The sequence below is a fragment of the Nycticebus coucang genome, chromosome 7, assembly GCF_027406575.1.
Source record: "Nycticebus coucang isolate mNycCou1 chromosome 7, mNycCou1.pri, whole genome shotgun sequence".
NCBI lineage: Eukaryota > Metazoa > Chordata > Mammalia > Primates > Lorisidae > Nycticebus > Nycticebus coucang.
The window spans coordinates 21,774,600-22,928,032 of NC_069786.1; the positions used below are offsets into that span (position 1 = coordinate 21,774,600).

Sequence of the window (1,153,433 nt, forward strand, 5' to 3'; positions counted from 1 at the left end):
CTTTGAGGGTTTGGGAGCGTTCAAAAGCTTTGTCTTCAACGTCAGAAATCCTTTCTTCTGCTTGCTCCATTCTGTTACTGAGGGATTCTACTGTGTTTCTCATATCTTTGAGGGATGCAACTTCTTGTCTCAATGTGTCGAACTCTTTGGTCATTTGGTCTTTGAATCCGTTGAATTCTTGAGATAGCTTTTGGAATTCTAATTCGATCTTATTTGCTATCCAGATCCTGAATTCAATTTCTGACATCTCAGCTATTTGTGCATGGGGCCTTGTGCTGTCTCTGCCCCATTGATCCTTGGAGGAGTAGATCTACTCTGATTATTCATATTGCCAGAGTTTTTCTGTTGATTTTGCCTCATGATTGTTTTTCACCGTTGCCTCTGGCTGTCCTCAGAGTTTGGGAGGTGTCTCTCCAAGATTAGACCCCAGCGGGATCACTCTATTGTTGCTGGATCTTTGTATGGAGTGACCCTGTGTAGTTCCTCTGGGGCTGCTCTAGCTAGGGAGTTCTGGTTGTGCAAGCAGCTCCAGTTTGTGATACACCTGGATCCAGCAACAGGGCTGGGGTGTTGCGCACGGTTCTGGGAGTGCCAGGCGCCCAGTGACTTTGGTACAGAGAGCCCAAGGCTCCAGCAGTCTCTGGCCAGGAGAAGAGCTCTGCGCAGAGGCAGGGAGGGCTCCAAAGGGCACCCAGCTACCAGAGTCCCTGTCCAGATTAACGGGCTAGTGTGGAACCTGGGAGGACACAGAAGGGAGGCTGCAGGGTTGAGTGGCTCCCGCAGTTCCTGGTCAGGGAATGAGGAGGCCCGGTGGGTGGGGTCACCGGTCGGGGGTCGCTGCACAGCTTTTATGGAGGTCTGGGCAGTGCCAAGCCCAGGAGTTTGAGGTTGCTATGAGCTGTGATGTCACCGCACTCTACCCAGGGCAGCAGCCAAGGCTCCACTGTGCCAAAACCGTCTCACTCCGCCCCTAAGGATTAAGGCTGTAAGGCAGCTCAGTCCCCGCGTTTAGGCTTCTCAGTCAGTAGGTTACTTTGACCCACCCAATACTTGCTCTGAGACCCTGAGGGCGGAGCTTGCCGGGGCAGCTCTTTCACAATGGTTTCCTGTGCCCAGCTCAGTGGCTCAGTCTGGGGCCCCAGACAATGCCTAAAGTTCTTCACACTCCTGGTCAAGCTCTCCCCAAGGCAGTTCAACTGAGTGCTATGTCCAAGAACACCGAAATAGTTCACAGGTAAGGCCTTTCGGTTTGCAGTCTCACTGCTGCTTGTACTTATGTTTGCCGACGTGATTAGGTCGACCAAACACACGCAACCACTTGCCAGTTTTCCACAATTTTTGTCCTTCTCTTGGGGTCCAGAAGTCCCTTGCTGGCTCCCTGTATCCTCAAAGAGATGATTATAGGCAGATCCCACCAGCCAGAGATGCCTGGTGTCTTGTCTCCCCAGACTTGCTGTTCCCAGTTGCAGGGAAGCTGTTACTTGGCCGCCATCTTTAATCTCTCTCTTAAGTCCTCTATTTTCTTTTTTTTTTGTAGAGACAGAGTCTCACTGTACCGCCCTCGGGTAGAGTGCCGTGGCGTCACACAGCTCACAGCAACCTCTTAACTCTTGGGCTTACGCGATTCTCTTGCCTCAGCCTCCCGAGCAGCTGGGACTACAGGCGCCCGCCACAACGCCCGGCTATTTTTTGGTTGCAGTTTGGCCGGGGCTGGGTTTGAACCCGCCACCCTCGGCATATGGGGCTGGCGCCCTACTCACTGAGCCACAGGCGCCGCCCTTAAGTCCTCTATTTTCATACTGATTGTCCTAATGCACTACTGAAAGTGGTGCATAGTGGCTCCAACTATTATTGTAAAACTATTGCTCTCTTTCATCCTGTCAGTGTTTTTTACATATTTTGAGACTCTGTTATTTGCTGCATGTATGTTTATAAGTGAGATATACAAGTGTCCATTAAGTTTGTGTGCAATTTAAAATAGACAACTATATATATTTATTTATTTATTTATTTATATTTTTTAAAGACCAGGACTCACTCTATTATTTGATGGCAGGAGCTCAAAACCAACCTAAACAAGAGAAAGGCAATGTTTCTCTCCAAAATCAAAAAATTAGCCAGGTTCAGTGGTACACACCTGTAGTGCCAGCTACTTAGGAGGCTGAGGTAGGAGGATTGCTTGAAGCCAGGACTTGGAGATTTCAGGGAGCTATAATGATCCTATATCTTCCTTAATAATTAACTTTTGAATTGAATATACAGTCTATAATAGCTTTCTTTATCTTTCATAATAGTTTCTAACATACAGTGTGTTTTGGCTGATACTACTATAAACAATCCACCTCTCCTTTTTTACTATTTGCATAAAATATATACTTTCATCCTTTCACTTTTAATCTATTTATATCTTTAAATCTTTTGCTTAGTTAGAAGTGCCAACTCCATATACAGTAAAAAAATCACATATAATTTTTGACTCCACAAACTCTTAACTAGTAATAGCTTGCCATTAACCAGACCCTTACTGAAAACATGATTAACGCATATTTTGTATCTTATACATATATATGCTACGCTTTAATCTTTTTTCTTTGTTTGTTTGTTTGTTTGAGACACAGCCTCAAACTGTCACACTTGGTAGAATGATGTGGCATCACAGTTCACAGCAACCTTAAACTCCTGGGCTTAAGCAATTCTCCTGCCTCCACCTCCCTAGCAGCTGGGACTACAGGTGCCTGCCACAAAGCCCTGCTATTTTTTTTTTCTTTCTTTCTTTCTTTTTTATTTTTTATTAAATCATAGCTGTGTACATTAATACGATCATGGGGCACCATACACTGGTTTTATAGACCATTTGACACATTTTCATCACACTGGTTAACATAGCCTTCCTGGCATTTTCTTAGTTATTGTGTTAAGACATTTAAATTCTACATTTACTAAGTTTCACATATACCCTTGTAACATGCACTGCAGGTGTAATCCCACCAATTACCTTTCCTCCTCCCACCTCCCCCCTCCCTTTCCCCCTATTCTTGGGTTATAACTGGGTTATAGCTTTCATGTGAAATCCATAGATTAGTTTCATAGTAGGAATGAGTACACTGAACACTTTTTCTTCCATTCTTGAGATACTTTACTAAGAAGAATATGTTGCAGCTCCATCCATTTAAACATGAGGAGGTAAAGTCTCCATCTTTCTTTAAGGCTGCATAATATCCCATGGTGTACACATACCACAATTTATTAATCCATTTGTTAATCAATGGGCACTTGGGCTTTTTCCATGACTTAGCAATTATGAATTGGGCTGCATAAACATTCTGGTATAAATATCTTTGTTATGATGTGATTTTTGGTCTTTTGGGTATATGCCTAGTAGAGGAATTATAGGATTGAATGGCAGGTCTATTTTTAGATCTCTAAGTGTTCTCCAAACATCTTTCCAAAAGGAATATATTAACTTGCATTCCCACCAGCAGTGTAGAAGTGTTCCCTTTTCTCCACATCCACACCAACATCTCTGGTCTTGGGACTTTGTGATAGTCTAATCTTACTGGAGTTAGATGATATCTCAAAGTAGTTTTGATTTCCATTTCTCTGATGATTAAAAATAATGAGCATTTTTTCATATATCTGTAGGCCACACTCCTGTCTTCTTCAGAAAAGATTCTCTTCAAGTCCCTTGCCCAACCTGCGATGGGATCACTTGTTCTTTTCTTGCTTATATGTTTGAGTTCTCTGTGGATTCTGGTTATTAAACCTTTGTTGGAGACATAACCTGAAAATGTCTTCTCCCATTCTGAGGGCTATTTGCTTGTTTTACTTACTGTGTTCTTGGCTGTGCAGAAGCTTTTTAGTTTGATCAGGTCCCAATAGTGTATTTTTGAAGCTGCTTCAATTGCTTAGGGGGTCCTCCTCATAAAATACTCGCCCAGAATGATTTCTTCAAGGGTTTTTCCTGCAGTTTCTTCTAGTATTTTTATAGTTTCATATCTTAAGTTTAAATCTTTAAGCCAGTGAGAGTCTACCTTAGTTAATGTTAAAAGGTGTGGGTCCAGTTTCAGTCTTCTACAGGTTGCCAGCCACTTCACCCAGCACCATTTGTTAAATAGGGAATCTTTTCCCCTCTGAATGTTTTTAATTGGCTTGTCAAAGATCAAATAATGGTAAGTAGCTGGATTCATCTCTTGGTTCTCTATTCTGTTCCAGACATCTACTTCTCTGTTTTTGTGCCAATACCATGCTGTTTTGATCACTATTGATTTGTAGTATAATCTGAGGTCTGGTAGTGTGATTCCTCCTGCTTTGTTTTTATTTCTGAGTAATGTCTTGGGTATTCGAGGTTTTTTCTGATTCCATATAAAATGAAGTATTGTTTTTTTCAAGATCTTTAAAGTATGACAGTGGAGCTTTAATAGGGATTGCATTAAAATTATATATTGCTTTGGGTAATATGGACATTTTAAAAATGTTGATTCTTCCCAGCCATGAGCATGGTATGTTTTTCCATTTGTTAATATTTTCAGCTATTTCTTTTCTTATAGTTTCATAGCTCTCTTTATAGACATCTTTCATGTCCTTTGTTAGATAAACTCCCAAATATTTCATCTTCTTTGGCACTACTATGAATAGAATAGAGTCCTTAACTGTTTTTTCGGTCTGACTATTGTTGGTATATGTAAAGGCTACCGATTTATGAATGTTGATTTTGTAACCTGAGATGCTGCTGTATTCCTTGATCAATTCTAAGAGTTTTGTAGTAGAATCCCTGGTGTTTTCCGGATATACAATCATATCATCTGCAAAGAGTGAAAGTTTGATCTCTTCAGACCCTATATGGATACCCTTGATTGCCTTTTTTTCCCTAATTGCAGTGGCTAACACGCCCATTACAATGTTAAAGAGCAGTGGAGACAATGGGCAGCCTTGTCTGGTTCCTGATCTGAGTGGAAATGATTTTAATTTAACTCCATTCAGTACGATATTGGCTGTGGATTAGCTGTAGATGGCCTCTATCAGTTTAAGAAATGTCCTTTTTATACCAATTTTCTTAAGTGTTCTGATCATGAAGCGATGCTTTATATTATAAAAAGCTTTTTCTGCATTAATTGAGACAATCAATGGTCTTTGTTTTTTAATTTGTTTATGTGCTGAATTCTACTTATAGATTTATGGATATTGAACCAGCCTTGAGACCCTGAGATAAAACCGACTTGGTCAGGATGTATAAGTTGTTTGATGTGTTGCTGGATTCTGTTTGTTAGAATCTTGTTGAATATTTTTGCAACTATATTCATTAGTGATATTGGTCTATAATTTTCTTTTCTTGTTGGTACTTTTCCTGGTTTGGGGATCAGGGTGATGTTTGCTTCATAGAATATGTTGGGTAGTCTTCCCTCTTTTTCTACATTTTGGAACAGGTTGAGTAATATAGGTACTAATTCCTCTTCAAAGGTTTGGTAGAATTCTGATGTGAAGCAATCTGGTCCCAGGCTTTTCTTTTTAGGGAGGTTTTGTACGGTTGATTCTATTTCAGAACTTGAAATGGGACTGTTCAACATTTCCACTTGTTTCTGGCTAAGTCTTGGAAGGTGACGTGCTTCCAAGTATCGGTCAATTTCCTTCAGATTTTCATATTTCTGAGAATAAAGTTTCCTATAATATTCATTAGGGATTTTTTGAATTTCTGAGGAGTCTGTTTTTATTTTGTCTTTGTTGTTTCTGATTGATGAGATTAGAAATTTTACTCTTTTTTTCCTGATTAGGTTGGCCAAATGTTTTTCTATTTTATTGACCTTTTCAAAAAACAACTTTTTGATTTAATGATCTGTTGTATAATTCTTTTGTTTCAATTTCATTTAATTCTGCTCTAGTTTTGGTTATTTCTTTTCTTCTACTGGGTTTGGGGTTGGAATGTTGTTTTCCAGTTGCTTGAGATGTCCCATTAATTTGTTAACTTCCTCTCTTTCCTTTCTTTTGAGGAAGGCTTGCAGGGCTATAAATTTCCCTCTTTGGACTGCCTTTGCGGTATCCCAGAGGTTCTGATAATTCATGTCTTCATTGTCATTTTGTTCCAAAAATTTGGCAATTTCCTTCTTAATCTCATCTCTGACCCAGCTATCATTCAGCATAAGGTTATTTAACTTCCATGTTTTTGTACGAGTATGCAGATTCTTGTTGTTACTGAGTTCAACTTTTTTTCCATGGTGGTCTGAGAAGATGCAAGGAATAATTTCTATTCCTTTAAATTTACTGTGATTAGACTTGTGACCTAAGATGTGATCGAATTTGGAGTATGTTCTGTGGGCTGATGAGAAGTATGTGTATTCAGTTTTGTTGGGATGAAATGTTCTGTAGATGTCTGCTAAATCCAAATGTTGGATGGTTAGGTTTAAATCTAAAATTTCTTTGCTCAGCTTCTTATTGGAGGATCTATCCAACACTGCCAAAGGAGTGTTGAAATCTCCGACTATTATGGATGTGGAGGAAATCAAGTTGCTCATGTCTGTTAGAGTTTCTCTTATAAATTGAGGTGCATTCTGGTTTGGTGCATAAGTATTAATATTTGAAATCTCATCATATTGAGTATTATCCTTAACAAATATGAAGTGACCATTCTTATCCTTTACTTTTGTTAGTTTAAAGCCTACTATATCTGCAAATAAAATTGCAACACCTGCTTTTTTCTGATTACCATTTGCCTGAAATATGGATGACCATCCTTTCACCCTGAGTCTATATTTGTCTTTCAAGGTAAGATGCAACTCTTGTATGCAATAAATATCTGGCCTGAGTTTTTTTATCCAGTCAGCTAATCTGTGCCTCTTTAGAGGACAGTTTAAGCTGTTCACATTAATGGAAAATATTGATAAGTCTGGTAAAATTTGGGGTATCAAGTTTTTCAAAAGCCCTGCTATTTTTTGGTTGCAGCCATCATTTTTGTTTGACAGGCCCAGGATTTGAACCTGCCAGCTCAGGTGTATGTGGCTGGAGCTTTAGCCACTTGAGCTGCAGGCACCCAGCCGACACTGTAGTCTTATAATGAAGTAAGGTAGAAAAAGAAAATGCTTTGTAGGAAAATTATAAAGAAGAGAAAATAAATGTACTATTTATTAAATGGAAGTGGATAGTCCTAAAGTCTTCATCTTCTCCATCTTTGTGTTGAGTGAGCTGAGGAAGAGGAGGAGGTAGAGGGACTATTATTACCATCTCAGGAATAACAGAGGTGGAAGACATGGGGGAGGTAAATGGGGAAAGAGCTTCAGTCAACACTTGGTGAACATTCTAGCAACATCCAGAGCACACAAATGGCTGCTTTCTCATTTTCACCACATTTCAAACACCTCACACCTTACTTTTGTGATGAATTCTGGAGTGGAATTATACAGAAAGGGGAATTTCAGGGAATATACTTTCTGCTCATCTAGGTTAAATGTGTATGAAGCCATAACGCTTAGCACCCCCATTCATATGCAGAAATAACTATGCATCTAAAATACCAAATGAAGACTGAAATGAACAGTGCGGGTACTAATACTTACAGGTACTAAAGAATGGAAATTTTCTTTGGATTATGGGAATATAATACAGTGAAAGAAAAATATTTTAAGTTGAAGATTGAAGTTTGGCACAATTTTGATAGGGAGATAGGAGTCTGGTGGTGAGGGAAACTTCAGATAAGGACGTGAGAAATAGGAATGTGGGTAATGGGCCACAAATAGACTACTTTGACTAAAGTTGAGACAAGAAATAGTGGAGAAAGATAACATAAACCTGTACAGGAAATATTAGAGAGCAGTTTGAGAATTGACTGGAATTGCCATAGAGAAATTTAGATAATTTTCACTACTTAGTACTGAATTTCAAGCATGTGTAAAAGCAGTATTTTAGGAAAATTACTCTAAACAGTGATTTTCAATAAGTTTTTATGGAGACAAGTACAGAGTAAAGGCTATTTGCACTATTTCTGAAATAAGGATATTTTGTGCCAAAAAAATTGTGCTATTTTCTTATTTCAGAGTAAATAAAAATATTGAGAATGGCCCAATAGAGCATTTCATTCAAAGGAGAGAAAATAGAACTTCCAACTGAATATTAACAGGTGAGAGATGAGGAGAAATCAAAGGTAAACTGGAGTACATTTCATACTAAGAGCTGAAAGTCAGTAACTTTGGAAGAAAGACATTCAACTTAATTTACATGATATGTAATGTAAAGTAGATAAAGTCAATTTGACTATTCAGTTCCATGTCACTTCCACTAGAACATAGATAGAATAAATCTGTGTTTCTAAAATTTTTGGTCTTCCAAAATATTAAAAATGTAGTTAAGTTTGTTGGGATCAAATACCTCAAGATGTATTCTCTAAAGATATCATGATACCATTCTTTTTAAAAGCTCAGTATTCTGCAATATAGTCCAATTAGAAATGAATCTCAAATAAATTTTTTTCAGTATTTCTTGTCATTATAAAATTTATTGCCTAATATTCAAATAATTTTAGTCTTCCTGAACAAGAAACATTAAGTCATTTCTTTTTTCTTTACCCCAAAAGCTCTTAGATGGAGTCTTTCCTTGGAAATTTTCATGAGCCCTGAATTTGACCCCATGATTAAAGCTGATAAACATAATTTGAACATTCTTGCTTAAATAAATTTATTTCAGATTGTATTGTTTATATCACTACAATCACTTGAAAGAAGTTCAGAAATTAGATGCATTTGATTTCTAAAAGAAAATAAGTGAAAAAAACGGAAGGGGATAAAAAGGGAGGTTAAGAAGGAAGGGATGGAGGGAGGGAGCAAGAGAGAGAAAGGAAAAAAAGAAAGAAAGTAGGCAGGCAAAAAAGTAGAATTTTTAAACCTCTTGTGACATAGGGTCACTACTTTTTTATGCCATTGATGGTTTTAAAGAGTACTGATCAGATACTATGTTGATTATTTGTCAGTTGTGATATACATGGTGTTTCTCTTATTTATGCTGGAGTTGTAGCTTTTGAGAGAAAGATGGCAGAAATAAAGTGCCATTATCATGAAATCATATCAAAGGGTGCATGCTATCAACAAGACTTATCACTGTTGATGTTAATTTGATCACCTGGTAAAAACAGTGTTTCTCTACTGTAAAATTATTAGTCCCTTTACCTATTTCCCTATTATAATTTTATGTACATTCCACACTTAACGAGTGTGGAGCTACAATCCACTTCCTTGAAGGTAGAGTAATTACATAAATTAATGGCTTTTTAACTGAAGGAAGGGAAGGAGAAAGGAAGAGGAAAGCAAAAGTTTTTCTTAAAACAACTATTAGCACTATACCAAGTGTGTTAACTAAGAAAAAACTAACATCAGTAATCTGTTAGAGTAATGTATATTGATCCCATGTCATGTGTAGGGATCACGGGGAAACCTGCCTTTTTCCCTTTGGTTGGTTTGCTGAAAGATGAATGCATAATTGTGGTAGATTAATAAGAGAAAGATTTATTTAAATGCCATGTGCATGGAGGAAATCACAAGAATGATTACCCAAAGTTTCAGTGATGGTCAGAGACTTTTAAAGATGCCTTTTAGAAGGAAGGTGGGACAGTGTGGAAAGTATACATGCAGCAAGTGTTTGCTAAGGGAAGATGTGTGTATATGGGTGAGAAACAGATTGATTTGTAGATTAACCTGAGAGACAGGTGCTTCAAATGACCTTAGGGCCAGGTCTGTGTGATAAGGAGTCCAGCAGCCCCTTTTATGATTCTAAATCAGGTTACTCAGGCTTTTAGAAGAGAGGCCAGTGCCTTCTGATCAAAAAATGGCCTTTTTACTTAAAATACTCTTTATGCCAAGGAATCATATTTGGGGGCAAAATTTTCTTAGCTCCTTCAATAGCTTGAACTATAAAATAAATAAAATATTCATCCTCTCAAACTGATATAAACAGGAAATTGAATAGATAGAGTGATACAAATGTCCTGTGAAGAGATTTGAAATAATTTACATAAATATTTTGCCTTTAAGGAAGTGGAATATAAATTTCCACTCAGAAAGTGTGTGCTATGCAGATGTAGGGGGATCACAGCAAAACCTGTCCTTTTTCCTTGGTTGGTTCACTAAAAGATCAACTCATAATTATGGTAGGTTAATAAGTGAAAGGTTTATTTCCAAATACCATGTGCACGGGGGAACCACAAGAATAATTACCCAAAGTCTCGGTGATGGTCAGAAAACTTTATAAATGGCTTTCAGAAGGGAGGAGGGAGAATGTGGAAAGTATAGGTGCAGCAAGTGGTTGCTAGGGGGATATGTAATAGAAGGGAACAGATTGACTTGTAGATTAAACTGAGAGACAGGTATTGTGCTTTAAATTATTTTGGGCCAGGTCTGTTAGCATGTAGGAAAGGAATTCAGCAGCCCCTTTTGATTCCCAATCGGGTTACTCAGGTTTTATGTAGATAAAGGAAAGTCCTGTTCCAATGCTTCCTCATCATGAATGGCTTTTTTTTTTTTTTTTTGCAGTTTTTGGCCGGGGCTGTGTTTGAACCTGGCACCCTACTCCTTTGAGCTACAGGCACCATTCCATAAATGGCTTTTAATTTAAAATATTATTTATACCAAGGAGTCATATTTTGGGGTGAAATTTTCTTAGCACCTTCATTCACTAACTTCCTTACAAACAATACAGTATAGTATATAAAGGGAAGAAAAGTAACTTTACAAGGGAAGAAGCTCACAAACACTACCTCAGCCAGATGATCTAGGTTAACATTAAGTCATGTTGATGGTATGTACTCTTGATGTAGTAAGTGTTAAGGTGGTCTTCATGCCGTCTGTATATGATACTGAAATGTTAAAAGAGCAAGTTTGACTCCATTTTACTGTTTACTCCTTTTCTGTTACATTCCATTACCTTCAAAACTGGTTCCTCTTATTTGCCCTCCCATTGTGTAACTGTGAATGCATTCAACTAGAATTGTTAGTGATGTAAGTTACTGACTGTACTTGTGATATGATCCTGATTATTGTTTTTCATGATTCATGCCCTTTACGACAGTTACCTGTACATTTCCCTTAGGACATTGTGGTTTGTACCTGATTTGTAAGGGGAAAAAAAAATGCTAATCGCTCTCGTGATTATAGCATTGTGTAAACTGACTAACCACCCTACTCTTGTGATTTCCCCTACCCTTTTAACTGCTGTTTTTTTCACTTCTGTAACAATGTTTGCTTGCTCCCCGGAAAAATTTTGCCTTATAAAAACCAGAGCCTCAGATAACTTGGGGCTACTCAAGTTGTTGAGTGTGAGGCAGTCGCCAGCCAAAGGAACTCTGCTGTGAATTCATCTTGCTTGGCAGTGTGGTTTTTGTGGAACTCCTGGGCTCAACAATAAGAATTATGTATCTTCGTCTCCAAGTTTATAAACCCAGTCTCATTATGAGAAAGATCATCAGACAAACTCAAATTGAAGAATATTTTACAAAATAGCCCACTAGTTCTTCTAAAAATTGTCTAGATCATCACAAACAATAAAATTTTAAGAAATTATTACAGTGAAGAGGGTCCTATGGGGAATGTGATATACAGAAAAAGAACATTAGTTAAAAACTAAGATAATCTAAACGAAGTATAGACTTTAGTTAATCACATATAAATATTGGTTCATTAATTTTTACAAGTGTACCATATTAGTACCATAAGATAGTAATAATAAGGGAAATTGGAATGGGCTCTATCAATACTCTCTCTACTATCATTAAAATTTTTTGTCAGTCTAAAACTACTCTTCAATCTTCTTTCTTTCTTTGTTTCTTTTTTTTTTTGAGATAGAGTATTTACTTTGTCGCCTTTGATAGAGTGCTGTAGCATCACAGCTCACAGCAACCTCCAGCTCTTGGGCTTAGGTGATTCTCTTGCCTCAGCCTCCTGAGTAGCTGGGATTACAGGTGCCTGCCACAACACCCAGCTATTTTTTTGTTGCAGTTTGGTCAGAGCCAGATTTGAACCCGCCACCCTCAGTAGATGGGGCCGGCACCCTACTTACTGAGCCACAGGCACCACCCTATTATTAAATTTTTTTTAAATGTAGTACAGAAAAATAGAAGTTGATGACATTGAGGTCAAGACAAGTTAGTCAATTTCATTCTTTCAGGAAACTGAGAATCACAGGAGTGTAAGTTCAGAATTGGCTTGAAGTTCAAAGTTTACAAGACACAGAGAGAGAATAAAATGAAAGGCAAAGGGGCATCAATGTCCTAGCAATGGAGTAACTGGACACTAAAAATATCTCACAAAGACTGTGCAGATTCCTGCATCGTGCACTTAAATAATGACAAATAATAGTAGGGAACAAAGAAAGTAAGAGTAGAGCTAGAGAAGCAGTGACCTAGCTATGCCAGTGAGCATAAGATCTATTATTCTTAATGGAGAAAAACTGCTGCTCACACCTTACACCTTCTATTTCTAGTAATTAGGAGTTTCTACTTAATATGAAAAAGCTTTAGTTTTGGAGAAGTATTGTCCCTGGCCTGGAAGATCATCTAGAATTAGAACTCTATTATTTGAATTGTTGCATCTAGCATCTATTATTATGTGCATGTTTATTACATGAATGAATGAGCTCTTAAATATTTATTAATCTGCTGTCCCCTGTCGCTGTAACAATATGTTACATTATTTGGATCATTGTTCAAATATCCCTGGAGTGGTCTTCTCTGATCGCTGTATAAAATAGATTGCCTACCACTTACTAAGGTATCTGTATGTCTTCAACTTTCTGGATTTTTTGACATGCATCGTATCTGAAATTATTCACTTAAATTTTTCTGTTTTTTGACAAGTAAGATGCAAGTTTCTTGAAGACAGGATTTTATATCTCATTCAATAATAAATCCTTAGTATCTATAATAGCATTGAGCCCACACAAAATATTCATAAAATGTGTAGGATAAATTAATTAGTCCATGGCATTTTAATAATATTTTCAATTATTTTCTAGGATAGTGTGTGTAACATTAAATTTGACTTCAGGTAGATTTCATTAACAAATGAGCATTGGACTAAAGTCTTGTATGAAAAGGCTTTGGAGATTGCCTTTCTGCCTTCATCTCTACATATATTAGTAAGAGGACATAGGGCTACATTATTATTCTCCTGAATAGAAGCATTTACAGTGCTATTATTAAAAAATTTTATACACCTCTAATAATAAAAAAGTCATTTTTTTTAAAACTTACTAAAATTAAGTCTTGACTAATTTAGGCTTTCTCTTCTAATTAATTGTAATTATATAAAACAATTTCCAACCAGCTCTGTCCACTCCTTCATTTTTGGAGTATCTCTCCTATTACATCTGACCCTATTCATTTAACAGTGATGTTAATGTGCCTATTATGAACAACCATCATATTGATGGATTTCTAATAATGCAACAAAGCATATGTTTTTTGCTTGAAAGTGGATTTATCTGTTTTGGTTTGTTTTGAAAACTGAAATCCTTGTGACTTACTACAAAATGATATTCAGAAATCTCAACAATAGACTTAATAATCTAGAATGGTAAAGGCTAAAACAGTAAAACACTAACATACTTCAGAAAGTTCATAAAATCAGTAAACTTGAACATGTAAAAATCTTCCACATCCTAAAAGACATACGTCAACTTAAACCCTAAAGTGAAAACACTTATTTTGTTAATTAAGGAAGTAAATGTCCAGCATTATTCTACAAGTTCATTTGGATGCAACATAAATAGAATCAAAAAGTACCAAAATAATATAATTGACAAGAGCTTCCGAAAAATAGCTGTATCTAATAAGAATTTCCAATTCCTCTTACCTATCAACACACTCTTCTTTTTGGTACCATCTTTGTCATGGCTTTGAATATTTTCTCTACACTGACAACTTCAAAATGTTTATGTCACATCCCCTAAACTCCAGATTAAAATATTGAACTACCCACCTGACATCTCCACATAGATTCATGTTCGGTGTTTTACACTTAACATGGCCAAGATACCCTTCTTAATCCCCCTTCCCTCCAACATATGTGTAGCCTCCCAACTACCCCATCTCATTTAATTGCAAGTCCACTTTATATTTGTTCAGACTAAAAATCTTGGAGTTACCCTTAAGACCTTGATCTGCTCTCTCTCTCACCTCTGCTACACTCTATATCCAACATGTCAGCACACATTAGTGGCTCAATTTTATAAATGTATGCAGAATCCAAGGACATCTCAATCTCTACATCACAATGCTGCTGAGTCAAGTCACCATCACCTTTTTCCTAGGAGGTAATCTCCTAACTGGTCTATTCCCTTGGCTTGTTTCAGGTTATTTTTCTCAATGCAGCAGCCAAAGCAGTCTTGTTAAAATATAAGTGAGACCATGTCATAGCTTTGCTCAACATGCATTAGTGACTTCCATCTCTTCTAGGGCAAGGGGCAAATCATTCAATTAACCAGGACCCCAATGATTACCTTTCACATCTCATCTCCTACTTCTCCTTTTATTTCCCAGCCCCAGCCCCCCACAACCTGCCTCTGTCACTTTCCTCCAGGCATGTTTACATTGCTTCCTCTTATTACAGTCTTCACATTTGCTGTTTCCCCTGCCTGGAATAATCTTACCCTCACCTGTGTAGATGATAGCCTCAGACTTCCTCCAAACTTTCTATTCAAATGTCACCTTCAGTTAAATTAAAATTTCCCCCACTAAAATCTTCTTTTAACATGATAGTATGTGTCACTACATGGTCTATTAGATAATTAGCATATTTGTAATATTTGTTGCCTGCCTTCTTTTATCAAGCTTCATGAGGACATGGGTTTGTGTCGATTATGTTGATTGATGGCCCCTCAGCACCTAGAACTGTGACATATGATAAATGCTCAAAATTTGTTTTACAAACTTAATACCTATTATTAAAATAAGGAAAGGCTTATTAAAAAAACATAGTTTGTTTTAAACAAAAGCTTTCAAAAGTGAAACAGTGAGTGAATAAAAGAGTATTAATAAATATCAGGGCCATTTTTTTCATGTAATTGTCTCAATTTTCTATGTTAACATCTATGAGGTTTATTAAAATACTAACATTTATATTTTTATAATGTTATTCATTTATCTTTCTTGATCTTTAAGCCATTATACTACTGCAAAGTGTCAATGCAAAAAGAAATAAAGCACTAATTCTTGTAGAGGAATGGACACTATGCTTTCAAGGACAGTTACTGATTCTTATCACATTAAAAGGAAATGCTGAGAACAGGACAGTCCCCTGGCAAGCCTAGAGATGTTTTGTGCCTTAGGGGCAATCCCCCAAGTAACTCAGTGTTCCAGAATGAGATAAGATCGGTCACTCATTAGCAAGCAGGTGTTAAACATTGATGCTTGGTGCTCCTTCATGGGAGTTGTGGAGAAAGAACATGTGAGGAAAGCGCACATGGCAATTCTTATGCACGCAGTCCTCATATGTCTTTACTTCAACTCTCTGCACCTGTTGTGTATGTAATCACCTTAATGCTCCACACCTGTTTTGTATAACCTTAATAAATAGCCATTGCAGAGGGGGCTCAGGGCTCTCCTGCACCTCTGGTTAGCTCACCTCTTGCAAGCTAGTACTTCAATCCATGTCCAGCCTGGTTCTTTCATGAGGCACTGGGAGGTGTAGTGTCCCCGTGGGCAGCAGCAGTGACAAATTCTAGTGTGGAACATTTAGTTGATAGGTTCTTAAGACAAAAAAAAAAAAATAATAGCAGGCATAGTATACACATGTACTCATACTCATATCAATACACTTTTATATGTACTGTATAAGTCTTCTCAAGCTGACATATTAAATACCATCAACTGGGTGACTTAAACAACAGAAAGTTATGTTCTCAGAGTTCTGGAGGCTGTTAGTCCAAGCTTGGGGTATTATCAGGGTCTGTTTCTGGTGAAGGTGCTCTTTGTTGGTGGGTAGATAACCAACTTCTCACTGTGTCCTCACATGGCCTTTCATCTATGCACGGATACAGAGAAAGTGAGAGAGAGAATGAGAAAGAGAGAGAGAGAAAACTGGTGACTCTTCCTATAAGGACACGAGTCCTTATCAGATTAGGACCTCACCCATGTGACTTTATTTGACCTTAATTACTTTCTCCCCAAATACAGTCACAAGGCGGTCAACATTTGAATTTTAAAGGGAGACAGTTTAGTCTATATTAAGCACATACTCAACTCTTTGTGTGAGTTGGAATCTTTCAAATTGCATGAAATAAAGACAGCTTACCTGAATAGAGATTTATTATAACATAGTATCTCAGGACACAAGGCTCCTCTAGTGACTGTGGCTTTTAACGTTCTGAACTATTTTTTTCTGTTTGTTTGTTTGTTTGTTTTTCTTCTGTGTTTTCTAGTGATGAATTCTCTCTGGGACTTCTAGTACAAAGTTGGGATCAAGAATAACATTGGTCTCACTTGTCACAATACAGATGTGTCCGGCTATAGATGGTTCTGTTGTATAGAGCTATTTTACAAGACTTTTCTTCAGATGAGTGATTCACCCAGAAATGTCTGCCTTTCTGCCTTGGACTGTTTTCTTGATAGTTTATTTTATGGGGGTCATGTGCTAAAACATTATAGCAAATAGGAGGAGTTATTTTTCTGATTATCATTCAAGGCAATCCCTGAAGCAAGCCAATTCTAGTTGGTACGTGCTTTCTAGATGATCTTTGAATACAGTCTACTCTACTTATTTTTAGTTCTTGAAAGTATTTAAAGTCTCCTAGCCACATGATGGTTACCACATGCCTTTTGACACTTATAGGCACCACTAAGTCAACTGTGGGAGAAACTGTAATGCTTAGTCCATGTTCTATTTTTACCCGTTCATTTTCCACCTTCCTGCAGTGCTATGAGATTTGGCCATTGTTCTGTGTTGGGAAGAAAAATGTAAGGTTGAGTGCATAAAAATAACCCTACAGGCAAACATGCATAGTTCTCTAGTCTCTCTTTCCATTTTATAATGGCCAAAAAAGCCTTTTTTTTTAAATAGTGGAGGTACAAGATGATAGAACATAGGTAAGCAAAGAATTTCTCTCACTGGCCATAAATGTCATATAGCACTTGGTTTATAACAATGCTGATATTTTGGTGTTGTTTATAATTATAGTGTTGCATTTCCTATCCTGGTTAATGACAAGAAGAAGAGGAAAATGAGAAGGAGGAACAAAGGAAGAAGAAGAGGAGGAAGAAGAAAACTCTGCAAAAACAAACACGCACCTAGATGCATGGCTTTAGCTCAATTGTTAAGCTTAGTAGTCAGGAGTGATGGTGAGAAACCGATATAAGTGGCTTATATGGTGATGAGCTAGGTAATAAAATGGCAAAATATCAGGGAATACTGTCACCTGTGGAAAATTGGAAGGCAAGTCATAAATTAATGAACTTTTAGTATTGAACAATAACTTAGCAAAGAACGTTAGTGGAGATCCTTACTTGTTTTCAGTTTCATCAGGAAGACACTGCAGGAAACTGCTGAGTTCAGCAAGGAATTATTCCTTCTTTGATCAGAAATGGAAAAGTCTAGAGAAATCTCAGAACTTTGTAAAACCATAATGTTAGAAAAGGTAGCTTTTAACTGCCAACAGTCAAATAGTAGATTGAGCAAGAATTTCAGTAACAGATATCTAGCAAAATCTTCCAATTGATTAAATTGCCTGAGAGCAATGATCATATTAAGGTTTGACACCCAGTAACATCTTTCAGTTTAAAAAACCATTAGAGGGAAAGTTTATAGTAATGATATGGCTTTTCAACTGCTCTGTTCACATAAACTCAAAGTACCTACCATTAGGTCCATTAAGTGACTAAGAAGGTTAAGAAGAAGAGAAAGAGAAAGAAAGAGGAAGAAAATAACAGAATCAAGTATTATTTTCATCAAATGAAACGTATCTGTGATAAAATTGGGGGTGTGGTTACTGGCACATCATGCATGTAAAATAGAATATGTGAGTAGAAGAAGGAAGAGCACCAGAGAGAAGAAAATGAGGGACAGCGAAGCAATCCCAGGGCAAGAAGTCTGGACCTAATCAAGAGTCTGCCTTTGCAGGGTGGGGCTCACACTTGCCCCATGAGCTTTCAGTGTATGTATGTTCTTTTCTTCTTTCTAGATAGGAATATTTATTATAGCTACATCAACATACTCTCTATTACATGTTAGATTTTGTGGGATAACTTGCTTTGTGTTTTAAGTTAATCGGTCTTGAGAGCAAGAAGAAACACCACAATGCCAGTATCCAAACCCCCTTACGTCACCTATGCGTTGTAAACTTATAGCTGGTAATCAAAAAACATATGACTGCCTCCCTTGGGGAAGAGTTGAGTGCTTTCTATGGAAAAGACAGCTAGGGAAAAGCTGGTGACCAGATGGCTGACTTAACATAACCGTAATCTTCATCTTGTATTTCATTTAACACTTTTTTGCCCACCTTGCAATTTGGCAGAGCCACGTGACAGTTCTACCCAAAAGGCTGGAAGGAAAAATAATCTGAGCCACCTACTGGTTGAGGAAATAAATGTCCTTACATCTTTTACAGCCTTATTTTCCTAATATAGCCTGAGTGAGAAATGAATCTTTGCTTATGTTAGGACTTTGTGATTTTGTGGTTTATTTGTTATGGTTGCATGAAATAGTCAATCCCTTCTAGGCTACTATTCCTGGTGTAGTCAGTAGTGCTATTTCAGTTTTCCTCCTTCATTCACATTTTTTGGCTCAGATAGGGATATCAGAAAAGGGCTACTTTAACTTCTGACAGCTTAAAATTCTTTTGCACTCTGGCTGGGATATCAGGAGGAATGCAGGAATGAGCCAGCCAGATGCATGTGATAGGTGCAATTCCACTCTCTTTCCTCTCATAGCTGGTTGTCTTTCATTGCTTCAGTGTTGAGCTGCACGGGCCACCACTGGGTCTAATTTGACCCATTCAATCCAAGGCTGTAGAGTGCTGCTCATATTAACACACTGAAGAGTATGTCATTTCTTTACGTATCTTTATAAAACTTTTTTTTATTAGAAGCCCTTAAAATTTATATGTACGTAATTTTTTCCCAAATTCTTTGGGAAGATTCAACAAAATCTCAGTTAATTTGTTGTTTCCCCTTTTTATCTAATTTTTTGACATTGTTCTGAGATTCACAGGGATTCTGATTTTCTCTAGTTCTAGTGGCAGGTTAGAGCTGATAGGATTCTCCAGCTCCTCAGACACTTTCAACTTTTCCCAAGTAATCTCATTCAACTTCCAGGGTGCCTGCCTTGGCTATTAAAGTTTTTGACTATGATTTTGACTATAAATTTCATCATATTTAGACTTTAGGCCTTTAAAATTGTGCTCTGCATATTTCAAGAACTAAATTTAAGCTATCAGAGCATCAGAGAAAAAGAGAAACCAAAAATTTTATATAACACTTTTTTTCCTCTTTTGTATTTTTCCTAATGTATTCAGAGGTATAAGGAGCAAACTTTTATTTGTACTGTGTCTACATTACATAATGAATTGAAAGTCTTCCAAAGCTGCAGTCCAAAGCTTTGCTTTGCAGGGACAATTTTATGTAAGAGATTATCAACTTCACAGACAGACCAAAATTTCACTTCCACAGTTGTACCCTTGGCAATTCTGAGCATGCCTCTCTCATTACTTGACAATCATCCAAAATCACTGTTTTAGATGATTTTATTTTAGTTTTTTCAAGCTACAAGGAACACATAGACTTGTTTGAGTTGCCCGGTTAAAGGTGATTTAAGAAACAGAAAAGAAATGCCAAACAATCTCAAGAACTGGATAAAGTTCTTAAGTTAGAAACTCCTTCAGTTCACAATACCATTCTGTAGTCTTCTTTCTAGGGATGTAATGTATAAACTTTTCTTTCTGTCTTTCGATGATCATATACACAGATATAATACATACACGCACACTTCATTATAGCTTCTCATTTCATCTTTTTCCTACAGAGTTGCATGGATTCTGTTGCCAGCATTGCTGATTCTTTCACAGTGAAACTCACTGAGAAGTGCTGATGGTGTTGGTCTCGTAGGTCATGATCAAATGTAAAGTGTTTTTATTGAGCAGAACCTTTGCCTAAGGCACTTCTTAATTCCTGGTCCAACTCTCAAAATACCTGATTTGATGGTAGTATCATGTGCTGCAAAATCTACCATCAGTGCAGAGTGAACCTCCTGAGTCTGCTTTCCTTAGATGTGGCCCGACAAGAGGGTCAAAGTGAAAGAAAGAGGCCTTCCTAAAGTGGTCTGAGTGAAGATTATGGAAAGTGATTATGCTATAGATATATTTTGAGATGTTGCTGATGAGTAAGGGATATAAAGTGAAGAGGAAAATAAAAGATGAATGACAGATTTTTAACCTGAACAACTGGCATTTTGTGATTCAATGTACTGCAAGGGAGATGACAGGAGTTAAAAGAGATGGCAGTAACAGCATCAAATCTTGCTCTGGTCATGTTGAGCATGAAAGGCCCATCAGATAGCTCAGCAGGTCTGTGAAATCAGCAGTTGTCTATTTGCATTTATCTAGGAATAGTTTGAGACAGATGATATAAATTTAGGGGGTGTCAGAATCCATTTAGAACCTATGGAGTGGAATTTATGACTATTAAGATATATATAGAATTATACAGCAAAATTGGAGATGATAAAATAATAATAGGAGTAATAAAGTGCTACCTTGTATTTATAAAATACTTAATCACTATTTTTTTTTTTTGATTGAGATAGTCTCACTATGTTGCCCTTTGTAGAGTGCTGTGCTGTCACAGCTCACAGCAACCTCAAACTCTTGGGCATAAGCAATTCTCTTGCTTCAGCCTCCCAAGTAGCTGGGACTATAGGTGCCTGCCAAAATGCCCGCCTTTTTTTTTTTCTTTTTTGTAGTTGTCTTTGTTGTTCAGGAGGCCCATGTCGGGTTCAATCTGCCAGCCCTGGTATATGTGCCTGGCACCCTAAGCACTGAGCTATAGGCACTGAGCCAAAATACTTAACAGGTTATTGTAGCAATATTTTATCCTTATAAGAATCATGTGATAGTAGGGGAGTTATCATCTTTTAACATAGAGAAACAAAATATCAACTGTTAGTCTGGGTGTCCTTAGCTCAGTGCTTAGGATGTCAGCCACATGCTCTGTAGCTAGTGGGTTCGAACCCGGCCCAGGCCTGCTAAACAAACAAACAAACAAAAAAAAAAAAAAAAAGTGGCCATTGTGGCAGATGCCTGTATTCCCAGCTACTAGGGAGGCTGAGGTAAAAGAATCATTTGAGCGTAAGAGTTTGAGGTGCTGTGAGTATGATGCCATGGCACTCTACCAAGGGTGACAAAGTGAGACTCTGTCTCAATTAAAAAAAAAAAAATTAACCAGTAGAGTTACTTAGACCAGATATACGTGTAGACCATAGCATATCTAAAACTAGTGCTTTGATTGTCTTTACCAGCCCACACTTCCTTCCTCTACATCTTATAGAAAAAATAGAATGTTAAGGGTATAGAAAGGTAAATCTGAAAATCTAACCAAGACTCAATATTTTATAAATTCATAAACAGATGTTGCTTCCATGTGGGAACTCTCTTCCAGATTAAGAGGTTTGAGAGAATTCTCTATGTTCTATTGCCTACAGTTAAAAAAAAATTTAGTTAAGTCAAATTTTTGAGTGTGTACAATAATTGATGCATGGATGGCCATCTAACTCAAAAGGCCATTTATACTCATTTTCAGGTCTTTGCAGGAACAACTGGGAAAGAGATTTTTTATCCTCATCAGGGTTGCTAAACAGATGGGATAGAAGCCTTGCTATGGTTTCTATAATTTTGAGACATGGTAGTAGAGAATGAAGCCAAGCTAGAAGATAGAAAATACAACACATGAAGAGACAGACAATATACTGGTGACTTTACTTGAGTCTCTGTTATTATGATTCACAGCCTTTATTTCCCTCTGAAGCCTGCATAAGTAGTTTTTACGTTACTTGCAAATGAAATATTCTTATCTAACAAACTGATGCACAACTATAGTTAGTTATTATTATAGTATGGTCTACTAGCTGTGCCAATACTAATATTGGTCAATAAATCAGAAATATCTGGTAGCAAATCAAAAGTTTAGTTTTTATATCTCAAACAAAAAGCAGGAAAATTAATCAAAGTATGCACCTGAACTGTCAATGCAATGTTATCATCTTAAGAGTAGCTTGTTGTTTTTAAATTTGTATTACTTTTAATTGTTGTATTGTTATTTTTTGTTGTTGTTCAAAAAGTATATTTTTACTAAACAATGGTTGAGTCTGTGGATGTAGAATGAGTGGATAGGGAGAAATTTGCTGGGGTCCTGGAAACAATACCCAGTGGATACCAGAAGTGACTGTACATACAATCTTATATCTGATTTTTTTCATTCAGCATAATTTCTGGGGATTCACCCATGTTGTTGTTTGTGTTGGAAATTTGTTAATTACTGAATAAAAATTTATTATATAAAAAGGAGTAGCTTATGTATGCCAGCAGCAAAGAAGCCTGGCAGATGAGTGGTGATGAATTGCAAAAGACTTTTTTCATGACTTATTGAGAATTAATATTTTTCCTTATAAAACATGGTCCAGAGCCTGGAAGAAGTGGTAGTCAGTTGGTACAAGGTCTGTGGATATGGTGGATGACAGTTTCCAAGTCCAGCTTCGGTAGTTTGAGCTGTATTATTTGTATCACAGCATAGTTTTGCAAGAGAATTGGCCTTTCTCTGCTGACCAATCTCAGCTGCTTAACCACATGGGTCCTTATCATGTTTTCCACCTGGGTTCAGTAGACATCCAGTGTAACTGACCATTTTTCATGAAGTTGTAGTGCATAATACCCGTGCTGGACCACCAAACAGACATCATTACAATATTCACTTTTGGACTGTGTTTTACAACCTCATCTTTATCCAACCATTATTTTGAATGCTTACATTTGTCAAAAAAGAATTCATTTTTCATCACACATTAACAGTATAGCATAGAAATGATTCACTTTTATGTTGTGGTAGCAAACACAGGCAAGCTTTGGGTGATTTCTCTTCTGATGCTCATTTAATTCATGTGGAACTCATCTATTCAGCTTCTTTATCTTACTGATATATTTCAAATGGTCCAGTATTGTTGGAATAGAGACAAACCTTGATGCTAATTCACAGGTTAGTTGAGATGGATTCACTTCCACTATAGCTTTCAGGTCATTGTTATCCACCCTGGTCTGTCCATAAGACTCATTTTCAAATTTAAAATCACCAGAATGGAAGTTCTCAGACCATCAATGTACTGTGCCACAGGATTTTTAGCCACATCCTTTCCAAACACTTCATTGATATTTCAAGCTGTCATTGCTGCCTTAGTTCTGCAATGGAAGCGATACTCAAAAGTAACATGAATTTTTGACTTCTCCATGATTTCACAAAAATTTCTTTTAAGAAAGTTTTTGTAAGATAATCACAACCCAGAATGTGTGTTTGAAGGAATGAGGATGCACCTTCACAATAAAGCAACAAGTCAACAAAGAAATGTCAAAGTGAAATGCCAGAGATACCAACTGTCAAACTTAGTACTTAAGGAAATTGGACATTTCATAGTTAATAACCTATTATTCAAATTTGGCTTATTATAAAATAATGAAATTTTTGAAAGTCATTGCAGTGAAGACTTTCACTTTAGAGAAAAGAATAAAAAAGTTGGTAGAAAATTTGGTTCAGGAAGAAGCCCGTCAATAAAATGGCTTAGTTTCTTACCAGGTCTCTTGGAATGGCTTCAAGCTTTTATAAATGTAGGGATTAGAGATAAGGTAATGAACTATTCCCATTCATAAAGCCACGGCATGCAGTGTGTGTGTGTGTGTGTGTGTACGCGCGCACGTGTATGTAAAACAAGAGTAAGCATTGTGGAGTAAATGACATTATGTAGCTGGATACATCACACTTGTTGTAGAACTGTTTTGGCAACTTTTGAGTAACATTGGTCGTAGGTTGTCCTTTGGAAAGCACTAATGAGTGAGAACAGTGAGACTTCCTTTAGTGATTTTCTGAATCAAGAATTGAATTATCTTAATTTATTTTCTGAATTAAGAAGTGGGATTCCAAAACTAAAAGAACTGGAAGAAACTGGAAGGAACCGCTTGGTTTGTGTAACTGATGGGTATTTATTCAGATAACTCTGAGATGTTTAAGAAATAGTCAGCTGGGACATTACAAAGTTTAAATTCTGTACCATTAGTTTGCAGAATGATCATAAAATTTGAAATTTTAGTGCTAATTTGAGTTTATAGCAGCCAGAAGTTTGGTTTTTGTATATCATAAGGAATTTATTTGAATTCCCTTTTCTTCAAACAGTTCAATCCTTCTTTTCTCTTAGCAAATTATTTCTCTTTGCTGTATTAATCATCAAAAATCCTCTATTTCCTAGAAAGCCAGAATCGAAGGGGTGGAAAGCATTTCAAAAATACCCCTATAGTTCTATTTATTGTATCCTTATTTTGAAAAGTTAATTAATAGGATTATTTTATAGATTTTACATGCAGAGAAATTACTTTGATAATTTTAACTTCTGCTTTACTTGAAATTATTGAGTCATGAATATCTTGAATATCTTTTGTGGCTTTAACCTCTTCAGACATTACCTTTATAATATTTACAAGATTTTATTTAGAATGGTTGAATAATAAATTGTGGTTAGGGGCAGTACCTGTGGGTCAGTGAGTAGGGCGCCGGTCCCATATACCGAGGATGTCAAAAGTGCAACAACAAAAAAATAGTTAGGCGTTGTACCAGGCACCTGTCATTCCAGCTACTTGGGAGGCTGAGGTAAGAGGATCGCCTATGCCCAAGAGCTGGAGGTTGCTGTGAGCTGTAACTCCAAGGCACTCTACCTAGGGTGATGGAGTGAGAGTCTGTCTATAAAAATAAAATGAGATAAATAAATAAATAAAGGCTAAATAAATGTTAACAAATTATTACTAAATATTTGTATCATTCAAATATAATAATTTATTTACTTACATATTCCAAGAACCTTCTATCTGCCTACCTTTAAAGAAGAGATACTAAAAATAAACATCCCTGTAGGAACTCCCAGAACCTCTCAGGGTCAAAGATCTTCTATTTACATTTCCCCACTTTTGACTTCTTTTTTGGGGGGCTTCTTCCTTCCAAACTTGAACCAACAATGAGGTTACTTATTTGTTTCATTCAAGACCAGTCTGCAGCCCACAAAGCCTTCCTTACTAAATTAGATACCAAACGTAAAAGTCAAGTTTAATAAAACTTGCGTTAGCACTAATACTTTATACATATAGTTTAGACTTCAAAATACTATGGAAATAACTTTTGTAGTGAATATTATGTTTTTAATCTTCTTTTTATCTTTTTACTGTATTTCTATTTTTCACCATTTAAATGTGACTAGATCTTATTAATTTCATATGTTTACATTATTTTCCCAGGAATTCTTCATAATGACAAAGACAATATTTAATATATGACATTAATAAGAAATATGAGCTATTAAAATACATTAAGATCCTATAGAAATGGATAACTTGCTCAGAAAACAAATATAAAAGTCTATCATATTTATGAATATGCTTACTCAATCTACATATAATTACTGACTTTTTATATTTGCTACGCAGGCAGAATGGGGACTGAAGACCCCATTCATGGCAAGTGAAAACACCCCCAGAAAAAGGGAACAATTAAAAAATAAGCTGAGTGAGTCAGAACAAAGAAAAGTCAGCTAGTTTACCTTTAAACCAGCCACTACTAAATTTCTTGTCTGAGCAAGTTGCCTGCTTTTCCTAGAGCTCTGGCTTATTGGGGATACAGCTTACCAATGCCCCTGCTGGGTCTGTGAACACTCTGAAGATATAATAGCCACAGGAGATGCTGTGGCAAGGCCTGGAAAGATCCATTAACTAGGCCATTTCTTGCCCAGTAAACAGACAAAGGTGTCTGTGAAGATTTGTATTTGGCTGGGACAGAGATCAAGGGAACAGCTTGAACCCTGAAATATGGTTAGGAGGGCTTATATCCCTTATCATGGAGGAAGACCCTCTGTGGTGGTGATGAGATGAAATTACTCTTTCCCTTATTCAGAGGTGATTGATGCCAGTGGCATTTTGCTCCACAGTAAACTAGAGGAGTTTAGCACCTCTAGGAATCTGTGTGTGTATGACCTCAGACAGAAGGCTGCCTCCAAAAAAGGCTCAGGTTCTGAATTTCTCAAAACTACTCACTTAAAGTTAATGATTATAAAAACAATAGGAGCTGAAATGCTCACTCAGAGAAACTGTTGGTGTCTTTGTTCCCTTCAGCAGCTTACCCTTTGGGCTAATGAACAAATAGCCTTCAATGAAAGCTAAGTGGAACTGACACAGGGCCACCGTCAGAACCCCACACATGGGTGTGGTTCCCTGGGTTCCCACCTTTGAAAATTCTATTCTGTGTGTCTTGTGTCTTTCTTTCTCATTGTTTCTAACTTTATATTTTATCAGTTGGTGGCAGCCACATTCACAGGTCTTAACAGACCCTGCCCTTGGGGCATGACCCCAGAATTGCTAGGTTCTGTGTTAAGCCTCAGAGATATTGAAGAGGTGCAACAAAATCCATGATAATTAAAATAGGGAGCTTTGGTTAGAGAAATCAAAAAAATTAAGAAAATTATTTCTATTCTTCATAATAAATGACTTGCTGGATCACTTATATAAAAGTAAACAGCAATGCTCCAAGCACTATATGAAGTCCTCTACATTTTGTAACTTGTCTCTTTTAGTATTGCTAAAATCCATATCACCAGATCACTAAAGTGTTACACTGGACTGTTCATCACTGAACACATTGCTTCAGCTCATTTACTCAACAAGTATGTATTGAGTATAACATGTATAAAAGCCATTTTTTAGCGTCAAAAGCCTACTATAAGATAATGGACAGAAAGGAGCCCTTGTAAGCCGTAGGAAAATTGTTATGACAAAAGAGTTGGCTTTTATGTAGCCAAAACATTTACAAAGTAGCCTTAAATATTAAGTATAGAACAGGAGTGAATAAAAGAGTCCAGTGATATCCTAAACTTGTCAGAGAGGAATCTTCAAAGTTGAAATGAAAACATTTGAAAGACATGTAAAGGACAGAAGAATCACTAAGGAAGCTCTTAGCAATGAATGACATGATGGCATTCCTAGTTTGCCAGAGCACCTGGATGCACATTGATAATCCCCATCCTCCTGTAAATAATCGTGGATTTTTCTTATCCCTAGTTTTTAAAACACTTTTTTTCTTGCTGTCATGAAGTTATCATTCCATCTGTCTGGGCCTTTTCATCCCAGCTAGACAAGGAAAAGTGTAGACATGCAAGTCAAAAGACTATCAGGAAATTCTAGTAGAATTCTAGCAGAATTCCTGATAGTCTCTTGACCTACATGTCTATTCTTTTTCCTCTTTATATCAATGCTTTCATATTAATGTAAATGTATTCTCTTTTATAATGTTGTTTTGCGTTTCTATGGAGACCTTTTACAGACAATGACTTAATCTGAATGAACAGTTCCAGTGGTGAAGATTTTAAGCATTGTTCCACAGGAACAGACAGACATTTTTAATCAGAAGGACATATGACACTTTTCAAACTACATGGAACCATCATTTATTTATTCTTTTCAGTTGAGTATTGACACAGCATTTGGACTATGCCTATAATAATTCTATGTAGTGTTTTTAACACTTAAGCCAATCAAACTTTTTATCTACTCTTACAAGAAGAAGAAACATGTTAAAATTAGTTAACATAGCCAGGCAAGACCATGGAATTAGTTGGAAGAGGAGCGCAACTTTCATAACACTAAACATAGTTTCCCAGATATCATCAAAAGGTTTCTGCAAACTCATAATCCTCTGCCATCCTGGTCCATAAATTTGAATTGCTCTATGGTAATAGTTTGTCTTTGTATTACTCTGACAGGGAGACAGGGAAACTCATCATTGGTTTATCTCTCCAAAAGGACTATACAAAATATGTTTAAATAAGATCACAGTGAAATTTCTAACTATATTAAAAAAGAAAAAAAATTCACCCAAAATATCACAACCACTTATTTGTTTGAAGTAAATTTATAATCTCTTCTCTAAAGCTTTTCTCCTAAGATATGTATTTGGAAATAACTTGCAAATGTAGTTAAGAATAGTGACTACTAATACTTGAAAGTGATGCATTTGAATTTGTTTTAAAAAATATATATGTGAGTGGTGCCTGTAGTTCAGTGGGTAGTGCATCAGCGGGTTCAAGTCCGGCACGGGCCAGCTAAAGCAACAATGACAACTGCAACAGAAAAAGACCCGGGTGTTGTAGCAGGTGACTGTATTCCCAGCTACTTGGGAGGCTGAGGCAAGAGAATTGCTTAAGCCCAAGAGTTTGAGGTTGCTGTGAGCTGTAATGCCATAGCACACTACCCAGGGCAACAGCTTGACACTCTGCACTCTGTCTCAAAAAAAAAAAAAAAAGAAAAGAAAAAAAAAATATATAGATATATATATATATAGTCAAAATGGTTCTGTGCCAAGGAGTGAAAACAAAAGAAGAAAACTTTGTTTCCATGTAACCCTTTACAGAAATATAGTAAAAGCAGATGAAAGTAAAACATCAACTTACGTGTTTTGGCCTTTATTTTTTCTTTATTCAACAGTTTTTGGAGTAGGGGATTGCCAATCCCTGAGATCTCTTTTATGACAATCTCACTTATAGTTTCTTTTTGCTGAGTTTCCATCAACCTCCAACTTTTCCTTTCCTTATTAGCTCATCACCCCCCTCCCACATGATATCTATCACTTTTGCTCTCACTTCATTTGACTGAAATAGTTTCTTCACAAACATGTTCTTTCTCTCTCTCTCTCTCTCTTTTCTTTCTTTTTTCTTTTTGTTCTTTACCTTCCTTTCTTCTTTCTTCCTTCCCTCCCTTCCACTCTCTCTCCCTTCCCCCTTCCTTTTTTCCTTCCCTTCCTTCTTTTCTCTGGCTCTCTTTTAATTTGCTTTCTTCTGCTTACATTTTGCATTTTTGTCTATTCCTTACTTTTTTCATTTTTCACTTGTTAAAAAATGTAGGCATCTGGATTTACATATGAAATATAAATTATATGGGATGTATCATCAGATATGAGTTATTAGTGGGATACTCATCTTGTTTTCTTCTTTGGCATTTTAAATGCAGGATCTTTGCTTTATAAAAGATTACACTTAAAGGATTGCTTTGACATTTTATTTCTATATGTAAATCCTGTGCTTTTCTAATCTATTTCTCAAAAAAATATTGTTCAAATAATAAATTATATTTTCTAGACTAAATTATCAATCTAGAAACTGTAAAGTGGGGAGCCTACCATTTTTATACAGAAGTTAATTGGGCGGCGCCTGTGGCTCAGCGGGTAGGGCGCCGGTCCCATATGCTGGAGGTGGCGGGTTCAAACCCAGCCCCGGCCAAAAAAAAAAAAAAAGAAGTTAATCAATGAGCTCAATTATATTGCACATTACTCTTCTAAGAGGTGGTATAATGCTTTCCTACTGTGAATCATAATTTTTACTCCACTTCTAAATGTTCAAATGAAATTATGAAGCATATTTTCTATACATCTGTTTAAATGTAGCTTTCACTAATTTAAGTAGGTCTCTCATTTTAGTAAATCAAAACACCTTTATAGAATATCCTCTGAATGTCAATCACTACTAAATCTCATCTCGACAAAAATGTATAGAGACAATGTCTTTACTCAAGAATCTCACAGATTATATTTGCATATTTATGTTTTGCTTTGAACTCTGAGGTAAAAAGTATGCTCTCAGAATTTAAGATTTTGCTGCAAATTGAGTAATTCTTTCAACATATCTAGATATTTATACAAAGAAAAGGAAATCAGTATATCAAAGAGGTACATGTACATGTTTGATTATTGCAGCACTATTCATCGTAGCCATGAATAGTGGAATCAACCTCAAGGGATGAATGGATAACAAATATCTGGTATATACATAAAAGTGAATACCATTCATCCATAAAAAGAATGAAATCCTGTCATCTTTCTCAACAAGGATGAACCTGGATGTTATTATGTTAAGTGAAATAATCCAGGCACGGAAAGACAAACATCACAGGCTGTCACTCACCTGTGAGAGCTAAAAAAAGTTGAATTCATGAAGGTAGAAAGTAGAACGTTGGTTACCAGAAGCTGGGAAAGTCTGGGTGGCAGAAATGTTGCTTAATTTTACAACATATAGCCACATAGATGGTGTTTGATATCATGTAGGTAACCATAGTTAATAATTCATTGTATATTTAAAAATAGAAGAATGGGAAAAGATATTTGCAGGGTATCAATGTGACAAAAAAGTTTATAACTAGAGTCTACAGAGAACTCAAATTAATCAACAGAAAAAGAGTAAACAATCCCATCTACCTCTGGGAAATAATGAACAGAACCTTCTCTGATTAAGATAGATGAATGGCTAACAAACATTTGAAAAAATGCTCATCATCTCTGATCATAAAAGAAATATAAATCAAAACCACTCTGACATATCACCTAACCCCAGTAAGAATAGCCCACATCACAAAGTCTCAGAGCTGCAGATTTTGGTGTGGATGTGGAGAGAAGGGAACACATTTTACACTGCTGGTGGGACTGCAAACTAATATAACCTTTTTAGAAGGAAGAATGCAGAATCCTCAGGGAACTAAAATTAGACCTCCCATTTGATCCTTTAATCCCATTACTACACATCTACACAGAAGAAAACAAAAATCCTTTTATTATTAGGACATTTGCATTAGACTGTTTATTGCAGCTCAATTTACAATCGCCAAATTGTGGAAACAACCTAAATACTCACCAACCCAGAAATGGGTTAACAAGCTGTGGAACATGTATACCATGGAATACTATTCAGCCATTAAAAGAGATGGAGACTTTACATCTTTTGTGTTAACCTGGATGGAGGTGGAACACATTCTTCTTAGTAAAGCATCATAAGAATGGAGATGCAAGAATCCAATGTACTCTATTCTAACATGAAGGCAGTAAATGATCTAATACAAGGAAGGGAAGGGAAATGAGGGATTGGGGAGAAGGAAGGAGAGGGGATTTGGGGAGATCTCAGTTTACGGTACATCTCTTGGAGGCAGGACACAATTACAAGAGGGACTTTACCTAATAACTGCAATCAGTGTAACCTAATTCTTTGTATCCTTAATGAATCCCAAACGACAACAATTAAAAAAAATAGCTAGAAGACAGCATATGCATACTGTGATGTATTACCTAGCCATAAAATAAAATGGAGATCTAATATCTTTTGTGACAGTGTGGTTGGTACTGGAGACCATTGTTTTAAGTGAAATTTCATAGGCATAAGTCCTCAATACCAGGTAGGAACCAATTGAGCAACACTTAAGTGCACATACGGAAGTAAATCTCAATGAAAATCAAACTGGGAAGGAGGGAGGACTGGGAGGGGGGAAGAAGGTGTCAGTAAGTTCACAACTATTAGGTATAGTGCACACTGGGTGAGGGGATGCTTATAAACATGACTCAATTTGTGTAAAAAGCAAAGTATGTAAACAAAACACATGTACCCCCTAATATTCTGAAATAAATAAAAATAGCTAGAAGGGAAATTTTAAAATATTCACCACCTGAAGAAATCTTAAATGTTTGAGGTATTGAACATTCTAAATACTCTGATTTGATTATTATACATCATACACACTCATCAAAATATCACATGTACCTCATAAATATGTACAATTATTATGTATTAATGAAAAACAAAGGTGCAAAACAAAAAATAATATAAAACAAATAATATTAGGCATTTCTCTAAAGATTCAGAAATGCAGGACAGCTGGGCTGGGTGGCTTACACCCGTAATCCTAAGGCCAACGCCAGGGGATCTCCTGAGCTCACCAGTTCAAGACCAGCCTGAGAAAGAGGGAGACTCTGTCTCTACTAAAAATAGAAAAACTAGCTGGGCACTGTGGCAAGTGCCTGTAGTCCCAGCTGTTCAGGAGGCTAAGAAAGGAGGACTGCTTGAGGCCGGAAGTTTGAGGTTGCTGTGAGTTATGATGCCATGGCACTCTAGCCTGGGGGAACAGAGTGAGACTCTGTCTCAAAAAAAAAAAAAAAAAAGATATGCAACTACCCAGTAAACACAAAAAGATGCTCAATATGTTTCATCACTAGGAAAATGCAAATCAAAGCTTCAATGTGATGCTTCACACCAAATAAGATGCCTATTATAAATAAACATTAAATAATTACAAAGTATGCAATAATGAAATAATAATTAAAAAAACAAGTATGAGCTGGATGTGCAGAAGTTGTAGCCTCATACATTTCTGATGGCAAAGAAAAACAGTGCAGTGACTTTGGAAAATAATTTGGAGTTCCTAAAAAATTAAAAATAGAGTTACTATGTAAGCAAGTAACTCCTCTCTTGGTACATAGTCAGGACATTTGCAATTATGTCCACACAAAAACATACACATAAATGTTTATTGCAGAACTCTTTATAGTAGCTAGTAAGTGGTAAAATTTCAATGTCCACCATCTTATAAATGGATAAAGAAAATCTTATATATGATGGAATATCATTTAGCTATAAAAAAGAATGAAGTAATGATACATGCTAAAATATTGATCAGTCTTGAAAGCATTATGCTAAATGAAAGAAGCTGAATGCTAAAGGGTTTACATGATTCACTTTGTATTAAACATCCAGAATAGGCAAATTTTTAGAAAAAGATCAATAGTTGTTGGGGGCTAGGAAAAGGAAACATGGAATGTGACTGCAAAAGGTTATAGAATTTATTTTAGGGGAGGTGAAAACAATGATAATTTTTGAATAACTTTGTGAATATGAAACAAAACATTGAATTGTATAGTTTAAATGGGTGAATTGTATGATGTATGAATTATATCTCAAGAGAATATAAATTTAAGAGGCTGGGCACAGTAGTTCATGCCCATAATCCTAGCAGTTTTGGAGGCCAATCCAGGAGGATTGCTTGAGCTCAGGAGTTTGAGACCAGCCTGAGTAAAAGTGAGACTCCTTCTCTACTACAAATAGAAAAATGAGCTGAGCAATGTGGTGCGTTCTTGTAGTCCCGGCTACTTGGGAGGCTGAGGCAGAAGGATGGATTGAGCCTGGAAGTTTGAGGTTGCTGTGAGCTTATCTGGCACGAAGGCCCCCTAGCCAGAGCAACAAGTGAGATTCCAACCTTTCTGGAAGGAAGTATGGAGAAACCTCAAAGCACTCAAGCTAGACCTCCCATTTGATCCTGCAATCCCATTGCTGGGCATCTACCCAGAAGGAAAAAAATCCTTTTATCATAAGGACACTTGTACTAGACTGTTTATTGCAGCTCAATTTACAATCGCCAAAATGTGGAAACAGCCTAAATGCCCACCAACCCAGGAATGGACTAACAAGCTGTGGTATATGTATACCATGGAATACTATTCAGCCATTAAAAAAAATGGAGATTTTACATCCTTCGTATTAACCTGGATGGACGTGGAAGACGTTATTCTTAGTAAAGCATCACAAGAATGGAGAAGCATGAATCCTATGTACTCAATTTTGATATGAGGACAATTAATGACAATTAAGGTTATGGGGGGAAAGCAGAAAGAGGGAAGGAGGGAGGGGGGTGGGGCCTTGGTGTGTGTCACACTTTATGGGGGCAAGACATGATTGCAAGAGGGACTTTACCTAATGATTGCAATCAGTGTAACCTGGCTTATTGTACCCTCAATGAATCCCCAACAATAAAAAAAAAGGAAGGAAGGAAGGGAGGGAGGGAGGAAAGAAGAGAAAGAGAAGAGGAGAGAAGAGAAGAGAAGAGAAGAGAAGAGAAGAGAAGAGAAGAGAAGAGAAGAGAAGAGAAGAGAAAAGAAGAGAAGAGAAGAACCTTAAGACAAAGTCATAGAGAAAATCTCAATCTCTGGGTATTTTGAAAGTTCAGAATGTCACATTGGTTAGAAACAGAAAATGAAGCAATTAAATAAATTTCAGACCACAAAGTTTTAGTAAAATCATTCCTTTGCATAGGGGTTCCAGGTAATGATTAGACTGAGGTTGTGATCTTTCATTTTATGATACATATAATCTTGAATATGTTGAGGAAAGAAGCTCTCATACTCTATCCATCAAAAGATAGCACAGACTTAAATAATGCATGCTATGGCTTGAAAGTTTGAAGTCTCCAAAACTCAATCCCCAGGGTAACCTAATGATTGTGCCAGTGGTGCACTCCAGCCCGGGTGACAGAGTGAGGCCCTATTGGGAGGAAAAAAAAAAAAAAAAAAGAGGTGAGGCCTTTAAGAGGTGGTTGGGTCATGAGAGCTCTTCCTTTACAAATGATGTAATCCATTTGTGGAATTAATGGGTTACGACAGGAATGGGGCTGTTGTAACAGGCAGCTTGGTTCTCAGCGTGCCCCTCTGACCCTCTGATATCTTCTGCTGTGTTATGACACAGTATGGGGTCCTCACCACAAGCCAACCAGATTCTCACCCCTTGAGATTGGATTTCCCAGCCTCCAGGACTATAAGAAGCTATAAGAAAGGCAATTCTTTTCTTTGTAAAATAAATTTATTTTTATTAATTGATCAGCCTCAAGTATTCAGTTTTAACAACAGAAAACCAACAAAGATGATACATTAAAAAGAAATTTAGAAGTTAAATAAATAGGAGATTTACTTATTTTTCAACATGAAATATATGTGAGCCTATATGAAATGGCATTTGTTTAAGGTTTTAGAAGATTCTTGGGCTCCCATCTGTCTATGGGCACGAGGTGACTTAGAACAGTTGTACTTTCCCCTACGGCAGACTTGCCCATTCTTCCCCTTTCCAAATGGTGCTGTTTATTGTGATTATCTCATCCTTGTTCCACTGTTGTATATTAGGCGCCTGGAGGACAGAAAATCGATCATTTTAAAGTTCAAAATGCTTTAGCCCAAAAGGTATCTTATACAGACTCCCTGTGAAGACTCCTTCACAACCCTAAGAAATCCTGGGTTTGAGCTGGAAGGGATCAGGGTTATGCTTTCTTACACAGAGTTGATTTTGCTTTATGCATAAGGGAATTGCAGGAGCAAGTAAGATATCTGATGTCCAGATGGTGGACGGTGACAGTGACAGCTCGTGCTCACTAAATTCTCCATTTGTTCCCCCTGTATTTTCCAACCCTTTTGCATTAGGTTGGGACTCTGAGAACAGTCCTGCATAATAGACTACAAGCAGATGTGATGTGTATCACTTCAGAGAGATGGCAATTGACAGCTGGCATTGTGTCTCCTTCGCTCTTCTCTGCCCTTGAGGTTACTATACGGAGGCCACATTCTCCAGATGGCTCATGCAAAATAGTTCTCACCTGCCCATATGTGACTTCATAGGAGTGAGAAATAAAGCTTTATTTTCTTAACATACTGAAATTTGTTTCTTTTTTTCTTTTGTTGCACTAACAAGTGTGTCTCACTGTGACTAATCCAGTGACCACTGATAACTCACTTAAATGTGTTAACCTTATAGTTTTCTCACGTAGAAATGGGGATAGTGATCGTACTTAGCGAGTAGCTGTTTTAAAGGGTAAATGAGTCTATTAATAAGCACAACCTGGTACAAATTATGTAACTAGTTAATGTTAGCTTATATTATTCTTATAGCCTTACTTCCCTAGCAAATTACAAACTGAGTGGGGCATAACATAATTTATACACACTAAAAGTGCAGATGTATCAGGCATTATGTTCAATGAAATAGAATCATGAGGTGGGGGGAGGGGAACTGGAGAAGAACTGAAAATCATTGAGACAGATGGACTAGAATTTGATAGAAAAGTAAGTAACGAGGAATTAAAGAAAGAAATTTAGTATTATATATAGTCCAGTGAAGTTAAAAACATGATTTTAAATATCAAACATTGTAATTTTCTTCATTAATATCTATCAATGGAAAAAAGAAAAGCATGAGTATTATATGGTTTCCTAGAAGGAGGAAGAAGAAAGCATACTGAAAAGTCAGTAAACTACAAAGAAAACAGGTGGCTCTGGCTCCAAGCCGAGTGGAGACCCACAGAGACCCATAGGCAGGTGCAGGACCAGAGGCTGCAGGACATTTATTTATTTATTTATTTATTTTTATTAATCTCTCACTGTCTGGAAATGTTTATTTTCCTGTGAGATGTGAAGTTATTTCTTCTGCCCTTGACATGTTCAGTTAGAATAAAACTAACACATCACAAAATAGCAAAGTTAAACTATTATTATTATATTATTATTATTATTATTTTGATACAGAGTCTCAAGCTGTCACCCTGGGTAGAGTGCTGGGGTTTCATAGCTCATAGCAACCTCCAACTTTGGCTCAAGTTATCCTCTTGACTCAGTTTTTCTATTTTTAGTAGAGATGAGGTCTCACTTTTACTGAGGCTGTTTTTTTTTTGTTGTATTTTGTTTTGTTTTTGCCAATCTTTTTTTTTTTATTAAATCATAGCTGTGAACAATAATGCAATCATGAGGTACAATGTGCTGGTTCCATATACAGTCTGAAATATCTGAACTCTTGAGCTCAAGTTATCCACCCACCTCAGCCTCCCAGAGTGGTAGGGTTAAAGGCGTGAATCACCATGGCCAGCCTTAAACTATTATTTTTTAATCAATGTTCCTCTGCCATAGGTGATTTAAACTAAGAAATAATTGTCAGAAAATGGCAGGACTTTACTGCAAATTTCCCTGGAATTGAGAATGGCATGAGAAGCTGCATAGAGAGCACCTGCTTTCAATGCAGAAGGGAGCTGTGGAGTCCTTTTGACTTGATTAAAATTGTTAGATTTATTCTGAGGTACCTAGTCAAAGGATGTAGGTCCAAGGGAATAGCATATCCAATTAGGCAAGCATTACAAATAATTTAATAAAAAACAAAAATAATTGACTATGCTGATACTTTTTAGTAAAGGAGGGCTACTTTAGCTATAACATTTGGACTCAAACACCTGTTTATGCATTAAATGTGTTTATTGGGTTAAATGTTTGAAAAGGATCCTGATACCATGTCATCATCTGTGGCACCAAGCAGGCACAGAATATCTTTGTGTTATTGCGTGATTTGAAGCCAACCTTGAAGTTAAAATTTTCCATTTATCTGAGCAAGGGAGTTTGTAATTTCTTCTCCCCAAGGGCTTAAAATCCAATTACTCCATACAGATCATTAAAAGTCACACATGATATCCTAAAGAACAAAGAGTTGGGTTGTAATGAGAATTACATCCATTAAAAGTGCATATGAACGGGACGGCTGTGCTACCCGTGTTTCCTTGTCAGGTCTTGTCTTTTTCCGTTGGTATATGCCTTCCACAAGGAGAATTAATAGCGTGCCTAGCAATTCAGGCCATACGGAGATAATCAAGTCATCATAAATCGTGTTAGAGCAAATAAAACCTACAAGATGGGACTGCTAGCAGAGCAATCAAATCTCAAAACTGCCTTCCTGCATTTGAGAATGTGTCAACGATGAAGAGCAGAGGTGAAAATGGAAAATGTTGGCTCAGGAAGGGTGTATACTAACTCTCAGGAACAGAGGGTAGAACGAATAAATGTTCAGGGTCTTCTGGGAGGGAAAATGGGTCTGTATCAAACAGCCAGCCTTCACTGTTCCATACTGTGAGGCGTGCCTCTAGATGACATGCAGCCACCAGGGTCCTGTTGCCGAGGGTAGGGTGTACATGCTTCTTCTGGGCTATGTGTACATCTGTCTTACATTCATCCTCCTACCCTTTTCCTTGCTTAATCATCACTACAGAGATTGTAACTTCAGATGTGTAACTTTACAGCCTCCTTTGTATCTAGGAGGAGGCTTGCAATCAAAACCCATACAGTACAAAGGGGTCTAGGGGAAATATTCTTTAAGACTTCTAGAGAAAATGATCTTTCCTGATAAAAGATAAACATGAGGGTAGTCACCCTTTGACTCTCCATCCTTAGACATTGCTCTGTATTGCCTGGGGCAACTGTATTTATCTTCAGACATTGCAGGGGACAAACAACAGATAAAAGCAGAAGTGGAAAGCAAGGAAAAACTTGGGATTTGAGTCCATCATTGATCTGTTAAACTGCTCCTGGACACACCCAACTTTCCCTGTCTTGGAATGTGAGTCAATATAAATTCTTATTAAATAGCATCTAAGCTAGTATTTATCATATTTTAATATTTCTATCATTTACATGGGGATCTTGTCAGCATTCACATTCAGATCCAGGAGGACCAGTGAAGTACCCGAACGTTTCCATATCTAACAATCACTCAGGTAACGTCCACGTTTCACACATACTGAGCCTCATGATTGCATTATTGTACACAGCTATGATTTAATTTAAAAAAAGATATATCTAAAACCTTTCCAATAACTGAAAATAATATATATAAGATATAATTAATACAATTACTTTTACAAGAATCCTACGTACTCAATTCTGATATGAGGATAATTAAGGTCCTAGTACACAGTGGGGGCTGGGGGATGGGGAGAGCTGAGAAAAGGAAAGAGGGAGGCGATTGGGACAAGGAGTTTGCTACACCTTTTGGGGGTGGGACCCAATTATAAGAGGGTCCTTATCTAACAAAAGCAATCAATGTAACTTGGTTCTTTGCACACTCAATGAACACCCAGTAGAAAAAATTATATATAAGATATAATAAATATACTTTTATAAAAAAAAATTAAGCCATTTTAAATTTTGTATTCAGCTTCTTTCAGCCAGAAACATGCAAAATGACAATTCCAAACAGTGAAGGACTTGAAAGTTGAATGTAAATTCAAGAAATACAAGATGAATTTTAGCAATTCACCAGCTAGTAAATGCATAAATACGATTATTATTTTGTGAGGGCTTTGAAGTCTTCTCAATCTGATTTTAAATCCTGTTTACACACTGTGTGGCTTTGTTGGAAAATTATTTAATCTCTCTGAATCTTGATTTCTTCTTTAGAAAACAATATATTTCATATCACATAGTTGGTTTGAAGATTAGTTGAGGTTATGTCAAAAAAAGCCTAAGACAACTGCGAATTTTTTTTTTCTATGATTCTGCTGGCAAGATGGAATTTTGTATTCTCAACCATCATTTGTGTCAAAGATAACTTAGTTAAAATCATGGTAGGCAGGATAGAAACAGACCAGGTATAGGAATCAGTTCAGAGACATTCTTAGTAACCCAACTGCTGCATCAGAAGTTTGTCGTCCTTGGATATGACAATCATAAACTTTAAGTCCAAAAGAAAAACAGTCAGAATTGGCCTCTGATGTGATATTTTCCTTTTTATTGCCTGTCTGCCTTTTCTGTTATGATAGAGGGTTTTCTGATTCCACAGACTTTCTCTTCAACAACCGCTAGAATATTGTCAAATGAAATAAACATGCGCTCACCAGATCTGATCAGTGGTAAACCAAATCTATTTCCGGAATAGTAGAAAACCAGGAGATAATGCAACTTTCCTAAGTCAGATTTCAAATAGAATTGTAGATGTCTACTATGACTAAATGTTGCAGTGTACTTTCTGGATTTTGTAATGTTTGACAGCTGGATGAGAGTTTCAGGTTTGCAAACCTGAGTGTTTTGATCAACATGTTACACATGTCTTTTGGAATAATTTTGGAATGTCCTTGGCATAAAAGGGAATTTTCAGATGACTTCCAACCATAGAGTCGTGGTCTTCTGAGCAAGAATTTTTAAGCATTGAATGATTCTTCAATTTCTCCAACAGAAAAAGAAAACATGTTTTAATATTAAATATGTCATCTTGACATTAGGGAATTCTTGTAATTTCAAACATGCCACAGTAACGTGGGTCGGCCTTTTATCTTTCAGTATTTTTTCTATTAAATGAACCTTCAAAAATATCTGGAACTATATTTTTAAATGTTTAGAATCCTAAATGGTGTGAACATAGATTAAATCTCTCCTTATTTCAGGAGTAGCCTAGAGCAGCATGACTAAGAATGTGAAGTTGGCTGGAATTGGGGTCTAGCCTATTTACTTATTATTAGTTACATAACTTTGATCATGTCACAAACCTCCCTGAGACTCCATTTCCTTATTTTTAAAGTGGGAGTCATAACGCCTATTTCAGGGCTTGATGAGAAGATTCAACTTGGTCATGCATGCAGAGCATTTAGCACCTGTTTGGCACTTAGTAAGAATACTAAATTTTAGACAGGCACAGCTTATTTAAATCTAAGAAAAAAAAAACACTTCTTCTCATTTTATTTCTTCTAATAATATTCACAGTGATAAGCTCTGGTGGGAAAAAAGCGTTTCCCCACAAAGTAGAGCATCAGTTAATAGCTGTATGTATGTAGTTTATTTTGTAGCAGTAGTAGGCATGTGTGTAGTTTATTTTGTAAAGTGATCCTAGGGAGTAAGAGTGGGGGATTGAAAAGAGAAATGGGAGAGAGATATACACAGACATTCAGCTGTAAGTGTCTGGGGCCCCTGAAGCCTTCCAAGAATCATGTAAAAATGTCTGAGGGAGGGACACAGTCACCTGTTATCGTGTTCCATTATTTGGGTTTCAATGGGGTATTAGTGCCTTCACCATAGATTTGTCGTGTGTAAGGGATTGACTGTTGGTTGTTGGTTCCAGCAGGTCGTGGAGAAGTGCGTTGGAACACAATGCTAACTGCTGCAGGAGGCGAGCATGGTCAGAGAACAGGAGGAGAGAAAGGCATGTTCCCCACACGATTCTTTGCAGAAGTCCTGAGCTCTCAATGACCCTAGAGACCTGGAAGCAATTCAGTCCCAGGTATTTCTGCTCCCAAGTCCACCATTTGAAGGACAACACCTTGAACAATTCTCTACAGGGTAAAACCCAATGTTTACGTCCTTCTAGTATTTCTATAACCGACACCTGTGAGATCTCTGTTAAAAAACAAGTTTTTTAAAAAGCATATTTTCAGGGTGAGCTGAGATTCATGTTTGAAGTGCTTCATTTTTTCAGTTCTGCCAGGAAACTCAAACAGAGTAGAACGTCTATAAGTTGGCCACCTAAGGGACTATAAAAAACTGGTTAACACACAGAGGTGGTCAATATAAGGAACGAGGCCTGCTGTACTGATACGTACATGTGCTCCTTGGCTAGTCTTTGAAAATGAGGTTAACTTAAGGAGGTGATCAACTAAGGAGATTCTACAATAGATCCACATAGTCTTCTTACCTCTAACTGATGAGTTTGAGACCTTTTAAAGAGGCAAGGGAAATGAAAAAAAAATAATAATAACTTTTCTCTTTCAAAATAGGTTCAAAAAATTACATGTTAATCTCTGTGGATGGTTTAATATTGCTTACCTGTTTTATTATAGAATTTTAAGGTAATCTTTGTTTTTAAAATTAAGGGAAAAATTACACTTGGAAAGTTCTCTGGTGAAGTCTTAGGTAATTGCAGAAATGCATAAATATGTGTGAAATGGTGGGATTATGACCAAGCGTAAATGTATAAAAGGAAAAATCTAGTTACATGATTCCTTTAATAACTGGTGATAATGTGTTGGTCAGCATTTTCTTTATCAAAAAATGGCCCACAGAGGTAAAAATTACCCACCTTCCTACTAAACAGCATGCTTTCTTTTGAAGTCTATTTAGCCTTTACGGTGAAAGTGGGTTCCAGGCAAAAGTCTTTCACATTAGAAATTGTATTAAATTAATTGAAAAATAGATAAACATTGATAATAATAAAACAGGAGAAAGGAAGAACAGTAAAAGGTAAATACTTTTTAAATGTTACTCAAATAGACATTCAATAAAACCACATCTTTCAGACAACATAATCATTTGCATCATAAAAAACTCTAGTGGTTCAAATTCAAAATATTGATTAAAAAGCTTCAGTTGGACTTCAAATCAGCCTAAAATGAAAATTTCCATCTTAATAAAATAGGAAAAACTTTCCTTTTAAAGTTACAACTTATTTTGTTAAAAAACGCATTTACTACTCTTGAAAAAAGACCTACAATGGGTCCTTCAGAAGAGAAAGCCTTTCCCTTTTAAAATTGAATCCAATGAAATAATGAAGACACAATTCCAAAGTATCCTGAAGAAAACTGGAATCACAATCAATAATTCACAAGCTTCCAAATACCCAGAATTCTGGGCTGATCCTTCAAAAAAACAGAAGAGTGACTGAGCAATTCCTTGGCATTTGTAAATTTCCTCCTTTTATCCTGGTGCTATGGTAACCCAGTTTGTCCTATGGACTTTTTTAAAGCCATAAAAACACAGTAAGTGTACTGCCTCCACATAGACTTTTAGATATCTTCTGGAAGATTCCTTAAATTAAGTGAGAAGATACTCTTTGCCTTTCATCACCAATGTCAATATTCTCGTGACGTACGCTGACTTCACACAGCCACATTTATTTTGTAGTCTCAGTTTCTTACTACTTTCTGCAAGTCAGCACAGCACAGGAACTGATGAATTTTGTGCCTTCAATTCAAATTAAATAGCAAACACTGCTGTTTGTGAACTTTCTGGCCAATGAATAAAAAATGTTTCATTTCTAATTCTTACCAGAAGGATTTAAATTAAACAGTAACAGATGCATTGGGCAGGCATGGAATACTAAATAGAAAGTGGCAAATGAAATAATCCTGCTCTTAGCTTTTACAATGAAAACGAGAATTGATTCTGTCCTAAGAGAGAGAAGTAAAAGGACCAAGAGTTTTTTTAAAAAGCCTTCTCCACCAAAAGAGCAAAATAGCACTCAGTGGCATAGCGTTGTTAACAAAATTTCTTTATCAGAAACTATAATTTAATATTTAAGTATCTAATTTACATGTGACAAGGTATCATATTCAAAAAGCAAATTGCAACTAGAAAACTATTAACCACTAAAAACAATACCAAACACAACCCAAACATTTATAGGAAAGCAATAGCTAGAATTCAAATTGGAAAAAATGTTTCATCATATTTGGCTCATTAAACAAAGCATCCATTATAGTCTGGAAAAGAGCATCTCTTCTAATTCATCAAAAGTTTACCCTTTGTAGCATGAATAACATGTAAAGATAGTTTCATTGACTGTATATGCACACGTGTGTTTGTGTGTATATATATAGTGAGACATACACTCGTGTGTTCATTTAAAGATATTGTATCTACTGATAACTGGCTGAACTTTGGAAGGTGCTGAAATCCGTATTTCTATATGTCCTTTGACCCATTTAATAATGCCTTTTTAAAAACGGAAGTTACATAAAATACTCTGCTTTTTATTAACTGAATATTTTCTTAAGCATAATAATAGACAATGAAAGAATTGCACTTATTGTAAAGGTACAGTAAAGTGTTAGATTGCAGTTCAGCCATAAAAGATCAGGGACTGTAGGACTGATGATAAGTTGTGCATTATATGCAAAGGTGGTGGTGACCAGTGAAATTAAAATGAGAGCAACTAGTTACGTAACAAACAGGGAGAGAACAGAAGAAAACATGCACTACTACTTTAATGCAAAACTAATTTCTCCCAGGAAACCAATCCTATAACCTTCCTTATACAAAGAAACAGGTTCTGCACCCTTGGCAACACAGTAGACTTGGACTTCTGTAGTCAAATGCCAGTTCAGTATCTCTCTGAGTGTGCTGTTCCAATGTCATCCCCATAAGCTGCCTTTGAAATTCTGGAGCATCTACAATATTACAGTCTCTGGGTTAGGTTTCATTCAGCCTCAATATTTCCATCTGTTCTGTATAAATAGGGTTCATTATTCATCTTCCTCTGGTTCCTGTGGTAAGACGTATATTTCTTCCTTTAAACAATCACTGAAGAATCTAAGGATTGTGCTGTAAAGATGATACTTGCTCTTCTCAGATACATTATGACCTTCATCTGGGTAGACCTAAGATAGTGAGGAGAAAGAAGGTATCAAGTTACCAGCACAGCTGTTGTCCTTCAATTGTTGTCCTTGGGCTAATTATGTTAGCCCAAATGGCATGAGAACTTTGAAAAATCTTATCTAATTCAACTGAGTTCTTCATGCTAAGCTTTTAACAAATTATAATTGTGTCAATCAATATTTGAGGAAAATACGTTTTGTGTGTTTAAAGTTTATTGGCCAAATAAAGTAGATGTTTCCACATTCATGTTCAGTATGATGACCTTAACATTGCCCTCAGTTCAGCTGAACTTTAGAGAGTTTCTTACTGACTGTGTTAAGTCCCTCATCTTCATTTCCGTAGAGCATTTACTTAAGAGACTTGTAACTGCGTATCAACTTTCTGTCCCTTTGAAATGTGTGTGAATCTTCCAGCCTCTTGCCAGTTTCACAAACCAGAATATGTATTTCTCAAGGAGATGGAAACAGTCTGTTGGAAGTGCAAACACTGAGAGAGGAAGCTCTCTCATCTTTCGGTCTCTCTGGGAGAGGGAGAGCAGTGGTCCCAAGTTCTAAAATCAACTGCTGTCTTGGAAAGACAATTTTAAAGATCTTTTGAGCTCTTCGTTTTGACAGAGTTGAGTTCTGTCTCTCTCTCTTATTGCAAAAGCCTGGACTAAAGGCTTCCTTGCCTGATAACATTGGTGAAATTTTTATTTTTATGATGTTCTTTCCCATATAAATGACATTATTGATTTTTCTCAAATGCAAATATTATGCCATCAATTTCTGGGTGAGAAGTTTGTAAATGATGCCTCGTTGTCCTTGAGTAAAACCCTGTGCTCCTCAACATTGCTTATGGCATAAATATACCTCTATCATCTTTCATTCCCTGGTTATTTTGTGTTTGATATAGGTTGAAAAACTTTCAGTTATTTTGAATGCTAAGATGTCAAGAGATTAAAATTACTGGTTTTCTTTATTTTTTTGTTGAGACAGAGTCTTGCTACTCTGTCGCCTTAGGTAGATACCAACTTTAATTTCTTGGGCTCTTGCCTCAGTTTCCTGAGTAAGTGGGACTAAAGGTTCCCTCCACAATACCCACTTGTTTTTCTGTTTTTGGTAGAGATGGGGCCTCGCTTTTGCTCAGGCTGATCTCAGCTCCTGAGCTCAAGCAAACGCCCTGCCTTGGCGTTCTAGCCTGCTAGGATTATAGGGGGTGAGCCACTGAGCCTGGCCTATTACTTCCTTTTTCATTCTATGATTCCTCCACCAGCCTGAAAGTTACCTGATAGTCCAAAGTACGCCATGCTACCCAGTTAGCACAGTGACCACTGTAAGTTCTTGGTCAATGTTTTTAAAGTGTGTGAAAGTGCAGACAGAGATGGTAATGTAAATGGTATTTTATCCTCTCCTTTCTTCTTGTAATATTTCCCCAAACCCTTTTTTCCTCTCGCTATTTATAATAACAGTAATGGAAAGTGAAGAAAAGGCAAAAGGGGCAAGAAGGAAAATGGAGAATTCTTCTTTTAAAAGAATTCAATGTTAGTGATAGGAATATAAGTCTGGCACAAACAGAACATTTTGAAAAGGTTTATGCAATTCACTTGTAAAGCTTGAGCTGATCCACATTCTCATTGTAATTAAGAACAAAGAATATAATCTTTAGTTCCTAAAAAATATAGTAAAAATAATACCAGAGGGATGGAGAAATATGTAAGATATGTTCTGTAGCCAGCAAGCCATGGAAGGAAAAGACATTCTTTTGAAAAAATGGCTTACCTGCATAGTATAATTCACTCCAGCTTTTATTAGGTGCTTGATTAATTCTGCTGAATGCTGAAAATGAACTTTTGCTGCAAGAAATTAATGATAATATTTAAAGGAAATAGATTTTTAGTAGCATATTATTTTTTCAAAGAGATTTAGCATTTACTTAACATACATAGCACATTTAAAAGACTGATATCTGGTGTTAACTAGAAAGCTTGTAATTATAATGGTAAAATTTCGAGCTTCACTCTGTTAAAAAATAAACAAAAATAGGAGCGATTATTAAAGCTTACTTACTTACTGCATAGGATGGCATTTAGATTTACTTTATGGAAAATCATTTATTATTCCTAATTTTTTATATATTTTACACCTTATAAAATTTTAACATGGTAAATGTTTTATCTAGATAGTAATACGCAAGCTAGCTTTCTATTACTTCTGGGGGATTGCAAAGACCCAGTTATCGGTTAGACTCTGACATTCTGCTTTATTATTTTAAATTAGAAAAGAATATCCCAAGCTGAGGAAATATTATAGGCTGCAAATCTCATTTTACATGGGCTATTTAATGTAGATGGTACTGGTTATTTCTCTTGCCTTTTATCTTCTTTCCACTTAAAGTCAAAAAGTCTGAAATATGCAGCACAGGAGCCCTGGATGTGGTCCCTGCGAGGACCCCGACCCTCCATTCAATCTCTCTGTGCAGCAGTTTGCTTATACGCTGCCTGTGCTATTCATTTCTGCACTGTGTATATCTTCAAATTTCACTACACAATTTTTTATCTAATAGTTTGTAATTGTCTTTGCAAAACTCAGGCAGCTTTATCAATAGTGTAAGCTTCTCTTGTGCTCTAATTCTATGGTGGTGAATAATCACACTATACAACAGAGGAAAAAAAAAATCCAAACAATCATTTAAATCTTTTAAAAAAGATACTCAAGATCTTATTCAACATCTTTTTATGATACTTAACAGGAAAATTACCATGTCATCTCTCAAAACATACAAATTGCTCTATTGATGTAGGCTACTAGAAATGGTAATTAAATAAGGCTGGCAGCAGAGGTAACATGATCCTTTATTTCTCTGTGTGGATTTGGCTGAAGAGATAATGTACAAATAGATTTTCCAACTAGATTTTTTTTTTTCTGCTTACTTTCTAGAGCAAAGCCTGTTGACATTTGCCATTTGTCTCTTTTTATAACTGAATGAGGACATTAAAGGTCTGACTGGCTGAGTGAACTGATTCACTGTTAACTTTTGAAGATAATAATGGCAGTATTACAGTGTCATTGACTGAGCACTTAGAATCCACCAGGCCCATATGTGTTGCATGGTGTAGCAAATGTGTGTGTTTGTACATACGGGCGTATTTCCTCTGAAGTGACCAGGAGAGTAACACTGCTTGCATTTTATCAGGTGGGTAAAGCCCTAAGGCCACGACTGAGCGATTTAGATAGGGACTACATGATTTACTCTTATTTAGAGCTACAACATATTGACAGAAAAACCTGAAATAGCACTAACATATTATTCCAAAGTGATGGCTAGACATAAAATAATTTAACCTTGAATATAATTTATTCACGTGACTGAGGCTTCAGTGCTCAATAAATAAGAACCTTAATACCTGCATCGAGAGCCCTTTTACTAATCAATCGTGTGTATGCTTTTAGGCAAGTTATATCATTGCCTAATTGTTTCCCAATCTGTTAAGCAAGAAAACTAATCATACCGATTGCACAATATCTTTGTGAAGAACAAGAAAGATAATACGAAATGTTGTTAGTGTTAGCACATTTTGACAAGTAATCAGCACTTAATAGTTGCTATTTATTATTGTTATTATTGATACACACATGTATGTGCACATATATATGTAAGGCCTTAATACTTCAGAACAAAATTCCAATGTCCTTCAAATTTTTTATGCTTTTTACACATATCTTATCATTCATATCTTTTTTTAAATAGAGTTTTAATTTTATAACACTTTTAGATTTTCAGAACGTTGCAAAGGTATATAAAGAATTCTGTATTTCCCTTCTCCAGGTTCCCTTGTTGTTAGCATCTTACATTTTTATAAGTAACCAACATTGTATACAACTATTAACTAAGCCCCCTTTATTTGGGAACTACTAGTTTTTTGTTTGTTTTGTTTTTCGCTTTCTCATGTTCTCTTCCTGTTTTGGGTTCCATTCAGGATACCACATTAAACTTAGGAGTCCTACCAACTTCAGCTCCTCTGGTCTGTGGAAGTTTGACATTCAGACTTTCTTATTTTTGTTACCTTAACAGTTTTAATGAATACTAGTCAAGTATTTGATAGAATCTTCCTCATTTGGGTTTGACTGATGTTTTTCTCATGGTGAGACTGGGGCTATGAAATTGGAGGATTTAACATGGAGGGAAAGAGCCGTTCTCACTCCATCGCAAGGGAACCGCTCCCTGCTCTCCAGAAGGTTTACAATACCCCTCACAAGATCATCCAGCTGAGGAGATGTTTCCCAAATGTGTTCATATAAGCTCCTTTCTTTCCCTTTCCGTACAGTACTCTCGAAGCCAATCGTTAAGTGAAACCTGTTCTAAAGAAGGACAGTCTGCCTCCTTGAGGGGGAGTCTCTACATAAACTATTGGGAATTCTTCCTGAGGGAAACTTGTCTCTTCTTCAACATTTATATGTTAGCCTGGATTTGAGCTCTGATTTAACCACAGAGTGATTTGCTTGAAAGTTAAGTGGAAGAGATGATATGCTCTTGGCTATTAAACCCTTTTAGTGGTTTCCTTTGTAAACTGGGCTAAAAATAATGAGGCAGGGCAGAACAACAAATACAAGTTCAAGATTCAGAAAATATTGATTTAAGACTTTGGCGCTCTTGGCTCACTTGTCAGGTAAGCTTGTGTAAATCTGTTTCTTTCTTGAAATTGACTTTTCTCAGTCAGGAAGAAAGCTATAAATACTCAGGCTTGTAAAGCATCAAAGATAATAAAAATATAAATTCTTTGTTCCCCAAAAGCTTCATGTAGATAAAAGGCAACATTATTTACTATGACTAATTTCCATCACATCTATCTCCAGTGTTTAAAACAATGAAAAATGGGACACAATATGAAAGTACCTTTTAAAAAAGTTTTTATTTTAATTTCACTTAAGAGTGTCTCCCCTCTGGAATTTCAGTCAATGTTGGCATCATTTGCTTCTATTTTCCAAGTTGGTTTCTCTTGGAGGTATGATGAATACATAGAAGCTATAGCTACTAACCACACGGGGTTATTTAGATTAAAACCAATTAAAATTAAATTTTAAAAAATTCAGTAGTCGCACTAAACACACTATGGCTGTGAATGGCCGGTGGCCGCCATGCTCACTAACTCATCAAAGTTTTATGGGGCAGTACTGCATTTGAGCCCCACGGCCTCCTCTCCTCTTAGTTCTGACTTTCCTTCTCCCACCTCCTATCGGGTATCTGATTCTTTCTGCCACCGCCTGCTCTCCAGAAGGTTTACAAGACCCGTCACAAGAAAGTCGTCACATGTATCCCTTTGCCAAAGGTCAGATCCCACCAAACAGTAACAGCAAGTATAATACTTACTGTCAGCAGTTCCATGAATTATTAATATATTTTCTTCTTTTAAGCCATGAATATTATGTAGCACACTGGCTGCCTATAAAGGAAAACAGAAATATCTGGATCTACAGATCTATCTACATAAGTAATTTGACTGAATTTTTAGAGCAGAACTACTCTTACTTTTAAATTAGTTACCTGGTAAGTGTTTTCTTCCCTAGACGGCATACCGAGGTATCTTTCAGAGAAAGCTGAGGCTGTGACCCAAGAAAACAAAAATTTGAGAATAAACGAAAAACCATTTGACTTACACAAGTCATTATTTAATTTCAGTTCACATTTAATTGTCATGCTCCTGTAAAATTGATTGAATCAGGGAGGTGATAAACAGCTCAGAACAGGCTCTGATAATACATGATAAACGAGCTCCGCTCAGCTCTTCTGCGTTGGGATTTTGTTTTCTACAAATCAATACATTACATTAGGTCAGTCTGGAGGAAACACTCACCGTACAACTTCAAGTCTGTGATAGGTGCAACCACTGATCCACATTTAAAAAGCTTTTCATCAGACTTTAAGATCATTGATGCAATATAGCCACCATACCCCTGGCCAAGGCAGGTAAAAAAAAAAAAAAAAAAAAGATTATAATAACTATTTTTGAAGGTATTTGTAATTTCTGATCACTGGTAATGTACATCATATCATAATGTTCCATAATGGGTCAATTTGAGAAAAGAATAGAATAAATCACTTGGAGCAGAGAAAAGCTTTGAACAGTTATGTAAATTTTTACCTAACAGGCTGCTTTAATTACCTTATGTAAAATATAAAATTAATTATATGCAACCAAATGTCAAATATTTGCTCCATGATTTCAGATCATACAGCTGAGAACTGTCCAAAATAATTTTCAGTTAGGGAAATAAAACACTTATTAAATCATATGCCATTATAAGCTAATTTGATATATATATATTTTTAATAAAGTATTTATATAATATCAATAGCTATTTATGAAGAATTAATACAACAATAACATATTTAAATATATATTGTCACAAATATAGATTCTCCTTTTCATTTCTGGCAGGGCTCTGAAACCTGCCAAATATGACTTCAGGAAGGAAGAATATGCCACTCTATTTCTGGCCCCCTACAGTGCATAAGATTATTTTGAGTTGGTTACTCTGAGAAATTACAGATATATGAAGGTTCTAAATGCAAGGCTTCAGGCTGCCTTTTCATAAGAGAAATTTACATCCATAAAGGAAATCTTCATTTGTAAAGGTCTCTCCTCCCCCACCCCCAACCAGAAAGAGAAGGATGACTAAATCTGAGACTCATGATCATGGAGAAGAACAGAAGTTAAATCTGCATTACAAATGTTCCCTTGGTTTTGCTTTTCCTGGCCATCTCTTTTAACACCCTTCTCCCTTTGTTTCTGAGAGTTATGATATTTATATCAGATATCTAAGATACTTCTTTGAGATCTAAGAATTTAATCACTTCTTTGAGTTACCTCCGATGTATAGAGGAGGTATACATGTTATGAAACTTCAGCTTTTCTCTTGTTAATCTGTCTTTATTACAAACAGTCCTAGCTAAGACCTCATGAAGGTTAAAGGAGGAAATTAAGTTTTCTGTCTTACATTTCATACAACTTAATATTGGAAAGAAATTGCATATAATGAATAATGTTGCTAGTTATGAAACCACCCATACAAATTGATGAAAGGGTGCAAGGTGAGGGTTAGAGTAAGGGCCTCAAACCTCTGCGAACTTAGCTAAAATAATGATAATCACCAGCCACTGTCCCTGTGGGAAAGGAAGTCTCATAACCCTGACAGGAGGGCAGCCATTTTAGAAAATCAGGTCAGAAACTAGCAATCCCCTCCCCAAGCCCCACCCACAATTCCTGGAGCGCCTCAAAGCCAGGGTTCCTGGAAACATCTTACCCAAATCCTGCTCCCAAATCCTTACAAATACTAGGGAAAGCCCTAGGTAGTCCAGGAGCCCACAACAAGGGACTAATGGTTCCACACTGAAACTACCTGATTGCCTAATCCTTCCCCCGCCAAACTGTCTTTAAAAGCCCTATCTCCTCACTTCTCCAAGAAGCAGATTTGAGACATTCATCCCATCTCCTCCTTCAGCACTATGCAGAATGGACTCACTCTCTGCTGTCTCTGGATATTGCCTTTCTCTCCAGCAGCCAGCAGATGAATGTGGGCAAATGGTAATAGATAAGTTGGATTGCCCTTTAAGTTTAATTTTCTACTCTCCTGAATATAAATTCTAAAACAAACAAACAAACAAAAACCTAGATACCTAGTTGTTGTTTTTTGTAGCCCATGACCTGACTAAAAATGTTATAGAGTAGACCTTAATAATTATAAGGATACTGAAGTAAGGAAGTAACCTACTGAGTTATATGTTTTAGAAATTAACTTTTAGCTATACTCTGAGCGGTGCTCTTTATGCTACCAGACATCGGAATGTCTTGGAAAGTGTTAAAAAGTATTAACACTTAGGTCTTAATTTCAGAAATTCTGATGCAATTGGTTCATTATGAGGTTTATTTTGAAAAGTTTTTCAGATGACTCACATGTGATCCAATATATAGTTTTCCTGTCATTGTCTCTAAACACTTGAAGTGAGACACAAGGAATTTAATTTATGTTTATGTCAACCATCATCTAAAACTTGGCATATGACTGTTAATAATGAAATCATACCTTATTGAAATGACTGAGATAACATATTCCATTCTGGCACCAGAATATTCAGTTAGTACTAAGAAGCTTGAACAAAGCTTCTTCAACAAGTAGGGACTAAAAGAAAGGCCATTATCCTTTATAACTCAGAGTTATATCCTTACACCTTTATATCCTTTACAACTCAGAGTGCTTTTGCTCATTCTTATTGAGAGAGAGAGACAGACCCTTAAGGTCAGCTCAGCACAATTTGGAAGTGAGAGTTGTAAATGTATTCACATATGTAAAGAAAGAATCATCAAAATGTGGGATGAGTCATTTAAAGCAAGAAAATAAATAGCTGTAAGTTTAACAGCCCTTATCCAAAATGGGTTGTGACCAGATTTTGGATTTTGGATTTCTTTTTTAATTCTTTTTTTAAATTTTGCCTATTCAATGAGCTATCTTGGGGATGGAACCAAGTTTAAATACAAAACTCATTTATGTTTCATAAGCACCTTAAACACAGACTTATGGTATTTTTAGACACCATTTCTAATCATTTTGTATATGAAACAAAGTTTTAACTGTGTTTAGACTATGACATGAGGTCAGGGGTGAAATTTTCCACTTATGGAATCATGATGAAGCTCAAATGGTTTGGATTTTGGAGCATTTAGGATTTTAAATTTGGGGGTTATTAGAAAGCAAAAGTAGGGACAGTCCTTGAAATTTCAGTTGCTACAGAAAGCATTTTCGGTATATTTAGTTTCTGTCATGGAGATAAGAGCAGAGGGCTGCAACTAATACACTTCAAGTATTTCCCACAGGCACGACTATCCCCATGGTACAGATGTGTTACACATCTTACCTGAAACACGTAACTTTTCTGGTTCTAGTTCCATGATGGCCAAGCAAACTTTGAATGGATTACGACTTGGTTGTTTACATAACTTCACTACCTGACAGAGTAGCCGAATATTAGAACTGTGAATATTTCAATCTATAGAACTGTATATCATATCTAAATAATCTAAATTAATACATCTCTCAGAGCTTGATTATCTCCAGGAACTAAGAAGAATAATGCCTTCCAAAGAAAGGGAACATACTAGAACAATGCTCCTTTACTTGAGAGTTCATTCAAATACTTTGCTTATATTAAAAAGCAGATTCTCATTCAGCAGATCTGGGATGGGAACAAAGATTTTGCACTTTTAACAAACGCTTAGGGCACCCATTCATTTAAGTGACATTCTGTATAACAAGTTCTGACAATATAATCATATAATAAAGTGCCTACCAGAAACACCTTCCTAGTTCCAGCCAGCATCCCTTAGACCAGTGAAACTTTGCCAAAAGGTACCAGTGCCTTAGGAAACAATTCAAATGTAAGGATTGGACAACTAAGGTGGCTCCCACATTGATGCCGGGTTGTAGATCATGGCTGCTGCACAGGAGTTGTGTTTTACTATTTTTTAATATGTAAAGTTAGGATTTAATGAAGCTAAATACTTTCTAAGACTTAATGATAATGAAAGCTGTTGAATAAAATTCTCTTGAAGGCACTTAAAAATCAAATCCAAAATGTTGCTCTAATTTGGTTTATTTTAGAGAATTAACTTCTATTTTTTTAAAAAAAAATTAATACTGGCGGGAATTAGAATACATTAAATTTTAATTGCTCACCTTCCTCTCAACCATTTTATATCAATTCACTGAATGCAAGAGTAGATCATGAAAGAGTTCTTCGAAAATACGTTCCAGAAAAAGGCAATAATCCGATACATAGAGTAAACCCTGGCTAGATGCAATGATGGTGATTTTGATTTTTAAAACATCTTATAACATCAGGTAGATTCAAAAATTGAGGCTTATTATAGGGCTCCGTAGTTACTTAGAGGTTGTTTTTATTTGATAAAGATCAAAAACAGTCAATAGTCAGTGTAGACAGCTGTTTTGATTGTATATTTTATTGATTTCCCAGAAATCATATTTTTTCCTTCATTACCAAGGTTTTATCATTTCCATTTACGAAGTATTTTAGTGTAACTCTTTAAATTTTTAATATATATAATAATATATTTTGTACAGACAGAGTCTCATTTTATTGCCCTTGGTAGGGTACCGTGGCATCACACAGCTCACAGCAACCTCCAGCTCCTGGGCTTAGGCAATTCTCTTGCCTTAGCCTCCCTAGTAGCTAGGACTACAGGCACCCACCACAATGCCTTGCTATTTTTTTGTTGCAGTTTGGCCAGGGCAGGGTTTGAACCTGCCACCCTCAGTATATGGGGCCGGCACCCTACCCACTGAGCCACAGGCCCAACTCTTTAAATTTTTTAAAATGTATGCTATATTTTAAAATTTAATTCAATGAACTTAAGTTATAGGGAAGTTTCCTAAGAAATTTTCCTTCTTAAAAAATAGAAATACTTGTGTTATAGAAAAACAGTAGAATAGCATTGAGGGCCTAGTGGGGGGGAATGGTCTGCAACACCATATACTCAGGACTTATGTTTCCAGTGGCCACTATTTTTGAGATAATCATTAAATGACATCATGGATGTAAAAAAGATACAATAACAACTGAAAAAGAAAAGGAGGCTTTTAACATAACCTTAGACTTGTGTGATTTTTTTTTGTGAACCACATCACTTTTAGTACACAATGAATTAATTTGGAATAAAAATTTATAAATATGCGGTGAATAACACAATTTTATTTTATTTTATTATTTTGTATTAAAATAATGAATTTGACATAATTAGTTGCATTTTATCACAATTCTTTTTTTTTCTTTTTTTCTTGTTAAATTATAGCTGTGTACATTAATGTGATCATGGATTATCACAATTCTTACAACCTTGCTTGAAAAAGATTCTGTCTGAAGAAGAATCTTAAGTTTTCATATCATGTATACTAATAGCTTCAAACCATAGAAGTAATTCAAGCTGATCTCAAGCTCTGAAATTTCCGCCTTCAATTGACAAAATACAAAAGTCTAAATCATGATAAATTACCTCCATAAGTAAAGTTTTTAGAAGCTTCCATATTCACTTCCATTTTTAAAGTTGTTTTACATTCCCCAGATATCCATGTTTCTTGTCACCTCTCCTGGTGACACCTTTTCTGACCTCTGATTTAAATTTGCCACTTTATCTCTAATGTTGGCATGCCTATTTGACTCTTTATTGTTCTGACTTAAACTATCACCATCGGACATTTTATGTATTTTACTTAGTATTTATAATGTCAATGAAGAAGGAATTTCTTTTTTTCTGTTTTGTGACTGCTATATATTTAGGACCTGCAAAAGTGCTGGGCACTCAGGATACACTCAGAAAATGTTTGTTGAATATATTAATTTTATTTTCCATTCATGCTGGACTGGTAATCATAGTAAATGCCAGTTTAGGAATAATGTATATGGTATTTTTTTTACATTTATGTCACTAATTTATAAAAGATAGATCAGAAAATTTTTCCAAGAGCTTTTTTACTTTTATCACTTACATATAATTGCTTAAAGAATAATAATTAAAACCTAATTAAATATTAAATGAGGATAGGTTAGGTTCTAGGGATAATTATTCAAATTAAAATAGTTCAAAGTCTTCAACAAGTCATATAATAATTACCAAGTAATTAACACATGGCCATAGAAAAAACTAAATATGCTGTTATTACAAGCTTTCCATTATTCCAATGAATCACTAAGAAAACAGTATTGAGAAAAAGATTCTATTCACAATAAAAATTAAAACACATAAATAACAAGAAGTATCTCGCATTAAAAACAGCAGGAAGGAGATTTGACCTATATAAAGAAAACTATAAAATTCTGCTGGGATATATAAAAGAAGAATTAAATAGAACAGGCATATTGTGCATATTGTGTGACTCAAATAAAAGCTACATCTTGTGAATATTTTAATTTTCTCAGATTATTATAAACATTGTTTAATAAAATTTTAATTAAAAAATTCTCACTGAATATTTTGGGAGAATTTGAAAAAATAGAGATAGTGGAGCTGAGCCATGACTATTTCAAAAGGTAGAGACAAGTAACAAGGAGAAAATTGCTTTTTAAAGTATTAAAAGGCGGGAGGGAGACAAGATGGCGGACTGAAGCCAGCTTTCAACAAAGGCTCCCGTCCAGAAGGAGAGTTAAGGGACAGGAATTTAGTAGGTGTCCTGGTGGACTTGAGCCTCACCAAGAGAGAAGGCTGAAGAACGCACATCAACACCGCTGAGGCAAGTTGTGATCACAAGGACGCAAACAAAAGGTACAAAATCCACCACCAAGCGGATGGGAGTCCCCCTCCCCCATGAGACCGGCTCTGGAGCCCCACAATTTAACAAGCGGGCAGAAATTAAAGGCCCTCCCACTACACTCCACGGGAAAGACCTTCTAAAAACTGGACCTACCTCCCCTACTGGGGTGCCGTGGCGTTCTCCTGCCGGACATAGGGCTGAATAAAACTTTGGGAATCCTTTGCCGGCAACCCTGAATCCCCGGCGCTCCCCTCCCGCCCACTGAGGTCTGGAGGCCTGTCCCCCAGGACTTCGGATCCTTGGGTGATTTCTCAAGGGGAGTGGACAGTCCCCGAGTTGCGACTGGTAGCATTGACTCTGAGGCCCGCGAGTAAGGAGAGGGCACCGGGCTGAGGGGGAGTCACGCCTCGCGGCACTTCCCTGCGGTGCAGTGCACCAACTCTCCCCGGGCATACGAGGCCCAAGACTGAATAAGACTCTGGCCTCCCCGCTGAGAGCTGAGAACCCCTACTCTCACTCGGGGTCTGAGGGCCTATCCCCCAGGAGTTCGGCTCCTTGGGTGATTTCTCGAGGGGAGTGCACAGTGCCTGAGCTGCGTCAGGTCAGCGCTGACTCTGGGATACGTGAGCGAGGAGAGGGCACTCCGCTGAGGGGAAATCAAGCCTTGGCGGCACTTCCCTGCGGTGCAGTGCAGGAGCCCTCCCCGGGCACAAGACTGAATAAGACTCTGGCCTCCCCGCTGAGAGCTGAGAGCCCCTACTCTCACTCGGGGTCTGAGGGCCTATCCCTCCGGAGTTCGGCTCCTTGGGTGATTTCTCGAGGGGAGTGCACAGTGCCTGAGCTGCGTCAGGTCAGCGCTGACTCTGGGACACGTGAGCAAGGAGAGGGCACTCCGCTGAGGGGAAATCAAGCCTTGGCGGCACTTCCCTGCGGTGCAGTGCAGGAGCCCTCCCCGGACCGTAGTATTGCGTGAAACTGAATGAAACTCTAGCTTCCCCCCGCCCCACTCCCAATCCGGGTCTGGGGGCCCATCCCCCAAGAGTTCTGATTCTTGGGGGATCTCTTAAGGGGTGTGGACCCAGCACAAACTGCAGCCGCTCAGTGCTGACTCTGGTGCGCGGGACAGAGGAGAAAAGGGTCGCCTGAGTGCCCACACCAGAGCAGCAGTTCCCTGGAGGTAGATCAACAGCCGTTTTTTCTTTAACGGCAGAACGCTCACTTCTGGATATTCTGAGGCCACACCCCCTGTCTCCCTGGGCAACCAGAGGAGGCCACCGGTGTCACGGCTCACAAACCCAGAAGCCTCCAGGGCGGGGCCGACCCAGAGAGGTGTTCAGACGCAATTCTCCAGCAGCAAAGACGTTTGAACTCAAAAGAGCCCGTCTCCTGTAGGCGATGACAGGAACAGAGACAGAACCTCACAAAGTTGTCTGTTCTGTTCTGTTCTGTTAGCAGCATCCATCAGGGACGGGGCTAAGCCTGAGTGAACACCTCCTTCCCAACACCTGCATCAAACACTCAAAGATGTCAGGCCCCATCTCCTCCTGCTAGATAGCGGCAGTCTGCGGGGGCCTGGCAGACTTCCTCGCGATTCAGGCAGGTGCAAACCCCTGGAGTGTCTGTTCACTGCAGGCAACTGGGTTAGCCATCTGCAGAGATACCAGTGACTGGGTCCGACGGAGGGGCAAAGTGGGGAAGGAGACGTCAACCTTCCCAGACTGCTCTGTTTGCGGGGTGGCTCCTCCTGACTCCACGCTGCACTGGGGTGAGCTGTCTCAGAGGAGTCACCAGGCCCCTGTGATCCAGTTCCCAGAGACCTCTTGAACCCTTCCACCCGAGACAAGTGCCGATTGAGACAGTTGATTCGGACCTTTTGAACTGGGCTAATAGACTGAGGACTTTTCAGGTGGTGCCCTGGGTGTGCGATTGTAGGAAGGTTTGATTCTCCTTTTCCAACTGGGGCCAGAGGTGGGCAGGCGGGGTGACTTAATTGCTGATTTTTTCACACAGCTGAGACTTCAAGCCAGAGTAGAAGTTGCAATAGGATCGAACAGAAACCAGCTGAAAACAAGACAGAACCACTTTGCTCCACCACACCAGACAGGGCCCCAGTTTCTCAGGCCACAACACTGTACGGGCCCTCGATAAAACCCCAGGGGAAAAACCAAAGGGAGTAAACCATGGGGCGGAATCAGCGGAAAAACTCTGGTAACATGAATAACCAGAATAGATCAACCCCCCCAAGAAAAGATACGGCAGATGTGATTGAAGATCCCATTCATAAACAACTGGCTGAGATGTCAGAAGTCGAATTCAGAATTTGGTTTGCAGACAAGATTAATAAAATGGAATTAGGAATTCGAGGAGAAATTCAAAAGTTGTCTCAAGAATTTAACGAATTTAAAGACAAAACCACCAAAGACTTAGACACACTGAAACAAGAACTTACAGCCCTCAAAGATATGAAAAATACAGTAGAATCCCTCAGTAACAGAATGGAGCAAGCAGAAGAAAGGATTTCTGACATTGAAGATAAAGTCTTCGAACGCTCCCAATCTCTCAAAGAGGAAGAGAAATGGAGAGCAAAAACGGATCACTCACTCAGAGAGCTCTCAGATAATTCGAAAAAACATAACATAAGGGTTATAGGAATTTCGGAGGCTGATGATGTGGCAGCCAAGGGCACAGAGGCCCTTCTACATGAAATTATGAAAGAAAATTTTCCAGACATGCCTAGAGAATCTGAAATTCAGATAGCAGACAGCTTCAGAACCCCAGCACGATTCAACCCCAAAAAGCCATCTCCCAGACATATCATAATTAGCTTCACTAAAGTTAACATGAAAGAGAAGATTCTCAAAGCAGCCCGGCGAAAGAAAACTATAACGTACAAAGGTAAGAATATTAGAATAACTGCAGATCTCTCTGCTGAAACTTTTCAAGCAAGAAGAGGCTGGTCATCAACTTTTAATCTCCTAAAGCAAAAAAACTTTCAACCCAGGATCTTGTATCCAGCTAAACTGAGTTTCATCTATGATGGAGAAATTAAATACTTCAATGACATTCATATGTTGAAAAAATTTGCCATAAGTAAACCAGCTCTTCAGGATGTTCTCAGACCTATCCTCCACAATGACCAACCCAATCCTATACCACAAAAGTAAACTCACTCAGAAACTTCGGATCAAACTCCAACTTCCACACTGGCGAAAGGATTAAAAATGTCCACTGGACCTTTGAAAAACTCGATACCCAAAATTCCACCAGACTTATCCTTACTCTCCATCAATGTGAATGGCTTAAACTGTCCTCTAAAGAGGCATAGGTTAGCTGACTGGATACAAAAACTTAAGCCAGATATTTGTTGCATACAAGAGTCACATCTCAACTTAAAAGACAAATACAGACTCAGGGTGAAAGGATGGTCATCCATATTTCAGGCAAATGGTAATCAGAAAAAAGCAGGTGTTGCAATTTTATTTGCAGATACAGTAGGCTTTAAACCATCAAAAGTAAGGAAGGACAAGAATGGTCACTTCATATTTGTTAAGGGTAATACTCAATATGACGAGATCTCAATTATTAATATCTATGCACCCAACCAGAATGCACCTCAATTTATAAGAGAAACTCTAACAGACATGAGTAACTTGATTTCCTCCAGCTCCATAATCGTTGGAGATTTCAACACTCCCTTGGCAGTGTTGGATCGATCCTCCAGAAAGAAGCTGAGCAAAGAAATCTTAGATTTAAACCTAACCATCCAGTATTTAGATTTAGCAGACATCTACAGAACATTTCATCCCAACAAAACTGAATACACATACTTCTCATCAGCCCACGGAACTTACTCCAAAATTGATCACATTTTAGGTCACAAGTCTAACCTCAGTAAATTTAAAGGAATAGAAATTATTCCATGCATCTTCTCGGACCATCATGGAATAAAACTTGAATTGAGTAACAACAGGAATCTGCATACCCATACAAAAACATGGAAGTTAAATAACCTTATGCTGAATGATAGCTGGGTCAGAGATGAGATTAAGAAAGAAATCACCAATTTTTTGGAACAAAATGACAATGAAGACACAAGCTATCAGAACCTCTGGGACACTGCAAAGGCAGTTCTAAGAGGGAAATTTATAGCACTGCAAGCCTTCCTCAAGAGAACGGAAAGAGAGGAAGTTAACAACTTAATGGGACATCTCACGCAACTGGAAAAGGAAGAACATTCCAACCCCAAACCCAGTAGAAGAAAAGAAATAACCAAAATTAGAGCAGAATTAAATGAAATTGAAAACAAAAGAATAATACAACAGATCAATAAATCAAAAAGCTGGTTTTTTGAAAAGGTCAATAAAATAGATAAACCTCTGGCCAACCTAATCAGGAAAAAAAGAGTAAAATCTCTAATATCATCAATCAGAAACAACAAAGACAAAATAACCACAGACTCATCAGAAATCCAAAAAATCCTTAATGAATATTACAAGAAACTTTATTCTCAGAAATATGAAAATCTGAAGGAAATAGACCGATACTTGGAAGCACGCCACCTTCCAAGACTTAACCAGAATCAAGTGGAAATGTTGAACAGACCCATAACAAGTTCAGAAATAGCATCAACTATACAAAACCTCCCTAAAAAGAAAAGCCCGGGACCAGATGGTTTCACGTCAGAATTCTACCAAACCTTTAAAGAGGAATTAGTACCTATATTACTCAACCTGTTCCAAAATGTAGAAAAAGAAGGAAGACTACCCAACACGTTCTATGAAGCAAATATCACCCTGATCCCCAAACCAGGAAAAGACCCAACAAGAAAAGAAAATTATAGACCAATATCACTAATGAATATAGATGCAAAAATATTCAACAAGATCCTAACAAACAGAATCCAGCAACACATCAAACAAATTATACATCATGACCAAGTTGGTTTTATCCCAGGGTCTCAAGGCTGGTTCAATATACGTAAATCTATAAATGTAATTCAGCACATAAACAAATTAAAAAACAAAGACCATATGATTCTCTCAATTGATGCAGAAAAAGCTTTTGATAATATCCAGCATCCCTTCATGATCAGAACACTCAAGAAAATTGGTCTAGAAGGGACTTTTCTTAAACTGATAGAGGCTATCTACAGCAAACCCACAGCCAATATCATATTGAATGGAGTTAAATTGGAATCATTTCCACTCAGATCAGGAACCAGACAAGGCTGCCCATTGTCTCCATTGCTTTTCAACATTGTAATGGAAGTTTTAGCCACCGCAATTAGGGAAGAAAAGGCGATCAAGGGTATCCATATAGGGTCAGAAGAGATCAAACTCTCGCTCTTCGCAGATGATATGATTGTGTATCTGGAAAACACTAGGGACTCTACTACAAAACTCCTAGAAGTGATCAAGGAATACAGCAGCGTCTCAGGTTACAAAATCAACATTCATAAATCGGTAGCCTTTATATACACCAACAACAGTCAAATTGAAAAAGCAGTTAAGGACTCTATCCCATTCACAGTAGTGCCAAAGAAGATGAAATATTTGGGAATTTACCTAACAAAAGACGTGAAAGATCTCTATAAAGAGAACTATGAAACTCTAAGAAAAGAAATAGCTGAAAATGTTAACAAATGGAAAAACATACCATGCTCATGGCTAGGAAGAATCAACATTATCAAAATGTCCATACTACTCAAAGCAATATATACTTTCAATGCACTCCCTATTAAAGCTCCACTGTCATATTTTAAAGATCTTGAAAAAACATTACTTCGTTTTATATGGAATCAGAAAAAACCTCGAATAGCCAAGACATTACTCAGAAATAAAAACAAAACAGGAGGAATCACACTACCAGACCTCAGACTTTACTACAAATCGATAGTGATCAAAACAGCATGGTATTGGCACAAAAACAGAGAAGTAGATATCTGGAATAGAATAGAGAACCAAGAGATGAATCCAGCTACTTACCGCTATTTGATTTTTGACAAGCCAATTAAAAACATTCAGTGGGGAAAAGATTCCCTATTTAACAAATGGTGCTGGGTGAACTGGCTGGCAACCTGCAGAAGACTGAAATTGGACCCACACCTTTCACCATTAACTAAGATAGACTCTCATTGGATTAAAGATTTAAACTTAAGACATGAAACTATAAAAATACTAGAGGAGAATGCAGGGAAAACCCTTGAAGAAATTGGTCTGGGTGAGTATTTCATGAGGAGAACCCCCCGGGCAATTGAAGCAGCTTCAAAAATACACTACTGGGACTTGATCAAACTAAAAAGCTTCTGCACAGCTAAGAACACAGTAAGCAGAGCAAGCAGACAGCCCTCAGAATGGGAGAAAATATTTGCAGGGTATAACTCTGACAAAGGTTTAATAACCAGAATCCACAGAGAACTCAAACGCATCAGCAAGAAAAAAACAAGGGATCCCATCGCAGGCTGGGCAAGGGATTTGAAGAGAAACTTCTCTGAAGAAGACAGGCGCACGGCCTTCAGACATATGAAAAAATGCTCATCATCTTTAATCATCAGAGAAATGCAAATCAAAACTACTTTGAGATATCATCTAACTCCAATGAGACTAGCCTATATCACAAAATCTCAAGACCAGAGATGTTGGCGTGGATGCGGAGAAAAGGGAACACTTCTGCACTGCTGGTGGGAATGCAAATTAATACATTCCTTTTGGAAAGATATATGGAGAACACTCAGAGATCTAAAAATAGATCTGCCATTCAATCCTGTAATTCCTCTGCTGGGCATATACCCAGAAGACCAAAAATCACAACATAACAAAGATATTTGTACCAGAATGTTTATTGCAGCCCAATTCATAATTGCTAAGTCATGGAAAAAGCCGAAGTGCCCATCGATCCACGAATGGATTAATAAATTGTGGTATATGTATACCATGGAATACTATGCAGCCTTAAAGAAAGATGGAGACTTTACCTCTTTCATGTTTACATGGATGGAGCTGGAACATATTCTTCTTAGTAAAGTATCCCAAGAATGGAAGAAAAAATATCCAATGTACACAGCCCTACTATGAAAGTAATTTGGGACTCTCACATGAAAGCTATAACCCAACTACAACTTAACAATAGGGGGAAGTGGGAAAGGGGGGGTGGGTAGAGGGAGGGGAATCGGTGGGATCACACCTGTGGTGCATATTACAGGGGTATTTGCGAAACTTGGTAAATGTAGAATATAAATGTTTTGGCACAGTAACTGAGACAACGCCGGAAAGGCTATGTTAACCACTGGGATAAAAATGTGTCAAATGGTTTATGAAGTGAGTGTATGATGCCCCATAATCATATCATTGTATACACTTATGATTTAATAAAAAAATTAAAAAAAAAAAAAAAAATAAAGTATTAAAAGGCATTATTATGAAATATCTTGTAATTAAAAGGCTATAACATTAGCATAAAAATAGACAGGCAGATTACACTAGAAATAAACCCAGGTTATTTGAGAATTTAACATTTAGTTAGCACCACTGTTTAGGATGTTAAAAAAAAATTATTAAATCAATGGAGCTAGCTACACACATGAGTACTGTGTACTCCTCTCTTCTTCATCTAGTCAAGATAAAACAATACATACTCATTTAGCCTTTTGATAATAATGAGACACTTTAAAGAATTTTTTTTTAAGGCAGAGTCTTACTTTGTTGCCCTTGGTAGAATACTGTAGCATCATAGCTCACAGTAACCTCAAACTCTTAGGCTCAAGAGATTCTCTCGCCTCAGCCTCCAGAGTATTTGGGGCTACAGGCACCCTCCACAATGCCCAACTATTTTTAGAGACAAGGACCTGCTCTTGCTCAGGCTGGTCTTGAACCTGTGAGCTCAGGCAATCCTCCCACCTAGCCTCCCAGAGTGCTAGGATTACAGGCTTGAGCTACTGCACCCGACTGACATGTAAAGAATTTAATCACTGAAAGAAATCACCAAAGAAAGGGTTTAAAAATTTTTGCCAAGTTTTAAAACTTTCCTTTTTGGGTTCACTATTCAAAAACGTAAAGATAATTAATGAGTTGAGGAAATATTTTAAACAAATGTAAAACTGTTATCTTCAACGTAACTAAATTTCAGTATATCAATATGAAAATAAATGCAAGGGTACAGCTCAGGACTCACGCAGAGCATTTGGAGAGGCCAATGCAGGAGAATCCCTTGAAGCAAAAAATTCAGCACCAGCCTAGATTGCAGCTTAAAAAGTTAAGTCTTTAGCTGGGCTGGTGGCACATGCCTGCAGGGCCAGCTACACAGGAGAATAGGATGGGCCCAGGAGTTCTTGTGGCTACAATGAGCCCTGGTGATGTCACTGCATTGTAACCCAGGCAACAGAGTAAGACCCTGTCTTCTGAAAAATTTCTTCACTCACACTGTCAAATAGTGAAACTGAAACATAGGAGAACAAATTATCTAAAACGAAACATACAAAGAAAAGTAGTTTTTATCTATCTTTAATTTAACAACATTTTAGTGAGTTTAGGAACATCTTTAAGTTGCCTGGTATATGTACATTTGCAATCTGTGAAGAAAGGGAGGGATGAAATCTTTGAGGAAATATTAACTCGTAAATTTCCAAATTTGAGGAAAGTACTAAACTCAGATAGCCAAGAAACTCAATATAGCCATGCAAAAAAACATGAAGAGAACTACTCCAAGGCATATCATAACAAAACTGCTTAAATCAGTCATAAAAAGAAATTATTAATAACATCTGAAGAGAAAGGAAACTTCAGGCACTGAAGAAAAAAGTTAAGAATGATGTTGGATTTATTTCAAAAATAATACAAACCAGAAGATAGTGGATAAATGTCTTTGAGGTACTAATAGGAAAAAAGTGTCAGCTGAAAATTTTGGACCCAGAAAAACAAATCTCTAGGAGATTAAAGTAAAATAAAGACACATTAGACCTGAAATAACTTATTACTTGAAGGCCTGTAGTAGAAGATAATTTAAATCATGCCCTTAGAGCAGAAGAGGTGAGACTGGATCTACACAAAGAAATGAAGAACTCAGGAATGGGTAATTACATGGTTAAATATGTAAACATTTAAACAATTTCTTTAAATATCCTTTAAAATAACTAACTTTCAAATGCAAAAAATAATCTTTTGGGAGATTTATAACATACAAATATATAGCATAAAATACAAGACAATTATGGCATAAAGGTCAAGAATAAAGAAACAGAAATATGCCACTTTAAAGTTCTTATACCATACATATATGAAGTGGGGTAGTATCACAGAAAGGTAATTGTGACTGTTTAAAAGTATAGATTATAATATGTGAAATAATCACAAAAATAATGCAAAAAAGAGTTATAAGTAACAAGCAAATAATGAAGCCAATTAAATCATTAAAAATTTTTCTTTTACTATAAAAGACAGTAGAAAAAAAATTAAAGGAACAAATTTAAAATGGAACAAATAGAAAGTGAATAGCAAGATGATAGATTTAAATACAAGATCAATGATCATATTGAAGGTAAAATATCTAAAAAAAATTATTTATAAGCAAAGGCAGACTGCATATTTTGAATATAAATACTTAAAAAGTAAAAGAATGAAATAAGTATAATACATTAGTACTGGTCAAAAGAAAGCTGGAGTGGTTGTATTAAATCCAACAAAATAGCTTTCAAAGGAAGTAATATAACCAGACACAAAAAAGGCCATTTCTCAATGATAAAGGGGCCAATTAAGCAAAAAGATGGAGCAATCCTAAAGATTTAAATATTTAAATAATCAAAGAGCTTGGTATTACATGAAGCAAAAACTGACAGAACTGAAAGTAGGAAAAGGCAAATAGGCAATTTTGGCTGTTAAACACAAAATATCAAGGGCCATTGCACTGGACCACAACAGACAAGACTAAAATCCAAAATAAAGTCACTCGTGTGGAGATTCCATGTCACCAAAACAAAACTGAGTTATTATCTGACGTTTCTTGAAGAAACATAAATCTTACATGATATATTTAATCGACTTGGCCAAACTGACATTCATAGAATATTGTATGGGGCAGGAGACAATTAAGTAAAATCCTTAAGGACACGCTTGAGTGAAGTTTGAAGAAAGGATAATATGTAGCTATCTGGAGCAAAAGGAAATTCCAAATCAGAGAAACATGAGACAATTTCAGTTCAAATACAACAACAAATTAATAAAGCATAAGCACCTGGATAAATTTCATAGTCTGACTTGGTTATGAAATAAGAAAAAGTGAATATAATTCATTACAAAATGGTACAATAAGTATAAGAAATTAGTAAACAGTGTTCTATGAGTGCACAGGAAGGAATTATTTTCTAGTGGAAGAAATGTGCTGAATGCCTCATGAAGGAAGAAACATCTGCCTGGGGCTTAATAAGAAATGGAATTAATTATAAAATAATGCATGGGCTTGAGGCTATTAGAAATGGGCTACCCACTTGGATTTACCCCTCTGTTGCACCAGGGGTCTTATCTTCCTTCTTATCTATCAATAAAATGTATCTTGTCACCTACTGGCAAGGGTCTATGAATTCATCATCCACTCTCTGAGAGGGAGGACCTGGCAGAGAGATAGTCTGGCTACAATGAGTTAATTTTATCAATGTTTATGGTGCTAAGAGATTTACATTTCAATGTGTAGAAGACAGCAGTATTGCCTACAAATAAAAATTATTTGACCCATAAAACATTCTTAGAAATACTGCCATTTTATTCTTTTACTGTTTATTCTTTATTTAGTTTACATGATTAAAAAGTATCAATTAGAATTGCTTTCCAAATTCTGAAAGATTAAACTAATCATATACAAAACAAAATTGAGAAATCCTTTTGGAGTTCACAATTTAAGCCTTTCAGATATGAACAGTGAGATGGACCTCTGACTATGTCTAAATAAACTTAGTATCTGCTGGTGAAGTCAATCATTATGGAAAAAATTATTTAGTTAGCTACCTAGATATGCATTCAGATATATGTCCCTATAAAAACAAGACGAATCTTAGACCAAAAGAACAGGTGCATAGAGAATTAGGAGACTCCATGAAGTATTCAAATATATGAATAATAGGGATCCCTGAAGGGAAAGAAGATTCTTCCAAAGGAATGGAAGCCCTACTGGAGACTATCATAAATGAAAACTTCCCATATTTTACTAATGACTCTGACATACTCCTTTCACATGGATTTGAACCCCAGATCATCTCATCTTAAACAGAGCCTCTCTGAGACACTTTGTAATGAACCTGTTCAAACTCAAGGTGAAAGAAAAAATTCTGCAAGCAGCAAGGAATAAGCACCAACTGACCTACAGAGGCAGAGCCATTTGATAACAGCAGACTTTTCAACTGAAACTTTCAAGCCAGAAAAACATGGACATACACCGTCAACATTATTAAACAAAACAATCTTCAGCCCAGAAGTCTGTATCCTGCTAAACTAAGCTTCAAAATTGATGGAGCAATCAAATCTTTTGTGGATATATAAGCACTGAGGAAATATACCACAAGAAGACCAGATCTATGGGAAATACTTAGGCCTATTCTCTACATTGACCATCACAATGGACTACTAGCAAAACAAACATCCAGAAGGCTGAAGGTCAAAACTTAGCTTTCACAATGGCACAAAGGAAAAAACTACACATTGGACTTTCACAATATAAGATCACCAGAACTCCACCATACTTAATCACTTCTCTCAATAAATGTCAATGGACTGAATTCACCACTGAAGAGACACAGGCTGGCTGATTGGATAAAAAAGCACAAGCTGTCCATATGTTATCTCCAGGAGACACACTTAGCCTTGAAGGACAGATGAAGACTTGGGGTTAAGGGATGGAAAACAGTATTTCAAGCAAATAGAAATCAGAAGAAAGGGAGGGTTGCAATCTTATGTTCACATACAAGTGGATTTAAAGCAACTAAAGTTGAGAAAGATGAAGATAGACACTTTACGCTGGTCAAAGGAACAGTGCAACAAGAGGACATTTCAATTTTAGATATTTATGCACCCAACTTAAATGATCCCAGATTTACGAAATAGGCCGTGAGTAGTCTCGGCAATATGATATCCCATAACACCAGGACAGTTGGGGAATTTTAACACCCCTCTGACAGAACTGGACGGAAACTAAACAAAGATGCAAAGGACTTAAATGTGACCCTAGAACAAATGGGATTAATAAACATATACCAAATATACTATCCCAAAGCTAAAGAATATTCATTTTCTTATTAGCCCATGGTACATACTCCAAAATAGATGACTTTCTAGGATACAAGTGAAGCATCAACAAAAATAAAAGAATAGAAATTATATGTTGTAATTTCTCATACTACAAGGCAATAAAGGTGGAACTCAACTCCAACAAAAATGTTCATCCCCACACAGAGACCTGGAAATTAAAAGACTTTATGCTGAATAATAGTTGGGTTTATAAAGGGATAAAAGAGGAAATTATATTTATTTATTTAGTTAGTTAGTTAGTTAGTTTTGTAGAGGCAGAGTCTCACTTCATTGCCCTCGGTAAAGTGCCATGGCATTACAGCTCATAGCAACATCCAACTCCTGGGCTCAGGGGATTCTCTTGCCTCAGCTTCCTGAGTAGCTGGGACTATAGGCACCCGTGAGAACACTGGCTATTTTTTGTTGCAGTTTGGCTGGGGCAGGGTTTGAACACACCCCCCTCAGTATATGGGGCTGGTGCCCCACCCACTGAGCCACAAGCACCACCCTAAAGAGGAAATTATTAAATTCCTCAAACAAAACAGCAATGAAGACACAAGTTACCAAAACCTGTGGGATACAGCAAAAGCAGTCTCAAGAGGGAAATTTATTGCAGTACACAACTATATTTAGAAAATGTACCAACAAACTCATTAACCATCTCATGTAACTGGAAAAAGAAGAACAATCTAATCCCAAACACAGCAGAAATATAAATAAATATAAATAACCAAAATTAAATCAGAGGTTAATGAAACTGAAAACAAAAGAATCATTCTGAAAATTAACAAAACGAAAAGTTTGTCTTTTGAAAAAACAAATAAAATTAATAAAACTTTGGCCAGATAAACTGGAAACAGAAAAGTAAAATCTCTAATAACCTCAATCAGAAACAATATTCTGAGGGAAATAACAAGAGATGTCACAGATACAAGAGGTCTTCTCTGAATTCTACAAGAAACTATAATTAGAATTTCATAAAATGGAGGATCAATACTTGGAATCATACCCTCTCTCTAGACTTAATCAAGAAGAAATAAACCTCTTGAACAGACCAATTTGAAGAACTGAGATTAAAGAAACAATAACCCCCCCAAAAAAAAACCCCCCAAAAAACAGACAAACAAATGAAAAAACAAAAGCCCTGGTCCAGAGGGCTTCATACCATGAATCTATCAAACCATCAAAGGAAAGCATATACACATACTGCAGAAATTACTACAAAAAGTAGGGAAAGAAGGAAGAAATCTTCCCCAACACGTTCTATGAAGCAGACATCATCCTGATACCAAAACCAGGAAAATACAGACCCAACTAAAAAAGATAATTTCAGACCAATTTCAAGTAGGTTTCATCCTAGGGATGCAAGGCTGGTTTAACATAAGCAAGTCTATAATTGTAATCTACCATATCAAAGAAGCAAAAACAAAGACCATATGATGCTTTCAATAGATGCAGAAAATGCATTGGATAAAATTCAGCATCCTTTTAAAAATAGAACACTTAAGAAAATAGGCATTGGTGGTACATTTCTTAATATAATCAAAGCTATCTATGACAAACCCACAGCTAATGTTATACTGAATGGAGTAAAACTGAAAGCTTTTGCACTTAGAACTGGAACCAGATAAGGTTGTCCTCTATCACCACTACTATTCAACATAGTGCTGAAAGTTCTAGCCAATACAATCAAGCAACAGAAGGGGAAAAAAGGGCATCCAAATATGTGGAGAGGAGATCAAACTCTCCGTCTTTGCTGACGATATGATCTTATGCTTAGAGAACGCCAAAGACTCAACCACAAGATTCCTGGAAGTGATTTAAGAAATACAGCAATATCTCAGAATATAAAATCAATGTCGACAATCGGTAGCCTTTATATAAGCCAATAACAGCTGACTTGAAAAGCTAATCACAGACAAAATTCCCTTCACGGTAGCTTCAAAAAATGAAATACCTATGAATATACATAACAAAAGAAGCGAAGAGCTTCTACAAATAAAATTATGAAACTCTAAGAAAAAAATAGCAGAAACTATTAACAAATGCAAGAACATACCATGTTCATGGCTGGAAAGAATCAAAATTGTAAAAATGTCTATACTTCCCAAAGCAATCTATAGATTCAGTGCAATTCCCATTAAAATACCATCATCACACTTTTAAGATTTGGAAAAAATAATTCTTCATTTTGCATAGAACCAGAATAAACAGCATTTAGCAAAAGGCAATTTTTAGTAAGAAAAACAAAGCCGGGGTTATCACCCTACCAGACTTTCGGCTATACTACAAGGCCATGGTGATCAAAACAGCATGGTATTTGCACAAAAATAGAGACACTGACTCTTGGAACAGAACAGAAAAACATGAGATGAAACTAACATCTTACAGCTACATGATCTTTGATAAACCAAACATGAACATACACCGATGAAAAGAATCTCTATTCAATGTATGGTGTTGGGAGAACTGGATAACCACATGTAAAAGACTGAACCTGGACCTGCACCTCTCACCACTTACAAAAATTGATTCAGGATAGATAAAAGATCTAAACTGAAGGCATAAAACAATAAAAATCCTTGAAGAAACTGTGGGGAAAACACTTGAAGATATCAGCCTTAGGTAAAATATTATGAGGAAGACATCTGTGGCAAGGGCATAAAAAAATGAGACTTAATTATACTGAATAGCTTCTGTATAGCTAAGGAGACAAGAACCAAAGTAAACAAACAACTTCAGAATGGGAAAAGATATTTGCATATTATAAATCAGACCAAAGCTTGATAACTAGGGTCTATGGAGAACTCAAATTAATCAACCAAGAAAGACCCAACAATCACATATATCACTGGGCAAGAGACATGAATAGAACCTTCTCTAAAGAAGACAGACAATGGGCTAACAAACATCTGAAAAAATTCTCACTGTCCCTAAGCATCAGAGAAGTGAATATCAAAACTACCCTGAGATATCACCCAACCCCAGTGAAAATGACCCACATCACAAAGTGTCAAAGCTGCAGATGCTGGTGTGTATGTGAAGAGAAGGGCACTCTTTTACGCTGCTGGTGGGACTGTAAACTAATATAACCTTTTTGGAAGGAAGTATAGGGAATCCTCAGAGAACTCAAACTAGACCTCCCATTTGATCCTGCAATCCCATTACCAAGTGTTTACCACCCCCCCAAAAAATCCTTTTATCATAAAGACATTTACACTAGACTTTTTATCACAGCTCAATTTACAATTTGTCAAAATGTGGGAACAGCATAAATGCCCACCAACCCTGCAATGGGTTAAGAAGCTGTGGTATATGTACACCATGGAATACTCTTCAGCCACTAAAAAAGGATGGAGACTTTAGATTTTTTGTATTAACCTAGATGAAGGTGGGTCATTTTCTTCTTAGTAAAGCATCATAAGAATGGAAAAGCAAGAACCAAAGTACTCAATTATAATATGAAGTTAGTAGATTGGGTAATACAATGGGGGAGGGGGAAGTAGCCTAATGAGGGCACAGAGAGAAGAGAAGAGAGTTGGGGATGGGGGTTCATGGTGCATGGCACACCTCTTAGGGGAGGAAAACAATTGTGTTAGATAAGAGGGACTTTATCTAATAAATGCAATCGATGTAACCTGATTCTTTGTACCCTCAATGAATCCCAAACAATAAAAAAAAATAATAATTAAAAAGAAAAAGAGAATTAATGACAATTTTCCAAAATTCTGAAAGGTCTGAAAACACAGATCAGAGAACTCAACATAATTTAAATATGATTAATGACATTTAGTCATAATTGTGTCCATATTGGAGAAACTATGGAACACCAAAGAAAAATATTGTTTAAAAAATTAAAAAATTCAATGTTGCTTACATGTTAGTTCTCCTTAGGAAATTTATAGATTCAATACAATTCACATAAAAAAAAATTCTACTGTCTATTTTTTAGAAATTACAAAAGGTAATGCTAAAATTTATAAAGAAATATGATGCACCCAGATGAGAGAAAACAAATTTGAAAAAGAAGAAAATAATAGAACTTCTACTAACTGATTTTAAGATTTAAGGATCAATTTTAGCGTATGTCAATTATATCTCAATTTTTTTAAATAACAAATAAAGGAGATGTAGGGATAGGTTTGTGGTAATAATATGCATCCTCTAATTTTGTAAATCTTAATATGGTAATGTACATTACACATGTCAACAGTCAATAAATTTGTTTTAACAAAATACAAATGTCAATAAACACCTGAAAAGATGCACAGTATTATTAGTTACATAATTATTACTAAACTGCAAATGAAAATAAAATGAATACCTCTATTCACCGATTAGAATAGTTTAAATTAAAAAGACTAATAATAGTAAGCATTGGTGATAAGGTAGGATGCCTGGAACTCCCCAATATTGCTTTTGACAAAATAAAATAGCATAAGTACTTTGGAAAAGAGTTTGGAAATTCCTCATAAAACTAAATAGAGACTTACATTTAAGCCTACAATTCTACTCTTAGAAATTTACCAAAGAAATATGAAAATATGTCTACACAAAAATATGTATACAAATGTTTATGCCAAGGTTATTTATAATACACAAAACTACAAATAACACAAATGTTCAGATAAATGAACAAATTGTTTTATCATCACGTGACATTCAGAAATGTGAATGAATAAACAAAAATATATTCATTAAAAGAAGTAAAAGAAAAAATAACACAATCCAAATAACTGGAAAAAAAGAGGACAAAAAAGGAAAAAAAAATAAGACAGTAAGCATGTATAGTGAAACTAGTAATGTCTAAATGTGTTGGCAATCACATTCAATGTAAATGGATATAATCTTCAATTAAAATAGAGAAATTCAACTACGTGTAGTGGCTCATGCCTGTACTCCCTCCCACACTTTAAGTGTCGAAGGCAGGAGTATCACTTGAGGCCAGAAATTTGAGATTAGCCTAGACAACAAAGCAAGACCCCCATCTCTACAAATAATTTTTAAAAATTAGCCAGGCACCTGTGGCTCAGTGAATAGGGCGCCGGCCCCATATGCTGAGGGTGGTGGGTTCAAACCCAGCCCCGGACAAACTGCAACAACAGAAAAATAGCCGGGCATTGTGGTGGGTGCCTGTAGTCCCAGCTGCTTGGGAGGCTGAGGCAAGAGAATCACATAAGCCCAAGAGCTGGAGGTTGCTGTGAGCCGTGTGACGCCACGGCACTCTACCGAGGGCAGTAAAGTGAGACTCTGTCTCTACAAAAAAAAAAAAAAAAAAAAAAATTAGCCAGGCACCATGGTGCAAGCCTGTAGTCCTAGCTACTGAGGAGGCTGAGGCAGGAATGTCAGTTGAGCCTAGGAATTCAAGGCTACAGTGACCTATGACTGTGTCAGTACACTTCAGCCTAGAATACAGAGTGAGACACTCTCTCTTAAAAAAAAAGAAAGAAAGAAAAAAAGAAAAAAGAAGAAGGAACAAATAAAATATAGAAATGGGTAGAAAAATATAAATTATAAAGGCAAAGTTAAAAAAAATAAAAGGCTTATAATAAGCATATCTTAATCAAAAGCATGCTGTTATAATTTTAATATAAAAACCTTAATGCCCAAAACTCTTTATTTATAGATACTGAATAATAAAAGCCTTAAAATTTAGTTGGTAAAAACATAGTAAGTAGAAATTGACTAGCTCATGATTACAATGGGTTATTTTAACACACCTTTCTCAGAAATGGAGTCAAAATAAATTATTAACCAAATTTATGACTTAGATATCATAATGGACAGGTTTGATTAAATGAACATGCATATAGCACCAAAACTTTTAGGCACACATGAAAATTAAAAAAATTATTCCTTTCTTAACTCAAAAATCAAGATACATTTTAAAAGATTTCTGTTATACAGATTTCTGAACACAATTCGATGATTGTTAACTTTAATTACAGAAAAGTACCTAAAATTATTTTAATTTGGAATAAAAATAATAAAGCTGGTTCAGAGACTTATCCTGAAAACAAAGAAATGCTTATTGCTAAATGTTTATAAAGTACTACCTAGCCATTCCAGTCATGAATACCTGAGGTAGTATCTGAATGGGACTTTAATAATTCAAATGCTTGTATTTTTAAGGAAAGATGTAAAAAATTAATAAGCTAAACATTCAACTTAGTAATTGCAGGAAAAAGTGGATTTAAAAAGTAAGAGAAACAATAATAACAGCAAGAATAGGATTTAGTGAAATAGAAAACAGAGATAAATAAGGACAACCAAGCCAGATAAAAAGCAGGAGGGATTAAGGGGTGGAGGAGGGGAGAGAAGGAAGGGTAAAAACAAGAGCATTAGCAAGAAAGAAAGACTGTCCATGGAACCAAGGGCAAGAGCGTGTGTTAGGAGAGGCAGGAAGGGACTCGTGAACTATAATGGGAAACAAAGGGGGCATGCTGTCCAAAGTGAGACGATTAAACATATAAGAAGATGATATCATATACTGATCTTTTCAAATATTCTTGATAAGTTATGCAAAATGGAAAAAAATATTTTACATAGTACTGAAAGTGACTCTAGAAGAATTGAAAAGTCTTGTTAGTCCTTTATTAGTTAGATATATTTAAACATTAATTACGTTTTTTCTAACTCTGAAAGCAATATTCCCAAATGAATTCATAGTATATTTAGAATTTTAAATATGTTTTTTCAGGCAACGTAAAAAGTAAGGGCATTACTCCTTGACCCATTTTATGAGTTTAGCATGATCTAATTTGATGCTGAACTAAAATCAGTATAGTCTAAGAAAAAAATTACAAGGTCTACTAAATCTTAAGGGTAAAAGCATTCTTTCATATCTTCAGAAAGCCAATTTTTAGTTTATAATTTAGCCACAGATATGCATACTGGTTTAATTGAAATAGAAACTTTTCCCATTTGTATTTATATTTCTTTATATCCTAAGTCATCTCTTCTTTCTTAGATTTCCAGAGTCATTGCCCTGAGGCTCATCACCTCCCAATATCATGATAGGGTGACATGATGTGAGATTCTGAACTTCTAAATCTGAGGCCTAGAGTCTTATTCTCCCATGATTTATAGGCTAAACTCCAAATTTCTTAGTTGCTATAGAATATCCTCTCATGTCTGTGCCCAGCCTTCCTCTCATTATCACCCATGGCCTTCCTCATCTCTCCTCGTGAGAGTCTTAGTTATGGTCAATTACTTTGTTTCGTATTCTCCAAACATACTCTCCTTACTGACACTGTACATTTGCACAAGACTCTTTTCTTCCCCTGTACCTACTTAATGATTCTTATGATCCAGTTCATGTCCCATTTTATCCGTGAGGCATTTTACAACTTTTTGGGTCTTCTCTAAATTTTCATGACTGTATAATTCGTTGGGTCCTTTATGCACATTTACGAACATAGTAAGTAGAGCCCTGAAATATGGAAGCTCTACATAAATCAGGACCATTAGGGATAAAGTGGTCACTATATACACATTTTTGTGCATATGGAAATAACATATAACATAAAATTTACCATTTAACCATGTTTAAGTTCACTGTTCAGTTGTGTCAAGTATAATCACATTGTTGTAAAACAGATATCCTGTATACCCATGAAACAACTCCTTCTTTCCTCCCAAACCCCAGCAACCACCATTTTGCTCTCTGTCTCCATGAATGAGAGCATGCTAGATACCAAATATAAATGGAGTCAAACAGAATTCATTTCTCTGTGACTGGTTCACTTCACATAGAACAATGTTCTCAAGGTTCATCAATGCCAGTGCACGTGATAGGATTTCACTATACACTTTCTGATGCATCGAATGCATTTTTATTTCTTTAGGATGATCATTTTCTTAGTGATCTAATCTTTACCTTGGGTGTTTACAGTTACATTGCAGAAGCACTGGTCACAAAATATTTTTATTGATCTGTTGAAGATTACTGACAACAGGAACAGAATATTGCAAAGGTCTAGTGTATTGCAGATGTTTGAAGTGGTAGGAGAATGGTGAGGATTTGCACTTAATTATATTTTACTCATTTGAAAAGTGTCTTTTTATGCAACTGCCTGTCAGTGTGCACCATTAAAATGTACGTTCCAGTTAAAATTACCAGTTATTTCATGTCATAGATCTCTGAGTTCACTCATGAATAATGGAAAATATCATATGTTTAAATCCATGGACACTAAGAATTTGCTTCATTTCTAAACTAAAATAGTTCAAGGTCTCCTTCTTTCTTTCATTATCCTTATAATGAGCTGTCCGGTGATGTGTATAAACTAGATACTCCATGAATATCTATGTGAGATCCATTTTCCTGCTGTGAAAATGATGTTGAACCTGCTATAATGGTTATTGTAATGAAGAATAAATACATTGCAGAGAGCACAGAAGAAATAAAAATTATGCAGATTGGTCTTCTTTCAGTTTCTAGCCTGTGTTGGTCTTTCTTAAGGCTGTGGTACTTGCTGTTCCTTATGTGGAAAATACTCTGCCTCAAGGATTTGTTTGAATGGCTTCTTTCTGTCCTTTAGCTATCCACTTAAACATCAGCTCATCAGACACGCTTCACTTGACCCCTCAGTCTAAAAACAGGGGCTCCTATTGTGGTACCTTTAATCTATCAAATTTTTATTTCTTCTTAAGGCTTATTTACTATATGAAACTATGTTTTCTATCTGTTTGTTTACTATCTGTTTCCTGTCCTGAGAAGATAAACTCCATGAAAACAAAACCTTATGTTGTTACTGTTCTATTTCTAACACCATGCACCAACTAAATGTTCAATAGTAGCTGAATTAACAAATGACTAATATATATATATATAAATTATGTCACTGCCTTTTAAAGGATGATGAAAAGAAATATATATATATTTATGTATATATATATACACAAACACAAGCAATACATATATATTTGTGTCGATGGGTGCTCAGACAGTTTTAACATTTCTACTATTTACCTTTCCAAAAATGCTTAATCTTTTGGAGTCAATGTATGGCTGTTTTAGCAAAAACCTGCAATGAAAAAGAAAAAAATATAGTTATATCTTCTTGAGTCAAATGTATATGTAAATTTATACTTGACACATAAACACCCACAAAAGTCAGTGATGAGTAATGCTTTATTGACATACATGGCTGTATTCATGTGGAAGGGCTATATATTACAAAATCCTGCTACTCATCATGATGGGCTGGCTGAGCTTATTATAAATGCAGAATCTTGGGCCCTTTTTCTGGCCCACTGAATCAGTACCTATGGTTTTTTTTTTTTTTTTTTTTTGGTTTTTGGCCAGGGCTGGGTTTGAACTCGCCACCTCTGGCATATGGGACTGGTGCCCTACTCCTTGAGCCACAGGCGCCGCCCCCAGTACCTATTGTTTTACAATATTCTAGCAAATTTTCATGTACTGTTGTAGAAAGCTTAGTTAGGTCACATTTTCATGTCAGTGTGGTAATTTTATCTGTGAAATTTTAAGAATTATAATTAACTGGGCAATTAGTAGACATCGTGAACAAATAATATACTGGTATAATTAATGTATCTTCTACTTTCATGAATCAAAAGTGATATCTAATTCCAGAGGTAAAAATACGAGAATTTTGTTATTATAGCACTAAGGATGAGAGGTACTTTAAAAAATGCAATACATTCCATAATTAACTTAGAAAATTGCCCAATAGCTAAAATAGAAACCACTGAGTTAGGGTTAGTAGTATTACACGTCATATATCTAGATACTGTCATTATAAAAAAATAGAAAAATGTGTACCAACTTACTTCACAGCTGCTATTTGGTCCTTTACTTCTACTGAACCTAACTTTCGATGAATCTCCTGCAAAATTTTCAGACCCTGGAATCCACTTCCTCTGCCATCAAATCTTGCTACAATGACATTATCTGTGTCGACAAGTACGGAATCCCAGTCAATATGGAATTTATCATTAACTAACTGGCCTCCTGGTTCTTCATCCCTGCAAATACCAACATATTAAACCAAAACAAGAGCAATCGAAAAAATCCAGTAAAAATTCTACCTTTCACATTTACTAGTTAACAAAAGTTATGAAAACGGTCTATGTTGGCTATTAGAATTTTTGTTCATTCTTGATGTTAAACTTGAAGGTAAAAATATAATTTTCCTTTTTTAAAACTTTAAGTGAAAAGTTTTCTGAGTGAAATAAAAATATGGACTTAGAAATACACAGTAAAGTTTACCTTCACTCATTTTTCAGAGGGAAAAATAAAGAAAAAGGCATGATGCTTTCTGTAGGTAATTCTAAAAATTGATTGTCTAATTCAGTCAGGTCTATTTTTATTGGGTTTCTTCCAGAGGATATGGCTTAGAAGGGTCTTGTGGATGGCTTACAAGGGTTGGAGGGTATGATAGAGAGCAGAATCAATTACAGAAGTTTGATAATAATTTACCAGGAACTATACAACCCCAAAGAATGGTAGAGTCAAGAAATACTACATTAATGTTTTCTGAATTGATTTGTTAGTTTGTTTTGTGGTGGAATTCTCACCGAGGAGAATTGAAGAAAACAGTGAAAAAAATTATTTTCAACACTAAGTTGGCCTCAAAGAAAAGAAGCAGAGACATGTATTTGAACAATTTGAAAGCGAGAAGTAAAGATGAGCACACAAATTATGAATCATAAACGGTCTCTCCAGAAAGAAAAAGTGATATAATTTTAAAGTGGCAGTTTAAAATGGCATTCATCATTATATTTTCTAGAATAGAAAATAAACTGGAAAAGCAGAATGCCATAAAATCACACAGATTATAGTTCAAACAGCAGTTGTGCCTGTGATAGATTTGAGGATTATCCAAATATTCAGGTTTAAAACGATCGACATCGTTAGCTGCGCTGCACGCCAAAAATCCCCATGCTACTCACTTTCTTTAGGGTAAAGCTCCAATCTCTTCTGCCCTCAAGTCGGGGAAGCTCCAATACACACCTCAATCCTCATTAACAAGCTTTTAGGTTATCAGATTTACTGAAACAGATAATCTCTCTCAGCAGCAAACGGAATTGAGCAGGGGTTGTGTGGCATCAGCAAGTTAGGTAAATGAGGAAGAAAAGAACAGGGCAAAACACCAAGCAACTAAAATGATTTGAATGATGTTATGGGCTGAACTGTGTTCTTCCCAAATTCATATGTTGAATCTCTAACCCTTAGTTCCTTAGCTTGCAACTGGGGGGACCTAACGCGCCCCACATGAACACTCCTCTGTTGGAACAAAAAGAACACAAAGGGCTTAGCTATCTCTACCCCAAAAGTTTGCACCAAAAGACCCCAGTCTACTAAAATCCTCCAGCAGGCAGTGGAATTTTCCCATGTCCTACAGCCCGATACATGAAGGAGTCTCCAACTGCCCTCTGTGCGGAGTGTCTCTATCTCTTTCATTAAACCTGGCCTGAAGCTCTCCATTCACTGGTCTCATCTCTGGGTACAGTGCAGCTGACCTTTCAGTTACTATATTTAGAGACAGGACCTTTAAGGAGATAATTAAGTTAAAATGAGGCTCTTAGTGTGGGCCCTAATCCAATCTGACTGGTTTCTTTATAAGAAGAGAAAATTTGAACACACAAAAGACCCTAGTACAACAGAAGGATAGCTTATGAAGAGGCAGAAGAGGGTTTCCACCTGGAAGCCAAGGAAAGCGGTTTCAGATGAAACCAAAACTGCTGATACCCTGATCTTGGGATTTCCAAACTCAAGAATTATTAGAAAATAAATTCCTGTTGTTCCAGATACCCAGTCAGTGGTGTTTTGTTAGGGCGTCCCTAGCCAACTAATACAAATGCCTTCTGTAGTCCAAGTCCTTGAAATCCATTATCTCTTTTACTCTACACTCCCAAGATTTGATATTTTGGGGAGAAACATGACTGTTCCATGGCTTCTTACATGCATTATAAAATGAAGAAACACTGTACATAAAGAAACTGTGCCATGGAAGTTAGTTAATCAGCCCCCCCACCATCATTGTTTCCTAAATCACACATTTAACAGTGATCTTGTGACTCAAATCAAAACCTAAATCTGTGTTTTCCTTCTGTGGTGTTTGCAACTTAGCCTTTTTCTTTCTTTCTTTTATATTTTACTTTTAAATTTAGTTTCGTTTTGCAACTTTAATCTTGATCATACGATTGGAAATTTGTTACTATACATATCCAACTGTTCTAACCTAGAATTCTAATTGCTTCATTCAGAAGAATGTACGGAAGCATGTTTTTCAGTTTCCTGGGTGATAACTCATACAGCTTGCTTAGTATTTGAGTACTAACATGAATCATGTTCACATGACTTGCACAATTTCTAGTGCATGTAGGACACAGCCAACACTTACTGAACTAGACTTTTTTAGAAAAATAGACTGAATTTTAAAATTTTAAATGGTGAATTTAAAATGGAAACACCTTAGAAAGATTTTATTTTACATAAAATAAAATAATTACATAAAATGCTGTATTTAAAGTTTGGGGATTTATTACAAATATTATAGTTCCCAGAGCACAAGATACCAAAGATTAACTTTACCTTTTAATACTAAGCTGAGTATTGAATATTGAGTTTGAATCTCAAAATTATGTTAAACATAGGTAAGATACTAAAACTCTGAGACTCAATTTCTTTATTAATAATAATGATAAAATACTATCCTATCTCCCTCAAAGAGATTTTGTAACCACCTAATGTCATAACGCATTCAAAGTTACTTCATGAGATACAATGAGCAAAACTATGATTAGACTAACGGAACCATAATATTTATACTATTTTTTGTTTGTTTGTTTGTTTTGAGAAAGAGTCTCACTTTGCTGGCCTGGGTAGACGGCCATGGCATCATCATAGTTTACAGCAACATCAACTCTTGGACTCAGGTGATCCTCTTGCCTCAGTCTACCGGGTAACTGAGAGTATAGGCACCCTCTACAGTGCCTCACTAGTTTTTCTATTTTTTAGTAGAGATAGGGTCTTATTCTTCCTCAGGTTGGCCTCAAACACATGAACTCAAGAAATATCCCACCTCAGCCTCTCAGATAGCTAAGATTACAGGCATGGGCCACTGTGCCTGGCCCATTTTTATTGTCTTCTTCAAAGATACTTTGCTTCTGTTGAGTATTTTTTTCTTTTCTTTCTTTTTTCCTGCAGTTACAGTTCAAAATGGGGAAGTATATAAAGGATTTCAGCTATTCCTCAGAAATTATACTGGAAAAAAAATCCTTGGGTAAAATGCAATTGTCATGTGGCATAAACTATTATATCAGAGGTATTCTCATTTCCTAGATGGACCAATGATGTCTAAAGCCTTATAAGAATGTAAAAGAGTGCAAAGTAACAGGCCCTTGAGTGATTACCAGAGAGCTATTAGATTTTAAGGCAGGATTGTCTCGGTTAAAATTCTCAAAATGTAAAATGGTAAGTTTTTTGTTTTTTTTTTTTTTTTTACTGGAAAGTTACAGTTTATCAATTTACATATGACCCATTACATTGTTCACAACTATTTTAGGAGTTGACCACTAAGTTCAGTTTTGCTAATATGTAAATAAGTCAAGGCATTTTATGGGGGGCAAATAGAATGTAGTCTAAAATGAGGCGCATTTTCAAACTCATGATTAGTAAACTGCTACAGATTTTTCAAAACCAAACTTTCTATCCCTTACTCATGATTGCAATACCGGGCGGGGGTGGAGGGTGGTGGTGAAATGCAATTTCACTCCTTTGTTCTTCCCTCTAAATTGCCATTTTAAATTTTAACCTTGGCTTTCCAAGTTGTAATGTTAAAACCCACTGTGGTATTGATATATTATGAACCAATGATTCTGAAGATATTTCTGTGCCCAATTAGGTGTCTGATTTAGGCATATGTACTTCAAGATGAGTTTAAATGAACATGGATCATGATGGTAAGGATTGTCATTATAAAGAACAGGCCAGACATGTGCAGGAAAATGTGAGAAATTAATTGATCACAAGTATTGAGCAGAAAATATTATGCTTCTTTTGTAAACACAGCCCAGAAAAAAGGACTTATTCAGGTAGGTAGAGATAACCACAGGGCATGTACTGCAGACCAAATCACCCGCCACATACTAATAATAAGTGGAAATTATGTACATATGGGCTGGGCAGAATCAGTGAGCTTCAATTGATTTGGTTCCTTTTTTTTCTGAATTTCTTACTCATTTCCCCTCTTCCCTATTTTGCTTTTTTTATCTCAGTCTTGGAAATCTCTGAGGATCCATATAGGAAGGGTATTTCAAGGTTGAGTGTGGAGACATACAACTTTGTTGAAATTTGTGGTGAAAAGAGCAATTCCATCTGTTTTAAGCCGTGGAAAGGTCACAGTGAAAAGCAGTATGAAAGTTGCATATTTCTTAACACAGGCAGCAGAATCAAATTAAAACTGTAAACTTTGCTTAGAAGTTAAGATCTTCAAGGGGAGAATCCTCATATATTTGAATACTTTCAATACTGAAAGTGTCTGTATGGATGAGGAGTTCACAAAATGAGTACATAATAAAATATAGAAAGAAAAATAAAACAAACAATATCCTATAGATCTTTAAAATGACAGAGCTAGCCACATCTTTATGACATAACAAAATACTATTTATTCCGAAACTGAAGTAAAGTGAAGAGATTTGTTCAAACTACATGTGCAAGTAGGGTTAGTAAAGTGCCATTTAAATTCATGAAAATAGGGTTGAATTTATATTCAAAAGATGGAAGTTCTGGTCCTTGACTTTGCTACTCATCCAGTGAGTAACCTTGAGGAACTGTGAGCTTTTTCATTTTTATTCATTGTTTTCATTATTAAGTAATATTTGGTAAATGTTAAGATCACAAATTATTAGTACAGTTCATTTCTTAGAACATTTTTTTTTATTAGTAAAGCTTTGATAACAAAAATGTAAGGAAGAATGTTTTCTTAGAAGAGCACTTTCCATGATAGGTTTATTGCATGGTAGAATTTTAAAATTGCTTTACAGCTAAATATCTATGTTCTTTGGAGCAGTGAAAGGCAAGATATAGAGAAATTTCTCTATAGTCATCTCCATTCTTTGCCTTGTTTGTGTCTAAAACAAGTTGATTCAGTCGCATGACTCCCTGGCTGAGAAGTAAAATCATTGGGTGCCAGGTGTTGCAATTTTGTTATAGATATTATAAACTAAAAAAAATGTGTTCAAGGAAAGGTAAAGAACAGCGTGGAAATTCAGGTAAGGGAATGGAAACTGTGCAGAGAGTCATATCATGTTACATTCTTCAGGAAAATCAATTACCAATGCTTCTAATTTTGTTCTTCATAAAATGATTCATTTCTGATGGAACATGAGATTGACCTAAGATAGTAGGTTAAATAGTATTTGTCTCCCCTTAATTTGGAATTTACCTTATAGAGATTTACAATCAGTGATGTTTTAGTTACAAATATGCACATCTAAAGTGTAATAAATTTTGTCCACTTTTAAGCAATATATGTGTGCAAACAGATACATGTACCGACCACTTCTCTGCCTTTTGGCTAAGATCTAGTGCAAACACATGTACGTCTTGGACTAATTCCTATATACAAGCAGTTTGTAAGTTACAAACAAGGCAAATCCTGTACGTTTGTTCTTGAGTTTGCACGTAATTCGAAACAGGGAAATTTATCTATTACTTGTAATAGCCTCTGTTTGTAAGTATGAGTTGTATGTAAATCAGATGTTTGTAAATAGGGGAAGGCTTGTATTGCATCTACTTCATCATGTAAGGAATAACATTATTTTTTCCTGTAAGAGAAATGTTTCTTGTCCACATTCTATCTTCTTCCATGAGGGATGTTACTAAAATCACATTCAAATTTATGACCCATAGTTTATTTGCATTATAATTTTTTTCTTATGGGTTATAAGTGTTTGAATTTCTTTTCTTATGGGTTATACGTGTTTGACAAGATCAAAGATGTTCCTGCTGTTACCCTATCTCTCAGTTCCTAAGGTTTTGTTCCTGGTGGTGATTATAATGAGGCCTTCCTGATAATGCACACGAAATTGGGTTTATTAATTTAGTCCTTAAACTACATCAATTTCCTATCACTGTTCTCATCTATTTGCATACTAGACCTTGTCCATTGTCCAACATTCAGATAAGTTTCCCACGTTAATGATTTAAACCTTACGGGCAGGTAAGGGTATCACTGTGGAAAGAGTACAGGTGTTATGGTGATCAAACTGAACTGATCTGAGCCCATGTGAAGTGACATAAGAAAAGTGACTTTCATTTCCTGTCCCCAGATTTGCCTTTGTTTAGTAGGGGGCATGATAATAACATTCACCTTGTAAAGTTAGAGTCAGGATTAAATGAGATCTTATTTTGTTTTTTAGCTTGATGCACTATCAGGTCCAAGGATGATGTTCATTATTACTAACCTAGTTTTGGTCAATGCTTTGGCTCTTAACTTCTCACCTTCCATTCCCCTCATAGAGGCCAAGCTAAGCAAATCTGGTTATTCCTGATCAATTCTGTGTTGATAAATCCTGCATCTATTTAAGAACATGGCTTCTCATGGAAGGTGGATTTATAAGAACAGACATGTTCTTGACCACTGGTCTGTCCATTGTTAAATAATTCTTTTTTTTTTTTAGATAGAGTCTCACTTTGTTGCCCACAGCAGTGTGCTGTGGTATCAGCTCATAGCAACCTCACACTCTTGGGCTCAAGCAATTGTCTTGCCTCAGCCTCCTGAGTAGCTGGGACTACAGACACAACACCCAGCTATTTTTAGAGATGGGGTCTCACTCTTGCTCAGGCTGGTCTTTTTTTTTTTTTTTTTTTTTGCAGTTTTTGGTGGAGCCAGGTTTGAACCCACCACCTCTGGTATATGGGGCCGGCACTGTGCTCCTTGAGCCACAGGCGCTGCCCTGAGGCTGGTCTCAAACCGGTGAGCTTAGGCAATCTACCCTTCTGCACCTCCCAGAGTGCTAGGGATTACATGTGTGTAATCATCCTAAATAATTCTACCTGCAATAGTTTATATGCCACATATCGAACTCTATGTGACTTGAACTATAGTTATTTAGCAGTAACCTTATGTCCATACAACTGGAAAAATCACATTGTATCTTTTGCACGTGTCCACCATGCTCAGCCCACATCTGCTGAATGAGTGCCTGTCCCTTTTGCTATTCTGTTGCTCATAGGCTCCAGGTAGCAGTATAAGCTTCTTGAGAATTGAATTACTGACATCAATTTCTTTTTAAATTGCTAAGATACTGAGTGCCTCTGAACTCAATTGTAGTTGGATCTTAAAGAAAAATTTCTTAAGTATTTATACGTATGTGAGTCGATCAGTACATTTTAAAGACATTGTTATTGTCTTTGTCTTCAGATGTACCGAGAAAAAAAAGTATTTAACATTTTTCCTTGATGAGAATTTTTTAAAATAAATGCTTTTAAAAAGAACATGTATTAGATGTTTTAATTTTTTTCTTTGATCTTCACATTTGGGAAAGTATTTTACAGTAACAAAACTGAATCTTTTCCCATCCATTAGTCCTCCCCCTACTTCTCCCTTTTTTCCTTCTTCTGTTTTGAATAGAACAGCTTTCCTCATGTCATGATCAATTATTGTCTACCAAATGCACTCGTCTTTGTCTTGAAGGGAATTTGATCCTATTTTGCTCTTTGAAAGAAAGCCAGTGATTATCTCATTAGCCTGATGCAAAAATTGCATAACGACTGTTGTGAGAGTAAGGAAAGAGCAGAATCCAGTTCTTTAAATGCAGTTATTTATATTGTAGCAGGAGGCAAAAAAAAAAAAATGCAAAGCCTATCAGTACACAAGTTGAAACACTGAACAGCCTGGATATTAATGATCCAGCTCTAAAACTCAGAAATGGACTGTTAGCATTATCCACACAAAATTAACCTCAGGATAAACATCTTAGGCAGCACATGAAAATATTGAAATAGAACCAATAGAAAAGGACTTCAGGGACATTCCAGAGAGAAACGGTGCCATAAAATGGAAGGAAGTTCCAATCTCCTAATCATTTTTGCTTTAAAGTCTTACTACATTAATTCTTATACTTTGGCCAATTTCCATTTGAGATCATTTCTAATGGAGTGGCTGAGGGAGGAGAAGCAGAAAGGAAAAGAGGTTTGATGATCTTTTCTTCCTGTTGCTGGGAGTAACTACATCCACACAGAGCAAGGAGAGCATTCAATCTATTCCTTTACATTTAGAGATGGTCATACCTAAATCATTCATGGTTAAAAGAAAGCGTAGCACATTTTATAAACAGACCAAGGAAGGAGAATCGATCCGATTCTTAGTGTGTGCGTAAGTCCAATACGGCCCTCTTATGCAGCAGGTGGGTTTAGGCATGAACATGGAAAATATTCTGCATGCTAGCTTCAGGGATTGAGCCTATTTTATTTAAAAATAGAAGAAAGTATGTGTATTTTCAAAATTGAAACAAGAGGCCATCTCCACAACAAACTTAGATTTCTCCATCTTCTCAAAGAAAATTTTCAGCATGGGAATATTTTAAGTACAATATTAGGGCATCAATACACAGGATATGCATAAGAGGATTCATATCCATTGCAATGGATTAATAATATAGGAATAGAAACTAATTATATGCAAACTTTGAACTCGCATTTTCTGCTATGCAGGGCATCGTGACATTATGTATAATTAATATTAAAGGGTCATACCAGTGACCCTTTAATATCAGCCTCCCAAGTAGTTAGGACCACAGGTACATGCTACCATATCCAGCTAATTTTTATTGTATTTTATTTTTTGTAGTAATGGGGTCTTGCTATCTTTCTCTAGCTGGTCTTGAACTTTTGGCCTCAAGCAATCCTCTTGCCTCGGCCTCCCAAAGTGGTTGGATAGTCGGAATGAGCCACTGTGCCTTGTCTACTTTTTTTCCTAAGAGTAGGAAACTAGCTAGATTCTAGAAATCAATTTTTCAACTGGAAATTGTGGCTATATCACCACAGAAAAATTTTAATCTTAGCTTAGTGTTTTGGGATTAATTAAATAGAAAAAATAATAATTATAATGCTAAGTCTAGGCAGTATTATTAGAACCATTTTACAGTTTAATAAACAGACATAGTCAGGTAAGGATATAAACCACAGGTAAATAAATAATTCCAGCTCTTTGAGAGAAGGCAATTCTAAGCACCGACTACAATAAAGTATTAAGTCAACACCTTTGGCATAAAAGCAATTCTATTCTCAAAACAAAAGGAAATTAGAATTCTTAGCCAGATTAAGTTTATGAATTCAAGGTGTTGAAATCTCTTTTATTTATTTACCATGTTTTAATTCAGTGCCTTTCCCCAAATATACACCATGTCCTTCCAATGCCTTTATCCTTAGAATATTTTAGAGAAAATAATGAAGGGCTGCCATGTGAATTCCTGCTAAGTTTCCACCTCTTCTGTGTGGGATACATTGCCTATGACTTGTGGTTCTCATCTGTGCAATGAGGACCGTAACATCTGTTTTGTTGTCATCGTAACAATGTGATAAAAAGTTTAAGAATCCATGCAAATTAAGATATATGCATATATTTAAAATTAAAATATTCAGAATCCATATAAATTAAGATATGTATATATTCAAAAATTTAAAATGTGTGTGTGTATATATCACTTTTAACACTTTTAATTTCCAAAGAGGCAATATGATTTTTGCAACATGTGTTTCTTTAGTGTGACGTATTTCCTACGTGATGAAAAACAGGAGGACGATGTCAGCGTACATAGGTGTCCCTGGTGCACGCTCAGGTCTTCCCAAGAGCTTAGTATTTGGAGGTAATCAGGAACACATTTTCTCACAAGTAAAGGTAAAAAGTCTTAGCAATTTATTAGGACCTTAAAAAAGGCAAAACGATTAACAGAAGTACTTTTCTTTAGGGTGAGTTGTACCTAATCTGGCAGCTCCCAAAGTCACTCCATTCCCTGTGAGGCTCTTTAGTGACAGTCTAGAGCTCTGATCACAGAGACTGCAAAGACATAGACTCAAACAGTAGACTCATGAAGAAGGGTACACCTAGATCGGGTTTATAACTGTGATAAAAATGGCAAGATAAAAATGAAAAAAAGAAAAAGCTAGATGAGAGTGCCTTCAAACAGGAAGCACAAATGGCTAAGTTCAAGGTTCAAAAAGACTGACTGATTCCAGATACAAATGTTACAGTTTTACTAGTATGTTAGTAAGAATTGTATGGCTTTGGTTGTGGTTTTGTTTTGAAAGTAGAATGACTTTCTCATTTCTGCTAGAAGCCCTGTCATTTTCAGAGTGGTTTTGCAAGCACCTGTTGCTCAGAATGTCTGTGTGGGGTTTCAGTAGCAAAGCCTGTAGCTCTGGCCTCCCATCATCATCGACAGACTTTCACTCCTCTCAGTTTGCCTACATGATATGTAGCCTTGTGTGAACCATAATATCATGTTTTTATATATAAGGCGAAAGGTATAAATTTATAAAAGAAGCCTGAAATAATGTAATATCATAGATGTACTCTTCAAATGTAGAGCTGTATGGATATGTAATCCAGGAGAGAAAACTCTGTATCTTAATATTTTTAGTTTCAGTTTTTATGCTTAATCGATAAAATAGACAACTATTGGTCTGTGGACCCCCTGCACAGGGTCATGGCTGAGCTGGCTGCCTAAGGAAAGACAGGACCCACCAATGTCACCAGTCAGTGCCTTTTTGAACTGTCCATCCCTCAAAGAGGCCTTACAGTGAGCAGGGCAACTTGCTGATATGTGTGCGTGTGTGTTTTTTTTTTTTTTTTTTTTTTTTTACATTAGCCAAAAAGAGCCCTGCAGAAATTCAGGGCCCTTACAAAATTGTCTAAAATGTCTGTGCTTTGGAAATTAAACTCAATAAAAGCTTTGTGAAGTGTGTTAAAAAAAAAAAAAAACATTCTTTCTAACAGACTTTTTTTGGGGGGAAACAACTCATTAAAATAGGAAAAAAGCCTGATTTCATATAGATCACCCTTACAATATGACTCACATACAAACCTAAAACCTAGGTGGTTTAAGAAGTACATTATTTCTGATAAAAAAGGAAAGAGCGCTTAGTGGTATATCTTTAAGTATATGTTATATTTTAAGTTTTATTTAATAAAGGAACTTTAATGAACCTATACTATCCATGTGAAACTATATCATGCCATTCTTACAATTCATATGGATTCAGTTAACACAGATCTCATTTTCCGTGAATATGAGGAAAAAAGATTTAAAAGACTCACCCAAGAGAATATTGTAATTTAGTCATTATATACACGTTTATTGAAATTTGTACTTTTCTCCTACGGCACTTTCTTAGTAAATCAACTTTGAGTTTGTTCAACTCTCTTAAATTAATTTAAGAAATTAATACTGACATTTCAGATGCATTACCTACAGATTGTGAAAGAACAAGGTTAAATATGTTCAATAAAAACAGGAAAAGAAATGATCACCTTCTCCCCTTCCATTACCTAGATTAAATGGCACTGCCTTTTCTCCTTATAATCATTTTATGTGTATTACAGCGTGGGTACAATTTCCATCCATTTAAATGAGGAAGATTTTTAAAAAAGTGAGAAACTTAATATTTAAGCTTTGAAATTTATTACATGGCAAAACAGTAATAATAACTCTTTGAGATAAATATTTTGAGACGAATAGTGATATGCATGCCTTATCATTCTCATCTGTATCTGACACTATTCATATCACTTTTCCAGGAAACTGAGGGTAAAGTGGATGTGTATTTGGCATGAACAAATAGAGGTTCAAAATGTGTTAGCGGCTTGGGGAATATATGTCTTTACCCTTGGGAAATAAAACAAACTCACCTTTGACAATCTGATCTGCTCAAAAGTTTAGGCATCTGTGATATAAATAAAGCATAAAGACTTCCCATAAAGGGAACATTTTGATTAGAATTCAGAATTTTGTGAAATAATCTGGGATGAGAATTGGATCTCTCATATAGTCTATTCATGAACTCAGCCATGATTTCTGTAATTTATATTTTACAGTGCGGCATTAGCCCAGAGCACATGGAAAATGCTATATTTCAGAGGCCATTGCAAACTGTTAAGTGGGAAGAACTAAAAGTCCTAAGATTTTGGCCATAAAGAAGCCTCTTCTGATTCAGGTTAATGTTCTTTGATAATACAGCAGTAATTATTAAAATATAATAGACTACGTAAGCAGGCAGTAATGGGTAAAATGGTAGAGATTTTTTTTTTTTTTTTTTTTTGTAGAGACAGAGTCTCACTGTACCACCCTCGGGTAGAGTGCCGTGGCATCACACGGCTCACAGCAACCTCTAACTCTTGGGCTTACGCGATTCTCTTGCCTCAGCCTCCCCAGCAGCTGGGACTACAGGCACCCGCCACAATGCCTGGCTAAGTAGAGATTTTTAATATATATGTATGTACATATATGTATGTGTGTGTGTGTATATATATATATATATATGTGTGTGTATATATATATGTATATATAAAAAACTGGGATCCAAACTTCAGGTTTTCCCTGCTCAGAATCTTGGGTAAAATATACATTACACATTTTAGCCATAGTTTTATTGTGTTAAAATAAAAACAAAAATATTTATCTTGCATGGCTTCTATAAAGATTAAAGATCATATCAATAAATTCTTAGCATGATGCTCCTTGCACAATAAACAATCAATGGTAGATAAGAAAAATTCTTATCATCTTAAGAAAATAAGCTCAATAATCAAATTATTAAAAAGTGACAATGAAGAGATGCCATGAAAATCAATCAATGTTCAACAGTATCCAGGGGAGTACAAGAAATCAGAAACCCGCATCTCGTTCTGTTAATAGGAAACTGAGATACAAAGAAACTCACTCTGAAGGCTAAATTTATACATGTTACAAACTGTCAAATCATTTATTTCTTCCACTTTCCCCGCTTTGTCTTAACTCATTCCTGATGACGAACTCCAGGCTAATTGATTATTTTACTTATTCCTTCACGTATTCAGATATTCATTAATTCTATCAAATCATACTCCAGTTGTTGTGTTAAGGCTAAACAATCCAAAAGCAGTTTTTACCAACCAGGAGCTACAGTTTGATAAAAGAGACAGCAAAGAATATACGTACACAGACAAATATATTTATCTCCAGTGTAGTTACATGCTTATAATAGTGAGGTGCTTATCTAGACGTATGTCAGGAAGTATTAATAGAATTTTTCCAATTGGGCAAGGAAACTAAAGGAACTGGTACACCATGTAAAAACACACAGAAAGATGATCGAGGAGGTGACATTACCCGGAACAAAGTAGTTGCCTTTCCTCTGCATGGAGTTTACCTGTAGGGGCTGGCTGGTGTGAGAGGAAGATGGGGACGTAAGTAGAAAACATATGTTGTGAGGAAGAATATGAATTTTTAATCTATTGAATAATAAAAATCATGAGATGAGATGGTTTTGGATATGAGACCGACATTTTCAGATATGGATTTCATCAAGTTCAGCCTAGCAACAGAGTGGAAAGGCAACTGAGAGAAAGGATACAGCAATGAACTAAATTAAAAATAAGAGTAGCCAGAGAACAGAACGACAGGCTAGGGCCATGGTCATGCATTTTTATATAATATTAAACCATGTTATTTTCTTCACTTTATAAAGTAAGGAAAATTGAGCAGTATACTGGTAAATCGTACGGTTCCAACCTGAAGCCAGTCCTCCCGGACTCCAAACCCAGCATTTTTACTATCCTCCTTCTCAGAAAGACCCATAATAGAAATCTTTAAATTAGCTTCTTGCTCAGGTCCTTACATTTCTCCAATGAACTAAACATCAACCAGACCAAAATACAAGTCTGATGAGAAGATGAGCCAGCAGCTTCTCTGACTAAGAAAACAGACTCTAACTTCTGTTGCACTGCCCCGGTGTGTAACAGGGATGCAAATAAAAACAGTTGTCTACACATCTGCCTGCGTAAATGAGCTATGCATTAAGCACAGCCAGTTCTTTGGTCTTTCATTTTAAGTTCAGTACACACTAAGGATGCCTGGTAAGGTCCCTTTTTCTGAGAAACTACATTTTACATTCACTCAAAAGGACAATCCCTTTTCACAAAAGGGAGGCATGACTGAGAAAGAAGTTGAAATTGATATTTTCACTTTTTCCTTAATTTTAGTGCTCTAAATGTTTTCTTCAATAAATCATACCTATGGTTCAAATGGGAGTGTAAGAAAACTAGGTAAGGAGAAGAGACAAAAGAAGAAGGTAAAAGAGACCAAATAAGAACTTCCTTACGAAGTCTCCAAGAACATTGGGAACCTTTTGATTATTATGGACAAAGGAGGAAGGTCTGGAAATAAGAAATTATATGAGGTCGAGTCATGAGAATTGGAATGAACAGTGGAGGGGGAGAGAATATTAAGTATTGCATTACTTCTGTAGCAATTGGCTTGTTAAAATAAAGGGGGAAAACTGATTCTCTAATTATGATGTTTAAATAAAATTTCAATTAAATCAACGCAATCCATAAAAAAGAATAAATTCATTCCCCCAAATTATATAACTCATACATCTGGGCATTTTACAAGAGGCTTTATATGCTGTTTTTCATTTAATCTTCAAAGCAGTCTTAAAACACAGGTTATGTTGTAATGCTCACTTTATATTTAGTGAAACTTAGCTTTGCAAGAGGTTAAGTAATTTGTCCAAGGACATGCAGATAATAAATGGCAAAACTAGAATTTGAGCCCGGAAAATTTCATTGAATAGACTGAATACTTAGCCTCTACTTTCAGTAATCACAATAAATAGTATCATTTTCATATTTACTGTTCCTACTAAGACTCTAGAAATAATTCTAGATACTTTTAAGCACTGTCATGTCAATATGCTACCTAGGTAATACAATAATAAATCAATATTCAAGGTAGTTACCCAGTAGATGTTAGAGGCTCTCTGTGCCTAATACTGCACAGCCGCAATACCGTCTCACAGAAAGTATGAATGAATTCAATTTTTAAATCAATTTCAAGGCTGAAAATCTCAAGAGTCAGGTTTTCTAAGGATGGGAGCTACTTCCTACTGGCCATGAATCCAGAAGGGAAAACCGTTAGGAACAATATGAATATACCAATTGCTTCGGCAATTGAAAAATGTGTTTTCTTAATGTTTCATAAAGAGCATAGGGCTTGAATAATTGCTAAGCAGACATGCAAAAACTACACTCTCTGATGTCACTATACCTGCAGTAACATCAACCTCTGTAACATTTGGGATAAAAGAAGTACACAAAATTATATATCCGTACATATACGTACACAAAATTACATATCCGTACATATAATTAGAGAGGAGCTGCTTGAGAAACTCACATAACTGACAGCTGCCCTGCTTAACTACACACATAGGACTCTTTGCTTGTTTAATCAGAATGCTGTGATGAGGGGCATGAGAAAAATTATAAAATCTTTAGATTCCTTTATTTCAAAAACAAATAAAATACTTACATTATTAACAGAAGAGCATACTGGTTTCGGTCCATAAAATCTTTGGGAAAGGACAACTGTAAAGGAAGTTCTTTTAAAGAAAGAGCAAAATATTAAAGATGAGGAATCATTTACACGTAAAACTAAGAAGCAGAGAAAGTTGTTCTCGAATAACAGCATGCACAAAACTTTACCATAGTCGTCAACATGAAGGATTTTGATTTCTGACTTGGCTAGCTTCTTCTTCAAGATAGCTTCCTTCAGCATAGAATTGCTTTCCAATATAAAATATTCTGTAAACCAAAAATAATAGTGTAAATACAGAACTCCTGTGCCTGAATCCAAGATCGGTACAATATAACAAAAAATTATACAGTTATTATCTCTTGGTAGGCACTGTACTAAGTACTAAATAAACTTTCTCCTTTTTCTCCTGAATTACTACAGGAGTTTTCTGACTGAGTTTCCTTACTACCAGTGAAATTTTCTGTTTGCTTCTATATATTTCAAGTAGCATTTACATTTTCAAAGTGCAAATCTGATCATGTTGCTGCCCTGCTTAAAAATATTAAAAGAAATACAAAATTATCTAACACCAAATGAGAAAACAATTCACAATGTCTACATACCAATACAAAATTAATATGTATACAAAGCTTTAGAAGAGGGTAAAATTTACTCAATAGACCCAACCCAGAAGTGGCAAAGTTAAGGACATTAAAACAGAGTTTGCAACGGTAGTCTGAGTGTCCAAAAAGGTAAAAAAAGCATATGCATGTTATATATTTCTAAAAATAAAACTTTAGAATCTGAAATGCATGAAAATTACATGACATAAAATGAAAAATATACTGGGTGAGACTAACAGAATATTACATACTGCAGAAAAAAAAGAGTAATGAATTTGAAAATATAATTATAGAATATATAAAAACTAAAACAACAAAAAATTGAAAAAACATGAAGAGAGCATCAAAAAATTTATACATAGAATGGTGAGCCTTCCAATCCATAAGTTATATATGTGTTTCTATATCCATTTTAGTGTTTAATTCCTCCCAAAAGCTTTATATAGAATATGTAACGCAATAGATGTACATTCATATATATAATTTATTAGATTCATTCATAGACAATCTATAATATTTAATCTTTTTCTTTTTTCCACCCTTTGCTCAAGTTGGAATGTAATGGTGCAATCATAGCTCACTGCAACCTCAAACTCCTAGCCTCAAACAATCCTCCACTCTAAGCATGCTAAGTAGCAGAGACTCCTGGCATGTCACCACACCCAGCTAATTTTTTATAACTTTGTAGAGATGGCATCTTGCTATGTTACCCAGGCTGGTCTCAAATTCCTGAGCTCAAGTGATCCTCCTACTTCAGCCTCCCAAAAAGGCTAGGATCAGAGGTGAGAAACACAGCACCTGACCAGAGATTTTTTAAATGTTATTTTAAACTACTTTTAAAATTTGCATGGTAGTTCATCAAATAGTTGAATTTTGCATATTGTCCTACACCTTTAATCATAATAAATTCATGTATTTACCACACTTCATTTGGCGTGTATGTATTCTACAATTTTTTGTTTCCTTTTTTTTTCTTTTTGCTTTGCACACAAGTATGTCTTCTGCAAATAAAGACAGCTCTACTACTTATATTTCTTTATCTCACCAATTTTACTGTTAAGTACTCTATGACAAAGTGGCACAGGCAGGCTGAGAAGGCTGAGAGCAGACATTCTCGACTTTTCCAACCCTGGAAAACCACCTCAGTCTTTCACCACCAAGCATAAATTCAGCTGTAGCATTTTTGTAGATACCATTCATCAAGTTAAGAAAATTCCTTTCCATTTTTATCCTGCTGAGTAATTACTATTAATTTATTAATATTATTTGTCAATTTATCAAATGTGTTTTTTCTAAATCATTTCAGATGTCAGTGTAATATGGTGAGTTACAATGGTAGATTGTTGAAGGTTGCAACAGTCATGAATTCCCCTAGTAAACCCCGTGTGGTCATAATGAATTATCCTTTTTATAAATTGCTAGGTTTGACTTGCTAGCATTTAACTAAGAAGTTATGCATCTAAATTCATGAGAAAATTAGATCATTTCATCCTTGTCATCTTTTTGTCTGGATTTGGAATCTGATTAATGCTGGCTTATCTTTTCTAAAGGAATGTGTACACTTGGTAACAATGCATTCAGTGTTGCATAGAATGAACTAGAGAAGCTAAGCGTAAATGGAATTTTCTTTGTGAGAAGAATGTTAATTGTGAATTAAAAATTATAGTAGTTAACAAAACATTTATATATTGTATTTCTTCTCATAAATGTTTACCTATATATATATATATATATATATTTTAGGAATTTGCTTATTTCATCTAAGCCAGCGGTTCTCAACCTGTGGGTCGTGACTCCTTTGGGGGTCGAACAACCCTTTCGCAGGGGTCGTCTAATATCTGATGTTTACATTACGATTCATAACAGTAGCAAAAATTACAGTTATGAAGTAGCAACAAAAATAATTTATGGTTAGGGGTCAGCACAACATGAGGAACTGTATTAAAGGGTCGCAGAATTAGGAAGGTTGAGAACCACTGATCTAAGCTGTCAAATTTACTAGCATAAAATTACTTTAATATCCCATTTTTATCAGGATCTGTATTAACATCATCTATTTTATTAATGAAAATGATATTGATATTATATTTTGCTCCTTTTCTTCATGCTACTTTCTAAAATCTTATCAATGTTATTAATCTCATAAAGGAAGTATCACTTGGTTTTATACATTTTCTCTACTACTAGTCCATTTTCCATATTACCCATTTCCACCCTAATTTTTATTATTTCCTTTCTTCAACTTTGTTTTAATCTGTTCTTCTTTTTTTTATTGTTAAATCATAGCTGTGTACATTAGTGCAATTAAAAGGTACAATGTGCTAGTTTCATATACAATCTGAAATATTCTCATCAAACTGTTCAATGTAGCCTTCATGGCATTTTCTTAGTTATTGTATGTAGACATTTGTATTCTGCATTTAGTAGGTTTCACCTGTACCCATTCTAAGATGCACCATAGGTGTGGCCCCATCCATTGCCCTCCCTCCACCGTAACCTCCCCCCTCCCTTCCCTCCCTTGGCCCTTTTCCCATATTCTTGTGCTATAGTTGGGTTATAACCTTCATATGAAAGCTATAAATTAGCTTCATAGTAAGGCTGAGTACATTGGATACTTTTTCTTCCATTCTTGAGATACTTTGCTAAGAAGAGTATGTTCCAGCTCCATCCATGTAAACATGAAAGAGGTAAAGTCTTCATCTTTCTTTAAGGCTGCATAATATTCCATGGTATACACATACCACAATTTGCTAGTCCATTTGTGGGTCGATGGGCACTTGGGCTTCTGCCATGACTTAGCAATTATGAATTGGGCTGCAATAAACATTCGGGTACAGACGTCTTTGGTATATTATGATTTTTGGTCTTCTGGGTAAATACCTAGTAAAGAAATTATACGATCAAATAGCAGGTCTATTTTTAGATCTCTATGTATTCTCCAAACATCCTTCCAAAGGGAACCTATTAGCGTGCATTCCCACCAGCAGTGTAGAAGTGTGCCCTTTTCTCCACATCCACGCCAACATCTTTGGTTTTGGGATTTTGTTATGTGGGCTACTATTACTGGGGTTAGGTGATATCTCAAAGTAGTTTTGATTTGCATTTCTCTGATGATTAAGGATGATGAGCTTTTTTTCATGTGTTTGTAGATCATGTGTCTGTCTTCTTTAGAGAAGTTTCTCTTCAAGTCCTTTGCCCATCCTGAGATGGGATCACTTGTTCGTTTCTTGCTAATATGTTTGAGTTCTCTGTGGATTCTGGTTATTGTACCTTTATTGGAGGTATAACGTGTAAATATTTTCTCCCATTCTGAGGTCTGTCTGCTTGCTTTACCTACTGTGTTCTTGGCTGTGCAGAAGCTTTTTAGTTTGACCAGGTCCCAGTAATGTATTTTTGATACTGCTTTAATTGCCTGGGGAGTCCTCCTCATAAAATATTCACCCAGGCTGATTCCTTCAGGAGTTTTCCCTGCACTTTCTTCAAGTATTTTTATAGTTTCATGTCTTAAGTTTAAATTTTTTATCCAGTGAGAGTCTATCTTAGCTAATGGTGAAAGATGCGGGTCCAGTTTCAGCCTTTTACAGATAGCCAGCCAGTTCACTCAGCACCATTTGTTAAATAGGGAATCTTTTCCCCACTGAATGTTTTTAATTGGCTTGTCAAAGATCAAATAATGGTAAGTAGCTGGATTTATCTCTTGCTGCTCTATTCTGTTCCAGACATCTACTTCTTTGTTTTTGTGCCAGTACCATGCTGTTTTGATCATTATCGATTTATAGTACAGTCTCAGGTCTGGTAGCGTGATTCCTCCTGCTGTATTTTTATTGCTCAGTAATGTTTTGGCTATTCGAGTTTTTTTCTGATTCCATATAAAACAAAGTATTATTTTTTCAAGATCTTTAAAATATGACAATGGAGCTACGATAGGAATTGCATTAAAATTATATATTGCTTTGGATAGTATAGACATTTTTAACAATGTTGATTCTTGGCCATGAGCATGGTATGTTTTTCCATTTGTTAACATCTTCAGCCATTTCTTTTCTTAAAGTTTCACAGTTCTATTTGTAGAGATCTTTCACGTCCTTTTTTAGGTATACTCCCAAATATTTCATCTTCTTTGGCACTACTGTGAAAGGAATAGAATCCTTGACTGTTTTTTTCGGCTTGGCTATTGTTGGTATATATAAGGGCTACAAATTTATGGGTGTTAATTTTGTAGCCTGAGACATTGCTGTATTCCTTGATCACTTCTAAAAGTTTTGTAGTAGAATCCCTAGTGTTTTCCAGATATACAATCATGTCATCCGCGAAAAGTGAAAGTTTGCTCTCTTCTGACCCTATGTGATACACTTGATCGCCTTTTCTTCCCTAATTGCAATGGCTAAAACTTCCAATACAATGTTAAAGAGAAATGCAGACAAGGGGCAACCTTGCCTGGTTCCTGATCTAAGTGGAAATGATTTCAATTTAACTCCATTCAATACGATATTGGCTGTGGGTTTGCTGTAGATGTCCTCAATTAGTTTAAGAAATGTCCCTTCTGTACCAATTTTCTTAAGTGTTCTGATCATGAAGAGATGCTGGATATTATCAAAAGCTTTCTCTGCATCATTTGAGAGAATCTGCCGCACCCTCGGCATCAAGCCGCAGCGAGGTGGCGCTGTCCGCGTTGTAAGACGCATGGGTAGGTGGTCTGTGCTCCTCGGAGCGAAGCCCCCAGCACCCCTAGTATGCGACAGCAGCGCAGAAGTTGCCTAGCATACTTTTTGTTGAACGTAATGACTCACGAGGTGCGGCATAAAAGCCTGAGGAATGCCTGTGAATGAAACCTGTCTGTTCAGTTGAATGCCTGATTGTCCTGAGAGACTAAGAATAAACATAATGACTTACTGATCCATAATTAAACATAGCAAAGAATGCCTGTGAAGACTCAATGTCTCCAGGGGGAACGATGTAAGAGCACGTTCCTATCATAAATGTCAGTGAATTGAGACAATGCATTGAGACAATGCAGGAACAGCAAACAAGATGTTCCATCTAGATATGTGCTTACACCACCCACACCCACCCACGACTTAAAACTTTCCACATACCTTTACATTTCATATATTTCCTAATACTATAATCACTTACATAACCCACACATATATGAAATCTTTTAATCACATTAGAAGTAAATAATTTGTGAATTATTACTAATACTAGTAGTTATAAAGAAAGAATTTTCACATTTTAAAACTTTAATCTTTGAAGCATTTACTTAGATAAGGGGTAGTGAAAGACACAACTGATAACCAATAACCTTTATTCCCCCTTGCGGGCAGAACCCCTTGCGGGCAAAACCCCTTGCGGGCAGGACATTGTTCAAGTGGGATGGTTGAATACTCACATCTACAAGGTTAGATAATAACTTGTAAGGCTCAGCAAGTTGTAAAAATACCTTTTGTAATTTGTAATGCTTTGTCAAAAATGTATAAATACCAATACAAAAATTCAGTAAAGTACAGCTGCTTTCTTCATCACTCGTGGTGTGTGGCAGTCTGTCATTTTATCCTGCGTCGACCTTTCAACCAACCTGTGCCGTTCGCCCTGAGCACCCTCGGACTGAGGCCCATCGACCGGCGGTCCGCGGCAAGAATCATATGGTCTGTATTTTTTTGTTTATGTGCTGAATTACATTTATAGATTTACGTATTTTGAACCAGCCTTGAGAGGCTGGGATAAATCCCACTTGGTCATGGTGTATACTTTTTTTGATGTGTTGTTGGATTCTGTTTGTTAGGGTCTTATTGAGTACTTTTCCATCAATATTCATTAGTGATATTGGTCTATAATTTTCTTTTCTTGTTAGGTCTTTCCCTGGTTTAGGGATCAAGGTGATGTTTGCTTCGTAGAATGTGCTGGGTAGTATTCTTTCTTTTTCTATGTTTTGGAAGAGGTTTAGTAATATAGGTACTAGTTCTTCTTTAAAGGTTTGGTAGAATTCTCACGTAAAGCCATCTGGTCCTGGGCTTTTCTTTTTTGGGAGATTTTGTATAGTTGATTCTGTTTCAGAACTTGATTTAGGCCTGTTCAACATTTCCACTTCATTCTGGCTAAGTCTTGGTAGGTGGCGTACTTCCAAGTATTGGTTGATTTCTTTCAGATTTTCATATTTCTGAGAGTAAATTTTCTTGTAATATTTGTTAAGGATTTTTTGAATTTCTGAGGGGTCTGTTGTTATTTCATCTTTACCATTTCTGATTGATGATTAATTTGTTCTTCTTTTTGTTTCTTAAAGTGAAAGCTGAGATCACTGATACTAACCCTTTACTTGCTAGAAAAAGTAATCATTTAAAACCATCAATTTTTTTCCAATCATAAGTATAGATATCTTTGAATCTGTTGTGTTTTGGATCTGTTTGTTTTGTTTTGGATCTGTTGTGTTTTGTCTAGAATTTTTCTAAGTATTTGTCATATTTATTTCCTCATCTATGTATTATTTAGAAATGCAAGTCTAAATATTGACAAAACATTCTCAACTTCTTTTCCTCTTGAAACTTCATTTTGCCTTCAGTTTTAAAGAGTATTTTATAAGTTTGTTATTCTAAATTGAGAATTTTATTTTCAGATCAGTTTGATTTTCCATGAGCATTTAAAATAATTTGTTCTATTATCTTTAGGCTTGCTTTTTCTGATATCTGTAATCATTCTTTGTTAATAAATACTATGTATATAATATATGAATGTCATATGTCTTTTTATTATTGATGGATCCCTCCTTTTTCACTGGTTTTCTACAGTTTGCATGTGAGGTATACTAGTATAGTTTTACTGGGATTTCCCTTCTGTTGGATTAATTGAGAATTTTTTTTATTAGTTTTTGAGAATTACTTTTTTTTTTTTTTTTTTTTTGCAGTTTTTTGGCCGGGGGTGAGTTTGAACCCGCCACCTCCAGCATATGGGGCCAGTGCCCTACTCCGTTGAGCCACAGAAGCCACCCTGAAAATTACTTTTTATTATTGCAGCAAATATTTTTCTAAGCCCCCCCCTTTCTGATTATAATTACAAATACAATAGACGCAAATATTGGCCGCAGTTATCTTCAGTTCTCTTTCTTTCATTCTTTTCATCTGTATCTGGAAGGTTTTTACTGATACTGTTTCAAGTTCAATGATCTTTTCTTCTGCAGTTTCTAAATTCTAATATTTAGTATTTTTCAGTGAAGGCTTTATCTCAGATTTTTTATTCAAAGTTTACAATGTTGTTTTACAAAAATAATATCTTCGTTTTCTCACTATATTCATTTTTTTTGTTAATTTTAAATATTTATAACAGCTGATTTACTGTGTTTGTCAATGACTTCCATCACCTGTGTCATTTCTGGGTCTGTTTCTATTCACTGACCTCTACTCTAGTTACGAAGCATGTTTTCTGATTTTTTTTATGACGCCAGTAATTTATATTAGATATGGACCATTGTGATGTTTACATTTTAAAATTCTGAATTTCATTGTTTTCTTTTAAAAATTGTTGGACTTTATTCTGGCAGGTGTTTAAGTTACTTCTTGAACAGATTGATCCTGTGAAGACTTCTTTAAGATACCTTTTTTTAGCGTGGGTTTGAGTGTCCTTTGCTGTAGCTGTGGCTAGTTGAATACTAATAAGACTTTTCCAGGATTTCTCCTAAATGGTCAACTATTCTGCCTGATTGGAACTTGCACACATCCCAGCACTGAGAGAGTGCTGACTTTGCCTAAGCTCATGGAGTGTTTTCTTATTTATAATCAGCTAAGTGTTTTTAGCAACAGGCTCAAGGTGACCTCTCTCCAGCCCTATGCAGGTCTCCCCTCCTTGCAACATGTTCCCCTCCAGGGCTCCACCTTTCTACATTCAATAAACCTCAATCCTTCTGAGTACCCACTTCTGTCTCTGCAACTCAGGGATGCCATTAGTTGCAGTTACCTTCAGTTCTATTTCTTTCATTTTTTTTTTTTTTTAGATTATTCCTTATTGCACTGGAGTTCAGAACATTCTGCTAAAAAGTAAGCTGAGGCAATAATTTTATTTTCTTCTTTCAGGGATTAGGACCTATGCTAAGTATTGTCCAATGTCTGAAAATAGTTGTTTCATATATTTTATCCAGGTTTTTTTTTTTTGATCTATGTATTACTTAGAAATGTGTGTGTGGTGGGGGAGTAGGGTGGGGACTCGTGTGTAATTCCAGTTATTCCATGGCCAGAAGGAGAACATTATTGTTTTTAATGTCAATGGTTTATAATTGAACTTTTAGGGTTAAATACAAACTATTTAGAATAAAATAACACTTTTGTGACCTGGCTCCAGTCTACCTCTTGCAGTTTTTGGCTGGGGCTGGATTGGAACCCACCACCTTCAGCATATGGGGCTGGCGCCCTACTCCTTTGATCCACAGGCGCCGCCCTCCTGTCTACCTCTTTAAACTCATACATTGTTGCTTTTTTATCAAATGTTTTGTTTCAGCCATCATGAATGAATTTTATCTTTCAAATGTGAACATTTTTTGTGCCTTCATACATTTGCACCTACATATTTTCAAAGAAACACCCTCCCACTGACTCCTCCTTTCCTGAACTGTGTTCATTTCTACTAACAAAATGTCATAATCTGTTATAACTATTTAATTTTGTATTTCTCACATTGAATTAAGAATTCTATGTGTGATCACAGGCACGTCCAACTACCTCTTCTGTAAGTATCTTCTTCTATAGTGTATATAATGGAAACTAGACATTCTTAGTGGTTCCTTACATCCCTAAAATTATAAGAACTTCAGATTAGACAAACATTAGTATATTTTCAAGGAGGCTATCTTAAACATTTGATTACAAATGTTTAAAAAGGTGAATACTTAAGCTCTGTATCTTTTGTTAAGGATTCAGCTTAGATTTATACTCTAAGCTGTTATAAAAAGGTGCTTAATTCTTGTAGATAAAATAATTATTTTTACATTTAGAAGAAGCCAATGTTATTTGATATTTGATAACTGCAAAGTGGGCAATAAAGTCTCTTCATATTTTACCTTCTATTTATAGGTTATCCTATTAGATGAAGGCTTTTGTGAAAGAGCAATTAAAACAAATTGCTCTTTATTATATTATATTATATTAAAACAAATAATAAACTAAATGAATGAAGACATGTAGATATACAGCTAAAGACACCAATGTGAGTGTAACAGCCTAGTGATTTCTCCTTTTTTTTCTTTTTATTATCAAATACCAATGAAGCAAAAAACAATAATTACATGTATACTTTCATACAAATTACATGAATACAGGGGCAGTTGGTTTTAAATCTTGATTTTAATTAATTTATTAACTCTTAACTTTTAAATGAAAGGCCATTAGCTCTTGGGATAAATGTCAATTCATAGCCACAGAGAAATAAATCCTAGTTAACACAAATAATATAATGATGCTAAAACCATTTTCCAGATATTAAGGGCTAACAGCAGTTTTTTCTTAATAAATTCAGAAAATGCACACAATGTTTTTGTGAGTGTAAAGAAGAGATAGTTTAAGACATGATATTAAGCGTGGAGTGGAGGAAGAAAAGGGGAAAAATGAGACAGAAGATTGAAAAGAAGAAGAAGAATGAGGAAAATAAGAAAGAGAGTTATATAAAGAGAGATTTGGAGAAAGAGATGGAGAAGAAAAAAAGAAAAGTGGCGACAGAGGTCTACAAGAAAGAGTGAAAGACAGGAAACAAACACACATGTAAAATTAAGGGGAGAGAAAAGGAAAATCTAAAAGCAAAAAGGAAATAGTATTAAAAGTAGACGAAGGACTTTTAAAATATTAACTAAGTACAATTTTACATATTTCTACCACGTCATTGAGAATTTATAGGAGGGTGGCATTTTCATCATAAAAATATTATATGTTCGTTATAAAGGATTATGAAGATACTAAGGTAGAAAAGCTCAACAACAAATCACCTGAAAGACTGTTAGACTAATTAAGAAATTTTAACATTCCCAATTTTCGCCTTCTTACTTTTCTTTCTTTTTCTATTTATTTTGCCATAAGGTCTTCTCCGTCTGTTTCTCCAGGTTGCAGTGGGGTTGAATCATCACAGCTTATAGCAACTTCACACTCCTGGACTCAAGCAACCTTTCTGCCTTGTTGTCACAAGTGCTGAGACTATAGGCTCCAACCACCGTGTTCAGCTAATTTTTCCATTTTTTGTAGAAAGGGGTTCTTCCTCTTGCTCAGCTACATCTGAGATCCTGGCCTCAAGCAATCCTCCCACCTCAGCTTCTAAAGTGATAAGATTACAGGTGTGAGCCACTGTACATAGTCTCTCTTTGCATTTTTGTATGCATTTCCTTTTTTTATCATTTCTTTTCTTTCTTTCTTTCTTTCTTTCTTTCTTTTTTTTTTTTTTTTGAGATAGAGTCTTACTATGCTGCCCTTGGTAGAGTGCTGTGGCGTCATAGCTGACAGCAACCTCCAACTCCTGGGCTTAAGCGGTTCTCTTGCCTCAGCCTCCCAAGTAGCTGGGATTTCAGGTGCTTGCCACACCACCTGGCTATTTGTTGTTGCAGTTGTCATTGTTGTTTTAGCTGAGGCCCAGGCCGGGTTCGAACCCGCCATTCTTGGTGTATGTGGCTGGCACCGTAACCACTGTGCTACAGGTTCTGAACCTATATACACTTTCAAATAGTTTGGTTCAAATGGCATAAAACTTTGGCCACTTCTTTGAAATATAGTTTAAAGATTTTAATTGACCTTTGTAATGATAGTTTTTATTTGAATCCTAGTTGGAAACTGACTGCACTCCTCAATGAGAATAATTTGATGAGATTTTATTGAAGAGAATTAAAGGTGTGGACAATGGGTAGAAGAGAATCCTAAGGGATGGTGCAGTCACCCAAGGCTTATGGCAGTTTTAGGCCTGAAGGATAAAGAAAGAGGCCTCCTTTCAGCCAAGGGTCACAGCCAATGTGTAGTGGTTCCACAGGGACAGAGCCAGTGGAAAGGTGACCCAAATCACTTTCCTCCCTCAACCCAGTTGCCTACAGAATTCTCTTGGGTTGAATCCAGTCATCAGCCACAGAGGAGTGAGGCCTAAGTCATCAATGCAAACTACGTCTGGGACAAAGAACATGCAAGAGAAGAACTGAGGTGGTTCTAGGACAACAAATAGAAGATACAGAGAGCACTGAGTAATCTCCCATTGATATTTATTTACAAATCAAGTTTATACATTTGTTATTTATAATGTGCTTTACTGTTATAAACAGCTTTGATATTATAGTCTTTACTTAGAATTATTTCCTCAGTACTCATAAACTAAAAAAAGGTAAACGTAGATACAAAAGATTTATCCTATAACTTGAAAAAAGTTATTTTTTCCAAAATATTAACTATAATTTATACTCTACCAGCATGTTAGAAGAGCCTCATTATATCCTCACTAGTAATGTAAAATTTATTATGTTATTCATTTGTTAGGACAAATCACATGACTGTATTCTACTCTGCCTTTTTTTGAAAAGTAGTAGGTCTAAAGTTTTCTGTATTTGTTAAATTATTTTCATTTTCTTTTTCTCCATTTTCTCCTCAAGTCCCATTCTAATTCATATGGCCCTAAAATAAATGATGACTATATACTTGCTTTTATTAACTCAAAGGTTTACTTGCTATTGGATATAAATTTTATTACCCTAAGTAATTGTCATTTGAAAAGAAAACTAAGCACATCAGTGGGGTTAATGGACTTTGTTTTTCTTGATCCTGAGGCATTGTAAATTGGCTTTTGAATGGGAAGTTCAGGAAGATTTCTCTTAAATGCAAATATTTATCATTTTCAACAGAAGTTACTAGAAAAAATTTGTGCTGTAACAGTTGCATAAAATTAAATTAACATTAGATTTAAAAATTTAAATTATCCATTGTTGATGATAAAATTTGTAATGTACCACAAATAATTACATCTTATGTGTTTTATATGTCATGAATATACCTTATTCTCACTAAAAATCCATTCGTTTAATTGCCTACGAGGAAATTGATCCTATGAGAGATTAACTAACTTGTCTTAAATCTCACAAAAGTATGTGATGGACCCATTCTATATAGATTTTTCTGTGGCATTCAATTATCTTTACATTTCATCAGCCATAGTGTCTATTATCATTATTTTGCTATTAGGATTAATATTGAATAGATTTAATGTGTTTTATCCATGTACCCAAAATATTTATACCCCTTAAATATTTTGAACTAACAAAACAAAACAAAACAAAATACTACTCCTAGGAGGAAAAAGATTTATACTGAAGCCAGAATTAAAAACAAAAAGACACTAAAATATGTGCTACACTATCTTCCAGCCACACAAATATGCAATACAAATTAAGTAATTTGTCTTTGTTTAGAGAAGGCATTAAGTTTCCACACGGCAGTGCTTTAGGGTATAAATGTTCTTTGTTTTGTCAAAATGGCATATGCCATTCAATATTAACATTTTTTTTTTTTTTAAATTGAGACAGAGTCTCACTATGTCACCCTGGGTAGAGTGCTGTGGCATCACAGCTCACAGCAACCTCAAACTCTTGGGCTTAAGTGATTCTCTTGCCTCAGCCTCCCAAGTAACTGGGACTACAGGTGCCTGCCACCATGCTCAGCTATTTTTTTGTTGCAGTTGTCATTGTTGTTTAGCTGGCCCAGGCCAGATTCGAACCCGCCACCTTCGGTGTTGTGTGGCTGGCACCCTGCCAACCGACAATATTAACTTTTTAAACTACATCTCTTCTGAATCAGGACATATATATATATAAGACTCCAACTTAAATATAAATATGTGATGCAAGAAATAAAAACACAATAAAAATGTTGCCATCATATTTAGTTAATTAGAAACTCTCTTCAGGAGTCAGCCTGCCTCCTTTTATTTCTGGATTTACTATTTATTATTATGATTCTGCCAAGTTATTTAACCTCTCTGTGCCCCAATTTTCTCATCTGTAAAAGGGTATCATTTAAATTAATTAAATGAGTCAATAAATATGATTCTCATTATTACAGCAGGTATGTTAAACCATTTTAATATAAGATCATTAATTAAGCAAATATAAAATAATGAAAGAAGGAGGCAAACATGGAAGAAAGAAAAGATGAAGGAAGGCAGAAAGCAATCTGATGATTCATTTTTAAGATTAGCTCAACAATATATTTACTTATCCGCTCTACTGTAAGTTCTTAGACACAAAATTATCTTTACAATGTAGCCTTAGCCTCTGTCACACTGCCTGTTAAAATAAGTGCTCAATAAGCAAAGGAAAGTTGAAAAATACATGAACAGTTAAATATATAAATAAAAGATAAAAATAGAAGACCCTGGATATTTGGAATAAACAGTATGAAATAAAATGTTTTTCATAATTTTCCCAAATGACCACAAAATGCATTATTCTAGAGGAATAACTTATACAAGGCCCAGAGAAGATTGAATTAGAACACGTTCATTCAGCCAGTAGACTGAAACGTATCTGCTTAGCAATCACTCCTCATTTGCTTTAGGTACAACAGAAACCCATTTTAAGAGGTATAATATTTGACCCCAGTTGTAACATGGCTCATACCAAGAGCTTTATTTTTTCTCTTATATACATAAAGTCAAGTTGATATTGTCTGCATAGCTTTCCCCTTGTTGGGAACGCCTTTGAAGGTTCTATAAAGTGCGATGCTCAGAATAAACATTGTAATGCTTAAAATCAATTCCAGCCACACATGTTCTGAATTGTCTCCTTGTATACTCACTTGTTGGATTGTCTGTGCTGTGTAGGCTGACCACTGGGACTCTGGGACCTGGAGATTAAAAAAAGATATATATATATATATATATATATATATATATATATATACACACACACACACACACGCAAACATTTAAAAATATATCTAAGTAATAATTATTAGAAAGATTATAAAATAATGTTCTTTTTATTCAAATGGAAACATTACATGGTTAAAACATAAATCAGAAACCAGATTACTAGATTTCATTTTTATCTATTGGTATTTTACTAAGAAAAGTAAGGACTTGTGGAGAAAGAAACTATTTGCAGAGATGTTAAGATGCCGCCTCCCCGCAAATGCCCTGCACTTCTCCATTTCTATGTTTATGACCAATCCTATGAGCTTTACTGTGTATCTCTAGTCTTTTATTAGATTGTCAGCAATAGTCAGAAAGCTGATTTACAACCCTTTACCCCATCCACTGATCTAAGATTAAATTCTATTTAGCACTCAGCCAAGATTGGAAGAATGAATGCATAATTGGAATGCTTCATTGCAAAATAAATAAAACTTTGGGCTAATTATATTATCAATTAAAAAACACATTAACAAAAATCTCCAATTATGTAAAATTTACTAGTTAATTTGTTGCCAAAAGATGCTATCTTGAAACTTCACTCCTCTAAGGAACCCAACTGAAAGTCTAATGTTTTTCTTGCAGAGAGATAATCTCTGAATACTACCAGAAACTCTATGCCCAGAAATTTGACAATGTGAAGGAAATGGATAAATATTTGGAATCACACCCTCTCCCTAGACTCAGCCAGGAAGAAATAGAGCTCCTGAACAGACCAATTTCAAGCACTGAGATCAAAGAAACAATAAAAAATCTTCCAACCAAAAAATGCCCTGGTCCAGATGGCTTCACTCCAGAATTCTATCAAACCTTCAAGGAAGAGCTTATTTCTGTACTGAAGAAATTATTCCAAAAAATTGAGGAAGAAGGAATCTTCCCCAACACATTTTATAAAGCAAACATCACCCTGATACCAAAACCAGGAAAAGACCTAAACGAAAGGAGAATTTCAGACCAATCTCACTCATGAATATAGATGCAAAAATCCTCAACAAAATCCTAGCCAATAGATTACAGCTTATCATCAAAAAAGTCATTCATCATGATCAAGTAGGCTTAATCCCAGGGATGCAAGGCTGGTTTAACATACGCAAGTCTGTAAACGTTATCCACCATATTAACAGAGGCAAAAATAAAGATCACATGATCCTCTCAATAGATGCAGAAAAAGCATTTGATAAAATCCAGCATCCTTTTCTAACTAGAACACTGAAGAGTATAGGCATAGGTGGCACATTTCTAAAACTGATTGAAGCTATCTATGACAAACCCACAGCCAATATTTTACTGAATGGAGTAAAACTAAAAGCTTTTCCTCTTAGAACTGGAACCAGACAAGATTGTCCTCTGTCACTTTTACTATTCAACATAGTGCTGGAAGTTCTAGCCAATACAATTAGGCAAGACAAGGAAATAAAGGGAATCCGAATGGGAGCAGAGGAGGTCAAACTCTCCCTCTTTGCTGATGACATGATCTTATACTTAGAGAACCCCAAAGACTCAACCACAAGACTCCTAGAAGTCATCAAAAAATACAGTAATGTTTCAGGATATAAAACCAATGTCCACAAGTCAGTAGCCTTTGTATACACCAATAACAGTCAAGATGAGAAGCTAATTAAGGACACAACTCCCTTCACCATAGTTTCAAAGAAAATGAAATACCTAGGAATATACCTAACGAAGGAGGTGAAGGACCTCTATAAAGAAAACTATGAAATCCTCAGAAAGGAAATAGCAGAGCATATTAACAAATGGAAGAACATACCATGCTCATGGACAGGAAGAATCAACATTGTTAAAATTTCTATACTTCCCAAAGCAATCTACCTATTCAATGCCATTCCTATCAAAATACTAACATCGTACTTTCAAGATTTGGAAAAAATGATTCTGCGTTTTGTATGGAACCGGAAAAAACCCTGTATAGCTAAGGCAGTTCTTAGTAATAAAAATAAAGCTGGGGGCATCAGCATACCAGATTTTAGTCTGTACTACAAAGCCATAGTGCTCAAGACAGCATGGTACTGGCACAAAAACAGAGACATAGACATTTGGAATCGAATTGAAAACCAAGAAATGAAACTAACATCTTACAACCACCTAATCTTTGATAAACCAAACAAGAACACACCTTGGGGGAAAGACTCCCTATTCAATAACTGGTGTTGGGAGAACTGGATGTCTACATGTAAAAGACTGAAACTGGACCCACACCTTTCCCCACTCACAAAAATTGATTCAAGATGGATAAAGGACTTAAATTTAAGGCATGAAACAATAAAAATCCTTAAAGAAAGCATAGGAAAAACACTGGAAAATATTGGCCTGGGGAAAGACTTCATGAAGAAGACGGCCATGGTAATTGCAACAACAACAAAAATAAACAAATGGGACTTCATTAAACTGAAAAGCTTCTGTACAGCTAAGGAGACAATAACCAAAGCAAAGAGACAACCTACACAATGGGAAAGGATATTTGCATATTTTCAATCAGACAAAAGCTTGATAACTAGGATCTATAGAGAACTCAAATCAATCCACATGAAAAAAGCCAACAATCCCATATATCAATGGGCAAGAGACATGAATAGAACTTTCCCTAAAGATGACAGATGAATGGCTAACAAACATATGAAAAAATTTTCATCATCTCTATATATTGGAGAAATGCACATCAAAACAACCCTGAGATATCATCTAACCCCAGTGAGAATGGCCCACATCACAAAATCTCAAAACTGCATATGCTGGCGTGGATGTGGAGAGAAGGGAACACTTTTACACTGCTGGGGGGACTGCAAACTAGTACAACCTTTCTGGAAGGAAGTATGGAGAAACCTCAAAGCACTCAACCTAGACCTCCCATTTGATCCTGCAATCCCATTACTGGGCATCTACCCAGAAGGAAAGAAATCCTTTTATCATAAGGAAACTTGTACTAGACTGTTTATTGCAGCTCAATTTACAATTGCAAAAATGTGGAAACAGCCTAAATGCCCACCAACCCAGGAATGGATTAACAAGCTGTGGTATATGTATACCATGGAATACTATTCAGCCATAAAAAAAAAATGGAGACTTTACATCCTTTGTATTAACCTGGATGGAAGTGGAAGACATTATTCTTAGTAAAGCATCACAAGAATGGAGAAGCATGAATCCTATGTACTCAATTTTGATATGAGGACAGTTAATGACAATTAATGTTATGGGGGGGGAAGCAGAAAGAGGGACAGAGGTACGGGTATGGGGCCTTGGTGTGTGTCATACTTTATGGGGGCAAGACATGATTGCAAGAGGGACTTTACCTAACAATTGCAATCAGTGTAACCTGGCTTATTGTACCCTCAATGAATCCCCAACAATAAAAAAAAAAAAAAGAAAAGAAAGTCTAATGTTTTTCTTCTTAGGGTGATTAAACTAGTACTTCTTTTATTGATTACTTTATTTCATATATCAAGAGAAAATGTAACTTGAAGAATAGAGCGTTGCCATATTACTTCTTTTGTCTTAAAAAGGACAGGCTATGATACCAGTTGATGTAGTAGCACTTAATTCATCCCATTACATAAATTTCATTTCATTTCTGGGAAATACAGTATCATATTAAATGGAAAACAATTTCTATAACTATATCTAAGAGACACTGTACAACCCTGTAAGACTACAGCATATTGCTACAAGATAGAAAAAGTAATAGTGTTGAATGCAATTGCTCAGACTGACAAGGCTGGAGCCGGGAATTCAATTTCCATTGATCCCAAATCTCTTACCAACCAAGCTACTGTTTTAATAAGAAGACTACTGATTTTTCCTAAAGATTATATAAATTAGTTTATTTTTGTGGCATGGCTCAGGTAATAAAATATATTTATTCACCTTGAAATGCTTATGTTCAAATAAGGATCATGTGTACATGTTGACTTACTATCCATTTTTATTTCTAAATGCAATATAAAACTCATATCTTAGTAACTCCATAATGTCTAACTTTTAACAAAAATTTATAAATTAGGAATATCAAATAATACAGCTAGAGTAATAATTGCTCATAGTACTAATTAGATACTGATCTAATTGACTAAATATAATAGGTTCCATTAAAAGTCATATAGGATTATCTGGCAGTCTACCCAGATTCTAAAATAAAAAAAGAAGAAGAAGTTGTAAATTACTTATAAACTTACCTTCACAGATTAATAAGAAATGTTGATTCATGGGACTAAAACTGGCATCAAAATATGTACATTGTTCTTTCATAAAATTACATGAAATGCATTGGCGATTCAATAATCCTTCAGTAGAAGCACTGGGGAAAGAAAAAGAAAGTTAGATATGCCAAGATTCCAGGCACTTGAATGTGTGGCATCCATATTTAAATATGAGATAAACAGACGGGTTATGTCAGTGCTTGCTTAGAAGTTCCTTATAAATTAGGACTCACCATACACATGCAAAATCTATCTCCATCATTAAAACATACACATTTTTCTTCTCTATAATAAAATTAATGTTATGTATACTTGTATGCATATGTGATCATAATATGTACATATGTATGTATATGTAGCTTATAAATAAACTAATTTCCATGGGACTTAATATCGCTTGTTGTTTGCATTTTCTTTAAGGTATTTCTCTGTAAAGCCCTTAAAGGGATTTTCCCACAAAAATTGGGATTATGTAACCATCAATAAATATTAGTTAAAAGAGGAATAAATGTTTTCACCATTCAAATAAAAATCAAAATTATAATTTCCTAAATTAAACATTCTAAATATTAGAATTTGGCATCTGTATTAAAGTTTTCTACCACATAGTTGCATTCATTATTTTTTTTTTTTTTTTTTTTTGGCCGCTGGGTTTGAACCCACCACCTCCGGCATATGGGACTGGCACCCTACCCGCTGAGCCACAGGCGCCACCCGCATTCATTATTTTTAATTATGTAAAGTTAATTTTATCTTATAATACATACAATAATAATGAACACACATTGAAATATTGAGGTAAAGAGAAATGGGATCATCATTTTTTTTTGTTTTTTAGAGACAGAGTCTCACTTTGTCACCTAGGGTAGAGGGCTGTGGTGTCACAGCTCACAGCAACCTCCAAATCCTAGGCTAAACGATTCTCTTGCCTCAGCCTGCCGAGTAGCTGGTACTACAGATGCCTACCACAACACCCAGCTATTTTTTGTTGCAGTTTGGCCAGGGTGGGTTTGAACCTGCCACCCTCAATATATGGGGCCGGCGCCCTACTCACTGAGCCACAGGTGCTGCCTGGGATCATTATCTTTATTTTGCAATAATGAAGCCTAAAGTCAGAGGGGTTGAGATATTTGCCTAATTTCATATCAAATTATTTTATAAATAGATCCGCAGGCAAAATTACCTAGGCCAGTAAATAAAAACAGTGCTGAGGATGTATGAAAAAACTTTATTGGACAAAAGGTTTTCAATTTCATTTTGGAACAAAACATGATTTTGACAATAAATTTATAAATGAATAATTGTTATGTTGATTTCAACATGCCGGCATGGGGATGGGAACAGGGGTGTTTAGGCAGAAACCAGAAGCACCAGATGCAGCTGAGGTGAAACATTAAGCATAGCTCACAAAATCACAATTTCATGTTCAAAATACTGTGGGCTTGATTATAATCCCCTGTTTCCCTTTAATAGTCAAAGCAAGTAAAAAATACTAGACATTTAAATACATTAACTAGTTTACTCTTATAACTTTTAAAATAATCATACAATTTTTTCTCTCTTTAAAATTGTGGTAAAATGTATACAACCTAACATTTTCCATTTTAACCCTTTTTAAGGTTACAATTCAGTTTCATTAATTATATTACCATTATTGTACAGCCATCAATGCAGAGAGGCCTCGAAATCCTCCCAGTTGTGCACGGCTATTAACATTCTAAGATTTAAAATCTTTTGTTCTCTACTCTTCCATAAAGCATTCAGATCCAAGTTTCCTGGGTATTTAAGCTATTATTTTCTCATTATTTAGATTATAAGATTGTTGAAATAAAGAAAAGCAAATCTGAGACACAAAGGTAGTAGCACTGAGCACGGTAACTGTTCCGGTTCTGCAGGGGTCTAACGCCATACATTGTCAACCAGTGATCAATTTAATATCCTCGGCAAGACATTGCGTTTCCTGTGTCATATACTAACATTATCTTACCATCAGGCCGAGCGGCATTTGATGAGCTATATAAGGGGCAATTTATGGCTACTACGTTTTCTTTATGATCCAGGTGGCTACACTGGTATAGGTCAGAGATATTTTGACTGTTCTGCCTCAATCACGAGACAGATAAGATATTCACACAAATCTAAGGAGTCACTGTGATTCAAGTCACATTTTAGACCAGCGGTTCTCAACCTGTGGGTCACGACCCCTTTGGGGATCAAATGACCCTTTCACGGGGGTCACCAAAGACCATCAGAAAACACATATTTCCAATGGTCTTAGGAACCCAGACACTGCTCCTCTATCTGAAAATAATTTTATGGTTGGGGGTCATCACAACATGAGGAACTAAATTAAAGGGTCGTGACATTAGGAAGATTGAGAACCACTGTTTTAGACTAATAAGGGGAGGAAAAATTGAGGCAGGTGCATTTGCTGAACTTGATTAAGCCTAACATTCGGACACTGTCACTTTTCCTTAAGAGTTTTACAAAATGGGAGTTTGGTCAAGTATTTGTTTGTTTTTTGTTTTTGGCCAGGGCTAGGTTTGAACCCGCCACCTCCGGCATATGGGACCGGCGCCCTACTCCTTGAGCCATAGGCATCGCCCTTGGTCAAGTACTGATCAACTATTTCCACATCTCTAAAGTATTGTTAATGGCTAACAATTTCAATCGTTAATGTATGTTTCAAAAAAGATAAGCTTCAGGTCACTAAAAAGGCAAAGTGACCATTACTTCAATCAAGACCTTTAAACCAAAATTTGACTAAGTATCTCTAAATAAACAGCTTCCTTTTCCCTGGAAGTCATTAGAATTGAGAACATGGGTTTCAAAAGGTTCAAGAGCATAAAGTAAGAAAATAAAAATGATATCTTGAGAGGGGTGATAAAAGCAGAGGCTTGGTACAGGTGAAAGCAAATTGTACATAAATAAGTATGTGGGTGAATTAGAAGAAGTTAGAGTACTTTAAACATGCATTTTTCACTCTCAAAGGAAAGTCTAGAATTTGGTAAGAATCAGTGGTGACACTTCTTCAAACATGATGAATTCCCACTGAGAATATGCCATGGCAGTATTGGCACTTTAAGAATGGACCTGTGAAATGGAAATCAGAGCGTGTATATAAAGTCTAGGCTTAATAGGTTTCTTACTAGCCAAGAATAAAAGTCCTTCTTGTTAGGTCCTGGTGAAAACTCTTCGAGTGAGGAGAAATTTTAATACTAAATAGGTATGATCTTAATTAAGCCCTTTGAATGAATATAGCTTTGCATGTGGGATAATTGGGCAGAAGCAAGTATTCCCCATGCATTGATTTATTTTAGTGAGCAATGAACAAAGGATGCTACCTCCTAAACCACCTCATTGGATTTTATGAACTACATGACAAAAAAGGAAGCTTCCACTGATACACTTGACTAAGTGTTCACAACGTCATTATGCTGTCCGTGAATAAATTTCACATGTGCCACATTAAGGCACTGAAAATTCAGAAAGAGTCTTAGGATAATAAGAAGCCACAGGGAATCATATGTAAATGCCTCTGGCGTGGTGGGGCTGCAAGAAGCAAACCACAAAAGGAAGGAAATTTTGAAACTGCAATGGAAAGTGAAAAGAAGACTGAGGAGGGGAGAATGGTCTCCACCAAGCTCTGGTCCTCCCAAGGGACTGGACCAAGAGCGTGGGGCTTTTTCATATGGACTTGGCTCTCCCCTAGCTATGTTGAAGCATCACAAGAATGGAGAAGCATGACTCCTATGTACTCAATTTTGATATGAGGACAATTAATGACAATTAAGGTTATGGGGGGAGGAAAAGCAGGAGGAGGGATGGGGGGGCTTGGTGTGTGTCACACTTTATGGGGGCAAGACATGATTGCAAGAGGGACTTTACCTAACAATTGCAATCAGTGTAACCTGGCTTATTGTACCCTCAATGAATCCCCAACAATAAAAAAAAGAAAAGAAATGATGCATCCGATTTTTCCATCCCTTCACTATGTTGTGCAGATGGCCGTTGAGAAGCTGAGCTGGGTGGGCGATCCTGGCTCACCACTCACCTGTACAGCTGCCTTCCTCTGGGCGAGGACTCGGTGCTTAGAAAGTAACTGTCCAGGAAAGAAAACACCACAACCGTCAGACATGGATCTATTTTGCTACGCTGAGTTTTCACTTGAATTTTCAAAACTGTCAAGAAACAGGCAAGAGCTGCTTTGTTATTCAACTATAAAGCTAGGATCCATTTGGTAATTTTTTTTTTTTTTAACCTAAGATCACCCCTTTTCATAATCTCTCTCTCAATCTCTCTGAGTGTGTGTGTGGTACGTGCATCTGTGTTAAGATGTTTCCATGTGAAGTGTCAAGGTTTTCTTTAAAAAAAACTTACTCTTTTTATAGCTGGCTTGTTTTGACTAGGGCTATGGTAAGTGAAACATATTTCTAGTAGAAAAAATAGTATTTGACAACCCTGACTTTAAGCCTGACTAGAGAACCGAAGACACTCACATTTTCTGAGTAGTTTCATCGTATGCCAAGATCTTTATCACTTCCCAGTTTCCTGATGTCAGATGCCGCACGGTAATTTGCTCACTTTTACTCTGCAAAGAAATAGAAAATATTGATTTCCTTTTTATTTAAACAGCATCTCTCTGGTAAACACGGAAGTGCCAACTGCCTGTGCCACTTGTAATTCTTCAATTCTCAGCTACTGTTTGGTTTTCTGACTAAATCCAAACAAATTTTTCAAGATTAAAAGTATTTTCCCATATAAGCAAATCACCCAATGAAAATTATATTATAATCTAAATATATAGTTTAACTAAAGTTTATGTAACTTTCCCAAATAATTTAATTTCATATGTGTGTATAAATACAGGGTGCCCAACTATTTAAAATGGTTGACTGTTTATTTTAAATTCCAAAATAACTTTATGGACACCCTCTATATACATAATTTTATGTATTATGTGTTTTTAAGTAGAATAACTATCAAAGTTTGGCTATGCCTGGAGTTGTCATCTCTTTAGCCTCTTTTGAAGCAAAACTGTCATTCTATCTTTTTCGTTTTCTATAAAATTTACACTTTTTAAGACTCTTGATCCTTATACAGTGGTCTTATACAAAATATTGAGCATTTAGGGTTTATCTGCTTGTTTTCTTATTATTTAACTCAAGGAAAACATTTTTTTGGAAAAAATATTGTATGGGTGATAATTTTACCTTGTTATTAAAAGTGAGGTGTCTTTCTCCATGAACTTTTCACTCAGTAGTTTTAGAATCTCTCATGACCTTTCCCTGATTAAATTATCATTTCAAAGTGATTTTTAATCCATGGTAAAGTGAATTCTATAAAGAATTTATCCTAATTTTCTTCTTCCCACGTACGTGTTTTTGTTCCATCCCTCCTCCTCCTATTTCTATTGACTAGAGAACTATTAAATGTGACACGAGACTTCCATTACTGTTGTCGTTCTTCATGGTGCTAAAAGAACACCGAAATCTGGTTAGGTGTTCAAATCCACCTCTATTCTTTAGAAAAAAGAAACAACAATAATGCTGGTTTTGCACAATAAGATGATCTGGGATCATTTTACTTCCTCTGTCTCAGACCTGTGAGTGTACATACTCCAGTGAGCTCAGCTATTCCCACTGCACTGTGTTATTTAGATACCAGGACCTGGGGTTGGGTCTGCTCTCTGCTATTATGGTTTTAGTTCTAGACTTTTTTAGAAGAGACAGGTGCATTTATAGATAGATAATGTAGGTAGCTAGGTAGATAGATACTCAGATTTCCATATCTATCTCTGTGGATGTGTTTGTTTATGTGTGTGAATGTAGTAATATGTTCAATTAAATTTATACCAGTTTGATTTATATTTAGGTAGAGTTGCTTCCCTGGGTATTTCAATTAAGGCTTTGATATCCTCATTCTTTTCACTGAATTTCTTTTAGGACTGTGACTTGTCCATCTTTTCACCTGTCACTCTTCTTTGGGGGTCACTTGGTGGTACAGACAATAATTCTGTCTTCTCTGGAAATTCATATGTTGAACCCCACATAATGGTATTTGGAGGTGGGACCTTGGAAAGTAATTAGGTCATAAGAGTGGATCTCTCATCACAGAATTAGTTCCCTTAGCGTAAGAGAAAAGCGAGAGATGACAGAGCAAGAACTCCACCATCTCAAGTCACCAAGTGGGCTCTCGCTAGGAATCTAATTTGCTGCCACCTTGATCAGGGACTTTTCAGCCTCCAGAACGGTGAGAAACAAATGTTGGCTGTTTCAGCCACCTGGACTTTGATATTTGTCAGGGCAACCCACGCTTACTAAGACACCTGCACTGAAGACCACTGCTGTGCCCAAGATTAGACCTCTTTTCAAAGGCAGCCCCCACTTAAGGACAGTTTTGTCAACATCAAGATATAAAAATTTAGTGCTCTTGCCCTGATTTGGGACTACTCCACAGGGCCAGGCCAGGCCAAGCCTGAACTCTCTAACATCAGCAGAGGACTTTATTCAGAGGGCATTCCACCTCCAATACTTCTCCTTAATGTTGCTTCTCGCCCCTCCTTTCAAAAGTTGCCATCCTCTGAAACAATTGTCCTGCAGGCTCACCTTCAGTTCACAGCTTGCAAACTGTGGCCAACCCACTTTGGATGGCCATCATGGCTCAATTTCATTTTGCCTTTTCCTTAGAAATTAAAAATACATACCTTAAAATACTTTTATAACTGCAAACAGTTATTTAGTGATTTAATTCATCCTGGACAATTATTTTATAGTAATTGGCTTTGTAGTTACTTTTCCTGGAGAAGTATTTTCATCTACTGAGAAATTTGTATTCCTACTTTCAGTTTTCCTCATATAGGAACTTTGTGTTTCTATTGACAGTCCTATTTGGCTCTTTATAAATATCCTGGGTTTTCCAGAAGGTACGGACATAAGGGTGCTGACGGATTGGGGGGCTCACTAGCTTTCTCTTACTAGTACCCTGAAGGGTGCTTCTGAGGTGGCACTGTTTGGAGTAGATGAGTGTATTCTAATATCCCATAAACTTTTGTTTTTGCTGCAGGGCTGTTAATTGCTATCACTACTTTACATCTTTCCCTTACTTCCAATATTACCAGATGTCACCCTTCTCAAGTTTTTTCTCTCTCTTTGATGGTAATTTTAAAAACTGCCAACTCCAGTTTTGTGCATCTTCAGACTACCCCACTTTGGTTCCTCATCTCAGTGTTAATTTTAAAGGGAAGGCTACTAAGGTTCCATTTCGATTATGCTGTGTTAACAAAACTTTAGAGTTACCTTCATTAGCTTAAAGAAATTCCTTTTATTCCTAATTCCTAAGGTTTTTGAATATTTATTTTATAAACTTCAATGGAACCTGTGTCTGCATCTATTATGGTGATTATCATCGCTTTTCCCATAAAGATGTAAATGCAGTGAAATCTACAGATTTTTAAACTTCAGCAAGTTCAGCATTTCCCTGTGAAAAATAATAGTTGTCTTTTTAATGTATTAAAAATTCAATCTGCTAATGTTTGTTTGAGGATTTTTTAACTTTCTCTTACTGACTTAGTGTGCTTTGGATGCAAGATGATAATAACTATGTCATAAAATATGGTTAACAATATGACATCTTTTTCTATTCTCAGAATGTATTTCTGTAAAATTGGAACTAAATGTCCCTTGAATAGTTGTATAACCTACCCTTAAAATCCACTTGTGCCTGATATTAAATATATATGTATATATTTTTTTAAATGCTGACATAGTTTTCTTAATACAATGGGACAATTTATGATATTTCCTTCCCAAATCAGACTTGATTTTTTTCTAGAATTCACCAACAATTCCTAAATTTTCAAATTTGTTGACATAAAATTATTCATAATATTCTTTCACTATTTTAAAATCTATAGTTTTCTCATCTTTTCATATCTTGTGCTTTGTGACTTCCCCCATTTTAATTAACTTTGATAGGTATCTGTTTATCTTTGCTTTCCAGCTTGCTAATTTTTACTCTTTTGCTCATTTCCTTCCTTCTACATTTGAATTTCTTCTTTTCTTTTTCTAAATTCTCACATACACACACACACACATAAAACTAATACTATATAAGTTTAATTAAATTTTACTATAAATTTTCCCATTATTATCATTTATCTGTATCCCATATGTTGGAATATATAGTATTTTCATTTAGTTCTAAGTATTTGCTGATTTCATCTTGAATCCATGAATAATATAGAAATTTTATTTTATTTCCAGATATACAGCTTATTAAAAGTTGTGATTTTCTTTTTGCTGACTCATAATCTAATTACATAGTATTCAGAGAATGTAATCTATTAGCTAAGTAATACTTCCAATGCATTTTTGGTATAAATATAGCTAAAATATACTTCCATGTGGAAGTTTTATTTTAATATCTACTTTCTTTTTTTTTTTTTTTCTTTTGAGAGAGTGTCTTATTATGTCACCCTCAGTAGAGTGCTGTGGCTTCACAGTTCACAGCAACCTCAAACTGTTGGGCTTAAGCGATTCCCTTATCTCACCCTCCCAAGTAACTGGGACTATAGGCACCCTCCATAATACCCGGCTATTTTTTTATTGCAGTTGTCATTGTGGTTTAGCAGGCCCAGGCTGGGATCAAACCCACCAGCCTTAGTGTATGTGGCCGGCGCCCTAACCACTCTACTATGGGTGCTGAGCCTTAATATGTACTTTCCACACGACTGAAACCAGAAACTGAAGAAGATTTCTAGATTATGTAGAGGTGGTATTAGAATCTCCCTTCAAAAATTAGGTCTTATTGATATGCATCTGCATTTCAACATTTTCCTACATAGTCTATATCTTGTTGTTGAAGGGAGTTCTCTAGACTTCTAGCTGTTTAAGAACATGTCACTTTTTATAGCAATTTCTTTGAATAGCGTCTGATGCATTACTGTATTTACAAGTACTTTTTGACTAAATGTGTATGTGCAAAGATGAGGCCCAATGTGTGAGATGTGAGACCTGCACGACCCAAAGGCTGGCCTGAGTTCTAAAACCCGACCAAACATGTCTCCTCTGGACAGTCGCTAGCTCCCCTTACTCATCTCCAGGCCCTGCTTTGAATGAGCCAAGGAGGACAGGAAGCTAGACTTTCAAGGTTTTAGCACATCTTTGGCACCAATGTTGAGATGGGGAAAAAAATCTCAAAAAATAAAAAAAGTGGCTAGATTCAGTGGCTCATGTCTGTAGTCCTAACACTTTGGGAGTCTGATGCGGAGGATCACTTGGGGGCAGGAATTCAAGACCAGTCTGAACAACATAGCAAGACTTCATCTCTAGAAAAAAATAGGAAAAGTATCCCAGGCATGGTGGTGCATGCCTGTAGTCCTATCTATTCAGAAAGCTGAGGCAGGCAGCCTGAACCTCAAAGTTTGAGGCTGCAGTGAGCTGCGATGATGCCACTCTCCTCTTGCCCAGGCAACAGAGCCAGACCTTGTGAAAGAGAGAAAGAAAAGAGAGATAGAGAGAGAGAGTCTTTGCTAAATACTTATAAATAATTGGAGACACCTTTTGTTCACAGATTTCTCAGTTAAATTACTTTACCTATGTAAGGAATTTTGGGGTGTGTGTGTGTGTTTTAAGAACACAAGTGTTTCTGGAGTAAGGTGGTCATGAGGAAAATACAGTGTTTTGTGGGTTGTTTGAACACAGTGTACAAAAAGTGAAAGTCAAATTATATGCTGTATACTTCAACGATCTATTGGGTCCAAAATGTATTAGGCTTTTAAGAGTAAAACCAAAATACCTCATGTTGGAAGCCATAATAACAACCGCATAATCTTTGCATTTTATTTTAAATTTTTCTAATTGTTCACTTGCTTTTTCTCTCCTAGGGCAAATACAGGCTAGAGAATAAACCTCACTCACATATAATAGCTTGCACTGAGTTTCAGTAATATAGCATAGCAGCATATCAGAGCAGTGATAAGGTTAATTTTGATCTAGGCTCAAGGTAAACAATCCCAATTCCCATCAGAACATGGTAGAATACGGTCATATCTGGGTCAATAATAAATATTAAAGGGCTTAACTAGATTTCACAGTGGGTTGTCAGTATTTCAGTTAGATCAAATACCTTAAACAGAAATAAAAGTGCAGAAAAGTCATGTAACAAAGAGGTAAAGAATAGCAATTTTTTCTCCACAGTAAATTATTTTTTTTTTCTGTGCATTCTTATTTTTGTTACATCAACTTGGCAGAACAGAAACACTGAATATGAATATAACCATAGTAAATTTTTAATAAAGGAAATATGGCAATATAATTTAAATCATATTCATATTTTAATTTTAGAATAAAAAGCAATAAAATAAGTAATTTATTCATTCTTAAAAGAAGGCTGAAAATCTAGAATGGAATTTTATTTGGTCATTAAACATACGGCACCTCTCCTTGAATTGGTGGGGACCTTATCGTACTCAACGAAGTTAAATATTAATTTTATACTTCTATTTACAAATTGGAAACACATCAATATCAGTACAAGTTTAACAGAGCATGTGCCTTTTACCTGATTACATTCTGTTCATTCTAATTTCTTATATTAAATTTTGTTTAACTTTTACAGCTTCTCACTAAGAGGAATGTTATAAGTGCTTAAAAATAGCATGCTCTAATTTACTGTCTATTCATCACGCAAGATGATCTAATTGTTTTCAGACAATGTCCTCATCAGATACAGTGTGGAAATTTAATGAAATAAATTTTATTGGGTTGATTAGGTGATAGAATTGTGGATTGGGGGCATACTACTTTCTAAAATGTTTGTAATGAGTGATGGCACTTAAAATTGTTCCCAGAGAAATCATCAGCCTCATAGGCAAAACTTTGTGGTACTGAACTGAAAAAATGAATGAATTCACCAACATATAATTTTTCATTTAACACAATTTTTGAAGATGGCAGTCTTTCCATCCATGAATCTGAACCACTGAACATAAGGAAAACTCTGTTTACCGTGTTTCAGAGAAAAATGTAGCCATGACTTTGACAAAAACCTGCCTCTTAACTGCAGCCTGAATTGCAGGTTATAGGATATCTCAGTTCCAGATTCAGGAATTCAGAAATTAGAATTCTATGTAACAAATATTTTAGGGAGAGGGAATAGGAGAATATTGAGATAATAAAAATTGTAATGGCCTGAGGTAAAAAGTTCTGTATCAGTGCATGATTCAGGAAGAATGTAAACTGATAGTAATATGAATATGAGATACTCTAGAAGAAGAATTATTTTAGCTATATAGATTTTCATAAAAGCCATAGTTTTATTGTGTTTAGTGGGATATATTTAAGTAGGAAAAAAACACAAATTTGTCTTAAACCTATCTATACTGAAAGTAATAAGGAAATATGTATATACCAGATATACGTGGACTTAGAAATATTTTGATTTAGGAATGCTAGTTCAGTTAGTCAATACTAAAGAAATAATCCACAATACAAATAATCTTTATGTACAGCTACATCTGTAATTACAAATTGCCACTAAATAAAACATCAAACAACACATAATTGTTAGTTATATACATCCAGTAAACTCAGTCTTCTAAAAGATTGTTTTTCAAAATCATTTAAGATTATAGATAAAGTGTGTCTTTTAAAGTTAAATTTAAAATTTCAGAATGCAATATTGTAGTTTACATAAAATGACAATCATACTTAAAAGGGGAAGAATCAAGGAAAACAAATTAATTTGTTCTTTTTTTTTCTTTATCTTTGGGAATCATTAACAAGAATAACTTTTGTAAATAAGAAAAAAATCACTAAACTATAAGTAAGGGCAACCACTAATCTCCATATGAAAATAACTGGAAAGCAAGCGATAAGTTTGTAGTTTGGCCTCTAATTAATGATTGTTATTTAATTACTGATTGTGTGAGAAAGAAAAAATATTTGCAAAATGTACTAATTTTATTTAGTAAGGTACTTAAAACAAATGGATATATTATTAGTGAACTGGGAAGCTCTCAAACACAGCTACACACCAAGTACTGTAAAGGTTGTCTTGCTAACTGTGGGCTCCCCCGGCACAGGGCCTGCCATTTCTCACTTTCTGGGTCAATTTTAAGCGACTAATGTAAAATGGCTAGTGAAGGAAGAAAAGTTAAAACTCAACAATGTTGGCATTCATTGCTGTTTAACTACAATTAGTCCCTATAAGTTACTATTTATTCATTTTTAATCTTTCAAAATTTTGTAGTGTATAAGTGTCAACAAAGCAGTCATAAATGGTTCACAAATTTCCTAAAATAACACATATGTTTATATGTATGTGTGTTCGTAACCCCTGGTATAGATTTTATTTACCTAAGCGCTGACCTCTGACTTATTAACAAAGTGAACTAATTTTAGTCATTTACCAAAGTGCCCATAAATAATTATGCTGTCATGTTCATTTCTTTTTCCCCATTTCCTTTTTCTAAATTTGTATATATTCATAGAGCACCATTTTGTTACATGATTTATTGGATTGTGGTCAAGTCAGCCTCATGTTCATTTCTCAGTGAGGCAAACAACAAATTCCCCAAACAACCAAAATAGAGGAACTGTTTTCTACTTTAATGAAAGCTTGGCTATATTCTCCATGTAAAAGACCAACAAAAGACCACATCTATTCTTTGAAGTTGATAAAGAACCCATGTCAGGCAGATTTGGGTGGGAAACAAAAACATTTCTTTCCAAGACTTATAAAAAACTCTTCCTTAGGTGTGTAAAGGTTTTAATTCCTATGTGCTAATGTTATAAGCTCACTTAGGATGTATTATGCTTTTTAAAAAACACGATTTCTCTTCTTAACTTGTACAAGTTTTACAAAAGACAGTTTTCTTTCTGGAATGGTACAAACAAAAATGTATGATACATCTTTTCCTATCCTAAATTGTAAGTATCCACAATTTTTATGTAATATTTACCACGTAGGTTTTTACACAGCTTCTTGAATATTAAATATTGGGATTTAAAAATTCATTCCTTTAAAATGTCATAAAATCATGTGTAGAACACAAATGTCCTGATGCTATAATTGGGTAAATGAGGTGAAAGCTATGTTGATTAGTATGATGTAAGCACTCCAATTTGTACAAATAATCAACACATTGAAAGTGGCATAAATATATTTATGATCTATGTACAAAAGATTTAATAAAAAATGATTTAAAATAAATAAATGAATAAAATGTCATAATCAGTTATGCTATTTGGAAAGTGTGTGTGTGTGCTTAATCAAAGTAGTTCCCTAATATCATGATAACCAAGTTTATTCTTAGCAAAACTTTATCAAGCAAAACAATTTGTTAGTGAGACTCCCTCTACTTCACATAAAAAATTAGGTTCCCTTAATTCTACCTGCTTGATATAATTATTTTAATAGCTTGATATAAAAACACCTTAAATTTTATTCATATATAAATGTACACATTCATTTAGAACATTCATAGAATTACATTAAACATTAGTATATAGCCTGTTTTTCACCTTATTAATATACTATGGAAATCAATCTACAGCTCTTACTGTGGAAATTATATGTTCCAAATTATTTATTTCAGCCTTGATTAAAATTAAAGTTAAAACCATGACAATTATTTTGATAGCACAGACTTTGTACAAGTTTTAAATTTTAAACTGTTGACATAAAATTTTGAGACTCCAAAGCATTAAGCTGGCCAATTAAAATATATATCTAGAAAATGGTAACTATTCGAGAATATGCACAGTCGTGATGGCTCTAAAAATGTAAAAATAGTGAGGTTGGTTAAAGATGTTTTGCCACATTCATATTTACTCTACATTTTGCAAGTATGAATTGATTCTTGGCCAGTTTATAAAAATCTAATAAAGATTCCCATTCAGCTATAATGGCTTATCATTATAAATCCTCTTACCTGTGAGAACAGGATGTTTATTTATTTAATTTTGAAGGATACTTTTATTTTCCCATAAATTTTTTCCATTAGTAATTGAATTCAAATTCTCCCATTAACCTTGTTGTATTTAAACTACTGAATGTGGACTCACTTGTCTTTTATAATTAAATGAAACTGAGTAAATTGTTAATATCCTTTTGAAGCTTAGAGGAAAATCATAACCTTTTCCCCTCCTTTTATCAAAAAGTCCATAAAATATAACACTGACTCTGTTATATTTTGTATCATAAAAGGCATATATTATTTAACATAAAAATCTATTTTGTCCTATTTTTTAAAATCTGCATTATATTTGCTTGTGTGTGTAACACAATTTATTCAATACTAGATTCCAAAGCCCTCACTTCCTAGCACACGTGTGTAGCTCATTGCATTTTTTTGAATGTTGAGACTGTTCTGTAGGAAGATACAGCTTGAAGGCACAGCTGTGGATGGAGGTCTTCTTCCTAGACATCTTCAAGTTGGATATGTGGCTGGGCTTCCCAGGCACTGTGGATGTAGAAGGCCACAGAACTGGGCCTTCAGAGGCACGATGCCAGAGAAACCAAACTCTCACTTACCTGGATGAGGAACATGGCTATATGGTGAAATTCTCCGCGGCCCCCTTGCTTCACAGGAACTGTCATGAAGAATTTGCTGCCATCTCTAGAAAACACAGGCTCCTCATTCTAAAATATAAAAGAGCATACAACAATCTCAAAGTGGCATGTGCAATCTTTGTTGCTAACTTAATTCTTGTACTGATTGTACTTTTTATTGGTTTAAAATTAGGAAAATTGTTAAATTATTTTAAAATAAATATGATATTTAGTATTTTTTAGAAGTGAAGTTAATGATGCATTGTGTATGTGGTTGAGTGATGGGAAGGGTGGGGAAATTTCATTCATATTAGATAGTAATTGTTTACTGTTAGAAAAATACACTGTTTAAATCGGCTCAAAAAAAATAAATAAATCGGCTCAAATGAGAACTTTCATGTCTTCACATAAAATTATGTTTACCAGTACATCCTTTGAAGATAAGGACAATGCAAACATTGACACCAATTTATCAAAATAAGTTTTAGAAAGACTTTCTAACATTCTATAAGGTACATGTAGTATATTTTTTGAAGTCTTTTATTCAGCAACTCTAGTTATTTGAAGATTCATTTTGGATTATGTATACATACGTTTACTAAACATGCTAAGGCCAACAGGCCACAAAATTGAAGTGATTCTATAAAAAATTATTAAATTCAAATTTCCCATACCCACTGCTCATCTTTCCCACAAACACAAAAATGCAAATGCTCACAATTGTGAATCCCCATTTGATAATTTTTAATTAAACTCTGGTGAATGACACATTAAAAAAAGAATCATTTTAAGAATTAAATGATGAAATCCATACATATTAAGGATGCCAAAAAATTATACACATTTGAAGAATTGAAAAAAATCTGTATTAAAATCACAATACTCACTATATACTGATAACATTTGTTATCTTGTACATTGTATCTTGCATGTTTTGTAATTACAGAAGTCAAGTGTGACTTGAATATTGAAATTTACTACAGTTCATTTTTTTCTTAAAATTTGTAAACATTCTTTTGCATCCTCTGTACATTGCTCTCTCTTGCTTCAAGAGGAACATTTTAAGAAAATGGATTCATCTGACAAAACATTGAGTTCTTTCTTGTTGTATCAATGATAATGACTGTGTACGAGACATACAGACTTAGGCTTGTCTTAACAATGGCCTTGAAGCCCTTTCAGATGGCCTGGCCCTCTCCTCACTTTCTGATCTCATCCTCCATTCTCACTGGGCTTGCTCCCTAGCTCCTGCATGGTCCTACTCTAGGGTCTTCACACCTTGTATATCCTTCGTCTGCCTCTTCCTCTTTTCTTTTTTAGGGCCCTGATCCAATGTCACCTTGTCAGTAAGGAGCTCTCTGATTATCCTGGGTAAAGTGTGACCAGGGAAACCAGCCCGTCCAGCACTACCTGACAACCTTCATATCCTTTTGTCTTCTTTCTGGTTTTCCATAGCATCTAACACAATTCAACATACACTGCATGTGTGTTTGCATTTGTGTGCATGGAAGTATTTGTGTATGAATGCATGTACATATGCACATATGTGTATGTATGTAGTATTCCTCTATAACATAAGCACCATGGGACAGGAACTTTGTATACTTGACTACTACATTTCCAGCACCAAGGACAGCAACTCTCACGTAAACTGAGCTCCATAGAAATTTACTGAAAGAATAGGTCTGGAACAGAATAGAGAACCAAGAGATGAATCCAGCTACTTACCGCTATTTGATTTTTGACAAGCCAATTAAAAACATTCAGTGGGAAAAAGATTCCCTATTTAACAAATGGTGCTGGGTGAACTGGCTGGCAACCTGCAGAAGACTGAAATTGGACCCACACCTTTCACCATTAACGAAGATAGACTCTCATCGGATTAAAGATTTAAACTTAAGACATGAAACTATAAAAATACTAGAGGAGAATGCAGGGAAAACCCTTGAAGAAATTGGTCTGGGTGAGTATTTCATGAGGAGAACCCCCCGGGCAATTGAAGCAGCTTCAAAAATACACTACTGGGACTTGATCAAACTAAAAAGCTTCTGCACAGCTAAGAACACAGTAAGCAGAGCAAGCAGACAGCCCTCAGAATGGGAGAAGATATTTGCAGGGTATATCTCTGACAAAGGTTTAATAACCAGAATCCACAGAGAACTCAAACGCATCAGCAAGAAAAAAACAAGGGATCCCATCGCAGGCTGGGCAAGGGATTTGAAGAGAAACTTCTCTGAAGAAGACAGGCGCACGGCCTTCAGACATATGAAAAAATGCTCATCATCTTTAATCATCAGAGAAATGCAAATCAAAACTACTTTGAGATATCATCTAACTCCAATGAGACTAGCCTATATCACAAAATCTCAAGACCAGAGATGTTGGCGTGGATGCGGAGAAAAGGGAACACTTCTGCACTGCTGGTGGGAATGCAAATTAATACATTCCTTTTGGAAAGAGATATGGAGAACACTCAGAGATCTAAAAATAGATCTGCCATTCAATCCTGTAATTCCTCTGCTGGGCATATACCCAGAAGACCAAAAATCACAACATAACAAAGATATTTGTACCAGAATGTTTATTGCAGCCCAATTCATAATAGCTAAGTCATGGAAAAAGCCCAAGTGCCCATCGATCCACGAATGGATTAATAAATTGTGGTATATGTATACCATGGAATACTATGCAGCCTTAAAGAAAGATGGAGACTTTACCTCTTTCATGTTTACATGGATGGAGCTGGAACATATTCTTCTTAGTAAAGTATCCCAAGAATGGAAGAAAAAATACCCAATGTACACAGCCCTACTATGAAACTAATTTGGGACTCTCACATGAAAGCTATAACCCAGCTACAACTTAACAATAGGGAGAAATGGGAAAGGGGGGGGTGGGTAGAGGGAGGGGAATCGGTGGGATCACACCTGTGGTGCATATTACAGGGGTATTTGCGAAACTTGGTAAATGTAGAATGTAAATGTTTTGGCACAGTAACTGAGATAACGCCGGAAAGGCTATGTTAACCACTGTGATAAAAATGTGTCAAATGGTTTATGAAGTGAGTGTATGATGCCCCATAATCATATCATTGTATACAGTTATGATTTAATAAAAAAAAATAAATAAAAATAAAAAAAAATAAAAAAAAGACAGAATGAGAAAAAAAAAAGAATAGGTCGATTAATAACGACTTTAATACACTGGAGAGTCTGATTTTAGCTTCATTAGTAAGTGTTTCCCTTGATAGACATTTATATTTTCCTTGTCTATTTCAAGGACACTCATGAAAAGAATAGGTAATACATGCAAAAAATTTAAAACTGTGAAGTAATATACCATTCAAGTTTGGAAAAATTGCAAAACTGGGCATAGAATAGATACTGACTAAAGACTGAGTGAATCACATCTTTCAACTATACTAGAATCAATAATTCTATTTGTTCCATCCCTCCCCCTCTGGGATATTTCTTGGGGTTTCTTTCATCTGAAACAAACTTTTCTGTCTTCTTTTTAGTTAAAACTTTCTAAAGTTTCGCTTAATCTCATGAAATATAAACTACTTTTAAAATTTACTTAGGAAATCTTTTCCACATAGGGACTCTCTCTGCAGATGTTCTAAAAAGTATCCTGCATTCACCACTATCGTGGCTTTTAATGCACTCTCTTATATTGATCTATTAACTTGTTGGCTTCCTTTGCTAGGCAATTAATAATTAAACTAAACTGTCAATTATATCTATGTAGCTTCATTGCCTAAGATTAAGTGGGTTCCAGCTCGTGATTGTTGAGTGGATGGATGTGTGTATATAATGGAATAAGATGACCTATACCTGCAGATTCACTTTATCCACCACATTTACTCCATCACATTGGTCCCTTCCTCCCTCACAATTCTCTCCTTGTGCTCTGCTCAAAGATAAATAGCTTTTTTTCTGAAATGGGGATATCTAGAGCATTCTGTGCTCCCAATTCTGATGCCTTAGAAGTGTTTTTTGAAAAGAAACAGATTTGGAGTTACAATCTCAAATGCCTTACTGAACATAAACACCTTCCCCATTAGACCTTATCTGGCTATAAACATTCAGCTCCATTCAGGAGGAGCACTTCTTACTGCCCACTTGCATGACCTTAAGCAAGTCCGTGTTTATGACACATGTAGCCCTGAACTGGGGATTCTGAATCGTATCCCTTCACCACACATACATACATATACTGATCATCCCAGGCATGGGTCCCTTAAAGGCTAAGCCAGACATGCCCACTTCTCTTTGGACTTCCTACTGCACAGAAAGAGAACAAACATAGGATAACTCTATTAAATTTCTAATTATGTTACACATTTTCTTCTCCTCATATGCTCATCCTTTCAATTTCATCAAATTTTAGTATTTTATAAAATCCCCTCAGAGCTTCTGGAGAAAAAATCAGCTGTGATAAAACCAACTGCATTTTCTTACAAAGTAATTGATAATTGGATGCTTTGGTTTTTAAAAAATCTACCAGTTATAATGCTGAGATGTAAAATTTAAATAGCATAATCTCAAAAGAGCATATAATTATGTTAATACGTGTTAAACTATTATGAATGTCACTGTCAATAAAAGTGGCAGCAATAAAAATGGATACATCACTATCCATTGTGTCATTGATTTTCATTGTTTTTGTTTTGAATATCTGCTTTAATTTTTTGAGAGTAAAATACAGGTATTTTTTCCAATTTTATTTTACACATTGACTAAGACAATATTGTGTATGTTAGTCGATAACCATGTATGTAAATGTACTTACAAACACATCTCTCCTATCTCTGCCTCCACTATAGATAAGCAAAGGTTTGACCTAATTACAATTCTTTCTTTACTTTATTTCTTTCTTCATTCAATAAGTATTTATGGTGCTCTTCTTATATATTGAATTCCATATTAGGCATTTGGTTTATAAAAAAGAGAGAAAATAAACATCTTCCTTGCCTTTGTATCTTAGTAATAAAGCACAGACTTAATTGTGTAAGTATCAGAGATTGCAAGTGACTTTACATTAACTTTTATTAGGAAATGTTTGTGGGATGGCAGAGATTTGCTTCTTCTCCTTAGAAGGTAACTTCTCATGTAAGTCATTTAAGCCAAGGTTTGAAAAACGGATAGGCTTAAAACAAAAAGGTTTGAGAGGATTATGTCCAGAGGGAGGGGACATGTGAAGTCTCTGTGCACACGAGGGCCAATGTGGCTAGAATGGAGCAAATGGGTGTAAGCATGATATGACTAAGACCTGGAACAGCTTTACATTTTGTCCTTTATGGACCATTTATGAATGTTGACCTTTATCCAAAGGAGAGAAAGAAGAGAAACAAATGTTTGAGTTGTGAGAGTGAGAATATGAGGGGAATGTTGGTAGTGACAATCAAATGTATCATAAAGGTCACTCAGCCGGCCTGAAGCAAAACCAATGGGCAGGCACCTCTTTGTTGAGAGTTCACCAGTTTAAGGAGGAACTGCTGTAACTACAGTTTGGACCTGGACAATCTTTGGAAGTCGGAGAAAAGTAAATTGACTTGAGAGATCTATGAGTGTAAAATCAAACAAAAATCTGCATATAGTAATTACATAAGGTTTAAAGGTGACTATTAGTTTAATGGCATTAATTACTGTATGGATAATTATGTCATTGACTCAGAGGTAAAAAGAAATAAGTTTGATTAGAAGAGGGGTGAGTTTGGTTTAGACCTGGAGAGTGCACAGCCAGTTTTATAGATTTAGGAGTAGATACCAAGCATAATTTTGAATGTTACAGAACATTGAGAAGTGCCTGGGGCTAAAAATTTGGTGGTCTCAATGTATGGGTGGCAACTGAAACCGTAGATGTTTCTGAGGACTGATAAACAAGAAAACGAGTCAAAACCAACCAAACTTTGATGTTCAAACTAGCTTTATAAGCTAGACACATCTAAAGAAAAAAAATATTCATCTGAACAATCTCCACATGACCAATTTATGTTGGAGATCTGGTCAATTTTCTTGATAATCTGAACAATGCTGATGTTTTAGTAGGTCCTAACGTTTTTTCCTTCATCAACAAAATTTCACTTATATAAATGATCCTGAAAATAGATCTTTGTAGTTATTCTGCAATTTGTGTAGCATTAAAAAAAAGGATCTAATCTTTCACAAACGATGTTATGGAAAGCCCAAGTCATAAATGTTTTGATAGAAAAGAATCACTTTGTCGAACCTACCCAAACATCAAAGTTACATTGTATCACAAGTTGTCACATAACAAATGGGTGAACAGAATAGTCACATGGACCAAAATGTGACAGGGACCATTTATACTATACCTGTTTAGAGAGCCACGTATCAGATGTCATTTCATATTTCTGAAATAAAACAATTAATTCTATTAAGCAACTAAAGACCAATATGAGTATCTATTAATTTCACTTATTTTATTCTGTTATCTTTAGGCATTTTTCCCTTCTTTTTAACTGGTGAAATACCAGGAGAGGTCCCATTGTCACCATTGATTTAAACTGAATGAGTAAGTAGAGAATTGGGATTAAATGGTAATTTAATTATAAAGTCTTTTCTTTGGTGAACACTTTCAGAATTCCCAGAAGCGTCTCACCAGGGATAGAACATCACTTTCCAGCTCTGTTTGATTACCTCATTCGAACTGTTTTGAACCACTAGATACTGTCTCTTTTCACCTCAAGGCATCATAGGGAAAAAAAAAAATATTGAGTCCCTCAAAGGAACTGGGCAAACAGCCAGGAATAAATCTAAAAAGTGGACATTCTTTCCATATTCAATCTACTCTTAATAATAGCCATTTTTTTTCTTATTAGTAAAAAGTACCTCAGTCTTAGGGGATAAAAAAATTAAATATTTAAAATGTCAAAATCTTATGTTCTTTTGAAGGTCTTGCCAATGATCAGAACAAAAATCATACTGCAAAAAGCAAAATTAGACTAATTTATCCTCAAGTAACATGTGTGTAGATAAAATAGGTGTTAATAATACTGATGCATGTATTTTTTCAGAAAACTCAGTTTTCTGAAAATGATTCTACAGTAAAAGTATTCAAATTAAGAAAACACTATATTAGGAATTTTCTCATAAGCACTACCCATTTTAAATTGTTAATATTTTATTTACAGTTTTTTAATGCTACTTGCCCTTCCCAAATTCACATCATTATTATATTGTGATTGACCACTTTCACTTTTCAAGGCATTTTTTTCCAATACATTTTTGCTACATGCAAACATCAGGAAAATATGTAACTGAATCATTCCTTGATTCTTTATTAGTACCTTGGCAATAACCATTCTTGGTATTTGTAAAACACACGCATAAAAAGATAGCAATGCCACCAGTTGTCAGTACAACCTAGTTTTGTTAGATTCCATGAAAGCCCCAAACTCCATACACTATTATTTGTCTTATTCTTTCAATTAGCAGAAAGAAAAATCTTCTTAACTGCATGCATGGAATAGACATAGAACTTCAATGAGGTGTCAAATCAAGAATATGATAGGATTATTGTACCTATTTTATATTGAAGATTTTAATTTGTCTTTGTAGTAACCTGTATATAATGAAAAGTCTTTAGATTATTCTTATATAGAGGAGGTAACAGGCTAGGCTGTTTCACATTAGCTAGAATACACAGGTCAATTTTTAAATGACTTAGTAACCAGCTGAATAAGAAACCATCCAGAAAATTTTAACAAATAAATGGAGAAATTTTAGTCAGTATATCATCTCCTCAGATTAAAGAGGAATTCTGAGATACATGTTTTTCTAATACAAACTTAATGTGAAAAGCATCAGTCCAACCCGCTAAGTAAAGGGTTGATTTAACTACCTCATTTCCAAGTTTATGCTTGTCATTACATTAAAAGATATGTCTGCCCCTTTATTTCTCTTTTACTGACCACTAAAAAGGGTTTTTAAAATGTTCACCTGTAGTGAAATGCACACATCTTAAGTGTATAAAATGATGAATTTTAAAAAATTTATGCCAACAAGGTATCTATAGAACCTTCATATCTCCTCAGAGGATTCCACCATGCCCCTTCCCAGAGGTTCCAAAAAGGCAACTGCTCTTGCGATCTCTTTCCCTATAGATTGTATTTGCCCATGTTAGAAATTCAGATTACAAGAGGGACTTTACCTAACAAATGCAGTCAGTGTAACCTGGATTATTGTACCCTCAATGAATCCCCACCAATAAAAAGTTAAAAAAAAAAAAAAAGAAATTCAGGTTTCTGTAATTATGCATCTGTCATATTACGTGCTCTTTACCAGGTTTCCTTCACACCACCTTTCTGAGGTTCACTCACATTGTTGAGTATATCAGCACACTTTAAAAATGTCTTTTGAAATTACTGAGTAAAATTCTGTTGTATAGACATGCCTCATTTTTTTAACCCATTGCCAGTCAACAAGCACATACTCTCTAGTTTTTAGATATTATAAATAAGACTTCTCTAAAGACCTTTTTACAAGTCCTATGGTAGACATGTTTTTATTTCTTGTGTAAGCACCTAGAAGTACCATGTTTACAGTATGTTCAATTTTATTTGAAACAAAAAAATAATTTTTAAAGTAATTGTATTATTTTACCCATAGCGTATGTATGTCACAATTTTTTCTTTTACCCACTCATTAGTTGATGTGTACTTACTTTGATGCCATATCTTTGCAATTTTATCCTGTGATAAGTATATGTCTACCCTATACTTCTATTTGTTCTATTTTTTTATTCCCCATACAAATGAGTCATATAGTACTTATATTTCTGTGCCTTAATTATTATACTTAACAATAATGTCTCCCAGGTTTATACATACAGTTTCAAATGACAAAATTTCCTTCTTTGAGGCAAAATAGTAGTTCACTGTGTCTCTATACCACATTTTCATTATCCATTCATCTGTTGATGAACAGAGAAATTTGCAAGTTATACTATAAACACTGCTTTGCTGCATTCACATATTTTAAAATGTAGTTTATTATTCAGTTTACAGGAGTTTTTAGTTTCTGTTGTGATTTGTTCTTAACCCTCTAACTTGAGTGATGCTTTTTGTTAGATTTCTAACTAGTGATTTCCCAAATCAAATTTAATTCCTTTGTGATCAAAAAATCACAAAGGATTTTGTGTGGTATTCCACTTTATTTAGTTATGTGAAGCCTTATCATAATTATTTTGGCACCTTGAAGAGAATGTTTATTTTGTGGTCATTGGGTAAATTGTTTTCTTTCTTTTTTTTTTTTTGTGGTTTTTGGCCGGGGCTGGGTTTGAACCCGCCACCTCCGGCATATGGGACCAGCGCCCTACTCCTTGAGCCACAGGTACCACCCGGGTAAATTGTTTTCTAAATATCAATTTAGTTAAGTCATTGATGGTATTGTCCAAATATTCTGCATGCTCACTAATTTTTTGACTAATTGTTCCATCAAATACATAGAAAGAAACACTAAAATCTTTGAGTGTAGGTGTTTCTATTTCTTCTTTTGTTTTGTCCAATTTTGCTTAAGTTTTTTAAGTATTATTAGGTGCATAGGTATTCAGAATTGCTCTAGCTTCCTAATCAATCAACACTGTATGATTTTGAAATAGTTCTGTTAATCTCTTGCAATATCTCCACCATATGATATTTTAATTTGCTTAAGTACTTAGTCATGTTTTAGAGAAATTAAACACTAGGAAAAGTATTTTATAATTTCACATATATTTACCATTTATGGCGCCTTTCATTCCTTCATTGTGATCTGAGTTTTGTTTTGCTGTCATTTCCTTCAGCCTAATATAATTTCACTTCATGTCACTTGTACTTCATTTCTACTTGTGATGAATTATCTTAAGTCTTATTTAAGATAATTAAGAAAAACACCTTTCTTTGTCTTGTGTTGAAAGATATTTTCATCTTATAGTATTCTAGTTGGACGTTGATTTTTTGCATTTTTATTTTTGAACACTAAAATAAAAAATTGTCATTCCACTGCTTTCTGGATCATCGATATTTATATGCTCCTGTATGTAATGTATTATTCTCTCTCCAGTTGCTTTAATTTAATCTCTCTTAATCTCTGCTTTTCAATACATTGAGTGTAATACGTCCAGGTACTGTTTCATTCCCTTTATCTTATTTGAGTTTTGCTAACTTCTTGGATACATGGGTTACTGTTTTTTTATTGAATTTGGGAAATTTTAAGTCATTATTTCTTATTTTTTCCCTAAACGAATATTTTAAATGTCGCCTTCTGTGTACACAGTTTCATATATAAATTAATATTGTTATATAGATAATTTAAGCATTTCTTCCCTCAGGGCTTCAATTTCATTATTTCATATACTGCATTATTACCTAATCTGTTACCAAAGACATATAGTCAATTTTTAAAATACCCAGCATAGTATGTTTGGTTCCTGAAATTTTATTTTTCTGTTTTTAATATTTGTATTTACTAAAATTTCTCGCTTGTTTATTAGGGCTATTCTTTTCTTTGTGTTATTAAATATATTTATAATAGATTTTATACTGTATAAGTCCATTTATATGAAATTTATAAATATGAAAAATTAATATATTGTAACAGAAATTAAGCTTGTGCTTTAGGAGTTGAGATTGATTAGAAACCGGCACAAAGAAAATTTCTGGAATAATAGAAATATTCTATATCTTGATGAGGTGTGGACTGTGGGATACACGTATTTTTCAAAACTCCTTTAACTGCCCATTTAGGATTTCTTCACTTCATTGGACATAAATTACACCTTTAAAACATTTTATTGATACATAAAAATTGTACACATTTATTGGGTACATGTGATATTTTGATATATGTATACAGTGTGTAATAACCAAATCATGATATTTTGGCTACCCATAACCTGAAACATTTATCATTTCTAACAGTTTTTAAAAATTATCTGTATATTAATTCTAATATTTCTATCCTTTGGAGGTCTGCTTCTACTGAATATTTCTGAGGGAGGTGAGTAGGTTATATTTTCTACTTCTCTGTATACATAGTATATTTTGATTATATGATCAAATCTGCAAATGATGCCTTATTGAGAATCTTTTTTTTTAATTTTTTTTTTCTTTTCAAAAAGGCAAACTTTATTCTGATAGGCAATTAATTTACATGCAGATAAATTTGATCCCTTCAAAGTGAAATTTAAACACTTAGGAGAGGGGGTCCAGAATAGACCTACTTTTAACATACTTTCCTTTTGGACTCTGAGTTCAAGGCTCAGGGCGAAGTGAGATTTCTCCACTATTGCTGTGCAAAAGTCCAATGTCTTAAAACCCTGTGCAATTTGCAGACTCTTCATTTGCCTCAAAAATCTCTAGCAGTTGTTTTCTCCAAGGTAATGTGGAAGCATGTTGTTAGTGTGCACACCGAGCATTTAGGCACAGACTCAAGGTCCTCTCCATAGATTGCTCCAGTCCTTTTCTATATAGCTCCAACTTCTGTGGTATCTTTCCTGTAAATTACAGTCACTACAACAGACTCACATTCTAATTCTCGGTGCTTACTCAAACCACCTACATCACTGTGCTTTTCTTAGGTCCATTTCCTTGCCCGGTGATCTCAAAGTATTGCAAATAGAAAGTCATAGTAAGGTTGATCTTGTGCATTTATTTTACGCAGCATTTATGGTCCTGATCCAATTGTCCAATATCTGAAAACAATTGTCTTTTATATTTTATACAGTTTCATGGTTGTTTAAAGCAGAAAGACTGGTCTGGTGACTTTCACTCTATCTTCTCTGGGGCATAAGTTTGAAATATATACTATGTGCATAATATTCTATAACAATTTAAACCAATTACAACCACTTCCTCTACCAAGAACCTTAAAAATGGTATGTTGGATTTACCACCAAGTTTATAAAAACTGGTTTTAGAAATTAAAATATAACCTAATTTCAAAATGGAGTAGTTCAAGAACCAAATTTTTTTACTATTTTTATTGAATTTTAGGATAAAGTTAATCTAAATTACAGAAAAATGAAGTATGTTTGAAGATAATATGAAAGAAACTTCTTATATTCTCATGTTAATCAAAGACAAAACACAGATAGAAATCCCATATTGGAGAATGAAACTAATATGGCTTGAACTCGCCTTTATGCTGAATAAGAATTCATTTATTTTTTAAAGCTAAGTTTGCTATCTTCTTTATATCATAAATGCTGCTCACTTCAAAGTTTAGAAACTTTATGATTAAAGAATAGACTCTTAATAAGATGACTCTTTTCTTTTCCTACTATCTTTGTAAGCTGAAGGCTTTGTATAAAGGATTTCCTGATTTCCCTTGGTAGTGAAGATAAACCACTTCATTTTATGTGTAAAAGAAAAGTAAATGATACTCACTCTACTGCAAGCACCAGTAGTGGTCTCACAGACTGTGAGAATGGAGATGTTCTGAGGTCGGTTTAACCATCTCACCACCGTCTTCGTATTGCTTACCCATTTAACCATAGTGATATAGTATTCTCTAGTTTAGAAACAAAATTAAAATGTATGTTCAGAGCAAAAGAATGTGCATAGTACCAATAAAGCATATTTGCCGTTCTACATACATGTATAATGGAACCACCATAAAAATGATACATTATAATAATTTTTATATATGTGTATACAGACGAACACATCTTCTCTTTTAAACATTAAGGATATTGATAAAAATATTTGTGTATGCATACATTTATATGAACATATATATACAAATTTACAGAAAATTTGAAAATAAATTTGAGTGAATTATATCCCAAAAAGTAACCAGATGCTAGACATTTATAAAAATATTAATTGATGAGTACTAATACATGTACAAAACCCATATTCTTTTCTTTTTTTTTTTTGAGACAGAGTTTCACTATGTCACCCTCAGTAGAGTGCTGTGGTTTCGCAGCTCACAGCAACCTAAAACTCTTGGGCTTAAATGATTCTCCTGCCTCAGCATTCCAAGTAGCTGGGACTATCGGTGCCACCACAATGCCTAGCTATATTTTTGTTGTAGTTGTCATTGTTGTTTAGTAGGCCTGGGCCAGATTCGAACCCACCAGTTCTGGTATATGTGGCTGGTGCCCTAACCCCTGAGCTGAGGGTGCCGAGCCTGTATTTATTATTAAAGATATAGTATTTTTATTTTTTTAAAAGCACAACCAATGTCCAAAAAAATGGCAAAGATTTCTTGGCTTAATAATTATTCCTTATGCACATGCTCCATGTTATTTTACTTTATACATAGAGACTTTAGTTACAAAGATATAAATGACTTTTTTGGTTGTCAGCTGTGGACCTGCAGCAACCAGTCCCAACATTTATTTATACTTTTTAAACAATATTGTTAGTTATCTTATTTATTTGAAACAGTTTAAAACAAATAAAGAGTTAAACTGAAAAAGGTAAGAGGCTATTACATTTTTGATATGGTAAGGATGCTAATAAGTGGAGTCTCTGTTGTCCTCACGATGGACGGAGTAGGGAAAAGTTCATGTATCTTCCTATATGACACATTATAGGTTCCAAATTTACATAATATACCACAAAACTTCTAACTCTCATGCTGCAAAACACATTCATTAATAGTTATCTGTTTATGATAAAAAGAAAAAAAGTACAAGTTTTCTACAAACTTGCCCAGTTTCAGAATAGATGAGTTTGCTTTAGAAATAGCTTGACAAGTGCCATCCAGGACTATTGTATTAAAACTAATCAATTCAGTTTTCATGGTAATTAGAAAAAAATCTTGTACAGGAGACAAACCTTATGATACAAATCACTTGTCTTTCTTCAGAGATGTCTGAGTTAGACGCTCAGCCACATGCATCTCAACATTGCTAACACTGATGAGCATTCACGGCTTCCCACAGCAGCCTCTCAGCCCATCACGTGAACGCGTCAGTGGACGGGCAGGTGTCACTTGCTACACAGTGATGCCTGCCATCATTTTTTCAACAATCTTTTTAAGACATCTGGCAGCTTTCACAACCAGCTGAGCCCTGCTTGAAAACTGCCTATAAACTCAGTGAAATCATAACATAAATTGCCTTAAATGGAGTTAACAAGGCAACTTTGACTCAAATTGCAGTTGGTTTGGGCATAATCTTTGGCCACGTCAATGGGCCTTGTGATCCAGCAAAGAACACTGTTCAGTTCATTTTCACTGTATTTTGTTTAAGCTGATATAGTTTGTGTACAGTATCATATTTAGCAGTGTGAATATTAAAATGCAGAAAATACAGTGATTAACTGTTAATTATTTACCCCAGAAATTTAGCTTACAGAAAAAGAATAGTAGCTACTATAAATAATCAGGAAAAGAAGTACTGAATTCTGACAAAACATATTTATGAATAATTAGTGTAAAGATTGTTCAAAATCGAAGTGAAAATTAATTTGTCTATTATAAACAACTAACCAAAGACTACAAAATTAAGAAGGAACAATCTGGATAAAATTGGTACACAGTTGATGTTCAAACACAGTCAGAAATTTGTCTCAATTAGTTAATGTGTTTTTTTACAAAATGATATGACTAACATGAACAATTTTAAAAATAAATAACGATAAAACAAAATTTAAAGATTGAGTGCTTTCCCTTTCTTTTTTTCTTTTTTTTTTTTTTTTTGTAGAGACAGAGTCTCACTGTACTGCCCTCGGGTAGAGTGCCGTGGCGTCACACGGCTCACAGCAACCTCTTAACTCTTGGGCTTACGCGATTCTCTTGCCTCAGCCTCCCGAGCAGCTGGGACTACAGGCGCCCGCCACAACGCCCGGGTATTTTTTTGTTGCAGTTTGGCCGGGGCTGGGTTTGAATCCGCCACCCTCAGCATATGGGGTCGGCGCCCTACTCACTGAGTCACAGGTACCGCCCAAGTGCTTTCCCTTTCAAAGTAGTCCCTATGTGAAATGTTATAAGAACATTTCAATGTTCTTCACAGACACTGACAGATTATATTTATTGCCTATAATAGTAAGTCTTGACTTTTAAAAAGGATTTAATTCTTGAAAAAAGAATTGAAAGCCAAACAATATAAATATAAATAGCTTACTTTTAACTTATTTTTAACTAAGGGAACACTACCTTAGATTTAAAATTGTTAAGTTAAAAATCATTAATTCATAGCCATATGCTTATACTTCCCTTTTTTAAATTCTGCTTTCAATTTTCTCAGTTTGAAGTTTTTCTTAATTTTCTTTTTCTTTCTTTCTTTCTTTTCTTTCTTTCTTTCGACAGAGTCTCACTTTGTGGCCCTCAGTAGAGTGCTATGACCTCATAGCTCACAGGAACCTCCAACTCTTAGGCTGAAGCAATTCTCTTGCCTCAGCCTCCCAAGTACCTGGGACTACAGACTCCTGCCACAAAGCCTAGCTTTCTTTTTTTTTTTTTGTGAAGACAGGGTTTTACTCTGGCTCTGACTGGTCTTGAACCTCTGAGCTAAGGGCAATCCACCTGCCTCGGCCTCCCAGAGTGCTAGGATTATAGGCATGAGCCACCATGTCCAGCCTGTATTTCTCTTTGATTAAATAATTTGATTATTTTGTATGTCTTTATATAAAGTACATTATGGTCACAAGTGAAACATAATCTGATATGAGATATCATATTATACATCTTATTTATACACCAGGGTGATCTTAGAAATGATAATTGCTAAATAAGAAGAGAGGATTCTTCCCAAAATTGAATTATTTTTATGTTCTTACAAGGAATAATTTCAAAGCATTTAAATTTTTATATTAAAGTGTTTAAAATAAACAAAATGGGAGCTAAGGTAGAGCTTAACATAAGCAGAGGGGAAAGATACATCTAATAACTAAATTGCTTCCTACAGTTTTTCTTTCCCTGCTACAAAATCCTAGGAGTATATCTCCCTATGTTGCACACTGACTTACTCTGCTTGCTCATATGTATCTGGGCTTTCTCTGAATGAGGGAGTAGTGAAGTGCCCTTACCTGGAAATGTCACACTCCTTGGCCTGCCTGCTGCAGATGTGGCTGTGCTCCTGGAACTCCATCTCATGAACACATTAGACCTGGTGTCCCACCACCAATGGCCAGCAGAAGTGTCCCTTTTTTTTACAACTGGTTTTCCTGCTTGTTCCTAGTCTCCATGGCTCTGGATTTCCCAGGAAGTCCTCGAGGATCTGGTCCTCTTGAGCCACAGAGACAGAGACAAGCTGGTTAGAGGGATTGCACTCAAGTCAACAGAGACTTTCTATCAGCTGGGTGGTCTGGCACAGAAGATCTAATTGTCCACAGGGCATGGAGACCCCAGCACCACCTGCAGACAGGTATGTTAGCTGTCACACCCATGTTATAACTGGCTTTCTGTCCAAACATAGTCTGTGTGCACATACAGATACTCTGAGGTCATTCTCTTGTAGAGAATTTAGGATTTCTGGTCGTAAGTGTATTATGATGGCATTCATCACAAACTCACAGCCGGTTTCTCCCAAAGACCTCTGTTAATAACTATGCACTACTTGGAAGAAGGGTCATTCAGGACACTTCCATGAACACAGATGTGTTTATTGATTTGATTTTCTCAGAACACACAGATATTCGTTGGAAGAATAAGAAATGTTGGCTAGACATAGTTCAATGAAATAGAGGAGAAAGCATGACAGTGTCAAGCCCAGATGACAGGGCAATATGGTAGTACTACACCAACTGTGTAGGTTGAGAACAATGGGTCACAAAAGACTGGGAACTGGAGAAAGATTCCCAGTAAGTAAAGGGAAGGCAACGTAAGGCAAGTCCTTACTTTTACTCTTTAGACTCTGCAGAGTCTAAATACAAATGGCAATGCATTACTTTCTCCCAAACAATGTGATACTTAACAAATATGTAGAAAAATCTGCATGACTCATTATCATAAAAAATATTTCACTAGAACTTAACTGTATATTTAAAAATTCACATTTAAACTTGCTAATAAGTGTTCTAGTGCTTGCAATGCTTTAAATTCAGAGTGCAATGCTTTAAGCTCATAGTGCAACAGTTTGCAAAACATTTTTTTCTCAAGGTAAGATGATTCATCTAACTTTCACTGGTTCCACTGGGGACATTCATGAAGGGGTATTACTATGTATCTTAGTTCCTACCATGCTACATTCTTTTCAAAAGCAATATAGACCATAATTCAAATAAAGAAAAGCTGAGTGACGATGGATGTGAACTAATTACTATTGAAGAAGAGTTACATTCATATTCTACATTTGTTTGTTGATGTGTCTTTAGTTGAAGTAAACATAAATAAATATGTCAAACAAATAAAGAAGGTGTGAGGGTAAAAATTAGGAAAGGAAATCATGCCTTTTTCCAGGTTATTTTACCTTTTATTTTCTGTTTTGGGGCATATAAATGAATGTAAATGTATTTATTTTACAGTCTTTGACTAGAGTGTAAGTATCAAGTTGAAGGGAAAATCTACTAAATTATATTAGTTTGGGGGTCTATTTCTTTTATAATTATAAACAGTAGTTATTATAAATAAATAAACCAATCATCTAAATAAATGATCAAATAGATCAAACTAAAGACCTAAAATTTTCAATACCAACACATTTTGTTCCTTGGAGGGAAGTGATGGGAGTTGGGAATATAGTTTATAAGGTGGCTCAAGTCATAAAAGAACATCATTCTATATTTATCTTATTAATCTTCCTCTGTATATAGGCCTTTCCATATACATTCGATTATTATCATTGTCATTATGGTGATTTTACTAGAGAGAAGAAAGTCAAGATGATCATATTTAAGTTTCAGGTATGGTGGAAAAAAACACCAAAAAGAAAAAAAATCATTTGTAACTGTGCTGAGAAACAGTGTATGGTTCGCTGATTTATTGCCATTTTACAAATTATCTAAGGACTATAAAAATATAGAAGCTTAGATATCATACCAAAAAGAGTAAATATGTAAATTATCATAAAATGCAATTAATTATTTAAATATTCTGCTATTAAGAATAGAGATGGTATCTCGAATTATATAGGAGGTATGCTGTGAAAATAAAACAAACGCCAAAAGGAAAAAATGGAATTTGATGAACTTAATAGGACCTGGGGAAAATATGTCAGGAATAAATCAATTTTTTTTTTTTTTTGTAGTGACTGAGTCTTACTTTATTGCCCTCAGTAGAGTGTCATGGCATCACACAGCTCACAGCAACCTCCAACTCCAGGGCTTAGGTGATTCTCTTGCCTCAGCCTCCGGAGTAGTTGGAACTACAGACACCTGCCACCATGCCCAGCTTTTTTTTTTTTGTTGCAGTTTGGCCAGGGCCAGGTTTGAACCCGCCACCCTCAGTATATGGGGCTGGCGCCCTACCCAGTAAGCCACAGGCACCACCCAAATGAATCAATTTTTTTTATGTTTATATTTGTACAATAGGTAACACAGTCAAAGTCAGGAATCATTAGCTCTTAAGGAAATAAACGTACTTATTGTAAAACTATCTCCATTGCAAAGATTAAAAAAAAAATGGAGAAAACATTAGAAATTCTTATGTCAAGACTAGGGGATTTAAGCCCTAGTAGGGGACTAACTCTCATAGTTTAGTTCCCTTTCCTGTGGTTTCAGAACAGTTAACAAATCAGAGAAAATGCCTACAATTAAGGCCCAGTTAATATGTCAATAGCTTCCATAATTTCTTCATTTGTGACTAAATCATTCATGGCTGGTAGACCAATCTCAGAAATAGAAGTTTCTCTTTGATTTGGATAGTCTGCCTGCCTTAACATTTGTCAATTCAGACTGATCTTTAAGGCCTTCTGCCCAATACAAAGGAAATGCCCTGCAACTTGATGGAATCAGCCTTATGTTGATTTCTACCTTAGCTAACAACTAGTCCTGAGATTCTGTCTTAACCATTCTCTGGGCACCATCATTCCATCAGTAAAATAAACAGTTGATAGGAGGCAGTCAAGAAGGGCTTTCTGGTATAAGCGTTTCATAAATTTTTATTACTTTTTCAAACAAAAAAAAAATTCTACACACATCAGTCTGCACTGTGAGAATTCCCAACCAGGATGAATTTTTCCTAAAGATTCCAAATAAATTTTGCGTGAAATTTCTATTGGAATTCATCACCCTACATTGATTATAGAGATCATCAAACCAAATGTTGAGCTTAGCCCCATATTATTCAATATAATGTGAAACCACTTTTCTTTCTTTCTTTTTTTTTTTTTGTTTGTTTGTTTTTTGCAGTGTTTGTCTGGGGTTGGGCTCCAACCCACCTTATCTCATCTTCTGGACTATGGTAAATTCCTAAAGGGCTGCAGTGTTTAAAAGAATGACCTATGAATTTTGAGACTGCTCTGGATTACAGAAATTCACATGATTACTTGGTTATTTTTTCACTTTTGAAGATTTTGCTAATATTTATTTATTATTTATTTTTTATTTTTTGCAGTTTTTGGCTGGGGCTGGGTTGGAACCTACCACTTCCAGCATATGGAGCTGGTGCCCTACTCCTTGAGCCACAAGCGCTACCCTTTGCTAATATTTAAATTATGCTTTTGACATAAAATGCATTTCTTTTTTTCCCAGCTCCAACTTCTTAAATATGAAGTCTTCATCTGTTAGATATTCTGAAAAAGAATCTCATTTAATTTCTCTGCCTAGAGAAGAATGCTAGCGAATCCTTGGTAAGACATGGGGACACAATTGGAAAAACTATCAAATTCCAGGGAGATTATTAAAGAATACCTTTTTTAAAAAAATGGATCAACGATTTTTCGAAGACCACGCAATAGAAAATTATCTTTTGTCCCCGTGTCTCTGTCTCATTCCAGGCAAAATACCTAATTCTCAGCATCAGTGTCTTTTGTCATTTTGTGGTGGTGATAATCACCTTCAAAGGAAATACCTCTTGGAAACAGCCAGACACTGGGAATGACTTCATTCCTCACTAATGGAAGCAACCTCAGCTTTATTTTCAAGCGGATTTGTTGAGCTGATCACAGCTCTCTAAATTACCACGAAATGATAATTGGAATGAAAATATCTATTCCCCTATAAGAGTGAAATTGAAATTGCATACCTTGATTTAAAGCTGTCAGGTGGCATAAGTTCCAAAGTATGAGTTGGTCCATACAGGTTTACAACATACAATTTTATTGTTGGGTTCACTTGACCTGCCTTTAAGAAAAAGAAAGTTGTAAAGCAACCTACATAGTAAGTATTAGCATATATTGAGCAAAAAAGAAAAGGAATTTTTATTCATTTACTTTATTGTGTTGGGGGGGGAATGTTTCATTTACTTTATTGTGTTGGGGGGGAATGTTTAATTTCTCTGAACTTGAAACAGTTTTAAATTCAACTTGATTGCTTTCAATTGTTTTTTGCAGATTGCTTCTGCTCAGGCACTTTCCTCAGACATTTAAAGGTGATAGGAAATTGTGATGACTTTATTCATTAGGCAGCTACTCTGTTCTTTCCCTAGAATGGCGCCAGAGTGCCAGCCGCACACAACAACTAGTAGATAGAGCAACTGCTTGCATTATATGACATAAAATGCAGTGGCAAAAAGATTTGGCCAATTTAAAAAAAGAAGGAGAAAGGAAAAAAGAAAGGAGGGGAGGGAGGGAGAGAGGAAAAAGGAGAGGGGGGAAGAAAACCTACCTGATTCAGGTACTAAGAGCTTCAAATTCCACACACCCTAATGTGTTCCATCTCATTAATCTCCTTGGCTTAAAAAAATAAATTGATTACTAATGAGGTGACTCGTTTGCATAGTTGACCCTTGGGACGTGAGTCATGGGCAGACTGACCTCTTCAAGTACTCAGTGGTAAGAATATGCAATTTGAGTTCAGTGAACCAGAATTTTATTAAGTAAATAACAACTAGCATGTATAGCAGTTGGTATGTTTCTGCCACATAATCTAGGCTAAAGGCATTACATGAATTAACTCATTAAATATCATTACTACAGTTATAATTATACCCAATGAAAATGGAAAAGCTATGTGAACTATTTAAGGAGAAATATCTACTAACCAAAGGAGCTAGTGTGTAAAGCCAGGATGCTCTGAACCACAACACTGGAGGGTGCTTTCAGTTTAGCCCTGGAAAATGACTTTTAGTTTTCCTAAATGTTCTGTGAACAATTAAGGGATAGGAATGGCTACTTTCATCAACATATCTCAAGCAGTCTGAATGAGTGAATGTTCACATGAATAAATGATGTACTGAATTAGCTGATTATTTGTGGATCAATATGCTTCTAAATAATGCAACATTATCTTTATGATATGGCTAGGGTGGAAAGAGAAATCTATATGAGATATACAAAGAAGAAAATTCAAAGTGAGTTGAACTAAAAGACCTGACAAAATTCTAAAGAGAATTACCAAACTGTCTTAAAGACGACAAAGATTCCTGTTCAGACAATTGGCACTGGTAAAATCCATCAAGATTAGAAGTATCATAGCACATTCCAATAATCATTAAGAGCTCCCCATGAACTCTCTGTTAGGTTATCAAGAGACCAGCACATCTGCGGGAACATGTCATACACACAGCTCGGAAGTGGTGAACCAAAGAAAAGGGTCTGGGAAGGCTTTGACTACAGAACGAGGTGACTATTCAAGAGGGCTTATGGAAATGGTTTATACAGTAAACGTTTTCCTAAAGATAAGGGATGAGCTTGCTTCACTCTCAATGCTCAGCTCTAACAATTCGTAAATGTTTTCACTGCTCTCCCACTCTCTAGAGCCTAAGCACATTTGTTAGGCAGTTAGCTTTCTGTGGCTCTTAGGAGTTTCCATCATTCTTGTTTTAATACTAAGAATAAGAACATGAGAATAAAAACATAAGAATAAAAACATCATTCTTGTTTTAATTTTGTTGGCACGTTCCTCTCAGAAAATATTGGCTTTATCCATTTAATATTTAGTTTGATCATTTTCCCTGCTGGATCAGGTGTGTTAAAATTCGCAGCTGGATGTAGTCTGAGGAGTGCAATGCAAGGCAAAGTGTTGTCCTTGGACCAGTAGCTTTAATCAGCATCGCCTGGGACCTTAGAGAAGCAAATTCATGAGCCCTTCCTCAGACCTATAGTTAGACTCAGAATCTAATCTCTAAATTAGGGCCTACAAATCTGTGTCTTAACAAGATTCCTGATAATCAGTGTGAAAATTTTCATAAAACATCGGCCTGTTATCTATATATCCATATATCTGTCCATCCGTATGCCTAACTAGTATAGTTCAATGTTCGTCAAAGGTTGAGCTGCATCCAAATCAGTACCCAGAGTTCTTAAACCACAGACTGTTGAATGACACCCACCTCTACCCTGAGGCTAATATCCCTGGTGCTCCTAAAAGGACTGCTTTAGCTTTCTCTGTAAGTTAGAGAAATCAGATGTCAAATTTTGACTTTGTTATTTACTTGTTATAGACTATGGAAAGATGCTAAAAATCCTCAAGTATTAATTTATTTGATGATCAAAAATGAGACCAATATATCTCAGAGAGTTTTTTTTTCCTATTTCTTTCTTTTTTTTTTTGGCAAGTTTTTGGCCCGGGCTGGGTTTGAACCCGTCACCTCTGGCATATGGGGCCAGAGCCCTACTCCTTTGAGCAACAGGCACCACCTGCTCTGAGAGGTTTTGAGTCAAAGAAGGATTCCTGTCTGTGAAGATAAAAATATCTCATAGTTTTGCAATGTGGACTAACAAAAAAGATTTATAGAAAGTTTTAAAATGGTAAATGGTAGTAAATTAAAAAAATGTAATTATTGTTAGGACACTAAATCTTCTTTTGTAGTTAGTGACAGCTGTGTTTATACTTTTTATCATTCAATACATTGATTAAAACAAAAGAGTAATTAAATTTGATCATTTTGTGAACTCTTACTAATGATACATAGTTATATGGTATATTTTGTTAAAAATGTAACAGTCACTATGATATCTTTTAAGGCAGTTTTCCTTACATCTGTAGCTCTATAAGCTTATACATGTATGGATTCACAAACACCCCAATTAGCTTCTACATGAGCACAAATGAATGGCTGTAAACTCATGTGGCCAATTTTCAGACAAAAAGCAAACAACCAAATGTCAGGCTGTCTCCATCATTCAAATGTCCAGCATTCTATAATCTCAGTTATAGTTTTATCTTTCCATGGAGTTTTGAAATTAAGCACATATCAATAGTTGATCTGTACTTTCTAAGATTTGAATCATTTCAAGTGGTTGCAAATTAGAAGCATACGTATATTTGCTTTTTACAGTTACATTTGCAGCAAAGGCTGCAAATCCACAGAATTCCTTTCTCTATGATTCTGAAACGCAAGCCTCAATAATAATTAACCTTATTTTACTGGCAACTAAATTATCATTAAACAAGATAATGTTTTAATTAAAAAGATTAACCTGAGGTTACTGAAATAGAACTGTGTGTCTCTTTTGTGCTGAATTGCTAATGATAGGGTATTTTATGAGTTCTGAATCATGCTGAATTAAGGAAATTACAAATACATTTGTTTACTATACGTATTTCATTAGTAAATCTGACGATGTTGGGAATTTACCACACTCATTTTAAGCTAGTTGAATTTAAAGCTCAATTTAAGATGAACTCTGCGTGCTACTTCAATTTCTAAAGTAGCACTTTTTGAAAGTTTACTGCAAAAGTAAAAGCAAATTTAAACAATACATTTGTTACAGGAAAATCTATCAAACATTTTCTTAAACCACTAGGAACTTAAGTAATATGTTCTCAATGATAATAAAATTTATTTTCAGAGCATGGACTAAAACACAGACCTATTTTCTTTCAGTTCTAGTATGCTTAAGTACCGGAGCAGGTATTTCTTTCTTTTTTTTTTTTATATTTATTTATTTTTTTTATTAAATCACAGCTGTGTACATTGATATGATCATGGGGCATCATACACTAGCTTCATATTTCTGATAAAGACTTCTTGAGGGCTGGGTATGCTTTCTCTTGGCTTTGGCTGATAAAATATTTTTCACTTATCTTTAATACTCTTTAATAGTAGTCATTAACACGAACTTAAGACTTCATCATGTTGTACATGTAAATGTGTGGAGGAAAGAGCAAGGGCACAGGCAGGGGTGAGGCTAAGAATGCCACCCATCTATAGCTAAGTCATTAGGGGTAATGGAAAAAGCAGATGTCCACAAAGACACACTAACTTAACAAGGAGATGTTTTGACTCTGGATGCATAATCTAAAATACAAGTTGACACTGGTAGCTTTATAGCAGTGATTTTCTTTCTTTTTTTTTTTTTTTGAGATGTCATTCCCTTTATTTAGGTATTCTATAATTTCTTCCAGCAATGTTTCATAGTTTTCTGTGAATAAGTCTTTTTTTTTTTTAATTAAATCATAGCTGTGTACATCAATATGATCATGGGGCACCATACACTTGTGTCATGGAATATTTGACATATTTTCATCTCATTAGTTGACATAGCCCTCCTGGCATTTTCCTAGTTACTTTGCCAAGACATTCACATTCCACATTTGCCAAGGCTCACATGTGGGGATAGCAGTGATTTTCAACTGGTGTGCCATGGGGCACTGGTGTGCTGTGAGAGGCTGTTAGGTGTGCCATGAAAATTTTTAAAGAGGATTAATTAAATTATTTTCAAAAGAAGTTCAAAGCACAGTAAGTATATTCTGTTTTTTACTTTTATTTTTTTTTTGATCGACATAATTTAAGTGTGTTGCAGAAGTTTAACTATAGCTTCATGGTGCCATGAGATAAAAAAAGGTTGAAACCCCTGTTTTATAGTGAGGGATGAAATTAATAAATTTGAGTTGTTTCCCTGTTCCTAAAGTAACTATGAGTTTTATAATATCACTAACCCTTAAAAGGGGGGTTGCCCATTTTTTAAATGATACAATTATGATAAAAACTAAATGGGACAAAAAAGTGAAGTCTCCCTGAAAACGTAAAGTATATTATGAGGAGGCATGATTTCTAAACTAATAAAGAAACACTATAGCAATGTTATGTCTATCTTTATCAATAAGCAATATTAAATAATTAAGTAAATTATTAAATGATAACAAAGTATCTAGGTTTGGACCCAGTGTCTTCTGAATTATTGCAGACATGTTTTAATTTTCTTAGATATCTCTAGTTGTCTATTTGTTTTTCTCAGTCTTGACAGCATTGTGAGGCCTAGGAGAGCCCACACTTAAGCACCGTCAGTCCATAACTAAGAAGGCAAATTAAAAATGAGTTAATGGACTCAGTGCCTCTAGCTCGGCAGCTAGGGCACCAGCCACATAAACTGGAGCTGGTAGGTTTGAATCCAGCCCAGCCCCGCCAAATAACAATGACAACTACAACAAAAAATAGCCAGGTGTTCTGGCGGGTGCCTGTGGTCCCAGATACTTGGGAGGCTGAAGCAAGAGAATCGCTTAAGCCCAAGAGTTTGAGGTTGCTGTGAGCTGTGATGCAACAGCACTCTACTGAGGGTGAGACTCTGTCTCAAAAATAAATAAGTAAATAAATAAATAATATTTAAAAATGAGTTAATGTATATGGCTTTTTCATCCAAATCAGAAATTTCCTATTACTCTTGAGCAATAACTTGCAAAGAGTTGACCCTTCCAGGGGGCTGATTTTATTCCCTCTGTACAGTGCACTGAATATTGAGCAATGAGCTGGGCAGCTGGTGTGTCTTTCACAGTCTGTCACTGTATCTCCATTTTCTATTTAAATTGTCGGGTGAACTTTTATTATAACAAGTAAATCAAATAATGGAAGAATTTATATATTTGAAAAATATTTTCAAGTTCTCTCCTAAAATCAAGTGCTGGTATCCTGCATAGGCCCAAACTATCACTCACAAAAACACAGCTTAATCCAGAATTTGAAACATCCTAAGTTCTTTTCTTGGAGTACAATAAAAATGTCTTGATGAATATGATTAATTATTGTCAGGTTAAATTGTTATTTCTCTCCTAAAGAGCAATGAGTATGCTACATCTATGATTTCTGATGTGTGGCTCAGTCCTTGGTCTAGCTAATGTGGTGTGTAGATTCAAAGGTTGAAAACATATTGTGCTTGGAAAAAGCAAAGTGTAATTCGTAAAGTAAATGTCTTAAAAACGACTTCTGAACGAAATCATCATCCTCTCTTCATTAAGAGCTAAAATGAGAAGTGAAATTTTAAAGTTTCTTATGAGACATCTTTACATGATTAATGTACAGGGTGAGTCTTTATGTTATTGTTACATAAACATGAGGAAAATACACATGCAAAAAGAGACCTTGAATTGAAGATGACATATAGGGGAAAAACCAGTACACTACAGATGTTTTTGTAATGTTCCTCTTGAGGCTTCTTTGTTGAAAAAGAAAAATCCACCTCTTCTAGCTACCTATGGCTTTGATGCCACACCAGCACTTCCCACAGAAGGTTCTAGAGTATGCTCTGCCAAAATGATGCTAATATTAATGCTGATAAATTCTGTATGCTTAGTCTATCCTTTATTAGTGATTTTTTTTTATGCTTAGTCTATTCTTTGAGATTCTTTATGGTCAATCTATTTCTTTCTGGAGATTCTTTATGCTTAGTCTATTTTTTATAAGGAGATTTATAATACACATTAACATATAGTGCATTAAGCACACTAAAAAATCATCTGAAAGAAGCTAGACTTTTTTCTTAAAGAACTTCCAACTTACTTAACCATAGCACATTCCTCTTCCTTATAACACTAGTAATAACATGCAGGATAGACTTGAAGAAACCTTTCCCCTGCCTCAGTGCTGCTGTAATACTTATCTCTTTTCTCCCTCTTTTCATCTAGTAAGGTGAGAAAAAATAAGAATGAGCATCAGAAGGAAAGAACTGTCACAAAAGTCGAAAGTTCCCACAATGCTAAATAGTCTCTGCTTCTTTCTACCCAAGCACTGTATATAGACTACTGTGAACTTGAAGATGTCTGATAGCAGCTGAGGGACGCTTCTGTTTTCCTCCAAAGACAACTTGCTCACAAACCAAGAACACTATCCTTGAAGCCAGCAGAGAGAGAGAGTGAATACATATGTCTACACCACTTACCTTAGGATAAGGATACTGTTTTCCTTTGGGATACAGCGCTCCAGTGAACCGAGGGATGACCATGGTTGGCACCATGGAGTTATTAATCATCAGGAAGGCAAGCCTTTCTCCATCGGGCGACCACCAGTGGGCGATGTGAGAGTGCAGAATTTCTTCTAAAATGAATGAGTGTTATTTGAGACCAACTGTAGAGATGTGGGCTCAGTGACCCACAAACATCTGTCCTTGACATCTCCATTGCACCCACATGTTCTAATCTAGACCATACACTGGATTTTATCTATTTTCCTGAGAATTCCATATTTCTCAGTTACCCTTTTAATTCCAGGAAAAGTAGCTGCAGAAGAAGGAAAGAATGAAGCAGTGAAGTCAGGGGGTTCATGGATTGCCAGCAATGTGGACCAAGCAGATGAGAGCACAACTGGAGTAAAAGAATGAAAACAGTTACTCAAGCATGAGCTATGACCTAAAACCATATCCAAAGCATCATTCATTCACATTCACATGCAATCATATTTCCATTCTCACTATCAGACAGGGTGAGGACCAACTCGACTCACCAAACTATTTTATGTTCTCAGCAAGTGGAAGAAGAATTACACCGGATGGCTTTCATCTAATGTAAGATCCACTTTTATTCAGCCGCTTTCTGGTGCAGAATGTTACCCTGTAGGAACTACATCAAAAGGGCCCCAAGGCCCTCTGGAAACCAGAGGGCATGACCATTATAATTCTTTGGCAGGAGGTTAGAATGCTGAGAGTGAAGTCAGGTTATTTATTCTCTTGGCTCCATCCTGCAATGTCACCTCAGGCTGGCTGTGAACTTTACATGATGTCACTATTTCAGTCAATGCAGCCCTTGCTGCACAATTTTCTCCTTCTATGTCTGGTAACGGTTCATCTCTGGGGTCATAGGGGTGGTAATAGCTTGGCTGCTACTAGTTTAGATGACAGTAGTTTCCTCCGTGGTTTCCCTATACCTCTATCTTTGTAACTGTTCCCTTTGTAAATAAATCCTCTTCAAAGCATCTTATTGAATGTGCCGATTCTTGGATTCTTGAGACTGACAGATACAGTAATTAATATTATAGTAATAGACTCAGAAAAAAAACTTTCAAAATTAGAATTACATTGCAAGAGATGGATCATCAGAGATCAGATATCACTGTTAGTGACATCGAATAAAATGTAGACAGAGGGGAAAAGACATTGGGAGAACAAGTGCTTGTGGCACTTAGTTGCTTTAACAGTGGTGATTGCAAAGATTGTGAAATATAGTTCATGTGGTTCTCCTGACACTGAAGTGAGATTACACAGGAGAAAGGAGAAAGTGAAACCATGATTATAAAATGAAGAATGCACATACATAACCAAAGGTCATCATGACATCTTTGGAAGAGTCTCCCCTTCTGTAGTCTCAGGGGAGAAATTGCTGCAGTCCAGAAGAATACAGTAATGGTTGCAGAGGTGTAATACAAATTAGGGTCTCAATTCCCCCTGTGCTTTTAAGCAAAAAAAAAAATAAAGAAGGTATTGGTGAAGGATTGAGACCCTGACACATAGGATAAGCTATATTGGGGTAAAGGTATGCAGTATACAGAATTTCTGGGCCAGTCTCATGAATAACACATTTTGGGTTTGAATACTGCTGTATCTGGATAGTTTTATGGCTGAAGGGGTTGAAACCCCAAATTCCCACAAGTCTTCTTGTTGACAGAGGCGACATCCATCTGTGGGAAATAGAAGTCCCTCTGCACAAAGGCAGGGAATGGGAATCTCTGTAAAGGTTTAAGAGTCTGCAATACTGGGGACATTTCTATAGATGTAATAGTCTGGTGAAACCCTAGGATATCATACTGAGATATCATTTCTAAAATGAGAGAAAAACTGCTGGGATTATATTTATGCAAAAGTAAAAAGGAATTGGACTCTGGATTTAGAAGACAACCTAAACCACATTCTCGTGTTGCTCTGTTCCATCTCCTAGGCACCTGCAAAGCTGCCTGTTCTGAGTGGAACCTGAGCACCAGAGTTCCCTGAAACATAGTGAGGCTATGATACCACCTTTCCTGCCTCCTGTACCTTATGACCCAGCAGAGCCAATGGTTAAACGTTCATGGCAGACAGAGATGTCATGTGGAGCCTTTAGCCCCCCATATCATAAGCATAGCAGAAGCATTACCAGCTTTAGAGAAACACCGTCACCTATTGTGAGGAAAAAATATTATCTGCTTCAAAAGAAGCTCTCTCTTGCTCTATGATAGAAATAATTAGCCTGACCATGAATATACCAAGTGACTTTGCAACCAAAATGCTTATCATGAACTGATTGTTGCCTGATCCACTGACCATAAAACTGAGTACACACAGCTACATTCCACAATAAAATAAAAGTGGGATAAAACAAAACATACGTCACTGCCTACAGTATTTCATCCTTGGCTTCCTCCTCACTCCCCATCTCACATCTGTGCCACAAAGTGTGTTTTCAAACACGAGTTAGAAAATGCGGAATGAAAGCTGTCCTGGGTTATGGGCAAGTTGGCATCATGAGCGAGAACAAGCTGGAACTGGGTAGGCTCTGCAGTGCAGCCTAATTTATGAGTGACATCAAAATATGATAATAAACATAAACCCTCCAAGTGGGCAGAATTTTAAACAGAATATTTAGTTGTCCACTTTTTGGGAAGGAGAGTTGCCTTGAATCATGGATCCATCCCGACTCAGGCACAGTAACTAATACATGGCCACTTGACCTGGGATTTGGGGAGAGGGAAATTAGAAAATCTGTGACAAAGTAGTTCAAGAAAATATAAGTGAATGGACTTACAGAAAGGGCAAAAATATGAATATACTAGTGTCCAAGTTAATATCTACTAGTACAGATTATAGCAGAGGAGGCTGTCAATAACCAGATGGACTAGAAGACTGTCCAGAGCATGTTGGTCAGCCTCTGGCTCCCACCATGACCTGCCAGTAGTAGTGACCATCCATGGCTGACTACTTGATGGCAGGTGGATTACATGGTAACCTTCCCATTGAGAAGAGGTAGTCTTTTGTTCTGATAGAGATTGGTACATATGTTGGGTGTGAATTTTTTCTTGTCACTTACAGTCCTATTCAGCATGACTATTCACAGAATTACAGGAAAGCTCACCTATTCCCATAATAACCCACACTCTATTATCTCCAAACAGGAAATATTTTATGAAAAAAAAAAAAAAAGAAGGTTAATGGGTTTAGTGCATAGCATAGCCAGGAGGGATAAATCTAAGAACTAAAGGGTAAAAGTCATAGAATTCTTTCACTATCATACCAGTAACCCATTGGATATAATTTGCTTCTTGTTCTCATAATAACGAATTGGTAAATTTAGAGGTTCATTGCTTAACAGAGGAGAGTCTTGAACAGAAATATAGTCAAAATTCTGCTCCTCTGAATTGGAAGCTTAGATTTTCCCCTACCCCTGTGGGCTCATTATGAACAACAACAACAACAACAACAACAACAAAAAAAAAAACCTGGAAAAACATAGTCATTATGCTTGCTCTGGTGAATTATCCCACCTGCCAGGAATAAAATAAGTCTTTGGTATAAAAAACAGGGTAAAAGGAAACTTATTTGGAACTCAGATTATTCACAAAAACTTATTTTACCAATAGTATTATTTTTTTAGTACTGGCCAATGGAAAACTGAAATTATAGCAACCTAATTTGCTATAGAGTAAATTTGTTAGGAACAAAGTTTTAGTTGGATCCACTTATTAAACAACCCGCCTAGTTGACATCCTGACAGAGAGTAAAGGGAAAAGGAACGGGTAGTTGAAGAAGTAAGCTATGGTTGCAATTAAGACCATACGATAAGCTTATTTCTTTTTTTAATGGTGCAGTTTTCCTGCAACTTTCTATGAAAAATAAAAGTGGTGGCTATATTTACGAATTGCAAATGTAAAACTGGACTGGTCCTATTTTGCAAAAAAAAAAAAAAAAAAAAGTAGCAGATGGGATTGATGGGATTTAGTGTGTTTCTCTTTCTGGGACACAGACTTCAATCTGAATAATAAGAATATTCCTCATTTTCTTACTTTTTGTTAGGTGTGACCGATGGATGTGAAACCAACTCAAGTAAGATGAAAGATGAGAGAGAGTGCATAGAAGTGCATATTTTCCTGGTTCCTAGGCATTGAAATCATATGAATCTGTCTTTGTTCAACCAAAACCCACTGCTTCTATTACTTTGGAAAATCTACAGGAGTTTTTGTGATGACAGCTGCCTCCCCTCCCCTATTTGGGTGTTAACATCTAAACCATTCCTAGCTGCAGTTGCTGACATGTCTCTTGTTCTTGATAAGTGGTCCCTTCAAAGACTAAACCTTCTTAAACTACTCTTTTTTGAATGTGCTATTTTTTTTTCCCAGCAATGATCTGACCCCGAATTATACAAATAATTTAACAATTAAGTTGAGGAGCCATGAGTTATGCAAATGACATACTAAAGAAAAAATATATACATTAAGCGCCAATTTGAGTGTAAAGTCTAAGTCCTACAAGATGTGATGATATTAAAAATCCTATTGACTAAAGTCAACACTATTTCTGAGAAGCAGGTTCTGTGACAGGCGCTGAAAGATGTGAACCCAGCACTTCTCAAGAGTAAGCCTGGCCCAAATTTGAGGACACTGTTCAATAGAAATAAAATACCACCGACTTTCATTTATTTTAGAGTGATTTATGCCCAATGTTATCCCCCCAAATTGCTAACATATCAAAATAATATATACAAAAATTTATGGAGCTTTCTTCAGATGCAAAAATAAAGCTAATTGGAATGAGAAGGAAGTAAATAAAAGAATCTTGACTATGCATTTACTTAACAGTCATCCTGGATAAGGCACAAGCTCCTTTAATCGCAACTAGTGGGAACATTTACTCATGGATTCAAACTTCCTATGTTAATTATATTATATTATTTACAAAGAATTTATTTTTACAAATTGCATTCCATTATCATTTAGCATGAAGCTTGGCTCTTCATCAGTTTTTATTACTCTGATTTAGAAAATCTCATGGCAGAGCAGATGGAGGTTTCAACACATGTGGGTTTATGGCAGAGATACTTAAAAACACAGCCACAACATGAAGAGCTTCCAGAAAAATAAGACACAACCATTGTGTTCAGATGATCAGGAGCATGCTATTCTGAAAAAAAGTTAATTTTTTCTCTATTTTTAGCTTATTAATTTAGACAGATAGGATTTCCTAACAATGTATTGGAAACCCTGTAGACTAGTGGTTGATTTTTTTCTCCTTATTTTCTGCATTTCACTGGCAACGTTCTTGGAAAAATTGTACATATTCTTAACTTTCTCATTTCCTGATTATATATGAATGCACCACAGGCTTGCCTGGCCCCCTTCAATGGCTGATCTGACTCCTGTGCAAAGTCATCAAATGCAGAGGTAACTTTGGAATCTGTACCTTGTTTGACTCCCAGAGACCCAGCGCTGTTGTAACCCCCTCTTCCTCTGGCCTCCATGGCTGCAGCCTCATGGATGGCACTTAGTAAGTGCTCAATACATATTTGTGGAATCAATGGTAGAATGAATACTATTTTATGTGCCCCCAAAAGTCAAAAAATAATGTGAAAGTAGGGTATATTGCATTGTTCTCATTAATCAAAAAATGTGTAACAATTGCCAGCTGCTGATAAGGATATTAGGTATCTGGTGGATTTGTTGTCACTTCTTCATTTATATGCACCTTAAAGATCGATGCAAAGACCATTTCTTTTGTGAAGCGCCTGAGATTCCTCCATAACTCTATTTAGCATGCTGACACAAATTCATTTGTAATTCTATTTACCAGCTCCTGACTGGCACCTGATAGGATAGTGGCTTACTGTTCATCTCTCTATTGCCCTGGAAATGCCTCAGATGCAGAAACCCCGATTCCTTATTACATTGCTCTCAGGCAATGCCTGATAGATATTTGTTCCACAACTATTGAACTAAATGTGAAAGTATGATCCCTCAAAAATAAGAGGTTTCAAAATATATTTATAAATCATTTTGGCATACTCTATATGCTTGAATATTTAACAGTGATAGTCATTTTTTTCTACTTAATAGATTAAGTGTTTTAAGGAAATGTTCAAAGCTATGAACTTGGTAACTGTAAACTTTACTTACTTTTTAATAACATTTAAAAGTTTGATTTTAAACAAAAATTGCATCTCATGTCTGATTTACTTATGCTCCCATGTTCAATACAGCAAGTTACATGAACAGCAATGGATGTGATTTATGTGAATTATGTTTAAAATAATCTTCCATTCTGAATATTTTATTATTTTTCTGGACTTCATTAACTGTTTGAAACATATTGTATTTTATATGGTTTTACTTTCCTTAGAGACTGAATCTTACTAGAAGTAAAAAGAAAGATGCTTTAAAAAGATGCTTTTAAAGAGTTTTAAAGACTCAGCATTAGTGACTGAGGTTGGAAGCTGCAGTGCTTTCAAAGATTGGCCTGGCCCTGAAAACATTAAGATGTGCCCTTAAAACTTGCCATAAAAACATTTTATTGTCTTTTATGTGGCTCTTTTTCTCATCTTTTTTTTTTTTTCCAATGACATTTACAGACAGTAAGATTCAATTAAAAAAAAAAAAACTGGAAATACGACATATTACTTCCTCCGTCTCCCACAGACGCTGATTTAGATTGCACTTAACTCCTCTGAAATAACAAGAAGGAAAGCTCTACACCAGAGTATCCCACACATAGTGCTGAAGATCGGACCCAGTCCCTGGGTGCTACGTGTTTTTTTAGTGTATTAAAGGGAAAAGAAAAGGTCTGGCCCCTGGGAGCTGTTGGTAAAGTGGACAAGAAAAGTGATAGTGGGAGATTTAAGGATCATGTAGGACTCTTGAAACTTGGGGATGGCCGGCAAAATGTTGAGGGAGTATCAACGACATCTAAACTGCTTAAGTCTTTCTGTCAAATCTCAACCCTGATTTTGCTGGTAAAGATCCTTCTCCTGGAAACGTAGTGAGAATTGGAGTAAATCCTGGACGGAGGAAGCAGATCAGGGAAATTGGATCACGTATGTCCCTAAATGGGTCTTAGTCAATAATGACATGATTGCCACTGTAACAAGTAAGGTGGGCTAGTGACTAAGCACCAGCTCTGGGCACAAATGATAAACATTCCAATGCTGATTCTCTCCCTGGTTAGCGCGGAGGCCACACCCAACTCACTGATCCTCCCTGAGTTTTCCCTTCTTAGCAACTGATTAGATGCACTCATGCTGTGGGAATTAAATTCCATGCATGTGTGGGATTTCCCACCATGCTTGCAGCACACAGCCCAATACTCAGGTTCTGAGATTAATCTGAATGGCAAAAACTATAATTTTTTCCATTTCCCCTTTGGAATGTGTCAGACTCACAGTACCATCACCAAAGATTTATCATCCTTCTCCCTTCCCCAACCCCTGCAAACTGTTTACTCTCAAGCCCCGCCCCCAAATAAGTATGTATTTATATATATATTTTTTCAAAATATATACATTTCACATATATATTTATATATATGTATTTATATCTTTATTTTCTCCATTTAAGAAAGTTATCTTATTTGTCAGACGGTGGCTTATAATTTTTCTCCTTAAAATTTCCTTAAAAAAGTAATGCCATAATTTATATGAAGCCCTCCTAACAGGAAAGAGACGGAACTTTTCTTGATCAAGGATCAAGTCAGCACAGTGAGCAGAGTTTACACTGAGTGTACCTTCCAGTTCTTCCATGTTTAAGATCACATTTTGTCCTCTAATGATGTGTGCCAGCACACCGCCAAATGCCCACATTCTCCCTGAATTACTCCTTTCCTCCCCGGAATCTACTGTTCCTTGTTGATGGTTGTAGAGTGCGTCTGCCACCACTATTTACTAGTGGCCAAATCCCAAAGCCACAGTCATTCCTGACCTCTTCTCATACACCCCATCCGTGTGGCCACTCTGATCTATCAGTGCCTCATCACGTTTGGAATCTTGCCGCCTTTTCACTGCTTTCTTCCACTTTAGTTCTGTTGATTATCTCTTCTTAGAACAAAGAAGAAGCCTTATGGCTGCTCACTGGTTCTTTCTCCTGTTACATCCCAGCTTCCTACTGCAGCCAAAACAATGTATTTCTGTGGAAGATCTAATCTTATCCCTCCCTTATTTGAAAAACTCTTAACAGTTCCCCCATTTTTTGGTAGCAAAATCATTGAAATCTGAATTATTCCCACAGTGACTGAATAATCGTCAGTGAGGGAGCTCACTATACCTTGCTTCTTACTGCCTTCCTGCCTCAAATTCTATGCCTCAATCATACCACTCAGATTTCAGTTCTGCAGGCAACTGCTCCTCTATTTAAGCCTTCGGTGTTTTTGCAAGCTGGAACCTCTGCTTGGATTTTCCTTCCTAAATTTCTTTTCATGTGTAACACCTCTTAATTTTTCAGTCTTAACTCAGGAAAGTTCTTTCAAATCCCTAGAATGAGCTACTATTACTTCTTTCTTCTTCCATAGGATCCTATATTTACTGATAACTGACTACTTAGCACACTGCCCTAGCATGGTTTCTTCAGCTAGCAGGGGCTTCCACAGTGCTAACAGTCTGAAGATATTACATAACGGGCTTATCTCAGTCTCTACATTCCCCTAGGTAAGCAGGTAAGATCACGTTGCTTTTGCTATCCAGATTCTCAGAAATACTCAGGTTTCAAGTATGCCCTCTTTACCTGTTTCTTCAATTCTCTAGGCCACCCGAGGCCTCATTAACAACTTTTTTTTTTTTGAGCCACACTCTCTCTATGCCACCCTTGGCAGAGTGCCATGCTGTCACAGCTCACAGGACCCTCAAACTCTTGGGCTTAAGGGATTCTCTTGCTTCAGCTTCGCAAGTAGCTGTGAATACAGCACCTGCTACCATGTCCAACTATTTTTTGGTTGTAGTTGTCATTGTTGTTTGGCGGGCCCGGGCCAGGCTTGAACCCACCAGCTCCAGCGTATGCGGCCAGTGCCCTGGCTACTAAGCTATAGGTGCCAAGCCATAATAACTTATCATTTTGAAATAAAAAAGTCAGAGTTACCTTCTATCACTTTCAACCAAAGAGTTCTACTTAGCAGTGCATTTCTTTTTTAAATAATGTACTCGCATAGTTTAAGTATTGCTTGTATTTCATAGTTGCAGCCCCTAAAAATCTTTTATTTTTAGGTGAGTGAGTACCTGGATTACAGTAGGCATTCAATCACATCAGTGCGTGAGAGAATGATTAAATGAATAGATGCTCTAAATGACCCACTTCTCCTATAGAATTAAAAATACTGAATCTGAAGTACAGAAGTATATAGAGCTAACATTTGCAAATATTGCTCAAAATATAAAATTGATTATCTGTATGATTTTTCACTTGTAACCAAATAGACTAATTTTTTTTTCTTCTGCAGTTTTTGGCCAAGGCTGGGTTTGAACCCGCCACGTCCGGCACATGGGGCCAGCGCCCTACCCCTTTGAGCCACAGGAACCACCCAGACTAACTTACTTTATAACTTGACATATTTTGCCAAGATCAGTTGCAGAGTCTGAGACCTCAGTGTAAAACTCTCACTTGAGGTTTCTCCAGCCAGTATGGACCCAGAACTCAACTAATAATTGGTGCATGACAAAAACTGGTAGAGAGGTTTATCACCTGATTCACTTTTACATCCTCAGCTATTACTAGAAATTTATTCAATTTTCAATTGATTCAAAATCACTCTTTAGGTGGGTTTTGTTTTGTTCCCTACCTGATGGCTTATAAAATGTGACACAAAGGCCCTTACAGAAATGATTAAAATCAAGTGGCTTTCATCTATTTATGGGGTAGTAAATATTTTTTTTTCTTCTTTCAGAAAAGGAAGAAATATTCATCATGTAATTCCATAGTGGAATTCATCATGCCTTCATTAAGTGTCGTCAAAAATAAAATCTATCTAGCCTGTACATAGAAGTGTATCTCAAATGTGGAATCACATAGGTAGATGTAAATAACAGCCAAACTATAAGCATGTGAAAAGATATGAATGTGAGAAGGCAATTTTGAGAGCAAATGAGGAGAAGAAATAGTATTGTTCTGAAGTGAACACATTTTCCTGTAAATATTTTATAAAAATATGTTGTTTATATTCTTTTGAAACTAAATCTCTTTGACTCACCTTCATATAACCAGTCAGCAATCCCATTAAAAATCATTCCTTCTTTTCCGGAAGATGTCAGTCGCAATGAACTGCTCTTTATATCAGGTTGATAGTAGATATTATTTTCAAAAATATAAATCTGGATCAGGATATGTGTGAAACAAACATATAAAAAAACAGCTTATTAGGATGCCATTTAAAACATTAATATTACAGAAAGATTTCTGACTAATTAAGTTGGATTATATATGTTCCTTAAGTTGTTTTTATTTCATGCCTATATTTGCAATTCTGTCAATTATAATGGGTGCTTCACCTCTTCTTGTATCAATATCAAGTTCCATGGCACTGGTACTTTTCAATCCCTACTTTTAACAAGATTTTGTGTAACCTCTTTCCATACAACAAAATTGGTTTGTTATTGGGATAATATTTTGCATACTCAAAAGACAGATAGCTATAACTAGATGCTATTTTAGTAGCAGCCAAGTGGATGAAAACCTTTAATTTCGGGTCTTTACTTTTATAAAAATGCATTTGGTGATCAATGAAATAATCTTTAGAGAATCGGATTCTATCCAGCTCAACTCGCAAATTCACGGAGGACAGAAGCAGTAATAACATTTCTTTGAACTACTAAGTGGAACACAGCTTCCTATGCACCAGTCGTCCGGGCAACTGTTTCTTAAAAAGATAGCATAACAATAATAATAACATTGTGCCTGAATTCAAGGAAGAGTTTTCATTTGAACACATCACAGAGTCTTCCAAAACAGTGTTAAACAACAATAGCCCCGATAACGGAAACAACAGAACAAATTAAGCAATGTCTGTCCACATGAAAAGATGTGTCATTGGTACAGGTAATTCAGGATAAAATGATTTATAATTCACTTTGAAATATCTTTAACACCAAATGTTTGAAACTGCTGACCCTGATGAGTCTGTGGTTAGGGGAAGCAGAACACTGTCTAGGGCAGGCTAAACTGCTATTTCAGGCAAACATTCTACTGTGCAGGTAAAGGATGGCCTAGTGCCCATGTGTCCTATGAATCAACTCACAAAAGCAAAAAGAGCCAACACAAAAATTTCCAAAACAGTTGTCTGAATAATTATGAGGTCCTAGATTTAAAATCCTCGTGTACACAGTGACAAAAGCAATCTCAATATCCAGAAAATTTCATTGATATTTGATGTTGATTCTGGGAATTTAGCTTGCATTTATTGGTGGATATATTTCTTTTTTCTTCATTAATTTTTAATTAATTTTAAATCATAGTGTGTACATTAATGCAATCATGGGGCACCATACATTGGTTTGATAAACAGTTTGACACCTTTCACTGCTACAACAGAGTTCTTTTTATTGTAAATAAGAATAAGAATTTTATAAGGAAAAAAAAACAAAAAAGAAAAGCAAAGAAAGCACAGCAGGGTGAGTAAAGGTTTGAGTTTTATAGCAAAGCAAACTAAACTTAATTCCCTAGTGACTTTAATAATTTTCTTAATTTATCTAAATCTCAGCTTTCTACTTCAAAAACACTGGATAAGTCTCATACATACCTTACAGATTGTGGTGAAGACAAAATAAGATGATGAATGTAGAATATGTAACGAATGTTGCTACTACTAAAAGCAGGACTGATTGCATACAAGATAACGGTTCAAAATCCTAAGCTTTTTGGCAGTTACAAGTTCTAAATGGAGTGCTATGATGACACACATGAGCCACAGTACTCTGCAAAATATGGTATATACGAGGGGTGACCCCAAAATGGATACATAAGGGATATTAACTATGTTACTTTTTGAAGGTAAATTGACTGACAGTAGCATGTGGAGTATGACATTTACTCAAAAGATGACATTAATGAAATGAATGCCAGCCTCTCCATGCACTAGGCAGGACAGTCAATGATAATGTCAGACGCATGATTGTTCTGAGAGTGCGCGTCCCTTTTGAAGAGGTATTTACAATCAGAGAACATTGTGGAAATACAATGACAGTGGGGGTGGAGTCTGCCGGGGAACCTCCGACATGCCTAACAACTGCACATGTTCCTGAAGAGTCTGAGAAGCCTGGTGCTGTGTGTGAAGAGACTGAAATGGCATCCATGTGATACAAGTGGCCACTGTTCAATCAGTAGTTTGCTATAAGGAGAAGTGTCTGGACACTGATAGCAACCACTTTGAGCACCTCCTGTAATTACAGAAGTCAAAGGTGACTTGTCTTCATCTTTTATTATCAGTACATATTATTAAAATAATAATCTTTTTTCCTTTCTTAAGATGTATATACATTTCTTGCACCCTCTACATATATACCATGGAGTATTACTCAGCCATATAAATAAATTAGTTAATGTTTCTTGCAGCAATTTAGATGGAACTGGAGACCATTATCCTAAATGACATATCTCAAGAATGGAAAAGCAAACACCATATGTGTTGCCTAATAATTGGGAACTAACCGATGGACACTTACGGGCACAAAAAAAGTAAAATCATTGGAAATCACAAAGGGGTAAAAGAGGAGGGAGGGAGGGATAAGAACCCACCTAACAGGTACAATGAACACTATTTGAGTGATGGGGAGACTAACCGCCTTAACTTAAGCATTATTAAAGCTATTCATGTAATAAAAACATTTGTACCCCTTCAATATTTTGAAATGAAAAATATGGAAATGAAAAACCTCTACAACTTCAGCTGATGTGAAAACCATCGCAAACTATTGGCAAGTACTACCTATTGCGTTTGTTCACAGAGCATTAGGAGGAGCAGGGGAGCAGTAGTGGAGGTGCTGGGAGGGGGAGGTGGGTGAGGAGACGCAGGGGAGGTGGTACAAGTGATGTCTGTGGCCTTCACTCCAGTCAGAAAGGCCAGACTATGAAATAGGAAATAAGCTTATCTCCAAACCCATGTGAATGACACTGGAGCAAAACTTGGAAAACTGTTTCTCATGCATCCTAACACCAGAAAGAGTTGGGTATGATGACTTCTACAACCTTTGAGAACTGAGAAAAAAAAAATATTAACTCTGTTCTAGCCAACCAAAGTATAAGCTGCTCAGCGTTCACAGACTGCCTCCTCCTGCCTCTCACGCACTGTGTATGACACAGGTGCACAAGGCATTCCTTACTTGTGGGGAACCCTATTCTGCACCTCACCATTCTAACAGGACCTGGGAGTCATCACGGCACAGATTATCCACACTTAGGCTACTTAAGCACATGTAGTTATTCACAGGAGTCGAAGTGCCTTCACCAAAGTAATACGGTTCTAAATCCTCATCTTTCTGAAAGGAACAAAGTCTAAGTCAAAATAATTAATAAAACCTCCACGACTACAGCAGATGTATAAATTATCTACAACTATTGAACAGTAATTACATTTATATTTGAAGAACGGATTGGATGACATTCAGAATCCATATGAAACTGACATCTGCTTCCATGTAGAAGAACAAGCAATATGAAATCAGAATTTTAATGCCATTCCACCAAAAGCTGGAATACCAGGGAATGTTCATAAGATCTTTTCCCCCCAGTGGACAGAAAAACAGTGATTGCCTTCATGAAAATAGTCAGTTATAATCTCCTAACGTATTGTCAATTATCAAGGTTTTTCCTTGAATTTTATTTGTTCCAAATAATAATCACAAACTTTAAGCACTACCTGGACAATGTGAGAGGTACAAATATTCCCAGGTACTCTCTGGGCACTTGGATGAAATTAAATTGAATTTAATTTCAGGACTGAAAGTAAGTTTACATCACATGGAAAATATGACAAACACCAATGTCATTTATCCTCATGTTATTAATTACGCTTCACAATATTTTCATAACAGTCATCAATGCCTTCAATGAGCCACCGACAGAGCATAAAAAATAAAAATGGAGACCTAATTGACCACCTAATTCTTCAATTCACAGAGCAAGCTTACTACCCAGTTTTCTAGAATCAATTGTCTTAATGCACCTAGAAAATAATTGCAAATTGGTAAAGTCTTCATAATGGAAACAGAAGAACTATTGAAATACTATATACTCAAGTATTCTAAATTAAGAAACATGTAATAAATGTTGCAGGAAATTGTCTTCGCTGGGCAGGAGTCCTTAAAAGCCTAGTTTCAATTTGCTACCTTGCCCTTTCCCTGACACAACCACCAGCCCACGCTCCAGATGCTGGATACCCCGGTAGCCTGGATTGCTATGTGAGGAGATAGTAAGGAGACTTCCTCTTCACCCTCAACTAGGTTGTGATGAATAAATAGAAAGAAATGAACATTTGATATTAAAGGTCATTACGATTTCCAGGGTGGGCCTCCCACAGTGTAAACTGGCCTAATGTGACTGGCACAACCTGGGACAAACTTAGAGCAGCAATGTCAACCTTATCCAGCTTAATGGAAAAAAAAATGCAAAATAAAATTGAACATTGGACATATTTTAGCTGAAATATTACTGAAAATCTATTCCATTTTTACTTAGTTGAGTGATTTTCATGACAATTTTAAATTAGAAAACTATGAATTATTCAAAATCTCTATGTATGATAAAGGTGTCAGAGGATCTGTAAAGTGATAGTAAAGTTGGGATACTATTTGGGTTACCTTGTCCTGTGGCTTGTGAAGGAGCTCAGGAACTTTCACCCCAAAATATGACGAGTTGGTATAAGGCGTATTTTGAACTAAAGACACTTAGGGACCAACAGACCCTCAGAAGGGCTTTTGCTTCTATCTGCATAACCAGGCATATTCACCAAAAGAGCAGTGGACATTCCTTCCACTTCTGCTATCTCAAAATATTGCAGGAAAGATGATCAAGAATGAAAACAGACTTGGCCTATATTATCTTAAATACAGTACCTATCTCTTGGGTTGATTTAATTTGAAAGAGAATCATTTATTAATTGATCTGTGTCCCCATCAGTTTATTCACCCTAGCAACCACTTACTGCCCCTACACCAAATTACCTGTATTCCTCACCTCCCCCTACCCTCTAAAATGAGTGTATAAAAATATTTGAATCCCACTGGGCTACTGGGTGATCACTCTGTGAGTCTCCCCATGTGTGCAGTAAATAAAACTCTTCCTCTTATTAATGTGCCTCAATTGTGAGTTGATGCTTCAATGAACTTTCAGGGGAATGGGGAAGTTTCCCCCTCACACTTACACTTGTTTCCTGGTTAAAACATGTAATTAAGAAACTATCCCAGAGATAACACCTATTGCTGGCAGTGATGCAGTGAAAGATGTGTTTTTTCTAATTTTATTGTGAAAATATAAAATGTTGTGGTCATTTTGGAAGAATATGGCAATTAAAAGCAAAATATATTCCATCTCAACAGCATTTTGAAACCTGAGATGTTGCTGTGTAGCAAAGTAAAAGTAACAGCAACATAAACCACCAACATATAGACAGTGATGAGCAGAGGTGTTTACTTCAGCAGAGTTTACCATGGCCGGGGAAGAGGCACAGTGAAGATCTATCATGCTCAAATGCCCGTATGGTTTACTATTCACCTACACCATGTACTAACATCCAAGATTCGAAAAGGATAACTATGTGCTATCCTTCCAAGTTAACCTACCAGCTTCAGTGAGATATTCTCAAGTGACAAAAGCAAGACAAAAAACAAACAATATCATTCACATGAATCCGTTTTTGCACACCAGACACTAATACTAATACAAACTAGTATCAGCAAGAATCTCACTAACATAATACACATTAGATATTGTCTGTTGGCACTCAGCCCCACTCCTGCCTCTGTATAGTTTCTCATGACTGGGGCTCATTAGAAGACTTAAATCTACTTTTCCAAGGCTCCTTTGCAAACCCAGGTTTCTCAACTTTGCCAGATAGGTTCTAGTGACTTTCTGCAAAAAAGGAGAGGGGTACCAGTTAGGAATGGGAAGCATCTCTCAGTAGCTGCAGCCCGCCAGCTCCAGCAATGCTAGTAACTCAGAGGCAATGATGACCTCCAGCAATGCCAGTAACTCAGAGGCAATGATGACCTCCAGCAATGCTAGTAACTCAGAGGCAATGATGACCTCCAGCAATGCTAGTAACTCAGAGGCAATGATGACCGTTTCAGCAGTGGTGACAGGAGGGAGGGCTCCTGTGTCTTGCCTTGATAATGGCAAAGTGGATTCGCAGCTCCTCGCTATCACCACTTTTGCTCCTCCAGCCTTTCCACATTGCTTGTAACAATTATCTTCTATTAAATTCCTTCTACCTGAGACCCCTAGAGTAATTGTTGTTTTCCTGCCTGATTGGAAACTCCTACAGAAAAAGTGCAGAGATGTATAAGTGTAAGTGTTTGTACCGTATGACGTATAGGCATGGATGAGCATGGGGAGACCAGGGAAGGATCTACGCTTGACATTGAATATGTATGTATGTGATGAGGCGGGTATACAGTGGGAGAAGTGCAAAGCAAGTAGTCAAACAGAAAAGACTGGGAAACAGACAAGAACATTTTTGTGTTTAGTTTTGTGTTTTTGTGGTAAGGACATAACATGAGATCCACCTTCTTAACAAAAGCGTAAGTGTACCATACACCATTGCTGACTACAGGTGCAATGTACAGCATTACAGAGATGTCGCGTCTCGCTTGACTGAAGCTATATGCCTGTTCATCAGTAACGCCCCATTTTCCCCTCCCCACTTCTCCTGGAAACCACCATTGTAATCTTGCCTTCTGTGAATTTGCTCTCACAGATTCCAGATTCAAGCAGAATCTTGCGGTATTAGTCTTTCTGCGATGACTTATTTTGCTGAGCAGAACGTCTTAAAGGTCATGCCTGTTGCTGCATACTGCAGAATTTCCTTTCCTTTCAAGTCTTGAATTGAGAAGTAGTCTATTGTATGTGTATAGCACAGTTTCTTTAGCAGGTGATGTATGTGTATAGCAGCAGTTAGCAGGTGATGGACACTTGGCTGTTTCTTCATCTTGGTTATTACCAAGTTGTACTGTCTTGGACATAGGAGTGCTGATATTTCTTTGAGACCCTGACTTCAGTGTTCTTCAATAAATATCCAGAAGTAGAATTGTTAGATCCTAAGATAGTTTTGTTTCTATTTTTTGAGATGCCTTCATTTTCTTTTCCAAAGCCCCTGACCTCTTACATTCCCAGCAGTGTACAAGGCTTTTAATTTATCCACATCCTCCACAACACTTGTTTTTTACTTTTCTGTCCTTTTTTGATAATAGGCATCCTGACAGATATGAGGTGACATCTCAGTGTGATTTTAGCATTTGAATTTCCCTGATAATTAGTGACCACATTTATACTTGCATATAAATCACATCAGCTCGTATATTTGTCAATAAAGTACCAACATTAATTTCAGTGATAATTTTTAAAAATGATGTTGTGATAGAGAAATCAGTCTGGCATGTGGGCTACATGGTGTAGGGTTTTTTTTTTATCTTTAATTTGGAACTAATAGTTATAATGTTTTGTTTCATTATCTACAGTAGAGTTTCTCAAACTTATCCCTACTGACATGCAAAGCTGGAACATTCACTGTTGATGAGCACGGCCCTGTGCGTTGTAGGGAGCTCAGCAACAGCGCCGACTTCTACACACAAGAGACCACAGCACAACAGTGCCCCTTCCTCAGGAGTGACTTTTTCTTTCTTTTTTTTTTTTTTGAGACATAATCTCACTATGTCGCCCTCATTAGAGAGCTATCATGTCACAGCTCACAGCAACCTCCAACTCTTGGGCTTAAGTGATTCTCTTGCCTCAGCCTCCTAGGTAGCTGGGACCAAAGGCACCCACCACAATGCCTGGCTATTTTTTGTTGCAGTTGTCATTGCTGTTTAGCTGGCTGGAGCCAGGTTCAAACCCGCCACCCTGGGTGTATGAGGCTGGCACTGTAACCTCTGTAACCAGTCATGATATTTCTAAATGTCCTTTGACCATTCCTACTTAGGGATCACTGATTCAGATGTAAATAAATTCTGTTCATGAGCATGTTCCATATATAAAATAATTTAATTTAATTCCCCAAGCCCTTGAATTCCAATTTGAGATTTTTTGTTTGAAAGTGCTCTGCTCAGTGTCCCTGAGTTGTAAAGATTTTAATGTATAGTCCCCATCTTTAAAAAAATTAGAATCTTATGTGAAAGACAGGTAGGTAAACTTCTCAAACCCGATGAAGAAAAAGCATATATTATGGGATTTAGCCATGACTACGAGGGGTCAGAATTGGTTAATAAATACTTTTAAGAGATACTGAGTTTACTCCATGTCATAAAAGACAAGGAGTGATTCCCTAGGATTAGGAAGATAATGAGGAAGAATCTCCAGGGTGAGGGGAACAACAGAGCCAAAGTTAAAGCAGAACAACTATAGAAATACTTGACAATAGTTTTTTAGGGTATCAACACGTCCCTATATACTTACGGTTATGCAAATGGCTAAGTTGGTTCCAAAGCATAGAGCAACTTAAATACTAGATCAAACAGTTTATTTAAACTTGGTTTTTGCTGGCAATTGACAATTTTAAATTGTTTATGACCAGGTGATTAATCTGATCAGCTTAAGGAAAATATTTGAGTAAATAATTGGTGATAATTTCAGAATGGATGGTGGAAATTAGAGACTCCTATCAGACATATAATCCAAATATTCTGCCAAATAGAAATGATAACTGTCAAAATAGAGGCATAATTCCCAACTAATGTCTAAATACTTGTGAATTGTAATGTCAAGGCTTTAATATTTCTCCTTTGAATCCTCCACTCTTTATCCTCCATGTCAATCATTGTGTCATTGAGGCTTCATTTGTTTGTTTGTTTGTTTAGCCCTGGTTGTTTATCCTTCAAATGATACGCAGTTCTTACCTCTGACCTGCCCTGATAGACTGTCAACATTCAGGCTACCATGCCCTTGGCTCCTATGGCCCTCAGCCCTTTCATTTTTACAGTAACAGATTTTAATTTTCAGCAATTCCAGTTTTTCTACTTCTTTAAGAATCACATTACAATAAAATAAATATTTGGTATTTAAACGAGTTTAATGTAATACCACTTTGGAAATAAATGGGAGACATAAAGATTCTGCAGTGAATTAGAATCACTACGGGGGCAGATAGTACTTTTTTTTAATAAATTAGAAAATTTCATCAGTTGGACAATATTAAATCATCTATGTATATATTTAATATTTTATCAGAGAAAAAATTGTGAAACTAGAACACCTTGATGGCATCATGAACAGACGATGTTGCAAAACATTTAATTTATTTTTTTATTGTTGGGGATTCATTGAGGGTACAATAAGCCAGGTTACACTGATTGCAATTGTTAGCCAAAGTCACTCTTGCAATCATGTCTTGCCCCCATAAAGTGTGACGCATGCCAAGGCCCCCAAAACATTTAATTTTTTAATAAACAAAAAGTCTTTGAAATATTGAAGGCATTTTTTTTAATGCATCTGGTTCCATCCATCAAACATGGAATGAGCAATATGCCACATTTCAGTCTAGGAAACTTTCAGATAAATTACTCTAAAGCATTGAAGTATATAAACTGATGAATAAAAAGTCCTTATTTTGATTTCTATCACTTTTTTTAGTAATATGAGCTGATATTAAAACAAAATTTTCAATATTCCTATGAAAGAAGTGTGTCAGAATCATTGGTGATATTTGTGAAAATTTCATTTACAATACTCTCTAGTATGGCTTCAATTCCTCTGGGGCATTCTTCTAAAATCCAGCATCCTTTTCTAATTAGAACACTGAAAAGTATAGGCATAGGTGGCACATTTCAGAGACTGATTGAAGCTATCTATGACAAACCCACAGCTAATATTTTACTGAATGGAGTAAAACTGAAAGCTTTTCCTCTTAGAACTGGAACCAGACAAGGTTGCCCTCTGTCACCTTTACTATACCTTTACTATTCAACATAATGCTGGAAGTTCTAGCCAATACAATTAGGCAAGACAAAGAAATAAAGGGAATCCAAATGGGAGCAGAGGAGGTCAAACTCTCCCTCTTTGCTGATGATATGATCTTATACTTAGAGAATCCCAAAGACTCATCCACAAGAGTCCTGGAAGTCATCAAAAAATACAGTAATGTCTCAGGATATAAAATCAATGTCCACAAGTCAGCAGCCTTTGTATACACCAATAACAGTCAAGATGAGAAGCTAATTAAGGACACAACTCCCTTCACCATAGTTTCAAAGAAAATGAAATACCTAGGAATATACCTAACGAAGGAGGTGAAGGACCTCTATAAAGAAAATTATGAAATCCTCAGAAAGGAAATAGCATAGGATATTGACAAATGGAAAAACATACTATGCTCATGGCTGGGAAGAATTAACATTGTTAAAATGTCTATACTTCCCAAAGCAATCTTCCTATTCAATGCCATTCCTATTAAAATACCAACATCGTACTTTCAAGGTTTGGAAAAAATGATTCTGCATTTTGTATGGAACCAGAAAAAAATCCACATAGCTAAGGCAGTTCTTAGTAATAAAAATAAAGCTGGCGGCATCAGCATACCAGATTTTAGGCTGTACTACAAAGCCATAGTAGTCAAGACATCATGGTACTAGCACAAAAACAGAGACATAGACACTTGGAATCGAATAGAAAACCAGGAAATGAAACTAACATCTTACAATCACCTAATCTTTGATAAACTGAACAAGAACATACCTTGGAGGACAGACTCCCTATTCAGTAAATTGTGTTGGGAGAACTGGATATCTACATGCAAAAGACTGAAACTCGACCCACACCTTTCCCCACTCACAAAAATTGATTCAAGATGGATAAAGGACTTAAATTTAAAGCATGAAACAATAAAAATCCTCAAAGAAAGCATTGGAAAAACACTGGAAGATATTGGCCTGGGGAAAGACTTCAGGAAGAAGACTGCCATGGCAATTGCAACAACAACAACAAAAATAAACAAATGGGATTTCATTAAACTGAAAAGCTTCTGTACAGCTAAGGAGACAACAACCAAAGCAAATACACAACCTACACAATGGGAAAGGATATTTGCATATTTTGAATCAGACAAAAGCTTGATAACTAGGATTGTATAGAGAACTCAAATTAATCCACATGAAAAAAGCCAACAATCCCAAATATCAATGGGAAAGAGACACGAATAGAACCTTCCCTAAAGAAGACAGATGAATGGCTAACGAACATATGAAAAAATGTTCATCATCCCTATATTAGAGAAATGCAAATCAAAACCACCCTGAGATACCATCTAACCCCAGTGAGAATGGCCCATATCACAAAATCTCAAAACTGCAGATGCTGGCGTGGATGTGGAGAGAAGGGAACACTTTTACACTGTTGGTGGGACTGCAAACTAGTACAACCTTTCTGGAAGGAAGTATGGAGAAACCTCAAAGCACTCAAGCTATACCTCCCATTTGATCCTGCAATCCCATTACTGGGCATCTACCCAGAAGGAAAAAAATGCTTTTATCATAAGGATACTTGTACTAGATTGTTTATTATAGCTCAATTTACAATCACCAAAATGTGGAAACATCCTAAATGCCCACCAACCCAGGAATGGATTAACAAGCTGTGGTATATGTATACCATGGAATATTACTCAGCTATTAAAAAAATGGAGACTTTACATCCTTCGTATTAACCTGGATGGAAGTGGAAGACATTATTCTTAGTAAAGCATCACAAGAATGGAGAAGCATGAATCCTATGTACTCAATTTTGATATGAGGACAATTAATGATAATTAAGGTCACAGTGGGAGTGGGGGAAGGGGAGAGCAGAGAGAGAAAGAAGGAGGGAGGGGTGGGGAAAGGAAGAGCAGAGACAGGGAAGGAGGGAGAGGGGTGGGGCCTTGGTGTGTGCCACACCTTTTGGGGGCAAGATAGGATTGCAAGAGGGACTTTGCCAAACAGTGTAACCTGACTTATTGTACCCTCAATGAATCCCCAACAATAAAAAAAAAAAAAATTCAAAACCAAGAGTATCTTTGTATCACAATTAGGATAGCTAAAATGAAAAAGAGAGCCAATGATAACTGTTCTCAAGAACAAGCATCAATCAGAACTCTTATGCACTGCTAGTGGGCATCTAAATCTTTCTAACAAGTTTTACCAAAGCAGAGCATATATATAGCTGTTTGACTCAGGAACTCCACTCTAAGGTATGTAACTAACAGAAATGTAAAGGGGGTGGCATGTGGTGGGAAAAGAGAGACAGGGAGAGATTGGGATTGCTCTATATGTATATCAAAGATATTTGCAAGAATTATCATAGTGATACTATTTATGGGAGCCAATGATAATGTTGCAAGTCAAGATAATGATTACCCTTGGGAGGAAATGGTGACTGGTAGAGGACAGAATAGAGGTTATCTGTGCTGTGAACAGTGTTCTGGTTCTGCTCTGAGCCTATATTGGTGGTAGTATTTGTAAGGATCATATATGTAAACTTTGCTTCACACATGGTAAAATAAACTGAAAGCAAAAGGAAAAATGTTATACAGAAGTTGTTAGTACATATAATTCATTTAAAACATGTAAAAAATATTTTACCAATATTGTACTGAGCACCCCATGTAGAATCCATTTCTGTTTCCTTAATTTGCCAGTACGTAATAAATTCTGTGTGTCCATTAATATAATGCAAAGTAAAGCTATGAGCACAAGTTAAACAGTTTGATTACCTCTGACATTTTGGCCTTAAATAAATCTCTCTCTCGGTTCTAAGTACTGCTTTCATTTCTCCACAGGACCATCTCTGAGACATGGAACAACTCATTCCAATCATTCATGTCACCTTTGCGTCAGCACCTGACATTCTAGAAATAGAATCACTATCAGAAAACTCTTATCCCTTGACATTTGCAATTATTCATATCAGGCAGCCCTTTCAAAAAGTTCTTACTTCTGAACTTCACAGCACATTATGCGCATTACGCATTTTCAAAGAAGTGAGAAATTTCCCTTTATCTTAAACTCACAATTATGTAAGTCACTTCCCAGTCTCAAAGCCTGATCTTTTAATCCATGAGACAAATGGATACTAGTAAAAAGTTAGCAAAAAGACCAGGTCCAATCAGAGAAATGTACTAGCAGACTTGCTTTTGGATACGTCAGTCTTTAAAACTCATTTAGCATAAGAGAAGACCTCGGGATGAATATATCATTTTAATAATTAAAAATATTAATAAAATATTTATGGACCCCAAGAAATAAACTGGAAACCATAGAAGAGGGTCATCAACATTATTACTGCTAGAAAAAAGTGCTATATACTGATTAATATGGGTCAAAGTGCTAGGAGACTTTTTTATGTAGTCACTGCATGTTGATTTTCTCCTCTATCTCACTTTCATTTCTTTCATTTTTTATCTCCACCACCCATCTTTGTGCCTTATTTTCCTTCTTCCAGCACATCATCATAAATCATTTATGTATAACTTATGCATAAGATATCTCCTATATGATAGGATATGTAGAAGGCCTTGGGAATAAAATGACAAAAAAATACAAGTTCCGATGCTCTAATACAGTGGTTCTCAACCTTCCTAATGCCGTGGCCCTTAAACACAGTTCCTGTGGGTCGCGACCCACAGGTTGAAAACTGCTGCTCGAATATAACTTTCAGCGTAACCACACACCAATCAATATTGCTATGATGGATAAGGGAAAATCAAATCAATGGACAAGGCCATTAATTTAGGGGATTATGTTACTGCTTCATATGAGTTATTGCCATAGAACTCAAAATGAAAAATAAAAATAAAAGCAATATTTTGAATATTGAGGAAAATACACAGAAGAGAGAGATTTAAAAGATGTGGAGATATTCAATAGTGAACTGAATGACAAGTTTGTTATCTGCAAGATAACATTTTTCATGGTTCTGCAGAAAAATAAGACTTCTATCAGAAAGAAATGGGAATTAATTCCGGCAATGGCAGCTGCTCTTTGTAATATTTTGGCAGTGAATTTTCCTCATCGCTCTGAGCCTGTTTCCTTACTTGTAAAGGGACAATACTAACACTTCCCACGGTGGCCTGGAGGTTTGAATAAACTAAAATCAGGCTATGGATATTTGTCAGTGTACCTGTACACAGATGTTCATCATTTTAATTGTTTGAGGGTAGTAGTAAGTAATTTGCTACAAAAGATAAAATTTAACTTAGGAAGACGCAAACATTCTTAATCCACTTATCCTGAAAAGAAGCACAAACATTTGAAGATGGTAAGTTAACAACCATACTGCTTGTTTCTCTAGATTATAGGGACACAAGCTACATAGTGTGTGTTCCTTTTTCTTGTTTGGCCACTCCACATCTGACTTATCTTTGTAATTTGGAGGATATTCGTAAGGGAGTCATGGTGGGCAGTACAGCACAGACGTCCATCATAAAGACAAAAAGCCAGATAAATCATCCCTAGATCAGACCCTCACTCCTGATTCTGAAATTTGAGGAATAAAGTTGCAATTGGAGAAATTATTCACAAAAGCAACAGCAGACCCTCACGCACCCAGCAGGGTGGGGGTGAGTGTTCACTGATGGAGCTGCCAGTTACAGCATCCTAATTGCATTCCTATGTTCAAAAATGCCAGGCCCCTTATAGCGCCAGTTCTGGAATTCAAAGTTTCTCATTGATTTTTTTTTGTGTGTGTGTGTGAGACAGAGTCTCACTATGTCACCACCCTCCATACAGTGCCGTGGCATCACAACTCACAGCAACCTCAAACTCTTGCGCTTAAGCGATTCTCTTGCCTCAACCTCCCAGGTAACTGAGACTACAGGTGCCCTCCACAACACCCGGCTATTTTTTGGTTGCAATTGTCATTGTTGTTTAGCTGGCCCAGGCAAGGCTGGAACCTATCAGCTTCGGTGTATGTGGCTGGCACCCTATTCGCTGAACTATGGCTGGTGAGTCAAACTTTCTCATTGATTTTGAGAAGTTTCAGGTATATTTTTAATGAATTCATTTTCTGTTGAAGTAAGCCAGAGTTCATCTCTGTTGCTTACTTCCAGGAATCCTAATTATTTGGTGGCACGCAACAGTTTAACCTTCAAAGCCTCATGGGTAAGAAAGCCCTTCACTGTCATTTATGTTGAAGTAAGCTGCATTAGCTGCCATGCTTGCTCCTTAGCTGGTTGTACACCCACTCTTCCATCCAAAGACCAGGGGAAAAAAGGATGCCACAATTATTTTATTTTAACATCTGTTTAGCCTGTGATATTAAAATAAAATAATTTTTGTTTTACATTTGTATTGTACCTTTTATATTTCACATGCAGACTACAAAATTCTTATAAGGTATTCCATGAAGAAGAGTGAGGGAGACTGGAAGAAATTCTCATATGCTTATCAATGGGTTTGTGCTTAATACTTTTACAGTTTATGGACATGCTGATAAGAAAACAAATTGAAAAATGCAGAAGGTGGAACCAGCCTTGGTTATCTCCCATGCACATTTCCCCACAGCTCTAGACTCTATTCTATTTCTTGAAATGTCAAGGCGTCCTTGGACACAAATGAAGAAATTTTAGGTTGTATGTTGGGTGTGTGTTTTACAATACAGAAACATCCAAACATTTTCAACTATATTCTTCCAAAATAATAAATACCAGTAAAATAATCATCTAAAAGTGAACTTTAGTAACAGAATTACTATGTCCAGAATTAATTCCACTTAATTTTCTTAAGAGCTTAAATTTAACTGAGCCAATGATAAACCGAGGATGAGAACCATTTAAATTCAAGCACAACTTAGGACTCAGAATAAAGTCCAGTTAGAATATGTTCCTATCTGAGATTCTATAGACACAATTCCTTGTGCTTCAGTTAGTCTGTAGATATGACTAAAAATTGCCTATGATGTGTGTATAACTGCAACACAATATGCCCTAAGAACTTTTTATGGGGGAGGGAACATGTCAGAGGATATTTAAAGGGTCAATTCTGGTTCTGAGTAGTTCAAGTTTGATCACTTGAAATAGATTATTCCCTGATGTTCCCCCACTTAGTTCTCATTGGGATCATTTAACGCAAAAACAAAAAAGAAGCTCTCTGTCAGTGTTCTCACGGACATTGTCCAATTAACAACAGCAACAAAAACAAAATGACGTTACGCTGCCACGTATTCCACAGAAGGGAGAAACCAAACTCTTAGGCTGAAAATATCAACAAAGTATACTGTTTAGAACATATCTTTTAATCCACCTATCAAGTATTTTCTGCTTTACTAAATCTCATCCACTTGTCTTTGCATAAATATGGATTAATGTCTGTATTTGTTTTATTTGCTTCTTCCTTGGAGATGACATTGACACACAAAACAGAAAAAGCAACCTTGGACAGAACAATTAGGTAGACTACCTAGGGAAGTAGTATTTTTGTCAAATGTCAGTGCAAAATTACATTGTAAGTTTCACATAATATAAAGAAACGTGAATATGCCTACTACTTGAGGAAAATATTTTAAAATGTATTAATGAAGAAAGTTTAAAGCTGAATGAAGATAGGAATGTTGTGCATGAGTGCCGTGAGGGGTCTGCACAGACACCTGATGGCCACACAGCTCACTCCTGCAGCTGCAGTTTTACAATAGTCCTAATGTGGACCATGTGTATGTGTGCGAGAGAACACTGATTAGGTCATGGGCCCTTACTGCTGAGGAATTCACAGTTTAAAACTAGAAAGATAAGGAATAAATTAATAAATTCACAAAATGTGATCTTTCTGTAATGTAGTGAAGCACATGCAAAGTCTTATTGGAATCTGGGAGAAGGACATGGAATGGTTTGAATCTAGTAGCAGGATGGAAAGGACAGAAATGGCTGTAAATGAGACATAATATTTTCTCTGGTGAGTCTCTGGAGAGTCTCACATAGTAAAACTCTGTCCACAAGTTCCAGTAGATTTTGCTGAGCAGAGAAAGGATGGGAGATTATTCCAATTACAGAAAATAGTGTGAGACAAGGCAGAGCTAGATGATCATATGTTGAAAACAGTGCATAGGGAAGAGCAGAAAAGAAGAGATGAAATCACAAGGCAAAGAGATGTGTGTTAGAGAGGGAATGGAGCAAGGATGTGGATGTAAAATGATTACTGGAGAAGTAAAGAGAAGCAAGAGACGAGAGGAAAACTCTTTCTTCCATCTTTTTACATCCTCTGCGATTTCTTTCCTCAGTCTTTATCATACTCATGGATTGGCAGAATCAACATTGCTAAAATGGCTATAATTCCCAGAATCATTTATGGGTTCAATGCAATCCCCACTAAAATACCAATGTCATTTTTTTCAGATCTAGAAAAAAATAGTTTTACCCTTCATATGGAACCAGAAAAGATCCTAAATACCCAAGGCAAACTTCTATACTAAGAACAAAGCAGGAAGCATGGCATTACCAGACTTCAAGCTATATTAGAAAGCTACTGTAATCAAAACAGCATGGCACTGGCACAAAAAACAAAGACGTCAACTAGGGACCAGAACAGAGAACCTAGATATGAAACCATCCTCATATTCCCACCTGGTTCTGAGGAAAAAGATGAAAACATATACTGGGGGGAAAGAATCCCTGTTTAATAAATAGAAAACTAGATAACCACATGTAAAAAAAAACTTGAATAGGATCCATACCTCTCACCATTCACAAAAATTAATTCATAATGGATAAAACACTTAAACCTAGGACAGGAAACTATATGAATTTCATAAGAAAATGTTTGAAAAACTCTTGTAGGTATCAGCCTAGGTAAGGAATTCATGAAGAAGCCCCCCACAGCAATTGCAGCAACAACAAAAATAAATAAATGGAAATTGATCAAATTAAAATTGATCAAATTGATCAAATTAATCTAAATCCTCAAAACTCATTATTACCTATATTATTCACAACCTATTATAAATGTTTCATACCCACATAAGTAAAAGATTAGCACTTCAAACTGCATTTAAGTGATAGTTGTTTCTGTGGAATCCACCCTAGGCAATCACCCCCTATTTGAATAAATCCATTCTACATACACCTGCTAGAATAAGAATCCAAAGTGACTCTCATTTACAATGTTAGCAAATATAGAGACACGACATATCCCAGGTCAACCAAGACAAACCCATTCTTTATTAGTGTCCATCATTTTTCTCGTCTTTTAGATTTGAGAAGCCTATATATACACCAAGTCTTTTCTAAGTCATTGCAGATAACACTTTTTTTCTTTCATCAAGTCTCTCCTTCCTTTCTGAAAATGGATGCACATATAAGTTTAAAACCCACAAGCCATGAAACCATGATTGCAAGACAGCTAACACACTATCCCCTTCTTAAAAAAAAAAAAAAAATATGCACTCAGCAGCCTTATTTGCAAGATATTGTGCCGTGTCATTGCAATTTTGTCTTAAGTATTTCTTGACTTTCATCTTCTGTGGTTCTTTCATTTCATTCCATTTTAATTTTCCAGAATGACTAACACATTACAGATACTAAAAACAAACTTCTAATTCTTTAAAAACTCAAGTGCCTATTTTTTAAGAAAGGAAATATTTTCCACATTTTATTAACTTAATTCTTTAAAGCAGTAACAAAGGCTATCAGAAAAACTGAATTACTTAATGAATATTTTATTAACTGAATGATTAAAACTAGATTAGCTACCCAGAGAATACCTATTAGCTTTGAGAAATAAAAACAACAGCAGCAACAAAACCTCAAAACTCAAAAGTTCACAATGTTCTAGAGAACAGTTAAAACTTTTTTTTTTTTTTTTTGAGACAGAATCTTACTGTCACCCTGGGTAGAGGGCTATGAGGTATGGTGTAAAGGGCACATTTACAACTTGGACTTAATCCTTCCAAAAAAATCCAAGTATGTAAACATAATCTGTGTACCACTTAATATTCTGAAATTAATGTCAAAAAATAAAATTTATGTTTGTTTAAATTTTAAATTTAATTTATCATGGTCATTGACTACTACTCAGTACAATTTTCAGTTCTTCACATTATTGGAGATTTGTTTGGTGGCTCAGGGTTTGCATTTGAACATGCCATATATTCTATAATTGCCAGGCACAGTGTTCCATAAACATCAATCATTTCAAGTTTGTTGTGTTGATTAAATCTTTTATATTCTACCAATTTCCTATTATTTTTTTCCAACTTTTACTGTAAAAGAACTGTTGAAATAGCCAGTTAAAATCATCAAATTGTCTATTTCTCTCTGTTTCTCAAAAATATGTTAAAGTGAATATTTGCTATCAATCCTTACCTGGCTGGCTCTGGGAAATTTTTACTCCAGTTTCCTTAGAGATTAAAAATTAGTACAGATTAGGCTGTAGTTGGTTAACAGTGTGTAAAGGATGGAATTCTTTTCTTATTTTCCTTTTTCTCCTTACTCTGAGAAGGAGAGCAGGGGAGAGCTCCTCCCTCACATCATCTGACATGTCTGGAGGCCTTTCTTTCTGACAAGTAGAGTCTTGACCTTAATGCAAACCCCTGCTCCCCTCAAGGTGTTCTCTGGATGCAATTTAATAAAACACTGTAGGTCACTAAAATCCTGAACTCTCCTTAATTGGGATCTTTTTACCTCAGGAGCTGTGTATGGTGGTTCGCATCTTAAAATGGATACTTTTATCGTCGTATTATTTTTGTTAAGTTTTTGTTTAGACTGCCTCTCTAATATAACTTGACATCACCCTGTATGGGCGAATGTAAGAATAGATGTACAAAAACTTACTCGCAATGAAACGGAAAGAGTTTAGGAACTTTCACCAAGTATAATCTACATTATTATTTTATTCCAAAGGTCTGCTTAACAGAAACTCTAAAACATTGACTACAGTAGATTATATGTGATCTAAATTCATAGTTATAAAGTTTATAATTCTGGGATCTCAATGGTTCTTACTCTGGAATTTACTATTTCCTTTCATATTAGAAGCAGAATGAGACAAGGTGTTCTACAGACATTGTTATTTCTACTGGGAAACAAATGAGGAACCAAGATATGGTGGTTGCAGTTATCCCGTTATTTCTAAAAACTAAAAGATTATTTAAATATAAATTAAGGGAAGTATAGTGACCTTTTATCAGAACTAGAAAATGATGGCTATTCTTTCTGGTACAAATCTGCTGACATTTTTTATACATATGGTTAACTTGGCTTTTTTTTCTTCTCATCCTTGGAAGTTGTATCTATGTTTAGTTTTTTTTTCTTTTCTTTATTTTCTCTCTCTCTCTCTCTCTCTCTCTCTCTCTCTCTCTCTCTCTCTCTCTCTCTCTTTATTGCCCTCGGTAGAGTGCCTGGCATCACAGCTCACAGCAACATCCAGCTCTTGGGCTTAACTGATTCTTTTGCCTCAGCTTCCCGAGTAGCTGGGACTACAGGCATCCACCACAATGCCCGGCTGTTTTTGTTGTTGTTGCAGTTTGGCTGTGGCCAAGTTCGAACCCGCCACCCTCAATACATGGGGCTGGCACCCTCCTCACTGAACCACAGGCACCACCCTAGTTTTCGTAACAATATTAACAAAAGTATTAAAGTGTGTGATTCTGTATATGCCTATTCTATATTTTCTCATACTTGAGAATCTTCACATAGTCCAGAGAGATACAGATCTTGCCCTAATATCTAATTCCAAAATTCAGCTCTCGGGACATTTCTTCCAGGAAACTGCCCTCTCACCTCAAACTGGACTCCTCTCAAAAAGAGAGGATCACGACAGGATGTATGTGTTTCCAAAGCACCAAAATTTTACCTTGAACTCTATAATCTGTTAAGAAATGGAATGCAGAAATTGTGTCTTAAATCCCTATTGAGTAAACATGTGTTTGACATGTAATTAAAACCTCTGTAAAATGTTATAATGTACACTAGATAAACCATTTGAAACACTTTAAATTGTGATAAAGACTTTCTTCTCTTCCCCAAAAAGAGAGAGGTAAAGTTCAGGCATTCCATCATTATTATTGGTACTTTTTATGTATGATAAAGTACCAATTTCCTTTTGATTTTTCTAAAATGTTTAATAAAACATCACAGACACAGCATAGATAAAAGCTATTCTTAAACAGCACACAGTGAATTGATGTTTTTCTTTCTTCCTCTCTCCCTTCCTCACTTTCTTCTTTCCTTCCTTTTCTTATAATCCTGGCAACATTTCTACTCCATTCTCTGGGGTGGGTCTGACCTAAAAACCATCACATCTAGGTATCTTCCATTTCATGTGCCCAGCACAAGCTACAACTACATTCCCTGAGCAGCAGCTTTTTTATTATTTTCAGTAGAAAACCCATGCCTGCTACGTCCATAGCTCATGTTGGACTTCATATATGCTAAAGGTTTACAGAATTTGAACTCTTGCCTTCAGAAAGTTTAAAGGCTAAGGAAGTCAGCAAAATCAAGTCAATTTATACCTATGGGGTGACTTATGAGGCTTGTGCAAAACGCTTACAAGCAACACAGGTAGGGTCATCAGTGTTCAAATTGCTTAGTTTGCTCTTACATTGATATGTACAACACTTAACTGGAAAGAAATCGTCTGAAATATGTACTTCTTAAGGAGAGAATTTAATTTTATAACTCTTTTGAAAGTTTCTGACTTTAGGTGGAAAAATCATAGATATGGTATGGAACTAATGACATTAAAGTGTTCATAGGTGTTCTTAACTGATGTACAGGTGATTGTTACACAGCTTTGCAAATTAATTTATCTTTAAACATATATTGTTATTGCACATTTTTCCACATATACTCTCAACATTGTTATTGTATTTTACTTATGTGGGATTTTATCCTTTGGTCATATTTATATATATGTTAGATTAATATAAATATTTACTTGAATGCATTGCAAATTTGTAAGTTAAAATTTTTGAGATATTTTAGGGGTGGGTTCTTGTTTTCCTTGTTTTTTGTTGTTGCTGCTGTAATTTTCCCCATTAAACCCAGACTTATTCCTCTATGAACATTAATATTTCTGACCTAAATATTGAATAAGAACTTTTTTGATATTGATTTTCCTAATGTCATATTTGATGTAAGATTCATTAGAACTTACATATGACTGATACTAGGATGTGGTAAAACAAATTGTTTTTATGTCTTACAACTAAAAGCAAGCACATTATATTTTGTTCCAGATAAAATGAAAAGGTAAACCTGTTTTCAATTATCTTCACTAATGAACATGAATGAAGTAAACAAACAAAAAATTAGCCCAAATTTATTTATATTGGAAACACTCATCCTGTGTCAAACACTTGGGGGTGTTACTAGTGTAAATGTTCAGGTGTCACACCTTCCTGGCTTTCCTGAATCACTGTGCTAACTAGGAATGACAAAGCTGCAGTGACAAAAAAACCTAACTTGTGATGAGGGCTAACCTTACTGGCGGGTTTTGATTTGCATTTCTTTGATGATTAAGTATGATGAGCATTTTTTTCAGATGTTTGTTAACTATTCATCTGTCTTCTTCACAGAAGGTTCTGTTCACGTCTCTTGCCCAGTCATGGATGGGATTGTTACTCTTCTTTTGTTGATTATTTGGGTTCTCTTTCGATCCTAGTTACCAAGCCTCGGGCGGCACCTGTGGCTCAAAGGAGTAGGGCGCTGGCCCCATATACCGGAGGTGGCGGGTTCAAACCCAGCCCCAGCCAAAAACTGCAAAAAAAAAAAAAAAAATCTCTGTGCCTAGTTACCAAGCCTTTGTCAGGTATGTAATACGCAATATCTTTTCCCATTCCACAAGTTGTCTATTTGCTTTGATTGTTGTGTCCTTAGCTGTGCAGAAGCTTTTCAATTTAATTAAGTCTCATTTGCTTATAATTATTGTTGTTGCAATTCCCATGGAAGTCTTCTTCAGAAAATCTTTCCCCAGGCAGACATCCTCAAGAGTTTTTCCCACATTTTCTTCTAAGATTTTTATCATTTCATGCCTTAGACTTAAATTTTTTATCCATCTTCAATATAAGAGAAACTCTAGCTAACTAACTTAAATATTGTGACCTGGTTGTCTGTACCCTCACATTAACCTAAAATTAAAAAAAACACAACCTAACTTGAAGTAGAATGTGACACTTGCTGGCCTTTTCTTCTTCCTCTGCTCCCACTAAAGCTCTGATATAACAGGACTCTAAACCCAAGACTTTCATGGCAAATTGTACTTGGCATCAGCAGTACAGCATGCGTGCGCACGTGCGTGTGCTCACACATAAATATCTTATTTCTGTCTATGTTTCTCAGATATTTTCAAGTACAGTTTAATGAGAGTAAAAATATCTTTGTGTTGAAAATGCATGGATATTTAACAGAATGTGGGGCAAAGTAAGGAAACATGAGATTTCTAAGACATGTTTGAAAAGTGCTACCCTAAACCCTACCTGGGAAAGTCAATGAAATAGTTAAAATTTTTATTAAATAGAGTAAGCAATTATATAAGTGAATTTCAAGTCTTACAGAGACACTAAACCATTCTAATCATTTGAGGTTTTAATATAATTTTAAGGTCAATCTCTATTGACAGTAAAAGCATAAGTGATAAAGAGAAGTTGATGAACATAGATTTTGATAAATTAAAAATCTGATGGCTCCGGGTGGTACCTGTGGCTCAAAGGAGTAGGGCGCTGGCCTGATACCCTGGAGGTGGCAGGTTCAAACACAGCCCGGCCCAAAAACTGCAAAAAAAAAAAAAAAAAAAAGATAAAAACAAACAAACAAAAAAAAAATGATGGCTCAGTGCCCGTTGCTTAGTGGTTACAGCAATGGCCACATACACCAGGGCTGGTGGGTTCAAACCCAGTCTCAGCAGGCTAAACAACAATGACGATTACAAAAAAATAGCTGGGCATTATGGTGGGCAGCTACTCAGGAAGCTGAGGCAAGAGAATCTCGTAAGCCCAAGAGTTGGACGTTGCTGGGAGCTGTGACACCATAGCACTCTCCTGAGGGTGACATACTGAGACTCTGTCTCAAAATAAATAAATAAATAAGAATAAATCAATTCATTAAATTAAATTAAAAATTAAAAAAACTGAATATTCTCAAAGCTTTAAACAATAAGAATGATGGATTTGCAATTTTATTTTAGCCTGAATAGATCTCGGTATAAAAGCCTATTGTATTAATGTATTTTGCTCTTTGTCACTACAGCTCTAGCTAGTCCTCTTCACCCCGCTCCCTGCTTCTGAACTTGATTGCTTTCAGCCCACCATGAACTCCTCTATCAAGTCTCTGTTTTCACAATGACAATTTTTCATACTAGGCTATCCACAAAACCTATGGTTTCTGTTGTACATGGGAACAAGAACTAGCCTTTCATTAATTTAAAAATATAATGAGAAATCTGATAAACCTACATTTTGCCACGAGTAAGTTTTGTGGAGGAGGAATAGAAAGAGAAAGAAAAAGAGAAGAAATAAAGAGAGGGAAATGTGGTTAGTATATTTTGTATTCTCTCTGTTCTTCATAGGTCAATGGTGGGAGACAACAGTGTAAATAAATAATATTAGAATTTACATAATTGAGATAATAGAGGAGTGCCAGATTTCTGAAAAGCAAACAATTCACTTAGCGTGGAGTAAGAGGTGGGAAAAAATGATCAAAGAAGAGGAGAGAAGGTGTTTGATAAACAGTTCTGAAGGAAAGGAAAAAAAAGACTAGCTTGTGTACAAGCTAGTGTACAAAGGAGACAGAAATCATTCATTCAGAAACTAGAAAGACTGTGGTTCAGGTACAAAAGAACTGATGCGCCAGTAGTCACATCAGTTACAGCAATGACACCAAGTGTCACTTGAATGACATTTAATAACCTCAAGGCAACCTGCAAAGTTTATGCATTTTTAACACATATCTATGTGTATGGTAGATGACTATCTACCATTGCTAGTTATAGTAACTAGCAATGTGAGAAAGAATATTAGAAAGCAAACTACCAAAGTACATGAGTGAATGCTGAGTTTCTGAATCAAGTGAGTTATTCGTAGGAAAGAATAGGTGGGAACACAACAATTGTTATCACACTCTTTTAAACAACAAACATTTACAAAGGAATGCCTAAGATATTATTCTTATTTTCGTACCTACCATTTCATTTTTAACAAAAATGAAGGTAGCTGTAGCACATGTAAGTACCTCACGCTTGTCTATGGCCAAGTAACACGCCAGTGTATGAATAAACCACATGCTGTTTATCAGTTTGTGTATTCACGGACATTTGTCTCCCTCCCCACCTTCTGCCTGTTTTAACCTTTATTGGTCTGTAATTCCTATAGCACAGATGTCACCTGTTAAAAGGTAGAGTTTGATGGTTCTTACTAAATTAAAAGATAAGTGCTGGCACATCACAATTAATTTTACTGCTGTCACAAAGAAACCTCACATCCTTCAGCTATCACCCCCTTATTGCCCAATTCTTCTAGCTCTAAGTAATCACTAGTCTACTTTCTGTTCTACGAATTTTCCCATTCTGGATTTCAATATGAATAGAATCATTTCATAAATGGACTTTGAAAGAGGATTGTCTTCTTTCACTTAGCATGTTTTCAGGGTTCAGCCAAGCTGTAGCACATGTAAGTACCTCACGCTTGTCTATGGCCAAGTAACACGCCAGTGTATGAATAAACCACATGCTGTTTATCAGTTTGTGTATTCACGGACATTTGTCTCCCTCCCCACCTTCTGCCTGTTATAAATAATGCTGCTAGGAATATTCGTGTACACGTTTTTTGTGGGCATTTCTCTTGGGTATTTATGTAAGAAGGGAATTGCTGCATTATATGCTGACTTTATCCTTGTATATATAAGTATTTTCAGCCCCCTCGGCTTGCCTTTTCATTTTGCCTATGGTATTTTTTACGATCAAAAGTTTTACATTTTAATATAGATGGATGTAAACATTTTCTTGATCTGTGCATCCTTTTTGCAACTTGTTTAAGACATGTTTGCTCACCCTGAAGTCATAAGACAGGCTCTTATTTCTCTCCTAGAGATTTCAATGTTATGCTCATCACATACAGGTGTTTAACCAGCCTGGAATTTACCCTTTGCAAGTGATGTAATGTGAGCATATTATGGAATCCCAACTTCATGTCTTTCCCATACTGATAACCAATGATCTTAGCCCTATTTATTAGTTTCTTCTTCTCTGATCATCACACCCCTCTGTCACACATCAACTCTCCCTGTGTAAACTGATCCTCCTCTGATCCATTCAGCATTTTCTCTTCCCCTCACCTCACCGCCTCAGGCCAGCTCATAAATCTCTGCCCAGTCTGTGTGTTTGACCCACTTCCATGTGTCTCGGGGAAACACTACTGGACAGGGATTTTCCAGATTGTGCATCCCTGCTCTACTGTAAGTCCTCAAAGGAAGAAGTGTTGACCCCACTACCTATGGAGACCTTAGCCTCAAGCATGTGTGCAACAGAGAGGTGCAGCCACTCATGAACTTCTGGCTCGCACTGCTCACCCTATGTTAATGACTTAGAGGGAGCGCCTACAACAACTGGTCAACCAGGATCTATGAATAGGAGGCATTTGTTTTCAAGAGACCAGAAGATTGGCTCCTCTGTGAATGCTACACCCTTACCCCAATATGGTGACACTCCTTTGGTGGTGATGGGGTCTCCCAGATGCTTGTTCCTCAGCACCCCATTACACTCCTCTGCCAGTATTGTCCACACAGGCTTCCTCCGGCCAGAGTCCAGCTCCCAGACTTCTCTCATGTCCTGCACTCCCTTCAGTCTAGAGAGCACAAGGACTAGCTTGTTTATCTGAGCCAGTGGTGTGTAACCCCACAATGTTCTGGCTGACAGGAAGTTCATCTAATATACACCTCTTTCCTTTACAAGTATCAAGATTAAGAGATGTGGGCCCTCCATCCTGTGGAGTCCTTAGCCTGGGGTGTGTGCCTGTCAGAGAGAACTGGCTATTTGTGAACTTCATGGCTCAAACTGTTTTAATAGTTATAAAGAGTTGAGGAGGAGTCTTAGCTACTTACCAGCCCAAGCAGAAACTGCTTTCTCAGTTTCAGTGGCTGGGGGAGGGGGAGGGGGAGGGGAGGAAGCATCTGAGTGAATAAAAGCTGACACCTTGGCCTCCCCTGGCACTTCCCTGGAGGGAGCCCCTCACAGACTTCCCAAAGCCTGGGATATGTTAGCTCTCCCACACTATTCCTTATTTGCCACCATCTCTGGGCTTGTGGAAAGTAGAAAATCCTTCAGTAAACTTATTGTTCACCAAAACCACTTAGGAGGAAGAGAGAAATCCCCCTTGCCCTTTCACCAGGCTTCGAAACTCTCTAGGATTGATCCTCACCAGTATCTTCTGCTCCTTAACTTCTTCCTTCTCATCTTCGCAATGTTTTTCTCCATGGGTTTCCGAGTTCACTCTGTCATCTCTTGGCGACCAACACCTGAGCTATGACTCATCTTCCCTTTCCTCTATGTGATATTCTGCCTCCCCCTGGGACAGTACAACAAATGATGTCTCTAGTTGATTATCTTACTTCTTCTCCTTCATTTGGTTTTGATTAGCATTCCATTAATGTTCAGTGACGTGAGCATCTGTTGATAAATCTATTGGCCGTTATATATCTTCCCTGAAGATATGTCTATGTAAATTTGTTGCCCATTTTTGAATCAGGCTGATTGCTTTTTTGTTAAGTTTTAAGGTTCTTCTATATATTTTGAATATTAATCTCTTATCAAATATATAATTTGCAGATATTTTCTTCCATTCCACAGGTGGTGTTTTTACTCTGTTGATAGGTCCTTAATATATAAACGTTTTTAATTTTCATGACGTCTCATTAGTTTGTTTTATTGTCTGTGCCTTTGATAATCATATCCAAGAAATTATTGAATTTTAGAATAGATCTTTCTATTTATACAGAAAACAGTATTAGGCTTTTGATAGGGATTTCACTGAATCTGTAAACTTCTTTGGGTAGCACTGACATCTTTACAACATTAAATTTTCCAATTCATGAACATGGGGTGTCTTTTCATTTTTTTAATAGTTTCCATTTTATTTATTTATTTATTTATTGTTAAATCATAGCTGTGTACATTAGTGCATTCAAGGGATACAATGTGCTGGTTTCATATACAATCTGAAATATTCTCATCAAACTGTTCAACATAGCCTTCATGGCATTTTCTTTTTCTTTTTTTTTTTTTTATTGTTGGGGATTCTTTGAGGGTACAATAAGCCAGGTTACATTGATTGCATTTGTTAGGTAAAGTCCCTCTTGCAATCATGTCTTGCCCCCAGAAGGTGTGGCACACACCAAGTCCCTACCCCTCTCCTTCCTTCCCTCTCTCTGCTTTTCCTCCCCCCCATGACCTTAATTGTCATTAATTGTCCTCATATCAAAATTGAGTACATAGGATTCATGCTTCTCCATTCTTGTGATGCTTTACTAAGAACATTTTCTTAGTTATTGTATGTAGACATTTGTACTCTGCCTTAGTTAAGTTTTGCCTGTACCCATTCTAAGATGCACCATAGGTGTGGCCCCGCCCATTACCCTCCCTCCACCCTAACCTCCCCCGTCCTTTCCCCTTCCTTGGCCATTTCCCCATATTCTTGTGCTATAGTTGGGTTATAGACTTCATGTGAAAGCTATAAATTAGCTTCATAGTAGGGCTGAGTACATTAGATACTTTTTCTTCCATTCCTGAGATACTTTGCTAAGAAGAATTATGTTCCAGCTCCATCCATGTAAACATGAAAGAGGTAAAGTCTCCATCTTTCTTTAAGGCTGCATAATATTCCATGGTATACATTTTTTGTCTTCTATAATCTCTTTCAGAAATGTTTTGTAGGTTTCATTGCAGAAGTCTTCATCAATTTTGTTAATTCCTAAGTATCTACTCCATTTGATAATATTGTAAATGGAATTGTTTTCTAAATTTTCCTTTGGATTTTTCATTCAGTGCATAGAGTTACAACTGATTTTTGTGCATTGACTTTCAATCCTGTTATTTTGCTGAATGTGTTTATTAGTTCTAAAAGATTGAATGTGTGCATGTATGTCTGTGTACTCTTAGAAACATAAGGTTCTCACACACATAAGAACGTATCATCTATTGACAGCAATCATTTTACTTTTTCCTTTGCAATTTGAATGTTCCTTATTTTTTTCTTGCTTAATTGCTTTTGCTAGAACTTCCAGCACTACAGTAAATATAAGTGTCAAAGGTGGGCATGCTTTTCTTCTTCCTGATCTCAGAGGCAAAACTTTCAGTTTTTCATTATCAAGTATAATGATCACTGAGGGTTTTTCATATATGGTTTTTATTATGCTGAAGTATTTTCCTTCTATATACAGTGTTTTATTATAAAAGACTGTTAAATTTTGTCAAATTAAATTATCATGTGGTTTTAAAACATTTTATTAAAATAGAGTGTCACATTGATCAATCTGTATGTTGAACCATCCTTCATTTCCGGGGATAAATCCTACTTGGTCACGCTGTATCATTCTTTTAGGATACTGTTGAAATTTTTTTAACTAGAATTTTACATTAATGTTTGTTTATAAGGACATGGATCTGTAGTTTTCTTTTCTTGTAGTATGTTCATCTGCCTTTGAGATCAGAATAATACAGGCATCATTGAATGACTTTTAGAAAGAGTTCCCTCTTTGCAATATTTTGCAAAAGATTGAGAAGAACTGGTATTAGTTTTTCTTTAAATGTTTAGTAGAAGTCACCAAAGATGCCATCAGGTAAAGAACTTTTTGGTTAAAAGTTTACATTATTGATTCAATATCCAGATTTTTATAATTTCATTATGGTAGGATTTACATTTTTATAATTTTGTTAATTTCATCTAGTTTATTGATATAAAATTGCTCATAGTATTATGTTATAATCCTGTTCATTTCTGAAAAAATGGTCATAATGCTCCCACTTCACTTTCAGTTTTGATTTTAGTAATTTAAGACTTCTCTTTCTTTCTTAATCAACCTAGCTAAGGTTTTTTAATTTTTTTTGAAGAACCAACTTTTTGTGTGTGTGTGTGATTTTTGGCCGGGGCTGGGTTTGAACCCGCCACCTCCGGCATATGGGACCGGTGCCCTACTCCTTAAGCCACAGGCGCCACCCTGAAGAACCAACTTTTGATTTCAGTGATTTTCTGTTTTTCTTTCTCTCTTGTTTATATATAAACTTCATTATTTCCTTCTATCTTCTAGCTTTTTGTCTTGTTTTTGCTACTACCTTTTACTGTAAACTTAGGTTGTTAATTTGAAATCATTTTTTTTTTCCTGTGGAAGTATCTTAGTCTGATCAGTCTATATTAGTATAACTTTTTGGGTCACTGTTTACGTTAAAAATGTTTCTCCCCCTGGGCGGCGCCTGTGGCTCAGTGAGTAGGGCGCCAACCCCATATACCAAGGGTGGCGGGTTCAAACCCAGCCCCGGCCAAACTGCAACAACAACAACAAAAATAGCCAGGCACTGTGGTGGGGGCCTGTAGTCCCAACTGCTCGGGAGGCTGAGACAAGAGAATCACATAAGCCCAAGAACTGGAGGTTTCTGTGAGCTGTGTGACACCACGGCACTCTACCGAGGGCAGTAAAGTGAAACTCTGTTTCTACAAAAAAAAAAAATGTTTCTCACCCTTCTCTTTCAACCTATTTGTGTCTTTGTAAGGAAAGTAAATCTCTTACAGATAAGAGTATATAGTTGAATCATGGCTTATTATTATTATTTTTTTTTTGCCCACCTCTATATTTTGTTTGGAGAAATTAATCCACTTGCATCTATCCTTCTATTTGAAGTACTTACTGATAAAGAGTAATTTCCTTTCATTTAATTTTGTTATTATTTTATATAGTTTATAGGACCTTTATTTTCTTTTTTTTTGTTTTTAATTTTGACCATGGATGACATTTTTTATTAAGTGGTACAAGTGATTTCTTTTATTACACGGCCATCTTTTTTTTCTTTTTTTGTAGAGACAGAATCTCACTTTATGGCCCTGGGTAGAGTGCCGTGGCCTCACACAGCTCACAGCAACCTCCAACTCCTGGGCTTAAGCGATTCTCTTGCCTCAACCTCCCGAGCTGCTGGGACTACAGGCACCTGCCACAATGCCCGGCTATTTTTTTGGTTGCAGTTTGGCCAGGGCCGGGCTTGAACCTGCCACACTCCGTATATGGGGCCGGCGCCCTACCAACTGAGCCACAGGTGCCGCCCCTTACACGGCCATCTTAAGGCAGGTTTTTGGTATACCTATCACCAGAAAAGTGTTCATTATAACCAAAAGGTAAAGTTTTTTTTTTTCCCCCATATCCACTCTTCCACCCTCATCCCTCTTTGTTTTTTCATGTCCTGTGCATCGCTTTGTGCTCATGTGTACCCATCTATTAGTTCCAGCTTACTAGTGAGAACATGTGGTATTTGGTTTTCCATTCCTAAGATACTTCCACTTAAAGTAATGATCTCCATTTCCACCCACATTGCTGCGAAAGACATTGTTTCATTCTTTTCTATGGCTGAGTAGTACTCTGTGGTGTGTATGTGTGTGTGTTTATCCAGTCATGCATTTATGGGCACTAATGTTGGTTCTAGATCTTAGGAACTGTGAACTGTGCTTCAATAGACATTGGCGTGCAGATGTCTTTATGTTTAAGTGACTTCATTTCCTTAGCACAAATGCCTAGCAGTGCAGTTGTTAGATCAAATGATAGGTTTACATTTATTTCTTTGAGGGATCTGCATACTAATTTCCACATAGCTTATTCTAATTTAAAGTCCCACCTACAGTGTGTAACTTTTTTTTCTGCATTCAAGCCATCGTGTATTCTTTTTTTACTTTTTAGTAATAGCCATTATGATATCCATGAAGTAGAATCTCATTATTGTTTTAATTTGCATTTCCCTGATGATTAGTGATGTTGAGCATTTTTTATATGGTTGTCCATTTGTCGGTCTTCTTTTAAAAAACTTCTGTTCATGTCATTTCCCCACTTTTTGATTGTTTTTTTTTCCCCCTTGCTAATTTTTTTGAATTATTTGTAGTTTCTGGATATCAGTCCTTTGTTGGATGTACAGTTTGTGGATATTTTCTCCCATTCTGCAGTTCGTCTGTTCACTCTATTGATTCTTTTTCTGTGCAGAGTATTTTAATTTAATTAATTCCATTTATTTATCTTGTTATTGCTGTAATTGCCTTTAGTGTCTTAGTTATAAATTCTTTGCTTATGTCAATGTCTAGAAGAGTTTTTCCTTCATTTTCTTCAATAATTTTTATGGTTTAATGAATTACATGTAAGTCTTTAATCCATCTTGAGTCAATTTTTGTATATGGCAAGAGATAGAGATCTCATTTCATTCTTCTGCATGTGGCCATCCTCTTTTCCCAGAATCATTTATTGATTTTTTAACTCTAATCAATAAATGGTATACATTGTTGTCTACTCTGTTGAAGATCAGTTGGTTGTCACTAGGTGGTTTTATTTCTAGGTTCTCTATTCTATTCCAGTGCTCTGTCAACACTAAATCTCTCTCTCTCTCTTTTTTTTTTTTGGCAGTTTCTGGCTGGGGCTGGCACCCTACTCCTTGAGCCACAGGCGGCGCCCCTGTGTCTCTGTTTTTATAACAATACCATGCTGTTCTGGTTACTATAGCTGTGTAGTATAATTTGAAATCAGGTAATGTGATGTCTCTACATTCTTTATTTTCATTTAAGATTGCTTTGGCTATTCAGTCTCTCTTTGGTTCAACATAAAGTATAGGATTAATTTTTATAGATTTGAGAAAAATGACACTGGTGTTTTGATGAAGATTGCATTCAAACAGTACATCACTTAGAGCAATATCGATATTTTAATAATGTTGATTCTACCAATCTATGAGCAGGAGGTGGTGTTCCATTTTTCTATGATGTGACCTTCATTTTCTATATCACTGTCTCTTTTAAGTTTAATTAGTTTAATTTTTATTTTCCAGGGAAAGTGTTTCATTCCCTTCTCATTTCCTTTTGTGTATATTCTATTGCCATTTTCTTTGTTGTTATCATGGACATACATGTATATAATATTCTAAAATTATAACACTAATTTTCATTTCTGCAAACTTCAATAACATTCATGAATTCATCGCTTCATTCCCAATTCTTCAAGCAATAGACATCACAAAATTAAATATTTGTACATTGTGTGTGCAAAAAGTATGGTTATAAACCATTGTGACAATAACAGTAGGTTTTATAACTACTCATGTATTACTTTTATTAAGACCTTTATTTCTTTATACAGCTTCAAGTTACTGTCTATTGTACTTTCATTTCAATCTTCAGTAGTCACTACATTAATTCTTACAGTGAAAATCTAGTGGTAATTCCTTCAGTTTGGATTTATTGGGGATTATCTGAATGCCCACCTGACCTTTTATTTTTATTTTTTTATTTTTATTTTTATTTTTTTGAGACAGAGTCTCACTATTGCTGCCCTCGGTAGAGTGCTGTGTTGTCACAGCTTACAGCAACCTCAAACTCTTGGGCTCAAGCGATTCTCTTGCCTTAGCCTCCCAAGTAGCTGGGATCTCCGGCGCCCACCACAAAGCCCCGCCATTTTTGTTTGTTTGTTTTTGTTGTTGTTGTTGTTATCACTGGTGTTTAGCAGGCCTGGGCTGGGTTCAAACCTGCCAGCCTTGGTGTATGTTGCCGATACCCCAACTGCTGAGCAATGGGTGCTGAGCCTGCCTTCCTCACTTTTAAAGGACAGTTTGCCAGGTATAGAATTTTTGTTTTAATTTTTAGATTAAAAAGTTTTAACCTTTTAATTTTTTTTCTTTTGCTTGGAATACAATAGCTCATTGCCTTCTAGCCTCTGATACTTCAGATTAGAAATCTGATAATAATCTTACTAAGGATTCCTTACATGTGACAAGAGCCCTCTCTCAGATTGCTTTCAAAATTCATTTTGTTTTTGGTTTTCAACAGTTTGATTTTAACATGTCTTGGTGTAGATCTCTGAAATCATCCTGTTTGGAACTTTTTTGAGGGGCTTGGGTATTTATATTCATGACTTTCTTCAAATTTGGGAACTTAGAGCCATTATATTTTTCTAATATTCCCTCTTCACTTTTTTCTCTCTTTTCTACTTATGACACTTCCACAGTAGATATTTTGGCCAACTTGGTGTCCCTTAGACTCTGTTCATTTTTTTCTAATCTTCTACCTTTTATATTCCTGAGACTCAATAATTTAAATTATCTTAAATAATTTAATGGTTCCTTCTTCAGTATGCCCAAATATATCTTTTTTTATTTTATTAAATCTAACTGTGTACATTAATGCATCTATGGGGTACAATGTTTTGATTTTATATATGATTTGGAATGCTGACATCAAACTAGTTGACATAACCTTCACCTCACTTACTCATTTGTTGTTTTAAGACATTTATACTCTACTGTTAATAGTTTTGACATATACCCTTGCATTCTGCATACTAGGTGAGGTCCTACCAAAAACCTAATATCTCTAGCAAATTACCACATCAGCTACTATAATTTTCAGCTCTATAACTTTTTAGTACCTTTTTAGGTTTTCTATGTTTATATTTTTATTTTGTTCATACATAAATGAATTTTTGTTCATACATAAATGAATTTTTCTATGACTTTCTGCCTTATTTATTTGTTGTTTTGTACTCCTTGTAATTTTGTATTGTCATTGAAAACTAGACATTTGAATCTAACCATTTGATATCTCTGACAATCAGATTCTCTTCAATTCCCATAGTCTGCTGTGTTATGTTTTTACTTAAGTTTTTATTATTATTTCTATAGACTCCCTCCATGCTGAGGATTAATTAAAAGTATAAACCTAAAGGGCAGTACCTGCGGCTCAAAGGAGTAGGGTGCTGGCCCAATATACTGGAGGTGATGGGTTCAAACCCAGCCCCAGCCAAAAACCACACACACAAAAAAAGTATAAACCTAAAGTCTTCTTAGGTCTTTTGTAAGCCTTTTAATGTGCATGTATTCAGTTGCTTTTTAAGGTACTAGTTTTAATGATTTATAATCCAAAAGAGAAAAAGAGAAAAATTATAGGATGAGAAAAGCACTGGCCTTTTAACAACCTTGAAAATCACTTTAGCTGGAGGGAGAATTGTTTGTAATTAGGAAGCAAGGATGTAAAGCAATGGCTGCCTTCCTCTCTGTCTGCAACTCCATGATCAGAAGTGGCAATCTGCAATAAGATCTTTGCTGTTGGAATTTCAGTACCCTCATTATTCACTCTGGTTCTTGCAAGATGAATGAATGGTCCGAGAATATATATATATATATATATATATAGCCCACTGCCACAAGGTTTGGGGAGTCAGAGATAGGAAACTGCTGCTGAGCTAAAAGCTGAAATCAATTGACATTAATCACAAATTTCCATTATCATCTTCTCATAAATTTGCAAGCTTTCAATAGATTCTATAGTTCCCAACAGTTACATGTCTACTAGTAATTATCGTCTAGTGGAGAGATATTGATAGATTCCCAGTGCTTCTTATTCTAACATCTTTTCAGACTACTCTCCTAAAACCATTTCTGTTTTAGAAACATTTACTAGAGAAACAGTGGTCTACCCAGCGCCTTCTTTGAATAATGCACCTTTTATTGTTTTGAGGGTTTTTTTCCCACCAAGTTTGACAGTTCCAAATTGCCTTCCCCCATACTTACTGCTAATGAAAATTCTCCTTAATCTTTTGAATTCTAACATGGACCCTTGTCACCTGTAAATATGTAATCCTTTACTACTCTGGTCCATAGTCAAGAATTTCTTTTACAGAAAATAAGATTGGAAATTGAAAATTCATGATAAGAAATTAATTATCCTTAGTTAGTAAACACCAAAACAGTAATTTATTTAATGCAAAACTAATTAAAGTATTGTAATGACTCATCTCTAATGAAATCATATTGCTGAGTTTGCTGATGGCTTCAAACATTGACAAAGCATGCCATACTCGCATGAAATGGGCCATTAACCATTTGTAGAGATATGTCCTTTATTTTATTTCAATTCATATTTGCATGCACACAAAAGATGACCTTGAAAAATATAAAATTCCTTCCAAAATTTCTGCAAAAGACTTTAGAAATATTGCTACAAAGAATTTAAGCTTATTCTCCGCAAAACTAGTAACACTAAAATGCTGAAGATATTAGAATTCACATTAAAAAGGTATTTTTAATTTCCTTTTCAAGTTAGAATAAAAATGACCACTGACAAAATAATTGATATACTCCTGAAACTATTTAAATTATTTTATACACATATTAATGTTAATATATGAAGTATCTGAATAACATGATTGGTAAAGTACTATATTATCTCTATTGTAAAGATGAGAAGAGTAGGGCATTCCAGATTAGATGTTTTCAAGTTTAACAGCTAGCAACTAATGAAACGAGGATTCAGTTACCTGCAATATGGCTATTAGAGCACTTATTATTTTAAAATTTTTAAATGTTTTTATAATTTAAAAGATATATTAAAAATCAGGAATCATAAATAAATAAAAATCACAAAAGACTGCTACTTCTCTGAGTATATTTAGAGATACTGTTTTGACATAGATGTGGCATTCTCTCAAGATTAAAGAATTAGAGTCATTTAAAACCAACTGAAGTTTTAAAAATTTTCCAAAGGATTCTGGAGTAATACCAAGGTAAAGGTTCTTGGATTTCTGGATGTTGGAATTTTGTTTGTTCAAAATCTGATTCTGTCTCAGTGGACCAGCTACACTGTTTATAGCATTAGAGTGATGCAGGCTGGGGGAGAGCACCTGTTAATTTATTGGTGCTCATTCACCACTGCCCATGAATACTACATCGAGTGCCTACCTTTTCTATATCAGACCTGACACATTTATATCTAATATATTTTATGTAAATTTTGCTGAACTTTTCAGGAACATTGTAATGGAATAATTCTAGGAAGTTCTACAAAGGTAAATTAAGTGAAAAATAAAATAAATTAAGTAAATTAAGTTTTACAATTTCCCTAAATATGATGAAAGTAAAAAATACTATCCATTATGTGTAGTGTCTGGAACACTGCATATGTTTCTTATTTTAATTATATTTGTTTTCTTCATAATTATTTACTCAACTATTAAACATTTAGTGTGTAAATGACAGTGAATATGGATATTTTGTGGGATTCTTTTGTAAAACACAACCACAACATATGTTTAAGCAGCTTCAAGTCTAAGTCAAATGTGTGACAACTTCGTGCATGCATTTCTTGCAATTTTAAAGCAAATCTGTATTTTCTCAATGTCCCTTTTGTTTAAGTTGACATAATCATGTTATATATGTATAGGCCTGTAATCTTAGCATTCTGGGACCACGCTGAGCAAGAGTGAGACCCCATCTCTACTAAAAATAGAAAAACTAGCTGGGTGTTGTGGTGGATAGTTGTAGTCCCAGCTACTTCAGAGGCTGAAGCAAACGGATTATTGAGCCCTAGAACTGGAGGTTGCTGTGAGCTATGATGCCACAGCACTGTAGTCAGGGTGCCAGAGTGAGATGCTGTCTCAAAAGAGAAAAAAAGAAAACTCTTTTTCAGTCTTTGACATTCCCCTTCTTTATTTCAGTGATTCTGAAAATTAAACATTCCAAATAATTTTTAACAAAAATTAAAATAACATGTTTTATGTGATAGAGGCAAAAAAGCAGAGTCAAATGCCCTCATTTTATTAATACTATGTATGATACTCCAAAGTGACATGGTTAAGGTCACCTGACAAACTACTTGAAGAGACTGTATCTCAGACTAACTCAGGGTCCATTTTATCTTCCGATAAAAAGAAGATTCATTGAGTTAATAGTGTGTTATTCCACAGCCTTCTTGTGATATTAAATACCTAATATTACTTTTATATTTGATCAATCAACCAATAAAAGCATTTCTTAGATTTATAAAATGGAATAAAAATAATAGGTATGAGTACTATATTAAGGAAAATAGTTAAGTATTTCCAAAATAATCATCACAATAATACAATGGTGTGGAGATATTTCTGTTTCATAATTGAGAACTTCAAGGTTCATGGGAAATAAGAAACATACCTCAGCTGACTCAGCTTTTGTTGGAACAATCCTAATTAAAAAACAAAAAAAAAAAAATTATAGGATTCTCAGAGAATTCTAAACTCTGTTAAAAGATTCTATTAGAAGTAGAGTTGGCCAATCATGATTACTAAGATAAATAGGTTAAATATATTTTAGAATTTGAAATCACCAAGAGATTTATTTACCATTTTAAAACTCTCCCACCCTTAAAAAAATCATTCAAATTATATAATGAACAATGGCTCCCTGTGGCCCACAGCCAAACACTATTAGCTTCGTCTGGCTCAGTGGCTCAGTCTGGGGCCCTGGACAACACCCAAAGTTCTCTGCACTCCTGCTCAAGCTCTCCCCAATGCAGTTCAACTGAGTGCCAAGTCCCAAAACACCAAAACAGTTCACAGAAACCAGAAGCCTAACCCCTGCTGAGACTGAGGGGGGAAATTCTTGAGCAGTGTCACCCTCCCTGTCTGCCGGTCCAAACACCCCCCTAATAAGAGACTCCAGGGGCTGGGCTGGCCCCTCACCACCAGGATCTCTGCCTGTAGCCCCGCGGCCTCATACCCTGCATATCGTGTCCCGTGCCCACCTGGAACTCCGCACAACCAGCGCTGTGACCTGTGACATCCTCCCTCTTGTACCCTCCCTCCCTTCACACCAACACACTCACCTGGTCAGGGACTTTTGTAGCTGCGCACCCTCGGGAGCCCTCCCTCCTTCTGTTAGGAGCCCTTCTAGTGGCCAGAGACTGCTGGAGCCTTGGGCTCTCTGTGCCAAAGTTACCAGGCGCCAGGCAGTCCCAAAACTGTGTGCACCACCACCCCCCACCCACGCCCTGCTGCTGGATCTGGGTCTGCCACACTCTGGAGTTGCTCCAACAACCAGAACTCCCTGGCTGGGGCAGCCCCAGAGGAGCTACACAGGGTCACTCCCTACAAAGATCCAGCAACAATAGAGTGATCCCGCTGGGGTCTAATCTAGGACAGACACCTCCCCAACTCTGAGGATGCCCAGAGGCAATGGTGAAAAACAACCATGAGGCAAAATCAATGGAAAAACTCAGGCAATATAAATAATCAAAGTAGATCAAGAAACAATGGGGCAGACACAGCACAAGATCACCGCACAAACAATAGCTGAGATGTCAGAAATCGAATTCAGAATCTGGATAGCAAGTAAGATTGAATAAGAATTCTAAGCGGTAACCCAAACAATGTCTCAAGAATTCAATGAATTCAAAGACCAAATGGCCAAAGATTTTGACACATTGAGACAAGAAGTTGCAGCCCTCAAAGATCTCAGAAACACAGTAGAATCTCTCAGTAACAGAATGGAGCAAGCAGAAGAAAGGATTTCTGACATTGAAGACAAAGCTTTCGAATGCTCACAAACTCTACAAACTCCCAAAGAGGAAGAGAAATGGAGGGCAAAAACTGATAACTCTCTCAGAGAGCTTGGGGATAATAGAAAACCAATATTTGTCTTATAGGGATCCCCAAAAGCAATGAAATGGCTTCACAAGGCACAGAGTCTCTTCTGCATGAGATTATGAAAGAGAACTTTCCAGACATGCCAAGAGATTCTGAAATTCAGATAGCAGATAGTTTCAGGACTCCAGCATGACTCAACCTGAATAAGACATCCCCCAGACACATCATAATCAATTTCACTAAAGTTAATATGAAGGCGAAAATTTTGAAAGGAGCCAGATGAAAGAAAATCATCACCTACAAGAGGAAGAATATTAGAATAACTGCAGATCTCTCTGCTGAAACCTTTTAAGCTAGAAGAGGATGGTCATCGACTTTTAATCTCCTAAAACAAAATAACTTTCAACCCAGGATCCTGTACCCAGCTAAACTGAGTTTCATTTATGATAGAGAAATTAAATACTTTAATGACATTCACATGTTGAAGAAATTTTCCATAACTAAACCAGCGCCTGAGGATATTCTCAGACCTATCCTCCATAAAGACCAGTGTAATCCTCCACCACAAAAGTAAACCCACCCAGAAACTTTTGATCAAATTCCAACTTCCACAGTCACAAAAGGATTAAAAATATCTACCGGACTCTTGAAAGGCTTATCAATATTCTCAATTAATGTGAATGGTTTAAATTGTCCTCTAAAGAGGCACAGGTTGGCTGACTGGATACAAAAACTCAAGCCAGATATCTGCTGCATACAAGAATCTCATCTTATCTTAAAAGACAGATATAGACTCAAGGTGAAGGGATGGTCATCTATACTCCAGGCAAATGGAAAGCAGATAAAAGCAGGCATTGCAATCCTATTCACAGATACAATAGGCTTTAAACCAACTAAAATAAAGAAGGATAAGGATGTACACTTTATATTTGTTAAAGGTAATACTCAATATGATAAGATTTCAATTATTAATATTTGTGCACCCAACCACAACGCACCTCAATTTATAAGAGAAACAGACATGAGCAACTTTATTTCCTCCAGTTCCATAGTAGTTTGAGATCTTCACACCCCTTTAGCAGTGCTGGATAGATCCTCCAAAAAGAAGGTAAGCAAAGAAATTTTAGATTTAAACTTAACCATTCAACATCTGGAGTTAACAGACATCACAGAACATTTCAAACTAACAAAACTGAATACGCATTCTTCTCATCAGCCCACAGAACATACTCCAAATCAACCACATCCTAGGCCACAAATCTAACCTCAGCAAATTTTAAAAAATAGAAATTATTCCTTGCATCTTCTCAGACCATAATGGTATAAAAGTTGAACTCTATAACAACAGGAATCTGCATACCCATGCAAAAACATGGAAGCTAAGTAAACTTATGCTGAAGGATAGATGGGTTATAGATGAGATTAAGAAGGAAATCACCAAATTTTTGGAACAAAACAACAATCAAGATGTGAATTACCAGAACCTCTGGGATACTGCAAAGGCAGTCCTAAGAGGGACATTTATAGCACTGCAAGCCTTCCTTAAGAAAACGGAAAGAGAGGAAGTTAATAACTTAATGGGACATCTCAAGCAACTAAAGGAGGAAGAACATTCCAACCCCAAAACCCAACAGAAGAAAAGAAATAACCAAAATGAGAGCAAAATTAAATTAAATTGAAAACAAAAGAATTATACAACAGATCAATAAATCCAAAAATTAGTTTTATGAAAAGATCAATAAAATAGATAAACCTTCAGCCAACCTAACCAGGAAAAAAATAGTAAAATCTCTAATTTCATCAATCAGAAATGGTAAAGAAGAAATAACAACAGACCCCTCAGAAATTAAAAAAATCCTCAATGAATATAACAAGAAACTTACTCTCAGAAATATGAAAATCTGAAGGAAATCAAACAATATTTGGAAGTACACCACCTACCAAGACTTAGCCAGAATGAAGTGGAAATGTTGAACAGGCATATATCAAGTACTGAAATAGCATCAACTATACAAAAATCTCACTACAAAGAAAAGCCCAGGACCAGATGGCTTTACGTCAGAATTCTATCAAACCTTTAAAGAACTAGTACCCATATTACTAAACCTCTTCCAAAATATAGAAAAAGAAGGAACACTACCCAACACATTCTACGAGGCAAACATCACCTTGATCCTTAAGCCAGGGAAAGATCCAACAAGAAAAGAAAATTATAGACCAATATCACCAATGAATATTGATGCAAAAATACTTAATAAGATCCTAACAAACAGAATTTAACAACACATCAAAAAAATTATACACCATTACCAAGTCAGATTTATCCCAGAGTCTCAAGGCTGGTTCAATATATGTAGATCTATAAACCTAATTCAGCACATAAACAAACTAAAAAATAAAGACCATATGATTCTCTCAATTGATGCAGAAAAAGCTTTTGATAATATCTAGCATCCGTTCATGATCAGAACACTTAAGAAAATTAGTATAGACAGGACATTTCTTAAACTAATAGAGACCATCTATAGCATACCTACAGCCAATATCGTATTGAATGGAGTTAAATTGAAATCATTTCCACTTAGATCAGGAACCAGGCAAGATTGCCCATTGTCTCCATTGCTCTTTAACTTTGTAATGGAAGTTCTAGCCATTGCAATTAGGGAAGAAAAGGCAATCAAGAAAAGGCAATCAATCACATAGGGTCAGAAGAGATCAAACTTTCACTCTTCGCAGATAATATGATCATATATCTGGAAAACACTAGGGATTCTACTACAAAACTTTTATAAGTGGTCAAGGAATACAGTAATATCTCAGGCTACAAAATCAACACCCATAAATCTTTAGCCTTTATATATACCAACAATAACCAAGCCGGAAAAAAAAAAAAAAAAAAAACAGTCAAGGACTCTATTCCTTTCACAGTAGGGCCAAAGAAGATGAAATATTTGGGAGTATACCTAATAAAAAACGTGGAAGATCTCAACAAAGAGAACTAAGAAACTTTAAGAAAAGAAATAGCTGAAGATATTAACAAATGGAAAAACCTGCCATGCTCATGGCTGGGAAGAATCAACATTGTTAAAATGTCTATACTACCCAAAGCAATATATAATTTTAATGCTATTCCTATTAAAGCTCCACTGTCATATTTTAAAGATCTTGAAAAAATAATACTTCGTTTCATGTGGAATCAGAAAAAATCTTGAATAGCCAAAACATTACTCAGAAATAAAAACAAAGCAGGAGGAATCACGCTACCAGACCTGAGACTGTACTATAAATCCATAGTGATCAAAACAGCATGGTACTGGCACAAAAACAGAGAAGTAGATGTCTGGAACAGAATAGAGAACCAAGAGATGAATCCAGCTACTTACTGTTATTTGATATTTGACAAGCCAATTAAAAACATTCGGGGGGGGGAAAAGATTCCCTATTTAACAAATGGTGCTGGGTAAACTGGCTGCCAACCTGTAAAAGACTGAAACTGGACCCACACCTTTCACCATTAGTTAAGATAGACTCTCACTGGATAAAATATTTAAACGTAAGACATGAAACTTTAAAAATACTTGAAGAAAATGCAGGAAAAAACTCTTGAAGGAATCGGCCTGGGTAAATATTGTATGAGGAGGACTCCCCAGGTAATTGAAGCAGTATCAAAAATACATTACTGGGACCTGATCAAACTAAAAAGCTTCTGCACAGCCAAGAACATAGTAAGAAAAGCAAGCAGACAACCCTGAGAATGGGAGAAAATATTTACAGGTTATACCTCTGACAAAGGTTTAATAACCAGAATCCACAGAGAACTCAAATGCATAAGCAAGAAAAGAAGAAATAATCCCATCTCATGGTGGACAAAGGACTTGAAGAGAAACTTCTCTAAAGAAGACAGATGCACAATCTATAGATACATGAAAAAAAGCTCATTATCCTTAATCATCAGAGAAATGCAAATCAAAACTACTTTGAGAATATCACCTAACCCAGTAAGAGTAGCATAACAAATCATATCACATAACAAAATCCCAAAACCAGAGATGTTGGTGTGGATGTGGAAAAAAGGACACACTGCTGGTGGGAATGCACACTAATATGTTCCTTTTGGAAGGATGTTTGGAGAATACTTAGAGATTTAAAAGTAGACCTGCCATTAGATCCTATAATTCCTTTACTAGGAAGACCAAAAATCATAATATAATAAAGACATCTGTACCAGAATGTTTATTGCAGTCCAATTCATAATTGCTAAGTCATGGAAGAAGTCCAAGTACCCATCGACCCACGAATGGACTAGCAAATTGTGGTACATGTATACCATGGAATATTATGCAGCCTTAAAGAAAGATGAAGACTTTACCTCTTTCATGTTTACATGGATGGAGCTGGAACATATTCTTCTTAGCAAAAGTATCTCAAGAATGGAAGAAAAAGTATCCAATGTACTCAGCCCTACTATGAAGCTAATTTATAGCTTTCATATAAGGCTATAACCTAACTACAGCACAAGAATATGGGGAAAGGGCCAAGGGAGGTGAAGGGAGGGGGGAGGTTGGGGTAGAGGGAGGGTAATGGGGGGGCCCACATCTACCTGTGCATCTTAGAATGGGTATAGGCGAAACTTACTAAATGCAGAATACAAATGTCTACATACAATAACTAAGAAAATGCCATGAAGGCTATGTTGAACAGTTTGAGGAGAATATTTCAGATTGTATATGAAACCAGCACATTGTACCCCTTGATTGCACTAATGTACACAGCTATGATTTAACAATAAAAAAAATGCAACTCAAAAAATAAAAACCCAAAAAACAAAAAACAAATTATATAATAAAAAACTATCAGAATACTAAAGACAAAAATTACATATCCATTAAATTAGCAAGAAAATATGTCTTAGAAACATTTATTAACATCTACTTAATAGGCCCATATGGAACATGTACCTGTCATATAGAAATACATACAATTTTTCATCATATTAAAAAAAATTCTACTAAAGCATATAACAAGTCTCTTCAAATTCAGTTTCAAAGTCAATATTATGAGGCCTGTTCTGGACATTTACAAATAAGTTTTAAACCAATTTCACATTTTTCATGAATTTAAAAACTAATATCAACAAAATCCTCCTGTACTAAGATAACACAATGGAAATCAAAAAATGTTAAAATTAAATTCTATTAAAAAATATTACTACTGTACCACATCTGGGTAAGGATTAAGCAGAATTTAGAGAGAATACTATAGTCTTCAGTGTTTACACTAGAAAGGAAAAATAAAACACTAATATAATAATAGAATCGCATAAATTTAAATGTTAGCTTATTGAAAAATACATAATTAATAAATAGTAACCAACAATGTAGGAAAATGTAAAGTAGTTATAAATTATGTTAGGAATCAAGAAAAATATAAAAACAAATGCAAACATTAAAAATAATTAAAGAATATAATAAAATTTGCTTAAAAATGTGGAGACTTAAGTAGATTTTTAGACATATGTTATCAAAACTAACTTAAAATAATTGTTAAATTCAATCCTATAACCAATATACCATAAGTTATTTAAATAATTCTCACAAAAACAAAAACAAACACATAAAAACAGCCCAACTACCATAGATATTTTCATAGGTTTACTCAGTAGGACTCATTTAATGATAAAAATTGAAATGTAATAGCAAGATATCATTAACAAATAATTTGATAGCCTGACTAGAAACTTGTGGAAAATATAATTGTGTGTGGCAAGGTTGATATACACAAAATCAATAAGTAGTTTGTGTATATTTCCATTTATCAGTAATGAACAGTATTTTTAATATAATAAAAATAAACATTTAGAAAATCAACCAAAATTATAAGGTTTCAATATTTAATGAGAACATGATAAACCTTCATTGAGATATTTTAAAAGTCTCAAATAAGGCCTCTTTGCCTATGAGCTCTGGCAAGGTCCCTTCATTGTCAATGGCAAATGTATCCAGGTTTGTAAACTTTCTTCTCTGTAAACTTATCTTTGACTTTCTCAATAAACTTTGTTTCATGCTTGACTTAAAAATAAGTCCCAAATAACTAAATATATAACAAATGTTCATAGATATGAAGATTTAATATCATTAACATGTTAATTTCCCAAAAGTGGCGTGCAGATTCAGTTTGCCATTGTAAACTCCAAACATGGGATGCAACTAGAAATCCAATTCTGACATTCATATGAAAGGCTAAAAAGTCTAAGAGCCAAAATTTGTCTGAAAATGAAAAGCAAGGCATAGGAAACTGCTTTTCAGACCTTTAGGCTTATTTTAATTAAGATGCTGTTGTATTAGTACATGGGTAGGAAAACCAGATGAAAACAAAATTACAGCCAGAAAATGACTCATGGATATATGGAACATAAATGATAGATAAGTAGTTAAAGCCCAAGTATCAGGAAGAGGCATTATGACAATTGTCAGCCATATAGAACATACACAAAATGACTTGTAATTTAATAACACACCCCAAAAGCAATTTCACGTGGATCAAAATGGAAGGCCCACTTGAAAAATTCCAGAGGAATGTAAATGAAACAAAAGTGTATGATTTCATTTTAAGGTTTTCTTAAATAACAAAAAGTACATCCTGTATATCTGATAAATCAGACAACATCTATGAAAAAATTCTTTTTGCAGAAAGGGAACTAGAAAGAAAATAAAAGTAAAACCAAAAATGAGAAAGGGTAAAATATATTAATAGATATTTCACAAGTGAGGGAACAGAAATAGCCAATAAATATATGAAAGATAGCCCTGGCACCTTAGAATTCAAGGAAGTTGAAATATTAATAAAGCCACAATGAAATATCATTCCATACCAATCAATGTATAGGCAATGATTTAAAAATCTGGAAAAACGAGGTGTTGATATGGATATGATAAGATATGGAACAAAGGGAATTCTCTCATTGTTGCTGGTAGGTATATAAACACAGTATTATTTAGAAATCAATTTATGTTTAGTCCATTTGAATGTGTACATGCCACGTAAGGAAGCAGTAATACTCCCTGGACAAAGTCTTTGCATAGGCCCCATGAGATACTTACAAGAATATAATTTTGCTTAAACTGCTTTTATACATCAATAATTATCTTTTTGAATCTGTGATAATGTCAACATATAATTGGTAAAAAAAAGTTCCCACTGAAGAGACTAATATAAATAATTTTAAGATTGTTTTCCTTTGAACTATCCTTTAAGACTAAATCTGTTTTTGAGTTTATTGTGAAAATTAACAATACTATGTAATATAATGGCACAGAACTGTACTCTAGTAACCTTGATTCTCTTCTAGATTTAATTGTTAACTATCAGTGAAATCATATATTACTTCATAAGGTCTTTTTCTTTTTAATTAATTGATAAAATAATACTAGCATCATGTGATATGTTCTTAAGTTAGAATATTAGGTAGAAGATAAAATAAAAAATTAGAAAACATCAAGTGTAATAGGAAAACTTTTCCAAGGAAATGGTTCTGTAAACATTTTCCATAGGATCATAGTTGGCGCATAGTATTTGGTGCATACCAATGCCTGTGCTTACCAGCTGCTGCCCTTGGACACCCCAGGCTGCATACTGCAAGATGGAGTCCTCTACTTCTGGAGGATTTAACTCCCAAACTTCCCTTGAAAAAAATGTAAATAGGTTTGTATGAACAAACTGACATCTACAACAGACAATGGCTCATGAAAACAGAAAATCAAAGAACTTACCTAGTATGTATATTGTAAATCACATACGAAGCAGTATACGAATAATGAAAAATCTGAAATTAGAAAAAAAGGATTATCAACCATAGTTCTTTCTTAATGTGTGTATATGTGTGAGATAAAATTCAGGAAATTCAGGAATTGATATTAAGGAAATATTACAGTTTAGAAATTTATTACCTCCATCATGCCTTATTGCAATAGCCTCTTACCACTCCTTTCTACCATCAATACCATCGCTAATTTAATCCACTCTACCTTCCTTATTATAATTGTGATTATATCACCTTCTTGTCCAAAATTTTCAGTGACTTCTATTGTCTATAAAATAAAGCTCAATTTTTAAAGAAAATATAGAAAAACTCTTCTTGACATTGCCTAGGCAAACAACTTATGACTAAGACCCTAAAGACAATTACAGAAACAATAAAAATAAATAAATGGACTTGATTAAATTAAAAAGCTTCTGCACAGCTAGGGAAATAATCAAACAGAGTAACAGACAACTTACTGAACAGGAGAAAATAGTCACAACATATATATTCAATAAATGGCTAATATCCAGAATCTATAAAGAACTCACACAAATTATCAAGGTTAAAAAAAGAAAAAAAAACTAAAAAGTGGACAAAAGAGATGAATATAAGTTTTTTTAAAAGAAGACAGGCCAGTCACAGGAGCTCACACCTGCAATTCCAGCAGTTTGAGAGGCCGAGGTGTGTGTATTGCCTGAACTCAGGAGCTGAATACCAGCCTGAGCAAGAGTGAGACCTGTCTCTAAAAGAGAAATAAGATATAGCCTGGTATTGTCATGCAATAATCCCAGAACTGGGGAGGCTGAGGCAAGAGAATCACTTGAGCACAGGAGTTTGAGGTTTCTGTGAGGTATAATGCCATGACACTCTACCCACGGTGACAAGGAGATTCTGTCTCCAAAAAAAGGGGGGGGAAGAAAATGAGGACAATGTCCAGTAAATATATATATATATACATATATATATATATATATATATATGTGCTAGCTTCCTAATCATCAAGGAAGTACAAATTGAAAACACAATGAGATATCACTTTATACCTGTCAGAATGGCCTTTATTAAAAAGTGAAAAAAATAATAGATGCTAAACTTGGTAAACGGTCTGTGAAGCTAGTGAATGATGCCCCATGATCATATCAACAGCTATGATTTAATAAAAAAAAAATAATAGATGCTGGCATGACAGAGATTTATACACTTATACATTGCTGGTGGAATTGTGTATTAGTACAATGTCAATGAAAAACAGTATGGAGATTCTTCGAAGAAATAAATGTAGACATGCCACTAAACCCAGAAACCCCACTAGTAGGTACCTAAGGAAATAAAGTCATTTAATCAAAAAGACATCTGCACTCGCATGTTTATTGCAGCACAACTCACAATTACAAAGATGTTGAAACAACCTAAGTGCATATCAATTCATAAGCAGATTAACAAAATGTGGTGTGTATATATACACAAGGTGGTATACATACATACATATGACATATATATACATACACCATGGAGTACTACTCAGCTATAAAAATGAATGAAATAATGTCTGTTGCAGCAATTTGGTGGGACTGGATCCCATAATCCTAAGTGAAGTACGTCACATATAGAAAGTCACTAAGGAGTGAGAGCTAATCACACAAGGGAGATATGCAGGTCATTATAAATCAAGACATGGGGAGGAGGGTTGAGGTAAAAACCTAGCTATCAGGTACAACAAACACTATTCAGGGGACGGGCACACTAATAACCCTGACTTAAGCTTTAAAAAAGCTATCGATGTAACAAAAACATTTGTACCTCTTTAATATTTTGAAATAAAGTTACACGCATACAAAGTTTGGATTCTTTCCTCTGATGTTTAGGATTTCGGTGTTTGAGTTTCTGTGTGGTTTTTGCCACTCATCACCTATCTCGCTTTCCGTAGTGTACACTTTAAATTAGATGAATTTTTCCTGTCTATCAGAATTGTTGCTGGTTTTTATTTTCAATGACACTCTACCTTAAGTGAGGTAGAAATTTTCCCTTCTTCTAATACGGCTCCTTTAAGGAGCTCATATTGATCTTCCCAGTTGAAATCTCTCTCTCAAAGTGTACAGTGTGAATCATTGCATTTTTGACTCCGTAATTAAATTGTATAAACGTTTTATGTGCATCTGCTTTTCCCATCATGATGTTGTCAAGTTCGGGGTGTTACCCTGGCACCCCCCACGTTACCTGGAACAGTGTCTTGTTTACGCATCACACTCCATTGGCATTTGCTGATAATGATTTGAATGTGGAAAAACTCAGGCATGTTTAACTGTCGATGACCACAGAGTGGAATGACCTGCCCCAGCCCTTCATAGTAACAGCTGAAAACGATTTATCAAGTAGCTGTACGCAAACAGGTCATTTCAAGAGATTTTAGTACTATTCCTGAAGAATCCTGTTTCTTTTTAAGGATATCTTCCCAAAGATTACAGAACCCATGACAGAATGACATTATCTTTCAAAATAGGACCATAGTGCATAATATAAAAATATCTCTATATGTTTGCTCTCATAACTAGAGATGATGAAATACTGGAATACATGAGGAAATGTAATGAGGAATAAATGAGAAAAATTGCAATAGATGGGTTAGAGAAAGAGATGATGAGTATACTTTAATGAAAATTATTTTTCTCCAAGCTATTTGAATCTAGTGAAGAAAATTGTTTTTTAGCTAGCTATATTGTTATATTATTATTTCTGGTATCTACAGAACTTATATTGATACTTTCATTTTTTAGTATGCAATTGTAAAAGCTTCTTTTATTCTTGTAGGGGATGTGCTTTGCACAAATAGAATAACACTGCCAATTAAAACTCCCTAGAAGTCAAATTTTTATTTCTTCTCATTGCAATAATAGCTTCCATTAAACATGATTGGCCACACATATTTGGCAAAGAAGTACCCGTGTTCTCTCTTTGCACTGAAATTGCAAACCTTCTCACATTTGTTAAAGTACTGCATTTTACAATGAAGTTTTTGTCTCCCATTTCTTTTGGAATAACTATTAAATCTGAGATTTGCCTTTACTACAAGATTACAGAAGTCAGAGTAATTTTTCCTGGTGTCTGTTTTGACATTTATGTTGTGTTGTAGAAAACTCCATATTTGATTACAAATTTTAAATATTGAATTCACTACTGTAGCTTACAAAGAGAAGGGTGACCACTTCTGTCAATAATTTTCTGTCTCAGAAAATTCTGTTGCCAAAGCAAACTGCCAGGTATGCACTTTCATCTTTAAAGTAGACAAATGTGCCAATGATGTTAGGAATGAAAAAGACTATTCGTCCTATCCGTGAATCACCTATCAAGGCTGACATCCAATTTGAGAAAAAGTGTCGCTGGGCTGGGTATTACCATTTTAGGCAAAGCAGGCACCAAAAAATTGCCAAGGAATAACTGGGGATAAATATTGAATGTTGGGCTATTTCTATAATACTTGTAGAAATTGCTGGCTCTTTTCTACTTGCAAATCCAAAGGACTTAGGCATACTCCAAATGGTGTGAATTGGAGAAGAGGATATATAGATCCACTTCCTGCTCTGCACTTCTTAGCCTGATAACATTTGTTTCTCTCAGCAGGTGTGCTGAGTTGGAAGACTACAATAAAGAAGTTAACCCGGACTTGTCTGCAAAACCATAGCAGGTTGAAGTAACAAATTATAGCATTTTGGTCTTATCTACGTGTCCCACAGAGCCAGAATTTGCCATCTATAGATAATTAGAACCTAGCCCTTTACTCAAAGCTTACAGGTCTTTCTTTTAAATTTACTGCCTTTGTGATGTATGTGTGTGTATTCCAGATCTCAAATACTTCTTCTTTTGTAACATTCTGTAATTGAAATAACACATTATGCTCACAATAGACTATAAGAGTATAAAGTGCTGGAAGTTGGAAGGTGAGCAACCTCTAATTTCTTTTGAAAGAAATCAGATTTTTTCCGCGTTTCACTATTTCTTTTTCTTGATATTCCATTGAAGAGATGTTAAAGGGGGAATTTTCAGTAAGAACTGGGTTAACTTAGTAAACATATGTGTTAAAGCACTGTAGTCTACATCGCTGACTAATCTGCATCTCTCTCTCTCTCCTTCCTTGGATAGCATTTCTATTCCTTTTCACTATTCCTCATTTTCTTTTATCTTAGACTCCTTTTATATATTGGCTAGGTGGGTCTTATTCATGATGAAGGAGTATCATTGAAGTCACTTAAGGTTAGGAAAAGTATTCCTCTTTCCTGTGATGATCGGCTGCTGCATAATGAGAGCCAAACAGAGCATCTGATGAGATCCTTGGGGACAAATACATTTCACAGTAGAAAACTGCCTATTCATCCCGTCTCTGCAAATGATGTTCCACTGCTTGCTACAGAGTGTGAATAATTATGGGAGAGGCAGTAAGAGTGGGTAGAATTGAGATATGCCATACAAAAACTTGATCAAAGCTTATTTCTGGACACTGACCCTGTGACGTCCAATCATTCAATCCTGCGATACTATAGGTGTTGAGAATCCCAGAAAGCATCAAAAGGTCGTGAAATCCAATCTAGTACTCATCATCCTTACATTATATAGTAAATCCCAACAAGAGGTTGATTACTAAGAGTGGCATAGCCAATTCTCATTCTCTGCCATTATTTTTATCTACACTATCTCCATAATCACTGAATTACCAAATACTGAACAATTGCTCCTAGGAGAAAAACAACATTAAGATTCTGGAAGCCTCTAATAACAATATTTTCATCCACCATCAATGCATAACCTCATGTGCTTCTGCTGAAAAACACCTTATTTGATATATATTATTGATTCATTAACATTAAACTCATGGTCAACAACACTGTGATAACTGATGCTTGAATGAGCTGCTCTTGCATACGTCTTTTTTTCCCTACGACACATCACAGCCTTCTTGTACAAAGGAACACAGGACAGCTTCAGCACTATGCTTGAGGGTAGAGGTGACTGGTGGAGAGTGATTTTTAAATAAGAAATTGCAAACAAAATGTACAAAAATGTGAAATATATGTCTTTAAGTGGACCATGAAAAGGCCAGTTGTTTACCACTTAAGAGCTGAAATAAGGAGGCCAGTGTCACCTTGTTTAACCTAGTGGGGAAATGTACACCAAGCAACTCAGTTACTCTACTGCTCTATGCACATTCACAAGCGGCTATGAAAGGACCAGCAGTTGGTGTAAGGGTATGAGTAAATTTGCTAAGTAGTTGAATTTCCATATTTGGAATCCAAAAATCATAATCTCCTGTAACAACTACAGTATATAAACATAGCATGAGGCATTACTGGGAAAAGAGAAAAAACAGCTATTTTTAAAACCTGCCAGAACTTAAACACACACAAAAATAGAACTTATCCAAATGGTGTCCTTCATGTTCTGTAAATAAAAATTAGCTACATCCATGTATCTAACAAATGTCTGTTAAGCAACAGGTACTGTACTACTATTTTTTAAAGATCATATTAAAATTTATTTTAAAATAAGATAAAGTACACAAAAATATCAGTTCATAGTTTTCTTTTTACTTTTACATGTTGTTTTTCAATTTATAAATGACTATTGAATGGTAATTATGTGCAAACTCATAATTTAGGCACCTTGCCAAATGCAAAGACCATAACAAATGTGATGCCTGTCCCCAGGGCAGTTATGATCCAGTTGGGTGAGAAGGCTAAGAAAATTTACATTAGTATAGAGAAGTCTGTTTTAGGTCATGGTTGAATTAGGACTTGCATATTATAAGCATATATGCTTTCCAAGAAGTGATTAATCTTTTTGGTTTTAAGATCATATCATAGAGAATATAATAATCTACTTAGGCATTGAAGTGATTAATATAGTTGAGAAAAAAGCAGATAGTGTATAAACTTAAGGCAGTCATAATAACTCTTGAATGAGATAATCACTGCATGTTAAGTGCTTTACATATATTATTCAATTTAATATTTAAATCAATCTCAATAAGCAAATATTATCATTCATAATTCATATAATAAACTATAAAAAATTTACTCCTAAAACTTAAAGTTATGTAGGAAACAGAGCCACAATCTGATCTCAGTGCTGTCTGAGTACAATCTAGTTTGTGATTTAATCTCAAGTATACGAAGCATGACTCCAGCTTTGCAAAAAATGAATCTCCAAAACACCAATTAAGCAACTATTCAAAACCTTATTGACAGGAATATGCCTGAATTAATTGTGATTTCCAGAGTGAAGGGAAATTTAATTTGGGGGAGGTGATCTAATATGTCAGATTAAAAATGTTAATCTTCTTCTCCGTCAACAGTTTTTCATTTTTTTTCCCTTTGAATATCAGTTATTACCAAAGATATCTATGAGGATTCACGTCAAGGGGAGTTACACTTAATGAGGAAAAAGAACAGGGTACTCCAGTAATTTATGTTTGAACCAGAGGTTTAGCTCTCTGGATACCAAAGCTTTTTTGCACAGGAGTTAAACAGTCGAATTGATATAAATAGCATTCATTTTCACGGCCTGGAGAATATTTAAAATAGGATTATGGATTTGCCATCAATTCAAACAGTTAGGAACTGACCTGTGAGGAGGCAAGCCTCTGAGTAAATAGAATTTATAAAGGAATGCTAATGAGAAGAAAGGCAATATAGTCAAAAGGAATTCAGTAGAAGTAGGATGCCTGGTTTGTTCTAGGATAGTGAGACACCTTTTAAGATTAGTGAGTTGTGACTCTGTCATCTAAAATATTTTATCTTCATTATGCAGCTAAGAACTAGTGCTATGAGGCTGGAGATTCTAATGTTGTAAATACGATTTAAAAAATTACGAACTTCAGCTGTGCAAAATCTTTTTAAAACATTGCACTTGAGAAATGAAAGCTATGTGAACATTGAACAAGAATGCACACTGTCTGAGTGGTGGGCACACTGACAACTTTGACTCAAACTATACAAAAGCAATTCATGTAACCAAAACATTTGTACACCTAATATCCTGAAATAAAAATTAAAAAATTAAATTTATATCCAAAAAATTTAAAACAAAGGGAAAATAAATACAGGGGATGATTAAAGGTATAATTAACATTAATTATTATTTTAAACTGCTTTCAAAAGTGTTCTCACTTAATGATCTCTATTACCTTATGAAATATTGTACATGCAAGATCCACAACTACTATAATTGGGATTGGAACCAAAACCTGTTAATTCCAAAATCCATGTCCTTTCTACTACAAGAAAGAAGGAAACATGAAAGCATTGTTTTACTAGAATGTAACTAGAGGAACCAGGTAGCTTTCTTCAACTGCATCACCATTTTAGTAAGTAAAAAGCATAGTAAAATACTCAAGGTGGTGAGTCTAAAATTAATGCTGAAAAAGAAGATAACATTTAGTGTGTGTTGATAGCAAAAAGGAGTGGAAGTTACTGAGTGCTCATGGAACCCCTGCCCCAACACACACACAACCTCTCTCCTGTCAACATCCCTCATGGGGGTGGTACATTTATGACAATCAATTAACCTGTATCAGCACATCATTATCACCCAAGGTCCATAGTTTAGTGTAGGGTTCACCCTTGGAGTGGTATATTCTGTGGGTTTTGGTGAATATATAAATTTAGCATTCTAGTATCATGTGGAACTTTTTCACGGTGCTAAAAACATTCCATGCTCCACCCATTCATCCCTTTTTCCACCCTAACCCATGTAAACACTGATGCTTTTACTGTCTCCAAAGTTTCACCTTTTCCAGAAGACCATGGAGTTGGAATCATACAATAGATAGACATTTCAGATTGCCTTCTTTCACTTGGAAATACTCAAGTTTCTTCCATATCTTTTCATGGCTTACTAGCACATATATTTTTCACTGAGTAATATTCCATTTCTGTTGACTGCCTTATTTCCACCTAACACAATGTCCCAGGCTCATTATTATTTTTTTTTCCACTGTTAAAGTCTATATAACGGCTTATCCCACAAAGAGAGAACACTGGAATAGGTTAGACTTTCTTGCTATAGCAAGCTCAAATTGTGTCAGACGCTTTTGACCATCTGAAGGCTCATTATTTTGACACAAATAACAGAATGCCATTCCTTTTATGGCTCAGTAGTATTCTATTGTGTGTTATATTCTTCTTGGAATATAATCCAACTGGCCAACCTACATATTAATAGCAGTGAGTACCAGAAGACTATTCTTTACTATAAAAAAAGAGATCCTAGAGTGAGTAGAATAACTTGTTTCCTGTTAGATAAAGAATCTTATCATATTATTATCAAATCTTTTAAAATTTGCCTTAAAATCCAGTTAATGAGATGTTGTCTATCATGCAAAATGTCATTTCAAAGATCTCCATACTATCAATTTTTCATATTTAACATGTAACTTTCATCAAAAATATACTTCTGACTAAACCAACTTCATTGATGATGCCTCTCTTTGTAATAAAATATTTTAATGTACCAGACCTTCCTTCATTAATTAATGCTAGTGAGAAAAATTCACATCAATCGGCATTAAACAATTTCCTACCTAACCATCATATAAAAATATTTGGTTTGAAAACCAGACTAGTACTTTAAGATCAATTACTGACAATGGTACATTGAAATAAATTTACATCAAAAAATAAATGTAAACATTGTCTCCACTACCTATAAACTAGTTCTCTCTCTCTATCCTTTTTATGCAGAAATAAACGCTTTGCAATAGAACAGGGTAAGTGATAAACTGTTAATCTTATTTCTGTGTAGTGCTGGAACCAGAAAGGAAAAGATGAAAATTACTTTCAGCACACAGGTATTTTGCAGTCTCTCAATAACTGATCCAAGTATGACTTAGAGAAATGGTGATTTCATTCTGCAGCAGATCTGGTGAAAAAGTTCTTTTTTCATTCCAATGGGATCAGTCCTAGATTGTGCTTTGTTGAGAGGTTACTTAAAAATAACACACACACACACACAAAAAAAAAAAAAACACTCATGCTTTAATTTACTCACCAAGAAAATGGAGAAAGCAACACATATCCACTGCGTATTTTGTTAGGAGGATTAAAGGACAAAATTATATGGAAGTTGTTTAGTTACCCGAGGCTATGGGCCTTAGAGTGCAAACAGAAAAGCTCAAACCTACTCCAACGGAAAGCTTAATTTCTTCAATAAAATTCTTACTACCAGGCAGGAAAAACAAGAAAATATTTACAAGGATTTGTGTGAATTTTATGTTAGTAACTTTTTATAATACTACTCTTTCAGATATAACATATTACCTGTGTTTAAGGATTTTTAGGATACTAGACAAATTGTAATACATATAATTTTTAAAAATGTATAATAATTTATGTATTGGCCTATTAATAGCTATTTAGGTTGTTCGTATTTACCATATAGTATATAAAACTCTAAGATTATTTTCTTTGCATGTTTATGCAAAATCATAGGACATATTCTCAGAAGTAAAATTTATGAATTAGAAGGTATGCATATTTTACGTTTTGATTCATATTCTTAAGTCATCATTTCAAAATAATTAAGAACAGTTTATACTCTTACATGGCACCCAAGCATTTCTCTTTCTTTCGATGACAAAAAAAAAGTTATTATTGTGTCAATTTGAATTGTTGGAAAGGCAAAAATATTATTCTTAAAAAGTATATATATGATTCTTATTTAGACTTCTAGTTTGATGAAATTAAGCTCGCATGTCCTGTTACCAGCTTTGTGACCCTTTGCATGTCTTCACTTGTGATTTGTTTATTGGTGTCTTTTCTTGTTTATTCTCTGAATGTCTTTTTTTCTTCTTTGGGAATTATTCATCTTTCTATTGTCAATTTCTAAAAATCTCTGCTTCCATTACTGATTGTAACTTTATTTTTTCATGAATGAAATAAACATTTTACCCTGTTTAATACTTGCCTGTTCATCGTCTGTGTGTCTTTTCCATAGAAACATTTTCTGTCTTTATTCTAAACTTGGTTTCTAAACTAAGCAGCATGCCAACTTCAGCTTCACGAGCTGAACGTTATAAGCTCTCACAATTTATTCCTCTAGTACTTTTAAAACCTATGATATTTTCAATAAATCTTTCATTATTTATTTGATTTAAGATGTGAGGTTTCAATCCAATTTTGTCTCCAAATAACCAGGTCTTTATACAATTTGTTCAGTAATTTATTATTTTCAAAATTTTGGTATTATCCTTAAAGTCCATATATAATTTTGTTTTTCTTCACATTATTTTGTCATTATTTATTGGGTATTATCCTTAAAGTCCATATATAATTTTGTTTTTCTTTACATTATTTTGTCATTATTTATAAATTTTCCTTCCCTTGACTAGAATCAGGATGAAATTTTAAAACACATAGAGTTTTCATCTTTTTATTGGCATAAATACACACAAATTCTTTACTATTTGAACTCATGTATTAGTCTCCTTATAATAGTCTAGTTAAGCTGAGATTATTACATATTATAATTAAAATTTTTATTAATATTTTTATTTACAAACCTTCAAAGAACTTGAGTCATATTTAATTTTTTATTTATATGTAAGAATTGTACATATTTATGGATAACATGATGTTTTGACACATGTATATAATGTATAATGATCAAATTTGGGTAATGAGCATATACATCACCTCAAATATTCATCACTCCTTGCGTTGAGAACATTTAAATCTTGTCTTCTAGCTTTTAAAAAATATACATTAAATAATCGTTGCCTGTAGCCACCCTAGGGACTATTAGAACTTATTCTTTTTATCTATGTATAATTTTATATTTAGTAATCCTCCTCTTTCTATCCTCCGCTCACCAGCCCATTCCCAGCCTACATTAACCACAAATTCTACTCTACTTCTTTTTAACTCCCACATATGAATGAGAACATGAAGTATTTATTTTTTTGTGCCTGACCTGTTTAATTTAATAACATGTCCTACGGGTTCATTTGTGTTGCCACAAATGAAAGAATTTTGACCTTTTAATGGCTAAATAGTATCCATTACACAGGCACACACACACACATACACAAACATATATATGCATATATATACACACACACACGTCAATTTATTTATGCATTCATCTGTGGATGAATACTTAGGCTGATTCTATCTCTTGACTATTGGGAACAGTACTTCAATAAACATAAGGGTGCAGATACCAGGTATCTCTTCAATTTATTGATATCCTTTTCTAAGTAAAGGGATTGCTGGATAATATAGTAATGCTAGTTTTAGTATTTTTCAGAGACCTCCACACTGTTTTATTTAGTGGTCATGTGACTTTACATTTCCATCACCAGTATATGAGAGTTCCTATTTCTCCACATTCTCAGTAGCATTTGCCATCCTTTTTGTTTTTTGACATTAGCCCATCTAACCAAGGACGGATGATATCTTACTTTGATTTTGATCTGCATTTTCCTGATGATTAGTGACAAAGAATATTTTCACACTTTTTGGCCATTTATATATCTTTTTTCTTTTTTTTTTGAGAAATGTTATTTGGAATCTTAGCCCATTTTTAATTGCGAGTCCCTTACATATTCTGGATATAAATCTCCCGTCAAACGAATAATTTACAAATATTTTCTCCCATTCTGTAAGTTGTCTCTTCACTCTGCTGACTGCTTCCATTGCTGTGCAGAAAGTTTTTATTATGATAATTATGTTTTTACTGTTTCCTGTACTTTTAGACCAATGATCTGAAGAATTTCTGTCATATTTTATTTTACTACTTTTATACTTTCAGATCATCCATTTAAGTCTTTAATCTGTTCTGAGTTGAATTTTATATTTGGCAAGAGATAGGGGTCTGGGTAGGTGCTTCAGCTTCTGGGTATCCAGTTTTTAGGTGTGATATATGGAAGAGGCTATTCTTTATCCAATGTATGTTTTTGGCACCTTGATGAAAATCAGTTGCCTGTAAATATTCACATTTATTTCTGAGTTTTCTGTTCTGTTCCATTGGTCTGTGTAACTTTTTTCTGCACCATTATCATGTCGCTTTGTTTACTGTTGCTTCATGGTATATTTTGAAGTCAGATAAGGCAATTCCTCCAGCTTTGCCTTTTTTGTTCAGAGTTGCTTTGGCTATTGTATATCTTTTCTGAATGAATATGAGTTTGTGCATTATGTTTTCTACTTCTGTGAAGAACGTCATTGGCATTTTGACAGTAAGGTCATTTTCACAATACTGATTTGTCCAATCCTTGAACATGAGACGTATTTCCATGTGTTTGTGTGCTCTTTAATTTCTGTGATCATTGTTTTGTAATTTTCTTTCTTTTTTTTTTTTTTTTTTGTAGAGACAGAGTCTCACTGTACCGCCCTCGGGTGGGTAGAGTGCCGGGGCATCACATGGCTCACAGTAACTTCTAACTCTTGGGCTTACGTGATTCTCTTGCCTCAGCCTCCCAAGCAGCTACAGGCGCCCGCCACAACGCCCGGCTATTTTTTTGTTACAGTTTGGCAGGGGCTGGGTTTGAACCCACCACCCTCGGCATATGGGGCCAGCGCCCTACTCCTGAGCCACAGGCACCGCCCTGTAATTTTTATTGTAAAGGTCTTTTATCTGTTTGGTTAAATTTATTACAGGGTATTTTAATTTATTTTTTAGCTATTCTAAAAGGAATTTCTTTCTTGATTTCTTTTTTGGCTACTTCATTATTATATATAAATAGCAGTGATTTTTGTATTTTGTTTTGTATCCTGCAGGTTTACTGAATTCATTTATCAAGTCTAACTCTTTTTAATAGAGTCTAGGTTTATCTGTATATAAGATCACGTCATCTGCAAAAAGAAGAAATCTTACTTCGTCTTTTCCAATTTGCATGACTTTTTATTTTCTTTTTCCTAATTAATCTAGCTAGGATTTTCAGTACTATGTTGAATAACAATAATTAACATATGCATCCTTGCCTTGTTTCAGTTTCATATATCCATTTGATATGATCTTATCTATTATTGGTTTTTAACATATGGCTTTTATTGTGTTGAGGTTTCTTTCTCAATATCTTGTTTTCTGGGAGTTTCTATTATGAATTTTATCAAATGATTTTTCAAAATGTATAAGATCATATGACCTTTATCCTGTTGATGTGATGCATCACATTTATTGACTTTTGTATACTGAACCATCCTTGCATCCCTGGGATAAATCTCACTTGATAATGCTGTATAATCTTTTTGACGTGCTGTTAGATTGAATTTTTTTCTTTGCTCATTTTTTATTTTTTTATTAGATCATAACTATGTACATTAATCCATTGAATGCTTACATCAAACTGGTTAACATAACCATCACCTCACTTACTTATTTGTTATGGTAAGACATTTATACCCTACTCTTAATAGTTTTGGAATGTACCATTGCATTGTGCACATAATGTGAGGTTCCACCAAATGCCTACCCTCCCCGTTCCCTTCCCTTCTCCCTCCTATTCCCTCCTTCTTTCTGGACTATAGTTGTGTTCTATCATTCTACTTAGTGTGTAAGTAATTATATATTGGTTTCATAATAATATTGAGTACATTCAATAATTTTCCTTCCATTCTTGAAGTACTTTACTAAGAAGAATATGTTCCGGTTCAATCCAGGTAAACATAAAACATGTAATGTCTCCATCATTTTATGGCTGCCTAATATTCCATGGTATACATATACCACAATTTGTTAATCCATTCATGGGTCAATAAGCCCTTGTGCTGCTTCCATGACCTGACATAGATTAAATTTATTAGTGATTTTTGAAGACTTTGGCATCTCTATTTATCAGGGGTATTGGCATGCAGATTGTTGCTAATACTGGCTTCATATAATGGGGTTAAACAGAATTTCTTCTTTTTCAATTTTTGAAATGGTTTGAAAATAATTGGTGTTACTTATTCTTTAAGAGTTTGTTAGAATTCAACAGTGGAGACTTTCAATCCTGGGCTATTTTTTCTTGAAGACTTTTTATTACTGATTCACATACTGATTATATATATATATATATAAAATTATATATATATATTATACATAATGAGATTATATATATGTATATATACCTTTACCATTATATAATAACCTTTTTTAATGCTTTTTTTTATTTCTCAGAAACTTTATTTCAATGTTATTCACCTCACCATTAATAAGGGTTATGGTTAATGCTCTGTGCCAGTATTACCTGGCCTGCCCATTGCCAGCAATGGACTTAGAGAAAATTTCCTGGCTCCTAAAAGTTAAATTACTCTCTTCAAATCATACCAAACTCTCAATACTTGGAAAGTATTATATACACCATTTCCTGCCATTCTTTAAATCTGAACTTAGATTATTAATCTACATCAGTGGATGTTAAAATAAAGTCATTTTAACAAATTGTGACTATACGAATCAAACTATGCCTGTTAATATTAGACAAAAGTATCTTAAAAACACTACATTACATATTACCTTGCAATTGCAAACATTACATTTCATATTTGTGTATGTTTATTTCAGGTAACTGAAACTTCACAGAATTTAAGAGCAAATTAACTTTAAAAAATTTAGTTCTGTACATTAGTACCAACTATCTCTTTATTACAACCTATAAAGTTCATATCATAGTTCAGCACTGAAAAGATTTGCAGAAACTGTCTAACCAATTTTATTATTCATCCCATGTGACAAGCTTTTTTTTTTTTGTAAGTTTAAAGTCTGAGAAAATGCTTTATAAATATTACTTCAAGATTTGGAAGTGGAATACTCCCATTGGCTAGTCAGATTGTATAAGACTTGGGTTATATCTTCTCACTTTCATTTAACAGATATACCTTCCCACCCAAAAAAGGGGAAAAGATCTCTTTTATATTATGAATTCAGGTTGCCAGTCTATCGGTTGAGTTTATGACACTGAAGAAAAAGAAGTAAACTAATAAATGCATTCCTCCATCCATTCTTTTCATTTTAAATTTATAAAAAGGCAGTCACAAAAATGCTTCATTTGTCTTTTAAAATAAGGTGCAAAGATGAATTACAACAACAAACTCCCTCTTACACACCTTCACTAATATCTCAATGTTCTTCAGTACAATCTACCACGAATTGAGAGGCACAGCCAGAGCGACAGTCACAGCCCTCAAATGCACTGTGTTTTATATACCAGAAGCCTGCTCAATGGTAGTCTCTCTGTGTGTGTTCAGAGATCATTACAATAATTGTTGTCACTGCTGGCCTAGCCTTAAAGCAACATTCTAGATTCTCGAACCAATATCATTACCCCAACTCTTCCTCCTCCTCAAGAATTATTAACATTAGAAAAAGCTCATGTTTTCAAACAAGGCTGTGCATATCACATTCGAAGACATTGCCCAACTAGAAATGTTTTTAAAGAACCATGGGACTTTCAGTAATCTTGTAAGTATAAAATTCTTACACCTTTTAAAAAATTTACATTGGAGACTAATAATTCTGTTTTCTAACCATGAACCTCAGAGAGGACACCCATCATTTGGTCAACTATATTCCCCAAGGTTTAATAGATTCACTCTTTGAAGGAACATGGTACCTAGTTAGAGTGGATGAAAGCACAGAACAACCTATGCTCAGCACCCATCTCCAAATGATAACACTTTGGATGAAGGAGTAGCACTTGTGCATTCAAACACAGACATGTGTTTGAATTTACTGACATGTTTTCTGTTTGGTCTAGCTAATGCCATATGTTCTCGAATGATGATGCTAAGGTCTATGTAAACTTTCATACATTTCTGGCCATTTGTATGCATGAATTTTAGTTTTTAAATATGATATAATGAATTGCATGTTTTTTTGTTCTTTTTATGATTTTTTATTTGAAGTCTATTTCTAACTAGAACTATACTTGCTCACATTTGGTTTCCATTTGTATGAAATAGCGGTTCCCATCTCCTCACTTTCAGTCTGTGTGTTTCCTTTTAGCAGAAGTCTTTTATAAAAAAATCCATTCATCCATGCTATATCTTTTAATTAGGGGATTTAAACCATTTTCATTCCAGTCTGTTATTAATAGGCAAACGCTTCCTCTTGTCATTTGCTTCATTGTTTATGGTTGTTCTGAAAACTATTTGTTCCTTTCTTCCTCTTTAATTGCTTATGTTTTCAATTTGTTGGTTTTTTAAAGTGATTCTTTTCTTTCTAATTTGTCTACATACCATACCAGTGATTTTTACATTTTCATGCGTTTTTATAATGGAGCAGATTGTCCTTTCATATCCTGATGTAGAACTCTCTTACGAATATACCTGAAGGGGGAAAGGTCATTTTGTAAGTAGGACACCTGCACTTGAGTGTTTATGGCCATCAAGTCATAATCACAAAGACGTGAAACAAACTAAATGCCCTCCAAGTACATGAATGATTAATAAATGTGACATATGCATACCATCAAGCACTACTCAGCTAGTAATCTAGTAATTTTTTATAATAACCAGGATGGAACTGACAACTATTCTTCTAAGTGAAAGATCACTGTAATGAAGAAACAAACGCATGTACTCCATGCCAAATTGAAACTAATTTATCGACAATTAAGTGAACATATGAAAGTAAATCTCAATAAAAATCATTCTGGGGGGAGGGAGAATGACAGGATATCCCTGGGTACAGTGTATACTATTTGAGTGAAAGGCACACTTATACTTTGACTCAATTTGTATAAAAACGAAATATGTAAACAAAATATGTGTACCCTCTAATATTCTGTAAAATAATAATCCTGCTCTCTATCTAATGAACAGTGCTTTTTAAATTTTTTATTATTTTACATGGGAGATAAAACTCTTTATAGAGCTATATTCTTTCATAGGACACCTCATTTTAAACAAAGTTCTATTTTAAACATATTTTAAACAAATTTTAATGTTATTGTATTTTCAACAAAACAAAGCTACTTTGACTTTTTAGCATGTTATTTAACATCTTTGTGCTTCAGTTTTTCCTAAAATTCAATGGGAATAAAAATAATACCCCTACCTACTATGCAGATACCTGTTAAGGTAAATTGGAACAATAGAAATAGGTGTCAAAGTTCTCTGAAAAGGTAGTATTTAATTTTTCCATTATTTATAAAACTAGAAAAAAAACATAGTGATGTTTCCATTTTCTAATTTTAGATGAGAATACCAGCCTCTGACAGATGAAGTGACTTGCTTAATTTCAGATGACATGGATATTTCTAGCTCTCCTTTTGAAAAATAAAAATTTAGTTTTAATTTTTTTTATAAATAATTCCATGTGGTAACAATCTAGTGATGATAAATTTCTCTTCGCTTGTTTCTCTAGGAAAGACATTATTCTCCTTCATTTCTGAAAGATAGCTTTGCTTTACAGGGTATAGTATTCTTGGGTGATATGGAGTTTTATTGTTTGTTTTTTTTTATTTCTGCAATATATCTTCTCATGGCATATAAGGTTTCTCCTGCAAAATTTGCTATTTGTCTAATGGGCATTACCTTTTATGTGGCTTAATGCGTTTTTCTTCATGTTTTTAAATTTTTCTCTTTGTCTTAGCTTGACTATAATGTTGCTCATTATAGATCTTTATGGAATGAATCTACTGAGGAATCTATGTACCCACATCTTTCCTGACACCTGGGACATTTTCAGCTATCATTTCACTAAATAGATTTTCTATGTCTTTTCCCATCTTTTCTCATTTTCAAACTTCTATAACGCAAATATTTCTTTTCTAATGGTATCCCCTAACGATCCTTCCTTCCTTCCTTACCTTCCTTTCTCCCTTTTTCTTTTTTTTTTGTCTGACATAGACCAAAAATAGAGTGCAAGCTCACTTTTTACCTCAAAATACCTGTCTTTAATAATTTCAGAAATTCTTCAAGTTCAGAAATTCTTTATTCTGTTTAATCTATTTTTGAAAGTCTCAGTTGTATTAATGTTTTATTCATTAAATGCTTTAGTCCATGAATTCTATTTTGTTCTTCTTTATGACGTTCGTGAATTTCTCATTCAGTTGATGAATTATTTTTTTTAATTGTTGAATTGTCTATCTGTGTTCTCTTACAGTTCACTGAGTTTTCATCATTATTTTAAATTTCTTGGCAGACTTTCCACGGATTTCATTTTCTCTAGGGTCTATGACTATAAAACTATTTTGTCCCTTTAGACGTGTCATGTTTGATTTGACTTGGGCTCTGGGTTAGCATAGTAGTATAGTCTCCATATAATTTATTTAGTTGTAATCAATATCAGCATCATTTATGAGTGCTTTGGTGGCCAGGCTGCAGTCATTTGTGGAGCCCATATCATGACTTTGATGGGGTGGCAGGAACAGCAAGCAGGCTGGTCTTCAGACCTGGTGGTCATTCTCAGGTACTCAGAAACTCTGACAGTGGATGGGGTGTTGTCACCATGGGCGACAAGATGCCCACCAATGGCAGCTCTGAGAGTCAACATGTGGATTCCATATATTCTGTAGAAGCCTCCCTGCTGTGCTGGACCAAAGCTTACAGGCCCTTTATGGGCTTGGGTGACATAGTCAGAATTGCACTGCTGGGCTTTGCTCATGTTGCAATGCTACAGCCCTCTGGGTGGATGTAGAGAATATCAGCAGGGTCTCAAGGAGGTAGAGATGCAGGGACTCCTGGTCCCCAGGACAGGATATATTCTGGTGCTATCTCTTCTTTTAAAACCGTGTTGTGCTGCAGTATCCGGGGTCCCAGAGAGGAGCTGGTCCACTGTACATATCCTCTCTGGAGAAATACTGCCTCACAGACTCCGGGCAGTGGGCCTGTGAGGGTTGAGGTGCTCTGAAGCTAGGATTACAGAAATCTGAGGTGAGAATGTGGACTGCTATGAAACTTGCCTATCTCAGCAAAGGAAGTCCTTTTTGGCTCCAAGCAGAACATGAATGGACTCTTTTCTTCCCTTTCTGTGCTGCCATCTCAAGTTTGCACATCTCTTTACTCCTTGCTCAGTTTCAGTGTTCCCTTCAGATGCTCTATGTGACGTGAAGTTACCTGTTGGTCACTCTGGTCCTTCTCTGTGGATAAGATGAGTGTAAACCTCCTCTAGTCAGCCATCGGAGGATGTCTTTCTGAGTCATTTTTCAGAAACACACACATTTGTAGGTCATGGATATCATTTACTTGCTCAAGGTTTTAGTTGATATGGTCCATCATCTCATTAATCTACATCTTCAGCATAATGTAATAGTGAGGTTTAGGGGCTCGGGGTTACTATGGTTTGGATATTTTACCTTTACATCTCATGTTGAAATCTGACCCCATTGTTGGAGGTGGGGCTTTGGGGGAGGCATCTTCATCATGGAGGTGAATTCCTCATGAATGGCTTGGCGCCACTCTCTTGGTAAGAAGCGAGCTCGCACTTTATCAGTCCCCTTGAGATATGATTGTTTAAAAGAGACTGCACCTCCCTCCTCTCTCCCTTGCTTTCTCTCTGACCATGTGATTATGCACTTTATGGCTCCCCTTTATCTTTCCCTGTGAGTGGAGTAGCTAATTCCTGAGGCCCTCGCATGCAGCTTGTACAGCCTGTAGAACTGTGAGCCAAATTAATCTCTTTTCCTTAAAAATTACCCAGCGTCAGATATTCCTTTATAGCAACACAAATGGATTAAGATAGGGGTTAAAATATCTCTGCTCATTGCATGTTCTGGCACACCATTTACTATTAAAAGTCAGGCAAAAGACTTAACTTTGTTTGCCTAACTTTCCAGGTAATGATAATCATCTCTAAGAAAAAAAAATCAATGTTTTCTTTTTAAAGAATGGGTTGTTGTAGGAGTTAATAAAGAACTCTTGGCAAGGGAAAAGGTTGTGGGTTAAAAACATTTGACAATAACTAACCTTGAGATAAAAATATAGGCAGACATCTATAAAGATTAATGTGTTCTTTATATGCTGCTTATGAAAAATGACCTGAATGCTAAGGTGATGATAAAGATTTGTTGTTCAACAGGGAATGGAACTCTAGAGACAGAGCTTTACAGAGCAATTACTCTAATGGTGACATTAATATCTGAAGAAAGTTGTTTTCTCCCATAGCAAAGGTAACACTCTACTGATTTTCAACATAAAAGTTCTTCTGACCTCTATTTGTAAGGTCACTGATAGCATGAAACTCAGATATGTAAGGAATTGACATTCAATCTCAATTGCTTCATGCATATTCAACTGGACTGGCACACGACCCACACTAACCCAGTTATTACTAAAAGCAGAATGTTCTTCTTGAAGGAACAAAATATTTATCACTAAAGCCCAAACAAATCAATTGATCCTTGAAAATGCCATATATATCATCCAGAAAATGTAAGTCAGAACAGGCCCCAAAACATGAAGTTCAAAGCTAACCCTTCATTCTCTCTCACTAAAGCTATGTGCTACAACAATGTCACTACCTGGTGACATTCCCCAGGCCAATATCTTCCAGGGTTTTTCCTATGATTTCCTTGAGGATTTTTATTGTTTTATGCCTTAAATTTAAGTCCTTTATCCATTTTTATCAATTTTTGTGAGTTTCAATCTTTTACATGTGGATATCCAGTTTTCCCAACACCATTTATTGAATAGGAAGTCTTTCCCTCAAAGTATGTTCTTGTTTGGTTTATCAAAGATTAGGTGGCTGTAAGATGTTAGTTTCATTTCCTGGTGAAACTAGGATTCCAAGTGTCTATGTCTCTATTTTTGTGCCAGTACCATGCTGTCTTGACCACTATGGCTTTTTAGTATAGCCTAAAATCTAGTATGGTGATGCCCCCAGCTTTATTTTTATTACTAAGAACTGCCTTAGCTATACAGGGTTTTTTCTGGTTCCATACAAAATGTAGAATTATTTTTTCTCAATCTTGAAAGTACAATGTTCATATTTTACTAGGAATGGCATTGAATAGGTAGATTGATTTGGGAAGTATAGACATTTTAACAATGTTGATTCTTCCCATCCATTAGCACGATATGTTCTTCAATTTGTTAATATCCTCTTCTATTTCCACTCTGAGGATTTCATCATTTTCTTTATAGAGGTCATTCACCTCCTTTGCTAGGTATATTCCTGGGTATTTCATTTTCTTTGAAATTATGGTGAAGAGGGTTGTGTCCTTAATTAGATTCTCACCTTGACTGTTATTGGTATATACACAGGCTACTGACTTGTGGACATTGATTTTGTATCCTGAAACATTACCGTATTTCTTGATGACTTCTAGGAGTCTTATGGTTGAGTCTTTGGGGTTCTCTAAGTATAAGATAACGTCATCATCAAAGAGGGAGAGTTTGACCTCCTGTGCTCCCATTTGGATTCCCTTTATTTCCTAAAATCTCTAATAACCTCAACCAGAAATGATAAAGGGAAAATAACAACTGATCCCACAGAGATACAAGAGATCATCTCTGAATACTACCAAAATCTCTATGCCCAGAAATCTGACAATGTGAAGGAAATGGTTCAATATTTGGAATCACACCCTCTCCCTAGACTTAGCCAGGAAGAAATAGAGCTCCTGAACAGACCAATTTTAAGCACTGAGATTAAAAAAATAATAAAAAAGCTTCCAACCAAAAAAATGTCGTGGTCCAGATGGCTTCACACAAGAATTCTATCAAACCTTCAAGGAAGAGCTTATTCCTGTACTACAGAAATTATCCCAAAAAATTGAGGAGGAAGAAATCTTCCCCAACACGTTCTATGAAACAAACATCGTCCTGATACCAAAACCAGGAAAAGACCTAACCAAAAAGGAGAATTTCAGACCAATTTCACTCATGAACATAGATGCGAAAATTCTCAACAAAATCCTAGCCAATAGATTACAGCTTATCATCAAAAAAGTCATTCATCATGATCAAGTAGGTTTTATCCTAGGAATGCAAGGCTGGTTTAACATACCCAAGTCCATAAACGTTATCCACCATATTAACAGAGGCGAAAATAAAGATCACATGATCCTCTCAATAGATGCAGAAAAAGCATTTGATAAAATCCAGCATCCTTTTCTAATTAGAACACTGAAGAGTATAGGCATAGGTGGCACATTTCTAAAACTGATTGAAGCTATCTATGACAAACCCACAGCCAATATTTTACTGAATGGAGTAAAACTGAAAGCTTTTCTTTTTAGAACTGGAACCAGACAAGGTTGTCCTCTATCACCTTTACTATTCAACATAGTGCTGGAAGTTCTAGCTGATACAATTAGGCAAGACAAGGAAATAAAGTCCATCCTTATTATCAGAAAGATTTGGGAAATGCTTTTCTGCTCCATAAATATTTCCATTGTTTTTAACAAAAGTGATTGAACAGAAAAACTGGGGGCTGGAGAAGTCAGATTATAGCACCTAAGAAAACAGCTTCAGAGTCAATGTTCTTCCCCGATGTGAAATTCAACATCACTTTTCATTTTAGACCACAATAAGGTAGTTGTTCTCAGTAGACACACTTTTAAAAATCTCTTTCCAATACTGTATCATGATCAGAAATAAGAAATATGAGTGAAATACACACAGTTTAAAATATCATTCCTTAGTTCAATATTCTTGGGAGGGTGAGGCAGAAGGATTGTTGAGCCCAAAAGTTTGAGGTTGTTATGAGATATGATGACATGGCACTCTATCCAGGGTGACAAAGGGAGACTCTGTCTCAAAAATAACTAACTAAATGAATGAATGAATAAATAAATAAATTATGCTTGCTCTTTATAAAAATATAATATATCTAAATTCAGGATAATAATACTTGCAACAGATATTACACACTGAGCAGTACAGAAAAGAACATGGAAAATTAGGAAAGAATCAGGGGATATTTGCAATGAGTAGATAATATATGATGAGACAGGTTGAGCTGAGGGCAGAGGGATTAATACGGCAGTTCAGAATGTACTGTAAGCACCCCACCTTCTTTCCCACGTAGGGTGCCCACACCCTGGCACCAACACTGATACAAAGGTTAAAGATTAGCAAATTCTATCCTAGAAGTTCTGCCCAGTGGGTGAGGATGGCGATTTGTGGGGAGGGTGTCAGTGCAGGGAGCAGAAATGACAGTGACTACCTTAGCAGGGTGAGGGGAGTGTCTGCATGTGGGGTAGGGTGGGGGTACTGGCCTTGGCAGATGCAGGGTTTTGGGGCCTCGATGTGGTGTAGAATGTCAGGGCAGCTGGGCAGGGTCCCTGCAGTGTCAGACTGGTCCCTGTCTTAGCTAGGGCTGCCACATCAAAATGGCATAGGCTGGGTGACTCAAACAACAGATACCTATTTCTCACAGTTCTGAAAGAAGAAAAAAAAAAAGTTACCACTCCTATGAGATTAGGACCCCACCCATATGACCTCAGTTAATGTTATGGATCCCCCTAAAAGCCCTATTACCAAACACAATCAGGTTAGGGGTTAGGACTTTGACATATGAATTTGAGGGAGGGGACACAATTTCGTGTAAAAAAAAAAAAAAAAAAGAACCTACTAGGAATGTATGTTCAAATGTTTTTAAATCATTAAAATTGTTGTTCTATGTGTTTGTTTTCTAACACCAAGTAATTGCACAGAATTGTAAAAAATAGAAAAACCGATTGGACTATGGGAAAAAGATAGAGTACTTTGTACAATTGAATCTGCTAATAAAAAAGGTACCAAAAAAACACCAATTAATCAACCATTCTAACCAAGGAAGAACAACAAAAGATTTGCTTACTTCAAGAGGACCTCAAAGGCACACCAAGAATTATTAAGGAAGAACTTAAATATTTTCAAGTATAGGACATTATTTCTCAATCAGTATTACTTTTTCCAACTTTTAACTCATTATGCACAAGAAAATGCATATAATCCTAATACTGAAAACTGTACTTAGCATTCATTATTAGTATGTTAAGCTAGGCAGTCTCAGCTACCAATTATTCTGCCCTATAAGTTGTTTGGGAACATTATGAATACCCATTATTATGTGAACAGTATTCACATAACAAAATATGTTGTTTTACATATCAGTTGTCACACTCTTTCATTCAGTGATTTAACATTCTCTAGAAATGCTGGATAAAATTTCTGGAAAAGCTTCTGGTTATCTAAGAGAAAGAAAATGAGCATAAATAATGGTGTTTTATAAGCATAAATGTAGATCTCAAATCCATAAGACTTTCTAAATTTCTATATCTGCATGTTGATCTAAGCCAGTGCTGTCCAACATAATAAAATTGAAGCCATGAATATAATTTTAAATTTTCTAGTAGCCAAATTAAAAAATGACTACTAGAAATAATTAAAATGTAGTTTAATAACATATTGTACCTAATCCAACATATCTAAAATATGCATGTATTATTTGAACACATGGCATGTGCCATGCTCCAAGTTCTCAATTGTTATTAATAAGCAAGAACTGCCAAATTAGCTACCACAGAACTAGAACTTGAATAAGAAGTTTGAATGAATTTGATTTTTAGTTAATTTCTGGTTCAAACTCACTTATGTTTTAGCCTGAACTGTAAATCAATTTAATGGCTCAATGCAAACCAACATTTGGATATATTTATCTTTTTCAAATAAATAAATATAAATAAATAAATAAATAATCACTATCTTATAAAACCAGTTTACGTGAGTTTAAGACCAAAAACCAAATATTAACATATGTATTTTTATCACTCAAATAATCAAAAAAGACCAATATAAAATTTAATACTAAAGACTAGATGAAAAGAACATCAAAAGTTCAAATATTTTGAAAATTGTAATTTCACAAACAATGAAAAACTAGAATCAAAATTAACAATATTAGTCATGAACAAGGTTGTACTTCCAATGTTCTTTGAACTTATCTGGAATACCTCTAGTTTAAAATAATCAAATTAAATTTCTATACTATTGGAAACCAGGGATACCATTTCAATCACGATTTAAACAATTTTTTTTCCAGTTGTTTCTCTAAAATATGGAAACCCACTTGAATCTGTTTTTGGCTTTTTATGTATGTATCATATTATATTAGAATTAACGAGAATTGTAAAGTCAAACAGAGAGGAATTCTAAATGCATTTCTATTTGGCCTATCAGTGAGATCAGATGCACTGTTAGTCTCTATGAATTGATTCAAAGGATTACATAATACAATATATTTGAAGTGACAAGGAAGAAAGTACTTATTTATGAATGATAATGCCACTTTTGATTGAGCTATTGAAGTGGTAGGCATATATCTCAGGGTGACAGCAAAGTTAGTTGCAAGAGAAAGAAGATTCTAGGTACAATTAGATTTTGCTCCCCTTAGATGGGGCATAAGATTAAAAAAAAAACTGGCATGATTTGCAGTAACGTGGCATGGTGATCACATATTTTAGTGTCAGATCAAGGTATGTTTGACTTCCAAAAAACATGACAAATACCAGAGAAGAATGAGGAAATGAATTCAGAAAGACCACGTAAATGGTGTTATCTCTGAATGTAACAGCCATTGTTCTGTTTATGGCCACTGCTTTGGACTAAATGTTGTGCCTCCTCCCTAAATTCATGTTAAAGCTCTAATCACGTACATAATGTTATTTGTAGACAGGGCCTTCAGAAGGTAATCAAAACATAAAGGTAGAAACCTAATGATAGGATGAATACCCTTACATGAGACACAAGAAAAGGCATTCTTCCTCTCTTTGATCTCCACCATGTGAGGATTCAATGAGAAGACAGCCATCCGAAAATCAAGAAGACCTACAGCAGACACCAGATTTTCTAGAACATTGAACTTAGACTTCCTAGCCTGTACAACTGTGATAAATAAATGTCTGTGATAAATAAAACTTCCTCTATATATTAATTTGTTATAGTGGCCCTAATTGATTATAACAATCATATAGCATCAGTTAATCTTGCTTTTCATAAAAACCTCTAATATTTTCTTGGAAATAGAATCTTCTTTCACTCTCAGTAAATGTGGTTAGAAGAGACCCGGCTCCTCTCTGATGCCAGAGATACCATGAGACAGGCTCAATCCACAATAACGTTAAAGGCTATGATCACAATAACTTGTTTAATTTCTATGTAACTATTCAGAGCCAATGAATACCATATATTTGATAACAAAATTGGAACAGAAGAAAATATTCTTTATGAATGCATAGTATTGAACACAGGAGGATGCTACTGGAGCAATCCTGCTACCACTGAAAATATCTGTCTTAAATGTGACCAAAACAGTGAAAAAAGAAACCAAGAAAAAGATATAAAGATACTGAGTTAAGATAATACTGTTTCATCATTTTATAAAGCCACATTCAAAGCTAGAACTACCTGGGGACTTTTTGATTACATAATCCATTAAATTCTGTTGTCCTTAAGACATGTTGGAGCAGTATTTTAGTTATATGCAAGCAAAAAAGGTTTCTTTCTTTTTTTTTTGCAAGCAAAAAAGGTTTAATGAACAGAGAGAAATTAAGAATTGACTTTAATTTTTCCAATTTGTATTCTTGTCCTTTCTATTAACAATAGTAAGTTTTGATGCATCTCTGAACACCAAGCTATTGAACTTCAAACAGTTTAAAACAATTTTTTAAAATGCCTTTATTTTCTGCAGATTGGCTCTTAATAGCCAAAAAAAAAAAAAAAGTCTTCTCTTAATAGCATTCTTACCAGCTATAGCTTACATCTGTTACAATGCCCTACTCAGTAATCATAATACGTGTAATAACATGTTTCCCGAGTCTAAGAAACTGTCATGTAACTAAGCTTCCCCTATCAGTTTAGTTTTTTCAATCTTACAAACGTTAAATTGTAGAATCTAACATTATAAATTGTGGAATCAGGTAACCACAATTCTAAAAGTAAACAAATGCATCTTTTTATGTCTGTACATTTCCCTTGAAACTTTCCTATTATTAAAGGGCATTTTTGTTCTGTAATGAATCATGCGACAATTCATAAAGACAAGGTCATTGTATTTGAAGACAGAAGTGTTAACATATCCTAGCCCTTCCATTCATTAGATCTGTAATCAAAATATAAATCTTAATTTTCCTCTTTACAAAATTGAATATTTAATTTCAAATTATCAGTGACATTTGCAACACACGAAATGTTGAATTGAAGGAATTATGGACATACTATAGTGAAACACATATAAAGTGTCTTCATAATATGTTTAGTAATAAGAGAACAAATGTAAAAAAAAAAACTTTTTAAATTTCTTTCTGTCTCCATTACATTTTCTATAAGAGATCTGAAGTTTAAGAAAGGTAATTATACTAAGTGTTATCCTCATCTAGAGTATTATAAAATAACTATAAAAGAGAAGGGTTGAGATAGCTAGCTAGCCACACCGCTCCAAGTTTATGGTAGATTGCCATCTCCCAGTACTTCTTTTTATATGGAATTAAAAACAGGTAGACTATTGGCTTCTCTTTAGAATGTAGAAAGCTGCAATTAAAGGCACCCCTATTTTTACAAAACCAAAAGTTCAGATAATCTATAAAATTATAACAGTTCTTGAATCTATCTACCAAGGAGGTGCAGTCACCTAAATCCTAATAAAAGATCAAGTATGGATTGGAATGAAGATATAGAATCCCTGGGTGTTGTAGTCACTGAGAAAATTTGCACATATTTGCAGGTTCTTCTCCATAAATTACTGACCCTTCATGTGAGAGATTTGACAGGGGGTAAAAGACCAGAACCTCCTTATGGTACAGGTCTGGAAGAAGGCAACATCAGCCATTGGGAGAAAAACATAAAGCCCCACCCAGATTTTCTTCCTATATCTATAAAAGAACAAAAGCCTTATGTGATAAGGATAAAACAGCAGCAAATACTTTCACCCTCAGGAGAAAGAAAAAAAGGAAAAAATAATATCCTAGGAGAGGAACTAAAATACATTCTGTGTCCAGATCAACAAAGATTATGTAATGATGAAACAATTGTAGGACTGTCACTTTGGCACTATCTCCAGAACACATGACAGACTTTTTCTCTGAGTCTGATGATAAAAGAGAAACATGGAAAATGCCATGCTACCTTTCTGTTAGTCTTACACTAGAAAATATTGAGTAATAGGGCGGCACCTGTGGCTCAAGGAGTAAAGGAGTAGGGCGCCGGCCCCATATACCGGGAGTGGCGGGTTCAAGCCTGGCCCTGGCCAAAACTGCAAAAAAAAAAAAAAAAGGAAGAAAGAAAATATTGAGTAATACACAGTAGTCTTCTACAAGGGGAGTTTTAAGATTATAGAAAAAATACCCCTGAGGCATAGGTAACTAGGGCAGACCCAAATTTGAGGGTGGAACAGACATCAAGAGAACAGTCCACACTTTAACACAATTAAGTCAGAATAATTAGAAGCCTGTTGTGAACTACAAGTAACCACAGAAGCAGAAAAACACAAATTCATTGTCTTAGTCCAATTTTTTCTGCTCTGCTAGAATACCACTGACTGGGTGCTTTATAAAAAAGAGAAATAGAAGTTTTTGGTTGATGGTTATGGAGGCTGGGAAATTTAACAGCATGGGGTAAGGTTTATCCCATAGTGGAAGGCATCATATGAGTATGTGAGAGGGAGAGAGAAATGTTGTCAGACACAGGAGGAGTCTTGGGCCAATTTCTGCTGTCATAGTAGAATAGCACGGACTGGGTGGAAGGCATCATATGAGCATGAAACTCATTCTTTCATTGGGAACCCACTTTCTTAATAATAGGTAGATTTTTAATATCCTAATCACCTCTTAAAAGCTCCAGATCTCAACACTGTGACTATGGCAAGTAAATTTCAAAGCGAGTTTTGGTGGGGATATTTATACCATACCACTGAGCATCTGATTTTTATTGGCACGAGAGCCCCACAATCATGCTCTAGACAAAGGGATAAAAAAAAGGAAGCCAATTCCTCAGGTAAATATCTATGTTTCTAATACCTTAATCAAGATCTCTGACTTTTAATCAAAATTATAAGATATACAAACAAGTAAGAAACACACTGTTGAAGAGATTTTTAAAAATAAACATAATTATGCTTATGTATAATACAGATGTTGAAATTTTCAGATAGAAAATTTAATATATAGATGATTACTCTCATAAAAGAGCTAGAGAAAAAGATTGGACATACACATGATCAGATGAAAAAGTCAGCAGATAGATAGATATTATGAGGAAAAACCAAATAGAGATGCCAGGTTAAAAATAAATCAGTCATAGGAAAAGATATTGCCATTGATGGGCTCATTAGTAGACTTGATATCATCATAACAAAATCATTAAGGTTGAATATCTGTCATTAGAAATTAACAAAATTCAAATACAAAGAAAATAAAGTGTTAGAAAATAAATGTGGGTCAATATCAAATTTTAACATATGTGTAACTGACATTCCAGCAGCAAGAGGCAGAGAAGGGGAGAGACTAAAGCTTGAGACATAAGATGATTAACGGAATAGACGGACGTTTTAGAAAACCTCTCAGTCCAGTCAGACTACCAAGTATGATTCTCAGTATTTAAGTTGTCTTATTCTATGTTGTATGGAGATTTAGTTTTGAAAATCAATAAAGTTTTGGCTTTTTATGTACATCTTACTGTATTTCAATAATTCTAAGGTGTACATTTTTTCTTCACATTTTGACAGCTTTGAAATTGGGAAGACTCTGAAACAAATGGAATGTCATAATTCAGTTCCTCACTGATATACAAAATAATGGTGTACTTTTCAATTGATTTTATCTCAGATGGGATGAAACACAGTAATTATTCTACTTTGACAAATAAGTTGTGATAAAGGGAAATTCACCTTTGTCAAAAGGTTAAAGCTTAAAACTCTAAGACTCTTGTGCTCTGCAGCCTATCATCCTATAAGACACTACTGATTAGCCACTGGCAACTGTTAAATAGAAAGACACATTCAGAATGGAAATGACACCTTTACTACGTCACCCGAATATTTAAAGCAAGATTCCAGGGAACTGTAAGTTAAAAATGTAAATTAAATTCTAAGTAAGGCAGGGCAGATCAGAACTGCTAATAGAACTTCCTGTAATGATAGAAATTTTTAATTTGTGCTGCCCAATAGGGTAGCCACAGCCACGGGTGACTATACAATACTTGAATAGTGGTTAGTGCAACTGCAGAATTAAATACTCATTCTTATATGATGTAAACTTAAATGATTTAAATATAAATGATCACATGTGACTAGTGGCCATGTATTACATAGTGCAGGCTTAAGATTATGACAAATGGACCAAGCAGTTGGTGGCTCTGCTCTGAAGGTATCAAAGCTACTGTAGTATCCGTGTTGGGATAAGAGAGAAACAACAATTAAAAAGTGGTAAGTATAGGAGGTAGAGAACTCAGTAGTTAAAATAGAACCCTTTCTCCTTTCTCATGTGCCACTGAAAAGCGTCCATATTTTTCTGTAAAACAAACAAACAAAAACATTTCCTTGCTTGGCAGAGAAATTTCCAATATTTTCCCTAATTGTATTACTTTTTTCACAATATTAATAGTAGAAAAATAATAAAAGTGGGAACTACAGATTAAACATTATTATTAATTATGCTTTCTAAATTTTACAACTGGTAGTGAGAATAATACAGTTCAGGACTTTAACTCATATCTATACTGAGATTATCCAGAAGATAAAAACTTCTGCTGATGAACCAAAAATTTATCATCAGGAATTGATTATATTTCATATCACCAATGATTATCCTACTTTGTAATTCTCCATATACTTTTGTATCTTATGTATTATATACTTTAATACACAAAATTTTATAAATTAAAAATGTTTTTCAGGGGCGGCACCTGTGGCTTAATTGGTAAGGCGCCGGCCCCATATGCTTAGGGTGGCGGGTTCAAACCCAGCCCCAGCCAAACTGCAACAAAAAAATAGCCGGGCGTTGTGGCGGACGCCTGTAGTCCCAGCTACTCGGGAGGCTGAGGCAAGAGAATCACGTAAGCCCGAGAGCTGGAGGTTGCTGTGAGCTGTGTGACGCCACGGCATGCTACCGAGGGCAGTAAAGTGAGACTCTGTCTCTACAAAAAAAAAGAAAAAAATGTTTTTTAGTATAAAATAATTAGTGAATTCTGATTATTTCCAAAGCGTCTTAACATAATTATACTGTAACAAGGTGGTAATAGTTTAAATCCAATGAAAGCTATGACTTAACCAAAATTAACTTAAATGTCTTACTATAATTTCATCACTAGTATAACACATGCATGCACGTAAACATACAGACATGTATTTATTAGAGTAGCTATAACAGGCCTTCTCCATAAGGTTGTGTAGATTGTTCTCTCACAAAACACCCAGTCGAGGGGCAAGAGATGGCTAGAAGCAAATCTACATTCTGTCCATATTCTTACACAAGGCCGTATTCTACCAGAGAAAGCACATGCCCTGCCAAACACTTGTTAAGCAGTGTGCCCACGTAGACACATTTCCAGAGGAAAAGCTTTTCATAATTAGTCTCCCTGAAAGGAAGGTACCTCTTTAAGATCTTAGTGGTTTTGAGATATATTAATCTACCAATCCAGGCAGTAGGCCCATATATACTCTCACACTAACACACATCTACTCATCAAAACTAACATGTTTTCTTATAAATCCTGGGAAGTTAAGGAACCAATTCTGGTAGAGAACAAGACCTACAGATGTAACATAAATAATGAATATGAAGTTATAAGGCTAAAGCAAAGACTTAAAATAGAGGTCAAAAATAAAGACAAGTGTATGAATTGGACAGTGAGTTGGCTGGTTTACAGCAAATATTTTGACATTGCTAGTAAGAATTGCTTCTAGCCAGGGGTGTCCAACCTTTTTTTAATCTGCTGCACATTGGAAAAACAGGAATTGTCTTGGGCCACATGTCACATATACAAATGCTAATGAAAGGTAATTAGTCAAAATTAAATAAATAAAAGGCTGTGCATACTTTCTGTGATATCCACACCACAGATGAACCTAAATAGTTTTCATAGATCAGCAGGCGGCTCTCAAGCCACAAATTGGGCACCGTTGTGATCTGGACCATCAAATGCATCATTCAACCCAACAGTGCTAAACATTAAGGATGGGTGCTAAGCACTTTGAAAGTACAACAGAACTTAGCCTTGGTCCTCAACCTGGGAAAGGGAAATAGAAATTCAGGGCAAAAATGATTGATATATAAGTTTGTTATCTCCTCCGATCCCTCCATCCTCCCTCCCAAAATTCATTAGATAAGGATGTGCTATAATTTGCTTAGTGTCCCATGTGGCCCTCTCTTGGCATTGGCCCTATTGTTAGTCAACTATTTAGAATCAGAAGAGAAGCCAGTGAAGCAGGCACAGAGCTCGCACCAACCTGGTACAGCATCAGACTGAATTTGTCTTTTTTGCATGAAACTCCTCATCACCTGAGTGAAACAATGTAGTTTTTTTCTGCATATTAATAAGTAGCCAATTTATTCTCCCAGTATATATTCTTATCATTTATCATTCTTAATATCTTACATCATAGCCTGTAAAATTGCTACTTCTAGACTTCTCTAGCTTTTAAAAATAGTCTGCATTGGAGACAATTGGATTTTAGTTTAATTCCAATTTTTAAGGCAACGAATGAAATCACATTTTTCTTTAAAATTACTTTGTATAATGTATGGAAGTCACAATGTCTTTCTTGACAGAGTGATAAATCAAGATCAAGGCAAGGCCTGTGTCCCATCAAACAATGAAATGCACATGCATTGGGCAAATAGCAACACTAACAACATTTCATTATTGGTTTTTGCTAAATCTTCCTATGCATCGTTATGGAATATAGACATCTAGGAATGATAAGTAACCTTTTTTCATTATAAAGTAATAAATATGAAATAAATGTCCTCATCTCAAGGATTTGAAAAATCCATATAAGGACAAAGGAATTCTAAAAGTTGTTGCATTTTTTCCCAAAACTTAAATTATTTTTTCCTGAGATAATTTTACATATCAGGAAACTGAAGTGGAAATTTTTAATTGGTTTATTCAAAGCTAATTAGGATGCATTATACTATAGCCAGGACCTTAGCTAGAGTTTCTTGACTCTTAGACATAATCAATGTGTATATTGTGCTTTGCTCATGTATCCTTAGGTGTCTCCTAATTGAGTAAAGTTTTGAGGAAGGCTAATTATAAGTAACAGAATTGGATTTTAGCTAATTAAACCTAAAATGGTTATATTTAATATTAAAATGGTATTAGGTGTATCAATTTACCTTCCTACCAACAGTGTAAAGGTTTCCATTGCCTTCCCATCCTTGCCAACACTTACTTTTGCATTTTTATATTAATAGCCACTCTAACAGGTATGAGGCGGCATATTATGGTTTATATATGCATTTCCCTAATGATAAGTGAATATGAAGCATCTTTCCATATACCAGTTGCCATTTACATGTCTTCTTTCAAGAAATGAAAATTGGTACAGACATTATAGGAAGTCATTATGGATAATCCTCAAAAACTTAATAATAGAACTACCCTAAGTCCAGTTACATTATCAAAGGAAATAAATCAGGATCTCAAAGAGATATATGTCCTACAATGTTCATTTTAGCATTAGTCACAATAGCCAACAAATGGAAACAACCTAAAGGTCTCCTAATATAAGAATGGATAAAGAAAATTCCACATGTGTATAGAAATATATATGTCTCTGTATACATACATATATGTGTATATGGATATAAGTATGCATATACATGTGTGTACCTATCCTTGTGCACACACATACATTTGCATACATATATGCACACATATATCTATATAATGAAATATTTAGTCTTAAATAAACGATAAGGATATCATTCATTTGCAACAACATGAATAAACTTGAAGGCCATATGCTAAGTGAAATAAACCAGATACAGAAAGATAAATACTGTAGGGTCTCATTTATACATGGAATCTAAAATAGTCAGACTCATAGAAATGAACAATGGAATGGCAATTTGGCACAGAGTTGAAAGCAGGGTAAAATGAAAAGTTACTGTCCAAAAGTTGTAATTATGTAAGATGAATAAGTCCAGGAGAGCAAATGTATGGCACTGTGACTGTAGTTAATACTGCACCATATATCTGAGATTTGCTAAGAGAATAGATCTTAACGTTCTCAACACAAACAAAAAGAAAAAGATGATGGCAAATATAGGTGGTGATAGAAGCTTGATTATTTTGCAATGTATATAAAATCACTAGGTTGTATATCTTAAATATATACAATTTTAATTCTCATGTATGCCTCATAAAGTGGGAGAGAAATTAAAAAGGCATTAGGGATCTTACAAATTTATTGGGAAAATTAAAAAACAAAGTTAGTGCTAAGCTTCTAGGAATATTGGCTGAAATCATACCATTGAACTGGCTGGTGAATAAAACACTACTGCTTCCCAGAGACTTCACAGAAAAGGTCCACTTGCTTCAGCTCCACAAAAGCCACTTCTGTGCTAGAATCTTAACTTGCAACAACTACAGCAATGAAAGCCAAGTACTTCTATGACCACCCACCTAGTAAAACTTAGAAGCACCACAGAGAGCCTGCTTCCTCTGGCTGATCAATTTAAACAAAAGTGGTTTAAACAATTAATCAATTTAAACAAAAGTGGTGGTCTAGGTTACACGCCTATGTCCCAATTCTAGCTGCCTTCATGCTGAGGATGTAAAAATATGGAAACTCTAGAAAGGTTAATCAAAAGATGACAGAAGAACAATTTAATGAGGTAGAAAACCTGTATACATACATACATATATATATATCATAGGAATAATAAAATAGAGAACTTATGAAAAGGAATCATTAGTCAGTTGTTTACTTATTTCTGATGATGATTATTCTTGACTTTCATATGATGACACAGAAAATTCCTGCTCTTTATGAATTATCCCAGAACTCATGTTGGCTCATAATTAGTCAAGAAATTCATCCATAAGTTTGATGTAAGCACTCCAAATTGTATAAAAAATAAACACATTATACCCCACAAATGCATAAATGTATTCATGGTCTATGTGTATATGACTTAATAAAAGGAAAAAAAAAAGAAATTGGTCCATAAATCTAGTACAAAAGGAATATTCTTGTTTATAAGGTACACTTGATTAATTCCAAATATAAAGACCCTCATGATTACAACAAAGCAAAACAAACAACAGGAAAAAAATCAAAAAAATACACACATCAATTAACTGCTACTATGAAAATAAAAAATCAGAAAAATATAAACCATACAGAAAAAGTGAAAGCATAAGAACAAGAATTACAGTGGTCTCTGAGGGGAGGTGGTAATTTCAATGGGCTATTGGACTTTAAGTAGATTGAAGAGTTATTTTCTAAGGAATTTAGATAATATGAACAAGTAATCTAAATCTTTAGGTTCTAAATGGTCTTTTTTCATGGCAGAAATCACCATCTCCCAAAGACATTGAAGTAATAAAATTCTGAAACCAGAAGAAACTTTTAAACTTATTTAGCCTGAAATTGTCATATAATATCCAAATACTGCCTTTGATCCATTAACGCATTTTACAATGACTAGAGAAATGGTCACAAAAATGTGAAAAATGAGGCAAGCATCCATCTCAAAAATAGTTCACCTTGACTCTGCTGAAGGCTAAGAAGGTGAAAGAGACGAAAAGACACAGAAGCTTAAAATGTAGGTGTGAACATGAAAAACCAACATCTGGGACTGATAGTGATGGGAGAAATTCTGTGATCAAACGATAAAGGAAAAGTATTGATTTAGAGAAAAATAAGATTCTGCTAGAGAAAGCAGAGAGGACCTCATGGAATCCTTGCTTTGGACCACCTTCTGAAACACTTCTGATATAGACTCCTGAATTTCCCTTGAACAATTTTCTCATTCTGGCATCACTTTCTCTTTGGTCTGCATCCTTTTTTGATGTTTTGAAGAATGTAATGAAATCTCGGGATGTTTTTCTTTGAGATTTTCTGATTTTTCTTTCTTGACACTCTCAAGGCTTCATCATTGATGGTCCTTGTGTTGATTCATCTTTGAAAATTATTTGTATGAGACTTAGAAAATATATTAATAAGAGTTTTTCTTAAGTGTCATAGGATATCTCCAAAATAAAAAAAAAAAAACCTATGATCTATAAAAATGTCTGTTGAACAAAATATCATCTTCATCTGAGAATCATGATTAAAACTCTCTCTAAATTAACACACTTGGTTTTGACAGAACTCTAAGAGGTAGGCTCAATCACAACCACCTTGGCTTTTGTTTACATACCTATCAAGAAAAGTATAGATTTTCGGATACCAAAGTCCATGTGTTTTCACCCAAGATCAACACTACCTCCAATCTTGCTTAGAGGCAGGGGAGTCACTGAAAAAAGTTGTTATTATTGGTATATTTACCAGGTATTTTCTTAACAGATTCCTGGCTTCATATCTTTGAGATAAATTCTCATATTTCAGAGAGGCAGTCCCCTTTATATTAGCAACTGCTCTAAAGACACATCACAATATCACCTATTCTATTTCTACTAACAGGATTGCCTTAATAAGTATGTGACATAGAAGGATCCTGGACTTGGTTTTCACCATCTGGAAATTGTTAACTAGTAGATCTTTGATTGTGTGTTTTGTAATTTAAGTTGGTTGGGACAGTGAAGCAAGCACATGGAACAGAGGAGATGGGTCAACATGCATGGCTATGGCTCTTGCCTGCAACCCCATTCATATACAATATTTTTGGTATATCCTGAGCACAAAATTCTGTTAAACTCTTAATGTGTGGGAGCTCAGTGACACTTGAACTGAGTACAAGACTGTTGTGTCTACAACTGAGTAGACACAGTTGAAGCACAGACGGCTCCAAGAAGCCATGCTCTCTGTTTAACTCAGAACTTTTTGGATAAAGAAAGAAATATAAGTGATCAAGGAACCATATTATATTCTTCCTACTTGTGCTATTTCCCTGGGTTAGCCAACCACTTGCATGGAAAATGATGCTGTATTGTAGGAAAGGGAAAGATACGGAAATTTTAATTTTTTCCTCTTAGTCCCATCTTACTTACCATTAAGCTGAAGGCAGAGAATTTTGGCAGAATATGTAGATATCAAAAAGTAAAATAAAAATAGCTAAATTAATTGTGTGCAGCATTTTGATTATTCTGATAATACATATATATATAATTATGAATTGCTTAATTTCAGTGACTCCGTATTAGATAAGAAATCATATTTTCATTTAAAATTGGCCCAATGTAAGTACAAAGGATAAAATTCATGATAACTAAATTTTTAATTTTCCTTTATTTAAAGTGACATTAAAAACTTATGACATAATAATAAAATATCATAAGAGAGATCATGAATGGAAGAAAAAATTTATATTTTAGTACATTCAATGGCACTTACATTCGATGGCTTTTTGATAAAGGGATTTCTAATTTTCACTGTCTACAAGGTACTCTTGTCGTTTAGATGGTCTGACTACAAAGCTGAGAGACAGATGTTTATTGGCATTATTTATTTTGGTGTGTTTCTCATGTCGTATTTTTAAGGCACTTATTTAATTAAGTTCCAATTCATGTGAACAAAAAATATTGCTGTCATCAAAATATTTGTAATAATAATAAAAACACCCTGACATTTAGAAATGACTATACTCCAAAAAAAAAAAGAAAGAAATGACTATACTCTTACCTACTCAAATGGATTTTTATCAGTTCATTTATTATCGTCAACTGAAGATGACTTGAGAAGCCAAAGTCACCAGCTCTAAATTCCTGGTTTACAAAATCAGACAAGTGAAGAGGTAAAAATGTAAAATTCACAATCCAGAGGTTAAGAACCATTGTTGGCTCTTTCACTCCGTCATTTGTCCTTTGAACATATGCTCAGATTTGCTGGGCTTCAGTTTCTCATGCTGATGAGGAAGGGATTTCAACTAGATCATCCTTGAGGGGTTGCCAGGTACAAATGGGAAATAATGCATGAAAAATGACTGCTGCACAGCATGGATTCAATAAATTAAAGCTACTATAGAAATTCTAGTACAAACTATTTTTAAAATTTATCCCCATGCTGTGGATTTATATCTTTATATGACATAATGATTAATCCATTTGTGGCCTGTTTGTGTGTACAAAGTGGTAAAACTAGAAATGATGACATACACAAAATGATAAATTTTAAAAATGACTAGTTGCTTTTAGCACTTAAGATATGGTTAATTAATAAAAAGTCAAACCAAAAAAAAAAAAATTGGCCTGGGGCTGGTAGAACTGACAAACAAATGAAAACTGATCATTTTCTTCTTGCAACAGTTACTGAAATTTTTATGTCAAATGAACACCAAATGTCCTTGGAAATTTCTCAGAATATTAGATGTATGAAGCCTGTCTTACTGTTATAAGCATTAAGGCCATCACCTTACACCTTACACCTGACTCTTTATCAAATTCATAGTCATGAGGGGAAAAAAGTGGTTAATCAAAAGTAATTCATGGTTAACTCAACACAACAGAGGTAAATATTATTTCTTCTCATATGTGAATATAGCCTTAGGGGCTTGGCTGGACAGTTGTGTTTTACAAATATTTATTAGGGTAAATTCTATTTGCATTTTGAAACTAACTGAAAATAGATTTAATCCTAAACTATGCTTATTATCTCTTTTTTTTGTTGTTGTAGGAAAGAGAACATATTTCCTTAGGAGGCAGGGTGGGGAGTTGGTGGGAAAATAGTATTCTGGTTTCATGTCTGCTAAAGGCTCACTATATGTCTTAGTTCATTTGTGCTGCTATAAAAAACATTTGAGACTGGATTATATATAAGGAATACAAATTTTGGGGTCACAATTCTGGAGTCTGGGAAGTCCAAGAGCACGGGTCAGCATCTGATGCTGGCCTTCTTACTGTGTCATAGGTAGAGCAGTAATAGAGGACAAGAGCAAAGAGGAAAGGGGGCCAAACTCATGATTTTATCAGGAACCTACTCTCACAGTTCTAACTAAATCCCATAATAAAAGCATGAATTCATGTGAGCTCTCAACACTGTTGGACTGGGGATTACATTTCCAACGCATGAACTTTGGAGGATACATTCAAACCATCACACTACACAACATGAGACAAATCTGGTGTTTGTATTTATTTATAAGCTGTGAAGTTGGATAAGCTTTCTTTCAGAAATAACATACCTAGAACTTTTCATTTGCTCTGTAATTCCACACCAGAGAGATTAGCAATGATTTTTTTTTTGCAGAGCTTTAGACTATTCCATGATGTAAAGCAAGGATTATTCAAAGACAAACAGCATTTTCATTGTAGTAAATTAGTAGAATGTTGGTGTAAATGCCGATTGCTGCAGAGTGACAGCCTTGCAGCCTCAGGGGGAAGCTCACTCCTGTAATGTTAAGGAAAGGGAGCAAGAAGCAGACTGCATAGCATGGGATGGCGAGTAGCAAGATTCTTTGTTTGGGGGTCTGATTTTATACACTTCTAGTCACATACACACCTAATCTATCATCTGTTAGTTTCACCATTACCTCATTTTACCTATCTGAAATTAACTTGTAAGGAAATATCCTGTTACCACATCAACACAATCACTTCTGCAGTTAACATTCTTTTCTAGACATTGACTAATCTCTTGGGCAAATATCTAAATAAAGATCACAAAGAAGAAAACAGCCATAGGGGAACAGAGTTAGTGGAAGAGTGCCTTCAAGGGTTCACTCAGTTTACTCAGCATGAAGTAACAACTGTGCTTCTCCACAGGGCAGAACACCTATAGACCTCTGACAATATGTTTTTAACAGTCAACCCTCTGGCCCATATCTCTGAGAAGGGGCGGCATGCCCTTTGACCTTAGGCTTAACGAGCACAACTTCAGAGACCCAGCCTGTGGGATTTTAACCCCAAACAAGCCAGCTCTGTGCATGCGATACAGGGGGGCCCAGGTTCCTTAAGCCTCTGCAAGAACAGCAAGCCGTTTTTAACTCACACTGAGTTCACTTTGTGTGCTTGATGTAGGATATGTTTATTTCTAAATATTATCCTATAGAAGAAAGCCACAAACTTCAGTTTTCTTTAAGATTCCATTCCTGTAGATCTAATAGATTTGTTGCACCCAAGTTGACTGACAAGGTCATAGCTTTGTAAATATCACATTTATTTGATTCAAACAGCATCAATTACTCCCTAGTGATTGATAACAACCAGTGCCTACCATCGGTCATAATTTATGGATCATATTAACACTTTGAGGAATAAAATATAGCAGGACATAACTAATGTTTGCTGCCAAGCTAAAAAAAAAAATATGAAAGGAGAGAGACTGTAAGACATTTAATTCATTCTCATGAAAAAGGGCTGTCAAATCAAACTAAACAAATTAGGGAAAGAGTTTAGGGCAGAGAAAGGACAAAGGCATGGGGTCAAATCTAAAAATATTAGCCAAAAGCACAGATAAACTGGAAAGAATCCTCTGTAAAGTGCACATCAGTTAGTAATCAATTATGTTCCTTTCAAGTAGCTGCAGTTGCCTTTTTCAGATTGCTGTGGCATTTACTCAACTTTAAGAATAGAGATAAATTGCTGCTATTTGCACATGTACTTCCAAACACAGAACAACAATCCAGGATACATGAATTATTTTAATAAACATTAGCTTATGCAATTTATTTTGAAAAACTGATATATCATTATCACATAAAATATCATTAGTTTGAGTACCTTGGAATAACATAATTTAGTTATTACATATAATTTCATAAATATCAAAAAATGACATGTGCATATGCTCAACTAACAGCTACTGAAGAAGGTTCTATTCAAACATGCAGATTTCAATTTTACTTTTTAAAAGTTGTTTCTTCTGTTTAAAGTCTTCAAAAATAGTTTAATGCTATTTCTTTCACCACCATTAACATGGGAAGAACATAGACAGCATCTAATGCAAATTAAAATATACCTATCTTTTTTTATTTTTAAATTGTGTGATGGCACACACTGAGACGCCACCCCACATCACACAATTTAAAAAATAAAAAAAATGGTAGGTATTTTTTAGATTGCTCAAAAAGATGAAAATAAGAACTTTAAAAAGCAACAAACAAGGACCACTCACATTAATTTAAGCTCTGAAAAAGCCTCTTTAGAATGATGCATAAGAAATAGAAATAGAAGATAATAAAATAAAGCAGAGCAAGCAGACCAGATTGGGAGATAAGGCAAGAGTGATGAGTTTAAAAAGAAAGGAAAAAAATCAATAAAGTAAAAATACAGATTAAATAATATCTTTAAAAAACTAGAGAGAATAACCATGTTTTCTAAGTTTCATAAAAGGAATGTACTGTTTTTCTGATCTTTATCATAATTATACAAAAAGAAATGTACTTTGATTGAAAAGTACATTGAAACTTGACATTTGATGGCATAAGTTTTATTTTATTTTATTTTTTGCACTTAAAATATTTTATTGATGGTCCACCATGGCTTCCGAGTGTCATGTAGAGGTGAAAGTGACACCCACTTGCAATTCAGCAGCCAATTCATGGATGTTAATATACATCCGAGTCCACCTGTCTTCCTTTCCATGTTACAGTCTTGCTGCAAGTCACCTTCACCTCCAGTCTGAGTGACTACAGGTACCTCCCTCCCGGCTCCACCTTCACCTCTGGTCTGAGTGACGACGGGAGCCTCCCTCCCAGCTGGCCTTTCTGCTTCTCCTCTCACCCTTTCAAAACACACTTGATGCAACATCAACAGTATTTCAACACAACTCAGACACTGGATGGCCTGAGTTTCAAATGGCTGTTTTTAAAATCATGGAAAGTTTATTTCATCATTATTTCTTAACATCTACAACATTCAAATTTTAAAAAAATAAATGAGAGGTTTGCCTTACATTTATTCTTTGTATATAATTATAATTTAATGCCAATAGAAGAAAAAATGTGAATTCTCTAGGATGGACAAAGTTATAATTTAAGGTAAATTTAACCATGATTATGAAAAGATACATAGTCCTGAAAAAGTATAAGGAAACGGCACTTTGTAAGTTTAATATAGAATGATTACACTTCTATAAGATAAACAAATAATCATGTCAATATTTGTTGCATTTATAGGTATTTAATGTATGTTCTTAAGGGATATATGCCACACATAACATTGATCTTTGTCTGATGGTGGTATGTCAGTTAATTTGAATTTTATTCCTTATAAAATTCTATATTATCAGCATTTTTAATGTGACCATCCATAAGTACAGTAAAAGCTTTATTTGCAATAAAACAAATTAATAAGGAATAAATCCCTAGACAGAATTTACAATTTCCCTCTCATTTATACAGATTAATCTTACTCTCTTTCTATGCAAAGTCATACAAAGAAGGAAAACCAAGGTTCTTACGAATCTTCAGAACTGTAGGCAAAATGTTAGTAATATCCTGAATCTGCTTCTACTTTCGGCTTTCTATTTTCCCAAAATTTAAAAAAATGTTCAGTGCCAATTTGAGCCTAAGAAAAAGCTACTCAAAATATGAACGGTGTTTACAATGCATCACCGTCTTACTGACTTTCCTCTGGGATTGTTAGCTTTATTGATGTATAATTCACATAGAAAATCTGCACATATTAAATGTACAAGTATGATGAGTTAAATATACATGATATCATCACTGTCAATGTAATAAATACATCCATCACTTCCAAAAGTTATGTGTGTGTGTGTGTGTGTGTGTGTGTGTGTGTGTGTGTGTGTGTGTGTGTGTGGTGGAAACTCTTATGTAGTGATTTGAGATCTACCCTATTCAGATACTGTAAAGTGCACAAAATTGTCTTGTTTGCTATAGGTACTTTGTTGTACAGATCTCAGGAACTTATTTGTCTTGCATAACAGAAACTTTATACATACTGCAAAATAATTCCTCATTTCTCCTCCCCTCAACCTGTTACCCACTATTCTATTCTTGACTTTGAGTTGAAGTGTTTCCCCTGGTTTTTAACAGCCAATTGCTATGGCTCCTTGGTCAGCCTCCTTCCCATCTTCCACTAAAACTTATTTGATTTATTCAAGGACTAATTCTTTATTCAGTGAGCTACTTCTTCAAAGATTAAAATCAATTTAGTAGGAAGGTGTTAAACCATTATGTGATCAACTTCAAAATAAGTTGTGTATTTATTAATTCCTGATCATGAGTGATTTAAGTAATGATACACTTAAAAGAAATTTATGAAAGGAGGAAAAGTACAAGTGTCTATATAACTTGAAAAAAAATGCCTCTATATACCTGAACCAATCACTCAATTGAGCTATTTAATAGGACTCAGACAAGATGTGAATAAACACAACTGATAAGCAAAACATACTTGGTAATTTTCACAAATTAGAAATTTATGTAATACAGTTTAACTTTTATACCACTTGATAGGAAACATTTTCCAAAAGACTAGGTATGCTCCAAAAATATATTTTATTCTGATACATGTGCACCACTCAGGAGTGATTTTAAACATATAACACACACACCAAAAAATACATACTGTTTTGCCGCTGACTTTTTCCTTTTCTTTTTTCAAATTTGACTTCTAGAATCTTAATTAGAACATTCAGCTGTGCTTATTTGGCCAACTACCTACAATTAAAGACACTTAAAGAAGTTATGTATTTGCAACACTTTAAAAATTATCTAAAGGCTGTCTATACTTCAGTATAAAGTAATACTGAATTCCAAATTTCAACCCACCTCTATCTCCAGTTGAATGTACTTAAGTAATAAAGGGGGAAGTTTTAAAGAAACATTATTTTCCCCAAGTATATACTGGGAGGGAAAATTTACAAAGAAGTCCAAAAAGAAACAAGAGAAGGTAGAATTGTTAACAAGTAGAAAAGTCAGGCTGAATTTCACGAAGAAATGTAATCTAAAGGTCAAAGTTGTGGGAATTGAAGTCAGGAGGCAGCTCATTTTCTCTCTCTCCCTGCTAATTACTCTGATGAGTCTATCAGCTACTTTATCTTGGACATGCTCACATTTATCGTACCTCCTTTGCCCTGTGCTGCCTTAATAGTGACAAAGAGGTTATACATTAAAATCGAAAGATATTGATCAGCTTATAAGCAATAAAGATCACTACTGGGCCCTCTTAATGGGCAATCGTAGGAGAAATTCATTAGAAAAAAAGACGTAGGAAGAAGCATGCTGTGCTTCCTTATGATGAGATTACTTAAAGCGAATTATTTAATTTTCATGCTTTTCATGACTGATGCAAGGGCCACCTCTAACACTAAACAGTGATTTGTAGACTATTCTGTTTGCTTCACAATCACATTGCCAATTTGCCAGAGTTCTGATCTTTTTGTGTTTACATCTTTGGCTCTTCTCTTTTCAAAGACTTTCCCCAAAAAATAGTTGAGAAAAATAATTAAATTTTGAACTTAATGCATTCAATATACTTCTTTACCCACTGATATTATACTATTTTAATAAGATAATTATTAATAAAGGGATTTTATTGATAGACATTTTAATAAGGTTTTATTCTTCCTAATTTTTAAAATGCCAAAGGTAAATTGCTTTGATTTCTTTTTACTATTGAGTTTGTTGGCTTTGCTTGTGTATACTTAGAATTTAGTTTTTATATTTATTTATGTTAATAAAAGATTATAAAGTGCTTATCATGAGCCTAACAGTGTGCAGAGGAAGCAGGGAAAAAACTCAAAATGAAATGGAGTAGACTGACATGTAAATAATTCAAATACAAGTAGGCACAATATAAAGAGAAGGTACTAGAGGGCTTTATGAGTTTTACAATTTTTATTACCAATAAAAGTGTTCTTAGAAAAATCAATTTTGATAGTTTGCAGAGTGTCTTTAGTATTTGAACTGAAAATAAAAGGTATTCTTATTAAGTGGATAGCCTTAGACAAGTCATTCAATCTCTCCAACCTATAATTTCCACAACAATAAAATATAAATAATAGAAACTATTTTTTATTATAAGAATTACACAAAAGATGCAGTTAAGGCAGAGATTGAACAAAATAGATAATATAAGAAAGCCACAGTCACCCTTGTTCTCTTTCTCCTGTCATACCAGCATTCTCATTATTGTCATCACCGACACAAAAGTGTCTTCTAGAAAGGAAGCTCCGCCAGTAGGAAAGTGAAAAGTCTTCTAGATTAAAGAAGTAATGTAAGTCAAGAGCATAGACAGTGTATCTTTGGAAAATTGTACTTATTTGTGGATAGAATTTAGTACATATGGGAGAAACAATGGGAAGAAAAGGGGCTGGAAATGAAGAGTAAGAAAATTTAATGAGAGTACAGTATGTTTGGATTTCATTTAGATGATGGGATTTCCTAAGACACCTTTAAGCATGTGGACTAAATTTATTATTTTAAAACTTAACATCTGACATTAATAAGATCGGATTAGAACTGGGTAGAACATGAGATGCTAGTCTCATATTTCTTCTGTGTAGTCGTTTATTACTCTAAGAATAATTCATCATTTTTTCAACTTGTATTAGACAAAATACAGTTTTGTCCAACTATCTAATTCTGCACCCTTTGCTATTATTTCCCTTGCTCTACTTTTCTACATTGTCTTCTATTTTGATCTCCTCAATCCTCTGTCCTTATCATTACCTGTCACAATAGTCTATATTTTGCTTATCTACCTCTAATTAATTGACAATCTCAATTGTTCATTAAATGTATGTTTGCTGTGTGTGAAGTGTGGACCAAACCACGTTCTCATTTGTGCATCCTCCTCTCTGTGTCCCGTGTAAACTTCACTTTGAGAATTCATTTTTAAAAGCTTTCACTGATGTTTTCCTTCTCGAGATTGCCATAATGAATTTTCATGGCTAATTTCATGTGTCAACTTGGCTGGGCAACAGGGTGGCCAGTCATTTGGGTAAACACTATCCCGGATGTGTCTGTGAAGCTGTTTCTGGATGAGATCGACACATCCAACAAGGGACTGAGTAAAGCAGATTGCCCTCCCCAGTGTGTGTGGGCCCCATTCAATTCATTAAGGCTTCAATAAAACAAAATGCAGAATAAGAGAATTCATTTTCTTTGCCTGCCTTCAAAATGGGACATCAGTCTTCTCTTCCCATTGTTTTTAAACTGAGAGTAGCATACACCATCGGCTTTCCTGGTTCTGAGGTCTTTGGAATCAGGCTAGAACTAAAGTACTGGCTCTCCTGTCTCCAGGTTTCTGATTAGAGATCCTGAGAATTCTCAGCCTCCACAACACATGAGCTAATCCTGTTTCTCCGGAGAATCTTGACAAATTCATGAATAATAGACATAAACAGTATCTGTTCCCAGCTATTGACTGCTGACTGAATACCAGCCTTCATGCTACATATTTATCAAATGATTCATAAGTTCCTCATTTTCAGTTTCTTCATCTGTGAATTGGAAATACTTAAATCATAAATTTATTGGGGTAACTGAATGCATTAATTCATATAAAATACTTAAAAGAATGTCTGGTATTTACTATGTACTCAAATAATATTAGCTATTTTTATTGTTTATGTTATTCACCTCTATATTATAGCTGATAAATCCAGGACTTAAAAATAAAATCAAACTTGTCCAGCATCACAAATAAGGTCAATTATGAAGCCTGGATTTGAATCTTCTAATGTCTAAGTGTCAGGATATCCTCTTAGCCTATAGACATCACAGGACCAAGTCCCAGATAGGCTTTAAAAATGAATCATAACTAGAGAAATACTAAAACTCAATTCAGTTTGGTTCTGATAACTCAAAGAATTATATATGACACTATATGTTGATAAAAAGAGTGAAATTTTGCAAATCTTAAAAAAGCTATCCAGGCGTGGTAGCTACCTGCTACTCTCTTTATGGAAACTTTCTAGTATAAATAGAGGCAGGAGAATGTGTGTTAAAAAATGCTATCTTCTTATTTTTATTTCTTTGTTTAAATTTCAAAATATTAAGGGAGGTACAAACAATTTTGCTACATAGATATATTTTACATTTCTTAGGTCAGAGCTTTTAGTGAATCTGTCACCTGAACAGTGCTCACTGTACCCAATAGATGAGTTTTCCTTCCCCCTCTTCCTCTGCCCCCTTTTCTTGATTTCCAATGACTTTTACATCTCTTTGTGCCTGTGTGTGCCCATTGTTTAGTTCCAAGTTATTATAGAGTACATACAGTCTTTGTTTTTATGTTTCAGATATACTTAACTTAGGACAATGGTCCTCAGTTCCATACAAGTTGTTGCAAAAGATGTTATTTTGTTCCTTTGTATATGGCTGAGTAATATTTCTTGGTATATACATACACATTTTTTAATCCACTCATTATCTGATGGGCACTTCGTTTGATTTTACATCTTTGTAATTGTAAACTGTGCTGCAGAGAAACATTCAGGAGCACTTTTTATGTATAAAATTACCTATTTTCCTTTGAGTGGATACTCAGCAGTGGTATTGCTGGATCAAACAGTGCATCTACTTTTATGTCTATACTGTTTTCCACAGAAGTTGTACTAATGTGAAGTCCTACCAATGATGTATAAGCATCCCTTTCTATCTGCATTCCTGCCAGCCACTGTTGGTATTGACTTTTTAAAATAATGGCCATTATGACAAGGGAAACATGGTATCTCCTTGTGGTTTCAATTTCCATTTCTCTGATGATTACTATTTTTTTTTTCTGTTTCCAATATGAGAAGGCATGATCAAAGTGGATGGGAAGATACATCTGTCTTTATTAGTCACCCCATGGATCATCCTTATTATACTTATTCTTTTTATCTTGCACATGTTGGAAACCATTTCGAATCTGAACCATTTCTAACAATTAGTCATCTTTTGTTTCTCCCATTCTTTGACTTAGAAATGAAAATAATGGGCGGCGCCTGTGGCTCAGCGAGTAGGGCGCCGGCCCCATATGCCGAGGGTGGCGGGATCAAACCCAGCCCCGGCCAAACTGCAACAAAAAAATAGCCGGGCCTTGTGGCTGGCGCCTGTAGTCCCAGCTACTCGGGAGGCTGAGGCAAGAGAATCGCTTAAGCCCAGGAGTTGGAGGTTGCTGTGAGCCGTGTGACGCCACGGCACTCTACCAAGGGTGATAAAGTGAGACTCTGTCTCTACCAAAAAAAAAAAAAAAAAGAAAGAAATGAAAATAACTTTCTTCCTTCTAATTGCTTAATAAAAATTAGTTAACTTTGTACTTGGGTGAACCAATTTAGAAGAAAATTCAGGGCAGAAAGGGAAAGGAGGACAACTTAAAGATGGAAGGTTCAAGTTATATTCTTAGAAAATTTATAATGTGACACCCTACCTTTCAGCATCAATTTTCCTCTGATTTACCAATTAGAAAGATTAATTTAGATGCATACTTCTATTACACAAATAGGGTTGAGCAAATAGGGTTGTGTGATTATTCTCTCCTTTTTATGAATTTGTAGAATCCATTAAATACTGCTTTTAAAAAACAAACAGACAAACAAACAAAAAACCCTTTCAGAACTAGTTACTAATGGGTGAAGGGGGAGAGAGAGAGAAGAAGCCTTTGACCCTCTCCTTGAGTCTTGACTCTCCCCTTGATTTTTTTTTTTAATTGTTGGGGATTCATTGAGGGTACAATAAGCCAGGTTACACTGATTGCAATTGTTAGGTAAAGTCCCTCTTGCAATCGTGTCTTGCCCCCATAAAGTGTGACACACACAAAGGCCCCACCCCCCCCTCCCTCTGTCCCTCTTTCTGCTTTCCCCCCCAATAACCTTAATTGTCATTAATTGTCCTCATATCAAAATTGAGTACATAGGATTCATGCTTCTCCATTCTTGTGATGCTTTACTAAGAATAATGTCTTCCACTTCCATCCAGGTTAATAGTTTCAAAGAAAATGAAATACCTAGGAATATACCTACGAAGGAGGTGAAGGACCTCTATGAAGAAAACTATGAAATCCTCAGAAAGGAAACAGCAGAGGATATTAACAAATGGAAGAACATACCATGCTCATGGATGGGAAGAATCAACATTGTTAAAATGTCTATACTTCCCAAAGCAATCTACCTATTCAATGCCATTCCTATCAAAATACCAAGATCGTACTTTCAAGATTTGGAAAAAATGATTCTGTGTTTTGTATGGAACCAGAAAAAAACCCGTATAGCTAAGGCAGTTCTTAGTAATAAAAATAAAGCTGGGGGCATCAGCATACCAGATTTTAGCCTGTACTACAAAGCCATAGTGGTCAAGACAGCATGGTACTGGCACAAAAACACAGACATAGACACTTGGAATCGAATTGAAAACCAAGAAATGAAACTAACATCTTACAACCACCTAATCTTCGATAAACCAAACAAGAACCTACCTTGGGGGAAAGACTCCCTATTCAATAAATTGTGTTGGGAGAACTTGATGTCCACATGTAAAAGACTGAAACTGGACCCACAACTTTCCCCACTCACAAAAATTGATTCAAGATGGATAAAGGACTTAAATTTAAGGAATGAAACAATAAAAATCCTCAAAGAAAGCATAGGAAAAACACTGGATGATATTGGCCTGGGGAAAGACTTCATAAAGAAGACTGCCATGGCAATTGCAACAACAACAAAAATAAACAAATGGGACTTCATTAAACTGAAAAGCTTCTGTACAGCTAAGGAGACAATAACCAAAGCAAAGAGACAACCTACACAATGGGAAAGGATATTTGCATGTTTTGAATCAGACAAAAGCTTGATAGCTAGGATCTATACAGAACTCAAATTAATCCACATGAAAAAAGCCAACGATCCCATATATCAATGGGCAAGAGACATGAATAGAACTTTCTCTAAAGATGACAGACGAATGGCTAACAAACACATGAAAAAATGTTCATCATCTCTATATATTAGAGAAATGCAAATCAAAACAACCCTGAGATATCATCTAACCCCAGTGAGAATGGCCCACATCACAAAATCTCAAAACTGCAGATGCTGGCGTGGATGTGGAGAGAAGGGAACACTTTTAACACTGCTGGTGGGACTGCAAACTAGTACAACCTTTCTGGAAGGAAGTATGGAGAAACCTCAAAGCACTCAAGCTAGACCTCCCATTTGATCCTGCAATCCCATTACTGGGCATGGACCCAGAAGGAAAAAAATCCTTTTATCATAAGGACACTTGTACTAGACTGTTTATTGCAGCTCAGTTTACAATCGCCAAAATGTGGAAACAGCCTAAATGCCCACCAACCCAGGAATGGATTAACAAGCTGTGGTATATGTATACCATGGAATACTATTCAGCCATTAAAAAAAAATGGAGACTTTACATCCTTTGTTTTATCCCCTTGAGTTTTTAATCAGCTGTAAGGGACAATAGAGAAACAGGAAGATGTTTTGCAATACCACGTGAATTTGCTAGGTGGTGACACAGTATAAGCTATGGTGGAATGGACTCCCTGTCAGTGAATTTAAGTAAGGCTTCAGGAGATGGGAACACTTGAGATAAGTCTTGAGAAATGAGTGGAAATTCTTTCCTTATTCCTTTACCTTTATTTCCTTTCTTTCCCTTTCCTCTCTTTTTCTCTCCTCCCTGCTCCTCTCTTTCCCTCCTCCTCTCATTCCTCTTCCCTTCTACTTCCTCCTCCTCCTTCTTCAATCCCACTAAAAGAAAAAGACCATGGGCAAGGAAGCATGGGCTCCCTGGGGAGCAGGGAATGTGTTCAACATTGCTACAGTGGAAATGCCTCCAGCAGATGAGGTTAGATGAGGCTGGAGGACCAAATAGGGACCATGATCAAAAGACCGTGTGTGCAATCCCACACATAGAAACAGTCTATAAACAATATAAAAAGCCTCTATTTTTTTTTACCAAGTGTGTTATATGAAAAAAAACTGTATGAGATAGAACAATCACTTTGGCAGGAATGTGTAACAGATTAAAAGGAGAAATTAAAAGACTAATAAATTAATAATTCATTTTACCAAAATTGATAAAAATATCATTTTTTAAAAATATCCTTGTCAGGGCCACAATTATTTTTAGTGCCTTATTCATGATGCTAATTTTGCCAGATGAAGGAGACAAGGAATTGGCATGTTAAAAATGTTACTCAGTGAAAACCCAACGATGGGCCAATACCCCCACCTGGTCTTGATTACTGCTTTGCTTTCCAACTGAGTTGGTATCTTTACTTCATTAATCTATTAGCCTGGGCTCATTGTGCCTTGCTAGGTGCTAAGAGAACAAAGCGGAATGGTGAAAGTCCTACCATATGCTTTCAATTAATCCTTTGCTTTCCAACTGGTTGGAATCTCTACTGCATTAATCTGTGAACCTGCCTTTACCTTCACCTTAATAGGTTCCTATTATCCACCTCACCTCCCCTGGTATAATGGATGCAAATTAGTTAGAACACCCTAGGCTACAGTAAGTTATCTTTGGATTATTTTTCAAATTGGAAAATAAAAATCAAATATTTTTATTATGGATAATATGTTTTGAAATATACATACATTGTGGAATGGCTAAATTGAGTTAATTAATATACATGTTAACTTAAATACATATTTTATTGTGGTATGAACACTTAAAATCTACTCTCTCAGAAATACCCAAGAATACAATATGTTGTTATTAACTGGAATTACCATGTTATACAATAGAAAGATTTTGGACGTATTCCTCCTGTCTAACTGATATTCTGTTTCTTTGACCAACATCTCCCTAATGCCTCCATCCTCAGCCCCACCAGTCCCTCATAACCACCAATCTCTTTTCTGCTTCTAAGTGTTCCAATTTTTTAGATTGTACATATAAGAGATTACTTTTAAGTAAAGGCATTGTTAATACCATTCTTCTTGCTCTAGTGGGGGCTTTTTCTGTCCCCTCATATAAAAAAATTACTTTTGTTTCTCTTGGTAAGCTAGCTGGATGGGGGTTGGGGCAGTTAGATATTACTCAATATCCCTTTAATAAAGTAAGAGCATAAAATAAATTCTTCTTGTCACTAAGTAAAAGTAGGGAGAACCTTCAACTGGACAATTCAAATTTTGCTATAATGTAAATGTTTTGGCCTCTCCAAAATTCATGTTGAATTTTAATTTCCTTCAAAATACAGTTTTTCCAATGAGACTGCATTAAGAGGCAAGGTCTTTGAGAGTTCAGTAAGCCACGTGAGCTGGTCCTCATGGATGGGATGAAGGCCCTTCTAAAAGAGGCTGCACGCAGGGTAAGGGTGACCGGCTCCACTTTGCACTTCAGATTTCTACCATGTGAGGACATAAGGAGGCCCCACCAGACCACATTCAAGTACTTAGATTTTGAACTTCCCAATCTCCAGAACTGTGGGAAATAAATTTCTGTTTTTTATAAATTACTCAGTCTCAGGTATTTTGTTGTAGAACCCCAAACAGACTAAGACATATGCTCACCCAAGTTATCACAGTCCTTTGCTTATTTATTTTTTTTAATCATGTATTTCTAACATAGAATTCTTCTTGCTATATCTTAATTATTTGCACCTTCTAAAGCTAAGAAGGTGCCTATGTAATACCATATTGGAACGCCACAGCACAGTGTTTGGCACGTACTAACTATTAAACCATTTTTTTTTTTGAAAGAACTAATGAATGAGTATAATCAGATATAGCTCCTTGGAGAGGTTTCCAAAGCTTCCACGCACTGCTGTCTCATCCTTAATTGCACACATCAGTGTCTGTTGCAATAGGAAAGCATTTCTCAGAGTAATGTCTAGACAGGCACTTACTATATTGGTTACACCCAGAAAGGGGAGGTTTTTATCCTTTGCTCCACCCTCAGGAAATGACAAGCCCTAGAGGCCTTCAAACTTCCATGTCACCATCTTCCTTTATTCTGTCCATGCATTTGGAGCCCATAGGAATAAAAATATAAATCTCTTATCTTTAGAATGAGGTGACATGGTTTTCCTTTCATTCCAATGGGAATACATTTTTATAATTACTATAAAAATAATATGTCTTACTTTCTATTTATGACTAACCAGCTGGTGAATCTCTGCAGAATGATCTTCCTCCTCTGTGGGAGGCTGATACAGAGCAAGTAGTGTGCACAGAGGGGCAGGAAGAAACACTGCACTAGAAAGTAACTTCAAAGGCTTCCAAAACTGTTAGATCTGGGAAGAGCTTAGTCATGGCACAATTCATCATCTTCAATTTAAAGAGGAGGAAATTGAGGCTTGTTTGAAAACAGTTTGTTTAATCACCCAAACTAAATGATTTGAAAGCATGATTCATTCAGAAAACTTAAGAATATTTTGAACTGGTGTCAAAATCTTTCAGTATAACATCTTCTGCCCTATTAGTGCAGATAGGCTAAGGAATTACTTAAATATATACTACACACACACATACACATTAAAATGCACAAACACATGTTTATCCTGGGCCTCAATGGTACTCAGTCTCACATCCATTGTACAGACACAGGATTTTAGCACAAATAGTGCAGGTAGGACTGATAGTATTACCACAGTCCTCTTCAGAATCAATTTTATTTTTTATTTGTAGAACTTTGTGGCTTTATCTCTCAATGTTATTAAGATATTCATAGAATCTCCCAGGCTCGTGTATAATGACTTTGGTCTCTTTTATTACCAAGAGTGAGGCCATATTTGCATTTTCAGTGCTAATAGTCTTTAAAGATCTAGGTTGGACATGCTCTTTTATCTGACTGTTCTGGTTTTCACAACCTTACCAGACCCAGGAGCAGTACACGAAGGTCTGATTTCCTTCGTTCCCAGACAGAAGCATAGCTAGTACAGCAACTGACAGAGTGAGCATTAGCAATTCTCTGAAGAATAAATAATGCACAGGAAGAGGCGAAGGAGTGTAGAAGTGTGTGTGTGTGTGTGTGTGTGTGTGTGAGAGAGAGAGAAATGGGACAGAAAATATATACGCTTAACAGTTCATATTATGATTAATACCTAGTCCTTTTCCAAAAGGCCAACCATAGTGGTTCAACATATTCAGGCTCTTCTAACTTTCCTAACTGTAATACTTACATATTGCCTTTTTTTTTTTTTCAATAACTGTTGCCTCATGACCATGATATAGATTCTACAGCTCCACCTTTATGTTTTATGTGGGAAGAAAAGGAGGCAGTAAAGAGAGCTGGCAAAAGTTTCCAGAAATTTCTAATTGATTCTGTTTATATTAGTGGTTTTTCACCAGTGTGCCAAGCCACAATGGTATGTCATGAGAGGATCTTAGGTGTACAGTGAAAATTTTTAAACATCATTAATTAAATTACTTTTGAAAGAAGTTCAAAGCACAGTAAATGTATTCTTTTTCTTACTCTTCTTTTTTTTGATCAACATAATTTAAGTGTGCCACGGAATTTTAACTATAGGTTCAAGTGTGTTGTGAGATTAAAAGGTTGAAAAGCAATGGCTTATATAAAATTGTAACATAGTGTGTCACATGATGAACCATTTTTACAAGGGCACTTAAAGATTTAATGGTTTTGTTGATACATATATGTACGTATATATACATGTATATTTGTGTATATCAGCTCAGCCTAGCTCGCAGCAACCTCAAACTCCTGGGCTCAAACGATCTTCCTGTCTCAGCCTCCCAAGTAGCTGAGACAGCAGGTTGGCACCATCTTGCTCAGCTAGTTTTTCTATTTTTAGTAGAGACAGGGTCTTGCTGTTGCTCAAGCTAGTCTCAAATTCCTGAGCTCACGTGATCCTCCTGCCTCCACTTCCCAGGGTGGTAGGATACAGGTGTGAACCACTGCATCCAGACTATTTTCTATTTTAAATCAGACATATACCTACCTGAACAGTGTAAGTTTTGTATAATAAGGAAAAAGGAGATATGACATGATGGCTGCATGAGGCTGAATTTATTTTTCATAATTCTAGGCAAAATCATTATTTCTTTTCACAATCCAAATTTTTATGGGAAAGGAAGTCTTAAGACTACAAAAGGAACTGCAATCCCGTTTGACTATAACACCCAGGCAAGTGACGTGAAAAGTCAAGCGGCTGGCAGGGAATGTGAAGCCCCAGCTATCACAGGCCTCGTCTGAAAGGGCGTGCAGCTTCTTAGCTCCAGCTTATCATGGTCATGCAGGAATGGGCACCAGATTTTCTACTCTCTCCAAATAAATTGAAAATTACTATGTTTGGGTCAAAACTCTCAATTTTCAATGTTAGTAACTGGTACAAAATTTTTCAAACACAGTGTAAGAGATCAAAGCGTGTCTGGGGGTTGGACTTCACCTATCCGGAAAGAGTTTAGTACCCCCCAAAAATATCTATTCTCAGGAGGCTTTCAGCTAAAACAGTGTGGGTCTTGACATCCTTCTGACCCCATGTGAGGATGTTTTGCACAATATCAAACACTTAAAATAACAGGCTTAATGCTGTAAGCCCAAAAGTCAAGTTCCTGTGCAATTCACTTTTCAGTCTGGCTTTGCTACTCTCTGTGTTTTTCTTGGGCCTGTTCACCACTGCAAAGAAACAGAATTCTATTATGTTGTTGAACATGTTTATATGTCAACATGAAGTACCATGTCTTTGGTAGGTATAATTTACATAAATTAAATTAAATTACAGAGACCAGTTACACTGACAGTTAAATTTCATCCATACCAACTCCTATTCAATGAAAAACTAAACCAAAAAGAGTTGTTGTTTTCTCCTGTGTGTGAGAACAGGTTAGAGTTTTGTGAGGTAGAGGATAGTGAACCACGGCTGGTGTGCAGTGTGCAACTGGATTTAGAAATGCTGTATGGCTCGTGAGACAATCAAAGCTGATTGAGCTGATCAGCCAGTCAGGTATGAAAGTGCCAAGAACCATGGCAATGACCAATGAACACACACAAAAATGAGGACAAGGCCACGTGACGATCTCTAAGTGGATTTCTACTATATGTTTTCAACAAATATTACAAACTGCTTGGAACAGTGTTTTTCAACCTTTTTATCTCATGGCACACTAATTAAACTTCCACAGCACATTTAAATTATGTTGATCAAAAAATAGTAAAAAAAAAAAAAAAGAATATGCTTACTGTGCTTTGAACTTCTTTCAAAAATAATTTAATTAATGGTCTTTAAATTTTTTCATGGCACACCAGTTGAATGTCACTGGAAAATGGCTTGACTTGTCCTGAACAGTGACAGTGTAAAAAGATCATTGAGTGAGCCAGTCAAAGTCTGGTGCAGAAGGGGCACTCCTAAGTGTTTGCTAAATCAAGGGCTACTTTCACAATAGCAAGTATCAGGACACAGGTCAGATAGAATTTCATAGAGACAGAAATTGAAAACTTGTAATCAGCTTTCTAAAAGTATTTTGATCTAGCTACACTTGCAAGCAAAAATTAATACTACCAAAAGTACAATAATTCTTGTAATTTAAAAATGGCCTTGGAGAATTATTCTGTTGATATAACTTCATATGTACTCTATCCCTCCCGTGTCCTCCAGTGTTTTGAGTTAGACATCTTACCTTTTGTGTTATTCCTCCTTATCATGGGTTCATCTTTAATCACCTTTCCTAATCCTTGTGCAGAATGCGGATTTCACACTGTGCACAGGTAATCCTTAAACTTCAGTTGTACTGTCTCTGTACAATTTTTCCATGCCACTGCTGTTCGTTATTAGCAATCATGTTAACTGTAACATATAATGGCTTGATTCTTTAATCTCTATTGCAGCCAGAGTAGCCAATGTCACAATGGAGTGTTTTGAGCAATTAGGAAGAAAAATTGTGTTGAACATAACTTTGAACTACAGTGACAAGTTATGTGTACTGTAGCAGCTTATATAAGGCTAACCCACGAAGGTCATTAATTTCACTGAATACTAATGCTGTCACACACACTTTCTCTTCCTACATTTTTTTTTTTAATTGCTAGAGCCAAGATGGACTTTAATTGGTAGACTTCAGGAAATGAAGTGACTTGTTTTCAGTGCATGTTAAATAATTTTAATGGATGGGACATTACCTATCAATTTTTGAAAATTCTTTTTTTTTTATTAAATCATAGCTGTGTACATTAATGTGATCATGGGGCACCATACACTAGTTTCATGGACCATTTGACACATTTTCATCATACTGGTTAACATAGCCTTCCTGGCATTTTCTTAGTTATTGTGCTAAGACATTTACATTCCACATTTACTAAGTTTCACATAAACCCTTGTAAGATGCACCACAGGTGTAATCCCACCAATCCCCCTCCCTCTGCCCCCCTCCCTCCCTTCCCTTTCCTCCTTCCCCCTATTCTTAGGTTGTAACAGAAGACCAAAAATCACATCACAACAAAGATATTTGTACAAGAATGTTTATTGCAGCCCTATTCATAATTACTAAGTCATGGAAAAAGCCCAAGTGCCCATCGATCTATGAATGGATTAATAAATTATGGTATATGTACACCATGGAATATTATGCAGCCTTAAAGAAAGATGGAGACTTTACCTCTTTCATGTTTACATGGATGGAGCTGGAACATATTCTTCTTAGTAAAGTATCCCAAGAATGGAAGAAAAAGTATCCAATGTACTCAGCTCTACTATGAAACTAATTTATGGCTTTCACATGAAAGCTATAACCGAGTTCCAACTTAAGAAAATTCTTAATAGTAATTTATCAGTAATGAAAAAAGTACACAATTTGTCCAAATATTTATTTTTATGAATATTTAATTGATAATAACAAATATTTGTATAGATTGAGTAAATTTTTAATAGTATATTTTAAATTCAATAATCAGAAATGTGTCTATATTGGGGTTATAAAAAAAAACAGAATAAATAGGATATTTGTATGTATTGGTGTATATGTATGTATTCATATATATATATGAATATGTATATATGTATATGTATGTATTGTGTATATGTATGTATTCACATATATACATGTATACCTATATATACATACATGTGGTAGAACCTCCCTAGATGACCACATCCTACATTGACCACCTCCTTGAGTTGACATAACTTTTATAGACAAGACATGTACCACATGTACTCAATGAGAGAATAACCTGTATATATTCACCACCTCTGTAAGTTGTAACTTGACCACTTGAACTGTGACACACAATATTAATTTCCTCTCTGTTACTTGACCAGTTGATTCTACTCTACACCAAAGGTAGAAGATATGAGATTTGCCCCTTAGTTGTTTTATTTTTTCTTTAGTATAACTTCTTTTTTGATGTTTTAGTATTACCATGTGATGGATTAGACCTAACATCCTATTGTGTATCACGTGTTGTGAAAGATTTTTATGAATTATAGGTACATCCTATAATACCCAAAACATTTCACAGTGAATCAAGATATCATGGCCAAAAGGAAAGAGCTCAGAGAGCTGACAATGAAGGAAAAAGTTCTACATTTTATGGAAATCTACATTTTATGGAAAACAGCAGCCAAAGAAAGAAGGAGGAACATATTGACGTCAACAAGATCACAGTTAGGAAGATTTAAAAACATATACATGAGTACTTGGAGAGCTATGGTAAGGAAAGCAGAGACCTACAATGAAAAAATGAGGAAAACTCTCACTGAAGTCATTGAAGCCACATTAAGCTAGTTCTAACCACTCTAACACCTGAATGTCTAGGCCAATAATCCAAGAAGTTGCTAAAAATTTTGTGGTGGTAGATTTCTAAGCATCAAGTGGTTGCCTTGAGAAATTTAAACTTCAGCATAAGATCTCTCAGAAAGCCTTGTCTGATGAATCCAGTGAAGTTCCAGAAGAAGCTATGGAAGAGTTCATCAAAAAGTTCTCAGACATCACCAGAGGCTTCAAAAATGGCAACACCTTTTATGCTAATGAGTGTGGACTCTTTCAAGGCAATGACTGACAGGAACAGGAAGGGTGACACATGTAATAGCAGTAAACTTTATGAAGAATGTTTCACAGTTATGCTTTGCCCCAGCTCAACTGCAGAGAAACTAGAGCCCTTGGTGATTGGTTAATCAACAAAGCCACAAGCGTTCAAGAATCTGAAGCATACAAAGACCTCTCTGTCACTTGAAGATCAAACAAATGCACATGGATGACTGGTGCCCTATTTGAGGAGGGGGTAAGAGGCATCAACTGAGAAATGAAGAAGCATCAGCTCTCTGCTCTACTGACCAGAGGCAACTGTCCTGGCCACCTGCAAGTGAATCATCTCACAAACATGACACTGAAATTTCTGCTTCCAAACATGACTTCAGAAATCCAACCATTTGACAAGCTGTCATCAAAACATTTAAAATGCATTACTGAGCTTGTCTCTTGCAGTGGGTCTTTACTAAAACACAAACATATGGTCCAACTGTGGAAGCAACTTTATCCACCGCATTGGTTAACACTTCAGATGCTGTCCTCTGGATCAGTTCTGCTTGGAATGAAGTTCAACCAGAAACGATACAGAAGTGCTTCAGGAAAGTCAGATTTGTCAAACCAAGAGCATGATGTTTTGGCCTATCAGACAGTCCATCTCCCATGATCGAATTTGGAGGAGTAGATTTTGAAGAGTTTGTTGCAATGGATGATGAGATGAAAACCTGTAATGAACCTGATCCAGAAGCTATTTTCTAAGCAATGTTGACTGAAGTACAGTCCAGCATAAAAGTGCATGAAGGAGCTGATAAAGTGGAAGAAGCCAGTGAGGATGAAACAGAAATTGCAGAGACTCCAAAAGAAGAGGATGTTAGGCATCAGATAATGTAGTTGAAGTCGTTTGCTATGGAAAAATACCCAGGTATGTTCAGTGGTGTAGCCAGTGTTGAGAGTCCTTTCTCCACTTGCACTTGTAATAAGAAACAGACCAAGATTGGCTCTGTCATTTTACAAAGAATGAGGAAACAGTAAAATAATTATTTTATGATACTGCATGTATTATTTAGTCTCTAATAAAAGCTATACAAGAAACTAAAGTACATATATGTACGTGTCAGCACAGTAGGCCTAGTTCTTATGTTGACCACCTCCGTATGTTGACCAGTTTCTTACAGTCCCTTGAGTGGTCAACTTATAGAGGTTTATAATGTATACACACACATACACACACACATGCACGTGTGCTTTATTTTAAAGAATTGGCACATGCAATTGTGGACGATTATAGAGTCCAATATCCGATGAGGTTAGGCCAGGAGACTAAAGAAGCAGGGAAGAATTACAGTTCAAGAATAAAGGCAGCTGGATGCCAGAATTCCTTTTTGCTCAAGGGAAGTCAGTCTGTTCTGATAAGGCCTTCAACTAATTGGATGTGGCCCATCCACATTATGGAGAGTAATCTTCTTTACTCAAAGTCCACTGATTTAAATTTTAATCTCATCCATAAAACAACATAAAACAGAAACACCCCGAGTAATGTTTGACCAAATATCTAGGCACTGTAGCTAGCAAAGTTGACACAGAAAATTAACCATCACAGTGTTTTATGTCAAATATCATGATATTGTATTTATGAAGCATTGCCTCATTTCTATTTAAATTGCTACCCATTTTGAAAACAGAAACCATATTTTAGTGATTAGAGTTACAGTAATGTGTAACATGTAAATGATATATTTATAATTCTCTTATCTAACTACTGCAAATCCAATGACTTGGAAACCAATGCCCTCTATCCTTTCTGTAGGCATTGAAGAGGATTTTTTTTTTAATTATGAACTTAAATTTTGCATAAGCTTTCTGCTCATTATTCCAGCTGCTGACAGAGAAAGTTGTTTCCAAGGCCAACTAGTATGCTCTGTTCTATTATTTCAGGCTGTATTGCTGAAATGGATATCTTTTAACACTACCATATGTAAAAAGGTTTTCACAGGAGTTAACCACATTCTATAAATTCCTTAAATCTGGCTATCTACCAAGCGAACATACAGAATTGAATCTTTCATATATATATACACATATGCATTTATTCATCATATGCATTGAATTCAGGAAATGACAGTTGTTCTCTTAGGAATTAGGACTACAAGACAAAGATATTACCCTTACTGAGCTTGCATTTTCATAGAAGGAAACTAATAATAAACTTATAAACTAGTAACTCAATAAATTGATATAGTGGTAAGTGCCATGAAAAAAATTAAACAGGATAATAGGGTTGAGGGAGAGGGTGGAGCCAATTTACTTAGGCTGGATTAAGGAGGTTTCTCAGAAGTATTATTGGAAGTGAATGTGAAGAGTAAGGACAGAGGTGAGGATTTGTTGAGCATGTTTTAGAACTGGAAAGCAAGTCTGTGATGGACTTGCTATGAGGAGATGTGGCCGGGAAAACAGGTGGAGACAAATCATGCAGGACCTTCACACCATGACAAAACCTGTGCTGATTCTTCTCTTATTGCAAGAAACGACAGAATGTTAACGATTCTGAGTAGATAACAGACACCTGCGGAAGCAGACAGGACACAGGCAGTTCATTTAGGGAGACTGTTGTAGTAAGCCAGTGAGAGATGATGGCTCTGCTTAGTAGAGATAGGTAAAAGCAGCCAGAATTGGGATATTGGAGCCAGCAGGAGAGTTTCTGTATATGTTTATTATGTAATATGTATCATTCTAAATATTTTTAAAGCTATTTTTCAATTTCTGTCTTTTTAGAATAGTAGGAATTCAGCAAAATCTGAGAAGAGTAGTGGCTTTGCCATCATTTGGTGAATACATAGTTACAGAACAAAACTACCATTGAGAAAGTGAGATTTTGTATTTTATAAATTAATATATAAAGACCAGTCCCTGCAGAAACATCTTTCATTAAAAGGATTTCACAAATTCCCAAGGCAATACAAACTATCTGGGCCACCATTATCATGAAGGTACTTAGAGATCTTGGCAGTCCTTGTGCACTTCCCAGCAGAGGCTGTTAGAATGCAGGATTCCAGGTCACATTATGCTGCCACAGCTAGGCCTTACCTTGACAGCTGCGATCTGATTTTACAGCTTTCTCACTCTTATTTATCAATTTCTTCAAGAACACAATTAAGTAACCTGACTCAAGGTGAGTTCACCAGATTGCTCCCACAAAAGTAGGCAAACCCTTTAAGTTTATTTATTTTTATTTTTTTAGTTGCTTTTTATTAAATCATAGCTGTGTATACCTATGGTGCATCTTACAAGGATACATGTGAAATTTACTAAATGTAGAATATAAATGTCTTAACACAATAACTAAGAAAATGCCATGAAGGCTACGTTAACTAGTTTGATGAAAATATTTCAAGTTTTTTTTTTTAACTGTAAAATTAATATCATCGAAACAAGCCAGAGAGGTCTTTTTTTTTCTTCTTTTTTTTGAGAAGAAAAGTGAATACTCAATAGGCTAAGGAGATACAAAAACGGAAATGGTCATAAGAGTGGTAGGTGTTGGGTCCACAGAGAGGGAGGAGGGGATGGGGTAGGAGACGGAATGAGTGGGAAGTTTTCATTTTTCTTGTGAGTGATTTTCTTGGGCTCTGTTTTTCTCCATGACTAGTTCTCTTAATTTGGGAGGATCTTAGAAATCTGCACAGACTTAGTTTAATAGGAGACAAGTATTACTTTTCCTTCCCTGAGGGGTCTCACTGATGAATGTTTAGTAAGTATGTCAGTAATTCTGCAAGCCTGAAACCTTTTACCCCATTCAAAACTCAAAGGAAACACTTTGGAGACAAGCAAATCTAAATTAGAGTATGAGCCTGGTCACTTACCAGATATGTGACATGAATAATTTATTTGCCATCACTGGTCTAATATGTTTCTTTTCTAAAAAATAGCAAAATCTGTTCCATGAGTCAGTTTTTTTAAATTTCCATATATGTGTTTATGTTCCGCTATTGCGCTCTGTGCTCTCAGTGCTCAGACAGAGCAATAGCGCCCCACATGACGTGACTCTGCCCCTCTGTGAGTCACACATTTCCAAACCAGGCTGCACAGAAGAACCATCTAAGACTCTTGTTTAAAATGCAGATTCCTAGATCAAAACCCCAGGAATTCTGATTCCTTGGTGTGCAAAGGACATGACAGAAATCTACATTTTTTAACAAGGACTTGGAAAGTTGCTGAAATGTATTTCCTGCTCATTCTATTTTAAGAATGAAGAAAACTACAAGAAATTTGAGCTCATTTTAGCCATGAACACTGGTTATTTCAGAGAGGTAAGTCGTGCATCGTTTTGGCTCCTAGCCGTAAACCTTCTGACCCTCGGCCCCCTGGACATTGGCATGACTTATACCACCAGCACAGATGCCATTTGTCTGGACTATGTTTCTGGTCTGCCCTCCCCTGGGTGATCAATTATTTGTGTACTGTACCCAAATTATTTCCCTGTTGCTTCTATTTGCCTCTTTCTTTCTAGTTTGCTTACAAATGTAGACTTTAATGGTGACTTCTTAATTATCCCACCTTCCCACTGGGGCAGCTTGTAAGTTATAGTACGTCAGAGTAACACGAGGTATTATATATCTTAAATACCCTTTGCTGACACTTACAGCTTAGAGTTGGTCAGAAGGGAAACTTTGATAGAGATGGAAGGTCAAAAAGTAACAGAAGCTATGGTTGTCAGAAGGTTTCATGACAAAATACACAGAGGGGCAAGCATAAAGGAACCAGGGAGTCCAGTGTACCCTCCTTCTCCTCGTCTGAATCCAGGCCATCTTTCCAGCTGCTGGCCCTGATGACCAATGCCAGACCTGCACTAGGCAATTGCCTTACAATGGTGGTTGCTTCCAAAGGCAACATTTTCTTATACATCTTACTATGTTCTATATCTAGAGTTCCACTTCGGTGACAGGCTGTGCTGGCTCCTTGCATGTCCCTGTAAGTTCTAACCTGACTATTTGAGCCAATACTTCAGGAAAACTGCTCAATCATTTTTTTTCTCTGATCATTACAGTCACTGTTAAACATTCTTGTTTCACTTAGAGCTTCCACAATTTTGTAAAGTCTAATTTCTATAATAAATCCCCATGCCTACAATGGTTTAAGTGGCTGTGTTTTGTTCACTGAAACCAGACAGTTACATACACTAACCCAGTGCAACTCTCAGTTTGGACTCTTCACATTTTACAATGCAGAGAATAACAGGGATTTCAAAGGAGAACTCGAGAGTACAATTAAGACACTACCCAGTTTGCTTTTTAATAGCATACTGGTTATTTTTATGACGTATGGAGGAAATATACAGAATCTCTCAGGCATTTCTTTTTTATTCCTAGAAATCAATGCTGATATTTTAGTCACAAAGCTCTTACTTGACATTGTGACCTAGAATCAAAGATGTGTAAGAGAGGAAAAAGCCAACTTCTTTTTCCTGAAGGCTGTGTTTTTCGGGCACTTGGATAGGTCTTAGAAATAATGCAAAGGTTGATTGAAATACATAGATGAAAGAGAGATTACCATTGCAAATTATGTTAACCTTCTCACTGCATGGTTGGCCATCACCAAAAGAGTTCAGCCTTCCAGATTGCAATCACATATAATATCAGAAAATTAAATCACCCATTACCAACCCTTCAAGCACAGTTTTAGCAAATGTACACTTGGAATTCTAAGTAAGTTTTGACTGAACAAGAAATGTGCAATCAACTGACAGTTTTCAAAGTCCCATGATGCTCTTCTTTCCAAAGACTCACAAGGCAGCACCCATTATAATTAGGCAGAACCACAGATGCATTTGGAACTGCATAAATCTAGAGATTTCACAAATCCTGTTCATGATTCAGAAGGACAGTGATCTTTGCATTCCAAAGATTTTACTAACCCTCAGCATCTATGCCCTACATGGAATCAGCTCTCTATTATTCCAAAGTTACCCTCTTACTTTACATGACTTAATATTCATACTTTTTTAAACTTACATTTGAATTATGCTAATGAAATATGATATGGTCAGTGGTCACAAGAGCTATACCAGAGGTTGCAGAATGGTAATGTCCAGGTTGAGTTGGTTTTCACACAGGCCTGGTTTGACGGGTATCACTGCATTCATGTAAAATAGTAAGAGCTGGGAATAGACCTCCCTTAGGTCAGATAGGCCCCCCTCCTCCAATAGAAAGGTAGTTTAAAGAACTCTTATGGCTTTGAAATATATTCTACTATGAGACGCTGTAGTAAATTCAATGATTTTTTGGTATTGATTCTCATAAAATAAACTTTTTAATAATTTGGAGCTGCTAAGTTTCTCTTTGCCATTAGAAATCCTTCCCTAACAATATACTGCTTCGGTTCTTCTAAACTCCCTCACTATTGCCCAATCTCCCTCTTTATATTCCTCGAGGCTCAGGTTTTGTCTTCTGTTTTCTTATTCTATTTTTCTTCTCTACAGACTTCATGTCTATACTTTAAGTGATTGCCCCAATTTAACTTAGCAAATGTAAAGATAATTAACTTACCCACATTACAAACCATATAAAGACCATGGTATACTATTACTTTACTCACTTTCTTACAGATTTTATGATTTTTGTAATCATAAAAATTCTTTTTTCCTCTTCCCAAACTTTCAAGTTGCTATTGTTTCTACAGTCATCCTTTGCTTAGTTTTAATCACGTATTTAACAATACAATTGCTCATAATTTCTTCTTGTGTCTCTGCCTTTGCATCTGGTACTATTTCTGTTTAAATTATATCTGTAACGTTTGTTTTATTGAGACTTTTCTTTTGGTTTATCTCAGTTTGTATATTTAAAAATATCTTTATTTACCCTTGCTTCTGAAAGATGTGTCTGCTAGGTATATAATTTTAAGCTACCTCAGCTCACTGACGTTACCATTGCATTATACTTAGGGGTCTCATGATTGGTGCTGACAGGTCTGTTCACATTGCTCAGCTTCTGTAGTCTGTCTTTCCTCCAAAATCAAAGATTCCATTTTTCTTATGGATTCTGCAATTTTATTTTGGGAAGAAAAGTCTGTCTTCTTCTTCATGTTATTTCTCTATAATCATTGAAATGTTTTCACATTCAGCTATGTTGTAAGTTATTGATTTTTATTTTAAATACTTCAAACTTTAAGTTGAAAGAACAATAAAGATCTGAATAATCATCACTTATTGGAATGGAAACATATTTCCATATCTACTTTCTCTATATTTCTCTCTCTTTCCATAACATACACAAAGCTGTTTTGTCAAATCATCTAAATACCATGATTATGTAATCGCATTTCAACATAAATTTCCCAAGAGTATATTACCACACATTATATTAATAATAATTTGTAACATACAACCTATATTCAAATTTCATATAGTCATATAAATGTTTTAGATCTATTATTTAGATCTATGCTCTAAATTCATACATTTAACTATTATGTTACTTTAGCCTTACCTAATTTAGAATAGTTGATCTGTTTTCCCCTATTCTTCATTATTAATCCTTTTGATTTAATATTAAAGCCTGAAATCTTTTGAAAAGTCCAGGCTACTTGTTCTGAAAACCATACCACATTATAGATTTATCTATATATTCATAATTATATGCAGGTTATTATTTTTGCTAAGACTATCACATGGCCAGTGCGGTGTATGTATACCCACTGCCTTTCATCTGAAGATATAAAAAGTTAGGTCTTTGACCACCACTTGGTGACGATTTCACTATATGATCTTTTATTGTAGAGGAACATATGCCACCTTTGTATGTAATATGTGTTCATGCTTTCAAAACAAATCCTGTTCCTAAACATTTTTTAGTCAGTGATGGCAGAATGTATTGCTCATCCTTTTCTTAATAAATTATAACAATATAAAAATTAAAAAAAAAATTCTAGTCAATCATCCCAGCCACCTTTATTAGATATCAGAAGGCCTAAAATTGGGATCTAAATTATGTGCTGGATTGACATCTGGTAAAACTGAAGGGCTCCTAGTAGCCTGACCACAAGCTTCCCTCCCCTTTGGCTCCTCCAGATAAGACTTCCTCTCCAAACAGCTCTCTTTATCAAAGGATAAGTACAGTCACTGCTTACCACTGACAGTGGATTTTAGTTTCCTGTGAACTTGGACAATTATTTAAACAAACTGATCACATCCTCCCATGGGTACCAGGGGCCAGACATCTTCATGATACTATAAATCCTGCATCTCCCAGCCCCCTCGCTACGTTCACAAGCACAGCTTTGTATCACCCTAGGTGGTGTGAGGTGCCCTCCAGCTTAGGCTGCTGAGGGTGCATGTCTGTGTGTCACATGTGATTATGTGGAGTCCACACTGAGGTTGAACCGATCTTTCCAGTGTCAGGTCATCCTTATAACCCTACGGTAAGAATACCTCTCTCGTTAACAGAATGAAAGGTTGCTGACAAAAATCACATCATTTTATTAAGAAAAGAGCTCTCATTCTCTTGTTTTTGCCTTTCTTTTACCTTGTATCACTATAGACTCTTGGATTTAAAAAAAGTTCAAAATGTTATTCTACATCTTTCTTACTGATGTTGCATATCTTAGATATGGTCAATAAACTCCCTGTACAGAGTATCTGTACATTTTCACCTCATCCTATTTATCATTGAGTATCCCATGGCCTTTTGACAAAATCCAGTTTGTTCTTCCCTGTTTGGGACCTGAAATCAGCCATTCAGATGTTCTTAGTTTTCAATGTGTGTTTATGAATGATGTTTAGAAATCAAGATATGGCTTATATACACAAACAGGCATCATTATATCCTTTAATCAAGAGAAAAAATAATACTGGAATAGAATAGTTCCAGAATAGTTGAACTCCATATAAATGAATAAGTATTTGAAGTTTGTATTAAATGTGAGTGTGTATGTATCTACTGCTAACGGGGTTTTAATGATACTTCTAAATAAAACCCAGGACTATGACATTCTTTCACACAGAACCCATTGTATCTCTCTTCTCCCAACCATAGTAATGAACTTACTCGTCTGTTCTTTCCTACAATACATACACTAAACAATTTTAGAATAACCATCCAATACAAATATCAATAAACAAACACAAAAAAAAACTACCAAGAGTTAATAATGTTGTCATAATTGTTTCAAATTACAGAATACATCTTCCTAGGTATGCATGTCATAAGTAATGTTACCTGAATTAAAAATCTTAAATAATTAGTCAATTAAATAGTATGTTAACTAGAAAATGAATTGCTTAATCAACTAATAGTTACTTGAAGTATTTTCTTGATGTAGTAATTATTAATTAGACATTCATTTAGTATTATGTATGCCTGTTTGATTCAATTGCTTATTTCATAATTTTTAATTTAATTTTGTGTCTTGAATATGTGGAATATTTCCATAATTTAAACATTATCAATATAAAGAGAGATTTTCAAAGGACTCACACTCCTATTCCTATTCCCTCTACCTTGCTATTATTTCTCTAGATAAGTATCTATTCTTTTAGTTATTTTAATATTGGGTTATGGTACTTCTGTTTCTTTTTGACAAAAAAATATTGACAGATTTACAGGCAGACAGACAGATATACAGGTATCTCAATATATAGAAAAAAGTCATATATTCTTATTTTCCCTTATTTGTTAAACGAAATTTTCCATATTGTAATCATTCTTTATACTATATGTCCTGGTAATCACTTAGATTCATTCACAGAAAATTTTCATTTTTTTTATTTTTTTGTTTTTTTATTAAATCATAGCTGTGTACATTGATATGATCATGGGGCATCATTCACTAGCTTCACATACCATTTACAGACCGTTTACCAAGTTTCACATATACTCTTGAAAGATGCACTGATGGTGTAATCCCACCAATCCCCTTCCCTCTACCCACCTCTCTCCTCCTTCCCCTCCCTTTCCCTCTTCCCCCTATTCTTAGGTTGTAACTGGGTTATAGCTTTCAAGTGAAAACCCTAAATTAGTTTCATAGTAGGGCTGAGTACATTGGGTACTTTTTCTTCCATTCTTGAGATACTTTACTAAGAAGAATATGTTCCAGCTCCATCCATGTAAACATGAAAGAGGGAAAGTCTCCATCTTTCTTTAAGGCTGCATAACATTCCATGGTGTACATATACCACAATTTGTTAATCCATTCATGGATTGATGGGCACTTGGGCTTTTTCCATGACTTAGCAATTATGAATTGGGCTGCAATAAACATTCTGGTACAAATATCTTTGTTATGATGTGATTTTTGGTCTTCTGGGTATATGCCCAGTAGGGGGATTACAGGATTGAATGACAGATCTATTTTTAGATCTCTAAGTGTTCTCCATATCTCTTTCCAAAAGGAATGTATTAATTTGCATTCCCACCAGCAGTGCAAAAATGTTCCCTTTTCTCCACATCCGCGCCAACATCTCTGGTCTTGGGATTTTGTGATATAGGCTAGTCTCACTGGAGTTAGATGGTATCTCAAGGTAGTTTTGATTTGCATTTCTCTGATGATTAAAGATAATGAGCATTTTTTCATATGTCTGAAAGCCATGCGCCTGTCTTCTTCAGAGAAGTTTCTCTTCAAATCTCTTGCCCAGCCTACGATGGGATCCCTTGCTCTATTCTTGCTAATGTGTTTGAGTTCTCTGTGGATTCTGGTTATTAAACCTTTGTTGGAGACATAACCTGCAAATATCTTCTCCCATTTGGAGGGCTGTTTGTTTGCTTTACTTACTGTGTTCTTGGCTGTGCAGAAGCTTTTTAGTTTGATCAAGTCCCAGTAGTGTATTTGTGAAGCTGCTTCAATTGCCCAGGGGGTCCTCCCCATAAAATACTCACCCAGACCGATTTCTTCAAGGGTTTTCCCTGCACTCACCTCTAGTATTTTTTTATTTTCATGTCTTAAGTTTAAATATTTGATCCAGTGAGGGTCTATCTTAGTCAATAGTGAAAGGTGTGGGTCCAGTTTCAGTCTTCTACAGATTGCCAGCCAGTTCACCCAGCACCATTTGTTAAACAGGGAATATTTTCCCCACTGAATGTTTTTAATTGGCTTGTCAAAGATTAAATAACGGTAAGTAGCTGGATTCATCTCTTGCTTCTCTATTCTGTTCCAGACATCTACTTTTCTGCTTTTGTGCCAATAGCATGCTGTTTTGATCACTATCGATTTGTAGTATAGTCTGAGGTCTGGTAGCGTAATTCCTCCTGCTTTGTTTTTATTTCTGAGTAATGTCTTGGCTATTCGAGGTGTTTTCTGATACCATATAAAAGAAGTATTGTTTTTTCAAGATCTTGAAAGTATGACAGTGGAGCTTTAATAGGGATTGCACTGAAATTACATATTGCTTTGGGTAGTATGGACATTTTAACAATGTTGATTCTTCCCAGCCATGAGCATGGTATGTTTTCCCATTTGTTAATATTTTCAGCTATTTCTTTTCTTAGAGTTTCATAGTTCTCTTTATAGAGATCTTTCAAGTCCTGTGTTAGATAAATTCCCAAATATTTCATCTTCTTTGGCACTACTGTGAATGGGATGGAGTCCTTAACTGTTTTTTCAACTTGACTATTGTTGGTATATATAAAAGCTACCAATTTATGAATGTTGATTTTGTAACCTGAGACACTGCTGTATTCCTTGATCACTTCTAAGAGTTTTGTAGTAGAGTCCCTACTGTTTTCCAGATATACAATCATATCATCTGCGAAGAGCGAAAGTTTGATCTCTTCTGACTCTATTTGGATACCCTTGATCACCTTTTCTTCCCTAATTGCAGTGGCTAAAACTTCCATTACAATGTTAAAAAGCAATGGAGACAATGGGCAGCCTTGTCTGGTCCCTGATCTGAGTGGAAATGATTCCAATTTAACTCCATTCAATATGATATTGGCTGTGGGTTTGCTGTAGATGGCCTCTATCAGTTTAAGAAATGTCCCTTCTATACTAATTTTCTTAAGTGTTCTGATCATGAAGGGATGCTGGATATTATCAAAAGCTTTTTCTGCATTGATTGAGAGAATCATATGGTCTTTGTTTTTTAATTTGTTTATGTGCTGGATTACATTTATAGATTTATGTATATTGAACCAGCCTTGAGACCCTGGGATAAAACCGACTTGGTCATGATGTATAATTTGTTTGATGTGTTGCTGGATTCTGTTTGTTAGGATCTTGTTGAATATTTTGCATGTCTATTCATTAGTGATATCAGTCTATAATTTTCTTTTCTTGTTGGGTCTTTTCCTGGTTTGAGGATCAGGGTGATGTTTGCTTCATAGAACGTGTTGGGTGGTCCTCCATGTTTTTCTACCTTTTGGAACAGGTTGAGTAATATAGGTACTAATTCCTCTTTAAAGGTTTGGTAGAATTCTGATGTGAAACCATCTGGTCCCAGGCTTTTCTTTTTAGGGAGGTTTTTTTGTATGGTTGATGCTATTTCCAAACTTGATATGGGCCTGTTCAACATTTCCACTTGATTCTGGCTAAGTCTTGGAAGGTGACGTGCTTCCAAGTATCGGTCAATTTCCTTCAGATTTTCATATTTCTGAGAATACAGTTTCTTGTAATATTCATTAAGGATTTTTTTGGATTTCTGAGGAGTCTGTTGTTATTTCATCTTTGTTGTTTCTGATTGATGATATTAGAGATTTTACTCTTTTTTTCCTGATTAGGTTGGCCAAAGGTTTATGTATTTTATTGACCTTTTCGAAAAACCAGCTTTTTGATTTATTGATCTGTTGTATTATTCTTTTGTTTTCAATTTCATTTAATTCTGCTCTAATTTTGGTTATTTCTTTTCTTCTACTGGGTTTGGGGTAGGAATGTTCTTCCTTTTCCAGTTGCTTGAGATGTCCCATTAAGTTGTTAACTTCCTCTCTTTCCATTCTCTTGAGGAAGGCTTGCAGTGCTATAAATTTCCCTCTTAGAACTGCCTTTGCGGTGTCCCAGGGGTTCTGATAGTTTGTGTCTTCATTGTTGTTTTGTTCCCAAAATAGGCAATTTCTTTCTTAATCTCATCTCTGACCCAGCTATCATTCAGTATAAGGTTATTTAACTTCCATGTTTTTGTATGAGTATGCAGATTCCTGTTCTTACTCAGCTCAAGTTTTATTCCATAGTGGTCCGAGAAGATGCATGGAATAATTTCTATTCCTTAAAATTTACTGAGGTTAGACTTGTAACCTAAGATGTGATCGATTTTGGAGTAAGTTCCATGGGCTGATGAGAAGTATGTGTATTCAGTTTTGTTGGGATGAAATGTTCTGTAGATGTCTGCTAAATCCAAATGTTGGATGGTTAGGTTTAAACCTAAGATTTCTTTGCTCAGCTTCTTGTTGGAGGATCGATCCAACACTGCCGAAGGAGTGTTGAAATCTCCGACTATTATGGAGCTGGACGAAATCAAGTTGCTCATGTCTATTAGAGTTTCTCTTATAAATTGAGGTGCATTCTGGTTGGGTGCATAGATATTAATAATTGAGATCTCATCATATTGAGTATTACCCTTAACAAATATGAAGTGACCATTCTTGTCCTTCCTTACTTTTGGTGGTTTAAAGCCTACTGTATCTGCAAATAAAATTGCAACACCTGCTTTTTTCTGATTATTATTTGCCTGAAATATGGATGACCATCCTTTCACCCCGAGTCTGTATTTGTCTTTTAAGTTAAGATGTGACTCTTGTATGCAACAAATATCTGGCCTGAGTTTCTGTATCCAGTCAGCTAACCTATGCCTCTTTAGAGGACAGTTTAAGCCATTCACATTAATGGAGAATACTGATAAGTGTGGTGAAGTTTTGGGTATCGAGTTTTTCAAAAGTCTAGTGGGCATTTTTAATCCTTTGGCCAGTTTAGAAATTGGAGTTTGATTTGAAGTTTCTGAGTGAGTTTACTTTTGTGGTATAGGATTGGGTTGGTCATTATGGAGGATAGGTCTGAGAATATCCTGAAGAGCTGGTTTGGTTATGGCAAATTTCTTCAACATATGAATGTCATTAAAGTATTTAATTTCTCTCTTATAAATGAAACTCACGTTAGCTGGATACAAGTTCCGGGTTGAAAGTTATTTTGCTTTAGGAGATTAAAAGTCGGTGACTACCCTCTTCTGGCTTGAAAAGTTTCAGCAGAGAGATCTGCAGTCATTCTAATATTCTTCCCTTTGAAGGTAATGGTTTTCTTTCTCTTGGCAGCTTTGAGTATTTTCCCCTTCATATTAACTTTAGTGAAGTTAATTATGATATGCCTGTGGGATGTCTTATTGGGGTTGAGTCATGCTGGGGTTCTGAAGCTGTCCACTATCTGAATTTCAGAATCTCTAGGCATGTCTGGAAAATTCTCTTTCATAATTTCCTGCAGAAGTGCCTCTGTGCCCAACGAGGACACTTCATCTGTTTCTGGAACTCTAGTGATTCAGACATTGACCTTCTTTGAATTATCCCAGAGCTCTCAGAGAGAATGATCCGTTTTTGCTCTCCATTTCTCTTCCTCTTTGAGAGTTTGAGAGCATTCAAAGGCTTTATCTTCAGTGTCAGAAATCCTTTCTTCTGCTTGCTCCATTCTGTTGCTGAGGGATTCTACTGTATTTTTCATATCTTTGAGGGCTGCAAATCTTGCATCAGTGTGTCTATGTCTTTGGTGGTTTTGTCTTTAAATTCGTTAATTTCTTGAAGACAACTTTTGAATTTCTCCTCGAATTACTAATTCCACTTTGTTAATCTTGTCAGTAATCCAAATTCTGAATTTGATTTCTGACATTTCAGCCAGTTGTTTATGAATGGGATCTTCAATTACATCTGCCATATCTTTACTTGAGGGGGTTGATCTATTCTGGTCATTCATGTTACCAGAGTTTTTCCGCTGATTCCGCCCCATGGTTGTTTTACTCCCTTTGATTTTTTCCCCTGGGGGTTTTTTGTGGGCCTGTACAGTGTTGTGGCCTAAGAAACTGGGGCCCTGTCTGGTGTGGTGGGGCTAAGTTGTTCTGTCTTGTTTTCAGCTGGTTTCTGTTCCACCCTAGTGAAACAGATACTCTGGATTGAAGTCTCAGCTGTGGAGAAATATCAGCAATTATTTCACCCCACTCCCTACTGGCAAACAATTGGAAAAGGAAAATCAAACCTTCCTACCACCTACCACCGTTTACCCAGGGCACCACCTGATTTGTCCTCAGGCGATTGGTTCAGTTCAAAAGATCCAAATCAATTGTCTCAGTCTGTACCTGTTTCGGGTGAGTTTAAGAGGTCTCTGGGAACTGGACCACAGGGGTCTGGTGACTACTCTGATGTGGCTTGCTCCAGTGCTGCGTGGAGTCAGGAGGAGCCACCCAGCCAATAGATCAGTCTGGGAAGGTTGCTGCCTCCTTCCCCACCTTGCACCACTGTCACACCCAATCACTGATAGCCCTGCAGTTGGATGACCCAGTTGCCTGTAGTGAATAGGTACTCCAGGAGTTTGTACCTGCCTGAATCACAAGGAAGTCTACCAGGCTGCTGCACTCTGCCTCTCTCTAGCAGGAGGAGGTGAGGCCTGACAACCTCGAGCACTTGATGAAGGTTAGGGGGTTTTCACTCAGGTCCAGTCTTGCCCCTGATTAATTTTACTGACAGAACAGAACAGAACAACTTTGCAGTTCCCCTGCAGAATAGAAGCTGAATTGAGTTCCAAATCAGCTTCTCTTTGCTCTTGTATTGTCTATAGGCTGACAATCCCCTGAGGGCCAGGTGCGTCTTAGGTTCAGTAAAGTGGACCTCTGGGTCAACCCCGCCCTGGGAGTTTCGCCGGTTTGCAAGTTGGAGTAGCCTCAGGCAAATCCTATACTCAGTGTCTCTGGTTTGTCCCCAGGGAGATGGGGGTGTGGCTTCAGAATATTCTGTAGTGAGCCATATTGCTAGCAAAAGAGGGCTACTGTTTTATGCCTCAGGCAACCACTGCTCTGGGGCAGCTCCCTTCCAGCCAACTGTCCTCTCTCCGCTCCCATACCCCAGAGTCTGCACTGACCAGCTGCAGCCCAGCACTGTCTACACCCCTTGAGCAATCGCCCAAGATTCTGGACTCCTGGGTGACAGGCCTCTAGACCTTGGAGAGCAGAGGGGAGCGTGGGGCGCGCTGGGAGCCTGGAGTTGCGGGCAGAGAACACACACAGTTTTACACAGTTTTATGCCTGGCCATATTGTCACCAAAAGACGGCTGTCGCACTGTGCCTCAGGGAACTGCCACTCTAGTGTGGTCCCCTCTCCGCCAACCGGAACTGGCCTCCAGACCTCAGTGTGAATGAAGGGGAGTGCTGGGAGCTCACAATTCCAGGTAGAGACTATATACAATTTACACAGTTTTATGCCTGGTAGGAGGACACTGTGACACCCTAGTAGGGGAGGTAGGTCCAGTTTTAGAGAGTCTCTCCCATGGAGTGTAGTGGGAGGACCTTCAAACTTTGCCCAATTGTTTGTGGGGCACTCTGAGCTGTTCTCATGGGGGAGGGGACTCCCGTCCGCTTGGTGATGGATTTTGTACATTTTGTTTGTATCCTTGTGGTCGCAGCTTGCCTCAGCGGGGTTGACGTGCGTTCTTCAACCTTTTTTCTTAGTGCAGCTCAAATCCACCAGGTTAATTTTTGTCCTTTAACTCTCCTACTGGACGGGAGCCTCTGTGGAAAGCTGGCTTCAGTCAGCCATCTTCGATATTTCCTTCTCTTAAAGATTTTGTGGCTTGACTCCTTGTGAGACCAGCTGGAGCAAGAGGGAGTGGTGGGTGCTGTGGGTGGTATCAGTTACTTGAGAGGCTGAGACAAGAGGATTGGTTGAGCTCCAGAATGTGAGGTTGCTGTGAGTTTTAAGGATTCTGTAAGCCAAGATGCCATGACCAATTTTCTTCATTTTTTATGATCAAATAATATTCTATTTAATGTTTGTACATAAATTATTCAATGAGCACATCAGGTAGTTTTCAGCATTTTACAACTATATCACAATTTAGATGCATTTAGATGTGGAGAAATATCTTCATGATAAATTCCTAAACGTTGAGGTTGTCAGAAGAGAACTATGTCAAAGGTAGTTTTTAAAAGATTTCTTTAGCTATATACTTTTTGTAAATGATTTTCAAGTCTAGATGACTATCCTTAATATCTCAATCCTTCATCCACAACTACCACCAACAACTTAACTTATCTTGACTACATTAATATTTATCTTTAGTCTTCAGAGTGGAGTGATTACAACTAAATCAAACACTTTAATAATCAAGTCAAATCTGAGTAGGGTGGCAATCTCCATTGTTATACATATTTTACATCTGTTCCATCTGGTTGTAATCGTATCATATTGCTTTTGACAGAAGTATCTGCTTATCACTCTATTACCTTATATTAACTCTTATGTTGCTCTTACAGTGGTTTTAAGCTCCTGAGGCTTTTTCACATTTACACATTTCTACTTTCCATTTCATAGACCTGTGAAGATGATAGTTTGGATCCAAACAAAGACCACTGTGATGTTTCCTTATTTAAAATATCTCATACATTAGGTTCATCATGCTGTATGTCAGTATGGTATGGCCATAATTTTTTAGCCATCATATTATTAATCCCTTACAGCTTTAGGTCAGCCATATATTTGATTAAATTGCCCTTATATCTTTATCTAAAATACATGCACATTCTTATTTATATCTTTAGAAAAGTGCTCATTGGACCAGATTGAGAACATGCTAACCCTCACTAGACCAAGAAGAATTTTATTCTAAATGTTGAACATCCCTTTCAAGTGTAGATTTACCCAGCTGTACATGTATTTAATTTTTCCATTTTCTTTCCTTCTTGATAATAATGATGTTATGATATGTATACTTATTAAGTCTTTCATATTTTACTGATTTTTCCATCTGGTAACTGTATCACAAGAAATAAATCTTTCTTTAGAGTACTATTAGTGTTTTCACACCCTCGGAAAAGCTGTTTTTCCAACAGATGTTTCTTCACTTGTTAGAACAATCTTATGTGTTTGCAATTATATTTACTGCATGCTGGCCATTAACTTGGTACCCAACAACAGCTTAGATAAGTATTATTAATTCTACTGATTATACAACTGAGGAATCTGAGTTATGTAGGAGAGCAGTTATTCATGCAAAGTACACAGGGGCTAATGACGGTGTGGGCAGTTGAGCTTGAGTTTCTCACAGTCCAGAATTGTGAATGGCTGTGCACAACAGCAGTGTAGGTGATTTCATAGATTGCTCACCATCTGCACTTCCAATTCATGTCATGCTGCTGAAGTGAACCATTTAAACAGTCCTTGTTGTTACCTTTTGGGAGTTCTAACAGAAAAACTGTCAAGAGAATTGTGATAACTTTTTATGAGACCAGCCATGAATTGATCAAAGAAAGAAAATAAAATTTAAAAAAGAAGAAAAAGAAGATGAAAGGATACACCTAGCCTTTGAGAATGAAAACACTTAACTTTGAAAATTTTATCTAAGTCAATTTAACAAAAAGATAAGGAACAATCCTTTCTAAAAGGAAGACTAATCTATCATACCATCTTTCCTTGAACTTCCTTCGCCATGATCTTAAAATGCTTTAGAAAGACACACAGGAAAGATGGGGATTTAATAAAGAAAAAACTAAACATCAAAGACCCTTTAAATGAGACATTAGCGTAACTAATTTACAGGCCTAACATCTACACCAGGGAATGTTTCAAGATCTGAAATGTCACATTGTACCAGAAAACAAAAGGTGTTGGATATGTGATCTCATTCTCTTTCCAGGGACTTTTATGAATCTTTTCATCCGCAACTCAATTCTCCACCAAAAAAAGTTCTAAATCTTTTTTTTTTTTTTCCAGAAAATTTTTCATGGAGCCCTAACTCTTGAAAAATGTTCCATTAAAATAAGATTTGTGAGGGTCAGGTAACTGGGAAATTCTGCCAGAGATCTGCGATGCCTGGATCAAAGGCTCCATGGAATGGTGTAGAGAAAGAGGGCTGCTCCTCAGACCCAAAGACCTTCTATCAGTGATCTTTTATTTCTCTCACAACACTGACAAATATTTGTATACTTTGGGAGACACTGTTCTAATGGCTCCATGCACCCTTGTCCCCCATCACCTCCCAGCTTCTCTCAGGCCCTCGGCTCCACTGCATGAGCAGCACCTCACCACATCCTCCTTGTAGGAAATGGTCTTCCCTGATGTTGCTAAAACAGGAGCCTTGTCTATCCTCACTGCGGTATCCCCCATGTCTAATGCAGCTGCTGGCACATAGAGAGACTTTAATTACTATACTGAATAAATGAATATTTGATAAACATGTTTAAACAGGAGTTAAACATGTTAAATAGGAGTGAATGAATACATAGAAACTTAATACCAATCACAAAATCACAAGTGTATCCAAATAAAATCATTTCAATTATCCCCTCCATATATAATGAAACTTGTCTCTCTTACTAAGCACCCTGAGACATGAAAATACACTTATAAATAAGAAGTGATTGAGGATGTGAATTTTTTATTTGTTAAAGCAGCAGTTGAGAAACTTCTTCTATAATGGGTCAGATAGTAAAAGTTCAGGCTTTGTGGGCCGTGCTGTGTCATTGCTCACCTCTGCCATTGCACTGTAGAAACACCCAGAGGTGATAAGAATAGATGAATGAGTGTGGATGTTTATCTACAAAAATACACAGAGGCACTCAATATCATTCTTCACTCGCCGAAATGCACCTATTAAAAACAATGGACCGGTATTAACAAGGACGTGGAGGATATTACTAGTGGGAATGTAAAATGGTGCCACAACTTTGGAAAACGGTTTGGCAATTTCCCAAAAGGTTCAACAGAGACTTACCATGTTACACAGTAATTGCACTCCTAGGTAGTATTCTACCCAATAGACACAGAAATATATGCTTCTACATATAAAATAAAACAAAAATCAGAAAGCTTCAGTATGAATGCCAGCATAAACAGTAAAAAATGGAAACAATCCAATTGTCTCACTGATGAATGAGTAAATAAAATGTGAAATATCTCTGAAGTGGGATATTTTTAGACAGTAGGAAAGAGTTGAAGCATTTACAGATACCACAACATATACAAAGCTCACAAACATACTGAGTGAAAGAAACCACACATAAGAAACCATATGTTGTGTAACAGCACTTAGAAGAGGTAGGAAGTGTTCTGAGCAGACAAATACACAAACACAGAGGGTAGACAAGGGCTTGTCTGCGGCTAGGGCTAGGTCAGAGGTGCACAGCAGATGGGATAACGTATTCATGGTTCCTTTTTAAATGATCAAAAAGCAGATTGGGTTAGGAAATGCCCAACTCTATAAATGATCTAAAAACTATTAATTTTCACACTTTAAAAGAATAAACTTTATGGAATGTAAATTACATCTCAATAAAACTGTTAACAGCATAGAATTTTTTTTTTTTTTTTTTGAGACAGAGTCTCACTCTGTTGCCCTATGGAAAGTATTGTGGTATCATACTGACATTAAGCTAAACTCTTGGGCTCAAGCAGTCCTCTTGTCTCAGCCTCCCAAGTAGTAGCTGGGACCACAGGTACCGGTCACTGTGCCCTACTAGTTTTTCTATTTTTAGCAGAGATGGGGTCTCCCTCTTGCTCAGGCTAGTCTGAAACTCCTGAGCTCAATCAATCCACCCACCTCAGCCTCCCAGAGTGCTAAGGTTACAGGCATGAGCCATCACACCTGGCCTAACAAAGATTTTTTAGTAAGTGGTAGAATATTTCCAATGCCTGTGTTAATTGATTCATGAAGTTTTCTTTAACTAGAGAAATAATTTGATTTTCAAAACTCTGTTTACATAAAATCTTTCAGGACAAATTTATATTTTATAAAAATGCATACCTGTATTCAGAAGGAGATAAGAAACTTACATTCTACGTGACAGGTGAAAAATAAGCAAGAATGGAAAAAAATTATCTGAACATAAAAAAACACATCCTCCTGCCCCCAAATGACGAAGGCATTGGTGCACCTCTTGTTTGTTTGAGTTGCCACTGACCCTGATAGTTGACTATTTATTTTCCTGTTGGAATCCTCCCTGTAACTTTCTGCATCAGCCTCTAGATGCTAAACTCCAGGAGATACCCTGACTTACTGATTCACTGATGCAGTCACTAGAACTGAAGCTAGTACCTTTCAGAAATTTTGTAATTAATTAACACATGTTGAAAGCAGAGAAGTAACAAAAACATAGGATTTAGAGTCAGAAAGACTGGTTCTAAAAACTTCAATGATCTTGACCTTTGGCCTATGATAGATTCATCTGAGCCTCAGTCAAAGGAAAAGGAACGGAATGCTATGAACCTTCTTACCCAATTCATAAATACATTTGAAAGAGTTGTGGAAACACTAAAAACAGTGCTGTGTAAATACCTAATATAATGTTTATTATGATTATTTGGATGTTGATCCTGCATCATTTAAGTTTAATCTTCTTGTAAATAGTGAGTCAGATGTGTGACTATATCCACACACCAATAAAATAAATACATTCAGGGGTATTTGCAGACACATCTGAAAGTGGCTGGGAAATCCAATAATATAGAAAATTCTGTTTTAATTAGATTTGGGTTATGTACAGATCGAGAGCTGTGAAAGACTGCTGTTCTATTATATTAATAGTGTTTGTAACCTAGCTGTTAGGACAATGCTGACACTTCATGGATGCTTTATAAACATTTCCTGAATTGAACAGTTTGCTTTCTTGTATCATTGAAGTAGCATTACTTTAAAAAAGAAAATGACATGAACTTTTTTGTCATTGATTTAAAAGCATGATAAATTAGAATATGTCGTTGGTTCACAAAAGTATGATCAATCACAAGTGACAAATTGGATGATGCTACAGTCCATCAAATAACTCAAAATTGTCTTTTTGAACTTCCAAGTTACGATAATTTATCACCATATGATAGTGGGATTCTTTTGAAAAGAATCTCAGGCCTCATAGTAGCAGGGTCTTAATCCTGGAGTCCATGGACCTGAGGTCAGGTTACAGTGGTTGTTAGCCTCTAGAATTGCACAAAAAAGTTTGTTTTTGTCCTTATTTGAATTTTTTAAGGTCCGTGGTTTGATAAAATTTTCAAAGTGACCTATAGTGACCCACATATCAAAAATCATTCTACCATTATGTTATGACCCCATCACATCAAAAACAAAAATAGAAAATACTTGGAGTTCAGAGGACTCATCTTATTCTATGATAACATTAATCACGGAATAAACACTAAACCCATGAGAGTGCTGCCGACACAGAGAATGAGTGAGAATAGATCACTCCAGAGTTCACATAGAAAGCACATGCTATTATACTCGATATCAACTGGATATTTTTTTTCCTATACTGGAAATGGGTTTTCCTTCAGTTCACATGATTATCAATGAGATGTATTTGCTAATGCTCGTCCACAATGACTTAAATGAAGGATTCGGGAGAGGACTGAAACCATTATCACAAAACTCAGTGGACTAGTGCTTCATGCTTATAACTATGGTTTTATTCTATTTTTTGAGAGAAAGTCTCATTCTGTTTCCCCAGGCTAGAGTGCTATGGTCATAGCAATCTCAAACTCCTGGACTCAAACAATCCTCTTTTCTCAGCCTCCCAAGCAGCTGAGACTATAGGCGCCTGCCACAACACCCAGCTAGTGTTTCTATTTTTAGTAGAGATGGAATCTCGCTCTTGCTCAGGCTGGTCCTGAACTCCTGATCTCAAGCAATCCACCTGCCTCAGCCTCCCAGAGTGCTAGGATAACCAGTTTGAGCTACTACATAATTATATGTTAAAGTCCCACACACTAATTTAAGTGTGGAAACTATTGTTTGTTTCTTTCACAGGTACTTCCTTTCTGAAATATTATTAAAAATGTTGAGTTTCTTTAACTCAGCATTTTCTAGAATGTTTCCTGTTTAATATCTGTTCTAGGAAATGCTAACAGGTATTATGAAAAACACATTTAACATTTCTAAAACATGTTTGTCCCTAGAATCCTAGAAAATCAGTTATTTTTGTATCTACTTTGAAAAGCACTGCTGTAACTCCAAGATGGGGAATGTAAAATGGTTCATAGATTGTTTGAGAAAGTTAAAATTACATGCCCTTAATAAAAAAAGAACATAGTGAATGTCTTCATAACGTAAAACAAAAAGAAAACCACTTATTCTTAGAAAAATTTTTTATCTTTTGCAATAATCTTTTTTCTTTTAATTAACAATAAAGCTCAGAGAGTAGACCAGGCAATATCCCAAAACAAATAGAACCGATTCTGTTTCCTTGCATAGAAGAATGAGTTGTAAAAGAATATTAGGAAAATATTCAAAGGTGCTCAAGAGCCAGTTCAACTGACCTCTAGTGTTTACTGAAGGATGACAAATAGATCGGATTCCAGGGGGTACTTAGTCTACTGGTCTTGGGAATACACCCTCTGAATTATTTTTTCCATTATGAAATGTACATTATAGATTTTATACTATAGTATTCCATGCAATAAATGTTCTTTCAATGTTTACAGACATTGAAAGGCCTGTATGGAAATAAAGTCAGTAAAAAAAAAAAATTATAAAATTAATGAGGCTTTTCTTCCCCCTTTTAAATTTAGAGATGTTCCATGCACTATGTCAACTGTGTGTCACAAAGTATTGCCTATTTATTATAACAACAAGTAGAATATAATGCATTTAAAGATTTGTAGCTAGAAATAATTACTATAATTAAAAATGTTATATTTTATAATAGAAGCGTAATTATAGTATTTATGCTTATTCCCACTTCTGAAAGATGGTGCTTATGTTTAAAGAGGTCCAAAATAAAAAGCTTTGGAAATTATATCTAAAATAGTTTAAAAGTTAATTATTACCTTATAATCAAGAAGTGATGCTCAAGCACTACAATTCTTTGCATTTTTTTCCCTGCATTTGGTATTTGGATCTAAGCACTGGATGTAAGTGTGAAAAGGATTTCATGTCAGACATCAGTGTTGCCATGATCCTCTTACCCACAGATGATAACCATGGAATTTTGTGATATAGAGAACAGACTATATTTTCAGAATGGGGTTTAAGTCTCTGGAGATGTCTAAGATTTGTATTATTCGTATGAGTATTACCATCTTTACTCTCAAAAAGTGACCTAATATGGACAATAAATGACTACACGTTTGATCATTCTCTCCTAGTGCCATATTTCCCAAGGATGTTATCTGAATAGCCAGGCAGAGATTTCATTAAAATAAACAAAGTTGCATGATATAACCCCATTTATAAGTGGGCAAGAGACTTGCACAGAAACTTCTTTGAAGATGACAGATCAGATGGTTTACCAACAAACATATGAAAAATGCTTATTATCTCTAATCATCAGAGAAATGGAAAATCAAAACCACTCTGAGAGATCGCCTAACTTCAGTGAGATTAACCCACATCTCAAAGTCCCGATTCTGCAGATTCTGGCAGAGATGTGGACAGAGGGGAACACTTCAGCACTGCTGGTGGGACTGTAAACTAATACAACCTTTGTGGAAGGAAGTATGGAAAATTCTTAAAGAACTAAAACTCAACCTTCCATTTGATTCCACAATTTCATTACTAGGTATCTACCCAGAAGAACAAAAAATTTTTTACCAAAAAGACATTTGCAACAGAATATCTATTGCAGCTCAATTCACAATTGTCAACTTGTGGAAGAAACCCAATGCTCATTAACCCATGAATGGATTAAGAAGCTGCGGCATATGTATACCATGAAGTGGTATACAACCGTAAGAAAAGATGGAGACTTTACATCTTTTATGTTTACCTGGATGGAGTTGAAACACATTCTTCTTAGTATTCAATAATGGAAAAAAGTATCCAATGTGCTCAATACTAGTATGAAACCAATATATAAACAACTACCTTCCCACACAAATGATAAAACACAAGTATAGTCTAGCAAGGAGGAGGGGAGAAGAAAGAGAGGGGAAGGGGTGAAGCGATTGGTGGGAGAAAGGGGACAGTTGGTGGGATCTTACCGACTGTGCACAATGTGAGGGTGTTCAGTACATTCCCTGAGTAAAAAGCTCAACTACAACTTGAACTTTATGTTAAATTTAAAACCACATAACCTAAACATTTGTACCCTCATATTAATTTGGAAAAAATATATTTTCATGATCATAGAGGTAGTTTTGGCAAAAAGAAAGTATTACTGATCTTTACCCAATAGGAACAAAAGAAAAATTTTAAAACATACACTTTTAAGTCTAGACAGTCCAAAGCATCAACTTAACCAGAATTGGTAGTAAGAATAAGGAAGAGTTATGATTTTTCCATAAAATATGACAACCTTTCTTTCTAGTTTATGGTGTTTTATAGACTTTATTTCTCACCATAACATTTGCCCTCTGTTTGTCTTATTCTCCCAGTTGACTATGTAATATTTTCTAATCCAGGAAGAGTGGCAAATTAATGTTCCATAAGTCTTACATCACACTGAGAAGTGGGGGAACTAAACGATAGTTGCTGCAAGTTTCTAAATCTGGATAATCTTGTCTCTTTAAAGTAAAGCATCAATATGCCCACTAACACTTAAATATAACACATTATTCTCTTGAGCATAAATAATGTGTGCATATGTATGCAGAAAAGGTAGAGAGAGAATTTGGAAAGGTAGGTGGTATTCAATGTACTACGGGCAAATAGATCCCTAGTTTAAGCCTGGCACAGCACTCTGTTTGGGAAGCAAAACTCGGTGTTCAGAGCATACCATCAATTCTGCTAATGGATATCTGGTGTATTTCAATAGCCATGAGCACTGAATTCAGGAAATGGAGAAGACTAATTAGTGAAGCAGATGTGGAAGAACATTCCTACATTCTCTAGATGAAATATGATTCTACTTAATTTTGAGGACAAAACTAAACTCACAGAGTAAAACCTTCTTTGTAAATCTGTGTTTTTTAATAACATGGCAACCATTTTGAACCTATTTCAATATCCTTCTTAAATATTTAAATTCATTCATCTACTTATTAACAGTAAAACACAGTCCAGTGATAGCTCCATCCCTTGTTGGAAAACCAAGTCAGAACAAAGTCTCATCATCAGTGAATGTATTTTAAAAAGAAAAGTAAAGAACTAAACTCAATAAATAATAATAGATACTACAGTAGTTGTCCACACAGACTGGGGCAGAGAAGGTCTTCGAGTTGTGAGAGAAAATCAGGGGACCTTAGAATAGCAGACTTTCGCAGAGAGGAATTTTGGAATCTGTGTGGCCTATTCAGAAAAATAAAAGTGAATGTATCCTTGAGTATGGGTTTTTTTATGAAAAGAATTGGAGTAGATACAAAGTACAGGCAATGCCACGCTAAGGTTAATAGACATTTTATTACAGAAAATGGGAACATGTGAGGGTTTTTCGGCAGGGAGCAAGTACATCCCAACCTGGATTTCAGAACTATCAATGGTATGGAAAATTGAAAGGCCAGTGAGCAGAGCTGCACTGCAGGTATTTAATCTGGATTTGAGAAGACTACTCCATGTAGGCGGCGCCCAAGCCAAAGTTCAAAGAATGAGCATGTTTTAATGAGACAAGGAAGTCATTACAGAGAGAAATTCTTCGAACTTTAGCTTCATTTCCTTTAAACTTGCTCTTCCTGCTGCCTATTTTGCTCTTTCTCATTTTCTGTTAATTTGCATTGCTCCTTATTGTGACCAAAACCACCTATGCAGAGAAGACTTCCATGACTCCTAAGAGCCTTAGTGGCTTTTTGCAACAGAAGGAGCTCACTCAACTGACATATGGCCCAGAATGCACATTTTAGATAAAATACTAGACTATTTCTTTATTCATTCATCCGTTTTATGCTTTTCCAAAACATCCCTAGTAGAAAGCATGTTGTTTACCTCCTTACAGATTTATTCTCTTCTAAGGCCCAACCCTTCAATGAGAACATGGTAATCCACTCTTAATCCATGGTTTCACTTTCCACTGTTTCTGTACCTGAGATCAAAAATGATCCAAAACTATAAAATGGAAAATTCCAGAAATAATTTATAAGTTTCAAATTCAGTGGCATAATGCCTACATCATTAACCTCACTTCATCTCATCATATAGGCATTGTTTGTTTAAAAATTTTTTATGATTTTTATTTTTTTCATTGTTATAAATTTCAGAATATTATGGAGGTACTAATGCTTTGGATATATGAATTGCTTTTTATACTTTGAGTCAAAGTTATGAGTGTGCCTTCACTCAGACAGTGTGCACCATACCTGTTAGGTGTGAACTTGCCCTTCTCCTCTGTCCCCTTCTACCTAGTTTTTTTCTGTTGAGTTTTTTATCGTCTAATATCATCATACAAAAAAAAAAAAAAAGGTGAGTGCAGTTAAGCTTTGAGAGAAGCCACATTCAAATAACTTTATTATATTGTTATAATTGTTTTATTTTATTAGTTATTGTCATTAATCTCTTAATGTGACTAATTTATAATTTAAACTTTGTCATAGCTATGCATGATCAGAAAAAACATAGTATGGTCACGTGTCACTTAGTGACGGGGATGTATTCTGAGAAATGAGTTGTGTGAAGTTTATAGAGTATATTTACCAGAACCCAGATGGCACGGCCTGCTACACCCCTCAGCTATATAGTATAGCCTACTGCTGTGAGGGTACAAACCTGTACAGGGTGTTTCTGTATTAAATGCTGTAGGCAATTATAACACAAGGTTAAGTACTTGTGTATAAACATATCTAAGCATAGAAAAAGATAAAGTAACACTACAGCATATTTAATTTTATGGGGCCAGTCATAGATGTGGTCCAAAGTGGACCAAAACATCAACTCTATATCTATGGGGGCCAGTCCTCTCTGAGGTTTCAAAAATCCACTGCGGGTCTTGGAACATATTCTTCACAGATGAGGGGGAACTACTGTATAAGCCTCATGAAAACAGAACTTAATCATTTTTGTAATTGTATCCCTAACACCTGGGAAAATTCCTATTACATAAATATTCAAAACTTGTAAAGAATTAAGGAACAATTCAGGATTGAATCATGATGTTTGATATGAGGCATGCAAAAAAGAGAAGACAAGAGAAATTCAAGTGAAGGTGACTAGGTATGAAAGCAGCTTTAAGACAATATAAGAAAATCAAGTTTATGTTTCTCAAGTTTTCAATGGTAGAGTCCAGTAGACAGGTATATCAGTCTAAATTTTCGGAGCAGTCTGGACTAAAGACAGTAGCATGAGATGGTTTTGAACATGAGCAACTAATGAAGCAGAATATGCTACATAAAAACAACACACTAGAAAACACCAGTGTTTATTAGAAAGGCAGAAAAGAAGCCTCTAAACAAACCAGAGAAGCAATCACCAAAGAGATGACAGGTGGACAAGAGGGTCCAGTTGTCATGAAGACCGGGGAGTAGAAAGGTCCAGGAGGTGGTGGTAAACTTTGTCAAATGCTACCAAAACATTCAAGAGGAAAAAGACTGGTGCATCTTACAAGGGTACATGCAAAATTTACTAAATGTAGCATATAAATGTCTTAACATAATAACTAAGAAAATGCCGTGAAGGCTATGTTAACCAGTTTGATGAAAATATTTCAAAATATATATAAAACCAGCATATAGTACCCCATGATTGCATTGATGTACACAGCTATGATTTAATAAAAAAAAGAAAAAGACTGAAACATAATTTTCACTACTATTCCAAATTGTGTCTAATATTTTTTGTAGATGAAGAATTAATAACAATTCTGGAAAGCACTTTAAGAGACACTTTTTTGAAGTTGAAATGTATGCGTGGATGTGTATATTCTGATTTTGGTTAGAGGAAGGAGAACGAAGTCAAGTTCTTCATATACTAGCTGCAAAACCATAGTTGTGATATTTAATTCTTTGTGACTCAGTTATACTGTTTAGAAAATGGGAAAATATACCAACATCTATCACATCATTTTATCAGAATTATAAGAGATAATATATATAAGTCTTTAGCACAAGATTTTCATTAAATATGTTTATTTAGAAGGTAATATTTTTACTATTCTCATTACCATCCTCATTCTTTAGAATAATACACCCTGTTGTACAAAATATGAGCTTCAAAGATACAGATCTTGGTGCAGCTAAAATAAAATGAATCCGGCTATGGACCTCAAAGCTAATCTGCACAGTTCAAACAAACTGAGTAACTTTCCTAGTTCATCTAAATCAGAGTGTATTGAATTTAAGCAGGTATGAATAATTTATAATTGTCAATAACCTCCAAAGTCCTATATTAGAGAGGAAAGATCTCTAATTTTTGAAATGGTCAGTTTTCCAGCTCAAACTAATTCCATAGATCCCTCATCTCTATTTAATTAATACTTATAACATTACTTCTTTGTAAATGAACTGTCAAACTCAATTTTCTAATATAATCTCAATTTAGATTCCCCCTGGAAAGAGAAAGAAATAAGATTCCAGGATGAAATGTCTAATTCCATATTAATTAGTTGAGCCTTCCAATTTTCCAAATTGTTCATTTTCTTAATCCCCAGAAATAATGGCAATAATATTAAACTAATCTGACTTCCCAGTTTGAAGCACTGGTATCTAGTTTTGTATATCACATGAAAATCATTTTCATATTTTATTTATTATTTAAATGCATTGGCTCCATCCTCTCTTTGTATACAAATATTCTCCTGCTTATGTTTACACTTTTATGGAAAACTTCAGCTACTTGGAAATATATTTTGTGATATTGTAACCTTATGCATAGAATTTTATTTGTGTAACATGCATAGTGTAATTTATAACTCCTTGCTATAACAGAATTTATAATAAGTCAAATGAGATAAACAATATCAATTTTAGGATTCGAAACATGATTCTATTTTTAGATGTTAAACAGACTGAAATGGAAAAAAATGTATTTATGTCCATAAATTTAATTAGCTAAATTAATATAAACTGAATTAATTCTTTGCTAGGAACTTCTCAGGTATAACCAAATGTCATACCACTTTTGTAACTGACTTTCTGATTAACTATTTGTTTATTTATTTATTGTTTTTTATTTGGAGTCAGAGTTTCACTATGTCGCCCTTGGTAGAGTGCTGTGGCGTCACAGCTCATAGCAACCTCAGACTCTTGGGCTTAAGCAATTCTCTTGCTTCAGCCCCCTGGGTAGCTGGGACTACGGGCGCCCACCACAACATCCGGCTATTTTTTTATTGTAGTTGTCATTGTTGTTTGGCAGGCTCTGGCTGGGTTCAAATCCACCAGCTCTGGTGTATGCACCTGGCACCCTAGCCACTGAGCTACAGGCGCCAAGCCTACTTATATTTGTATTGCTTTCTTGGTAGTTTTTAAATACATGTCAGTACTTTTTAAAAATATTTAATTTGATGATTTTTTCCAAGTAAAATAGATTTTTTTTATTTATTCTCATTTTGAACAGTTATTTAATTTTACTTACATTTTGTTTTCTGATCGTGATGTGTTCTCAATTGCCCTTTTAAAATTTTATTTATTCTTTCTTTTACTCAGCCATTTTTTGGATATTTTTCTTTAGCATGATGGCTCTTCCCATTTTTGAACTTTTACAAACCCAACAGATTATCACTTCGTCTCAGCACCAGTGATGATTCTGACTCTGGGAGCGATGAAGAATGCAGGGCACAGGAGAGGGGAGCCTATCTGGGCAGAGGGTGTGTTGTCTGAAAATGCCCTGGGCTCGCAACATTTCCCTTCCCTTCCCTTCCCAATAGATCCCATCTGTGTAAGAACCCACAGACACAAAACTTACCATTCATTAACTGGAAAGCACTAAGCACTTGGAGACTGTATTAGCTACAGAGGTGAAATTACTCAGAAGATATCCAAGCATTTTCGCTCATAATGACATTCTGGAATTTAATATGGCATCACATAAACTTACAATAACAGGATAGTTCCCCCACATACGTGTTTTCTATGTGCAAATATTTTGCTGACTGGCAACAATTTTAAATGGATTCATTTTCTTTTCTTCTGCCTTTGTTGCATATATAATAATTTAAGAAAAAATGCACAGATGTGGAATTGAAGGTGTTAGACTAGTCCACATAATGTAATATTTGTTTTCCCTCAACCATTATTTTATGCCTACATATAGCCACCATTGACTGCTACCTAGATACCAAGTACCTCAGAGATGGTCTCCTTCAAAAAATGATCTTGGTGGTCACTAGGTGGAAATTCTGGAGATTTGACTGCTGGTTGACAAATGCTTTAAGCAAGTCACTTAAACTTTTCTTTCTTTTTTTTTTTTTTTGTAGAGACAGAGTCTCACTGTACTGCCCTCGGGTAGAGTGCCATGGCATCACACGGCTCACAGCAACGTCTACTCTTTGGGCTTACGTGATTCTCTTGCCTCAGCCTCTTGAGACTACAGGCGCCCGCCACAACGCCCAGCTATTTTTTTTGTTGTTGTTGTTGCAGTTTGGCCGGGGCTGGGTTTGAACCCACCACCCTCGGCATATGGGGCAGGCGCCCTACTCACTGAGCCACAGGGGCCGCCCAAGTCACTTAAACTTTTCAAGCTAGAAATCCTCCTGTAAAGCCCAGAGAAATTTTTTACCAACAGCCACACTATTGTCAGGGAGGGGCCACTAGACAATATAAGGGGTGATTTACATAAAAATAACTGGATGGCTGACTGACCCTTACTGGGTAGATCCTGCAGGGTGCAGAGATAATCTACCCAGTGAGGAACTGTCCCTCCTACAATGCAGTCACAACCTTGCTGAGACTGGCAAGCTGGGAACTGATCTCTAAATGTATTTCCAATTCTAAAACTGCATTAAGCATATATTAAAGGTGATTATGGAAGATTAGATGACTTCTTCAGCTCCTCCCTGCCTGCACCTTACTGTGTCATTGCGTGCTCTGAAATCCAACTGTGCACCACACTGCCTGCCCCTTACCGTGTCATTGCGTGCTCTGAAATCCAACTGTGCACCACACTGCTCTACCCAACTGTGCACCACGCTGCTCCACTGCTCTCTTGGATCCCACCTTCAGCTTTCTATAGAAATGATTGGTGACAAATGCCTTGGGGTCAGCTCTAAACAAGCACCAACTCCACTGTTTCCCCTTCTGTGGATAGGCATGGGAGTAACTCCGAGCAAGCCGTTGTCCAGAGCTCCCCAGATTAAATCCCGGTTGCCCATGGTGCTAACATCCTCCACAATGAACTCTTCATTGAACCTTTTTTTCCTGTACCACTTTCTCAAGGGTGTTTCTTAAGATCACTTTCCCACTAACCTTCCTATACTCTCAAGTAGAGAATGCTTTTTGCTGGAAAACAAGTGGAGACAGTAATATATTGACTGTAAGTGTTGAAGAGTCTCCGAGAAGAATTACACCTTAGTAGTATTTGTTCAAGCCATCAACAATAGATTCACTGAAGATAGAGGCTAGTGGGAATTGAAGTGAAAAAGAGAAAAACACTGGAAGAATGACTCTGCTGTCTGTGGGGATCTCTCTGACCACAGTGCAGATTTTACATTATAGAGAGGTGGTTGTTATGTTAGGTAAACCAGCTGGAGGCACTCGGCCCTCAGGAACTCATGGACTTTGAGGTACAAAATCAATCTCACAGTAGAGTAATATAGGAATTTGTATACACCAAGGGCCATATTCTGTCCGCACATGTAAAACAGAAAACAGTGATAGATTATGATAGTATGAGCCTTCAAATATTTTCTGGAAATTTATTAAAGTCTAGATGAACCACTGGAATTTCCAGAACTGCATGAATAAGAGACTTCCAGTTGGTCTATCACCAATCAGAAAATGTCATTCCAACAACTTCCAATAAAGGGAGGGCTTCCCTTTCCGTGTCTATAAAAATAACATTCCAGCATCTGGCTTTCCTAGAAATCACTTTAAGTAACAGAAACAAACCATTGCATTTATGGAAATTTGATTCTTTGAGCTTTTGGCTAAATATGCATTCTCTGCACAGCAAAATCTGAAGGTCACGTAGCAGTCAGGGTTATAATCATTAGAAAGAGAAACATGTGCTTTGATTTATCTCCCTTTTTATACTATTGATTTATCAGGTTTGTCTAATGATAAAAATATTCCTAAAATTACTTGTTGTGAAACTTATTGTGATTTAATGGAAAGTGATAGAAGTGGTATTAGGGAAAAAATTAAAAACATGCTCAATATTTTTAATGCATCTAACTGGCTAGGCATACCAATATCTCCATTTCATAATTTTATGTAATGAACATAGTAAATATATGTAGTTAGAATGTGTATCAATACAGCTGTATGAGAGAACTCTTATTAGTCTCATTTTACAGAGGAAGAAACTGAGTCTTGAAGACAGTAAGTAACTTGCCCAGGATCACAGAGTTAAGAAGTACAGAAACCGAGAGTCTAATCTTGGTCTGTCTGCCTCCAAAGCATATGCTTTGTCACCATTTTTTGGCAGAAGACATAACAATATTATTAGTTTTTTTGGTAAGAACACCAGAGATACATTCTACTTTGCTATTCAAGTAGAGGAAATATTTAAATGAAATGATGGTAATAATGTTGCATTTTCTAGTGGATTACACAGAAAGTAGAACTTCGGGCTTGAGGTTGGATGAGGAAACTACCTTTGTAAAACAACCCTGCAAACAGCTGATTATAAACGCACAGGGACAGTGATCACAGTAAACTAGAGTACTGCAGTATTGTGATCAAACACTCCTGCTTTCCAGAATGGCTTTCAGGGGGGAAATTCTTGGTAAATAGCCATCAATTATGTATAGATTCTGTTTGGAATATGTACACTTCCTCAAGATGTTAATTTGGCCATGTTAAGAAGTACAAAGTCAGACGTTGATGGGTAGATAAAAATACGATTTTGGTTACATGCTTATCTACTATCTCAGTATAGTTCCCTGATGAGGGTGTAGAGAAGAACTCCTAGCAAGTACATATCATTTTCTTTCTGAATTATAACATATCTCATATACCTATAAATGTATTAAGATAGTTACATTTTTTATTAATAATAAATCTGTTGTTTGTGAACATAACAAACTAAGATTCAGATGCGGTTCTCACCTTAACCTTGAGTATGTTAGATTTACAGAGATCTCAAAGGCCAGTGCTCCTATTTTACAGATTATTTTTCCTGAGACAGTCTCATTCTGTTGCCAGGTGGAGTGCAATGACATCACCAGTTCGGTGACCAAATGCCAAGTTTGTGTTCCCTGGTTCTTGGTTCCCAGTGCCAAAGAATGGTTAATGATACTGAGTTAACAGATAAGTAAGCCAAACAGATCCAAGCAAGCCAGACTGCAAGATTTATTAAGTACAAATGTTCCAAAGAGGGAACAGGTGTGTGTCCATGAGGGGAGAAGACCCTGAGTTGAATAGGGTTCTTCCCTTTACACTAAGGTTTTAATTCTATATTAAGTTGGGGCTGAATATTCATAAAGGAGTGGAGAGTTCCCAGAATTATATATCTTCCCCATTTTCAGTCTTGTAAGGCAATTTCCAGGGGTTGCCATGGCATTTGTAAACTGTCATGGCATGGGTGGGGGGTGACTTTTTACAGTGCTAATGAGGGAAGGTCACTTGAGGACACAGACTTTTTGGTTGGGCCCATGTTTCAAACACCCTCTTTTGTGGCCTTATCTCCACTTTATGGTTTCTCTACCTCCTTCTGGTTGGTCAGTCCTTGGAGACGCCCTGAAACAGACATTGGTTCCTATTCCTCTTCATCCCTCCCTAACACAGCTCTCTGCAACCTCCATTTCCTGGGCCCACTGATCCTCCTGTCTCAGCCTCCAGAGCTGCCAGGATTATAGAGGCGTGCTACCACACCTAGCTAATTTTTTGATTTTTTGCAGAAATAGGTCTTGCTATTGCCCAGGTTGGTCTCAAAATTCTGAGCTCAAGCAATCTTCCTACCTTGACCTCCCAAAGTGCCAGGATTACAGACATGACTACTTGCTCCTGGCCTATTTTATAGATGAGAAAGACAGAGAGACCAGAGAGAGAGACAGAGAGAGAGAGAGGGGCTCCTGAAAGAGATGTGACTAACTCAAGGCAATCCCCTGGTAAGTAGGTAGCTAGGCCAACAGAGCTTCTGACTTCAAACTAGTGCTTCGAAAATATTTATGAGCTGCTTCCTCCTCATATATGGCTTCAGAAACATGTTTCAAAGTTCAAGGCCAAAATGCACTAATTCTATGACATTCCCAGCTGTAAGTTGCAGGGAATGAATCGTAGGAGAAACCCAAAGCTGTACATATTTTCTGAAGAAGTTAGAAAGGAATATTGTTCTTACAAAGTTTCCATTGAAAAAGAAAAAGAAAAATGTCAATTTGTATATAAACTCTGGCATAAACACCAAATTTTCTCCTCAACAGAGGGACAGGGAAAAAAGTTGCAGAATTTATTGCAAAAAGATTGTTGGCAAAGCCATAAATACTATGGTGCCAGAGTTTGCTTCTCTAACACATTTTCATTTCCTTGAAGATATTAATTTACTTTTTGAAATGTTCATTGCTTAGATTAAGATTAGGTTTTTGAAATGTGTTTCCAGATAATGTATGCAGAAGAAAAAAATGCTGTTCCCCTGAAATGAAGACTACTAATTTGAAAATGATCTATTTTCTATAACCATTTTATGTTTCACTTCCTTACTAAAAAGTTAGAATCTCAATTTTTTTTCCTCTTTCATTTCCTGCATGAAAATATTTCCATGCATGACAATTCAAGAGTATCAGTCACACAATCCAGCTTTTATTAAAATTCGATTTCCTTTTTACTGTAAGAATATAAGCTATATCAACCTGATATAATATAGATATGTCGGAAGAAAGACCTTTGTCTTAAGATAACAATTTCCAACCATTATCAAGTGGGTAGATTAATTTCCTGAAACACTGAAAAGTTGAAAAATATCAATGGCCTATTTAAGAGGATTCTTGCTAAAGATATCCATTGTGGCCACTGTTATGCGTTGTTTTTTATGTTAATACTAAAAGTTCACTCTAAATACCCACTTCTGCTTGCACTGAGTATGTACTGGGGAGCAGATTCGCAGAATTTAATGGTGGGTGTGTGGCTTACTCAGATAACTCAAGCTATCTTTCAAAATAATAAAACAAATAAATTAAGCAACTAAATATTTACAAAGATTTCAAAAGGAAGGACCCAGCTATGTAGTTCCATTCACAAGGAAAATTATAAATATATTCTTTTATAAATGGTAGGTTCTCTGCCCATGTTGCTCTTTGCTGGTTGTGTTGGGGGTTATTTCTAGAATTTAGTTCGTGTTCAGCAGACACACACACACACATACACACCCACTTAACGTTTATGGTACCTTACCTCCAAGACAGCCTCTTCCTCTTGCTTTCCTTACATCAAGTCCTCTCTCATGACAGAAATAGTTGATCTCAGTAAACTAATAGACATTGTGTGAATGGTGACTTGTGAAATCAGGCTCTTTCCTGGATCACTCACTCTGAGGAAGTGCAGCTGTCATATCTTTAGTCTCAAACAGCCCTATAGGAGGATTCATGTGGGGGAAACTGAGGCTTTCTGACAACAGCATCTGTTTGCCAGCCAGCAAGTAAGTGAGTCATTTTGGAAGCAAATTCTGAGCACCATTCATATATAAGTGAGCACCAGTCAAGCCTGAATGACTGCAGCCATGGCTGGTGAAGTAACTACAACCTCATGAGAAGCCCAATACACACGTTTAAGCCATGACCATACTCATAGAAACTGTGTCAGATAATAACTATTTAATGCTCTAACTTACCAAATTTTTGAAGAGTTATTCAGCATTTCCTTGATTTCAAATTTATACATATCCTGTATTAACTATTAATAAAATCATGAATGCAGATTTTATATATGGATCCCTTTTCATCCAACATAGATATATTTTAATCTTTTTGATATTTTTATTCTATAGTTTCACTATTACTAACTACGTAAATACAATCCACAGTTAAGCCATTAATTACATTAGTTACTTGATATAACTTTAGTTTCACTAAAGTTAAAAACTTATTCTTCCTAAAACATGTTTCTTAGTCTATGTAATGATAACTAATTTATGCCCTCAGTCTCCACAGGGATTGCAGATGTCACAATAGGGTTGGTATTTTATCTATTTGTTCTTATTTACTTATTTTTGATTTGGACATATCCCTGTGAGACCTTATAATTTTCTTCATTTTATCTGGATTAGTTACTTTCTAGCCCTGCTAAAAAATGGCATGTTGGTAAATGCTTTGACTACTGTTTCTAATAATTCTTTTTACATCTCTCCTGTGATGGATCCTCTGATTCCTGGACACCATTCTCCTGTCTTCTTTCTTTGTAGTTTTCATACTTTTTTTCCTGCAACATATCATCTAACAGTTGCCTAAGAAAGTGATTGTTCTGAGATCTTGTGAATCTGATAATGTCTTCCTTTCAATATCGTGTACTGCACTCTGTCTTGGGTATATATGGAGCTCACACTTGGTGATACTTTTTCTTCAGTATTTTTGAAGGATTTCTCAAACGTCCTCTAACGTCTACCTTTGCCACTGAGAAAACCCCTACTGACATTCTGTTCTCCTTACTGCCAAATCCATTGTTCCTTCTCTGGAAAATTAAAGGGTCTTTCCCCCAAGGTATGTTCTTATTTGGTTTATCGAAGATTAGGTGGTTGTAAGATGTTATTTTCATTTCTTGGTTTTCTATTCAATTCCAAATGTCTATGTCTCTATTTTTGTGCCAGTACCATCCTGTCTTGACCACTATGGTTTTGTAGTACAGACTAAAATCTGGTATGCTGATGCCCCCAGCTTTATTTTTATTACTAAGAACTGCCTTAGCTATATGGGGTTTTTTGGGTTCCATACAAAATGCAGAATCATTTTTTACAAATCTTGAAATTACGGTGTTTTTATTTTGATAGGAATGGCATTGAATAGGTAGATTGCTTTGGGGAGAACTGGACATCCACATGTAAAAGACTAAAACTGGACCCACACCTTTCCCCACTCACAAAAATTGATTCAAGATGGATAAAGGACTTATATTTAAGGCATGAAACAATAAAAATCCTCATAGAAAGCATAGGAAAAACACTGGAAGATATTGGCCTGGGGAAAGACTTCAGGAAGAAGACTGCCATGGCAATTGCAACAACAACAAAAACAAACAAATGGGACTTCATTAAACTGAAAAGCTTCTGTACAGCTAAGAAGACAACAACCAAAACAATTAGACAACCTACACAATGGGAAAGGATATTTGCATATTTTGAATCAGACAAAAGCTCGATAAGTAGGATCTATAGAGAACTCAAATTAATCCACATGAAAAAAGCCAACAATCCCATATATTAATGGGCAAGAGACATGAATAGAACCTTCTCTAAAGAAGGTTCATATGAAAAAATGTTCATCATCCCTATCTATTAGAGAAATGCAAATCAAAACCACCCTGAGATACCATCTAACCCCAGCGAGAATGACCCACATCACAAAATCACAAAACTGCAGATGCTGGTATGGATGTGCAGAGAAGGGAACACTTTTACACTGCTGGTGGGACTGCAAACTAGTACAACCTTTCTGGAAGGAAGTATGGAGAAACCTCAAAGCACTCAAGCTAGACCTCCCATTTGATCCTACAACCCCATTACTGGGCATCGGACCCAGAAGGAAAAAAATCCTTTTATCATAAGGACACTTGTACTAGACTGTTTATTGCAGCTCAATTTACAATTGCCAAAATGTGGGAACAGCCTAAATGCTCACCAACCCAGGAATGGATTAACAAGCTGTGGTATATGTATACCATGGAATACTATTCAGCCATTAAAAAAAATGGAGACTTTACATCCTTCGTATTAACCTGGATGGAAGTGGAAGACATTATTCTTAGTAAAGCATCACAAGAATGGAAAAGCATGAATCCTATGTACACAATTTTGATATGAGGACAATTAACAACAATTAAGGTCATGGGGGGGGAGGAAAAGCAGAGAGAGGGAAGGGGGGTGGGGCCTTGATGCGTGCCACACCTTCTGGGGCCAAGACATGATTACAAGAGGGACTTTACCTAACAAATGCAATCAGTGTATCTGGCTTATTGTACTCTCAATGAATCCCCAACAATAAAAAAAAAAAAAGAAAATTAAAGGGTCTTCTCTTTACCTTCTTGGGAATTTCATAATATGTGGCCTAGAACAAACTTTTTTCTATTTTTCCCTCCATCCATTGCTCATGGCATTCAGTTTAGAAAAAGATATCCTTAAAATATGTGCTAAAATGTGTTGGAAATTATTTTCTTTTTCTATTTGCTCTGTTCTCTCTTTTTAGAATTCTTATTGACCTTTTTTAATTGGTCTTCTCTTTGTTTTATATTTCCCATTTTTATTTTTATTTTTGCATATACATGTGTTTATTAGGTTTCCATTTTTTGCCTTCACAAAATTAAAGAGGCTTAAAATTTAATAATAACAATGTTTAAGATAAGGAATAGAAACAAAAACCTCATAAAGAATGAACATAAAAAAATTTAGAAATCAGATCGATCCACGAATGGATTAATAAATTGTGGTATATGTATACCATGGAATACTATGCAGCCTTAAAGAAAGATGGAGACTTTACCTCTTTCATGTTTACATGGATGGAGCTGGAACATATTCTTCTTAGTAAAGTATCCCAAGAATGGAAGAAAAAATACCCAATGTACACAGCCCTACTATGAAACTAATTTGGGACTCTCACATGAAAGCTATAACCCAGCTACTACTTAACAATAGGGGGAAGTGGGAAAAGGGGGGGGATGGGTAGAGGGAGGGGAATCGGTGGGATCACACCTGTGGTGCATATTACAGTGGTATTTGCGAAACTTGGTAAATGTAGAATGTAAATGTTTTGGCACAGTAACTGAGATAACGCCGGAAAGGCTATGTTAACCACTGTGATAAAAATGTGTCAAATGGTTTATGAAGTGAGTGTATGATGCCCCATAATCATATCATTGTATACAGTTATGATTTAATAAAAAAAAAGAAATCAGAGAATTGCTGCATTGAAATATTATGCAATAATAATAATAATAATAATAATGCAAAGAAAGTAACATTCACATTGTCAAATAAGAGTATGTCTATTATAGAATGCTTTGACTCTGAGATTCAGTATGGAGTCATCCGTTAACTTATTACTATTTTTTAAATATTTCCCCTTTTTTATATCACAAGACTTAAGTCTTTTTATTCTTTTTCACTATCTTCAACTTCATGTAATAAACTTTGCATCAATTATGTATTCCTTTTTATATTATCTTGTCATTAATAAAAGAATTTCCAAGATTTCTCTCTGGATATTAAGGATATTTTCTTCTTATGCTTCTTGTTTTAGAGTTCTATTTCTCTAGTTTTACTACTCTCATCACTTTCATGTTAGCAGCTTTGCTCATACATCTGATCATCACTGAATATCCATTCATATTAAAGTGAGAGATACCAAAGGCTGATTGGAAGTTCTTATCATAGACATAATTTGAGGAATGGTGATCCCCACTAGAGGGTGACCAGACAGACCCCTTTTATTTGGGACAACTACATCTTTTCTCCTGGATTGGCTCATTTTTAGATGAAAAGCCTTCTAATTTTCTTCATGCCAAATTAGTAGGTAGAGTTTTGGGATCTCAACTGGGGAAATGAGTTGGAGATGTTTCTTTATTCAGGAGAGAGACGTTAACCATCATTTTCTCCCTACTTTACAAGCTGACTTGGTGCCTCCAAAGCCATAGTTACAAACAAATGTGCTTTTATTCTACTATATTTAATCAGAAATGTAGGCTATTCCATTTTGAAATACTTTTAAACTTCAGAATTTTTAAATTAGCATATGTTGAATTTCAGTTAATATCTCCATGATTTCTACATATTGATTCTGGGCCTATTTCCTGGGATGCAATATATGTTACATGTACTAAGGCCATGACTTTTATATATTACGCCCACTAAACTTTCCTCATGTACTGTCTAGAAGACCCTAAGAATACATATCGTGGGCCATATATTGTACTAGTCAGATATAGAACATATCTATATATTAATGAATGATCTGAGTGTGACTTGGAGCTTAAAATGACACAGATTGGATAAGTAAAGAAATAAATTTATAATATTAAGTTGCAACTAGTGCTAGAAGACATAAGCACGGTTGAATATGATAGAACCATTTTATTATTTTATTTTAGCACATTGTTTCTAAAAAGGTTAGCTACAATTACCTGACAATATTTTTAACAGCCATATAATCCTCTTGGCTCATGTGCTAAAGGTAATCAGCTGAAATGCTCTTGTATTTTTTGCACATAACAGTTGTTAACTAACATCATTCTGCATGTATCTGTGTAAATATGTGTGCTCTAATGTGTTTGTTCTCACTAATGTGGGCTTTTATGTCTGTCACATTAAATTTCTTCTTGTGAGGGAAACATCAATTTCCTACACTCCTCTTATGATATATTTGAATTGCATTTTCACTATTTCTTCAAATGTATTTTCTGAGTTTTCCATAGTTATGTCATTGCCAAAAGAGATAAGCACACTTTCTTTGACATCAGTATCTAACTCATTAGATGGTAAGATAGTGGAAGAGATGGGAGCCATAAGGGCACTTCATTTAGGCAGACATCATTGTATTGATCAAGTCTTAGGCTTTCCTTTTTAAAAAACTATGAACCTTTGGCTGTCCTTCCTGGTTTTATCATTTAATTATTATTACTATTATTGCAGAATATTACAGAGGTACAAATGTTTTGATTACATAGTTTATTTTGTACTGCTTTAGTCAAAGTTACAAGTATGTCCAGCACACAAATAATGTACATTTTACCTGTTAGGTATAATTTCATCCATCCTCATCCCCCTGCCCCAACTTTCTTGATTTCCGTTGAATTTTACTTCCATCTGTGCATACGAGTGATGACTTTGATGATGATGATGAGTTCCAATTTAATAGTGAGTACATGTAGTGTTTGCTTGTCCACTCTTGCAATACTTTACTTAGGAAAATGATCTTCAGTTCAACCCAGATTATTACAAAAGGTATTAATTCTTTTTTCATGTGGCTGAGTAGTAGTCCATGGTATGCATATACCACATTTTATGAATCCATTCATAAATTAATGGGCACTGGGTTGATTCCACATCTTTGTGGCTGTCAATTGTGCTGCAATAAATATTTGAGTGTGTCTTCTTGATAAAATGACTTCTTTTTTTTTCGTATGGGTAAATATCTAATAGTGGGATTGATAGATAAAATGGTAGGTCTACTTTTAGTTCTTTGAGAAATCTTCATATTGTTTTCCATAGAGTCTGTATTAATATGTTTTCAGTACCACCAACAGTGTATAAATGTTCCTTTCTTTCTACATCCATGCCAGCATCTATTGTTTAAGACTTTTTGATAAAAGCCATTCTAATTGGGGTTAGGTGATATCTCATTGTGGTTTTGATTTGCATTTCTCTGGTGATTAATAACGTTGAACATTTTTTCATGTGTATATTGACCAACAGTATATCTTCTTTTGAAAAACTGCTGTTCTTACCTTTTGCCCACCTTTTAATGGGGTTGTTTTTTTCTTGAGTTCTTTGTAGATTCTGGTTATTGGCCCTTTACTGTATGGACAGCACACAAATATTTTCTCCCATTCTGTAGGTTGTCTGTTTGCACAGTTGATTGTTTCCTCGGCTGTGCATAAGGTTTTAGAATTTAAACAAATCCCCTTTATTTGTTTCGGTTGCTGTGATTGTCCTTGGGTGATTCAACACATAAACAGAAGCAAAAATAATGACCATAACAATCATCTCAGTAGATGCATAAAAAATACTTGACAAAATTCAATACCCTTTTATGACACAAACTATTGACAAACTGGGTATAAATGGAACACATCTCAATGTTATAAAAGCCATGTATGACAAACCCACAGCCAACATCATACTGAATGAGGAAACGCTGAAAGCATTCACACTCAGAACTGGAACCAGACAAGGAAGCTGTCACCACTGCTAGTCAACACAGTGCTGAAAGTCTTAGCCAGAGCTTCAGGTAAGAGAAGGAAATTAAGGGTATCCAAGTGGGGAAAGAGGAAGTCAAACTCTCACTGTTTGCCTATGCTATAATCTTATATCTAGAAAACCCAAAATTCTACTCTGATATGATCTTATACCTAGAAAACCTAAAAATGCACTATGAGACTCCTAGAATTATTTAATACCTTCAGCAAAGTCTAAGGTTTCAAAATCAATGTACACAAATTAGTAGCCTTTCTATACACCAACAGTAAAGCTAAGAATCAAATCAAAGACACAATACATTTCACAATAGTTACAAAAAAATAAAAATACCTGGGAACTTATTTAACCAAGGAGGTGAAAGATCTCCACAAAGAGAACTATAAATCACTGAGGAAGAAAATTGCAGATAATGTAAAGAAATGGAAAAGCATATCATGTTCATAGATCAACAGAATCAACATTGTTAAAATGTCCATCCCACCCAAAATGATTTATAGATTCAATGCAATCCCCCAAATTATCAACATCATTTTTCACAGATCTAGAAAAAATAATTCTACACTTTGCCTGGAACCAGAAAAGAGGCCAAATAGTCAAAGCGACCTTAACCAAAAGCAACAATTCTGAAGGCTCACCTTGTTATACTAAAACAGCATGGAACTGGCACAAAAATAGAGACATAGACCAATGGAACAGAACAGAGGGTCCAGAGGTAAAACCAGCTACATACTGTGATCTGATCATTGACAAAATAGCAAGAAACACTGGGAAAAAGAATCCCTATTCAAGAGAGATTCCTAAGAGGTGCTGAGAAAATTGGATAGCCACATGTTCTCACCACTAAAATTAATTTAAGATGGATTATAGACTTAAATCTAAAACATGAAACTAGAAGAATTCTAGAATAAAATGCTAGGAAAAAAAACTTTTCTAGATAACAGCCTAGGCAAAGAATTTCTTCCCTACTCATTGATAGTTTAGAGTCCCAGACTAATTGAGAGAGAGCCCAATCTAAAATGGTCAGGGACACTTGGCTTTATTTGGCTGGCTCTAAACAAGACAGGAGAGGGAAAAATAAACACTCTGATTTTTTACTTTCTTTTTGCCAAAGACTTTCACCACTTCTTATCTCCCAAAAAAGTGAAGGACAAAGAATATTATGTGAGAAAACAGGAACACAGCTTCTAAAGTTTGTTTTAGGAGGGCTTGTATCAGCCTCTAACTAAGCAAGAGGACACCTCCTGAGGAACCAGCCCAAGAAATTAGCCCTGCCATTCACATCCTGTGTTTTTGACTTTGACTTCTGTGATAGAAGAAACAGGTCTGAGGAACAGAACCACCCTTCTTCCCTCACTACTTGAACTGTGTCCCTTTAGAATTCCTAGGTCCATTTTACTAAACATCTATGTGAGTAGTTGAAAATATTTAATGCAAGTGTTTATGAGTAGCTGTGATCTGATGCTAAAGTTAGCAATGCGGCTCTCAAGAGGAAAGTGAGAGAGACAGTTCTAGAGAAATTAATTAGTATTCAATGACAGGTTACACTGGGTGAAGTAGGAAAGAAAAGTTTAAGAACACATTTTGACCTACTGATATTTTTAAAATAGAGCTATTCGGTTTAGCTTGATTTTATCTTCTAGAATTATATTTTAAATTTGAATTTATTCTTTTAAATGATATAATGCTTGGAATATTAATAAAAACTTATTTTAGTGATTTTTTTTTGGCAATTTCAAAAAATGTTAAGCCTAAAATGAAACTAAAGGTCTAATGCCTGAGTTTCTTCTGTGAAATCTGAAGAACATATTATTCTCCCAGAATTCAGATTGTACCTCAAATTATTACCAGTGCTTAAAAATAAAATTTATTGAACATTTTTTTCTTTTCTTTTTTTATGAGACAGAGTCTCATTATGTCACCTTCAGTAAAGTGTTGTGGAGTCACAGCCCACAGCAACCTCAAACTCTGGGGCTTAAGTGATTCTCTTGCCTCAGCCTCCCAAGCATCTGGGACTACAGGCTCCTGCCACAATGCCTGGCTAACAATTTATTTTTTTCAACAACAAAATTTTAATTTTGTGAGTGACTATCAATGGAAATGTTTTAGTTATTTATAATTCTTCATAGTAATTATTATATTTTTATTAACTTGTATGTCAGTTTAAATTTTGGCTAGAGAACTTCATTTTACCAACAATTCTACATCATGAACTTGAGAGACCCAGTATCATCCAGTGATATATAAAATGGCAAAAGCATAGAACTTTAGAATCATAACATAGAGTTCAAAACCCTATGATCAACTACCTAACTTGTCAGAGTTTAACTGTCAGTTTTACATGGGAGGCCTAGAACTCTCTAGTCATAGTGTTATTGGAAAAATGATAGAGAATATTGGTGATTATTTTCTCTGGAACTTCATTATCATTTACACACCCTCATGAAAAACTCATTATGCAATGAGTTGTGAAAAATTTAGCAGTGTATCATAAAGTCACTTATTAAATAATAGCGAATATTTTAAAAATTAGAATTAAATGCAAGTAAAATGTCAGTTTGTTGGGTAATTAATATTTTTAAAATTTTCTGTGGTAAGTAGGAGTAATAAAGTTGGAGATACTCAGATGTTAAATGACTTTGTCAGTCTCATATAGGAGTTTTCACAATATGATAGGAAGAAAATGGGTAATTAATTTTTTTTTTTTTAAAGCAAATGACCAAATAAAAAGTGTAATGGGGCCTAATATTGATATTGACAGATTTGGATAGAAGAAGATACTATAATTAAAAGACCCTTGCAAATGTAGAGTTCTGAAACGAAAAAGGCTTGGATTTAGGTTGTGATACTTAAAGTGAAAGAGGTAGGATAAATCTGTGTGTTATTTCCTTGAAGAAAAGAGAAAATGGTTGTGAATCATGATAGCAATTACCTTGAAAGAAAAGAACTATTGGTGGCCACGCAGCGCTAGTTCAGAGAGCCCTACTAGGCTATTGACTAGCTAATAGGTCCAGAGTAGTCCTGGGAGGGCTTAGGAGAAATAACAGAGGATTGCAGCTTGGCAGCTTAATTTTAAATCGAAAGCTGGATACTTTCTTAGATAATAAATTCTAAGATAAGTTGTTTCAAGGATAATGACCAGGAGACTAAAGTTTCAAAGTCATACGCAAAGACTAGATCATAGACAAACTCTGAAAATGACGTCTGGGGCTGCCCTCTCAGGAGGTAGACCCTGGGAACACGATGTTTTCACTCAATTTAACAGATATGCAGACAAGTCACAAAACATCTATTTGTTTGAAAGGAATATCCTGAAAACACTGCAGTGTCTCAAAAGCTGCTATCTTTAAATAAAACAGCCGGAAGGGAAGTTCATTCAGCCTCCAGCCTGTTCCTCTCTTGGTGTTTTCTTTTTTAACTTAAGGTAGATTTGCCTCTCTACTTTTATAACCATCTATTTATAATGTGTGTTTCTACTCAGCATTCAGTTGAAATTTACATCTTTCTTGAGAAGTAAATACCTAGGGGTTTACTTAGTTTAAGTTTTGCATAGATCGTTCTGCATCAAGCATAGAGTCTGCAAAGTTTACTGCTTAATAAATGCCTCCGAATAAAAATCATCTCATAAATATTTTATCTTATGGAATAAACTCAGTGTTTACTTCATACCTTATCAATCGATCAAATTTGTTCATTGATCTAAATTCTTATGAAAAAAATAAAAAGTAAAAATAAATTCTGATGAAGATATATCATGGCTCTGAAATATAATAGTTAAGATGTATTTTGCACCAAACACTGATTTAGAAATAGCCCAGCACTGCACATAGCAGAACTGATGGCTTATCTCCTTTTCTTTGCTCTTAGGCTACATGGTCATAGATGTCAGGAAATCTAAAGAAAAACACACCTGAGGGGAGACCAAGGTCTTCCAGCCAAGCTTTGTTACGTCCAAATGTTACACCAGAGCAGGAGCTGACATCCTTTCTTACCTGTCTCTTCAGACACTGGGGAAAGCAAAGAAAGCTGAGAAAACAGATCTGTTCTATTTCCTTGGTCACTGCCACTGCTAGACTTAAGAGTGTCTTCATTTTGTGTTGTTGTTGCTGTGCATTCCTGCTCTAAGTCACAATTCACAGACCATATGGCTCCCTTATCACCAACTGCAGAAAATATGAGACAGCCTATATCTTGACCATAGACTTTTAATTCAAACATAGACCCTTTTTTTCCAAAAAAACATTTTCAACTCTCAGATGGCAAAATTTATATAGTCAGGTATTTATGTATTTATTTACTTTTAAAATGATACTATCCAGCAGCTTGTCAAGGATGAAGGGAAATATGACTCAAACATTCCAAACCGACAAATGTACCAACTTTCTGAAGGTAACACGTCAATACGTATCAAGAACCTTAATAATACTGAACTCTTTTAAATTATTTGCCTTTAACCTATTTAAGCAACAATTATATTCTTGGAAATTATTTCAAGGGAATAAGAGAGGCATATATTTTTTGCAATATAATTTAAAGTAACCAGTAACTAACTGACTTTTTCAGGGCACTAAATGAATCCCCGGAAAATACTATTAATGCAATTGATTGGCATAGCTCTGAGTTCCCCCCAGCCAGGGTTCTGGGCTCAGCATATCCGCAGGCTGTGCCATGAATGGAAGAAATGTCACCTTGCAAACAGATGCATTTTTCTCCAGTAATATATCTGCCTGAGAGGAAAAAGATCTTTTCCTTTCATAAAATCTCAGTATCATAAAATCAGCAATATTACATGAAAGAGAAGAAAGAAAAAATAACCCCCAAATTTATATGGCTTAAACGATCAATTAGAAATACCAAAAAAGAAAGGATTTTTAAAAGGAGGCTTTTGAATTTGAGACAGTGTCACTTACTAGACAACGAAGTAAAAATAAATAGAAAATTTGGGCTTACATTGGACTTTTTTATGTGTAAATTTGATGACAAATTTTTTAAAAGAAGATTATGGGCTAAAAATTGCAACTTTTACTTTAAAAACATACGTTGCTCTTTAAAACACCTTTCTGCACCATTCATGATCTTTTTATATGTATAAATTTGTCATTCTACAAATACGGTCAGCTTCTTCAAGCTTGGTAATCTTCAGCAAAGAGACTGACAGAGACTGTGACAAGTAGTTCTTTAAACTCATAAAACAAACAGGTGAACACGATTTTGAGAATCAACGTTGCATGGAGCCCTCTAACCCACTGACAAAGAGGCTTTTACCAAGAGACTATTAATTTCTGCTTATATGCAGGAGTGTGAGTCATGAAATGTCAACTTTTAAAGATAAAAGAGGACTTATGTGATTTAATACAAAAGGAGTCTAATTTTACAGTTGAAGAAACAGAGATTTTAGATGTCAAAGAGTTGTCTAAAGTTACACAATTAGTTAGTGTTATACAACTACTTAGAATTAGACCTTCCAAATCCCCATGCAATGCTCATTAACCAAAGTAATCATTCCTTCTTTTCCTTTTAAAGCTTCCTACTTGATAGGATAGAACATCTGCCAAATTTTATCATTATGATCGATATTAACAGCAATGCATTGAAGGTAGTTATCTACATTACATATTCAGGACATACACCCCAGACTTGACACTTTGTAATGTGAAAAAGACATAGCTTTTCATCATCTGTTTATACTGGGAAAATTGATGTTTGTGTTGCTGCTATCACAAGACCAACAAGGCCACTAACAAAAATAAAATACAAAACAAGCAAACAATAACAATTCAGTGTTAAGAAACTTTAACATTTTAAAGCTTAGATAATGAGAAAAATGAGATTCATCACACTTACTTCAATAAGTTCATTTCAATTCTAGTCACCACTTTAAGATGGTCTTTGACAAGTGTTACATCTCATTCCTGACACCACTTGTCAGGGCCCAGGACTGGCCAGCTCTCTCTCCACCAGGTTAACTAGGTTCTGGACGTGGACCGCTAAGTTACCTTGCTCAGGTCTGTTAGGTGCCTGAGGGCTATCTACTTTAGCTGGAGAGAAAGTGTCTTAGAGAGAGAAAAGCAGTGTTCTTAGAAAGATAGATATTAGACTTTAACAAAGCTTGGTAATCTTCAGCAAAGAGGCACCATGCGGTGTTCCGCAGGCAGGAGAGGAGACAGAGTCAGAAAAAGCGGGTCCATGATAGAATGCGCATGCTCCCGACTGCCTGCTCCTCCAGCCTAATATAAGGCTGATCTTGTGCCTCTCAACACCACAGGTGTAGAGACTGCCAATGCACCACTGCTCTCATCTCGCGAGCTCTCATGCTTATAGGGGAGCTAAATCCCTCTCCATGTCCTTTCCACCAAGGTGTTCCATTATTGAGCTACACAGGTATTTCTTATAACTCTCACTCCTCCTAGGCTATGTGGGCTGCTACAGACAAGCTGGAACCCCTCGAATGAATATTGGTTATAGTTCAAGGACTATAAATGACTTTTCTCTTATAAGAACTAAGTAACTGGGCTAAAAGGGAAAACTAATTTTAGCCTCTTATGGACCTAAAAAAACTTTAAAAGGATAAGTAGGTGAATGGGCTTCCACAGAATACTGAAGTAAAGCCTTTATTATTTTCCTATTCTCTAGGGGCATTAATTCTACAAAGGCCAATTCAATACCAAGTGACTATAATCACGGGCTATCCACAGAGAAGAGAGGAAAGAGACTCGGATCGGTGCCCTGCTAAATAGCAGCAATTTTTCAATAGGTGTTATGCTTTTGTGTAACTTTAAATTAGATGGTATCTGCTTGTAGAATATTAATCAAACGGAAATATTCAACTGAAGTTTCTCCTCATGATTAAACTTTTATTTTGCATAATTTGCCATTTGCTCTTCATCTGCAGCTGCAGTCTTATTGATATAAAAGAAATGTCAACTTCAAAGTTGCCATCTCTTACAAATTATAAATTCAGCTTTGTGGATTAATGTCATAAGTGGCCTATTCTTAAGATAATTAAATGTGAGTGACCCACGCTTTAGAGGCAATCACACAGAAGTAGTTTCCCAGAAAGAAGCACAAGAATGAATCACCTGAAGAATTTAATCCTCTACTTTTTAATATATACATTCAAATCAGCTAACAAACTTCATAGTATCACTATGTAAATACAAATCTCTAGAAGTCACCATTGTTTTCTTTTTTAAAAATATAGTTTAATGCATCTGACAAAACTTGTTAAAATCTTTCTCATTCATTTGAAAGAACATTAATAAATTATCTTAGTTACTCAAAAGTTATTGAACATAAAGTTATGTGTTTGAGATTAAGGAGTAAACTCTAAAAAATCCTTATGCAAAAAAAAAAAATTCTCATGCAGATAATAGCTATAAATGCGGAATACATTACAGAGAAAATTGCTGAGCTCAGTGAAGAATGAACAAGGCAGGGAGTTAAAACTTTAGATAGCGTAGAGTAAAATCCTCCTTTTTCTGGTAGCTACAGTTGCAATGAAGTTGCAGTAAAAAAAAATTCTGGTTAGAGAAGGCAGGTGAAAAGCTCTGGAGCAACAATGGCTGAGAAAGAGTAAGAGGAAGAGAGGAGAGTTCCAGACAAAAGCAACCATTACTTCAGTGCAGAAACTCAGCCCAAGTTCCTGACTGATCGCTGGACAACCCATGGGGTGAGTTGGGAATGGTGGAGAAAAATTAAACAAACTTACCGTTAAGAATTATAAAAGACATGAGACGTGAGCTGCTACATACCACGGGGATGACAGTCTGCAATATGAGACTGAACAAGTCAATTGCCTGCTCAAATCAACAGCATCAACAATTTTGCGGGGGAGAATAGAATAGAGTCTAGAAACTATACAGCGTAACCCTCACAACGTTTTGACCAGGAGACAATTCAAAATTACTTAGAAGAGGAAGGCCAAGAATGTGTCCAAATTCTAAGGAAAAGGATAGTCAACGGATGCCAATATGATGGCTCAGAGTCTAAAATTACTAGCAGCATAGGAGGTTGGTAAAGGAGTTATTGAAACTATGATCTGTAAGCTCAATGAAAATCCATTTATAATGAATGAAAATAGAAAATGCCCTTGGGGGAAAAAGCCCAGTTACAAATAGAATTCTACTACTGGAATCACTTGCCTTTGTATATGCTGATGTCAGTTTGAAATTTAAAGGGATTCTTTGTTTCCTGTTTGTATAATATATGAGTCCATGTGGCAAGTCCTAAATGGGCAGTTATTTCGGGCTTTTGCTGTATCTTAGCTTCATCTGCTTTGGGAAATCATTGTCTATTTCTCGGGAAAGATACACAGGTATCCTCTTGAAGGAGGTAGGATGAGTCACCTCAACCATACATTATTGCATATTACCAAGCCCCTATATTGCAAATTTTGAAAAAACTGAAGTATCTGTTCATGAATAGACAAAACAAATATTGAAATTGAGAGAAACTCTAAAAGGAAACATATCTGTTTAATAAATGTAAAATGTTTTTTCAAATCCTTAAACAATATCAACTTTTAAATATGTTGCATAAGAACAACTGGATAATAAAATTTAGAAGTTAAAAAATAATAAGCTATCCTTCACCCTGCACTCCACGAAACTTCCCAGTGAACCAGAGGTATAAAATAAAGCTGAGATTATTCAAGGATTGTAGGAAACACAGTTTCTTTATATCCTTAGATACGAGAAATTCTGTACGTTTAAAATTCCAAAAGCATTAATGGTAAGGATAAATACTTATTTAGGTAATTCTAAAAGTCCCTGTGTTACAAGAAATGCCTAAGTAAAATATGACAAACTAGGACAAGTATTTGCATTTTGCATCATATAGTAATAATTGTAGTTCATATCTCATATAATATGACAAATTCTATCACAGGCAAAAATGTGTGGTACCTAACATATGAAGCGTCAAAGAATTTAGAAGAATAAAACCAGCAAACTGAAAGGAAAATGGACACAAGCTATAATAAGACAGATTACAGAAAGGCATTAAACTGTCTTTAAATATGTCACAAGTCCAGGATTTCCTGTTTTTTAGACTGAAGAATTTCTATGATGGGTGTGTGTATTTATATATGTGTGTGTGTGTGTGTGTGTATCTATATACAGGGTGGCTATAAAGTTCATGTGCAATTTAAAATACCATGCAATTTAAAATACTGTGCAATTTAAAACAGTGTGTAATTTAAAATGTCACATGAACTTTATGGACCCCCTGTCCACACACACACCACGTTTGTTTTAGCTACTTGTCCATCAGTGGATGCTAAGGTGGTTTCCATAACTCAGCTGTTGTGAAAATGCTGCAATAAACATGGGATTGCAAGAAAATGGGGTGCATGAAGTACCTCTTCAAGATGCTGATGTTATTTTGTCAACATGGATGATCCTGAAGGATATTATGCTAAATGGAATAAGCCACAGATGGGAGGACAAATACTATATAATCCCACTTGTATGTAGAATCTAAAAATGTCAAGTCAGAAGTAGAGAGTAGAGCGGTGGTTACCAAAGGCAAGGGGGTGGTGGAAGAGAAGAAATGTTGGTCAAAGGTACAAACTTTCAATGATAAGATGAACAAGTTCAGGAGATCTAATGTACAATATAAGTGATGGTGGATGTGTTAATTAATGAAATTGTAGTAATCAATATGTGCATATATCAAACCATCACATTAGTCACCTATTAAACATTTTATAATGAAAAAAAGAGAAAAAAGTTTTCAAATATATTAAAAGAGCCTCAAATTCCTCATAATAAAAACAGTGCAGGGCGGTGCCTGTGGCTCAGTTAGTAGGGCACCGGCCCCATATACCGAGGGTGGCGGGTTCAAACCCAGCCCTGGCCAAACTGCAACCCAAAAATAGCCGGGCATTGTGGCGGGCGCCTGTAGTCCCAGCTACTCGGGAGGCTGAGGCAAGAGAATCGCCTAAGCCCAGGAGTTGGAGGTTGCTGTGAGCTGTGTGAAGCCACGGCACTCTACCGAGGGCCATAGGATGAGACTCTGTCTCTACAAAAAAAATAAATAAATAAATAAAAAAACAGTGCAACCAAGACTACAGTAATAAGGTAATGCTGTGTTATTAGGGAAAATAAAAACTTAAAAATAGTGTAGTTATTGCATGACCAATAAGATTGGCAAACAAGTTAAATTTACAAAAGTTCAATGTTACACTGAGGAGCATTTTATTCACTGAAGCCAACAACCAAAATCTTACAGTGGGCATCCTAGTGAGCCAGTGGGAAGATAAACACTTTCTTTCATTACTGAAATCCAATATGGATAAACCATCATGAAGCAGAATTAGTCATTGTTCAGACAAAGTGGTATTTCAATTTACCTTTTGACCCAGTCACATTACATCTTAGAATTTTTTTAAAAAACATGCAATAAAATATGGGATAATATATGACAACCATTGTTTTTAAAAATTTTTTACACTACTTTTAAGAGCAAATGACTGTAAACAACCACAAATGCACATCGAACAGAGACTGGTTGCACCAGCTATATTATATCTGCACAGTGGATTATTAAGATTACAACGTAATTGTAAAAGATCATGATGTCTTTATACTTTGCTTTCTACATTGCTATGGTGATCTCCTGGCTATATGTAAATTAGAAAATGAGCAAAAACTAGGTGTTGAACTATGTATAGAGTGCTGCCTTTTGTACAAGGAAGTGGGTCATGGATAAATTTTCACAACACACATCTGCTTAGGTTAAAAGAAAAGAATGCCTTGACTAGAAATTCAAACCAAAAGGGAATTTAACGGTTTACCAATTGGGGAAAGAAGGAAAAGGATGAAGAAGACAGCAGGAGAATTTAGAGAAATCTCACTTGACTGTGAACAAACTCTTGAGCTGCATGACATCTTCTTACTTGGAAGGAATTTATTAAAGGGAGGCAGGGAGGAGGAAGGAAGGAAGGAAAGAAGGAAGGAAGGGAGGGAGGGAGGAAGGAAGGAATGGAGGGATGAAGGGAGAGAGGGAGGAAGGGAGGAAGGAAATGATATAATATGATTTATTTACTTCTTTTGGTTGTTGCAAGGCTCACATGCTATCACATTTAGAAACTGCATTGTTTTACACATGACAGGCACTGGGATTAGCAACAATAAACAACAATCTTGATAAATCGCTTAATAAAATATATTCTAATGCATTTTTTAACACAGCATGGCTTTTATTCTAGATATTTCTTCAATACGCCATTTATCTGGATTACCTTTGCCTGCAACTAAAATTCGGTACTGGTTTAATAATTATAATATATTAACATGAAGACTTTTGGGATTTTGGTTAGTTATAATCCTAACAGATTAATTTACTTCTTAGCTCACACTTACTTAGAGGACTGAAAAAAAATTCCCTAAATGAATTTGATAGCTAATATTTTGCCCCCAAACCCTTCAAGTGAGCAAATTTTCTTAGCTACTAATTTCTGACATACAGGCCCATATAATAGTTACTCTGTAACAATCCTATAGCTACTATATCTTTGTTAGTGTAAATATTTTTGGTATAATTATGGACAGTAGGACACAAGAAAAATTAATCAATATGTGTTTTTAAGGCTGACAACTGCTCATCAGATCCTACAGTACAAACTGAAAAATCTCTTCTTTCCTTAAATAAAGTATCTTTCAACTGGCAGACAAAGGCAAGAAAGAAAGAGATTTTTAAGGATCATCCAACCAATATTTAACCACCTGGACCCAGAATGGCACCCATTATTTTTGTTTGTTCTTCCATTAGTTAGAACTTGTCTCACGGCTTCACCAGATTCCAAGGTCACAGTTGTCCTTCCCAGCCTGGACAGCTGCTGCTTAGCAATGACTTTGCACCCTGGGATGGTGGCATGATCATTTTGTTGCTCACAAAGCAACATCAAATGCAGGTTTCTAAGAAGGCCAAAACATGAGCCCATAATACGGAATTGAACTACAAAGAAGGGGAAAGATGTGGCTCTAGAGTAGAGCTAGTGTTCAGCCAACTTTCCCTATAAAGGGACAGATAGTAAATATTCTAGGTACTGTGGGCCATGTATGGTTTTTATTACATTCTTCTTTCCTTCTTCCTCTCACTGTTTTCTCTTAATTTCCCCTTTCCTTCCTTCTTTCCTGTCTCACTTTCCCTTCCGTCCCTTCCCCTCCCCTCCCCTCCCCTTCTCTCTCTCTCTCTCTCTCTCTCTCTCTCTCTCTCTCACTTTCTCTCTCTCTCCCCCCCTTTAAACATTGTTTCAAATACTTTCAGCTTACAGATCATGCAAGAAAAATGTACAATCTAGATTTGGCCAATGAACAAGAAAAATTCACGGCTATCTAATAGAATTTTGTATGAAAATGAAAGGGTATTATTCCATCCTATATGTTACAGTAACCATAATGACCCTAGCTACCAAGCACTTGAAATGTATATAGTGCAAAGAAGGTATTGGATTTTTACATTTATTTAAATTTTATTGAATTCAAATTTGAATAGTCACAATACGCTAGCAGTTACCATACTGGACAGCATAGACAATCCAGCATTTTCCAGAACAGTGTCCTTACCTTATTTCTTGACATTGCCTGTGGCCTGTGGCTTATATTCTCATCTAGTTATTTGCTTATGACTGAATCAGATCTTCAAGTATTATATGTTTACATAGTTGACCCTTCAACAACAAGGTGGTCAGGGGTTGCAATCCTCTTGCACACTCAAGAATCTTCCTGTAACTTTTGACTTTCCCACGCTTACCTACTAATTGCCTACTATTGTCTGAGAGTCTTACTAATAACACAAAGGGTCGATGAGCACATATTTTGAGCACATATTATACATGTATAATATAATGTATTTTTACAATAAAGTAAGCCAGAAAAGAAAATATTATTGAGAAAATCATAAAGAAAATACATTCACATTACCGTCTGGTATCTACCAGTATTGCAAGTTCATGTTGTCTGTTTACAAGGTAAACGGGTCTGTGTGACACGGCGGGACCCACAGCTGTCTGTGGTCTGTATCAAGCAGTTCAGCTTTTTCTGGTAATGTCGTGACTTTTCTCTGCTCCTTGGGAGCACTTCCAGCATCACCAGTGGGACATCGTATAAGTCCCTTGGTGTTATTTAACACTTATGGTATCACACTGAGCACAGAAGATGGCAACAGAGGCTGTTTTCCTGCTGAGCATAACTTACTGAAGAGAGGAACTACTTGGGGGGAGAGGGTTAGGGGCAGATACTGACGATACTAGGGCTCACCATGGTGGCAACTAGGGAATTACAGAGTAGTGCGGTGTGTGCTACAGTGAATCGCAGGCAGTTCTGATTTAATATGGCATCTTTATGTCTGTTTGCAGTTTTCTCAACTGAGAACCAGGCTGGGTACAGTCTGTGTCTGTGTGTGTAGTTTTGATAAATTTTAACTTTTTATAATAGATTTCTGTATACTGTATTTTATAGCAATAAACGATAAACTATGCTAATAGCTACGTATATTTTACACATTCATGACACACCTAAATTTTTAGGTGAGTTTGCATGTTTTTCAAATTGTTACAAATCTCTAAACATGATTTTCCAATATTGATTGCATTGAAACGGATCTGTGCATAAGCAGACCCACACCATTCACACATGTTTTTCTCAGGGTCATCTGTATATATTAAGCATGTTTTCTTCCTCACAGGTCTAGTTTCAGTGTAAGCATGGTGGTCGCTTGGCCATCCGGGCGCCTCTCCTATGCTCTGTGATCTTTGAGGGAAGGGTCTACACTGACTTCGTCCATTTCTCCAGTCCCAAGGTCTAGCAGAGGACTTGGCACAAAGTAGACATGTAATAGGTGTTTATTAAATGACATTTGGGAGGGCCATAGATTAGAGTATTTCCCAAACAGTCTGGGAAACTGGGTAAAAGTGATTTTCTTGATGGCTTTTATATACTCACATAAACGTAGTCAGCTTTCAAATTGCATTGTAGGTCACAGCATTTCCAGAGCAATAATAGCCTTGTATTTTGTGTGTTCCTTTCTAGAACAAAAGCTGCTTTTGCAGTTCACATATGATCTAGACAGTTCCAGGATTAAAGTTTAAAGCCACGTATGATAAATAGAGTGTACTTTTTCTATAATGTCTCTTACGCTAATACTCTCTAAGAAAAAGGTCTCGTTTGGGGAGATTAAACGCAGCCATAATTCTCTGTGCCTACTGCTATTAATAGGTGGAACTTACTTCTTCACTCATGGAATGAATCCAGGCTGGCAGGGTGACTTGTTTTTGCCAATAGAGCGTGATGGGAGTAATGCTGTGTAAGTTCTGGCCCAAGCTCTTGCTCTTTGCTCACTGCATATGCAAGCCTGGCGTAGCCATTTCGGAAATGAGAGCACATGACGAGAGATGCCCAGTCATCGCAGAAGGCCACCTGTTCCGTGTTTCAGGCATGCGCTCTGAGGCTGCTCAGCTTTCTATGACAAGCCCAGATGACACAGCATGGAATAGAGAGGAGCTGTCCCAGCTAATTCCAGAAAGAACTTTGGGCCCACCCACACATTGTTTGACAGCTGAAAGATTGCTATTTTATACTACTAAATTTTGGGGTGGTTTCTATATAATACAATTTAACTAATATATTCCCAATACCCCCTACTGTTACCTGTATATAAAATGATGTTACATGATCTTCAGGCAGACCATTATGTAACCTTGATTCGCGTACTGAGTAAGTTATTCCTTTTCCAATTACTGTGCAAGTCTTTTTAAGTCAAGAGAAAATGTCTTCATTTTGGTGATAGCATATCTTCAATATCTAATTATCCTCTTCTCCACTTTTAACAATGATATTGCATGTTTGGGGCTAGAAATTAATAGCAATATGTACTTCTCATTTTTATTTTGAGAAGTACCTCAACTCATGACAAGTGATAATGGCTTTTCATTTATAATAATGATGATTTATTTTAAAAATTAAATAAGATGGAGTCAAGTAAAGTTATAAATAGTTAAAGAAACACTTCAACAAGGACTCTGATATGCTAAAAATGCCACACATGATACAAAGTTGCAGCAATTTGGGAAACATTACTTGGACAATCTAATAGGCATGGCTGTAGTAGGGGTGGGCTGTAGTAGGGGTGAGCTGCTACAACAGGGTTCAGTTACTGAATAAATTTGCCAGCACCCTCACCTCAAAGACAAGATTAATATAAAAAATGTTAGGAGAATAACAAAGACCAATATTAATACTTCCCACTTTTTGCCTAGGGAAATCTTTCTCTCCAGAGGCAAGAAGCATCTGCCAGAGATTATTAATGTCTGCGTTTCACCTTCATCCTTTGTTGCCCAGACTGTGACCGGCCAGATGCCAGCATGCTCGTCCTAAAAGCGTAGGACTGTACAAAATAAAGAAGGCTATAAATTTTGCGACATTTTTTTCTAATTAGGAGGTGGCGATTATGCCCCTTGCCCTTGAATCTGAATAGGCCGTGTGATACATTATCAGGAGAACACAGTGACGCCACTATTAGATGTGTTCCTAGGTCCTCAGGTACCATCACCTCCTGTCTCTTACAACACTTTGTCTGGGAGCCCTTAGCAAACACATAAAAAGCTTAACTACTCTGAAATCTTGTAATACAGAAGCCATGTGTGTTATTTATTTGGTTAACAGTTGAGGGTGAACCGAGCCTTTCAGCCATCTCCTCTAAGGCACCAGCTACTCCAAGGCCCTATCCCCTCACAAGTACCAAGAAGCTTTCTTGGACTTTCCACCTCAGCTCATTTGCCATTGAACACCCTCAATAATCTCTGCTGATGCACAGTGGAAGAGAATAATCTTTTTATCCAAATTTCTAACCAAGGAAAACCATGATATATGTTGCAATTCCGTGGTTTCATGGTAGTGAGCTTGGAGATGGTTTATTATGCAACAATAAATAACTGAAATAGACCAAAGAATTCTCAGTGCAAACAATTCTAAAACGGCCATCAAAGAATTGATTGCCTAGCAGTCCTGACAACAGTGAAGTCTAACAGGAAGACTGCCTTGAAGTATGACCTAGAATATGTAAAAGTTAATGCAAATATTCATTTACCATTTCCTCCTTCTTTGTTTTTTGAACTTAAATCCTTTACCTTAGGATCAATTATAGGAGCTTTCTGAGCCTAAATTGATCATACATAAAACCGGAGATTACAATACCTGATCATCTCATATCACTGCAAGATAATAAAATTATTGAATGACAGGGAAGGGAGAATAAGAAAGAGAAAATTAATGTCAACCGAGTATCTAGTGTATGTCAATCATGTACCTGCTATTTCCCCTGCCCCATTGCAGTTTGGGTGACAAGAGCACAGACTCAGAATTGGGAGAATAGGTAATATTATCTATAAGATATTAGATAAACAATTACCAACTTTGAGAAATTCTCTCATAATCTGATAACGAAGGAGGTCATTACTTTCACTAACATTACTGGGTCATTTCTAATGAGATTCACATATCTGTTCCCTTAACAGACTTTATGAATTTAAAAACTGCTAGGAAATAAAAAACATTAAAGTTGGCCACAGACAGTGACAAGAAGTCTATCATTTTAGTGGACTAATGACCTCTGTATACATGTGTCAGCTTCATGTGTTTGTGATTTTTGATGATCATAATGGGGAGACCTGCAGGGAGGATGCCTGTTCCTTGAATTCCTCGTGACTCAGGAAGCCATGTTTAGTGACAGATTCAAGTGCAACTTTTCATTAAATACCTTTTCCCCCAAAGACCAGCAGATCTTATTAATTGGCCCTTTAGGAAGAAAAATAAAATAATATATGTGAAAGTATTAGGAAAATAGCAAAAAGATTTTAATGGAAAGCATTTCTATTTCTATAGTATTATTACTGAGAGCAGTTAGTGAGTCAAATCCTTTTTTGCAATTGAGCTGGACAAAAGTGAACTCAGAAAAACAGAGCCATTATTATGTAAGCATTCAGCTTTTCCACCAAGAGCATGAAACTTCGGGACTTAAAGTTCTAAAAGATAAACTTCCATCACGTTCTTCACATTTCTCTCAGACAGTTGGATGACTGAGAAATTTAACTGCATAACCAATTCTTTGGGTGTCCGCCTTTGCCTTGCCAGTTTCCAGAAACTTGTCTCTGGCCCAGTGACTGAACCTCTCCAGGCCTCATTTTCCTCATCTGAACAATGGATATTTATTTAATAAATACTTACTCAGTATCTTCATGTGTACAACCTACTTCTTAAGTTTAGGAGAGAGGAACTTACTAAATAACAAAATATCACGCCATAAGGCTGTTGAGTGGATTAATGAGATCACGCTCAAAGCTTTTGGCTCCTAGCAAGTGCTCAATAAAGATAAGTATAATAATGAAGTTAAGTAGTTTGAAATGAAGAAAAAAAAAAATTCTAGGTAAACAATTCCAGTAATTTGAAAGTTGCTAAAATGGCCTCTGCAAGTGAATATATTATGCTCAAAGCAACTTATTATTTATTTTTTGATCTGTCTTAGTAAAAGTACCAACATGTCTCCAGAGAGGAAATACTAGCTGCACGCACGGTTCCAGGAAATATTATGTGTGTCTAGAAATGGGGAGAGGCAGAGAGAGAGACTGAGAGACAGACAGACAGATGGTACAAATGTTGGAGTTAATGGCATAAAATGTTAGTGAGTGATTCTGGGTGAGGGAATATTATGGTGGTTTGTACCATTCTTATTCTTTAAAAATCTCTATACATCTAATTTTTTTTCTAAATAAATACTTTAAAAAAGAAGAAACAGAGGAGCAACTTCTTAAATGGTGTACTAGTTGGAGCCCAAAATTCCATCCTGCAGCAGGGGAGCGTCTGCAAACACAGCAACGCAGGCGTTCACTGGCTGCACGATGTGGGTCAACTGTCAGGCCACGGAGAGACTTAGCTGGATTAAGCAATGTTAACCAAGACTCTTTAAGGATTTTTTGTTGTTGTTGCATTTCTCTTATAATGTTTTTTAGAACGTGCCTGGCTACCAGAGCCCCTAGGACAAAGTTGGTTTCAATAAATGGAATTAGTATACATAATTAATAGAAACCATTTGGTTCCTAAAATCAGCTGTTACATCTCTGGAAATATTCTTTAATGTGGTATTTCTCAAAATTCGACTGGTCGAAATTTATATCAAAATAAGGTAACAGCATGACCTAGTGGCCAAGACCACCTGGGATTAAACCCCAGCCCTGCCTCCGCTTGCTGGTGTTAGCCTGGGATAAGGAACTCTGACTCCATTGCTCTCCTGCAAAACATGAATAACACAAACAAATACAGTTTCCGTGGCTTTAAATAAGTTAACATTGATAAAATGCTTATAAGTGTGTCTGACATGTAATAAGCACTATATGATTGTTTGTTAGAAAATATGAAATCACCTGGAATGGAGACGCGGGCTTGAAAGAGTGCAGGTTTCTGGATCTCATTTAAAACTGAATGAATCGGAATCCCTTGAACCGGTAGCATTTTAACAAGCTCTCTAGACAATTCTTAAAGACATCACAGTTGGGAAGCCACTGCTTTACTTATGAGGAGCCGTGATGAACTGATTCCACAGGGGCAGCTAATACAGTAAACTCCATCTTTACTTTGTATTTCAGTGCCTTCGGTCTGCAAAATCCCCAAATCCTTATGGGAGATTTCTCCCCACATCAAATTAAATGGACCAATAAAACAGGCCTCTGTGCTGATTAGCATATCAAATCGCAGCCCTGAGGACGCAGGTTTCTTTGGCTTGTTTCCTGCAGGTGGCTTCTCCGCCTTGGTCAGTGTCCCCGGGATAAGTACTGCTCACTGTTCAGATCTCCGTCGGCCGGAGGACGGGCTGCAAATGGAGCTGCTGGGAATGTGGACTACCTTCCCCCAAAATTCTCAGTCCAAGCTCTGTGCACAGTAGGAGAGAAGCACTAACAGGAAAATGCAGGCTAAGTGTTTCGGGGGAAAATACCAATGAGGCGTGATGATTTCAGCAGGAGCACATGAGTGTGTACACTTGTGTACGTATGTTTGCGTGCTCGTGTGTGTGTGCATTTTCCCAGAGGGGCATTAGAGCTGCTGCAGAAAGTTTGCTATTAATATTTTTAATATTTATTTTATTAGTGAAGTCAACTTCAAACTGGATGCCTTTATGAAGCACCCCCAAAAAATGAGACCATACTGTGAGGAGAGCGTTTACGTTAAAAGTAACAAAGCCCACAGAGGCCAAGGCACCAGCCTCAGTGGCTATTTGAGCAAAGGGAAGGCAGTGGTGACAGGCTCCCAGCTGGGGTTACCTCTGAGTGGTAGTGTCTTCACGTTCCTAAGACCTCAAAGGAAGCTGCCTTATGAGTTATTCACCTTTTTGATGGATAGAGGTTTTTTGTTTGTTTGTTTTTTGAGACAGAGCCTCATTTTGTCACCCTCAGTATAGTGCCGTGGCTTCACAGCTCACAGCAACGTCCAATTCTTGGTCTTAAGCAATTCTCTGGCCTGAGCCTCCCAAGTAGCTTGGACTATAGGCATCTGCCACAACGCCCGGCTATTTTCTTGTTGTTGCAGCTGTCCGTTGTTTAGCAGGCCCAGGTCGGATTTGAACCCGCCAGTTTCAGTGCATGTGGCTGGCTCCGTAATCACTATGCTACAGGCGCCGAGCCAGATACAGTTATTTTTATAGATACAGAGATGACTGTCACAATGTAAATATTATTTTACCACTAAAGTGAAATTAATAATAGTAATAAAAATAATAGTTATGAGCTGAACTGTGCCCTCCCCCAGATATATATGCTGAAGTCTTAACCCACACAACCTCAGACTGTGACTATATGTGGATATAAAGTCTTCAAATGGCTAAATTAAAAAGAAGTCATGAGGGTGGGCCCTAGTAAGAGAAATTTTGGCCACATACCTTCACAGAAGAAAGGTGATGTGAGGACAGGAAGAAGACAGCCACCTACAAGTCAAAAAGACAGGCATCGGGAGAAAGCAGCCTGAACACACCGTGCTCTCACACTCCCACACTCCAGAGCTGGGGGAAATACAACTTCATCATCTAAGCCACCCAATCTGTGGCATTTTGTTGTGGAAACTTTGGCAGTCTGTTACAATAATAATAATAACTACATTAATACTAATATATCACAGTGCCTTAAATTTTACAGAAGAGTGTTATGATCTCTTTGAAATTCATGTAAAATTTGCATAAATGTTTACTCCGAGAAAGGCACATTAATACCATCAGTGCCATTTACAGATGAAGAAACTAAAGTCCAGATAGTTCAGGTAGTTGGCATGAAGTCCCTTTGCTAACAGTCAGTGAAGACAGAAGTTCCACACACGGCTTCTTACTGAGAGGATCACACTCCTTTCATTATCCTACGGGGCTGTCTTGAACCTCCTACTCCCCAATAACTTGGCTCAGTGGAACCACAGGGAGGAAAGGACATTAGATGTGACATCTCCAGACTGATCGCCTTTCAGCCTGGGAGTCAGTGAGTGGCTAGGGCACTGCCAGTGACAATTTTCTTGGTCACATGCCTTTTGGAACAGAGGCAGAATTAGGGGCTGTACTAAAAGCGTCTACATACAGCGTCCAACCTGCGATCTCTATTCCCGTGATCCTCCCATATCTAGCTGGGAGGGTGGGATCTGTTGAGCTTTTCTCCTATTTTTAATAATCTTCATTTTGTCCCAGCTTGCAAAGGATTAGAAAACAAAATGCTAATGATTCCTTTTCCTAAACTTCTTACAACTCAGATCCAAGACTTCCTTAGCTCCAAGGAAGATGTGTGTGAAATTCCTCTGTCTTCTTCCATCACATTTTCAGACACTGGGCCTTGCTCACAGCTGAGGGGAGGGAGCCGTGCATGTGACTGTGTACAGTGGGTGGATCCACTTCTACTTTGGGGGTGCTTTCAGCAAATGTGCCTTGTCCTTCAGGTCTCATGAGGTAATGTAGATGTTGTCAACTCCAAAGTGCTGACCAATTTGTTCTTTTCTGGAAAGTCTTTCCTTCCCTTCCCTTTTCAAATCATCCAGCCTGAACATTAACACTTGGTTCTTAGTTCTTGTCCACTGTCCTTTCAAACATTTTCCTAAAACCTTCAGCTAGATTGCCTACATTCCAACATTCAGTGCCACACAATGTTCAACTTAATGATATAATACCATTGTTTCCTTAAAGAGAGTGATGTTCATGGGCTATCTACCAACTCTGTGCTTAGTTTCCTGTACATATTTGAGATGAAGAACGTGAAACTCCTTTCCTTCTTCCTCTTATCACAGGTAGAATACTCAGCAGAATTCACTTGGGAATTTATCACGTGTTGCTGTATGCTACTAAATCAATCACTGTCTCAAGATACTGTCTCGTTCTTCCATCACTGTTGAAATATCCGTGTATTGTTATCTTTCCTTAAAAATTAGATTGTGATGTGCTTGAAGGCATCTTTGGCCCTGTCAAGGATAGGGTAACCAATTATTTATTTTCTGTGCTGTGGCAACTCATCACCACAAACATGGTGGCTTTAAACAAAACAAATTTATTACCTTACAGTTGGTCAGGTCAGAGTCCAACATGAGTTCCACAGGGATAATATCAAGGTGTCATGAGGGAGACTTTCTGGAGGCATCGCGTAAGAATTCATCTCCTTGCTCATTCAGATTATTGGCAAAGCTCAGCTCTTTGCACTTGTAAGGCTGAGAGGCATTTTCCTTACTGACCGTGAGCGAAGGGCATTTCTCCCCTTCTCCAGGACGCCGGCCTTCTCTGGTTCACGCCCCCCTTCCTCCACCTTTCTCACTTCTCCTAGCAGGACTTTTTTTCCTGCCTCTTACACCTGTCAGGGGCCGTATGATTCCATTAGGCCCACCTGGATAGCACAGTGTGAGCTCTTGGTTTTAAGATCAACTGATTTTCAACTTTAATTCCCTTTTGCCAGATAATGTATCATATTCTTAAATTCTGTGGGTTAGGATGTGGTCATCTGAGGGGATCATTATTCTGCCCACCACAATCATCAAACGTGAATATTTGCAAGGGTGACAGTCTCTGCTGGTGAGGTCTGAAATGCTGCTTTAGGCAGTTCTGAGCACAAATTGAATTCAGCCACAGAGCTGGCACTTTCCGAGGGGCGACAAGCTCCTAGCTACTGTATGAACAAGGGAAAACTATTTTGAGCCCTTAGAAACAAGGACTGTAAATGTAAAGGAGACGGCCTGGGCCTCACTGCTGGACACTAATGATGGAGCCTGTGAAATGTCCCCAGAGGAGCCTGGCTCCTCATACTTGAAATCCTTTCTAAGCTGAAGCTCTAATATGGTCCCAAACACTCATTTCCTTATCATGGTGTTTAAAGATAACTTTTTATCCAATGAATCAAAACTAAATACAGTACAGCAAGAGGAACTATTTTTTATTTTTTTCTTTTGAGACAGAGTCTCACTATGTCACCCTCAGTAGAGTGCTGTGGCGTCACAGCTCACAGCAACCTCAAACTGTTGGGTTAGCAGGCCCGGGCTGGATTCGAACCCGCCAGCTCCAGTGTATGTGACTGGCATCCCAGCCACTGAGCTATAAGCGCTGAGCTTTTTTGTTATTTTTTAGTTTGATTTTTTTCCCCTAAATCTGACTATGAACAGTCTGATGACAGAGAAGACTCTCATTTTTCTGCACTCCATCCTGGTTGCCCCGCCCTTTCTGTTCATATTTAAACACGTCTTTCTAAAAGAGATTTTCTTATAGTGGGGCAAAGATAACAAGCAGTAACTGAACTAAAGCAGTAACATTCTAAGTGCATGATCTATCACAGGATGGTAAATCGAAGGTGCTAAAAGTAAAACTGAAGGGGAAAAGACCATTTTGGTAAAACCAGTTCTCAAAGAAACCATGCAGGGGTCCAAATTGCTCTATAGTGATGTCTCTCTAAGCCTCTCGGAGCCTGGGCCTGTTTATCCTCATGGCACTGTGCCAGCCACAACCTGCCCTTGGCACAGCAGGTAGACCAGCTTCCATTCTAACCCTGCTGCTGAGATGGACATCAAGTGGGCAGTGGGAAGGAGGATCTGGAGGACATTTAAATCCAAGGGACAACATTAATAGCAAATTTTCTAAGGGACAACAATGCCCAAGGTAAATTTATTCAGCAGGTATTTGTAGGTCACTGGCATGTTCCAGGCACTACTGCAGGTTTGAGTGTTATATGAGGCAGTCCTCATGATTCACTAGCTAAAGGCTACGTGAAGGGCCAGCCAATTAAGATACTTACTCAGCAGACCATGAGGGGTGCTACGTCAGAGGCACCACCAGCAATAGCAATAGAAGCCCCACCAGCAGGTCTAAGAAAGTCATCCTGGGGAAAATGACCATTTAGTTAAGTGCTGAAAAACAAGGAGATATCCCAGAAAAGAAAGATGTAGAAGTTTTTTGAATCAGAGGCAACAGGGCAGGAAGTGTTGGAAGAGCTAAAGGAGGGAGAATGGAGCCATAGAGAACTTAGAATAACAGGGCAAGAAACTTGTGATAAAACTTTAATCAGAAAATAACTGGTCATATGTGTGGCTTGTAGTGATCACCCCAAATAAAGTGTGGGGAATGATAAGGTAACAGTAGTTAAGGGAAGAGATGTTCCTTGCTCAAGAGGAGCATGAAGGAGGAAAGGATTAATGAAGCCTGAGGATGACCCGCAGGACAGGAGGTGGGTGGAGATGGGGAAGGTCAGGAGTCAGGAGTCAGTGAAGGCGGGGAGAATGAAGACTGACGTCCAGGTTCCTGGGGGAAAGGAAGATGGCAGCTCAATTAACTTACAATAACCCAACAACATTATGGGACCTCCCATGGGTGTGGCTAGGAAGAGCATAGTGTTAGTTAAACTTCAGTGGTTCAAAGGCCCATGTCCAAGCTGGCTTAAATAAAGGGAGGAGTTACAAAAAATACACAAAGAGCAATAAGAAGATTTGCTCCGTACTAGAAACTTAGGGGTTTAAAAATCCCAAGGAGCCTGGGCTCCATGCAGGACATATATCCTGCAGGACCAGAACTTCAGCAGTAACAATTTATGAATTTTCCATCTATATCTGTGTCCATTTACATGACTCTATCATAGTCTGGTTGTGTATTGTCTGCTTGTTACTAATAGGTTTTCTCATCTCTAGCCGGCATGTCATTTCAGCACACTAACACTTCTCCTTGCTTGTCAATCTAAGGTATCTCCAAGGGACCATGGGTTTGCTGTCTGCCCTTTTTCAGAACTCTAACCCAGCATTTAAACATAGCTAAAGCAATAAGCACTATGGCATCGGTATATTATTATCATAGATGGGGTTCTAGGCTCACCCCTTCCTCAGTCTCCTTCCCGCCAAAAGAACATGAAATACTGTTGTCATGAGTAACATTGTTTACTTCTCATAAGACCCAAAATTTACCCCAAAGCTTTACAAGTTTCTTTTAAAAAAAATAATGATAAACCACGGTCTTATTAATAACTGATCAGTTCTAAGGGACTCTGTTGAACCAAACTCCTGATGCTCATGTCCAATGTCCCTACAGAAATATCTTCCTCAAATTCTCAGGCAGTTTCAGAGCTATGGACGTGTATGGTGACTCTTACACAGATCAGTTGGCCTTGATTTGTCTCATGTACACTGTGAGAATCTTCATGCTAGTACTCTGTTCATACATATGAAGAGAAGAAACAAGCATGCTAAGGGACAGGTACCATGTGGGCATCTGTGTAAGTATGTGCACACAGACATATGTGCCTGTACATGTGTGTGCAGCAGTGTACAGATAGACGTTTTTCTCCACACTGCACACTATCAGTTGGGTAGTCTGAAAGCTTGAAAAGTTTGAAGAATACAACTTTTTCACTGACAATTCTAAACTGAGGAAATATGCCAGTGAAGAGGATGTATCAGGAAAATAAATGACCTAAGACTGGGAAATGTAGCTAATTAGAAGGTACATACATAATATCCTGCACCTCTATTTTTCCTGTAACACTGATATAAAAGAATGTTTGTGGGTGTTTAAGTTATGGTGGGTTTTTATCATACTCATAAAAATGCATTTATTGTTGAATTCTTTTTCTTTTCATCTTGATAAAATTTAGACATCTCTATAGCAACCCAGGTGTGGTGTTATATGCTTTGATCTGTAAATATATCAAGCTTTTTAAAGAGTGCAATGTATAATACTGTAATTGAACTACTTTGGTTTGTTGAGACAATAGCTGGGTAAAATACTTTGTATTTAAATTGCATGCTATGAATGTCCAATAGAAAAAGACCCTTAGCAATTTAGTTTGGAAAGGTGAAAGTGTCTTACTTCATATCCTCTCTGGAAATGCACCATTTTGCTTTATAAAACAGAACCGTGCACACACAGATATATACACATACGCAAAGATATCGGAGGAAAATACAATACTTTGGAGGATGGATTTTAGGTTGTGAGATTATGGAAGATTTGGGGGGGATTTCTTTGAATTTTCTTTAATTTTCATGTTTTCCATGACAAGCAATTTTTTTTTTCTAATGTTAGAAACAGCAACAAACAACTACTTATACAAGTCGTTTTGAAACAAAAGAGGAACAAATCTTGTTAGGGTTTTTGTGATTAGGAGAGAGCAAAGTGATCACCACACGGATGCTGGTGGCCAGCGCTCTGCTGTTCGCAGCCCATTTCTACACCTTGCATATCTGAATAAACATGTTGGCAACAATAGGTGATGGAGTGATTGGCTGCTTTGATAGCTTTGGCATTACATTGTCTTTTACTTGATATCTCCATAGAGCTCATTATTTTTCTTCCTCACTGAGTCTAGTAAAAAGAACAAGGCTGCGAGTGGGTATGAGAAGAAATCCTGCCTTCTTCTTAACCAGGTGTGTGAGTGCCTGGACCAAGTAGCTGCCTCTGCATTCCCAGGGAGGCTGGCGGCCCTCGCTGCCCGTGGGCTGTGGTGGCAGGCAACAGAGTGACATGCACCAGGAAATGTGTTAATCCCTGCAAGGAACCCAGCAAGGCAATATGTAAAATTTGAGTTTTCTGAGTGGCAATTTTGTCTCATTATTATATAATGATATTTACATTATCTGTTTGCTCAAACTGTTTTTAGAGTCACATCGAAATACTCATCAATTTCTGTAGTTTGGTCAAAAAGTATATTTAAAAGAGAAAAGTTTCTAAATCTCTGCTTTTAACAAAAAGCAGGGCTTTATATTCAGGCCTCTTTCCCCCTTTAATTGGCACTTTCATGACGGAGGTTAAATACGCTACACAGCATTAACTCAGAAGCTCTTTTTGGCATGCACTTGAACCTGACAGAACAAAATGGCAGATGGAAAATGAGTGACTTCTTTAAGAGGAAAACTCCACAGTAGACTCTGAAGTTGTCATAAACATTCAGGCACAGAAAGACTTCTGGGCGATCTGAAATGTAGACTATTTGAAATACCAAAATATTTAAAACCAAAGACCCAATCATATATTTTTCTCTTAATGAAATATATTAAAAAACGTTTAACACCAATAAAGAATGACTTTTTTACAATTGGGCCATTAAAATTGTTGGGCCAATTTAGGTGAATGTGATTTGGGATTTTCCTCCTTCATTCTGTTCTGGTTATTCTGAGTTCAGGAGATTATTTTAAGGTTTCCGCTTATTTTAGTTCTTCAGATGTACTCTTCTGGCTTCCTGCGTTGCTCGTTTCCATGGACTAAGTGATGATGAATGTCACTTGAATAAAATAAGAAAACAGCGGGCATGCAAAACAAGAGTTTCCCAGTTGTCTTTACTTCTCTGCAGGAATACTCCTCAGAAAGCAGCACTTGAATGGCAGGAGTAATATATTAGCTAGAATTTTCTCCTTAAATAATCGAACTTAGTCTTCATATCACACAGATAATTAAGGTCATTTCAATTACAATACATCTAATTTTTAAATAAGACTTGGTTATATGAAAATTTGTTGTCTGGTTATCTTATTTTTAAGTTACTTAATTTTGAGTAATTAGTCCTCACACATGATCTGTTACTGTCTTATTTCAAATTAGTTATAGTTCACATTTGCGATAAAAATTAATTCATACTAACAACAAACAGGGTTATGATCATGAGCTGTTGCTGACTTAGTCAACTCCACAGTGCCCTCGACCTGGCAGCCGTTTAGGGTGTGAGTACGAGCACATATTTATACTGGTTCATGCCAGATAGAATTAGTTCAGTTAAGTAGAATTTCATCAGGTGAAAGTATATTTCCCAAATGACTATTTCTTCTTGCATCATATACTTCTTGGCACCAGACCAAAAATAGTCCTCAATCATGTTGACATAATATATTTTAAAATAAAGCAGCACAATCTCTTATTAATGAATTTTGTATTAATTCCTCTCTATAGTATAATCAATACCTGCTATATCAAACATATATCAAATTAATTATAAATTTATTTTCAAAACCAATGATACTAAAATTATAATTATTTAATATATGAACTACAGGATACTATTGCCATTTTAGTTAAAATCAGATTTAGTTATATAAATAAAATAAAACTTGATTTAGTTAATGTATGAGTCAGCAAACTTTGTCATTTTAAAGCTTAGGATACAGTATTATATGTCTTGAATTTTTCAAAATTAACAAAGGGAATGTATCTCATACAGTATACTGGTCATTGGCTTTGAGCTCAGGCTCTGAAAATGGGCTATCTGATTTAAAACTTGGTTGTTTCAATTGCCAGGTGTTGAACTCAGTTATTACTCTGTAACTTGTTTTTTTTTCTTTTTTACTTGTGAACTAAGGCTTGGGGGATGTATTAATAGAGATACCACACAGTTGTGGCAAGGTGTATGTGGTATAGGACAAAAGGGAGGGCTTAGCACACATGTATAATTTGAGCACGTCTCAAACAAAGGAGAATCTTTGTTTATGTCATAGACAGCAGAAAGGAACTATCAAGCGTCCATACGAGAATGCGAGGCCAGTGTGAACCAAAGAAAGAGATAAACGCAGAAAAGGAAACGATTAAAAGCTACAAAAGGAGTAATGGGACGTCTTATTCCCAACCTGATGAGAAAGGGTGAAGTTATTCTGGCAGTGCTGAATGAAGGTTATTAAAAACTTAGAAACTGTACTCTAGGTGACAAGGAATTGATGCTAGTGAAAAGCAGTGGAACGGGAGGCACTGGCTGACAGCTTGCTTCATCTGGGTGCTGCAGAAGTGGAGAACACTCCCAGGTTGGCTCCATGAGAATAAGCAGAGATCATGAGAATAAGCAGAGATCGAGATGAAAGATAGGCCAGCTGGGATCCCACAAACATCACACGTAGGGCTCTAAGTTGTTTGAAGATGAACCATGATACATAGCATCATTAAAATGAGGCTCCTTAATCTCTCTCTGTAAAACCGACTTTGGGAGGAGGTTAAGAAATAAACCCAGCCCCGGCCAAACTGCAACAACAACAACAAAAAATAGCCAGGCGTTGTGGCGGGCGCCTGTAGTCCCAGCTACTTGGGAGGCTGAGGCAGGAGAATCGCCTAAGCCAAGGAGTTGGAGGTTGCTGTGAGCTGTGTGATGCCACGGCACTCTACCGAGGGCAATAAAGTGAAACTCTGTCTCTACAAAAAAAAAAAAAAAAAAAAAGAAATACAAACAGGAGTGTCAGATTAAAATACACATACTGATTTAAGTAGTTATCAAACTGATTGTTTTCTTCACTACAGAAAAATAAGTTAGCCCCCACATAGGGTGCATGTGTATGTGAATGGATGTGTGGGGGAGGGGTTTGTGTGTGAATTTTTAAGACTTTCAAGTAGTTGAGAATAATGAAATACCCATATCTTCTCCCTAATGCACAAGAATAAGAACAAATAAAACAGCAGAAACACACCAACCTGAGCATACTAATAAAAGTTTCAAATTGTGAAAAAATTGATGAGATTCCCAGAGTTTAGAATAATGACCAACTACATGATAGAAAGATGAATAAAGCACAGAATTATTGCACAGAATAGCTCCAAAATGGCCTTTAAAAATAAGAAAAGGTGGCCCATCATGGTGGCTCACCCCTGTAATCCTAACACTTTGGGAGGCCGAGGTGGGTGGATCACCTGAGCTCACAGGTTCGAGACCAGTCTGAGCCAGAGTGAGACCTCATCTCTAAAAATAACCGGGCATTGTGTGCATGTACTCCTAGCTACTTGGGAGGCTGAGGCAAGAGTTATCACTTGAGCCCAAGAGTTTGAGGTTGCTGTGAGCTGTGATGCCATTGCACTCTATCGAGGGCCACAAAGTAAAACTTTGTCTCAAAAAAAAAAAAAAAAGGAAAGGTGTTCAGCCTCATTTGAGTTAAAAAATGAAAATTAAAATACATTGAAATACCATTTCTGCATTGTGGCAGGCACCTGTAGCCCCAGCTACTCAGGAAGCTGAGATAAGAGAATCACTTGAGCCTAAGAGTTTGAGGTTGCTGTGAGCTAGGATACTTCAGCACTCCACAGAGGGCAACAAAGTGATACTCTGTCTCACAAAAAAAGAAAATAAAAAAAAAAATACCATTTCTTTCTTATCATATTTGCAAAAATTAAAAAGTATGACAACACATTTTTATGTTGAAGTTCAGGGAAACAGGCACACACAGACACTCTGTTGTGAATGCAAATTGGTGCACTCCTTATGAGGAAGATTTTAAAATGTTTAACAAAGCTGCATATGCATTTACTTTTGACCCAGGAACTGAACATCTAGGAATTGTCTTTCATAATTAACTTTCAAAAATATAAACAAGTTACCAATTAAGGGATTGCTTATAATTACTAAAAATTTAGAACAAGTAAATGCTTATACATAAGACAGAGGTTAAGAACACTTGCAGATACACACACAATGGAGTCCTATGCTGTTGGGAAAAAATAAATAAAATAAGAAAAATTTTATTAAATTATAAGGTGCATTGATATTCAGGACACGGTATTAAGTGAAAATGCAAAGTACAAAAAGATATCCAAGGTATGCTAAGTATTATGTAAGAAAGAAGAGTTTAGAGTACACAGACATGCACCTGCACAATTTCAGAAAAATAAACACTGGAAAGATAAACCAGAAACTAAGGAGGCTGGTTATCTATAAGAGGAAAATGAGAACTGGAAGGACAAGGCTTTAAAAACGGATGGAAAGGCTCACGGGTGGTGAGAATTCCTCGAGTATATTTATGTTTGCATTATTTCAACTTTCAGAAATTATGTTGAAATTTCATAGACACACAAAAATAAATCTGTAAAATTTACAAATGTGGAGAAAACTATATTTCAAATTCATAACCTAGATGTGCTAAAAGGAAAAAAAAATTCACCTAGTGCAAGTAATACTTGAAATCACTATCTTGGCATGTACCCTCAGGTAAAAGTAAAAAAATAAATAACCATAATGGGTTGGTTTACTTTGCACAAAGGTATGATTTAGCAATTTAAAAATACTTGGTGCATATTCTAAAGCTGAGAAATAGTAAATATACTGTGAATAATGGAATCCAAGTTTTTCCTTGCTGAAGAATGTAAAAACAGAAAGGGGAACAGCATAAGGGAATTCTGTAGTGTTAAGTTAGAATTTAAATATATATGAATTGTATATGAAGTACCAATCAGCATGTATTGATGGATTTTAATACACAGCCAGAAACAGACACAAGAAAATGTCTCCAAATAAAAGCATGAAGATGTGTGTATACATCATTACAGTGGTAACGACCCTCACCTTACTGCTATATGCTACATATTATACTTCAGGAAAGGTAGATGAATATTTCACATCTTTACACATGAAGAACCTCATGTAGAGAGAGACATAGCCTACTGGCTTCAGATATTCACAACTAAGAATATTGTGTGAGCTTATCTCTGATTACTGAGCCCTCCAATGGTCATCTGGTGCCACCAATGGCTGAAATTGATGGTTTTGGAACTACTTAGTCTTTCAGATCAGAAAAGATTTTGAGAAAACCAACTAAATGTTTCATAGTGAATAGGAGATATAAAATAATCTTATGATGGGATATTGAATTAGTACTATTCAGCAATATGAATGTACCTTGGGGGAGATTGTACTTTAGATAAAACTAAGCAAATGATTAAGTAAAACCCGGGTCTGACAGATAAATGTGATTTAAAAACCAAAAGGTAAAATAGTTAAGGTTATTGCAAGGAGGTGGCTATTATTTTGCACTGGGAATCTATGCTAATTACAGAGGAATATAAAAACAGGAGGAGATGATGGACCGTGAAACAGGATAAAAATAATTACCAGAAGTGGTGTTATTTTTAACAGTGATCTAGAGACAAAAAATGTCTGGACTTTTTGGAATCATGATTGACTGTAGAGGGGTGCTATGGTGATGAAAAAGTGTGGGCCCCGAGCCTTTTGACTGAATTGAAGTGGAAGGAAAGATACTGAACTTAAGTCAGTCAGGGCATTGAAAGCCTAGAACCACGTGGATGCTGAAGTCAACTAGAACAGAATTAGAGATGATGGGAACGATTCAGCTAGACTCTATCGTCTTAAATAAATGGCTAAAAATGGCAAATGTCAGTGGATGATGACAGTGAAAAGGGGTAAAGATTTTTATAGCTGGAAGACTTGAGTTTCAAAAAATCTGGGTTTTTGAAGAAGGAAAGGGAAGATCCGATTTTGAAGTGTCAGTGAAGCACAAGTCAAATACCTCCTTTGTGTCACAAATGGGGAACGGACAGAAGCGCTGCTCTGCCCTGCGGAAGGCTATCGTGATTCTATTTCCAATAAACTGTCAGCTTTCACAGGGAGAAAAGGGATGAGGGATATATTTAGAGAAAAATTTAAAGGTATAGGGCAGTTTGGGAGATCAAAGAAGAGGAGTTCTGAAGGACATCACTTCTTCCTTCTGCTTTGCGGCAAGTCAAGAAGTGGGAAACTGATTCAGAGCATATGTCTAAACACCAAAATGTAAGTAAATCTATATGTCAGTGGTTTTCAACTAGTGTTCTAATGAGAGGATTTTAGGTACGCTACAAACATTTTTAGAGATCATTAATTTAATTATTTTCGAAAGAAGCTCAAAGCACAGTAAGTAAATTCTTTTTTTACTTTTTATTTATTTATTTTTTTGTCAACATAATTTAAGTATGCCAGAGAAGTTAACTATAGGTTCAAGTGCGGCGTGAGATTAAAAAGGTTGAAAACACTGCCTTATATAAACATTTTGAAATGGTGGTGGGGGGTGATTTAATGCTGTATGTTTTCCAAGTAACTTTCTCATTGAAGCATCTCAATTCTCCTCAAAGCAACGTGTGAAAATGTTTTGGTTGTTATAACTTGGCAATACTCAATGCTTGAGGAGTCAAGAGGAAAATTTTATCATCTCAGTATAGGTAATGGACTAGTTTCCTCAGGTCTCCTGATTGGAAAAGAATAACAGAATACTCAAAGTCCTGTACCCTTATTGTGTGAAAGGCTGCCTCCATGGACAACCTGCTCTTTCACTTTCACTGGGAAGTGGGGGGTGGTAAGAAACGTGTAAATGAATAGAGGTGTTCATGTGATGAGACATCAAGACTATTGACTCAAAGAGGTTCATTTAAAAATATTTAAAATTAATAAAAAAAGAAAAAATATTTTAGAATGTTACAATTAAAGGTTATGATGATCACATTAAGATGACTTTAACAATGAACTTTAAAACATCCATGTCTTATTTGCTCTTTCTTTTCAATATCATGGTATCTTGCTTGATTTTCTTCTGAGTTGTGCCAGCTCCCTAGCACATGTGGGTTGGTGTGAGGTTACATAACATTCTAAACAGAACTAGGGAGAGGGAGGGGTCAGATCACTGTGTGATTTTCTTTTTAAGCACTCGATATGAACACGATAATCTTTGAAGATTGCAAATACACTCCCTTACCCGCCTCCCCACCCAAAATAAACTGGTGGCTTGTCTCATCCTAAAAGGAAATGGAGACACTGTGGACTCTTTGAACAGCGACCTCTAGCCTAACAGGGAGAAATCAAAGCAGTCTTTTGCTACCCGCTCATACAGAAGAGAGGACCTTTCTTCTTAAATGCACGTGTACATACCTGCAGATAGATCAAAGTCAAGATTCTAAGATCATGAAACAGTGCACCATTTGGAGACACCAAAGTCTAACCAAGTGTCTAAAACAGACTTACGTTAGAACATTAAAAATGATTTGATATAATTTTTTTCATAAGAAATTAATGTTTTGACAAATTGTGATAACTGTGAAGTGGCCTGCTCACCTTCCTCATTCGACCTTGTTACATGTACAATGTGTTTCAAGAAGCTGTCCAGGCACCCCAGAGGGAAAGTTAAAAGGGGTCCTCTACCAGGTTGCATATCATTAGAAAATAAAGATACTTTTTTTCTCATGCAGTCATAAAAACAAAAATGTAAATCACAAACTAATACTCCTGATTATTAATGGAAATTGAAATCGAAGGTACCATTCTATCATTTTTAACATTATTTACCCCATATTAACGTTAGTATCAAGAAGGTAGTCTCTCATTCTATTTTGTAAAATAGTAATGACTCTGAGAAATAAAACAGACTTCTGTTAGGTCACTCCGGGATCTCCGAGAAAGCTGTCATAAAATTATAATTCTGTCACTAATTACAATTTTCAAGATTTTGAAAACTCACAGGTTACTAACATTAAAAGCCACTTTAAAAATTTTTTTCACATTGAATTTGTCCCTTTTAGTGTATTTTACAGTATTTCTTATAAAGAAGCTCGCACTTATGCTGAACATGCCTTTCATAAAACTTTCATATTTTCATTTAGTACATTTTTGCGAGACTGAACAACAGGAAAGCGGTAGTGTTCAAAAAGTGAATATTTCAAGAAATAGTGTCTGTAGTCAATCTGACCTATATTGGGGGAACAAATTAAGGACAAAATTACTAGTTGAAATTCAGATAGAATGATATGCATTAATGATTTCCTCTTTATCTCCCCAGAGATTTATCTTATCTGCCCTACTTGACCTGGAAAGCTTGATCAACTAAACTAGCTCACTGTGGGAAATTTATTTGCATAAGTAAGTACCTGTTATTCACAAATACAGCTCCCCTGGTGATTCATTCTGATCAACAGTAGATAATGGCACCTACAGTAACAGAGAGGTGCCAGCTGACAAGGAGAAATGAAGTCCCCGAATGGCTGTCAGTGTCTATTGCATTTTCTAAACTTGTCATAAAAATTTGCTTTTCTATAGATGCCTTAATTGTACAATATCACACACTATATACAATTTTCAGAATAAATGAAAAAGCCTCAATTCCTCAGTGTACATTTTTCAAATATGAAAACTTCACATACCTTATCATCTTAAATAGATTATACTATTAAATGTAACGAGTGCAGTTTTATATGTTCTATATAACTAGGTAGATCAGTATTTTTCAATCTGGGGTATGCAGACTATTCACTTCAGAATCTCTTTAAAATGAACATGATTCATCCTCGTTACCTACCCATTCAATTATACCGTCTGAGACTGGGACAAACATCTTAGCAAAGCCTTGAATGTATTCTCGGGTGCCCAGAAATGTGAAGGTTTACGACCTTAGGCTGTTTTCGTTAATAACAGCTGCTGTCATTGTTCAATGATGGAATTCAGTGAAACCTTCAGGAGCCCCTACAATGTGCTAAGCTGTTTTCTCTCGTAGTTCAAAACTATGTGCACTTTCTAGTTCACATACCACAGTACGTGGGAAAACGTGTCTGAGGGCTCCATCAGGATACTGTTGAGAGGTCTAACCTCCTGCCCCTGTGGATCCACTGGCAGGTTCATACTGAGGCCACGTGTCCCCAGTGGCGGCCCCAGGAAACCGGGCAAGCCCACTCCAGGGTAGGAGTGCCCGACTGTTGGCTTGTCTAAAAATTTCTCAGATCTGCCCTGAAGTCTGAAATACTTCCTCCCAGCCTTTCAAGACTTGCTTCTCAGCTGAGTTCATTCCACCACCTAACCCCAATGCTGCCCTTTCCTTTTGTGATTTTGACACAGAAAATGAGCAGCATTCCCTGCTGATAAGAAAGAAATGAGCATGAAGTGGTTCTGGCCAGTCTGCCGAGGCCGCACATAGAGGGCCTGACATCAGAGGGCTGAAAACTCCCCCCTCGGATCATGCCAACAAGCTCAACTGCATGTGTGCATGACTCCTCTTAAAGTTGGGTAAGTAAGTGTAATTGGCCACTTCACCCAGAATAAGTTCCTGTATACTTAGCCTTCCCCAAAACGCTTGCTCTTGGCTTCTGCCTGAGGCTATGCTTCCCAGCCTGCGAGATGGCAAGCCCGTAGGCTATAACCTTTTCTGAGAAATCAAGGTCTCTTTTCCAAATTTATGAACCTCATGATTCTGTAGTTGACCCCTGGTAAGTGTTGAAATTGCACTGAGGTTAATGCCCTTTCCTTCCTACTCCTGTTCTTTCCTCAGGCATTTTCCTAATACGACCCTTGCACACTTAATCCCGTCTTGAGTCTGCTTCTCAGAGGAACACACACATATGCCATAATGTATATAAAATGCATATAATTTATTGTGTATGTGCATATATATATACTTATTACCTTACTTGTCTAAATTCCCACAGGGTTAGGTGAGTGAGATGAAAAACAAATGCTTTAAGATCTGACTTCTAAGTCTCCGAATCCAGGCATTTTTCACTAGATACTGTTTCTTCCCCATTTTGAGCATTAATCTTGCACTTAAGATGACACTCCAAAACTCTTCACAATAAATAAAATCCCACAAGTCCACTCAGCACCTGAAAAATGTCTTCCGAAAAAACGAGCCTCTGCATTTCTGAATAAGTGACAAATGGGAGCAGGCCCTTTTTTGTTTTCTCTTTGACCTTGATGTATCCTTCTTTCCTAAAAGCCTTATAATCCGTGATAGAACTGTGACCTTTAGAACATCTGGAAAAAATATGCTGAGTATGTCTACAATATGCCCACAAATCTTAAAACCAGCTCAACAGATTGCACGAAATTATACCCTCAGGAAGGGAAGTTCATATGGAATTTAGAAGGGCAATCACAAGAAGTCAGGGTTAAGGCAGTAGAGAAGACTGTGAATGAGGTAGTGCATCAATCTCCAAGCTCTACAGGAGGGCAGGGTTCTTGACAACGAAATTCTCAGTGATGGATAATTCCATGGCTGTTTTATGTGGTGTCAAAATGGCAGCCAGTTTGGTAAACTGTTTTGAAAGGCACTTTAACCTCCTTCCTGTTTCTACGAAACCTGTCATCAATTTTCTCATCATGTTTTTTGAAAGTTTCAAATGTATTAGCCCTCAGTTCTTAGAAGCAGCTTAGTAAATGTCATATAGAAAGAAAAAGTATGATAACATAAGGAACTTTTTACTATGTTTTAATGTATCCAACAATCTCATATATAATGAAAACAATAATTTTCAATATACATACATATATTGATGCACATATACCTGCACATACGTTTATATATTTCATGTGACTGAATTTTCAATTTTAACCTAATAAAAATTATTATTTGTGGAGTCCCTGGAGTACATCTAAGTCGCATTTGGAAAATGATTACTTTTCACTGTTTATTTAACAAAGTAGAAATAAAATGGTTATTACAGCCAGAAAGCATTTTTGAATCTTCAGTTTTTGCCTTCCTCTGTGGTCTTGGTCAAGTGGCACAGAATCTTATTAGCTTCACCCTGAAAATCACGTTAAAATGTGTATATCTCGAAGCTGTGCAAACCCAACATTTTAGAACTTTATAATAGTAGACAGAGAGGTAAATAGAAAGCTGTTCTATCTGTTTTGGGCCCATTTCAGACAGTGAAAGTAGCTCTAAGATTCTGTTGTTTACCTTGGAGAAGAAAATAATAGATATAAACATCTTGGTTTAAATTATTTATTAGATAAACTAATTTAACCAGAATGTCCTTATAGAAATAGATATGGGGCACATCACATTTGTATTGGTTAAAACAAAGGACAGTGATCAAGGCATAGAATAGAGGCCTAAAAGTGAGCAGTCTAACTCAATTCTTCATTATGCACAAAAAGGCTCTGAGGGAAATGTTTCTCCTGGTACAAAATAAGTCTTCTGATGTGATGTCACTTAGGAGCACAGCACATTCATAAAAATAATGGTACCTCTTTCCTCACAATCAATTTGGTTTTCCTTTCATTTTTTTTCCATATTGATACTAATATTATAAAGAGTAACGGGCTATTAAGAAAGTCATGCTCATCTTTTGCACAACTCAAGGTAAGGTATAAAAAAAAGAAAAAAATCTGTAACTTAACTTTTGGTTATGTTTTTAAAACTCAGAGGAAAAAAACCCTCAATATTCTGAAATCTTCCTATTTCAGAAATATAAAGACTCTGAAGACTTTCAAATGATTAGCCCAGATTAGTCCATGATAACAAAACCGACTTGGAAACATATGCAGAAATATAGTGCTATGCTATATATTATGAAATACCTTTGAAAAACTAGAAGTCACAGAGATAGCTTCCCTAGGCAGCCCCTGCACTACTGCACATATAAACATCAGTAGGGAACGTACACATTGTATCAGTATCGGGCTTCAAAATTTATTATTGTTGCTATTTTTTTTAAGTGCTAATGTAAAAAGATGAAAAGGTCAAGGATATACTTAGAGGATACCTATACAGTCATTGGACAAGAAAAAAGAGCATAATCAGGTGAAAAGGATCAAAATATGCACCTCCAAATAGGCCACTTTGGCTCAGAAATTATTTTGAACTGAAGGCAATTGAGAGAAATTGGACATAGGAAGAGCTCTCTGCCCTCCCACTACGTGTCTAAAGCTGGACTAGTTTTCCTCGTAGAGGCATCCTCTTTCCCCATAGCAGGGGAACAACCCTCCTCACCAGATATGGTGATGGCACCAAGAGATGAGGCTAAAAAGACCTCACCTTACGTATCACTTGTTTCTGCCGTGTATTTCCTAGTCGTTTTCCTAGAATTTACCGTCTCTTGTCAAGATAGTACGTAAACCTCTGAGTCTCCCCACTTCCCTCAGTCTTCTTACTTCTCTTCTGTGATACTCCCATGAATGACAAGTAAAAATATTAACATCAATAAAATGTATATACCTTCTCTCCCATGACTCCCTTTTATAAGTTGAAATCACAACAGGCCATAGCCACAAAGATAAGAGAATAAAGGAAAGTTTTTCTTCCCCCACTCGTGTGTTCCAAGTTTCTAAGGAAGAGCGAATGCAAGAGGAAATAATACCGTCTTAGATAGGTATCATTCTGGAAGACTAACATTGGCACCTGATTCTTAGTTGAGAATAAATTTCCACATCCCTTTCTGCTGTATAATTCAGAGGTGTGAAAACCAAGATTGGAGTGCAGAAGTTAGACATTTTTTCTCACAACACCCAACAGGAGCTTAATAACGATAATGCTTCTGGGAAAGAAGATGAGCAGGGAACTCAACTCAATGTTTAGTGAGTGACTTACGCAGTAAAATAGGCAGAGGTCGCACCAGGGACAGCGACCATAGGACAAACCAAGGAAATCTTTTTTGTTTTAATTATCTGAAAAAAAAAAAAAAAAAAACAACCAGCCCTGGAGTTGCATTTTGTCATGGAAAGATAGAGCCAACCATAGAAAAGCACATAATATACTAGCCTTAATTCCTCTGTATAAAAGACTTTATATGTGTAAGTGTATATGTATTTATGAAGAGAGATGTTTCTGGAAGGATCCATGTGCAAACCATTACCAATAGTTGCCTGTGGGGCATGAGTTTATATTAACTCCTGAGATATTAGGATTGATTTGTGAACAAAGCGCAGGCTAGATCTACTCTGATCAATACCTGTAATAACTGAACCTAGGGAACAAATGCATTCACTTTATTTATTCCACCTCCCCAACATACAGTGGGTATTCAAATTGCTGTTGACCAAGAACAAATATTAATCTTCAGATATACTTGTAAACGTAGGACTAACATCCCTGCTTGTGTGCTTCTCAAAAATGATAAGCTGCTGTCTGGAAAGTTAATGATAATGGAATTGAAAGCAAACTTGATTTTCTTTTTCGTGCTTACTGTCCTTATGGGAAACATGAGTAAGGGCATTTGTGTGATTTACATCCTATTTTGTCACCTGTGATATAATTTCAGCAATTATGACTAATTTTAACTACCCAATATAATGTGAAAATTCTGGGTAGATAACATAGTAGGTTTGGGAGGAGGAAACTTGAGTGATCAATGGTGTTAAATGAAAATCCAATTTTTAGGGAGCATGTTTAACGGGCTGGTGGAAGTGGCTACTGTATCTTGTGCATGTCTAAGTGTGTGTGCACACTTATGAAAGGAAAAAAAGTGACATCAGAGCTCAGAAGCTGACTTGAATCTGGCCTATTGCACTACTCACTGCACCTGGAACACTGACCACTTCAGTTTATAATGGCTTATTTAGGAAGTTATTTTAATAGTATAATAAAAATCATCTAAGAGTTCACCTCAGCATAATTTGGGGTACTAAAAGAGCATACGATATAAATATCTTCTCAGGAGAGCCATGAATCCAAGCTACACAGTTATGGATGTTCTATGTAAAAGAATGAATAGATTATTTTTCTATAAAGATCATAGACAGATAAAGTAAAATGTACCATTTGCTCAGTAAATACTAGCTTCAATTTACTCACTATGCATTTAATCAATGTCCAAATCCAATTAGGATCCTTTTTTTCTTCTAGTAGGAAGTCCATGAAAATGTATTATGCTTGATAATCAGAATATTTTATGCTAATTTAATATATAATTATATTTATTCATTCAAAGTTCAAATTATAAAGTTATTCATTTCTTGAAGAAAAACTATAATAAATGTGTTAAATGACAAATCTGAAAAAAGTTTATTAATGCATGTTAATATACTTATTAATCTTGAAAATAGTGATAATTCCCATTTACAAATGTAATTTACATTGGCTTCATATTCTCCAGAAGAGCAAGAAGAATAGAGCTGAGGAAAGACACAATCTGCATTTGAATATAAAGATTTATGGTAATGTTATGGTGTAATTCCATAATTTATACCAAGTGAATCAGGCCTAAGATATCTACAGGATATCCTTTGAAAGTCAAATGACTGTAGACTTGCATATAAAATGATAATATCTGGATAGGACATAAATAATTCAAGAGTGTACATTGAAATGTTCACATTAAATTAATCGGAATTGCTTTCAGCAGAGTGAATTCCCTTTAAATCCATTCATTTCCCAGGCCAGGCAATGACAGTCACATGAAAGTTTTGGTCTGAGTCTCCTACTCTCTTTTTTTGAGTCCTACAGCTGGATGAACAGAGTTTCAAACTTAAGACTTCCAAATCTAGGAATTAAAAACGTAGGTAAATTTCTCCATACATCATATAATCTCCTCTTGTCTGAAATCAAAGGAGAAAGAATGTTTTAAAGAGATAAGAGAAGTCATAAAGAAATTTTGGTTTTCAAAAAAAACTTGTCTCTGTGACTAATCTGTTCTTTAACACCATTCCAGCCCAAATTATGGTCCTGTGTCTTCTGAACTGATAAATGTTTCTTTGAAATACTCCCCTTGGCCAACTGGTGACGGCAGTGATATTCCGCAAGGGAGACACGTAGCATGAGGATGAGTTCTCAAACTTACTTGTCAGACCTTGTACAATGAGCGCTCTGGAGGCCATTTCAGAAAAACAGTTCCAAAATTGCATTCAGGGGTGGACCAGGCATTGGCGTGGGTGCTTCCCCAGGGGAGAACCTCCAAGATGACGATTGTGATATACAGCGATGGGGTATGTAGCACTTTTTTTTATTATCAATTTGCAAACTTAATTGTCCAACCTCATGCATATTGCCCTGTGCTTGTTAAATCGACAAAAACATTTTTCAAAATTATTTTCTGCCCCTGACTTTATGATACCCTAGAATCTTCCACTTTCTTCAGCAAATCTACTAATTACCAAAGTCAACTGCAATGTAAGATAAAAGGAGAAAAGATTGAAACCTACAGAATTAATGAGCAGTCTCACCCATCAGAGAACATTGATTGGTTTGATATTTCTGTAAATGTGAGTCAATAATTACCCTGAAGTATAAAGCATAGGACAAAATTTATAATTAATTATTTTGAAAGTGACTGGGAGCACAGAAGGCCTTGGGAGATTTTGCCCATTGCCCACACGACTGTATTCATCTCTGTCCAAATACTATGCTAAGCAAATATTGGGAAATAGCTTACTCTCAGGGAAAATGAACTCTGTTATCTTCTGGGTGTAAATTATGATTGTTCTAAATAAATCATTATAATCTCATTTCTCTTGTCCAGAGACTTACTTTAGTTAAAGTCAACTAGGTGGTACTTCATGGAAATACTTTGCTTCATTAATAAAAATGTGCAAATATCACCAATACAGCCCTTTACCCTTGTGGTTCCCTTATTCCTTTGTTTGCATTAGATGTGGGACCCTGATGGCAGTCATGTTATCACAACAAGGTCCCAGGCATGAAATAAAAGTTAAGGGAAATGCCAACTTTGCTATTGCAGACCCACAGGACAAATAACATCCACCGCCTCCTTATAGACACTAATTATATGACATTAGTAACTAACATGTTTTAATCAAGTGTGTTTGAGGTTTTGTTTTTGTTTTGTTTTTTAACTTGTAGCTGAAGTTATTTCTAACTGATACAGCTTGTAACTTTTCCTTAGTCTCTTAAGTGATTTTTTATCAAGTTAATATGTATTGTATAAGAGCAAATGCTTAAATGTTGATGTATCAAAATGTTGGAAACTCTACCCTAGAAGCTAAGGAGTAAACTGGAATGTCTTATTGTCTGCCATTGTCTGCAGCAATGGAGAGAAAAGTACAGAAAATCAACACCTGCTACTTGAAATTCATCACACAATATTAGGTAGAGGCATTGAACAACTCTAAAAGTCAAAAATTAGTGGAAAAGTGACTAATTTCTTTGGAAATATGATATGGCCAGTAGAAAGAGCAACCACAGCCAGAATTGTACTCATATAGCTTGACTCAGTCACCACCAATTCAGAGCCTCGATACAGCCAGTCCTGGGCAGCTTCTGTTGCCCAAAGCGTAGCCAAGGACAAGGCCGCAAGAGGGGTTTGTTCTTAATCTTGAAATTGTATTGTACATTGAGCTCCTTAAAACTATTGATTTTGGTCAAATCTTTTATAAGATTGCATTGTGATTAGTAATTGTGACAATTTGAAAGGTCTGCAAAAGTTTGACAGGTACTATAAACAAGTGAAGTGTGCAAGAACAAGAAAATGTTGGGCAGTGCCCTCCCTCAGTAGGTAGGGTGCTGGCCCCATATACCAAGGGTGATGGGTTCAAACCCGGCCCCAGCCAAACTGCAACAAAAACTAGCCGGGCGTTGTGGTGGGCACCTGTAGCCCAGGTACTTGGGAGGGCTGAGGCAAGAGAATCGCTTAAGCCCAGAAGTTTGAGGTTGCTGTGAGCTGTGATGCTACAGCACTCTACTGAGGGTGACAAAGTAAGACTTTGTCTCTAAAAAACAAACAAACAAAAAACAAGAAAGTGTTAAAAATTGTGAAAAGAGACAGAGAATGCTCTATCTACGAGGGTGTGTGGGTGAGAAAGTATCTTCTCGATATGCTAATATAGCCAGCCCTGGCTGTGGTTAGTCTATTAGCCATCATATTCCTAAAGATGTTGGTCATTTTACTGCTAATTTTTGACAGAGTTTTTTAGACCTCTCCATAGTGTACTATAATGAATTTCAAAATCTTCCAATTTTTTCAAGAGAGAAAAGAAGAAAATGGATTTGTATATAAAATTCTCCAATTTTTAAATAATGACAACTAATTTCTTAAAAAAAAAGTTTCATCAATATTTAAACCAACAGGCTTGGTGCCCGTAACACAGTGGTTATGGCACCGGCTACATGCACCGAGGTTGGCAGGTTCCAGCCTGTCCTGGGCCAGCTAAACAACGACAACAACAACAACAGAAAAAATAGCTGGGCGTTGTGGCGGGCACCTGTAATCCCAGCTACTTGGGAGGCTGAGGCAAGAGAATCGCTTAAGCCCAAGAGTTGGAAGTTGCTGTGAGCTATGATGCCCCAGCACTCTACCTAGGGTGACATAGTGAGACTGTCTCAAAAAAAAAAAAGCTATTTAAACCAACACTGTGAAGGCTAACATAAACACATCTGTGTATGTGCCAGGTGACTCTCTCATAGCTAAATTCTTTAAACAAGAATACAATAACATCTCTTTTGACATATCTCACTTTGGCAAAATGATACAACACACAGCTTCTTCACAACAACTACATAAACAGATCTTAAATTATACCAGGGTGTGAGAATTTCAATAGAAAGTCTGAGCCAGCTGCAAGCCCATATTTAGCTTTTTCACATTCCTTTAGATAAGATTTAAAGTTGATTCTCATTTCAGATTAAAAGTTGAGAAAGAAATAGGTTGCAGCCTAAGCAGATGTCTACTGTAAATTTCATGTAAAAACTAAGACTACGGGTCAGTTTCTGCATGAGAAAACTAGTAAGAAAATGAAGCAGAAATCTCTGGGTTGTGAAGTGCACTGGAGACTTTCTCTTACCTGTTTCTGTAATGAACCACCCATAATCCTGTGTGCAAGGCTTTGAGCACATTTTTTAAGTATCACATGTTTCGTTACACTGTCGATTCTGAAAAATGTTTCCGAGATGCAGTGACAATAATGATGTTAATGGGACTGGTGTTATGAGAATGCAAAGTTCTAACTGGGGCAAAGAAGCAAGTTAGCTGCTTTAGCCACAGGACTGATAGGTGTGCAATGTATGATAGTGAGTTTTCTTCATTTTTCACTCATATCTCACTAACTAATTCACCATATTCACAACTACATAAAAAGCTTCTGTAATTTTGTATTATTGTAAAGAGTCATTACTGGCTGTAGTGGAATTTCACTCTTGCTGGGCTGGTATCTATTCTTTCCTTCACTTTCTTTTGGCATTTTAATTTTAATTTAGGAAATTGTTCTCCCTCTTTTTGTATAATTTAAATGAATGGGTTGGATTAATTCCACGCAAGATGTGTACATTTGTAAACAATGAGCAGCAGATCATTGTAAACAATGAGCACATCTTTACAGTGGCTGGTTCAGGGATGCGTGTGATGTGTGAAGAAGTGTTGCCTTTGCAGGGGTGATATGTGTGGAGGTCAGGTCAGAAGGCATATGACATCTGCAAAAATCCATTCCATCAAATATGCCTGAAACACGGACAATGCAGAAGGGCAAAGTCGGGGGCCAGGGGTGGTGGTGGACAAGCCAGACCTCGTAAAGCATCAGTACTTTATCCTGAATGTGGCGTCACTGTTTGATCTTAAGCAAGTGACTGCTCTGTGTTTTTGGAAAAATGTTAGTCTTACTTCTGTGTGGAGAGCAGACTAGAGAGGAGGTGGAACACTGTGGCTATAAAGATACCAATTAGGAATCTACTGTCTCAGTCCGGGTGAATGAGGATAGAGACGCTGTCTGGTGTGGTGTGTGGAGATGGCATTAACAGACGCCGGGGAGTGGCAAGGATGCTCTGACTCCTGCAAGTTAGGACTGATGACATCACGGTAGAAGAGGCATTGGCGGAAATGGTCATCCTCAAAGTGAGGGGATAGAGAAGGCGTGCAGGAAAACAAAATCTTTGGAGTAAATATTGAAGGATACAAAAAGTTGGATAGACATAGAAGGAGGTCAAAGCAGCAACATCTGTGAATGAGCACAGTTCATAAGAGAAAAGAAAGATGAAGAGTATTGGTCAGTGAATAATTACACCCAACTGAGACACAAAGGGAAGTCTTAGCAGAAGACCTGGAGAACCATGTCACAAGGGCAGCTCCAGCCTTCCTGCCTTGGCCTTGCTGTTAGTTTTAAAAGGTTGTACATTTTTCTGCAGAAGGCATTGGACTATTTTTTGTTTGTTTGTTTGTTTTTGAGACTGAGTCTCACTATGTCACCCTGGGTAGAGTGCTGTGGCATCACGGCTTACAGCAACCTCCAACTCTTGGGCTTAAGCGATTCTCTTGCCTCGGCCTCCCAAGTAGCTGGGACTACAGGCGCCCTCCACAATGCTCAGCTATTTTTTTGTTGCAATTGTCATTGTTGTTTTTTAGCTGGCCAGGCCAGGCTTGAACCCTTCAGCCTGGGTGTATGTGGCTGGCACCCCACCCACTGAGCTATGGGCACTGCCAAGGCATTGGACTATTAATGTTCAGGAAATAGATATACCCAAACAACAAAGCTACACTTTCATAGCATGCATGCAGCAAAGTAGAGACATGGCTCCTGGAGCCACAGCCAAGGAGGGGAATAAAAGAAGCCTGAGCAAACATTTCTGGTAGAAATGCAATGGGAAGTGGCTGGGTTTGTTGATTTCCAGACATAATGTGAGTGACAGTAATGGTACTACAGATAACTGAGTCTTCAATCTTTGTTAGTTAGGTGGGTGATGATACCTTTAACTGAAACAGAAAAATAAAGAGAACACTACATGTTAGTGAAAGAATAGGGTATTTACACAAACAGTTTAAATGTGCCACATGATGCCATTGTCCTATTTCCACAAATTTGAGCAATACTGATTATAACTGACATGGGGACAAATGCTATTCCACGTGAACACAGAGCTGCTTCCTAGTGCCCGGGGGTTTATACAGCGACCCTCAAACCTTGTTGTCATGTTTATGTCTGCCCCCTTGACACGTCTAATTACTGGCCTCCCTCCCCATCCGTCAGTAGGTGGTACACTCATGGAGGCAAGGAAATGTGTTAGTGTTGGGGTTTTTTTGAGTCATTAATGTTTGGAGCATTAAAGGGTCTTAAAATCTGTTGATAATTTAGCTAAAGCCTCCTATATAAAACTCCCCTCATCACATCCCTAATTTTTGTGCACTAACATTTGAAAAGTATCCCTGTGTATAATGAATCCTTCTGTCTGTACTTCTGTGTTCTAAATTGTCCACATGGGTAGCTTCTACTCAAAACTATTTCCTCCTTCAGTCCTGTGTTCTTAGAATAATGCAAGAAAAAGCATAGGTTCTGCTAGACCAAGTTACCTGTGGAATCATCAGAAAGTTTTCAATTTTATTTTCGTTGATGATACTTTCATAACTTTATTCCACTTTCCTGGTTTGTAGGTAGAGTCTAATTGACGGGGGTGGTGGCTCAATCCTAGCCTGTAATCCTAGCACTCTGGAAAGCTGAAGTGGTTGGATTGCTTGAGCTCAGGAATTTGAGACCAGCCTGAGCTGTGAGACCTCATCACTGTTAAAAACAGAAAAAGTAGCTGGGCATGGTGGTGGGCACCTATAGTCTGAGTTGCTTAGGAGGCTGAGGCAAGAGGATCTCTTGATCCCAAAAGTTTGAGGTTACAGTGAGCTGTGACACCACAGCACTCTACCCAGGGCAACAGAATGAGACTCTCTCAAAAACTATCAAACAAACACAAAGGAGAATCTAAGACACAGAGGAAACTTGATTTAATGATCCCAGAAGATTCAAATATCTAAATTTTGACTATAAACCATAAAAAATAAGAAGAAATCAGATGAAATATTTGCTTCAAACCACTATCATATTTAAACACAATTTTCAATTATAGCTTTTAAATTCTAGATACTTTTTAACTGCCTTATAATTTTGTTTCTACTTGTTAATTGACATTTCTTATTAGTTTTGTTCTAAGTAATCAAGGTTTTATTATACAAAAGTTAAAATCACATATTTACTCTAATGCTATTTTCAAGTTTAATTGGGTTATTAAAATGCATTTGAACAACTAAACATAAAAGATATAGATTTTAATCTAACTTAAATACAGATGCCAATTTAAGACTATTATATGAGTGTTTTTCTTACATGTAATAAATAAATAAAATATGTGAGATCTCCTAACATTTTTCAATAATAAACTTATTGATAAGCCTTTTTAAGAAAAGCGTATCTGATACAGACATATGAAGTAAACTTAGAAACAAGAAAATGAGATAAGGCATTGTGTTTGCTTTTTTAATATAAGCTTCCACTATGCCACAAAAACCTTAAATAATCCCATTTACAAAGAGTCTTTTTAAAAAATCTTGAGGTTCCAATAAAAAACGTTTTTAGTGCTATAACTCTGCAAAAGCATCCTTCTAAAATAGCTTTATACATTGCAGCCAGACAGCTTTTAAAATACTGTTCCCCAATTATTTAACAAATGAAACATGAAGAATGACATCAGTGGGAATTTTATTATAAGTTATCATTCATGTCTTGCTTAGAGTTTTTCTGTAAGGCAACAGTGAGATAGAAATGGATACAGAGTGACCCTTGGGGTCAAGGATAAGGAGGAGTATGCTCCATGAAAAGTAAGTCAAGGGAAGAACATCGAGTAATAAACTTCTCCAAGTCCACCGTCATAGTTTCTAAGGATTTCATATTATTTTTTCTTTGGGATAGCAGATGTTAGTTGTATTAGTAAATGGCTGATAATTAATATCTGAAATAAATTGTTTTTGCATACATGATGCAGGTTCAATTATGCAAAGTGATGGGAGGAGTAGGAAAGACCTAGAATCCCACAGTGGTGAAACAGTGAAAACGTCTGCTTTCCCTGGGCACCAGACGTTTCCATACTCTCGGGTATGCCATTTGACTCTGATGACTCCTTCCAAGATTTAGACCTTAGTTCCTCAAATAATACCCTGTAAGCCCTTGACGGTCTACAAAGAAAGTGCTGAATCATGAGATATCTCTGGCCTTTGAGAGCTTTAATTATCAGTATCTTCCTTTTTATCCTACCTCTATACCTGTATTTAATCTAGACCATGACTACTATCTAACTCACTCCAAGGAGAGTAGAAAACATTCTTAGTTATCTCTGCCAGATTTATGCAAAATAAATGAGAATGTTAAAATATTGGTAGATATATTGGGTGGTGCCTGTGGCTCAGTGAGTAGGGCGCCGGCCCCATATGCCGAGAGTGGCAGGTTCAAACCCAGCCCCGGCCAAACTGCAACAACAACAAAAAATAGCTGGGCGTTGTGGCGGGCGCTGTAGTCCCAGCTGCTCGGGAGGCTGAGGCAAGAGAATCACCTAAGCCCAGGAGTTGGAGGTTGCTGTGAGCTGTGTGACGCCACAGCACTCTACCCAGGGCCATAAAGTGAGACTCTGTCTCTACAAAAAAAAAAAGAAAAAAAAAATATTGGTAGATATAATACAGAGAGACCAAAATGAATAAGACAGGAAGAAAATATCTTTTCCATCCCATTGCAAGAGAATGCATGGGTTATTTACAGCTTGGGTTTATCCAAGTTGGCGATGACTATATTGAGGAAACTGTATTTGAGGAAACAATGAATATATACATCCTATATTATGTATGTATACACACACTTAATATCGGGTCAGAATAGAGCTTGATAGCCAATTTAATTATTTCAGTTTCCAAAGAAATGTTCATCTGTCTAGAAACAGCAGATAAAGTAGATCTTGACCAATTTACATGTGATAGAAATTTTAGTGGGAAACTGGGAATGGAGAGAATGAGACTCACCAGCGCAGTGTTACTGCCTTACAGAAATAAGGAAAGGAAGAAGAAGGGCTGAGCCTGTGGCTCAGTCGGTAGGGCGCCGGCCCCATATACCAAGGGTGGCGGGTTCAAACCCAGCCCCGGCCAAACTGCAACCAAAAAATAGCCGGGCGTTGTGGCGGGCGCCTGTAGTCCCAGCTACTCGGGAGGCTGAGGCAGGAGAATCGCTTAAGCCCAGGAGTTGGAGGTTGCTGGGAGCTGTGTGAGGCCACGGCACTCTACCCCGAGGGCCATAAAGTGAGACTCTGTCTCTACAAAAAAAAAAAAAGAAAAAAGGAAGAAGAAGAAAAGAAGAAGAGGAAGAGGAAGAAGAAATGTCCCCAAACCCCAATGGAGATAGTCTTTAAATCAAAGAGGTTCATTCCTAAATCTAGGGGATGCTCAGAGCATCCATTTGCCCCATTTTCCACTCCCAAATAGGAAAGGTACTAGCAAGGTCAAGAATGGATTGGAGAGACACTGAGTGTCAAGCACAAGAACATGGTCCTCAGTCACAAGGTGCATAGGAGACCCAATAGCTTCCTGTGATCTTGCAAAGCTCATGATGAACAGAGGTATCAGGCAGAAACCAACACTCTCAAATAACAAATACCAGTTTTGCCTGCTCCAAAAAACTTTTCGTGAGCCTGTAAGTAATTGACAATTTTGGGATTTGGCATTTAATTTCATCACAGCTAACCTCAGAAGATGAAAATAATTAGCAGATATGTGCATCAACTTCCTTAGGATTCATTTCCATACTTTCTTTTCCAACGCTGCCAACCACATCAAGTCTCTCACTGCTCCATCTACAGACTAAGGCCTTTCAGGACTCTGTTCTGGAAATGACCAAAAGCATCTTCCTACTTTTTGTTTAAACTCTGGAAAACTCCTGTGTAATCTCCATGACAATTTTTATGATCCCTTCTTGCAATTTTAAATTTTTCTAGGCCCCTGTGCCAATATGCTATAATTCTTCTATTGGTGCAAATTTCCCCCACCCCATCATGAACTCTTCAAATGAAGGGCAAAAATGACACGTAACTATTTTTATTCCTAGTACCTAGCATGTATCCTGATATTTAATCATTTAAAAAGAAATGAGTAAATATATGGAAAGATGCAAAGATATTAGTATTTGAAAGAGATCGAGATGTGTCATCTAAATTTCTTGAAGGGAATAAAATCTCTGCCTTTCCCACTGATAAGGACTTTTTTAAACAGTGTGATGAGGAAGTCTTTTACTGGAGTATGCAGAAACCTATTATCTAGGTCAAACTCTGTCCCTGCCTCACTTTTTGTCATTTGACCTTTTGGGGCCTCAATTTCCTTGGCAATAAATCAGGGTGCCCTACAGTCTCCCCGATGTACAATATAGTGTCATTCTTGGTAACTACCAGTGTTCCTTCTTTCACTCAGCAGAAAAGGAAATCATTTTGGTGACAGTCAAGATAAACTTTCTGTAAGTAAACAATCCCCTTTCTCTATTTATCAGACAGAAAATACAAGATAAAATAAAGTGAAAGAAAACAACCTCAAACTATAGGTAACATTACTTTCAAAATTCATTTCACCCCCAGGTGCAGTGAAGAACACTTTACCCCTCTTTCTACGTGGAGTTCCACCTTCTCAGCAGGGTGTGTTTGAACGCCACGTGTTTGTTACCCTTAAGGACAGCAGATGGATGTAAGAGGGAACCGGTATAAATGTGTCCAACCTAATTTATCTTTGACCCGTAAATGAGTCAGACTTAAACTGAGCCAAACTTAAACCTCGGAACGAGTTTTGGTCTTGATGGTAGGAAAGGCCTGAGTAAGCAGTTTCAGGATGTACAGTTCAATTTTGTGCCAGAATGAATATCAAATAATCCATGAAGAGGGTTTTAAAACCTTGACCAGGTCATCTTTTTATTTCCCATGGAGAAATCATACCTAATTTTTTAAGATGTGAGTACTTAGGAATTAATAGGAAGTAAATGGGAAATGCTATCTCAGCATGAACGGACTTAGAGAAATAGCAATTGTTTATCATCTATCTTGGACACCTACATAAAAGGAAGACCAGGAGATTTAAAGGTAAAAACAAAAAGTTAAAAGTATAACTACAATAATCATATAGCTGTAAATCCAGAAAGCTAACTGTATTGATAGTTTCCTAAAGATTATTTAATGTACTACAAATAAAAGTCATAAGGTTCTTTTCCTTCTTACTATTATTTTATGAGTAACTATTATAAATCTCATTAAAAGTGCATTTTATTTCTCAGTTTTTACAATCTCACACTTACAAGAAGAAAACAAGCTTGTGAGAGTTGGTGTTTCTTCAGGATTGTTTTATTTTTAATTTTTTTCCCTGATCAGTACAGTGGGAGGAAAGGCTTTGGAGTTTTTCTAGGTAATGAATTATATCCTTTTGAAGATATAACTGTTAAATAAAAATCCATTTAATATTAATGTAACTAGCACAGTATCATTGAAATGAACACAATGACTACTTCTCCCTATTGACTCTTAGCAGTTAGATTTCATCTCTTGATCATTTGTTGTAACTGGGAGGAATAATAAAGAGGTGTTGATCTCATTGAAGCTATTTGGATGTACTGATAGCAGCGCTGACATTCCCACATGCACCTGAAAGTGGTAACTTGAGTTCTTTGATGTCAGGAAAATGAATCCTTTTCACAACTAGAGCGTGAATAACTATTGCTTTCTGCTACATTCTAGGTAGGGAAAATAAATGGGGGAGGCAGAACCTGTCTGCCCTCGGAGACCTTATACATGATGGATGGAATGCCAACGTTGTAAGTTTCCAATTACACAGTACAGAATTAAAGAAATCACATTTCTAGTACTTAGCCAAAATAAATGAACTTCAGTATATTTGTCTGTATTTACATGAGAGTTTTTTATCACGAAGTTGGTGAAAATCAAATTAGGATTGCCTGCCTTCCTGGAACCAGTTCAATTCAGGCTTCTCATTACCATCAACAACTGTGACTTCTTGAGTTTCGTTCATTTACTGTGTAACTTTTGAGACCTGTCACAAGAACTTAGACCCTTTTTATTCTTTGACAGGGTGAAAGACTAAGACTTGGCTTAGGTCATATAATTGCTCAATGAACTGGAATTTTCTCACAGTCCCACTTAGTGTGTGACGTCTGACCTGAGGACTACAGATCCTGTCTGGTAAGAAAGACCCTCGGCTCCATTGCCCCTGCCTTCCCTAACATTCTCTGCTGTGCTGAGGACCTCTACCCCAACGCAAAGTCCTCTGAGTCCCAGGAGGTACTAACTCTGTTCTTCAAGTGCATTCTAAGCCTTTTGAACCCTTGAGGCCTGTGAGTAGTAATGGGTCAGGAATGACGCCAGGTAATGGAATATGTGAACTTCCTATGTCATACCAAAGTTACTTCAAGGTTTGATAACATACACAGACATTTCATAAATAGGATATAAAGTTCATTTAATCTTTTTTAAGGATTAAATCCCAATCAAGCCATTTTGCAATTATGAATAATACTCATTTTTCTATACCTTCAAGGAAGAGAGAATTCTTTCAATTTTCTTGTGTTTTCAAGTAATTTCATGGAAAATTGTTGAGTCACTAACATGGTACAATCACTATGGTCACACACTTAACTACAGTGACACTAATTGTGGAAAGTCTGCAGGACCTGACAAGAGTGGCCCCTGGTCAGCCCAGTTCTTAATATTCCTTCCACCTAAGACACTCTTCTCCTAATAATGTGCAAAAGCCTTTTTTACCTCCTCAGGTGTCTTATTTGGAATGCCTTTGCTATCCACTCTTTTGAGAATTGCAGCATACTTGAGTATGTTTCCTTTCTTGATTTACTTTTTTTTTTTTTTCTACTGATCAGCAATAAAAAGTAATTATTGACACACACAGGATTTGGATGGATCTTAAGGGTGTTATGTGAATGTATTTTGCAGTGTATAATGTGCACTTGTTTGCCCAAATTTTTGAGAAAAATTTAGGATGTGTACTATATATGAGTACGATGCTAAAATTTCTTATACCCTATATCTGTTCTTGTGTTTTATAATTGTGTGTTACATAGAATTTCTTGGACCATAATATTTTAAAAATAAATGCTAAAATTATAGTACAAATAATAGGTTCCTAAAAGTAAATCAAAATTTGAGTTAAGATTAAAATAATATTATTAATAATTTAAGTATTTATTTTAATTTTTTAATTTCAAGTAAAAATTTGATTTAAAAAATTAAAATAAATATTTTTTTCCTGGAAGTTTGGGTCAAAAAACATGGATGCCCATTTTACAGGGGAGCACATTATACATGGCAAAATATGGTAATTTTTTAAAAAGCCAGTCTCAGAAAGTTATGTACTGTAAGATTCTATTCAGACACCATTCTTTAAGTGACAAAATTGTAGAGATGATGAACACTGGTTGCCAGACATTGGAGAAGGGGATAAAGCATGTTACTATAAAGGGGTAGCAAAAAGATTTCGTTTTTGGTGACTAAGAATTTCTGTACCTCCACTGAAGAGGTGTAGGATTAGAAATTTTATAGAATAAAATTTCATGGAATCATACAAAAGAATGAATAAGCATATGCAAACACTGATAAAATATGAGTAAGATCTAACATCTAATTAATCTTATTATGCCAGCCAGTGTTTTGGTTTTGATAATGTACTACTGTTACTCAAGAAAGATACCATCATTTAGGGAAGTTTGTTGGTGGGTGCTGGAAACAAAAGTCTCTATACTATTTTGCAAATTTGTGTGAGTCCGTATTTTAAAGCAAATAAAGTTAAAGTGAAAAGTATAATTCAAAATTATCCCTAGTGCTTACCCCCATCTAACATAGTATGTAATTTACTTATTTATTTTCTTTGTTCTCTCTCTCTCTCCCCACCAGCATGCAAGCTCCATGTGGGAAAAAGCTTGTCATTGGCTTTGTTCTGTGCTATATCTATAGTTTATAGAGCCATAGAGAGCGCAGAGTAAGCTCTCTATGAATAGTTATTTATTGAATTTATGATTAACTGATATGATATTTTATATATAAATATCACCTTAAAATTATGATTAATATCATGACCTTTCATATTGATCCCAGATCTGCTATTCTCTGGTAGATTTTTATCAAATCACTTGAATATTTTGTTTAGTTTGTTCATCTAAAAAATTAATATTGCTTAAGAGACTAAATTTTAAAATCACACACATACAATACTTGTGGAAATATTATTTGAGATAAATGTCTTGGAAAGTAATGCAGTAAAATGTTTTAATAACTTTAACCAAAATAATGTCATTTGACCTAGTAATTTATAAGAAACATGGCCACAGTTTTAAGTGCAAGAATTATGAACAAAACATAATAGTGGGAAATTTTGAAATAATCTAAATGTTTAATAATTGAAAAAGAGACATATGTTTCTAGTGTATTTAACCATAATTTGAAGTATTTTTCTAAAAACAAATACTTTATTTTATGAATAAATAAGTATAACTCTGATCCACAATAACTTAAAGTCAGAATTTAAATTTTTTTTCTTAACATCTATTAATAGTATCCATTACCTAGAAAATTTCCCCATTTTCAGTGTCCTTTAAAACATGTCTGCATTTTGCATCACAAAAATAAATACAAAAATACCTTTCTTTAGAAATTGTAAGAGAGAATAACTGAATATCCATCTCATTATTTTGGTCTCATGACATTAATAAATCTTCAAACAAAAGTAATGGGAATTAGTGTGAATTACAAAATGCCCTTTTTCAAAATATGGTGTTGTAAATGACAGATATACATATTAAAAAAGTGCAATTTCAAAAATAAAACAAAATTTGCTCTTAATTCCTTTTATAGAGAGAAGCAATAAGGAAAAAATAATATCCCCAAATTTAAAATTATGAATGTTTTAATATTTGAAATGCATGGATAGATTTTTTTTAATCTAGCAAGAAAAAAATGATAAAAATCATTGTTAGTCTGACATTATTCATAATTATAAGTGAAAAGTTATAGGTGTGTGGTCTCCCTGTGGTCTAGTGGCTACCATTTGGTACTTTTCATGCTATGACTCAGGTTTGATTTCTAATAAGAAAAATTCCAGGTACAAAAATTAGCTTTAGGTGCAAAATCATATGCAAATAACTTAGATTATTTTAACATGTCTTTATGAAGCTCACGATTCACAGAAATACCACTGGCTTTTCATTAGCCTGTAAAATATCTCTTATTTTGAAACAGGTTCCTTGAGAGGAAGCTAAAAAGAAGCAAGAAATGTTTCCTCTGTCCCTGAGTAGACAAACTTTACTTTCCCTCCATCATTCAATTATTCAGGAAACTAATGACTATATCATACACCTACATTTCACTCGGTGTTGGAGATACCATACAGAGTAAGTTCCAGTAGGAGCCTTAAATGATCTCTTAAGGGCCATAAGGGGAGGAAGATGCATAAAAACTTTAATTAAATATAATTAAATTAAATAACTAAAATTAAGTTCCATAGTGCAGCATTTAATTATATTTCCAGGTACGGTAAATTAAATCTTATATTTAAACAAAAGTTTTTCTCTCAAAAGTGAAGGTCAAACTTTTTGGCAGTAAACTTGGTCGTTTAGAAATGTGTTGGCCTCGTGATTCTCTTTGGATTCTCTCCATTCTCTTTTCCCAGAAACACTCGGTTCCTTCCCATTTAAAGGATCCCAGTGACACACTATCTCTGAGTGGATTAATTTATTGACACACAATCTTTAAATGTTTTTCTTTTTAAAACAGGAAACATGAAAAAGCAATTAAAAGTTAATCAGTGTAAACTCCAATTAGGAGTCATAACATTGGTGTATTGGTATAATCAGAAAATAAGAGAAAACACCACTTCTGCGTTTCTTTCCACATGGATATGTTCTGAGGGTTTTTGTTTCTGCTTTCCTTTTTTATCTTGAATTTTTCTGTTTCTAGTAAGAGTTATTACTGTTAATTGTTTTCTGAAAAGTTACCCTGTGTTTGATACTTTTCAAAGTAGAAAAAACTCAATGGAACAAACTCAACTGCTTTTGATTGAAATTTGTAGCAAGAAAAATCAAGAACTGTATAATCTGCAAGATTTCAAAGTTGACATACTTGTTGGAAAGTCACATATCTTTCTTCCTGTGTTTATGGAATGATGTATGTCAGAACAAAAATTGTTATTCTTCTTAGATTAACAATCCCGACATAGCTCACCCATTCATGATATCTTTGCACAATGCCTGCATTAGACAAGTTATGCATCCATCTTCTGAACATGTCTAAAGAAAAAGGCTTTCTGCCTCCACACAGCCCCCAGTATTAGTGAACAAACAAATGTTAGAGAGGTTTTAAGCTGAGCCAAACTCTGCCTTCCTAGTGCCATTTCATATCAAAGGCCTTAGTTCAGTGCTGAAAATTCCACCTAATTTCCATTCTCCATGAAGGCCCTTTAATACTAAGATAGATGTTATTGTCACCTTATAAAATGTTGCAAGTTTCCTTTTTCCACAGGTACATTTATAATTCCTTCATCACATTGCTAAATCTTTGAGAATTATAATTGTCTCCTCTACGCTCTCTCCCAGGTGTGTTAGAGTTGGCATTTACGACACTGGAATGTTCATCTCCTACGTATATCAGCACAGAGCAACATAAATATAAGCAAATACAGTACACGTAAGTTTAATTTTTAGTAACTGTATTTATGAAAAAGTAAAAAGAAACTGGTGAAAGCAATTTGTTAATATATTTTATTTAATCTAATATATACAAAATATCATTTCTGTATATCATGAGTGTGACCCATAATTCATATTACACATTTTTCTGATTTTTACTAAGTCTTCAAAATATGGAGAGTATGTTTTGTACCTCAGTCAGGACTAGCTGCATTTCAAGTGCCCTGTTGACACGTATAGCTGGTGGCTACAGTATTGTCAGCATGGCTCTAGAATGGTTTATTAACTTAATCTAAAAAACATCAGTATTGTTAAAGTTCATGTGACAGTCTACATTCATACTGAGCTGTAGTTAGCACAAATATTTTAGTGTTTCAGTTACTATCTCCCAGCAGGTTAATGTGAAGGTACCAACAACCAAATCACAATTTCTGAATTTGTTTGGTAGAGTCCCTCTTGTAGCTGTGTCCTGCACCCAAAAGGGGTGCCATACACTCCTACATTGTGCTCATTCAATGGGGAGCACCCCAAACCCCTCCACCCTCTTCTCCTTCTTCTTTTCTCCTCCCCCAAACTTGAATTGAAATGAGTTTTTCTAATATGTGGGTATGAATTAGATCATCTACTGGCTTTATATTAGTATTAAGTACGTTGGATATTTGCTTTCCTATTCTTGTGACACTTTACCAAGGCCATCTTCTATTTTGAAAACCAAACTTTTGGGCGGCGCCTGTGGCTCAAGGAGTAGGGCACTGGTCCCATATGCTGGAGGTGGTGGGTTCAAACCCAGCCCCGGCCAAAAAACCAAAAAAAAAAAAAAGGAAGAAAAAAAAAAGAAAACCAAACTTTTATAAAATACATGCTTAAATTCACTCTAACTCCTATCACGTTTAATCATGTTAACTCAGGTCAAGATTATTACATCTAGATTAGCTTTAATCTTGATTCCATGGAGTATCCTTAAATAAACTCTCCATTCTAGCTTTCACATACAGAACTGTGCTGAGTATGCTTTTATTTTATTTATTTAAAAGTCATTTAAGCATATAGGACAGGAAAAGGCCATAAAAATATTGATAATAAAGACTTGAAATATATTGATAGAGGCCCCCACACATAATATAAATTAATTATAATTTTCTGATCTTGGCTACTGAGCCAGCTTCAAAGTCACTTGACATCATGAGCATACAGGATAAAACCTCCACCTCCCTTTACAGTGATTCCCTGATGCATTGTCCAATTTCCTCAAGCAATTCAATTCCTTCATCTCAGCTTCTGTGGTAGCCCAGACAGCCACCAGTGACTGCAATGTCCTTTCATGTCCTGGTGTGCTCCCTTCCTACCTGGAATCACAGCTGCTCCCATGTGATAAAGGGGCTACAGTGATAATGATGGTTTAAGTGTTCAGTCTTCTTTTTCTCTTCCACACATTGGAAGAATTAGAGTTGTCTTGGCCTACAGACTAAATGTACAAAAACCAATGAAAGCTGATCAGCAAAAGAAAAAAAGGTCAGTACAGTCTGTACATATTTTCCTAATATTGGACACCACAGATAAGCCAAAAGTGTCCTCACAAAATCAGCATATAGCCTGCGGGCCGCAAGTTGGACACCTCAGGATGAGTTTCAAGGCTAGTGGATCAAAATAGCCACTGAGATTTCCCTTGCTTCATCCACTCTGGAGGCAACCTTACACCACATGGTGAGGATGCTGAAGTAGCCCTGTGGAGAGTCCTGTGTGGACAAAAACTGAGGCTTTCAGCCAGTGATTATTATCAACTGGCCAGCCATGTGAATGAGCCACTTTGGAAGAATATCCTCCAGCTCAATTAAGCCTTCAGATGGCGGTGGCCTCACCTCTGTGCACACTAGACCTCAGGGGGAAAAGCACTACCACACTCTTGCACAATTCCTGATGCACAGAATCCGTGATCACAATAAATTACTCTCTTGTGAAGTTTGGCATAGTTGCCACGCACTAGATATGGAACAAGATTTTATTGAAGTACTTAGTATTACAGGATTTTGCTAATGCACTTTTTACCACATATATTTTCTGTTCTTTATTACCACAAACAGAACCATAGAGTGGGGGTAGAGGGGAACAGCAATATGTGGTAAGCTTGGGGTGCAATGTATACGTCTTGTTCCATTTGATGAATTGTAATAGTGTAGTTTATTAAAATCTCTCTGAAGCCTCGTGATAGAGGAAACCTTATCAAATTCAAACCTAGTATTTTCCCACAACATGTGAATTTACTCTATTTTTTTCTGTAAGTCATGTCTTTTACTATTCTGTGCAACCTCGTGTGCAAGATGACTTTTTGCCAACCAACACACCATAAGTAAATAGGTTATTTTATTGTCTTAGATACTTACCTGCAGGTAGCAAAAATAAATATGACATAGGCAGGGACTTGCTGAACTAAGAAGAGTCCACTGACTCGATACAATTATACATGGAGCTACCTAGTCTAAGAATATCTGTTCTAAATATGCCCACCTGTTGTAATCATATGCAAAGCTAAACAAGTAAGCTGGGTGGTTCTTCTTGTGGTTTAAGATGAGACTAGGACATGCTTTTGATAGAAATAAACTACCAGGGAATAGATACAAACAATAACTGCATTATGTTTTACTTTTCAAAGACTGCCTTTAGTAGTAACAATTTTTACTAAATAACTCTGATGCCTAAAACTTCTACCCCATCGCATGTAAATTCTTACTCATTTATTATTTCTCATGTATCTTACCAGAATAACTAAAGCGATGCTTGATACTGAAAGTGTATTTTTTTTAAAAAAAGGCTTACTTTCTCAATAGTGTGAGCTAATACAGCTGCACAGAGAGGGTGATTATGAATCAGAGAGCTTTCAGTGGTCAGAAGAAGAGGGTCAGAATCTGCTAACATATCACAGATTCACCACTTGATAAAGAGTTTGGTAATTTATTTTTATTTTCTTTCCTTAGAATAACTGTTAATGTCTAGTAAAACAGTATCATGAAGCTAAAAGGAACTTCAAACACTATTTTTCACTGCAGCCAGCCAATAGTGATAGATCAGAGTGCTCTAAATAGCAAACGAATGACGATGAATATAATTGTGATATAACCACATGAGATGATCATGGAGCCAACAGAAATAACATTTTTGAAAACTATTTAAGACAAGAGACAAAGTTCTTGGTGTACAATGTTTAGAATAGGAAACTATATTATACTATTCTTATGATTTTGGCTATAAATGGAAAATATATATAAACTAATTATAATAAATAAGGCTTGGGTGAGATAAACCTATATATTTACAGTGGTATTTCCTAAAAGAGGTGGATATAGGGATTATGATTATCTCTTTTATTATTTTCAGTATTTTTGAATTCTCTATAATGGACATACAGCACTTTCAAAATACACAGAACGGTGCTATCTGAAAGCAGCGGTTCCATCGCAAGTGAGTAATGGCAGGTGATAAACAAAGGAAAAGTTGTAAACACTGGCTTCCAAAAATGTTTCTGAGGTTTCCTTCCTGCCTTTGTTCCTTTTTTTTTTTTTTTGGCCAGGGCTGGGTTTGAACCCACCACCTCCAGCATATGGGGCTGGCGCCCTACTTCTTTGAGCCACAGGCACTGTCTTCTTTGTCCCTTCTTTCCTCCCACTTCACCTCTCCTAGGGACTTTCGATTTTTCTGCTTTAACAAAAAAGAAAAGAAATCTAAAATTGATACATATGTTTCATGCCTTAGACAGTGGTTCCTTTCTAACCTTTCTAATGTCACAATGTATTTTCATTGTTAAAAGGAGTCGCTACCTACAGGTTGAGAACCGCTGCCTTGGAAGAAAGTTAAGTAGCAAGGCAGTGGAGTAGCCGCAGCAGCTACAAACATAAAAGGGTGCACATTCTATGGAACTGGAAGGTGGAAGGATTTCAGGATGCACTCCAAGTCCCTAGGCTCAAATCCAGTCACTTTCCCACACTGCCATTTCCCTGAGTTTATTATTAATAAGATTATTTGAAGTATTAGTGCACCCCAAGCGTGTGAAGTTCAACAGCCTAGACAATCCCATGACCAGATCATGTACTCCCATGGGTTTCTTAAATATATGTCTGTGATTGTGAAGCACTGAAGCATTAAGGCCTGGAATTTAATTAGATAATTCACCAGAGAAAAGTTACTTTTCAAGCAGTAGTGCATGCAGGATTCATTTTACAGTGATTACTTCTTAGTTAAAATATATATTTATCATAAAGGGGATTTTGTCTATAGAGTTACAGGCTAGTTGGGACCTAAACGGAAACAAATGCAGAGGATTAATAATACTCTTCCTTTGCAGAACATCAAGTTTCAAATACAGACACCATCACAGCAGAGGTAGCCCAGGTGTGACTGATTTGTTCCCTCTATTAGACAGGATTTAAAAGATTCATTCACCTTTTACTTTTTTTTTTTTTTTGAGATAGAGTGTCACTATGTCGCCCTCGGTAGAGTTTCATGGTGTCATAGCTCACAGCAACCTCAAACTCTTAGGCTTTTTTTATTTTATTTTATTTATTTATTTATTTATTTATTTTGAGACAGAGTCACACTATATTGCCCTTGGTAGAGTTCTGTGGCGTCACAACTCACAGCAACCTCCAACTCATGGGCTTAAGTGATTCTCTTGCCTTAGCCTCCCAAGTAGCTGGGACTACAGGTGCCCGCCATAATGCCTGGCTATTTTTTGTTACAGTTGTCATTGTTGTTCGGCGGGCCCAAGCCAGGCTCGGTGCATTTGGCTGGCACCATAACCACTATGCTAGTGGCACTGAGTGCACCTTTTACTTCTATGATCAGAAAAAGCTAATTCTGAAGCAGTCTTATGCCCCATTATGCATAAAGAACAATTTTAATTCTACTGAAATAATAGTAAGTTTACTTAAAGTTTCTAACCACCAACATAAGACATAATAAAAAAAAGACGTCAATAATGTAAAACAAATAGTTAACTAGTCAACTCAATGTGTATTTTAAATCCAAAAAAACAAGAACTCTATAAATGAAAATTACGTTAAAGAGATTTAAAAACAAAACTATTTCTACTTACTTCAGTTTTGTCCTTTAAAAAAGGTTATAAATCACTGTTGACATTTTAAGGACTTAAAAGGCAATTGTTAATTTTGATAGACCAATAATTCCAAACATTGCAATACTACATAAAATAAAACAGTTGAATGACTAAATTCTACTTATAGAACACAATTCAGAATAACAAAAAAGTAATTTATTTTGACATGGAAAATGTCAGAATACTACATGGCAAATATTCACCACAAATATTCTGGTCATCAGGGTATTATCATGATTTTGTCATATATTAGAATGCTTTTTTGCTTTAAAAATATTTTGAATTTTATGGCATTGAAAAACATCCCACAATAATGTAGCTGGATATTTTCAAGAAACAATTTCAAAGAAACAAATGTAAAAATAAAGTCCGAAGCCCGTGTAGCCTGCATAGCTTCCAGTGGTATAATTTGTGCTAAATATTGAAAATAACATGTGTGATACAAGTTCCATTTTTCTTCCAATTAATTAATTAGGATCCTATTGATATAATTTCAAATAAATGGGAAAATAATGTGAGAGTACGGAGTAAATCTAAGATGTGTAAGAACTTTCTCAAAATGACAGTGTAATCAAAAGGCAATGGACTTTGGACTAGGAGGATGGGATTGAGTCCCAGTTCAGTGGCGCCCTTGAGCAAGCCAGTTAACATCTCCAATTCCCCCTTCGCTACAAAATATGGTATCAATAGCTGAGAAGTAGAGACTCTGGGGGATGTAAATCGACAGATATACTTTCCTGGGCAGATGCACCATTAAGTACCTGACAAATATTTGCTCCTTTTTGTAGGATTCCTTTTTAAAATAGGTGCCAAAAGAGAAACAGATGGGTGGGTGGGAAAAGTAGAGATCAGAGAAATAATCCAAATAATAATCTATTATTCAGGCACATGTGTTGTACAGTCTGATCAACAGTACAGTGGATAAATAAATGGTGATATATGCAAAAGAATATTATATAGTAGTAAGAATCAACAATATAGTATACAAGTGTTAAAAAATATGGACAGACTTTACAAATGTATTCTTGAGCAAAAAGGATAGCTATGCAAGAGTACTTACTATATGTCTATTTACTTAAAATACAAAAATAGGCAAAAGTCGTCTTTACAGGTGTAGACAGGGCTCTCCCACGTGATGGGCAGCCATGGAGTACAGCAATATTTTGCTGCTTTTTCTGGCTGACATTTCCAGGGATGTGTTTAGTTCATAAAAATTCATCAGATGACCCTCATAATGTGCTCCTGCATGTATGACACACTTCCATAAAAATTTAAATTTGAATAATTTGAGTTTAAACACATATTTTGCTCTGAATTTTATGCATACTCTACTATGCCACCTATAATTATTAGATGACATATCAAGAATTAACTTTGAAGGGTAAATTGGGTAACATCAGTGTCCAAAGTCAGAAAGCAACAGATGAAGATTAAATCCAGAAACAAATGATGGTTAAACACTAAAGAAAATGGTATATCCTCTTTCTTAAATGATATTTTCCCTAAATCTTTGTCCTATATGTAGTCGGGTTCTGGCTACTCAGCTCTATTCTCACGTAGAGCTCTTGTATTTTGAGAAATTAGTTCCTCCAAGCCACTGGTCCTCAGCCTTGAATATGTGCCATAATCACCAGGGGGAGCTTATCGAAACTCAGAGTGCTGGGCCTTCCTCCTAGAATTTCTGTTTCTATGGTTTGGGCTGGAACCACAGAATATGTATTTCTAATAAGTTCCCTGGCTATGCTGATGATGGTACACAGAGCTTGTACATTGAAACCAACCGTTTCAGAAAACAATGTTTTTGATTCTGGTTTAAAATACACAAGTCCATAAACGTTATCCACCATATGAACAGAAGCAAAAACATGATCCTGTCAATAGAAGCAAAAATATGATCCTCTCAATAGATGCAGAAAAAGCATTCAGTAAAATCCAGCATCCTTTTCTAATTAGAACACTGAAGAGTATAGGCATAGGTGGCACATTTCTAAAACTAATCAAAGCTATCTATGACAAACCCACAGCTAATATTTTACTGAGTGGAGTAAAACAGAAAGCTTTTCCTCTTAGAACTGGAACCAGACAAGATTGTCCTCTGTCACCTTTACTATTCAATATAGTGCTGGAAGTTCTAGCCAATACAATTAGGCAAGACAAGGAAATAAAGGGAATCCAAATGGGAGCAGAGGAGGTCAAACTCTCCCTTGTTGCTGACGATATGATCTTATACTTAGAGAACCCCGAAGACTCAACCATAAGACTTCTGGAAGTCATAAAAAATACAGTCATGTCTCCGGATATAAAATCAATGTCCACAAGTCAGTAGCCTTTGTATATGCTATTAACAGCCAAGATGAGAGGCCAAGTAAGGACACAACTCCCTTCACCACCATAGCTTCAATGAAAATGAAATACCTAGGAATATACCTAACAAAGGAGGTGAAGGACCTCTGTAAAGAAAATTATGAAATCCTCAGAAAGGAAATAGCAGAGGATATTAACAAATGGAAGAACATACCATGCTCATGGCTGGGAAGAATCAATTATGTTAAAATGTGTGTACTTCCCAAAGCAATCTACAGATTCAATGCCATCCCTATTAAAATACCAACATCGTACTTTCAAGACTTGGAAAAAAATAATTCTTTGTTTTGTAGTTTTGTATAGAACCAGAAAAAAAAAAAAAAAAAAAAGACATATAGCTAAGGCTGTTCTTAGTAATAAAAACAAACCCGGGCATCAGCAAACAAGATTTTAGTCTATACTATAAGGCCATAGTGGTCAAGACAGCCTGGTACTGGCAAAAAAATAGAGACATAGACATTTAGAATCGAATAGAAAACCAGGAAATGAAACAAACATCTTACAACCACCTAATCTTTGATAAACCAAACAAGAACACACACTGGGGGAAAGATTCCCTATTCAATAAATGGTTCTGGAAGAACTGGATATCCACATGTAAAAGACCGAAACTGAACCCGCACCTTTCTCCACTCACAAAAATTGATTCAAGATGGATAACAGACCTAAATTTAAGGCATGAAATGATAAAAATCCTCAAAGAAAGTACAGGAAAAACCCTTGAAGATATCGGCCTGGGGAAAGACTTTATGAAGAAGACTACTGTGGCAATTGCAACAACAAAAATAAACAAATGGGACGTATTTGAACTGAAAAGCTTCTGTACAGCTAAGGAGACAACAACCAAAGCAAAGAGACAACCTACATAATGGGAAAGGATATTTGTATATTTTGAATCAGACAAAAGCTTGATAACTAGGATCTATAGAGAACTCAAATTAATCCACATGAAAAAAGCCAATCCCATATATCAAGGGGAAGAGAGATGAATAGAACCTTCTCTAAAGAAGACAGATGAATGGCTAGCAAATATACGAAAAAATGCTCATTGTCTCTAATTATTTGAGAAATGCAAATCAAAACCACCCTGAGATATCATTTAACCCCAGTGACAATGGCCCACATCACAAAATCTCAAAACTGCAAATGCTGGTGTGGATGTACAGAAAAGGGAACACTTTTACACTGCTGGTGGGACTGCAAACTAATATAACCTTTTTGGAAGGAAATATGGAGAACCCTCAAAGCACTCAAGCTAGACCTCCCATTTAATCCTGTAATCCCATTACTGGGCATCTACCCAGAAGGAAAAAACTCCTTTTACAACAAGGACACTTGCACTAGACTGTTTATTGCAGCTCAGTTTACAATCGCCAAAATGTGGAAACAGCCTAAATGCCCACCAACCCATGAATGGATTGACAAGCTGTAGTATGTGTACACCATGGAATACTATTCAGCCACTTAAAAAATGGACACTTTAGGCTCAGCACCTGTGGCTCAAGTGGCTAAGGTGCCAGCCACATACACCTGAGGTGGTAGGTTCCAATCCGGCCCAGGCCTGCCAAACAACAATGATAGCTGCAACCAAAAAAAAAAAAAAATAGCCAGGTGTTGTGGCGGGCACCTGTAGTCCCAGCTACTTGGGAGGCGGAGGCAGGAGAATTGCTTGAGCCCAGGAGTTGGAGGTTGCTGTGAGCTGTGATGCCACAGCACTCTACCCTGGGCAACAGCTTGAGGCTCTGTCTCAAAAAAAAAAAGTAAAAAAAATGGAGATTTTACAGCCTTTGTATTAACATAGATGGAAGTGGAACACATTATTCTTAGTAAAGCATCACAAGAATGGAGAAGCATGAATCCTATGTACTCAATTTTGATATGAGGATAATTAATGACCTAGTAAATGGTGGAGGATGAGGGAAGGGGAGAGCAGAGAGAGAAGTAGGCAGGGGGTGGGGAAAAGGAAGAGCAGAGAGAGGGAAGGAGGGAGGGGGTGGGGTCCCAGTATGTGACAGACCTTGGGGACAAGGCACAAGTATAAGAGGGACTTTACCTAACAAATGCAATCAGTGTAACCTGGTTTCTTGTACCCTCAATGAATCCCCAACAACAACAAAAAAGTTTTTGATCCTGAATCATAGTAGGCCAGTTTGGGAAGTCTCCTTAGTTTCTATATTTTCACCAATAAACTGTATTAAGAACTCAGGAGTTTATAAGAATTAGGGGTGTAGAAGTAAAAACTTTGGCACAAAGTAAGTGTAGTATAAAAAAAGAGCTATTGTATTTTTATTTCTACTCTGTCCTTTCTCTGACATCTGGAAAGACTTCAACAGGTAGACAAGTGGTCTTCAGCCCAGGTTAAACCTCACAATTGCTTGGGGAGTTTTTCAAACTCCAAAGTTTGGGCTATACCCTAGACCAATTAAATCAGGGTTTCTGTAGGGCAGGACCTCCCCATTAATAACTTTTACAACTCTGTAGGTGATTTTCATATACAGCCAGGATTGAGAATGACAGCTTCAGTTCCACAAACATGGAATAAGTAACACACAGAGCCCATAGTAGTTAGTTGTTGATCAAAAAACCACAATGAGGTACCTATAAAAAGAAAGATGGAAAATAAAAACTTTTGGTGCATGTATAGAAAGACTGGAACTCCTAGTAACTTACTAGTGGTAATGGGAAATAATGCAGCCACCTTCGAAAACAGTCTGGTGATTCCTCAAAAAGTTAAACTAAGAATTACACGACCCTGCAATTCTACTACTCAATATATATTATCAACACTCAAAACCGATACTTAAAAAATTCTTCTACACACGTTCATAGCAGGTCTATTCATAATAGTCAAAATTTGGGAAAACCACAAATGTTCATCAATGGATAAACAAAATGAAGCACACACAAACAATGGAATGTTCTTCAACTATAAAGGTAATAACATATGATACATGCTTTAATGTGAATAAAGTTTGAATACACACTGAGCAAAAGGAATCAGACAAAAAGATTACCTAGAATACAGGACATATCCAGAATAGGTACACACGTAGAGACAGAAATGAGAATAATGATTTCCAGAGAGCGGGAAGAACAGGGAATGATGAATTGATTGACATAGAGTTTTCTGTAGGAGTGATTCAACTATTTTGGAACTCACATAATTTGGGAATAGATATATAGTCAATGTACTAAATGACGCTGCATTGTAAGCTTTAAAATGGTTAATTTTCTGTTTTCAGAATTTCACTTCATTAAAATATGTTATATCCTTTCATTAAAAAATTCCATGTCTGAAAATGCTTTCCATAGAAATATATATATATATATATATATATTTTTTTTTTTTTTTTTTTTTTGTAGAGACAGAGTTTCACTTTATGGCCCTGGGTAGAGTGCCGTGGCATCACACAGCTCACAGCAACTTCCAGCTCCTGGGCCTAAGCGATTCTCTTGCCTCAGCCTCCCGAGTAGCTGGGACTACAGGCGCCCGCCACAATGCCTGGCTATTTTTTGGTTGCAGTTCGGCCGGGGCCGGGTTTGAACCTGCCACCCTCGGTATATGGGGCCGGTGCCTTACCGACTGAGCCACAGGTGCTGCCCCCCATAGAAATATTAAATTCAGGGAAAAGGGAATATACAAAAATATTTACAATACTTTTTAAACTGGATTTTGGCAACCACTAATACCCAACACTAGGAGGATACAGAAGTTTTGGAAATCAAGCCCTTGAGTTCATCTAGTTCAGACCTTCTGCTTTATAATGAAGACAAAAGCCAAAGCAGAGTGCAGACCCCTTCACCAGTATGCAGTTGTTTCTTTCTAAAAAAAAAACCTTGTGTAAATTTCTAACTCTGTCTGATGCTGCATTTTCCAGCTTTTCTGAGTTTACCTTTTCTCCTTTCTAAAGGAGGTAATAGAATCTGCCTAACACAATGTTTAATATAGGACAATTCCTGTTTTCCTACTTTTATACATAAAGAAAAGTACAAGGAATAAAATACACCAGATTAACTTAAATAGATATGTTTGGGTAATTGCATTTCATATGACTGCTTTTGTCTTTGTTAAGGGGTGTGCCAGTGCACGCACACTCTCTCACACACTCACACACACTTCACAGCGTTTACTTCCAGCACCATCAGTGACCCCAGATTGCTATCTCAGTATAAACTGTGTAGAATAGAACACGTTCTTCTGTAATTTGGGCTTAAACAGATTTTCAGGTTTACTGTTTTCCTTCTGAATTGTCAATCAATGGGCCAGTTAGTGTGAATCGGCTGCTATCCCTCAAAGACTTAGTGCTGCTTCCATAAAGTTCCGTGGAGTCTGTCAACCTGCAGTGCTTTTCTGTTCATCTTTACCCATCTGGTCATCAAGGCCCAGTACAGGCTTCCCTCGCTAACATGATCACCTTGTAGGAAATTGTCTCTATTCTTTGATATCACCACTCATATGATAGATACATCACACAACGCTGTCTGCTGAGGATATACATGCTTCTGTCACGTTTCTTAAAGGACATAGTTCCATTTCATATTTACATGCACACACACACACACACATCATGTATAATGTCTAGCTACTAGACATGTGCACCTGGTATATAGTGAATAAATAAAATGAATAAATAAATGAAGTCATATAAACTGATGACATTTCCTTTGATTATTTTTAATTTATTCCTATAATTCCATCCTTTCATTTCCAGAGATTGTTTTCTCATAAATTATCTATTTGGCCTTAAGAAAAAAACAATGAGCATATAAAGAGAATAGGAAGATTAGACCACAGGTGAATGTTTTTTATTCTTACTATATTTTCATATGATCTTAACATGATTTGTTAAAATATTAAAAGTCAACGTAGTTTTATACTATATGCTCAACATATTTTAAAGATAAGGCTAAATTATAAAATCTAGCATTAAAAATAAGATAAAGGATACCTTCCATCTCAGTGGTACAACATAGTCATCAGTGATCCTAGCTGAGATGACATGACACAAAAACATAGTTTTAAATAGTTAAGCAACTTCATTGAAAACAAATACTAAAAATTGTTCTCTTAGATAGACATTGAATGACCTTGATAGGGATGCAAAAGCTTTCAAGCTAAAAACACTGCTATGCTTAATAATTGTCTTTTACTATTTTTGACTGTTTCTATTCATAAATTGTTTAAAACTGTATCAGATTTGCATAAAACTATAAATATGGAAATGTATATGGTTACTAAAATCATTCACACTTTTTCCTTAACTTGTTTAAGGCAAAAGATTTCAAAGATTTTGCACAATTCATACATTTGATGAAATAAGTTGAACTTGACTATAAAGTTAAGTCCTATTTTAGGATATTTCCTTTAATTATAGCATTTTATAAATTAATATATTTTGTTTTTAGGTAATTATAAACTCCCATGTGGTTGTAGAAACTAATAGTGGGGGATCTCTTGTATCTTTTATCCAATTTGCTTCAGTGGTAACATCTTGCAAAAGTAGATTCTAAGACAATCATCAGGATATTGACATTAATATAATCAAGGCAGAGAACATTTCTGTTTTCATAAAACCCCTCTTTTTGCTCCATTAAATAAAGTAAAGCCCCTTCTACATCCCTCCTTTTCCTTTGGTAGCTACTAATCTGTTCTCCATTGCTGTGATTTTCTCATTTCAAGAATATTATATACTTGTGATCCTACAAACATATTGTGAGACAGGTTTTTACACTCAGCATAATTCTGGAGATTCATCCAGATTATTGCATATGTCAAAAGTTGTTTTTTTTTTAATTACTGAATATGATGCTGAATATGTATTCCATGGTATCAATGTACCACAGTTTGTTTAACCATTCACTCATTAAAGTACATCTGGATTGTTTCAGCTCTTGATTATCATAAATAAAGCTGCTATAAATATTTGTGCACAGGTTTTTGTGTGGACATAAGTTTTTATTTCTCTGGGATAAATGCCCTAAAACAATTGCCTAGCAAAATGCAATTTCTGGGGCAGATGGCGGTAGCATGCTAAGTTTTAAAGGCACAATCAAACATCTTCTAGAGCAGCCAAACCATCATACATTCCCAAGAGCAATGTAGGAGTGATCTAGTTTTTCTGCATGCTTGCAATCATTTGGGTTGTCACCATTCTGGTAAGTTGTGTTTGTATTTCACTGTGGTTTTAATTTGCATTTACTTAACAGTAAATAAGTTTGAACTAGTTTCACGTGTGTGTTTGCCATTTGTACATCTTCTTCAGCGAAATGTCTCTTCATGTCTGGGCCTATTTTCTGATTGTATAGTTGTGTTTTATATTTGTTTTTAACTGTTGAGTTTGAGAATTCTTTATACATGAACATCGGTCTTCTGTCAAATATGTGAATTTCAAATATTTTCTTTTAGACCATAGCTTGCACTTTTATCCTCATAACAAGGTCTTAAATGGAACAATAGTTTTTTTTTCTTTTATAGACTGTGTTTTTAATAAAAAAAAAAAAATTAACATTTTCCATCACCTGAGAGCCCAAACATTTTCTCCTTTTTTTTTTTTTTTTATTTGTTTGTTTTGAGACAGAGTCTCAAGCTGTTGCCCTGGGTAGAGTATTGCGGTGTTATAGCTCACAGCAACCTCCAACTCAGGCTCAAGTGATCCTCTTGCCTCAGTTTTTCATTTTTAATAGAGATGGGGGTCTTGATTTTTTGCTCAGGCTGGTCTCAAACTCGTGAGCTCAAGCTATCCACCCACCTCGGGCTCCCAGAATACTAGGATTACAGGTGTGAGCCACCGCACCTGGCCTCCTATTTTTTTTTTTCTTAAATGTTTTATAGATTTACATTTTACATTTAAATTCATGGCCTATATTGAGTTCGCATGTTGTTGTAAGGTTTAAACCAACATGGTGTTTTAGTTTTGTTGTGGTTTTATTTTTGTTTGCTTATTTTGGTTTTTTTGCCTGTGGATATGCAAGTACTCCAGTACCATTTGTTGAAAAGAGTATCTTTCCTACATTAATTGTTTTGTGTTTTTACCAAAACACCATTAGGCATATTTGCGGAGATCTATTTCTGAGTTTTCTGTTTTCTTTCATTGACTAATGTGTCTATCCCACTATCATTCTAGTTTTACTATACCAATTGAAATCTAATTTTTTTTAAAGTTTATGGTAAGTTTAATATAACAGTCATTTCAAGCTTTAATTATTCAAATAAAGAATGTTAAGTTAAAAGTTTTGTAGGATATTGTAACACTTTTGTTTGTAAAAGTTAAGTATTTTTCCTAATATAACATATGCTTTACAAAATCTCAATAAATAAAGATAACATAGAGCAAAAGTTAAAGAAAAAGGATAAAACATATAAGAAATAATGCCTTTGATGATAATTTCCCTTTCTCTTTCAGTATATGTCAATTATTTTAAATTAAAAAATAAACTCTAAAACATATAGCACATGTTATTTCAAAACACTAAAACAATCAAACAGAGGGCCATTCGAACTGTGAAATTCCATGTGCTCAAAGGCTTTCCAAGCATTATATGAGGCTTCCTGCCTTAAGTCCATAAATTTTTATTGCCCTTCTTAAAGATCATAAACTTTCCAATCATTTATTCTTTGCAGATACTAATCTGCTGAATTGCCTTTCCAACATTTACTTTGCTTTTTAACTGTGTGAATTATATTTAAGTACAAAATACTCAACAACCATACATATTGCTCTAATTGTGCTTTGGAGCTAACATGAAATAATGAAACATTAATTGCAATTAGAATACTTCATTCCTTCCAAATTAATTTCTTGCTTTACCCACTTACAGAATTTTCTACACCAATGCTTACATTCAAACACAAAGAGTCCATTGACCACACTCTGAATCAATGTTTTCATTATCTTTCCCCAGTATACATTGGAGCTCAGGGAACAGCCAGTAGAAAAGTCCTTACTCTGTACATGCATGAAACAGTCAACTGTATATACCCTGAAAATTTCAGAATGCTTTATTTGCTGGGTTTGCTAAACCCTGCTGCATTCCCCGCTGAAAAGAGATGGACTTAGATCAGCAGAGACACGTGACAAATTACCCTTGTTTTCTGCTTGCCGGGTATGAAAGGAAGGACATTACCTCCAAACCTCTCCTATGCAAAGCAGCTTCTGTGTTCCCTGCAGTTACTAGACATGGCAGATTATCCCTAGGTGTGCATAGCTAAGAAAGGTTATCAACTGTCATTTGAATGCATCACAAAGAGAAGTTATCTCAAAGATTACTCCTTTACCTGTTTGACATCATATGCCAGAAGGACATATTTTAAATCCGGTGAAACTGAATGTCTTGATGCTTTGAAGGTTACCTAGAGACAAACAAACAAACAAAAAAAGAGTTACCTTGAAGTTTAATAACAGAGAGATTAACATGAATTTGGATACATAAATATCAGAAAAGATCTCAATTCTCATCATAGCAAATGTGCAATGAAATGGTATCTTCCTCTCATTAGTGTTAACAAAAGACCATAAGATCCACAGAAGAAATGGGAAGAATTTTATTTTTTTATAGAAAAAAAAATATGTAGACTGGGGAGGCACAGCCTTCAGCGTAAGTGAAAGTGCACTTTCCACAGAATAAAATCAGTGTTGGCTTAAAGAGCAAAATTTTGTATACTGAGTCTCAATCATGTCCATTGATGCAAATGAAAGATTGAAACTTGTCCTGTTTCAATTAGTTACACATTGCACTCCATGATTGCCTTAATGTACGTAGCTATGATTTAATAATAAAAAGAAAAAGAAAAAAAAAAAAAAAAAAAGAAAATCACCAGAATGTAACTTCTCAAGAAAAAATAAATAAATTAATTAATTAATCAAATCCTGATTGGTGGTTTCCAATCCCCAAACGAGAATTCTCTGTCAGATATTTTCTTCAAAGTGCTGATGGAGGTGGTTGGGAGGGAGGTTCTGGCACAGTTTCTCTTAGCCCCGATAACAGGATGGGTTTTGCTTGATTGTAGCAAGGGAGGTCCAGTAATACTTTTATATCTTTCTGAAAACAGAGTACTTGACTGTGCCTCATTCAACTATGATTGCCTGTTTCTTTTTTAACTTTGAGCAGCTCGATTACCCTTGGGGAGTCCATTCTCTCTGTTAGCCAAGTAAACACTTTTAACATTTTATATGTATCTGCATATGTCTTCATATTTGTATGGTTATTCGATGAATATAAAAACTTAGAAAGGTTATATTAGACATGTTAACATATTTTTCTATATTATCCCTTAAGGAGCATATTAATAGTTTTATTATTAGGAAAAAAGATCAAAAGATCATTGACATTTATAAGTAATCAAAATGCTTTTATAGTGATATGTGGTATGAATCAAAATGAAAAGAAATCCTGACACCATTATGATGATCTGTGTCTGCATTTCTACTGCTTGAATATTTATATTTAAAGCAGACACTTACATTGAAGACTTAGTATCTTTAAAAGAAACTCCCAGGTGAAGCAGATTAAAACATAAATACATAACTTATTGTTAAATTTGATGTCAAGCAACAATAACTGCACTATACCTGATTTTGAACCTGTACTCTAATAATCAAACAGACTTGGTGACAGGAGGGATTTAAATTATGTGACAAAACAGAAATAGATTGACGGTGAGGAAAATAATTTTATTTTAAATAGATAGATAGGACAGTGCCCGTGGCTCAAGGAGTAGGGCCGAACCCTTATACCAGAGGTTGCGGGTTCAAACACGGCCCCGGCCAAAAATTGCAACGACAACAACAACAAAAACCCTCCAGGTGAAATAGATATATATGTCTAATTTATATCTAAAGAGAGGGAAAACAAATTGAGTTGATACATCAGAAACTTCCAAAATATATTTTAAAAATCCATAATAAATTGCACCTGAATTTTAAGCAAATAAGTTAATTTTCATAGTATTTGTATATAAATAAATACATAAATAATTTTGTGCTCCTTATGTGAGGGTAGTTTCTGCAAGCCTTCCTTTTATGAAGAACAGAACAAGGTGAACTAAGTTGGTTATTCTTTTTTACATCGTAAGAACCCCCAAAACATGATTAATAGGATGAATAACTTGAACTAATCAATATATAGAAGTGTGGAGGGAATAATAAAAAGTATAATTAGTCTCTGTGCCTGTTCCCTGGCACAGAGGTAGGTCCAGAAACTCCTGATGTTTCCAGAAGGATTGCAATGTCTTCTCTTATTCATAGCAAACTCCTTTCAACCATATCTGACTTTATGCTAAGGAGTCAGGAGAGGATTCTTTGCAAGGGTGGGTAGTTTATAGCTTCAGGGTGAGGCTGGTCACATCAACCAAGAGATTGTAGGGTTAGACTTTCAACCCTACCCCAAGACTTACGGAGGAAGTAGAGCTGGAGATTTGAGTCAATCCTCTAGCCAGTGATTTAATAAATTATGCCTAAGCAATGAGACCCTGATTTAAAACAAAATGCACAGTGTTGGGTGTGGAAAACAAATTCCAGTCATTCTTTATGAAATAATAATTGTGAAGAAATGTGTAATCACTGCAAATGCTCATTATGCTTAACTCTGTACTTATTTGCTTACTCTGTGAATAGATTGAAACAAAGTAGTAAAGACGCCTTGAATAGGTATGAGAAACATGTGACTCAGACATCTCAAGATATGCAAAGGGAAGGAGATACCCAAGGAAGCAGCAAAAGTTGCTGACCTGTCACATCAGCTGGGCATGTGAGCTACAACAAAGTTGTAGTCATATTCTCAGTAAGAAAGAGGGCATGTGTGTTAGCAGCAACAGTTGCAACCATATGCACAATATATTAATCACTTAGTTAGGCAGAAATGGCTAAGGTAGATGCCAGTCAGACCAATAAACAGCAGGTGTCAAAGCCAAGTTTCCCATACTAGATACATCAGTACAGAAAAAATGGACACTTCTGTACTTCTTGCAGGTTGTGCTACACAGTGTAATATTTATTGTAACTTTTTCCTTGCATCTAACTTTTTTCTTCTTTGCTCTGGCTTTCAATAAAAACCCTTTGGAACCTGGAGTCCTCCCCGCACCGCCCTACTCCCACAGTGTCTGGCCCTCCAGGATCCCCGGGTTATACGGTTGTATCACACCAAGTACTCATGTCACTGCTTTGCTCCCAGGAACCAGAAGGCTCGGCCAGGCCTCAGCTGGAGAGCATGTTCTTGTACTTAGAAGGTGAAGTACCCCTTCACTATCCTCAATGAATCCCCAACAATAAAAAAAAAAAAAAAGCAAAAAAAAAAAAAAAAAAAAAGAAGGTGAAGTACCCCAACTCCAAAAGAATCAGAGGCTCCTGTGGTCTAGATACCCTTTGTGGACATCACTCTATGTATGTCCAGAGCTAGCTATTCTTTTGTATCTTTTACAATAAACTAGTACTCATAAGTATAGCTCTTTCTGGAGCTCTGTGAGTTATTCTAAAGAATTGTTAACAGAGGGCATAGCCCCCCAAAAGGTAAAAATGTTTTCTGTCTCTTTAAAACACCCTCACCCTATTTAAAAACTAAAACCTGCACCCCTGCCTCAGGGCAGTAGTCAGGGAGAACAGGTGAGTGAGCGTCCTTTGTTCTTTGTACCACAGGAGATGACTCAACAGATTTGTTGGGCTGAAGTCAGGAACCACCTACTGTAGTTAAACAAGCCCCTGAACATGAAAACACTCACTGTAAAAGCTCCCTATTTCTGCTTCTGATTAGGAAATTGATGCTTTAAAACAGGACTCTACCATTTCCTCATTTGCCATCAAATTACTAAGCTCACCTTTCCTTTTCCTCAAACACTTGTTTTCCTTCTTCTGATGGGGCTTCAGGGACAGGTGCTGAGCTCTTAGTAACAGAATTATCCAACCTGAAGAGGGTACTGGGAACCAAAACATTTGTGGGCAAGTTGGACAGAATGCAGGTTTCCTCAGGACTTGCAGCTGGTATTTAAAATAAAGTCTGTCTTGAGGAATTAAGCTTTTTAATCTGTGGTGTAATTCCTGGTAGTTAGTGTCAAAATTAAAAGATTTAGTCCTAACTCTATAGAGTTAGTGTCAAAACCGAATTGAATAGTAGGGCATCCAACTGTCATCAGAAAATTATTGTTAGAATGTATGCAAAAAATGGAGTGGTCAGAAAGGCAGACCTTCTAATGGCAATGCTCAGATTTAGGGGTTTTGCCTAGATGTCCCCATCTTATACAATCCCTATGTAAGATATTTTAGAAAAAGATAAGAGTATTTATGACAAGAATTCATCTAAAAAAAATTGGTTTTCATTGTTTAAAGGCTCCATATCAATAATAATTGAATAACAACAAAGATAACCGTGACATTAGCAGCTATTGTTGATTAGTCTTATCATATGATCCTCAGGTTGCTAATAACTTTGCAGTTATCCACTGTCCTCCAGAGTCATCAGAGCAATGTGAGGTACGTATCCTCATTCTCTCTCTCTCACTCTCTTTTTTTTTCTCTCCCTCTCTCTTTCCCTCACCCCCCTCTCTCATAACACATTGTATGTTGAAATTTGATTGAAATTTTAATAAAATCCGGAGGATTTCAGATGACATTGAAAACACAAAGTCATCTTGCCCCGTATTACAGTATCAAGAAGTGTATTGTTCTTAAACAAATGTTTAAAGGGACAATGTCAGATTCTACTGTTATTTAAAAATTGGTTAAGAGGGTAATGTCATCATGTTAGTCCTGTGGTTTTAGAAAACTCCCGTTTCACAGTTAAACTTTTCTCAATGTCGCAGAGAAGCACATAGAACAAGATGAAGCAGGAGGTGCCTTGTGTCATCTCGCTGGCAGCAGTTTTGGGTTTGGGGTTTTTTTGGTTTTGGTTGTTTGTTTTGTTTTTTAGAGCTTCTCTCTGTTGTCTGAAGTCTGAGTTATTTAAGGGTTTAAGGGAAATCTCACCCCTCACCCCCACACACCCTGCTATGATGTTCCTTCCACAAATTAACTTCACACTTCCCACTTTCACAGGTGCAACTGTGCCTCTGGTAACATTTTAGTATCTTTTACAGTTCCTACAATTATCCAGTCTGGCACTTTATTAATTATCACGATATTGCCTCCAGCTTATGCAACACATGCACTGGGAAACTTTCCAAATGTCTTTTCAGGGGGCCTAAGCTGCTGAACTTTCTCTGAATTCGAAAAGTTGTAGGCAGGTCACAGGAGGTGCAGAGAAACTTACTGCTGATACCCAGGTAGGCAATGCACATTGGCAGCTTAGGGAAGGAGCAAAGTCACGCCGTCCCTCTCAGCGTAAGCCATTGATGTTATCATCTGTTGCATTAGGGTATTATTTCTTCCTAGTAGCCACAGGAAATTCCTCCGTCAACATTTCCCTAATTACAGACATTAAATAGTTCTAGTTGAGTCTCAATTTTATATGGCTTCAAATTAGTGTTTTGAGACGTTTATTATTGACCATTACACTATTATGTTATCTACATATTTAACAACTTAATTACCATTAAAATGAAAAGAGGCAAATGTAGTTTCTATATGAGTTTATTCCCATTATTCAGCAATGATACCTACCAGTGCATTTTTTGAAACTCAATACGGTAAGAAGGGCAATGAAATGAATGAATCTGCAATCCCATTCCTCGGAAGGTAGGCAAAGCAGGGTAATCACAGTAAAATGAATGCACAGGTGATTAACTAAATCAATTGAACCACAAAGACAAAATATTTGATCATGTTGAGAAAAAAATGCATAATTTCAGGTGATTTCAGTCAAAATGGGAACATTTTAATTTTGTTGTATGCCATATGCTCATATCATTCAATTCTACCCACATTCGTGTACTGAACATCACTATATAGCAAGCACCACTCCAGACGCCAAAGAAGCTACAAAGTTGAGAAATAAATCCACTAGGACCTTTTCTATCCCAGATTGGGCAGGATAAGACAAACACCATAAATGGCTGTAGCGGATAGTATCTCAGGGGTCCAAAAGCAAAATGTCTTAAATGAGTAGATAAGCAGAGAATGATGGTCAAACTGTCCAGCTCGAAGGCTCAGTAGCTCCTCGGCTTCAGATAAATACTGTTTTCTAGAAAAATGTACTTTGGGGCTCTAGTTTTCCACATTTTTTCATGAACAGTGTGAAATAAAAACTTTAGGGGGCGGCGCCTGTGGCTCAAAGGAGTAGGGCGCCGGCCCCATATGCCAGAGGTGGCAGGTTCGAACCCAGCCCTGGTTAAAAAATGAAAAATAAATAAATAAAAACAACAACAAAGAAAAAAAAGAAAGAAAAACTTTAAGTTATAATCTCGTGATTTTTTCAATATGTATAAGGGCCAGAGTCTGCCTAAGGGCTACCACATTGCTAATTTTTATAGAGTAATGATTGCCAGAAGGATGGATGAGAGGAAAGAAGACATGAGGTTTGAAGAACAGAATTGTATCCTTTTCATATTTTACCGTAAGTAAAAACTTCATAATCCGGTGTGTTCCAATTAAATACAATTATGGAGAATACTGTGAGCGTCACCTTCAGAAAATGCACACGTAGCTTAAAATAATTCTCAGGAAAGTGGAGGAAGGTGGCGTGGATTACCCCTAATGTTAACAGTGCCTGTATTGTTGCCAACATGAAGATGGCAGAGCTGATCGCTCTTCTCATGAATGGCAAAATTTAACTCCAAAGAAGCATTGAAACCAGATTTGAATTTACAACTATTACCTTGGAGGTTGGATGGACAATGAGTTGGATCTGGTGACATCCTGAGGTCATGAGATCTGCTTAGAAACTAGTGTGACTCTCCAGACAAAGTCAAGAAGTTAAGGAAGGAACAGAGGCAGAGGAAGAAAGGGACATTACAAAGGAGACTATGAATAAAAATAAAACAGGTTAAGGATTATATTTGCAGACTGAAAAAGAACAAAGTATACAAAAATGACTCTAGGTTTTCAAATTTTTAACGCTGTGTGAATGCTGCCTCTGCAACCATCTAACTTAGGGAAAAAAGAAAAATGTGTATATTTTGAGGAAAATTTCAGACATTCCAACTTAGTATGTGTTATAATTATAGTCTCTAAAGGATCGCCCATAGGAAATGCTCATGGTTTGTGTATGAAAAGCCTGGAGTTTAAGAGAGATGCCTGAAGTCATTTGTACAGTGTCAGATGGAAGTTTATGCTGTATGTAAATGAATCCCCTCTAAAAAAACTGACCAGTCTCCTCAAATGACGTGCTCAGTGGATCAGTAAAAATGTGGTCATCGTGAATATTGTTTACCAATTCTTTAAAGGTGCATGTTTTATTTTTCCTATATCTTTGTTTAATCTGCTCCACCTGCAATAATAACTATAACTTTCCCTTTTTCCTGTTCAAATTATATTTCTATAAAATATCATTCTAATTGTTCTCCTTTAAGCCTTCCCCATCTTCTTAGCACAAGTGATTTATCTGACCTCGCGTGTATATAATTATGTGCCATTCATCTCACAACTGATCACTGTTCGTGATTGCTCTTCTAGGTTGTTTGGAACTGCAATTTACATCTTTTATTGCCACAGTAAAGTCCCTATTAAGAGGCTCCGTCGCAATGATTCACCTTTGTCAGAAACATTATAACTAGAGGTAGAGACGAGATAATGATGGTGTTCCAAGATGTCAGATATTAAAGATCATGGCAAGAAATCATTAAACACAAACTTAAATGTCAGAGATGCCAGAAAATATAAAATATTCATTTGAATGACTCAAGACTGAGAAAGCACTGTTCAAGAGAAGAACAAGAGATGTGGTTAAAATGAACACAAGTTGGTGTAAAGGATTTGGTGGCCTTAGAATTGAGAAATGACAGAAAAGTAGGAACTATGCAGCTGCCATGGATATTATTCTTGATCTGGAAAAAGCTGTGATGAAACCGGGTATAGCCATCTTTATATCTCTATTTACAAAAAAAATATTCATCGAGGAACTTCAACTGAATAATTCTGAAAGTAAATGGGTACATTTTTAAGAGATAGAGAACAATGAAAACAAGAAATTTGGGTCTTCATAGACCTTATGGTTTTTTTCCTGCTCCCTCAACTGCCCCCCTGACAAACTCCCTAAACACACACACACACACACACACACACACTATGTATAATTTATCTAGGGTATAATTTCCCTCAATAACAAATCTCATTATTAGTTCATTAATACCTGACAAAAATGTTTAGAAAGTCAGGTCTCATTCTAGAAAAATAAAGTGTTAATGTTTAAACACATAATTCAATATATATTATCGATATGTTGCCTTTACGGTGCAGATCTCATAAATGATCAAATTATCTGCCTTGAGCATGAAAACAAGGTTTAAAAAGCCAGTTGGCCTTAAGTGGATGGGAAGAGGGAGAAGGGCTCCTGTTTATTTGAAAAGAAGAAAAGGAAAATTAAGAAAAGCTGAAAAAGAACATAGTGTGGATGATACCAGTGATCGGCTGTTTCCTTGCCTGGCTTCAACTGAGAGGGATGGAAAAAAAGAAAAAAGAGAGTTGTTTTTTTTTTCTTTCTTTCTTTTAATTCTAAACAAAGATGTGATTTGTTCTCTACAGCTATAACTGTACATATGAAGATGTTTAAATCAAATCTTTGATTGTATATATTTTTTATATTCTCATTTCTATAACTACCTAATTAGTATAGTTCTTGAATTATATTTCTTTGTGGTACCCACAACATCTATGTTGCGTAAGTATAATTGGTAGTTTGCATATATACATTTTTTCTTAGTGCCATGCATTTTATTCATATTAGAATATTTTATAAAATAATCTAATACAGAAAATTCTGTTGTTCGACTGAGTACATCTATTTAAGACATCTATTTAAGTCTATTTAAGACTACTGAATGAATACCTGATAATCTAGGTAAACTACCTCACCTATCTCTTCATTGCTCAATAAATGTAAATAACCAAAATAATATTCTGTTGATTTACATCATAGGTCACACACTAAAACATTTAAAAAACAATTTTTAAAGGTAATGTTCACTGAATTCTATTCACAACTTTGAGAAAACCAGGAACAGATAAGGTGACTTTGAAAAGAATGCCAATCTTTTCAATAAATCAGAAAAGCTATGGCTGAAAAAAAGAAAGGGATCTTGTAACTTGCATATTTATGCAAATTATTTCTTTGAAGTTCAGTTTGTGCTGGTCTAATGACTCTTCAAATTGTCTTGGTGCTTTCTAATCATCATATTTCAAATAAATGTTTTTCTTACATGGAGATGCTACATTCAAGTACTGCTGCATTAAAGAATACAGTCTGGAGAAAGAAAGTAAAAGCTATGGAAGTCCTAAAAAATTCCATATGAGAATTTCTGGATAGGCTTTCCTCATAATGCCTTGTACAATGTGTCTGATATAATGCTTATAAAATAAGAAGAGTAGAATAGAATTGTCTAACAAATATTATTTAAATTCACTCTTATGATATTCCATCAGGCAAATTTGAGAGAGTATAATTTCATAAATGTAAATAACATTCTACTTTATAATATGATATACACATTTCAAGCGGTGCAGTTAGTACAATTTTATTTCTGGTGTAGACAGTACGATACATACCAAAAGCTTTTTAATTCTCATATTCATAAAAAGAAAGGAAATTATAATGTCCAATATAGATTTGATTAAAAAAATTAAAATGTATGTAATTCAGCTGAATTTTCTTCTTTAATTGAGATAGAAAATCATAAATAATAGTGCTTTGAATAGTAAATATTCTTAACAGGTTATTAATTTTTATTATGATTAATAAACTTGTTAATTTAGTATTATAATTAATAACTCCAAATAATAGGAGAAAACATAAGTTAGTAACTAAAAAGAATATTTATTTGTGGCAGATTTCAAATATTATTGCATATTCCTTAATACTGTCATATTTGATATTGTTATATTTTGGATGTTTGATGCCTCCCAACCTTATGTTCATATTTGATCTCCAATGTTGGAGGTGGAACTTATTGAAAAATGTTTGGGTCACTGGGTTGAATCCCTCATGAAAGGCTTGGTGCCATTCTCATTGTAGTGATTTACCAAATCTATTAGTTTACAAAAGAGCTCACTGCTAAAAAGATCCTGTCATCTTTCTCTATCTCTATCTCTATCTCTATCTCTATCTCTATCTCTATCTCTATCTCTATCTCTATCTCTATCTCTATCATCTCTATCTCTATCTCTACCTCTATATCATCTCTATCTCTTTCTCTACCTCTATATCATCTCTATCTCTATGTCTATCTCTATATCATCTCTATCTCTATCTCTATCATTTCTATCTCTATCATCTCTATCTCTATATCATCTTTATCTCTATCTCTATCATCTCTATCTCTATCACCTCTATCTCTATCTCTATATCATCTCTATCTCTATCTCATCTCTATCTCTATCATCTCTATCTCTATCATCTCTCTATCTCTATCTCTATCTTTACCTCTATCATCTGTATCTCTATCATCTCTATATCTCTATCTGTATCTCTATCTCTGCACATGCCTACTTCCTGTGCATTTGCTCATGAGTGGAGGCTTCCTGAAGCCCTCACCCAGTGCAGATGCTGGCATACTTTTTGTACAGCCTGTAAAACTGTGAACAAATTAAATTTCTTTTCTTTATAAATTGCCCAGCCTTTATAGCAACACAAAACAGACTAAGACATATATTTACATTTCCTTTTTCATTTTCTATCTTGAATTAGATTAATCATAATTTTTCTCTCTTCACATAATCTTATTCATGATAAATTTAGCAAATAAAAATACAAGATAAGTATTCGAAAAACAACAGATATAGGAAAAGAATGGCAAATCATATAACCATGAAAATCACATGAAAAGAATGGGATATCCTATAGTCATAAAAAAGTGAATTATAGTTATGAATGTGTGTGAATCAGTAACAGAATTCTGAATGTTAAAGGGAAGTATAAGAATATCATGGACTGCCAGATAATTCTTTGAAAAGCTCAAAATCAACCAAGACTAAATAATACATCATGTAGGTGGACATATATTTGTAGCAAAGCAAAATGAGTTAGACATTCACTAGAAACCCAGGGATATAAAAGTAATTTACATAGTGACTGAGTTTAAAAGTTGAGTTGTCATTTACCAAACTTTCACTTGATTGCTCTGAAGTCGAATGCTATTCATTACTGTCAATTTTCTCAGAAAAGTCCATTAATAGCTGTTATGCACAGTTGAGGAAATAAGCAGTTGCTCAACAGACTTTCCTGTTCTTTCTTGATGTGTATGTGCAATTTTGTTTTTTTTTATGGTATATATCTAGGGAGGCTTTGGTGGGTTGTAAAGCATGTGAATGTTCTACTTCAAAAAATTGGCAAACTGTTACCCACAGTAAAAACATAGGTTACACTCCTGCTATCAATGAAAAAATAGGCTGCTATTTTCCATTCTTTCTAATACTTGGTAATATCAGATTTAAACTTTATGTATAAGGTAGGTGAAAAATTCTAACACTTTGTTGATAAATATTTCTGTTTATAAATTATAATAAGCATCTTTCTGTTTTATGAACATACATTTTCTGGTGAGAAGTATATTTATATCTTTATTCACTCTTCAATTGGTTTGAAAGGATTTTATATTAACTACATTAACATTTTCACTATTAATTAATACTGTTCACCATATCTTTATCATTTACAACTTAGTGTATCAGAACACTAAAATAACTTTTCTCTAACTGTAACATGAGATTATAATAGATATAGGTTAAAAACAACAAAAAATATAATAATATGGTAAGGCATGATGGCCCATATCTATAATCCCAGAACTTTGGGAGGCTGAGGCAGGAGGATTGGTTGAGATCAGGATTTTAAGACCAGCCTGGGCAATGTAGTGAGACCCTGTCTCTACAAAATATAAAAATTTAGCCTGGGGTGGTTGCATGTGCCTATAGTCTCAGCTACCTGGGAGGCTGAGGCAGGATGATTTCTTGAGCCCAGGAGTTTGAGATTGCAATGAGCTATGATCATGCCAATGAACCCTAGCTCAGGCAACAGAGTGAGGTCTTGTCAATAATAATAATAATAATAATAATAATAATAATAATAATAATGAGGAGGAGGAGGAGGAGAATATAATGAATAAGAAGATTCTAAATATGCAATTCATTTGAAAAAACAAAGAATAAAAAGGCTCAGGTTTTTAGTTTTGAATATCAATACTTCTTAAATATATGAATAAATGGAATACCACACACCATGATCAGGATTCATAATAATAAATTGATATGCTGCTTCCTGCCCATTTGTCAGTGTCCATTTAATCACCAGAGATACCATAAATGACCCTTCTCTGCCAAAGCAAAGAGCAACGGTAAAGGAAAAGAGTAATATATATTAGCTTTACTTCTCAGTGGTGAGAATTTTTTGCTTACTGGGGGAAAAGAGAGAGAATGTATAAAATCAAGTTCAAATAATTTTTGTTCTTCTGAGTAAATACTTTGTAATGGAATTGCGGGATCAAATGAAAGGTTGACTTTCAGTTCTTTAAGAATTCTCCAGGCCGGGTGTGGTGGCTCACACCTGTAATCCTAGCACCCTGGGAGGCCGAGGCAGGTTGATTGCCTGTGTTTGAGACCAGCCTGAACAAGTGCAAGATCCCATCTCTAAAAAATAGCAGGGTGTTGTGCCAGGCACCTGTAGTTCCAGCTAGTTGGGAGTCTAAGGCAAGAGAGTCACTTGAGCCCGAGATTTTGAGTTTGCTGTGAGCTGTGACACCACAACATTCTACTTAGGGCAACAAAGTAGGAAACTGTCTGAAAAAAAAAAAGGAAAATGGAAAAGAAATCTCCATACTTCTTTCCATTAGTTTGCAATCACACCAGCAGTGTAGAAGTGTCTCCTTCTCTCCACATCCACACCAGCATCTGCAGATGTGGGAGTTTGTGTTGTGGGATAATCTCACTGGAATTAGGTAATATCTCAGAGTGGTTTTGATTTGCATTTTTCTGATGATTAGAGAAGATGAACATTTTTTCACATGTTTGTTATCCATTCATCTGTCATCTTCAGAGAAGTTTCTCTTCATGTCTCTTCCCCACTTATAAATGGGGTTGTTTTCCAGAATGTTTACTGAAGCTCAATTCACAGTTACCAAGTCATGGAAACAACCCAAATGCCCATCAACCCATGAATGGATTAACAAATTGTGAAACATGTATACCATGGAGTACTATTCATTCATAAGTACTTTATCTTTACTTGATGAAGTCTTTTACGTCTTTTATGTTTACGTGGATGGAGTTGAAACACATTCTTCTTAGAAAAGTATCTCAAGAATGAAAAAGAAAAATAACTGATGTACTCAGTACTAATATGAAACCAATATATAGACGACTACATGCCCACATGAATGATAAAATACAAACATAGTCTAGCAAAGAGGAGGGAAAAGGGCAGAGAGGGGAGGATGGAAGAAGGGAGAGTGATTGGTGAGTGGAGGGAGGGCAGTCAATTGGATCTCATCTAATGTACACAATGCAAGAATGTTCAGCACACCCCTGAGTGGAAGGCTCAGCTACAACTTTAACCTTATCTTATAACTGAAAACATTGTAACCTAAAAATGTGTGCCCTCATATTAATTTGAAAAAAAAAATGGAATGATAAAGAAGAAATGGGCACAATCTCCAGATTCAACACGTTGTAGTTGCTCTGAAGTAGGACAGGATTCTCTTTTGTTTTCTCACAGTCAGGAAGGCCAACATTGCTGGTCTCCTCAACTGTGCTTAGGAGCCAGATTAAACATCCACCAGTTGAGTTGTCATTTACTTACACTGTAACTGCCCAAAGCCAAAGGTCATTTTTTGTATTGTACATTTTTTCAGAAATTTTCATGAATAGCTTCAATTTTTTTTGAAACATATGGAATACTATGATCACTCTCTTTCCTTTATAATTATCGTTGTCCAGATACAGTTTATAATTATCAATGTCCAGATACAGTTTATAATTATATAATGTCCAGATACAGTTTGGATTTATTCTAGTGCTTGACAAACGTGATCCTTTTTTTTTTTTTTGGTTTTTGTTAACTTTATTTTATTTGTAAAACTGAAGGAAATTTGGGGGGTTAATATTTCCACACTATGGGGTAGACGTTTCCTCTAACTTTACTAAACAGGTAGTTACAGCTGAATAAGTTCCTTATAGTAATTTTCTTACAAGTTTTCCCTTTGCTTCTCCTTTCCTTTCATTCATTCCTTTATTTCAGACAGTTAATAACATATACAGGTCTACTAAAAGGCTTGAAATTCAAAACATATTTTGAATTTTCTGAATGCTGCTGAATTAATAATCCTAGTGAGATTCAGGCTAAGTGAAAATACCTAAAGAAAGAAATGTCACCACACCTGAGTATCACTTGCAAAGTCCCAATTTAAAAGGGTGATGCAAAGAAACTCATATACATAAAAAATCAAACTGACAATGCACATATGAAAAAATGATGCTTATTCTTGCTCATAATTAAAAAACTGCAAATCAGTATAACAATTAAATGCTATTTTTCATCAGCCAAATTCAATATATGAGAATACACAGTGACTGAAAGAGTATACTAACAGGTAATACCACATACTACTGGGGGATGTGATTAGTGTAATTTGATACTATTTAATAAAATTCAAATTTACTTTTCTGTTTATTCATCAGTACTGCTGCAATAAATTTAACCTACAAATAAAATATATTTGAAGCATGCTGTCAAGTTATTTTTGTGTTTTTTTCAATAGGTGTATAATTGAAAAACAATTAAACAAATATAATACAAGGTGCAATAAAATTATATGTAGACATTAAATGATATTAGAAAAAAATGACATGGTTCAAAAAAGGATCTTCAAGTTATATGCTGTTGAAATTAAATACACTGTACACAAACATACACACACACTCACAGACACACATATGAGTTTATTTATTTTAGAATATTATATCATTTACATATATGCCTATGAAAACATACACAGACATATTTGTGGAGATTTTTTTTTATAGGTACAAATATTTACATGGCTACCTTCAAAAAGAAGTACTAAATGATAACAGAATTTTTTTCATTATATATAATCTGCACCAGTTCTAATAGAAATTTCTGTGACAATGGGATGTTTTATATCTGTACTGTTCGGTGTGGTAGCTGCTGGTTTTATTTGGTTATTGAACACTGGAAATATTGCTTGTGTGAGTAAAGGATAGAATCTGTAACTTTACATAATTTTAATTCATTTAAAAATAAATTTCCAAATATTCTTCTTAGCAAAGTATCTCAGGAATGGAAAAAAAAAAAAGTATCCAATGTACTCAGTACTCCTGTGAAACAAATTTATAATAACTCACACTTGCATATGAAAAATGAAACACAACTTTAGGCTATGATGAAGGAGGGGAGGGGAGGGCGAGGAATGGGGAGGGTGTGGGAGGGATAGTAAGGGATAGTAGGGGAACCACAACTATGGAGCACATTGTAAGTACAAGTTGGTTCTATCAAGTGTAGAACACAAATGTCTTAATGCTATAATTGGGTAAATGAGATGAAAGCTATACTGAGTAGTATGATGTAAGCACTCCAATTTGTACAAATAATCAACACACTGAAATGGGTATAAATGTATTTATAATCTATGTACAAAAGACAATAAAAAAGGCATAAAAAATACAAATAAATTTCCATAGCTCCATGTAACTAGTGACTCTCAGATTGGACAGTGCAAAGGGCTATTTTCTAACATGTTTTCATCCTTTTGTCTTCAAAAAAGTCAGTGGAGGCTACTAAAAATAATACTACTTATTTGCCAGAAGGCTGAGGCAAGAGAATCACATAAGCCCAAGAGCTGGAGGTTGCTGTGAGCCGTGTGACGCCACCGCACTCTACCGAGGGCAGTGAAGTGAGACTCTGTCTCTACAAAAAAAAAAAAAAAAAAAAAAATACTACTTATTTGCACTTGTAATTATACTATGTTTTATAAAAATATCTAGTAAATGTTGTTATTTTAAAAGAATATATATAAATGATGTATAGAGAGGAGCAGAAGCAGTCATTAAAAAAAAGTAGGAAAATCAACCATCGAATGAATAAAGACAGAGAAGAAAAAAGGAAAGGAACAGAAAAATATTTCAAAAAGTAATGACCTGAAACTTCTCAATTACATGAAACATATTAATGTAACTATTCAAAAATCTCAATAAATTCCAAGTAGAACAAACACAAAAAGATCCTCATATAAAGGATTAAAGTCAAATTGACAAAACTCCAAGGAAAATTGTAAAAATGGCTGAAAAAGATAACATCACATATAAGAGATCCTCAATAAGATCACAGCTTACTTTTCATAAGACATAAAGACCAGAAAAAAATTAGGGTCATATTTTCAACTTATTAAAAGAAAAATGATTGTCAACAAAGAAGTCCACATTGAGATAAACTCTCCCTCAAAATTAAAGGAGCACTTAAGCCATTTCTAGATAAACAAATCCTGAGAGCCTTTATCACTATCAGACTTGCCCTAGGAGAAAAACTACAGAAAGTGCTTCAGGCTGAAATTTTAAAAAGCCTAAACACTAAGATTTAAATGACCTGGTAAAGGGGAAGCAAGATGGCAGCTCAGTAACAGTTTCTTTGCAACTGGGCACAGTGAGATTGGGTGAGAGGACTCCAGACACAGGCTTGTGGGCTCTGCCCAGAAGCATCCCCTTTGGGGATGCAGGATGACAGAAAGAGACTTCTGAACTCCAGGAGGAGGATAAAAACAGTGGACAAGTGGCAAGCAGTTGTGTTTGGAATGAGGCTGTGGTTGCTGTTGTGGTTGTAGCTACAGCAGCAGCTAGACTGCAGACAGGGAAGGTCTTACCTGCAGATTGTTTGGAGGGTTTTGGACTTGGGCACTTGATTGAATTACCTTGGGAGAACTTGGGTGAGAGTATGGGTAACTTTAAGTGTTTTCTAGGGTCCAGGACTCAACTGATGGGCCAGAAGGGAGCTCGGCTGTGGGCTGCATGCAGCCATTGTGGGAGAGCTGCCCTTCAGGCTCTGTCCTCAGGGTCACAGAGCGAGGCCCTGGGCTGGGACATCTTGGGAGAGTAATCTAGTGATTGTGAACAGCACCAAAGACTGGGACTGAAACAGAGGGGAAGAGTGGAGCTTTCAGTTTTCTGCAGTAGGACAAGCTGCCTTGCAGCCTCAGCCCTCCAGGGCAAAGAGTAAGGCCATTTTGGTGCACCTAATAAGAAGGCAGCCAGTTCAGGAGAGATTACAGTGACAGGTGCTTTCCTGGGAAAGCCTGTGTTAAGCCAAGGTTAACAGTTTAAACTGTCTTTTAAATAGGCTGAGGAGAGATTCAGGCTCTCAATCCTGCAGGGTTTGAGGGCAAGGAAGTCAGGAGAGGCCTCTAGTCTCCATCTTATACACCTATATCAGCATTATGATTAGCATCTCATATGCCGGAAGATCACCTGTTGTCCAGACAATATTTAGCAAGATATATATATTGCTTTGTTTTTGATTATGGTTTTCATTTTCTTTCCTTTTTTTATTTTTTTTAATTTCAACTTTCCCCACTCTAGATTTTTCTTTTTTCTTTCTCCATTTTTTTAGTGTAAATATAATTTTCCATTACTGACTTCTTTGATAATAACAACTTCATTTTTGCTAATGTTTCTGCCCCTGTTATTTGTTTTTTTTCCAAAATTTTATCCCATAAGTTTTTTTGTTTGTTTTGGTTTGATTTATAGTATTTTTGTTTTTCCTCTCTATTTGGTGGAAGTGTGGTACCATGTCTGTTTAGGCTGACTAAGAGCTGCTGACCTCAAGGGAGCCACCCAACTCAGCACCCCCATAGATTGGAGGTTTTTAAGGTGTGGGTAAAAGGACCCCACTGTAATCTTTTATTAGTCCTGTATCCCTCTTTCTATGCTTATCTTCTTTTTGTCAATATTCCCTTTTACTCATCCCCTATCCTTTCCCCTTTTTCTTGTTTTTAAATCATTTTCCCTTCTTGTTCTTCAATCTTCTCAACCTTTTACTCCTATACCAAAGGACTCATTGAAACCTTAGGTCAGAGGCATGGTAACTTAAAGAGCAAGAGGAAGTGAAAGAAAAATTAGGACAAGAAAACAGATAAAAGAAAACACTCATGAGGAAGAAACAGCAGAAAAATCCTGACAACATGAAAAACCAGTCCAGAGCACCCCCTTCCCTCCCCAAAGGGATCATGAGGCAGCTACCACAGAGGATTCCACCTATAAAAAAAATGCTAAAAATGACAGAAGGGGAATTTAAAATACAGATGTTGATAACAATGAAGGAAATAGCTGAGAAAGTAGAAAATAAACAAAAGGAAATCCAAAAACAGAATTAAATAAGAGATGAATGATATGAAGAATATAGAAAGGCTATAGCAGAGCTGAAGCAGTCAATTAGGAAATTAAAAGATGCAGTAGAAAGTATCAATAACAGATTAGACCATGCAGAAGAATGAATCTCAGAGGTAGAGGACAAAGCTCTTGAGATAATTCAGATAGTTAAAGATTCAAAAAGAGAGAGAGAGAGAGAGACAAAGCAGTATGTTCACTGACAGATATATGACAGATATATGGGACTTCATGAAGCTTTCAAACATATGAGTTATAGGTATTCCAGATGGGGAAGAAGAATTTCACAGAGGAATTGAAGCCATACTAGAGAATATTAGAAATGAAAATTTTCCAAATATCATCAATGATTCTGACACACACCTTTCAGAGGTATATTGAAACCCAGGTCACATCAACTCTAATAGAGCTTCCCCAAGACACATTGTGATGAACCTGTCCAAAGTCAAGACAAAAGAAAAGATTCTGCAAGCTGCCAGAAGTAAGCACCAATTGACCTACAGGGGCAAATCCATCAGGGTGACCGCAGACTTCTCAAATGAAACTTTTCAAGCCAGAAGAAAATGGTCATCTATCTTTAATCTACTTAAACAGAACAATTTCCAGCCCAGAATTCGATATCCTGCTAAGCTAAGCTTTAAAATTCATGGAGAAATCAAATCTTTTATTGATATCCAAACATAGAAGAAATTTGCCCCAACAAGACCAGCTCTATAGGAAATATTTCAACCTGTTCTACACACTGACCATCACAATAGACCACCAGCAAAGTAAAAACTCAGAAATTAAAGGACTGGACCTAGCTTCCACCCTGATGCAAAAGACATGGACTTTCACAAAATAAGATGAATGGAACACTACCACACTTATCGATTATCTCAATAAATCTTAACGGCTTGAATTCCCCACACTGAAGAGATGTAGAATGGCTGACAGGATAAAAAAAACAAAACATGCCATCCATTTGCTGTTGGAAGATATGCAATCTTATTTTCAGATAGAAGTGGATTTAAAGCAACTAAAGAAAAATAAAACAAGGATGGACACCTCATATTGGTTAAGGGAAAAATACAACAAGAAGACATTTCAATTATAAATACTTATGCACCCAACTTAAATGCTCCCAGATTCTTGAAACAGACCTTAATTAGTCTAAGCAATATGATATATTATCACACCAAAATAACAGGGGTCTTTAACACTCCTCTTACAGCTCTGGACAAATCCTTTAAACAGAAATTGAAAAAAGATATAAAGGACTTAAATGAGACCCTAGAACAACTGTGGTTGATAGACATAAAAAGAACACTCAATCCCAAAGCTAAAGAATTTACATTCTTCTCATCAGCCCATGGAGCATTCTCCATAATTGAACATATCCTAGGACACAAAACAAACATCAACAGAATAAAAAGAATTGAAATTTTTCCTAGTATTTGAGACCCACAAGGCATTAAAGGTAGAACTCAACTCCAACAAAAACGTTCAACCCCACACAAAGGCTTGGAAATTAAACAACCTTATGCTAAATGATAGTTGGGCATTGGAAGAAATAAAAAGGAAATCATTAACTCCCTTGAGCATAACAACAATGAATACACAAGCTACCAAAACCTGTGGGATACAGCAAAAGCAGTCCTGAAAGGAAAATTTATCTCTTTAGATGCCTACATCTAAGAAACAGAAAGAGAGCGCATCAACAAACTTACAAGCCATCTTATGGAATAGGAAAAAGAAGAACAATCTAAGCCTAAACCCAGCAAAGCAAAGAAATATCCAATATTAAATGAGAGATTGATGAAATTGAAAGCAAAAGAATCATTCAGAAAATTAATGAAATAAGGATTTGTTTTTTTAAAAAAAATAAATAAAATAGATAAACTTTTGACCAGACTAACTAGAAAGAGAAAAGTAAAATCTCTAGTAATGATTTAATAATAAATGCTAAATGCTAAAGGGGAAATAAAAACAGATGCCACAGAGATACAAGAGATTATCTCTGAATGCCACAAGAAAATCCATGTTCAGAAATTTGACAATGTGAAGGAAATATATCAATATTTGGAATCACACCCTCACCCTAGACTTAGCCAGGAAGAAATAGATCTCCTGAACAGACCAATTTCAAGCACTGAGATCAAAGAAATAATAAAAAAATCTCCCAATAGAAAAATATCCTGGTCCAAATGTATTCACACCAGAATTCTATCAAACCTTATTCCCATACTGCAGAAATTATTACAAAAAATTGAGGAGAAAGGAATCTTCCCCATCACGTTCTTTGAAGCAAACATCACCCTGATACCAAAACCAGGAAAAGACTCAACTAAAAAGGAGAACTTCTGACCAATTTCACTAATGAATATAGATGCAAAAATTCTCAACAAAATGCTAGCCAATAGATTACAGCTTATTATCAAAAAACTCATACATCATGATCAAATAGGCATCATCCCGGGGATGCAAGGCTGGTATAACACACATAAGTCTATAAACATTATTCACTGTATCAACAGAAGCAAAACCAAAGACCATATGATTCTCTCAATAGATGCAGAAAAAGCATTAGATAAAATCCAGCATCCTTTTCTAATTAGCACACTCTAATTAGAGTATAAGCATAGGTGGCACATTTCTTAAACTGATCACAGGTATCTATGACAAACCCACAGCTAATATTTTACTAAATGTAAAATATTACTAAGTTTTTCCACTTAGGACTGAAGCCAGAAAAGGTTGTCCTCTGTCACCTCTACTAATTAACATACTGCTGCAAGTTGTAGCCAATATAATCAGGTAAGAGAAGGAAATAAAGGGCATCCAAATGGGAGCAGCCTAAATGCCCACCAAACTCTCCCTCTTTGCTGATGATATGATTTTATACTTGTAGAACCCCAAAGACTCAACCACAAGACTCCTAGAAGTCATCAAAATATACAGTAATGTCTCAGGATATAAAATCAATGTGCCCAAGTCAGTAGCCTTTGTATACACCAATAACAGGCAAGATGAGAGGGTAATTAAGGACACAACTCCCTTCAATATAGGTGCAAAGAAAATGAAATACCTAGGAATATACCTAACAAAAGAGGTGAAGGACCTCTATAAAGAAAAGTATGAAAACCTAAGAAAAGAAATAGCAGAGGACATTAACAAGTAGAAGAACATACCATGCTCAAGTCTGGGAAGAATCAACATTGTTAAAATGTGTATACTTCCCAAAGCAATCTACAGATTCAATGCCATCTCTATTAAAATACCAACATCATACTTTCAAGACATGGAGAAATTAATTCTTTGTTTTGTGTGGAACCAGAAAAAAACCCATATAGCTAAGGCAGTTCTTAGTATTAAAAACAAACTCAGGGGCATCAGCATTTCAGACTTTAGGCTGGACTCCAAGGCCATAGTGGTCAAGACAGCATGGTACTGGCACAAAAATAGAGAAATAGACATTTAGAATAGAATAGAAAACGAGGAAAAGAAACTAATACCTTACAGACACATAATCTTTGATAAACCAAACAAGAACATAAACTGCGGAAAGAATCCCTATTCAATAAATGGGTCTGGGGGAACTGGATATCCACACGTAAAAGACTGAAACTGGACCTGCACCTTCCTTTCTCCATTCACAAAAATTGATTCAAGATGGATAAAAGACCTAAATTTAAGGCATGAAACAATAAAACTCCTCAAAGAAAGCATACGAAAAATATTTGAAGATATCGGCCTGGGGAAAGACTTTATGAAGAAGACTCCCATGGCAATGGCAACAACAGCAAAAATAAACACATGGGACTTATTTAAACTAAAAAGCATCTGTTCAGCTAAGGAAACAAGAACCAAAGCATATAGGGAACTTAGACAATGGGAAAGGATATTTGCATATTTTGAATCAGACCAAAGCTTCATAAGTAGGATCTACAGAAAACTCAAATTAATCCATATGAAAAAAGCCAACAATTCCATATATCAGTGGGGAAGAGACATGAATAGAACCTTCTTTAAAGAAGACAAATGACCTCAGCGGTCCCAGAAACTCGCTGCTGCTGCTGCTGCTGCCTCCGCTGCCACCGCTTCCGCTGCCACCGCCACAGTGATTCCCGCGGACCCGTGTACGCCCCCGGCTGGACCGAGCTGCCAGACGACAAGCAGAGCCATGGGAGCCGGTGGGGACACCATGCGAGCCAGATATTAGGGCAGTTTAAAACCTACAACATGTGGCAGAAGTAATCTCTGGCTTTAAAAATCTGGCCTATGGGGTGTAGACAAGATGGTGGACTGAAGACAGCTTTCCACAGAGGCTCCCATCCTGAAGGAGAGTTAAGGGATGAAAATTTAGCAAGTAAACTGATGGATTTGAGCAGCACCAAACGAGAAAGTTGAAGAACGCATATCAACCCCTCTGAGGAGAGCTGCGACCACAAGGATGCAAACAAAAGGTACAAAACCCACCACCAAGTGGACGTGAGTCCCCCCACCCCCATCCAATTGGCTTAGGAGCCCCACAAACAAATGGGCAGAAATCAAAGGCCCTCCCACTACACTTCATGGGAGAGACCTACTAATATCTGGACCTACCTCCCTTACTAGGGTGCCTAGGCGTTCTCCTGCCAGGCATAAAACTGTATAAAACTGTAAATATCCTTTGCTGGCAACTCTGAGCTCCCAGCACTTCCCTCCACTCTCTCTGAGGTCTGAAAGCCTGTCCCTGAGGAGTTCAGATTCTTGGGTGACTTCTGGAGGGGAGAAGACAGTCCCCGAGCTGCAGCTGGTCAGCACTGATTCTGGGGCACGGGAGAGAGGTGAGGACAGTCAGCGGAGGGCGACCCTCACCAGGGCGGCACTTCCCTGAGGCATGGTGCAGCAGCCCTCCTTGGGCAACAATACAACCAGGCATAAAACTGAGTGGAAAGTGTGACCTCGCTACTGGGGACTCTGGGCTCCCTGTGGCTCTGGGCTCCCGGCGCTCCCCCCCCACCCTCGCTCTGTGGTCTGGAGACCTGAGCGCCTGCCGTGTGGCCAGGCAAGGAACTGGGTGAAACTGAGTCTGTTCGCTGCTGGCAGTTCTGGATCCCAGCTGCTCCCCCCACCCTGCCCTCACTCTGAAGCCTGAAGGCTTGAGCTGTGGCGGTGCAACCAGGTGAGAGACTGGGAGGAGCTGAGTGTGCTCGCTGCTGAGTTGCTCTGGGATCCTGGCACTCCCCCTGCCCTCACTCTGTGATCTGAAGACCTGAGCGCCTGCCGGGCGGCCGGGCAAGGAACTAAGTGGAACTGAATGTGGTCACTGCCGACAGCCCTGGGCTCCCACTGCTCCCCCCACCCTTCCCTCATTCTGAAACCTGGAGGCTTGGGATGCCGCAGTGTGGCAGAGCTAAAGATTGGGAGGAACTGAGTGTGCTCGCTGTGCCAGTGGCTCTGGGCTCCCGGAGCCCCACCCGACACTCACTCTGGGATCTGGAGGCCTGTCCCCCGGGAGTCCAGATTCTTGAGGGATTTGTCGGGGTGTGGACAGTGCCCGAACTGTGGCTGGTCGGTCCTGACTCTGGGATGCAGGAGTGAGGCTGGGGAGACCCATATCAGAGCAGCAGTTCTCTGAGGTGGATAAAGCCACACCCCCTGCCTCCTTGGGCAACCAGAGGAGGCCACCCTTGAGTATAGGATTTGCCTGAGGTGACTCACAGACATGGGAAACTTACAGGGCAGGGCCGACTCTGAGAACTGAAACTTCAACCCAGAGCAAGTGCTTCACTGGGGTCAAACAGAAGCCAGCTGAAAATAAGCCAGAACTACTTAGCCCCACCACCCCAATCTCTCAGGCCACAACACTGAACAGGCCCTCAACTGAACCCCAGGTGAAAAATCAAAGGGAGTAAAACAACCATGCGGCGGAATCAGTGGAAAAATTCTGGTAACATGAATAACCAGAATAGATCAACCCCCCAAGGAAAGATATGGCAGATGTAATTGAAGATCCCATTCATAAACAATTGGCAGACATGTCAGAAATCGAATTCAGAATTTGGATTACTGACAAGATTGATAAAATGGAATTAGGAATCCAAGGAGAAATTCAAAAGTTGTCTCAAGAATTTAACGAATTTAAAGACAAAACCACAAAAGACTTAGACACACTGAAGCAAGAATTTGCAGCCCTTAAAGATATGAAAAATAGGGCAGTGCCTGTGGCTCAGTCGGTAAGGCGCCGGCCCCATATACCGAGGGTGACGGGTTCAAACCTGGCCCCGGCCAAACTGCAACCAAAAAATAGCTGGGCGTTGTGGCGGGCGCCTGTAGTCCCAGCTACTCGGGAGGCTGAGGCAAGAGAATCACTTAAGCCCAGGAGTTGGAGGTTGCTGTGAGCTGTGGGAGGCCACGGCACTCTACCGAGGGCCATAAAGTGAGACTCTGTCTCTACAAAAAAAAGATATGAAAAATACAGTAGAATCCCTCAGCAACAGAATGGACCAAGCAGAAGAAAGGATTTCTGACATTGAAGATAAAGCCTTTGAACGTTCCCAAACTCTCAAAGAGGAAGAGAAATGGAGAGCAAAAATGGTCATTCTCTTAGAAAGTTCTGGGATAATTCAAAGAAGGTCAATATACGAATAATAGGAGTTCTGGAAAACGATGAAGTGGCATCGATGGGCACAGAGGCCCTTCTACATGAGATTATGAAAGAGAATTTTCCAGACATGCCTAGAGATTCTGAAATTCAGATAGCAGACAGTTTCAGAACTCCAGAATGATTCAACCACAATAAGTCATCCTCCAGACATATCATAATTAGCTTCACTAAAGTTCACATGAAGGAGAAAATTCTCAAGGTTATCAGGTGAAAGAAAGCCATTACCTACAAAGGTAAGAACATTAGAATGACTACAGATCTCTGTGCTGAAACTTTTCAATCCAGAAGAGGGTGGTCATCGACTTTTAATCTCCTAAAGCAAAATAACTTTCAACCCCAGATCTTGTACCCAGCTAAACTGAGTTTCATCTATGATGGAGAAATTAAATACTTTAATGACATTCATATGTTGAAGAAATTTGCCACAACCAAACCAACTCTTCAGGATATTCTCAGACCTATCCTCCATAATGACCAACCCAATCCTCTACTACAAAAATAAAATCACTCAGAAACTTCTGATCAAACTCCAACTTCTACAATGGTGAAAAGATTAAAAATGTCCACTGGACTTTTGAAAAACTCAATACCCAAAATTTCACCAAACTTATCGATAGTCTCCATTAATGTGAATGGCTTAAACTGTCCTAAAGAGACATAGGTTAGCTGACTGGATACAAAAACTCAGACCAGATATCTGTTCCTTACAAGAGTCACATCTTAACTTAAAAGACAAATACAGACTCAGGGTGAAAGGATGGTCATCCATATTTCAGGCAAATGGTAACCTGAAAAAAGCAGGTGTTGCAACTTTATTTGCAGATACATTAGGCTTTAAACCAACAAAAGTAAGGAAGGACAAGAATGGTCACTTCATATTTGTTAAGGGTAATACTCAATATGATGAGATCTCAATTATTAATATCTATGCACCCAACCAGAATGTACCTCAATTTATAAGAGAAACTCTAACAGACATGAGCAACTTGATTTCCTCCAGCTCCCTAATAGTTGGAGATTTTAACACTCCTTTGGCAGTGATGGATCGATCTTCCAACAAAAAGCTGAGTAAAGAAATTTTAGATTTAAATCAAACCATCCAGCATTTAGATTTAGCAGACATCTACAGAACATTTCATCCTAACAAAACTGAATACACATACTTTTCATCAGCCCACGGAATTTACTCCAAAATTGATCACATCTTAGGTCACAAGTCTAACCTTAGTAAATTTAAAGGAATAGAAATTATTCCATGCATCTTCTCGGACCATCATGGAATAAAACTTGAGCTGAGTAAAAACAGGAATCTGCGTACTCATACAAAAACATGGAAGTTAAATAACCTCATGCTGAATGATAGCTGGGTTAGAGATGAGATCAAGAAGGAAATTGCCAAATTTATGGAACAAAGCGACAATTAAGACACGAACTATCAGAACCTCTGGGACACTGCAAAGGCAGTTCTAAGAGGGAAATTTGTAGCACTGCAAGCCTTCCTCAGGAGAATGGAAAGAGAGGAAGTTAGCAACTTAATGGGACATCTCAAGCAACTGGAAAAGGAAGAACACTCCAACCCCAAACCCAGTAGAAGAAAAGAAATAACCAAAATCAGGCAGAACTAAATGAAATTGAAAACAAAAGAATAATACAACAGATCAATAAATCAAAAAGCTGGTTTCTTGAAAAGGTCAACAAAATAGATAAACTGTTGTCCAACCTAATCAGGAAAAAAATAGTAAAATCTCTAATCTCATCAATCAGAAATGACAAAGACGAAATAACAACAGACTCCTCAGAAATCCAAAAAATCCTTAATGAATATTACAAGAAACTTTACTCTCAGAAATATGAAAACCTGAAAGAAATGGACTGATACTTGGAAGCTCATCACCTTCTAAGACTTAACCAGAATCAAGTGGAAATGTTGAACAGGCCCATATCAAGTTCGGAAATAACATCACCCATACAAAACCTCCCCAAAAAGAAAAGCCCGGGACCAGATGGTTTCACATCAGAATTCTACCAAACCTTTAAAGTGGAATGAGTACCTATACTACTCAACCTGACCCAAAAGGTAGAAAAAGAAGGAAGATTATCCAACACGTTCTATGAAGCAAACATCACCCTGATCTCCAAACCAGGAAAAGACCCAACAAGAAAAGAAAAATATAGACCCATATCACTAATGAAAGGAGTTAAATTGGAATCATTTCCACTCAGATCAGGAACCAGACAAGGCTGCCCATTGTCTCCATTGCTTTTTAACATTGTAATGGAAGTTTTAGCCACCGCAATTAGGGAAGAAAAGGCGATCAAGGATATCCACATAGGGTCAGAATAGATCAAACTTTCGCTCTTCGCAGATGATATGATTGTATATCTGGAAACACTAGGGACTCTACTACAAAACTCTTAGAAGTGACCAAGGAATACAGCAATGTCTCAGGTTACAAAATCAACATTCATAAATCAGTAGCCTTTATATATACCAACAGTAGTCAAGCTGAAAAAATAATTAAGGACTCTCTCCCATTCACAGTAATGCCAAAGAAGATGAAATATTTGGGAGTTTATCTAACAAAGGATGTGAAAGATCTCTATAAAGAGAATTATGAAACTCTAAGAAAAGAGATAGCCAAGAATGTTAATAAATGGAAAAACATACTATGCTCATGGCTGGGAAGAATCAACATTGTTAAAATGTCCATTCTACCCAAAGCAATATATAACTTCAACGCAATTCCTATTAAAGTTCCACTGTCATACTTTAAAGATCTTGAAAAAACAATACTTCCTTTTATATGGAATCAGAAAAAACCTCGAATAGCCAAGACATTACTCAAAAATAAAAACAAAGCAGGAGGAATTACGCTACCAGACCTCACACTATACTGCAAATCGATAGTGATCAAAACAGCATGGTATTGGCACAAAAACAGAGAAGTAGATGTCTGGAATAGAATAGAGAACCAAGAGATGAATCCAGCTACTTACCGTTATTTAATCTTTGACAAGCCAATTAAAAACGTTCAGTGGGGAAAAGATTCCCTATTTAACAAATGGTGCTGGGTGAAGTGGCTGGCAACCTGTAGAAGACTGAAACTGGACCCACACCTTTCACCCTTAACCAAGATAGACTCTAACTGGATTAAAGATTTAAACTTAAGACATGAAACTAAAAATACTAGAAGAGAGTGCAGGGAAAACCCTTGAAAAAATTGGGTTGGGCGAGTTTTTTATGAGAAAGTCCCCCTGGGCAATTGAAGCAGCTTCAAAAATAAACTATTGGGACTTGATCAAACTAAAAAGCTTTTGCACAGCCAAGAACACAGTAAGTAAAGCAAGCAAACAGCCCACAGAATGGGAGAAGATATTTGCAGATTATGTCTCCGACAAAGGTTTAATAACCAGAATCCACAGAGAACTCAAACGCATTAGCAAGAAAAAAAAACAAGGGATACCATTGCAGGCTACGCAAGGGTTTGAAGAGAAACTTCTCTGAAGAAGACAGGCATGTAGCCTTCAGACATATGAAAAAATGCTCATCATCTTTAATCATCAGAGAAATGCAAATCAAAACTACTTTGAGATATCATCTAACTCCAGTGAGACTAGCCTATATCACAAAATCTCAAGACCAGAGATATTGGCGTGGATGTGGAGAAAAGGGAACACTTCTGCACTGCTGGTGGGAATGCAAATTAATACATTCCTTTTGGAAAGATATATGGAGAACACTTAGAGATCTAAAAATAGATCTGCCATTCAATCCTGTAATTCCTCTGCTGGGCATATACCCAGAAGACCAAAAATCTCATCATAACAAAGATATTTGTACCAGAATGTTTATTGCAGCCCTATTCATAATTGCTAAGTCATGGGAAAAACCCAAGTGCCCATCGATCCATGAATGGATTAATAAATTGTGGTATATGTACACCATGGAATACTATGCAGCCTTGAAGAAAGATGGAGACTTTACCTCTTTCATGTTTACATGGATGGAGCTGGAACATATTTTTCTCAGTAAAAGTGTCTTGAGAATGGAAGAAAAAGTATCCAATGTACTCACCCCTACTATGAAACTAATTTAGGACCTTCACATGAAAGCTATAACCCAGTTACAACCTAAGAATAGGGGGAAGGGGGAAAGGGTGGGGAGGGAGGGGGGAGGTGGGTAGAGGGAGGGGGATTGAAAGGATCATACCTGTGGTGCATCTTACAAGGATATATGTGAGGCTTGGCAAATGTGGAATGTAAATGTCTTGGCAAAGTAACTAAGAAAATGCCAGGAGGGCTATGTCAACTAATGTGATGAAAATGTGTCAAATGGTCTATGAACCAAGTGTATGGTGCCCCATGATCATATTGATGTACATAGCTATGATTTAATAAATAAATAAAATAAAATAAAAAATAAAGAAGACAGATGAGTGAATGGCTAGCAAACATGTGGGAAAAAAAGCTCATTGTCCCTAATTATTGGAGAAATGCAAATCAAAACCACCCTGAGGTATCATCTAACCCTAGTGAGAATGGCCCACATCACAAAATCTCAAAACTGCAAATGGTGGCATGGATGTGGAGAGAATCCACACTGCTAGTTGGACTACAAACTAATACAACCTTTTTGGAAGGAAGTATGGAGAACCCTCAAAGAACTGAAGCTAGACCTCCCATTTGATCCTGCAATCCCATTACTGGGTATCTACCCAGGAGGAAAAATATCCTTTTACCATAAGAACACTTGCACTAGCCTGTTTATCGGCGTTCAATTTACAATCTCCAAAATGTGGAAACACACCTAAATGCCCACCAATCCATGAATGGATTATCAAGTTGTGGTATATGTACACCATGGAATACTATTCAGTCATTTAAAAAGATGGAGATTTTGCATCCTTTGTATTATCCTAGATGAAAGTGGAACATATTATTCTTAGTAAAGCATCACAAGAATGGAGAAACATGAATCCTATGTACCAATTCTTATATGAACACAATTAATGACCTAGTACATGGTGGGGAGTGAAGGAAATGGAGAGCAGAGAGAGGGAAGGAGGGAGGAGGTATCAAAGGGGAGAACAGAGAGAGGGAAGGAGGGAGGTGGTGGTTGAAGGGAAGAGAAACAAGAGGGAAGAAGGGGTGGGGTCACGGTATATGACATACTTTTTGCTGGGTGGGACACAATATTCAGGAACTTTACCTAACAAATGCAATCAATGTAACCTGTTCTTAGTACCCTCAATGAATCGCCAACAATAATGAAAAAAAAAAAAATGACCTAGTAAAGGTCACTATACAAGTATTATGAAAGACAACATTCACACATTTTGTTTGTAAATCCTTCTTCTGTTTTAGAATATAGCTGCATAAATAATAATTATAAAACTGTGTTAATTGTGTTGCTCTGTTTAAGAATATAATTTGTATGATAATAATAGTACAAAGGAGAGGGAAATTTGAAAGTAATTAGGAACAATTTTTGTACACTATTTGAATTAATATTTAATCTCAACAACATTGTTCTTTACATATATAGTAAGATGATAGTTGAAATTCTAAAAACAATAGCCAAATATATAATGAAAAAAGTATAGTAGGCTGGGTATGGTGATTCAGGACTGTGAACCTAGTGTTCTGGGAGGCCGAGGTGGGTGGATTGCTTGAGCTCAGGAGTTGGTGATCAACCTGAGCAAGCGAGAGACTGAGACCTGGTCTGTGCTAAAATAGAAAAACTAGCCAGCTGTTACAGTGGGTGCCTGTAGTTTCAGCTACTCTAGAGGTCAAGGCAGAAGGAGCTCTTGAGACCAAAAGTTTGAGGTTGCTGTATTCTATGACCCCATGGCACTCTACCCAGGGTGACAGAGTGATAATCTGTCTCAAACACACACACACACACACACACACACACACACACACACACACACACACACCTTTTTTCTATGAATATTGACAAAACATTATGGAATGTAAAAGTTACAGTAGAAATACTTATTTAATGAGAATGAAGTCATAAAGCAAGACAAAAATATGTTAAAAGTGAAAGAGTGAAAAAAAAGATATACAATGCAAGTAGTAAATAAAACAGAGAAGGAGTAGCATTACTAATCAGACAAAATAGACTCCAAAGCAAAAAAATATTATTAGAAAAAGCAATTGTGTGGCAATGAGAGGGTCATTCTATCAGGAAAATATAGCAATTATAAACATATACACACTTCACAATAGATTCCCAAAATAACATGAAGCAAAAATTGACAGAATTGAAGATGAACATTTAAAAAACAATAATCATTATAGATGGAGAATTCAAAACCTCAAATTCAGTCATAGAACCATTAAGCAAAATATCCACAAGGTAAAGGAAGACTTGAACCTTTTAAAGCAAATATCATATAGACATTGAAAATATTAGCAAAATATACATTCTAATGAAGTCCACACAAATAATTCTCTAGGCCAGACTGTCTCTTAGGCCATAGATGATCTCTCAAGAAATGTAAATGCATAGAAATTATGCAATATGCATTCTCTGACCACAAGGCAATTGAATTGGAAATTAATAATGGAAGTCAATTTGGGAAATTCACAAAAATATGGACACTAAACAATACTCACCTAAATAACCAATGGGTCTAGAAAGATACAGCAAGGGAAATAAGAAAATGCTTTGAGAAGAATGAATATTAGAATACAAACTACCAAAATTTATGATATACAGTTAAAATAGCTTAGAGAAAATTTTCTAGCTGTAAATACTTATGTCAATAAAAGAAAGAACAAAGAAAAGAAAAAAGACGTACCTCAAATTAAAAATCAGATGAGAAAAGTTAACAGAAGGAAGATGTCAAGAAATAAAGATTAGAGTGGAAATAAATTAAATCTAGACCAGAAAAAGAAGAGAAAAAAAATCAATAAACACAAGAGTTGGTTCCCTGAAAAAAAAAAAATTAAAATTAACAAATCTTTAGCTACATGCATGAGAAAACGAATAAGAAATTCAAATTACTAAAACCAGGCATGAAAAAGGTGCATAAGTACTGATCTTATATAAATAAAAATACAAGAAAGGAATACTATACAAACTGTATGTCAACAAATTAGATTATTTAGATCAAAAGAACAAAGTTAGGCACAAATTTTCAAAACAACATACATTTTAGAAAAAATATGTATTTAAAATAGGCCTAAAACATGTAAAAGGATTAAAGTAATTGTAAGAACACTTTTTGCACACACAAAAAAAGCCTAAACTCAACTAACTAGCTTCATTGCTGAGTTCAAATAATAACACCAATCCTTTGTAAACTCTTCCAAAAAACAAAAAGAGAGAATAATTAGCTACTCATTCTTTTTGGCAACATTATTTTAACACCCAAAGCAGAAAAAAAATCACTAGATAAGATAGCTACAGGCTGGTATCTTTTATGAATATAAACAGAAATTCTGAATAAAATGCCAACAAATAGAATTCAACAAGATACACAAAGAATTATACGCCATTGTGAAATGAAATTTATTCTACAAGTGCAAGTTTTGTTAACTGTCTAAAAATCATTTAATATAAAACATCATATTGACTGAAAAAAAACGTTGAAAAAGTAAATACAAGTATTGAAAAAGTTAAGTGCAGAAAATGCACTTATAAAATTCCAATATCCATTTATGATGAAAGCACTAAGTAAAGTAGGAATAGAAGAGAATGTTCCTAACTTAATGAAGTGTATCTATTAAATGCACACACACACACTCTCTCTCTTCCACATGCGTGCGCGTGCGCGTGCGCGCGCGCGCGCACACACACACAGAGTTAATAGCCTATTTAATAGATGGAGACTAAATGTTCCCTAAATTGAAGGATAAGACAGGAATATTTGCTCAAATCATTTCTATTCAATATTGAGCATCTTGCCAGGTCCAGTAGGCAAGAAAAAGAATAAACTCCTTCTAGATTGGAAAGAAAAAATTAAAAGTACCTTTTAAACAGACTACATAATTTTACATTTGGAAAAATCCTAAGTGGTCTACCAAATGATAGCCTAAACTACTACACAAGTTTAATTATGCAGCAGGATAAAAGATGAGTATACACAAATTATTACATTTCTCTGCAGTACCCACAAAGAATCCAAAGATGAAAAAAGTAAGCAGTATGATTTATAATAGCCACAAACAATAAAATATATATGAATTTTTTAAGTATAAGATTAGTACACTGAAAACATAAAGCTTACAAAATTTTTAAAACATCTAAATAAAATGAGAGACAGTGCATGCCCATGGACTAGAAAATTTAACATTGTCAAGATGGCAACATTTTCCAAATTGATATACAGAGGTAATGCAATCCCTATCAAAATCAATGATAAGCTTCCTTCCCTTTTTGCCAAAGTTTAGAAGTTGATCTTAAAATGTATAGAGAAATGCAAGGGATCCAGAAATCCAATTTTGAAAAAAGATGAACAAAGTGCAAGAACTTACAGATCTCAATTTCAAATCTTACTGTCACTCTACAGTAATCATCAATGTGCTACTAGCAAAGAGTAAACATAAATCAATGGAACAGAGAGGAAAGAAATAAACTTACACAGATGAGATCAGATGACATTGATGAGGGTGACAAAATCATTCAATAAGGACAATAATTTTTTCAAAAATATAGTTGCATGAATAACTGTGTGGATGTAAAAGAATGAATTTGTACCCTCTTCATCACATCTTATTTAAAAGTCAACTCAACATGAATCACAGAGCTAAATGTAAGAATAAAAACTCCAATACTCCCAGACAAAAAGAAAGATATTAATTTAAATTAAGAACAAACTCCTACATATAGCAAAGAAAGAAATAAATTCGACATCCCATTACAATTAAAATCTTGTACATCAAAATCTTTCACATCATCCAGAAAGTGAAAGATTGGGAGGAAACATTTGGAAATAGTATATTTGACAAGAAACTTTAATTTTTATTTATTTTTTTCTTGGAATTTGTTTAAGCTTAAATCAGCAAAATGTCTATTCGGGGTATTTTATTATTATTATTATTGTTGGGGATTCATTGAGGGTACAATAAGCTAGGTTACACTGATTGCATTTTTTAGGTAAAGTCCCTCTTGCAATTGTGTCTTGCCCCAAAAGGTGTGGCACACACAAAGGCCCCAATCCACTCCCTCCTTCCCGATCTCTGCTCTTCCTTTCTCCATCCCTCCCTCCTTCTTTTTCTCTCTGCTCTCCCCTTCCCCCACTCCCATCGTGACCTTAATTGTCATTAATTGTCTTCATATCAAAATTGAGTACATAGGATTCATGCTTCCCCATTCTTGTGATGCCCATGAATGGACTAGCAAATTGTGGTACATGTATATCATGAAAGATGGAGACTTTACCTCTTTGTTTACATGGATGGAGCTGGAACATATTCTTCTTAGCAAAGTATCTCAGGAATGGAAGAAAAAGTATCCAATGTACTCAGCTGTACTATGAAGCTAAATTATAGCTTTCATATGAAGGCTATAACCCAAATATAGCACAAGACTATAGGGAAAGGGCCAAGGAAGGGGAAGGGAGAGGGGAAGTTAGGATGGAGGGAGGGTAATGGGTGGGGCCACATCTACGGTTCATCTTAGAATGGGTACAGGCGAAACTTACTAAATGCAGAATACAAATGCCTACATGCAGTAACTAAGAAAATGCCATGAAGGCTACGTTGAACAGTTTGATGAGAATATTTCAGATTGTATATGAAACCCGCACATTGTACCCCTTGATTGCACTAATGTACACAGCTATGATTTAACAATAAAAATAAATAAATTAAAAAAAAAGAATGATGTCTTCCACTTCCATCCAGGTTAATATGAAGGATGTAAAGTCTCCATTTTTTTTTAATGGCTGAATAGCATTCCATGGTGTACATGTACCACAGCTTGTTAATCCATTCCTGCATTGGTGAGCATTTAGGCTGTTTCCACATTTTGGTGATTGTAAATTGAGCTGCAATAAACAGTCTAGTACAAGTGTCCTTATGATAAAAGGATTTTTTTCCTTCTGGGTAGATGCCCAGTAATGGGATTGCAGGATCAAATGGGAGGTCTAGCTTGAGTGCTTTGAGGTTTCTCCATACTTCCTTCCAGAAAGGTTGTACTAGTTTGCAGTCCCACCAGCAGTGTAAAAGTGTTCCCTTCTCTCCACATCCACGCCAGCATCTGCAGTTTTGAGATTTTGTGATGTGGGCCATTCTCACTGGGGTTAGATGATATCTCAGGGTTGTTTTGATGTGCATTTCTCTAATATATAGGGATGATGAACATTTTTTCATAAGTTTATTAGCCATTCATCTGTATTCTTTAGAGAAGGTTCTATTCATGTCTCTTGCCCATCCATATATGGGATTGTGGCTTTTTTCATGTGGATTAATTTGAGTTCTCTATAGATCCTAGTTATCAAGCTTTTGTCTGATTCAAAACATGCAAATATCCTTTCCCATTGTGTAGGTTGTCTATTTGCTTTGGTTGTTGTCTCCTTAGCTGTACAGAAGATTTTCAGTTTAATGAAGTCCCATTTGTTTCTGTTGTCGCAATTGCCATGGCAGTCTTCTTCATAAAGTCTTTCCCCAGGCCAATATCTTCCAGTGTTTTTCCTATGCTTTCTACGAGGATTTTTTTTTGTTCCATGCCTTAAATTTAAGTCGTTTATCCATCTTGAATCAATTTTTGTGAGTGGGGAAAGGGGTGGGTCCAGTTTCAGTCTTTTACATGTGGATATCCAATTCTCCCAACACCATTTATTGGAACATACCTTTCCCCCAAGGTATGTTCTTGTTTGGTTTATCGAAGATTAGGTGGTTGTAAAATGTTAGTTTCATTTCTTGGTTTTCAATTCGATTCCAAGTGTCTATGTCTCTGTTTTTGTGCCAGTACCATGCTGTCTTGACCACTATGGCTTTGTAGTACAGACTAAAATCTGGTATGGTGATGACCTCAGCTTTATTTTTATTACCAAGAACTGCCTTAGCTATACGGGTTTTTTTCTGGCCAAACAAAATGCAGAATCATTTTTTTCAAATCTTGAAAGTACGATACTTGTATTTTATTTTATTTTATGTATTTATTTTTGTTGTTGTTGCAGTTCTACCGGGGCCGGCTTTGAACCCACCACCCTCGGTATATGGGGCCGGTGCCCTGCCCACTGAGCCACAGGTGCCGCCCACGATGCTTGTATTTTAATAGGAATGGCATTGAATAGGTAGATTGCTTTGAGAAGTATACACATTTTAACCATGTTGATTCTTCCCAGACATGAGCATGGTATGTTCTTACACTTGTTAATATCCTCTGCTATTTCCTTTCTGAGGACTTCACAATTTTCTTTATACAGGTCCTTCACCTCCTTTGTTAGGTATATTCCAAGGTATTTCATTTTCTTTGAAACTATGGCGAAGGGAGTTGTGTCCTTAATTAGCTTCTCATCTTGACTGTTATTTGTGTATACAAAGTCTACTGACTTATGCACATTGATTTTATATGCTGAAACATTACTGTATTTTTTGATGACTTCTAGGAGTCTTGTGGTTGAGTCTTTGGGATTCTCTAAGTATAAGATCATGTCCTCAACAAAGAGGGAGAGTTTGACCTCCTCTGCTCCCATTTGGATTCCCTTTATTTCCTTTTCTTGCTTAATTGTATTGGCTAGATCTTACAGCACTATGTTGAATAGTAAAATTGACCAAGGACAACCTTGTCTGCTTCCAGTTCTAAGAGGAAAAGCTTTCAGTTTTACTCCATTCAGTAAAATATTGGCTGTGGGTTTGTCATAGATAGCTTCAATCAGTTTTAGAAATGTGCCACCTACGCCTATACTCTTCAGTGTTCTAATTAGAAAAGGATGCTGGATTATATCAAATGCTTTTTCTGCATCTATTGAGATTATATGATCTTTATTTTTGCCTCTGTTAATAAGGTGGATGATGTTTACGGACTTGTGTAAGTTAAATCAGCCTTGTATCCCTGGAATGAAACCTACTTGATCATGATGTATGCCTTTTTTGATGATAAGCTGTAATCTATTGGCTAGGATTTTGTTGAGAATTTTTGCAACTATATTCATGAGTAAAATTGGTCTGAAATTCTCCTTTTTGTTTGGGTCTTTTCCTGGTTTTGGTATCAGGGTGATGTTTGCTTCATAGAACGTGTTGGGGACGATTCCTTCTTCCTCAATTTTTTGGAATAATTTATGTAGTACAGGAATAAGCTCTTCCTTGAAGGTTTGATAGAATTCTGGTGTGAAGCCATGAGGACCAGGGCATTTTTTGGTTGGAAGATTTTTTTATTATTTTTTTAATCTCAGTACTTGAAATTGTCCAGTTCAGGAGCTCTATTTCTTCCTGGCTGAGTCTAGGGAGAGGGTGTGATTCCAAATATTGATCTACTTCCTTCACATTGTCAAATTTCTGGGCATAGAGTTTCTGGAAGTATTCAGAGATGATCTCTTGTATCTCTGTGGGATCAATTGTTATTTCCCTTTTATCATTTCTGATTAAGGTTACTAGAAATTTTACTTTTCTATTTCCAGTTAGTCTGGCCAATGGTTTATCTATTTTATTTATTTTTTTCAAAAAACCAACTCCTTGTTTCATTAATTTTCTGAATAAGTATTTCTTTTTCATTTTTATTGATCTCTGATTTGATTTTGGATATTTATTTTCTTCTACTGGGTTTAGGCATAGATTTTTCTTCTTTTTCCAGTTCCGTAAGATGGCTCCATGAGTTTGTTGATGTGCTCTCTTTCTGTTTTTCAAATGTAGGCAATCTAAAGTGTTAATTTTCTTCTCAAAACTGCTTTTGCAATATCCCACAGTTTTGGTAGATTGTGTTTTCATTGTTGTTATGCTCAAGGAAGTTAATAATTTCCTGTTTTATTTTTTCCTGCACCCATCTGTCATTCAACAGAGGGTTGTTTAATTTCCATGCCTTTGTGTGGGGTCTTACATTTTTGTTAGAGTTGAGTTTCACCTTTAGTGCCTTATGGTCTGTGAAGATACAAGGTAAAATTTCAATTCTTTTTATTCTGTTGGTATTTGTTTTGTGTCCCAGGATATGATCAATTTTGGAGAATATTCCATGGGGTGATGAGAAGAATGTGTATAGTTTATCTTTGGGATAGAGTGTTCTATATGCATCTATCAAGCACAGTTGATGTAGGGTCTCATTTAAATCTCTTATATCTTTGTTTAATTTCTGTTTACAGGATCTGTCCAGCTCTGTAAGAGGAGTGTTAAAGTCCCCTGTTATTATGGTATTATTAGATATCATATTTGTCAGACTGAGTGAGGTCTGTTTCAAGAATTTGGGAGCATTTAAATTGGGTGCATAAATATTTAGAATTGAAACGTCTTCTTGTTGTATTTTTCCCTTGACCAATATAAAGTGACCATCTTTGTCTTTTCTGACTTTAGTTGCTTTAAATCCACATGTATCTGAAAATAAGATTGCAACTCCTCTTTTCTTCTGAATTCCATTTGCCTGAAAAATTGTCTTCCAACCCTTGACTCGGAGCTTTAATTTGTCTTTTGAAGCCAGGTGTGTTTCTTGCAGACAGCAAATGGATGGCTTGTGTTTTTTAATCCAGTCAGCCAATCTATGTCTCTTCAGTGGGGAATTCAAGTCATTAACATTTATTGAGATAATTGATAAGTGTTGTAGTATTCTATTCATCTTATTTTGTGAGAGTCCATTGCTTAGTTTTATCTTTTGCTCAGTGTGGAGGTTAGCTTCTGTCCTTTAATTTCTGATTTCTTACTTTGCTGCTGATCCATTGTGATGGTCAGTGTGATGAACAGGTTGAAGTATTTCCTGTAGAGCTGGTCTTGTTGTGGCGAATTTCCTCAATGTTTGTATATCTGTAAATGAGTTGATTTCTCCATCAATTTTAAAGCTTAGCTTAGCAGGGTACAAAATTCTGGGCTGTAAATTGTTCTGTTTAAGTAGATTAAAGGTAGATGACCATTGTCTTCTTGCTTGGAAAGTTTCATTAGAGAAGTCTGCGGTCACTCTGATGGATTTGCCCCTGTAGGTCAACTGGCACTTACTCCTGGCAGCTTATAGAATCTTTTCTTTTGTCTTGACTTTGGACAGGTTCATCACAATGTGTCTTGGAGAAGCTTGGTTAGAGTTGAGACGACCTAGGGTCTGATATCCCTCTGAAAGCATTGTGTCAAAATCTTTGGTGATATTTGGGTAATTTTCATTTATAATATTCTCTGGTATGGCTTCCATTCCTCTGGGCCATTCTTCTTTTCCTTCTGGTATTCCTATAACTCATATATTAGAATGCTTCATAAAGTCCCATAATTCTGACAGTGAATGTTCTGCTTTTTCTCTCTTCTTTTCTGCCTCTTTAACCATCTGAGTTATCTCAAGATCTTTGTCCTCTACCTCCTAAATACTTTCTTCTGCATCGTCTAACCTGTTGCTGATACTTTCTGATGCATTTCTAGTTCCCTAATTGACTGTTTCAGTTCCTTCAGCTCCGCTATATCTTTCCTACATTCTTCATATTCTTCATCTCTGATTTGATTCTGTTTTTGGATTTCCTTTTGGTTATTTTCCACTTTATTAGCAGTTTCCTTCATTGTTTCCATCATTTCCTTCATTGTTTTTGTCATGTGCATTCTAAATTCCCTTTCTGTCATTCCTAGCATTTCTTTATAGGTGGAATCTTCTGCAGTAGCTACCTCATGGTTCCATGGAGGGGTTGTTCTGGACTGGTTCTTCATGTTCCCTGGTGTTTTCTGCTGATTCTTCCTCATTAGTGATTTCTTTTATTTGTTTCCTTGTCCTAATTTTCCTTTCACTTCCTCTTGTTCTTTGAGTTCCCATGCCTGTGAACTTTTTTTGTTGAGTTTGTTAAGGTGCTTTCTTTCCTCCAAGGAGTTGGTGATGTTCCTTGGAAACATTAGCACCAAGGTCTACATTCTAAGCAATCCTTCCTCAATTCTGTTTTCTCCACTGCCTTCACTGTGATGTTCATGGGTACCCAAGTGATCGTATCAGTATGCCATCTAATGTATCTCCCTGTTATCTGTGGTGCCTCCATGGAGGCTGAGGTCCTGGTGTGGGAATGGCGTCACAGTGCATGCTCAAGAAACTTTGATTTTTAATATACAAAATACAAATCAACAGTAGAAGACAAACAACTCAATTTGAAAAGTGGACAAACAATTTGAGCTAACATTTCTCTGAAGAATATATACAAATGGTCAGTAAGCACATGAACAGATCCTCAGTATCATTAGTTTAGAAAATATAAATCAAACCCATGATAAGATATTGGGTAAATGGATAAAATAAAATAGATAAGAACCTACATTGTAAAGGATATCAAGAAATCAGGGGCCTTCTTATACTGCTGGTAGGAAGACAACCATTTTGGAAGGTAATTTTTCAGTTTTCCCAAATGCCAACTATAAAGTTTCTCGTATTACCCACAATCCTACTTCTCAAGAGCAGAAGCATACCAAATGAAATGAAAATATATGTCTACACCAAATATGCACACTAATGTTCATTGAAGCATTATTTATAACTGCTAAAAAGTGAAAAAAACTTAGATGTCCATTAAGTGATGAATGATGTTGTTCATATGATGAAATATTATTAAGCAGTAACAAAGAATGAAGTACTGATGTGTGCTAAAACATGAATAAGCCTACAGCATACTATTCTAGGTGAAAATACCTAGTCACAAAGTGTAGATTTCATTTACTGAAAATGTACAGAATAGGAACATCCACAGAGATAAAAGACAAACAGATTAATGGCTGCAGAGAGAGAGGTGAGGATAGAGAAGAACTGTTAATATGTATGGGTTTGGGGGTGGGCACTACTGAAAATACAATTAGATAGTGCTATTGGTTGCACAATTCTTCGAGTAAAATAAAGTCCAATGAACTGTATACTTCAAATGGGTGAAAAATATGATACGTGAATTATACCTCAATAAATCTTTTACATATACACACAGAAAACTATTTCTACATCTCTCCCTCTGTTCTCTTTCTACTACTATCTAGTAAAAGAAAAAAGAGAGAAAGAGAAAATCAAGAGAAAAAGAAAAAAATAAAGAGCAGTATAATTGAAGTCAGAATGAGTTACTAGAATTTCCATTCTTTAAATTCTTTCATAATTGTTAAATTAAGCTCTAAATTTAGGTCTTAGTTTCCTGTTACCCCCAAACTAGAAAAAATAACAATGATAAATCATCTTCTACTTATGTAAATGTGAATTGCTTAAGAGATGAGCAGATTTTCCTGAAACTAAGGTTTAAGAAACATTTCAATGTCTAGCAAACAATTAATACATTTAAGGATGAAATAAAGTTTCTCCTTACATTTCTATCAATTTCTAGAATATCCTACAAATTAACAGTTTCCAAAATAATAACAATACCTTATGAGAATCAAGTAATTGTTTTCAGTCCTTAGATCTTTGATGAAAATATTATTCATTTTCAGTAATCAGAGCACCACTTTAGTTGATAGCTATTTCATATCTCATGGGTTCACAATTTTAATGGGTAGGGAAAGTCTTTATTGGGATGGGTTAGAAATTACTTTGGTAGCTTTAATTTAAATTTTATAAAAGTTTAAATTTTTTCCTCCTGTGTTCTTTTACAGACCACTCTGAATCAAATATTTTCAGAAATAATATCCAAGGAGTAAAATAAATCTAAATAATTTTTAAAATGTGCATTAAATATCTATATTGTGGCATGCTCATCATTAACTAGTCACAAAGTCGGTTCAGGCTTGGTTGGCCTCTTCTCTTAAGAAATTCATAAACTAGTAAGAAATTTAAGGAAAGATGAAAATATAGAACTACTTAATCAAAAGGTAATAGATCATCAAATAAGCAAAACATAATCAAATTTGTCATGGATAGTGTGGGTGAGCATTATGCAAGTTAAGATTATGGGAACAGAGTTAGATAGATATAATAATGAAATAATGTATCCAAGTTTCGTGATTAGGGTTAAGTATGCAGGATAACCGGTGAGGATATGAGCCTCTACAAAAACATACTACCCTGGGGGCCTCACAAGACAGCATGGCACAAACATCAAAGGACTTCAGGAAAAAGGCCTGCAAGGGCCCAGCTGAAGCCAGAAAGGATTCCAGGAAAAGGGTCTTTAAGGGCCTCGCTGGGCCAGAAGGGGCTTGAGAAGGCATTTTAAGGTTAAATAGGACAGCATCTGTAGCTGACTCATTGAGCAAGAAAAACTAGTTCTTGTGGATATGAGATAAAAGGATTCAGCTTTTTTCTCCCAGGCTCCTGATATGAGTAGGGTGTCAATCAATCTGCCCTGCAGAAACACAGAGGATTAAGTGAGTTGCATCTAGCTCCAAAGTCCATGTTCCCTTTTCTTTTGTTTTCTGTCATCCTGTTATTGATTGATAAATCTTTAAAAATAGTAATGTAATGAAAATAGCTAAAGGGGTAATAGGGTGGGTAATGGAGAATTAGGGCATGAGAAACCACAAAGATGACTCATATTGCTGTTGTTGCAAACATTCATTTGCTGATCAAGAGAAGTAATAAAACTCTAGGGCATCCAGAGTTCAGGGCTGTGGCTGTCTCTCGCATAAGGGGCATCCGCCCCATGGGTACACTCTGTAAATGCTACTCTGTTTCTATTATCTTATTTTCTTCATACCCTCATCATGGCCAAGTATTGGAGACCCTCAAGGGCTGTATGGGGGCTGGCTCCCTACAGATAAGCTTATGTATTTCTGTATTTCCACATCAATCAGAACTTCATTAATTGTGTCAATATCTACTCAACTATTTTTTAATTAAGACCTTAATTATAATACTGGAATCAAGAAATGTGACATATTAAATATTGTGTGATAGCTATTCTCCACTTATTTATTAAAAATAGCTCAATAGATATTTTCATCCAAACATACCTTCAAAATTGGCTTCTACCAGGATTCTGTATCTCAGTGGTTAATTTCTCCATCCATCAAGTCATACAACCAAAATCTGACACATTATCCTTGATACTTAACCACTGCCTCCAACCACTATCCGTTATTCTGTTGTTTTGCGTTACTTCTTACTATTTTTAAATCTTTCATGTTTTCACTCTCTGCACAATTTTATTTCTTTTTCCTTTCTCTCTCTTTTTTTTTTACTTCGTCCTGCCAGGGTGATTGCCGTGTCATCATCATAGCTCACAGCAATCTCAAACTCTTGGGCTTGAGCAATCCTATTTCCTTAGCCTCACAAGTAACTGGGACTACATGCACCCACAGCATTGCCTGGCTAGACTTTTTTCTATTTTTAGTAGAGACAGGATCTCATTCTTGCTCAGGCTGGTCTCAAATGCCTAAACTCAGGTGATCCACCTGCCTTGGCCTTCCAGAGTGCTAGCGTAACAGGCGTGAGCCGTCACACCTGTCTTATAATTTTATTTTCTTATGATCCCAAGCCTAGGTCATCAAATGGTTTATTGGTCCTGTCCTGAGCCACAACTTTAATTTATTCTCTAATGGTATCTGAGAGACCTTTGTTTTAAAAGCAAATCTGATTAATTTTGAAAACCCAGCCCCATGACTCAAATGATCTGACTTCTCCTTCTTTCCCTGACCCCGTCCATCTCCTCCTTCCTGTGCTGTCCTGCCACATTAGCACCCCTTAAGAGTTTGTAATGCTCCAAGTTTCATGCTAGTCCCACAGCTCTCAAGCTCTAGTCCTTCCTGGTAAACATCCTACCTAGGATGAGCTCTACTCATACTCATTTCATTAGAGAAGATTTTTATGACTTCAAAACAGAAATTCTCATTTGTTAGAAATTCTAATATGGATATAAAGTGACAGAAATGAAAGTAATATTTTACTTGTATTCTTATATTTATGCACTTCACTTTTATTCATATTATAGCTTATAAATGCTATTTGTCTATTTATAGCAGACCTCTGTAAATGGACCACCCAAGAAACTGTAACAAATTGGTCAATATATTGACATGGTCAACATACGGAACTAGGCTTACTGTACTGATATGTATATGAGGTGTATGTCTGGTCTACAAAAATTAGGTCAACCTAAGGATGTAGTCAATGTACGGAGGTGGTCAACTATGGAGGTTTTACTGTATTTAACTAGTACATCCTTCTCTTAATAGATTATGAGATACTTGTGGCAGGGACTCTTATCTTTTCTTACAATTTCAGTAAGGTACACAAAAATGGTTCAGTGAAGCCAGGTGTGGTGACTCGTGCATGAAATCCTACCACTTTGGGAGACTAAAGTGTGAGGTTGCTTGAGGACAGGAGTTCAAGACTAGCTTATGCAAGATCAAGGCCCCAGCCCTACAAATAATAGAAAAATTGACCAGGCATTGTGGCAGGCACCTGTAGTCCCAGCCACTTGGGAAGCTGAGCCAAGAGGATCTCTTAAGCTCAGGAGTTTGAAGTTGGCTGGACTGATGGCATTCTAACCTGGGGCAACTGAGTGATGCTGTCTCAAAAAAAAAAAAAAATCCTTAGCTCTGTTTCGGGAGCCACAGTTATTTTGTTCCTTGTTGGTCTGACAAACTTGCTTTGTTCACCAAGATTGCACTAGATGTACTGAGCAAGTCTCTTTATTTCTTGTTTCTTTTTATTTAAAGTGAAGCAGGAGACTGAGAGAATGCATTCCAGCTCCATAATAAACTGCCATTATCATTTAATGGTTCTCAAAAATTGAACTTTCTTGAAAGCTCATACATGTTTTATAGGCAAGCTAAAATACTGATTTGTTTGCATTATACTATTAGAATGTCTGCATTTGATAGTGTAGCTAAGCTGCAGAAGTTTTTCCAACACCCCATTATACACTATAAAGCTGCAGAGTGAAGTATTCTGAAAGCCCAAAAGGAAGAAATAAACATATTTCTATGTTATTAATTTTAAGACCTTAAAATTCCCTTCAAAATATATTTTATTTGCTTAAATTTCATTGCAAATTAACTTTAAAACTGGGTATATTTTATTCTTTTTCAAAGTTCTATTTAATGTGTTATTAATATTATTTTAATTGACAAATGATAATTTAATAATATAATATATTAATGTAATATTAAATATATTTATGTAGTACATTGTGATTTTTATACATATTCACATATAATGGAGAATGATTAAATTAAGCTAATTAAAATATTCATCACCTCACTTACCCATCATTTTTTGTGGTCAGACATTTGAAACTTATTCTCAGCAATTCTGAAACATACACTATTTTACCATCACCTATGCTCACCCTATTGTGTTACAGATATCAAAATCTCATTCCTCTAGTATAGGTGAAACTTTGAATTCTTTGACCAATATTTTATTAAAAAATTCTTATTGGCTCTTCATGACTAGGAGATAGCTATTTATAAAATTATTCGGAAAGAATATGAAGGGCAGAAAAATCCATCAGATGTTCAAGGGCATGTAAATCTATCAGATGTTCAAGGGCATATGATCAGGGCCTTGAATTGCTCAGAATGGACTGTTTGCCCCTGGTTACAAATCAGAGTGCTTTCAAGAAGACAAATTCCAAAACAGTTGTAAACAATTGTAATAAATCTGGCTGCCTGTTTGTTGCCAGCATCCTATCTGACAAACACCTCCAGCTCCAAAGAGAATAAATGAGAATCTTCAGAAAAGTAAATAGCAGAATTGTAATAGTTTTATTGCACACATCTAAGAGAACATGTCAGGCAAGGCTGAACCAAGCTCATGTTCATGTGGTTAAGCAAGTGACGTCCAATGAAGAAAAGGTGATATTTATGTCAGTGATGTTGCCTATCCAGAGGGACGTTTTAAGATATATTATTTAGTAATTTTTATTTCTGTCAAGAGTTACTTATTTAAGAATATTTACAATGATTAAATATAGCTACAAAAGTGGATTTTTTAAGTAACAAAGTATTGATAATAAAAATTATTATACCATCTAAGATACTTTGCCTTGTGAATAAATTTGCTCATCAAATCTAGTCCCTAAATTGTTCACAGTGGTAATGTGGGATAAAACATAATACAGAGTGATCAAATTTAGCCCCATTTCACCTGAAGGGATCTTTGTGAATAATTGTATGAAACAACAGGGTAATCCTGTCATACTTGCATACATAAGGAGACAAGTGTATTTCTTTTCACATTTTAAATTAAGTTTGTGCCCGAGTAGACATCCAGGTGTGAGGATCAGCATTTTTCTTTCTGATTTTCCATCACTTCTCTAACTATGTCAAAATTCATTTTCACATCCATATAACTTACAGAAAATTTTGAGCAAATTTTCTACCTAAATATTTGTAGTAGATTCAATGCTTTCATTCCTCAAAGAATAAAGGAACAGTTCGATCTTTGCTAAAAAGTGAATTATTGCTCCATTTCTTTTCCTGAATATACATAGATAGTGTGAATAAAGTTCGATCCTTCTTTGATGGCAAAGAGTTGGGCATTATCTAAATAATCTAAATAAATATAACAATGACTTTCAAAATGAATGATGTCGATACAAAAAGTGCCCGAATATTTTCCAGGCAAATAATAAAAATAAGATAAATATGAAAGAATCCAGCCATAGGGAATCGTAATTGCTATTGTGAAAGGAGAGACATGCCCAGTCTAAAAGACAATGACACATCCAAATGTTCACAAACACAGTGCACCAGTGAAAGCAATTAGTATGGTGACTGTGGTCCACAGTGGTCACTTGTTTGTAACTTCAAAATTAAAGAGAAACAATTACTTTCTCACTAAAAGAGTTGGCAACAGCCAATGAGTGTTATTAGCTTATCTGAACAAAAATGTCCCAGTTAGACATATCCTTAGAAACTTATTTAAAATAAATACATAAATAAAACACATGGGATTCACTTTTAGCCAGTACACAGCAAAAAAAAAAAAAAAAGGCAAGTAAGTCAAAGCCAAATGATTCCTCTCATGCATCTCATGCATGCTGGTTGTCTTTGCAGAGCTAGCCTTAAAAAGGAAAAAAAAAAAATTCCTCTCATGCATCTCATGCATGCTGGTTGTCTTTGCAGAGCTAGCCTTAAAAAGGAAAAAAAAAAAAGTATCTTATGCTAATGAAGCGAGAAGCCACAACTTAAGATTTTTCTTAAAATTACCTATTTACAAGTCACTACTTTGATATCATTTCAGAAAAAAAAAATTACTTGTAATCATACAGATTCTCTCGTATTTCTTTCTAGAACAGGGTTGGTTAAACTTGACATCACTGACATTTCTGGTTAGGTAAGTCCTTGTTGTGGGGAGATGTTCAGCGCTGATGTCCAGGATGCATGTCCCTGACCGCTAGATTCCCATAGCAAACTTCACTTTCAGTCATGAAAATCAAGAATGTCCCTAGAGTTGACAAAAGTATTCTAGGAGCAAATTCACCCCCAGTTGGGAAATGCTGGTCTAGAAAAAGAAGCAGTGCTTTCAAGCACACAGCAATATTTGCACTTCCCATGGCTTCCCTAGTTAATCAATATTGCACAACTGATGTCAATCAATCCTGGGCTACAGATGTATACAGCTAAAAATTCATCATTACTACAGCCTGCACATGAGGCCACATAGTCAATCAGAATTTTCTGATGACCTTTCTTTATCTCAAATTTGATAAGTGCAACTTTAAGAGCTTTTACTCAACAATTCTTTATTTGTGCTGCTACATTTATTTGTTTGCTTTGTTTTTTTGTTTTTGTTTTTATTTTTGAGACAGAGCCTCAAGCCGTCACCCTGGGTAGAGTGCCATGACATCACAGCTCACAGCAACCTCCAGCTCCTGGGTTCAAGCGATTCTCCTGCCTCTGCCTCCCAAGTAGCTGGGACTACAGGTGCCCGCCACAGCGCCCAGCTACTTTTTGGTTGCAGCCATCATTGTTGTTTGGCGGGCCCAGGATGGATTCGAACCCGCCAGCTCAGGTGTATGTGGCTGGCACCTTAGCCTCTTGAGCCACAGGCACAACACCTGTTGGTTTGTTTTTTAATAGGGCGGCTATTTTCTCAAACACAGATCAGTAAATAACTTTCCTGATTTCATGGTGGGACAGATAGTTGGATCTATCCCTTTCAGAAACCAAGGCACAGCAAATAAAACAACAAATAGAATAAAACATCTGTATGATGGCATGCAAGCCAGCTAATACCATCTCTATGCATGATTGTCAGTAAATATTCGCTGGTCCTTGTTAAACCTACTATTTTATGACCTATGGGCAATTGGACCCCAAAATGTGTAGCTAACATACTCTTAGCAATTATTCTGCTGCCACATATGAATGTCCTCCCTGTATTTTAGGCTATTAAAATATCATGTATTGGGTGGCGTCTGTGGCTCAGTGAGTAGGGTGCCGGCCCCACATGCGAGGGTGGCGGGTTCAAACCCAGCCCTGGCCAAACTGCAATAAAAAAATAGCCGGGCGTTGTGGCAGGCGCCTGTAGTCCCAGCTGCTTGGGAGGCTGAGGCAGGAGAATCGTGTAAGCCCAAGAATTAGAGGTTGCTGTGAACAGTGTGACGTCATGGCACTCTACCTGAGGGCCGTACAGTGAGACTCTGTCTCTACAAAAAAAAAAAAAAAAAAAAGATAAAATAAATAAATAAATAAAATATCATGTATTTATTTTCAGAGATTTAAGATTAGATTCTTATTTCTCAATTACCTTTCTGTGTTAGTGCATAAGACTTTTTTGTAAAACATTATAACAATATCTAAGGACAAAGAGCTTGAACCCATATTTACGATATTTTCTAATTTCAAAAAATTGATTTGATAAAACAATTTATGGCTGCTGTTATATCAACAACAGAAAGAGCAAAGCCAATATATAGGAAACATTTTTCTCATCATTCCTCATTATGAATGAGCTTTTGTCTGAAATAGTTCTGGCTTTAAGAGATAACATTTCCACATACTTAGAAATGATTAAGAGCAGTTAGGGGGCTAATTCACTTCTTTCTCATCCTCCTACTCAGAAGTTATATGCCCCCTAATTTCCTCCTTCATTAGAAATCCACCTAGTTTAATCCAAAAGAATGCCTTAAGGCAATTATTTCATTAAAGTTTTTTTTCATTTTTGACAGCCATGCCAAATAATGTTTTTACTTATAGGCTCTGTTAACCAAGATTACATAGTGAAAAGTACACAGTAATCACATTTACTATGGTTTAAGCTGAAAAATAGCAATATGATGTTAAACTATTTCAATTTTTAAAATACATTGGCATAGCATAATGTGGCTTATTAAGCACATTTTAATCAAAAATACATTTATTTTTCTCAACTGACTTAGCACATTTTTATTATAAAACTTTTTATACTTATCTGATGCAATAAATTAATATTACAATTAAAATATTGATAATTACTGAAAGAAAAGCCTGAAGTATGAATGGAATTCTTATGCCCTAATAACAGATTTTTTTTTTTGCAGTTTTTGGCCGGGGCTGGGTTTGAACCCACCACCTCCGACATATGGAGCCAGTGCCCTACTCAGTTGAGCCACAGGCACCGCCCAATAATAGATTTTTTTAAAAAATAGAATGCTGGGAGAACATGTAAATTCAGCTTTTAAGAGAATATAAACTTTAAAAACACAACTGTTTTAATGCTATCTTGGGGCTGGGAGAAATGATTACACACGTTCCTCTGCAATCTTCTGAAATCACAGTAATTCTTGTTTTTGTTCTCGGTTTAGGGTTACTGAATGTAAATATTTGCTACCCTCCCCTGCCTTAACAATGCTCACCATCAAATGCAGACAGTTCTAGGATTTGTGAATTGCTTAATTACCTGTGTTGTGACATAAATGTGTTTAGAGCGTCTATTACTTAGAAGATCAGTAAATTAGAATATTTTCTACATATGACTCAGCAGTAAATAAAAGTCATGGTCAAAACAGAGGACAGAAAAATAGAACTTAAAGAGATTTAAAAATATTTAACACAAAAGCATAAAGACAAAATGACATTAATTGGCACATGGAGAAAACCACAATGAGATGTGCTGGGGGTGGTGTGCAATACCAACCAAAGAACCAGGATAAAGAAATAAGAATCCAAATTATTTGTTTTTTTCTTTCTTTTTTGATGATTATACAGGCTACAAAATTAATGAATAAATACTAGGGAAAAATCCCTATAAGTTGTCATCAGGGGGAAAATCTCACTAATTTGTTCAAGGGAGTCAGGAACAGTCATATCACAGAATACTCACTATGAGTGAGTATTGATGTGAGTGTCTACATCAAGCGGAATGTTTGGCTCCTGGAGTTCTATAATCTCCATTTACAAAATGTGGAGGAAGGAGGATGGGTGGAAGGAGGGTAATTGGTGGGACCACACCTATGGTACATTTTACAAGGGTACATTTTAAATCTACTAAGTGTAGAATATAAATGTCTTAACACGGTAACTAGGAAAATGCGGTCAAGGTCATGTTAACCAGTTTGATGAAAGTATTTCAAATTGTATATAAAACCAGCACATTGTACCCCATAATTGCATTAATGTATACAGCTATGATTTAATAAAAAAATAAATTAAATTTTCTTCCATTAAGCTAATTTTATAGAAAATCAATTCACGTTGACTTTAGTCAGGATATCATTAAGATACCCTTTCCTCACTCCATTAGTTTTCTGCCTCCTAGCCTATCTTTCTACTAAGGGTTTCTTTTCTACTGATGAAAACACCTCTCAGTGATTACCTAGTTTTTCCTTTAGCATCCCCGAGGATCATTCAATGAGGAAATAATAAATACTGCTCTATATTATTTACTAAAACTTTTCATGAGGGTTAGTATTTCACTAATGGAAATCTACATCCTTAGAAAATGAACAATCTAAACCAGGTAGGTGGCTCATGACTGTTATCCTAGCACTCTGGGAGGCTGAGGTGGGAGGATTGCTTGAGCTCAGAAATCAAAGATCAGTCTGAGCAACAGCAAGACTAAAAATCAAAAATTAGCCAGGTGTTGTGGGGGGAACCTATAGTCCCAGCTATTCAGGAGGCTGCAGTAGGAAGATCACTTGAACCCAGGTGTTTGAGGCTGCAGTGAGCTAGGCTGGCACCATGGCAAAAATAAATAAATAATTAAATAAAACAAGAGAACAATCTGCCTTGTATATTTTTGACATCCCACCCACAAGAACCAAAAAACTCTGCATAGAGAATAACTGTTCTTCAAATATGTGTGAATTAACTGAGTAGTTGAAAAATAAAAATGTCATTATACTCTACTAATAACCTAATTATATAGATATATACATATATAACCATGTAATGATTTTAATGATAATTTTTTCTAAATATCTAAAAACAGTAAACAACAAAAAGTCCATGGTCCATCTTTTCCACTAGGACATTCTGTAAAAAAAAAAAAAATAAGATTAAAGGTCTATTCTAGATCTACAAGTAGGAATAAGTTCTAAAAGTAGCCAATAATGTTCCTTACTGTTTTATTTTGTGGAAAATGTCTTCAGAGTCCCTGTATGTTTTGCCTATATTATATGAACTCATCTAATAGAAAATATGCTGAAACTTTAATTACGTGCAATTGCGAGTAAATAATTATGCACTGTTTTTCCTTGGTGTTGGACAGCTAGATTTTGAACATTTCCAATAGTTAATTCACTATTGTTAACTCTGTAAGTAATCATAGCTGTTTCCTATCCTTAAGAGCACTGGATCTAGCCAAAAGACAAAGTTTTTATTCTTTTATAAGACCAATATAATATATTCAGTCATTTCAAAAAATGTTGACACTGACAGAATCCTAAATCTAAAAGGAAAACACATCTAAAAGGAAACCCCACCAGAAGGCTCATTTTCCAAAGTCTTCTCTTTCCCTGTCCAGAAAACAACAGAATTAGAAAGAAGTCAGGAAGAATAAATTAAAAGAGGGGGGGATTAAAAGTTAAACTTAATAATAATTTCGGCTAGGCTCCACTCTTTTTTAATTCTTGACATTTTTATGACTAATCTCCATAGAAAATATTGGAAAATTATTCATTCTAAGCAACTAACATCATGGAACTATTCCTCCACTTATTAAGAAGAGTAAATGGGAAAAAAATGATTCAGTTGTTCATTGGGAAATTTTTCTATCAATAGATCTGATTACAATGATAGTCTAGCCCTAACTTTTCACCTGAAATACTTAGCAAATGCTAGAGCTGAAGAATAGAAAGTGATGTGCACCTAGTAAACATTCTAAACAATTCTGAAATGCATAAAGTCATTAGTTATTCATTACTTACAAAAGTTGTGTTTTCCAATAATAATGTGGTGGCATTTGTTTCTATATTCAGTTTAACGACATGTCCATTCTCGCTTTTATACACCACATCTGTATCTGCAACAACAAAGACATTAACCATTGACAAACACATTGACTAGGTAACATAATTACTGTAGCAGAGAAAATGATGTGCATAATAAGCAGACACATTGGAACAATCATTGTTAGCCTTCAATAACCTGGGCAGATTTCTATCTGCCTCACATTAATTCTCTTGAAAGATCAGGAAGCCCTCCTAACACATAGTCTGTTGTGCAACAAACACTGGGTCAGTGAGAGGGCCACTCAGATTCATGGTTTAACAAATGAAAATTAATTAAAATGTGGGCAATCTGTTGCACATTCTGAGGTGGGAAAGGAAGAACAAAGAAAGACTGTCTTCAGTCTGCAAAGTAAGCTGTTACTGATGAGTGATCTAGTTTTTTCACTTGCAAGAAGGGCTGCCAGTTGACCTTAACTAGGCAGAGTTATAAGATTCCTGGTATTGAGCCATCTGCATGCAGAGTTATTCCTCTATCAAGTCCTTCTGCCACCACTTAGTTCCTCTTCAGCTTCTCAAATTTTGTTGGGGGGGGAGGGGTGTTGAGAATTTTATCTCCATCATTTTATTTGGCCTGTGTGATCACAGATCAAAATCATTGAGGTTGTTACTTTATCGAGTCCACTTTGTACTTTGTCAACTTTAAGAGAACGATGTCTTCCTTCATTGTAAATAGTTGCTTTCTTCTGGATGGTTGATTTTACATATTTTTTTTATTTAGGTTTAGCCACATTTGTTAGGATAATATATCATCTTAAGAATATCTAAAGATACTAACTTGAGGGAAACTGACAGAGAGTATGGGATGATACCAAGGGGATAAAAAGATGTACATGTGTATATTTGGGTAAAAGGGAAGTAGTTTTCAATACTTTCTTTTTCTTTTTGTCAATGAAAATCTCCTTTCCAGTTTTACCAAATTCTAGGCTTTTCCATGGCATTGCATATGCATCCCTAATCCCCTGCCCATTCCTGTGAGAAAGGCAGTGTAAATGGGCATTAGATCCACTATTTACATTGAATGAATTTATGTAATTTGAAATCTATCAGAACTTGAATGTCTTTACCTGTAAGCTTAAGAAACAAACACTGGATGGTGGATCATGAAGATTAACTTCAATAACACATGTGATGTCAAATCCTTTTGGCAAAACAATTTTTTTAACCCTTTCTCTCATTATTTCAATATTATTAATAGTTACACCTGGAATTTACATAATGAGAAGGAACCAGGACTAGCCCAAGTGAAGTGTCTCTTAGTGTCTCATTCAAAAGGTTGAGCTGAGAAGGACCCTTCTATTGTTAGAGTAGGAGGCCAAAGATAGGGTTGGAGCACAGATGCAAGGACTTGCTGACTGGTGTAGGCATTCAATAATCTTAAACAAAAGGGGCTGATAACTGCAGGCAAGAACCAGCTTCAACCAGCTTGTGAGCTACCTCTGTTACCCTACATGAACTCTGGAATCCCTCCACCCTTGAAATCACCCTGATAGTTTCCATGCAACCATATAAAATATGAAAATGGGAGGGAGGGAACTTAATTCTAGGAATTACTACCCATGTTCTTAATAAAAGCCAACTATTTTGCCATGAATATTCCTCTCCTCAATTAGGAAAACTACAAAAGACCTGAAAGGACCTCCTCCCAGTGTAGCTTCTATCTAATGAGCCTGCCCACTCTCTTTCCTGAGAGTTTCTTTTCACTTTCAGTAAAAGCGTGGTGCATCCTGAAATTCTTTTCCCAATGATCCCCAAGAACTTGGAAAAACCTTCACTCAGAGGCTGGTAATACTATTACAGTCAAGAATGCCACAGAAGTTCAAGATTTTTTCTTGACCTTAATAATATGGGGGCAGTGCTATGTTGGAACTGTGGCCTGGGAGACAGGAAAAGACAAATGGCCTTTTAAGAAAGTAGAGTGAGGTAAAGAAGGGATTTCCCAGTTACTGCCTGAGGCTGACTGTATGGACTAAATGATAGTCCTTTATGACCTTTAATACAAGATTTTGTTGTCACCTTCCGAACTTCTGGTATCAACCATAAATAAATTGGGTTCTTTTTATCATTAACTTTACCTGTTGTCCTTTCTAGTGAAGCAGAACAAATAAGTTTATGTAAATAAGAAATATTTATTTGGATTTTTTTTTCCAATCCTTTCTTCTCTTTCCTTTCCATCATGCATGTATGATTATATCTCAACAGCAAACCGATCACCTGCAATGCTCATGTGGTCTTGCCGGATCATTTGATCCCCTGTCTTTTTTCTCTCAATTAATACATATTCAAATCAAATGTCTAGCCCCAACCCTGAGTTCTAATCCCTCTTCTCTTTCTGAAATCTTTTTGATATTCTCAACTTTGAACCATTTCTTCACTTTGATGAGCATATCATTATATGTAGATTAGCAAGAAGAGCACATAACATGCCCTGAAAAAATAATCCTTATATTTTCTCAACAAATTAAGAGAAAATGAATTTGCCTTCTTCCATTGAACCATAGAGATAAACATGGCAAAAGGGGCTCAATAAGTGGTCTTCTCCCTGGAGGAAGGCATGCTACAGAACCCTAAATAAGGATGAGATGTGTGGTTTTAGAGTGAAAAAGTAGCTCAGAGAGCAATTTTGCTATGAATGGTGGTTTTAGTCAAGGGAGGAAGAAAGAGTAGCTCACAGTGTCACTGTTTCTCAAAGTAAGTGGAAATTCTAGTAAGGGTTGTCACTGGGCTTGAAGTAAATAAGACCAGAGCCAAAGTAGAAGGAAGTGGAGCTTGTTTGAAAAGATAAAGACGACACTTCAAATTAAATTTTTAAAGTAAAATTTACTGGATAATCCTTAGAGTCAAAGCATTCTATAATAGACATACTCTTATTTCACAATGTGAATATTACTTTCTTTGCATTACTATTATTATTATTGCTTAATACGTCGTTGCAGCAATTGTCTGATTTCTTTTCTGAATGTTTTATCTTTGTTTGTTCTTTACGAGGTTTTTGTTTCTAGTCCTTGCCTTAAACATTGTTATTGTTGTCAAATTTTAAGCCTTTTTAATTTTGTGAAGGCAAAAAGTGGAAACCTAGAAATTTTTGTCCATGACTTTAAGGGTATATATAAATCAGTACAAAGTGTTCATTTAGTCTATATAAGACTGGGTACTGCCCAGACTTCGCTCTTTCTTCTCCATGGTAAGGGACTGTCCTGACACATTTCCCTTATGGTTTAAGTGCTTCGTTCTGTAATAAATGTATGTTAACGGTGACTGGTTTGTGTAGGCACCAGTGCTCATTCTTGGCAACCCAGGAGTCAAGAACTAGGGAACATCCTCTTCCAGAGGGACCTAACAAAATCAGTGATAAATCTAGAATATGGTGCCTTCACGATTGAAATAGCAGGCTCCTCAGCCGATTTTCATAAAACATTGCTCACAATAATGTGACGTAAAACTTTCCTCACTTTTTAAAGAGCCCCAGTCTCCATATATTTGAGAAACTGAGACCATCCGAAATAGCTTTAATGTTTTCTCTCTCTACTTCAAGATCTTATTCCATATACACCTGTCTTTTTCCTCAGAGTTTGGGGAAGAGGTGTTCTCCTTTGCAAACAAATTTTTGTTTTATAACTAAATCAATGTACTCTGAGCTCTTAGAAATCTTAGATTTCTGCTTCCATTTGTCAGCTACTGGTACTGCTTAAAATGAATATAGTTCTCTATAATAAAAAAGAATAATAAGCAGGTTCATTCTGGTCTTTGTTCTGTTCCTAGCTTTTTCTGTTCCACAATAAGCCCAACACACTTTTTATGTAAGAGGGCTCTGCCTTATTTTGGGTATCTGCCATCCTTGTTTATTAGCCATATCTCCTGCAGGGAACCCCAGTCCTTGCTTTCCTGAAACTTTAAACTTCCAACATTATCACTGACCTGCAATTATAAAATCCAATATATTCTTTTTCCCCTACACTTAATCTACACCTCACTGGACTTAACAGTGTGTGACAAAGGCGATGAACAGAAGAATTTTGAAATCTTCACTTGATATTGAACCCATATCCTATCCTAACAACTGCTATCTACACAAAGACATCCTTCAAAGCTCAGTTCTATTTTTTTAAATTTTTTTTCAACAGCTCTCTGAGTGATTTTTTTTATGCATATTTTCCTATATTGATTCTTTTATTTATTTATTTATTTTGTAGAGACAGAGTCTCACTTTATGGCCCTTGGTAGAGTGCCATGGCCTCACAAGGCTCACAGCAACCTCCAACTCCTGGGCTTAAGCGATTCTCTTGCCTCAGCCTCCCGAGTAGCTGGGACTACAGGCGCCTGCCACAACGCCCGGCTATTTTTTGGTTGCAGTTCGGCCGGAGCTGGGTTTGAACCCGCCACCCTCAACATATGGGGCCATCGCCCCACCGACTGAGCCACAGGCGCCGCACCCTATATCGATTCTTAAAACTTTCAGCTCAAGGCATGCCCTTTCTCATGCGTCAGTTCAGTATTTTCAAGTCTATGCTGGATCACCTTATGTAGATATATAAAACTCAGTAAAATAAAATTAACTTCCATACTTTTGACAATATTCTCCCTCCAAATGTCATTTACATATATGTCCTCATATCCAGTGTATCTTCCTCTTTGTCTCCTATATTAATATTTTTCCTTATCATCTCTGAAGAAAATCAGAAATATTTTTCCCCAAAATATGACATTTTGATATTCTGCACTAATGAAGAAGACTCAGGGTCTCCCTGATCTCCCCCACTCCGCCCCACTATTAACTTTCCTCAAATCATTAAAGTTTCTTAAGTTACCTGAGATCTGGCAACACCTAGAACAATTGTCCTTTTCTTCCCCTCCTTGGAAGACCAGAAGTGTGACCAAACCTGAACAGACTCTTTAAGAAGATAATGTCCCTCAATTCCAAAAAGGGAACTATGGGAGAACCTCTGTAAGTTGAGCACCCAAAGGACGGTAACAAACTGGTTAGTATACAGAGGAGGGCAACGTAAGGAAGTAGGCCTATTGTACTAACACATATACATGGTCATGTCTGGTCTATGAAAATTGGGGCAACTTAAGGAGGCGGTCCAGGTAGGAAAATGGTCAACTGTGGAGGTTCTATGCTTTCATCACTTAATCTTCCTTCCCTCATCCATCCATCCTCCCTTGTGAGCCTTTGTTGCCCCTCCACAGAATTCCTCTTTTCCCCCTCCAATAAACAATTTTACCAGAAATTCATAAGTTTCTGAACCCCACTGGGAAGTTAAATCCTCATTTTTGAAGTGTTCTCAAATATTTACATTAAATAAATTTGATAGCTTTTCTTAATCTGCTTTATTATGAGTTGGGTTTTCAGTGAAAATCTGGGGGTGAAAGGGATATTTTGCCTTCACCCTGACACCTCTCACCAGGATGATTGTTAAAATGTTTTCTATGCTCTTGTTAGTCCCATTACACAATCCAATTCATTCTACCCAATACTTCTCGTTGTCTCATATTGTAATCAGTTCTATGAATAAATTCTTATGTCCCCGACATATTTTAATAATCCTCTCCCTTCACTAACTACTTGACCTTTTGAGTTGCTTCCCAGAAATGGTGGATTTTTCTTTAAGACAAAGAAGCAGGAATTCTGAAGACCCCTGGGCAGACTTCCTGATACCAAGGTTCACTATCCCTACAACCTACCCCTAATGTCTATAGCCCCTTCTTAATAACACCACGGCCTGCCCCAAAGCACACAATTCCTCCTTCTAAAGCCTATCACCTCATTAATTGAAGAGGCAGATTTGAGGCAGTTCTCCCAACAAGATGCCTTTCATATTAAAAAATTCTTTTCTGTACAGCTAAGGAGACAATAACCAAAGCAAAGAGACAACCTACACAATGGGAAAGGATATTTGCATATTTTCAATCAGACAAAAGCTTGATAACCAGGATCTATAGAGAACTCAAATTAATCCACATGAAAAAAGCCAACAATCCCTTATACCAATGGGCAAGAGACATGAATAGAACTTTCTCTAAAGATGACAGATGAATGGCTAACAAACATATGAAAAAATGTTCATCATCTCTATATATTAGAGAAATGCAAATCAAAACAACTCTGAGATATCATCTAACCCCAGTGAGAATGGCCCACATCACAAAATCTCAAAACTGCATATGCTGGCGTGGATGTGGAGAGAAGGGAACACTTTTACACTGCTGGTGGGACTGCAAACTAGTACAACCTTTCTGGAAGGAAGTATGGAGAAACCTCAAAGCACTCAACCTAGACCTCCCATTCGATCCTGCAATCCCATTACTGGGCATCTACCCAGAAGGAAAAAAATCCTTTTATCATAAGGACACTTGTACTAGACTATTTATGGCAGCTCAATTTACCATTGCCAAAATGTGGAAACAGCCTAAATGCCCACCAACCCAGGAATGGATTAACAAGCTGTGGTATATGTATACCATGGAATACTATTCAGCTATTAAAAAAAATGGAGACTTTACATCCTTCGTATTAACCTGGATGGAAGTGGAAGACATTATTCTTAGTAAAGCATCACAAAAATGGAGAAGCATGAATCCTATGTACTCAATCTTGACATGAGGACAATTAATGACAATTAAGTTTATGGGGGGGGAAGCAGAAAGAGGGATGGAGGGAGGAGGGTGGGGCCTTAGTGTGTGTCACACTTTATGGGGCAAGACATGATTGCAAGAGGGACTTTACCTAACAATTGCAATCAGTGTAACTGGCTTATTGTACCCTCAATGAATCCCCAACAATAAAAAAAAAAATTCTTTTCTATTTATTTATTTATTTTTTATTGTTTTTTGGTTTTTGGCCGGGGCTGGGTTTGAACCCGCCACCTCCGGCATATGGGACGGGCGCCCTACCCCTTGAGCCACAGGCGCTGCGCCTGTGGCTCAGTCGGTAAGGCGCCGGCCCCATATGCCGAGGGTGGCGGGTTCAAACCCGGCCCCGGCCAAAATGCAAAACAACCAGAAAATAGCCGGGCGTTGTGGTGGGCGCCTGTAGTCCCAGCTACTTGGGAGGCTGAGGCAAGAGAATCGCTTAAGCCCATGAGTTGGAGGTTACTGTGAGCTGTGTGAGGCCACGGCACTCTACCGAGGGCCATAAAGTGAGACTCTGTCTCTACAAAAAAAAAAAAAAAAAAAAAAAAAAATTCTTTTCTTCCTGGGCAATCCTTATTGCCTTATAATTGGGTCTTTTTTGGATGAGCAAATGGACCTAGACCAAAATCTCTTTATGGTTTTGACCATATTTGCCACAAAGACCCTAACAATAAAGTATAAAATTCAATATATATTTCTATATTTATTATCTACCAATACCTTACCTTAATCCAGATCATCTGTTATTTATAATTCTTCAAATATCTTAAAGTTCTCTCTCACTCAGATTTATGAAAATTTTCTAATGCCTAGGTCCTATGTAGACTTTTCATGTTTTTCAAAGCATTGTTAAGTTCCCAACACCTTTAAAGTCCTCACCTGGTATCTCTCTCTTTTCTGATCTCCTGTATCAGTAATTAAATATTTAATCATGCAATTCCTTTTAATCTTTTTACTGGCTATTTTCATCTAGTTTTGATGTTTGTTTTAGTTTTCAAATAAAGGGGCCTTTTTTTTCTTGTTCCTTTGAAAACTAAAACCATCTACAACCAGACATTTTACTGTTTACATGAACACAAGTTTACTATTTCACTGTCTGTATTAATATGACTTTAATATTTCAGAAAATTCTTGCCAGGAGGAGCAAGTGGTAAATAATTTTTTTTCCAAGAACTTTGTTAAAACCCATTTACTTGAAAAATAGACCACTCAGCTAATGCTCACGAGAGTAAATATGTCTTTCACAAAACAATACATAGGTCAGCCAAATGACTGTTTCCTGTTCAAGAGCCTCTCCAAAACTCTCACTTCCCTGAATTCCCTAATCTAACCACATATAAAAAAATTTTTTTTTCACCAATTCATCATCAATAACACTTATTAAAAGTCTTGTCAAACTAGATCCCCCAAAAATCCTAAACATCCTTTCTTTGCTTCTCCCTGTCCCTATGTTGCTCAGTGTAATGACAGTGATCTCCTTTACCAAGTAAACTAAATGATACTTTATCATGTTCAGTAGGTTCTTTGGAGAGTACTCGGGGGGAGCCAGTATGCAACAGTTCATAGCTTGCGCAGTATATAATATGTCACTTATCCAATAGAAGATTTCTTCTTACAAATTTAATTTTTTGGGCTTGCCTCCCACAGCTCAGTGGTCAGGGTGCTGGCCTCAGGCACCAGGGCTGGTGGGTTTGAACCTGGCCAGAGTCTGCTGAAACAACAAGGACAACAATAAAAAAAAAAAAAAATAGTTGGGCATGGTGGTGGGCTTCTCCCTGTAGTCCTAGCTACTGGGAGGCTGAAGCAAGAGAACCACTTAAGTCCAAAGTTTCAGGTTGCTGTGAGCTGTGATGCTACAGCACTCTACCGAGGGAAACATAGACTCTGTCTCAAAAAAAAAAAAAAAGAAAAAAATTAAATCTTTAGACTACATTTATCCTTTCATTTCATTCTTTTTTCCCCACTGTTCTAACCTTGTTTAGAAATACGTTTAGCACCACTAACAAAATAGTCAGGCTCCCTTGAGTCTTCTTCATGACCAGCCATTAACCTTGGATCTTGGTCACCCTTTAGCAAGGATCCTGCTGGGTTGGTTTATAGAGAATCTCCTCACCTCTGACAACTGATCAAATGCCTAATCCCTACTCTTAACATCTAAATCTATGGCTTGTCTTTAGCAATAATTTCATAAAGTCAGTTTAGCAAGACTCCCCTTACCCTTGATAACTCTTAGTAATTTTCCATCCATTGACCCTTCTACTCTCCTCATTGGGTATAAATCCAAATTCCCAGATGCTCTCGCTATATTTGGAGTTTAATTCAGTATCTTTCCCCTATTGCAATCACTTTGAATAAAGTCTTCCCTACTGTTTAAAAAATTGCCAGAATAATATGACCATATAAATAAATCTAAACTCAGGTAATCTATTTTCCTAAGTAAAATAAAATTATAAAAAATTAAATTAAAAAAGTTTAATTTAATTTAAAAAAATATTTAAAAAACTAAATTTAATTTAAAAGAAAATTAAATTAAAAATATATGTATACATATGCATATGTATATACAACTATATTTATTTATGTTAGTATACTAGCAAGGAAGCCACGAACTATAGGCTTGGGCCAAATCTGACTCACCAATGCCTACTTTTTATAAATAAATAATATATCTACTTTATTCATATGCTGTATTGTGAACTAAAATAAAATCTTAAGATTCCCCCCACTGCCACAATGGCTGACTGACTACACGCTGCCTCCCCTCCACACACACTGGCCAAGGGTATCCCCTAAACTGTGTTGCTGAGTATGAGAAGGAAGATCAGATATTTCTTATCATGTTCCCCTTTCTTCTTAGAGACTTTTTTTATGACTCAGTAACAGGCCTAAGACTATGTAAGACATATTCGTAGGTTCTCAATATAAACAACAAACCCCTAGAGTCTGGGCACATGTCCTGTAGTTAGTCTCTGATTAATAGGCCCTTATCTTAATTCAAGCATTCTCTTTTATTGACTCCTTATCTTTTAGACAGAGTCTAACTCATTCAGTCAATTGTCAACTGAAGAATCTTTATACCCTCCTATAACCTGTGGGCTCTCACTTTGTGATGTCCCAGTGATACAGGGTTCCCCCATTCAGGGCAGGGACAGTGACCCCCATTTTCTATGCCTGGTGAGCTCATAAATCAGTCTCATCACAGAATCGCATCTTCAGGTACAAAGAGGACCTTCCTAGGCTACATTCTCTGGGTTCAAGGAAAGTCAGGAAAAACAGCAGCCTGATTGGTATCTCAGCCCTCATCTAGGCCGTTCCTCCTGAGTAGGAAGCACACACGTTCCCTACTGCCTCCCCTGGGGCAAGGACTACAAAGATTGTTTTCTGTCTACAGGCTTTAGGCCAGTTGTGATATTGAAGGAAAGTACTACCAAATCCAAAAAGGGAGGGGGGGGGACCAGATATGTAGCAGCACCCCTCGCCCCCTACCATAAGAATGTGACCTTTTGTAACTGTCCAAGGAAATAGCCCTGAGCTGAAGCAGATAACCGGTAACTGGTTCTGAAAGAAAAAAGCTAAGCAAATGTTTAACTGCTGATCTTGTCTTAAGACAGATGAGTAATGAACCAGAGTTCTTCTTATCTGGAAAAGCCCCTATGTCTTCTACCCCTCCCTAAAGCCCCTGCTATGTCTGCTACCCCTCCCTAAAGCCCCTGCTATGTCTGCTACCCCTCCCTACTTTGTGGTTTTTGCCTTTATAAGCTTGTAAAACCTGCTGTTCAGGGCTTGACTCCTTGGCTCCTAAAAGAGTTGCGAGTCAAGCCCCAGCGTGCTGGGATAAAATCCTCTTGCTGTTTGCATCAAGCGCCGTCTCTTGCGGTTGATTGGGGTCGTCATCGCTCAGGGCAGAGTGGGGGGTCCTGCCCCAAGTCTTTCAATATGTTTTGGATATACAGTCTTCAACCACCCCTGACCTTCAGGATAGGAAACGCAGTATATAAACCCCTGGAAGGCCCAAATGGGCTTCCCCCTTGGGTTTCCCTCCCTTGCTGTTGGCAGATGTTCTATTCTTCCTCTTTCATTTATTTATTTATCCCTTTTGTCTTTCAATAAACTGTCCTTTTGCTTACTTATGTGGTTCGTGGTTTCATTCTTCCAACCTAGATTAAGGTCCCAACAAAGAAATTGTAGCTCTACTGGATTTGGGGGTAAAGAACGCCTTCCACATTTTGATTTATGATTTTACCTGTAATTCCCATCTGCGTGAAATGTATAAAGCCAAACTGTAACCCCACTACAGCAAGTCTGCCTGCTCAGGGCTTCTTGGGTGTGGCTCCAGAAGATTAAGGTTTATTGGTTTGTTTGTTTTGTTTCTCCAGCATAGCTGCAGAAATATATTTGCCTTAGGATGATTTAAATTTCTGTCACTAGGATAAAGTTAGGCATATAAAATAAAAGCATTGTTCTAAAAAGTAATCAGAGTAAAGGTCGTCTACATTTAAAAGTCATCATAATTGTAAGTAATCATCATTAATACACAGGAAGTGTCAATCCTATCAATGGCACTTCCTGTGATAAAGAGGCTTTTCCAGGCTAGCTAATGGAGCAGTTGATAACCACTCAACTAAATGATGTTTTTCTGATTTGTAGCTAAAATGTGAATAGCAGCAATTTTCATATGATCATTTCATTCTTTAGATTATTTGCAAAAAGATCGCATAAGAGGAAAATAAAACCTCTCTCTAGAATTTTAAATATCTTTTCCCACCAGAAGGGTTGTTTGTATAACAGTAGCTTAAGCATCAGCTTTAACAAGTTCTTAACTTTTTTCAGTACTGGCTTTTACCAAAAAAGTTTCTTTCTTTTTTTTTTTTTGTTTCTTTTACCAAAAAGGTTTCTTAATATCATTCTCATACTCAGCAGCCTTGTTGAGTGGTCCAGTCTATTGAAAATAGCAGGTAAAAAGAAGAGATAAGCAGATTCATGCTTTCTCTTTACTGAACACCACATATAAAATGTGTCTGAAGGCTGAACGTATTTACATAATACAAAAGAGCTAGAAGTTTACACTGCAGTAACACTTTTTGCAAAGAACAAAGCTTTTTTTTTAAAATAACATCTAAACTGAATAATATAGAGGAGAAAAAAAAGGCTAGACAAACATATAAGTCACTCCTCTCCTTCTAATTTGTTTTTATCTTGTAATCATTTTCCCTTAATTCTGAAAAGATTAAACTGAGCATATCTTAGTTCCTAAAATTGTTTTGGATGGGCAGGTTACCAGTAGTCCTATATGAGATGAGAGTTGTTAATTTTTAGAGTTTTATTCCAGTAACACACCTTACTACATGTGCAGGCACATCTGGCCTTTACCACATTATCTTGCTGATACAGGGTTGCCCTGTTCAGAGCTGGCCAGGAACCCCCATATTATCCACTTGGGAAAACAGGCCATTTCAGACCCATGTCTGGACTCAATCAAGATCAGAGAATACCAGCCTAATCAGTATCTGCTCTGACAGCCCCTCTTAGAGTGGAAAAACATGCACCTGCTGCTTCACATGTGCCAGAGACAGTGATGACCACTGGGACTGTGATATCATTTGTTAATATATTCATCTGTTAATCAACATGGGCAGAATGTTTTCTGTCTGCTTGCTCCTGGACATGTGTGGCCTACATTTCCAAGATCCCCTGCGGGCAGGCAGTATATAAACCTCTAGAGAAAAAGCCCAGGGGACTTCCCACTTGGGGTCCCCACCCCGTGCTGCTGGAGACTCTGTTGCCCTTCTCTCCTTCTCTATTCTTTTCTTTGTCAATAAACTCTGTCTTGCTGCTTATCTGCATGGTCAGTAGGTTCATTTTTTGAATCTCCCATTAAGGACTTTTCGGCAGAGAGAAATTCCAGAAACACTGTCATGATTTGTTTATTGCTGTGATAATGAACTATTTGTGTCCCTGACTCAAAAGCTTCATTTTAATACATGTGCACATATCTTGGCAGGCTAACTTGTTATAATAGTACACAAGGAGAGTGAAATCTGAGACTCCTTCTCATTACTCACTTAAGACATACCCTCTCTCAATTTGAAACACCTCCCCTCCTTTCTCTGAAGATTTCAATTTAATTGCTGCACCTCTAATAAAATGGCCTTAAATTGCATAGTGATATTTCGTTAACTTAATTACAAATCAAATAATCCTTCATCAAACTTGTAACTTAGAAACACAAAATGAACTCAATGTATCTAATTCATGCTTTAATCCTGCAACATTCACTGACAATTTAAAGCTCTGAATTCCTCTATTTAAATATCTGTCAGTACAGCCTTAACCATTCATCACTTAGCTATTTTGAGATTTTTCTTGATTGAATCCTTAAGGTCCATCACTTGAACTTTAGTCAATTCCCATTGATTATTGACATTGTTCCACTGACAAGTGTGTTTAGTCTCCAATATCTATCTTTAATAAGGTTCTGTCTTTCTTATTCAGATACAATGTTTCCCCACTGGTATTTTAGTTGAATGGAAGATGAAAGCATTATCAGTCCAGCTAATCTTAAGCAGGCTTTCTTATGCTAGGGAAATGTTTTCCTAGTCATACTTAATATCACCATACCCAGGACAATAAAAGAAACAAGATACATGCATCAAACACAATTTTTTTTGCTTCATTTCTAGTTTTAAAGTAACATATATTCATTGTAGAAAATTTGTATGATGCAAACATGACCAAGAAAATAACTGTGACAAGTTTAATGCGTTCACTTTTAAAACACACAGTTGCAATTACAATGTATATCAAGGTTTACATCACACTTTGTTGTCTGAAGATTATAGATTAGATATTATACCTTGTCATAAAAACATCTCCATTGGCTATTTCAAATGCCTGACACTCTCAAATTGACATGATAGAAAGAAAAATAAATTGAAACACCATAAACGGAAATATAGAAGAGAAAATGTGGCAATATTTAAAATGTAGAAAAAACAATACAGGTATTACAGCACTGAACATAATTGCACAGAGTAGCACTGAAGAATTTTGCTGTATTACAAACTAATTCCCACATTTATACAACAGATGCTGTGACTCTTCAAATGTGCTATGGCATACCTTTATCAATTTCTGTATATTTCAATTAAATCTCTCGAGAGTAAAACTGATCACTGCACTCCAAGTGTATAATTAAACCATAAGGTAAGATCTAATTGAATAGAAAATTGACTTAGTTGAATAAATTGGAAGTACTGCATTCATTTAAACAGACACAGCACTGAAAAAGTGACAAAAAGAATGACTAAAATTCACATATTCAATGACAATTAGACTCTGGGGTGAAGAGCAGAAGTATAAAATATGTTAAAATACTTATAAAGAAATAGTTATAGGACAGTTACTAACATTAAAACATTGTAATTAGTTCTAAGGCTAAATTTAGCAGAAATGAGTCAATAACTTTAGGGAATAGGTTGTTGTTTTAGTTTGGATAAAAATCACTTCTCAAGCACTTTAAAGTTTTTATTTTTTATTTATTTATTTATTTATTTATTTATTTTTTCCTCCTGGCTCAGTGGGCTTCTATTTCAACTGGAGCAAGGGTCTGAATCCCAGTTTGCTCATCTTTTCTTTTTTTTTTTTCCTTTTATTGAGTCATATACACATTGATCATCAATACATTTATGCATTTGTGGGGTACAATGTGTTGATTTTTTATACAATTTGGAATGCTTACATCAAACTAATTAATATAGCTTTCACCTCATTTAATTAATTATTGTGTTAAGACATTTATGTTTTATACTTGATGGGGGGGAGGTTTGATAGAGGGAGGGTAAACGGTGGGACCACACCTATAGAGCATATTGCAAGGGTACAAGTCAAATCTATTTTTTTAGTTGACTAAAGAAAAATGCTGATGAGTCTAAACTTGTGTAATGAACATAATTATATTCTTTCTTATGCCTAGGATGTAATTTATCCAACTGTAAATAGTTATTATACAAGTTAATGTTTTCACAGGAAGGTTGATCACATAAGAGTGCACAGATAAGTCATTGTTATCATTTTCTATTTCAGGGTAGGACATAAGAGAAAAAGCAAAAGACTATTTTTTTTTCAAGTATAGACACTCCAAGGTGAATGAGATTAACCCCCACAAAATGCTCATATTGCATCTTCCTTCACACAGACCCTATGCCATCAGAGGCATGGGTAGCATTTTACCTTGGTTTTCTTTCTGATGGTTCCATTCAAACGGGCTTTCCCTTCATGATCAAAAGATGACGTTAGTACCAGGAACCCTGCAGTTTCTCACTTTAAAACCCAGCCTTCCAAAAAAAACCCCCAAAAACCCAGCCTTCCAAATTTGGATTCTTTTCCAGGTTTTCAGTCCTAGCCTCCTTGCTCTTACTGGTCCCAGATAGTCCAGGTCTCCTTCTAGCAATGCACTAACAGGCACAGGCCTACATCCACATGCCCACTACTGCCAAGAGTTAAGTATGTGCTGGATTTTAAGAAAGAAATCGTTTTCTAGATGTCAGAAAAGTGTCACGTTTGGCTAAGTAACACAGAGAAGCGATTTATGCACAGCGTGTATGCATTGATGGTGATTACTTTCACTTAAGAGGGGTGTTATTTGTAACAAAACCCATGCCTCTCCAAAGTTACCATAAATTGGCATTTCGTCATGTAGGAAAGTGCAAGAAAATTGCTTATAAATCGGTATGTGTGTACGTGTGCAGTGGGTACTTGGAAGCAAAAAAAATGGGTTTGTGATAAGAAATATATTTTCGTAATTGTTAAAATTTTGAGCAGATTTTGCAGTTTATCTGGCAACCCCTCATCTACATAATTCATGACGGAGAAAAATGACTTTGCCTGAAATCTCAACACTTTTGATGCCCATTGGGGAATCTGGCCAAGAGTAATGTTTACTTTTGCCAGGATGTGTAGTCAGAGACGTATTCCACTGAAAGGGGGAAAACATGTTGGCAGCAGAGCAGTGTGAGACTGCTGAGTGGATGGAGGTATACGTGCCCTGGAAGAAATGCAAATCTCCATTAAAGTTTAGAGTCTCCTGTTGAGTTGTTAATAGTTATCGGATTGGCCAAGGATCAGACTGAATGTAAAAGTGGGTTCTTCTGATAACATTAAATTCTAAACATAATATTTAACATTAATCACTTAAATTTAGAACACAGATATGGTAAGTGCACTCTTATATTTCTGTGGTTATTTTTCTCAAACTAGTGACCCCATCTCATTTGTGATCGGGATTAATCAGATCTTCTCATGCAAAAGATACCACATGCAAGTCCAAAGTCCACCTGCTCCATGAACCCTGATAAATTCTCCCCCAAACAATATAAATTTTACATATCAGTGAAAGAAGAGAGATGAAATATGACTCTTCTACTTCCAAATATTTAATTTTGACATTGGTTATGTTAGTTATCTATAATTTATTGTCATCTAAAATATAACTTAAAGGTCTCAAATAAGTTGTTTAATTATCAAATGCTATTATGCATTCAAAAATGATGCTAACAGAGTCATTACTAAATCATAATTAAGAATAGTTGAGCAAAGTTTTGGTTATGTTATCACATAACGGATCTTCCCTACTACTGTGAAGGTGGCCTCAACTGGCCCACAGTGGTCTGCTGAGGGGGGGAGCATCAGTGTAATGGTGCTTCACCTGCTCTTTGGGTGAACACATTGATGATGGAGTCACCAGGGGCAAATGTGAAGAATGCAGGTGCTTACACCCTTTTGAACAAATATCTCCACACTATCATTTAACTTAGACACAGCCAGTGGCTTATGTTTCTTATTTTTCTAAAAGTACCCTGGGTTTTCTTCATTTCATCATTCTTGGTCATCTTTCTAATTATATTTGTTCTAAGACTCCACATCATATTCAATTCCACCTGTTTAAAGCCACCTGCTTGCACTGATAGCAGCTTGCTCACTTTCATGCAAGAGCTAAAGGTCTGGCTCTAACAAAACACAAGAGTTAAACTGTCACTTTGCTTTGATTCTCCAAGTTTAAAGTAGGTGAAAGAATCAGAGACAACAGATGTCTCTTATTCAACATTTTATTTCACTGTTTTTACCTCCAATAATTTTCTAGAAAACATGATTTGAGATTCTTTGCACTGAACATTATCTCTCTGCTTCAATAAGATGAGCCTTCCTATTCCTCTTTCTAATATGCCACTTACTGTACACATCATTAAGCAGATAAGAGCCACAATCTGCAGATTCTACCTCACTTCACCTGCATTTTAACTTCACAACATTCTCTCTAGGTCACAGCTGGAAGCACGAATATGATAAGAGAGTAGATAACTGTCTTCACATACTGATATGATATAAAAAAGAAGCACTATTTTTGTTCTTATCAAGGCATTGTAATAAACAAATAACACAATAATGCACACTTTTTTTCAATCTCAATCAACTGTTTAAGTATTTATTGTACCATCTCTCTAGAAAATGTTCAGGGAAAACCAAAAGACATCTAAAATTTGGGCAGTAAGATAGTGGTATATTAAAGAAAAAGCGGCCATTTATTAACATCTACAATGGGAAAGGCATTTGTACTTACCTAATTTAATTCTCACAATAATGACCTTTTTACATAAAAAAGACTGAACCTTGGAAAACTTAACTGGGCAAACATCGTACAATTAAGAGAATAGTAGAGCCAGAATTCTTACGGGAGACCAATTGGTAAATACGATTTGGCGGTAAAATGTTGAAATAACTGCCCCAGGAAACGCGGCCACAGGGTCACCACCCCCTTCTAGCACACATGCAACCTGGTCTGACCCATTTCACAGAGGAGGTAATTAAAGGGGGAGCTTCTGACATTACTTAAAGTATCAATATTTATTTGTTCCATTATGAGAAAAAACTGGAGTCTGAACATGGTAAATTCAAGAGCACATGTCTCCTGTCACTTCTCCAGGAAGCCACTGTTGCTTCTTTCTGCCTCGACAGTGTCAGTGAGCAGAATATTGTGAGAAATCATGGCAGCAGCACAACAGCTTCTAGCTAAGGAAACTGCTGCGGACCCACCTTTGAAGCTCAGCCAGGATGGGATGAGATGATGACCTCCAAAGAGCTTAAAGAACATCAGGGGATTTGACCAAATTTGATCAAGTCCTCCTGGTGTTCTGTGAGACCTCATTATCATAACAAATATTTATATAGGCTGTGTTTTTATTTGAAAAGTAATTGTGTGCCATTTCCCCCCAATTCTTTTATCACAGTAAAATAACATAAAATTTACTATCTTCACCATTTTAAGTGTACAATCCAGTGGTATTAAGTACATTCATGTTATTAGGAAACCATCTCCAGCATTTCAGAACTCCTTTCATCTTTCCAAACTGAAAATATTTGCCCATTAAAAATAACTTTCTAGCCAAAGTAATCAGGCAAGAGAAGGATATAAAGGGCATCTAAACGGGGGCAGAGGAGATCAAACTCTTGCTCTTTGCTGATGATGTGACCTTATTCTTAGAAAAACCCAGAGACTCAGCCACAAAACTTCTGAAAGTGATCAGGAAATACGGTAATGTCTCAGGGTATAAAATTGTCCACAAATCAGTAGGCTTTGGATACGCCAATAACAGCCAAGTTGAGAAGCAAATCAAGGACACAGCTTCAAAGAAAAATGAAATACTTAGGAATATACCTAACAAAAGAGGTGAAGGATCTTTACAAAGAGAATTATGAACCCCTAAGAAAAGAAATAGCAGAGGATGTTAACAAATGGAAGAACATACCATGCTCTTGGCTGCAAAGAATCAACATTGTTAAAGTGTCTATTCTACCCAAAGCAATCTACAGATTCAATGCCGTTCCCATTAAAATATCAACAGCATATTTTGAAGAACTGGAAAAAACAGTACTATGTTTTGTATGGAACCAGAAAAAAAACGCATACAGCTAAGGCTGTTCTTAGTTATAAAAAGGAAACGAGAGGCATCACCCTACCAGACTACAGTATATATTACAAGTCCACAATAACCAAAACAGCAGGGTATTGGAACAAAAATAGAGACACAGACATATGGAATAGAATAGAAGACCAAAAGATGAATCAGTCTCTACTTGCCCTCTGATCTTTGATAAACCAAACAAAAGCATACAGTGGGGAAAAGAATCCCTATTCAACAAATGGTGCTGGGGGAACTGGATAACCACATGTAAAAGACTGAAACTGCACCCATACCTTTCACCACTTACAAAAATTGAATCAAGATGAATAAAAGATCTAAATCTAAGACACAAAACAATAAAAATTCTTGAAGAAAGTGTGGGGAAAACACTTGATGATGCTGGACTGGGGAAAGATTTTATGACAAAGACTTCAGCGGCCATTGCAACAACAATTAACGAATGGGACGTAGTTAAGCTGAAAAGCTTCTATACAGCTAAGGACACAACAAATAAAGCAAAAAGACAACCTTCAGACTGGGAAAAGATACTTTTCAGGGTATGAATCCAACAAAGGGTTAACTTTACAGAGAGCTCAAATTAATAAACAAAAAAAAGAGCAAACAATACCATCTACCTGAACAAGAAATGGAACTTTCTTGATGAAGACAGAAGAATGGCTAACAAACATTTGAAAAAAATGTTCACCGACCTTGATCATTAGAGAAAGGAAATTAAAAACCACCCTGAGATATCACCTAACCCCAGTGAGAATAGCCCACATCACAAAGTCTCAAAGCTGCAGATGCCGGCCTGGATGTGGACAGAGGTAACATTTTTACACTGCTGGTGGGACTGCAAACAAATGCAATCTTTTTGGAAGAAAGTATGAAGAATCCTCACAGAACTCAAATTAGACCTCCCATTTGATCCTGCAATCCCATTAGTAGACATCTACCCAGAAGAAAAAAAAAAATCCTTTTATCATAAGGACATTTGCACTAGATGTTTTATCACAGCTCAATCTACAATCATCAAAATGTGGAAACAAACTAATCCTCACTGTAGGAGACTGAACACTAGGCTTATTAGAAGCAGCCACGGACTCTTGAAGAAGGAGCTGGGAGCGAGACAATCTCTTAGCTAGCATGGAGATAGATGTTTTGCAGCCCAGAGACAAGCAAACAAGTGTTTTACTTTGTAACATGTCTAGGGTAACAGGATAGGAGTTGAGCCCAGAGGAAAGAGCACTTAGCAACCATTAAACATGTGATCCTAACATGTGGGCCCCCACTTCTGTGGTTTGAGGTTTCATTACAAGGCCAAGAGAGAGGATTCTTGGGGCTCTAGGAGAACGGATGGGAAGCCCACCTTTTACAGGCATGTACCTTCAATCCATGTTCCACTGTTTTTATTCACATGCTGACAGGGTACCACAGCGGGCACTAACACCTCACCAACCCAGGAATGGATTAACAAGCAGTGGTATATGTATACCATGGAATACTACTCAGCCATTAAAAAAGATGGGGTCTTCACATCTTTTTGTATTAACCTCATGAAGTTGGAACACATTCTTCTTAGTAAAGTATCCCAAGAATTGGAGAAGCAACAATTCAATGTACTCAATTCAAATACGAAGCCAGCAGATGATGATTTGGCCCACATCACAAAGTCTCATACCCATGTAAATGAAAACCTGCAATCAATTCAAGGTGGAGGGGAAGGGAATGAGGGAGTGGGGACAGGGAGAGGAGAAAGAGGGGTTTGGGAGGTAATGGTGTACGGCACACCTCTTGGGGGCGGGACAGAACTATAAGAGGGCCTTTACCTAACAAATGCAAACAGGGTAAGCTAATTCTTTGTACCCTCCTTGAACCTGAAATAATAAAAAAAGAAAGAAACAACTCTCCATTCCCTTCTGTTAGTACCTGGAAATTACCATTTTACTTCCTGTAAATGATTTTGCTTATGATTTTGACTACTCTAAGTATCTCATAAAAGTGAAGTCATACCATAGTTGTCTTCTTGTGACTGGTTTATATCATTTAGCGTAGTGTGCTCAAGGATCATTTATGGTGTAGCATGTGTTAGAATCGCCTTCCTTTTTGAGATGAGTAATATTTCATTGTATTTATATCCCACATTTTGCTTTACTATTCATCCATTGGTGGGCACTTGGGTTACTTTCTTCCATAGTTTTACCTATTGTGAATAATGCTGATATTAATATAGGTACAAAAACATTCCTTCCAGGCTTTGCTTTTGATTCATTTGGGCATATATCAAGAAGAGGAATTTGGGGGTAGGATGGTAATTCTACATTTAATTTTGTAACTCCCACACTGTTTTCTATTTTAACTATACTATTTTATATTTGTGATAGCACTGTAAAAGAGGTCCACTTTTTCTACCTCTTCACATACATGTGTTTTCTGTTTTTTTGACGGTAGCCATCCTAAATGGTGTGAAGTGGCATAAAACTGTGGTTTTGATTTGCATTTCCCTAATTATTAGTGATGTTGAACATCTTTTTATGTCATTATTGGCCATTTGTATGTCTTATTTGGAAAAATGTCTATTTAAGTCCTTTGCTAATTGATTTATCAGGTTGTTTGGTTGCTGAGTTCTTTATTCTGGATATTAATCCTTTATCAAGTATTTCCCCCCAATCTGTGATTTGCCGTATTCTTCCATTAAGTGTCTTTTGATGCATAATTATAAACATTTTTCATGAGTAAAATTTGTCTATGCCTTTGGTGTCATATACAAGAAATGTTATTGCCAAATACAATGTCTTCAGGCTTTTGTCTATGTTTTCCTGTAAGAGCTGTAAAGTTTGGGATTAGTTTTAGTACTTGATGTAAGGTAAGGGTCCAACTCCACTCTATCATGTGTATATATCCAGTTTTCTGGTATTACACTATTTTGATTATTACAGCTTTGTAGAAAATTTTGAAATCTAGAAGTGGAATTATCCATGTTTGCTGTTCTTTATTTAAGATTGCCTTGGCTATTTGGGGTTCTAGGAGATTCCATATGAATTTTAGAATGGGTTTGTCTATTTATGTAAAAAACATTATTGGGATTTTGATAGGGATTACATTAAACTGTATATGGTTTTGGACATTTTTAAAATCTTAACAATATTATGTTTCTCAATCTCACATACGTGTCTTTCCATTTACTGTGTTTTCTTTAATTTCTTTAGACATATTCTGTAGTTTGCAATGTGTAAGACTTACGTCTTTTGTTAATTCTCAAGTATGTTCTTTTTGATTGTGTTATAATGGAACTGTTTTTTTTATTTCCTTTTTGGACTGTTCATCATTAGTATATCAAAATGCAATGGGTTTTTGTATGCTGACTTTATATCCTGACACTTTTCTTACTTTTTAAAATTAGTCTAACAAACTTTTGTGAAATCTGTAAGATTTTCTAAATAAAAGACCATATCCTCTGTGAAAAGAAATAGTATACATCTTTCCTTCTGATTTGAATGGTTTTTATTTCTTTTTCTTGACTCATTTTCTTGGCTAGAAATTCTCACATGCTCATGGTGTATAATCTCATGGTGCTTAATCAGTTTGCTAGCATTTTCTTGAGAATTTTGTACTAATGTCTACAATTTATATCAGTCTATAGTTTTTTCTTTGTATAGTGTCTTTACTGGCTTTATAATCAGGGAAATGCTGGCCTCATAGAATTAGTTAGGGAGTGTTGCCTTTTTTCAAAATTTTTGAAAATGTTTGAAAAGGATTGGTGTTGGTTCTTTTTAAGTGGTAGAATTCATCTGTGAAGCCATCAGGTCTGAGAATTTTGTTTACTAGGAGTATTTCTTTTCTTCTCTCTTTTTTTTTTAAGACAGATTCAATTACCTTACAAGTTATCAAGTCGTTTTGATGTTATTTCTTTGTGATTTAGTCCTAGTAAGCTTTACATTTCTAGAAATTTGTTCATTTCATATGGTTTACACAAATTGTTACCATTTGTTGAAGTACATTTGTTCCTTGTACTGTCTTATGTTTCTTTTAATATTTGAAGAATTGGTAGTAATGTTCAAAACTTCATGTCTGATTTTAGTAATTTGAGTCTTCTTGCTTTTTTTCTTAGTCTACCTATCTAAAGTTTTTTCAATTTTGTTGACTATTTTTGAAGGACCAATTTTTGGTTTGTTGATTTTCTTACTATCCTGTTCTCTATTTTATCTTTTCTCTAATCTTAATTATGTATGTACTTTCAGCTGCTAGCTTTGGTTTTTGATTGTTGGCAAGGGTTTTGTTTGTTTGTTTGCTTTTGTTTTGTTTTGTTTTGTTTTTGGAGACAGAGTCTCACTCTTTTTGTACAGGCTAAGTAGAGTGCAGTGGTGTCATCATAGCTCACAACAACCTAAAACTCCTGGGCTCAAGTGATCCTCCTGCCACAGAATCCTAAGTAGCTGGAACTATAGATTCACACCACAGTGGATGGCCTCCTCCTTCTTCTTCTTCCTCTTCCTCTTCCTCTTCATCTTCGTCTTTGGCTTCGTCTTCATCTTCTTGTTCTTGCCCAGATTGGTCTTAAAATCCTAAGCTCAAGGGATCCTCTTGCCTCCACCTCCCAGACATGAGCCATCGCTGTTGGCTTTTTAGTTTTTCTAGATTCTTAAGTTGTAAAATTAGGTTGTTGATTTGAGATATTTCTTCTGTTTTGATGTAAGCATTTATAAGCATAAATTTCCCCTTTAGCACAGCATTTGTAGCATCCATACATTTGATATCTTGTTTTTAAGTTTTCATTCTACTATACTTTTTAATTCCTGTTGTCATTTCATCTTTTTTTCATACCTGATTAAGCTTATGTTGTTTAATTTATAATAATTTGTAAATTTTCCAGTTTTACTTCTGTTATTGATTTCTAACTTCATTTCACTGTGGCCAGAGAAGATACTGGGTATAACATCTAACTTTTTAAATCTACTGAGAATGAATTTGTGACCTAATATATGGTCTATCCTAGAAAATGTCCCATGTGCACTTGATGTGGATAGTGTTGTACAAGGTCAGACAATGGAGTTTACAAACTCATCCTAGAAAAAAATGCTACATAACTCATTGCTGAATACCATGTATCACTACCCCCTTCAAGGGGTACTCCCCTCGAAGTTGACGCCAGCATCTAGTCCACTCTTCAAAGCAATTTTGGAAATCTTTTTCTGGAATGGCCATCAGAGCTGTTGTATGAAGTATGACAATTAAGTCTGTGTACTCATCCTAGAAAAATTGATACATACCTCACTGCTGAATATTACTATGGTCACCAGATGATGGAGGGGAATACTTCAAAGGTGAGCATAGATCTAGTTGATTTATTACTCTGCACAAGTCCTATATTTTCTTACTTATAATCTACTTGACCTGTCAAGTACTGAGAGTTGAAGTCTTTAACTGCTATTATACGAATATTTATTTTCCCATTGAATTTCATTAACTTTTGCTTCATGTATTTTGATGATGTCTTATTAGGTACATAAATGTTTGTAATTGTTGCACCTTTTTGCTCTTTTAAAACTTTTATCATATCAATATAAAAGGTTTTTATATGTCTCTTTTAAACTTTTTAAAGTTAAAATTCATTTTGTCTGATGTTTATACATACATATAGCCACTCTGCTCTCCTTTGATTAGCATTCTCAAGTAATACATTTTTCCATCCTTTCATTTTTAACCTATTTATATCTTTGACTCTAAAGTGATATTCTTAAAAACAACATAAAATTGAACCACATTTTTGATTCACTTTGCAACCTCTATCTTTTGATTAGAGTGTATAGTCAATTTGCATTTAAAGAAATTACTGATAAAGAGAAACACTGTCATTTTGTTCTTTGTTTTCTATATGCCCTAGCTTTGTGTGTATATTCTATAGCAATTTTCCTTGTAGTTACCATGGGGAAAAGCTTTAACATACGAAAGTTACAGTACTCTAATTTGAACTTACACCATTTTAACTTATGGTATATACCAATAAATGCTTTTTAAAGGTCTGTCTCCATCTCTTTCATATGATAATGTCACAAAATTACACACTTATTTATCACAGACTAAAAAAAAAAATTATAGTTCTTTAAAAATTTTATTCACATAAATTATGTAGAAAATTGAATATGATGTTAAAAAAAGTTACAGTAATATCAGCTATTAGACTAATTTAAAAAATGTATTAGTCTTTTAAATTACATAGAAAACCAAACTAGAGTTATACACCATTGTTACAATAATACTAACTTCTTAAATTGTGTCTTTTCATTTCAACCTACAGAACTTTTTCTAGCATTTTATTTCAGACAGAGTCATACTCTGTTGCCCCAGGCTGGAGTGCCATGGGGTCAGCCTAGCTCACAGCAACCTTAAATTCCTGGGTTCAAGTGATCATCTTTGTTCAGGCTTCCAAGTACCTGGGACTACAGGCACGTACCACAACACCCAGATAATTTTTCTGTTTTTAGAAGAAATGATCAGGCTGGTCTTGACCTCCTGAGTTCAAGCAATCCTTCCGCTTTGGCCTCCCAGAGTGCTAGCTAGGATCACAAGTGTGAGACACTTTGTGCTGTCCATCTCTACCATTTCTTGCAGGGCAAATTTATTAGAAAAGAGAAAAAACAAACAAACAAAAAAAAAAACAACAAAAAAACCCCCACCTTCATGAGTGTTTTTAAATGAGAAATTGTAGAGGACGCCAAGAGCCAGATGACCTCCTAACAAGACATTTGCAGCTGGGGAACGGACCCTCAGGTGATTTGTCCGCAGGTGCTCCTTGAAGAGAAAGAGGCTGAGCCCTGGCAATCCTTGGGCAAGCAGTCATTGTCTAACACTCCCCTCACCTGTCTTGTGCTGTGTCAATAAAAGGCTACTGCGGAGATTGCTCAGGGCTATCCTGCAAATACAATAAGGTTAGCCCACCTCCTACAAGCTTGTGCTTCTAATCCGGGTCACACCTGGTTCCTTCCTGCAGCAATTGAGTCCAGGGTCATAGGGGCCACTAGGGGCTGCCACATCTGGCGTAGTCGGCAGGATCCAGCAGGACACAACAGGATGCCAGGGACGTGGACCAAAGGGGAAAGTGACACTCAGAAGTAAGTGAGGCCTTTGGTGGACAGTGGGAGGAAGTCCAAAGGGAAACTCCGCTCAGCGCAAGTGGGACCTTTGGCCAATCTAGAATCTAGGGAACCTTGCTCGGAATAAGTTAGCAAATACATTTAGAGAAAACAATGGGTCACTTCCTGTTTGGGGAGTCATGAGAATTAGAAACTGAGGAAGAAAGTGATGTTCAAACAGAATTTGAAAGTGAGGAGAACAGTGAGGTTCAGAGGGAAGCTGGACCTAAGGAGAACTGGGAATCAAGAGCATATGATACAGACACAATAAGCAAGGAATTCCCTCTATGGCCATTATGGCAGCTTGGAATAAACAGTGGGAAAACAGGTTGAATAGTCTCACAGTTAAAAATGCTAACATAGCCCTCGACACAAGGGTTTGTCCTGGCATGTACACGGGTACACACCTGGCCCAGAGTGCTTTGGGTCAGGTCCGTCTGTCAGACCCATGGTGGGCCATCCTCCCCTTTCCTGCCCGTGAGTGGTGGGAAGCGTGGGTGGGGAGTAGCAGCGGCAGCAGTGGCAGAGTACGAACTGGGGACCGGGTGGGTGACCTCCCCGCCTGCGTTCCCTGAGCTGGAGGACCCACCACCTCCTCATGCTCCAGCCAGGACCAGGGGCTGCGGGGAGTGACAGTGTCTACTGAGTCACTGGGTCTGCGCCGCCCCTAGTCCCAGGGATGGTGCGGTCACGGATGCCACGGTGAGGGGGGGGCATCCAGGCTGGTCCGGGAGTGCCAACCTCAGCGGAGTGGGCATGCACCCTGCTCTCAAAAAATAAAAAATAATAAATAAGATAAAATAAGAATAGTTAAAAATGTTAACATAAATCACTCAACATTCCCCCCAGTGCCTCCTTATGTAGGTGATCCATCTGTGACTTCTGTTATGAAGGCTGTGTTAGAAGGGCGTAAATCTGGTGACTTTAAGTGGGAAGACACTTAGGGGCTTCTTCTGGTTATGGTCACTGATATTCCTCCCGATCCGCAACACCCTCAAGGGGGCCAACGTTTTGGTCACCATATGATCACCTTTGCGGTTATGAAAGATTAGAAACAGGCCATAGCACAGTATGGTATGCAATCCCCGTTTTCTAGAGGTCTGTTACAGGGGCTTGCACGAGAGCAGCGGTTCATTCCTTATGACTGAGACATGATAGCCAGAACTGTTCTTGAGCCTGGACAGTGTTTACAGTTCAAAACATGGTGGAAGGAGGAGGCTGACCTGATGAGTCACCAAAACCAGCAGAGAGGAGTCCCTATAATATCAGAATAGCTCACTGGTTCTGGCCAGTTGCTGGGAATTTCCAGTCAACTTCAGTACAATGACAAAGCCATAGTTCAGACAAGGCTGTGTTATCTGAGGGCCTGGGAAAAGGTTCAGGCTCCTGGAGATATCTCTAAATCTTTTATTAAGATAATGCAGTTGGGGAATGAACCCTATACCGACTTTCTAGCCCGACTAAAAACTGCAGTCGATAAGGCTGTTGCCCAGCCGGAGCTCAGAGACTTGCTATTCCAAACTTCAGCATTTGAGAATGCTACCTTTTGAGTGTCAAAAGGCCTTGCGACCTTTGAGAGCACAAAATGCTCCCTTAGAGGAATGTATACAGGCATGTGCTGATATAGGAACGGAATTCCACAAGGCTAATTTTCTTGCTGCCACTTTAAAAGAAAGGGTCAGTCGGTACCGTCCTAGATGTCATAACTCCCCTTCTTGTTCCAGGATACACTTACCTCCCTTTCCGGAGGGAACCAACCCTAGAGGAGAAGCAGCAAATAAGATATGACAGATGGATGTGACCATTGTCTCATCCTTTGGTAGACTGAAACATGTTCATCATTCTATGGATACTTTCTCTCATTTCTCTTGGGCTACCGCTTTACCAGGAGAAAGGACTCACCATGTCATTCAACATTTGTTACAGTGTTTAATATTCTGGGTCTCCCTAAATCTATTAAGACTGATAATGCACCTTCTTATTCTACTCACAAACTAAATGCCTTCCTATCTTTTTGGAATATCCACTTATCTCATGGCAGTCCTTACAATTCTCAAGGACAAGCCATTATTGAGCAACATCATAAAACATTGAAAGATATGTTAGATAAACAGGGAGGGGGAGAGGATATCCTCCCCTTGAATAATAGCCCTAAGCATATGCTCACTAGAGCGCTTTTCACTCTCAATTTTCTGAATCCCAGCAACGATGGAAAGACAGCTGCAGAATGCCATTGGATATCTCTCATTCATCCACTACCCTTTCCAATACAACAACCTATTTTTTATAGAAAACCTGACATGTCAGAGTGGAAGCCTGGTTATGTACTGCATTGGGGTCAAGGTTTTGCCCATATGATTACAGAACACCAAGAGAAGCAGTGGTTACCAGCCCGCTGGATTAAGCCTCGACACGAGCAGGACAACTTGCCAGCACCTTAACAAATTTGTTTTCACTAACTTTTCTTTCACTTTTCAGAATCGTGAAACCCTGGATCAATCTCCTCTGTGGGAACTCTCGCTGCCTCTCCCATATCACCATCCATCTTCAGCAGGAAGCAGTTAAGAGTGGTCAGCATCCTATTTCCCTAAGAGGCAGTTGGAGCTTCTATGCAGAGTGGGAAGATTGATACAGGATTTCATTATTTTGGGCTGAATAACAAGCCCCAGGTAAGCTTAGTATGCATCTTCTGAACCTTTGAAGGGTAAGACAACAAAGACCTCAAACAGCAGGCTTAGAGGTAATGGCAAATACTGGTATCGGCTAAGGTAAGAGAATTTCACTTGTTGGATTTATGTCTGTTTCAGTTGGGCATCTGATCTTTACTTAAAGTTATACTGCAATTTGGAAAGGGTCTGAGTCTAATACAGCCCCTTCCCTGCCTAACTTCGGGTGGTGGTTAATACTTCCTATGGAAGTGTTATAGGCCTATGGGTCAGCCTGTAGCACGCAGTTGGGTGGTGATTAGAACAAAGGGAACATGTTTTCCCCTATGCCTAGTTTGGCTAAAATAGTTTCCCTTATATGGGGATTAGTTCCATTGGTGTAATTCTGTGCTATACTTATATGCTCTTTTGTTTCTTTTACTTAGCAGGAAGGAAAGCTCCTTGGTGAGGAGAACTGAAATAATCAACAACAGATTTTCTCCCTTGCCTATCCAGAAATGTCTTTAATACACTAGAGGGGGAAAATGTGGAGGATGCCAAGAGCCAGACAACCTCTGAGCAAGACAATTTGCAGCTGGGGAACGGACCCTCGGGCGATTCGTCCACAGATGCTCCTTGCAGAGAAAGAGCTGGAGCCCATGGTGATCCTTGGGCAAGCATTGTCTAACACTCCCCTCACCTGTCTTATGCTGTGTCAATAAAAGGCTACTGCGGAGGTTGCTCGGAGCTATCCTGCAAATAGAATAAGGTTAGCCCGCCTCCTACAAGCTTGTGCTTCTAATCCGCGTCTTGTCTGGTTCCTTCCTGCGGAGATCCAGTCCAGGGCCATAGGGGCCACTAGGGGCTGCGATAAGAAATATCTTAATCTGGGCGGCACCTGTGGCTCAAGGAGTAGGGCGCTGGTCCCATATGCCGGAGGTGGCGGGTTCAAACCTAGCCCCAGCCAAAAAAAAAAGAAATATCTTAATCTCTCCTTCACTTTTGAAGGACCATTTTGTTGAATACTGAAGGAAGTCCACTACTGTGAGATGGAGCCCAAAGTGGCACCCTCTTTGCTGTACTTGGGTTTCAATTTGTAGGGAAAAGGCTGTTTCTCAGAGATTGTTTCTGGGAGATTGGCCAGGCTGGGTCTCAACAAATCTTCCAGAAACAGGCTTTCCTGCCTTAGCAGGCTGACCTCCACCCCAACCCATTTTTTTTTCAAATATGAGAAGATTTTGGCCATTATTTCTTCAAATATGGTCTGGGCCCATTTCTCTTTCTCTTTTCCTTTGTGACTGCTATGATGTGAATGTTGGTCTGGTTGACAGTATCCCATGGGTCTTTAGACTCTGTTACTCTTCTTGTAACTTATTAATTTCTATTCAGCTGATCTGTTAATTTTTTTACCTTCCAGTTTGCTGAATCATTTTTCTGCTTGCACAAATGTGCCTTTGAATCTTCCTAGTGAGTTTTTCCATTCAGTTATTGTACTTTAGAGCTCTAGAATTTCTTCTTGGTTTCTTATTAAGTTTTATATCTCTTGACTAATACTTATATTTGTTCATACATTATTTTATTGACATTATCTACATTTTCTTTTAGTCTTTGAGCATCTTTAAGACCATTGTTTTGAAGTCTTTGACTAATAGACCTGCCATTAAATGTTTGCTAAGAACAATATGTTGATGTATTTCTCTCCTTTGAATGAATCATTTTCCTGTTTTTTTTTTTTTGATATTCCTTGTGATTTTGTTTTTGTTGTTGCTGTTGTCATTGAAAACTGGACATTTGAATCCAATAATGTAGTTCCTCTGAAAATTAGATTCCCCCTTTCCCAAAGTTTTCTTTGTTTTGTATTTTCTTGTAGGTTGACTGTGTTGAGAAACAGTGTGAAGTGTAAACTAAAGTCTTTTCTGCTTTTATTTTTTGGTCCTGTGCCTTTCTCTGAGTATGCATTGTGACTTTCTAATTTTTCTGTTTAAGCAGGATGCATTTTTAAAAATGTTGTTTTTAATATTTGATATCCAAGTGGACACACACATGCATGTGCTCACATGCACGCACACACACACACACACAAACCTAGAAAAATATAGGAGAGTAAGGAGTAGGGGAGAAGGGTGCTGGCCCTTGACATTCCCTGCAAGTCACTTCAGTCAAAGAGGGAGTCATCTGCAAGTCTGGTAAAAGGAAAAATCTTAACAGCTACTGCCTCTTTGTCTTCACCTCTATTATTCAAAACATAAGTGAGCAATCCCAGAGCACAGATCCCTGATATTTAGAGTATATGGACTTTTTGTTTACCTTGGATCCTCCATGAACACAAGCACAGCTGCCTGCCACAGGGATGGGACCTGGGGACAGGGACCTGTTATTGTGCTAAGAGTTGCAATTGACTATATTAACCACAGCTTACCATTCAAACTTTCACACTGGGAATTGCCAGCCTTCAATAGACTTAAGAATTCCAAAATACTTACAGTAGATGGAGCCTGCCAATGCAATTTTTGTCTAGGTAAGGAGACGGATTCCTGCAGCTTCCTAGTCTGCTGCCCTCCTAGAATCCTCTCTCATGCTTTTATGACTTAATTGTAATACAATTTATTTTAAAAATTAAAGAAAATATTTTTTAAAAGGGAAATTAGCACTGTATTTGAAGACAATGGCATTAGGAGTCGTTAAACATTCAGTATCACACTGTATGGATTTTTGTATACTGATTTTATCTCAAGTGATAGAAAAGGTCATTCTAGATTATTAAATACTACTTAAAATGATTTATAATGAGTAAAAAAAGTATGTAATATACATAGAAACTATTAAATTTTTATTACTCTATTGTTGATTGACAATATTTTACAGTAATAGAAATAGGTTATGATACTTCATGAAATGTTTTTAATAATCAATATTTTGCCTTTAGATAGATACACAAATTTTAAGAAGTATAATTTCATGACACTTGTGATTTTTGGTACAAATTTTTAATTATTAATAAACTTAGTATTTATATTTTGATGATTATGCTTAATATTTCCTAAAAGTGAAACTCTGTTGTTAATGCAATACAGTAAAGTGAGGGTAGGAGGAGGTTCTGGGAGTTCACAGTCTATAATCCATAGATGTTTTTAGATGTACATTTTACAATGTAGGCTAAGTGTAAAAGAACATAGAAATGTTATATTTATCTACATATTAGAGCTCCCTCTCAGTAAAGGCCTCCATTCCTCCCTTGCCAAGGTGCTGGGAAGACTCTTGTTGAATCTTCCTTACAGGCTGGAAAAAGCAACAGTGGCTCTCAGGTTGGCCAATAACTCCCAGCGTCACACAAATGCCACAATTACTTTCCTTCCAAATACTCATCAGAATCTCATTCCCTCAGGGTAAGAAATCTTCATGTATCAGTAACTGAAACCAATTCATGGACAGGAGAGACGATATGATGTATTGCAATATGTGCTTAAAGGATGCTAACACAGACTTCACTAATAATACAACAAATGTAAACAAGTTCTAAAAGTGTTCTGAGGAATGTCCTTATAATTGTAAAATACTATGTTGTATTTCAATTGTTTAGTAGAAAAATGGAATAAGAGTACTTTAGTATTGTGATGTCATGTTTGGTAAAACTATGGGTAGAATCATCAGGTATAGCAATTGCTGAATAATGACAAGACATTATCATCTCCAAGTACCCTACATCCTGACTTTACTCTTAACAGAACCAAAAGTACTAGGTTTTTATTAAACCTGTAACCCAATAGTAAGATGCTTTCTCTTTTTCTTCCACAGTAGTTTTAGGAGGGAGTCAATGAGAAAACAGTTTCCAACAATTGCTAGATAATGCACTGTCACAAAACCAGTAACCTAAAACAACATTAAATAGTCAATAAAGGTTGTTAAAATCTTGAAAATATAAGTAGTCATAAAGTTAGCTGACTTCTAGAATATTACATGAAATAGCAGCCTTTACCCACCCACATACTCTCCATGGCAGTCAGCCAGATAGAGGCTTTGGAAGACTCAAAACTCATCCCGAAGCTACTGAGGCTTATTCCTGCCCATTCTGAAAAACTGACTGATATTGGTAATTGTTAAAAAAAGTTTACCCCATGAGTCTCACAGGCTGCCAAGAATGTAATTGGGCTGAAATGGAATGCTGGTGTAAAGCTTGCATCTGGTTCTGAGTCAAGGAGCCCTCACTCTTTGACTAGCATCGAGGGAATCTTCTCACATTTAGGGAAAACAGATGGAACGATTTGACAATAATAGAGTTCATTTTAAGGAACTGTCCTGGCTTGTCCCAACTGATAGCAAGTTGGACACATTTTCAGATAAATAATGAACAGCAGTAGGAGCTGAGTTACTAACCCTGGCTCAAATAAATCAGAAGAGATAAACTAATTAGACATCTGGTATGTGCAATGCATGATTCTAATTTTGTGACAAGGTAAAACAATGTTTTCCTGTGGTATTCTGCACACAGAGGTCTAGGTGTGTAAGTGCATTATCTAGCAATTGTTGGAAACTGTTTGCTCATTGACTCCTTCCTAAACTACTGTGGAAGAAAGAGAGAAAGCATCTTTCTATTGGGTTACAGGCTTAATAAAAGCCTAGTACTTTTGGTTCTGTTAAGAGTAAAGTCAGGATATAGGGTACTTGGAGATGATAATGTCTTGTCATTATTCAGCAATTGCTGTACCTGGTGACCTCAGGTAAATCATTATGCAGGGACAATTCCAATTGTAAATATACATGACTCTGTTATTCCCTGTATATCCATATCCCCAAGAGGAAAATATTTCTTAAATTGCAAGAAGACGCTTAGATTTTTCTCAAGATTTAGATGAAGACTTTTCTCAAAGTCCAAATCGTAACATCAGACTTTTATAAAAACAAAAGCAAAGAAAAAGTTCATATGAGACTAGAAGTTGAGGACACATAAGCGTCCTCTGGCCTTTTAGCCAGGCTCTCATGAGTTCAATCCATGTTATTATATGGTTTTCATGAAACTCAGCACTGACAGGCACTCTTAAGGTAAAGCTGAGTCGTATTCTACCATCTGTGGGAGACATGTAGATGAGTAATTACTACTATCTTCTCCATCTTGTGTGACTTGCTCAGGACTAAGCAAACACATGCCTTTTAGGAATTTGACCAAGGATTTCAATCTTTTGAAGTTTCAACTCAACAATGATGAAGAAGTTGTGTCCGTGAATCTCTGTACTCTAAAGTGACCACAGTACTTCAGCAACAAAATTCAATAAACATTTACTGTTTCTATTAGCTTTCAGACACTAAATAGTCTATGTGCTAGGGAGGAAAAATATGAATAGCACTTTCCTCACACAATTGAATGGAGGTGGTAGACAAATAAAACTATTTCAATACAAAGAGCACTATGATTAAGAGTAAAGATGTTTGCAACCAGCCTGAGAAAGACCCCCATCTCTACTAAATAAATAAATAAATTCACTGGGCATGGTGCTGTACACAGTGCTATGCACCTGCAGTCCCATCTACTTAGGAGGCTGAGTCAGGAGGATCCCTTGAGCCCAGGAGTTTTAGGTGACAGTGAGCTATGACAACATTACTGTACTCCAGCTGGGACAAAAGAGCAAGACACTATTTCAAAAATCAAAAATCAAAACCAAAAAGTTGTTGGATTGAAGAGTAAGGCATGTTTTCTCCTTCCTTTTTTATCTGACTCTCAAGATAGAATGCTTTTGCACAGGTAGCAAGTTTTTCAATGGATTGAGCCCATTAAGCTCACAAGCCTCCAAACCTTGTACTCATTTAACCCATTTATTGTAAGCTAGTTAAGGAAAACAAATTTCAGACTTGAGAAATTGTGCATGGTCTTCCAAAATAAATATTAACATTCAGATTCTTTATGTTCTACAGACAGCAACACTGAGAAGATATTTATAACATACAAGGATAAAATAGAATTAGGGACCTACTCTAAGGTGATAGAGAAAGGCTGCAAGATCTTCCAAAAAGGTACCCTTTGTCTTAGAACTGTAGGTGTTACGATGTTATAATATGAGGGCAATAAAATAATAAGAAAGGTGACTCTTCTGGAAGGAGTATTAAGGATTAAATTTGAAATACAAGCTATATAAGAAAAGATTATAAAAAATGAAATATATAAAGACAAATATCTCTAATATATGATAAATTCATGGTAGGGGACTCTGTAACAGTAAAACAAAAGCAATATTATTTGAAAGAACTTTAATTTTGATTAATGCCTTTTTGTCCTTTTCTCTCTAGAATGATTGAAGTATTTTGTCTCTAGGATTGTAAACAGCTAGATACAAAAGTATTGAAGCCAACTTTCTGTGACAGTCCTGGAGCCCAATTCCAAGCTGATAACATCACAAGTACCCTACATGTTTATTTGCTGCATCTCATTAGCTTATTTCTCAGTTGTCTTGATCCATTTTTTTCTCCCCTCCACCCCCCACAACCTCTGCCAGGAGCTTTGCCCTTGTGTCAGGCAGGCTGATTCTCTCACGGCAAAGTATAATCTCAAATAGTCTCATTCACAGCCTGTATTCAGCACTCATTCATAGTTCAGCATTACAATCCTCCTTCCATTTATGTCTTTTCTCTGTGTTGATTTTTATATTTATCATCTTTTAGGTTTAAAAATTAATATCACAATCAAATTTGATGTGGAAAATAATAAAATTCTAGCTAAGACTGAGATCTGTCTCCAAATAAGCAGGAGATAAAAGGAAAGAAAAATGGGAAAGTAAGTATATCTTACACAAAATCACCTGTAATGTCATTTCAGAATCTCACCTCCTGGGAATCTGTATGTTTTACTGACCACACATTACATTGCAAAACTAACCAGAGCTGTTTTGGGAAAGAGAGGGTAGAAAACCCAATTTTTAAAAGAACAAGCAAATATAGAGAAATAAAAACTAATGTATAAATAGTCTTGATGTTGGGATAGCAGATTAGAAAATGCTCATACAAACAGTGATGGAATGTGACAGAAGCTATCCAAATCCAAATCCACACAAACATTCAAATTGCTTCTCATCTGGACACAGTATTTTATTCTAGTTTGAATAACAATTACAAATAATGGGCTTCAAACATTCTCAGTAGTGCCCAATGAATGAGGCAGGCCTCTGCTTTTGAACATTTGGGCCATCTCCTTGTTCATATGCTATGGTTTGATGCCCAGGTTTCTTTCTGTGCCATGAAACTCTGGTCCAGCATGAAACTGGAAAAATGTGGTGCAGTGACAGGATGATGAATGAGGTTCACCACATTTCAAGGTTGGATTGTCCTCTTACTTTCTTGGGAACAGAAACAGCTTTACCAATACATTGTCCTAGAATACATTATTCTTTAATGTTTCAAATTCAAATAGACAATGCCCACAATATATAAGAAGACAAACAGGGGGATCTTTTTGCCTTAACATAAATGCCCAAGTTCAATATTCTTGCTTTAGAGCAGGACACTTTAAAATAGATAAAGATTTTGTTCATTGTAACTAACCAGATTTATATTCTCAAAACTCCTGAAATAAAAGAACACGTGAAGGCACAAGTTTTCTATTTAGTGAGGGTTCTTCTCTTTAAAACAAGATTTGCCATGTTTCATTTAAAAATTGATTTCATTTAATGCATTTAAAATCCAATAAGAAACTAGTCTATTAAACAGAACATAGAGAACCTAATTTATCCAAAAGTTATTTCAATTTGTGATCGTAAAACATTGCAAAAGATGTCAATTCTATGAACAGAGATAAAAATTAAAGTCAAAAATTTTTCAGTTTAAGAGTAGAGAGGTAACATCTTATAAATATCAGACCTTCAAAAGATGATTACAGGCTTAAAATCAAGAAAATGAAAACTAAAAAATAGAATGCACTAAATCTGTGATGTAGTTTCACTCTCTCTGATAGTTTTATAAATTGTCATGGAAAATTAAATTGGGAATGTGTCACTAGACTAAATTTAATTTGAAACCTCATTTTAGAATTCCAGTACTGTTAATTTAAGGCCTGGCCTGGTAGTTCTTGCCTCTGGGAGGCTGAAGCTCAAGGATTGCTTGAGTTCAAGAGTTTGGGACCAGCCTGAGCAAGAGGGAGACCCTGTTTCAACTAAAAATAGAAAAATTAGCTGAATGGCATGGCATAAGTCTGGAGTCTCAGATACTCAGGAGGCTGAGGCAGAGGATTGAGGTAGCCCAGTAGTTGATGTTGCAATGAGCTATGACAACTCCACTGCACTTTCACTGGGGAACACAGTGAAACTCTTACCCCTCCTCAAACAAACAAACAAACAAACAAAACTTTTAATTTGAGTATTTCTTTGGTTTTTCCTCATTTCTTTCTAAATAGTTTTAAAAATCATTATATTTTTATATTTCATTTTTCTTTATATTGTCTTCTTAATTCCCCTATTCCTTCAAATTCTTTTAACATATGTTTAGCAGAATTGGAACCCACTGCTCTAATAAGCCTCTGATTTTGTTATCTTAGTTTATTTATATTTATGATTGCAAGTTATAAATTTAGCTTCACAAGGCCCTGCCTATAAACAGAATGTTCTACATAATAAATCTTGCTAGAGATGTCCACATTTTAAGTGCCCTTATTCTAACAATAATTTCAATAAATTAATTCAAAATGTCTTGTGCCTTTACATTCACCATATTAAATTATAGTCCAGGTAGTAGTTAAATCAATCTCACAAGAATAGTGAGGCTATTCTCCCTTCTTTTCAGTGTTTCTCCTCTGAGATTATTTTGAAGGGCAGGTGGGTGTGTGCACACTGTGTGTGGGTGATCACATTTGCATCACGGTGCAAACATGTATTTATCCTTTCTTTTCATTACCACTGTTTTTTTTTCTTTTTTATATTTATGCACTTATTACTCCTCTCAGTTTTAGAATTTATAGCAGCAATTTAACTTTTTATAACAAGCCTAAATAAGAGGTTCATTCCTTCTTACAAGAATGTGAGTTTTATCTCTTTGTTGGGGGTTAAGATCCTTCAGTGTTATCAAGAAATACTTCCTCGGGAAAATATCTGAAATTTAAGAAAACAGATGGTGGAAGAGTAATCAATCAATCAAGAGTAATATATACCAAGTCCTTTACATATATAGGTTATTTACTTAATATCGCAACTTTTTAAGGAAGATAGTATCTGCCATCATTTTATATGTGAGTAAACAACACCAGAAGGATCTAATAAGCTGACCCTCATCACACAGGTAATAGGGGAAGGACGGAACATTGAACTAAATTCCTGAGAAGAACATTGATACTTTAGTGCTCACAGCATGGTATTTCAAACTTTCACAAAGACAAATTTTAGGTAACTGATATTTCATACTGTAGCAATTTCTATTTTTCACCAATGCAATATTATTTATATTATTCTATCATCTCAGATGTTTGTTTTATTGTACAAATTATTATCACTACAAGTTGATGACATTAAGTACGGTGGAAAGGAGTTTTGGCAATAATCTTTTTTTTTTTTTTAAGATGGAGTCTCACTTTGTCACCCTCAGTAGAGTGCCATGGTGTCACAGCTCACAGCAACCTCCAACTCTTTGGTTGAAGAGATTCTCTTGCCTCGGTCTCCCAAGTAGCTGAAACTACAGGCACCTTCCACAATGCCTGGCTATTTTGAGAGATGGGGTCTTGCTCTTGCTCAGGCTGGTGTTGAACCTGTGAGGTCAGGGCAATCTACCCACTTCAGCCTGCCAGAGTGCTAGGATTACAGTCATGAGCCACCATGCCCAGACCCCAGCAATAATCTTTATAAACAAAAATAACTTAAGCTACTTTATTATTAATAAAATAAAGTTAGAGTAGGTTTTAGTAAAATCTATTATAATAATAGTTCTAGAAAGGTCCAACTTGTAGAAAATGATCTTATTAAATCATTTGTCAAACTGTGTTTTGAGGAATCCTAGTTCTACAAAATGTTATTTGGCACTTAAAATGATGAGATCTATGGTTTTTAAAAGTTCAGGAACACTACATTATAATTCCCATCCTAGACATTTCAAAATGCAGATTAAAGCTTGTGAAAGTCTTTACGGTAGGAGATAGGAAGATAGGGCTTCTCTGAATTGATTTTTCTACATAAATTTATAAAGCCTAGGTCTATTATCTTTTATTGGTAGAATGTAATACAATCAGAGATTTATACATAAACATCTTGGTGACATTGATCTAAAAAATGTCTTTTAGGGTGGTGCCTGTGGCTCAAAGCAGTAGGGTGCCAGCCCCATATGCTGGAAGTGGTGGTGGGTTCAAACCCAGCTCCAGCCAGAAACTGCAAAAATAAAAAAAAAAAAAACGAGAGGTAGGGTCAGCACTCTCTAGCATAAAAAAAAAAAAAAAAATGGAGGGAAGAGACAAGATGGCTGACTGAAGCCAGCTTTCCAAAGAGACTCCCATCCAGAAGGAGAGTTAAAGGACAAAAATTCAGCAAGTAACCTGGTGGATTTGAGCTGCACTAAGAGAGAAGGATGAAGAACGCACGTCAACCCCGCTGAAGTGAGCTGCGACCACAAAGATACAAACAAAAGGTACAAAATCCATCACCAAGCAGATGTGAGTCCGCCTCCCCCATGAGAATGGCCCAGAGTGCCACTCAAACAATCGGGCAGAGTTCAAAGGTCCTCCCACTACACTCCACGGGAGAGACCCTCTAAAAACTGGACCTACCTCCCCTACTAGGGTGCCACGGCATCCTCCTGCCAGGCATAAAACTGTATAAAACTGTATATATTCTCTACCTGCAATTCTGAGCTCCCAACACTCCTCTCCACTCACACTGAGGTCTGGAGGCCAGTCCCCCAGGAGTTCAGAGTCTTGAGTGATTTCTCGAAGGGTGTGGATGGTGCCTGGACTGCAGCTGGTCGGCGCTGGCTCCGGGGCACAGAAGTGAGGAGAGGACAGTCCGTGGAGAGAGGACAGCACTCGAGCAGTGGTTCCCTGAGGCACAGTGCGACAGCTGTCTTTTGGCAACAGTACAGCCAGGCATAAAACTGTATAAAACTGTGTGTGTTCTCTGCCTGCAACCCTGGGCTCCCAGCGCTCCCAGCACTCCCAGCGTTCCCCTCTGCTCTTGCTCCAAGGTCTGGAGGCCTGTCCCCCAGGAGTCCAGACTCTTGGGCGATTGCTCGAGGGGTGTAGACAGTGACGGGGCTGTAGCCGGTTGGTGCAGACTCTGGGGCATGGAAGCGGAGAGACGACGGCTGGCCGGAATGGAGCTGCACCAGAGCAGTGGTTCCCTGAGGCATAAAACAGCAGCCCTCTTTTGCTAGCAATATGGCTCACTACTGAATATTCTGAAGCCACACCCGCTGTCTCCCTGGGCAACCAGAGACTGTGAGTATAGGATTTGCCTGAGGCAACACCAACTTGCAAACCGGGGAAACTCCCAGGGCGGGGCTGACCCAGAGGTACACTTTACTGAAGCTAAGACACACCTGGCCCTCAGGGGATCGTCAGCCTATAGACAATACAAGAGCAAAGACAAGCTGATTTGGAACTCAATTCAGCTTCTCTTCTGCAGGGGAACCGCAAAGTTGTTCTGTTCTGTTCTATCAGTAACATTAATCAGGGGCGAGACTGGACCTGAGAGAAAACCCCCCAACCTTCATCAAGCGCCCAAGGTTGTCAGGCTTCACCTCCTCCTGCTGGAGAGAGATGCAGCGGCCTGGCAGACTTCCTTGTGATTTAGGCAGGTGCAAACTGCTAGAGTACTAGTTCACTACAGGCAACTGGGTCAGCCAACTGCAGGGCTATCAGTGACTGAGTGTGACAGTCGTGCAAGGTGAGAAAGGAGGCATCAACCTTCCCAGACTGATCTATTGGCTGGGTGGCTCCTCCTGACACCACACAGCACTAGAGCTAACCACACCAGTGTAGTCACCAGACCCCTGTGATCCAGTTCCCAGAGACCTCTTAAACTCTCTCACCCGAGGCAGGTGCAGACTGATACAATTGATTTGGACCTTTTGAACTGAACCAATCGCCTGAGGACAAAACAGGTGGTGCCCTGGGTGCACGGAGGTAGGAAGGTTTGATTTTCCTTTTCCAATTGTTTGCCTGTGGGGGGGGTGGGGTGACATAATTGCTGATATTTCTTCACAGCTGAGACTTCAATCCAGAGTATCTGTTCCACTAGGGTGGAAAAGAAACCAGCTGAAAACAAGACAGAACCACTTAGCCCCACCACACCAGACAGGGCCCCAGTTTCTCAGGCCACAACACTGTACAGGCCCTCAAAAAAGCCCCAATGGAAAAAAATCAAAGTGAGTAAAACAACCATGGGGTGGAATCAGCAGAAAAGCTCTGGTAACATGAATAACCAGAATAGATCAACCCCCCCAAGGAAAGATATGGCAGATATAATTGAAGATCCCATTCAGAAACAACTGGCTGAGATGTCAGAAATCAAATTCAGAATTTGGATTGCAGACAAGATTAATAAAGTGAATTAGGAATTTGAGGAGAAATTCAAAAGTTGTCTCAAGAATTTAACGAATTTAAAGACAAAACCACAAAAGACTTAGACACACTGAAGCAAGAATTTGCAGCTCTCAAAGATATGAAAAACACAGTAGAATCCCTCAGCAACAGAATGGAGCAAGCAGAAGAAAGTATTTCTGACTTTGAAGATAAAGACTTTGAACGCTCCCAAACTCTCAAAGAGGATGAGAAATGGAGAGCAAAAATGGATCATTCTCTCAGAGAGCTCTGGGATAATTCAAAGAAGGCGAATATCTGAATCATTGGAGTTCCAGAAACAGATGAAGTGGCCTCGCTGGGCACAGAGGCCCTTCTGCATGAAATTATGAAACAGAATTTTCCAGACATGCCTAGAGATTCTGAAATTCAGATAGTGGACAGCTTCAGAACCCCAGCATGACTCAACCCCAATAAGATATCCCCCAGGCATATCATAATTAACTTCACTAAAGTTAATATGAAGGGGAAAATACTCAAAGCTTCCAGGAGAAAGAAAACCATTACCTTCAAAGGGAAGAATATTAAAATGACTGCAGATCTCTCTGCTGAAACTTTTCAAGCCAGAAGAGGGTGGTCATCGACTTTTAATCTCCTAAAGCAAAATAACTTTCAACCCCAGATCTTGTATCCAGCTAAACTGAGTTTCATTTATGATGGAGAAATTACATACTTTAATGACATTCAGATGTTGAAGAAATTTGCCATAATCAAACCAGCTCTTCAGAATATTCTCAGACCTATCCTCCATAATGACCAACCCAATCCTATCCACAAAAGTAAACTCACTCTGAAACTTTGGGTCAAACTCCAATTTTCACACTGGTGAAAGGATTAAAAATGTCCATTGGACTTTTGAAAAACTCGATACCCAAAATTTCACCAGACTTATCAATATTCTCCATTAATGTGAAAGGCTTAAACTGTCTTCTAAAGAGGCATAGGTTAGCTGACTGGATACAAAAACTCAAGCCAGAGATTTGTTGCATACAAGAGTCACATCTTAACTTAGAAGACAAATACAGACTCAGGGTGAAAGGACGGTCATTCATATTTCAGGCAAATGATAATCAGAAAAAAGCAGGTGTTGCAATTTTATTTGCAGATACAACAGGCTTTAAACCAAAAAAAGTAAGGAAGGACAAGAATGGTCACTTCATATTTGTTAAGGGTAATACTCAATATGATGAGATCTCAATTATTAATATCTATGCACCCAACCAGAATGTACCTCAATTTATAAAAGAAATTCTAACAAACATGAGCAACTTGATTTCCTCCAGCTCCATAATAGTTGGAGATTTCAACACTCCTTTGGCAGTGTTGGATCGATCCTCCACAAGAAGCTGAGCAAAGAAATGTTAGATTTAAACCTAACCATCCAACATTTGGATTTAGCAGACATCTACAAAACATTTCATCCCAACAAAACTGAATACACATACTTCTCATCAGCCCACAAAACTTACTCCAAAATCGACCACATCTTAGGTCACAAGTCTAACCTCAGTAAATTTAAAGGAATAGAAATTATTCCATGCATCTTCTCGGACCACCATGGAATAAAACTTGAGCTGAGTAACAACAGGAATCTGCATACTCATACAAAAACATGGAAGTTAAATAACCTTATGCTGAATGATAGCTGGGTCAGAGATGAGATTAAGAAAGAAATCGCCAATTTTTTGGAACAAAACGACAATGAAGACATGAACTATCAGAACCTCTGGGACACCGCAAAGGCAGTTCTAAGAGGGAAATTTATAGTACTGCAAGCCTTCCTCAAGAGAACGGAAAGAGAGGAAGTTAACAACTTAATGGGACACCTCAAGCAACTGGAAAAGGAAGAACATTCCCATCCCAAACCCAGTAGAAGAAAAGAAATAACCAACAGAATTAAATGAAATTGAAAACAAAAGAATAATACAACAGATCAATAAATGAAAAAGCTGGTTTTTTGAAAAGTCAATAAAATAGATAAAACTTTGACCAACCTAATGAGGAAAAAAAGAGTAAAATCTCTAATCTCATCAATCAGAAATGACAAAGACGAAGAACGACAGACTCCTCAGAAATCAAAAAAATCCTTAATGAATATTACAAGAAACTTTATTCTCAGAAATATGAAAATCTGAAGGAAATTGACCGATATTTGGAAGCACGTCACCTTCCAAGACTTAGCCAGAATCAAGTGGAAATGTTGAACAGGCCCATATCAAGTTCGGAAATAGCATCAACCATACAAAACCTCCCTAAAAAAGAAAAGCCCGGAACCAGATGATTTCACGTCAGAATTCTACCAAACTTTTAAAGAGGAATTAGTACCTATATTACTCAACCTGTTCCAAAATGTAAAAAAAGAAGGAAGACTACCCAACACGTTCTATGAAGCAAACATCACCCTGATCCCCAAATCAGGAAAAGACCCAACAAGAAAAGAAAATTATAGACCGATATCACTAATGAATACAGATGCAAAAATATTCAACAAGATCCTAACAAACAGAATCCAGCAACACATCAAACAAATTATACATCATGACCAAATCGGTTTTATCCCAGTGTCTCAAGGCTGGTTCAATATACGTAAATCCATAATGTAATCCAGCACATAAACAAATTAAAAAAAAAGATCATATCACTCTCTCAATTGATGCAGAAAAAGTTTTTGATAATATCCAGCATCCCCTCATGATCAGAACACTTAAGAAAATTGGTATAGAAAGGACATTTCTTAAACTGATAGAGACCATCTATAGCAAACCCACAGCCAATATCATATTGAATGGAGTAAAATTGGAATCATTTCCACTCAGATCAGGAACCAGACAAGGCTTCCCATTGTCTCCATTGCTTTTTAACATTGTAATGGAAGTTTTAGCCACCGCAATTAGGGAAGAAAAGGAGATCAAGGGTAACCATATAGGGTCAGAAGAGGTCAAACTTTCACTGTTCACAGATGATATGATTGTATATCTGGAAAACACTAGGGACTATACTACAAAACTCTTAGAAGTGATCAAGGAATACAGCAGCGTCTCAGGTTACAAAATCAACATTCATAAATCGGTAGCCTTTATATATACCAACAATAGTCAAGTTGAAAAAGCAGTTAAGGACTCTATCCCATTCACAGTAGTGCCAAAGAAGATGAAATATTTGGGAATTTATCTAACAAAGGACATGAAAGATCTCTATAAAGAGAACTATGAAACTCTAAGAAAAGAAATAGCTGAAAATATTAACAAATGGAAAAACATACCATGCTCATGGCTGGGAAGAATCAACAGTGTTAAAATGTCCATACTACCCAAAGCAATATATAATTTCAATGCAATCCCTATTAAAGCTCCACTGTCATACTTTAAAGATCTTGAAAAAATAATACTTCATTTTATATGGAATCAGAAAAAACCTCGAATAGCCAAGACTTTACTCAGAAATAAAAACAAAGCAGGAGGAATTACGCTAGTAGACCTCAGACTATACTACAAATCAATAGTGATCAAAACAGCATGGTATTGGCACAAAAACAGAGAAGTAGATGTCTGGAACAGAAAAGAGAACCAAGAGATGAATCCAGCTACTTACCGTTATTTAATCTTTGACAAGCCAATTAAAAACATTCAGTGGGGAAAAGATTCCCTATTTAACAAAAAATGGTGCTGGGTGAAGTGGCTGGCAACCTGTGGAAGACTGAAACTGGACCCACACCTTTCACCATTAACTAAAATAGACTCTCACTGGATTAAAGATTTAAACTTAAGACATGAAACTATAAAAATACTAGAGGAGAGTGCAGGGAAAACCCTTGAGGAAATCGGTCTGGGCGAGTATTTTATGAGTAGGACCCCCCGGGCAATTGAAGCAGCTTCAAAAATACACTACTGGGACTTGATCAAACTGAAAAGCTTCTGCACAGCCAAGAACACAGTAACTAAATCAAGCAAACAGCCCACAGAATGGGAGAAGATATTTGCAGGTTATGTCTCTGACAAAGGTTTAATAACCAGAATCCACAGAGAACTCAAACGCATTAGCAAGAAAAGAACAAGGGATCCCATCGCAGGCTGGGCAAGGGACTTGAAGAGAAACTTCTCTGAAGAAGAAAGGCGCGCGGCCTTCAGACATGAAAAAATGCTCATCATCTTTAATCATCAGAGAAATGCAAATCAAAACTACTTTGAGATATCATCTAACTCTAGTGAGACTAGCCTACATCACAAAATCCCAAGACCAGAGATGTTGGTACGGATGTGGAGAAAAGGAACACTTTTGCACTGCTGGTGGGAATGTAAACTAATACATTCCTTTTGGAAAGAGATATGGAGAACACTTAGAGATCTAAAAATAGATCTGCCATTCAATCCTGCAATCCTTCTACTGGGCATATACCCAGAAGACCAAAAATCACATCATAACAAAGATATTTGTACCAGAATGTTTATTGCAGCCCAATTCATAATTGCTAAGTCATGGAAAAAGCCCAAGTGCCCATTGATCCATGAAGAGATTAATAAATTGTGGTATATATACACAATGGAATATTATGCAGCCTTAAGGAAAGATGGAGACATTACCTCTTTCATGTTTACATGGATGGAGCTGGAACATATTCTTCTTAGTAAAGTATCTCAAGAATGGAAGAAAAAGTACCCAATGTACACAGCCCTACTATGAAGCTAATTTAGGGTTTTCACATGAAAGCTATAACCCAGTTATAACCTAAGAATAGGGGGTAGGTGGGATTACACCTGCAGTGCATCTTACAAGGGTATATGTGAAACTTGGTAAATGCAGAATGTAAGTATCTTGGCACAGTAACTGAGAGAATTCCAGGAAGACTATGTTAACCAGTGTGATGAAAGTATGTCAAACAGTCTGTGAAGCTAGTGAATGATGCCCCATGATCATATCAATGTATACAGCTGTGATTTAATAAAAAAAAAGTCTTTCACACTTTCACTTTCAAATAAGTGTATATGGTAAGCAGCCAAAGTGAATTATTTATAAATACAATTAACTATACTTACCCATAACAAAATTCTGCATCAAGTGTTTAAAAAAGAAAATTATTATTAAAATAAACTCATTTGGGAAACCACAATGTTTGGCTCATAGCAAGCTCAGAGCAATATATTTATCAACTAATTGACTAAAATGTTTTTCTTATTATTTTACACTTTCCATTTCAACACATTGAGCATTTCTACAAATCTTAATTCTTAATTTTCTATAGTTGGACAAGAATATTCAACTATTGCCATCAATCTTTATATTCTGTACTTAGTACTTTGGAACAGTAGAATTTATTTCAATAGTTTTTGTTCTCTCAGAGTAAAAAACTAGATATTTTAAAATATAACACTTCCAAAGCCTGTAAGGTCTGTTTTTATTTTTGTTCACATTTTAATATATATTCTCATTTCAGTTTTCACGTTGCATAATAGGACAACAATGTGCTATTAAAGATATAATGAACGGCATTATTTGTAGAGGTAGAGGAGTTTACTGCTGAATTTATAAATATATAGTACTGCAACCTGGAAAGAGTCAATGGCAATAGTTATATAAGTCATAGGAAAAATATACTGCAAAAATTAAACAGTATGTATTGATTTTTTTAATAGTGTTATTTTTTATCTTTTCCCCTCTGAGATGTCACCAAAAGAGTTATTGTTCTAAGGAAGATTGTGTTGATTTTTTTTGTTGTTGTTGTCTTTAGGAATCTAAAAAGATAACTAGACCATGGGTTGGATAAAGAAAAGACAACAATACGCCAAGGAAGGCCAGGGGTGGGGAGGATCACATATCTTTTGGACTTGACATTATAGAAAATTAACTGTTCTCTTATTAAAAGTATGGACATTAAACTAAGGACAAGCCAGGCTCCAAGCCTTGGCGATCTCTCTCTCCCTCCCATAGCTGCACTCTTATTCGAGTGACCATGATTCCATGAGGCAATAAACCCCCAATGGTAAGATACCTATCTAGTATCCATGCCTCCCCAGGACTCTAAAAATTAATTCCTGCATCCTCTTTCAGGACAAGCAAGAGGGCATTCCCTGGGCCTTTCCTTTTTAGGATGAACTAAAGATGAACTGAGCCACTATTGTGGACATCTCTGGACCTGGGGAGTGGCATGTGTAAACAGTTTCCATGCTCAGGCTGGGGAAGCACCTCAAGATGTTAAAAGGTACAAGGCTAAACTATGTGGGTGGTTGGACACTGAGCTGATGCCTTGTGCTGCTTCTCTTGTGCCACTGATGTGTGGGGCAGACTTCCAAGGAATCACATGATTTTCAATTCAAACCTGGTTTCCAGATTATTAGGTAGAAATCTTTGTCAAGGTAGAAGGATGGCATGCATTCCATTTAACAGTCTCTCAGCTCGATTTATGAATTAAATACTTCATGTAAAAAATATCTCCTTATATATTCTTGCTCTGGCCCCAAAGACATACTCAGGCCTTCTCTGATCACAGTAGCCCTCACTAAAGGCAATAGGCACATTATATCATCTGAATCATTTCAGGGGAATCTGAAATAGAAGTCTATACCTCTGTTGTATTACTGGAGGGTGACTGAAATAAGATATTAATGGCTTAAATATTATTCAATTTCTGTAACTTTCAATGGAATAAAAGACATTCCAAAGAATCATAGGGTCTGATAGGCCTACAGGAAAGGGCATTTCTTAATCAAAGTAGCCCTTCAGTTTTTGTTGTTAGAGAGGGAGAAGAACCAAAAGAGAGAGAGAGAGAGGTATTGACTCTTTACTCAGTAATTGTTGCACAAACTGAATAAATTCATGATAATACTTTTCTCTCAAGCAATCATACACATCATTATTTATAATATCAATGGGAGAGAAAGATAAGCCACCATATTTACTTATTTTTTCCATCTCCATTGAAGTATGAGTAACAAAAAATATTATATATATATTTATGGTGTATGACATGATTTGATATACATATACATTGTGACATAATCACCACAATCAAGCAATTAACTTATATATTACCCCAGAGAGTTATCATTTTTGTTTGTGAGTATGCATAATTATTAATTGTAGTCACCATGCTATATGATAGATCTGTAGAACTTGTTTATCTGGCATAGTTAAACTTTGTACCTTTTGTTCAACTTCAGCTTAGTTTGGATATATTTTACATATAATAAAATCCACCCATTTTAACAGCATTTAATGGAAAATTTAAAAGTTCTTGGTGAATACATACAAGCATGTAACCACCATTACAATCAAACCATAAAATACCTCCACACTCCAAGGAATGCCCTTTTAGTCACTAGCTTTTAAATTTTAACAACAACAAAATATAATCAAATCTGACCACAATCAAGAATATTTTGGACTTCTGAGATGACAAAATATGAGTGTACACTCACTTTATTCGTTTTTTTATCCTCTCTACAAAGAAGTCACAGAGAAGCTAGTCAATAAAAATTGGTTAAATAATAAATTTTGAATTCATGAACACATTTCTATTGCATTTAATTTAAAAAAAATTATTTAAAAATACTACAGGGTATAAATGTTCTGGTTACTTGGATTATATAACACTGAAGAGTCAGGGCTTTTAGTGTGCTCGTCACCAGAATAGTGTACGCTATTCCTGATAGGTAAGTTTTTATCCATCATCCCTCTTCCAATCTACCCCCTTCTTAATTTCCAATGTCTTTTACACTACTTTATAACCATAGGTACCCATCATTCAGCTCCCACTTATTAATGAAAACATATGATGTTTGTTTTCCCACTCTTGAGACACTTCACTTAGGATAATGTTCTCTCGTTCCATCCAAGTTGCTGCAGATGGCACTATCTTATTCCTTTTTATGGCTGGGTAGTGCTCCATGGTATATATGTACATACCACAATTTCTTTATCTACTCATCAATTGATGGTCACTTAGGTTGACTTCTAAGTGAATTGCAATGGTAAATTGTGCTGCAATTGGATAGATAACCAGTTGTGGGATTACTGGATGAAATGATAGGTCTACTTTTAGTTTTTTGAGGAATTGCCATACTGTTTTCCACAGAGATTGTACTAACTTATGGTCCCACCAAAAGTGTATTGCCGCACCCACGGCACCACAGCCGTAGTGAGGCGGCGCTGTCCGCGTTCTAGAACGCCGGTAAGGAGGCTTGTGCTCCACGGAGCTTCGCCCCCAGCGACCCCTGCACAAACGGCATCAGAAACGGTGCTCTACGTGCCAAGTCACCCGCAGGAGCTTGAACGACCGTGGCAGTCTTTAAAATTTATCACTTTGTTTTTCTTTAACATAAGTCTGTGTGTTCTATTACTAATCACAATGTGCTTTCTCAGGGCCGGACCCATTGCACTGCAGGATGAGATAAGGCACGAGCTTGCTAGGCTCAATGCCGCCTATAAGTCAGGCACTAAGATGTTTAAGTAATAAATACCTTCACAGTAAATACCAATGATTTCAGACAATGTATAGATGTTTTGTTACAAGAAGAATCATTTATAACTAGAATAGACAATGATCATATACAAATCAAAATAGTACAATCACGCAAAGGCAGGGAAAGCAGGATAAACAGAAAAGTAAGAAATTATGCCAGCCTTCCCTTTGCCTTGAGCAGTTAGCAAAAAAATGCAAACCTTGTTATCTCTAGAAAGAGGAAGAAGCAAACAACTTCACAACCATGCTGAGACCAGCTCTTTTATAATGAGTTAAACTTTGTACTGTTTAGTCTGGACATGCTCTTGACTGTTATCAACAAAAGGCAGAGCAATTGAATTGTTGTTGAAAATGTCTCAAATAATCAGAACTTACCTAAGCATAAAAAACTGCAAACATAAAGGAAAGATCTGTACATCTAAGTAAATGATTGTAACTCTCCCACTAACTCAAAATAACTCTTGTGTATGACGCCCCCTGCCTGTAAGAAAAAATGTATAAATACCAACATGTGTACCCAGTAAATTTACAGCTGCATACTTTAACCCATAGTGTGTCAGACTGTCATTCCTTCGCCGATCTCTCAACCTTCCTCGTTCCTTCTCCCTGCTTTCCCTCAGACTGAAGCCCACCGACAGGGTGGTCCGCAGCAGTGTATAAGGATTCTTTTTTCACATATCCACACCAACATCAATTTTTAAATGTTGGCAATTAATTACAGTTTTGAAAGCAAGTATAGCAATAACATTAGAATGTTGATCCAGCCAGGGTCTTCTTTTTGCAATCACTGGGCTTGAGTAAAAGCTCTTCTGGCAGAACCAATGACCCTTCCTTTCCTCTGTAACACTCCCTATTTCACCCACCCATTATATGTTACCATCTGTTCCTGTAAAAGTGACCTGGGAAGGGCAGATCAAGGTTTCTCCAAGGCCAGAGCAGACAATTTAGGATAGCCAGTGCATCCAGAACTCCACTTCTAAAATGTCCTCACTTCGGAGATAATAACTTAGCATTCTTTAAGCTATTTTGTTTACTTTCATCTAAAATTTGGCAAGGACATGCAAGGCAATCCACAGAAGAAATTTGAATGGACCATAAATATATGCCAGCAATTCATAAATGCAAATTAAAAGAATAAATTTTTTTATCAAAGTTGTAAAGATTTTAGTAGAATCAACAAAAACGTACAGTGCTACAAGGAGGCCTGGAGATTGTTGCTGATGTTCTGTTGATAAGCATGCAGTGTGGAATCATTTGCTAGAGAATAATTTTGCAAAAAATCAATAAGGATCCATTAAACATTTTTTCAATTTTGACTGAAAGGAACACCACAACATATAATGAACATGATTGTAAAGAAAACTTTTATATATAATTCTAACAATATCCTGAAGATAGATTCTTGAAGAAGTGGAATGATTAAGTCAAAGAGTTTTAGATTTAATTTTATTTTTCCTTCGGAACATGTCCTCAGAATGCACACTAGAGTTAATACCCCATACTTCTGAAATTATCCCTTCTCTGCCTTTGTAGGAGAGAGATTCTTTCCCCCTCATGTGGGATACTTTGCTGTGTGAGTAGACTTTGGGTGGGTCAGGCCATCCCTCCTGATCATATTCATTTTAGTCCTCCTACTGCCCCACATGCACATGAACTCCTCTCTCTTATTCACAAGACCCAAACACAGCCAGACTAAATTATGCTCAGCAAAAACCTTCAATGACTTTCTTTTGCCATTTCCCAGGATTCTGAAAGGGCAGCATGAGACATACCCAGAATCGAGCAGCAAGGCCAGCATTATGTAACTACTACCCTGTCAACATGATGCACATTTTCTAGGAAATGTTGGCAACTGGCCAACAAAATCAGCTAATTGGAGAACTTCAGCACCCTGAATGTATTTGTAAAGAGTAACAATAATTTCAGGTTTCAAACTCCTACAGAAAAGCACCTTCTAATGCTAGATCCAAATAAGTGTGTTTTAAAACACAAAACGAAGACCGCTTCTTTACTATGGGGATGTCACCTTGGGAGATATTTCTTGAGTTCAAATAGATAAAATTCCTGGCACTTCATTATGTCTCTCCTACTTATATGCCAAGAGAGTATAACTAATAGGGAGAGAAAGAAAGGTTTTATATTTGCAGGTCATTATGAAAATGCAATCCGTTCATACAACAGTGTATGATTACTTATGTGGACACCAGTAGGAGTTAATGGGCCTCTGAAACCTATTATATCAGTCACTAGAACGTACCTATAAAGCTAAAATTGAAAGTCCCATCACCACTGAACATTCAAATGAAGACTACGGTTACTAATTCTAAAAATGAAAATTACTGTACTACATTTATTGCTGTGAGCAGAGAAGAAAGAAAAAAATTAAATGTACTTTTCTATCCTTGAGGACAGATTTCATGTTCTGTTCTGCTTTATGTCAACAATATCTAGTATAGTAATGCAAACAGATATGTACATATGTTTTATTGTGTAAGCTTGCAAAATAATTTTACCTACGGGTGGTCTAGTCTGATCATATAATAGTTTTTTTTTCCATTCTGTTCTTTAAACTAGTAGAACTAATACTAAAACTGAGATGTTAATAGTAATTCCAAGTATGCAATTTTTAGAGGTTGGACAGATTTTTATATGGAAATATGTACATAATTTTAGTTCATATTCAGTTTTTGTTCCTTAAAACTTATATTTTTTCAAATTTTTTTTTTTTGCTTTGTTCTATTTATTTCTTTTTGGAAGACAAGGGAGGAAGCAAAAAAAGTTTGGTTTTGCTTCAAAGAGCTTTTCTTAGAGTGATGATTCATTTTCATTACACATCAATATGGAGAGACATTGTTCTTTTGGTTTTCATGACAATTAAATTCAAGATAATATGTGTACTATACATGCATGTTTTTCTGAAACTCAGTGTATTCATTTGTGCTCTTGTTCATATATGTATTTTTACAATATTTTGATAGGAGACTTCATGGCTTACTTTTCAGAAATTTCCTTTTTTATCTTTATGATCAGTCAGTTTAGGTGAGTACTAGTGGAAACCCCTCCAGAACTAAGTTTAATACGTATTTTATGTTTCATAATGCTAATACTGCCTGCATTAAAAAATAAAAACAATAATTATAGCTATGAAAATAAAACCTTGGAAACTTTTTCACATGTTAGAAATTTTTCCATTAAAATCAAAGTCACAAGATGAAAACTAAGTTATGCCAAACTTTGACAAATGACTGCCATATATCCACTCAAGTCATCATTTGGAACCCCAACATGTTTAATACAGGGGCTAATCAATGGGGTTTATGATGGCAACTGGGGACTGCAAGTCTCTATCACACATACATTTCTCCCTCTGGATTGTCTATTGGCTCTTAGAATATAGGCAAAAGGAAAAGATTAGGTCTTAATTATGTTAATATTTCTTGTGATTAAAGAACCCAGCAAAATATAAGCAAAGTATATATTGTTTGTGTTTATATTTTCTGTGTTTAACATTATTGTTTCATGCTATATTTTCAAAAAAAATATGTGTTATATAGTAATATATAGTAGAACCTCCTTACATTGACCACCTCCTTAGGTTGACCTAATTTTCGTAGACTGTCGGACATGCACCACATGTACATATCAGTCCAGGAGGCCTACTTTCTCACATTGACCCCCCTAGGTTGACCAGTTGGTAACAGCACCTTGGGTGGACGACTCAAGAAGGATCTACTGTGTATAAGTAATACATGTAAACATGTCACACTCATGCATAGTCATCCGTTTTACTTTAAAGAGTTGTTTTTCTTTTTTTCTATTTCTCTGTAACATAGTTTATTTTACTGCACTTGATGATTCCAAAAGTCTCAATATTTTAGCAATGCTCAAAAGCTAATGTGTAAGTGAATGATATAGAGCTTAATTATGTATACACATACTAGAGTTGTGTACGTTCAATCAAAATAGTTTGATCGTAGTTTATCTCTTTGAAGACATCTCTCTCTCCATTCTCAATTATAAAATAAGAAAGAGAAAAAGCCTACAATGACATTTACATATGTCATTTTAAAATGAAGGTTTTGAAATTAATGCGTGAGAAGTCAAATCCTTAGCAACATTACCAACACGGAAATATAGCGTGGGTGCTGGAGTGAACACACCAGTGTGAGGAAATCCAGAGATCATAGATTCATGATCTTTTTAAAACATATTAGTTAAGTACTTCCCTAAAATACATATTAGACTGCGTTTTTGATTGGGTGATTGCTAGCACTTAGAGTGCTAAGCAAGAATCATTATAATGTATTATCCAAGATGGTACTTCAAAACTACCATGTTGAATTATTTTCCCACTATAGGAGATTGGCTATCTATCTAGCTAGCTAGCTAGCTACCTACCTACCTATATCTATATCCAGGGTGTCCATAAAGTTCATGTGCAATTTATTTGTTTGTTTTTTTTTTTTTTTTTTTTTTGTAGAGACAGAGTCTCACTTTATGGCCCTCGGTAGAGTGCCATGGCCTCACACAGCTCACAGCAACCTCCAACTCTTGGGCTTAAGCGATTCTCTTGCCTCAGCCTCCCGAGTAGCTGGGACTACAGGCCCCCACCACAACACCTGGCTATTTTTTGGTTGCAGTGTGGCCGGGGCCGGGTTTGAACCCGCCACCCTCTGTATATGGGGCTGGCGCCTTACCGACTGAGCCACAGGCGCCACCCTCATGTGCAATTTAAAATAGACAACTTAGACACCCTGCATATATATATTATCAAATATTGACTCTAAAACTGAAAATGTACCAGGTAAATAATTGTAACTAGGTAAAAGCTTTTCTCTTGTTTTCCTTTTCCTTTCCTTTCTTTTTAAAAGTTAAGACAGGTGTTCATTTTACTGAACCAAACCAGTCTAAAGAGATAGCCTACAGTGTACATTATTCCAATAAAAGTGGTTTCCAAAAATTGTTTATAAATTTAATACATAAGTGCAATCAGGGCTTATCCTTGAAGTTTTTCCTCTATCCTTTAAAATCTCCTTGTTCCTTTCACAAACTAATTATTTCCCTGAGACTTTCCTTCAAACAACATCATCTTATTGGTGAAAGGCCGAGATTTGCTTATTCCTTTTATCTCTCATTTTTTGAGGTTACATACCTTAAAATTTGTATAAAATTCAATGATTTCTAATGAATGCACCGATTGGGGCAATCGTCACCACAATCTAATTTTAGATCATTTTCATCAACCGCCCCAATAGTCTTGAGACCTTGTTTTCAGTCACTCTGCCTCACTTTCAGCACCAGTCTGCTCCTTGACTCCAGAAAATGTGTCTTTTCTGGACATTTCATCTGAATGGAATCATACACGGTGTAGTGCCTATGCTAATGCTCAGCATAAACTAATGAGGGTTCATCCATCCTGCAGTGTGTATCAGGAGTTTGTTCTTTTTGTTGCTGATTAGTATTCCACTGCACAGATACACATATTTGGTTTATCCATTCACTAGTTGATAGGCTCTTGAATTGTTTGCAGTGTTTGGATTTATATAGTGTGTGATAATATAAATAATGCTGTTAATAAACATCCCTAATATAACATCTTGCATAAATAGAGCCTCACTGTGCATGATCATATAACTAGAGGTGGAATTACTGTGTTCTCTAATGAGCATATATTTTACACTTTAGGAAACTGCCAAAATGTCTCCCAGAATCCTGCCTATTTTGTTTCCACAAGGAATACATGGGGGGTTTAGTTTCATAACATCTTTGCAAACACTTGGTATTGTTTGATTTTTGTGCTCTTTGTAGGGCATTACGTTTTTTTAATTTTTTTACCTTTTTTTTTAAATTTTCTCTATAAATGTACATGTGTTTATTTGGTTTCCACTTTTTGCCTTCACAAAATTAAAGAGGATTAAAATTTAATAACAATGTTTAAGATAAGGACTAGAAACAAAAACCACATAAAGCACAAATGAAGATAAATACATTTTTCTGCATTTACCTAAGGAATGATATTAAGCTCCTTTCCATGTACTTGTGATCTAATTGTATGTCTTTTTAAGTAAAATATTGCTAGAATCTCTTGCCTAGCTTTAAAATTGTTTTGTTTGCTTTCTTAATATTGAGTTTTGGGGTTTTAAGGCACCTTCTAGATATAAGATCTTTAGAAAATAGGAAATTTGAAAATATTTTCTCCCTGCCTTTTCATTCTGTTAGCAGTGATGTCAAGTTTTTAAATTTTCACTTTTACAGGTCGTGTTCTTGAAATCATACTTAAGAATCTTTGACTACGTCAATGAAAAACATCTCTGATGTCCTTCCTTTACAAGTTTTATAGTGTTAGACCTAATATTTAGGCCCTCCGCATGGTCCATTCTGAATTATTATTATTTTTTGCATCACAATCAGGCTCTGAATTTTCTCGTCACCAACTGTTGAAAATACTATTCTTTTCTCATTGCTTTGCTACCTTGATTTTGTAAAATCTAAAAAGTTATTTCTTGACTTTCAGTTCTATTCCACTGATTTGTATGTCTGTCATGAAAATACCAAACTTTCTTGATTTCTATAACTTTATTAGTAAGTTTTGAAATCAGGTAATTCCTCTAATTTTTCCTTTTACAACATTATCTTGGCTATTTTTAAATATGTTGAATTTTCTTTTAAATTTCAAGATTAGCTCATTAATTTCTATATTCAAAAAAATGTCTACTGGAATCTTGATAGGAATTGCATTGAATCAATATATCCATTGTTTGATAATTGCCATCTTAATGTGGAATCTTATAAATCATAAACATGAAATAGCTCTCCATTTATGTAAATTTAAAAAGTTTTGTTTCAGCTATTGTCCATAGTTTTCAGCACAAATTTTGCACTTCTTTTTTTTTTTGGATTTTGGCTGGGGCTAGGTTTGAACCCGCCACCTCTGGCATATGGGACCGGCGCCCTACTCCTTGAGCCACAGGCACCGCCCTGCACTTCTTTATTGTTGGCTCTTATTCCTAATTATCTTCATACCTTTGACAATATGGACAACATTGATTTCTTAATTTTATTTTCAGATTGTTTCCTGCTATGATAAAAGAATGCAAATTGATTCTTCTTTTTTTTTTTTCTTTTTGAGACAGAGTCTCAAGCTGTCACCCTGGGTAGAGAGTGGTGGCATCACAGCTCACAGCAACCTAAAACTCTTGGGCTTAAGTGCTTCTCTTGCTTCAGCCTCCCAAGTAGCTGGGACTACAAGCACCCACCACAACACCTGACTATTTTCTTTGTTGCAGTTGTCATTGTTGTTTAGCTGGCCCAGGCCGGGTGTGAACGGTCTGCCTCGGTGTATGTGGCCAGCACCATAACCACTGAGCTATGAGTGCTGCCAGCAATTGATTCTTTATATTGATTTTGTATTCTGTAACACTGGTAAATTTGTTTATTAGCTCAAGTAATTTTATTGTGGAACTCTTTTGTATTTTCTGTATAAAGAATCATGTCATCTGGGAAGTAAAGGAATTTTATATTTTTCTTTCCATTTAGATGCTGTTAATTGCTTTTTTCCTTCCTAATGCACTGGCTAGGAAGGAAATGTTCTCCAGTACAATGTTGAACAGAAGTGGTTAGAGCTAACATTCCTCCTCATTCCAAATTTTAATGGAAATACATGATGTCTTTCACCAATAATTATGATACTAGCTGTAAGCTAGAGACTGTTTAAAAGTCTGAACATATTCCCTTTTATTTCTAGTTTATTGAGAGATTTTATCATGACTCAGTGCTAGATGCTTTTCAAATGTTTTATTCTCAGTAGACAATCATGGTTGAGATAATCATGGTTATTGTACTTTATTCTAGTAAGATGCTATATTGCATTATTTGATTTTTGGATGACAAATCTTGAATTTGTAGGATTAATCCCACATGGTCATGGTGTATATACTTTTTCTAGTTTGTGAATTTGAATTGCTAAAATTTAATGAAAGACTTCTTGGCCTTTTTGTTCATGAAGGATATCAGTCTGTGGGTTTTGTTGTTCTTGTTTATTTATCTGTTTATTTGGCTATGTTTTCTTTGTGATGCCTTTTTCTGGTTGGAAATTACACTTATACTAGCCTAAGAAAATAAGTTGTGATGGTCCCTTCTGGGATCAATAGGAAAGATAGATGCTATTTTTTCTGTAAATGAGTAGAATATTATATAATTCATGAATGGAACAATCTTATCTAGGGCTTTTGTTTTAGAAAAGATAATCAATCATAAATTCTATTATTTTATTCATACATCTTATACTTCTTGACCCTATCTTGGTAATTTAGGTCTTTCTATGCCTTTCCCCATTTTTCCTCATTATGTAAGTTTTTGTAGTAAAGTTGTTCATACCCTTAAAAGTAGGGTTCGAGTAATGTCACATCTTTTATTCACATGCTTAGTAATGTTGGTTTCCCTCATGTTTGTGCTAAATCTATGTCAAGGTTTGTCAATATTTTTGGTCTTCTTAAAGAACTAACTTGGTTTTATTTATTTCCATCTTGATCTGAACATCCTTTCTTTTATTTGTTTCGAATATGTTTACTTTTCTGTATTCTAGTTTCTTTTTCTTTTTTTTTTTTTTTGCAATTAAAATGGCTTTATTCCACCTGGGTACAGGTGGGGTGGGATGTCCAACTGGGAGGTGTATTCTAGTTTCATAAGGTTAGTGTAGGATATTAATTTGAGACCATCCTTCTATTTTGAAATAAACATTTAAAACTATAAATCCCATTGTAAGTATTGTTTTAATTTCATCACATAAATGTCGATATGCTGGCTTTTAATTTTCACTGAGTTCAAAATATTTTAATATTTCTTATAACATCTTTTCAAAGTCTATATTTTTTAATTTCCAAACACTTAGAGGTTTCGCAAATTTATTTATATTGTTGATCTTTAACTTAATTCTATTTTTTATTTTTTTTGGTCAGAGAACATACTCATACTCTTTCATAAAGAAGAACTCCACGCACTTTTATTTTAGTGCCACAGATGTTGCAAAATCTCAGAACACTGTGATTTGCTTTATGAACTTAGAGGAAAAAAATTAGCTTATAGAAAAATTGAGGATTAGACAAAAAATATAAGGAAAAGGTCAGAGTACGTCAATTTAAAGTATGAATTCTTTCTAGAAATAATGTTAAACATGATTATTTGAGTTAAAATATTTCACGATTATATAATTATAAATAACTACTCACTACTGTCTTTTATTAAGTGAGAGGTAAGTGTTTGGGCGGCGCCTGTGGCTCAGTGGGTAAGGCGCCGGCCCCATATACCAAGGGTGGCGAGTTCAAACCCAGCCCCAGCCAAATTGCAATAAAAAAATAGCCGGGCGTCATGATGGGTGCCTGTAATCCCAGCTACTCGGGAAGCTGAGGCAAGAGAATCGCTTAAGCCCAAGGATTTGGAGGTTGCTGTGAACTGTGACACCACAGCACTCTACTGAGGGTTAATAAGTGAGACTCTGTCTCAAAAAAACAAACAAACAAACAAAAAAACCTGTCTATTGTAAAAATAAGACAGCATGTTTGTAATCACACAAATGGTAAGATTTAATTTCAGCAGATATTCTTAATAATTCTTCCATGAAAAATACTTGGTTGGAAATATTGAATTACAGGCTAAAAATAAATAACCTAAGCTCATACTTACGTAGTGAAAAATAAAGGAAAAGGCAAGAATTCTTCTTATTGTCATGTCTAAAAAGAGAAAATAGTAAAATATTTACATGATTCTGCTATCTGCCTATCACCGTAATGATATGGAGAATCTGACCTACTGAACAAGCAGGACTAATTAATTTGAAACATAATACTTATCTTTTATACTACTGAAGAATATAACCTGGATTATTTTGATGACTATTTACAAGTTTCTCCAAGTGAAGAATACTAGATATGAAGAAATGGCAATTACAGGGGCAGCTCCTATATGATATCGCAAAGAAAATGAAAGCATTTAGAAAAATTAAATGTCTATTAAAATAATGACAGGAAAGTCAGAAAGACTAAGAAATGCTGGGGAAGAGCAGAAATAGACACACAAAACATACAAGTAGAATCACAGCTGATTTCCATGGCTGAGAAGACAGAAGAATCCCGTTATCTTATGGGCCATCAGCACCCAAAAGGCAGTTACAGGGACAGCCCCTCTTACAGTGAACCAAGTTCAGTCAGCCTTACCATATGTCAGGATGTCAGGACAGAAGAGAAAAGTCTTACACATTATGCAGTAAGGGAGCCACAGGCCCCAATTTGAAGCCACAGGCCTTTAAACCGAAGGCCTAGATTTTGGAGCATGCTACAGCAAAAATGCTGGTGCACCTGAATAAAATGCCTTGCCTTTAGTCAAGGTTTCCCCACATCATAACCTCTTTAAGATCAAGCATAACAGGCCAACAGAAGTCTCATACATATGGCATTCCACAGATGAGCTGTGAACAAATTTAAATAATATAAATAAAAAGAAGGAGCAGAATAGTGAGAGAAGAAACCTGAGAATAAGATCTGTCTTTTGGGTTTGTTCTGCTACCAACAAACTATGTGACTTTAAGTTAAGACACTGGTTTAAGTTGTCCTGGCTCTCAGTTCTTGACCAGTAAAGTGGTCTGGGTAGACAGTCTAATCTTTCTGGTATTTAATAAATTTCTTGCACGTCTGTAAACACACACACCATACACATACCCCACAAAGACACACAAACGCTGTCTCTCTCATATAGTTGATACTTTGTGCCTTCTAAAGAAGTTATATTTATTCTAAATCTACCTATACAAAAACTTGAATATTTGCATTGCAGTATATATTCCTTTTGTGTGTGTATTTATTTTATTTTTTAATTTTCTTTTTTAGATTGACATATAATACTTGTATATATTTATTGGGTACATAGTGATGTTTGGATACATTATTGTTAAGTATAGTCATCCTAAAATGGTTTAGAACACTAGAATGTACACACAAACTTTTATCATGATTTTGTATTTAATACAAATAGTATATTTATAGCCTTTAAAATATATTTAAAATTAACAAGTACATAAACAAATGTTTTATTGAAAGTAAATGAAATTATTCTTTGAAATATAATTGTCATGGTAACTAAATCCAGGTGGCTGTCTGTACTTTTTAGATTTTCAGTTGCCTTCTATTGACAACATTTCAATTAAGTAATTTCTTTCAAATGCAATATTATGAAAATAGTAAAATGGAAATTACAGTCTTATAATTCACTTACAAACATTTCATCACATAAAGGAGCTAGACAAGTGGTAAAGCCTTCAAAGGGTTGTATTTTTATCTGCAAAACTTGGCAGGCTGATGAAATCTTTGAGGATGTTTATTTAATAACATTCATTGAAATTTTGGAAGCTGTAGTCATATTGAAGAAGAATTTTACTAGAAGTTTCTTAAACATAAAATTATATATTTTAACTCTATCTTTTTAATAATTCAAATCTAGTTCTAATTATTCATCCTCGATAATAGAATACTTTGTCATAGTGCCACTTGTTAGCAAGCATTTTTTAAAGTAATAATTTAATTTAAAAAGATGGCAGGCTTTTGAAAACAATAATAATGATTACTGCAAATAAATGTTGCAAGCACTAGAGTGGAAAAACCACTGACTTGAGTGAGTTTTGCCATTTAGCGAGTTTGGAGTGTGTGTCAAATCCCAATCTATGAGCCTCAGACTCTCGTGAATAAGACGACCATAAGAACACTGGTCCTATTGTTCAGGATTTCATGTCAAATGAAAAATAGCATTTTATAAACTAAATAGTTTGTATGTTAATATTTTAATCTCCCCTTTTGATTATACAAGAAGTAAGAGCTTCTAAAAATATTCATAGATGTACAGTTAAGAAAGGCAGAGAAACACAGAGAACTTGGAAATACTTACATCTTCAGAACCCAGCGTAGTTGCCCAAACACTCAGAGTCAATTAAATGGCATACCAGTCTCTCTAAGCTAAAGACATATTTTAAACAAAAAGCAAACATATAGGGCTCTGACGAAAAATAACTATGTGTTGTATTTTGCTTCCTTTGCACCTGCCTTGGTTATCCCAACAACATGGCAGTACAGGTGACAGATGGATAATTTTGACCATATCCTGGCATTTTATTGTTAAAGGTCATAATTTGTTTTATAACATTCGAAATATTGGCTTATACACCCCATAATTCTATGTTTCTTTGTTTTGCTTTGTTTCGCATCAAAGTTTTATATTTAGATACATCTTATTTGAGGGCTTTATTTATTTAGAATATAGATGATTCTCTGCGGGTGTCACATGCAAATAATTTGCATCTTAAATTATTCAAATAAAAAATTTTTCAACTTCACAATGCTGCAGAACGGGCATTTTTCACATACTACAGATTTGAATTTTGATGCTTTCCCAGTGTAGCAATACACAGTATATGTGGTATTCAACACTTTACTATATAGATGGATAATTACAAAAGTTTTGAGATACACAAATGTCAGCCAAAGTAAAATCCATGTGGACAGGAACAAATAACCCCCTCCCAGCAATGTGGACAAGCCGAACAAGTGGAAACGTGCCTGGTAAAAGAACACTGTTGAATGTGCTTCCTGGAAGTGAAATAATGGACCACAACATCATCTGTCTCAAACTTTCATTAGGACTGTGGTGTACAAAACAGGCTTTGTGTTGGATAATTCTGGTCAACTTTAGTCTAATAAATGTTCTGAGCATGTTTAGGATAGGTTTAGGCTAAGCTATGATGGTTGGTAGGCTAGTTGTATTAAATACATTTTTAACACGATATATTCAACTTACAATGGGCTCATTGGACACCTGTGTTTCAAAGAATCAAAGAACTGGGAGTCAAGAGGCCTCAATCTATCCATTTGTTCTGCTATCGAGTAATTCTTGGGCTTTGGGGGAAAATAAAATCCTTCTCTGGATTTTATTGTTTGTCCCTTAATTATAAAAGAACAATTTCCATTGAAATGCCCTGGGTTTAATAATACTTTTTAGAATACATATTTATGACTATAACACAGGCTAATTTTCATGTAACTTCTGCAGTGCCTCACTATTTACAGCTACAGATTTCTATTCTACATGTGCTAATGATATAAAGGAGAGCCACCTTTGCCGCAGAGTGGGAAGAATTTTGTAATTCACGTTAGCTTAGTATGAAGTTTAATGCCATGCAGCAACCAAAAACGTCTCTATCCACCCTCCAAAGGATTCGAATCTGAATTTCAATTTCAACATTCAGCTAGGAGAGAGATTGTGATGTGTTCATTACATGATCCCAAGTCTGATGCTGGATACAGTAAGGCCACCAACCCTTTACTGTGTTACACCTCACGTCTCAAACATTTGCAGGGGTAATATTATACTGCTCCTCAGGGAAAATGAGGGTAAAATGTTCTCCTTTCATGCCAGATTCCATGAAATATCTGGTCAGCATCAAAGGCAAATAAAATGAATGCTCCAACTATAATACCCTTCATGTCCTGTCCCAAACCTCCTCCTGACCACAGTTAATACAATCACCTAACCTAAGATCAAGTAGAATTTATGCTCCTCTTTCTTGTTTGTAATATTAGCATATGTTGCTATGATTTTTTTTATTTTTATTTTTTTTATTTTTTGCAGTTTTGGGCTGGGGCCAGGTCCGAACCCACTACCTCCAGTATATGGGGCTGGTGCCCTACTCCTTGAGCCACAGGCACCACCCTGCTGTGATTATTTTTCCTAATCAAAAGCAATATCAAAAATCTTCCTGCTCTAATCAAATTTCCAAGAGATAAATGAACAGTCTATTGGCCAGATCTCATAGCTTTTTCCCAGGGCATTTTGCCTCAAATGTTTTCCAAAAAGCACTAGATGACTTATTTAGAAAATATTTTTTTCCTGTTACAACTATTATATTTTTAAAAATTACAATTTTTTTCTTAAATACAACTTAAATTAGAGGCATTAATCCCAACTTATGTGAGTTAATTTGTGGGAAAAAAATCACCATTTCATTTTTCTTTTAATTAGAAATTCCTTCAAAATATTTAATAACTTATGTTCTTTCATTTATCCACTCGACAAATATTTATCAAAGTGCCTTCATTTGGCCTGCACTGTTCTAGACATGCGAGATAATAAATTAACTCACTGACCACATGGTGCTTATAATCTAGTGGGAGACAGAAAATAAACTAATAAAGTTATACAGGAACTTATATTTGCAATGGGGAAGAATATTTTGAAAGCACATTGTTTTAGTTCATTAGAGCTTTGAATAAATAGAGTCATTGTTTTTAAAATTCCCCCCTTGTATTTTCACGAGCACTTCTGAATTGATATGAAAATTGAAGAATTCATTTAATAAAAATTTATTGAGTATCTTTCCTTCATGCAGTAATTTTTATGAGTATCGAGTTCCTTTATTAACCAGGATTTCACATCTTGAACTTTTCTTGTCCAACAAAAGCAGGTGATACTGTTTTTAATGCAGTGAGTTTTATGATTGTTGGATGGCATTTTCTTTATGATAAGGGGTACACATCTTAAATTTACTTTGCTCCAGCAACACCAGATGACATTCAAGGAATGAGGCCTCACTTGGCTGTAGCTATAGCTCAAGGCAAAAGAACTTGCTTCATCTCTGGCTGCATTACTAAAGTACAGGTGCAGTTTCCTTAATATACACAGACTGTTGTTGTATTGTCTTATGAGGTTGTCATTCACCTGTTTTAAATTGACATCTTCCTAATCTTTGATGGTGTTTTATTCAAACAGGGCCCAATTCCTTTTAACTACTCTGAGTCTCTAAAATTCAGCTTCATTTTCTAATTTGTTTTCCAACTTCTTCCCCTGAATAGGATGTTTCAAGTCTGCCACCTCATTTGCTGTACACCCTTTGTTTTCCCAGTAGACTCTGATTCATCATACGTCAAATATGTTCTTACTATTCCCAACACTGGCTGGAACCTCTCTCGTGTCAGGAGCTTTGAGGATGCTATGTCTATGCCAATACAGTTCACATCTTATACATTTTTGTACTCTTGGAAACATACCAGTCTAAAGTTTGTTCTAATTATGTATTATTTATAATCACCACCATCATCATTATAACTATATCCATCACTTTTTAGTATCAAAGTACAGTAGAATCTCCATGGTTGACCACCTCCCTACATTGATCACCTCCATAAGTTGACCTAATTTTCATAGACTGGACATGTACCACATGTATGCATCAGTTAGTCTAGTTCCTTATTTTGACCACCTCTGTATATTGACCAAAGTTTACTATAGTTCTTTGGGTGGTCAGTCAACATATAGAAGTTCTGCTGTATACTATGGCCATCCTACTCAAGATGGACCAAGACCCCATCTCTAAAAGAGCCAGGCATCATGGAAGGCACCTGTAGTCCCAGCTACCTGGGAGGTTACAGCAAGAAGGATCTCTTGAGACAAGGAGTTTGAGGTTGCTGTGAGCTATGATACCATAGCACTCTACCAAGGGTGACAGAGTGAGACTCTGTCTCAAATAAAAAAAAAATGTTGTTTGACATAAAATATCCTTGACTCTTCCCTTAGTGGTAGCCAGAATCATATAAATGTTATTAATAATAAGAATTAACTCCTGTTATGAGCCTTCTGCATACCTATCTGTAAAAAAAAAAACTTGCCACAGAATCAGGGCTATCTAGCCATTTCAGAAAGTGTCTTAATGCTGTAATTGGTTAAATGAGGTGAAGGCTATGTTGATTAGTAGGATGTAAGCACTCCATGCCTATGAACCTATCAAAATATATTACTGCTACACGTTCAGTAATCTCTGATTTTTAATTGCAACTATTTTTATCTACTTGGCTATTGCAATCTCTTACTGAATAGAACTTTCCATGGGCTAAAATCTAGAAAACTAAAACAGTTTGGAGTTTGCTTCAGAGACATAGAATAAACTTATCTTCCTACTCCATAGCCATGGATTTGGAAAAGCTTTTGAAACACAATGGATGAGTAAATATAAAAAAGATGCAAAGTTCCTTGGAAAGAAAAAAATTCCCAAGAGAATCGATGATTGACAAAGGATTGTATTACATCATAATTCATCAATGAGAATATTTTGGTTTATTATTAAAATCATGCCCTTCACTTTCTTAATTGTGTTCAAAGGTCTTAGGAAAGAGCAGGAGTCTCAGCCAAATTTATGTGAAAATAAATCTCATGTTAATTACACGAGATTCATTAAATCATTAAATTTAGAATATAAACAGAGTAAGATACTATTTAAGGTCAAAAGAGAACTAATCTTTAAGAAATTTCCCTGAAGTTAGAAGAAAAATATACACTGGTATGGCCAGAACTTGGATCATCTCCAGACTTGAGACGAAACTTATTTCTCCTCAGATGAATAAGCCTGGTGATATTTTTTTGTACTGTTTCAAAGCACTTTACCATTCTGGTATTTTTCAAAGGGTACAGAAATGTGTATAGGATAACAAGCTATAGTAGGGGGACCACACCTATGGAGCACATTGCAAGAACAAGTTGGATCTATCAGGTGTAGAACACGAATGTCTTAATGCTGTAATTGGTTAAATGAGGTGAAGGCTATGTTGATTAGTAGGAGGTAAGCACTCCAATTTGTACAAATAATCAACACATTGAATCCCATAATGGCATAAATGTATTTATGATCTATGTACAAATGACTTAATAAAAAAAAGAATAAATAAAAATAATAGCGGGGGAAAAAAACTGGGCAAGAGACAGGAACAGAAACTTTTCTCACCAGGACAGAAGAACAGCCAACAAACATGAAAACATGCTCATTGTTCCTAATTCTGAGAGAAAGGCAAATCAAAACCACTTAGAGATATCATCTAACTTCAGTGGGAATGGCCCACATCACAAGGTCCCAAAGCAACAGATACTGACATGGGTGCAGAGAGAAGGGAACACTCATGAACTGTTGGTGGGACTGCAAACTAGTACAGCCTTTTGGAAATAAATATGAAGATTCCACAAAGAATTAAAAGTAGACCTACCATTTAACTCTGTAATACCATTACTAGGTATCTACCCCAAAGTAAAAAAGATATTTTACCACAGGACCTTTGCATGCGAATGTTTATTGCAACTCACTTTATAATCTCAAAGATATGAGAACAATCCAAGTGCCCTTCTACACATGAATGGATTAATAAATGTGGTATATGTATGCCATGGAACATTATCTAGCCATAAAATTATGGAGATTTTGTTATCTTTTGTAATAAGCTGAATGGATTTGGAGTACTTTCTCCCAAATATCACAGGGATGAAAAGACAACCATCACATTTACTCAGTACTAAATTGAAACTAGATTGACAACACAAGAGAAAAACTTAGTTTCATTTTAGTAAGGGGGAAAGGGTTCAGTGAGCTCCCAACCAATGGGTACAATGCACAGGTATACTGCACACTTCCTGGGTGAAGATCACAGCTGCACCTTGGACTTTAACCTTACAGATTCAAACTATATAAACTAATTGTATGTACCCTCATATCAATCTAAAATTAAAAAAAAGAGAAGAATCTTTTATTAGCAGGACTGTATAACAAAAAAGACAAACTAAAGAAAGTATAAATGAACAAATTATTTTCCAATACAGACCACTAATGATTCCTACCAATATTTATACAGTCTCACTTTATCACCTTTGGAAGAGTGCCGTGGTATCACAGCTCACAGCAACCTCTAGCTCTTGGGCTTAGGCGATTCTCTTGCCTCAGCCTCCCGAGTAGCTGGGACCACAGGAGTCCACCATAACGTCTGGCTATTTATTTTTTGTTGCAGTTTGGCCGGGGCCGGATTTGAACCTGCCACCCTTGGTATATGGGGCCAGTGCCCTACTCACTGAGCCACAGGTACTGCCCCCACCCCGATCTTTATTTTTATTTGGACAATGTTATCCCTAGTTTTTCTTATTTGGTATTCTCAGATAAAACTTAAGTCCCATAGCATACAGAACTGGTAAAGACAAATAGATAATGAATGAAATGTTGGCAATTCTGAATATTTATTGTTCAATGCTTTCCCTTATTTATCAATAACAGAATGTTCTTGGAAAAAAAAGTTTTTCTAAAAATAGTCTTAATATGGTTGCAAGGGGGAGCAATTCTGTATAGATCTCAAAAAGACAAAAATGCATTTAGTAAATGTATCATTGGATTTGTGTTCAGTTTTTTAAAAAGTTATCTCAGTAATCAGCAAGGGCACTAAATAAATGGCATCTTGTTCTGTTTTCTCTTTTGTAATCTACTGACATGCCAATAACAAAACATCTTTCTAAAGCTTTGCTTTGATCTACTCTCTTACAAACCTTAAGCATTTCACTGAACACTGAATATTTTTTAACAGAAAAGTTCTGGCTCCGAAAAATCAAGAGTTAGGCTCACTCAGAAACATTCCCACAATAATACCTAGAAATACTGAATTAAATACACACACAAATGTATAGCTGGGCTTGAGTGACTGCAGGAAGAAGTGGAAATGTCAGTAGACGGTGAGTGACCTCAGATTCTTCCAGGGACAAAAACTGGCACCCTGCCTTGATGTTCCCTGGAGCAACTGCCATGCCTGGAGAACCTTGCAAGGGCCAGGGCTCCAACTCTGTGCTGCCCCACCGTGATGCTGCCCCCAGCAACTACCACACTTAGAGGGAGAAACATCTGACCTGCTAATTTTCAAAAAAAGTGCAGGGCATTTCCCCAGCCTGTCTCCAGGCAGCACAGGCCCAATAGGGTCTGAAAAGAGACCTAGAACAATCTAACTTTAATTATCATGTCACTATCTGTCCATCAAAGTGATTCACTGATGATGTTTAAGCTACGAGGAGGGCCCAATTCAGACACTATAAAACACGACCCCAGACCATAACCAGAGCCTCTTAGTACAAAAGGGGCCCTTTTCAACATCTGTGGCGAATGTATCTTGTTCTTGCTCTAACAGCCTATCTTGCTTTTCCTCAATAAACTTCATTTCATGCTTACCTTCCCTTTGGCGTGTCTGGTCATGCCTCAACCAAGAGCACACCAAGGCCTGAGAACACAGTGCCATCCTGACAGATGTACCTGGCACTGGGCAGCCACGCTGACTGAGAGAGGCCCGAGAGACAGGGCAGGAGAGCCACAACCGGATACGACAAAGGAGGCGCACACTTCTGCTCTCACAGGGCAGATGAGGCCTTTGGCCTATAACATCTGGTTATAAAAACTGGGTTTGAAAAACTGAGATGACAGTATTAAATCTCAGATAGAAGGACAGGCAAGCCTGGTGAAGACAAAAGTCTGCACTTACAATGCAAAAAATTAAAAAGCAGCTTGTCTTGACCTAAGTCAGAGAAAAAAAAATGTAAAAACCTCCCATGATAAATCAAATTACTAGGTCAGTGTTTTTCATAAGTTTGGACTCTAAATTTATACTAGGTTATGTGGGAAACTCAAAACTAAAAAGTAGTTAGGTTTCAAGTCCTCAATAGCCACTTGCAGCTAATGGTTACCATATTGAACATTGCTAGTCGGAAGTAAGAACGAGGTACTATTTAAACATAACCACAGGACATCCCTGGTAAACACGGTAATCATTTATCCTAAACATAAACAGGTGAGAGTGAGAAGGTTTCCTAGAAGAGAGAACAGTTCGTCTGACTTGAAATGGCAAATAGACAATTGTTGGTCACTTGCAAAAGTCCTTCCCAACTTTATGCCCCTCCATAACAAAATGTTTGTTCACTCTCAAATCCCACATCAAATAGATAAATGTAGGTTATGACTACCACTGCTTGCTGAAGAACGCCAGCTGGAAATCTATGTTCATCATGACTCCGGCTCCCTGCAGCGCGGTTACTCAACCTACCTGTGACGGTATAGTGGCAAGCTAGAATTTAAAGGGGTAGACTCAAATTCCCAACATGGTCTAAACTGTTTATCATCTATGTATGTCTCTCTATTTTTTTCTGTGACTAATTTTATAATTTTATTTTATTGGCTTTGGTTTTATTACTTACCTTGAAATATTTCTGGAGTTAAGGTAATAAACTGCACATTAAAATAATAAAATAAATGTAATACTAAATAAAGGGGGAAATATGGACAAAAAAGAAATATCTGGGAAAACAAAAACAAGGGAGAAGCGAAAAAAGGGAATAAAATAAATGCTACTCTATATGACTCATGTAGTTGAAGATCCATTGACCCTTTTGAAAATCTATTTTTTAAAAAAGCAGCACCAGTCCAATAATATTTATTATCTTTTCTTTGCTGCTAATTATTTTATTATTTTACTTTTTAGTTAACAAGTAACATACAGGTACATGGTGATGCTTCGATACATGTAATGTATAGCGCACATCAGAGCAATGTATCTGTTCTTAGAGAAGAAAGCTTTTCTTGCCATGAAAATTCGCTTCACATATAATAGATGGCAATATCTATGTCTACATACCTGCGTACACAATATCTATCATCATCAATAACAAATCTCTCCAGAGAACATAGTTTATTTTATGGGCATGATAATAAGAAGAAAAAGTGTTCAAACGAGGTACTGAATTCACAAAATGAAGATTAAATGGCACCTACGGCATTTTTTTTAACAGTGTACAAAATCATATCTGTAAAAATGAAAACCAATAATTTTGTAATTCTATAGTGATGAGCTGAAATTTACAGGAGTAGACTAAAATTTCTGATATGGTCTAAAATGTTTATCAAGTTTTATATCATTTCTTTTAAAATGTTTGGTTTATGAGTTTTATGTGTTTCAATTTAATATATTCCAAGTCTTCAATAAGAACACTCCATTTTGTACTCCAACTCCGCATAGCTATTGAGTAAATATATATCTATTGTAGTTTAAATTTTCTTTAAAGTTAAGAAATAAAACCATTTTGCCCAATTGTATGGAAAACAAGGTAACATCTTAATAAGAATTGTATGTGTTTCAAACAACAGCCACCCAGGAGAAAATGAAAGTTATCTAGATTCAGAAAAAGTAAAATACATTTCTTTGACTACAAATAACTATTCTTTCAGTAGAAATTAAACTGAATATAATAATATGTGGTGACATTTTTTGAAATTCTATTTGGGGATAATATTCTATAGTTACATTATTCAAGATAAAAATATTCTAACTGCAGCAAAATATACATAACATGAAATGTACCATTTTTGAAATTTGACCATTTTTAAGTACAGATCAGTGGCATTAAGTGTATTCACCTTGTCAAGCAACCATCACAACCATCCATATTCAGAACTTTTCATTTCAAACTGTAACTCTGTACCCATTAAACCATAATTTCCCATTACGTCCTTCCCCACCCCCATACCCTGATAACCACCATTGGACTTTCTATCTCTATGAATTTGATTGTTTGCTACCTTATCTTAGTGGAATCACAGAATATTTTTGTGTGTGGCCTTTTATGTTAAGCTTATTTCATTCAGTGTATTGTTTTCAATTCACCCACGTGGTAGCATGCATCAGAATTTCCTTTCTTTTTAATATTAAGAATATTCTATTGCATGCATACAACATTTTATTTTTTAATTAATCTATCAGTAGACATTTAGGTTGCTTGTGCTATTTTGCTACTGTGAATAATGCTGCTAGACCTTGGTGCACAAATACCTGTTCACATCTTTGCTTTCCGTCCTTTTGAGTATATAGATAGTGGGAACATTATTATATCATACGTCAATTCTATATTTAATATCTCAGAACCAGCATGTCTTCTATAGCTGCTGCACTCCAACCAGCAAAGGAAAAAGGTTCTAATTGTCTCCCTTTCTTGCCAATACCTTTTACATTTTGGTGTATATTTGTGTGTTTGTTTAATGGTAACAGCCATCCTGATGGATGTGAAGTGTTACCTCATTTTGATTTGTATCTCCATAATGATTAATGATGTTTAGTATCTTTTCATGTGCTATTCTCACATTGTTTTTATACTAGTATCTGTTTAATTTGAAATTTCATTCATATTAACAAGGCTATTATTTTTCAGCTTGAACACTTATATAACACTTATATAACACTTAGTTATATAAACAGACTTACTATTTTTAATATGGACTATAAAATGAATACAACTTTTGCTCTTGAAATGTTTGAAAGTCAGCTGTTTGGCAGTATGTGGTGCATAAAACACATTTAATAAACTAAAACACACATTATAAAAAGAAATTATATTATGTTTGAATGAAAATTTACATGGAACAAGTGCTTTTTCATTTTTGTTCATATTTGGTAACAGCTCTTACAATACCAGAAAGAGAGTCATTTAAAAGAGTCATTTATCACCTTCAAAATTCATGCCTATTTTCTGCTGAATGAACTTAAGCATTTTAATCATATTTTTAATGTGATTTCATACACTGTAGGGCAAGCTGTTGTTTACTACATGACTAAGGTAAAGGGACATCAGATTATGAATATTTAAGTTGCCACCTGTTTTCCTATCCAGCATCATTTTCCAATTTTCAAAGTGTTACATAGACATTTATCTGCGGGACTGTTATAGTCATAAACAACTTAGATAATACGAAATTTGTGCTCATCCACCTGAACGCATCGGGGGAAAAACTATTCTGTTCTGTTACACTCCAGCTAGATCATCTATTAACATCCTTCACTGAAACAACTTATGCCAATGAGCAAATTCCTCTTTCAATCATTTTTACTTCACTTTTCTTCATTTTTTTAACAAAAAAATATCTATTTCATGATTTGAATCTCTAGGGCATATCTGAGCACTCTCTCCAGCTACTTTGGCCAATAGCATTACAAATAAGGAGTGGCTCCAGCAGAAAGTGTCTGAGATGAGGTGAGGGAGGGTTGAGTGCTGGGTCAGGTTCAACCTTCTCTATAAAAACTAGAGACTGGCAAATACATTTCTTCTCTAATGCTTGAAACCTATCTAAGAGGTTACAAGCAGGGGGTGGTTTGAAGGTAGAAAGGAGCTGTACAGCAGAAGCAAAGTGTTAACATCTGCACACTGGAATAGAAAAATTCACAAAGCAATCTCCTTGGTGATAATGATAGGGCATTCACCTTATTATGCATCATTTTGGGTAAATTCAAACATCTTTTCCATTAAATAATGTAGAAGGCTGGATTAGATGATAATTAAAGTCTATTATGACTCAAAATTCTGCATTCCTTTGGCATGTAATTATTGATAAATAATACTCTGATTTAATGCCAAGCAGTCAAGTAAGTGTTGAATCACCAAAGAGACTATATTCTGTTTTTAAAGAAATTCTGTATTTTTTACTTTGCAAAATTTCTGTATCCTACATACAGTATCATTAAACCAAAATTTTTAACTTACTGTTGGTGGAATGGGTTATTGATTAATATTTGAGTAGAATAAATTAGTAATTGAACTGAAGAAGGTTCAGTTAGATATGCTTCCTACAGATCCCAATCCCTACTTCAAAGCACTCCAGCGCACATAAAATGAATGAAGTTCAAAACTGGAACAAGAAAACTTCTTACTTAGACAAACAGCTTTCCATGTTTTTAAAACTCTTGAGTGTTTCTTTTTGTCTTCTCTATTTTTTAATAGAATTATTTTTTAGTACTCACACCATGGGTAGCAAGATATCCGAACATTAACCCTACGCCAAAGTTCCAAATTGGCCACAGTAACTGGTGTTTAAAACTGGTTGGTTCATTAACTCTCCCATTTGCATTCTGATGAGTGTGCCCACAGACTCATCAGCTATCTGAAATCAGGACTGTTCTGATTGAGACCTGTATCCTAACTTTTATCTCAATGTTTCAACCTTTAAATTATGCCATTTAAACATTTTGTGGTACTACCTCTGTACATGGTAGTTAATACCTGAAAATTCTTTTAAAAATATCCAAAATACTCCACTTGTAATTTAATAGTCTCTAGATTAAAACAATTAACAATATCAAAACACTAAATCCTTAGAGCTAAATTTGTAGAGAGAAAGTCAAACCAAATGCCATCGGTTTTATCCACTGCACTTAGTTTCTATGTGATACTGAACGGAGGAAAAATCTCGCAGTGTATGTTCAACATGACGCTGTTGAGTAAGCCCTTCTTAAATGAGATTACAGATTTTTATCACCATTCTACTCCCAACATAGTCATTTTATTTTGCATTGCAATAGACTTTATATTGATATCTCTAAAACACATTTTTCTCATTTTGACTTAACCTTTCTTTTTATCACCAGAGTTGTTTCATAAAACAAAAGAAGATATTTCTACTTGCAGTAACATCTGTCTAAATGCTTTCACTTAGAGAAAAATTTGAACTTGTCTGCTAGATAAAAGTGATCTCAGAATTCATCCTTTTTAACATTTTACCACTCACCTTCAATTCTGCAAACCAATATTCCCTTTGTTCAAGCTACAATGACACAATTCTCATTTTTCTTCATCTGTCTAGAATGTTCTTGCCCATGAAAGCTCACAGTTTGGGATCCATGGATCTACTGGTGTTAATGTACACAGTCGGGCGCATTTGTTTTGTTCCGAGTCCAAAGGATTTTTCTCTACTTTCTTGCAAACTCAGTCATATCATTTAAAAATAACAAGAAGTTCTCACTTTATAAATTACGTGGGACTACAAAAACAAAACAGTTAAACAGTTATGCAAGCTGAAATATGCCAAGTAATCAATAATTTTGTCAAAGCACTAAAATACCTTCTTTTTCTCTCTTTCTTTTTTTTTTTTTTTGAGACAGAGCCTCAAGCTGTCGCCCTGGGTAAAGTGTTATGGCGTCATAGCTCACAGCAATCTCCAACTCTTAGGCTTAAGAGATTCTCTTGCCTCAGCCTTCCAAGTACTTGGGACTAAAGGCGCCCGCCACAACGCCCAGCTATTTTTTGGTTGTAGTTGTCATTGTTGTTTGGCAGGATTTGTTGTGGGCTGGATTCAAACTCGCCAGCTCTGGTGTATGTGGCTGGCACCTTAGCCCCTTGAGCTACAGGCGTCGAGCCAAAGTACCTTATTTTACAGGTATAAACACATGGAAAATGAAAAAAAGTCGTAAAACTAATATTTATTTATTAGGATGCAATTTAATACATTAGAAAGATGGAGATTTAAAGTGTTTATTTTCTGGGTTTTTTGTTAAAAAAATATCAAGAGCATTTTGAATAGTGCTTGCCTTTTTTTTTTTTGTCATATATAATTTAATGATACAAAGTGACTTCCTTTGTTAGGCATTGCTGAATTGTCACGTGTTTTTCCAAGTTTGGATCTGCCTCCAATATTGCTTTTTTTTATTATTAAATCATAGCTGTGTACATTAATGCAATTATGAGGTACAATGTGCTGGTTTTATATACAATTGGAAATACTTTCATGAAACTGGTTAACATAGCCTTCAGAGCATTTTCTTAGTTATTGTGTTAAGACATGTATATTCTACACTTAGGAGATTTAATATGTACCCTTGTAAAATGCACCATAGGTGTGGTCCCACCAATTACCCTCCCTCCACCCATCCTCTCCCCTCCCCCTCTTCTTTCTCCTTCATCTTGGGCTGGAGTTGGTTTACAGCATTCATACGGAAGTGTGGGTGCTTATATATTGGTTTCATACTAGAGCTGAGTACATTGGATACTTTTTCTTCCATTCTTGAGATACTTTGCTAAGAAGAATATGTTCCAGTTCCATCCATGTAAACATGAAAGAGGTAAAGTCTCCATCATTTTTAAGGCTGTATAATATTCCATAATGTATACATCATATTTTAAGGCTGTATAATATTCCATTATGTACACATCATTTTTAAGGCTGTATAATATTACCACAATTTATTAATTCATTCATGGGCACTTGGGCTTCTTCCATGATTTAGCAATTATTAATTGGGCTGCAATAAACATTTTGGTGCAAATATCTTTGTTATAAAGTGATTTTTGGTCTTCTGGATATATACCTGGTAGAGGAATTGAAGGATTGAATGGAAGGTCTATTTTTAGATCCCTAAGTGATCTCCAAACATCCTTCCAAAGGAACGTATTAGTTTGCATTCCCACCAGCAATGCAGAAGTGTTCTCTTTTCTCCACATCCATGCCAACATCTCTGGTTTTGGAATTTTGTGAAATGGGCTAATCTTACTGGAGTTAGATGATATCTCAAAGTAGTTTTTATTTGCATTTCTCTGATGATTAAGGATGATGAGCATTTTTTCATGTGTCTGTAGACCATGTACCTGTCTTCTTCAGAGAAGTTTCTCTTCAAGTCCCTTGCCCACACTGAGAAGTGATCACTTGTTCTTATATTGCTAATACATTTGAGTTCTCTGTGGATTATTAAACCTTTGTCGGAGACATATCCTGCAAATATCTTCTCCCATTCAGAGGGCTGACTGCTTGCTTTATGTACTGTGTTCTTCACTGTGCAAAAGCTTTTTCATTTGATCAGATCCCAGTAATGTATTTTTGGTGTTGCTTCAATTGCCCAGGGGGTCCTCCTCATAAAATATTCTCCCAGGCTGATTTCTTCAAGTGTTTTCCCTGCACTTTCTTCTAGTATTTTTATTGTTTCATGTCTTAAGTTTAAATCTTTAATCCAGTGAGAGTCTATCTTAGTTAATGGTGAAAGGTATGGGTCCAGTTTCAGTCCTCTACAGGTCACCAGCCAGTTCACCCAGCACCATGTTAAATAGGAAATCTTTCCCCCAGTGAATGTTTTTGATTGATTTATCAAAGATCAAATGACAGTTCATCTCTTGGTTCTCTATTCTGTTCCATACATCTACCTCTCTGTTTTTGTGCCAGTACCAGGCTGTTTTGATCACTATTGATTTATACTATAATCTGAGGTCTGGTAGCGTGATTCCTCCTGCTTTGTTTTCATTTCTGAGTAATATCTTGGCTATTTGAGGTTTTTTTCTGATTCCACATAAAATGAAGCATTATTTTTTTTGAGGTCTTTAAAGTATGACAGTGGTGCTTTAATAGGGATTGCGTTAAAATTGTATATTGCTTTAGGTAGTACAGACATTTTAACAATGTTGATTCTTCCCAGCCATGAGCATGGTATGTTTTTCCATTTGTTAACATCTTCAGCTATTTCTTCTCTTGTAGTTTCATAGCTCTCTTTATAGAGATCTTTCACGTCCTTTGTTAAGCAAACTCCCAAATATTTCATCTTCTTTGGCACTACTGTAAAAGGAATAGAGCCCTTGACTGTTTTTTCAGCTTGACTGTTATTGGCATATATAAAGGCTACAGATTTGTGAGTGTTGATTTTGTAACTTGAGACACTGCTGTATTTCTCGATCACTTTTGTAGTTGAATCCTTGGGGTTTTCTAGATATACGATCATATCATCTGCGAAGATTGAAAGTTTGATCTCCTCTGACCCTATATGGGTACCCTTGATGGCCTTTTCTTGCCTGATTGTGATGGCTAAGACTTTCATTACAATGTTAAAGAGCAATGGAGACAATGGGCAACCTTGCCTGGTTCCTGATCTAAGTGGAAATGATTTCAATTTAACTCCATTCAATACAATATTGGCTGTGGGTTTGCTGCAGATGGCCTCTATCAGTTTAAGAAATGTCCCTTCTATACTTATTTTCTTAAGTGTTCTGATCATGGAAGGATACTGGATATTATCACAAGCTTTTTCTGTATCAATTGAGAGAATCATATGGTCTTTGCTCTTTATTTATTTATTTATTTATTTATTAGAGACAGAGTCTCACTTTATTGCCCTCGGTAGAGTGCTGTGGCCTCACACAGCTCACAGCAACCTCCAACTACTGGGCTTAGGCGACTCTCTTGCCTCAGCCTCCCGAGTAGCTGGGACCACAGGCGCCCGCCACAATGCCCAGCTATTTTTTTGGTTGCAGTTTGGCCGGGGCCAGGCTTGAACCCGCCACCCTCGGTATATGGGGCCAGCGCCTTACCAACTGAGCCACAGGCACCGCCCTGCTCTTTATTTTTTTTTATGTGATGAATTATATTTATAGATTTACATATATTGAAACCAGCCTTGAGACCCAGTGATAAAACCCACTTGGTCATGGTATATAATTTGTTTGATGTGTTGCTGGATTCTGTCTGCTAGGATCATATTGAATATTTTTGTATAAATGTTCATTAGAGATGTTGGTCTATAATTTTCTTTTCTTACTGGGTCTTTTCCTGGTTTGGGGATCAAGGTGATGTTTGCTTCCTAGAATGTGTTGGGTAGTATTCCTTCTTCTTTTATATTTTGGAAAAGGTTAAGTAATATAGGTACCTGTTCCTCTTTAAAGGTTTGGTAGAATTCTGATGTGAAGCCATCTGGTCCCAGACTCTTCTTTTGGGGGACATTTTGTATGGTTGATGCTATTTCAGCACTTATCGATTAGAGTCTGTCTTATAAATTGAGGCACATTCTGGTTGGGTGCATAAATGTTAATAATTGAAATCTCATCATGTTGAGCGTTACCCTTAACAAAATAAAGATTGCACCAGAATATTTATCCCTTCTTTAAAATAAGCACAAATGCATTAAATATCAGATCAAGCATTTTCTCTACTGTAAAACTTGTCTTGAGCCCTCCTCTCAAGAAGAATTTATCGATAACAGCTACAGGCCCACAGGAGAGAAGAACAATACTGAATTCACCTGGGGGTAAGGGGGGAAAGAAAGAGGGAGGTGGATTGGTAAACGCCCACGTATGGTGCCCAATGCAAGGGTATCTAGCATACACCCTGGATGAAGGGCTCGACTATAGCTTGAACTTTACCTAAGAAATGAAAACAATGCAACCTGATCATTTGTGCCCTCATATCAATTGGAAATAAAAAAACATAATGAGAAGAATTTATCAGTGCTCCCCAGTGCTCCAGTGTGTATGATCTGTGGCTCTGTCTTTGCAGTTGTTATCCCATTTCACCTGCAATAGTAGCTTCCTGAGGATATGGAACCAACTTGATTCACCCGAGTCTTCCAAGTACCTCATTCAAAGTGTGATAAGTAGTGAATATTTAATCAATTTGACTTAATGAAAAAAGACAGCTAAATAAAAAATATAATAAAAAAATAAAAAAAGAGATCTAAAAATAGATCTGCCATTCAATCCTGTGATCCCTCTACTGGGCATATACCCAAAAGACCAAAAATCACATCATAACAAAGATATTTGTACCAGAATGTTTATTGCAGCCCAATTCATAATTGCTAAGTCATGGAAAAAGCCCAAGTGCCCATCAATCCATGAATGGATTAATAAATTGTGGTATATGTACACCATGGAATATTATGCAGCCTTAAAGAAAGATGGAGACTTTACCTCTTTCATGTTTACATGGATGGAGCTGGAACATATTCTTCTTAGTAAAGTATCACATGAATGGAAGAAAAAGTACCCAATGTACTCAGCCCTATTATGAGACTAATTTAGGGTTTTCACATGAAAGCTATAACCCAGTTACAACCTAAGAATAGGCAGAAGGGGGAAAGGGAGGGGAGGGAGGGTGGAGTTGGGTAGAGGGAAGGGGATTGGTGGGATTACACCAGCGGTGCATCTTACAAGGGTATATGTGAAACTTGGTAAACGGTCTGTGAAGCTAGTGAATGATGCCCCATGATCATATCAATGTACACAGCTATGATTTAATAAAAAAAGAAAAAAAAACCACAATTTATTATACTTGGCCATGATTTCAACCATTTTTATAAGCATGATGATGAAGATTGAAGCAATTTTTCAAATCCTCAATTATGAATTAATTACATGACCTAAAACTAAAATTACCAGGAACTTTATACCATGGTGTCTTTGTTTTTTTTGCCTTGTTTAATATTGTTTCGTTGCTCCTGCTAGCTATCACTATTTAAGTATAAATTATACTACCACTACCACTCTTAGATCATTACTATTTTTCAGAACCCCTTAATATTTACTACACCACTCTATATTTAAAGGCAAATTGAGCAAAAAGCTACAGCCAGCTTATTTAACAACAAAATGATGCACAGTGTATAAAAGTTATTTATCTAAAGACATATGGATAATGACTCTTCGGGTTCGGCTGAAATTCAAGTCTCTAGAAGCATATGAAATTTCATAAAACAGAAATTTGAATTTGGATCTAAGTGTGGCAGACATGATATCTGAATGATGCATGAAGTTAAATAAATTTGAGCAAGAAGCCCACTTATTCAGCATGGAAAATGCCACATCTTTGTTTAAAAATAATGAAGAAATAAAATGAAGTTAGTAAAGGAATCAGGGGCAAAATACCCTGTGAGTTCAATTTGTGAGGCCCTGTGTGGAAAGGGCAGCAATATGTTAGCCTGATATTCTATTTTTAAAGTCAAATCAAGATAATATAAGACATTTAGTGAATATAATGTTAACTGGAAAAAAAGGTGTTACACACAGAATGGAATCTTACTAATAGAATTAGTGACATTATGGAAATAAAAGCTGTCTTTCTTACTTTATTGCTTGCTTGCTTTTGTAGACAGAGTCTTGCTTTGTTACCCAAGCTATGGTATAGTGGAATCATGATAGCTCGCTGCAACCTTAAATTCAGGGTGCCAGTGATCCTCCTATCACAGCTTCCCGAGTAGCTGGCACTACAGATAGTTATCACAATACTTGGTTAACTTTTCTTTTTCTTTCTTTTTTTTTTGCACAGACGAGGTCTTTTGCTTGCTCAGCTGGTCTCTAATTCCTGAGCTCAAGAGATCTTCCCGCACTGGCCTCCAAGAGTGCTAGGATTATAGGCATGAGCCACTGTACCTGGCCCACAAATTCATCTCTTTTAGTTACAGATGTGCCTTTGCTCATATTTGTATATAATCCCACAGATCCACACACATACAGATAGCCCAGTCATTCTTCCTCAAATATAGAAAGCCGTTAAGATGAGAGAAACCAATGAAATTAATAAGTCTCTTTATTGATTTTTAATTGGCTGTAAATAGATAGAATACCCAAATGGCAATCTGTACTATTGATTGCATTCACATATTTCTAATGCTAATGCAGGAGAATGCACTTCATTCATAGGTCATGAATCATATATGTGAAAAAATAATACATTAAGACAAAAAGAAAATATAAATAAGAAAAAATAACTTATAATAAAAATATACAAACGGAATTCTCTATTCATGGTGGATAATCTCACAATGAGGTAGGCTAGCAACCCTGGGAGCAAAGATGACATCAGATCCTTAGTGATGAGATAGAAAATAGGTGACCCTTTCCTTACAAAGGAAAAAAGAAAGATTCTGTTTTATTTGGTTTAGCTAACAAGCCACTGCTGGATGGATCCCTATATCCTGAAGGATGCTGCATGCTGTCAGCCTGGGCCATAACTAGTTGCAGGATTTCTCAATCTTGGCATTATGACATTTTGGGCTAAATAATTATTTGTAGCTTGGATCGGTGCCTGTGGCACAGTAGTTACAGTGCCAGCTGCATACACTGAGGCTCACAGGTTCAAACCCAGCCCTAGCCAGCTAAACAACAATGACAACTGCAACAAAAAATAACTGGGTGTTGTGGCAGGCACCTGTAGTCCCTCAGTGGCAAGAGAATTGCTTAAGCCCAAGAGTTGGAGATTGCTGTGAGCTGTACGCCACAGCACTCTACCAAGGGTGACATAGTAAGACTCTTGTCTCAAAAAAAAAAAAAAAAAATTTATTTGTTGCAAGAGGGACATCTTTTCCTGTGCATGGTAAGATGTACAGCAGCATTTGTGGCCTCTACTTACTGTAAGCTAGAAGCACCCCCATATCTGAGACAATTAAGGACATCCATTGCTTAGTGTGTGCTAGTCCCACTGATGACAACTGAGTCACACACATACACACACACACACACACACACTCTCTCTTACATTTGCCTTTTAAACAAGGACCTCTCAAAAGTAGTTCAAATGATTTCAAGTTTACAAAATTAAAATTAATTATATCATTTTGCCTATTCATCAATAATAATGTATAGTATAACAAAAAAGAATGGTTCCTGTCCATAACCATAGCCATTCCTTAATGGCACAGGTGACGGAGCGAAGAACTAACATCCCCCAGATAGACAGGATGTTATCAACATATACCAACCAACATATACCATGTTATCAACCAACACCAACTCTTTTTATAAACATGCATCTTTCTCAGTTGAAGTCAAGTCTTTAATTTCAAGAAGTATTTCCTAGAAGAAATTGTTTCTTCTATTCAGATGATAGCCAAGTCTTTAATAGCTTAAATGAAAGATTGCTCAACTGTTCAGGCCTGTCAGCAAGCTCAGCATTCTACTTAACGTAGCCTAACTTGTCTTTAGATACAGTATTTTCTAGGGAAAGACAAACTATAGATAATAATGAGTCCCAGGGTAGAAAAATAGAGTCCAAAGTTAACTATATTATCTGAAATCCCTTTTTGGTTGTGTTTTGGCTGCTGTTCGATTTGGAGTACAGGTAATTTATAAAGCTTTGATTATTATGTTTACAGGCAGTATTTTTCTCAGAATGAAGTACATGAACTTCCTGCTCAGTTTGGAAAGCAGCTTATTTACCTTATTAGCAAAAACTCTGATATCATTCTATTCAATTTACAAACCCAACTTTATAACATCCTGCAAAAATGAAGATTCAGAATACTGGTGTTTAAAATGTAGTTAACATGAATATTCAGGCAGTGGCAAGGGCCCATTTGTCCTATTTTTAAATTCAGATCTCTGAGGAGTGAAGAGAAAATATTGGTCACAGGACAGAGAGCCAATATCCAAAGCATGTGAGTTTGGGGCAAGTCAGGTAACAAACACAAAGAGATCTGGTTTGAAGTGCTGGCGACTAGTGATGAATGCAATTAGTACCAACAGAGAGGCCAAGACCTACAGAGGCTTTAGGGATTTGCTGTGATTTTTCTTGGCCACTTTTATATTCCCAGTACTAAACTCTTAGAGAACGAATGGCTTTTTGTCTGTCCCCACTCAGAGACCACAGGCTCCAGGTGGACTGGTGTAGGTGTCAGAAGCCCCGCACCACTTGAGCGTCCAGCTTCAGGCTTACAGTCCGTGTGCATTCTGTTCCTTATCTAGACGCTGACCTACTAATACACAGGAGTTTTTGTTGGGTCTCCTGATTTCATAACTTGGCTATCCCACGCTCAGTTGATGATATCACTGTACTCACTGAGCTTTCATTCACAGGACCTTTCATCTGGTTGCCTATTCCTTGTAGTCTGAATCCGTGCCCAGAGGATAGTGTACTTGACTGTTTATCCAGGGTTGTTTTCATGGACTTGGTGTCTCAACTCTTGACAGCCTCTCAAGGACGACCTTCAATCCTTACGTCTCTGGTCAGGACAAGCAGCCTAGTGTGCATCCCAGCATTCCTGGATTCCTTTCCCTTTGCAAGACTTTATTTTGTGAAGAATCGTGGTTAATTGGTATCAATGTCTACATTGATGTCGTCAGATTTTTATTCTCTCAAAAACCTAGTAACATACCTGTATAACCAACTTAATATAGTGTGCCTGGCAGAGTATTGCATGCAGATTGGATCTTAATAAAGGAGGAGGGAAATTTATGTCACTTTACTTCAATATGTTTCATTTAAGTTTTCAGAGTAACTGCCCTCTAAAAAAAAAAGAAAGAAAAAGAAGAGGAAAGCGTTCCCTTTTAAGTCCTACTTGTCAAATACTATGAATGCATGAGTTGGGGGAGCTGTAAAACACAGAGCAATTTGCTCATCCACCATCCCATGGACACCGGCGATGTGCTGTCTTTATTAAAGTCAAATATGAAAAGAACACCATTCTTGAAAAAGTACTGCCTGAGGCTTTAGTTAGAAAATTCAATACAAAGCAGAAACCTGAGATTATCAATTTAGCTTTTCTATATATACATTGTAAAAAGAGTACTATTTTCTCATTTCTTTCCCTTACAATATATTAAATATTTTTATTGTTTGTTTGTATTATTTGGTCTCCCCCTTTTTTTGGTAAGTAGTTGAGTTCCATAAATAACGTGAACACCTTGATTGAAAAAGACCTTTAAAATCTACCTAGATGAAGCACAGTCAGTCACGTGTTCCTGTTATCCATTTTTTTCCAATGTTAAATAAACTCCCTTTTACCTTACTACATTCACAGATAAAATATGCTGGTGTTTTATGCTTACATTACCTTATGAATATTGACTTCATATTCATTAATTTTTGAGTAAGGATAAAGAAAAGTCTGTATAGGTCTGGTAACAGTTCAGAGATACTAGAATTGTCTAGTTCAGGAAATTTGATCCCCATTCAATTAAAGTTGAATAATAAAATCACTCTGTGAGGCAACGGATAGATCTGATCATTCAAAATCTTAAATCAGTACCAAATCTACCTCTGTCTAACTTCCACCTATGTCTATATCAGACATAATAGAATCACATTTTTGGACATTGTGTTATGAATTTTTAACTCTCCCTATTACTCTATTTTATAATCACATCTTGACTTTCTTTTTTTTCTCAAAGATTTTATTTATGCTAGCTTGCTGAATTTTATATATCATTGTACACTTTTATTCATTTCTCAAAGAGAGAGGTATTTTAATGAATACAATTAGGTTTAAATTTCCAAGTAGCCACCACATAAGAAAATCATATGTATATATATATAATTTTTAATTTTTTTCTTTTATTTATCTCAAAAATAATATGAAGAACTTAATGAGAAAAATCTTTAAATGTATAAAGGAAAAAATAAACTTAATCTTTCATTTATTATAATTTATTCAAGACAATAAATGTGAAGTTTAACTTGTCCATTTTTTTATGTATTTTTTATTCCTTCTGTATTTTAAGTAATACTATTTGTTTTTCCCTTTCTCCTACCTAACAACCTGAAAGATAGATAAAAATCTATCTTTTTTAAAAAAGATACTTTTTGTTATATTCTACATGTTGCTACATTTTGTTAAGTGGAAAATTCTCCTTATTACACAGAGACATGTAATCTTTTTAGCCACTCTCTTATTTGCCCAAACTTCATTTGTTCTACTTGCATTTGTTATAAATAGCACTTTAACAAATATTATTATGAATATACATTGAGAATATACATCAATTTCTTTAGAATTTAAATTGTCTTTATTCTTCAGAGCAATTACAGGCTTATGGAAAAATTGCACAGAAAGAACGGAGTCCTCATGAGCCTTCTTCTTCCCTACTATGTGAAGTTTCCCCTATTAACATCTTGCATTAGTGTGATACATTTGTTGCAGTTAACGAACCAATAGTGATACATTACATTAACTAGACACCATGGTCCATTTCAGGATTCACTCTTTGTGTTGTGCTGTCAACTAATGAATTAGTTTAATTATTATTTTTTCAATTTCAGTAGCTTTAGGATGTCCAAGTGTTTTTTTGAGACATGAATGAAGGGCACAGTGGTGAGGTCAGGGCTTTCAGTGCAGCCCTGCATAGAAGAAACTTTGAAGGTTAGGTTCCTAGATGTGTCTTTGCTAGTTAAAAGTAATGCACGTTATAATTATGGTAGAGGCTGCAATACCAGAACTCTCCTCTTCTCAAGAAACAGCAGCAACAATGACATAGGAATTACACATTCACGGAGAGTACACAGTAGTACTTAATTGAAAGTAAACATTAGATTTCATAATCCAAAATCATTTCTATTAATACCTAGAGCAATTTCTGGAATTGTTCCACAAGTATCTATGCAACTACCAGTTGTCTTATCATTCAATTTGACAAAGCCATTATTCCTCTCCTGAAAACAGTCAATTAGGTAATGGAATGAACCTCTGCTGGGCCAGCACCTCCAGCCCAACTGCAGTTTTCCTAGAACCCTTCTGCCCGTGGTGCCTTCTGCTCTCCCTTGAACCTGGACACTGGATTGCTTCCCCACTAAGTGCTCTGCATTTCAGAGACACCATCTTCACCCTCCATTCATTCTCCAACTATCCTACTTCTCTTCTCCAGTCAATGTCTGTGTATATATTTTACCTTTCAAGCTCACTGCCACAAAGGAGAGTACTTCTCCTACATTCAAATAGTGCAGACTCAGCACAATCCCTTTCTACAGACAATTGATGATAACCTGTTAGTCAAATCGCTTAAATGGACCTTAGCAATAAATAATATGGCTTTTATCTTAGTGTCTGGTGCCAACGAAGCCAAGACTCTGGTCTTAGTTATGATATTTATTAGCTACCTATGTCCCGTCATTTAAACACAGTTTTAATCCCCCAATTATGTGTGTGTTTATTTTACTGTTCTTAATTTTAATTTCTATTTATTGATTAATTTGTTTTTAAAACCACATCTTACTAGACAAAAGAGCTTCAACGGACAAAGCAGAAATTTGATGAAACAGACTTCTAGTAGACATGTCAACTTTTTTTTTCTTTTTTTCTTCCTATTTGCTGAGAACTTATCTTGAGGCTACACAAAGGGAGAACAATCTGCAGTAAAAATATCTTAGAACATAGTAACATTAAATATTTGAAAGTGATTAGGTTATATATGCTAATCCATCAATTATTTCATGATGAATTTATGTACTTTAGTATTTTCAGGTGAATTCTGGTTGAATGTGAAGACTGCTGCCATGCAAAACTGAATTCTTACATGTAGTGAGAGATATTACTGATTTTTATAATTTTGACAAGTAAAAAGAAATTGATTATATTTAGAGTTGTTTTTTAACAACACTGGGTGCTGGCTATTTTGGTTGCCTTTGCAAGAGATATTTTCTATTGTGTGTCTCATCGCACAACCATCATCTGTCTATGGTTCCTGGTTAGTTTGCAGAAAACTTATAGAGTACAACTAAGATTATGGTTTTATGGGTTCCAGCAAAGATTTAGGTTATATTCTGAATCTTCATGTTCTAAAGTTCCAAAAAATGCTATACCTGAGGATTCTATCATACCCAAGAATACAAATTATAGAGTATTATTTAAAAAAAATTTTGCTGATGATAAACCTATCCATATTAAAAATTAAAAAAAATAAACTATCAAATATAGCAGGCATTATTTAAAGACTTCTTGCCTATGAAGATAGTTATAATAAAACAAAAAAAATACACTTCACAAATACAATTTTTCAATTAATGTCAGGCAGCAACACAGGTATTGTTGCTTCACTGTATGACAAACATCATAACATTTTTCTTATTAACTACTCTTTATGTAATTTATGATGCCCAGTGTCTAAGTTACAGTTTGTTCAACTAGTTTGGGGACATTCTTTTCCTCTCAGTTTTCTCTGCCATTGTCCCAGGCAAAGCCATCCTGTTTCTTATTTCTCAGTTCTTCCCTCTGAAGAAACTTTTCACAGACAGGGACAACACTCTATAAAAAGCAAAGATCCATCTGAAAGATAGGACTGTGTTTTGTTTACGCATATTATGCAAACCATGGGAATGTCACTGGGATTTTTATTTAGCATTTAGAATTTCTCTGTCTAAATAAAAGGGTCACTCTGGCTACATTTGCTTTCGTGCATTTCAGATGTGGCTAGTGTGAATTAGAATGTTTGTAGGTATAAAGTACAAACCATAATTTAAAGAATATAAAAGATATCATTAGTAATTCTTACATTGATTACATGAAGAAATGCCAACACTTATATTAGGTTAATTCGATTACTTGATTAAAATTCATTTTGCTTGCTTTATATTTAAATATTACATTAAATTATTATATTAAAATTACTTGGTTGTTTTTTTTTCAATGTGGCTATGAGACAATTTCAGGATGTTTGCTTTTGTGGCTTATAGTACACATATATATTTAAATTGGATAGTGAAGTGGTAAAGAGAACTCAGCTAGGACATTTTCAGGACTGTGGCTACACATAGTAAGGGAGTGAGGGAGTATCATTTGAAAAGATTTCATTGGCTCTTTCAACACTAAGTTATTAAAAAGTTTGCCATATATGTGAATGGATCGTAAATGGATCATGTAAATGGTCCCAACACTGAAGAACTCACAGAGATATAAACAAACTTATATTAGATAACTAATACAGTTATCATTCTTCTTAATTGAATTGAATTAATTAACCCACAATATCTAAATCAACGTTAGTGGATATGATTTTTTTTCCTTCTTATTAGTAATCCAAGTTTATTCAGGGTTAAAATAATATATTTTTTTTTTTAGAGACAGAGTCTCACTTTATGGCCCTCGGTAGAGTGCCGTGGCCTCACACAGCTCACAGCAACCTCCAACTCCTGGGCTTAAGCGAGTCTCTTGCCTCAGCCTCTAAAATAATATTTTTTAAAAGTAGGTTTTATTAGGAAGTGTGGTGGTTATTTGGTAAAATATATCAAGTTATTCCCTCATTCACCAGGACAGAAAGAAAGTCATAGGCAAATAAGATCTGTGGGTGAAATTTCATCATTTGCAATTTCAATCTTCAAACAGCTTCTGCTTACCTTCAGTAAATAATTTTGCTTTTTGCTTATTAGAATGATTCACAGTGTTTTATTATAAAGAGATCTGTTACTAGCATAGTCACATGGACTTCTTACCTTACCTGCTAAATGGAAATAATTTTTCAAGTGCTCCAGATTAAAATATATAGTCAATAATAAAACGTATTCATGGGAAGAAGAAAGTAACTCAGACCTGAGAGTTCCATGCTGCCTCTGCTTAGCAAATTAAGGAAGTTTGCATTCTGCCTCTCACTGTGAATGATGCTTGGGAGGACTGATTTTTGCATCAGAGGAACAGAACTCATTAAATAGCTTTGCATGGACAAATTTTCTCCTTCAAAACTGTTTGAGTTTACTAACGAATCACTCATAGTGGCTTGCCACAGAGTGGTCACTTCTCATCTGCTCTAGGAATAAAACCAAATGAATTGAAGGTCCTATTTATATCACCTAATCTACAAAGGGTTTTGTGTGGTGGAGGGAGGGTTGTGCGTGTGCGTTTTTTTGGGGGGGATGCTTATGAACTCGTTTAGAGGCTGAAGGACATTTTTAAATTTAAAAAATTCCCTAAACTTGATATCCTTATGTTTTAGTAAGAGTGAAACAAATTATAAATACATGTATGTGTTTACATCAGTGCCTTGTGGAATTTCCTACTACATTTTGCATTATCTGCTTAAATCCAATTGACTAAAATGAATCTGAATAAACTCATGCTACTGCAGATCATTTCTCCCATTTGACATTCTAAGAATATATACAGGTAGAAAGTTGTTAATTGTAAGAACATGGTTAGAATTTAATATGTGAGTGGTGAATAATGCAATTGAGAAAGAGAGAGAAAAAAAAGAAGTAGCAAATGTGAATAGGGTCCCTCCATTGTAGGATAAAACATGACTGTTACCCTCTGGAGCAGAGGCAGCAGCAGCCCTATGCTCACCATCCCTTCCTACTTCAGACAAGCCCAGGGAGAAAGGTTACAACTTGCGTCATCCTAACAATAAAATTAATTCTGTACTTCTGACTTTATTTCCACCTACTGCAGTGAAATCCTGGTGTTCTCTGACTCATTTCTTCGTCATCTGTTATTTCGCCCCATTTTCTACTCCGGTCTCCTGACTGATTTCTTCCCATGAAGTTCCTGCTTCCGCAAAGCTGTCTGCTGCTGCCTCTCAAAAGCCTCTGCTGCCACCAGAACCTGGAAAGAAACCAGTCCCCTCTTCATTGGATCACAGATGAAATTTCCGTCTCAGGGGAGTCTCCAGCATTCCCAGTCTTTGCTGCCAGGAGCTGCTGATTCTCTGTCCTTGGTAAACAAATGCTATGACTGTATTGTAAGTTGGGAGCCCTCATCATGTCTAGGCACCATGACGTCTTGGATCAAAGGAGAGATAATAATTTGTTTTTACTAAACTGACACTGATCCAGCAGCATAGCTTTTGAGTCCTATATATAAATTATGTATAATGAAAAATAGCTCTTTTCATTCTCATACCTAGATTCTAATGGATTAATATTTTTTTCATCCACCTATCTCTCTTTCGTGAAAGCATGTTTGTGTATAACAAGATCACCATTAAAAGGAAAATAAAAGTAAAAGTTTTCACAGGCCCTGGGTTTAGGTCAGTTGTACCAACTTAGCCATTGTCGAGAGGTCTGCATTGCAGCACGTGAGACATGTAAACGGCTATCATTAAAATGATAGTGATACTTTGATTCTCAAAAGTAAAGCCTCTTAGTAACTCCGGGGGTGGGGGGAGGGGGGAGGAGAAGGAATGGTTAGCCGAATAGAATTTGGGTTGACCAAGTACCGCATCAAAATATTTTATAAAAACACCAAAGGCTCATCTTTACCTCTATCAAATCACATTTGGCATTTTATATAAAGTGTATTAACCACATTCAAAAATATGTCCATAACACATTCTTTTCCCTCAGTTAATGATAATGTGTGTCATCTATGGATATATACAATTGCAAGAGAAAAGTTCCAGAACCTCAAGAGGAGAAGATTCAACTGAAATCCACGTTATTAATATACTACTTAAATAAGTTGTACCCTATTTCTCATTTTAAATATCACCAGGGGACTTTTTAATGGTTTTAGATATTTTTAAAATGTATTTTAGTTCTTTCTTTTCTATAGAGTTCAAGTGGCACATACATTTGGGGGGTAAAATTGACTCATCTTATTTTAAGTCATAAAGAACTGAAAGAAATGGCCTATTTTTGAATAAATGTTTGAAAGCTTACTTTAATAAATTGGACACCTTGCTAAGCACTAAAGCATGAAGTTGCTGGTGAGCTTCTGCTCTTTACAGCACTGCTAATGTTAGTATATGCCAAAGAGCAAAGTCTATATACAACCTTTGTCATTCATCTTAAACAGATTTCATTCTTAGATTGTAAATGGAATTATTATGAATATTCACTCACTCTGCAAATGAATATAAGGTTTCATTTACTATATTTGTGTAGCACTGACATCAACGTGTATTTGTGCAGCACTGCTCAACTAAAGAGCACACTGTAAACAGCCACAGTCAACGTATGTTTGTGTATTTTTCCAATAATTTTCTGGGAGATGAATGCTGTGGTTCACTGTTTCTCTTCTCTAAAACCCACGTCGAAACTGAATCCCTAATGAAACTGTATTAGAACATAAGGCCTTTAAAAGGTGATTGGGTCATAAACATTCTTCCCTCGATGAATGAATTGATCTGTTGATGGATTAATGGGTTATCACAGGAGTATATTAGTTACCATGAGAGTGGGTATGTTATAACCTCTGGTTGGGCTCTAAGTGCACCTGTGATGCTTTCCACGATGTTATGACACAGCTTGGGACCCTCACTAGAAGCCGACCAGATGCAGCCACCAACCTTGGACTTCCCAGCTTCTAAAACAAACCATAGCCAAAATAAACTTCTTTACATTTTAGGTCACCAAATATCAGGTATTCTGTCACAGTAACAGAAGATGAACTAAGACAATGTGAGAAAAACATGCTTTTTAAAGAATAGCTATTTCTTCTTTGTACAATATGCCACACTCTTCAGACAATCAATGCATATATTTTCCTCTCTCTTATAATACTCAGCTTTCTTCTTTGTCTTTACTTTGACCTGATGGCTTTGCTTCACATAGAAAATAGGAGCAATCACAAAAGTGCTATCTCATTCTCCCAGCATGCCATCTATGAAGTTGACAATTACATTTGTAAACTTGCCCCTGTGCCCTTACATGGGCATCACTGTGCAAACATCTCAGAAAGGTTTCATAACGTTGGTATAGCAGCATCTCAGTTGTCTTCATGTCGATATGTGGTGGTGTCTTGATGAATGGTGTTCATTATTATTGATGTTGCATGTTTTGTGTGCATTGCAAGAATACCAGAGTGTGAGTTAGAGCAGCAAAGAAACATTTGCAAATTCCTTTGTAAACCAGGCAAAAGTGGAAGTGAAATCAGGGATATGTCAGCTTACGTTTACGAGGATAAAGCCATGAAGAAACCAGCAGTGAAACATGGATTAACTGTTTTTCTGAAGGAGAGACAGCATCACTGACAAAGAGAGGTCAGGGCAGCCAGTAATGCACAGAACTGATGAAAACATTGCAAATATTTGTTGAATTGTGCATCAAAATCATAGGTTGCCCTTGAGAAGCATAGCAGGCCACATAAACATTGACAGAGAAACAGTTAAGAAAACCTTAATGGGAAATCTTGGCATAAGAAAGGTGCGAGATAAGAAAGGGCCCCAAAGGGGCTCGCTGATGAAGAAAAGCAAAGGAGAGTCAAAGTTTGCCAACACCTCTTGGAGATGCAAGAAGATATTTTGGGCCATGTTATCACTGGGTGATGAAATGCTAGCCTAATACTATGACCCAGAAACAAAGCATCAAAATGCCCAGTGGAAGTCAGCCTGTTCTCTAGGACCAGAAATGTTCTGAGAGTCCAAATCAAAAGTCAAAACAATATTGCTAACCTTTCTTGACATAAGAGGGATTGTCCATTATGAATTTATGTGAACTGGACAGTTAACCCAGTTTGCTATGTGAAAGTGCTAAAAAGGCTGTGTGAAAAAGACAAAAATGACACACACTTTTTGCTAGCCCCTCATGGCTCTTGCATCTTGACAATGCAACAGCTTACGTGGGCACTGTCTGTGACAATATCATTAGCTAGTAAATAAATAACTGCATTGGAACACCCTCTCCACTCACCTTATTTGGTCCCCAATAATTTTTCTTGCTACCTGAAGATAATGGAAATATTGAAATGAAGACATTTTGATGACATTCAGGATACCAGAGATAATACGATGACATCTCTAATGGCTATCCCAGAAAAAGAGTCCAAAAATTTCTTTTCCTGAATGAACGAGGCCCTGGCACCAGTGCATAGCTGCAGGTGACCTTGGTGATATTCAGCGATGAGGTCTGCTGCACCTTCTCTAGGATGAGTTCCCAAGCTTAACTGTCGGACTTCGTGCACACTTAGTGCACTGATTTCCTGTTACTGTTGATGAACCATCATCTCTACTCTATAAATACGACCTTTTGTGACCTAAGCCTTGTGTTTTTCACCTCCACAAGGACAAAGTTCTAGCAATCACTATCTTTATTTTGCAAAAATATGTGCGTAACCATGAAAGTTTTGAGACAGACTTAGTTATGGTCCATTATTTTACTTCCAAAAACACAGCTGACAGCATGCTTTCTGATTGTGTGGCGTCTCGGTTTATCAATGCTGCTGGGAGGGCTTCATTGGTTTCTGCCGGCATTGATTTTATGCTCTTGACTGTGTACATCTCAAAACTTTGGTAATTATCCACATATTACCCACTTTACCCAATATCATTAACAGACAGCAGTTAGAATGCACTAACGTGTTTGATTCCGTATATTCTTTTGGGTATAGCTACTGTCTTCTCTGGCTGTTCCTCCATACACCAAAATTCCTCGAAAGGGCTGTTCCTCATCTCTCTCTTTTCCTCTCTTCTCATTACTTTTGGTTTCACTTTAATCAAGCTTTTGTCTTTATTACTTCATGTAAACTATTCTAAAGACAACACTGACCTCTACATTACTATGATTAATATTTCATTTTTCGAAATAATACCTGACTCACCAGCAGCATTAAAACAGGTGGTTACTCACTCTTTGAGCCACTTTCCTCACTTGGACTCTGGGACAAAGTAACTCATCCAGTGTCAAGGCTTTTATGACTTCTGTGCTCTGATGGATCAAGAATTTATGTTCCCTTCCTGGATTTCTCTCTTGATATTTAGATGTGCGTGTTTAACTGCCTATTTGACATTTCCACTCAGATGGCTAATAGGCATCTAAAACTTTATGTGTTGTGATGGTCAATTTTATGTGTCAACTCGGCTAGGTTATGGTGTCACACCCCAGTCTCGATGTTGCTGTAAAGGTACTTTTTTAGGTGTGACTAATATTAAATCAGTAAAATAAATTATCCTTCGTATTATGTGTGAGCTTCATCCAATCATTTGAAGGCCTTAAAAGCAAGGACTGAGGTTCCCTGAAGAGAAAGGGACTCTATCTCCAGATAATCCTCAGATTCGAGACTGAAACATCAACTCTTCCCAGAATTTCCAAACTGCTGGGCTGCTCTGTAAAGTTTACATTTTTCTACCCCCACAAAACCTTGAGCTAATTTTAGAACCAGTCTCCCCCTCTCTGCATATATGTCCCATTGGTTCTATTTCTCTGGAGAATCCTGGTTAAAACATATGACAAAAACAAGTTCCTGATCTTTCCCCAAAGCTTGCTCCTCCCACAGCTTTCATATCTTGGTAGGTAATGCATTCTTCTCTTCAGCTGGCCGAAGAAGAAAAACAACAATGAAAAGAAGTCACCTTGAAGCCTCTATGTCTTCCGCGCACCACATCAAATTCCCCAGGAGATCCTGTGACCGCCACCTTCAAAATGGTTTAGATTCTTTCTGCCTCCTTTACACCGCTGACTTTCGGCTGATTATCATAGTTGCATTCTTACAGGAGCCATACCTTTATAAAACACATCTAGCGTCCCCTCAGAGCCAACGTAACACAAGGCAAGAATGCTCATCACCACCACCCTCCTTCTGGAGGTACCAACCTACACTAACAGAGAAGAGGAGGAATTAAAGAAAAAAAAAAAGCTCCAAAGTAGTGCTATAAAATACACTGGTGAGATGATTGCACATCTGGAAAACACAGATGTTTCAAACAATTAACATAAACTAAAATAAGTACAGCATAAGAGAAGGAGTGAGGCATTAGAAAGTCAGAGGCAGCAGAAAGTTGAAGGGGCTAAGACCTTTAGGGCGCCTGGAAACAAGCTATGGAGATCTGATCTGTGATCTTAAACTCACTTGGCCTTAGTCTCTGTTTTCTAAACTCCTAACATTAGGGGAACTAGAAAACTACAATACAGTGTTGTTATAAGAATTGAAATAGTTAAGATAGAGTAAGCACTGACACCATTCTTTTCATTACAATAAGTTGCTATAATAAGCATATTATTCTCATGATATTTTTTATTCATATTAAAGCAAATTGGGTGGCGCCTGTGGCTCAAAGGAGTAGGGTGCCGGCCACATATACCGGAGGTGGTGGGTTCAAACCCAGCCCCAGCCAAAAATTGAAAAGGAAAAAAAAAAATTAAAGCAAATTGTTACCAAAATTTATATAAGGCAACCGTTTTTTCCTAGTCTTCTCCAAATGATGCTCTGTCCTATCGCTATACAAACTGTATCACTTAGAAAGAAGTTTATATCATTACTAAACGCTAAAAGAGATGACTTTTTACATTATTTGAGGGGTTTCAATGATCTTATGTTTTTCTAGTGGTTCTTGGAAATACCAAGAAATTAATGCTGGAAAAGTACTTGTGTATTAGAAGGCTCAACATATTTATAACCAAGATCACTTAAATTAAAAAAATATATACCTGCGTCTGACATCCATTCCTTGTAGCTAAGGCTAACAGTAGGATCAGAACAGTCTTACATACCAAACATGAAGAAAAATGACAGACCTTGATTACCTATATGAATTACAGAACAAGTCTCTCAAATGTTATAAAATAAAAAGAGCCCTGGAATATCACCAAGCACCAGTAGCACAGCACGTGGCCTGCTCTCCTCTGCCATAGTCCCTTGACTTCAAGAGGGCTAAATTCTATTAATCTTTTCTGAAGTTGTATATACACTGCTACTCCTGAAACTGGCGCACAGTCTTACAACTGGTCTGTCTCCCATAAAAGTCTTTGAGCACTCAGTGGGCAGACATGGTTTCTTTTTTTTTTTTTTTTTGCAGTTTTTGCCGGGGCCAGGTTTGAACCTGCCACCTCCGGTATATGGGGCTGATGCCCTACTCCTTTGAGTCACAGGTGCCACCCTCAGACATGGTTTCTTATGTTAATCTCTTATGAGAACAGAATTAGTGAAATCTTTGTCACGTGGAAAGTAGGCATAAAACAATTGTGATTTAATTGATTAATATGTTAAAAAGATGTTCCTAGACCTTGGTCTTCAGTAGAAGCTTAAATTATCAGTTCAGTACTTGGCACAAGGAATGGTAAGGAGAGATAAATGCTACAGAATAACATGGCCCAGGCTTTTCCAGAATGTACTAACAATTTTCCATGCACCTGCATTGGCTAGATTCAGCCATAGCTTCAATGTTGCTTAATTCATTGCATTAGGTTCCCAAAGAGGGGAGCTACCAGTTATAGCTGGGTTATTTTCCACTTGAAATAGGCATCCAAAGTATCTCAGCAAATGATCAAAATGTGGGGAGATACGCTGAACAAGCCTCCTTAGAAATCCCCAAATACACTCATGCCACACTAGGGTACCAAGAAATACAGATTTGCATTTATATTTTAACTCCACCTCGTTACTTACCTTCTAGACTAGACTAAGAAAAATGTTTGCTTTACAACCACTGAGGTAGCTACTCCATGGCGATGTATTATGTAGTGCAATTTAGTTGCAAATGGCAAAATATAATTTCCATTCTTGAAAGATTCCCTGTGGTCTAATTACCTGGGTGTCCTTAGACGACAGAGTAAACAAAAATGACTTCAGGTTTCTTGCTTTGCTTTTAGATTTGCGTAATGACGATGTTCGAGAAGCAACGCAAAAAATAGTACAACTCTAGATTTTGAATATTTCTGTAACAAAAACTTATTGTAAAGTTTCTTTTTCATCACTGAAAGAAATATGACTGCATATATGATAAAATGGTTTTGAATATTGTATCCATTAAAATCAATATGAACGCATTTATATACATAAGCATAGCAGGTACATGGATAGATCCATCTACACAAACTCATTTATTTTCTACTGACATGAAGTCGAGCTTCCCACTTTCAGGTAGACATTTGCAAACTTCACTTATAGTAGGCATGCGTATATATCATGTAAATGGCGAGTACAAAGACAGGTGGGACCCTCATTTTATGCATTAGCACAATATTAAGGGAAGGTCATACATTTGAGAAGTACAGTCAATAGACTCTTGTTAGAGAAAGGTGCAATTAAGTTTCTGGCCCTGTGCACTTGGCAAGCTTTCATCTATCCAACTTTTGGCATTTAGCCCTTAATGGACCTTTTAATTAATACAGACCTTGTTACTTCCCATATCACTTTACCAGAGAACATATCCTCAAGGATGGACTTTTGGGTTTAACCCCATAGAAACAACTATTGCTGGAGGATTGATTTACACGGACACAGATGTCGAAGGCAGATACAGAAGCAGCTGTGAGCGTAAATGTCTAGTCTGTGACAGGGCCAGAACTTTCCCAGCTGAGCCAGGACTTGAACTGATCATATAGACAGGCACTGAAACCAAATAATCATAAACAAGGAAACTGGCCAAAGCACAGCTAGAAAAACAGGTGCTAAGATAGGCCAATCACAAGCAGAAAGAAAGGTTAATGCCAGTGAGGAAGGCAAGAGCAAAATTTGAGCAGAATGAAACACCTCCCTTACCAGAAGGGTATGGATCACAAATTATAGGCACAAGTCAGAGTTAAAAAATAGAAAAGGACACCAGGCACGCTGAGATCTGAGCTGATGATGATGCCGTCCTATGACACAGGAAGGCTCAAAGCAGTAAGCACTGCAGAGAAATCTGTCCCCCTCTTCACAGACATGGCTGATTCGTGAGAATCTAAAGATTCGGGGTCAACAGCAGGGCTTTCCTTCCAAGCCTCATCCTGAACACGGACTACACCTGTCTGTAGTGGCTCTGGACTTTGACCTTGATGCATGCCAAAAGTGTTCAAGAGCTCAGCATTTTCTCTTCAAATCTGACTCTTTGGCGGAAGTGTTGTGTGAGGTATTAAATATTTAGAAAGACAAAACTAATTTTATATTATTTTCTTTGGACAGATCCTGGCAGAATGCCAAGCACAACTTCATACATATTTGATGATCTTGTAGTTGTTCTAAACATCTCTGTGTCTGTATTTTATGTTAAATATAGTCCATTCTCAAAAAATTCCATAACAATGTATATCATGGTAATAAAAAGCTTCTCTGAAAACATGTTATATACTATATACTTCTCTGGTATGTTTTATAGCATAGATCCAATATTCATACAAATGACATTAATTGATCTACTATGTGTCAAGAATCATATTAATTGTTGGGATAAGAGATGAACAGGACTGTGTTTAGAGCACAACAGAACTAGAAATCTCTGCTAGAAATTGGAAGAAAACCATCTAGACTTTGCTCTGTCATGTGCTTTACATATAATTTTGGCAAGTCAGTTTACTCATCTTGGAATATTTATTCATTTCTACAATGTGAGGATGAAACTAACTTATTTCTAAAGTTTGTTTAAGTCTGAAATAAGATTCTGAAATCTGACCCTACATAGGTAGGCATGATAATCAAATGCTATTATTTATTTATTCATTTATTATTATTTTTTTTTTTGAGACTGTTACTTGGTCACCCTTGGTAGAGTGCTACGGCATAGCTCTCAGCAACCTTTAACTCTTGGGTTCAAGTGATTCTCTTGCTTTAGCCTCCCAGGTAGCTGAGACTATAGGCACCCACCACAGCGCCCAGCTATTTTTTTAGAGATGGGGTCTCGCTATTGCTCAGGTTTGTCTCGAACTTGTGACCTCAGGCAATCCACCTGCCTCGGCCTCCCAAATGCTGGGATTACAGGAGTGAGCCACCGTGCCTGGCTTAATCGCATGCTTTTATTAATCATGCAGATAGCTCCTGAATAAACCTGGGGTAAACCGGGTCTGGACCAGTAGAAGGGAGAAGCTCAAGGCTCTTTTTTGGAATAAATTGAGTATCTTTTAACACCTTGAACCACTGAAACACACACACATATAAAATTGCTTAGGCTTCTGTCAGAATGTCAAAGATAACCGTTACGTCAGAGAAACCTAAGTAGAAAAAAACAGCTGAGAAATGTAGAATTACCTTCCTCAGACAAAGTCAAGGGGTGAGAGCACAGGCATTTAGAAATTAAACTTGGTCACTAATATGCTCAGTCTCACCATCCGCAACTGACCCAAAGCTGAAACAGAATGTAGAAATCTATGGCTGGCTTCTACTCAGAAACTAGGCTTTTTACAGTTGCCTAAATAAATATAAGACCTGAAAAACTGTATCTTTGTTTGCTGAATCAGCACTTCATTTACGAAGCAACAGATGCCGTAGCTTTTGCAGTCAGACTGATATAAAAAAGAAAATCTAGTTAAATCAAGCTAGTGTTTTTTTTTTAAAGATACATTTATGTTGTTCAGATATATTATTCTTGTCATGAATGAATCATTTTTCATTGCATGCTACTTTAAAAACAGAGAATAAGTGAAGAAAAAAATCCAGTTTACACAAACCTCACAACACTGAGTATTTTCCACTATTTTCCGCTTTTTGTTAGTCACATCCCTCAGGGTCATCGATGGTACAGGTTCAGGACCTGTTTACTCACTTTTTGCAGTTTGTCATTTATCTGTTTTCCGTATGCTTTATGTTCAAACACTATAGGAAAGAGAAACTGAACAGGTGGCCACTCACTACCCAGTAGAATAAACGTGTGGGCAGAGTCTTTTGTTCCAGGTCACTTCGCAGTGTCCTGGCCTAGCCCAGAGCCTCTTTAAATGACCTTGGCTAGTCTAGTTAGCTGTGATCAGGTTGGAAGGGCTCTGTGGCATAGTGTGAGGTAGCCTGTAGGTAGGGAATCCCCCAGAGAATGGGATCTGGCCATGGCACTCACAGTGCAATGCTGCAGAAAAAACCCTTGATGGCATTTGCATTTTAACAGAAATTATTAACATTATTAACATAAGGACATAAATTAATAATCACTAATACTCAATTGTGCCCTGGTGGAACAGGGATTTTCTACTGAATGCTTCTCATAATACAGTAGCACCTGTGTATTTTATCTACGTTGCGTAAGTGACAAAATCCTGGAGTTAAAAATTTCATGTTCCCTCTCACTATGAGTTAAAGGTCTTGCTTCTCTCAAATAATATGTCAAAAAATGTGTGAGGAAAACCTCTCAATACGTTAAACAGAAAAGGATAAATAATCTTAGATACTCCACTCCCTTCTGAATAGATCAGAAAAAAAACTTAGCTCCGTGCCAAGACAAACCCCTAACAAAGTTACCCACACCCGCGGTAAAGGAGAAAGGTGACGAATACTGTCACACACGATTGTATTCCAGCCCTGGGCTAACACCGCAGAAGGAATTCAGATGAAAATGTTATTCAAAACTAACTGTGAAGAATTCACAATGAATGAAAATTTCAGTGAAATTACAAGTGCGCACCTGTCTTTGCAGAGTTTTTTTTGTTCTCCGTATCTGCTCTTTTTAGTAAAAATGGCTAAAGATGATATTCTGTCTACTAATGAAGAATTTATATCTTACTAGAGGTTATACAAATATTATATCATGATCCATTTTAATATTTCCTATGTAATAGTAGAATATTTATAGCCACTCACTTGATCAGAGCAGGTAGCAGCTGTCTAGAAACAGTCAATTATATGTGAACAGAGTCCCCTAATGGGAACTTCTCTGTCCTCCTAAATCCTCACCGGTCCCTGACAACCGCTTTTACCTGGAACTATTTTCACTTAACAACCTAATTTGAAGGGCGGCGCCTGTGGCTCAGGGAGTAGGGCGCCGGCCCCAACCCAGCCGCAACCCAGCCCCGGCCAAACTGCAACAAAAAAATAGCTGGGCGTTGTGGCGGGCGCCTGTAGTCCCAGCTGCTCGGGAGGCTGAGGCAAGAGAATCGCCTAAGCCCAGGAGTTGGAGGTTGCTGTGAGCCGTGTGATGCCACGGCACTCTACCCAAGGGCGGTACAGTGAGACTCTGTCTCTACAAAAAAAAAAATCTAATTTGAAACGTGGAATGAGTTTTTATTTGGGGAAAATGTCATTCTTTTCTCCTTAAGTCACTTTAATACCTAAAGCCTAGCACCACGTGTGGTTCATAGTAGTTGCTCAGGTAACTAAATGTTGGTGAGCTTTCATAAATGTCTAAAAAGTCATGCTATACCTGCAATTGCTGTTTTAGAAAGTAGAGATCTACAACCACTCTGTACACATAATAATTATAAATTTATAGCAAATTAAAAAAAAAAACAGCAGATGGATAATAAGGAAACTAGTACAAATGGTAACACACAGGAAAACAGGGAAAATCAGGTAGCAGGTGAGAACCCAAACTGCCCACCATGTAGCTTGCCCTCTACATTGTCATGATTTAATGTTTCTATTGCCTGCATCAACATAATTTTACAATTCCAGGAAACTTGCCGAAAAAGATAATAGTTGCAAATGACTTTTCATTTCATGACCTTCCTGAAAATCTCATTTCGATAATTGTCCTGCTCTTTAATAGAAAGCATAAAGTGACAGGTTGCTCCCCAAGTCTCCAAAGTCTCCCCCAAGTCTCCAAAGTTGCTACTGTCAACCAAATCTAAATTATTATCAGATAATAACGCTTGCCCATCCCTGATCAAGCTGTCTCATAAAAGACCCTCTTTAAACCTCTTCCAAAATCTCACAAATATTCTATCTTGCCCTGACCCTTTGAGACTCTATTGGACTACATCAGAGTAAAGAGCTCCTTCCCCAAGGTGAGAAGAAACACAATTTTTTCCTGTCGACTTATTGTGATGGAAGTTTGAGGAGCCATCACTATTCAACAAGGGATAGAATGAAATGAGTTCTTTCTGTGTACATTTGTTTTTTATAATATATACCTTGAAATTTGAACCATATGAAGGTTGTACAAATTAAAATAAATTAATTTGATAATTAAGTCTAAATGAAGTGGAAAAAATCAGAGTGAAAGGCAAACAGAATTGTCTAATTTTAGATTGTAGATGTTAATGTGACAACCAGTATAGTATTATTTTAAGTGATTTTTAAATTAGCATACAATAAGAATTATTTTAATTGAATTTTGACCAAGCTCTTTCATAGGACTTGCTTATATCCTTATACTCTAAGACCAAAAAAATTACTGTAAAGAACTGTTGTATTTTCATTCATATTTATTACTATTCTAACACTATATTATAATTTTGAAGCTAATATGAATACTAGAGGATTAAAAAGTAAATATTAAATATGTTAATATTTTCGGAAATCAAATTTCAATATAAAACAAGTTACAAATATAGAATAAATGAATTTGAGAAAAACCTTACTAATTTTTTCACTAGACTGCTATGGCATCATAGCTCACAGCAACCTCAAATTCCTGGGCTTAAGGGATTCACTTGCCTCAGCCTCCTGAGTAGCTGGGACTATAGGCGCCCAGCACAAAGCCCAGCTATTTTTAAAGATGGGGTCTAACTCTTCCTGAGCTCAGACAATCCACCTGCCTCAGCCTCCTAGAGTGCTTGGATTACAGGCGTGAGCCCTCAGGCCTGGCCCAACCTTACTAATTTTAAAATTGAATATTGAAATTGACTTATAAAATTTTAAAATTTTATATATTTTTCTAGATTATATAAGTGTATCTATATTATATATGTGTGTGTGTGTGTGTGTGTGTGTGTATTTCTGGATTGTAAATATTCCTAAATCTTGTTTCTAGATACTACCATTGTTTTCTCCTAATATGAACCAGGAACTTTTTGAAGAAAGGAGTAATTTCTTATGAGCTTTGGACTGTAAGTGACAGTAAAAGATTGAATGTACAGATATAGGGAGAAAAAAGAGGAAGACAGAGAGAATGAGAGAGAGAAACCATTTGCTATCAATAAAACCTCCTACTAAAACGGCAGTTAAAGAGAAAGGGAAAAAAATATTTACTTCTCTCTTTAAAAGAGAAATAGGAAAAAAATTCACCTGTATAAACTGAAAGGTAATGAATGAAAATGAGTGATAGAAATACGAAAAGAACCAGAACTAGTGGAAACTCCAATTAAAAAGTCAGCTTGTGTTGGTGTTGCAAATATATGCAACAGGTGAATGATTGTCCAGTTTGCTGTTGAAGTAAATTAGCACCTCAAAGATCACATGCTAATTGCAAAAGAACATATTTTGCAGAGATCTCTTGGTCACTATTTAAACTAAGTGATCAGATTTAGCATTCTAATAAATGAATTATCAAAATGTGCTTGTCAATGTGATGCAATATGAAGTATAAGAAACAACCTCTGAATTATCCTTGCCAAAACTAAAAATAAAAATAAAAATAAAAATTAGGACTAATTATGTCTTTAAACTCAACTTCAAGCATACAGATTTTTTTCCTAAGGAATATAGTAACCAAGCAAACAACAGAAATGAGAAAATGTCAGATCTTAAATGTGGGGCATTCTCCAGGACAATTGCTTGACTAGAAACTAAGCAAGCAAAAAATAAATATGGAGAGAAGGAACATTGCTCTTGATTATACGCAAATAGTAAGACACACCCAATGTAATGTGTAAAATTTGAATACAAATGCATGCAGAACTGTTTAACAATGATATACTATAATATCTCCAACTTAATTCTAAATGGTATGACAAAATATTGCATAGACAGATCTCACAATTCTGCAAAATATCAATGTTTAAAGTTGATAGTAGGTATGGTATTCTATCTACTTTCTTTTTGAGTTTCAATATGTTTAAATATTTCATAATACAATATTGAAAAGAAAAGGATGTATATTTGAAGTGGCCATAATTATTGTTTTTCAGCTTTATCATAACCCGAAATAAATCTGTTGGACTAACTGAAAAATTAGCTAACATTTATAATAGTATTCCCAAGGAAAAATGACACTCAAGTAAAATAAGCTGACAAATAATAAAAACATGTTTGCTTAGAAATAAGTGACTAGCTACGACTGATTTTTTTCACTAAAAATTTATTAAGGTATAACAAAGATGTTGTGTACAGATCCAAAAAGAACATGGTGACACATTTTAACAACTTTTTGGATCTGCAATTTACATAATATAAAATTGACTAATTTTAATTGTAGAATTTGAGAAGTTTGAGTAAATTTCTGCTGCTGTCCAACCATGGTCACAATCCAGCTTTAAAACACATCACTACAAATCATTCCCTTGCATAAATTTTATGAACATCATGTATTCCCCTAATAATTCCCCTAAGAAACATGTATTCCCCTAATAATGAAGGAAGCTGAGCATATTTTAAATGCTTATTTGATGTTCATAAAATTCCTCTCACATAAATTTTCTGACAAACACTGATTTTTCTGTTTCTATATGTTTCTTTTATCAAATAATTTAATATAGATTATATTATCACAATATGTAGGTTTTTCTGTCTGACTTCTTTCACTTGACATAATGTTTTTTAGTCTATACTTCTTGTTGCATTACTTCAAGAGTTAATTTGTTTTTATTGGTGATTTATATTCCACCACGAGATGTATCAGTTTGCTTAGCTATTCACAAGATAATGGGGATTTGGTTTGTAGTTTGGAGCTATTTTGAATGTAGGAACATTTGTGTACAAGTCTTTGTATGAATGTATGTTTCTATTTTCTTGAGTATATGCCTAGGGGTTGAAAATGCTGGTGGTAAGGAAACAAACTTTTTAAGAAACTGTTACACTATTTCCTAAAAGGCCATGATTTACATTCCAGCAATAATATTTGAGGGTTCCAGTCTCTCCAGGCCATCACCAAATCTTTGTACTATCCATTTTGTTGTTTATAACAATTCTAAAATACGGCTAATGAGAGCTAATGTGGATAGAAACATGAATTCCTCTAATAATTAAGGAAGTTGAGCATATTTTAAATGCTTACTTGATGTTCACAAATCATCTTACTGAAGGGACTTCAACAATTTTGTCAATTTTAAACTTTTTTTCATTTTCTAATAATCCCCCTTTTTGATATAGATTCTTTAAAATTTTTTGCTTTTCTCTTGAGTTAGTTTTGGTCATTTGTATCTTTTACAAATGTATACATTTCATCTGCGTTTTTGCAATTTTTAGAATAAAGTGGTTCATATTTCCCTAAAATACTTTTTAAATTCCTAAAGTGTGTATAATGAGGTCTCTCTTTAATTTTCAATTTTGTAATTTGCTTCTTCTCCCATTATTTCTTAGTCCTAATTCAAGTTCTATTTTTTATTTCTTCTTTCATCTTTAAGAAGTACAGTATTAGTCATTGATTTTCTATTTTTTACTTTCATTTTTATATTTTCTACTCAGGTATTTACTATTTATATACTTTTAATTACTTTGAATTTGACTTTTGACTTGTGGGTTCTTAGTGTTTTGAAGTGGAATTTTATAATCGTTATTTTTTTGTTTGTTTTTTTTTGAGGCAGAGTCTTATTTTATTGCCCTGGGTAACATCTTGGCTGTGGCCTCATCATAGCTCACAATAAGCTCAAACTCTTGGGCTCTTCCTGTCTCAACCTCTGGAGGACCTGAGACTATAGGCACCTGCCACAATGCCCAGCTAATTTTTCTATTTTTAGTAGAGATGAATCTTGCTCTTGCTCAGGTTGATTTTTAACTCCTGAGCTCAAGGGACCCACCTGCCTCAGCCCCCCACAATGCTAGGATTACAGGTGTGAGCCACCACCACGGGGCTTTATAATTTTTTTTCTTATTAATGTAAGTCTTAAAGTTATATACTTCTCTCTAAGCATTGTTTTTATCTATATTTCAAAAATTATTACATTTTGTGTTTCCATTTTCAATTTATAGCAATATTTTTTCTGGTATCTTTCATGAGCTCTTCTTTGATCAATGGGCTTAGAAAATGATTTAATTTTAAAATCTTTACTGTTTTCCACATATTCATATTGATTCCTAATAGAATTCTAATGGGGTCAGAGAACATATTTCAAATGATCTCAGTCTTTTCAAGTATATTATGTGTTACTGCCTAGCTTATGATCTATCTTTGAAAATGTTCTAAGTATGCCTAAAAATAATGTGCATTCTACAGTTACTGTATAGAATATTCTTGTTCTATCATTTTTTAAGAGAGGAGTATTAAAATATCAATTATTTTTGAAATATCCACTTCATTTCTCAATTCTGTCAGATTTTGCTTCATATACTTTAAATACCGGTACATTTACAATTGTTATATTTCCCTTACATATTAACTCTCTTTTCATTAAAAGATCATTCTTTACAACTAGTAATATTCCTTACTTTAAAATATATCTTTATCTGACTCTCATGTAGCCACACTAGTTCCCTTATGGTCCCTGATTACAAGATACAGATTTTTAAATCCACTTATTTAAAGATTTTCTCTTTCGTTGTAAAGTTAAGTCTCATCTCTTATAGACAGCACAGAGTTAGAGATGTTTCTTTTTAATCAAGGTAATTAATATGCATTTAACTATATTTTTGTGTTGAGTTAATGAGAGAGGATAGCCGAGAAGGGTGAGGTCTAGGAGAACAGGTCTTCTCAAGGAGACCACAAGGATACACCTGCAGGGTCCTCTCCACGGTGACTCAGCTCTTAGGAATTTGTAAACTTAACTTCCTGAAACTTGGAAATTTCCAAGTTCTGTGAAATCCTGTAGTTCTGTAGGGGCGGGAATAGCATCTCCTGCTTGATTCAAACTGGCCAATGAGAAGGGTACCTGTGGAGTGGAACTTTTTGACTGTCAATAAAAAGGGAAAGGCCAAGGCAGTCGGGAAGTGCGGCCTTTTGGAATTCTTCTATGCTGTAAGCTCCCAGCTGGTGAATAAAGCCCTTCCTCTTATAAACCTGGTGTTTGGGTGCTCTTTCTCTCCATCAGGCCTTGTCTTCCTGCAACATTTTTGGTTCCCTGACCAGGAAGTAAGATTACCCTTGGACAGAACAGGAACCTGGTAATTGCTGCCAATCCTCTGGACACCTATGTGGGGGTCCCTGATCAGCCTAGGTGATGTGAACAACTGAGCGCGCCAGGGAGGCAGTTTGGCCTCCCTGTGTGAACGCCTCCACTGGGCTGAGAAAGGACCCCACCAGTGGGTCTTCAAGGAGTCAAACACCAGGAGGAACTGGCATGCAGGAACAGGTACCTACACAGGGAGACGTCTAAGGCAAGGTATGGTCGATCTGGGGATCCCACTACAGTTTTTGTGGAAGAGGAGCCTGATCAACTCCTTGTGTATCAGATCGCCTGCAGGTCTGTTGAGAGGTGTGTTAGAGTGTGTGGATGTGGTGTGACTCAGAGAACTCCGAGGGTGGAGTTGGACCTCCCTTCACAGGGCCTACGGAATTGTTGGTTTGCCTTCTATGGCTAAGTAGCAGCTTGAGTGGGAAACTGAGGCTGCCCAGGTTAACAAGTGAGTTGGGACTATGTGCATGTGAGTGCTTTGAGAATGACTGAGATGGGTAACAATAGGTGGGGTTTCACTTCCCCCCCATTCATGGGGTGAAACGAATGTGTGAGTGTGCCCTTCTTCCCTGCTCCAACTTTGTCCCCTGGCTATTCTGAGAGAAACTGGAAGTTTCAGATTTTCCTCTTTCTGTCTTTGGTGGCAGCCACGTGGCCATGTGCGACTTGGGAGAAAATGAAAAGACATTAGAAAGGATGTTGTTGTAGTTTTGTTACTGAAATTTCTTCAGTGAGTGTTTGGTCTCAGGAATTTGAGAATTGAGCCCGCAGGCCACAGATCAGTGATAAAATGGCATTTTGCTGGATTGAGAGGCACGCAGAGAGAGTGGAGAGTGCCAGAACTATTGGCAGAGGGGTCGTGCCTTCGCTGGATTAAAGATTTAAACTTAAGACACGAAACTATAAAAATACTAGAAGAGAGTACAGGGAAAACCCTTGAAGAAATTGGTCTGGGTGAGTATTTTATGAGGAGGACTCATAAAATTGAAGCAGCTTCAAAAATACACTACTAGGACCTGATCAAACTAAAAAGCTTCTGCACAGCCAAGAACATAGTAAGTAAAGCAAGCAAACAGCCCTCAGAATGGGAGAATATATTTACAGGTTATGTCTCTGATAGAGGTTTAATAACCAGAATCCATAGAGAACTCAAACGTATAAGCAAGAAAAGAACAAGTGATCCCATCACAGGCTGGGCAAGGGACTTGAAGAGAAACTTCTCTGAAGAAGACAGGCACGTGGCCTACGGACATGTGAAAAAATGCTCATCATCTTTAATCATCAGAGAAATGCAAATCAAAACTGCTTTGAGATATCATCTAACTCCAGTAAGATTAGCCCATATCACAAAATCCCAAGACCAGAGATGTTGGCGTGGATGTGGAGAAAAGGGAATACACTGCTGGTGGGAATGCAAATTAATACATTCCTTTTGGAAAGATGTTTGCAGAACACTTAGAGATCTAAAAATAGATCTGTCATTCAATCCTATAATTCCTCTACTAGGCATATACCCAGAATACCAAAAATTACATCATGTTTATTGCAGCCCAATTCATAATTGCTAAGTCATGGAAAAAGCCCAAGTGCCCATCGATCCATGAATGGATTAATAAACTGTGGTATATGTACACCATAGAATATTATGCAGCCTTAAAAAAGACTTTACCTCTTTCATGTTTACATGGATGGAGCTGGAACATAGTCTTCTTAGTAAAGTATCTCAAGAATGGAGGAAAAAGTATCCAATGTACTCAGCCCTACTATGAAACTAATTTATGACTTTCACATGAAAACTATAACCCAGTTACAACCTGAGAATAGGGGGAAGGGGGAAAGGGAGGAGAGGGAGTGGGGAGGAGGGCAGAGGGAGGGAGATTTGTAGGATTACACCTGCAGTGCATCTTACAAGGGTATATGTGAAACTTAGTAAATGTGGAATGTAAATGTCTTAGCATAATAACTAAGAAAATGCCAGGAAGGCTATGTTAACCAGTGTGATGAAAATGTGTCAAACGGTCTATGAAACCAGGGTATGGTGCCCCATGATCACATTAATGTACACAGCTATGATTTAATAAAAAAAAAAAAAAAGAAAGAGAGAGAGAGAGAGAAAGAAAGAAAGAAAGAAAGAGAGAGAGAGAGAGAGAGAGAGAGAGAGAGAGAGAGAGAGAGAGAGAAGAAAGAAAGAAAGAAAGAAAGAAAGAAAGAAAGAAAGAAAGAAAGAAAGAAAGAAAGAAAGAAAGAAAGAAAGAAAGAAAGAAAGAAAAGAAAAGTGTTGAGGTTCAGGAAGTCCAGTGAGTTCTGGATGGCCCTTGAAAATCTGGAGAAGACAGTATAAATCTCACGCTGGACGAGGCTGTATCCATATAAGCAATAGGTCTCCAAGGTGAACAGCCTCTGGAAGGGGGGAGGAGGTCCAGATAAGAGGTTTCCTGCATAAGTCCTTTTCCTAGGGGTAAATAATTGGCCCTGGACTTATGCAGGCAGTCCAGTGAGTTCTGGATGGCCCTTGAAAATCTGGAGAAGCAGATCTCATGCTGGATCACAACTCTAAATTTAGTCTTTTTGAAATATTGAGATCACTGAAAGTCATGGGAAAACAAATTAAACTTATTTGATTTATTAAAAATATTAGGAAACATTGTCAAATGTGAAATGGTGATTAATTTTGTGTGGGTAGGGCGGCGCCTGTGGCTCAAGGAGTAGGGCGCCGGTCCCATATGCCAGAGGTGGCGGGTTCAAACCCAGCCCTGGCCAAAAAAAAAAGAAAAAAACCCCAAAAAAAAAATTTTGTGTGGGTAATGGTTATATATATATGTTCCAATATTATAAAGCATTTGTCTGTCCTAATGTATAAAGACATTGGTCTGTCCTAACATATATTGTCAGTAATAATTTTAATTCATCTAAAAAGAAAGTATGTTTTATGTAACTGGCTGAGTCCAAAGTTTATTCTAAAAAGAAAAGGAAATATTAAGACAGGCTGACAAATTCTCTCAACTTCAAATTCCTGATGTCTTTGAAAATTGAATAACTTCGGACTAAAAAGCAGATTTTTAGAACTTTCATTGGAAAGTTAACATGTCTATGAGTATTGCTAACTTAATGTCAACAGAACAGAAATCAGTTACGTGGAATTGGGCTAGTTTGTAATGGCTTTTTGTTCGAAATATTGTTGGTTCTTTCTGTGTTCTGTTTTCCAGAAGTCAAGAAAATAATTTTCTGTCTTTTGAACTATTCATAGTTTTCAAGCAATGTATGTACTTATGAGCAGAGTTTGAAACATGCATTTTTCTTTCTCCTTTTTTTTGTCCAGAATTTAAAAGCCATTTGTAAGTATTCTTAATTTCTGACAATACCGTTATATGTATAAGTTCAATAAAAATCTGTTTTGTTCTATAGGACATGTTGAAGGCACTGGTTATTTTACCAAGGCTTTGGCTGAAATAGCATTAAGGAATTAAGGTTGACTTTATAAGGCAAATAAAAAAGGCCTTTGGAAAACTGGCCAGATACCCATCAGTAACATTTCCTGATCTGTGGTAAGTAATGAAGGTCACTTGCTGATGGGTCTGGGAATCAAAATGTGCTTGGGGACCTCAAGAGAAGAGGGATTTACTCAACGCATACAGGTATCTAACAGCACAGATGAACCTGGGCTCTGAAAGGCTTTCAAAAAGTCCAGCCTGAGATTCCTTATAAAAGGTTCCAGCAAAGCCAATTTTAAAGGAAAGAGGAGCCTAGATAGCTAATAATTAATTATCCTTACTGCACTTTATGCAAATAATCAGACCCCATATATTAAAGGTACAGTTTATTTTGGCAAATAAGTTAGTTCTACTATAATTTGCCTTTAGTAAAGAGAGAAATTGGAGAGAGAAAAATAGTTTAAAAGGAGGAAAAAGAGGCTGTGGTCCACCTGTATTTGGATCCCAGCCTTGTGTATACTGTCAACTCATAAAATGAGATGTAATTGTTTTACTAAATTGATCTGTTAAATGGGACTAAGAGACTGGCCAAAAAGTATAGAATTATATACAGTAATTATATTTACTCTAGAGCCTTAAGACTCCACAAAGGTCACCTGTTAGCTACACTGAAAAAACTTGTGCAGTATTAAATGTAATCTAGAATGTCCCAGTAAATGGTGTAGCTATAGCACTGCATCCTACTCTACTGAATCTGCTGCCAGCAGAAGCCAAATGGCCCACTTGTCTGGACTTAAAAGAGGCCTTTTTTCAGTATAAGGCTGGCTCTGGGAAGCCAGAGGCTGTTTGCTTTTCAGTGGGAGAGACCAGACATGGAAATTTGAATCCAGTACACATGAACCAGGTTGCCAGAGGGGTTCAAAACACCCACTACTTTTGGAGAAGGGCTGGCTCGTGACCTCCAGAAATTCCTAGCTGAGGAATTAGAATGTGTGCTGTTCCAATATGTCGATGACCTCCTTTCAGGACACCCTACGCAGAGGGCTGCGCCCAAGGCATGGACTATCTTTTATGACATCTAGAGGTATGTGGCTATAAAATATCCAAATGGAAGGCCCGGGTTTGCCAGCAGCAAGTATATTATCTAAGATTTACTGTGCAGCAGGAGTAGAGGTATCTAGGCATGAAATGGAGGCAGGTCATTAATTGCCTCCTCAGCCCCATGAGCCAAAAGCAAGTTTGGAAATTCTTAGGCCCAGTCAGCTTCTGTAGTCTTTGGATCCCCAACTTTGCTGTCTTAGCTAAGCCCCTGTATGAGGCAACTAAAGGAGAGGAGAGAGAGCCCTTGGAGTGGGAAGGAGAACAGGAACATGCCTTCTCCCAGCTAAAGATGAGGCTGATGGCTGCACCTGCATTGGGACTGCCAGACTTGACCAAGCCCTTTACTCTGTATGTCTCAGAGAGAGATAAAATGGCTGGGAGCATGTTAACCCAGCTGGTTGGGTCCTGGGCAAGGCCTGTAGCCTACCTCTCTAAGCAGTTGGATGGAGCGGCAAAAGGATGGCCACCCTGCTTACGGGCTCTAGCCGCTACTGCTCTCCTTGTGCAAGAAGCTGATAAGCTGACTCTAGGGCAGGGTCTCAGAGTGAAAGTACCTCACTATGTGGTCAATTTAATGGACACTAAGGGACATTTTTGGCTCTCTAATGCAACACTCTAAAGCCAGCCACACCCCTTCCAGTCAGTAGAAGACGGTCTGAGCACGACTGTATGGAAGTTATAGATAATGTGTACTCTAGCAGACCTGACTTGCGTGAGCAGCCCTGGACAGATGCAGACTGGGACTTGTATGTAGATGGAAGCAGTTACGTGACGGCGCAAGGTGAGCGGCGGGCTGGGTATGCAGTGTTCACCTTAACAGAGAATGTGGAGGCTAAGCCCCTACCTGAAGGGACATCTGCTCAGAAGGCTGACTTAATTGCCTTGACCGGAGCCTTAGAATTAAGCCAAGGAAAAAGTGTAAATATTTACACTGACTCTAAGTATACTTTTCTGACTCTCCAAGTACATGGGACATTGTACAAGGAGAAAAGACTATTAAATTCTGTGAAAAAGGACATTAAATATCAGCAGGAGATAACTTCAGCTGCTAGAGGCAGTATGGAAACTCTGGAAGGTAGCAGTGATGCACTGTTGTGGACATCAAAGAAATGCTTCCACCATCACTAAGGGGAACACCAGAGCTGCCACTGAGGCAAAGAGGGCTGCCTCCCAGCCGTACCAGGTGTCACGAGTGGCTCCCCTCATCCCATGGGTCCCGGAGTTCACCGCTATCAACTCCTGGGAGGAGAAGGAATGGTTGGCAGCGGAGGGGAGCCAAGAAGCAGAGGGAGGATGAATAAAGATACCAGAAAGATGAGCAGACCCCAGATTCTAGGAGCCACCATGGTGACAGGAGTATTTGATGAAGTTACTGGGCTAGTACTTCTACATCTCCCACCTGGCAGCCCTGGCCTAAACTGACAGTCTACAGTGTGTCACCAGCAGCCAGTTCAACGTGTGCCAAGAACCAGTGGTACCCTCAGGAATCCAGTCATATGGAGCAACGCCCTTTGAGGACTTCCAGGTAGACTGTACTGAAATGCCCAGATTTAGAGGGAACAAGTACTGGCTGGTGATAGTCTTTCAGACTTGGAATAGGTAAAAGCCTTCCCCGCCAGGAAAAAAAGACTCCTGAAGTAGTAAAAACATTGCCCAGAGAAATCGTCCCATGATTTAGGCTGCCACTCTGTTTTAAATTTGACAATGGACTAGCCTTCATAACAGAACTAGTGCAAATAATAAGCTAAAGTTTTGAATAATTTATAGGCCTCAAAGCTTAGACAGGGTAAAGTGCATGAACAGGATCATAAGAGCAGAAATTGGTAAACTCTGCCAGGAAGCCAAGCTTAACTGGATGCAGGCCTTGCCACTGGTGTCGTTCAAAGAGGCCTCTGTCAATTCTCTGCAATTTAGCAGGAACTCCTAAAAGAACTGGAAAAGACTGAACTGAATAGACAAAAACCCTAGTAAAAATAGCAAGGAAAATCTCCACTGGGGTAATTAACCTTGTTCTGTTTAGTCTTTTGTGTCTGTACATCTTTTCTCTCTGGAAGATCAAGTGGACTAAGTCTAGGTCTGAAATCAGAACCTGGTCCTCTTGAAACCAAGGTAGAAAGGACTTTACACCATCATCCTGACCACATGCACAGCAGCAAAGGTGAAAAGCATCCTCACCTGGAGTTATCACAGCTGGCTGAATAGGGCTTCACTGCCCCTTGGAAAGTAAAGGTAACTTTTAAGACAATCAACATGCCCTGCTCCAGCCACATACTAGGGGCTGGCTGGTCAATGCATGGCTGAAGCCTGAGGAAACTCCTCAAGGTACTTGTCTTAATTGGACTTTGAACTTTGGGAAAGTGGGGGAAATGTCATAGGGAAATGTAAAAACTCATATGTATATTAGCCCACCACCATGGTACTATTAAGGCCTGAGTAGAGAACCCAAGAAGAGTCATAGTCCCTAAAACCTCAGTGCTGAAAAGTAATTAATATTGACACCTACAGAAAAAGGTGATATTGAGACCCCAAATGAAAACATATTGGAGTCTCAAAAGGGGGGAATGAGAGAGGATAGCCGAGAAGGGTGAGGTCTAGAAGAACAGGTCTTCTCAAGGAGACCACAAAGATACACATGCAGGATCCTCTCCACGGTGACTCAGCTCTTAGGAATTTGTAAACTTAACTTCCTGAAACTTGGAAATTTCCAAGTTCTGTGAAATCCTGTAGTTCTGTAGGGGCAGGAATAGCATCTCCCACTTGATTCAAACTGGCCAATGAGAAGGGTACCTGTGGGGTGAAACTTTCTGACTGTCAACAAAAAGAGAAAGACCAAGGCAGTCGGGAAGTGCAGCCATTTGAAATTCCTCTATGCTGTAAGCTCCCAGCTGGTGAATAAAGCCCTTCCTCTTATAAACGTGGTGTTTGAGTGCTCTTTCTCTCCATGGGGACTTGTCTTCCTGCAACATTATTTGAAATTTACTTTCATGTAATTTTAAAATCTATAATATAGTATTTTTCTTAATATAGCCACCCTGCTGTGTCATAGATCTCAAAAACTACTTCTTCTGTCTATCCAAAACATTGTATCATTTGACCAAAAACTCCTCACATCTCCCCTCAGTCTCTATCCTTCTACTCTCTACTTCTATGAGTTCAAATTTGATTATTAGATTCCTAAAATAAGGGAAATGATTTGATATTTGTCTTTCTGTGCATGGCTTATTTCTTAGCAAAATGTCCTCTACATTCATGTATGTTGCCACAAGTTATAGGAGTCTCCATTCCCACTGTAGGCCTAGCTAGCACTTCATTGTGTACATGTAATGCATTTTCCTTATCCATCCATCTGTTGATAAACACTTAGGTTGGTTCTGTATCTTGGATTTTGTGAATAATGTTGCAGTTAACATATTGATTTCAGTTCCTTTCAGTGTATCCCCAGAAGTGGGATTACTGAATTGTCTGATGTTTCATTTTTTTTTTTTTAATTGAGGTACCTCCATTCCATTTTCCATAATGGCTGTACTAATTTACAGTCTCTCTCTTAGCAATGTAAAAGAGTTCCTGTTTTTCTATAGCCTCTCCAACATTTACCTTTCATCTTTTCATTAGTAACCATTCTTACTGATGTGAAGTGATATCTCAATGTGGATTTAATTTACATTTCCCTAATAAGTAGTGTTGCAGACCACTTTTGATGTACTTCTTGGTCATTCTTTATCTTACTTTGAGAAATATCCGTTTAGAGCCTTTGCTCATTTTTTAATTGAGTTATTTGTTTTCTTGCTATTGAATTGTTTTGAGTTTCTTATATATTTTGTCATCAACCTTTACTAGATGAATGGTTTACAAATATTTTCTTCCTTTCTGTGGGTCATCTCTTCGCCCTGTTAATTGTATCCTTTGCTGTCTAGGAGCTTTTTAGTTTGATACCATCTCATTCGTCTATTTTTGTTTTTGCTGTCTGTGCTTTTAGGGGTCACATACAAAAAATCATTGCCTACACCAATATTGTAGAGCTTTTCCCCTATGTTTTCTTCTAGTAGTTTTACAATATCAATTCTCTTATTTAAATCTTGAATTCATGTTGAGTTGACTTTTTAATATGACATAAGAGCCTAATTTCATTCTTCTGCTTCTGGATATCCAGTTTCCCCAATGCAACTTATCAATAAGACTGTATTTCCTCTATGGTGTATCCCTGACACCTTTGTCAAAAATCATGGGCTTATTTCTGAATGTTCTGTACTGTCCCATTGGTCTGTGTGTCTATTTTTATGCCAGAACTATACTGCTTTAATTTATAATATATATTATAATATATTTTAATTATATCTTTGTAATATATTTTGAAATCAAATAGTATGCTGCTGATTATACATGTATGGTATAGATGCATGTTTTTTTATTTTTTATTTTTTTTTTGCTAAAGATTTTTTTTGCAATTTAGGGTTGTTTGTAGTGTCATATAAATTTAAGAATTTTTTTTTGATCTGTGTAAAAAAAAAAATGGGATTTTGACAGGGATTGCAGGATTGCATTATATCTGCAGAGTGCTTTGTGTTGTATGATAGTTCCAGGAGATGAGATTTTTAAGAGGTACTTGGGTCATAAGGCATCTACCCTTATGAAGGAATTAATGCCTCTCACAAGTGAGTGAGTGAGTTCTCATTTTCCTGGTGATACAGGGTTCCCTCTTTCAGGGCTAGACAAGGGGCCCTGTGAAGCAAACAGACTTTTTCTCTCCAAACTGCACTCTCTGAATACAAGAAAGACAGGAGGTGGTTTTTCCAGTATTTCTTGTAAGCTGGGCCTCTTCTGGAGTGGACTCCCTGCTGCTTTTGCCTGGAGCTGGAAGGACTACATTCATCCGTTAATACCTCATTCATTCACTAATCAACATTGAAGTCTGCCAAGTCTTGGCCAAATGTAATTCTTGATCTCCCTATTCACAGAACATATAACATGTAACATATAACCTCTAGACAAAAGACTGACATGGTGGACTTCCCACTTGGGTCTCCCCATTCTTCTACAGGTTCTGATGCCTTTCATTCCTTCTGTATTCCTTTCTATCTAATAAATCCTATCTTACCACTGATCTGTGTGGTCCCTGGGTTCATTTTTGAAATCTCCAAGATGAAGGACCTATTGCAGAAAGAAATTCCTGTAACAATAGGACTAGATTAGTTACCATAAAAAGGGGTTGCCTCTCATGTTTGGTGTCTTTCATAAATACACCTGCCTCACCTTGTACTTTCTCCCATAAGTTGAAAAAGCACAAGGCCCTCACCTAAAGTGCTGCCTGATCTTGGATATCGAAGCTTCCAGGATAATGAGCTAAATAAAGTTTTTTTGTTTGTTTGTTTCTATATAAATTATCTGGCCTCAGGTATCCTGTTATAGCAACACAAAATGGAGTAGGACAGAAAATCGGTAATGACAAGTAGAATTGTTGCTATACAAATGCCTGAAAATGTGGATGCAGCTTTGGGACTGGATCATGGATAATGACTGGAAGACTTTGAAGAAATGAGCTAGAAAAAGTCTGTATTTCTGTAAATGGAGCATTAAAAGTGATTCTAGTAAGGGCTCAGAAGAAAACAAAAAGATAAGGAAAATCTAAATCTTGTATGATATTGGTTAAATACAGAAAGAAACATAGAGAGTAAAGGCCACCCCGATGAGATGTCAGGAAGAAATGAGGAGTATCTTCCTGAACTAGAGTAAGAACTTGGCTGCACTGTATTCATACCATAGGGCTTTGTGGAAATTTCTGAGTAGCAAAGTGCTCAGGTTGTACCATCTTTATTTCTAATTGCTTAAGGTAAACTGCTAAAGAAAAGGGAAACAGAGAGGAAAGACTTAGAAAATTCATAGTCTGGCCATGTATTGAAGAATGAAACAGCATCTTCAGGAGGGAAAACTGAGGATGTGGCCTAACAATATTTTGCTAAAGAGCTTGAGTGTGTAGAGAACAAAGCCAGATGCTATTCATAAAAACAATGTGAGAAAGACTCCTCTGCCTTTTGAGACATCTTCCAGTCTTCCCCTCCCATCACAGGCCCAGAGGCCTGGAGGGCCTACTGTTCTTATCCACCCTGTTTGTTTTCTGGGTATGAACATGACAGCCAGCCTGTCAAAAAGGCCACATACTTTTCTAACCCCTAGCTCTTACATTTATTTTAAGTGAATATTTTTATTGACTTGTTTCTGCTTTTGGTTGGTATACAATGCTTTGAATGTTGTTTCCTACTATTTTTTCACAGTATTATACAGATGGTCTCTGACTTGTAATTATTTGACTTCACAATTGGTTTATTAAAATATAACCTCATCATAAATTAAGGAGCATTCTTGTGGGTTGATCAGTGTATTAAATACATTTTGACTTTCAACATTTTTTGACATACATTTTTGACATAAGATAGGTTTATCAGGACAAAACCTTCATTAAAAGTTGAGGAGCACACACTTGCTTTTTGGAAAGAATTTGAGATAATTTTCATGCTGCCTTAAGTAAAAGAACATTGTAAATTAATTTACATAGGGAAATTAACTTGTATGCATAACAAATTAATTTGAAATACACTCACTGATAGTCATTCACTTCTTTCCATTAATGGTTGATTTGGTATAGTCATCCAGTCAAAAGAGTCATCAGAATTGGTATAAAGAACTTGAATAAAGTGATGAAAGAAAATTTTTCTCTGTGGCCTTCAGGTTACATTTTTACTCAAACATAAGACTTTACCTAAACAGACCTTTTCACATACAAATTAATATATTATAAAGTGCGGACAGAAAAGATAAAGAAATGGATAAAACTGCAGTGAGCAGTATGTGGGTTGATTTTAAGGCAAAATTAAAGTAATTCTTTAATAATTTGAGCTAAAATGTTCTTTGACCCATTAAACTTTTATGATTCATTGTGAAGCAAATAAAGCAGCTAGAAGAGGATGATTTTAAAGTTATTCAAATAGCTTAAACTATAACTCATAAAAATAAAATGTTTCCCTATTGTTTTATAGATAACCAACAAACAAAAGTTTGCATAATAGTTTACAAAATAATAATTGTATGTTCTTGGATTGCATATGGGGATTAAATAAATTATCCTCTCAAGACATTTCCTTTGTGCATGGTATTCAGAAATCACTGGATCTCAGTTTCTTTATCTGAAACATGGTTAGAATAATTTTCTTATTTATTTATTTCAGATTAATATAAGGGTACATACAATTAGGCTATATCATTTGCATTTGTTGGGTAACATCCAGGTTGCAGCTGAGCCCTTCACCCAGCAGGTGTGCCATATACCCCTATGTTGTACCTAATGGGTGGGCTCTTACTACGTTCCCTCCTCTCACCTTCTTGAATTTAAACATTTTACCCTCATGTGAGCGTATAACTGTTCATTTACGAGTTTCATATTAATCCTGAGCACATTGGATGCTTGCTTTACTTAGGAGAACGTTCTCCTTACCCTTCCAGATAAATACAAAGGACGTTGGCGTTTCCATCTTACTTTATGGCTGAATAATATTACGTGGTATACATACACGACAGTTTATCTAGTCATGAATTGACCATCACTGGGATGTTTTCACATTTTTTTGATCGTGAATTGGGCTGCTATAAACATTCAAGTGCAAATGTTTTTATAGTGAATTTTCTTTTCTTCTGGGTAGATACCTGGCAGTGGGATTTCAGGAATAAATGGATGGTCTAACAGTGGGATTTCAAGATTAAAGGGATGGTCTAATTTTAGCCTTTAGAAGATTTCCCATACTTCTTTCCAAAAAGACTGTATTAGTTCGCAATTCCCCCAGAGTGCATACGGGTTCCCTTTCGTCCATACCCAGCCAGCAACTGCAGCTTTGGGAATTTGTGATGTGGGTTATTCTCACTGGGGTAGGTGATATCTCAGGGGGTTTTGATTTGAATTTTTCTGATGATTAGGGATAATGAGTATTTTTTCATGTGTTTGTTAGCCATTTATCTGTCTTCTTGGGAGAAGCTTCTGTTCATGTCTCTTGCTCAATGATAAATGGAGTTGTTTGCTTTTTTTCTTATTGATTAGTTTGAATTCTCTGTGGATTCTTGTTATTAACCCTTTGTCAGATTCATAACATGTGAATATCTTCTCCCATTCTGAAGGTTGTCTGTTTGCTTTAATTGTTGTACCCTTAGTTCTTTTCTAGTTGAGCAGGTCCCATTTATTTATTTTTGGTGTTGCTGCATTGCCAATAGGGGTCTCTGATAAACCAAACAAAAGAATATTCTGAGGGAAAAAAATCCCTGTCGAATAAATGACGCTGGGAGAACTAGTTAGCCACATGTAAAAGAATGAAACTGGACTCGTTCCTCTCACCACTTACAGAAATGGACACAAGCTGGATAAATGATTTAAATATAACACATGAAAAGTAAAAACTCTAGAAGAAAGTGTGGGGAAACTCTTGATGATATTGGCCAGAGAAAATATTTTATAAAGTACTTTTCTTGATGTTAGTTAACAATGTGAGCTCTCAATAAATAGTTTTAAGAATAACTATTAGACATGATCGTACTAACAGTAGTAGTAACGAGGAAATTGCTGGCACCAACACAAAAAACAAAAACAAAAAAAACATAAATAAAAAGTAAGTCATAGACCCAGCCTCACAAAGTTGAGTCAAAGTACATAATGCCTAACAACACAACTTTATATATGAATAAATGGTAAAGCAAAGGAAAGCCACATTTCATAAAAAGTCGTGCTGTCCACGTGACAGCAGCCATAGGGAAATAACACTGGGTTCTTGAGGCCGGCTTGCCAATTTGATTTGGTGTATCTCCAAATGTGTCATAAACAGAAAAACACCTTCTATTTCAGATAACATGAGAAATGAAACTCCTTTTACATTGTACTTTTATTTTGAATACTTCTCGCTGGAACCTTTGGAAAGGCAAAATTTAAGATCTTTGTTCTCCAAGCAAGTGCTTGAGGCTGGTGCCCAATATGCACAATAAGAAATCTTATGAGGTTTCCATTGCATACGTCCCTTTAAATCTGAAAATAGAAATGTAGTTCTGCACAATGTACAGAATCTGTTCTAGGACATCATAGCCTACTGAGAACTTTTAATGATGCAACAAAACATTTTTATTGCATACTCACAAAGAAAAGATTGTGACTATTTGCATTCCAAAACAAACCGGCACCTCATGTGAAAAACACGTTCTGTTATTTATGCTATATATAACTAAGTCTTAAATAAGAACAATAATTACAAAACCTCATAAAAGAGATTCATTTTAAGCAATTTTGTTAAACACATACTTATCGGATGAATGAGCTCCTCTAAGGCACTTGCACTGTGTTTAGGATACGTCATGAATTTTTTAACTACTTAATAATGCCTTCGCTTCAGGGGTGACTCAGTTTAATAAATCATGTAAGCTGCAATAAATTTCATCACATATTTATATGGAAAGGGATATTCTAATTTCTCAAGCCCTGCTTTTCTAACTATTAATAAGCAGTTTAAAATAACCAAGGGACAAAAGAACAAAAACAAAACGATTTATATACAAGGAAAATACGCCAAGGAAATGCACCCCAAAGCATCTCTAAACCATGAATTTTTAAGTTCATGTTCATGAATAGGTCCCAAAATTACATCTACCTGTCAGTGCAATTAGCCTTTTTATGAGGAGAATATCCATACATTTCAGCTGATGATAAATTAGAGTATGGTCATGAATGTTCTATGTGATTCGCCCAATCAATTCTCACACTAAGAACCCAGCCCCTAGGTCAGGGGGCAAATCTGGGATTGGTCAAAAATATGTGAACAAAGCAAAGAACATTAGTTAAAAATATAAATAAACACATGAGGAAAGACTTAAGGCAATAGACTTGTTAATCCTTAGAAACACAAAGATAAAATGGTAAAACATGAAGCCTGAAGATTCTAGTTCAAAGAAGGCAGATCAGGAATTTGAGTTAATTACAAAATTCTAACATAAAGCCCAAGCAAGAATATTCCTGACCAGAGCTAGTGAGAAACTAAAGTGGAAGCTGAATGAGAGTCACAATCACCACATCGTGCCCCTTTCTGGCCAGTGAAGCAAGTATTCAGTACAACTTGTATTCAGTAGGAATAATTACAGGTGGTTTTGGTAATCATGCTTAGACACCTATTTTCAAATTCATGTTTTTCATTCATAGATGCTTAACCCAGTAATAGCTATTTTATTGAATGTTGGAAGACCTGGAGTGTAACTCTTTAAATTATATGAATATGATATACTAACTATCTTTTCTTGAAATTATCTAAGAAATGCAAACTATATTACCAAAAAGTATTTGTATTAAAATGAAATAAAGAATGATTTAACTGAAGTCTAGTTACAGGGTGAGATAAAAACAAAGATAAAAACAAAAAGCAGCAGCTCAGACCTTAATCCTAACACTCTGGGAGGCCTAAGTGGGCGGATTGCCTGAGCTCATGGGTTGGAGACCAGCCTGGGCCACATTGAGATTCTACCTCTAAAAATAGCCAGGTGTTGTGGTGAGTGACTGTGGTCCCAGCTACTCAGGAGGCTGAGACAAGAAGATCACTTGAGCCCAAGAGTTTGAGGTTGCTGTGAGCTATGACACCACGCACCCTACTGACGGCGACAAACAGACACTCCATCTTAGAAAAATAATAATAATAAAAATAAAATAAAAACATAAATAGTAATGCCTATGCTTGGAATTTATTTGTTCACAATGTTTTTTTATTATTATTATTTATTTTATTATTTTTTTTTTTTTAGCAGTTACTGGCTAGAGCCAGGTTTGAACCTGTCACCTCTGAGATTTATGGCTAGCACTTTACTCTTTTGAGCCACAGGCACCACCCCACAATGTGTTTATTTACTTGATATCATTAGCATGTCAAATTTATTCCAAGGTTACAAATAGATTATTTATTTATTTATTTAATTGTTAAATCATAGCTGTGTACATTAGTGCAATCAAGGGGTACAATGTGCTGGTTTCATATACCATCTGAAATATTCTCATCAAACTGTTCAACATAGCCTTCATGGCATTTTCTTAGTTATTATATGTAGACATTTGTATTCTGCCTTTAGTAAGTTTCGCCTGTACCCATTCTAAGATGCACCGTAGGTGTGGCTCCACCCATTACCCTCCCTCCATCCTAACCTCCCCCCTCCCTTCCCCTTCCTTGGCCCTTTCCTCATAGTCCTGTGCTATAGTTGGGTTGTAGCCTTAATGTGAAAGCTATAATTTAGCTTCATGGTAGGGTTGAGTACACTGGATACTTTTTCTTCCATTCCTGAGATACTTTGCTAAGAAGAATATGTTCCAGCTCCATCCATGTAAACATGAAAGAGATAAAGTCCTCCATCTTTCTTTAAGGCTGCATAATATTCCATGGTATACATGTACCACAATTTGCTAGTCCATTCGTGGGTGGATGGGCACTTGGGCTTCTTCCATGACTTACCAATTACAAATTGGGCTGCAATAAACATCTGGTACAGATGTCTTTGTTATATTGTGATTTTTGGTCTTCTGGGTACAGACCTAGTAAAGGAATTATAGAATCGAATGGCAGGTCTATTTTTAGGTCTCTAAGTATTCTCCTAACATCCTTCTAGAAGGAACGTATTAGTGTGCATTCCTACCAGCAGTGTAGAAGTGTGCCCTTTTCTCCACATCCACATCAACATCTCTGGTTTTGGGATTTTGTTATGTTGGCTACTCTTACTGGGGTTAGGTAATATCTCAAAGAAGTTTTGATTTGCATTTCTCTGATAATTAAGGATGATGAGCTTTTTTTCATGAGTTTGTAGATCATGTGTCTGTCTTCTTTAGAAAAGTTTCTCTTCAAGTCCCTTGCCCACCCTGAAATGGGATCATGTGTTCTTTTCTTGCTAATACGTTAGAGTTCTCTGTGGATTCTGGTTATTAGACCTTTATCAGAGGTATAACCTGCAAATATTTTCTCCCATTCTGAGCGCTGTCTGCTTGCTTTACTTACTATGTTCTTGGCTGTGCAGAAGCTTTTTAGTTTGATCAGGTCCCAGTAGCGTATTTTTTTTTTTTTTTTTTTTTTTTTTTTTTGGCCAGGGCTGGGTTTGAACCCACCACCTCCGGCATATGAGACCAGGAGACCAGCACCCTACTCCTTGAGCCACAGGCGCCACCCATAAAAATTGTTTTAACATTCTTTTTTTTTTTTTTTTTTTGTGGGTTTTGGCCGGGGCTGGGTTTGAACCTGCCACCTTCAGCATATGGGATCGGCACCCTACCACTTTGAGTCACAGGTGCCGCCCCCAGTAGCGTATTTTTGATACTGCTTTGATTGCCTGGGGAGTCCTCCTCATAAAATATTCACCCAGGCCAATTCCTTCAAGAGTTTTCCCTGAACTTTCTTTAAGTATTTTTATAGTTTCATGTCTTAAGTTTAAATCTTTTATCCAGTAAAAGTGTATCTTAGTCAATGGTGAAAGGTGTGGGTCCAGTTTCAATCTTCTACAGGTTGCCAGCCAGTTCACCCAGCACCTTTTGTTAAATAGGGAATCTTTTCCCCACTGAACATTTTTAATTGGCTTGTCAAAGATCAAATAACAGTAAGTAGCTGGATTCATCTCTTGGTTCTCTATTCTGTTCCAGACATCTACTTCTCTGCTTTTGTGACAATACCATGCTGTTTTGATCACTATCGATTTATAGTACAGTCTCAGGTCTGGTAGTGTGATTTATCCTGCTGTGTTTTTTATTTCTGAGTAATGTTTTGGCTATTTGAGTTTTTTTTTTTCTGATTCCATATAAAATGAAGTATTATTTTTCAAGATCTTTAAAATATGACAATGGAGCTTTAGTAGGAATTGCATTAAAATTGTATACTGCTTTGGGTAGTATAGACATTTTAACAATGTTGATTCTTCCCAGGCATGAGCATGGTATGTTTTTTCCATTTGTTAACATCTTCAGCTATTTTTTTTTTCCACAAAGTTTCATAGTTCTCTTTGTAGAGATCTTTCACGTCCTTTGTTAGGTATACTCCCAAATATGTCATCTTCTTTGGCACTACTGTGAAAGGAATAGAGTCCTTGACTGTTTTTTCAGCTTGGTTATTGTCGTAATATATAAAGGCTACAGATTTATGGGTGTTGATTTTGTAGCCTGAGACATTGCTGCATTCCTCGATCACTTCTAAAAGTTTTATAGTAGAATCCCTAGTGTTTTCCAGATATACAATCATATCTTCTGCGAAGAGTGAAAGTTTGATCTCTTCTTACCCTCTGTAGATACCCTTGATAGCCTTTTCTTCCCTAATTGCAATGGCTACAATATTAAAGAACAATGGAGACAATGGGCAACCTTGCCTGGTTCCTGATCTAAGTGGAAATGATTTCAATTTAACTCCATTCAATACGATATTAGCTGTGGGTTTGCTGTAGATGGCCTCTATTAGTTTAAGAAATGTTCCTTCTATACCAATTTTCTTAAGTGTTCTGATCATGAAGGGATGCTGGATATTATCAAAAGCTTTTTCTGCATCGATTGAAAGAATCATATGGTCCTTATTTTTTAGTTTGTTTATGTGCTGAATTACGTTTATAGATTTATGTATATTGAACCAACCTTGAGACCCTGGGATAAATCTCACTTGGTCGTGGTATTTAATTTTTTTGATGTGTTGGTGGATTCTGTTTGTTAGGATCTTATTGAGTATTTTAGCATCAATATTCATCAGTGATATATTGGTCTATAAATTTCTTTTCTTGTTGGGTCTTTCCCTGGTTTGGGGATCAAGGTGATGTTTGCTTCGTAGAGTGTGCTGGGTAATATTCCTTCTTTTTCCATATTTTGAAAGAGGTTTAGTAATATAGGTACTAATTCTTCTTTAAAGGTTTTGTAGAATTCTGACGTAAAGCCATCTGGTCCTGGGCTTTTCTTTTCAGGGAGATTTTATAAAATTGGTGCTATTTCAGAACTTGATATAAGCCTGTTCAAAATTTCCACTTCATTCTGGCTAAGTCTTGGTAGGTGACGTACTTCGAGGTATTGATTGATTTCTTTCATATTTTCATATTTCTGAGAGTAGAGTTTCTTGTAGTATTCATTAAGGATTTTTTGAATTTCTGAGTGGTCTGTTGTTATTTCATCATTACCATTTCTGATTGATGAAATTAGAGATTTTACTCCTTTTTTCCTGGTTAGGTTGGCCAAAGGTTTATCTATTTTATTGATCTTTTCAGAAAACCAACTTTTGGATTTATTGATCTGTTGTATAATTCTTTTGTTTTCAATTTCATTTAATTCTGCTCTGATTTTGGTTATTTCTTTTCTTCTGCTGGGTTTGGGGTGGAGCGTTCTTTCTTCTCCAGTTGCTTGAGATGTCCCATTAAATTATTAACTTCCTCTATTTCCCTTTTCTTGAGGAAGGCTTGCAGTACTATAAATTTCCCTCTTAGGACTGCCTTTGCAGCATCCCAGAGGTTCTGGTAATTCATGTCTTGATTGTTGTTTTGTTCCAAAAATTTGGTGATTTCCTTCTTGATCTCGTCTATAACCCATCTATCGTTCAGCATAAGGTCGTTTAGCTTCCATGTTTTTGTATGGGTATGCAGGTTCCTGCTGTTATTGAGTTCAACTTTTACTCCATGATGTTCTGAGAAGGTGCAAGGAATAATTTCTATTTTTATAAATTTGCTGAGGTTAGATTTGTGACCTAGGCTGTGGTCGATTTTGGAGTATATTCCGTGGGCTGATGAGAAGAATGTGAATTCAGTTTTTTTGGGATGAAATGTTCTGTAGATGTCTGTTAAGTCCAGATGTTGAATGGTTAAGTTTAAATCTAAAATTTCTTTGCTTAGCTTCTTTTTGGAGGATCTATCCAGCACTGCTAAAGGGCTGTGAAAATCTCCAACAACTATGAAACTGTAGGAAATCAAGTAGGTCATGTCTCTTAGAGTTTCTCTTATAAATTGAGGTGCGTTCTGGTTGGGTGCATAAAGATTAATAATTGAAATCTTATCATATTGAGTATTACCTTTAACAAATATGAAGTGTCCATCCTTATCCTTCTTTATTTCAGTTGGTTTAAAGCCTATTGCCTCTGCGAATAGGATTGCAATGCCTGCTTTTTTCTGCTTTCCATTTGCCTGGAGTATAGATGACCATCCCTTCACCTTGAGTCTATATTTGTCTTTTAATGTAAAATGCGATTCTTGTATGCAGCAGATATCTGGCTTGAGATTTTGTATTCAATCAACCAACCTGTGCCTCTTTAGAGGACAATTTAAACCATTCACATTAATTGAGAATATTGATAAGGCTTTTGAGAATCCGGTGGACATTTTTAATCCTTTTGCGACTGTGGAAGTTGGAATTTGATCAAAATTATCTGCATGGGTTTACTTTTGTGGTAGAGGATTACACTCGTCTTTATGAAGGATAGGTCTTAGAATATCCTGGAGAGCTGGTTTAGTTATGGCAAATTTCTTCAACATGTGAATGTCATTGAAATATTTAATTTCTCCATCATAAATTAAACTCAGTTTAGCTTGGTACAGGATCCTAGGTTGAAAGTTATTTTGTTTTAGGAGATTAAAAGTCAATGACCATCCTCTTCTAGCTTGAAAGGTTTCAGCAGAGAGATCTGCAGTTATTCTAATATTCTTACCCTTGTAGGTGATGGTTTTCTTTTGCCTGGCTGCTTTCAGAATTTTCTCCTTCATATTAACTTTAGTGAAATTGATTATGATGTGTCTGGGGCATGTCTTATTTGGGTTGAGTCATGCTGGAGTTCTGAAACTGTCTGATATCTGAATTTCAGAATCTCTTGGCATGTCTGGAAAGTTCTCCTTCATAATCTCATGGAGAAGGGACTCTGTGCCTTGAGACTCTGTGCCTCATTGCTTTCAGGAATCCCTATAAGACGAATATTGATTTTCTTCAAATTATCCCAGAGCTCTCTGAGAGAGTGATCTGTTGTTGCCCTCCATTTCTCTTCCTCTCTGAGAGTTGGGGAGTGTTTGAAAGCTTTGTCTTCAATGTCAGAAATCCTTTCTTCTGCTTGCTCCATTCTGTTACTGAGGGATTCTACCGTGTTTCTCAGATCTTTGAGGGCTGCAACTTCTTATCTCAATGTGTCAAAACTTTTGGTCATTTGGTCTTTGAATTCATTGAATTCTTGAGATATCTTTTGGGTCACTGCTTGAAATTCTAATTTGATCTTATTTGCTATCCAGAAACTGAATTCAATTTCTGACATCTAAGTTGTTTGTTTGTGTATGGGATCTTGTGCTGTGTCTGCCCCATTGATCCTTGGGGGAGTTGATCTGCTCTGGTTAATCATATTGCCAGTGTTTTTCTGTTGATTTTGCCTCGTGATTGTTTTTCACCATTGCCTCTGGCTGTCCTCAGAGTTGGGGAGGTGTCTCTCCAAGATTAGACCTCAGCGGAATCACTCTTTGTTGCTGGATCTTTGTAGGGAGTGACCCTGTTTAGTTTCTCTGGGTTGCCCCAGCCAGAGAGTTCTGGTTGTGAAAGCAGCTCCAGAGTGTGACACACCCAGATCCAGCAACAGGGTGGGAGGTGGCGTGCACCATTCTGGGAGTGCCTGGTGCCCAGTGACTTTGGTACAGACAGCCCAAGGCTCCAGCAGTCTCTGGCCAGGAGAAGGGCTCTGTGAAGAGGCAGGGAGGTCTCCAGAGGGCACATGGCTACCAGAGTCCCTGGCCAGATGAGTGAGTCAGTGTGGAGGCAGGGAGGGTAAAGGAGGGAGAATGCAGTGTTGCACGACTCCTGCAGTTCCTAGTCAGGGCATGCGGAGGCCCGGTGGGTGCGTGTCGCAGGTCGGGGGTCGCAGCGCAGCTCTTATGGAGGTCTGAGTGGCACCAAGCCCAGGAGTTTGAGGTTGCTATGAGCTGTGATGCCATGGCACTCTCCCCAGTGCAACAGCCCGAGGCTCCAGTGTGCCAAAACCTGTCTCACTCTGCCCCTGAGGGTTAAAGCTGCAAGGCAGCTCAGTCCCGCCTTTAGGCTGCTCAGTCACTAGGTTACTAGCTCCTGCCTGATCCTTGCTCTGTGACCCTGATGGCGGAGCTTGCTGGGCAGTTATCTCACAATGGCTCCTTGTGACCCACAGCCAAACACTATTAGCTCCGTCGGGCTCAGTGGCTCTGTCTGGGGCCCTAGACAATGCCCAAAGTTCTCTACACTCCTCCTCAAGGCAGTTCAACTGAATGCCAAGTCCAAAAACACCAAAACAGTTCACAGGTAAGGCCTTTCCTGTTTGCAGTCTCACTGCTGCTTGTACTTACAGCTGCCAGCGGGATTAGGTTGATCGAACAGACGCAACCACTTGCCAGTTTTCCACTGTTTTTGTCCTCCTCTTGGGGTCCAGAAGTCCCTTACTGACTCCCTATATCCTCAAAGGGATGATTATAGTTAGATCCCACCAGCCAGAGATGCCTGGAGTCTTTTCTCCCCAGACTCACTGTGCCCAGTTGCAGGGAAGCTGTTACTCGGCCGCCATCTTGTCCCACCCTCCAAATAGATTTTTTAGATTGATCAGGCCACGTTCTGCTGAAATATTCCTATTGACTTTCCTAACTGTGACCTATGTCAAAGTGATTAAATAACTGATACAAGCATAAATTCCATCTGAAACTATTTAAATATTTCTATCAATTTTTGTCGATAAAAATGTTTACAACTAATTAATTCATTTTATATTAACAGATGGGATAATACTTCTATTTATAGTGTTCACCTCTTTCATTTTTATTGTTTACTCAACATAAGTGGGGTACCTTTGTTTAAATAAACGATGAGGGTTTTCTCACATTGCAATTTACTTTTGAGTGTTAGCAGTTTCCTTGGTTCACTTTTACTTTAATGATAAATAAGCACAATGGCTAGAGCTCATTGCACAATGCAGCTGAAAATCACAGGAAGGGCTCTGACTCCGGATGGTCAACTGTAGCAGCCAAAGCTAGTGATTGTGGAAGCAGCAACCTTTCATTGCTTTTTAAACTTTAGGGATAGTAAAAAGCTAATACACTGAAAACTATTGATAGTGTATGCTCTTAAAGTGGCTATGTAAAAAGAAAGACTGAAAAATAAAGAAATGATTGCTACCAAGGCCCTCTTTCTCATTTTGACATTTTATATATCATTCCAAAGTAAAGGAGCCAGATTACAGGATTTACATTTTAAGAAACCACATGGGGGAACTGGCTTGAGTTATTAGATACATACTTAGCTCATGTAGCAATTGATTTCCAAACATTATTTTATAAACGTTCTGAAAATAAACATTGGTAATCCATGGAGATCAACATAAGTCTTTCGCCTAACACAGTAATATAGTTCAACAGTGTCTATAACCTTCAAGATTATCACAAAATAACACAGATACTTATACGACCTTGACTTAAAAAATAATTTGCTATTGGGTAAGATCTCCTTCTTGAAAAGGCACACAGGAAAAAAGAGGTATGATTAGGACATCTACATAACCATCTACAACAGGAAAATATAAGCCTGACAATCTATGAGGTAACAGTTGGCAGCCACTTTCTTCCCTAAATCTTCTAGTGGTCAGCAAACTTAAGCACTGGCGAAGGCTGTAAAGTAATATGGTAAAGGAATGTTATGGCTAAACTTCTAAAGCCAATTGAAGTAGCATTGAAAATCATAAGAACCTGGTGGCTGCATATTTCACAAATCAGAATATCTATCAAATAGATCATTTGAGAATATAACATATACCCAGTACTCTGTCATTGTCTCTAGTGTATACGGCGACACATGTGGAGATGCAAAATGAATATAAAGTGTTCCTGTTCTCATCAGCCTCAGACTAGATGGGGAGATAAAGTAAATATATGGAACAATTAGAATCTCCATGTAAAAGAATGCAAATTCAGGTGGGGAATTGTGTATTTGCTCAGTCTGCATCTCATCTATAGGAAAGAATTGTATCTATAAAATAATGTGGGAAGATTTGGGGCTGATCTGTAAAGACAATGCAAGGTGTAATTTAGAGAAATTTAAAAAAAAGTATTGATATTTATTGAGGAAAGAAATTCATAGCAAGAATAAGCATATTTTGATTAGGGAAGTAAGGGAAAGAATGGAAAGCCTACAACGGAAGAGGTATTTTCAGTTGGAAAATAGTCTTTGGAGCCCTGTTAGCCTTGAAGACCTTAGAGGTTATTATTGGATGGATCATATTTTTTTTTAAATTCACATGATAAAACCCTAATTCTAGTACTTTAAAATCTAACTGTATTTGGAGATAGAATCCTTTTAAAAGATAATTACATTAAAAGAGGGGGTCTTTATCCAATCTGACTGGTGTCTTTACAAGAAGAAGAAATTTGGATGGAAAACGAAACCCAGGGTATGTGTGGGAAGAGGACAACAGCCATGTGAAGAGGCAGCAAGAGACCAGCCATATGTGTGCCAAGGAGAGGACTCAGAGGTCCCAAGGGTGACACCCTGATCAGGGACTTGCCAGGCCCCAGACCTGAAAGAAAGCACATTTCTGTGTCAGCCATCCAGTCTGTGGTATTTTGTTACAGCAGCCAGGGAAAACAGAGACGAAGAGTGTAATATGTAAAAACAGTTTTGAGGATGTGAATATTTTTTTTCCTGCAAAATAGGAGATGTGAATTGGAAAAGCAAAATGAATTCATTTCTTTTGCCATTGTCAAAATTATCATTTTGACCTTGAATTCTCTTGTGCCACCTCAAATCTAGATAACATTGACAGCGATATTTTTAGTAAGGTATCCTAACGCTGTGACTATGCACAGACTTCCCATATTCAAGAAAGATAAATATAGTAATTTTAACAAACTAATTGTAAACAGAGAAGTAGATGATCATTTGACCTTCAGAATAATAAAATTTATGCTACCAAAACAGATGATAGTAGGTTTATATTTTAAAAAATCCATTTGGCTAGATTACTACAATATTCTTGTTATTCAGAATAAAGATTTTTATCCATAGTTTCTTGAATTCTCCATAATGTTCTAATCATAGAGAATTTCTAGAACAAATGTTTTTTAAAAATGTTATCAATCTATTTCTTTACTATTTGGGAGAGATAATATTTAGTAGAGCTTTCGTGTGGGGGGCAGAGTAAGGTTGAATTTCTCACAGCAGCCTACAAAAGGTTATTATTTAATTAAACAAAGTGTTTTAACATCTTCCATAGTCCCAAAGAGTACTCTCAGGAAAAAATGGCCTGAGGTTTATCTATAATTACTGATATTTCTAAGGCAAATGTGATACAAGCCATTTCACTTCCCTGGGGAATCCATATTGTCATTTAAAATGTCTATGAGTCAACTTTTGTCCTCCATCAATAAGAGCATCTAATATGCTAAGATTCTGATAGTTTCAAATTAAAATTTTAAAAATGGAAATCTGCTCATGTCACTTTCCACTTGAAACACTTTATTTCCTCATGCCTTTTAGAGTTAGTTCCAAGTTTCTTTATATGTTGGATTAAACCTGCCATAATGAATTTCTGAATAATTTTCCAACCTCATCCTACTTCCAGCCACTAACCTTCATCTCCCATTTTTAACCAACAGTATATTTATATTGCACTAAATACAGACTTCTTTCAGGACCTAGAATACTCCACATCCTCTCATGTATGGATTTCCACATGTGCTATTTCATTTGTTAAGCATTGTGATACATCATACTTCCTTGGGGTCTGGCCTATTAGAATTCATGTTTGCTATTTCAGCTTATAATTTATTACTCTTAGAAATCACCTTAGACAGATAAGATCCAAGGGATTGATTTGCCTTTTTAATAGGTTCTTTAATCACTCCAGAGTGAAGAAAGGCCAGCCTTCCCTGAGCTACGCAGTGGAGAGAGTAACAAGTTGGGAAGTTTGTTCTCTTTTTCTTCAAGAATGCAAAAAAGAAATTTCACATAGTCAAAAGTGGGATTGTCCCTTAATGAATTAAATATCATCCTTTCTTTATATGTCAAGTTTACCCTGACATGGGATTTTTAACAGCAACTGGAATTCAAGAACTTAAAGACCCTAGGTAAGGTTTTGTCCCAATTTGTCACGTGTGATTCCACGTAACTGTAAAGTGGCTTCCCTTTCTAGCATCTGGTCATAACATTCTACATTAATTCTGGCCTTGATAAGTTGTTCTGTTTTTAGTAGTTTCATTTGTTAGCATTTAAAATTATGTTTTTCTAATCTTATTTGTTCACATATACATACATTTGAAAAAAATAAAGGATATAAATAACAAAGGAAATTCAATATGAATACAGAAATCATGATAATGACTTTAGATTCTCATACTTTAGGTAGAGAAAAAATAATATTCTTGTGAAGATAATAGATTTTTCCAAATAAAGTAAAAAAAAAAAAAATAGCCAGGCATGCTGGTTCATGCCTCTATTCCTATTACTTTGGGAGGCCAAGGCAGGTGAATTGCTTGAGCTCAGAAGTTTGAGACCAGCCTGGGCAAAAGCAACACTCCATCTCTACTAAAATAGAAAAACTAGTCAGTTGTGGTGGTGAGGACCTGTAGTCCCAGCTACTAGGGAGACTGAGACAAGAGGATAGCTTGAGCCTAAGAGTTTGAGGTTGCTGTGATCTATGATGCCACAGCACTGCACCCAGAGTAGTGAAAGAGTGAGACTCTGTCTCCAAAAAAAGAAAGAAAGATAAATATATAAATTTACCATACTGAAAACCTCTGTAAAACGATATATTTATATGTAATTTTGAAAGATCGTTGCGGTTTATACCATGGACCCTGAGACTAAACTACAAACTATGTTAACTACAGTTTGATCCATAAACTAGCTTGCTCATCTAATAGACAACCCTGAATTAATAACATCATGAAAATAATACCTGATATAATTAATTTTACTTAGTTTAGGATTTTTTTCACCCATACCATACACACATACACACATACTCACACAGAGTAGAACGTCTGTAAGTTGACCACTCAAGAGATTGTAACAAACTGGTTAACATACAGAGGTGGTCAACATAAGGAACCAGACCTACTGTATTTATACGTACATGTGGTGCATGTCTACTCTATGAATATTAGGTTAACTTAAGGAAGTGGTCAATGTAGGGAGGTGGTCAGCTATGGAGATTCTACTGTGTATATTTAATGAAAGTGCACACCTTTATGTTTGATACGTAAAAATTAAAAATGGAAAATTAGAAACACCCCCATGTACCTCAACATTGTGTATCCTTATGGCTAACACTTTTTGAAGGGCTTTCTATTAATATGCTATCTAAGTGAACACCTCTATTTAAAAGAAAATAGTTATAGATAGTAAAACACATCACAGATTATAAAACTAAAGGTCACCAAAGACTAGAGCCTCAGCATGTTTTACTGATACTGTAGTTGGCCAGTAACTACAGGCTTCTGAGAAAAATAAAACAAAAGAACCTAAAATGTCATTAAATGGCAGGCTGTGCATTGACTTCCCATCTGACAACAGAAGAATACGTAAATTAAGAAGATGTTATTATATCATCTGTGTCTAGAAGGGAACTCAATGGTCATCAAGATCAAGCCTTCTATTATACGGATGAGATGGGGCTATTCCTGGGTCATACAAATGATTACTAAGGGAGCCCAGGTTCCTGATCTCTTAGGTCAATACAATGTCCCCTCAGGACGTCCACTAAGGTTCTGATGAAAAACAAACTATCTCACCAGCCGACTCTTTAATTCACCAAGATCTATTTACATTGAAGGAGGAAAAGAAGTGAAGCACATCCACCAAGCATATCCACCCTGACAACTTACCTTGTACTTTCCTCCTATCTCTTTGGAGAATCAGGAAGGGAAATATTTTTTATGTTATTTCTGTTTTCAGTTGAATAATATTATATTATAGATATATAATTATAATTATAGCAAATGAATGTTATTTATATGTAATAAAATCAGATTTTATTTTACATGTAATATTTTTTTCATTCTTTTTTTTGGGGGGGGGCAGTTTTTGGTCAGGGCCAGGTTTGAACCCGCCCCTCCTGGTATATGTGGCCAGTCCCCTACTCCTTGAGCCACAGGCTCCACCAATATTTTATTCATTCTTTATGGTATGCATACTAGTAATCCCAGATGTATAAATTTGGAAACCATAGCTTGGAGAGTTTATCTGATAAATATGATAGCGTTATTAGGCTGGGGACCCAAGTCTCAAACCTAGATTTGTCTGATATCAACGCTTGTGCTGATAGCCATTTCATGTTCTGCTTCAAAATCCCTTCCTTCTAGATGCCAGTATTTACCCAATACATTCTCCAAGGTCCTTGATGTGCCCTATTTTAGCTACCACAAAATAGAATGACCTCAGAATGTGATAGTCTTCATGAGTGTGATACTATTACAAGACCTGTATGCAGTAGTTTGGACTTAATATTAATGGGCTTTATAAGAAAGCCTAGATATAAGTCTAGAGAGATTCTGTGTTAATTGTTATCCTACTATTGTGTATGTAGGCCTCAGAAGACTTTGAATTTTAAAATATGTCAAGCAGTGCATGCGAACCAAAAATGATGGCATTAAGGAGTCTTTCATTAGGTAAATACTGATTTCCACATATACCTTCGTGTGGCTCCTTAAACCACATACATCAGCCTTCTTGAGCAGCTTCCCTTTTTCCATATTCTTCTCTTCTTTTACCTTTAGCACCACAGTATTTTTGTCTAGTGGTCCCCATTAAACCAATATCAGGGTCTCAAGCAATGAGATGATCAGGAAGACAGCACAACCTTGCTATGTGTAGGTTACTGGGTGAGAAAGGTTAACTATCTGAAGGTGATATTAATATAGGACAAAAACTCCAGATAGAGTCAGTTATCCTGAGACTTCACTCTGGACCTCAGATAAATGATTTAATCTCTCTTAATTCAAACTTTGTGACTAAAATAAGACATTTAGATTTCAATGTTGACTGAGGTCTGGATAGTCTGGCATTCAGTTTAATGTTTCCATAAATCCAGGTAGTATAAAACTATTTCATGTAAGTTATCTTATTTAGTCTTCAAAATAAAAGAAAATTACCACATTAGTTAAATATAACGAACAAGAGGTTTTGAAGGGGGCATAACTCATTAATCTCTCGATCTTAAACTTGAATATTGAAGGGAAACTTTGATATGCTGAGGGAAAAATGGTGAAAAAGATCTTTTAGGAAATGGCCAGTACTCCTTTATGAACATGAAGAGCGAGATGGTCTGATAGTTAATTGCTCTCACAAGGAGACACAGAGCAAGCCTGGTGTGCCGTGAAGATGCAGCTGTGGAACACACACACAACGTCTCATCTACGGAAATGCCATCTCCTGTTTGGCGGAAAATACCAGTTGGGTAACATGTAATTATTACTGACTAAAAATAGCCCTGTGGTAATTATCTCTGCTTAGCTTTATTTCTTTGGATGATTATATTTCAGAATGCTGTTTGTGTGTAGTCAACAAGCATTTCTGAGGACGTAAACACAAACTGTGAAGAGTCTCCTTTTTCCCAGTTTCTTCTTTCAATTTATAACTATTAGCACTTGAGTATCTAAAAGGTGACAGGCACTATAATGAGAACTGAAGAGGCAAAAATCATACAATAAAATGTGGGACTGGGTTGAGAAAAGAATCTTGTTGCATGTAGAAGTGCTTTATCACTAACCAAGAAAATGGAGCTGTCAGGCCACCGTCACTTGGTGACTTTCTTGTAGACTGGACTCTCAGTGTGCATTAGCCAGCCCCTCACCCTGTCACATCTACTACCTTTTTTTTTTCTTCTTTCATAGTACTCATCAACATTTTGTTTATTTAGTTGAGTCTTGCCTGTTTACCACCCTTAGGGATGATGAGAGCTCCACAACACTTCACTAGTTCAGCATACTTACACCAGCCATCGAGTCAGGGCTTGTTTAAAATCAATGACCCATAAAATCACAATAACCAAGTTAAATGTGGATATGATTATGAGATTTAATAAATAAACACAGAATACTAACTTAACTTTGAATTTCCTATAAATAACAAATATTATTTTAATATCAGTGTGCCCCAAATTGGATGCGCAATACTAAAATGTGGTGAGAGTAAGATTCAAACGAATCAATTATATAGGGTATTTTTAGGACAATTAGGGTTATTTTAAGAACTTTTAAAAAATTACAGAAGTACTCCTTATTTGGTTAGATTTGATAATAATGGCTTAAGAGGAAAATGTCTAATTTTTTTTTCAGATTCATACTGAGGTATTTACAGGTAAAATAGCATAGAGTTTGTTATTTATTTTAATTTTTTAAGCAAAAAGAAAAGTTGCTTAAGCAACTAAGGTGATGTGAGCATGCCATTTGAAGCTCAAAGGCATAAAAGGAGAGAAGAACTCCCCAAAGTGTTCTCCTGTTCCCTCTGCCATCTCTCTTTCTGGAGCCTCCACTGTAAGTGCCAAGCACAGCTGAAGGGGTCTGTCTTCCCAGCTGCGGGGCACAGTCATGCCAGGCAAAGGTGGTGAATCCCTATGAGCATAACAGGCCTGATACCCACATATCTCTGTCTGTCTATGTCTCTGTCTGTCTCTAATCTTTACCACTATGGTTGAATTTGAAACTCTTTAAGGGGAAGCACTGCACCCTTCATATTTTAGTATTCTTATAATAGATTTTATTTCCCCCAAACGTAACAAGTTTATTGATTGAGGCCACCTCCCAATATGCCACTTTGGCATAAAGATTAATCCAGATGAAGGCAATGGAGAAGGAGATATAAGAAAAGCTCCCTGCTCTCTCTCTATTTGCTTAAAGTGAGACAAGTTAGTAGAGCCCCGCCCAGCAGCAAGGATAGAAGTTACTCACGTGAGAGAACTCTGGACCCATATCCCACACAGCATCGGAGAAATCTGTACAACAAACCTACTATCTAGTCCTTCTCTACCATTCGTTTCCATATATGTTTGCCTTTTCTCAATTTGAAGCCCCTTAAGCTCAAGGTCCTTTTCTTTGTCTTACCATTAGCTCCAAAACTATTATTTTTTACCAAGATGTTCTGCAATTTTAAGTTCTAACCACCTTTTGAAGTCATGACTGAGTGCTCCCATGCATAAGAGTGATGCATGTTGTTAATAAAGTTCCGTTGGTTTTTCTTTTGTAATTCTGTCCTTCCTCAGTCTAGAATCCCATCCAATGATGCCAGATGCAGAGAGGTTAAAGAAAATTACTACCTCCCCACACTATTTTGTAATACAGAATTTTCTATTTTTACTCATGCCAGAGGAAACAAAGAATCTTGCTTATCTCATTCAATTGATCCTTTTAATTAATAGTATCATTTTTCTGGCCTCCTTTATAAAATTTATCTAATACAATTAATTTACTATGATAATATGAATAATGAACATAAGTTATATAAATTGCCTTATGATTAGTCTACAGAATTAAAACACAAATAAATTTAATAAATCCTAATATTTAGCCCTACTGGTATGATCAACTTTGCTCCCAAGTGGCACATTTGTCAAAGAATATCATTACAGTTCATATATTTACCTTTGGTAATTTTGTTTACCAAAGAGGAAAATGTGTATCATTTTGAATGTGAGATGGGCTGCCAGATGACAAAGAAATAGGAGAAAAGCATCCTGAATGTACTCAATCAACATTTTACATGACACAGTAGTCATCAGAAGTGAAGATCGAAAGGCCCAGGGAAAGAGTTTCTCTGCTTAGTTCCATGAAGACTAGACAGCCATGTAGAATGCGCTGGGACAAAAATGCATGATGTAATGCTGATAGACTAAGCAGGGAAGCCCAGCAAGGCCTGTCATTTACATTCTCTTGTTAATCCTGCCTCCTGGGTGTAAGGTCAGGATCCCTCCAGCATGAGGCTCTTCAGGGAAAAGGGAGAGAGAGAGAGCGACCTTCCTAGGCTTTATAGCCCAGTTTGGAGTAGAGGGGTCATAGTTTCTAAGGGAATTTCTCTTGGGGAAGACAAATTCTGGTTTCTATGATTCACTTGAGGGGAGAAAGAGGGGATGAGAGACAGACTTTGCTACTGAGGCTGCTTCCGAGGCCTTCCAGTCTCCTTCAGTTCAGAGGACTCACCGTGCCAAAGCATTTCAGAGCCCCAACACTTACGTAAGTATATAGGCATAAAAGTGAAATTCTAATTAGATTTATCTATTGGTTAGACAAATACTTTTTATATTTGTCTGTTTCTTATGGTCTATTTATTCTTTTGGATTAAAGATTTAAAAAATAGGTAACACAGTCTTTTAGCAAAACAGCTCTACAGTGCTGGGAAATTGTCTTTACTAACTTATTCTAGCTATTACAATACAAAATGTCTGGAACAAAGAAAAAAGAGTAATCTATTTTAATATATTCAAAATTACTATTAGAGAAGAAATGCAAATTACAAATCGATTATGAAATATATTTTGACATGTATTAGTAGACAAGAGTGTGGGAAAAACATTCATGCCCGTACAACACTGGTAAAATCCCAAATGCACAAACCCATTTTGAACTGGTTGATGGAAAACTGTATTTCACAGTCTTATAACTGGACTTCTACTTATTCCACGTAATATTCAGCAGGATTCTCTGAGTCCTCAGATTATTTATCTGTTTGGAACGATAATAACCCATTATCTTTGATAGTATCCCCGCTTCCAATCTTTGCTTTAGTTATTTTTCAAATATAATAATAAATTGAAAAACGATAAGGACTTGTCTGAACGTGGTGCCCCCTATGCAGAGATTACTGAGAGCGCCGTTTCAAAAGTTGTAGGACAGAGTAGGAGGAATGGGCTCCAGGCTCCGTCGCTTCCATTCCTCCCCACACTGGTCGCTACTAAATATTATTCCCTTTATTTCTTCCATCAGTTCCTCCAGTCTCTTTGATCAAATGGGTGGGAACAAATGTGAACAGAGGTGCCACAAACTGTCCTGCTCATGCGTTGTGGTTGTCGTGTGTTTTTACATCCAACTCAAGCTCTGCCCTATTTTTATCTTGTACCACTTCTCCTCTAAAAGCAATTTACTAGGACGAGACCTAAAATTATGAGCTGAACAGAGATACCGCATTGAAAAGAGACCCACTAGACTCAACAAGAGCCCACTGGTGAAATTCAAGTTCTGAACTCTGCACACCAGCCTGGAAGAACAGCACTAAAGACGACAAACCAACAAACAAACACACAAAACCCAAGATTATCCCCCTTGGTAAATACAATCTTTCTAATCCTTAAAGGGAATATGGTGAAAGCAGACCTTTTCTTAACACTGAGGACAAATCACTAAATACTTCAAGGCGTTCTTAGGTAAAATTCACTCAGTATAATTTTGAAATTCACATTATAGGCTATCTACTGTGCCCATTATAATATACAATATTAATAACAAAATAGTGTAACAGTAGCAAGAGAAGAGATTTCCTTAAAACGTCTGTAGTTATCAGGCAAACAAGTAGGCAAAGGCATATTTGTTTTACAGGCAGATGGCTCTTCTTTGGCTCCATCAATAAGAATTTGGCAAAAGTGGGCTTACCTCACTGCTTCTGAGTCCTCTCTCCGAAATTACCCATTAATGCCTCCTTTCTTGGCTTTCATCCTTAGCAGTCTAATGAATTTTTTTATATCAAGCACTACTAGTAAATTACAAAGTGTTACATCCATCCAAATTTTATCAGTTTTCTATTTTAACTCTTGCACTATCTGCTTGTTTTAATTATGCTCTCTTTAAGACATTTTTCCTTTTTCTTTCTAGTTTCTCCACTTTGATTTTTGTTCTGGTTTTTTTTTTTATTTGTTTGTTTTGTTTTCTTCCCCTATTCTTACATCCTATGGGAAGAGATTCCCTCTGGTATAACACTCAGTTCTTTCCTCCTCTCTCTATGATCGATTAGCATTTTCAACCACTTCCCAAGCTTCAATATAATCTTCATAGAATTGACTCGCACATGCATTTGTCTAACATGGCTCAGTATTACATGGGGATAGAGAAAATGAACTTGACTCCCTGTTCAGCTTCAGCATGCTGCACAGGGGATGACTGCACACAACCTCCCTCAAATTTGGTCTGTGTTCTCTCCTGGAGGAAGGTGAATAAGATTTCCTATCTCATTGGATTGTCCTACTAAAGTAGTCAATTTATACAGTTATTATCCGAGTATTTGACACATAAGAGACAAGCACTGAATAAATATTTACTAATGAGCTCTTGCTTCAATTTTTCCTGCTGGTTTCAAGATGTGCTTTCCTCCAAGAACTTTCCCCAATCTATTTTATCAGGCAACCCTCTTCCAGCTTCCAAGAGCAGATTATACTAACCTTATCATTGCATTATGAACCTCTATTATAATTTTCTTTTTTTTTCTTTTGCAAATGAATTTTTTTGCTGAGATGAATACAATATAAATTTATACATACAATATAAAATTAACCATTTTTTAATTCCTACCCACCCCTAAAATTAACCATTCAATGTCATTTAGTACATTCACAGTGTTGTGCAACCACCACCTCTATTGTTCTAAAACATTTCATCACCTCAAAAGAAAACCCTGTACCCATTAAGCCATCACTCTATTCCCCCCACCCCTCAGTCCCTGGTGACCACCTATCTGCTTTCTATCTCTATGAGTATGCAATATTCTCATTATTTCACATGAGATATTCTCATTATTTCATATAAATGCAATCATATAACATGTGACCTTTCCTGTCTGGCTTCTTTCACTTACCACAATGTTTTTTTTTTTTTTTTTTTTTTATTGTTGGGGATTCATTGAGGGTACAATAAGCCAGGTTACACTGATTGCAATTGTTAGGTAAAGCCCCTCTTGTATAGTTTGTAATATCAATAACTTGAAAGTATCAATGACTGACTATGTTGGTCATAAATTCCTTAGGGCAGGTAAATACTACAGTTCGCTTGCATTTCTATTTCCAGTGCCTGGAGTAAATTGAATGATTGGTGTAAAGTTAAAGTACAGATGTAGGCTAGGATTCCATAACAAGACCGATAGCAATAACTACATTCCTTCCCTTACACCATACTGCCCTCAGATACAACGCTTACATTATCCCAACTTTAACCATGGTTATGTGTTGATTCTACATGCTGGATTATAATCTCTAGGAGCTGTCGGCTAATGTTGGCGCTGATAAATGTTCATTAACAAACTTTTTCCTCTAGTCTAGTTGCTGAGTCAATAGCCAATTACGAGAAGTCATGGTATCTGGGTGTGTGATAGTACCACTGAAAACACCCGGGCCAATTAAGAATGGCCTTCTGCACCCTTAACAGAATCAATCTTGGCTCTACATTAAATGAGGGACCCTGCAAAATTACAAAACCTTTTCACACTTAACTGAAATCAAATAGATTCTATAAAACCCGCAGAGATTTTCTTACCTCTGAACAACAATGATTACCTTTTCATTCACTGTCTTAAGTGATACCCAGAAGCCAAAGAAATTGCAGTAATAATAAAAAAATAGCACCAGAAATTAGTTGAAATTTTTAAACCTTAGAGATGTTTCATGTAGCTCTCTATTTCTTCTTTATGAGGTCTTTCTTTTCATTTTTTCCATTCTATAATTCATGGTGAAAATAGTATTTCTCTCACTGATATCCCAATGATTTAAAAGGATAATCAACAAAATTTTATCTATTAATGAAATCCCTTTTATAAAAATAATAGGCTCCAAACAATTTTTTATTTATAAGCACATGAATATTTTTTAAAAGAGTTTTAAAAATTGTTATACTGTATAGAAAATAAGCATTAGGAAAAATATTAACTGACAATATAAGGTCACTTTGAGGGCTACGAGAAAAACAGGAAAGCACTCAGACTAACACTCTCCCTATCCAGGAGCCTCTTGTAAAATAGTTCTTATAAGTACCGAACCCACCATAATTTGAAGACATTTATCAAAGTATCAGCACATTATCTAAATATTCTAACATACTGATTAGATGTTCTTTTTTGTTAGGATAAAGTATTTCCCTATAACTTCATTCTGTGGACAGTAGACTAAACCAAAATATGCATATACTCTTTTTGAAGTATTACTTATGAAAATACTTGACCAGGATTACTCCCTTTAGTCTCTTCCAGAGTTAGGAACACAACATTGTTGACAAGTTTGAGTCTGTACTGAAGGAAAAATAATGTTTAGAAAGATAAACATTATTTAAATAACTCTAAATATGTTTTCATTGTGGGAAAAAGAAAATGACATCAAAATGGTAAAATAATCCATAGCATTAGAAACCTTTTAGGAAAGGAAAAGAGTCTTCTACAGGGTACAATTAGTTTGTAGGAAACCCAATCATCTTTAAATGGTGTTTCATAAACAGCTTCAGATTTGTGTATTTTAATGAAAAATATGCTTGTTTATTTTTTTAAAAGATGAGTTTGCAAATATTTTCATGAGATTTGTTTATAGAAGAGACCAATGCTTTCATCTAGTGAAAAAAATTATACTCAAAGTATAGGAAACATATTTGTGGGGCATAAACAGTTCCACTTGAGAGTTCATCTTGAGTGTCTAAATGTAAAATTTTCAATGCACGTGATGGCCACGTGAAAGCAACAGGTACAGGGTATGGTAAACTTGGGAGCTGAGCAAACATAGCTTAAATTTTGTGGTAAATGCTAACAGGAAGAGGCTTTGTGAACCTGAAATAATGTGTTGAAGTAATAGTCACTGGTAGCATAGTACTCATATCAGCAAACCATTTAAACTTTTCATCTTCAAAACAAAATTAAAGTTGTTCACTAACAAAGACCTTCGTAACTCTTCAGGTAGAAAACTGAGCTTATTTTGTATTTATTGGAAGAAGACAGTGAACTACAGGAATTCAAACTCACAGGTCTCATGAGATCTAAAGTCATCCTAGGACCAGCAGCATCACCTGGCACTTTTTAGAGAAATAAATTCTCAGGGCCACCTCAGCCCTACCGAATCAGAAACTCTGGGGCAAAAACCAGAAATTCCTGTTTTAACACGCCCACCAAGTGATTCTGGCTTGCTAACGTTTTTATCACAACTTTCATCTCTTTTACATTTTCTGGGCATAACATGTCCAGAAATACATGGTAAAATAAAAGGGGAAAGGACTACAGGACCCTGAAGTTTGCTACTTTAAATGTATCCTCTCGTTTAAATTCATTTTTTCATTTTTATTAAATCATGTAACCTAGGAATTAAAAACTCAAAGTTTCGCTTGCTCATTTTGTTTACAAGGGTAGGTCTGGGACCACAGCACCAGCCTTTGACCCTGCAGAGCTTCAGCTCTGTGTTTATTCTGCTTTCTCCCATCCTTTAATTGTTTTTTTTTTTCTTTCTTCACAAATCTTCATATGTACACTACAGGTTTTGAGATCAAGCTGTCAATTATTCATGAATTCACTCCATCCTAATATGATCAATGGCCATGTTGGTTTCCCTGACATTTTCAAAAATTATCAGGGGACCAAAATGACTGACCTTTGAGTAAGAAGATACGGATTTCAAAAGATAACTGTTCCCAAGTCTACAAACAAGCTCTCAATTTTCCTGTCATCTGGAATAGATTAAACAAGAAAAACGACCACAAGACTAAGACTTTGATAGGAGATTTCACTTAAACATGTTTACTTTTCTCAATGGAGTGTTTATTTTCTTCTTTCAAATGAGAAGCCTCAATAGTAAAAACACTTTACAGTGAGATTGTGGTAGTTGAAACAGGGCATTACAAAAGCTTTCCTGAAACCATTCCTTCTGTAGTGTCATGTCTTTGGAACCTGAGTTTTTACACAATCCAATCTGAAAACTTTGGTGTAAAACATTTTCTTCTGTGGGTGCCTCTCCGTGTATTACAGGTAGATTTATAAAGACTAACAGGAACAGAAAGTGTTTTTTTGATGTTGTTGTTTGCTTTTTGTTTTTGCTTGGGCAGAATAACGAGTCAATCAATTGAATCACAAAAGAGAGAAACAAGAACATTTGGATACTGAGTAAAACCCACTGGCACCTCATCCCTGCACACAAAGACACTATTGCTCCCTCGACCTGGAATGATGCGGACTTTGTTTCTCAACTTCTATTCACTCTTGGAAACCTTGCTAAGGCTCCACTAAGCTCAAAGGAGTAGGGCGTTGGCCCCATATGCCAGAGGTGGCAGGTTCAAGCTCAGCCCTGGCCCCAAAAACTGCAAAAAAAAAAAAAAAAAAAAGAAAAGAAAAAGCTCCCTCAGAGAAAGTCTGGCTTTCAACTGCTATAATTACTATTTTAAACAGATTTCTAACATTTTATAGGATCTAAACATTTTACTGTAATTGTTTGCCAACATCTCTATCTCCCCCTTGAGTTCAGTTATAATCCCTCATTTATCTTTCATTTCCAACACAACATATATTTAGGTAATCAACACTACAGAGGAAAATTGAGGCAACTATTCATGTAAAATTTTTTATGAACTTGCAAAAAAAATCTCTTTGACTATACTTAAGGAAAATTATTTTTGTTCATGAAAATATATGCTTCAGCCTTCTGCTTTGTTGGTAATGTACAGACCTGTTTATAAAATAATCTTGAGGTGCTAAATACTTTTGAGAACATTTCCTTACCACTATTGTATTCTATAGATTAATTTGATTATACTTTCAGTCACAGATGCTATAGATAAATCACACTGTCCGAGTAGCAGCCTGATCATTTGCTGTTAGATATATTGAAATGTGAATTTCTAGCTACTATAGAAAAGATTACCACCACGTATGCAATCAGTTCTTAGGAAATCATTTCAATGAAGATTGGAACTCAAACAATCCTGTTAATACATGCAGAACCTATTTTTTATTTAAACTAACTGATACAATTAATGAAAACAGTCAATTTTCATCAGCAAGTAAAATAAATAAAAGCACAGATAGCAATTACAGAAATAATGAGACTTGCTGTGGGGTAACATTAAAAACCATATAAAAGGGCATTTCAACAATATCATGTAACTTTCCACAATGTCAAATTTTATTTAAATACTTTTAAATACTTGAAAATAAAAAAAAAACAATTCTCATACACATGTACAAATACATAACAATATGTAGCCTTTTGGTCAAACTTTGTGTTTCACCACATATGCACTTGACCATGAATAAAACTGAATTTGCTGTATGGCTCCCCTCGTGGGGGAGAGACACAACCACAATTTGGGCTCTTTCTACCAGACACAAACAATGTGACTGAATTGTCTATACCTTCATATTAATCTGAAATAAAAATAAAATAATTAAAGAAAAACTGGAATCGCCATATATTAGTAATAAATATATTTCTACAAATTAATATTTTATTGCACTCTGCTTGATCAGATTCAATTTATATTGGTGATTTAATTTAAATACTGCAAACCTTAGATACAATTAAGAGTAAATATGATATAATGTGGTCTTTCAAATATTTAGAATAAGGAATGAATTGGGCAAAGATGGTAGATAATTTAAAATAACTTGATGGAAAATAAAATACTAAACCTTATTTTTGTGAAATTTGTGTATCCTAGATGTGTTCACATATATTATACCCTGTGATTCAACAACGATCTTGTGTGTCATGGTTTACATCCTGTACTCTTGGAAGACGTGGAGACTTCATAATGGGCCCCACAGGGCTTCCAGGAAGAAAGTAGAAACATATAGTGCAATACAGTCCTCTGTCTCCAGACTTTGGTTTTAATCAGAGCAGTTCTGCTCTGTCTCTCTCTGTCAATGACTCTCTCTCTCTTTCTTTCTCGTATAATTTTATTAGGGAAAAAAAAAGAAAAATCATGACAGGAAGAAATGGAAAACCAATGCTTGATGGTTTCTAGAGAAACCTTCAGTAATTATCACAGACCTGAATTTGCTAAATTCATCAAGGAACTGATGAATTCCAACCATGTATTGTCCCTTAGATTAAGTAACTTTCCCAAATGTGCATACCAGATGGAGGCAGATCTAAGATATGGTTTCTTTAATTTCTACATTGATTTCAATTTGAAATCTTGAAATTCCAATATACAACTTAGGAAAATGAGCATTTTTTCCATTTGAACTTCTATCAAAAATCAATTTTTTTCATTAAAAATTAAAACAAGTTTTGTTATCTTTAGTACAGAATTTTAATTTTTACCATAATTTGAAAGAATTATCAAGCATATATATCACAAAAACATATACAAAGTTTCATTTGTGCTTGTTATTAATTAAAAATTGCAACCTTTTTCTGAAGAAAAAGGCTGCACCTCATTGAAGGTTCGGTGATTTATTAATTCTAGGGTTCCTTTAAATTATTTTAGTGCTTTGGAGAATTCTGAAGTAAGGCAAAAAAAGGGCTCTGGGAACTTAAAATGTAAAAAAAAAAATGTCTTAAGGTTGTTAATATGAAATGGTAGTTGGTGAACACTACTTGCTACATGCTATCAAGCTCTCTACTAGATTATAAATGGAAATCAAAATAGTTGTATATAACAAATATTATACTACACTAAGAACTACAACTGCCAAACTCTAAGAAAATGGCAAAAATTTCCATGACCTACTTGGATTAAAATTAAACTAAACTTAAAATTAAACTAAAAATCACAATACTTGGATCACTGAGGCGATATTGCCAAAAACTGGATTTAAAAAAAACACAGGGCCAGGTGCTGAGGCTACCACCTGTAATCCCAGCGCTCTAGGAGGCCAAGGCAGGTGTTATAGCCTGAGCTCAGGAGTTCGAGACCAGCCTGAGCAAGAGAAAGACCCTGTTTCTAAAAATAGCTGGGCACTAAATATTGGATTATTTATTCCAATAAATAATCTGGAATCCAGAAAATTCCAGACTATAGCTGGTGGATCTCTATATTCCCAGCCACGGGAGAGGCTAAGGCAAGAGCATTGCTTGAGTTCAAGAATTTGAGGTTACTGTGAGATCTGATACCACAGCACTCTACTGAGGGTGACCAAGTGAGACTCTGTCTCGAAGGAAGGAAGGAAGGAAGGAAGGAAGGAAGGAAGGAAGGAAGGAAGGAAGGAAGGAAGGAAGGAAGGAAGGAAGGAAGGAAATATAAAGCACACAAATAAAATGACCCCCCCCCAAAAAAGTGCTATGCCCTGCCACTACCATGGTCTGTTTGTTTGTCCCTTGTATCTAAAATTCAAACACTTCTATCAGCCAGATAATTAAGTGCCATGTGTTTGCTTCTTGGTTACTACTTTAAGTATCTGATTTGCTGTACTTTACTCTCCAACTGTCTTCCTCACAGTATTACTCTTACAATATCCATCACAGATGTCAAATTCCAGAAAAATATCTTAGTATGTAGGATGGTTGGGAAAAGAGTGATGGGGTCCCCATGTTGCGGAGTGTGTAGCCTGCACAACTAAGGAGTTTTGGCTTGGGTATAGACAAGATGAATCTTCCTTAAAGGGTGCCTTTGGGAATATAATGCAATTTTTCATGCACACTATCTATATGGAGTGTTGAAGAGGTAAGAATTGGAGAGATAAGAAAAGACACATTATCAATTCTCAGAGGAATTAACCCACTGGAATCTGATTAGATGCTGAGAAGTGAACTTGGAACTAGGCAGCTTCATTTGTCCTGTATCTGTGGATCTTGGGAGATCCAGCAAAGTCAAGAGGAATAAACACTGAGTCTTGACAGACAGTCCTTCCTCTAAGCAAAAACAGAAACAAACAAATCAATGTTTAGAAGAAAAACACAGTATCATCCTGGGGACTCAGAAGAAGAGGCAATCAACTGATATTGATCTATTTGTGGAAGATAGATACTCTTCCTAAAAAGTTGAAAGAGCTTAAAAATCTGTTTAGTACCATAAAAGGATATATGGCTATAGACATTGTATATAACCAAAGCATAAAACTCTAAGACATAAAACAGATGAATAAAAAGATTATAGAATACAGTAAAGAAGAAGGAATATAATTAAGATCCTGTAGGAGCCAAGATTTTAATAATAGTACTCATTAAAATTACCAATGAGTAGACTTCATCCTATATATAATAAAAGAAAATAAATTATGTAAAATAAATTTGTGAAGCTCTCAAAATATGTAAGATAGTGAAAACAGATTAAAGTAATAAACAACAAGATTATAGACACGAAAGGCTGAGAGTCATTCTAAGCGTTACAGATGTCTCTGGGGATGGAAACAGAAAAATTATATTACTGAAGTGCAACTTTTCAGCAAAATCCCAGGCACTAAACGCCAATCACTGTCAGGGTTCTTTTTCTTCTTTTTCTTTAAAATTGACCTTTTAGAATTTTAAAAGTTCATATAATCAGAAACATTAATTATAGAAGATCAGAAAGTCCAGTCATATATGACTCATACATGAATCCACACATTTATAATAAAAATAAGGAGCAAACTGTCGATTTAAAATCTAGCTCTAACTTTTTTATCTTAAGGAAAAAATAATCACCCCAGAATTCTCCTCTTTTAACTCCAAAACAAGGCTTGGGTGAGGATTATGGGTAGTGGGGTTAATAAATATTTACCCAATTTAGTCAAATAAAATTTCTTAAACACCTGAAATTTGGCAAGCACTGCACTTAGCATTATAAAGATGAAATCCTCCCAAAGTAAAACAAAACAAAACAAAACTAACCCAGACTCGTACCTTCAAATGCTTTATGGCACATAAGGAAGACTTCCCCAATCCCCTTCCATTTTGACATTCTAGAATTAATTACCATTGTGCTGAGATATTTAGAAAACCAAGGGGAAAAAAATGGTTTAATATAAAGAAGCCCGGCCTTAGAAACAAAAAGAAAGAGAAAATGGAGAAAATAAATTTGTGAACATGGAAACTCCATGACTGCTCATGAAGCCATGGCAAGTTCTGAGGAATTCACGTATTTTGTAGCTGGCAACCTGGATCATCCCTACCTGACAACCACAGTCTCTTTTACTTGGAATCCAGTGTGGCTCTGAAGAGCCAACCTAACCCCAATCTTGAAAATTTTCCTCTGTGAGAGTCCAACTTGTTCCTATTTTAAAAGTCTTCACGTTTGTATTTTTTTTTTCCTGCAATAATATATTTGTAGTTGGGTAATGGTGGGCTTCAAAAAATCCACCTGCCCCACTGGCAGGCAGGAGACCCCAACAGTCTACTGTGTGCTAGCACAGTCTAGTTCCTGGGATTTGGTTTGCCTGGGTACAGTTCCATCACAAGTAAATATTTCAGGGATTGAAACATAAATATATGTTTCTACTTCTCAGAACTCACTTCAACAATTGTGGAAGAACAATATTACTCTTACACGTAACTTGACAGAGGAGTAAGACCATTAACCATCACATCACCCTCTGATAGCGCTAGTCATAATAATTGAGTTCTTTTTGCTTCACTCAACAAACTAAGGACTTTTTCTTTTCTTTTCTTTTCTTTTTTTTAAAGAGAAATTCAGAAAGAACTTTATTCTTCCATCTGGCTAATATTCATACTTTAAAAAGCTTCAAGTGTGTGGCTTGTGCCTTTATGCCCTTAGTATCTTATTGCTTTATAGTCTCAAACCATCCACATCAACAATTATTTTCTTCTCAAGATGCCTACTATTAAAATATGTGACCACTGGTTTTGAATATAATTTCACTTGTGGCTACCTTAAGAATATTTTGTTCTCATAATTTTGTTTACAAATTAGTATTCAAGAAACATAAATATTTAACAAGCATGGGCTATCAATTTATCCCATCAATTAACAACAAGCATTAAAGACAATATCCAGAGTTGTGAAGGATTCTAAAAGACAAGTGTTAGGACTTTTTCTTTTTAATTTTTGAAAGAAGAAATAATAACCCCTATCACTTACACATTTAAAACTGCACACAAACTTTATGGCCACCTGCTATATCATCTAAAATTTTAAGGAGGTTTTTTTCGAGTTTACCTTTACAATTGTGTCTATTTTCCATTACAATTATGGTCTGTCACATGTAAGTACTAAATCATTTGCTGAAGTAACCACATAAGGATGTGCTAGGCACTGTCTGTGTGTGATGCTGAAAATGCAGAGATAAAAAAAGTATAAAGAAAACCAAGTATAAAAGAATGCCTTTCAAAAATAGCAGGGCAGGAAAAACATGCAGGTAATTGATTAAAAAGAGAGAGATAGATGCTGTAGAAAGTCATGATTGGGTATAGAGAAGAACTGATGTTTCATCAGGAATAGTAGAAATTCTCTTCTGGTATGGAAAAGAATGAATATTCCAGGCAAGCTTAGCATCATGCAAAAGGGCACGGCTGGGGAAAGAAGGGACAGAAATAACAGTGCCCTTTTCCAGCAGGTTAAGCACTGCTCCTTGGCATGGTAAGTCTTGGAGAGTAGAAGGCAGTAGTACAGTAAGATAAGACACTGGCATGAAAGCAGAAACCAGAGCTTTTAAGCCCATGGGTGATTTATAGGGTCTTTAAACAGTAAAAACTTGAGCAGAGTAGGAAGGGCGGCTGCTGCAGCCCCTCAAAGTGACAGCAGCAGTTGGAATTTCAAAGTCGACAGGAAGGAAGGGGAGAACATACAGGCTATTGGACATCTTTGGCTAAAATTAAAGGAAAAAAAAAATACTGAAATAGCAAATGCTTCATTCCCTACCTTTTACTTTGACCTGTCTAAGAAAGCTTTTAGAACTATTTTCATCCCTCCTCCTAGAGTGCCCTAAGGCATGGACCTCCAGCCCACTACTTGCTCGCTCCACAGCCTGGGAAAGTTGCTGAACTCTTTCAGCTCAGTTTCCTCAGCTGCAAAGTGAAAACAATAAAAGTAGTTCATAGAGTTGTTGTTAGCCAAATGTTATTGACACAGTGCTGGGCACATACTCAACACCCAATAAATAACTTGGATTATCTCTCTGGTGCTTTGACAAAAGTAATACCCAGAAATACTGGGTGATTTACCTGAAGCCATAGTCTTAAGAAATGAAAATCAATTCCCATTCAATACAAATCAAGTCAAAATCTTTTAAGTTATTTAAAATTTTAAAAACCCATAGGCCTTGTGATAATCACATCGACTTTGGAAGAAAGGCATAAGAGAATTATCCTGTCAGTCTCAACGGGACCACTTGGAAAAGTCAAGTATGTTGCCCACCATGTCTCCCAGGCACAGAACTGAAGCTCTCCCGGGCACCTTGGTAGTTGGCTTTGGAAAGCAATATAGGTGAAGTATTCGGAGCACTGATTCCCCTTAATCCTAATCCCGAGGAGAATAAGCAACTCTTATGCTCCACAAAGCCTTAATCACTTTTTTAAAAGAAAGAGTTCATATTTTAAAATCTTTTGAGTATAATGGAATGATAGGGAATTAAAAAGCTAAGGAATGCAATGTGAAAACACAATTTTTTATTAACATAGGGCGACAGAGGATATATCAGACAATTAGCAATTCTGGTAATGGTGGAAAACCAAATGAACATTCAAACTCTAAGGAAAGAGGAGGAAAATATACATACAGGGTGTCCAGGAAGTACATGTGCAATTTAAAATTTCACACGAACTTTCTGGACACTCCGTATGACTTCACTTACAACCTCACTATTGTCAAAATGAAATAGGTGCAAACTACCCGCTTTGAGAGGCCATTTGCATGCACATGCCAGGCTAATGACTTGGGTGTGCAACCCTAGTAAATGAATGTTCAAACTCATTAAAACTGGCACTGGGAAGTAACAAGACAAAATAGTATTACCAAGATGTCATCAACTGAAGGTACAAAATGAGATCAGTGCTTAAATCATTTTTTAGCAGCTCTGTATGGCCAGTCAACCCAATGAAAAAAGAACTTTACATCACATACTGGAGGTTTCTTATGTTGAAATGAGAAGAAGAGAAACTTCGGTGAAACTGATAGCCTAGGAAACGACTTAGACCATTTTATCAACAGTAGCTTAAATACCTTTAAGTTGATGTGGAGATAAAATGTTAAAAATCTACTTGGGAGGCTGAGGCAAGAGAATCCCTTAAGCCCAAGAGTTTGAGGTTGCTGTGAGCTATGACCATCACAGCACTATAGGGTGACATAGTGAGACTGTCTCAAAAACAAAAAAAAAAACAAAACAAACAAACAAAAAAGACTGGTAAAAATCTTAGTTTGAAAGTTGGACCTAGAGGTCATTTTTTACATTTATGTATCAATTATAAGAATTCCATTAATGTACCTTATCACATGATTACCTAATGTCTCTCTAATATTAGCAGGAATGGAGAACGCATTGTTTTCTACCCCAGCCTAAGCAGAGGTGGTGAAACTTTACTCGCCAAACAAAACTTCTTCTTTTTTTTGGAGACAGACTCCACCTCTGACAACTGGGCTATACTGCTGTGGCCTCAGCCTGTCTCACAGCAACCTAAACTCTCAAACTCTTTGGCTCAAGCCATCCTCCTGAGTAGCTATAGGAACTATAAAAGCCTGCCACCACACCAGGCTAATTTATATTTTTAGTAGAGATGGGATCTTACATTGCTTAGTCTGATCTCCAACTCGTGACCTCCAGACATCCTACCACCCTGGCCTCCCAGCATGCTAGCATTACAGGTCTGAGTCACCATGCACAGCTGCCAAATATGTCTTGATTAGATTGAGCAGATATCTATCTTCCATAACTTCCATTTTGGTTAGTTCTAAAGTCTGCATTAGGCCAAGTGTGGTTGGCTCACATGGGTAATCCACTCTGGGAGGCTGAGGCAAGAGGATTGCTTGAGCTCAGAAGGTTGAGACCAGCCTGAGTAAGAGCAAGACCCATCTCTACTAAAAATAGAAAAATTAGCCAGGTGTTGTAGCAGATGCCTCAGCCCTAGCTACTCAGGAGTCTGGGGTTGTGTGAGCTAGGCTGATAGCACGGCACTCTAGCCTGGGCAAGAGAATGGGACTTCATCTCAAAAAGTACAGTTAAATTAAAAAGTCTGCATGATGAATCAAATTCCTTATACACAAGTTGGACTTGCAAATCCAGTGCCGAGCCTGATAATATCTCCGATTCTTTGTTTCTCTAGGTCTCACTATCTTCAACCATAATTCAGGAATTCTAGTCTATACAGAATCCTGTGCATACAGTTTTAATAATAAACTATGTAATTCAGAATCAGCACAATTCTAGATATTAGCCATAATCAACATAGAACTCTCCTCCTGACTATATCTCCAATAACTTCTCTACTTTTCCTCTTTTCCAATTATATTTGTTTCTTTAGTTCTTCATTGGTATTCAACATTTATATTTGTACACTTGAATAAAACAAAGTTCATGAAACATTGATAATTATTCTCAAATTGGTCATCAATATGGTTCTCAGGACATTAAGCATTTAGCAATGATAAAAAAAAGTTGGCATCTTATGTAATAGCATCATTGATTTACATCATTTAGCAAGTCCCTTAGAAGTTGTAAAAAGAGTTGACTCAAGTTTAGAAAGTGACTGCAAAGAACTGTAAAACACTAATTTTAATAGTACTACTGAAAATAATAACATGTCCACTTCAGCCAGGTGATGCTAAGTCTGGAAGTGAGCAACCTCCAGCCACACTGGCATTTGTCTAGGGCCTACTGTGCCATAACATCCAGTTTTGTATAATTCCAAAATAAGAGAACTGGAGAGACCTCATGTGTCATTCAGTCAAAACCTGTGATCATCCAGATAAAGGAAATGAAGTCCAAAAAGGTGATGATTTTCCCCAGGAGGATATCCACTTATTCAGCCAGGTTTTCTAAATCCAATATTAATACTCTGTTTTCTACACACACTGACTTTTATTTTTCTAATTATTTATTTGTTTCTTACTTAATAAATTTGGGTGTATACAAGTGATTTTTTATTGTATAACTGGATTTCATAGTGGAGGAATCTAGGCTTTTAATATGCCACTCACCTGAATAGTGTACATTGTACCGAATAGGTAACCTTCCATCTTTCCTCCCCTCCCACCCTCTCCTGAGTCTCCAATGTCTATTCAGTCACTCTGTATGACTACACATGCTAATTTCTTAGCTTCCACGGATAGGTGCAGTATTTGATTCTCTGTTCCTGGGTTACTTCGCCTAGAAAATGTTTCCATCAAAGTTTCAGCAGAAGACATTATCTCATCTTTGATGGCTGAGTAGTATTCCATTGTGAGTGTATGTATGTGAATACACAGTACATTTTATCTAGGCATCACTTCATGGGAACTTAAGTTGGTTCCATATCTTTGCAATTGTGAACCGTACTGTGATAAATAAACAGGTGCAGGCATCCTTTTTATAAAATAACTTATTTTTCTTTCGGTTGTTCCCCAGTAGTGGGATTGATGGATCAAATGGTAGATGTACTTTTAGTTCTTTAAGAAATCTGATTTCTACAAATTGTACTCATTTACACTTCACCAACAGTGTACAGTATTCCCCTTTCACCACATCCATTCTAGAATCTATTGTTTTTTGACATTTTAATAATGGTCATTCTGACAGGGGTAAGATGGTATCTCACTCTGGTCTAATTTGTATTTTTCTAATGATAAGCAATGTTAAACATTTTTTCATATTGTTTGGCCATTTGTTTCTCTTCCTTTGAAAATGTCTGCTCATTTTTTTGCCCTCTTTTTAATGGGCTTGCTTTTTTTATCTCACTGATTTGCTTGAGTTCTTTATAGATTCAGGATATTAGGCCTTTGTCAGATATACAGCTTCTGAATATTTTCTCCCATTGTGTAGGTTGTGTGCTAACTCCGTTGACTGTATCATTTGCTGTGCAGAAGCTTTTTACCTTAATGAAGTTCCATTTATTTCCTTTGTTTTGTATTTGCTCTTAGGATCTTGGTCATAAATTCTTTAATCAGGACAATGTCAAGGATGGTATTTCCTGGGTTTTTTCCTGAGAATTTTTAAGGTTTCAGTTCTTACATTTAAGTCTTTTATTCATCTTGAGTTAATTTTTGTATATAAGGCCCAACATTATGTTCACAAACTTGCCATCATGTGTTTATGTTGGCATTTCTGTACAGACAGCCCAGTAAAGTTTCATAACAGTGCCTCACAGCTGTGTTCACTCTGAGGTGCATGTATTGCTTAGTGGTGTTCATTATCATTGTGTGTTTTGTGTGCCTTTGTGAGAATCTCAGAACTTGAATTAGAGCAGTGGACAAATATTTATAAAATTCTTATTAAACTAGCAAGAGTGAAAGTGAAATTCAGGACATATTAGTCCAAGTTTATGGGGTTAATGCCATGAATAAAATGGCAGTGTACAAATGGATTAAACATTTTTCTAAGGGGAAAAAACATCACTGATTGAAGAGAGATAGAGTGACCAGTATTGAGAAGAATGGACAAAAACTTTGCAAAAATTCATCAAGTTGTGCATCAAAAGTGTCCAGTGACTGCACGAAACATAGTAGACCAAGTAAATGTCAATAGAGAAACAGGTCTACTGAAGACAAATCCCCTTGGTGTTGGCTTCTCTGGGAAAGATTTTAATTCTATATCTATTTTGAAACTTAGTTTTGAGGATACAAAATTCTTGACTGACAGTTAATTCTGTTTAAGAAAACTGAACATGGACCCCAATCCCCGTTGGGTTATAAAGTTTCTGTTGAGAAGTCTGCTGTTAATCTGATGGGATTTCCTTTGTAAATTAATTGATAGTGAGAAACTTTGGTAAATGCTGTCTACTCACATCTCAGTCTCAAACACAGCCCACAGCAGAGTGGTGGAGACCTTTTCTTGGGAATGCCTGGGTTCCTCTCTCCCTCTTTAGAGACACACGGTGGCAGCAGGTGTGTCCACAGTTTCCTGGTATCTAGGCTTCAAGGTACATAAGTGCTCTAAATGCTCTAAGCTTGGATGCCTGTGGATTCCACCTGAGTTCCCTTTCTGTGCAATCTGCAACCAGCTCCCTATGTTAGGCCTGCTAATTACATGACTTAGAGAGTTCTTTTGTAGCCAAGATCAAAAATGCTCATATTGGAGGGAGGAACTCTGAGGGCTTTTCTTTCACTGTTTCACCATATCCAGGAGTTTCTGCTGACTGTTAGGCAGCCCTTGTCCAGCACGTTGCCATGAATCCTCTCCTTACCCACTTTTGGTACTTTCTTTTGCTTCCCTGATGAATCCTTCTATTCTCTTCTAGAAGACGTATTCAGAATGTGAGAATTTACTTTTATTCTGGTTGCTGTCTGTGGAGAAGACACACAATACCTCTGTCTGGTCGGTCATCTTCCTAAGCCCAGCATGCTGAGTTTTAAATTTCAGTTTTGTGAGCTCAGATGCTCATTGAATAATTCTTGTGTAAACTGACAGAAGTTTCACTTTCTGCTATACTAGCTATATAACATATGCTTAATGTTGTATCTCAAAATCATTTGCTCTTTGTCTTTCCCTTAATAATCTTTCCTAAAACCTATATTTGACCACAGCAATAATGTTCACCTGAAGTTAACAATAGAATATATCAACTTAAATTCTGATAATGACATTATCTGGCTTATGACCTTGAAGAAGTTGTATATTTGCTTTAAATTCAAATTCTTAATTTATAAAATGAGCATATCTATATCGAATTTAGAGGATGACAAACATTAGATATAACAAATTAAAAATGCATAGTGTAGTGCCTGGATACTATTAGATGCCCTCCAAACATAACTTTTACCATTAGCATTAATAATGAATTCATGAAAGCAGATAGTACAACTTCTTCATGTTTTGCATAGTAATGTGTAAATTATAGTGTTCACTTTTCAGTAAGAACAAAAATAAAATGGTAGATTGTACCAAAAGGAGTAGATCTATTAGATCTCCTATTATGTGTGCCTCTATAGACACACATGCATCAAACTGCTGTGAACAGGAACATTTTAGTTGCTTGTCTTGAAAAAACTTGTAGATAATCTTAGCCATTTAATGATAAAAATATTACTTCTAGCAATTTCCCCAGCTAAAGACTTTTTGGAATATACATGCTTAATGCTTGTTCATTCAGTATAAACTAATGGGCTGAAAGTAATGGGCTGAAATAGTTGATCGTGGTTGAGATCCAGCAGTTCTAAACCTGTAGATCGTGACCCCTTTGGGGGTCAAATGGCCCTTTCGCAGGGGTTGCCTAAGACCATCCTGCATATCAGATATTTACATTACAATTCATAACAGTAGCAAAATTACAGTCATGAAGTAGCAACAAAAATAATTTTATGGTTGGGGGTCACCACAACATGAGGTACTGTATTAAAGGGTCACGGCATTAGGAAGGTTGAGAACCACTGTATTATCCAAAGATCTCAGTGGCCCCATGAAACAGATTTCAAGAACAATCTGATAAAATAAAATCAGGTCTTCATATACACACACACACACACACAAATATGCACAAATATAATTCAAGTAAAGCAAGTTAAACTAAAATATTAATATAAAAATTTGTTCTAAATTTGAATTTGTTATTATAAATAGATGCAATGGCTTCTTTTTCTACATTTAAAATCAGTGATATAAAATTAACTATTTTTTAAAATCAAACAAACCTTCTAATTGAATTGAAATATTCAAATGTGATTAGAAAGGAAATTTTCCTCTACTCTTATTTTCATGTAATATTCTTTGCTTTTTAAGTCTATAAGTATTTTGATATGTAAGCATCATCAAATATTATTTTTATGTTAATATAAAAGTCACTTTAGGCATTTTCTTACTATAGTATTTCTTTACTATCATCATGAAAGACCTGATTTCTAGGCAGAGCTCATTACCAAACACATCTGAGAGAGGTGAAGAAATCCCTCTGTGTCTCAACTTATTCAGCAACAAAACAAAAATAAGGCCCACCATGCTTTACAAACAATGTATTTCACAAAAAAATAAATAAATATCATATGTAGAAATGTCCCAAAAGTAGAAATGTATATGTAAATTTTATCACACTACATACTACATACATATCAAGTAAAATTTCTGTTACTGTTACTCCCACTTCAACTCTAAAATCGCTAATAACCATCAGAGCAACTTCAAACTCTTCTGTTTCAAATTATAAACTAATAAAAGGGTTAAAACTGTTAACAATTAGAGTAAAATAGTAAAATATGTTCTCATTATATGTCAATACTGATTTGATAGACTTTATCAACCATTTCTTTCACAAAAACACACAGCATTTTCTTTAGCTAACCTTACATTCTATACTAATTTCTGGGACTCTGTCATAACACCTCACTGTTCTTTTCCCACCCCCAGGCTCATCTGCACTCTACATTAAGACTGGACTTCATCTATTCTGTAAAGACAAGTCTAACTAGTCTTGTTTTTGTTTGATTTTTTGACATGGAGTGCCATGGCATTAACCAGTCTAGCTCACTGCAACCTCAGACTCCTGGGTTCCAGCAATCTTCCTGCCTCAGCCACCCAACTATGGGCAACCGCCAAATACCCAGCTATTTTCTCTATTTTTATTAGAAATGGGATCTTGCTCTTGCTCAGGCTGGGCTAGAACATCTGAGTTCATGCAGTCCTCCTACTTCTGCTCCCAGAGTGCAAGGATTACAGGCATGAGCTATTGCACTGAACAACTTCAAATATTCTTAACTCAAACTGATCCCTCATAGCTCCAACAATTGTTTTTAAAAATAATATCCCAGAAATTTATCACCAAATTATTTTAGACCTATTATTTTCATGTAGTTTCTACAATCTCTAGAAACCATTACTATACTTTACTCTCTTTGAACGTATCAGTGATATGTGCACATTGTGGTCATGATTTTTACAAAGTCTGTATCAAAAAGAGAGGCAGAAAGAATAAAAGGAAGCTCAAAAACAAAGTACATTACATGTGTCCTTTACCATAGTGAAGAGAGAGATGAAGGATATCAAAATATATTTTGGTTTTGGTGGAAAAGAAAGCTAAGCAAACATATTCATAGTTTGGGCTGAATAGTTCTTGCAATTTTCCAGTTATCTCTACTTTCTGCTTCGTTCACAGCCTTTTGGTGACAAATTTCTCTTCTTTAAACTCAAGACAATTGAAATAATGTTGCATATGATGAAGGAAAGACTTTTATAATCACAGTTTCCTTGAGTGAAGGGACTGTGTTTATTCTTCTTTATATACATGTATGTAGAAAAAGTTTTGTCCATGATCAATAAATACATAAAAGGATAGATGTATATACAGGTGGAAATATAATGTCAACATCTCTATTAATTTATATTTACATCCTAAGCCAACAAAGCCAAGACTAACCTCAATTAAGTAGAACACCGAAGCATGGTGAGAACCCCAGTTATTTTACTGTGAGCTTTTCAAATGTCGACAGATTTCACCCAAGATACACAAAAGATGTGTACAGGGCACATAGTTGAAACTCAATAAATGTTTGTTGATGAAGTCTAACTATTTTATCCTCATTTCCTCAAGCTTTTTTTGTTTTCTTTTAAAAATCAAAATATATCATGATAGCAGTATATCACAGAAGAAAATCAAAACATAGTTTTCTAGTTTAAAAAATAGGTAATAGTATGGATGTTTAGCTCTTTTCATCTAAAGTTTATTTTGTATTTTAAATTCCCTTTAAATACCTTCATAATACCTTCATTGTTGCATTTCTACAGCATAGAAACATTTTTTTCAGAATACTTTTTCTCCCTACATGTAAACATTAAATTTTATGAGCAAATCCTTTTCCGTATGCTCTTTTTGTGTTTAGTATAAATTCTGTCATTTTAAGACAAACTTGAATATTAAAATATTTCCTTGAGAAAAACTGTTTAGATTTGTATTTCAAACAAAAGTTCAAATATATGTAGCTAATATGTAAGATTGTCATTGTATGAGGTTTTTTAGAGTGCATTTTATTTGTTATTTCAAACAGTTTTAATGTAAGTAAAATTCAATTTAAACATTAGTAAAATCATAATTTAATAAATAAAACAGCAATAAAGAAAACATTTTTGGTCAGTCTGAGAGAAGCAAACTTGTTTAATGGTATACCTTTCTATGCACTTCTTAGTTTTGTAAGGAATTTACTTTCTCTTGATAGGAAGATACTTTGACATACATTATTCTAAAAAGAAAGGTCAGAGTAAATTATAATAAATTACATTCTTAACCTAATTTTCAATATTCTGAGCTAAGAACCAGGAAAAGATGTCATAATTTCAATAGCACTTCATTGTAGAAGGAAAAAGATAATGATAAACTGTTGGGATTGTTCTCTCTCCATCTGTTGGGAACAGTGGGAGTGGAGCAGCTGCTGTGAGGACCTGGGCCACTTCAGTGGAAAGCCACTTCCTGTGCTGAGGAGATTCTCATCCTTCCAGGGTTAGTAACAACCTCACTCTCCTTTCTGTACCTCATTCCCTTGTGGGTCTTTGGAAAAGAAGGAACACTGTCTTTCACCCTAACATATGAAAATGGGGGATCTCTTCAAGCCTGCTGCCAAGGAGAGTATATTTCTTGTGTTCCCTTTCAGGTCTTTTCCAGCTGTGATCCCTGCTCACCACCAGCCATCCTTGACACTACTCATTTTGTCCAAATACTAATTTCATAATTGATAACAATGTATTTACATTTTAATAAGAATTTCAGGGAGAAATTGGAGTTTGAGGAAGAAGTGAATTTTTTTTCACCAGCCGCAATTTGAGACTTTGCTGTAATGTAAATGATAGAAGTAGTGCCACCTATATTCAGAAAGTTTATATGAAGAGTAGAAAAGCAACACCAAAAAAGGAATGAGATTGTATAATATTTTACTGTGCTTTCCTAAATTAAAATGTCACAAACCAGGGGGGGAAGGGCAACATGGCTGACTGAGAGCAGCTTCCGAGGGAGGCTCCTTCCCAAAAGGAAAGATAATGTCCAGAAACAGCCCAATTGAGCTGAAGACTGGGAGCCCAGCCAAGAGAGAGATGATAACTGCAGTTCACCTCTACTAGGGCAAGCTGAAACTCCAAGAAACCAAGCTTCAGGTACAAAATTCATCTGGAAGGAAGAGTGTCTGTTCCCTCCCCCCAAGAAAGCTGTGGTTTTTCTTTGCTCTACTGTCTCCTTTCTTTTCTCTCTTAGTTTACTCCTGCGGATTTTCTACGGCCAAGTGGCAAACTATGGACCTCTTACCTCAACCCACAGGTGAGTGCTGTGGGACGTGGGGACTACTTCCTCAGAGGGACCTTGCTGTGACACTGAACATTCTCTTGCTAGGCAGAAATATCGAATTAAGATCTTCCCTGCCATTCTGAACTTGTAGCATGCCCTTCCCCACTTACCTGATGAACCAGAAACCTAACCCCTGCTGTGACTGAGGAAGAGAGGAGGTTTTTGAGAGGTGACCCCCTTCTAGTCTGCCAGACCAAGCGCTCACCCAGCAGATACTCTGGGGGCCGTGCCAAGCCCCCCCCCACAGGATCTCCACAGGCAGCCACACAGCCTCACACCACATGACCCGCTGCATGCACGGACCTCCATACGAATGGTGCCACAACCCATGACCTGCCCAGACCTCAGTACGACCAGCACTGTGACCCGCGACCCACGACCCATGCCTGCCAGGCCTCCGCATGTCCTGACCAGGAACTCTAGGAGCCGCACAACCCCGTGTCCTTCCTCCTTCACCCTCCCTGCCTCCACACCAGCCCGCACATCTGGCCAGGGACTCTGGTAGCTGTGTGCACTCCAGAGCCCTCCCTGCCTCTGCGCAGAGCCCTTCTTCTGGCCAGAGACTGCTGGAGCCTTGGACTCTCTGTGCCAAAGTCACCAGGTGCCATGCACTCCCAGAAGCGGGTGAACCACCCATAGCCCTGTTGCTGGATCCAGGTGTGTCACACTCTGCAGCTGCTGCCACAACCAGAACTCCCTGGCTTGGACAGCCCCAGAGAAGCTACACAGGGTCACTCCGTACAAAGATCCAGCAACAATAGAGTGATCCTGCAGGGGTATAATCTTAGAGAGACAGCTCCCCAACTCAGAGGATAGCAGAGACAATGGTGAAAAAAAATCATGAGGCAAAATCAATGAAAAAACTCTGGCAATATGAATAACCAGAGTAGATCAATCCCCCCTAGGAACAATGGGGCAGACACAGCACAAGATCACATGTACAAACAAATAGCTGAGATGTCAGATATCGAATTCAGAATCTGGACAGCAAATAAGATCAAATTAGAATTCCAAGCAGTAACACAAAAGATGTCTCAAGAATTCAATGAATTCAAAAACCAAATGGCCAAAGATTTTGACACACTGAGACAAGAAGTTCCAGCACTCAAAGATCTGAGAAATACAGTAGAATCCCTCAGTAACAGAACGAAGCAAGCAGAAGAAAGGATTTCTGACATTGAAGACAAAGCTTTCAAACACTCCCAAACTCTCAGAGAGGAAGAGAAATGGAGGGCAAAAACAGATCACTCTTGCAGAGAGCTCTGGGATAATTTGAAGAAAACCAATATTCGTCTTATAGGGATCTCCAAAAGTGACGAAGTGGCTTCACAAGGCACAGAGTCTCTCCTTCATGATATTATGAAAGAGACCTTTCCAGACATGCCAAGAGATTCTGAAATTCAGATAGCAGACAGCACAACTCCAGCACAACTCAACCTGAATAAGACATCCCCCAGACACATCATAATCAATTTCACTAAAGTTAATATGAAGGAGAAAATTCTGAAAGCAGCCAGACGAAAGAAAACCATAACCTACAAGGAGAAGAATATTAAAATGACTGCAGAACTCTCTGCTGAAACCTTTCAAGCTAGAAGAAGATGGTCATCGACTTTTAATCTCCTAAAACAAAATAACATTCAACCCAGGTTCCAGTATCCAGCTAAACTGAGTTTCATTTATGATGGAAAAATTAAATACTTCAATGACATTCACATGTTGAAGAAATTTGCCATAACTAAACCAGCTCTCTGAGACATTCTCAGACCTATCCTCCATAAAGACCAGCATAATCCTCCACCACAAAAGTAAACCCACCCAGAAACTTTTGATCAAATTCCAACTTCCACAGTTGCAAAAGGATTAAAAATGTCCCCTGGACTCCTGAAAGACTTATCAATATTCTCAATTAATGTGAATGGTTTAAATTGTCCTCTAAAGAGACACAGGTTGGCTGACTAGATACAAACATTCAAGCCAGCTATCTGCTGTATACAAGAATCTCATCTTACTTTAAAAGACAAATATAGACTCAAGGTGAAGGGATGGTCATCTATACTCCAGGCAAATGGAAAGCAGAACAAAGCAGGTGTTGCAATCCTATTCGAAGATACAATAGGCTTTAAACCAACCAAAATAAAAAAAGATATGAATGGACACTTCATATTTGTTAAGGGTAATACTCAATATGATAAGATTTCAATTATTAATATTTATGCACCCAACCAGAATGCACCTCAATTTATAAGAGAAACTCTAACAGACATGAGCAACTTGATTTCCTCCACTTCCATAGTAGTTGGAGATATTAACACCCCTTTAGCAGTGCTAGATAGATCGTCCAAAAAGAAGCTAGGCAAAGACATTTTAGATTTAAACTTAACCATTCAACATCTGGATTTACCAGACATCTATAGAACATTTCATCCCAACACAACTGAATATACATTCTTCTCATCACCCCACAGAACAAACTCCAAAATCAACCACATCCTAGGCCACAAATCTAACCTCAGCAAATTTAAATAAATAGAAATTATTCCTTGCATCTTCTCAGACCATCATGGAATCAAAATTGAACTCAATAACAACAGGAATCTGCATACCCATACAAAAACATGGAAGCTAAATAACCTTCTCCTGAAGAATAGATGGGTTATAGATGAGATTAAAAAGGAAATCACCAAATTTTTGGAACAAAACAATAATCAAGACACAAATTACCAGAACCTCTGGGATACTGCAAAGGCAGCCCTAAGAGGGAAATTTATAGCACTGCAAGCCTTCTTCAAGAAAACGGAAAGAGAAGAAGTTAATAACTTAATGGGACATCTCAAGCAACTGGAGAAGGAAGAACCATTCAAACCCCAAACCCAGCAGAAGAAAATAACCAAAATCAGAGCATAATTAAATGAAATTGAAAACAAAAGAATTATACAACAGATCAATAAATCCAAAAATTGGTTTTTTGAAAAGATCAATAAAATAGATAAACCTTTGGCCAACCTAACCAGGAAAACAAGAGTAAAATCTCTAATTTCATCAATCAGAAATAGTAAAGACGAAATAACAACAGACCCCTCAGAAATACAAAAAATCCTTAATGAATATTACAAGAAAATTTACTCTCAGAAATATGAAAATTGGAAGCAAATCAACCAATACTTGGAAGTATGCCACCTACCAAGACTTAGCCAGAACAAAGTGGAAATGTTGAACAGGCCTATATCAAGTGCTGAAATAGCATCAACCATACAAAAATTCGCTAAAAAGAAAAGCCCAGGACCAGATGGCTTCACGTCAGAATTCTAAAAAACCTTTAAAGAAGAACTAGTACCTATATTACTAAACCTCTTCCAAAATATAGAAAAAGAAGGAATACTACCCAACACATTCTACGAAGCAAACACCACCTTGATTCCTAAACCAGGGAAAGATCCAACAAGAAAAGAAAATTATAGACCAATATCACTAATGAATATTGATGCTAAAATGCTCAATAAGATCCTAACAAACAAAATCCAACAACACATCAAAAAAATTATACACCATGACCAAGGGGATTTATCCCAGGGTCTCAAGGCTGGTTCAATATACATAAATGTATAAATGTAATTCAACACATAAACCAACTTAAAAATAAAGACCATATGATTCTCTCAATTGATGCAGAAAAAGCTTTTGATAATATCCAGCATCTCTTCATGATGAATACACTTAAGAAAATTGGTATAGAAAGGACATTTCTTAAACTAATAGAGGCCATCTAAAGCAAACCCACAGCCAATATAGTATTGAATAGAGTTAAATTGAAGTTATTTCCACTTAGATCAAGAACCAGGCAAGGTGGCCCCTTGTCTCCATTGCTCTTTAACATTGTAATGGAAGTTTTAGCCATTGCAATTAGGGAAGAAAAGGCGATCAAGGGTATCCACAAAGGATCAGAAGAGATCAATCTTTCACTCTTCACAGATGATATGATTGTATATCTGGAAAACACCAGGGATTCTATTACAAAACTTTTAGAAGTGATCAAGGAATACAGCAATATCTCAGGCTACAAAATCAACACCCATAAATCGGTAGCCTTTATATATACCAATAATAGCCAAGCCGAAAAAGCAGTCAAGGACTCTATTCTTGAGTCACTTCTTTCACAGTAGTGCCAAAGAAGATGAAATATTTGAGAGTATACCTAACAAAGGACGTGAAAGATCTCTACAAAGAGAACTATGAAACTTTAAGAAAAGAAATAGCTGAAGATGTTGACAAATGGAAAAACATACCACGCTCATGGCTGGGAAGCATCAACATTGTTCAAATGTCTGTACTACCTAAAGCAATATATAATTTTAACGCAATTCCTATTAAAGCTCCATTGTCATATTTTAAAGATCTTGAAAAATAATACTTCGTTTATATGGAATCAGAAAAAACTTCGAATAGCCAAAATATTACACAGAAATAGAAACAAAGCAGGAGGAATCACGCTACCAGACCTGAGACTGTACTATAAATCCATAGTGATAAAAAAAGCATGGTACTGGCATAAAAACAGAGAAGTAGATGTCTGGAACAGAATAGAGAACCAAGAGATGAATCCAGCTACTTATCATTATTTGATCTTTGACAAGCCAATTAAAAACATTCAATGGGGAAAGGATTCCCTATTTAACAAAAGGTGCTGGGTGAACTGGCTGGGGACCTGTAAAAGACTGAAACTGGACCCACACCTTTCACTATTAACTAAGATAGACTCTCACTGGCTAAAATATTTAAACTTAAGAAATGAAATTATAAAAATACTTGAAGAAAGTGCAGGAAAAACTCTTGAAGGAATTGGCCTGGGTGAATATTGTATGAGGAGGACTCCCCAGGCAATTGAAGCAGTATCAAAAATACATTACTGGGACCTGATCAAACTAAAAAGCTTCTGCACAGCCAAGAACATAGTAAGTAAAGCAAGCAGACATCCCTTAGAATGGGAGAAAATATTTGCAGGTTATACCTCCAATAAAGGTTTAATAACCAGAATCCACAGAGAACTCAAACGTATTAGCAAGAAAAGAACAAGTGATCCCATCTCAGAGTGGGCAAAGGACTTGAAGAGAAACTTCGCTAAAGAAGACAGACTCATGATCTACAGACACATGAAAAAAAGCTCATCATCCTTAATCATCAGAGAAATGCAAATCAAAACTACTTTGAGATTATCACCTAACCCCAATAAGAGTAGCCCACATAACAAAATCCCAAAACCAGTGATGTTGGTGTGGATATGGAGAAAAGGGCACACTTCTACACTGCTGGTGGGAATGCACACTAATATATTCCTTTTGGAAGGATGTTGGAGAATACTTAGAGATCTAAAAATAGACCTTCCATTCGATCCTATAATTCTTTTATTAGGTATATACCCAGAAGACCAAAAATCACAATATAACAAAGACATCTGTACCAGAATGTTTATTGCAGCCCAATTCATAATTGCTAATTCATGGAAGAAGCCCAAGTGCCCATCGACCCACAAATGTATTAATAAATTGTGGTACATGTATACTATGGAATATTATGCAGCCTTAACGAAAGATGGAGACTTTACCTGTTTCATGTTTACATGGATGGAGCTGGAAAATATTCTTCTTAGCAAAGTATCTCAAAAATGGAAGAAAAGTATCCAATGTACTCAGCCCTACTATGAAGCTAATTTATAGCTTTCATATGAAGGCTATAATCCAACTGTATCTCAAGAATATGGGGAAAGGGCCAAGGGCCAAGGGTGAGGAAGGGAGGGGGTAGGTTGGAGTGGAGGGAGGGTAATGGGTGGGGCCACACCTACAGTGCATCTTAGAATGGGTACAGGCGAAACTTACTAAATCACAGAATACAAATGTCTACATACAATAACTAAGAAAATGCCATGAAGGCTATGTTGAACAGTTTGAGGAGAATATTTCAGATTGTATATGAAACCAGCACATTGTACCCCTTAATTGCACTAATGTACACAGCTATGATTTAACAAAAATAAAAATAAATAAATAAATAAATAAATGAATAATGTCACAAACCAAAAAAAAAAAAGGAATTTGGTAACTCTTTAGATAAATATGACAGCATACTTGCTGCAAACATAATAACTTTTAATCGCTATATCAGAAAATCATTTAATATTTTTGCATACTTAATTCTGACCTGATTTTCTATGTGTATGCAATTATGTACAAGAATGCGGTGCAATTGTTACTAGTTTGTGTATATAAGTCTGCACTCTACTTCTTTTAACATAATATTTTCTTCTACGTTCTAATGTCATTACTTTTCTAATTAATCAAAACATTTTTTTTTTTTTTTTTTTTGGCCAGGGCTGGGTTTGAACCCGCCACCTCCGGCATATGGGACCGGTGCCCTACTCCTTGAGCCACAGGCACCACCCTAATCAAAACATTTTAATTAAAATTAATTTTAATAATTTAAAAAGATAAATTTTATTGGCTGCCTTGTATTCCACCAAATAGATGTAAATGATATATTTAACCATTTACTTAATTGTATATATTTAGTATTTATCCAATATTTTATCCTTATAAATTGCATTACAATACAAATATGTATATTCAAGAGCCTCACAGATGTAGATTCAAGTCTATCTCCCTTATTTAAGTATTTGTTTGGTGGATGATTATAAAAAATAAAAGTTTTTGTCACAAAATAAAACTAAGATAAAAATAAGGTAATTTTGACTCAGAGCTGAGTATACGGTAAAGGAAGGGCAGTAATATGAAATCCCTGGGTACTAAGAAATAGCTCCCTGTGTACTAAGAAATCCAACAGCTTCTGCAACTTTGGTGAACTTTGTATCAACAAATTAAGTTGATGAACAAAAATCCTAGCATGATAAAGCAGTGCCAAACAAACAATAACAGAATAGATTCAGTTGTTTGATTTTTCTACTTATGAGTTCTCTATCATAAATATTATTGATAACATAAAAATGCGTTTTGTTTTTCATAAAAGTATGGCAATGACTTTTCATTGCCTCTTCAATATCCTGTATATAATTCATAAGGAAGAGACTGATAGTAGAATTTATAAGACATATCAGGTTTCCTCACCATCTCTACAATCAGTTAAATCAATCTCTGCTATTTGAAGACCTACAAGGCTACAGAGCTTTGCTTTCTATTTATGTGTTTTACTTTCTTTCCCTTTTTTAAACTTCTGCTTTTTATAATCACCTTTCGCCTACTTTTACTCACTTTTCACTATGCTAACTACGAAATTATTATCCCCAGTTCAGATGAAGAACCCAAACCATAAAAGGCTTAAATAACTTGCTGAAAGGCCCTGCCTTGCCTCCATTGAATATATTTCCTAATTCAATATGTTACACTGCCATAGATCACTTAAAAGATAATAGGTTTAAATATCTGTATTAAAAGATCATGTGGCAAAAAATCTTATCAGTTCCCACAAAAGTCCAATAAGATAAAGATAAAACTTAAAGTCATATCTATTATTACTTATCACTGCCATCCACTTTTTTCAAAAAGAGATATACAATAACTTACATCACATGTATAACTTTAGGGCAGGTGGGGTGGCTCATGCCTATAATCTTAGCACTTTCGGAGCCCCAGATAGGAGGATCACTTTAACTCAGGAGTTCTAGACAAATATATAACTCACGTTGTATAGATTAGAGAAAAATGTATGCACACTATGAAAAGAAGCAAAATTAACCCTTTAATGATTGTGGACCAAGAGAGTCCACCTTTATAGATCGAGAAACACAGTACTTTTCTAACTCTACTCACTCAATTATTTATTGAGCATTAGCTGTGGACTAGGCAGCATGCTTATTGCTGGGGCTACTCAAATGTAAATGTAACACATAATCTATTGTTTCTTAGTGCACAGTTAGGCTGGGTAATGTTGGCAGACTATAGCTAGTGGTGAGGTGTTAGCCACTGGTTTAGAAGAGGGTAAGTTTAATTGAGAGTAAGCAATTAGGAACTTTCATAGTAATTTGACATTGCTGCAAGATCCAAGCCAATGATAAGGGGATTAACACAAGTGAGCAGGTGTTGTCAAACTCATAGGGTCAGCACACAACACACTAGCTATACACAACATTTACTCACTGGGACCCAGATGCATTTAACCCTGTGTACATTGTATTTTTGAGCAAAGATAATTTATATTTCCTATACAGTATAAATTTTGGAAATGGCTACTGATAAATAATTAAAGACAGAGTTAAAAATACAGTGTCACTTGATTCATTTTGGATAAAAGCACAGAATGAATAATAGCCTGAGGTCACTAAGGTGTTTTAAAACTTCTCCTTACATTATTACCATCCCAAACTTGGACACCGGAATCTTCTTTATTATGAGTGTTAATAAAGCAAGAAATAGAATCAATCTAGTATGCATCATTCCCTGTAAATAGTGGTATAACAATCTAAACCAAATTAGTTAACAAGAAGGAAGCAAGTTTATTTATTATATTAAATATTTTACATATTGATATGTTAGTTTTTGTTCAAAATCTGAAAATGGGCATCTAATAGAGTGATCACTATTTCCCTCAATGTGGATTTAGGGGAAAAATGTTATGAGTAGAATAGAATAGCAATTATTTCTATTAATTGCCTATTTATACTCTCAAAGTAAAATTTGACACTTCTTTCTTTTACAAACTTATGTTTGTACTTACATATTTTTAAATGCTATTTTGGGCCTTTTGAATATAATAAGAAAAAATTTAGGATTGTATTTGGAAATTAATCATTTTAATTTTCTAGAAATTTATTTTAATTGTCTTTTTAAAATCTGCACATGCCAAATTGGAAATAAAAACAAATGAATTAAAACTTAAAAGAAGAAAAATAGCTGCTGGCAAATGAAAGGAGACACAGAGAGAGCGGTTTCAAGGGGATGGGAGGAAGGCCTGGCTCTCTGAACAAGGACGTCTGGAGGGGCCACTGGGACAGTCCACCACTGAGTTAGATCAAACTCAGCAACTCTCTCCAAAAAAAGGAAAGTAATGTGGGTATCAGGTAACCTTTCAATGACAATAGAAAAGGGCAACAATCAATGACCAATAGAAAACCACAAACCTGCCTGGAGATGCAGAGAGACCAATGGAAAGCTTATAACCAATTTCAAACTGAGACAAGAGGTATTTATACCTCTAGGCTGCCTTTGCAGCTCTGTCTCTCTCACCTTTTCTCATTCATGACAAAGACCCACTTCCAACTCTTTGGAAGCCATCTGAGCTTTCTCTTTGTTCTTAAATAAAAGTTCTCTTTGTTATACTAGGACTTACGCAGGTCACCTCTGCTTTCTATTCATGCCGCCTCTTCTGTTCCAGTTTTACCTTTCGGTTTCCACTCACTTTGCTTTTGATCCCTGTCTGGCCTCGGCTGAACTTTCTACTTTTGCCAAGTAATTGAACCATGTTAACTGGGGTTGGGGATCCAGGACTTCCACCCCCAACACAGGAGTTTTAAAAGCATTGTTTGAAAGGAGATCAGATGAGGTGTAATTATAATCAAGATAAAAATTTCTATATACGAGAGTCAAACTCTAGAGTTTATAGCAAGGTGATGTTCCTCACAGCTGGCAGGGAAAAGACTTGCCCAGGCATCATACCTGGGCATTAGATTCCAACAGAAGAACATTTGCCTTTCAGACTGGGGAAGGGATTCCAGGTAAAGAAGAAAGTGTGGGCAAAGGCCCAGATAGAGGCAAGACGGCTTTCAAGATTCATTACAATAGCATGTAGTGAAGGGGACTGCAAAATGGTGCCTGAGGCTTGAATCTGAGAGGCTTCATATGCTAAGTGGGGAGCTTGGTGGTTATTCAATTGCTAGAAAGTGTTCCTGAGGTGGTTTTGCAGAAGCACACTAATGGTTTTTAACCAGGCCTGAGAAAGTTGTATTTTTCAGGAACTAGCCAGAAGGATTAGAATCCTGGGACCCTAACAAGGGAGAGAGCATTTTTCTTCCTTATTAGTTATAAAAAAATCACAATATATATATTTTTTTAAAAATTGAGAAAAATTAGAAGAGATAAGAAGAAAAAGATAATCTGGGTGCTGTGGCTCACACCTGTAATCTCAGCACTCTGGGAGGCTGAGGCAGGTGGATTGCCTGAGCTCATGGGTTTGAGACCAACCTAAGCAAGAGTGAGACCCCATCTCTAAAAACAATGGCCAGGTGCAGTTTTGGGTGCCTGTAGTCCCAGCTACATGGGAGGCTGAGGCAAGAGAATTGCTTGAACCCAAGAGTTTGAGGTTGGTGAGATATGACACCATGGCACTCTACCAAGGCCCACAAAGTGAGACTCTGTCTCAAAAAAAAAAAAAAAAAAGAAGAAGAAGAAGAAGAAAATATAAACAGAAGACAATCGCTGCTACATAATATAGGCAACATACTGTCACATAATATCAACATTGTTTTAAAGTCACTTTTGTTCACTTCTTTAGATTATGGAAATGACCATAAATTTGCTTGTACACTATTTTTAGTAACTGTGTAGATTACTACTATACAGCTGTACCTGGAAACACAAAGGTATCACTTTAATATTCAACAGAAAAGGATTAGTGTTGTTGGGGTTCAGAAATGACACCCCGCGGTATGGAACTCTGATTGATGAGTACTTTGAACTAAGTAAAGGAGATCGGATGTCCTCAGAAGAAATCTCAGAAGCAAAATCAGCCTCTGACCTTCTTCCATGCTATCTCCCCTGAAGCAGATAATAGAAGCCAGAATTATTTTTCTCACAGTAGGTGATAGAAACTAGAATCCTTCTCCAAATCAAGCCATAAAAGCCAAAAATATTACTTTCACCTTCCCCTGCCTTTTTTGTGGGAGCTAGCCCGGCCATAAAGGAATTCTCTGACCTATTTTATCTGCTAGTAGATCTTAAGACCTGAAGTCTTTCCTTATATCAGGGAGGAAAAAATGCTGTTTAGAGAGTCTAAGAAGAATCGAAACACATAGGTCTTGTGGAGTTTCCCCACTCAGTCTGTCACCATTAGATCACATCCTTTTATCCAATCACATTTCTGTGTCACTGCCCATGCTTCATGGAACCTAAGCATAAAAGCAGACAGCTTTCCCTGGATTTTTGGATCTTCCTTTCTGAAGGCTCCCATTGCACTATCAAAGATCTGTAGAAATATTTGAAAACCATATAGGCATTATTCAGATTTTGCTTATTGTCCCAATAACATCCTGTATAGTAATAGAATGATTAGGATCACATGTCTCTTTACTGTCCTTTAACCTCAGTCTTTTTCTCATTCATGACATTTACATTTCTCAAGAGTGAAAGCCAGTTTATTCTGGAAACTGTCTCAGTTATTATGTGTATGATGCTTCTCTGTGATTAGATTAAGCCATACATTTTGGTGAAAGTATTTCAAAGGTAATATTTTCATTTCACCATGCAAGGAAGCCCATGATGACTACTCTTCTCATTATTGGTGTTATAAATAGTTTGGTTAAGTTGGTGACTGCTGGTTTCTCTGTCATATAATTACTATAATTATTATTTTTCTTGTTAATATGATGCCTTTGAAATCCTATTTTTCCCTTTGTAATTGATAAGATACTTTTAGACTATGTAAATATGCTGTTTTTCACTTTAATCTACTTGCTTTAGAATAAATATTCTAAAATTTAAAAAAAATTTGATTAAACAAGTTTGTTATATTTTTCTCTCGTTAGCTTGTCTTTTGTTATAGAAGTGTCTTTCCACCTATAAGAGTAATGATATCTGTGAAAATGAGATTGTCATGAAGGTAACTGATAAATGTGGTAGACATGAAAATGACATGTCAGTAAAACAGTGAAGGAGGGTAAGTGTTATTCTTAAACATCAAGACTGAAGCAATCTCTGCTCCCTGTTAGGTATGTTTTAGATAAGTTTCTTGGTTAAGACTTGGTTTTCTGGGGTTAACTTTAATGTTATATTCTATCATATGAAATATTCATATAAAGCATCTCTCAGAGCCTAACATAGAAGGCCTTCAATGTTAGATCTTTCTTTAGTGATTAATTGATCATCAAATGTATGAATAGATGAATAATTTTAAAGAAGATGGATTTCTAGGTTTCAAGGTGACATAGCCAGGAAGAAGATGCTATAAAAATGTAGATTTCAGAATATGGCCGGATTTAGGATAAGGCAGCTGCTAAGCTAACCATGAACACAAGCGTCCATCCAAGGCCGCAGTGACATCCTCAGATATATTATTTGAAAACCAGCATAATGAATGACATCGCTTCATGACTGCCAACCCTTGTGTGTCAGGGCCGGCAAGGCCTCCTCCTTTCCCTTGATCAGCAAAGCATTAAGAGTTTCTAAGATGACCTCTAAGAAGGAAATGAAACTTCCAAATAAGCTAAGCTGGGACTCCTTCAAGTGACATATGCACTAGAAAAACCTCTTGAGACATCTCTTAAGAATAAAGAAAAAGCTCACATTTTACATTTAGACATAACTGGTGATAATGAGGCCAAGGTTATATCCTATTCATACAGTTCCCACTGTATTTCCTGCCTATTTGAGGAATATGTAAATAGGTCAAGTATTTAGTGATTACCAGAAAAGAGGTCTGGATAGGATAAAAGCAAAAATCCACACTCCTACTTGAAAAGCCACTGAAGGCACACAATCCACTGACCGTGCGCCCTGGTTATTCCAGTGGTATTTATAAGGACTGTATGCTCTCAGAATTTAGGTTCTGCTTACTCAAGTTAAATGTGTTCTTTTCACATCAAATTCTTTTATAAAAATTATACATATATGTTAGGTACTACTTAGAATGTGGGAAGAACACTGTAGCTTTGGTCCGGAATGCCTTCTCAAGACCGAGTTTACCAATGACTGTTAAAAAAAGTTACTTTTAACACTGATTAAAATGACTAAATGCAAATATATTCTTTTGGTGTCATGTGAAGTGTAAGAGTAGAATCTGTGTCCTAGATATTGAAATGGGACTTAATTGAGCATGCAGTTCACTGCTTAAATACCTGCCCAGTCCTTTGGAGCTTCAGTATCAAAGTGTCAGTTATACACAGGAGTAAATGCGTCTCTAAATAGCCCAAGCTAACCTGAGACGAGAGATGAGGCCTGTGATTTTTTCTTGCTTTCCAAAGTCAAAGACTACATGAATTTTTATAATTTGTCCCAAACCATGGTGAATAAAACAGAAGATTATTCAGCATTTCAAATCTACTGGCTCATAAGCCTACCAATATTCAAAAAAACAAATTTTGGCAGTTTCCCTTTTTGTTATTTTCCTCAGTAGGAAATATTTGCTAGCAGGTAAATAGGTGATTTTCATAATTACAATCACACTTTAGAAGGAGGATTTGTGGGCAATGCGTGTATTAGGACAAGGTTTGGTAACAACATCTTTTTTATTAATCTTCTTTAATTTTGATATTCATTGTCATGCACATGTTAAATAATCAGAGTGCAAAGGCAAAAAAAAAAATAGGGCTAGTCCCAAATTTATGACAATCCAAATATAAATTTACAAATCCATTTAAAAAACACTATAATTGTGTTCTCCATATGTAATACTTTCAATAAGATACACATTCATCTTCCAATAGATTTCAACTGAAACTTGAGTCAGGAAAAAATGACACTGGACTTTAAAAACATTTATTCATTTTTTTCAAAAACAAATCTTGGGTGTATGCTGCTCTCCAGGAACCGTGTTAGTGCCAACTAAACAAGCATGATTTGGCACTTGCCCATCCTGGGTTAAATTACATTATTTTTATAACTTCCATAAATTAAAGTTTAATTGACAGGCATAAATACATTTAATTAGAATATTAGGGAAGACAGAATGGTCTGTAATGAGATGGTCTTTATTAGATAAAAAGGCAAAACTCCTTTAATCTACCATACAAATAATTTACTCTATGCCTTGAATATATGCAAAAATATTATGTCTAAATAAAGTGAAGGGTAAAGACAACCAGCTACCAAATCATGGTGATTCCTATGATGGGGCAAAGTAGAATATTCAAAGAATAAAACATGACATCTTTTCACCAACATATTTTTTATGACCAGCTCATCTAATATACCCTTATTACCCTCGATAAAGACAAACCAAACTCATAGAGCTGCTAAAAGGTTATATTTTTATTTTTTTTCATTTTAATTCCAGATACTGACTTAAGGAAAGCTGAGGTGGTTTCTTTGACAGGCCAGAAAAAAGACAAAGTGAAATATATTTTTGTATTATTTCCAAGTCTTTTCAATTTTGCAAAGAGTCTGCCTAGTTTGTATGACTTAAGTTAAATAGAAGCAACAAAGAGTAAAAAAAAAAAACAACTAATCATATCGCCAGATCTGAAGCACTTACATACGTGTGTGTATGTGCATGTACATGAGTGAGTTTGTGTGTGTGTGTGTGTGCGCATACAGGCGCCCAAAATTTACACTGCTACACCAAGAAAAATAATCTAGGGAAACACGAGATACGTAATATATCTTTAAAGTCACACAACTGATGATCGTGAGGGAACAACAGATGTAGTAATGTTTAAAGGATAATTTTAATGATGTTCTGTTTTAGAAATTGACTTTCTCTCACAAAAGCCAAGGTTTCAATTTCTAATTACATAATATATTTAATCTTTGAAAAAGAGCATCAATTATAATATCACTAGTTTCAATGATACATAACTGAGAAGCAATGCAGCATATAAAAAGGTAGACCCATACCGTTGATCCATCGAGCTTCTGGATCGTGAAGCACAAACTCTTTCCTAAAGAGATCTTCTAAAGACAATCTGGTTTCGGATGAATTTGTGAGTTCATCTAAAATAGAAGAAATTCCAGATTAGACATCTATCTCCTGTTAGTTTTTAAAATGAACAAATTATAAAATTTGGAATGCTCTGCTTCAAGAAAGATGTTAACTAAATACTAATATAAGCTGACCATTTTGACATGGTTTTTGGCTTTCGAAACTGATCTGTTTCATGAATATTTTCAACAAATTAAGTTTCTTTTTACATGAAAATTACGTTGATCTGGTACAAATTTAATAGATCAAGCAGTGTTATGTAGTGATACACAACATGAAAGCAGTTAATAACTTCTGCTGCTCATTTCTCTGGAGAGGCACATTTCCCACTGTTTAACAAGAATCCAGCTCCTTACTTTCCACACTCACTTGAGCATATTCTTTTCAATGGTAAATTTATAGCTTTGTTGTAAAAACCAAAGATGGGAGAGTAGAGGGGCCTAAACATGAATCATAAAACTTCCCAACTCGGAAGGAATTTCACCAGATAAATAAAATAAATACCACGTTCCACCAAATAATTACCAAGCAACAAACACTGAGTAGACTTAAGACTTAACATGTAAAGTTCGAATAATACAATACTGGAATATTAATGAAAAGCCAACATTTTATATTAGCTAAGCTAGGAGAATCCCGTTCTTACATTTAAAATTTAAGAAATGAAATGACAGCAGAGTGTGATTACCAAAATTAGACATCCCAAATACCGTTTTCGATGTAACAGGCTATTGAGAACAATGCTGCATTTTCTTTGCAAGATAATAGTATTGTGTGCTAGCCGTACAGATACATCTTTGTGACCTTTCAGCTGTAACCTTCACTCTGGTTGAAAACAAAATGTCAAGGATATATACTAACCTCATTAGATTTTATTTTTAAAAGATTCAACCTTCATTGCAAATAGAACTTTTTAGTTTTTCCATTTGTTTCCAGCTGAAATGCTGGGGCAAAGAGTCCATAATGTCAATTCCCTTTCGCATAAATCAATCATGTATTTAACCCACAAAATGACTGCCAAGAAATGACTGAAAAAATTCATAGTAGAAATAGTGAAAATTGTTTAACTCCAACCTTGGCCTGAGATACTGTGAATATATATAGATTTGCAAACAAAATGTTGTTAGGCAATGATGCATATTTAATCATTTGCCTGGTAGTCTGACACACTCAAATTTGAACTTCCTTAATTTATTTTAAAAATGTCAAGGCAACAACGAAGTATTATAAAGTGTAGGAGACGTATCTTTGCACTCCCCTGAGGGATTTGCACTTGCTTAGCAAAGATTATGATAGATGTCAGATTCAGAATAAAGACTGCTGCTACATGAGTTTGGAAAAGGAAAAGAGAAATATCTTGCAAAAGGAATCAAAGAAGGCTGCACTTTCAAATAAAATGACCGGCTCCCATTCATTGCTGATGAGAATGCAAAATCCTACTGTCACTTTGAAAAACAGTTTGGCAGCTTCCTAGAAAACTAAACCTACTCGTAGCATGCATTCCAGTAATCACACTTCTTGGAATGTACCCAAAGGAGTTGAAAACATACAAACACAAAAAGCTTGTACAGAACTGTTTATAACAGCTTTATTCATAATTGCCAACATTTAGAATCAACCAAGAAGTTCTTTAGGAGGTGAATGGATAAATTGTGATACACTCAGACAATGGATGGCTACTCAGTGCAAAAGGAAAAATGAGCTATCAAGCCTTGAAAAGGCCTGGGTGAAATGTACATGTATATTACTAAGTGAAATAAACCAATATGAAAAGGCTACATAATCTTTAATTCCAACTATACGGCATTTTTGAAAAACCAAAAGTCTGGAGACGGTAAAAAGATCCGTGGTTGCCAGGGAGTTGCAGGGGGAGGGATGAAGAGATGAGCACAGGGGATATTTTAGGGCAGTGAAAATATTCTGTAGGATACTACAATGGTGGGTAACTGTCATTATAAAACTGTCCAGACCTATGGAACGCACACAAAGAGTGAATCCTACTGTGAACTGTGCACGTGGACTGTGAACTGTGCACATGGGTGATAACCATGTATCTATGTGGGTTCCTCGGTGGTAATGCCCTGGTGGGGGATGTTGAGAATAGGGGAGTCTAGAGTTTATGGGAAATTTCTGTACCTTTCTCTCAATTTTGCTAGGAATTTAAAATTTCTCTGGAAAGCAATTTATTGAAAAAAGAAAAAAATAATATGACTTGGTGTCAGTGGGTTCCAGAGGGCAGAAGAAGAGAACAGCAAGGCCATGAGAAGGAGGAAGAGCGTTTTTTCATAAAAGGATGAATGCCTGTTGTTGATGCACCAAAGAAACTATGATTCTAGAATTTATTTTCCAGCATAATCATAATCATGAAAACTAATTTTATGAGGGCTTCAGGAATATATTTATTCTATAAAACATCTCAATAAGAGCAGTTTTGATATAGATAAGTTTCAAACTGGAAAATATCCTGATGATGTAAATTTACCATCATTTTTTTAAATCCAATCCTTTCAATTTTTAGAGAAATACACATATTTTACCATCTCTATTTGATAAACATTTCATTTCTTTGATCCAATGAATTTTTATAGACCAGTGGTTCTCAACCTTCCTAATGGCGCAATGTATTTTCATTGTTACAAAGGGGTAACGACCCACAGGTTGAGAACTGCTGTATAGACAAGGTGGGAGGTGGGCATCTGTTTATTCCAGTGGGAGAGATTATGTTAACACAATCTATTAAATAAATGATCCCTACCTACTAAATTCAAAAAGTGTGCCCTATTCCTTATACACATGCATCAGTTTGTCTTTTAAAAATATTTTGTCTGTGGGCGGCGCCTGTGGCTCAACGGGTAGGGCGCCGGTCCCATATGCCGGAGGTGGCGGGTTCAAGCCCAGCCCCGGCCAAAAATAAAAAAAAAAAAAAAAAATATTTTGTCTGTTTCCTAATGGGTTCCACATAGTTTTTAGTACTTATAAGACGGATGTTAATATAAAAAATCTTGTAAGGTAAATGTATCATACCAAATAATCTTATTTTCATATACTTTTTCAAATTATATTTTGTTAATTCCTAAATATGCATCCTTTCATGTGAACTTTAAAATCATTACTACTCGCTCACTTGGGAATATTATGAAAATGGCACTTTATATATACAGTGAATTGGAAAACTAAATATTTTGTAACATTGAGGCTTTTCATTCAGAACTACTGATTTCACTCATATTTTATGTACACTGATAATACAAGGTGTCCATAAAGTTTGTGTGCAATTTGCTATGTTAAACTATTTTAAATTGCACACAAACTTTGTGTCTACCCTGTATTTTATCCTTGATTTTTCATATATATCCTTTATCTTGCCCTTTGAATTTCATCCTAAATATATGTACAGAGAATGCCAAAAAATGTATGTGACTTATATTCATCTTTTGTTATAGCTATATATTGGGTATTATAATTTTGATACTTTTTTTTTGTTTTCTTAAAATGTGCATCCTTTTTTTGCCCCCCTCTGTATACAGTTAGGAATAGAACATTTCCTATTCTTATTCTTAATGATTATTATACTTATAAGGTTAATGATTAAATTATGTATCATAACACATTTTCTCAAAAAATCCAGTGATAATAGACATTTTTATTTTTCTATATATTCAAATATATTATCTTTTCAAAAGATTCTTTTATTCTCTTTTTGTACAAAGCTCCACCAACTTATTATACTATCCATACGCTTTTCCCCAGGTGATTGAAGAATGCCATGCAGTTGCAAGAAATACTGCAGAGAGATCCTATGTATCCTTCATTCAGTTTCTCTGAATGACAGGTCATAAATGCATAATAACATCACAAAAGGAAATTGATACTGACAAGCTCTACCAACCTTGTCCATATTTCACCAGATTTACATGAATTCACTTATGTGTGTGTTTTTAATTCTATGCATTATATGTGACCAGCATCACAGTTAAGGACAGTTTCATCACCAAGATCTCTCATGCTACCCTTCCATTACCATAAGTTCCACCCTCAATCCTTAGCAAACACTTCCTCCACTCTCCAAGAATGCTTTATAATTGGAATCATCCAATACATAACCTTTCCAGAATGTTTTTTTTTTCCACTCAGCAGAATTCCTTTGAGATAATCCAAGCTGTTGAGTGTATCACTAATCTACTTCTTTTGATGCTGAGTAATATTCCAGGATATACACATATCAACTGTTTAGCCACTCACTTAACTGAATAACATTTGAGTTGTTATTGCTGGTTTTGGGCTGTTATGAGTGAAGCAGTTATGAACATGTGTTTATGAGCTTTTGTGTCTGCATACATTTTCTTTTCTTACAGATAAATGCCAAGCATTCAGTTGTTGGATCAAATGTAAGCACGTATTTCATTTTATTAAACAATTCCATTTGCTTTTCTAGAGTAGGTGTACCATTTTACATTCTCACTAGCAATGCAATAAATGATCCAGTTTCTCTGAATCCTTGGTGACATTTGGTGTCAATTAAAAAAAAATAGGTATTCTGGGATCTGTGTAGTAATATCCCATTGGGGTTTTAATTTATATTCGCTAACACCCAGTGAGGCTGAGCATCTTTTAATGTGTTTATCTGTGATCTGCATATACCATTCAATACCATGTCTGTCCACATCATTCGTCTATATTCTAAAGGCGTTGTTTTCATCGGTGCATTTGTTTAGTTGCTGAATTTGGAGAGTTCTTTTTTATTCCAGATACAAATCCTTTGTCAGATATGTGAATTTAAAATATTTTCTCCCAGTCTGTAACTGGTTTTTTTCATCCTTTCAAAAAAGAGTTTTGCAGAGAAAAGGCTCCTCATGTTGAGGAAGTCAAGTTTATCAATTTTTCTTTCTATGAGTCATGCTTTAGCTGTCAAGTCTAAGGATGCTTCACCAAGTTCTTTGAGTTACTTTTTATGTATGCCTGCACATGGCATGAGGCTAAATGTGAGGCTCTTTGTACTATATTGATCATCCAGCATTTTAATGTTTTTAACAAATATTTTTAAACTTTCACTTAATTTGGTCCTGAAGATTTTCTCCTGTTTTTTATTTCCCCCTAAGGTGTAGTTTTATATTTCACATATTAAATCCCTAATCTATTTTGAGTTACTTTTTATGTATGTCTGAACATGGCATAAGGGTAAATGTGAGGCTGTTTATGTTTTTTCTTTTCTTTTTTTCTTTTTTCTTTGCCTATAAATGTCCAATTGCTCCAGCTTCATATGTTGAAAAGAATTTTCTTCATTTTGGTGAATGATTTCATTAGTTTAATGTCAAAAAACAAAACTGAATGATCATGGTGACAGGGAAACTCCTGTCTTTTTTTTTATGGTAGCATTCTTAACATTTCACTATTTAATCAGATATTTTTCTTAAGTTTTAGAAATAGTTCTTTATCATGCTTAAATAGTTTGCTTGTATTTCTAGGTAATTAAATTTTTTTAAAAATTTAAAAAACTTCAGATTGATATGAGGGTACAAAGTTGTAGTTGAGCCCTTCACCCAGGGAGCACGCTGGACGCTCTGACATTATGCACATTAAGGTAGGATCCTGCCAATCACCCTCCCTCACCCTCACCCTCCTTCACTAGACTGTACTGTTGTTCTTTCCTTTGGACTTGTAGTTGTTTATATATTGGTTTCATACTTTTTAGTAGAAAATGTTACTGTGCAATCAACTTCCAGACTAATCTTTTGTATAAAAAATATCTATTTCCAGGCGGCGCCTGTGGCTCAAGGAGTAGGGTGCCGGTCCCATATGCCGGAGATGGTGGGTTCAAACCCAGCCCTGGACAAAAATCACAAAAAAAAAAAAAAAAAAAATCTATTTCCCATGAATTCAAAAGTCAATCAACACTTTGCCACAATCAATGGCAAGGTGCCTCCCTGAGCTACTGGAACCTCTTCCCTATGAATTCATGGCATGGTAGATAAAAATAATAGTGTAAAAATGTTTCTTGTTCATTCACTAAAAGTGTGATTTTTTTTTCCCCAAAGAAGTATTAAAGCAAATTTTAATGTGTCCTAAAATATTTTATAATTGGATATGTATGATATATAATATATATATTCTGCTTTAATGCATCAATATAAAAATTGTGTAAATGAAATTAACCATCTCCAACCATCCTATATGTCTGTAACAAAATCCAGTTGACTATATGAATTGTTATTATTTTTATTCTGTTAGATTAATAGGCTAAACTTTTATTGAAATTTTTACATCAAATTTGATGAATAAAATTACATGGTCAATTATTTTTCCATTTTGTACTATATTGATCATCTAGCATTTTAATGTTTTTAACAATTATTTTTGAACTTTTATTCATTTTCTGTGATCAGAATAGTTTAATATTTTCAATATAAAAATTTTTTAAGTATAATTACCCCTGAAACTTACTTTAAAACTAATTCATCAAAGTAATTCAAAGCATTGTAATTAAATCTGCAGCTTAAACAATAATAAGAGGAAGAGATATATGCAATTTAAGGATTGACTTCTTGACTATCTTCATTACTGAGAAATCGAACTACATAATAGATCATTCTCTTCTTGCTCTTTTTGTTGTTCTTTTCTTTAAATTTTTCTTAGCTGCCTGTTACTATCCCTGAGGTCTCTTAAATTTTTTAATCTTAGAATAAAAACGTCTTCCTCACACATATAATGAATAATTAAGCTTCTCCTCTTACAGCTTCTGAAGCTAACTTCTATTCTCTATCTCCCTTCAAGAGCATGCTTCCTCCAAGTCTCATTATAATCACATGGGTTTGCATCCTTTGTAATCAGTTCTCCCTCTTCCCCATGCCCCCCAGACCCTACTAGATATTAATAGCTTCACTTCACAGGGGAAACTTAGGCTCAGCAAAGTTGGCAAAGACTACAGGGTTAGTTAAGGAGCAGAGCTGAAATCTGAACCTCTGATTTTAGGTTTTCTTACTAAGCCCTACTGCTCCCCAAATCAGTTTTTTTTCTCATTCTCCTCAATAATATATTAATACTGTCTTTATTACAGGACAATATAAAATTCTATAAACACTATGCTAAGAATGTTCTTACTGCCAGATTGTCCCAGCTGGAGGGTGGAAGCTTGGCTGGTGTGTAGATCCTGAGAGACCACAGGGAGATCTGGAGCCCACTGAGAAGGGCGTGAAGAAGAGAAAGAGGAAGGACGAGGGGAGGGGACAGCAGCTGAGTAGACGAATCCAGAAGAGCCAGGGCCTAGTGAATGGCCTCCCTCCACTTGGGTGCCTCAGCAAGAAATAAGTGGGTCACAAAAACTCTCACCCCCTGTGAGAGAACCACAAGGGACCCAAGAGCTGGATTTCCTGCCGCTCCCAGACACTCCTTCCTTCCTACTCGGCATTCCCCCCATTCTTGGAATCAAGTAAAGAGGTTTGGCATCCAGCGGGCTTGTAACCATGCCCACCACCCCTCTTCCTCGTAGCCACGACGAGAGCGCTCGGTTCTGAGAGGCTTCCCTTGACACCGGCATTCGTTTGGGAGGATCGCCCTGCTGATGGCTTGGACAGGCAGGCCAAGCTGGTGCCGCCCCCACCCCCAGACGCAAGAGCCAAGGCTTGTCCCCTCTCCCCACCCGCACCCCCCTGCGCCAGAGATTTGTTTCCCGTGGCAGGAGCGCGTCCCTGGCTGTGCTGCCCCTGGGAGCAGACACCAGCCAGCTGGTCAGATACACAGACTGGGATTCTGGATTCTGGCAGCAAATAATGCACACAGTCAGACTGATCCGAGGGGAGAGGACTGCAGAATTCCAGGGAGCAAATGGAGAGGATGCTTGCCCAGCCCACAGGGTAACGGGGCCAGGTGAGTGGAGAGGGATAGAAAGTGCCCGGTTTGGGTCTGTGAAGCTAGTGAATGATGCCCCATGATCATATCAATGTACACAGCTATGATTTAATAAAAAAAAAAAAAAAGAAAGTGCCCAGCTTGGGACTTTTGGAATCGCACAGATAGGTCCCCTGCCCCCGAGACAGCTCTCCTGGCTTAGAGAGATGGCTCTGAACTCCTTAATAGCAGCTCCCCTAGCAGTCAGATAAGCAATCTTTGAGCCTCAGGGAGGATTGGCAAAGCCCCTAACACAACAAAAAAGACAAATAGAGACCAACATCTCTCATAATTATAGGTGCAACAATTCTAAAGAAAATGTTAGAAAACCCAATTCAGCTGCACAACAAAGAATAATTTACCACGACTAAGTAAGCTTCATCCCAGAGAGGCAAGGATGCTTGAATGTATACAAATACATAAATGTAATTCACCACATAAATAAAGGCAAAAAAAAAAAACATGTGATACTCTTTATACATGCAAAGAAGCATTTGACAAAATTCAGCAGCCCTTTATGATAAAGATGATTTTCAAAATAAGCATAGATAGAACATCCCTCAAAATTTATAAATACATAGCCAAGATCATATTGAATGGGTAAAAATTGAAAGCATTCTTGCTTAGAACTAGAACCAGGCAAGGTTGCTTACTATCACCATTTCTATTTAACATAGTGTTATGAATCCTAGCCAGAGCAATCAGACAAAAGAAGGAAGTCAAGGGTCTAAAGGGAGAAAGAAGAGGTCAAATTATCACTCTTTGGTCATGATGTGATCTAATACCTGAAAACCCCCAAAAATTCAATGAAGATATTCCTATTAATAAATAAATCTAGTGAAGTCTCAGCTCAAAAATTCAATATATATAATTCAGTAGCTTTCACATATGTCAACAACAATCACTGAGAATCAAATCAAAGGCAAAAAACCTTTCATAATAGCAACAAAGAAAATAAAATGGCTAGGAGTATATTTAACAAAGGAGGTGAAAGTCCTTTATAGGGAGAACTACGAAACATTGAGGAAAGAAAATGCAAAGGATATAAACAGAGAAACCTATCATGCTTATAGATCAGTAGAATCAACATTATTAAAATGTCTATATCACCCAAAGTTATTTACAGATTGAGTACAATCCCCATTAAAATACCAACTCCATTTATTTGCAGATCTAAAAGAAATGTATCTATGCTTCATACAGAACCAGAAAAGACCCAGAATAGGCAATGCAACTTTATGCAATAATATCAAATCAGGAGACATCACTTTACTGGACTTCAAGCTATAATACAAGGTTACAATGACCAAAACAGTATAGTACTGTCACAAAACAGAGATACAGACCTACGTATAAAAAAAAGAGAATGCAGATATAAAAACCATTCTCATATCACCATCTGATCTTTGACAAAGCAGACAAAAACATACACTGGAGAAAAGAATTTCAATTCCATAAATGGTGCTGAGAAAATTAGATAGCCACACATAGAAGACTGAAACAAGATGTGCACTTCTTACCATCCACAAACAATAATTCAAGATAGAAATCAGACTTCAATGTAAGAAAAGAAACTAGAAGAATTCTCAAAGAAAATGATGGAAAACTCTTATAGATATTAGCCTAGGGAAAAGAATTTACAAAGAAGGCCTCAAAAGAAATTATTCAACCAACAAAAATAAATAAATGATACCTACTAAAATTAAAAAGCTTTTTCACAGCCAAGGACACAATCAATAGAGCAAATAAACAAGGAGAAAATACTTGCATGTGATAGAGCCAATAAAGGCCTGATAACCACAAAACACAAAGAACTCAAGCAAATCTCTAAGAAAAAAAATAAACCTCAAAATATGGGCAAAAGACATAAACACAAACTTTTCAAATGAAGGTATACTTATGGTCAAAGAAACACAAGACAAGTTGCTCAGCACCTCTCTAATCATCAGGGAAATGCAATTCAAAACCACAACAAGCTATCACCTAACTCCAGCAGGAATGGAACTTCTCAGAAAAATCTCAAAACACAGATGCTGGTGTGAAGGCAGAAAGATGAACTCTTACATACTGTTGGTGGGACTGCAAAGTAGTACAACATCTCTGGAAAGTAGTATGGAAATACCTCAAAAAACTAAAAGTAGACCTATCATTGGATCCAGTAATCCCACTGCTAGCTATTTACCCAAAGGAAAAAGACATTTTATAAAATGAAACACTAGATTACAGTAACACAATTCACAATCGCAAAGATTTGGAAACAACCCAAGTGCCCACCAATACAAGAGTATATTAATAAAATGTGGCATATGTATAGCATGAAGTACGACTCAGCCATAAAAAATAAAAAATGGTGGTCTAGCATCTTCGGTAACAACCTGGATGGAACTTGCAGTACTTCTTCTAAGTGAAGGATCACAAAAATGAAAAAAAAAAACAGCACCCCATGAACTTAATACTAAATTGGAACAAATTGATCAACACTTAAAGGTATATATGAAATTAAAACTCATCAAATATCAAAAGGTGGGTAGAGGAGGTGATGAGTAAATTCACATTTAACAAGTATAATGCACATTATCTGGATGAAGAGTGCAGTTAGAGGTTTTTTTTTTGAGACAGAGCCTCAAGCTCTGGGTAGAGTGCTATGGCATCACCGCTCACAGCAACCTTCAACTCCTGGGCTTAAGTGATGATCTTGCCTCAGCCTCCCAAGTAGCTGGGACCAAAGGTGCCTGCCCCAACGCCCAGCTGTTTTTTTGTTGTTGTTGTTGCAGCCATCATTGTTGTTTGGTGGGTCCGGGCTGGATTTGAACCCACCAGCTCAGGTGTATGTAGGTGGTGCCTTAGCTGTTTGAGCCATAGGCACTGAGCCTGCAGTTAAAGTTTTGAATCAAGCTGTACAAAAGCAAATTATGCAACCAAAACAAGTGTACCCTATAATACTCTGAAATAAAAATGAATAAATAAATAGTAAATCATTGGGAAAAAAGAATTAATAAAATTAATAAAGAGATACTTGAATGCTTTCTCCCCCACTGGTAACATGTTACAAAACTGCTATGCAATAATGACTTTGATACACAAAGATCAGATCATTTCCATCTCCACAAGCCACTCCTGTGGTCTTTGACAGCCATACTCCCTTCCCTTATAGAATGACAAGACCCACACCCTAATCTGTCCTCTATTTCTACATTTTTGTCAACACAAAAATTTTTACAAATGGAATTGTACAAATGGAATTATATATAATAACTCAACATTTGATACAGCATTGTTTTTTGGAGCAATCCAGCATTTTTTTAATTTGTATTACTAAATAATATTCTATGGTATTGATGTAACAGTCATTTATCTATTGAAGGACACCTGGATTGTCCATAGTTTGAGGATATTATGAATAAAGCTGCTATGATGATTTTTTAAAAATGAATATTCTTATTGCCTTTTAACTACAAGAACCCTTCTCCCAACTGAAATCCATCTTTCTAGTGTATGCCCCTACGGACCTTATTGACATCACATCCTGCTTCAATTTGCCCATGAAGGTGTCCTCACCACATTCTATTTTTCCAAACACAGCAGTGTCAAAGATTTCCCTAAAAAGTAGACATTTTTCTTTGCTTACTTCAGGAAAACTACCTATACTATGCTGGACTGAAATTGCAAATTTGCCTTCTGTTCATTGTTGACGCTATTTAGGTACAACTTCAGGTATCACCCAATATCACATCTCAACCTTATTTTGCAAGAACTCACTTTATGCTAGAATCATACCCATGAGAAATCATCTGGGGAAATCTTACTATTTGGCACATTTTAATAATGTTCTCTGTATTTTTACTTAGCAAAAAAGAATCCTGGAAACTGCTTAATCCTCTCAATCACTCACACTGAACACTGAAAAGGTAGCTCAGAAGGAAACTGATATTGGATCGTATCAGTGATACATCATATTGAAATGTTCCTTCATGTAAAGCTTCTTTCTTATTAATCTTCTAAAATCAATACCTAGTTTCTAATATCAAGAAAATACCAATATCCATTGCAACAACAACAAAAATAAACAAATGGGACTTCATTAAACTAAAAAGCTTCTGTACAGCTAAGGAGACAACAACCAAAGCAAAGAGACAACCTACACAATGGGAAAGGATATTTGCATATTTTCAATCAGACAAAAGCTTGATAACTAGGATCTATAGAGAACTCAAATTAACCCACATGAAAAAAGCCAACAATCCCAATATATCAATGGGCAAGAGACATGAATAGAACCTTCTCTAAAGATGACAGACGAATGGCTAACAAACACATGAAAAAATGTTCATCATCTCTATATATTAGAGAAATGCAAATCAAAACAACCCTGAGATATCATCTAACCCCAGTGAGAATGGCCCACATCACAAAATCTCAAAACTGCAGATGCTGGCGTGGATGTGGAGAGAAGGGAACACTTTTACACTGCTGGTGGGACTGCAAACTAGTACAACCTTTCTGGAAGGAAGTATGGAGAAACCTCAAAGCTCTCAAGCTAGACCTCCCATTTGATCCTGCAATCCCATTACTGGGCATCTACCCAGAAGGAAAAAAATCCTTTTATCATAAGGACACTTGTACTAGACTGTTTATTGCAGCTCAATTTACAATAGCCAAAATGTGGAAACAGTCTAAATGCCCACCAACCCAGGAATGGATTAACAAGCTGTGGTATATGTATACCATGGAATACTATTCAGCCATTAAAAAAAATGGAGACTTTACATCCTTCGTATTAACCTGGATGGAAGTGGAAGACATTATTCTTAGTAAAGCATCACAAGAATGGAGAAGCATGAATCCTATGTACTCAATTTTGATATGAGGACAATTAATGACAATTAAGTTTATGGGGTGGGAGGAAAAGCAGAAAGAGGGACGGAGGGAGGGGGGTGGGGCCTTAGTGTGTGTCACACTTTATGGGGGCAAGACATGATTGCAAGAGGGACTTTGCCTAACAATTGCAATCAGTGTGACCTGGCTTATTGTACCCTCAATGAATCCCCAACAAAAAAGAAAAAAAGAAAAAAAAAGAAAAAGGAAAAAAAAAATACCAATATCCATTTCTTACAGATTATATTCCCTGGCAAGGGATTTGGTAATATTTCACTGCTAGTTCTTCTATAACTAAATATATGATACTTCCCTGATACGTGTTTATATGTAAGTGTATATATGTATGAAGGTCTGAAAATTTAATATATGTTAATATTTTCTTTTTTTATTAGTATTAGATCATAGCTGTGTACATTAATGCAATCATGGGCACCATGCACTGGTTTAATAAACAGTTCAACACATTTTCATCACACTGGTTAACATGGCCTTCCTGGCATTTTCTTAGTTATTGTGTTAAGACAATCATATTCTGCATTCACTAAGTTTTACATGTACCCTTGTAAGATGCACTGCAGGTGTAATCCCACCAATCACCCTCTCTCTGCCCAACCTCCCCCCTCCCTCCCCTCCCTCTCACCATTTCCCATATTCTTAGGCTATAACTGGGTTATAGCTTTCCTATGAAAGCCATAAATTAGTTTCATAGTAGGGCTGAGTACATTGGATACTTTTTCTTCCATTCTTGAGATACTTTACTAAGAAGAATATGTTCCAGCTCCATCCATGTAAACATGAAAGAGGTAAAGTCTCCATCTTTCTTTAAAGCTGCATAATATTCCATGATGTACATATACCACAATTTATTGATCCATTCGTGGATCAATGGGCACTTGGGCTTTTTCTATTAAAAGAGTTAAATATATGTTATCCATATAGGATCCTATGCTATAATTATAAATAGTGTAAAAATAAAAAGCAAAACAACATGTAACAACAACCACAAGTATTTACAGAACTGGAAGTAGAGTCCTTATTTGTTCAATAGTTATAACGCATAGAATATTTCTAAAAATTTCAACTTTATGGCAATATGGATGTGGTAATAGAACTGAAATTGAATAATTTACTCCTTGTTCTTTTCTCTGCTTTAGTTGGTCATTTAAAATCATAGACTGCTACGGATATTTCTGTTCTTCCAAAAATCCAATCTTGCTTTTAAATGGCCTTTTGAAATAAGTTGGCGGCATAATCATGGAAGAAAAAAGAAAGTTCCTCACTATTGAACTGAAGAAAAACTAATTTATAACTTTCTGTTCTTGGTTTCCCTTTGCTGGAAATAATTGTGTTACTTTTTAATCTAGTTTATTCTTGATAACAGAAGTTCAAAAGTATTTCTTTTAACTTAAATCCTAGTTGAAATAATTTCCTGTTAAAATAGTAATAAAATGAAAAATCTAATCAGGTAGTTATTAAAAATTTTAAAGATGAGCAAAACCATTTCTGTCCCTGCTCATGTGATTTTTCCACTCCCTGGACAGCTACTGTACCACCACCTCATTTGCATCACTGCAGTTTAAATCTTTATTCTTAGTGGCTTTCTTAACTTAACCACAGTTAGAATCAGTACCAGTTAGTCTTCTAGTAAATTTCCATTTCAAATATTACTGGATAGCTCATTGAAAAGATGAAATCAATTCCACTCCTCCCTATACATATAACTAATTGAAAATACAAAATGCAAATGATGGCAATCAAGGTTACATTTCAGATTTTTCAAAATATTTATTTTGCTATTTGTATATCACCGACCCATGAACAAACCTTTGTGTTTTCTTTTAGTAGTTGACATCTGAAATATTAATTTTTTTCTTATTTTCGATTTTTATTTCTATTCTTTTCTTTGCCGAGAATGCTGAAACTTTACACAGCAGACTAAATATGTTTGAAATTTATGTTGAGATGAGGATAAGATCACAAATTTGTTTTTAATGTTTCCTAACTTATTACCCAGAAAATGAACAAAGGTTTGATCTTTCCTACTTAAAAAATCATACAGTTCTTAAGGTAAATTTAAGAAGTAAAATTTATTTACATAAATTAGAACAGAAAAAAAATCACAAGGTATGTCAAAGTACACACTGCATTGAATTTCTTTAGTTTTTTTTTTTTTTTTTTTTGTAGAGACAGAGTTTCACTTTATTGCCCTCGGTAGAGTGCCGTGGCGTCACACAGCTCACAGCAACCTCCAACTCCTGGGCTTAGGCGATTCTCCTGCCTCAGCCTCCAGAGTAGCTGAGACTACAGGCGCCTGCCACACGCCCGGCTATTTTTTTGTTGCAGTTTGGCTGGGGCTGGGTTTGAACCCACCACCCTCGGTATATGGGGGCCGGTGCCCTGCTCGCTGAGCCACAGGCGCCGCCCAGAACTTTTTTTAATAATAGATTGATTAGCTTATTCTAACATTTTTACTTTATTGACTTCAAAAGACTTTTTAATTTTTTGACTCTTTTGTAATAACTCCTAGCTCAAAACAAACACATTGCACAGCTGTACTAAAATATTTTCTTTATACCCTTAGCAAAAACTTTTTTTATTTTCAATTATTTTTATTATTTTTTTAACTTTTAAAAAGTTTTTGGTTAAAAACTAAAACACACATTAGCCTGGACCTACACAGGATGAGGATCATCAACAACATCACTGTCTTCCACCTCCACGTCTTGTCCCCCTGGAAGGACTTTGGGGACAATAATACACGTGGACCTGTCATCTGCTATACAATGTTGCCTTATTGTAGAATACCTCCTGAAGAACATGTCTGAGGCTGTTTTACAGCTAATCATTTTTTTTTCTTAAATAAAAAGAAGGGATACACTTTAAAATCATGATAAATGTCTGGTATAGTAAATGTATAAACTATTAACATTTTTAATTTATCATCATTATCAAGTATTAAGTAAAGTGTATAATTTTATAGGACTAGCCACAATAGATTTGTTTACACCAGTATCACCACAAACAACTCAGTAAGGTATTGAGCTACCACAATGTTGTAACAGCTATGACGTGTCTTGGCAAAAGGAAATTTTTAGCTCAATTATAATCTACGGGACCACTGATACATGCCAATATATGCAGTCCATCACTGACCTAAATGGCTATTATGTGGTGTGTGTGACTGTACAATAAACTCCACCAGTGTTTGGAAGATCTGCATAACTCAGTGAACTAATATTTTACAAAATACTAATTCATGATACAGAATCACACATAAGTAAAATTTTATCAAACTATAAGATGGATCAATGGATTTTAGTGTATTGAAATTTTATTCATATTCCACACTGCAACTAACCTTCAAGAATCTATCACTTGCCTAGTTTTCAAGAAATATCTGGAAAGAACATTTGTAATTATCTGAAAAGCTATTAAAATATATCTTCCATTTCCAACACATTTATTTATGAAGTCAGACTTCCTTCCTACACCTCAACCAAAACAACACATTGAAACAAATTAAGTGAAAATCACAAGAAGGGAGAAGCAAAGACCAAATTAGAACTAATTGATCAACACTCAAGTGCACATATGGAAATAAATCTCAATGAAAATCAAGCTGGGGAGGAAGGCAAATGAGCAAATGGGTAAATTCACACCTCTTGGGTATAGTGCATATAATCTGGGTGAAGGGCACATGTACATGGATAACTTTGATTCAATCTGTACAGAAACAAAATATGCAAACAAAATATCTGTACTCCCACTATTCTGAAATAAATACTAATAATTATTATTATAGGGTCAGTATTTTTAAAGAGAAGAGATTTCAATCAAAATTTTATATCAATAAGGAATATCTTTCCAATGTAAAGGAGAAAATAAGCCATTATTTGATAAACAAAAGCAGAAGGAGTTTTTCAGAACAGAGCTGCCTTACAAATTGTTAAAGGGCGACCTTCAGCATGAAGTGGAAAGATACTAGACAATAATTTGAAAACATTTGAAGAAACAAAGAACTCTAGTAAAAGGTAAATACATAGGCAAACATAAAAAGCAATAATTATATGTTTGGCTTTTATCTCCTCTTTACATTTCCTATATGATTTCAAAGATGAATGTACAAAATTATAAATCTAAGTTAATGGTCATACAATGTATAGAGATGTATTTTGTGAGAAAACAAGATAAAGAATAAAGCTATATAAAGTCAAAGTTTGCTTGTATATGTAATTGAAGTTCAGTTAGAGGTAATTCAAGTTTGAGTCTTACAGACTCAGAATATTAATCGCAATATTGATGTAACCATAAAACCAATCTCAAGAGGAAATGAAAAAAGAGTCAAAGAAATGCATTATAAAAATAAATACACAAAGAGGCAGCATTGGAGTATTCTTAAGGGGAGAAAAACAATAAAAAGACACAGAAAACAAAAGGCAAAATGAAATAAATTTCTTCATTATAAATAATTACTTTAAATATAAATGGATTAAACTTCCCAATCCAAATGCAGAAAATGGCACAATGGATTTTAAAAAATCACTCACTTTAGATTCAAGACACAAATGATTGAGGATAAGTGAATGGATGGAATGAATGAATTACATGCAAATAATAATTGAAAAGAGCATAGGTGGCTAAACTAATATCACACAAAATAGACTTTAGGTCAAAAGTTGTTATAAGTGCAAAAGAAGGACATTATCAACTGAAAAACAGTCACATCAATGAGACACAATAGTAATGGTCATATGTACAACTTCTTCTCTGAAGAACACAGCAACAAAGTATCATCTGGGAAACAGAGAGCAGCCCTCAACAGATACCAATCTTACTGATACCTTGCCCTTGAACTTCTCAGCTTCCAGAGCCATCAGCAATACATTCATACTGTTCATAAATTATCCAGTCTGTGGTATTTTAATATAGTAGGAAAAATGAACTAAGACACTACCTAAACCAAACATGGACAGAATTGAAGAGAGAAATAAAGAGGTGTACAAAAGTAGCTGAAAATTCAATACTTCATCTAGAAGAACAGATAAAATATCTAGAGAGAAAATCAATAAGTAAATACAGGACTTGAACAAGACTATAGTCTAAGTAGGTGTAACAGATAAATAAATACAGAATATGCTACCCTACATAATATATATATATATTTTTTTTTCAAGTACACATGAAAATTCTCCAGGATAGATCATATATTACACCACAAAATAAATCTCAGGAAATTTTAAAAGGTTGTAAAAATACAAACTTTTATCTCTCACTGCTATAGAATGAAATTAGACATTGATAATAGAAAGAAAACAAAAGAAAATTTCACTTATATGTGGAAATTAGATAACCCAATCTTAAGAAGTAATGGATCAGAGAAGAAATCACAAGGAAAATTAAAAAATACTGTAGAAAAAATGAAAATGAAAACCCAATATCAAAAGTTACAGGATTTAATGAAAACATTAACCAAGAAGAAATTTATACATGTAAACACCATGAATAAATAAGATTGAAAGATCTCAAATCAATAACTTAACTTCATACTTTACGAAACTAGAAAATAAAAGAAACCTAACTGAAAAACTGACATAAGGAATAAAATAAAGATTAGAATGGTGAGAAAAAAGTAGAAAATAGACAAAACAATGAAGAGAACCAACAACATCAAAAGTTAGTGCTTAAAAAGGATCACCAAGTTTAACAGCTCTTTAGCTAAACTAAGAAGAAAAGATGGAATCAATACATCAGAAATGAAAGTTGGACATTATTATAAATTTTACAGGAACAATGATTATAAGGAAATACTATAGACAATTATATTACAACAAATTTGATAACCTAGATAAAATAAAAACACACAAACTAGTAAACACATTTCAGAAGACACAGAACTTTAACAGACATCACAAATAAAGAGTAATAAAAAGTAGTCATTAATCAAAAGTTTTCTATTTGAGGGACAGATGAATTCACTTATGTATTTCAACAAAAATTTGGAAGAACTAATGTCAATCCTTCTCAAACTCTTCCAAAAACTAGACAAAAAGATTACTGTATTTTGCCATGAACAATGCACACAGTTTTGCCCAAATTTTTTTTAAATATATATATATATTTCTCCATGCACATCATTTATTAAGCCCTATTTCAGAGAATTCTTAATAGGTATTCTGGTAATTCGAGAGAATTGCCCAGGTGGTATAGAATATCATATGCAAGGCTCCATCATGAAGCTAAACAAGTCCAAACGTGCCCTCCATTTTCAGAAGCCTTATGGCCCTTAATCTAATCCCATTAATCTCCACTGTTAATTTTATTTTATTTTATTTTATTTTATTTTTGTTAAATCATAGCTGTGTACATTAGTGCAATTGCCTATACCCATTCTAAGATGCACCATAGATGTGGCCCCACCCATTACCCTCCCTCCACCAAAACTTCCCCCCTCCCTTCCCCTTCCTTGGCCCTTTCCCCATAGTCTTGTGCTATAGTTGGGTTATAGTCTTCATGTGAAAGCTAAAATTTAGCTTCATAGTAGGGCTGAGTACACTGGATACTTTTTCTTCCATTCCTGAGATACTTGGCTAAGAAGAATATGTTCTAGCTCCATCCATGTAAACATGAAAGAGGTAAAGTCTCCATCTTTCTCTAAGGTAGCATAGTATTCCATGGTATACATGTATCACAATTTGCTAGTCCATTGTGGGTCGATGGGCACTTGGGCTTCTTCCATGACTTAGCAATTATGAATTGGGCTGCAATAAATATTCTGGTACAGAAAGAGTAGCCCACATAACAAAATCCCAAAACCAGAAATGTTGGCGTGGATGTGGAGGAAAGGGCACACTTCTACACTGCTGGTGGGAATGCCCACTAATACGTTCCTTCTGGAAGGATGTTTGGAGAATACTTAGAGACCTAAAAATAGACCTGCCATTTGATCCTATAATGCCCAAATTTTTGAGGAAAAAAATGTGCATTATACATGTGTAGTACTAATTTTATATCTACATAAATGTTCTTTATTCTTTGTTTGGGTTTACGCATTACAAGTGTGACTCTAGAAATCAATAACAATATATGCATTCAAAATAATACCCTGGATTATGATCATTGTACCATCCTCCATGCTACCCTGGCTTCCTGGCTGCCACCTCACTGGGCAGGCATCCCAGCTGCAAGAGCCTCCAGCCTACCTGACAGATCATGCTGGGCACCACAGCCAGCACCATCTTGGAAGTGGGCATGTCCCTGACAGTGACATGACCGTTAATGTTGGGACCTCAGTGAAAGGAGAGAGAAACTGACCACGCAGTGGCTCCTCCTTCTCTCACTGGAGATGTGAGGCCTGGAGCCAGTCACTTCATAAATGTTATGAGCGAGCCTAGGTGGAAGGCAAGCATAGTCCCCATGAATTGAGCACCCAAGCTCCCCCAACTGCCCTTTCATGGCATGCCCTCCTCTCCACATCCTCTCAATTCCTTTTCCAGTCCACATCTGTTGGTAGAAACATGGTAACAGGTACTCTGCTGAGAACCTCAGCAAGCTTATTTCCTGGGAAGCTGGTGTGTTGAGGGCAAGGTCTGGCTCTGCCTGCCCTGTGCTCCTGACAGTAGGTCTCTGCCCTTTCTGGGCTGCATCATCCCTTGTGCAGTTGGCCCTATTCTGAGGCCTCGTGCTGAGGAGGAAGGTCCCTGAGCCAGGGTCTTGGAAACGCGGGTTCTCAGAACTGGTTCTATTAGTAGCCCACTACTGTGACCTTAAGCCTCAGTCCTCATGAGGTTTCTGTGAGGGTACCTGGCAGGAAAGCCCAAAAGCTCGGGGGTACATGAGCCCATAGATTGTAATTTTGAAACTGTGACTTTTCCAAACCTCCAAGATATTGAATTGGTATAATTCCCTAAACTCGCCAATAGGAAGAACTATTCTAGGATGCTTGTTCATGGTTAATTCATTATATTTGAGTGCAATTCAGAAGTCTCATTTTAACAGGTGATTTTTAGGATTTACAGGTTTGGGAAAGGCTGATGATGTTCATTCTAACATTACGGAGCACCCAAGGTCTGGTTGGCTCGAGGAGATCTTGGTCTAGTCCCTAAACAGAAATGTAAATGCAGAGTATTGCCATGGGGTGTCATCAGGGAAGCCTTGCTCTTCAGTGTGGGGTCAGGAGGCTTCAGGATGAACCAAGCTGCAATAGAAATAAGGCAGCCTGGAGAGGGAAGGGATCTACAGTCAGGAGATCAGGGCAGGCAGGGCTGGCCCTTGACCTTCACACAGGCTTCCTAGAAAGTAAGCCTACTAGGGTTCTCAGCAAAGTAGCCATGATCATGTTCCCACCAACGGACATGGGTGGGAAAAAGAAATGGAGAGGAAGTAGGAATGAGAGTGGCTGGGATTGGGGTGGAGGCAGCTGCAGAGGTCAGATGCTCAGTTTGTCCAGACAACTCTCACCTCCGTCCTGGACTCATTCCTGACTTCTCCACAGGGCCAGGTTTGCACCTGTGCATCTTGCAAGAGAAGGAGGTACCACTGTGAGGCCACTTCCACCCTCTTTTAAAAATTTAAAACAAAGAATTTTTTTGAAAGTTTGGGCCAAAATGTGCGTGTGTGCATTATACACAGGGGCACATTATACACAGCCAAAAATATAATACTTACTAACTCATTCTTTAGGTTAAAATGATTTTGATACTAAATTCAAACAACGGCAGGACAAGGAACAATAACAACAAATCAATATCCTTTATAAACATAGATGCAAATATTGTCAATGAATATTGGCAAACTGAATTTTCAGTATGTTATAAGAATTACATACTGTTAAGAAGTGGGTATTATTCCAGAAAGTTAAGGGTGGTTCAACAAAAGAAAATCAATGTGATACTAAAAAAATCAATGCCACACTAAGACAATGGTTCTCAACCTTCCTAATGCCTCAACCCTTTAATACAGTTCCTGTGGGTTGCAATCCACAGGTTAAGAACTGCTGCACTAATAGAAAAGGGGGACCATGAATTACCATCTCTTTAATTGATTGATAAAATATATTGGACAAAATACAACACTCTTTATTTTTTTTATTTTTTTTTTTTACAACACTTTCTTTATAAAAACACTTTAAAAATAGAAATAGAAGAAAACTTCCTCTACATTAGTGTTTTTCAATGTTTTTATCTCATGGCACACTTGAACCTATAGTTCAGCTTAAATCATGTTGATCAAAAAGTGTCAAAAATATATGTTTTAAAGAAATAATTTAATTAATTATCTTTTAAAAAATTTCCTGGCACACTTAACATCCTCTTACAGCACACCAGTGTACCACAGCATTTGGTTGAAAATCACTGCTCTCAGTGATAAAGAGCATTGAAGTAAAACCCACAGCCTACACTACTCAGTGGTGAAAGACTAAAAGATTTTTCCCTATAAACAGGAACAAGACAAGAATGTCCCCTTTACCCTTGCTATCTAACATTGTACTGAGAGGACTAGCCAGAGTAATTAGACAAGTAAATAAATAAATAATGAAAAGGAAGTCAATTTAGAAATGAAGTAAAATTATTTCTATTTACACATGGCTTGATGTTCTCCACATAGAAAAGCCTGAAGAATTCACAATAAATACTAGAGGTAAGAAAAGAATTTAGCAAAATTAAAGAATATCATTTTTTCATACTCCAGAATCAATTGGCATGTTTCTTCATACCAACAATGATCAATTGGAAAAGTATATTAAAGTATCATGCAGAAAATAATGAAATACCTAAAATTAAATTTAAACTAAAATGAAAAACTTTTACACTGAAAACTACAAGACGTTGATGAAATAAATTAAAGACAAAAATAAATGTAAAGAAATCCTATGTTTATGTATAGGAATATTCATATTTCTAAGATAGAAATATCATAGAAAGTAATCTATAAATTTAGTGCAATCTCTATCAAAACTTCAACTATGTTTTGGCAGAAATGGAAGTGCCAATTATCAAATTCATATGGAACTGTGATAGGTCCCAAATAACAAAGCAATATTGAAAAAGATAAACGAAGTTGGATTAGTCACATTTCCACTTTCAAATGTTACTGCATTCATAGTAATCAGAACAATGGTACTGGCATTGAATAGATATATAGAGGAATATCTTGTGAACCCCAAAATAACTCATATATCTATGACAAAGGACAATCAACAAAGGGGACAGAAACATTCAGTAGGGACAGAACAGTCTCTTCAACAAGGAGCACTAGGTGAAATAAATGTCCACATGCAAAAATGAAGCTAGAGTCCCTACCAAAGAATAGATAAATTAAAACATTATGCATCAAAAGACAATATTAAGAAAGCAAAAAGAAAGCTATATTATAGAAGAAAATATTTGAAATTCATTTATCTGATAAGACATTGATATCCAGAAAAAGAACACCTATAACTCAGCAACAATAAAACAAGTCAGTCAGTTAAAAATAGGTAACATACTTGAATAGACAGTTCTCCAAAGAAGACACACACATGACCAATAAGCATATAAGAAGATATTCAGCATCACTAATCATTAGGGAAATGTAAATCCAAATCAAGTGAGATACCAATTCACACTGCTTGAATTTCTAACGTATAATAAACCAAAATAATAAATGTTAGGATGTGGAGAAATTGGAACACATGTATACTGCTGTTAGGAATGTAAGCTGGTTCAGCTGCTGTGGAAAATGGTTTCTCAGAAAGTTAAACATAGAGTTACTATACGACCCAGAAATTCCATTCCTAGATATATGTATTTGCCCTCCCCCTGGAAAAAAAAAAAAGCCTCAAACAAATAACAAATACAAATACACGTGCATACATGTTCATAGCAGCACAATTCCCAATAGCCAAAAGATGAAAACAACACGAAGTTCCATCAGCAGATGAAAGAATTATGCAAATACACAATGGAGTCGTATGCAACTGTACGAAGGAATGAAGTGCTGGTATATATGTGTAGTATGTGGAGAACCTCTAAAACAGTGGTTCTCAATCTGTGGGTTGAGGCATTAGGAAGACTGAGAACCACTGCTATAAAACATATAACTGAAGTAAATTAGAGATTAAAGACACATTGTTTGAATCCATTGATATGAAATATTCAAAAAAGGTACATCTTTACAGAGAAGCAGATCGATGATTACAGGGGCTGGGCAAGGGGCATGTAAGGAATAACTGCTTACTAGGTTCACGGTGTTCTTTTGGAGTAATGAAAATCTCTGGAACTAGAGAGGGTGGTTGCACACATTGTGAATGCACTAAATGCCACTGTATTACTCACTTTGAAATAGATAATTTTATAATATGTAAATTTCATCTCAATAAAAAAAAAAATTTAAAAATTCTTGTCAGCACCAGAGACTTGAATTAGAGAAGAAAAATAATGAGTGTGATGAGGAGAGAGTAACTAATTTATGTAATTATAACTCTTGAGTGCTGAACTGTAACTCATACATTAGAAAAGAGTCCATGCATTTGACTGACTTCCTTAATGTTATATACTTACTAATGATGCCCCAGAAAGAGTAGGATAAGCTTTGAGTATTTGATCAGAGGTCTTCTACACCCCTTGCAAAAGCCAAAATATGATGCATGGACTTAAGGCACAGCCTTTCATTCCAGTAATGATTCCTCCCAAGTCTAGTTTCACTGATTCTAGTTTTTCTATAGAGATTCAAAGTGGACTTTACACGCAATTGATAAATCTTAGACCAAAAAAAAAAGTGTGAAGAATTAAGCCAAAATAATGAACAACATTTGAATTGCTTCAGCTAAATTTTCATTTTTCAGAGCAAAAGCATAAAGTGGTGTATCATTTAATTTTAAAATATTGTTAAATAAGGGATCTTTTCCCCCCTGATATTGCCTCTTCTTACAGCTGAGGAATTAATTCTGTAATAAGGTGACACTGGTAAGACTTCAAAGTAAAGAAATTGAATATTAACTGCATACAATTAGCTGTCTGGCAAATTATTGTCTATTAAAATATTCCTTTTCACAAACACGGGGCAAAAATATGTCTTAAAGTATTTTTTTTCAAAAAGGAGGGGATAATTTTATGTTACTACCACTCTTGGGGAAGTTTTGCTTCTTAGAGACTAGTTTATCTTGAGCCCCCATATTTAGAAGCCAGAATATCACATTTCTAAATTAAATATTTCTATTAAATGAAAGCAAATTATTTTCATATAATGTGGTTTAGAAAAGAAAATGAATACTTATATTTTACCATGAGTATTTGAGGTTCCAGAAAAAAATATGACAGCTGAAATAAAAATGCATATAAATTTATGATTTTTAGTTTTTTGATATTGCCTCCCTATCTGCCCCTTACACAAGTTTTTAGATCTCTTCCTGCAGTTGAATTATTTCTTTACTCTTCAGAGAAAATTAGGCATATGTAGAATTATTTCACCCCCCCAAAATCATGGGGAAGAATATAGCAGAGCTTATTTATTTATTTATTTTTCTGAAACACTTTTTGCCTATACCTTCCATGGGGGCAAGACAGGCCTGGGCCTGGGAGAGTAATCCAAAATCATGGGGAAGAATATAGCAGAGCTTTTTTTTTTCTGAAACACTTTTTGCCTATATCTTCGATCTTAATCCTCTTGTCCCCATGGAAAATAGTACAAAGTTAAGGTCAAAAGGGCCTGGAACAGTGATCCAGCTTTTTGACTTTCTGGTTGTATGACATTAGGCAATTTATTTCAAGTTGTAAAAATTGAATATTGTAGATTATGCATAAGTGAAAAGTATCTGTTTAATGTCAGTGGGGCAAAGATAAATAAAATAGTACATGTAAAGCACTTAGTACAACATGTGGAACACTCCAAGAAAGTACAATTAAATGTTAACAGATTCTCTTATGACTCATAAAAGTAAACTCATTGTAATCTAAACTAAACTCATTATTTGTCTCATTGGACAATGTAAAAATATAGGAGGAAGTAAGGGAATCAAATATAACAAATAAATGCAACCATAAAGCAAAGACAAAAAAATGTAACTACTCTGCACTCTATTGGGAGAAACTGTTAAAATCTGTCATTGTTCTCTCTTTGGTAGACTTGGTTATGCCCGGGTAATGCCGTATGCAAATGTGTTCATCTGTACTCATCATGGAAAAAACAAGCAGACACCGCAGATTATTCTTATCAATACAGTACATCTCCTTTTTAATTCAACAAAATAAACAATTTCATCTTGGTGGATGCTGATGTTTATAATAATGCAAACTCAAAATCTGTGAAATATTATTTCCCCCTCATAAAATCCTAATGGGAGAGTTTGATTGCAGATTTGACATTATAAAATACAGGTTTAAATGTTTAAATGACACCTTTTAAATTTCAGGTGGAAATAAATTGTTTGATAAATAATATAACATAATATTTTTACTAGCTATAAACAGGTGCTATTATTTTGGTACAGCATAATGGCTTTGGTACAGTAACAAGAATAAATTCACTTTGAGTTTTTGTATAACAATGACAAATCAGCTATCACCAGTCCAGTCAAGTCCTTAATTTTATCAAATGATTTCTAGAAAATAAGTTTTTTATATATAGGAATAAGAATAGAAGAATGTTTTTAAAACCTGTTTTAAAGAGTCAAATCATTTTTTAAAAAAATCTGACATCTGATTTCTGATATCTTAGACAAAAAGAAGACAGAGAATTCTTTACCTCAAGTCTTATTTGTGGCCATACAGTGAATCTAAGGACATGAACCCAAGTCCATCTAATACCAAGGTCAATTTAATCACTCTATTTAGAACATTTTCTCTACAAACTGGCTACATAAGTCACCCAAATCTGTGAGCCTCAGCTGTATTATCTAGAAAATTATTCTAGTGTCTTTATTCTGGTTATGTTATGAGAATTAAATGAGATGATCTTGATCAGTTTGGGAAATCATATTTAAGTTGATACTTCTTCAAAGAAAGGTATAATCATTTAAATATTGACTTCTAGCTTTGTTGTGTTTTGTTGATTATTCCGGATAGGACTGCCTTCTCTTCTCTGATTTTCTTCACTTCCTTAGTTCTGTATCTCAGCACAAATGAACTATTTGAGCATAGCTTCATGGACCTAATATTCATCTGAGTTAAAGGCTTACCTGACCATCAATAACACTAAAGGGGTCTCAATCCATATAAATTATTTCCCAACACAGCAAATGAACCTAGGTTAAAATTCTGAATATTATAAATACTTCTGAAAGTGAAAATAAAGGCATCTACATGGTGAAAAGGCACCTACGTAGTGGACAATCCCTATTAGATTCTTGTTTATGTAACTAGATTAAATGGCACTCTGATGTTATAAACATCAAGAGATCACATTCTAGCAAATAAGGATGTCCTTTGATTCAATTAAACACTTGATGTCAAAGGAGATAAGCCATTCCCCCAAAGTTACATAACTAAAAAAAGCCATATGAATTTATGACTCGGACCCTTATTGGAAGAGCTGTTCTAGAGTCAGACCTCTGTCCTAAAATGTCTAGTATGTTGCTGAATATTTTCATATTTTCACGATCAGAGGTTTCCTGTCCCGGCATAGATTACCTGGTTGAAAATTTCCACCTGCCTGAGTGGTTTTACCTAGATACATGAATGCTTAGCTTCCTTTATATGCTGACAGACCTGCAAAGATCATTCTTGGATGCCCATCTGGAGAGAGTTCTAAAGGAATTATAATACAGAGTACTTGCAAAGTTGCTAAAAGAAGCAAGCACAAGAGCTAACTGGACAAAATTTTAGTGCTTTACAATTTTTTCCTTAGTCAGCCATATGGTAAATCAACATGATGACTCTGTCTTGGCACCTAATTATTATAGACACAGTTGAAGGGCAACAGGCTGCCATTGCTGAAGAAACGTGGAGCGCACACAGTTCACAGGTGGCTATTTCAAAATGGCAGGTGGATTGAAGAGCTTGATGAGTGCCCTCTAATAAATATATTCTAATGAACTCATGACATTTTCACTTCTATTCCCAAAACAGGTCAAAATTGTATTCTGCAGGCAATGTTTTCTTGAGCACAGTCCTTCCCATTTTACATATTAAATGTAAGGATGACAGTACACAGTAAATGCATAGCTACATGAGACTGGATTTTACAACTTAAACATGAACATAATCTCACATACTTGTAGGGTGTAACTATTGGTCTTATAATTATTATACTTTGAAAATAATGAACTCTGTATAAGCTAAAGATATGTAGACTTGATTAATGCATCTAAATAAATCCTCCCTTTTATAAAAAAAGTGGAGTGAATACATTGTTCCTTTCAGAATAGTTACTGATTAAAGGAAATATTAGAATGGTTAACTAACTTATCCAAAATAATCAGGACTTCTCTTCACAAGGCAGGAAAGATTCTGACAATTTTGGAAATTAAGGCACCTGTGTGAAATTACTTCTGCAGTAAAATTCCATTCAAACCAAAATCACAATGAACATGTGTTTCTTGGGTTAAGGACTTGAATTCTTAGCATTTGCCCACAAATGTCATGCTATTTTGAAAAAAGTAGCTTCAAAATCATTTCTTAGATTAAATAAATTTTTATGCACATTTATCCTTCAAAAAACAAAACACTAAGTATATTTTTAGGGTAGAAAAGGCTTATTGAAAACACTGATTTTCATCTGCTGCTATTTGTCCTTAAGCCTCTATTAATTCTTTAGTTTTTATTATTACATTAGATAATATACATTAGTGTTGTTATAAACTTTAAGAGATTACAATCTAGCCAATAAAGATGTCTTTTAGTTCAATAAAACACTTGATGTCAAAGGAGGTAAATGACTCACCCAAAGTTACATAACTAAGAAAGCCACATGAATTTCTGACTCTGACCCTTATTGAAAGAGCTGTTTGAAAATTTCCTCCTGCCTGAGTGGTTTTACCTAGAAAGCCAGGCCTTGCAGACATATGGTGGACAAAGGGAATATTAGAAGGGAGATGAGATATGTTATTTTTCCAGCTCGAAGTATTTCCTATGGATTTATTCTAACATAGTTGAGGGAATTCTAGCCTGCATGTTGAAAAGGAAAATTTGGTGTAACTGGAGCACTAAAGTCTGACCACGCAGCCACATACAAATGCAAACTCAAAAGTATACAAGGTTTTAATGCATATTCTTAGTCTCACACCAAAAGTTTAATGAAAACAGATTCTTTTCCTGGCCCACTAGTTAACTTGTAACGTGATTCCAGATTGATGACTTGAGTCTCTGGCTACCAGTTGTTAGCATTCTGGCTTTGTATTACTGTGATGTTTGGTTTGAGCCCACCAAAATGGCCATGGAACTAGGCTGGCATTATGCTTGGTCACAACTCAACCAAATCCTACCCACTGTCCTCATACTTACCTACTTCATTGATTTCTATAATCTCCTAGGTCTCTTGATGACATTGAGTTTACAAACAGAGGACGCAGAACACACTCTGTGCAAAATAGGGAGTCTGTGTCCTATAGAGTATCCTGTGAAACTCTAGAATAATGATTAATGATTTGATTTTCTTTTGTAATATCCTTGCCAAAAATAATAGTGAAATGCAAGGATATTTGAACTTGTGTTACGTGAGATGCACTCAGTTAACAGTAAATCTAGATAATAAATGCCACTTCAGTTGGTTCATTTAATCTCACGTGAAACTAAGTCCTTGGTTTGGGAATGTATGGGTTCTCTAAATTTGCATGTTTGCATAATGGAGGAAGAAAGGTATTACGGATAAAAGGTAGGAGACAGCAGAGAGGAGGGTCTAACTGCCACAGCACCTGGGATGCAGTAAGAATTCCATAATTTTCTATTGGATGTGTGAATGGCAAGCATCCTCAAACTTTTTACACAGGGGGCCAATTCACTGTCCCTCACACCGTTGGAGAGCAGTCCTATAGTTTAAAAAAAAACTATGAACAAATTCCTATGCACACTGAACATATCTTATTTTGAAGTAAAAAAACAAAATGGGAACAAATACAATCACACCACCTCTTGTGGCCCGCAGGCCACAGTTTGAGAACCCTCGGAGTAAAGGAATGAACAAAAAGTCATTTGCTGTTGTCATTTATTCAAGCACACCCATGACCATATGAACACAATGAAACTGTGGTTTTATCCTGGGAGAAAGTGGAAAGGGTTGGGTAGGGGGAATTTAATTTAATGATTAGCCAACTCTTTATGATCTATTATACAAAACTCTCTAGGGTTCCCAAGTATCACTATGGTCTGAGTGAGTAACGTATCTGACAGTGAATCAGGATAGAAGAAGAAATACACAGGCATTATAACACCAATACCCTCCATCTGGTTAATAGCTACCAATAGAAGGCACCAAAACCAAGTCATTCATTTTTTATAATTATGCTAAAATTCTATGTTTAAGTGAAACACCACTCTGAAGCACATCTTCCTTTAACAAAGATTCTTGGCATTTGGCAGCAACTTAGAGCAATCACATTGCTCAATTACATTGTACCACAGGTGTGCAAATGAGGCAGTTAAGAGAAGGTTCCTGAAGAGAAGGTTGGATAAGCCAGCTTTTACTGGGAAATTCTCTATTTCTTTCTTTTTTTTTTGGTTTCAATTCTCATTCTCTTTCTCTTCTCTTTCTTTCCTCCTGGCTCCCTTAATTTCTTTCTCAATCACATCATATTTTAAATAACAGTTACAAAACATATTTTTCGCAATTTACTCCAAAGTCAATATTTTTACAAAGATGGTATATTTGACAAAGTCTCACATTAGAACAATTGATACTGCCATTTGTATAATTGGTCATTGTAATTACTTGACTAAATGACTCTGAAAAAGAGCTATTGTTAATCACATTTTGTACATCAGGAAATGAGTTCAATGTGTTTAAGGGACTCATAAAATAACAAAGCTGGGAAAGGAACTGAACATTCAACAATAGGCTACAACTTTATAATATCAGCTGATTTTCAGAGTAGCCTAATAAGTGACTATTTATCATAATACTGTGCCATATGCAGGTGCCCAGTCTTTGAGAAGATAGTTAAGTGGGTGGGTTGTAGCAACACACCAAATTTACCTGGATGATGGTTTTCAGAATTTTAAAACTGAGTCCTAGAAGGGGACACTAAGAAAGGAGGCTAAAAAGGGGATGGGAGGAAAATCTGGCCTGCTGAACTAGGAATTCTGGAGGGCCTATCAATCAGAAAAAATGAAGTAACCCAAGTAACGAGACAATCAGTGACCAATAGAAAAGGGCAATACTGCCTGGAGACACAGAGAGGCCAATGAAAGAGTTGCAACCAATTTCAAATGGAGGGATATTTATACCCCTGCAGGCCTTTGCATTTCTCTCATCTCTGCTCCATCATGGGACAGGCCCACTTCCAACTTTCTTTGGAAGTGCTCTAAACCTTCTCTTTGTTCTACCTAAATAAAATTTCTCTCTATTACCCTGAAACTTGTGCAGATTACTTTTGTTCTCTATTCACACTGCCTGGGCAGCTCCAGTTTTACTCTCAGTTTCGATACATTTTGGCTTTCAATTTCTACTGTGCCTGGGTTGAACTTTCTAGCTTAACAGAGTAATCGAACCAGGTCAACTGGCCTCAGGGAACTACAATCCCGACCCCCAACAAGTCCCTTATCTTTGTTCTCCTTATTAGTACCTACAAAGGAGTAAAAAAAGTCCCAGGTATTAAAATTGTCCCCAAAGAAGAATTAAGCCTTCTGGTAATTTCTATGTAAGTGTTAAACTCTTTAATCTGAAGAACATAGCCCAAAGATCAGAGCTAGAGCAATTTGGAGAGGTTCTTTAGATTGAAGAGAAACTTAGAATGTAAAAAGAAAAGAAAAGAAAGGAAAAGAAAGAAGACAGAAGACATGTTCGCAATTAGAAGCTTAGATTACTCTCTTTCGTTGAGATCTTCTTTTCCCCTCAAATCCTCTCTTCCCATTTCCATTCAGTTGAGTTATCATCTACCTATGGAAATTTCCAGGCTCCACTTCCTTATCTTCAAAAGTCAAATGTTGCTTGCAGTTATCAAACTGACAAACATAGTAAGTCTCTTAGTAGAGATGGAGACTAAAAATCTCCTTGGCATTCTCAATTTAAATATTTAACATTTTCAGCTTCCCAAAAATGTGCTGCATGATATTTGAACTGCAGAGTTACTGTGCCATTTGGAAAATGTCTGATTATGCTTTTTTACAAAATTCCAACCAATGTTAATGTGCCCTAAGATACCACATATTGCTAACCTCTTAAGGCATTTGAATGTGAAATTACCATCCACAATACCATCATAAGAGAGGAATAAAGACAGATTACCTGGGGTTAAGAGGATGACTGACATAGTGATGAGTGAGCATACAACTAAAATCACCAGCAGGGCAATAGCAATTCCCTTCCAGTTTCTCTGTGGAGGGCTGTTACTTCCCAGTTCCTACCGAGATAGAAAAAAAAGTTTCATAATTATACATGCTCCAAGAGAAATGTATTCATAAAGGAATGATTCAGTGCATGGCACAATCACAGTTTGAAAGCTGATTAGAATCCATTTCCTCTTCAGTAGTTCATTTAATTATTCAAAAGTGCATATATTATAAATGGCTACCTTGGGGGAGGGGGGCAATCTTATTTCTCCATGAGATAAACCAGCACAGCTTTATTCTTGCTGTCCAAAAATGTCCATGGTGTTAAAAATGCATTGACTTATAAAACTAGGTCGATAGCCAAAATAATACTCTGCAAAATAATTATGGAAATAAAGAGTGTCCATTTACACTTATTCTTTCTACAATGGTACCTACAATAAAGATGTAAGCACAAATATTCATGAAGCATCATAGATTTCTTTTATAAAGGGAAAAGATTAGAAAGGGGAAAATCATTCAAAATGCCCCTCTCTGTGGAGCAGTGTGCATTTGACAACACAACAGGTCCTTTTGAAACAGTTCCCCCACCACTCATAAACAAGATGTAGTAACTAAATTAAATAAGTGCTTTTGTATCAATGGTTAATGACATTTTCTTGCTGAGCAACATACATGGAATTGGCAAGATGTACGATTGCTGGGGAAAGATGTAGTTGTACATCTCTCACAATACGTGTAGTAAAGCTCTTCATTCTTAAGATGATCTGTGTTCTAGTCAGTTGACTAGAAATCTGTGAGCAGAATCCACTGCAGCAAAGTACAGACCACGATTTGAAATGAATGCCAGCTTTCCTTTGCAACGAAGTGTACAAAATCCTGAGCCTCTCATTTCTTTCTACCTCATTCCCCAACTGATTTTCCCTACTATAGCTTTCTTTTCCAAAAATAGCTAAGTGATTTGGGGGTAATGAAACAAAACATGAAGATATCTAGTTCACCGCATGTGCACTATTCATAGAGCAACCATACTTTAAACAAAGATAAATACAATAGCAAATATTTAATAATTCAAGGCTCCCATGACTCCCTCAAAACATTAAAGCTAATTTTCAGATAGAAATTATAGTATTGAGCCCTGCTTAGAGAGAGGGAAGGAAGGAGGGGGGTCGGGCCTTGGCGTGTGCCACACCTTTTGGGGGCAAGACACAATTGCAAGAGGGACTTTACCTAACAAATGCAACCCATGTAATCTGGCTTATTGTACCCTCAATGAATCCCCAACAATTAAAAAAAAAAAAAAAAAAGAAGAAGAAAATGGACATGGAAGAAAGGTTTTAGGGGTGACAGAAATTTATCTATCACACTGGTATTATATGATTGTTCATATTATTTAAAACTCATAAAATCCATGGGCGGCGCCTGTGGCTCAGTGAGTAGGGCGCCGGCCCCATATGCCAAGGGTGGCGGGTTCCGACCCAGCCCCGGCCAAACTGCAACAGAAAAATAGCCGGGCGTTGTGGCACATGCCTGTAGTCTCAGCTGCTCGGGAGGCTGAGGCAAGAGAATCGTGTAAGCCCACGAGTTAGAGGTTGCTGTGAGCCGTGTGACGCCACGGCACTCTACCTGAGGGCAGTACAGTGAGACTCTGTCTCTACAAAAAAAAAAAAAAAAGAAAAAAAATCCTATGTAAAATTGGTGAATTTCATTATATTTTAATTATACTTTAATAAAACTAATTAACAACAACGACAACAAAAGGCCCTAATTAAAAGCAAGAAGAAACCATATAGAGGAAGTGTTTTATGGTTTGCTGTTCCCCTTCTCAGGTCCACCACACTAAGTGATTGTCTTTTACTCTGATAAACCAAATGCCTAAGGAGAAGTCAGTTCCACTCTTTTTTGTAGTGACTCACTCCACACTTCTTTTGCATACAACACTTCTCATCCAAGCCCTCTATTTCTCTTGCATTTTAGAATTTCCATCCATACGTACAATATAAATCAAGACAGTGCGTCCCCCAAGTCACCAGCTTTAGAGTAGCAACATCAAGATGAACGATAGTGATCGTATGACCATAAACCCTTATCTGGAATGCAATCTTCCTGCAGATTTCCAGGGGTGAGTCTTCTTCAGAACGTATGTGCTGTGATGGTCAGTGATTCTCTACAGTGAGGCCCTACGCGAGCCTATTCAGAAGCTAGAGTGAGAGAACAGGAGCGGACACTACTGTAAATCAACGCCCACAATGGTCTGAAAAGTTGTGAAACATTCATCTTAAGAACTAAGAGAGAATGAAAAAGGGGCAGTAAGCAACACAAGTGTGTGTCTGGGCAAAGAACCATAAACAAGTCTGATTTATTAACTCGCGGAGCTGAGCAAGTGGTCTTGTTATTTCACAATGTTAAGTAAAAGGAAAAAGAATAGAGATTTAGCAATTACTTACTTTTCAGCCTTGCAAAAAACACAGGAATAAACCATAAATTCTAATTGTCTGATTGTGATCTTGAAGCACTGTCACTCTAACTCGGGACAAAGTATTAAAGAAATAACTTCTGACTGTGCTCCTCAGTTTTTGAATATGATGGAACCATGTAACGTCTAAAACAGAAAGAGTTTTCTGTTCATAAAGTGAGGAGAATGTGTGGCTCTTCTAAAAGGATTCATTGATACCCAAAGTATCTACACAGCTCTGTTTAAGAACTGCTGACTTCATGAACTCTTTCTCTAATTCTCCCTGTTCCATCCACTTTACATCCTGTTACCATAACATTTCTAAAGCATGGTTTTACTTCTGTCACTATATTCTCCAAAGTCCTATGACATCCCTACAGTATCTAAAGAGCCAAATACAACAAGAATTGTGTATTTCCAAGCTCCAGATTCCTCACCCAGCACGATCTCCTTTTGAGAAAAGACCCTGCACTTCACGCTGCTCTCATCATCATTTCCTCACATTTGCCTCCGGTGCCCCAACCTTCACAGCCCTGCTCCACTCCAAATTCTGGTCCATCAAATCTCTTTCAGACTCCTCCACTTCCAGACACTGTCAATCATTCAACATCCTGCTCAAATATCTATTCTCTTGAGAGTTTCCCTGAGTTATGCAAACATGATAGGATTTTCCTTTCTCTAGGAAAGAAAAAAATGCCTAAAATACACTGTGCCAACAGATTTGAGCCCAGCTCTGCTCCCTGATAGCTCTGAGGTTGCAAATGTGCTTCTAAAATGTTCTGAGTCTCAATTTCTTTGTTTTTTATCTGAATGACTGGAATAATAATGATAACTTTTTAAATGTTATAAGGATTAAAATGGAATAACTCATACACAATTCTTACATTAAATATACAAGAAAGTTTAACACTAAGTGAGCTGCTTGGAATGTTGTTCTCCCTTGATAGACTTGCACAAATCCCCTTTCCCATCATTCAAGCTTCATCTCTCACATGCCATCCTCAGGGAGGCCTTGCCAGATCACCAGCTCTAAAGTAAGATTCCAGGCCCTCTTCATCCTCTTAATCAGCTTTGCTTTTCTCTGTAGCATCATCACTTTTGAGTATGTCATACATCATATGTTGTATTTAATCATCGATAATACATAGATAAAGGTGATTTTTGTTCATTTTGTCTGTCTCAGTTCTCCAAAATAGAAGCTTCATGATGTCAGTAACCTAGTTCCTCTTGTCCTCTGTTACATAGCTGGCATTTCAGACAGTTTTAACACATACCAGCTGTGGCACAGATAGTTTTAAAAATTAATTAACGATATATAATACAAACTAATTAATTGATAAAAGATTAATAATGAATGATACCATCATTGTGATGATGATGATGATGTCAGTGTCTGCAGTGATGATGAAGCTTAAAACATATATAAGACCTATATAAAGATCCACTCTAGGCCGGGTGTGCTGGCTCCACCTGTAATCCTAGCTCTTTTAGAGGCTGAGGTGGGAGGATACCTTGAGCTCAGGAGTTTGAGACCAACCTGAGAAAGAGAAAAACCCTGTCTCTACTAAAAATAGAAAATTAGCCAGGCGTTATGGCCAGCATCTGTAGTCCCATCTCCTTGGGAGGCTGAGGCAGGAGGATCCCTTGAACCCAGGAGTTTGAGGTTGCTGTGAGCTAGAACGATGCCACAGCACTTTAGCTTGGGCAACCGAGTGAGACTGTCTCAAAAAAACAATGCATTATATTCCCATTGACGTTATTAGCTCCTTAAAGTAAGAATCGGGGGAAGTAATCCTAATTGACTTGATCCTAACACCCAATACCTGAAAACAATCCACTGTACGCAGCAGGCCCACAGAACAGGTAGGATGCTATGTAGCAGCCTGAGACTCTGAACATACTGGGAGTTTGAACCATCCCATCTGGATGCTTTGGAGGTAGAAGAGAGTCAATACTGGGTTATGATATCCATAGGAGAAATTTGGATTATGATATCCATTGGAGAAATTCAAGGGCAAATATGTGTATTAAATAATATCTAGACAGTGCTACCTCTGTAAGTTAGTCTTCCAGGGGCTAGACACATCAGTGGAAATACTCGTGTCCAATTTGAAATTGTATTTGTGTTTTGATTATCTGGAGTACATAGTGCTATAGACGAAACCAAACTGGGTGTGTGACCTAGCTATTCATCTTACTGCTACTGCCAAATAAACTGCTCATCACTCCGCAGACAACAGTTCAGTATACATGAAAAGACTGACCGTTACACAGATAGTCCATGTAAATCCACAGGCATTTTTTGTTCAAGTGCAAAGAGAAAAATGCTGAAAATAATAAGCAGAAAATATGCAAGGTTTTTATATTATTTCATTTGTTAAAGGAAAAAAGCTTAAGCATCAGATTCACTTTTTATGAAAGGGAGGTAAAGTGAAGGCTATCAAAACATGAATTTTTTAGAATAATATTCCACACAGACCTTCTTTTGGGAAATACCAGATATCTATCTGCCATATGTACTTTGAGAAGAGATATAACCCATCTATATTAAAATAGTCTCAAAGGTGGTGCCATTTTCAGAAAATATAAGGAAAAATGATTGAGATGTTGAAATTATGTCTCTAGATTGAATGTGGGTGTGTTTTAATAAAAATAGATTCTCTTCAACCACATGTCTACTTTGTAATGATCACAAGGAAAGTTCTTTAAATATCTCTATTTCTACTTGATAAGGTGTACTTAGGTTTTTAGGCTTAGAGTATTAGAATTTCTTACACTGACTCTTGTTTGGTTTTCAAGACAATTACACCAATTATCCAAAACCTGAATCCTTCACCTTTTTAATCCCAACACTAAACTATTTCATTGCTTCCATACCATTCTGACGTGCTTAATTCATCACAAATGCAGATAATTAACAATGTACGAAATAAACTCAACAAAGTTCTTCAAACTGAAAAAAAAAATGGGGTAACACATTACATGGTTTCATCTTCTGTTTGGATTTTTAAAATTTTAACTTATTTTCCTTTACTCATGAGGTTCACATTTTCAATGGACAGTAATTCTAGCTATAAATAGGTCAGAAACAATCCAAAGACATTTATACTGAATAATCCAAAACTAGCTGAAAGGAGTTAAAATATTTTGAAATTTTCTGTATTGTCCTGTGTTAGAGAAATAAATTATTTTAGAGTTAAGACTTTAAAAGATACCTGGAATGCAGTAATGTACACAGTTATGATCTAATAAAAAAGTAAAAAATAAAAGACACCTGGGATAAACATAAACTTAGAGCAAAATGCTCCTAAAAGCATACCTTGAAAATGTTTACACAGCTTGGCCTTGAAAAATGTTGAGATATATTGATTCAACAGTTGTCCAATTCCCTTTAAATAATCCCATTCAACAAATTTACTGGAGTACTTTAGGGCTTAGGATACTACACTACATGTATGTGGAAATACAAATTCCAGTAAAACTTAACTTCAATGAATATAAAATCGAATGACGTATTTGCTAGACAGCAATCGAAATAAATATGTATAAAAGAGGAAATCACCAAATTTTGCTAAGGGAAATGAGGGAAGGAGCTATTAACTTTTCTAGTGATATTTTGATATGAAATATTCACTTTGCACATTTAATCAATATCCTTTAATAAAAGATGCTGGATATGATGGAATTACAAAACTATACAAAATATGGAGTGAAAAATGAAAAAGGAATCAGAGCAATTTTCTTTAAAGTAAGTGGAAAGTGTGTGTAAAAACACACACACAGGTATTTGGAAAGTTGGACAAAGTGTGCATTTCTTTTTCTTTCAAAAGTAAATAATAATCAACAAAATTAAAAAACTATAATAGACCAATAAAAGTTATTAAGATAATTTTCAGGGAACTTCGAAATGGAGCAGGGCTACAGATTTTCCCTCCAAGAAACACATAATTTTTGTACCACTTAAAACATTTGACAGCACATTGAAAGAAGAAAAAAATTCTAAACTTATATTAAATTAGTATTGTCTCAATAGTACGTCCAAAAATATATCACAAATAAATTGAATTCAATTTAGAGAAATAAAAGGAATTACACAAATAAAACATTAGTGAATTAAGTGCAAAAGTTTTATGATAAATAATAATTAAATATTATGGAATATTGTCCACCATTAGAAGATACAGTCATGATTTTCTACAACCTATCAGTTAGTAATAGCAATAAAGGTATTATAGAGATTATTTCTCATATTTAAACTGCAGTTAGAACTTACAGTGTCTACTACTTCTAAAAATTGCTCCTTATGCTCAAGGCCATTTATAATTTCCTCACATATCCTACTTCTATGTGTATAGGACTCCATGCTAAGTAAATATGATTTTTTATAAATGATCACAAGTTGCACATTTTTTTCAAAATGATGCTCATTTTAAGTTTGTGCTGTTGACCTACATGAGGCAGCGCTAAATCTGTGCTACTCAAAATATGAGCTGGGCACCAGCAGCAGCAATATCATCGGGAAGCTTCCTAGAAATGCTGAGCAAGCGTCTTTTGCTGCTCTTTGCCTTATTACTTTGTTTTATTTTGATTTGTACTTGTTGTTAAAAATTCATTTGTTTATAAAAGATCTGGCAATTATATCAATTGCCATTTGGCATTTATCGCTCCCCAATAATTATGATTGTGGGTGACTCACTCTCAGATAGATTACACTTAAATTAGAAACCAAACAAAGATGACAGCTAGTATCGACAGATTGCACAGTATTAATTTTACCTTTCTAGTATCCAGATCTAGAAGGTTGGAATGAAGCTAAGCCAAGTGTGATTTTGAACATGTTTAAGGTTAAAAACACGACGACAATTATTTTTAAAGACAATTAAAATGCAAGAAAACATATGTGATGTCAGAAAGATGAAAGAATAGAAAGCATCTTTCTCTCATTCCCCTGTACAAATCTCCAGTAAGTTACTGCAGACTGATGGAAATAGCCTCATGGGAGCTCTGGTAACCAGCCAAATAGCAGCAGCAACCCAGTAAATGCTCAGTCAAGAAAGAGCTGCGCTGAAAAAGGTGGGACATTTCATGGCCTTTTTTGCTGGCCTTACCCCACCCTGGTATAGTGTGATGCAGGCAAAAAGAAATGGCCCAATTTCCAGTATTTTTCTCTCAGGATTCATGGAAAACAATGGAATTTGTTTGAAATGTTCCTGTCTGGCTAAAGGCTGGTTGGAGAACTGGTTTTTGTTCTACAAACAGGGACCTTACACAAAAAAATGACAGCACAGTATGGAGCAGTAAGTGATATATATATATATGTATATATATATATTTTTTTTTTTTTGCAATTTTTGGCCGGGGCCGGGTTTGAACCTGTCACCTCTGGCATATGGGGCCGGTGCCTTACTCCATTGAGCCATAGGGACAAGAATACAGCAAAATGCCCCAAACCTCAAGAAGGTGCAAGTTTGAATTCTTAGAGACATTAAAAATCAGCCCATACATGGGGCAATTGGGAGGGAAGAAGACCCACACCTAGAAAGTCTGAGAACTTACACCCTGATCGGGGCTATTTTGAGAACATCTTCCACCACACAGCCTATGAAGACTGGGAGAAGTGCCTGTTTTCTGAAACATCCAATTTTCAACAAAAGATCATAGGCATATAAAGAAGGAGAAACATAGTCCACTGAAAGGACCAGAATACACCCCCAGCAATCAATCTTAAGGAAACAAAGCCTTCGCGCTTACTAGAGAAAGACTTTAAAACAAGTGTTTTAAATATGCTCTGAGAGCGAATAGAAAGTTTAGAAGAAACAAATTAAAGAAAATCAGGGTGATGGTATATGAACAAAATGAAAATATACAGTATTTTAAAATAAAGAAATTATATCTAGAAATTCACATTTCAATACATCTAAAATAAAATTGCCACATGATCCAGCAGTTCCACTTTTGATTACATGCCCCCCCAAATTGAAAGCAGGAATTCAAACAGATGTTTGAACAGCAATGTTCACAGTAACATCATTCACAATAGGCAACAGGTGAAAGCAACCCAGATGCCCAACAATAGGCACACAAAGAAAATCCTGCCAATTATTACAAGGTATATAACCCTTAAAGGCATTATGCTAACACAAATAAGTTAGTTACAAAAGCACAGAATATCCCAGTTTTATGAAGTACCTAGAGGAGTCAAATACAGAGTCAGAAGTAGAATAATAGTTGCCCAGAGCTGAGGAGAAGAATTGGTTATGTTTTAATTGGTGCACAGTTTTAGCTTGAGAAGATGAAAAATGTTCCAGAGATGGGTGGTCGTGCCGGCTGAACAACAGTGGGGAATGAAGTTAATATCATGGAACTGTACAAAATGGTTAAAATTGTAAGTTTAAGTGATTTCTATTTTACTATAATAAAAAATGTGTAAACTAGCAATAGCTACAATGGCAAAAGAGACAATAAATGACTTTAAAAAGTGTTAATGTCCAAAGACAGTCACAAGACTTTATTGGGGGATTTATAAGATCATTTGAGGGATGTAGAGAATCTTCAAATTCCTGTTAAAGAAAATTCAATGAGGGAAAGATATCCGTTCTTCCTAGATTAATCTAAAAATTTAAAGCAATGCTGATAAAAATCCTAACAGAACTTTTTTCTTAAACTGATAACATGATCGCCAGGTGTGTTAGCTCACACCTGTAATCCAGCACTCTGGGAGGCCAAGGTGGGTGGATTGCCTGAGCTCATGAGTTCGAGACCAGCCTGATCAAGGCCCCACCTCTAAAAATAGCCAGGCATTGTGGCGGGTGCCATAGTCCCCGCTACTAGGGAGGTTGAGGCAAGAGAATCACTTGAGCCCAATAGTTTGAGGTTGCTGTGAGCTATGACATCATGGCACTCTACTGAGGATGGCAAAGTGAGACTCTGTCTCAAAAAACAAAACACAACAAAAAACTGAATGTGATCTTAAAATGCACTTGTAAAAGTAATCATATAAAAGAGAATAACTTTGAAAAAAGTATGATGGATGTCAATTATCCAAATGCAATATAAATATATGCTACTGAGAAAGTGTGATAAGGAAACAGAATCAAAACTATAATTTCAAAGGAAAACATTCACGCACAAAAACACATATAGACAGTACTGCTTCTAACTGCTTCAGATCTACTTTCTCATTACACCTTCATTCTGCAAAGAAGGAAAATGAACACAGCATTCCAGTGTGGTATGTCATGATCTCCAGAGAGCCAAATCAGTCGATTTGTTCATTATCTTTTAATATTTGTAGGTAGCATTCCAATGCATTTGCTGCTGAAGCCTCCCACAAGAGCCTTTTATTAGCTCCTGTGACACCACGCTTTCAAACTCTTTCAACGGTGGCATGCCCCTCACCATGGAGGTGGCCCACCTCTTTTCTCTAATGAACACTATTTTTGTAATCTCATTCAATAGCATTTTTTATATTATTCGATTTTTCTATCAACTGTATATGTTAATGTTAAAAAGAGAATTCATGGACGAGATATTCTTAAAAAGAGGGAAATAAAGACCAGATGAACTGTAAATAGACAGGAAGGCAAGGATACTAGATCTTCTAGACTATCTTCCCCTATACGTATATAACACCCTCTGGATGTATCAACATCAGCGCCGGTTATAGTGCCTACTACGCCTTAAGTTGTGCTGTTAATAGTTTCCTACTTTTTGTTTTTGTTTCTCTGAGGAGATAACTTAATGCTAAGTAGAATACAGATGTTCATCAAAGAGCTGATGGTGCTACCCTGGCCCTGGAGATTCAGAAGGCCTAGGATAGGGCTGAATATTTTTTATTTCAAACAAGTTTCAGATGGTGCTTATAGATGTTCATCAAAGAAACTGATGGTCCTAACCTGGCCCTGGAGATTCCTTTTTTGAATCTCTTGAAAAAAATGATGCTTTTTTTCAAAATTGGGTTTCTTAATAGTTAATTCTATTCACCTATTTAGATAGCTCAGTGCATTCCATGGATCAGCAGAGTAAGCACCACCTGAAATTCGTTTGAAATAAAAAATATTCAGCCTTATCCTAGGCCTTCGGAATCTCCAGGGCCAGGGTAGGACCATCAGTTTCTTTTCACAGGATCCCCAGGTGATTCAGCTGCTAGCTGAAGTTTGAGAAAGTGAGTTCTGAAGGTGAGTGCTACTCAAAGCATGGTCAAGTTCACCTCTGAGTTTATAGAAATACCAATTATTCACCCCAAGCTTAAATCTACTGTATTCTGGGAAGGACTGAACAATCTTTATTTTAACAAGCTCTTTAGATGATTCCTGTGCACATTTAAGTTTGAAAACCACTATTACAGAAGTTAAATCCTGGAGTTATGCAGTTCTGGAACTGCTGAAATGATCTGTCTCAAACTCAGAGAAATTTGGTGTTTGTATTACAGAGCAGAGGTTTTAGAGTCAGTACATCTGGATTGTAATCTCCAGTTATCTACCAACTAGCTCTATTACACACAATTCATTTAATCTGTTTAAGCATAATTATAAACCTAAGTAGTCATGCCTAAAATAACGATCAGATTTATGAATCTTTCTCTACACTTGTTAATTTCTACTTATGTTTAACTGTGAACAGAGTTCCACCCGATCAGAGACTATTCCATACTCATCTTTGCATCTCTAGGACCAAGTACAACACATACTAAATGTTCACAAAATATTTGGACTGAAGCAGCTTTATTCTCTAGGAGTTAAGAATACAGTCTTTAATCTTGGGTGATATATCTCCATAATAGGAGGGTTAGTGGGCAACTTAGCTATGTGCATCTGAATAATCAAAAAAGAAAAGACAATCTAGAAGTGCCCTTGTCGACCCACTGTAGCTATGTGTTGTGGTTTAAAGAGCCTTAAAAGAATGTCATTGGTCTACAGACTGGATCAATAACCCTAAACTTCTGGGGTTGATAAGCTAGCATGAATTTCTAACATGCCAGACAATCAGCTTTAAGCTTAATTGTGGGAGACGAGTAGGCTGTAAACATAATCTTCTGCTAAGTCTGTCCAAAATTCTAGTATTTAATGAACTAACCTCATGCCTACAAGGAAGGCATTTCTCACTGTGTCCTCAACGTCCAGCACAGTTTTTATACACAATACATCCACTTACATTATTGCACATATTATGGTAACAAACCCAGACAGGATGTTTTGACTTTGTGTGATATTTATTATTTATCTTTATCTTGAAGTTACTTTCAGAATTTCAATTCTTAATTTCCAATATTCTTTCAAAATTAATTATCATGAGCCTGAGCTGGGGGTGGAGACTCAGGCCTGTACTACTTGCGCTTGCCTTCTGACAGGCTGAGGCAGGTGCATCTCTTGAGCTCACAAGTTGGAGACTAGCTTGAGGAGGAATGAGACCTCGTTGCTAAAAAAAAAAAAAAAAAATAGCCAATTGTTGTGGCAGGCGCCTGTAGTCCCAGCTACTGGGGAGGTGAGGCCAGAGGATTGCTTGAGCCCAAGAGTTTGAGGTTGCTGTGAACTTAGACACCCCAGCACTTTCCCAGGGGCAAGAAAGTGAGACTCTGTATCAAAAAAAAAAAAGAATTATCAAGGTGTGATAGAAAACTCTAATACCTTGTCTATGTCAATATGAGTATTATAGAAAACAGTAAACTTACTAGGCTGCTCACCTAGGCTGCCCCCTCAATACAACTCATACTTGTATGTTTAAGATAAAGCTTTTATCTTCTTCTGCATCAAAGAGGGGCATTAACTGACAGGGTTAGCATGGCACAAAACCACTCCCACTTTTCTACTTTCTAGATATAACAGTCTCACTTTGCCCATACACAACATAGACATGATACTTGCACAATATTTTGTGATTTTTCCAAGAAACAATGTAAGTGAAACTATAAACCCTTTTGTCTCTATCAGTTTAAGTTGTTTAAGCATGTCTCACAAATTTGAAGAATATAAAAGAAAAATCATGCATAATTGTTCTTTAGGATTAACTGTCATTGAGTCATGAAAATACTTTCTTTGTACCAGTTTTAAGACTTCTGTAACTCTTAATGAAAAAGTCTGCTTTCGAAGCCAAAGTATGGTCTCAGTCTATTGCTAAGATAGATGGCGATATATATCAAATTGAAGGAAAAAAAGAAAGAAAGAAAGATGATAAGTAGGAAGGAAGGTAGGAGTCCAGGGAAGCTTATTGCCCCTAAAAAAAAAAGACCATCTGTTTGGGAAAATTAATAGTCTGTTAGACATTAAAAGAACAAAAGAGAAAAGAAATAGTTTAAAAAGTACTCAACCATGTGGTGTTAAATGTGATAGAATTGCACAGATGAGAGATCCCTGATGCTGTTAAACTGTCAGAAATGCTAAAGATCAAACCTATCCTGACCCTTTCCCAGATCAGAAAGAGCTTAGATCTGAAAGGCAGAAAAGAAGATCAGCCCAGGCTGAGGAAACTCATGTCCCTGTTCTGTCTTCAAGTTGAACAAGGTGTGTTTAATGTGCTTCCTTTTCAAGTGCTTAGTTAAAGGTTGTAATTGCCTAGAAGTCAAATAAGATTCCAAACCAAGTTTGAGAAAATAGTACAGCCATTGGCAACACATGACTCCTTGAAAAGAACAAGTTGCAGGGCAGCTTCAAGCTGAGTTCAAAGGTAGCATTATTAATTTGCTCTTCATGACATGGTGACCTTTAGACGCTGCCGAGCATGGGGGGAAAATTTGGCAATCAACCGCAGCTTCTTATGTCAACTGTGTTACTTTACCACCACCACAAATTACCAGGCCAAAAACCATCCCACAAGACAGCACTGAGTGGGATCTGGGACTTGTCCCTATCCTCATAGCAAGTGCCATTTTCGTAACGTTTACCAGAAGAAACCTTGGGAGGCTAAGAGACTTTTCTGTCAGTAAAAAAAACTTTGGCTTCCTCAAGAGCCAAAATCAATACTGAAAGGAAAAGACACATTTGATTTAGCTCAAAACTTTTTTTCCACATATTTATGCATTGAGTATCTATTAACAACTCAAATGTAATAAACTTTGAAAATTAAGCATTCAATTCACTATAAAATATTTTTATTCTGCCTTTAAAGTGGGAAAAAATGGAGTTATAGTCACTTTTTAAAGATATCGTGTATGTAGGAGAAAATTTTTCAATACCTTCCTCACATGCCGAAATTTAAAATCATAAGAAGGCCACTACAGCTAAGACATCAATTTTACATTTTCTTCAGAATAAAAAAAAAAGCAGAAATTAATGAAATGAGGCAGAACAGGAACTAAATGTGCTTTTAATTATTTTTACTGCTTTTGCCATTAAACATGTTAATAAGTAACATATAGCCATTTAAAAAGGAAAGAAATAGCATAATATATCTCCACTGTGATAATCAATATTCCTCTGCTCCTTTAATTTGAAATATAAAGATTATATGTGTGTTTTAACCTCTCTGCTACTCTGTGAAGGTTAATAATCAATTCCAACACATATACCATGCCAAAAAAAAAGAAGAAAAGAAAAGAAAAAATGGTGTTAACAGAGATTTGGATCTTTTGTTTACATCTGCAGTAATTAATGTCTTGACTATTTTTCAGAAACTCCATAGACCAGAAATAATTAAATAAACCCCAAGGTAAGTGCTAATTTATCTGTATAAGTATGCATCACACATCCTTGGAGCTTTGCTTAAAGAAGGACTTCTCTGGCTGAAGTTTTTTTGTGAGTAAGGCAATTACTTGCCTCAAAGCCAGTCAGTGTTTCTATTCATGTACTGATGAGAGCCCTCTTTCTCCCTAGTCCTCGTGAATAGCGTAGCCAGTATCTGCAGCAGTCCCCAGAATGTCCCCTCAGTACGCTAGTTAAACATAGACCGTCCCCCACACTTTCAAAATAGCTTTGCTCTCAAGGCTCTTTTTGCTTCAATTATTAGATTATGGGAAGTTTAAGTCCAAATTAAGAATTTTCTTTTGTTTTGCATTTTTTGATATTTTCATTTTCCAGGGGAATGTAATGAAATGTTATCAACCTATGTACAGAGGAAAGGAGGTTTGGGGAGAGACAGCACATCTGCCAGGAAGAGATAACCAACTTCATGCCTCGCCCTCTTGTAAAGTCATTGAGGCTTTGGCCACAGGAGACACATCAATTCATTTTTGTGGTAATAGTTATTAGCATAATAAAAGCATTCTGAGAATTTGGGAAGTTCAATAGGCTTCTCCCTCATAAAATACATAGGTGCAAGAATTCCATATTAATTGCCACAATTGATAAGTTTCAATGTGGACCTAGTCATTTGTCATTTTGTTGGCCTTTCAGAAGAAATTTTTGAAGTTAAATTTAAGAATTGTTCTTCAAAGAAGGGAAGCTATAATCTCATTTTGGAAGTCCTCTTTCACAAAAACAAAACAAAACAAAAAAAGCAAAAAACAGAGAGACAGGGAGACTGCCAGATAAGACATAACACAAAACTATAACAGTCCTTTCAGATATAAATTTACAAAGCTAATTCAAAAGTAAATAAAATCTACCTACTAGTATATGAATTCCACGTAAACTGAATTTTCTTTCTTTTCTTCAGTGTATAAACTGTGCTAACAAAGCCTGATATTAACATGTATTTGACAAATAAATTCATCCTTCTCTAAAATTAGGATCACATTTCCATCTTATGTTAATGTACAGAAGATTATGTGCCCACCTGCAGAGTGACTATCTTCGGGGCCTCTCTAGAATGAATGCCCCCAAGGATCCCTCCTGAGTCTACTCATGGCGTCTTGGTTTATCCCTATGGCAGCATTTATCAACTTGCACCTAGTTGCCCAGTTTTACACATCTCTTGTACTAGACCAGATCTTTTAATTAATAAGCGGTCCTTGAACATGAGGATGACTAGCACAGAATATACACTAACAGACTGAGTAGCTTCCTTTTTAAGAAAAGATATTTATCATGTTGTTTTTCATGTTAGAAAATGTGTCAGGGGAAGATAATGAATATCAAAAACAAAATGTGGCCTTCTAGTCTCAGTTTGTTCCCTCAGCAAGAGCAGAAATTTACAGATGTCCACACTGATTCAGATTGCTGAGATCAAGTACGAACTGTCACAGAATCACTCAGAGCACGTGACGGCAATTTACGTTTCCTTTGCTTCTCTATCAATCATCACTGTCTGCTCGTCCTACCTGTCTTTCTGGATATGGGACTCATTACTCTAATGCTGCTGTGTAAGTAAAATTAAATAGTTTCTAAACAGCTGGCCCTAATTCCCTTCATTCTTTCCTTACCGGAAGCTCCTCTGCACTATGTGGTGGTAGGATGGTGAATCTGGGGAATAAAAGTCAGTACCGCCTTCTCAGATTTGAATCATAAGAAACAGACTGTCCAGTTTATGGAGAAAGATGCTCCCTACCTCCGAGTCACTATGATGTACCGAATGAAGCTGGTGCAACAGCAAGAAGAGGATTTACATGCCAGAGGGGCCTTCCTGGTGCTTCACCACACTAAGTCCCATGGCATGTGACTCTCTATGGAAAAATTCACATCTAAGGAAACATTAGGTTCATACCACTAAGTACAGTGATCATAAAACTGCTTTTCCTTACTCTGACTTCACAATTGCTGGACAAAATCAAAGTTTTCATTTAGCTTCCTTGAAATATTTACCGAGGGTGGCGGGTTCAAACCCAGCCCCGGCCAAATTGCAACAACAAAAAAAATTAGCCCAGCGTCGTGGCGGGCGCCTGTAATCCCAGCTACTCGGGAGGCTGAGGCAAGAGAATCACCCAAGCCCAAGGATTTGGAGGTTTCTGTGAGCTGTGACAGACCCCATGGCACTTAAACTCTGTCTCAAAAAAATAAAAAAAGAAAAAGAAAAAGAAATATTTACCAGTAAGGATAGAAGTTTCTGTCCAAACTGACTTGCATTCCGAAAGCTGAAAGGCCATTTTTCTTTTTCTTTTCTTTCTTTTTTAATTAAGTTATACTTTGGCATTGTGGTTTATTTGCTAGTCCCCCATGCCCTTGGCTAATGTGAATCTGCACCTAAGAGATGGAACCACTTAATGTGTTTATAAACATCAGAGTATCCGAGCCCCAAGCCTGAGTGCCAGGACTTGTACCTAGGTGAATCCATCATAATGAATGAAACGTTATGAGAAATATGGGCAGACAGCCAGTTGGTCTGCTGAGTGCTAGCCTGACCTTGGCATACTCCTGCCTTTCAAACATTCACAATAGACACATTTCAAGGTTTCAGCCACCATCTTCGGTAAGATATTTAGCAACAATACACCACGGGAGAAGGCCCAGATACTCAGAATAAGTTAAGGGTTTCCATTTGATAGTCACCTGTTTGGCAATGACTATTTTTTTTTCTGCAAAACAACATTGTAAAAAAAAAATGGTAATATTCTATGTTTGTGATCCATTGAGGCTATGCCCCCCAGATTTAAAACACGCAACACTTTGGAGGAGGAAACGCTTGCCTAACAAGGCTGTGGAAACTGCTGACTAAATTCAAAGTCCATTCACAGAAAATGTATTTAACCTGCACATGTGGAATGTGGAACTGTTCTATCTAATAAATAAGTTAAAATATGGTGTTTAAAAGCAAGATTCAAAATATGGTGTTTAAAAGCAAGATTCAACATAGAGTAGCATGAAAAGGTCACATGGAATATTTCAAATACAAAAATATAGATCTGAAAGATATTTGGGGAAGTTTTTATTGAGTTTCCAGGTTCCTCTGCTACTATCTGGCAGAAAAGTTTGAAGAATAGTGTTCTCAAATGAAATCAAAAGATTGTGAGTTTGTACCTTATAAATAAAAATGAGAGAAAACATAACTGGTTTTAAGTGTAGTTATTTAGTTTTATAACTATAGAAAGTGTACGGTCAGAAGGTTACTAGAAATGTTCATTTCTATGCAAGGGAACTTGTTAAGTAAATTAAGGCTTAAAAAACATGAAAGAAAATTAGACTAGCTCCTGGATACAATGAAGGAATGGATACGTATACATATATGATATTATTTAAAGGGAATAAAGATTTTTCTCCAGAAATACTTTGGAACAGGACCTGATGCTGCCGGGGTTGGATAGTTTAAGAAGAGTTCTACAAGGAAACAAATATTTGACATGAATGACCTCTTAAAACATTTTACAGTTTGGGGGTTTTCTCATTACATAAAATTACAGGAAAGGCAATCAATTTCCCTAGCTTCACACTTGGGAAAATATGGTCTATACCATGCAGATATAGCCCATACCACTTTAGGGAAAGCACAGTGGTGCAGCGCTATAGATCCGTGAGGGCCAGGCACCACCAACCTCTAGTATTGATGAACGTGTGGAGCAGTAATGAGTTAACAAGGAAGCCCTGGTCAGTGACCATTTCATAGCCATAGAAGACCAGTTCTCAAATTCTGCTGGCTATATAACTCCCCAAAGTGTGGTAGTAATAGTTGCTCCACTCTTACTGATGAATGGGTTTAGCATTAACACGTCCATCATTCAAGCAAAGGTAGTAGCAGAAAAATATGTGAATTAAAAAAGTATCGATACACCAGCTGTATAAATTGCTCCTGAAAGCAGGTATTGTGATATCAGTATATAGCAGGACTGTGCATCCTCCAATATTTCAAGAGGAAAAAGAAAACACATCATTAATTTACCAGCCACTGGAAATTTGTGGTAGGAAAAAATCTGTATGTTATGTTGCATAGTAAAGCTTACCATTAAAAATTTTATGTCACCAAATTTAGTAACATTTTATTAATGACCTTGAGTATTTAGTCTAGGGGAAGGGAAGAAGTGGTGTATAAGAAAAGGGCAGCGCTTGATATGCGATCATATAACAAACTTTAGGCTCTCCCTTGTGCATCTGAGGTGGAAAGATGGGCAGGTAGGCAGAGATTACCCTGCTTTGGGGACTGTCACCTTGATTTGCCTTATCTTCATCTGCTTTAAGGGGAAAAAGAAACACTTTCCGCTGTCTAGAAGGAAGAATCCCTCCTACAAATAATACCTGGAGTGGTAGAGAAATCAGAGACAATCTCAAGGCAAACACACATGATTTTTGAGGCACCATGATTTAGAAGGGAAAAAAGAAGTGTCTTTTCCCCCCAACATACCGTATCACCTCAGGGAGAACCTGACTAATTCAGTGACAGTGCTGTCTTTGAGTTAAGACAATCATCTCCATTTAAACACATTTTTGCTTTAGTTTAGGACTCAGATACACATGTCAGTCTGTAGTCTCACACATTTCAAGAAGATTGTACTCAGTCCTCAGATAAAAACTGTATGCCCAGGGGCAATATGAAATATTGCTATGCCATATCTGATTTGTAGTATCAGTGACACAAGAAATTTTCTAGCAAGGATTTGCATACTACATTTCCCTTTTTATCCAAAGTCAATCAAAATTAGACACTCTTGATAAAATAAATGCTTTATTCAGTCCAATATTCTGATAGGATCAAAAGAACTTTGGGGGCTCGTCGCCCATAGCTCAGTGGTCAGGGTGCTGGCCACATGCACTAGGGCTGGTGGGTTTGAACCCAGCCCCAGCTTGCTAAAACAAAAATAGCTGGGCATCGTGGCAGACACCCATAGTCCCAGCTACTTGGGAGGCTGAGTCAAGAGAATCACTTGAGTCTAAGAGTTTGAAGTTGCTGTGAGCTATGATGCCATAGCACTCTACTGAGGATGACATAGTGAGACTCTGTCTCAAAATAATAATAATTAATTAATTAATTAAAGATCTTTGGGGACTTTACAGAGGTGAACTTTGTTTATAGAATCCATGATTTTACCCAAATGCTTTATTTTTGAATAATTTCATTCTAGTATTACTTAAGTAGACATTATGAATTTTCTCCCCTTGTCTCATGTAGCTTTACATTACTTACTTAATATTTTATTATGAAAATTTTCAAAGAAATTTGAATGAAATGTGCTACGAGCAGCCATGTACCCAGTGCCTAGATTCTCAAATTAATATTTTGCTATATTTGCTTCCCATTTTGCCACATTTACCTATCTATTTATTCACATATACATACATCTCTCCACCCATTAATCCATACTTTAATCCATCCTAATTTTGGATCCATTTCAATGTAACTAGAACGTTGCAAGGTCACTTGTAATTTTGGATGCATTTCAAGTACCCTTCACTCCTAAACACTCCAACATGCATAACATTATTTCTCTATCTGTTCTAGCTTTTTCTTTTTTTTTTTTTTATTGTTAAATCATAGCTGTGTACATTAGTGCAACCAAGGGGTAAAATGTGCGGGTTTCATATACAATCTGAAATATTCTCATCAAACTGTTCAATGTAGCCTTCATGGCATTTTCTTAGTTATTGTATGTAGACATTTGTATTCTGCATTTGGTAGGTTTTGCCTGTACTCATTCTAAGATGCACCGTAGGTGTGGCCCCACCCATTACCCTCCCCCCTCCCTTCCCCTCCCTTGGCCCTTTCCCCATAGTCTTGTGCTATAGTTGGGTTATAGTCTTCATGTGAAAGCTATAAATTAGCTTCATAGTAGGGCTGAGTACACTGGATACTTTTTCTTCCATCTTGAGATACTTTGCTAAGAAGAATATGTTCCAGCTGTTCTAGCTTTTTAAGGTAAAACTTCCATTGAGTAAAATGCACATATTTTAAATAACTCAGCTGTTACTTTTCATTTGCCTCAATATTTGTTCCTTGTAAATTTCAGCATAAGCTTCCACTGCTCCCACTTTTCCCCCAATTTCTGATACAGTAGGACTTGACTTCCCATTGTTTTCACTAGCTATATCCCTAGTAATTTCATGAATGCCGAATCTACCATCCTACATTTTCGGCTTTCCAGAATGCAGAAATACAATTATTAAACTCTTATACATTCTTCTAGATCATAAACACATACTTCCCTTTATACTCTTGATTGTTGCAGTTTATATTTGGATGTTTACCTGACTCTCACAGAGAGGTCTTTGCACCCAGAAGCAGAAAACTTAAATTTGACAGGCTGCCATTGCACATCTGTTTTGTGGTAGATTGATGTCATGTGACACAGGGAGAGTTCCTGCCGAGAATTTGCACACTATAATTCCTTTACTATCAGACTCACATCCAAATCACTTCTCAGTTATCATATTCATTTTTAGTGGGGAGTCAAAACAACAGAATGATTCAAATTAGTGAGCAATCTTAATAGAGAAAGATTAAGAATAAACTTCTCTTCCTTCCCTGTCATGTTCCTCCACCACAACTAAGCCACACCCTTACCTTCCCTCCTCCACAGACACCCTGTATTTTCATTCCCAAGCACTATCTCAATTGTCATTGTAAAGAATGAGTCAATACTGGTCCAATTTTCAGCCCTCTGCTTATATTTTTCACTTTAAACTCTGCAGGTTACCTGACATGGAAAGACAAATCATATTTAAAAATTCCAAAATGAAAAGATGTGACTCTATATGTACACCTTAAAAAGAAGCTTAGTTAAATGCTTCAAAATCTCTTATTTGTTATTTACAAATAACATCAGTATTTCCCAAGATTCTAGCAAGGATTAAATCCAATTTCTCTTATCTTGAAGCAAAAATATTAACACAAGAACTGCATCAGCCCAAATCTCTCCAAATGTTATTAAAAACCATCCCCACATAAACTTTAATGATGTTTGCATACCAGTATTAGGATTCATAATAACTCTTTCTTGGAGTATTTTATTATAAAAATAAAACACTGGGCTGTTTCCTCCTGAAGTAATGAAAAAGAGTAAATACAAATAAATTAAGTAGAGCAAAGACCATGATTTAATACTTAACACTTTATTTATTAGAGCTAATGCAAAAGTTTCCCTATGTAATATATAGTAACTTAACTACAGCATGCATAAAATTAACATAAATATGTTCTCCTAGTGGGGGGGGGACGTAAAAGGCATTGCAGAAACAACAGATAGAGAAAATGCTTCATTAACTACAATATATCATTACTTTGTTTCCACTAATACTTTAATCACAAATTGCAAATGTGACTGTAGGGCAAAGAAAAGCAGCTGTAATGTAATTACTCTTCGAAAAGACAACACAATTGTTCTTGGGCTTTATTTGCAGCAATTAGAACCTTAGGTACAAGAGTCTGAAACAACAGAGAGCAAGGCCTTCTTTTTGTCCACTCCTAGCAAAGAGAAAAAGCCAGCAAGGCAGACTGCACAATTTAACAATGTTCTTTGCTTGCTGAGATCAATAGATCTTTAATCCACCAAGTATGGTGCTGCTTACATGCTTGAAATGAAAAGCATTTCATCTAACAATGGGATGCCTTTTCTCATCGGAGTTCTATGCAGAAAGGTCACCGGTATTACTTATACACATCCCAAGGTGTTAATATATATCGAAAGAACTATTTAAAAGAAATCAACACACAGATAATGATCCTTCCCACTATCCCCTCTCTTCGGCTCCTTATTGTATCTTCGTTATTATCTGCATTCGTATACAGAGTGTGCTACATGTCACGTTCCAATATTAGAGGCAATGCGTCTCTTGGCTTGTGAAATTAGCAGGTGCTGATTCTAGGTTATGAGAAAGAGAGAGAGATGGGAAGAGAGTAGTGGTTCGGGGAATGGATGTCGCTGTAGAAGGACATAGGCTGTGAGCTCTTTGTCACTTACCTAACCTTATAATTAGATTTCTGAAGCCTTGGTTTCCTCATTCCCAAAAAGAGTTCTTAAGAGTAACAACTTCAGAGAGGCATGAAGTTTAAATTAGATAATAAACTTTAAGGCCTTAATTCAGAGCCAAATACATTTAGTAAATGCAAGTTAGTAATTATGATAATTAGTTACAAATACACACTTCAGAAGTTAAAACACAATGGTAAGAAGCACCAGTGAAATGCTGAGAATTTGATATCATTATGCCAAATGGCTACAATTTTGGAGAACGGTAGCCTCTGAGGGTAATAAGGATAAAGGGCAATGATCTAGATAGAAGATAAACTAGAAATTAGTTTGACAAGGATTGAAAATTAGTTCTAGTTTAAACTAGAAATTAATCTGACAAGGATTGAGAACAAAGCCCTTTACTCTATTACTTGCCCCTTGGTATGAATCCCAGCTTCTCCTGCTGCTCCGTCTTTTAGATACATAGGCTTATCAACCGCATGTTTTAATCTATATTTCTTGCTCCCTGAATCCATCTCAGAAGCGTCTCTCTTCCATCATAATATTCTAACATAGTTTATCTTCTAACACTGGGCAAAAAAATAAGTTTATTTTTTTGAAATAAAACTTAAGCTGAAAGCTTAAGCTTATTTTTTTGAAATAAACTTAAGCTGAAAGCTAGTTTTGTCCTATTTTACAATGACTGGTTAACATACCTACTTCATTACAGATAATGTTTTGTGCTGTTAATTAAAAGCCCAGGAAAAATTGCTTAACTCCTAAAGGTATGACAGGTTAGACTATGAGGTCATGTTTTGACTTACTGAGGCCACTCAGAGATTATAAACAACAACAACAACAACAAAAATGAATAGGGCTTTTGGAGACAAGGCATTATTTATAAGCCGATGGTCCCTTTCTGGTGAATGGTTTAATAGAAACATGCCCAGGTTAAACAAATCAGAGTATTACAAAGATTGTCATATTATGAAAGTAATTTGCATTTTGTCACCAAAAATGAATAGGATTTGTCACTAACAGGCAAGATTACCTGAGAACCGCACAGCGCTTTCCAGCAAACTGATGCAGATCCTCCCTTTGGTGAATTCTTTACTTGGAATCATGTAAGAGTTTGATGTCACAGAGAAAATTTGATAGTTGTTTTGCTTGTATTTGAGAAATGATCTCAGCCCAATAGAATGTAGAGTCATGCATCACTTCACCACAGGGCTTTGTTCAGAGAAGTACATTAGGAGGAAATTTTGCAAACCTTGTAGGGTTTACTTACATAAACCCAGATGGTACAGTGCACACACACTTTACTACATGGTATAGCATACTGCTCCTAGGCTATAAACCTGCAGCATGTTACTACATTGAATATCGCAGGTGATTGTAAGTAAAACTGTAAGGCAAATACATAGTGGTATTTGTATATCTAAATATGTCTAAACATAGAAAAGTTATAGTAAAAATGTAGAATTATAATTTTATGAGACCATTATCATATACCCGGTCCATCATTGACTGAGTGCCATTATGTAATATGTGACTGTAGCCATACTCTGGGAATCGCATTTTTAAAGACTCCCATACTGATTACAAATCCATGTTAATTCTTTAGGGCCTCCCTTCCCTGCCAGTGGTACTCATTAGTCAGAGTTAAAAATTTAGTAAACATTAAAACCTTAGTTAAAAATAAGCTCCAAAAAATAAGGATATAAGCTACAATCATCATATATTTATCATTACCAATAAAACCGTTTCATATACTATCCATGTAAGATAAGCAGTAATCATCAAGAGTAACTACTTGTTATTTGGATAGGTAAAAAAAGCACCACGGATATAAAAAACTAAATAGTCAAAACAGTTAAAATAATTAGCAGGAGAAAAATCAATGTTTACTTTCAGCAGATACATAGGGTCATTTCCTAACTGCTGGAATGTCAACAAAATTATCCGCACAAATGGAATTCTCTCTATCACAAAATTTTTCATTAATTAATTCCAATGTGATAATAAAAGTTTAAAGTGTTAAGGTAATAATATTTTTATTATATGCTTCAAAAGATTATTTACAATACTGCAGTTGAGTGACCTGTAGCAGCTCGGGGTCACCCTAAGTTGTAGAAAGCTGCACTAACTTTGCACTTGGAAAATAGGCCAGGAGCAGAGCAATATTTGAATGGAAAAGAATGAACTAGTGACAGGCTTGAGATAAAAACTGTGGCAAGATTATAAAACCCAACCTAAGGGGTGGGACACAATTATAAGAGGGACTTTACCTAACAAATGCAATCAATGTAACCTGGTTACCTCAATGAATCCCCAACAATTAAAAAAGTAATAATAATAAAATAAAATAAAATTCAACCTAAGACAGGTACATGAATGGGATTCCTTATAAATCAAGAAATATTCAAACATCCAAGTTAGATTGTAAATATAAATAGAAATTGGATGCTTAGGGTGTTTGGGATGTGTTTTCTTAAAATTCCAAGTATATTAATATGAGGGGCAAAAACAGTGTCTGTATTTAAAGACTGATTTTAAGGTTTTGCTGCTCAAACGGGGCAATCAAGCACAAGATAGGAAAAGTATTTTACCAGTGAGACTAAAACAAATGAACAAAATTAATTCAAATCTACAAATGCTATTGATTGAAAATATTAACCTCAAGTGGATATTATCATTTATCCCCAAACAAAGGCTGTCAGGATCCTCCTTTGTTATTTAACTAGGCTCTGCACATGTTTTTAGGAAAATGTTTAACAAGTTAAAGGGAAGGAGTTACTGCAGGTGTATAGATGGGGATTGAGCCATGGTAAGATTCTCTGAGGATCTTCGTGGCTCTACACACCACACAAATGAAAAGAATCTTTTGAAAGGTCTTGTTCTATCAATTTCTATAGGTAAAACAGTAAAAATATAAAATGTAAAAAATATAGGTCTATAATTGTTGGAAATGAGATTAAGAAGGGGAAAAGGATTGTGTGACTTTTAATGTCTGAAAACCCAGGGCAAATATATATTTGTGAAAATTAATCAAAATGCATATTTAAAATAGGTGAATTTTATTCTGTATAATTTATATTCCAATATAGCTAATTAAAAATAATAATTAGTTCAGATGCTTACAAATTGTAATCTTCAATTAATTATAACATTCATATTGTGGAAAACTCAAAAATAATATGGGTGAAAAATAACTGTTCCATGCAATTCCATGCAATCTGATGTGTCTTTATTTCCTTAAATTCTCTCATTGAAGTATGTGTTACAAGTTGGTGGGGCTCATATCTCTTTTCAAATAAGTACTGAAATATTCAGTTTATTGCTTGTTGATATAAATTCTTTAGCACAAAATATAGTACAAAGCCAGATGTCCTTTTGTCCTCTTTAACCAGACTCCCAACGCCAATTCACTGTAAATAATTACATTTTGTAAATATAGTAAAAATAACAATAACAGTGATTTTAAAGTGCATTTATAATAATCAATACCAAACTTAAAGATTATTCCTGGGTCAGGATTCTAGAATACCTCAAACTTCATCTTATTTTTGCATATTTTATTTAGGAATATACCTTACTTTTTAAAATGTAAAGAACAGCAATACTTTTCCACATTTTGTGTTATAATGTTTTAAGATAGCCAGTGGTTTTTTTATTAGTGGACTTTTGATCATGTATACTTATACACCACTCTTTATACTAAGAAGATTATATTTACTCATTCAAGATTTATTGAGTGTCTTTTCTTACTAAGTGTTGATGGGGCAAAATACCATTAAAACAATAACAATAACAAAATGACAAAAATGATAGGATCATATGCACTTTTCAAAAATGAGCTCGTGTTTACTCCTAGAGGCATATCCTGTATCTTGTGAATTATTGCAATTTTTTGTTGTTATTGTTGAGACAGAGTCCCACCCTATGCCCTGAGCAGAGTGCAATGGCGTCATAGCTCACTGCAACTTTAGACTCCGGCTGTGGGCATCCCTCTGCCTCAGCCTCCAGAAGCTGCTGGGATTACAAGTGCTCGCCATAGTGCCCAGCTGGATTTTTCCATTTTTTTTGGAGTCAGGGTCTCACTCTTGTGCCACAGCAATGCATCTTCCATTTCAAACAAGCATCCATCACACAGCATGGCATCTGTTAGCAAATGAGTTCTACTGAGGAAGAAGCATCCTTTTCTATGAATCTTTCATGTCAGTGGTATCTCAAATACAATTACTCTATGGGATTCTGCCTTACTTCTAACTAGTAGAAACAGTGGGGGGAAAAGTCTCTGGAACACACACCAAAAGCACAGAGGCTTATTTTTGCTTCAAAAATGAAAAAAAAAAAAATGTACCAAGTTCTGAACTAGAATCAGGAGTTGCCTCATTAAGGCACCTATTTCCAGCTCCTGCTGAAATAAAGTAAGAAATCCATTTTATCCTAAGAGATAACAGAATGAGAGAAACTGAAGTCTGAAGTTACAAGCGGGACTCTGCTTAGAATCAACTAGTCAAAAAAGAAAAGAAAACCTCCTGTTTATAGTCTAGCTGACCATACGAGCGACACAAAATGCAAAAATTCATAACACTGTGTTGTTTATGAGCACGGAACTCCAGTTTCATCTCCATATCATTAACCTTTTCACTTAAGTAGAAAATACAGTCATTTCAATTATAGCTTTTGTGGGGATAGGATAGAATTCTCATGTTTAAATGACTACAAAAAAACTCAGGTAAGAACAAAAACACAAAGTTAGCCATAGAAATGGATTTAAAATAATCAAGGCAAAAATTGAAAGAGCAGAATATCTGTAATAGATCACGCTGAGCAGGGAAAACGAGGTTTCCAACCTTGCAGCAAAGGCTAATGGTCCAAGGTTAACCAGAGAAATATCTAAGAGATACAATTTCTCAACACATCTAAAAAACATAACAAATGTGACATCTTGCTTTGGAGTAGAATATTTTTCCTATGCAAACTATTAGAGGAGTATCTATCTAATTGGCATGAGAGTGCTCATGTATTTGAAGTCATCAAAGGTGAACACTGGACAATGAGACTAGTATTTACATACTGTTCATGTCCTAGAGTACAGCTTTGGGCCTCAACGGAATCCCACTCATGCTGGGAAAAACCTAAATTCCTAAGCCGCAAATTCAAGGTTGCCAAAGTGTACGTTTTTAAAATAGATAAAATGGCTTCCTGAATTGTTATCAGTGTTCCTCCCTACATGCTGAAAGTGGGAGACACTCATCTTAAGATTTTTTTCCATTATCTTAGCAAAATAGCAATGAAATTTCCATCACTCAGGTGTGCCTGAGATATTATATAAATGCCAGCTTCCATACAAGCCTGCTAAATCTCAAGATGTATCTTTCACCGTATCAATTATTTTTTTGCCTCAGAAACAATTTAAGTACAAATTCACAATCTTGTAAACTATTCACCTTTCTACAATTCACTCAGTCAGTGCTTACTAGACACTGTTAGAGCAAGCAAGCTGCTGCCAGTGGGTATCAAAGTATAGGAAAAATAGTGTATCTTCAAAAAACCTAATGCTTCAATACTGCAGAAAATGCTACTCCAAATGCTGGTGCTTGATAATAAAATTGAATCAATGTAAATCAACATGACTTTTTTTTTTTTTTAATGAGAATATACTATTACCAAAAGAAATGTCAATGAAACTACATTCACTAGCCAGTTCCTTATTGTGTAAGAGCCAGTGACAAGCAGTTCATGGACCATCAACAATTCACACTAAGTCCTGTTGTTCTAGACCAAATCCTCCCTCCCCTCCTCTCTTCCTTCCTTCCTCCCTCCCTCCCCAGCTCCTTCTATTTTTCTCCTTTTAGCTGATTGACTCTGTCTTTCTTCATTCCATATTGTAAAATGTCGCTTTCTAAAGTTTGAAAATTTTAAGGTCCATAAAGATTCCATTCATGGTATTTCTTCATGTCTGTTTCAAAATTCCTATCTACCATAATCTGTATGAGCATACCATGGTTTAAGGTCCATTCCTGGTGTAATCTAAAAAGTCCATGAGGTAGTCATACAAGAATGGCTTCAGATGACATATATGCTTCTTAAAAGCATAATTTCTTATATGATGAAATCCCACTTATCTATTTTTTCTCTATGAGTTGTGCTTTGGTGTCATATCTAAGAAATCATTACCTAACCCAAGATAACACAATTTACTTTGGCAATTGTTTCTTATTTCATTATGGTGATGTTAGCACAACTCTATAATTATTCTAAAATACAGTGAAGTGGTAAGTTGAAACTGATGAAATACATGGCGTATAAATTATCTGTACAGCTGTTGAAGTTTTTGGGAACAACAACAACGACAACAACAACAACAACAAAAAAAACACAAAACAGCTTTTGCAGTTGAAACTGGATTTTGCTCCTCCTATTTGTATTTTTGGTCTCAGGAATGGAAGAATGAATTAAGTGATCACAAGCAAACAGAAGTGGTAGAAGGTTAGTTTATTATAAGATAAGAAAGCTTCCAACCCAGTGGAAGGGAGTCCCACAGCTCTGCTGGGTTTGGGCTTTTAAAATGCTTTTGCCTACCTACCCAAACCTGACTGGTTGGGTCCTTCAAACCTACCAGGCTTACATTGATTGCTTTCTTTAAACCTTAACTGACTAGCCTCTGTCACTTGGCCTTTTATTTGTGCCGGCCTACCTTTTTTAGCCAATCCCTAGGGGAAGTCCCTCTTCTGGCATTGTTCTGCCTAGCAACAGTCGGTGACCAATGGCTGCGTAGGCGCTCTGAGGGAGTCCCTCCCCTTTCTTTTCATGCCTATTTCCCAGTCCTTTTTAAAGCCTTCTAATTCCTATCACTATGATTTGGATGGTTGTTACCCCAAACCTCATGTTGAAATTTGATCTCAACTTTGGGTGTGGATCCCAGTGGTGAAGGCAGATTCTTCATTACCAGATTAATACTTCCCTTGGGGAGTGAGTGTGCCTTACTTTTTTAATTCCCATGAAAACCGGTTGTTAAAAGAGCCTGACACCATTCTCTTTCTCTCCTCTCTCATTCTCTCTCTCCCTCGCTGTCTTGTTTCCTCTCTCACCACGTGATCTCTGCACACGCTGCCCCTCTTTGCCTTTTACCATTAGTAAACGCAGCCTGCAGCCCTCATCAGAAGCCGAGCAGATGCTAGCATCATGCTTTTACAGCCTGTAAAACTGTGAACCAAATAAACCTCTTTTCTTTATAAATTACACAGCCTCGGGTATTTTTTTTATAGCAGCACAAAATGGACTAAGTTTCTGAACTGTCAGATGCCAAAAGGCATCTATAACAATGGATTTTATATGTAAATAAGTTGTACGATCAATAACTGTGCCATAAATGAAGGAGGAGAGCTCAGCCTTGAGAGCTTTAGATGGAAGGCAGGGGAGTAGACTGTGCTTTGAATGGCATTATCACAAGGGAGCAATCATGATATATAAATATATAGAATACCTTACTACACACATGCATGACTGATGATTGCACTGAATCCTCAAAACCAACTTACTGTATATAAAAAAATATTTCCTCATTGACAGATCAGGGAAATAGCCTTAGAAAGAAAAAGTGGCATGCCCAAATAACATAAGCACAAATGATTGAGTCAGGACTAGAATTCATGTCTATTTGTCTTCCTAACTGTGCTTTTCATTGCCTCACCAAATGGTCACAACCCTTATACACAGTATTTAGTTTATGTTATAATTTCATTACAAAATTTTAAAAATTATTTAAAAACTGTCATAAACACTGTTTTCTATTTATGCTGTTTTTTTAAGTTTCAAATTTTGCAATAAAAACATATGCTAAAACCAACAAAGTATACATATGTAACTATAATGACCTTTCCTATAAAACCATTCCTTTATAAGTATCCAAGGGGGCATAGTGACAAAAGCAGCCAAATGACTTTCTTATAAAACATTTTCTTTTATAAAACATAATGTCATGTATGGAGTACAATGAAAGTGCTACTGAGGATAAAAGAAAAAAAAAAAAAAAAAAGGTCCTGGCAAGATTTAAGTATAATTATCATTCTCTTAGATCTCTAGAGTAATCTCAGAAAGTACATTGTACTAAAAGATAGCGTAGTCTTCTAAACGGATAGCCCTTAAAGATGGATAGTTTTATAAGGTAATTCATTGCCATTGCACTTGACTGCCTTCCTACTTCACAAGTTTTTTTTTTTTTGTTTTGTTTTTTTATCTCAGAAGTAGCAAGTCAGATTCCCTACAGGTAGGGTGGTAAGAATACACAATCTACTTCAGTTCATAGTGGTTATTTATCCCAGTTCTGACAAGGACAATGGAAGTAGATTTCTTTAGGAATTTACTTCCTGATTTTTCTGAAATTGTGTTGTATTATGAAAACTATAAAATTTAAGCATTGTAAAAACTATACCTATTTTAGATAGGCAGAGATTATTATTATTTGTAAGATTTGTGTTTTTAATTTTACTGAAATTCATCAAGAAGTTCAGGTTAGAATCTCTTTTGGCAAAACAAAGAAAGAAATATAGAATTTTAAAAATTTAAACTAAACCTTTTCTGGCATGTACTTTTATGCTGAAATATCTTCTGGATCAGCCTAGAAATAAAGGGCCATAGGTGAAGAGCATGAGTTCTTAGCCAAAAGCTTTATGAAAATTATGCTATTAATGCAATCCTGGGAATAGAACAGCAGTGAATCAGAAATAGTATTAGCACCTACTTAATAAAAGGGGAAAAAAAGAAAATGATAAATGTGTCTCTAAAAAGATGATCTTGCCAAAATCTCTCATGCTTGCCTTTATAGTGCTCCCAATAAAGGTGACTGTATCTCATTGAATATTTTAGAGAATTCCCAGAGTAATCCATCTAAATGGGGGCTGTACCTCAGAACACCAGGAAATAAATGGCATCATTAATTTCCTCTGAAGTAATGTCTCCTTTCTCACTAATGTACCAACTCCTGTGACAGTCTCCCATCAGATGCTTAACTCAGCTTTGTTCTCTCACTACTATGAGTGGTTTTAGACTTTTAAAGGTAGGCTACATTTACAAAAAAAAAAATCCTCTGTTATGGAATTATAAAACTATCTCCTTTTACTTTTTAAATAAAAATGCAGGGAAAATTAGCTCAATATGTGTTTTCTGATTTTCAGAAAAAAGAATATATTCTGGCCTATGATTCTCCACAGGCCATTTATAAATTATCTTCTTGACTGATACAAGTGACAGAATTCATTAGACACCTTACTGAACTCTGCTTTTTTTAAAAGGTGATTGTTCTAAATTTTTATTGTTTCGATTCATTGTATCTCTAGTCCCTTTTCTCCAATTAGCAGCCTGTCATTAAAGTGTTTTCTTATTATCAATAAGCTAAAAGCCAAGAGAAAAGTAGAACTGTAATTGGCTTCTTCCCATAGCCATTAAGGGGAGAGAGAGAGAGAGACATACAATTCAAAATTCACCTCTAGGTGAAATTTAAGAAACATGTCTCTGCCACCAAGAGACGAAATATGCCAGAATATGATGAAAACCGAGGAAATGTTCTCATAAAAAAATTTCTACAGAATTTTTATATAGTATCCAGAAAAGAAGAAAGGCTTGTTTTTGTTGCTAAGTGATTTATGTCACAACTTTTTCTCTTACTATGTGAACTTAGAAAAATCCCTTCAACTCTTTGAACCTCAGTTTTGTTTGTATATAAAATATCACTAACACTGTTATTACAGATTTTTGTGAAGTGTATATGAAATCATACACCCTAAGCATGTGTGGAGGCCAGAGCAATTACTTATTCCAGTACATCAACAACTTTGAGTATGTGTGTGTATGTACACACCCTAGATAGCTGGCTAGCTCATGAGAGATAAAGAGATAGAGATTATTACTGAATCAGAAAACTCAGTATAGATGGTGGCATAATTCATCCCGGAGTACTTCTCAAAGGCACAAAGCAATTCCCCTTCTTCAGTACAGGTCAACCTGCAGTTTTTGAATGTCCATTTTGTGAAGTACCCTGCATGAAGTGCTTTCAATTATAGGTGGCTGTTAAAATTCATTTCAGAAAGCCAAGAAACAACTTCCACATATGCTTTTACTAAAGCTGATTTAAATTATTGACCTTTCCTCTTTGGTTCATAACACCTTGTCAAGATGCAACGGACTGTTTCTAATATAAAGGAAAACAAAATAGGATTCTATTCTGGGAATTGAACCCTGCCTGAGGTGCCAAGCACAAGAGATCGTATAAAAGAACTCTAAAGTTAGAAACCATCCCCTGCCTGTTCTACACATATTATTATGCATAAGGATGGAAGAAAAAGATGAGAAAAAAAGAAAGGTGCTACAACACGTAATTAGCAGCCAATTATATGTTTATCAAATAATGAGTTGCATAAAGGGTTTATAATCCCTGTCAATATTTTGCCTAGTGTCTTTCTATGTGCATGAATTAAATTCAAATTCAATCTGAGTTTCTGAGTTTCCCATTTAAAAAGTTGGTGATGGGTAATTTTTCTTTCTATTTTCCACAGCTCGTGTTACCATAAACTTCTAATTCCCTGATGGATAGTTGTCAATGAATAATTCATTTAATCAAAGCCTCTGCTGTGTAAATTTTTTATTAGATCTTTTGGCAGTGGATACATTGCACAATTCTTCCCATCGGGGCTCTGGAGGATTTCAGAATTTCTCTATAGATTAAACAAAAATGAAAATGGAGGGGAAGTCACTGTGGCCATACCATTAGAGCAATAGCAAACCAGATCTCAAAGTCCATCTAAAAATTCATCAAGAAAAAAGAGAGATGATGTCAACATAACAGTTTCACTGTCACAATTGGGATAATTTCACAGATTTTAGTATCTAAAAACCTTAATAGGAAGCAACAATGTTCATAAGAATAAAGCTTTAGTTCAAATTTCAAAATGGATAAGTATTTTTTTTACCATTTATTATTTATTTATGTATCTATTTTGCTATGACTTTTTTTCTTATTCCAACTTAAGTATTTTATTTATTTATTTATTTATTTATTATTAAATCATAGCTGTGTACATTAGTATGATCATGGGGCACCATACACTTGGTTCATAGACCGTTTGACACATTTTCATCACACTAGTTAACATAGCTTTCGTGGCATTTTCTTAGTTATTTTGGATAGGTATTAATAAAACAATCAGGCTGTGTTTTCAAGGATAGTCATACCATTTACAAAAAAGGAGCATCATTGAAACACAAGAATGATGTAGACTGTAACTATGGACAAGATTTTTGTAAAGTGCTATGCACTCCAAAACGATTCCTCAGGAGGCTTTACAGTGGGAGGCAGAAGTTCTCTGCTTGTTCCAAGCAGTTACATACAGTGCACTACCATCTGAGAGGAGGATGCATGAGGATTTCAGTAAATTGAAGCTCTGAGAAGTCTTCCAGAGGACAGTCAAGACTGGTTTAACTCCATAATCCACAAATTTACTCCACTATGGAATCCTATTAAAAGAACATGGCACTAAGTTCTACTAAAACAGTCTGGGAAACTCTAAATTGGTTTCATATTCCAAATTCAATTCTTAGAATAAATGTTGCTACTGAGCTTCAGAACCACATCAATAAATTTTAATGATTTTACTAGATGTTTTAGACTAAAAGGCAGTTATCAATGCTACCTATTTGTGAGAACTCTTTAAAAGCAAGTGGTCTCAATTAACTGTAAAAAAATATATATACAAATAATCTTGGTCTTGCAGGATAGTACTAAGAAAACACGGAAGTCACGTTGAGTGAATAAATCAAGGAATAAAGCTTCAAACACGCTCTGTCTTTTAGGAAAGAAGGGTACTCCAAATGTGAACATGTAAACAATTTACAATGAAGGGGAAAATATGAACATTGACGATCACTCCCGGGAAAAGCCAGAATTTATGCAGATTCTTTGTCTCCCTGTCTCATCTCTTTTTGAAATGACATCATACATAAAACAAAAAATTGCTTTTAATAAAAGTTTTGTTTGCTTATTTTCTCAAATAAACCTAAGCAATAAAAGCAAGTCAGAGCACAGTCAGCCTGCTGCTATAGGAGAGCACAGCAGCTCAGGGCAAATGCAACGGGTGTTTCCTTGTCTACCACAATCATAGTAAGTACCTGAATTAAGGAATAATTTGGATTATGAAGCATTTCACATCCATAGATAGGTTTCGACATGCTGCTTCTGAGTGAGAGAACACAGAATCAGACATTGCAGAGTCCTCCAAGTAGCCCAGCCCTGTCCATTCAGTGCAAAGCAGCAATGTGACCAGCACAGATGTGTGGGGAAGGGTGAGTCTGGAGATGGGGCTAGGGCAGGCAGCACCAACATTTCTATTAGCCATTAAAATAGTACATAAATGAAAAGGAAACTAGAGGTTTTAACTGCTGATGTTTTGTCAGAAGGTTGCTTGGAACAACTACTTGAATTAATATCCACAAACTCATTTGTGTTGAAAAAGAACCTGATGTGAATAATATTTTTCTCCTAAAAATTGAAAATTTACAAGTAAGCTTAATATTATTCTCTTTTCCTTTTCAGTGGCTTACATAAAGAGTGGTTCCAATTTAGTGTAAATTTGATATATTATTCTTTAAGGAATTCATACATTTTAGTTTTTCTGTTTAGTTGTAGTATTTTGCCAAGCTACACGGACATGATCTTTTTCCCAAGTAAATACAGAAATGTCCCATTTTATACAATAGGAACATAAGTCAATACTTAGGTTAATTTAAACATATTTATTAACATGCCAACCTAGATTTTTCTTATCAAGCTCCTTCTCATGTTCTAAATGCTGAAGAGGATTAGTTCACAGAAGTCACACACAGTAAGATTAAGGTTATCCAAAGAATGGTTTATAAGAATACCAGCTGGATAAAAGTAACATAAATTTATGTGAGAAGCTTATTTATTCAGTTTTATGATGTATTTATAAGATACATTTAATCATTAAGAGATTATTTCTAGGGCGGCGCCTGTGGCTCAAGGAGTAGGGCGCCGGTCCCATATGCCTGAGGTGGCGGGTTCAAACCCAGCCCCGGCCAAAAAAAAAAAAAAAAAAAGAGATTATTTCTAGAAGAGCACGTGCTATTCCTAGTTTGTTGCATACCTATGCTTATATTTCATTAAAATTTGAAAAGAATTATTAAGATGATATCTTGTACATATGTTTGATTAAATAAGAAATATTTTCCTCAACACAAATGAAACTCTTGGAAAATTTTTAAAATGCTGCCAATTTCATCTTCCTTGATTAGAATACCTTTTACTAATGTTCATCTTTACATTTTTTGAGGCTATTTGTCAAATTTTAATGAAAAACACCTTAAATAATTTCACTGGAGTCATCCAATTATAATTAAAAGTTTTTGTTATTTTTAAAAAATATTTTCCTACTTAAAAGTTTTTCACCTGTGATCTTTTCAAACCTCCTCTTGTTTTCCAACTTATATTTTATCTTTCCAATAGATTTTGAAGTTCTAATTTAGCTGAGTATTTTCAAAAGACATCAGATCTGTTCAGTGATACGCAATATGTCTACTGCTTCTTCTTTCTGTGCTTGTCACCCCATTTCTACAAAACAATTAGGGAAAAAGTCATGAATGAAATAATATCTGATAGTAAAGAAAAAAAAACGCAACAATCTACAAAGCAAAGATTCTAAAAGTCAGTAAATCCTGATTCCTTGTATGACTTTAAAATCAACATTTAGGAAAGTGCATAGTTTTCACAGTTTGAATGAAGGAATAATACACTATTCAAAACTTCTGTTAAGATTTCTTTATGACAAAGCCTCACTAGTTTGTGCAAGAAGAACACCTAGGTATCTTAAAACTGTCAGTATGGTTCATAAACATAGAATATAGTTAACATTTCTTTCAGTGTTTTCCAAATCAACCTGATCCAATTAGATTCAATTTCCTCTAAATTAAAAAGTGACTGTGCTGCAACAATGTGTTGATACTTTATACATCCCTAAATCAAATTCTCCTTTTTTTTTTTTTTTAATTAAACCATAGCTGTGTACATTAGTATGATCATGGGGCACCATACACTGGTTCATATATCGTTTGAAACATTTTCATCACATTAGTTAACATAGCTTTTGTAGCATTTTCTTAGTTATTTTGCTAAGACCTTTACATTCCACATTTACTAGGATTCACATATACCCTTGTAAGATGCACGGCAGGTGTAATCTGCAAAAAAGAGGTATTGAAAGTGCTATAATTTAGAGGATAGACCTTGAGCATTTTCATTCTGCTGAGTTAGGTTGGTAACAAACATATCATTGTTGTCCTGTTGTTGTTTTTTCTGAAGTGGAAAAAACATCAAATGTGTAGCTTTTTGGTGAACAAAAATTTTTTGTTTTCTTTTGTTTTGTTTTCAGCAGCAGGTTTTCTTTTAGATGTTCGTTTTTGTGTTTTTGTTTTGTTTTGTTTTTGTTGTTGTTGGGGATTCATTGAGGGTACAATAAACCAAGTTACACTGATTGCATTTGTTAGGCAAAGTCCCTCTTGCAATCCTGTCTTGCCTCCAAAAGGTGTGGCACACACCAAGGCCCCATCCCCCTCCCTCCTTCCCTCTCTCTGCTCTTCCTTTCTCCACCCCTCTCTTCTTCTTTCTCTCTCTGTTCTCCCCTTCCCCCACTCCCACCATGACCTTAACTGTCCTTAATTGTCCTCATATCAAAGTTGGATTGATATGAATCCTCATACATAGGATTCATGCTTATCCATTCTTGTGATGTTTTACTAAGAATTGTGTCTTCCATCCAGGTTAATAAAAAGGATGTAAAGTCTCCATTTTTTTAATGGCTGAATAGCTGGTTTAACATATGCAAGTCCATAAACGTTATCCACTGTATTAACAGAAGCAAAAAGAAAGACCATATGATCCTCTCAATAGATGCATAAAAAGCATTTGATAAAATCCAGCATCTTTTTCTAATTAGAACACTGAAGAGTATAGGCATAGGTGGCACATTTCTGAAGCTGATTGAAGCTATCTATGAGAAACCCACAGCTAACATTTTAACATGGAGTAAAACTGAAAGCTTTTCCTCTCAGAACTGGAACCAGACAAGGTTGTCCTCTGTCACCTTTACTATTCAACATAGTGCTGGAAGTTCTAGCCAATACAATTAGGCAAGACAAGAAAATAAAGGGAATCCAAATGGGAGCAGAGGAGGTCAAACTCTGTCTCTTCATTGACGACATGATCTTATACTTAGAGAATCCCAAAGACTCAACCACAAGACTCCTGGAAGTCATCAAAAAATACAGTAATATCTCAGGATATAAAATCAATGTCCACAAGTCAGTAGCCTTTGTATATGCCAATAACAGTCAAGATGATAAGCTAATTAAGGACACAACTCCCTTCGCCAGAGTTTCAAAGAAAATGATATACCTAGGAATATACCTAACAAAGGAGGTGAAGGACCTATGTAAAGAAAATTATGAAATCCTCAGAAAGGAATAGCAGAGGATATTAACAAATGGAAGAACATACCATGCTCATGGCTGGAAAGAATCAATAATGTTAAAATGTCTATACTTCCCAAAGCAATCTACCTATTCAATGCCATTCCTATTAAAATACCAACATCGTACTTTCAAGATTTGGAAAAGTGGTTCTGCGCTTTGTATGGAACCAGAAAAACCCCTGTATAGCTAAGGCAGTTCTTAGTAATAAAGGTAAAGCTGGGGCCTCACCATACCAGATTTTAGGCTGTACTACAAAGCCATAGTGGTCAAGACAGCATGGTACTGGCACAAAAATAAAGACATTTGGAATCCAATAGAAAACCAGGAAATGAAACTAACATCTTACAACCACCTAATCTTTGATAAACCAAACAAGAACTTACCTTGGGGGAAAGACTCCCTATTCAATAAATGGTGTTAGGAGAACTGGATATACACATGCAAAAGACTGAAACTGGACCCACACCTTTCTCCACTCACAAAAGTTGATTCAAGATGGATAAAGGACTTAAATTTAAGGGATCAAACTATCAAAATCCTCAAAGAAAGCATAGGAAAAACCCTGGAAGACATTGGCCTGGGGAAAGACTTCATGAAGAAGACTGCCATGGCAATTGCAACAACAACAAAAATAAAGAAATGGGACTTAATTGAACTAAAAGCTTCTGTACAGCCAGGGAGACAACGACCAAAGCAAATAGACAACCTACACAATGGGAAAGGATATTTGCATATTTTCAATCAGACAAAAGCTTGATAACTAGGATCTATAGAGAACTCAAATTAACCCACATGAAAAAAGCCAACAATCCCATATATCAATGGGCAAGAGACATGAATAGAACCTTCTCTAAAGAAGACAGACAAATGGCTAACAAACATATGAAAAAATGTTCATCATCCCTATCTATTAGAGAAATACAAATCAAAACAACCCTGAGATACCATCTAACCCCAGTGAGAATGGCCCACATTACAAAATCTCAAAACTGCAGATGTTGGCGTGGATGTGGAGAGAAGGGAACACTTTTTCACTGCTGGTGGGACTGCGAACTAGTACAACCTTTTTGGAAGGAAGTATGGAGAAACCTCAAAGCACTCAAGCTAGACCTCCCATTTGATCCTGCAATCCTATTACTGGGCATCTACCCAGAAAGAAAAAAATCCTTTTATCATAAGGACACTTGCACTAGACTGTTTATTGCAGCTCAATTTACAATCGCCAAAATGTGGAAACAGCCTAAATGCCCACCAACCCAGGAATGGATTAACAAGCTGTGGTATATGTACACCATGAAACAAATTTTTTTTTTCAGATTTAGAGAAAGAACAAATGGAGTTCCAACCCTAAATGACCAATAGTCAGTAGCTTCCTAGAGCACTATCTGGAGAAGACTTTTAGGTCCAAATCTAGTCTAATGCCATCATCAATCTCTAATATCTGCAACGAGCAAGAACAACATCATTTGTTTAATACACTTGTTGTCTCAGCACCTATTTCAAGCCTGACATAAGTTGTGACCTAAGTCACGTTTTATCACAACTGGCCTGGATAAACCTCTTCTCCCCATAGCTAGGTGGTCTGCTGTTCCTCATCTTACTGTTCCTCAGCCCAACACACCCCACAGGTGCTGACCATAAAACCTAATGTCAATGCCAGACTCATGTGAATAAGTTTCCCTCTTCATGCAAATGTTCTCTAAACTAGCCAATCTACAACTTCCCTAGGGAAAGCATAAAGGAAATTGCTCACATAACTCTATAAAGTCTCAATCCCACAAGTCTTCTCTTTTTCTGGTTCCCCTCTCTCTGCATTGTCCCCACAACCTTCTTGCCACCCTCCTACACTTCCCTCTCTCAGGACCTGTGAGTAATAAACTGCTCCTCTTATTTCATGTTTTGTTGGTCTGCTTGCTCTGTGTCTCACAGGACCCATACACTCAGACTGTATTTTTCTCCCAGCTGAAGCTCTCCTGGAGAGTAGTGATCTTGGCAGGAATAAAATGGACACAGATCAGACTAGAACCACAAAGATGTCTGCCAGTAGAAACAAGTTTATTGTGATGTGGACAACTGGTCACAGGTTGGACATTTAGCTTGCCAACCAGGATAAAAAGTATCCCATGCAAAATATCCTATAGAAATCCATTGCCACTTCCCTGGGAGTGCCATCAGGTCAGGGCTAGAGTTTATGGTCACTCTCCAGAAAGAGACCTCAAGACCAAATTAGAGAGAAATGCAACAATGAGTAGAAAGAAAGGTATTTCAAGTACTTTGGTAGGCAGCGTCTAAGAGAGCTCCCTCCCTGCCTAATCTTTCCTCTGGTATTTATGCCTGTCTATAATCTTCTTCTCTCGAAGGTACCCTGTTTCCCCAAAAATAAGACAATGTCTTATTGGTATGCTCCCAAAGATGCGCTAGGTCTTATTTTCAGGGGACGTCTTATCTTTCCTGTAAGTAGGTCTAATTTTCAGAGGATGTCTTATTTTTGGGGAAACAGGGTAGGCTGAACCTTGCCACTTCCTACAAACTGATAAATAGAATATGACAGAATGATGGAATGTCTCTTCCAATTTAGATCATAAAAAGACTGGCTTCTATCTTGGACACAAACGCTTTCTCAGACTGATCACCCTGTGGAAACTAGATGCCAAGTCATGAAGTCCTATGGTCTAACCTGTACGGGAAGCAAGTAAAAGAGAGCTTTGGACTAAGTCAGAAAGGAACTGAGAACATCAAGTGAGCTTAGAAGCACATGCTCCCCTAGTCAAGCCCATTGGTAAGACTACAGCTTGACTACAACTTCATTCAAAATTGTAAATCAGAGGTACTAGATTCCTAGTCAAATAAACTGTGAGATAAGTAAGCATAGTTTTAAGCCATAAATGTTGGGGAGTAATTTATTATGTTGCAATAAATGACTAATAAAGTTTCCCTGTATTCTTACTCCAGGTGCCCTGCAATGTTTCAATGGAAACTCAATAAAAGGTAGCTTCCACTATTTTTAATATATAATCTTGAGTTGTTTAAAATCTTGTGTTTTAAATTGCTAATGCTGTCTCTCAAATAATACTTGTTGAGCTTCTACTTCATAAAATGTCTAGCGGTTATAAAGATAAATAAAGTGTCTTAATTGCAATAAGATCAAAATTGAAGATTAAGAGGAAAATAAATTTTTATTTATTTATTTATTTTATTTATTTATTTTTTTTTGTAGAGACAGAGTCTTACTTTACCTCCCTCGGTAGAGTGCCATGATGTCACAGGACTCACAGTAACCTCCAGCTCTTGGGCTTCTGCAATTCTCCTGCCTCAGCCTCCCGAGCAGCTAGGACAACAGGCGCCTGCCATGACGCCCGGCTATTTTTTGGTTGCAGTTTGGCCGGGGCTGGGTTTGAACCCACCACCCTCGGTATATGGGGCTGGCGCCCTACTCACTGAGCCACAGGCGCCACCCGGAAAATAAAATTTTAAATGCCCATACCATAGAAGTCATGATAAATCCCCCTAAATATATACTAAAAAAACTCACTCCCTCTCTTCCCCTCCATGTGTCCACTAACATCTTTGTCCCTCATTGATTTCTGAACACAGTGCCAGTATCTTTCTTTCCAGGGGCCATGAAGCTACTGTGAAAAAAAGCCCAGAATCATGATTCATAGAATTACTAAGCATAGTTCACTTACTCAAGATTTTGTTAAAAGAATTAATGCATCACAGCTTAGAAAATCACATGGTATTTTCTTTCTCCTACTGAAATTCATATTATTTCATTCTTTAAATTGTTCGGTTTTGCAGAAACTGATGAAGCTTTTGAATTAGAATGATCTGAGTTTCAATCTTGGTTCTGTCACTTTCTGACTTTTAAAACCTAAGGAAGTAAATTAGCTTCTAACTCATAATTTTCTTTCCCCTATAAATTGGAGATAGCATTGCTCACCTATTCTGGTGTGCTATTCTGACAACTAAATGATACGAGTCATAGAAAGTGCAAAGCAACCATCAGTGAGACTGGGACATTAATTGAAACACAGTAAGTGGGAGTTACAGTGATGAGTGAGGCATCCTAAGCAACATCGAAGCATGTGATGAGGACTTTGAGAGAGACTTCTTCTTAAACAACAGCAATGAGGTGTAATTAAAGCCACATAGCAACTGAAAATTGACACATAGTCAAGATTCAATTTCAATATCTATTCAGTGTCAGCTAAGTGTAAATCTCTATGCCAATGAGTAGGCCATAAATAGACACACATACATTATCTTTATAAAAGGCAAAGAAGGAAACCATAATTTTAAAAAGCTTAAGATATGGCAAATAAAGAGACATCAAGTTAAATCTGATAGAATCTTTGGGAACCTTCTTGAAGAAGGGTCTGTGGATTGAGATGAATTTTGAAAATGGTTCAGAGCAGTGCCTGTGGCTCAAAGGAGTAGGGTGCTGGCCCCATATGCCGGAGGTGGCAGGTTCAAACCCAGCCCCAGCCAAAAAAAAGAAAATGGTTCAATTTTATAACGGTTCAACAACTATATTTACCTATAGGATTTTTAAAAAGCATGCGAGGCAAAGGAAATGCATGAACAAATGCCCTGAGAAAGGAAAAGTCCAGGAAAAGCAATTGTGGTAAGATTAAGAAGATGAAGTCAGGTAAGTAAGGGCAACTGGGAAAGAGAGAGAGAGAAGGGGAAAGAGAAAAGGAGAGAAGTGCTGTGGAAATGCACTGTGGATAATGAAGGTGCTCCCATTTTCAAACATTTGACCACTTATTTGCCTCAAGAAATCACTTTTAAATGTAATGGCACTTGCAAATATATAGTCTATTTCCATCCGAAACACAAGTCTGTGTAGGCCTAAAATACTCCTGATTGTGAAGTTAGAAAGTTCTTCAACGATTATCGCTCAGGACATAGAGACATAATGTTCTGTAGTTACTTTGGATATATACTGCAGTATGTTTACATGTTAGAAATGAGTTAAGCTAAATTCCACACCCTCCCCCCACCAGAATCAAGCAGATCCCTGAGACCACAGCCTTAGAATCCATCTCCAATGTGGGCACTGAGGGACAGCTCACAGAAAACATGCTTCTAAAATGATAATCTAGAAAATACAAGAATAAACCTTCAAACATCACTCAATTTGCTCTAGTGTACAAATGTTAGTAATTTTCAGATTCTAGAGCCAAGTTTTACAAGAAGGATGTTTTTCAGCTAGAAAATTTCTCAGGGCCTGGAGATGGAACAGGCTTATTTGGCTGTCCTCTGACATCACAATGACCAGCATGTTTTTGACTATAATAAAACAAAAACTAGTACCTCAAACATACAGCATAATTTATCTCCCCCTGCCAAAGGGATAAACAACAAAAGGAATTTTCTTTATACCGCTGCAAAATACCTTATAAGAATCAAAAAATCTGCCACTATTTTTCACTGTAGGGTCACTATGACTATTCTGTGCAATTTAGTCCTTCAAAATATTATTCCATTATTTAATTTTTTAATACAAGAAAGTGGACTAAATTGTTATCATTCTTAAATCTGAAGCTCATTTGCACAGTCCTCAGAATGATTAATACTGCAGACAAGGATAAAATCATTCTGGACATGAACCATTCTAGCTAAAACTGTTCAAGACAGATTCAACATCAGTATAGGGGATACCTGGAATAATGCTTCTTAAAACAAATAAAATTCTCGGGATAGAACTATGACCTATGAGATGGATACATCACGTCTCCACAGACACCTGTCTTAAGAGTATCCTAGTTATCCTACACTGGAGATAAAGGACTATTCAATTCATGTTAGAGTGCAAACAAGCCCCAGGAAAGGTATGGTAAAATCCTTATCGATAAATCTAAAAGAAATATGAAATAGTACAATTACAGTTAGATGACCATAGTTCATATCAAACACACTTTCTTGAACACTTCTTATATCATTCCAGCTTCCAAATCAGAAACAAAGAAACTCCCAATTGTCTGAGGGATAAAAATTAAAATGCTTGACCTGGAGTTCACATTCGTACATAAAATGTGATCTGTCGCTTGTGTTTATCTCACATTATTCTCAAAAGGAACCCCTATGCCTAATGTTTCTCATCTGTTTCAGTCTCTAAAATATGTGTTGCTGATGGCCACACCAAAATAACAATTAAATTACTTTTTAGTATTCATGTTTTTTGAAATACCAGTATAAAATCCAAGGGCTACCTCATCATCTTTACAGAGGTCTGGTACTGCTATTTTAACCGAAGTTAGCTTCTTTCTTTTCTTAACACTTTTAGCTCTTATTATCAGCATCATTTATTTAACATTTAATGATGTGTGGATACGGCTTCCTCAGTCCTTTATTCCTGGTCCCAGTTGGACCTAAAAAATCTTAAAGCATCATTTTATAGTGAATTGAGATTGACATTCATCAAACATAACTGCAATCTACAGCAGGTTATGAAAACAGCAATTCATGCCACACAGCAATATGATAAAAGGGTTCACTTTTTTTTCCAGTGGGTAAGTTGAAACATTTGGCACTCAATAAAATCTATTACGAAATTGTGTTTTTCTAAATTCATGATACCTAGAATTTGGTATTCACTTTTCACATATGTTATGTAAAAAAAGTTTAGATTTCAAAGCAAACATGACATATCAATTAATATTAAATAGCCTGCGGAGCTGAAATAGCAACATCTGTGTAAACAGCTTCCCAAGTACACGGCATCTTTGTCTACTATTTTTCTCAAACTATATTTTGAGTTTGCTATGTGCAGTATCCAAAATGATGGAAAATATTATCAAGCATATTCCAGGTGAAGATGGTATTGCTTGTTCACAGGTCTTCCTTCTTTCCCCAAATTGAAATAGTCTATCGTGGTCTAGTCTCAGTGTGTGTTCACTGCATCACCTTTAGGCTTGATGTGCTGACTTTTCATGACTATTGCCATGGAGTTGATATAATTAACCGTATCTAGTCAGTTTTAGATAAGCACCATGTGGTTTGTAAACATTATTTCCAAGGTAAATATGCAACCCAAAATAAAAGTAAAAGAGAAATCTGAAGCCAACCAATAGCCTAAAAGCAAAGCAATACCAAGCAACATAAAGGCATTTCAGTGACTGGTTAATTTTGTTGGTGTTATTCCCTGAGATTTTACATCATTGGTTGTGCAGCATTATTTGAGGGAAAATTGATTGATACATTTAATATATTGGATCATCACAATATGACCACCAAATTATAATGTGTTAAGGTAAATAACAGCTATCCATTGACACTCTTGAAAAACCCCATCATTTAAGTTTTCAATATAATTTCCTTCGTAGATATACTTTCTTTAGTGTATAATTCTATTGAATAGTATAAAAATCATTTTTGACTACTTTCCATATTCTCTTTGTGAATTAAGACCCATTCTCCATTTCAAATACAACATGTAACTCCTAATTACTTGAATTCAAACATACAGACTATATTGAATGATCAGCTCTTGTTTGTGTATGTGTAAATGTGTTTTGAATCCCTTCATGATTTTCATGCTATCATTTTACAAAGAAAAAATAAACTTTGACTCCACTCTCAGAGAACAAAGCTTCTAACATGTAAACAAGAAAGGCATTTGAAAGTAGATACTAATCTGATGAAGCAAGTCTTAACAATGAATCACTTTACTAAAACGGGATATTTTGAAAAGTCTTCTTATACGTAAGTAGAACTTTTCTGGATCTGTAGGTTTTTAAGAGTATGCAAACACTAAAGCAGCCAACTCACTTCCCTACAAAGACCTTCAGAAGACAGAATGGCACATATTCTATATAGGACATGTTCTATGTAGGACAGAGCTCACTAGGCAAGCTCTGGGAGAAAGGTAGAGGCAAAGATGCCTTATGAATTCGTTATATAAAGAACTATAGATATCATGCCTAGATATACCCTTAGTCATTATTCTAGGCCAGGGACCAAAGTCAGAGGTTTTTACTAAAATAGCAATTACGTATTAACCAGCAAGGTGTAGTTGCTTTCAGTGAGTGGTAGGCAGAAGAGAATCTGCTGGAGAACCAAAGCAGGTGCATTCTCTTAAGAATGGCCCTTACTCAGCCAGAGCCAGTTGTTGGATCCAGGATCTGTTCACAAAATATTAATAACAGATCTCCCAACCGATTCAAATTTAAAACATTGCAATGCACAAGCACACACTTGTGATCCTAATATAACCTGAGAGATTTATGTCTTCTGTTGTAGATAATTTCTTTCTAGTATTTCGTAGGAAAACTATATTCCCCCTGTAGCAGCCCATATAGCCTATGGCTAGGAGGAGTGAGAGTTATAAGAAATACCTGTATAGCTCAATAGAACACCTTGGTGGAAGGGCATGGAGATGGATTTAGCGCTCCTAAACAGTCATGAGAGTTCGCGAGATGAGAGCAGTGGTGAATTGGCAGTCTCTACACCTGTGGCGTTGAGAGGCATGAGATCAGTCTTATATTAGGCTGGAGGAGAAGGCAGTCAGGAGCATGCGCATTCTATCATGGACCTGCTTACTCTGACTCTGTCTCCTCTCCTGCCTGCAGAACGCCAGCACAGCGTCTCTCTGCTGAAGATCATTAAGCTCTGCTAAAGACTAAGATCTATCTATTCTAAAAAGACTGCTTTACTCTCTCTGAAACACACTCTCTCTCTCCAGCGAAAGTAGATAGCCCTCAGGCACCTAACAGACCTGAGCAAGGTAACTGAGCGGTGGTCCGCATCCGGAACCTAGCCAGCCAGAGACCTGGCCAGTCCTGGGCCCTGACAAGTGGTGTCAGGAATGAGATGCGACACCCCCTCTCCAAAAAGTGGAATAACTTACCCAAGGACATCATAGCAATCATTTTCAGTCATAAAGTGCTAATGTTTTATGGGTTCATGCAATCATTATTGTGGAAGTTGTCACTTACAAATGTAGGTGGTTAAGCTGATTCTACTGAAAGTATCATGATTTTGGTTTGTGTTTCCTTTTTCATTTTATGGAATTTGGGGATTAATGTACTCTATATTATGAATGAGTTTAACTTCTTTGTAGGAACTTTGGGAAGAAAATTCACAGAAATAGTCAATGTGTAGATGCGAGTACAGAAAAAGGGAGATGAATTACAAATGAGGAGAAAGCCTTTATTATGTTAAAAGGAAATGTCTAAGCCTACAATTTATCAAAGAAACATAACTACTTTCAGTACTGAGGTTGCCTTATCTGATTGTATGTAATTTGGGTTTCTTTATATCAATTACTGACCAAGACACATGTTTTGGACAGGAAAAAAACAATATGATTTTTTAAAACAGTTATTTGCAGTGCAGATGTACATAGCATAATCAATAGTTGATTTAGATTATGGCTTTATAGATGCATATCAAAATGAATAAATATTGAGCTATATACACCAAGACTTAGGGTTCTAAGAAAATATTTTAAAAATAAAAGTAAAATATTGGTGACTACATAAAAATTATGATAGCAATTATTGGTGGTAATAAGAATTAAATCTGGACACAGAATACTGAAAGAAAATGATAGAAACTGATAACAGACTTGGTGCTAAATCAAAAGTAACAGGTCTGTAATGAGCAATAAGTTAAAGAAATCATAATAGCCTAGGATTTTGAATTCTTACAGATTGTGCATTGAGTCTTCTTCTAAAACACATAGAAATATTCAATAAATTATTTTTCAGGCTTAAGAAAGATGGGTTAAAATAAAGAGATGTTCATATATTAGAAATGAAAATGGAACCCCCAAAATGAAAACGGTAAATTCAAGGGTTAAGGATTCTCTTTATTCTGTTTATGAAAGAGGATGGCACAGAAAAATTAGTTCTGCCTGCCACTTACTGGATCCTCTTTATCCCTTAACGAAATGCCAATAGCTGAAGACCCAAGCCTATAAAATCCCCAAAGACTCATTTCTCTGGACTTAAATTAAAACTGTCCTAACCTATCTAGTAAAACTTGATTGTAACATATTTTAGGGGGAAGAGTGTGCCTTCTGAGAAAGGTCACAATGGTATAACTAAAAGTTGAAAAAAGACATGGCAATATGGAGATAAAAAAAATACTCTGCCACATAGTAGAATTTGAGGAAGTATAAAAAATAAATGAAAAAACCTCTATAGAACCTTCTGGCTGTGATCTAGGGAATCACATACCTTTCAAACTCTTTATCATCTTTAAACATTTGCTTCTTATTTTATAACATACCCACATCATTGGCTTTTGTACAAATATAAACTCCCTCCCTTTGTCCTTTCTAATACGTGTTCTCAAGAAATTGTGGAAATCTTATTTCCCTTTAACAAAAAAAAAAAAAAAAAGAAGTGATAAATTGGAATACAGAAAGTCTAAAGACAGAAAAGCCAACATAGTTAGAAACATATAACATGATGTGCTCTGCTTTCTTTTCTAAACCACAGAGATTAGAGCCCCTCTTATTAATTATATTCCACTAAGGTGGCTTGGATTGATTGGCTATGAAATTCAGTTGTAGGCAATGCCTCTACGCAGTACTTTCCGCTGTTCCACTTCTATTAACAAGGACAATTCAAGGACAAATACTAATTACAATTTTGACACAGTTTTACTTTCATGTTTAGCTTTGAGAGGAACTCTATACTACGCCCCAATTCCCCTGTCAGTTTCCTCTACTTTTAATTTCCTAATTTAATGAACTAATGAACTCAAAGATAGACTTTGACTTTATAACTATTACTCCCACCCAAAGTTTTAGTTTCACTTTTCAGAAGAGCACTTCCAGTGAGGATATAGTTATGAAGAACAAACTAAGAAAATTTAAAACTCTGAAGAACCGCACCAAAAAAAGGGCTTAAAAATCCTATGTCCGTGACTTTTGCCTCTTTAACCATGGACTGTTACGGGTTAGAATAGACATTTGTGATCCAGTTCTCTACACTTCAAACATATTCATGAACAAGAGTCCTTTACTCTCAAGGAAATAATGGATTTATTACTGGAGATTTTGAGAAAGTTAGAAAATGACTCTGTTTGAGGATTGGCTGTTGCCTCCAAGTTTATATGCTAGGGGTCATTTCCTAGCACAGTGATTTACAAGGTGCCAAGTTTTATATATAAGGTGTTGAGTTGAGTTGGACATCTGATCCTCAACTAAACAGCAAGTACATTCACATGATCTTTACGTTTTTTGGTTTAGAAATAGTAAAAAGTAGGGACAGTGCCTGTGGCTCAGTGAGTAGGGTGCCAGGCTCATATACCGAGGGTGGCAGGTTCAAACCCGGCCTCGGCCAAACTGCAAAAAAAAAAAAAAAAAAAAAAAAAAAAAAAAATAGCCGGGCCTTGTGGTGGGCACCTGTGGTCCCAGCTACTTGGAAGGCTGAGGCAAGAGAATCGCCTAGGTCCAGGAGTTGGAGGTTGCTGTGCGCTGTGCGATGCACTCTACAGAGGGCAATAAAATGAGACTCTATCTCTACAAAAAAATAAAAAGAAATAGTAAAAAGTAAACAAACAAACCACTTTCATACCATGAAAAAGAAGTAATTCCAAATTATTACCAACAGAATGCTTTGAATACATTTCCTATTTCCTATCATATAAAATATCTGGATATTAACAAAACTGGAAAACAATACCATAATGTTATATATATGTATATAAATGGACATATATGTATGTTGAGAGAGAGAGAGACAATTGATGAAAAACAGTGATTGATTAAAACTAGAAGTGTTATTTGGAGAAAAGTAACAAGTGAATGAAGTACATTTTCAGAATTATTTATTTTTTAATCATGTCATTTTGAAAAGTATACATACATAAGATAAATTTTTTTAATTGTAAGTAAAAAAAGAAACATATGCTTCACTTACAAGCACTATTACATACATTAAATAGCAAGAATGACCAAATTAAACATTTCTAAGTAGAGGGATATGCACTTAGAAAATGTCATTATAATATATACCATATACCACATATGGTTTGTGTGTATACGTGAGCATGTGTGTTTTTAAAAATCATTGTTCATTTAATGCAAACATGTCATGACAGAGACCACCAGTTGGTCATTCAAGAATTATACTCAGGGCAGCAAAACATCTAGGTGCAGCTTGTATTTATTGCTCCTAGAATCTCTTGCCCATATAATTAAGTTCTTGGCCAATGAATAATGAGCAAAAGTCCTTTTGAGGTTGATTCTGGACAGGTTCCCTAACAGGGGTCAGATTGCTGAAGGATGCTCCTCTTTCCTCCCTTCTGCTACCCAGAATGTGGTCACAATGCCTGGAACTCGATAGTAATTATAGATGTCAGCACGAGCCTTAGGTTGGAAGATAAGTGTTACCAAGGTGCAAGAAACAGATAATCACTTCCCTACTTGCCCTGGAATGACCACCTCTGGATTTCATTTAACATAGAAGAGAAATTATTTGACTTTACTTAAGCCATTGCTATTTGTAACATTCCATTATACGCAGCTGAACTTAATCTCTGCTAGTGATATACACAAGCACATTTTCAAAAACAGAATCATTATGCTTGCAATGTGCAATCTGCTCTTTCTGATTTAACATATTAAGTGCATGTTTATTTATTAATTATGGTTCTATATTTAATTTAATACAATTTTCAATTTGATCATAATTTATTTAACTACATTTTATAGAGATTTGACCTGTCAACTTGAAAGCTGAATGTTGTATATTAGAACATTTTTCAAATTTGATTTATTTTGGATTCTTTATTTCATCCTAATTTCCAATCAGTCATTTGAACTCTCTGAATAATCTCATTATCTGTTAAATAGGTATTGTATCTATTCTAGTGAGTTGCCATGAAAGTTAAAAGAAAAATGCGTGTAACTGGCACAGTAAATGTTCAGTTCAACCTCAGCTACTGGCTGTATCTCTACAGTTTACTTGCTTAAATCTTTAATTTCTAATCCTTTTTTCATACCATACTGATTTCAGACACATAAAATACGAGGTCAGACAATTAAGTTTGTGAATTCATCCTAGAAAAAGTGCAACGTAACTGTAACTTATTGCTAAATTTCATCACAATCATCTTCGAAGTATTTCCCAAAGCACCAGTGCCAGCGCCTGTCTCACCTTTCAAAGCAACATCTATCTGAAATGGATGGGATTTCCACTTAGTTTTCCATCCATTCTAGATAGAATACCATATGGAGACATAGTGTGCTCATATTAACTATTAAAATGGAAAGAAAGTTGGAAAAATGGGTCAGAAATTAAAATATTTTTTAACAACGTTGCTTTTGGCAAACTCCCTATAACTAAAGGGTTAAAAGAGATACTTTTTCAGTTAAGGGAATTCAACCAGGAAAGAAAGCACTACATCAGAAAAACCAGTTAGACTGAGGCTTTGGAGATTAGAAGAATTTAAGAAAATTTCAAGTACATAAAGAAAAATCTGATGACTCATCATCCCTATGACTAAATTTGAAATAAACCTTAATTATTTAAGACCAACAACAATAGCAAGCATCAATTCATTAGATTTCCTTTCCTACAGACTTTGTAAATTGACATAAACAAAGAAAGGGAAAAGGTTGCTGTAGCTCATAATCAGATATGAAGGATCATGAGACCATTAATTAACAAACGTAATGAAGCAATACTACCTCTGAATTAAAGTAGAGCTAAACTAAACAATAATCTTGGCTATTATTTCGAATGTAATCTAATCTTCAGGGGTTATAGGTTAGCAGTCCATTGTGGTCAGGTTTGAAAAGCTGTAATTATCTAAATAACTTAAAGCAAAAGTCACTCACTGGAATTATTTAGATAATTAAGAGGTGTGGCTCTTGTAGGAAGGGAAATGATTTTTCTGTATCTGTTATCCATTGCACCTAAATGTTATATAATTTAGCCAACCTTTTATTTAACAAATTAGGATTAGATGCAAATGTCAGATCATATTGTCTACTAAGTTATATTCTAAATATATTAAGAAAAAAAAAAAAGCACTCATTGGTGAGGTGCGGTGTCTCACACTTCTACATCTAGCACTAATGGAGGCCACGGCAGATTCCTTGGGCTCAGGAGTTGGAGACCAGTCTAAAGCAAGAGTAAGACCCCATCTCAACTAGAACTAGAAAAACTAGCTGAGCATAGTGGTGCACGCCTGTACTCCCACCTACTCCAGAGGCTGAGGCAAGACAATAGCTGAAGTCGAAGAGTTTGAGGTTGCTGTGAGCTACGATGATGCCACAGCACTTCTCCCAGGGTGGCAGTGAGACTCTGTCTCAAAAATAAATAAATAACAGAGAGGGGAGACAAGATGGCGGACTGAAGCCAGCTTTCAACAAAGGCTCCCGTCCAGAAGGAGAGTTAAGGGACAGGAATTTAGTAAGTATCCTGGTGGACTTGAGCCTCACCAAGAGAGAAGGCTGAAGAACGAACATCAACACCGCTGAGGCAAGTTGTGATCACAAGGACGCAAACAAAAGAACGCTCACTTCTGGATATTCTGAGGCCACACCCCCTGTCTCCCTGGGCAACCAGAGGAGGCCACCGGTGACACGGCTCACAAACCCAGAAGCCTCCAGGGCGGGGCCGACCCAGAGAGGTGTTCAGATGCAATTCTCCAGCAGCAAAGACGTTTGAACTCAAAACAGCCCGTCTCCTGTAGGCGACGACAGGAACAGAGACAGAACCTCACAAAGTTGTCTGTTCTGTTCTGTTCTGTTAGCAGCATCCATCAGGGACGGGGCTAAGCCTGAGTGAACACCTCCTTCCCATCACCTGCATCAAACACTCAAAGATGTCAGGCCCCATCTCCTCCTGCTAGATAGCGGCAGTCTGCGGGGGCCTGGCAGACTTCCTTGCGATTCAGGCAGGTGCAAACCCCTGGAGTGTCTGTTCACTGCAGGCAACTGGGTTAGCCATCTGCAGAGATACCAGTGACTGGGTCCGACGGAAGGGCAAAGTGGGGAAGGAGACGTCAACCTTCCCAGACTGCTCTGTTTACGGGGTGGCTCCTCCTGACTCCACACTGCACTGGGGTGAGCTGTCTCAGAGGAGTCACCAGGCCCCTGTGATCCAGTTCCCAGAGACCTCTTGAACCCTTCCACCTGAGACAAGTGCCGATTGAGACAGTTGATTCGGACCTTTTGAACTGGGCTAATAGACTGAGGACTTTTCAGGTGGTGCCCTGGGTGTGCAATTGTAGGAAGGTTTGATTCTCCTTTTCCAACTGGGGCCAGAGGTGGGCAGGCGGGGTGACTTAATTGCTGATTTTTCCACACAGCTGAGACTTCAAGCCAGAGTAGAAGTTGCAATAGGATCGAACAGATACCAGCTGAAAACAAGACAGAACCACTTTGCTCCACCACACCAGACAGGGCCCCAGTTTCTCAGGCCACAACACTGTACGGGCCCTCGATAAAACCCCAGGGGAAAAACCAAAGGGAGTAAACCATGGGGCGGAATCAGCGGAAAAACTCTGGTAACATGAATAACCAGAATAGATCAACCCCCCCAAGAAAAGATACGGCAGATGTGATTGAAGATCCCATTCATAAACAACTGGCTGAGATGTCAGAAGTCGAATTCAGAATTTGGTTTGCAGACAAGATTAATAAAATGGAATTAGGAATTCGAGGAGAAATTCAAAAACTGTCTCAAGAATTTAACGAATTTAAAGACAAAACCACCAAAGACTTAGACACACTGAAACAAGAACTTACAGCCCTCAAAGATATGAAAAATACAGTAGAATCCCTCAGTAACAGAATGGAGCAAGCAGAAGAAAGGATTTCTGACATTGAAGATAAAGTCTTCGAACGCTCCCAATCTCTCAAAGAGGAAGAGAAATGGAGAGCAAAAACGGATCACTCACTCAGAGAGCTCTCAGATAATTCGAAAAAAAATAACATAAGGGTTATAGGAATTTCGGAGACTGATGAAGTGGCAGCCAAGGGCACAGAGGCCCTTCTACATGAAATTATGAAAGAAAATTTTCCAGACATGCCTAGAGAATCTGAAATTCAGATAGCAGACAGCTTCAGAACCCCAGCACGATTCAACCCCAATAAGCCATCTCCCAGACATATCATAATTAGCTTCACTAAAGTTAACATGAAAGAGAAGATTCTCAAAGCAGCCCGGCGAAAGAAAACTATAACGTACAAAGGTAAGAATATTAGAATAACTGCAGATCTCTCTGCTGAAACTTTTCAAGCAAGAAGAGGCTGGTCATCAACTTTTAATCTCCTAAAGCAAAAAAACTTTCAACCCAGGATCTTGTATCCAGCTAAACTGAGTTTCATCTATGATGGAGAAATTAAATACTTCAATGACATTCATATGTTGAAAAAATTTGCCATAAGTAAACCAGCTCTTCAGGATGTTCTCAGACCTATCCTCCACAACGACCAACCCAATCCTATACCACAAAAGTAAACTCACTCAGAAACTTCGGATCAAACTCCAACTTCCACACTGGCGAAAGGATTAAAAATGTCCACTGGACCTTTGAAAAACTCGATACCCAAAATTCCACCAGACTTATCCTTACTCTCCATCAATGTGAATGGCTTAAACTGTCCTCTAAAGAGGCATAGGTTAGCTGACTGGATACAAAAACTCAAGCCAGATATTTGTTGCATACAAGAGTCACATCTCAACTTAAAAGACAAATACAGACTCAGGGTGAAAGGATGGTCATCCATATTTCAGGCAAATGGTAATCAGAAAAAAGCAGGTGTTGCAATTTTATTTGCAGATACAGTAGGCTTTAAACCATCAAAAGTAAGGAAGGACAAGAATGGTCACTTCATATTTGTTAAGGGTAATACTCAATATGACGAGATCTCAATTATTAATATCTATGCACCCAACCAGAATGCACCTCAATTTATAAGAGAAACTCTAACAGACATGAGTAACTTGATTTCCTCCAGCTCCATAATCGTTGGAGATTTCAACACTCCCTTGGCAGTGTTGGATCGATCCTCCAGAAAAAAGCTGAGCAAAGAAATCTTAGATTTAAACCTAACCATCCAATATTTAGATTTAGCAGACATCTACAGAACATTTCATCCCAACAAAACTGAATACACATACTTCTCATCAGCCCACGGAACTTACTCCAAAATTGATCACATTTTAGGTCACAAGTCTAACCTCAGTAAATTTAAAGGAATAGAAATTATTCCATGCATCTTCTCGGACCATCATGGAATAAAACTTGAATTGAGTAACAACAGGAATCTGCATACCCATACAAAAACATGGAAGTTAAATAACCTTATGCTGAATGATAGCTGGGTCAGAGATGAGATTAAGAAAGAAATCACCAATTTTTTGGAACAAAATGACAATGAAGACACAAGCTATCAGAACCTCTGGGACACTGCAAAGGCAGTTCTAAGAGGGAAATTTATAGCACTGCAAGCCTTCCTCAAGAGAACGGAAAGAGAGGAAGTTAACAACTTAATGGGACATCTCACGCAACTGGAAAAGGAAGAACATTCCAACCCCAAACCCAGTAGAAGAAAAGAAATAACCAAAATTAGAGCAGAATTAAATGAAATTGAAAACAAAAGAATAATACAACAGATCAATAAATCAAAAAGCTGGTTTTTTGAAAAGGTCAATAAAATAGATAAACCTCTGGCCAACCTAATCTGGAAAAAAAGAGTAAAATCTCTAATATCATCAATCAGAAACAACAAAGACAAAATAACCACAGACTCATCAGAAATCCAAAAAATCCTTCATGAATAGTACAAGAAACTTTATTCTCAGAAATATGAAAATCTGAAGGAAATAGACCGATACTTGGAAGCACGCCACCTTCCAAGACTTAACCAGAATCAAGTGGAAATGTTGAACAGACCCATATCAAGTTCAGAAATAGCATCAACTATACAAAACCTCCCTAAAAAGAAAAGCCCGGGACCAGATGGTTTCACATCAGAATTCTACCAAACCTTTAAAGAGGAATTAGTACCTATATTACTCAACCTGTTCCAAAATGTAGAAAAAGAAGGAAGACTACCCAACACGTTCTATGAAGCAAATATCACCCTGATCCCCAAACCAGGAAAAGACCCAACAAGAAAAGAAAATTATAGACCAATATCACTAATGAATATAGATGCAAAAATATTCAACAAGATCCTAACAAACAGAATCCAGCAACACATCAAACAAATTATACATCATGACCAAGTTGGTTTTATCCCAGGGTCTCAAGGCTGGTTCAATATACGTAAATCTATAAATGTAATTCAGCACATAAACAAATTAAAAAACAAAGACCATATGATTCTCTCAATTGATGCAGAAAAAGCTTTTGATAATATCCAGCATCCCTTCATGATCAGAACACTCAAGAAAATTGGTCTAGAAGGGACTTTTCTTAAACTGATAGAGGCTATCTACAGCAAACCCACAGCCAATATCATATTGAATGGAGTTAAATTGGAATCATTTCCACTCAGATCAGGAACCAGACAAGGCTGCCCATTGTCTCCATTGCTTTTCAACATTGTAATGGAAGTTTTAGCCACCGCAATTAGGGAAGAAAAGGCGATCAAGGGTATCCATATAGGGTCAGAAGAGATCAAACTCTCGCTCTTCGCAGATGATATGATTGTGTATCTGGAAAACACTAGGGACTCTACTACAAAACTCCTAGAAGTGATCAAGGAATACAGCAGCGTCTCAGGTTACAAAATCAACATTCATAAATCGGTAGCCTTTATATACACCAACAACAGTCAAATTGAAAAAGCAGTTAAGGACTCTATCCCATTCACAGTAGTGCCAAAGAAGATGAAATATTTGGGAATTTACCTAACAAAAGACGTGAAAGATCTCTATAAAGAGAACTATGAAACTCTAAGAAAAGAAATAGCTGAAAATGTTAACAAATGGAAAAACATACCATGCTCATGGCTAGGAAGAATCAACATTATCAAAATGTCCATACTACCCAAAGCAATATATAATTTCAACGCACTCCCTATTAAAGCTCCACTGTTGCCGCACCCCCGGCATCTAGCCGGGGTGAAGTGGCGCTGTCCGCATTATAAAATGCGTGAGTAGGTGGTATGTGCTCCCCGGAGCGAAACCCCCAGCACCCCTGGTTTGCGACAGCAGCGCATAAGTTGCCTAGCATGCCTTTGTTTGAACGTAATGACTCACGAGGTGCGGCATAAAAGCCTAAAAAACCTTTGCTCTGAAACCTGTCTGTTCAGTTGAATGCCTGATTGTTTTGAGAAACTAAGAATAAACATAATGACTTACTGATCCACAATTAAACACAGCAAGAATGGCTGTGCTGAACTCAGTGGCTCCAAGAGAGCCTGCACAACAGCACGTCCCTACCATAAATGTCAGTGACTTGAGACAATGCAGGCACAGCAAACAAGATGTTCCAACATGACATACACTATCACCTCCTGCAGTAAAACTTTACTTAGAAAAACATCTTACTTCACTAATTGTCATATGTAACACAAATCAATAGAGTAGTTTAATGTTTAACAAACAATAAATCAAATTATAGTTACTAATTAGAGTAAAAATACATAGAAAATATATATATAGAAGTAGTCAAGCATTATACATAAAAGAATATGTTCAGCTGTTTTTAAAAAGATCATAAGAAACTGAGACCAATTACAGAACTAAGAGAAGTCACAAACCTTGACATTCTTAGATAAGGAGAAGTAACCAGGTGTTACTGATAAAACCACCTCCCTAGAGCAAAAACCTTGAAAAAATAAACTACGTCCCTCCGGCACCTCCCTCCGGAGAGCAAAACCTTGAAAATATATAGTGCATGATAAACCACATATGGAGACACAAAGATAATTTACAAGCATAAGCAAAATAATGATTACATTGTTTAAACCCTGGGAAGAAAATGTATAAATACCAGACTTAAAAATCAGTAAAGTACAACTGTTTTCATCATCACTCGTGGTGTGTGGCAGTTTGTCATTTCATCCTGCGTCGACCTTTCAACCAACCTGTGTCGTTCACCCTGAGCACCCTCGGACTGAGGCCCATCGACCGGCGGTCCGCGACACACTGTCATATTTTAAAGATCTTGAAAAAACATTACTTCGTTTTATATGGAATCAGAAAAAACCTCGAATAGCCAAGACATTACTCAGAAATAAAAACAAAACAGGAGGAATCACACTACCAGACCTCAGACTTTACTACAAATCGATAGTGATCAAAACAGCATGGTATTGGCACAAAAACAGAGAAGTAGATATCTGGAATAGAATAGAGAACCAAGAGATGAATCCAGCTACTTACCGCTATTTGATTTTTGACAAGCCAATTAAAAACATTCAGTGGCGAAAAGATTCCCTATTTAACAAATGGTGCTGGGTGAACTGGCTGGCAACCTGCAGAAGACTGAAATTGGACCCACACCTTTCACCATTAACTAAGATAGACTCTCATTGGATTAAAGATTTAAACTTAAGACATGAAACTATAAAAATACTAGAGGAGAATGCAGGGAAAACCCTTGAAGAAATTGATCTGGGTGAGTATTTCATGAGGAGAACCCCCCGGGCAATTGAAGCAGCTTCAAAAATACACTACTGGGACTTGATCAAACTAAAAAGCTTCTGCACAGCTAAGAACACAGTAAGCAGAGCAAGCAGACAGCCCTCAGAATGGGAGAAGATATTTGCAGGGTATAACTCTGACAAAGGTTTAATAACCAGAATCCACAGAGAACTCAAACGCATCAGCAAGAAAAAAACAAGGGATCCCATCGCAGGCTGGGCAAGGGATTTGAAGAGAAACTTCTCTGAAGAAGACAGGCGCACGGCCTTCAGACATATGAAAAAATGCTCATCATCTTTAATCATCAGAGAAATGCAAATCAAAACTACTTTGAGATATCATCTAACTCCAATGAGACTAGCCTATATCACAAAATCTCAAGACCAGAGATGTTGGCGTGGATGCGGAGAAAAGGGAACACTTCTGCACTGCTGGTGGGAATGCAAATTAATACATTCCTTTTGGAAAGATATATGGAGAACACTCAGAGATCTAAAAATAGATCTGCCATTCAATCCTGTAATTCCTCTGCTGGGCATATACCCAGAAGACCAAAAATCACAACATAACAAAGATATTTGTACCAGAATGTTTATTGCAGCCCAATTCATAATAGCTAAGTCATGGAAAAAGCCCAAGTGCCCATCGATCCACGAATGGATTAATAAATTGTGGTATATGTATACCATGGAATACTATGCAGCCTTAAAGAAAGATGGAGACTTTACCTCTTTCATGTTTACATGGATGGAGCTGGAACATATTCTTCTTAGTAAAGTATCCCAAGAATGGAAGAAAAAATACCCAATGTACACAGCCCTACTATGAAACTAATTTGGGACTCTCACATGAAAGCTATAACCCAGCTACAACTTAACAATAGGGGGAAGTGGGAAAGGGGGGGGTGGGTAGAGGGAGGGGAATCGGTGGGATCACACCTGTGGTGCATATTACAGGGGTATTTGCGAAACTTGGTAAATGTAGAATATAAATGTTTTGGCACAGTAACTGAGATAACGCCGGAAAGGCTATGTTAACCACTGTGATAAAAATGTGTCAAATGGTTTATGAAGTGAGTGTATGATGCCCCATAATCATATCATTGTATACAGTTATGATTTAATAAAAAAATTAAAAAAAAATAATAATTTTTTTTTACATGAGAGTGTAGATCTCATGTTAAAGATTCCTACCATAATAAAATAAATGACAAAGTAAAAAAAAAAAAAAAAGAAAGATGGAGACTTTACCTCTTTCATGTTTACATGGATGGAGCTGGAACATATTCTTCTTAGTAAAGTGTCTCAAGAATGGAAGAAAAAGTATCCAGTGTACTCAGCCCTACTATGAAACTAATTTATGGCTTGCATATGAAAGATACAACCCAGTTACAACCTAAGAATGGGGGAAGGGGGAAAGGAAGGGGAGGGAGGAGGGAGGCGGGAGAGGGAGGGTGATTGGTGGGATTACACCTGCGGTGCATCTTGCAAGGGTATATGTGAAACTTGGTAATGTGGAATGTAAATGTCTTAGCACAATAACTAAGAAAATGCCAGGAAGGTTATGTTAACCAGTGTGAAGAAAATGTGTCAAACGGTCTATGAAACTAGTGTATGATGCCTCATGATCACATTGATGTACACAGCTATGATTTAATTAAAAGAATAAATAAAAATAAAAATAAAAAAATAAATAAAGTACTCATAGATATAATAGAAAGGTGGCTTCTTTAAGACAAATTTATCCTACAATTTATGAGATGGTGCTCTGATTCAAGAGGTCTTTTTGGAATTTGCTTAAGGGCAACATGCTGATAGAAGAAATTCACGTGTGTGAAATATTTTCAGACACAGTCAACAAAGGGGATGATCTGGTAGCAATTTACAATATAGCTTTCTCTACTGATCCTGGGAGGGTGAGACTGTCTGAGGAAAATCTACCCAAAAATGGTTAAGGGCTAAGCCTGTACCACATTCTCAACTCTAACTATTTAGAAACAGCTTGCAATATATTACAAATATATTTTTTCTATCATGTTGTAACCACCTTGGGGGTGAGAGCTATTTCTCTTTCTACTATGTTTACGACTCCTTGCTTCCTAGAGCAGGATTCTGCAATAATGCCCCGATTCAATAAATATCTGTGATGGGAAAAAAGGAAAAACTCCCCCTAGAGAAATACATAAACCTTGACACCACAAATAATTATTTTCCACATTCTATTGCTTTTCTAATAAGTAATTCTTTCTTTTTTTTTGTCCTTTTCCTCCATTTGTTTTCTTTTCTTTTTTTTACATTTTTGCAGTTCAAGTAGGCCCTGTGGATAAGGGTTGAAGAGATGTAGAACTAAGATTCTGAGGATTTTTTTTTGTTGTTAAAGTAAAAGCTTTCTAATAAGAGGATTATAGTAAGCTCATTCTTCCTCCATGACTGAATTTACAGATTGACAGAGAAACTAAAGATAGCTAAAGAGGTGGCAGAGAGTGAGGCGTGTGTGCATGGGTGAGGAACGGGGTTTGGAAGACATGTGCCGTATTTATCAGAACCGGCCCCCATCTCAGTCGGCCTTAAAACCATCATTACTGAAATTAGGCCAATCACACTTTTAATGAAACAGTTGGAAATAGGGGAAAGTGTTTTAAATGGTTGTGGATTCCAATCAAGATAATGTAGCAGATACGTAGTACCCATACTTCAGTTCCCAAGTACACAGACCTGTCCCTGGCAGTGGCCACAGTGGCTATTACTTCTAATTGCATTTCCTATAATGGCTACAGAAGCATATTTCTCCAAAGCCAGTTGGAAAGAAAGCAATGAAATGCTTTCCTAGAAAAATACCCCAGTGTCTCACTTTCATTCTCGTGCCCACTACTGCTGGTGGAAAGCTTCCAGCTTCTGGAACTGTTTTCTTTTCTTTTCTTTTTCTTTCTTTTTTTTTTTTTATTTTTTATTAAATCATAGCTGTGTACATTAATGCAATCATGGGGCGCCATACACTGGTTTTATAGACCATTTGACACATTTTCATCACACTGGTTAACATAGCCTTCCTGGCGTTTTCTTAGTTATTGTGTTAAGACATTTATATTCTACATTTACTAAGTTTCACATATACCCTTGTAAGATGCACCACAGGTATAATCCCAGCAATCACCCTCCCTCCGCCCGCCCCCCCTCCCCTCCCTTTCCCCCTTCCCTCTATTCTTGGATTATAACTGGGTTATAGCTTAATTAGTCTCATAGTTGGGCTGAGTACATTGGATACTTTTTCTTCCATTCTTGAGATACTTTGCTAAGAAGAATATGTTCCAGCTCCATCCATGTAAACATGAAAGAGGTAAAGTCTCCATCTTGTGGTATATGTACACCATGGAATATTATGCAGCCTTAAAGAAAGATGAAACTGTTTTCTTTTCTTTTTCTTTTAATTTCAAATTAATATGAGGATACAAATAAGGTAAGGTCCCACACAGGTGGCGTGCCATACACCCTCACATTATGCCCATTAGGTGGGAGCACCCCAATTGCCCTCCCCTTCCTTCTGCCTCCTCCCAAGTTGAATTAAATTGAGTTTTCCTCTTGATTAGTTCATTGATTAGTTCATCTACTGGCTTCATATTAGTATTGAGTAAATTGGATACTTGATTTTCTATTCTTGTGATTTTACTCAAGAAAATGTTCTCCAAGACCTATCCCTGTTAATGCAAAACATGTAAAGTCTCCATGTTTCCAATGGGTGAATAGTATTCCAAGGTATACAAATACCACAGTTACTAGTCCATTCATGGGTTGATGGGCACTTAGGTTGTTTCTTTCTGGGACATTTTTAATGGCATAAGAGACTGTCACAGTGAGGACACACATGATGATGTCATTTCACTGAAGTTCAGTACACATTTTCCCATAAAGACCATGTTTGAAGTAGCAAGTTATTACTGTCCATTAATACAACTCTAGAAGTAGGTTAATAAAAGAAGACTTTGCTGAGCCAGTGTGGGAATCTCAATACCGTACCAGGTAGGACAATTAAATTCATGAACTCATCCTAAAAAATGTGCTGCATACCTCATTGCTGAATATCACTATGGTCACCTTCAAAGTACTCCCCTTCCAAAGCTATGCACACACAGGCAAATGCCTAGGCCACCCTTCAAAGCAGTTTTGGAACTCTTTTCTGGAATGACCATCAGAACTGTCATTGTATGAGGTCTGACAATTAAGTCTGCAAACTTGATGGGCAAGGCTGGTCTGGCTTGCGCCTAGCACCAAGCATAGCCATGACCACCCTGAATCATCAAGGTGTGGTGGCTCTGCTCCAGCTTCACCACTGGCTACCTGCCTGTCTCACACACGTGTGTGCATGCAGCCTGTCCTACCCCCTGGGGCTGCCGCACCTCCTGAGCCCCCAGTTTCTCTCCTTGATGAGAAAACACTAAGAGGTATGGCTTGGTAGAACCAAGAGTAGGAACAAGGTTATGTCTAGGGACGTTCCCTAGAGCTAATGTAGAGTGAGGACACCCTCAGGACCTTACACTAATGCAGCTCCATTGAATCCATTCTCATATAATTAAACCTGCAAATTTCCACCCCCATGGGTTTTTTGGGAAGGTATGGGGAATGCACCTGCCTGTGTGAGTTCGGAAGTTTGTTACATAACCCAAATCTGTCACCCCAAAGATGGGAGGCAACAGCCAAATTTGGGGGTGTGTGAGTGGGAGAGAGACAAACTAGGTAGCTAATTTTGCCTATAAAAGATGGTGATTTTCAGACTTGGGGTCACTTCTCCACTCACAGAGAAGGACCCATGTCCTTATGGTTTATATGCTTTTATTCTGCAATAAATGTATGTTGAGGGTGACTGTTTTATATTCGTGATCACTGTGTGATCACCTAGGCACTGGTGACCATTCTTGGCACTGAGAGCCAAGAACCAGGGAACATCTTCCTCCTGAGGGACTTAGCAGACTTATCTTAGAAAAAATGCCACATACCTCATTGCTGAATATCATTATGGTCACCAAATGGCCAAGGGGAGTACTTCAAAGGTAACTGTAGTGTTAATTCAGCAATGAGGTTATGTAGCAATTTTTCTAGGATGAGATTGTGAACTTTATTGTCAGACCTCATATAATACTCTTTCCAAAGTAAAGATCTGCAAAGCTGCCAATAACAATCTAACAAACACAATTTTGGAATATAACTGTTTTTAGGTTTGCATCCTTGGTAACATTTCTTTTCTCTCTTTTTTTTTTTTTCTAGGACACTTGTCCAGAAATCCAAAAAGAGAGCATAACATCAATTTCCTGAGGGCTGAAGCTCGCTCTGCCTACCCCACAGCCTTGCAGTGTCCACACAGCTCAGACACACCCGCTGAGTCTCTATCCCTTCCATGTAGCTCCCAGACATTCTGTTCCTGTCCTCTCTCTTTTCTCCGTGCTTCTTTGCTCACACTTCTTTGTATATGTCAGCTGTGTCCCCCAATGACTTTCTATTTTTAACAGGAAGTTTTGCTTTTGACGTCTGCTACCAAATGTAGAAACCATAACTTAGTTCAGGTTCATGCGAGAGAAGTGGCCTCATCAATCGCCATGCTGTGGATTCACTGAGCCTGGTACGCTGCAACTCTCAGTAAATATCTATTATATAAAACTGACAATGGATATTACCCATAGAATCAGTCCCTGCCAGGAAAGTGTGTAAGAAAATGATCAGAGTATGTGATACACTCTAACATAAGGAATTGCTGCATCCAGAGCAATTGGATGGGGCCCATAGTTGGAGGGGGTCAATAGTAGTAAGCAGGAACAAAAAAAGAAAAGAAAAAACACATAGTAACTTTGGGGGCTGTTTAAATAGTGAATTCCAAAGCCAAGAGCTTCCCACTTCTATTATTCTTTCAGTGTCTGATCAACTTACAGGGCAGACTTTGCCTTCAGGTAACTGACCTATTACAAAAATTCAGTAAATATGGGGCAGGTATAGCAATATACAACTGCCATAATCACCATTATTCAGGATTGTTTGATCACTTTGTGAAGCTATTTATTTACTTACCACAACAGCCTTCCTGACCCTGGAGGTTTACTGTTCCTTTCTTGGAACAGGTTGACTTTTTTTTACTTCCACCAGGCAAAATTTTAAGAAAGAAAATCAAAGTTCCTTTTACTTTAATGGTTATTCTATAGATGTGACTATTCCTTTCATACAAGTTGTTTATAGAGGTAAAAAAAAAGTGTGACTGGAAAGTATTTTGATATCTGTAGTAACTTCTTTGTAGAGTCTCAGATCAGATGGTTTAACAGCTTGTCTTAAAATTACCCAATGAATTTATTTCAGATAGAACCCAAACTCCTTGTTAGAGTATGCAATGACTTGCCTCCAAATGCATTTTCACCCTCATTTCTCTTAACTTCTTTGATCAACCACTTGACCCAATAAAAATAAGTCCTGCATTCTATGCCCATTGTTTACTGTCTTCTGCCATTCGGCCTGTGTGTGTTTCTCTGGTCTGAATGTACCACATTCTCTCCTGCTTTTCTAAGTGCCACCTGTTATTAAGGTCCAGCTACAATGTCATATTTTTACAAGACTTTCTGATCACTATCTACAGAAATAATCTATTTAATCTCCTCCTTTAATTTACTTCTCATGATACTTAATATTTTTTACAGTGCATTTTATACCACAACATTAATTAAGCAGAATAGATACTTTGTCAGATGCATCTGTGTGTCACCGCAGTGCCATTTATTTTACATATTAAATGCTGAAAGCTACTGATGCCCTGGGGAAAAAAAATGAATTTATAAACAACAACCACGTAGATGTAATCTTCATCATAATGAAGGTACCAAAAATTGTTGCTTTTTTTTCTTAATAGAAGATACCACCAAAACTTCAATATGATTGGGAAAAATTTCCAATTTTTCAAATTACGTCCCTTAGCAAAATTTTCTTTATCTTCTTTACTACTATTGTAATGATTGATATCTCTTACTTTTATAACTTATTTAATCATATGTTTGGGATTATTCTTTCCTCTTCTTTGATCATGGTGCATCAATACAAGTATGACTTGATCATTTGTGCCTGTAACAATAACATCCTATTGTTTTTAGCACAGAGAACATTACGCCTGCTCTTGTGCTTCAGATATGCTTGAAAGTAGAGATGTGCACTCTTCCTTTTCATCATCAGCAAAGCTTTGCTCCCCTCCTCCTGCCCCTCCCACCCTTACTCAGTGACAAGCAGGAGTAACACCACCTTGAACTTCACCCTCACTTCACCATTCCCTATGTGATAACTCATACAGCAGTTCACCCCAGTTGACAGCCTAAACTGGGGGTTTATGATGGACAAGTGGGATTGCCTCACAAGGGAGAAGTCTGAAAGTGGAGTCAGAGAAGCCCTGAATGAGAAATATCTGCTAAGGAAAAAGTGATCAGAGTATACGGGTGTGGTTTAAAACCCATCAGCCGGATCTGAATGGAGGAATGATGGACTGTAACTCCTGGTCAAGCACTTAACGCATCTGCCAACCCTTCTCCTGTGGGACTCATACCCGAGTCCTAGAGAAAGGGAGAATTGCATTAAAGCATAAAAGAGCATATAAAAACTAAGAGCTACTTTACTGCAACAGCTAGCAGACACGGAAAGCACAGGGAAAGTCTGCATGGTGACTTTAGAAAGATTACACCGAAATTCCTACAAGTGGAGATGGCAGCAGTAACTTTGAAGGAGGTATATTTGTTGTTTTCAATGATTTAAAACATCCTTGCAACCCCCTAGACTGGAAAGAAGAAAACTAACAAAGGATACAAGGTATCCAAAAGAACTTCCCCTGCCCTTCTGTGCCTAGGGACCGCCTGAACTGAGTGATAAGGTACACAGGGCAGCCGGACAACCTCATTAGCTAACTGGAGTGGGACCAAGGGGGAAACAAAACAGCGTATTGGTCTGTGGTCATTTCATGCAAATCTTACACGGATTCAGTTTTTTCTGAAGCACTTAGTATCTTTCTTCCCTCCTGAATCACCCACCTTCCTGAAAAAGTAAACTGAAATTCTATTACTATTTTCACCTCCATGCGCTCTGGAGCCTCCTGCAATTGGATTTCATCTCCAAACACTGCTGAAAGCTCTCAAATCATGACACCAGGGGCTTTCTTGAGGCAAGATCAGCAACCTGTTTCTCAGCTTCCACCCTCTTCAGCTCCTGCAAGGGGTTTCACACTGTGGCACACTCTTGACTCTCCCCCCCCTTCCCTCCATGGATGGGACCTGTTAATTTGGTTTCTCAATTCAGGGTCTTCTGCTTCTCTTAATAGATATTGTTCATAGATTTACCTGACATCATAATGGTCTTCTGCATTCACTGTTTGGATTTCTAACCCAGGACACATCAGCCTAGCTTCCTGGGTACTCCCTCTCACCAGTGTAATGGCCATACTTCTATGACCTTGTTAATTCACTGGGTTGACCTCAAAACAAGATTGTATTTCCATTAGAACATGCAGGCATTTCATATTCAAACTGTAAAGCACACTTAGACTTTCTCTGAAATCTCTCTCTTTTATCTCCTTATTTTCCCCCTCTATTCTTTGTCTTGTCCATAGCATTATCATCTACCAACAATCCTAAAAAAAAAAAAAACTGAGGCAATTCTCAATTTCTCCCATTCCTTTTCCTAGTTCTAGCCATACTTCTAATAAGAATGAAAAAAGTATATGCCCCCCCACCCCCCCACATTTTACCATTTTCGATTTTAAATATTAGGTATATTATATCATTTCTGAATTTAAATATTATATATATTAGTAATACCATATTTTCTAGTGTTCTTTGTTCATACATTCATTCACTCGCTTACATATCTAAGCAAATACAGCCCCCTCATTCAGTACAGTCTGTCTGCCTCAGAGGAAGCTCTTGGAAGGCAGGTCATTTGATGTGAGTGGGGTAGATATGTATTTACTTATTTTACTATCAGATAATATAGTATTGCATAATAATAAGTAAAATAAACATATAGTTACATAAGAGTTCAAATCTAGTTCCAATTCCTACCCATTGACCCAGCGTCATCTGTGTGTCCTGTTCATCAAATCCACTATGTCCCAGTGTCCTTCCCTTCTATCATCTCATTTCCTTCCTCCTTCCTTCCCCCCTTCGTCCTCTGTTTCTCTTTACACTTCACCTAGAGACTGTCGCAATTGTTAGCTAACTTGCGGCCATTCTCCTATCTCTACCAGGCCACTCACGGCCTCTGTGGTTGTTCACGCTGATCATTCAGTTTAGAGTATTCTCAGAAAGTTCTTTACTGGGAAAGATCCACCAATTCTTTTAAGGCCTAAGGAGAGTATTAACCTCTTCTGGTAAACCCTAGGGGAAATTACCAGCATCCATAATGAACTTATCAGTGAGCTTTGTTATCTTTGGATATCTCAGTACTTAGCTCAGTGCTGTAATACAATGAAGGCTTTATAACTATGCAATGAATTAAAATAAACTTTACCACATCTGTGAATAACTGGGAATAGTGGAGTACATAATTCTCTTACTCCAACAAAGTATCTAGTGAGAGCTGGGCTTTGAAAGCTATTAAATATAAACACTGGATCACTCTACTTCAAAACTAGTTTTCTTCAGGCATGCATCTTTCATTTGAATTTTCTGTACACAAAAATCTGTTGTTGTTTTTTTTTCTCATATCGTGCACAAGCACAACTTTTGGATCTCATTGAATATATTCTTCTAAAAAAATATCTAACATCAGTTCAAAGCTCATTTTTTAAATAAAACTTATGAACTATAACTGAAATAGTTGATATATTTTTAGGCCTATAATTTAGTTAATGTTGGTCTTTACAGGATATTTATCAGAAGGTCATAAGAATCATTAGTTTTGTTGCAGAGTTTTATGTAAAAAAAAAAAATGTCATGTAAAAAGTCAGGAACAAAATTGATACATTTCTACCTTATCAGAAAACTTTTACAACTCTGCAAAACAAAATGCGAAAACAATGGTAAAGACAAAAGTAGTCTTGAAATGCATATTGGAAAAATACATATATAATTCATATACTTTTGTAATCTATGCTGATACTTTAATTTTAATTTATTTTATTTTCATTAAAATGTATTCAGAATTGTGAGGATAAAATTTAAGTACACACTCAGCAAGATGTTCTTTTTCATTTTTTAGCTTTATATACACTCACTCAAACTATCATTTTATGAAGTGTTCACAATTATTACTTTTTAAAAAATTATTGTTAAATAATAGCTGTGTACATTAGTGCAATCAAGGGGTACAATGTGCTGGTTTCATATACAATCTGAAATATTCTCATCAAACTGTTCAACGTAGCCTTTGTGGCATTTTCTTAGTTATTGTATGTAGACATTTGTAGTCTGCATTTAGTAAGTTTCACCTGTACCCATTTTAAGATGCACTGTAGCACAATTATTACTTTTAAGAATTAAGAAATATTTTACATTTTCAGGCCAAAAATTTACCACAGACAAAGCTCCGTTTTAATCATGTAAACTATTTATTTTGGCTTTAAAATCTAATTTTTCCATTCCAATTTTTATAATGCCAGAAACATTTTTATATTCCTTTCATCTTGGTGAAATATTTTTCTATGATCATGGCTTAACTGTAGCAATTGAAGAAGTAATTTAAAAAGACCAATGCATCATAGCTTACATTTTTATACATACTATCATTACTTACATATTCATGGGCTGCCAGGGCTTTATCTTCAGTTCTGGTCTAAGATGCACAAAAATACACATCACAGAATCTTGTTTTAATGTCAAATGGATTTTTTTATCTTCCTATTGTGAGAGGCATTTATTTTCTTTTCTTAAGGTACTGCCATTTTTGGACAAAAAACACATGAAAAGGTTTATATTTTACAGGATAAGTGCTTACATAAAACTAAGTTTCAAAATAATGATAAGACAGATTTTGTAAGAGGTCTACTAAATACTACTTAGATCTGTAGATCAGCCCTGCAACTAAGGGCCAAAACACACAGCCTGTGGGAAGCGCTCAGAGAACTGGCCGGCTCCACTTCCGGGAGGTCTGCACTGAGGTATCTCAATCTATATTATGATGTCCATTGGCTCAAAATATTGGGTTCTCTTCTTTCCCTTCTTGCTATTTTTAACAATTTTTCTCCTAGCACCATATAATGTTTATGGACAGTTCAGATAACTATCAGACAATGATTTTAAATAATGAGTTACAGAATTTACAAAAAGTAGTTAAGTATATATAAGGTATATATAAAAATAGCGGTCTAGTAGTAGGTAAGTAATGTAGATCATCCATTTCAGCCAATATACTTAACTACTTTTTGTAAAAATCTTTATTCAATCAAGCATAGATATTGTTTAAAAACATTGATATTTATCTGAACTGTCTGTAAACATTATATGGTGCTAGAAGAAAAATGGTTAAAAATAGCAAGAAGGGAAAGAAAAAAACTCAGTATTTTGAGCCAATGGATATTATAATACAGATTTAGATAACTCAAATACAGTAGAACCTCCATATTTGATCACTTCTCTATATTGACCATCTCCTTAAGTTGATCTAACTTTTGCAAACCAGACGCAAACCACGAGTACATATTTGCACAGGTGGTTCTTCTGGTGACCACCCCCATGAGTAGATTCCCTTCACCATGAGTAGATTCCATCTCCCCTGTGTGTTGACCAGTTTATTACCATCCCTTGGTGGTCAACTGTATTTGGTGGTCATCTGAGCTACAGCCTCTTAATTTATATAAATAGTTTTCCACCCCTACATTAACTAAGTCAAAGATCACAGTGAGATTTTCTACTCAGTTATTTTCTGTTATCAAAATAGAACTCTTTAGCAAGTAACTGGTTTTACATTTTTATAATTATAATACTTAAGAAATAATATATTATTGAATGAAAATGTTACGAAATAAAAATAGAAAAAAATAATTATATCTTTTAGTGATCCCTATTATTATAGTTTTTACTTAAGCATAGTTTTATTTTAGAACTGTTGCCTTCTAGAGTCACTCAATAATTATTCCAATATATAGAATGAACAAGAAATATGTCTTTTGGGTGTTCAGTCACTGAGATGTTCTGTCACAGGGTTGATGTGCCTGCCATAATCAACCTAACAACAAAACAAATACCAAGAGTTGGATGCTGCCACAATAAAAATAAAAACAGTTGTTGTCTTGTCAGGCAGCTGGTGCCAAAAAATGAATATTGGCTCGATGATTTTCCATGTTACACCATGGAAAAGTTTCCCTACAGTATATGTGGAGGCAAATTATATTCCCGGTACTTAGAAACTTGAGGTGCACAAATGTACACATATGCATATATGCAAGTATATATGAATAATCATTATAATTTACTTGAGAAGTTCATGTGAAATGATGAAAAACTACTAATAGAGGTTCATATAATCAGTCAATACTTATTTTTTATTAGACATTTTCCCTTCCAGGTAGTTTTCAAAACATGAGACTGCACCTTGGCTTAGGTTTTATTTTTTTTTTATTAAATCATAACTGTATACATTGATATGATCATGGGGTATCATACACTCGCTTCATACACCATTTGACACATTTTCATCACAATGGTTAACATAGCCTTCCTGGCATTATCTCAGTTACTGTGCAAAAACATTTACATTCTACATTTACCAAGTTTCACAAATAACCCTGTAAGATGCACCACAGGTATGATCCCACCGATCCCCCTCCCTCTACCCACCACCCCCCTCCCTCCCCTCCCTTTCCCACTTCCCCCATTGTTAGGTTGTAACTGGGTTATAGCTTTCATTTGAGAGCCCCAAATTAGTTTCATAGTAGGGCTGAGTACATTGGGTACTTTCTCTTCCATTCTTGAGATACTTTACTAAGAAGAATATGTTCCAGCTCCATCCATGTAAACATGAAAGAGGTAAAGTCTCCATCTTTATTTAAGGCTGCATAATATTCCATGGTGTACATATACCACAATTTATTAATCCATTCGTGGATCGATGGGCACTTGGGCTTTCTCCATGACTTAGCAATTATGAATTGGACTGCAATAAACATTCTGGTACAAATATCTTTGTTATGTTGTGATTTTTGGTCTTCTGGGTATATGCCCAGCAGAGGAATTACAGGATTGAATGGCAGATCTATTTTTAGATCTCTGAGTGTTCTCCATATATCTTTCCAAAAGGAATGTATTAATTTGCATTCCCACCAGCAGTGCAAAAGTGTTCCCTTTTCTCCACATCCACGCCAACATCTCTGGTCTTGAGATTTTGTGTTATAGGCTAGTCTCACGGGAGTTAGATGATATCTCAAAGTAGTTTTGATTTGCATTTCTCTGATGATTAAAGATGATGAGCATTTTTTCATATGTCTGAAGACCATGTGCCTGTCTTCTTCAGAGAAGTTTCTCTTCAAGTCCCTTGCCCAGCCTGCGATGGGATCCCTTGTTTTTTTCTTGCTGATGCGTTTGAGTTCTCTGTGGATTCTGGTTATTAAACCTTTGTTGGAGACATAACCTGCAAATATCTTCTCCCATTCTGAGGGCTGTTTGTTTGCTTTACTTACTGTGTTCTTGTCTGTGCAGAAGCTTTTTAGTTTGATCAAGTCCCAGTAGTGTATTTTTGAGGCTGCTTCAATTGCCCGGGGGGTTCTCCTCATAAAATACTCGCCCAGACCAATTTCTTCAAGGGTTTTCCCTGCACTCTCCTCTAGTATTTTTATAGTTTCATGTCTTAAGTTTAAATCTTTAATCCAATGAAAGTCTATCTTAGTTAATGGTGAAAGGTGTGGGTACAATTTCAGTCTTCTGCAGGTTGCCAGCCAGTTCACCCAGCACCATTTGTTAAATAGGGAATCTTTTCCCCACTGACTGTTTTTAATTGGCTTGTCAAAGATCAAATAGCAGTAAGTAGCTGGATTCATCTCTTGGTTCTCTATTCTGTTCCAGATATCTACTTCTCTGTTTTTGTGCCAGTACCATGCTGTTTTGATCACTATCGATTTGTAGTAAAGTCTGAGGTCTGGTACTGTGATTCCTCCTGTTTTATTTTTATTTCTTGAGTAATGTCTTGGCTATTTGAGGTTTTTTTCTGATTCCATATAAAACAAAGTATTGTTTTTTCAAGATCTTTAAAATATGACAGTGGAGTTTTAATAGGGAGTGCGTAGAAATTTTATATTGCTTTGGGTAGTATGAACATTTTAATAATGTTGATTCTTCCCAGCCATGAGCATGGTATGTTTCTCCATTTGTTGACATTTTCAGCTATTTCTTTTCTTAGAGTTTCATAGTTCTCTTTATAGAGATCTTTCACGTCTTTTGTTAGGTAAATTCCAAAATATTTCATCTTCTTTGGCACTACTGTGAATGGGATAGAGTCCTTAACTGCTTTTTCAACTTGACTGTTGTTGGTGTATATAAAGGCTACCAATTTATGGATGTTGATTTTGTAACCTGAGACGCTGCTGTATTCCTTGATCACTTCTAGGAGTTTTGTAGTAGAGTCCCTAGTGTTCTCCAGATACACAATCATATCATCTGCGAAGAGTGAGAGTTTGATCTCTTCTGACTCTATATGGATACCCTTGATCGCCTTTTCTTCCCTAATTGCGGTGGCTAAAACTTCCATTACAATGTTGAAAAGCAATGGAGACAATGGGCAGCCTTGTCTGGTTCCTGATCTGAGTGGAAATGATTTCAATTTAACTCCATTCAATATGATATTGGCTGTGGGTTTGCTGTAGATGGCCTCTATCAGTTTAAGAAAAGTTCCTTCTAGACCAATTTTCTTGAGTGTTCTGATCATGAAGGGATGCTGGATATTATCAAAAGCTTTTTCTGCATCAATTGAGAGAATCATATGGTCTTTGTTTTTTAATTTGTTTATGTGCTGAATTACATTTATAGATTTACGTATATTGAACCAGCCTTGAGACCCTGGGATAAAACCAACTTGGTCATGATGTATAATTTGTTTGATGTGTTGCTGGATTCTGTTTGTTAGGATCTTGTTGAATATTTTTGCATCTATATTCATTAGTGATATTGGTCTATAATTTTCTTTTCTTGTTGGGTCTTTTCCTGGTTTGGGGATCAGGGTGATGTTTGCTTCATAGAACGTGTTTGGTAGTCTTCCTTCTTTTTCTACCTTTTGGAACAGGTTGAGTAATATAGGTACTAATTCCTCTTTAAAGGTTTGGTAGAATTCTGATGTGAAACCATCTGGTCCTGGGCTTTTCTTTTTAGGGAGGTTTTGTATAGTTGATCCTATTTCTGAACTTGATATGGGTCTGTTCAACTTTTGCACTTGATTCTGGCTAAGTCTTGGAAGGTGACATGCTTCCAAGTATCGGTCAATTTCCTTTACATTTTCATGTTTCTGAGCATAAAGTTTCTTGTAATATTCATTAAGGATTTTTTGGATTTCTGACGAGTCTGTTGTTATTTCATCTTTGTTGTTTCTGATTGATGACATTAGAGATTTTACTCTTTTTTTTCTGATTAGGTTGGCCAGAAGTTTATCTATTTTGTTGGCCTTTTCAAAAAACCAGCTTTTTGATTTATTGATCTGTTTTATTATTCTTTTGTTTTCAATTTCATTTAATTCTGCTCTAATTTTGGTTATTTCTTTTCTTCTACTGTGTTTGGGGTTGGAATGTTCTTCCTTTTCCAGTTGCTTGTGATGTCCCATTAAGTTGTTAACTTCCTCTCTTTCCGTTCTCTTGAGGAAGGCTTGCAGTGCTATAAATTTCCCTCTTAGAACTGCCTTTGCAGTGTCCCAGAGGTTCTAATAGTTTGTGTCTTCATTGTCGTTTTGTTCCAAAAAATTGGCGATTTCTTTCTTAATCTCATCTCTGACCCAGCTATCATTCAGCATAAGGTTATTTAACTTCCATGTTTTTGTATGAGTATGCAGATTCCTGTTGTTACTCAATTCAAGTTTTATTCCATGATGGTCCGAGAAGATGCATGGAATAATTTCTATTCCTTTAAATTTACTGAGGTTAGACTTGTGACCTAAAATGTGGTCAATTTTGGAGTAAGTTCCGTGGGCTGATGAGAAGTATGTGTATTCAGTTTTGTTGGGATGAAATGTTCTGTAGATGTCTGCTAAATCCAAATGTTGGATGCTTAGGTTTAAACCTAAGATTTCTTTGCTCAGCTTCTTGTTGGAGGATCGATCCAACACTGCCAAAGGAGTGTTGAAATCTCCAATGATTATGGAGTTGGAGGAAAGCAAGTTGCTCATGTCTGTTAGAGTTTCTCTTATAAATTGAGGTGCATTCTGGTTGGGTGCATAGATATTAATAATTGAGATCTCATCATATTGAGTACTACCCTTAACAAATACGAAGTGACCATTCTTGTCCTTCCTTACTTTTGATGGTTTAAAGCCTACTGTATCTGCAAATAAAATTGCAACACCTGCTTTTTTCTGATTACCATTTGCCTGAAATATGGATGACCATTCTTTCGCCCTGAGTCTGTATTTGTCTTTTAAGTTCAGATGTGACTCTTGTATGCAACAAATATCTGGCTTGAGTTTTTGTATCCAGTCAGCTAACCTATGCCTCTTTAGAGGACAGTTTAAGCCATTCACATTAATGGAGAGTATTGATAAGTCTGGCGGAATTTTGGGTATCGAATTTTTCAAAAGTCCAGTGGACATTTTTAATCCTTTCGCCAGTGTGGAAGTTGGAGTTTGATCCGAAGTTTCTGAATGAGTTTACTTTTGTGGTATAGGATTGGGTTGGTCATTGTGGAGGACACGTCTGAGAATATCCTGAAGAGCTGGTTTACTTATGGCAAGTTTTTTCAACATATGTATGTCATTGAAGTATTTAATTTTTCCATCATAGATGAAACTCAGTTTAGCTGGATACAAGATCCTGGGTTGAAAGTTATTTTGCTTTAGGAGATGAAAAGTTGATGACCACCCTCTTCTGGCTTGAAAGTTTCAGCAGAGTGATCTGCAGTTATTCTAATATTCTTTCCTTTGTATGTAATAGTTTTCTTTCACCGGGCTGCTTTGAGAATCTTCTCTTTCATTTTAACTTTAGTGAAGCTAATTATGATATGCCTGGGGGATGACTTATTGGGGTTGAATCGTGCTGGGGTTCTGAAGCTGTCTGCTATCTGAATTTCAGATCTCTAGGCATGTCTGGAAAATTTTCTTTCATAATTTCATGTAGAAGGGCCTCTGTGCCCTTCGAGGCCACTTCATCATTCTCCGAAATCCCAATTATTCATATATTGCTTTTCTTTGAATTATCTGAGAATTCTCTGATTGAGTGATCCGTTTTTGCTCTCCATTTCTCTTCCTCTTTGAGAGATTGGGAGCGCTCGAAGACTTTATCTTCAATGTCAGAAATCCTTTCTTCTGCTTGCTCCATTCTGTTGCTGAGGGATTCTACTGTATTTTTCATATCTTTGAGGGCTGTAAATTCTTGCTTCAGTGTTTCTAAGTCTTTGGTGGTTTTGTCTTTAAATTCGTTAAATTCTTGAAACAACTTTTGAATTTCTCCTCGAATTCCTAATTCCATTTTATTAATCTTGTCTGCAATCCAAATTCTGAATTCGATTTCTGACATCTCAGCCAGTTGTTTATGAATGGGATCTTCAATCACATCTGCCGTATCTTTTCCTGGGGGGGGTTGATCTATTCTGGTTATTCATGTTACCAGAGTTTTTCCGCTGATTCCACCCCATGGTTATTTTACTCCCTTTGATTTTTCCCCCTGGGGCTTTATCGAGGGCCCGTACAGTGTTGTGGCCTGAGAAACTGGGGCCCTGTCTTGTGTGGTGGCGCTAAGTGGTTCTGTCTTGTTTTCAGCTGGTTTCTGTTCAATCCTATTGTAATGTTTACTCTGGCTTGCAGTCTCAACTGTGTGGAAAAACCAGCAATTAAGTCACCCCGCCCGCCCACCTCTGGCACCAGTTGGAAAAGGAAAATCAATCCTTCCTACAACCACATACCCAGGGCACCGCCTGAAAAGTCCTCAGTCTATTAGTTCAGTTCAAAAGGTCCAAATCGATTGTCTCAATCGGCACCTATCTCGGGTGGGAGCGTTCTAGAGGTCTCTGGGAACTGGATCACCAGGGTCTGGTGACTCCTCTGATATGGCTTACTCCAGTGCTGCGTGGAGTCAGGAGGAGCCACCTAGCAAATAGATCAGTCTGGGAAGGTTGATGTCTCCTTCCCCACTTTGCCCCTCCGTCAGACCCAGTCACTGCTATCTCTGCAGATGGCTAACCCAGTTGCCTATAGTGAACAGATACTCCAGGGGTTCGCACCTGCCTGAATTGCAAGGAAGTCTGCCAGGCCCCTGCAGTCTGCCGCTATCTAGCAGGAGGAGATGGGGCCTGACATCTTTGAGTGCTTGATGCAGGTGGTGGGAGAGAGGTGTTCACTCAGGCTTTGCCCTGTCCCTGATTGATGTTGTTAACGGAACAGAACAGAACAGACAACTTTGCAAGGTTCTGTCTCTGTTTCTGCTAAAATTGCCTACAGAAGACGGGCTGTTCTGAGTTCAAATGTCTTTGCTGCTGGAGGTTTGTGTCCTATTACCTCTCTGTGTCAGCCCTGCCCTGGAAGCTTCCTGGGTTTGTAAGCAGCGTCAGGCAAATCCTTTGCTCACTGGTGGCCTCCTCTGGTTGCCCAGAGAGACAGGGGGTGTGGCTTCAGAATATCCAGAAGTGAGCCGTTTTGCTGTTAAAGAAAAAACGGCTATCGATTTGCCTCCAGGAACTGCCGGTCTGGTGTGGGCACCCAGCCAACCCTTTTCTCCTTTGTCTCATGCCCCAGAGTCAGCACTGAGCGGCCGCAGTTTATGTTCTGTCCACACCCCTCGAGAGATCTCCCAAGAATCCGGACTCCTGGGGGGCAGGCCCCCAGACCCCCGAGTGAGAGTGAGGGGAAGCTAGAGTTTCATTCAATTTTATGCCTGGCTGTTTTGTTGCCTGGGAGGGCTGCTGCACCGCACCGCAGGGAAGTGCCGCCAAGGCGTGACTCTCCCTCAGCCGAGTGCCCTCTCCTCGAGTGCCCTCTCCTCACTCGCATGTCTCAGAGTCAGTGCTGACCAGTCACGGCTCGGGCACTGTGCACTCCCCTTGAGAAATCACCCAAGGATCCGAACTCCTGAGGGACAGGCCCCCAGACCCCAAGTGAGAGTGGGGGGGAGTGCTGAGAGCTCAGCGGGGAAGCTAGAGCTTCATTCAGTTTTATGCCTGGCCGTATTGATGCACGGGGAGGGCTGCTGCACCACACCACAGGTAAGTGCCGCCGAGGCATGACTCCCCCTTAGCCCGGTGCCCTCTCCACACTCGCATGCCTCAGAGTCAGCGCTGACCAGTTGCAGCTCGGGGACTGTCCACTCCCCTTGAGAAATCACCCAAGAATCCGAACTCCTGGGGGACAGGCCTCCAGACCTCAGTGATCAGGAGGGAAGTGTTGGGGATTCAGGGTTGTCGGCAAAGTATTTTTAAAGTTTTATACAGCTTTATGCCTGGCAGGAGAACGCCATGGCACCCTAGTAGGGGAGGTAGGTCCAGTTTTTAGAAGGTCTCTCCCGTGGAGTGTAGTGGGACGGCCTTTAATTTCTGCCCGTTTGTTTAATTGTGGGGCTCTTGAGCCAGTCTCATGGGGGAGGAGGACTCCCATTCACTTGGTGGTGGATTTTGTACCTTTTGTTTGTGTCCTTGTGATCACAGCTTGCCTCAGCGGTGTTGATGTGCATTCTTCAACCTTCTCTCTTGGTGCGGCTCAAATCCGCCAGGATACTTACTAAATTCCTGTCCCTTAACTCTCCTTCTGGACGGGAGCCTCTGTTGAGAGCTGGCTTCAGCCGCCATCTTGTCTCTCCCCCTCTTGGCTTAGGTTTTAAAGCAACTATGTAAAAATTATATCCAAACAATATTTAAAAATTGTGTATGTATGTCGTTTAATTCAAAGTAAGCCTTGTGATAATAATAGTGAACTCATTAGTTTAAAAGAAATCAATATGATTATGTTAAAATCTTTCTGACAACCTTATGATTTAGATTTATCCCCATTATCCACATAATCTTCTGAGGCACACCAGGATGTGCAGATTTGACCAAAGTCAATGAACATAGATGAAGACTAAATTAACATGGTACAGCTTATTCCAATGCATGAGGTGTGTCTACATCTTATGAAGCCAAAATAAGGCTAATGAAAAGTCAAGGAGAAATATAAATAGTTAGATTGACAGAAGAAGGCCAGCATGTGTATCTCATTCATTATGACACTGTGGCTTACAGGGTTCCCAGCAAAAGTATCACCAAGGCCAATGTGGGTAGGGGAGTCATGTGCGATTATCGATATATTACAAATCAAAAAACTAGATTAATTTTATAAATAAGTACTTACTGTTTTATATTGCTAATCTGCACAAAACAAAGTTTCTGAAAATGTCAAAAATAAAATGTAATATATTTTTTGAAAGAAAGAGTAAGAATGAAGATATGGTAAACTTGTGGCTACCAAGGACACTGAAAATAGAGTTTCTGTTTAGAAAATCTAGTATTTTAAACATTTTTTATGTGTAAACCTGAACTCTGTAAAAAGAAAGCCTTAGAGATTCTAAAAACAATACTTATTTTTATAAGTTTGCCACAAAAAGTTACTGCTATCATTTAGTTCTCTGTTATGGTATAAGCTTTCAGAGTGGAAAAGGCAGACTTGGTACTCAGTTCTAGGTTTAGCTGTGTTGTTGATAAGCAAGTTGCTGGAGGCCAAATTGTAATTATCTTGTTTTGATTTATAAATAAGAAAAATAACAAAATTGTTGTGCAAATTGCTTGTGAATATATAGGGAGTACCAAGTACAGGTACGCCTCAAGGATATTGTAGGTGTGATTCCAGATCACTCCAATAAAGTAAATATTGCATGCAGATTTTTTGGTTTCCCAATGCATGCAAAAGTTTTGTTCACACTATTCTGCAGTCTACCAAGTGTGCAATAGCACTATGTCTGAAAAAAAAAATGGAATAGACTTAAATTAAAAAACATCTTATTGCTAAAAATTGCTAATGATCTCCTGAGCCTCCACCAAGTCCTAATCTGTTTGAGGGTAGAAAGTTCTGCCTCAGCATTAATGGCAACTGACTGACCAAGGTGCTGGTTCCTAAAGATTGAGGTGGCTACTTCAATTTTTTAAAAGACAACAAACAATAAAGTTTGTCAATTGACTCTTCCTCTGATGAAGATTTATCTGTTTCAGGACATGATACTGGATTGCATTTTTGCCCACAGAATTTCTTTCAAAAATGGAAACAATCATCTGAAGCCTGCTGCTATCTTATTGATTACGTTTATGAAATATTTTAAATCCTTTGTTGTTACTTCACCATGAGTAGATTCCATCTTTGCTCATCCTTAAACTATTCGAGCTTCACTTCTAATTTTAGTTATCTTGCTATTTCTACTACCTCTGCAGTTAATTCCTCTACTGATGTCTTAAACTATTCAAAGTCATTCAGGTCAGTTGAAATCAATTTCTTCCAAACTCCTGTTAATGTTGAGATTTTGCCTTTCTCTCATGAATAACCAATGTTCTTAATGGCACCAAGAATGTGGATCTTTCCAGAAGGTTTTCCATTTGCTTTGTCCACATCCAACAGAAGAATCAATATCTATGGAAGCTATAGCTGTACCAAATATAGGTATTTCTTAAATAATAAGACTTGAAAGTCAAAATTATCTTTGTTCCATGGGCTACAGAATGGATGTTGTGTTAGCAACGATAAAAATAGCATTAATCCTTTTGTCTCCATCAATGCTCTTGGGTGACCAGATATATTGTTAGTGAGTAATAATATTTTGAAAGAAATATTTTTTTTGAGAATTAGTTCTCAACTGTGGGCTTAAAATATTCATGATGCTGTAAGTAGATGTGCTCTGTTGTTCCATTTATAGAGCACAGGCAGAGTAGAAGTAGCATCATCCTTAATGGTGCTAGGGTTTTCAGAATAGTAAGAAAACATTGGCCTCAACTAAATCAACAACTGCCTTAGCCCCTAACCAGAGAGTCAGTCTGTCCTTTGAAGAGTTGAGCCAGGTATTGACTCTTCCTCTCTGGTTATGAAAGTCCTAAATAGCATCTTCTTCCAATGCAAGGAACTATAGTGATAAACTATTGGTTAGGGTAGCCACCTTCATTAATTATTTTAGCAAGATCTTCTAGGTAACTTGCCACAGTTTCTGTATCAGTGCTTGTTGCCTCATCTTGCACTTTGGTGTTATACAGACAGTTTCTTTCCTTTAACCTCATGAACCAATCTTTGCCAGCTTCAAACTTTTCTTCTGGAGCTTCCTCACCTCTCTTAGGTTTCATAGATAGAAGACAGGTAGGGATTTTCTCTTGATTAGGCTTTGGTTTCAGCAAATAATGTGGCTAATCTGATATACACAGACTACCTAAACTTTCTCCACGTCAGCCAAAAAGCTGTTTTGCTTTCTTATTATTCATGTTTCACTGGAGGTGCAGCTTTAATTTCTTTCAAGGACTTTTACTTTGCATTCACTACTTGGCTAACTGCTGGGTACAAGTGGCCTAGCTTTTGGCCTATCTTGGCTTGAAGATGCCTTTCTCCATAAGCTTAATCATTGCTAGCTTTTGATTTAAAAATGAGAGGTGGGAGACTCTGCCTTTCACTTGAACACTTACAAGGCATTGTAGGGTTATTAATTTCCCTAATTTCAAGATTATTGTTTCTCAGGGAAAGAGAAACAACAGTAATGAGGAGAAGAAGAGAGATGGAAGGAGGACCAGGAGGGGAGCAGTCAGAGCACACACAACCTCTTACTGACAGAGTTCACCATTTCATATGGACATGTGTCATGGCACCCCAAATCAATTATAACAGTAACAGCAAAGATCCCTGATCACAGATTGCCATAATTAATATAATTAAGCTGAAGAGTTCTGCAACATGAGAACTACCAAAATGTGACACAGAGACAAAAGCAAGCACATTGCTACTAGAACAATGGTGCCAGCAGGCTTGCTTGACGTGGGGTTGCCACAAACCTTCAATGTGTGAAAACCAATATCCACAAGGTGAAGTGAAATGAAGAATTATCAGTTCAGAGCTTACTTTCATGGCACAAACCTGGAGAAGTTATGTTATCTTTGTGATGGCTGTTGTAGCTGTTAAATATTAGAAGCTTCCAGAAAAACAACAAGTTTTAATGTCCTGATCCTGGAGCTTAAAGTGTTTATATCTGATTCAGAAATCTAGGGTGTCAATAAAATGTCCAGTCTGTAAAATTCTTAATTTTACATCACTGTAACAGAAGATGTTAAAGCTATAATGCGATGCATAGAGAGAGCCATCTTACTAAGGCTCCATGAGAGAGGATTCTCCCTGAGCCTACCTGCTTAAGTGCTATACAGAACACTTTTGCAAATCAAAAAATTTGCAAATCAATGTATCTCTTAAGGACTTGAATAGCATGCTCAAAATTTTCTTTTTCTTTTGTCTCAATTCACAATCACAAAGATGTGGAAACAACCCAAGTGCCCATGAACTCATGAAAGGATTAGTAATCTATGGTATGTGTATACTACAGAATCTATTCAGCCATAAAATAAAATGGAGACTTTCGATCTTTTGTGTTTACCTGGATAGATTCGGAGAACATTCGTCTTAGTAAAGTATCTCAAGAATGGAAAAGCAAGCATGCCCTGTACTCAATACTAAGTTGAAATTAGCAGCTGAACGACTACAGGGCCATATGAGATAAAATTGCTTTTTCAGTCATCAAAGTAAGAGAGTCACAGGATAGGAGAAGGCAGAAAGGACACATTGGTTTCAACTTTGAGGCCATCGACCATTGATTGGTGGTATCTGGCCACAGAGGGATCTGTGCACCGGCTATCCAACCTCTGCTCTAGTGAAAGCACACTGTGGTCCGTTAGCATACCTGCTACAGAAAAAGAAAATGCAAATTCTTGAAGTTTGTTTGAGGAGTTCATTACCAATACAGAAATGTTGCTTGGAAATAAGAGGACCAAAGACAACACTATGGCCCACCTGATCTTCATTATTAATGACAATATAGATATTAACATCTGAAAGGGTACATACCTTTAACCAGTGGAAGGCAACTTAGTACTAGGATATTTGCCTGACAACCATGTGTGGAATATATTCTGAGAGATAGGTTAAAAGCTTCACCACTGTGACATTAAATCAGCTTAAATCTTTTAAAAATTCCATTTTTGAGGCCCGGCATGGTAGCTCATGTCTATAATCTTAATACTCTGGGAGGCTGCGGTGGGCAGATTGCTTGAGATCAGGAGTTCAAGAACAACCAGAGCAAGTGTGATATCCAGTCTCTAAAAATAGCTGTTCCTGTGGCAGATGCCTGTAGTTCCAAATACTGGGGAGGCTGAGGCAAGAGGATTGCTTGAGCCCAAGAGTTTGAGTTTGCTGTTGGCTATGATACCACAGTACTCTATCTAGGACACAGGGTGAGTACTGGACCCAGAGGGAGAATCTGTCTCAAAAAAAAAAAAAAAAAAGAAATTATGTTTGAAACAGTGATAATACTTCAAAGTTTTGTTTTAAGGTTTCATCCAAATGTGCAAAACAGCAGGCACACACACAAAACGTACTCTGTAAATAGGTATAATAATTACCCTGTGGAAGGCTTCATTTTCTTGCTTGTTTTCTGAACTCCTTAGCCGGGAGTAAGTCTTTTATTTTAGTTATGATATAAGGAAGTAGTGTTGGGACTTAGAGAGCAATTTAAACCTTTCACTGAGAAATTGCCCACAAGGCTGACTCAAGCCAGAAGGTCATCCTGAACAACATACTGGGGCAATAGTCTTAAGAAATTTCAACTTCAGGATAAATTGGAGCATTTATGAAAATGGCATCACAAATTCAGCTTCAAAATCAGAAGACAATTTGATTTTAAAACAGAATTATATTGTTTTAAATACATTTGTGCCACAAATAATCTCTATCTTTAGTTCTTTCATTTTTTTGCAAAATGAAAACAAAGAGACCTATACTCCAGTAATTCAGACAACAAATACTTGAAAAAAATGAAGATATTAGTTTTTCTAACGTTTTTCTCTAGGATTCTTATAATTTCTTGCTTAGGTTTAAGACTCTTACTCATCATTAATTAACTCTCGTGAGTGGTGAGAGCTGTTACAGTCTTTCATATGTGCCTAACCAGTCTTCCCAGCACCATTTATTGAACAGGGATTCTTTTTCTCAGGGTATGTTTTGTTTGTTTTGTCAAAAATCAGATGGGACTGTAAAGATGATTTCATCTTTGTTCTTTTTGTTCTTTGTTCTCTGATCCATAGGTCTACATCTCTGTTTTTGTGCCAGTGCCAAGCTACTTTGGTTATTAGAACCTTGTAGCACAGCTTGAAGATTTTTGGCATAGGCCATTCATGAAGACAACTTCAAAAGCAATCACAGAAACTACAAAAATAAATAAATGGCTTCTTTCCCAAGTAGCTGAGGCAAGAGAATAGCTTAAGCCCAAAAGTTTGAGATTGCTGTGAGCTGTGATGCCATGGCACTCTACCAAGGGCAACATAGTGAGACTCTGTCTCAAAAAATAAATTAAATAAATAAATAAATGAATAAATGGGACCTGATCAAATTAAAAAGCTTCTACACAACCAATGATACAATCAAAAGAGAGAATGGACAACCCACAGAATGGGTGAAAATATTCACATGCTATACTTCTGATAAAGGGTTGATGACCAGAATCTAAAAAGAACTCAAGAAAGAAACTACCAAAGAAACAACAGCAAGAAACAACCAAACAACTCCATCAAACAGCGGGCAAAAGACATGAACAGAAACTTTTCAAATGAGGATATACTAATCACCACTAACTTCATGAAAAAATGTTCAACGTCTCTAATCATTAGGGAAATGCAAAACTAAACCACATTGAGATATTACCCTAACTCTAGAATGGCTCTACTAAAATGTCCCCAAACGACAGATAGTGCTGTGGATGTGGGGGAAAAGAACTCTTACATCTGTTGGTGGAAGTGGAAACTACTATCACCTCTATGGGACGTAGTGTGGCGATACCTCAAAGAACTTTAAGTGGACCTTTCAGTTGATCCAGCAGTGCCATTGCTGGATATATACCCAAAGGAGAAAAGGTCATTATATAAAAGGAACACCCACACTTGAACGTTTATAGCAGCACAATTCATAATCACAAAGATGTACAAACAACCCAAGTGCCTACCAATACATGAATGGATTAATAAATGCAATATATACATACCATGGAGTACTACTCAACCATAAAGAAATGTCAATCTAGTATCTTTTTGGCCAACCTCGATGGAACTGAAAATCATTCTTCTAAGTGAAACATCACAAGAATGGAGTAACCAGCGTATGTACTCAATACAAAATTGGAACTTATTGATCAACATTTAAGGGCACATATGGAAATAAATCTCTCAATGAAAATCAAGCTGGGGGAGGGGGAAGGAAAGGATGGGTAAATTCACACCTGTTAGGTACAGTGCACACTATCTGAGTGATGATACACTTATAACTTTTTTTTTTTTTTTGGCTGGGGCTGGATTTGAACCCACCACCTCCGGTACATGAGGCCAGCCCCCTACTCCTTTGAGCCACAGGCACCGCCCCGATACACTTATAACTTTAACTCAATCTCTATACAACGTATTAAAAAAAAAAAAACATGTTTGCCACCTAATATTCTGAAATAAAAATGAAAAATAAATACATAAGGCAAAGTGTTCATAATCATTTATGCCATTCAGATCATTACTTCTACTCTCCTATTCTCTTGTTTGTGCAGAACTTTGTGTGTCCCAGTAAAGTATCTCCAGCTCACATTATTCTCACAAAGAGAAGTCTATTTTCTCTGAACTTGTTCACACAGAGGATTTTTAGAGCAATTTGCCTTTCCCTGTGGATATCCAAGAGGTCACACTGAGAATGAAATTAGCAAGTGTACAATAAAAGCTAAAAAAAAAAATTAAAAAGGAAAACCTAAGCATTTTCATGTTAAATAAGAAGAGAGCTGGAGGAAAGCTAATGGAGTCTAAAGATCATGTTCTCTTCCAAGAGAGGTCATAAATTTCTCCTTCCAGCCAATAAGAAGGTGCCAGTTTCAACTTTAGAGAAAGAACTGACTTTCATGTCAAGGTCACATTGTCTATAATGATCAACATCCAGAATAAATAAGGTCTTGATAGAAATGAAAAGACTGTTAAAGTTGAAGCTTGTGCGAGAGTGTACATATATTATGCAGGGCTTGAGAAAGACCTGAATAAGTGGGCACTCTTCAGGAGTGAGAGAATAGGTAATTTTGTTTTATTTACATATTTCAGAATATTTTCTTTTAAACAAGAAGCATGTGTTATGATATTCAGGGAAAACAAAAAACCTGGCCTAGTAAACGTAAGTGCAAGTCTAACCAGCTACCCTCTAATCCAAGTGGATGCCATACTAAATGCTATTTTTCTTGCCTCCAAATGTCTCCATGAGCAAAGGGATTACAGTAAGTTATTGTTGAGAATTATAATTCTAAAATTATTAAGGCCAGTTCTAGGAAATTCCAGTTATCACCCCGAGGATCCATTACACTAGGTGGGAAAAGTCCAGCCAACATGTTTATTAGTCATTACTTTCTAAAGCAATGCTTTATTAATGGAGATCTGATCCATGTGTAAGTTATCTAATCAGTTTAGTGAATCATGAAAAAAATGAGTTAAACACTGACAGAATTGTGTAGAAGAAAAGAAAATGTAGCACTGGGTATTTAGAATAGAAAAACTTTCTTTTCTTAAATTATTTCAGCAGTGTATGTGTGTGAGGGAGAGGGAGAGAATATTTGATTGTGATATAAAATGTATTTCTTAGTGTTAGCTGAAGAAAAATATAAATACTAATCTACAATAAAAATTGTGAAATAACTGAGTTTGAGAGAAACAGCCATTTCTTCAACGTTATCCTATTGCTTATTGGGATCCCCTCCCCCATTTTTTTAAGATTAAAGTTACCTGAAAAGCATTTCCCGCACTACCTTCACTCAGATTCCTACTGACTGAGGACTGATTTCTGTATCTAGTCTAGAATTGTTCAAGTTTACACCCACCTGATATTGCCAGGCAGAAGAAGGGCCCAAGGAGAGACAGGTGAGCAGAGATGGGGGTGGAAGGCAAGGAACAGCAGAGTCTTCAAAGATAAGTGAGTTTTCTATGAGTCAAGGGAATGCTGTGGAATTTCTATTGGGTACACCCTGTTCATACTGACAGAGGGCTGCAACTTTGGGAGGTTTACATCTGCATCACACTCTGTTGTCAACTGCTCCTGGGAAAGACTGGGGCATCTTCCTGCCAGGAAACCCTACAGGGCAGATCCAGAGCCCTAAGAAAAACTATAAAAGAGACCCTAAGATCATCTCATGATTGAATGTCCTCTGTGAGTGTAACAGCAAGGGGAGGAAACAGAGAGACGATGAAGGGGATGGGAAATGAGAAGACTTCCTGCTCTGAAAGCCGCCTCTCAGTCAAGTCTAGACTCCTGGGGAAGGCCAGAAGGGAAAGGGTGCCTGAGGATCACACAAGCGACTGCAGTCTGAGACTTCGTTCTAGAACCAGGATAAAAAAAGAACAAAAAACAAAATAAGATGAAACTCTTTAAATAAGCCAAAGTGCATGAAATATTATGGAATCAGACCATTTTCCTTTAGAAAGCACAGTAAAAGCAGGATGAGGAAGAGAATGCCGTTTATCTAGCCTCACTTGAATTATACACGTCAATAAAGACATGTGCACACTCAGTACACCTAGAAAATTATAAAACATCTCAACTTTGCTGGAAAAAACCATTATGTCTTATAGAACCGAATGAACTCTCTCATTGTAAACCTTTAAAATTTGACATGGTGGTCACCTAATTTGCTTTGTCACTTTAAGTCCATTTTTAAAAATGTTGGTCTATAGTCAAGATGATTATGGACACTATTTGTAAAATTGCTAAAATGTTATATTTATGACTCTCCTGTTCTTACCAGTTATAAGTTGTTTAACTTTCTTCAGCCTCAAATTGCCCCATATATGAAAGCAAGTTAACAAGTCTACATCACAGGGTCATTCATCTAAGGGCATTTAATGTTGATAACATACATAAAATACTGAACATCAAGGGTAGAATATATTAACTACCAAAAAAAAAACTTAGCAGCTGTTATTATGATTACTAGGAAATATTAATGCTTATGCCAAATAAGAGTTCAAAATGAATGTATTCACTTCATTCAATATGCATTTTAGGGAGCTTGTCATGTGCAGTGATTATGAAAGGGAATGAAATGAGCTTCTTGTTTTGTGTGAGGATAATGCCCAATGCACACTAATATCAACATATGGAAAAACCTCTTTCTTAACAGAGGCTATGTGACAATTCTGTGCATGTTCAGAGTGGGAAGAAATCACGTAACACTGGGGAAATCTGTATGCACCAGGGTGTCAGTGAAAACAAAACTGAAGATTGAAATATGCAGAAGCTCAAAACAGAAGGTCAGGGGAAACATCATAAGCAAGATAATTAGCGAGGAAGGGGGCTTTTCTGCCTCGTTATTATCCCCCCAACTTTAATAAATGCCTCATTCCTTACACCAGGAGTTTTATGTATTACACTCAAAGATGCTAAAAAGCTATATTTATTCTTCCTTTTCCAGAAAAAAATAGGTGCAGCCCACAGAAGGTCTGTTTGGAGTAAGTATAAGTTTAACTTAAGTCTCTGAGGGCAGAGACCACGCTTTTAACACTTCTGCCCAAATGGAGGGAGTTAATCTGGAGCCTTCCAACGCCAGGGTGGACAGGGTGACTCTGTTCAGAGCACACCAGTAACATTTCTTTAGAACAATACAACAAACTAGGTAAAAGAAGACCTCTATGCCAGCCATATGATTCATTTTTTCATTAAATGAAATACATATTAAAACATAAGTGTTTACAAATAATATGACTAAAGTAACCCTCCCTCTTTCTAAAGATTCAAATTATAATAACTTATTGGAAAATAATGAAAATAAAATAAAATTCTACACAATAATTATTCTAAATATTAATAGAATTCTAGTGTTCATGCCAGAAATACTACCGACAAAAGGAAAGCATAAAATAGTCAAACTGCTATATCCATATAATGCAATGGTATTTTTCAGAAGGGAAAGTGGACCACACAACAGCATGGATGACTCTCAAATGCATTACGTTAATGTAAAGAAGCCAGTCCCTGGCTCAGCACCCGTAGCTCAGCGAGTAGGGCACCAGGCTGGTGGGTTCAAGCCCAGCCCAGGCCTGCTGAACAACAATGACGGCTGCAACCAAAAAATAGCTGGGCGTTGTGGTGGGCACCTGTGATCCCAGCTGCTTGGGAGGCTGAGGCAAGAGAATCACTTAAGCCTAAGAGTTTGAGGTTGCTATGAGCTGTGTCACCACAGAACTCTACAAAGGGTGACAAAGTGAGACTCTGTATCAATAAAAAAAAAAAAGAGCCAGTCCCTAAACCATACATTGTATGATTTTATTTATAAGATAATTTGGAAGGGCAAAACTTTGTGGAAAAACAGATTAGTGACCACCAAGGGCTAAGAGTCAGGAAAGGTGTGTGAAAAAAGGCAAGAGGGAATTTGGGGGACTGTTCTGGGTCTTAATTGTGGTAGTAGTTACACGGCGTGTGCATCTGTCTAAAGAGAACTGTTCACTAATAAGGATGACATGTACTGTATGTGAATTACATCTCAATAAACTTGATAACAAAAGAAAAAGAAAAAGACTGAGTCCTAACTGGAAGAATCAGTATATTTCTGATAAATATATAAATATTTCAAAACAATTTCAAATACTCTGAAAACTGACCTGATTCTGACAAAAAAAAAGTAGTGTACTGAAATGAAAAATGCATTCCTTTCTTAAGTCTTTAAAATCTTACATGTTCACAATATCGTCTCTTCAGACATTTTATTTTATGTATTTCGAGAAGGAAGGATACGTGTAATTGAGATATGACCTTAAATGACAATTTAAAATTGAGTCTGAGAAGATCCAGATGCCTTGGTGACATAAGGACGAAAGATGCAATATCTGCCTTTATTCATAGCCTGTATGAACGTCCTACAAATGTGACCACTTACGTGGGATTTCCAGCTTTTAACACAAACGCGAAACGTGCCTCCGTGTTTGTACTCAATGTTTATGTTCCTTGGTTTGGAGATTCTTATTTTATTTGAAATCTGTATAGGACATATGGAAGCTTCAGCTTATCACCATTGCTTATACAAACCTAACTCTATTGACAACACCTCAAATCAAAGGTCCAAACAAGGGTTTTGAAATGAGTGACATTTGCTCTGGAATCAATTTTCGACTTTCAGAGATTTAATTAAGTCGTGCTTCTTCTAACTACTATTAGAAATTCTGAAATGATACACTAAGTAGTCAAAATGAGCATTTTAATAGTAAACTCTGTTGTAGATAGTTCAGCAAAGGGTCATTTCTAAAATGTGAAGTGTTTGATAGCTGAATAAAATTACCTAACACAATATTACATAACAGTTCGAAGATTTCATTATTGGACATTAAGTTTTATTTGGCTATATGGATAACTGACAGTATATTTACAACTATTAAATTTTTTAAAAATGGGTTTACTGGGCGGCGCCTGTGGCTCAGTGAGCAGGGCGCCGGCCCCATATACCGAGGGTGGCGGGTTCAAACCCAGCCCCGGCCAAAACTGCAACAAAAAAATAGCCGGGCGTTGTGGCGGGCGCCTGTGGTCCCAGCTGCTCGGGAGGCTGAGGCAGGAGAATCGCCTAAGCCCAGGAGTTGGAGGTTGCTGTGAGCTGTGTGAGGCCACGGCACTCTACCGAGGGCCATAAAGTGAGACTCTGTCTCTACAAAAAAAAAAAAAAAAAAAAAAAAAAAATGGGTTTACTATGTCTCAAATGAGTTCCATTGAAATATACAATATCACCACATTATGATTAACTTTTCTGTCTGAAAATGGAAACAATCTTATTGCCTTCTTTTTCTCATAGGAACTTTGTAGAAATGTATCAGACTCAACCAATCAGTATGGCATACATCTATTCATACATACAACTTGTTAGCACACATATCTAAAACCAAAAATAATGAAATCTCTTAATAAAGAATGCACCAGACCATGATAAACCAAACTGTCATAGAACGCTTAAGACAGCTGTGAGAATTTAACTTTGTGATAATGTTGCTAAACACATCACGACACAAAATCTGCAATCCAGACTGAGGAGAGTCTTCTAAACAACAAGATATTCAGCACATGTGCCCTGTATGTTGAAGTATAAGTAAAAATGAATTTAAGCTTTGTTGACAACATCTAATAAAATCTACCATCAAGGTCCGAAGAAATATCTCAACACTAGAGTTTTGATGGAGGTTGTGCCTTCAGAGAGTAAGAGAAAATAGTCCTAAACTGGTAACCAGTGAAAAATAGGATGAGAAAAGCCTCTTTATCCAGACATGAAAGCTTGGGTCCAATTTTATTGTCTTTTTCCTCTACTCTTTGCGCCATGTACAATGATATCTACTATACTATTATATCTATTGATATCTATTATCTATTATATTATTACAAGCTTAAACGTTTTCTTCTCAAAAAATGATTCAATTTCGTCCCACAAAAATCAATTCATGTTGATGAAAATAAAAAAAATACAAAGGAAAAAAGCAGATAGAATACCTATAACAGAAATAATCATTATTAATAATTGATTCATATTCATTCATTCTCTACTCACTAATGTGTGTCCCAAGGTATGTTCATTCACGCCCATGGTTTTAACTGCCAACTAACCACAGATAATTCACAAATCTTTCTCCAGCCTAATAATCTCCCCTGAGCTCCAGCTCTATATATTTATCTGGTTTGGTTTCATTATTTATTTAAAGTATTTCAAAAAGCCTTCCTCAAGACAAAGACACTCACAGTCAGTGCCTCCCCTGTTCAGAACCACCTGTCTCAGCTCCCGTAGGCTCTTGTTTCCCAAGTGGGCCTGAGACCCTTTAACACAGCCCTCTCTCTCACATCTCACCCCAGCAGATCCATCGGGAAAGTCCATTTGATACCACCTGTCAAATATCTCTGAAATCTGCTTCCTTTCCCCCCACCTCCTGAGTCCTCCCCAGGACAAGCCATCATGACCTCTCTTGCATTATTCAATCTCACTGGCCTCCCTGCTCCCCTTTCTTTTTCCTCTTGAATATTCCTTCCCACAAATGTCAGAAGAATTTACCCAAAATGCCAACTCGCGAATGCCTTTTCATCCTATTTTAGGATAAAGATAAAAATCTAGAATATCATGAATATACCTGTGGTCTGTCTTCTACCTAAAGGGTGAGTGCCGTGCAATTATGATTCAGTCTGGATCCAACCCCCAGCTCTGCTCGGACTGTGTGGCATGAATTCGTTTCATCTTTGTGTCCTCATTAGGAGAAATGCAAATAAAATCATATTTACCCCAAAAGCTATTAGGGGTGCTTAATGTAAAAATTTTATAATGCTGGGCAGCGCCTGTGGCTCAGTCGGTAAGGCGCCCGCCCCATATACCGAGGGTGGCGGGTTCAAACCCGGCCCTGGCCAAACTGCAACCAAAAAAATAGCCGGGCATTGTGGCGGGCGCCTGTAGTCCCAGCTACTCGGGAGGCTGAGGCAAGAGAATCACCTAAGCCCAGGAGTTGGAGGTTGCTGTGAGCTGTGTGAGGCCACGGCACTCTACTGAGGGCCATAAAGTGAGACTCTGTCTCTACAAAAAAAAAAAAAAAAATGTATAATGCTTTATATATGGTAAACATTCACTATGTGCCACCTCACAATGTTTTAAGTTTATTTTAATTGGAAAAATACAAATTACATATACTTATAGTGTATAACATGTTTTAAAATAAATATACATTACGAAATGGCTGAACTAATTAACGTGTACTACGTCACGTACTTATTTTTTTAATGAGAACACCTAAACTCTACTCTTTTAGTGATTTTTAAATATACATTTGTATACTTTTATACAAATATACAAGTATATTTTTATTAGCTACAGTTACCACGTTGTACAATATATCTCTTGAAATTATTTTTCCAGTCTAGCTGAAATTTTGTTACCTTTGACCAACATTTTTGCAATCTCTCCAACCCCCTGCCCAGGTCCTGCAATCTCCATCATTCTACTCTCAGCTTATATGAAAAATAGTTCACTTCTATGAGGAACATGAAAAGCAGACACACAGAGCATTTTATCTTCTCTAACTTAACTTCTTTCGCATTCATCATTATATTTTAACCTTTAGCCACACAAACCTTATTTTAGAGTCAAGGGAAGAAAAGTCACATAGCCATATTTATTTCTCTCCTCCCCTACATTCCTACACTCTGTCACGCAGTTAACTCTTAATTCACTCATCCTTCAGATTTCAGGTAAGACAATTCATGCCCCAATTAAATCAGGGTCCCTTCTAAGGGGGGACCAGAGTTACCCCAAGACTAGAGTTTTGTTTCCAGAAAGTTTTCACAGTTGTAACTTTTCACTCATTAATTGCATAGTTATCTGATTAATGTCTGTCTTCCACTTCATGGACCATAAACACAAAGAGGGAGGTGCTAGTCTGGGTTCATTATTGGGTTTTCAGTACTCATAATAGTCTCTAATGCATAGGAGGGAATAAATATATTTTAATTGAATTAATTAAATGTGAGTTTTGTAGCACTGATATTAATGGATACCATTTTTTAAAAATCATTTAATGGTTTCATAATGTTCCAAAGTATTGATACAATATGATTCATTAGAGCAACATGTTTTGGTAAAAGTGGAGTTTGTGTGACTCACGTTGATATGGTCAACTTCCCAGGGCATCTCTGTGCATGTTATTAATTAAATTTTCCCCTTCAGTATATTTCTCCATTACTCTGATCCCAATAGCTTTTGATTTTTCTAACATATAGTTGCTATTTGCTACTCTTGTTTGCCAGCCTTTTCTTCTTTGTTTCATATTTGTCATTTAATCTTTTTCCTTCTGGTCAGTGAAATACACCCTATGTTTAGCATCATCTTGGGCATAGTTAGTAAACTATTCACTCATTTGATTTCTCAAAAACCTTTTATATGAATTATCTAATTTTTAATTTCCTAGATGGTTTATGGTATGAACCATGGGCCATGAATTTATCCATTTTTAGGAAATTAGCTGGATTCAGAATTGAAATTATTTTTCAATACCTCCAGAATGAGCAACTGGGACAGCTATAATTAAACCTATAATTCTTAGCTCTTTCATTGACAGGAAGTCTGTAAATTAATCATTAATTCTTTTTAATAAAAACAAGGTGGCAGAATGGTTTCAAAATCAAATAAATTTCCTTAAAATTAAATTTTTTAACTTAAATTTAGGGAATATCTGCAGTAGTTCATCATTCCTACAGCCACCTTCTCTCTTTTTTAGTACTCTCACATTTCTCTATTTTGCGTCCGATAATAATACACAGACCGGCTTTCTTACTTAGCTGAGTCCTCTCCCAGCCACTTCTAACCCCTAAAATACTAAAAGATTACTCACAGATACATGATATGAAAGAATATTTTATAGGAGCTATTTGTACAAATCAAAACGAATTCACAATATATCACAGTATAAACGATCATCAAATTGACCACCCAGTTCTAAGACCTTTATTTTTCCATATGTTATTCAAAGCACTTGGGCAAATGAGTTTTCATAAGGTTCAGTAAGGGAAAACAAAGTCAAAGGAATCATAGACAATGTCATGAAAAGAGCCCTAAATTCAATTCACATCAGGATATTGAAATGCTAATACTGACACTTCAGGACAAATTTAGGCAAATTAATTAAACTATTTGGACTTTTTCTTTTTTTTAGCTGTTCATGAGATGGAGATGAACTAAATTGCCTTCACATGTCGTCTACTTTCAGAGATTATGATTATAAACACAACTATAAACTAGAGATTATAAACTAGAAATCTCAGCTGAGCTGAGCTAGAGACTTCTGGTTGGATAAGCTCAGTGCTATTTACCATATTCCCATGATATTAGCACTTTTGGGTGAGATATGCATGATCAAGTTCACCTCCAGCCCCTTTTACTCATTATCCATTTCGCTTCTGAAGGTATTAGAGATTATCTCCCCTACGTAATACTATGCTTCATAATGAACATGCCTCTGCCTACTGAACTTGCTTTCTGATATACTTCTAAGCTCCTAGAAACAAGAAAGCCATCAGTTTACTCTCCCCCCTAGCTAAATCAGGTCCCTCTGTAGGAGAAACTCTCCAAAGCCCAGATTTAAAATAACATTGCTTACTCACACTTAGCATTTTCACCACATTAATCAGCTTCAAACAAATGGTTCCAAATGAACAGTTCAGGCAATCTTTTAATGCCCAATCTGGCTATACAAGCAGAAGTAAACAGAGAAATCAGCTGTCCATGTGGGACTATTAGTTTTGATTCCAGAAATATCTTATAGGCCATGATTTTCTCCTAGTTCACTGAAAAAACAGGAAGGCAAACATCAAAAGCTCTAATTTCACCCAAGATGGCCAAGCTATTCTCTATGGAAAAATCTGTTTTAGTGTCCATGATTGCATTAAATAATGCTTCCAATATTTTTTCAAAGAGTTGAAGGCAATATAGAATAAACAAGTTCTGTAATATACTCTAAAGAAGAGGTCAGCCATCTGTATAGGTCCGGATAGTAAATATTTTAAGCATTATGGACCATGTATGGTCGCTGTTAACACTCTCCTTTTCTTCAACTTTCTAAAGCTGTAGAAATCGTCCTTAACTCATATACAAAAATAGGCTGTCTCTGTGGGTTATATTTTGATGACCCATATTGTTCATTTGGGAAAAATGCAAAAGTGAGAAACCTACATTCCTACTGGGACAATAGGCTAGTACAAATTAGCGTATGTTAATATAAATGAGAGAAGCAAGCCAGGTGAGGATGACAGTAAGCAGGGGGTCCTCAAACTGCAGCCTGCGGGCCACAGGAGGCGGTGTGACTGTATTTGTTCCCTGTTTTGTTTTTTTACTTCAAAATAAGATATGTGCAGTGTGCACAGGAATTTGTTCATAGTTTTTTTTTTTTTTTTTTTAACTATAGTCCGGCCCTCCAATGGTCTGAGGGACAGTGAACTGGCCCCCTGTTTAAAAGTTTGAGGACACCTGCAGAACATTCTCATTTAAAGCCCACTTTGCTTTAGTTTAAAAAGCTCATATGAATGTGAGCCTGATATTCTCACATTGCTAATATTTCAGAAGATAGAAAATTTGAATTTCTTCATGAAATCTCCATTTTGAAATTTTACCAACTGCAACAATCAAAAAATATCCACTTTGAACAAAAAATATAGATGTACAAATATAGCTACACACACATATATATGTATACATATATGGAAATATACATGCAATACATAAATGCATTCGGACTAAACTGGACAGTCCTTAACTTCTGATGTAGTGAATACTTTCGATGTTTTGGAATTGAAATATACTGAGTACAATTTTAGCTCAGCCATTTATTACCAGGATAATATTTTGTTTCATGTCCATTATTAAACAACATATAAAAACATGATAAAAAAGGCACATGTGGAATATGAGTATATATGTATACACATATATATGTGCATGAAGTAAATTCTGTGAAACATGTGGTGCATTGCCTGGCAGAGCAGTATTTCTCTTTTGAACTTCTTAAGAATTATCAAAGATACGGTTGTGGGGTTTTCTTGTTTGTTTTTGCAGTATTAATGAAATAAACTACAATGTTAATGTAGTTCTAATAATTTACCAAGTTTTTTCGTATAGGTGCCATGTTGGGCCTCTCTCAAGAGTTGATTATGTCCACACTACACATAGTTATCTGCAAACTATTGACTTGTAGTGCAATTCTTCCTGTATTTTTCTTAGGATAGTGTTAAGCTCAAGGTGGCCTTCATAAGATCACATGGAAGATCTATGTAGAGGTAACTATTTGGAAATATACTATTTTTTCATATCACTGTTTCATGGAGGTTCATCAAAGCAATCTTTGGTAGTGATAATGCCTCCAATTTTGATAGCTATCAGCAGATACAGTGGTGTATAAAATGAAGGAGGAAATAGAAAGATTAACAGACTTTGCTGTTAGATAACCTGGTTTAGAATAAGGACCCTGCTCCAATGCCAAGGAATTTGGCAACTAAATGTTTTTGTGGGTCAAGTTGTGCCTTCAAAGGGGGAATCACCTTACCACAGCACGGGGTTGGCTAACTGGCTAATACATCTCTAGCTGTTGATGATAGATAATGAATTATGATAAAAAATTTAACCATTCACATTTTTCCAGTACAAATTTTCTCCATATTAACATAAGAGCCAGGCAAGATAGCACCATTAAAGGGTATGAGAATAAATCAGTACATTTGGTTTTTCCTGCAATTTCCCGTCTTTGACCAATCTTTTAACTTTCTCTTTATTGGAGTTTCAATAATGATATCAAAGTTTATTTTATTCTCCTAATTATTAACTATTTGAAAATTTTAAACTGAGAACTTAGCGTAAGATGTTAGGAAATACAAATATCTTTGTATTATATACTCCAAATGATAAACATCAGTCATAGTAATGGTTGATGAATACAGAAGATTTTTATTGTTATTATCGCTGCTATCATTATTTATGCAACAAATAAATAACGTTTTCCCTGTCTTGTGACTTCAAGACCACAGACAGGGAAAGATTAGTAGTTACATGGAAGGATGTGTGTATATATACACATTGCAGTACACACACACACACACACACACATTATATATATATAAAACTTAAGAAAGAAAATTATAGAAAAGTACTTAAAATCAGCACTGGAAATCTTGAGCCATTAAAATATAAACATTTATGCAAGACTCAGATAAAGACTTACAATTGCATTCCTATTCTATAATGAATAATGGTGAAATAGACGCAATATAATTTTGCCCATTTTCAAGAAATTATGTCTAGGAACCAAAATTAATCAGTCTAGAACCTTTGCATGCAAACAGCTAAATGCACACCTTTGTCATGAGCATACATTTATGGCTCAGGGATAAAGAATTAAAGCATGTTTCCACTTTTTAAATGGTTGTTCCATTCAAATGTTAGCTTTGAACCTTCTGTGGCCCTGTTTATGATCTATATAAAAGGGAGCTACTTTAGATACTTGGGTAAGCAAGATAATGTGTGCTATCCCTAAGCATAGATTGCAGTGTATAATAGGTACTCAGTGTGATGTGGTGGGTAATAATCATGGGTATCAGGATGGGCATTTATGCTTCTGACACTAATAGGTTAGCTGAATTCCAAATGGAATGCACAAATCGGTCCCTCTTATTAAAAATATATTATAAAAATCTACATTGAGATTTTTTCAATTAAAAAAATTAAATTAAATAGTATTTTTTTCAAATTATGATCAGAAAACCAATTATGAGAAAATTGATTTGTGATTCTTTCTTTGAGACTAAGATTCACTCTGTCACCCTGGGTAGAGTGCCATGGCGGTATCATAGCTCATAGGAACCTCAAACTCTTGGGCTCAAGCCATTCTCTTGCCTTGTCTCCTGAGTAGCTGGGACTATAGGTGCCCACCACAACACTTGGCTGACTTTTTTTTTTTTTTTTTTAGCAGAGATGGGTCTCGCTTTTGCTCAGGCTGGTCTTGAACTCCTAATCTCAGGTGATCCTCCTGCCTCAGCCTCCCAAGTGATAGGATTACAGGTGTGAGCCACTGCGCCCAACCCCACAAAACTGATTTGTAGAGTTTATGAACATTAGAGAACTAGATGTTAGATCTGGGAAATCAGTGGTATATTTTATTACAAGTATTTCCAGTATATAGTACTCTATGGAAGATTTCCCTAGTGTGGGAAGAGAGCCCAAGATTTTATCCATAGCATTTCCTAAGAAAAGGTTAAATTAAAGATATAGTCAATTCAATGAGGTGGAAGGGAAGAGATATTGCTGATTCCAATTGATATATTTAAAAGGATACTAGAATATTTATAGTATCTGAATTACTTAGCTGTGGGCTTTTCTGGTGAGATTGGTAGGGAAGCGTAGGAAAACCTTCTAAGAAATTGGTGCATTTCTTGGCTTATTAAAGAACATCTGCTATTTTCCCAAGACTTAACATGAGGACTCTACTTTGAATCCTATAACAGTACAACACTGAAATCTTAAAAACAAACAAACAAAAAAAAAAACGCATTTTTTTCCAGAGGCATATATTTCATTCAGATATTATGTTCTATGGATGCCAAGTATAACTAGAAGCAAGAGAGTAAAATATTTTCTAGAAAACTTTCTGATCCAGCAGAACTTTATGACAACCTGCTGATTAAGATCACAGGAAGATAATACAAGGCTAGACGTCATGCTACAAGAAGAATCAAATCTTTTTTCTTTCCTTTCCTCAAATCTCAAAGTGGCTTATCTCTTGAGTTCAATTTCTTATTTACAGTTGACAGCAAAGATGCCAGAGCCTAGAATAACATTTTTCACTGCAGATGCAAAAATACAAATTGTATGCTTTTGATTGCAAGTCAAGAAGCTGTATTGAGAAAAGAAAATCTTGTAAAATATTCGGTCCAGCTCAACACATGTTTATTGAATCCAATTAAGGAACTAAGAACTATCTCTCTGGCAACACATTTAAAATTAATGAAGACAATGGAACTGTGCATGGGTAGGAGATAAAATCCAGTAATAGCAATAAAGTTTCTGGGACATATATGTGACAGGCGGCACAGAGGACGGAGGGGAAGCACCTGGACTGAGGATGGCAGAAGAGAAAGCTCATTCTGAGTCTTGGGAGAGTAAGTCAATCAGGCAAGTAAATAAGGAGAGAGCAATTCTAGATGGCAGTACCCAACAGTTACACTGGCAAAAACATGTGAATCAGTGGGACGCTGTGGAAGAAAAATAGCTCACTATCAAGAGCATCGGCCAGAGTGACGGGCACCAGACCCAGTGGTGTAGTTTCGTGCAGGAGATCAGACGCTTTTGGGTAGGTAATAGGTGACATGGAAGTAAAATAAGATCAAATATGTATCTGGTAAGTCTCTCTGATGGTACTTGGTAAAAAGATTGTGACTTCATTTATTCCTCCTGCATTAATTAAATACCCACTGTGTTTCTGACATGTACCAGCTTCTACGGAAAGAGCAATGTGCACCAACTCACTGCTATTTGTAGGGGAAGGAGTCAGATAGGCAAAGAGTTAAAAGAATCTTTGCCAAAGTCCTAAATCAATGACAATAATAACATCGCCCACAAAAACAAGGCTCATGTTAAATGAACCTCACGGGACAAGCACCTTCTATGTGTGTATATGCATAATGTTCGGCATTCACAAAAAAAGGGCCGTTTAGTATTATTAAATAGCTATTATTTTATCATTTTTCAGAGATGGAAATTAGATTTAAAGTCATTACATAATTATCCTAAGGTCAAAAAGCTGGTAATTGGCAGACAAAAGATTCAAAACTAAATGGTTTGATACCTGTTCTTTTTCCTAATTATAAAGTTTCTTGCTAAAATTCTGTGTGGAAAACAATTCGCTTGTGAGAAGGTGGTAAATTAATATGAAAATTAGATCTTCTGGATGAGTAACAGCTTATCACACAGATAAAAGAATTATTCCAAACACATGATACATATGTATTTCAAAGTTATGGTGTAATTAAATTTTTAAATATTTTAGGGCATACTTTCAGTTACTCTAATCACGTGTGTGTGTGTGTGTGTGTGTGTAATCAGGTACTAAAATTTTAGAAGTGTTCTCATCTTTCCGTAGACCTTGGAGGATTACATTTTTCCATGTATACATACGTACATACATACAGCTAAAACAATAGGCTATTAAATTTTTTTATAGTATACCCATGAACTCCACAAATGTCTAAAATCATATGGCCTGTTTTATAATACTTTCTCTTTCTCAGTGTTAAAATTAATAAAAATGGTTTTAAACACATTGGTTCAATAACCTAAAAATTTTATTATTGAAAAAAGTATGAGTGCTTGCCAAATAAACATAAAGATATTTCCTTATTTGGGCCAATAATTGTTCTTTGAAACCACATAAACAGAAGTACAGTATATTTGTTAGTGTAGAGAATAATGCAAACACTTCTGTTCTGTCTAGATAACTGACATTGAAAAATATCTACATAATGGTTATTGCCATATACGTATACCATAATACAAATTACCACATATGGAATAAACAACACAGATTTTTAACAGCAAAACCTATGAGGCAATGGAGTAGGCAAAAAAAAAATTTTTCTGTCTTTTTAATTTGTGTTTTGTCTACACTGTAGATGGTAGTCTAGCTACCAACACAACAGAAATCTCAGGAAAGGCAAGATGCACTGGGCAAAAAAGTGAGTGCTGGATAAAAGTAAGCATGACCAGAATAAGAGGACTGGGAAGGCTGAGGTCAAAGAGAAGCAAAGGGGTGACAATTCTGTAAAGCAAGCAAGAAGGTCATCAGGACAGAGGTGTGGCAATGGCAGTTCCTGCAATGAGTTGACATAAAAGTCAGCCTATCCTCTTACATTTCTTCAGAGTCAGAAGACAATCTCAGGTTAAGAACAATGCAGGTCCCTGGAATGTTAATGAATAAAGCAGAAAAAAGAAGTGAGAAATAAGGACAGATTCAGATAACCTCATGTGACTCCCATAGGCACATGTTCAGTGACACAAGTAATTATTTCATATATAAAATGCACATGGTGTTATGTATGGTAATACGATCAAAGTATTTCCCTATCTGCTCCCTCTCAAAGCTGGTTAAAGTAAAATCTCAGTGCGGCTAATCCCTTCTGTTCGCACTGATGATTTCACAAGGACATTCAAAATCCACAGGTCTAAAAATGTCTTACCATGTATCAGGACCTGATGCTTAGACTTGGAAATGAAGGGATACTCGGGTAAGCTTAACCCCAGAAAGGATTCCTGCAACTGCAGCAGGATTAGAATAATACAGCTTTTCATCAACTTGCTGAAAGCCAGAGTTGTCACTAAACCATCTTCCTGGGATGTAGCTTTCATTCCTTCCATTGACTTGGCACCCAGACCAAACCCCCATTCATTCCACATCCACAACTGATCTCAGTTCTCAGTTTGCAGGGCACTCTCCAGTCCGCTGCCGCGTTCGCCAGGATGCTACGTTTCCTTCCCAAGTCTGGGTCTCAGTCGAACCTGTGGAAGGTTTGCTTCTCAAACGCAGACTGTGTCTACAAAACTAAAGCTCAAATGTTAAATGCTATTTACAAAGATTATTTTTACACTAAGTTTTATGTTAAAAAAGAGCATTTTGATGATTTTTCTATCTATAAATCCTGCCTTCATTTCTGTCTGACTAACAGTACTTCAGGGACCTGAGTCAGTTTATAAAGCCCTTAAATACTCCTAAAAATCTACTGATTATAGACAGTAGTGAAATAACAATAATGTCACACAATAGACTAAGCTTCCCATGACAGTACTTAGGGCTCAGGCATCTGCCAATCATCTTGACATATGGTATACTGGAATGTATCACATTTGTATTCATTTAGTATGGATGTTAGTGAACATAAATATTAATTGCAGCAATATAGCTAAAAACAAACTCAAGGAATGATCAGAAGAGATTACAAACAAAAATATAGATATATTCTCCCATATTGGAAAGCCACATTGTCCAATTCTGTCTCTCTCTCTCTCTCTCTCACACACACACACGCACACACAAAGACGTATACATGTATTTATCAAACAAAATTGCATGGAACAAGAATGTCAGAGGACCACTTGTATTCAACAAGAAGACAGGGAGAAAACAATTTCATCTGAAAAGAGGAAAGGTAAGCAGCCTGTGACCAGCCACGGTGGGGATAGACAAAATATGGAGACCTAATTAAAACAAAACCTGAAGCCTTAAAGATGAGTATCAATAACCCTTATGACCCCTTCACCCTGTGGGAGAGTGGGTGACATGGGGTAAAAATATGGGGAGTTTTTTTATTAGCAAGAGATTTCCAGAATGGATTACTAATACATTTGCATTTGCAATCCTAGCTTTTTCTAAACTGAAGCTATTGAAGAACACTGCTGCCTACCACCAGAAGGTATGTCATTGGTTCTGAGAAAACATGTGAAATGAAAATGCACAGAATACAGTCAGGTCAATAGGCTTATCTAAAGACGTCCCAGTGAAGACTTCTCTATAATCCTCTTAGAAATTCCACTCTACTATTATGTAACAGTTTATAATCCTTTCAAACCTATTCTATGGGGCTTATAAGGGTTATATCTAGGAAGTGGTGTAAAGGGTAACAGAGTGATGAAAATTAAGTATTAATGGACAAAGGGCAGTCACACAGATGGGCTCTATTTGGTACTTATGTAAATGAACAGTTTTATGGTCCTGAACGAGAAGTAAAATAGATCTTATCAACACCGTATGTATTTAACAATAAACCCAATGTGAACAACTAATTCATTTCTTATAATTAAATAATGACATATGAAACTCAATTAAGACAGAATGTACAATCATGCTACTTTAAGAACTTATTTATAAATAAGCATACTCAAAGATGTATTTGCAACCTGATGTAAGTTATACTATAAGAAGTATGCATCAAGGTAAAATCATAATATCAGGTCCTGATACATAGTTTGTACTCTGTGTGCTTCAGGTTGGTTAAGAAATGACTTTTCTGGGAGGCATCTGTGGCTCAAAGGAGTAGGGCACTGGCCCTATATACTGGAGGCGGTGGGTTCAAACCCAGCTCTGGTCAAAAACAAAACAAAACAAAAACCAAACTGACTTTTCTTTTATGAAAAAAATTGACTCTGTACTATTGTTACATAGGTGACTATCTGTTAAACACAAAAATATCATGCAACATATAGCCCTTTGTCTCATACATTAAAAGAATACGCTGTTACATAGTGACCATCTCCCCCACCCCGGAATGCCAGCATGAACTTTTCAAAGGTACACATCACAGAAGTTTATGTTGCATCTAAGAAGATGCAGATCAAAGTGGAGTATTCTGACTACAGTAACTTGATGTCTGCTCTGATCCGAATGACTCATGTGTGCCCTTTGGCAAACGAAAACACTGGCGCATGTCATGTACATCGGGCCGATTCTTTCCATAAAGCAAGCTGCTCGGATAATCTTTGCTTAATATAAAATAGCCTTACTCTTCAAAGGCACTGTAATGAAGGGTCAGGACATAACAGATTCAAGCAAGGAGGTTCACTCCAATATGTTCTTTAAAGCACTACGGTGCTTTAGGGAACAATAAGTACTCAGTTTCAAGGTAACATAGATAAAGATTAACCTCACATCTTGAAAATTTGCTAATTTGTGGATAAATATAAGTACTTGATAAAGGCATTGCATAACAGAGCTTCACAGAGAAGTAACTGCAGGGTAAGGTCGGAGCTACCCTATGCAGCCTGGGTTATTGCTTCAGCATAATGAAAAATGTGCTCAGCTCAACAAATGAAATGATACTGACCTGTCTTTTGCATAAGAAGCTAAACAGCATCAAATAGCTTTAACTAGCACTTACTGGCTTATCAAGAAAAGAATAAATTGAAAAGAAAAACATTTTAACTAGACAAAATAATGCCTACCTGCCACACACACCCCAAAAAGCTAATTTAGTTTAGCTTCTCCCGCTGTATTTAATTGAAATATGGACATCACTTAGTTTCTTAAAGAGGTTCCAAACACTGAATGGGCAAAATATTTCAAAATATGATGCACTGAATTGGTATTAATTAGTACAGCATTTGTTGATGCAAAGGCTGTCAGACAGTAATTCATTGCCATAGTAGATGTGTATCCCAGAATGCCAATATTTTAAGGAGAAAAAAAAGCATTAAAATGAGGGGTTTTGATGTCAATGAAAATATAATTTAATAGAAAAAGAAGTCAATGTTATATTAAATTCAAAATATGCCCACAATGATGATGGGTGATAGATGATTTATCTCAAAAGCAAAAAGTAGTAGAACACATTGCAATGGCAATAATCACATGAACCAATGGCAATCTAGTCCATTCCTCCCACAGCTTAGCTACACCAAGTGACTTTCATGCTCTGTCTCACAGCTTTCCTTCACGGGAGCTGGCGTGTGGGCAAATCTGCAAATATCGATCCCAAGGCCTGGAAAGAATTCTTACTAATTCACATGGCTGGGAAGGAGCAGTCCAGACTTCCTATTCCTTTTTGTCTTTTTAATTTCAGATTAATAGGAGGGTACAATTAGGTTTCATTGCTAGCATTTGTAAGGTAAAATCCTAATTGTAGTTGTGTCCTCCACCAAGTTGTGTCCTCCACTTGTGCATTGTACTTGTGCATTGTACTCAATGGTTGGAAATTTACCCACCCGCCCTTCCTTGAATTTAATTGAGTTTTTTTTTCTCTCAGTAGGCCTGCAGTTGTTAATTTACTAGTTTCAATCTAGTATCCGGTATATGTAATGCTTGTTTTCCATTCACATGATACTTTACTTAGGAGAATGTTTTCCAATTCCTTCCAGGGTATTTCAGAAGACACACAATCTCAATATTTTTTAAGGCTAAATACTATTCTTTGATATATACATTTCACAGAGTATTAATCCATTCATGGATTGAAAGGTAGCTGGGCTGTTTTCACATCTTTGCAAATTGAGCTGCTATAAAAATTTGAGTACAAAAGCCCTTATGGTAAAATGATATTTTTTCTTTCAGGTAAATACCTAGTAATGAGTTTGCAGGATCAAACATAAGGTCTACTTTTCCTCAAAGACCTCTCATTCTTGACTGGTGAGTTTGAAAGCCCATCTTCTTAGCTGCCTTAGCACTGTGGTCCCAACCCCTGGGCTGTCTAGCAGCACTGGTCTGTGGCCTGCTAGGAGCCAGGTCGCACACCTGGAAGTGCCAGTAGGCAGGGAGCAAATCTCCCTGTGTATTTATTGCTGGCATAATCGCCGGCATCACTCCCTCTATTACATCAGCGGTGGGTGGCCTAGGTTCTCACAGGAGCGGGAACCCTACTGTAAACTGACCGGGCAAGGAATCTAGACATCGTACTCCTTATGAATACCTAATCATCCCTTGCTCCATCTCTGTGGAAAAATTGTCTTCCATGAAACTACTCCCTGGTGCCAAAAAGGTTGGGGACTGCTATTCCAGAAACTGTAATGGTTTTAAGAGCAATTTAAAGAAATCCTAAAACACATCAGTAAAAATTTGTATTTTTCCTGTTCAAACTGGATCTCTCTGGCTGACATATTTACATACATTTGTAGTTAAAAGGGAACCCCTTAAAGAAAATAGTGTGTGGCTGAAAGTATTCAAGTGTGGTTTATAGTTACGTTGTTTACTTGCAGATATTTTACTCAAAGGTAAAGAACAATGGCTCCTAAAAATGTGAGAGGTAATAAAAAGATCACTTTAGGAAAAGACAAATATAATGTCAAATTTTCTACGTGAGACAAATTTAAAAAAAGAGGATTGATTTTCTTTTAGCCAGATATTTTTAGGCGTATTGGCAAATTGAGATGTTTTGTGGCCCACTAATAAATTAACACTTAGAAAATAATTACTCGTGGGAAATAGAAAGGTCTAAATTAAACAAAGAGACATCAAAGTATCAATAAGATCAACGAAAGAAACTAAGAAATTCATCTTTTTGAAATGTACACATAAATTTTAAAATAATAAAGATTTTAGCAAAATAGCCCAATTCAAGCCAAGTTATATATTAATCCTTATAATACAAAAATTATGGCAGATTTATAGCACTGCTCACATAGTATATTACTTTTTACAAAATAAACAAATTGCATTAAGACATAAATAACTTGAATATTTCTTATTTATGCTGCCTTGACTTATTAGATTTTCTTCTTTATATCATTAAAATCTCTAATTATGATATTAAAGAAATGCAGAGATTTTAGTTTTAGATCTTAGTTGCTATCACTGAGACAAATCTAGGAAGTGGAAACTTGAGAGACTTCCATAATTCTTCTTTCTCCCTGCCCAGAGCAGATCCTTCTTGCATCTGCTTCCTTACAGTTACTGGGTTAAGTTTTTTGGTTTTTTTTTCCCCTTTGCTGTTGTGAGCTGCAAAACCACATTGCCCAGAGGTCGGTTTGCCTGCTCAGGAGGTGAACAAGAGCAAAAACAGGTGATAAAGCAAGGCAGAAAACGAGAAAGCCTGAACCATGAAAAGAGATAAAAAAGCAGTGCCAGAGAAGTAAAACCTACAGAATTCAAGTCCACTTCAACAAGAAGACGACTGATTCAGATCATTACAATTTCATATAATACAACTCTTCCTATTTCAACTTAGTCATGGACTATTTTAGAGTGGATGTGTGTGTTTATGTGTATTTCAAACACATATGCACACGTGTACATATATCAAACATGCATAACTCAGATTTGTCCATTAAAACAACTAAGGAACGAGACAGTAGAGATTTATAAGCAGTTTCATCTTCTGCAAAGTGTTCATGTTCCTTGTAGAGATGTATTTGGCTTCTTGGACAGAATGTAGATTTGACAAAGTAGCAGTATTTTCCTTGAGATAAGAATGTTTGACTTTTTTAAACCCGATCACAGCTCTAAGTTGGGAAAAGGTGTTCAAGATAAAAGATCAAGATGGTGTAGTCTAAAATGAAAAATAAATGTCTCAGAGCTAAGTACCCTTGTCATTGCTGCGAAAGAGGAAGAGCTAGCCAAAATTCAATCTCTTGTCAGTTTACTTAGTTTCTGGACTGAGAACTGATCCATTGTTTACACTCAAAGTCAATCACAGAAGAGTTTCAGATTAAACATGTCAGAGACAATCACAGGGGTCAGGTATCAGGTACAAAAATGAAATATAAACATCTCTATACCCTCACAAATTGGTTCCTAAACTTGTACTTCCAGTCAATTTGAAACTATGATGTTGGCAACTATCAAGTTTTATGCCCAGGAAGCCATTCTGAAAACCCCAGGAGGATGTGGATGCTTGGCCAACGTGGTGCAGGACAGCCTGGACTCCATCTCACCTGCTGCTCTGTTGATTGCTCCAATGCCATGGGAGCCTCGAGGACAGAGCTTTACTCAAGGGTACATCCAACACCTATTACAGTCCCTGGAACACAGGTGGTGATTTTTAGAGCTAAACGCATGTGTTGCTCAAAGTCAAGTTGCAAGAGATAAAGGAAACTGCAATTTTACTCTATGCAGTTAAAGCAAAATGGTGAAGTTAACAACCTACAAATTCAAATAAAAATGGAGAGATGTTATAAAGCAAAGTTTCCTTACAGACATGGATTCTAATCCTAGCTTTGCCATGACTTTTAGCAAGGTGTTTAGTTGCCCTGAGACTTAGTTTCTTAAACCGAAGTCATAGAGCAGTGGATCGTCCCACTCTAAAATGTTATTCTCCTCTAATACACATACAGTGGCTAATACATGTAGATAGATAGATATAAGAAAACTAACTAGAACTCTCTGTCTCCACTGCCCCCTTTTTACCATTCACTATTATGTATCTAGGTAACACGATCCTTACTGGTTTTCCTGCATCCAGTGTGACTTACTCCAATTTATTTTTCCTACAATAGTGAGTGATTATTTCCTAGGAACACAAGTCTGGCCTTGGTTATCCCCCTGCTGAAAATCCTCCAAAGGATATCTATTAATTCCAAACTCAATTCCATTCCAAACTTCTTAAACATGGCTTTGCACAATCTACCTCTTTATCCTCACCTTAAGATTCTCTGATTCTGGACTCTGCTCTGTCCTCACTGCGTTGCCTTCTGTGGCATCTTAGTGACATATGATCTCTCTCTCTCTGAAAATCAGTGTTTCCTAGAACAACTTTCCCATCTACTTGTGGTCCAACTAACTTCTAGTACTTACTGTTTCCTAGACATAAAACACTTAGCAGAGTACTTTAAACACACTAGGCACTCAAACATTTGGTATAGTAATTGCTCATGAAATACTTGGGAGTCATTCCCATGGTTTGTAAATGGTTCCCAGTACAGAGTACCTTTGCACTGAAGTAAAACTGGAGCTAGGAAAGCACTAATTGCAAAGACTGTTGGAGGAAAACAAATACTGTTCTGTAACCATACACAAGTTACTCTGCAAAAAGCAAAGCCAGGCTAACCGAAGAGACAGCTGCAAAACACACAATGATATAATGTGTTTGCCGATCTGCAAAATCATTTGAAAGTTGCTGCTTCAACAGCTGGTATCTGGAAAGTGTAAGCATCGTTCAGCCTAGTTAAAATTACGCAGAGCCGGAATGTTTATTAGGCATACAAAAAGGAGATTCGAATGTTGAAGTTACAGCAGTTTTAAAAGCCTGGAGCAGTCAACAAAACACTTGTTGGCAGTTGGAAAATGATCCAATGCAATCATAGCTGTTTAGTCCTGTTCTGTTTCTGGTTCTGTAAGTCTTATAAGCACATCTTTGAAGGATATTGAAGAGATAGCACCCTCAACCTGGCTGAAGTCATGTAATTCTTTGTCTGAGCTTACCTGAATCTAGATTGAACAAATAACATACACATGCTTAACCGCAGCATCATTATTTAATATGGTTTAGAATTTACAAAATAAATGAAGAACTAATTAGTTCTATTACTCTAGAACACTTAATAATTATACTCTTATAGTACTAGACATCACTAATCGGAAGTTTAAATCTAGCTGAATAGTGTAATAAAATGGTTGGCTATACCCATTCCCTGTTTTCACAACTCCACTATGATGCCCAAATTTTCCCCATCACTTATTATTCTGGTTTAATGAAAAAATTTTCAGATGTGTTAGCAATAGGTTGACTTTGGAAGAGAAACAAACGAGTCCAGTGTCAAATTGTTTTAAACAAAATGAAATGTTTCTCAAAGCTTTGAGGAAGGGGACCTAGTAGACAGTTTCTCTCATATATATCTAAAAGCAGAACTCTGTTCATGTAACTCTTTTCCAGAGAGTAGCCATTAATAGCATATGAAAGTCCTATTAGAAAATGCTGATTTAAAGTGTGATAGATTGCTTCAAAAATAAAATTGATTTCCTGTGACTTGTAGTCCACTATCTCTGGCTGACATATTTACCTAAGACATGTGATTAGCAGCCCAATCACCTGATAGCATTTTCTCGTGTTCACATTCCCATAAGAAAATGTGTATGAAACAGATTCCCTTCAGAAAGCTCCACCAGGGGAGGAGCCACGCCTCCCCTTTTTGGATTCAGCTCACACTCTCTGCTGCTCCTCAGAGGAGGAGCTGTCACCATTTGACAGGGAAGTGGGGGAGCAGAAACTCAGCTGCCTCCTTTCTCTTTTGTGACCTGTCTGCCCTAAGACTATGATACTTGGTTTTTTGTTAGTACCGCCAGGGACAGAGGCCAAGTTTTTCATCCACAGAAGCCAAACCCCTGAGCTTCAGAATTTCCATTTGTACAATGAGGCTGGCAATACCTGCTTTGGGGGTTGCTTTGCTATTAGAGTAGTGAATCAAATGCTGTGTAAAGTCCTGACATTGTTGAAAGGTTCAATAAATGACTTTTTTTCCTCTTACTATCATAGAATTCATCACACTTGTGTGCAAGCTTTACACAGTCCATACAGTTTCTATTGCTCCCGTCAGCCACAACAGGCTAGAGGCTTTGTCTGTTTCTTTCCATAAATGCCGAGGACAACACTTGACCCGTAATCAGTTCTTGCTGTGTATTTAGAGAATCACTTCCCTACAGTGAAGGTTTTGTTACTTGTGTTTTTATATCTTCTCTAATTTAGAAGTTGTCTTTCAAGAGGCCCTGGTTTATGTATAGCTTTCATAGCAGAAACAGGTAGATAAGGTTTAATGGATTTTTACCTGGAAAAGATAATTTCACTAATGAGTGAAACCTTTTTCTTTACAAATAGCCTAACGTCAGGTCAAATCAGAATAACTAAAAAACATTCATAAGAGAACTCTCTTCTGTTTAAAGTCATATTCCTAAAGAAATCCATCATTTAGACATTTTAATAATTCTATTTCTCTATGATATTTACTTTTAACACAAGGAACTTTCTCAAAACTGAGTATGAATTGCTTTAATGTGATTATTAGGTAAATTTCTACCATTAGGTAAACCTTTATACACAGGGAAAGAGTTTTGATTGAATAGAAAGGAGGAAAATAAATTTAGCTAGAGAAAAATAATGTAAAATATATAGGAAAATATCAAGAGAGTTATTCTTGGACAGAGAGGATGAGGCAGGTCATTAACAAGTTCAAGAAGAGACATCAGGCCAGAAGCAAAATGCCACCCTGGTGTGTGTGTGTGTTATTTTTCCAGAGCAGAAAATTACTACACTCATTGGATGAAGCTGTAAGTAGACTATGGTAGTAGTTTGGGAGGATACCACCTTTACCTCTGATCCATTCAGCTCACAGTCCAATATGATGCACTCAGCATCTCCCTCTCCAATCTGTTCACACTGGAACAAGGAATGGAGAAAAATCATAGAAAAGGTAAAACACACATACACATGGCTGGGACTTTCAATCTTCTCATCTCAAAAGCCTTTCACATGTATAGAGCTTTGTCTCTAGTAGAGATCTGAGAAGCACTAGGGATCTTTTGAGTTTATATACACAGGCAACAACTTGGGGGATAAAATAAGAAGGATGAAGAAAAACCTCCACTCAAGCCCACCCTATTGCTTGTATGGAAGACCCTCCTTTCCCTCAGAAACCATGGCCTTGGTCACTGCAGTTAACTTCTTGCCACTGTTCAGCTGCCCTGGTCAGAATCTAGGTCTGACTTTTTTAATCCTCCTTCTCCACCTCTCCAGTCCAGCTCTTCCTTCATCAATTACCACAGAGTGTTGGCCATACATTGATAATGTTTTAATATTTTATTTATATGCAAACAAAGCATTAACTCTAAAGACTTTCACAAACGTTGGTAAAAGAAAATTGGGAAAGGAATATTGCCCGTGAGGCAGTGATACTAGAGAATACTATTTTCTCCTCCCTCTGCCCTGATGAAAGCAATATTTCTAAAGCCACACCACCTAGTCCAGCAACACTAACCATATGTGGCCATTTCAACTTAATTTGCTTAGAACTTGATACAATTCAAAATTCAGCTGTTCAGTCACACTGGCCATATTTCAAGTGTTTATCTGCTACATGTCCATATTAAATAGGACATATTAAATATTAAATATATTAAATATTATAAAACACTTCTTCCCCACAGGAAGTGCCATTGGACAGTGATACTCTTGATTCAAAAGGGTCTTGCTATAACCAGAAGAATATAAATAGCAAACAAAGTTCAAAAAAATCCAAAACTCAAAATAATGAAACACTCCAAAATAATGCAACTGTTCTGATATAGACTTTCCAAGAAAAAATAAAGGTCTACTGGAGGTATGGAGAATAAAGTGAAGTAACTAAAAAAAAAAAATCTCAGTAAGAAGCTGAACTAGATGAGTTTAAAATTCCAGGGGAGTTTAATTAGAAAATTGAAAATATGTTCAAGTCCATAACGATATGATTTTCTCATTCTTAATTAGCAGGTGTTTTTCATTTTATGAGAAATGAGGATAGTTGTACTTTATTTTAATTGAATTTAAACTCAGCAGCCTTTAGTTTTTGAACTTTTAATTAATTAAATAATGAAAATGAATTATGGATGTGTAGCTGAGTTTTGATTAAATGTAAAATCATCTTTGTAAATAGCATCTTAAGAATGCACAAGCACCAATTTAACAGAAATCGTGGAGACTTTCATAACACAGGAGCCTCTTCCTCATCTAAGACATAAAAGCATCTCATTTTAAAGAAAGACACTAATGTGTAAGAAGTGAAAGACTTTCTTATCCTATAATTCCCTAATGCTTTCCTTCTTCAAATAACAATTTTTAACCTTAAGATTTCCTGAGGGGTAGCAATTCTGAATTTGCAAACTCATTTGCTCTTGAGGACACATGAGGATAATGTAGTCTCTTAAAAATAGTCTATTGCCAAAGAATCATTCTTCTTTCCTCTTCTTAGACTTACACTCTTTGTTGTTTGTATCTGGACACAAGTAGTAAGTCTTAGTTTAAGGCTTCATCAACAGAAGTGATGTGGAGAACCTGGACTTTCTCTAAGGAGACCACCAAAATGTCCCTGTGTTTTTATAACTGTGACATGTCCTTGGGTGAGGTAAAGAAGATACGGCTTCAAAGTAAAAGTTTCCGGTAATTTTTTAGATTTTGTAATGCTTGGAGACCTATTTATTTTCTTAGTAGAATTAAAAGGATGATTTAAAAATAAGACTAGGCAAATGCTATGAATTGAGGAGTAAGAAAGTTCCCCTTATTCCCAAATATGAATTTCCTGCTTTCTCCTCATCTAATAAATAACCAGCATGTCCGCTTCTTCTCTATGAGGGTTGTGTCTTGGGGATAAAGCTCTGAAATCCTCACAAAAATGCAAATACCGTATTTTTCATGTATTATGCATGCCTTTGCCAAAATTTTGAGGGAAAAATAAGAGTGCACATTATACATGGGTAGCACTAATTCCAAAGCCATATAAATGTTTTTCATTCTTTTATTTATGCTTACACATTAAAAGTGTAACACCAAAAATGCATAACGATACCTGTATGGAAAATAGTACCCTGGGTATGGTAATCGCCCTCCCATGTACTTCCCACTTCCCTGGCCACCCTTGCACCAGGCAGGCACCACAGCCTCCAGTCCACCCAGTTTATCACAGCAGACACCAGGACTGCCGTCTTCTTGGAAGTGGACATGGCACCGGAGGTGACACAGTGGTTGGCATAGAGATGTCAGAGAAAGGAAGGCAGAAGGAGGTACCTTCTTTCAAGAGAGGAAGGGGGTGCGGATCTGGCCTGTGGAGAAGCCAGGAGTTATCCCAGGAGGCAGAGAGAGTGGCCTAGATGACCTGAAAGCCCAACCTCCCCCAGTGTCCCTTCCTGGCCCACCCTTGTCTCCACATCCTCCCATTTCCTATTCCCACACTGTCTCTCAGTGGGAACATGGCAGAGTCCACTTTGGGGGTGTCATCAGGGAAGGCTTCCTTCTCAGTATAGTGTCCATGGGGGCTCATATGAGGCCAGCTGCTTGAGAGACAAGGCAGCCTGGAAAGGGCAGGGATCTACCCTCAGGAGTCCAGGCCAGGCAAGCCTGGCCTAGCCCCTTACACCAGCTTCCAGGGAATAAGCCCACTGGGGTTCTCAGAACAGTCACGGCCCACCCCAGTAGACTGAGGCCATCGGTGGATGTGGGGTTGAGGGTGGGCCGGGAGGGGAGACCTGGGGCGGTCAGCTGCTCAGGTCACCTGGCCCTCTGCCTTGCTGGCTGGGCTTGCTCCCAGTTTCTCTGAGGTGGCAGCTCCATGCCTCTTAGAAGAGAAGGAGGTGCTACCATGAGGTCACTTCCTCTTGCCTTTAAAAAATGAAAGCAAAAGATTTTTTTTTTCCTGAAAGTTTGTGCCAAAAATGTGACTGTGCATCATACTCAGGAGTACATTATACACAGCAGGCCAGTCAGGAGCACCATAGCTTAAATTAGTGTAAAACAGAAGCTCCCATTGTGTGGAATAACATGAGTAGATCAGGAAGTGTGTTGAGCCCGACCTTCATTCAGACAGGTGGTCCTGGGTAGAGTGTCCTGTGTCAAAAATGGCAAAAGGCATTGACAAAAGAAATGTCAAAGAATTGTGTTACCAGAGAAAACTGATGCTCTGTATAAGCAATTCCCAATCTTTTTGGCACAGGGAAACTTGTTTCATGGAAGGCAGTTTGTCCATAGACAGGGATAGAGGACGGGACAGGAGGCAGGGCTCAGGCAGCAATGCAGCACAGCCTGCTCCTTAACAGGCCATGGACCAGGGGTGTGGTCCATCATCAAGTGCTGTGGGGAAATAATATTCTTGCAAAGTTTTATTCTTTTGCATAGTCATTTCCACCAACAATAACAGAGTAGTATGCTGGAGTTTTTCTGAATGAAGCTTCCTTTGTTGTTACTTAATCAACCTCATTTTTACTCCGCATACATAGAAGATTAAATGCTAGGTGTTTAATGACTTTGTAGGGGGAGGAGGGAATTAGCTGAATGTTTAATCTCACCACAGAACTCCTCATACACCTATGCAAAAATCCAAGAATTACAGCAGAGATTGGCAGTCGTAATGGTTATCTGAAACTCTGCTTCTGTACAAAAAATGATCTCTCTCAATGCTTTCATTCTTCAAACACAGCACTGCTCGGGATGGAAGAGATGCCCGACCAAACCATCTGTCAGAAAGATAGAGTTCAGCTGGAAAAGGCAGTTTGTTTTCCTGCACTCTTAAATTTCCTTGTTTCAAACTGCATGAACTGTGGGGGAACAAAAAGTACTCTGCTTCTCAGAAGCAACAATTGATGCACAGAAATAGCAATAGAATCCACAGCAATGGTGTCATTTCTGTATAATCTAAGTTTGGAATACACTCATTCCTCTCTGTAGACATTTTATATACTTCCTATTGGTTAAAGGTCAGGAGTCTGTCCTTGGCGTATTTTAAAAACACTGTGGGTGTCATCACAATGTTTGATCTCAAAAGTACCAAGCAGAGGCTTTTATATATTATTTGACTCCAACTGACATCTGTGATCTGTAAATTATGCTTTATGAAATCTAAATATTTTTAACTATCCCATGATCATAAGTGAAAAGCAACTCATAATACACTAACTTCCTTAAATCATCATCTCTTTAGTCGATATACAAATGTAGAAGAACACAGTGCTATGAACAGAAAGATGAATGAAAGAGGTGTATGGATGCAAAAGGAGAACAAAACAAAAACCAGAACCAAAATATCTACTGCTAAGCGAATCACAAATGTCCTTTCACACACCACTGGGATGCAGGTATGATGTTAAAGATGAAAAGGTCCTCTCAGGCATTTGCCACATTAAAACATAAGGCATAGATTCAAATGAGGTAATGATGAATCCTTGAATGCATAAGGTTAAAAAGAAAAAAAAAAGACAGATGACAACAATGTAATAGTTTTTCTAATAGTCTGTGATGACTGGTACTCCAAATGAAATAACAGAATTCACCTGACACTGATATTCTGTATACTACATACAGCTGTATTAAAACCAACATACAAATGTGCAACAGGTCCTATGCAGAAAAATGCATGTACATATGCCCATAAATAAATACATAAATAAATAAAAAAGAAAGGAAATTAAGAATCCAGTGAATCCCCACACCTAGGTTCCATTAAACAGTGGCAGTTAATAGAGGCCTATAACACATTGGCTAAAATATGGGCTCTGGGTCAGCACCTTGTTTGGTATCTACCCTCTGCTATCAACCCAAACTTGAGCAAGTTTAAATATGGCTAATTTTTATCATTACCAACTATGGCTAATTTTAAATAAAATGGGCATAGTAAGATAAGCACTTCAATTGCTTATCAAGAATTTTGCTTGTTAAAAATTTCATGAATCTTTTTATCAAATAATAAAATTTGTTAAAGATTTAATTAAAAATTGTGTCTGAGATTTAAGTTCTTATAAAAGTTAGCTATTGTTATTATTACTACTATTATTAATATTAATATCTTTGTCATCATATTAGCCTCTGACATGTTTCTTGTAAGGATCACAAACGATTAGAGATAAGAATAGAAAGAATCTCAAAATTTGTTTCCATTTTATGGTTTAAGCATGGAAAAGACTTCTGATTAGAAGCAAAAGTAAGGAGAGTTTTTATATCTTTTTTTATCTTAAGATTATTTTATGAGAGACAATAATGATAGGCTTATTAAGGACAAGCTTTCCTTCATTGAACACATAACCTCATGCTGGACTTTAACATGAGCATTGGAGAGTAGTGATGAAAAGGAAAATGAAAAACTCTTTGCCTTCATTGAACTTAAATCCTAGAGTAGATGAGTAGGGAACACTAAAAAAAAAAGAGAGAGAGAGAGAGAATAAATGAGTAAAAATATGGTATAGTAAGGAGCGGTAAGTGATGTGGAGAAAAATAAAAAGAAGAGGGATGGAGATGGCGAGTGCTTAGAAAAAAAGTGGTGCAATTTTAAGTAAATCCAAATTCACTGTGAAGTAATTTGGTCAAAGTCTTTAAGAAGCTGAGGAAGTAATCCATGAAGAGTTTGAGAGAATGTAACTCCAAACCAATGGAATATCAAGGGTGAATGTATGCCAGAGGAACAGGGCACTCGAGGGTGATAGAGTTAGAGTAAGGGGTGAATATTTTTCAGATGTGAGAGTTCATAGGTACACACACAAACACACATATCCACACTAAATCTGGACAACAAACACTTTCTTTGGTATCTTTACCACATCCAAAGCAGTGCCACCAAGCTGAATGCCATGAGTAAGGACGTTTAAGGGGATGACTTCAAAGAAGTATCATTGTGTTCGATTTTACAGCTTTTTTTTAAAGTAAATTTATTTCAGGTTAATGTGAGGACACAAACAAGTTAAAATATTTGATTTTGTTAGGTAGAGTTCAGCTTGTGGTTATGTCCCACACACAAAATGTGTGCCAACTCTCACACCCCATGCCAATTCTGGGAGAGCACCACAACCCCCTCCCCATCTCTCATTCCCCCTCCTCCCCACTTGAATTGAAATGAGTTTTTCTCCTATTTGGGCATGCATTGGATTGTCTACTGGCTTCATATTGATATTGAGTACTTTAGATATTTGCTTTTCCATTCTTGTGATACTTTATTAAAAAGAATGTGTTTCAACTCCATCCGGAATATTACAAAAGATGTGAAATCATCTTTTTATGGCTAAATAGTGTTCCCTGGTGTGAATATACCACGAATTGTTAACCCATTCCTGAATTGATGGGCATTTTGGTTGGCGATTGTAAATTGAGCTGCAGTAAACAATCTAATGCAAATATCCTTATGGTACAATGATTTTTTTTTTTCTTCTGGATAGATACCTAGTAAGATTAACCCACATCACAAAGTCCCAAAGGTACAGATGCCGGCATGGTTGTGGAGAGGGGGAACACTTTTACGTTGTTGGTGGTACTGCAAACTAATACAACCTCTTTGGAAAGAAATGTGGAGAATCCTCAGAAATCTCAAATTACATCTTTCATTTGACCCGGCACTACTAGGCATCTTATAAGTTATTAAAAGAAACTTGGTTTTTGCTCTGAGTGAGATAGGAAGCTATTGGAGGATTTTAAGCTGAGAGTTGATCATTTAAGTCTTAGCCTAATGATTTAGGACAGGCATATCTATTTTAATTAGTCTTAATGCAATCACATGAATCTTTTCCAAGACAGTGAGACTGGTATGATCACTAAGTTTCAATAAGAAGGTACAGTATATGAGAAACAGAAAATGAATTTGAAAGGCAATACCCTAATCAATCTGCAAATCTCAGTAAATCTTTCACAATGAAAAGCACTGCTATTACATATCACAGTGAAATAATAGCATTTATCATGGTCTTAGGTACACTGCAAATTACTGAAATTACTCTTTGGGGAGTGATAAAAAGTTGGTAATAAGATCTGAAAAATACAGAGAAATGCTAAGTAGTTTACCCAGTTAAATTCTGAATCACACCAACTACAACTGTCATGTGCTATATTCATTTTCTTATTCACTCTTCAAGACCACAATATTTTGCTACTTCATCCAAATGGGATGCAGATTGAGCCAACTCTCAAATTTTATGGCCAAGATTTACCAGTATCCCAAATTCTGGCTACCCAAATGAATCAAGTAATTTGTTAAGAGTTTATGGTAGGCTTTAAATGTAGTATAGAAAATCAGATGTCAATGCCTAAAAAAACTTAAAGATATAGCCAATCTTACACCCAAATGAGAATTCTTGGCCAAATTACAGTGACTAAAAATGGCTGGAGTTGAGCGACTTCTTGTCTAGGACACTTCTGAAGTGAAACTCCCCTGTGTAACGCCTCTGAGTCCCATTCCCAACTCTACTGAATCTATTCTCCTTCTTTGTTTCCTTGGTTGGGTGTCCTCTCTTCTTTATTTCCCCAATATTCTGTTATTAAACTTTTCCCATGCAATGCCCACCTGACAGAAATGTCAACCTACTTAACACTACTGGTGTGAACCTTAACCATTCACTTTCAAGATGCGACCTACGATCCCGTGTTGCAATGACGTGATGTGCTTCTCTTTTCTCATTTCTTTGTTTTTACTATATGATTATATTCAATTTCGTACTTCAATTTTATTGTGCTTTGTCGTCTAAACATTTCTCTGATAAGATCCTCCAGGACAGGTAGCTTGCATGTTGTATCCGCACCACCATAGGTTCTAACAAAGTGAAAAATATAAGCCGAGAGCTTTATGTACCAAAAATTCATGAATGTCTTAACAAATTCAAAGAAAACATGATCAGAAGCCTAGCCTAATTGTCTTAGGCTAATAGTGATAAGAAATGTATTGCCATACTTTTAAAAAGCTTTCCTTTTCTTGGTGATGGGGTGAAGAGAAGTGAACTAAAATGAAGTACATTTTTAAATGTAAAACTTAACTCAATCTTAGCTATTATGAATCAATGCAATGAAGACAAAATTACAAATATATTTTAAAACAGGAAGCTTTGCAACCTCGGAAGATTGAGGAGAGGAACAACTAATCCAGTAGGTTTTTGCCAACATATTTTATCCAGTTAGGAAAAGCAGGCACATGCAAATTTCAAGCAAAGCAGAAGTTAACATGCTTTCTTAAAAATTTGATGTTTAAGGAAAGAACATGCTCCAATGATCAAATATATGTGAATTGAACTCTAATTTCCTATCTCGCCTAAAAAAATTTTATTTTTCTACATTGCAAATAAATTAGAAAACTACAAGGAGAAATATCTGGGAAAATGTTGCTGGGCTGGGTGGATTGTCCACAATTAATTAATAAAATGAGTATCTGGTATCTAAAAAAAGGCCACTTCAATGAGCTGTATTTTTTTCTTCTATACTGAAAACACTTTAGATTGACATGAAATATTGATCCAATGTATTCCTTTCAAAATGTGTTCTTTATGTCTGCTTCTGTTCCATTAAACGGTTGTCATGGCAAATTCACTTTTCCACCAAACTGGAAGTAATAAAGTAAAAGATACACTGTATGTTGGTACACGAATAAATGGGGAAGAGAAGTGAGAAAATCCTAACATCCACTGGAATTGCCCTGGTGCTTTGTTTAGGTAAAATACACAAAATATAATGCCACAAAATACATGCCATGGTCATTTGAGACAGGAATATCATGCAGCAGAAACCAAAGCAGAAGAGCCTGTTAAGAATCCTGTCAGGGGCGGCGCCTGTGGCTCAGTGAGTAGGGCGCCGGCCCCATATGCCGAGGGTGCCGGGTTCAAACCCAGCCCCGGCCAAACTGCAACAGAAAAATAGCCGGGCGTTGTGGCGGGCGCCTGTAGTCCCAGCTGCTTGGGAGGCTGAGGCAAGAGAATCACGTAAGTCCGAAAGTTAGAGGTTGCTGTGAGCCGTGTGACGCCACGGCACTCTACCCGAGGGCGGTACAGTGAGACTCTGTCTCTACAAAAAAAAAAAAAAAAGAATCCTGTCAGGACATCAGAAAGTCTTCACTACTTCTAAGTGAACAATAAAGGGCCTGCAAGTTTGGTTCATTATCTTACAATACTAAAAAATGTAATAATTTCTGGGTGTATATAGCTAAAATCATGTTTATCATGTTAGAACAATCATATAAACACATTAACACAAATACACAAGAGAGTATGGACGTGTACATATTTCTTATCTGCAGAAGTAAGTAACTGGATACAAGTTCAAAGTACTAACAATACTTTTTAAAGACAATAACAAAATAAGCACCTATCATCCACAGTTACAAGTACCTAGCTCTACAGGTAGTGTGGATAGGGGTGAGGAGTTGTTATTCCACCATAATAGAAGATAAATAACATTTGCTTCTAACATCTTCAAGAGTGGACAGCAATGATAAACTGTGAGAGGGACAAAGATCACATGGTCTTGACATCTATCTTAAAAGCCACACTGAATCAGATTTAGCATACCCTCAATGTCTCACAAACATAAAATACGATTTGAATTACAGAAGCGCTTCTCATCTTCTAATTACAATGCTTCCTCTTCAGCGTGTTTGCCCGTCAGGGATGATTATTAACATGGATTAAATGTCTAAAATATACTCCTATTAAATGTCTAAAATATACTCCCAAATCTGCATCAGACATTGTCCCAATTTAAATTTTTCGGACAGGCAGAACTCAACACTAGGGAACTTATCAGCACAATTCTCCTATGCATAAAACAGCAAAGGTTTTCATCAAGTGCCTCATTTCCACAGGCAACTTTAGAACTGCATCTGCTGAGACCAAAGTCCAAGAAAACGCAACATAGAGTGAATCCCTACTGTATCAAACATTTATTATTGTACATTGTGTTAAATGTCACATATAAATGTCCATTCTAGTCTCCTGCGGTTGAGGAAATCCACAAATGTTCACAGCATGTTGCAAAGTAGCAGATAACACCAGCTTCAAAATAATTTCTGTCTCTTACAAGAGCAGCATGGAATAGCTTAGAAAAGCCTGGTCAGAAAGTCAGACCTCATTTCCACCAATATGTTACATTACAAAAGGTTACAAACTTCCCTAAGCTTCTCATTCATACATTAGAGATCATAATATGCAGCTTACATCACATACGTAAGAGATCCAGAATAAAATGTTTATTGCAGCCCAATTCATAATTGCTAAGTCATGGAAGAAGCCCAAGTGCCCATCTACCCACAAATGGATTAATAAATTGTGGTATATGTACACCATGAAATATTATGCAGCCTTAAAGAAAGATGGAGACTTTACCTCTTTCATGTTTACATGGATGGAGCTGTTTACCCCATTCTTCTTAGTAAAGTATCTCAAGAATGGAAGAAAAAGTATCCAATGTACTCAGCCCTACTATGAAACTAATTTATGGCTTTCACATATGGGGAAGGGGGAGAGGGAAGGGGGGAGGATGGGCGGAGGGAGGGTGATTGGTGGGACAACACCTACCCATCTTACAAGGGTACATGTGAAACTTAGTAAATGTAGAATATAAATGTCTTAACACAATAACTAAGAAAATCCCAGGAAGGCTATGTGTGATAAAAATATGTCAAATGGTATGTAAAACCAGTGTATGGTACCCCACGATTGCATTAATGTACATAGCTATGATTTAATAATGAATAAATTAAAAAAAATAAAAATAAAAATAGTGTTACTCCAAAGAGAAGATGACTAAGAACAGGTACTTTTTCTGCCAGTTTTTGTTTTCACTTTTGTTTTGATCTAAGTATATTCCACTAGGCACATAATACCAAATTGCTGTCTTCAGAGTCATTTGAAATACTGTTACTGTGACTATGCCACCAACTTCATGTTTAGGTTGATCAGTGCCTTTTACTTTTAATGTTAATACATTCATTTTTTAAACTTTTCACTATTCATGTAATTAGAGACAAAAATCCAAAATCAAACCTACAAAATAATGTATATTCAAAGAAGAATATACTCTTGTTTTTTTGCTCATGTACTCGCCCCCAGATAAGTACATGCACATATATTACACACTAAGAAATCATGTATTACCTAAATTGGAAAAATGATAGCAAATAGTACACACTACTTTCCATTTTGTGTTTTTAACCTAAGTATATACGTATGTGTACACATACACACATACATAAGTATAAACAGTCCCTGACACAATGATTGCACTCACAGTTCTTTTATTTTTCGATAGGTTTATTGAGCTACCAAATGCATTTTCAACTTACTATATTCTTGATGTACCATGGTTCTATCAGGATGGGATCCCATAGTAAATCAAGGAGCAGCTGCATATTTGTACCTACCCAGAAGGGGCCAAAAGAATGTTTGCTCATTTTAAGAAAGGAAAAACCTGTGCTAAAATTGTAATACTCAAGATACACTCCTAACACTCGTTATCTCGTTATTGTTTCCTGTGTCTCCTGTAACTGCAGAAGTCAAATACGACTTGAGGTATTACAATGGTAATACAGTTTTTTCTTTTCTTAAAACGTGTCTGCACTTTGTGGCACCCTCTGTATATAACAACGTCAATATCATATACATAGATTTCTTACACTTTTATAGCTGAAAAGTATTGCATTTGTATAAATGCACCATAATACCATTCAGGGCGTTTTTATTGTTTCCAGTCCTTTGCTGTTACAAATAGACTCCCAGTGAATGGCCTCGGGTGTCCTTTTTCTATATTTTTTCCATAGTATTTACGAAATAGGTCTGTAAAAGTGAAATTGGTGGGTTAAAGGGTAAAAGTATATGCAATTTTACGTGACACTGCCAAATTTCTCTTTATATGGAATAAAGACATTTTGCATTCCTACCAACAATTCCCATGACAGTATATGCTACCAAACTTTTGAGTTTCTGCTAATTCAAAAGGTGATAAACAGTTTTGTACTGTATCTTAAATGTCTGTTGCTCTTTTTATAAGTAAATGTGGGGATCTTAACACATTTAGAGAAACATCTGCATTCCTTTTTCTATTTTCCCAGTTCTCTCTCATTGACCTTTTTTGGGCTTCCTGCATTATATGACTCAGTCCATGAATTTACTTAAGACACACTAAGATATTGACTGCTTCTTTATTATAGAGTAAAATTACTTCAGTAGTGGTCCATTTTAGTTACACTCAATGAGAGTTTACCCTAACGCAGTTCTGGATTATTAGAAATGTCTGGATTATTACCTGACATTTACCCTGCTTCCTTAATTATCTCCAGTCTTGGTCTCAAAGTCTCAACTGACTCTTTGACTATAGCCCATTAATATCCTTATCTGTGTCCTAAAATATAAGAAGGAAAAAACTATATCTACAGTATAAAATAAAATTTAAAATGACAAGCAAATCTGCTAATTCCATGACTTCATTGCTAACCTTCTTCCCTCCTCACTTAGCAAAAAATCTTTTTAAACTTTTAACTTTTACTGGGGACAGGGGTGGGAGGTGGGTGTGCTTTCTCAAGCTTCACTCCAGCACATTGTTTTTCACCCTCTACTCCCTAAGTGCTTTCATATTTATTGATTCCATTTCAGCTCTCTGTGCTACCATTAGTGAGGAAATTCCTCCATTGTTATGGACATCCCACATTCCCTGGATCCCAAGGCGCCTTCTCCTGAACTTCCACCTACTGCTCTGGCCATTTGATGGTGGTGTCCCTTGGAGACTCCTCAATCTCCTCCTTGGATTTTTTTTTTTCTAAGACTCTCTTCTGGACCACAACTTTTCCATTCCATAAACCAAGCATGAAAAAATCCATCTACTTTCACACTTTTCACAGCCATATATTTCCTGGGAGCTCCCAAATTTATGTCTTCTTTCCTCTCTCCTTCAAGATTTATTCTCTTAAGAAATATGTATAGTATCTCAAACTTTCTATGTCAGAAACTCACTTCTTCTCCTCTGTCAGATTTGTTATTCTTTACATATTCTAAGAGCTTTTTCATCCTCTTTCTAACTCAACAGAGCTAGAACCTTGAGCGTTCTGGACTATGTTTGAGTCCAGGCTCCTCGTCTGTAGGCTCTGGCTGGGTGCTGGATGTACTCTGGCACATTACTACTCTCAGCCCATTCTGCACACTGCTGCAGCAAAATGCTGCATTTGCAATCAACCATGCCTGCTACTGCCTTAACACCCTCCAACAGGCTTCCCATCTTTTATAGTAAAGCCCAGCCTTCTGCAAATATCCTACAAAGACAACAATTTCTATGATAGGGTTGTTCTGACTTCATCTCATACAACCTTCTTGAGCTTTACATGAAAGGCACATAAAATTGCTAGCAATTTTTCCATAAATACAGTAGACATCTATGCAATTTGTGCATGATGCTGCCTACTTCTTAAAATACCACTTTCCATTCTCTTCCCCTCATTATCCTCTCTCCTGTTTAATGTTTTAGGTCGCAGGGCACCTCCTCCTAAAAGACATCTTGTCTCCTGTCCACTGTTACTGCCATGGGGGAGCTAAGCGAAGCTCTTAGACAGGACCCATACTATTAGTTACATATTGTATTCTCCCAGCAAACCACTGTGCTGATCTGTTTCCATGTATGACTCAGGAAAGGCTCGGAGAAGCCTATCATGTCCCCTTCAGCAAAGTAAATGCAGCAATTAGCAAAGTCCCTGGTTCAATCCATATATGTTTATTGCCTGAAGCATGTAGAATATACTCTCATTCCTTGTACAGAGAAAAACTTCCAAATAAAAAATGAGTTTATATATAAAATAGAACAAAGCAAATGGAACTAAGATAAGGAATGAATAAGATAATAAAAAATAATGGAGTTATTTAGTTGTAGGAGTGAAGAAATAGTGGAGTAAATAAAATTTCTACTCAATTGCAAAAGAGATAAAAATAATAAAGCCAATGTAATAAACATTTAAAAAGTGAAACTAAATTTTGTGCGATTCATAACTAACACAATAATGTAGGGTGTATTTACTATGAGTTGAGGTGGTAAGAGGTTACTCTTTTATACTGTAATTGGCTTTATTCTTGAAAGTATTTTTAATATTTTTTTACCAGAAAAGTGAAAATAATTCCTAGATGATTTTAGCACAGCATACTTGCACTACAACTATAAATCTTATACTAATAGATTTAAAATTATAGTGATTACCTTAAAATATAGTTATCTACAGGCTTAACACTATCCAGATTATATACTTCTGTTAAAATTAGCTTTCTGGAGTTTCCGCCACACTGAATTAGATCTACATATAACTATATCCAATTGGATAATCTTAAATATCTTTATTTGCTATTTTCCTCTTGGTTTGTTAATCATAACTCTAGAATAGCCATACATTTTTAATGTGATTTTGTTCAGGAATTAACAAACCTGAGATTTTAATATAGATTGCCAGAATGTTAAAATATTACTTAATAATAACTTACATTTTATGAATTTTTGAATTTTGAAAGTACTCATTTTTTAGGACTCTACTGATAATTTTTCTGCATAATGAATTTGGTAAGATGGTTCATTAATATTTCATGAGTTATTTTTTAGAACAGATTCTTCTACAATACTTTAAAACTTTTGTCACTAAATTTATTTATCGAAATGCTCTGAATGTATGTTAATCGGTATTGCAAATTAAATTCTTGAAGTTTGGTTCTCCTTCCTGAATATGATGCAGTTCATCCTTCACTGTTTTTAGAACATGTCACAGGCTCTTGTAAGTCATTGTATACTTAATGAATAATAAAAAAAATAAAAATAATAAAAATTTAAAATTTAAAACCCTCTCTATCTTGAAATAAGGTGTTTTAAGCATGGAATACTTTAAAAGAATGTCATTATCATGTTCATTAGAGTTGAACACTCAAGAGTTATAAAGCACTGGTGATCTACCTCAGGTTTCAGCTCTAATTTAATTCTAAAAATAAAAATGTTAAGAAATGCTAATTTCCTACTTTCACTTTTTTCATAGTTTTGGTTAAAATAACAGTAAAAGACTTCTATATAAAATATGATTTTCCTCAAGCAATAATGAAGCCTGGCAATGAAGTATTCTTGAAGGTCTCCAATATACTAAAAACTGGGATTCATTTTTCTTAACTATGTTTCTCAGAAAAGTATTACTTAGGATAACAATGCCTGCTAGTAGATTATTCTGTCTCTTTGCAATTACTTACGGCAACCTGCTGTCTACAGTCACAGTTCAGAGACTCCTACAATATGTGAGGCTGCAAATGTTTACATTGGGATATCTATCTCTTGTACAAATGTTTGAAGGTATATTGTGAGAAGAGATAAATAACTGCCTTTCTTATCTAACATTTATTAACATCTGAGAACTTCAAAGACCAATAGTAGCCTGGGTCATTAATTACAGCTGGCATGGCTTTTCCTGCACTACTCATAGAGTCTCTTAGAGATGACTTCTGTACAGTTGTGAAAAATGAGGCCATTCCTCAAGGGCAGCCTCCAGAGAGAATGTGACTCATGTCAAGTTCCTGGTCCCTGCTGCCATCGTCTTACAAAAGTATGAGAAACAAAAGAAGTAAGACTTCACACACAGCATCTACACATATTTACAGAACTTCTCTCTTCCCTTCTATTTGAAATGAGCTCTTCCTCCCTCCCCCATGCAGGTTTGGCTCATACTTGTCAGGTGGTATAGGAACGCCCCTCGACACACTTTATTACGTGAAGAAATGAAGAAAACATAACAGCAGAAGCTCACATCATTCAGATGACTGGACACAAGTGCTAACCATTTTTATTTTGATCCATAATTCCCCTCAGGATCAGGCTCTATCTCTTGGAGCCATTATCTGTCTTACCAGGTTTTATAGACTTTCTTGCAATTGTTTATTCAAAAAAGTCATCAACTTCCCTACTCCCTTCTCTGTCTGGGCTTCCTGTCTAAGGACACTGAGTGGATTTATAGTTAAAACTGACGCTGCGAGGCACACTTGTCTGCAGATTTAGCTTGTGTGCCTCATCTCCTGGTCTCTCTGGAACTCTCCAACTGCCATTATGTCCTTGGACCCTTCTAGAGACTTACGGGAAACACAGCCCAGTATTCTCCAAGTTTTGTTTCTCTCATGTTTGCTTTTTCTTTTTAAAACATTCATTTGATGTAGGTTATAGCATTCTTTTCCTTCTGCTATGTATCTAACTTTTCTCTGCAATAGTTATATAACAAAATGCTAAATATTCATTTCACCTGTCACACTGAGAGCACCCACGCTTAATCAGCATGCCTAGCCTAGTACATGTATCCTTAAACTGAGTCACAGATTGGGACATATTAATAAAAATTGTCCTGGAGCCGTCTCCTAAATGCCAAACTCCTTTTTTTTTTTCCTTCCTTTTCTTTTATTATTACTGTTTTGAGACAGAATCTCACTTTGTTGCCCGGGCTAGAGTGCCATAGCATCAGCCTAGCTCACAGCAACCTCAAACTCCTAGGTTCCTCAAATGATCCTCCTGCCTCAGCCTCCTAAATACCTGAGACTACAGGTGCCTTACACGATGTCCAGATAATTTTTTCTGTTATTTTTAGTAAAAATGGGTTTCTCGGGCGGCGCCTGTGGCTCAGCGGGTAGGGCGCCGGCCCCATATGCCGAGGGTGGTGGGTTCAAACCTGGCCCCGGCCAAACTGCAACAAAAAAATAGCCGGGCGTTGTGGCGGGCGCCTGTAATCCCAGCTACTTGGGAAGCTGAGGCAAGAGAATCGCCTAAGCCCAGGAGTTGGAGGTTGCTGTGAGCTGTGTGAGGCCATGGCGCTCTATCAAGGGCAATAAAGTGAGACTCTGTCTCTACAAAAAAAAAAAAAAAAAAATGGGTTTCTCTCTTGCTCAGACTGGTGTTGATTTCCTGAGGTCAAGGAATCCTCCTGCCGGGCCCCCCAGATTGTTAGGATTACAGGTGTGATCCACCGCGCCTGACCTAAACTCCTTTTTCTTCCAAGTATTTCTACTACAAACAAAAATTCACAAATATTTCTTGAAATCTCTCACTGATGATTCCAAATCAACAAAGTCACTGCCCTCAAGAAATATGTAAATATTTGAAAAAAGACCAGTAAATAGGAATTTCAAAGTATGAGGGTGGCAAGAAAACATTCTATTGGATGACGGCTTGGAGCACTTGGCCCAAGCCACCCGGGTAGGAATGCGTCAAATGCACACAGCACTTTATTTCCAAGTACCGCAGGTTAGAATCCATTTTGGAAAATGGAATTTTTTTTTTCCATAAAGGTTGGAGTGTTAATAGAAGAAAAGAAAGAAAACAAAATTCCTAAGTGGCATTTTGAAGTAGAATGAAGGAGGGAAGGGGAGGGAGAGGAACAGGGAGGAGATGGGAGGGACAGGAGGGGATAGTAGGGAGATCACAGCTATGGAGCACATTGCAAGTACAAGCTGGATCTATCGCGTGTAGAGCACAAATGTCCTAATGTTATAATTGGGTAAATGAGGTGAAAGCTATATTGATTAGTATGATGTAAACACTCCAATTTGTACAAATAATCAACACACTGAAATTGGCATAAATGTATTTATGATCTATGTGCAAAAGACTTAATAAAAAAATAAAGAAAAAGATCTGATTATAGCAGTGGATAATTTTCTTCTACATTCTCTTCTGCTAGCACATAGGACTTATATGATCACACAGGAGGAAGGATTCAGGTAATTTTTAAAACTCTCAGCAGTGTATTGTCCAGGAACTGTAGGCCACATCCCTTTTCTTAGGTGGTGGGGCACAGTTTACCACTCGGGACAACTTGGTTTCTATACCCCCATATCCCATCAAATAAAGAAAGATGGAGGGGTGCAGTGACATTTTAAGCATAACAGGGAAGATAAAGGAGTGAAAAATACAAGAAAGGAAATGTCCTTCACACCAGACAGGGAGGCACCTTTTTTCTCAGCCTCCCCATGCTCCCCTCTGAGTTAAACAATTTTCATTTGCTCCAAGGGTTTATGCCCAAAGGGTTTCTCCAAAGGTAAAATTATAAATAGGGATAAATACCATGGACAATAGCATCTCCACTTTCACAAAGCTATAGCACTGAGAACGGGCACTTCCATGCATTGTTAATGTAGGAGGAGAGGATCAAGTAATTTACAGAGATATTCCATAGAGATGATATCATATTCCCAAAAATCTTAAAGGATTTTTTTTCTGATCATTTTCTCTCCATCTGAAAAAGGTGACTTTTCTGTGAAATCATCGGAACCTCACCAATTCCAGGGCAGTTGTGTCTTCCAGCATAAAATGTAACAACATCAAATGTTTCACAGTGGCAAAATTCATTAAAGCAATTATATCTCCATAATAATCAACTTCTATATCCCTTCCTTTATAACGCACATCTTCTCAGAATTCTAGCTATATGTTTTACTTTAGGTCATTAAATTATTCTAGATGGTCATAATTTGTCTGCAGCTAAAATATTTAGAACACATCATCTTTCTTAGCTAAGCAATACTTAAATTTATTCTCAAATAAATATATTTTAATTATACCTAAGTGTGAATCCTTCATATTATTTCTATTTTATGGTGAATATTTAAAATCCTGTCCTTTTAGGCCTCATGACATATAAAGAACTATTTTCTATAAATTAAAAATTTCCCTTACATTCCTAAGGACATACGTTGCTAAACCATGGCTAAGTTCGGCACTGACTTACTTAGGATACCACTTCTATCCTCATAATATTTTCAGTGTTTGCACACCCTTAAATAATCTGCAAGCTCCCATAGCTAATGTCTATGTCACATAAAGTTCCGATGTTTCAGCCAACCGTATTTGAGTCTGTAGTGGACTTACAATGATTTCAATTCCTTACCCTTTCCCTTATGGAAATAAGGAATGTATTTTTCCTCCCTCTGTACTTGGCCTGATCTTGTGTTGTGCTTTGACCAATGAAATGAGGCAGAAGAGAAGCTCTATAACTTCTAAGGTTAATTCTTAAGAGAACTGCAATTTTTTCCCTCACTGCTTGAAATGTTTGCTTTGGAAGGCAACTGCTTGGCAGGACATGCTAAGACCCATACTCTGAACAAGTTCAAGGAACCTATGGGGGGAGAAAGGCCACATGAATAAGTAAAGATGCTGGGTGGTGCCTGTGGCTCCATGAGTAGGGCGCCCGCCCCATATACTGAGGGTGGCAGGTTCGAACCCGGCCCCGGCCAAACTGCAACAAAGAAATAGCCGGTCGTTGTGGCGGGCGCCTGTAGTCCCAGATACTCAGGAGGCTGAGGCAAAAGAATCACCGAAGCCCAAGAGCTGGAGGTTGCTATGAACTGTGATGCCGTGGCACTCTACCGGAGGGTGACAAAGGGGGACTCTGTCTCACAAAAAGAAAAAAGAAGTACCAAGATGCAGACATGAGTGAAGCTTTCTTGGCCTCCCACCTCAGCTCACATACCTGCCAGGTGCAGCAGAGCTAACACCACCATCCAACAATGCCTTAGGAACAGGAATGGTGCCCTGCAAGCCCAGCCCGTACTCCTGAGGAACAGAATCAGGAACAAAAAAATGGTGCCAGTTTTAAACCACCAAAGGATGGAGTTACATATTGTGAAATTATAGCTAAAACAGAATCTGCCTTCAATACTTTCTGAGTACCTCCTGGTTAGCCCAATAATTCACCATAACTTCCTTTGTGACTTCTTAAAAGACAATGGAAGTTGCTTATTTTAAGTATTTGCACACTACAACTGTTTGGCTGAACATTATTTTTCAAGGTTCAGGATAAAAGGAACAAATGTATTTCTCAAGGTTTTGGTATAAAGGTGTTTCATATTAGAAAATGGCTTTTGAGCTGTTTTTACTCATGAATTCAAATAGGAGTGAGTTGTTTTGACAAGTGATGTACGTTTTCAGGAAGATAAAAATTTTTGTTCACTTTATGTCATCTTGCCTTTTTGCTTAGAAAAGAAAGAGGAAGGGAGGGAGGGAGGGAGGATGTATGGAAAAGATTACTATAATTAAGTATACTTGGGTTTGCCCTCAGTTCGCCCAAGTAAATAACTCCATGGATATTGAAACAAATAAGCAGAAAGGTTTTCTTTGATCTGTCCCCCTTCAAACAATTTAGAAGAGTTTTCTTAACTATGAAGTCTGAATGTCTGTCTGCACATGTACATTGCCAGCAAAAGGATGTTAAAGTTAGATATTTCCAGGAATACAACTTGCAATGGATGTGCTGGTATGCCATTAAGACTCTGACATAGCTCATGAGCCACCAAATACTAAAACCCTAGAAGCCACGGGGATCCTGGTTTCTTAATAAACTGCCCTGCATTACTGCATTATTGTAATTGGATGACCTGACAAGATTTCCAGGTTAATTTGCAAAACCAATAGGTCTAACCTAGGAGACCATGGATTCTAAAACACAGGAGGGTTAAATCCTCATGATAGAATCAAATGACACCTCAGTCTTCATGTATGAATATGTAATTAGTACATCACTAAGATTTAAGTCATAGTCATTCAGTATTTATAATGGGAATTCAAAAATCCTCCTGGTATATCATTTCATATACTTTTTCTCTCTTGGTCCTTAAAAGAGATTTTAAAAAAGAAATGACCAAAGTCCCAGTTGATTTCTGTCAATGTATCTTCCCCTCAACCATGCCCTCAAGTCTTACCTAATATCCCAAGCAGGACATCAAGAATTAACGCCTAATGTGAACTCTAAAAAAACACTTCTCAGTCAGTGTCTTGAATTTCCAAAAGCATTAGAAACTAAATGGTTTTTCTTGTGTGTTAAAAGATTAGCAGCCACCAAGTATGCCCTGCCATAATTCAGCAGGTGTATTGTAAAAAATTGATTTTTCTTTAAAATTTTTCAGAGAAAAGAGGTGATTTGATTTTAAATAGCTCTGTAATCTTTACAGAATCTTAAAAGAAATAAAAAACTTATTTTTTTTTTCTGATTGTTAAGAATAGTTTAACTAAAACTTCCTCCTGTGAAATGGTGTGAAGTCTTAGTAGCTCTGGTCATCCTCACGGGATCGATAAAACATTTCAGAACTGCTATTTTTCTTCCTGTTGTGTTTGTAAATAATTTTCAGGACCATGTGGTAGAATAGAGGGGGATATTTTGACCAAATAAATATGCCGAGTTTGAAATAGCTCTCAGGTTCCTCAATACACGAGGTGGTAAGGACACATATATCCATAAATTTATAATTTGTTGAAATAATTTTGTCCTTGAATTAAAAAAGGATTCCACAAAGGCTGTCTTCCATCTCCCCCACAACTATTACTTTTCTTCTTCTTCACAGAGAGTGTGATTAGCTATGACTGACGGCAACATACAGCTGTTTCAGGATCAATAAGAGAGGCGAATGAAACAAGGTCTATTTCTTAAAGAGATGCCTCCCATTTCCTAAATTATGTGAATCTCACAGAATATAAGCACACCACGTGTTTGCCATCATGTATTGAGGTCTCCATATTCCTTGTTTATAATATAGGCCACAGGGTTTTCATAATGCTAAATCCTAACCATCAGCAGGCTCTAGGCTTCATGGTGTCACTCAAACATCTAAGAACATCACATCATCCTTGTTATTGCAGAAAACACAAGTACTTGTAAAATCCTATGTTAAAGTTTCTAAATATCGTCTCATTGTTTCCATAACATGAATGTCTCATAAGGTATAGAACCGTCTTTCACACTATGACAATAGCCCCTTTCCTTCTTCTTATCCACTGGATCCAAAATATATGCAAAATTGGCATTCATTTCTGAGTCTAATGCTTGGAGCACGGAGGAAACTATTCTCTTTCCAGTTTGTTAAAAGATCCTCATTAACATATATAGACCAGTACTATAAAGATGCTCCCTATGTACCACTGTTTGACTTTACCACGGTGCAACCGCAGAAACCATAATCCAATCACAAATAGAGGGACTTATGACTTAGGGTAGTTTCAACTTACAATGCTTTGTTTGTTTCTAAATCACTTATCAGCCTTTTGGCTAAGATCAAGGGTAGTATAACACATTCTTTTACCTCCTGATATTTTTAATTTGCAATGGGTTTATCAGAAGGAAGCCAACTCCATCATAAGTCAGGAAACTTCTGTATAGAAAAAGATATTCCTTGGGTGGCGCCTGTGGCTCAAGGAGTAGGGCGCCAGTCCCATATGCCAGAGGTGGTGGGTTCAAACCCAGCCCCGGCCAAAAAAAAAAATAAATAAATAAAAAATAAAAATAAAAAGATATTCCTACATATATATATATATTCATACACACACCCGTACACACATAGATACATTCCATTGAAGTGATTGCCAACAAGTTGAAAATGTTTATTTCAGTTCTGCTAATGAAGAGCTGAGATTCAGGGAGTTTAAGAGATTCCCAAGATAGTACAGCTAGTAAATGCAGAAAGCAACTTTGGTCACAAATAGTCATACATAATGGCCATCAGTTTTTGTTTGTTTTTTTTCCTTTATCACCTGAGGACAATGACTTGCCACCTGTATCCATCATATTGAATTTGCTTCCACAGGTCATAGTGGCAATTAGTACTGTCATACTCCTTTTTTTTCTTTTCTTTTTTTTTTGAGACAGAGTCTCACTATGTCACTCTTGGTAGAGTACTAAGGTGTCACAGCTCACAGCATTCTCAAACTCTTGGGCTTAAGCGATTCTCTTGCCTCTGCCTCCCAAGTATCTGAGACTACAGGTGTCCACCACACCACCTGGTTATTTTTCTGTTGTAGTTGTCATTGTTGTTTAGCAGGCCAGGGACAAGTTTGAACCCCCCAGGCCCGGTGTATGTGGCGGATGCCCTAACCACTGAGCACGGGCGCCGAGCCGTCATCCTCCTTTTAATAGATGAGGAAACTGAAGGTCAGAGAGTTAATGTAATTTGGCTAGGGTTGCATGATTTCCATGTGACAGAACCAGGTTTTGAACCTCTGTCCTTTGAGTCCATGTTCTCATCTACTCCGGCAGACCGTTTCTCAGGGTTTACTAAGCAACCTATTGTTTCTGAGGCGATATGCAGAAAGCAGGGCTCCTGTCTTCTGTGCGCAGGTAGGTGCACGAGCTCACACCTGCACGAAGATCCCTGCACTTGTTACAGGCTGATGAAATACATAAGGATCTGATTTATCAGAAATAAAGGAGGAACATTTCTTAAGGAAGCCAACTGTTAGAGGACCTATTTTGATAATGTCCAAATTTTTATCAAAAAAGCAATGTAAAGTGTATAGCGCTTTAAAATAAAACTACTTAACATTTATACAAAAAAGGGAGGTGATGATGAGGCTCCAAAAATATCTCTGGAACATAAGAAAGGAAATAATAAAAATAATAACAATGATCATCTAGTAAAAGAATGATAGAAGGGGGAACTGCATAGCTGTGGAATGACTCTGGGAAGGAGATGTTCCATTGTTTACATGTGTGCAAAAGCTGACGTTTAAAATGCATCAGTATATTATTCAGAAATTAGAAAAGAAGGTGTGTGTTGTTTAAAATTGAGAAGTAGAAAAAATAGGCTTGGTTAACACTGATCACTGAGCTAAGGAAAATGATAAAGACCTCTGAAAAATAAAGCTTATATTTGACACTTACATTACTGGATAACCAGGGGCAAAGCTTTAACCTCCTCATTCATTAAAACAATGAAGCCAATTTTTTTGCTCAAGGCTATTATGAGAGACAAAGGTGATTTTAAGCTTTTCTAAATTACAAAGTTTACATATACATACACAAATATATGCATACACACCCATCCTAAGGTTCTCATCAGTTTTTTGCTAATATTAAAAGTAGACATAAGATATTAAAACTAAATATGTTTAAATTAAATAGTTGGCTTCACACATGACAGACTAATTATGAATGTGGCTTCATAGATGACACAAACTAAAGTATACATTTTGAACAAGAAAAAGTAACTTCCTCTTTTGTAATATTCTTGATAAAAAATGAATTATATATGGTTAAAATTTTCGAAGTAAAATACATTTCCAATTGAACACACTGAAGACAGGGGCCATGCCCTTGGCACATTACCTGACAAAGTGTAGGTGCTCACCAAACACCTAAGGAAATACTTTCAGTGTACTGACGTAGATAAGACCAGGTACTCAGGAGGCAGATGTTCAAAACCTGGTCTGTCCCTTGAAGTCATGTGGCCCTCATCAAATTACCTTAACTCCCTGACCTTCAGTTTCCTCATTAAGACAATATGAATTTTCACCCAGAGTTCTAATGATCATTGTCAGTACATAATAACATAATGATCAGTATCAGTACCAGTGTGACTTCTGCTCCTATGACCTGTGGAATGGATTCCAATACGATTTTCTTATCAGCCACAAGTCGCAAATTACTGTCCTCAATTTAATAAAGGAAAGAAACTGATGGTTATTATGAAATGTATGATTGTCCTTACTAGCTGTTCTATCTTGGAAATCATAACTGCTCTAAGTCTCAGCTCCTCATTAGCAAAACTTCACTAAAAGTAGTGTCTATGACATAGGGCTTTGACGAGAATTACATGAGATATAGCACTTGGCAGCTGCATGGTATGTAAGAAAAGTTATTCAAAATTTTAGCTGTTGTCAATGATAATAAAAATGCCACTAATTTCATCACGAGAATCCTTTTCCTCTTATCATCTCACACTTTGTAATTTTGCTACAGGCTTATCAGACCCATCTTCTGTGACATGTGTCAGCCTGGCTAAAGTCACAAATTAGTGTGACTTTAGCGGAATCCTCGCTGCTGAGAAATAAAGGTGTATTTCTCAGAGTGGGTTCCACAGATAAGGCATTATTAAGGGCACCATTTATAGGTGTAGAATCATTAAGCCCAACCCAGATTCATTAGACTGGGACTTGCTCTTTGACAATACCCCCAAGTAATTCATATGAACATTAAAGTCTGCAAAGTGACACTCTAAAACTGCCTCACTAATATAGTAGCCATTAGCCATAGGCAGCTATTTAAGTTTAAATAAAGTAAAATTTAAAATGGATTTTTTCCGTAGCCCTCTCATAATTTAAGTGTTTAATAACACTTGTGGCTGGTGGCTACCATATTAGAAAGCACAAATATCGAACGTCTAGAAAGATGAAAATCTTTTCAGAATGTTCTATTGTATAGAGCTGGTCTTTTCTGTGAGAAAGTAAAACATACTCTAAGAAATTAAGGTTCAATAATTCTGTAAGTTTTTAAACCCCAAATTATTCACTGAACCCTTTGTACACAGTATACAAAATAGTCAAGCAGACTTAAACTTTGAATCACTTTTTTTTTTTTTAATCCCAATTGTAAAACTAAGGGTAGAGAAGGGAAGTGTCTGGCCCCACATGCAGGCAGAGATTCCCGGCCCCAGTTCTATGTTTATTTCCTCCTACCCCTCACTTTACATTCACAAGACCCACATTTCATCCAGCCTCCAAATATCTGCTCTCAAAACACAGCATATCATGCAATCATGGAGAGGCAAATGAATGCAAGTTAAATATAAAATGATAATACTCCCTGCTCGGTCTCAAGTTAAAGGAAGAAAAGTCATGATAGAATGCCAGATCTATGCAGATGGATGAGAAGTGCTATTTTTCAGAATACTGGTGGTCAGGGAAGGAGTCACAAGGGAAGGAAAATTTATGATATGCCCTAAATTAGACCACGTGTGTGGCTCAGCTCTCCCCTTCCAGGGCAGCTGTGAAAGCAGCCTCTCCCGGGACAACTACCACCACGCAACTTGATCTGAATTTTTTGTTAAATCCTCAAAGAAAGGCTTTTCACATCCTTCTGTGTAATTATCCTATCTCATCTTCTCCCAAAAGCGCTATTTCAGATTGCCAGATTGTTCTCTTCTATCTTTCAAAGACACCTGCACCAATTTGGGGGGAAGAACCCAACCAGCAGTGTTGGCTGACTGGCTGAGTTCCAGGACCTCTCATTGCTGGTGAATCAAATCTGACACTCGGAGCTCCACAGGGCTTGTAGAAAGCTTTGATAAAATTGCTTAAGAAGTTGGCTGTGACATCAAGTAGAGGCCCAAATTGCGCTATTTTTCTGAGGTTTGGAATGTTAAGAAAAATTTTTGAAAATTGAAAATACAATGTAAGCATGATTGCCCTTTCATCATTGCAGTGAGAGACTGGGGAACCATCAGATCACTCCACATGATGATTATATAATATTAGGAAAGTATCCCTCACCATGACTTAATTTTATGAATCTGGAAAGTCAGATGTTAATGGTAGAAGACAGATGAGTTGCAAAAATTGTCTGCTAAGAAAAGACAACCACAAAGGTTATAGTTCAAATGCCCTGTTGAATGCTAACCAGTTTTGTATTTAATTTTGTAAGCTTCATAAGTCACTCCTTTCTTACCTGCCTATATAAATCTATTTTTCCACAAATACTCTTTGAATTAGCTTTATCATCTTGACGATTCCTTTATTTATTTTTTTTTGTGTTTTTTTTTTTTTTTGGCCCACCACCTCCGGCATATGGGACCAGCGCCCTACTCCTTGAGCCACAGGCGCCGCCCATATGACGATTCCTTTATTAATGAGTTAAATTCTTGACTCACATTCCCTACCTATTTATATGGGAGCCATGTTTTTATAACCTGAAAATTTCTTTCACAAGGATCAGTACTGTCTCTTAGACCCTTGTGTCTGACCTGGGACAGGTCTTCCTACCTTCCATGACTTTACCTGTGAAATGAGAAACTGCAGCAAATATAGACTTCATCCAAACCATGGAACAACTAACTTACTGATTCCAGATAGAATCCACATAATACAGCTAGTCTCATTAAACCTACCACTCAGAAAAAAAAAAAATTTTAAATTAAAATCAAATAAAAACACTGACCCAGCTGGGACCTTTAATTCTCATCCATTTTTTCTTTATTGACGTTACCCCTGACAATCAGCCATGATTTCTATGATTCTGATCACTGCGTGAGGCTCATTCTACCAACTGTTAACCTGGGATGGAGAAGCTCTTGCTTCAAATGTGTCAAATTCATCAGTTATGTGATTTTGAGCAAACCAGCCTTTATGATTCTCAGTTGACGTCTCACTTTACCAGGTGACTTGATCACATGGTTAGTTCTAAAATTCTTTTAAAGGAGATGTATCTGTTAAAAGAGAAAAAAAATGAGAGAAAATTGAATTTTATTATTTAAACTCTCGGAGTCAGAACTATGAGCCCACAGTACATGTTACTGGTAATTACCATCTACAGATTTCATACTGACAATTTGACTATTGCTTTCCAGGATCAGGCCATTTATTATGTGCCCATCTAAAACGTATCTACAAGAATGGTTATTTTCTCCTTAAAAATTGTTTGTAAATGGAAGTCAGCAGATGGGAGTAACATGTTATGATATTGGCTTAACATGTAACATGTTATGATATTGGCTTAACTTTTTATTTCCTGTATAACTCTGGGTGCTTTGTGACCTCTCTGAAATACCTTTTCCAGGTTACACAGTGACTCATTTTGAGGTTTATATAACAATTACAGGCTTGTTATGCTGCACAACGCCAAAGCAGCAATTTTATACCATGATGGCTTCGTCCTGGGTTTTCCTTAACTAAAATTGCCTTGTGCGACCAATGAGCAATGCAAAGCTGACATTTCTGAGCCCAAGCAGCTAATCCTAGCTTGTATTTACCTATTTTCAAATATTTGCACCATCTGTGATTCCATATTAATTTTTTTGGATTTGCTCTCACAGCTCAAGGACTGTAGCTCTCAGAAGGAACAAAGTAGCACTCCAAATGCAGAATACATTATAAACATGAGATGAAATTTAGCCATGGGATAGGGAAAGAAAAAAGCAAATTCAAAAAAGGAAATGCATATTTAGTTCTCCACCTTTGAAATCCAAACTTTGTAGACTTCTCTGCATTATAAAAAATATAAAAATGGATGCCATATCTATTTTTTAACCAACTCCTAAACCATGTTTGCTTTGAAACCAGCATGACTCCATATAATCTCCATATAAGCAAAAACAGGAGCTCAATATTAAAGGTACCCTAACATATCCTGACTTAGTCAAATAATAAGGAAAAATACTTTAAAGCTGGGTTCCAAATTTCTGGGAACCTCAGCATCCCTTGTAGTTCAATTTTCCATTATTCTGCCTGTGTTTGGTATAGCAATCCAACACATGTTAACAGTCAAATAACAAGCACCACCATTTTCAACATTTCCTGAATATTAAACCTATCCTATTGTTAATCTTTACAGCAATTCTGTAAGGTAATATCATTCCATTTCCAGAAGAAGTATCAGCTTCAGAAAGAGATTTAATCCCTGACTCCTTGACTTTCTAGTTTGAGCAGGGTTAAGCTAGAGTTTCAAGTTAAGTTAAATGAATAGAAAGCCCTAGTTATTTTCCCTAAAAAAAATTCTGTGTGACTCAAAGAAATTCTTCATGTGAATTTATTTCTTTAGCATATAAATGTTTCTCAAGATCTGGTGTTGGCACTTGCTTTTCCAACAACTCTCTTTAGGAATAAAAATGATCACGGTTTCTGGAAAAGGCTTACCTACCAAGAGATCCAGCCACTCAGAAGTCTGTTGTTTTTATTAAGCATCCCAGAAAAATCCTAAAATTCACCTGCATGCATTCCAGAGTTCCTATGGAGGATCCATCCAACTACCACTTCATGACTACTGAGTTGCCATTGCAAATACTGCGAGTGGAGAATAGTGGAGGCTCATCACGCTGCAGGGAAGGGCAGAAGTTTCATTCAGCCAGCTTCTGTTTGTATACATAGATAAAAAAATCTATCCAGAAATGCATGCATAGAACCTAGAAAGTTTACATTATGGACTAACCTAGTCAAACAAATTAGCTATTTCAAAACTTAAGAAATCCTTCATTGGGGCGGCACACATCGTTCAGTGGGTCGGGCGCTGGCCACATAACCAAGGCTGGCAGGTTCAAACCCGGCCCAAGTCAGCTGAACAACAATGGCAACTGCAACTGAAAAATAGCTGGGCATTGTGGCAGGCCCCTACTAGGGAGGTTGAAGCAAGAGAATCACCTAAGCCCAAGAGTTTGAGGTTGCAGTGAGCTGTGACATCACAGCACTCTACTGAGGGCAGCAACATGAGACTCTGTCTCAAAAAAAAAAAAAAATCCTTCATTGGATTTCAGATTTTTTTCTCTCAAAAAGGTATATTTGATCACTTTTCAAACCTAATCTCCTATTCTACACTAAAAAAAAAAAAAATCATTATGCAATTTTATAAAACATTAATTTTAAAGGTTATTTTATGAAATATACTTGTAGTACTTGTTTCAAAACATGTGAAATGAAAAAAATGGCCATGTCTTGCACTCATTAACTTATATTAAAATGATTCTTAAAGTGAGATTTGATTAATGGAAGTATGAGTGTCAGAGTTTTCACTTACTCAATTCCTCTTGCCAAAAGTAAACCCATGTTGTAATATGAGGAAAGGCCTACTGCTCCCGTGCAAGCATTATTAATGAACCTTCCAGTGGTCTCTCTGTGTCTGTTATTTGAAAACAAATCACAGGAGCGCCTGCCATTCAAGTTCTAAATTATGTAATTCAGATTTATCACATTTCTGTTTTCAGAGCAGAGTCTTCCAGATGTAATAAGAAATTGAACCTTTATTTAGATATCAAACATGGTGTGGGGATAAAGATAATAAAAAATGGCTTTTTCCCTCACTTTTCTTCATTGGCTATCTTGCAACCTGATACATAGGTTTTTCTTCTGACCTGAGAAAATCAATATGTATGATAAATTGCAATAATGTTAAAGTCAAATAATACACAGCTTGCTTGTAGAACATGTCAAATGGAAAGTCAGTTTTGATTATGCACTCAACTAAATTTTCTTAAATTTTACCTCAATATATCATTGCTTTTCATATGCAAATAATTTCTAATTCAATCATTTCACAGGACCCTAAGTATTTTGTGTTAACAGAAAAGTTATCTTCCAAACATAAGAGAAATCAATCAAGTTGTCCCAAATTGATTTTTATCTAATGTCCTATAATAATCTAACTGTGAAATTTCCAATGTATTTTATATCATACTCATGTGCACATGGTTAATGTATATAAGATCACAGCATGTATATATATATATATATATATGCGCAATATTTTCATTAACATAAATGCAAAATTACCCCTACAAAGGAATAAAATCTTAACCAATCTAGAAGCCTGGTACCATTAAGAATAAAAATACTGAAGTTCCCTACCTTAAACCAGATGCTGCATAAGCCCATTCACACAGACTGTCCCTAACTCTTGCAACTTTTTTCTCATCCTCTCCCTTTTGAAGAGGAAAGAACAGTTGTAGTAGAATTATAAATTGTCTAGTAAATGTTGAAGGAATCAATTCGAAATCTCTTTGACTTTGCTCTCAACCCTACATTAGGTTGCCTCTCTCTCCAAAATAATTAAATCTGAAAATCATTTGGCAATTCCAAAAGTATTGTAGAACATTTAAACAATTCTCTAATAAACTATGGCATGATAAACGAAAAGAAAATATTTCTTTTACATTGTAGAAGGCATTAGAAGAACACTGTCAACATCAATTACTGAACAGAACAGTTCAAAATCAAACATTTATTTTGCCATTTTGGATAAAAGTAAGATCTCTGTATTTAACCAGGCAGTGGGCGTTATATTTACCATTACATATGGATGTGTCTGAATTCTGAGAATTCAGGAAAACTTAATCTACAATAGAAGAGCTTTCTCCTTCTTGCCCTGTTCTCCCCATTGAAAATGCTTCCCGACCATCTTTTACAAGACCGGAAATGACCCAAGAATTCCTTGAGTTAATAGGTAATACATAGTAAATGGTAAGAATGTCTATCAGGTAGGGGGAAAGTAGGTTTCAGCCTTTGAGCAGTTGCTGCTTTGATAGGAAAAGGTAAATAGAGATTGGTCATTTCCAGAAAGCTTGTGAAACAGGTCAATAAAAACTTTAGTACAAGAACACTCTGGGAATAATCAACATTAAGCTGTATGACTGCTTGAGCTGAGCAGCAGAAGATGCCCTGTTTCCCCGAAAATAAGACATCCTCCGAAAATAAGACCTACTCATAGGAAAGATAAGACATCCCCTGAAAATAAGACCTATCACATCTTTGGGAGCACACCTTAATATAAGACACTTTCTTATTTTCGGGGAAACAGGGTAGAACAGAAACGTTTCTAACGTCACATGAAGACACACTCTTATGAAGTTGACATTCCCTCCATCATTTATTTGGAATTTTGTGGTTGTTGTTGAGCTTGTGAAGTATGTTTCAGTATGGAGAAAGCCCCAAACATTTTTGGTGGATGAATGTCTGAGTATATGTCCCTGTTATAATATTTCAATAGTACATGAACTTATTTAAAATGCACATCAAGTTATTTAGCAAAAAAATTTTTAAATATGTGAAGGTGATGTAATAAGAGAAATATCAAGAAAGCACATGTATATTTAAATGTTACATAGGAATAGCTGTAAAAATACGTGTGAAAAATATTGTGGCTGATGCTTAGTCCAATCCTCCTACCTCATGAAAATAGGCACTCCAACACTGAGGTCCTGGGCTCCATTGCTATTCACTCTCTTCTGCTACCGTGCGTTGAAATCTCACCTCCTGACATCTGTCTATAAATCCAATCTCTCTCTCTCTAAACACCCTCTTTCTCATGCAAATTATCTTATGAAGTGTATTGTGTTGAATACAATATGCAACATATTCATTCTCTAATTCAACTCTAAGTGAAAATTAGCTAAAGTTTACTTTCAACCTGGGCCCTTACAGAGTAAAACAGAATAAAAAATTACTATTCAATTTTTATTGAATGAAAACCAAGATGTAACAGAATATTTTGATGTCTGGATGTCTGCCAAATTAGGTCTGATGTCTAAATCTATTAATATAATATTTATATGCATGCATAAACTCACTCATAATCATCCAAATATGTGTGCTGAAAAAATATGATACTCTCTAAAATGTTAAAATAGTAGATCAGCTATAGGTGACTTAATTTTTTTTTCCAATTTTCTTGAGGCTCTTATTCCCATGCTATGCACTTAATGAGAGGACTTGGTATGAAACAAGCATTATTCAAAAGCTTTTACAAGTTATCTCATTTAATCTTGTCATTATCTTCATTCACAGATGAAATGAAGAAATTGAGTTATCTTGCCCAAGAAATCACAATGGACTTGAATCTGTCATATTCAGAGTATAACCCATAAATGATGGTAAATAAATACTGTGGTTGATGGCACAACAGCTCACAAATTTAGTCAGTCTCAAATTTTAGCACTATGTATGGGGGTACACTGTAAGCAAATTAAAGATATGCCTGTAAGTACTAAACATTCTATAATCATACATAATTCAAGAAACTGAAAATTTTCAAATAGCTTCATGTTTACAGAGACCAGGAAAAATTTGGTTTAAGTGTTTTGCTTCTGATGTTATAGGCTTCAGAAGATAATGCAGCATTGGGCGGTGCCTGTGGCTCAGTGGGTAGGGCACCAGCCCCAAATATGGAAGATGGCAGGTTCGAACCCGGCCCTGGACAAACTGCAACAAAAATATAGCTGAACGTTGTGGTGGGCGCCTGTAGTCCCAGCTACTTGGGAGGCTGAGGCAAGAGTATCACTTAAGCCCAGAAGTTGGATGTTGCTGTGAGCTGTGATGCCATAGCACTCTACCAAGGGCAATATAATAAAACTCTGTCTCTAAAAAAAATAATAAAAGAAGAAGATAATGCAGCATTAATATTTAAAATATAATTTTCTTTAACTTGTTTTATATAATTTAATATTTTTTAATGAGCAATTTGCTCAGATTCTGAAATAAACAGATATATAGCAATATTAGCAGCTCCTAAGTAAGGGATATTTTTGTGGCATATTCTTACCTCATTACACAAAATGCCCTATATTTATATCTATTGTGTTACATATTTAATATTGCATATGACATGTGTACACATAACATAAAAAATTAAGAGGAGAGTAAGAAATTTGTACTCTTCTAAGGAATAAACACTTCCACATAACATCTTTATTTAACCTAGATTATCTTTCATAAGCAAATGTCTCCCTGTAATTAGGTATGGCATTTTATATGTTAAATAATTAGAAGAAAAGTAATAAATTATTAAATATTCTGTTAAATAATATTTTATAACATGCTTTATAAAGGCTATTTTCAAGATTCTATGTTAAAAACAATAGTTTATTAACTGATTATGATGTGTTTATATTATTAGCAAGGAATACTTGGAAGATTAACTTTTCTGCGACTTTTCATTAAGCATACATTTGAAAATTTTAATCTGGTTTGTAGAGTAAAAGAAAAACACTGAATACCAATTTTTATATTGAAACCTTATTGGTTAATATTACCTGAAGGTTAAAAGTCAAATGGGCATTTTGCAGAAGGCATTTTACACATTCAAACACATTCGATATTAAATATTTAATCTCAATTCTAATCATGAATTATTTCATCAAGAGGCTACTACATGTTGAATTATAAGAGACTGGTTTTCTACCAAAATGCATTTTTTAAGGAAAAGTGCATAGCTAATGCTGTTTTTGTAGTAGTCTAATAGTTATTTTTTAAATATACTTTTTAGTTATTCTCCAGAAAGTGGGGTTTTGCTTTTATTTGGGGTTTTTTATTTATTTTATTTTATTTGGTTTTGAGTGGTTGCTTTTGTTTTGTTTTTGGAGCTCAGAGGACAGACAAGCATTTTAGGCGGTTTTCTTACCAATTGCATTCAGCAGAAGGTTGCCACCTGGTGGAAATGTGAACAAATTCTAAACCTTGTCTGACTGACTATTAAAAATGTACTCATTTAACAAACTTGGAGAGTCACATTACCAGGGACAAGTGACACAAAAATTAAGAAAAAAGAAGTTCCCATGTATTCATGAGTACCTATCTGGTTCTTATACCATTTAGATTAACAGAGAGGATATTAAGTTAACTAACATTTCAAAACTATATTTACATGTATAGTTGAAGCTTTAAGCAAATTTTTTAATCCATTTTACATTCAAGATAAATTTGTGCACACACATAATTTGCAATTATTTTGAATTACTGTGATAGTAATGCGTGGTGATAGCACATATGAGAAAGTGAGACTTCTGATATGAATGAACTTCTAGCTGAGTATGTCTCGACCTAGCTCACCCAAGTGGCTTGCTCTCTTTAATCCTCTGTATTCTTATCACTAAAATGGGAACAGCTAAATGGCCCATCTCAAAAAAATTGTTTTGAGGTCAAATAGAAAAATGCATTCAATCAGTGTTATGTCATCAACTCCCCAAATAGTACTGTGGAAGGATTCAGGAAGTGATTTTTTAAAATAATAATAAATTACTATTTCCCACTCAAGATCTTGGATCCCTCAGTGGAAAATGAGATACTGATCATGTTAAGTGGAAATGTCTGTATCTACCCATGTTGAAGCCTTTATTTTTAGACATTTGGTAAATGTGAAGTGTTATGAAAACAGCAAAGAACTGTTGTAAACATTTGTTCAATCAATGAAGCTTTAAAAGCAAGATTATTAGGATGATAAAGATATTTCCAGTGATTCAGAATATTAATAAAAGTATACAGTCCCTGCTTCACTTGTTATTGTTGCTTTCTTGGGGAGGAAGGGTATATCCTCTTGCCATGAGACCTTGTGCCAGAGGACAGTCCCAGGTAGTGAAACAGGATTAACAGTAACTAAATTATATACTTCATAACCTGTGAGCCCTCTACAGGATTAACAGTAACGAAATTATATACTTCATAACCATTTTGAATCAGAGGAAGAACTATGGGCTTCCGGTGTGCTATAAGTGGAAGATAGATGTTTGATGGCCCCAGGACAAGGCATCTTCCAGGTTTCATAAAAATTTCTACTATAAAAAGTCAAAGACCTTTTTGGCAACATTCAAAAACTTTAATCATTCAAAATCAATACACCTTGACTGATTAGCTGGAATATACCCTCTATTTAACCACTGGGTAGAATTTCATAAAGGTACCTTTTTATTTAAATTTATAATTTTCTTTTTTTTGAAATATCATAGGAACCAGCAAAAATAATCACATCTTTATGAAAGTATTATGTCTAATATTGCATGAGGGTTATATGACAATTATAGAATTAAACCATAATGACTAATATGGTGAATAAAACATAATAGTTTTAGGCAAAGCAGTTTAAGCTTCCACAGCAATCATGCACATTATTTGACCATCATCTCTTATGCTAAACCTTGAACAAAGAATATATAAGGAATAGGTATTTCCTGCATGTGTTTGAAAAACCTTTACTGGGATGCTGCCATATAGTTCAGTCTGACTTTTCTTGCAAAATCGATCTCTTTTAACACATGCATAAAATACATACCACTGACATTTAAAAATCATGTAAATGCTCAAAAAGGCACTTAAAAATACTCAGTTAAAACAAGAGTTCTGCGAAGTGGCCACTCCCTGAACACTTGAAGTGGCCATAAAAATAGTCACACTAACAAGACAAATGGATTCCAGCTTGAACCTATCCCTTGATATGAATTTTAAGTGCCAGATTAGTCCCAACAAAAGGATTTGCAATGCATAGCCAGCGTGACCACTATTTACACATACGTTTTCAGCTCCTGTGGCCTCTGTTCTTCCGCCTCCCCACCTCCACCTTCACTGAACTGTTTGCAGCACCTCGAGTAACCAGGTGGTGTCACAGGTTAGTGAGCAAAGATTTCATGAGGGGACTCTCACCTGACTAATCATTCTTATTGGTAACATCATTCCAAGCGCAGTAGAGAGGCTCAGCGGCTTGTTAATGAAATTTAAGGGCTGTCAGCCTGAAAGAGGATGTTAAATCCACTCTCCTCTCCTGAAATTATTTTTTTTGTCTGCTAACCAGTTTCTACCTTGTGATATGTGCTGGGGGTTGGGTGAGAGGAAGCGGAGGAAGGGACATAGGATATAGTGTTTTAATATTTTATACTTATGCCAGGGTATGAAGCAAAGAGGAAGGTGTAAGAAAACAAATGCTTTGTAAAAACTGCAACATTCACCAGCCCTCTCCCCAAATAAATGGAAAAAGAGCCTTAAGACATTGAATAATCCCCACCACCTGTGTGAAACACCTGCGGGGGGGCAATTAGAGGGGAGGGAAGGGAGAAAAGAGACCACAAGCCAGAGGAGATGTCCAAGTCTGGAATATGAACAGCATCCCTGCACCGCCGCCTTGGCCTCGCCTCCACTCCTGGGCGATTTGGACAGCTCCCCCTCAACGCGCTCCTCGGTGCTTACAGTAAAGGAAGAACCAATAGCCGCTGGAACCCAGTTGTCTGTGTCCCCCATCCCCCCACATCCCACTGACAGCAATAAGCAGGGAGGATCCGCCAGGACCGCCTCCAGCAGCTGCGGACAGCGCTCTCCCGGCCCAGTGCCCGGGTCCTCCACCTTCCGAGTTCACCGCTGACCTAAGTGCAGCTCCGACTGCCCAGGGTCTCCAATTGACATAAACGTGACCGCACCTCCGCCTGGCTCAGCCCTGCCTCCACCCTCCTGCCAGGGCAGCCCGGCGCTCCAGACCCTCCAACTTTGGGGAAAAAAAGCGACACGCCGAACTCCCAAATCACCCCGATACAAGAACAGAGACGAGAGGGGTATCCACTTTATGGTTACGATACAGATCCCTAAAGACCAAAACAAAAAGAGGGTGGCGGGTACCGACGGACGCAGAAGAGACCAGGAATAGGCAAGATAGAGCACCTCATCTCTGCAGACAAAACACATCTAGACCCCACAAATCACTAAAGCCAGCACCTTCCCAGCCCCTCTTAATCGTTAATGCCTTTCTGCGCCCCGAGCTCCCTTCCACTCAGCAGACTACAGACGCCTAGTGAACCCTCTTACCCCAGCTCACTTCCCCAACACACACACACACACACACACACACACACCTCTGTCTCATTACAAGACTCAAGAAAGGAAAGGAAAAAGGAAAAATTCTGCCGGCTTAAAGGTCATTTGCCTACTCAGGACGCTTTGGCCAGCGCTCGTCCGGGCTACGGAAGACTGGGCTGGAACCCTGCAAGTGGAGGTCTGCTGGAGCGCGGCAGATTCCCACAACGCGCATTAGTGAGGAGCCGAGGGGCTCGATTCCTGGGCCCCGCCACCTCTCCCTCCCTCGGTGGCCCGCCCGCCGGGGCATCTTCAGCTTTTACCTCTCTCCCCCCTTCCCCGCGGCTCTCCACCGTGCGCATCCTCTCGCCCGGCAGCAGAGCGCACTCCGACGCTCTAACTTCCTGCAGAGTCCATGGATAAGCAAAAGAGAGCCTGGAACTGGGGCGGAGGGAGGGTGGGGAGAGGGAGGCGTGGGAGCCGAGCCCAGGAGAGGCGGGGGGAGCGGGGACCGGAGCCAGCCCTCCCGGGAGGGCCTGGCCGCAGCTGCCAACTCTCACCTGGTCGGTCGGCTGCGCCTGGCTCGCCCTGGCCCCCGGGGTGGGCTGCGGCTCCTGCTTCACGGCTGTCATCGCGGGCGGCCCGCGCTGGCGCTCACTTCCTCACGGGCACTTCAGACTCGGGGACCGTCACTTGGCAGCAATCTCATGTCACAGGCACCCGTCGCTCTCCGAATTGGCAGAAGAGAAAGAGGCAGCGACCGGGTGGGGGGAGGGGAGCGCTAGGGAGGGGAAGAAGAGCGGCACCGGGCGGGCTCCCCGTCACAGGATCCCTCCTTCGGCTACCGCAGACCCTCTGACTCCCCACTCCCCCCGCCCCCCACCTCCCCGCAGCGTACAAAGCCTCGGAGACCAGACCCTGCCAAGTGTCAAGTTAGTGGAGCGACTAGCAGCGGGCCGCCGGAGGCACCTGACCGTGCTGGAACGACGTCTCGCAGCGCCAGAGCAGCGCCGCTCACATCTACCGCAGTCCGCGCCCCCCGCCGCCCGCCCCCGGGGGCTCCCCGCGTGGTGCTTCAGCGCTCCAGATGGGGCAGCCGGGTGCCGCGCTCCAGCATCTCCCCAGCAACCGCAGGGCAGGAGAGACCCCAGAGCGGCGCACGAGCTCCCCACTCGCGGCCCAGGCTGCCGGGCTCCGCGGGCCCCCCCCCGCCCCCCCTGCAGGCTCCTGCTAAAACCCGGAGAAGCGGAGCGCGCCCATGCAAAGCCCTGGGTGCTCCAGCTGCCACTGGGCATGCTCCAGCACCCCAAGAAGGTAAGGGGCAGTCAGAGACTAGGGGTTCAGAGCCCCACCGGAGATGGGCAACACCTGTCGCGCCCAAGTGACCCGAGGCTCTGCACTTCCTGAGTTAGGGCAATAGACACCCTTCAGCCTCCAGCCCAGATTTCCCCCCGACCCTCAAGCGCCGTGGTTAAAGCCGGTGAAATTCCCAAAGGTTGGCTAAAAGCAATAATAATTGAAACCATGCTAATCTGTACGCACTCACTTTTATTTTTCTTTTTTCATTTTTCTTGGACACATGTTGGAAGACCTTCAAGTTCGAAGACCTTCCAGCCTTCCCTCTGCTCTTCCGTGCAAAGTACGTTTATTGAACACCTAACCTGTGCCCAACACACCATAAAGCTAGCAGAGGGTTTCATGAGAGAAACACAAGTCAAACCTCCCCAACTCCCTGCCTATGAGGAGCTTATTTTATTTACAGCTGGGGCGCTGGGAGCTTGCAGCCTGGATACCAATGTAGAGTCAACGTAGTTCCTTAGAAGTTAAATTCAATTCTTGTGGGTTTGATAGACCAAGTCCACCAGTTTCATGCACCTGAATGTGGCTTTCCTGTGGTTCTGGGAAGGATCGACCTGAAGCAGATGGACCACAAGCTGTCTCCAAGGCTCAGGCACAGGTGACTGAGGGTTTCTCCCCAAACAAAGGCGAGAGTGAGTGAAATATACCCATGTTAATGGGTTCAGCACAGGGTTATGAAGCAGTTTCAGCAGAGGGGACAGGGAATGTGGGGTGGGGTCCCACTGAGTTGGGTTTATTGGCTAAGAGACTGCCTCCCTTTCTTGTCGGAGACATTAGGTCCAGGCAAGTACTTCCTACTTCTTAACAGAGGTGTTGTTTTAGGGTGGTAGGAGCTGTGTTCATCCCTTGATAGTTTTTAAAACATCAATCATCATGCTTGCCCTAAACATTTGCTGTAACCATAGTTCCTTTAAAATATATTGGAAAAAGTGTTCACCTGCAGAAAGATAAAATTGGGGTGAAGGGAGATCTTGCTTTTCAAAATAATGCATTTCAGTACATATTGTGAGTAACCTATTTGTTCAGTTTCGGTGGAAATAACTTTTCCATAGGAATAATTTTGCTAGTTGAAAGAATATAAAGCAAATATTAAAATAATAATAAAAAAACTAATATGGCAGGGCGAGCTAGCTTATACCTGCAAGCCCAGCACTCTGGGAGGCTGAGGCAGGATTGCTTGAGCTCAGGAATTCCAGACCAGTTTGAGCAAGAGTGAGACCCTGTCTCTACTAAAAGGAGAAACACTAGCTGAGCATTGTGGGACACACCTGTAGTCCCAGCTACTCAGGAGGCTGAGGTAAGAGAATTGCTTAGGCCAGAGAGTTTGAGGTTGCAGTGAGCTATGATGACATGGCACTCTACTCAGGGTGACAGAGTGAAACTGTCTTAAAAAAAAATACTAAAATAATTATTTGTTGATGTATCCAGTAAATAAATCTGACAATCAGATTTTCCCTCACATGTATTTTTTTGAAGGGGGGATCTGCATTGTTCAGAAAATGTTTCCATCTTTATATTTTGCTATTCTGTTTATTATTTTGGTAAGTTCATCCTCCCAATAGGTTTCCATTTTGTACAATCCCCTTGACTTAAAGGAATTTTTCATGACAGTGATTTCTGCTATACAGGATAAGTATACACTAGAAGAGATTATCCTCATTTTATTTAAGATTACTTATTTGATTGAATTCAACAGTTGAACTTACATCCATTTTCAGAATTCAGTATAAAATCTACTGTGGTTACAGATTGAGACATAAATCGTTAATTTTATGTATTATCATCTGTGTGAATTTTCTTTTTAAAGGATGTCTTTTTTGATGTAATTTAAGTATTTGTCTTTTGGGATGGGTTGTTATTTTATTAAGTTAAGATAATTTATTTTTTAGCTGTTGGGATCTAGGGTAAGGGCACCACCTAAACCTTTATCATATTTAAACTAATTTTCTCAACTTAAATACTGTTGTTGTTTTTTCTTTTGAAATGAGAAGTGCTTGAATTACAGTGTAAGATTTTTTACTTCATTTCTAACTATTTCTTACTAAAGAAAAAGCCTAATGTCCAAGAAAGCAATAAAGGAATAACTACACCCTAGGAGTGGCTCTTTGTAGATCTGTTTTTTATGCTTTCTGATAAGTTATCATTAAAGAAAGAAATACAAAACATTAATTTACAATCACATGCCTACAAAATTTTGCAATTACTCAAGTAGATATCTCTACTGCAATATAGCTGAGACAGAACTGTAGTAGATTGGATGTGAGCAGATTAGTGTCCTTACACATCCAGGAGGTACAGGGACATGTGGGGAAACGGTGGGGAGATAAGTGAAGTTACTTGTCTCTTGTCTTCATATTTTTACCTGGTAAAATTACTGTGTTTAGACTGAGTAAGATCCTTTCTTTCTCTAAATCTCTATGATTATGTATTGACTTTTGGAATCAAAAACTGTGAGTGATAAATCATTTGTATATGTTTAAAGTTTAGTGGGGAAGTCAATTAAGTTCTAAGAAAAATAAAAAGTAAATAAAGTTAATTACCTCACAGAGGAGCCCTGACATCCACCAACTTTTCTAAAGCTATCTAGCTATACATAAGTATATGGAAATAATTTTGTCTTAATAATATTTTTAGAATTCAGAAAATGATAAATAGATTTACTAAGTATAATACCTGAATATAAAATATATATCTAAAGAGAGTTTTGTAGATATTTACAGAATATTTTTGAGTACTTTTTCTCACATAGTATCTTTGATGAGCTAACTCATCTTAGTAAATAGATTTACTAAGTATAATACCTGAATATAAAATATATATCTAAAGAGAGTTTTGTAGATATTTACAGAATATTTTTGAGTACTTTTTCTCACATAGTATCTTTGATGAGCTAACTCATGAACAAACATATATTTTATAACAGTCATACAATAATAAAGCAAGTTTTCCCATAACTTTCATGGAATAAAATCAGACTCTCATAACTTAATACGACGTATAGAAATCACTTAGAAAAATTTCCTTTATTGTGGATTATAAATGTCTAAACCTTGCAAGATGTAGCCACTTTATCGCTAAGATGATTTCCTAGGATTCAGACTCCACCAATGCCTCTGAAATGTTTACTGCCTCGGATCCTTATTTCAGGGCCCATGTACGCATATTTACAATGCTACTTTCTCAATGTATTTATTCAGGCTTCTGAAGTCACTTCAGAACTTTCCCACGTATGACATTGTGAATTTCTACAATGTCTTTGTTTTCTTGATATCTAATTCTTTTAAAATAACATGGAAATGTAGTATATCACATTTTATCTAGAAACATTAAGATAATTGAGAATAGGCAGTGAGATTTAGATGATAATTGAATTGAAGATTATCATTATAATGTTGCTGCATCAGTAGCAAACAGGTTGTTCCAGAAATACAGAGGGTATCCCAAACATGTATGCACATTTTAAGAAAAAAAAACTGTGTTAAAATTTTAATACTCAATATATACTGTTAATAAAAGATGTGTACAAGTCACATTTGACTTCTGCAACACAAGAAGTGCTCAAAGTGGTTGCCGTCATTGTCCAGATACTTCTGACTATGCCAACTAGTGCTTTTGAACCACCTTGACTGGTGTCCACTTGTATGACTGAGCTTGCTCTTTCAATTTCTTCTCTAAGTACCACCAATGTAGCCAGCTTTTTTAGTACACAACATCTTTTAAGGTCCCCCTTATTCACACTTCCATGACATTCTGGAATTTCTTTTTTTTTTGAATTATTTTTTATTAAATCATAACTTTATATATTGATGCATTTATTGGGTTCAGGGTCTGCTTTGATATACAGTGTGAAGTGTTTACATTGAACTAAATAACACATCCCTCACAATTATACTAATTTCTTAATAGTTTTGAAATGTACCATTGCATTCTGGAATGTCAAATACCACTTCAAAATGGTCTTGTTCTCCTCAAATGACAAACATGCTTCTACAACTTACTTTGACCACCCTACCTGTCGCCTGGTGGCACTAACATTTATTTGATTAACACCATCTTTTGAGCAAAGCTCATAATACACACAGCTCCCAAAACTCAATTCAACTTGGCAAAGTAATACATATATAGCATCTCTCAAAACATGTATGCCTTTTTCGGCACTCCCAGGATATAGGGAATGGGTTCTGTATTCAATCTTCCACATAGGTAGTTGGCACAGTACCGAAGAATTGAAATTTAATCTAACACCACCAAGTAAAGAATAAATCCTGGCTAACTGCTGATGTGCCTGAAAGACAAAAGTCCCGTGAGATTCTGTGAAGCAAATTGTGCCAAACTCTTCAGTTTCAGGTAAATTAGATAAGGCAAATAGAGCTCTGTAAGCAGCTGGCTGCCTCCCGTCTCTCCTTTTGTTTTCCTTCCCTCTTCCTCCTGAGGCAAACCTCAGTGTCCTGTAAGGCCACCTTGGTGGGGATTCCCCCAGCATCAGCCAGCCCTCTACTGAGTGTCTGTAATGAGGAAGACAGAGTTCAGGAGCTACGTCTTCCGAGAGTTGGCCTGAAATGTGCCCTATTAGCTCTGTGCAGACAAAGAAATAGCCTTTGTTCACATCTTTTGCTATCATTTGGTTTCAATTTACAAATCAGCTCTACTCCCCTCAATTGGCCTCTTGAATTACCCAAAGTGCATATCATGTCCTTGGGAAGAAAACCAGGATGCTGAACAATCCTCAGAAGCAAGCTGTATTTTCGAAGCTTTAACCAGCAAACTATAATAGACATTTATATTTAAAGAAGTAAAGGCATGACTTATTTAAGCGATATTTATGTACATACTACTCATACCATTCCAAGATTCTTTTGGCATTGACTAAACTTTTTGTCAGTCTCTGTCTATGACAGGAAGACTTTCCTGTTATAAAAATTCATAGCCCAATTATGATCTCTGGTGGAAGCAGACAGAGTTGCAATATCCTGAGAGCCATGCTTGCTGCTCACTGGAGACTTGAAGATATTGACAAGCTGCTCATTCAAACTGAGGTCTGGCGTTGTTGAGGCTCCGTGGTTGTTATATTTACACACCTCACGTCTTCCTTTCACCCACATTCCTTCTGTGACATACTAAGAGCCTTGAGACAGTACAGTGATGCAGATGGTTCTCCCTGTGTGTGCTTTTCTGTCTTTCTGCATAGCTGAATTGTGGCACCTAAAGAATGTGGGGAAATGATCTGCTTTTATTATTTTTACCCACTAGATGCTTAACAAGAGGCCTGTGTTTATTTTAAAGAGTAACCATTTAATACATTGATGATGTTGGCATAGTAAAAAGAAAAATAAAAGACAAAAGGAATTTCTGTATCTTTGAGTTGATACTGTGTTTTTTTTTTTCTCCCCGATCTTTACATTTCTTCTGAAATAATGTTTTCTGAATCAGATTCTATCTACAAATGACAGAAGGGGGAGCATTTACAAACATTGGCATGACATTTGTCCTTTTGAGATAATAAGTCTGCTTTTGATGAATAAATTTCTCTGAATCTGATATTTTTCATTTTTATAACCAAGACAAGATTGTCTAATGATTCAAAATAATCTTCTCTTTGTCCTTGGAAAGTACAATATTACTAAGCCTTCTCCTACATTAGACTTGATAGTGTTTACCTGCTTTCTTTCCTGTGTGATTCCCAGAACAGCACAAAGCACATTTTCCATTTGGGGAATCTTTGTGAATTAAGGAAAAAAAAAAAAAAAAAAACTCTACCGTGAGATCTTGACCAATTTTTGGAGGGAAGGTAAGAGGTCCATATTTTATAACCCTTACACTATGCTCGATTTATTTTTAAGGCTTTAGTAGCAGATTCAGACTTACCTATGAACTTTCTTCTTGAAAACAAAAGGTAGTCTAAGATTTGGTGCAATGGCCCTAAAGCACCCACTGACATTTAAAGGGGCTCTGGCTTTGTCTCCATTAATTGACTTTCTACCACTGGGAATTATTTTCTACTATCACCAAGGGAAACTTAAGGCTGAGTCCCTGTGTGCTCTGCCAGTTACTTTCATCACATGGAGTTATCTGTTTAGATTACACAAATAATATTTTCAGGATATCATGGGATGCAACTTATATTGAAATAAGACACATTAAAATACATCTCTCATTACTAAACATCATGTAATTCTATTTGTTTTGTTAGCTTGCTAGTGATGTAGGTCCCTTCTTATATCCATCTCTCTGTCTGGCACCTGTTTACAGCTGTTTGAAAGAATAATGTTTTTAAGTCTCTCAGTTTCTATCCTGTATATGTAAATATTTACTAATGTCACACATCTTGACCCAAGTCAACAAAAGGATACAAAGAGCAGTAGGAAGAGACAAGGAGCAGTGAGAGGAAGAAACGAGAGGAACAAGGAAAGCCAAGGGAATACATTCTGAAGACGTTAGGAATGTTCGGGTGCATGAAGTCTCAGTTTTTTATTAGTGTCCTCATAAGGATCATGAAATACCATAAATACTATTGGTTAGTTAAACTGCTCCCACCATTGATTATTTGCATAATTTGCATTGTGTATTTGCATACTTTTAGAATGCAAAGTCCAAATGATAACTTTCTTTTTCCTTCATTGGTGATTTATATTTGACAGTCTCACTTAATTTCAAACCTAACTTTTCTTGTAATACTTAATCACTTGTTACACTTGACAATTAGATAGTAAGCATCAGTGGAAGAGGTGGAGAGAATCTATAACAAAAATGACAGTTCACTCTGTCACTGAAATATACCCTTTGATTAGCTGTTTGATTGATTCACCATTGATTACATGAGTGTTTACCTTGGTTGATAGGACAAGAAAAGCTTCCCCGGACTGACAAGCTCTCCTCTTCAGTATTCACCTACCCTTCTGCACAGAGAAGCCATCCATGGACTTCTCTGTTTTCCTGAATGGAACTAATCTAAGAGGACCCAACTCACCTCTCTGTCTTTCTCAATGCAAGTTCACAGGTATTTCCTTTATTAACTCTTCCTGCACTGTACATCTCACCACACAATTTTTTCCTTTATTTTGCACTAGCTTATTCAGCAGACTGATGTCACAAGTGACATCTTATGTATTCTACTGAATTATAAATTCTTGGAGGAGATAAAACCTATTGGGGACTAGGGTTAGTTTGCGTGTGTGCAGGGGCTGATGGAGAAGGGTCTATATCAGTCTCCTTGCCTAAGGACATCTTAGAGAAAATATTCTTTGAAAAATTTATCCCCCCATTCCCTCAAGATAAAGCTGTCAGAGCCTCCTGTAAACTTGCATTTTTTTTGTTTGTTTTTTTGCTTTGCTTTATTGAACAGGATTGTCCAGGGAAAATTTATTTTCTCTGGCCTACAAAAGAAATGAAATATTGGTTCACCCACTTAAAGTAATAGAAGAACTCAGTGCCACTTATTGTGAAGGGAGGGAAAGGGAGACAAGTATCCTTATGAAAATTAGTAAGATCTTAGAGAATGACTACATCATATCATAGTAAAGTTGATATTCAAAACAAAGACTTTAAGAAAAGTAAAATCAGGCTTTACAAACTTCCATAAGATGGGTTATTTTAGGATGGTAGACTATAGTGATACCAACATGGGTTAAGCTAAATAAAAAATTAGATATCAGAACTCAAAGTACAACATATACAACGATTCTAGCTAACAAAGCACCTCTAAAATCCTTAAATACCAGAAGCCACACATCCTGGGTGCCCTTTGGTATCTGTGCAGGAGAAGGCAGAAGAAAACAGTGGGGTAAATGACTGAGCTAGAAATTTCCAATATCCAAGGAGGCAACCTCAAGATAGTCAATGAATATTCACTAGAAAGCACCCTGGACCAATGTAAGAACACCCAGTGGAACTAGGAGAGCTTTTGTGCATTCTGAGAGTGAGTGAAAGGAACCCTGCTGGGAGGACATTTCCCATTGTTCTCCCACATTTTTGCATTTCTTATTAACAAGAAAGCACCCTTTGTGCCAGAATATCTTTTAAAGAATGTTTGTATAGCAATTAGCCTAGGGAGAAGGAATAGTGACTTTGGTGCAAAGGACAAGTAACACTCTCCAGTATAAAAAAGATAATGTCTCCTTCTGGAACAAAGAGGGTGCAAAGGACAAGTAACACTCTCCAGTATAAAAAAGATAATGTCTCCTTCTGGAACAAAGAGTAAGCATGCTTACTTCCCATTAGAAATGATTTGGGTTCATTAAGTTCAAGTCTCCTCTTCCATATTGCCACCTACCATGTGAGCAGACATCTATCTGGGCTCAACCACTCCTAGGATGGGACTTGGGGACAAAGAGAATACAAGTAAATATTTTCATGTTCATATTGCTTGCTGTGCCATGAGTAAAAAAGTTCTCTGTCTGAGACCCCTAGAGTCTCATGTCTTTTGCCAACATCTATAAAACTGATAGGGTAACTTGTAAGCTTGTAAGCAGTGTGGAAACTTAGACATTTCATAGACCTTAACAGGCCTACTACGCCAAAGTCTGAGGTGGCTAGAACAGTCTAGATCCTGTGAACTCTTGAAACTGACCTTCCAGGGACCCTTTCCAAAACAGGACCCATACTGAGAATGAACTATTGGAAGTGAGTCAAAATGAGCAGAACAGAGATAATAGAGATGAAGGAAAGATAAAATCCAGACAAAACACAAACAGATCCAGGAAATCTAAGCAAGCAAGCCCCATCAGTATTTTTTTTTCTTTTTAACCGTTATAAGATGACATGAGAAGAAGAATGTCCTTTAAACTAAACTTTCAACTATCCATAAGTTAAAAAAGCTTAAATTGGCACAAAACCGAGCAACAGTAAACTACCAAAGTCAAATCCTATGTAAAGTTTAGCCTCAAAAACAACATTAATAAACGGAATAAAAAAAGAAGAAGAAGGTGGCTGGTGGCTCATGCCTATAATCCTAGTGAAAGGTTCTGGACCCAGAGGTAAAAGATTATTCCGAGGCACAAGGCAAAGTCTCGGTTTACGCAATTAAAGTGGCTTTTATTCCACCTTAGTGCAGGTAGAGTGAGATTCTTGACCAGGAAGAAAGCCACACATGGGCTATGGCAGACCGGGATTTAAAGGGTTAGGGAGGCTGGGATTGGTCCATCCACCACTTCCTGGGCGGGACATAGCACCATTCTTCCTGGGCAGGTTGTTTGGCCTGAGCAGGCGGATGGGAAAGGGTTAGGGAGTCCAGGATTAGTCCATTCACTATTCCTGGGAGGGACATGCTTCCTAGGAAAGGGATCCTTCCTGGGCAGATTAGTTGTACCTGAGCCGGTCGGTAATCTGATTCTATCACCTAGCACTCTGGGAGGCTGAGCCAGGAGGATCACGTGAGCTCAGGAGTTCAAGACAAGTCTGAGCAAAGTGAGAACCTGTCTCTACTAAAAACAGAAAAATTAACTAATCATGTTGGCCCTGCCTGTAGTCCCAACTACTCAGGAGGCTGAGGCAGGGGGATTGCTTGAGCCTAGGAGTTTCAGGTTTGTTGTGAGCCAAGTTGAGACCATGATACTCTAGCCTGGGTTACAAAGCTATCTCAAGGAATAAAGAAAAAAAAAAAAAAGATAATCCTATAGGACAGGCAAATCATAGCCCACAGGCAAACTATAGTCTATTTCCTGTTTTTTATAAATAAAGTTTTATTGTAATATAGTCACACTCATTCATTTGGATATTTGCTATGACTATTTTCACGCTAACACAGCAGTGGTAAGTATTTGTGACAGAGACCATATGGCCTGTATAGTATAAAATATTTACTATTTTGATCCTTGTAGGAAGTTTGCCAAAGTCTTCCTTTGACAAAAGAAGCTGCCAAAAAGTGTCATGCTCAAAAATAGTTTCAAAACTGTAATATGCTATTTCAAAATGAGCTAAAGGACATTAATAAAATTATATAATACATGAAGAAACATTAATCACAATTATCAAAAGGGATGGGACTCAAGAAATGGAAATAAAAGATACATCATATTAGAAATAAAGACTAGTCTAAAAGAACATAAGAGAAAATAAGCACAAAAATAATACTGTCATGAAAATCAAATTGAGGAGAAAAATGTCAGAAACCAAATAGAAAGAAAGAAACAAAGAGGTTTATTGAGAATGTGACACATCTTGCAGATGGCAAGGAAGACTCAGTGCTCAGGTTAGGGGAGTTCCTGAGAGGGAGAACAAAGCAAGGGTGAAACAGTCCCCAGTACTACAAAACATAATTTACAAAAGTGATCCTAAAATTGAAAAACCAATTTAAACTTATAGAAAAATCATACAGTGTGCCTGATAATATTAATACAGAACAATCAATACCAAGTAAAATTAAGATATCTTAAAGAAGATGAAAGAATTCTTTGGACATGCAGGTTATGAAAAAACAAAAAACAAAAAAACCCACCTGTCTTAAAAAGGAACCAATATTACATTATCATTAAACTTTTCTACAGTAATATGTTATCCTAGAGGGAAAAAAAAAGGAAGCAACATTTTTAAGATGTTCAAGAAAAGAAAAGAGATTTTCAAGTATATATAAAAGTCATAAAAAGACTATTAGCAACATGTGATCACTCAAAGAATATTGTATTCATAAGACCTTCTTGATGGCATTCCTAGGAATAAGTTTCAGAAAACCAATGTAACTAGAACACAACAATTAAATAAAAATATAATAAAAGTCATATCTGTAATTTTAAATATTCTAGTAGCCTACTGAAAAAGTAAAAAGTAACAGAATTTAAATTCATAGTATGTTTTATTTAGCCCCAAATATTAAAAATGTTGTCATTTCAGTATATAATTTACATGAAAATTATCTGTACTTTACACTGCTCAGTACATTTTTAAAATCCAGTGTGTGTTCTGCACTTACAATACACACACCAGTTTAGATGAGCCACATTTCACTTGTCCAATACCACACGTGACTAGTAACTACTGTGAGTAGCACAGAACGAGAGAGACAAGAGCATAATAATTATAGTAGGTGTTATATCTTTAGTTACTGTAGAATTAACATAGTGTTAAGTGAAAAAAAAAGTACCTAAGCTATATACTATAACCATGTAGATTTGGTACAACCAAACCAAAACAAAAAAAGTGGGGGGCGAGAATAAGGATGATATATGCTAAAAAACATACTTTCAAAAGTTATAACCAGTGGTGACCTTACTAGTATAGTTATATTTAGAGAAACTGTTGTGTGTGTGATATTGAAAAAAAGTAAATGAGTATTATGAGATAGTCTAATTCTCTAATCTCTAAGGCTTTTAAAAGCCTTGATTCTCACTACAGAGTAATGAAGACACAATTAGAAGAAATTTGTTAAAAAAAAAAAAAAATTGATGACTATAGTGTGTCAAGATTCATGCTCCAATTGAATTGGAAATTTTTATTTGCAGGTACCCTTAACTCATTTGTAACACAGCATTAGCAGTGAGGCTGTGCATTCTGGAGTCTATGCTCAGTGAATGGCAGAGTGACTGTGACGGGGACCCTGCAAAAGTCCCCTCTGTAGAGACTCCTCTGTTGATGTTTTTGACATAAGGACTTTCCAAATTTTCTTAGAATGGAGCTACAATTTGAGACTCTTTCTGCCTAACTCTCCTTTCTTTCCTTTGCCTTTCACAGCAGGCCACCCCGAGTTATAGTCTAGCATTGCTCCTGCTCTTCCCGTTCCTGCCCTTGTACCCTCATAGTGTTTCCTCTGATAACTCTCTTGCACATCTCCTTACACCAGCTTCTCAGAAGACCTAGACTACCCACAGTCTAGAAATAATGACTAACACAGTAGAAACTGGTTATAAAATAAAATATGGAGTGTTCAATGAAATTAGAGTTTCAGGTGGTGCCGGCCACATACACCTAGTGTGGCGGGTTCGAACCCGGCCCGTGCCTGCTAAGCAACAATGACAACTGCAACCAAAAAATAGCCAGGCATTGTGGTGCGCACCTGTAGTCCCAGCTACTTGGGAGGCTGAGGCAAGAGAATCGCTTAAACCCAGGAGTTGGAGGTTGCTGTGAGCTGTGATGCCTGGGCTCTGCCAACAGTAACAAAGTGAAGTGAGACTCTGTCTCAAAAAAACAATAAATAAAAGAAAGAAAGGAAAAAAAAGAAATTTGAGTTTCAGATAAATATTTATTTATTTATTATTTAGTATAAGTTGTCCTAACTGGACTGTTTGGGATTTTTACTTTCTATAAAAAATGATCTGTTTTGTATCTTAAATTCAAGTTTGACTGAGTGTCTTGTATTTTTATTTGATAAATCTGACAACTTTAATAAAAATGACTATCACCTGCACTTAGATTGTGGCATTAAAAGAACCAGAATTTCTAAGAGGACTAGGTTAATTCCTATATAAGAAATATACCAGAGAAACCTGGACCATTGCGATTTGAACTCGCATGCAAGCAATCAAAGAATACTAGACTGGGAGTAATCAACCTTGAAAAAGCTCCACCTGGTTGAAGAAGGAAAAATTCTCTAAAGATAAAAATTATAGTGGATGGGCATCCAGCAGATACATATAAATCTTAATTGGTCCTCTTTTAATGATGGCAGAGAATCCACTTATTATCAACAAAACTAGATAAAAGGAAAAGTAGCAAACCTGAATTCTGCCTTCTGTGAAATTCTACCAGTAGGATTCCAAATTACAGATGAAAGGAAGCATCTGCTTATAAAGTTGTTCAGGCTGATATATAAAAACAATGGAGAGAATTAGAGCATTACCATTGTAGAATCACCAGTAAAGTGCATTCTGCATAAACGAGACTCCTGATGAAAGAATTCAGCACTACCTAGTCTTGCCCAAGCATATGTGCCTGTCAGAGCTGAGTCTGATCAAGGTTCTGCTGCCGTTCTCAGGAAATGCGGAGAAGGGAAGGACACACCCATCAGCCCAGGAGCCTGTAACCATCAAGGGCAGCCTGGGACAAACTCAACAGGACAAGTGGCCCAAGTCTCTATCATCAAGGGCACCCTGGGCCAAATTCAAAAGGACAAGTGGCCCAAGTCTCTATCATCAAGGGCACCCTGGGCCAAATTCAACAGGACAAGGCCCAAGTCTCTCAGAAGACTTTTTTTTTTTATTCTATTGTTTCAGGTTCATTGAGGGTAGGAAGAATTTGTTTGCATTTGTTAAGTAAAGTCCCTCTTATAATTGCGTCTAACCTCCCAGACATGTGCCATACACTGTAACCATCACCCTCTCCCACCGCCCCTCTCCTGACTCCCTTGTTCCCCTGCCCCTCACCTTGAATTCATTTGAGTTTTTCTGTTATGTGGGTGTCTATTAGATCATCTACTGGCTTCATATTGGAATTGAGTACATTGGAGTCTTGCTTCTCCATTCTTGTGATACTTTACTAAGAAGAATGTGTTTCAACCCTATCCAGGTTAATACAAAAGGTGTAAAGTCTCCATCTTTTTTAATGGCTGGATTATATTCCAGAACATTCATTTTAAGGAAAACAAAAGGGATGAGGGAGATTACATGTTGATTAAATTGGAGTTAAAGTTGGTGAATAGGCTACAGTGCATCAGAATGCACACTTAAACGGTAAATGCAAGAAAATGATTACTATAAAGTTAGGAAAGTAGTTATTTTTGGAAGGCAAAGGACAGAGCATATCAATGTTTCCTTCTTTGACATGGGTGGCATTTCAAATGGTATTTGCTTTGTAATTTAGTGTGATCTTCAGTATTTTAAAATAGAAGTTTAAAAAGTACATAATAGAGTTTCCTCTTAGTAAACAAACACTCCATAAAAGGTAGCTGTTAAAGAATGAAAAGTAAAAGGCAGAGATTACGCTTAGAAGAACTTCTTCCAAACTGCTGTTTTTTAAAGTGATGGTAAACCTCTAGCTATCCAGGGTCATGCTCCCTTGTCAATGTATGTAGAGCTATAAAATTACTCCTGCCCTTTCAAAATTTGTTTATAGCATTGAAAGTAGAATGTTGGCCCTTTTTATGATTCTAGAATTCTTCAGAGTTACCAGACACCAAGACTCAAGATGTTGTAAGGTGAACGGTGCGCAGTTCTCTACATTGGTGGAGATTGTCATTGCAAGGCCCTTAGCTCATTTGCATACTGTAACATACTACATCAACTTAGCCTGCATTCCAGACAATGGAGAAAATGTAGACCAAGATCTATTTTTTTCAATTTCAAATTTAACTGAAAAAAAAAAGCAATAACTCTCAGTCCCAAGTTCACTCTTATTGATGGAAGAACTAAACAGTCTGAGTGATGTTGAGAACAATTAATGCTCTTCTTTACAGGATTGGTAGATTTGGGTGACTGTGCCTCTTGCATTTCTGAACTCAGTGACATGCTTGTTTAAAGAGTGACAATCCTCAGTCTGCAATTTCCTAGCTATGGACGGGTGTCTGGCTTGCTATTCAAAGTCAGCTGCAATTAGTATTAGAAGCATGGATATGCCTGTGTCCAAGATTCCTTCCTATGCAGCCCAGCCTTGGCACTATCTTTCCCCGCATTGCCAAGTTTGGCCCAGTAGGCTGTATCTGAGGGTACAACTGGAGCCTCCCAATCTGCCAAGAAGTCCTAAAATCCTTGAGTTTGTATACTCCTAAGTATACCCACCCCAAATGTAAGTTCTTTCCACCTATAAGTCTGCTAATAAATTTGGACTCTTCAAAAAAGTTACTGCTACCCACTCTAGTGAAAAAGGATTTCTTCTGTTTACCATTTCCGGAGTGATTAATTTCTGCACCAGGCATTTGTCACGTACTTTTATTTCCTTGTACTATTAGCTATCACACTATCACTCTAGCACTCTTTTCTCTCTGCTAGTCTATTGAATCCATTCTCATTTTTTAAAAATTTTACCTATGATAATAATATTTATAATAGTGAAATTAATAACTCACATTTCTTGTCTGCTTAATGGGAATGAGCCCCTACCTAATCATTTTAATGCAACAGCTCTGGAGGCTGGAGGTTAACCCTACTTCCATTTAGACTCTTGTACACCAAAATCTTAAAAAACAATACTGAAGCTACTCAAGGTTCCACAACCATTTAGAGGCATTGTAGGGATTTGAATGTAGGCAACCTTATTATTGACATCAATATCTTGTCTTAGATCAAAAGACACAAAAAATAGGTGTCTGTTCATTTTAATTCACAAGAATTCATAGAATGCCTGCTATATTGACTTATTTCCTGGTCTGAAATTACTATGCAATATACTATTAAGTTTGTATGGTTTTGCTATCTGATAAAATACATATGCTTTTTGCTATCCAATAAAAGGTAATAAATAGATTTATATAGGTAGATAAATCTATCATAATGCTAGATATAGCTTGTATGGTCTTTGCCTAGTTTATCTAATCCAGAGGCATCCCACTCCATTTGAGCTGCTATTACAAAAATACCACACTGAGTGGCTTATAAACAACAGAAAATCATTTCTAATAGTTTTGGAGGCTGTGAAGTACAATATCAAGGAAGTGGAAAATTTGAAATCTGATGAAGGCCCCTTTCTGGTTTATGAACCAGATGGTACCTTTGGTGTTCTTTTGTATGCGACAGACCAAGCTAGTTCTCAGGGTATCTTTTATAAGGGCAGTAATCTCAGCCATAAGGGCCCCACGCTTATGATCTAACTATCTCTCAAAGCTCCATTTCCTAATACCATGCTGGCTAGAATTTCAAAATACACATTTGGGAGAAGTCAAACATTCAGTCTATAGCAGAGGGATACTATATACACAAAGCCCTGCAGAGAGATGTATTACACTTTCTTCCTAATTTCCAACACTTGGAAGCAACCAAGACACCTTTCAGCAGGTGAAGTATCAACTGTGATACATCCAAACAATGAAGTATGATTGTGTGCTAAAAAGAAATGAGCTAGGAAGCTATGACAATACATGGAGTAACCTTAAATGCTTATTACTAAGTGACAGAAACAAGTGTGAAAAGGCGACATACTGTGTGGCTCAAGTATGTGATGTTCTGGAAAATGGAGTCAGCAAAACCAATCATTGTCAGGGTTCTGAGGAGGGAGGGATGGATGGATAGTCAGAGCAATGGCGATTTTAAGAGCAATGAAACTGCTTCCTAGGTTGCTGACACATTGTTATATATTAGTTAAAATCCTTTTTTATCCCCTCTCCCATTCATTCTTCTTCCAACCTTTCTTTTATTTCTTCTTTTTTTCTGAAATATATATATACACCATATACATAAATATGCAAAATATATATTGACACACACATCTCCCTGGATTTCCGCATTAAAATATAAGCAAATTTAAAAAGAATCAAAACCGGGCGGCGCCTGTGGCTCAGTGAGTAGGGCGCTGGCCCCATATGCCGAGGGTGGCGGGTTCAAACCCAGCCCCGGCCAAACTGCAACCAAAAAATAGCCGGGCGTTGTGGCGGGCGCCTGTAGTCCCAGCTGCTCAGGAGGCTGAGGCAAGAGAATCGCGTAAGCCCAAGAGTTAGAGGTTGCTGTGAGCTGTGTGACGCCACGGCACTCTACCCGAGGGCGGTACAGTGAGACTCTGTCTCTACAAAAAAAAAAAAAATAATAAAAAAAAATAAATAAATAAAAATAAAAAGAATCAAAACCTTTTGATCACAAGGCAAAGGTTCAACGGCGTAAATTGTCCTTCCTGTTTTCTCAGGGATGCTTCTGAAGTGGCTAAATGAACTTCAGTGAGACTATTTTTCTCAATGGTAGTAACTGTAAAGGATGGACAAACTCCTAAACAACTCGAGGCCCTGCAGCATGACAAAAGCAGCAAATTCTGAAGGGAGTCGACCCTCAGAAGAAGGGAACAGCACTGGTAAATTTTCCAGTTTTCCAGTGTCCAGGCAGAGGAAGTTTCAACCTGCATTGTGCAAAGCAGTTAAAATGTTACGTGAGGGTGGCGCCTGTGGCTCAAGGAGTAGGGCGCAGGTCCCATATGACGGAGGTGGTGGGTTCAAACCCAGCCCCGGCCAAAAACCACACACACAAAAAAATGTTACGTGAGACTCTGCCTAGTTTTCCGGGTAACCCATGAACTACAAACATGGGTCAGATTCCAGAATCGTGTTTCCTAAATTTTAAAGAAATCACAGTTACAGTTTCCTGAATAATTTCATACTCTCAACCTTCTACATAACAAGAGCTAAATCTCTTCTTGCTCTGAATCCTAACCTGTGCACAGGCCATCAACATGACAATGGCCAAAGAACAAGATACAATGTATAGTAAAGAGCAATCCTAGCGAGGGGGAAGAAATATGGGTCAAGGTAAAGCAGACTAGTGCCAGGGTAATGCTGTTGATTAATATTTCCTTTCACTGGTATTTCTAAGAAAATGTTTCAGTTCTCAGTTTCAGGAATTGAGTGCTGGTGGTGGTAGTGGGGTTGATGCTCTGGTTCAGGGCCTTCCACCTTTCTGCAAGTGATTGAGTGAGCCAATGAAGCAGTTTATGTTAAAAGGGATGACTAGTTTAAATACTGAAAAAGAAACAAATGATTTCTACCCTATGCTGTACACAGTCCTTATGATTCTCTGTCCAAAAGATATCTGCCTTTTCTTGGCACTCGACTTGATACAGTGTGAAGTGGACCTGGGTCCGTGCTATGGAGAGAAAGTCTGTGCTTCTGAGACTACGTGAAGATCTTGCTGAAGGAATCTACAGATTGGCAGAAGCTGCATCTGAGAAGTGCTTTTCTTTCCATTGATAGTAGGGTAAGAATAGAATGAGACCCTCAGGTGTCTTAGCAGATTGTTTCCACATGGTACCCAGTTCTTTCCATGGTGCTACACACCTTTAAGCCACCAGAGCATACGAATGATCTGAAGCTTAGAAGATAAAGCTCAACAGGAGCAACACTGGACTCTGTGATGCATGTGACGATCTTAGTGCATTTTATATTTCTGTGCTTTCTCTGACATTAACTGTATACTACAGAATTTATAGCCTTGTGTAAATTATTCTACATCTTAAATGGTAACCCATTCATTGATCAGAGCAATTTATTCTCTGCTGTTTATTTTTCCTCATAGTTTATGAATCTCTCAAGTGTGTGCCTCAGATCTGCACTACCCAGGCATCCTGCAATACCTTAAAGATCCCTCAGCCTGGGGATCCCCATTGTTGTTTTAAGATCATAGCGTACTGTCACTTCTAGTTACCTATATATTTTCCTTAGTTTCATAACCAATACTTCAACCTCCAACCTTTAAAAGAGGTTCAGGTTTTTCTGCCCAGCCCTGGGCTATTTATAGTTGATGCCCCTTGATATAAATGCTGTGTCCACCTGCCTTTGTTCTTCCCTTTACCAGCCACCTCAGACAACTTCATAGCACCAAGCCCATGCATTACTTGTCATGGCATGGCCTGCTGTCCTTCCCAGAAGCAGGCAATATCCTAAGACATGTGAGTCCATCAGGGAGAAGAACTAGGCTTACCACCTCCCAAATCCAAAGGCAAATTATAGAGACTCCAATACTGTATCTCATCAGTGAACAACAGTATACCAAAGGAAATTGGGCAAACAGCCTTGCTCCTTAATAAAAACTGAAGTTTAACTGCAGCTTCAGCATCTAGCCCCCAAACCCAGGCAACTATTAAGGTCTAGGACATCCCCCGTCACAGTAAGGTTGATAGGCTCCACTTGAGGGGGTGGGGGAACCCTACTCAAATGAGGCAACTTTAAAAGAAGAGCCAAAGTAGACCAGAAACTTTGAAAGGCCTCTAGAGCTGGGGTCTTGGGAGCCTGTACCTTTGTCTCTTCCTCCTGCGGAAAGCAATAAGTATTCTTAGGGAAGAGCTCCTTTCCCTGGGTCCTCATAGAGAAGCCATAAACCCCTGAAGTCAAAGAGACCACACACCAGGTGCCCAGTTGAGCCCCTGCCCTAGGAGCTTTTTGACCCTGCCACATCACCTCAGATTTTCAGTTTTTTTTTTTTTTTTTCAAAGTAGTGATAAATGTTTCTGAAACAGGTGAACCTCTGTGCTTGAATTTCTAAACTTGCTTTAGACCAGCAGTGTTAGCCTCCATGTGATCTCCATCCTGGGGCTTGTCTCCTGGGTTCAGGCCGTCTATGAGCCTGCTTTATTCTCAGCCGTTAACTCTGTCTGTACTTGGAACCTTGGGCTCAGGCTAGCAAAGGCTTTTCCTGAATTCCAGGAGCCAGGCTCTACCGTCCTTGCTTGAGTCCTCGGTGGCCCTGCTTGATTAAGTGATCACTGCAGAAAGCAGTGAATGATCTTTGCCAAGCCCAGGGTTACAGGCAGTTGATGAGTAGTAAGCAGGCAACAGTACAGCCTTTAAGGCAGACAGTGTGCTGTCCTCTGACTTTCTGGATAGAACAGGAAATCCTGACGAAAAGAACTGTCTTATTTAACTGTGGAGCGCATAACTTCTTGCCTATCGTAGGTACTAAGTGCGTGTTTGCTGAATGAATACAGGAATACACGAGTGAGTGAGTGAAGACATCTCTATGAACCACATCCTCACGATGCTCACAATTGTAAAATTGTGTGTGTGTGTGTTTTTTTTTCAGAAACAGACACTATGCACTGAATAATTCACTTTAGTGTTGATGTACCCCATCTTCTGCCATCATGTCTGGAGGTGTCTGTCTAACTTCTGAGGATAGAAATGATTGCAGACAGAGCCAGGCTCTATCACCAACTTACTATGTTACATAGATGTTAAGTCTTCAAAATTGCTTTCTTCAGCCATAAAATGAAAGTAAGAGTCTCCATCTCAAGAACATGTCAGGAGGACTGATTAAGATAATAAGTGTAAAGCACCAAACACAGAGTCTGGGACAGAGCAGGCCAGCAGGGAATATTGCTCTGCTCCCTCCTAAGTTGCCAGTTGCTGGGTGTTAGTTTGGGAATGCCTCTGAAAGAAGCTGAGAAAGCAGCTCTCTTTTATGAATGTGAATTGCATGTTGAGAAAGAGAAATGGGCATCAGTGAAAGAACTTTTCCAAGCCACACAACTGACCGTGCTACCTCCTCCCCCAACACCACCCGTACAATGTGTAGATGGCAAAATATTTGGCAGTGGTTTTTCTAATCCGTAACCACTCCCAGTTTCCCTCCTTTCCTGTCCTAACTGAACAGTTCTCATTCCTGATGGACTATTAGGATCCCTCGGGGGACATTCACAGACTGTGGTGGATTTTTAGAACTATCTGTCTATCTTACACCACACCCAAGCTGTCAGCAAATCCCGTTGACTTGCAATTCAAAATAAATCCTGACTTCTCACTAGCACTGCTAGAAGTTTGATCCAAGATACTAGCATCTTTTGTCTGCTAAAGCTTGTTATTGTCTCTGTGTCCTTCCTTCCCTTCAATTTCCTCACAGCCACCAAAATAAGCTATTTAAAAGAGAAGCCAGATCACATCATTCTTCTACTCCGAAAGGTCTAATGGCCTCTTGTCTCCGTGAAAGGAAAAGCCAAGTTTCTTCCAGCAGCAGAAAGGCTGTTGCTGATCTTGCCCCTTTTGCTGTCAGCAGCTCTAAGCCATCACCTGCCACCTTCCTGCCCCTGCTCACAGCTCTGTGCCCTAACTTGCCACCTCCCTGGTCCTTAAGCAGAAACTCTCAGAGCTGTTCCTGCTATTTGCTTTGGCAGGAGCATACTTCTTTACAAAGTCTATATAGCTCATTGTTCACTTCCTCCGAGTCTTTGTCAAATGTCGCTGTGTCTGGAGGCTCTTTTTTGATCACTTTCTCTGAAAGAACATCCCTGTTGTTCTTCATTCTCCTATTCTGCTTCCTTATATTTACATATTCATTTGCTTAACTTCTTTCTAATATAGGGGCATATAAACTCCACACCTGAAGACCTTTATTTTGTTCATTTGCATGCTCTAGGTCTTCAGGATGGTGTCTGCCCTGGCGGGTCCTGTAATGGTATATGTTGGTCACCATGCACCACCATGCCGTGCCCCCTCCGTCTTCTAGACTTTCTTAGACTTTCTGCCCTACCGAGTTCATCTCCGGGCAAAGAGGCTCACAATAGAGTCAGTTCACTGACCAAGTTCACTATAGTGATGGGAGGAGATTGATTCATTATCATGAACACAGAATCATCAAGTTATTTGATAACAAGATGGTATTATAGTTTTCATATTATTTTCCCTTCTAAGATTTACCTTCTAACTGCAGGCTATCCAGCCAGATCTCCAGCTGTATCACCAAACCTGCTTTTCACTCCTGGAACACTTTGAAACTCAATTCCTTCTCTTGCTTGACAAAGTTCAATTTATTAAGTCTTTGATACACAGCCCAAAATGTCCATTTTATGAGTGATCTTTCTGGATGATTATGGTTAGATTTACAACTAGGTGCTTACCGCATATTTCACTGTCTTAGTATTTGCCTGCCCTCTTCAAATGTAAAGCTTTTAAGGTGTGGGAGGGAGGGAGGTGAGGAAAGGAGAGATGGAGCATGTCTTCCTAGGGTCCTTAGATGATTGACACAAAATAATTTGAAAACTAAAAGCAAAATCTATAAACTTTCCTAATATTTTGTCTCTGGCACCGTCTTACAACACCAATTCTGTAATAGCAATATACTTTTCATTTAGGTTAGTAAAGTTTTTGAACATCAAGTCACCTGAGACTTTTTCAGTGATAATGTCATTAAATATGATAGTTGTTCTGCATAAATCTCCAAGTTCCCCATTATAATTACTGGAATAGTTTTCTATTTTAATTGATACTAAAATGTCTTTGTAAACACCTTCTTGGAAAATGGAATTTTCTGGAAAGAATATGACTTAATCATATTTGAAAGAAGAATGAAGACTTATTTAGTAAATAAATCTGTGTGCGTCACAGGTAGCAGTTTGTTTTCCTTTGCCATCAATATGAAATTCAATGTTTTCTACTGCCTGGAAGTTGTTGATAATTTTAAAGACACTTTCCCAGATCTAAGCAATAAGAATTTATTATAGATTGTGAATCAAGGAACTACACATAAATTAAACATAATGCAACAAAGTCATGGAGCTTAAATCTTCATAAACAGATATTGATCAAGGATTCTGATAGCATCTACAAACGCAGCCCTAGATGTAAAATTTAATAATAGAGAATGTTTCCCAATGGTTTCTAAAACTGTCAGTTAAAAAAAATTGAATCACCTTGGTACATTTACTAAGGAATTGCTTGTGCTCTAATTAATAAAAAATGCATTTGCATTTTATTTTCCCAAGTAAAATATACAGCAATCATTCTCACTCATACAAGACTTATTTTCTTGTGAGTAATTACGTCCATGTTTGTCTTTTGAAACAATGTTGAATAAAACATTGAGTTAACATAAATGAATGCAAACTTTACATGTCTTCTAAAAGAAAAAAAAATTGCTTTTATTAAATGCGTGTGTAACTATTTCAACGCAAATGCAAATCAGCCCCAATTTTATTTTCAAAATGCCACTCTTTAACCAATATAATGCACAATCAATTTTAAGCACCAGGCAGGATGCTTTATAATGCTGCTCCAGGGAAGATCCACAGTTTCTCATTTTATCATCAACACAGTTAAGTTACATCACCAAATAATCTATGAACTCCCGATTAACCAGATGCCATTTACCACCGTCTGTCCCAGATTAAAATGCAGTGATGCGTTCAATAAGGCATTAAAAAAAGTAACTGATAAGCTTTTTTAAATTTTTTCCCTAGATAGCCACCCCAGACCCCATGTAGAGAGGAAATGAAGCAATTCAAGTATTTGTACATTTAACTTGGAAAACCAGATTCAAAATTAAAAAGTCTGTGTCCCAGTTGTGTAAGATTCATCTTAATACAGTGAGAATGTTCCAGTGCCTCTGCCAATCCTCACATTATATCCTCTGCTTTTCCCCCCTTAAGCTCTGAACATCTGTACATCCATGTTGGTGACCCTCATTTCTCTGCATATGGCTGGCCCCGCCAAACGCAACCAGGTGGGAAGTATTAGCAGCCTCAGAGCTAAATACAACTTTGAATTGGGTCTTGCTCTAATAGTCTAATAGCACAGGTGTACCTGGAAGGGAGATAGCTGAATAACCTCTAAGTGCCCTGCCTTATTTATCTGTCTAGATTTTCTATCCCTCAATGGCCTGCTTAGCTGGAGTCCAGCCAACCTCTTAACTGTCCCTCCCATTGGGAAACAGTTCCCATCTCCTGTAGCCCCCTCATTTCTGGAGGGACAGCTCTCTCCAAATCATAGTCAGCGCCTCCTTAACTAGAGCCTGACTCTCTTTCTTACCCAATCCACCTGCTGTGGAACACTTTTGGGCATAGAGTTTGGGCACCTTCCACACCTGGCCTGGACAAAATAACATGGGACACTCATTTCTCTTCCTATGTGGACAGCCTCCACAGACCGGGTAGCTGTTCATCCTCAGTTCTGCCCCACCCTTCTCTTTTCTCACCAGTCTTTTTGTTGAGGAGCTAGCTTGCATCAAGGTTACACCCACTGCCATTCCCATAGCATTGGTTCCCTGCCAGATGGCTCCGCCAGATAGATGTGCTAAAAGAAATCGAATCTGTGGCCAGGACTGAGATTCTTTTGTTGCACTCCCTAAAGCTCTATTTATTTATTGTATTAGCTGTAATTCTATCACTCCCTATCAGAAAATGAAAACCCCAAATAGATGCCCTTCCTATATAAAAGTGATAAGGAGTTTATTTTCCATTAGCATAGAGAATCTCTTCTTCCCATCAATTCCTCCCTCCCTTTCCTACACACATTCACACATGGTTTACACAATAACTGTTCTGGGACTGCCTTTTGGACCATTTAAGAGGATAGTCACCACTTCTACTTAGAGAAAAAGAGACTACGCTAAGGAAACTTTGGACCTAAATGGAGTAACACCTAATTTACGCTACATGGTTGGTAAAGAGAATGCCATTCATCTTTAAGCAAAAACATTTAAAAATATATTTTATGTATTTTGACTAGACGGTTTTCTGAAGTTATGTTGCTCTTTGTTTTTTCTATACTGGTAATTTAAAATATTATGACTGGGTCAATACCCCGAGCATCCATTTTTGAACTATGCCTCCCAATTATTAGCATAGTTGTATGTAATTGTTGTCTTCTCAAATATTTGTCTTTAGACTGCTTTGCTTTTCAATCATTATGTCTGCTTTAGTTTTCTCATCTCTGCATTTTTTGCCTTTGCTGGTTGTTACAAACATCCCCTCTTTTAATCTGTTTTGACCCGAGAGATGAGATAACCATGTTTGGCAGGATAGGTCATAACATAAAAATACATTATTTCTGACTAAGAGCCGGAGGACATCTCTTGAGAATATATACATGGGCTTTAACAAGCAATAATTTTTGAAGTATCACGCCCTTGCTTTTTTGCTCACAGCCACATTTCTGCCCAGTTGCTGTAGCTACGAGAATAACAGCAAGCTAGAACAACATTGCCATTTGTTGCAAATATCTTAATAGCACACCCACATCATCAAAGCAACACCCAGACAGAATGCACACAGGTGCACTCTTCACAGACCTAAGCGCATTTTCTCTAATTTAGTCTCAGACACTAAGGTCTGCTTAGACTAGGGATGTGGGCATGCACAGAGTCCTCCTCAGAGCTGTCTCTGCGTGATGATATTTATTTACATATATATTTTTTCTTTTCAGGATAAGCTAGCTGATGTTTTATATCCTAAAATTTCATTCATGGCAGACTCTTCGGAGATACGAGACATTTCTTATTTTTTTCTGTCCTTTCCACTCCTTAAAAAAATAAATAATTAAAACAACTGCTCTGCCTCTTGGCTCCTAGAAAACTCCTGGCAGAAGATTCTGAATGACAGTAGGAGGCCAAATTAGCCCACTTGACTGCTCAGTTCAAGAAAGATGTTTGAGAAGCTTTGCTGCTGTGTATGACCTTCCCGCATATCCACCCTTGGTATGAGAATCGCAAACCATGAGATAGCTTGTCCTTGATCCTTCAGATGGAAGCCAGGAGCCTGTAAGCAGAAAGGTCTGGAATTAGGTGTAAAACATGTAACGTTGAATACCCAGCTTCCTCAAAGACTCAGGAAATTATCTCCTGGGCTAGGATGGGGGTTTAACATCACCATTCATATTCACTCTAAAAACCAAAAAGGCCCCAATTTACCATGTTCAGGTCAGCCTCTTTAGGAGGGGAGAGAACAGAAGTTCGTTTTACTGGAAACCAGAAATGATTTCACAGAGCTTTAAAATGTTCTTTTAAAAATTATGAATAGTGTTTTAATGGATGGGTCATTCTGTCTACCCTCTCATGAGGCAGTGTGGTCATAATTCTGTAGTCTTCTTTTTGCGTTGGACATTAAAAATGGAATGTAAAACATGGGTTTTTGAAGAAAACTAATGGGTTGGGTGATTTTGATAAAGAAAACCATAATCAATGTATTTTCCAAAAATGGCCAATATTCAAAGACTTAGGTGGGGATTTCATAAAGAATGCACATATTTGGAAGGAAGGAAGGAAGGAAGGAAAGAAAGGAGGAAGGGAGGGAGGAAGGGAGGAGTGAAGGAGGAAGGGGTAAAAGCTATGTGAAAGGAAGAATAAAAGTTACAAGTTCTATCTGTTCTCATTATCATTTTACTCTCCTTTTGACAATTCTTAAATTGTACTTCATCCTCAAAGTTGTAGGGAGAAAGCACATGCATATAGCAATATGAACACACACACGTATGTCTAGTGCCTCTCTTCAGGGAATCCACAAAGAAGTAGAAACCTAAAGAAGGACCACACGCACCTCCAGCATCCTGCACGTCCTCACATAACTGTGTACAACTCTCTCGTCTCCAATGTCCAGCATGCTGTCTGCCTGCCCAGCTTAGTACCTGCCTGCCTATTTGAGGCACTAGGAGAAAGCTTTACCATCTTCATCCTTCTCCCCCAGCCATGAGTGCCGGTTCTGGCCCAGGTTGTAAATGAGAGTGTAATTTCATAAATGGGTGTCCCACACACCACTCTGCCACCTGGAACAGCAGTGGAGAACATTCCCTCCCTCTAGCCAAACTAAATGATGATGACATGCTGATACTCTCGCAGAATTTTTCTTTAATCTGATATAAAATTTTGACCCTAAGATGCACTTATCCTGCTTTATTAGGAGTTTAAATTTTCCATTACTAAAATTGCAAAATGTATTGCAATGCAATGGTACCACTGTTTGCACTGTGTGGTCTTTCCTTCCAGTCATTTTTTTATTCCAGAAATTGCATTTATCTTTGACCCTGTTGATACTGTAAATATTTTATTATCCATTATGCTACTTAATCTGATCCTTTTGGGTAAAGGCCTCTTTGCATCCCTGTGCCTTTCTGTTATTTTGAGCTGTTGGAAGTATCATGAGCAGAGTAGAGTAGACAAGATTTTGTAATCAGTCAGGCAGGTTTAAATTCTGGCTTGAATGTGTACCAGCGAGGCAACATACTGCCCTCTCCCTGATTCAATTCTCATCTAAACATGATTGCGGTAATACATATTTCATGTGATTGTCTTGAATATCAACATTAGACAGTCTATGTGCACCACCTAGCCAGTCACTTCGTGCCTAATAAATATCACCTCCTTTCCTCATCTCTTGAGGGTAGATTCCAAATTGTTACACTTATTTGGAGTATGCTGACAAGAGGCATATAGATGAAATTATTTATCAATTAATATTTGATGGACTTCATAAGTAAAAAACAGTAAATTGGTTGTTCCTTCAGATGGATCTCTTTAACATGTGTAAATCCATACATCAAAGAATTATTATTACTCTTTATTGTGCTCATAAAGAATTTTTCTCTACCGTCAAGCCACTTAACTGTATTTAACATCAATACCTTTAAAACAAACCAAATAATAATAACATTCTCATTCTTACTAGATGTATTTTTAGGGGAGAATCATTCTATTTTATTTTAAAAGTCCATCATAATCAGCTGTCTGTGGGAACCCAGTGGTGCCTGGATTTGATGAGTGTTCTTTAACGGCACACTGAAGCCCATCCATCAGCCTGGTGGCATTTATTGATCGCTGTGTATGGTAGAACACAGTGCTAGGTATCATGGGGTGAATACAGAATAGCCTAAGATAACTTTGCAGACAGACCTGATTAAAACCCAAATGGAGAAGCTGACGTCCAAAATGGTGTTCACCTATCATGAATATTGTACATGGGAATAGTGAAAACAGCTTGAGGCTTGAAGTTAAACAGGCAAAGCTTCATTCTCCCTCTTTACCAATTAAGAGCTATGTTTCCGAGATCAACTCACTTATGTAGGAGAAGCATCGCTCATCTGCAAAATGGGCTTTATATAACAGATAATGGATGCCTAATATTAAGTGCTCAATTGCTGTTATTTTCACTTATTTTTTCTTATATTTTTCTGTTGGTAACACCTCCTTACAGAGTTTTCTTTAAATAAAGATTCAGTGAAAAACTTATCTAAATGCCCGTGAATGACAGGTCTTAGAGTCCAGTAAGTAGTCAATGTTAATTTTATTCTTTGATCTTTAAGTTTCTAAAAAATAAATAAAATTTAATTGTCAATTTGTTGTTTCAAAAGATTATCCATTAATGTTATTTTAACATATGGACTTAAATTTACATGTTGGCATTTATAAAGGTAAAATAGAGCATTAATGGATCATACGTTAGTTTCTGTATTTCAAAACACAAGAAATATGGCACTATGTATTTACTCTTTTGGAAATGATACTGGGATTCTTTAACAAGGCTCCTAGCTCACCAGACTCTGACTCCATTTTAAACATGTCCCAATCTGTCTGTATAAAAGGGTTTAACAAGGGCATATTAAACACCTCTCATTTCTCCTGGTTTGGTTAGATGGAATGCTTCTAACAGTTCCATTGGTCAGGTAATGAAATTTCAAGTTTGCATACTGATTCTTCTATTGGTCCTTTGGTGCACATTTATATTAAGGAATGTCCCATTCCTCAGATGGCATCTGGTGAAGCAATATCTTTGATTCCTGGAATGCTTTCTAACCACATGAGCATCAGAGCAGTAACTGTGCACACGTCTGTACATTTTGTGTTTTATCTATTTCAATTATATGGTTACTCCTACTGTTTCTGCATTTACTCCATGTTTGTTATTTCCTAATGAAAAACACAAGTTTGAATAAGACAGTTCCTTATCTTAAGAAGCTACCAGGCTTGCTGATTGGAATTACTGTCACCTCTCTTATTAACTTAGAGAACCTCTGTACCTCTTCTTTTACTTTGGGCTTCCTCATATGGTAACGCATGTCTACCATAGCCTAAGGCATACAATGATTAAAACAAACAAACAAAAAAAGCATTTGCTCCACATAGCAAGGGTACAGGAGAAGGTGCCTACCTCACCCAGGTCCAGTAACACAGCAGACCGTGCACCCACCAAGTGCTTGAAGGAGAAGTTGAAAGTTTTCAATTCTACCAGCCCAGCTAAGGAATACAGGATAGGAAAAGGGAGGAGAAGCTAAGTTTAGTTTAGTGCATACTGACAGGGAAAGATATCTAATGTGCGGGAAAAAGTGTGAGTCTGGAGCTCAGGAGAAAAGGCCGGTGTTAGGCGAAAGGAGCTGGTAGCTCTGAATTGTGAGCGTGGAAACCTTGAAATGGTAGCTCATTTATAAAAAAATGTGTGGAGAGACTAAAAAAGAAAAAAAAAAAGAAAAGAAAGCTGAGGATCAATTAGTAGAAACTACATATGTAATGGGAATGTAAATGTGAGGAAATAAAAAAGAACCTCTGAGTCTTTAAAGAACCAAAAGAAAATGATTTCACAGGAGCTGCCGAAGGAGATTTTTAAGAAAGATGGTGTCAACAGTGTCAAGGCCACACAGGGAGGGCGGACAGCTGAAGGTGGAAAAACGTTCAATATGTTCAGCAATTTTAGGTAATTGTGACATAAGTAATTTCAGGAGTGTGATGAGACAGAAAGCAGACAATGAGCTAAAACACCCCCAGTAAGTGGAGCCGGTGAGTCTTCAGAGAATCTCGAAGGATAAGGGGATTCTGTCTAAGCTCGTCACGAACAGCAGAGGCCTGTCCACAGAAACCTATATTTGTGCACTGGTAGCAGGATGACAGGGTTTGAGCTGGATGGGAAATTAATTGTGAAGGTGGTTTAGTGAAACTAATACAGGTTGACTTTTCAGAAAGGAAGGAAAGAGAGAGAAGTTGATAATTCTCAAGTCTGTGACCCATGTGCCTAAGCCCACAGTGAAAAATCCAGAGAAGACTTAGAATAGAGCTTCTCAAACTTCAATGAGCACAAGAAGTACAGATGGCTTCTATTTAAATACATATTCTGAGCTTTTAGAGCTGTGATTCTAAGTTTCTGTGGAGCTCTCAGGTGATGTCCAGACAATATTTTGAGAAAAAAGGTCGCAGAGAATAGGAGGATGACTCGGGCAAAATGGCTTACCAGGGATAATCAATGGAAGTGCAAAACAAGAGCAGAACATGACAAAAGTCAGAAATCAGGCTGGTTTGGCAAAGCACAAATTTCAAACCAGAACAACAAAAACGCATTGTACAAATAGTGGGTGTAATCATTGAGCATGTACTGAAATCTTATTTAACCTGCAGGTGCCTTCTCTTTGCAGGACTTAGAACAAGTGTTCAGTCTTCCCTCTTGGAGTTTAAGGGTGCTATGATACGTATGAGAAAAAATAAACACAAATTATGTTAGTGAATACATAGATACAGAAGTTCTTCAGAAATAAACATCAGCCAAAACCTGTTTGAGATGGTAAATAGACAGCTCTAACATTTCGGTGGACGGAGTCCTTATGAGGGATTTTCAACTTGTCATTCATTTTGAAATTGAATAAATATTGAGGTGCATCATCATTCACCCTCCCTACACTCATCTTTATAAGAAGACCTGACACATGTAAAGTTCCTATCAATATACGAACAGCAGTGGAAAAAATGAGGCTGCACCTTGAATTGAAGTGATCCTATCTCGTTGAGCCTCTTTCACAGTAGAGAGCTATGCGAAGCATGAGTTTGAAATCATTTGGTCCAGACAGAAGACAAGAAGCCAGGAGCAAGTGTCATGAGGAGGAAAATATTGTCAGAGGTTCAGAGATTACCTAGTGTCCTCTGAGGCATTTCTTGTTTCCCTGCCTTGTCCCTGCTCCCATAACCTAGCCAACGGGCAACGTCCGTGAGCACCACTCTTATTTCCTCGTGGTGGTTGTGCACATACCACAAGCTCGCAACCGTTCGAGGCCTTTGGAGCACAAAAAGATGTCCTTAGAAATTTCATAGCTGCTTTGGAAGAAAGGGATAAACAGAAAACTATACTATAAACCAGCATCACCCAAATTGTCTTCTGCAGAAAAATATTCTGTAAACTTCTACTAAAGAACATAGACCAAAAAAAGAAGCTTAAGGCTGGCAAGAATTTGTAAAATCTGCGTATTAAAATGACTCTTCTTTAATATCAGCAGGAAAGCACACACTGTTTAATGCTTTTGAAAATACTGCAGTAAATAAACCTGGTTTACTTTGTTTAAATAAAATGTTTCTCAAGATGTTTGTTTTCTTTTAAAACCAGGGGGCTGTGTATATTATAAAAATTATTAGTACCTCCAGGTCTTAGTATGTCTCAAAGGAAAAATAAGGAAATATTAGTGTAAAAATTAAGCTTTTGGTGGGCAGCACCTGTGGCTCAAAGGAGTAGGGCGCCAGCCCCATATGCCAGAGGTTGCGGGTTCAAACCCAGCCCCGGCCAAAAAAAAAAAAAAAATTAAGCTTTTTGCTACAGTCAAGTTAGTGCAATTGCAATTAGGGAGGACAGCAGTCATTTCAGTAATCTAGGGAAAGAATTAATAAGGTATTTGAGCTGGCATTGGATGATGTGAGTATGTTGATGCATTTTGCATTTTGACAAAATAAGATATTCTGGGTTGGCGTGCAAGCCAAAGGTTAACAGAATAACTAAAAATATGGAGGCAGAAACAGTTCAGAGTTCAGGTGTGTTTAAGAGACAATGAGAAAATCAATGTGCCTGAAGAGGAGGGTTTTGATTGAGTGAAGATCAATGTGGGAAGGCTGATCATAAAGACCTTGCATTTGGGGTTAGAGTCTATGAAGATTGGACTATGCATTAATTGAATCCATAGGGGAACCAACAGGTAACATGTTGCTAGCATTCTGACCAAACCATTGCTTTAAGTTTTCTTTGCCTTCCACCCAACCCCATTTTTAAATATAACATAAGATCATGGTGAAGCATTCATGACATGAAGAAAGCAGACAGGAGAGAGAGCAAGATGGCGGCCGAGTAACAGTTTCCTTGCATCTGGGCACCATGAGTCTGGGGAGATAGGACTCCAGGCACCTCTGGCTGGTGGGATCTGCCTATCATCACCCCTGTGAGGATACAGGGAGTCAGCGAGAGAATTCTGGACCCCAAGAGGAGGACTAAAACAGTGGAAAAATGGCAAGTGGTCACGTGTGTTCAATCTGTCTAAACCTGCCCACAACTGTAAGTTCAGTAGCAGTGAGACTGCAAACTGGAAAGGCCTTACCCGTGAACAGTTTTGATGTCTTTGGACTTGGCACTCAGTTGAACTCCCTTGGGGAGAGCCTGAGCTGGAGTGAGGAGAACTTTGGCCATTGTCTAGGGCCCCAGTCTGAGTCGCTGAGCCAGATGGAGCTAATAGTGTTTGGCTGTGGGACACAGGGAGCCATTGTGAGCGATCTGCCCCTGCAAGCTCCGCCCTCAGGGTCGCAGAGCTAGAATCGGGTGGGTGCATATTTTCAATCAGACAAAAGCTTGATAACTAGGATCTATAGAGAACTCAAATTAATCCACATGAAAAAAGCCAACAATCCCATATATCAATGGGCAAGAGACATGAATAGAACTTTCTCTAAAGACGACAGACGAATGGCTAACAAACACATGAAAAAATGTTCATCATCTCTATATATTAGAGAAATGCAAATCAAAACAACTCTGAGATATCATCCAGTGAGAATGGCCCACATCACAAAATCTCAAAACTGCAGATGCTGGCATGGATGTGGAGAGAAGGGAACACTTTGACACTGCTGGTGGGACTGCAAACTAGTACAACCTTTCTGGAAGGAAGTATGGAGAAACCTCAAAGCACTCAAGCTAGACCTCCCATTTGATCCTGCAATACTATTACTGGGCATCTACCCAGAAGGAAAAAAATCCTTTTATCATAAGGACACTTGTACTAGACTGTTTATTGCAGCTCAATTTACAATCTCCAAAATGTGGAAACAGCCTAAATGCCCACCAACCCAGGAATGGATTAATAAGCTATGGTATATGTATACCATGGAATACTATTCAGCTATTAAAAAAAATGGAGACTGTACATCCTTCGTATTAACCTGGATGGAAGTGGAAGACATTATTCTTAGTAAAGCATCACAAGAATGGAGAAGCATGAATCCTATGTACTCAATTTTGATATGAGGACAATTAATGACAATTAAGGTTATGGGGGGAGGGGAGGAAAAGCAGAAGAAGGGATGGAGGGAGGGGGGTGGGGCCTTGGTGTGTGTCACACTTTATGGGGGCAAGACATGATTGCAAGAGGGACTTTACCTAACAATTGCAATCAGTGTAACCTGGCTTATTGTACCCTCAATGAATCCCCAACAATAAAAAAAAAATAAATTAAAAAAAAGAAAAGAAAGTCCGCCCTCCCCCAAAAAAGAAAAAAGCAGACAGAGGAAAGTTAAAACCACTGTAAACTCATGAACCAGCTGACATTGGGAGTCCATTCTTTGTCACCTTTTCCCGTGCATACACATGTTCCCACACCCATTAAAAATGCCAGCTGACAAGCCACACACCGTGGTTGACATATGACAGTCACCATGGCTGTAAGGTAAACTCCTAAGAGGATAATTAGTTAATATAAATGTGTATAGCAAAGTAGAATGAGAGAGCTGTTAAGAGATGCTGTCTTTCACATAGATACCATTACAAATTACATACATAGAATGTTCTTTTTTCTACAAAGAAATAGTCTTTCTTCTTGGACTGTATCTCTTTTATTTGAAACAGACAGCCATCTAGGTCAATTTTTAACCATTCTACTCTTGATAGAATTATAGGTATTAAAGAATTATCTTTTCAACTCTAACATTAGGAAAACAACAGAAAATGCCATCAGATTCTAGGTCTCTGTATGTGGGGAGCAAAGAAAGAGGTGAGGGTGGGGTTGCGCTGAAAAGCTCACCCCCACTGGAGGCCCAGCCACAGCACCACAGCAGTTGCTGCTGCTGAACAGGAACGGGACTTGAAGATGCCAGATCATCCTGTTTTTCAAGGGAATGCTGGAATCAGTATATTATGTGATATTCTTTGTTTTATGAAAAATAAGAATTAATCGTTTTAACACCAAGAGACTCAAAATTCCATAGGCAAAACAAAGCACACTCAGGACTTGACAGTTTGTCTCTATTGTTTATTCAAACCCTCAAAACAAAACAAAATACAACAGCAATAAACTTCCTTGTTCTTTATAGTTAGGGTAGGATATTACCCTGCATCCCCTCTGGAAGAGAACTGTAAAGCCCCTCAATAATCGGCATTTTCACTTAGGAGACTTTTCCACTCCTTAGATGTGTAAAAATACAATATTTACATTTGTACTAGCATATTATGAATCTTTCCGTGTAAATAAGACTTGTTAGGAAAGTCTATAAAATTTCAAAAATATGCTTACTGAACGTATGTTTTGTTGATTCGAATAGGTATTTTACCCACTGGAGGAAGAGCTATTCCCAAATGCCGCTTAGGTTATTTTCAATAAGTCCCTAGTGAATATTGACACAGCTCTGTGCCTTTGCAGAAGTGGGAACAAAGCTGGCTGTGTTGAACCGTGGAATCACAGTAATTAGTACAATGCCTGTAATCAGGGAAAGGTTAGGTTAGGAAAAGAGAAATATAAACATCTGTGACATGAAAAAAGAAACTAGAGAGTGATCATTGCAACAGCAAGAACAAGAACAGTTGAATTTCAAGTGTAAGAAATAATTGATATATTTATGTGTGTGAAAGACACACACTCAAACACACACACATGCATATACAGCTCTATAATCTTTATATCAAAAGTAAACTTTTCCCTTACCTCAAAATTCTCATCCAAGTGCTACTATAAGTTTGCCTATTTATATCATTAATATTGTTTTAAATAAATATGTTTCAACTGCTTTAGGTTAACAGAAAGACAACATTCATATTCAGAAGACTGCCCAAGCATAGAAAATACAGAATCACTTGCAATGCATGAAGTGATATATAATTTTTGTTGGTAGCAATGATGGTGGAGACTAGAGCAAAATTAAATAAGATAGAACTACTCAACAAATGAAGTTCTTTCAATGAAATGATATATATTTGGTCATTTTGAAAATATATACACAATCTCAATTATGAAACAGGTAACTTTTACCTAGCCTAGTAATGTGGCTTATTAAAAATCTAATTTAAATATATTTAAAAAATGAAACTATAATCTAGTACATGTAGGTAGCTCACTATTTTAAGAAACAAAGAAGTAAATACTTTTTAGAATCTTGTAATTGGCTTCTAATTTTTCTTATTTCAAAATTTGTATTCCCTATATTTGGTTTTCTTCAAATTAGAAATGCCATTTTTCCTCCACAGCGGAAACAAAACAAAACAAAACAAAAATGGGTCCTGGTTTAAGGTACTAGCCAAGACCCAATTGCTATCCTTTATCTTGTCTTTTCCCATTTAGAATTCTTTTAAGAAATCTTTAAAAATACTCATCAGAATTTATATTTTATGCCCAGGAATGATGTTAAAATGAGATTAAAGAAATACTTGCTTGTAGTCCCAAGACATTTTTTGTACGGGCATTTGACTGATCTCACCACTTCTCAAATTTGCATTCTGAACCTTTGGATTATCCCTCTTAGCAATGCACAGTTTTGTGAGTTTGTCAACTAATCACCATGAATGCCTGAGTTAAAGTTTGAGATCCCTTGCACTGTGACAGCAGATTGGGAGATAACAGAACTTGTGACAGGAGGAAGGATGGGGAAGCCTCTGCTTATTTCTCCGAGTTCTCTCTGGTTTTATTTATTAACAGGCTCTGGAGGGTATTATCTCTAAAATATCCCTGGGCCTTTTCCTGCTAAGTAGATTCAGAATGATGCCCCTAAAAGTAAAACAAAGAAACAGAATCAGAGTAACTCTACGGTATTTTTCTAATCCACTTATCCATTATTGTCTTATTTAATAACTACTTACTAAGCATTGGTTGTCAGGTATTGTTTTAGATATTAGTGATACAATGGTTAACAGACATCGCCTATTTCACTACAACTTCATGTAATAAAATGTATATGTTAGAAAGAAACAAAGGCATATTATCCTATAAGTAATGAATTAGATATGATTCTAGGAATTATGAAATTGCATTAAAAGAGGATTTGATATGACCTTGAGAAATAGCCTAATAGGGTCACATAGCAAATGCTCTTTAAGTTGGGTTCTGAGAGACGATGAAGAATGAAGGGAGGATGACTCCAACCCAGTGAAGGTGGGAAAAAGCTGAAAATGCAAAGGCTTAGACCAAAATGTGTCCCTGGATGTGTCTAAGAAATTTAAATTAAACTAGTTGTGCTAGATACCAGATAACAAGGAAGGGAATGAATAGCAAAGATGTGGCTGGAGAGATGTGCAGGGGTAAAGCAGTCAAGCTTACTTGGAGCTATTAATATATCAAGAATTTTGGATCTTCCAAAAAATAATGGGAAGTCACTGAATAGTTTTAAGCTTGAAAAAGGCATAACAGAGGCGGAGCAAGATGGCAGCCGAGTAACAGCTTCCTTGCATCTGGGCACCGTGAGTCTGGGGAGATAGGACTCCAGGCATCTCTGGCTGGTGGGAACTGCCTATCATCACCCCTGAGAGGATACAGGGAGTCAGCGAGAGACCTCTGGACCCCAAGAGGAGGACTAAAATAGTGGAAAACCGGAAAGTGGTCGCGTGTGTTCAATTCGTCCAAACCCGCCCGCAACTGTAAGTTCAGTAGCAGCAAGACTGCAAACCAGAAAGGCCTTACCTGTGAACTGTTTTGGTGTCTATGGACTTGGCACTCAGGTGAACTGACTTGGGGAGAGCCTGAGTGGGAGTGCGGAGAACTTTGGCCTTTGTCTAGGGCCCCAGTCAGAGCCGCTGAGCCAGACGGAGCTAATAGTGTTTGGCTCTGGGTCACAGGCAGCCATTGTAAGCCATCTGCCCCGGCAAGCTCCGCCCTCAGGGTCGCAGAGCTGGAATTGGGTGGGAGCTGGTAACCCAGCGACCAAGTAGCCTAAGGGCGGGGTCTGAGCCGCCTTGCAGCCCTAACCCTCGGAGGCAGAGGGAGACCAGTTTTGGCACACAGGGTAAGTGGATAGCCACTTCAGCAGTGATTCCAGCGACAAGCACTTCCCTGGGAAAGCTTCAGCTCAGCAAGTGAACAAGCGCAAAGTGCTTTTTAAGTGGGCTGAAGAGAGATTTAGGGTGTCTACCTGCTGGGGTTTGAGAAACTAGCAGCTTCCAGTCATATCAGAACTGTGATTAACATCTCATACCCCAGAAGACCACGTGTTGCCCAGACAATATTCAATAACATATACATACTGCTTTGTTTTTGGTTGTGTTTTTTTTTTTTTTTGGTTTGGTTGTTTTTTTTGTTTATTTTGATGTTGTTGATTTTTTTTTTTTATTAAATCATAACTGTATACAATGATATGATTATGGGGCATCATACACTCACTTCATAAACCATTTGACACATTTTTATCACAGTGGTTAACATAGCCTTTCCGGCGTTATCTCAGTTACTGTGCCAAAACATTTACATTCTACATTTACCAAGTTTCGCAAATACCCCTGTAATATGCACCACAGGTGTGATCCCACCGATTCCCCTCCCTCTACCAAAACCCCCTTTCCCACTTCCCCCTATTGTTAAGTTGTAGCTGGGTTATAGCTTTCATGTGAGAGTCCCAAATTAGTTTCATAGTAGGGCTGTGTACATTGGGTATTTTTTCTTCCATTCTTGGGATACTTTACTAAGAAGAATATGTTCCAGCTCCATCCATGTAAACATGAAAGAGGTAAAGACTCCATCTTTCTTTAAGGCTGCATAGTATTCCATGGTATACATATACCACAATTTATTAATCCATTCGTGGATCGATGGGCACTTGGGCTTTTTCCATGACTTAGCTATTATGAATTGGGCTGCAATAAACATTCTGGTACAAATATCTTTGTTATGTTGTGATTTTTGGTCTTCTGGGTATATGCCCAGCAGAGGAATTACAGGATTGAATGGCAGATCTATTTTTAGATCTCTGAGTGTTCTCCATATATCTTTCCAAAAGGAATGTATTAATTTACATTCCCACCAGAGAAGGGACTTTTCTTAAACTGATAGAGGCTATCTACAGCAAACCCACAGCCAATATCATATTGAATGGAGTTAAATTGGAATCATTTCCACTCAGATCAGGAACCAGACAAGGCTGCCCATTGTCTCCATTGCTTTTCAACATTGTAATGGAAGTTTTAGCCACCGCAATTAGGGAAGAAAAGGCAATCAAGGGTATCCATATAGGGTCAGAAGAGATCAAACTCTCGCTCTTCGCAGATGATATGATTGTGTATCTGGAAAACACTAGGGACTCTACTACAAAACTCCTAGAAGTGATCAAGGAATACAGCAGCGTCTCAGGTTACAAAATCAACATTCATAAATCGGTAGCCTTTATATACACCAACAACAGTCAAATTCAAAAAGCAGTTAAGGACTCTATCCCATTCACAGTAGTGCCAAAGAAGATGAAATATTTGGGAATTTACCTAACAAAAGACGTGAAAGATCTCTATAAAGAGAACTATGAAACTCTAAGAAAAGAAATAGCTGAAAATGTTAACAAATGGAAAAACATACCATACTCATGGCTAGGAAGAATCAACATTATCAAAATGTCCATACTACCCAAAGCAATATATAATTTCAACGCACTCCCTATTAAAGCTCCATTGTCATATTTTAAAGATCTTGAAAAAACATTACTTCGTTTTATATGTTGTTTTGTTTTTTAAGTTCAACCTTTTCCATACAGATCCTTTTTCTTTCTCAATTTTTCTAGTTTAATTATAATTTCCCATTGCTGCCTATTTCAATAATTAGAACCTCATTTTTGTTAGCGTTTCTACCGCTATTATTTGGTTTTTCCAGCCAATTTTATCCCGTAAAGTTTTCTGTTTGCTTGTTTTGGTTTGATTTATAGCATTTTTGTCTTTCCTCTCTACTTGGTGGAGGTGGAGTACTGTGTCTGATCAGGTTAGCAAAGAGCTGCTGACCTCAAGGGAACCACCCAACTGGGAACCCCCAGAAGGTGTTTTTTTTTTTAAGGTTGTATCAAAGTACCCTACTGTACAACTATATTGCTCTGTCTCCCTCTTTCTGTGCCTCTCTTCTCTTTGTCAATATTCCTTTTACCCACCCCCTCTCCTTTCTCTGTTTTTCTTTTTTTTTTTTCTTATCACTCAGTCCTCCTTTCTTTCATCCCCTTTTTTGTCCTTCAATCTTCTCACCCTTCTGGTCCTGTAAACCTTAGTCCACAGGCAGAAGAACTTAAAGAGCAAGAGGAAGTGAAAGGAAAATTAGGGCAAGGAAACAGATAAAAGAAATCACTCATGAGGAAGAATCAGCAGAAAACTCCAGGCAACATGAAGAACCAGTCCAGAACAACCCCGCCAAGGGACCATGAGGTAGCTACTTCAGAGGATTCCACCTATACAGAAATGTTACGAATGACAGAAAGGGAATTTAGAATACACATGTTGAAAACAATGAAAGAAATGATGGAAATAATGAAGGAAACTGCTAATAAAGTGGAAAATAACCAAAAGGAAATTCAAAAACAGAATCAAATAAGAGATGAAAGATATGAAGAATATAAAAAGGATATAGCACAGATGAAGGAAATGAAACAGTCGATCAGGGAACTTAAAGATGCAATGGAAAGTATCAGCAACAGGTTAGACCATGCAGAAGAAAGAATTTCAGAGGTAGAAGACAAAGTTTTTGAGATAACTCAGATAGTAAAAGAGGCAGAAAAGAAGAGAGAGAAAACAGAACATTCACTGTCAGAATTAAGGGACTTTATGAAGCGTTCCAACATACGAGTTATAGGAATTCCAGAAGGGGAAGAAGAATGCCCCAGAGGAATGGAAGCCATACTAGAGAATATTATAAAAGAAAATTTCCCAAATATCACCAAAGATTCTGACACACTGCTTTCAGAGGGCTATCGGACCCCAGGTCGCCTCAACTGTAACTGAGCTTCTCCAAGACACATTGCGATGAACCTGTCGAAAGTCAAAACAAAAGAAAAGATTCTGCAAGCTGCCAGGAGTAAGCGCCAGTTGACCTACAGGGGCAAATCCATCAGAGTGACCGCAGACTTCTCTAATGAAACTTTCCAAGCAAGAAGACAATGGTCATCTACCCTTAATCTACTTAAACAGAACAATTTACAGCCCAGAATTCTGTACCCTGTTAAGCTAAGCTTCAAAATTGACGGAGAAATCAAATCATTTACGGATATACAAACATTGAGGAAATTCGCCACAACAAGACCAGCTCTACAGGAAATACTTCAACCTGTTCTGCACACTGACCACCACAATGGATCAGCAGCAAAGTAAGATCTCAGAAATTAAAGGACAGAACCTAACCTCACACTGATGCAAAAGATAAAACTAAGCAATGGACTCTCACAAAATAAGACGAATAGAATACTACCACACTTATCAATTATCTCAATAAATGTTAATGGCTTGAATTCCCCACTGAAGACACATAGACTGGTTGACTGGATTAAAAAACACAAGCCATCCATTTCCTGTCTGCAAGAAACACACCTGGCTTCAAAAGGCAAATTAAAGCTCCGAGTCAAGGGTTGGAAGACAATTTTTCAGGCAAATGGAATTCAGAGGAAAAGAGGAGTTGCAATCTTATTTTCAGATACATGTGGATTTAGAGCAACTAAAGTCAAAAAAGACAAAGATGGTCACTTTATATTGGTCAAGGGAAAAATACAACAATAAGACATTTCAATTCTAAATATCTATGCACCCAATTTAAATGCTCCCAGATTCTTGAACAGACCTTACTCAGTCTGAGCAATATGATATCTGGTAATACCATAATAACAGGGGACCTTAACACTCCTCTTACAGAGCTGGACAGATCCTCTAAACAGAAATTAAACAAGGATATAAGAGATTTAAATGAGACCCTAGAACAACTGTGCTTGATAGACGCATATAGAACACTCCATCCCAAAGATAAAGAATATACATTCTTCTCATCACCCCATGGAACATTCTCCAAAATTGATCATATCCTGGGACACAAAACAAATATCAACAGAATCAAAAGAATTGACATTTTACCTTGTATCTTCTCAGACCATAAGGCACTAAAGGTGGAACTCAAGTCTAACAAAAATGCTCGACCCCACCCAAAGGCATGGAAATTAAACAATCTTCTGTTGAATAACAGATGGGTGAAGGAAGAAATAAAACAGGAAATCATTAACTTCCTTGAGCATAACAACAGTGAAGACACAAGCTACCAAAACCTGTGGGATACTGCAAAAGCAGTTTTGAGAGGAAAATTCATCGCTTTAGATGGCCTACATTCGAAAAACAGAAAGAGAGCACATCAACAATCTCACAAGAGATCTTATGGAATTGGAAAAAGAAGAACAATCTAAGCCTAAACTCAGTAGAAGAAAAGAAATATCCAAAATCAAATCAGAGATCAATGAAATTGAAAACAAAAGAATCATTCAGAAAATTAATGAAACAAGGAGTTGGTTTTTTGAAAAAATAAATAAAATAGATAAACCATTGGCCAGACTAACGAGGAACAGAAAAGTGAAATCTCTAGTAACCTCAATCAGAAATGATAAAGGGGAAATAACAACTGATCCCACAGAGATACAAGAGATCATCTCTGAATACTACCAGAAACACTATGCCCAGAAATTTGACAATGTGAAAGAAATGGATCAATATTTGGAATTACACCCTCTCCCTAGACTCAGCCAGGAAGAAATAGAGCTCCTGAACAGACCAATTTCAAGCACTGAGATCAAAGAAACAATAAAAAATCTTCCAACCAAAAAATGCCCTGCTCCAGAATTCTATCAAACCTTCAAGGAAGAGCTTATTCCTGTACTGCAGAAATTATTCCAAAAAATTGAGGAAGAAGGAATCTTCCCCAACACATTCTATGAAGCAAACATCACCCTGATACCAAAACCAGGAAAAGACCCAAACAAAAAGGAGAATTTCAGACCCATCTCACTCATGAATATAGACGCAAAAATTCTCAACAAAATCCTAGCCAATAGATTACAGCTTATCATCAAAAAAGTCATTCATCATGATCAAGTAGGTTTCATCCCAGGGATGCAAGGCTGGTTTAACATATGCAAGTCTATCAACGTTATCCACCATATTAACAGAGGCAAAAAAAAAAAAAATCATATGATCCTCTCAATAGATGCAGAAAAAGCATTTGATAAAATCCAGCATCCTTTTCTAATTAGAACACTGAAGAGTATAGGCATAGCTGGCACATTTCTAAAACTGATTGAAGCTATCTATGACAAACCCACAGCCAATATTTTACTGAATGGAGTAAAACTCAAAGCTTTTCCTCTTAGAACTGGAACCAGACAAGGTTGTCCTCTGTCACCTTTACTATTCAATGTAGTGCTGGAAGTTCTAGCCAATAGAATTAGGCAAGACAAGGAAATAAAGGGAATCCAAATGGGAGCAGAGGAGGTCAAACTCTCCCTCTTTGCTGACAACATGATCTTATACTTAGAGAACCCCAAAGACTCAACCACAAGACTCCTAGAAGTCATCAAAAAATACAGTAATGGTTCAGGATATAAAATCAATGTCCACAAGTCAGTAGCCTTTGTGTACACCAATAATAGTCAAGATGAGAAGCTAATTAAGGACACAACTCCCTTCACCATAGTCTCAAAGAAAATGAAATACCTAGGAATATACCTAACGAAGGAGGTGAAGGACCTCTATAAAGAAAACTATGAAATCCTCAGAAAGGAAATAGCAGAGGATATTAACAAATGGAAGAACATACCATGCTCATGGATGGGAAGAATCAACATTGTTAAAATGTCTATACTTCCCAAAGCAATCTACCTATTCAATGCCATTCCTATCAAAATACCAACATCGTACTTTCAAGATTTGGAAAAAATGATTCTGCATTTTGTATGGAACTGGAAAAAAACCGTATAGCTAAGGCAGTTCTCTGTAACAAAAATAAAGCTGGGGGCATCAGCATACCAGATTTTAGTCTGTACTACAAAGCCATAGTGCTCAAGACAGCATGGTACTGGCACAAAAACAGAGACATAGACACTTGGAATCGAATTGAAAACCAAGAAATGAAACTAACATTTTACAACCACCTAATCTTTGATAAACCAAACAAGAACATACCTTGGGGGAAAGACTCCCTATTCAATAAATGGTGTTGGGAGAACTGGATGTCTACATGTAAAAGACTGAAACTGGACCCACACCTTTCACCACTCACAAAAATTGATTCAAGATGGATAAAGGACTTAAATTTAAGGCATGAAACAACAAAAATCCTCCAAGAAAGCATAGGAAAAACACTGGAAGATATTGGCCTGGGGAAAGACTTCATGAAGAAGACTGCCATGGCAATTGCAACAACAACAAAAATAAACAAATGGGACTTCATTAAACTGAAAAGCTTCTGTACAGCTAAGGAGACAATAACCAAAGCAAAGAGACAACCTACACAATGGGAAAGGATATTTGCATATTTTCAATCAGACAAAAGCTTGATAACTAGGATCTATAGAGAACTCAAATTAATCCACATGAAAAAAGCCAACAATCCCTTATATCAATGGGCAAGAGACATGAATAGAACTTTCTCTAAAGACCACAGACGAATGGCTAACAAACACATGAAAAAATGTTCATCATCTCTATATATTAGAGAAATGCAAATCAAAACAACCCTGAGATATCATCTAACCCCAGTGAGAATGGCCCACATCACAAAATCTCAAAACTGCAGATGCTGGCGTGGATGTGGAGAGAAGGGAACACTTTTACACTGCTGGTGGGACTGCAAACTAGTACAACCTTTCTGGAAGGAAGTATGGAGAAACCTCAAAGCACTCAAGCTAGACCGCCCATTTGATCCTGCAATCCCATTACTGGGCATCTACCCAGAAGGAAAAAAATCCTTTTATCATAAGGACACTTGTACTAGACTGTTTATTGCAGCTCAATTTACAATCGCCAAAATGTGGAAACAGCCTAAATGCCCACCAACCCAGGAATGGATTAACAAGCTGTGGTATATGTATACCATGGAATACTATTCAGCCATTAAAAAAAATGGAGACTTTACATCCTTCGTATTAACCTGGATGGAAGTGGAAGACATTATTCTTAGTAAAGCATCACAAGAATGGAGAAGCATGAATCCTATGCACTCAATTTTGATATGAGGACAATTAATGACAATTATGGTTATGGGGGGGAAACAGAAAGAGGGAAGGAGGGAGGTGGGTGGGGCCTTGGTGTGTGTTACACTTTATGGGGGCAAGACATGATTGCAAGAGGGACTTTACCTAACAATTGCAATCAGTGTAACCTGGCTTATTGTACCCTCAATGAATCCCCAACAATAAAAAAAAAAAAAAAAGAGAAAAAAGAAAAGGGCATAACAGATAGTGTCTGTCTATATATATACCATCGTGCCTGTTAGGTACAGCAATAATAATGGCTAATATTTGCTTCGTACTTCCCTGTACATCAGGCCTCTTTGGGGACATACATATGTTAGCACATTAGTATTGACAACAACTTAATGAGGTATATATTATTATTATTTTCAGTTTATGGCAAGCTTAAGAAATTTATCCAATATCATTTACCTAAACTGAAGAGTCTGACTTGAAAACTGGCACTTTTAACCTCCACACTAACTAGACTATGGTGCTAGCAATAGCCTGAAGAGAAGAGGAAGTATTCAAAAGATATTTGGGAGATAAACTCAACAAAAAGTGGTGATGGTTTGGATATAGCAGGCGGGGTCAATGTAACATTTGGGTCTGGGGTTGAGTGAATGGGGAAGTAGAGGTGGCATTTATCAAGGTTGGAACTTATTCCAGAGAAGGAGTAGATTTGGGTGAAAAACATTCTTGTTAAACAAAGGTTATTGTCATGCAAATATTACCCTGAAAAGCTACCCTAGAGGATCCTTGCATTCATAAATCTAGTTTTAGGTAGAATCTCAGTATTTCCTCCCTCCTAGATGTTCTACTGCTCTTTATGCAATGTGGTTATTCTGAAGGTGCCTGAGATGATCACTGTAAGTAGAGGAGGACCAAAAGTAAGGGAAAGCAGTCAAGTTTCTTTTTCCCTCCCTTCAGCTCTCTTGTCTAGTTGCACCTGTTTATTTCTATACCTCCATAATTATTTTCAGCAAGATCAGGCCAGATATCATTATCTTCCTTTTCATCATATGCTGAGCTGGTAAAGCCTTTTTAGAAATCTATGCAGGAACCAAAGTGACATAAAATACATGAAATATTGACACGTTTTGAGAATGAACACGAGTAGCTATTTTAAGACAATCACATTAAAATACTGTGCTCATTGGCCTAGGAAAAGCCGGCTGGTCAAATGGCCTTTCTGGCTTTCTAACTCCTTGGTAGCAGGCAGAACTCCCCATGAATTTTCAACCGACATAATTCTCTTTTCCCTTTTTGATGATAAAAGCACATATTATTTGATGTGCTGTACCTTGCAAATAAAGTAAGCAAACTATTCTCTATCACACTCCAACATCAGTCAGCCATCAAATACTGATTGAGTGCTTACCATGGCAAAGGTGAGATGGAAAATGTAAATTATGCCATTTATACATTCTATTAATTTTAAGAAAAGAACAATTTTTGGTATATTGGAAATTTGGTAAAGATTTACAGAAAATGAAGATTTTGAACTCAATATTACATTAAGTATAGATTTAGCTAGAAAAAGAGGAGGTGAAAGAGGAAAGGGGATTGTATGATACTTCAATTATGAGCAGCTGAAGAGGAAAGCATAGAGCTGTGGGAAACATGTCAATAAGATATAAAGTTAGGTTTTCATTGAATGCCTTTTCTGCATCTATTGAGAAGATCATATGGTCTTTGTTTTTGCTTCTGTTGATATGGTGGATTATGTTTATGGACTTGTGTATGTTAAACCAGCCTTGCATCCCTGGGATGAAGCCTACTTCATCTTGATGTATCACTCTTTTAATGATAAGCTGTTATCTATCTATTGGCTAGGATTTCATTGAGAATTTCTGCATCTATATTCGTTACAGAAATTGTTCTGTAGTTCTCCTTTTTAGTTGGATCTTTTTCCAGTTTTGGTATCCAGATGATGTTTGCTTCATAAAATACACTGGGAAGATGCCTTCCTCCTCATTTCTTGGAATAATTTCTGCAGTATGCGTATATGCTCTTCTTTGAAGGTTTGATAGAATTCTGGTGTGAAGCCATCTGGATCAGGGCATTTTTGTTTGGGAGATTTTTATTGTTTCTATTATCTTAGTGCTTGAAATTGGTCTGTTAATAAAATTCAGCATCTAATTAAAACTCTGAATAATATAGGCTTTGGCAGAACATTTCTTAAACTGATTAAAGCCATCTATGACAAACCCACAGCTAATATTTTATTGAATGGAGTAAAACTGAAAACTTTTCTACTCAGAACTGGAGCAAGACAAGATTGTCCTGCATCACCACTACTATTCAATAAACTGCAGGAAGTTCTAGCCAATACAATCAGGCAAGGTAAGTTGTAATAAAGGGCATCCAAATGAGGACAGAGGATGTGAAACATTCCCACTCTGCAGATGATAAGATCTTATACTTAGAGAGCCCCAAAGACTCAACCACAAAACTCCTGGAACTCATCAAAAAATACAGTAATGTCTTAGGATATAAAATCAATGTCCACAAATCCGTAGCCTTTGTATATGCCAATAACAGCCAAGATGAGAAGCTAATCAAGGACACAATTCCCTTGTTAGTAGCTTCAAAGAAAATGAAATACTTGGGAATATACCTAACAAAAGAGGTGAAGGACCTCTATAAAGAAAACTACGAACCCCTAAGAAAAGAAATACCAAAAGATATTAACAAATGGAAGAACATACCATGCTCATGGCTGGGAAGAATCAACATTTTTAAAATGTCTATCCTTCCCAAAGCAATCTACAGATTCAATGCAAACCTCATTAAAATACCAACATCACATTTTTAGGATTTGGAAAAAATAATTCTTCATTTTGTATGGAACCAGAAAAAAAAAAGCATATAGCTAAGGAAATTCTTAGTAATAAAAACAAGGCCTGGCATCAGTCTCCCAGACTTTAGGTTATACTACAAGACCATAGTGATCAAAACGGCATGGTATTGGCACAAAAATAGAGACATAGACATCTGGAATCATATAGAAAACTATGAGATGTAACTCAAATCTTACAGCCACCTGATCTTTGATAAACCAAACAAGAACATTCACTGGGGGAAAGACTTCGTATTCAATAAATGATGCTGGGAGAACTAGATATTCACATGTAAAATACTGAAACTAGACCCGCACTTTCTCTACTCACTAAAATTGATTCAAAATGGATAGAATATCTAAATCTAAGGCATGAATCAACAAAAATCCTCAAAGAAAGTGTCTGGAAGACAACTGAAGATACAGGCCTGGGGAAGATTTTATGAAGAAGACTTCCATGGCAATTACAACAATAAAAATAAATGAATGGGACTTAATTAAACTGAAAAGCTTCTGTACAGCTAAGGAGACAACAACCAAAGCAAATAGACAACTTATCAGAATGGGAAAAGATATTTGCATATTATGAATTGAACAAAAACTTGATAACTAGAATCTACAGAGAATTCAAATTAAGCAACAACAACAACAAAAAAGACAACAATCCCCTATATCAATGGTCAAGAGAGATGAATATAACCTTCTCTAAAGAAGACAGACAAGTGGCTAACAATCATATGAAAAAATGTTCATCACCCTAATTATTAGAGAAATGCAAAACAAAAACAACCTGATATATCACCTAACCCCAGTGAGAATGGCCCACATCATATAGATTCAAAGCCACAGATTCTGGTGTGGTTTTGGAGAGAAGGGAACACTTTTACACTGCTGGTGGGACTGTAAACTAATACAACTCTTATGGAAGGAAGTATGGAGAATCCTCAAAGAACTCAAACTAGACCACCCATTTGATCCTGCAATCCCATTACTGGGCATCTCCCAGAAGAAAAAAAGTCACTTTATTGTAAGGACATTTGCACTACACTATTTATTACAGCTCAATTTACAATTGCCAAATTGTGGAAATAACCTTCATTCCACCAAGCCAGGAATGAATTAACAAGCAGTGGTACACGTATACCATGGACTACTATACAGCCACTAAAAATGGAGGTTTTACATCTTTTGCATTAATTTGGATGGAGTTGAAATACATTCTTCTTCATAAAGCATCACAAGAATTGAAAATCAAGAATCCCATGTACTTAATTCTGATATGAGGAAACCTGGTGCTAGTACATGGTGAGGAGAGGGGGAATAGGGGAGGAGAGAGGGAAGGAGGGAAGGGGTAGGGGGCCATGGTGTGTGACACACCTGTTGGGGGTTGGATAATACAGGAACTTTACCCAGCAAATGCAAGCAGTATAACCTGGGTCATTGTACCCTCAATGAATCCCCAACAATAATAATAATAAAAAAAAGATATAAAGTTAGAAAATTTTTGCTTTGTTTCAATTTTAACAATTACATATGTGCAAAAAAAGTACCTTCTCTTGATATCACTTTGCTCATCTCTAAAACAAGGAATTTGGATTAAGCATTCTGTATGGAATCTTTAAAACTTACTACTAATATAAAGAAAGAGTAAGCTACCCCTACTTGCCCAGATGAATATGAAGCTAGGTAAAGGTAATGAGTTTTTAGAAATATGCACATGACAGTTTGAATCAGACAAATAAAGATTCAGATCTTGGCAGACCTTTTAGTGACCTAAAAATATTGGGCAAGTAACTTAAACTTGATGATCCCTATTTTCCTTGTCTATAAATATAGATAGAGATTATTTATGCAAATATAGATAAAAATATAAATAAATAATTCACCTTTTAAATACACATGCAAAAATAGAATGTAATGGCACTGTGTATTGTAATTGATCATGCAGGAGGTACTGAAAAATTGTGGGCTCTATCCCTTACTATCCAAGGATGAAATAGCCCTGAGTTTAGGAAAGGAGCTCTGCATTCAAATTTTTCCTGTGCAATAGACTCTCTAAGAGTCTTTGGAAAAAAAATGGAGTTTTGACTTAATCATTATTTGTATTTATTTTAGTTCCACTGAATTTTAAAGAGGAAAACAAAAGGTCAAAATATATATGAAACAACATGAACTGTGTAGAATGGAGTAGTTAAAGATGTTAAATGGCTAGAAAATATTCAGTTATCACCAAGTTCATATTACTTTTATCTTTTAACAATAATAATATCATGTATTCCCCTCACAACACTTTCCTTCTGATGCTTTTAATAATTTACGATCTCTTTTTAAAGTGCTCTGTGATCCTTGGACACTGTTTAGATCGTGCACCATTTTTGCAACACTATACTAATTAACATCACAGTGAAATATCAGCAACTTCACAATGATCTCCAGCATATTGTTTTTATATTATCAATTTTATAGATTATGTAAAGAACACCATAAAATAAACCACCTGTGTTCATGCCAAGAATATTTCATCTAACTTAGAAATTCCATACAGTACATTTCAGGGATAAATGCCACTTATAAACAGGGTATCATAACATATATTGAAGTTTCATGTACTAAAGATTGGAGTAGCCATCAGTAGTCAACAAATAATGGATAGGAATGATTAATGACTTTGTGAGATAAGGATAATTAGATTTTGCATGTGCATACACCATTTAAGCAAATGGATATATGGAATGCATGGTTGAAAGAGATACCGACAAATGACATTAAATTTCAATGATTCAAATGGGTCCCACGAGAATAGATGATCTAAATTCTTTTATAATTTTTGCTCCAACAACTCAATAGAACTATAAAAGTAACAGTGGGTCTTCTAGTTATGCTAGCAATGGTTGCCAGGGCAAAAAAGTGACTAACATTGAAGCCCAGGTGAACTTTTTCCCACCTTTCTGTGTTGGAGTCATTTAATGTTTTCCCAGAGCGCAGTCATTTTTCAAACGATGCTCCACCACCTGTGGACTCAGTGACACTGGAGGACAATAAGAACTCTAAGCAACATTGCCAAGAAATAATAGTTTTCTACAACATCACTTGCAAACCTCCCCATAGCTACCCTGTGTTAATCACACACATAAGCGAGTGTACCTGTACCTTCTTAGGTATTATATCAGTATACTGCCCTATGGTTGCTGACTTCTTCATAAAGTAGAGCCCTAATAAGACCTACCCTTTGCAGATAACGGAATGCTGTGCATTCTCTTTACTCCTGTCAAAACTTATGTCTCACTTATCCCTCATCATCGTTAACTCTACACTTCTATATCTCAAGGTAGAAACACAATGGTATGTCACAATCAGGAGAGAGAGGCATGGGAAAAGTAATTTGGTACTAATTCTATAATAGTATTGGTTATTAGTGTTACAGAAAATGCAAAAATTATGTAAAGAAAACTTTATTTTGGAATTAGACATTTTCAGTGCATTTCGCTTGCATTACAATGTGCTTTTCTTTTCTTCTAGGGAGAAAAGTGATGCAAGCAGAGTTATGGTTCAAATGCAGACTGAGAGGGTAACAGTGGGGAATTTGTGGCACAGGGAGAGAAAAACCACTGATGAGTGCTAATTGATAAATAAGGGGTTTTTCCTTCATTAATATTTATAGTTACAAATAGATTCACATAGACATAGTAGAATATATGAATGGGCACTATTATGAATTAGGATGAGGCTTTTGTTAAATCAAATACCTGTTAGTCATACTTTTAAGTTTCTGTGTTTTCAATAGGGCAATACACAAACGAAATCACAGCTAAGTGAGAATCAAAGCGAAATATTAAGGTCTGGACAAAGGCTTGATACCTTAATACACAGCTCTGATAAAGTCTATGTCAAGCCCCACACCTTGCCCTGAAATCTTCACCTCCAGAGCTTCTCAAACTCAGCCTGTTCACACAGATGGAGGAAAGAGAGATGAGGGGATGGTCTCTGCGAGTAACCTGAGCCTTGGTGAGCTCTTCCACCTTCTTGTAAGAACCAAAGAGATGCTGAACACAGATGTGTATGTTTTAATGTGCACTCGGCCTACACACTAGTGAGCATGACTTCATTATTGTTTGCTGAGTAATCAAATTGAAAATGTCTTTCTTGGGCCAGGGAGTGGGACTGGAGAGGAGAAGTGAAAGTTAGGATAGTGATGGGGGAAAAAGAGCCAAAAAATGACCAAAAGTATATTTCATGAAAATACTGAAGTTGATAAGAATTTGAGGCTATAGAAGACACATTTAAGGAAAATAATAACCATTCAGGATATTTTGATTTTAAAAAAGCACTGATACATCTATTTAAATATATACACACATATATATGAAGCATCATATATGGCATAACAAAATGTATGAGAAAACAGCATACAATATAGTATATATAAAATCTATAACACATAAAAACCATTGTACACTATATAACACAGCATACGTGAATGTAATAAGTATCTATTATATATGATGCTACACGTTCATATATAATACATAAGTTATGTGTATATTATATATTATCCATTATATTCTATTGTACAAGGAGTATATTTACAAAACATTTACAAAATACTCTCTATGTGTTGACTACCTTTTCTAAAATTTTGTAATAAATATTTTATAAATAAAAGTACCTTTGCTATAATTTCCCATTTTCCTATGTATGGTAACTTTTGAGATATCCTGCACATTATGTGCGATATGCATTTTATATTTGTCGATATGCTATATGTTCATATTTTATTAGATATATATTATATTTATATATTTTATATTTATAGACAATTTGATATGTAAAATTATAATTTGATGTATGATAATACCATTTGTCATGCACACAGATACACCACACACATATGTCACTTATTCACTTAGGGAAACAGACCTATAAGTTTCTGCAGAGTAAACATGTCGAATCAATCTATTTTAATTAACCTGGCACTTTTAGTCATGAACTACTGACTCAGAAACCAACAAAATCCATGTGTCAAATATAAAAGAGAAAAGCATGGTGAAGAAACAGCTGATTAGGGTAGAAATTATACAGCAAAGAGAAGAATAGCCACAAAACAGATTTAGTGTATTCAGAGGAAACAAGCACACACTGTACTCATAAGAGACCGTTGTTTAAACAGGATAGAATGATTAACTATAGTCACCATGTTGTCCAGTGGATGCCTTGTACTTACTCCTTTTGCCTAACTGACATTCTGTGTTCTTTGACCAACATCTCTTCAACCATCCCCCATCCTCAGCCCCTGGTAACCACCATGGTACTCTCTGCTACTGTAAGTTCAACTTTTTCTTTGAATTCCACCTGTAAATGAGATGTGTCTTTTGTGTTAATAATGAAGAAAACAAAAGTATTTAATCCCAAAATGTAATTTTTTTGATGTATGGATTTTTAGATGGTTGTTCAGAGGGCTGCAAACAGAAGGTAGCCTTGCAGAGCTGTATTTTGTGGGTGAGATTTGCATCTGTAGAGAAAATCTGTATTGATGCACTGTTTTCTCCAAGGCCTTCTCTTGTATGGATCTAGAAAAGATTAAATGAGAGTCTTATGGAAACACTTACCCTTCTCCCCAAGGTCTACTACCTGTGAAGTGTCAGCTAACAAGAGCAGCTTTGCTAGCCAGGTCTCATCTTCTTCCCTTCCCATCACCTGTTTTGTCACTTTCCAAGACACCATTCTTTTTGTACCCTCAAGATGATATATAAAAGATATCTTTTATATATCATCTGAGGAGTTGGGGTAATCACTCTGTCGTTCACCTTGGTGTGTACAGTAATAAATTTGCAACAGCTTCTCTCCGATGAATCTACCTTTTGTAAGTTGGCTTTCAGCCAAACTTCAGAGTACAAAGGAGAAGTTTGCTCTTGGCTCCTACAATGATAATGTGTTTTATTCTTAAAATTACTGAGAGTAAATTTTAAGTATTTTTGCACTGTAGGCCTGGTGCAGTGGCTCTCGCCTATAATTCTAACACTCTGAAAGGCTGAGGAAGGAGGATGGTGTGAAGTTAAGAGTTCAACCACCAACATGAGCAAGAAAGGAAAAATTAGAGGAATGGTGGCATGCACCTGAAGTCTTAGCTGTGCAGACTGGCTGAGACAGGAGGAGCACTTGAGCCCAGGAGTTTGTGGTTGCATTCTAATGAACCACTGAACTTCAGGTAATGAACTTCTGGGGTAATGCATATATTAGTTAGCCTAGATTTAGTCTTTTTGCAGTGTATACATAGTGTTTCAAAACATGTTGTACATGATAAATGTATACAGCTTTTGCCAATTAAAAATAATAATAAATAAATTTGTTAAAGATGCCAGAAAAGGATTAAAAGAAAAAAGAGGCACCTAAATTTTTTTTTTTTTTTTTGGTAGAGACAGAGTCTCACTTTATGGCCCTGGGTAGAGTGCCGTGGCATCACACAGCTCACAGCAACCCCCAACTCCTGGGCTTAAGTGATTCTCTTGCCTCAGTCTCCAGAGTAGCTAGGACTACAGGCACCCGCCACAACGCCCGGCTATTTTTTTGGTTGCAATTCAGCCGGGGCCGGATTTGAACCCGCCTTACCAACTGAGGCTGGCGCCTTACCAACTGAGCCACAGGCGCCGCCCAAAGCACCTAAAATTTTAAAAGTCATCCTAAAGAATAGAAGGTGAAATGAACAGAACAAAGGGTCTAGCTGATGATCTGAAAGATCATTTTATTATTTTATCTGAAAGAGCAGAAGACAAAGGGAAGAATACAAAGAATGAAGATTATTTTCACGGAAGAAAGATTTGGGATTCTCGATGTTGTCTAGCAGATGAAAAGAAATGCAATAGTGAATAAAGAAACAGCCCACTTCTTTTTTAAGGCAAGAAAAAAATAAGAAAATGACTAAGAATATGAATTAGCAGTCACTTGGGAAGAAAATGTAAGCTCAGGAAAAAAAAAAGAAAAGAAAAGGGAAAGCCACTACATGTGGAGCTTGACACATTATCATTCGAGCATCAGAATTTCAGTCTCATGAGATTTCATGAGAAATCTCCTCAGTTTCAATTTCAGTACTTGGGTTACATATTTACATAATTTTAAGACAGTAAATGTCATTTTTATTGGGTTTGTACATTTGGAATCAATCCATAGTAAGACTATAACACAACTTCTGCTACATTTCAGATGGGAAATTTATAAACTTTACAACTTTAAAATAACAATATAAACAAACTCTAGGAAAGGAAGCAGAAGAGACATATGGTTGGGTAAGTCCCTACGTGGTTAATCTTTTGAAGCGTGAAACCAAATGATACTGTCTAAAATTAGTAAATCAAGAAAAAAACCACTTGTTTTAAATTCAACAAGGAAACTACCTGAAGAGACAAAACTGAGAATTATGAAAAGAAATTGACTATCTAGAGAAGAAATGGGTATTTCTGTGTGAGAAATCTTTACTCTTAATCTGAAACTCATCTAAATATTTTTAAATGTTGCAGGTAATTGTTTAATTTAAAATATACTTGAAAAAAATTAGAACACTTGTCAACAAGAAGACTTTGGTAAATACATTATAGTAAAATAAATCTTAATGGCCACTTAAGTTCCCTCAATTTAGAGAATGTGGGAAAGTGCTTTTATATTTTGCTAAAGTAAAAGTCATTTATTGATCACTTCTGGGAAAACCATTATTGTCCCTGATAATTCACTTATTTTCATCTCTGAAACAGGTAAGGGAAAATGTCTTTTTGTCCTTCTGACAGTTAAGGACATCAAAACTCAGAGAAAGTTACTTTGCCTAAGGTCATATATCTAATCTTGGTGTTACTAAACCTGTATTCTGTTTTCTAACCCTAAAATGTTTTGACTGGACTCTTCCTAATCACGATGAAACGGTTGATTACCAAAAATGGTAGTCCAGAGAAGCCTAGAGGAAAATGGGTAGTAGTAGATGGAAGGGAGATTGGGAAATGGAAAATTGCCATTTTCTACGTGACTTTTATTTTCCAGGCTCTGTGGTACAAGCTTACATAGATTTCACTTCATTAATCCTCAGAACAATCCTGAAACTGAGGCTAAAACTAGCTAAATTGCTTATGAGAGTCTACACGGTTAGTAAGTGGCAGAAAACTATCCAGATCTCTAACTTGTATTGCTGTCCTCCCCACCCCCACTTTATAGTGGAGTCTTTAAAGCTCAGCATTATTGAATGTTTGGGAGAATAATTCTTTCTGGAGTTGGGGTTGGGGGCAGGGGAGAGGCTATCCTGTGCATTGTTCAGCACCACCCCTGACCTCTGTCCAATCCATGCCATAGGTTCTCAATCTTCATTTGTGACAACCAAAGGTTTTTCCTGATGCCCTAAGGGGTTCAGGGTGGAGGGATTGCCTCCAGTTGAGAACCACTGCCCTACAGGTACAGATTATCTTCTTGGACTGTGTCAAAAATCATTTTACTGGAACTCAAATGCCTTCAACTTAAATTCTCTGTAGCAAAAAAAAAAAAAAAACAAAATTCTCTGTAGCATCTCTTTCTACCTCACTGTTAAATTCTTATTGACAATATTGAATTTTGACTGAGCCCTGTGATTCTGATAAGCAAGAGGGTTAAAAATCTCCAAACCCCTTTGTTTTCAGGAAAAGTCTTTCGAGGAGGAAACATACTCCTCACCCGACTTAGATAAAACTAAGAATGGTCCCTGGTTTACCTGTGACAAGGCCAGAGCAGACGCACGCCCTCCAAACTCCCATCATTTACCTCATAAGTGATCAGTTATTATTTTAATATCAAACACCCTTAATGATATGAATTCAGGTTTTTTCCCACATAGATACATACAGATATCCAAATGATTGAAGAGGTGCCACTTCTTACAGAGAAGAGACATTGTCATAATTCCCTGGTGCAATCAGTGAGTAAATCTCCACATCCTCATTTTTTAACCATACACCAACCCTCTCTGTTACTGATGAGATCACACTAACATTGTCATTGAGATTTGGGGGTTAGGATTGGTTTCAATCTCAAGGGCATTCAGAGACTCCAAGCTAGTAGATGACTACAGCTAACTGATGTGAAATCATAGGAAATGCTCAATAGTGTTGAAGGACTAAAATTCAATTTAAAATTTTTTTCACATTTCTGTTATAGCAAACTTGTAATTCCTACACAAGATCTGTATATGCATTTAAAATTGGCTATCAGTAGGCTACATCTCTTCCAGAGATGTGTTTCACATGGTTTGCATTACATATTGTATAATATAGTAATTTGAATTACTTACCTACATTTAATTGAGACTCAACATTAAATATTGGATTTCTGACTTCTCTTCCTTTGTTGACAAGATCTATTCCACATTTCAGCAAAGAAACAATTTGCTTGACCTTTATAGATGCTCTCTTTTTGAAAGGAACATAGGCTTTCAAATTTACTACAGGCTATTAGATTATACCTGGCTGTTCAATCTGTTTTTATTACCTACTAAGCCCCTGTTGTCATCTGAATTTGCAAATTGTGCTCTGTTAGTGCTATGATTCTTTGATCCTACTCCAGATACACAAATCCACAATCTCCTTTTCCTATACACTTCATCTACATAAGTTAAGATACATGTGGGTAGGGAACAGATCTTTCTCCTCCCTCCCCCAGGAGTAAATATCCAAACAGGGTCCATCTATGAGACTTATCCTGGGAATAAGCCTGGTGAAAAAGAAAACCAGATCTGTAAAAAGCAATGGGGAAATCAGGATATCTTGGATGGTCATATTAACAATAATAATTATAAAAAGATTAATCTTGAATAAGATGATCTCAAGAATTTAAGTCAAACACAATATATGTACATCAATAATTTGGAATAAAATAAAGTTGCTTTGAGTTTTTCACCTCTAAGGATGCTATATTAATATATTGTTTGTTAAAAGAGAATGTCTTCTTTAAAGTTTTGCATGTTCAGATTTTCTTTTTTTTTTTTTTTTTGGCCAGGGCTGGGTTTGAACCCGCTACCTCCGGCATATGGGACCGGCGCCCTACTCCTTGAGCCACAGGCGCCGCCCTATGTTCAGATTTTCTTAAAAAACCAAACTAGAAATGTTTTATAAGTCTTTGAAATTATAAAACAGCAGTAGCACAAATCACAAATACTATAAAATTGTATAAGACTTGGGCATTATCGTTTCTAGAAACTAGCATTTTAAAGTACATTTTGACTTTATGATCAAATGTTTATATCAAAGCATTTTGATTTAAAGTGAAAAAATTTCACTATCTTTCTATCTATGTAACTAATGTGAGTCATTTTCAAAGCAGTTACCATTCAACATTTTGGGCATGGGTTTTAAAATATATGCTTTAATTTTCTAGCTAGCTGACATGGTCAATCTCAATAAAATAAATAAATAAATATAGCTATAACCAAACCCAATTTTTTTAGTATTCCTTTATTATCTTTCCCATTAGCTTTCTTGTTTCCTGTGTCTTACTAAACAATTTATTTTTAACCCTTGAATTTTAATACTTCTTTGTAGATACTTAATTAGACCAAACAACACACTATCAAATGGATGGTTTCAATTCCTTTCATGTCATAATTAAACAAACAAAATAACATAAAAATTATCAAGAGAAAAATCCTTTAAATAGCAGTTACTACAAAAATACTGGCTTGGGAGTTATTTATTTATTACTGATTAGAGAAAATCATTGGTTTTAGAACTTGTAAGGAGAGAGCACATATTCTGAGGCAGTTCTATCTTAGGAAACTTTTTCACTTATTTCTAGTTTGTGCATAGAATTTTCTCTTGGGACTAGACTCCCTGCATTAGATGCCAAGAAACCCATCTTGTAGGAACTCAGTTACTGTAGGACACTTTCACAGAATGGAAAATATTCCCTTACAACTTCACTGGAAGATGCTGTCTGTGGAAATTATCAGTAATTCTAAGCATTGGCACAATCACTGTGCAAGTGACATTATCAGAGACATGGATTAACAAGAAGCATTGCAAACCAGCAAGGAAGATAAAGTCATTTGCAAAAGTACAGTAGGCCATCACAATAATGCCAACATAGTTTGAGATGATGGAAATTATATGTATGCTCACGTCTTTAGTACGAAGAAATAAAGTTTAAGTACTTTGATTATGTCAGGAGTTAATCTCACTTATGCTTTAAAGTATATAAATTATACTAACAAAAATTAGAAGCTTTTTGTTGCTATAAAGATGTGATATTTCATCCAAGAACTTTCATTTGTTTATCTGGAGCTTTTGGCCTACATACTTTTCAATGTAGTTACTAAAAGTTTGTGTAATTAAACAGAAACAATAAATAGAAGAGTTCATCTGATGTGTGCCTAGCTTCAGTATATACTGTGTTAGAAAATATAAATGTTTTATTTATCTAGAATTAATACTAACTCAACAGACTTTGAAGCCTAGTTAATGTTCTATAATTGTGTCAACCCATGTGAGGTGCAGAATCACATGCATTTTTTGAATCATGACATAGCCAGCTAAGAGAAAAAAAATTAAGGAAGCAAAATAGAGAGGTAGACGTAAACCTGAGTAGGTGCTACAGACAAATAGTAAAACAGAAAATCCGTTATAAATCATCTTTGACAAACTATTACATAGATTCTTTCCTTGTAACCATGGGGAAATTCAGTCAATTCAGGCAAACATTCATTTTACAAAACACAGTTTTTCCCTACATAACAAAAGAGAAGATCAAGTAAATGTTTGCTTAGTTGATCAGATTGAGTTTTTAATGCTACACTGAAAGGCAATGGTCTCTCGTGGCGTTATCGGCAAAAGTAAAAAAGAAAAGACAGACTACCTCTTAATCAGACACAGATGAAACCTTACCCCTGGTGTAAAGATTCAGGGAGACTTTATATATATATATGGAGGCTTATAGATTGCTATTGTCCTTTGACAAGTGTGTATTTATACATAGATGAAATTATGCATATGTCAGTAATAAACACCACAGCACCATTTGACTTATTTCTCTAGAACTCAGAATTTGCATGTAAATAGCAAGTGTATTAAGCTATACTCATTTAAAACACTTGTAAGACATGTATTTAGTTCTAGAAATCCACATTGAGCATCCCTAATTCAAAAGTCTAAAATGCTCCAAAATCTGAGACTTTTTCAGTGCCAACATGAGGCCACAAATAGAAAATTCCACACGTGAGTATTTAACACAAACTTTGTTTCATGCACAAAATTATTAAATATATCATATAAAATTACCTTCAGGTTATGAGTTAAGGTGCATATGAAACATAAATGAATTTGGGTCCCATCCCAAGATATCTCATTATGTGCAGTATATGCAAATATTCTAGAATCCAACAAACAAACAAACAAAAATCCAAAATCAAAGCCTTTCTGGCTGGAAGCATTTTTGATAAGGTGTACTCAGCCTGTACAATCTTGCCTGTGTAAAAAGGTAAAGCAAGCTAATCTATTTAGCATTTAATGACTGAACGTTGAGTTTGTGCTACGCGAGTAAGGCACTTGGCCTAGATACAGGACATAAAGTCACACTCCCTTCTGCCCTTTGATGGGGAAATGATTTTACATTCTCTTTTGCAGGTAACTGGAATTCAGGTGATCTCCAGGCTAATCCGGATGCCAAGTTTTCAAGATGTTTTAGACACATGGGGAAAAAAGCATTGGTTCCAGAAACCTAGCTGAAACTCCCTGTTCTACCTGTTATGGGAGAGAGAGATAATTTTTATAGCATTAAACTATTGATGTTTTAGAGTTTATTTTCTACAGCAACAATTGTTAACTAAACCAAATGGTTTCAGCTCAAATAAGAAAAATATTCTTTTTTTTTTTGTAGAGACAGAGTCTCACTGTACCGCCCTCGGGTAGAGTGCCGTGGCGTCACACGGCTCACAGCAACCTCTAACTCTTGGGCTTACGCGATTCTCTTGCCTCAGCCTCCCAAGCAGCTGGGACTACAGGCACCTGCCACAACGCCCGGCTATTTTTTTGTTGCAGTTTGGCCGAGGCTGGGTTTGAACCCGCCACCCTCGGCATATGGGGCCGGCGCCCTACTCACTGAGCCACAGGCGCCACCCCAAGAAAAATATTCTTAAGGTAACAAGAACTCTAGGAAGTTTCTGCAGTTTAAGGATATCATCAGAATCCTGAAAGATTGTCATCTTTCTCCTCCATTTTTAGTGCGTTGGCCTTGTGTTGATTGTTCCATAGACACAACGTGTCTGCCACAGCTTCAGACACTGTTCAAGTGAGGGAAAGGTGTGTAGAAGGCAGGGTTGGAGGAAGGGCAATTGGTGCTGTAAAAAGGATGTTTTCCTTTATGACTTTTTCTTTTATTTAATGAAAGGAATCTTTACCCAAATTTCCCCATGTCATGGACCGAATGTTTCTGTACCCCCCAAATTTATATGTTGAAATCCTACCCCTCAATGTGGTGATATTTGGAGGTGTGACCTTCAGTAGGTAATTAGATGTAGATAAGGTAATGGGGTTAGGGCCCCATGAGGGGATTAGTGTGCTCCTAGGAAGACTGAGAGAGACCGGAGCACATCTTCTCCTCCCCTCCCACCCCTAAGTAAAGACACAGTGATAAGGCAACTGTCTAAAAGACAGAAAGAGAGCTGTCATGAGGACGTAAATCTGTCAGCGCCCTGATTCTGGACTGTGAGAAATAAATGTCGTCTATTTAAGCCATCCACTCTATGATACTGTCTTTTAGCGACCCTGAAGACTAGCTTTCTTCACCACACATTTATTTATTTATTTATTTATTTTTTTGACCCAAGTCTATGTTACCTTCCCCAATTCTCCTATTCATAATTATTAGTCAGGGGACATCTGGACCATCTACATAGTCTTTGGAATTGTTTCAGGTACACAGACATTCTGCACGTTGGTCCACTGTGTTAGTGCCATTATGTTAATTGGGCCAGAGTAGCAAGAAGTCATACACACATGTGCCCCAGACAGTGAATTATCATCCCCATGAAGATCTGGGGGCCAAGTGCATCAGTGGTGATTTTAGGAGTCCAATAGTCTGGGGCATGTTGAAACAATCCAATCAAATTAAAACACAAAATATTTCACCACTCTGAATTCCAAACACAGCAGTTTTTCCAGATGGAACTATTTCTTCTACCCATTATTGTGTGACAGCAAAGACTTCCAGTTTTCTATGGAAAATAGAAGATTAAAAAGTTCTGTGGCAGTTCTAGAAGAAGCAGTTTTACTACTTGTGCCGTCAGACCCAACATATTCTATATTATTACATGTATGAGTGGTAGGAGAGAATACAGTGCCTGTGGCAAGCTCTAGGAGGAGAATCTAATAGACCCCCTAGGCTTCTGATGCAAGATCATGCCATCTACATTGCAGAATTATATTCTATGCCAAAAAGAGTTCTTAGGAGGTATGGATCCACTGACTGTGAGATATCAAGTAATTATGTAGCCAGATTTTTCCATCATAAACGAAATTCTGAGTGACTCACCAGGTTATAAGGTGGGGAGGCCCAGATGAAATCCTTCAAAAGATGGAAGTTCACATCTGGGATTAAGCTAGAGTAGGGATAGAGGCCGCAAGCACAACGCATACTCAGGTAGCCATGCCATCCGTCACTGTTATACCCAGGTCCCTCTCAGCTCAGACCCATGGCTACATGAGGAAGACGCACATGACTTGCTAACAGACGAGGAAAGTGACCGAGCTTGGTTCATAGCTGTGTTGGCTCAGTATGTAAGTGAAAACTAAAAATTACCCCGAAAAGTAGCTGATGAATAAGACCTTCCCTGTTAGGAGCTTTAGATGGTACACAAAATTTTCCTGTTGGTCTGGAAAGAAAAGGGGCCCAAGATAAGAATATATATAGATTCAAGGGCTATAGTGAATGGGCTGACTGACAGGTCAGGAAGGAGGAAAATTAAATGGCTAAGAAAAAGAAGATACGGGAAGTAGGTGTGTGGATGGGTCTATGGCAGTAGTCACAAGGTGTGAGCATCTCTATTCATGTGTTCACATTCATCAGAGAGCAGCCAACATCAAAAGACATTGAGCAACTATGTTGAACCCTCCCAGTTCATAGCATTCAGCTTCCCTCATGTGCTCACCCACCAGGCAAATAAACAGAGCAGTCGTGGTGATGGGGCATCATATCATGAGATCATACTAATCACGTTTGCTTGGGTTATTGCCATTTTTGAATGCCCAACTTGCCAATAACAGAGACAAGTCCCACCTCCAATGTAGCACCATCCTTTCAGGAGACCAACTAGCTCCTCAGCAGCCTATTGATCGCATTAGGCCCCCTTCTCTCTGGAAAGAGCAGCAGTTCATCTTGACTGGCATAGTCCTCATAAAAAGAATGGATTTGCCATTTCTGCTCACAAGGCCTCTATCAGCACCATTATAAAATGTTGTGAATAATGTTTGACATATCATTATGCATCCCATCTAACATCATATTGAAGCACGTAATCCACACATCAGCAAAAGCGACGTGGCGATAACTGTGGGATCCACTGATGCTCAGAAGCCACCAGCCTCATGGAGTTAATAGAAGAGTCTCATAAAGGCACAGCTTGGAAATAGCCACATACAATGGTATGATATGCACTGTACATCAAGGATCATTATGAATGACATATTCTCAGCATTGGATACAGGAAATAAGACACGTTCCTACTTATCATCACACCAATGATCCATTTAGGAAATTTGTGCTTCTTCTGCTTATAGTTCTTGGCTCTACAGGTTTAAAGGTCCTGGATTTCTGAGGACCACAAAAGCCTACTACAATTTAAACTATAGCCGCTACCAAGTCACTTTGACCTTCTCATTATCAGTTTAATAGCAGGTAAAGAAATAAGTTACCTTCCTAAAGTCACAGTTCACCTTGACCATCATGAAGGTGTGTGGCCAGGAAGAAGAATTTGCGTGGTCCCCTCATGATTCACCTGCTGATTCTCCAAGTATCTCTTGATTTTCTATTACCAAACCTTTATGGTAACTGAACAAGAACAACAGGTCAGGTCTGAGACACTTATGGTGAATAAGAGCCCCACCCCTCAGGGATGACATTAGGCGATAACCCAGTCAGTAGCTACCCAGAATAGCAGAGGTGACAGTTAAAGGAAAATCTGGAAATCATAGTGGAAGAGAGAAATAGTGAGCATTGATTCTGAGCTCTGACTGATGTGGTGCTCTAGCTCATCTTACCTACTTCACTCTCGTGTGTTTCCCAAGGAATTCCAGAGGAGCTAGTTCCAGAACTTAACACAGTCATGTGTTGCATAACAATGCTTTAGTCAATGACTGAGCTGCCTATAGGGCAGTGGGCCCATGATTTTATAATGCATTATTTTTACTGTACCATTTTTGTGTTTTGATATGTACATACTTACTATTGTGTTCCAGTTGCCTCCAGTATTCAGTACAGTGATACACAGTATAGGAACAATAAATTGACCCACACAGCTTAGGTGTGTAGTAGGCTACATCTTCTAGGTCTGTGTTAAGTGCACTCTGTGATGTTCTCACAATGACAAGATCACCTAAGGACATATTTCTCATAATATATCCTAGTTATTAAGCTACACATGCCTGTATAGAAATCTCAAGGATCTGAATAACCTAAGTAGTGGAATACACAAGACGCTATTGTACACCATCTATTTCCCCTTTTAGGATTGAGGCTGTTACCTCCCAACTCTCTGGAAATTGCCTTTATCCCAGGAGAGCTAAGTCACCCATGGTTATTCCCCTTCCTCATGCAGTCACTGAATGATGAAGAAGCATCAATGCCTATCTCTGAAAGTTGAGCTCCTGGGGAGAAAGATGGATCTGCTGAGGTCTTTATTTTGTTTTTACTACCTTCCTAGACTCCTTCATTCCCCAAGGTATTAATTCCTAGGGAATTCCTAATAAACTTCCTATATGCACATGAAGGAAGTCCAATTTCTAGAGAATCTTTCTCAAAAGTCTCAAAGTCCAATTCTAGAGAACCTTTCCTAAAACAGTGATCAAGAATGATCTCTATACAATGATAGTATTTGAGCTGAGACCCAAGTGATTTGAAGGATTCAGCAATAATCAGAACTGTTCAAAAAACTGTTGCAGGTAGGAGGATAAGATGTATTTTTTATGTACACTCTCTCTCCCATTCAAGGTGATCCAATCATGCCTCTACTTCTTATCCTAGGAAAGTCAAAAAAAGGTTTTAAGAAGTTTTGGAACCTTATTCATTTCTTTAAAAATCACATCTATATGAATGTTGAGCAAGAGCTAGACATTTCATTAATCGCATACTTTAACCAATTAAAGACAGAAAATGAAGTGATACTTCAGAATTTAGAGATTTCAGGTCATGTTATTGAGGGATTAATGTATTACATGTTGATAGTATAGTTTGTTAACTAGCCAGTGAGACTCATTATTTAAAGAAATTCCTCATTAGTGAGATTTTGGTGATCTAAGAGTACTTAAATGAGAATCAATATTTCTAATCTCTTCCAAAGCATTCTAGTAAAGATCTTCACATTAGAATTCAATACAGAATCATATCTGAAGTCTCCATATTTTTAAAATTTAATCTTTAAATGGGATCAGAGTCACAATCTTTAATGGGAGGTTAAGAGAAACATTTATTAAGTAGAAAAAAATTGGACAGGGGGCTCTCTGCTGGCCATATTGCAACAGTCTTATTATACTATCATCTTTATTTATATAAAGAAAATATTACAGCATCTCAGGTCTTGATAACAGGAAAGAATGAATGTCAGCCTCACAGACACATAGCTGTCTCAGTTTAATCTCTACCAGACCAGCTACCTCCTTACCATCAGAGTGGTTACTTTCACAAGAGTATAATGTCTAGATTAGACAGCTATTATGCTTGAGAAAAACATTATATTACTATTTTTAAGACATAGCACCAAGAGAATGAGTTGAAACTTGAGAAATATCAGCTTTGAAATGGGTGTTTATTGATTTATTTATCCTAAAACCTTTTTACAAGTTTCAGAATCATACAAACTGACTATCTATTACATCTAAGATGAGATGTTACCACAAATAAAGAACAAATTTGCTATCAGTGTTTCCTAGAGAAACTAAGAATACATATGTATGTACATACATACACAAACGGTTCCTGATTTGTGGTGTTGACTTAAGATTTTTGACTTTACTATGGTGCAAGACAAAATGAATTTAATATGGTCCTTGACTTATGATGTAGTCCCGTTCTGAGAAATGCATCGTGATTCCGTGTGTACATGTATATATGTGTATATGTATATAATGAACTTACTAAGCTCTTTTCCCTAATTAGAGACTTTCATTCCTTTTGACCCCAGCTATTCCTAATTTACTATCTTCCTTCTTCCCATGCTCCACATAAGTATTTACTTGTTCATTCTGTTATTCATCAATTATGAAAGTCTTCATATATTTGTACATTTATTGAAAGCACATAAACACACATACTCAATGTACACGTATAAAGACATATGTATAAATACGTGCAAAGTATACATTGGATGTTGGCTATCTCTTTTGGTAAATAAAGTTTTATTAGAACACAACTGTGCTTAGGTGTTTAAATGTTACCTATGCCTGCTTTTGTGTTAGTACACAGAGTTGAGTAGTTGTGTAAGAAAGTGTATATTCCACAAGCCTAAAGGAAATCCTGTTTCAGGTTTGGAATATCACACCCATCAAATTCTAATTAATGATCAAAGCAAGTCACAAGGCCTGCCAAGTTTTTAGTTGTAAAAATTGTCTCCCCTTCTTGTTGGGAGAATTGGAAAAGTCACATTTATTGTACAGAAATTGGAAGAATTTATGGCTATTTATTTTTACAGTGTAGTATACTCATTTATACCCTGGATTGCATTGATACCATATTATCTGGCAATTTCAGGAAAAGAAACGTTTCATATAAAAGTGTTTTCTCAATGAATCCCCAACAATAAAAAAAATAAATAAATAAAGGTGTTTCCTATAAAATTCGATTATAAACCACTTGGAATTTATAAACCACTTGTTATTTCCATGATTATGAAAATAATCATGATATAACATTTTTAATATTCCCTAGTATTTCATCCTGCTTTCTTACATAGAATATGTTGATTATAACCCACCTATATTCATGAATGGCTTTGTCATCACCTAGTGTTATTTATGCAAGCATCTAATAGAGTAATTCCCTCAGCAATTATTAGCAAATGTAGTTAGTTGTATAGGCACCCCCAAGGCAAGTGATTAGCATTTTTCCATTTTGTTTTTAGTTGACTCATGATTGTACCTTTTGGGGGGGATATAGACTGATATTTTAATATGTGTATACATTGTGTACACAAATCAATAAATGTGATATATTGGATCATCAGAATGGACAAAAACCATATAATCATCTCAGTAGATGCAGAAAAAGTGTTTGATCAAATTTAACATCCCTTCATGATAAAAACGCTCAACAAATTAGTCATAGAAGAAACATCTCAGCGCAACAAAAGCCACATATGACAAACCCAGAGCTAACATTCAAATGAATGGGGAAAAACTGAAACCCTTCCCTCTAAAAACTGGACTAAGACAGGAACGTCCATTCACACCACTCCTATTCAACATAGTGCTGGAGGCCCTACGCTGAGAAATTAGGCAAAAGAAAGAAATAAAAGAGAATCCAAATTGGAAAAGATCATTTTTTTTTTACTCCTATGATTGTCTAGCAATAACCTCAGATTTCATTTGCTCCTTCTCATTTTCTGCTTTCAGTGGTCACCTGGAAATTTTAAAATTTAAAAATTATTAATGAAAAACAATATTTAGATTGTGTCTGAAGAAAAATATTTATGATCTTTTCAGTCTTTGTTTGGTTCAATCACAAAGAATTCTCAGGCAAGAGTTAGTCAGTGTTCAGCAGCCTTCTAGGAAACTCCTACTTCTCTATAAGGCAGCTTAGAAGACATTTGAAAAACAAAACAAAACAAAACATAACTTTATAAGTATTAGTGATGAACTGCTAGTTGTACCTTCTCTCTCTTACACAAACACACACATAAATACACGTGCATGTAATAAAAACCAGTTTCTCAAATGCTAATCTTTATATACTAGTATTGGTGGAATCTCTCAGGAGAAAGGAATGCAAGACAAAACCAAGATTTCCGGCTTATCTACAAAGTTAGAAGATCTGACAACACAGCATCTCCTTCCCACCTGGCAATGATTCAGAAAAGCTTCGGAGTTGCTAACACACTTCAACCAAGAAATCTCCAGTTAGTTGGCCTTGCCTACAACCTCCTCCACTCATTCACTTATTCTTGTGGCCAATTTTATCCGTATGACATTGAATTTGGGAGCCTGTTTTATGTTCACCTTTCCTTCGTTCTTTCCTCAATGGACTGATGTATTTATTCGTATTAATGTCCTGGGAACTTACGCTTGGTGGGGGTTCCTTTGACTGCACCACGTTAAAATCAGTTCTTAAAACACTGACCTTTCATCTGGTGTGGATTTTCTGTTTCTGTGGCTTTTTATAGATGAATGCCTGTTCCTTTACACCCATCTTTTGCACCGCATCATGCTTCTAGAAAGAGATATTTTTCCTTGTCTACTTGAGGGAAGTGATGGCTGTTCTTTTTATTTTGTTTTTTAATTTTCTACTTTGGCCCACAGTTTAATTTGTGCTGAGTTTGGTTTCCTCTTGTATACTGACTGGGTACCATTATTCATGATGGCATAATTTTCTCCAGTAGGAAGCTCAGTTTTATCTCTGACAACCAGTTCGCCTTCCTTAAAGGAGAACTTCCATACTTCTATGGAAATGCCAATTTACTTCCCAGTCACATTTAGTCTGAATGACCCCCTCAGCAGGAATCATATTCTATACCATGATCTCTCCCTACATGTTTTATGTAGATGGTCAGTTCAGGTGTTTAATCCTTAATGAATCCCCTCTGCTCACTCTTTATTCACCTACCACCCATCCAACACTTTTAATTTATCAATATATAGTATATAGAAATAAAAAGAAATGCAGATTAGGATTTAAAAAGAGTATAATTATTGTCTTTATAGTCTTTTTAATCCTATGTATTTTCCTGAGTATGACTAAAATTCTTTTTTTCCACTCTCTATTACCATCTTATTCTGGAAAAATTGTGTTTTAGGGTCGCATCTGGCTGTTTAAGATCTTCTCTCATGGGTCAAGAGTTGTTTTATAAGCCTGTGTGAATCTGTAGTTAGAATACTGCAAATTATGGCAAATGCAATTGAAGTTTTCGAACCACAACTTCTAGATATATATGTTTAATATTTGAGTTAATGAGCTTTAGACAAGTCAAATGTGCCAGAAAGCCATGACCCAGAAACGATTTATAGATAATCTCAGAAGTTCCCAAGCATTCTTGGTTTGCAGCTTCCTGAGTGTCTTAGTGATATTTTCACTGTGTCTATCATCTTTTAAAAATGTAGTTAATGCCAAAAATTGCAGTAAGAGTTTATGTCCTAACAACCTGCTGGTCACTGTATAATTTTTCAGACCTTGCAATCAGATGGAACATGACCAGGCTTATTTCCTGTTTCACCTTGTTTTTACATGGCAATGGCTGTTTATCATAGCAACTACCATTAGCTCAGTTTTGAAAGGACATAACGTAGTTGAAAGGAATTTAGTGATCTGAACTTGAACTGAGCCACCTCCATGCAGTGACAGATACACATCTGTGTTCCCTATGGTACCCCAGGGCACTTTGACATGTAGTTTATGAACTGTGGGTCTAGGTGTTGAATGAGTACATGATAACATGTGTCTATCTGTGTACCTTGGGTGGTTTGGTGAGGAATTTTGTACTTTAGACATTTAACTTACAGAACGTTTATGGATTTCTGGTTTTGTAAAGAGAGGTCACTAGTAAACATGAAAAAAATACATCTTTGCCTGACTCATGAGGAAGATAAGACTCAGAAAATCTGAGCCTGGCCCATCTTTATTTTTATTCTTTTCTTTCATATTTTACTCTTATGTCACTTGGTGCTACTATATACAAAACATTTTAGATTCTTAAAAATGGCATTTGGCTCCTTTGACAAGGCAATACTAATGTCAATAAACTAATCTAATTTAAAATACAAAAAATTATTGATTAAAGTTAATTTCTTTTGCTTATATGTATTTTATTGGATATTTGGAATTCTGCACTTTTTTTTCTGGGACAGAGTCTTACTTGTTGCCCATGGCATCATAGCTCATAGTAACCTCAGACTCTCGGGCTGAAGCGATTCTTGCCTCAGTCTCCTGAGTAGCTGGAATTACAGCGCCTGCCACAATGCCCAGCTATTTTTTTCTTTTCTTTTTAGAGACAGGTCTCACTTTTGCTCAGGCTGCTCTCAAACCTGTGAGCTCAGGCAGTCCACCCACCTCAGCCTGCCATAGTGCTTGGATTACAGACTGAACCCCCAGCCTGAATTCTGCACTTCTTCTTCTTCTTTTTTTTTGTATTGTTGGGGATTCCTAGAGGGTACAAGAAACCAGGTTACACTGATTGCATTTGTTAGGTAAAGTCCTCCTTAAATTGTGCCTTGCCTCCAAAAGGCGTGTCACACGCCAAGACCCTACCCACTCCCTTCTTCCCTCTCTCTGCTCTGCCTTTCTCTCGCCCCTCCCTCTTTATCTCTCTCTCTCTTCTCTCCCCTTTCCCCACCCCCACCGCGACCTTAATTGTCATCCTCGTATCAAAATTGAGTACATAGGATTCATGCTTCTCCATTTTTGTGATGCTTTACTAAGAATAATGTGTTCCACTTCCATCCAGGTTAATACAAAGACTGTAAAATCTCCATCTTTTTAACAGCTGAATAGTATTCCATGGTGTACGTATACCACAGCTTGTTAATCCATTCCTGGGTGGGGGCATTTAGGCTGTTTCCACATTTTGGTGATTGTAAATTGAGCTGCAATAAACAGTCTAGTGCAAATGTCCTTAAAGATTTTCTTTTTTCCTTCTAGATGGAAGCCCAGTAATGATTGCAGGATTAAATCTCTTACTTGTATCTAAAGCTCCCAGTGCTAGATGCTCTGTTAGTCAGACCTCCATAGCAGCAAAGGTCTTTCTTGTTAGCTGAGTGAGCCCCTCTGACTGCTCCTGCCACTACTAACTCAAACTTACCCCAAATCTCATTTGCATATGAACTTCCTCTTACTACCAGGAATGAGATTTCCCTTTATTTAAATCTATCCTTTTCCTAAGACACACTTTAAACTTTATTTATGTATTTATTTATTATTTTTTCTTCCAATAACACCATTCTCAGTAAAGGCTCCAGGCTTATTTAAATCCTATTATCCAAATTTCCCCCTTTGCTAACTTAAATGGAGAGATAAAGGCATAATTAAACACTTCAATTGTTTAATTTGCAAGAAATTTATTTAAACCATCATCTGACTACAACATTGTCTATGTAAATTTGCCTCATGGAGGGTCAAATCTACAGAAATGTTTAGATCAACTTTGTGAAAAAAAATTCAAATATTTTGTGCAAAAAGTGTATTTCAGGAGATAATTAACCATAGCCCATCAGTCAAAGTGCTGTTTTTGTATGGCTTGTGAGCTAAGAATTTCTTTTTTAAATATTTAAATGGTTACACTTGAAAATTGTTATTTAAGTATTTTTGTAATATCTTTGATTTTGCTTTTCAACACTAAATTAAAATATGTACTATCTGACCCTTTTCAGAAAATGTTTGCAGAACTCTATGATCCTTACATTTTATATTTTTTATCCATTTTAAGGCTATACTGGTCACCATTACCTAGGTAAAACTACCTCAACTAAAATTAATTACATGCACAATTCAATACTACATTTAAATTCAAATAATTAAATTCTGTTGACTTCAGTAAATACACTTGGAACTACTATTTCAAAACAGGTATTAATCTGGGTCCAAAATTAATCAGACAAGCCACTCACAACTCAACAGACTCTCCTCATTTCACTTGCACAATGTAACCTTTATACTTCATTTTATGGACTGTGAGTGAAGTAGTTTATCACGTGTCCTACAATTTAGAGGACTGGAGATTGCCCTTTGACTCTTGTGATCATTGAAAAAGTTTACTGAGGGTAAGAAAGTAATTTTTCTATTTGCTAAAATATATGCCTCAGTCCAGATATTTGACTTCTTTTATCACCTTCAGTCAATTCACACTAGAAATTGAATAACCTCCACAGAGCTTTGGTCGCAATAAAGTATAACAACAAAGGTCAGCTGCTTGGTGTATTTCTAACTCTGAGTAACTCGTAAGCCTACTTCAATGACATGTTCCTGATTTTAATTTGCATATCACCGTGAAAAGTAACAGCCATTGACTCTACTGTGTTAACATTTTCTTTTTATATTTAACAAAAACTTGAACTCCATTACTCATAATTAATTAATTAATAAGTCAGTTACTGGATTCCTTTCAAAAACAGTAGGCATGCCTTAATTGCCTCCTACCTAAATTACAGGGAATATTGCTATGAGATATATTATATATATGATATACATATCATGTATATATGTCATATATATAACAGTTTTAAATCCCTAAATTATCTATTTAATTTCACAAATTATTTTTTTATTCTGGGCTAGTATGATTACATTATTTGTGGTTTTAAGGTAAAGTCTAAAGTCTGAGTTGAAGCTGAGTCCTTCATCCAGGAAGTCCCATATACCCCTACATTGTACCCAATAGGTGGGAACTTACCCATCCCCTTTACTCACTCCCCCTTCTTGAATTATGTGTGTTTTTTCTAGTGTGGGCCTATAGTTATTGATCTACTTGTGTTAGATTAGTACTGAGTACATGAGATGCTTGCTTTTCCATTCTTGAATACTTTACTTAGAAGAATGTACTCCAAATCCATCCAGATAAATACAAAAGATGCAAAGCCTCCATCTTTTCTGTGGCTGAATAATATTCCATAGTATGCATATACCATGGTTTGTTAAGCCATGAGTTGATGGGCACTTGTATTTTTTCCACATCTTGCAATTGGGAATTGAGCTGCTATAAACATTAGAGTACAAATGTCCTTATGGTAAAATGATTTTTTTTTTTCCTTCTGGGTAGATACCTAGTAATGAGATTGTAGGACCAAGTTGGGGCAGGGTCTACTTTTAGTTCTTTAAGGATTCTTCATACTTCTTTCCAAAAATGGTGTACTAGTTTGCAACTCCACCAACAGTGCATAGGTGTAGCCCTCTCTCCACTCCTGTGCCAGCATTGCAGCTTTAGGACGTTGTAATTTGGGCTGTTTTCACTGGGATTAGGTGATACCTTGAAGTCGTTTTGATTTGCATTTCTCTGATGATTAGCGATGATGAGCATGTGTCTGTTAGTCATTCATCTGTCATCCTGGAAAAAGTTTCTGTTCATGTTCCTTGCCCATTGACTGATGGGGTTGTTTACTCTTTCCTTGTTTATTTGCTTGAGTTTTTTGTAGATTCTGATTATTAGCCCTTGTCAGATTTGTAACATCCAAATACCTTCTGCAACTCTGAAGGCGGTCTATTTGCCTTGTATTGTATCCTTAGCTGTGCAGAAGGTTTTTTAACATGATCAGGTCCCATTTATGTATTTTTGTTGTTGTGGCAGTTGCCAGTGGGGTCTTATTCGTGAATTGATTCCAAAGGTAAATATAGTTAAGAGTTTTTTCCACACTTTCCTATAGGGTTTTTATCATTTTGTGTCTTAGATTTAATTTTTTTCATGTTAAACTTACTTTAATAAGTAGAGAAATATAACCGAGTTAATTAATATAATGCTTCTATGTGAAAGCTCTGGAGTTCATTATTTCTGAATTATGAGGTTTTTATTTTAATTTTTTTCCTTTGACTAAGACATATACACATAGATCATGAATACATTTATGCATTTGTGGGGTACAATATGTTGATTTTTTTATACAATTTGGAGAGCTTACATCAAACTAATTAATATAGCTTTCACCTCATTTACCTAATTATTGTGTTAAGACATTTATGTTCTATACTTGATAGATTTGATTTGTACCCTTGTAATATGCTTCATAGGTGTGGTCCCTCCGTTTACCCTTTCTCTATCAAACCTCGCCCCTCCCCTCCCTTTCCCCTCCACTTGTCTCCTTCATCCTGGATGATAGTTGTGATCTATCTTTCATAAGAAAGTGTGAATAATTATAAATTGTTTTCATAAAAGTACCAAGTATGTTGGATACTTTTTCTTCCATTCTTCAGATACTTTACTAAGAAGAATATGTTCCAACTCCATCCATGTAAACATAAAAGAGGTAGAGTCTCCATCTTTTTTAAGGCTGCATAGTATTCCATGGTGTACATATACCACAGTTTATTAATCCATTCATGGGTTGATGGGCATTTGGGCTTCTTCCATGACTTGGCAATTATGAATTTAGCTTCATTGAACAATCTAGTGCAAATATCTTTGTCACAAAGTGACTTTTGATCTTTTGGATGTACTCTTAGTAGAGGAATTGCAGGATCAAACAGCAGGTCTACTTTTATATCCTTGAGTGTTCTCCAAACTTCTTTCCAAAAGGAACATATTAGCTTGCATTCCTACCAACAGTTCAGAAGTGTTCCCTTTTCTCCACATCCACGCCAACATCTGTAGTTTTGGGATTATGTTATGTGGGCTATGCTTACTGGAGTTAGATGATATCTCAAAGTGGTTTTGATTTGCACTTCTCTGATGATTAAAGATGATGAGCATTTTTTCATGTGTCTGTAGGCCATGCACCTGTCTTCTTCAGAGAAGCTTTTGTTCAAGTCTTGCCCACAATGGAATGGGATCACTTGGTCTTTTCTTATTAATAAGTTTGAGTTCTCTGTGGATTCTGGTTATCAGACCTTTGTCAGAAACATAACCTGCAAATATCCTCTCCCATTCTGAGACCTATTTACTTTCTTTACTTACTGTGTTCTTGGCAGTGCAGAAGCTTTTTGGTTTGATCAGATCCCAGTAATGTATTTTTGGTATTCCTTCAATTGCCCAGGGGGTCCTCATGAAGTATTCTCCCAGGCTAATTTCTTCAAGTGTTTCCCCTGCACTCTCTCCAAGAATATTTATAGTTTCATGTCTTAATTTTAAGTCTGTTATCCAGTGAGAGTCAATTTTTGTTAATGGTGAAAGGTGTGGGTCCAGTTTCAGTCTTCTACAAGTCACCAGCCAATTTACCCAGTGCCATTTGCTAAATAGGGAATCTTTTCCCCAGTTTATATTTTTGATGGGCTTACCAAAGATCAAATGATGATAAGTGTCTCCCAGTTCATCTCTTGGTTCTCAATTCTGTTCCATACATTTGCCAGTATCATGCTGTTTTGATCACTCTAGATTTATAGTATAGTCTAAAGTCTGGTAGCATGATTCCTCCTGATTTGTTTTTATGTCTTGGCTATTCGAGGTTTTTTTCTGTTTCCATATAAATGAAGTACTGGTTTTTCCAGATCTTTAAAGTATGACAGAGGTGCTTTAATAGGGATTGCATTAAATGTGTAGATTGCTTTGGGTAGTATGGACATTTTAACAATGTTGATTCTTCCCAGCCATGAGCATGGTATGTTTTTTCATTTGTTAACATCTTCAGCTATTTCTTTTCTCAAAGTTTCATAGTTCTCTTTGTAGAGATCTTTCATGTCCTTTGTTAGGTACACTCCCAGATATTTCATCTTTGGCACTATTGTAAAAGGAATAAAGTCCTCGACTGTTTTTTCAGCTCGACCATTTTTGGTATATATAAATTCTACTGATTTGTGAGTATTGATTTTGTGTCCTGAGATGCTGCTATACCCCTTGATCACTTCTAAGAGTTTTATAGTTGAGTCCCTAGAGTTTTCCAGGTATACAATCATATCATATGTGAAGAGTGAAAGTTTGATCTCCTCTAACCCTATATGGATACCCTTGTTCACCTCTTCTTGCCTGATTGCAATGGCTAAGACTTCCAATGTTAAAAAAGTAGTGGAGACAGTGGGAAACCTTGCCTTTTTCCTGATCTGAGTGGAAATGTTTTCAATTTTATTCCATCCAATATAATACTGGCTGTGGGTTTGCTGTGGATAGCCTCTATCAGTTTAAGAAATGCCCCTTCTATACCTATTTTCTTAAGTGTTCTGATAATGAAACTGGATATTATCAAAAGATTTTTCTGCATCGATTGAGAGAATAATATGATATTTCTTTTTTAATTTGTTTATGTGATATATTATATTTGTACATTTACGTATATTGAACCAGCCCTGAGAGCCTGGGATAAAACCCATTTGATCATGGTGTATAATTTGTTTGGTATGTTGCTGGATTCTGTTTGCTAGGATAATATTGAATATTTTTGCATTATTATTCATTACAGATATTGGTCTATAATTTTCTTTTCTTGTTGGATCTTTTCCTGGTTTGGGGATCAGGATGATATTTGCTTCATAGAATGTGTTGGGAAGTATTCTTTCTTTTTCTATGTTTTGGAAAAGGATAAGTAATTTAGGTACTATTTTCTCTTTAAAGGTTTGGTAGAATTCTGTCGTGAAGCTATCTGGTCCTGGACTTTCCTTTTTGGGGTAATTTGTGCCTTAGATTTAAATCTTTTATCCCACGTGAGTTAATTTTTTAAGTGGTGAGAGGTGAGGGTCCAATTTCAGTCTTTTATATGTAACTGTTCTGCTCTTTTAGCACCATTTATTAAATAGGGATTCTTTTCCCCAATGTATACTTTTGTTGGGTTTGTCAAAGATCAGAGGTTCTTGAACCTGTTGCATAGACCTATGTCTTCATAAAACAATTTGAAACTATACATTTCATGAAAGCAAAGTTTCTTCATTGTTAGAAAATTTAAAAAGATATTTAAAGTGATTTACAAATGTGTCTACACAAAAACACAAGATATAATACCTATTCTTTCATAAATGACAAGTTCATTTAACTGAATAATGAGAACATTAGTTCATATTTTATGTATTTTTCTCAAACTTATTTTTTAAAGTTTATGTGTGTATATAAAATTAATAAACCAGTTATGAGTCAAAAGAATTATTGTCTCATCCTTTTCTTTTATCTACAAAGACTTTTTAGCTTATGCCAGCAGCTGCCATTTATTTATTCATTCAACAAACATTTATTAAATATGTGTTACTTTATGTGACACCAAGTTATTATGATTTCTCCAAATTTGATTTCCTTCCGAAGCAAAATAAATAAGCTTTACATTACTATCATCCATTGTAAAATATAGATTAAAATTTAAAAATTAGGTCAAATTTTCTTTTTAAATTTTAATTATCTTTTATAATGAGCAAGTTATTTTATAAAGTAATAATATAATGTATTTCCTCAGTAAACCTATTCGTATACTCATCAAATTAATTATAAGTCATTTATAATATTACTTATGATGCATATAATTATGTATATGGGACTTAATTCATGTGGGATGATTCAACAGGAGTGCCCATATTACATCTTTTAAGCAACTTTAATCTCTGCATAGTTAGTCACTGTAACAGTTGACACAAGGCTTCTCCTTGACCTCTAAGGAGGGAAGGTACGTTTATTTTTGGATTAGTTCACTGCTGCATTCTAGCTAGACTTTCACATTATGTCTACTAGTTTTCCTGGTTTCTGTCTTCTAGCTTTTTATCTTAGTGGGTGGTGAAAATGCCAGAGGAAATGAAGAACCGGGTAACTTCAGCTAAGGAAACAACAGCATTTTAGGTCCAACAGTCCTACGTGTGATTTCTTTTACTGAGTACTAATCTGCTTAAAAGTCAATGAAAGAATTAGTTGATCTGTCAACAATTTTTTATGAGTAATAAAAAAATACAGTTACATGGTACTTTGTGAGTTATGAAACATTTCCACACTTCTTATTGTGTTTGATTCTCCTTTAAAAACTCAATGAAAGGCAAAACAAGTAGTCTTACAATGATGGTCATTTTTACAGGTGACAGTATTGAAATCCAGCAGTCCCTTTTTGCATTTTTAATATTACACAGCTAGTGAATGCTAGAAATGGACCCACACATTCTTATATGAAATGTTATATTATTTTTCATTGTATCATACCTCCTCTTTTCATACTCTGCACTCAAAGTAAGTGCTGAAAACTAAAACAAAAATAAAAAACAATCCTGCACCAGATGTGGTGAGAGAGGGGAAACAACTTTGAGACCTAAAGGTGATAAACGCATTTCAAAATGAACTGATATATTAACAAGTGTTCAGAAAAGACATCCTCAGTAGCACAGAAGAAGAAACACTACTTCATTCTAATGATCAGGGAAAGAATAAGATACAAGATGATATATAAACTGGCTCTTTAAGAATAGATGGGATGTTTTTATGTTAAAGGAGTGGCAAGACCATTCTGGAAATGAGCAATAAAATGAACAAATTAATGAGGTGATAATGGGCAAGAAATGTTTGGAAAGTGAGTTATTTGCTATTAGTTTGGATAGTGTTCAAGAATATACACTTTGGAGTCAAACAGAGGGAGTCCACCACTTATTAGTGTGCTATAACTAGCATAAATTATTTAAGCTTTCTGAGGTTCAGTTTCTTTGTTTTAATAATGTGAGTATAGCAGAAAAGTCCCAGGCTGCTGAATAGAAAAAGATTAAAATGCATCAACGCCCTTAGCAGAGTGCCTGGCATGATGTATGCATTCAATAGCAGCGGTATCCTGGGCTTCCTGAAGCCAGCATGACTATTTAGGAGTGTTACCTACAAAGTTGCTTCCAGAGCACCATCGTGACCATTTTCAGCTTACACTTCTACCGGGATGTTATTCTTGGCACTGGGCAACAACCAGGCTAATAATGCCAGACAGCACAAGGCTGAAGCTTGGGGGCTGAATATACAAATTCAAAGAGGAGAGAAACTGGCCGGCAGGTCAAAGGACTTTGAAACAAAGCCTTTCCCAGGAGCAAAGTATAACTAGAAACATTTTTTTTTTTAATTTTTGGTTGCTGCTGCTGTTGTTAATTTTGCCTCTGTAGTATCTTGTTCTTAAAAACAACAGTTATCATTTTCAAATAACTACTCCAGGTAGAATTCCAACCTCCACTCCTTAAAGGTAACTACAGAAAGAAATCAGAATAAGACCCAGGGACTACAAGTTTTAAACATGCATAGAGCTTTATGCTGAATGTCATTTAACACAATACCAATGGCTATTTCTCAATGAAATGGCCATTTCTTTGCACATTTTTCTTTCTTTGCAATTTTATGTCATATATATTTAAATAGATGTGAACATTTGCCAAATGGATAAATAAATAAAATATAATATAAAAAAGTGATACTCAGACCAGGTGTGGTGGTTCACACCTGTAATCCTAGCATTCTGGGAAGCTGAGGTGGGTGGATCACCTGAGCTCATAGTTCGAGACCAGCCTGAACCAGAGTGTGGTTCTCTAAAAATAGCCGGGCATTGTGGTGGGCACCTGTGGTCCCAGTTACTTCGGAGGCTGAGACAAGAGAATCGCTTAACTCCAAGAGTTTGAGGTTGCTGTGAGCTGTGATGTCACAGCACCTACCCAGGGCAACAAAGTGAGGCTCTGTCTCCAAAAAAAAAAAAAAGTGACACTCAAGAAAAGAAAACTAAGGGGGATAACTCTGGAGCACAAAGTGAGGATCAGCAGAAATTAGGCAATGAAAGAAGAGGAATGTCTCATTGATTCGTTTACTGAGCAGCCCCTGTGATGTAAGGTACAGAGCAAATTGTCGGAAACAGAGATGAGAGGCAAGAGCCACTGGGAACAAAATTCTCACAATCTAGTTTAAGAGAAAAATCAAGAAAGAAATTTCAGTAGAGAGAGTTTTTTCTCTGTTTGGGTTTTCACGATCCACGAAAGTGCGGACTGTGATGGATCAGCGTGGCTGCTGGACATATAAACGTTGCCTGCTTTTCCGCGCTCTACACTGGTGATAAAATGGGTAAAATGAGACAGGGTATTTATCCAACACACCTTTGTCCTGGTTCTTGCTTCTGCTCTTGTTGTCTGATGCAGGAGGCAATGAGGCTCCCATTAGTGAAGGTCCAAGGACCAAGATAGGCAAAGGTGAAGCAAGTTGAAAGGAAAAATGGACTGGTAGCTATTATTATTATCATTTCATGTGTATTGTAGAGGAGGAAAGATCTGTGTCCAAAGTGTGATGGACAGGGACTTCTGTGATGAAATTCTGAAACAGAGGTTGTGGAAAAAAAGGCAGAGGGTGCTAATTAGGAACATGTCTCATTACTGCTCAATTAATATTGGAGATCATGTATTTTTCAGTTGCAAATTCACATAATGGTCTTACCGTTCATTTTCCTAATGATGATTGGTAATGTGGAAGTCAAGGAGAAAGATGATTGCACTGGATATCATGGTCACGGGCAAGAATGACAACAATGGAAGGACACTTCCAATGTTGGACAGAGATGGTCAACATGATGGTGATGATGGACCATGAGGTCTAGGTGAGTTCAGAAAAAGAGTACATGCAGAAGAGAATGAACTCAGAAACTGAGAAAAGAAGGACAAAATAGAGGAAATCAGAGGCTGAAATCCCCAGGAAGGTTATGGTGAAAGGCTGGCGTGTAAGAACTGAGATGCATCAGGCTTAGGTGATGGCAGTTTTCCACGATGCTGCTCCGAGGGTGAGTGGCCAAAATGGGAAGGCAGGACAGTGTGTACAAGTCACAGGACACTCAGTCACTTGTGTCCAGGACTTCAAATTCAATCATGCCAGAGTAGAGGGGGTTTCTTGTTTGTTTGTTTGTTTTTAAGTTAAATTTGGATATAAAATTCACTAAAGGTTTTACTAATTGGTCCATGGAAAAATTATACATAATTGATATAAACCAATTGTATTTTTTATCCCTGTGTACAATGAGCTAGGTAGCACCATTTTTGGTTTTCTTAAATAATACTTCAATAATCCTTATGAACTCCAGATTGAAGGGCCTACAGGTATTGTTCCAGAAGTACAGTTGTCTAAGTGTGGCTCCCTATTACCCCTATCATCTGAATATTTGGGGCCCCGGGAAGTTAACTGTCTAGGTGATTGTGCTAGAATGTGGTGCCTTTGGAAGGAGATGACGTCATGCAGGTGGAGCTCTCATGAATGACATTAGTATCCTTACAAAAGGGGCCTGAGGAAGCGAGGTTTCCCCCTCCATCATGTGAGGGTAGAGTAAGAGGTATCTATGAACCAAGGGGGGGGTCCCACCAAACACAGAATCTATGGAGCCTTAATCTTAAACTTTCCAATTTCCAAAACTGTCAGAAATAAATTACTGCCTCTGTAAGCTACCCAGCCTATGGTGTTTTGTTACAGCAGCTCAAATTGACTAATATACCAGCTGACAGCATTAGCACAGGTGGGATACTTGTGAGAAATGCGTGCTCTTAGGTCACATCTTTCACTTAATGGAATAGAAACTCTGGAAGTGGGGCCAGCAATCTGTGGTTCACCTCGCCTGCTGTGTGATTCTGATGCACGCTCCAGTTTGGAAACCACTGTTCTGGAAATTATTTGTAGTAATTGATTTAGTGATTTTTTTTTTTTTTTGGATACCCATAAAAGTATTAATGGATTCCTGCTAATCTCTACAATCCATCTCTTCTTTCAACCATTTCCTTAAAGTCAACATCGTAACACTACTCTTTTAACATCTAGTCAACTCATCTGGGTGTTTTTTTTTTTTAATGGCAAATTCAGCTTTGTTTTTTTTTTTTTAAACCTTTATGGATCCAAACTGCTTACTATAAGATAAGAGAAATGGCAGCATGAGAGAGTGCAGCAACATAAATAAAACGCTTCAAAGCAACACTTCATTGGAGCACACCAAGTGCCCACTGCCTGAGAATGCGGCTCGCTAATCCTCATGGGATCAGAACTTTCCCCTCATCCCACAGTGTCTGCTGTGGTTCGTTGAGAGCACATTATGGAAGATAGAATATGGGTGTATGAAATGTGCACACCATACTTATTTATTTAGTGTCAGGTAATGTATTTTAGCATAAATATATTTTATAAAATACATATAAAATATAATACACATAAAATATGTGTACACAAACATATAAAAATACAAAAACATACATTTTGTAAAATGCAATCAGCATTAGAAAGAAGAGAATCAGGACTCAGAATGCTCAATAAAATAGGATATGTGTATGCTTTTTGAGAAACATTTTTTTTGGGGGGGATTTCCTAGCATATACCTTAGTGGCATTAGGAGAATATTCAGTAGGTTTATTCAGTTTGAAACTTGGCTGTTGAGAAGTATTATTTTTATTAAAATGTCTCCATTTAACTACATTTTCTAAACATACTATAAACTCATTGATTTGATTAGAGTAATTCATTAAAAAATCTACTATTCAGCCATTAAAAAAAATGGAGACTTTACATCCTTCGTATTAACCTGGATGGACGTGGAAGACATTATTCTTAGTAAAGCATCACAAGAATGGAGAAGCATGAATCCTATGTACTCAATTTTGATATGAGGACAATTAATGACAATTATGGTTATGGGGGGGAAACAGAAAGAGGGAAGAAGGGAGGTGGGTGGGGCCTTGGTGTGTGTCACACTTTATGGGGGCAAGACATGATTGCAAGAGGGACTTTACCTAACAATTGCAACCAGTGTAACCTGGCTTATTGTACTCTCAATGAATCCCCAACAATTAAAAAAAAACAAATAAATAAATAAATAAATTTAAAAGCATAAAAAAACAAACAAACTATTTTTACCTGCATTGAAACAAAATTTCCTATATGCTGTGCAACTGAAACAAGAAAAATACTAATGGGAAGGTGAGCCCAGTATAAGGCAGCCAGTCACTTCAAATCCACTTCAAATTTTCTTTTTCATGTAAAATCTTATCTCATGAATAGAACTCTAATATAATTTACTTAAATCCTAATTTTTAAAAAAATATAAAACAATCCATTTTCTAAAAAAAAAAAAAAAATCTAAAAGAACTGGGTTATTACCAGTTTTATCTGTATGGAAATTGGTTTTCTAAACATGTTAATATTTAAGGGGAAGTATTTAACCTGCTCCAGTAAATGATGAACTTTCAATTATCATAACAGAATGGTTGTAAGTATACACACACATACAGTGCCTCGTGCGCACGTGGGTACACACAGATGGAATTTGGGGCAAGGGAAGGGGAAGGAAAGGAGCTCCCATTTCTAGTCTCTAGCATTGCTTAAGCAGATGAAACCAATATTTCAAAAAGCACATATAACAAGTAAAGTAACAGTGTTTTTTTAGTCCGTGGACAAACAATTTGTTCATTCAAATCCGGTCTACATAGATAAAGAAATAAATCACAGAGTGAAATTCAGACTGAACTTTCAGGATGTTATGAATTTCAAAGTTGCTCTTAACCCCAATACAAATTCTTCTGTAAGAGATAAGCTGGGGGGTACTTGAGGCTTTCTCTATGGCCTTCTAAAGCCACATTTGGTGCCGTGAGCTTTTCCTAAACCAAGTGTTGCAGCCAACTGAACACCAGTGCGGTGCAAAAACAGAACTCTTTGCAACTTGCGACTCTGTTACCAGGAAGAATAAAAATAAACCCTTTTCTTAGAAATGCTAATCCATTTTCTGAGGCTCTGCTTTCTAACTGGTACATTTAGGTATGCTTGGAAGTGTGAGCCCTCTGGGGAAGCATCAGCCCCACACAACTTGACACAATCATTATTAGAACTGAAGCAGCTCTCTGGGTTCAGCATATGGACGGCAAACTGGCAGAAAGCCTGCGCTCTGGGAGGAAGGATGCCAGTGCCCCTCCGTTGTTTCCTTAGCTGCTGGGAAAGATTTCTGCTCTTCAGCAGTTTCTCTTCCTGACCAGCTTTTCCCAAGATAAATCTGAGCTAGCACCATATGTTTCAAGAACACAAAAACAGCTTCTGAATTATTACAGCATCGTGTTCTCTTGCCCAGGAAATTCAAGCTGCTTAGGTACTGTAATCATAGTACCAGGAAGGATTGGAAAGAACCATGAACCGGATTTCACAACCCTTTGTCAGACAGTACATGGTCCACAAAGAGTAGTACTCCTTGGGCATTTTCCTGGGACAATGGAACAAGTTGCCCCAAGTCCTTTGAAATCATATTGCTGTCTGAATGACCAATTCTCAGATGAGCCCGCAAATATTGTTGGGGTTTGGGGAGGTCAGTGCATTTCTTAAGCATTGTTTTTGAATTGTAAAATTACTTAGTGGCTACAATTGTCAGGTACTGTTACTACATGGAGGGAATGTAAAAATGTGTAAGATGCAGCACTTGACTTCACCGAGTATGACTGAAGTAAATAAACACATCATCAAAAAATTGCAAAATTATATGCAAAGGTATTTATAGGGATCCATATGGGGTTTGGTGGAATCACAAAGGTATAACACCAAATCCACTCTGGATATTTTATGAAAGGATCCTGAAAGGAAACTGACTTAAATCTTGTACTCAGAATGGATGGACGTTCTTGGTCAAAGAAGCAGTGTGAATAAATGCTCTGAAAGTTTTTCTCAAAAACGTTTTTGACAGCTGAAGTTTAGAATAGATACAGAATAGAGTTAGGAACTATTATAAATGTTTCAAAAGAGAGACCAGGAAGGCTGGGCTGGAACCAGAGCAATGTAAGAGAAATAGAGGGGATGGAGGAGGATAAAGCACGTGTCACTTGGGCCCAGGTTTCTCTCCCAGGCTGGGTGACTGGCTGTGACGCTACATGAAACACAGGAGCAGCCAGCCAGCCAGCAGATGGCAGAGAAGAACGTACTTGTATACTTCGGGATATGTGAGTGAACCTTAGTGCTCAGGGGCACACATAGATCTAACTGTCATCTATCTGTCAGATGACATATGCAAGTCTGCAAAGCAGGAAGAGATTTTGTACAAAGATTATAGGTTATGTTATCCTAACCTACATCATATATCACTGCCAACATAAAGGTGGTAGTTGGAAGAAATAAAGAGAAGATCCCATAGGAAAAGTCTGTGGGTGGAGAAGAAATGAGAAAAAGACTGAAAGCTGGTGAATGATGATACTTACAGGAAAAACAAGAAAAAATAAAATCCAGAAAGGAAATGGACGATGAACAGTACAGAAGTTCTAGCAAAAGCAAGAAGGTGCCGTATCACAGAAATTAACACATTATAATTATTGTTAGAGTAATCAAGACTGTCAGCTATTGCAAAGTGTTCTCATTAGATAAAGACTGAAACAAGCTCCTTGATTTGACAATTAAGAGACTAATAGTGACTTTATCACAAATTAATAGTGACTTTATCACAAATGATTTTAATAAAGTAATATAGTTCTATGTGTTAGGATTTTCTGCATACCTAACCTGTTTTGGATTTAGTAGCTAAAAACAACAACCAGCTATTTGAAACATGCATCCTGAGGTTGGGAATCTGGGGTAGGTTTGCAGAGCGGCATTTCTAATCTGGGCCAGACTCCGCTGCTCTCAGCTTACACAAAGTGAGGTTGCTCAGGTGTCTCTCATTAACCGATAGTTATGCTGGCTGCAATGAGCAGGGCATCTTTCCACCTGGTCTCAAATCCTCCAGTAATCTATCACATGCAAAGTTCACAGGGTTCTTAAAGTAAAGGTGGCTGAGACCAAAGATTCCTGAGCCTCTATTTAGAATACATAAAGTAACATACAAAGTAATATACAAGGCAGTCAAGGTGCAAAGGGTGGAGACAGACTCCACATCTTGTTTGAAAAAGCTGCAATAAATTGTAATTTTTGCAACCTAGCAAAGAGGCCTTAGTATTCTAGTTATTTGTCATGGCCATAGCACTTTACAAACAAAAAATGGCCTCAACTGGTTATTTTAGCATAAGCTTTGGACCATGTTGGAGCAAAAATGACATGGAGCCTGACTACTGCCCTTTAAGCCCACAGAAAGGTTAATGAGTGAAAAACTTCCTCCTAACCCACTGAGGCAGCAGAGGAAGCTCTGTTCTTAGCAGAAAGCTAGATTTTTATTTACGGTCTCACTTAGCCTAAGAGTCTTGCCTTTTAACATGCGTGTTCACAAGACTTCTTGTTTCTAATAACGGGAAGGTCATGTCATTGGGATAGAGCCTTCTTTTGAAAACAACTGCAAGAACTAGATAAAATATTACAAAAGAACTTCTTAAAACTATCACCCAGACAACAAGATAATAAGAAATCATGAGGCCAAAAGGGAAGGAATAACAAAAACTTGAAGATTTGTGCTGGCACAAAAACTGATTTTTGCCCTGAAGGTGTTTCGTTTTCTAGCATAGATCTTTGGGGAATGGGACCAAAACCAAAGCTAGTGCACACCTAACCTCGGAGTCCTATAGGACTCTTTGGTAGGCGGAGACTGCAGAGTTTACCCTCAGGTGAAGGGTGAATGGAAGTGACAGATTCTGGGTAGAACTAGCTGTATATTGAATTGTCTGTGTCATCTTAAACTTGATGTAACAATGAACTTTCTTTTTAAGAAAAGATGTTTGTCAATTAGACCTAAAAACAGCTTTTCAGAGAGAATGCTCGTTACATCAACCATCCTAGTTAGGTATATACGCATGCTAGACTAGGAGAAAAAGAGCTAGAAATGGAAATCAGAAACACAGCAAAAGGCAAAGACATCAGACGTTGAAATAATTAACACTGACTATAAAACAACTATGTTGACAAGGTTTAAATAAACGAAGGACCAACTTTAGGATATCGCAGAGGACCAGGAAGTACAAACAGAGACATAGCCAGTTTCAAAATAAAAACTTCACTTCAAATCTTTGGGAGCAGGCTTAACAACGGACTAAACACCGCGGAAGACAGGTCTGTTATCTATGAAGACTGGTTGAAATGAATTGCCAATTTAAAAAACCTGAGAAGGAATATGCACAAGAGAGATTAATAACCATGAATAGCACTTAAACAAGATTTAGTCTCAGATGAGGGGGAGAGAGAATGTGGGACTGCTGATATATCTGAAGAGATAGTAGGTGAGGAATTTTTAGACTTAAAAGGCAGTATCTGCAGATTCCAGAAGCTCACGAATCCCATGCCAAATAATCTTCAACTAAATACATTGCAGTAGAAACTCCATAGTTGACTCCCTCCGTGCATTGACCATGTCCTTAAGTGGACCTTATTTACAGAGACTGGACGTGCACCCTGTCTATGTATCAGTACAGTAAGCCTAGACCCTTATGTTGACCACCTCTGTATGTTGACCAGTTTGTTACAGTCCCTTGGGTGGTCAACTTACAGAAGTTTTACTGTAAATTAAGACTTCAGAAGTAAAAAAGACTGAAAGAAAAATCTTAACAGAAGTAAGATTACCCCCAAAGCAGCAAAAGGTAGACTGCCCGCTGACTTCTTCACAGCAGCCGGATAGACAACAAGGGAATAATGTGTTTAATGAGCTAAAAGAGAACCAACAGTACATGTCACAAATGGCAGTGAGGAAAGGGACTTTCTCAGACAAACAACAGCGAGAGGGTCCCTTCTGAAGACTTTCACTAAACATAGTCTAAAGATGCACTCCAGACAGAAGGAAAATAATTGCAGGTACAGCTGAGGTTGAAGAAGGAATGAAAAACAAAAAAGGTGAAAATATATGGGAAAAAAAAAATACATGTCCTGGACAGAATGATCTCTTAAGTCAGGGGTTGGCAAACTTTTTCCGTAGTGGGCCAGATTGTAGGTATTTTGAGCTTTGCATGCCATATGGTCTCTTTTTGAGATGTTCTGCTGTTGTAGTGCAAAAACAGCCGCTGACAATACGTGAAAGAATGAGTATGGCTGGGCTCCACTAAAACCTGATTTGGAGAATCAGACAGTGAGCTAATGTGGTCTGGGGGCCATATTTTGCAGAACCTTGAGTGAATTTCCACCTCTATTCGTGAGCCCTTTAGTTTACCCCCAAGCTTAAGAGGAAGAAATAAAGAATGAAATAAAGAATCTTACATCTTTTATTTTATTGTTGCAGTTTAAGATATACAGGGCTTTTATGAGGCCATAAATTTAGCGGAGCTCTAACCTCACCCTCTCCAGTCAGTCACAAGTGAAGCCCCAGGCCATGATCGAAAGTATGTTCTTATGTGCCCTACTGCTTCCAGTTGTAGGAGACACCCAATAACCAGGAGGCAACTGCAGTGAGCTTTCTGAAACACCAATCTGATAATGCCATTTCTCTGACTATTTTGAGGACTTCTCTATCTGGACATCAAGCCCCAACCCTGTCACTGGGAAGTGAAGGTCTTTGTGAGCTGTCGTGGACCCTCACCCTTCCTCGCTCCCTCCTTCTGTCTCACTCCACCCACGCTCATCTCACAACTCACACTCAGGGTGTGCTCTCCTGCGAGCCCACACAGGTTGCTGCCTTGAGGTGGTGTGAGCTGTCTCTCCATGCCAGTCCCCTTCCTCCCCCTCAGCCTGAACCCATTTGTCTAGCTGGCAAGGACTAGTCTCTTAAGATTCAGCCCACACAACACTTCCTCCAGAAAGTTATGCCACCTCAAATCAGCACACACGGTGCCTCTGGGCTGCCATACTCTTTGCTAATGTCCCCAAGCATAGCAGGCCATATGTGATTTCCTTGTTTGTCTGTGATTTTCTTGAGCTTACTTCTGTGTCCCAACATGGTGCAGAGTGACATCAAAGTATACGTATGTGTGTGTGTATGCATTTTTGATCAAAGAAAAAAATACTGAGTAACCGTAAGTGTATCACAGAATCAAGTTTAAATCAAAATTGCCTGTTCATTAAGTAGCCCATAAATTTCTCTTCAGCATGATTATAAGGAGATCAAATAATCAAAATGGTATTGCATGGTAATTATGGTGTTACTCTTCCAGCAATTTAATTGATCATTTAAGTCATTTATCTATAACATTTAAATTTAATAAACTTTAATTTGATATGAAAATAAGAAGAATAGGTATAAAGATGAAAAAAATCTTTTTTAACCAAGCCCACCTTTTGAAACAATTTAAATATTAAAATCAGATGACCAAACACATGTGCATATTGCAAATTCAAAAGAGCTTAAGTTCCCAATGCCTTTATTATTTTTAACTTTTAATTTTGAAATGTAATTCTGAAAGTTACCATGTGTAGACTCTGATTATTGTGTAGATTTTAGTATACTACTTGCATAATCATTAATACGCATTGTACTATACAAATAGCGATTTGTTTATGCCCGTCTACATTTTATGTGTTCCATTTGTTCATTAATTAAAACACACAATGGACCTACTGGTGTGATGATATTTCTCCTAATTCTTTTTAAAATATTGACTTTAAATAGTTTCATAATATTTGCCTTAGTCTTTTCTTAAATAACAAATTTTCAACCATGATGTGTTTGTGATACTAATTTTCTTTCATTGCTTATTTCAGTAATGTTTAACATTTTCATGTAAGAAGGAATTAATTTAATATTGACTCGTGTGAAATGAAATCATTTGCTGTTCATTTGAATGCCACGTATATTATCTTAAATGTTTCATTATAATTTAAGAATATTTAATAGGCATTAAAAACAAACTGTTACCTTCACATTTGCCTTGGTTTCATTAGCACGCTGTGATTATGCCTGACTTTAAATTGTGAGTGTGATTGTCTCAGGTCTTTATGGGGTAGACGATGGTGGAGAAGTTTTCTTAAGAGTGCCTAAGTGAATTAAAATTTTTAAAAAATCCAATGTGATTTCCTCCTCCTCCCGCACACACTTAAGAAGATTAGGTTGCTGCTTACAGAGTAATATTTTGAGAGGCTTAAATAGAAACTGGCTGAAAAGTTCCCTCTTGGGCAAAATTGTGGAGGATGGATAGGATATTAAGCGACTGTGAGTGCTGGTTTAATTAGTTTACCAGGTTGGTTATCAAGGAGAAAAGCCCTGAAATGATAGATAAGAAGTAGGTGAGAACTTAGAGTAAACAGGGGAGTCAGGGCAATCTTGAGCACTCAGCTATCTTTAGGACAGGAGGGCAGCATGTATTGGCAGGACAGTTTGCTACAGGCTCCTACGCTGCCAGAAAAATTGGGCAAAAGAAATTAAAGGTGAAAGTTGTTATGTGACTTCATCAAGGCATTTGACCTCTCTAGACCTCATAATTTGAAAGAAAATTATTTATTATTGTTAAATACAAAGTTTGGGCAAGATTATTAGGACTGTCTTAATTCTAAAATTTTGCAAAATTAAAGGAATGCCAAAGAGAGACTGGAATAAATGAAAAAATCATTTGATAATTTGACCAATTTTCAAGTTGTATGGTCCGGGCACATTCAGTCTAAAAAAATAAATTCCTTTTATGTGCACTGAATTCTTATTGCACTAATAGTGGGGAAGGAAAGGGAGGAAATGATATATGGAAAAGGTAAAAAAGGGGTTTCCACTGTATCTGTAATGTGTAATCCCTTAAAAAATAACCTCAGAGTGGTTGTGGTAACACCGGTAATCTCAGTCCTTTGGGAGGCTGAGGCAGGAGGATCACTTGAGGCCAAACGTTTGAGAGCAACCTGGGTAATATAACAATAGCTTATCTCTACAAAAAGTAAAAAACCTCATCAGGTGTCCTGGTGCATACCTGTCTAGTCCTTCTGCATTAGTAGGGAGGCCTTGGCCGGGCAACTACTTGAGTCTAGGAGTTAGAGCTTGTGGTGAGCTGTGATCATTCCACTGCACTCTAGCCTGGACTACAGAGCTAGGCCTTGTCTTAAAAACAAATACTTAAAAACAAACACAAAACCAAAACAACAACAAGAACCCCTTGCCTGAAACAATTATTTCCTAATGTTAACCTTTGATGAAACCTTATATTCATCAGCAAATACAATATTTTATTCATAACCTGAATGTCTAACATGTATTTCACCACAAAATTTCAAACTTCACCAACGGAAACATCATAAAACACCAAATCATTATAAGGAAGACATGGATTAGGGAAGTTGAGAAATGTCTCTGCTGCCACAGCACAGAGTTCAGCTCAGAATTGCCCCCTTTGAGTCCTGAGTATGGTGACTAATTGCAGTCAGTCATCTTAACTGACTTCTTGCTTTCTACTTGGAACCCAACTTACCAAAGCACTCTTGAACCTAAAGGGTACCATTAAAATTAAGAAATGGTAGACTAAATTGCTTGTTAAAGTTTTAAATGATTCCCTGTCCCGAATAGCAAAGAGTCAACTACTCCACCAAAAGTACATAGAAATGGAACTTTCACTAAACACAGGTGTTTTCTCCATTATGGAGTGCAGAGGATGTTCTAGCACAGGAAAAATTTCACTGCTATAAAATAGGCAGAACCAGCAGGCCTCAAGTACCTTTGAAGCTGCTAGGGTTATTAGCAATTTTAAATCTCTAATTAAATTTTAGATTATACATTACAACTGACAAACATGAAAATTATATTAAAGAACAGTCTTTTGACAAAGTCTCAGTGGGTAACAATTTCTGTAAACTGTATAAATCTCAGAATTCTGGGCCTGGGTTTGACATCGAAAGGGAAAGAGAATCTTCCAGGTTTTTAACCTGAGATTTCCATTTGATCTTTCTACACACTGTGTCTGGGAAAAAGCCATTTGGACATTATCGTGTTTTTTCCAGGACTAAAAAGTATGTGAAAGAGACATTGCTTGAAGAGCAGCTTTCCTTTCATTTCTAAACAATCTCTAAGAAGGAGGATATGTTTGGTCCTTTGGCCTGGATCACTACATGCTCTTTACGGAAGTCACCAGCCTGAGTGGTGGTCTATGCTACCCTAGGAAACCCTTCACAGAAAAGTGCACAAAGGCACTCCCGTCACTGTGAGCTGTGCCTGAATGTGACCTCTCACAGTCATGGCTTCTCTGGCCACCTTCCCACCTGTACTCAGAGACCTATGTGTCTCTGCTTCTCATATCTGTCCTCTGAGAGACTGAGGCATCCCTGTAATTGTCCATCTGACATAATGTCTTGGATAGTTCAAGGTGTATTGGACTTAAGCTCAAAGCTCAGCCTATTCAAAATGAGTACTTCTAGTCCAAATAAAATATTTTTTTAGTACTCACAATTCACTGACTAACAGCATCCTTCACCTGGTCACTCAAGTGAGATATAGCACACACAAGCTTCTCTTTCAAGTCCTATTGATTTTATCTCCAAAATACCACATACATAAATCCTGCAGCCAAATACTTTTGGGTATCTCTCCTCCATAGCTCATATCAATCTGTTTCCTGTCTCCATCACCCCACCCTGGTCCAGGGCACTGTCCTCTCTCTCATTGGACCATTGCCATTGCCTTGTCTGTGGTCCACTGACATTCACATGTGCATCCCTTCCATTTTATATATGTTCTAGTATCTATAGAATTACTTGATCACAATATGTCTTCTTTTAAAAGGTAAAATTTGTTGAGTTGGGAAACACGCTTGTTTTTCACAGGAACTCTAGTGACTACAACTGTATAATATTCTCATCCTACTTCAGATGCCCTAAATTCTGGGAAAAAATTTCACATGTGTGGTTCTGAAAACATTTCCAGCAGCAGCATATTTGGAATAACATCCTAGCTCTCAAAGGCAATTATTTTAAATTGGACAGCATTTATTAAGACAAAAATGTTTTGTTCTATGTGTTTAAAAAAACTTTCCTCTTCTTAAAACTTAAAAGTGCCAACCTTCTCCCTTTTCCATAAAGAGATATTTCCAACATGGCAGTAGGCTAATGATTTTTATCATTTTCACTTGATTTTGCCTACTTTATAAGGAGCCTCAGAAAGTACAAAAAGGTGATAATTCCACAGTAAAAAAGAAAGAAATCAATGCACACTGAATACCTCCTGTGTGCTGAATCCTACATGGATTATCTTTCATTTAACTTGAACAGTCTTTGAGTTGTTGGATACATATTTTTTAATTACCTCTGTCTTAAAGATGAGGAAATGATGTTGCTAGAGAGTCACTAATTTTCCTAAGTATCTCAGCAGGTAAGTGGCGAGAGCCAAGACTCCCGTTCAAATCTCTGGTTACAAAATCCCTGCCTTTCTGTATAGCATGAGTGGCCCCGATTATCTCATTACCAGGGTTATGCAAGAACAGAATTGTACGGGGCGGCGCCTGTGGCTCAAGGAGTAGGGCGCTGGTCCCATATGCTGGAGGTGGTGGGTTCAAACCCAGCTCCAGCCAAAAACCAAAAAAAAAAAAAAAAAAAAAAAAAGAACAGAATTGTAGACTGAATGAGTGATTTCATATTTAAAGTTCAGAAGGAACTGCCCTTGTACATCTCATCTTATTGTTAAATGTGTTTGGTAGAGATTATATTTTTCCCAGTCACAAGTGAGATGGATCAGGAACTCCTCTTATGGACCTGCCAGGCTCCCTCTTACACCTCAATCATGGAAATAAAGAAACAAAATGGAACCTTTCAAGGGAAATTCTGGGCACCTAGCAATCCCTATAACCAACAGTAGGGATGTAAATGAGTTACTTGCTAAGCAAAAAGATAATAATATCTTGAACAGTCACCCAAGTAAGTTAGAGTCACAGGATGTGTAGTTCCCTATGGAAACAAAAAATAACATCTTTGCTTATGTCCTTGAGTTGTTTTTCAGAAGCAGAACCCCCACCAGATGGAAAATACAGACCACTGTCACATAAACATCAGATAAACAGAAAATGAATAAAGAAGTTCTAGAAATTCCCCATCTCTTAATTCAAGTTGGAGACCCATCTCTTACCCTTAATTAAAGACTCTAGTTGTGTCTAACCTTTTTTTCTTTCTTTTTTTTTTTTCATTGTTGCATATTGGAAGCGTAAGAGTTGTCTTGGGCCACACACTACATACACAAACACTAAGGAAAGATGATGAACAAAAGGAAAATGATATCTGACACCACAGATAACCAAAACAGACCTCAAATAATCTGCGCGTGGCCCCTGCCAGGAAGTTTTGGTCTTAAGTGTTAGCCGTCTTTCCTCCGTAGCTGTTCCCCTGCAACGAATGACTTACTTTCTTTCACTATAAACCCCTGGTGTCAATATTTGACTTTGCTGTGCTGGTCTTGTGGACCCAAGTTCAGTTGGTAACACAGACAGGCCCCAATACAGTGATTCTCTGCCTTGGTTATGCTTGAGATTGACCACAAGAATTTTAAAATTAGAATTTCTCAGGGCAGAATTCAGGTTTCAGGATTTTTAAAACTCTACAGGTGGTTCCAGCGTAAAGATAAGGTTGGGAAGCATGCTCCAAATTCTTTCTTGGGAATATATTCTCCTTAAAATGTCATGTACAAATGAATGTTCCATTTTGGACAGACAATAACTATTCTTTATTGCATGAAGCAAAATCAGGAAGATCAGAGAGATTATGCTTACTATTTTTACCTTAAAGAAAATGCACTTTCTAATTAATATGCATTAGTCCATTCATTATTAATAAATTCCTTTTCCTCCCTCCTTCACCAGGATAAACAGGAAAATTTTAACACTCTAAGTGTTCTCTGTAAACAGCATACCTTTGTGTTGTTCCTCAGTCATTTAGCCATTTCTGCTGAGTTTTTTGTGTGTGTATAAGTAACACATTTAAGCAAAGTGTTAATTCAGTAATAGCGCTAGAGCACAATTTTCTGAAGAGGAGATTCATAATAGTCTCACAAAGAAGGCAGGAGAGCAGCAGTCATGTTAACCATGCAGAATGTACTATAGGCTGCTGTTTCAAGGGCACAGGTGAATTTAAAGCTACTATCTACTATCTACACACAGCCAAAATCACTCAAGGCAACAGAGTAAAGAATGGCTTTTATGAATAAAATATAAGCCAAGATTGTTTCTTTTAAGAAAAAAGACATATCTATGCTAAATCGTAAAATCTGTTTCTAGGACTGTTCCCTATAGCGATTTTACTTGTCGGCTTGGCTTATTCTGATTGTCAGCCTCTTCAGCTGGGCTCTCATTCAGATAACCATCAGGTGATACGTGTGCTTTTTTAAAAAAGCAGTGGGGAAAGAAGGCATAAATGTGCATTTATTCCCTTTGCAATCTGTGACTCTGTCTTTTCTTCAACCTATTACTAAATTCTACAGTGCTTCTCTTCTTTCTATTCCATCTTCCCTATCTTTTACAGATCCACTAATGTTATCTCAACTGAGGTCTGAAAGTCTCTCATTTGCCCAACTGGACAATTCCTTCTTGCTGTCTTTGTTCGTTCAACCTCTTCACCGTCTGATTTTGCCTCAGTGTCACTGCCCATGCCATGGAGCAATTTGGCCAAGTAATCCTCTGTTTATGTGGAAAAAAAAAAAAGCATCATAGAAACCTTTATTGAGGTGTCTAGATTAGGGACTAGGAAACTTCTCAGCTTCTAAATGTTTTAAATTATGTTGATCAAGGTTTATGTACGTTGTTCTCTGATGCCTCAACCACGCATTCATCTGCTGCGTTATATGAGTTCATCACAGGCACTCAAAATATAGGAGCCAGATGAACATGGAGAAAAGCAGAGAACAAGGGCGATATAACAAAGGCTACGAGAAAGAAACCATCAAGCATGCAGAAGAGAAAGGAGGCAGAAGAAAGGTTATGAAAAAGGGGAGAAAAGAAAAGTTTTCTATTGCCAACTCTTGAAAGAGCAGGAATATTTATGAATTCCTAAGATATGTGTTTAATTGGTGAGCAGACAGTTGCATAAACATTGATTCATTAATTTCTATTTGTGAAGAGAAAATAGACTTTTAATTGCAAAGCCAGAAAAGTAACTTTTGTCCTTCATAAATATTAATTTTTTCAAAACACTTAGAAGCTATTGGCACTGATTTGGCAGATTTATTTTTGAATATCTGGAAAATTTCATGCCTGAAGCCAAATAAATATTTTTATTAGGTTAAGGCTAAGTACACTGATAAACGAATTTGAGAAAATTCTAAGTTAGCAAACACATTTTTTAATTTAAAACTCAGGGAAGCAAAGACAACCAGGAAGTGTCATCTATTACAAATTTAAGCCATATCTAATTAACAAATTAGTATTCTATACCTACCTTTATAATTATAATTTCTAGAGTAAATGAACCTATATGCTGTAAACAATGTCTTATCTTTTTCTGTAATCATATACACTTACTTGTTTCATAGCCAGTATTACAGCAATTGATGGATTAGCTTGCTAATAAATGTGTCTGATCAATGACAGTTAACACTATTTTACACTCATTATTAGAATTCAGGGACAGAACATCAGCATGCATTTTTATTGTAATTTATCATGTTCGAATTAGCTTATGTGATCTGACATGGTACTAAATAATGTATTGCCCTCAGAAAAGAGTGTGCTTGAGGTAGTGTTTAATAATTCTCTGCCATATATTTGTTGTGAACATTGATTAAAGATGGTAGTGTGATCTAGTTTTCCTTGTTTTTATTATGTATTTAAAAATTACAACGTATTCATGTACTAAATGAGTAAAATACAGAGCATTCTTCTTTGTGCTATTTAAGGACCAGAGAACGTTAAGAAATAATGACTAGCATTTACATAACTGACAAGCATAATCCTAAGCACAAAGAGATGTGTAATGTCACATTTGCATGAAGTATTAGCTCTTATCACCACATAATGCATTTCTCATTATACTTTCATAAGCTTCAGGGTTTTCCCTGTGTTTGTTTGTTTTAAAGCACTCACATTTTAACCTAATAGATTGTGATGATATAAACCTAACATTCCAGGTCATTATGTTAAAATATATTTTATTTAAATTTTGACACCATATAAACATACACACTAGGTTTGTTAATAAATGCCAGAATGAACACTTATAAGTAAGGGGATTAACATCAGTTTTATACTTTTTTTTTGCTAAATACTGTATATAAATAGCTAAATGTTCATTAGCTCCTCAAAATAGCCAAATTGGATTATTATGAATATAATGCTCATTTGCCAAAAGGAAAGATTCTCAGACAGATTAAGTAATTTGCCCAAATTTATCAGCATGTAATTTAAGAAAACAGAATTAAAGTTTGATGTCAAAATTGTTACAACTGACCACTGTGCTAAACTGGGTAAACGCTGAGTTATTACCAACAAAAGCAAAGAAAGAGGATCCTTTTGTTTTTCTCTATAAGTTTATTGAAGTTATTAAAAGTAAAACTGTATAGGAGTTCTATCGCTCCCTGAATGAGTCTTGGGAGGCTATGTGTTTCCAGAAATTTATCCGTTTACTCTAAGTTTTCAAGTTTTTGTGCATAGAGATATTCACAGTATTCAGTGATGACATTTTGTATTTCTGGGGTATTAGTTGACCAATAGTGAGCAACAAGTTCAAAGCAGTAATAAAACATCTTCCATCACCACCAACAAAAAAAGACCTGGACCCAATAAACCCACAGCAAAAATTTACCAGATCTACAAACAAGAGCAGGTACTCATGCTACAGAAATTATTTCATAACATCAAGAAGGGAGAAATGCTTCTCAATTCATTCTACAAATCCAGTATTACCTTGGTACAAAAGCAAGCCAGGAAATGACACAACACAACAAAAACTACAGACCCATATCCCTTATGAATAAAGATGCAAAAATCCTCAATAAAATACTAGCAAACCAAATTCAATAGCCCATCAAAACAATAATCCACCATGATCAGGTGGGCTTCATCCCAGGGATGCAAAGATGGTTCAATATAGGTACATTAATAAATGTGATTCACCACATTAACAGAAGCAAAAATAAAGGCCATGTGATCATCTAAATATATGGAGAAAAAACATTTGATAAAAACTCTCAACAAACCAGGCATGGAAGGAATATATCTCGATATAATAAAAGCCATATTTGATAAAAAAAAAAAAAAACAGGCACAGTCATACTGAATGTGGAAAAGTTGAAACTGAGCATCAAATCAAAGACTCACTAACATTCACAATAGATGCAAAGAAATAAAATATCTAGGAATATACTTAACAAGGAGGTTATAGATCTCTACAAAGAGAATTGTGAAACAATAAGGAAATAAATTGTAGATGGCATAAACAAAGGGAAAAACATATTATGCTTATGACTTGGTAAAGTCAATGTTGCTAAAATGTCTATACTACCTAAATTCATTTACAGATTCAATGATATCCCATCAAAATGACAACATCATATTTAACAGGGCTAGAGAAAATAATTCTATGCTTTATTTGGCACCAGAAAAGAGCCTGAATAGCCAAAGCAGTCTTAAGTAAAAAGGACAAATCTGGAGGTATCTTATTACTAGACTTCAAACTATACTACAAGGCTATAGTAACCAAAACATCATGGTATTGGAACAAAAATAGAGACATAGATCAATGTAACAGAACAGAGAACTCAGACATAAAACCATCCACATAACGGCCAATTAATCTTTGACAAACCAACAACAATGCATCCTGGAGAAAATAAGCCCTATTCAGTAAATGACGCTGAGAAGATTGGATAGCCACATGCAGAAGTCGGAAACATGATCCAAATCACTCACCACTCACAAAAATTAATTCGAGATGGGTAAAAGGCTTAAATATAAGACATCAAACCAATAGAATTCTAGCAGAAGATGTTGGAAAAATTTTTCTAGATGTCAGCCTAGGCAAATAATTTATGAAGATGACCCCAATGACAATCACAGCAACAATAAAAATAAATGAATGGGACTTGATTAAATTTAAAAGCATCTACACAACAGTGGAAATTATCCACATAGCAAACAGATAACCTGTACAATGGAAGAAAATATTCACTATATATCTGATAAAATGTTAATAACCTAAGAATACAAGCAAATAATCAAGAAAAAAATAAAATTACTCTATGAAAAAGTTGACTAAACTTATGAAAGAAAGCTTTTCAAAAGCTTTGTTCATGGGCTGGAAGAATTAATATTGTTACAATGTCTGTACCACACAAAGCAAATACCAGTTCAATGGAATCCTTCTCAAGAATTTGTGAAAATAAACAATGCAAAATCTATACAGTTGGGAATTTTAAAATATTCTTAAAGCCGGGTGCAGAGGCTCACACCTGTAATCCCAGAACTCAGGATTGCTTGAGCTCAGGAGTTCAACAGCAGCCTGAGCAACAGTGAAACTCTGTCTCTAAAAATAGTTGGACATTGTGGTGGGAGCCTGTAATCCCAGCTACTTGGGAAGCGAAGGCAAGAGAATCACTTGAGCCTAACAGCTTGAGGTTGCTGTGAGCTATGACACCATGGCACTCTACCAAGTGTAACAAAGTCAGACTCTGTCTCAATCAATCAATAAAAATAAAATATTCTAAGTCTTAAGAAAATGTGATCATGGGGGCTGAGTTATATAAATAAGAAGCTGTAATCTGGGTGGTGCCTGTGGCTCAAGGAGTAGGGTGCCGGCCCCACATGCAGGAGGTGGTGGGTTCCAACCCAGCCTCAGCCAAAAACTGAAAAAAAAAAAAAAAAGAAGCTGTAATCTTTGTTTCTCTGATTACAGACTACCTTTTACTATCCTACATTGTTTTTTTATTTATTTATTTATTTATTTTTATCCTACATTGTTTTATAAAATTTTGTAAATGACTGAAGGCTACTGGAGAAGACAGCTTCTCTCTTAACAGTTGATGTTCTGTATAGATTTACTTCCCTCTGCCGTTTCCCACACAAAGACTTCATAACTATCATCTTGTCTAAGATGGGATGTCAAGTATGCTCTTTTAAATTAGAAAGAAAAGGAAAACAAGCTGTTAAGAAACATGCTGGACAACAACAACAAAAATAAAGCCAACTGTGAATTATTAAATTGTCATAAACTAGCCTTATGTAGAAAATGTTATGATTTTCCTAAATTTCTTTATTCCCTGCCTATACAAGCAAGAACTTAACTTTTATTTAAGTATTTATTTTCCAAGATAAGGCCTTGCTCTGTTTCCCAGGCTAGAGTGCAGTGGCATCATCATAACTCACTGCAAACTCAAACTCCTGGCCTTAAAAAACCATCCTTCCTCGGCCTTTCAAGTAGCTGGCACTCCAGGCATGTGCTACCACTCCTTGCTAATTTTGTACAGATGATATCTCTCTCTCGCTCAGATTGAAGATCTTAATTTTTAACTTTGATACACTCCCATTTCTCTGAAGTCAGTGTTATGCATTGCATCAAATTTTCCTGAAGGCCATTCCCAGATTTTTACTTGAATAAACTCTTTAAAATTCTTTCAATTATTTCATATTGACCTTCCAAGGGAACAACTACAGGAAAAAAATCTTAAAACTTATCTGGAACCACAGAAGTTCCAAATAGTCAAAATAATTCCGACCAAGAACCAAGATGAAGACATCACATTACCTTATTTTAAAACATACTACAAAGCTATAGTAATGAAAACAACATGATTGTGACATAAAAATAGACCTGTAGATGAATGGAACTGAATAGAGAGCTGAGACATCATACATGATCACATATATGATCACTTGATCTTCAACAAAGGTTCCAAAACATGAGCTGGGGAGAGGACAGTCTCTTTAATAAATGTGTTGGGAAAACTGGATATTGAAAAGCAGATAATAAAATTACACTCTTATCTCACAATATACACAAAAATCAAGTCAAAATGGATTAGAACTTAAGTGTAAGACCCAAAAACTATGAAACCACAAGAAAACCCTAAAAGAACCATCTTGACATTGACCTGGGCAAATATTTTTTGGACATGACTCCAAAAGCAAAGACGTCCAAAACAACAGAACAACAAAAAGGACAAATGGAACTGAACCAAATTGAAAGCTTCTTCACAGCAAAGGAAACAATGAACAGAATGAAGAAGCAGCCCACAGACTGGGAGAAAATGTCTGAGAACCACTGAGTGTCATAAATTTCAAATATGCGTATAAGGAATTCAAACAACTTAGCAGCAAGAAATAAATGATTCAATTTAGAAAAATTGAGAAAGAACCAAAGAAACATTTCTCAAAAGCAGACGTATAAATGGCCAACAGGAACATGAAAAAATTGTTCAACATCACTCATCATCAGGGAAATTCAAATTAAAAGCAATATGAAATATACTTCGCCCATTAAAATGGCTATTATTACAAAGACAAAATATAACAAGTATTAGTGATGATATGGAGAAAAAGGAACTTTTACACGCTTGGTGGGGCTATAAATTGGTACAGCCATTATGAACAAAAGTAAGAAGTTCCTCAAAGAATTAAAAATAATTATCATGTGATCCAGAAATCCCAGTACTGGATATACATATGAAGTAAATAAAATCAGCATCCTAAAGAGATTATCTGTACTATTAAAGCATTGTTCATAATAACTAAGGTATGGAATCAACTTCAGTTTTCATAGACACAGGAATGCACAAAGTAAGTACATACACACAGACATACACACATGTAAACAAGCACAGAGGAGTATGATGCCGCTTTACAAAAGAAGGAAATCTCATCATCTGTAGCAACATGAGTGAACCTGGGACACCTCGGAGACAGGCATTGAAAGGCAAAGTGACATGATCTCACTTACATGTAGAACCTAAAAATGTTCAACTCAGAATCAGAAAAATAAAGATGGGGAGGGCCTTGGGGGTGGGAGAAATGAGGAAATGTTGGTCAAATCGCACAAAGTTTCAGTCAGACAGAATGAGTAAGTTTTGTACATCTAATATACAGTATCTATGGGGACTAATACTGTGTTGCATACTTGAAATTTGCTGAGAATATTCCCTAAATGTTCTCACCATAAGAATAAAGGTAAATCTGGGAGAGGATGGATATGTTAATTAGCTTGATTGGTAATCAATATATATGTATATTAAAATGGCACTTTGTAGGCCGGAAACGCATACAATTTTTATTTTTCAATTATAACCCAATAGAATTAATGAAACACATTAAAAAAAAGAGAATCATCGTAAGTTGTTATTTTGTTTCTTAATCCATCTTCCTACTTTTAACAATGCCCAACCCAGGATTAAATAGCAGGTCCTCAATAATTATCTGGTGAGGAAATCACAGTTAGGAACAGGTGGCCATTTAAATCAATTTGGTGCCATATGTTACTGCCGTATGTTATTCTTATATTTTGTGACCCTTTGGTTTCCATTGAAAGTAAGCTTTTAATTTTCAAACTTTGAGGGACTCTTTAACTTTAAAATAATTGCGCTGTAGACTCTTTAAACTCCATTAGCTCTCTAAAGCATGCTCTAATTCTATGTTTAGATTGTACAAATAACTGCATTAGTCATTTTCATATTTTTATTTTTATTTTCTTCATATTTTACATATTCGTGACTGTAATTTTGAGTCAGGAAACAATATATAAATATAGGGATATGATGTGTGCATATTCATATAGAAAGTGTGCACTGTAGGCATGTGTATGAGACAAAATCACCACTATAATTCCAACAAGCCTATGATCTGTAACAAAGATCATATGGCAAAGAATTAGATACATAATATATATAACGAATAAAATAATGAATTCTTATTTATCATTCCTTTTCTAGTACACATATACGACCAGTTCATGTTTACATTTTAATGTTTATCACAGGCAACAACACCTCACTTGTCAAAGTACACAGTTTAGAATGATGGTGATCTACATACTTTGCTGTTAGTTTATGTGTCATTGCTCTGATTCAGAAACTGAGTCCACTGCTGGATAGAAGTCACTAGCTATACAAAGGCCCAACATGAGTTAAGATTTAAAAACTGTCCACTAAACAAACTCACATATACTAAATCAATCAATTTGGAGTTGCTTTTTTTTTTTCTTTTGGCATCTGTTTCAATAAAAAGTGAAAATGATAAAAATATAGAAGTAATTAGAAAGTGCACTGGAAACTGGCTCAAAGGCACAGACGATACAATTTTACCCAGCTGTTTTTCGAAATTCCTTCAAATGAGAAAAATTGCAAACAATGTAGGATGGGGTAGAGAAAGAGGTGGAGGGGCAGGCGGAGCACTGGTATGAGCGTCTATACACACACACAAACACACACACACTTGCATTTTCAAAATAAGCATCAGAAAAATAGCGAGTACCCTCAGCAAATCAGATTTTTTTTTTTTAAGACAAAGTCTGACTCTGTCACTGAGGCTAGAGTGCAGTGACATCAGCTTAGCTCACACAAATTTCATACTCCTGGGTTCAAGTGAGTCTCTTGCCTCAGCTCCCAAGTAGCTGGGTAGCTGGGACCACAGGTGGGCACCGCCAACCCTGGCTAATTTTTCTATTTTTAGGAGACATGGAGTCTCTTGCTCAGGCTGCTCTTCAACTCCTGACCTCAAGTAGTCCTCCTGCCTTGGCTTTCCAGAGTGCTCACATCACAGGCGTGAGCCACTGCACCTGGCCTAGAGCAAACCAGAAGTTTTAAGGGATCTCTGAAACACAGAAAGATTAAAAGAACTATGGAGACCTACAATAAACATAAAAATCCAGATCCCTAAACTTTTGTGTTGTAAGATAGTCTGCTAAGGTAGCAGTCTAGGAGAGTCCTGGGATCACAGTTCACAACAGTGGAGAGGCCACCTGGCCGTTCATCCTGATTGCCATTGGAGCAGATGAGCCACCACTTCTCCCTTACCCTTTCCCAGCTTATTTTAACACTTTCATTTCTGGTGGTTTTGGTGAATAACCACTTTTGTGAAGTTGGTTTCTCAGCCTCCCTGTGGTTTCTCGGAGAAACCCAGTTTTGACACTGTTGGCTGCCGACCTTGAGCAGAGATTTGCTGTATTTGACTGTGAGGTCGGGCGTATTTCTTGCCTTTTTGCCAGTCTGGCGCAGTGTGGACCATAGCGTTTACCTGTACTGCTTGGCTGTGGGCTGGTTCCGTTTACCTGTAGCTATGTACAATGAGATCCTTCACTTGTTTTGAAGGGATGCACAATTTTAAGTTTCAAATTACGTTTGCATTATGGTAAATAATTATTCTGTCAAGAATTTCTTTAAAAAAACACAAAATTTGGGTTTTTTTTCAGAGCCTCTCTCACGATGTTCAAAGTTATATCTAATTCTTGAAGCTCTGTAAGGTTCTTTTTTCTTAAGATTTTTATTATGAGATCTTTTAAAGTACTAATATGTATTAATACAGAAAAGTTGAGGAGGCGGAGCAAGATGGCAACCGAGTAACAGCTTCCTTGCATCTGGGCACCGTGAGTCGGGGGAGATAGGACTCCAGGCATCTCTGGCTGGTGGGAACTGCCTATCATCACTCCTATGAGGCTACAGGGAGTCAGCGAGAGACTTCTGGACCCCAAGAGGAGGACTAAAACAGTGGAAAACCGGCAAGTGGTCGCGTGTGTTCAATCCGTCTAAACCCGCCCACAACTGTAAGTTCAGTAGCAGCGAGACTGCAAACCAGAAAGGCCTTACCTGTGAACTGTTTTGATGTCCTTGGACTTGGCACTGAGTTGAACTGCCTTGGGGAAGGCCTGAGCGGGAGTGCGGAGAACTTTGGCCGTTGTCTAGGGCCCCAGTCTGAGCCGCTGAGCCAGACGGAGCTAATAGTGTTTGGCGGTGGGTCACACGGATCCATTGTCAGTGATCTGCCCCGGCAAGCTCCGCCCTCAGGGTCGCAGAGCTACAAACGGGTGGGAGCTGGTAACCCAGCAACCAAGTAGCCTAAGGGTGGGGTCTGAGCCGCCTTGCAGCCCTAACCCTCAGGGGCAGAGTGAGACCGGTTTTGGCACCCTGGGTAAGTGGATAGCCACTTCAGCAGTGATTCCAGCAAGAAAGCTGGGAAAGCTTCTGCTCAGCAAGTTTACAAGTTCAAAGTGCCTTTTAAGTGGGCTGAAGAGAGATTTAGGGTGTCTACCTGCTGGGGTTTGAGAAATCAGCTGCCTCCAGTCGTATCAGAACTGTGACTAACATCTCATACCCCATAAGACCACGTGTTGCCCGGACAATATTCAATAACATATACAAACTGCTTTGTTTTTGGTTGTGTATTTTTTTCTTTTTTTTTTTTTTGCTTGTTTGTTTATTTTGACGTTGTTGATGTTCTTTTGTTTTTTAATTTCAATCTTTTCCATACAGATCCCTTTTTCTTTCTCAATTTTCCTAGTTTAATTATAATTTCCCATTGCTGCCTTTTTTAATAACTACAACTTCATTTTTGCTAGTGTTTCTACCGCTATCATTTGGTTTTTCACTCCATTGTATCCCCGTAAAGTTTTCTGTTTGCTTGTTTTGGTTTGATTTATAGCATTTTTGTCTTTCCTCTCTACTTGGTGGAGGTGGGGTACTGTGTCTGATCAGGTTAGCAAAGAGCTGCTGACCTCAAGGGAACCACCCAACTGGGCACCCCCAGAAGGTGGGTTTTTTTTAAGGTTCTGTCAAAGTACCCTACTGTACACCTACATTGTTCTGTCTCCCTCTTTCTGTGCCTCTCTTCTTTTTGTCAATATTCCTTTTACCCACCCCCTCTCCTTTCTCTATTTTTCTTTTTTTTCTTATCACTCGGTCCTCCTTTCTTTCATCCCTTTTTTGCTCTTCAATCTTATCACCCTTCTGGTCCTGTAACCCTTAGTCCACAGGCACAAGATCTTAAAGAGCAAGAGGAAGTGAAAGGAAAATTAGGGCAAGGAAACAGATAAAAGAAATCACTCATGAGGAAGAATCAGCAGAAAACTCCAGGCAACTTGAAGAACCAGTCCAGAACAACCCCGCCAAGGGACCATGAGGTAGCTACTGCAGAGGATTCCACCTATACAGAAATGTTAGGAATGACAGAAAGGGAATTTAGAATACACATGTTGAAAACAATGAAAGAAATGATGGAAACAATGAAGGAAACTGCTAATAAAGTGGAAAATAACCAAAAGGAAATCCAAAAACAGAATCAAATCAGAGATGAACGATATGAAGAATATAAAAAGGATATAGCAGAGCTGAAGGAAATGAAACAGTCAATCAGGGAACTTAAAGATGCAATGGAAAGTATCAGCAACAGGTTAGACCATGCAGAAGAAAGAATTTCAGAGGTAGAAGACAAAGTTTTTGAGATAACTCAGATAGTAAAAGAGGCAGAAAAGAAGAGAGAGAAAGCAGAACGTTCCCTGTCAGAATTATGGGACTTTATGAAGCGTTCCAACATACGAAATATAGGACTTCCAGAAGGGGAAGAAGAATGCCGCAGAGGAATGGAAGCCATACTAGAGAATATTATAAAAGAAAATTTCCCAAACATCACCAAAGATTCTGACACACTGCTTTCAGAGGGATATCGGACCCCAGGTCGCCTCAACTCTAACCGAGCTTCTCCAAGACACATTGTGATGAACCTGTCCAAAGTCAAGACAAAAGAAAAGATTCTGCAACCTGCCAGGAGTATGCGCCAGTTGACCTACAGGGGCAAATCCATCAGAGTGACCGCAGACTTCTCTAATGAAACTTTCCAAGCAAAAAGACAAGGGTCATCTACCTTTAATCTACTTAAACAGAACAATTTTCAGCCCAGAATTCTGTACCCTGCTAAGCTAAGCTTCAAAATTGACGGAGAAATCAAATCATTTACGGATATACAAACATTGAGGAAATTCGCCACAACAAGACCAGCTCTACAGGAAATACTTCAACCTGTTCTGCACACTGACCACCACAATGGATCAGCAGCAAAGTAAGAACTCAGAAATCAAAGGACAGAGCCTAACCTCCACACTGATGCAAAAGATAAAACTAAGCAATGGACTCTCACCAAATAAGACGAATAGAATACTACCACACTTATCAATTATCTCCATAAATGTTAATGGCTTGAATTCCCCACTGAAGAGACATAGATTGGCTGACTGGATTAAAAAACACAAGCCATCCATTTGCTGTCTGCAAGAAACACACCTGGCTTCAAAAGACAAATTAAAGCTCCGAGTCAAGGGATGGAAGACAATTTTTCAGGCAAATGGAATTCAGAAGAAAAGAGGAGTTGCAATCTTATTTTCAGATACATGTGGATTTAAAGCAACTAAAGTCAAAAAAGACAAAGATGGTCACTTTATATTGGTCAAGGGAAAACTACAACAAGAAGACATTTCAATTCTAAATATTTATGCACCCAATTTAAATGCTCCCAGATTCTTGAAGCAGACCTTACTCAGTCTGAGCAATATGATATCTGATAATACCATCATAACAGGGGACTTTAACACACCTCTTACAGAGTTGGACAGATCCTCTAAACAGAAATTAAACAAAGATATAAGAGATTTAAATGAGACCCTAGAACAACTATGCTTGATAGACGCATATAGAGCACTCCATCCCAAAGATAAAGAATATACATTCTTCTCATCACCCCATGGAACATTCTCCAAAATTGATCATATCCTGGGACACAAAACAAATATCAACAGAATCAAAAGAATTGAAATTTTACCTTGTATCTTTTCAGACCATAAGGCACTAAAGGTGGAACTCAACTCTAACAAAAATGCTCGACCCCACCCAAAGGCATGGAAATTAAACAATCTTCTGTTGAATAACAGATCGGTGCAGGAAGAAATAAAACAGGAAATCATTAACTTCCTTGAGCATAACAACAATGAAGACACAAGCTACCAAAACCTGTGGGATACTGCAAAAGCAGTTTTGAGAGGAAAATTCATCGTTTTAGATGCCTACATTCAAAAAACAGAAAGAGAGCACATCAACAGTCTCACAAGAGATCTTATGGAATTGGAAAAAGAATAACAATCTAAGCCTAAACTCAGTAGAAGAAAAGAAATATCCAAAATCAAATCAGAGATCAATGAAATTGAAAACAAAAGAATCATTCAGAAAATTAATGAAACAAGGAGTTGGTTTTTTGAAAAAATAAATAAAATAGATAAACCATTGGCCAGACTTACTAGAAATAGAAAAGTAAAATCTCTAGTAACCTCAATCAGAAACGATAAAGGGGAAATAACAACTGATCCCACAGAGATACAAGAGATCATCTCTGAATACTACCAGAAACTCTATGCCCGGAAATTTGACAATGTGAAAGAAATGGATCAATATTTGGAATCACACCCTCTCCCTAGACTTAGCCAGGAAGAAATAGACCTCCTGAACAGACCAATTTCAAGCACCGAGATCAAAGAAACAATAAAAAAGCTTCCAACTAAAAAATGCCCTGGTCCAGATGGCTTCACACCAGAATTCTATCAAACCTTCAAGGAAGAGCTTATTCCTGTACTGCAGAAATTATTCCAAAAAATTGAGGAAGAAGGAATCTTCCCCAACACATTCTATGAAGCAAACATCACCCTGATACCAAAACCAGGAAAAGACCCAAACAAAAAGGAGAATTTCAGACCAATCTCACTCATGAATATAGATGGAAAAATTCTCAACAAAATCCTAGCCAATAGATTACAGCTTATCATCAAAAAAGTCATTCATCATGATCAAGTAGGCTTCATCCCAGGGATGCAAGGCTGGTTTAACATACGCAAGTCCATAAACGTTATCCACCATATTAACAGAGGCAAAAATAAAGATCACATGATCCTCTCAATAGATGCAGAAAAAGCATTTGATAAAATCCAGCATCCTTTTCTAATTAGAACACTGAAGAGTATAGACATAGATGGCACATTTCTAAAACTGATTGAAGCTATCTATGACAAACCCACAGCCAATATTTTACTGAATGGAGTAAAACTCAAAGCTTTTCCTCTTAGAACTGGAACCAGACAAGGTTGTCCTCTGTCACCTTTACTATTCAACATAGTGCTGGAAATTCTAGCCAATACAATTAGGCAAGACAAGGAAATAAAGGGAATCCAAATGGGAGCAGAGGAGGTCAAACTCTCCCTCTTTGCTGACGACATGATCTTATACTTAGAGAACCCCAAAGACTCAACCACAAGACTCCTAGAAGTCATCAAAAAATACAGTAATGTTTCAGGATATAAAATCAATGTCCACAAGTCAGTAGCCTTTGTATACACCAATAACAGTCAAGATGAGAAGCTAATTAAGGACACAACTCCCTTCACCATAGTTTCAAAGAAAATGAAATACCTAGGAATATACCTAACGAAGGAGGTGAAGGACCTCTATAAAGAAAACTATGAACTCCTCAGAAAGGAAATAGCAGAGGATATTAACAAATGGAAGAACATACCATGCTCATGGATGGGAAAAATCAACATTGTTAAAATGTCTATACTTCCCAAAGCAATCTACCTATTCAATGCCATTCCTATCAAAGTACCTACATCGTACTTTCAAGATTTGGAAAAAATGATTCTGCGTTTTGTATGGAACCAGAAAAAACCCCGTATAGCTAAGGCAGTTCTTAGTAACAAAAATAAAGCTGGGGGCATCAGCATACCAGATTTTAGTCTGTACTACAAAGCCATAGTGCTCAAGACAGCATGGTACTGGCACAAAAACAGAGACATAGACACTTGGAATCGAATTGAACACCAAGAAATGAAACTAACATCTTACAACCACCTAATCTTCGATAAACCAAACAAGAACTTACCTTGGGGGAAAAACTCCCTATTCAATAAATGGTGTTGGGAGAACTGGATGTCTACATGTAAAAGACTGAAACTGGACCCACACCTTTCCCCACTCACAAAAATTGATTCAAGATGGATAAAGGACTTAAATTTAAGGCATCAAACAATAAAAATCCTCAAAGAAAGCATAGGCAAAACACTGGAAGATATTGGCCTGGGGGAAGACTTCATGAAGAGGACTGCCATGGCAATTGCAACAACAACAAAAATAAACAAATGGGACTTCATTAAACTGAAAAGCTTCTGTACAGCTAAGGAGACAATAACCAAAGCAAAGAGACAGCCCACACAATGGGAAAGGATATTTGCATATTTTCAATCAGACAAAAGCTTGATAACCAGGATCTATAGAGAACTCAAATTAATCCACATGAAAAAAGCCAACAATCCCTTATATCAATGGGCAAGAGACATGAATAGAACTTTCTCTAAAGATGACAGACGAATGGCTAACAAACACATGAAAAAATGTTCATCATCTCTATATATTAGAGAAATGCAAATCAAAACATCCCTGAGATATCATCTAACCCCAGTGAGAATGGCCCATATCACAAAATCTCAAAACTGCAGATGCTGGCGTGGATGTGGAGAGAAGGGAACACTTTTACATTGCTGGTGGGACTGCAAACTAGTACAACCTTTCTGGAAGGAAGTATGGAGAAACCTCAAAGCACTCAAGCTAGACCTCCCATTTGATCCTGCAATCCCATTACTGGGCATCTACCCAGAAGGAAAGAAATCCTTTTATCATAAGGACACTTGTACTAGACTGTTTATTGCAGCTCAATTTACAATCGCCAAAATGTGGAAACAGCCTAAATGCCCACCAACCCAGGAATGGATTAACAAGCTGTGGTATATGTATACCATGGAATACTATTCAGCCATTAAAAAAAATGGAGACTTTACATCCTTCGTATTAACCTGGATGGAAGTGGAAGACATTATTCTTAGTAAAGCATCACAAGAATGGAGAAGCATGAATCCTATGTACTCAATCTTGATATGAGGACAATTAATGACAATTAAGGTCATGGGGGGGAAGCAGAAAGAGGGATGGAGGGAGGGGGGTGGGGCCTTAGTGTGTGTCACACTTTATGGGGGCAAGACATAATTGCAAGAGGGACTTTACCTAACAATTGTAATCAGTGTAACTGGCTTATTGTACCCTCAATGAATCCCCAACAATAAAAAAAAAAAAAAAGAAAAGTTGAGAAAAAATCAAAAAAAAAAAAAAAAAACACAAAATTTGTTGTAGTTTCAGATTCAAACCACTGGGGTGTAAACAACTTTACTGCCACGTATCCTCAAAAAATGGGGGAAGTGGAGCAGGATTAAACAGTGAGATGTGTACAGTTTGTTGGATGAAATAACAAGTGACAATGAGTCGTGTGTATCCAACAGTAACAGTGAAGGTGACTTTGAAAATCTGGAAGGACATTTACTTCCAGATTTGGTGATGAAACGGGAGATATAGAAGGACCCACAGTGCACGGTTGACACCCAAGTGGCAGCATGTGAGAATAATGAATTTGCAGGAAATTCAGGAACTGGTTGCATCACTGAGTGTAAAACCCTGCCTCTGAATTTTTGGAAGACCTTGGGCCAAATATTCCTGAAGGAATAACATTACTACTAGGGGTTTCTAAGTGCTTATTTCTTTCAGAAATCACTTGATGTCACAGTAGTAAATGCCAGCATTATTTTCAAGGAGCTGAATCCAGAGGAAGGCACGAATCTCAAAGACTTTGGTAAGCTGTAATGGCAGGACTTGTAGAGGCACAACTAGGTTCTCCCAAGAATAGAGTATCAATAACTTGAGTCAGCAACTTCAAGCCTTACATTCCTCAAGAGAAACGATTAAACAAAGCTTCACGTGTGCCTGTTCAGGGAACTTCGGGGAGTGTGCATTGTGCAGCACAGTTAAAAATCCATGCCGTGCAAAATGGGCATGTCAGATGTGTAATTGGACTCTGTATGAGCGAGAAAAAGAATCGTTTTGCTTGTTGTCACAGCGAGCAACATCTGATTTCCCAGTGGTTTCTATGTAGACCCACATGCAAAAATTATGCAAAAAAATTTTTATGAAAAACCTCTGTGAGTATATTACTTGACTGTATGAAGATGAAAATTGAAAAATGCTTTTACTTCTTGGTAATCAAAGAGTTAAGTAGCAGTCATTTAAAAAGAACTGGATTTAAACTTTCAATTTCCAACTGAAAAAAGATAATTAGAAAAGTCAATTGAATTGAGGAATGGATAGAGCTATAAAGGCAACTACTGAGCTCAAAAATAGATTTTTTTAACAGAATTTAGCAAATGAATATGTGACACAGTTATGTATAATGATCTGGGGATATTGCAAAAATTTTACTAATATTCAACCCAGATGATGACTTGTAGGGGCAGCACAGGCAGTGTACAAAAAAGATGAAAGTATGTTATGGTCATACTTTCTAAATAGTTAATAATTTAAATTATCCTTCAAAAATTTTAGTAGCAGCATGAATGTATGCGGGCACTTGTTAGTCATATGATATATGATGCTTCAAACTAGAAAGAAAATGAAGGACGAGAGCAGTGGCTCACGCCTGGAATCCCAGCACTCTGGGAGACTGAGGAGGGTGGATTGCCTGAGCTCACAGGTTCAAGACCAGCCTGAACCAGAGAGAGTCCTCCGTCCCTAAAAATAGCTGGGCGTTGTGGTGGTGGGGGGGCGCCTATAGTCCCAGCTACTCAGGAGGCTGATGGAAGAGAATTACTTGAGTTCAAGACTTTAAAGTTGCTGTGAGCTATAATGCCATGGCACTCTACCAAGGGTGACAAAGTGAGACTCCGTCTCAAAAACAAAAACAAAAAACAACCTAGAAAGAAAATAAGAAAAGCCAATTCAGCCCAAGAAAATAAAATAAAAGCAAGTCAATTAGATGTCATGAAGAAGACTGAAGAAATCTCTGAGGTACCGTCCACTCACCTCAGACCTACCTGCTCTCACGGCCACATCCACGATGATGATTTCTGAGTGGACTCTCAGCAACTTCTACAAGGGCAGCCTCAGAGCATCTCACCTCAGTTCCCACGCCTTGCACCTCACTCCTGCCTCCATTCCCCAACACTTTGCTTTTCACAAAGAAGTGCATGAAGCTAAGGATCCACACTCAGTTCCCATCTATACGCAACCAAAACTTGGGGGAGATGAGCACTCTGTCCCCCACAGCTTTGAGAAATGGGCAACATGTGAGGGTGGATAAATACTCTCCACTGTCTCCCTGGGGCACAGTGTCCTGAAACACAGTCATACAGCTTGGGGGGCAGTGATACTACAGGTCAAACACCAGTTTTCCCATGTGCTGTTCAGCTCCATGGTACGTTCTCTGCTGGGACTCCCTTCATCTCTCCTTTGCTGCACTTGACTCACTACTTCTCCCTGGGAACAAACTCTCTAATGGAGCAGAAGACTTTAGCTCAGCCTCTGCTTTCTGGGGATCCCAACATGAGCATCACTAAACACAGAGGGTGCCAAAAAAGTATACACGTTAGAAAGAAAAAAAAAAAAAAAACTGTTTTAAAATTGTACTACTTAAGGGCGGTGCCTGTGGCTCAAAGGAGTAGGGCGCCAGCCCCATATGCCGGAGGTGGTGGGTTCAAACCCAGCCCTGGCCAAAAACTGCAAAAAAAAAAAAAAAAAAAAATGTACTACTTAATATACGCCAATAACATTTGTTATTGTGTATGTTGCCTCTTGTATCTCTTGTAATTGTAGATGTCAAAGGTGACAAGGATTAAAATTTTAATATACTTCTTTTCTTTGTAAAATTATCTATACATTTTTCCCCCTCTGTATGTCAACAGACACAATAAATGAGTTATGTAAGTTATATTTCCTTGTAAATTCGAGGCTCTAACATTAGGGGGAAAAAGAATAAAGAAAGAAAAGAAGAAGGAAGAAGAAACCAAATCAACAACAATTCCAAATCTAGCCTAATGTTGGGTGGGAGTGATAGATTAAAAATATGATACCATAAAGTATGATGATAACATGACAGTAAAAGCATTTTGGGAAAATTTGAACAAAAAGCAAGCATTGCACTGGTGCTATAAAATCTATTATAATACCAGGAAAATGATAAATGGGACAAGCTAAAAATATTTTATATTGGTAAAACTGAAATTATGAAATCTTACATAACCAAAAGTACAGCAACAAAATATACAAAGATAATAGAATTGCAAATAAAAATTTACTAATCCTTAAATGTTAGATCCTTTAAGACACTTCAGATCAAATTTATTTGACAGTAGACTCATAATAAAGAGGAATAGCAAAATTCAAACAACTAAAAATTTGATTTGATAGAGTATGAAAGAGGAAGAGAATTGCCTTTTAAAAACAGTAATACAACATTGTTTCAAGCACCCGTGTAAGAATATTTAAATTACTTATGTGTTAGTTCATAATTAAAATACAAACAAATCATATGAAATAGAAAATCCAATAGCTGTGCGTTGTGGCGGGTGCCGATAGTCCCAGCTACTTGGGAGGCTGAGGCAAGAGAATCGCTTAAGCCCAAGAATTTGAGGTTGCTGTGAGGTGTGATGCCATGGCACTCTATCCAGGGTGACATAGTGAGACTCTGTCTCAAAAAAAAAAAAAAAAAAGGAAAGAAAAGAAAAAGAAAATCCTGAACCCATATCCGCTAAATAAAACATTTAAAAAGTAAAACTGAAAAGGAATAGCCAAAGAAAGGCCCACAAAAACAACAAGCACCTTTCTTCTTGAAAATTGCAATAATATGCCGGGCGCCTATAGTTCCAGCTACCTGGGAGGCTGAAGCAAGAGAATCTCTTAAGCCCAGGAGTTGGAGGTTGCTGCAAGCTGTGACGCCACAGCACTCTACCAAGGGCGACAGCTTGAGACTGTCTCAAAAAAAAAAAAAAAAAAAAAAAAAATTGCATAATATATTTTAACAATTTTAATATGACTTTTCTTGTATATAAAGGAAATGAAAACTGAAATTATAAAATATTATTATGTGAAAGAGCAAATTATTGAAATCTGGCTGTCTTTTGGTTCTTCCAATATAGTGTTCTTGTTTCACCTCAGTGACACTTGACGCTTAGTCTGCTTACTGACTGATGTGTAGAATATTTCCCTGGCTATCAACTAGGACAATCATAGTACCTGTCTCAAATGGTCTTTGGGAGGATTAAATGGACTAATTTCTGTAGAATGCTTATATGAGGGCCTGACACACTTTTAAAACCAATGGATAAGTTCTATTATCATTATCATCATCATCATTGCTATTAACATTATGATTTTTAAATCTCTTAATTTTGGCTTAATGTAAGTTTACAATTTGTAGATGGCTTAGCTTTTTTATTAGGGATAAGAAATAAGTTATTTGTGTACAAATTATTGCTTTAATTTCGTTGTGAATGCCACTATCAGGCCCTCTCCTTTGTACATTGATAGCATTTTTTCCACAGCAAAGAACAACCGGAAACAATTAACTTCAAAAGTCATTTGGCTAATTGGGGTGTAAATAGGGAAAAAAAGTAAATGAGTCATTTTTATCTCCATTTGTCTATGAATTTTTAATAATAATAGATGAAATATAATAGTTTTCCGAGAAGATCCTGCAGAAGTCAGATGCTTCTTAAATAAATGCCTACATAGGAGAGAAAATTCTTTGTTCTTCTGTTCTTTTCTGTGAGGTTAAATAATGATTACTAGCATTTATCAATATTGTTAATTGTGGTAATGCAGAGCCTTTGAGCTGTAGTGGGTGTGGAGGAAACAAACAGAATTTTAAGAGTGTTACAGAAGTCTCCAAGGTACCACGGAGCCTTAGTGAAATAAGGAAATGTTACTGTGGCTATGCCTTGTCTGTTCTTCCAAGCGAGCACCGTGTCCACATCTTAACAGGAAACGTTTCTAAGGTTTAAGAGTTTGGAGAACTTCTTTCTGAACTCAATGTCTTATTAGCATAAGATGACCATTCCCTAGATAGGAAAATTGATAATCCAGAATGGAGTTGAGGGAAGATCTTTTTAGGAGGGCTGTGATCAGAAGACGTATCAAATCTCATTCAAAATTTAAGGTAATGAATGAGTTCCCAAAGCATATGCTATTAAATTCTGAAGAGCTGTAGAGCATAAGAAAGTTGACAGAAAGTTCATTAAATGTGTTCTCTCTGTCTCTGTATCTAGCTCTTATCTATTGTTAGTTAACACTTACGATGTGTTAGCTAAGTGCCTGGCACTGTGTTAAATGTATAAGGGTCAACGAAATAAATGATGCTTCTTGCGCCCGTGGGGCTTACGGTAGGGCAAGAGTGAGCTTTTATTTATTTATTTATTTATTTATTTTTAGAGACAGAGTTTCACTTTATGGCCCTCGGTAGAGTGCCGTGGCGTCACACAGCTCACAGCAACCTCCAGCTCCTGGGCTTAGGCGATTCTCCTGCCTCAGCCTCCCGAGTAGCTGGGACTACAGGCACCCGCCACAACGCCCGGCTATTTAAGGGTGAGCTTTTAAACAACTATTTTATTAGAAATGATTTTAAAGATAACTGTTGAAAAATAAATAGAATACAAAAGATGTATACATATTATTCTTAGGTTTTAAACTGGAAATATTGATTTGGGAAACTAGTGGAATTTGATTTCTACCTTGGGAAAATTAGTGTTATTAGTCATCCCTATTTCCATGGCAAATACTAAACTGGCTTAAACTGGCTCAAACTACAAAGATCAGTAACTGAAAAGTCCTCTGGTAGAGCTGACTTCTGTTTCCTTCTTGTACTTCCAGGGATCAAGAAGCGGTTTCCATCTGCTGGCTTCTTTTCCTCCCCCTCCCTACACACATATCTGCTTTGTTTTTTCCTGCCGCCTCTCATAGTCTGAAGCTTTCCTCTGTATTTTGTTGAAATAGAATCTACCCTGATCTTGTCAACAAAATGATTCACCAAATGTCATGGGTGGGGAAATACAGTGATCTCATTGGTCAGACCAGCATCTCATGTGTCCACTGAAGCTTCCAGGCAGAGGGCTCTGCCACACCACGTGCCCTGGGAGTGTAGGAGCCTGGATCCATTAGACAATCAGGGCATTGATATTGGGGAAAAGGGACAGTAAATATTATATAGACAGACAAATTTCTACTGTAACATTCATCAGAAAGTTTGTGAGACCTTACATGAGAAAAAAAGGAACCCTAAAACTTCAAAGTTTATTAAGAACATACTTTGCCAAAGTAAACTCATTTTTCTTTTTTTTTTCCTCCCTCTTCTTTGTTCCTTCCATCTCTCCTCTCCTTTCTTTTTTTTCTTTTATTCTCCCCCCTTCTCTCCTTCCCTCCTCTGTCTTATTTTTTTCTTTCTTTCTATTCCTCCCTCACTCCCACCCCTTTTTCCTTCTTTTCTTCCTTAATTCCTTCTTTCATTACCACTATTAGAGCAATCAGTGGGGTGACTGATGGTACAGGATCAACAATCTAGATATGAAAGAATTTCTGGTAGAGACGACACCCTATCCTGGGAGAACGATGGTGACTCTGGGTCAGCTAGGTCTGCATTTCATAACATCAGTATACACTGGAAAATATTCTGATGAAGGCACAAAATGGAATAGGAATTTGCTTCATGGGAGGAGATACATCAGGATTGGAGTTCCAAAAAACAAAAAATTACTATCAAGGCTAAGAGTGGCTGTCGGAAAAGGAAACTCATTTGGAATTTTGAAGGACTGTCTCCCAAGAAAGATTGTTGGCTTTTTCTTTGCTATTTCAACCTGCAAAAATTAAGAGAAAAAGGTTGAAATTTAAAAGGTAGCTTTCTGGTCTCCATGAATGAAAGGGGTTTATAACAGAGGCACAGAAACTGAGAGTCTTCTAGGAGTGTGTTTGTTGCTGTTTCAAAGCTCGCCTTGATCCAACATGAAGGACATAGAAGAAAAGCTGACACTTAGTATTTTCTGAACTAAAGAGAAAGCTCCATGATGTCGTCAATTACCCCATTTTAGGGGATGTTCTCACAGAGTCTGGGTTACTTATTGTGGCAAGCTGTGGACAACTATGCCCTGTAGAAAACCCCTAACTCAGCAAAATGGGAAATCTGATCCCCCAGAGAAAGTTCAAGCAAGAGAAGATTGCTCTGGGTGTAAACAGAGAGAAACTGTTAACCCCAAACGTTCTTAGCTCTTTTGTAGTCTTTGTCGTCTCTGGTTTGTGAATAAATCAGAGGAAAGCAGGATTGCCACAAGTCCACGTCAAGCTTCTCACACAAACTCAAACCCAAACCAGAATGCAGGTTTGGCCGACCCCACCATTTCCAAAATATGGTGGGATATTGTCACCCTAGTATGCTTGTCCCAAATGGCCTCAAAAGCCCTGTCCAGCTCCTTAACTCTATGACAATTATGTACGCAAATTGTCTATTGATCTGTGAGGTTGCTATTCATTAAGCAAAAGTTTCTTCAAAACCATCGAGTGAATAATTTATCACATCCTTGCTTCCTTGCTGTTCTGTTCATTGCTATCACACACACATTTACTAAAAACAAAACACAAAAACAAACTCTGTTCCTTCCACAGAAAGATAAAATCACCTACAAAAAAGAACAAAACTACACATTCTTAGCAAGTCACAGAGACCCTGATTGCCTTATCTTGTAAATGAGTCTGTTCCCTCTACTCTCACTACTTTCATAGCGTTGTTGGGACAGTCAATTAAAATGTTATACTTCAAAAAACAAGAAACTCATAAGTCTTTAGTCAAAAGTATGGTTTTTAAAAATAATGTTTCCAGCCCACCATTCAACTCTAAAATAGTTTTTTTGTCATGTATAATAAATGCAAGAAGAATGCATTTGGCAGCCAAAACTCTATTTCCATCTCAGGCAGCAGAGCAAATAAATGGCACGTTATGATGGCAAGGGATGTCCTTAAGGGGAAGGGATAGGTGGTGTCTGGTCATATTTTGCTTTAGCTCATATGTCTAAGGGAGTCAAGAGAGGGCTGAAGAGGAAATAGCCAGTGCAATTGGAAAATCTTTTGGGGTATTAGATCTGGTAGAAAAATTTTAAGAAGAATCAGGATTTTTTGTTTTGTTTTATTTTTGGCAGGGGTGAGGGAGTGGGAGATTGGTTCTCTTCTTTTAGACTTAAGTTGAGAAATTGAACCTCGTGAGTGAAGTGATTTCTATTTCCAAACTGCTTTCCTTTGTGGACACATACTGGTAGATGCTGTAGTGATAAGGAAAGAAATTAAAATAGATTTCCTGTTCTTCATTCTAAGTTTCAGACAATTTTGTTGTAGGCAAAAGCTTGGGGTTATATAATTAGTCTTGGCTATGAGCTGATGTGCCCATTTTGGCTCCTTCTCTTCCCTCTTCCCTTCCTTTGATTTAGTGTCCTGCTCCTTGTTCATTTTGGGCCATTTGAAGGGAGCAGAAGTAAACTTTCAACTTACATTGATATTCCCATTAGATATTTAGCACCTATAAAAATGGTGTGCCCTCGGTGACTTAGATTTCTCAGATCCTAGACATAATAATACCTCTGTAACCCTGGATCTATTTTCTGCTTACTCTGGTCTCTACCTGACATTGTCCTTGACTCATACATCCTTTGTGCAAATTATAGCAACTCCTGGCTGTTTTTGAAGGATCCATATATATGCAATAAACATCTGGGGAAATTCAAGGGAATTATATAAGGGAGAAAGTTTACAGAGATGTTCAGGAAGCAAGAGAAAAGATATATTTGATCTTTGACAATGTATTGTTTATTAATCTGGGTGGCAAATATGGCTACTGGTTGTATTCTTTATAATTTCTGTTATGTTTTACATGCTACGTGGCAAGTTAATTTTTAGGAGTGAGCCCAATATGAGACATTTTTATTATCATATCAAAGAAACCCTAGATTCTATATATGACAAAAAAACAAAGCAATAGTAAATATTTATGAGAGTAAAATTATAAAACATTAAAATTTGATTATGAGCAAATTCTCCCTTATACCAGTATGGGTGTCATGGGATGTAGTCGGCTATCCACTCTAGACAACTATGCCAGTCATTGTGATGAGTCACCTTCAAACCACGGTTGGACAACTGGGTTAAAATGAACATTTTCTCATAATTTGCTCATGAAATATTCGCTTTATTTTTTAGGTTTACTATAGAAATTGTAAACTTGAAAAAACAGAATTTCAAGTCTGAAGAACTCCTTCGAAGTTCCCCTTTTAAGTGGTTCTTGACCATTTGTTTTCTTCTACCAAACACTTTTTCAAAGAAATTGAGTTCTGTCATCACTGGGTGAAAAAAGCCGCTGTCTGCAGGAAGGACATTGACAAGTTATTTGGAATTCTGTTATACTTATCACTTTTAGTAAGCTTGAAACAAACAAACAAACAAAAACGTTCTCAGTGGTCTTTCATAGAGTAAATTTTATTTGTATTACCTCTTGTATTGAGTTCATAGCTCTATAACTTATGAAAAAATAGATTGAAAGTAGGATTAGCTGTATGGAAGTTCAAGAGAAACACGATTTTCAGGGGTCTGAAGAAGTCAAAACATTACTAATTTGTGTCATTTTTTTTTTCCTTTAGTAAAAGCTAGAGTCATTGAAAGTAAACAAGCTGGATGAGGACTGAGAAATAGTAGGCAAGGCAGACACAGTTTATTTCAAGCACCACAAAAATTCAAATAGCAGGGTTATTCTTACAGGAGAGTGACCAGTTCAAAAGGAATGTTGAAATAAAATAATTGTATGTGACCAAAGAAATATAAATAGGGGTGAAATCCAAACACATTCTATTTCGAAAAGAAATTGTGTCTAGCAGGTATGATACACATTCTTAAAGTAAAAATCATAAAAATATTACAGCCCAAAACCAAATTATGGAAGTGAATGTCAACTTTAGTTGCATGGTTGAAACTTGTTAAACTTAGATTGCTATGAGAAACTACACAAATGAATCCAACAGTGTGCTTTTTCTTCTAATAACATTATTAAAGAGACAGTCCACTGTTCCCTTAATGATTTTGCAATGAAGCCCATGTATGTAAATAAATCTAGAGTTAACAGACACATGCTTAAAAAAAATGCTGTTAGAAAAGAACTAAATGCAAAGACCATCACAGTCAACTATATAACGATTTTGAATTCTCACTTATTCAAAAATGGACCTCTTCTCAATCTTCTATTCCATTGTTCTAGGACTGTCAGGAGACACAAAGCATTTTGTACTGAAACCAAAGATACTTTTTGTATTCACGAAATAATTCACTAAGTAATTCAATAAATAGCTATTCATTGATATGCATATTATTTAGAAGCGATTTAGCTAGTTGCAAGCAGTAAACTAAACTGAAAAAAAAAGTTTTCTACCCACTAAATACTTATAATCTAGTAGGAACTATATCATACAAGGGGATAGTGGTAAAACCTCATTTATCATGATACAAGTTTCAGAGAAAAAGTCTAAAATAAAAATAATTTTTCATCAAAAAAAGTCACATTGAATGCACATGAAGGCCATGAAATATATTGTTTTCCACGTTTGTATTTATAGTAAAAATTTATGCTATAAGTTTGAAAAGGTTCAAAAATTGAGACAAATTTTATAATTTTAACTTTTTCAAAGTGTACAATTCTGTGGTATTTTTAATTTTTTTTTATTTTTTAGACGGGGTTTTGCTCTGTCACGTAGGCTGGAGTGCAGAGGCTCCATCAAAGCCCACTGAGCCTCAGATACTGAGCAAAAATGACTCCCCCACATCGGGCTCCTCAGTACCTGGGACTACAAGTAGCACCACCATGTCTGGCCAATTTAAAAAAAAAATCGTAGAGATGGAGTCGTACTGTAGCCTATGCTGGTCTGAAACTTCTGGCCTCAAAACATTAAGGGATCTTTAACAAAATTGTAGTAGTGTCCGACCATCACCGTTATTTAATTCTAACTATATTTTCATCACCTCCAGTAGAAAGCTCGTAATTATAAAGTCGTCATTATTAATTCATCTCAGTTCCAGCCTCTTGCAACTAGTCACTTGCTTTATATCTATATGAGTTTTCCTATTGATTGTGAGCATTTCACATAAGGAAATCTTATCATTTTGTGTTTGGCTTCTTTGACTTAGCATATTTCAGAGTTCATGTATGCTGTGGTGTGTACCAATACTTTGTTCTTCTTATGGCTGAATAATATTCTGTCACATGGATATGCCACATACTCCTTATCCTTTCACTGGGTAATGGACTGTGAACAATGTTGCTATGAGCATGAGTTTTTGTGGGAACATACATGTTCAATTATCTTAGTAGAAGTGGGAGTGGAATTGCTGGATCACGCACATATAATAACCCTATAGTTAGGTTTGGGAGGAATTGTTTAATTGTTTTCTACAGCGACCGCATCATTTATATTTCTAGCAAAGATGTCTCAGGTTTCCAATTCCCTCACATTCTCACCAACACTTGTTATTTCCCGTATTTAAATGGCCTTCCAGTACTGAAACCTGTACTAGAAATGCAGAAATTTTTTTCTAACTACAAACCTCATTGTTCTTACCAAGTTTCAGCTGGCATTTCTTGATTAAATGTTCCCCTAATTTCTCTAGCATTTTGGTTAGTTTCCAGAGTCCCCCAAAATGTCAATTTACACAGTTTTGCCAGACTTTGTGTTGTTTTTATAAAGAAATGCAATTTTTGAGCTCCTTTCTCTGTCATTTTTGCTCTGTTATAAATTTCTTGAGAAATAATTTATCTTATAGACTTATTGGAATCATGATGTGATAGTTAAAAAAGTAATATAACCTGATAGCTGAGGAAATCCTCAATTCTTTTTTATCTTATAGCTGGAATTTTATTTTTATGATTTCTGGCTCACTTTCTCCCTAGACTATTCCAAAAAAGATTTGAGGTAACTTACATATATCTAAATGCCACTTAAAAATTCTATAAAGATAAAAAAGTTAGAAAAAGGGACTTATCAGAACTAAATTGTCAGTTGAACTCAGGAAGAAGAGTCCGGAAATGTACAATATAATCCTGCATGCTCACACTTCAAGTCTTCACACTCGACATCCCGACTGCTTGGGATGTAGTGAGTATATCAGGTTGGCTGAAATGAAAGATTCAGATGTGGAATACTTTTGACATGATGAGGGTAAAATTATTTTCTGGAAGTGAAGAAACATACATTGTAATTTAGAAAGGGAATGGCTTATATCAAATGTCTGTAGCCTAAGAGTTTAGAAGTCATTTTCAATATCTTGCCTCACCTCTCATAACTATTTTGTTGTAACATCAGCAAATGTTGTCCCATTGTGTAGGTAAGGACAAAGAATAAAAAAATGTGAGCAAATAGCCTTGACGTTAAAAGAGAAACCTGAACTGGCTCAATATAGTCTGACTTATCCTTTTCTCTCATGTTTTGTAAGAAAATCACCAGTTAAGAGAAGCATGAATAACAGTAGTATCAATGGGCATAGCACAACATAAGGTCACTCCTTATGACCTCTGATGCCTAAACTTTATCATTATTATCATTTATATCATAATATTAATGAATCATTAAATGGATTTAAAATACATTTTTAGTAAAGTTGTACATTATTAATGCTCTATAAACTTCATTACTCATTCAACACATGTTTCTTATGTATTAAAAATTGTTTTTCTAACCATCTATCTATGCAACCAAGCATTCATTCATTAAAAAAATATTTTTAACGGTTTGGAGATTGTAAATTGAACCGCAATAAATGATCTGTTACACACCCACATAAAAGAAAAACTCAAATCAATTCAAGGTGTGGGGGCAGGGGAATATGGGAGGGGGATGCGGTGTACCCACTTAATGGGCACAATATTAGGGAGTAAGGCACACCTCTTGGCTGTGGGACACAATTATAATTTACCTAACAAATGCAAACATTGTAACCTAATTCTTGGTCCGCTCGATTAACCTGTAATAATTAAAAAAAAAAGTAGAAAACATATTTTTAAACATCCTTATTAGGTTCCGAGGATAAAACTATGAGGAAGATGTAGTTCATTGCATTTGATTTACTTGCAGATGACTGAGAAAGGAGAAAATTTGTGATAATAGTAATAGGTAATGAGTGCTAAATAGGGAGGAGCATAATAAATCCACAAGGAAATTGGAAGAAATTATGCAAGTAAATTCAAAGCCTTTTTTTTCCTTTTATTTAGTTGAGAGCAATCAACTAAGGCTTTTGTGAAACACCTTAGCTAAGACCAATAGATATTAGTAAAGTGAAGTGAGGAGAATATATATAGAAAAGCCTTATGTCAGATAAAATGGCAAAATGTTTGAAGTAGCACAGTATAACAAGCTAATGAGAGTGATGAAGGCAGCTGTTAGGCATAAGGTGGCAAAGTGAACAGAAGCCAGACCATAAACGTCCTTCGATGCCACTCTACTTAGTTTGGACTTTGTAATGAATCAAAAGAAATCCATTGGTAGTTTTAAGCAGGAGATTAGCCTAAGTATTCTTTTTAGAAGTACTACTCTGGCTATGGAATAAACAAGTGTTTGGAGAGAAGCAATTTGGAGCAGCTGTACCAGTTAGAAGGCCATTGTAAGCTAAGTTATAAGTAACAGTGACTTGAAGTGTCAGTGGGAAAGATTGATAAATTCAAGGCAAGACATGTTAAGAAGGAGAAAGGACTTACTAATTATTATGCCCCTTCCTATTTCCTGTTGGGGAAGATGACTTCTTTTATTTGGTTTGGTCAATGGCATGCTGGAGATACTCAGTTGAAAAAACAAAGGACGAGAAGCTGATGATGGGAGGAGCAGTAGTTACATGGGGGAGTCCAACTGTAGTCAGACAATGCATTGTTCACCATGGCACTTTATCAGATATCATGGCCCCTCAGTAACTTTACAATTTGGTTAAGGAAACAAAGCATTTATATGTAAATGTAAAAGATGAGTTCTCACTAGAGATTAAACAATTATATACACAGAAGCTGTTACTATTGACAGGATATAAGTGAACTGTGGGCACAACAGATGAAAGAACAATTTATGAAGAATGGGGGATTGAAGAAGCAAATAAGATGCAGGCAAGTAGATGTGTAGCAAGTTCAGAATAGGAGAATTTATTGGGTGCTGGTGGGGGATATTTTGTGATAGGTGAGAATTGGCAGGAAGTACTAAACTCTCTTTGGGTTACTAATGTCTATTTTATGTATTACTTTTAGGTTCTTTATTTAATTTTAAAGACTATCCTTATTAAGCAAAGTATTTTTTAATTCTATCTTATTTTGAGAATGCAAGTGAGCATGTTTTTTTTTATATTTTAAAATGTGTGTATGACTCACATTGACTATTGCTATTCTACATGTAAACTCATGAAACAAGAAAGAAGGAAACATATTGAAGTTTGACTGCTTGAAAAGAATGGAAAAGAAATGATTAAAATCTAATTGGAAATAATTCTTACAGATGAAAGTATGACCAGAGACAAAAATTTTTGCTGTTGGTGAACATAAAGATTAGACCAAATACACAACAATTTTTTTCAACCATAATAGTAGTTATTGGCATAGTTAAAATTTAATTAACATTTAGTATTGCTACCAAGGAGCAACAACATTATGAACAGACTTAAAAGGATAAAGTGCAAATTAACTTTTAGAAATCAGGTAAATAGAAAAATCTGGAGAATGATAGACTATTGGTTAGATTGATTCAGCATTTATTCTCATTAAGAGTTATCCATTTAGTATATTTTTAATTTATAAAGTTTTTTAAAAAGTGTTCTGTGGATCAAGTATTATCCTTAATGCTCAATGGGACTATATAAACACATGTTACTGCTATTAAAATTATTCATTCTAAGTGGTTAAAATAACAAATGATGAAAAATGTCATAGGAGCAGTACCCCTTCACTTTGGTTTATGAACATGAGCAGGATTGATGAGGCATGTTTCATGTTTAATATGTACCAGATAAAGCTTGTAGAACAAAAAAAAAATAAATGAAATATGATCATATTTTAATTGTTAATAACATTAAAGAAATAGAATTTCTGATATTTAAAAAATCACAGGCTATAAGAACAGTAAACATAAAATAAAAAATTAAAATTCATGCAAAATAAATTTATGCAAAGAATGAGAATAACTGTGAAAAATAGTAAGAAATTATTCAATAAATAAAATGTCCCTGTACATTTAAACGAATTAATTTTGATATACCCTTCTCTCCAGAATATTTTGGGATAATTGAATCTTTTGATCTTCATCCCATAGACAGTATTTACCATGTCTCTTATATTAAAATAAGTTTCTATTGCCAACCATTAACTGTTCAAGTTACAAACTAAGGTGGATTCTCTGGTTGGAAATAACAGTTATCACCCTTTCTGATTTAGCATGACTTCATAGAGCCAACATAGGACTAACTGGGTGTAATATACATAAGGGTCCTCTAGAGGGACATTCCTCTTTTATTTCCTCACCCAAGCAGAGAATCATACTATTGGGCTTATAAAAAAATAGCCATGGGGTATGAAGGGTAAGAATCTAAGCCTCAAGGTTTCTAAGAATTCAAATGGTATGATCTTGAGGAGATACCTTTATTTCATTAACCAAGAATTATGTCTTTTGTAATCAGCCCTGGCTTTTGCCATTCCTTTAAAACAGTATCGTTTGTAAATATGATAGTTTTACAGATGGAAATAATTTTAAGTTGTTTACACCTTGATTAATTGCTAGAATCTTAAGTTTTCTCTTTACGTCACTAAAATGTTTATTATCATTATTTTACATGAAAGCAGCTGGTCAATGTAAAATTACCAATAGTTTGGATTTATTCGGCGTTTAACAACACATGCACACAGACACACACACACACACACACACACACACACACACCTGCCTTCCAGCATACACCAAATGGCTCTCCATTTGGTGGAAACATGAACTTGAGAAAATCACTCATAAAATTAGTAAAAGAAATCAAGCCAAGTCAAACAAACAAAAAACCCATGAGCTAATGTAGTTGATAAATCAAAGTTACTGCATCTGTCCTTCACCTGTTAAAATATACAACTGATGATTATAAAACAATGTTTTATATAAATAATAAAGAGGAAAATCTTTGTAAATTAAGTATACAGAATCACAAATCTTCAAATACAAGTCAATGTTTCAAATGTTTTCTCCATACTTTTTAAATTAAAAAGTAATTTTCTAAAGACATGATAATTTACTTTTTCTTCATTATTTTTGAGTTACTGGTGAGTGTTGATGTAACCACAGGACGTGCAAAAAGGAGAGAGAAGGAAAAGTTCAGATCCCAGTTAATGTACTGGCTGACTGGTCAGAAGTTATGAAACTTGTGTGCTTTCCAGTGAAGATGACTTTTTAAATGAGTAACTACACAAATTATTAAAATGTGTATGTCTATTTCTTGTGACAAGAATGCTTATAGATAACAACTTAAAAATCGATGAGGTTATTCTCAAATTTTGTCACTTTAGAGTGTATTCTTTTAAATCCAATCAATTGATTTTTCAAATAAATCTGACCTTTTTAAGATTCATGTGATTATGTATCAATTTCTAATAGCCAAGATTGGCTAAATCAGTCATGTCACATCACTTTATATTTTAAGGAGAAAAAAAATTGACAGGCTGAATTTTTCTCCATTACTATGTGAGAAGTATTAGTTGGAGACTCAAAACATAGTTTGACTCTTATAATTCCTTGAATGAATTGTTTTAGTTTGTTTGCCTAAAAAGGATTAAAGGATTAATAGTGCTCTTAAATATACTTAAATATAACCAAAGAAATGTGCTATATCTCTGTGCTGGAAACTGTGGCTGAAGTCAGACAACATTCTTTAGTGAGGTAATTTTGCATATGTCATTGCTGAAATGAACTATTAAAATTATGAAATTATATATCATGTGAAATGCCAGGAGGTCAAAGGGTTTCAAATGAAACATTAGACACAGTCCCTGATCACTAGATTCAACTTCACAATAGTCTACAAGTACATGCTATGAAGGGAGAGGAGGAAGGCTACTCTCAGAGGGGAAATATCAACATGGGGAAAATGTTGTGAAATAATTATAACATGAATTGAATGAAGGATCAAGATGATGTGAGGAATGCTAGTTCTATGTGTGAACTGCTTTGTGATCAACGCATTTGTGCTCTCTATCCCTTGCCTTCCTAATTTGCAACATTCAGTCCCTTAATTTTAGGGACTTAAATTAAGAAATATTTTAGTTCTAACACTCCATGAGCCAAAACCAAGAGTCAACTGTGTCCAAATTCTTATGATAGCAATGACACTAGGTATTTATGATGAACTACTCAATGGCAGATAAAATGTTAGAATTTTACTGGCATTACATACTTTAAAACTTATAGTAATCCTTTGAGGTTGGCTTTGTTTTATCCATTTTATAAATATAAGAACTAGGGATCATTTAACAGGCAGGTGACAACATCTGAATTCAAATGTGCATTTTCTTGATTTCCAATGTTGTTTCCACTACACATAGGCTATTGAGTGCAAGAAAAATAATGAGGCTTCAAAAATGAACAACAACAAAACCCTCCACAGCTTAATTTGGGGAAAGGAGACTTCTACATGACATCTACACTGCTGGAAAATCAACCACCAACAGAATGGCCCATTGGCAGGACCAGAAGGCTGATGGCATCATTGTTGTACAGCAAAAAGCACCACCTATTTCTCTAACATACTTTCTTAAAACACACCATTACTCAAAGTCAAACAGAATTCTCCTGTGAATATGATGAAGGATAAGGTCAGGAAGAGTTTTCCAGGTATCTGGACACTGTAGATTTATAACTCTCGTTAAAATTCTTGAAGCAGCAGGTGTATGACCTAGAAAGATATACTGTGTGGAACAAACAGAGTGAATGGAGCCCCCTACGATGCCTAAAGGGAGTAGTCTAGAAACACACACACACAGAGGGGCCGTTATTATGAAAACCGTACAAAGAATGGAGTTTGTCAATGCGTAAGGGCAATGATGGTTAAGTTCATATCCTGATTTGGGTTACTAAAATAAGCCACTAAGCTGAAGACCTGTGCTTTATCCAATCTTGTGAGCAATATCTCATAGATAGGAAGAATAGCAAACAAACCCATCTGCTGAGCTAATGCCAGTCCAACTTTCAAGTAAGAAACCAAGGATTATTTGTTTCAAATGATACAAGTAACAGATACTAGAAATCATATCTGTGGGAGAAAAATTCATATTCTTTGAAATTTTGTGATTGAGAAAAGATTACATCAACACCTAATTTTATTCCATTGAATAAAATCAATGATCACAAAATACTAAAAAAGTCCTTCCACTTTCCCCTTGGTTTGTTCCCAAAATTATGGCTAAGTTCTCAATTCTAAGGATTCAGTGAATTATAATTAAGTTTATTTTAAATTCAAATTGTAATTCAAATTTTTAAAATATTTATCTTTCTAGAAGATATGTATATGTGTGTGTGTGTGTGGCTTGAATAGTCCACACTATTTAAACTAACAGGATTCTAGCATCATGTGTGTTCACCGTCTGTAATTACGTGTTAGTAGACTGACTTTGGCATGTAAAGGTTTATTTTGTTGAGTGCCTGGAGGTGCTTTTGGTGTTAAGATATTGCTTCCCAAACTGCCCAGTGAAGTCTTTTTGATGGTTATATGAATTTGTATGTCAGAAGAGTCTGGCCCTATTATTTATTGTGTTCAATAATATGTTGTTTTCTAGTACCCCAAAGTACCAAATAACTGAGGCATATTTTTAAAATTATGGCTTAAAAATCACCCCAGTTGTAAAAGTAAACACAGCATAATTTTTTGAATGCACCTGACCTACAAGAATAATAACACTGACTCATGGGGATAAAAGTGTGCACACATAATTTTTCAGGTCAAAAAACCTGCCGAAAAGGTCTTGCCCTCTGGTATAAAAAGTCATGTCATGCTTAACCTTTTCTCCAGGTCACAATGCCTACAAACTCTCTCAGAAACACAGCTGCTTCCTTCATGTGTTTTCCCAGAAGACTAAACTTTGCAGTAACAAACCATTTGGATTCATTATTATCAAAAGATTTAAACCACCCTTTGAAAATTAACTTACCAGGAGTGAAAAATAATGATTTATTCCTTCAAAATTATGTAGGGGACTTTTATCACCTATTGGAGAAATTTACGATTCTTGGCATGGCAGAAAATTGTCTTTAACACCTGTTCCTTTACTTGCTGTCCGTCATTTCTGACTTCTCCCCCATTTCAAAACATACTCTACCAAAACTAAGACATTTTACTGTGGCCTAAACATGCTGTGTTCACTCATGCTTTGTGCTGTTGTGCGCGCTGTTCTTTACGGCTACAAGGCCACTCGCTCTCCCACACAGGTGCCCAGGAAACACCTCTGGCCTTCCCTGACTCTAGGAATTCTTGCTTTCTCTTGTGCTTCCGCTGAAACTGCTGTTTACCTAAAATGTAACATGTCCAGCATGTATCTTTTCAGCAGAGTGTCAAGGTAAAAACTTGATGATCTAATTCCTAGAAATATGTTCAGTAGTGTGGCATAAACCTTAAAAAGAATGACTCTGCTAAGAGAGATGTAAACAAAATCCATTCTAGATGGGTGACTTTGAGCAAGTTCTTCTAATTCTCTGGGCTTTTTCACTTGTAAGAAATTATCGTCGTCCCTCCATTGGAAGGTTGTGACAATTGAATGAAGTAACATGTGACAATTAGGGAGAGTCACAGATACACAGTAAAAATGGTCACTACATATTTGCTTTTATAAAAATTTTAAATACTGTTTAAATTGCTGGCTCATGGAAAAACTTTAATAAATTTTGTTGAATATAAGTGAATGGTTGAATGAAGACAGCTGAAGCTAACTCTGCCTTCTGATGGCCCTTATTTTTATCTATCTGTGGGTATTGCCCACATACCCCTCCACCAGGCTGATAACAGGTACCTAGACACTAACTGACCCAACTAAACCACACATCACTACCCTTTAAATAGCCAGTGCCAACAGAAATTTACAGAAATAAGCAAAACACAAGAAGCCAAAGTAAAATACCATAGTTTAAACAGATTCACCTGAGAAATGTTAAAGATAGGATCATGTGTAAGGGTGGGATTCGAGTTCTGGAGAATATTTTTGAATGGTGTCTCACACATCACTCTTCACACATGTAACACAACTTCATCATATGGTCGGCTCTAGAATTCTAGTCACACAGACCAGACCGGAGCTTTTCAGCTGTTTCTCAGATCACGTGTAGTAGATCAGCATGCAAAATTTTAACAGCAAAAGAATCAACCAGGATGCTTGTTTAAAACACAGACTTTGGAAACCCATCCACAGAAATCATAATCTAGAGTGAAGGCAGATGTCTGCATTGTTAACAAAAACCCAGAGTATTTCTCACTTTGGTGGCCTAAGGACTATTTTATTGCACAAGAAATATTTAGGATAAGCTTCTTGAAAGCATTCCTATTTTCCTTTAGCTTCTTTTGCCTACAGGAGCTCTTGGAACTTAATGGCTGCTAAAAGTGTATTTGTTTCATAACTGAAAGACAAAATAAATAAACAAATTAGATCTCACCTGGAATTTTATTTAATTTTAATTATGTATTTATTTTTATGTATTTATTAATCTTTTTTGATACAGCGTCCACTCTGTTACCTGGGCTAGAGTGCAGTGGCATCATCATAGCTCACTGCAATTTCCTATTCCTGGCTGGGTTCAAGTGATCCTCCTGCCTCAGCCTCCAGAGAAGCTGAGGCTACAGGCACTTCCCACCACTTCCTGCTAATCTTTTCTATTTTTGGTCGAGATGGAGTCTCACTTTTGCTCAGAGTGGTCTCTACTCCTGAGCTCAAGGGATCCTCCTTCCTTGGCTTCCCCAAGTGCTAGGATCATAGGGGTGAGCTACCATGCCCAGCCTAATCTGAAATTTAAAAAAGTAAAAGGTGTGGACAGAAAACAAGAAAGTATTCGTGTCATATGCAAATGTGTACCATATAGGTAAGCCTGTGAAGATTTTCTATACCAACTTTAGTATATTCATTATTGACATCCTTTTTTCCATAATTCCCTAATTCTTCATTATGGATAAATAATAATATTCACAAAGTACAAAATAAATGATGTCATAGCTGTTAAAAAATTCATAACCAAACTATTTTGGGGTTTATCAGCACACCTCTCCATATGCTGCTCCCTGCATTTCACATGGTCTGTCTTTAACTAATGCGTTCTGGTCTGTGTTTGGTATACAAATAACTTGTCTGACAGCTCAATCCATTTGAAAAGTGATGAGAATGACAATGGCTTCCTTCCATTGCTGCTCTCTATTAGAAAAATGTCACATTGTCTGCTTTCAGAGGTGGTTTGATTTCGAGGCCTAACCAATTGAGTGATGAGAAGTCTTTTCTGTCTTGCAGATTTGGGACAGCTTACAGATATGTCTTCTTTCTATATTTTAAGATAGTTCTTTTGTGGATGATTGGGAGTTTTTCAATTCTGCCATAGAAAATTACAAGAAAACTTTATATCCAGATATTTAATTGTAACATCCATACAGATAATAGATTTAAGAGTATAAAGTACTTTGGGAAAATAACAATATAAAACAAACAAAAACCAATTATGATCACGTGCAGCATTAACTGAGGAAAATCAAACAAATAGAAAGTAGTTAATACATCCCAGTGCCAGGATAGAAAATCAGAATAAGCATCTCAGTGCCTCTTTCTCATGGTTCCTTCAATAATTCTTTAGAATTACGTGATAATTAAATATCACTTTAATTTTTTTTAAGTTTTTAACAGAAACCTAGAACAATTTGATTAAAATTTCTTACTTAGATAACAAAATACTAATTCTTACAACGCTGAGTACAATTCTTACTATTTCCCACCAGAAAGCATCTTGAGGCTTAATTACACATACATCTTACCTTTTAAGGGGACTCACTTATCTTTCCCATTTATGTGGGAAAACTAAGAAAATGCTAATTCCCATCTACAGGTAGTATTGTACAAAAATGCAGCAGAGGGAAAAAGAACATGAAAATAAATGAGGAAAATACTAATAGTTAATTTTATGAGATGCTAATTAGGTGCTAGTCAGACTCTAATCATTTTATGTATATGAACTTACTTAAATCCCAGGACAGCATTATAAAGTAGCTTCAGCATGTTACAGTTGAGGAAAATGAGACACAAACGGCTTTAGAGACTTTCTATCAATTTACATTCAGGATATTTTAATTTTAAAGGATGTGAGGAATGATGTGAATTATAAAAGCAGTATTTAATGTCATTACAATTCAACATCGGGGTAGCTGAGGAGATGAAAGTGAAGAATTTCATTTCATTCACTCCACAAGCATTTTTTGCAAATTACTATGTGCCAAACATGTGAATCATTTTGAAAAATGTGAAGATAAATAAGCCTGAATTTCCTCCTTCAAGGTATCATGGAAGTATAATTAATGATAACAAAATTAGTAATAATAAAATAATATTTTAAAATATGATATTACAGAAATAAATGATCAAAAATGTGCTATAAAATTGTTTTCTAAATATTTGCATAGAAACTCTGAGGCAGTCGCACTCTGTTCTGCCTGATGGGAGTAGGGATAAACAGGAATAAGGACAGAAAAAGAGAAAAATTGAAGTTTAAGGTGAAGATTACAAATTAAGTAGGAAGTTTGCAGGCAGAAATAGCATGAGTATAGGCAAAACAGCATACAATGTTAGGGTGGAGAGGTTAGTCTCGGGGTAGAGAAGTAATTCTGGCTGGAGCACAGCATGGAAGGTTTTTGGGGTCTACTGCTACGATTGGCCAGGCAGCTGTGTTTATTGGGAAGGGCTTTACATGGGGTGAACATTATCCTGTGTACATGAGCTTATCTCAGAGAAGATCAATGGATGCACTTAAGTTTGTGTAAGATAATCCTGCAGACAAGGGGAAATGTGATGGTGATGGTTAAATCTAAAGTCAGAGAGACCTGCTTAGGTCTTCGTTCTACAAGTGGGAAGAAAGAACCAAAGCAATGGCCATGAAAAAGGAGGGTGGGGAAGAAAGTCTAGTGACTTATTGGAGATAGACCCTTAAGACCAGAGGACAGTTAACCATGAGAAGTGAGGAAGAGTAAAAAATGAAAGGTAATAGTGCTAATAACTGATAAAGGTAATACTACTATTAATTAATGATTACAGAGAGCTTACAACGTGCATAAACATTTTAAATGTCTCAATTAATTTAAGAGGGTTTTAAGTTTTTTGTTTTGTTTTGGAAACAGAGTCTCACTTTATTGCCCTCAGTACAATGCTGTGATGTCACAGCTCACAGCAACCTCCAGCTCTTGGGCTTAGGTGATTCTCTGGCCTCAGCCTCCCAAGTATTTGGGACTACAGGCGCCCGCCACAATGCTAGGCTATTTTTTTTGTTGCAGTTTGGCCGGGGCCGGGTTTGAACCCGCCAAAGAGGGTCTTAATTTTTAATGGATAACTGAGTGGTGATTCTCATTTCATAAGTAGAGATTAAAGGAGAAAGGGAAAATTTCAGGCATTGAGAGATCACGTGTTTAATTTTTGGAATGTTTGAAAAGGTCAGGTGTCATTCAGATGTTGATATTTACTGTGCTGAGACAAGAGTCAGAGTGGGAGACAGAAATTTAGGGCTCTCATTTGTGGAACCATGATGCTTCATAGAATGAGAAATATGATGGACCATAAGTAGTCAGACTTAAGGGAAGAGAGAAAGGATAAAAATAATAATAAGCAAAATGAATTGAAAGGAAAATCGGAGTAAAAAGTTAAGAAAGGAGAGAATTTAAAGAAAAATAGTGATAGGGCGGCGCCTGTGGCTCAGTCAGTAAGGCGCCAGCCCCATATACCAAGGGTGGCGGGTTCAAACCCGGCCCCAGCTGAACTGCAACCAAAAAATAGCTGGGCGTTGTGGCGGGCGCCTGTAGTCCCAGCTACTCGGGAGGCTGAGGCAGGAGAATCGTCTAAGCCCAGCAGTTGGAGATTGCTGTGAGCTGTGTGATGCCACGGCACTCTACCAAGGGCAATAAAGTGAAACTCTGTCTCTACAAAAAAAAAAAAAAATAGTGATAAAAATACCAATTTATTCATACAACTAAAGTCGGATGTGAATTGAAAATAATCAAAGCTTTGGGATTTAGAATGTTCTTGGTAAAATTTAAGAACACAATCTCAGTAGCATAGTAAACATGAGAAAGTGAGAGAAAAGGGAAGAAGTGGAGGTTGTGGGGGCTTTGGCACAGAGGAAGGAATCCAGGCTGGAAGGTACAGACAAGGGAGCATTAAAGGTTTGAAAAAATAGATCAACTTTCACTATGGCTGAGCAGATGGAGCTATTCAAGATGAAGAAAAACCAGAGGGACAGGTAGTGAGTGAAGGTCAGAAGGATGGGGAAGACAATTATTAATGAAGCAGAGTCCTCAGGCAGGCCACCAAGTGAGAGGCTGGGTTTACAGAACGAAGCAATCACCCTGAATTTGAAGTCAGACGCCTCGCTTTAATCCTAGCTCTCCAACTTTGCCATGTATGAACCACGTGGTTAGTTAGCTTCTGTAGGCCTGAGCACCAAAGCTGTCAAATGGGAAGATAATGGTAACTACCCTCAGTGTTACCAGGATGATCAAATGAGATAAGGTTTGGGAAGAGCAGACCACACTACCGCCAGGTAAGTGCCCTCCAAGAATTAACCATTACGTCCACGAGAAATGTTCAAGGAGTCTTGTGGAGCGGGGCAGGATCACTAATCATCGTGATTAAGCAAGAAGAGGAAAGAGAAGGAAACCTTTATAATGCCATCCTAACAATGAACCTATATTCTTAAGATACATGGAACTTGATTTTATTATTTTAAAAATATTTTAATGAAGCAATTTATAAATATTCTGCATCTTTAAACATATTAACACTCAGTTATTTGTTGTTAAGTGAAATAAATATATTTGTATTATTTGTATTCTAAATCACACTTATCACAAATATTTAATTCAGAGGGTTTTCTTAGTTGTGCTTAAAATGGTGCAAGGTATGGACTTCAAGGAACCATGATTACCTCTGTTACGATTAAATCTCTCCAATATCAAAATTTCATATCTTTTACTTCTTCAACTTTTACTTAAAAATGCCAGCTGCAGGAATATACTCTGGAGCTGGCTTCTATCCTTGGTATGGTCTCTGTTCTTCTGTTTGGAGACTAAGGCATTTTGGTTAAAAAATAAAAGTGCAACTTCCATAGTAATTCTCTATTGCTAAGAAAAATGGATTCCAGGATGTTTCCTTCTATTGTTAGGAAATATTGCCTGTTTTATCTTTTAGCAATTCTATCTTCACTCTCATGCTGACCACATTGAATTCAAAGAGTAATTTGTTCTCCCATTTTGATTCTTTTTTAAAAGATGTTTTATAAAAAAAATATATAGGAGAGACTCATGCTTTGTGTTCAGTCGTCACAGGAAACATTGAAAATGGAATAATTCAGCCTCAGCATCTATTATTGGGGTAATATATACATATAATGAGTGGTCCATGTTTCAAAGAAATGTTTATAGGAACTAGCTTATGCAGTCTGTACCAGAGCTAAAAACACTGTGACTATATCTCTGATGACAAACCTGAGGTGAAGAAAATAAAATTATTTTTCCTTAAATCAGATTGCAAGATTAGAAAGACTAAACTACTAAAAGCTACATTGTTCAAATTATTTTTGAAAATACTCTTAAGGTATTTTTGAGAGCTTTTATGAAGATTTACCCTTCCATAAAAACACTGAATAAATAAATAAATAAACAAAACAATTTGTCACCTTTTCTCTTTGTTTCTTTCATCAGCACCATAAACAAATATCTGCAAAGCTGCTTATAGTTCATAAAAAATGGAGTCACTCTTCTGCTGAAGAGTGACTCCATATTAGAGAACATAACCTAGGTATTTCCCTCTGTTTATTTTCTTGAAAGTCAGCAAAAGCGAGGCAAATATTAAACTGTCAACACATTCTGATTGGACTCAATTAAATAAAGTAAACATGAATCATTTCTGATAAGCCAAATAGATAGCCAGTAAAATTTACTAGCTATCAATAAAGATTAACCAATCAGTGCCATGATGCCACATAAGCACTGTCCACATATGTATATCATTAAATTATTCCACTTGTTTTTCCTAGTGTGGAATATTTCATAATATTTCAAAATATACATTAATTGGCAGGTGGAATCATTCTACCCAAGTGATTATTCTAAGACTAGTGACTTGGGAAATAGTCTTCTGAAGAGAAAGAAGTTCTGATGCATATCATGACTTCTGAGTGTGTAGTAAAACTTTCGCATGGTGTCTGGATTGCTCCCACATGAAGAATGTCTTGTGAGAAGAGCAGAAAATTCTTTACACCACAGGAGAGTTTAGTTTAGGGACTACTTGTCAAAAGATTTTCAATAAAAATGAAATCCTCAGAATTATATGGCTACATCTTAAAATAACAATCAAATTAAACAGTAGAAAATAATTCCTTACACTACACATCGAACCTCATAGGTAGAATATTATACTTTTAAGTAAACCCTGCTCTATAAAGTAAAATGTGGTCTGAAGTCAATTTCCAATTTCAATCACCTTGCACATACCCACTGCAGGACAAGATTGAGAAACAGGGACCAGATTTATTATAATATCTGAAACCACTAAAAACAAAAACAAATAGAAAAAGTAAATAAAAGAAACCAGATAAACTGTATGAAACACTGGTTCTCAAGACACTGATTATCAACCAGTGAAGGAGAGTGATTCTGAGAGATGAAAAGTAATTGATTTTTGAGTTTGTCTGAGCTTACTGACAGGAGAGATCCCTGGACATGGTGCAAAGAGGAAATAAGCAGAACCCTTTGGTCTCCCTGAAATGAAAAACTGGTTATTTAAAATCATGAAAGGTGGAGGGGCAGACCTGAGTTTGTGGGGCAGACCACTGGTAAGGTAAGAGCTACATAGATACAGCACACCAGTGATCTACAGAAGGTACCTCCAAGTCGTAGGCTAAAGATATTACCTGAGATAGGGAAAGATTCTCAGAACTTTTGTCCTCACTGCTATGGCAAAATTAAACCTAAGTAAACACTCCTCTGATCTGCTAAGAAAATCTTAAAAGCAGGATGCAAGAAATAAAACCGCTTCCAAATAATTGTAACTGTATCTCAGAACTAAGGTCAGTAATATTTACATGCACATAAAAATATTCAGTACCACAAAATGATAAAATTGATAATCCCTGGCTTCTTTAGCAATTCTATCCTAAATTCAGAAGCAGAGCATGTGGTCTGTAATGACAAAAATCAACTAACACCTTCCAGGAAATAGCACCATGATAGAGTAGTATACAAGGGCATTAAAACAATGTTTCAGAATAAAAATATTGGCTTAGATTAAAAGATGAGCACTGTGGAAGAACAGATTAGTGATTGTGAAACAAATAAATAGAAACTCACGGGCGGCGCCTGTGGCTCAAGGAGTAGGGCGCCGGTCCCATATGCCAGAGGTGGTGGGTTCAAACCCAGCCCCGGCCAAAAAAAAAAAAAAAAAAAAAAAAAGAAACTCACCAAGATAAAACACAGAGAGAAAAAGATTGGAAAAAATATTAATGAAGTATCAGTGAGCTGGGGGACAACTTCAAGCAGCCAATATGTATGTACTTAGAGTCTTTAAGGAGAGAAGGGTATGTATAGAAAAAAATACTTGAAGAAATAATGACTGAACTATTTTCCAAATGTAATAAAAATTATAAATTCACAGAATCAAAAGGTTCAAAGTAATTCAATCATAGGAAACAGGAAAAAATTACATAAGGCATATTATAATCCAATAGCATAAACCACTGATAAATATAAAATCTTAAAAGCAGAGGGAAAATGTATAATAAATAGAAGGGACCATAGCCAGGCAGCCTCTCAGCAGAAGCAATGTAAGTCGGAGGGCGTTGAGTGATACCTTTAAAGTAATGAAAGAAAAGAAAAACAAAAACTGCCAATTTAAGTTAATACTGAAAATCATTTTTAAAAATTACTGTGAAATAAAGACTTTTAAGACACATCAAAGCTTAATTTCGTAACTTCAGATCTTCACTACAAGAAATATTGAAGGAATTTCTTGAGGCAAAATAATACCAGATGGAAATTTGGATCTGCACATAGGAATAAAAAACACTGAAACATGGCAACTATGTGTGCAAATAGAAAGACTTTCTTGTTATTTAATTCTCTATAAAGGGCAATAAACTAAACAGCAACAACATGTTGCAGGGTTTATAACGTAAGTAGAGTTAAAAGTATAACAACAATGGCACAAAGAGCAGAGCAGTACAAATGAAAGTACGCATTCGGAAGGATCTTATTCTACATGTGAAGAAGTATACACTAGCTTCATTAAATTAAAGTGATATGCAGGGAGACTTCTGGTTCCAAAATGGGATTACAAAAGCAAACTGGTTTGACAAACTGGTTTTCTGTAGAGTACAAAAAACTCAAAACGAACACACAGCACCAAGCATACATCTTTTTTTTTTTTTTTATTAAATCATAACTGTATACAATGATATGATCATGGGGCATCATACACTCGCTTCATAGACCATTTGACACATTTTTATCACAGTGGTTAACATAGCCTTTCCTGCGTTATCTCAGTTACTGTGCCAAAACATTTACATTCTACATTTACCAAGTTTCGCAAATACCCCTGTAATATGCACCACAGGTGTGATCCCACCGATTCCCCTCCCTCTACCCACCCCCCCCTTTCCCACTTCCCCCTATTGTTAAGTTGTAGCTGGGTTATAGCTTTCATGTGAGAGTCCCAAATTAGTTTCATAGTAGGGCTGTGTACATTGGGTATTTTTTCTTCCATTCTTGGGATACTTTACTAAGAAGAATATGTTCCAGCTCCATCCATGTAAACATGAAAGAGGTAAAGTCTCCATCTTTCTTTAAGGCTGCATAGTATTCTAACAACTGTGGTGTGCAGTCCACTGCAAATCTAGTACAAAGCCTAAGAGGCTAATCTATCAAAAACAGTAAAAGCCATAGTAATATAGAGAGAGATAAGCAGTATATTCTTTTTAAATGGCCTATGACAAGTTCTCATCTCCTTGAAATAACTTGTTATATCTATGAGATGCTTTTTGTAAGCCTTATGGTAACCATAATGCAGAAACATATAAGAGATACACTAAAAATAAATATCAATAAATTAAAACACACTACTGGAGAAAATCACTTAACCACAAAGGAAGACAGTAAAAAGAAAAGACTGGAAGAGAAAAGTTACAAAAAAACAGAAAACAAGCAGTAAAATGTCAGTAATAAGTTTTTACTTATTAATAATTACCTTGAATGTAAATGCATTCAGTAATTCTCTAATCAAAGGACATGGAATGGTTGAATGGGTAAATAAACAAGACCCAACTATCTTCTGCCTCCAAGAAACCCACATCAACTAAAAAGACACACATAAACTGAAAGTGAGTAGATGGGAAAAGTTCATAAAAGTGGATACTAAAATAATAATAATAATAAGAGTAAATAGTTATATCCATTAAAAAAAGATTGTTCAAAGGCTATAAAAAGAGACTAAGAATGCTACCATATAATGATAAAGGGACCAATTTAGCAAGAGAATACAACCAATATAAATATCTATGCACCCAACACCAGAACAGCCAAATGTATAAGGAAAACATTAAAAGATATAAAGGAGAAATGGATACAATACAGGAATCCAACATACCAGTTTTTCAGGTGTTGCATTTTTTTGTCTGGCCAGTACTGCTTGTGATACTGGAAGGGTTTGGGAAAAATAAAAAGGATTCAGCCTTGGCAAGTTTTACTGCCATGAACTCATTAAACATGTACTCATAGATTTTTCATTTATTAAATAATAGATTGTTGTAGCTTCTGTTTAAAACGTCTGTCAATGAAATTTACAGATATGATATGCATCTCATTTTCAATTCTCATCGCAGTATTTGAGTCCTTTAACTTATTTTAATTGTGGAGAATGATTTGTATTGGTGATCATGTTCTGCAGTTAGCACTATATGTACATCACTTTGACCTTTCAATTTTCTATTCATTCACATTAGATGCTAAAGAATGATAATGTTTTGTGACTGACACCTGCACATCGTCACATCTGTTTATTCTTAGCAATGAAAAATGCATCATTGATGTTTAAACTACACCCATATTTTCTAAAATTTTCTCTCTGATTTACATGATTAACTTATTTAATGAGGCAGAAAGAAAGTCTCCTGCATCGTGCTTAGTCACAAACAATGTGTGACTGGATAAATAGCAACTGCACATCAATCTTCCTGACTTTTGGTTATTATCTACTGGCAGGAATAACGTAAAAGCTTAATTCCATTGTTAAATTCATGAGTACACATTTTCACAGTGTGTCAGCTCCTATAATGACTTTGGTGCTTAGGTTCTGGATTACCTTTGCTTGTCTATAGAATCTTAAATAAGATTTATTAAAATTCTGAACTTGTATATTTATAGAAATCAATCATGAATGGCAAATTCATCAAAGAAAACACAAAGATATTCAACCACATTTTATTGTAACAAAATGAAAAAGAAACTGGCAAGCTGGAGATGAGCTGGAAAAGTTTAGATGACCTACCGTCTACTACCAGAGCACTTATTACAGTACATTTTAAATGTGTATTTTATTTTATTTTTAAAAAATTTACTGATGCATAGAAGCTGCATATAACTTCAGGGCATGTGATAATTTAATACACATATATAACTTATAAAGATCTTATCAATGCCCTTGAGATGTCCATTGCCTTAAATACTGCTCTTTTCTTTAAGCTAGAAACATTTAAATCATTCTTTTCTAACTATTTTGAAATATACGTTATTGTATAGTAACCCTAATGATCTGTCAAGCAATAGGTCTTATTTCTTGTATCAAACCATGTATTCGAATCCATTAGTCAACTTCCGCTCATATCAACTCCCCTCCATACACCCTTGTTGACCTCTGTTGACCACCAATCTACTCTTTATCTTCCTGAGATCCACTTGTTTAGCTCCCCCATCTGAGTGAAAACCCCAGCAGGCAAAAATTGGCCTTGCTAAGTCTTATACTTTCTACATAAAGCATATTTTCAAACATTGAGTAAGAGTTAAGCAAATATTTGTTGAATTGATCAATAAACTATTGATAAATCTATATAAAAATGATATATTTGTAATTATATATGCTTATGTAATATTATATTATATTAATATTATTACATTGCATAATATTAATTAATTATTAATATAATATTACATAATATGTTTTATTTACATATTTCTATGTAAATAAATAGTATTTACAAATAATTTATTTGTTACATAATTACATAATTTGTAATTTGTAATTACATAATTTGTTACATAATTACATAATTATTACATAATATCACATAATATACATATACATAATATTATATTATACATAATCTTATGTTATATATTATACATACGTTATTATACATAATATTATATTATACCATATACATAATATAATACAATACTGGAATAATTCAAGCCTGTAAGTTTGGAAAGTTCAATAGATTGCTTTTAAAATTTAAGTTTTTCAATCCCTATATACATAAAAATGTCGAATATCTAGGTACATGTAAAATGTTTTTTTTTCAATAATTCAAGGCTGTTTTGCGAATAATGTATGCTTTCAATTTATTTGTACATCATTCATGTTAAATAAAGGATACAATTTTTCTAGAGCTTTTGATTCATTTGTGTGTTTTTGGTATATTTCACTTACAAACATAAGATTTCATGAAATTCACTTCCTAATAAGATTTAAAAAATTCTTCAAAGTATTAAAATCTAATTTTATTAAATGATGATGGTTTATTAAATGATAATAATGAAAGTCTGACCTTGAATATAAAATAGAAGAAACACTTTTATTAAAATGACAATACAAAAATGTTAATTTGGCTCTAAAGAAAGTGTTAGAGGTGTAGTAGGAGGAAATAATAGATCTCAAAGTTGACTTCATAGGTTCTACTTATTTTATTGCTCAGAAAATGTTACAGATACTTTTTGATGCCACAGAATCAAGATCTGAATCACATATCAATTTTTTCCGTTGTGAAATAATGCAGAATAGAAGTTGTCATGCATTAATTATTTTATTCCTCATACAATGGTAGCAATTCCACTGGTTTTGAATTACTCATAACCCTCAACTAAATTTGAAAGAATATTGGATATTTTCAAGTGAGTAGGCTTTAGTTTTTTTTTTTTTTTAATGCTTTAAGAAACAATGAACATATGGGTTAGAAATTAAATTATTTGATCTCAGAATTAAAATTGTTTAAATTCCTACCAAAGATACTGTTTAATAGTGCTATTGTGTGTTTAAGAACTGTTAAAGCAGTATGTTTTATAACCATGGTAACAACAAACAGAAATGAAGAGCTACTTACAGAGGAACTATAAACAGATCAAATGGTTTTGTGAGCAACAGAGTTGGTTATTAACGTCCAAGGCTATTTACATGATAAAAAGAACCAATATAAGGGAATAAATTTGTTCTTAAATATAGGTACTGAAAAATCTTTAAAATTTTATCAGATTTGTCCTTCATTTTCACATTACAGAGCACAGTTCATTTAGAAGTATTTAATTTTTGGAGTCATTAATTCCTAAAAAGACACATATTGGCAGTAAAAATTCTCTCCTGCAGGACTTATGTCCCCTAATATTTTTGTGTGTTTCTTTTTTTCTTTTTATGTTACAGGCAGTCCTAGATACACAAAAAGTACTAATGTAAAGCTAGAGGAATTAGATTTTTAAAACTGTGCACTTTTTCATACAAATTATTTTAAACTACAAAAAAAGTACAATGTGAATTTCTAAAATCCAGGTAAAAGCTAATTGAAATGGGACTTAACACGAGATTCTTGTCTAGAAGTGACAGAGAAGTTAAAAGAGAAAATATAGACACTATAACCATATTAAGTGTAATTGAGCTGGAAGTTTGAATTTGAGCTGCAGGATGGTCATTGGGGAAAAGGAAACCAGTTAATTACAAAAAGAAAATAATTTGTTGCTCAAAATAACCAAAACAATGGAGATAAAACTATACACACACACAGAGCACTTTGTCAGGGAAAATTAAATGGTATTAGCCAAAGCTATGGATGTTGCAGAGCATCCTTTGGAACACTCTTGCCAGCACAGAAAGTCTCAATGGCTGTTGGCACATCTCTATAAGGTGGAGATAAGTAAATTCTTTCCTGAATCCTCCCTATTTTATTTTTTAAATTTACTTTATTGACGTATAATCAACACACCATATAATGCCCTGATTTTAAAGGTAAAATTTAATGAATTTTGTTAAATATATTCATTCATTACTTCTACCACAATCAAGATAAAAATACATTTCTATCACTTCCAAGATTTTTCTCAACTCCCTTTCTAAGCTATACCCCCATCTCTAGGAAGTCATATAATTTAAAAAATCATTTTTAACCTTTATTTTATCATGAAAGTGCTTCTGAAATTGGAAAATAAAACATAACTGAATTTTTGAAAAGTTAGTATTTCCTCCAAGTGCAATATATATAATTTTCCATAACTATGTATTTATTCAATCACTTATCACCTATATAAAATTTGTATTTATTTTAATGTGTGTTTTACATTAATCTGTAATCTGATTTCCTTATTTTGTTTATCTATTTCTCCCATGTCATACCAAGAGCACCTCTCTAGATTAAAACTCATTCACTCATTCCTTTAAATAGATATGTATACCTTTAATAAACTATTCATTATTGACAAAATATGCTTGATTTCAGATTTTTACCATCAAACAATAAGCAGTAAATATCCTTTTATATAAAATGATTTATATATGTTTCCATATACATAAAATACATTTCTCAAATTAAAATTTCTGGCTAAAATATGCTGAATATTTTAAATTATAACTGATATTGCCAGGTTATAGCAATTTAAATTTTTATTCAAGGCTAGAATAAGACTATGAACTCTACATACTGAAAGAGTTATAACATCCCTTTAATCTCATGTATATAATTTAAATTAAAAACATACCTAACAATACAATAAATGTAGGAAAATCAAACACAATTCTCACTTTTTCCATAATGACCATTTTGTAAACTTTTCAGTTTTTTCTTTTAAATTTTAATAAATTTAAGGATTAGAAGTTGAATTCCTTTACATGTATGTGTTATATGATGAAAAAAATTGGACTTTAGATGTCCTCATTGTGTGAGTAGTGTACATTTTTCATCTTTCACTATGTCCTAGTCTCCCTTCTTTTGAGTCTGGAATGTTCACTTCATGTGCTTTTGTGTGGTCATAGTTTAGCTCCCACTTACAAGTGAGAATACACAAAATTTATTTTTCTGTTCCTGATTTATTTCACTTAGGATAATGGTCTTCAGTTCTATACAAGTTGTTGCAAAAGACATTACTTCATTCTTTCTTATTGCTGAGTAGAACTTTGTGTTGTGTGATTGTGTGTGTGTGTGTATGTACATTTTCTTTATTCACTCATAAGTCTATTAGTCTATGGGCAATTACGTTGATTCCTTATTTTTGTGTTCTGAATGGCATTGCAATAAATATATGAGTGCACTTATATATATATATATATATTTTTTTTTTTTTTTTTTGTAGAGACAGAGTCTCACTTTATGGCCCTCGGTAGAGTGCTATGGCATCACACAGTTCACAGCAACCTCCAACTCCTGGGCTTAAGCGATTCTCTTGCCTCAGCCTCCCGAGTAGCTGGGACTACAGGCGCCCACCACAACGCCCAGCTATTTTTTGGTGCAGTTCAGCCGGGGCCGGGTTTGAACCCGCCACCCTCAGTATATGGGGCCGGCGCCTTACCGACTGAGCCACGGGCGCCATCCAAGTGCACTTATATTTTTGATATAATGATTTCTATTCCTTTGGGAAGATACTCAGCAGTGGTATTGAAGGATCAAATGGTAGATATACTTTTAGTTCTTTTAAAAATCTCCATGCTGATCTCCAAAAAGATGTATTAATTATCATTACACCAGTAATGTACACATATTTCCTTTTCACTGCATCTATGCCAACATATATATTTTTGACTTTTTAATAATGGCCATTTAATTTCTGTAAGATAGTATCTTATCAGGGCTTTAATTCTTGTTTCTTTGATGATTAGTAATTTCAGCTTTTTTTAATATTTGTATAGAAAATTTTATATATATTGTGTATATTGGTAATTTGTATATATTCTTTTGAAAAATGCCTGTTCATGTTGTTTACACAGTTTTTCATTTTAATTTATTTATTCTTCTCTGAGTTAATAAAGATCCTTATATATTCAGGATATCAGTCTTTCCTTGGGTACATAATTTGTGAATACCTTCTCCAATTCTGTAGCTAGCTCCTTGATTATTTCTTTTGCTGTGCAGAGCTTTTTATTTTAATTAAATCCTATTTGTCTATTTAAATTTCATTGTATTTGCTTCTGGCATCTTAGTCATAACATTTTTGGGTAGGCCATTGCCCAGAACAGCTTTCCCTAGGTTTTCTTGCAGTATTTTTATTGTTTCAGGTCTTGCATTTAAATCTTTAATCCATCTTTAGTTAAAGTTTATGCACATGTAAGATGAGATATAGGAATTCAGTTTCATTCTTTTGCATACATTCAATTTTCCCAGAACCATTTATTGAATAGTGTGTCTTTTTTCTTTTTTTTTTTTTTTGTAGAGACAGAGTCTCACTGTACCGCCCTCAGGTAGAGTGCCGTGGGGTCACACGGCTCACAGCAACCTCTAACTCTTGGGCTTACGCGATTCTCTTGCCTCAGCCTCCCGAGCAGCTGGGACTACAGGCGCCCGCCACAACGCCCAGCTATTATTTTTTGTTGTTGTTGCAGTTTGGCCGGGGCTGGGTATTGAACCCACCACCCTCGGCATATGGGGCTGGCGCCCTACTCACTGAGCCACAGGCGCTGCCCTGAATAGTGTGTCTTTACCCCAGTTTATATTTTCTGTCTGGTTTGTTGAAGATCAGTTTTTTGTATGACTCTATTTCTAGGTTCTTTATTTTGTTCCATTGATCTATATCTCTACTTTTATAAAAGTACCATGCTGTTTTGGTCACTATAATATTTAGTGTTATATAATTTGAAGTTAGATAATGTGATGACTCCAGATTTGTGGTTTTTGATTAGATTTGCTTTGGCTATTAAGGTTCTTTTTTTATTTTATTTTATTATTATTTTTTTTATTGTTGGGGATTCATTGAGGGTACAATGAGCCAGGTTACACTGATTGCAATGGTTAGACAAAGTCCCTCTTGCAATCATGTCTTGCCCCCATAAAGTGTGACACACACCAAGGCCCCACCCCCCTCCCTCCTCCCTCTTTCTGTTTCCCCCGCATAACCTTAATTGTCATTAATTGTCCTCATATCAAAATTGAGTACATAGGATTCATGCTTCTCCTTCTTGTGATGCTTTACTAAGAATAATGTCTTCCACTTCCATCCAGGTTAATACGAAGGATGTAAAGTCTCCATTTTTTTTAATGGCTGAATAGTATCCATGGTATACATATACCACAGCTTGTTAATCCATTCCTGGGTTGGTGGGCATTTAGGCTGTTTCCACATTTTGGTGATTGTAAATTGAGCTGCAATAAACAGTCTAGTACAAGTGTCCTTATGATAAAAGGATTTTTTTCATTCTGGGTAGATGCCCAGTAATGGGATTGCAGGATCAAATGGGAGGTCTAGCTTGAGTACTTTGAGGTTTCTCCATACTTCCTTCCAGAAAGGTTGTACTAGTTTGCAGTCCCACCAGCAGTGTAAAAGTGTTCCCTTCTCTCCACATCCATGCCAGCATCTGCAGTTTTGAGATTTTGTGATGTGGGCCATTCTCACTGGGGTTAGATGATATCTCAGGGTTGTTTTGATTTGCATTTCTCTAATATATAGAGATGAGGAACATTTTTTCATCTGTTTGTTAGCCATTCATCTGTCATCTTTAGAGAAAGTTCTATTCATGTCTCTTGCCCGTTGATATATGGGATTGTTGGCTTTTTTCATGTGGATTAATTTGAGTTCTCTATAGATCCTAGTTATCAAGCTTTTGTCTGAAAATATGCAAATATCCTTTCCCATTGTGTAGGTTGTCTCTTTGCTTTGGTTATTGTCTCCTTAGCTGTACAGAAGCTTTTCAGTTTAATGAAGTCCCATTTGTTTATTTTTGTTGTTGTTGCAATTGCCATGGCAGTCTTCTTCATGAAGTCTTCCCCCAGGCCAATATCTTCCAGTGTTTTTCCTATGCTTTCTTGGAGGATTTTTATTGTTTCATGCCTTAAATTTAAGTCCTTTATCCATCTTGAATCAATTTTTGTGAGTGGGGGGCTATTAAAGTTCTTTTTTGGTTCCATATGAAGCTTAGAATTAGTTGATATATATTTGTGAAAAATCACATTGGTATTTTAAAGGGAATTGTGTTGAGTCTCTCAATAACTTTGGAGATTTTGGACATTCATTGCAACTATTATAAATTTTACTAACTTCTTGGTTTGTCTTTCAGCTTGATTGTTATTAGCATTTAAAAATGCTATTGATTTTAATAAAGGAAATTTAAAAAAAGTTTGATTTTGTAACCTGAGATTTTCCTAAATTAATTTATCAATTTCAAGAGTCTTTTCATGGAGTTTTAAACGTTTTTTAGATATAAGATTATATCAGCAGCAGATCAGGATAGTTTGATCTCCTTATTTCTGATTTGGATGCCCTTAATTTCTTTCTCTTGCTTAATTGCTCTGGCTAGAATTTCCAGCATTATTTTGAATAGGGATTTTGACAGTGGGCACCTTGTTTGTTCTGTTTCTTAGGGGGGATGTTGAAATTCCAGCTTGTATTGATTTATAGTTTTATTCCCTTGTGGTCTGAAAAGATACTTTCTATAATTTTGATTTTAAAAATGTGTTAAGACTTGTTTTGTGGCCTGTAATGTGGCCTATTTGGAGAATGCTCCATGGGCTGATGAAAAGAATGAATATTTTATATATGATGGCTGGAATGTTCAGTAAATGTCTATTTATTAAGTCCATTTATATCTAAAGTTTAATTTAAGTCCAGTGTTCCCTTGTTGGTTTTCTGTCTTGATTACCTGTCTAGTGCTTTGAGTGGAGTGTTGTAGTCCTCCAGTATTATTATGTTGTTGTCTATCTTTTCTTTATATTTAGTAATATTTGTTCATTGAATCTGGGTGCTCCAATATTGGGTCCATATGTATTTATATCCTCTTGATGAATTGATCCTTTTATCATTTTATAATGAACTGTCTTTTTTAAAAAAAAGTTTTTTATTTATTATAAAATGTTTTATTTGATATAAGTACCTACAATTTTGGTTCCTGTTTGCAAGAAACATTTTTTTCTACCCCTTTATTTTCAGTCTATTTGTATATTTATGGGCAAGATGAGATTCATTTAAGCAGTGTTTTGGGGCAGTGTATATTGATAGTTGAGTCATTTTTTTTTTAAAGATATTTATTTTTATTTTTTATTTATTTATTTTTTTTGTAGTTTTTGTCCAGGGCTGGGTTTGAACCCACCACCTCCACCCTATGTGACCGGAGCCCTACTCCTTGAGCCACATGTTTTATAATGGAAATATTGTAATGCTATCAGAAAGAATACCTCTTTTTAGTATACTTTTCTTCCTGGCAACAAATGATATAAGTATTCAAGGAAATTTGACACTTTAAAGGACAAAAAGATGTTTTTCCATACTGACTTTAATTTGAATTTGACTTTTTCTCACTCCTAGGATAATCTGAGAATGTCTTCATAGATATATTAGACACTTTCATTTATTCACTCATGAATTCATCATTTAAAAATAAATTTCAGAGCTATATGCATATCACATGAAGGCAATAGTTGAATAGCACTTCTTTCTAAACCATAGCTGCTTTCTCATAGAATCTTATCACAATCTCTGTAGAGATTAGATATTAATATTATATTATTTGTCAAGTGAGGATATTAGAGCATAGAAAATTTACTAAATTGTCCCAAGCTTACTCAATTAATGACCTGTTACCCGTTTCCTACTTCTGTATGCCTAGGGTACTAGTATGCAATCTCAGAATAGAAGTATGCCCTTTTTACATTTCTGATTGTTTTAGGTATGGGTTTCCTAATATCTGCCTATGCAAAGTGGGATTGCTGTTTGGTAATTTTTCATTTAGTGCTTAGATTCTTAGATTCTTATTAGGTACTAACCATGCCAAATAAAGGAAATTAAAAAAAAAAAAAGTTTGTCTTATTTTGTTTTTCCCCACAGGAGTTGATAAAAGAGAGACCTAAGTAACTAGATGCAACCAACATTCTCTGGGATGAAAGGAAACTACATAGAAAGTGCTAGAAACAGAATTAGAGTTCAGATGTCTAGGGAAGCTTCTTGGAGGATGTAGCACCTGTGTTGAGTATTAAGACCAAGCTCAGATGTAAGGCCAGGAGGTCTCAGGATAGAGAGGTATACAGAGCAAAGGAATTACCATTGACAAAGGCCTCAACATAAGTTATGAGAAGAGGCAAGCAAGAAAAGAGAAAACTTTTTCACAGCTGCAGAGAGAAGTGTGAGAATAATGGTGGTTGTGGCCAAATCTTAAAGGGTATTATAAGAACTTGAGTTTATAAAACTAGCAAAAGGAAACTCCAGTTAGAACCTATCCAATGAAGCAAGTGATCCCACTTAAGTTTTTCTAGCTTTAAGAAAAGGAATGGGTACTCAGCTCTGCTATGAAGCTAAATTATAGCTTTCACATGAAGGCTATAACCCAACTATAGCACAAGACTATGGGGAAAGGGCCAAGGAAGGGGAAGGGAGGCGGGAGGTTTTGATGGAGGGAGGGTAATGGGTGGGGCCACATCTACGGTTCATCTTACAGTGGGTACAGGCAAAACTTACTAAATGCAGAATACAAATGCCTACATACAGTAACTAAGAAAATGCCATGAAGGCTATGTTGAACAGTTGGATGAGAATATTTCAGATTGTATATGAAACCCGCACATTGTACCCCTTGATTGCACTAATGTACACAGCTATGATTTAACAATAAAAAAAATAATAATAAAAAAAAAGGAATGGATGGGGCGGTGCCTGTGGCTCAAAGAAGTAGGGTGCCAGCCCCATATGGTAGAGGTGGCAGATTCAAGCTCATCCATGGCCAAAAACTCAAAAACTTCAAAAAAAAAAAAAAAAAAAAAGGAATGGACTTGAGAGAAATATCATTCAGAAGAACTCAGAGGGATTCTCAGAGGTAATCTGGGAGAGAGAAATAAGGTCCTCCAGAAGTCTTCGTGCCTGTATTGTTGAAGCCGGCCTTTCTCTTTGCCTATGCTTTACTCCCCCAAACTACAAAACTGTTCTCTCAGGATTTCTCTCCCCACCTACCCACTCACACATTTATTTATTCATTCAACTATTATAACTATTATTTTGCTCCATTGGTGTGCCAAATACTGTTATAGACCCTGAGCACACAGCAGTCAGAAAACAAAGTCTTTGCTGTCATGTTGTTACATCCGTGCGCTGCAATTTCCTGCACTTTATGAAGTGCTTCAAGGTTTAGTTAACAATTTGCATTTTTCAGCACCCACAGAAATGACTTTTGGTGACATTTCCATCACTAAGTCAAAGAGTGAGATATTTTGAATCAAAAAATATATATCACTTTCTTTAAATTGTGTCAAATAGGTAACTAATTGCTTTCCTACTTTTAATATCACTTGCACTTTCATAGTCTCAACACTTGCCAATAATCTATTTTCTACAAAGCTCTATCTTGACTATTTGACATACACTATCTTATTACTCCATGTAACAACAAAATAAACTCAGGATTGTGACAGCCAGAATAATGACCTCTCAAAAAGGTCCATGTTCTAATCCCCAGAATATTGCAATAAGTTATATTACATTACAAAAAAGGACTTTGTAGATGTAATTATTTTAAGGACATTGACACAAGGAAATTATTCTCGCTTATCTAAGTGTGTTCAGTCTAATGACGGAAACCCTAAAAAGTGGAGAATTTTCCTGCTGTGGTCAGAGACATGTGACAATGGAAGAAAGGTTTCCAAACTGGCAGTTTAAAAAGTATTTCTGTTGCTGATTCTGAAAGTGGGGGGGCTGGAGGGACTATGTACCTAGTGGGGTTTTTCTCCATGTAGCTCTTCAGAGTTTTGTCTTCTGTTCCTGCTACCTCAGGCCTAGATGTGGAAATGATTCCTTGCTCTTCCTGGTCCCAGGGTCCTGTGCTATCCTTCCTCCATCCCACAAATACTGTCCAGAGCTGGTAAGTTGTCTCTTCATTCTGCTCAGAGTATCCAGTTGGAGAAGGCTATTTATTTCTGATGAAGACACTGATGGAATAAATTCAGATAAGAAAAACAAGGAAAGATGGAAGCCTTCTTAGTTCTTCTAATAGAGCAGTCCTGTGTCTCAGGTCATTCCAGAGAAATAAACGCATTAGTACCCACTATAAATTAATTCTTATAATACACATTCTCTTTTATATAGTCCCTTTCTAAAATTTAAGATTAATATGATGGCTAAAATGATTACATTACATAGTTTGCTTTTGTAAGGATAAAGTCTGATTTGTAGTTGTGTCTGTCAATGAGGGAGTTGGCCTTGTGCCCATGCAATGTACCCACTGAGTGGAGACTTACCCAACTCCTACACTCACTTCCCCCTACTTGAATTTAATAAATTATTTTCTCATGTGAGTATGTAGTTGTCAATCTATTACTTTCAGTTTACTACTTTTCCTTCTTTCTCTTTATCTTTCTCACCTTAACTCTAGGCTACTGGTTGAGTTGACTCAGACAACTGAGTTTCCAGGACCAACTCTCACTGCAAGAAACAGGTGTATACAAGAAATCAGTCCATGCTTTATTTATCTGGAGCCATAGCTGCTAAGTATGGTATTTCAAATAAGGATACTTGAAATGCCAAAAGCAGAATCTGAAGCGTAGCGTAAGAAACTTCAGAGTCACAGTTTTAGACAGACTTCATACTTCTGTTAGTTGTAAACTAGCAATCCCACCAACTTTTCACTACTGAAAGAAAAAGGAAAAACTCTCAAGGCTCTGATCTGATAGAGTAAAATTATTTGACTAAAAAAAAAAAAAAAAAAAAAAAACGAACTTCCAACTAAAATCATTATGTCTGACACAGCAAGAAATTTCATTAAGTCCAGGAATAACATGTTCTTGTTATAAGAGTTAGAAGCAATGTGTCAAAAGGTACCATGAAGAATCAGGAAATAGAGTGGTAGACTTCAGAGAAATAAGTCATTAAAAATGCAACAGAATTATTTTGAAAGTTCTAAGTCCTTTAAGATATTTATTTACTCTTAAATATTAGGATAGCATCTGTATGTAACATAAAAACTTGTTAAAAACAACCTACAAATCCCATGAATCTCTCCAATGGGACAAAATAAAGTATTATATTCCAGTGTATGCCCTAGTAGTAGTCCATTGCCCATGTAAAATGATATACAGTTTAAATAAATGGGGTGTCTCTTGGTGACCATTAATTCAGGATTCTATTGCAAATATGACAGATACTGGGAAGCCATATTTTTCATGGTCTATTCAGTGGGGTGAGAGGGAGCCTTGGGGATAGGCCGAAGAATAATTTCTTACCCTTGGCAAGGCAATGGACTACTCAGCCTTAGTTTTCTCATCTGTAAAACAGTTCAGGTATAACTTGATATGCCCTGACCACTTCCTTACTAAGTTGTTGTATAGCTCAAAAGAGAAAACACATGTGAGGAGGCTTTATGAAACTACCACAAAGCTATGTATTCCTAAGGTAAGATATACATAGAAGACAAGAGATTTGGGGTTAAATTTATCTGCCATCTACAAGAGGATCATAAGGCTGTATCTCTAAAATGTTAGCAACCCTGATTTGAGTTACAGTGGCTTTAATTTAATGATCCTGTAAAGAACTTCTCAGGTTGAGAAGCCTTTGACTATTAGACTTCCATATTCCATAGAAATGCATAAGTCATAGAGATCTCACTTGACATATTTGTGCTTCTCAAAGTAAATATTGTCAACCATGCAAGTAATAAATATAAATTTTAAAACAAAGTATTGATATAACACACACATTCTGTTCCTTTCCAAAGTCAAGTCCTAACCAAATGCCAATTCGGTTGGCTGGTTGTAAATAGCGTGAGTGCCTAATTTAGAAATTAATAAAGTTACTTTATGTCAATCTCCCTTTGTAGTTTTGTTGGTTTGGGTTAGTGCCATATTTTTTTTCCATCAACTCATATAAATTAACCCTTCTATACCCATTTAAAACAGAATTTTCATTATTATCCCTATTAAGGCAAAGAAACAAGCTGTGACTTAACAAGGAAACTAGTATTTAAAATAATTCAGAATAGTATTACCCAGTATTTAAAATAATTCAAAACAGTATTACCAAATTCAAGATTTTTTCACTAGCGATCGTAGTTGTAGAAGAAGGTTGTACAGGTTGAACAATCTTAATCCAAAAATCCAAAGTCTTAAGAATTCCAAAATGTGAAATTTTCAGCACTGATATACCACCCCAAATGGAAAAATTTCAGACCTGACCTCTTCTGACATGTCATGGTCAAAATAAATATGCACAGCACAGTTTACTCAGCATCCTGAAGGGAAAAGAGACCCACCTAGCCCTCTTCAGCTATGAGACAGCCCAAGCGGCTCTGAATCAAGGCTACCAGAATGACACTGAAGATGATGACATCATTAACTCTGCAGACAAACTGCCTGTGGAAACATAGTTTTAAAAAGTGCAATGCATTTATTGGAAAACTAGAGCAACATCCATTCATAACATGAAATCATGTCAGTTTATAAAATCAAGGAGGGATTTATTAGAAAAAAATTCTTGTTACTGAGGCGGATGACTCTGGAGGAAACATTTTAAAAAGCCATGCAGTTAAATGCCATTTCATCTCTAAAAGACTTACTTCTGGTCCCTCAACTGCTTCTGATGTTTCTTCTCACCAAAGAAAATAAAATTTAGCATAAGTAACCTGTTCATCCAAATATGGTACCCTGGGTGGAGTCTAAAGTCTGCTGTTGTTTGTTGTGGCTGCTGTTTAGCTAATACTGGTATGTTACTGAGATGCTTACTTGCTCTGAACGCATTTTCTCACTGTATTAAGGTATTCCATTTTCCTACTGTTAAGTATTTGTGTGTGAATAAGTATAAGAAAATGTTTGCTAAAAAAAAAAAAAGAAAATGTTTGCTTACTGGTAATGTATAAACTCTGAGTCAGGAATGGTAGTTATGCAAAACAACTATAGATAGTCCACATGAGTGACTGAGAGAGTGACACCTTTTCTTTCTGACTGCTCAATGTATACAAACTTTATCTCATACACAATTTTTTTTCTTTTTTAAAGACAGAGTCTCGCTCTGTTGCCCTGGCTAGAGAGCCATGTCATCACAGCTCACAGCAACCTCAAAGTCTTGGGCTCTAGCAATCCTCTTGCCTCAGCCTCCTGAGTAGCTGGGACTACATGTGCCCATCACAATGCCTGACTAGTTTTTCTATTTTTAGTAGAGGTGGAGTTTCACTCTTCCTTAGGGTAGTCTTGAACTCCTGAGTTCCAGCAATCTACCTGCCTTGGCCTCCCATAGTTCTAGGATTACAAGTGTGAGCCACCACGCCAGCCCATGTACAAAATTATTAAAAATATTGTGTAAAATTACTGTCAGTCTGTATTTATAAAGCATATATAAACCATAAATAACTTTTGTGTTTAGACTGAGGTCCCTTCCCTAAAATATTTCATTATACTTATGCAAATATTTCAAAATCTAAAAAAAAAAAAACCTTAAATTTGAAACACTTATGGTCCCAGGCATTTCAGATAAAGGATATTCAACCTACATATCAATTTCCTTCTCTCTCCAGTTCTCCTCCTGCATAGAAATAGGAGCCCTTCCTTCCATACCCTCATTTCTATTTCTAGATCTTATTTATGCAGCCAAAGCTGTTTTCACGCTTACTTCTTGATTTGCCATTTCACTAGACCTTAGTTGTTTGTGAAATATACATGAATTTGACTATTTTTATAATTACAACATTGCAATTTTTTGAAGGTAAGGTTCCTCAGAAATGCATCCCATCTATGACCTTCATCCAAGAAAGTTGTAATATTTACATTTCTTACAAACTAAAGATTAGATTTTTATGATGAAATAGCAAAGTTAATGTTCTAGCTATCATTTTTTTCTAACATAATCCAGTGTGAACTAATATATATAACTACAAATCCAAATATTTTTATGGTAACATATATCAGGAAAATTTATGTTTGGACTGTGGGCCTTTCTAATGAATAACCTACTTTAAACCTATATGTTCAAACCTACAGATTTAAGGTATCAGTATTGCTTCAAATATCAAGCCAGTAAAGGAGAAATGCTTGTCATCTTTTAAATTAAAGAAATTGAAAATAATCTTCAGTATCCATTTTATATAACTTCTGTTTTCTAGGAACTAAAGTCAGAAAAGAAGTAAAACATTAAAAAGTGAATGTCTGAGTTCACTTTTTAGTATTTGCATGTGTTTTGTTTCTTAATCATCTTTTAAATAAATATTTAAAGATCCCCACCCTCTTGGGCAATTTGTAATGTCATCATTATATCTATATGTTACAGTCCATGGCAGAGAAAGTAGAACGCAATTTACAGGTAGGGAAATCAAAGAATATTTCAGAAATGAGGGAATATGACTTAACTGAAGACTGACAGATGATTACACTTTGCTTCAAGCTACCTGTAATATTAAAAATAAATTAAATCCCTCAGAAGAAAAGCAAAGCTATTCAGTTTCCCCACCCACCCGCAAGCTTAATGTTTATTACTTTTGGACTAGCAGCTTAGAGAAATATCCTTACATAGACTTATTCTTTCAAAGCTTGAAAGAAAACTTCATGCGAGGAAGGGGTAGAGCAATCTTCTCAAATACGCTGAATACTGGAATTTCTAATCTTTCCACATCCATATCTTGGGTGTGGCTTTCATTACTTACACAAAAGCGAGAGCTTTCTTTATTTGGTTATACCTGCCAGTCTTAGCTAATTTTTATTCTAAAAATGTACTTGAGAAATAATGCTTTGTTGAATACATGCACTAGGAGAGTTTACTTAATTTAAACATGCAGTTTATGTTAAAATTGCATATACATTAGGCTTTGCCCAGGACCTATTATGTTGACTGCAAGAGAGAACAAAGGGACACCAAGGATGTTCCCAAACTTGCTGCCCCCCACCTTGAAACCAGACACAATCTCTATAATCAATTACAGAGAAATGCAGAATGTTAACACAAAGAACACTGAGGAAAATAGTCATTTTTAAAATTCTCTTTGCCTGGACTAAGACTGGCTGTGGACATAAGTGGATTAGTCATCTGCATATATTGAGTACCTTAGAGAGATTATACAATTCTCCCCTAATGTCTTTATTTTTGCGCAGAATTCCTTTCAGCAGGTGATCTATTTGTCCCATTACCTATCAAAAATAAGATAAAACATTCTCTTCTTCTGGAAAAAGGACAATAATGACACTAAACAAGTTTAATTCAAACAAAATCTATTAGGTCAACGACTCTGTTCTGAGTATAGGGGAAAGAGACTTAATTAAGGCAAAGGAACCTCCCTCACAAGTAATTTACAGAGTCGGGGCAAAGCAACCCTATTGGTCATCGACTGCCACAACAGTGGTGCATAACGCATTGTGAGTTAACGTTTGATGACCAGGATGACCATGAGTAATGTGACAGGGTCCACATGGCTATGTGCCATGTCTCTTTCATTGTCCAGCAGGCTAGTTTGGGCAGGTTCTCACGGCAATGCCAAAAGACAAGAGTAAACAAGCCTCAATGCGCAAGTTCATTTCCAGCCTCTGCTTACATCTTGTTTGGTAGAGTCACACGGTCAATTTCAAAGTGGGCAGATGCCACAAAGTAAAATTGCCAAAGGATACAGGGAGGGATCATCAATGGGGCCATGTTTTTTCTATATCAATCTAACACAAAAATTGTATACAGAAATACATGTGGTGTGGTAAGTACAATATCAGAGGTGATGAGGGAGATGGTAGAGATAATACCATTTAAACAACTGACATGTAGTTAAAAGGGTCTTGACGGAACAGGCAATCTCAGAAGAACTGAGATTTAAAGATAAATCAGCATTTGCCAGGCTATGGGGAGATAAGGGGATTTCAGATATTGTGCATATGTGAAAAGAGTGTCACGGGTAATGATAGAATGCCAAGTGCAGGTACAGGTGGCTGGGATGGCCTGGGTGCTGGAGAGTGGCATCTAAACCTTTGAGTGATAGGAAATTGGGAGATATACTGTGGAGAGGCTGCACGCCCTGCTGGATGATTCTTATTACGGCAGGTTTTAATTGAGTGGGAAAAGGAGGAGTGAAACCCAGAGGGTATGCTCAAATGAAAGGGAATAAAAGATGTAAACAGCAACCAAATTTAATTTTCATTTTAAATTAAAAATATACACAGACACATGAATGATTTATTTTGAGCTAAATTTCTCATGTAATTTGTGATTGACCACACTCCTCTACATGTAAATGCATTTGCCCCACCTCTTCTCAGAATTGTAATATACTTTTCAAGTTCCTGTAGAAAGCCTTTCTACATTCTGTACATATGTACTAACCACTAGATTGCCAAAACAAAAACTTAAGATGGTCAGTTGAACAATAGCGATAACAAGACCCAGAATATTTACAGAACTGGGTTTTCTAGTTTGGTGTAACGAAAATGAAGGCACTGTCCTAAAATAAGCCCATGTTACTACCATGCAGAGTAAATTTAATGATGATGAAGAGGTGGAGGAATAGAGGTACAGCTCAGGAACATGGAGCACTTGAGAAAATGGGGATGAGCAAGATTGACAGCTGTCAATGAAATATTTGTAGTCAATTGAACTTCACTGAGCTTTGCAATTGCTTCTCAAAATCTATTCACACATACAGACCCATATGCACCCATATGGGGCAGTAATGAAGCATAAGAAACACCCCCACTTATAGGAACACATGGTGGGTTAGAGAGGAGAGATGCAACTAAGTGATGGACTGCAATTTAATGAATGGGATATTAGGAGTTGTTTCTGCAAACAGAAGGAAAGCAGTGAGTATTTCTGGAGTTGTTTATGTTGCTGAGTCTGAGGTTTAACCGAGTGACAACTGATCTATGAAGTGAAAGACAGGGGAGAGAAAGGTCACCCCAACATGGGAGAAATCGCTGGGCACAAATCCATACATGTTCAAGCATATGACATTCAGAGAACTGCAAATAGCTAAGTGGAGTTGGAACAAGTGACACTGAGCTAAAGCAATACAGGAGAAGAAAAGTAGCTAGATGCCCCTTCTGCTTTGTGAACTAGTACAGTAACACTCAGGTCTACGCAATTAAATACAGCATGTGTGTGTGGATTTCACTGTCCACAAGGACACACAGGCTAACTCCCCTTAATCATGGATTGTATCAGATCCTTCTGATGCCCTGATTTTTACAAACTCTTTAGTTACATTTGCCTTTTCTTCATTTTACTCTCTTTCCTCACTCATTTCTCCTTTAAATGTCTCTTTGATTAGCTGCCTAAAAAATGATATTAAACTTGCCATACATTTTCAGAAGTTTCTTCATTACCCTGGGTGTAAAAATCTCAGTTGTTTGTGTGAAAGGAGGTAGAGAAGGTAGTCTTTTTTTTTTTTTAACAATTATTTTATTTATTTATTTTTTTTTTGTGATTTTTGGCCAGGGCTGGGTTTGAACCCACCACCTCCAGCATATGGGACCGGCACCCTATTCCTTGAGCCACAGGCGCCGCCTGAGAAGGTAGTCTTAATTATGATTTGTTAGTTGCAAGCAACAGAGACTGACTCTGACTAACATAACTCAAAAAAGAATTCATTTGAAGAACTAAACTACAGTAACTATTAAACCACAAGCTGGTGTAAGGCAGGACCTGAAGGCTGAATCCTGAAGCCACAGCAGTGGGGATTTGTGAAAGTTCTCTGTCCCAGGCTGACTTTCTAACATTTCAGACTGCAATCTCCTACTGAGGAACTCTAAATAGGGAGCCGGGAGTGGTTATCTTGTCAACTAGACAGATGCCTGAAGTTTTTTTTAACCATAAAAAAGAAACACCAGCACAATCTGTCAGCCAATAGGCAGAAGAATGTATTTCACTCTGGGTGCTGATAAGGTCCTATTGGGACCTCAAAACTTTCCTCCTCGACACCATCGTGCTCCCATATCCATCCCGGCTCCTGTGATGGCCTTATGGGCATGAGTTAGCCTTTGGCCGTTAATCTTGAATTCATATCTGTTACACTTGACCTGGTTTTACCTCATGCAGGTGCTGGGTGTCTGTCCTTGTGTATTCCACAGCCCAGTCCTTGTTTCTGCTCCAGTGAGATCTCTTCCCATCTGTGGACTTGCCTAGACATGACCATATTGAGATACAATCCTTTGGTGTTTGTAACAGTTCATTCACAGCCTCCATACAATTTTTCATTTCTGTTACCTTTTCCTCTATTCTTCCCACACATATTTCCAAAAAGCTCTCAAACTTATTCTGTTCTCTATATATTTTCTTTATTTTACCATATATTTTCATTATTTATTCCAGTCCAAAATACTTTATTTATATACATATCAAGCCTGGAATGCCTCATCCATAATAGGAAAGTATTCCTTTACTAGTAACTTCACTAATGACTTACCTTCTGATGTTTGCAGCCATGAAGTAAACAGAGTTAATATGGTGTTAACACTAAGACACAAGTTCGTTGTATAATGTTCCAGTAAATTAAATTATCCATACCTGATCCTCCTGTAGCTATTTAAGAGAACTATCTTGTTTTTTGTTGTTGTTGTTGTTGTTGTTTTTTATTTAGGTAAAAACTTTCTTTTTTTTTATTTGTATTTAGGTGAAAACCCATGAATAATTCTGGCTAACAGTTTTTTTGGGGGGAGGGGGATAACATTTGTAACATCTAGGCAAATGCCTTAAATTTCTAGTGTGAATCTTCCAGAACATTCTACCTGACTTTGATGATCACCATGTGTCAACTACTAAGTTCAAAACTGAGAAGGCAGCTGCCTTGACAATTTGCCTGTGGTGCATTTTGAGATCGAATTAAATTTCTGTGACTTCAAGACATAGATATTTTAGCATTAATATTTTACTGCAGCACAACAAAGCCTGTGTTTACTGATAAAAATATGAAACATGTCCCAAGAAATTTCTAAAATAATCTCTGTATAATTATGGTTTGATCTTGTCATCCATTATTCACTTAGAGAAACATTATATAATTTTATCCTTTAACAAATATATTCTCAATGCATTTGTTTATTTTATAGCACATTCAACAAAAGTGCCATTGGTTGTTTGCTTATTTATAAATGATAAGTGCCAGTGAAAGTCTATGAAAATGTTTTTAGAACAACTGAATTTGTCCCACCAGAGCAAGAGAAACAGCAATGAAATACCAGCAGAAGCAGCACCAGAGACAACAAGTTTAATGCATTATTGAAGGCCCAGCTGAGGTCAAAGAAAATAAAGAAGGATTAGAAACTATCTCTGCAAGAAAATAAGATGTTAATTTCAAAGGGGTGTTTGTGCTTTAACCATGAAAGATTCCCTGATGGAAAACAGTCAAGGCACTTTCATAAAAAATGCCAAGGGGTGGCGCCTGTGGCTCAGTGAGTAGGGCCCTGGCCCCATATACCAAGGGTGGTGGGTTCAAACCCAGCCCCAGCCAAACTGCAACAAAAAAATAGCCGGGCATTGTGACCGGTGCCTGTAGTCCCAGCTGCTTGGGAGGTGGAGGCAGGAGAATTGCGGAAGCCCAAGAGCTGGAGGTTGCTGTGAGTTCTGTGACGTCATGGCACTCTACTGAGGGTGGTAAAATGAGACTCTGTCTCTACAAAAAAAAAAGAAATGGCAAGGAGGAAAAAAAAAAATACTAGTCTATTCTTTTAAAGCCTTGAATGGAGAAAGGGATATTAATATAAGAAGGTTCTAACATTAACTGTTGAGTATAAAAATAATTAGATGCAGAATAATAAAGAAAATTCAGAAAAATAAATCAAGTTCAAGTCTAAAAATCTAAACTGTTGATGAACATATTGTGGAAACATAAGGAACAGGAGAATCACAAAGACATTTTTGTTGAGGAAGGCAATAAGATGGACGGCTGAAAGGGGGGGCAAGAAATTTTTTTTCTTATATTTCAACTTGGATTTGAATAGAATGCCATCACAGAAGACTTAGCATCTTCTTTACAATTTCTCTATGATTATGTTGGCAATGGTATTGTTAATATGTTCAAATTATGATTATGTGTTTATACGTGTGTTAGCTTTGCAAAGAAAGAAGTTATTTCTTTTTTTTATTGTTGAGGATTCATTGAGGGTACAATAGATTTATGCTTATATAAATTGCGTAAAAAGACTGATTAGCTTGTGTACAAGAAGTGTTAATAATTAATGCAATTAGTTCAGCTAACCCAGCAGGAGGAAGAAAAAGTACAGTTTACAGGAGAACAAATACCAAGGAAACACATTGCTAGGGATGCTGACAATGATTTTGATGAATGCCGATGAAGAAAAGGAAAAGAAAGAAAAGACAAGGAGCAAGAGAAAAGGAGAAGTAGGGGAACAAGTCCTGTAGGATTCGAGGCAAGGGGTGGGGCTGAATCTTCCATATTACAGCTCTATCCATAATATCAATAGTTTAATACTAGAAGTGAAGAGATTGATACACTCTGTCCTTGTATTTCTGAAGGCAACTTGGACAGTGTAAATGTTTATAGGGAAAATAACAGCAGAGTAAAAATAATTTTAGCATGAGGCCTATAGGATCAGTATGTAAGAAAAGATTAATTTTAAGTAGAATTCTGTCTTATTTCAAACTACTGTACCAATGAGAAATAATACTTTAAATCTTAATTGTGCTTATGATTCAAATAATGAACCATCTCCACACTAAAGTCTCTAGTCTAGTTTCCATAACAAGTTCTCTATATATCTGATAGAATGATCTCACGTGAGCCTGACTTGTAATTCATCTGCTCAGAATTCTCTGCCGATGTTGTTTACATCTGCCAGCCTTTACATCTGGCTGTAACAATCTTTCCAGACATACGTGCTGCCACTAACCCAACACTGAAGCAATAAACAACTTTTACTTTCTGTGTTCACCATTTTCCTCTTTCTGATGCATTTGTCACTTCCTCTAATTATGGACATCCATTACACCCACCTCACTCCAAGTTCATGTGTGATCTCTTTCCTAAGATTTTCCTCAGTGGAAGGTAAAGTTACAGGAAGTAAATAAATTAACAAAACATGAAGCTCAGACACAGACTCTGCTGACAACGTTCTGTAAGCCATGGAACATGCCAGACATTCAGTTATGGGAGATACTTGGAGGTCTTGCACTAGAAGTGAGAAATAACACCCCAATAAAATACAACATGTGCCTGACATGTTTCATTTGATCAAGATTAACAGCATTTTCTACTAATTTCAGCTTTAAGGAGTGCATAATAACTCTAACTTCCACTCAAAAGTAAGGGCAACCTCAAAGACATGCTAGTCTTTTCCAGTGTCTATATTAATGCATTGGGAAGGGTAGCAATCTAAGAGAATTAATTAATTATATATCCAGAAATGAAAATAATAGAAAAGAGGAAGGAAGGAGATAAGAGGAGATAGGAAGAGTGAATAAAGAAGTGAAATTATATGAAGTAATGGTTTAGAAAATTTCCCTATAGCAGGAAGGTTATATCAAAGTATGGTCCTGGAAGAAATCTAATTATTTAAATAGGTTCTGAAATTTGAGTTCAAAAGAAGGATGCAAAGTGCAGTATTGGGTGGATGGGGGAGAAATTTTTATAGCATAGAGTGAAAAAAATTGAAGATGTGGAGTAGAAGTGGGGTTGGAAAAAGTTCTGCTAAAAAAACTTTTAGCAATTTTGCTGAGATGTAATGTATATACCATAAAAATTATCCAGAGAAGTGGATAGTTCCATGAGTTTTGGGCATACATTTCTGTCTTCAAAACTTCTTAAAGGCCATAGACAAATTATCCTACAACAATGAATTTGTAAAATTTACCTTTAGCCTTCAAGGATACTCTTAAATGCCTAGATTCTCATTGCCATTTGCTATTTAATTATGCTGTGTATTTGTATTATTTTGCTGTTAAATTATGAGTTTGTTAACTATATTTTTTAATGGACTTATGTTCATTAAATAAATGGCTCTTTAGATCTGAATGAGTGTCGCTAATCAGCGAGGTTAGGTTATGTTTATGTTTATTCATGTCTGATATGGGAATGATAATGGGATCCATCTCCTAGATGATTGGGACAATTAGATGAATTAATATAGTTGAGATAACTTAAAATGTGCAGGACATGTAGTAAGTGCTATACAAATTTTATATATTTTTGTGTTCTATATAAATTTTAAATATTTTTATCCTTATTTTCCCTTTTCTTCTCTTTCAGTGATTCAGTCTAGTGGCAGTTTGCTAGCTCAATAGTAAAATTTATTGACAGCTCCGAATTTTATATAACTGATGAAAGCCTTTAACCATGTGTAAAGGCTAAAATGACCTTAGGGGAATGCAATTTATATTATAATGGCTTAATGGAACCAATTATATTATATCAGCATAAAAACTTTTAAATGGAAAAATGTATTCACCAGTAAAAATGTCCTATATTTCAATAAGAATGTCCATATGCCAACTGTTTATTAGTTAAAATTCAAGAAATACTCACCAGTAAGTATTAAGTTTTATGATTTTAATTCAATATCCATTAATAAGTTAATGCAGAAGCAAGAAGAGCTTTTATAATATGACATTTAATTATAAAATGCTCTTAAATATAAAGCATCTAAGAAGTATGTCAAACTTTTCAACAAATGTAACTAATTAAATCTTTCTAAGGAAAAATTGGATTGTCTGGTAACTCTGATTTAAAATCAGGGAAAGCAAAATTACAACAGTAATGAGGACCATAGACATTCTCTTCATATCTCTTCAACTTTAATAATCAAATGTACAATGCATCTTTAGCTGGCTGCTGCTAATATTGCTAATATTGCAATGAAAATGGGTTTTAATCTCAAACCTAAAGTCACCAGAGGATAATAAAAGTATAGAAATAGTATTTTAGTAGGACAATAATGCTTAAGTAATAAAAAGAATGTCATGTTTGAAAGATCAATTTGAAAAATTATATTTGCAGTAAAATTTTTGATTTTTCTTGACATTTTGTTATTTTGCTTAAACTTCACTTATTGTTGTAATGAAAATTTATCTTAAGCCTTGCAGATACTCCTAGATGCCTAGATTTATTGGCTGTGTTCATGCAAGATTTTTTAATTAAATCCTTATAAACTTGGTGTTGAGACAGAAGAGTTGAAAGTTTCTAAAATAAATAAGCATAACTGATGAAACAGTGTATTGTGAAATGTTAAGGGTGTACAAGGTGGAAATTAAAATATATTTTGGTAATAATGATTAAAGAAAATTTAATAACTTAATGTAATATATTACTCTCCCGCTCAGAAAATCTTGCTGCATGTTATTGAATGATTTTGTTGGCGCATATCTTCAAATTGCTTAGCTATATTACTCGGTTTTGAATTAAAAAAAAATAACATTACATGTTTGGATAAAATTGCATTTCTTTATAATAAAATTAAAATATTAAACAATAGATAAACCATATTGTTATACACTATGGAGTCTAAAATATCATTGACATTAAATTAAAAATTACAAATAAACACATGTTCATATAAAAAAATGAAATAAATAAATGAAAATGAAGGCCAGGCCTGGTGGCTCACACCTGTAATCTTAGCACTACGGGAGGCCCAAGTGGGTGGATTGTTTGAGCTCCAGAGTTTGTGACCAGCCTGAGCAAGAGTGAGACCTGGTCTCTACTAAAAATAGAAAAAGTGAGGCAGAAGGATTGCGGAGCCCAGAAGTTTGAGGTTGCTGTGAGCTATGATAATGCCACCGCACTTTCCCCAGGGAGACAAAGTGAGACCCTGTCTAAATAAATACATAAATAAATAAATAAGACTCTCACTTAGCCACTCAGTCACAGTTTCCTAGTGGTTGACAATTTACACTGCACCGTTTTCAACCTTTTTGTAGACTTATAAAACATATCTGTCATACATTTATATGTGTATATATATGTTTGTGTATAAGTATTTATGTAAAAACTGAAAATATTTTAAATACATTTTTACAAATGTTTTTCAATTTGTTTTTTTCTTCATAAAAGATACATTTTCACACAAATTTTCTTATTTTTTATTGGTAGCATGTAAACCATTCCATTTTAAAAATATTTTAAATGTTTACATTTTTAATTATTATGAGTACATAATAGATATATATCTTTTTTAATTTATTTTTTCTTGAATTTTGTATTTAATTGTTTTAGTTTGAAGTTTTTTTAATTTTTATTTTCATTTTTATTTATTTTTTTGAGACAGAGTCTCACTTTGTGGCTCTTGGTAGAGTGCCGTGGTGTCACAGCTCACAGCAATCTCAAATTCTTGGACTTAAGCCATTCTCTTGCCTCAGCCTCCTGAGTAGCTGGGGCTGCAGGCACCTGCCACAATGCTCAGCTATTTTTAGAGACAGGGTCTCCCTTTGGAGAGACCAAGGGAGGTCTACTCGCCTTGGCCCTCCAGAGCACTAGGTTTACAGGCATGAGCCACCATGCCTGGCTTGCTACAAATCTTTATAGGGTACATGTTGTTAGTATAGTGGAGGATAAACAGGTAGCAAGGAAGTGGCTAAGGATGAACAGTGGGAACTGAATTGTAGTTAGGAACAGAATTGCAGCTAGGAATGTTTCCTGTTGTAAACATATCTAGTGGGGAGTTCCCAGTGACCTTTCACTGACCTGGAGCTCACTACCATCTAATGAGCACAGCATGGGGAGAGTTTTCATAAAGAATTCCAGGAAGACACATACTAGTAAGGAAGCTGTTATATAGCCTAACCTGTTATGTAAACTGTTGTGTGACCTGTTAAGTAGTCTATTATGTAAACCCAACCTGTCAATCACCCCAAAATTAGGAAATGGCAACTACTCCTACAGGGGAAAGATGGGACAAACTAGAGGGCACATAAAAGACAGTATGTGCTCAGACATCGGGCTCTTTCTCCCCTAGCAAAGAATGACCTGTCTCCCCCTCTGAGACATTCTCTTTGCATTAAACGTTGTGTTTGTGATTGCTTTGTATCTGTGATCACTCCCTCACTGGCTCAACTGGGAACCAGTACTAATTCTAGACAGTGGGCACTGGGGGACCAGGGAACATCCAAACATATGTAACAATGTACTGTTTTGATGTAGACATAAATATAAGGTGAATTGATCAAATGGGTAATTGGAGTATCCATCCGGTCAGGCATTTATCATTTCTTTGTGTTAGGAACATTCCAAGTCCTCTATTTTAGCTACTTTAATGTATACTCTAACTTATTGTTAATTACAGTCACTTGGTTGTCCAAATTTGCCCAAATATTTTCATTCTATCTATGATTTGCACCCATTAACCATCGGACTTTTCCTGTCCCTCTCCAATACCCTTCGCAATCTCTTGTAACTGTCATTCTATTCGCTATCTCTATGAGATCAATTGAACATTATGTGAAATAAGCCAACCAGAGAAAGATAAATCTCACATTTTCTCACTCATGTGTTCTATAGTTCCATCCATGTTGTTGCAAATGGCAGGATATCTCTCTTTTTGTGGCTCTATAACATTCCATTGTGTAAATGTAATACAATTTCTTTATGCTTTCACCTATTGATAAATGCTGAAGTTGATTTTAAACTTTGGCTTATTGTGAATAGTGTCAGCACAGTAGCAAGAATTACCTAAGAATTACCTGCAGCTTTTGAGGCCTGACTGCCTTAAATTTAGTCCAGTCTTTAGGCTGCTTTTTGGTAGCATGTGGTAGTGCTTGTGAGAATTTAGAACTCAAATTTTCAGAGTGAAGATGGTCTCAATGCTCGCTCCCTGGGCACTGGCAAAATTCTGCTCTATGCTGTACTTCCCTATGCAAGGGTGGCCCTGAGTTTAAATGCAGAGTCCCACTATCACTTCCCTCTCTCTTTTCCGAGTACAAAGATTCTTTCTCCACTAAATGCACTGGGCAGGGGTGGGGGATGGGTGGTGCAGGCAATGCAGCACCTATCTAGAAACTAGAAACTATAACAACTTTTCTGTCCCTTTTAGAGCTTCTTTCTTTGATATAATGTTAAAACCAGGTAATATGAGCCCTTGCCTGATTTTTGGTTCTTTTGAAGGTGCTTGCTTGTGTGAAGAGTTGTTGAACTTGTGTTCATATGGAGGGATGATCGCTGGAGTTTTTCATTCAGCTATTTTGTTCCATCCCCTCTAAACCATTTTATGATTCAATATAATTTTTAATTTTTTTTTTTTTTTGGCGGTTTTTGGCCGGGGCTGGGTTTGAACCCGCCACCTCCAGCATATGGGACCAGCGCCCTACTCCTTGAGCCACAGGCACTGCCCGTATTTTTATGTATTTTTATTTTAGAGATGGGCTTTACTTTGTTGCCCAGGCTGGAGTACAGTGACCCAGTCATAGTTTATTACAATCTCAAACTCCAGGGCTCCAGGATCCCCTTGCCTAGTCTCCTGCGTAACCAGGACTCCAGGCATATCTCATCATGCCTGGATAATTTTTTAATTTTTTAAAATGTTTTGTAGAGACAAGGTTTTATTATGTTGCCCAGGCTGATTTTGAATGCTTGGTCTCAAGCAATTGATTCAACATAGCTTATTTTTACCAGAGTGGGCTACTGAGGTAGTTTCCAATATATTATGGTTACATACAATGTGTTTCAGGGGCCATTTGCCCAGATATCTTTAAGCCCGGGTGACAGACTTTGCTGGACCGATTCTCAGAAGTGGAATTAGTTGGTTGTTGGATTTAAACATTTATACTTTTGAGACATACAGTGAAATTCCTCTCTGAAATGGTTGGGGCAATTTGCTCTTCTATCAATAGTGTATAATAGTACTTGTTTATTAATAGTATATAATAGCATCTGTCTTTGAAATGCTAGATATTATTAATCTTTATATTTTGTCAATCTGGCTGGTTAAAAATCGCTGTGTCCTCATTGTTAAGTGTGTTTGTTGTATGTGTTTAATAGAGCCTGGAGTTTTTTTTTTTTTTGCCATTTAGATTTCTATTTCAGGGAATTTCCTTACCATATTCTTTTTTTATTTTTCCAACATATCTTGTTCTTTTTAAGTTCCAGGAGCTCTTTTGTAAAGTATAACTTTTTACCTTTTGTTATGTTGCATGGACTAAAAGTGATTTTCCCAAATTTATCATTTGTTTTTTAAATTTGTTTATGGAATCTTAGTAACTCTGTAGAGTAATGCAGCCTAACCATATTCTTGAGTTCAATGTAATTTTACAGTGATATTTAAGGCATGCCATCAGTCATTTATAGATATGTTAGAGTATAGAAGATTAGTGATTATATTAATTATTAAAAGATAAATAAGGTATGATTCATAGGTACTTATATAATGCAAATCTTTCTATTTACTGCCTATATGTTTTATTAGAAAGCCAGGATAAAGCAATAAAATACACACAGTCACACTTACATTTACATCACTGCTCTCACAGAGGACCTATTTGATTAGAGAGTAAAAAATAAATGGACATTTCACAATGTATATGTATAGCAAAAAATCATGTCGGATACCTTGCATGTATACAAGTTTGTCACTTACATTGTGATAAAGCTGAAACAAAGAAAATGATGGAAGGTAGAAAATTAGATTTCTTTAAAAAATATGAGACTATCTTCACAATAATTGATTAATAGAAACTTATTTTCAAAACCCAATCAAACAAAACACCTTCAGATATTCATTGGTGATTGCAAAAGACTTTAGATACTGAAAAGATTTTCTTAGGAAGATATCAACTGACTTCTATGCCAGCAGAAAATTAATGTTTGATTGTGCTCACCTACATTATAAAGAAAATATATATAAACATGGAATTTACATAACTAGAATTATATTTTATAAATTTTAAATTATTATTTTATATTCATTTATTGGTAGGTACAGGCACAAGTGTAGCTAATTAATTTTATTATTTGTCATTTTTTATCAATTTGTAACCTGGTTCTTGATGCATACTTTAAAATTTTTAAATGAACTTTGAATAAATTTCACCTGATGATTCACTTTTGGGGTTAAAGTGAATAATTCATAATAGCACATTTTCAAAATATGAGTTTATATATCCATAATATTCACACATTATCAAGTATGACAGATTGTTCAGTAATCACCACTGAGTATCTAATACATTCACTCAACTAGTGACAGAAATTTAAACAAAACAACTACAAAGGTGAGGGGGAACATCAACACTGGTGAAAAGAACTGATAAAAATCTGTCATATAATAAAATTTTTTTAAAAATTAAATGAAACATTAAAATTCACTGTTCCAATTATCTTAATTTCCTTTTTGCTATGAGCTTGGTTAACACTTTTAATATAAAAGTCAGATAAAGAAATTTCCCAATTCAGATATTCAAACTAGAGGGAATCTCTGTGAACACCAATAAACATAGTTCCAAAGTTTAGCTAATCTATAAAATATGAGAGCCTATTAGAACAATAAACCTACCTGGTGAGATTATTCAGTGGAAGAAAATGCTGTCAATTTTTCTTCTTTGGGAAATGCGAAGCTGTGTCTTTCTCTGTATCTGAACATGACAAAGTGTCCTAATTTGTGTGAGATGAGCCATACTGAATTATATGGTCCAGCAGCATGGAAAATGTCAGTGGTATGTTAGCAATTGGTGTGAGAGGAGAAAATAATTACAATTTCTACATTGTTGATGATGACAAGCATGTACAAAATAAACCATTCCCCATCCCCAAAGGACTTGCCCTCGAGAGTTATTGAGAAAATGATCTAGTAATGTCATGCAGGAATCATTTATATATATAAATGTTAGTGTCATTTTCTATTTGGAAATGAACCCAATTCTTATTGAAAGGTCTTCTAAAATCCAAACCCAGGACTTGAAAAACTGTGATGCTATTATCAGACAACACTGGATAAAAACTGAAAGTTATGGGAAAGAGTTGAGGTAATTATTTTCTATGAGGTAATAACAAAGAGTGGTGTCTTGTGTTTTACTGAAGACTATGTCCTGAAATTCTTGAGAATCTTTATATTGTTAAATATCACTACTTTTATACCAGTTAGTTATTTCCCCATGTTAATTTTATGAATAATTTATTTTTAGTCTTAAAAATAATGTCGGTTTTCTAAAGCAGAGGTTTTCAAAGTGTGGCGCCCCAGGCATCATTAGGTCATTAGTCATATACCAGACCTACTGAATGAAGATCGCTGACTACAGAGCCCAAGAATCCAAGGAAAGGGATTTGTTATGCATACTAAAATTTGAGAAACACTAGTAGTCACTAGCCACAGGGGCTATTTATATTGATGTTTAGATTAATTAAATAAAATAGAATAAATCAGTTTTTCACTCACATCAGTCACACTTCAAGGGTTTAATAGCCACATTTGTCTAGCTGCTAATACACTGAATAGTAAAGTTATCAAACATTTTCATCATCATCAAAATTTTATCAGATAACATTGTCTCATTCATGACTATGACTCAAATAGATCATGCTACCTTTAATTACTTAAAAACTGCTAATGCTCTTACTCTCTTGTACTTCTTTTCTGTGACTTCATTTTCTGTGAATAATTATATAATTTTAGAAATCAGAGAATTTTGTATTAAGGCATCCAAGTGTGGCAGTATTCCAAAAAGTTTTTCTTAAATTTGCAAACAAGTACACGATCAATTAAAAAGATGGCAAGATTCACCAGGAGCAAATAAACAAAAATTGAAAATGACAAACAAAAGAAAAAAAAGAAGAAGATTCTAGAACTGAGGAGCCCAGAGATGAGTCAGGGGCTGAAAAGTTCAGACCAGGTTTACTTAAAAGGATGGGGACTTGCCTGAGCAGTGCAAAGTTTGTGTCTGTGCCCAAAGTTAGAGACCCCTTTTATATGGGGCAAAATGGGGTGGGCAAATTCCACAGCTTGCCTGGAGGGCTATGGTGGATTTGGGTCTTTTGGCACAAAATTTCTTCTTCAGTGGGAATAACTAGGTTCTTCGTGTTCTTTGTCTTAGAAGGATAGGAGGACAAGAAGGGGAAAGGGTTCATGAGGGATAGCATTAGGTCCCCAATAGGCACTACTGAGGAAACAAGAGTTAAGTACTGACAATTTTAATAATATTTTCTAGTTTGGAAAGAAATATATTAAGAATATAAGTAGTTAACCAGGAACTTAATTAAGCTAAAAAGCTTTTATACAGAAAAAGAAATAATCAAAGAGTAAATAGCCTACGGAATGGGAGAAAATAAAGGCAAACTATGCATTTGACAAATAACTAATCTATAAGGAACTCAAACAACTCAGCAAGAAAAAAAATAAACAACCCCATTAAAATGTGAGCAAACCCCATAAAAATGTGAACACTTTTCAAAAGAAGATATACAAATCATTAACAAACATATGAAAAATGCTCAACATCACTAGTCATCAGATAAATACATAAATTTAAAACCATAATGACATGCCATCTAATTCCAGTCAGAATGACCATTATTAAAAGGAAAAAAAAAGCAAAAACCAAAAAATAGATGTTGGAGTTAATGCAGTGAAAAGGGTACACTTATATAGTGTTGGTGGGAATTTAAATTAGTCAGTACATCTATGGAGATTAGTATAGAGATTTTTTCAAAGAACTAAAAGTAGACCTCTCCATTTGATCCTACAATCTCACTATTAGCTATCTACACAAAGGAAAATATGTCATTAAATCAAAAAGATACCTGTATTTGTATGTTTATCACAGCACAATTTACAATCACAGAGATATGGAATCAATATAAGTGCCTATCAACCAGTGAATGGATTCAGAAAATGTAGTACATAGACACTATGCAGTATTATGCAGCCATAAGAAAGAATGAAATAACATCTTTTACGGCAACTTAGGTGGATCTGGTGGCCATTATCCTAAGTGAAGTCACTCAAGAACAGAAAAACAAACGCTGCATCTTTTCACTTATAAGTGGGAGCTAAACTATGGCCATACAAGAATACATAAAGCGGTATAACCAACGATGGAAACTCACAAGGATGGAGAGTGGGAGGAAGTGGGGTATAAAAATTATCTATGGACTGCAATGTACACTATTTGGGTGATGGGCACACCAAAAGCCTAGACTCTACCACTGTACCATTTATATATGTAACAGAATTCAACTTGTATCCCCTAAATCTACTTTAACAAAAAGGAAAAAATAAAAATAAAAAAAAAAAAGAATGATAGTCATGTTTCGGGACTGGAGATTTTACATATCCACATAGGATTTTGCTAGAGGTAAAAAACCAGGAGTAATTAATTATTATCTTGAGATGAGGAGAGGGAGGTGCTGACTTGTGGGGTGACTACCTGGCTGGGCAAGTTAGCTCTAGTATAAAACATTCAATGTAATTTCAAAGACAAGAATATATTCCACCAAGAAATGATCTAGCCTTTGTTAGAGATATTCCCTGACTTCATGATTCTAGGCATAGAAAAGCAGATTTAATTCAACATCCACCATTCAAGTAACAGTTGCAAGGTGCTAGATAAGATAGTGAAAGTGCAAAGTATTTATTTATTCATATCATATCAAAATAAATAGAAGTTGTGGACAGAGCTGCCCAATTCAAAGATGAACAATATCTTTAACATGGCATATAATTATGCAAACTTATTTGGGCAGGGTGGGGTGTTTGTTGAGGGGAACGTAACAAACAAAAGACATGAAACAACAAACAGGCAATTGCAGAAGATGTAAACAGTTAATATAAATATAAATTCAACAAAAAAGAAAAATGTTGAGATAATAATCAGTAGAATAAAAATCACCAAAACAAATTAAATATCAGAACAACTTCACTACAGACGAAATAAATGAATACCAGTCACAATACAGGAAGTGGGTTACTGAATATCAAACTACCAGCAACAACGCAATTAATCAAAATGAATGCAAAAGAAAACACAGAGACACAAAAGCAATTAGAAGATGATAGATATGGAAGATGGACAAAGAAGATTGAACATAAAGGTAATTGATGTTCTCCAAGTTGAAAATTCTACCAAATGAATGGAAAATACTACTGAGGAAAATAATATAGGAAAAAATATTCCTGAAGTGAAAAACCATTGAACCTGCGAACTAAATAGGCACAATAAATAAAGTACGAGGAAAATTTATCACTGGATCACCAGTGTGCATAGCTATCCTACTTCATTATTTATTGAACTTCAAAGACTAAAAAGATTTTCGCAAGACAACAGTTATTTATAAGGGTCAAAAAAATGGGCTACTTTTAAACTTCTCCACTAAAATATTCTATGCTTGACGATAATATAAAACTACTCACAAAGTTGAAAATGGAAAATATGATTCAATGATTGTGTTATTCCCAATTACATTATCATTTGAGCAAAAAGACAACAAGCAAATATTTTCAAGTTTGAACAAAAAAGCCTTCATGGAATATTGCACTCATGTTCTTCTTGGGGAAAATATTAACTGTCCAAAGGTGAAATTCAGCTAAAAAATTACATTAAAATAAATAAGAAATAGAGATACATTGGTGGAAGCATTGAAACTATTTACATACAACACTTAGAGAAAGCAACAGAATGGCATATAGATATTGAATAAAGCAATAGAGTTGGGAGGGGAGGTAGAAGACAAAAGTAGAAAGGAAAAAGTGCTAATCAGCAAGTCTTTCACAGAAAAGAATCAGTTGGTGCTGTGAAGATGAAATATGTAGTTTAAAGTGATAACATTTTAATGATTTTTATTTTTTCAAAATTTATGAACAACTCAAAAATTCTTAAAATAAAAACATTTAAGTTCAGAAAATTTTTAAATTTAATTTAAAGTATTTTACTTTAACTAAAATCAAATAAAATGTAATTGCTTTATTTAAATATTATTTTAATTTTCTAATTAAAAATTAAAAGTGCTTTTGTTTAAAGCAATTGATTGCTGAGTTAAACAATATTAAGTTAAAATAGAAATGATAGGCATGTTTTAATATTTTTACGCTAACCTAAAAGTTACTTTCATTAGTTATTGCTCACTACTTATTTGATGGAAGACAAATTTCTTTGAGTACATAGACACTGATTAAAGGTAAAAGTTTTCCTTTCAGAATAACCAAATCACAGCATATTTTCTACAATCTCCAATTTTATTTCTTTGAAGGAAAACGAGACACTACAATATTAACTATGTTTGTGAAATCATCTGATTACAAATCTTTCTAGATTTTTTTCTTGTCTTATCCCAACATTTTACACTTTCCTCTCCCACACTAATTTTACAGAAATTTTAACAACTATTTTAACTCTTTCTAAAGACTTGCATTTAGTTTTTGTAGATACAACTTATTTTTTTCATCCTCACATTTCATCAGTTCATATAATATTTCATTAAATTATTAAATTAGAATAACAAGTATAATTTGCAGAAACAGGTATGAGAGCAAACCTACTGATTTGTAATAAACACAGAACTCGAATGGTAGGAACCAAAGTGAATGTGTATCATGAAGCTGCAGGTACCAACCTTGAGCATGTTGCACCTTGCAAGTAGTTAGTAAAGTGGTCGTCAGTTCAGAGAGCCTCCATTGTACTCCTTATAAACCATGGCCTCCGTCATATAAACAAATTATTTATTCTTATACTTTTTCTTCATATTAAGTCTTCTAGAACTTATATGATGAAAGAGAGTATGGATAGAGAGTTTGGATATTATATTAACCAAAAAGTAACATAGGTGTCAAGATATTCACTAATATATTTTATTTATTTTTACCTCTTTATGAAAAACCTATCATTTTATTACTACGTTTATTGCTATATCACTATATATTTCCATCATAATATAGTCAAGTGTCATTTAATGATAATAGTTTCTGAAAATTGCATTGTGAGATTTCATCTTTGTGAGGACAATATAGAATGTCCTTACACAAGACTAGAAGGGATAACATATCACCTTCTGTATAGGATATAGCCTACATTCCTAGGCTATGTGGTATGACCTGTTGTTAGTAGGCTAGAAAACACTGCAACATGTTACTACTGTATGGAGTACTGTAGGCAATGATAACACGATGATAAGTATTTGTGTATTGAAATATAAAAAGGTACATTACAAATAAAGTATAAAAATAAGAAATGGTACACCTATATAGAGCCACAAAATGAAATGAAGAGTAAAGCCCGACTGAGGTTGGGGTGCTGAGCAGAAGGCTGTGGTGAATATTTTTGGTTGTGCAACTAGCAAATATTGACCCTGTTCTCCTTCTAAAAAAAAACCTTGAGTCCTCTGTCCTTCTATCCTGGAGTGCATGTGCTTTAGTGAGGTCCAATCTGCATGTTATATTCCCCCAGTTATAGTCACTAATAACGATGAACAGGTGACTTAGACCATTCAACCACATTAAATTATATAACTCTTTCTTGATTAGAATACTGAACAGGAGCACTCTTTCTCAGTTTTTACACATATACAAAAAACACATAGCCACAAGGAGGATCAATCAATATAAGATAAAGCTGGAAAATGCATTTTGAAATCTTTAAAGAAATTGGGCCAACAAAACTATCAGCCCTGTGGCCCTCCCCATCTCTAGATCTCCAGGTTGTTAGGTAAACAAATTAAGTCTTCTTTTCATACAAAGCTGGATTGAGCAGGATATTCAATGACACATTCTTTTATTAGTCAAGAGCATCAGCCCTTCATACCACACAAACTACAAACAATGCACAATAATCATATGTGTGTGTAAGTACAATTACAAAACACAGGGGCCATGGTTCTTCAATCTCCACAGATCTTCAAAACTGAACATAACATCTGTGAAATTCAGAGGTCTATAGTAATCAGTTGTTTCCCTAACTTCAAATGAATTTGGTCAAATTGGTGCAGCTGTTTCCCTAACTGCAAATAAATTTGGTCAAATTGGTCAAACTGATGGAATCAGTTGTTTCCCTAACTTCAAATGAATTTGGTCAAATTGGTGTGGACTCAACTATGTCTATGTAAACTGGATCTTGTTAGGAAAATGAATTAGAACAAGTTCACAGCTGATGACCCTCCAGGGCCATAATAAAAAACAGAAACCTAAAGAGTGATTAGCAGTTAGAATAGTTGCGATTGCCAGCTAATCAATCTCCCTCTAAATGAAGTTTCCACAAAATAAAAATAATCTGTGGAGAAACAATTTATGCATAGTAGTCTAACTTGTTTTAAATCAGGCTTCTATGATAAAGACATGGTGAATCCGAGTTTTCTGTCTTGACTTTCGTCACCGTCCATGATTAATTCAGAGTGTGTTGTTGGTCATTTTACTATGATAACATGCTAGACATGGGACTGAAGAAACAGAACTTGAATGTATCACTATGAAAAACAAATATAAAGATAATCCGGAAAAAACAAAAACTTTTAAAGTTGTGTTGGTTATCTTATTAATGACGAAAATTTAAGTCTCAACAAGTTGTGCGTTAGAGAAAATGGGAAGTAAGCTGAAATTTTATTAAATACTCTTTGCCACTTTTTTTCCCTCATGTTTCTTATAAAACTTTATAGCATTTTTCTGTGTCCACTTGCTCTCTTCGACTTTCAAATTTAAGTCACAATATAAAGCATGATTTTGCTTGTCTCACAGCAAACTAAATGAAGGTAGGCACTCATTTACATCTCTGTGTGAATCAGTTTTCTTTTTTTCTTTTTTTTTTTTTTTTGTAGAGACAGAGTCCCACTTTATGGCCCTCGGTAGAGTGCCGTGGCCTCACACAGCTCACAGCAACCTCCAACTCCTGGGCTTAAGCGATTCTCTTGCCTCAGCCTCCCGAGTAGCTGGGACCACAGGCGCCCGCCACAACGCCCGGCTATTTTTTGGCTGCAGTTTGGCCGGGGCTGGGTTTGAACCCGCCACCCTTGGTATATGGGGCCGGCGCCTTACCGACTGAGCCATAGTTGCCGCCCATGAATCAGTTTTAATGTGTCCGTTCTTCCAATGGTGGTTTTATATCCAAAGTCACAGTTTTAACAATAGAAAGAAAGCTTTATTCTTTCTAAAACAGATTCAAAGTACAAGAGAGCAAGTGGTGGTGCTCTTGAGAGAACGAGAACATCCTTTTCCAAGAAACCTGTAATAGTACTGTGTGATTATAATCCAAATATCATATTTGCTGAAACAGTAGGTAACAAGATAGGTAAAATAAAGCTCATGAGTTACAGGACGGCTGTAAAAAATCACTTTCGTAAAGTGGCTAGCAAACCACAAATCAGGGTATCCAAACGTGACCTCAAAATTTAGTTACCTTTTCTGTCAAATAAATTATTTGGAGTTAACATAAGGGTATATATGATTAGGTTGCATTATTTGCATTTGTTAGGTAAAGTCCAATTATAGTTGAGTCCTTCCGGGAGGTGGGCCATATACGCCTACATTGCACCTGTTAAATGGGAGCTTACGGAGCCCCTCCTCCCTTCCCCCTCCCCTCAGCTTGAACTTAATTGTGTGTGTGTGTTTTTTCCTCATGTGTGCCTGTAGTTGTTCATCTATTAGTTTCAAATTAATATTTGAGTATATGGGATGTTTGCTCCTCCACTGCTCGTAAGCTTTAAATGTGGTAACCTTGGTAGAGTACAGAGCATTACATCTGGCACACAGAGGGGCTCTTGGTAGGTACTGAGCCACAAACTCTGAGTTACATTTACAAAATACATGTTAGAATATTCATTTGTCTAAACTACCTGATTGCATTGTCTATTCTACACTAATGACCCTCCAGACACAGCCTTCTTGTGACTCTCCTCAGCTTCCGAGTCTAGAAGTGAGACAGATGTCTCAGACTTGACTCTGCATGCTCTCTTACGTCCCGTGTTTAACTCAGTCATCCGCCATTGTTGTCTACCCCGCTAAGATTTAAATCCCTTGAGAGCTGGTATTCAGTTCCTAGAGATCAATAATATTGGGGTTGGATGAAACAATAAGCAAATGAAACTAATTTACTACTAAATCCTAATTAATTCGGTGTGAAGTAAACAAAGCTGCTTTAATATATTGCTACTTGGATGCAAATACTGATATATAAAATTAGCAGAAAAAAACTTGGAAAATTTATTAGGTGTTCTGCTTAGCTGCCATGGTTTTAGACAAAATTCAAATGGACTTTTTCCTTTGTCCAGAGAAAATAATCCAGTGATTGATTAGGCACTATCTGGCCTGGGTATGATATATTCTTCTTTTCCACCACGTGTCAAGACCACGTATCATATCACTTTCATCAAATAAATACTGGAAGAATTTGAGAAATAAGACTACTAGTCTTATAGGAAAAGTTTTCTTCCTTATGGGAGGAGGTTTTAAAATGCGGATGAGTTCCATAGGGTCAGAGCTGTTAAAATATTGCTCTGACCAATAAAATCATGTGGTTTAGAACTTCTAGAGCAAGTTTCCATCATTGCCTTAGACTTCAGGTCATATCTAAATTTCTCCCTTTTTTAAATTTCCACTCATTTCATCATAAGGCCATAATTAAACCTACCAACAATTATGTTGAAAACTTGTGCAGGCTCTGAGCTAAGCTTGGCCACCCTCTGCCTTGATTCCTGTCCAAGTTCCCAGCTGTGCCCATCAGGGCTCCTCAAAATGCGGCCCGCAGGCCACATGAGGTGGTGTGATTGTATTTGTTTCTGTCTTGTTTTTTGTTTTTTACTTCTAAATAAGATAATGTGCAGTGTGCATAGGAATTTGTTCATAGTTTTTTTTTTTTTTTAAACTATAGTCTCTGGCCCTCCAACGGTCTCAGGGACAGTGAACTGGCCCTCTATTTAAAAAGTTTGAGGACCCCTGGCAGGGCCTGAACATTCAACCACACTTCAGCCGGAATGAAGGATAAGAGAAGACCAGCTTTTGCAGGTAGACAGTAGATTCCAGTGATGTTTATTAAGGTAAATAATATTGATTTTTATAAAAGATAAATCCTGAAGTCTGAGTGGTTTAAAACAATGAAGATTTCTTGATCACATCACAATTTAATGAGAGAGTTGTTGGGGATGGGGATTTAGGGGCCTTTCTGTTCTTTTGAACAAGTTTGGAGGCAGGTGTGATTCTAGATCCTTGGAACTCTATTCATTCAGCCCAATGACAAGAAAAGTGGGCTAGGTATGTTTGGGGAAACCCTTTCCTAGAATGACCACATAATTCTTTCCATTTCCATTGCACTGACCAGAACTCAGTGACCCTGTCATGCATAACTGAAGGATGCTGTAAAATGCAGTCTAGCTTGTTCCCAGGACGAGAGGAGCACACAGATGTCAAGTATTTCAATAACTCAAGAAGATAATCCTCAGAATTATCAATCCCAGGCTTATAGGACCTTGTGAAAGAATCTTCTATGGATTCCATTAAGTGTATGTGTGTGTGTGTGTGTGTTTCTAGTTATAACCTTTGTATACTTGAGAAAAACAAAATCCAAGCAATGAACTTACATCATAAAAATACTACTTAGGGGAGCTATGTTAATTCCTTTGTGAAGCTTGTAGTCCTGTTACCATAATTTTCACATATCTCTAATATTTTAGAGTATTATGTAATTCTGTTTTGTAAAGAAAGTTATGCATTTGCTGTAATAATTTGAGGGTAATTTGCATCTGCATTACTGTTTGAAAGCGTACGCCATTATCTAGAAGTGTTAAAATAAAAATCTTTGGTGGTTTTTTCTATCAGATGGCTCCATTAATCTACCAACAATAAATAAAAATATTTCATTTTAGCTATGCCATTATACACACACACACATACATATATAAGCAAATTGTTTTGTCATTTCATATCTCCATTGCCCAAGAATATTTGATCATTTGTTCAAATATGTCATTTGGCCCTAGCCGGGCGTTGTGGCGGGCGCCTGTAGTCCCAGCTGCTCGGGAGGCTGAGGCAAGAGAATCGCGTAAGCCCAAGAGTTAGAGGTTGCTGTGAGCTGTGTGATGCCACGGCACTCTACCCGAGGGCGGTACAGTGAGACTCTGTCTCTACCAAAAAAAAAAAAATATGTCATTTGGCCCAAGTATCAAAATTAATAATAAGTATCTGCCTACTACAGCTCCATGAAATGAACTGCATAACAAATCTGAATGGACCTGCCCAGTCCAGAACATGAAATTGATGAGGTCATTATCATATCTTCATTAATTTCTCAAGCTGGAAAACTCTGTTATAAAACCACAGAAATAGTTGCATTGCCTTGACAACATAATAGGCAAATATTGTCAAGGACCACAAGGGAACTCTGGGAAAAGAACCTGAATAGTTAGACAAATCCTATATAGTTCAGGAGAAATAATTCACTCTAATCACAACGTTGCTGAAAAATCAGTAAATGCTTGATTTTATGATTTGAAGAATGGAAGTATTAAAAATATTTTATTATTTTACATAATCATAAATGACCTGGTATGAGGAAGTGGATTCTATCAGCAAATTGTTCCTTTTTTTCTGGCTGTGTATGACACACAATATGATAGTTCTAAATCAGATTCAGACATGGCATCTGAATTCAGAAACCATTGTACTTTGGAATAAGTTACTCAGTTACTCATCCTCCTAGAATATTTAGTGAATGCCTAATAACTTTTTGAGATGCTGGACTACAAGGGTTAAAAAAAAGAATTCTTACCATCAAGAACTTTCAGTCTATTGGAGAATAATAAATGCAAAAATTAAGAATCTAAAAAAGACTCCTATAAAAATAGAAGTCTACATAATTTTTAGTGGAAGCAAAGGGGGAAAATGTTTGAGCTGATTAACGGGAACCAGAAAAGGTTCAGTTTAAATGAAAAACTTAGTAATATTTTTTTCTGTCTGTGTAGCAAGATAAGGAAGACCTTTCAGAGAAAACAATGGCAGAAGCTAAAGCATGAAGTTATGAAAAAAACAAATTGAGACCACAAGGTGGAAAAATAAGGGCATAAGCTAAGCAAAGGATTTCAGATGTTATGCTTTATGTAAAGGAGACCCAGTGATAAGTTTTGAGAAGTGTGACATACAGAGGTCTGCTTATTTGGGAAATCCCTAAGCTGCATTAAAAATGGATTGCAGCAAGAGCAATTATTTTACACTACTATGCAGAAGAATCCCCTGAGCTCCACTCCTAGATACTCTTATTCAATATTTCTAAGTTGAGGCCCAAGAATTTGCATTTCTAATAAGCTCCCAAGTCAGGGTCATGATTCTGTGTGATACACAGCACCAGAGTGGAGGTCAGAAAAATGCCCTGGGAGTAATGGTCACACTAACGTGAACTAAGGTAGTAGTGACAAGAAGGAAAAGAAGCGAGCACTTTTTAGCAGATGGAATGACCAAGACTGATGCATCTTGAGACCAAAAAGAAATTTCAGGAACCAAGATGGGACTAGAAGCAACCTGCACATCCTGCCTTTAAGAAAGGATTGAAACCTGCCCAGAAATCCCCACTTATGGGTGGGCTCCCTAGGAGAGAATTGTACATCATTAGAGAACCAATGGGAGACACACTCAGAGCAAAGGAGATGGGGATGGGGAGCTCCACTGGACAAAATTTAAAGAAGACTCAACAACACCTATCATCAGGGAAACACCCTTAAAAATGCAATCAGAATGGCCGTGATTTAAAAGTCAAAAACAACAGATGCTAGCATGAGTGTAGAGAGGGAGGCATTCTTTTGTACCGTGGTTGGGACTCCAAACTAAGTATATAAGAAAGGTATTCTAATATACTGTTGATGAGAAAACAGTTCTGTTCCTCCGAATAATAAATACAGACCTACCATTTGATCTAGCAATCCCAGGGCTAGCTACCCAAAGGAAAAAAAGTCATTTTATCAAAAAGACACTTGCACTTGAATATTTGTTGCAGTATAATTCACAATTACAATGATGTGGAATCAACGTAAGTGCCCACCAATTCATGAGCTGATAAAAAAATGTGATACACACACACAGTGGAAATAAAGTTCATGTGCAATTTAAAATAGTGTAACATAGTAACTTCCACCTGAAATTTATTGACACCATATATATATAATACTATATATATAATATTATATATACCATGAAGAATTACTCAGCCATAAAAATGAATAAAGAAATGTCTGTCCCATCTCATTCCTGATACCCCTTGTCAGGGCCCAGGACTGGCCAGGTCTCGGCCCGACTTAACTAGGTTCTGGACGTGGACCGGTAAGTTATCTTGCTCAGGTCTGTTAGGTGCCTGAGGGCTGTCTACTTTAGCTGGAGAGAGAGAGAGAGAGAGTGTGGGTCTTAGAGAGAGTAAAGCAGTCTTCCTAGAAAGATAGATCTCAGACTTTAGCAGAGCTTGGTAATCTTCAGCAGAGAGACGCCGTGCTGGCATTCTGCAGGCAGGAGAGGAGACAGAGTCAGAGTAAGCAGGTCCATGATAGAATGCACATGCTCCCATCTGCCTGCTCCTCCAGCCTAATATAAGGCTGATCTCATGCCTCCCAACACCACAGGTGTAGAGACTGCCAATGCACCACTGCTCTCATCTCACAAGCTCTCATGCTTGTTAGGAGAGCTAAATCCCTCTCCATGCCCTTTCCACCAAGGTGTTCTATTGAGCTACACAGGTATTTCTTATAACTCTCACTCCTCCTAGCTATAGACTATATGGCAGGGGTCCTCAAACTACAGGCCGTGGGCCATATGCAGCGGTGTGAATTGTATTTGTTCCCGTTTTGTTTTTTACTTCAAAATAAGATATGTGCAGTGTACATAGGAATTTGTTCATAGTTTTTTTTTTTTTTTAAACTATAGTCCAGCCCTCCAATAGTCTGAGGGACAGTGAACTGTCCCCCTGTTTAAAAAGTTTGAGGACTCCTGCTATATGGGCTGCTACAAATGTCCTTTGGAGTAACTTGCAATGGAGCTGGAGACCATTATCCTAAGTGAAGCTCAGGAATAAAAAGGTCAAACACTATATGCTCTCACTAATAAATGGGAGCAAATGATACCTGGGCAAAGCAACATAAAGACAGAAGAAACCAAGAAAAAGGGAGGTGACCAGGTTGCTGAGAGATAAAAACTTACCTATTGAGTATAGTGAACACTATTCTGATGGGCACACTGAAAGCCCTAACTTAAGTATTATACAAGGTATCCATGTGGAAAAAAATTTTTTTGATATGCCCTTACCATTTTAAATTTTAAAAAAATATTAAAAAATAAATTCAAGTACCCTGTTATGGTCATTGCTGTACCTTTAGCATTGGAAAAGGAAATAAAAAAGAATAGAAAAGAAAAGATTAAAAAACATACAAATAAGTCTTCTACCTCACTGGGATGTATAAATCCCCCAACTTTTCACTGTCTCTCACCTTCACTCACCTTCACCCCCACTCCTGCCATGGCCTTTAAAGAATTAGTCATGGCTTGATGCCTGTAGCTCAGTGGCTATGGCACCAGACACATACCCCAGGGCTGGTGGGGTTGAACCTGCCAAACAACAATAACAACAACAACAACAACAAAATAGCCGGGCATTGTGACAGGCGCCTGTAGTCCCAGCTACTGAAGGCAACATAGTGAGACTCCTTCTCAAAAAAAAAGAAATTGGTCACAATCAGTCCTTTGCACTTACTACCATTGCCTTGCTCTTACTTAGTAATTCATTTATTTGACATCTAAGATTCTTGATTGGACCAGCCCTCTAACTACTCTTTATCTGAATTTTACATCTGAGAGTACATACCTGAAGAAAACCACAAAGCACTGATGTTTGAAACACTTTAAATTTACCATCATTAATTTCTACTAGGTCCACAGTACAGCCTGGCAATCATACTATATTCTTCTAGGAGTTATCACCCCCAATTTTACACCACGTGTGTTGTTGCTTGTGGTCCCATCCCAGTTTGTTTTGTGTTGCTGTCACAGAAACCTGAGTCTGGGTAGTTGATAAAGAAAAGTGGTTTATTTGGCTCATGGTTCTGGTGGATGGAAAAGTCAAGGTTAAGCATTCTCATTTGCTGAGAAATCACATGGAGAGACAGGAAACCAGAGAGAAACCAAGAAGCCTGATTCTTTATAGCAACCCTGATTCTGTCTCTGGAAGTAATCCATTCCCTGGGGAGCTAGAACTCAACCCCTGGGAAGGCATTAACCTATTTATGAAAGATCCACCCTTGTGACCTTCTATTGGCCCCACCACCCAACACTGCCACGGGGTATCACGTTTCAACAAGCCAAACCAAAGCAGGTGGTCAGGGTTTAGCCTCATCTTACCACATCCTCAGCCACATCACTCTGTTTCTGACGTATCTTTTTTATTTGGCTTTTTTACCTTGGCTTTCTTATCTTTCTGACCTCAAAACATGAGTTTGCCCCTCAGTTAATTCACAGGCCTCTTCTTTATTCTCTCTATACTAACTCCCTTAGGGGTCTTACATAGTCTCATAGAGCTGAAGTCACCTCTAACAATGCCTAAATTTGTAGATTCAACTACATTTCTACTCTCCTAATCTTCAGGTTTTTATCCAAAGGCTCCCTGACATCTCTCCTTGGGTGTTTGATATGCTTCTATACATTAAAATGTCCCAGGCCGAACTTGCGGCCGCTTTCCTGCCCCTCTGATTGTCTTCTCTCCAGTCTCCCGTGGCAGTTAATGTCAGCTCTAGCCTTCTGTCTGTTCAGGCTTCTTGTTCTTCTCTTACTTCACCTCTGCTTCCAGCTAACCCTGGTGGCTCTACCTTAAATATATCTAAAGATCTGCACATTGCTCAGCACCTCCACTGCTACCACTCTGTTCCACATCAAATAATTTCACAACTGGATTATTTCAAGGCATTTTTAACAGATGCTCCGTTTCAACACTTGGTTTTCTTCTGTCTCTTGTCAAAGTCATATTTAAAATGAGCTATGTCTGTCCTGATCTCCCACACCCAGAGGAAAAGGCAAGACATTCATCATGACCCTAAAGCAGCGGTTCTCCACTTGTGGGTCGCGACCCACAGGAACTGTATTAAAGGGTTGCGGCATTAGGAAGGTTGAGAACTACTGCCCTAAAGGTTCCTTATGATCTGTCCCCCTCCACCCTGCCAATCACCTTTCTGATCTCATCTCCTACTCATCTCCCTCTTGGGAATTCTGGACTATGTTGGCAACGCCTCCATCCTGTGGCCTCTGAAAATGCTCTTCCTTCTTAGACTGCCTTTCCCCAGAAATCTACAGGGTTCATTTCTTCACCTCTTCTAATCTTTAATTAAATGCCAAGAAGACTTCTATGGCCACCCTATTTAAACCTCAGCACCCTCCCACTTCTCATCACTCCACTTCTCTTTTTCCCATTTGTTTTTCTCCATAGCATCCCAACCTTTTGAATGAAGCATTTTGTTTGTTTTATGTTTCTCCACCTTGAATGTAAGCTCCACAGGAACAGGAAGATTTGACCGTTCACATAGGTTATTGAATGTCTGGTACACACTAGTTGAGCATGAAATGTTCAACGGAAAAAAGGGAGGAAAGAAATGAAAATGAAAGGTAACTGGAACATAACGCTCGTTCTCAAATTAATTTTAATTTTATATAGTGCTTTCATCAACACATTCATGTTTAATTTTCACAGGTATCCTGTAAAGAAGACAAGCTAGATATTACTTACATTTACAAATAAGCCAAGCAAATATATTCCCTGAAAGCATGAGCACCTAGTAATATAGTGGATAACCTAGGCATGGGTTTTCTTCTATATTTAGTCCTCTCTTTCAGTAACTCTCCTTCCTCCACAAAAGCAGACAAACCCTTTTTATAAAACCATTTCTTCTGCTCAATATATTTTCTTCAAATAATATTCACATATTTCACCTTTGAAAACTCCTGTTTTAGTTCCTCTCTTTTTTTTTTTTTTTAATTGTTGGGGATTCATTGAGGGTACAATAAGCCAGGTTACACTGATTGCAATTGTTAGGTAAAGACCCTCTTGCAATCATGTCTTGCCCCCATAAAGTGTGACACACACCAAGGCCCCACCCCCCTCCCTCCGTCCCTCTTTCTGCTTCCCCCCACCATAACCTTAATTGTCATTAATTGTCCTCTCTTATGGGTAACTGTTTCAAATTCTTCACACCTTATTTAGCTATTGGGCTCCCTGGGTCCATAGAATTTGATATTCAGGAAAACCTCTGTGACCAGCCCCTCTGGGGAAAGTCTTCCCTTCATTGACTTCTTTTATTTATTTATTTATTTATTTTTAATTTCAGATTAATATTAGGGTATAGTGATTAGGTTACAAGGTTTGCATTTGTTAGGTAGAGTCCTTGTTGTAGTTGTGCCTGCGTGCAATATACATTTTGCCCAGCAGATAAGAGCCCACAAATCCCCCTCTCTTCCACCTCCCCGGGACCCCCTCCCTCTTCTCTCCTCCTCCAATGTGAATTAAATTGAGCTTTTATCTTGTATGGGCCTGTATTAGTTCGTCTCTGCCTTCATATTAGTATTGAATACATTGGATACTTCCTTTTCCATTCTTGTAATACTTCACTAAAGAGAATGTTCTCCAACTCTGTCCAAGTTAATATAAATAATGTAAAGTCTAAAGAAGGAGACCTTCACTGATTTCTTCAAGCCTTGAGTCCATCAGGAAGACTCCCCAGCTCAGCTCAGCTCCTGCTGAGACAGCCATAGTGAAAGCCCAGGGCAGCATTCTCTCTAAATCCCATTTCTTCTTGCTATACCAGAAGCTGTAATAACTGAATGTATTTACATTGGCACAGAGCATCAGCCTGGTTATGTAGAGAAAGGAATCCTAATGTGATGTTTTAGTGCTCCATATACATTTTACATCTCTGATATATATGTGTTAATACATTTTTTCTTACTTTTTGTATATTCAGTCCAACTATTAGATCAATGTTTTTTTACCCTTTTCCTTAGGCATTCTCACAGCAAATATTCCTTTTTTCTTTGACATATAACTTTCTGTCTCAGGAATAAAGAAGTGAATTGTGTTTTCTTCAACAGATAACGAAATTTGCATCCTCCCTTTTCGTTTATCAAATGACTAATGGCATGATTGTACATCTGCCGTTTTAAACTATAATGTCCCTGTGACTCTGGTGAAACTTTGGCTTTTAGATAAAGCAATGTGGAAAATGTGTCAAATGGTCTATAAAACCAGTGTATGGTGTCCCATGATCACATTAATGTACACAGCTATGATTTAATAAAAATAAATAAATAAAAGTAACCTGAAGTCTGTTTTTGACTAACTAATGATTTCAGGAGAACCATACTGTCCTCATGTATAAGTACATGCAAAGATAATCCATGAATTTTGTTTTAAAAATACTGTGTTTAAGAATGATTTTTAATGCTGTGGTTGTTATCCTCAGAAATATATCTTATGACATTTTAATTCTTTCTGTTATACAAATTTGTAACAGCATTGCTTGAGGAACTTAACAAGACTCAAAGTAATTGTTCTCATCCATCTTACTGAAGATAATATAAATCTTACATTGAAGATTTTGCAAGTTATAGGAATATATTGTCCCTATAAAGTACATTTAATGTCAGAAGGATTCAGATGAGACTTTAGAATAATAATTGAGAAAACCAAGTGATTTAAATTAGGGCTCAACAATAGTGCCCAGCAAATCATTTTGTAAGCCTCTCGCCCTGCATTTATGTCTCTGCCATAAGTAGATTATGCTAATGGGTGCCAAGAGATTCATATCTCCAGCAGGCTGAGATAGGCTGTGGTTACTTTAAATTTTCTTTCCCTCTAAGGTCAGACATCATATCCAAAAGCATTGTTATTATGATTCACTCATCAAAGATGGCGTGTGGCAGGTGGACAGCTTATCAATAATATTTAGTGAGTATTTATTTTGAACAAGCTCTGCCAAAGGGGTTTGTAGCTGGAAGGAAAAAAAGAAGTCATGATCTTTTCTCTTAGAGGGTTGCAATAAAAAATCAGTTTGATTGCAAGAGGGACTTTACCTAACAATTGCAATCAGTGTAACCTGGCTTATTGTACCCTCAATGAATCCCCAACAATAAAAAAAAAAAAAAATCAGTTTGATGTAAGCATTCCACCTTGTCTATCAATTCAGCACATTGTACCCCATAAATGCATTAATGTACATAGCCATGACTTAATAAAGAAAAAAAATTTAAAAAGAATAAAAATTTAAAAAATCATATGTACATCCCCACATTGCTTTCCCTAGAAATATAACCATGAGGGATACGGTAAATCCTTGTGTGTCTAAATGTTGCTATGACTTATAGTGAAAGACGTGCTGGATCCTAACTCCTTACCTCAAGGTTTTCTGGAGAAGCTATGTGTGCAAAACACACAAGCAAACAAATCCACAAACAGAAAATGAATAAAAATGCTGAGACCAATAAGAGGATATTTAACCTCTTCCCAGTATTAGTTTCTGTATGACTCTATTATTTTTTTCCGGTGATAAAATTGAGATAAAGTACCACATACTTATGAGGATTAAATAAAGCAAAGTAAAAATATCATAGTATATATAATCAGCACTCAATAAATAATAGTTAATAATAGTAAGAATTGTGTCTGTAGCATCAGCAGCAGCAGTAACTCTAACCATGGTATCTGTAGTAATCCACAAATTGAAGTTGAACACCTTTTATGTGCTAGACATTGTAGTAAAAACTAGCAAAATGAAGATAAAACACACATTCTTTACCCTTAATTATTACTTCGATTTCTCTGAAACACACATACTCTCAAACATAAACACATACAAAGGTAAATTAGATTATAATGCATATTCTGCTTAAATTTCATAAGATAGTGTTATAAGAGCACATAAAGATATAGAGGATGGCAGAAAGACTTAGCAGATGTCATTTTGGAGGGTGGAGACATTTTGACACTGTCTATTTAAATCTAAATGATGCTTTAGTTAGAATGTATTCCTGTCTAATTTTGATTAGGTATCAACAGTCACTACCAAGTGAATTTGAACTGTATAGCCAGCAAAACTGGTCAGCTACCACATGTATAATCTTTTTCAAAGTCACCTGTACTTGAACTTACGTCCACCTGACAGAAGATTACAATTCATATCGGTTATACAAATGACATCTCATTACAATGAGTGTCCAGCAAATGAATAGCATACAGTATTTTCTTAAAATGAGATTTCACTGGAGCAGAAACTGCATGGATATAACCTATCAACACTGTGCAAAGTGTTATTATGATTACAACTGGATTTTCATTTCAATGGTCTTGAAGCTAGATAACGAGATTCCACCTGTGTAAGCTAAAAACACAAAATCGTATTTTAGTTTTCTATGTTCCAGTTGCCTGAATTAACTGCACAATGAAATTATTCATATTTTCTTAAATGAGGTAAAATTAATAGCTAGAAAAATATTAACTTTGCAAAGACTATTCTAATAGCTTAGTTTTCAAGCAGTTACTTCAACAGATCACTGGTCATCTCTCCTATAACAGCAGTGTATATGTACATAGTACACGGCACATCCAGAGACACAGGAGGTGTTTCCTAAATACATATTTTTCTATCATTCTTTGTGAATATTTTCTTTTGGAAATAGACTTTGGCTAATAAAAGTCATAGTACCAACATCTTTTCATTTTTAACTCCCTCTTCAAAATGAAAGTTCATAGAAAAATTATTAGCCTATCTTTGGAAAGACCCTAAAGTGTCATCTACCAAAAGGATTCTGTGGGAGATGGAATTATATGTATTTTAATCTTCAGAGTAGTCTCAGGAGTTCTTACTACTACTTCAGTGGTAGGCATAGTAATTCTCTTAAATGGGCATTCACATGCATGGTGAACATGGCTTAGCAACTTAGGCCTGCTTACTTTTTTCCCTCATTAAAAATGGGCTTATGTATGTTACACAAGAATGATGATGTTAAACTAGTCTGTAGAACCCCCATATACTTCTGGTGTCTCACAATTCACTAATAAAAAGATAAATAGCTAAATTTAAAAGAAGCAAAAGATTCCAATAGATGCTAAACAAATGGCCAATAAGTTGTTAACAGCATTAATAATTAGGGGAATATAAACCAAAGCTGTAACTGAATACCATAAAGTACTTCTTAGAATGGTTATAATAAAAAAGACCAGGAATAATAAGCATTGATGGAGATGGGTAGAAAAGAGAATCCTCATAAACTGTTGGTTAAAATGTAAAATGTGTCATTTTTCCCATTTGGAAAAAAAAATTTGGTAGTTCCTCAAAACAGCAACCTATAATGGTTAATAGCTAATAAATAGATGGAAAAAAATGTGCCATATCTTTAAAATGGAATATTATTTGGTAAGAAAAAGAAATGAAGTGTTGGCACATGCTACACGGATGGGCCTTGGAAACATGTGCAGTGGAAGAAGCCAGGCACAAAAAGTCACATATTGTATGACTTCATTTATAGACAATTTCCAGACAGGCCTGTCTACACAGACAGAGAGGAGGGTAATGCTTGTGACTGTACTACAAACCAGAAGGTCATGAACTTAAAACTTTAAATGCTTGTGACTGTACTACAAACCAGAAGGTCATAAAACTGTACTACAAACCAGAAGGTGAAGTATGGAATGCTAATTTATCTAACAAAACTGTTTTCAAAACAAGTCCACAAACAAATTAAACCAAACTAGTCTGTAGAAATCTTTGAGAGTCTCTTTCCCTGAGTGAGCATCATTTACTTTACCTTTACTAAGCTGGGAGGAAAAGTAAGGTGATCTAGATTAGTGATTTACTAATTATTTTTAACACTGGAAATTTTCAAAAGCATACCTTATATAGATTACAAGTGTATAAAACAGAAAAAATACTTGTAAACTACAAATTCATCTCATAGGCCTGCTTGCTTTTTTCCCTAATTAAAAATGGAGTTATGTATGTTACACAAGAAGGATGATGTTAAACTAGTCTGTAGAACCCTCATATACTGCTGGTGTCTTACAATTCACTAATAAAAAATTCAATATTCTTACATTGGCTTGTTGTAAAAACATTCAATTAAACAATGAAGCTATTCTAACAACACACGTTTTAAAATTAAAGTAGTTAATGACAGTAACAATAATATCAGAATGAGGAGTTATTTTTAAAAAAATCTATTTCACTTTTGGGCAGCACCTGTAGCTCAAAGAAGTAGGGCACTGGGCCCATATACCAGAGGTGGTGGGTTCAAACCCGGCCCTGGCCAAAAACTGAAAAAAAAAAACCAACAAAAAAAAATCTATTTCACTTTTAATTGACAAGTAAGCATTTGTCATATATTTAGTAGTCATTGGTGTGTTTTCTTTTGAGAACGTGATCTTCAGGTCCTTCACCGATTTTTTTTTTAATTTTTTATTGTTGGGGATTCATTGAGGGTACAATAAGCCAGGTTACACTGATTGCAATTGTTAGGTAAAGTCCCTCTTGCATCCTTCACCCATTTTTTCAGGTGGGTTATTTGTTTTTTTATATTGAGTTCTTTGAGTTCTTTATACATTTTGATGCATGTGCCTTTTATGGTATATGTTTAGCAAATATTTTTTCTGAATCCATGGGTTGACTCTTTATAGAATATATTGTGATGTATTGATATGATATATGGTTACATAGGGGAATGATTAAATTAAGCTAATTAATAGAGCCATCCTCTCACTTTTTTTTTTTTTTTTTTAGCAGGGTCTCCTCTGTCACTGAGCTAGAATGCCATGGCTTCATCCTAGCTCACAGCAATCTCAAACATTTGGGTTTAAGCCATCTTCCTGCTTCCACCTCTCACCTAGTGGCCAACACAATGCAACTTTTTCTATTTTTAATAGAGATGGGCTGTTGCTTTGCTCAGGCTGTTCTTGAATACCTAATCTCAAGCAATCATCTCACCTTGGCCTTCCAGTTGTTAGGATTACAGGTGTGAGCCACCATACCCAGTCTTGCCTACTTTTTATTATAATAATGCTTTGTGATGAGAAAAGACATTTAAATTCTAATCTCTATGCAATTTTGAAATACACACGTCATTATTATTGATCATATTCACTTTTCTGTGCAGAAGTTCTTTTGTCGAAAGATTACTCCTCTTGTCTAGTTAAATCTTTGTACCCTTTTATCAACATCCTCCTTTCCCAATCTCCCCTTGTCCTCCCAGCCTTTAGTAACTGTCATTCTACTCTCTACCTCTATCTTGCAACTTTTTTAGATTTCACATATAAATGAGATCATGTGGTATTTGTCCATCTGTTCCTAGCTTATTTTACTCAGCATAGTTTCATCTTTTGATGATGTCGCTTTCATGTCTTGGCTATTATGAATAATGCTGCAAAAACACAGGAGTACAGATATCTCTTCAACATACTGATTTCATTTCCTTTGAATATATACCCAGAGGCAGGGTGGTTGGATCAAATGGAAGTCCTATTTTTCCTTTTTTGAAGAAATCCTGTACAGTTTTCCATAATTTCTGTACTCATTCACATTCCCATCAACAACAAACAAGTCTTCCCTTTTCTCCATATTTTCTCCAACACTTGTTATCTTTTGTCTTTCTGTAAATGCCCACTTTAAGGTATGAGGTGATATCCTATTGTAATTTAACTTACATTTTCTGGATTATTACTGTTATTGATAATTTTTTTCACATATCTAGTGGCCATTAGTGTTATTGAAAAAATTTTCAAGTATCTAGTGGCCTTTTATATCTCTTATTTGTAGGTCTTTTGCCCATTTTTTTCTTCAATGGAGGTATTTGTTTGAATAATTTGAGGTCCTTATTCACTTTGGATGTTAGCTGCTTATCAGATGAATGGTTTGAAAATATTTTCTCCCAATCCATGTGTTGAGTCTTCACTCTACTTATTGTTTCCTTTGATGAACAGCTTTTTAACTTGATGCAATTCCATTTGTTTATTTTTTCCTTTTGCTGTGTTTTGGGAATTATAGACAACAAAGCTTTTCCCAGACCAATGTCATGGAGCACTTCTTCTATGTTTTCTTCCAACAATTTTATAGTTTTAGGTTTTATAATTACATATTTTGTCCATTTTGTCTTGATCTTTTTTATATGATGTGAGATAAGAGTGTGATATCCTTTTTCTACATGTGGATATCCAGCTTTTCCAATGCTAGATATTGAAGAGACTGTCTTTTCTTTATAGTGTGTTCTTGGTACCTTTGTCAAAAATAAATTAACAAGAAATCCATGAGTTAATTTCTAGACTCTCCCTTCTCTTCCATTGGGCTATGTGTTTGGTTTTATGCCAGTATAATGCTTCTTTGATTGCTATATCACTATATCTTTGTAATAGATGTTAAAGTCAGGTAATGTGATGCCTCCAGCTTCCTTCTTTTTTGCTCAAGACTGTTTCCACTATTTGGGGTCTTGTATAGTTTCATACAAATTGTTTTCTCTGTTTCTAAGAAAAATTATATTGGAATTTTGATAGGAGTATTGCAATGAATGTGTAGATCACTGTGAACATTTTAACAATATTAATTCTTTTAATACATGAAGATTTCCATTTATTTGAGTCCTTGATTTATTTTATCGAAGTTTTGTAGTTTTCAATATATAGATAGATCTTTCACTTCTTTGGTTAAATTGATTTCTAATTATTTTACTTTTTTTTTAATACTATTGTGAATGGGATGGATGTCTTAATTTACTTCTAAATAGTTTATTGTTGGTATAAAAGAAAGCTACTAACATTTGTAGTCACTTTTGTATCCTGCAACTTTATTAAGTTTCTCTTTAATTCTAACAGTTTTATTGGTTGAGTCTTTAGGGTTTTCTATGAATAGGTTCATGTTTCCAGTAAACAAAGATAATTTTATTTCATCTTTTTCTATTTCAATGACTTTTATTTCTTTTCTTTGTCTACACACTCTGGCTAGAACTTGTAGGACTTCCCTGAATAGAAATGGTAAGAGTGGGCCTCCTCCTCTTGTTACTGATGTTAGAGAAAAACAGCATTCCACTTTTTCCCATTTACTAAGGTGCTAACTATGGGCTTGTTTTATATGGCCTTTATTGTGTTGAGACAAATTTCTTTCATATTTAAATTGTTGAGAGTTATTATCATAAAGTGATGTTAAAATTTGTCAAATGCTTTTTTTGCATCTATTGAGGTCATTGTAAAGTTTTTGTCCTTTATTCTATTGATATGGTGCAGCATATTTGTAGTGATATGCATAAGTTTAACTATCATTGCATCCCAGAGACACATCCCACTTTATCATAGTGAATAATCCTTTTAATATGCTATTGAATTTGGTTTGGTGGTATTTTGTTGAAGATGTTTGCATTTTGTTCATTGGAGATATTTGCCTAGAATTTTCTTTTCTTGTAGGTTCCTGTCTGTCTTTGATAGTAGAGTAATGCTGGCTTTGTACAATAAGCTTGGAAATATTTGTCCTTTTTCAATTTGTTGAAAGGGTTAAAATTGTATAAGTACTAGTCCTTGAAATGTTTGGTAAAATTTTCCTAGGAAGGCATTTGATTCTGGGCTTTTCTTCAATGTAATTTTTATCATTATTATTATTTAACTCTCCTTACTTATCTTAGTCTGTTTGGATTTTCTATTTCTTCATGAACCCAGTCTTGGCAGTCTGTATGCTTCTAGAAGTTTATCCATTTCTTCTAGGTAATCCACTTTGTTGGCATATAATTGTGTGTAAAAGCCTCTTATGATTCTGTGTATTTACATGGCATTAGGTGTAATGTCTCTTCTTTCACTGATGATTTTATACATTTGAGTCCTTTTTTTCTTAGATAGTCTGCCTAAAGGCATGCCAATTTTATTTATCTTTACAAAGAGCCAACTTAGTTTCATTGATTTTTTTCTATTGTCTTTCTAGTCTCCACTTCATTTATTTCTGCTCTTATCTTTATTATTTTCTTTCTTCTACTGACATTGGACTTGATTTGTTCTTCATTTTCCAACTCCTTGAGGTACGACATTACATTGTATATTGGAGAAATTTCTTTTTATGTGTGTGTGTGTGTGATGTAGGCATTTATAAACCTTCCTCCTAGAATTGCTTTGCTTCATCCCATAGGTTTTGATATGTAATGTTTCAATATCCATTTGCCTCAAGATATTTCTAAACTTTCCTTTTAAATTCTTCTTCAACCCATTGGTTGTTCAGGAGCTACAACATTTTTATTTCTGTATTTTGTTTTGGTTGAACAAGTCCAGGAAATCCTGACCCATACGATAAACAGTGCATCTAGTTAAAACAATTTAATTTGTAAATAGTATGCCTTTTAAGTTGAATACCAAAAATTTGAAAGAGTTATTGCTTCAAAATTTTAAAACAAATCACATTATTATAAACACAAAAGTTGAATCAAAATGTACTAAAATATAAACAATGGAACATATACAGTGTTAAAACTAAAACATTCAGAAATTCAGCATTATAAAGACAATATTTGGGTTTAGTTGTTGAATAATCTATGATTACTTATAGAATAGATCAAAAATACATGTCCAAATTCAATTAAGTGTGATATGAACATTCTGTAGAACATTCACCTTCATAAGCTTCTGTACAAGTAGGCCTTGATTCAGAATACCAATACTGAGTTTCAACCTTTCTAAATAATTTTTAGCAGTAAATGCAACATTCAGATGCATATGTATGAGCACACACACACACATCCACATAGATAAATAGATGCAAAAGCAGGAAAAGCTCTATTCTGAAGTCCTCATACTTTGAAAATAAAAAGTCAAATTCAGATCAAAAATTATCATATTGATGATATGCAATATGTTAATATTTTGATTTATAATACATTTGAAGTTGTATCTTTTTAAAAAATAATGGAAAAGATCAATTTTATTAATGAAATTTTAACCTAATGCTTTATAGTATACCGATCCTAAGTGTTCCATAGAGCAGACTTTAAAACCACTGGGTTAGATTCATGCAAGTGTTTCTTTAGATCTCAAATTCTACTGTTTTATTATATAAACAAGATTAGAAATTTTTTAAGGTTTCAAAAGATTTTAATGCATGAATTATTTAAATTTTTAATAATATTTATAAAATATTTTTGGATTATTTGCTACTGATACATTCTTTCCCATCCACTGACAGAAATTTATAAGGTAAAACAACATTAAAAAAAAAAAGACAGGAAGCTCTATTGTGCCTCACAAACTTCTCGCCCTGTTTCCTTCGCCAGAAAGGTTTTTCTTATGCACAGAATCAGTTCTTCTACCCTTTAATTTTCAGTGTAAATAACAGATCCTCAAAAGGCTGTGCCTTTCTAAAGTCTGTGCAAATCTAAAGAACACCAGGCATCTTGTAAGTGCTTACTGGGCCAGTGCTATGTACCTACACCCATGTGAACAAAATCTTAGCTCCTCGCGAGAAAAGAGCTCATCTTGTGCGATTTTCTATCTCTCCCTTCCCCGGCACCTGTTGTATTGATGCATATGTTCATACTCACACAGATACAAGAAGCTCCTATCACAGTGTTAAGAATATGGTAGACATAGTCTCAGATTTTTTCATTTGGCAAAAATACCTTAGAGACTAGGGAGTTTCATACACTAATTTTACAAGGCAGGCTATCAAAGACCAGAGAATTTAGATCAATTCCCAAGTGACTAGTGGGTCCTTGATGTTGCTGAGATTAGATCTCAAGTCTCAAAGCTTATGAGATTACACTCTTTACCACATCATGCTGTATTTAACAATTTAGGACTGGTATGTTTACAGGTGTTTGCATGGGAAGTATTTGATAAATATTAGCTTACTCAGAAAATATATTAAACCTTTAAATGACTATGAGTATATAAGAAGAGAGATTAGAGAGTATTCAAATTAATCAAGTATGTCTCTTGTTATTGACAGGCAAACTGAATAGTAGAGGACATGGAAATGTGAAAACCTCTAATATGAGCCAAGTGAGTTAAGAGTGCCCATAAATGTAAAACAAAACAATAAAATGCAATGGAGTGATATTCATGAAAACTGGAAAGAACATATAGACTTGATAAAAGAAGGAGGCATTTGAGATAGAATAGCACAAATATGAAGATAAAATTATTATTTTACTACTTAAAAATATGTTCTCTGATTATTAAAAACCTTCATTTTCAGTATAGCTTTAGGGTATCTTATATAATATTTAGATTTATAGCTAAGAACTCAGAATAATTACTATGGAAGCAACCTGGGAATAAATGCTAAATAGGCTGATTACAATCACTTTTAAACATATATAATTAAAAGCCAAAAATTACAATTTATTTACCAAGCATAAGGGAAACGCAGTAGAAATCTTCAGGGATTGTCTTTTCCTCATTCAGTTCTAATCGTCTTCTAAAACTTTTTGCATAAGGACCGATAAACAAGACAATAGCATGCAGCAAATTACAAAAATGAGTGCTGACCCAAGTATGATTGAAGGTTGCTCTGACGTGAGCTAAGTCTTGTAAAATATATGATTGCCGCTTCCTGTGAACACTGTGTACTAAATCTTGCCTGGATTTATGGTGTTGGAAACTTACAAAGGCATGCTTTCTAATACATACTCTCAGTCACAGCTGAATAGTTCACTAATGTACTGTATTCCCTCATGAACCAATCAATTTAATAACTTTGCCAATGCCAACTTGTGAACAATGCAGCCCCTTATTGACATTCCAGTGCAATAGCTAATAACAATTAGATTCCATCGTAGCATTATTGTATCTTGCTAATGTCATTCCAACAAGACGCGCTCTCCTTATAAGGCACAGAATTGGCATAAATGTAAATGTTTCGCCAACACACCAAATAAGTAATCCAAGGTCTCTCATTACCAGAAATGAGCTCACATTCATCTCATTGCCATATATTGTTTTTCCATACCATTTATTTTCCAGAGTTTGAAAAAAGTCCAACATTTTTCAATATTTAGAGCCCTGTCCCTGATTTGGCAAAATTGTTCATGCTTGGGAGAAACATATCTTTCTTTTATAAAAAATATTGTTGGGCGGCACCTGTGTCTCAAAGGGGTAGGGCACCAGCCCCATATACCAGACATGGCAGGTTAAAACCCCGTCCCTGCCAAAAAAAAAAAAAAAAATATATATATATATATATATATATATATATATATATATATGGTTCTAAAGGGACAATATATATATAGTCCCTTTAGAACCTAAGTTACTAAATAGGGTACTTGGTTCTCATTCCAAGTGCAGAAAACTCAGATACATTCTAAGTTGTATGACTGTTAGAAGTAATACAGATTTTAGAGCCTAAAATACTTGAGGTGTTGTATTAAAAAAAAAATTGTGTAGTACTCAAATCATTGTAGTTCTGCCCACATAAAGACATCATCTTGGTAATTTTGCCATCTATGGCAAAAATGCTTTTGAAGATGTTAAAGAAATATCACTGAAATATATTGTTTGGGTCTAGGAAAAGTAGGGTTGAATTTATATTACTGTAGCTATAGACAACGAAGAAAGATCATTTAAGTAAGTGGTTATCAAATAATTGAATGGTCATAGGAAATAGTTCTAGGAAAATAGTGCTCAACAGCTTTATAAAAATGTTCTTTAAGTCACATTAGACTTCAAATTTCTGAAACAATGATAAACCAACACAGGCTTCCAGCTCCCACACTCTAAAGAGAGATGTGGCAGAGAAATGAGGAAATGGACATGCCCTAGACACTGCCCTTAACACTGAGAAAACCCTTGGGAAGATTATAGGTAGCTGAATGTCAAGACGGAAGAAAGTAGCAGGCTAGGGCTGATGGCCTAGAAGAACTCTCACATGTTTTCCTCCCTCACTTCTCATTGTACGGGTGAGTGGATGCTTCTGTCATCAGCACTGAAGGAGAGTAAGCAAACAGAAAGGACAACAGGACTAGCCCAAATAGAGCCAGAGAATTTGGGGTAGTCTGTGAGGGTTCTCAGTGTGGCTCCAGACAGCAGCCTTGGTCTCATCTGGGGCAAGTCAAATGCATAATCTTGGGCCCCACCTAGTTGAGCCTTAGTGAATCAAAATCTCTGAGGATGGAACTCAATAATCTGTGTTTCAACAAGCTGCTCAGGTTCTTCACACACACACACACTCAGGTTTGGGCACGTGAGAAGTCCAACTATTCAGCTGCGGAAGGAAGCTGTCCACAACAGCTACCGGTGGTTTTCAGCAATACTCTCTTTGTCCACAGAAAAAAACAGAAGGACTTGAAAAGGTAGAAACAAATAAACAAACAAAATGCCTGAGGGAGAAAGACGCCCAAGGGCGGGAGGGGGAAAACAAAGTGGTTGAGTCCACCTTTTGATGTTCCAGATCTCTGTCCTGAAAATTTGACTCTCTTTTTAAAATCTTCAGGATAGGGGAGGGGTGGAAATTTGATCCTGATTTTTTAAATTCTCCCAGATACAGATAAATACAGTGGTTGTTATCTACTGGAGACAATGAACCACAGGGCAACAGACCAACACAACTGATGAGCTGCATGTTTTTGAAAAAGACAAGTTATATAAGAACAAAATAAGGTGCAAGAAAAGATAAAATTAAAATTTTAAAGAAGCACAGTGAGTATCTTTATGGAGATAAAAAATATGGAAATGTAAAGTAAAAACAAGGATTTAAAAAAACAAATAGAAATATTGTGTATAAGACATATAAAAATTAAATGAAATGAATTAGAGAGTTAAATGGTTAAATGAATTCAACTGAAGAACAAGCTAGTGAGCTGAACAATTAGGTCTAGACTTTTTCTCTTCTAGAAAGCACCTGGAAGGGACAAGGAAAAAGAATAGGAGAAAAAATGAGGTAAGAGATATGGAGGGTCTAAGTAGAAAAGTCAGTAGTCATTAAAGAGCAGTCCCAGGAGATAGAAAAATAAATAATGAGAAGAAAATTTGAAGAAATAATGGCCATGAATTTTTCATAACTAAAGAAAGCTGTAAGGCCTCAGAAGAAAAGGGTTCCTAATATAGTGAACAAAAAAGATAAAGAGGGGGAGGCTTGCGAACATACTAAATTAAATTTAATAACATAGAAAGCCAAAGGAAAATTCTAAAAGCTTCCTAAGGGAAAGAGCTCACATCCACAAATAAGAAGCATATGTCCAGGAATAAAAGAAGACTTTGAACTTAACATGTATTCCTGGCAGAATTATCATTTAAAATAATATAGAAATTTTCAGTTACTTAGGCTCAGAAACTTCTTCTCATTAAAACCCTCTTTGAAAGACTTTTGTAAAAGAATTTCTATAGTAAAAAGGAAAGAAATGTAGGTAATATGGCAAAGTCAATAACTTTTTAAAATTGTACTGTTAACCAAAACATTGACAAAAAAAGATTTTTTTACAAATTTTATTTTAGAATGGGGATTAGAATAGGTGGGGAGAAATAAAAGTGAACTTCTCTCATTTGGAGGAAAATGAATACGTAGTAGATATACTTGTACAGACATGGATAGATAATAAATATATTTAAAAACAAGAAAAATAAACATATGCCTGAGCCTACAAAAGATAAAAGAAAAAGGGATAATAAAAGCTAAACATACAGGGCGGCACCTGTGGCTCAAGGAGTACGGCGACAGACCCCATATACTGGAGGTGGCAGGTTCAAACCCAGCCCCAGCCAAAAACTGCAAAAAAAAAAAAAACCACTAAATATACAAAGTGAAAACTAACTGAGTAAAACATATTTTCATCAGGAAAAGCTAGAGACAATAAGAGTGAAGTAAAAACACAGCACAGAAAGTTCAATATTTGAAATAAACTTACAGAAGTCAGTATGACTATGCCCATTACAACAGAACTGAAACTTAAACTCACATACAAAAATTGCCTCTCAGATGATTTCATAAAAATCAATTAAAATAATAACATCAAGAGCTTCACTGATGGAAAAAATTGTATATCGGACCAATATTATTAAAAATAATGTTAGATTATTGATCTTGTTAGAAAAAATAGAAATTAAAGTCTGTAATATCAAAGTGGATATTATATTCAAATAAATGGATCTACCATAAAATATGGTACAGCAGTCACCAACATATATGCAGGTCACTGAGTTGCATCAAAATATTTAAAGCAACAACTGCTGAACTAAAAGGGATAGAATTTTTAAAGTTTTCACTTGAATGCTTTGATACAGCTCTCTCTAAGTGATTAAACCAACAGATAAAAATCATGCAATACATTCAAACATTTAAATGAAATGTTCATATTCCTTAAAAATTCTTCCAAAGAAATAAAACCAATTCTATATAACCCTTACAGCAACAAGGAGCAAGGAGAACACTTTCCAGCATATTTTCTAAAGTATCAGCATTGACAAGACCCTTCAAAAAAATGAGAAGAAAATTCCTTAATAGCTCATTAATATAGGAACAAAAGAATCCTAAATGAAATATTTTCAAACTAAATCTGTGAATATACAAAAAGGATAATTAACATGGATTTATTCTAAAAATTCAAGATTGATCTTACACTCCAAAAAACTCAATCAATGCAATTTCCTGCAATTAACACTATAAGGAGAAAAATCGTATAAATAGGGAAATTTTTAAAATTCACTTATATAACCTAATAAACTCTTGTTTTCAATACTGGATAAAAATATTATGAAAATGCAAGCTTAACAACAAATTCAGTAGTTACTAACCTTCCTTCAACCTCAGCATCTATTTTGCAGTGTTGTTTTGAGGTCTAAAAAGATGGCGTACAGAAAGTGCTTAGTAAAAACCTAAGTGCTTATTCAATGGTAGTCAATATTATATTATCTAGTCCCATCTTTAACTCCTCCCTAAAGCTCAAGAGAGTCTAGGGTGATGAAACAAATGATTCCTGATACAAAGTATGATAACCATATATTTCCCATGATTGAGTAAGAAATGAAAAATGCAATTTAAAAGACTTATAAAGGAAAGCGATGTCAAAAATATAGTTAAAAAGTAAAAAAATATAAACTGAGAAAATGAGATGTGACTAATAAAAAACCTCATGAGTCAAATTTGCAGCCATCAAAAAAAAAGAAATCTTATGAAATGGAAATACTATTTTTCTCTTGTCAAATTAGGCAAGTCGTAAGTGGAATTGGAACTTATGTTCCCATTAAAAAAAAACACCCTAAGGATGTTTATGGTAGAACTATATTGATAGCAAAAAAAGAAAATATAAATACTGTAATATATTGTGTTATACCGTATATTACAGTATACTATATATACAATATAACACAATATACTGTAATATATTGTGTTAATATACTGTATAAAATAGTAATAATACTATACAGTATAAAATGCTTCTGCTATAGTTTTATGTTACTGCAGTGAGGAAATTATATATATACCACAGTACCAATAATTTTTAAAAACAATGAAAAAATATAGTTGCATCTTATTGATTGTTTTCTCTGGAGTGACGGCTGATTTAAAAATATATTTTCATAACTTCTATATTTTCTAAAATATTCATGACTTTATACTCAAAAAATGTTACCTTTACAAATAGTAGAAGGATATAATTATTTCAGTCTAACTCAAATATATTCCTAATTTGATAACTTAATATTATGTCTCAAGATAAATGATTGTAACAACCTTATTTTTAATGTATATGATTTGTGGTGCACAGATCGAGCAAGGTATAATGGTCACAGACGTAGTTACAGTAAAGGAGAATAAGAACAATGGATGTCGACATTGCATGAGGGGTAATTAAATTCATTTAGAAATGTTTGTGGAAAGTAATGCTGAGATTGAGAGCAGTTTGACCAGAGTAGTAGGTTCTGGAGCAGCTATGCTAGGCATACCAACTTGCAAACAACAATTTTGAAAAATTATTGATTTATCAACGTATTCAAAAGACAAATTTGACTTGTTCCTCTATTTCATAATCTTTAGTCTGAAAAAAACGTCCAGAATGGTGGCCATCTGAGCTGTATTTAACACAGTCTCTATATTGACCCATTAGGTTTACAAAGCCTTTCTGTCCAGGTATTTCTAAAATTCTACCACATCCTCATGTTTCTCTGTTCTTCCACAGAGACCACCATAGATGTAGTGGAATGAACACAAACCTGACAATTAACGGCCACTAGGGATGTGTCTTTTCAATGACTTGTCAACACAGTCTATTTCCCTGACATAGATGGCAAGTGAATGGAAGCTAATTGCTGAGTGTTGAGAGTATATTTTCCTGGCATTGTAGTCACCTACACAAGTTAGCATGTGCTGCAATCTTTCAAGACCTCTGAACCACATTCTTCGTACACATAAAGATAAAGAATTATCTGGAAATCAAGAAATACTCCAGATATATTAAATATTATTTTATTATTATGGTTATTATTAATATATTAATCTTTCCCTTACTTTTAATATCTAAGAAATAACTAATTTCCTGAGAACGTCTGCTTTATTTATGAAATAAATGGAGATTGCTCATGGAGATACAGGTCTGGGTAACCGATTGATGTGTAGATATTAGAGCTGATTGATAATCTGAGATAAAGAAAAAGGAACTGAAAGTTAGTAAACGAAATCACATCTTTCAGCAAATTTCCTGGGGGCGAACACTGAATAACAAGATTGGTACCTAAGACATATGTCCCCCATTGATATTTGAATAGGGTCTATGTAGATCACAGACGTCATTACATGCTTTAAGCAAAGCAACTTCAGATTTACTGAAGAAAAAAGAACAAATTCTTTGGATTCCCATTTAGCACTTTTACAATTAAACCTTTTTCAAGTGGTCAATAAAACAAGTTCCAGGAGAAAAGTATTCAGTAATGTGATTTAGCATTGAGAGTGTGTGGCCTTGCCTGAGTATTACAGCTTGATTGTTGAGCTGACAAAAGTCTCATTGTAAGATACAAGCAATGGTCCTAAGAATAAGGATGTTAAGAGTCTAGAGGATGTAATTAGTGACTTAGGAGATATATTTAAGAAAAAAATCACAGCTTTTAATCATTTTAAGAGTCCAGAGACTAGAATACACAGGCAGAATACAATGAGTGCACACACAGGAGTAAACACAAGTCACAGTAATGCACGATGCCGTTAACAGAATGGCTCTGCTGTCTTGGCAGTTCTCTTTATCATTTAGTGCTATATTATCAAGGCCTGACATTTTAATTTCTTTTTTACTTAATTGATATTCCCTCAACACAAGGTAAAGACCATGTTTCATATCTTGATCTGGAGTTTGCTAGCTGTGTATTGGCTGAACCAATGCAAACACACAAGAATCTTATTAAAACATCATTTTTTTTTTCCTGTGTAGTCTCTGGTGGAGATTCTCTTATTTAAATGTAAACTGATTGTCACAACACTAACTGCTCTAGTTCCAAAAAATTTTATTTTCACTGCAGTCTGTTTTTAGAAGTACACGGCTGTCAAATCTTATATCTTTCTCTCTCTCTGATGCCTAGAGCAGGTGTACTGTGTTTGTTCTCATAATAAAACATGTGTCTGGCCTCTAACTGATTACTGTATCACTGGAACATAACAAGATAGTCAGGCTATCCAAAGGGTTGGGTGTCAAAGAGCAGTGTAAGCTTCCTGGTGGAAAAGAGCAATTTCTGAGAGTTTCACAGTGTAATTGCTATAGGCTTGATCGAGAAAGGACAAAATTAGATTGTGCATTAACCTTTGATTATCAATGCTTCTGGGAGGAGGACAGTTTGGTATTCCTAGTCTACACACATATTATGAATTTTTATCCAACTGCTGGAGATTAAAATACAAGCTTACAGAAGTTGGCAGAATACATAAGTAAGGCAGGTAAGAAATGCTACAAAAGACCAGGGGAAGAGGTTTTTGTTGTTGTTGTTGTTGTTGTTGTTGTTTTTACCATGGATATCAATTAGATTGTTTAGCCTTGCATTCCATGACCCACTATAGACCCATGGCTCAATTTATGCAATAAAGTTTTTCTAGAAAATTTTGGAATACATATACCACAATTTATTAATCCATTCGTGGATCGATGGGCACTTGGGCTTTTTCCATGACTTAGCAATTATGAATTGGGCTGCAATAAACATTCTGGTACAAATATCTTTGTTATGTTGTGATTTTTGGTCTTCTGGGTATATGCCCAGCAGAGGAATTACAGGATTGAATGGCAGATCTATTTTTAGATCTCTGAGTGTTCTCCATATATCTTTCCAAAAGGAATGTATTAATTTTCATTCCCACCAGCAGTGCAGAAGTGTTCCCTTTTCTCCGCATCCACGCCAACATCTCTGGTCTTGAGATTTTGTGATATAGGCTAGTCTCAGTGGAGTTAGATGATATCTCAAAGTAGTTTTGATTTGCATTTCTCTGATGATTAAAGATGATGAGCATTTTTTCATATGTCTGAAGGCTGTGCGCCTGGTATATGTACACCATGGAATACTATGCAGCCTTAAAGAAAGATGGAGACTTTACCTCTTTCATGTTTACATGGATGGAGCTGGAACATATTCTTCTTAGTAAAGTATCTCAAGAATGGAAGAAAAAGTACCCAATGTACTCAGCCCTACTATGAAACTAATTTGGGGCTCTCACATGAAAGCTATAACCCAGTTACAACCTAACAATAGGGGGAAGTGGGAAAGGGAGGGGGTGGGTGGGTAGAGGGAGGGGGATCAGTGGGATCACACCTGTGGTGCATCTTACAGGGGTATTTGCGAAACTTGGTAAACGTAGAATGTAAATGTTTTGGCACAGTAACTGAGATAACGCTGGAAAGGCTATGTTAACCATTGTGATAAAAATGTGTCAAATGGTCTATGAAGCGAGTGTATGATGCCCCATGATCATATCAATGTATACAGTTATGATTTAATAAAAAAAATTAAAAAAAAGAAAATTTTGGAATAGACTATATTTTGTATATAAAATATACAAATTAAAATATAATATTGATTTAACTAAAATATATCGGATTAAGCCAGAGACATAAATAAAAGTATGTTCTAAAGTTAGTGGCTAAAATGAGTCACTTCTTTTTTTTTAATTTTTTTTAATTAGTGTTAAATCATAGCTGTGTACATTAGTGCAATCAAGGGGTACAATGTTCTGGTTTCATTTACAATCTGAAATATTCTCATCAAACTGTTCAACATAGTCTTCATGGCGTTTTCTTAGTTATTGTACGTAGACATTTGTATTTTGCATTTAGTTAAGTTTCGCCTGTACCCATTCTAAGATGCACCGTAGGTGTGGCCCCACCCTTTATACTCTCTACACCCCAACCTCCCCCCTCCTTTCCACTCCCTTGGCCCTTTCCCCATATTCTTATGCTATAGTTGGGTTATAGCCTTCATATGAAAGCTATAAATTAGCTTTATAGTAGGGCTGGGTACACTGGATACTTTTTCTTCCACTCTTGAGATACTTTGCTAAGAAGAATATGTTCCAGCTCCATCCATGTAAACATGAAAGAGGTAAAGTCTCTATCTTTCTTTAAGGCTGCATGATATACCTCTGATAAAGGTTTAATGACCAGAATCCACAGAGAACTCAAACGTATTAGCAAGAAAAGAACAAGTGATCCCATCTCAGGGTGGGCAAAGGACTTGAAGAGAAACTTCTCTAAAGAAGACAGACATACAATCTACAGACACATGAAAAAAAGTTCATCATCCTTAATCATCAGAGAAATGCCAATCAAACTACTTTGAGATATCACCTAACCCCAGTAAGAGTAGCTCACATAACAAAATCCCAAAACCAGAGATGTTGGCGTGGATGTAGAGAAAAGGGCACACTTCTACACTGCTGGTGGGAATGCACACTAATACGTTCCTTCTGGAAGGATGTTTGGAGAATACTTGGAGATCTAAAAATAGACCTGCCATTTGATCCTGTAATTCCTTTACTAGGTATATACCCAGAAGACCAAAAATCACAATATAACAAAGACATCTGTACCAGAATGTTTACTGCAGCCCAATTCATAATTGCTAAGTCATGGAAGAAGCCCAAGTGCCCATCGACCCACAAATGGACTAGCAAATTGTGGTACATGTATAAAATGCGTCACTTCTTATCTCCTCTTTTTACTCTGAGCAAAAAAGGTAAGAAATAAATGAAATCGTCAGAACATTTATAAACTCAAGTTACATAGGGTGTATACAATATGAATAAGAGAAAATAAAGTAATTTTTCTCAGAATAAAAAGAAGAAATTGAATAATATTAAGTATTGAGGAATAGCAGTTACAATTTATTATGAATTTTTGTATTTACTATAAATTGTGTCATTTGGCATAAAATGTTTTAATTCATTATAAAAGTGAAATAGGATTTTGGCTAATATTCACATCTTTTATGAAGTTGAAATAATTTAAACGGTGTGAAATCATGTCAGTATAGACAGGTCAACTAAGAAAAATAGAAAATAGAGGAGAAAAATAGAGAAAAAATTTAGAATAGGATAAAGATACTTCCTAAATTAGTAAAACAAGTAAAATAATTTCATAAATACTACTGAGAGAAACAGATAAGTATCTCTAGAAATAAAAAGATGTCCAGTTTATATATTGCAATATATCCTAGAAGAGTTAAAGATACACATATATGTATTTATGTATATATATTCACATGTACAGAAAAATATATTCTACAGATGAGGTCACAAGAAAATTATACAGTAAACAAATGAATAATTATATGCGTTTGCATTAGGAAAGGCAAGCAAGGTATCAAAAGCAAGAACTCTCCCCAGAAAAATTGGTAACTTTCATTAAATTATGTTTTTAAAAAATCATAAAGTTATTTTTTAAAGAGGGAGGATCATGATGAGAGCAAAACAGAGATACTAATCTTACCAATACTTACCACATAAGGAGCCCACAAAATTCATGAGGAGAAAAAGTCCTTCCCACCCTCCCTCCAAAATAGAGCAAAATATAAATAGGCAATTGCAAAAGGAAAAATTAGAAAAATGCTTAGAGAAAAAAAATTCAAAGTCACCATTCCTTAATCATGCAAATCAAATCAACAAAGCATAACCTCTTCACTTGGAAAATTAGCTGACTATACTACATTTGTAATAAATTGCATGCATTATAACAATGGAAAGAAATGGTTCTATGTATTTTTACTAAGCTGTTACTATATTTGAAAGGAAATTGAAAATTTCACTTTTTAACTCAGCAATCTGCTTTTGGATCATATACATATAGGATTATTACTTAAGAATAATCATGTACATATGTATATATAAAGAGAGATGTGTGTGTTACACACACACATATCTTCTTCCATAATGCTAGAAAATGATCAAATTTTTGGTAAAAGGTATTTATGGTGGTATTATTTATAATGGAAAAACCTATGGAAACAGGTTTTAGCTAAAAAAAATTTTTATATCCATTTAAAATGACATTCCTTAAAATAGAAAAAATATAACATGTAAAATGTACATTCTGCACTAACAAAAAGGATATGCTAAATTGTACATAAGTATAAAAGTAATTTCATTACAAATACATAGAAGAGAGTTGTATATACCCTCCAAGAAGAAAACGGCTAGGATGAAATAGATGACCAAGTTGATGATGAATGTTGATTCAATGAGTGATTTTATTTACTTTTCTATACTTTACAGTATTTTTTGATTTTTCCAAAATGAATATTATTAGTATTTTCAGAATTGATTTGGCACTTGGTCAATATTCTTTTAATTTAAACGTCCCCCACATCTCCTGTGGAGCAAATACACATGACTAGATTTTGTATCAAACCCCCTATTTTGGCTATGGAATCACCTTGCTCATAAATTACATTGTGCAGTGGTTCTCAGTGCTGGCTCCCTGTTAGCAACACCAGTGTGATTTTAGAAAATACTTATGACAGGGGAATTTTATCCTCAGAGATTTTGTGTTAATTATTCTGGGATATTGATGTCTTTTTATTATTTTTTATTTTTTTAAGTCATAAACACATAGATCATGTATACATTGATGCCTTTATGGGGTACAATGTGCTGATTTTATATACAATTAGGAATGCTTACATCAAACTAGTTAATATAGCCTTCACCTGATTTACTTAATTATTCTGTTAAGACATATATTCTCTATAATAGATTTGACATGAACCCTTGCAATATGGACTAGGAATGGTCCCACCATTTACCCTCCTTCCACTGATGTCTTTTTAAAACACTTTAATTGTTTAGTATAATGTGTGGCAGTAGCTTCCCAGTCTGGCTTTTTCATGAGATCCACTGGAAGCATTTTAAACAAATGGTATAAATTCCTAGGCCACGGTACCTAGAAATTCTGAGATTATCTAGAATTTCTGAGATGGTTGGTGTGGGGTTAAAACCTGAACACACATATACAGACACAGTTAAACAACACAGTATATTATTTCTGATCAGGACAGTGTTTGAGAATGACAGAATTAGTCTGTTTTTTAAAGACAGCCACCAAATTATACTCATAATATCTAAGAGGAAATGATTCAACTTTAAATGACACCACCACGGAGAGAGGATTCTCTGAAAGGGTAGCAAATCTTATCTATAATTCCGATGAATTGAAATGGCAAAGGGGAGGTACTACTTACACAGAAGATGGCTCAATACAAATTCAGTACTGAATACTTACATTTAAGTGCCTAATGGGCACATTAGATCTAAGAGAAATTTGGAGAGAGTGCTGACTCTGAGTGGAGGTAAGAAGCTTCAGTGAAAAGGGAGTTGAAATGGTCCTTAAATGATAACAGTGAACCGGGCTTACAGGCATTCAGAGCAGGTATAATGGGAAGGTACGGATGTCAAAAGGCTAAGGAAAGTGGCATATAGAGCAGAAAAGAAAGAAGAAGGAAGAATGGAATAACTGTAATTAAATGCAGAGATAAAAAAAATGGGAGGCAATGAGGTTGTCACAATGGGGGACTGAGTGACATGGTTCAAAAACTGTAGTTAAAAATCCCTGTCCGTTGAGTACCTGGAGTAGATTTTCTTCATTCATTAGGGGTATCTCCAAAATCTGTGGCAGGAATTGGCACTCATAAAATGCTCAATAGAGAGAGCTTCTGAATGAATGAGAGAATGTGATTATAATGATGATATGATAGTTTATCGTTTAGGACTGTTGGAAAAACATATTAAAATATTATTTTCTAAGACCTTGAAGAAAAGATACTTGCAATATGAAAATGATCATTGTAGTTTTACATTCTCATTTAGTTTATCCCAAGCACTTCACTAACCTCCTGTCCCTTGTACTTAGGGCTTTGTAGCCTTTGCCTGCCTCTGATATCCCTCCTCTATTCTACCTCATAGAAATGGCATTAAGTAGCTCCAGCTTATAGTCCTGGACAAGATGGTTGCCCTTTGTAACCTAAATCTAAGAAAAACATATATATATATATACACACACATACACATATATATAATATATATGCACACATATGTATATATTTGACCATTGAAGAACAAGGCCTTGAACTTCACAAGTCCACTTATACGCCTCTGCCGCCCCTCAGGAAGTAAGACAAACCCCTCCTCTACCTCCTGTTCCTCTGCCTGCTGAATATAAAGATGACAAAGATTGGTCTGCTCCCACTAAATGAATAGTAAAGACTTTTTCTTTCCCATGGTTTTCTTAATAAGACTTTCTCTCTTAACCTTATTTTATTGTAAGAATTCTATTCCCAGTACATATAACACACAAAATCTCTGTCAATCAACTGTTTATCTTATCCATGAAGCTTAAGTCAGCATACGCTATTACTAATTAAGTTTGGGGGAACTCAAAAGTTATAGCAGATTTCCAACTGTGCATGTTGGTGATGGTCAGAAGCTGCATTGTTCAAACTGTTTTTAAAGTTAACTTCTACCAATCACCCTCCCTTGCCCCCTTCCCCATATTCTTGTACTGAGATTGGGTTGTAGCCTTTGTATGAAAGCTATAAATTAGTTTCATATTAGGGCTGAGTACATTGGGTATATTTTCTTCCATTCTTTGGATACCTTGCTAAGAAGAATATTTTCCAGCTCCATCCATGTAAACATGAAGGAGTTATAGTCTCCACGAAGGCTATGTTAACCAGTTCAGTGAAAATATTTCAGACTGTATATGGAATCAGCACGTTGTACCTCATGATTGTATTATTGTACACAGCTATGATTTAATAAAAAAAAAATGAAAAAAAAAGTTAACTTCTAAAGAATAAGTAAGAGAAGAATTGTTAACTTAGGTTCTTTGTAGTGGACTCAAGGAAGACTCAGGACAGCATAAGAGATTTCATAGCCACATTCCTACATCTTAATAATAAAGTTTAGAAAAATAATAGTAGTAGGAAGAATTTCTTAGTTTCGCACTTAAACGTAAGAGTAGCTTGTTTGAAACAGGAGGAAATTGAGCACAGTTCAGTCTCACGGGTTCTTCCTTCTTCTAGGTCAGTGGTTCTCCAAGTGTGTCCAGGAACGTTAGTGTGACCTGAGAATTGATGGAAGTACAAATTCGTGGCCCTTCTCTGGATCTATGGAATGAGAAACTCTGTAGGTGAGGCCACCTGCATAATTAATTCCCTAGATCTTTCTGATGGATAATCACGTCTGAGAACATCTATTCTGGATGTTTGATATTCTTCTGGCTGTTTTTACCACATAGCTCACCTTCTTCCATATCTTTGGTTGTGGCTGTTATTTTTCTGCCCTTGCATTTCTCTTTCTTCCTCTCTTGGAAATTTAGTTGATTGTCCATAATATTTAGTTGGACCGTTGGGCTTTCAGAGGATCAGTGCTGAATAGTAAGCCCCATTTGACTTTTTTTTTGGCTATTCAATTTTTCAAAATTCTGCATTGAGTTTCTAATACACTTCAGAATCTCAGCCCCCTCCTTAAAACACCGGCTTGGACAGTTCTACTCTTTACCCCATCTGTGAGCCAGTGATGACACATGTAGCTGCTCATGTGTCACTGAAGATGGAAAAGAAAATCCAGACTGTGTCCTACAAACCTCAATTGGGGCTACCTGGTGGCAAAAAAGGTGCCCAGGCAATGGCAGGGGCTTAAGAAACTAAAAGGGTAAGGGGCCAAAGTCCTACTGCATCTATTATAATCCTAATTCATTGCTGCTTTCATTTATTTATACATCTTATTCCACCTGAATATAAGTTCCATTCTATTTTTTCACCACTGAATCCCTCAGGCCTAAGAAAGTGCTTTGTTCATAGTAAGTGATTGGTAAATATTTTCTGAATAAATGAATGAGAGAATGAATGAATGAATGAGAGTATGTCCACTACATAGAATTTTTTTTTTCTTCAATTGCCTGGGGGAATGACCATTTTTTAACCATTTATTTAACCTTCATCTGTTGAAGGAAATTTGGATTGTCCCTTTATATGTATGGGATACTAGCCCTTTCTTTTTTTTTTTTTTTTTTTATTGTTGGAGATTCATTGAGGGTACAATAAGCCAGGTTATACTGATTGAAATTGTTAGGTAAAGTCCCTCTTGCAATCATGTCTTGCCCCCATAAAGTGTAACACACACCAAGGCCCCACCCCCCTCCCTCCATTCCTCTTTCTGCTTCCCCCCCCATAACCTTAATTGTCATTAATTGCCCTCATATCAAAATTGAGTACATAGGATTCATGCTTCTCCATTCTTGTGATGCTTTACTAAGAATAATGTCTTCCACTTCCATCCAGGTTAATACGAAGGATGTAAAGTCTCCATTTTTTTTAATGGCTGAATAGATGGATATTTGCATATTTTCAATCAGACAAAAGCTTGATAACTAGGATCTATAGAGAACTCAAATTAATCCACATGAAAAAAGCCAACAGTCCCATACATCAATGGGCAAGAGACATGAATAGAACTTTCTCTAAAGATGACAGACGAATGGCTAACAAACACATGAAAAAATGTTCATCATCTCTATATATTAGAGAAATGCAAATCGAAACAACCCTGAGATATCATCTAACCCCAGTGAGAATAGCCCACATCACAAAATCTCAAAATTGCAGATGCTGGCGTGGATGTGGAGAGAAGGGAACACTTTGACACTGCTGGTGGGACTGCAAACTAGTACAACCTTTCTGGAAGGAAGTATGGAGAAACCTCAAAGCACTCAAGCTAGACCGCCCATTTGATCCTGCAATCCCATTACTGGGCATCTACCCAGAAGGAAAAAAACCCTTTTATCATAAGGACACTTGTACTAGACTGTTTATTGCAGCTCAATTTACAATCGCCAAAATGTGGAAACAGCCTAAATTCCCACCAACCCAGGAATGGATTAACAAGCTGTGGTATATGTATACCATGGAATACTATTCAGCCACTATATAGAATTTTAAGAAATAGGTATATCAAGTTCATTACGATTGTGTACAACTACTCTGCTCTCTCTCTCTCTCCCTCTCTGAAAGATTCATTTTCTCACCCACTTGAAGGTAGGAAAGGCTACATGAATGGCCAGGTTAGGTGAGTGGAAGCTTTAAGAGCCATTTAATAAGTGTAAGGAATAAGTTTTTGTTGTTTTAGCTAGCGAGATTTGATAATGTTAATTATTTTTATCTTTTCTCTTTCTGAGCCATAACATATATAAGGCGCATTAATCTTAAGTGCACATATACATACTTTTATACCTTTGAATATACTTGTATAGCTATTACAAGGTCTAAAGGTGTTAAAACATTTTTAGAATATCCTCAGAAATTTCTTCATGTAGACAATACAACAACCTACCCCTGACTCCAGTAACCACGATTCTGATGAAGTCTATCATCACAGATCAGATTTACCTGATCTGAGAACTTCATACAAAGAAAAATCACAGAACATATTATTTTGGGCCTTATTTCTTTCACTCAAATGATATCTATGACATTCATTCATATTGTTTCACGTATAAACAATTTGTATTTTTTATGACCATGAAGTGTACTATGTTAAATACAATTTATCCATTCTTCCCTTGATGACTATTTGGGTTGTTTTAGCTTTAAATTATTATGTAAAAAGTTATTAGGAAAATACAAGGTATTTTGGTGGAAAATGCATTCATTTCTCCTGGTATTTACTTAGTCTTCAATTGTGGGGATACAGGACAGGCAGATGTTTAACTTCTAGACAAGTGTATGCAGTGGTTCTCAAATTTTAACCTGTCACAGTCACCTGGGGGACTGTTAAAACGCAAATTGCTTGGCCCCATTCCCCAATTTTCATATTCAGTAGGTCTGGTTAGGTCTAAGAATTTCTAATGTTTCTAGGCCATGCTGTGATACTAGTTTCTTGAGGCCACACTTAGAGAACCACAAATTGTTTAGTGGAATTTTCCATTGAAATTTTATACTTAAATATTACTTCCTTTGTCAGATTTAGGAAATATAAATACAGTGTGCCCAGTTACATTTTGGTTTCAGACAGACAATGAATAAATTTTGGTATAATTATGCCCAGTGCCTTACTTGGCTCATACTTAAATGTAAATTTAACTAGGCATCCAGTATTTTATTGGGCAACCCTAAGTGATATTACTTCCTTTTGTCCAGAAGGCCCTGGCATGCAGCTTAGTTAAGTTATTAACTGAAGACATGCAGTTAGATTTATAAACTTGTTCTATAGGCCTAAGTCCCATGATCATTCTACTCTGACCATATGCTTTTCTCCTACCCGATTACCCAGAACTATAGTTTTGATGTTTTCTCCCCATACTTCATTTCAATGTTTGATCCCAGTGTTGGGGTAGGGGTCTAACAGAAGGTGTTGGAACCATGAGGGTGGACCCCTCATGACTGGCTTGGTGCCGTCCTCAAGGCAATGGGTGAGTTCTCACTCTATTCGTTCCCATGACAGCTGTTTGGTAAAGAGCCTGACACCCTTCCTCCTCTTGCTTCCTCTCCTGCCATGTCCGCTCTGTGCACAGTGGCTCTTTTAAAAGCAGATACTGGCACCATACTTCTTGTATAGCCTACTTCTATGAGTAAATGAGCCTCTTTTCTTTATAAATTACTCAGCCTTAGGTGTTTCTTTATAGAAACACAAATGGACTAAGAGCAATGTGACCAAATGCTAATAGAAACAGAGAGAGTAATGGTCATGCTGAGGAGGTCTCAAATGGAAATAAGGAATTTACCAGAAAGGATAGCAAAGGTCACCCATGTTATTCAGTAGCAAAGACCTTGGCTGCTGTGTTCTGTCTGTGCCGTAGGGCTTTGTGGAAAGTTGGATTTAAGAGTGATGACCTAGGATATCTGGCAGAAGAAATTTCTAAGCTGCAAAGACTTCAAGAAGTGATGTAGCTGCTTTTTAAGAGTTTACAATCAGACGCAGCAGTGAAGAAATAATCTAAAGTTCCTATTTATAATTAAAAAGGAAGCACAGCATAAAAATTTGGAAAAGTCAGAGGCTGGCTATGAGAGGAGTAGAGAAGGAAAGGGAATTTTGAGGTGAAAAATAACAGAATTGCTAAAGAGATTGGCATGACTAAAAGACAGCCAGGGGCTGAGAGTCAGAACAATGGGATGGAGAGACAAGGGCTTTTGGGAAATCTTCCCAAGGCCACAAAAGCTTAGAAAGACATAACAGATTTAAGGTACAGGCCCGGGGCACTCCTGCCCTATTACCTTGCAAAGTTGTTTTCCACACCCAGGTCACTTGGGCTCCAGCTGCCACTTAAAGGGCTCCAGGTAAAGGTCAGACTATCATCCAAAGGGCACAAGCTGAAAGCTTTGGTGGTGTTCAACTCATGCTGTCTGCAGGCTCCCCAAATGTAAGAATGATAGAGGCTGGGTGGTTTCCACCCAGGTTTCAGGAAGCCTGAGCATCTAGGCAGAAGCCTGCCATACCATGGAAAAGAGCCCCTACTAGACCAGGGCCTGGTGGAACTGTGGAAGCAAGGCCACTGCCCTCCAGACCCCAGACTGATAGAGTCACGTGCAGTGTGCACCCTCAGCCTGTACATGGGCTGCACTTAGCAGAGATTCAGGAGGGGCTGCCCAGAGCTGTGCGAGCCAACCCCCTCCACCAGCATTCTCAGGGTGCAGGACAAAGAATTAAAGGAGGTTACTCCAGAGATTCAAGATACAACGTCTGCCCTGATGAATTGTGAACTGCATGCAGCCAAGCAACCCTTTCTTTTGCCTAATTTTACCTTTTTAGAAAAGGAGTATTGACCCAATGCCCATACATCCGTTGTATGAAGTATCTTGGAAGTAAATACTCTATATTTTATTTTTCACAGGCTTTATGCTATAAGAAATTTGCTTTCAGGGCGGCGCCTGTGGCTCAGTGAGTAGGGCGCCGGCCCCATATGCCGAGGGTGGCGGGTTCAAACCCAGCCCCGGCCAAACAGCAACAAAAAAATAGCCGGGCATTGTGGCGGGCGCCTGTAGTCCCAGCTGCTCGGGAGGCTGAGGCAAGAGAATCACGTAAGCCCAAGAGTAAGAGGTTGCTGTGAGCTGTGTGACGCCACGGCACTCTACCGAGGGTGGTACAATGAGACTCTGTCTCTACAAAAAAAAAAAAAAAAAAAGAAATTTGCTTTCAGTCTCATATAAGACTTTGAATTTCTGAGTTGATGCTGTGACAAGTTATGGCTTTTAGGGCATTTGAAAAGGGATGGCTGTATTTTGCAATGTCTAAAGGACTTGAGTTTTGGGGGGCCTGGGCAGAATGCTATAGCTTGTATGTTTGTCCCCTCAACCTCATGCTGAAATTTGATCTTCAGTTTTGGAGGTGGGTTGAATGACAAGTGTTTGGGGTATGGGTGCATAAATCAATGCCCTCTCTGGTGGGGGGTGGAGAGTGAGTTCTCACTCTTATTATTTCCTGAGAGGGTTGGTTTTTACAGAGTGTGCACCCCCCCCAAGTCACTCTCTTACTTGTTCTCTCGCCATGTGACCTCTGCACATGTCTGTTCCCATTGCCTTTCACCTGGAGTGGAAGCAGCCTGAGGGCCTCCCCAGAAGCTGAGCAGATCCCAATGCCATGATCTTTGTACAGTCTGCAGAACTGTAAGCAAAATAAACTTTTTCTTTATAAATTCCCTAACCTGACGTATCCCTTTATAGCAATACAAAACAAGGCAAAACACCTGATCTTGAGTAAGAGGCAGCTCTGGTTTCCCACAGCATGAGATAATGTATTTCATCCATGGACCCACACATTACCTTTCCCGAGCTGAAGAGAAAAACCAACTTCACCAATTGGTGCAACTTTAAGCTGCCACCTGCCTCTGGATTGAGTTCCTCTGCCTTTCAGATCTGCCCTTACCTTTCACGGGTTCACCACCTTTTCCAGGGTTGTGTTCCCTTTTTAAGTTGCCTACGAAAGAGCCCATGTGGTTTACTTTTCCCTCCCAAAGGAGGAAAGTTCCTGACACTTCTACAAATTGTTCTTTTGTAGTCAAGCAGTGTAGTAGTCAGGAAGCATTTTCTTGAGGTTTGTCTCCAACACAGAAATCCAGGCCCAGTCCAGCCAAATTTGAATGATCCTCAGTGTGGCCTATTGCTCTAGGAAAGAGATTTTGTAGTCTAATTCAGATTTTGATAAATATTAGGAGTCATTTTAGCAGTTCTGAGGGTTTTAAGGGTTCTAAGACAGATACCCTACAAGTTCCCATTCTTAAATGGGAAATGCAGGCCCATTATCTGGACCAAGTATCAAAGGATGTGCCACCATCAGTAACACCAGGTACTGAGATTACTTTGGATTCCCTCCTCCTTGCAGAAGAGTTCCTTACATGCATAAAGGCACTTTGAAGGAAAAAGAAGGAAGGCACAGCAAGTTCAAGCATCTACTTTCTGAGAAGTTAAACCTGAGCTTTCTGCCTCCGGAGGCTAATCTGACCTGTCTCCAATCTGTGCTTAACTCTATTCTACCACTTAAATTACTATATTGGGGTTGACCATTTCATTCTCCCCACCAAGCTATGTGCTTTGGAGACCAGAAACTTGTTAATCTCTGGACCTCAGACACCACCACTGTGCTTAGTATGTACTAGATACTCATTAGAGCTTGTCAGACTGCCTGCCTGAGTAGTTGCCAAGGACAGACTTCTTTGATTTTACAATCAATCCTTAGACAGGCCTGTGGATGATTTTAGTGGCACATTTAAGAACAGCCTTCTCCCAAAGAGAGATTTAGTATTGGTGGCATCTCCCTTCCCCCCTGCCCCCAACATACACACACAGCACCAGGGATCTCAGGAGGTCATTTCTGGGCTCTCGTTTCTCCTCCCAAACCAAAGATACAGTTGGAAGTGGCCTTTGTGAGTTTTCAGGTTCAGAATAGATGTGAAAACTTGAGTATTGGATGCTGTTAAAAGGTTTTTTTTCAAGTTATTATGAAGCTTTTTGGTTCACTTAGGTAATCAAAATCCATGCAGGAAGTATAAGATGAGCAATTCTCACACAACTGCTGAGAAGAAAACAGATCTGACCTTTACGTCTGAACACATGCAAAAGAGGTCAGTCATCTCAATAAACACAGCCTGATTGAAAAGTGAAACTTTCAAGGAGGAAATGAGCACTCTATTCCCTTTTGCCTTCTGTGACCTTGGTATTCAAACTTTTGTCCCTGCCCAGGCAGCATCAGCATTTCCTGGAGCTTGTTAAGTATGTAGGCTTCTCACCAGGTGCAGTGGCTCTTGCCTGTAACCTCAGCACTTCCACAGACAAAGGCAGGAAGATTGCTTAAAGCCAGGAATTTGAGATTAGCCTGAAAAACATAGTGAAACCCTCTGTCTCTACAAAAAAATAAAAATAAAAAAAAAACTTAGCTGAACATAGTGGCATGTTCCTAAAGTCCCAGCTGCTTGGGAGGCAGAGACAGGAAAATCCTTTGAGCCCAGGAATTAAAGGTTATAATGAGCTATGATGACCATCAGTCCTTTATAATAAATACATAAATAAATAAATAAATAATTCAAATATAAGCTTTGAAGTCCCATTTCATACCTATTTAATTAGTATGTGAGTTTTTAATAGTCGATTTGTACATATTAAATTGTGAGAAGAACTGTTCTCTTGAATCACTTGATTGCAATTAATTTCAGTCTTATAGTTGCTATATTTTTTTGCTGTGTTTTGTTGTGTTGCCCTGAGAAGTTGGAATGCATTTGGTCATTTGAGAACCCAGTCCCAAAGATAATAAGAAAGGGACTACAGCTGGAGTGACCTCAGCATACGAGTCTTATTTCCTTTTCCAAAATACACTGTACTCTCTAATGTGCCAGGTATTATCTCAAAATAGGTGTTCTTTGCTTGGGTGAGACTCTAAGCAAGATCTCTTAAGGTGTTTTCTCTGGGGTTTTCTTTTTGGTTTTTAAGCAAAGATCTTTTTTGCAAAGCTTCTATAGCTCTCAGCTGAATAGCAGGAAGGGAATTTCTGATGAGCCCAGCTCCATTACAGGGCTGTTCTAGAGAAAACACAAGTCAGTTTTAGCTAAAGGTCTGGGAAGTCCGTAGAATCTGCATGGTAAGTGAGGGCAGCTACACAAAGCAAGTTAATTAGCATGGTGATGATTATGTTTATTTTCAATAAGATTTATAAAAAAATCAAATAATGTTCCTAGATATTACACCAAAAGTAAAAAAAACAGTTGAATGAATAATAACCTGGAATGGACACAAACTTTGTTTATATTTGCATTTTTTAAAATTTCAAAAATAAAAGGGGGATAAATATTTTTGTTAGTTAGATACCTTTTAAAATGCTTAAGTGGGGCTTTTAGTCTGCCCATCACCTGAATAAGAACACATCCAAAAATTTTTAAAGTGTACTACAAACTACTCCATCAAGAAAGTGAAAAAAGGTGGGTGGAGCAAGATGGCGGCTGAGTAACAGCTTCCCTGCAACTGGGCATGGTGAGTCTGGGAAGATAAGACTCTAGGCATCTCTGGCTGGTGGGATCTGCATATAATCATCCCTTTGAGGATACAGGGAGTCAGCAAGGGACTTCTGGACCCCAAGAGAAGGACAAAAACAGTGGAAAACTGGCAAGTGGTTGCATGTGTTCGATCGACCTAATCCCACAGGCAGCTGTAAGTATAAGCAGCAGTGAGACTGCAAACCAGAAAGGGCTTACCTGTGATCTGTTTTGGTGTTTTTGGACTTGGCACTCAGTTGAACTGCCTTGGGGAGAGCTTGAGCAGGAATGCGGAGAACTTTGGGCATTGTCTAGGGCCCAAGACTGAGCCGCTGAGCCAGACAAAGCTAATAGTTTTGGCTGTGGGTCACAGGGAGCCATTGTGAGAGAACTGCCCCAGCAAGCTCCACCCTCAGGGTCGCAGAGCAAGGATTAAGTGTGAGCTAGTAACCTAGTGACTGAGCAGCCTAAAGATGGGGACTGAGCTGCCTTACAGCCTTAACCCTGAGAGTCAGAGTGAGACTGATTTTGGCACACTGGAGCCTCAGGCTGTTGCCCTGGCTAGAGTGCCGTGGCATCACAGCTCATAGCAACCTCAAACTCCTGGGCTTGGTGCCGCCTGGACCTCAATAAGAGCTGCGCCGAAACCCCCAACCTGCGACCCGTGCCTGCCGGGCATCCGCAAGCCCTGACCAGGAATTGAGGGAGCCGTGCAACCCTGAGTCCTCCCTCCTGTACCCTCCTTGCCTCCACACTGGCCCACTCATCTGGCCAGGGACTCTGGTAGCCGCATGCCCTCCGGAGCCCTACCTGCCTCTGTGCAGAGCCCTTCTCCTGGCCAGAGACTGCTGGAGACTTGGGCACTCTGTGCCAAAGTCACTGGGCACCAGGCACTCCAAGAACCATGTGTACCACCTCCTGCCCTGTTGCTGGATCTGGGTGTGTCACACTTCGGAGCTGCCTCCACAACTAGAACTTGCTGGCTGGGGCATCCCCAGAGGAACTACACAGGGTCACTACCAACAAAGATCCAGCAATGATAGAGTGATCGCGCTGGGGTCAAATCTTGGAGAGACACCTCCCCAACTTTGAGGGCAGCCAGAGGCAATGGTGAAAAACAATCATGAGGCAAAATCAACAGAAAAACTCTGGCAATATGAATAATCAGAGTAGATCAACTCTCCCAAGGATCAATGGGGCACACACAGCACAAGATCCCATGCATAAATAGCTGAGATGTCAGAAATCGAAATCAGAATCTGGATCGCAAATAAGATCGAATTACAATTCCAAGCAATAACCCAAAAGATATCTCAAGAATTCAACGAATTCAAAGACCAAATAATCAAAGATTTTTACACATTGAGACAAGAAGTTGCAGCCCTCAAAGATCTGAGAAACACAGTAGAATCCCTCAGGAACAGAATGGAGCAAGCAGAAGAAAGGATTTCTGACATTGAAGACAAAGCTTTCAGCCACTCCCAAACTCTCAAAGAAGAAGAGAAATGGATGGCAAAAACAGATCATTCTCTCAGAGAACTCTGGGATAATTTGAAGAAAAATAACATTCGTCTTATAGGCATCCCCAAAAGCAAAGAAGTGGCTTTACCAGGCACAGAGTCTATTCTCCATGGGATTATGAAGGAGAACTTTCCAGATATGCCAAGAGAGTTTGAAATTCAGATAGCAGACAGTTTTAGAACTCCAGCACGACTCAACCCAAATAAGACATCCCCCAGACACATCATAATAAATTTCACTAAAGTTAATATGAAGGAGAAAATTCTAAAAGCAGCCAGATGAAAGAAAACCATCAACTATAAGGGCAAGAATATTAGATCTCTCTGCTGAAACCTTTCAAGGTAGAAGAGGATGGTCATCGACTTTTAATCTCCTAAAACAAAATAACTTTCAACCCAGGATCCTGTACCCAGCTAAACTGAGTTTCATTTATGATGGAGAAATTAAATACTTCAATGACATTCACATGTTGAAGAAATTTGCTGTAACTAAACCAGCTCTCCAGGATAGTCTCAGACCTATCCTCCATAAAGACCAGCATAATCCTCCACCACAAAAGTAAACCCACCCAGAAAATTTTGATCAAATTCTAACTTCCACGCACTCAAAAGGATTAAAAATTTTCACCAGATTCTCGAAAGCCTTATCAATATTCTCAATTAATGTGAATGGTTTAAACTGTCCTCTAAAGAGGCACAGTTTGGCTGACTGGATACAAAAACTCAAGCCAGATATCTGCTGCATACAAGAATCACACCTTACATTAAAATACAAATATAGACTCAAGGTGAAGGGATGGTCATCTATACTCCAGGCAAATGGAAAGCAGAAAAAAGCAGGCGTTGCAATCCTGTTTGAGACGCCATAGGCTTTAAACCAACCAAAATAAGGAAAAATAAGGATGGACACTTCGTATTTGTTAAAGGTAATACTCAATGATGAAATATCAAATATTAATATTTATGCACCCAACCAAAATGCACCTCAATTTATAAGAGAACCCCTAACAGACATGAGAACTGGATTTCCTCCAGTTCCATAGTAGTTGGAGATTTTAACACCCCTTTAGCAGTGCTGGATAGATCCTCCAAAAAGAAGCTAAGCAAAGGAATTTTAGATTTAAACTCAACCATTTCAACGTCTAGACATAACAGACATATACAGAACATTTCATCCCCAAAAAACTGAATACACATTCTTCTCATCCGCCCACGGAACATTCTCCAAAATCGACCACATCCTAGGCCACAAATCTAACCTCAGCAAATTTAAAAAAATAGAAATTATTCCTTGCATCTTCTCAGACCATCATGGAATAAAAGTTGAACTCAATACCAACAGGAACCTGCATACCCATACAAAAACATGGAAGCTAAACAACCTTATGCTGAAGGATAGATGGGTTATAGACAAGATTAAGAAGGAAATCACCAAATTTTTGGAACAAAACAACAACCAGGACATGAATTACCAGAACCTCTGGGATACTGCAAAGGCAGTCTTATGAGGGAAATTTATAGCACTGCAAGCCTTCCTCAAGAAAATGAAAAGAGAGGAAGTTAACTTAGTGGGACATCTCAAGCAACTGAAGAAGGAAGAACACTCCAACCCCAAACCCAGCAGAAGAAAAGAAATAACCAAAATCAGAGCAGAATCCAATGAAATTGAAAACAAAAGAATTATACAACAGATCAATAAATCCAAAAGTTGGTTTTTTGAAAAGATCAATAAAATAGATAAACCTTTGGCCAACCTAACCAGGAAAAAAAAGAGTAAAATCTCTAATTTCATCAATCAGAAATGGTAACAATGAAATAACAACAGACACCTCAGAAATTAAAAAAATCCTTAACGAATATTACTAGAAACTCTACTCTCAGAAATATGAAAATCTGAAAGAAATCAACCAATACCTGGAAGTACGCCACCTACCAAGACTTAGCAAGAATGAAGTGGAAATGTTGAACAGGCCCATATCAAGTTCTGAAATAGCATCAACTATACAAAATCTCCCTAAAAAGAAAAGCTCAGGACTAGATGGCTTTACGTCAGAATTCTACCAAACTGCTAAAGAAGAACTAATACCTATATTACTAAACCTCTTCCAAAATATAGAATAAGAAGGAATATTACCCAACACATTCTACAAAGCAAACATCACCTTGATCCCCAAATCAGGGAAAGACCCAACAAGAAAAGAAAATTATAGACCAATATCACTAATGAATATTGATGCAAAAATACTCAATAAGATCCTAACAAACAGAATCCAACAACACATCAAAAAAATTATACACCACAACCAAGTGGGATTTATCTCAGGGTCTCAAGGCTGGTTCAATATACGTAAATCTATAAATGTAATTCAGCACATAAAAAAACTAAAAAATAAGGACCATATGATTCTTTCAATCGATGCAGAAAAAGCTTTTGATAATATCCAGCATCCCTTCATGATCAGAACACTCAAGAAAATCGGTATAGAAGGGACATTTCTTAAACTGATAGAGGCCATCTACAGCAAACCCACAGCCAATATCATATTGAATGGAGTTAAATTGGAATCATTTCCACTCAGATCAGGAACCAGACAAGGCTGCCCATTGTCTCCATTGCTTTTTAACATTGTAATGGAAGTTTTAGCCATTGCAATTAGGGAAGAAAAGGCGATCAAGGGTATCCACATAGGGTCAGAAGAGATCAAACTTTCACTCTTCACAGATGATATGATCATATATCTGGAAAACACTAGGGATTCTACTACAAAACTTTTAGAAGTGATAAGGGAATACAGCAATCTCTCAGGCTACAAAATCAACACCCATAAATCTGTAGCCTTTATATATACCAACAATAACCAACCAAAAAAAGGTCAAGGACTCTATTCCTTTCATAGTAGTGCCAAAGAAGATGAAATATTTGGGAATATACCTAACAAAGGACGTGAAAGATCGCTACAAAGAGAACTATGAAACTTTAAGAAAAGAGATAGCTGAAGATGTTAACAAATGGAAAAACATACCATGCTCATGGCTGGGGAAAATCAACGTTGTTAAAATCTCTATACTACCCAAAGCAATATATAATTTTAATGCAATTCCTATTAAAGCTCCATTGTCATATTTAAAAGATCTTGAAAAAAATAATACTTCATTTTATATGGAATCAGAAAAAACCTCGAATAGTCAAAACATTACTCAGCAATAAACACAAAGCAAGAGGAATCACATTACCAGACATGAGACTGTACTATAAATTGATAGTGCTCAAAACAGTATGGAATTGGCACAAAAACAGAGAAGTAGATGTCTGGAACAGAATAGAGAACCAAGAGATGAATCCGGCTACTTACCATTATTTGGTCTTTGACAAGCCAATTAAAAACATTCAGTGGGGAAAAGATTCCCTATTTAACAAATGGTGCTGGATAAACTGGCTGGCAACCTGTAGAAGATTGAAACTGGACCCACACCTTTCACCATTAACTAAGATAGACTCTCACTGGATAAAAGATTTAAACTTAAGACATGAAACTATAAAAATACTTGAAGAAAGGGCAGGGAAATCTCTTGAAGGAATCGGCCTGTGTGAATATTTTATGAGGAGGACTCCCCAGGCAATTGAAGCAGTATCAAAAATACATTACTGGGACCTGATCAAACTAAAAAGCTTCTGCACAGCCAAGAACATAGTAAGTAAAGCAAGCAGACAGCCCTTAGAATGGGAGAAAATATTTGCAGGTTATACCTCCAATAAAGGTCTAATAACCAGAATCCACGGAGAACTCAAATGTATTAGCAAGGAAAGAACACGTGATCCCATCTCAGGGTGGGCAAGGGACTTGAAGAGAAACTTCTCTAAAGAAGATAGACGCACGATCTACAAACACATGAAAAAAAGCTCATCATCCTTAATCATCAGAAAAATGCAAATCAAAATTACTTTGAGATATCACCTAACCCCAGTAAGAGTAGCCCACATAACAAAATCCCGAAATCAGAGATGTTGGCGTGGATGTGGAGGAAAGGGCACACTTCTACACTGCTGGTGGGAATGCACACTAATACATTCCTTCTGGAAGGATGTTGGAGAATACTTAGAAAACTGAAAATAGACCCTCCATTCGATCCTATAATTCCTTTACTAGGTTTATACCCAGAAGACCAAATATCACAATATAACAAAGACATCTGTGCCAGAATGTTTATTGCAGCCCAATTCATAATTGCTAAGTCATTGAAGAAGCCCACGTGCCCATCGACCCACAAATGGACTAGCAAATTGTGGTACATGTATACCATGGAATATTATGCAGCCTTAAAGAAATATGGAGACTTTACCTCTTTCATGTTTACATGGATGGAGCTGGAACATATTCTTCTTAGCAAAGTATCTCAGGAATGGAAGAAAAAGTATCCAATGTACTCATTCCTACTATGAAGTTAAATTATAGATTTCACATGAAGACTACAACCCAAGTATAGCACAAGAATATGGGGAAAGGGCCAAGGAAGGGGAAGGGAGGGGGGAGGTTAGGTTGGAGGGAGGGTAAAGGGTGGGGCCACACCTATGGTGCATCTTAGAATGGGTACAGGCGAAACTTACTAAAGGCAGAATACAATTGTCTACATACAATAACTAAGAAAATGCCATGAAGGCTACATTGAACAGCTTGATGAGAATATTTCATATTGTATATGAAACCAGCACATTGTACCCCTTAATTGCACTAATGTACACAGCTATGATTTAACAATAAAAAAAGTCCCATAGAATGGGGAAATATATTTGTAAGTAATATACCTGATGAGACAATTGCATCCAAAATACACAAAAAACTTGCAGCTTAACAGTAGAAAAGATGGATAATCCAATTCAAAAATGGGCAAGAGATTATAATTGGCATTTCCTGAAAAAAAAAAAAAAGCATACAAATGGTGATTCAGTCCATGAAAATATACTGAATTGTGCAGCCATCTTGGAAAACAGTTGGCAGCATATAACCAATCATATAACCCAATAATTCTGAGCCTAGGTATATACCTACAGAGATTAAAAATATATGTCCCTATTAAACTTGTACATAAGTGCTCATGCAACAAGGATCAGGGCAGCCAAAAAGTAGAGACAATCAAAATGCCTGTTAAATGATGAATGAATAAGCAAAATGTGGTATACTTATAAAATGATCTCAGCAATCTCAGTATAAAATGATACTGTTCAGCAATTGTAAAAAATAAAGAACCAATTCATGGTACAGCATGTAAGAACATGGAAAGAGAAAGAAGCCAGTCAAAAAACACCACATTATGTATGAAGCAATTTATTAAAAAAAAAAAGTCTAGAACAGGAAAATCCATAGAAACAGAGATGACTAGTTGCTTGCGGTGAGAGGGGACAATAGTGCTACTGAGTATATGGTTTCCTTTCAGGTGCTAAAATTGTTCTAAAATTAGAGACTGGTTATCACAATACAGTTCTGTGAATATAATACAAACCACTGAGTTTTATAATGAAAATGAAAAGGGCTAACTTTATAATATGGAAATTATATCTGAATAAAGCTGTTATTAAAAAATCAAATAGTAAATCAAATAACATGAAACATAGGCTGGGCATAGTGGTTCACTCCTGTAATCCTAGCACTCTGGGAGGCTGAGGCAGGTGGGTCACCTGAGCTCAGGAGTTTGAGATCAGCCTGAGAAAAGTGAGATCCTGTCTCAATAAAAATTAGAAAAACTAGCCAGGGTGCTTTAGTGGGCACCTGTTGTCCAAGCTACTTGGGAAACTGAGACAAGAGGAATATTTGAGCCCAAGAGTTTGAGGTTACTGTGAGCTATGACACTACCCAGGGCAACAGACTCTGTCTAAAAAAAAAAAAAATCATGTGTAACATACATGTTCTTCAAACATTATGCTTCTAGCACTCTGCCAAATGGATAACAGAACATTATGGTAAAGCTATTAAACCTCAGTAAGTAATAAAGTAAGTGGCTCAGACAAAACCCTATAAAATTTAAATAAGGCAAAGACCAAGACTGCATATTGTGTACCTTCCCCTTTGTTCTGGAGCCCATCTATACATTCCTGCATACATGTAAGACATTCATTGAATGTCTGCTAAATGTGAAGCTTGGTGGCACCTGAGATACAGCCATAATAGCCAGACACTATCTCCACAGCAATGTGACTTACACTGCCAAGGTGAAGTCCTATAATATAACAAATAATTCAATAAAGCCACACAAATAAAATGACAGGGAATAGAGCAGAAATAGCTGCTCATTTTGCCCATATTATCCTTACAAGAAAAAATGTGTATTCCCCACACATTTGTAAGTAGACATGTAAATATTTTTATTATGAGTTCAAATTCATACATCTTATTCATAGTAGCTAGAAACTATAAGATGAAATAATATGATTTAATGTAATTGGGGTAAATATTTTATGATGTGATTTCATAAAAGATTTTCATTACATATTGAGTTAAATTAAAAATATGTGAAATACATTATGTAGAAGTTTTACCCATGTGTTTTATAGAATGTACTTTGGAACATACAGCAGACCTTCAAAGCATTCCAACAATATTTTAAAGAATCACTAATTTATGCTGCTTGAGCTATATGAATTCCCAGCACCCACCAGATAGGCCGGAATACTTGCCTGCAGCAGGGCTTACCTTTCACCAAAATATATAACAAGTCAGGAAAAGACAGGAAAGGCTATGTATTTATGCTGCCTAAATTAAATATTAAAATGTTCCTTAAGCCAATGTTTTGATTTCTCCTTTGTTTAATGTGTCAGTGGATTTTATAACCCAAAAAATATTTTACGACTTCGCTGTAAGATTTGGTATGAGTGAAAAGCTTTGCTTGTTTATTTGTTATTTATTTTTGGTATTTTTTTCTAAGTAAACCTGAGTTTTCATTTTAAAATCAAAATTTAGCCCTATTTGAGAGCTCATTTAGTTACTTATTTCTGATGGCTACAAATAACACAAACAGAATCTTACGGCTAAAGAAAAATAATGATTCTCCGCCTCCTAATTTTCCATTCACCCTACCATCATTGGCTACTCCTGTCTGACCTACTTCTCTGCTCCAGGGGGATCTTCCTGTAGTTCAAGTGTGATTATGTTTTCATTTTTATTTTTATTTTTTAACTGAAAAGTAAATTTGTTTCAGGTTAATGTGAGGATACAAACAACTAGGTCAAAATATTTGATTGTGTTAGGTAGAATCTCTTTTGTGCTTATGTCCCACACTCAAAAGATGTGCCAAACACCTCCACACCCTGCTCATTCAGTGAGATCACGCCCCCCTTTTACCCCCCCAACTTTAATTGAAATGAGTTTTTCTCCTATGTGGGCATACGTTAGATCATCTACTGGCTTCATATAGTATTGAGTACATTAGATAATTGCTTTTCCATTTTTGTGAGACTTTGCTAAGAAGAATGTGTTTCAACTCCATCCAGGTCAATACCTGATGGTGAAGTCACCATCCTTTTTATGGCTGAATAGTATTCCACAGTGAGCCTATACTGTAGCTTGTTAATCCATCCCTGAGTTTATGGTCATTTAGGTGGTTTAAATTGAGAGAATATTGTGAATCATGATTCATTCTAGCCAAGAGCGTATATGTAAGTTAAGGAAATGGATCCCATTCAAACTCGTGGAGCAAATAATTTGATGGGAAGTTTTTCTGTATCACTATGGTAATCTGTGTCACCATCAGTTCATGTACCACCTTGGATACCCAAAACACAGTGTGGGGATCACCATTTTTTAATAGATTGGTAGCTTCTGAGCTCTGTGGATTTATCAAATATAAAATACATCCTTGAGAAAACAACTATTATCAGCAAACTAGGACACAGAACTGCAAGTATGGTAGAGCTTTCATTCTTTTTGTTGGCACATATGGAGATGGGAGAAGACACGACCAAAGCAGAGTGCTGTCAGGGGTATTAGCCTCTGAGTGCTTTTAAAACATATGGGTCAGGGGTAGATGAGAAAATAAGCCTCATACATCCTTCCTTGGCACATCTGCTCTGATTATCAGCCCTTTTTAGTCAGCACTCCGACTGGTGGTTTAGGCATGGAAACAACTATTCTTTTCCACTCATACCAGACTGTTCTTGGAGGGATGTGGTAGATTACTTCCAAGATAAACACTGTTGATCTTTTCCACCTCTCTACAATCATTCTGTCACTGAGAGATGGAGTCTATTTCTACAGTCCCCTGAGTCTGGGATGGCCTATGGCTGTTTTAACCAACAGAATATTGTAAAATTAATACTATGTGACTTATATGACTAGATCAGAAAAAAACATTGCAGCTTTTTCCTGCCATAAAGAAAGCCCTTATCCTGAGATCCCCAGGCTATTAAGAAGGTCTAATATGAAAAGGCCACGTGGAGAGAGAGATGCCCAACTAATATCCATATCTTCTAGCCATCCCAGCTCAAGTATTGGAAATGTGATTGACAATATCCTCAGATGCCTCCAAACCAGGCACCACATAACTGCGTAAGAAATAAAATGAGGGGTGGCGTCTGTGGCTCAAGGAGTAGGGTGCCGGTCCCATATGCTGGAAGTGGCGGGTTCAAACCTAGCCCCGGCCAAAAAAAAAGAAATAAAATGAGGCCCATCCAGCTATACCAGTCAACTATCACAGTCATAAAAGGTTTAAAATAGTTACTTAAGACCTGTGAAGTCAAGGATGACTTTTAAGAAGTAATGCTTAACCAGAACTGTTGATTTCTGCAAGATTTGCCAATAATTGTTTCTTGTTACAAAAAAAGTCTACTCAGTTGAGTTTAACTTCAGAAGAAGATTTTAGATACAATTGCAACGTGAGTTACCAACATAGATTCACTGAGGAAAAAAAAAGATTAATTAAAATCACAGAATTACAATGTTGGTCAGGATATTAAATATTTTCTAGTCTAGCACCTTCAATGTCAAAAGTCTAATTTGTGAGCTAATTATGTTGATGTCTTATCATATTTTTTCAGGCCTCTTTGGTCATATTAAGCTCGTAGTTGGTGACCTCTGTCTTTTAGGAAGCACACCACATTTATGAATCACTGTAGAACTCGCTGAAAAGAATGACAACGTGATTTCAACTTCTCTTAAGACGAAGGTGTGCTGTGAAGTTTTCCTAGTCAGAGAATTGCACCCTCAATTCCATAACTACTTACTGCTATCCCTTATAGCAGTAAGTAGTCAACCAAAATAGAATTTTCTTATTCCACCCACAACCTGCTCCTTCCTCAGCCTTTCCTCATCTCAGTAAACCAGGCTACCCTTTATTCGATTTCTTAAGAAGGCCTTGGAGTCATCACTGACTCCCCCTTTGATCTCCAACCCTCACTTGATCCATCAGAAAGTTTCCTGACATCATTTAAAATATATGTTTCAATTTCATCTATTTTTTGTCATCTCTAATAACCTAGCGTTAAGTTTTTAACATTGAGACTTGGTAATATTATCAGGAATATAAACACAAGACTTCCTGGGGCATAGACAGATTAACTATTGCTTATTCATAGGGATAACTGTGCTGGACCCACTTTTCTTTGTTCTTGGAGAGCTGAGTATCACCCGTCACTATAAGTTTTGTATGGTAGATAAGGAATCATAAACGTATCATATCAATTGGAGTGGTAGCACAAGAGGAAAAGTTATCCTCCTTCCTCTCCTGAGAAATGGAGTGAAAGCTTTTGTGCCTTATTATAAATAAATTCAACTTTGGAAGGCTTCTTGGTTCTTATCCTTTGGAATACAAAACAATGTTCTCCAACTTTACAATGCAGGGATATCTTTCTGGACTGCCTATCACTATCTAATCAATCATAATTTAACTTCCAAAGCTTGCTCGTTAAAGGCCAGGTCCCAGATTTCAATAAACTTTGCTCAGAAAGCCCTGAACACACAGAAACATACAAATATTTCCCTGCAGCTCCATACCTAGTCAAAGCCATTACCACCTCCCACTGAGGCATCTCCCAGCCTCCTGTGTGTACATTGCCTTTCCATCCGTTCACAACAGAGCAGCGAGCTTAACTGATACAAACATTATGCTCACTGTCACTTACCTGTTTAAAACACTCAAGAGTCTTCCGAAAGGTGTAGCCTACTTAACAGTGCACAAGGCCTGGGAGGCCTTAACCTGAATTTACTTTCCACTAAGGGCATTTGGCATTGCTGTTTCTTCTACTGGGATTTCTTTTCCCTCAGCTCTGGTGTGGCTGCTTTTTATCTCATTCCTTGGACCCCACATTAATGTCACTGCTCCAGAAAGGCCTTTTCTGAACATCCTATCTAAAGTAGATGCTTGCGTTGTCCTATTTTCTTTTCTTTTTTTCCGCATTGTCCTATTTTCATCCTGATATTCTTATTATAACCTTTGCAATGGTGGGTCAATTACACTATTTGTTATCTCTTTATTGCTCATCTACCCCACTAGGACACAGAACAGGGATCTTCTTTGTCTTTGTTTATGTCTCATTCTTACTGTTAGACACCCTGCCTGAGTAGGTCTGAGTAGTCAATAGCTTCTACTGAAGATTAGAATAGATGAGTAAATGAATTCATCAGTCCTGTGCATAAAATGTCACTCAAAAACAGATTGCATATTTTCTGGAACATTTCTGTACTTGTCACTTTGACACTTATAAAACTCCGAACACTTATAAAAAGACAAAGTGAAGTGAAAAGATAACTAGAGAACATTAAAAAATTTAAAAAAATCAAAAGCGAGGATTATCCGAAAACAGGACAAAGAGAATTCTATTGATTTCAAACTTTTATTTCACAGATAACAGGTGCCAAGACCATATTAGTCACTTGAAAGAACAAAAAGGTATACTATTAGGTATCTTTCATGATTTAAAAGAGCTTTCTAACTACTTGATGAAGCATAAATACAAAAATATAAATTGTTTATCTGTAATGGGGATAAGCATTACATTTGAATGATAAAGACCAGGAAAATGTCATGTACTTCTTTGAAGTTTTACTATCCTTCACGATAAGAAGTTGAAGGAAATTATCTCCTAGGTTATTTATTTAAAAAATAAAGCTCAAAACAAAACCGAATAAACTTGTTGAAGTCCTCTATTTCAAACACTATTAGATTTTTTGAACATGATCCATTGTACATTAAAGGATAGATACTTAGAAGTAGAAAATATTAAAAGTTTCTAGAGACTTTTGTTTTTAGAGACTATTGTTTCAGATTTCCAGAGACTTTTGTTTTTAGAGACTATTGTTCCAGATTTCCTAGACATAAAACTTTCAGAGATATCCAAATTGAAGAGATTACATATACAAATATATTATCAGTTGTACTCCCTCACCACAGCACAGTTCGAGGCACAAAATAAGTAGCCAATGCTACAAATTGCCCAGTTTAAAAAAAAAAAAATCAATGTAGTGAAAACACTATTAGATTATAAGGGAGAAAATGTATTTTAAGTTTGGTATGTCTCTGAAACACTGCATGACATTGAACAAACGACCTTATCATTCAGATTTAGCAGATGGAAAATGAGAAGGCTAAACCCAATTATTTCTATGGTCTAAATTTTAAATCTAAAATTTAAAATTCTGCCAAAAGTAAGAGCATTGTAAAAGACAGGGTATTATATGAACATTTTTGACTTTGAAAAAATTATCAATTTTTAAGGAAGAAAATGTTTGTTTGGAACCTTAAAATTGACAAAAAGATAAAGGATGTTGAGGTGCAAAGCAGATGTTCTCTGCTAAGAATAACAACAAAGTGTTAATTTTAGGATAAAGGGCAGTTTACTTAGAGTCTTTGGGTAAATTTGAAAAGATGCTATAAGCAAAGCACAGCTTTCCACTACTTAAAAGAGGCAACAAACTAAAATATATTGAAACTACTTCTGACAAGAAAAAAATATTACTCGGGCCCACACTAAACACTGATAGTTCAATAGACATAGAGAAGGTGTTAGGAAAACCTGAATGATAAATATCCTCAGTTTTCAACCAAGTAAATTATAGTTACTAAGTCTTACTTCCTATAAAGTTTATCTTTAGAACCTTCTTAGATTATTCCCAGATGCTGATTATTATCTACTGACAATACAATAAATTGCACCATATTGGATCTTCAATTCTAAATATCTGACCAAAGGTTAGATTACCAAATCACGTTTGTTGGTTCTGTTCACTTACGTGAAAAGTTAGCATCGCTGAGAATGCTCAAGACATCTTTTCTTTTCAGATATTAGGTAATTACCTTTGTATGTCAAGAAATTTAGCTTTCTATTTATTTTTAATGGATTGTTTATACCTTAATTTACCTCATCTGCTACATCCTAGGGATTTGTTCATATTCTGCGATTTATTTATTTATTTATTTATTTATTTGACAGAGTCTCATTCTGTTGCCCAGGCTAGAGTACCACGGCAGCAGCCTATCTCACAGTCTCCCAGTAGCTAAGACTGCAGGTGTCTGCCACAACACCTGGCTATTTTTTTTTTTTTTTTAAGTAGAGAGTCTCTCTTACTCAGGCTGGTCTCGAATTCCTGAGCTCAAATCATCCTCCCTTCTTGGCCTCCTAGAGTGCTAGGATTACAGGAGTAAGTCACCAACCTGGCCAGTATGAAGTTTTATTTCTTTAATTGATTCTATGTAGCCCTGTACTCTCTAGTGTATCACTTTGGAACTTTGATTACATGTGCATGTTAGATATTTTCACTCTTTCCTCCATGTCTCTTAATTTCCCCTTCATATTTTCTTTTTATTCTGTACTGCGGCATGACTATTCAAAAAAGGCTGTCCCTTAGTTTACTATAGTCATTCTTTAGCAGTGTCTGATTTGCTTTTAAGGCATCTATTAAAATTCTAATTCTTTACATTGGATCTTTTTTTTTTTTATGGTTTTTGGCCAGGGCTGGGTTTGAACCTGCCACCTCTGGCATATGGGACCGGTGCCCTACTCCTTGAGCCACAGGCGCCACCCAACACTGGATCTTTTAAAATAGAAGTTCTATTTGATTATTTTCCAGAATTTACTATTGATAAAATCTCATTGTTTCCTCTAGGGCCAAATTATCCACCAGGCACAGCAGGCTCAATGCCTAAGGCTCATGGCAATTTTAGGGGCTCACAAAAATGTGCTAATTATTTTAAAACTAGGAAGAAGAAAAAAAACTTCTTAGTTGAAGAAAATGTTTTGGTATATGATATCAATATGTTTGTTTTTAACCCAGCATATTTATAAGACAAATTATATACCATCTATGGGTGTATATGAGAGAGTGTGTAGGCATTCATTTATGGAAGAAGACAAAAGTGCCTAGTGCCCATCAAAATTAAAACACAGTAGTTCTGGATTCCCCTTACAGTTCTTTAAGTATATATGTTTTCTCCAGCTCACATTGGCTTATTTCCTTATGCGTTTCCTGATGTGTATATATCTGTGCATAAATTTGTGTTCTTTTAAACTTTCTCTGTATTAACTTATTCAGGAAAAACTGGAAGTGTTTCCTACAGAGAAGATTTGTGTTTGCTCCTGCCAGATGCCTAGGGACACTGCCAGCTCAGAGCAACTTTAAACAGAAATGACTTGAGTTGTCTTCTTTATTTTAAGACACAAAAAAAGTTGTAAATTCTAACCTCAACTCTTTGACTGCTGACTTGTAGTTAAGACTTCCCAGGATCTGGACTTACTCGGGATGTAGGCTGAGAAAAATAGTTATCTCTACACACTTCCTCTGGATGGCAAGATTTTTTCATAGAATTCTATTGAGAGCAATTCATTTTAGGGAATCTGGATTTCTGTGAAATCAGTGATCTGAGTTCTCATCATACTTGGTTTCAGGCATTATATGCCTAATTTATAAGCCACTAGCCATTTACAAATGCCTTGAGTCAAAAGTTAGCTTTGTATTGATATTTTATATAATTTGAGGTTTTTTCTTATTTCCCATTTAGCTCAAAAATTTTTTACACATCTTATCCTTAATTTTAGGCATTTTTTTTAAACCATCAGGAGTTATTCATGTAGAAAATTCACCATCAGGAATGCAACAAGTACTATTAAGTATCCATATGTTAGCGGTTAAGGAAACAGAGGCTCAGAGAAATCAATTGAATTTTCTAAGTTCTCATGGCTAATAGATGGCTGAAGCCAGATTCACACCAAGGTCTGCTTGAATGAATACATTTAAAAAAAAAGCAATTTTATATTAATAAATTTTAAAATTTTTAAATCCATATTTAAAAATTTAGGTGAAATGGAGACATTCCTATAACTATATAACTTACTGAAATGAACATAGGACAGAATAGCAAACTATTAACAACCATTAACTATACTATGAAAAGGTACATTTTTAAGAGAACTTCAGGTCAACACTAGTGAAACCCTAACAAAAGAAATTAGAACATTTTTACAGATATCCTTCTAGAACCTGTGTAAACATGAATTAACCACAATTTAGCAGTGTCATAAACTCAGTATTAAAACATGACAAGAATCATTCAACCAAACTTATTTACATATATAGATATAAAATCCTGAGTGAACTATTACTTGATTAGTTCCAATAACATATTAAGAGAATAGTATATCAGGATCAACAAATACTTATTGCAAAAATGCCGGGATGTTTTAGGAAAAAAATTAGGAACTGGCCAGACATGGTGACTCACACCTGTAATCCTAGCACTCTGGGAGGCCAGTGTGAGTGGATTGGCTGAACACATCAGTTCAAGACCAGCCTGAGGCAGAGTAAGACCTCGTCTCTAGAAATAGCTGGGCATTGTGGCAGATGCCTGTAGTTCCAGCTAAATGGGACACTGAGGCAAGTGAGTTTCATAAGCCCAAGAGTTTGAGGTTGCTGTGAGCTGTGATGCCATTGCACTCTACCAAGGGTACCAAAGTGAGACTCTGTCTCAAAACAAACAAAAAAAAAATTAGGAACATAATATGTCACATTAATTAAAAAAAAAAATAAAATTGCCTGATCTTTTCAATAGTTGTAGAAAAGCATTTGGTAAAATTTAATAACCATTCCAGATTTCAAAAAGTTAGAAAGAGATTTATTGATGTGTTTGTCTGCCAAAGAAAACAGCTTAATAGAAAATAAAAATTGATGATAAAATTTTGAATAGTAGCACAAAAAAAGAAGACAGGAGAAATAGAACTTTATAAGATTAATGTTTATCTAGCTCACTAGAATTAAGGTAATACAAATCTGAAGTAAATTCTGATAACTTAAGATGTATATTGTGAGCCCTACTGCAACCACTAAGAAGGCAACTGAAAAATATGAGAATTAATATTTTACAGTATAAAATGTTTATTGAATGAACAAGAAAGCAGTAAAGAAGGAACAGAGGAATAAAAACAGACATAAGACATCTAGAAAGCCTAAAGAAAAATGTCAGATACAAAGACAATAATGTCAATAATAACATTAAGTGTGAAAGGTTTAAATAATCTGTATATAAGGAAAAGATTTTTAGGCTAGATAAAAACCATAAAAAGACAATTATATGCTTAGTACAGAAGATATACTTTAGATTCAAAGACACTAACTAGGTTGAGTAAAAACATGGAAAAACAACCATGGGAGAGCTAGATTGTCTATAGTATTTTCAGACAAAATAAACCTTAAAACAAACAAACAAATATATTACTAGGGTTAATAAACGATATTTTGTAACAATAAAAAGTCAATAGATCAGGAGAATTTAAAAATTACCAACATGGCTTATTATCTGTAGCTCAGTGACCAAGACTCTGGGTTCAGGGGCAGGTGGGTTCAAACCTGGCCCAGGGCTGCCAAACAAAAGTGACAATTACAACAAAAAAAATAGCCAGGCTTTGTGGTGGGCACCTGCAGTGACAGCTACTTCAGAGGCTGAGACAAGAGTTTGAGGTTGTTGTGAGTTGTGATGCCATGGCACTCTACCAAAGGCAGCATAGTCAGACTCTGCCTCAAAAACAAAACAAACAAAAAAATTTACAAACATATACTCACCTAATAACTGAACCTAAAAATATGTAAATAAAAACTGGCAAAATAGGCATCTGGGCACCGTGAGTCTGGGGAGATAGAACTCCAGGCATCTCTGGCTGGTGGGATCTGCCTATCATCACCCCTGCGCGGATACAGGGAGTCAGCGAGAGACTTCTGGACCCCAAGAGGAGGACTAAAACAGTGGAAAACCGGCAAGTGGTTGCGTGTGTTCAATCGGTCTAAACCCGCCCACAACTGTAAGTTCAGTAGCAGCGAGACTGCAAACCAGAAAGGCCTTACCTGTGAACTGTTTTGGTGTCTTTGGACTTGGCACTCAGTTGAACTGCCTTGGGAGAGCCTGAGCGGGAGTGTGGAGAACTTTGGCCGTTGTCTAGGGCCCTAGTCTGAGACGCTGAGCCAGATGGAGCTAATGGTGTTTGGCGTTGGGTCACAGGGAGCCGTTGTGAGCGATCTGCCCAGCAAGCTCCGCCATCAGGATCACAGAGCTAGAACTGGGTGGGAGCTGGTAACCCAGTGACCAAGTAGCCTAAGGGTGGGGTCTGAGCCGCCTTGCAGCCCTAACCCTCAGGGGCAGAGTGAGACCAGTTTTGGCACACTGGGTAAGTGTATAGCCACTTCAGCAGTGATTCCAGCGACAAGCACTTTCCTGGGTAAGCTTCTGCTCAGCAAGTGAACAAGTTCAAAGTGCCTTTTAAGTGGGCTGAAGAGAGATTTAGGGTGTCTACCTGCTGGGGTTTGAGAAATAAGCACCCTCCAGTCGTATCAGAACTGTGATTAACATCTCATACCCCAGAAGACCACGTGTTGCCAAGACAATATTCAATAACATACATACTGCTTTGTTTTTGGTTGTGTTTTTTTCTTTTTTCTTTTTCTTTTTTCTTTTGGTTTGGTTTGGTTTTTTTCTTTATTTTCATGTTGTTGATGTTGTTTTGTTTTATAAGTTCAACCCTTTCCATACAGATCCTTTCTCTTTCTCAATTTTTCTAGTTTAATTATAATTTCCCATTGCTGTCTTTTTCAATAATTAGAACTTCATTTTTGCTAGTGTTTCTACTGCTATTATTTGGTTTTTCACACAATTTTATGCCATAAAGTTTTCTGTTTGCTTGTTATGGTTTGATTTATAGCATTTTTGTCTTTCCTCTCTACTGGGTTGAGGTGGGGTACTGTGTTTGATCAGGTTAGCAAAGAGCTGCTGACCTCAAGGGAACCCAACTGGGCACCCCCAGAAGGTGGGGTTTTTTTAAGGTTCTGTCAAAGTACCCTACTGTACACCTACATTGTTCTGTCTCCCTTTTTCTGTGCCTCTCTTCTTTTTGTCAATATTCCTTTTACCCACCCCCTCTCCTTTCTCTATTTTTCTTTTTTTTCTTATCACTCGGTCCTCCTTTCTTTCATCCCTTTTTTGCTCTTCAACCTTCTCACACCTCTGGTCCTGTAACCCTTAGTCCACAGGCACGAGACTTAAAGAGCAAGAGGAAGTAAAAGGAAAATTAGGGCAAGGAAACAGATCAAAGAAACCAGACCAAAGAATTAGCAGAAAACTCCAGGCAACATGAAGAACCAGTCCAGAACAACCCCACCAAGGGACCATGAGGTAGCTACTGCAGATGATTCCACCTATGAAGAAATGTTAGGAATGACAGAAGGGGAATTTAGAATACACATGTTGAAAACATTGAAAGAAATGATGGAAACAATCAAGGGAACTGCTAATAAAGTGGAAAATAACCAAAAGGAAATCCAAAAACAGAATCAAATAAGAGATGAACGATATGAAGAATTATGAAGAATATAAAAAGGACATAGCAGAGCTGAAGGAACTGAAACAGTCCATTAGGGAACTTAAAGATGCAATGGAAAGTATCAGCAACAGGTTAGACCATGCAGAAGAAAGAATTTCAGAGGTAGAAGACAAAGTTCTTGAGATAACTCAGATAGTAAAAGAAGCAGAAAAGAAGAGAGAGAAAGCAGAATGTTCACTGTCAGAATTATGGGACTTCATGAAGCGTTCCAACATACAAGTTATAGGAATTCCAGAAGCGGAAGAAGAATGCCCCAAAGGAATGGAAGCCATACTAGAGAATATTATAAAAGAAAATTTCCCAAATATCACCAAAGATTCTGACACACTGCTTTCAGAGGGCTATCGGACCCCAGGTCGCCTCAACTCTAACCGAGCTTCTCCAAGACACATTGTGATGAACCTGTCCAAAGTCAAGACAAAAGAAAAGATTCTGCAACCTGCCAGGAGTAAGCGCCAGTTGATCTACAGGGGCAAATCCATCAGAGTGACCGCAGACTTCTTTAATGAAACTTTCCAAGCAAGAAGACAATGGTCATCTACCTTTAATCTACTTAAACAGAACAATTTCCCGGCAGAATTCTGTACCCTGCTAAGCTAAGCCAAAAAATTGACTGAGAAATCAAATCATTTACGGATATACAAACATTGAGGAAATTCGCCAAAACAAGACCAGCCCTACAGGAAATACTTCAACCTGTTCTGCACACTGACCACCACAATGGATCAGCAGCAAAGTAAGAACTCAGAAATTAAAGGACAGAACCTAACCTCCACACTGATGAAAAAGATAAAACTAAGCAATGGACTCTCACAAAATAAGACGAATAGAATACTACCACACTTATCAATTATCTCAATAAATGTTAATGGCTTGAATTCCCCACTGAAGAGACATAGATTGGTTGACTGGATTAAAAAACACAAGCCATCCATTTGCTGTCTGCAAGAAACACACCTGGCTTCAAAAGACAAATTAAAGCTCTGAGTCAAGGGTTGGAAGACAATTTTTCAGGCAAATGGAATTCAGAAGAAAAGAGGAGTTGCAATCTTATTCTCAGATACATGTGGATTTAAAGCAACTAAAGTCAAAAAAGACAAAGATGGTCACTTTATACTGGTCAAGGGAAAAATACAACAAGAAGACATTTCAATTCTAAATATTGATGCACCCAATTTGAATTCTCCCAGATTCTTGAAACAGACCTTACTCAGTCTGAGGAATATGATATCTGATAATACCATCATAACAGGGGACTTTAACACTCCTCTTACAGAGCTGGACAGATCCTCTAAATAGAAATTAAACAAAGATATAAGAGATTTAAATAAGACCCTAGAACAACTGTGCTTGACAGGCACATATAGAACACTCCACCCGAAAGATAAAGAATATACATTCTTCTCATCACCCCATGGAACATTCTCCAAAATTGATCATATTCTGGGACACAAAACAAATATCAACAGAATCAAAAGAATTGAAATTTTACCTTGTATCTTCTCAGACCATAAGGCATTAAAGGTGGAACTCAACTCTAACAAAAATGCTCGACCTCACCCAAAGACATGGAAATTAAACAATCTTTTGTTGAATAACAAATGGGTGCAGGAAGAAATAAAACAGGAAATCATTAACTTCCTAGAGCATAACAACAATGAAGACACAAGCTACCAAAACCTGTGGGATACTGCAAAAGCAGTTTTGAGAGGGAAATTCATCGCTTTAGATGCCTACATTCGAAAAACAGAAAGAGAGCACATCAACAATCTCACAAGAGATCTTATGGAATTGGAAAAAGAAGAACAATCTAAGCCTAAACTCAGTAGAAGAAAAGAAATATCCAAAATCAATTCAGATATCAATGAAATGGAAAACAAAAGAATCATTCAGAAAATTAATGAAACAAGGAGTTGGTTTTTTGAAAAAATAAATAAAATAGATAAACCATTGGCCAGACTAACGAGGAAAAGAAAAGTAAAATCTCTAGTAACCTCAATCAGAAATGATAAAGGGGAAATAACAACTGATCCCACAGAGATACAAGAGATCATCTCTAAATACTACCAGAAACTCTATGCCCAGAAATTTGACAATGTGAAGGAAATGGATAAATATTTGGAATCACACCCTCTCCCTAGACATAGCCAGGAAGAAATAGAGCTCCTGAACAGACCAATTTCAAGCACCGAGATCAAAGAAACAATAAAAAATCTTCCAACCAAAAAATGCCCTGGTCCAGATGACTTCACACCAGAATTCTATCAAACCTTCAAGGAAGAGCTTATTCCTGTACTGCAGAAATTATTCCAAAAAATTGAGGAAGAAGGAATCTTCTCCAACACATTCTATGAAGCAAAAATCACCCTGATACCAAAACCAGGAAAAGACCCAAACAAAAAGGAGAATTTCAGACTAATCTCACTCATGAATATAGATGGAAAAATTCTCAACAAAATCCTAGCCAATAGATTACAGCTTATCATCAAAAAAGTCATTCATCATGATCAAGTAGGCTTCATCCCAGGGATGCAAGGCTGGTTTAACATACGCAAGTCCATAAACGTTATCCACCATATTAACAGAGGCAAAAATAAAGATCACATGATCCTCTCAATAGATACAGAAAAAGCATTTGATAAAATCCAGCATCCTTTTCTAATTGGAACACTGAAGAGTATAGGCATAGGTGGCACATTTCCAAAACTGATTGAAGCTATCTATGACAAACCCACAGGCAATATTTTACTGAATGGAGTAAAACTGAAAGCTTTTCCTCTTAGAACTGGAACCAGACAAGGTTGTCCTCTGTCACCTTTACTATTCAACGTAGTGCTGGAAGTTCTAGCCAATACAATTAGGCAAGACAAGGAAATAAAGGGAATCCAAATGGGAGCAGAGGAGGTCAAACTCTCCCTCTTTGCTGACGACATGATCTTATACTTAGAGAACCCCAAAGACTCAACCACAAGACTCCTAGAAGTCATCAAAAAATACAGTAATGTTTCAGGATATAAAATCAATGTCCACAAGTCAGTAGCCTTTGTATACACCAATAACAGTCAAGATGAGAAGCTAATTAAGGACACAACTCCCTTCACCATAGTCTCAAAGAAAATGAAATACCTAGGAATATACCTAACGAAGGAGGTGAAGGACCTCTATAAAGAAAACTATGAAATCCTCAGAAAGGAAATAGCAGAGGATATTAACAAACGGAAGAACATACAATGCTCATGGCTTGGAAGAATCAACATTGTTAAAATGTCTATACTTCCCAAAGCAATCTACCTATTCAATGCCATTCCTATCAAAATACCAACATCGTACTTTCAAGATTTGGAAAAAATGACTCTGCATTTTGTATGGAACCGGAAAAAAACCCTGTATAGCTAAGGCAGTTCTTAGTAACAAAAATAAAGCTGGGGCCATCAGCATACCAGATTTTAGACTGTACTACAAAGCCATAGTGCTCAAGACAGCATGGTACTGGCACAAAAACACAGACATAGACACTTGGAATCAAATTGAAAACCAAGAAATGAAACTAACATCTTACAACCACCTAATCTTTGATAAACCAAACAAGAACATACCTTGGGGGAAAGACTCCCTATTCAATAAATGGTGTTGGGAGAACTGGATGTCTACATGTAAAAGACTGAAACTGGATCCACACCTTTCCCCACTCACAAAAATTGATTCAAGATGGATAAAGCACTTAAATTTAAGGCATGAAACAATAAAAATCCTCAAAGAAAGAATAGGAAAAACACTGGAAGATATTGGCCTGGGGAAAGACTTCATGAAGAAGACTGCCATGGCAATTGCAACAACAACAAAAATAAACAAATGGGACTTCATTAAACTGAAAAGCTTCAGTACAGCTAAGGACACAATAACCAAAGCAAAGAGACAACCTACACAATGGGAAAGGATATTTGCATATTTTCGATCAGACAAAAGCTTGATAACTAGGATCTATAGAGAACTCAAATTAATCCACATGAAAAAAGCCAACAATCCCATATGTCAATGGGCAAGAGACATGAATAGAACTTTCTCTAAAGACAACAGATGAATGGCTAACAAACACATGAAAAAATGTTCATCATCTCTATATATTAGAGAAATGCAAATCAAAACAACCCTGAGATATCATCTAACCCCAGTGAGAATGGCCCACATCACAAAATCTCAAAACTGCAGATGCTGGCATGGATGTGGAGAGAAGGGAACACTTTTACACTGCTGGTGGGACTGCAAACTAGTACAACCTTTCTGGAAGGAAGTATGGAGAAACCTCAAAGCACTCAAGCTAGACCTCCCATTTGATCCTGCAATCCCATTACTGGGCATCTACCCAGAAGGAAAAAAATCCTTTCATCATAAGGACACTTGTACTAGACTATTTATTGCAGCTCAATTTACAATCACCAAAATGTGGAAACAGCCTAAATGCCCACCAACCCAGGAATGGATTAACAAGCTGTGGTATATGTATACCATGGAATACTATTCAGCCATTAAAAAAATTGGAGACTGTACTTCCTTCGTATTAACCTGGACAGACGTGGAAGACATTATTCTTAGTAACACATCACAAGAATGGAGAAGCATGAATCCTATGTAGTCAATTTTGATATGAGTACAATTAATGACAATTAAGGTTACGGGGGGGGTGAAGCAGAAAGAGGGACGGAGGGAGTGGGCTGGAACCTAGGTGTGTGTCACACTTTATGGGGGCAAGACATGATTGCAAGAGGGACTTTACCTAACAATTGCAATCAGTGTAACCTGGCTCATTGTACCCTCAATGAATCCCCAACAATAAAAAAAACTGGCAAAATAACAGAGAAAAATAAACAAACAATACTAGTTGGAGATTTCAATGCTCCTGTAATGGATCAAACAACTAGACAAAACATCAAGGAAATAGAAGACTTGGCAACAGGCAACAGAGTAAACAAGTGGACCTAATAGTAATATATAAAACCTTCTACCCATTAAAGAGAAATACACATTTTTCTCAAGTGCACATGGAATACTCTCCAAAATAGACCATATGCTCATTCATAAAATAAGCCACAAAAAAAAAAAATAGTATTGAAATCATATATTGGACAGTCACAAAGATGTGAGCATTTTAAAAATAATGTTAATATTATAATAGACAGTCTTAATTAACCAATGGTTCAAAGATTAAATATTATAAAATCCTTAAGGACAAATAAAAATAAAGAAACAATATTATAAATCTTCTGGGATGTCACAAAAGCAGTACTTCCAAAGAAATTTATAGCTGTAGATTCTTTGTTAAAATAAAGAAGACTATAAAGTAAAACCCTAATTTTTCATGCTAAGACACTAGAAAACAGAAACAAACTAATGCAAAACAAGCATAAGGAAGTAAATAATAAAACTTAGAGTAAAAAAAAAACAATGAATTACAGAATAAAACAATAGAGAAAGCCAAGGAGTCCACAAGTTGGTTCTTTGACAAGATGAATAAAATAAAATATATATAATAGAAAGACCAAGAAAAAAATAAAGAAGAGTCAACTTGCTAAAATCACTATTGACCTTATAGAAATAATTTTTTAAAAATAAACATAATGTAATACTATGAATATCTGTATTCAAAAAATAGGTGACTTACATGAAATGGAAAAATTTCTAGAAACAAACTACAAATAAAGAAGAATTGAAAGATTTGGAATAGTCTGATAAGAAATAAAGGAAATAAATTAAAAATTAAAATGTCTCACAAGTGAAATATCAGGACTAAATGGTTCACTAGTGAATTTGAAGTGTAACACCTATCTCATAAATACTTCCAAGACATAGAATGGGAGAGAATACTTCCAAACTCTAACTCCTTTTATGAGGCATTGATTCCAACAATACACACACATACACAATCACAAGAAAACTATAGATAATTACCTCTTACAAATATAGATAAAAGACCTAACCAAATCTAGCAACATATAAATCCAATTACGCAGCATGACCAAGTGGAGTTCATTCCAAAGATGCAACAATGGTTTAACATTTAAAAAAAATTAATATAATTGCTATATTAACAGAGTGAAGAATAAAAAATTCATGATTTACAAAGAAAAAACATTTGAAAATATTTCAACATCTTTTTCTGTTAATGATACTGAACAAACTAGGAGAAGAAAAAACTTAAACTAATAAACAGTACATGTGAAACATTCAAGCTAATACTACACTAGAAATAATGAAGGACTGATCATTTTCCTGATAAGATCAGGAAAAATATAAGAATGTTCACTTTCACTACCTCTATTCAACATTGTACAGAGGTTCCAACCAGGACAATTAGTATAGAAAATAAAACGAAAGGTATTCAGGTAGGAAAGAAAAAAGTAAACTATTTTTATTTGAAGATAAAATAATTTTATATATAAAATATCAAAAACTATCAGAAAAATTTCAACAATGTTGGAGAATATAAAGGGCATATACAAAAACCAATCAGGTATCTATATACTAAAATAGCCTCTAAATGTAAACAATTTCATTTAAAACAAAATCAAAAGAATAAAATACTTAGAAAAAATGTATCCAAAAGAGCTAAGAGCAGAGTGGTCAACATAAGAAACTAGGCCTAATGCAGTAATATACATATGCAATATATGTCTAGTTTGTGAAATTTCAGTGAACTTAAGGAAGTAGTCAATGTAGGGAAGTGGTCCACTATTGAGGTTATGCTGTATTTTGCAGCCAATTTGTTCTATTATCCCATCCTGTGAAATCCAAGGAGGCTGAAAATCTTCCTTAGTTTATAATCCCACATCCTTTCTCTGTCCCTTTCCTTTCATACTGGAAGTGTTTTTGCTCCTATAACTCCCATACACCCTTTTATCAAGTGATAGTCCAGTCACACCCTTGGTATTCTCTTCAGAACACACTTTGTCAATTTTTGACAATTTTTGGAATTTTTCCAATTTTCAAGTTCTGATTGCTTTTGGCTAAACACTTTCTTCTTTAATTGTTCTCCCTCTTTCACTTTACTAAGAGCTCTTCCACATTTTGCCCAGAAATCTTCTAAGCTAAATATTTAATTTACTTGCTTACATGTTTCTACCTTTCATAGAACACTAAATCACAAACAAAATTCTTTTAACTTGTTTGCCAGTTTATAACAAGTATAGACTTTCCTCTAGTTTCTAATACTATATTTCTTATTTCTATTTGACACCTCACCAGAATGGCCTTTAATATCCATATTTCTAAAAATATTCTGTTCATGACTATTTAGATATCCTCTGGGAAGATGTAAAAAATCCAGATTTCCTCTTTTCTTTCTGACCCCTAAACAAAACAATTATTTATCTCCACATTTCTAATGTGAATCTCAAACTCCTTCAGCTGCTATCAATTACCCAGTTACAAAGTCACTTCTCCATCTTTAAGATTTGTTACAGCAGCATCTCATTGCTTGTGCCGAAATCTGTATTGGTCAGTTTGGGCTGCCATAACAAATACCGTAGACTGGATTGCTTAAACAACAGAAATTTATTCTTACTGCTCTGGAGGCTAGAAAGTAGTTGCAAGGTTGCTTTTATTTTAAGAATTTTTCTTTGGTCTGTACATAGTGACATTCTCATTGTGTTCTAACCCAGCTTTTTCTTAGTGTGTGTATATGGAGAGAGATATTCTTTCTTTTTGTAGGCTATTATAGTCCTACCCTTATGATCTCATTTAACCTTAATTACCTCTTAATAACCCTATCTCCAAATACAGTCATAATGAGGGTTAGGGCTTCAACGTAAGATTTTGGGGGGTTATAATTCAGTCCATAGTATTAATATGTATTCATTGATTAGATGGTTCCACACTATAGGCCACAAATTTTCACAAATTCATGTAGAGATTCAATACAGTATAATTTAGAATACAAATAGTCATCTCTCCAAAGAAGATATACAGATGGAAAATAATCATGTGAAATTATACGCTACCTCATGTGTCATCAGAAAAATGCAAGTTAAAACAATGCGTAACATTACACTCCTATTAGAATGGCCAAAATCCAAAACACTGACAACACCAAATTCTTTTCTTGTTGATTTGTTTGACTGATGTACCATCCGTCTAAAAAGCATATCTGCATGCTTTTTTTTTTTTTGGAATAAAATAGAAATTAACAAGCTAATTCAAAGATGTGCATGAAATGACAGATCAATAATTTCCACAATTTCTTTAAAAAAAAAAAAAGAACTTGGAAAGATTTTCTTAACTTGATATTAAGACTTTATTTTATTTTTTTAATTTTATGTCAGAATACGATAGCAGTAGAAACATTTTTGTTATATAAATTGCTTTTGTACTGTTTAAGTCGTAAGTGTTCCCATCACCCAGGTAGTGTACAATGTACTCACTAAGTATGAATTTACCTATCCCTTTGCCTACTTGACTTATTTTAAAACAATAATAATCAAGAAAATGTGGCATTACTATAAGGTAGTGATTTTCAACCAGTGTACCATGGGAGAATCTTAGGTGTGCTGTGAAATTTTTTAAAAATCATTAATTAAATTATTTTCAAATGAAGTTCAAAGCATAGTGAATATATTCTTTTCTTTACTCTTTTTTTTTAATCAATGTAATTTAAGTGTGCCACAGAAGTTTAACTATAGGTTCAAGTATGCTGTGAGATAAAAAAGATTGAAAAACACTGCTAAGAACTGAATATAGGCAACTTAAATATTACAGAATTCCAAACTAGATTGTTGTATTTTTAGACACTTGATCCACAACAAAGGTAGCACCGCAGAACAGCAGAAAAGTAATGGCTTTTCAGTAAATAGTGTGGTAACAATTAGATGTCAATTTGAGAAAATAAAAGTTGACACCTATGTGACATCACATAAAAAAATCAACTTCAAGTGTATTATACAAAAGAACTTTAAAAAGTTTGTGGACAAATGTAATTAAAAGATAAAAATAAGGGTGGCACCTGTGGCTCAAAGGAGTAGGGCGCCAGCCCCATATGCCGGAGGTGGCGGGTTCAAACCCAGCCCTGGCCAAAAACTGCAAAAAAAAAAAAAAGATAAAAATGAAAAGTATAAACTTTATTTCTCAGCATAACCTCCATCAAGATCAAAATAACTTTGTAAGCTATGATACTAACAATTCACCTCCATCTCTAAAGAACTCATAGTCCAGGAAATCTAAACGTGTCAACAGTCTTTTACATTATTAATTAATTACAAATATGTACCCTTTACAGAATTTTTCTTTAAGGTTAGGAAACAAAAAGAAGTCAGGAGAACCTAAAATTGAACATTAAAGTGGATTTCAGATCGAAACGCTTGCAAAATTGTACTTTTTTGTTGAGAGGAATGAGCAGAAGCATTGTTGTGGTGGAAATGCCTCCCCTATGAAGCTTTTGCAGGCATTTTTCTGCTAATGTTTTAAGTAACTTCCTCAAAATGCTCTCCTAATAAGCAGAAGTTATTGTCCTATGGTGCTCCTGGAAGTCAAACAAAATGCCTTGAGCATCCCCAAAAAACTATTGCCATAACCTTTGCTCTTGATCTGTCCACTGGCGCTTCAACTGAACTCTTGGCAGCCAACGGTTTGATTGTGCTTTGTGTCTAGGATTCTACTGGTAAAGCCATGTTTCATCTCCTGGTACAGTTCTTTAAGAAATGCTAAGATCTTGATCCACTTGTATAAAATTTCTGTTTACAACTCTGCCTCTTATCTGGGCACGGTGGTTCTGCACTTCTACAGTGGAAAGATTCCTCAACATACAATTGTTCAAGCTGAACCAATGGAGAAGTCTATGGCATTGGCAATTATTTATCTGCTGTTACCTGCTGGTCTTCAATTAGGGTAGAAAAAAATGAATTTTTTCCCTTGAATATTGGTGTACATAGTCTCATGCTATAGGCTTCACCTTCAACATCATCTTCTTCTCTATTAAAATGAATTATCCATCTGTAAATACCTGAGTTTTGTGGAAGTATTGTCTTCATAAACTTTTCATATAGCAACAATGATTTCACTGTTCTTCTACTCAAACTTCACCAAAAACTTCATGTTTGATCTTACTTCAATTTTAGAAAAATTTATATTGCTCTGAAAAGGCTTTTATTTTTTAAGCTGATGTCTTATCCTTTTTAGTGCCTCAAACTAGATCCTGTTCGGATATGTTATAAGCAGTTAATATGAGTTGATTTTGGTGCAAAACTTTTTGAAATATGTATATTTTTCCATAATATTCATTTTCCATGCATTTTGAAGACCTCTCTTACACCTAAATTTAAAATATGTTTAGCTACAAAGTTTCAAGAGCATCACATGGTAGAATATCTTTTAATCTTCAGGTTTGAAAAAGATGTCCTAAAGAGGTCTCAAAGAACAATTGTCACAATAAAATGCTGCAAAACACATTATATTAAAATTATAGGCTTCTGTTGATCTAATGAAATATGAAGTTAATGAAAAGATAAGCCGTAGAATGAGAAAAAATGTGCAATATGTAAATTAAAGCTGTATGTGAAATACACATAGCAATACAAATAAATTTGTATTGTACAAATCTATAAGGGAAAGATAAATAACCTAGTTGAAAAAGAGCAAAATCTTGAATGGTGCTTCATAAATGAGACACTCCAGATTGCTAATATGCATGAAAATGTATTCTACTTCCTTAACAATCAGGCAAGTGAAAACTGAAGCCGCGATAAAACAACACACTCAACAGATTGCTCACATGTTGGCAAGGAAGGGGAGCCATTGATTTGCTGGTAATCTGTTGATAGGAATGTAAATTGTATACTTAAGAGTCAACAACTCCTCCTCCAGGTAATAGATACTAGACATGTACATACCATCACTAGGACCACCCGGAGACATTTATAAGAATTTTTATTTTTTTAATTATTCTATTATGGTAAGAACACTTAAACGTAAGACATATCCTCCAAACCAAAACTTGTATATAACATATTACTATTGACTATTATGAGAAACTTGAGATACCATGACTGTAATGGCCCCAAACTGGAAATAACCAAAACGTCCATTAATTGTAAAATAAACATAAAAATTGTGAGATCTTCAGGCAATTGCTATACAACATTGAAAATTCATCAACGACAGCTCCATGAATGAACAGGAATAAATCTTAATGAGTGTATTGTTGCGTTAAAGAAGAACACTAAAAATGAGTAATATTGATATTCCACTGCATAAGTTTCAAAAACCCATAAAAATTAAACTATTGCATATGAGGAAACATAGTCTGATGGTAAAAGCATAAGGAATTTGCTACCAAGGAAGTCAAAAAAATGGTTTCATCTACAAGCGAGAGAGGGAATTTTAAGTGGGAAGAGCCACGGGGAAAGTTTCTGCAGCGCTGGCACTGTTGTTATACTTGTTATTGTATGTGGTAGTTGTGCAACAGCTTACTTAGTAGCAAACTGTTAAACTTTACATCAATGTTGAATGCATTTTTTCCTGGTTGTGTATTTAATTTCCCAATAAAATTTTTTTTTAAAAGACGAAAACCAAAACTTGTTCTTAGCTACTGTGTAGCTAACTAAAACTTAGATGACAATTAGTTGCAAAATACATGCATACCTGACAGCATGTTCAGTTAGAGAATTTATATATTGATTAAGCTAGTATGTGCAGCCTTCCTTTGATAGCTATCTATTTATAATTATTTTGAAAATAATAGAGATTCCTGAAAAGAAAATAAAGTGTTCACCTAAATAGTTAATATGCATTTTTTTCTTGTCATGCCTTTCTTCATATAATAAATTAGATGAGATTCCCAACTACGAAAACTACATTAAGATTCCAGTCCACGTCCAGATGATTGATTTAGGAAAGACTTAGAGAATTAATGACCTGCAGTTGTTGTGCATATTAAATACAGGCTACTTTATTAGAGGAGGAATTGGCCAAATTGGTGCAGTGACACAGGAAGAAAATAAAACCCTGTTCTTTTCTTCGGTGTGTCAATATCACATACCTAGAGAAAGCAGTAAAAAGGAACATATTATTTTTGAGATATGTATCTTTGTGAATTCAGCTGTTGAAAAGTAAAATATTCTGCCAAATAAATAGTTGTATCAGTGTTGAAAACATGATCTAACTAATTGTTATATGTAACATAGATATCTCAGTGCTGTGTAAATATCAACTAAATCATTTCTAAGTGTAGAGTTAACTATCATTTCAAGGATTTTCACTCTGTTCCAATCCTTGTATGTATCCTATTTAATTCTTACAACTTTTGTAATAGGAATTCTATAGTAAAGGAAAGAAAATTCAGAGGTTTCACAGCTAGGAAACGTAAGAAGTGCAGTTTGGAGCCAGGTGTCCCAATTCTTGTTTGAATAATTTTTCATTACTGTGTCAGTTACAGTAGGCTACCTCCTGTGGCAAACAACTTCAAAATCCAAGTGGCTCAAAACAACAAATGTTCATGTTTTATAACACGATCAAAACACGTGAGATGCCAAGTTGGGCAGTGGGACCCGTGTCCCCACGATCACTAGAGCTCCCAGGCTGGCTCTCTCTCTCGGGGACCTCACAATGCCAGTGAAGTCTTCCACGAGCTCCTTTGACATCTGTCTAGGATATGAGGGCTGAGAGAGCATATCAGGGATTCTGTGAGAACTTTGGACATGTTACACCTGGGAATGCCTGTGTGTCTCTTCTTCAAATTCCACTGGCCAGCACGCAGTCACATGGTCTCACCAAATACCAATAAGGCTGAAAGATGAAATCCTACTGTGTGCCCATGGAAAGGAAGGAAGGGTTTCAATGAGTTACTAACTATCATCATGGTCTCTGTTCTCAGGGCTATGGTCAGCCACATTTCTGTAATTCTTCACTGATTGTGAATTTTACAAATACTTAATATCTAGCACCCATATGTTATTATTGTAGTTTAGTTCCTTTGGTGATAATCATAGTTAGTACTTACATGGTTTGTACTAAACATTTCATCCTTTACAATTATGAGCTACTATAATTTCTCAACCACTATATATAAGGTGGAAACTATTATCATCTCATTTGGTGGATTATGAATCCGAGGCATAGAGTTTAAGTAGCTTGTCATATTTCTAGTAAGTAAAACAAGAAACACTGGATTTTTTTACTCAATTTGATTAGCATCACACTCTTCTTTTTCTACATTTAATCTTTCCTTGCCATAAACTGTGTCCTTTTCTCTTTTTTTTAACATATTATTACTTAACTATTTCATATTTTTACATTATTATATTACTATGGAGGTCTAATTCATACTTTTAAAAAATACCAAATATTGTCACATAAAGTTGTAAGTTTTCTTCTAGTGGATATGAGTAGGTTTTAGACTTGTTCCGTTTCTTATTAAGTTAATTGTGCTAACCTTATAAAGTCAGGCATTAAAAAAATCTGCTAAGTAATTCTTAAGAAAAGTATCTATTCTCCAGTACTCCTGTGAAAAGTAACTATTGCAGTTAGTATTCAGCTGCAGTGTTCTGCCTTCTGCCAAAATATTTTTTTAGACAAAAAAAGAGAGAGAAACATTTAATGTTCCTGTGAATATTGATTGGTAAAATGAACTGAGATTAGCGAATTCCTAATTGTTAAGCATAGTGGCCTATTGCACTAAGAATATAGACCAACATTAGATGATCTGTGAATTTTCATAAATGTAAATTTACGTCTTTGGCTGGGTGTGGTGGCTCACACCTATAATCTCAGCATATTGGAAGGATGAGGTGGGAGAATCGCTTGAGGCCAGGAATTTAAGAGACAGCCTGGTGGTCAACATAGCAAGACCTAATCTCTGCAAACAAACAAATTAATTTAAAAACCTAATTTACATCCTCAATCTCCTGTAAGCTTTTTGTTATTGTGATAGAGTTACTTAAGAGTAAATAGCATTGCCTCTGGACAGCCAGGAATAAATCGTTACCACAGACTTAAGGATGCACCCAGCCTTTGGAGTCAGGCAGGCATAATTTGGAATCCCTAGGTGCAAAGTACTTTGACATCTTACCTGTCTCACTTGCACAACGGAAATGTTAATGTGTACTTCATGATATTCTGATAAGGATAAAATAAATTTATGCAGAAATAATTGCCACGTAGCACCACTTATTACATAAATACCAGCTACTGTTAAAGTGTGCCAGGTGGACACTCTTTTCTCATGGGACTTTGTTAAATATGTGGAATAAATGAAAAGTGGAGAAGTGCATAGAGAGCAGAAGAGAGAGGTGAGGAGAAATGGAATATAATTATGAGGAAGAAAAATGAGCATCGCAAAGATTCGTAGGTGGCAGGAAATTGGACCACAGGTAATCCTGGCAAAGTTGTACAAAGCAGGGACAAAAGGAAGTACAAAAACAAATAACTTTTTTTCTGTCTCACAATTTTAACTGAAGAGTTAACTCTACTTTATTCAAGAATGCAATATGGTAGTATGTTCCATCCTGCAAATGTTAATCTGATAGTATGTTATTCAAGCTTTAAAAGCATTACTACTTTGCTAATTACTCTGGAGCAGGTTCTGGTTATTTCTATGGTGTAGAAATTTAACTTCTTTTGGAAATCTTTGCTGTCTGTATTTGGTCCCAACCAGTCTCTTGGCCCTGGTTTCTTTGCTACCCTGCCTGAGTTTCCTATTCTACAGCCGAGATGAGTCACTGTCTCTTCCTCACACGGGTTCTTTTTCCCAGGGCTATGCCTGCTCTTGTGCCATTTTCTGATCCTAGCATAATTTTCCCTCATTCACTTTCAAATGTTCAAAATCTATTTCATTTATAAGACCAAGCCTAAATGCCACGTCCCTGACACCCCTGGAATATGCCTGGACTAGAAAAAAACCTCTGTTTTTGAACCTCTGTAACATTTGATCTACATCTCTAATAAGGATCACCTTGCTTTCTAATTTATTCTTTTAGATTCATATTTAACACACCGTGGAGGTGCGATACATTTCACGGTAAACAATATTTCCACAAAGTGTTTTCCATGGAACATTAGTGCACTATGAGATGATAGGTGTTTCTTCAAAAATAATTCTTTAATAATCATCTACATTGGGGAATTGTGATTTTTCCTGGTATATGTTTCTTGGAGCCCCGAGACACTCACGGGAGGGGGGACTTAGAATATAAAGTATTTGAAAATTGTTTACTTATAGAAATATTAGTATTTAATAATAAGTACCCTTTTATCTTACTGTATATTAGTATTCTATAAAATACACTTAAGAAAACATTTGTGTCCAATGGGCATTAATTTTACCACTGCTTCAACTCAGTGGGAGATTTTTTAGTTGATTCTACTGAATCCCATCTTTTTCCTGGCTTGGGGGAAATTTTCTTTCTTATTGCCATATCTCTTGTGGTCCAGGGCTCTATCCTATGTCCTGGGTTTTAGAAAGGAGGCTTATCTACAGTGTGGCATTTGGGACTTGATAGTCATTAAAAGGCTGTATGTGTGGCAGTCTTTATCCAATGACAAGGAGAACAACTAATAGAAATCATGTCACAGGCGATATGCAGGATTTCTCTGCAGGAACACATGGAGTTCTCTAGGAGTCGAAGACATGACTACCTACCTAAAGCTGCACATCAGCCATGCCTGGGTACAGAGCTCAGATCTCTGATCTTACAGCCTCCACATTAGTGAATGTGGACCTTTGCCTCATTCTCCCACCTACTGTGTAAAGCCTTTGTCTACTTTCGGTTGGGAGATAAATTGGATGGTAGAGTATTTATTTATGTGGTCAAAGACCTTAATGGAATACGTCATTCAAATTTAAGAACCACAAGTTTTATTTTGTTGTTCCTCAGTTCTCTTTTTGAGAACTGCCATAAAGTAGTGCTATATGAAGTGTAATTGACTATGCAGAGTGAGTCTGTGGGGGGGGGAAGGGTAACACAGGCAGATGGTTAACACAAAATATCTTACCACATTGATATGTCTGTATTATTTCCCTTACTAGCTGATACACGTATTCCTTGAGGTTTATCCTTGTGTGATATGTAGTCCATGGTACTTAGCAAAGAGTTGGTATCTAATGAATGTTTGTTACATGAGTATGAAGTTTTTAGGACATTAGCTATAGGAAGAGTTTTCCAAGTACTTCCAGCCAAAATTTTGGTGGGGTTGTATGTTTTCAGCCCTGAGAGATGATGGGGGTAGAAGGAAGGTTTCTAGCTGTAAAGAAGGTTGAGAATTCTACCTCATGGAGAACTAGTACTAGCTCCAGACAGAAAGGAGTGTGTTATTTAATCAGGAGGATAGACAGACAATCACACAGCAGGCAGCAGATCCTGTCAAAAGGGCTTAGTGTAAATCACCATTGCACGTATTATCTGATATTAGCAGATAAGTTCAGATATCTTATTCTTGTCTAAATTGTAATTTGACTCAGTGTCCTTCAATCACTCATACAAAAAGGAGATTAACGGCCTACTTAATCATCCATCAGGGAAAAAAAGACATTAAAGAATGTCGCAAAATGGCTCTTCAGCTAGGTCGCATGATGTTCTTGCAGTGATTTGAAATTGTTTGCTATGACTGATTATGCTGCTTTTTGGTAAAGGTGCTGCTGGTGGTGATAGCTTTACACGTGGGCACAATTCTGAGGTATGCGTTATCATTGCTTCACACCTCATGGTTCATCCACATCCTTGAAGACAGGGCTTCCGCACATCTGCCTACTTGTGGCATTTCTCAACGCAGTTAAACTTAATTTTAATCATAAACCTTTCCATTTATCTGGTGTTTAACATTTTTCAGGTACTTTAACACCTGTGTGCCACATCAAACACATAAGAGCCCTGAGGGGTAAAGAGAGCCCCAATTATCTTTGCAATTATGTAGTAAATTAAGTACATGTGGCAAACAGCATTTGTCATAGAATTTGTGACAAGGCTTCTTCTGTGACCCTGTAGCGCCTTATCCTTCATGAATTTCTACTTTAATATGTCCCAGGAATATCTCTCACTTGTGGCACTTGCTCTTTCTCTGCTCAGCCTGCCATTACACAGTTAGGAGGGTATGTCACTGCCAACCACTCTACAGATAATCTTGTCACAGAATTGGTTAGGATGAACATTTTTTCATGCTTTGGAATTCGTTTAAAACTCAGTTCTTCCTCAGTCTCTTTAAAAAAAAAAAAATAATAAGTTCTGATTTTAGATAGAAGCATCTCTCATCAGAGGTGATTTTTCCAGATCTACTGGCAGCTGGAAACAGGTAAAACTGTTTTTCTGAGCAGACTGTCAGCGTTTGACCATATTGTACTCTGCTACAGTGCTCAACACAGGGGCTCTCCTCCATAAATAGTATAAATGGACATAGTGTTGCTCTAAGTTATTATCCGATGTTACAGCCTCACTTAACTCTAAACTTGATTTAATTCATGATCGAATCATTTGGAACATGGTAGACACTCAACACATGCTTCAAGAATGAATAATGCTAATCAATATCCAAATGTTGGCTGCAACAACGAATGAGTGATAATTTAAATTGCTCTGATTTTGGTCTATTTTTATAAACATTTGAGAGTTGGCTAGGGAATATGGCGGATTGTTCTGCTTCTGTGGATTCAATTTAAACACTTTTTCTCCTTTGAGTATGTTCTACTATAAGAGGCCCCTACTCCTGACCTTCATATATTTATTTACTCATTTGGGGAAAGAAAGAGATTAGTAGGAATGGTTTTATGCTGTATATTCTGCCTCCATTTTTCTTTCAGTATTGCTTCTTCTTCCTTTTTCCTTTTTCATTATTTATTTATTTATTTTTGAGAAAAAGAGTGCAAGCACATCTCTCTTTCTTGCCCAGGCTAGACTGCTATGGCCTCAGCCTAGCTCACAATAACTTCAAACTCCTGGGCTCAAGTGATCCTCCTGCCTCATCCTCCTCAGTAGCTGGGACTAAAGACACCTGGTACCACTCTTGGCTAATTTTTCTTTTTTTAGTAAAAATGGGGTCTTATTCTTGCTCGGGCTGGTCTTGAACTCCTAAGCTCAAGAAATCCCCTTGTTTTGGCCTGGCAGAGTGTGAGGATCACAGGCATGAGCCACCTCGCCCACCCTCAATTTTGCTTCTTATACCTTTCATGTTCAAATGGCCTTTTTCCAACTCTCTTCTATTTCTCAGGTAATATATTTTCCCTTTGCCTTATAACACACAAAAGCATTTGGAAAATGTGCTCTTGCCTCCAATTCATCTTACTTGGTGCTAAGGTATCAGTCAACCTGAAATCACTTCTAACTTGTTGATCAGCACTGGAATATATACAGGTGTCTCTCGCAACACAGACAACATGAAATGATATTAGGCATCTTTGTCTCTACACCAGACTGTGAAATTGGTGAGGAAGGGAGACATGATTTATCCATCTGAATATCCATGTCTGATTCTGGAGCTGCTACAAATGTTGGCAGAAGAAGCACTTGTGGAATTATGTCTAAAGGCTTCTCATGTTGGCTGAAGAGAACATGGCCTTTGCAAAAGAGTACTGACTTTTAGAACATTTGAACAGACACAAAAAGGCATATTTAATGTGTATATCTTTTTTGCAATAAAGCTCTAAAATAAGATATTATTTTAAACTGCAAAACTTGCATAGAAAGTGGAAAATTGTGACTATCATCTGTCAAGTTTCCAGATGTCTTAAGGCATCATTACAATAAATATATTCATCAGTTTTAATATTAAGGCATTTTGAAGTTAGATAAAGAGAAGTTTAGAAAATTATTTTTTCTGAAAAAAAAAATGATAGCAATCATCTTCTTGGGGATGCCCTTAAAAACACAAATGTTTGCAGGAGAATATAAGAAGGACCCTATAAAAGTACCTTACAAAATTATCAATAACTTCATTCAATGTTTTATAGAAATTTCAAAAATAATGTTTTGTGTACATTCAGACTCACAGGTTATAATATCGCTAGTTAAATACAGCAATGATAAGTTTAAGTCACAGTTATATACTCTTAGCGATATGTATAAAAATATGCATAAAATTGAAAAGTTTGTTCAGACCCTCAAATCACTTTTCAGATACTGAGCAGATTATGAAATGTGACAATACAGGAGATTTTTCTAAATCTGGTGCTAGAGGCAGCATGAGCAGGAATGTCTTATTTGCTAAGGCTGTCAGAACCAATAACACGGACTGCATGTTTTAAACAACAGAAATTTATTTGCTTGAAATTCCGGAGGCTAGAGGTTCTAGATCGAGGTGTTGTCGGGAATGATCTCTTCTGAGGGTATCTCCCTGGTGTGTAGATGGCCATCTTCCCCTGGTGATTCACATTGTCTCCCCTCTGCATCTGAGTCCTAATCTCATCTTCTAAGAAGGATTCCAGTCTTATCAGATCAGAGGCCACAGGCACGACCTCATTTTTTTCTTATTTACCAGCTCTCCAAATACAGTCATATTCTGAGCTAAGTGGGTTAAGACTTCAGTAGATGAATTTGGGACAGACCTAATTCAGCCCCAACATGAGATATAGGATACTTTCAGATTGTACAGCTTATGTGTAAATGGACAAATTCTAGATAAAGTCTGTAGCAGACTATCTCATGATGGCATTAGCACTATAAGAAGAAACTGAGAAGAGAAACCTGAGGATTCTGTGTGAGTCTCAACCCCCCAAAAGATCTTCTTTTCAATCTCTTAATACATCACAGAAGGAAATGCTATAATATAAAAAAGTAGCAACAGATTTTTAAGTAGAGATTGTTGTTCGAGTTCCATCTTAAGGACCTTAACCCAAGTTTCAATCACTCTCAAAATGAGATTCGAGTTCTATTTATAAACTAATTTCAACTTTAAATCCTTTGTGTTAACTAGAAGTGTTTTGATCATCTCTCTTTTTTTTGACTGCTAAAGATAATTACTAAACTTAGTTTTCAAAGTAAAATTTTCTTTAATCTTATTCATTATAAAGATTCATGAACATTTTTGAGAACTGTCACTTTGTGTCAACATCTGTATTAATTGTATCTTCCTTTTCTTTTTATCTTCCATAGTCTGGTGACCTACTTAGTTCATGTTTTTTAATGATCCAGTCAATGTTAAAGGGATTGAGCAATCAACACATTTGGTGAGTTCTACTCTGTGCTGTAAAACAATGCTCAAAAGGTGAATTAATGGATATCACTGCTGTGCTAAGCAGCAGCATTCCTGTCTTATAGCACAGAACTATTATGATACTCATTCTCTGGGTTATTAGGGCAGGGTCATACATTATAATTGAAAGTTAAACTCAGACCACTAGTATGTCCCATTAGCTGATACCAAAACCCAGCTTTCACTAACACCAACACTTATGCTTTCTAATGTACCATAGAATATTTTTCTCCAAATGCCAGTAATCACTTATGGTAGCACCTGATCTTCCTGCTGTGATTCTCAGATAGAATCTGAAGTACACGTAATTACCACTGTTTTACAGATAAAGGATCCCCACTTTAGGGAAAGTGAGCTACCTTCTCCATCATGGGATAAATATTAAAAGACAGAAGATGAAGCCCCAACTTTTTGAGGCCATTTCCAATATAAGACAATAACTTTACTTTTAAGGTGTTATGAATTAACTGAATAATTGTCAAACTATAAAGCTACAGTTACTCATACTTACATCTAAATGGTGTCTTGGGAATGATGAAAATGTTCTAATAGGATGTAATTCTGGTATAAAATTTTTAATTTTAGGTTTGTATGTTTTTCCCTTGAACCTATCTGGAGTAATATTAAATATTAGTTTTTGCTGAGTTATTAATCCAGTAACTTTGAACTAATTTATGTCTTTCAATTTATATAATAAATTTCTTTTAACCTGAAATCCCAATACCAACATTATTCAGAAATGCTGGTCATTTCTAAGACTGAAAATTCAATAGTCAATAGTCAAAAGTCAAAAAGGAAACATATTTAAGTATTTTAACAAAGTAAAGGCCCTGAGTAAATTTGTGCCCCAGGAGAGATTTTAGAACAGAGATTTTAGATTTTAGATGATGATAGAAGGGAAGAAATGGAGGAGAGAGAGAAACAGAGACTATGGTGGCAATTAATGGAAAATGAAATAAATAATCCACACTAACTAAAAGAATGAGTCAAACCTGAGAATGCCACCCGAGGGGTAGGGTGAGGAGGAGGGTGGATGGAGGGGAGGAGAAAGCTAATGGGAAAGCATCCATTGATATAGCTCACTGTCATGTGCAATTGAATAACCCAAATAACCCCTCATGTATCAGTTGTCAGTACAGCCAGGGCCACGCTTCTGAGTAGATAACTGCCAAATTTGCATTGCACACCAAAAGGAAGAAAAGCATATCCAAGGGCTCAGGGAGGAAAGTTTATACCTAGAGACACAATAATTTGCATAAATAAAGTATTTGAAAAAGTCAATAAAATAGCAGATGTTAACACAGATATAACAGATATACCTTGCCCTGTACTTTTATAAGATATATCAACGTATAGACCCTGGTATTTTTCAGAATATATAGACTGAATATATATAGACAGAATATATATAGTCTATATAGTCTTAACCCATGAGAAAATTAATCTATCTTGTAGACAATATTATGAGGTTTTTAAAAATCTCATCATAAAATCTCTAGTAACTTCAATCAGAAGTGAGAGAGGGGAAATAACAAATGATGCCACAGAGATAGAAGAGAATATCTCTGAATATTACCAGATACTCTATGCCAAGAAATTTGACAATGTGAAGGAAATGGATCAATATTTGGAATCACACCCTCTCCCTAGACTTAGCCCGAAAGAAATAGATCTCCTGAACAGGCAAATTTCAAGGACTGAGATTGAAGAAACAATAAAAAATCTCCCAACAAAGAAATGCCCTGGTCCAGATGGCTTCATACCAAAATTCTATCAAAACTTCAAAGAAGAGCTTATTCCCATACTGCATTTATTCCAAAAAAAAAAAAAAATGAGGAGGAAGGAATCTTCCCCAACATGTTCTATAAAGCAAGCATCACCTTGATACCAAAACCAGGAAACAACCCAACTAAAAAGGAGAACTTCAGACCAATTTCACTAATGAATATATATACAAAAATTCTCAACAAAATCCTAGCCAATAGATTACAGCTTGTCATCAAAAAAGTCATACATTATGATCAAGTAGGTTTCATCCCAGGGATGCAAGCCTGGTTTACCATATACAAGTCCATAAATGTTATTCACCATATCAACAGAAGCAAAAGCAAAGACCATATGATCCTCTCAACAGATGCAGAAAAAGCATTTGATAAAATCCAGCAACCTTTTCTAATTAGAACACTGAAAAGTATAGACATAATTGGCACATTTTTTAAAGTGATTGAAGCTATCTATGACAAACCCACAGATAATATCTTACTGAATGGAGCTAAACTGACAGCTTTTCCACTTAGAACTGGAACCAGACAAGGTTGTCCTCTGTCACCCTTACTATTCAACATAGTGCTGGAAGTTCTAGCCAATACAATTAGACAAGACAAGGAAATAAAGGACATTCGAATGTGAGCAGAGGAGGTCAAACTCTCCCTCTTGGCTGATGATATGATCTTATACTTAGAGAACACCAAAGACTCAACCACAAGAGTCCTGTAAGTTTTCAAAAAAATACAGTAATGTCTCAGGATATAAAATCAATGTCCACAAGTCAGTAGCCTTTGTATACACCAATAACAACCAAGATGAGAAGCTAATTAAGGACACAACTCCCTTTACCATAGTTTCAAAGAAAATGAAATACCTAGGAATATACCTAACTAAAGAGGTGAAGGACCTCTATAAAGAAAATTATGAAACTCTTGGGCAGCGCCTGTGGCTCAGTGAGCAGGGCGCCAGCCCCATATGCCGAGGGTGGCGGGTTCAAACCCAGCCCCTGCCAAACTGCAACAAAAAAAAAAATAGCCAGGCGTTGTGGCGGGCGCCTGTAGTCCCAGCTACTCGGGAGGCTGAGGCAGGAGAATCACCTAAGCCCAGGAGTTGGAGGTTGCTGTGAGCTGTGTGATACCACGGCACTCTACCGAGGGCAATAAAGTGAAACTGTGTCTCTACAAAAAGAAAAAAAAGAAAAGAAAATGATGAAACCCAAAGAAGGGAAATAACAGAGGATATTAACAAATGGAAGAACATACCATGCTCATGGCTGGGAAGAATCAACATTGATAAATTGTCTTACTTCCCAAAGTAATCTACTGATTCAAAGCCATCCCTATTAATATACCAACATTGTACTTTCAACACTTGGAAAAAATGATTCTGCATTTTGTATGGAACCATAAATAACCCCATGTAGCTAAGGCACTTCTTAGTAATAAAGCCAGGGGCATCACCATACCAGATTTTAGGCTGCTCTACAAAGACATAGTGGTCAAGACAGCATACTACTGGCACAAAAATAGAGACATGGACATTGAAATTGAATAGAAAACCAGGAGATGAAACTAACAACTTATAACCACCTAATCTTCAATAAACCAAACAAGACCATACATGGGGAAAGACACTCTATGCAATAAATGGTGCTGGGAGAACTGGATATCCACATGCCATCTGGATTTCCATCTGAAACCGACCCGCACCTCTCTCCACTCACAAAAATTTATTTAAGATGGATAAAGGACTTACATTTAAGGCTTGAAATGATAAAAATCCTCAAAGAAAGCATAGGAAAAACACTGAAAGATATCAGACTGGGGAAAGACTTCATGAAGAAGACTGCCATGGAAATTACAACAACAAAAATAAACAAATGGGACTTAATTAAACTGAAAAGCTTCTGTACAAATAAGGAGACAACAACCAAAGCAAATAGACAACCTACACAATGGGAAAGGATATTTGCATATTTTGAAGCAGACAAAAGCTTAATAACTAGGATCTATAGAGAACTCAAATTAATCCACATGAAAAAAGCCAACAATCCCGTATATCAATGGGGAAGAGAGATGAACAGAACCTTCTCTCAAGAAGAGAGAGAAATGGCTAGCAAACATATGAAAAAAAATGCTCATCATCCTTAGTTATTAGAGAAATGCAAATCAAAACCACCATAAGATAACATCTAACCCCAGCAAGAATGGGCCACATCACAAAATCTCAAAACTGCAGATGCTGGTGTGGGTGTGGAGAGAAGGGAACACTTTCACACTGCTGGTGGGACTGCAAACTAATACAATCTTTTTGGAAGGAAGTATGGCGAAAGCTCAAAGAACTCAAGCTAGACCTCCCATTTGATCCTGCAATCCCATTACCGGGCATCTATCCAGAAGGAAAAAATACCTTTTATCATAAGGACACTTGCACTAGACTGTTTATCACAGCTCAATTTACAATTGCCAAAATGCAGAAACAGCCTAGATGCCCCCCAACTCAGGAATGGATTAACAAGCTGTGGTACATGTACACCATGGAATATTCAGCCATTAACAAAAAAATGGAGACTTCACAGTATTGTATTTACTTGGATGGAAGTGGAACACACTATTCTTAGTAAAGCATCACAAGAATGGAGAAGCATGAATCCTAGGTATTCAATTTTGATATGAGGACAATTAATGACAATTAATGACTTGGTGGGGGTGGGGAACGGGGAGAGCAGAGAGAGAAAGAAGGAAGGAGTGGGGTGTAGAGGAATGGGCACCAAGCTTGCAAAGGACAGTTACTAATTCTTATCACATTAAAAAGAAATGCTGAGAACAGGACAGTCCCCTGGCAAGCCTAGAGATGTTTTGTGACTTAGGGGCAATCCCCCAAGTAACTCAGTGTTCCGGAATGAGATAAGATCGGTCACTCACTAGTAAGCATGTGTTAAACATTGATGCTTAGTGGTTCTTCATGAGGGTTGTGGGGAAAGAACACGTGAGGAGAGCACATGGCAATCCTTACGCATGCAGCCCTTGTATGTAATTATCTTAACGCTCCAGACCTGTTGTGTGTAACTTTACACAGCCTTAATAAATAGCTGTTGCGGAGGGAGCTCAGGGCTATCCTCCAACTAAGGTTAGCCCACCTCCCCCAAGCTTCTATTTCTAATCCATGTCATGCCTGGTTCCTTCCTGTAGCACCGAGACCAGTGCCAGAAGGGTCATGACGGAGGGGTGGGGTTTCAGTGTGTGACGCATCTTGTACCCTCAATGAATCCCCAACAATAAAAAAACTCATCATATTAATAAAAATATGAGATGTTTAATAGCCACCTGTGATTAAAATCTTTACATGATAAAAGTGTCAAATAGAGCTTTGAAAAGAGGATAATGCCTCCAGTGCTGTATTTGAGCAAAAGGCTACCTTGAACAATATGCTCTTATGTATGTGATGTGAGAAAGAAAATTGAAGAGGAGTCGAAATTTTAGAACAGGCTTGAAATATATTTATCCATTTATTAATAATAATGTTTCCTAAAAGTTTTCACATAAAATGCAGGTTAAAAAATAAAAGTGTATATTTTTTCATATCATTTTGTCTATCCTCAATGTTTTAAATTTTGTCCAAAAGTAAGATTATTGGCTTAGATTCCTGTACTTATAGACATATAAGTTTATAATGGAAATAACAGTGCCATAGTAATGTTAATGATAATAGCTCCAACTTAATAATAAATTCCTTAAGAATTCCTTGTACATTATTTCCTTTAATGCTTATGTCAATGATTAGAGCTTGAAATTATCATCTTTATTTTTCAGATTAGGAGTTTGATGCTTAAGAATATTAAATATTATTAACTTGCTTATGGTGATGTGAATGGCAATAAGAAAATCTTGGATTGCAACTAAGGAGTCGATTCTATGTTACATGTGCTAACCCAAAATATTCTATGGTCTTTATTGAGTCATAATACTTCTAAATGTATTTTATACTCTTCTATTTTTATAAAGGATTTAGTTGCCTAGTGATCATCTAGAACATCAATGATAAGCAGTATCAATGAGCAGTGGTAAAGGTACAATGACAACAAACTAAAGTAAGTTCCAAGGTCAAGTTACACTGAGTATGTGTATTAAATCCCTCCTATGTTAATAAAGATTTTCCTGTAGAAGTAAATTTTTTGCCATGTCCCCACTAAATGTTAAACAAATACTTGGACAATAATATACTGAAGGAGCAGCCACCTGTAGGGAATATTTGCTTGGTTCAACTTGGCCATGAACCCCCCACTCCATCAGCTCTTGGTTGACAGAGATTTGTTAACATTGTTGCTTTGACTCTTCCATAAGCAATGGTCACCAGGCTCTAAAAATAACAGTTTTCAGCAATAGTTTCTCTTTTATAAAATCTGTCCAACATGTAAAGAAATGTTAAGACATTGATAGCAATTTCATGATCTGATCAAGGAAATCATCCTGTATGATAAAGTAATTGAAGCTTGACTTTTTCAATCACCTCGTTTGGTGTGTCAGAAGTAATAGTGCCTCACTACATTGTTATTCATTTGATTTATAAGATATCTTAAATTTATTAACAGGAAAAAGGGCCAAGTCACGTTAATAACTCATTTGTATTTTACAAGGCAATCAGGAAAAACCAAAATTAAGTTAGCATTGTAGAAGGCTGCAAAAAAAAAAAAGGCTCTGGTAATTCTTGTTAGCAATTGTTATGCATGTTTGAGAAGTGCTTGGTTTTGTTTTGTTTGTTTAATTTTTAGTCTTCTGAATTCTTTTGGAATCTAAATGCCATGTGAAAAGCCTACCTTTCTGTAGAAGTTGGCAACATAGGGTGCCAGTTGTTCCCATGACACCACCTAAATGACGGACTTGTGAGTCTGAGTCCCAACCTGACCTGAGGGGAGAGCAGGCTGGCTTTGGTGCATCTTAAGTTATCATTCAATGTTCAGCTGGTTTTCAATAGCAGAATTAGCAATGCAGATACATATGTATTCTTTATTTTCCATCAAAATACAACTCCCAGAAATGTCCTATCATTAATCAAGTGAATAAGGAAAGATTTTACTAATGCATTACAGGAGGCCAGGCAAAATGGGCTTGGGTCATAGCCAAATAAACTGAAATGAGAGTGTTTCCATGATGAACAATATATTTATTCATGCATATTCCTAGCTCACTGAGAATGACAAGTCTAGCTGCTTCTTGGGAGGATGATATCCTCTCATGGTTATCCACCCTACTCATTTGTATTGAAAATCATGAATGTTAGGAGAGGCAAACTGTATGTAATCAATCAACAAGCATTTGTTGAACCCCTTAGGGACTCTGTGTGCCATGTGTGACCTTGTGATACAGCCTATGAGAAACACAAGCATGGATTCTGTCTCCTTGACCATCCCTGTATTGCTTACCCTTTGGGAAGCAGAATCTGTCTCCTCTAACTCCAGACAACGTGTAGTTGCTCCTGGTTTAGTCGTCAAGCCAAGGGATGAATCTGGGATGTTAGACAAAGTACACTTGGCCAATATCCACTGTGCCAGTAAGATCTTCATCCCAAATCTTCTGGTAAGCAATCACGTAATTCTGGATTTGACACCTATTTTTTCTATGCCTGAATTTCTTACACATACAGTGTGAGAAGTAAAAACTTACCTTTCTTTTCTCAGAGTGGATATGAGAATGAAATTTGGCATTTTGGAGCTGAATGGCACTGATAAAATTGGCTCATTTTTCTCTTTTAACTTTATGCAACAAGAAAGTGAAGGAGAACAATTGTGAATATTTGGCACCCCAAATAGGTTTTAGTTTTTTCTCTTTTGCTTGACATTTTATTATCATTCAGATTTTCTCCACTCTTGAGAAAATGTGTTTTTAAGATGTGTTTTTTTTTTGTTTTGTTTTGTTTTCATTTTATCTTAGGTCATATATTGTATTACTTATTTGTTATATTTCATTATATGTGTCACTTATAATGACTTCAAATTGTTTATGAACAAAAGATAAGACATTTTAAAGAAAATATAAATAAACACAAATATACACTTGTTGCAAGGAAGCAAATGTCCCACATGCCCAATATAGCTTTAGAACACCATGAACTACCTGGCAATTTGGAGATTTTGACAATCTCTCTATATACTAATTCAATTTATTTTCCTTTAGCATATATGGTATAGATTGTTGAAACCTCCGGTGCCTCTTTGTATTTACCTGAAGAGAGCACATTTCCAACACCAACTGTGACATAAAAGTGAGAAATAGTAATATCCAATGATGCAAAGGAGTTGTTCCAGGATCTCTACAATCTGATCTGGTCCAAGCCTAGGGCACTCAATTACTCTTCATTTCATATGAATTTGGCTCATGCTTGAACCTATTAGTTGATGTTAGTTGATAAATAAATAGACAATCTATTCAAATGGCTCAAAGTATTATAGATGCGTTATAATCAATTATGGCAAATGTACGAAAGGATCATGATGTTTTAAAACCCAAATATCATATGAACAAACCCAAGGTATCTGCTAGATCCTAGACACAAGGACCTCCAAGAATTCCTACCACCCTAGCCAAATGGCAGACCTCTGAGTGAAGCGTGCCACCCAACATCAAAGGCCACAATTGACCCCTGCTCTTTCCTCATACTAATGTTTTTGATTTAGTTTTGAAGTCAAAATAATTTTTTTCTAGGATTTTCATGCCTGCAAATAAACAAATATAGCATTCTCAAAATATAGAGGTAAGACCGACTTCATTTCCAACACAGATCATTAAAGATGAAAACCTAAGTAAAAACCTGGGTCAGACTTGCAGTCACACCTACATCAGTAACATAAGTAAGGACTAACGTTCAGCAGCTGCTAGCCCATGTTGCTGCTCCAGTCTGGCCCCTTGCATAAATCTTCTTTGAAACACCAGAGGGTCTGATTTTTTCATTGTCATACATTTTCCAATATGAATACATACAATTTCATAGTATCTGCATTGCTCTTGGTTTTGAAATTGATTTCTCTTATTATTTCATTCCTAGTGCTGTGTTATTTTGCTATTATAAGTAAGTGCTTTAATGTACTTGACTCATTTTTTAATAAGTTTGAAAAAAATTGGAACATTCTATATACTTCCACGCTTTAGCAAAATTTCAGTCTTTGGAAAGTTCCTTACAGAACGTTGCTCATTAATGACTGACCATAGTACTTGAAATCCAACAACAAATTAGGCTGAAGGATATTTCTCCCTTTCATTGAGAAACTCATTTATTTTTAAGAGAACGTTTTCATTAATCTTATCTGGCATGTTTCTTTGTGTGTGTGTGTATTTCCTGCAGTTAAAGCTAAACTCTCCCCTCTTAGATAATGCTTAGAAAATTATATATGACTGTGCTGATGCAGCTACTGGTTGGCATGCTGAAACCTGCTTTTTTAATGAATATTTTTTAAGCTACTTTGAAGTCTTGTATATGAAAATAGAATAAAAATGTGATTACTGTCACTATAGCACTGCCAAATTTGTTAATGAGGCAATATTCTTTATTTTGTCTTGGGCCAAATTTGGTGGTTGTTTCACAAACAGCACAAAGCAATGATTAACATAAGCTAAGCTCCTCAAATTTATGTTGTTAATGTCTTTAATGCAGATTTATTCAATGTTTTTCCCTTAGTGTTTGGAAAGAATCAAATTTCACAGCCACAACTACTTTACTTATTCAGCACAGATCCTAAGAGAAGCTGAAAGAGAGGTAAGGAGTTCCCCAGGAATAAGTGTAATTTCTTAGATTATATGTTGTCATAAAATACTTTACTTGGTATATTTGTCATCTAAGCTGTAGTTGCTAAAATTTCAAAATCCTAATGTGCACAATCATCTTAGTCTTTATTAGTGCTAAATTCTCTCAGTTATTGAGCATGCTCTCTCTCCTGCCTAAAAGGAACCCATAGCTAGCCTGCAGTGAATCATGTTGTACAGGAAACTTCCTGGCAGTGAGAGGAAGTGGTCACCACATTGCACTACTTTTTATGTAAAATTATTTAACAGCTCTTTTGAAGTCTCTTAAATTAATTCTCAATCACACTTTCTGTTTGCTCCTTTTGTCAAGTATTTTAACTATAGCCGAGGCACCCATGCACCCACTGCATTGGAGGCTTTTGTTTACAATATTTGAACCATGTTTGATTTATTTTTTCTTATTTCAGTTGCCACTGTCTCACTTGCAGTTTGCAATCATTTTCAACTTGTGCAATGTGCACTTTTTTAGAAAAAAAATGGTACATTGCAAATTTGAAGTTATTAATTTCCATTCTTTTTAACTCCTGAAATATCTCAGAGACTATTAAATTAAATAATATTAATATTAATGGATAAATTGGTCAGATAGGTTAATAACACAGCACTAAAAGGAAATAAGGATACTCATGAAATGACAATAATAATAGTGACAGATTATTGAGCAGAAAACTAGCAAAATACAAAAACATTAATCACTGCTAGATAACAAATTCCTGAGGGCAGGCACAGTATATTATACAACATTTAATAAAGTTGGTTGAAAAATGGCAGACTAGAAGCAGCCAGCATAGTCATTGCTCCCAAGAAAATTGGAGAAAGGTGCAGGTAGCTGCTTCCTTTGGAATCGCTCTTGGCAAAAATAGCATTGTGAAAGTGCAGGGAGGCAATACAGGACACTCAGAGTGAAGGCAAGAGAGAGGAAAATTCCTAGGAAGAGGTTTCAGGGCGGCACATGCAACAAAAATGGAGTCCACGCAGGGAATAACAAAGTGCTGAAGCACAGTGTTTGCTCTTCTGGTGACAAGTGAGCTGCACTACTGACCACTACTGGATCTAACTAAGACCCATCTGAAATCCATGCAGGACTATTACATCAGTCAGCAGGCACAGCTGGGATCCAAGAATAGCTAAAGCCAGCCTGGGCTTTTTGATGAACCATGCCAGATCTCCATCGGGATGGGTAGGAATAGGACCAACTTGTGACTTTCATAAGCCATACCAGGACTATTACATCAGTCAGTAGGTACAGCAGAGATCAGATGGAAGCTAAAGCCAGCCTGAGCTCTTGGATGAACCATGCCAGCTCTCCACTGGGGTGGAGAGGTATTGGACTGACTTTTGTGGCTTTCAAAAGCCATACCTGAAAACTTGAAACTTCTTCCATGGAAAATAGGAGGAGGGGAGGTGACCAGAGGAACAGATGGGGGAAAGGAACACCAAGTGCTGATCTGGGATGGGAGGCAGTGAGCTGGAGCCTCATTACAGACAGGTCCTGTTTGGGGTTATGGCAAGCTCCATGTTGCTGAGGCCTCAGAAACTGACAACAGCTGGTGACATTTAGCACCCCAGAAGCCCTAAAACGTGCTGGGAAGGCCAGCAGAACAGTGAGCTGAGCCTTGCTTTGGTAGATCCTGGAAGGGGCCTACAGAACTCCACATCATCAAGGCCTCCAAAAATGACATCAGCCTGCCAGATTAGGCATCCAAGGGGCCCTAAAACCCAGTGAATTGGCTGGTGGAACACCAAGCTGATACTTCACCTCAGGTGAAGAGGGATAGAGAGCTCCTGGCCCTGTGTCCTGGGGGCCCTGAAGCTGACATTAACTCATCACATTCAGTATCCCAGCAACCCTAAAAACTGTTTAGTAGGCTGGCAGAACAAGGATCTGGCACTTTGCTTCAGGAAGGACCTAAAAGGGCATTAAGAATGCCATGTCCCAGGAACTCTGAAAATGACATCAGTTTGACAGAATTAGTATTCAGGCAGCCCTAAATCCCAACTGAGTGGGCCAGAAAAACAGTGAGCTGATGTTTTGTTTTGGCAGATACTGGAAGTGGTGAACCTGACATTCCAGGGCCTCTGAAACTGATCTTAGCCATTCCATCATGGCATCTGAGTGGTCCTACAACTTGCTGAGTGGGTCAGTGGAACAAGGAGTTGTCACTTTGATAAAGCATGTCCTGGAAGACAAATTTTGAAAAGTAGAAACTATACCTTATATCTTTATAGACCACAGTGGATGCACTCATCCCCGAAGAAAGTCATGGAAGCCAAACAACCTACTGCTGAATGATAGCTGGGTCAAAAAAAGATAAACAAGAAAATCATTAGATTACTGGAATAAAATGACATCGAAGCTACAAGATAGCAAATATGTGGGATATTGCAAATGCAGTCCTCAGAGGGAAATTTTTCACATCAAATGCCCATATCCGGAAATCAGAAAGAGTGTGAGTCAACAATCTAATGCTTCATCTGAAGAAACAGGAAAAGGAAGAGCAATCCAACTTGAACCTAGCAGAAAAAAAGAAGTAACCAAAATCGGATCCACCACTAAGTGAAATCAAGAACAACACCAAGCCATTCAGACGATTGATAATAAAAAAAAAAGTTGATTCTTTGAAAGGATAACTAAAATTCATAAACCCTTGGCTAGATTAACTATAAATAGAAAAATAAGATCTCTAATAAGCTCAATTGGAAAGAAAAAAGTGAAATAACAACAGATATTACAGATATAGAAAAATCATCACTGAATACTACAAAATCTCTATGCCCAGAATTTTGAAAACATGGGTGAAATGGACAAATTTCTGGAATCACACTACCTCTCCAGACTCATCCAAAAAAAAATAGAATTCTTGAACAGACCAATATCAAACATTAAAATGGAAACAACAATAAAAAATTTTCCAACAACAACAAAAAAATTCCTGGACCAGATGGTTTCACAACAAAATTCTACCAAACCTTTAAAGAATAGCTTGGACCTTCACTGAAGATTCTATTCCAAAATATTGAGAGGGAAAGAATCCTCCCCAACTCCTCTATGAAGCAAATGTCACCTAATACCAAAACCAGTAAAGTATACAACAAGAAAAGAAAACTACAGACCAATATCATTAATGAATATTGACACAAAAATATTCAATAAAATCTTAGCAACAATTCAGCTACACATAAAAACAATAACTGATCATGACCAAGTGGGTTACATTCCAGGATTGGAAGGCTGTTTCAATATATGCAAATCTATAAATGTAACACACCACATAAACAGAAGTAAAAACAAGGATCATTTGATCCTCTCAATAGATGCAGAGAAAGCATTTGACAAATTCAGCATCTGTTTTTGATAAGAACATTTAAGAAAATTGGCATGGACAGGACGTTTTTTAAAATGATAGAGGCCATCTATGACAAACCCACATCCAACATGGTGCTGAATGGAGAAAAGCTAAAGTATATCTGCTTAGAAGTGGAGAAAGACAAGGACATTGCTATTCAAAATAGTACTGGAAGGTCCTAGCCAATGCAATCAGACATGAAAAAGACATCAAGGGTATCCAAATGGGAACAGAGGAGGTCAAATTTTCACTCTTTACTGATGATATGATCTTATAGTAAGAAAGCCCAAAGGACTCAATCATGAGACTTCTGGAAATACCATCAAGAAATACAGCAGTGTCTCAGGTTATAAAATTAATGTAGACAAATCAGTAGCTTTGATATGTGCCAACAATAGTCAGGCTGAGAATCAAATCAAAGACACAATATGCTTTACAGTATCATCAAAGAAAATGAAATACCTCACAACATATTTTTAAAAGGATGTGTAGGATTGCCACAGAGAGAATTATGAAACACTCAGATAAGAAATAGCAGAGGATGTTAACAGACAAAAGAACTTACCATGCTTGTGGCTTGGAATAATCAACATCATGAAAATGTATATACTACCCAAAGTAATCTACAGATGTAATTCAATCCCTATTATAATCCCAATGTCATATTTTGAAGATCCTAAAAAAATTGTTCTACATCTGGCATGGATGTAATAGGAAAAAAACCTGAATAGCCAATGCAATTCTATGAAATAAAAAGAAATTGCTAGGCCTCACTTTACCAGACTTCACTTTATACTACAATTCTAGAGTAATCAGAATACCATGGTATTGATATAAAAATAGATACACAGATCTGTGGAACAGAATAGAAAGCCAGCCTCACATCACCATCTGATCTTTGCCAAGGCAAACAAAAGCATACACTGGGAAAAGAACCCCTGTTTAATAAATGGTGCTTGGGGAACTGTGCAGCTAAATGTAAGAGAATAAAACTGGACCCTTACCACTTACAAAAATTAAATCACAGTGGATAAAAGGTTTAAAATCTAAGATATGAAACTATAAAAGCCCCAGAAGATAGTATAGGGAAAACTCTTAATCTTATTGGCCTATGGAAAAAAATTATGAAGAAGACTCCACTGGCAATTTCAGCAGCAAGAAAAATAAATAAATGGTACCTGATAAAGTTAAAAAGTTTCTTCACAGTTAAGGACACAATTAACAAAGTAAAGAGACAACCTTTGAATAAGAAAATATATTTGCATGCCACAGATCCAACAAAAGGCTAATTATCAGAATCTATAAAGAACTCAAAAAAAAAAAAATCAATAAGAAAAGAACAAACAACCCCATTAAAAACTGGGGGAAAGGCAGGAATAGAAACATTTCTCATGAAGACAGAACAATGGCCAACAAACAAAAAATGTTTATGGTCCCTTATTATCAGAGAAATGCAAATAAAGATCACTTTGGGTTATCTCCTAATTCCAGTGAGAATGGTCCTCATCACAAGATCTCAAAGCGATAGATGCTGGTGTGGGTGCAGAGATAAAGGAATACTCATGCACTATTGGTGGGACGGCAAATTAGCACAGCCTCTGTGGAAAGGATATAGAGATCCTTCAAAGAAATGAATGTAGACCTATCATTTGACCCTACTATCCCATTAGTAGGTATCTACCCAAAAGAAAAGAAGACAATTCACCACAAGTAAATTTGGATTCAAATGTTTATAAATAGGACAATTCACAATCACAAAGATGTGGAAATAACCCAAGTTATATGTATGCATATGCCATGGAATACTATTCAGACATAAAAAGACAGACTATATGTATACCATGGAATACTATTCAGACATAAAAAGATGGAGATTTTGTATGTTTTGTAACAACATTGACAGACTTCAAGAACATTCCTCTAAAGTAATGTATCACTGGAATGGAAAGACAACCATCACATGTACTCGATACTAAATTGAAATGAATAGATTAACAACTACAGGCTCACATGAGAGAAAAACTCAGTTGTATTCAAGTGGGTGAAGAAGGGGCTCAGTTTCCTCCCACCCAATGAGTACAATGCACAGGTATATCGCACACTTCCTGGGTGAGAGATACAGCTACAACTTGGATTTTAATCTTACAAATGCAAACTATGTAACCTAATTGCATGTACCTTCCTACGAATCTGAAATAAAAAAATAAAATAATTTATTTCTTAAGGAGTAATTCATATTTTTGATTTTAAACTTTTTCATTATTAATGAAATAGCTGGTTTTGTTTCCATGAAAATAAAGTATTTTATTCCATCTCAAATTTAAAGAAAACATTTTTTTCTTTCTGGAAAAAACAAACAAACAAAGATAAAAACATTTAATGGGTATGCATTGCTAGAACTGTGGTAAGTGTACAATAAATGTATTTTTATTTCAGTTTAATGGTCAGAAAAGAAGAGGGATGATATACAAAAAATATAATTGAAAAGTTGACCTATAAAGTCATCTAGTATTTGATCATCTTTCAAATTCAAAAGATATGAATTAAGTCAGTACTCTAGATGAAAAAATTATTTGTCAAATTGCTACTAACTCCTAAATAAGAGAATCACACACTTCCTGGTAAATCTTATTCATTTCACCTGCAACTAACAGGTATATACGTGGCAAATGAAGGAATAATTGGTCAAATATATTTTGTCTTTATGAAAATGAGTATGCAACCTCTGCCCTCGTGTTTATCGTAACACTACTCACAATGGTGAGTACCACTATTACCACTATTATCACTTACTATATGGTAAGTATCTACCAACAGATGAATAGATATAGAAAATATGGTGTATATTCACAATGGAATACTATTCAGCCAAAGAAAAGAACAAAATCCTGTCATTTGTGGCAACATAGATGAAAGTTATGTTGCTAAGTGAAATAAAGAACAAAAAGACAAATATTGTACGTCCCCACTCATTTGTGAAAGCTTGAAAAGTATATGTCAAGGAAGGGTATGTGTGTTAAGGGATGAGTAGAGAATGAGGAGAGGTTGATTAATGGGAAGAAACATACAGTTAGATAGAAGGATAAATTTCTAGGGTTCAATAGCACTACTGTCTGTAGGTGACAATAGGTAACAGTAATTTATTGAATATTTCTCAATAGCTAAAAGAAAATATTTGAGATATTCTCAGTGCAAAGAAATGATAAATATTTAACATGATGGATATCCTAAATGTTCTGATTTGAACATTACAGAGTCTATATATGTATAAATATATCACACATACCCTCAAAATATGCACAATAATTATGTATTAATAAAAATAAATGAATCTATTAAAACAAGAAAATGAATGCACAATGTATTTTGTACATGCATCTACAAGATGAGTTCAATTGTCTTAAGTGAATCCAGCTAATCAATCAGTTTGAGTTACTTTTACCCACTTGCCAAATGTCTGACTAAATCATTTTTAAATCATCTTGATGTTTCCTAATCCGAAGTTTTTATTTATTAAAGGCTTTTTTTTTTCTTTGCTAGCCTTTCCAGATTCTTAATAATGTCATTTTTAATTCTCCATCTGGGCAAAAAAGCGGTGGAGTATTCAGATAACCAGTAGTCTTCTTTCTCCTGATCTTTGACAGGCCAGATAGATATTGGAGTTGTAACATTTCTCTTCTTAAATATTCCTTTGGGTCCTTCTTAAATACACATGAGCAGATGGAGGTAGGGAGATATTTGGACAAAAATATTTACAAAGGAGGAGGAGAAGAAATAATCTGACCACTAAATAGTTTGGCATTAAAAGAAGAATGAATCTGATATTTTTAAAGTTGTTACAGGTACATAAACTATCGTAACTCTCAAATACATGTACAGTAACATATAAAAATAGAGACTTTAATATCAAAAGTCTGGAGTTTAAGAAAATTTTATAATTAATCAGTTAATAATAGTTATAATAGTAATGATAATGATTTTTGATGATGATAATGGTGATAATTTTCTGCATCAGGCACAGATAATTCTACATGCCTTAAATTGATCTATTGAATTTAAATGTCAAAAAACTCCCATTATAGAAATAAGAGTCAGGAAGTAAAAATCTATAAACTCTTGTATGAATTCTTAAAAAAAAAAAAAAAATGAAGTAAAAAACTCCCATTAGCTTGGTAAATTCATATTGTTTTTACAGATAAGGAAGATAAGGCTCAGAGTGGGTAAAAGATGCACCCAAGGTCACACAACTAGAGAAACCAGAATTAAGAAGTGATCTTAAGTGGAGGAGCTAGAGCCTTCTAGGTCTTTTTCTGTGTTCTGAGAGCTTTCACTGACACATGGGACTTTGAGGTGACCTTGGGAATGTGAGCAGTGATGATGGAACCACAAGGTGGAAAGGAGCTTACTGAGCCTGTACCTCACTGTTAATGAATAGGCAATTACTGGACATTTCTCTCAGAGCTAAATGAATATTATTTGTAGTTTTTCTGTACTCCAACCACTGTACTGAACATGGCCCAATCCTCTAATTTGTTTAGTTTTCTCTTATGGTGGCTGGTTTCTTACCATGCCAACAACTGAGGTTGTTGTCATGGCCTGGTGAAGTCTTGGGCCCAGAGTTGGACCATACGTATCAGGAGAGGTCTGCACCTGGGTTTAATGGCCCATGGAATACCAGGTGGGGTTCAATGCAAATAGTTCAAAACCAGAATTTTATTTATATGGACTCATAAGAAATGAATTAAAAATTTGGGGCCAAATAAGTTTGGGCAATAAGAGGTATCAGTACATTAAGAGGTCAGAGCAAACAGAAAGAAAGCTAAATCTGGAAGAATTTCATGATCAAAGATTAAGATATTTGCAATACTTTGTATACATGAAAATACTGTAGCCTACGGATAAGAATTCTAAAAGAGAATAAAGTGAATCTCACAAAGCAGTATGGAGCACCGATGCAACATACTCCACAGCTTAGTGGCTTATTACCTGAATCAAGGGAGGAAGGATATTTGAAAGCAATTTTACACATAAGTTCATGGTACATAAATATCCAGTTTTTTTCCTAAAATCATTCATACAAAATCATAACGGGTCATTAAATACTCAACTTTTCTTCTTTAATATTATCCTGGAATTTGCCTATGCTTTAAGCAAGACATTTCTGGTCATTTTCTCCTCCTTAGTACCTTTTACTGTTGTCTAATAAATATTAAGTATTACATACTTAATTTTTTTTTTTTTATTGTTGGGGATTCATTGAGGGTACAATAAGCCAGGTTACACTGATTGCAATTGTTAGGCAAAGTCCCTCTTGCAATCATGTCTTGTACCCATAAAGTGTGACACACACCAAGGCCCCACCCCCCTCCCTCCATCCCTCTTTCTGCTTCCCCTCCCATAATCTTAATTGTCATTAATTGTCCTCATATCAAAATTGAGTACATAGGATTCATGCTTCTCCATTCTTGTGATGCTTTACTAAGAATAATGTCTTCCACTTCCATCCAGGTTAATACGAAGGATGTAAAGTCTCCATTTTTTTTTTAATGGCTGAATAGTATTCCATGGTGTTCATATACCACAGCTTGTTAATCCATTCCTGGGTTGGTGGGCATTTAGGCTGTTTCCACATTTTGGTGATTGTAAATTGAGCTGCAATACCTTTTACTGTTGTCTTATAAATATTAAGTATTACATACTTAATATTTTTGATTGGTTGATTTTATTTATGACTTAGTCATTTCTTTTTGTAACATTTTTAAAGGGCAATTTTTGCTCTCTCCTCTCCCATTCTCAATGGCAAAGGCATTCATCCAACACGGCAGAACGGATGGCCCCTGACTGAAAAGGAAAGTCTAGTCAGTATTCACGGTGCCATGTTCCCAGGGCTTATCAAGGCATTTACATTATTAAAATATATTCAACTATATTAAATTCTATATACTCTCAATTTCTTTCACATACCATGATCTTTATGAATTGTTTTATTATTAGGTTAAGGTCTTTTCTTTTCTCTCCTTAAGACCCTTCATGTAAGTACGCAAAAAGAAGGCACCAGTACCTCTTAAAACCTGTGTTATCTATATTAAATTTTCTACTGTCTTTTTTTCATGCAATAACTTTAAACTCTGAACCCATCAGAAGTGGTTGAAGATAATATGTTTAACTAGAAAGCCATGAGAAGCAGGTGGCGTAGGAAGTACCGAAGAATAGTTTAAAGTTAGGGTGAACTGCATTGCTCATTTTTCCATCTCACTGTGGAAGGCAGTCCTCACTTCCTACAAGTTTCTTGTCATTTGGGACTATAAGCCCAGTATAATTAGAGTATCTCATGTTTCAGCAGAAAACAGGAATCCAGATTACCCTATGTAATCTTAATATTTTAAAAGGCACAGCATAGCCTCATGATTGAGAAGACTGTGGGCTCTAAAGGCAGTCTGCCTGGGTTTGAATCCTAGCGCCACTACTGACTTGCTCTCTGTCCCTCAGTTTTCTTATCATAAAGAAAGGCAAGATGATAATATAATAGAAATCTACCTCATAGGGTTATTATGAACAGCAAACGAGTTAATCTTCATAGAATGCTTCAGAAAATAACTGACACATAGCAGTCACCATAACATAATAGCTAAATATAAATGAACTAATCAATTTTCAAATACAAAGTAGGTGCATTATCATATAAGCCAAATAAAGCATAATTTTGAGTTTCAACTATGCTGAATGACATTTATTTTGAACCTGTGATTTAGTGGAACATGATATCTAACACGATACCCTAGGAAAAAATAGATAATCATATTCTGTGTTGCTTCAGATGGGATAGAACTGAGATCAGTGAAACGAAATTAGAGACTAGTATAATTTGAAAAAAAAAATCAGAAGCTATGTTCTCCCAATTATGTGTCTAACAGTAGAATGAACTGTCTCAAAAACTAGAGAGTTCTCTGCCATTGAATACGGTTCAAGCAGAAATTGTAAGATGATTATTTTTTTTGTGAATTTCTGTAGTGAGTAAGGCTTTGGAAAAATGAACTTCAGAAAACTGCCTAACTTTAAAGTTATGATCTAATATGTCAAACATCAGAGAACTTTGGCAAATTGAAAGCACAGCGACTAGAAAGCGTGATGGGCCCTTATTAATGAACTACAGCAGTCATCGGTTATGGCAATGATCAAGGAGGCGAGGGAGGGACAGAGCGAGGAATGGCAGCAGTGTTTGTGAGGAGCAACAAAAGTCCACTAAGGGGTTTTCATACCCATACTTCCAGCAAGGTGCTGATATTAGGACTAGGTGCGCAATCTGGTAAGGAGAGTGTGCGGAGAGATGACTAGATGGGCGACCTGCCAGATAATACCAATTCCTTCCTTCTGTCTTTTTCCTCTGGTCATACTTGAATGACAACTATGGCCCTGCAGTACCCCAAAGAGGCTGCTTGACTTCTGACAATTATTAATCTTGTTTGGAAAGCAGAAATTTATAGAGAATAAAAGATACAGATGATGTAGAACTGACAGAGAGGGACCACGATGAATGGGCAACCACAATTTTCCATGGGCAAGCACTACATCTTGCCATCATGAAGGATTGAAGAGTCCATTCACATGTATAGTCTCCTTCACACATAAGAAATTGCTGAGCTATACTGGAAGGAAGGTTGTATTTGTCTAATTTTCAGAGTTTACTTTGGCAAAATGAGTTCTTTTCAAATAGCTATTCCTAACAATGTAGTCATTTAGAAGGAGACGATTTTAATGTGAGCAAGGAGTTGATCAACTTGCTTTTACTCTAACATATCTGACATACTTTAAGTAATATTTTAATTTGGGGTACATGTATCTTGAAAGAGTTTCTCAAAGGTTTAATTCTTAAAGATTATGAACTGCTACAACTCCCATGGACTTTATTAAATAAAACATATTACTAGAGAACATTTCCTATTGTTTACTTACCATAGCATCTTTTTAATTTTTTAAAAATATCTAAGTTCTTTTAAATCCTAAAACAATGCTTGCAAATTTTCTAAATGCTACAGAATTTTAGAACTTGAAAATTTTAAGGACTTAACTCACGTTTAAAGATGAAGAAAGAGAAGGCATTTGTTCAAAACAAAATGGCTAGTTGTGGAAAACCCAAGCATTTGATCCTCAATTTCCTGATTCTCCTCCAGTGTCCTTACTTACATCACAGCACTAACAAAAATGTCTCAGCACAAATGTTAGCTGCATTTCCAGTAGTGCATGTAACATCAAGTTTAGTGTTAGAGACACAGTAGAATAGCTTCCTGCCCCTCTTTCCATGTCTTCACAAGCTATAAGGTGAAAGAGGGACTTCAAAGTAATCAACAAAACCCACAAAGAATAGCTACCATAGTGTATTTAATAGAAGGAGATTCCGGGATGGTTTGGGTTCAAATTCCAAAGTGACGAGCTAAAAACAATTATGGAATAAGAGAAAAAAGAGAAGAAATACAAACTTTTAACTTTCCATATATTCAACAACTATAGTTGACCCTTGAACAACTCAGGAGTTAGGGACATCAATGTCCCAAGCAGGACACAGTCCATATATAACTCTCGACTTTCCAAAAATTTACCTTCTAACAGTCTACTGTTGACTGTGACGGAGCTCAGAAAATTTTATGTCAAAAATGTCTCTTGGTATAAAGAGTATAAATTAAAGGTCCTTATAAATAAACAAGTTTTGGAAAGGGCTTTTCCCGTATCTGATTAAAACCAGATAAGACTGATAAATAGAATAATTGACTTCGAAACTGCTCTTACAAATTGAGAAGGGGGACAAGGTGAATACTAGAGTAATGGCCCCAAAACTCTGTGAGGGAACAGCCTTAGCTAAAAATAATGATAAGTCAGCCTCTATGCCCTTGTTTATGTCTCTATAATTGCACTCTAGAGTCACACAGTGGGTGATTGTAAAGATTCCTAACTTTCTCTACCTAGCTGCTAGCTGTAAAGATTCTTAACTTTTCTCTATGGATAATATCACCTTTTGGAATGCCGGAGGTAGTTTCTAAGATATCTTCCAGGCCCTGCATTCCAGTAGATTGGCTAAACCACCCGGACCAGAGGCCCATACCCAGAAACTGACTCCACTGGAATTGTGATCCCGGGAGCTGAAAAGACACAGGAAGATGATGCCCCACCCCTATCATTTTGCCCCAACTTAGCCAATTAGCAAACCTCATTACTTAATCCTCTGCCGGTCAAACTATCCTTAAAAACCCTGTCTGCCAAATTCTGGGAGAGGCAGATTACAGAAATTCCTCCCATCTCCTCACTTAGCTCTATGCAGAACAAACTCTTTCTCTACTGTAAACCTTGCTGTCTCTGAGTACTGGTTTCCTCTTGGAGAGAGGGCAGATGGACCTGGGTGGGCAGCAACAATTTCCCTTTGCTCCCCTGTAATCTTCATATACCTTATTGTAGGAAAGAAGATCAAAAATGCAATCAGACCTGCCCTAAATAATTTTAAATATAATACCTGTATCTCAGGTTAATTTAATTTATAGAGAGAATCCTTTATAAACCAATCCCTCCCCATCCCTTCTAGCAACCCTTTATTGCCCCTAAATAAAATTACCTATTATCTTCATCTCCCTCTTCCCTCTAAAAGGAGGGTATATAAATTTCTGCGTCCCATTGGGATATTGAGCAGTCATGCTGTAATTCTCCATGTGTGTAGGTAAATAAACTTCTTTCTCTTCTTAATCTTCCTTATTGTGAATTGATCTTTCATTGAACCTTCTGGGGTGGAGGGGAAGTTTCCCCACACCCCTTAACTGAAAGCTTACAGATACATATTTTGAATGGTATATGTATTATATGCTGTATTTTTATAATCAAGTAAACTAGAGAAAAGAAAGTGTTATTAAGAAAATCATAAGGAAGGGAAAATACGTTTACTATTCATAAAATATAAGTAGACCATTATAAAGGTCTTCCTCCTTACTGTCTTCACTGTGAATGCCATGTATGGCCTGTGTTTATGTGCTTATGTTTTGATAAATTTGCACTTTTTACAATAGATTTGTGTGTATTTGATGGTAGTAATGATAAGATAGACTTGTGTCTATAGATATTTTATGCATTCATGACATACCCAACATTTTCTTAACGTTTTTGATCTTTGTAGGCTATGCAGTTCATCTGTGAACTTTATTTGAACTGTTACAGATAGCTCTCAAATTTTCTGATATGTTTATTTTTTTAAATCCCATGAAGCTCAAAGCTGTACTGTTCACAGTGCAACTATAGTATATAACAAGCATCTTAATCCTACACCTAATAGGCCACGACTATTTCCTAAGCATTTACTATCTACAAGACACTCACTATTTGATTCTCCGGGAGCATGGAAAAACAACAACAGCAAATAGATAAGGTCTCTGCTCTTATGGAATTTTATCTTAGTAGGGAAGAAAGTTGAGCAATTAACAAATACATAATTAAACAAGAAACAATAACAGTTAAAATAGAGAAGAAATAATGCAGTTAAAAATGAGAAAAAAAAGAGTGTGGAAAATTCAAATGCAATGATATGATAGACAATAACTGGATAGCTACGCTAGATGGATGGTCAGGAAAGCTTACTTCAAGGAAGTAAGTACAAGGGCCCTGATGTTACTAACTTGGCCAGTTGAGAACCATAAACAAAGCTGGCGAGCTGAGTGTAGGATGTGAGAGGAAGTAGAGGGAGTGGAAGCAGGATAGGTGATCAGGCAATTGCTTTCAAAGGCTCCAAATGAGCCAGAGATGTGGGGATGGTTTTGTTTGCATATGTGAGAGAGCTGAAGGGGTGAGTACTGAAGTCTTCAGGAGAGAAATGTCTTGCTCTTTTTAAAGATCATTCTGATATGAATGAGATGTGAGATAAAAATCTTGGAAGCCAAAGAGGCTAGACCAGCCATATGGAGTTCTAGCAGGAAACAGGGTTAAATCAGTCTGTAGCAGTGATTTTCAGCTGGGAGCATTTTCCTCCAAGGGGACACTTAGCAATGTCTGGAGACATTTCTGATCATTATGGCTTGAAGGGTTGGAGTAGGGTGTTGCTAATACCATGTAGAGGCCAGGAATGCTGATAAAATATCCAACAATGTGGAGAAGAGTACCCCATAAAAAGAACTATCTGGTGTTAACAGGAACAACTTTATGGGTTTGTGACCTGTACAACCCCATAGGTCTCTGCCCACATTCAAAGGTGTCACACTAGATTTATTGCTCTGCTGTTGGCATTTCAAAATTCTTAAAAATTGTGTCTTCAGCCTTGTGATTTGTAAGTGAAGTCACTTGGGAGAAAAGAGTGTCCTATGAGCAGTGGAGATAGGCATTATGTTTCCCATTCCTTTCTAGCCCATTGACACATTGTGCTTGTCATAACCGATGAGCACAGAATTCCAAAGTCTGTAGGATTTCAGAGGCTCAAGGGAGTTCAAGGTAATACGTTACATCTATGATTGAGCAAGCAAGGCCCAAAGCCTCAAGTATCCATGTCCTGTTTGAAATTGCTTCCAAAGAGGAAGGAAGACAAAGGTTTTCTAAGAAACTTACATAATTAGAAATCTTATATATTCTTTTTTGTTTATGTTATGCTCATGTATTAGCCAACTACTTACACTGAAAATAATAATATTGAAGGAAAGCCAAAGAAAGATAGAATGTTTTTTGTTTCCTTTCTTATTTGGAACGTGCACATATCAAGAAGTGAAATGAAAGAAGTTGAGGTAGTTTTGCTCAGCATTTCTACTGCTCTGGTAAAAACAAAATACATATACGTACACAAGCTGTAAAATATTATATAATTTTGGTGATTCTGCATACAAGTTAAATGTTCTCCAACTTGCATTTAAAATTGGCATTGTACAATATAAAGATAAATGGTAACATTCATGCTAAGAATTTAACATTTTAAGTTTTTTTTTTTTTTTTACTTTGAATTACATTTAAGTAGCAAATTAAAATCATGTAAGTCAAAGGAAGGACTGTAGAAGAAAGGAAAGCGCTTTATCCTTTACTACCTTTACTGTCACATTTCTCCTGCACTTCGAACAAAGGATGCCGACTTTTCATTTTGTACTGTGCCCTGGAAATTATGTAATTGATCCTAGCTCCAATGTCAGTAGTACAAGATGGAGGATTTCTGGTCTAAAAGGTGTCAGGAAAATGGAGAAGAGTGGGCAGATACAAGATTTGTCCTGGAGGCAGAGTTTGCTGGATTACACCAAGGCATTTGGGGTCTGGTGGAGCTAAATGGGTGGCAAAGAAGTGGTTAAGGGCAGAGAACAGGAACTGAATGGTAGCCAAGAACCAACTGCAGCTAGGAACTGTTCTCTGTGGGAACATATCTATTAAGGAGTTCCTAGTAACCTTTAACTGACCTAGAGCTCATTACCATCTAATTAACATAGCAAGGGTAGAGCTTCATGAAGGACTCTGGGAAAGATACGTGCCACCCTGTTATGTAACCTGTTATGCAATCATTTAACCACCTTGTTATGCAACCTGTTATATCATGTATGGTGTTACATGACACCAACCTGTCAATTACCCAAAGGGCGGGAAACCACAACCAATCCTGTCAGGACAAAGGCAGGACAGGCTAGTGGGCTTATCAAAGGCAGCTCCACTTGTGGAAACTGACCTCTTCCTCTCTCTCTGAAAGTATTTTTACTTTCTGTCATTCTGTGTATAACTTCCTTCTGCACTTTCACTTTGTATAGCTTCTTTCTTTTTTCTGTACAAACCTTTGGTGTGGGATGATCAGTTTCTGTGACTCTGTAGGCACCACACTCATTCTTGACACAGGGAACATGCAGATGTACCTAGCACACTGAGCCAAGGTGGGGATAGCAGGCCTGGGATTTGAGAGACTGATAAAGTGGGGAGAAAATCATGTCATGGCCTATGTCATCTAATTTAATCCTCTTAACAGTGATTATGAACTATATATATAATTTGTCTCATTTTATTAAAAGAAGGATGCAACTGATTGCCCCAAATTCCAAAAATAGTAAAAGGCAGAGCCAGAGTTCAAAGCCAAAGCTCTTAGGTTCACAGAGAGTTTGTCCAATTGGCTACTCTGCCTGCCATGATCAGAGGGAAGCTGTAGGCTGAACGCAGTCCACCTACAGATTATGGAGCGATTGTGAAAGGAAGGCTGCTGAACAGCACAAAGGACTTTATTCTTCGTCAGCTCTGATCTGTGGATTTTCCTGCTCTGCTGGTGATGCCATAATGAATCTCTTTTTCACTATGTCTTGTCAATTCATCTGTCTCCCAATATTGCATAAAATCTTAGAGGATGGCTATAGAAATTGAGAAATATGAGTGTATAAAACAGAAAGTATTTGCTGTGTCTTTTCATTATACTATATTCTATATTTTATATCACTCATATTTTTCTTTATAAATTCCTTGTCAAATATCTGAGCAGTCATTTACTTTATCTGTAGTTTGCAAGTATCCTGAAATATACTATCAAAACCCTAAAAAATGGCCAAGACATTCCTCTCTACAAAAATCCAAAGTACAGAAATATATTGGATTGTCTGAAAACTCATTCTAAAATGTCATATTCCGCTAAACATACAAAGCTGTTGAAATTTATAGCTCTAAAGATGCCCTTGTCTGTTTTTTATTTATGTATATTTTTGAAAATAATTTATATTATAATTAAAGTGTCTCTCTAAATTATACATGACTCCCTTCTACTAGCAACAATAAAATAGCATATGACAGGGAAGTATGTTTATGCCAAATATCTTAGTAATTCAATTGTGAAATAACGAATGTTTTATTACTTCACTTATGCTTATTTCTTAATGGGCTCCACCTGCTTGTTTAGATAACCAGAGCCTGAATTTTTCTCTGAATATTTGGATCAAGTTCTAGTAGCGAAACACCTTTTCTTCTTCTTATAATTTGTTATTTCTCATCAAGCACACTGCTGAGAATTTGAGCTGAACTTATTAGTTTCTCAACAGAGCTTTCACTGTCCCAAGAGGCAAAGTAAGATTTATTCCAAGTCATAGCCAAAATAAAGATATTGGTTTTAGTTCTGCAATAAGCTGAAGTAAGAAAAAAATCTAGCAACTTACATTATGGCAGTCACTGTGATATGCTGTAATTTATTCACTTGCGTGTCTACTCTCCCAAATGGCTATGGGTCTTGGTGAGTGGGAGTCACGTTAGGCCTTTCTTCCTAGGCACCCTCTCTTTTAGAATGACATTCCCAATGTAGGATTCCATAAATGTCTGATGAATGAATGAATATTGAAGAAAAGCATCACATCACTGGCCCTGATAAAAGTTCCAGCTGTAACTGTGATAGCTAAATTATTATGAATTAAAGGCAAACTATGAAAGTCCAATTTATATCACAAAAGTTATATTCTTTTTAGCATTGCTGTACATGAAAGAATAAGGCTTAGCACCTAATTGTAGCAAAGAGTTTCTGTTTTGGTTGCTGTTGTTGTCTTAAAGAAGTAATTTTGGGGACTATTGGATTTGACATATGTGAACAGCAAAGAAACCACCCACCTCCTCTCTAGGAGTATGGCCTAAGAGAAACATTAGGAATAGGGGCTGCGGAGACATAGTGTCCTGATTCAAAGCCTGCTCCTCCATTGACAAGCTGGATGCACGCTAGGAATAATAAACACCATTTTCCATCTGTAAAATAAGGATAATAGTAATAAAAACTATGTCACAGAAATGTTGTAGTTCCCAAAGTTTAAAAATAAGTGCTGAGTACAGCTCCGGACACATACTACTAACCAAAAGTAAGATGGGTTGGATTTGTTAGTCTTCCAAAGTTCAATGTTAACTCTACTTCCTTTATCAGATCTTCCCTAGGGCTCTTCCATCTGCTTTAGTTTCTCCTTTTCATTACATGTCTAGTACATTTTGACTGACAGTATTTATGTCTTTTATAAAACAGTAATTTCTTTGTAATTATTTTATGGGCATAGGTCTTGTTTCCCCGATATACTTTCCCTATCATAGAGAATGATGGAATTTTTTTTTTTTTTTTGATGAGGCTCATGGCAGCAACTTTTCCAAAAAAAGAGCAAGAACCGGGAGGGGAAAAACAATGATTTGATATGTTTCAAATCTAGAAAGCTGGTGGGTAAACGTCAGCCTTCTCTTAAAGAGCACTGAGGACCACAACTACTAGGGGAGCCATATATTTACTGGCTTTCCTACAGCAATAAATGTAGACAAAGAAAAACAGGTGGGTGCAGCTTACATGAAAGAAAAAGAATAGGCAAAGAGGTTGGATGTGGCTGACGCCTTTGATCTGTGAGGATGCTTCCCCCGCCTTTCTAAAATTCAGTCATTTAACCAACCAGTTCTACACCAAGTGCAACTAAGCTTGCTAAATTCCTGATTCTTCCCCAGCTGTCTGTTCAGGGAACGATACTGATGGACGCTCTATATCAAAAACAAATGTATGTAAAACAGGCATGTGAGATAAAAATCAGTTTTGCGGTTAGTTTTATAAGTAAATAAACATGTCCTTTTAGTCCTAAATCCTATTAATGGAATCTGTTTTCAGCAAAAATGGAAGTCTAAACTCTGTCACAATCAAAATCATATTTTCTTGAAGTTCTGTTACACCCACCCCAGAGTGACATCTCCATCTTTTAGTGTCTTTTCAGCCTTTCATATGTTTCCTTCAGCATAGAGTTTCCCTTCGTACTTTACTACTTTCTGTGGCTTCTATTGCCCAAAAAACAATAGAACTGTGGTGTTTTTCCCCCACATAAAATATTGTGTTACTAAATAGTGAACATATTTTGAAACTACACACTCAATCCTATTTGGAATCACTGTTGTGTATTGTGTAGTATTTAGTAATAGAAAAATAGAATTTATTGAATTTTTCTTCCACACCAAATATGTATTTAGTATTTTCCATGCATTATACTATTTACCTCTCACAAAAACCCTGTGAAAGAGGCATTATTATTATAACAACTGTTTTACTAAAAAGAAAAGTGAGGCTTTCAAAAATTTGCCCATGGTCATAGATTTAAGACAGATCCAGAAACTGAAATAAAGTTAACTTTTAGGCTACATTCCTATTGCAAAGAACAAAGATCATGTTTCCAGCATGACAATGAACAGCACCCAAGATTAAAGGGAGAACCAGAGCTACAAAACTGAATTAAAATCCATTTAGATCTCCACAAACATCAGGAATGAATTTTATTCTGACTATTCCTATGTAACTATGGCAATTTTCCTAACTGGTGATTATTTAGCCTGGTCCAAATCTGAAAAGCTAGAGGATAAAGATCAGCCTTTTGTATGGACAAGGAGAGTGCATAACTTGCCCAAGTTCATACCTCTTAGCATGGGAAGAAGCCAGGTTTAAAACCTAAGCATCCAGAGTGTGAGCCATGAGTGGCTTCATTTCTATGGTATATGTTTGTTATTACTAGATAGTTCTCTGGGGGGTCGGGGGTGGGTGGGAATGGTTCCCTTCTCCACCCTTCCTTACCGTATCTCTCAGGAGTAATTGAAAAATGTGGTGCAAGTGTAGTGTCTTGAGGTAGGGAGGGACTGACAAGAATAGCCCGAGCTCTATTCCAGGCTCTTCCCCAGAAACAGGATTTCCTTCCACATTTTAGGTCAGTGAGTCTTGTGACCCCAAGTTATGTAATCTGGGGAGGACTACCTTTCAGATCCCTCTTTTTCAGCACAAATGAGGCCCCTACAGTTGAGACTGCATCTGCCTCAGGCATTTTTCTGTGTCTTGGGGGATGAGCTCACAATGGATTCTAAGCTTCTGTTGTGCCTTGCTGCCCATCTATTAGCAATAAATTCACTTTTTATAACTTGTTAAATATGAGTGTGTTCTGTCTCATGGGACACAAGTTGGGAGCCAATGAATATAAACTTATTTCACAATCAGTTAAGGAAAATATGCTTGGATTTCACAATTAAATGTAAACTTTATATATATGTGTGTGTGTTTATAATAAGCATATATATACATATATACACAAATACATATTATATAAATGTACATGACGGCTGTCCTGAAAGTAGCCAGCCACTTTTAACACTGTTTTCCATATTGCATGGCTGGATACTTTCTGGGCAGTCCTTGTATACAATGTCTTACAGTCCCATAAGGGCCTAAACTCATTCTTTATTGCATATTATTATTTTTTAAATAAAGAAGAGTGTTGCTCTTACACCATCAATTGATAAACCTTTTTAAACAAAATAAAGTCAATGCTTTGATTTAATAAACATAGTAGCAGCTTTTATTTACTGAGAGACATTAAACTTAATCATTTCAAGGACTGCCTTTTTCAATCCACTTAGCTTTGTAAGCTAGGTGTTATTATTTTTCCAGTTTTGCAGGTGAGGAAAAAGGGATGCAGATAGGTTATTGATGTCAATCAAACTCACACAGCTAAAATGCTTCCGAGCTACCTCTGGGTGACCCCAGAACTCATGATTGCAAACATCACGTTCTGCTGCCTACAAATTTATTTAACAATTCTTTCCAGTTTACATCCATTTTAAAGTTTATCAGGAGTACTGGATTAAGTGCCTCTGAAATTCCTGCCAGGTCCCAATATAGGCTTTTGTTCTTTTCCAGAGGATTCATCTTTGTGGTCCGCCCCAGATGCTGGGAATCACTCTAATTTAATCTAACAGGAGGCCAGATGTCCTGTCATTTGACATTCCACGTATGTCCTTGTGCATGTGTTCCTTCTCTCTTAGAGTTGGTCTCCTGTGTGATAAACTGACCATGTCCACGGCTCCATCACAGGCTAAATTGGAGGTGAAGGTTTTAAAATTGCCCTTGGAGGGTTAAACTATTATACAAATCAACACCTTATGGATGAGATCAGAGTCACCTTAAGATATAAAGGTCCTTTTTACCTCTTAAAAGATAATGGTTCCAAGCCTAGCAATATTTAACTATGGCCACATCAAAAGCATGGTTTTTTTAATCAACTGTCTATCAGAAAAATGGATTACTTAATAATAGAACATGGGAGCATTGGCAATATCTGCTCAAGCAAAGCCTTGAGAGAGGGATTCTAATGGCAGATTCAACCTATAAAGTCTGAGTAATGGTAATGTTTTAGATAAAGGCATCAGGCTATGCTATCTGGTAGGACTTAACAATTCAAATCACGATGAATGCGCCTGTTTTAATGCTAAGTAACTTTTGACCATATTTTGGCTTTCATATTTTGCCACAATAAAAGAATATTGACCAGGCGATGTGAGGGTCTGATTCCTCTGGTAGTTATGCATGCCATGGCAAATTAAAACCAAGTCATTCTGGTTTTGAATATCATTTCATAGGAACTGTGCTTAATATGACCCCACTTTCAAATCTAATCAAATCTGGGATATCCCTGACCAGATTGAGGCTCTGAGCCTGGGGAGCTGAATGTCAAAAGTGAACCTCAGGGAAGCCAGTCCAATGACCTTTTCTGGTGACACCATGACCTCATTTTCCTTTAGATACCTTCAGGAACATCTTGCTGTATTCTTGGACTTCTTTAGAACAGCAAAGAGTAACCTGTGAGGAGATCCTTCCTTCCATGACATAATGGAGGCATAAAAATGGTTTCAGTTTTAGTAAGCTGCAGCATGGTGCATAATGAGACATTCAGCCATAAGTAAATACTCTCAAAGTTTGTGCAAGATCATATTAAGACAGATGTCAAAGCTCATAATTGCAATACATGGCATATTACTGAAACTTTTCATAAAATCTAATGAGATTCTAACTTATAAGGGAAGAGGCACAAAGAAACTTGTAGCAACATAATTGGATGACACCTTCTGCCCAAAGGGCAGAAGAAGCTAAAAAGCATAACTGGTATTTGTGTTCCTAAAGGGAAGGGATTCAGAAGATATTTAAAATATAATAAGTCCAGTTTTGATTGCATTATCTTTTGAAAACTAGAATGAAGATTTTTGAACAAAGGTTTCCAGAAAGGCTAATTAAAAATTTTCCACAACTCAAATTGTATTGAATAAGATCACTCAAGAGGTGAGTATTTTCTGTAACAAAAATTAGAAGCGGTAGTGAGGTAAACATTCTGTCCAACCCGGTTTTCCAACTGTGAGCCCGAGCTCCCCTAAGATTTTTCTTATTTTAGATGTGGGACCAAGACCGGAGAAAACAATTCACTTTGATAAAAGCCAAAAGTAAACTAAAAGCTGAAAGGCAATAAAAAAATTTAATGAGCCTGTATTTCATTTTCTGTATCTTATTCATTAATACAGAACAGAAAATTCATCATGAAATAAGTAACAGCCGTATGTTGGGTCAAGACTAGAACCAGTGACAGCCTCGCCTAACTTAGCTGCTCAAAAGGAATCTTAACAAGCCAGTAAAGGACAAAACCTACATTACATGACCATGATCGTGTTTGAGCTGTTAATAAGCCTTAGAAACATTCGGGAATTCTCCAGGCTTCAATTATAACCAAAAAGGTAAGAGGAAAATCCTAGACTTTTAGCATAGCCAATTTTCACCCTTTTAAAGTCACAGGCTACTAAATGCTAAGCAGTAAATTTACTGAAGAAACTGCTTATTCCATTTTTTTTCTATGTGTAACTTACAGCACATTCTGTAAATTTTGTTCTTAAGCTCCACCACTTACGAGTTGTGTGATCTTGGGTAAGTTACTTACCATCTGTAAACCACAGCTATCTTAACTATTTAATAGGGATGAAAACATTTATGCCAAGTCATCAAGAGAATTAAATAAGATCAAGCTTTAAAGATTGCAACACATTACCATTAACATCTCATAAAGTTTCATATTTACTATTAACAATCTAATATTTCAACAGGTAACTTATAAATTACATGTCGTCTTTCTTAATGTTACATGTTACACATGTATACATTCCATTTTGTGTAGACTATATGAAACAGAGGGTAGTTTCACATGTGTGCTAACTTACTAGATAACAACATAAAAACCAAGTACAAAACCACACTTAAAATTTCAATAAATAGTTGTTTTCTTTTTCCTTTTCTCATTAAGACCATATGCTCCCAAAGTGACTGAAAATCTAATGACGTTAATGAGCATTCTTTCTTTATCATGATTTATAAGTGGAATGGTTTCGAATAAACAAACTTCAAAACTTTTGAATAAAGGAAGTTACATTTATTAGCATTGGGCTGATGTCAAAACTGGCTTGACCCTGGTTTAGTTTTCCTAATGTTTCAGAAAAGACTTTCAGGATAATGAAGCAGAAACAAGTGTACCAGAAAGTTAATCTTCCTTCCTGTTCCCGCCCCATCCTACCTAAGACAACACCCCAACAAATGGAATTGCTATTTACACCAGAACGTGTCCCAGCATCTTCCCTCTCACTTGAATATTAATATGAAATGATTAATGAACCTGTCGCTGAATGTGTTAAATTAAATAACAATGAAGAGATTAAGAATGCCTTTCCCATTATAGAGTGCTGCATCTTCAGTCCTAATGTGTAAAGTAGACCATTAGTTTTCAGTCAGGCTTCGTAATAGATTTATTTATGAATTTCTCTCACCTTTTCTGCAAGCAAGTCATGCAGCAAATACTTGTTTCTTCATTCTATTATACTTAAAGAATTGAAAGCTTTTTCTCCAGTAAATAATGCAGAACTCTGACCCTGAGATTTGTACATAACTGTCATTTTCAGACCAATTAGTATATTTAAACCAATTAAAATATTCAGGGCGTAATGCCTCACCCTACCTCTGAGACTCCCATAGTGAAACTGCACTCTTCCAGGGCATGTAAACACCTCGGGGTCCTCAATATTCCAATCACAGCATAACTTTAATAGCATCTGTCACTGTTTCCATTGTATCAGATATTTAGCAACTTTCCCTTACAGTCAGAATAAATGAAAAAAGTACCCATCCCTACTCTGAATCTACATGAATTCTTACGTTTTGTGTACTTCTAAGGATTTTATTATATTCAGAATGACCTCTGAGAAAGAAACAATTTTTTTCTCATAGAAAAAAATCTTTTACATTATTTCTTAGGATGAACATTTGTCTCTCAAGAAGAAAATCTTTAAGAATTGCTTTGTGAAAACTGGGACAAGGAAGTTACCCAAGGAAAAATGCTATTTGCCTAGATAGTACCCATGCTATCAGTGGTTAATATAGGAGACTTTCATATTACCTAGTAGGTAGGTCAGTTGTGCAGTTGGACAACATCATGATGTCACTCTCTGAATTAAACTTGAATAAATCTCTTTGTAGGTCTAAGCCCTGGATATTGGTTTTTTCCAGGAAGTTTTTTCCCAGACATGATATGTCCCACTCTTACATGATCAGTGCACTGCAATCTTCCCCACTCCTCCCAGGTTCTCTGATAATAATAAAACAGCATGGGGTTCCCTCACTAGGACCATAGTCCATGGAAGGTCTAGCTGTGATGAGTTCAAGCACACTTCTCACGGAGCTGGAAAGAGCCATTGGGCTGGGTGCATTCTCTTGATCTTCCCTATCTTCTTTTGTAACACTTGTTTTATAATGGGCTATAAGTTGCTAATGATGTTGTCCTTACCATCAGTCTTGAAGATTGTATGGGTGACAGGAAGAGGATTTGGTTCTCTTGGCAACACCCTATTCCTGTGCTAGAGCAGGGCCTGGATAAGCACCGAAGAGATGTTTATCCATCTTTATGCTCACTTCAAATGTCACAGTGATAAAGCCACAAAAGAGTGAGAAATTTAGATCTTACCGGCTTCCAGGGCAGAATGAAAGGGAGTTTATATCTCGTAGAGTGCTGCAAACAACTTTGCAAAACTTGTATTTGACATTTCTGTTCCTTCTTTGCCATTAGTTCCTGATTATTTTTATTCTGTTTCCTTGAAATCAAAATTTCTTATATCCATATCCTCCATTATGTTGCATTTTACCTCTGTCCCCAAATTGCAAATCCCCTCAGCAAGACAAAAGTCTTTCAAATAGCTGCATCTACATTCCCTGGAAGGCAGATCAGCAGCCAGACATAATATAAATTTACTTCAGGATGTTCAGCCCCTGCCCCAAGCAGCTTGTCAAATTATTCATTCAGATTTTCCCCTTAGTATAAAAGGGGCAGGGACATGGAGAAGGTAGGCAATGCAAAGGGATTGCACTGCTAAGAAAAATAGCATTTTCTCCTTTTAATTTTAAACAACTATATGGAAATGCAGGTGTGCTATCCTCAACTATGGCTATAGCCTTCCAGCATCTGAAAACTCAACTTCTTCTGTCTCAAATCACATAGCAGTACTGGTCCTGTCTACATTCATCAGGGTTAATTCCAGGAAGCAAAATCAGCATGATTCCTATAAATTTATAAACTTATTTTAATAACTCTATCCTATGCAAATGTAAGGGGAGCCATGGCAGTAAAGGTTCAAAAAGGAGAGTTGAAGGGGAGCAAAAAAATCACTAACCAGTTCCAATTCTGGTGAAAAGTTAAAGCTTGCAGACAGCACCCATATAGCGAGGCTTAAGAAGAGGCTGATGGAGCTAGAAGTCCTTGAAAGGCTTTGGAGCTCTGTGGCTATTGTCTCTGAATTTGCAGTTATGGGTTTTGTGTTGATCTGAAATTTATCATTGTTAATCAGAAGGGTGATGCCTGGGAAGGGGGCTGGGAGTGGAGAATGGAAGAGTGGAGACACTGGAACCCTCCAACACCTCCCTGTGAGTCTCTCACCACCACTGATCAATGGGAATTTCACAACATGATGGCTGATATTTCACTTCATCTCTCCAGTATCACACATCTTTGCTTTCAATGAACTTTTACCATGGAAATAAAAAAGTTCATATAGAAAAGGAATTCCCAGAAATATAGTTCCCAGAATAACCAAGTCAGCAGTACAACAACCTGTCATACTTGCCCATGAAGAATCAAATGCTGATTAATCCGTTTCTTGCCAAAACTGGTCAATTATTTTAAGCTAAGAGTTGTTAGCTATCAAGGCATGCAATACCTCGTTCAAGAAAACACATAGAGCACTGAGTCAACACCTAGTTAACTCAGAAAATTTAGGAAGGTATGTTTATTTTGAGATGCTCTTTGCATTCCCGTGCACACATACACATGCACTTTTCCCCAGGAAATCAGTTACCTACCATGAATTCTACTACAAAGTCTTTAGCACATATAAAGTGCTTAATTCATGTTTATTGACTAGCTGAGAGAACCACACAATCCTTGAAATAAAAGGAGTTGTGTTTTGTCTTGAACATTGTCAACACACACTACCAAACAACTGAGCTCAAAAGAGCCAGTAAAATGAAAAATTTATGTATTACAAAGAGTAAATAAATTTCACGCATCAGAGTCTTACTTTTGCCAAATATCATTGCTTTTTCTACATTGTTCTGTTTAAATAATCATCAGGCTGAATTTCTTCTTTCCCATCTGAATGTTTTATAGCTTTCACGTTTATTTCTGATGTATTTTTTTTCACCTGTCTTTATCTCACTTTTCTATCTGCTTTTTTTAGTTTTAGCTTTTCTATCTGCTCCTCGTGCAGCTTTTTACTTTTATCATTGCCCAAAAATCAGAGAACCATTTTAATTGGAATGTTTGGTTTCACGGGAGAGAAAATCATAGTCCATCTGCCAAAAATGTTGTCAGCATCAGGTTCCCGAATGTGAGATTGGAGGTTTTCTCCGCTCTGCTAACATACACGGCACCAATACCAGATCACACTGTTCTAACACTGGGGGAAGGAGCAAAATGCAATTTCAGAATCTTAGGGTAGAGAAAGAAATTCTTATTATCTTATACAAGCAGTTGAGTTCTCAGTCCTATTCCATTTTTTTTCCACTTGGGCAGCTGTATGTGATAGCTTTCCAGAAAGAGTTGTGGCTGCAGTTCTAAAAGTTTATTTTGTTTTCCTTTTGTTTTCTTGGATTTCGCAACCTGTGTCTGGTGCTGCTCTCTATAATAATGCAATATTGGGAAGTAGAATTTTGAAATAAGTAATAGAATTCTGGGTTTGACTGTGGATTTATAATTATTTTTATAACACATTTTAAGGTCATTGGCCTGGTATAAATATATATATATAAATTTTTTTTTTTTTTTTTGCAGTTTTTGGCTGGGGCTGAGTTTGAACCCACCACCTCTGGCATATGGGGCTGGAATCCTACTCCTTTGAGATATTTTTTAAGCCCTAAGTTTTATGTTATTTGAATTGATTAAATTTTAAAAATTATTCACTAATTATTTTACTTTTTTGGTCTAGACAAAAAAAAAAATCTCTCTTTCTCTCTGTTTTTTTTTTTTTTCTTTCAAGAATATCTTAATTTCTGGGAAAGGAATTTGTGTCTGCATTTGATTTTTAGAACTACTAAGTCCCTAAAACTTGACTTTCTGGATCTTTCAAAAAAAAAAAAAAAAACTAAACTAAACTAAAGTACCTTGTATTACACATGATAAAAAGAATTATCACAGAAAGGTAGTCATTAAGAAACTTAACCAAAGTTACTCTGATTACTTTGCTATTTTGTGAAAGCACTTACATCAGAAAAAAAAAAAAAAAGCTGTATAATTCAAATCCTGCTTAGTGATTCAAACATCAAAGTTGCCAAACCATGGGGTACACAAAGCCCCCTAGGTACTGGACCCAGAAGCTAGACAAACAAATCTGCTAGATTGTTAATTTAACTTTATCTGGCACATATTTTCATGTGTTATTGAGATAACATTGTACATAAATTTAGTTCCAAACTCAACTTGTTTAAATTTACTCAAGTAGGGCGGTGCCTATGGCTCTGTGAGTAGGGCGCTGGCCCCATATACCGAGGGTGGTGGGATAAAACCAGGCCCCAGCCAAACTGCAACAACCATGACGAAAAAATAGTCAGCAGTTGGGCCCAGCGCCTGCAGTCCCAGATACTCAGGAGGCTGAGGCAAGAGAATCGCCTAAGCCCAAGAGCTGGAGGTTGCTATGAGCTGTGACGCCATGGCACTCTACCAAGAGAGACAAAGTGAGACTCTGTCTCTAAAAATAAATAAATAAATAAATTTACTCAAGTAAACTGAGTGTGTTTGATACTTGAGTGAAAACATAAACACCACTGTAATGATACTTCATTCATCTCCTGGTAAATTTAAATACAAATTTTTTAGGTAGTTTGGAAAATATACGGTATTTTACAGTTGGTTAACAATCATATTTGTAACTTTTGTTAGTAAAGGACCTCCACATTTTTTTCCATACTCTTCATACTTAGGGTATTAATCCATAATACTCATGGCTTGGTGTCATTGTCACATTGGTGTAGGGTGGGGTCATTTCCTAGAGTTTTACAAATGCTTTGTCCTCACCCGCATGTGGGCAGTTTGGCCATGGGAAGTGTGCCAATAACAAAGAAAATGCAGGGCTTGGCATGGTGGGAAGATGAGGCAGAAGAATCCCTTGAGCTCAGGAGTTCTGGACCAGTATGAGGGAGACCTTGTCTCTACCAAAAACAGAAACCTTAATGGGGTATCTGTAGTCCCAGCTACTCGTGAGGCTGAAAGAAGAAGATCACTTGAACCCATGAATCTGAGGATGCTGTGGGCTAGGCTGATGGAATGGCATTCTAGCCTGGGCAACAGAGTAACACTACTCTGAAAAGAAAGAAAGAAAGAAAGACAGAGAGAAGAAAGAAAGAAAGAAAGAGAGATGGAGGGAGGGAGGGAGGGAAGGAAGGAAGAAAAGAAGGGAGGGAGAAAGGGAGAATTCAGCCTGCCTACTCTCTGCTATGGCAGGGCCTTGACTCTCAGCCACCCAGGTTCTGAGGAAGTACCAGAGTTCAAGTCAGGGGCACTCTTGGGGCTCAAATAGTTTGTTTTGTAATAAAATATCACACTCCAATTGTGTATAGGTAAGAACAAGGGTGTATGCTGTTGAGTTTGAAAGCATGGGCTTTTGACTAATAAAGACCTGGGTTTAACGCCTAGGTCTTCATGTAGAAAATTATAATATGAAATCACATAAGTAGATGGGAATTTTTTTTTTTTATTATATGAAGATAAAGTTTTTCAGGACAAATTAAAAAGTCAAATAAATATTTGTTATCTCTAGGGCGGGGCCCTTGGTGGCTCAGTGACAGGACTGAGAGGAATTCTTTTCATTAGACACTTTTTAATGATCTTGAAATTTTGAATCATGAGAAATGCATTACCATAAAAAGCCAAAACAATAGGAACAATAAAGATGTGAGCTAAAGTAAAAAGAAGATAATAATATTCATTAACTTTTTGTCACTACACAAAGAAGCATATCTTCCCTGTTTCATTATGCAGACAAAGTTAAAGTTTGAAAATTTTTAATTATAATGCTGAATGTCAGCTTTTTAAATTAAAAAATAGTGGCCAGATGTTAACAAACAAATCTGTGCTACTAAAGTCAAATATATATGCTTATTCAAAAATGTCTTTACAAAGTAGGATATAAATCATTTAAAATATAATTTTAATGAAAAATTATAAAATATTAAAATAAAATTCTGACTCTAGCACCAATCAATCACCCTGTGGTTTTGCAGAAGTTGTTTATTCTGTAAGCCTCAACATCCTTATTTAAAAATGAGATTATAATGCTTATCTCATTGAATTTTTTTTTTTTTTTTTTTTTGTAGAGACAGAGTCTCACTTTATGGCCCTGGGTAGAGTGCCGTGGCCTCACACAGCTCACAGCAACCTCCAACTCCTGGGCTTAAGCGATTCTCTTGCCTCAGCCTCCCGAGTAGCTGGGACTACAGGCGCCCGCCACAACGCCCGGCTATTTTTTTTTTTGGTTGCAGTTTGGCCAGGGCCGGGTTTGAACCCGTCACCCTCGGTATACGGGGCCGGCGCCCTATGGACTGAGCCACAGGCGCTGCCCCTCATTGAATTTTTATAAAATTAAAAATAATTTAACGTATGTGTGGCTTATAGTGCAATGCTTGGCACATGGTAGGTGCTCAGTAAGTTAACTTTGTACAGCTATGGGACTTTATTTAATATTACAATTCCACATTATATCCTGAAAAGGGCCAAAATAGATAATAGCTTTGAGGGCTTATAGTCACATTTAACTTTCAAGAAATCAAAACCTATAGAATATGCTACTTGATCAGCTCATGTGGTAATTCCTCAGAGTTGGGATAAAAAGCTAGGTTTCCCAGAAATTAAAGTTCTTTCAACTGAATCAATCTTTTAGTTTATGTGGTGCATTTAGACCCTTGCTTCTCAGAGTATGGTCACATACAAGCATATTAGAAATGTATAATCTTAGGCCCCACCCTAGGCCTACTGAATAAGAAGTTACATTTTATCAGGATCCCCAGATGATTCATATTTGTAACTAATGCTTTAAAAACCCTGGTAAGGACTAACTCTAAAATTGCAGTAATTGATGGGAAAACAAGAGTTTCCAAGAATTCAGTTAAAAAATCAATAAGGTTATGTCAAAACTGACTGAGAAGTGAAAAGTGTCTACAACCATTTGTGAGGTAAGAGATAGCAGATGGGTAGATAGATGGATGAATAGTGAACAGAAGACATGAAGAGAGTCTCAGTGAGACAGACATGGGTTTATACCTGTGTGTTGTGTGGGAAAAGTTTTGCTCTGATTTTAGATGTGAGTTCTATTTTAAAGCAAATATATGACTGTTGTTCTTAAAGCAAATAGCTAGCTTATTTCTTTCCTTAAATAATCTGTTGAATCAAACTGACTGGTTTGTCATAATGTAAATTTAAACCCACCTTCAATATAAATTATAAAATGTGTCAAAATAATGGTGTGGCCATATACAGTTTATAACCTAGTGATTGATTAAATAATCAATTTCTCAGCCAGTTATGATGATGTTGTGTAAACATAGTTGAATCACCAGATGCTACTCCTACTGAGATTTGTAACACGGGATGGCTTATGCAGATAGACTCTATGTAGGGGGCAGTCCAAGAAACTTAACGTAAATCCCAATTTGCCTCTCACCAGCTATCCAATTTTCTAAATTCCTCTAGGTAGGTTTCCAAATCCTCCACTTTGGTAAAGGAGGAATTTTAAGAAATACCTCCCATGATTGCTTTGAGGTAGGTTTCCAAATCCTCCACTTTGGTAAAGGAGGAATTTTAAGAAACACCTCCCATGACTGTTCCCTATTTAGGAACACCCATATAATGCATTATAAACATCCCATAAATGGTAAATATGATAGTAATACTAGTATTATATTCTATATCTTATTAAAATCTTAACTGAAACTCATAACTGTAACACCTATAGATAATTTAATCATTTTCAATGGATCATGCACATGCTTCAATTAAGGTTCTAAATAAAAGATAAGGATGGTGCTCCCTTTGTAAAGCTCTATTTCAAGAAAATGCTCAGCTTCTGATACAATTGATGTGCATTTCACTATTAATCTTTGGCCAGGAGAAAGTATATTTAACCTCTCTTGATAGACATTGTTGAATTAACTCATTAAAACACTAAATCTCCAAATTTTTTTTTAAAGGATAAAAAAGAGAAAGAGGACATCATACAAAGAACACTTAGATATTCATTTTCTATTCTAGTTTCAGGGCTGGAAGCAGATTTAATAATATGAATTAAACTCTTACAGCTTCACAATTTGTTATGTCATGAACACAGTTACATACTTTACCTCATTAAAGTTTCACAGAGCAGTGAGTTAGACAACTTTATTCTCATTTCATATATGAGCAAGTTGAGGTTCAAAAAGTCAAGTTATATTCTCAAGGTCACATGGGCAATAATTAGGTAAGACTCACTTATCACATCTGCTGCACAAAATCTCAGAACCATGTTACCAGTCAAGGGGGGATTTAACCCAGTGAACCAGTGAATGCTGATGTTAAAGGAAGGACAAATACTTCTTGGAAAAGGCTCCTCAGTTTCATTTCTAAGTTCCTTTACATATATTTTAGTCAGGTTTCCTACTTTTCTTCTCATAAATAACTTCTTTCTAATCGTGTATTTTTATCATATGAATACTACTACTAATTCTAGTCCAAAATATTCTCTGAAACATCCCCAGGATCATTGAAAGAGCCTGGGGTGGTTTGGGGGTGGGGGTGGGGGTGAGGGGAGTGAACTATAGAACAAGAAGTTAAGATCCATTAAAATAGAGACAAAAACTGGAAAAAAAAACTTGGAATCACTGGACTGTGGGTTAAGGCTAGAAGAATTAAAATGAAATTAAAATGGTCAAGTGTTTGTCAAGGAACACAAAAAAGCAAGAGCCTCCTTCCATAATTTTTAAAACTGAAGACAGCAATAAAGGGCAGAATGCTCGACTGGTTTGAAACAATTCAATAAATGAGATTAGACACTGCCTGTTTAGGTGTTTTGGAATAGATCAATAGTTTAGATTAGAAAGTGTTGATGTTTACCCCACCCCATTAATGTAGGCTTTTTTTTGTTGTTGTTGAGACAGGGTCCCACCCTATGCCCCTGAGCGGCGTGCAGTGGGCGTGGTAGCTCACCACAACCTCAGACTCGGGCTGCGGGCACCCCGCTGCCTCAGCCTCCGGAAGCCGCTGGGATTACAGGCGCTCGCCGTAAAAGTCAATTTTAACATAGTCCTCTTAACCTACCTTCCCACACTATGTTTCCCCAGGCTTTGATATTGACACAAGACTACCTGTTGTCAAGATGAATATGGTCAAAGTTCTTCCCCTACCCCAGATTATCTTGACATTTCAGTGTTATTTGAAATGCTAACATTATTAAGAACACCATAAAAAACCTGCAAGGTTTTAGGTCAAGGTGGCACTTCCTTGCTACCTCTTGGCATGAGAAGCTGTTTGCCTTTCCTAGCTTCACAGGTTATTCCTTTGAAAATAACTTAGTGTAAAAGTTTATTTTTCACTCTGTCCCCTCACAGTTTCATCCCTAGGAGCAGACCAACAACACTAGACAGCCTTACTAAGCATCAATCTAAAAGGTTGAGTCAATATAATTTTACATATTACAGCATCTCTAGCAGATTCAGATCCCTGCTGATTAGTGAGGTCAGGTAAGGCCAGCCAATAGATGAGAAGACAAGAGGGATCTGAAAAGGACACTGCCATCCAATGGGGTGAAACAATCAGTTCTCTCACTAAAAAAGGCAAGTGCATTTTTTTTTTCCTAGACTATGGTAGGGAAAAGGATGCAAATATTTTATATAGTATTTAAATGGATCTTGTATCAATGTGGACACTCTTTTTGGATGCTCTAGAAACTAAATTAAAGTATACTAAAAATCAGGCAGAGATATAAGGAAAAATTATAGAGCTGTCATCATATGGCACACAAAAACATGCAACAACGATAATGAACGCCACACAGCAAGACACGACCACATGCCGGCATAAACACAACTGTGAGACACTGATATACAAAGGTTATGAAATCTTTCTGAAGTTTTTTACAGTACTACCAACATAATCTCATGATAGAAGTTCACAAACTTAATTATCAGACCTTCATATGTCAATAGCTCTGATGATAATTCCAGGAAAAAGAGTTCAAAAATTGCTTTAAAGCATAGACTAGGTGCTACCATCCATGCATAGCTTCCCAAGGAGAGTACTTTAAAGCTGACCATAGACATAGTCAGCAATTAGGTATGGAGCACTTTTTCTAGGGTAAGTTCCCCGATTTAATTGTCAGATCTTGCGGTATTATATTTTAAAGGAATATTGACACTATTGGTGAACATTTGGAATATTTCCAATTTTTTTATTGCTATGTATTAGCATTGTCTTTAAAATTCCCATATTTGTTGCTGGTGACATATTGACACAAGTCTACCTATATAGACTTAGAAATGAAATTTTGGTCATAGATATATGCATATTTAATTTTAGGAGATACTGCAAGACAATTTCAAAAGGAATTCTTTTCATTTACTTTCATATTATGAAAATATCTATTTCTCTGTATGTTCACTAACATTTGATATTTTCAGTTGCTTTAAGAAGTCCACTATTCTGGTTAGTGTATTATAATATCTCATAGGGTTTAATTTACATTTCATGATAACTAATAAAGTCAAACTCTTTTTTATATATTTGCTTCCCATTTCAACATTTTCTTATGTGTGTTGCCTATTCAAGAGTTCAGATCTCTTCCTATTTTTATTATTTCTTTGTCTTTTTGTTGTAGCCTTTTGCTTTCTGGTTTATTAAAAACGTTTTTGATGTATTCTGTATATAAATTATTTATCAATTGAAGAAAAAACGTTAACAGTTTGTTTTGTGGCCTTTCCTTTAGCCTCAGGGGTGCCTAAAGATGTAACCTTTGGTCAAATGCTCCTTGCCACACAAATACTCATGAAATTGTCTGGAGCATTCTTATGTCAGATCCAAGATAACAGAGCATCCAACCTAGGACTATGAAAAAAAATAAGCCACTAAAAATTTAGAAATACCCCAAATCAGCCTTCCTTTGCATAGCCCTGTGGGATTTTAAAATTTGCTCTTATAGATTATTTTTGTAGTCTAAAATGCCAATCCTTTGGTTTGGTAGGAGTCCCTGTTTGTCTCTGCTCACCTTTGTGCATCATACACACTAGGCAACAGAATCTGTTGCAACCTTGGGTTGTCTATGAGGAAAAGGCATCAACATCTATAGATTTATACAATTTAATGCTGTCATACAAAGAAGAAAGTTGTGCTATTATAGAAGCTACAAGTAATTAATGTCCTTTTAAAGACCCTAAATTTTAAGATCATAAAAAATGAGACAATAATTAAAACTGCCACAGGGGACATTTAGAAACAACCATAGAATATAAAATAAAATTTGAGAGTAACAATACGTATTAAGCATATTATCTTGTTTCTGTGTTTTAAGAATACAATTTGAGAAGGTTGAAAAGTGACATTTTAATTTGAACAGCATATATTAGATCAAAGAAGAGTTCTAAAATGTAGTCAGTCTTTTGTCAAATGAGCTTAGTGTTCTCCATGAGGTTCTGCAGTGGATACGCACTCCTACCATTTGCTACAATATGCTTTTTCTTTTTACTCCCTCCCAACCTCTCTCTCTTTCCCTCTCTTTCTCTGTTCTTTGTTTTGTCCCTTATTCTCTTCCTTTCTCCCTTTCCCTTCTTTCTTCTTTCCCTTCCCTTTTCCTTTTGATCCTTTCATCTTTTTAAGCAAAATCCAAATTGAATCTGGAAAGGAAAAGGAGTTTGTCATACATCAAATGTTACTTTTCATCTTTTTTCTTCTCTGTGAATTTATTGAAGAATTGGGGAATAGAGAAGCAGGCCAGCAATTTTGCACAGATAGTGAGCTTTCTACATTAAATTATTTGAGGATAGAGTCAAAGTTTATATAAATGTTCCCCCACACACATATCAAATATGTACATGTTCTCACACTGTGAAATAATCAGATATCCATTCCTCAAATTCTGCATCCAACATTAAATAAAATACAATAAAAGTTTTTCCAATAAAAAATTAAAGAATATAAAAGAAGTGAAAGTGCTGCTGAGGCCCCTACGGGTTAGCCAAGACCTAATCCCACTTCGTGACTATGCAATAGCAATATTCCAGTGCCTTCTCCTTCAAGACTCTACAATTAACACAACAAAGGGAGGATAAGATTTTCTTTCTTGAGACCTTCTTCAAACCTTGTTTCTCCAGCTTTCAAGGTCTATCTTCCCTCTGACTAGGATACCTATTCTTGTCCTACTGAGATGGTAAAGTCTTCATGAAGCTTTGAGTATCGGCAGGGAGCATAATGCCAGGCTCTCTGCGAGAGGCACTTTGTGTTTTCGGTCTGCTCTCATATACAGTGAATAATCTCAGGTTTTTAAATACTGGATGGAAGATATCTTTAACCATTGTTTTGTGCAAGATGCTTAATGACAATTGAAAATGGAGATGGAGATGTAAACTCTAACATTTATTTCATGTTAGATTACAATTGGTAGAGGTCAATGGTGAAGGATAATGATAAGCTAAAATCTAACATTGTTGACAACTCTCAATATGTTAAAATCATCTAATGCTTGACAAACATATCCCTTCTGACAATGACAACAGCTCTAGGAGTGAGGCATTATAAGAGAGGAATCTGAACTCTAATCTTGATGATGATTCTCTGCATGATCCTACACAAGTCAGTTAACTTCTTTGGGCCTTAATTTCTCAATAGGTAAAAGTTTTTACTGATTCATTCTTTTAAAATGCAGGAGTTGGAAACAACAAAAATTTAGCATTTTACATAGTTTCTGGAGCCAGGAATCCAGGGATGGCTTAGTTGAGTGGTTCTTAGGGTAGGCATATTAGCCAGGGTTGCAGACGCCTAAAGGCTTGATCTGGGTTGGGGAACCTGCTCAAGGCTCATTCACATAGTGGTTGGGAAACTGCTTCAGTTCCTCACAACCTCCTGCAAGGACCCTCAGTTCTGCACATAGGGCCTTTCACAGCAAGGCAGCTGGCTTCATACACAATGAGTGATTTAAGGAGAGTGAATGAGACAGAAATTCTTGGTGCCTTATAACCTAATCTCCAAAGTCACACTCCATCATTTCTCATTAGCTTTTTTCTATTCAAAGAAGCAACTCACATCACTTCTTAGACTTTTGGCTAAGGTCAAGTGCAAAGAAGCAAGCTACTAAGTGCACCTCCACCCCAAGTAAAGATAAATCAGACCTTACTCTTAAGGGATGGCCTATCAAAGAGTTTTTAAGCCATAACATCATCCCTAAAAATTAATAAGATGTGGGCCATTGGTGAATTTCAGTGGGTCCTTGAAAACTCTTACATTTTACAAAAAAATAGATTTTAAACATTTGTAAAGCTCCCTGACGATCTCTTTGTCCTGGTGCTGGATCAGTATTGGTGGCCTTGCTGATGTACATCATACAGAAAATCTTAGAGCCAGCCTTCCTTATAAAAATTTTTATTCATAGTTATAGACCAATATTTTATTAGTAGCTCAGGGAAATTTTACATATGTTTTTATCTATGTAACTACCACTTAGATCAAGTTATAGAATATTTGTAATATTACAGAAAGCTCTCTTAAGCCCTTTGCTATAGGCATAAATGTCATGGAAAGAAAACTACTATTCTGTTCACTAACAGCATGGATTAGTTTGCCTGTTCTTTTTTGTTCATTTGTGTGTGTGTGTGTGTGTGTTTTGGGGTGAGACAGAGTCTCCCTCAGTAGAGTACTGTAGCGTCACAGCTCACAGTAACCTCCGACTCTTGGGCTTAAACAATTCTTATGCCACAGCTTCCCAAGTAGCTGGGACTACAGGTGCCGGCCACAATGCCTGGCTACTGTTTTAGAGAGGAGGTCTTGCTCTAGCTCTGGCTCAGGTTGGTCTCGATCTCATGAGCTGAGGGGATCCACCTGTCTCGGCCTCCCAGAGTAGTAAGAATTACAGATGTGAGCCACCACACCTGGCCTTATTTTTTGTTTGTTTCATTTTTTATTTTGCCTGTTTTTAAACTTCATTTGTATAAAATCATGCATTAGAAGTTTCTCTTGCTGAATGCACACTACTTATAAGGGCATGAACACTGATCCTAAGTCCAGACAGATGATTCTCTAATCAAAACACAGACTGCACATGTTTGAAACTTTTATACCCAAAATTCACTTTTTAAGAGATCAGGCATAATTCCTCAAAGAAGTATAAAAAGTAGCATTTGGGGGAGTTAAAGTAAAACTCTGAATTTGTTTTCCAGATGAAGAATATTTTGTTGATGTCAATTCATTAAATAAATATGTCTGTGCCATTTCCACATACCAGGTGTTGGAATAGGGATAGCCAACCTTTTTTTCCTCTCTGCTGCAAATTGGAAGAGTAAGGGTGTGTCGAGCCACACATTAAATACACCAACGCTAATGAAAGCTGATGAACAAAGAAAAGGTCCATGCATACTTTTTGCCACATCAGACTGTAGGAGACACCTGAAAAGAAACACCTTAGTAATAAGGGAATGGGGAAGGGATTGGTCTCTCGTTAAAAAGCACCAGAGCACGTACACCATTGATTGGCAGTCTCCACACCTGCGGTGTAAATACCCACGGGAGAAGTTAGTCAAGGCTCCTACTAGGCTCCACCTAAGCCTCCTATGAAGACTGACTGCTGCACCTTTGAGGTGCTCCGGCACCTCTGACCTGACTGAAACAACTGGCTCCTCCTAATGGGGAGCCTTACCTGACTGAGACAATGGGCTCCCCAGCACACCTATGGGAGCCATGCCCCAAGAAAGCTTGTACAGTGGTCCGCGTCCTGGCAGTTTCATGGGCCAGGGCTGGTGACCTAGTATCCCAGCTCTGACATCAGACACCACAGATAAGCTAAACAGTCCTCAAATAATCAGCATATGGCCCACGGGCATCAGGTTGGACACCCCCAGAATACGTGATTGAAATGTAAACCTGAATAGGCATATTTTCTGATCAATAGCAGTTCTGGCCCACTGATTTAGGGATGATCAGAATATAATATAATATAATTCCTTGGTATCCATGTGGCATTGGTTCCAGGAATTACCGTGGACCACCAAAATCTATAGATGCTTGGTCCCTGATATAAAATAGTGTAGGATTTGCATATAACCTACAAACTCTGGTATTTTTTAAATCATCTCTAGATTACTTGGAATACCTAATATAAGGCAATTGCTATGTAAATAGTTATTTAGGGAATAATGACAAAAAAGTTCACACATGTTTAATAGAGACACACCATCTTTTTTTTTTTTTCCTGAATATTTACAATTTGAAGTTGGTTGAATCTATCCTTGGATGCAGAATTCATGGCTACAGAAATCTGACCACTGTATAACAGGAGTGAGCAGAACAAGAGCAGGAACCTTTGTTCTCTTGAGAGGCCAGGCAAGTGACCTTTGACTGTGGCCTGAAGGCTCTATAGTAGTAACTAGGACTTTAAAATTGAGAAAAGATTTTTAGACAAGAGTTATACTAAAAGAAATGATGCAGTAGTTATAAAAAAAAATTGCAGGAAAAATAGGCATAGCTTACTTGGGAGATGGCAGGAATGTAAGAATGAAGGTTGACGATCAGAATATAAAGGCACCATATCCAGATCATGGATCTTTGTACTCATGGCTCATGAAATACAAGCTCATGGTGATGAGCTTGTATTTCACTCCCTAGACTTTAAGACCCTTTGGAAGAGCTTGAGAAAGGAAATGACCTGATCGGATTTGCATGAAAGTAACTCCCAAAGCTATTAAGATAATGAATTAGAAAGGAACAAAAGGAGCAATAGTATTCAGGTGACATTCCAGGGTCCCCATGTCTCCTGGTACTGCTCATGCAACTGTTCTTGTTATAGACATATACATGTGGAAATGATAATGTGCTGTTTGGATAAGGGCCATGAGGTCCATGACCCACATGGTTAAAAAACACTGCATCAAAGGATCATTAGTGTAGGTTGAATCAAAACATAGGACAATATAAATCACTGTGTAACTAAGCCCAATAGTTGCTTTCCAAATATTTCAATTATTTAATAATACTTAAATTATATTTTTTCTTTTTGCTATATCAATAAACTGAGAAACTATTTAAGGCAAGAATTTTACTTATTTTTATTTAATTCCTAAAAACTAGCAAAATGTCAAGTTCTTATTTTGTGGTCAACATCTTGAGTGAATTAAATTAGTAATCTAGGGTACAATTACCTACTGTAAATGTGATGTTAATACGTGTTTCATAGTATCACAGTGAGGATGAAGTTAAAGAAAACTATGAATTAGCATTTCATGATACAGAATAAGTATTCAGGATCTCTTAACTTGTTAATTGCATTATATTAAGTTTGCTTTTGATAACACATAAACTCCCATCTAACAATCTCTACCAAAAAAAATCGTTAAATACTAAATAAGGATCAGGGAATAATTTGCCAAACATTGATTTTAAAAGTGCTACCAATGATGCCAGCCTAAATTGCTGTCAGGAATAAGTGTTAGAAAGAAAGATTTTTGATTATTTTTAATTAGCTTTTGATCTTCCTTTCACTGGCCTTTTATCCTTTCTATAATAAAAAAATAATGAGCAAAAAATGAGTCAAGGTACTAAATCAAAATGAAGCAGTTGTATAAAATTCTCTCCAGAGAATTCATTCACATAGTATAAACATTTCTGGTTCTAAGTATAATAAATGGTGTATGTTTCTTTTCTACAAAACATTCTCAAAAAAAACGGTATCTGGAAGGTTTCCTAAGAAGCTAAAAATCATATGAAAAAAAAAAATAACACTAACACAACTTTGTTGGGTACAATGAAGGAAAGAAAATATTCTGGAGACTAAATGTGATAAACAGCAATATAAACTGACGCTATGTGTGATCATCTCAGTGAGGGGAGGCTCACTTGCCACAGTGTGGCCTTCCTATCCACATTGGTTATGGTTCCCATAGAGAGAGTGGACTCCCCTTTCTCAAGTCTAGCAGTAGAAGCCAGGGAAGAGCACCTTGAGCATCCTAGAACAAATTCATACCATCTCCATCTTAGTGTTGCTAATTTCCAGCATCTGTATTGAGACCCTTATCAGCTAACAGGAAAAAAAGAAAGAAAGAAGGAAGGAAGGAAGGAAGGAAGGAAGGAAGGAAGGAAGGAAGGAAGGAAGGAAGGAAGGAAGGAAGGAAGGAAGGAAGGAAGGAAGGAAGGAAGGAAGGGAGGAAGGAAGGAAAGGAGGAAGGGAAGAAAGAGTGAAAGAGAGAAAGAGAAAGGTGAAGATGAAATAATTTTCTTCAAAAGCTTAGGATAAGGCAAATGACTCCCCCAAAGTGAAAGATGCCTGATATCAGGGCCAAGAACAGTAAGGTAAAAATCATTACATTATATAGATTACTTAGGCATACAGTGATCACCTATAATGATGTTTCTGAACCAATTCTTAGCTATAGCTACAAGGGAAAAATATTTACTTTAATTTTGATATTCACTTGTCTGTGAAATATGGAACTCTTTTAAGAAGTGACCTTAGGCCAGGTGTGGTGGCTCACCCCTGTAATCCTCCCACCTGAGAGGACAAGGCAGGTAGATTGCTTGAGCTCAAGAGTATGAGACCAGCCTGAGCAGGAGCAAAACCCCGTCTCTGTGAAAAATAGAAAAGCTAGCCAGGCGTGGTGGCACATGCCTGTATTCCCAGCTACTCAGGACACTGAGGCAAAAGGATTGCTCAAGCCCCAGAGTTTGAGGTTGCTGTGAGCCATGATGCCACAGCACTCTACCCAGAGCAATAGAGTGAGACCGTGTCTCAAACAAAAAAAATGACCTTTAAACAAAAGGCATTTATAAATCTTCCTGTCTCACCCTAAATACATACAACCTGGCATAAAATAGTAAAGCAAAGAGAACATAGACCAGAGCAATTATTTTAGAGAGTCTGAGGGCTGGGGTACCCCTCGACCACATAGAAATCAATCACTAATAGCTTAGGAGTCTAAGTAAGTGTGTATGTGAAGAATCAGACTGAACCAGAAACAGTCAATCTGGGATTGACGAGGCAACAATAAATATGGGCATCAAGAAGTTCCCACTGGATCCAATATCCTGAGATACTACTTCTAAAAGTCTTGGACATAGCTCCTGCAGAGCCCTTAAGAATGGAATTAGTGCCCTTAGAGGCCCGAGGGAGCTTGTTTGGCCCTCCCACCAGGTGAGGACACAGTGAGAAGGCACTGTCTGTGAACAAGAAAGGCAGCCTGCATCAGATTGTGGACATACCATTCCTTGATCTGGACTTCCTGGCCTCTAGAACTGGGATAAATAAATTTCCATTGTTTATAAGCCTCCCAATCTAAGGAATTTTGTCATAGCACCCCAACAAACTAAGAAAGAGGTCATTCCCAAACACAAAACTTTCTGGACCTTTAAAGTTCTATTCCTCTGAAATAGAAGCCTTCTCAATTCCTGTAAAATCAAACAAATCTCTGATAAGCCAAGCCTTCTCTAGTCACTGGGACATGATATTTATCACAGTAATCTTAACGTCACAGCAAATTTTCCTTCGATGAGAGTCCCAGCATCTATGTGATTCTATGTATTTTAATCTCAAATATTTGGAGTATCAAATAATGTTTCATTTTTTTTTTCTTTTTTTGTAGAGATAGAGTCTCAATTTATGGCCCTCGGTAGAGTGCCGTGGCCTCACACAGCTCACAGCAACCTCCAAGTCCTGGGCTTAAGCTATTCTCTTGCCTCAGCCTCCCAAGCAGCTGGGACTACAGGCGCCCGCCACAACGCCCGGCTATTTTTTGGTTGCAGTTTGGCCGGGGCCGGGTTTGAACCGGCCACCCTCGGTACATGGGGCCGGCGCCTTACCGACTGAGCCACAGGCGCCACCCAATGTTTCATTATTGATAGTCCTTGGGGCATTCCTTTTCTGATATTTTGCATCCGGTGACTCTCTTTTGTTGTTACTTGTCTCCACAAGGGGAATGTAATTTTTGTTAGAATTCATTTTTGGCTGTAGTTGGTTTGTTTGCTCTTTGAGCAGCATGTGCCCTGCGTGGTACAAGTGTCCCCATAGAGTAATTATAAGTTTCCTTTGCTGGAGCCCCAAGAGTTTCATGACTCTTGAACCCTTATCTATATTATATTCTTGGCTGTAGCTGGTATAGAGGAAATCCAGTTCTCATTTCCATTCACAGCAGAAAGTTGGAGTTTTAGCTTCTCAATAAAAAAATTCTTCTTCACAAACAGGTAAGCATCTTTGTCCTCTTCTACTTGTTGGTCAAGTTCATGTAGTCTCGCTTTTATGGACTTGGGCTATCCTGTGACAGTCCCAAATCAGTTCCAGGTTTCCCTCTGCCCCAAGTTTAAGGCCATGTATCTTAACCTCCCTGGGGTTTCATATTCCAGACAAATAAGACAATTTCTCAGGTTTGATCCTTTTGTCAGTGCCAAGTGAAGTTAATTACTTTAACGTTGAATATTTACAACACCTGCTGATTTTTTCTCATTGTCCCTGCTAGATGTTGTTACTATTACCATCATCACCATTATCATATGATTATGATACACAATTATGATATGACATTGTGATATTACTATCAACATTATTATGAGGAATTATTGGGTCCATGTTAGGTCTGTCAGCCCTTAATTAAGTTGCCCGAACATTGATTTCACATTCTTTCCCCACCTATGATAATGGCCTTCCATTTATTTTCCAGTGCATTTTCTCTACTGAAATCAGTACCTTTACAAAAAACAGAGACTGTTGTAGTAGGGGCATTAGGAGATAACCTTTATGCAGATAAACTTGTATTAAGACTATTAAAATCACACCACATAAGTAAAAGAAGATAGTAGCTTATTACATTTATGCAAAAGGCTGTCTCTAGATACACTCACATTATCTCTATTTTCTACCCGTGAACTGGTTCTTTGCTCATTCATTCATCAGAACAGCATTTCTGGAAATACTTATTCATTGTCTCAAAGGTGTTATGCAGTCCTGTAGGGGTTCAACGTACAGAGGTGAGTAAAATGAATAAAAATGTGTCCATATTCTTAAGGAATTTACACATTAAGTGGCTACAATGATCAATGAGCAAAGACAGAAATTAGGCTGTAAGGGAGAAGGGGTATTTTTACCTGCAGACGTGAAGAGACTCAGGAAAGGAATAATCACTGAACTGGAACCTTAGAATGGGTGGGAGAAGATTAGGGTGACCAGAATCTGGAGGTGGGAAACAGAGACCTGGATGTAACAGGTGTAAATGGTGAAAGTGTCTGTAATTTGGAGAAGCAAGAGGAAAGCTTAAGGCAAGGTTCAGCAAGAATCTAGATACTGAAAGTGATTAGGGACCACACAACACTGAGATTGGTAAAATGAACAGAGGTGGAGATGGCAATGAAAGATCTTAAGCAGGAAATTATTTTGTGTTTAAAGTGCATTTTTGGTTTCTATGAAAATCAGACCCTCATACTTCACTTATGAACATGCGTTAGCAATTTCTTTCCTCTTTTGGACACTATTTAGCACAACTTGAAGACAATTTTGCTAGAAGCAACCAGGATCAACAATAGAGATATTTTTTTCCTCCTGCACATTTTTTATGGACAACTCTGAAATTGCAAACTGCTGAAATAAAATGTAGTGCTTGATGAAATCAGGTGGTATTCGTGAGGGCTCAATGTCTTTAGTCACTTGTCCGTGCAGAATGGGAACCAGAAGATGAACAATGGCCAATACATTTAAGATGAATCCTCATCTTAAAACAAACAAACAAAAATCAGAATCTGAGCATGGAGCTTATAGTTAGAAAAAGAAAAAAAACTCTTTTTTACTTATTGGGGTCTAAGTTATGGACAAGAAGGAAGAGATATGGACCCAATCAAGTGCAAATCATTCTGCCATGGACTTTCAGGTCTGTTTTAGCAATTGAGAGATTATTTTTGTTTCTTAAAGATTCTTGTTTCTAATACTTTATAATCAGACCCCCATAGCCTTCCTTGGGGTCCTTTTTTGAGAAATTTATCAGTATGTTTAAATTCAGGAAACAACTTGAATGTCATGGCTTGGTGTTTTGATTTTTCAATATAATATGCCACTGGAAGGAGATAGTATTTGCAAAAATGGGTTCTTAGCTTCAATGCAATGTAAATACACAATACTAGGACTTTTTGCAATATAATAACCAGTTTTATTGAGAGATCACGAGAGGTACATTATGCCTTTGATAAACCATGCTGGAATTATTAGTAGAACACTGCGTTGGAATGGGCCACAGCTTAGTTATGTTAGCACAGCTAGTTTCTTAAGTGCATCTTCAGTGAAATCCATTGTACAAAAATATCTTTGTATGAAGAAAAAAATCTCTGTGGTGAGTCAGAAAGAAGATGTCATAAAAAGTGGCAGCAGTTATGTCCCCAGGCTCCTCATCGTCTGTTCTTCAAAGTTTCAGCTAGGGAAATAAACAGGTTTAGATGGAGTTTGCCTCTTCTAACACCTTAAACTATTATACATTAGCCCAGTCACAAGAGAGGGTGAGAAACATGAAAAAAATGTTTCCCGAGAAAGTGTCCATTTAGAAGTGATTGGCAATATTCTGATTGCTAGATTTTTCACACTTCTTGACAATCTAAAGATATTTCTTCACACCTCTTGCAGAAGTCAACCTGCTGAGCTGCCGCTTCATTTTGTGGTTCACATACCAGCCGGCTGAGTTAGGCAACACTCAGGGGGAGCCTGCTGACATGGAAGTTGCTGAGAATCTAATACAATACTGTTAAAAATGGCCTGGATCCTGGGTTTGTACCAGGCGGCCTCTCTGCCGCACAGTGATGTTTTACATACATTGGGTTGGGTTGGTAACAGAGTCCTTATTCAGGGATTTGCAAGAATTCCAAGGTATACTTAACTCTGATGGATGTTTTTTAACTAATCAACTTCTTTTTTAGAGTCACAATAAAATTGAGGGCAAAATGTAGAGCGTTCCTATATCCCCTTGTACCGACATATTCACTTCATGATGTTATTATGCAGTATTTCTTAATAATTTTATATCTGCCATTCTTATTTTGCTAATGAGATTGCTAAGGGCCCTGATTCAGAATATTATACCTTGTTTTTCCAGTGTTCCATCCTTGAAAGGGATTCAGTGCAGGTTGGATGAAGACGCCAGACCCTTGTAGCCCATTGAGACCATGTCATATGTGTAGATGCCTTAATCACATGAAACCACTTGATACAGTGAAATGGCACTGACTTTGGAGTCAGACATAACTGCTTTGTATTCTTTTCCTTACATTTATGAGCAACTAAATTTATTCTTCAGAGTTTTTTGGGGGGAGGGGTTATGTAAAACAAGCAAAATGTCACTGCTTTGCATGAGTGTTGTAAGAGAACATGTTTACTAAGAATGTATACTCACAATACCTAGCACAGACTTCGGTAAGTATCTTAGTAAATATCATTCCCTTCCTATTATTTTCTCCCATCCTTGAATTTACCTAAGATTCATTTTTTTCAATTCTTACCCAGAATTCATTTTGTCTTGCTTGAGTATAAATTTTAATATATAAATTAATAGTGTATGTCAACATGGAAGAAAGGAAGATTGGTAAAAAGAGATCATAGGGAAAGTTGAAATAGAAAATATAAAGTAGAAATTCCAAGTTTCAGATGATGAGAGATGTTCTAAGACACTCTAAAAAGGACCATTTTAAAAGAATCTCGCATAGACCCTTGTAGCTTTACTGCATTTTAACTGTGTACTCGAACACTGGCCCCTTGAAATTATTATGCAAGTGGCATGCAAATATAGTTCTCATGTTCATGAAAAAGGAATTTCTCAACTTTTTCACAAACCCAGTAATACCCCTGTGCTACTAGACTCAGATGTCAAAAATATCTGCAGTTTTTTTGGGTGGCTCCTGTGGCTCAAGGAGTAGGGCGCCAGTCCCATATGCCAGAGGTGGCGGGTTCAAACCTAGCCCCGGCCAAAAATCAAAAAAAAAAAAAAAAAAAAAAAAAAATATCTGCAGTTTTTAAACTCTTGGTTTAGTGAAAAGGTACAAGTGAGGAGACAGGGGCTCTCTCATTTTGGCTCCTGTATCACTGTTCTCTAATCTTGGGCAAGGCATTTGGAAGCTTCATCATCTGGGCATAAGCAGCCAGCACAGAGCTGTTCCAAGGAACAAGTACGAAGAATAAAAACACTGCACAGAGACTAAAGGGGCCAGCAGACAGCTGCCTGCTTTAAGCTGCAGAAACGTACCTACTCTGAGGAGCAAAGGAAAGACAAAATAGAGGATAAAGGCAGACTGAAAAGGGATAAAAAGCATCCTCACTATAATAACCCATCTAAGAGGAATGGTTTTAGAGAACACACAGTGTAAACTAATTCCAATTAGATCACAGCAGGTGAACAGTATTATTTATGCCAAAGACATTTTTTACCCTGGTTTTTGATGAAAAGGGGATTGGGAAGTTTCATTGCAAAATTAGGTTTGCTTTTAAGAACAATAAATTTATGAAATAGGCTACAAACATGTCTTGAGAAGCCAGACACTATAATGGTAGCTGATTAAATACACTCAGTGACTTACCATTTGTGACAATCTCCCTCAGTAGGGAGAGGAATAATGTCACAAGAAAGACATTGAGGAGGCAGAAGGAATTGACTGGACTGGAATGATAAATGGGCAAGGAGGTTATATTACTTCTAAGAACTGGAGAAACTGAGATTACAATAGCAGAGGAAAAGGCATTGAAAAGCAGAGATATGATTGAAGCTTTTAAGATGTTAAAAAGGATAGGAAAGGTCAAAATAGATAAGCTTTGTGAATGATAATGACAAACACTAAAATTTAAGAACACATTCTAAAAATAAGCTGTGGATAGAAGGAGATTACTTTTTCTGTTGTTCAGTAAAACCCTGCATACTCTGCCCACTTCTAAATTATCTTCATTTTGTTGAACAAAATAGCCCAGGAAGGTGTGGACCCTAAAACATCCTGCATCTTTACAAATTAGATAAGAGATTCAAGCCAGAATTAAAATTGCAATTCATAAAATGTTCCTGAGGCTTCACATATCTTTCTTCAGAGGGCCAATGATAGAAACATGAATAATATGTGGACATGTGTAAAAGTCCTATGAATGGCATCTGAGCCCATTATGATCACACTCTGACATACTGAGCTGCATTGCTGGACTTGTTAAACTTCTTAAAGGCTGGAACAGTGTCTTTTCACCATGGAATACCTTGCTCCTGGCACAGGGGGAAGGCATAGTCAGCCCACAACAAATACTTGTTGGAGAATGAGCAGGAAACCAACTTATTTTTATTTTGTGGCTGAAACCTAATTTAAGTCCATAGGGATATCACTTAAATTTAGAAAATTAAATAGAACAAAAAAATTGGGGGTGGGGGGACAAGATGGCTGACTGATGCCAGCTTTCCACAGAGGCTCCCATCCAGAAGGAGAGTTAAAAGACAGAAATTTGGCAAGTAACCTGGTGGATTAGAGCTCCACCAAGAGAGAAGGTTGAAGAATGCACATCAACCCCACTGAGGCAAGCTGAGACCCCAAGGATATAAACAAAAGGTACAAAATCCATGACCAAATGGATGGGCGTCTCATCCCCCATGAGAAAGGCTCAGAGTGCACCACAAACAAACGAGCTGAGTTCAAAGGTCCTCCCACTATACTCCACAGGAGAGACCATCTAAAAACTGGACCTACTTCCCCTACTAGGGTGTCATGGCGTTCTCCTGCCAGGCATAAAACTGTATAAAACTGTATATATTCTCTACCTGCAATTTTGAACTCCTAGCACTCCCCTCCACTCTCACTCTGAGGTCTGGAGGCCTGTCCCCCAGGAGTCCAGATTCTTGGGTGTTTTCTTGAGGGGTATGGACAGGGCCTGGACTGCAACTGGTCAGTGCTGATTCTGCTGCACAGGAGTGAGGAGAGGATGGTCAGCTGAGAGGGAACTATGCCAGAGTGGCGATACCCCGAGGTGCAGAGCAGCAGCCGTTTTTGGCAATAATAGGGCTCACCCCTGGATATTCTAAAGTCACACCCCCTATCTCTCTGGACAACCAGAGGAGGCTGGGCATCTACTCAGGTGGCGACCACCACAGAACAGATCTGGGATGGAAATGCAGGAGCTGTGAGTAAAGGGTTTAGCTGAGGCATTACCAGCCTGGGTGGAGTGTGGGAACTATAAAACCCACTTGCAGAGCTGGGAGATTCCCCGGGCGAGGCTGACCCAGAAGACCACTTTACTGAGCCTAAGACACAGCTGGCTCCCAGGGGACCATCAGCTTAAACAAAGGAGGGCAAGCAGTGACAGGATCTGACAGGTAACCGTGCTGCGAATACAAACAGCTGAGACTGTACAGCAGCACAGAAAGGACCTGAGACACAGGTTCTAAGAACTCAAAACAGCTTCTCTTCTGCAGGGGAATTTAGCAGGGACAGAAACAAATTCCACAAAGTTGTTCTGTTCTGTCAGTAACATCAATCAGGTGCGGGGATGGAACTGAGTGAACACCCCCAGCCTCCTGAGGTTGTCAGGCCTCACCTTCCCCTGCTGGATAGAGGCAGAGAACAGCAGCCTGGCTGAGCAGACATAGATCTTCTTGTAATTCAGGCAGGTGCTAATCCCTGTAGTATCTGCTCATTGGAGGCAACTGGGTCATAGCCCTGCGGGGTTATCAGTGACTGGGTGTGACAGAGATGCAAGGTGGGGAAGGAGGCATCAACCTTAATAGACTAATCTATTTGCTGGGTGGGTCCTCCTGACTTCACAGAGCACCAGAGCAAGTCACATTTGAGTTGTCAGCAGACCCCTGCAATCTAGTTGCCAGAGACCTTTTAAACTCTCCCATCTGAGATAGGTGCTGACTTAGACAATTGATTTGGATCTTATGTATTGGGCAAATCACCCTACGACTATCCAAGTGGTGCCCTGGGTGTGTGGTTGTAGGAAGGTTTGATTTTCCTTTTCCAATTGTTACCTGTGGGGGGCGGGATGAATTAATTACTGGTATTTCTTCACAGCTGAGACTTCAACCCAGAGTAACTGTTTCACTAGGGTCAGACAGAGACCAGCTGAAAACAAGACAGAGCCACGTAGCCCCACCTCACCAAATAGGTCCCCAGTTTTTCAGGCCGTACCACTGTATGGGTCCTCGACAAAACTCCAGGGGAAAAGTCAAATGGTGTAAAATAATCATGGGGTGGAATCAGGGGAAAAACTGTGGTAACATGAATAACCAGAATAGATCAACCTCCACCCAAGGAAAGATATGGCAGATGTAACTGAAGACCCCATTCATAAACATCTGGCCAAGATGTCAGAAATCTAATTCAGAATTTGGATTGCAAACAAGATTAACAAAATGGAGGAAAATTTGGAATTAGAAATTCGAGGAGCAATTCAAAAGTCGGAATTAGAAATTCGAGAAGAAGGGCGGCGCCTGTGGCTCAGCAGGTAGGGCGCCAGTCCCATATGCTGGAGGTGGCGGGTTCAAACCCAGCCCCGGCCAAATTAAAAAAAAAAAAAAAGAAATTCGAGAAGAAATTCAAAAGTTGTCTCAAGAATTTAACAAATTTAAAGACAAAACCAACAAAGATTTTGACAAACTGAAGCAAGAATTTGCAGCCCTCAAAGATTTGAAAAATACAGTAGAATCCCTCAGTAACAGAGTTGAACAAGCAGAAGAAAGGATTTCTGACATTAAAGGCAAAGCTTTTGAATGCTGTCAAACTCTCAAAGAGGAAGAGAAATGGCGAGCAAAAATGGATCATTCTCTCAGAGAGCTCTGGGATAATTCAGAGAATGATAATATCCGCCTCATTGGAATCCCTGAAAGTGATGAAGTGGCTTCACAAGGCACAGAGACCCTTCTCCATGAAATTATGAAAGAGAATTTTCCAGACATGCCAAGAGATTCTGAAATTCAGATAGCAGAGAGTTTCAGAGCCCCATCAACACAACCCAAATAAGACATCCCCCAGGCATATCATAATTAACTTCACTAAAGTTAATATGAAGGAGAAAATTCTCAAAGCAGCCAGACGTAAGATATCCATTACCTAAAAAAGGAAGAATATTACAATGACTGCAGATCTCTCTGCTGAAACTTTTCAAGCCAGAAGAGGGTGGTCATAGACTTTTAATATCCTAAAACAAAATAACTTTCAATGCTGGATGCTGTATCCAGCTAAACTGAGTTTCATTTATGATGGAGAAATTAAATACTTTAATAATATTCATATGTTGAAGAAATTTGCCATAACCAAACCAGCGCTTCAGGACATTCTCAGACCTATCCTCCATAATGACCAGCTCAATCCTCTACCACAAAAGTAAACTCACTCAGAAACTTTTTATCAAAACCCAACTTCCACAGTGGCTAAAGGATTAAAAATGTCCACTGGACTTTCTAAAAACTACATCCCCAAAATTTTACCAAACTTATCAATATTCTCCATTAATGTCCAAAGAGGCACAGGTTGGCTGACAGGATAAGAAAACTCAGGCCAGATATTTGCTGCATACAAGAATCTCATCTTCCCTTAAAAGATAAATATAGATTCAGGGTGAAAGGATGGCCGTCCATATTTCAGGCAAATGGTAATCAGAAAAAAGCAAGTGTCGCAAATCTATTTGCAGACCCAAGAAGCATTTAACCAACAAAAGTAGGGAAGAATAAGAATGGCCACTTCATATTTGTTAAGGGTAATACTCAATATGATGAGATTTCAATTATTAATATTATGCACCTAACCAGAAGGCACCTCAATTTATAAGAGAAACTCTAAGAGAAATGAGCAACTTGATTTCCTCCAGCTCCATAATAGTCGGAGATTTCAACACTCCTGTGGCAGTGGTGGATAGATCCTCCAATAAGAAGCTGAGCAAAGAAATTGTAGATTTAAACCTAACCATCCAACATTTGGATTTAGCAGACCTCTACAGAACATTTCATCCCAACAAAACTGGATACCCATACTTCTCATCAGCCCAGAGAACATACTCCAAAATTGATCACATCTTAGGTGACAAGTCTAACCTCAGTAAATTTAAAGTAATAGAAATTATTCCTTGCATCTTCTCTGACCACCATGGAATAAAAGTTGAACTCAGTAACAACAGGAATCTGCATACTCATACAAAAACACGGAAGTTAAATAACCTTATGTGAATGATAGCTGGGTCATAGATGAGATTAAGAGGAAATTGCCAAATTTTTGGAACAAAATGACAATGAAGACATGAATTATGAGAACCTCTGGGATACTGCAAAGGCAGCCCTAAGAGGGAAATTTATAGCACTGCAAGTCTTCTTCAAGAGAACGGAAAGAGAGGAAGTTAACAACTTAATGGGACATCTCGAGCAACTGGAAAGGAAGAACATTCCAACCCTAAACCCAGTACAAGAAAAGAAGTAACCAAAATCAGAGCAGAATTAAATGAAATTGAAAACAAAAGAATTATACAACAGATCAATAAATCAAAAGGTTGTTTTTTTGAAAAGGTCAATAAAATAGATAAACATTTGGCTAACCTAACCAGGAAAAAAAGAGTAAAATGTGTAATTTCATCAATCAGAAACAACAAAGACAAAATAACCACAGACTCCTCAGAATTTCAAAAAGTCCTTAATGAATATTACAAGAAACTTTATTCTCAGAAATATGAAAATCTGAAGGAAATTGACCAATACTTGGAAGCACGTCACCTTCCAAGGCTTAGCCAGAACCAAGTGGAAATGTTGAAAAGGCCAATATCAAGTTCTGGAATAGCATCAACCATACGAAATCTCCATAAAAAGAAAAGCCCGGGACCATATGGCTTCACGTCAGAATTCTACCAAACCTTTAAAGAGGAACTAGTACCTATATTACTCAACCTGTTCCAAAATGTAGAAAAAGAAGGAAGACTACGCAACATGTTCTATGAAGCAAACATGACCCTGATACCCAAACCAGGAAAAGACCCAACAAGAAAAGAAAATTATAGACCAATATCACTAATGAATACAGATGCAAAAATATTCAACAAGATCCTAACAAATGAAATTCAGCAACAAATCAAACAAATTATACAACATGACCAAGTCAGTTTTATCCCAGGGTCTCAAGGCTGGTTCAATATACGTAAATCTATAAGTATAATTCAGCACATAAACAAATTAAAAAACAAAGACCATATGATTCTCTCAATTGATGAAGAAAAAGCTTTTGATAATATCCAGCATCCCGTCATGATCAGAACACTTAAGGGAATTGGTATAGAAGTGACATTTCTTAAACTGATAGAGGCCATCTACAGCAAACCCACAGCCAGTATTGTATTGTATGGAGTTAAATTGAAATCATTTCCACTCAGATCAGGAACCAGACAAGGCTGTCCATTGTCTCCACTGCTCTTTGACATTGTAATGGAAGTTTTAGCCACCGCAATTAGGGAAGAAAAGGCAATTAAGGGTATCCATATAGGGTCAGAAGAGATCAAACTTTTGCTCTTCACAGATGATATGATTGCATATCTGGAAAACACCAGGGATTCTACTACGAAACTCTTAGAAGTGATCAAGGAATACAGCAATGTCTCAGGTTACAAAATCATCATTCATAAATTGGTAGCCTTTATATATACCAACAATAGTCAAGCTGAAAAAACAGTTAAGGACTCTATTCCATTCACAGTAGTGCCAGAAAAGATGAAATATATGGGAGTTTGTCTAACAAAGGATGTGAAAGATCTCTATAAAGAGAACTATGAAACTCTAAGAAAAGAAATAGCTGAAAATGTCAACAAATTGAAAAACATAACATGCTCATGGCTGGGAAGAATCAACATTGTTAAAATGTCCATACTACCCAAAGCAATATACAATTTTAATGCAATTCCTATTAAAGCTACACTGTCATACTTTAAAGATCTTGAAAAAATAATACTTTGTTTTATATGGAATCAGAAAAAAAATCTCGAATAGCCAAGATATTACTCAGAAATAAAAACAAAGCAGGAGGAATCATGCTACCAGACCTCAGACTATACTATAAATCGATAGTTTTCATAACAGCATGGTACTGGCACAAAAACAGAGAGGTTGATGTATGGAACAGAATAGAGAACCAAGAGATTAACCCAGCTACTTACCATTATTTGATCTTTGACAAGCCAATTAAAAACATTCAGTGGGAAAAAGATTCCCTATTTTTGGTGCTGGGTGAACTGGCTGGCAACCTGTAGAAGACTGAAACTGGACCCAACCTTTCACCATTAACTAAGATAGACTCTCACTGGATTAAAGATTTAAACTTAGACATGAAACTATAAAAATACTAGAAGAGAGTGCAAGGAAAACCCTTGAAGAAATTGGTCTGGGTAAGTATTTTATGAGGAGGACCCCCCGGACAATTGAAGGAGCTTCAAAAATACACTACTGGGACCTGATCAAACTAAAAAGCTTCTGCACAGCCAAGAACACAGTAAGTAAATCAAGCAGATAGCCCTCAGAATGGGAGAAGATATTTGCAGGTTATGTCTCCAACAAAGGTTTAATAACCAGAATCCACAGAGAACTCAAATGTATAAGCAAGAAAAGAACAAGTGATCCCATCGCAGGCTGGGCAAAGGACTTGAAGAGATACTTCTCTGAAGAAGACAGGTGCACGGCCTACAGACATATGAAAAAATGCTCATCATCCTTAATCATCAGAGAAATGCAAATCAAAACTACTTTGAGATATCATCTAACTCCAGTAAGATTAGCCCCTATCACAAAATCCCAAGACCAGAGATGTTGGCGTGGATGTGGAGAAAAGGGAATACTTCTACACTGCTGGTGGGAATGCAGATAAATACATTCCTTTTGGAAAGATGTTTGGAGAACACTTAGAGATCTAAAAATAGATCTGCCATTCAATCCTATAATTCCTCTTAAATCATATTATAACAAAGATATTTGTACCAGAATGTTTATTGCAGTCCAATTCACAATTGCTAAGTCATGGAAAAAGCCCAAGTGCCCATCGATCCACAAATGGATTAATAAATTGTGGTATATGTACACCATGGAATATTATGCAGCCTTAAAGAAACATGGAGACTATCTCTTTCATGTTTACATGGATGGAGCTGGAACATATTCTTCTTAGTAAAGTATCTCAAGAATGGAAGAAAAAGTATCCAATGTACTCAGCCCTACTATGAAACTAATTTATGGCTTTCATATGAAAGCTATAACCCTATTATAACCTAAGAATAGGGGGAAGGGGGAGAGGGATGGGTGGGAGGGGGTGGATGGGCAGAGAGAGGGTGATTGGTGTGATTACACCTGTGGTGCATCTTATAAGGGTACATGTGAAACTTAGTAGTAAATGTAGAATATAAACATCTTAACACAATAATGAAAAAAATGCCAGGAAGGCTATATTAACCAGTGTGATGAAAATTTGTCAAGCAGTCTATAAAACCAGTATATGGTGCCCCATGATCACATTAATGTACACAGCTATGATTTAATAATAAAAAATAAAAGTCCTATGAACTCTGTTTCTCTAAATAATTTTTGCATTTGGTTTGGCCATGATTCATATGAGTATTATCACAATGGGATTATTTTTAAGTTCACTTATCATCTAGAGAGATTCTGAGCTATGCCAGGGATTGGTGTAAATTAAAGTCTTGAATGCTATGAGGACATATTGATGCTATGAGCCTCAAATGAGTTTTAGTTTGTTTGTTGATCTGTTCGCTACCAGACATCTTTATAATCTTCCTTTCAGTGGACAATTGTTTTTTTCTCTTTACTAAGCATGTCACTCCTTATGGACTCTGCCCAAACAAGTCTCACTTTACCACTCCCCACTTTGCCTTGCTCAAGGCTGAATCTGCTATGACTGTTCGTCTCAGGTTTTCAATCGTCTATTTTTGTCTCTGCAGGGGTTTCTTACATTCTAGCCATTTAAAATCTCATTTAAAGAATGTGATTTTGTTTTTAGAATTTCTGTATTTGTCAAGCAGTTGTCCATATTGCTTAGGAGCACAAGCTATTGGGTCTTTGTGAATCTTTTAGTGAATAAATAAATGTTAAGATTAAATTGGTGGTTTTACTGAATTATGTGCATTGATTAGTGACAATGGCAAATCTGCAAATGTCATTGTCCCAGGTGTATCCTCAAGACTTGAAAAGGTCTTGAAGTCACTGCAGGGATTTTCTCAGGGAAGGGTAGACCTCTATTCTCCTATGTCCTTATCTGTGTGTATTGGTTCCCATGACTCTAATCATGGGGAGTTACATCTTGATTGTCTTTCTTCTGGTCCTGGAGGTTTAGTCACTCATCTACTGACCAGTAATTCATAATTGACTCAGAAATCACAAAGGTTATGGCCGTGAAAATTTTCCTCCTAGCATTCCTCCTGAAGGCCCACCTCAAACCTCCAGAAAGTCACCTGCAATGTATCTTTATCCTGCCTAGTCTCATCCTTAGTGCCCTCTGGTAAGGAAGGCCAAATAATCTTCAGATGTATATAACTATCTCAAAACTAACTCAGTCTGTCCTATGCCTATCACCTCCACTTCTCCCAGATAGATCCTAGGAACTGAGCTGCCACTAGCTTCTATAGACACTGTTGTGGGTCAGGCGACAATATGTCCCAGGCTCCCTAGAACAAGCCAAGCCTTTATCTGTGTTGCTGACATAATTATCAAAGTGCTTCCTTACATTCTCAAAAGTGAACTAGCATGGAAAACAAATAATGCAGCCACCCTACCTCCAGTCTAGTTCATGCATAGCCTGATTCTGAGAAGTGATATAACCATATTTTTCTTTACTCTTGAGTTAGTCCAGTCTGAGAGTGAATCCACAATCCTTTAACTTGCTGTGGCCCAGCATTGCTGGGCTTCTCAAGTCTCTCCACTTACCTGAGGTTCCTTCATTTCCATGTAGAACCTCAGTCTGAGCAACTACAGCAATTCCCAGATTTCTCTGTAGCCCAAAACCCGTGGTTTTTCCTGTCCACATTCTGTGCTGGTCCAGGCCATAGAGTTGCATTCTCACCTTGTTCTTAAGATTATTTTAGATTTGTTAACTTGTCTAATATTCCAATTTTCCTTCAATCCCAGAAGTTGACTCTTAACCCCGGCCAGGGCCTCTCTCCCTCCATCTTTCTATCATCCCCGATTTTCACATTGAACCTCCATTTGAAATCATTCAGTATCATCTGCTGAGTCCAGTCTCTGAGAGGTACTCATCAACTGGATCATGCCTGAGTTGGTTTCTCTCAGTGGATTTTTACCTCAAACCAATCTTACCCTAAACCTTCAAAATCAGCTTCACTGAACTGCCTAGATCCCTTACTCCTTATTCCATCTTATTTGACATCATTCTTTTTTCTTTTTGGGGGGGCTACCACCTCTATGCCGTCAATGATCCAACTTGCCTGAATCTTGATAGGTTTTAAGCTAGGAATGTTTACAAACAAATAGGAAAAAAAAATATATATATATATATATACACACTCATATATCAGGTATATCAGGAATTCAATTTGTTCACACACCAGTTTTGAAAAGATTGCTATCTTTCTTGTTGGTGTTCAACTTTCTGTAGTTAATATCCATTGTTTTCATGGTAATAAATTGCTTAAATTCAATGTGGTTAAAAAAAATAATACTTATTCCAAAATTACTATTTAATCTCTGCTATGGGTCTTGGGTTAGGCTCAGTGGGGGATGCAGAAGTAAACATGACATACGCTTTTTCCCCTGCAGGGTCCAGTCTGGTAGAGAAGCATCCTAATTTAATATATTTTTGCATATGTGAGGATGATCTTGTATGCATGTGGAACAGATGCAAAGATCAACAAGAAAAATCGTTGTGCCCAGATTCTAATCATAATAAAATGAGCCACATTCGAGGTTCAGGAAAAATCACCAGTAAAAGCACAGAATTATCAAAGAAGCTGTGTAATAGAGTGACAATAGAAGCCTCCTTTATGTTGATTTGTGGGAAAAAGAACAAAGCACAAAGTGGAAATACTGTATGACTCCTGGTATCAAATGCAGTTAGAGGTTGAAATACAGGGTCTCCCAAAAGTTGCCCATAAAGTCACCATATATAGGGAAAATAGGGAAATTGTAGCTGAAGGTGACTTTATTTACAAAATATTCATTGCAAAGTTTTACGAAATATTCTCCACTGTGTTGGCTGACATTTTGCAATCTTTCATAATGAATATTTTATAAATAAAGGTACATTTAGATATAATTTCACATTTTTCCTACGTATGGTGACTTCAGGGGCAATTTTTGGTTATGTTTGGCATTGACCTCTAACTAAACAGAATAACTGTTCTTTCTTTTCTTTTTTGAGATAGCCTCAAGCTGTCGCACTGGCACACAAGGTGGAGTGCTGTGGCATCACAGCTTACAGCAACCTCCAACTCCTGGGCTCAAGTGATTCTCTTGCTTCAGCCTCCCAAGTAGCTGGGACTACAGGTGCTCACCATGATGCCCAGCTATTATTTTTTTATTTTTTATTTTGGTTGCAGCTGTCATTGTTGTTTGGCAGGCCCAGGCTGGATTCCAAGTCGCCAGCTCAGGTGTATGTGGCTGGCGCGAGAATAACTGTTCTTAAATAAACCTATTAATTAAACTGAAAGCTTCAAATGTTAAGACTTTAAAGAAGCTTTGTTCCCTCCCCCTACCTTGTTTCTCTATTTAAATGGCTGAATGGGAGCATATTTTTTTTTAATTTTGTATATACATTAGGCTTCCAATTTTTGCTTCACAAAATTAAAAAGGCTCAAAATTTAACAACAATAACAATGTTTAAGATAGAGACCAGAAACAAAACCTCGCAAAGAACTAATGAAGACAAATACATTCAGAAAAGAAATTGCTGCAACCAAGTATTAAGCAATAATAATAATAGAAATGCAAAGAAGGTAACATTCACATTGTCAAATAAGAGTATGTCTATTACAGAATGCTTTGACTCTGAGGTTCAGTATGGAGTCATCAATTAATTTCTTATTTTTTTCCCAAAGTATCAAAGAACAGACAACTAATATTTATAAATAAAAATAAAAGGTAATTTCAAGAAACAGATCATGCCAAATCTTATAGACAATAGAAAAAGAAGAAATACTTCAAAATCATTCTACTTAATCTGGATACACCTGATATTAAAATTGGAAAAAATATATTATTATAAAGGGGGGAGCATATTTTCCTAATTTTTTTGGGGGGGGGAATTTTATTTTAAAATTTGAAGTCTTTTTAACTGCCTGAGAGGAGCATAGTGAAGTGTGTGAGTCACAGAACCAGAAAACTCTGGAGTTTGTTCTCAGCTCTGTGCCTCTGACTCCACAACTCATGGACAATGACTGGCCACAGGTGATTGTTCCTCTTGCCTTGTGCTCGCCTCTTTTTTGAGCATTGGGATTCCCCAAGGTTGCCGTTCTGTTGACCTTACTCCTCCTTCCTTTCCTACATTGTTCTTTGCAGTTGGTGGGAGAGGGAGGGGGGAAACAATATAAAACAAAATGAAAAATCTTCTCCCCATCCATTCAGTTCTTAGCCGTTCTTCAGAGGCCCGCTCACAAGGTGTCACTTATGAAGATGTTAAAGTTGTTTCATCAAAGTTGATATTGGCTACAGACTTAGTTAGGAAAACATGTTTGTTGTTTGTCAGGTTTTGTGAAAATGTAATGGAGATGTTTGTGGGGGGAGGGATATCACCTCAATTCAGTTTTATATAAACTTGGGGAAAATCAACCCACCTCCTGAAGTACTGTGGAGACCACCAGATCTCTCCTGCATTTTTCATGCATAAAATTGACAGATTCTTTTTTTAAGTCACGGGCCCTGAGTATGAAATGTTGCCAATAGTCCATGAAAAATAACTCTTAAAATCCCACATTCTCTCTGAATCTTCTTAGATTGATTAGAATTTTACATCTCTTCTGCTGAAATATCTGCTATAAACAAGAACTTTGCATCTTTCAAATTGTTTTCTTCGTGCTTTTCAGTTTTAAAATTGACTTGATTTCAAAATAAGTACAAAGTGAAGAGTATAAATAACGATTATGAAAAAGAAAGGGGAAACTTTGGAAACAAAATTACAGAATGACAGCAGAATGAAGCAGTTTTAGGACAAAGAATATGTGTGACAGTTGGTAAGTATCAGAATTTCCTTGTAAGACATGAAAAAGAAATTTTTGGTTAATTAACAAAAATCACTAAGTTGGCAAAGTTCATTTTCTTCATGGTTCTATTTTCTCTCCCAATGGGCAATAATTATTCTTCAAATGACCCTATTATTTTTGTCTTATTAAATTTTGTTGATGATCACTAATGGAATTTGATGTATAGTTCGTGGAAATGGTCTCTCTTCTTATTATATGTGTTTAGCTGAATGAAGTCTCCTAAATTGATTCTACCTTCTTTGACATCTCCAGAAGCTCTCTAAAGTTCTATGGAAGCTATTTTCCAACTTAAGTATATCTCTCACACACCAAATTTTAATAAGATGTATTTAATTGTCATTTATGTAGATATTCCCCATGTGGCAACACAGATTATCTGCCATCCCAGAAATAATTGCTAAGATAAAACAAGCAGCTATTAAATTGCAGTGAAATAAAGTAATATTCTTAATTATGAGGCTGATGTGCAGTAATATACTTGTCAAAATTCTGATATCAGAATAGAGACTATGTAAGAGTCATAATAATACATCTCACAATGCTCAAACAGGGTATGGTTCTAAAATATAATGTACATTAACCAAAATATTTTCAGAGATATTAAAACCCAAAGCTACATCTCCATGAAAAGGCACAAGGAAAGGGTAAAGATGTATGCCATAAGGAATAGTCAAGCTGATACCAAAGAAATAAATATTATTGAAGGGGGTGGGTCAGTCTATAGTGACAGATTCCAGAAGAAATTTACTATGATCAGACGCAAGGGTGCCCCATAGTAACCCCTGAAGTATGGCTTCCATATCTGCTTGGACTAATACAAGGGCACATTCTTAGGGAGAAATTGGAGGTTATATTTTTCAGTATTTTTAAAATCAAATTCACCTTGGGAATTAGGTGAACTTTTAATGTTATTGAAGGATCTATAGCAGAGGCCGTTATTGCTCCCCTTAATGACCTGGAAGTGAGGAAGCTTACGACGGGGTTCATGCCAGTGGATTTAGTGGGAAGGATGCAGCCACTCATAGGTCTGGCTCCTAAAAGCAACAACCCATGTGGTCTTTCAGCTCCTGCTTCCAGTGGGTGTGACCGTAAGGCCACATTCTTCAGATGGCACAGCCACAAAATAAAGAAGAGACACCTGGCTTCCTCACGATGAATTCACCTGAATAAGAAATTAACCTTTAATTTGTTACGCCAGTGACATGTTAGCCCTTGTTACCACAGCATTGCTTATTTCATTCTGTCTAAAACTTACACTGATACCTTAAGTGGGCAGCTGTAGTATGTCAAACCTACAGTAAGTGACATATTTTCAGGGGCGAGCAACAGGGAGGAGCACACTGATATCAGGAAAAAGAGAAGGCAAGGAATGATTAATGCAATAGCAAACATTGATTGGTAACATTGTTTCTTGTGCTGACTTTGAGGCAGATCACATGAGAAATAAATATTAATTGCCACTGAGATTTAGGGGATTTAGCGCCAACCACAGCACAGATGAGCCTTATCTGACTAATAGGTAGCTGCTCCCCAGTTTTCCCTGCTAGTTTTTCTGCACTTCTTTTGACAGAGAACACAGGTGGAGTTGAAGCACTTAACATTCTAGGTGAAAGTACTGAATTATTAAATGCATTTAGGAGTTCAGTCACTATTTTTAAAATACTAGCTGTCTCTAGGACCCTGCTAATAGTTGTGGGGGGAAATATAAAGACTCTTCCCTCACAAAGGACAACTGGATAACTATAAAACAGGTAAAATTATAAAATAACCCCAGGAGAATTCACCACGGAACACAAACAGAGCAGTACACACGACGTGCTGTGGGAGACAGAGGAGAAGTAATTTTTAGGTGGGAATTCTGGAAATTCTATGTCAAGGAAAGAATATTTAGGTGGCCTTGAATGGCACTGCCAGGGGAGTGGGGAGAAAGTTGGGGGTGGAGTACAAAGAGGGCATTACAAGAAGAGCAAAGTTATCACAAAGCACGGCATGCAGGGCTGTCCGATAGGACAGTACGGACAGGTGATTGATTTCAGATCTCTTCCTACTTAGTCATGAGAAGGTAGCGAAAGGCAAAAGAGGATAAGACTACTACTCCACAATCCAAAATGTTCTTTCAATCACCTGATTTCATAGGAAAAGCATTTCTAGTTATACACTGCATCACTCAACCAGGTACTAATTGCATACATTTTTTTTTTTCTTGGACAAGGTTGTAAACTCAGTGATAAGGGTCACATTTTTTCCCTAAAGTTTAATAGCCTATTTGGCACAAGACAAGTATGTGTTTTTATCTGATTGAAGAGATTTTCACAAGTGGTTCTAGAGTTGTAGATACCTTTATCCCATGGGGTTACTTTTATCCCACGTTCTTAGTACCAGGAAACGAGATCCTGACCTCAGCTGAAAGCATGCCTCAGTCCCACCAAGACTGATTGGATTAGATGTATTTGTGGAGAAAATGATCAATGGGCCCATAGAAAATCCATTATGCTGGCAGGAACTAGAGAAAGGGATAATAAAAGAAACACACTTTTATTTAGTCATCAGCATTATTTGATTGAAAACTAATGTGATAGAAAAACCACGTGTAAAAGTTTTACGTATAGAGACACACACACACATGCATACACACATAGGCATATACACATACCTCGTAGCGACAACTTTACAAATATAGTCATTATATTTTGGCAGATTGACTTTAGCTCACTAATAAGAGGAGACGCACCACCACGTGCCACTGGAATTTCTTCCCAGTGGCTTTCATAGGACAAAAGATGATTTGAGATTCTGACTATGTAATTCTTATTCTTCTGTTGTCCTATGTGTAGATTTATACAGCATTTCTTGCATATTATGTGGCAGGCTTTGGGCTCTCTGTGTTATATGCAGCATCTGATTTTATGAAATCCTCGTAGTAGCCTAAGATAGGTAACAGTAGTCACATGCGCTTATGTGTAAACTAAGGATTAGAGACTTCAGCTGATGGTGTCAGTGTGCAAACTTAGAGCTGCTGTACTCTGAAGAGCATACTGCAAGCAATCAAACTTCAGCGCCCCAAATTATGATGCCACAATGTATTCCTTGACAGCCATACTATCACCTGCATGTTTGAAAGAGAAAGAACAAAGCTCACTGCTTTAAAGCTGTCACTGTGTTGCTATTGGTCTGATAACTAAATGCAGATGTTTTGGTAGTCAAGAGAAATAATTTAATGAGATAAAAGGTTATTTCCTAAGAGGAGGGTATTCAGCAAAACCTGGGAAACATCTAGGTTAAGTGAAAGCAACTGAAATTTTCAGACAAGTGAAGACATTTATTTAGCTTGATCCATTTCGTTTTTTCTGAAACATTAGTTTATTTTGAATCTATGAACACAACCTTACCAGACTTCAAATCTAAAGTTTCTTTCAATGGACTTAATACAATATGTAGCTAAGATGATATTATAAGAAAATTTATAAAAACTGTACCAAAGGAAAATACCATTGAGCAAAATCTAGCTAATGCACAGATTTCATCTACGGTCTAAGAAAAATTTTTACCTGCTTCCACGACTTCGAATATGTAAGTGTTAGTTATTTTAATCAGGATTAAGTTATAAATAACTGTGTGTCTGTGTCACAGACACCACATGCACATGCATTGAGTTATATTTTGCTTTCAAATAACAATTTTGGTTATCCAATGTATAAACATTGAAGTCACTGAAAATGACTGAAAATGTCTTAGAAAAGAGAAACATTCTCAGGTATTCTTGGTTCATGTCGCCATTTTTTGGCACAAGGTCTATGGACACAGCATTTCACAACTTTCCCCTAGATTATTATGTTTATTCATCCATCTAACCAAACATGCATTCAAATACAATCTTGACTTGCAAATATTTTCTTAAATTTTTAGATATCTCTGTAAACAGGAAAAATAATGTTTGCCCATTTACTATAAGGTATACATGAAGGCTCTCACTATTTTGGTGGAAGATTTTACATCAATCCAATTTAGTGTTTTGAAGTTAAAGGCAAATCTATTACTGGAAATGTGTACCTAAAACAGAGTCACTCAAGCAGAATCAGAAATCAAAGGAAAAAATAATGTTAGCTATTGTTATATTGTTAGATAAGGTTCCTATTATCATTTACAAGCTATCACTTTAAGCACTATGTGACAGAATACTTTGAAATATCTTTTCAAGCCATTTATTTTTTCTGAAAGAGGGTTATTTTCCTATGGCAATGATAAGGTGATCCAGACCATCTTCAAGTTTTTACTCTGAGCAATATATGGGAAAGTTATATTCTATTTGAGAACATATCTTTTGTGACTTAATTTTAATTGTGAAGTAAAGAGATCTTTCAAAATGTTCTTCTATGAACTGCTTTGGGCATATCATAACTTAGGACCAACTTAATCTGTAAAGTAAGAAAAAATGGAAAAAAAATTCATCAAAAACAAATTTAGGCAAAGATGTTGCTCATGTAAATGAAGTTCTTAAATAACTTAAACCTTGAAAAGATAAAAATATATTAAGTATATATAAATATATGCTGGGGGCAAAAAAGGGAGAAAGATTTGGACAAAGACCAACAATAAGATGCAGTCTTATTTTTTGCTTTGGTTAGAGTCTTGGATATTTATTTTATTTTATTTTTTTTTTGAGGCAGAGTCTCATAAAGTTACCCTTGGTAGAGTGCCGTGGTGTCACAGCTCAAGCAACCTCAAACCCTTGGGCTTAAGAGATTCTCTTGCCTCAGCCCCCAGGTAGCTGGGACTACAGGTACCCTCCACAATGCCCAGCTATTTTTCTGTTGCCGTTGTCATTGTTGCTTAGTTGGCCTGGGCTGAGTATGAACCTGCCAGCCTCGGTGTATGTGGCTGACACTGTAACCACTGTGCTACGAATGCTGAGCTACAGTCTTGTATATCTAGTGTTTATTATTATTATTATTTCAGGGAAAGAAAGAGAAAAGCAAACCTTATGCAGATATATCACCAGCCTTTTTTTTTGGGGGGGGGGTTCTTTTGATAAACAGTTTGAAGTATAGGTGTAGGACTATATTTCAGTCAAATTATACTCTGCAACTTAATCTCCAATTCCATTAAGCAGATTTTTGATCTCTTCTTTTGATGAGCTTAAGGTTTTGAAAATTTTGCCCAGTATATCATATGTTTTTGTATCTTACATTTTTTCTGCAAATCCAGTTTTCCTAAATGATCTCTCCTGCTGAAACACCTCAGACTGGTAGTTCTGGCTAGGGACACTCAATGCCTGTAATTAAAATTTAGGTAAGTCCTCCTTGACATTAAAAAATAAATGTGGCTTATAAAATTTTGGTCACAGTTATTTGCTTTCCAAAAGCCTATGTTTCTGAGTTGGTCCTGGGATATGAAACACCCAGAGCTAATTTTCAATTTGGTGGCACTGTTCATAAACGTGAAATACTGGATGGCTAGATATTTGACCCGTTTCTCATTCCAAAAATATGTTACAAACATCCCCTATGGTGAAATATAAAACACTACTATAGAGATCTGTTATAAAGAAAACTTTTTTACATGTTATGTTCTATTTAAGGACTTTTAGTATAAAAATTTGAGAAAGAAGAAACAATGGAGTGCTATAACATTAATATTTTTTATTTTTCCCATTTCTTTCTATTACCACATAAAAAAGCCTTTATTGCCTTATCACCTATTTTTTTATACAATATTTCTGAAGTTCTTTAAAAATCTAAGCAAAAAATATCTTTGCACGCATTTTAAATATTCCACTGCTGGTTGACAATTAAAACTTTTTATTAAAGGATACAGAGAGTACAACATTATACAAATGGCTTGAGCTCCCTTTGTTATTAATTTTTTTAAATAATGAACTAACTATAAATTTAGAAATGTCTAACTGACTTGGGCAATACAGTCTAAAGAGTTAATGCTCAAACCAGTTGCTTATCTAATCTGACAAGTTGAGTAAATTACTATGTTAATAGAGTGAAAATGATTCTCTGTTAGGCCTAATAAAAAACTGTGTATAAATCTTCCTATGTATATGGAAAAGATATAGAAAAATACCCATTGGGTTGAAGAAATTGACAAAATATAAAAGTGGCTTTAAAAAATAAGAGGTTGTTATACTCGCCTCAATTTTAAAACAATCTCATTCAACAGTTCATAAGAACCTACCCTGTGCCAGGCCCTATGTGTCCATAATGTAACGTCGAAGGGAGAGATTATTCACATAAATGTAAGTGGTGTAGAAATGGAAAAAGAAAAGTTAAAGGAGTACAATTGTTTACATTATGTACTAAATAAAATGTGACATTTTAGTTGGGTCCTGAAAGGTGAATAGAAATTTTCTAGCTAAAAGAAGGAAAGGCAGATACTCTACACAAAGAGAAAACATGACTAAATAGCACACAGGTTGGAAAGTGTGAGCAGTATGTGTCAAATGCAAAGCAAGTTCTCTGAATAGTGGAGTAAAGGGAATAAACAAATGGGCAACAGCATTAAGAGAGGTGGTGATGGTTTCATTATGAGTGCTATAAATACCATATTACAGAGTTTGCATTATCTTCTGGGCAATAACATGGGAATTTATGTAGTCATATCAGCATTTATAAAGAAAATTCTGATGAGACTGTGAAAAGCAAATTGAAAGTGGAACACAAGAGAAGAACACAATTAGATTCAAGTGGGGAGGAGGGAGGGCCAAGGGAAAGGGGGAGGGGGCATTAGTGTGCTCTCACCTAACAGGCACAATGTAAGGGTATATGGCACACCTCCTGGGTGAGGGACACAACTACAACTTGGACTTTACCTAACCCTTGTATCAATCTGAAAAAAAAAAAAAAATTGAAAGTGGAGCTCTAACTGCCTAGGGTGAGGAGACCATGAGGGAGGCATTTTCAGCAAACAGGCCAGGAGAAGATGACAACAAAGGCAGTGTGAGGCTGGGAGTCTGCAGGCCAAAAGCAGCTGGTTACTACAGGTCATTCTGAAAGTTTTGAGACAGACTACGTTATGGTCCATTATTTCACTGTCAAGAAACACAGCTTTAGACAGCATCCTTTCTCACTCACCCAGGCACGTTTTAACTTGTTTGGCTTATCTGTGTTCCCAGAAAGGCTGCATTTGTCTCCTCTCCTGTGGATTTTATGTTTCCCGTTTTTCGTGTATCTAAAAACTTTCCTAATGATACACATAAAGGAAAATGAGTGGTCTGAAGACCATAGTGACCACTTAGATCCTGGAGTGGAAAAGGAAGGCAGGATGGTGTAGATTCTGAAAGGGACATTCTACCCTGTTTCCCCGAAAACAAGACACCCCCCAAAATAAGACCTACTTACAGGAAAGAAAAGACGTCCCCTGAAAATAAGACCTAGCGCATCTTTGGGAGCACACCTTAAAACAAGACACTGTCTTATTTTCGGGGAAACAGGGTAGTAAGGAAAGGCAACATTGCTATTTTTTTAATAGGCCTTAGAAAATATGCTATAAAACCTCAACTATTTTAGAGACTTTGGAAAGTATTAATAATTATGGAAGAAATAAAATACATTCACCTATTTAAGAAGAGACATATCTTCTCTTCTGTCATTCTCTAAACAAGGTCATATGTGTCAATTTGTAAATAGCTACACTCATTAGTAATTGTGCTATTTTTACAGAACACCTTGGATACACGTACATATTTTTTATATTCTGATTTTCCCCCCATCTACATGCCTGCTATTTGTTTCAAATCTATATTTTCTTACTGCTCACAATTTTCTACACCCTCTAGTATTTATTCATTCTTTTCTCCCCCTTTAAAAAAATAAATAAATAAGCCAGTGGGTGGCTCACACCTGTAATCCTAGCACTCTGGGAGGCCAAGGCAGGTGGATTACTTGAGCTCATGGTTTCAAGACCAGACTGAGCCAGAGTAAGATCCCATCTCTAAAAATAGCCAGGCATTGTGGCAGGCACCTGTAGTTCCAGCTACTTGGGAGGCTGAGGCAAGAGAATCTCTTAAACCTAAGAGTTTGAGGTTGCTGTGAGCTGTGATGCCATAGCAATCTATCGGGGGCCACGAAGTGAGACTCTATCTCAAAAAAAAAAAAAATCAGTAGAATAAATAAACAAATAAGCCCTTCTTTCTCCTTCTTTGCTCACCTCCCTCTCCAGCCTGCACACCTGCATTCTACTCCTCACATATGTATCCTGCTTGGACATTTCAGAGTCTAACTTCTCTGTGAAGACATCAGTATTTCCATGGAGCTTTGCCTTCTACATCTTCTAATTCTTGAATATTCTGGAGTGTTTTTAGCTCACCACCCAAAACATGCTGCTTTGTGCTGGTGCTATTTTATGCACATTTATTGCACAAATCTTCATTTAATACCTTGTCATGGAAGGTACCATTCTAGGAATTCTATAAGCACACTATCTTTCATCTAGCCTGTTTGTCTTTGGGAGAAAAATCAGGTAGAATTTACCTTTTCAGTCCCACTACAAACAAATCAGTGTACTCTTAAATAATACTGGCTCTACATGTGTGAGCATGGAGAAATAGGTGCTGAGCTTATGACTAGATTAATGCAATATGTATAATCGTAGTGCTATGTTTCTATACCTAACAATGACATAAAGAAATGCTACTAAAATAAATTAATGATGATCAATCTCATGCTGAATTATATAATTGTATACAAAATTTATGTTCTATCCTTTTTAAATTGTACATATCACAAATTCACAACTAGCCTTTTGAGAATCTCTGCCCATTATCAGACAATGAAACGTGCACTCTTCTCCAGCTTTTCTCCCTTTTGTCTCTGAAAGGACTGTTCATAGAATTAGGCCACTTATTTTTTTCTTCAGAAAAAGCATATAGGTGTTGAAATGTCAAAGTAAATGGAAAAGGAAAATTTCATCCTGACTGTGACAACAACAAAAAGATGAATAAATAAATGCAGCTTTTTCTACAGAGCGAGAAAAACAAAGCCGAGATAAGTGCACTGTGAATCAAAGTCTGCTTTTCATTATTGTTTAAAAAAGGGAAATGGTAAAACTCAAGGTAAAATATTTTGTTCGCATCTGAAAACACCATTGGCAGAGGGGTGAACTGATGTGAGCGTGATGACCTTTAAAAGGCAAAAATACTTACCAGGGAAGCAAAAACATTGAGTGTCTTTGAATCCTCACGAAATTATCGGTTGTACCTGTCCCGCCTCCTCTGCACCCCCTGGGCCACCCAGGCTAAATAAGTGGCTATCATTTGACGAAATGAAACGTGTGATATGCTAAGAGAATTTATAGATTAAACACATGTGCACACTCACACACAACAGAGCAGAAAAGGAGGTTTGAAGGGAATAAATGATAGAAGTAATAGGAGCCCCTGTATCATAAACATATATACCAGATTTACTAAATATGGTTATTAACTAGTTGATGGCCCTTAGTCATAATTAGACTTAGAACTACAACTATTAGCTATTAGCCATGAGCAATAAGCTAGTGCCCCAATTTCTTTGATGCATCCATAGACAAATCAGTATCTATCATTGTTTTTCTCTCACACAGAATTTTGATAATTAGAATACCGCTGCTGAATAATTTGCTGTAAAACACTTCCTATCACCTGACTAGCATTGACTATGGTTAGAGTCTTCTATTAACAATTCCACACAATAATTATTACACTCCTCTTCAGATTGCTATATCCTGGTCATCTTCCATTTGAGGACCATTTTCTAGTTATAGAATCTCCACATTCAAAGTCTAAACAATGTCTGCAAATTCACATAATAGAACTATGTCCTTTGCAATATTTCTCCAGTACCAATTTTGATGACTGTACACTTATGTTTATTTTATAAACTTTTGTTTAATCAGTTTCTACTTTTCAGGCCCATGCAATTCAATTCAATTTGTTCATCATGTGAGTCATCCAGACAAATGCCTGGAAGGGATGGCGTTTACTACCTAGCCTGTCCCTTCTAGGAGCCATAATGCTTGCCAGTTAAGGTTTACCTCAGTCAGATAAAGCACCCTGTAAAAGCATTTCCCAAAGTGTATAGGCAAAAGCTCTTATTCCTTCAGACTTCAAGGAGAAATACTTGTTAGTCTATTAAGTTTGGATGTTGTCAGGGCTCAGAACAACAATATCCCAAAGCACAGTGCCTTAGCATGCTGTGTACTTTGAGCTGAAGAAAATTGGGAAGCTTTGGAAGTAAGTCCTCTCTGACCTTCCTGGCTTTCCTTTCTTCCTCTCCCTTCTCTCTGCCAGCAGGTAACAAAACAATTCCTCTCCCCCAATCAAGCCATACAACCTAGAAGGATCACTCTCTGAATTTCATCACCTACCTATCCTCTAAGGTCCCTGTGTTACAGGGTCCTTTCCCAGCCCAGGGGAAAGAATGTCTTCCGGAAAGACAGAAATAAATATGGCCTTGCAAATAATTTCCCACCAATTTATTACTGTGAAATCGTATCTTTTTAGCCAATTGTGTTTCTCCACAACGATTCACTTCCTTCATCAGACTTAACAGAGAAGTAGTTTTCTCTGGGCCTTTGGGTCTTTATTTCTGAAGACTCTTATGTCACAAAAATTTTGATAAATGAATTTGTTACGCTTTTTTCCTTATTCCTCTGTTGTTATGGACATGTGAACCTTGACCCTTGCAATGGGTGAGGTAAAAGTATTATGTGGTTTTTAGCCAAGGCTGGGTTTGAACCCACCACCTCCAGCATATGGGACTGGCGCCCTATCCCTTTGAGCCACAGGCGCCGCCCGAGGTAAAAGTATTATGTATCCTTACATATTTATCTCTATTTTAACTTCTCACATGCCTATTGAAAGCTCGGAATGATCATTTATCAATGCTATCATCGAATCGTTTTGATTATTACACATACAGGACTTTACTTTATTATCTTTGTTCTTCTGATTTAGTTTCCTGACATGGCTGCATTGGTATTTGACCACATGGCTTGCTACTTAGGGAGACTGTCTCTGGCCTCCAATTTTACAAAGTTCAGATTTTAAATGTAAATTTCAAGAACAATTTATATGACCTTTTGTAACTTCTTTTCTTAATTATCCCAGGGCATAAATTTTACTTTTTACCTCCCAAATACTGAAAAATGCTATTTTTTTCCTGATATTTATCCATCAGATTCTTTTTTCTATTTTTCAAGAGAAAAATTTGATCTGCTCATTTCCAGATGCTTTGTTACTTCCTTTGAGTTTGCTGGAAGGACGGCAGCAATTGGAATGCAGTTTACACCCCACTATTTTTGACAAAAAGAGTAGCTTCAAATTTGAAGGTGAAAATACCTTTATAGAAAATAGAAACACCGTTATAATTTCTTTGTCACATCATTAATCATCTCCCTTCCTCACAAGTAGAAGCTGAGCACAGTTTTGCTTATTTTACCTGCTTACACCCTCTGTTACTTAAGCTACGCAGTGTCACATGTAAACTGTTCATAGTAGCCACTAATACGTAAAGATCACTGAGCTGATTATCTATTGCATCAGACTCATTGCCTGTTACAAAAAAAGCAAATAATATTAAACTCTATGCCAGTATTCAACTAAAAGCCTGGGCCTTGTTGGGAGTGAGAAAAACATAAAATTTATAAAATGCTTTAAAGAATCATTATTTTTGCAATATACAATTGATCATCCTTTTTGTTCATTCCTAAGCTGATGAAGTAATGCTTTAGAAAATAAATGACAACTTCTTTATGTTTTGGAAATATGCCATAATCCAAGAAAATCGGTGGATTGCCATATCCAGAGCTGAAATAAATATACCTGGTTGGGTGGTCACCCTGGGTCCCACTTGGCCAGTGACTGTACTGGCCAGCATACGAAGGTAAAGGAAATAGAACTCCCAGGCATACACTTCATATCAAAGGCAGGGCAGGCTAACTATGTCTCTTTCAACTTCTACATCATCCCTCCCTGGTTTCCAAGGCTTCCCTCTTTCATGACATTTTCCTCCTGTGAGGAAGTCTCAGGTATTAAATGTTAAACTAATTATATTCTCAGATAAAACACTTTGGAGGGGGAAATATGTAGTCACTCTTGGAGCCTACTGGGAAGACCTCCGATCAATTTTATGCCAACGGATGAGGTTACCAAAGCTCTCAGCAGAAAGGGTACTTGTCTGAAGTTCTTAATAATGGCATTCCTCTTCATTGGTCTATAGTTGACGTTATGATAATTTTTATATCGTTCATAGTTTTGAGTTAACTGCACAGAGAAGATTTTTAGTGAATAGTTGTGAGTGATTCGAACCAAAACCTACTGTCAGGACTGATTGCCAGAGAATAACACTCCAGAAGGGTCACCAGGATCTCACTTTGCTAATTATTGGAGCATGTCTCTTTGTAAAATCTACAACAGCATCTCTATCAGAAGATCTAGGGCTTTTTTAAAAAGCCATTTTCTCCTGGTCTTCTGAAATTTTATTAAGCCTTTTTACAAATTTTTCCTGCATAAGGGTTTGCAAATGCTAAATGACAAGATTTCCTACATAGGTATGCACTTTTTAACCTATGAATGCATTTTCTTCTAGAGTCTTTTAAACCCTCACAAAATTTCCTAATATTCTTTACAGTGGCCAGCATTCTGAGTAAACTTGTTTCTAATAATTAATTCTTAAAATAATAAATTAACATAAAACTATAATCTACCTGGAGGTGCCTATGGCTCAGTGGGTAGGGTGCCAGCGACATACATCAAGGCTGGTGGGTTCGAACCTGGCCTGGGCCAGCTAAAGCAACAATGACAATTGCAACTGAAAAAAAAGAAAAAAATCAGACATTGCAGTGGGCATCTGTAGTCCCAGCTACCTGAGAGACTGAGGCAAGAGAATCGCATAAGCCCAAGACTTTGAGCTGTGGAGCTGTGACACCACGGCAGTCTACCCAGGGTGACAAAGTGAGACTCTATCTTAAAAAAAAAAAAAATCTATAATCTATCAAATATCTGGAAAGACCAAAACTTGCTGAATGCATTGATTTTTGAAAGCTTTCTGGAAAGGTAGCCCAGGACCACCTTTTGGCTAAACATCACTCAAGGAATCATGTATTCATGTCATTACCTTCCATAGAAATGAACCAAGGTTGCGGCCAATAAAAGAGCCCTCACTACTGCTGTCATTCTGAAATCTCATCTCATTCTGATGAACTATCAATATCCTGAGTCTTTCTCTCAATCTTTCCAAGGCATACGGTTTCCAGTGTTATCTAGGAATCCATCATCAGTTATCTGCTATTATCTCAGTAATTGAGGAGGAGTGTCGGACTGCAATCTCTACACCAAAATGAACAAGAGTAAAAATTTCTTTCATCTCACTCTTAGCACTTAGGTTATAAGCACAAATTGATTTGAGCTCATTCGATTATCCCTGGTACCAACTTATTCTGTCAGCATTCCACACATAAGGTTGCTTTAGTTAAAACTCTGTGGAGATTTTTGGTGTTTGAAAGCTGGAAAACAATCAATTAAAAATTGCAGGTAGTTACTCGCTTTTGAAGGAAATAGAGACGTGTCTCTGTCTTTGAGAAACACTATTGCTTGGTTTGGAAAACCTTCTTGCAGGTGATTCTACATGGCTCCCCCAGGCCATTTTCCATCCTTCTTTGCTCTGCTCCGAGTCACCAGAGGCTGGCCTTGCAGACCGAGTTTTTGTGCTGGCTGACATCTGGTTGGATTAAGGCATTGGCAGAACAGAGAACAAGACAGAGAATGGAGGTATTTATTTCTTCCCCCTCTTTTCCAGCTGTAGCATCTCATTTTTGGAAGTGGCTGAGCCAGGAACATTCTTCCTACAGAGTAATCCCCTATTCAATGTTCAAATTTTACAAGTTCCCAGAACACTACTTTCTTCCATTATTCTGTAAGAACTGAGCAGAAGATACCAGTTCTCCAAGGTCACTCATCTCTGCATCCCTCCTGGGTTCCCATAACCTGGAGTCAATACACTCCACGCTGGAATCTCCTTGGGGGTGGAGACGGTGGCCTTGTTCATCTCTTTATCTCTATCAGATAAAGATGATTACCTAGGCCTAACAGGTACTAATACATGCTTGTAAATTCGGTGTGGGATATGACAAGATTTTAGTACTGTATTTACTGCACATAATTTATACTTACAACTTTCAGAATTTAAAGACCATGATCCAGTGGAAAATGCACGGTATCACACAGTACCGGGATGATTATGGCCTCTCCCCGTTACCTTTCAGGAATTGTGACAAGTTCTATAGGCCTCTATTTCTCCATCTGTAAATGGTAATAATACTACTATCTAGTTGTTTTTTATGAATTGTCCTAATGACATGTTGCCTAAACTTGTTGCATAGTCAAGAATCAATGGGCCTCTATTTCTTCATCTGTAAAATGATAATACTAATACTACCACCGTGATGCTGTGAGGACTACCTGAGAGAAGTTCCATGAAATGCCCAGCACTCTCTCTGGCACACAGGAGCTAATCCCTCTACTCTTGCTTCAGGATGAATATATTTTCCAAATTTGGCTAGTCTTCCTCTTTCCCACAGGATAATACAGCTGTTAAAAAGAATAAGCTCAGAACAGCCACTCGATCAAAATTATCAAATGCTGAAAAGGTCGAAGTAGGAGAGCATACCTTTATAATTCACAGATTATTAAATATATTAACATTCCAATTCCTCATTCTTAAAGAAAAGATTATAATAAAGACTCAAAATGGCCACACATTAGTCCTCTCCTATGACAATAATTGTTCCTTTTCTGGGAAATGTACAAATGTAACCTCTGCTGATGCTGAACTCCAAGTTGGCTACCACACTGTGTTTCTGGTTCTGATAACAAACGGATGCCCAAGAGGAGAGCAATGGGAAATAGGCTAGATCCTCACGAAGGAAAATGACTTTCAACTACACCATGGATTAATTTCAACCAATCTGCCAGGTCTAGAAAATTATGTAGTCGACATCCTTGCTTAAGAATATTTTGAGCTTTCACAAGGCTAGGCTAGGCATTTTATACAGGCTTTAAACAAGTAATCAAACATCTGCTTTCAAAATTAAAGAGCCAAAAGACTAACCGATGTGAGTTCATGATTACAATGTCAAATATTTCTTTGTAACTGTTGGACCATTTTCAACTCAATCAGTTTTATTTTTATTTCTCATGATATTTCCTGGGATAACATAGACTCATAATCACAGCCTGTCGAGTTTTAAAGGGCTTTTGGTACCACTTAGCCCATCCTTCTCATTTTATAGATGGGAAAACCGAGGACCACAGAGGGTAAGTGGCTTGTCTGAGGCCTCATACTTAGTTAATAGCTAGGCCAGAATAACATCGAAATCAACTTGAATTAAAAAGAGATGCCTATGGAAATTATTTCATGCAGTTTTCATTTTCTTCAGAGCTTCTTGTTAAGAAAAGCTTTTAAAATGTTTATGATGAGAGAATCTAAAAGCAAGTTGTTTGGATCACTTGAGGACAACTATAAAAATTACGAAAGATAAACACCTTGGTATTGAGAGTTGTATCTCTGAAGCCTCCTGAGGGAATGCCCAGCATTCATTCCTTCCTTCCTTCCTTCCTTCCTTCCTTCCTTCCTTCCTTCCTTCCTTCCTTCCTTCCTTCCTTCCTTCCTTCCTTCCTTCCTTCCTTCCTTCCTTCCTTCCTTCCTTCCTTCCTTCCTTCCTTCCTTCCTTCCTTCCTTCCTTCCTTCCTTCCTTCCTTCCTTCCTTCCTTCCTTCCTTCCTTCCTTCCTTCCTTCCTTCCTTCCTTCCTTCCTTCCTTCCTTCCTTCCTTCCTTCCTTCCTTCCTTCCTTCCTTCCTTCCTTCCTTCCTTCCTTCCTTCCTTCCTTCCTTCCTTCCTTCCTTCCTTCCTTCCTTCCTTCCTTCCTTCCTTCCTTCCTTCCTTCCTTCCTTCCTTCCTTCCTTCCTTCCTTCCTTCCTTCCTTCCTTCCTTCCTTCCTTCCTTCCTTCCTTCCTTCCTTCCTTCCTTCCTTCCTTCCTTCCTTCCTTCCTTCCTTCCTTCCTTCCTTCCTTCCTTCCTTCCTTCCTTCCTTCCTTCCTTCCTTCCTTCCTTCCTTCCTTCCTTCCTTCCTTCCTTCCTTCCTTCCTTCCTTCCTTCCTTCCTTCCTTCCTTCCTTCCTTCCTTCCTTCCTTCCTTCCTTCCTTCCTTCCTTCCTTCCTTCCTTCCTTCCTTCCTTCCTTCCTTCCTTCCTTCCTTCCTTCCTTCCTTCCTTCCTTCCTTCCTTCCTTCCTTCCTTCCTTCCTTCCTTCCTTCCTTCCTTCCTTCCTTCCTTCCTTCCTTCCTTCCTTCCTTCCTTCCTTCCTTCCTTCCTTCCTTCCTTCCTTCCTTCCTTCCTTCCTTCCTTCCTTCCTTCCTTCCTTCCTTCCTTCCTTCCTTCCTTCCTTCCTTCCTTCCTTCCTTCCTTCCTTCCTTCCTTCCTTCCTTCCTTCCTTCCTTCCTTCCTTCCTTCCTTCCTTCCTTCCTTCCTTCCTTCCTTCCTTCCTTCCTTCCTTCCTTCCTTCCTTCCTTCCTTCCTTCCTTCCTTCCTTCCTTCCTTCCTTCCTTCCTTCCTTCCTTCCTTCCTTCCTTCCTTCCTTCCTTCCTTCCTTCCTTCCTTCCTTCCTTCCTTCCTTCCTTCCTTCCTTCCTTCCTTCCTTCCTTCCTTCCTTCCTTCCTTCCTTCCTTCCTTCCTGCCTGCCTGCCTGCCTGCCTGCCTGCCTGCCACTTAAAGGACCAAGACTGGGCAATAAGTGTAGGCAATGTTATCAGGATAATTCATGAAAACAACTAGCTATTTAAGAGGATCAAACTTACCATTTGATAAAAGTTCAAAATTAGTTGCTTGAAGAAATTTGGTGCAAAATACTCAAAAAATACTTTCACTTATTAAAGGATGGCACTGACATAATAATGAGGGGTGGGAAGAATGGTGCAGGTGGTCGGAAAGGCTCTTTGGAAACATGGCATGTATCCTCCGGGCAAGCATATAATCTGTAAAGAGATGGATCTGCATCTAACTCATATTCATTTCAATAGATCTCAAAGGAAAATAACCTTCTGTGAGAGAACAGTCCTAAGTACCCATTTCAAAGTGTGCAATACAGCCTGTAATAGGCCCTGGTTTTATAAATTTTTCTTTTGGCAAACTAAAGAGAGATTTCATTTTGATTGATAATAAAAAAAAAAATAGCAAAAAGATAACTATTGCTTGCAAGTAATTGACCATCATTACCAGGAATATGTCTGGCCTCTCTTTCTTCTGTTTTGGGCAATGCTGAGGATTCAGTATTGCCCTGGTGATGGAGAATTTTACTGTATGGTTTCTTCTTCACAGGCAAAAGATTATCTTTAGTTCTGAATGTTTCTTACCCAGGCAACAGGGTGAAAGGTATTTTCTAATCCCTCAAGACTCTGATTGACTTCACATGGATCGGCTTGAGTTAGATAAACTCTGCCAATAATCCTAGAGCTCTCTGGCCTACTTCTTTAAGTATTAAAAATACAACTTCTAAAAGCTTCTTTGATCCCTTATTTTCTGTTGCCCTCACATATTGCAAAGTAAATAAAAATCAATGGAGTAAATATAGATTTTCAAAATGCAATCTCTCTTGTCACCTGGCTTATCTATTCTTACTTACTGCGCTAGTTTGCCTTTGTTTTCAGTCCCCAATACCAGCTCCTGTTCTCAGCCCTACCTGGTGTCCTGAAAGCCTAACATCTATGAACTTCAAATCCCAGCTCCCTTCCCCATGACTTCATGTTGGGTCAGACATGGTGCAAGGCTAAAACGGTTGTCTTAGAAAGACTTACTTTTCTATGGCTCCCATTGCTTAGCCTCTCTTATAGGCTGTAGGTCTTAATGGACTGTAGTAACGTGCTTTTCTTCCCTAATTCCTCCTCCTGAGAGTTGGAATGGTTTCCACCTGTTGGTAGAGCCAGAGTGCTTCACATTTCCCAGATGGTTCCTTGGGCCTCATCCTCACCTCTGTATGTAATGTGACTAGCTTCACAAACATCTCTTTTGTGTGAGACATTTGTTCCTTGCCAAGACATTAACCGATACAACCCTATTGTTATGGATAGAAATTTTTTCTATATTCCATTATATAATTACTTGTAATGGTAGTGTAGGTGAAGGATACCTCATTTTGCTAGAGTCCTTAGTATCTGTAACAATGGCATGCAATTGGCACTTGATTGAGAAAGTTGACTGATTGCAAAGAAAATAGACTGCCAGGTCTTATTAAAGGCTGCTTTTAAAATGTCTTCCTTAAAGCCATTTCAGAGCACACAGCTTGCTAATTATCTAGAATTATTTATACCTTTGATTTGTTCAATGAGACCAAAGTATTTATTTCACAGACAGAAAAAAAAATAGTGAAATAGTCACCATTCCAAGATTATAGTATGTTCAGACACCAACCATAAAAAATCATTTTGTATCATATAGGTCCAGTTTTTTAGGAACCTCACTGAGAGATTATGTGGAGTGATTCATAATTCATAGAAGTTTCTGATATTCATATGCATCTGACTGCCCCAATGGATCTTGCCTTCCTATTACTAAAATTTTAATTCTGTCAGTGATTTCATTCCTTTGGGTAAACTATTTCTTCACATTTAAAACATATTTTTTGAACACCTACCACATAGCCTCTTCTAGATCTTGCTGTAGGAAAAAAGGATCATGGTAGGAGAGAAAGTAGATGTGTGCGACAAATCAATAAACAAATGAATAACTTACATTATGTAAAATATCAAGAAATAATAGACCATAAAACAAGGTGATAAAATCAAGAGATAGGGCAAGGAAACTTTTGATAGGGTGGTCAAGGTAGGCCTTAGATCTGACGAGATCTGTGATGTAGTTGTACAGAGACCACAAGGCCCCATAAGTGAAAATATTTACTATCTGACCTTTATAGTAAAAATTTCTTAATCTCAAATGTTAACCTTGAGGAAGAACATCCCAAAGATAAAGAAGAGCTAGTGTGAGACATTTAAGGGAGAATGTGTTTGGAAACCAAAGTGACTGGAATACAGCATGTGAGGTAGAAAGAGGCTGAGGATGATGTCCTTGGTGTGCAAGGTCAAGGCCGTGATAAACAGACTCAGTTTTATTCTACATTGTGGTGGGAAGCTGGGATGTTTTTGACCTTCCTAAGGTGATGTGGTCTATGCTTAATTTTGAAATGCGGAACACATTTGAGATCTGTTTTCATAGGTAGTTTTTTTTTTTTTTTTTATCTTATTTCTTCCTGACAAATATGTAGCTAAATAACATTCGGTCTCATTTTAGATCTAAAAAATAAAATCTAAGAGAGTTTAAGTGACTGGTCACAGATTTTATTAAAAAAATAAAAATAAAAAGGCCGATCTTGGACCGGCTCAAATGCAGAGACTGGCAACCACCTGAGAACTGAGGGCACCTTCTCCCAAATGGCAGTTCTCTGTGCTGCCCTGGTACTGCCTCGAGATAGATTGATAATATAACTGGGGGAGTAGAAAGACAGTCTGTCCTCTGAATGCATCTTCGATGTGTTTAGTGATGCCTGAAATTCCACTATTAGAAAGTCAACCATTATGCAGCTATGCCTAGGTTATGGAATAAGTGTTCCTATTTGCTTTGTTCATTGCTGAAAAGCAATTAAAGAAGTGTGCTACATACAAGTAAAAACAAAGCAAGCATAATCATGGAACTTCTGCCCTGAAGACACCCTCAGTGCAGACATGGATGGTTTGAGAAAGTTTCAATTTAGTGACACTGCCAACTCTCCCAGCGAATGTGTGACAAACACCTTTGAGAATGGGGAAAACCTTGTACCTTTTCTTGTATATCAGCCTTCAGCTCAGTCTGGGACATTTATTAGATGATGAGGTGATGTTATTGGGGCCTGTGAATATCTTAGGTGCAAATAATTCCAGATTACACACTAAAATAGAGTATCTCTTAGCTCTGACTTACATGCAAAAGTAAGTAAAATTTTGTAATGGGATTGGAAGTGTCCACAGAAGCATCTCTTTCTTCTCTTTACTCATTGACCCAACCACCTGCTAGCACTATCCCCACACAGGGAGGTGGAATTTGCCAGATCACATTAATCCAGCATTGAACCAACAGGGAGCAGAGGGTGGGGGCATCCTTCTGATCAGGTTTGCCACCTGCCTCCTCCCAGTGCTGTCCTCCCCTCCCCCACCGACCATCCTAATGAAACTCCCACAATGCTCTGGGCATTTTTCAAGCCCAAAGCCCAAATTACAAAAGCCCATGGTAACTCCTCCAAGGTTGGCCTCTCCCTCACTTTCAGCTGGGCACCAGCAGCAGCAGATTTAAGGAGAAAAGAAGAGTCAAGAACTGTGACAGGATCTAGCCTGGACCATGTGAACCAACCACAAAAGAATCAGAAAAGAAGGCCTTGACAGGATAAATTCCCTCTTCTTGCCACAAAGCCGAACCTCCATCAAGGGAGTCAGCTTGTTCTTTTTAATAAGTTGACAAGGTGACTTCTCCCTACAGCCATGGGGTGACTGTCCTCCAGAGCCGCCTTATCTGCTGCAATGGCCATTGGCCACATGGGGCTCCTGAGCGCCTCAAACGTGCTCACACCACATGCTGAAATAATACTTTGTATGTATTTCATTATAAAAAATATATCATTAAAGTTCATTCCACCTATTTATTGTTACCTTTTTTACAGAACGAGGTTATTAGATTATTTTACATTATATTTCCATTTGTACACTACTGCTTGAGAAACCAGAAAATCATTCTGGAGTTCTAGAAAGATGAAGAAAGAAGATATTAACAAAATAAAAATAAAAATTCCTCACCCAGTTTACAATTTGGATATAGAAAAGTGTCCTAACATCAACAACTTTCTTTTTCAAAGAGAATAGCACAGTAACCCACTGCCATCTTTTGAAAGCTCACATTAAGAAAATCACCATCATTCCAAATGAAAACTTACTTTTAATTGGTATCCAATAATTCTATTTTGCTCCTTTAAAGACTGTAAGCTCTTTAAAGGTAGACAGCATGGCTATTATTTTTCTTTATCCATTATACTATCTACCAGAATGATGATGAATATAAACAGTAAATATTGATTATCTAAGCAACCAAAATAAAATAAAGAGTAGAGTTTTAAAATAGCTAGCTATTGAATTAATGCCCCGCTCAGGAAGTGTGCATGTTTATTCATGAATGTTGGTATAAGTCACAGACTACTTTGCATGGTGTTATTTAACATGATTCCCACCTCCTTACCTATTGTTGCTAGGGAAATACAGCAGAACCTCCATAGTTGACCACCTCTCTACATTGACCACCTCCTTAAGTTGACCTAATTTTTATAGAGCAGGCATGCACCCAATGCACCTGTCAGTACAGTAGACCTAGTTCCTGATGTTGAATGACTTCGTATGTTGACCAGTTTGGGTAGTCAACTTATAACTACTATATTTACTATTAATACATAAGAAGTGTTATGACAGCCATGTTCCCAATGAGGAATCCATATTCAATTTCTTCTCCCAGCCAAAAAAAGATTCTTCCCAACGAGAGTGGTTTGTTCTCCCTTCCCACACTAGAACTAAATAGTGAAGAAAATTGTTAATTCCATTAACAATTGTTAATTCCATTAACAATTCCCTTCCTTCCTTCCTTCCTTCCTTCCTTCCTTCCTTCCTTCCTTCCTTCCTTCCTTCCTTCCTTCCTTCCTTCCTTCCTTCCTTCCTTCCTTCCTTCCTTCCTTCCTTCCTTCCTTCCTTCCTTCCTTCCTTCCTTCCTTCCTTCCTTCCTTCCTTCCTTCCTTCCTTCCTTCCTTCCTTCCTTCCTTCCTTCCTTCCTTCCTTCCTTCCTTCCTTCCTTCCTTCCTTCCTTCCTTCCTTCCTTCCTTCCTTCCTTCCTTCCTTCCTTCCTTCCTTCCTTCCTTCCTTCCTTCCTTCCTTCCTTCCTTCCTTCCTTCCTTCCTTCCTTCCTTCCTTCCTTCCTTCCTTCCTTCCTTCCTTCCTTCCTTCCTTCCTTCCTTCCTTCCTTCCTTCCTTCCTTCCTTCCTTCCTTCCTTCCTTCCTTCCTTCCTTCCTTCCTTCCTTCCTTCCTTCCTTCCTTCCTTCCTTCCTTCCTTCCTTCCTTCCTTCCTTCCTTCCTTCCTTCCTGCCTTCCTGCCTGCCTTCCTGCCTGCCTGCCTTCCTGCCTTCCTTCCTTCCTTCCTTCCTTCCTTCCTTCCTTCCTGCCTGCCTGCCTGCCTGCCTGCCTGCCTGCCTGCCTGCCTGCCTGCCTGCCTGCCTGCCACTTAAAGGACCAAGACTGGGCAATAAGTGTAGGCAATGTTATCAGGATAATTCATGAAAACAACTAGCTATTTAAGAGGATCAAACTTACCATTTGATAAAAGTTCAAAATTAGTTGCTTGAAGAAATTTGGTGCAAAATACTCAAAAAATACTTTCACTTATTAAAGGATGGCACTGACATAATAATGAGGGGTGGGAAGAATGGTGCAGGTGGTCGGAAAGGCTCTTTGGAAACATGGCATGTATCCTCCGGGCAAGCATATAATCTGTAAAGAGATGGATCTGCATCTAACTCATATTCATTTCAATAGATCTCAAAGGAAAATAACCTTCTGTGAGAGAACAGTCCTAAGTACCCATTTCAAAGTGTGCAATACAGCCTGTAATAGGCCCTGGTTTTATAAATTTTTCTTTTGGCAAACTAAAGAGAGATTTCATTTTGATTGATAATAAAAAAAAAAATAGCAAAAAGATAACTATTGCTTGCAAGTAATTGACCATCATTACCAGGAATATGTCTGGCCTCTCTTTCTTCTGTTTTGGGCAATGCTGAGGATTCAGTATTGCCCTGGTGATGGAGAATTTTACTGTATGGTTTCTTCTTCACAGGCAAAAGATTATCTTTAGTTCTGAATGTTTCTTACCCAGGCAACAGGGTGAAAGGTATTTTCTAATCCCTCAAGACTCTGATTGACTTCACATGGATCGGCTTGAGTTAGATAAACTCTGCCAATAATCCTAGAGCTCTCTGGCCTACTTCTTTAAGTATTAAAAATACAACTTCTAAAAGCTTCTTTGATCCCTTATTTTCTGTTGCCCTCACATATTGCAAAGTAAATAAAAATCAATGGAGTAAATATAGATTTTCAAAATGCAATCTCTCTTGTCACCTGGCTTATCTATTCTTACTTACTGCGCTAGTTTGCCTTTGTTTTCAGTCCCCAATACCAGCTCCTGTTCTCAGCCCTACCTGGTGTCCTGAAAGCCTAACATCTATGAACTTCAAATCCCAGCTCCCTTCCCCATGACTTCATGTTGGGTCAGACATGGTGCAAGGCTAAAACGGTTGTCTTAGAAAGACTTACTTTTCTATGGCTCCCATTGCTTAGCCTCTCTTATAGGCTGTAGGTCTTAATGGACTGTAGTAACGTGCTTTTCTTCCCTAATTCCTCCTCCTGAGAGTTGGAATGGTTTCCACCTGTTGGTAGAGCCAGAGTGCTTCACATTTCCCAGATGGTTCCTTGGGCCTCATCCTCACCTCTGTATGTAATGTGACTAGCTTCACAAACATCTCTTTTGTGTGAGACATTTGTTCCTTGCCAAGACATTAACCGATACAACCCTATTGTTATGGATAGAAATTTTTTCTATATTCCATTATATAATTACTTGTAATGGTAGTGTAGGTGAAGGATACCTCATTTTGCTAGAGTCCTTAGTATCTGTAACAATGGCATGCAATTGGCACTTGATTGAGAAAGTTGACTGATTGCAAAGAAAATAGACTGCCAGGTCTTATTAAATGCTGCTTTTAAAATGTCTTCCTTAAAGCCATTTCAGAGCACACAGCTTGCTAATTATCTAGAATTATTTATACCTTTGATTTGTTCAATGAGACCAAAGTATTTATTTCACAGACAGAAAAAAAAATAGTGAAATAGTCACCATTCCAAGATTATAGTATGTTCAGACACCAACCATAAAAAATCATTTTGTATCATATAGGTCCAGTTTTTTAGGAACCTCACTGAGAGATTATGTGGAGTGATTCATAATTCATAGAAGTTTCTGATATTCATATGCATCTGACTGCCCCAATGGATCTTGCCTTCCTATTACTAAAATTTTAATTCTGTCAGTGATTTCATTCCTTTGGGTAAACTATTTCTTCACATTTAAAACATATTTTTTGAACACCTACCACATAGCCTCTTCTAGATCTTGCTGTAGGAAAAAAGGATCATGGTAGGAGAGAAAGTAGATGTGTGCGACAAATCAATAAACAAATGAATAACTTACATTATGTAAAATATCAAGAAATAATAGACCATAAAACAAGGTGATAAAATCAAGAGATAGGGCAAGGAAACTTTTGATAGGGTGGTCAAGGTAGGCCTTAGATCTGACGAGATCTGTGATGTAGTTGTACAGAGACCACAAGGCCCCATAAGTGAAAATATTTACTATCTGACCTTTATAGTAAAAATTTCTTAATCTCAAATGTTAACCTTGAGGAAGAACATCCCAAAGATAAAGAAGAGCTAGTGTGAGACATTTAAGGGAGAATGTGTTTGGAAACCAAAGTGACTGGAATACAGCATGTGAGGTAGAAAGAGGCTGAGGATGATGTCCTTGGTGTGCAAGGTCAAGGTCAAGGTCAGACTCAGTTTTATTCTACATTGTGGTGGGAAGCTGGGATGTTTTTGACCTTCCTAAGGTGATGTGGTCTATGCTTAATTTTGAAATGCGGAACACATTTGAGATCTGTTTTCATAGGTAGTTTTTTTTTTTTTTTTTATCTTATTTCTTCCTGACAAATATGTAGCTAAATAACATTCGGTCTCATTTTAGATCTAAAAAATAAAATCTAAGAGAGTTTAAGTGACTGGTCACAGATTTTATTAAAAAAATAAAAATAAAAAGGCCGATCTTGGACCGGCTCAAATGCAGAGACTGGCAACCACCTGAGAACTGAGGGCACCTTCTCCCAAATGGCAGTTCTCTGTGCTGCCCTGGTACTGCCTCGAGATAGATTGATAATATAACTGGGGGAGTAGAAAGACAGTCTGTCCTCTGAATGCATCTTCGATGTGTTTAGTGATGCCTGAAATTCCACTATTAGAAAGTCAACCATTATGCAGCTATGCCTAGGTTATGGAATAAGTGTTCCTATTTGCTTTGTTCATTGCTGAAAAGCAATTAAAGAAGTGTGCTACATACAAGTAAAAACAAAGCAAGCATAATCATGGAACTTCTGCCCTGAAGACACCCTCAGTGCAGACATGGATGGTTTGAGAAAGTTTCAATTTAGTGACACTGCCAACTCTCCCAGCGAATGTGTGACAAACACCTTTGAGAATGGGGAAAACCTTGTACCTTTTCTTGTATATCAGCCTTCAGCTCAGTCTGGGACATTTATTAGATGATGAGGTGATGTTATTGGGGCCTGTGAATATCTTAGGTGCAAATAATTCCAGATTACACACTAAAATAGAGTATCTCTTAGCTCTGACTTACATGCAAAAGTAAGTAAAATTTTGTAATGGGATTGGAAGTGTCCACAGAAGCATCTCTTTCTTCTCTTTACTCATTGACCCAACCACCTGCTAGCACTATCCCCACACAGGGAGGTGGAATTTGCCAGATCACATTAATCCAGCATTGAACCAACAGGGAGCAGAGGGTGGGGGCATCCTTCTGATCAGGTTTGCCACCTGCCTCCTCCCAGTGCTGTCCTCCCCTCCCCCACCGACCATCCTAATGAAACTCCCACAATGCTCTGGGCATTTTTCAAGCCCAAAGCCCAAATTACAAAAGCCCATGGTAACTCCTCCAAGGTTGGCCTCTCCCTCACTTTCAGCTGGGCACCAGCAGCAGCAGATTTAAGGAGAAAAGAAGAGTCAAGAACTGTGACAGGATCTAGCCTGGACCATGTGAACCAACCACAAAAGAATCAGAAAAGAAGGCCTTGACAGGATAAATTCCCTCTTCTTGCCACAAAGCCGAACCTCCATCAAGGGAGTCAGCTTGTTCTTTTTAATAAGTTGACAAGGTGACTTCTCCCTACAGCCATGGGGTGACTGTCCTCCAGAGCCGCCTTATCTGCTGCAATGGCCATTGGCCACATGGGGCTCCTGAGCGCCTCAAACGTGCTCACACCACATGCTGAAATAATACTTTGTATGTATTTCATTATAAAAAATATATCATTAAAGTTCATTCCACCTATTTATTGTTACCTTTTTTACAGAACGAGGTTATTAGATTATTTTACATTATATTTCCATTTGTACACTACTGCTTGAGAAACCAGAAAATCATTCTGGAGTTCTAGAAAGATGAAGAAAGAAGATATTAACAAAATAAAAATAAAAATTCCTCACCCAGTTTACAATTTGGATATAGAAAAGTGTCCTAACATCAACAACTTTCTTTTTCAAAGAGAATAGCACAGTAACCCACTGCCATCTTTTGAAAGCTCACATTAAGAAAATCACCATCATTCCAAATGAAAACTTACTTTTAATTGGTATCCAATAATTCTATTTTGCTCCTTTAAAGACTGTAAGCTCTTTAAAGGTAGACAGCATGGCTATTATTTTTCTTTATCCATTATACTATCTACCAGAATGATGATGAATATAAACAGTAAATATTGATTATCTAAGCAACCAAAATAAAATAAAGAGTAGAGTTTTAAAATAGCTAGCTATTGAATTAATGCCCCGCTCAGGAAGTGTGCATGTTTATTCATGAATGTTGGTATAAGTCACAGACTACTTTGCATGGTGTTATTTAACATGATTCCCACCTCCTTACCTATTGTTGCTAGGGAAATACAGCAGAACCTCCATAGTTGACCACCTCTCTACATTGACCACCTCCTTAAGTTGACCTAATTTTTATAGAGCAGGCATGCACCCAATGCACCTGTCAGTACAGTAGACCTAGTTCCTGATGTTGAATGACTTCGTATGTTGACCAGTTTGGGTAGTCAACTTATAACTACTATATTTACTATTAATACATAAGAAGTGTTATGACAGCCATGTTCCCAATGAGGAATCCATATTCAATTTCTTCTCCCAGCCAAAAAAAGATTCTTCCCAACGAGAGTGGTTTGTTCTCCCTTCCCACACTAGAACTAAATAGTGAAGAAAATTGTTAATTCCACAGACATAACGCTGGTCACAAGTGCCTGTATTGATGATATGGAGTGTTACAGAACCATGTTACTATGCCTTTAGTTTTAGTTTCAAAACTAAAACAAAGCGTAAGAGTTTTGAAGCAAAGAATGAATAGCTTAATTATACACTGTAGCAGATACCAGCAGCAACACCTCTTTCTCAGGTACAAGGCCGTAGAGCAGGAACTAAGAATAAGAACAGAACCCAAAGTATGTAGAGGTACTACTTACTGAGCACAAAATCCAAGCGCTTTCAAATTTTATCTATACTTTTCATGTATCTGTTCCTATTTTTCAGATTCAGAGAATAAAACTCCAAGAGCCCAACTCATCAGTTTACTTCTCCAGTCTGTGGTTCTATTAGAGAGGAAAGTCAAGTATGCCTAAAACCTGTTTGTATAATTTCTTCCTTTCTATATGAGCACTTTTTGTATATGATTATTTGTAGTAAACTGTATATCATTCTCAATTCAGAGTATTTGTTCATTCATTATCTAAAACTTTTTTGTGTTTGTTTCGAGAAGCCTAAAGACCCCTTCAGAGACTGTTGTGATTAGTATCAGACTATCTGAATCATGATTATGACACAGGGAGTAGGAGACACGTGAAGGAACAGCTGCCTGCATGGAAACCAGTTGTCTGGCTTTCATTTTGCATGGATCACACGTTGTGTGCCACAAGCTGCGTGTGCCTGATTCAACACTGATGCCCGGGGAACCACAGAGCCCTGAAGAAACCAGAATCACACAGGCAGTTTTCTGCCCTTGGGCATTAGTCAAGCATATATTTCTTTGTTCTATAAACTGGATATCTGGTCCATGTAACCCCCAAACCATATATTTGTGAAACCAGAACTGTGAACTTTTCATCTCCTTTTTGCGACAGTCGCTCAGCTTTTCATCTTGGGTTGTTTACAACAGAAAGAATAAAAACCCTAAAAGCCTTGGAGATGGCAGTGGGTGGAAGAGGGGGATAGCAGGGTAGAGAAAGGAGACATGGATGCTGCCTGGAATTTTATTTGACTTATGCTTCTTGAGGAAAAGATCCATACAGTCATTTTGTGAAAAACTGAAGCTTTAAAAATACAGAAAACCAACGCGCTGAGACTTTCTAACTTCCTGCTTCCCCCTGTGCTGACCACTGGTTCTATACACAACAATTCTGCAGATCATATAGATTTACATGGTTTTCTATAAAATACTTAAAAATTAAAATTAGGTTCTACCCAGGCAAAAGAGGCATCCTTTTATACTGCTCATCTACATAGCTTCGATTTTATTTTAAACAAGTCGGACTTCAGTTTGGAAACCTAGATAGAAGAAAAGCCAACCCAGGGCAAAGCGGAGCAGGGCCCTGAATGGTTCCCACTAGGGTGGAAATGCTGAGCAGGGATCTGAGGTCTCTGAACATCCTCTCTTACTGAGCCCTTTTTGTTCTGAAAACCTGGCCAAAGGAAAATAGGAAATCTAAATTACTTGTGTGAGTACAGAAAAACTATTAATATATCTTTCCTCCTCTGTTGCAGAGAGAACACCTGGATCAGATCTTAGCGATTGTTTAAACTCTATTGTCAATGAGATCCTTTCCTCAGAAGGAGGAAGGGCAGGCAAAGTGAGCAGGAGGGAGCAGGAAGGCCCAGGTGGATGGGAGGTGGTGGTGGGATGAGCACTGGTAGTGGGGGGTTGGGGGGGGGAGCTGCTGGTGGTGGCGGCACATGTGTGCAGAGATGGGGCAGTGAAGACGCTGGAGAAACACCAGGCTCCCCGCATATCTCCTCCCTTGCCATATCAGTTTAAGCTTTTGGAACTGCTGCCTTTCCTTAAGCCGCATCATTGGCAGCATTTCTGTCTCCC

General features: G+C 36.5%; 1 protein-coding gene and 1 non-coding gene across 3 annotated transcripts; both read right to left on the reverse strand.

The window, feature by feature from the left end:
* Positions 1 to 42,859: 42,859 nt before the first annotated feature.
* Positions 42,860 to 795,543, reverse strand: DPP10 (dipeptidyl peptidase like 10). 2 transcript variants are annotated; one of them, XM_053597757.1, is made up of 26 exons: positions 794,903 to 795,543; positions 646,255 to 646,369; positions 614,055 to 614,150; positions 438,261 to 438,355; positions 386,126 to 386,200; positions 211,992 to 212,044; positions 211,822 to 211,903; positions 164,707 to 164,827; positions 154,471 to 154,625; positions 147,459 to 147,556; positions 139,772 to 139,895; positions 133,718 to 133,756; positions 127,363 to 127,470; positions 117,324 to 117,415; positions 116,879 to 116,926; positions 112,801 to 112,922; positions 108,496 to 108,543; positions 94,271 to 94,369; positions 94,098 to 94,167; positions 78,345 to 78,539; positions 77,524 to 77,578; positions 49,818 to 49,917; positions 49,508 to 49,566; positions 49,334 to 49,406; positions 45,745 to 45,818; positions 42,860 to 43,986 (listed from the first exon to the last, which is right to left on the reverse strand). In XM_053597757.1, the coding sequence occupies exons 1-26, from the start codon at positions 794,972 to 794,974 to the stop codon at positions 43,852 to 43,854; spliced, it is 2,403 nt and encodes an 800-aa protein (XP_053453732.1). In that variant the 5' UTR covers positions 794,975 to 795,543; the 3' UTR covers positions 42,860 to 43,851. The 2 variants fall into 2 exon arrangements, with proteins under 2 accessions (XP_053453732.1, XP_053453733.1); XM_053597758.1 differs by lacking the exon at positions 794,903 to 795,543 and adding an exon at positions 794,666 to 794,824.
* LOC128591052 (small nucleolar RNA SNORA28) lies at positions 220,006 to 220,125 on the reverse strand. Its single transcript, XR_008381490.1, has one exon. It is a non-coding gene; the product is annotated as a small nucleolar RNA SNORA28 (small nucleolar RNA).
* Positions 795,544 to 1,153,433: the final 357,890 nt, after the last annotated feature.

What these genes read in the sequence shown, in the direction of transcription:
- DPP10 (XM_053597757.1), bottom strand. Translation starts at nt 794,974, where the DNA reads ATGACAGCCGTGAAGCAGGAGCCGCAGCCCACCCCGGGGGCCAGGGCG. An exon ending in TTTCTTATTAATCTGTGAAG is followed by an intron (nt 108,544 to 112,800) that starts GTAAGTTTATAA and finishes TTTAATCTCCAG; the next exon opens with GTCCCAGAGTCCCAGTGGTC. An exon ending in AATTCATGGAACTGCTGACA is followed by an intron (nt 45,819 to 49,333) that starts GTAAGTATTATA and finishes AATTTCTTGCAG; the next exon opens with CAAAAGTTCATTTTCAGCAT.